At 40.3% G+C, this 1,153,433-nt stretch overlaps 43 protein-coding genes across 62 annotated transcripts; 21 read left to right on the forward strand and 22 right to left on the reverse strand.

Annotated features, from left to right (window-relative positions):
- Nucleotides 1-17,351: 17,351 nt before the first annotated feature.
- On the reverse strand, nucleotides 17,352-20,595 carry LOC133992280 (interferon-induced, double-stranded RNA-activated protein kinase-like). The gene is made up of 11 exons (XM_062430999.1): nucleotides 20,590-20,595; nucleotides 20,189-20,256; nucleotides 19,497-19,539; nucleotides 19,326-19,402; nucleotides 19,080-19,202; nucleotides 18,837-18,965; nucleotides 18,543-18,756; nucleotides 18,308-18,451; nucleotides 18,072-18,173; nucleotides 17,798-17,860; nucleotides 17,352-17,531 (listed from the first exon to the last, which is right to left on the reverse strand). Exons 1-11 carry the CDS (start codon nucleotides 20,593-20,595, stop codon nucleotides 17,394-17,396), a joined length of 1,107 nt encoding a protein of 368 aa, XP_062286983.1. The 3' UTR covers nucleotides 17,352-17,393.
- Nucleotides 20,596-25,824: 5,229 nt separating this feature from the next.
- LOC133992165 (interferon-induced, double-stranded RNA-activated protein kinase-like) lies at nucleotides 25,825-33,309 on the reverse strand. The gene is made up of 19 exons (XM_062430869.1): nucleotides 33,028-33,309; nucleotides 31,731-31,863; nucleotides 31,476-31,615; nucleotides 31,275-31,398; nucleotides 31,071-31,144; nucleotides 30,844-30,993; nucleotides 30,591-30,723; nucleotides 30,403-30,458; nucleotides 30,225-30,315; nucleotides 29,521-29,585; nucleotides 29,349-29,433; nucleotides 28,945-29,006; nucleotides 28,687-28,806; nucleotides 28,462-28,590; nucleotides 28,189-28,372; nucleotides 27,813-27,944; nucleotides 27,261-27,359; nucleotides 26,921-26,983; nucleotides 25,825-26,587 (listed from the first exon to the last, which is right to left on the reverse strand). Exons 1-19 carry the CDS (start codon nucleotides 33,132-33,134, stop codon nucleotides 26,450-26,452), a joined length of 2,085 nt encoding a protein of 694 aa, XP_062286853.1. The 5' UTR covers nucleotides 33,135-33,309; the 3' UTR covers nucleotides 25,825-26,449.
- Nucleotides 33,310-34,250: 941 nt separating this feature from the next.
- Nucleotides 34,251-42,243, reverse strand: LOC133992164 (interferon-induced, double-stranded RNA-activated protein kinase-like). Of its 3 annotated transcripts, none has more exons than XM_062430867.1 (19): nucleotides 41,979-42,243; nucleotides 40,855-40,981; nucleotides 40,589-40,740; nucleotides 40,180-40,303; nucleotides 39,913-39,986; nucleotides 39,640-39,789; nucleotides 39,402-39,534; nucleotides 37,487-37,554; nucleotides 37,303-37,393; nucleotides 36,902-36,933; nucleotides 36,768-36,813; nucleotides 36,586-36,665; nucleotides 36,331-36,453; nucleotides 36,111-36,239; nucleotides 35,796-36,012; nucleotides 35,568-35,711; nucleotides 35,302-35,400; nucleotides 35,087-35,149; nucleotides 34,251-34,746 (listed from the first exon to the last, which is right to left on the reverse strand). In XM_062430867.1, exons 1-19 carry the CDS (start codon nucleotides 42,086-42,088, stop codon nucleotides 34,609-34,611), a joined length of 2,100 nt encoding a protein of 699 aa, XP_062286851.1. In that variant the 5' UTR covers nucleotides 42,089-42,243; the 3' UTR covers nucleotides 34,251-34,608. The 3 variants fall into 3 exon arrangements, with proteins under 3 accessions (XP_062286851.1, XP_062286850.1, XP_062286849.1); XM_062430866.1 differs by having other exon boundaries at nucleotides 35,302-35,403; nucleotides 36,331-36,450; nucleotides 41,979-42,242; XM_062430865.1 differs by having other exon boundaries at nucleotides 35,302-35,403; nucleotides 41,979-42,242.
- Nucleotides 42,244-43,848: 1,605 nt separating this feature from the next.
- On the reverse strand, nucleotides 43,849-51,348 carry LOC133992167 (interferon-induced, double-stranded RNA-activated protein kinase-like). The gene is given in 18 exon segments (XM_062430871.1): nucleotides 43,849-44,547; nucleotides 44,726-44,788; nucleotides 45,049-45,150; nucleotides 46,057-46,209; nucleotides 47,363-47,567; nucleotides 47,662-47,793; nucleotides 47,902-48,021; nucleotides 48,116-48,174; nucleotides 48,464-48,554; nucleotides 48,644-48,708; nucleotides 48,906-48,990; nucleotides 49,082-49,146; nucleotides 49,481-49,516; nucleotides 49,519-49,624; nucleotides 49,727-49,963; nucleotides 50,056-50,207; nucleotides 50,315-50,450; nucleotides 51,129-51,348. Coding segments are annotated over 18 exon segments (2,052 nt in total). The 5' UTR covers nucleotides 51,236-51,348; the 3' UTR covers nucleotides 43,849-44,409.
- Nucleotides 51,349-52,549: 1,201 nt separating this feature from the next.
- LOC133992166 (interferon-induced, double-stranded RNA-activated protein kinase-like) lies at nucleotides 52,550-60,336 on the reverse strand. Its single transcript, XM_062430870.1, has 19 exons — nucleotides 60,087-60,336; nucleotides 58,872-58,998; nucleotides 58,225-58,358; nucleotides 58,014-58,137; nucleotides 57,749-57,819; nucleotides 57,459-57,608; nucleotides 57,221-57,353; nucleotides 56,578-56,645; nucleotides 56,408-56,498; nucleotides 56,198-56,229; nucleotides 56,074-56,110; nucleotides 55,911-55,984; nucleotides 55,682-55,801; nucleotides 54,765-54,893; nucleotides 54,463-54,679; nucleotides 54,232-54,375; nucleotides 53,784-53,885; nucleotides 53,489-53,551; nucleotides 52,550-53,133 (listed from the first exon to the last, which is right to left on the reverse strand). The coding sequence occupies exons 1-19, from the start codon at nucleotides 60,194-60,196 to the stop codon at nucleotides 52,996-52,998; spliced, it is 2,064 nt and encodes a 687-aa protein (XP_062286854.1). The 5' UTR covers nucleotides 60,197-60,336; the 3' UTR covers nucleotides 52,550-52,995.
- Nucleotides 60,337-60,644: 308 nt separating this feature from the next.
- Nucleotides 60,645-65,211, reverse strand: LOC133992237 (zinc finger MYM-type protein 1-like). The gene has a single exon (XM_062430957.1). It carries the CDS (start codon nucleotides 63,128-63,130, stop codon nucleotides 60,773-60,775), a length of 2,358 nt encoding a protein of 785 aa, XP_062286941.1. The 5' UTR covers nucleotides 63,131-65,211; the 3' UTR covers nucleotides 60,645-60,772.
- Nucleotides 65,212-65,221: 10 nt separating this feature from the next.
- On the reverse strand, nucleotides 65,222-67,221 carry gpatch11 (G patch domain containing 11). The gene is made up of 8 exons (XM_062430958.1): nucleotides 67,074-67,221; nucleotides 66,505-66,731; nucleotides 66,368-66,409; nucleotides 66,154-66,274; nucleotides 65,878-65,968; nucleotides 65,635-65,760; nucleotides 65,363-65,444; nucleotides 65,222-65,285 (listed from the first exon to the last, which is right to left on the reverse strand). The coding sequence occupies exons 1-8, from the start codon at nucleotides 67,121-67,123 to the stop codon at nucleotides 65,230-65,232; spliced, it is 795 nt and encodes a 264-aa protein (XP_062286942.1). The 5' UTR covers nucleotides 67,124-67,221; the 3' UTR covers nucleotides 65,222-65,229.
- A 243-nt stretch (nucleotides 67,222-67,464) lies between these two features.
- Nucleotides 67,465-88,074, forward strand: heatr5b (HEAT repeat containing 5B). 2 transcript variants are annotated; one of them, XM_062430176.1, is made up of 36 exons: nucleotides 67,465-67,489; nucleotides 68,588-68,749; nucleotides 68,838-69,049; nucleotides 69,560-69,668; nucleotides 69,855-70,004; nucleotides 70,491-70,662; nucleotides 70,757-70,914; nucleotides 71,003-71,297; nucleotides 72,775-72,930; nucleotides 74,172-74,422; nucleotides 74,541-74,652; nucleotides 74,759-74,911; nucleotides 75,001-75,100; nucleotides 75,228-75,337; nucleotides 75,423-75,586; nucleotides 75,722-75,897; nucleotides 76,041-76,146; nucleotides 76,256-76,446; nucleotides 77,390-77,549; nucleotides 77,680-77,869; nucleotides 78,087-78,256; nucleotides 78,387-78,525; nucleotides 78,618-78,797; nucleotides 79,062-79,316; nucleotides 80,324-80,505; nucleotides 80,624-80,692; nucleotides 81,798-81,977; nucleotides 82,090-82,336; nucleotides 82,837-83,073; nucleotides 83,311-83,438; nucleotides 84,551-84,695; nucleotides 84,862-85,134; nucleotides 85,445-85,669; nucleotides 85,777-85,928; nucleotides 86,046-86,259; nucleotides 86,839-88,074. In XM_062430176.1, exons 2-36 carry the CDS (start codon nucleotides 68,624-68,626, stop codon nucleotides 87,144-87,146), a joined length of 6,195 nt encoding a protein of 2,064 aa, XP_062286160.1. In that variant the 5' UTR covers nucleotides 67,465-67,489; nucleotides 68,588-68,623; the 3' UTR covers nucleotides 87,147-88,074. The 2 variants fall into 2 exon arrangements, with proteins under 2 accessions (XP_062286160.1, XP_062286161.1); XM_062430177.1 differs by having other exon boundaries at nucleotides 71,003-71,252.
- A 607-nt stretch (nucleotides 88,075-88,681) lies between these two features.
- Nucleotides 88,682-117,894, forward strand: LOC133991673 (striatin-like). Its single transcript, XM_062430164.1, has 17 exons — nucleotides 88,682-88,997; nucleotides 101,659-101,762; nucleotides 106,029-106,102; nucleotides 108,160-108,238; nucleotides 109,040-109,207; nucleotides 109,864-109,993; nucleotides 110,084-110,252; nucleotides 111,096-111,206; nucleotides 112,453-112,596; nucleotides 112,732-112,868; nucleotides 113,444-113,619; nucleotides 114,120-114,167; nucleotides 114,281-114,402; nucleotides 114,488-114,655; nucleotides 114,761-114,901; nucleotides 115,512-115,700; nucleotides 116,265-117,894. The coding sequence occupies exons 1-17, from the start codon at nucleotides 88,785-88,787 to the stop codon at nucleotides 116,432-116,434; spliced, it is 2,343 nt and encodes a 780-aa protein (XP_062286148.1). The 5' UTR covers nucleotides 88,682-88,784; the 3' UTR covers nucleotides 116,435-117,894.
- Nucleotides 117,895-117,985: 91 nt separating this feature from the next.
- Nucleotides 117,986-138,937, reverse strand: vit (vitrin). The gene is made up of 23 exons (XM_062430715.1): nucleotides 138,811-138,937; nucleotides 133,973-134,063; nucleotides 133,673-133,738; nucleotides 132,815-132,971; nucleotides 132,529-132,662; nucleotides 132,371-132,448; nucleotides 131,604-131,801; nucleotides 130,915-130,959; nucleotides 130,476-130,514; nucleotides 130,317-130,367; nucleotides 129,562-129,624; nucleotides 128,889-128,951; nucleotides 126,523-126,597; nucleotides 125,407-125,472; nucleotides 124,900-124,962; nucleotides 123,525-123,587; nucleotides 123,147-123,194; nucleotides 122,527-122,592; nucleotides 121,758-121,905; nucleotides 121,563-121,666; nucleotides 120,410-120,636; nucleotides 119,815-120,328; nucleotides 117,986-119,587 (listed from the first exon to the last, which is right to left on the reverse strand). Exons 2-23 carry the CDS (start codon nucleotides 134,004-134,006, stop codon nucleotides 119,409-119,411), a joined length of 2,481 nt encoding a protein of 826 aa, XP_062286699.1. The 5' UTR covers nucleotides 134,007-134,063; nucleotides 138,811-138,937; the 3' UTR covers nucleotides 117,986-119,408.
- A 1,489-nt stretch (nucleotides 138,938-140,426) lies between these two features.
- Nucleotides 140,427-146,079, reverse strand: LOC133992160 (opsin-5-like). Its single transcript, XM_062430862.1, has 6 exons — nucleotides 145,941-146,079; nucleotides 144,538-144,743; nucleotides 142,372-142,471; nucleotides 141,331-141,435; nucleotides 141,015-141,238; nucleotides 140,427-140,888 (listed from the first exon to the last, which is right to left on the reverse strand). The coding sequence occupies exons 1-6, from the start codon at nucleotides 146,077-146,079 to the stop codon at nucleotides 140,427-140,429; spliced, it is 1,236 nt and encodes a 411-aa protein (XP_062286846.1).
- A 12,809-nt stretch (nucleotides 146,080-158,888) lies between these two features.
- LOC133991666 (spastin-like) lies at nucleotides 158,889-164,313 on the reverse strand. Its single transcript, XM_062430154.1, has 16 exons — nucleotides 163,986-164,313; nucleotides 163,812-163,895; nucleotides 163,647-163,730; nucleotides 162,279-162,442; nucleotides 162,051-162,178; nucleotides 161,854-161,947; nucleotides 161,688-161,762; nucleotides 161,484-161,555; nucleotides 160,800-160,875; nucleotides 160,587-160,678; nucleotides 160,387-160,466; nucleotides 160,236-160,278; nucleotides 160,061-160,140; nucleotides 159,903-159,973; nucleotides 159,769-159,809; nucleotides 158,889-159,653 (listed from the first exon to the last, which is right to left on the reverse strand). The coding sequence occupies exons 1-16, from the start codon at nucleotides 164,101-164,103 to the stop codon at nucleotides 159,528-159,530; spliced, it is 1,428 nt and encodes a 475-aa protein (XP_062286138.1). The 5' UTR covers nucleotides 164,104-164,313; the 3' UTR covers nucleotides 158,889-159,527.
- Nucleotides 164,314-166,341: 2,028 nt separating this feature from the next.
- On the forward strand, nucleotides 166,342-173,915 carry memo1 (mediator of cell motility 1). The gene is made up of 9 exons (XM_062430577.1): nucleotides 166,342-166,744; nucleotides 168,014-168,095; nucleotides 168,183-168,251; nucleotides 168,425-168,537; nucleotides 169,085-169,196; nucleotides 169,779-169,921; nucleotides 170,072-170,148; nucleotides 170,585-170,689; nucleotides 171,210-173,915. The coding sequence occupies exons 1-9, from the start codon at nucleotides 166,684-166,686 to the stop codon at nucleotides 171,339-171,341; spliced, it is 894 nt and encodes a 297-aa protein (XP_062286561.1). The 5' UTR covers nucleotides 166,342-166,683; the 3' UTR covers nucleotides 171,342-173,915.
- A 1,761-nt stretch (nucleotides 173,916-175,676) lies between these two features.
- srd5a2b (steroid-5-alpha-reductase, alpha polypeptide 2b) lies at nucleotides 175,677-177,570 on the forward strand. Its single transcript, XM_062430721.1, has 5 exons — nucleotides 175,677-175,951; nucleotides 176,707-176,870; nucleotides 176,970-177,071; nucleotides 177,152-177,302; nucleotides 177,408-177,570. The coding sequence occupies exons 1-5, from the start codon at nucleotides 175,677-175,679 to the stop codon at nucleotides 177,472-177,474; spliced, it is 759 nt and encodes a 252-aa protein (XP_062286705.1). The 3' UTR covers nucleotides 177,475-177,570.
- A 926-nt stretch (nucleotides 177,571-178,496) lies between these two features.
- On the reverse strand, nucleotides 178,497-181,383 carry mkks (MKKS centrosomal shuttling protein). The gene is made up of 4 exons (XM_062430740.1): nucleotides 180,307-181,383; nucleotides 179,665-179,846; nucleotides 179,429-179,539; nucleotides 178,497-179,322 (listed from the first exon to the last, which is right to left on the reverse strand). Exons 1-4 carry the CDS (start codon nucleotides 181,289-181,291, stop codon nucleotides 178,894-178,896), a joined length of 1,707 nt encoding a protein of 568 aa, XP_062286724.1. The 5' UTR covers nucleotides 181,292-181,383; the 3' UTR covers nucleotides 178,497-178,893.
- Nucleotides 181,384-185,936: 4,553 nt separating this feature from the next.
- Nucleotides 185,937-214,517, forward strand: slx4ip (SLX4 interacting protein). The gene is made up of 8 exons (XM_062431000.1): nucleotides 185,937-186,060; nucleotides 188,039-188,070; nucleotides 189,825-189,914; nucleotides 190,268-190,394; nucleotides 203,037-203,114; nucleotides 204,862-204,950; nucleotides 213,542-213,648; nucleotides 213,744-214,517. The coding sequence occupies exons 1-8, from the start codon at nucleotides 185,937-185,939 to the stop codon at nucleotides 214,507-214,509; spliced, it is 1,413 nt and encodes a 470-aa protein (XP_062286984.1). The 3' UTR covers nucleotides 214,510-214,517.
- Nucleotides 214,518-217,184: 2,667 nt separating this feature from the next.
- jag1b (jagged canonical Notch ligand 1b) lies at nucleotides 217,185-244,817 on the reverse strand. The gene is made up of 26 exons (XM_062430060.1): nucleotides 244,461-244,817; nucleotides 243,897-244,202; nucleotides 236,366-236,417; nucleotides 233,606-233,857; nucleotides 233,027-233,087; nucleotides 230,406-230,536; nucleotides 230,178-230,297; nucleotides 228,377-228,490; nucleotides 228,158-228,271; nucleotides 227,938-228,051; nucleotides 227,387-227,433; nucleotides 226,692-226,865; nucleotides 226,102-226,252; nucleotides 224,959-225,123; nucleotides 224,720-224,833; nucleotides 224,450-224,563; nucleotides 224,160-224,273; nucleotides 223,605-223,721; nucleotides 222,783-222,810; nucleotides 222,284-222,369; nucleotides 221,593-221,706; nucleotides 221,390-221,499; nucleotides 219,891-220,130; nucleotides 219,160-219,291; nucleotides 218,739-218,880; nucleotides 217,185-218,149 (listed from the first exon to the last, which is right to left on the reverse strand). Exons 1-26 carry the CDS (start codon nucleotides 244,515-244,517, stop codon nucleotides 217,674-217,676), a joined length of 3,645 nt encoding a protein of 1,214 aa, XP_062286044.1. The 5' UTR covers nucleotides 244,518-244,817; the 3' UTR covers nucleotides 217,185-217,673.
- Nucleotides 244,818-351,586: 106,769 nt separating this feature from the next.
- btbd3b (BTB (POZ) domain containing 3b) lies at nucleotides 351,587-359,185 on the forward strand. Its single transcript, XM_062430561.1, has 4 exons — nucleotides 351,587-351,897; nucleotides 352,949-353,039; nucleotides 355,047-355,165; nucleotides 358,153-359,185. Exons 1-4 carry the CDS (start codon nucleotides 351,587-351,589, stop codon nucleotides 359,183-359,185), a joined length of 1,554 nt encoding a protein of 517 aa, XP_062286545.1.
- Nucleotides 359,186-416,727: 57,542 nt separating this feature from the next.
- sptlc3 (serine palmitoyltransferase, long chain base subunit 3) lies at nucleotides 416,728-437,765 on the forward strand. Its single transcript, XM_062430616.1, has 12 exons — nucleotides 416,728-416,826; nucleotides 419,258-419,449; nucleotides 420,791-420,945; nucleotides 421,723-421,871; nucleotides 425,380-425,504; nucleotides 427,424-427,517; nucleotides 429,298-429,403; nucleotides 430,812-431,031; nucleotides 433,482-433,608; nucleotides 435,476-435,611; nucleotides 437,269-437,398; nucleotides 437,531-437,765. The coding sequence occupies exons 1-12, from the start codon at nucleotides 416,728-416,730 to the stop codon at nucleotides 437,642-437,644; spliced, it is 1,647 nt and encodes a 548-aa protein (XP_062286600.1). The 3' UTR covers nucleotides 437,645-437,765.
- A 5,234-nt stretch (nucleotides 437,766-442,999) lies between these two features.
- On the forward strand, nucleotides 443,000-452,987 carry ism1 (isthmin 1). Its single transcript, XM_062430802.1, has 6 exons — nucleotides 443,000-443,146; nucleotides 448,556-448,780; nucleotides 449,632-449,923; nucleotides 451,567-451,710; nucleotides 451,850-451,939; nucleotides 452,470-452,987. The coding sequence occupies exons 1-6, from the start codon at nucleotides 443,015-443,017 to the stop codon at nucleotides 452,985-452,987; spliced, it is 1,401 nt and encodes a 466-aa protein (XP_062286786.1). The 5' UTR covers nucleotides 443,000-443,014.
- A 5,301-nt stretch (nucleotides 452,988-458,288) lies between these two features.
- tasp1 (taspase, threonine aspartase, 1) lies at nucleotides 458,289-484,548 on the reverse strand. Of its 3 annotated transcripts, none has more exons than XM_062430266.1 (14): nucleotides 484,399-484,548; nucleotides 483,620-483,821; nucleotides 482,748-482,815; nucleotides 481,036-481,104; nucleotides 479,881-480,001; nucleotides 478,894-478,978; nucleotides 478,730-478,809; nucleotides 478,541-478,647; nucleotides 475,210-475,329; nucleotides 474,222-474,300; nucleotides 468,800-468,910; nucleotides 466,365-466,472; nucleotides 465,552-465,625; nucleotides 458,289-459,776 (listed from the first exon to the last, which is right to left on the reverse strand). In XM_062430266.1, exons 2-14 carry the CDS (start codon nucleotides 483,777-483,779, stop codon nucleotides 459,684-459,686), a joined length of 1,275 nt encoding a protein of 424 aa, XP_062286250.1. In that variant the 5' UTR covers nucleotides 483,780-483,821; nucleotides 484,399-484,548; the 3' UTR covers nucleotides 458,289-459,683. The 3 variants fall into 3 exon arrangements, with proteins under 3 accessions (XP_062286250.1, XP_062286251.1, XP_062286252.1); XM_062430267.1 differs by lacking the exon at nucleotides 484,399-484,548 and adding an exon at nucleotides 483,937-483,989; XM_062430268.1 differs by lacking the exons at nucleotides 466,365-466,472; nucleotides 468,800-468,910.
- Nucleotides 484,549-491,620: 7,072 nt separating this feature from the next.
- On the forward strand, nucleotides 491,621-914,139 carry macrod2 (mono-ADP ribosylhydrolase 2). Of its 2 annotated transcripts, XM_062430213.1 has the most exons (18): nucleotides 491,621-491,825; nucleotides 495,153-495,254; nucleotides 501,888-502,001; nucleotides 619,931-619,960; nucleotides 664,215-664,331; nucleotides 780,196-780,317; nucleotides 809,310-809,340; nucleotides 820,832-820,905; nucleotides 877,753-877,831; nucleotides 888,147-888,185; nucleotides 889,863-889,922; nucleotides 895,848-895,886; nucleotides 896,301-896,345; nucleotides 897,841-897,981; nucleotides 898,655-898,723; nucleotides 910,507-910,545; nucleotides 911,092-911,163; nucleotides 913,264-914,139. In XM_062430213.1, exons 1-18 carry the CDS (start codon nucleotides 491,789-491,791, stop codon nucleotides 913,284-913,286), a joined length of 1,233 nt encoding a protein of 410 aa, XP_062286197.1. In that variant the 5' UTR covers nucleotides 491,621-491,788; the 3' UTR covers nucleotides 913,287-914,139. The 2 variants fall into 2 exon arrangements, with proteins under 2 accessions (XP_062286197.1, XP_062286198.1); XM_062430214.1 differs by lacking the exon at nucleotides 911,092-911,163.
- flrt3 (fibronectin leucine rich transmembrane 3) lies at nucleotides 566,588-577,154 on the reverse strand. The gene is made up of 3 exons (XM_062430731.1): nucleotides 576,903-577,154; nucleotides 570,823-571,514; nucleotides 566,588-569,773 (listed from the first exon to the last, which is right to left on the reverse strand). Exon 3 carries the CDS (start codon nucleotides 569,732-569,734, stop codon nucleotides 567,779-567,781), a length of 1,956 nt encoding a protein of 651 aa, XP_062286715.1. The 5' UTR covers nucleotides 569,735-569,773; nucleotides 570,823-571,514; nucleotides 576,903-577,154; the 3' UTR covers nucleotides 566,588-567,778.
- A 23,110-nt stretch (nucleotides 914,140-937,249) lies between the features above and the next one.
- Nucleotides 937,250-959,621, reverse strand: kif16bb (kinesin family member 16Bb). Its single transcript, XM_062431001.1, is given in 20 exon segments — nucleotides 937,250-939,499; nucleotides 940,193-940,283; nucleotides 941,080-941,253; nucleotides 944,316-944,404; nucleotides 946,681-946,763; nucleotides 948,103-948,240; nucleotides 948,345-948,396; nucleotides 948,540-948,659; nucleotides 954,386-954,445; nucleotides 954,531-954,596; nucleotides 954,717-954,892; nucleotides 955,083-955,211; nucleotides 955,652-955,820; nucleotides 956,119-956,261; nucleotides 956,356-956,465; nucleotides 958,101-958,198; nucleotides 958,973-959,089; nucleotides 959,227-959,363; nucleotides 959,437-959,483; nucleotides 959,575-959,621. Coding segments are annotated over 20 exon segments (4,296 nt in total).
- A 1,989-nt stretch (nucleotides 959,622-961,610) lies between these two features.
- On the forward strand, nucleotides 961,611-963,951 carry mad2l1bp (MAD2L1 binding protein). The gene is made up of 3 exons (XM_062431002.1): nucleotides 961,611-961,833; nucleotides 962,977-963,326; nucleotides 963,406-963,951. Exons 1-3 carry the CDS (start codon nucleotides 961,611-961,613, stop codon nucleotides 963,934-963,936), a joined length of 1,104 nt encoding a protein of 367 aa, XP_062286986.1. The 3' UTR covers nucleotides 963,937-963,951.
- Nucleotides 963,952-964,373: 422 nt separating this feature from the next.
- ephx5 (epoxide hydrolase 5) lies at nucleotides 964,374-967,754 on the reverse strand. Its single transcript, XM_062430215.1, has 9 exons — nucleotides 967,467-967,754; nucleotides 967,125-967,338; nucleotides 966,837-967,017; nucleotides 966,158-966,367; nucleotides 965,944-966,073; nucleotides 965,421-965,632; nucleotides 965,155-965,263; nucleotides 964,944-965,069; nucleotides 964,374-964,827 (listed from the first exon to the last, which is right to left on the reverse strand). Exons 1-9 carry the CDS (start codon nucleotides 967,487-967,489, stop codon nucleotides 964,626-964,628), a joined length of 1,407 nt encoding a protein of 468 aa, XP_062286199.1. The 5' UTR covers nucleotides 967,490-967,754; the 3' UTR covers nucleotides 964,374-964,625.
- A 102-nt stretch (nucleotides 967,755-967,856) lies between these two features.
- Nucleotides 967,857-969,893, forward strand: cst3 (cystatin C (amyloid angiopathy and cerebral hemorrhage)). The gene is made up of 3 exons (XM_062430217.1): nucleotides 967,857-968,135; nucleotides 968,947-969,057; nucleotides 969,560-969,893. The coding sequence occupies exons 1-3, from the start codon at nucleotides 967,935-967,937 to the stop codon at nucleotides 969,635-969,637; spliced, it is 390 nt and encodes a 129-aa protein (XP_062286201.1). The 5' UTR covers nucleotides 967,857-967,934; the 3' UTR covers nucleotides 969,638-969,893.
- Nucleotides 969,894-971,877: 1,984 nt separating this feature from the next.
- On the forward strand, nucleotides 971,878-973,606 carry si:dkey-76k16.5 (uncharacterized protein LOC566887 homolog). Its single transcript, XM_062430763.1, has 5 exons — nucleotides 971,878-972,013; nucleotides 972,113-972,220; nucleotides 972,320-972,440; nucleotides 972,707-972,839; nucleotides 972,975-973,606. Exons 1-5 carry the CDS (start codon nucleotides 971,939-971,941, stop codon nucleotides 973,372-973,374), a joined length of 837 nt encoding a protein of 278 aa, XP_062286747.1. The 5' UTR covers nucleotides 971,878-971,938; the 3' UTR covers nucleotides 973,375-973,606.
- An 842-nt stretch (nucleotides 973,607-974,448) lies between these two features.
- Nucleotides 974,449-976,474, forward strand: si:dkey-76k16.6 (uncharacterized protein LOC566817 homolog). The gene is made up of 5 exons (XM_062430764.1): nucleotides 974,449-974,588; nucleotides 974,767-974,877; nucleotides 974,957-975,065; nucleotides 975,824-975,950; nucleotides 976,058-976,474. The coding sequence occupies exons 1-5, from the start codon at nucleotides 974,517-974,519 to the stop codon at nucleotides 976,467-976,469; spliced, it is 831 nt and encodes a 276-aa protein (XP_062286748.1). The 5' UTR covers nucleotides 974,449-974,516; the 3' UTR covers nucleotides 976,470-976,474.
- A 182-nt stretch (nucleotides 976,475-976,656) lies between these two features.
- mgme1 (mitochondrial genome maintenance exonuclease 1) lies at nucleotides 976,657-978,735 on the reverse strand. The gene is made up of 5 exons (XM_062430761.1): nucleotides 978,071-978,735; nucleotides 977,759-977,987; nucleotides 977,522-977,654; nucleotides 977,108-977,238; nucleotides 976,657-976,734 (listed from the first exon to the last, which is right to left on the reverse strand). Exons 1-5 carry the CDS (start codon nucleotides 978,606-978,608, stop codon nucleotides 976,695-976,697), a joined length of 1,071 nt encoding a protein of 356 aa, XP_062286745.1. The 5' UTR covers nucleotides 978,609-978,735; the 3' UTR covers nucleotides 976,657-976,694.
- Nucleotides 978,736-979,173: 438 nt separating this feature from the next.
- Nucleotides 979,174-986,203, forward strand: snx5 (sorting nexin 5). Its single transcript, XM_062430651.1, has 13 exons — nucleotides 979,174-979,325; nucleotides 980,720-980,824; nucleotides 980,960-981,070; nucleotides 981,178-981,299; nucleotides 981,453-981,576; nucleotides 981,990-982,085; nucleotides 982,181-982,286; nucleotides 982,415-982,490; nucleotides 982,677-982,716; nucleotides 982,809-982,895; nucleotides 983,221-983,380; nucleotides 983,474-983,559; nucleotides 984,758-986,203. The coding sequence occupies exons 1-13, from the start codon at nucleotides 979,293-979,295 to the stop codon at nucleotides 984,806-984,808; spliced, it is 1,197 nt and encodes a 398-aa protein (XP_062286635.1). The 5' UTR covers nucleotides 979,174-979,292; the 3' UTR covers nucleotides 984,809-986,203.
- A 7,209-nt stretch (nucleotides 986,204-993,412) lies between these two features.
- rrbp1a (ribosome binding protein 1a) lies at nucleotides 993,413-1,007,955 on the forward strand. 2 transcript variants are annotated; one of them, XM_062430325.1, is made up of 27 exons: nucleotides 993,413-993,599; nucleotides 995,837-996,776; nucleotides 997,669-997,823; nucleotides 997,953-998,075; nucleotides 999,407-999,559; nucleotides 999,736-999,854; nucleotides 1,000,044-1,000,197; nucleotides 1,001,304-1,001,442; nucleotides 1,001,600-1,001,781; nucleotides 1,001,880-1,001,914; nucleotides 1,002,033-1,002,108; nucleotides 1,002,244-1,002,275; nucleotides 1,002,380-1,002,461; nucleotides 1,002,552-1,002,592; nucleotides 1,002,682-1,002,760; nucleotides 1,002,860-1,002,949; nucleotides 1,003,051-1,003,137; nucleotides 1,003,218-1,003,307; nucleotides 1,003,437-1,003,529; nucleotides 1,004,212-1,004,262; nucleotides 1,004,346-1,004,426; nucleotides 1,004,994-1,005,077; nucleotides 1,005,317-1,005,394; nucleotides 1,006,003-1,006,086; nucleotides 1,006,188-1,006,286; nucleotides 1,007,200-1,007,343; nucleotides 1,007,434-1,007,955. In XM_062430325.1, exons 2-27 carry the CDS (start codon nucleotides 995,855-995,857, stop codon nucleotides 1,007,470-1,007,472), a joined length of 3,312 nt encoding a protein of 1,103 aa, XP_062286309.1. In that variant the 5' UTR covers nucleotides 993,413-993,599; nucleotides 995,837-995,854; the 3' UTR covers nucleotides 1,007,473-1,007,955. The 2 variants fall into 2 exon arrangements, with proteins under 2 accessions (XP_062286309.1, XP_062286310.1); XM_062430326.1 differs by lacking the exon at nucleotides 1,005,317-1,005,394.
- Nucleotides 1,007,956-1,009,773: 1,818 nt separating this feature from the next.
- Nucleotides 1,009,774-1,012,448, reverse strand: cfl1l (cofilin 1 (non-muscle), like). Its single transcript, XM_062430305.1, has 4 exons — nucleotides 1,012,398-1,012,448; nucleotides 1,010,940-1,011,235; nucleotides 1,010,712-1,010,788; nucleotides 1,009,774-1,010,438 (listed from the first exon to the last, which is right to left on the reverse strand). Exons 1-4 carry the CDS (start codon nucleotides 1,012,398-1,012,400, stop codon nucleotides 1,010,314-1,010,316), a joined length of 501 nt encoding a protein of 166 aa, XP_062286289.1. The 5' UTR covers nucleotides 1,012,401-1,012,448; the 3' UTR covers nucleotides 1,009,774-1,010,313.
- A 4,476-nt stretch (nucleotides 1,012,449-1,016,924) lies between these two features.
- Nucleotides 1,016,925-1,023,593, reverse strand: LOC133992369 (calpain-2 catalytic subunit-like). The gene is made up of 21 exons (XM_062431117.1): nucleotides 1,023,357-1,023,593; nucleotides 1,022,787-1,022,856; nucleotides 1,021,893-1,022,011; nucleotides 1,021,656-1,021,789; nucleotides 1,021,404-1,021,572; nucleotides 1,021,232-1,021,315; nucleotides 1,021,027-1,021,112; nucleotides 1,020,228-1,020,302; nucleotides 1,019,339-1,019,496; nucleotides 1,019,031-1,019,200; nucleotides 1,018,916-1,018,927; nucleotides 1,018,525-1,018,736; nucleotides 1,018,388-1,018,424; nucleotides 1,018,224-1,018,289; nucleotides 1,018,083-1,018,140; nucleotides 1,017,929-1,017,993; nucleotides 1,017,747-1,017,815; nucleotides 1,017,574-1,017,652; nucleotides 1,017,334-1,017,450; nucleotides 1,017,192-1,017,250; nucleotides 1,016,925-1,017,111 (listed from the first exon to the last, which is right to left on the reverse strand). The coding sequence occupies exons 1-21, from the start codon at nucleotides 1,023,591-1,023,593 to the stop codon at nucleotides 1,017,088-1,017,090; spliced, it is 2,100 nt and encodes a 699-aa protein (XP_062287101.1). The 3' UTR covers nucleotides 1,016,925-1,017,087.
- A 2,117-nt stretch (nucleotides 1,023,594-1,025,710) lies between these two features.
- On the reverse strand, nucleotides 1,025,711-1,031,193 carry LOC133992285 (calpain-2 catalytic subunit-like). The gene is made up of 20 exons (XM_062431003.1): nucleotides 1,030,957-1,031,193; nucleotides 1,030,315-1,030,384; nucleotides 1,029,862-1,029,980; nucleotides 1,029,573-1,029,706; nucleotides 1,029,292-1,029,460; nucleotides 1,029,117-1,029,200; nucleotides 1,028,925-1,029,010; nucleotides 1,028,760-1,028,834; nucleotides 1,028,464-1,028,624; nucleotides 1,028,212-1,028,381; nucleotides 1,028,100-1,028,111; nucleotides 1,027,755-1,027,963; nucleotides 1,027,557-1,027,593; nucleotides 1,027,284-1,027,349; nucleotides 1,027,145-1,027,202; nucleotides 1,026,993-1,027,057; nucleotides 1,026,782-1,026,850; nucleotides 1,026,605-1,026,683; nucleotides 1,025,913-1,026,029; nucleotides 1,025,711-1,025,802 (listed from the first exon to the last, which is right to left on the reverse strand). Exons 1-20 carry the CDS (start codon nucleotides 1,031,191-1,031,193, stop codon nucleotides 1,025,711-1,025,713), a joined length of 2,109 nt encoding a protein of 702 aa, XP_062286987.1.
- A 5,543-nt stretch (nucleotides 1,031,194-1,036,736) lies between these two features.
- Nucleotides 1,036,737-1,046,024, forward strand: LOC133992127 (calpain-1 catalytic subunit-like). 3 transcript variants are annotated; one of them, XM_062430820.1, is made up of 22 exons: nucleotides 1,036,737-1,036,831; nucleotides 1,039,017-1,039,263; nucleotides 1,039,797-1,039,866; nucleotides 1,040,314-1,040,432; nucleotides 1,040,530-1,040,663; nucleotides 1,040,797-1,040,965; nucleotides 1,041,125-1,041,208; nucleotides 1,041,292-1,041,377; nucleotides 1,041,492-1,041,566; nucleotides 1,042,338-1,042,498; nucleotides 1,042,611-1,042,780; nucleotides 1,042,911-1,042,922; nucleotides 1,043,149-1,043,360; nucleotides 1,043,455-1,043,494; nucleotides 1,043,626-1,043,691; nucleotides 1,043,953-1,044,010; nucleotides 1,044,197-1,044,261; nucleotides 1,044,399-1,044,467; nucleotides 1,044,545-1,044,623; nucleotides 1,044,719-1,044,832; nucleotides 1,044,961-1,045,019; nucleotides 1,045,108-1,046,024. In XM_062430820.1, exons 2-22 carry the CDS (start codon nucleotides 1,039,018-1,039,020, stop codon nucleotides 1,045,132-1,045,134), a joined length of 2,115 nt encoding a protein of 704 aa, XP_062286804.1. In that variant the 5' UTR covers nucleotides 1,036,737-1,036,831; nucleotide 1,039,017; the 3' UTR covers nucleotides 1,045,135-1,046,024. The 3 variants fall into 3 exon arrangements, with proteins under 3 accessions (XP_062286804.1, XP_062286802.1, XP_062286803.1); XM_062430818.1 differs by having other exon boundaries at nucleotides 1,036,789-1,037,985; XM_062430819.1 differs by lacking the exon at nucleotides 1,042,911-1,042,922 and having other exon boundaries at nucleotides 1,036,789-1,037,985; nucleotides 1,042,611-1,042,799; nucleotides 1,043,156-1,043,360.
- Nucleotides 1,046,025-1,046,232: 208 nt separating this feature from the next.
- On the reverse strand, nucleotides 1,046,233-1,048,314 carry mrpl14 (mitochondrial ribosomal protein L14). The gene is made up of 3 exons (XM_062430635.1): nucleotides 1,048,063-1,048,314; nucleotides 1,047,778-1,047,873; nucleotides 1,046,233-1,046,747 (listed from the first exon to the last, which is right to left on the reverse strand). The coding sequence occupies exons 2-3, from the start codon at nucleotides 1,047,855-1,047,857 to the stop codon at nucleotides 1,046,381-1,046,383; spliced, it is 447 nt and encodes a 148-aa protein (XP_062286619.1). The 5' UTR covers nucleotides 1,047,858-1,047,873; nucleotides 1,048,063-1,048,314; the 3' UTR covers nucleotides 1,046,233-1,046,380.
- A 166-nt stretch (nucleotides 1,048,315-1,048,480) lies between these two features.
- Nucleotides 1,048,481-1,069,410, forward strand: LOC133992126 (CSC1-like protein 2). 4 transcript variants are annotated; one of them, XM_062430814.1, is made up of 24 exons: nucleotides 1,048,481-1,048,758; nucleotides 1,054,846-1,055,070; nucleotides 1,055,347-1,055,426; nucleotides 1,057,214-1,057,255; nucleotides 1,058,444-1,058,534; nucleotides 1,058,654-1,058,691; nucleotides 1,058,855-1,058,997; nucleotides 1,059,751-1,059,802; nucleotides 1,059,894-1,060,002; nucleotides 1,060,105-1,060,175; nucleotides 1,060,749-1,060,829; nucleotides 1,060,976-1,061,099; nucleotides 1,062,133-1,062,266; nucleotides 1,062,374-1,062,511; nucleotides 1,062,805-1,062,958; nucleotides 1,063,245-1,063,351; nucleotides 1,063,459-1,063,545; nucleotides 1,063,660-1,063,725; nucleotides 1,063,842-1,064,004; nucleotides 1,064,388-1,064,493; nucleotides 1,064,689-1,064,856; nucleotides 1,064,993-1,065,108; nucleotides 1,065,217-1,065,285; nucleotides 1,066,223-1,069,410. In XM_062430814.1, exons 2-24 carry the CDS (start codon nucleotides 1,054,870-1,054,872, stop codon nucleotides 1,066,400-1,066,402), a joined length of 2,520 nt encoding a protein of 839 aa, XP_062286798.1. In that variant the 5' UTR covers nucleotides 1,048,481-1,048,758; nucleotides 1,054,846-1,054,869; the 3' UTR covers nucleotides 1,066,403-1,069,410. The 4 variants fall into 4 exon arrangements, with proteins under 4 accessions (XP_062286798.1, XP_062286800.1, XP_062286801.1 ...); XM_062430816.1 differs by having other exon boundaries at nucleotides 1,057,217-1,057,255; XM_062430815.1 differs by lacking the exon at nucleotides 1,048,481-1,048,758 and adding an exon at nucleotides 1,054,698-1,054,766.
- A 1,788-nt stretch (nucleotides 1,069,411-1,071,198) lies between these two features.
- On the forward strand, nucleotides 1,071,199-1,074,490 carry LOC133992206 (zinc transporter ZIP9). The gene is made up of 7 exons (XM_062430916.1): nucleotides 1,071,199-1,071,474; nucleotides 1,071,701-1,071,806; nucleotides 1,072,116-1,072,277; nucleotides 1,072,466-1,072,534; nucleotides 1,072,911-1,072,996; nucleotides 1,073,102-1,073,236; nucleotides 1,073,327-1,074,490. Exons 1-7 carry the CDS (start codon nucleotides 1,071,379-1,071,381, stop codon nucleotides 1,073,627-1,073,629), a joined length of 957 nt encoding a protein of 318 aa, XP_062286900.1. The 5' UTR covers nucleotides 1,071,199-1,071,378; the 3' UTR covers nucleotides 1,073,630-1,074,490.
- Nucleotides 1,074,491-1,076,587: 2,097 nt separating this feature from the next.
- LOC133992204 (coiled-coil domain-containing protein 177) lies at nucleotides 1,076,588-1,078,285 on the reverse strand. The gene has a single exon (XM_062430915.1). It carries the CDS (start codon nucleotides 1,078,283-1,078,285, stop codon nucleotides 1,076,588-1,076,590), a length of 1,698 nt encoding a protein of 565 aa, XP_062286899.1.
- A 2,373-nt stretch (nucleotides 1,078,286-1,080,658) lies between these two features.
- On the forward strand, nucleotides 1,080,659-1,085,728 carry nsmce4a (NSE4 homolog A, SMC5-SMC6 complex component). Of its 6 annotated transcripts, none has more exons than XM_062430366.1 (12): nucleotides 1,080,659-1,080,736; nucleotides 1,081,212-1,081,471; nucleotides 1,081,554-1,081,776; nucleotides 1,081,866-1,081,946; nucleotides 1,082,891-1,083,021; nucleotides 1,084,017-1,084,168; nucleotides 1,084,351-1,084,450; nucleotides 1,084,809-1,084,899; nucleotides 1,084,986-1,085,080; nucleotides 1,085,177-1,085,225; nucleotides 1,085,331-1,085,416; nucleotides 1,085,533-1,085,728. In XM_062430366.1, exons 3-12 carry the CDS (start codon nucleotides 1,081,569-1,081,571, stop codon nucleotides 1,085,596-1,085,598), a joined length of 1,059 nt encoding a protein of 352 aa, XP_062286350.1. In that variant the 5' UTR covers nucleotides 1,080,659-1,080,736; nucleotides 1,081,212-1,081,471; nucleotides 1,081,554-1,081,568; the 3' UTR covers nucleotides 1,085,599-1,085,728. The 6 variants fall into 6 exon arrangements, with proteins under 6 accessions (XP_062286350.1, XP_062286353.1, XP_062286352.1 ...); XM_062430368.1 differs by lacking the exon at nucleotides 1,080,659-1,080,736 and adding an exon at nucleotides 1,080,747-1,081,021; XM_062430369.1 differs by lacking the exon at nucleotides 1,081,212-1,081,471 and having other exon boundaries at nucleotides 1,080,707-1,080,736; nucleotides 1,081,557-1,081,776.
- A 4,349-nt stretch (nucleotides 1,085,729-1,090,077) lies between these two features.
- On the forward strand, nucleotides 1,090,078-1,135,783 carry tacc2 (transforming, acidic coiled-coil containing protein 2). Of its 3 annotated transcripts, XM_062429904.1 has the most exons (21): nucleotides 1,090,078-1,090,227; nucleotides 1,091,012-1,091,080; nucleotides 1,095,366-1,095,610; nucleotides 1,105,999-1,106,589; nucleotides 1,110,921-1,111,262; nucleotides 1,122,311-1,122,417; nucleotides 1,122,943-1,124,359; nucleotides 1,125,900-1,125,957; nucleotides 1,126,062-1,126,269; nucleotides 1,126,682-1,126,731; nucleotides 1,126,899-1,127,008; nucleotides 1,127,253-1,127,406; nucleotides 1,127,809-1,127,955; nucleotides 1,128,327-1,128,419; nucleotides 1,131,108-1,131,248; nucleotides 1,131,361-1,131,437; nucleotides 1,132,568-1,132,611; nucleotides 1,133,895-1,134,055; nucleotides 1,134,180-1,134,286; nucleotides 1,134,563-1,134,683; nucleotides 1,134,815-1,135,783. In XM_062429904.1, the coding sequence occupies exons 1-21, from the start codon at nucleotides 1,090,195-1,090,197 to the stop codon at nucleotides 1,134,878-1,134,880; spliced, it is 4,341 nt and encodes a 1,446-aa protein (XP_062285888.1). In that variant the 5' UTR covers nucleotides 1,090,078-1,090,194; the 3' UTR covers nucleotides 1,134,881-1,135,783. The 3 variants fall into 3 exon arrangements, with proteins under 3 accessions (XP_062285888.1, XP_062285889.1, XP_062285890.1); XM_062429905.1 differs by lacking the exon at nucleotides 1,128,327-1,128,419; XM_062429906.1 differs by lacking the exons at nucleotides 1,127,809-1,127,955; nucleotides 1,128,327-1,128,419.
- Nucleotides 1,135,784-1,136,578: 795 nt separating this feature from the next.
- Nucleotides 1,136,579-1,139,610, forward strand: ly6pge (lymphocyte antigen 6 family member pge). Its single transcript, XM_062431004.1, has 3 exons — nucleotides 1,136,579-1,136,636; nucleotides 1,138,519-1,138,635; nucleotides 1,139,417-1,139,610. The coding sequence occupies exons 1-3, from the start codon at nucleotides 1,136,579-1,136,581 to the stop codon at nucleotides 1,139,608-1,139,610; spliced, it is 369 nt and encodes a 122-aa protein (XP_062286988.1).
- The last annotated feature ends 13,823 nt before the right edge of the window (nucleotides 1,139,611-1,153,433 follow it).

The following is a 1,153,433-nucleotide window of genomic DNA, read 5'->3' on the forward strand; positions in this document are numbered from 1 at the left end:
TTGTTAACACCAGAGATATGATGATGACTAAGTTACAGTATGTGAGGCAGCAATCATCGTCTCTCTGAATGCCGGTCAGGAGATGAGAGCACAGCCATGAGTAAATAAGGTGTGGCTCTCTGGAGATGACTTAGAAAGGAAATTCATTTCCTTGACCAATCAGTCTATGAATCATTCTGTTTTAGAGGATTCTACCAGGATTTATACCTATGTGGTGCTGAGAGCAGCCCAGTCTTGGCAGCTTTTTCTGGCAGCATGTTCTGAAATAGACTTGTCAGGACTCAGGAAACTACAGAGAACGTTTATATAAGTGGTCAAAAGCAAGCAGCACATTTTGTCATGTTCAACATTAGTCATGGGTTCACCAACTCTAAAGCACAGCATCATGCAGCTATCCAATGTATTTACTGAACAACAAAACAAGGAATAGCAGGGCTTGGAGCTTAATGCATAAACATACTCCCAGTTGACAATGCTGGATTGCTGATGTTTCATAGGTAGTCTATAACATATACAATATTTACCATCATCTTAGAAGAGCATGTTTGTATGCTAACGTTTTCTAATTAGTACTTCAAAGAAAGTACAGCAGAGTGTGATAGGCGTGTTATTATTGCAAGTATTTATTCATAAACCAGAGTAGAAACCTGATAAAGACATGAATTAAGACATGTGAAAATACTCTGCATGGAACAAAGAAGAAGTATAATTACCACTTTGAATCCTTAAAATTACATCTCCTCTTTCACCCTCATTAAAGATTCAGAATCTATAAATATGCAAATATATTTCATTTCAGAAGTTTAACTGCAGGACACAAGAGGTCTCCTACTTCACTGTAAAATCCATTTTCAGTGTTGGTGCACTGGAGGCTTCAAGTTTCACACTTTTTTAAGTTGAAAACTGGGCGAGGATTGGCTCCAAACTAGTTGTGATGTCACAAATCCTGCTCGTAGGTACCTTAAACTCAGATTTTCAATGAGTGTGGAGAAATTTTCCACTTTCAATAGATGAATGTAAAAACAGCCTTCTAGTGTCAAAGTCTGCACATACACCATTCTGCACCGTAAAGTTCAAACATCCAAGTAAACTAATAATAAACAAGACACATTTTTGAGTGGGGACTTTAAGGTCCATCCTGATGGGTAAGTGTGCATGCATGAAAGTTCATGGACATCCAGCCAATAGTTGTTGACACATTACAGTCTGGTTCAAAGTGGCAGACCGAACAACCAGCCAACAGAGATTGCCATTCATATAAAGCCATAAGCAAGTAAATCAGGGCATGTACTCATGCAATCAGGAAAATGTTCACACTGCAATGTTGGAACACCAGTACAAGCCCACCATTTCATATATAATGTCCCATGTGACTTATTAAACATTATGGCACATACTGTGGTAAGTCAAGCGCAAAATTGAATCACATACAGTATTTCATAACATGAATGAACAGCAGCTTCTGACATACGCAGCATTTCACACGCCGCTTTATTATGGTTGGGCCAGCCAGTAAATTCCACATGGGGGTCTCTGCTGACCTAACATAATGCCCTTTACATCATATACATATATTGAATACGTAAACTGTCCCACATATACCATCGTCAGTAATGTGAAAGCTATACACTGTGAGTTGTTAATCACTGGGATGTTCACACTTTTGTACAGACAGACAGGTACAATGACACAAATGACACATATAAAGGCACTGTCTGTGATGTTAAACAGTTTTATGGCTAATAGGGTCCATATTTTCTTGTTCCAAGCTAGCAAATACTAAAGCTGAGCAAATTCTGATGTCACATCTGTGCTTTGTTCCCTAAAAATACCCGTAATAGCATTTTGAAGAAAAAAGGAGAGGCCTGATTGTTAAGTGGCAAATCCAGGCCTGTCTCCTCCCACCATTTACCCACAAAACCTGCTAACCCGGACCGGCTCCAGCCTGAACACTTGATCAATGCGTTTCCAGATCAATAGTCTTATTAGAGCTGCAGCTGAGTGGTGAACAAAGCCGATTAGCTGCGTCTCCACAGCATGTCCCCTCAGGTTGAAGAGGAACACAGAAAAGGTCACTAGTCACAAGGTCACTGAGTCCTGTGGAGCTGCTGGTTGTACATACTGAGGCGGCCCTCAGCACATATGATTAATAGAATTAGACATTGATCAGCACTCTCTGTGCTTGCTCTGATCCATGCAGAAATCCCATTGATTTTTAATCATGTTTAGCTCCCATTTGGAACAATGCTTGCTCTGCTGCTAATGCAAATGTTTGAAGAAACCACTTGAACCCTCTTATGATTTGTAGTTATAAAGACGTGCTCAAAAAGACGTTCACATCTTTCTTTCTTTTAGAAATTTCCTGCCAGTGCTTTAAAGGTCAACGAGTGCAAAAAGCCTTCATTTGAGACTATTTCTGTGGATGCCTGAAGCCGAGCAGTGAGGTGCGAGTTGATCTGACAGTCAAAGAAGGTAATGTTCTCCAGTCAAAGGCAACGACATGAATGGAGTCACAGCTGGGGTCATTTTTGTTAAGTTTTTACCCAAGACCTTGTCTGAAAACATGCCAAAAGACACTCAGGACTTTGTGAGTTCTGCCTCTTCAGGTAACACTGCATACATGGATGGAGTGAAAGAGATGTATTCATGCCTTCAGGGTAATTTTGTGATCATGGGTACCTGGGGCCGTATAAATCTTTTCAGCAACTAATGGGCTTTCAATGATTAACATGACCATTCACTGGTGTGTACACAGCATTATCTAACAGTTTGCTTTCTTTCATTCAAGCATTCTCATTGATAAGACTGCATTAGGTATAAACTGAATGAAACAAAAGCTTTATAAATAGTTTGCAAAGTGGTTAAAAGTTGGAGATAAACACTGCGGGCTTCATGTGAAAACAGAGATGACTGTGTTTTCTTGTAAAAGCAACTTTCCCAAGACCTTCACATGTGTGACTACCATCCTTAGACCGAAGATGAATGGGCTGCTCTCTCCCCATTTCCACAGAGATATAGGCCTTGTGTTACGATCCCCAAGTTGTGAATAGAAAGCTCTCTGCACTATACTCTGTATCCTGAAACCCAGTACTAATAGGGGGAGTAGCACTGTCCTGGGCAGCTCTGACCCCCCACACAAAGGCCACCTTTGACTGGGAGGCCTGTAATGAGTTGGAGGCGGGAGGGGAGCAGAGGCCAGGGGAATATCTGATGACTAAGAGGCTGCGAACGCCACTGTATGGGACTGTGTGATTAATGAATGCAGCATCATCACAGATTGGCCTTCACCCAATGCTGTGAGATCATCACCCCCTCTCCCTCCTCTTATGTTACAGTGTGGAGCATCCTGGATTAATCTTAATAGGAAACATATACTTTAACATATGGATTATTTCCTTCCATTCAGACAAACTTGCTCGTCATTAGGGTAGTTTTTAGAGTCAGAGAGGTGCGCTGTAGACTGTGGATATTGATCTGGAGCCTTATGTCTTGTGTGCTGGCTCAGGGTTTATTTGCAGCTGCGGTTACTGGAAATGGATCCCTGGAGCGATCTGGATTCAGCTGATCCAATTAAACGCTGTGAATAATTGATCTGACAGTGAAACCGAGCCCTGTCACATGGGAGCGGTGACATCATCTTTTAAGGGTGAAACTGTACTCCTGTGCAGACTGCCCCGGGTCGTTTGTTCCACAATCAGTCCACTGTATCTGATTACCGCCTGTGAAGGACACAAAGCAGACCATGAGGACAGACGGGGAGGTTACACTGGCATTATCACGCTCAGCAAGACTGTACAAAGACAACGGACTCACTGATAGCCAGGACCGGGAAACTCATGAGATTGTCACATGTTGGTGTTTGCCAACCTGAACCCGCTACGCTGAGAGGAATAAAGTTCTGATTTCATCTGGTTACAATGCTGAAGCTGAAGTTACTTTTTTTTTAATAAAGGAAAACAAATCTTTCTTTGTTTCCATTCTCACAGTCCTTATTTGCTTCTCATTTAGGGATCTGTGCTGCATTGCGTGCTACAAAGGCCATTCCTAAACAAGACCTCCATGTGAACCAGATGGACTCTGTGTGGGTCGATTATCTTCCTGGCCATGAAATAAGGTGCAAATAGGAGCCATCTTTGACCCTGGCCTTGGAGGAAGCTTAGATTGTAATATCTAATGAAACCCCTCCAGAGAGGTCTGCTCCTGCCGCTCACCACCTTTTCATCTAGATCTGCACCACAAATGAGAAAAGGAGGCTGTTGAACATCCAACATCTTGTCTGAATTAGACTCGAACCCTTGGGCAGGAACGGGGGGAGGCCTGTTCTCCATGTCTCCCCTCGGTTTCTCACGGAGGGAGGAAAGGGTGTGGGGTCCTACTTTCAGCTGACTCTCATTCTGCAAACATTTTGCTGGGTCGGCACTTCTAATCTGGTCATAATGAACTCATGGGCCTGATGAAATCACCTAGAGACGTTCCCACCACGTGGTCACACAGTCATCATGCATCATTGTATAATGTCCAGGTTTCTGAAGTGGCATTATTGCTCTCTGCTCGTGGAAAGTCTACAGATTCATCAATTGAGCCTGACTCAGAGAAACATGACACAGAAACACAGGTGTTTGGTGGGGGGACTGTCCTGTCATCATGTCTTAGCCTATCATAGCATAACTGAGAGCAAAGGGAACAATCTGCCTAGCTAAACAAAAATCCTTCCAGTAACTCTACAGCTCAGTTAACCCATTGTATTTAATTTATTTTGTCCACCAAACAGAAATGTAAAAATACTAATTTATAGTTGCATGCTCTAACTATTTTCACAGTTTATAGATCCACCTAGTATTTCTGTGCATTCTTTTTGCTAGCTTGCTCACAACAAGACGCCAGGAAGTTACCATGCCTGGCTGTTGTTAGTCAAGTGTGTTGTCAAATATACATTTCTATATTTCTGTCTGTATGGATTAAATAATCAGGATAGCATCTTTAATAGTGCACTTTAGGGGTACTGGCAGTTATTTTTTAAACTTTGGACAGAGCTAGGCTAGCTATATGCCCTGCAAATGAAATCAATACCACTCTCTGTTTATTATGAAGCTACAGACAGCAGGCAATTAACAGCTCAGTACAGACTAGAAGCGTAGCTAGCTTTGCGCTATCCAAACTTGAAAAATATGCCTTTGGGCACCACTAAAGCATGCTAATTAACACAATGTATGTTTAATCCATACACCAGGAGAAATGTAGCTATTCACCCCCACTTCCAGTCTTCATGCTACTAAGTTAAGTTCATCGCCTCCTAGCTCCAGCTTTACTCATAGACATGAATTGTCTCAGTCTTCTTATCCAACGCTCTGAAAGACAGTGAATTAGTGTTGTGTCAAAATTCGTGTCCCCAATGATTTGTGCTTTCCTTTATCTCAAACTTGAAACAGACTATAGCCCTAGTCCTGATCAGTTCTCTTGACACCTACCATAACCTAACGCTGACCTAAACTAAGCTGTAACACCGCGGGCAACACAACAGGCAACACTTTAAAGGTACAACAAACCTTAACACAAAAACATTTTCAGTTTCTTTAATGAATAAACCTTTCATGCCTCTAACATTCATTATATGCAAATTAATAGCAACAGCCGCAACTAAAAAGCTACTAAAACTAATGGTTTGCTTTCAATATTTGTCTGGCCCACCCCTCAATATTAACTGCCAATCTATCTCAAAACTCGATTCAAGTGTGCTTCTTTTTTTCCTTCGAGGAGAAGGTTGGCATAAGCAAATATGGTCGTGCCCACACATTTCTCCATGGATTGGGTCAAAGCAACTTTATGCAGGCAATGAGGGGACCCTGCCAGTTAATTAGTCGAGGTTGGTGACGGCTCCATCCATCACCTTACGTTTTCTTTCACCCTGAGATCAAGTCCAGTTGGAGTAATTCCCTCATCCGTCAAACCCAGGGAACATTTCCAACAGCAAAGACCACAGATGAGTGGAGAGCTGAGCCTTTTAAGGGGAATGAAATTCGAGCAACACAGTGACATGAGCTCGACCTCCCAGAAAAGGTCATGTGTTACCATGGCAACAGGGAACACCACCGGTATGTTAAAAAGGTAGCCAGGAGGGCTGTGGGGGTTGGTAGGGGGTGTCGAAACTGAATCCATGGCTGCGGAATTCAGTGGGTGGGTGTGGATGCATGGTGAATATTAAAATATTCTCTCTAAATGAAGTCGGAGTAGCCGTGCCTCTATTCATTACACCACTCTGATGTTCCATAACCATTAACATCTGTTAAAGCCCAGTACGCACCACGACACATCCAGCTCTCTGGACAAGGAGGGTATTTTTAGACATGTACTCATTAGTGCTGAGAGATCATTTGTAACAAAGGACGAGGGGAGAAGGAGGCCAATAACACTGTGAAAGATGGTATCCATATTCAAATACCTGAGGAGCGAGTGGGTTTAACTGGTAGCAAGACGAGCGAGGTGAGGTGTGAGGGGCAGGCCAATCAAAGATTTTGAGGAGAACGATGCAATAAAATAGTCAGAGCAAGGTCAAGGATATTATACACCACATTATACATTATCTGAATGCTTCTAGCTCTGCTTCTAAAACATAGACAATGTGATCTATAACTAATTACATGCTTATAAAACTGGTATGTTCCCTGGACCAGGATCAGACCTATTGTTCTTGCTGTTGTTCAGCCATAATTCAAATGAGCTTGTCAGTTCTATTAGCAGAGCGGCTATCATTCAGAACCGCGCATGGTATCGATTAATGGACTCTCCTCATTGAGACCCGTTCAATTACTCCACTATGAAATGATATATATCCTACAGTCAACATGTGCCATATTTCCTGTTGGTGGTATTGAACTGTGGGAGTGTTATCTGTTTTTCTATAATGGGATTCTGATTTAATTTGCTTCAAGAGGGAAAGTGCCGTGCAATCCGTCTCTCTCTCCAGGTAGAGGTTAGATTGGATAAGAATATAGTGCCATTGTCTTACAAAGTGAGGACACAAACACAGATAGGGTGGTAGACAATCCTGCTACTTCCCTCTTTCTTCAGCACTTCAGCGTAATGTAGCCTGATACAACAGTGCCCCCTGGAGGAACCTTTGTGGTTAGTCAAAGTAAACAAAAAACAACCAGGGGCCAATCCAGGTGTTTTTACAGACTGATATTCAGAATATGCTTCTGTAGTGAACATTTGTCTAATTACGAGATGTTTAGAGAAGGCTAAATGTGTCAAAGTGACATATAACAAAGCCAAAAAAGAGAGAAAATGAGCACAAAAGAGTTGGAAAAGCCATGAAATCTAAATATGTTTTTGCATGCCCCTGCCATGTCCCATCAGGCTGGCACTGTCACTTGCAAAAAGGGAAAACACAATAGAGTGATGGAAGGACTCTTTCGCCAGTGTGGCCTTTGCTGCCACACAATTAGCAGCAGAACAGTGGGTACACTAAATATCCAAGTGCCACTCCACAGGAAGGCCAACTTGGCCTGTGGCTCCAAATGGAGTTAGCCAATTTGGCTGGTGACTTCACTGGCGTGCAAGGCCAGTCATTGTCCTCCCAGCCAGCCGGCAGATGGGAGAGAAACACGGCCAGGTGCTGAGAAGGACAGTCAGTGATGGAGTGATAATATCATAATATCAGTATTAGTATTTATTCATGACTGTAAATTATAACATCTGATGAAATCCAGCTGCAACATTGTTGCTGTGCAGTGGACCATGCCACCTTGTGTTTTGTGACAGAGTGTGTCATGTCTTTGTGAAGGCATGCTACTTTTACAATTTTGCAAGAATTTTGTAAATGAGGGTCCAGTTGCATTACAAAAAAAAAAAAAAAAGACTAATAACGGCAGTATTCTGATAATGAGCCAATTCAGTATGGTAAAGTTTCAGAATGCTCCTTTATTGCTGTTTGATAATTTTTTTTGCTTTGTTTTGTCTCTGTAACAAAGATACAGTATAGTTACTTCCAAAAAGTTGGGAGGACACAAAATAAATCAAATAAAGATGTATGGTCAAAAATGATACAGCTGAGGCTAAGATTTCCTCACTTTTAGACCCAACTAAGCACAAAATATTTGATCTTACACTTCCAATGACATCTTTCACAAATCTTTCAAACTCCAATTTCTGATAAACACCTACATCTTTCAAACTGCATCTTCAACTTGTAGCTCAGGCTTTGCTGTAAAACGTTTGTGATCTTCAAACACCAATGATATCACCAGGATTTCCTCAGACTATATACCATATTCTAAACAAGTATAGATTTTTTTTGTTTTTTTGTTCGGCCAATACATATATTATCATGCAATAATGAGTATTTGCAGAGTAGAAATGCCAAAAATATATTTGCTTACTGGCACGTTTGTCTTTGAACATACTGTATCTTGGACACTTTATACTACTTAATAACCAAAATTGAGGGAACCATATCAAATACAGTATGTTTTCTTATGTTATGTGTTTATGTTAAAAAAAATGTATATCAAATATCATTATCAGGTTTTTCTTTAAACTCTCAAAAGCTGGTAGCCATATCAAATTCAAAAATCTAGTATGGATCATCTGAAGTGAAATTAAACAACACAAAGTATGCCACTATCAAAAGGAGCGAAGCATTAGTTTTCCACAGATTCAGCCACCTAATGTACATCTCCCACCCACACCATGAGAGCCTTCAGATTTTATAATGCACAGTGCTGTTATAAAAAGGGAAAATGAGGATGCTGAGCTGACGTACTAAAATATACACTGGTTCTTAGTAGGCTGCCATTGATTATAGCATCTCCCAGCCTTGAAAGACAGTGCATGCATTTCCTCTTTGTACTGTCATTCACTGGAAATAATGTACAGCATGGAGAAAGCTCTTAGGAGTGGCATTATCTGTAATGTTCTCTGCAGAATGACATGCCTGTAATGACAAAGCACAGCATGCGTTCAAAGGGGAAAAACAGTTTTGCTAGTGCTTACAGACTGCGATTGGAGAAAAAAAAGAAGACAGAGAATGCAGACGACAGGATGGCGAGTGTGATTCAGACCACAGGGTGTCGATTTCTGGGAAAGTGGCTCAGGAGGCTGGAAATTCAAAGACAGAAGGCCACATGGTGCAACGATTCCCCTATGAGGCTTCACACACAACAAGAAATCTATTTACGAGATGGCTCTCTGAGTGTAATGCCACTAATTTGGGTCTGATGAAGAACACAGCAGCCGAGTGCCAGCAACGGGGACTTTCAACCATCCCTAAAAGGATTTTTGAGAGTCCAGATGTGCCGTGCATTGAATTTGATTCAGCTCTGTTAATGCCTGCAGGGCTTTTGAATGACTGCCTTGTCAGGTTATATGCAATATATAGAGTTTTATAAAAAACAGAGATGTTTGCAGTGCACAGTCTTAGTGGAGCAACAGCATGAATACAAGCTTTGAGGACAGCAAAATATTCATTTCAAAGACAAAAAACATATAAAGTATATCACTAATGTCTAACCAAATCACTAGCAATATATTAACAATGGCAATGTGCAATATGATATCTGATCTGTTGATGTTATAAAGGATTCACTGATTTTGACCAGTATTGATTTTTTTTGGAGGAACCAGACAAAGTAGACTTCTTTCCAATACGAATCAATACAGGTGTCTAGGACAGCATCTCCCATGAATGAGCTATGGTCAGTCCCCAACCTCAGACTTATTCACAGATATTTTGGTTGAATTTATGAGAAAAATTCTCGAAATGGAAAGATTCAACTTTATTGCTGAAGATGAAAAAAAGATCTTTATGACAAAAAAAGGAGTATGTGACTGTATGATGGTTTTGCATTCTCCATCCTGCACTTAATCTCACCTTTTGTGGTTGTCTTATTCATTGATGAATGCATAACATGTTGAAGCAAAGCAAAGCACAATTGCTTTTCTTAACATTCACAGAATTATTTGATATGGTACCCCCCCTTTCCATGAGAAACGAAAATCCAGCTGAATAGATCAAGATGTAAGAATTAAAATATATAGCCTATTAAATTTGTATTCAAAAAGAACAACCTGCATGGATTGACCTTTCACTTAACGCGAACAAACCCACTCAGGCAGAAAAGAGGTTTAACAGCTCTCAAACACAAGACAGGCGGGCTGATTGCAGAGAAGGAGGCAGAGTGTGTCTGCTTTTAGAGACTGTGTTGGCTTGAGTGAAGCCAAACTGGACACAAATCATCTGGAGCACCATCCAGAGGGGTGGGCGTGTGGGTGGGTGGGAAGGCAGAGCAGATAAAACGAATCCTAAAAAGCTCCTGGCAGCTGAATAAAACAGCCCCAAAGGCTGTCTGTCATGGCATGGTGTTCAAGCATTGGCCCCCTCTCTCTGTATCTGGCTTTGCTCGTGTCCTGGTTTCACAGCGCTTTCATCTCCCTCCCTGCTTCTCCCATAGGTGCCTGTGTAATTACTACTGACACAAAGAGGAAGAGGCAACCATGAATCTGCAAACATTACAAAAGTAATTAAATTGCTGTCGATTCACTCTATCTTTCAATTCATCTGCCAGTCTGGTGAGTTGGACTGTTTCTGTCTTATTTTTTTGCAACCAGAGTCCTTTGGGCTGCATTAATCAGCACTGCCAGTGGAGCCTGAATTTACCCTCACTTATCATTTAAATTGTGCTCTGTAGTCACCTTGCTTGACTCTGCCAATGTCTAATATTCTAATTTCTAGACTTTAAATATGTCAATATATGGCTTTGAATAGCACATGGTGTTTGAATCATATCTCATAGCGTCAGTCTGCAGGTGCAGGTGTAGAAGGACACACCTCCTGCTGAATGATTTAAGAGCAAATAAAATTGTTACTTTCCAGTCTCTTTGAGAACTGCCTGTTGCCTGGTATTTACCACGGTTATAATATATTTATGACAGCAATGAGGAGGATGTTAAGATGACTCTGCCCTTGATTTGGAAGGATCTGTCTAGCAGTAAACAACCTTAGCGTTGGTGGTTGCAGTGAGTACATATTGTTACCTTTAGCTCCAATACCTGTCACAGATAAAGACTCAAACTTTGACACAAAGTGTGCAGTTTATATTTCTTCAAAGAAAACCCTTTTTGTGTCTTACTTTCTTTTTTCCCTTTCTATAAACCTCCTGAGAAATCCACACTAACATCATGATTGCATCACCTCACACATGTCTTTCCTCTGGGCATCAAATCGGCACAACAGCTGGGCTGTCAGAAGGTGTCATTTTTGCACAAGAAAAAAGGGGAGTAACTGGCTGCAGGAGCTTTCAGAGGATCCTCCTGACACACTGCCGCCTCCCCTGCTGCTCTGCTATGAACTTCTGAACTCCAGATGGGGCTGGCTCTTTGACTTATTAAAGATTTAACAGGTGAGACTGCTGGCGTGCCCTTGACCTTCAGATCTGCGAGGTGGGGCTACAACTGTATGAAGACAGTGGGCGTGTGGGGATTTGAGGGCGAAGGAAATTGACAAACGACTTTGCCAGTCAACAGCGTTGGCAGGCTGTCAGCGGAGAGAATGCAATATCATTTGTAGTAAATTACAAGCCCACACAAAGTGACACAAGACTTCGTAAGTCAAGTTGCTCTGACAGCTCCTTCAGTTGTCATATAGAGCACACATCTGCCAAGAAAACTGCATACAAACTCAAACATGTACCACGCTTTTACCCACATGTGCCTATGCAACCATAACAAAACACACATAGCAACATGGTCAGATGAATTTTACATAAACTGCATCAGAAGTCCCCCGACAGGGAAAAAAGTGGCGCTTCAGGTTCAAGGTGACAGAAGATTTCTTTCTGAAATAATGGCTGGGCAACTGAATTTAGACTTATTTGTGTGTTTCCAACATTTTAACATTTCATATGCTGACTTTTAACATTTTATTTAATAAAGTGAAAACCTTTTGGGCTGTGAATGTTTCATGTCTTGAATCAGATGTGCAGCAGCTGGAGCATCTTCCCTGTTTTGATGAAAATTACATTAGAATTTAAGATACATGAGCGTAAACATACTTGACTATATAGTGGTATATTTGTCCATTATGCACAAGTAAAACTCTTTTTTTATTTTTTATTTTATACAGCATGACAGACTAGCAGATGAATTAGATCAACAAGACAAACCAGGACAGTAGTCTAATAAGAAAGAGATGCAGAGAAGCAGCCATTGTCATAGTCTATCCATCATTGCTAAACAAAAACTGATAACCAAAGAAATACTATGATATCAAAATATTATTTCTTGTATCTGACTGGCTTCCTTTCATGGGGTGGCAGGGTGGTATTTTTTGAGGGAGAATGAATGATATCTGCACTGAATATTTAGTGGAGCAGTGACTGCCTGTTTGTCTCTGATTCCCGTTTATTTAAGGTAAAGCAGTTGGAAGTTCTCATATGAAATGAGTTTTATGTAACTAGAGTACAAGAGTTTGGGGGAGGATGTACTGTACTGTAGGTGTTGTGGAGATGCTCTGATCTCCTCTGCTGACTGGAGCTGCAGCAGGTAGCTCAGAGTGAACACAAGGTGTTTTTCTCAAAAATGGGAGCTGCTGTTACAAAGGTTGAACTTGATCGACACGGCTTAAAAGGAAATCTCCGGGGGAAGAAAATACAAACTGAGATAGGTGAAAGATTCCCCTGTTTAACCCAAAATAGTAAACTGAATATATCAAGTCTAAAAATATTTGAATCACCCCAAAATAGTCACCATACCTCTCAAACCTCTAATTCAAAAATCTAAAATACTGAGGGCTTGACCTCAGACCTAAGCTATGTTCCTTCTTACATACAGTCATACGTTACTCAGATTTTAAAACTTCCTGAAACAAATGTGTGATTTTGGTCAATACTGTTTGAATAAAACTGATGCAACAAGCTGTTAACACAAAACTGACTATAAATTAGCGAATATTTAGACATCAGACATTAGAAACAGAGCAACACTGCAATAATTTTGTGTTGTGCTTCTGTCCACTTGACACACAAGTCCTATATTACTCTCTTTCCAGATATGTTTCTTTCTCTGCCAACCCTGAGAAAAATGTCTCATCTGTTTCTCTGTCAGTTTGGTGGAGGGCAGGTAGCGTACAGGGAGTTTTTGGAACTTTTGCACAGAAATCAGCCGCATGCCATTGCTGAAAAGATCAGTAGGGTTGTGGGCTGCAAAACCAAAACAAACTTAAAGATGCTAAAATGCTCCACAAAGCTGGGGGGTTCTACGTAGATAGTCATTCAATCTATTGTTAATTTAAAATGTGAAAATATATTTTAATCTTAGGGTCTAGTCTCATAGAAATTACATTTATATTCTGCTAATGTATTTGGCAGCTGCAAATTAGCGGTATATAAAAGTAAACTCTGGGAGACATTGTCATTTCTTGATTGTAAAACTCCCTGAGAATCACTGGTGAGGCCCTTTGAGCAACACTGGCAGTGCTCCTTAAGTGGAGTGGATGGTGTCAGGATGCAGTTCTTGAGAGGTGGAAAGTCCAGTAAAAGCCAAGTGGGGCCTCTGGTGAGGCACAAAATGTAGTCATGCTCCAGTTAACCGAGTTCACAAGAGGTTAAGTGGCTATAACTTTACAACAAAAACTTCTGGAATATACTGCATGTACAAGCAGGGAAGATGACAACACTATCTGACAGCTCATGTGTGTATCAGCTGTCATGCTGATTTTGATGTCTGCTGGTGGGCGATAGTTTTGTCTTTGTAGCAAAGGCTGATTCCTAAAACACACAGAGGAGAGCAAACCCTGCTTGCTGCCTCTGCAATGAGGCTATGCGCGGAATAATCTTTTGCTCTGACCTCTGGGACTTCGGGGAGACACTCAGTTGCTGTGCTCTCGACTGGTGAGTCCATTTTACCCCCGGCTACATGGTCCAGGCCACTGACTAGAGCACTGCTTCAGTGCCCACACCACTCTCAGAGGAAGTGACCTCAATACATCCAATAACCCTGCTCACACAAGCGCGACAGCTGTAGAAGATTGGAAACTACCGGGTTTCTTATCTTAGATACTGCTAAAATGAGAGAGTACATTGATTTGGTGGTGTAAATGTCAAATCAAGAATTATTCCAAGTTTTCTCATGCAGCTGGTATCTAAATGACATCTATAAATGAGAAAAAGCTGGTAACTCTATTGGTAATTATTGTGGAAATGAAATTTATTTAATCATAATAAATTGAGTTTTGAGTTCTTGACGCATAAATATTGCAACAAAAATTACTTATTCGCTGAGCTAGTCTTGCACTGGCTGTTTTGGACACCAGATGGAATAACTATTGCGGTTCTAACTATGCTAATTTAAAGCTGCTCTAATCAATACTTTATATTAACAATGTATCAAATAACTATGTGTAGAGTGAACGGTGTTATCATTAGTGAAGGAACCCACCGATCTATGCAGTTCCTGACTCTGGATTTTAGCTTCTTCAAAGTCATTGCTTCGATTTTACAGGCCACATTTTTTATAGATTCACTTTCACTGTTCTCACCAGCATCGTTTCCAGCAGCTGTTTTCATCCATAACCTGTGATAAACTGACTGAAGCTAGCTGTTTGGATCCTCCTGCACCAGCCATTGAGGATTTAGTAACTAAGGAGCCAGAATCTTGAATATATATTCTTGAATATGTAACATACATTCATTATGTGGAAAAAAACATGACTAAAAATAAATGTTAAAAAAAGTGTATATTATATGTATTTTATACTTTTATTATAATATGTTTCCCCATGTCTTTTTGATGTGTAAATAAGCAACTGTTTGCTAACATGCCAGACTGCTATATTGGCCACGTGATAATGGTAGTGCTGTTACCAAAGTGGGCTAATTAGTTAATGCAGCTTTTAAATAATTTTGTATTTTATTCAAAATATGATTGCATGATTGCACACATAACATCCTGAATTCACTACTTTGCTTCTGAACATGGAGGATCCTGGATTTACAATTTTTTGTCAGCAGAATTTTTCAGCACTTTATAGCTTTTGTTCCTGGCAGATGTTTACATTCTATGACGGAGGGCCCTGGCTGATAACAAACAGAAATGAACTTAGTTATTTAATCTACATGAATCGATTCACCTATGGTACCCATTCACAGGCACTGAGCAAATGTGGGGCGCTTTGCAGTCTGGTGATTGTTGAGTTAACATACTGAGCCACAGGAGCTGATTTGTGCTGATTATCCCGGCCTATGTGACTGTGTGCTCCATGGCCAGGTGATTGTGTGGGATCCTGCATTTGGCACTTGTTACTGTTGTTTTCCACAGAGATGCTAATCATCCAGCATGCGCCGGAGGCATGATTAAATGTCACACAGCTACCTCGGTTTTGGCCCTCTCACTGTGAATAAACCTTTCGCCTCCACAGGCTGAGGAGGAGTCTGCAGCTCCACTCTGAACAGCCTGAGCTGCACTGAACCACAGCTCCCCCTGCAGGTCACTCTACAAAAGACAACAATAATCAGACTAGTGGGCACGCCCAGTTGTTTCACATCATCCAAAACTGAACTATTATAAGCACAGAAGAAGCAATGTTAATTGAATTAAAAAATAAGAAGGCAAGCATGGATGTCTTGCACATGAGAAAACTGCCAGTAATGTAGTCCAAATTTTGAGTTTCTTGGTAGTTTAAGTTAAAATATGTACATTTTCACCTGCACATCTGTGCTGTGTATGCCTGGTATTTAATGACCTGTATTACAACCATGATTATGTGACTTTTAACTCTCACTGTTACAATTTTTATTGTACAGGATATTTAAGTGTAAGGCTACCACCCCTCTAAAAATAACACTTAAGCTTAGACCAATTACCCAGTATCCTAAATGTCCTGCATTAACTTCAAACTTCAGTTTCTCTCTGTTCTACTCTGCCAGCACTTCGTAAATCTTCATCCACCCAGATCAAACTAGATAATCCTCAGTCTCTGAAGAGTTAGTAAAATCAAGGAGGGAGGACTGAATGAAGGCCCCACAGCTCCCCATGGTGTCACTGATAGAGAAAAAGCGTTACCCATAACACATATAATACCATAATTTGCTTACAAGTTATCTTAGCACTTACTTTAACTGTAGTATAGTATATTACATGTGGGCATATGGATGTGAATTTTGATGTAAATTCACCCCTTCATTCCTTCCATGACTGAGATATAATAACCACTGGTACCTATTTATCTTTTATGGTAAATTGTCACTCTACATCTCATCCTTGCAGCTCTGGCACTGTGGCCCATACTTACTGCAGTGATTGGTTGATACTCCAGTCCAGGAGCCCTTAACTAGAACTGACTTTTGCTGTTAATGTAAAAAAAACAACTCTTCTACTCATCTTTAATACCATTCTCAATAACTGAGTGTGCACCTTGTATTTTATCAGTTGTATTTGTTGACGTTGTCAGTTCTTGTTATTTTGTTTCTATTAGTGTACTTAGCTGTGAGCGGGCGTTACTGTATGCTGAGCCAACCCTCCCTGTACAAATAAAGATTGAATGACAGCCTTAGTGGACATGGGACAGGCCATTTTAAGGCATACATTTTTAAAAGACCATACTACCATGTTCCATATGCTTTTGGTGAAAATGTTCTTGACTACATACATACAATCAGAATCAGAATGCCTTTATTGTCTTTGTATAGTTAAAAACAACACAATATGGAGTGATACTCTTGTGACATCCTCCACACATTCATTCAAGGCAGCATAGCCAGCCCACATTTGTTAGAATAAAATCTGAGTATCAAGAATAAAATCTGAGTATCAAGTAAAAACAATCAAACCACGGACATAACGAGACAGCCTGTGCTGATGGGGCTCAGAGTTTTTACCATGAACACCAGGAGCCACTGGAAGGTAGGAAGGCTTCCTGGGCAAGGAAGCATCCCAACAATGCAAGGCCCATAGTGTCAGAAAGTGAAAATGCAGAGGTTAAATGTAGAAGATAAAGATAAAATAAGGAAAAGCAACAAGGAAATAGAAACGCAAATGGAAAAGGGAATTGCCCTTTTAAATGCCTGATTAAAAGCAGTTTGCAAATTCAGTTAGTTATTAAAATTGCATTTTCAAAATATTTTTGAAATTGAATTATCTAGTATTTGTAAATGATGTTTTTATTGACTATTTTGAAGTTGTTTTGTGAATCCACTTTGCATAATTCCTCTTTTAAAATTGTACAATAGTTATTAATTAATGAAATGCTTTAGTCTTTCTGTGACCCTTGGGGTCCTTCATATTAGTCTTCACAACAATGTGCAAATTGTAATATTGTAATATACTCTTTATCTTTATCTTCCAAGTGTATGTATGAGATAAGGTATGAAATAGATGACCATTATAATTGATGATTCTGATCATCAGACTGTCCTGCTGCCATGACGCATGATTTCTTTTCTGTTGAGTCTGTGAATGAGCTCCTCCAGGTCTTCCTTCAGTTTACTTGCTTCGGGACGGTCCTCTGGATTCACACACAGCATTGACTTGATTATGTCACGCTGCAACAGAACAAAAACAGCTACTGAGATCCATCTTAGATCTAAAGAAAGCTAAACAACAGTTTTGGACTAATAATAAAAAGGTAAATCATTTAAAGCCTCAGATTCTCATCTGTTCTGTTGGATATTATTTCCTAATATTCACACATCAACTGTTTTGTCAGGGCTCCTAATCAATGCAAACACCAAGTTGTCAACATTGTGAGAAAACTGGCATTCTTTAAAAATGCTGATTCATAGAATAAATTGACAAAATGTTGATGTACCTCTTGGGGAAAACTGTGATGAAACCCATGGGGAAGATTCTGTTTTCTGGCATTGCCCAAAATCTGTAATTCAATGATAACAGAAGAAATAAAATGTTATTGGCCTGACACACCTAATGAATTACACTATAATGTTCCGTTGAACTTTATTCTAAAAAGGTATGTGATACAAATATCTGGTACTTTGACAACCTTAAAATTCAAATAAAAAAGGTTTTTGAATATTAATAATGACATACTAAGCATGATTTTTGATTGTGACTGAACACCTCACCACTTCTCTTTCATGAACAGTGCAAATTCTCCAATGCAGTTCCAAGATTATCAGTCCAAGAGGAAATATGTCAACCTTTCTGTCATAAGACTGCTCACTTTTCTGTTATGACACAAGAAGACAGCTTTAACAAAAACCATAAGGCATAAGTATGATATATTAAACATAACCAGTTGTTCTTAAAAAAATAATAAAATAAAGAAACTTTTCAAAACAAAACTGCATTAGAATCTAACCTGCTCAGGAGCCATGTACAATGGGGTTCCTCTGTACAATGTTCTGTCAATGCGGTTTCCAACACCTTCATCCTTCTCAGCAGTGACCAGACCAAAGTCCCCAATCTTAATTTTTCCATCCTGCCCAAACATGATGTTGGTAGGCTAACCAGAGAAAAGAAACATAAACATCTAACTACATGACACATGTATAGATGTGCAGTGATAAATGATAATCTTCTCTGGTTCATCTCACCTTCAGGTCTCTGTGGATGAGATTATTGGAGTGAATGTACTCAACTCCACTGAGTATTTGCAGTGCAAGAGTTAAACTGTCTTCTCTTCTCTTGAAGTCTTGCAGAGATTTCTTCACATTCCGTGTATTCCTCTCATCTATCCACACTCTCAGTGTTTTGACACACAGCTCCATCTGAATATAGAGGAACTTTGTAGGTGGATTATCAGAAGACCTAGGAAGGTGGGAAAAGACAAACGGTGAAACCACACACCTCCAGTCAAGTAAGGACTTGAGTAAGAGGATGAGACTTACAGGGATGTGCTGCAGCTGTCTTCTGTACCATCCCACGGGCAACCTGTATCCTCCACCCAACATGTGTAGTATCTAATAATGTTGTCGTGATTGAGGTCTGATAATGCCTCCACCTCTTGTTCAGCTCCTCTGATAAGAAAAGGACTTTTTTGATCAATGCAGTCTTTTATTGCATCTCTTACTGATTGATTATTTCATGAAATAAATATTAAAATATGAAAGATGATCAGATACTTCGCTCACTTTTTGTTTGGGACTATCTTTATAGCATAAGGCCTCTTGGGAATCTTTTTTTTTGCCTTATAAACATGACCAAATGCTCCTTTGTCGAGGCACTCTATGGAGTCAAATTCTGCTGTAAACTTACTGTTGAGGCAAAAGATTAGTCTTTTTTAAAATTGTATAGCAGTTATGAATTAGACACCAAACAAAATAAACACCACATAAATAGATACCAATATTGCACTTTCATAATTTATTCTTCCATACCTGATGATCTCTGACTGGACTGACGTTTTATCACTGGGACTGTTTCCAAAATCCTTTTCTTCGGGAATCAATTCATCCTTATTAAACCAAATAAATTATGATTGGTTTTAAACTATAGAACAAACAACTACATCATTGAAATGATTAAAATATCGTAAAGGATTACTTCACCTCACTGCTGTTTTGACCTTCCTTTTGGACATTTGCTGCAGTTCTAACAAGACAAGAATAATGATAATAAGCAATAATGTCAGGTTAAACACTACATATTGTAGGTTCACAGTAGATCACAAGAATAACTTACCCTCTTTTGGACTTCACATCAGTATTTTCATTTTCAAGACCAAGAGACAAAAAAAAATTAAATTAGGGCCAGTTTAATGTTCCTAAAAGTTTTTTACTGACATTTGTTTGACACATTGAAGAAAATCAAGGCGTTTAACCTTTGACAGAAAAATATAAATGTTTTTTTAACAAATCCATAGCATGAAAAAAAATCTCAAAAACTCTACATTACAGATGAAGGTTTTTTGACTCGTCAGTCAAGGTCTTGACTCAATTTTGAACAGAACATGGATATGAACAGTTTGTGGACTCTGCCCTGTACTTGTCTAATCCTTGATTTAAGATTTGATAAGATGCTAGTATCGGAGAGCGGCTGCTCAATTTCAATATCTAATAGACCTAAAAGTAGAAACACATTAACAGACCTGATCCTTCGATAAATCAGTGAAAACAACAATGTCACTCGTAGTTGATGGCGTGCTTTTTGATTTTTCGTCAGCAGACTCCCTTGGAGTAGACAAAACGTGACATTAGTAAAATGGTTTCATATCAAACCATACCAGCAGTCAGTGACTTACAGTCTGTTTGGTGGTTTGGACGATCCGGCTGGTGCACCATCGCCAGGCACAGCTGATCCAATAGGTACCTGAAAGCACAATGCCATTAAGTGCTATATTTGATCAACTTTTCATATTGATTCTTAATTAATCCAGAGTTTCCTGGAAACAGAAAGAATAATAATACCTTAGTTTGCATATTTTACAGAACGGATTTTAGTTTTAGCAGTTATGAGTAAATCTCTCTACAACAAAAATGATGACCCTCTTAAAGCTTCAGAAAGTGTTCAATAAGCACACTGTCACACTACTAAACTGACTATACTATTATAAACATATCTGAATATATAGAAAACTATGGAAAATGTCCATTATCTTTTTCTTCCAATCTGACTCTTATAGAGCAGACCAGGTCAGCTGACCTGCATTTTTCTAGACCAGAGGTCACTAATAGGCGGACCACTGTCCAGATCTGGACCCAGACGCCATGCTATCTGGACCCGGACCTGTATCTGATTAAATTCTGACTGAGCATTTCTATTTTAACGGACACAGCTTCTCCAGCCATTATGGTAAAAGTGGACTGTAGTACAGACCGGAGACCCCTTGATGTGGGTGGTGTCAAATGTTTGAAGCCGCCCAGTAAAAAGGAATTTTTTTAAAAAAAATTCTAAAACCAAGCACTTTATTTAAGAAGCACAATCAAAAGCGTTCTGTAATGCACTTTATTTTAAAATTGCCTCTTTATTTGATATAAGAAAAGAAAATGTATTTATCTTATTCCTTTTTTATTTCTTTTATTATTTATCTGAATCCCACAAGTTCGGTGTAAATACCAATAAATGTTGCCATATTATAGAATTCTACAGTATTTATTTGACAGTCTACAATCTAGCCACTAGACACCGATGCTGATGTAACTACCGTGCTACTTCAAGGTACTGAAAAATAACAGACATTATGATGTCCAAGACCTTCACTTGAGGAAATGTTCACAAATTGCACCTCGGTGAATTTGAACTGAATACCTCTGTTCTAGAACATTTCTGATCCAAAAGCCAGGCTTCTATCTCCTTAGTTTTCGTCTTTGTTTTCCCAAAGGCAGCTTTGTACTCATTATGACAAGCCACAAACCTGCAACAACAAATAACATTAAACATTTTATTTACTCCATTTCACAGGCTGGCTAAACAATTACAGATGAATTGGGATGCAGTTTGAAAACTTACGGAGCAGCACCATTTTGTCTCAGATTATTTGGCTTCACAGGCTTTAATGGGACTCTCTTCTGTTGACCAGAATCATTGATTTCAAAGTTGAGTTTAGTGATACATTTCGGATGAACTGGTGCAGCAGGATCTTTTGTAGCATTTTTTGCCTGAAAGAAACAAAGAAACACGTTTTGGCCATCACTACCATCTATCTGGCAAAGAACAAATAAATGTGACATGCTCTGTACATACACACAATCCAACATGCACCATTTTTTATCAAAGATGGATAATAATCTTACGACTGGTCCTGGGTTTTCCTTATTGTTCAAAGCTCTCAGAGCATTTTTAGCTGCATTCTGCCTGGCTGCCTTTTTGTTTCTCCCCTCACCAATGGGAAAGCCTTTACCATCAACCACAGCCCTCTGGAAGAATCTGGGATGGGAAAATATATGTAAGGGTACAAAATATATGTAAGGGTACATGTATATTAACACACATAATGTTGGATGGAGGTAATCCCATGTGGATGCAATGTTCAGAAGGTCAAATATGTGCCAGTACACATCTCTTTATTGGTTTTTAGTTTTTGTCCTGACAAAGTTCATATCATTACTTTGCTTTCTATCATGGTATTATGAGATTCATGATGTGTAGTAATGTTTTATTATTTGGTGCTGTTCAGCAGCAGGAATGTGTGCAAGGCAAATATCCCTCTGGTACAGTTAAGTGTTATCTTATAGGACCAAGGATATTCAAGGCCTTCAAAACAGTAATAGACGCGCATCAATTCAAGCCTTAGTCAAGGCCGTAGCCAGGATTTTTCAAATACCGAGGTCAAAAATGAGACTACAATTTATATGACTGTTAGGTTTAATCCATGATGTATTTATACTGCTTTCTTGCTGTGCATTTCTCAATTATGGTCATTCTTGTGGTCCAGTTCTTATCATTTCCAATTGTGCAACTTAAATCAACTCCTATTTCAGTATTCTACAACTTCCATGGTTGTATATTTAAAAATTATAACTGCAATATATTATTTTCTTTGTTTGTTCTTAAAATGTGGAATGGAGCACGGCCTGCTGGGAAAGGGAGAAAAGGGCGAAAAGGGCTCGTCCAATGAATGAACAGTTTGCAAAATCGGGTCAAGTCCAATTCACACATGTAGACAACATATTTCTGGCGATTTCAAGGCTTCACTCCACCGCTGGCTATAGCCGGATACTTTCGTTTTGACATGGCAGGGGAATCTTCAAGTACGTGTCACATGACGGTCCGTTGACGCAAGGATAATTGTCTCGTCGGCTATTTTCACTTCACAATTAAACAAAAATTCAAGAAAAAAATACCGAGGACATGACCTCGGTGTCCTCAATGGTAGCTACGGCCATGGCCTTAGTGAGCCGGTTCATTTGGCTCAGCTCACCAAGAAGAGCCGGCTCTTTCGGCTCTTCATTTTACCATTATACCTTTTATAATTGAGCCAAATTTAGCGCTGTTTTGACTTATGATTTGTATGTGTACACATATATCTCTTAAAATATTCAACACATCCTCTGTACTGAAGTATTCAAAAGTAAAAATTTAATTTTCTAATATCAATAAATTGCTGTAGCCAATTGTTTTCATTGCATTTACAGACCCATGTAACTCTCTGAAACGACCCAATGAATGCACTGACTTGCTTGTAGAACCATTCTACTACACAAAGCAGATAGAAACACCTATAAAAACTTAAGCATAGAAATTTTTAAAAAGGACAGCTATTGACATTTTCATTTTTTTATTTAACCACACACCCCTAACAAAAGCCAATACTCAAGTAAAGTACTGAAAAAAGTAAATTAAATACAGGACTCAAGTAAATGTGCTGAAATGTACTGAAATCTGGTCAAATAAAACTGTAGTAGCAGCGGCAACAGTGGAGTAGAGGCACTGGCAGAAGGAGGTAGGCTAGCTTGCATTTTTTCTTCCAACTGCACTGCTGGATGTGCAGTTCTCATGTGTCTGTGAAGGTTGTTTGTGGACCCTGCTCGATAAGACAACTTCGCTACTAAGTGAGCTAAGTTTGCTACTAAGCGAGCTAAATGTGCTGCTAAGTGAGCTATGTTTGCTGCTAAGCGAGCTAAAATTGCTGCTAAGTTTGCTGCTAATTGAGCTAAATTTGCTGCTAAGCGAGCTAAATTAACTTTGGCGCTAAATAACTAAGGTTAACACATACGGGATAAGCGAGAAAGTCGCTAAAAGAAGAAGAGGGGTGAAGGTGCTTGAGCAGAACTACGTTTACATGTACAGCAGGTAATTATCCACAGTAACGAAGAATATAGCTAAATTTGCTGAGTTGAGAGCTGCAAATGAGACGACGGAAATGGCAGTATGTCTAGTGATGCGGTATCAGAGCCCCTTTACTAAGTTATTAGAAACTCCCTGGCAGTAATTTCTCAAACTTTTTGTCCGAAGCGCGTTTTAATCGAAAGAAATTTATAAAATATCAACTGTGTATTATCAGTCAAGCTCTATTCTGTAATGCACAACGCATTTCACTGGATTGATGATCTCACTCAAACATCAAACTGTGTGCACTGCGCTACATAAACATATTTCTTCTTTTTTATTTAGGAATAACAAGTTGGTACGCAAAGAACTTGGTTTTGAGTATATCATTTTATGTGCAAAGCTAGCTGTGTAAATACAACCTGTAGCTTGTTATCATACTTTTCAACTCACCTTTCAGTGCGATCTTGTCCCTCATAGATAATGTCCTCATATTTAACTTCACACTGTGTTTTCGCTGCATGCTCGTTCAGTTCAGAAATGTAGTTCTTTTTCTTCCCCATTCTGAATCATAAAGCTATGCATGCTTTTAACAACAGCATGCACTAGTTATCGTGCTGCAAGTGAGTTTTAAATTACCCTCCCTTCAGAAATTGCACGCCCACCGGATGTTGTCATTCCTGTCTCCGTCTTCGAGTGACGTAAAGGCTCTGGGTAACGGGAATGTCCGAAGAGGTACTCACATCTTTTTTTTTACCTTATGAGTAAAAGTATTTTTTATCCCTTTTATCGGACTAGGCATTTTATCATTGATGCATCATTGTATGAGCTGGATTTTTGTTGCATCCTAGTCGATTGCAGTATATTGCCCTTTACTTACACCTAAGCTCTTTGTCTTCAAATTGCCAATGATTAGTAGTGCTTTTAAATTAAATGTAACATCTGATGTAATAGATTGGGTCAATCCAATCTGCTAACAGGGAGTACTTGATGTGAAGTGCAGTCAGAGGTCAGTGACAAAGGATTTAGTAATTTAATGTTAAAGATATAAATGGGTCATAAATGAAGCAATGTTGCCATTTGTTATCAGATTGTGTTTATGATATATTTATGCATCAAAATATGCTAAAATATGGTGAGAACGTGTATCATACTTCAAACAACCAAATGTTTATAAATTCTAATCGTGGACCATGAAGTGCATGTCTGTGAGCCAATTCATATATTATATCAAAAATCAACAGTAATCATGGTGTCACAAGTATGGGTTAAGTTTAGAAAACATTTTTTAAAATGTATGTATAAAATGTCTTATTAGAAACAATTTTTCCAAAAAATTTGTTTAAGTAGCCTATTTTACTGAAACCTGATTCATACACTGAAATTATACTGTCACAGTATATTAGTGTTCCCACTGTTAGACTCAAGTAAAGAGTGATTTGTTAACTTCTCTGTCGGAGAAAACTCATTATTTTAAGTTTCAGGAAGTTTTGAGCGAGTACATGTAGAAACTTTTCACCGTATCCCTATAACCAACCAATGGCTACTGTGAGAGAAATAATCAGACTAAGCAGTTTTAAACTGGGCCATCAAACAGGCACCATTTACAGTACCAGCTATTCTAAATGTCAGAGCGTCATCACTAACTACAAACCAGCCAATCCAATTAATCAGAAATATTTTTATTTCATGATTTTTCTCCTTGATTCTTTTTTTTTTTTTTAGTTTAGTTCATATGAGAAAAATGTTTATCCACTTGGAGAACTATGGTCACATGTGCAACCATCTTATTCCTACTGAGGGAAATCTTAAACGGTTAATGTATTTCCACCAAAAATCTAACTCTATAGTGTCAAATACTCTCCCCACATAGGCTCCAAAGGGCTCTTAAAAGAGGACAGCAGCTGTTGTTAGCATCATTATAGCTACCATCAATTATAAAAGTGACCCAAATAAATGTATTCAAATGTATTTACTTCATCTTATTAGCTTGCTTGATTCCACTTCACCCAGAGGACAGCCATGACAGGTGCCCATCATCCCTGGACATTGCATACCTGCTCAGGTATCTCAGGAGCTCAGATAGTGCTTAAACTAATTGCAGCTGCATGAGAGGGTTGCCGGGTTGTCCACATATAGACTGAAAATGAATGACCACATTACCCCAGATCACCAATGATTTATTTTCCAACCCAACATGTTTAACACAAGACAGTGCATGTAATGTAACATCACTGTAAATACATTTAACCGTTTCCACTATAGAATAAAATGTTATTTACTGTAACATAGAATACTGTAACACAGAAAATAACCGGTTTATCATTTGTCAGAAGTTAGACGGATGAGAATACACACAACATTTTTTAAATTCATGATATAACAACATCTTATGTTTCATTACCTGATTATTAAACACATAATGTAAGGTCCTTTTTTCCATTATGCACCACATACAATTGGGCTGCTGGAAATGTTGGGGTTGCCCATTAATCTCAGGGTTGATGATTTGACCTCCTGACAACATTTTGAAGTGTCCTTGAGCAAAACACATATCCCCATACTGAGAGCCATTACCATAGGTGTGTGTGTGTGTGTGTTTGAATGTGAAACCTAGTGAAGCTCTTTGTATGGATCTCAAGTTAAAGTACTATGTACTGTAAGTGCAGTTCATGACCATTTTCTTACATAATCATAATTATTACAGTATATCAAATAATTTGATTACATTTCAGAAATCTGAAAAGACAGATTCCCACACGCTCCTCTGACATATCACAAGTCCTTGTGATGATCAGATGGTTTTGTTTTGCTGATGCATATTATTTTGTGTTTTGAGTATCTGAGCCCATTTCTCCAGCTCTGTCTTCAGTTTAATTGAGTCAGGTCGGTCCTCTGGCTTCTCACAGAGCATTGACGTAATTAGTTTACTCTGCAAAAAACAACAAAAACAAACAGAAATCTCATCACTAATAATAATACATGCTGACATATTGCAACATTTCCTAAGCTCCACTCTAAAGTTTCCTCACATAAACTTCATTTAGGCAACTGTCTAATGAAAGTCTTTTGAAAGTGCATCAACATCTTCTCATAATCTCATTTGTACGGTATGGACATTATTCACATGCAAAACTGATTTTGCCTCCTTATTCTTTGAGGCTTCACAGATGGAAAACACAATAAAAATACTGCTTTCTGTAGCAAGTAAATCAGTTAGCATCATGCAAGAATAAGAATATATCAAAACATTGTGGCAATTTACCTCTTGGGGAAAAGCCGGTGAAAACTCTGTGGGGAACTTATGACTTCTGACTCTGGGCCAAATCTGGTATTCATGCAGTGACAAAAGTATGAAAGAACATGTTAGTTATCCACATTTTTTTTAACCAATTCACATTAAAGTGCTGTCTTATCTGCTATCTACACTTATTATTCATATTACAGTATACCGAAGAGAAATCAACAACTGTTACTTTGCTGGTTTCCTATTTCTGTGTAATGGATATGGGCCTGTACAGTACAAGATGCTAACATTATGCCCAAATTACCAGTTAATCTTTAATTATACAGCATATGTTACATTCTGTCCATGAAAGACTCACCATTGCTCTTTCAGAGCTAGTAGACAATTTCCAAAGGAGTTCAAAGTATATCAACCCCAAAGCAAAGATGTCCACCTTTCGGTCATAGTTCCCCTTTTTCTGTGATAGAATAAAAACACAATATTGATAAAAGGCACATCAGCAGCCCAATGCTTCCCCTCAATCACCATCATAGTTTAAATAGTTATGCTCATATGGTAAATGAAGCTCTTGTTTTTACTGATTTAAATGTTCAATTAAATTAAATGTTCTTTGGCATAAAAGCTGTAACACACTGGCTGCAAACAACACAAAAATAAAGAAGCCAGCATATTTTACATGCTACCACCGTTGATTAGAAAATGCTCTTCTCTCCAGGGTATCTGATATATCGTTGAATACTGTTTGATTTTACAGCTCTCACTGCTGACAGTAAAGACAGGTGTGGCTGAGCTTCAGGATATCTGGTGGAATTGTTAGGTGTGGCAGCTGTACAGGTGTTCTACTGCAGTAACACAGTTAAAACAATTATACAGAAGAATGAAACTTTATTGTCATTAACAACCATCTCACTTGTTCAGGAGCCATGTAAGTTGGAGTCCCTCTGTCCACTGTTCTCTCTACCATATCATTATCATCATCTCTGGTGACCAGACCAAAGTCCCCAATCTTCCACTCATCCAGTCCAAACATGATGTTTGAAGGCTAACCATTGAGAAGGAAAAACAGAAATGAAAACAAATGAACAACTAGCTCCTTGTGTGATGGGTAATAACAGAAGAGGTAGTAAACTCGAGCTTTTAACAGATTTTTGAAAATGTGCTTGTACTTGAAACTAGCATAAATGTGTCTTTTAGTACTGTACAGCAAAAGTCTAAGTGGTATTGAACTATGATATGACTCCTGTATTGATTTTGCCTTAGTCATACACTGTAGTGTTGCATCTCACCTTAAGGTCCCTGTGGATGAGCATCTTGGAGTGAATGTATTCAACACCACTGACTACTTGCTGAGCAATGCTTAGACTTTCTTCTCTTCTCTTGGAGGCTTGCAGAGTGTTCTTTGTAATCCACTCCTCAAGTGTTTTGTCACATATTTCCATTTCAATGTAGAGGAACAATGAATTACGTTTTCTAGAAAAATAAGAAGAGAGAATGGGTTTTAATTACTTACCTTAAACTTAATAAAAAGTTAAGTCATAAGGTAAGTATATGCAGCTTACCCAACAGCTCTGTAACAATCATCATCTTCATCCCATTTGTATCCAGACTTCTGCCTCCAAAATGTGTAGTATCGAACAATATTTGGGTGATGGAGGTCTGATAATTCCTCCACCTCTCGAAGAGATTTTCTGATCCAAAGAATAACAAGAAAGTCCACTGGTAAACAAAGCACAAACACTGTTCATGTTGCAATGTAGGCTGGAACTTTTCCACTGCATACTTACTCTTGCCATCGCACAACTTTTACAGCAAAATCCTTTTTCAGCAGTTTACGCCTTGCTTGGAACACACAACCAAAGGCCCCATGGCCAAGACATTTTATGATATCATAGTCTTGTTCAAACCTGTTGAAATTAATGCAATTTTTTAATTAAAAGGTAACAACAACAACAACACAAATATTGACTGCACATATTGGGATACAGATATAAGAGCATAGCAGTAAAAAAAAAGACACTACACTACAATGTATTTTTTCATACCTTTCATACTGGGTTGATGTCTCATTGAGACCATTTTCGATGTTCTTGTTTTTGACAGCATCCTGTGAATGAGATAGGACACAGATTTAAAATGCTGAAAACTATGATGATTACTAAATTGTGCATTCTTTAGGTTCTAAGATATATGTGTAGTCTGACATGTCATGTAGTATATATTGTTTATATTGACAATCTCTGCAGATCACTGGTTTTCACTGGTATTGCATTTACAGAAAAATGCAGCTCTCTATGTTCATAGACAAGACAAACTGAATTTTCTTCATCTTATAATATTACTTCTATTCTGCCACTAACCACATACCGAGCAAACAGAATATAAAAGGTGGATTTTTCTTTCAACAATCACAGTTTTTTAAGATTGTGAGAAAAATAACATAACAGACCTGATCCTTGGAGGACCACGATTCACTGAACAGTGCTGAGTCACCTGTACCCGATGACATGCTTTGTGATGATGAAAATGATTCCCTATAATATAATAAGAGGCATGAGTCCAGCTTTTTCAGGATTGAGCTCTACAATCTGCTGTAACACTAATATCATTAAGTGCCTTACAATGAAGTTGGTGTTGACAATTTACTTGATGCATTATCCTCAGATGTGGTTGACCTGAAGGACACCTAAAATGCAAAAAAATAGATAAAAAAGTCAAATAAAAAATAATAGTAATAATACATGCAATATTGTTACAATGCAGCATGTTCTAAAAAAAATGCTATGACCTTGTTGGCTGTCCCTCCCTGCAATGTTTGAAAACTCTAGCCAAATAGTGCTGAATACAGTATGTCTATATGCAGGGACAGTTTTTATTGAAGAACAGCACCAATAATGAAAGAAACACTAATCCTGCAAAATGTAACTTCCTATAATTTCTTCATAGATAAATCCTCCAGCCAACTCCCTGGTGGAAAGCTTTTAATGTGAAGCAGCAGCAGGAATTGTTTGGTTTGCATCAGAAGTAACTTAACACGGATGTGATACAACAGTAAAAATAGATTAAGGATATTGTAAATGACTGTAGGAGTGAAACTGAACACCAAACTACATCATGGCCCGGCTTGGTGCTATAGCTAAAGCCAATGTGGCTGTCAGACTGTTGGTTTTGGAAATCCAAAACAATTTCGCAACACAGGCCCAAATGAAACTTTATTGCTCTAACAATTCCACTAGTCTGTTGCACTCTGTAAACATTATTCCTTATGAGTGAAGATGTTCCCTTTAACTACAACATTTTTTTTTATGATCATGAGAGAACAGACCTGAGCACTGTAAGGGTTTGATGAATTGCAGAATATTATTGAGTCACTTGTACTCATGGGGAAGCGTTGTGGTGATGATTCCTGGGATTCCCTGGGTAAATATAATAAGATACATAAGTATAGTTGTCTTAGTATTTAACCCTATGAGCTACTCTCCTACTAATGATAAGTGCCTTACAGTGCAGCTGATGAAACTGAAAACTCATCTTCGGACCCTGTTGACTTGAAGGACACCTAAAATGCACAGAACAAAAATGTCCCCGTGAGCAGTAAATTTTGAGGCAGACACAACAGAAAAAATCTACAGTTAAACTATTCTTCTGAACTATGTTTGATGACATAAAAAGAGTAGAAAATATGAAATACCGTGCTGTCCCAGTCTGACTGTTCTTGAAGAGCAGACCAGGCCAGCTCAGCTGCCTTTTGTCTGGCTTCCTGGACAGTCTTACCCTCACCCACATCGTATTCCTTTTTGTCGATCCTCAATTTGTAGAAAAATCTGAGTGATGTTTTGAAAAGAAGGACATTGTTTAAATTTAATATTGTTAACAAATTAATATCAATTGACAGTTAGCATCTGTTATGTCTATTCAGGTCACAGAGGTTCAATCATACTCACTGAGGCTTGTGAGCTGGGCCACATCTCCTCTCCTCAATGAATGTATTGGAGCGTTTTGTTTTCTGACAGTAGTGGTTGACCAATCCTATGAAATTCGTCTCCGTATTGCTTTCATCTTCAGAGTTCACACACAGGCTTCTTGTCTTATTACTGTAAGAAACAAGTAACATTACACACTGATCAAAACCGCAATATTAAACAATGCATTGCTATTGTGATTCACCCACCACATGTCAATAAGATGTTGATTTGGTTCCTCCTTTTGTTGACCAGATGCAGAGTTGTAATTTGCATCTGCAGTCTTGAAAACAGAAAAAGTACAGTTTTGGGAGGGTTCACATATTGTACTGTGGCCTGATGAGTAAATGACACTTTACAACACAATGAGTTTGAAGGTTAGCCAAAAGAAACTTCTGTGTATTACTACTTACCTCTACAGTTTTACTGCCATATACATCATCATATACGAGCATGGCTGCTTTCTCTTTAGCTTCCCTCGCTGTTTTCCCATAGGCATTTTGGTACTCTTTATCGCCAACCACAAACCTACAGCATCTAATATTAAAAAAATATTTGATTAATTCATGTTCAAAATAGCGGAGTATGAATTTAGATGCAGTGAAGAGGCTTACTGTGTGGCATTATCAGGTCCCAATCTTGTTGACTCCACTGGCTTTATTGACACCCTGTTCTTCTGGCCATATTCATTGAGCCAACAAATATAGTTGGTGGTATTGACCCTTGTGTGATCTGTTGCTGCAGAAGTTTCTGTCTGTCAAGATAACAACAAATATACATTAAGGAAACATATACCATAAATTGGTCTTTTTCTTTTAAATAAACACATTGACATGCTTTGGTTAAGCAAAAAGGAACCTTAATCTTACTGAGTCCTCTGGATCCTGTTGTTTGCTCAAGGATTTCAGGGCATTTTCAGCTGCATTTTGTTTGGCTTCTTTCTTGGTCTTCCCCACACCATTAGGACAGACCTTACCATTAAGGATTACCCTCTGGGTAAATCTGTGGAGGAACAGTAAAAACTTTGTTATATAGGACAATTAATTTGAGTTGGTAGTGGGGTGCATAAAATGACATGAATCTACACTATAATCAGCCTCTAGGAGGTAATACATGAACTTTTTGAATAGTGATTATAATCAAAGACACTATTACAGAGTATGTTTATTCAGACACTGTACTTAATTTTGAGGTACTTCCAGTTCATAAAAAAAAAAAAAAAATCAGTTCTATTGATTGTAATAGATCTGTTGTTCCACAAGGTGGAGCCATGTGGACTAAAGTCATATAGGTAATATGTTGTACCTTCCAGCAGTGTGGTAGTTGTTTAATTGTGAAAACTTAATAGGCAGTTTTGGAATATAAAAATAGCATCTTAACAAATCCAATTAACAATCCAACCCCCCGAATTTCTTAAATAGTTTAAACACTCCAAGCACAGACTACAATGAAACTCACAATTTGTTTATATTATTTGGCCATCTGGGATTTGTAAGGGTGATTGGCCTTTTAAATAGTTTGAGGAGCAACGTGCCAAGAGTGACATGGATACACTTTGTTGAATATACTCTTAGATTTAGAAAAATACCATTCTACTTCTGCCAACTACTGCAGCAGTTTAGTTACATCTCACTGAGGAGGGGCGGGAGGGGGAGGAGGAAGAGGAGGAGGAGGAGGAGGGAGGGTGCATCAGTGCAGGTGGCGCAGCTTCATTTAATGTAACTGGAAGCTGACTACACATTCCACACTTTCCAGGAAGCTTTCCCAACACAGCAATTAATATTGATACACTGATGGTGGAGATACAGAAATGTCACATTTTGAAACACCCAGGTTACAGGTGGGCCTTGGCTACATAACTCCTGAGATATAATGTAACTCTGATCAACACCCGATGACCATATATAAAGAGGTGGATACGTATCATCCAGTTAACACAGTGTGATAATGGTAGTCGGTAGTTAGATAGTTGTCTCTAACTTACAAGTAGTAAGGTGGCATTGTTGATATTTTCTGATATAAAATAAGACCATGATGACTTGCTGTTTTTCTTTGCGGTATGATAAAAAAAAGCACCACCAGTAACAGTATCCATTTCTGTCGAGCACGAATACGACACAAGTGACAGTGTCATTCCCAATGTTATTAGAAATGAATACAACTCACACTTTAGCATGTTCAGGGCCGACAGAGCCGAGGTCCTCATAATTCAGGTTCCAGCGTGTTTTCTGCGCATATTCGTTTAATTTAGCCACGTAGTTTCCAGACGCCATTGAAAAAGTCACATCGGTCAGGATTTGAGTTAAAAGGGCATACAAATGTGATAAAAAAAATGAGTACAAAGTTCGCAGCGGTCCTGTCTTTTCCACCTCCAATCTCACTCTGCCGTGCTCTTCCTATTCAGCTGACTAATATCTGTAAGTTTCGACTTCTCCGTAAGTCATTCAACGTGCACGCCTTTCAAGTAGGCTACTCAGCTATCGAAACTGAAAGTAATATTAGTATCCAGTTGTTGTGTGGTTACTGCGTGCGACACATGGGTATTAATAACTTCGCTGGTTTGATTTTCACATACGACTTTTGCTGCATACCTTGCTGTCCACTATCTTATAAAAAAAACAATAACCATAATCTTCAAATGAAACTGGACACTAACAGAGTCATCCTAGCTGACAACTGCCAAGACTGAAACAATCTTCCTTAAACAACTGCGCTTTCATTCTAGTGCAGCAGAAAATGCTTACAAACATTACATTTTGCACCTTAATATGGTCATTTGGATATGCCTAAATGTAAAGATTCTGTTGAATGGCTTGCATCGAATTTCTCAGGTCAGGGTAAATGTTTTCATCTCCTACATGGAAGATTAGGGCAATTTTTTGCTGTGAAGACACATCACAGTAGCATTTGAAGCAACCACAGGAGAACACCAGTGTCCAATAAGACACATATATCCTGGATAAATAAAGTTTTCAAGGCATCTTCTGCTCATCTCATACCACAAAACATATTCAACATCCTGACAGGTGCGACACTTACCTCTTGTTTCTCTCATAATCGTTCCTTCAGATTTGTTTCTTGAAGAAGTCAATTCTTAAAGTTTAACTTAATTTCCTGTCAGGTTGTATTAACAAACTTTGTTTTTTCCTCTCTACACTAGAGTGCCAACAACACTGCCAGCATCTCCGCAGAGCACAAACCCCGAAAATGTGACGTAGTTAAGCAAAATACCTATTGCTATCTCTGTTAATATGGCAGGAACTGTGGTATCTGTGATAGTTTCTAACAGTTATGTTTACTAAACTAAAAAGTATCCAGCTGCGCTAAAAATACAACAATACATAAATGAACAGCACAGTAGTTGAATGATTACTACACACTAGTTGACAAATGTTTTAGTTTTTTAATTAAGCCTCTTCATTATGAAGCAAAGGCTGTACTGGGGCATCACTTTGAATTCCTTGAACCATTTTCATCATAGAATACATAATTTCAATGCCAGTTAGAGTAATTACCCATTATCTAATTATTTGTTAAACATGCATAATGGTCTGAGTTGAATTAAGTGCTGCTTTCAGTGAAATATAATGACTGAGGTTTCTTTGTCATCATGATAGTGATAAATTATGTTACATCAGTTCATAAAAACAAAGTTAATAAAAAAGACACTCCAAGTACATGTCAATTGGAATATGATGCTCAACAGTCATGTATGTGATCTTTTGTGAGAATAGTTTCTTGTAATAATCACACAGTCTTGCTGTCACGAAGCATGTTTTTTAGCATCAAAGTTGTATGAAGGTACTCCTCCAAATCAGTCTTTAATTTACTTGCTTCAGGTCGATCTTCTGGCTTCATGCACAGCATTGACTTTATAATTTGACTCTGCAACATAAAAACAAAAAGAACAGCCATTGAGATCTCTGTAATATAAGTGATGTCAAGTACTTCTGCAGCCCTTCTCTACATTATTTTCCACATGCAGACTTACTTGTGCTACGTAACAGACTGAATATTTTCCACTGCTATCTGTTTCGATTGATTGAAATTGATATTTCTCTTATTATTCGCACCATCACCAGTCCTGTTTTGGCTACTTGACCTTTTGGGGCTTCACAGATGAAGTATTCTAACAGTGCAAACCTTTGTACCACAGCCTCACTAGTGCCCCTGTTGAAAATACTGTTTCATGTGTTTCAAGTGCATTGAGAAGAAGCTGATGTACCTCTTTGTGAAAATACTGTAAAAATCCTTGAGGAAAGTTCTGGTTTCTGGCATTTTCCCAAATCTGGTATTCAAACAGTGATGAAAGGGTGAAAAACATGTAATTAGTATGATACAATTAAAAAGATGCTCAATTGGCTTTTAGCATGGAATAAGAAGAAGAAGAAGAAGAAGAAGAAGAAGAAGAAAAAGAAAATTTGTTTATGAACAACTCACTGCTTTCCTGTCTTGGCCAGGAGGGAGGTTCCAGAGGAGTTCAAAATATATCAATCCCAGAGCAAATATGTCCACTTTTCGGTCGTAAGTCTTTCTGATCTTCTGTAATAAATAAAGAACTTTATATTAACAGACGTCTCTTTTGCCCTACAGCATCACTAGTGGTTAAAATCTCCACAGGTTACCTTTTTAATGTCATTCTTTAATAACCAATATTCAATAATACAGAAGCATCTGAACTTTATGTAAACAACAGATGATCTAACCTGCTCAGGAGCCATGTACGATGGGGTTCCTTTGTACACAGTCCTCTCCAGCAAGTTTTCAACATCGTCATCATTCTCGGCAGTGACCAGACCAAAGTCCCCAATCTTCACTGTTTTATCCCGCCCAAACATGATGTTGGCAGGCTAACCAGAGGAAAGAAACATAAACATGTAACTCCATGAAAGACATGCAATAGTAACCTAAAAACCTTGTCTGGTTCGTCTCACCTTCAGGTCTCTGTGGATGAGTTTACTGGAGTGAACGTACTCAACTCCACTGATTATCTGCCGTGCAATAGCTAAACTGTCTTCTTTTCTCTTGGAGTCTCGCAGAGATTTCTTCACATTCTGTGTGTTCTTCTCATCTATCCACACTCTGAGTGTTTTGGTGTCACATAACTCCATCTGAATATAGAGGAACTTTGCAGGTGAATTACCAGTGGACCTTAGAAAGTAAGAAAATAAAATGGCACAATGACATACCTTAATTTTTTGTAAAAGAGTACAGTTAAGTAAGAACTTTGGTAAATGGATGAGACTTACTGGGTGGTGCTGGAATTGTCAGCAGCAGTGTCCCACTGGTAACCTGAATCTTCCATCCAACATGTGTAGTATCGAACAATGTTAACGTGGTTAAGGTCTGATAACGCCCCCACCTCTCGTAAAGCTTTTCTGATCAAAAGAAGTTCAGGAACAGTAATAAAAAAAAAACTCCATGCAGAGCTCATTTTTAAAAAACATCATCATTTAATAACTGACTTACTCTTTGCAGCGGACAATCTTTATTGCAAAATACTTTTCCAGTAGTTTTTGTTTCCCCTTGAAAACACGACCAAAGGCTCCTTTGCCGAGGCACTCTATGGAATCAAATTCTTCTGTGAACCTGCTAAAAATATTTTGATGCAAAGAGTTGAAAAAAAATCAACATATACTTGGGGTTGTACATATATAGACGACACAAAATAAAGCCTGCAGAAGTACTTAAAACATGCAATTGTTGTAATTAAATTCTCCATACCTTGATATGACTGACTTGGTTGAAATGTTCTCACTCAGACTAGTTCCTATATTGTTTTCATTGAGATTGGCCATTCTGTGCTTAATGAATAAAATAAATTCACGATATTGAGATTAAAGATACACGTAAATGTAGAAAACAAAGTTACATGATTATTCAGTATCTTCAACAGCTTTACTTACCTCTTTGGGTCTCTTTCTGTGGACATTTTGGAAATTTGCTGCAATCCTAACAAGACAAGGAAAATAATAATGAGCAAAAACAGGTAAAATATTATGTACTGTAGCTTTATAGTGTGTGTCAAAACATGGCATACCTTATTTTGGGCTTCACATCAGGACTTTGATCCTTTGTAATGAGAAGTAAGAAAACATATTTCAACATACATACATACAAAGTCCCTTACAAAGTTAACTTACAGTATCAGTAATTTCTCTGGAAATACTGACAAACTCCTGCTCTTGTAATACTATTACTTGTAATACTATTAATTTACTCTCTGAAACATGCACAACCCACTGTTATTACTAAAAAGCTTTTTGATAATATAGTAAGTCACTTTCACATTCTGCAAGTGAGTAATCAAGGCCAGTTGAGTAATTCTACTGTTACATAAAATATAAATTAAAGCAACTCGATACAACTTGCTGCAATAGACTGAACATGACAAACTGAGGAACCATGACAGTATAAAAGGATTACATAGGAATAACAGACCTGAACTTTTGGGGGATTTGATGAATTGGTGCATACAACTGAGTCACGTGTAGTTGTTGGCAAGCTTTTTGATTTGGCATCACTGGACTTCCTTAAAGAATGCAATGAGACAAATTAGGACAACATTCTCAACATCAAACTTTACCATCTCTTGTACTCTTGTTCTCCTAAGTCAATGCCTTACAGTGCGCATGGTGGTGTTGACAGCTTGGCTAGAGCACCATCTTCAGACACAACTGACAATAAAGATACCTGAAAGCACAAAGGAAGTTTTGCTCTTACACAGTAGCATGAATGTTGTATTAATTGATGTGACTGTAGCCATGATGGTAGAAATGTCTCTTTAAAGGTATACTATGCAGGATTTGTCAATTGGTGTTTGTAAACACACAGCATTCAAAGTCGGCAGCTCAATTAACGAGAGAAAAATGGCGCATTTCCACTATACAGTTCTAGCACTACTCGGCTCGACTCGGTTTGGTACCAGGAACGACCTTTTCCATTACTTCATAGTACCCACTCAACGTGGGCGGGGTCATCATAGCACGGCTGTGTGAAACTGCCGTGACTTCGTGGTATACGCGACACAAACACATCAACAATGGAGGACATCGGGGAGATGGTGTACTTGCTGCTCGGTCTATGGCTTTTTGTCACACACAAAGCAAGAGAAGAGAGCTGAATCACTGTAACTATTGTTGCTGGTATTTAAAAATGCTGGGTTTGATTCTTGTGTCGGACATCGTGCTCATGACTCTTCCAGTGACAACACTCTGACCAATCAGTTGCCGGTAGTCTGTTGACGTCACATTTTAGAATCGGCTCGACTCGCTTGGAACCTCTCCAGAGCAGGTACTAAAAAAGAACCAGGTACCAGGTACTATTCCTAATGGAAAAGCAAAAAAAAACGAGTAGAGTCGAGTCAAGTCGAGCCGAGTAGTGCTAGAACTGTATAATGGAAAAGCGCCAAAAGAGAGCTGTGGCAGTTGAGTGAGCTAGAAAGTGAATGTAGAGCTTCATCCAGTCCGCTGTGGCCTCTCTGCTCTGCGTGTGTGTAACTCAACCTAGCCCTTGGTGAAGAAGACACACAGACCTGCAGCTCTTTATACATCCATGACACAGAGACAGAGAGCAGAGTGGGGCAGACAAGAGAGGACCATACGGCAATGTAACCTGTCACAGGTCACAACCTCACAATGTGTGCGCTGTTACTGAACACAGCAAAATAATAAGAAAATAAGAAAATACAGGCAGGCGGCAGAGTCTCTGCAGATAAATACACCTCCACACACTTCTACTGGGTCATAAGTGATGACTGAAAGGGGTTATTTTTGTATGAGTCTGTATGTTGTGTTTTTGTTTTTAGGAAAATCCTACATAGTACATCTTTAAAAAATAATGGGTTTTTTTACAACCTGGGCCTCAGCTTGTAGTTTTGGCTATCATTTCTTTGACTTTATGTTGACATTTTACTTTCCAATTGTATTGTATAGAGCTGTAGTTCCTAAGCTTTTTAAAGACCACGGCACCCTTCATAATTTTCTCGGCCAAACAGGTCCTTTCATCTGTCCCAACTTTCTTTTGAACTTTATATCAGCAAATCTATCCATCTCTTGTTCTGACAGTTGTGTTGTTTAATAACAACCTGCGGTGATGAGCTGTCCTATCAATTTTAGCATGACCATTTAACAGGGTTTTTATGAGTATTTGAATTGTCATTGCTTATTCATCATTGCTTATTTATTCTGATATGTGAAATGTGAAATAAAAATGTTGTTAATAAAAAATGTCGCCTTTTTTTGTAGATCATTCAATCACTGGATAAAGATGAGGAGGTGAAAAAATGTCTAGATACACCGTTACAACAGAGCGGCAGGCACAACCACACACACACACAACCTTGTTTAGAACCGGCTGTACATTTTTTAAGTGCTGTCACCAGATCTCAACAAGTATGCTGACATATGTGACACAAATTGTAAAAATATTTTCAACATGGTTTCACAAAAAGGAAAATATAGATTTTAGATGATTTATAGTAAGCAAAAGTAGCACATTAAAACATATTTTACTAAACAAAAAGTAAAAATTCTGAATACCTTACTGTCCCAGTCTGACTGTTCTTGGAGAGCAGACCAGGCCAGCTCAGCTGCCTTTTGTTTGGCCTCCTTGATAGTCTTCCCCTCACCTACAGGGTACTCCTTGTTGTCGATCACCAGTTTGTAGAAAAATCTGTGCAGGCAAGGAGGAAATATTTTAAATCATTAGTGTTAAGATTGCTCTCTCACATCTATCATTCTTTGTCTATTCAGGTCACAGAGGTTCAGTCATACTCACTGACGGATATGAGGTGGGCCGCATGCGTTCTCTTCAATGAATGTATGGGACCGGGATGTTTTCTGACAGTACTGGTTGATAATTCCAATGAAATTTGTCTCTACAAAGCTTTTGACCTCAGTCTTCACACTCAGGTTCTTGGTCTTATCACTTTAACACCAAAGACAAAACGTTTCTAATTAAAACCTTTAATAACCACACAGAGAAAAAACTAAATGTTAGTTCATGCAATGTTTCACATAAAGAATCAAAATGACACAAGTTTGTGCTCACCAGATCTCAGACACATTTTGATTCAGATCCTCCTTTTGCTTGATTGGTGTACTGCTGCTTTTCTCATCTCCAGTCTTGACAACAAAACAGTATGATTTTATAATAGTAAAATGATTGCAGTGTGGCCTGGGGGACATTTGGAAAACCCACTTGCATAGTTGTGACAATAGTATTACAACCAAGGTGAAGCATTTCAATTCCATCCAAGAATTTATGCTAATTTGTTGGACTTTAGATAGAGACAAACTAAGGTTTATTCAAACTCACCTCAGTAGTTTTACTACCACATATCTCATGATATACAAGCTTGGCTGCCTCCTCCTTAGCTTCCCTCTTTGTTTTTCCACAGGCAACTGGGTACTCCTTATCGCCGACCACAAACCTACAATATCTAACACCACAAAAAAATTGTGACAAAACAACTACACATAAATATTGTAAATGGACTGTACTTATATAGCGCTTTTGTATTCTAGTCATTCACCCATTCACACACACATTCGTACAGTGATCGTGCATCAGGAGCAATTTGGGGTTATGTATCTTGCCTGAGGACACATGGACATGTGGACTGGAGGAGCTGGGAACTGAACCATTGATCTTACGATCAGTGGACAACTACTCTACCTCCTGAGCCACAGCCACCCACATATATGGATGCATCTTTAAGACTTACTGCATGGCATCATTAGGTCCTAATTTTGTTGACTCCACCGGGTTTATCAGCAACCTGTTCTTCTGGCCATATTCATTGAGCCAAGATATATAGTTGATAGTGATACTTGTCTGATGATCTGGTGCTGCAGACACTACTGCTGAGGTTTCTGTCTGTCAAGACATCAACAAATATACATCACGAAGACTGTTGTGATTTAGGAATTTACATATTAATACAAATATTCACACAGGCAGTAAATCAATAAAGCAGTAAAACAATCTTACAGAGTCAACCACTTCCTCCAACAAGCCGATAAGGGCATTTTTTGCTGCGTATTGTTTGGCTTCTTTCTTGTTCTTCCCCACACCATCAGGATACGCCTTACCATTCACGACTGCTCTCATGGTAAATCTAAGAAAAAAATGATGAACAAACAATCAATACTGCGACTATGACATGGGACAAGTTTATGAGTTGAAATTGAAGTACATATGCACATCATATAAGTGCAACGCTATTAAAAACAGCATCAAGTCAGATCAAAACATTCACATGATCTGATTAACTTTAATGGCTTGGATTACGTGTGCAGGCATTTCTAATCTTTTCATTAATGGAACAAATGAATGCCATACTGCTCAGCATTTAGGATGGATTTAAAGTGAAAATAAGTTATCCCCTTTTTGCTGGAGACCCGGACCCCACTTTGAGAACCACCAGGCTACAGTAAATGTCATACTTGTCAGACAAAAAAAAAAACAGTCTGCTTTGATGACGGACTTCTGTCTTTGTATGCTTTCTTGTGGAGAGGGCACTCATCCCCTCCTTTACCCACATCTCTGAGCAGGGAAGTAAGCAACCCCCGATCCATTTATTGCGTCATCACGTAGCCTAGACGCAGTGTCATTTCCACTGTCAAACGAGTACTACCATAAAGTCAATTTCTGAATTTAAAGTTGTTTGCACTGTGGACTGCTCTCATGCTGCAGCATTTTACTTAGATAAAAAAATAAAAATCCTACGATTATTTTATAATAATAATATTATAGTAAATGAATGTGTGGTTGTATATAGTGACACGCTGCATGACTGTGTAGAAAAAACACAATGAGAAAGTAAACATTCCTGGAGACATTGAATGACCTGAAGAAACATGCAGAAAACACCTATTGTCTTATTTTCTACAAATAAAAACTGTGGCAATTTAGTAAATATACACATGGGAGCTTTAAGGTTCATGTGTGTGTTTGTGTGCATCTAAAATGGAAATACTTTGAACTGGCATCCATATACATACCCCATCATCCCATTCAATAAGGGCCTGTGCTGTTAATACTCCAAAATGTGTTTAACTCCTATAATAATCACACATAACTTCGCAGGTGTTAAGAAACTGTCTTCAACTCACGTTTTAATGTGATCAGGGCCAACAGATCCGACGTCCTCGTATACAAGGACCGAGCGCATTTTCTGTGCATACTCGTTTAGTTTAGCTACGTAGTTTTCCGTTTCCATCATAAACGACACAGCGACCTCACATAAAAATGAGAAAACACAGTGCTAATCTCAATATAGTGTGAATCTCTATCTATATAGTGCATCTTTTCCGTTTACATCTAAAGTCTGCCTCCATGTCTCCATGTAAGTTTCGTTTTCTCGGTAAACGTCACGGTTCAAACTGGTGGTGCCTTCAAGTGATGTCGGATATATGAAAACTGCCTCAGCAAACATGAACCAGTTGATAAGTCGGGGAAAAATGACACACCTTGGAAACTATGGACAACGTCTCAGTGTAGGAGTGATGTGTTTGTTTAAGCTAATATCCATATTCTGTCAATAGTGTCGATAATAACGTTTGCTTGAATTTATTTAAAAGCAGCTGTAGCTAATTTTCATACGTGCCTAACTGTTTTTCACCTAAACAAAAGTTATTTTGTTAGCTTGTTTAATAACTACAGTTCCTGTGAGGTTTTTATACCGCCTCTACAGCTAAGACTCATGGAAGCTGTAGTTGTTCAAAGCTAATAATCGTTAAGGAGGCACTCAAAGTGTTACTGTATAGTGGCAGATTTCTATGTTGGCCACTAACAGTAGTAGTAACATAGCACATTTACTCAAGTACTGTTTATTTCAGTTGCTTTTAGTTTTAAAATACTTATTCTTTAATTAGGTAGTTTTTATTTCATGCTAATTTATACTTTCACACACATTTCAGAGGAAAAAGGGAGGCTACCTGGTAGTATTTAGCATTTCAATCTGTAATCAAAAACTTAAGTGCAAATATATTTTTAAGTCTACCATTGACTCCTGAAGTTCCCATTTTTTACAATAAAAAACTTGTAAAAACACATTTGTAGTATTATTATTTTCTGGGACTATTTCCCCCCCCCCCCCCCAATGAATTATGTTTTCAAAGCATTTATTCAATTTTTTGTATGAAAAACAACAAAATATAAGGAACTACCTGTCAAACTAATTAAAATACAAAGTAATATAAAATGGAAAAACTCAAATCAATTATGATAGTGTGCCATGTAGTGTAGTGTCTGTGAGCCAATTCATATAAAAATCAACAGTAATCACAGTGTCACAGGTGTGGAATAAGTCTAGAACATTTTTACAATGTATGTATAAAAGGTGTCTTATCAGAAAGTGGTGCCCCAAAAAATAACTCAATTTTCCCCAAAGTTTTGTGAAAGTAGCCTATTTTACTGGTAGGCAGTTAGTGTTCCCTCTGTTAGACTCAATTTGACACTAATAACCTCCAAGTAATGAGTGTTTAAGTTACAGGAAGTTTTGAGTGTACTTTTCACTGTATCCTTTTCACCAACCAATGGTTACTGTGAGAGAAATAATCAGGTGAAGCAGTTTTAAACTGGGCCATCAAACAGGCACCATTTACAGTACCAGCTAATCTAAATGTTAGATCATCATCAGTGACTAACTACAAACCAGCCAATCCAATTAATAATACATATTTATATTTCATAATCTCTCCTAAATTCTTTAGTTCAGTTGAGAAAAATGTTGATCCATTCAGAGAACACATGTGCAACTATTTATTCTTATCGAAGGACATTTAAAAAAAGTTAATGTATTTCTTAAAGGTTTGCTCCACCAAAAATCTAACTGTATAGTGTCAAATACTCTCCCCATGTATTTAAATGTATTTACTACATCTTTTTAGCTTGCCTGGTTCCCCTTCATTATGGCCATGATAGAAGTCCATCATTCCTGGACACTGAATACCTGCAGCAGGAACTCACATAATGCCTGTAGCAATTGTAGCTGCATGAGAGGGCTGCATGGTTGTCTCCATATACAATATAGACAATGAATAATATGAATATGAAGTGTGAAAATGAATAAACATGTTAGCCCAGATAACTGCTGATTTATTTTTGTAAGGCAAAGGTTGTAATGTGACATAATTTCGAATACATTTAACTGTATCTGTCCACTGTCCACCACAGAATAAAATGTCATTAACTGTTGATACAGAAATGATCGAGCACATAATCATGTATGACTATAGTAACACTTCATAATTCCATTTTCTTCTAAAAAAATAAATTCAAACAATTCAATTATTCCCTGATTATCAAACACACAATCTTTGGTCTCTTTTTCCATCATGCACCACATACTGAGGCTGCCCAGTTGATGACTGGAACGCTGTGGGAGAATTTGGGTTGCCTATTAATCTCAGGACTAATGATTTGACCTCCTTTCTGTATGTTGAAGTGCCAAAGTGTAAGAGCTCTAAGTGCAGTAGGTTACCATCAGAAGAGACAGATTTTCCACGGACCCCTATAACATATTACAAGTCCTTGTGATGATCAGACGGTTTTGTTTTGCTGATGCATATTATTTTGTGCATTGAATATCTGAGCCCATTCTTCCAGCTCTGTCTTTAATGTTCTTGCTTCAGGTCGGTCCTCTGGCTTCTCACAGAGCATTGACATAATTAGTTCATTCTGCAAAAAAACAAAAACAAAGACCGGCTGATGAGATCTTTTTAATACTAATAATAAATGCTGTCATGCTGCAAAATTTCTGAAGCTTTTGAAACTGACATTTCCATCTGCCATACCATGAAATACAGCTTCATGTGGCAAGTTAATCAGTTATAGTATCAAAAGAATGTGAACATACCTCTTTGGGAAAATTCTGTGAAAATTCTTCAGGGAGCTTCTGACTTCTGGCATTGGTCAACAGCTGGTATTCATGCAGTGATAAAAGGAAGAAATAACATGTTAGTTTTACTTATACAGTACCGTTACCTATACTTTTGATACCTACCAAAAATGCTCAGTCTACGGGTAAATAACTAGTTTCTTATTTGTGTGTAATAGACATAGGTATATATGTTATGCTAACACTGTCATGGCAAATCACTGGTAAATGTTTAAAGTATACAGCATGTTACATCACATGTTACATAAAGTGTACATCTTATTTAACAGTGAAAGACTCACCACTCCTCTTTCATGGCCAGTAGAAAGGTTCCAGAGGAGTTCAAAGTATATCAACCCCAAAGCAAATATATCCACTTTGCGGTCATACCTTTTCTTGTTCCGCTGTAATTAAACAAGAATACACTATTAACTTCAGGAGCCTAATGGGTTTAATCAGTATGATGGATTAAATGAAATAGTTATGCTTATGGGATAAATGAAGTGTGCCAGTTTTCACTGCATTTTTGGAGATTTTTTTTAAAAGGTTTTTTTCAGCATAGACACCTTTATTCAACAGTAGACAGACAGGAAACATGGGAGAGAGAGTGGGGTGTGACATGCAGCAAAGGACCTCTGGCCGTGACATGCGTTCTAACCACTTGACCACCTGCACGCCCATTTTTGGAGCATTTTAAAGCAACATTACAGAAAGTATGGAAGTATGGGAACGAGGGATGGGGAATGACATGCAACAAATACCTGATGCAGAAAAAAGTTAAGGGTTAAGATTCAGAAAGCTGGGAGCCTTCCTAAGGATGGTGGGCATACACGTAGTCTAACTAACTGTGCCCATTTAAAGAACATGTATTTCAAAATAATAATACAGAAGTTAAAGCTAACCTTTGTTACATTTTTACATATTCAAAACGCTATTAATGAGGTAATGGCACTCTAAAATGTTAGAGAGATCCACCAGGCATAGAGACTAATCATTATTCCATTCTCATAATATTCTGTGAAAACTCTGGCCGAGCGACCAGCCTGTTTTCCCCTTCCGCATTACGTAATCGTGCGCAGCCCCACCCGGAAGAGAGTCTGTTGTGGATCCACGGCATTATAATACATCCATGATCCACGGAGATAGCCATAAACAGCCAGTAGCGACTGACAATGACTGACAAAAGCGGGCTACGGCTTTCACCTCCAGCACATGCAAATACACTGAATGCCTGATGACATTTTGCTGAAAAACACGTAATGTAAGAAAATTCCACAGGACATTATTAATGTCAACAAAGATCATCTTACTTGTTCAGGAGCCATGTAAGATTTGGTTCCTGTTTTGCCAGTTCTCTCTGTCTGTTTTTTGTCGTCATCATCATCATCATCATTCTCAGCTGCAACCAGTCCAAAGTCCCCAATCTTCACCTCTCCACCCTGTCCAAACAGGATGTTGGCAGGCTAAACATTGAAAAGCAAAAACAGAAATTAAAACATTAAAGAGGACACATTGTGCTCTTTGTGATTTTCTGTTACTTACATACTGTTATGATATTGATGTTAACATGGTCAAAGTTCCAAAATTCAGTATGTAGAAGTGATCTGTGCAAGTCAAAAGCCCAGGCTTCAATCCGCTCTGAGCACTTCATTTGCAACAGTTCTTTCTATCTCACTGAAGAGCTGATATCAGCTTGTTGTTCCAGACTGAGGGATGACTACTAAGTTAAGTTGGTACTAGTCAACTATCTTGCAAAAAAACCCACCAAAAAACGTAGTAGTAGCTGCAGACTGCTATGTGCATGCGTATTTGCTAATGTGAACTTGCCACTTTTGAAAGAAACCAATACCATAGGGAATGGGGGTGTGTGACTTTTTGAGATATGATTTATGACATAATTAGAAGAATACGTTTGAGTCATAAATGATGATGATGGGGCACGTGATCATGATATGTAAATCCCTGGCTGCTGAATTATGACAAATTTCCTGCTTTTATTATATAGTGAAAGTAGATATGACATGAATGGAAAGGAAGAAAAGACTGGGAATAACATTCAACAAAAGGTACCTGACTGGACTTGAACCATGTTGCTGTTCATGTCAGTATGTAACCCTAGACTACCTGGGCTTGGTAGCATTTTTTTTTTTTGCCAGTTTGAACACTGAGATAGAGAATCTTCATGGAGTATTCCTGCATGAATACATAATTTAATCAGAGGGCTCTCCTGTTAATCTTTTTTGATTACTGCTTTTGAAGATTCAGTGCCTTTAGGTTAATAAACCAAGGCACCTGGTCCTCATTGTGTACACTTACAGTACCAGTCAAAAGTTTGGACACTCTTTCTCATTCCAGTCAGTGAGAAGATGTGTCCAAACTTTTGACTAGTACTGTATATATATGTATATACGTGTACATGATTTCTTTTCTTTTCTTAAATACAATATATCATTAACATATGTCACAAGGATCTGTAGAAAAGACTACAGAAACTAAAGACTAAAGAGTACAGAATGCCTTGGTGGGTTTACTGAAGAACACCTTTTTTGATACATTACAAAATGTAAAGGGCCAGTACTCTGTAACAGTGTGGTCTAGCCTTACCCACTAACTCACCTTAAGGTCTCTGTGGATGAAGTTCTTAGAGTGAATCAACTCAACTCCACTGACTATTTGCTGAGCAATGGGTAGGCTTTTTTCTCTTCTCCTGGAGTCTTGCAGAGTTTCCTTATTCTTCTCATTTATCCAATCTTTAAGTGTTTTGTTGTCACACAACTCCATCTTAATGTAGAGGTACTGTGATGAAGAATTACTGGTAGACCTAGAAAAGTAATATATAAAAATATAAATAATAACATATCTTTGTATTTAGTAAATAAAGACAGTAAAGACATTAGTAAGTGGATGGGACTTACTGTGTAGTGCTGGAACTGTCAGCTGCACTGTCCCTGTACTCGTATTCTGAATCCTCCATCCAACAATTGTAGTATCTAACAATATTAAAGTGAAGGAGTTCTGACAGTGCCACCACCTCTCGTAGAGTTTTTCTTGAATGAAAAAAAATGTCTCAATTAATAAAACTCATTCTCTAATTGATACATTACATGTACAACAATGCTCCAGTATACACTGAAAACCTTGCATACTTGACTTACTCTTTGCTGGGGACAATCTTTACTGCATAATAATTGTCCACCAGTTTTTCTCTTGCTTTGTAAACACGACCAAAGCCTCCTTTAGCAAGACTTTTTATGGAATCAAACTCTGAAGTAAACCTGTTCAGAGTTAAAATACAAAATAAAGACCATAGAAGTATAGGAAGATGTGATAACATTGCAATTAAATGTTTTACGGCAAAGTTTTTCATACCGTGACTGGGTGGATGTATCAGTTGGCCTGTTTTCCCTATTTTTGTTTTTAGCAGCATCCTGAGAGAATGAAAGACATGATACAGTATTTTAAAAGGCTAAATAAACTCTTATCTAATCATAAAAAATAATAGAATTTCAATGGCTAATTGTCCATTAGATGACTATATAAAATGTGAACATATGCTCTTTGCATGTAGGCATACAATGCCAAAAGGTAGATACTTCTTAAGAGTGGCTGTCCTCATACGTAAAATGGGGTACAACGTTTACATCAGTTTGCATCTTATTATTCTGTTGCTCTCTCTATGTACAGAGTGTTTTTAAGATAATGTGCAAAATAACAGACCTTATCGTTTGAAGGGTTGGATGAATCTGTAAAGACTACAGAGTCACTTGTACCCGTTGCCATGCTTTGTGATGATGCTTCAAGAGACTCCCTTGGAGAGTACAATAAGAGACATTAGTGCAGTTTTCTCAGTATAAGGTCAACAATCTGCTTTCATATTTGTGTCAGTCAGTGCCTTACAGTGAAGATGGTGTTGACAACATGGATGGCGCACTGTCTACAGACACAGCTGACCTCATGGGCACCTAAAATGGACAAAATACCTTTTGACTTTCACAGTGTAGTGTGTTCCAAATAAAATCATGTACCATGTTATGGCACTGCTGAATACATGATTTGTTAATGTAACACTTTACCTCAGTGGAACTATTCATTTCTTATCATTGTCAACCACAGTTTAGCCAGAAATAGCAACAAAATACAAACATAAAAAATAACAGACCTGAACAGGGTCCGATGCAATGGTCAGTATAACTGATTGACTTGTATTCCTTGTTATACTTTGTTGTGATGTCTTTTGGGATTGCCTTTAAATTACAAAGGAGTACAGTATTAGTACAGTTATATGGGCATCACGTTTCTGTAATTACTAATTAGTAATGTCAATAAGTGCCTTACAGCATAGTTGGTGATGTCAACAATGATGAGGTACTATCTTGTGATATAGATGACCTGAAGGACACCTAGAATGAACAAAATAGCAATAAGTTTAGGTTAATTTCACCTGTGTGAAAACATTCTGATAGTTCTACATTTTAAACCACAGATATGCAAAAGTAGCTGGTCTCGAGATCTCCCACCACTATTATTCAGTCAATATCACTCACTTTTTAACATGGTGGCTCCAAGGGACAAAAAACAGAAAAAATATGCAATCAACATTTTACTCAAGTGGTGTATAAAACCTACTGTATATCTGATGATGAAATGGGAATAGAACATATTATGCACGTAAAAATCTACTAAAGTGAAATATTAAAACCATATTTTATGATATAAATACATAATATTAAATACCTTACTGTCCCAGTCTGACTGTTCTTGAAGACCACTTGAAGACCAGACCAGGCCAGCTCAGCTGCCTTTTGTTTGGCATTCTTGGCAGATTTACCTTCAGCTATGGGGTAATCCTTGCCATTGATCACTGCTTTGTAGAAAAATCTGTGTCAGAAAGGAGGAAATATTAAGATTTTTATATCATATTAACAATTAGCATAGAGTTTTTAGTCTCTATACAGGTTACAGAGGTTCAGTCATACTTACTGAGAGTTGTGAGGTGGACCACATCTTTCCACCTCAATGAAATTAAGGATTCGGCATGTTTTCTGACAGTAGTGGTCAACGATTCCAATGAAATTTGGCCCTCTCGCCTTTTGGTCTTCAGACTTAACATCCAAGCTCTGATAAGCAATCTTGGCTGCTTCCTCCTTGGCTTCCTTCTTCGTTTTCCCAAAGGCAGGTGGATACTCTTTGTTATCAACCACAAAGCTACAGCATTTACTGTAATACCATAAAAACCTTAATTAATTTCAAAATGGTAACAAAAAAGACAAAATAAATAAGTATGTTGTTAATGCAGGGTGGTGGCTTACAGAGCTGCAGTTTTTGGCTCCATACTTATTGACTCCACAGCCTTTAAAGGGATCTTTTTCTTCCCACAATACTTATGGAGCAAGCTTATATAGTCATCAGAGACACTTGTCTGATAAACTGATGCAGTTGGATTTGCGCTTGCATTTTCTGTCTGTCAAGAAACAACAATTACATCATCAGTGACACTTGCACTTTACATTAACATTTCACTTTTGACAATCCAGTATGCTCTGACTTAACAAAGAGGGATAATCTTACAGAGTCAATTGGGTTCTGTTGCTCCATCTCCAACAACCTCAGGGTATTTTCAGCTGCATTCTGTTTGGCCTCCTTCTTTGTCTTCCCCACACCGCCGACATAGGCTTTACCATTCAGAACTGCACTGATAGTAAATCTGATGAGGAATTGTAAGACATTTGGTTATACAGGCAAGTTGACATGATGATGTTCAAGGTGGTGAGATGGAAAGAATATTCCAGATTAATCTCCAAGGAGTGAATTAATCAATTTATCATCAATGAACATTTCTATAACAGAACATTCAGAGAAATTGATTAATTCTTTTTATAGGATATTATTTTAATGTATGGATGCCTAAATGTTTTGGGTGTGCATACTGTCGAATGTATACTCACTCTTTGTGGATCATTTATTTGTTCATTACATTGACTTGTTATAGTGTATGGCACAAATGACTTCACAGATGTTGATCCACCTTAAGCAATTGCCGGAAGAACGAGTTGCAGGTTGTTATGGCCATAATTCATACTCTAGCTGCTAGTCGACTTCCTGCTAAAATGTTACTGACTGTTTTTTATCTTGATATTCAACCAGAGGTGATTTTAGACCCTTTTTAGGAATGCTCTAGCACCCCTAAAAATTAATAAATTATTATTGTATTATTCAACACTTGCAGGGCACCCAATGTCAAATTTTCCCACCTAAAAGAGGTCTGATCCTACAATCGCCACCGTACGGTGGTTGAATACGGTGGCGATTGTAGTACACCCACACCAGAAATAAGTATAGTACTAGTATAGCATAAGACGAACCAAAAGCATACTGAACTTACGTTTTATCATGGTCAGGGCCAACAGAGCTAATCTCATAGCTCAGCTCCCACTGTTTTCCCTGTGCGTACTCGTTTAATTTTGCAGCAGAGTCTCTCGGGTCCATCATTAATGGATTAGATTTCAAAAAAAGATGTCTCTAAAATAAATATATATCTTAAAACTCACAACAACTGTCTCTATTTGGTTTCCATCTAAACTGTGCTCCTCGGCCAGCTTCACCTCTTCTCTCTTCCTAGTCAGCGTATTACCCGATTTAAGTTTCGATTTCTCTGTATAAACTCATGCACGCGCTTTCCTTAATGTTGCAAAGTTTATGGACACGGAAATGACATGCACCAAACCCATAACAACTGGAAACGACGCAGGCAAAGATTATTTAGCATGATCAAAGGTATCAACTGCCCTGGATGTCAGTTAATAGTTTGGCTGCATGTTTTCTTCATTCATATTTCTTGTTTTCTTCTTGGTGCATTTTGTTAAAAGTGTCTTCCTTATTTCCAGTACAGAAGCTACTGACAAAAAACTGTAAGCATGGATGGTTGAAAGTGGGACTGTACTGTATACAGGCCTGATAAGGAACTGGAATGAGCGCTTTCCACTTTCATAAATATAGGCTCAGTGTCCTTAATAAACAGCATACATTTATATAGACCTATCATCACATCTTCATCATTTCTCACAGCTCAGTTAATTTCTTAAACGATTGGTTCAAAATTATTCTGTGTTTTAAAAACAAGTCAGGTTTTCCTCGCTGTAATCATTCCTCCTGTTCATACTGGTCATTTAAAAACTCTTTAAATGTGCTTTCAATGTAAGTGATGGGGGCCAAAATCCAGTGTGTCCACACAGTAATTTTGTCAATCAGTTTGTAAAAGAAATTGTTTAAATGTTTATCTGAAGCTTACATGAGGCTTCAGCAGTCTGGGTTAGTCATATCAAGTGGATATCTGCTATTTACCGTCTATTTTAGTATCAAATTCCCTGCTGAGCTGCAATGGAAATAAAGTAACAATAAGAACATTTATAAAATACTTGCTATTAAGGACTGTAAGAAGGGTACGTTGATTTCCAGGTTATGTAATAAACATTATGGGTGTATCATCAGGCACAATGAAACATCCAACAATCCAATTGTACTTCTTTGTTACAGCTGTCACCATCAGTATTTAGTCACTCTGTGTTGAGTTTATTGAACTAAGTGCTATGTCAGTCTCAATTATAATTGGAGAAGAGAAAGAGGCTGGTTCAGTGCCCTGTATCTGTTACTTTTCATCGGTAGAAATGGGCAAAATGGCACAAGAAACAGCTGATGTTATCACAAGCCATCCAAAATTATTTTTTAGTTTAGTAGCCCAGATTGGTGAAAAACAACTCAGGCAACACTGCTTCCCACAAACATGAATGGCACAAAAACAATTTACTAATATGACAAGTGTTTATTGGACCTCATTGCTCACATTGTGATAATATCAAAGTCATTTTGTGACACCCAGAAAAATATACAAAAAACCCCAGTAAATCTCACACCTAAAGACATGTAATCTCTTCCTAGATAGAATAAATTATTTCATTACCCGCTGACACAGTAATAATCTCCAACATGAAAAATGTATCAAAAAGGAACAATGTTACAAATTCATTTCATGTTTCCTTCACATATTATAAAATGAATGAGGTGTATATGTGCATATTTGGATTTTTCCATCAAACACCTCATACTCAGATTAATAATGTCACATCAGATCATGAAAGACAGTTATAAAAAGACAGTTCTTTTAGCATTCAAAACATCTAAGCACATTGAAACAATGTTTTTTTTGTTTTGTTGTTATTTCTTTTTGGTGTTTGAACATTACCTCGTAATTATCAGACAGAATTGTTGTTTCTGGGCATATTTTTTAGTGGGTAAAGTGCATGAGCCTGCTCTTTGAGCTCTGTCTTTAGTGTACTTGCTTCAGGTCGGTCTTCTGGCTTCACACACAACATTGACTTGATGATTTGGCTCTGCAAAACAACAACAATACCTGCTTCAGATTTCCATAATATCAATAAATGCTGACACCATTTATAAAGCTTCAATCTACAGTATTTTCCATTTTTGGGCATTTGGACAGGCATTGAAACAAGGCAACTCTTTTGAAATGGAGATTATCCCCTTCCCCAGAATCTATCAACTGCCCTGATTGAAATTTTAATTAACATACATACATCAACAGTCCTGTTTTGGCTCTTCATAGTTTGAGCCTCTACAGATGGACAGTTGTTGTAACAATGCGAATGCCCTGTGCCTCAGTCCTTCTGTGCACTACCACCACATAAATATTGTTTCACTTTGCAAGTAAATTGAAAATTGACGTACCTCTTGGATAAAACGTTGTGAAAACCCTTGGGGAAGTTTCTGGCCTCTGGCATCGTCCCAAAGCTGTTATTTATATGATGGTAAAAGAGAGGAAGAACATGTCATTTTCCTCACACAAATTGAAATTAGCAATTTACTGAAGAATATTTAACAACATATTCACTCAAATAGCATCTGGTATCTAATTAAATGTATTGCATTGTACTTACATTAAACACAAATTCAAAGCAATGACAAAAATAGCAGGTTATTGACATTTTCATCAAGATTTTGGTTGTGTCTTTGAAAAACTCACAGCTCTCCTTTCATGGCCAGTAGAGAAGTTCCAAAGGAGTTCAAAATATATCAAACCCAAAGCGAATATGTCCACTTTTCGGTCATACGTGCTCTTATTCCTCTGTAATAAAACAAAAACACAGTATGGACAAAAGGCACTTAAAAGGTTTGTGAAAGGTACGTAGCACCGTTTTTTTAATTGAATGTTTTACATAAAAATTCAGCACAACCCTTTTTAAATGCTGTGAAACCCATAAAAAAGCAGGTGTCACACATATACTGCAAAAGCAAATATGACTCTTCTGATTAAAAGTTTCAACTTCATGCTCGTGCAACTGATGGAAAGCCAGGTATTGCATACCACATCTGCTGGACAACTGGTGGGTAGCTTAATTGTCTCCCCTTACTAACCACTGTTTGATAATATAGAAGAAACTTAAAGTTAATATTGGTTCTGACAATCTAACCTGCTCAGGAGCCATGTACGATGGGGTTCCTTTGTACACTGTTCTCTCCAGCAGGTTTTCAGCATTGTCGTCATTCTCGGCAGTGACCAGACCAAAGTCCCCAATCTTCACTTCTCCATCTCGCCCAAACATGATGTTGGCAGGCTAACCAGAGGAAAGAAACAAAATGTAACATGCAACTGCATGACAGATGTGCATTGATAAATGATAACCTTGTCTGGTTCTTCTCACCTTCAGGTCTCTGTGGATGAGTTTACTGGAGTGAACGTACTCAACTCCACTGATTATCTGCAGTGCAAGACTTAAACTGTCTTCTCTTCTCTTGGAGTCTTGCAGAGATTTGTTCACATTCTGTGTGTTCCTCTCATCTATCCACACTCTGAGTGTTTTGGTGTCACATAACTCCATCTGAATGTAGAGGAACTTTGAATGTGGATTATCGGTAGACCTAGGAAAGTAGGGAAAGACAAATGTTAGTATAGTATAGTTAATAAGCACTGTAGAGCAAAATTTTAAAAGTGGATGGGACTTACATGGAAGTGCTATAACTGTCATCTGTACTGTCCCACCAGTAGTCTGAATCCTCCATCCAACACGTGTAGTACCTAACAATGTTGTGGTGATGGAGGTCTGATAGTGCCCCAACCTCTCGCAGAGCTTTTCTACTCAAAAGAAGTGTGAGAAAATATATTTTACCTCATTTTGCACTGCAGTTATAACTTTGATCAAATGCATTTATTTATTGCATGTGCATAGAAAAAAAGAGAACATAAACTAAAAGCCACCAGAGACAAAATTATGCACAGCAGGCCTATCAAAACTGTAAGGAATGGATTAAACTGTGGTTTTATCTACTCCAGTGTAAAATGCAACTAGTAGCATGTCCGGTTTATTAGCTTAGCACATACTTAGTATTACTTCCAAGCCCAGGGAGCACATCATAAACTAACATTAGCTTGTGGGTTTACAGGTTACCTTAAAACTGCTTCATTCATTCTATCAGAGTTTACATTAACTGTCCTGCTCTTAACTGGATTTGGGGAACTACAATCCCATCCAATTTTACTTGAGGGATGAAAACAAACACATACTGTTTGATTAAATTACAATTTACTTCTCCAAGTCAGCTGGAAAAAATAAAAAGTCAGGTAGAGACTTTTCAATCAATTTATTGAGCAATTAGTCTACAGTTGCTGGAAAAGTTGATGGTGGCTGGCTTGACGCAATAAACTTATTTTATCTATGTCTGAAATCAAGGACCCTTGGTTTCAAAATGAGAATATTTTTAATGGTAACTATGCCACCACTATCAATGTAAACTGTACTGGAAGGCCTGACCAGTATAGCAGCAATGGGGCAGCGATTAGTGAACGGTCAGTTGAAGAAGACTCTTGTGACAATCTGCATTTGTGACTGTTTATATTCATATCAAACATTATACTTGACTTACTCTTTACAGCGAACAATCTTTATAGCATAACACTTGTGCAGCAGTTTGTCTTTTGCCTTGAAAACACAACCAAAGGCTCCTTTGCCAAGGGGCTCTATGGAGTCAAAGTCTGATGTAAACCTGTTGAGAAAAACACAGTAACTGTTGAGACAAAAATGTATACATATAAAAATATCACAAGTATTAAAAACATTCTTACATTATAGTTAAATGTCTTAACTTTACATACCTTGAGAGGCTTGACGGGGTTGTCGTTTTCTTAATGGAACTAATTCCTTTACTCTTTTCTTTGAAATCAGAGCTCTTGAATAAAACAAAGTCATAGTATAGAGATTGGAATGTTAAATAAAAATCTAATGAAAAATGTAAATGATTAAACAAGTTCACAGTACCTCTGTTCTGTTCACATTTTGGAAATTTGGTGCAATTCTAACAAGACAGAGAAAGTAAAATCAGCAATAGTGGCAGGTGAATTATGACATACTGTAGGTTTACAATAGATTGTAGATAACTTACTTTCTTTTGGGCTTCACATCAGGACTTTGATCCTTACGTGGGGAAAGGGAGTGGGAAAGTATGGTCACCATAGGCAATCATTAACAATTCAAATTGGTTAATGTGTTTGAGGTAAATTGAAGTTGTTGTTTGCTCTCTCCACATGCAACTTAATATAGCTCTTGTACATAACCATGTAAAAGATTGAGGATTAAATAGGAAATAACACACCTGAACATTGAGAGGGTTTGATGTATTAGTGAAAACAATAGAGTCATCTGTAATCACTGGTGTGCTTTTTGACGCTGTATCAAGGGAATCCCTTGGGAAATACAATGAGAGACAGAGTATTTTCAATATCAAACTTAGTCACCTGTTCCACATCTCAGTCAGTGACTTACAGTGTACTTGATGGTGTGGACAGCCTGGCTGGATCACAATCATCAGACACAGTTGAATAGAAGGATTCCTGAAAGCACAAAGGATGTGATTAGCTAGTAGTCACAGGTGCTCCCTGGCATGTGGTGCAGCACCACTGTTGGGTAGTCAGTAGCATTATTAATATGTAATTATGTGTGTAAAGACTGGGTGTTCTTTTTTAGTTCTAATAATGTGTGTAAAGACTGGGTGTTCTTTTTTAGTTTTTACTTTCCCATTACACTGAATAGAGACAAAGATATGCCCACACTGCCAGATAGAGCTTTACAGTTGTAAACACATATACCCCTGGACAGGTCCTCCAGTCGTCATGCAGATGTTTCCTTGGGCAAGATACTGAACCCCAAAGGCTGTACCTTCAGTGTGTGAATGTGCATGTGAATGATTAACTCCTCCTGATGAGCAGGTTGGCACCTTCCATGGCAGCCTGCCATCAGCATGAGTGTGTGTGTGTGTGTGAAGGGGTGAATGTAGCTTGTAGTGTAAAAGTGCTTTGATTAAGTAAAAGTCTCAGGGGAAATGTGCCAAGAGCATCTTAATAATCTGCTATATGGAATATTGAAAACCATATTTTACTAAATAAAAACAACAGAAAATACTGAATACCTTACTGTCCCAGTCTGACTGTTCTTGGAGAGCAGACCAGGCCAGCTCAGCTGCCTTTTGTTTGGCCTCCTTGATAGTCTTCCCCTCACCTACAGGGTACTCCTTGTTGTCGATCACCAGTTTGTAGAAAAATCTGTGCAGGCAAGGAGGAAATATTTTAAATCATTAGTGTTAAGATTGCTCTCTCACATCTATCATTCTTTGTCTATTCAGGTCACAGAGGTTCAGTCATACTCACTGACGGATATGAGGTGGGCCGCATGCGTTCTCTTCAATGAATGTATGGGACCGGGATGTTTTCTGACAGTACTGGTTGATAATTCCAATGAAATTTGTCTCTACAAAGCTTTTGACCTCAGTCTTCACACTCAGGTTCTTGGTCTTATCACTTCAACAGCAAAGACAAAACAGACAAAACTAATTAAAATCCTTAACAGCCACACAGAAAATAACTAAATGTTAGTTCATGCAGTGTTTCACATAAAGAATCAAAATGACACAATGCCTTTCCAATAAGTTTGTGCTCACCAGATCTCAGACACATTTTGATTCAGATCCACCTTTTGCTTGATTGGTGTGCTGCTTTTCTCATCTCCAGTCTTGAAAACAAAACAGTATGATTTTATAATAGTAAAAGGATTGCAGTGTGGCCTGGGGGACATTTGGAAAAACCCACTTGTACATTTGTGACAATAGTATTACAATCAAGGTAAAGCATTTTAATTCCATCCAAGAACTGATGCTAATTTGTTGGACTTTAAATAGAGACAAACTAGTGTGTATTCAAACTCACCTCAGTAGTTTTACTACCACATATCTCATGATATACAAGCTTGGCTGCCTCCTCCTTAGCTTCCCTCTTTGTTTTCCCACAGGCAACTGGGTACTCCTTATCGGCAACCACAAACCTACAATATCTAACACCACAAAAACTTTTATTTAATGTATTTTCAAATTGTGACAAAACAACTACACATAAATATGGATGCATTGTTAAGACTTACTGCAGTGCATTATTAGGTCCCAATTTTATTGACTCCACCAGCTCCACCTTTTCCTGATGGACATACTCATTGAGCCAAGATGTATAGTTGATGTTAGCCATACTTGGTTGATCATCTGCTGCAGCAGTTTCTCTCTGTCAAGATATCAACATACATCATCATACAATATACATCAAAAAGACATACAGTGGATATAAAAAGTCTACTCACCCCTGTTAAAATGCCAGGTTTTGTGATGTAAAAAATAAGACAAAGATGAATAATTTCAGGACTTTTTCCACCTTGAATGTGATCTATGAATGTTGTAATACAATCAAAACGCAATTCAACAAAGTATTAGTTTAAGGGTGTGCATATTTATTCAACCAAGTTATTGTAAGTTTTTAATTTTTTGCCCCTAAAAGATTTCAGTTTGTTTTTCAATTGAATTGTACAGGTTATAGGTCACATTAAAAGGTGAAAAAAGTTCTGAAATGATTGTTCTTTGTCTCATTTTTTTTAACATCACAAAAACCTGGCATTTTAACAGGGGGTGTATACTTACTTTTTTTATATCCACTGTACAGTATATCGTGAATTAGGAATTTACATATTGATATAAAAATGTACGCAGGCAGTAAATCAAGAAAGTGGTAAAACAATCTTACAGAGTCAACCACCTCCTCCAACAAGCCTTTTAGGGCATTTTTTGCTGCATCTCGTTCGGCTTCTTTCTTGTTCTTCCCCACACCATCAGGATACGCCGTACCATTCACGACTGCTCTCACAGTAAATCTAAGAAGAAAATATGAACAAACAAGACAGTCAATACTGCAACTGTGACATGAAACAAATTTTTGAAAGTTGAAGGAGAGTACATATGAACATCGTGTAGGTGCAACGCTATTAAAAACGGCATCAATCGAAGATTGGACTCACATCAAAACATTCACATGATCAACAGGCATTTCTACTTTTTTCATTGATGGAACAAATTAATGCCATATTCCTCAGCATTGTCCTACTGTTTTTTCCGCCACACTATAAATACTTTTATTTATTAAATAAATCTAAACTGCAGTAGGCCTGTATAGACTATGAAACATATTAGGCTATTTCTTGCAGCTATTACAGTAACCTTTGTAAAACATTTAACATTTATATAATAATTACAAACTTTAATAAAATAATTTGCATTTTAAAATAATAACTCTCTCTGTGATGTGATATGAAGTTCAGGCCTCATCCTTTCCTCAAGTGGACACACTTGAGTTGACACTTGAGTTTTGTGGGTAGCACCACTCGGCCACATTTGCCAAAACATTTAATATAATTAATGCAAGTCACTGCAAGTCATCTCTTCTCTATGCGCGGCAAACTTCAATACTGAGTAGAAACTAATCACAACATGCAATAGAACAATGTGCTGTCATAGATAAACAGGCTACAGCAATGGGTCTCAAACGTTTTCACATCAAGGACGCTTAAACTGACACATATTAGACCAATAACCCCATGGAAAAATCCTGATTAAGCTAGGTCATGACATCTGGTAGGCCAGCGACCAGCACTGAGTTGATAACTGGTTACGGTCAGAAACCTAGCTCAAACCAATTACACAGAACCTGTCTACCAGTTGATCAACAGTTAAACCAGCTTGAGTAAATTGACTCCGCAGGTAAATTCAACAAGACCAGCTAATGACCAGCTAAATTTAAAGTTGTCTCTAGCTGGATTATTTCAGGCTATATGGCATCCATAGAAATACCCAATCCTCCCATTCATTCAGGACATGTGCTGTTAATACTCACATGGTGTTTAACAATATAATTACACATAATTTAGCAGGTGTTAAGTCTCACCAGAAACTGTATTCAACTCACGTTTTAATGTGATCAGAGACAACAGATCCGACGTCCTCGAAACTCACCCCCAAACACTTCTCGTGTGCATACTCGAGAAGTTTACCAACGTAGTTTTCCATTTCCATCATAAACTACACAGCGACCTCACATCAAAATGAGAAAACAAAGTAGCCTACTAACCTCTACAAAGAACACATCTTAAATATAGTGCATATTTTCTGTTTCCACCTAACTCTCACTACATGTTACGCTCCAACATGGTGGTGCCTTCAGATCATGTCCAACATACGAACTTTGCCTCAGCTGATAAGCGGAAGATAAAAATGTGACACATAGATACAGGGGCGTTTCTAGACCCTCTGGGGGCCCTAGGCAAGAAGGACCATGGGGCCCCCCAAAATCATGATGAATGAAGTCCAGGACTACGGATCAGTAAAGAAATCTTTTATTAAACAATTAACATATCAAATAAATAATAAATAACATAACTATCTGAATGCAAACTTTACATACAATATATAAATAACAGAAAAACAAACATAACTGAAATGTGCAAACTTTTCAGAATGATAAAAACGCAACCAAGCAAACAAACAAACAAACAAACAAACAAACAAGGAATTGAAGTGGAAAGGAAGAACTTAAGACTTGCTGTGACACCTTGGTCCTATATCCACACTCCAATAGTAGTGCCTTATTTTTTCTTAAAACTGCTGCTTGGCTTCTGCAAATGCAGCCACTATGTCTTCCATATCTAAGGACCTCCGAACATCTCTTTCTATTGAAATCAGTGCCAGTCCTGTGAGCCTCTCCTGGCACATGGTTGACCTCAAATAGGTTTTGATCAACTTCAAAGCAGAAAAGCTCCTCTCACCAGAGGCAACAGAGACTGGAAGAGTCAAGAGGAGACGCAATGCAATGCTTAGATTACTGTACAGATCCAGAAGGTTTTCACTGTAAATGTAGTTTAACATGTCATGTGGGCAGGTGGAAGCGTGGTCTGGAAAAGTGTAGACAGCAGAATTGATCTCCAATTCTAAATCATCTGCCTCAATGTCATGCATTGTTTGCTCCAAGTTCTTGCAACTTGCACGAATCTTGCCACTCTTTAGCACCTGTTGCATGCTTTTCTTTGAAAACAGGAAACTGTAGAGAACATAGACATCTTCCATTTTTGAGAATCTGTCATTCAGGCTTCTAAGGGCTGTGTCTACTAAAGGGAGAAAGAACTCCCTTTTGAAGGACTCTTCTGGACTGGACTGGGTTTCTGCTGCTCCCTCATGCTGATAGTGTTTTGCTGCTTTTCTCTGCCTTTTCTCTGGAAGCTCCATTTCAATTTCCAGTTCTTCTGCAATTTCTACAGCATCAGATTGACATGAAGCAAGCCCACTGTCCCTTAAGTTTTCCAGGCACTGCCTCACTCCCTGTGTTTCTGTTTTAATAGTTTCCAGAGAAACATCTGGACTTTGCAGCAGCTTGCTCACAAGGTTAACCTGGTACAAGACATTGTACCAGATCATGGTGCACAACAGAAAATGCCAGGACTTCAGCTCATCATGCAAAGCATTAGCAGTGGACATTGTTTCCGAATCCCTCTTCTCCACTGCAAATGTCTGGAGAGCCGACAGTGCTTTGAGAATCTGTGGCAGTTGGTATCTCACAGCCTTCACACTTTCAATACAAGCCTCCCATCTTGTTGTTGACAAAGGTTTAAGAGACAACTGCTTTACATGCTCCTTCAGAATTGCCCAGCGTTGTACAGATGAACTGAAGAGATTGTAGAGTCTTTGCAGCACACCAAAAAACGAGATGGCCAGGACTGATGACTTTGCAGCATCTGCCACAACCAGATTGAGAGTGTGACTGCTGCAGGGGACACACAATGCCTTGCAATTCTGCAATATTCTTGACTGAACACCTTGTTTTTGTCCCATCATGTTGCTTCCATTGTCATATGACTGGCCACGACAGTCAGAAATGTTTAGGTTATGATTCTGCAGATGTTCCAGCAGAGTTTCAGTCAGACCCCTACCAGTTGTGTCCTCAATGTCAATAAATCCAATGAAATGCTCAGCAATAGAGACACCAACTGATGGTTCACAATTCACAATCCTCAGAACAATGGAAAGTTGTTCTTTGTGACTGATGTCAGGTGTGCAGTCCATGATGACAGAGAAGTACTTTGCTTTGGTCACTCGTCTCACTATCTCTTCAAGAGTTTTGTCTCCAACAAGGGTTATTATTTCATTTTGAATGATCCCACTCAAATAGTGAACCTTTGTTTCTTTGTTTTGAATTCTTCTAATGTGCTCACTCAGCACTGGATCGTACTGTGCCATCAGTTCCACTAAGGAGAGGAAATTCCCATTGTGATGGTCATAGAGCACATTTGAAGGCCCTCTCAAAGCTTGATTGCTCTCAGCCAGATGGCAGATGATAGAAATCACTCTTCTGATGACACCTTTCCAATGCTCAATCTCAATCTGCAACAAATTCTGATGGGTTTGGTCTATGGTTGTCCTAGTCTGCAATCTCTTCTGCAGATCATGCCAGCTTCTCATATTCTCACAATGCATGTTTGAATATTCATGTTCTTTGAGGTGATGATCTAGGTTGTTCCATGCACAGTAGCCACTACTGCTTAAAGCGCTGTCACACTTTCCAAAAAGAGTGCAAGAGAAACAAAATACTGTGTCTGTGCTGACAGAGTACATTAACCATGAACGTTGGATCTTCTCACCATTTCTCATTGTCATTTTGTAATTATCTTTGGTGAATCTCCAAGGTGGGTTTTCTGTATTTTGGGGGAAGTCCATGTCTGTTATTTGGAGTGGTCCTTTTCTCACAATTTGACAACGAGCATTGTCGTCGATGGCTTTTGGCCACAGCGCAGGATCATCTGATATTATTTGATTTGATATTATTTGAGTATCTTCTGGTGATGTGGTGTCACAGGGCGGTGAAGAGGTGTTGACAGAAAGATGTGGTGTGGCCTCATATTGTAAAGGTGCTGCCATGCTGCTGCTGCTGCTGCTGCTGCTGCTGCATGAAGTTGCCGTCATGTCCTGCTCATCTTCCTCAAGGTCCCCCTCATGATCTGAGGTTGATATTGCTAGAATGAAAATAGTATAAGAAGCAATTGTTTAAGACAAATATTTGTGTAGTCATATTAAATCAGATAGATCCCATGATATATTTTAAATGGGAGAGCAAGTCACTGTAATCTTAACTTTAAAAAGGAAACTAAGATCTGTATGGAATAATTAATGAACATCCATTTGCAGTAACAACTTTAATGCTTCATGTAAACATTTTATTTAATGTAACATTTAGGCTATAGCAGGAAATGTATGGATATATAGGATAGGATAGGATATACTTTATTTATCCCCAAAGGGAAATTCAGTTATCCAACAGCTCACATTTAAAAAACATAATTCCAAATACAAATTAGCACCAGTTTAGACAGACTAAACTGACAGCAGAATTGATGCTGGTACAAATCCTTTATTCTGGGAGAAAATATCATTGGCATTGGCAGCAAAGGACTAACTTATTGTGTGGCTATGAATGTATGTACAAAGACAGCCATTGGCAACAAGACTTATGACATACACCTGTTCTGTGTAAGCAAAGCTGGTCTACTTTTTAACTAATGTGAGCTGTTAAAGTTGGTGTAAAGTAAGAATAAATGTGTTCGGAGTTTGACATACCACAGTAAAGTGTGTTGTGAGCATAGACTGTAGTTTGTTAGTAACTGAGTACATTTACTGAAGTACTGTTTATTTCAAGTACTGTTAATTTTAACGCAGGATACTTCTTATTTACTTTTAGGATACCTCTACTCCTCTACATTTCAGAGGAAAAATATTGTATTTTGTACTTCACTACATTTATTTGACAGCTTTAGATGCTGGTTACTTTGTCATATTAAAATTCTAAAATAACATAATCATAAACCTCTAAATTAAGATGCATTATTAAAGATTAAATAAGGGGAGCTTGTGGCCCCTTACAAAAATCTGTTTTTATTTGTGTCTCATGTTTAGTCGTTTGCTGTTCCACCAATATTTCCCTTCACATGGTTCAAATGACTGTTTGGGGTCCAAAGAAGTTAAACTATCCAATATTTCACAAAAAATGCAAAGATTAAAGAGATACTCAAAATGTAATCCACATGTATATAGAAGAACTTTTCTTACCATTCTTTGCTAATGCTTATGCATTAACTCAGAATTAACAAGTCATTTTGTTTGTATTTAATTTATCAGTCACTGCTGGATTTTTTGCAAAACAAGTACTTTTTTAGAATACTATTGGTAAATTTAACTACTAATATTATAATACTTCTATGCACAATGTAAGACTTTTACTTGGAATTAAGTAGGTTATTTTTACATTTTGGTATTCATACTTTTAGTAAATGATCTGATTCTTCCACCACTGGCCACAAGTTACCTCCATCACTGCCAATTAAATACGTGACCCGATCTGTAAATACTGTGGGGGTCACAGTTTTAGGTAAAAGTTAAATATTATATGTGACCCTATCTAAATGAGTTGTTGTTACCATTTGTATAACTTTTGTCAAAATCCTATTGAGTCTATAATGTATTAGTCTCTTCCAATCTTATAATTTTAAGACCTAGTCACAACTGAACACCACAAACACACAACGGCAAAATGGCTCTATCATATTTATATTACATTATTTACATCTGTTAGGTAAATCAAATCTAACCGCATTTAATGTAACATAAGTTAAAACAAAAAAGATAATGTAGAATTCTAAAAACATTGAAAACACAGGTACGCAAATACTCTTGAAAAATGCCCCAGAAATCAATGTACATCTATTCAAAATATAAACAATACAAAGCAACCTAAATTTTCCACATCATTTCCAATTGAAAAAACAAACGAGAACATCCTCTAGCAAACAGCATAAACAGCAATGTCCTTCCAGGAGATCATATTCAAATCTGATCAATGTATGTGATGATGATGGTGATAATGATGATAGTGTAATGAGCCTGTTTCACATTGTAATATGCTGTCTGCACACATTTAATTTGTATAATGTTTCCACGGTCAAATACTTGTTACTGCTCTTTCACTCTGAAGTACTGCTTTTCTTTTTCTTTTTAAAAAAAAATCAAGCTCATTCATGGTCTGCTGCTGTGTCTCCAGGACAGTTAGAGCACAAGTCCTCTTCATCTGTCAAAAAAAAGAAAACTGCATGTCAGCAAAGGCAATGAAACACAAGTAAGTAGCCATGTTGTTGTCCTTCTTACCATTATAGGTGGTCCCACACCATATGCAGTAAAAATGGACTCCACGTAAATAGGATGTCAAAATTTGCAGTTTGTCAAAGGACTGTAAGAGAAAGTAATACAACACGTACATTGTAAGATCACTCTGGATTTTACACTTTAAGATCCTATGAGAAGCATTTATTGCACCATATGCAAATATCATAACTGCCACCATACAACAAAAGTGATATGTTTCATATAATAAGATGACATATTATATCTCTGAAAAACAAGCTCAACTTGATACTGACAGTTAATTCCACAATCTCCTCTTCCTCCTCTTCTTCTTCTTCCTCCTCCTCCTCCTTAGGTTCATCTTCCTCATCATCAGCCTCTGCTTTAGGCCAGTACCAGTCTTCCCTGGGGACTGTGATACCCTGAAATAATAATAAAAAGACATCTCAGCCAAAGGATTCACACTGATGAGTAGTGAATGATCAAAATATGCTTTGTGATTTCTGATGTGCTTATGCTATAGCCATAATTTCTCCAACCTTCTGACTGTCAAGCTGCTCACAGGATCGCTGACTCCTCCTGAGATCTCCTTCAATCTTACGCTCCTCTCTCTCTGTCCTTACTCTTGATCTGGAATGAAAAAAAAAACGTGAGAGTGAACACACAGACCGTGAAACATTGCATAATAATAATAATAATAATAATAATAATAATGAGTAGAAGAAGAAGAAAAAGCCTTTTTGAACTGGACGAGGTTTAGGCATTTAAAAAAAAAAGTCTAGGGTTTATAGTATGGGACAATGCTCACACTTCACCTAAAATCTTCCAGAGATTTAGTCTCGTTCTGTTGTTTGGCTCGTACTTTCTGTCGATAATGTTCAAGCTCCTCCTCTGCTTTTCTCTTCTTCACCTCCTCCATTCCAATGCCACCTCTGTCTGAATAACATTACAGAAAGAAAAGGTAAGCAACCAGCTGAATTCAACAGGTTGTTTCCAAATACACTTTCAATTTTAAAATGTATTTCTTACCGGTTTTGATATTTAATGGAATTGGATCAACTCTTCCTGCTCCTGCAGAAGTGATAGAGATGATCATGAATACATGCTGTAAATACAACAACAGTTAAAAAAATCAATAAATCGAACAGTAAATGAAGAAAACTTGCCCTGTTTTCCGAGGCCTTGGCCAGCTTTGTAACCCATTTTCTGCAGAAGTGCAAAGCCCTTGTTCTGATTGCTGATAGAGCTGTGTAAAGCTGCTTCTCGGCTCTCCTTCTCTTGCTCTTTGAAGGTCTTTTGACGATTCTTGATGTTGTTCTCCAACTGTTGTGTCTCCTTTTTAATAGTTTCTTTTACTCGCCTCAACATGCTGACACCTGGTTTCACATCTTGCCTGGCGAGCAAAACAGCATAGAAAAAGTTGTTTTGGGATAAGAAAAACAATGATGTTGATTAATGTGAGAGAGATACGTGTTATTGCCACTACTTCCTTAATTTGTTATCAAAGACATGATAAAAATATGCTAGATTTAACCAAATGACTCAGTTGTAACTATAGTCACGGAGTAGGGGGGTGTTATACATTACAAAAGCACACAAAGCAGCATCAAGGCACTCTTTTGAATTGGTCTAAATTAGCTTTAACTTCATACAACACCCAAATGCACCAAAATGGTTCCCAATGTAGCAACACTCCGAGCTTCTAATACAAACACTAGCCACAAATAATGCTTACATTTTGCTGAGAAATGCGTCAGACATATAGTCCTCCTCCTCATCAGACATTATGACCGTGCAAAAGGGCAAAAATATAAAAAAAAGAAGAGTTACACTGCTTTAAACCTATTGCTGTTGCTCGCTTGCACCCGCTTTTCTAATGTTTGGTTCGTTCATTGATTCGTTCCGAGTGGCTACAACACAAACAACATGTGTACAGTTCCGGAACTTTTGATAAATAAGTCAATGGAAGGTGTTTATTTTTGCATACGTAGAGACAACTGGGTAAAATGATACACATAATGTTGCACTTTTTTGTTGATTATTTTAAAGCTGTATTTTCTACACGTTATTTCCCGTAGTTTCACATCGGACGCTCTTTAATGCGACACCGTCGACCCTCGTCGTCATTCATCCTCGGTTGTCGAAACACAGGTAGGATGAACAATTTGGTGACAAACAGCACTTGTTTCAGGAATATGTTGTCGCGGAGGTGTCCGTGAACAGCTGACATTTAAATAAAGGCGACGATAGATAGCTAACGAGTTTCAGTTTGGGTGTGTACTCGGAGTTTGGCTTGTTCCTCGTAGCTAGCTTAGGTTGCTAAGTTAACCAGCTATCCTGTCAACAGCTGGATGCAGCTGTCAACACAAAACAGCAAAGTGTTATTGCTACACAGCTTTAAGATTTTACTTTGACCAGGTTTATATGATAAGTAAGCACGGATTTAAAAGGCGTTATAGCACTGACAGCTGATTGAACTTTGAATTACTGCTTATAAACCTAATGAAGTCATTGTAACACTTGGTAAAATGTTCACTAATTTTTGGTTCTAATATTATGAATGGATGAAAGGGCAGACATATGAGAGGGAACATTTTCTGACAAAGTAACCTTCTTATTATTACACTGCTATTGCAGCTGGGAGGCTTTAAGCCTGCTTCCTGTGTAGCTTTGCTTCCATTGAGAATTATTAATATTATATAGTATTTACTTATTTTACACTTATTTTATTGTATTCATGCTTTATTTATTATTTTCATTATCATTATAATTATTTTTTCCAAATATCAATTTTAGTTGCCTGTTTTGTTTTTATTTATTTTATCTAGTTTGTAATCAATTTCACTCTATTTTATGATGATAATAATAATGATAATGATAATAATAGTTGTTGTTGTTGTTATTCCTCTTCTCATTATTATTATTATTATAGTTTTTAAATCTATTTTATTTGACCAAATTTTCAAATTGCTTTCCTAACTTTTCTAAATATAACAAATAAATACATAAATGTACTGAATTGTTATTTGATAAAATAACTGTATCCAATACCAGATTGGCCTATTTTCACCAATACCCAATCCAGATATTGAGTCATTATCAGTCTGATAACCAATACCATTATCGGTATCAGAGATTCTCTAGTTTGCTGTCTTTATTTATTCTCTCTTATTATTGGCCTGTTACTTTGTATTGCACTAGCCTGAATGAAATGCGCTATACAAATAAAGTTTGATTGATTGATTGCAGAGGCGAGGGCACAACTTTGACACAAACGTCCTCGCCATGGAGCTGGCTCACAGTCTGCTGCTCAATGAAGATGCTTTGGCCCAGATCACTGAAGCAAAAAGGCCTGTCTTTATCTTTGAATGGCTCCGCTTCTTGGATAAAGTGCTGGTGGCAGCAAATAAGGTGATCGTTCGCATTTTGACATTGCTTACACTGTCATTTTCATTAAATGCTGCACAGTTTGTGACTTTATTTTGTGCTTGAATGGCAGGTGGATGTGAAGGAGAAACAAAAGAAGCTGGTGGAACAGCTGACGGGACTGATCAGCAGCGCTCCTGGTCCACCAACAAGAAAACTGCTGGCCAAAAACCTCGCTACCCTCTACAGCATTGGCGACACCTTCACTGTTTTCAACACATTGGATAAATGCAACGAGATCATCAAAAGCAAAGATGACACCCCTGCGTACCTGCCAACTAAACTGTAAGACCCCATTTAATCACAGCAGTGTGTATTTTCATTAGATATCATAAATGAATTAGATATTATATACATTATCAGTCAAAAGTTTGGACACATCTTCCCACTTACTGGAATGAGAAAGTGTGTCCAAACTTTTGACTAGGACTGTATATATTTGCATTAAGATAGAAGCTGTTCAGCACTGCCTCCACATTTAAAGGTATTAACAGTTAAGCCAAAAGTTAATCTGCAGAATGATGTTTCATGTTTTATAGTAGGGGATTAATTGTACATGAGCAGATATTATGCTATATTTCTTTCTGGTATTAATGGACTCTAACTGTGGTTGTATATCATCTGGCATGCCCACTTGTCTCTATACAGAGTGAGGTGTGGGGTATACACAGGGGTCTGGACTCTGGACCCCCCTGTTAATCACTGAGGCATTGTGTCACTCCTGCAGTGTTTTAGTATACATCTATCTATCATGTATACTTTCCTTTTAACACACACACTCACTTCTTTTTGCAGTGCTGCAGTGGCATGTGTCGGAGCCTTTTATGAGAAGATGGGCAGGATGCTTGGAAGCTCCTTTCCAGACACCATTAATAATCTTTTGAAGGCATTAAAGAGTGCAGAGGTATGGCATGTAAAGTACGACACTAGAGAATAACACAGATAGGTTTCCATTTTCTTAAATCAGGAATGTATTGGGACTATAGGAACTATAGTACAACTAGAGAGATTTATTATTCAGAATTGGTTGTGACATTTATTTCAGTCCCCCTATTCCAACTTTAATCCATCTGTCTCGCTGCTTGTGTAGTCCCAAGGTAGAGGAGAAATCCTCCTTAGCCTGCAGAAGGTGCTCAGTGGACTGGGTGGAGCCGCAGCTTCATGTCACAGAGACATCTACAAGAATGCCCGCTCTTTACTCACAGACAGGTCCATGGCTGTGCGCTGCGCAGTAGCAAAGGTACGTCCAGACACTGAAGCATGTGAATGAAATCAACAAGCACAAACCAGAAAAATACAGGACAAAAGTCACCGGAGAAAAAATTCATACAATTCCAGTCTAGTCTACACTAATAAGGCTTCAGTTCAACATTACAAGTCAAATAAAGGACACACACTCCAGCATTAGAGAAACAACCCACTAACACATCTTTTTGCTATGTCATTGTGTTGACCAGACTCTGATCAGATGTGTTAACTTGTGCAAATCGCCTCCCTATTGTGAAAGATGATTTCCTGTGTAAAACTCAAAAGAGCAATCAGCTGAACTGCGTGTGGTACAAGTTGTGTGGCCTGTATATTTTGCTATGATAGGTCTAAACTGAGCATTCATAGGGAAAATGGCTTCCTAGCACAGGAAAACAAAACACAAGAGATGTTTCCTGTTCGTAGCTCGTAATGTAAATGTTACTAAAGGACTCCATCTTGGTTCCTCTTCTCTGATCAGTGCCTGTTGGAGCTGCAGAATGAGGCGGTGTTCATGTGGACCACAGAACTGGAGAACATGGCCACATTGTGTTACAAGGCCCTGGAGGGATCAAACTATGGCGTTCGGGTAGCTGTGGCCAAACTGCTGGGAACAGTCATGGCCACTGCTCTGATGCCCAAACAAGCAGCAGGTAAGTTAATGAGTTAATTTGTATGGTTTATGGCTTGGATTTGAGCTCACCACTTTTGTTTTCAGCGGTTTGAAATCTTTTTTTCCCCCTTCAGTGATGCGTCAGAATGTGAAGCGGGCCACTCTGGAGGAGGTGCTGGAGCTCATGGCCACTGGCTTTCTGCGTGGTGGATCCGGCTTCCTGAAGAGCGGAGGGGAAATGTTGAAGGGGGGCGGCTCTGTCAGCAGGGAGGTGCGGGTGGGAGTCACACAGGTGAGCTGAACCCTCACACGTAACACGAATTGCAGCCATGTTGTCTTATTAGCCACCTCTACATGTAATCCATCTCCGTCTTCCTCAGGCCTATGTTGTGTTTGTGACTACACTTGGCGGTCAGTGGCTGGAACGCAACTTCGCCACATTCCTGTCCCATGTTTTGGACCTAGTGTCTCACCCGCGGGCCACGCAGACTCACGTCGAGGCTGTGTACTCACGGCGCTGCGTCTCCTTCATGCTCCGCGCCACCCTTGGGGGCTTACTTGGCGAGAAAGCGCAAATTGCAGCCGGCAAAGAAATCTGCCAAGCCATCAGCAAGCAAATGAGGGCTGTGGGTAAGGAGGATGGGGGGGAAATATCACGGTTCAGAGCATTACAGAGTAAGTACTCATCCATTATTATCACTTTTTGTTTTTTTTACTTCACTACTCATTCAGTTTCTAAAAGTTCTGCATGGTTTGAGCATGTGCTGCATACGGAGATGGTTTTTCTATTCTGTCTCGTGTTGTGTACGGAGATGGCTTTCCCTAATTCTGCTTTCCCTCTTTCTCTCTGCCTTTGCTTCCTTTTGATTACTTTCCTCTCCCTTTAAATCTTTTTTTTTTTTATCACAAGCAGCATCATAATATCAGAAACATTATCTATCGCCAACTCAGCATTAAATTTACTCATGCTTGCATTACTGCATACCCTCCATGACTGTTTGCCTGTGAATTTCACATTCTGTTATTGCATTACAATCCCCGAGGAGCAGATAACATTACTCTTCCTGACTGCTGACACCCGGCTTACACAAGCAGAAATGCAGCATGTGCCACTAAATTCACAGACTAGGAACAAGCCATTTCCCTCCACAGCAACAAGACACAATATTTGCACGTTTGTACCATCGTTTAGTTTTATTGATTTCAATTCCCTCCACGCGTTCGTTTTTGTTTTCCGCTTCACGACAAACACATCGATCATTTTTTATAATCACCTTTTATCTCATTCAAAAAAAGGATGATTCTTACTCTGATTTGCTTTGCAACCTTCAGACTTCTATGTCGAACTTTACATTGTTCTCATTGATGTTATAATAGACTTTGAAAAAGATGTGGATTGTTGATGTCTCTCAAGACTCTGTGAAATATAGACACCAAAAAGTAAAGGTTCCTGGAACCACGTGTATCCTACAGTCCGTTCCCTGTATCCCGAGTTGCATTGAAAAACATGATTGCCACAGTTCAAGAAGCGGCTTTAAATCTATTCTGTCTGTTATTGATGTTTTCCATAAGTGTGATCTGTCTCTGCTTTCTTGTAATATTTGCCTATTCAGAGCTCTGAGGATACAAGCTGTTATTCTGGAGCAATCAGATAAAATATTACTGTTTGTCTTGTTGTCTTGTCACCACAACAACGACATTGTGCCTGTTTTTTGGTTTGAATAAAATCCTCAGAGCTCTGAGTTTGGCATGTAGCAGTGTGCTCTTCAGTATTTTGAAGGATCTTGGTGCTGTAGTTGCAGAACTGAGCCGATTTATAATGTGTAACAGCAGAACATGGACTAATGTGACCAGCCAGTTAGGTTACTGCAACCTGTTATTTTGTGTCTATGCACCATAATTAACCACAAAGTGCCTAGTCATTTTTTAAAGAAAATCTTCAATCCAAGTCACAATTTAGTGCAGGACATCTTATCCATCAATGCTGCACACATTAATATGAGTAGGATGTTATATTTTTACTGTGTGAAGTTTAGTAATGACTTAATATGTTGCCAGAAGTTTTTACTCTGCTCAACTTGTACGTTTTTTGAATTTTATAATGATAAATCCTTCTTTTCCATTCCTGCTTTTCTGCCACGTGTTTTTCCAGAGGCAGTAGTGAATGACATCAGCGGAGAGAACAAGGCGGGGGCAGCCGATGTCTCTGCCAGTCAGCATGTTATGGTCTGCGCCCTAAAAGAGCTGGGCAGTCTAGTCCAGAGCTTGAGTGCCACAGCTTCACCGCTCATCCAGGAGCCTTCGATAGGTGAGACACACACACGGCACATATATAAAAACATATGTGTGTGTTTTAGTCCACGTAATTTACAATAAACACAAGTGGTATTTATGTTCTGAACATAACAGTGCCACCAACCAACTGAATTAAACCCACTCGATAATATTAAGAAACACAAGATAAAATAAAGTGAAAATACAATATATAGAATTCGTACTTCTGTTGTCTTGATTTGCGACTTATGGCGCTTTTCCACTACACCGTTCCAGCACGACTCGCCTCGCCTCGACTCGCCTCGGTTCTTTTTGCGTTTCCACTAGGGAAAGTACCTGGTACCTGGTCCTTTTTTAGTACCTGCTCTGGTGAGGTTCCAAGCGAGCCAAGCCGGTACTAAAATGTGACGTCGACACACTGCTGGCTGCTGATTGGTAGTTGTCGCTGGAAGCGTCATGAGCCGTCCCACACGAGAATCAAACCCGTCATTTTTAAATACCGGCAGCAGCGTTACAACCCTAGTTACAGCCATACGGCTCAATTTTCTTGCTTTGTGTGAGACAAAAAGCCACATACAGCAGCAAGTACACCACTGCCTCAATGTCCTCCATTGTTTGTGTGTTTTGTGTCGCGTATAAAACGAAGTCACGGCAGTTTCGTGGAGCCGTTCTATGACGACCCCGCCCACGTTGAGTAGGTACTTTTTTGTAATGGAAAAGGAACCGTGCCGAGTCGAGGCGAGGCGAGTCGTGCTGAAACTGTGTAGTGGAAAAGCGCAATTAATAAGCCATGAGCATAACAGAACCTCCCTTCTCTCAACAGATACAGACTCACCACCTGTCTTGATTAACCAGAATAAGCCTCTTTCAGTTTACCCCAATGCATCCTCTCACAAGTTTAACCTCACTGTGGGTCTTATCTGTGTCAGGCACGACCAGAAGCTGTCACAGAAAAAAAAACATACTAAGTGCACTATGGGGGTTAAAAAAAAACACACACCCACAAACCACTGACCTCATGACCCATGAAACATAAAATGGAGATGAAACCCATTTGATAATATTAATAACATGAGGTAAATTAAACAACATGTACTTCAGTGTACATGAACAAGCTCTTCTTAGTTTTAGAAGCTTTAGTTTGACGACTGTACATGCACTTGTTGCATGTTAGTCTTAATGTGAATCAAATCTATGGGAATTTACAGTCAGAGGAAAATAATTTAGTCTGAATTCTTTCACAAATTAAACTGTATTCCTTGTCCTCTTTCCCAGGACTCCTTGAAACTGTGACCTCAGTGCTTGTGCACCCAAGCATGGCGGCTCGTTTGGCCGCTGCATGGTGCCTGCGCTGTGTTGCTGTGGCTCTGCCATATCAGCTGACCCCACTGCTGGACCGCTGTGCAGAGAGAATCAACAACTTGAAGAGCTCACCGGAGGCTGTGAGCGGCTACAGCTTTGCGATGGCTGCACTACTAGGAGGCGTGCACCAGTGTCCGCTGGGTATTCCTCACACCAAGGGCAAGGTGTGTGACGACAGACTGATCAATCAATGATCTGGTCTTATTGGTTCCTTCTACCCCAGCCTAATTGATCCACCTATTTAGATGTAAAGATTGACATTTCAGTGTTCCTTCTCTGTAGTTGGTGGTGAGTATAGCTGAAGACCTCCTGCGGACAGCTGCTCAGAACAGTCGACTCTCGCTGCAGCGCACCCAGGCTGGATGGCTGCTGCTGGGGGCCCTCATGACTCTCGGTGAGACTATCAGATGCTGCTTATCTCTTGGGCGTGATTTGTCAGCAATCCCCTCTCCCTTTCACTGACAGTGTTGCCACCGCGTTGTGTTTGTGTACACGTCCAGGTCCCTCTCTCGTGCGCTACCACCTTCCCAAGATGCTACTGCTGTGGAGGAACGTGTTTCCTCGCTCACAGAAAGAGCTGGAGGCAGAAAAGGCCAGAGGAGACGCCTTCACCTGGCAGGTCACCCTGGAGGGCCGAGCCGGAGCACTGTGTGGTAAAGGAATACCCTCCTGTTTACCCATACATGGTCTGTAATATCAACGCTGTCAGTTTTGATCATAGTCCTGCTCCTTCCTTCTACAGCCATGCGTAGTTTTGTGGCCCACTGTCCTGACCTGCTGACAGAGGATGTAATCCGCCGGCTGATGACTCCCATTGAATGTGCCATGACTATGATGTCTCAGTGAGTATGATGTTTTAAGTGAGACAGTTTGTTTGTTAGAGATAGTGAAGATAGGAATGTATTTTGTCGTTGTTGCGGGACTTCTCTGATTATCTGTCTAGTGATTGTGATGTTTTTTTGTTATCAGTGTCCCTGCCATCATTAAAGTCCATGGTGCTCATCTGAAAGCAAGTGCAGCGATGGTGAGACTCAGGTTGTACGACATCCTGGCTCTATTGCCTCCCAAGACATATGAAGGTAAGACAGGCATTTCTTTATTAAGACGCAGGCAACAACGAGGGAAGGTGTTTTGACCTGTAAAACCTGTACTCTGCTTGTGTAGGCAGCTTCAACGCTCTCCTCAGGGAGCTGGTGGCAGAATTCACTTTAACTGACAACTCAGCCAACACCACCACCTCCTTGCTGCGCTCTCTATGTCACTATGACGACAGTGTGCTCATGGGCTCCTGGCTACAGGAGACTGACCACAAGTCCATAGAGGATCAGGTAAAATCAGCTGTAATTGGTTAACAGCAACTATCTGCACTATATTGTCTGATTATTTTCTGATCTCTGGGTCACTATATGATGTTTTCCCTGTACTAATGGTGTTAAAACTACTGTATGATTGTGTTTAAACAGCTACAGCCCAACAGTGCGTCTGGCAGCGGGGCTCTGGAGCATGATCCTTCTTCCATATACCTGCGCGTCCCTGTAGGCGAGGCCATCCCAGGGCCTCTCCCTTTGGGTGTCTCAGTCATCGACGCTTCAGTGGCTCTGTTCGGTGTCGTCTTTCCCCATGTCTCCTTCAAACACAGGTGAGCAGTGAAGTGGTTGCCTTGGAAATTCGGAAAATATAATAAGGAATACTTGTTGTTGGTTTTTATCTGTACTTGTGTCCACTGTTCTTCTGTAAAACTGTTGGTTAAAAGCATTCAACCTTATGCTGTATGTGATTCAGGCTGCAGATGCTAGACCACTTTGCAGAGTGTATAAAGCAGGCTAAAGGAGTTCGACAGCAGGCAGTCCAACTGAACATCTTCACTGCAGTGCTTAGTGCCCTCAAGGTGAAAAAACGTCCTTCCTACACTCATAAGATAGGAATGTCACGTTTCATTATTCATGTAATATGCAGTAAAAAAAATAATGTATCTAATCCTTCCTGTCTGACTGTAGGGTTTGGCTGAAAACAAGAGTACTCTGGGCCCTGAGGAGGTGCGGAAATCAGCTCTGGCCCTGGTGATGGGAGCACTGGACAATCCCAATCCCATCTTGCGCTGTGCTGCTGGAGAAGCCCTCGGCAGGATGGCTCAGGTGGTGGGAGAGGCTACTTTCATTGCCAGGATGGCACAGACCAGCTTCGACAAGTAAGCTTTCTACATCTGTTTAAACTTTGCTGTGTTTGTGTGTTTCATGCCTCAGCGTCTATCTGTCCATCCCATTGTCTGAAATGCAATATCTCAGAAATGACTTGAGAGAATTTCTTCAGATTTGGCACAAACATCCACTTGGTCTCAAGGATGAAGTGATTAGATTTTCGTGGTCAGAGGTCAAGGTCACTGTGACCTCTGTCTGTCCCATTCTCTTGAACGTGATAACTCAGGAACGCCTAGAAGGAATTTCTTCAAATTTGGCACAAATATCTATTTTGGATTCAACTGATTAGAATTTGGTGGTCAAAGGTCAAGGATGTTTTTGGCCATAACTCAAGAATTCATATGCTAATTATCACACAAATATCAAATAGAACAAAATAATGAAGTGATGAGATTTTATAACGGTCAAAGGTGAACTTCTCTATGATATCATAATGATCTGCAAAAACACTTCTGGCTTATTATTCAACGCCATAACTCAGGAATAGAAGGGCAGATTGTGACCATATTTAACATTGGTCAGATACTGAATTGGTGACACTTTGTAGCTTCTCTGCAGTAGCATCCATATTCGATGCATCGTCATGGCTACAACTTTGTGCTCTATCAGAATCAGCTTTATTGGCCAAGCATGTGAACACATACATGGAAAATACATTTAATACCTTTTAGTCTTCACTACAAATATCATGAGTCTGGACAGACATGGATGTAAACTGCAACTTCACTGGTTGGCAGACGCATTCAAGCGTAAGATGTTTTATTCTGATATTTCTCCTGATTGAGGAAGACTTCAAAGATATTTTCAGGTGTTCATAAGATAATAATATCCGTCTTTGATGATCTTAAATCAATCTTCAACTGAAACTATTTTGCCTCCCCATTCTTGACTTTAATCAAGTGACCCATAACTTTCCTCCTCCTCCATTTCCAGGCTGAAGTCGGCCCGTGATGTAGTGTCAAGAACAGGCCATTCACTGGCTCTTGGCTGTCTGCATCGATATGTTGGAGGAATTGGCTCAGGCCAGCACTTAAAGACCAGTGTCAGCATCCTATTGGCTCTGGCCCAGGATGGATCCTCTCATGAGGTCCAGGTATGATGAATTACTCGGGAGGAATGGAGTTCCAAATTCACCAAGAGGGTTGAGAGTGCTTTCATTTCTCCTTCCATGACCCAGAGATCAGAAAATAATCACACAATATTCTCTATCCAATTTTTTTCAGACCTGGGCTCTGCACTCTCTGGCTCTGATCGTGGACTCCAGTGGTCCCATGTACAGAGGCTATGTGGAGCCCACCCTGTCACTGGTGCTGACACTGCTCCTCACGGTGCCCCCATCTCACACAGAGGTGCACCAGTGTTTGGGCCGCTGCCTTGGAGCCCTCATCACTACTGTCGGACCAGAATTACAGGGTAACTGTGGCAGAAATAACTTTGTCTCGAATTTGACTCTCTTTAAAAGCCTTTTAACTGTAATATACCCACCTCATGCCAGCAGGTGGCAGTGTCATTGATTTGAATCCACTACAGGCCTCTAACACAGACCTGGAGACGGACCGTGGATCCACTAACTACAAAAATGCAATATCTTGTTGTCTTGTTCCCTAATCTATGACATTGGATTTGCTAGGAAACGGTGCCACTATCTCCACTATCCGCTCGTCCTGCCTGGTTGGTTGTGCCATAATGCAGGACCACTCTGACTCCCTGGTTCAGGCAGCTGCCATCTCATGTCTGCAGCAGCTGCACATGTTCGCTCCTCGTCACGTCAACCTGTCCAGCTTGGTGCCCTGTCTCTGTGTATGCTAAGATTTATTATCACTATATATAATATCACTTCACGTGCATTTTATATTTTTTTGTGGCTGATATGTGCAACAGAGTTTCAGACTAGAAATCATAATTTTACTGTGTAATTGGAACCCTGCAGGTGCACTTATGCAGCTCTCACCTGTTGCTGCGTCGTGCTGCCGTGGCCTGCCTGAGACAGCTCGCTCAGAGAGAGGCTGCAGAGGTCTGTGCGTACGCCATGAGCCTGGCGAAGAGGGGCGGAGACCACAACACCATTAGTGAGTACAAACCATGAAGCTAACAAGAACATTGTGTGGGGTCTGAGTGAGTCACTGGCGCTTTAATTGTGTCGACATTGTCCCTGGTTCAGAGCTGAACATCACAGAGACGGGTCTGGAGGGGGTTCTGTTCGGCATGCTGGATCGGGAGACAGACAGGAAGCTGTGTTCCGATATTCATGACACATTGGGCCACATGCTGTCGTCTCTTGCTGTGGAAAAGCTTTCTCATTGGTTGAAACTCTGCAAGGATGTCCTGGCAGCAACTACAGGTGAGTTTACAAAAAAACTAAATATCACACATTAACATTTTCTGTCTCTAAGGAAATAAAGGTATCAAACAGCAAAGGTTAAGATAAGTCAAGATAAAAGCCTAGAGCAGTTTTCACTGTTTAGTGAGCTTTAAAGGTCCACATCTGCAGGATATTGTATGTTGACAACATTCACAGTGTCAGTCAGTCCTCTCTAGTAAAAAAAAACAACCTTTTTGACACGGTGGGACAAATCTGCCGTTGTGTGTCCATCTCCTCTTTCAGACGTAGGAGGAGCCGTCACATTCGAAGTGGAAAAGGACGAGGAGGACTCTGAGAAAAAAGACGAGATGGACGATGACACCATGTTTACAGGTCTGGGTGAAGACGACAAGTCCAAGCCCTCTGTGGCGCCTCGCTGGGTGACACGGGTGTTTGCTGCGGACTGCTTGTGCCGCATCATCCTGCTGTGTGAGAACGCAGACAAAACGCATTTTAACCTGGCAGCTGCCCGCTCCGCACAAGCCAAGAACCCAAAAGGTACAACACAGCACAGCACTGCCAAACAGAGTTGCTCATAGTTCACTTAAGGATCTGTGACTGATTTACAGCACCCATGATCTCAAGTCCAATCACAAGGAATGAGGACTGAGGGCTGAGGTTATAAAAACAATTCTACACTTCAAATAGAATTTTTTAAAGCCATGTACCAATATTAAAACTGATGATTACATGGAGCATTAGGAGTTTCCTTCTAACGTAGACTGCAGCTGTTTGGTTGGCACAGACTGCTGCGTTTGCTCGAAATTTAAATTTGAGTTTATTTTTTTGGCCGAGCTTATGCATTTTCCTCAATCTCTGGGCAGCTCTACTCTCAGCCACTGAAGAAGCTCATTCATGTGCTTTTATGTAAAGATGCAATAAAGCTAGAGATGAGTAAGCAAATGTGGGAGGGATATATTTTTTTTCACTGTGACAGATAGAGGACCCAGTATTTATATAAGCTCCTCTGAAATAAGGGGCCATTCTACAGACTCCACAGTAAGAGCACAGTGTAGTGATTCTGCATCTCTGGAAGCAGCTATGCCAAATTTAGTGACTTGGATTGAGTGGATGGTCGGCCTGCAATGCTGGTGTGTCCAACTAATCCCTTGAAAGGTGCACTTCAGCTAAAACTCATTTAAATCCCAGCCTCAAGGTCAATATCCAGTTCCTTTTTAGTCGCTGCAAGTACACACTGAAGCTCTAAAAACTGATGTGCCGTGTGTGTGTGTGTGTGTGTTTTATTTTCAATTCATTTTCACAATAAGAAGGGTTATTAAACAGTTAACACAGAGACCTTGATTGAGGCAATAATTGTACCTTCCTGCTGGCATACATCATCAAAGCATCACTAAAGCAAATATTAAACAATGAATGGCAAAATTACGTTTCTCATAGATTCTGTTCATTTTCTGACTGGTCAGTGGGGGACACATTCCAGTACAAATCCATATGGGAATTCTTCACACAATCCCTCTTGATTTCCATCCCATGTCTCTGTCCAGGGGATCTGTTGGTGCTCCATTTGTCTGACCTCATCCGCATGGCCTTCATGGCGGCCACAGACCACAGTAACCAGCTGAGGATGGCTGGCCTTCAGGCCCTGGAGGACATCATTAAAAAGTTTGCGTCTGTACCAGAGCCCGAGTTCCCAGGGCATGTAATCCTGGAGCAATACCAGGCTAATGTGAGTCGTGACTTCATGGAATTTAATTATTCTGCACAAGTTGAAAAATTAACAGTGATACAGCAAATGTAAAACAAATTGTTGAAGTGAACTTTGTGCCGATCATGAACTCATTTAGGTTGGAGCTGCCCTCAGACCTGCATTTTCACCCGATACGCCGTCTGACATAACAGCTAAAGCATGCCAGGTAAGACTCCCTGCTGTATTCAGGATCCTCTAGAAGTAATGTTTTGTTCATTCAAAGGATTTCGTAGCCCAGTTTGAGGTGTGCACTGCAGAAATGGAGAGATGCTATGCTCTAAGCACCTAGCAACCAGCTCTGTTTGTACTCTATCATTCATCCTACTGACCAGCCCCAGCATATATTAAAATATTTTGATGATGTTAGAGCCCTTTATAGTATTGCTACTGAGATAGCAGTTAATTACCACTGCATAGTGAGTCATCATCCCCTTAAAACCCAGCAGTGTCAGATTTTCTGGCTTAATGCTCTTTGACTTATTTGGCTGATGTGGAGAATGAGTGACAGTGGAAAATAACAAACATGCCCGCAAGCATTATTATTAAAAAAACCTCCCTCTCTTTGACATTCCCCTCTATGTCTTTGGCTGAGTGTTTTTGTCTGCACTATTTCTTTTCTCTCTGAAGGCCAAAAGCTTGATCTCAGGCTTTCTCTCTTCATTGGTTGTAAAAGGTTGTAAAAGCAAATATACTTATCTAACAGGGCATTTAATACATATTTTCAGAACTGCATGGTCACATGATATGACCAAGAGAGAAATGTGATTGAAATTTTGAATAAGCAAACAGGCAGCCAGGTGTCTTGTTAATAGATTTAATTTAAATTATGCTATTCACATTCAGTTTTTCAATGCAATTATTCAAGTTAAACAATATCAAGTCAAATCATGTAAATTCAAATTCACTTTTAAAATGTAATTATTCAAGTTGAGCAATTTAAATTCAAATAGAAATGATTCAAATTCATTTTGTAGTGACACATACATTTGCATCATCACACATTTCTGAATCCCTTAAAAGAAAACCACCTTAAATCCCTGCCATGGGGTGCCTAACATTTATATAATAATTCTCCTCCTCAGAAAGGAAATAATCTTAGTAAGTGTCTGCTCCACTGTTACAGCCCTAACAATATTTAATAATAACTGTTCTTTTTAGTTTTATTTTCAATGGTTTATCAACCTTGAACAGAAACAGAACAGAAATAACAAAAGAGTGTCGGAGAGTGAGTGCTATAAACTGTAAACTAATGTTGCGATTCATGACCACAGGTGTGTAGTACATGGATTGGTAGTGGCGTAGTCAGTGACCTCAATGACCTGCGGCGAGTCCACAACCTGCTTGTGTCATCGCTGGACAAGGTGCAGGCTGGGAAGGGTTCATCCAGTCAGCTGTACAGTGAGAGCGCGACCACGATGGAGAAACTGGCTGTACTCAAAGCGTGGGCTGAGGTGAGACTGAAGACACTGTGACTCTGCTCTGACCACAGCACTGCCCCATTATTTGTTATGCTGCAAATGATGCACAGAATAAATCTGACTACACGTGGACTTTCTTGATCAGGTGTATGTGGTGGCGATGAAGATCAAGAAAGAGGCTGAGTCTAAGCCTGCCAAGCCAGTCCGCAGTGGAGAGGAGGATGAGGATGAAGATGAGGACGATCTGGGCGCAGATGTGCTTCCACCTGACAGCCTCATCACCTTGGTGCAGCCAGAGCTGCCGTCCCTCAGCCGCCTGTGGTTGGCCATGCTTCGAGACTACGCTCTGCTCACTCTGCCTGCTGAGTTCTCCAGTCAGCTGCCCCCTGATGGTATAACACAGATTCTTGCCCACTGAATGCTGAACATAATCAAGAAATGTTAGATTTTTTTTCTGCTTTTACCTCTTCATTTCCATACATACGTTCATAACTTAATTTAGACCCGCAGTGTTTGAGATTTAGCCTAATTGAAGCTCCACTTTTTGAGCTCTTTGTTCTACTTTTGCTCCTTTAAAAGATGTGATTTTATTCTCCAGAGAGCTCTTGGTGTTATAAAAAAATAACCTAATTTACTTCACTGTTTTTGATAAAATGTCAACAAAACCCATCTGCTAAAGTACTGACAGATAGCTGTTTAGATGGGATTAGACGTTCCACACACATTGTTAGAGTTGTCTTGGGGAAGTTTTGTCTTTTGTTTTCGAGTGGGTGAAATATAATAAACATCTCAAGTGGTCTAAAAATAAATATATTATGTTGGATTATGTGAGTCTACATTTGTACAAACTTGGTCAAAACAAGCTATTTCCCACTCTTTTATCTGTTTTCAGGTGGAGCGTTTTATACGCCAGAGACTATAGACACAGCACGGCTCCATTACCGCGGCTCCTGGGCCCCCGTCCTGCACGCTGTGGCCCTGTGGCTGAACAGCACCGGGTTTGGAGTTGGTGAAGAGAAAGAAGAGGTTCCTTCAGCTCCCTCCAAGACTCCTGGTATCCCTCCAGGAGCCTCCTCTACCACTAAGACCTTTGAGGAGTCACTCAAAGACAGAATGCATCTAATGTTGGGTAAAGAAACAGACCGCCTTCATCTGCAATTTTTGATGATTTCTCTCATGTAGTATTGGTTTTGGGTTGTTTGGTACTCAGAAGATGTAAGATTTATTTAAAAAGCAAGGTGCAACTGTTTTGTGTTAACCTTAAAGCCACCGATCCACCATACATCTGTCAGTAAAAGGGATACATAGCGGAAAAAGAGAATAGCATGAACACGCCCTGAGTGCATTTTTGTGTTATGTCTCTCAGGTGTCAGTATAGAGTTCCTTTGTTTCCCCCGGCCCGAGGAACCCATTGAACATGTGATGTCCTGCCTGCAGGCCTTGTACACCCTACTAGAATCTCCATGTGCTAAGACCAACATTGCAGAGGACCAGGTAAAGGCAGAAATGACAGTTGAAATGATGGTATATGTAATGAAACCATGTGGCATAATTTGTGTCTGCAATATAGGAAACAAAATGTGCTTATTTGAAACTTTGTAGCTGTTTCTTAGAAACACTATTTCAGTTGGGATATTTCAAAATCAACTAACTGAGAGAGTTTCTATTGTGTGGTGTTTACAGTTGATTGCATATATGTTGATCCTCAACAAACTAACTGGTTACAAAGAGTGGAGCATGTTTATTTTAACACTGCAGTGGCTGCTTCATGGATCTAGTTCAAGTGATATGTTTACCAGTGATTGAGGACCACCTTAGTGTGATTTTCTGGTGAATATGACGTGGTCACGTGATGTTTACTGACTTTACGAGGTGGCCAAGATCACTCAAGTGCTCCCTTAAACAAGTGGATCACAATACACAGTGAGTAATGGGACACTAGCATTTGCAGGAGCCTTTGAAATGGCTGTCCCTTTGTGACGTATTCAGTCTAGAAATGTGGACTTCAGAGGATCCAGCCCTTAAATTGCCACGCTGTCAGTACAGTCTCATGTCACAGACTGGAACCACAAACTGACCCTGTGTGCCTGCGTGCATGTGTGTGTGTTTGTGTGTGTGTGTATGTGGGAGGGAGGGAGACGATTCTTCCTTGTGGTGTGCTTGCTTGCTTTTGGCTTATCTTATATATCAACATGTTACAGTTTTGCATACATAATCAATATGATTGTTGTCACCAGCTTTTATTTTCTTTGAATAGCAAAAAATGTTGCACTTTTATTACTGTTGACATACCGTATGAAAGTTATTTTGAAGCCATTTTTATTGGATTTGATGAATTTCTGGAGTGCAATCTGCTCTAATTCAAACAGAAATCTAAATATCTAAACCACAACAACACCCTTTTGTATGGGCTTCCCCACTGCTCATATAGAACAGTTCCTTGTGGACCTGTTGGCAGTAGGCCAGAACAGATGAGTATGGAGTACAGTAAATTAGACCACATAAACTTGTTAGATGTTCACTCTGAAAATGCATCTCTCTGAATTTGAATGCAGGATTTTTGGTGTCTCACAGTGATGTCGCTGTCATTGTTATTTCTGTTGTAGCTGTTGGGAGTGGAGCTCCTGAACGTGCTCCACAGGCTGCTGCTGACCCGGGACCCTCCTGCTGTTCAGCTCCAGGTTACTGCTGTAGTACAAGAGACCATCAGGGCTGCTCAGGACCATCTTCAGCGACAGAAGACCAGCAAAGGTCAGGAACTGACACATTTTAAACTCTTACAACTGTTATACTCTAAAAACACAGACTCACCATGCTGTTTCCTGAAGGATGACTGAGCAAGTTTTATATACACAGTAAAGTTGTTGCAGTGATGTGGCTGTTTGAGTAATCTAGGTCACTGTGCTATTTTGCTCAGGCAAAGAGGAAGACAGCGAGAAAGACTCTCAGCCCAGCCTAGGGGAAGGAGGAGACACGGGGGAGCTCGTCCCTGGCAAGTCTCTGGTCTTTGCAGCCATGGAGCTGCTCGTGTTCATCCTGGTTCGCCACTTACCACAGCTTAATACACGTGTGAAGGAGTCACCCAGCCATGTGCCACTCAGGCCTCAGCGACTGCCTGAAGACAGCGCGCGCCTGGTGGCAAACACAGTTTCCATCCTGGCAGAACTGCCCTCGCTCTGCTCCCCTGCTGGTGAGGCCGGAGGCACACACACACACACACACAAAGGCAGTGTCTTTTCATCTTTTCTGTAGAAAATCACTTTTAGAACAATTCTGACCAAGTCTGTCTGTTCTGCACTGCTCAGATTTGTGTATGCTAATGAGAAATCAGAGTCATAAACTCACTGACAAAGCTGGCTCTGCTGTGGTTTCTTTGTGCCTTTCAGTTGGCATCGTAAACTGCTGTATGCTTGTATGTGAGATTAAGAGTATGTAAGAGTATTATTAGCAATGCAATCAAATCTTTCCTCATTTCCTGTCTTTTCTTTTTTCTTTTACAGGAAGCATGACCATCCTACCTACTGTTCTCTTCCTAATCACTGGGGTGCTGAGGGAAACTGCAGTTAAAACGGCTGACAACTCGGTCCCTGTCCCCGTGTCTGCTGCCCTGCAGGGCATCAAGACCATCATCACCTCCCCACTGGCTCGGGTGGAGAGCCTGCAAACACAGTGGACCGGCCTTGTGAGGAGCAGTCTGGCCTCTGTACTCGAGTACTCACAGCCAGGTAAACAATTACATTAGACCATGACTCTTAAGTTTTCTATGAAGAGGGCAACCAATAAGTATGAAATCGTCCATCATTTGGTTGTGCTTGTTTATGCTTTTCTTTAGATGAGTCCAGGCCTGACATGGATGAAGTCAGTATGTTGACATCAATTACACTCTTCCTGCTGTCTGCCAGTAGTGAACTTGTAGGAGTGACTGTCCTGCAGAAGGGCTGCATAGACCGCTTAAGAAATGCCCTTAACTCTAGTGATCCCAGGGTAAGTGCCTGAATAGAAACAGCTGATGCACAGCTGGAAAAATTTTAATAACCTAAAAAAAAGGTGTATTAGACACATTTCAGATTTAAGTGAATGATTTCACTCTTTTTGCCACAGGTTCAGACCCGGTGTTACCAGCTGTTGTTGTCAGTGTTTCAGCACTCCAGCCGTGCCCTGTCTACCCCTTACATTCACGCCCTGGCTCCACTAATGGTGGAGAAGTTGAAGGCAGTGGAGCGCAGTCGGCCAGGGACTGCTGCTGAGCTGCAGGCTGTGCAGGAGGGCATCAGGGTCCTGGAAAATCTGGTCGGCATGGGTGAAGAGCAGAACCGTGAGTATCCCCTTTGCTTAATGGACCACTAAAGTACTGTGTTTTTCCATTAAAGTGTCTAGCTCCATTAAAGTAGATCTATTAAAGTATTTAGCTCAGCGCTTTTGGATGTGTGCTGTCAAAGATCAGCACAAAAGAGCATTAAATGTTCAATTTTGGATCACTGCACTTGTTTACTGTCGATTTTAGTGATTTCCACATAATTCTATATGAATTTTAATTCATAGATTTTGTATTTTTTCCCTCATATCTTCTTCCCACTTCTTCATGTTTTTATGTCCTCTGCAAAGCAAACTACATTGCAGAACTGCACAAATGCACTATGAGATGATGCAGCTTGTGTTAGGCATCACATATTGGACTGATGATTAGGATCTACCGAGTTTGTTTTCAGTGTTTTTTCTTACCACTGTGGTGAATTGATCTGCCTGAGCCTTTTGGTAACCACTGCATCATTCTCAGTGGTGCCTTGTATATCTGGTTTGGATTTGTGGCTTAAAACTCTCCCAGCACTTTTCAGATTGACTGTTCTAATTACTTTTTTCTGTTTGTTTTTTTTAATGCCTAATTGTTCAACAGGGGTGCAGTTGCTGGCTCTTCTTGTTCCAACTCTCATTTCCTACCTTCTGGATGAAAATGCCATCTTGTCCGCACCCCAAGTCTCCAAAGGCCTGCATGATTTTGCCCTTCAGAACTTAATGCGGATTGGCCCCCTCTATCCAGCTGCCTTCAAGATAGTAATTGGTGCAGCACCTGAGCTTAAAACCCGCCTGGAATCCGCTATACGGGCCAACCAGGCCAGCAGCAAAGCCAAAGCTGCAGCCAGGCTAGCTCAGCCGACTGTGCAAGCTGCACCAACCATCAAACTCAAGACAAGCTTTTTCTGAACACTCCAGAAATGTACTGCTCTCCACTCTCACAGCCTAACATAATGTTGTCTTTTTCAGTTTGGTTTGTTGCCTGTCAATGCAGTAACATGTCATGTCTGTGTATCAACAGTTTCTTAAATGTATTTATTTATTCTATATCTCATCTTTGTTTTTGACAGATGAGAACTCAAGAATGAAGTCAACAAGGCAATTATGTAAATATCATTAAAAAGCCTTTGAATGTTCACTTTGAAAGAGTCTCACTTAAAAATATGTAGTTAAATACGTGTGAATGTATCATTTTCAGACTTGTTGCACATTTGTAAAGGGACACAAGTTTATTTCCTGTAGTTTCTTTTTTCCCCGATCATCTCCATTTTGCCATCATCCCTCACTATCCAAAAGTTGATGTTTACTGTGCCACTTTTGCATTTGCATCACCATGACAATGGCATTTTTCCCCCTTTAGATTACAATCACGAGTGTCTGATTTATAGTTGATTTAGTACATGATCTTAGGGTCTGCTGATTGTTTCTGATGTTTCTTTTTCTTTTTTTTGAAAATATCATTTGCTCTTAAATTATGTTACAAACATTCCTATGACATGTTCTAAAACACGAATGAGAAATTAATTTTTGATTATTATTTTCAGCCCAGAATTATATTTTATTATAACCTCTTGAAAATTCATTGCATTTAGCTTTTAAATTTTTTGAAGCAGAAATTTGAATTATCTTAAAGACTGTATCGTCTGCTGTTAAACTTGGGAATACTGCATTATTTAATGTAGGTGCTGCATATCATACAAATTTAGTTTTGCCTATATTTTAATTTTGATCCATCTGTCTTTGTGCAATTGATACATGCGGGCATCAGCTGCCATGCTAAATGGGCAGAGCTGTTATGGGGGTATTGGTAGATTTGAATAAAGTTGCTTTGACTTGACTGTGCTGTTGTCTGTATTTGGTTACACATTTTTAGCTGATGGTTGAACCCAGTTTGGGGATTAAATACTGAGTGGGTGTACTGTGTTGAATTGATGATGAGCGTCTGGACTTCCAGCGAAGTCAGGGTAAGCAAATCAAGCGTCCCAAGCCAACATTTACTAATAACATTTCTTTACATATCATGTCATGCACAAAAAAAAGAACACAACACAATACAGAGGTGCTGATAATAACAAAAAATAAGGGATGACAACAAAGTCAATGCAATGAGAAACAAATATTCTGATTAAGTTTTAAAGAAATTAAAAATGTATAATAACAGTACAACATAAATAAGACATGACAAAAATTAGAAAAGAGCAATTAATTTGACTTCAAGGGGTTTCACCAAATATGTTTCTGTCATATTCTCAGAATCAAGAGAGGTACACATTGAGTTAAATTCAATAAAAGGGGAAAGGCTGTTGTGAACCTCCTATTCATGAATAAAGAATTTTCCTAATAAAATAAAAAAAACAGTTTAGAGACATGCAGTGGGCGTGGTCGTGGCTGGTGACGTCACCCGATGACAGCTAGCTGTCAGAAAGTGAGTTCAGACCGAGCCGAGCAGACGGAGCGCCGTCGACAGCCTTTTGCTTTTTTCCGTTTGTATCTACTAGCACCGAGAGTCAACGAGACAACGGGCAAAGCTTTCCACCGAGCCCGGCCATGGACGAACAGGCGGGGCCCGGCGTGTTCTTTAACAACAATAACAACTCGGTTTTAACGGGAGCTGGGAAAGGACCGCTGCCCGATGGCGACGCTGGGGAGGCGGCCCGGGCTCAGTACAGTATCCCGGGGATCTTGCACTTCCTGCAGCACGAATGGGCCCGTTTCGAAGTAGAGAGGGCACAATGGGAGGTGGAGCGGGCGGAATTACAGGTGAAAACCCACCACACGACCACATATTAGTGGCAGAACTGCGGCACAGCTCTGCTCCTTTATTGCAACTCGCTAGAAGTGTATGTGTTTGATTGTTCTCGTTACCATGCTAGCTTGTTAGCTTTAGCTCAGGAGCTAAAGGCGCTGCACGACGGCTATTTGCGACCTTTTTACCTCGACTGAAACCACCAAACTTGCCTGCTGCCTGAAGGCTTGAGAGCACGCTAATGTGTTACTTAGTAGGCTTAGTAAAACGACTTATTGACAGCTATATTTACTAACTAAATAAATAGAGTTGTTGGGGTAACGCTAGCCACATTGTACATGTAACATTTAGCTTTGATTTTCATTGCATTTTTATCTGAAATCCATTAAAAAAAAGGTGGAGGAAAGGTAGCATCGTTATTATAAATATATTTATAAATGCTGGTATCTCTATATAGCTGTCTCTCCTGATGGACAGCAAACACCACCTAAAAGAATTTAGACTCAGTATGTCTTGTTTATGAGCCCTATGATAATATCCTAGCTGCCATGTCACTGCCACTCCTGATGGAAAAAAATCAAAAATGCAGTCTTTTCTAAAGGTCAGAGTGCTTTAATGGGTCTTTTTCAACTGTTTTGACAGTTTACTGACTCAGACCTAATCGGCAAGCAATTTAAAACATTCAGCTGCTGATAAATTTTAAGTAGGCAAAAGGTTTTCCTGCTGTGAAAGAGGATTTTCCATAGAGGAGACCAGCTGAACTAGATGTGAAAGACCCAGGTTCACTCTGTAAACCTTGTTTTATTGGGGTTTCCTGAATCCAGAATGTTAACCCCCCCCCCCCCCCCCCCCCCCCCCCCCTTTGTGTCAAGTTTTTTTTTTTTGCACAACTCTTTATTCTTTGGCCATGTTTGATTTCACTTTATGGGAGCTCAAATATATTTTCTGTTTAAAGTGCCAATCCCTGTTGGCTATTTTCTTTTTCCAGGTGATTCAAGTAATGATTAACAGTTATGGCCATATAACTGGTATGTGTGTGTGGCTTTAGCTGGGTAGAAATATCTGCAGCAGTCTACATGATGGACTCTTTTAATAACACACAGGGAAAATTACTTTAGAAACCATATGATTGGTCAGGATTTGAGTTGGCATTGTCATAGCTCATTACTATTTAGCTCTAGCTTAATGTTTGGGGGGGGTCGATAGTTTTGTCCTTTAGACAAGAACCCAACACTGACTTTTGATGGCAAGCAGCTCCATCCATGCAGTGACCTCAGCTAACAAAGAGATGAGAGGGAGACACTGCATTGTTTCTATACTGGTGACGTACAGGACGAACATTGTAGTAGGGTTTTGACTCATCAGTTCATGCAGCTCTCTCTGTCTGGCCCATGTATTAAGCTTCCTGTCTGCTGTCATGAAGCAAGCTTATCAGCGAAGCAGCAGCAACTGCGGCAAAGCGCAGTGAGGTTGCTAAATGGCTTATTGGGTGGTTTGTTTGTGGCGGCAAAACGGTGCGCGCTCAATTTGAGTTGTTGTTTTGGTTATTTCCCAAAACGTTAGCCAGCTGATATTTGGACGTTGTTTCAAAGTTCTGTTTCAGTCATAAGAATGATTCCAGTTACTGTGGAGCAGCATCTGATGGTAATCTTTCAAGAATTGATGTTATTTTGTAAGCTGTGAACATTTACCGTTTATTTTAATATCTTCCTGTTTTTAGTCCTGCACCTTATTGGAGCAATAATGAGCACTGAAAAGTTTAAATAATCCACATGGGACTGTAACCTTGTACTGTCCTCAAGGGATGTCTACTTATTGCAAATGTATACAGTACTTTAACCTAGAGAAGGTATTGATGGAGTAGCTTCCATTGAAGGGGCCACAGTGAGGAAGGAAAGTTAGAAAGTAATTTAAATGAACGTAAATAGACATGTATGAATAATGAAAAGTTCCAGTGGAGCTAAGAGCCTTTATGGAGGACACCATGCAGCATCTGCAGCGCGTTCTCTTTTTCATCCTCTCTGCAACATACAGTTCATAGTCTTCATCATCTTCACGGCCACACACTTTTGTTTCAATCAAATATTAAAGCTGGCATTTCGTCTTGTATGTTTTAAGGAAGGTTACAGTCATGGTTTCAGATAAAAGCCCATTAAGAATGTACTTCAAGTGATTTCACAACCCAGTGAATACCAGGATTATTTTTTTCTTGTTGGTTGTATAGACATTGAATGGAAGACAGTTGAGGCTGTGTCTTAATGTTGCTGTTTTTGGGAGGAAGGCAAACCCCAGGGCTTGTAGGAATGTCGTCCAGCCAGCCTGTTAGGTCATGCTCAGAGCCACTTCTCTCTGGTGGAGCAGCACAGAAACCGTACTGTACATGCTCGTGTACTCGAGCTGCTGTGCCGATTCTGTGTAATGTATAGGCTGTCATTCATGATTAGTCTCCAGCTGAGTGGTCAATGATAATCAATTGATTGACCTGAATCAATCTGAATTGTTTTCTTTTGCTGGTGAAAGGACATAGCTCTAGTTAGTCTGTGGTATGTTATCTTGGTACTAGGTGATTAGCACAGCAACTAATGATTATTTTCCTTATCTGTTTATCTATTTAATATGTTTTAGATTGATCTATTGTTTAAATAAATTATTCTAGGGCAGCTGTAAGTCATCCACTAATCACCAGGTTGACAGTTCGATATACAGGGCATAAAATTAGCACCAGCCAGCAGCCAAATGCTAGTAAAATATGCAATCAGCAGCCAAAAAAAACTGTAGGGACTGGCTGGTAAAACCTGAACATTCACTAGCCATTTGACCAGTGGACAAAAAAGTTAATTTTGCAGAGTGTGTAGAAGTATCCTTGGAAAAGATGCTAAACCCCTAATTGCTCCTGATGGTTAGACCAGCAGCTTGTGTGGCAGCTCACATCGATTTGTGAGTATGCATGTGAATAGTTGAATGAGAGGCACACTGTGAAGTGCTTTTGATGAAAAAAGCCTGAATAAATCCAGTAGCAAATTTTTGGCATGACTTAAACATTCATTTTAATTATAAAAATGGTTGTTGATTTATTTTCCTGTCAGATGCCTGAAAAATCAATACACTAATTGTTTCAGCACTCAGAGGAACTGAAACAGGTGGTTAGTTGTAATGGTTTCAAGTTAGATAAGTGGGACACACCAATTAAGTGTATTTATTTTTCATTAGGAGTGCATACATAGCATGCTGCTGTTGACTTTAAAGCATTGTTTTGGAGGACTGGGGCATATTTTAACATCATTGTGTAGCTGTGATTAATGGAATTGCATCATGTTGATACTTTGTTAATTAAAAATATTCTGCTGTCTAAAAGATTTCAAGCAAGTTATAATTAAACCAAACCTCTGCATTTCTGTATACTCTCCCCATACTGAAATGTATATCAGTCAGAAAGAATATTCCTATTAATGTTGTGATATTGATTTAAATGATATCACCCAGCCGCACTGATCCTCTCCAGGCCTCATGGCTCAGGTTTAGTCGAGTTACACCCTGTATGGGCCAGGACCGCTCCAGTGTGCTTCATCAGCCCTCCAGTTATGGGGAAATCCCTGCTCCACGGGGTATCTCCTTGCCAGAAGTATCTGTCAGCAGCCATAATTTGACACCAGGAGAAGGTTGAAGGTGACAGAGGGTGTAAGGCTCCCTTTGGCTGCACACTGAAACGTAGGCCAGCTCCACCGGATAGAAACCCTCTTATTTCTAAAGGAAAACCTTTTTAACATGAGCAACACTGTTATTACTCAGCTCATGTTGTTCAACTGATTCTCTGCATGTCAGAAAGGACTGCAGCAAACTGTGGAGCAGCCTAGAATTAGCCCGCTTCAGTTAGATGACTTATAACTGTGATTCCATTTTTACTTTTTTACTAATAGCAAAGCCCGGGTGCATTTAGCTCACTGGTGAAGGAATAAGGAGGACTGGGCCATGCTCAAAACACACACATGCACATACCGTCGCATTCAGAAATTCAGAAATGGGTGTCACCGTCATTCCTAAGTCGATGCTTCGTCCACCCCCAAGCTGTAGTTATTTTTGCTCGCCTTCTCGGTGTGTGCCTCAGAGTGGGAAAGCACAAAAAAAATGCAAGAATACACACTTCCTCACAAAGAATATATGCAATGTTTTGTCAACAAGGTAGCCCTCAGATATTGACACAGAAATTGTAGGGGTTGCGAATGTAGAGAGCTACACAAGTTCAGATAGAAACTAAAGCTTCACAACTGCTCACATTCTTTCTCACGTAACCGGGGGTGTAGACCACAAAGAACCAGCCCCGTCTTAAGCCTTAGCTTTGACAGACTGCGGTAATATTCAACTGAAACACCACAAAGACAGTCATAGCGGTACTAATCAAATATTCACTGTGCACGGGGTAACAGTGAGTAGTTTAAAAGGGTTTTGTGTTTTTACTGAGAGAGCGCCCGAATGCAGCCGTGTTTATTAACTTAAAGCCTGCTCCTCTGAGCTTTGCTGAACTGTCCCCGTTGGACTCACGCAGCACACGGAGGCTTTCTCCTGGCTGCCGAGCTGATTTGTCGACATGTTAATTCCCCTTCTTCCTCCCTCCATTCACACTTACAGCCTTCATCTTTCTACGTGGGTGTGCGGGACAGCTGCCCGATTGTGCCGCAAAAGTTGCCTTCCTCTCCCAGTTTACAGTAATAATGTGAGGTCTCCAGTCTGTCAGAGTAGTAAAATCTGTGTACTCGCCAGGTTCAAACTGCTGCTGTCCTAATTTGATGTGGTGATATGATGTAATCTGGTTTGTTTAGTTTCCCCCCATTTTTATGGTACTTTTTCTTTCTTTCATTATAGGGAAACCTGGGGATTTTTCACCCTAGAACTTATTTTCCCATCATTGTGTGTCTAAGTGACTAATGGGGTAATCATTTTTGAAATTGGTCCAGTATTGAAAGTATTGAGCTGCAATGTAATTGCTTGAAGCAATAGAACTGAGTCAATGTATGTCCACTAACAGTGCTTGTTTTTGCCATTGACTGGCTCACATTGTTATTATAAGGTTCTTGGTTGGTGTTAGGTTTTTGACATTACAGAAAGGACCTTACAGAGAAATAAAATGTTTTTCTTGACATTTCGCTTGATCCGCTCAAGGAGAATTTTCGTTCTGAAATCTTGCGCGAGTTGAGTTGTTGCAGGAAGACAACAGTGGAAATGTGAGCGAGAGCTGGAGAGAGGAGTGCCATGAAGAGTTTGTTGTGTAGTAACATAGTTTATCATGATCTGAAAGATAGAGGAAGTCATGGCTGAGTGTTTAGCTAATTATTGAACTGTCTTCCTGCAACAACGCAACTCTCGCAAAATTTCAGAAGCAGACATCTCTTTGAGCAATATTTGGTTAGACACGACAACAAACAGGCTGGATCAAGCGAAGCCCATAAAGCGAAGGTAGAGAAAAAAGTAATTATGTTGTCAGATACTCATAATAACAGTCTTAGCCTGTCAGAGGCAAAAACAAACACTTTAAGGGAGCACTATTGCCCCATCGAATTACATTGAAGTCCCTTTTCACAGCTGCTGGCTGTAGCGCTCCGTTTCAATACTGTGGACGAGTTTCAAAACTTGTGTCCTCATTATGCACTCTGAGAAAAAATTATGGGAAAATAGGATCCATGTTAAAAAATACCAAAGTTTGCCTTTCCAGTAAATGGTAAGGGCAGTTGTTTTTGTGTGTAGACATTGTAAATCTCCCTCTGTTTTTGTAGTTTTGTTTGTGTTTTATTTGTTCTGTTTCTTTATTTTTGACTTTGGCATGTTTAAATGGTTAAACTGTAAAAACAGAAACAGCTGATTATGTTTTTTTTCATTGTTTATTTTTTTCCACATTTGGAAAAACACTACTTCAGAGTCACAGTGCAGAATTGGCCCACCTACATCATTCTTAGAAAAATTGAGAAGGAACTTTCTTGTCTAGAGTTATCATTATCAACAGCAAAGCCCCGGGTCTCGTAATGCTAAAGAATAATCACTCTTGCTCCTCTGTGGACTCATGCATGTCATGAAGTGAAAATGCTCTCGAAGAGGCCTGAAAGAAGTGATTTAGTCACCCAAAGCTAAAAAGTGAAGTCCTGTCTGACATCTTGGACATGCCAGAGAGCTATTAGAAATGGAGATGGTACTGAGCTTTTTTTCTATCTCTCGGTGCCACACACACACACTGAAGAGGCCAAAGGGCACCAGCTGCCTCTTTGCTGCCACTCCTGGGGGTTGACCGCCTTTTATTGGAAGAAAATCAGTCTCTGTCTGCTGCGCCTGTCCTATTTCACTCATCTCATATTCTGAAATGGAGCACTTGACTAGCTCTGCCGGAGATGCTTATCCACATCAGTGTAAGCTGTTCTTGTGATAAACTACACAAATACACAGAGTTGCTGATGCTGCCTTATTATTGAACAGAAATGTAGTCAGACCGATGAATTTTTAAATTTTCACCCATTTTAAATCTTCCCAGCTCCGCTCACCAATCGGTAGACTGCCAAGTTACTGAAAGCTCAAATATCTACATATATATCTACAGGAGACATTTATACCTATTACTAAATGTTGTTTTCAACATGGCTCTGCAAAGACCACACCTTACAGTCACACAACCTATTTGTCAGGGAAAATGCTGATGTTGAAAAATTTAGCTACTGGCTTGTATGCTGGAGTGTGTGTGCACGCGACAAGCCGTATGTAATATTAATGCAGCAACATGGGATGCAGCACCCTAGTCCCAAAGAAGCCCATCATACCGCCTTTGTTTGCGCCCCCCCGGTAACACTGCAGTGTCAACTTCACACAGGCAGCATGACGGCAAAGTGCAAAGTGGAAAGTCACAAGATGAAAACGGCAAATCTGTGTCTCTGTAAAGGTTTAGAAAAACAGAGACGTATTTTTGTCAGCCATTTTTAGCGTTATAAGGCTTTTAGGTCTGTTTTATGTCTACGAGGTAAAAGATGCAGCTCTGCTCGCTCTCGATAACAGAGCAGAAATCTTTATTAAATCACAGTTTGAGCAGCTCACCCTTAATCCACGCTCACAGACAGCAGAGCGGATCGATGTGCAGTGTCTGCATTTAAAGGGGTGAGCTCCAGCCATGATCCTCACTATTTCACATCATCGCTGTCATGGATCAGAAGCAGCAAAAATGGAACAGTTGATTAAAACACAGCAGTTAATTTGATACCTACACCCGACAATCCGTCAGATGATCCAGGTTTTCTCAGAGACAGAATGCGGTTGTTGAAGGGTGCTAACACTTGAATTGCTGTCATTATGTTGCACTAAGAAGGAGGTGAAGGGACAGTGGAGGGAAACTGAGTTAATAATTATTGAAATTCCTTCAGGAGAGTTTAAAGATAATCCACCTCAGCTCAGCCTGACTGACAGTGTTTACCATGACATGATTGCTATCCATTTAATATCTCTGGATATATTTGATCAAAATCCGTGAGCAGGTCTGCTCTATGGAAATACGGAATTTCATGTTTTTGTTTCATCAGTGAAATAATGAACATTTTTCAGGTATTTAATATGTTGGATTTCTTGAAAACTGAATCCTGAGTGGTTACTTTTATCAAAACTAGTCTATCAATGAATCCTCCAGAAAATATGTTATGATACACAGTTTATCCATATTGTAATTTTAAAAACTACGTACACTATGATGGAGTATTTCATCTGTGTTGCCCAAACCTACAAACTCTGCTCTCTATAAACCCTGCAAGCTAAAGGAAATTTAACAGAAGCAGCATCTCTTATACTGCTTCACTGTCTGAATGTGGAATATTTAGTATGTTTAAGTATGTTTGGAAGCTTATTTCAAATATCTTATTGTATTTTATGGGATGTATCAGAGAGACAAATGTATAAACACCAAAACAAACTGGATACAGACCTTCTATACAATAACCTCTGTTGTCCTCATATGGACGGAAAAACTACCATGTTTACATCTGGATTTTCACTTACATATAGCATTAATTTTCTGACCACAGCTTAAAGCCTGTTAAAGTAATTATAATCTTTAAGGTACATGACCAGCGTTTACACCTGATTGGTGAATTCAGTTTGAACGTACCTGCATTACTACTGTTTTGACTGTAAAGGCAAGGCAAGGCAAGGCAAGGCAAGGCAGTTTTATTTATGTAGCGCATTTCATACACAGTGGCAACTCAATGTACTTTACATAAAACAAACATTTAACAGAAAAAAATTTGGGAAAAAAACATGGAATTTGAGAAATAAAAGTAAAACCTAATCATAGTAAACACATACATACACCCCCCCCACACACACACACACACACACACACACACACACACACACACACACACACAGCAGTTATATTAGTCTGCGTTGTTGTTTTCTATTAACAAAGAGAAAGTACATGTTGTACTACTTTACAGCACTTCACACAGCCTAGCACCTCTGTCTGTCTTGTGTTGTTTTGCTTTATTTTTTTTTCTGTTGCCACTAGTGTAATGGCATGCATGGAATGTACTTGGCTAGTTATCATGTCGGCCATCACGGTGCTCATTGGTTTGCAGTAACTGTGAGAGTAAAGACCCGGTGTTCATTGAAAGGAAGGTTGTTTGCATTGTAAATGTGGGATTTACACCAGGCCCCGTTTCCTTTTTCAGTCCAGACTGAAAGGCCAGTGTGTGTGTGACCGTGTTGTTTTCGTGTGTGTGTGTGTGTGTGACCGTGTTGTTTTCGTGTGTGTGTGTGTGTGTGTGTGTGTGTGTGTGTGTGTGTGTGTGTGTGTGTGTGTGTGTGTGTGTGTGTGTGTGTGTGTGTGTGTGTGTGTGTGTGTGTGTGTGTGTGTGTGTGTGTGTCCCGAGGTTAAATGAGTATCTGCTGGATTTCTTTTAAAAACGGAGTGAGCTCAGTCTTGCCGCTGTCTACATTAAATGGCCTCATCGTGTTGTAGATGTCTTTGTCAGTGATGCAAAACAAGTTTGGAAGAAAAGATGCTTGGAACTCAGACTTTGAGATCTTTTTAAGATATAAATAGTGTGGATATAGTTTATCACACTTACTGTCATACTCATACTTAAGCTGAAAATGATGTTGAAAAAGTGGAATGTGTAATCCATTACTATCCATGTGTTTTAAATAATGATGATCCACACTATAACAGAGACACATGAAAAATGAAGGCATAAAACTGCTCTGCTGCTTAATACATTTGCTTGTTGCCAGTTCATCTCTCATCAACAGAAAAATGGCAGAAATGTGCATCTCTTTTTAGTAATTGTCTTTATTGAAGAGTTAAACTATAGCTTTTCAGTACATGTTTGTTTATGCAGTTTAATGTATTTCTCAGGCTGTAATTAAGCAGGACTGGAAGCTGCTGCCCACTCCATTTTTCCTTGTTCGATTCATTTAACGAAGAGAAAGAAAATTGACTTCCAAACTTGGATTGACTGTATGTCAAAGCAGCAGATATTGAGACTGATTCTCTTACCTCGGCTTACCAGAGTTTAGCGGGCCTGCTGGTTATTTTCCTCCCTAGCCATTAGCCTATCTCTGCTGCCTCCTTTTCCTGTCTCTGAAAAGCCCTGCGCTCTAGATGGATGCCCCATTCTGCATGTCTCTCTCACAGACAGACTAAGGAGCCCTTATCCAGCACAGCCTAATAATGCAGTCAGTGTGAGGCCTGGAATTAAATGCTTCCTGTGTCTCTTTATGGCCGGAGTTGACTCATTGCATTCCTCCCAAGGTTAATGTTTGATGGAGGAGAGATGGCGAGCCAGAGATTCACAGAGCCGCACTCTTCTCTATCTCTGGCACCGCAGAACGACACAGGTCCGTGGGCCAGCGCTTCATTTGATGCGGATAAGGAAGCGAACGGTCGGCCCCGCTATCTCAATCAGTGCAGATGTACAGTTTCATCTACAGTGAAAGATGTGCAGTTTCTTTGTATTGTTTGTCTTCTTACACTTTGTTGTTGCTTTTTTGGTCATTCTTGAGGTACGACTTGGAACGTGTGTCTCTGATTTCCTCTGTTGAAGAAATCTCGCTGCTTTTTTGGTTTCCTTTGTTGGAAATTCAGTTGTTTTTCTGCTTAAATCATTGAACAATTGAACCGGAGAGATCGAGAGTCAATTAACAGAAAATAGCTGTGCAATTAGCATAACGAGGTATTTGTAGGTTCGGTTAACCTGTTGCATGTGATACAGTTTGAGCACCCAGAGGCAGTGGTCCTGACATTTCCTGATATTTGGATCAGAGCCACTTTAGCCAGAGTAAGTTATTTTGGGAGCCACTCAGTCTGGCTTTATTCAAACACTGATAATTTTCCATATGCAATATTTTCCTAAAGCCTTATTTGTGCCCCTTTTTAAACTGCTATGAGCCTCCTCTCCTATCCTCCAAAAAAGCCCAAATCCATCCAAGTTTTATTCCATATGTGCAAGTTGCTATCTGCAGCGCATCTGTAAACCACCTCGTTGTGGAAATCAATATTTATCATCGGCTAAAAAAAATGAACGGCTTACTCACTGTTCCGTGAGTTTTGTGGCTTCGCTGACATTTTTTCTCCATTCATTATCTTCCCCGCTTCGACTTATTGAAACTGAGCTTATAAACATAGCAGAGGCCTTTTCGGATTATTGTTTTTTTTTGGGGGGGGGGGGCTAACTTTCATTCTTTTTTTCTCTCTTTCTGGCTCAAAGATGTGGAAAGTTAGATTCATATTAAACATTGTTAACATTGCTGTCAATCCAAAACGCAGTACTATGGATTTCAGCTGAAAGCAGATGCACATAAAACAGGATGAATAAGGAGCTTCAGAGCATGTAGATCCATTTGTGTTACACATGCTTTGCCGGCGCCCCTTTCAGGAGCATCAGCTGTCGGCATCTATTGCATACTGTTTCCAGTTATTAGCATTCCTAGCATTATTTCTTTCTACAAATACCTGGCCTGGGTCGCCGTGGAGTCAGGAGCGCAGCAGGTCGTTCTGAGTTCCTGCGCGGAGAAGTGCGGATGAAAAGAAACGCTGCTGTTAATAGGAGGTAGATTGAAGTGCTGTCGTGACTCATTGTTGCAGGCAGCAGCAGCACTACTCGCTATCTGTGTGAAACTGTGATCCAACCCACTCAAACTCACACCATCCTCTGCGTGTAGAGCCAAACACGGGGATTCTAGTCTGTTTTCGTTCTCTTGGGGGATGCTCACATGTAGTTTTAGAATGTATCCAGAAGAGAAAGGTTTCATTTCCTTTTTGATATTATAAATATTAGAGATATTTGGCCGGTGGTGCTACTTCTTCACCTTTTTTTCCAGCTGATTTGTTTGCCTTTTCATGTTAATCCACAATATAAGCACTGTACTACTAAAATCTGTCATCTTTCTTTTAAGTGCAGCATACTGAAGCCCACCACTTATCCTCATTGTCTTGTAGGTGATTTACAACAATAGAGAAGGACTCTAAAGGAGTGTTGAAATGGAAACAACAGCATGCTTCTCCTCCCTTCTGTAAACAGCAGCCTGTAGAGCCTCTTGGCAGTCTTTACCTTTCTGTAACCTCTGAGTTACTCAACACACTGTGCAGATTTTTGTTGAGTTCAGCCTCAGTTTATCTCTCCTCCTCAGATTATTACAAGCGGACCAGGTTTTAAAAAAATTATTATACCTCATTATAAAATCATAATTGTAAAAAAATAAGCAGTGGTAAGCAGCTTTAACTAGTCGAGGCTAGCTGGAGCACGGTGCTATTTACCAACCTTTTCCCCGTTTCTTGTAACCGGAAAACCAATTTTGACGCTCCATGCTAGTAATCTTAGTAATTGAGTGTAACTATCATAAACTGGTCCTGTGTAAAAGCTAACTAGTCTAATTTATATGGCTGTTAGTTTGTCCACACAAGGAGTATCTGATTTGACCTATATTTTTTCTTACGTTGTAGTTTTGCCTATAATATTTAGCGGTGATAACAATCTTACAGCGTCTGAGCATGCTGTAAGATAGGTGAAGTTTAACTCAATGTGTCATCCGGTCAATGTGATTTATTTGGTGAGCTATCCACTCCACTCTCATTACAAGTGTGTGTGTGTGTGTGTGTGTGTGTGTGTGTGTGTGTGTGTGTGTGTGTGTGTGTGTGTGTGTGTGTGTGTGTGTGTGTGTGTGTGTGTGTGTGTGTGTGTGTGTGTGTGTGTGTGTGTGTGTGTGTGTGTGTGTGTGTGTGTGTGTGTGTGTGTGTGGTAGGTACCCTGTAATGTAATGCTGACTCAGACTGAGTGCGTCAACAGCTGCTGCCTGTTACTGAAGAGCGACAGTAGTGTGCAGAGGGAGAGGGTTTTAAAGGGGGTGGGGGTGGTTGTTGTGTGGGAGAGTGAGTAGGTTAGATTAAAATAGAAAAGTACAGATTGGCTTTGTATTTCCCATCATGCCACGCATATTGATTTGACATCATCCTATTTCAGGCTCAACAGAAGTAGTTGTTCTCAGATGTTTCCTCGTGGAGGTTGTCTTTGAAGCCTTTGTTTGCAAGTGAAGCTCGCATCTTTAGATGAAGACGCCAAGAAACCGGCAGCATAGACTCTATTTATAAAAGCAACTACTGTATTTCTCTCTCCTACTAATTTAAAATATGACCTGACAATCCTATTTTTGTGCTTTCAGGCCCAAATCGCCTTCCTGCAGGGGGAGAGGAAAGGCCAAGAGAATTTGAAGAAAGACCTTGTGAGGAGGATCAAAATGCTGGAGTACGCGCTGAAGCAAGAGAGGTGAGCGCCTCCCCACTGCTACAGCCCACCCACCACACACACACAAATACCTCAGCTAGTCTGCAGCAACTGCAGCGTTTTCATGTTTTGTTTGCTTCCTAAGAATAAATCCTCTGCCTCTGAGAATTGTGGAAAAGAGAGTACATGGCAGTGTGAGATTATCAGTGGTCAACAAATCAACATCTGCTGCACCTGCGCAGAGCTGGTACACTCTACAGTGCAGCTCTGTGCATCTTTTCTACAAGATTTATTTGATAGAGTATAAAAAAGAAAATCCAGCTTCCGCTTGTTTGTATCCTACATGTACTAGTCCCGACGTCTCAGCTGCTGTCAGCTATAGCAGTAATGGAGCGAGAGCGCAAGAGAGATTCCCCCCCGAGTCCAGCTGGTGTGATGTCTCTGGACGAGAGCATGTGTTGGCAGGGAGGCTTTGTTTGCCGTCTGATGCTGATGACTGCAGCGTCCCTCAGTAGAAGGACGGCGAAGGAGAATTTCTTTCTCCAGCCGAGACAAGGTCACAGTCGCAGCGTTCATTCTCCAGAAAACCAGAAGAATTATATTGTTCTGATTCTCCCGTGCACCAGCCCGTCGCTGTCACACAAAAGGTCCCCATGGTAGCAGCGGTGGTACACTTTGCATTCCCCTTCGTCCTTGATGCATGGCTGCACCCTGGAACAGAGATATATTGGTTGTGTCAACACGCCTCGACCAATGTGACTTCAAGCCATCAAGCATATCATTCAAAGAGACTCTGAAACTGTAGTCCTCTGCAAACCTACACAGTCCTCATTTATTTTGGACACACACGTAAAGTCTTTCTATCAGCATCGCTCAGGATTAACTCAGTGCATTAAAGGGTAATTCTAGTTTTTTACGGTCTTAATGTTGTAGCTTTTGGCCATCATTCCTGTTGGTAATACCACATTGGCCCGAATACAAGACAACCCTGATTCTAATTATGTTCCAAGCCTCTTAGAAAAATACTTTTCAAAGATACAACACATACTTGTCCTGTTGGGAAAATGTCCCTGAGATAGTAGTAGTGCAAGAAGAGAGTCCTCATCCTTGAAGCCTACGTCTTTTAAAGCAGAACGTAAATTCCCACTTCAGACATTTCGACTTTTCTTTCCTGCAAGAGAAAACATGTTAGAAACCCTTCATAAAATCCTGCAGGTAACAAAACACTTTTAGGTCTGACTTAGTCTAACAGACACACTATAAACAGTCTTGAATACACTCTCAAGCCTTGAACGTCAAGCCTACAAACAACCTAGTTTGACACACCGAATGTACACTGTGGATATAAGCCTGCCATATTTCAGGCAGCATTCTCCTACCCTTCCTCTATTCCTTACTGTTTTTTAAATCCCAGTCGCTATGTGAAATAACAGCAACAACTTTCAAGCTAGCAACCTACTTGCTAAAAATGGCAAGTTATGTTTGTCTTTTTTAAGCAGTGAAAGGCCTATCACATTGTTTTATATGGCAATTGCTTTTGCAGGGATTTAGCCATTTTAATGCCAGGGCTCAAACAAGTTCGCCACCAACGCTATTTAAGTAATGACACTGTCACTGCATGCTGGCCATAGTGCCCCTCAAGATGATTGGGATTGGTTTATAGAAATACAAGCAACCCAGAGTGGGTGTTTTTTCACCCATAACAGAATTGACAGTGGGTTTAGCCAGACCTTTGTCCAGTGCTGTCACAGTCCTCGAATATAAGACGATTCCAACGTTTTCAGATTTCTGACTTATATTCAGGCTAATACAGGTCTGACATTATGTTCATAATGTTACATTCTGAGATGTAGGAATGAGGAGATAATAATGGTGAAGTAATTACCCAACCTTTCCATTTTAAACAGCAACATCTGAGTTCACAAACCAACATCCTGGTTTAAGTTTGACCCTCCCTACTTACCGTAGTTGTGTGTTCTGTTTTGGTCTATAATGAGGGATTATTACCAACATTTCAGATGCATTCACTTTCAGTTTTAGCTCCAAATGAAGTGGTTTAAATAATCTGACACCTTGTTTTTGTCACATCTTCAGACTCACTTTTAAATAAACATTCATCCTTAGAGTTCAGCTGAAGGATTTAAAAACATTACTGCCACTCCCTTGCAGTTGTGATTTAACGCTGTCTGTATGTAGCTCGACCATCCAGTCTCTGTCTGCTCCCTCAACAACAACCGCAGAGGATGCACTTAACTGCTTGGTGGCCAACAGTAGAAAACTCTGGTTGTATTAGCCAATTACTCACAGGGAATGTGAGGAATTCTGTGAATGCAAAGCAAAGCATTGCTGAAATATGTGGGTAACCAGCAGAGCTGTAGTCAACCAAAGAAAATCTCTCTGACTGAAATTCTACCTACTCATCAACCTATCGACTGTTTGGGGGGGGGGGGCTCAGAGAGACTCAGCCACAGTGCACTGAGAGCACTCTACCTTACTAGCCTACTTGAATTATAAATAAACATAAGCTATTTGCAGCATATTGAATCATTTTTAACCTAATTATTTTGTACTGGAATGAAAAAAACAGACTCAGAGCTTCCTCATCTCCACACAGCAGCATAGCAATCTCCTTCTCCTTGTCGGTTTTCTTTTTTTCATTGTTTTTTTCTGCTTGCTGTACAGCTACTGCATATGTTCCTCGTGTCCTTAAAATAAAGGATTCATCTTGGAAGGCTATTTTTTCTCCACATAAAAGTAACACATGCAATTATCAGACCAAATTTTCATTGGTCAGACTATTGCTGAACGATCAACCAATCAGTAAGGTTTCAAGAAGGTTTCAGCCCTACTAATCAGTCCTGCCTGTAGAAGTAAAGGTTAAAACTAGACAAATGAAAACTGGAAGGGCTTGTTCAGTCGGTAACAAATGGCAGCACTTTTTGCAGGTATCTTAATTTGAGACAGGAGAATGTAATGAGAGCTACAACACGACAGAGTTAGACAGCAGCTGTCAAAATGGGTTCATGCTGGTATTCCCACAGTGGGCTCCGAGGTTAGCTAAATTTTACGTTTGAGGAACGTCATCATGAGGACTGTTGAGTGTGGAATCGTCCTCTGGATGTTTGTAGTGTATATTTATCTACTTTTCTCCAGTGAGGTCACCGCAGATTCACTGGAGAGCAACACTTAACCCAGAATTACTACCACTTTCCCCGGTTGCTAAGCAACAGGTTATGTCTCCGAGGGTATCCGAAAGCAATATCAGAAATGGCTCTCTTAATGTAGGATGTACCCAATTTAAAATTAATTTGATTTTGACGTGTGGGTGCTTCCTCTGGTTCGGGGAGGTGGGGGGGAGTAGTGTGGCGGGACTGTGCGTACTGAAAGGTGTGAGAGCTCCTCGTTTTGACTCTATCACTGATTCAGATGTGCACCGTCACAGCAGGACACTTCCTCTCAGCACTGCAAAGGCTTTGCATCCATACATTGCTGTTTTCTATGTGTAGTATGTTTTTTTTAAGTACGTTTTTAAGGCAGGTGCATTTTTTGTTTAGTTATTTATTTTTGTTTATCACCTTTCAGTGGAATCATATTGTGATATGTACATTATTATGTTATTGTTTTACACTAACCCTACATTTTTGTCCAAATTAATGATTCCAACAAAACTGAAAACAAATTATGGAATTAAGGTTTTTATTTTGTGTGAGTGGTGGGATGAAATGCACCACAGTGACACTGTTCTGTTAGTATAATTGTTATATTTTACAGTATAGTTTATTACATGAACATCAATTTGATTATGATGTGTCATTTTGCATACATTTTCTACTAGAGCTGAAATAATTGATTATTTGATCATCATAAAATTAATCTTTAACAACTCTGTCTTTTATCTCGGTCCTCTATGTATCCACAATATAGTTGTTTTTTAAAACTTTATGCGAGTACATTTGGCTAATAACAACATCAGACAAGAAAGCAATCTGAACATGTCAGCAGGGAAAAGTTATGATAGGCAATTTTCAAATTTTCAACAGTTTATAGACAATAATCAAGAAAATAATCAAGCAGATTAAATGATAAAAAAAATCATTCTTAATTGCAGCCATATTGATTATATCATAATAATGTGCATACTGTATAGCTGTTTGGAAGATGTTCTTAAAATGTTGAGACATTGACAGACATTTCAAAGCGTATGCAGATGCCACGCATAATGAGTGTTTTAAATAGCTTGTTTTCAGACCTTTATCATCAGCCCTGTTTTTATTTGTATGCCTCATACCTTCTTTTTTTCACTTCCAGAGCGAAGTACCACAAGTTAAAATATGGGACTGAGTTAAATCAAGGTGACATGAAGCCTCCGAGCTACGACTCTGGTAAGTCTATGGCACTCCTCCTCTTCATACTAAATCACAGTGATTGTTGTGTACACATACCTCCAGTGACAGGACTGTTACGCTTGTGAAGGCGGCATTCATGTTGAATCTTGTTTGGCTTGATCGTTTTCGTCACAGTGTCCTTCCCTGAACAGTCACAGAGTGCCATTGTTGTTCTGGGCGTATTGTACAAATATTACCTAACTAAGGTGTGAGCCAATAATACATTTGGTCAGTTTTTTTTTTTTAAGTTGTAAAGATAGCGATAAACTACTAGAGGGTACATGTACAAAGAAATCTTTTTATGGAGCAATCATACTTGGATTTAGTTTTTTTTAACTTAGATTACACTTTGAACTATGACTCACACTTTACAGGGTTGGGTTTCACTTGACCTTATCAGCATTTCTGCTTCTGAGACATCAGAACTTCACTCCAATATAACTGAGAACAATAAATTTTTGTTTGTGGTGCTCAAATCATCGTGAAACACGTAGTTAAAAAAAAAAAAATATGACTATGACTATAGTCAATAGAAGGTATTTGCTGTTATTCTCCTGTTATTTGCTGAGTTACTGCAGTTATTGTCCCAAAATGTTGCTGTTGTTGAGAGTTTTCTTCTTCTAAACATAATTCTTGAATGTGAGCATAAACAATTGCCACCATATTGTGATGGCAGCAGAAATCTCAGACAGATTTCTCAAATATGGGAATAAAATGGAGCGGTTAAGTCTGCACTCTGAACTCTCCCAGTACAATAAAAGAAAGATGACCACCACATGCTGATATTCAAACTCCGCTATCCTCATCAGATATCCTGAAACTCAGCTAAATAAAACCAAAACTATCTGGGTGGTTAGTTAACAGATCATAAATAAAGTTTAAACTATATTTTCCATTTCAATCTTTCACTTTCCAGTGTTCACCCTCTGTACTACACTATCTTCTTTCAGTATCTCCCTGTATCTGTGCACTATCTGTCTCTTGTTATAATATTGTCATTTAATTGGCCTCTCATGTTTAAGTCCTCTGCCATCATTAAGTCAGATTGCGATATTTCCTCTCCTCTCTCCTCATCTCTATTCATGAGGGCTATTCAAAGCAGCCGAGCTCCTTGAAGTGTTGATGAATGAGGGAGGTGAGGGGGGGAGAGGTGTTAGGTAGAAGGGATGGAAAAAGGGGTATTGGGGGACGAAGAGTGGGAGGTGTTGCTCGTATGGTGGCGCACCTGCCTGCTTCTCACCCTCCTGAATAAGGCATGACCCATTTTTTTTTTGAGGCACCCCTCGTCTCTCCGCCTCTCCAAATCAACCCCTGGTCACGCACACGCTCGCCACATCTAAATTTTAATAACACATCTCTGCCCCATGCAAAAATTCCCAGCTGACTCGCGAGCCCGAGCGCTGACGTCGTCGAATATCAAAGTGAGCTTTGAATCCCCCATCGCTGTTGTTTTGTCACAGCCGTAGACAGTCATAAAGAGCGTGTGTTGTTCTGGATGCTGCAGGCACAGACACACGTCATTTCTCTTTCTAGTAAGTCATGGGACCCGTTTAGAGCAGAGACCGGCCATTTTGAAGGTGTTGGAATGCATCATTACATATCTAATGTCTTTAGCAATGTTTTAGCACTGAGAACGAGCCGCTACTAATTTAAATCTCCTCTCTGTTTCTTCTGCGGGTGAAGTTATGTGTACAGTTGTAATGGGATAATAATTATCCATTGGTATGTTTGTATGTGAATTTTACATGGTGACAAATTACCACAGTGAACTACAGTGAAAGGTGAGCACTGTTGTTCTTACAGTCAGCTATTGCAAACATGTTTGCTACAACTTAAAGATAAGCAGTTGACCCTGCATCTATTTTTCAAATACCCTATCTACTTAACTCTAATCCACTGTTGACTTACTGAGAGCAGCTGAGCGGTGGATGTGTGTAGTTGCCAGGACGCTGTGATACAGGAATGTTCTGGTCGTGTTTACCGAGTGGAAATAATGTCGGAGGCTGTGCTGTTTGTGGAGCCCTGATTTGTGTCCTTCTGTCTCGCTCCTCCAGATGAGGCCAACGAGAACGAGTCTTCGGGATCGTTCAACAATCAGCTGTCCTGGAAACAAGGCCGCCAGCTCCTCAGACAGTAAGCGCACATGCTTTTATCCATCCGTGGCCATGTTCAACCTAGAAAACTGAATCATTGCACTAAAATTAACTGTGTGAAAGGCTGAAAAGACCTGGAGGTTCAGACGTCCCTAGCTGCGTTTGTCTGCATGAGTACTGTCACTTGTGTCAGACATTAAGGTGTTTGAGAGCTTAGTGTATTACAGTGCCAGCAGGCCCCCCAAAAACAACTGTGGAGAAGAGCTCCCCCACATGGGCAGCAGTAGCCATTACCTGCTGGTTTTTGTTTTGCTTTCTTTTGCTTCTGTATACCTGGCGGGCTCAGGAAAATGTGGTTAGCATATCATCGCTCTCCCCAGTCAGTCTGTGTAAATAAAACCGGCTCCGGCCTTTATCCCAGACACCATCAGGCAGCCTCACACGTCATCTGCCCCAACATGCCGCCTGATGAGGCAGCCAATTTATTCTCAAGTCAGTGTCAAGGGACTGATCAATAATGTGCTAAGACACCCCTCCTCCCCTCCAGTCAGCCGCCCTCTCACACTGCTAGAGCAGCTTCTGCATCCCTACAGGGTAGGTGTAATATTTGATGAGAAGCTCATCTTGCCTCCTCAGAGCTTGATACTGTTAACTAGATCAGAGCTAGAGGACATAACACATTTGACAGTAACAAGTACTCGACTCTTCCTCATATAATCATCATATTGAAGTCTTTGCAGTAAATGAACTTATTGTCAGCTCTGTTGTACAAGAACACTTCATTTTTCTACAATGTCTCCACCAAATGCAAGCAGATAACCATTCATTCTCCTTGTTCTAGGTACCTGCAGGAGGTCGGCTACACAGACACCATCTTAGATGTGAAGTCCCAGCGGGTGCGAGCGCTGCTAGGACTGGCTGGGGATGGAGGTGGTAGAACAGGTGAAAGAAGTACTGAGCCTCTGGTCAATGGGACAGACACATCAACAAAGGGCATGGGCACCAGAGGGTGAGTACTCCCCTCTAAAAGCACATCACACTTTGTCTTTAGGCTGCATGGAAAGGTGTTATACATGGCTGTGCAGTGTTTCAACATGCCCAATGATAAAGTCTCAGGGCATATCAAACACAGTGCTTCAGGATGTAAATAGGAGGGGGAAAAAATCGACGCAAGAAGACACATATGTTATCAACTCTCATGGCTTCTGTACCACTGTACCATTGTACATGCATCTAATATAATAATCTCTGACCTGATTGTGCAGTCGGTCACAGCCAAGGAAAAGATAGCAACATAAAATGCTGATTTGGCAAAGTGAGATTTGGGTGAATGTGTTTTGTAGCAGTAGCTTTACTCCAGCTCACCACTGTGATTAGCTGGTTTGTAAATGTGGGTCATAGAGGCAGTTAAATTGTGGGATCTTTGCCCTAAATTTTTAAACTCTATCATTTGGTGTATGTTACTCATAAAAGTGATGAGGTGAATATGTGTAACTACTGTATAATTCATTATCTTTTTAAAACATTTTTTTTTAATGGTCTGTGCAAACGAAAAGCTTACACACAATATTGTGAACACACACTGTGCATTAACCTAAAATGTCGTCAGGTAAGTTAAACATTGTTAATACGACTGTGTGTAAATGCTTCGATATGTGTCAACAGGAAGGCTGAGCTCTCTGACACGAGCGCTGTACTGGAGGCCTTCAAGTTCATCGAGAATGCAGCGGCTGAGTTCAGTGACGAAGAAGAGGAAGATGAGGGGATGGCCAGGACCAGCGTCGAGTCCCGGACGGTAAGAAGACAGTCATCTCACACTTTCTACACAAAGCTGAATAAGTTATCGTCATGTATTATTAATAACGATGCTGTATACCTTCTGCAGATCCTGAGGAAGAAGCCTGCATCGTCATCGTCGCCATCACCAGCCAGTATGGACACCAGTGAGGACCCGGATACAGAGGAGGCACTGAAGGGCTTCGACTTTCTGTCCAGCCCGGACGAGATGGACACTTCACCGGAGTCCAGAGGCACCGGGGACGGGACAGACTGGGGTGAGTCGTGGTCTGTGAAGTGCAGAGTTAAATCTAGAGGAAACACATGCAAATATATAATATAAAAATTTCAGAGTTACTGTTTTTAATTGTATGATGTGCTTGTTTCTCTGAATTTGACTTCTGCTCATAGGACGGTGATTGTTCACGGAGTACTCGTCATTCATATTTCATGCTGTGGTCATAAATCATGATGTTTGGAGTTTCTCTGTTTTAACCCATAGTGTGTGATCTCTTCCACTGTGTGTTCCCATAGCCAGCCTGTGACCACAATGTCTCTTCCACTCCCACGTGTCGACAAGTCAACCTGATTTCCCTCCAGTCTGTGACACGTGTCCCACTGCTCCCTAGACTAAAGCTAGACCCAAAAAAAGGTGTTTCTTTGTGTTTGGACGTGGGTTGGAGTGTTAGAGTCATGCCTATAGACAATTTGATTATGACAAAGGCTTTCAGGGCGAGGGTTTTATGATTCGATTTGTCATGACTCCCAATCCAAATGTCCAAATGAAAGAATCCCAGACATGGCAATAATTCCCTCCCACCACTCTCACGTCTTTCAGTAGAAAAATACTTAGATTAAACAAGATAGCTGCCAATGCCGCCCCCACATACAGTGACTCTGATTTTACTGAGGTGGTAGTGGCCTCATTTAAAAAAAAGAAAAAGAGGCTCCTCTCAGGTCCTAAAGGCCCGCTACTCTACTCGAGGCTTGAGAAACCTCCAGGAGAGTAAAAGAGAGAGAGAGAGCCCTCTGTGCCTCACCCACCTTGCCAGGCCTCACTCAGGCCTCGACCAGAGCAGTTCCTCAACAGCCTCTCGGTCTGGTTTTTTCCCCCTGTTTAGAGAAGGACGAGCAAGGTCCCATTTCTGAGGCCTGGGACGTGGACCCGGGCCTGATAACCAAACTCAAGGAGCAGTACAGAAAGGAACGCAAGGGGAAAAAGGGGGTGAAGAGTAAGTCCCATCAGGCGTTGCTGCCTCCCTCCCTCTCCTCTCTTTGTAGAGCCTGACTTTCCTCCTGAGTTCAGCCAAGAAGCCTCGTATCTAAAATAAATATCTCCACTGTTTTTTCTCATCTCCTTCTCGAGCTGCTCCTCCTTTTATGTATTCCTCCTATTCGGCATTGCTGTGTCCTCCCGTGTGTCATTTCATACTGAATGTTTCCTCTGTCTTCTGTACTGTCACTATTATTTTCCTACTCATATAAACCGCAATGCCTGCATGTTTTCCTGTTCCGTTTTTTTTTTTTTTTAATGTCTTGATTTACATCCACGTCATCATCTCGTCTGCACGCTCAGATATCAGAGATGTGAAAGTTAGTCCGTCTGTGTCCCATCTGGGATCGCACTCGTCTCCACAGTCATCTGTTTCCTACACCAGTAACTTCTCCAGTCATAATAACACCATTATCACCGTCATCATCCTCATCTGTCGGCCATGTTGACACTGTACAGTTATTTTGTTGCTGTTGTAAATTGATAGCAATTAAAAAGCTTTTTTCAGTGACTCAGTGAAGTAACTCAGCTGTCACAATAACAATCCACTTCAGATTCATTCAGTCGCTGAGAGCACTTTAGATTTTGAATGCACCAGGCCCCGAGTTCTGTTTCTTTTACTGTGATTGAATCATAAGATCGACAACTCACACTTGAGCTCACTTTAGTCTTCATTTGATTGGAACGCCACTTTAAACACTTAGCTTTCTCCTCCTATGGTTTTAGCTCAGTTTTCTTTTCTGTGTCAGTGATTTATCACTTTTGTGGGAGTGTGGAGGAGGTTAGAAGCAGATTGTTAACCTCAGATATACTGTATATTTGTATATTATTAAATGTTTAAAATAAAAAAATAAACATTCATAATCTGGCTGAGATCTCGCCACATCCAGCTGTGTGTTATATATTATTCCATCCACACAGCCCACATTTAAAGATGAATGTGCCTTAACCCTTTTTTCTGCCTCTTTAATTCATCTAACAAGGACTCTGCTGCTGACTTTCCTTCATTTTCTCTTCTTTATAATTTAATAATTTATTTTCTTCCCTTTCAGCGCTGCTTTTCTCCCATATTCATTCTTTTTTTTTGCAGCTTGTACTCACAATTTTTTCAAATAAATATTTTATTGTTTTTGTGTTTTTTCTCCGCTCTCACCGTTATTACGCTTGTCTCTTTGGTAACACTGTCCACCTGACTTGTTAAACAGGGCCCAACCGGTCCAAGCTGCAGGACATGTTGGCTAACCTGAGAGATGCAGAGGACATGTCCCACATGCAGCCTCCATCCACCCCCCAGTCTCGGCCCAACGCGGTCCGGTTCAATGAGCACGAAGGGAACCGAACAGATGAAGGTGTGTAAGAGTAGATTGATACAAAAATACCGGCAGATTAAATCTCTTTAAACTCTTAGAGACTAGAGTTAGACTGGCTTTTTATTCCTGTCACCAACAGTACTTTTATATTTATTGATTCATCCCCTCCCGTAGTTGAGGCTCTGACCTTCCCGCCCACTTCAGGGAAGTCGTTCATTATGGGCACAGATGAGGCCATGGAGAGCGAGCTAGGCCTCGGAGAACTGGCCGGACTCACCGTGGCCAACGAGGCCGACAGCCTGGCGTATGATGTGAGTAGAAATGAGCGGAATGGATTTCATGAGCCATGAGACCGTCTCTCTGGAGGAAAACTATTTCTGTTCATGTTATCATTGCAGCCTTTAAGAGAAACCGCCTCTTTCCCTACAAACTCCTAATCCGCAGCAAATTTGCCAAGTAACACATCACATGCTGAAAACTCACCACTTGTGAGGCTATTTTTACAGACTGTGTCCGAGAAGTTGCTTCGAAAGGGAAGTGTTGGAAGCTGTCAGTCTGTTGTTTCATTGGCAGAAGTTAAAATCACATTTACAGTTATGTCAAAGTCTCATGGCTATGAAAAAGTGCTCTGAATAGTTCTGTAGCAATTTAGTGCCGTATGCAGCATTCACAGACTTTTCATCAATGAGCTAAGTTGTAAATGGATGTTTAATTAAGACATGCAGAGTGGCATTTCAAAAGTCTTTCTTTTTAATCATGTTTTTTTTATTTACAGTAGCCAACCAGTCTTAAAAATACAGAAACATGTTATTCTACTACACCACGCTACATGGAATAATTAAGTTAACTGGATGTTGAGTTCTGATTAGATGCTCTCTCGTCTTAGATTGGCAACAATAAGGATGCCATGAGAAAGACCTGGAACCCCAAATTCACTCTGCGGAGCCATTTTGATGGGATTCGAGCTCTGACCTTCCACCCTGTGGAGCCCGTCCTGGTCACCGCCTCAGAGGACCACACACTCAAGATGTGGAACCTTCAAAAGACCACTCCCGCCAAAAAGTAAGAATGCTGAATCCTCGTTGAATCCTAGTGTCAGTTCGATTTTTTTAGCTGCCATCTTACAAAAGGAGCAATCTCCTGTTGTTTGCGTCAGTCTACTTGTACTTGAATCATCAGAGTGAGCATGACAGCAATATAAAGAAAAAGCTCCTCTGTGTGATTAAACTCCAATAAGTGGGATAGCTCGCCTCTGTTGACGCACTGTCACATCTCAGCTACAGGAAACTGTCCTCATGTGACAAAGAACTGACAACTCTGCTCCACAAGGCTCATTATGTCACAACTCTGCAGCCCACGCACACTCTGTAGTGATGTGATGATTATTTTTAGAGGCTGAGGTCATTTTAGAGTCAAGGGTACAACAGCATCTTGTACATCCATTTATGGCTTTATAGAATTGAATGCCAATGTTTTCATATGTAATTATAAACAAACAATAAGTGGATAGTGCTGTTTGTTTGTTTTTTCGTGCATCACACTGATTATAAATGTGTCCACAGGAGCGCGTCTCTAGATGTGGAACCGATCTACACTTTCAGGGCTCACAGGTAAAAAAAGAAGAAGAAGAAGAAGAAGAAGAAGAGCACGTGAATACAAACAGTTTTTCTGTTTTAGTGTTTTCATAGCCAAGACTTTAACATCATCATTATTCACCTCACAGGGGGGCTGTACTGAGTGTGGTGATGAGCAGCACAGGGGAGCAGTGTTTCAGTGGAGGGGTCGACGGGACCATTCAGTGCTGGAACACCCCCAACCCCAACATCGATCCCTACGATTCCTATGGTAACGATGTTGTATGTTTGTGTTTGAATATGAGTGTTTTAAAATCAGGACTAGGTAACTGACTTGGTTGGTGTTTGTGTGACAGACCCGTCGGTGCTGCGTGGAGAGTTGTGTGGACACACGGACTCTGTTTGGGGTTTGGTATACAGCAGCGCACACCAGCGCCTCCTCTCCTGCTCTGCAGACGGGACTGTGAGGCTGTGGGACGCCAACAGCACCTCTCCCGCCCTTGCAGTATTCAACGAAAATAAAAGTACTCATTTGACTCTTTGTATCATGACTTTTCAGTTTTCTACTGTTAATGTTTCCTTTAAAACGATTTAAACGAGTTAAATTTCTGTGTTTGTCTCTGCACCAGAGCTGGGAGTTCCCTCCTCTGTTGACCTGGTGTGCAGCGAACCAGCTCACCTGGTCACCTCCTTCACCAGTGGGGAGATTGGCCTCTTCAACATGGAGACCCGCCAGCTAGTCCTCAATCTGGAGTCCAATACAGAGCCAGGTGGGTTTTGAAAGGACTGGAAAGCTGCTTGAGCTTTAAAGCAACTGAAGTATCATTTAGATCACAGAATATTCCCTTGATAATGAAATATATTCACTGCCTGTTGAATCTGCTCACATAAAGGCAGAAACAGAGGTACAGCTCTTTACTAACATCTAGTGGCAGCTGTAGGAAAGTAAAACTGCTAACTGTTATTTTCATTATGGATTAATCTGCAGATTATTTTGTTTTATTGGTCAATTAAACATTTTGTTTAGTTGTCAGAAAATAATGAAAAATGTTATAATTTTCCAGAGTCAACATTGACATCTTTAAATGTCTTATTTTATCTGACCAACAGTCCAAAACTCAAAATATTCAGTTTACTATGATGAAATAACAAAGAAAAGCATTAAATCATCACATATTTTTAAATATTATAATAAATAAAAATAAAAATGTGTTTTCTGCAATTAATCAACTAATCATTACAGCTCTACAATGAAGCTTGTGTCACACTTTAAAGCTGTCATTTTACTAATGATTGCTGCTGTTTGTCAGTTCCTTTAGTCTAAATACCTGCTGTGTGAAGTCTAATTTAATGTCTAATGCATTTGTGTTTTTAAACCAGGGACTCCGTGTCAGATCAATAAGGTCCTCAGCCACCCGACCCTTCCCATCACCATCACTGCGCAGGAGGACAGACACATCAAGTTTTTTGACAACAACAGTGGGAAGCTGATTCACTCCATGGTGGCTCACCTGGATGCTGTCACCAGCTTAGCTGTGGACCCTAATGGACTTTATCTCATGTCAGGCAGTAAGTGTTTCCTCACCAGTGGCTCCCTGCGTTACATCTTACAGAATGGTGTTCTCTCACATGTTAGTTTGTTGATAGCTTGGTATCACTGTAATTAATTTCTTGTGTTTATATCTGACCTCTCCTTCTGGACTAATCACAAACAACACACTTTCAAGAATTAAAAAAAATCAACCGTATATGTAGAAATACAATATGTGTTCAGATCTGGAGTGACAGTATCAGTGATATTTGTTTTTGCAGCAAGTGTGTGAGAGAGAGACAAGTAACTGAGTCACAGATCATCTAAATGTGACAGGGGACATTCTCTGTAAAGGACAATGTCACTGAATTTAAACATTTGTATAATTGTAGTACTTTCATGTGCTGCACTAATCTGTTAAAGCAGGTTTTGTCCAAACTGAATCTGCAATATCTTTAGGTTGTGCATCTATCTCTTGAACACTATTACTACAAACTAGCACTTTACAAACTAGCACTTTTTTCTTCTACTTTTTACTTATTACTAAGTAAAAACTTGTCACTTCAGCCTTGTCAATTTTTCACACATCGTCTTCTTTCAAGGTCATGACTGCTCCATCCGTCTGTGGAACCTGGAGAGTAAAACCTGCATCCAGGAGTTCACAGCTCACAGAAAGAAGTTTGAAGAATCGATCCACGACGTGGCGTTTCACCCGTCTAAATGCTACATAGCCAGCGCCGGGGCAGACGCTCTCGCCAAGGTGTTCGTATGACGCGGAGCTGCATCTCTCCCTGCAGCCCCGCTCTCTGACTCAGCCTCCTGTGATCAGGGACCAATAGAGACACAGGTGGAGAAGAACCTTCAGGCATAGGTCCGTTCTCACCTCACACAGCCCAGTGGTTTCCTGTCGGACCGGCAGACTATGTAGCCACAAGCCTCAAACAGGCCATGACTTTTCACAGAAAGGGCCGGCAGGGAGGCCAGTCAGGAGGAGATCTGTTCTCTAGTCCCACATCTACCATCCAGGCAGGCCTGGGTGTGACAGGCCACAGTGCCCCCCCCCCCCTCCCCCCCCTCAGCACTCACACAGACAGACAAAAAGTTAACCTCCACAGCCAGGAGGCTCAGGACAAGTGTTGATGAGTGTGGAGTAGAGAAATGAGGTTTCAAGCCGGTCTTCTGCCCCTGTGACTTCACGCTCACCCCACATCCTTCGGGCCCACGACCTTCCCCCTCAGACATACGAGGTCCAGGCCCTTTACTCCAAGTCAGGTTTTGTGTTGTGTTGTTCCAGAAATGTGGGGTACTGAAGGCTCGCTGGAGCTGTCGTGGAAGCTCTCTCACTCCTCCTACGCTTCCCAGACTGACTCTGCTCGCTGGCCTGCCTTTATTTTCCTTTTTAAAACACTTATTGACAAAATGTGCCTTTGCTTTAAAAAGGTCTTGAAAATGTTATTTTAACAAGCTTGTTTCGGGGGGAACGGGGAGGGAGGGGACGGGCGGGGACGGCGGAGAATACGGAGCCAGTTGTCGCAATGTTGTCGATTTTAACATTGGATGTAAAATTACAAATGCTTATAATAAACAAAATATATATTCAGTCTTAAAAAATTTACTGTGCAGCGTGAGTTTGAGTGCTCCTTTTTGATAAGTGTGGTTGGGGAATCAATTTTGTGCATTTCAAGGCAAATCTGGTAGAGTGATACAGACCATTAAATATATAATTGCCTGTTTGTTAGATTCAAGTAACTGTACACTTCAGAAGTAAGATTTACAAACGTGTGTCCAAAGTAAACCATTTTGGTTCTATAATTACAATTCAAACTTGGTTATAGATGTCCATTTTAGGAATAACTAACTGATTTTGGCCAGTTTGCTCTTGTTTGAATTGAATGGCTTGTACTGTATGTAGTTTTCCCCAATTGTGTGGACATGCTTGACTACGATGTGATGTATCATGTCCAGATATTTACAGTAGTCCAGTGTTTTAGCAGGAAATTAGTGCAGTACTGTAGGACTATTTGAAATTACGAAATAACCATCCAACACTGAGGGAGGAGAAATGTCCTGCAATTTCCAGTTTACTGTAAACTGCGTCAGGAGGAAACGATCCTGGGTAAAAACAAATCAATCAAGATGTTGTACATGTTGAGTACAGCGTCACATGAGCCATTTTCTCAGTCACTGGTTTGTATATCAAAGTATGTTCAAAATAAAACCTGCTGTAAACTGTTGAGACTCCGATTTTGATCATTTTCTGATAGTGAATGTTTGTGAGGAAAAAAGGAAGATTCAGTAGAAAACAACCACTTTAAGTTCTCTTCATTTTCTTTATTTTATCAAAAATTGCAAAAAAATATGGATCAATTATTTGAACATAATTAGCAAAAGGCTTTTTAATATGCATATGTACAAACAGGACATAACAGGGAGAAAATCATAAATACTCTTATAACAAATCTGAGAAATGCCTGCTATGTTAGAAGCAACCACACTATGTAGAAAATAAGAGCGATGAGATGAATTGCTTGCATTCCTGAGAAGCCAAAATTGTGATGCGCCATCACTTCATACAAAGATACACAAGCTCCTCTTTCCTCACTTCTCACACACACTCACACAAGTCCACTTCTTTGTTGCATGCTGTTGATTTGCCTTTCGCCCCCCACGTGTTAAACATGTCGTGCTGGTTGCACAAGTACCAACACAGCAATGTCAGCACCAAAGTCTCTTTAGGAACTTTAACAATGTCCCTACTATCAAATCTCTCCTATTAGGAAGATCAAAATGCACCAATTCTAAGAAAGTATGTCCTCTTTACAGAGAATTGTATTTAAAAAAGCACCATATTAAGTTTATGAAGTATGTTAAGCCATAAGAGGAAGTGCTAGGCATGCTTAAAATCTACATTTTCTTTCTGCAAGCACCATATCCCAACAAGGTAGTTTTATGTTTGTTAATCATTTTGGTGACGCTTCCTAATAAAGCACCTTTATAAAGGCTCTGTAAGTTCTCCTGACGACTTTAATTAATAGTTACTAAATCATTTACTAATGACCTATAGATCGTAAAGTAATGAAGGCATTAATAAGAACAACTCTTGGGTTGCCAGGTTGTGGAAAAATCCCTTTGGGTACTGATAATCCTCTCCAGCTTGACACACGCTTTTACAGACTGGCAGTTACACATTATATTCTTTCCTAGAAGAAATTTAATGATTCAAAATGATGATAAAAAACTAGAAAAAGTTTTATACTACAGGATAAAGTTCAGGAAATTTTCCACAACCCATCAACCCAAAGTTTGTTTTATTAATGGGTTATAACAGCTCTATAAAGCATTAATAGATGTTTTATTAACATTAATAAAAAAACAGTACAGTTTATAAACCCTTTATAAAGGGTGAGTAATTAAAATTTGCAGCCATTATTTTCATTAGGAAGACGCCTCTCTCTTCACAGCATCACATCAGATGCCAGTATGGCACTGTGAATGCAAACCTTTTACAATTAGCACCATCTGTGTATTTGTGAACGAATGCTGATTTACTTTAAGATTTGTTTTGTCCGTACCCACAATCCTCACCTAAATTAACAACCCTCCCTGTTCAAATACGGGGCACTGCAGCCAAATCCAGCACCATCTGGGCAACAGAAAGAGTACATTTACAATCAGTGTTCCGTTAAAGACAGTCCAGGATCAAGATGTCCCGCTCTGCACCTCCCCTCCCCTCCATCCATGAGTCCTCAGTTTCTGGGCTGGGAGTTGAACTCCTGGCAGATGTTGTTGATGATCTTGGGCACGAATTTGAAGAGGTTGTCAAACTCGTCCACAAAGAAGGAGTGCTCCTTGTCAGGGTCTGTGGCGATGTACTCCAGCTCGTCCTGGGCTGCCCAGGCGATACCGATGGAGTAAGTAATCACACCTGTAACACAGGAAGGGACAGTAGATTGTCACACGCGGGCCTCACACATGCATGACATATCAAACACACTGCGTCACACATCACTGTGGACTGACGCACATCAGTGGAAAAGCCATTTGTGTTCTCTAAACTTTTAACTAAGTTTATAGATAATCATCCTGTTTTGGGACTTTTTGTTTGCCTTTAACTGTCCAAGATCTCCTATTTTTCAGATTCTGACCCCTCACCTTGGCGATGGATAGCCAGTGAAGGTGCTCTGACGTCATCATAGGAGCGCCCATCTGTAATAACAATCATGATCTTGCGTTTGTTGGGTTTGGATTTGCTGAAGAGCTGCTCTGCGGTGTAGGTGATGGCAGCACCGGTGCTGGTCCCGCCGCTCCAGTAGTTGATGCGTTTGATGGCGTTCAGCAGCTCGGCCTTGTTGTTGTACTGTCCGAAGTTAAACTCCAGCCTCTGCTCGTAGGTGTACTGCACGGCCCCGACCCGTGTGTCTGTGTCAGAGATCTCAAACTCACGCGTGACATTGGCCACAAACTGCAGCACTGTGCGGAAGTTGCCGGTCCCCACACTGCTGGACCCGTCGATGACAAAAGCGATGTCGTTGGCGTTGAGGCAGGTTTTGCTGCACATCAGCTTGTCTGTGTCACACACTCGCTTCACAAGAGGCTGCACAGCTTTCCTCAGGCCAAACCAGCTGGACACCGGCAAGGAGTAGAAGCCGTTTGTCCGACACACAGCCTGTGGGATGAAATGACACACCGTGTTTCAAAGTGGCATGTTTTAATGAAGCACTGACACACCTTTGTGACAGCACCCTACCTTGTCTACAAAGTTGGCTTCAACCAGTTGGTGCTTCTCATTGTCATCAGGGCCCTCGATGGTGACAAAAAATATGTTGATGCCAGACTCCCGAGCGAGACGAGAAGCCTCCTCCACCTTATCTGTGGGCCAGCCGTCCACCAGCACCACGGCCACGTTAGGAGCTCCTCCTCGGTTTCCATTGGCATCACTGAAGTACTGTTTGTTGATGTAGGAGAGGGCCTTCCCTGTCAGGACACCAGAGGGCAGCAGAGAAACAGTGAAATTGCTGCAAAAGCTACACACAGTCAGAGCTCAAAATACAGGCATGGATTCGGGAAAATACTAATCTGTTGTTGCAAGGTTGTTGCTCAACATAGGTGCAAAAATACACTTTAATTGTAGAGAATGAAATTAAACAAAATGCAACCTGGAAAAAAATTCAAAAGTGCTCATTATGTACATTATGTGGACCAGATGCGTCTATGTCTAAAGCTGAGATTTTTTGGCGAACTGTATGTCTCTCTTTATAGATCTGTACAGAGGCAACCTTCTAAAAAAATAAAATAAAATCACGCATACCAAAGCCTGTTTATTTTTGTATACAAAAATGGTGTATACAAAAATACACAAGAGTATCTGTAAAGTTCATTACTGTAACTGTATATGTTCACAAAAATAGTGATATTCCATCATTTAGCCTGTCATAGGCCGGTTGGTGGTCTAAAAGATGGTAGAACAGGAGAGGCTCTGTTGGGGACTATAGAAGCTTTTACTACCACTTACACTTGTCGTATGATTAAAGAGTAGGCAAACAAAAACAACACTATTTGTATCAGTATGCAATATTTAGCAAGTCATAAAGACACATGTGGCAGTGGACACATGCTGACGCACAAACCATAGCGGAAAAACAGCACTTGCTTACTGAGAGCTGACCCCCATGTGCTGGTAAATTCAAATGCTTTCTGGTCAGAGCAGAAGAAAAACACAACCTACAGAAACAGGACTGTAATTTAGCTAACAGTGTCTCGCAGCAAATTTAGATTTAATTCTATCCTTGCATGTGAAAATGTGCCTGGGTAGTAAACATGCGATAATTGCACCCCTTTCATTTTCACACTTGTGTTTGTAGGCATTTACTGTAGCTGGCAGCGAGTGGCGGGTCACTCACCCACATTGGAGAGGCCCCCCTTCTGCACAATCTTATCTATGCTGGATTTTACATCTCTGGAGGTGGAGTGACTCTTCAGACTGATCTCTGTCACTGGGTCATCCCTTCAGATAAATCAATAACACAGAGTCAATCCTGTTATATTTCCTCATCAAAAAATTGTTTATAATGACGCAACAAGAGCAGTGAAGGTACCCGTATTGGATGATGCCCATCATGGGTCCAGCCACACCCACATTGATGGTCTGAGCCACCTCAGCCAAGAAGTCCTTCTGGATCTTAAAGCGTCGCTTCCCGATGCTCCAGCTCCCATCCATCAAGAAGACCAGGTCCACCTTACAATCTGCAGGAACAGAGAACACCAAACGTTACAGCACACTCAATACTGTTTAAGTAATACATTTCATATTAGTTAAAGCTGCTATGTTTGGAATTTGAAATCTTCCAACTTTAATACATCCCAGCAGTAGTAGTGGTAAACCAATGTGCAGTCTTCAAAAGTAGTTGAGTTTTCAACTGCAAGTACTGCTATGGAGCAATGTTTTTACAAGTGGGTGCCTGTTTTGGTGTATTTCATGCACATGCACAAGGATGTACAACAGCCTACGGGTGGTGTGATACACATACCTGCCATTGGTTTCATACTGTTCCAGTCATTGAAAGTTAGTGCAGGTAATGTACTAAGACACATAGACATGACCTACCAAAGGTAGGAAGGAAGAAGGCTGCTAGCTAACAAACACTGATGTGAACAATGCATTTAAAAAACAACATTGCAAATGTTTTATGAGAAAGTAAATCCATTCAATGCATTTGTTAGGCCTCAATTTTGTTAGTAACACAAAAACAATCTGCCTTTAATGCACATTTTTGAATTTTGATGTAGAGTCAGAATAATTTCAAATATACCCTAATCAAAAATTAATCCTACACATAGTAGCTTTAAAGGTGTTTAGGGACATACTTGGGTCTCCCTGTGACACAGGTTCAGGTGCTCTGGGTACAGGTTCTTGCTCTCTCACGCTGAACCCTGAAAACGAAAAAAACACCAGGGTGTTTAAAGGAGAATTCTGCTCAAATATATTCTGTAAGCTTCATACTGTTAAGTAGGCATTGTTTTAGCACATCATAATATTTATTTTGGATGACTGAAAGAAAATACAATTGACAGTCATTACCTTTTTACTAGCTAATACAATTCAAACATGTTTTATCATTGAAATATATCTTCCTCAATCTTAAAAACTCATACAATGCAAAACAACAAGTTTACTTCAGAATCTCAACCTAAAAGTCAGTTTTGGTGGAATTTCCCTTAAACACAGCAGATTTGCGGCAGCCCACTTTAACATTTGCCACTGTATTTGTTGTGGCAAACATGTCACCAAACAGGCAAACAGGAACTGATTTAATCCTTAAGCAACCATGCCATTTTACTCCAAATCCCTTCAATTACAGGCTGAGCAGAAACCCAGATGCTTTTCCTTGGATAGCCTGGGTTTGGGTTTATACTTACAGTCAGCTCTGAGAACTTACTGGAAAAGCGACTTGGGACGCAGAAACGAGCATTGCAAACTATCTCACCTGATTCATAAAGGTTTGCGTCTGGCTTCCAGGCGTCCACTGACTCCACTGCATAGATGATATCATATAAGCTCAGCGTTAGCACATTTCTACCACAAAGCAGCTAATTAACATCACTCACCATCTTAGCTGTATAGACAGGTTGGTTTCTTCATCGTGAATGAAAAATATTGCCTGTCTTTATGTCAGGTCTACTTATAGTTAGAAAGCTAAAGCAGCAGAAGTTAGAGATAACTATTATTTACTAAATAGCAGAGCAAAACAAACCAACATAAAAACATAAAAATGAAGATTGCTTTATATATGCTAAATGTTGTGTCCAAGCTGGTGCCTTACTGGATACCAAAAGGTGTTGTAGCCATGGTAACCACAGCTCACCTCTAGTATGGGTTGTATCCAGTGCTGCTTTACGGCTGCCATCTGAGTCAGGGGAACGGGGCACTAAAAGTAAAGATACTGTCAGTCATGACAGACTGTGACACGCGACACATGTGAAACAAATGTAAACACGCTGTGGCAAGTCGGCCTACACCCATAGGCCCCATGTTTCATTTGGTAGGACGTGTGGTGGCATTTTTGTGGTGCGCACTGGAAACTGCTCAGCCATTCAGTTTTCCAAACCATGGCCCTTCTACTTAGACTTAGATGGTTCGGCTGTGTCATCAAACAGCTGGAACCGTGGCCTGTAATCTGAAAGTGAGGGCTTTTTGCGTGCCCTTTTGTGTCTTGTCAGTGGGCCACATTGTAAGTGGTTTGTATTTTTTGGTGAGAAGACTGTGACTAAAAACAAATGAAATGAGTTTGTTTTCTAAGCACTCAAAGGAATAATTTGGTGAAATATGCTTGTTCACTTTCTTTCTTAGGGTTAGAGAGGATGTGTACTTATAAAATATCTGTTCATTTAATATGAAGCTACAGCCAGCAGCTGGATAGTTTAGCTTAGCATCGAAACTGGGAAAACAGTTAGCCTGGCCCTCCCAACAAACTCCACCAACCAGCGCCTCTAAAGCTCACTAATTATCTTGTTTGTATTAAAAACGTATGACGTATAAGTTAAAAATGACAAGTATGTTAGTATAAAGGCAGGAAAAGGTTTGTCCAAACGTATCAAAAATACTTGTGATTTTTACCATTTGTTTTTTGTACAGATTAAACAAACTAAATATTATGTGTTAATTAGGAAGCTTTATGTGCTGTTCTTTCAGATTTTGTGCTCAAATAAAGCCAGGCTAGCTGTTTCCCGCTGCTTCCACTCTTTATGCTAAGCCAAGCTAATCACCGCCTGCCTGTAATGTTAGCTTCATATTTAACAGACATACATGCAAGTGGTTTTGATCTTCTCATTTCTTAGCAGAAAAAGGTGAACCAGCCTATTTCACTAAATGTCTCAGCTAGCTTGTATGGATAAATTCATTTTAGTGTTATAATTATGACCCGACAGACGTTTTACCTTAAGACATCCACATACCTGAAGACAAGACAATTTAGTGAAAGAAATGCGACGGGATATTTCACCTTAAAAGTTAAAATGACACAAACAACATATTTCATGTAGAAACTAAATGAAATAAGACAAATTAAAGTAGCCCTGTTTCAGAAAATCAAATCGGAGAGAACATGATAGTGTGTTTACGTCTGGCAAACAGTCAAACAGGTTTTACATTTACAGAATCAAAATCTGTCCATATGACAATATAAAACCTGAAACCAAAGACCAGTTAGTTCCCAGTAAATAGAATAGAAAAACACTTACGGTAAGGTCCAAAGTTATAAAACCAGCGCTCAAACTCTGAGATATCAGGCCTGTGATCCCGAGCTAGAGGAGGATGTTGTGAGACCCGTTAGTATTAGTATTAGTTAGTACCCATGGTTGCGATTGGTCACATATTCTTCTCAACCAATCACAGACCAGTGAAAACAACTGTTTTGTGCAGAATTATCACCTCACAGTGTCTCTCACTCTCTCACACATGCACCAACAAAACACCTGCCCATTGATCTCTCATCCACACATCACAGGAATCTCTCATATGATAGGCAGATGTAAACATGTCAAACACAATGTCCTGAGAGACACTGGCATGTACTCACACATGAAATCAATTCAACACATACTGTTCATGGTCAGCAGATACTAAAACTGTATCAGTCATGCACATGCAGCATACGTGGATACAAGGTGTAGTAATCTGCTACTGTGACAAGGAAGGCAGCACACACCAAAGTGATTATCTTGTCTGCCTAAGGCAGGTTGACTTACCTGAACTCTCAGGTGTGTCTGTCTCACTCCATGTGTATCCAGAGTCTGGCACTGCATAACTAACATCTGAATGTACAGCAGAGAAGGTGGAGGCATCAGCAACTACAAAGGTTACAATGAAGGGTACTTAATGTTGCTTTACTGCTCCAATACGCAAGAGTCCGCACACAGATTATGGTAATAGATATTAAATATATGGTGATTCTTGTGGAAAAAGGAACAGCAATCACACTAAGTAACCCATTTATATCTGCAGAAAAGTACATTATATGTTGAGCAACTACACTAGACGAGACAGACAAGAAATGAAAATACAGTTTGTTAGTCAGTGGTCAGTGCTAGTGGCTTAGCTGTAGGAATGGCAACATCAATCTGTCCACCACATTGGTCAAGAGGTTTTTCTTGCCATAATAATTTTTCCTGTTCACACAGGCTATTAGAAGATTTCTTTCATAATGCACTTATAATGTAATTGAAATGCCGAAATCCACAGTCCTCTTTCTGTGCTTCATATTAGCTTCAGATAAACTTCCCCTATCACTTACATTGTATACACATTCGATGCAGATTTTTTTACCAGCCAGTACAGGAGAAATTATTACAGCAAGCAAAACCTGCGACCTTTCAGAGTTGATTTGGACACATGACTAATGTTTTAAGATAGATTTGAAAAAATGTGAAGCTATCCTTTAATGCTTTCAGAACTGTTCACATTCCCATCAGCTTCAACTGTATTTTGTGGTTTAAGAGCTAATTAGTAAATGTTAAATGTAAACACACTAAAACTAAGAGATATTCAGTTACTGAGGTGCAACTTCATTTTAAAATTGACTGTCAAAGTAGCTCTTCTCCAGCCCACTTTTATTGATCTTCTCTGACAATAAGATAAGAAAATTCAAACATTGACTATTTATAATGCCACATATTTTGCACTGGATCAATATATTAAATATATTATATTCCATGAAATATAAAAAGCTTTCAGAGCATGGATACACACCTACCTTAAAAGAAACATACACATATTGCACCCATACCAGTCTTACCTTAGTTAACATTTAACATTTACGATTTGCAAAAAAAAAAAAAAAAAGGGTTAAGGTTATTTGCTGGTACCTGCTGGTCGTCTAGCCCCAGGGAACCAATCAGGACGAGGGAAGGACGGGGGCGCCCAATCCCTTCTGGGAAAAGCTGTGCAGGGAAGATTAGAAAGCTGCGTTCAGGACAAGCATCAGCCGGTGTCATTGCAAGGAGGAGCATACTTGTGACCTCCACTAAACCTGCTACGTTATTAGTGGGGTATGCACAAATGTTCATCCTTGAGTCAGACACTAAACATACAGTAATCACTCAGACAGACAGTTACTGAGCGACTAGAGGTTTTTTTCATTATTTTTAGCCTTTCTCTTTCTACCTGCAGGCTGGAGAGACAGAGGAAGCCCAACTTGTCAAGAAAATGTGTTTCTCATTTTCTCCATTTTTACCTGCTGCTCTTGGCATCATAATTTCTTCAAACAGACTCAAAGTTTCAATTTATAACTTGGCAAAGACAGACAGTTTAATCAGGCAGACTCCTGCATGGCTAAGTGAAGGTTAATTGAAATGTGATTGAACACCAGAAGCCCAAACAGCTGAGCAAAACCACAACAGTCCAATGGCGACTGTCTAACCTGACTTAGTCGTGACAACACACTTCAGATTACCCCTCCCTGCGGTGGGTAGCTTACACAAACACACAGCCCGAATTTCTGGGTTCCCATCCAGTGACAGCTAGTGAGCAGGGCCTTTGTTGACTGGGACGGGCTGGGAGAGCCCGGCCAACAGCCCAGCTAAACGTGGGAGTATTATTCTAAAGTTGGTGTCAAACCAGGGACAGTGTAGATAGCAGGACGCCGAGATTAGCTTAATCTGCTGCTGTTCAAAGGCACAGCGCTATACAGCAGACAGCAGTGTTATTTTTTCGGTTGAAACAGGTGCTTTAAAAGGATTGAGTTTAACTCTCCTGATCATCGCCACTTCACTGATCACTGCAGCCAGAAGGTTAGAAAGAATATCAGTGTGAATGAATCCTATTTATCATACTGTATATAAGCTGCATATTAACATTTAACAATTAGTCTATAACATACTATAATAAACATATATAAGTACAATTATAACCTCTATGAATTACTCCAATTGGATTTTACTATATTATCATTCATTAGATAATTATATATTGCTTATAAATGCTAAATAGTGGGATTTGAGGTAAAGCGATCCATCTTCTATGGAGGTTTTTCCTGAATCACAGGTTGTCACGTGGGCGTATCTCATTACAAATGCTACAATAAACTGAATCGTAACATTTGCAGAAACCTGGACAATAAATTTGCACACATCTGTTCGGAGCAGCCGGGTGGCAAAGCGACTGGACAGTAAACCCATCAACTCATAAATCAGAGTTCAAAACTGCAGCGTTTGCAAGCATCCTCCCTGCTGGAGTGTCCTTGAGAAAGACACTGAATTCCTTCCCGGCTCCCACGGCTGATACTGACCTCTGACCTCCGACCTCAAGCATAAAGAATTTTGCTTGAGGTTACATAGGTAGTATTACGTATTACATTATTATACATAAGCTGACAATCTCAATAGCTGTTCTTTGCACTGATCAGACATTTTTGGTACAAAGTTCTCAATAGCAGCATGGTAGTCAGATGCAATATGTGATGTGCACTGGTTTGAAACATCCAACACCACATTTTAGAAATATCATATGATCAACCATCATTTAAACAGATATATTCCTGTCTATCTTTAGGGATCCTTGGTTTTGCATTCCACAGAAGCAAAAGCAGAAGCACATTCCTCCGTGAGCCAAACCTAGCCTGGTTTGAATGGCGAGAGGTTTCTATTCTTGACAAGCGGCAGAGTGGACCCAGATCCTACAGAGCTGTGGACTGGGTCATACCTCTCCCTGGGAGCACCACCGGGCCACTCGTTGCTGCTGCTTTCATGTCTCTCTTGCTCTCTGCAAGCATTTACAAGTGAGGTGAAGAGGCCGGACCAGATGGGATCTGTCATAAGATGTTATTACAGTACTGACAGAGCGCATTTCTCATCATGGTCTTATCTAAAAGAGAAAGTTCGCTACTGTCTCAGATACAGCAGAGATATGGCACAAGGTGAGTTCAGGACAATGCTTTCACATCATTGCTCATCCTTGTGGCATATCATACTCACGGCTCATTTGTTCATGTTGGGCACTGTAACAGTCGAGGGTGTGGTTGTATTTCCACCCGTTGTTTATAGACGACTGGCCACGCATTGAACCACAGCATCTCACAGAGGGTAAACATTAGTGCTGCTTTATAAGACATTTCAACACAGGTTTTATTGCCCAAGTTATTCCCCTGCTTGGGGCCTGTCTATGTCTCTACCTCAATGAGGGTGTCTGCTTGTCAAGTTTTGAGGACTCCCACTCAGGGTCTGGAGATACTTACCAGGGTTAGACTGGCTCATGGTTGGAGTCCGCTCGGGTGGGGCTGGCTGAACCCTGTTAAAAGCTGTTTGTAGCAATGAGAAACAGGCAGATAGAATAAGAGGGGAAAAAGGAAGGGAAGAGAGCATCAGGTCTGGAGCTCCATCCACAAATGCATCCCAGCTGTTTAGCTTTGAGTGGAGTTGAAGGCATTTTCTCCGCAGCATGACAGCAAAAACAAAAGGATATATGCTGGGTGTATTTACAGGCCTTAACTCAGCTTCATATGCCTCTTTTCATCTGGGAAAACGAAAACACGAATGAGAAGATGTGTCTGATGACAGAGAGCAGCAGCTATCGTAAAAGGAATTTTAGCTGAGATGCTTGATGGAGTGGATTAGCAATGACCCCCGGGTGAAAATCACAGCGGCTTATGGGTGTGGACACAAGGGTCAGACTTACAGCGGTCTACATCCCAAGGATTCTTGTTCCAGCAAAGACATCTGTTTCCCCTGCTGTCCTTGACCTGCAATCACTGTCAGTCCTGCCATGTCTACCTATTTGTTTCTGTGTGTGTGATAGTCTGCGTGTGTGTGTGTGTGTGTGTGTGTGTGTGTGTGTGTGTGTGTGTGTGTGTGTGTGTGTGTGTGTGTGTGTGTGTGTGTGTGTGTGTGTGTGTGTGTGATGAGGCTGACCTGGGCCGACTGGAGAGGATGGCTGTCTCCTGATAGCTGACCCCGCCTCTGGTCGGCGCAGACCTGCAACCAAGAATGTAGGACAAATATAATGAGATGTCAAGTGAAGTAGTATTAATCTGTTACACCTGTAAAATAAAATAAAAATAATGCACAATTACTTTCTCATATCTTTGACTAATTTAAATGTGTGATATGGTGAAATAATATGTTCAATTTGTAATGGAGAAAAGAAAATAGGACACTATGTTTTGTATGGTGGGCAAGCAAGATGATTCACTAACTTTAAATAGGACAATTTACTGACAAAAACCAAGAAACAAAAGCTGTGGGGAAAATGATCTTAGTTTTATAGTAGCATAACTTATATGAGAATAAATATACAGAAAATGGTGTTAGATTCTCAGATTTCCCATCGTCACTGAAACATTACATCACATTACAGTGGATAATAAGCTAAGGATAAGGAATAAGGATGATAAGCGCTCACTTCAGGGAAAAACTCTATTTCAGTGTTTATTTTACTTGACAGATAACAGAAAAGAAGCAGGGCTGATCCAGAACTGGTCTGGCCCTGTGTTAGAACACAAGTCCTAAAAGCAGTCCACACACAGAACACACAGAGATGCCATGCAGAGAAGAGTTATGTATTTCAGAATTGAAAAGGGAAAAAAGAGCATATGTGGAGACAATTTCTGTCCATCCAAATGTAAAATGAAAAACATACACATCAGGACAACAAAAGCTTGGTTTACCTGTATTGGAACGCTGTGGGAATCTATTCGGATAGGCACTTCCTCTGAATACTTTGAAGAAATGTCATGATTTAGTCAGACTTGAATTTTGATACGTGGTGTACAGTAAAAGGATTTTCCAAGAGCTGCAGAAACAGTGGGAGTATTGACATACTGTACCTTGGCCGGGACTCTTTCCTTGACCATTCTGTGTCTGTCCTATACCAGTGTTGAGAATAACACAATGTGGCATATTTAGACAAAAATCTCTGTACTGTTTAAATGTAAGTTAAAAAGCTGCAAAATCGAGGTAGTTCTGGTTTAAGCATAAGCCAATAACCCTACTGTTTTGAGTTTTCTAGCGTTAAGCAAATTAACTGGGCTGATTTCACCTTACATACACAAGTTATGCCGTCGATTATGACAAACTTGCTTTGGTAACAGGACCTTAAATGCAGAATAGATAATAAAACCCTGATGAACACAAATTCCAAGACGACCCCATGCTTGATGTAAAGACGTGTTCTTGCACACCCCAGTGTTAAGCAACACCTCTAGACCCCTTCATGCCACCAGATAAAAAACAGCATTGATCTCTCTTCAGCTTTGCTTCACTTACTCGAACTTGTGGCTGCCACGGAGGCAAGGTACGGGTGACTGCTGCCTAGATAAAAGAAAGACACACAGGGTGCCGATATGGAGAAGAGAGAGATAATGTTACAGAAAATGAAGGAAAGAGAAATGGTTGGGAGGTTTTTCTGGCACACCGCCCGTCTCATTTGCACACATACCTTAAAGATACAGCAGCATTGTCTACTCACTGTAGCTGCATTTCTGTCCAAATGGAGAAGATGACTCACAGTGATTACCATCTGATAAGGTTCTCATGTAATAAGAGTGATGAAATGTCTGGTGATCAAACGTACGGTTAAGTCCGTCAGTCGAGTGACCGAGCAGCACCGCGCTAACTTCATCACAGACTGGCTGTAATTTGTCATAATTGCAGTTGTGACTTGCAATTACCAGCTGCAATCATTCATCTTCATCACTCAGTTTCACACAAATGAAAGCTTGTTCTGGCAAAAAAGCAAGTCTAGTAACAAGCTGCTGCAGTTGTTAGTTAGACGTCAGCTATCGGCAGCATGCTGACTGCACTGGATGTTCTGTGTGGACTGGTTTTACTGGATTATGCATCCAAGTAAATGCACAATCCTCCACATAACATACAGTACATACATTCATAGATTTAAAGGAAATAAATAGCTTTTGTATGGAAAACTTAAAGATGGTTTATATGTTGAAATTCACCTGCGTCCCTGACTTTGTGAACTGCGGCGCGAGACTTGGCAGTAGTGGGAGGTGGTGGAGGTGTAGTGGTGGTTGTGGTGGTAGTGGGAGCCGGCGTGGTTGTGGCTGTGGTGGTAGGTTCAGGTATCATAGTTGTGGGTTCAGGTGCTGCTGTCGTAGGCAGCGCCGTGGTAACGGCGTGCGATTTGTCCTTTTGACCTAAAAGGAGACAACAGACGAAGGCAGTCATATACAAGACGGATGGATGGGAAAGAAGATTGTACAGTACAGTAACCACTGTGCTGTAATGCATTCTTGGCATTCTTCGCCAGACTGCAGCGCTCCGACTCCTCATTCAACCTGTGCAAGTTCAACACACTGGAGTCAAACGCAGGACATCTACAGTGAACCTTTTTCCTACAATAACAGCTGATTTTGTAATTTGTGGGCCAAAAGATATCTAGATTTCTAGGTTTAAACCGGGCTACATTTGGATGGACGATGGAAGTTACATAAAACCACCAACCAAATTCAGTTTAAACAACGATGTCACCTAGATATCTAAAAGAATGTAGCCTTTTCAAACAAATTCAGCCCAGTTTAGGCCTAGGTCCTTTGACATTGTTGGATTGCAAATCACCAAATCAATACTTCAGTCCTCCTCAGATTGTTGTATCACTGTGAAACACTAAGCATCTGTCAAACCACCTGTTGACAATGCTTAATTTGATGCTCCAAAATTCATATTCACATACAAGATGTGACTGTAACAATAAACCTCCTCTCACTTGTTTTAACGTAGGTAGGTCTTGATGGGACGTAGTCGAGGGTGGACGGGTAGATCACTCCTTTCTTAGGCTTGCCCACTGAAACACAAAGCCAGTTGATGGGTTGTGGGCTAACTCTGAGGTGCTGTGCTTCACATTGTTCTCAACAATATTAATACCTGAGACAACAAATGACTCCCTCCATTTAGAAAGAGACAGGGAGCGCACGCCAAAGGAGTTGCTGCCTTTGTAGGAGTTCTGCCCGGCCATTTTCCTCACAATCACCTTTCCTCCTGAGTTGGTGATGACGCCACTGTTGGTGGATACACATTTTTTTAGTAAGAAGACAATTTGGACTGACACAGTAATAAATATTATACAGTAGCAAATGCAGTCAACATAAAGAACCAAAAAGACCTCCCACATGAGATTTATTTCACTTCATCACTGAAGTTCACGGTCTACCTGTGGATGGCTGCATTGCAGATGCTGGAGATAGAGGCAAACACGCTTGTCCCATAAACTTGCTGCTTGGTCTCCTTACAGTGCGCGGGACATTTGACTATGAATTCTGGGAGGTTGATCTTTCCCGCTCTGACATCGCACTCTATGGCTGGAACAACTGTTGAGGGAAGAGGAAATCATTGTTTAGACATCCAGGTTACATATAATCACTGTTTTCACAGAAGTCCAATTACAAAAAATAAAACAGTCTATTAATGGATTAGTAGAGTGACAGAAATATAATCAATTACTATTTTGACAATCAATTAACTGTTCTGTTTTTAAGCAAAAATACAGACAAATGTGAGTATTTACTGTTTTTCTTTGTCTTCTCTAATATTTAACTATCTATGTAAAGGGTTTGCAGAACTGCTCTGAAAAAAACAATCAATTTAATTACTTCACTGGGCTTCAAGAAACTGTGATGTGATGGTATTTTATAGACAATGTATCAATGAATTGAGAAAATAATCTGCAGGTTAATTGATAGTGACAATCATTGCGAGTACATTTCAACTTGTATTTAGGATCTGCTTCACATTCAAATATAATCAGTGAAATGCTTTTGTAATAATGATTATACTGTATGTAAAAATGTAACAGCTACCAACTGACTTTTGCCCAGATTCAGCCTAAATGTCCTGAGCCTACAAATTATCAAATCATGAAGATCTTTTTATTTCCACCCTATAAATAAATGATAGATAATGAAAGCTTTTACATTATGAAGTGAATGAGTGTAAACGACAGTCGACAGCAGTGGAGACAGTAACACTGAGCCTGACACAGATTACAGACTTGCTTGTTGATGATTTTTACCTTGCTTTGGTTTCTTGTTCTTTGATCCGTTAGGCTTGGCCCAGCAAGAGCAGGACAGGAGGAGCGCTGCGGGTGAATCAGAGGGACTTTCACGTAATAGCAGACAAAGTAACATAATCATCAGTGTGTTTACTGTACACAGACGACTTCTATGACAGAGGATGCTGGTGTTTGAGGGTGCTACTATGCAGAAATCCAGATGCTGGATGGAGATGGAAACCACAGTATTTGGGAATATGAAACATCGTAGTCAATAATGATGTAATTCAAACCAGCACACTCCTACAGAGACAGACTCACCGAGGCAGACGGCAGTGACTGATGCTCTGATCATGATGGGTGGTGTGCTGGTTCAGCAGGGCAGCCAGGTGTCCTTGTATAACCTCCCAACCTTATATAGAGAGAGGAGATGAAGCAGCATTTCACGGTTATCCTCTGCAAACCCATTTCCTGCTTCCTGCTTACACACTGAGAGTAACTTTGGGCACTCTGGTCAACATTTTTGAGTGTTGGTGTGTGTCGGCTGGGGACGAGGCAGAGTAAACTTGTGCCACTGAGCTACACTTTCCAGAGCTTTTTGGATGGTCGGCAGACTCTGTGAAATGTAACTACACAAAAAGCTGGATGACTCATTTACCATCAGTCAAGCAAATGGGGTCAATCAAACATACTGAAAACATTTATTATAACACAAGTAGGCACACCTAGTCCCAAGATCAGTCACATCAAATAAGGTTTGTATAACAGCTTGGGTCAACATTTCTTGTTCCAACTTATTGAGTTACAAGAGGCTGAAAGAATTTGCCAATCAGAAGCTCCACAACTAACATCTGGGCTCTGAGACAACACTCTTTGTAATATTCCTCTCAATATTATCTATGGAGTCAGACTCAATTAGATAACACACAGACATAATTTAATGTATAAGGAATAGGGAACTGTTTTCAATCAGCTGGCTTTCTTTGTTTGACACCAACAACCACATGAAGCTGGATCCCAGCTACAGTAGACAAAGAACAGGGTCTCTCTCTCTGTCTGTATTTCATTTAGATTCAAAGGTGATACCCATTTTAGAGACCCTGTGTTTACAAGAACAGAAGTGGGGCGACAGACTGCAGGTCTTTTGTAGAAATCATTGTGCCGGTTAGGACTAGTCAGGGAGAACCTCACATCTACTTACTCCTGTCCTTAGTGTCATTTATACTTAGTCTGGAGGAGGAATTAAATATGAGAGCCACATCAGTCCCTGCTGTGTGTTGAGGCAGTGGGCCTGACCTCCTTCCTGGGGAGGTGACGACTGAGGTCTCCCTGTTAACAGAGGAATGCTGTACCTCCCACAAGGGCAGCATCATGTCTGTTACTGCCGCCACACACCGACAGGTTCAATGTGATCAAGTGGGAACATGTGATCATACAGTGACCTCTAAGGCGGGGTCATGTGATGCATTTCAGATACTGTTAGCAATATGCAGTAGTGAAAACACTTCATAAAACCACATCTGTCTGGTCAGAGAGGTGGTTTTGTGGCCAAAAGATTGCAGTTTGAATATCAAGATGGCAAAAAAGTGGAAATGTTACAAGTACTGCAGCACCCCTAACCTTAAAGTGCTACAATGGAGCTGCTTAGTGGCCAGTAGATCAGACTCTGGTTGTACTGGGCAGCTTCCAGGTTTGAATTGTGCGAGTGTGAAAGCAGCAGTCTAAAAATAGAAAGCATGCAAACCTCCAAGAACTAAATTAATAAACTTTTAACAAAGAATAAATGCCAAAAACCCATAAGCTTGATCATATTTGTATGTATTGTTAAGCTTGCAACCGCTGGGGTGCAGTTATACATGTTTGCCAATCAATCATCAGAAGTGGACCTTCATAGAAAATGTAATTCTGCTGTCCTTGAGCACAGACACAGACTCATGAATAATGCAACTTTTAAGAAATAGACACATTGACTTTCTTAAAGAGACTTACAGTAGATCGATAGCACTCTTATGAAAGTGGTATTGATCTTATCTAACTCTAAGAAAGAAAGAAAGAAAGAAAGAAAGAAAGAAAGAAAGAAAGCACATTTCCCAAAATGTTCAACTATTTGCCACGTCTCCTAAATAATAACATCCTGTACAGCATCTGCATCACATCGGTATAAAGAACCACATTCCCACTTTGCTGGTAAACATTAGCATGTTGTGTTGTAACTTCACAGGATTTTGGTGAGTTGGAATTCATCATTTTCACATTTACCTCGATCAGCTATTTCTGTGCACAGTTATTTATTGTAGCTTCATGATGTACATGCTGTGGGCTGAAGCTCCTTTTTTTTAATCATCCATCATAACTTTAAAATAAATCCACATCACAAACACAGCATATCGTGTTAAAGTATAAATAAATATGGGTAGGATAGTTAGGATTTTCCCTAATGCAGCACAGCATTTTTATCTGTCATTCATGAGCACTGACAGGATTTTTCCACAGTGTTATGCTTTGACAGGCAGGTAGATCATCGCTGCACAGTCAGGACTACAATTTGTCCTTGCGGGGGAATAAAGCTGAGGCTGGGAACAAGCCGGGACAGATATGTACATCTACAGTACAGAAGACCTGCAGCACGGGAGAGGTGAGTCAGCGCGCTTCACTGGATAAAGCAAACTCCAGGACTGATCTGTCAGACACCTGCTACGGCATCTAACCTGTGAGCTCCATTTTCCCTGAAATTACAACTACATTTTCAGCCAACAAATACTTCAAAAGAAGCCTCCGCTTTGTGACTCTGTTCTTATAAAGATTTCCTTCAAAAGAGGCCTGACATCATTGTTAGGAATAAAACTAAATGTGCAAAAAAATGACAATAATTTGAGACCTTTTAATTTGTATTCTCAGCGTGAGCCTCTAAATGGCTCCTTCTCCAAGCAATGAAACAGAGCGCAAATGATATGCTTTGACAAACACTGTGGGGAGTTTCCTGTACAGTAGATAATAGATCCTGAGGGGACCTGCAGAGACACACACACACACATTCAACTAAAGGATCAAAAATATACAAACAGAGAATGAGATCTGGAAACTTATCAGATGCCCAGATCACGGTATGTGAGGCCTTTCAGACTGAACACTTAGCACCACCATATATCACAAACAGGGTGGGTTACATACTTCATAGGTAATCTTACACCTGTGTTAAACTTTAGATAAGCCATAGACTGACCCATCGTGCAGCTTTAGCTTGCTTCCACAATGTTATCATGCTTTTACTCTTTAACACACTCAGCATCTCCCGCATCTAATTTCTTCTGGGTGGGGACACAAATTAAACAGCCTGTCAACATGCTGACAATTAAGGATGAAAAACTGGATGAAAAAATACACAACACAATTTTCTCAGCCGCTGCAGGAGATGAAAGGTTCTGTGCGGTGGGCTTCAGTCACTTTGTAGAAAAACTCAACAGCTCAGACGGGTCACATAGTTTGAGGAATTAAAATGTAACTCACTCAACATTCTCACTACAATGTGGATTACATGTACAAAACAACCTTCACCGAGATTAGACAAGGACAAGCTGTTTCGCACAAACCCCTGCAGCAATGAAATTAACAATTTCAGTTCCTGCGGGGAACCATTCCAGTGATTTTTGATGCGTAAGTGCCAGAAATCTGATGGAGGATGAAAATCACACCTGGGAGGAGTGTCACATATACAGTGGCTATAATGCAAACAGGATGTACAGTACCTTTTGTGTGCATATTTCAAAGGCCCACACACAATGGGTTCTCAAAGCATGGGCAGACCACACACACCTGTGACTGGTGCAACACAGTGTTTAAAGGCAGATGGTGATAAGCACTGATAATACACTGAAAACGACTTTTGTTTTCACATTTTCCCCACTAAAATGTTTTCCTTCCGGCAGTAATGGTGAACTTAAGTGCCAAGTACCTTTGTGCCAAAACACAAGGGCTGTTTTTTTTTTAACTTCCTCCCTTTCACCAGCACCCACACTCCTTGTCTGATGTGGACTTGGTGTAAATGCAAAAAGTATAAGCAGTGGATGGGACTGAGGCTTTTTTGAGTATAATGACCAGCTGTGAATCTGCTTTCACACTGTTCCTGAATAATGACATGCCTGAAGTGAGGTGGTATTTACACACCCAGTGCCAGTGTTAAATCCCAGCATTCACAGGTGTCAGAAATGTACTGTAAGCACGTTAGATGTGCCAAGTGTTGTAGCAACAAGCTGTCTGAGAAACACAGAATAGATCAGACACAGAGGAAAACCAACATGTCTCTACAAGGTCATTTCTGTAGCCTTTTGGGCTGCTGCTGGGCACTATTTGTTTATCGAGCACAGCACAGGCTGAATTACTTTAATTCTTGGCACCAGCTTCAGTGCAAGCCAGAGCCTGCAATCTGCTGCTGGACATATTGTATAGAGACCACCTGTGCTTAATCATGCTCCTTAAAACTTTAGAGAAATGCAAGGAAAAATAAACAAAGAAATGTCAAACATAATGTGTCAGAAATTAAAACAAAAACTGAGGAATTTATTTTTCAAGCCTTTTGCTTGTGAGATAAAAATGAGCGATTACAAGAAAAATAAAGGCTCTCTGTTTTCCACATATCATTTTTTTATCATCAGTCGTGAGAAGCAGTAGCAGGATGAATGATTATGACATGCCTGAATTCATTCACCTAAAAACCTCACTTTAGAAAACAGGAGAGGGGCGTTTACTCAAAAAAAGGGAGAAAAAAAGAAAAAGAAAAAACAAACAGAAAGTTAAACAAACTGAATTTAAGCAGCAGGGCACTTATTTGAGTAGCCTGTCAGGTCTGCAGAAGGTTTGCTAAAATGAACCAGACCCATAAATTGCAGAGGAAAAAAGTCAATAAAAAGTGAAAACAACTCAAGACCTCATGCACTGTTGATGAAATTCACCTCAAACCTGATTATCACAAGTATTCAATTCATCTTTAACGCAATGTTAATGAATTGCGCACAATTTGGCAACGCGTCATGTAGAAAGTGGATAATTGATTAACGCCACGCGACAGCAAACACAAAATCTCCATTTCATGTGTGTGACTGCTTGTTAGCTCTCTTTTTAAAATTCACTCATATCCACAGATCAATGAAGGAAAAACTTACCTGTGAAGATTAAATAATCCCCAAGGAGTTAAAATATGTAATTCCCTGCGCACTTTTCCCTAATCCTTACGCGTTCATTGAGAGGAGCTATGGACCATCGGGCGTGTTTGCAAGCACTGAACTGTTCCACCTGGACTTTTACTCCTGCATGATCGGAGCGCTCATTAAAAGTGGAGAACGGGATGGGGCCAGAGTTCGCCCCCTCCACCCCTTTGCCCGTCCCACTTGAGGCTCTCAACTCTTCACCCAGGCAGAAGAGGAACCGTAACCCCGGGGGGCATCGGGAGACGATGCGAAGAGCTGGCACACTGCAGCGTTATCAGTGCAAGCATCTTTTTGTTTGTTTGACGGGTTTCTTTCAAACACATATTTTCACAGCTTAAGCATGCCCAAGAAAAAGATGGTTTGCATTACATTATCACTTCAATCTGCATCATTTCTGTCATGAAGGTGGAGAAACGATTTATTGATGATTCTTATCATCTTTTCTGCAAGCTACTCATCCTCTGACTGTGAAATAAGACAACCAAGAGGAGTGAGTAAACTCTCACCAGAGCAATCACTCCTCCTCCACTAAACAAACCAATTAACACCTGTTTGGGAAACAGAGACACTTGGAGTCACATCTACTATCACTTTAGTGGTTTGTGGCTTTTGTCTGCTGTTGTGGTTTACTTTACATGTGCACCCCCACAGCGCTCCCAATACACCCACACACACAGTACACACAGTACATACACAGTCCTATGTAGACCACTAAGAAGGGTGTTGCACTAACAGGGAAAGCCTGTTGGTGTATGCAGTTCTGCTATTATGCACTTTGGATAGTTCTGCTGATGCTGCCTCCCATTTTGATCTAAAGGTCTTAACTGCTGCTGTTAAAGAGCTCATTGTGCCTGTGATTATGGTCTTTGCAGAAATACAGAAACCACCTCAGGAGCTTTTTTTTAAAGATTAAACCTTCATGGCTCAAGTAGATGATTACACATTGATGTTGTTACTGCAGAAAAAAAGATCAGGCTCTATTTCAGTGTTTCTTTGAACAGTTCCATTAGTTTGGAAGCCTCTCCGAAGAAAACAAGTTGTCGTAAATGTTTCTGTAAAAATAGAGTCACCCTTGTTCCTTTAATGAGAGTTTCCTCTCTAAATTGCAGATGCTGCTTAAGAGAATGTTGTCTAGCATCTTCCTTCCAGGGAATGTGGGATACATAGAGGATCTGATGGCATGAGTGTCTCTGGGGGCAGCCTGGGAAAATGCAGAATACTGTGCCATCACACGCCTCAGTTGAGTTGAGGATACTTCAGTGTTTCTAGATTGTATCATGCATATCTGACTGCATATTTCATGAGATGCATACAATAAAAGGAGATTCAGGAAAACCAGAAAATATTGATCCAAACTGTATGTTGTCATTACCAATTTAGTCTGGAAGACTGCAAAAAAACAAAACCCAACGACCAAAAACAAACCCCATATGAGATTCATAAAATAATTTATTGACAGTAGTTACACATTTTACACAGTTTATTAACACGGGTAAGACCAAAAAATACAAAAATACTCTCAATCTCCCCTCATAATTCAAGTATTGATTCAGGTAAAATGAGAACAGTCTTCAGAGCCTGTCACACCAGTACTCTGATGTTTCAATGTGCGAGGGCACATCGATGTGGAAGACCCCCTGTGGGTCAGATGGAGGAGTCTGAGGAGGACTGTTGACCCCTGAGTCGCTGTCATGATTGGACTGTTTCAGTGTGTATTTCGCCTCCAGTTTCTGGACAGCAGGTGAAGCAGGTAGGGGCGGGGCATCAGCCTTGGGCTTGAAGTTTTTGAAATGTTGCAGATGGACGACCTCCTTGTGCTGTCCCGTGCATGGCAACAGCACAGCGATGTCCTTACGAAACTTGGAGCTCATGCCAAAGTAGATGAGTGGGTTGTAGAAGCTGGCAGACTTGGCAAAAAGACGAGTGATGATGCTGGTTGTGCTTGGCACATGGAAGCCCCAGGCTGACCACATAGACACCACTGCATATGGCGACCAGGCCATGATGAAAGCAGTGCAGATTACAATGGAAATCTAGAGAGGAACATGAGGGAACAATTGTCAGGACTGGAAATAATGTGTGAGGAAGTTTATTACTGAGAGGGCACTTTAAAGAGTCTCAATCAATTATTTTAAACAAACCCTTTGCTATTAACCTACCCTTGTGACATCTCTCTCCACCTTTCTTTGGCGAGTGGTGAGGAAACCATCAGCTGACATGGCATTAGTGCTTTTCACTGTGTTGATGATGGAGATGTAGGAGAAGAGCATGATCATCACAGGAATGAAAAAGCAGAAGACGAGGATGGAGATGATGTAGGACTTGTGGATGGTGGAGTAATTGGCTTTCGACCAGTCCACCTCACAGGTACCATATCCTCGATCTATGAAACATAAGACACGAGGATCAGATTATGGCTCATAAAATAAACATCTCATATTCCCTCCTTTATATGAGATGGGTACATGAACAGACCTGTGTAACTGCCCCAGCCCAGCAGCGGAGCAACAGACCAAAACATCGCTCCAGTCCAAATGCAGATGAGTGATATAGCAATGGTGTTCATACTGATGCAGAAACCTGCAAAAACACAAAACAAAGAAATGCAATACAATGAACACAACACAATAGGCAACCCTGCCTCCCAGAAATCCCCAAATAGTTCAACAGCTGTTTGTGTGTGTGCGGTCTAGAAAGGTTAAATGTGCTGAATTTGGCAAACACAGGACAGAAAAAGTGAGAGGCACTTAAAGATGCAGCATTCTTGCCTTGTTATGAATGTCAGATTGTGACATTTATTGAACAATGAGATCTTTTCTCATATTAGCCTTTGCAAACATCTGTGACTGAAAGGACCTCTGTTGTAAAAGTACACATAGCTTTGTATTCAGGGGGAAAAAATCAATCAGTCTGCTCTGTTTCCAAGCAGAACACACATATCTTATGTCAATACACCATATGTCGAGCAGCACAGTTAGCATACAATCACTTTGTTGCTGTGGGTTACTTGCTGTATTAGCTTATATTGTTGCATGTGCAGCTAGATACCTACATGTTTTACTTAATTTATTTTATTTTCACCTAAAACCACATTGCACTTGTTGGATCAAGTTGTATTCTGGCACATAATGTACATAATTCACTGGATGTTATCCGACATGTACCACCAATGTCAACAGCTTAACCACCGATGTAAAAAAAATACACACACAGGTTTTTTTATGTCTTGTGTTTTGTGAACACTCCAAACACAGACATAATTAAAACATTCTTCAGCATCAATTACACCCGAAAATAGAAAATGTCACCTCAAATTAACTTAATGACATGTTGGCAAAATGTAAATGGAATTACGGGAGACAAGTGGTAACTGTTTCCACGGCTGACGGTAATAAGGTTTCATTAAAACTGAAAAACGCTCTTTCTGTCAGATAAGAACTACAGGAATGTGAGGACGGTAAAGACGCTAGTCAAGAAGCTTTCTTCATTTTTTCTCATTTGAATATGGGATCTAACCTTTGTTTGGGTGGCATCCCTTGATGTATCTGGTGACACTGATTACGGTCAAGGTGTTGATGCTTGCAAGACCAAAGAGCAATGTGAAGAAGCCGTCTACCTGGAAGGAGACAGAAAGAAGGGGTTGGTGAGTCATGACATATCTTCAAAGCATCTTTGGCCAGTCACTTGAGCCTCAGGGTGCTTGTCTAATTGTTCCAGACCTTTATCTTTTGACTTTGTTTTGCTTTGGACTTTATCAGCTAAAGACTCTACAGTTGAAGATCTGACATGTTTCAGACGCTGAACATTTCTGCAACATGTAGGATCAGCACTGGGAAATTAAAATGTAAACCCTCACTGTAAGACATCTATGAAATTCATCCTTATTTCTGTAAAAAGAAGATAGATAACAAGCTTATTCAAACTGCTCAATAAAGCAAAGAATAATGCATTCTAATATTCCGCCCATTGTTTGAAAAGGCAAATGATAAGGCTAATCTTTTAATTGCAGCTCTTCTTAAAGGGAATTATGCTACTGTGTTTCAGTCTGGCTCGATCTCCCTGCTGTGCCATTTCCAGGTGACATGGATCAGTTAAGGTCTTTCACTGATTAGGGTCTTGATCGTCCTTACTTGTAATCCTATTACTGTCCGTCATCACGTTTTTTCACCCTCACATTCTGCAGATTACTGGACTGTCAGTCTCTGGCCTGTCTGGATTTTACCTTGAAACTGGGTTATTGTACATTTAGTGTTTTTAAAGAATTCAGGACCAGGTGCGTAAGGATGGTGGCCTGATGTTCCCTGTTCATCTCAGTCTCTGTCCTGACTGACAAGAAAATATGTTGTGAATCTGGACATTTTGGATCATAGGACAAGTATGTGTAAAGTAATGGCTTGTTGGTGTTCACTGCTTGAACAATCCTTTCTCCAAATTTCCCCTTTCAACATCAAAGAGTCCCACAAGGCTCCATCCTATTCAAAAATATCCTTTCCCATAGGGTGCAAAACACAGGGATCTGGCTCAGCTTGCAAGTGTTCATGTCCCATCATGCTCCATGCAGTAATCTGCTAATGCTTCTCACATGCCTGTCTCCTTCACCTTCCTGTTCCTTCCCTCCTCTATTTCTGTCACTTCTTACTTTTCCCTTGTTTATTCCTGACACCCCCCCCCCCCCCCCCCCCCCCCCCCCCCCCCCTTACTCAGCTCACCACTCTCAGGGGAATGTGAAACAGAGAGGGGCGTACTGCTATCCCAATATTTCTCCTTCACCTGAAAACCTGTGATTGGATGTCTGAGAGATGAGATCACCTCAGTGGCTGCACTGACGTCCAACAGCAGCAGCCCTCTATTTACAGTATCTCTCTCACTCAGATTTTGGGGTTTATGCCTCTGAGACTGAAAGTGTTCTTGTTATACCAGCTTGTTTTTGTATGATTCCTCAGAGAGTTCACTCTCTGCAGCACGGATATCACGGTTTCCACCACAGCTAGCCTTGAGCAAGAAAAATACCCTGGATGAATTCCAACCTAAAGTATGACAACTATTTCATTTCAAGCAGAGGCTGTGGAAGGAGGCTACCAGGAATGAATGGTGCAACTTACATTATAAACAACAACTCATCTTTTAATTTAATACAAATTACTTGTCATAATTTAACAGCGTAAATCACATAATTAAATTATACAACATATCACCACCCTGCGGCTGTGACTGTATTTGTTTCCTGTTTGGTTGTTGACAGGTGCCACGCTGCTTGAAGAGTTTTCCCCCATTTAAAGGCCTCCACAGGGGTAATCTCATTACAGATTTAACCTCCAGCCCACATGGCTACTAGCATAATCCCCTCTACATACACACACACACACACACTCACACACTCACACACATACGCACACTCACGCATTCACACTTTACCGATAGACTTCCACAGATTCTTTTAATGTACTTCATTAATTGGGGATTGGCCAAGAAAGCAGATCATACACACATGTTTTGTTTTGCAAGCTTTGCACAGTCATTACCTTAATAGGCTGAAGTAAATTTAAAACCAACATTCCTGGGATTTGAATAATTGTTAAGATTGTTGTGAAATTAGATCAGATATGGCATAAATATGAACACAAATTACACTTTTAAATGTAGTGCTTTTAAATCAAGTATTTGTGTTTGTGTTGATTTTACCTGGCAAGTCCAAATCCAGGTGATCAGATATCCATTATCCTTGAAGATATTGAATATTTCTAGAATCCCTCTGGAGTAGCCGAATACTGAGATGCTGGCATCAGAGATGGCAAGATTTAAAGTGAGGAAATCTGTTGGCTGAAGTGCTGCCCGTTGTCTGTACAGCACAAACATCACTAAACTGTTTCCAAACCAGGACAGCCATCCTAGGGAGAGACAAACACACAGCATATTTAGTACATACTGAGTGGAACACACATACATATAATGGAGTGTTGTATGGTAACCTTAACATAGTTTAGGAGAGAGTACAGCATGATTTAAAATTCTAGTATAGTCGAGCAGAGAAGTGTATAGTATATAATAGTGGGGTGACGAATAGTAGAGCAGAGTACAGTACAGTATAAAGTAGTAGAGTATTTTTAAGTTTAGTATAGCTAAGTTGATAAGTGTTTGTTATAGAATATTATAGTACAGTTCATTGCTGTATAGTACAGTAAGGTACAGTACAGAAGTGTATAGTATGGTATAGTATAGTATGGTATAGTATAGTATAGTATAGTATAATGCAGTATTATTGTATGCTATTGTGTAGCAGAGTGAACCACATAATTAGCTGAGTTGAGAAGTATATAGTACACGATAGCATAGCATAGCATAGCATAGCATAGTATAGTATAGTATAGTATAGTATAGTATAGTATAGTATAGTATAGTAATAATAGAGTATAGAATAAATTACAGTGTAATAGAGTGGATAGCATAGCAGAATAGAGTCAGCTAGTGCAGAATATAGAAGAGTGCAATACAAAATGTCATAATAGAGCACAGTAGAAAAGTAGTGTATTGTGTAATAGAGTGCAGTAACATAAAGTAAAGAATAGCATGTAGAAAAGATAAGAACAGAGTAGAAAGGAGTAACGTGCTGTTTATAGTTTCTGATCTGTGTCATTGTGTTAGCTGCTTAACTACTCGGTAACTTAAACCTAAATTTTAAATAAAGACTCGAACAGCAGGCATAGTTATGGACGTTCAACATTAAGTATTTTTAACTCCATGTTAGATAACAGTGGTGAGAATCTTTCATCTTTTTATAACTCAGTCTCTGTGTTTAAAAAAATCCCTTGGCTGCATGAGTCGGCGTGGACCAGCAGACAATCAGTGCCACCCACACAAGCCAAACTGTGTCGGCCACCGTGTCAGTGGTGGACTCGCCTTTGGAAACACAAAACAGTGGTTTTTGTTCTTGACAATAACACATGACTCTCTCTTTCTAATACCCTGAACATTAAAGGACAAAAGGCATTCTCAGTGAGAGGTCCTCCCTGAGAAGAGTTATGATTTATAAATGTATTAACTATTAACAATGTATAACACACAACAATATTTAACAGTAGACTTACCTAACACTATCAGGTAGACTCCAATGATAGTCTCTCCTTGTTCGGATAGAGGAGGGTCTGTATGCAGATTGCTAAGGTTATTATTCCTCCATGGAATATTGACAACCTTCATAGGAAAACCCTTCAACGTTATTTCCATGGCCTAAATATGGATACAACAGCATGGACTCTTGCTGTCCTCTACAGTAGCTGTGCTCTCTCTTCTGCTTTCAACAGATACTCCTGTGTTAAACCAGTGGGGATGACTGGTATGTACACTTTAAATCCAGCTTAGATGTAGTCACTAATACCTCACCACTCACTGTCCAAATGATTGTAGCTATAATCCTATTTCTTACCAACTAAGCAGATAGAGATTTTGGGGGGAAATCTTAGCTAACAAGGAAACATCTTGTCAGCTGTCTACTAAATGGGAATACGTTAGGAGGGGTTCCTTTGATCTTAAATTAATTTTAAGTCCTAATACTCATCTCCAGTGAAGACACTTAAGGCCTTCAGGAGAGTCCAAACCTACCAAAATGTCTCCAAATTACACACTGCCATTGGTTAAATGTGTTTATTATTTATCTTCCTGCTGCTGTTTTCTAAGAAAATGTTATGTGAATGCAATTCTGTTTAGCAGCCAATTTGAAAGTTCATGATGTTGGACTTTTCCACCAAGACATCAGGGCAACATTGAAATTAAACGGTATGTCAAACTTTCATTAACATCTTGTAATTACTGAACTAATTACTGAACACAAAATGTTGATAAAAAACATTCCTTAAACTCAATTGGTCTTCAACCACTAAGTGCACAATCCACAATATAGCAAGTGAAATGTCCAAATGCTTTAGCTAAACTTTCTTTCAGCTGATACTTTGGTTCATTTTGACAGCGTTAAAAAAACACTTCATTAAAGATTGATTGAAAAAATGTGAACACAATGAAGATATGTGTTTGATTACACATTGTTCCACATTGTCCAAGTTGCCCAAATGTTGGAGGAACTGTTCAACATTTCTTGCTAAGAGTTAGATACAAGGCAGGAAATCATTGTCTTTAAGTAGAGCATTTCCTTTGCATGTTATAATACAATAATAAAGACACTACAGACCACCATTAGGTCATTATTGTTCATTTATATGGTCTTATTATGGAGTCAGTGTGTAACAGAATTAGTGAACAAGGTCCCATACTGTACTGTATGGTCTGGCAACAATTTACGTTGCCCTAACCATTACTAAAAAAAAAAAGTTTGTATCCTGTACATAACTCATGCTACAATGACTAAGAGTGACTGCCTTATCTCCTGAGGCATGTTCTAGTTTTCACTAATCATTTCCATTTAGGAAGGGTCATACAGGTGAGCGCTTTAGTCCTGTTTGCGTGACTGCACTTCACTAAAATGTACAGCAAAGTCAACTAAAAGTACACTGACGACAGATGTAGATCATATAAAAGAGTGTGAGAAAATGTGTGGCTTGACAAATTCATTGACTCTGATGTAAGTGTGAGAGCATCTGGCGCTTTTACAGTATCACAGTCAGAAACAAAAAGCCATCTATCGAGGAGAAGGGGTGTTTGGGGGACTTCTTTAACACATGCTGGTGCAATTTCATCAATTAAAATCCTTTTGTTCTCTGTAAACGTACAATTGCACCACATCTACCCACCTCCACCCTTCTCCTCTTCACAGTGAGCTTCTCTGTGGCAAAACACCTACCGAAGGGGTAACCTGAACCGCACCCCCCGCCCCTCCTCCTCAGTCTGTGTTTAGATCACAGTGTGCACCTTGTTTCCCTCCTCTGGCCGCCACAGAGCAGTTCTGCCGGCCCTCAGGATGTGGAGGGAAGGGTTGCTGCTGCCAGATGCCTCGGTGCTTCCGAGTCCTCCTCATCAAACCCTTTCTTTGAGCCTCTGAAAGCCAGTCTGGAGAGAGAGAGACGGAGCTGAAGGGAAAGTGAACCTCTGACCCCAACTGTCACCCGTCCAACAGCACACACTGAACCCAGTCATTGCTCACCCCCACCTTCACCCAGAGACGCAGCACGACAAGCTCTGCAGTGATCCCTGTGTGTGCCGCCCGTAGAGTTGAGAGTTTTCTGATGCCTCTGTGGTATGAGTCTACTGGTTAAAGTGGATAATGTGATAATGGCTGTGGGCAGCATCATACAAAAACCTCATAGTGAAACATAGCAGCTCATGTTTTAGTGTTTCCAATGAGAGGTCATGGCATATTGTTCACATAATTTTCATGAATGATCCTTACACATACAGTAGTTAGGAATCCCATCCTCTTACAGTGAAAGTGAAATTAGACCGTTTGGAAGCAAGTGAGCAACACTTGTCGTGCTGTCAGTGTTGAGGACAGCTGCTACTGGGATTACACTGCTAAGGTAAGGCTAAAGGTCAAGGAAGAACCTGCATCCAGCAAGTGCTAAGGACACTGTTAGTAATATCAGGAGACATGAGACATGTGTTTGCATGTAGGTCCATTGACATCCAGACATTTATGCTCTGTTCTCAATGTATTCTTATGTTAAGTTTTACATACGTTAGGTCTGCAAAGTGAAGCATAAAGCAGTGACATGCACTGTACACTGCACAATGCTCAGGTGTTAGCATGTTAAAGACATCAAGATTAGCTTAACTTCTTCTGTATGCTTTGGCATGTGTGTGTGAAGCTTGGCGATCACAGTGGAGCCACAGTAGACCACTGTATCATTAGGCTTATGATGATTACGCTTGCTCTCGCTCTCTCTCTGTCAAGTGAAGCCTGGGATGTGAGGTTGAAAGCTCACAATTTTCCAAATGGAAAATCACAGACACAGATACTATTATGGAGGTATGTGTTAAAGGCTACGAGCTGTCTGAGGGCAACAAAGTCCCTCTTCACAGAGGACATACACCAGGTCAAGAGACCAATAGAGGATCTCCTTAAAAAGGTCTACACACGTTCTCTCTCCATGTCACTAAACTAGAGCGCTCCGACACAGGGACTGCTTGTATGAAGGCTCAACACAGTATGGAGGTAAATGGCTTGCCTGTCATTTTTTTTGGTCAGTCTGTGCATGATATTAGTGACTTATTTATGTCACGTAAGTTACAGCTATTTACACTCATTTGGCCAGCAAGGAGGAAATTTGTTTTGTATGTCTGCTCAAGAAGGTTTGTCAGAGTTTGACTTTTTTTAATGCATTGTCCCTCATATGTGACTGTTGGACCTGTGACAGAGCTTCTTGCCATAAACCTTTAAATTCAGCTCAATGCAGAGAAGTAAGATAATCTACATGAGAAAAGAAAACGTGATACTAAATTGAAAATGTGGAAACATTTCTTCACTCCCCTTGACTCTCTAAACTAATTTACAGGAACATCAAGTTGGCCTACAGGTGAAGATGGCACAGCTCCAGTAACAAAAACCTTAGACCACCACTGCCTGCCCACTATGTGTTCACACCTCTAGTCTCTTAGGGGTGATATTGGATCACAGAGTTGGGCGTCTTCATAGTATTTTTCAAGCGATTGTAAGTTTGATATTTTGCAGTAATACTACACATGGTGTTTTCTTTCATAATTCATGTGATAAATCCGTGTTCCCATCACTGAGCCTGATGACATAATCTGGACAAAATATGGATATTAAACACGATATGTTAGGGAAGAATTAGACAGCTTCTCATAAGGTAAAAGTTTCTGAAATCCATCAGTGAAGTCCACAGTTCATACAGTGACTTTACCACAGGTACAAAGGCTGGACTGTTTCTCCTTTTCCCCCTGCACCAAAACAGTTCCCTGCCTTGATGAGGTAGAGCAGCAGAAATAGAGGTTGCTCTTTAAAATACAATTACTAAAAAACAAGTGCAAGGTGTTACAGATCTTTAGTTTTGTGGTCCAGTTCAGTTTCATGAAATTGCATGCAGGAAAAGAGCACTTTGTATTATTGGTCTTATCTGAAGAGAAAGGGGCTGCACTGTTGTTTTAATACTTTTTGCATAATAGCCTGTACACCATAGGAAAATAATATATTAATTGTTCTGAATGTACTTAATAACTTGTGAAAACAGCCTCTGTGTCAAGCCCAAGGAGCAATGTGGATTGTTTTTTGTGGCTCAAGAACTTTGGCTCTGAACCACATGAAAACATTTATTTAGGCACAGGGTCCAGTTTGCAATTTCTCCTCCGGAGTCTGTTTGTTTAAGCAGGTAACTTATGTAAGTAGGTCTCATTTAGTGATGAATACACACCTCTTCCGACACAGTCGGCACAACAGTTTTGACATGAGTGGATATTTTGCCAAAATATGGAGTGATTTCCATGCGGAAATGTAAATCTGCAAATGAAACTTTACATAACTTAACACAACCGGGCGCAGCATGGACAATATGTTTTTTTAAACACACAAAAAAAGTAATCATTTCCAGGAAAACTTAATTGACACACTTTCTACGTGATGTCTCGCAGACTGAGCCCTTCGCTTCACTGAAGCTTATCTGGAGTAGCTGGCAGTGTTGCAGCCCGGCTTGGCACTGTGGAGAGACTACTGATGGTTCTTTGCTTCAGCCTCCTACTTGGTCTGAATGAAAGGTTTGTGCTCTGACACTGGACCCTAGATACTCTCCTCAGGCCTTCTGGGGATTGGGGAGATTAGTGACCTTGCTCCTCAGAGGAGCTACAGCTGCATGAGCTTGACGATCTATCACATTGCAGATCTCTATAGACATCTTGAGGGAAGCCCACCTGTCCCCCAACCTGAAGCGTTGCAACACATGGGCGCCTTGGTCGATGGTGGAAATAAGTCAACAAGCTTGAAACTGTCAGTTAGGATCAAAGTTACATCAAACAAGCACTACAAATCTCCTTAGAAACGCATGACCCCATTAACGACATAGATGTTCTCAGCTGTCCCGTCTCCCCATCAGGGTCGATGAGTTGACCCATGTGTGACGGGAGGTTATTGGGTCAGACCATTATCCTCTCCCTCAGCAAAAACTTGTTATGCTTAAAGGTGACACTCTTGCTACAGCTGATGACCCGTGACACATGCCTGTTTGGGCCTAATTAAGAAGGAACAAGACAAGTTTCAAACTGACCTGCTAGATGAATGTGGCCTCTCCAAGGCCCCTTTCAATCCTCTGGTCAAGTAATCAATTACTGAGTTTCAGATGTACTTCACTAAACGCTTAAGGAGAAAATGATTGAACCACACATTCACTACACAATCTTAAGTATTATTTGCATGCTAATGAAAAATCTACTACTTTACACATTGTGTTATTTATATGTGGGGCTACAGATGACAAGAACAAAGAAGGCAGTGAACAACTCTTAAGTGTATTGAGTATTTCAGTGTGTCTGATCTCTCCTGACTTGCATGTTTTAGGAATCTGGAAGAACATGCAAACAACAAGACCTTTGTGCTACATCATGGAAAACCTGATACATTTTGCATTGTTTCAATTGATTACACAAAGCTCTACTGATGCCTGTGGAAGAAATTAGGTCACTGTAGTGACAGAGATAGAAAAATACAGAATAGTAACAACAATGCAAAAATTATTTCAACATACAGACATAATGAGGCTAGTGGAAATTCAAATGTGTCTGTTCACATCATACAGTTAATTCAATGGGATTTGTACAGTATGAGACATACTGAGACAATATACTCTTTGTAAGGTGGTATGCAAATATATATTGTTAGCTATTGTTACAGTTATCAGATGCCTTTTTCTTCCTAAGTAGCGTAGGCACTGGCTTATAATTATATGTGCCAAAATAAATTCAGATCAGGTGCAAGAAGACACGTCATTAGTGTACAAAGATGGGTAGGTGCACTCTGTACATGGCAGAAGTAGAGAAGTCTTTTCACCTCCTTTCTCCAGCTAATTTCCATATGTGAAGGCGCAACCTTCTCAAACCTGGTATCACTTAAAAGGAAGCATTTTCCTGACCACCTGGATAACATACCAGATGGTCTGTGTGACTCACTTAAGCGTACAATGTCCAGCTGTAGAACACCTGGTAAGATCTGGTCTTCCACTTAACATACCAGTCACATGGTATTGTATGTTAACAGTTTGTGTCTCAATTAAATCTTCTCAGAAAATCTGCTACTACTGAAAATCTGAGTGATGAAGGATAAAATAAATGTATTCAACCTTGGAGGATCCCAGTGGCATACTTTCCATAAATAATGCCTCCTGGTACTACATCAGCCCAGATATTAATTTGATCACTGTAATCTGTTCCTTGCTCCCAGCGTGTGAAAGCTGGCAGCATGCTAAAGCTAGTGCTTGGGTGCAAATAGAAGCCAAGCAGCTGCAGCAGTTTCTTAGCTGCATGTGATGTCCACAAATTTACATAAACCAGCCACATGCGACTCAAATACTCTTTGCTTGATGGTCATTAATGCTCTGTCAAGGTTTTTAAATACAGGTTTGACTGTGGTAATAAGCTCTGTGGCTATATATGCCACATGATGCCAGGTATCAGTATTACCATTGGGAACATTGCACAGGTTAATTCACACTTTACTCTAATTACACAGTGATTTACACAGGATGCTGCGATGGTGCACATTAAACTTTATAACCCTTGGTGCTGCTTTACTCTGATATATCTAATAATCACTGCAGTCATTCACTGGCTCTGGTTTTCTTCCTGTTCCATGAGAGGCAGTGTCTCAGTTTAAAAGTACTGGCAGATGCAGCTCTTCCTGTGACTCAGTCCTAGTGTATTTCTCCTCAGTGAAGTCTATTCTCAAGTTCAATTGGTCGTTGACGCTTTCAGACAATGTTTACCACAAAGTTCAGGTTACTCAGGGAATTACCGTGAAAGCCGATGTGATACATTTGAAAAACAACATCCTCAGAGTGACCTCATTCCCCTGTCCCATCCCCCAGTAGATTGCACCTCATGGTCTAATTCTGTGGATAGGGAGACATCTGTTAAAGAGGTCATGTGACAGAGGTCAAGGTCTGCTCCATGGTTGAGTACTCCTGGGCGTCAGGTCCAGTTTCAAGGTCCAGGTTTCATTGCAGACTCTGATCTAGACTCAGATAGTGTGGGTCCCTGCTGATTGTTGGAATTAAAGAAAGCAAAAAAGGAGCAATTTCTGGAAATACAAAGTACTGTAAAGAGTTCTTTATTCCACAAACCAGTGTTGTGGTTGCCAAAAATATAAATATTAACATGTTGGCTTAACAATTTCAAGGATTTTGACCCCAAGGGAATCTTCCTAATCATGTCAAGCTACCCCACAGAGCCACAAATCGACACAATGCACCACAAACTACAAAGTAAATAGCACAAAACTGTGTGTTGTATTGTATTGTGTTGCGAGTGGCGCTGTGAGAACCTGTGAGATGCTGTAGGACACAGAGAGATGAAAGAGCTCCAGGCCTGTTCCTGGGCGTGTGGCCAAGACAGTCTGCTTTGAAACATCCTGATGAAACTAAACCTCACTGTAGGCATGTTTCACCGGGACGTCTTTGATAGATTTTGATGTCCTGCACGAATGGACAGGAATGCGTGATTAAATGTCAGAACACAGTATGTTGCATGCACTGTGATAAATAGGTACAGATGAGATATATCAAATGATAGGTCTCTATCATGAGGGGATGCAGACAGCAAAACATATGAGCTTCTATATTGTCTTTTTCCATAAATAAGCTATTTTGGTATATTTTATTCAGATCACAGGAGGAGACTTAAAGTGTGGTAACCAGCAGGCAGAGCATGCCAACATGTCCAGATCTGCAAACCTGTGACTCTGCAAACTGCTTCAGTCCTTTCAGGTCTAATGCTAATGCCAGTGCAGGAATGTGTGTTTTGCGTAACTCTCTCAATACCTGCCAAAGCAAATCATATTCAAGAACCTACATTTAATTGCTTTAATCTTTGTACATGCCTATTCTACCACATACAAAAGAGTGTTTGTAAAAGAGCAGCTGTGTGAGCTTTGTGATCCAGATTTTAAAGACTTAAAAAGCCATTATGTTGTGATTTTGTATGGCTGCTATCATGGCCAGTTCGCTCTTGCATAAGAGATGTTTTGATTTCAGTTGGACTTCTGGGTAAAATTAAGCAAGAAGATAATTAATTTTATCAAGAAGAAAATATTTGCTCTTTCTGTGTCAACCCAGTCTGTTTGTTTAATTGGCATCAATGGATGGCAATGTCAGTCAGTTTGCCCAATGCTTTGGTTAAGAAATTTAATTATACATTAATTAATATTGAACAGGTTGATGTAAACTTTGGTAATGACATTCAGTGAGTGGTACTAACCTTTATCCCCCGATTCATGCAGCATCATTGTCAGGCCAAAATTTAAAAATGTCCGATCCTTTGGCTACAGAATAAATTCCTACAGAACTAATGCCATTATCATCAGCTGTACCTTGTCTTGTGTGTGTGTGTGTGTGTGTGTGTGTGTGTGTGTGTGGGGGGGGGGGGGGGGGGGGGGGTCGTCCAGCCCAGTCTTCCAGTGTCAATGTAGAGCACTCTGCTTTTTCCTGTGCAAGTTCACTTAAAGTGCAGCTGAAGTTCATCATCACTGTCGATCTGCTAAGTGACTATGACACTATGATAACATATAACTATCATCACCTGTAATATGATAAAATATGATCACCATCATCACATCATCTTTTAAAAACATTATGTTTTATTCCTGAGCTGGAGAGCATGGTTCACACTAAAGTGTGAGATGGGAATGGACTGATAGTGTAATAACTGCACAGTGAACCTGACCGGGGTCAGAGGTGGAGCTGAACTCACCACTCCTGTCCTCACATGAATGACCCAAGGGAAGGGCAACAAAGAGATAAAAAGGGGTGGACAAGGGGAGTGGGAAAAGCAGAATGACAGACAGACAGAGCATTATTCTTGTAAAAAAATGCTTTGCACTTTCACTTTACATCAAGAGTTTTGGCTGCACATGAGCTGAAGGAATGCACCGCCGGGCAGCCTGCAGCTCACCTTGACAGTGCACCGTTCCCCTCAGCATCGTCCCTCCTTTCCTCCATGCCTCAAACCCACGTCTTGACATGTCCACCTCAGTCCAAGTCCAGTATGTAGCCTAAGCATGATCTAAAAATGAGGAGACACCGAGGAAAGAAATCACTATTCTCCTCCAATTAATACAGACATATAGCCGTATTTAGCTTTTACAAAATGGAATCCTAACCATCCGGATATGAGACTGAAAACAGACCTTTGTAGCGATGTGCTGACAAGCAGGACTGACAGATGTTAAGTCTGATACATCTGCACAGTTTCTATGAAGTGAAGAGGGTTTAGCTCCTGATCACCGCACAGAGGTTATTGAGATTAATGGCTTTGCAGGTCATGTGCAGGCATGACAGAGAGTTCACTTCCCTCTGTCCACCACAATCTTTTACAGCTTTGTGGCTGCAGGCTGCAGTGGGAGAGAAAATACATGAACTTAGATTAGTTCACTTCAGGGCATGAAAACATGGGATATATTCAGTGTCAAAGAACTTTTTGAAAAACACCATCATGTGGCCTTAAACAATATCCCCTCCCTCTGCTGATCAGTCATCTACAGACGTTAAAAAATGTTGTTGTTTCACAAGCTATTTCCCCTCTACTCCTTGGAAAATGGTGTTGGCTTCCCAAATTAGATGGTAAGGGTGTAAGACCAGCTATTACTGACCTCACCACAGACCTATCACACTGCTTGAGTGAAAATTGAACAGACACACAATCAGTGGTTACTGTAAAGTACAAATCAGGGAGTATAAACAAACTAAAATCTCTTTGGAGCTCCTGAAGACCACATGTCTTATTTTTTGCTATGGTGCAATGAGATCTTGAACTTGGAGTGCATAGGTTTCACAATTATCATGTCCCCAATGCTTATATCTGTCATATCTGACCATCATCTGGATCTAAAAATGAAATGCATAGTCTGCCCTGAGTTAAACCAATGCATCTAGTGGCATTTAGTGAATAAGTTGTCTGTATTTGAAGGATTAAAATAAAAGTACTACCTTAGAAGTATATTGATGTCTGTGATGTGTGTCATTCTGTGAAATATGCTGATTTGCTGTCTTGCCCAGAGTCAGATGACAAGTTCGACTCATCTACTGTTAGCTTAGCTTGGCAAAAAGATTGGAAACCCAAAAACAAAAGACTAGAAATGATATGTTATGGTTTTACAAAATGATGTGCTGGTCAGTCTGCTGAATATAAGTGGCAACTTGTCCTGGCCAAGACACTGTCTGGCACATAATCCCAATACAACCATGTGCACTTTTTAAATTTCAGTATCTGTATGGATTAAACAAACTAAGATATAATGTGTAAATTAGTGAGCTTTAGAGTTGCCGATTGGTGGATTTTGTTAACTTTTCACAGAGCCAGACTAACTGTTTCCAACTGTTTCATTTATGCTAAGCTAAGCTAACCAGCTGTTGGTGGTAGCTTCATGTCTATCATGCACACATGAGAGCACTATCAGTCTCATCTAATTCTCAGCAAGAAAACAAAAATGCATACTTCCACAAATATTGAAATATTCCTTGAAGTGTTTTTTTTTTTTTTAACATTCTTTTTTATTTCTGTTCAGTTTGGACATTACAATTTGAACATATCTGAGACATTTTTTTACATTAAATGTAGTAATCGACACACAATTACAAAACATCAAAAAATAATAAAAAAAACAAGACACAAAAAACAGTGTAACGTATAATGAGACAGTCAGACAAATAGACAAATAGAGACAAAACAATAACAATGAACCCAATAAAAATAATAATAATAATAAATTAAAAAAAATAAAAATAAAAAATAATTTCCTTGAAGTGTTTTAAACTTCACATGAGATAGGTGAGTTTTCCTTATTTCTCCAAGCTAAGGCTGATATGGAAACATACCAACACCCCATTTTTCCACTCTCACACACCCACAGATACACACACACCATAAATAAACAGAGCAAGAAAAATAAATGTTCTCATAAAAGACAGATGTTGCCATTGGATACAAGATTAGACTCGGCTTCTAGCCTCCCATGAGACAGAAAGATAACACTCCCATGGTAAATGAAGTTATGTATTGGGTGTGCAGAGCAGTGGAACAGTAGCAGCCAGTGCTGGAAAGTGGACACAACTCAGCCCTGAAGGCTTTCCACTGTGCAAAGCACTGAATCACATCTTTAAACCAAGGGTGATGAAAGGGCCAGATCCCAAATTTTGAAGGAAATCCCCTTCCACCAGTTCAACAATTTACAATCAGGCTTTTCTTAAAAATACTCAAGCTCTCAGCCACTCTCCAGAATAGCGCTACACACAGTCAGTGTACTGTCTTTTGAATTTTTTTTGTGTCTAATATAACACTGTGGGGAAGGGCTATAGACACATTATATTTGGATTATAATTAATATCTCCACAGACTCAAAGAATAATCCCTGCAGCTCCAGACACCTTAAAGTGAGACACGTGCACATACCATAACAAAACTCTACCATCCACATACTGTTTTCATAATGGGCCACTTGAAGAAAAACTCACTGTTTGCTCAGTCAGTGAGCGGTCCTCCCTGTGTTGACTATTATTCAGCTCTCTACAGGGTGGGCTACTTCACTGGAGGTATCAAATGATCACCTATTCTGTTTTCCCTTGAGTGGATGTAGTGGTCAAAGCATCAATGAGCCACTGTGGAGGTGCGAGCCTCTGACACGCAACCAAAAAGGGAAGCTGTCAATCATCTGCAAGGTTTAAACCACCTCAACAATGCTCTGTCTTCCGTCAGCTAGAAAATTAATTTAAAGCACATTATATACATCTGATATTTGCTTTCTACTGTAATTACAGATCCTTCAAAAAGTAATTACCTGCAGGAATGTTGATATGAGGTGATTAGCTAATTATACCACCTGTAGGCATTCATTTAATACTCACACATGTATGCCGAAAGGTGGCAAAATAACGCAAGTGAACGGCCATGCAACTGGTCTGTCATAAAGACCATTTGTTTACTGTGTAGGATGCTCTCAGTGAAGAGTAAACAGAAAAAAAGGTGATGACTAAACCCTAATTCTCCTAACACTCTCCATTCCTGTCTGACATCATGAAAGAATCTCTTCAGTCATGACAAGTTGAAAAAATACACTCCATCCAACATCTCTCCCTCGGGGGAAAGAGAGTAGTCCTAGGTGTGGTTGCAGCCCTGGAAGCGAGTGTTTTGCATGCCTTATTCCTTCTTTCTGATGGCCTAGAACAGCATGAAAAACACAAGATGTCTCAGGACAACCTTGAAAAACCAAATTAATTGCATTAAATGTTTGCATTTGCAGAGTCTGTAAACATGCTGCTTGGCCACATAGACCACAGGCAACACCACCAGCTAACCATAGGAAGGCCCTTTGGGAGAAAAGTTGTATTTAAGTTGAATTTTTAGTGGAAGAATTTGGAGTGCACTGAAAGATCTATGACCACACGCATTTACTAAGCCGAAGTCTGCTATTCCCAGACAGCTGGTGACCCTTGCTCATGTTAAATCTCTAGCCTTGTTATTAACTGTTGGCTGGTTATGGGGTCTCAACCACAACCCTGCATAATGTAACTTCAACACATGACCCTCTCTCTGAATCACCTCAACCTACATGCATGTGCATAAAAACACCAAGGCTCCTATTGTACAAGTGTAACTATCTGGCATATCCAAAACTGCAAACATAATCTAATCTGTCATTCAACCTGACAGCTAACACAGCAGAACAAGGACTTAATTCTCATTAATAACAATTTACTGCATTCCTCACATCTGTGCTTGCAGGCAAAATATATGTTGATTCCAGACGCAGCTTGAAAGAAGAGTCGTGGAAAGAGGCAAAAGCAGGACTGCAGCACCATCTACCTACAAGACTGAAGCATAGGACTAATCTGTGTATGGTGGGAACAGTGGAAAAATAAGGCTGGAGAAACTTTTTCAATGGATTTATTCATGCATGATAAAAAGTGGAAAGCCATTACAGTTCAGAGTCTTTTCAGCTAAATATCATACATGTTTTTGGGGCAACACAACAATTCATTAGGTTTTCTATTTTCAAATACAATACAAGTATTTGTATCTACAAGCTGCAAACACATTTACACTTAATATACAAAAGCACTCATTTTGGAAACTTTTTCCAATTATTATCATTCTTGCATGTGCACAAATACAGAGAGCACTTGCTATACCATCAACATGTCAATGCATCAGGCAAATAATGGATGTGAAAAAATCATCCAGTTAATCAGGCAATTTCACAATTTGTCAGGATTAACAGAAACTTGGCGGCAAGAGAAAGATCACTTGTCGTTTTTCAAGACATTCTTAAAAATAATGGAGTAAGACTGTTTGTGGAGAGTAATAATACAGTAGAGAAACTCATAAAAATCTTATACCATTTCTTTTATTATTAAATATTATTCTTAGCATTATTAAAATAGGGAAGTTAGGCACAGGTAGAGATAAGTGCTCCATTAACAATGTTAATGTCTTTCACCCGTACAGTAAACCAGTAAAAATTGACTGTTACTTATTTCAGTTTCAGATTTTTTAGGAGTGAAAACGAACTACTAGGTTCAAAAAGTTGTTGTGTCACCAAAGTCTCTGTTCCATTTGACATACATGTCAAGAGTCGCTGGGCTAACACTGGGCTTAATGCGCTTCAGGGAATCCTCAAAGTCTTTCTTCTTGATGTTTCGCATCTGTGAATACATACAAGAGTATATTTGTTTAGGTAAATACACAATTACATTACATAACAGCAAACAGGTGCAAAGAAGATATATGCAGCACTGTATTTTAACAGCTTTATCTCACCTCACTAGCAGCCATATTTCGGACTTGGTCAGGTCTCAATTCTGTACAAGGGACAGTGTTCACATTAAAATGATCAAGCGTGGCATGAAACTAAAATATAAGTACATAAATTAAATGTGATCAAAGGGTCTTACCTCTGATTGGCCCAAGTGCGGCATCTTTGGCTAACGCTGTCAGATCACTCCCTGAATATCCTGCAGACGCTCTGTCAAGTTACACATCCGCAAATTAATGCAAGTTAACATAAAAATGGAGGTGAAATGGCTGCATGTCGTGTAAACGTGAAACTCACTTTGCAAGGAAGGTCAGCTCATTTTTTGTCAGTGGATTCCCGTGTTTTCCCAAAAGATTTGTCAGCAGCGTCAATCTTGTCTGGAGGGACGAGAGTAACATTTAAAAACTCAGTAATTCTGCACCATTCACATCTCAAAGCTGAAAAAAGACGCTAAAGTTTACACAGCAAATACCTCCTCATCCGGCAATGTCACATAGACCCTTTTCGGAAATCGCCTGCAAAATAAACACAGGAGAAAAATGTTGGTGACCTTGTACAAAAAAACAAAAAAATCAATAATAGTATTATGAGTATATTACAGCATGTAGGGTTACATGATATACCTCAGAACTGCTTCATCAAGTTCCTGGGGCCTGTTGGTTGCTCCCATTACCAGCACCCTGTCATCCCCTCCTGACTGCACCTGAAACGAAGAAAATAATGTGAAAATAATACCATTGCACTCTGGGATAGCGGTGACTTTAGCAGCATGAAGATGAAATTTCAAAAGACTTTATAAGCATGACAGCACTACTGCTCTTACCCCATCAAATTCAAGGAGGAACTGGGTTTTTAATCGACGTGAAGCATCATTTTCTCCCTCCCTCCGTTCACAAAGCAAGCTGTCAACTTCATCTGAACGCAAAATGAAAACAAAGCTCAAAGTGATACTCTAAGTTAATGTGATTAAGGTTAGTTATGGGCTCAAATGTGGTGTTTTGGAACACATCTGGTCTATAAATACAGTAATACAAACCAATGAAGATGATAGAGGGCTGCAATTCTCTGGCGACTGCAAACAATGCTCGGACAAGCTTCTCACCCTCTCCCACCTGTAATAAAGATGACATAAAGGTTAAATAAAGGCCCAGTTTGCCTACACACTAAATTTGGTGCATTGTGGAGACGTACACCAACAAATAGAGCACTTAAAATTCCTACTATTGCACAAGGATCCGACAGTGTCCCCAACTTAGACTACTATCTTTACATGTTTGAAATTGTGAAATTCGTTTGTGAATGTATGTAAAGGCCTATAATCATTAACAATTGACTTGGAGGAGATAGGTGCAGTCCCCTCCTGCTCTCTGTCATCACAAATCGTGTTTTAATGCAGACAAATTCCCAATATAGCTATCCCATTTACATATTTTTCTTGTTTCTGTTGCCAGATCAGGAACGTATTACATTTGATAATGGTTCATAAATACTATACCAAGCCGCTGAGATACATGCAGAGTGCATCTGTTAACACATCTAGATGAGCTGTAAACATGAATGAATACTTGAAAATAACAAAACAACTCAACAAACCAACTACATTATGCAATAAAACCTTTTCTGAAATGTTTCCAGTAGACATTGAAACCGCAACGGATCCTTGACTGAGTCAGAAAATAGCAGGTTGCTGTGTACATTTGTTGTTACGGCACCAACTCACATATTTAGAGGTCAAACTGGCAGCACTGATGTTGAAGAATGTGGCGTTTGACTCGGCTGCGACTGCTTTGGCCTGTAAGAGGAAGTAAAGGTGATTCAACTGATAATAACTGAGCTGTGGCCATCAGCAGCTACATGCAAACTATAAAGCAGAGTTTGAGGTGAATTTTTCCGTTTCTTATGGTGGAGAGAACATTTAACTCACCAGCATGGTTTTCCCATTTCCAGGCGGGCCAAATAAAAGCAAACCACGTGCTGGAGCTCTTAGACCAGTAAAGAGCTAAAAATGTGAGAAAGAATTTAATGTGAATCTGTAAGCATGAAACACTGAAACCAGAGACCACATCATTGTTTATATAATAAGCCAACACCTCTGGTCTTAAGGTAGGAAGGATGACGATCTCTTGAAGTGCTTGCTTGGCCAGATCCTGTCCCGCAACGTCATCAAAGGACACAGACGCTCCACTGCAATGAACAGAGCAAGACCCTTTAAATGCAGCACAGGTTTGTTTTAGACGTGCATTTAACCGACACAAAAATATGAAAGTGTAGCTTTGCGTCTACGTACCTGTCAACTATTTCATTCAGGATCAAGGTGGCCAGTTTGCTGTCCACATTCTTAAAGTTTCTCATATCTGTCCTTCTGGGCTGTCTTTCAGGTTTTCCATTTTGAGCTCTTCCAGCCCGTGGGGTCACCTATACAGCAACCAAACCATGCAGAAAACATTACACCCTAAATCATAATCAGAGATCTTGAAATAGCAACTTGACAACTGAAATTGATTAAACAGATCACCTTCAGATCAGTGGACCTTGATGGCATTCTGGCAGCAGAGGGCCTGATGTTACTGGACACACCTCGAACTACAGGCTGGGTTTTGGAAGCAGGCTTTGGCTCAGGGGGGGTCAGATTTGAAGCCCTCGGGGGATCACTCCTCTTTTTAGTTGCCAATGTTGCCTCTGTAAAAACAAGAGTAGTGTTGATCTTTAATATCGAGTTTCTCTTAAGAAATAATCATTTTGGTAAAACTGTTCAACTGGTAGCGTCTAATGTGACATTTTTACCTCAGTGGTCAGTAGATCAGAGTTTTACTAGCACCTTGTATATTTTCACTGGCCCGGCAGCTAAAATATCAAAATTACTTTTTTCCCATAATTTTGGTGATATATTCACTGTGGACACAACAGTGATGTTACCTTTAGATTTGGTTGTTTTCCTTCAGTTATGGATATGTGATGTCAAGCAAGCCTGATGATGGGTTGCCCACCATCTGCTTGGCTAGCATACACTGCTTGTGCTTTCTACTTTTGTCATGCCTGTCGAGAGCATGTTTTCAAGCATGTTAATAAAAAACTAAAACAAACAGGCTCGATCGGCCTGTGCAGGAAATTACTGGCAAACTGTACAAAACATACCATAGTCGCTGTTTCCCACATATACAAATTCCCTCTTTCCTTTCATAGTCTCATATGTTTCTTTTGAAGACATTACTTCGTTTAAGTACGGATAAAGTGTATGTATAAAGAAAACTGGAAACAGTGTTGGACGCAGGGCTCTGTTAATTCCTACAAAAATTTGACCTCCAGGTATAAAATATCTTGGATCTCCCAAGTTTGTGTGGCCCATACAGCAGACGCACCCGATACTGTCCCCACCTGAGCCAGCTAACTGCCTGTTTAGCCCTCCGCTAACCTGAATGGGGTTAAAATGATTCAATTGTGCAGCTCTTCTAGACTTTCCAAATGATATTGGACTTAATGGATCACATTTGGATGGTGAAACTATCTTTATACGGGGATGTGACTCTAAAAAAAATGTAACTGCTTATTATACAGATGACCCTTTCAGAATTAAGTCTATGCAAAAAAGTATTTTTGGGCCAGTGTACAGTGTCACATGATAGACATGGAAATTGAAAGTTTAGCCACTATGACAAATATGCTTTAAAGCCTAGAGCCGTTCCTGGGGGCTTGATGAAGACAAGTATGATGGATGAATGACACTAGGTTGGGAAAGGCTGTGGTTAAATAGACTTACCCGTGACCCTGATTGACCAATCAAGTTGCCCTGCATAAAGTTTTAGTGGGTTGGGCATACATCCATGACCCCAAGCCCCTCAGGCTATCAGTTATGTCAGACCCAGATAACCAAGGTGTCATTTACCTAACAAAGCAAGCCTGTCTCTTGCCATGGTGAGATTGTTGACCATTTTATCTCGGAGTCTCTTTGCCCGGTCATGTTGCTCTCCTGTTAACAAAACACTGAAGTTAGAGTAAAGGATGTCAACACTGCACTCCATGTTCATTGTGACTATTGTTTGCATGTTACCTTGTCCTGTGATCTCCACTGCTATTCCCCTTTCAAGCTCAGCAATCCCTTTCCTGTACCACTGCGCAGCCACCCCCTTGTCTCCTGTCACCGCAGAGAGGAGCGGGGTTAGTGTGAGCAGCTGTCAAACACACTACAATATGTTACAACTCATGATAATCACTAGAAACAAACCTGTATCATCTTCATCGATCTTCAGAGCCTTAGATATATGCTCAAACGCCTGCTTGTGGTGGTTTTTAATAACTTCGCTGGTGTCTTTGGCTTTACTTGCGTTTGTTTTGACCGACATTGCTCCCTCGTTTGTCTGCTTGCTCCTAACGTTGGTAACGTTAGCCAAGTTATGAAACACGATACGGTGAAATTAAGCTTTTCATTCGCTTTTATCAACCGGTCGAGCCGCAGTTTAAGGTTTGGAAAACAACAGTTTTGCTACATATGACACAGAAATCGTGATGCCTCATCACAATACAAATATTTCAACGCTTGCTTCCGCTTTCGCGTGTGCCGTCCGCTAGGTTAGACAGCAGTCCCCGCCCTCCTGTTACGCTCAGAAGTAAAAACAAGGAGAATGACTTCCGGTAGATTTTCAGAATGAAAGCAACAACCAAACAGCTTAAAGAAACTTAGAAAAGATATATTTGATAAGTTCTTATATAATACAACTTGTTCTTTAAAAAAAGGAACACTCATTTCAGCCATATGGTTCAGCAGTAACATCTAGTTTAGACCTCTTGTTAAGCATTCAGACCTCTTGCATAAAAATAATAGCAAATGGCTAAAGTTACACTGCCCTTATTGTAGGCTACTGTGTGTGTAACTTCTGGCAGTAATAAAGTAGGATAATAAATAAGACAGAATTAAAATACAATATACCAATGTGAACACATTGTGATTGATATGTGCACAGTATGATTCACACTGATGCTAATTGACCTTAGATCAGTGGTTCTCAAACTTTTTCATGTCAAGGACCCCTAAACGGACACAAATTAGACCATGGACCCCCAAATGATAAGATGTTGCCCCAGGCTACCCCATGAAATAATACTTTTATTTTTAAATGTTTTATTTCAGAAAGTGTATGAAACCCATGACCAAAACCATCATACATTCTGTCATTATGTTACTTATGAATAGAGTTACAGAAAAATAAATGATTCCCATTTTTGCTAGGAACCCCCTTAAGGATCCACTTTGAAAACCACTGCCTTAGATTGATCAGACCAATATATGACCTCTCCCAAGGCTAACAGAAACAGCATTCACAACAACATATGCTGCTGAGAAGTTGTCACATGACATTATCAGCTTTGATAATGTGCAAATTTAACAATACAACATGCTGAACTGTTACAATCTGAGAGAGTCCCCACCATAAAATCACTACTTTTATAACACACAAACACAAACCAATGTAAAAAGTCACGTCGGTCCTCCAAAGTCAGCTATACTACAACTGTTTTGTCAGTTGTACAGTCCCCTTTTAATACATGGCTAGATATTTCAACAATGATTCTTAAGCAAAAATAAAACTAAATGATAAATGTTGTGAAACCTGAAGACACAATTATTGACAGAGTGTCTATGTATATCAGTTTTAGAATTTGTGTTGCAGTTGTTTAACAGCCAACATTGAGCGATCCTTGATTTTTCTGAAGACAGAGGTTTATATTATTGTAAGTCAGTGAGGTAAGTGCAAGTCTCAAGCACTGACATGCAGTTTGCAACATGTAGTTAAAGTATCAAGGTGAAACTACTCACTCTGCAGAATAATATCCATGGTGAATAATTTATTATTATCTGACATTATTAGATTGATGATACCTATGCATGAATGTGTAAGCAGCATTTTATTGCTTTAGTTGAAATGAAGCTATCTAAGTATTTTATACAGTTGGTTAGTTTGGTCCAGTGGTACCTTCAAATTATACATATTTATTTAGTTTAAAATACAAAATGTGCGGTACATTTAGCTAATTACTGTATATTTGAACAGGTTTTAAATACCTATGTTTATAAAGACCTTTTTTTTTTTTTTTTTTTTTACCATTCAGTATTTATTTCAGCAGTCCTTGTTCTCTTCACATCTTTGCAGTAATTGTATCCTATATAGTATAGTATATGATAAAAGATAACAAAAATAAAATCAGTTTAGTAATTATTATTATTATTGTTGTTGTTGTTGTTATTCAATGTGCAAAGTGCAATAGAAACGTTGTTAATATAATACATTTTGCAGAGCGATAATAATTATATAGTGCAGTCCTTTACCAGATATGAGTTAAGTAATCAATTCTGCATATTTTCTCCTGGCAGGGATGTTAGTCACTGCCAGCATTGACACACTATACCCGCTCACCTGACGGACAGATGAACTTCATAATCAAACGACCCTGTAAGGAGAGGCCACGCCTACTAGAGTTTCCCACCAATCATCTTTAATATGTCTCATCAAGCAGCCAATAATCGGGCTGCAACGTCATCGACAGAAGCGTTTCAGGGACGCCCTCACCTGAGTCGACAGACATACTCAGTAACACTTAATCCTCAGATTTCGGCTGGGACAGACCCTGTTGTTGTTATTTCACTGCTGGCTGCTTCAGCTTGACCCATCACACAGATTTTGTCCTTTGTGCCTTTTGGGAATTTGCTCAATAATACCCCCAGACTGGCTAATTAGCTGTCGTTAGCTGCTGTCTCCGGGTAAAAACAAAACGGCTAACCCAGCTGTCTCTGCCCTTTGTCTCCACTCAACTCTAGCAGCCGCTGGTTCTCCTCTGAGTTCACTGACACCGGCTTATGCTATTTTATTTCACTTTTTCGCCTGACAAGAGTTAAGTAAACCAAGATAGGCGGCTTGGGAACCAAGATGTCGAACCGAGTGGTGTGCAGAGAAGCAAGTCACGCCGGGAGCTGGTACTCTGCTTCGGGTAACTGTCAACACACCACCGTTAGCACCCTGCTGCGTGGTAGCTGGCTGTTGTTGTTTTTCTTCTGTCATGGCAGCATTTTATTACTTAAGGTTTTTTTTAAAATCTGTTGACATCAAAAATAGTGGAATCATTCGCTTGCGAAAGCAGACGGTGACAGCTAATGTCAGGGTTGTAAATCCAGCTGATGAAAAGTCGTCGAGCTAACACTTAGCTGGTATATTGACAGCCTCGTCTGTGTTATCACATTTTGGTGCAAGGTTGGTTTGAGCTTATTCAGCACTTTTCCTCTCCGTGTGGTCGATGGAAGTGTTTAAAACATGAAACAGACATATTCTGCTCTTTTTTTAATACCAAGTAATCAAAGCTATCAATTTGAAAGAAAAGCTAACTTGGCTAATATTGCAGAACTTCCTGGCCTACCAACCATCTGGCTAGATCAGACATTTCCCGAAACAGACAGTCAACAACTATTTCATTAAGGCTAAGCTTCTTGTGTTGTGATCTTGTTGTTGTGGTTTGACCCTGTCTAAGTGAAGAGCAGAAATACTCCCTGTCGTGAAACAAAGAACTGACTGGGCTGGGCAGAAAAATGAAGGTTCATGTTGCACCCCTTCCCCCATTTCACCAGCTAGCTGCTGCTCGTTTATCCTTTTAAAGCCTGCCTTACTGCATTGTAGTAATACCCACAGAGCGTATACAGCAGCTAAACACAAACAGTCTTACCTTATTCATATAGCACATAAACAATCATCTATCCAAAGATGTTGATGTTAATCCACCTGGATTCAGACGTCCTTGTCCGTTTTTACAAACATATTATTCAGGTTTGTTTGTTCTTCGTGTAAACTTAATTATATAACTCAGTCAGCTGATGTTTGATTGATGTTGCCATAACGTTAGCAGCTTATTTTTTTATTGCTTTACCCCAGACCTGAACATAGTGTGGTTTGCTGTTTCATGTCAAAGGTCCTGGGTCATCAGATATTATGTGTCATTAGAGATGGGCAATTATTTGTATATAATACAGGGTGGATATGACAAAGTCACTATTTCCATTTCTCACCCCAAATAGCATACACTTGAATAGGTTAAATAAGCTGCTGTCACCCCCTGGAGATCATTACAGTGATATAAAAATACCTTTTTTGAGAGAGCAGTATGAAGAGGAAACTTCTCTTTAATCCAGCTATCTGGCATAATATATGTATATAATTTTTAATGGTTTTGTATATTTGTTTTTGGGTTTTTTTACTTCTGCTTTTTCAGGATCCCAGCTGAATGCACAACTAGAAGGCTGGCTGTCCCAAGCACAATCCACAATCAGACCTGCTAGAGCCATCATAGCACCGTAAGCACACAAATGACAAATGGGAAGAAAAAAAATCTCATCTGAATGTGTTTGAAATGGTGCCATCTCATTTTCATTTGTTTTCAGGCATGCTGGTTATACCTACTGTGGTGCTTGTGCAGCACATGCCTACAAGCAGGTTGATCCCTCTATTACGTAAGTCATTCAATTTTCATTCTCTTCCTCTTCCTTGTTTAAGAACATTTTTTATAGTCTTTTAAAAAATCTTGAATTTGCCCCCATATAGTGAACAGATGTTAGTTTAGGTAGTAGCACTGGTATAGATGAGGTGGAATGGCTTTGTTGAACAGTGTACTGTCGCCCTTCAGTCGTAGGGTGTTCATCCTGGGACCTTCACACCACGTGCCGCTCTCCCGCTGTGCCCTGTCAACTGCAGAGATCTATAGAACACCCCTCTATGACCTGAGAATCGATCAGAAGGGTATTCAATGCTTTTACTCATGAAATTATGATTCTGTCACCTTTGTTTGGTGTTTGTCGCTCAATCTTACATGTGTTTTAGGTTGTTACATTAAGGGTGTTATAAGGGAATAACATAATGACTGTTTTAATTGCAATTTGGATATGTTGAATTTACTGCATGTTTCATACTGTAAAATAAATGAACCAACAAATTTGCTTTCAGTCATTCCAGTTCGTGGTAGTGGTACGGCAGATAGCGGTAGAAAAAAATACACTGTGGGTACAAATACAGCTAAGTTAGGCTTTATTCTATTGTAATTGCTCTAGTCTAGCGACACTGGAGCTCGAGCATGCAGACCTTAAGCAGCCTTGGGAGGCGATACACTTTTAATCATCCTCCAGGGACCAGATAGCTCCCTGATTCTGAAGGATAAAGGCTTTCTTAATGATGAAGTTTTGCTCAGCCAATTCAAATGAGCGTTTAGCTCCAGAAACTACTTAATCAGTAGGTATCGTGGTCATGATAGCATGCACAAATTAAAGCGAAACTCACCTCTGTTTTACAGTTTATGCTGACCTCTGGAAAACTGGGTTGTTTGAGCGGATGACTATGCAGACGGACGAAGATGAACACAGTATTGAAATGCACTTGCCTTACACTGCTAAAGCCATGGAGAGGTAATGCACATTGGAGTGGCATACAATTAACAAAAAAAATCGACACTACATTTTCAGAGGGGAACGTCTAACAGAGTGAAACTTTTTCTGGACTATTATTGATGAAACTAGAAGACAGTACAAGGGTTCTTTTAGTTCTGTAAACCAGAATCACATGGGTGCAGTGATAGATGGAAAGTGTGACATGCATTATTGATACAGCCTTCTGTTAGGTTGGCGGGAGTCGAAGGCATTTTCTTAGTTCAGAAAAGCAGGAATCAGGTAGTATAAAGAGAACTGAGCAGATTACATCAATGTTTTTATCTCCCGTACAAGTTTACCTAAAAACTGTGGTGTTGACTAAACCAGAAAAAAATAGAAATACAGAAGTTTCATAAAGGTTATTGAAGGGACAACTCAACACTCACCAGTATCAGTTTAGTCACTCACTATGCTGCCACAGTTTAAGTATATGTGCAGCTTTCTAAGAGGTTTTCACTGATGGGTGCTCATTTATTTATCTTATCTCCTTGAACAGTATTTGACAGTGAGGCGCAGTTATTGTACTTGTAAGTTTTTAAATTCTATGATTTGATTTTGCAGCCACAAAGATGAGTTTAGCATCGTCCCTGTGCTTGTGGGAGCCCTGAGTGAGTCCAAGGAGCAGGAATATGGGAAGCTGCTCAGCAAGTACCTGGCAGACCCTTCCAACCTTTTCATCATCTCATCTGACTTCTGCCACTGGGGTAGGTACCGTACTGCCTTCATTCTGTGCAATTATTCTGCCTTTTAAAATGTGCAGTTTTTGTGATGTGTGTGTTATTGTGTTGATGTGTTCTGTGTTAATGTTCTAAAATGTGACTGTGTTTATATTGATGTCCTTTTTTTTTATGTAGGTCAACGGTTCCGCTACACATACTACGATGAATCTCAAGGGGAGATCTACAGGTCTATTGAGCATCTTGATAAAATGGTAACCAACGAGATGTATTTGATTGAAATGTGGTGACTTGTTGAATTAAATATGTAAAGACACATTTTTGCCATCAGCCACATGCACAGATGTAATGGTAATGATGCAGAGTAATGTCACAGTGATACTCACAATACTAAAGAAATTACATGAAGTGCAAAGAGGATATGGATATAGATTTTTCTTTTGTTTTCTGTTGATAATGAGGCTTGTTTTCTTGAGTTCAGCATACAGGAGTTACTAGGTAAACCTAGAGATTAACAGAATAATTCAGTAAATGTTGACATTTGACATAAACCCAAACAAATCATTTGTTTTGTCTCTAAAAAAAATAACCTGCCCAAAAAAATCAATTATCTCTTCTCAGGATTTTTTGAAGACATGAAGGTACATTGGAATTTCATTGCTTTTGTTTCTTTTCTTTCTGCGTACGAAGGGGATGGGCATTATAGAGCAGCTGGACCCCATGTCTTTCACCAACTACTTGAAGAAGTACCGCAACACCATTTGTGGACGTCACCCTATTGGAGTGCTGCTAAATGTGAGTATTACAAAAGTCAGTCTCAGCACTCTGTAGAGGTTTTGACGGGGTTCAGTTGACTGTTGGCAAAAGCCCTCCTCCCCTCAGTGACTGACTGCAGTGATAATGGAAACAGAATCACCATTGAAATGTTTAGTAAGGTAAGTTGGTTGAAAATACTGTCTCCCATGAAACAGCATTGTTTTTGTACTGCAGTGTAGAGATAAGAACCTACTGGTTACTGCTGTAGGTCATTATCTAATTAGCTGGATATGCTTAATCTATTCCTCACACTTCTGCTTTTAAACTCTTTAAACACCAACTGTTTGTTTTATTAGAGCCCCATGCACACCATGTCAAGGTGTTAAAATCTATAGTTTGACAGGCCTTATGGTTACTAAGGTATAATTGGGAAATCGCTGTTTCAAGGGAGGGGCTTAGCAAATGATAGGCAGTAATTAACATTAAAAAATGTTAAGAAATATAAGTCCTGTCATGATGAGACACTAATACATGTGTGTGCGTGTTTTGTGTTTTGCAGGCTGTGGCTGAGCTGAGGAAGACTGGTTTAGAAATGAACTTCACTTTCCTGAACTACGCCCAGTCAAGTGAGTGCAGGAACTGGCAGGACAGCTCCGTGAGTTACGCTGCCGGGGGACTCATCGTTCATTGAGGTCAACTTTCGCAGGGGCCAACTGCAGCGCCGTCACCCTGCCCTTATTATCTATCGCCATAACTTGACCCAAACACCCTCCTCACTCACCCCACCCCCTCCCGCTTCCAAGTTACACCCACTATTTGCAGGATGGACCTAGACACTCCAAGCCAATGCAGTCTCCTTTCCCCCTCTACCTGTCTCCCACTCGCCTCTCACGCCTTTCTCTGCCCTCCTCTCAGTTTGAAGTGTGTCTCAGAGCTTTAGGTTGAAGCTTTTTGTTTTTGAAGTGCAGTTTTGAGATTATGAACGAGCACATGGTAAGAGGAGATGGGAGGGTTGTGTGTTATTTTGACTCGGAGCAAGCGCGGGGAGGGGGAAATCTTATTTGGCTTCTTGCAAGGACTGCAGTCGTCCTTTTAGTCCCTTTTTTTATTTCCATAAGAAAACAATGGATTTGAGTTGTACTAATGCAATCTTCACATTTGGACTCTTGGCGGTCTGTGCTCATGTAACTTGCCTCAGAAAAAGGAACAAAAATAAAACTGCAGAACTTAATGGATATCAAGAATATTGAAATGTTGCCAGATGAAAATGAAATGAGTGTTTTTGACTGATTGCTTCAAGCTACATGCAACTTAAACTTTGAACCCAGTGTCATAGGTGATTACTACCGTTGCTCAACATACAGTATGTTCTAGTTGCTAACAAAGGGCTGCATCCAACAAAGTTCACTAACCCCCCCTGTACAAAACCAAAAATGTTATTACTATTATAATAGTTTATGAAATATTATCTTTTATTCATATTTCATTCCTTTATTTCTCCCTATTTTAATACTTTTATTAGACGTGATGGTATTTACTCAAGTAGTGTTGTCATTTATGCTTTAAGGTCATCGACATAGATTGCCCAATAAATTAGTTTGTGCAACACTGCTTCCAGATTCCAACTATACGCTTGTAGCATTATAGATATGTTTTATTAGGGCCAGGCTGCAGTTGTGGGTGCTACAGAAAAGTAATCAAAGCTGGATATAAACACTGACACCTCTAGTTTTTGTTTACACTGCCACCTTGAATCTCTGTAGTTTTTTGACTTGTCAGACTTTGAGTGCGTTTTTTTCTTTCACTAGACTTGTAGAAAATGTCTTTTGTTAAACACTGAGCTCTTGTCAGAGCTTTCGTTTTGCTCTGAGCAAAATAACAAATATATAAAGGCCTATATGGTCTGCTTAAGTTGTAGGAACTGTTGTTATATTAGCTGAATAGGTAGCAATTTACAGCTGTTTTTGTTCATGCATTTTGATTTAAGAAAGCCAAACGTTATTGGGACGTTTCAAGTGTTCATCTTTATTTGAAGGTTTGCTCTCCAGCTTTGTTGCCTTTCAGTGTATGATAATGAGAATTCAGCTATGATTTCTCTTCAGAATTGCTCCTGAGGCAGTAGGAGTATCAATTGGATTTGGTTGGCTGAAACAAGTAACAGATGGATTTATAAGATCAGAACAAAGCCCACAATGCTTTGTTGTAAGGTTAAGGAATTTGTGTAAAAAAAACCCCCAAAACTAACAATTGCTGCTCCCTGCTGTGGATTTACAGGATCTGATCTCTTGAACAAAACATTAAATTTTTTTTCATGATGAAATATTAAGCAGGAGGATCATTAAGAAAAGTCATTTACCTTGTAGTCCTCCTGTCCGTCATGAAAAAATGAATCAAACACAAAAGCTGGATGCAAATCCTGATGATTCATAGTGGCAGTTTACTGTAGGCTCAATGACAACGTTATGCAGGCAGCACACAATGTCTGACATCCTGCTCTTTGAGCTTTGATTATCACTTTTTACCAAGAGACTCTTGTTATTGAAGTCAAGTATTCCCCTTACAGATGATGCAGTCCACTCATATTGGTCCTCCTTCTCGGCACACTTCACATTAAGCTCCAATATGCGGTCGAACCAAGTGGGCACATGAATCCCCGGACTCACTCGACCTCCAACGTTAATTTAAGGGAAACTAGTAAAGCATGACACACTGTGCTATTGTGCCTTTTATCACTGTTGCACATATACATATAAAGCGTATTTTCACTTTTGGTCTTATTTTAGAATGTGTACTTTCAGTTTTTGTTTTTTTCTCCACATGTACCCCCTAACCCCCACCCCATCCCCTCCCTTGCCTAGTGCCCAGCTCCAGCTCACCGAGCACTCCGGGAGTATGTGACCTGTCCCCCATCTGTTGGTCTAAAATGGCACCAACTGTTATCTCCTTTCTCCAGCAGGGAGTGGTGTTCTGTTTTCTCCACCTCACCTCATTCCTGTAGAGAGAGACAAAGGCTGAACCTCAACACTGTTCATTTTCTTTTAATGGATCTTTGTCTTTTAGAAAATGTTTTTGTATTATTATTGTTGTTTCTCTTTTTTGTTCTTGCTTAGAGAATGGGAACTTACATGTCATAAACCTAAAATATACTACTTAACTACTCCCTGAATGGAGTTTTTTTGATCTCAGGTTCCACTGACAAAGCATCCCAAAAGGCTCTTCAGATAAAGCCGAGGATTCATGTTACAAAACAAGTAAAATATACTGAAAAGCATGTCTGCTCTGGTGTCTTGTTCTTCAAGTATTTACAATCACACACAAAATGATTTACTTTGTATCATATATAGCATATTGTCAATGATACTCTGACTTTAATTTGATTATTCCTCCAAAAAACAGACAAACATAGAGCTCTTGATTTAAAAAAACAAACAAAACACTATCTAAATGCAGCCACTTTACAAAATTACATCTCATATTCCCAGCACTAAAGCAGATGAAGTGTAGTGTTACTGTGGTTGTAAATGCTGTATTTTTCAATCCAGTGTATCCCCTTTCAAACATGTATGGCAACAGGTTTACAGTGCAGTGCTGCATATACTGCTAAGGTAGAAATGCTGGGTGAAATAAATACCAACATGTTTATTCAGTGTCATTTTACATTAAAGATATTTAGGTAAATGTCACCAGTAGGGGGAGCCAGATAGTTGGAGGAATCTAGTAACAACACTGCTCTTACACAGCAGGAGTATTTCATATGCTATGTATATAAATCTAATGTAAAATATATTATACATATTATACAACTACAGATTATGTCAATTTGATCTAGTTTTTTAAATGTATCATTAATTGCTTATATTTTAGCCACTGACATCAAATCACAACAAGAACAGTTGATTTTTCTTTAAGAAAATACTGCTGCTGACACTTGATCAGTTGATTTAAATGCAGGGAAAAACATGCTTGGAGTTACATATGAAAGCCGCTCAAATGTCACTGACGGGTAACGGCAGGAAAACCAGAATATCAGGCAAAATGTATCTTAAAGCAAAATTCAGTTTCTGTATGGTGTCATCAGGCATTAAGGAAAGTCAGAGCTCAGATCAGGAAGAACAGGTTATCTTTAGTAAGGCTGTCTTTGACATAGAAATGAATTTATCATGAACCACAGTACCAAAAATATTTTGTCTTAACTGTTTGTTTTGCCACGTTACTGTCTGCTTTAGACTGGCACTGTTTGGCTGGATGTTAAAGATCATTTTAACTTTCTTAGTATTCATACTGTGCTGTGTGTACTAAAAATACAAAATTGGTTTGACCTTTGAAAAAACAAACAAGGAGGTGTACAAACTCCTTTGAAACACTGCAAAATGCAATTTCTAGTGGCTGTATAGAACATGTGGACATGTTTCCTCAATGATTCAGCATTTATAGCTGAATCTGGACTGACATCACTGTGAAGTTTTGGTTTAGTCAGTCCTTCTGTTTAAGCACCTCATTGCTAAACTTCACACTTATTCCAATGGTTAGGAATGGCAAAGCTTCATATAAATAGAACTGGTCAGTAGCATATTTACTCACGCACTTGGGTAAAATCTTCTAAATATAAACAGAGCGACATCATTTCAGATTGGTGCAGATGTTGCTGTGTGTCTGTAAACAGGATGGACAGGCAGAGGAAGTTGTCAGCAAAGGACTTTGGTTGATTTCATACCAAAACAGATTTCTAGCAGCTGACTTGCATGGTGATTATAATAATTTGTGCAATTCTGTTGTAGCTATGGGAAATTCAGCATTTTAATGTCAGTGCTTTCCAAGATGGAAAAGGATAATCATAACCTCACCTCTAGCAATGTTTGTACCCACGCTGTGAAAAAAGGAACACACTCGTGTTTCAGCTGGCAGACACACATCCCTCTTTGCCTTTGGGAGGAGTCAGAGTTGCTGTTTACATCCATTTATCTTTACACACACACTTTAGATTAGAGGCTCAGATTATAGCAACGCTCACCAATACTGCTTCGAGATGCACTGCTATGGGACCCTGATCAACTATCTCAGCTGTGGGTTCATCCTGACAGGACTGGTGCATCTGGTCCATCACAGGAAAACCCAGACTTCCTACGGGCGCCACATGAAACTCTCTCCTCCAACTAGGATGGTCCCAGCCAGACTAGCCTGGTTCCTCCAGGAGATGCCGGCTTTCTTCATCCCCCTGCTTCTGACACTCACTTCGTACAGACCCTCCAGCATGGGAAAGACACTGCTACTTGGGACCTTTTCCATGCACTACTTTCAAAGGTAAAAGCAGAGGCAGATGCTGGTGGTGGCCATTTGATGTGTCTGTGAAGGGAATTGTGAAGATTTACTATTTGATGTGCAGCAGTGATCATTATCTTTGGAGGTAGGCGAACACACTCCCATTCATTCAAAATAGACTTGTATAACTGTCTGCAGGACTATTTTCAGATGCATTTTAACTATGACTCATTTTAATCTCTGTTATTTGCCACTGATTTGATACAGTTAGTAGTATTTCCTCATATTTATTTTGTCTTAAACATGTTAGTCTTTCAATTATACCTGCAGTATGAACAGAAAATGAGTGCTTATAGGAGAACTCTATGACTTTCTGTGTTCAGCATGGATCATGTTGCAATAATAGAGCAAATTTGACAAACACTAAACCTAAACTCCCATAATAATGTTTGCCTCCTGCTGGTAATAAAAATGTGGTATTACCATCTTATTAAAAAGCATATTCTATCATTGTACCTTTACATTGTACTGTACTAGATGCATGTATTCAGTCACTTTGTGCAAGATGAATATTACGAATACATTTTTAGATGGAGTGAAACAAGTTTTGAAAAGGAGATCTCATGCTGTTATAATCTGGAGGATAAAGCTCTTTGAGGAATGCTGAGAACCTCCCATGAAGAAGAGGGCTTAATGGCACCTTTTTCCACCTGATTATACAACCGTTTTTGCATGTAGCAGTGTAGATCCTTTCATCTTTTTACCTGCTGTATATACTATTTCTTTACCAACCACAGGACATTTGTCTATTCGCTACGGACCAGAGGAAAGCCTTTCCCGCTGAGTGTGATGGTGGCAGCAGGTCTCTTCTGCTCTTTGAATGGTTTCCTGCAGGGACACTACCTGCTGCACTGTGCTCAGTTTGATGATGACTGGTCAGCTGACTATCGCTATAAAACTGGTAGGTGTAATATTAATTCTTGAATTTTTTATAGATGAAAGGCTTCATGCATTGTGTCTCTTGAGAAGTCAGTAATACACAATTAAGACTTTCGTCTAGGTTTAGTGCTGTTTTACGTCGGAATGGCCATTAATATACACAGTGACTATATTCTGCGTAACCTGAGGAAACCAGGAGAAGTCATTTACAAGATTCCTACAGGTAAGAAACAAAGATTGCACATTGATTAACTCAAATCTATCCTGATTGTGATGACCTGTGGTCTTTTTAATCTCCTGCAGGAGGTCTTTTTGAATATGTGTCTGGTGCCAACTACTTAGGAGAGATTGTGGAGTGGTTTGGCTATGCAGTAGCCACTTGGGCCCTTCCGACACTCTCATTTGCTGTGTTTAGCCTCTGTTTCATTGGACCAAGAGCCTATTACCATCACAGGTGCCTTTGATATTTAAGAATAAGCATAAATAAGCAATACACTCACAGACATAGCCATATGTCCTTTCTGATTGACAGCTTTTAACCTTTGCTCCAATGTTACAGGTTTTACCAGGAGAACTTCAAGGACTACCCCAAGTTACGAAAGGCTTTGATTCCATTCATCTTTTAAGAAAAGGAATTGCTATCATCTCATAAGGGAAGACAACAACTGAGTTCCCTGTGGACCTAACAGCACAAGACAATGCAGTTTTGACACTCTTATTGTTGTATTTTTTTAATAGATACCACTCATTTTACTGCACAAGAATCTGTTTTGATTTTGATCGTCATTACTATGTAGACTTTCCTGCACTCTTACACTCACACACAACTTCATATTGAAACCATGCTCATTTTTCTTTGGTAAGACAGGTCAAAGTACATGATTCATGCATGGAAAAATGTCTCACACCGGGGGTTGGGGGGGTGATGATGACTAGACAACTGAGTGGCATTCAGATGAAACTAACACTTGAGCCAGCCATTGTTGGTTAGCTTAAGCAGGTGCAGTGTAGATACACAAGCTGCCAAGTATCTGCTCTTTGTTTAGGGAGAGTAGGATCAGAGGCCACTTAAAGGTAAATTAGGTCAGGGTAGACGATGAAGTAGCCTGTCAGAGGGCTAAGTACATTTATAATAACAAAGCCTGATACCCACTGCAGGACCTAAATATAGTTCAACACATAATTTAATGTTAACTAGGAATGCTTACCTAACTTCTGGTACATTTCAGCGTTAAACATTATACCAAACTCTGTTCAACTCTTTCTGTACACACTGCTTCAAATGAAACAAAAAGACATTAATAGTTGAAACTATGGAATAAACAGTTTCTGATTGGAAGAGATCTTGTGAAAATAAATAAACATTCATTTGTCATAATCTGGGCTCATTGTCCTATCTCATGAGATGGCAGAGGAACATCCAATTGCCTGAGGTAAGTCTGTATTATACAGCTCTCAGGAGTGAGTGTATCTTCCCATTCAGCAGGTTTAGGCTGGTAACATTTTGGATGTAACACAGTGTCATAAAAAAGAGTGGAAAATGACCACAAGCCAAGAGCTAGTAGTTGTTTTTTTTATTGTTTTGCTAGTACTATGCTGGTAAAAACAAACAAAGAAACAAACAAAAACAAAAAACAAACCCAAATCTTTAGCATCCTTGCAGCTCCTCCTAGTGTTGACCAAAGGCAATTACAACAGATGCCAATTTGTCTGATAAATGAGCAGAATTATTTTGATGTGTGAAATGTCTTTATTCTTACAAACACTTCTCACTGTAGATCATATAAACTAAAGTTTTATTGGAACTGTTGCTGAGATAGTTCAATTCTAAATGTTGGACAGTGGATAAAAGGTTGCTTCCTGCAAACTCAAACATCAAACTAAGAGTAAACACATATACCATATTTGAGCTGAGAACAAGGCTCGTAGATTGTAGCCAGTAGGCCGCAAAATTAAGAAAAAGGGTGATTTTATATAAGGAAAATATGAACAAATATGATACAATGATTAAACAAAATACTTTCAAGATGATCATCACAAACCAGCTAGTTCATATCTTGAATTATATATCGTATATCAAGAGCAATATTAGCAGTTTCTACAGCAACCTGCAATGCATTGAGCTTAGCTGTGAAGGAGTCCAGCACACGCGGCAGCACGGCCGTGTCTCTAGACAAAGGTGCAGGTGAGAACTCTGGATATTTAGTATTCAAATAACTCCACTTCATATTTGGACTACTTTCCACCAGTCCACAGCCACAACGGACCAAGCTATCTTCCATGTGTTCTTGTATCGCATCCGCAGGGAGAGTCCAGTGGTGAGCATATGTCAGACCAATAAGAGAATTCCCACCGTCATGCTCCAGCGCTGTGGCTACAGACTCCAGAGAGCGGCAAAATGCCTTCATGCTGAGCAGGTACTCTGTCTGTGAGCACCCCAACACTGACGCTGTCTCAATGATATCATTCATGCTCTAGGATGAAATATAACATGAGTAAGACAAGCTCTCCTTAAAATATGTGAAATTTACCAAATGTTTTGTACAGCTCACTGGTTCAAGACTTAATATTGGATCTCACCTTGTGTTTGATGTAAGCAGCTAGGTGGGTCTCGGTGCACCCACCTCCAAGTAGCGCAGATGGTTCCCTCAGGGTGAGCCGTAACACATGTTCTGTCTTCTGGCACACCACCTTTTACAGAAAAAAGCACAAACAGAAATGAGCACATAAGTCCATGGGTCACATCTGCCTTCTATTAACGGATGTTTCTGTTGAAGCCAACAGTACAGTTCCGACAGTTCGACACTTTATCTTACCTTCAACTCACTTAACATCGTCTCATTCCTGTGGCAGAGGACCATGGTGCAGATCACTGACTCCCCAGGAGGGAGTAAATGCAGCATTGTCTTGGATCCAAACTGCCTAAAACTGAGACCCCTCACATTTCCATAGGCCTTGAGTGGGATTGTGGTATGTAATGTAGCCACAGGTTGAGCACCTAGTTGTTAAAGTAGACAGAGATGAAACAGGATTTTACAGCACGGGATACAGCTTCTTTAATGTAGGAATTGATGCTTTTCTCTGTCATTTACAATAATAAACTGAATAAGTTTCCTATTTAGACATGTGGTGGAATAAAACAAGCTCTTTGAATATCATGTTGAGCTGTGGGAAATAATAATGTCAATTTTTCTGTATTTTTCTACATTTATAGACAAGAGTTAATTGAGAAGATAATGGGATGATTAATCAATAATGAAAAAAATGTTATTTTCAGCCCTACATATAACATTATATACATATATATGTTTTGCTGGAGCTACTGTGCATGACACACACATACTGAGATATGTTGTGCATCATTTTACACTAATGTTCCTACAAATAAATCTTGTTTAAAATTAAGTTCTGTGAGTTTAAATCTGATAAAGGCTCCCTGTCTACATTTAAAGGCCTACCTGTCAGCTGAGTAAGTGGCTCCATGAGAGTGATGCCCAGTCTCTCAATCACTGTGATACCGTGACTCCTCAGAAATTGCTGCAGGACTGGGTGGATGACCTTCTGGCACATAAAGAGCTTCACTTCATCTTTAACCACCTGTTTGCCAATCTCTAGGAGCTGGTCCAGGATTTGAGAGTCTGTGTCTGCACCACAGTGCACCTCAATTGTCCCATTTCCTAGTTCAGAAAGATCCCCAGCAAGAGATACAGTAAACAATACCATACGCAGTGGATTAGAAGACAGATTCTCCACCTTGAAGGTGCCAAAGACATCAGGTAACTCCACCAGTAAGCCTGGAAACACTGCAGAGTCCAGCACACACTGGCCTTCAACTGACACAGTCACTATCCTGCCAAGACTGACAATGCCTGGGCTGTTACAAGGAACAGTCAGTAAAAAAGCTTGCACTGCCAACTTGCTGATGTGAAGTGCCTCTGGCTCTGTAAGCACACTGGCTGGTTTGCTGGAGATGACACTGTGAGCTAATGTAATCAAGTTGTGGCTGCTGCAGAAGTCGAGCTTCACTTTACACCCACAGTCTTCCTGATGAAGGTAACTGGTGCACAAACCCAGAAAGTGCTTGTTCAGTCTGATAGCCACATTTCCACTGACACCAGTTTGCTTTGCTTGTTCAATGAGAGCCAAACAAAGAATAGCAGCAAACAAACCACAGTCACTAAAACGAGAAACGTGGTTGCGGATGGAAGTTATTATCAGATTAATAAAAGGTTGAGGCGAAGAAATGGCTGGTAGCAGCACTGAGGAAGATGAGGTGGTTACAACGTGCCCTCCTATGTTGTTATGAACTTGTTTCAGTCTACCTGTGGGACCAAAACAAGATCTCAGAAGCTGCTCCAGAATCTGAAGCTTGTTACAAATATCAGTGTTGTCCAGTGGTAGATCCGTGCAAAGAGACGGAGCTTTCTTTACGACTCGAGACATCGCTTCAGCTGTTGTTTCACCTTAGGACCATTGTTGACAGCCTTTCCTTATTGAAGTCGCTCAGACAGTAAGTTTACTTTGCGTAGTGAAGGTAAGACGAGTCAGAAATGTCATGTGCAACTGTTGAACGAAATTCAATGTTGTTGGGCACCGTTGCCTGTCACTTCAGAAGCTGATCGCATTGCCTGAACATAATTAAATTAATTTTGGGTGACCTCTTTGTCGTAGCAGAATAAAAAAGCAAACGAAGTTGATTTCAGGTGATAGTGACTGCTGTACGGTACATAAAAAAAATATTTGGATACAGTTCGACAACATATAATTTCGATATTAATACAGGCTTTTTAAAATACACCACTCGTTTCCATGGTAGCGTAGTCCTATTCGACGAAAAAAAAAAAAAAAGGCTTTAGAAATGATTGCTGTCAACTTAAAAACCCATAGCCAGCCCGCTTCATAACATGGATATTAGCTTTCCCTCCCTTACTCAGTATTTCCGAAGAATATTTAGCCAAAAGAAATTCGCCGAATAGCTCCCACTGCCGCTGGCTTCGCTGTTGCAGGACTACAAATAGGACTACAAATGAAGTGTGACGTCAACTTCCGCATCCCAGTCGTCGTTTGACAAACATTCAAAACTGTTGGCGGTATGAACTTTTAATGTTAATGTTGTTACACAGCGTTGTACCAAACACATATGGTTATTACATATGTGTAGCGTTATGTGTCATTTGCTAATGACAGTTTAACGTTGTAGCAATGGTGTTTTTAGCGGTCATTATTCATCTGGTGAGCTTTTAAGTATTACACCGTCAGAAGTCGTGTTTTAAAGTTTAGAAGTCTACTACATTTCTATCTAAGAAACCAGGGATCATAATAACTTACTAACGTTAGCTGGCTCATCATAGACACTCAAGAAGTGTCTAGTTAGTATTCTTTTCTAAGGAAGGTGGTTAAATTATAGCGTGCCAGTTTTACATGTTGTCCACAATGCATGATCACTGGAGCGTTTTGTTAGCCTATTGGGCTACTGTGTGTAATACATAGACTATACCCAAACATATGTAATAATAGTATACATCCAGTGTATGTTGTAATGCATGACAATACACTTGTTTCAGGTGATACTGACTGATTGCTGTGTTCAATACAATGGCTCCTCTCAAATTTGTCATTAAGGTAAGTGAAAATGATATCAACAGTATACACAGACCCTTTTAGTGTACTTCTGTATTAATGTCATATACTGTATATAATATGTTATATTAAATATTGTTGTTTTTATATTAAGGGGTTCAACATTTGGGTGTAGCAACTCCTGAAAAAACTAAACTATTTTAAAAGGCTGGATCATCGTTTTGTGAACCCTCCATTTGAATGAAGACTGAAAATACAATACATACATAACATACATAGGGGACACGCATAAAAGCGTAAATACTTATAGAGAAATCTTTAAATTTCAAGAGAGACATTACACTTAGTGTTTATGTTTAACTCAACATTTATCTTTTATGCATTTCTGTAGCCTATAACTATTGAGTTCACAATGAGTACTTTGTGTCACAGCAGCCACTTGACCTAAATCAAAATAAAAAAACATGAGGTCGGTAAAAGAAACAAACACATTTAAAGGCTAAATGATGTACAATAACCAAATAGACTAACCCATATATAAAATAGAACAAGGACTAGAGATATAAATATAACCATAAGTATAACTATAATACATTATGTGCTGAGTATACACTGTTCAATTATGTTAATATGCTATAATACACTGTACATTAGGGCAAGTCAGGTGGATATGTCTATGGTAAGGTTAGAATTACATATTCATTTGAAACAATAATATACACAAAGTATATACATGTGTATTGATATATACACTCAGTACTTGAAATGTTATATACATGAAATTGAAATATAACAGATGTGGCTTTAGGATTTTTGAATTTCATTTTAGAATTTGCTCACAGTTATATTTGATCGAAGCTGTCACCAGAAAAGCAAACATTTCTAACTAGGCTATTTATGTTACCTGGTAAAGTAAAAGTTTAAACTTATTCATTGGAATATTGTGTCTGTACAGTTCGGCATAAACACTTTTAACAAAGTAAGATCTAAAGTCTAATCGTGAAAAAAACTGGTGACCAAAAGTAAAAGGTCGTCATCTGGACACAATCATATTCTTAAGTCTCTTGTGAAAATTTTTTAGATGTTGGAAAATCTATTGTTTTTTAAGCAAAGAAGCTTTTGGATGCTTCTCTGACCACAAAGCGTCATTCCTACTGTCATTTCGTCGAGAAAGCAACATTTTTTCCCACATAAAGTACACACAAGGTACTAATCAAATCTGCTTTTGATTAGAGCCTTTCAGCTTTTATTGTCAGCTTTCATGATAAAATGACTATATTTGCGTCATTCCCAAACAGTGGAACCTGCTACAGACACTAACTTATGTTATTATAGTCTATGTTAAACCACTGAAAAGCTCTTTTTCAGCAGTGAAAAGCTATTGTTCCTAAGATTAACAAAGGAACACAGGCATATATTTAGCTTTTCTGACATTTATAGATTGAACACAGTATTAATATTGTTTTGCAATCTCTTTTATGTTGCCTTTTTAATGAGTTTACCCTTCACCAGTAAATTCTGTGACCACTAGAGGGAAGTAAAGATACATATTTCAACTGTCTGATGTTATTGCTCATCCTTCAGAACAACTTCTTGGTCACCTTTTGCAAATCTCAAAATGGACTGCCTCCCTGAGAGCTGTTTGTTAATGGACGCAGCAATACAGGACAGAGGAAACTCATTCTATTAAAAAGCCAAGCTGTTCATCCTCAGTCTGATGCTCTGTCAGGAATAATGCACATCATATGTTTTTGTTAAGTGCAGGGAAAGCCGCTGATCTCTCTTTTGTTGATGTTTCATTTATTGAGAGTTTTGAACGAGGGCTTCAGACATTTTCACTGATCTCTCACATCCTCCATAATGCCATGTGTGCCTAGTTGACCAGATATTGCATTGGCTCCCTTTATTTGTTTCATATGCATGCCTGCATACAGGCCACCCCCCCCCCCCCCCCCCCCCCCCCCCCCCCCCAGCTGGTTGTGGGAGAGTAAAACCCTGGAGGTTCACGAAAGGTTCCTTCCCACTGGGCACATAATGATACTGTTGTGTTACTCTGCCTGAGAAAATGCACAGAGCCTCTACCATGCTTAACCAACTAACCACAAACAAGTATGCTAGAAGGGATCAGGTCAAACAATAGCATTCAAGGCGCTGCACTGGGCTCCTCTTTCGCAAAACAAACACCACTACAGCCATGTTTTTTAATGAATGAATCATTGTTTTCATAAAGACATGTTGCAAACGGTGTTTGCCGGTTGCACAGTGCAAGGATTATTGAAGTAATTATGATTTATGTTCTTGGATTCACATGTTTAGTATGCTGTGTTTTACGATCCTTTCTCCTCAAATGTTTTCAAAGCGGCTCCCTCCCTGGTCTGTGGAGCTGCAGGAGGTGCTGGTATGCTCCTTCTTTAATAGGCTTAGTCTATATAGTGACCTGCCACTTCTCAGACCTCCCGAAAAGGGCCTGCAGGCTAAAACACTGATGCACTGAAGCGCTTGCTGTCTGCCAGGACATTACTGCTCCAGAGCCCCACAATCTGCCTTCTATTAGCAATATGCACTGCTGACTTCTAACCGTCTAATGTAGTAGGTTGATACACAGACCAAAGTGTTTTTTAAGAATAAAAAGTTTGAGGTACCACAGAGCAGTTTAATGTCAGAGGTTTATGCGCTGTTTAATGTTGTTGTCATTCTGTAGATGAGCTCATATCAGACCACACATCATACCTCTGTGCAAAGTCATTGTAGCCTGATTAGAAACATTTTGACACTTTCCAACTTGGGGAATCTCTGAAAAAAGAAGGGTTTTTAACATTGGTTTAAGAAAAAAACGCATTTATCTATATTGTCAAACAGAATTAAAATTTCTTAATGTAGCCAAACATTTCTCAGCCTGCTATTTCTGTCTATTTACCAATTTCTCAAGGATGTGTACCTGAGTTTTGTTTGCTTAGTGTTACCTGGAGATATTCCTGTCTGTTCTTGCTGCTGGAATTCCACTGCTGGGTTGTGTCTCTTTTTATCATCAAATAGAGGACTCAGGTGTGCTAACATTCACCTGAATGTAGGGAGCTTTGCACAAAAAACACTTCAACGCACTATTTGTAAATGACATTCACCTCAGTAATAATCAAGCGTCACCGCTAAGTATCTGACAGTTTGAAAAGTTGGAATAAAGGATTTTCTCTTTTTTTTTCTTAAGGGGAAACCCAGGTAACTCACAGCAGAGAAAGAGCTGAGAATGAGGCAAATAAAGCCTGAGAGCAAAGCTGTCACACCCACAGATCTAAAGAGCTCCCCTGGGTTTCTTGCAGACTGCCGAAAGTGAGGGAGAAAGTTTTAAAAAGAGAGAGACAAAGGGAGAATGAGAGAGATGCAAGTTTTATTGAGTGAGACCGCATCTGCTGCCCCTTCTCTCCCAATGTAAACATCTGTGGCTGGTTAGTGTTAGCCTCTGAGCTAAGTGCAGTCCGAGAAGGTCTGGTTCTTATACGGCGCGATAGCAATGGCAAAGGGCAGCGAGGTGGGGAGGCGAGTGAAGCTGCTCATAGAGTTTGGGCCCTGTGCCCAAATTGGAGCAGCACAGGCGGGAGGATGGAGAGCCGGGTCTGGGAGAGAGATAAGGGAAGGTAGAGAGTGTTTTGCGAACTGAGAGTGATATAGACCAGAGCACCGAAGACCAGAAAAGGGAAAGGAGCCGTCAGTGGGTTTGAAGCAGGATTTGTTTGTTTACAGACAGAAAGTATGACGGCATTGTCTCATGTTGTGCTCTGGATGTTAGGCAGCTTATGTCTCAAATATTTATAATGTTTTTGTCTTTGCCGAACCCTTTATTTCCTGTAGGTTATCAGATTGCAAGTGGGAAGAATTAGGATAGAATAAGTTGAGCTTAGCCTGCAGGAAGAGTCCTATTCATTCACTGTGTGACAGCACACAAAAGATGGCACGATAAAGGATTTGGTATTAAGTAGCACTCCTTGCCGCTTCTCATTCAGCCTTCAGCCTCTGTTCATAACTCTAAAAAGCCTGTGCAAGACAGAACAAAGCAGTGCTGGCCCACTTTAGCCTGTATGAAAAGAGTAACTTCCTCTAGAACTTGGCCATTTATCAAACCTTTCTTTCCAGCAACGACAACTGTTGCTCCGTATCGCCTTAAATGTGTCAAAGCAAAGTACATGAAGTTGATAAATGAATATGCAAAGTTAATAAAATTCTTTAGGGCTTCTTGTTTATGATGCAGTAGAGATGGTGTAATAGAGAAAGACATGTGGTAGTATTTGCTGAGAGGGCTGTTTTTTAAGGGTCTTCTAGATTGATTGGGAAAATAATAGAGGACAAGGTCTCCGGTCGGTACGAGGGCATCCACAAAGTCTTATGCTACTAGCAGAGGTCTCACTAAAGAGGGACTGTAGCCGGGCTTTTGGGGGCAGGAGGGAGGACATTGAGGTCATAGTTCATAGCAGAGTTCACCTTTGAGATCCACTGGTCACTCTTTGTGCTCCGACTTCACAAATTTAGACCACATGATGTGATTGTAGTCAGATCCTTTGTGTAAAATTAGATTCTGTTCCCTTTTTTGTCCTTCCTCATCTAGTCTGACACTACCTGCCACACTCAACACAAATATCCTTTGTAATAGCTCTGGTGCTGCACCTAAATATTGTAGCCCGGACTCAAAAATGTACACTTTAGGGGGAATGGTTCGCCCTCCGCTAAACCTCAAGTTTCGCTGGGCAAATTAATTGTTTTCTCATTAGTGTGATTGCATTAGTTTGCATTCCTGACATCCCCCATTTCTGAGAAGCCCCACGAATCACATGCTGTTTTTGTGTGAGGGGCAGACCAATGTTTATCATTAATGTCCAGTTCTCAGTCGAGCCTTGTCTGCTGCTCTAATGTGATAAAAGGAAGTTAGTCTAAGGCTTGCTAGATGTCTGGCTTTCAGCCCAAAACACAGACTCAATCAGAAGCTCAGAAACCACTTTAGGGGATTCACCCTGCTGTGCCTCTCCATAAGGACTGCACTCTAAACCCTGTGCTCCCCTCTTCATTCCAAGATATTGATCAAATTAAGTCATTTTAAGCCATGCACCTTAGAAGACTGATCTTGTGCTCCCTGTCAGGATTACATGCATGAGGGGGACAGAACATTAGAAACACCCTTTTAATACAATGCAATATATAAAGCTGACACAGTGTGAACAAAATGCAAAACAAATTCCCGTGATTTATTGCAGAGCCATTATATCTGCTAAACTGGTAACTTGCATGTAATGGCCGAGTTTCTACACTCATCTGCGAAGCCATTCTTAGCTCTGAAAAAGGCAGAAACTGAAGGCAGGCTACTAAAACCAGTCCAGCGTATGTCAAGTCCAGCCCAAGAAACCACTGTGGGACTCAGCCACTTGTCCGTCCCTCTGTTTTGATTGACAAGGTCTGACCCTCGGTTGCCAGGCTTTCCCACGCACTGGTAATTGTTGGAAGCAGTCAGCTGAGGCCACCAGTCATCCGTGGACCGCCGTGAGACAAAGGCCAGGAGATGGAGAGAATACTGATCTGTAGGGAAAAGCTCATACTGACAGGAAACATGCACACGTTTTATACAAGAGGAGCCAGCGCATAAAGGTGGCTCTGTTCTGGTCTGCGGTATTCTTGTCTTTGTGAAAGCATGTTTTTGTTTAACAACTTTTGTGTATCTTTGCAGAGTACCATGTTTGCGCACAGACTATTTAGTATTTCACAATTTTCCATTTGCGGCCTTCACATCTTTGGTGTTTGGATTTTGGTACTCTGTCATGTTCGAGGTCAGAGGATCACAGATTAATGAGCTGCCTTTATAAGAAACTTAGAACTGCATTAATTTTATATTCGTTTTGGTAATACTAATGATGACACATACTTCAGTGCAGGTTGGTGCACTTTAGGGCTTAAGAACTTCACTCTCTGCAGAAGCACAGTGCAAAGCACAGTTGATATTAAGCACTACCAGAAAAATTCACCTTTCAGTCATATGGGGGCGCCCTCTCCTCTAGTTGACTTGCAAGCAGAGGTAAGGAAGCAGCTTCTACAGAGAGACAACAAAAAGAAAAAAATGCTCATGAGGAAAAAAATATGAAAAATATAAGCACTTTGATTTGCTAAGAACCGAATTTCCATTATTTAGTCTTTTAATGTCAATTGACAAGAGTCTTACTTCACTTTTTTACTGTGAATGGAAGTCTCACTTTACCTCCTTGAGGAAGGAGCTAACCCAGTTCATTTTAAAGAAGAGGAGGGGACAGCTGGAGAGAGTTTGGAGTTTGAGTGTAGGCTTGTGTCCAGAACTAGGACCTTAAGTGGCAGGGGCCTTCCCCTACACACCCTGTTAATTCATTCTCTCGCATCATCCTGAGAGCAAGGCCGTAGGAACACCCCTCAAGTCTGGGTTGTAGAGTTTAGTCATCCTGTCTGTGATTCTTCAGCCCAGGGGAAAAGCCTGGCTCAAAACAAAGCTTTTAGTGTGCACAAGTATTCCCTTTTACTAAATGAATAACCTCTTCTGTACACAGTCGTTTCCAGTTCTGAACTCTGTGCCTGGTTTTGTCTTTATGTGACTCTTTATGTGTATTTTTGCTGCCCTGTTCAGTTCAATGCCTTCTGATGCATCATCATCACTTTGGATTTTAGGGCAGTACTTGTTGCTCCTCTTTGTCATATTGTGGGTGGTCTCAGTCCTTCCATTACTTCGTCGTCCAGGGAGAGGCGAAGTTCACACGAGACCCACATCCATTCGCTCTCTGCAGTGGGCAGCTTTTGCACTCATGTGTAAACCATAATCAGGCTGGCTTGAGAAAGATGTAACAGCAACTTAACCAGCCACGGCGTTTCTGGCCTCCCTGTCCCTTGTAGCTTATTGTCATTGACACAATGACGTATTGACTCAGGAATCCACTCTGCAGGCCTGTACTTAGCTTTCTACAGCACTCAAAAGTGCAGAAACACGGAGCGCTTTAGGGTAGATCTGTGGCGTTTTATCACCACTTAGCTACAATTTAGGATAATCCTCATTTATATGGTACATCTTCAGGCTTTGTGTGCAGCCTATTGTGACCTGAGACAGTGACTGTATAGCAAAACTTATAGAACAGGAAAATACTTTTTACGCTGTGAGAGGGGAAATATGAGGAGACCGACAGGACCCTAGTTTTTTTGTGAGGAGATTGGTGGTGAGATGGCTAGACAGAGGAACAGGAGGGAGGGGACTGCTGGAGAGAGGCCTGGGGTGATGTTTGAGGACATAGGGGGTCGTTGTGGTTTGTCTCGCTGTCAATCACCCACACTCTGATTTCCTTTGTTGTCTGTGAGCTCAATGCCCCTCAGCAACCTGTGGCTGTCCTTCCTCTTTGTGTTACAGTGTGGGAACTTTGCTGTGCTGGTGGATCTCCACGTTCTGCCCCTGGGCGGCCAAGAGGACACCAGCTGGTTTACTACGAACCACATCGAGGTACAGACACAACGAGAAGAAGGGCGTGCGTGTGAATAAGTGTGCGAGTGAATATATGGCTTCTGTTCTGCTGGGGGCCCCTCAAAAAGAAAGCAACAGCGTGGAATCTAAAATGACTTTGAGCCTTCTGTCTTTTCTTCCTGGGGGTTTTCATTGTTGCAGACTGTTTACTGTTCCCATCTCTTCACCTAACCACCTGCGGAGTTGCCTTGTTGGCCTTCCACTGCATACCCTTACTGTCCTGTTGTTTGACTGTGCCCTAATCTTTACTTTGAAAGTGCAATCACAACCTACTTTGCCCCAGTTGCTCAACAACATGTTGCCATACTGAATTATATTCATGCTGTTTATAGGACGTCACAGCTCTGGTTCGAGATGCCGTGGACCAAAGGGTTAAGCAGTACAAAGAGTCCCTCCACAATAGAAGACTGCCCAAACAGAAAAAGGAGCTGGCACCTGCTTCAGCCTTTATTGCGAGAGGTAACACACCATCCTGTGACCCTCATTACTCTGAACAAAAGCCAAATAGCCTGTGTTTAAGATATATCCTTTATTGCTATACAATCCATTACAGTGCATAACATCGTTTTAAGTTAAGGAGTACAAGTCCTATTTTTATTGTTTTGATTTCACTGTTGCTCACTCCTCTGGAATGTAGTCATCTTTGTCTTCCCTTTCCTTGTCTTAGGTGTGTCTATCATCAACTCTTGAATAAGTGAGAGGGTTTATTTTGGCTATGAACTCAAAACCATTATTTATTCACTTGGACCTCTTTGCAGAGATATGGTTCTGCACATGGAGGTGGGCCATTGAGGTGGGAATGGAGTTGCAAAACGTTCAGAAAAATATTTCATGGCTACCTTTTTTGGGCGAGTGTGGGTGGAAAGACAACAGAACTAGTTGGGACACGGTGGCTCTCTACGCCCAGGGTGTGACCTGTGGAGGCAAGAGCTGATAGGAGTCTTTATATTGTGTAGCAGTGTTTAACTTGGCACGTCTTAGACCATTAATATAACTTAATGTTTGTTACCCACACCTGTGTTTATCTGTACGTGCAGTTAGCAGGATGACATCAAAAACAGTTGCCTTGACACATATACAGTCCACATACAAGAGTGAGAAATCAAAAATGTGTCAGTGTGAGTAAGCCAATTCAATTCATCCCTGTTTATTCAATGGGAACACATTCCCCCAGCCACCCACGCACATGCCTTTGAAGCACCGTAAGCTTAGCTTCAGAGGAACCCCCAGCTGCGTGTTGTAAGGCAGACAGGTTTGTCACAGGTAGCAGTTAAACTGGGCTCACTCAGCAGGGCAGGCCTGACTGTGAGAGTGGGATTACAGGGCAGTCGGCCCCATAAAGTTTGTCCTGTGGCTGCAGCTCTGCCTCTCACGCTACTCCCCACTACTTTAGTCTTCTCCCCCACTAAAACGGTATATTCATTTGTGTGCGTGCATCTGTGTGTGCATTTGCTTTTTTGCAAAGGTGCATGTGTATATTTTATTGACCGTTTGGCATTCTGTCGGTATCCAGGCTGTAAATATGGGTAGGTGTACTAGTTAATGTGGATTTGCACACATGTGTGCGTGCATGGGAGCACACAGGCGCTCATGCACACGTCAGAACCAGTGAGAATCAGAAGGAGCGACAGTGTGTTGGAGAGATATACTGTATCCTCCCCCTGGGCTAGGTGTGAACAGGCTGACAGTGTAAGGTTACTGAAGAGCCTGACTCATATTCCCCATGACAGACTGAGGAGAGACAGACATCTCTAATGATGGAGATCACAGACTGAGGCTCCACACACACACTTGTGCGCATGCACTTTCTCCACTGTGTGAACAAGGGGACTATCAGTATTTCAGCAGTGAAATATGCATGTAAAAATGATTAAGCCCCTTGCAGCTTTGCCAAGAAGAATGTAACCAGTGGAACATGACTCCATACCATATCGGAGAATTTTCCCTTCTCAGAACATGAAAAGGTACAGTGCCTCAAACAGGCCTGCACAGTTCATGTGCTCTAGTCCTATTAAAGGTCTTAAGTGAGTGTAATGAGATTCTTGGTCTTTTCATTGTCCCATGCGCGGGAGGCAGCAGAACCGTAAAGGTGGAGACTGTGACTGTGAGAAGTGAGCAGGCAGGCAGGAGCCAATAAAAGGGGAGGACAGACTATAGGCTTAGGGAGGGAAGCCCAGCAAACCTCAGGGCGGGTTTTAAGTATTGGGGTCGTCTATTCTGCAGGCAGGTCAAACGCTAACCTGCTAATCCGCACAAGACTTTCAGACTGTCTGTGTAGGGAGTGGAAGTTGGTTTTCTGCGTGTATCTGTTTCAGCAGAGGACCTATTTACATCCGTGTGTATCTGTGTTCAGCATTATGTTATTCGAGAGCAGAATTAAGCTGGCTATCCCGGCGTGAGACGTGTGTATGTGCTGGAAAACGTGCATATGTACGTAGTTGCATATAGGAAAAGGTGTCGGGCGGGGTTGTACTGATGTCTGGGCCAAGAATAGGCAGATGGAGTGTGGTGCTATGTGTGAGATGGTATGGGAGGGGGATTGTGAGTCTTGTATGAGGCGGTGTTTGAGCCGATGCCAGTGTGAAATCGCAGGGGTTTCCGCCAACAGACAGCAGTAAGGACAGCGTAACAGCCTCAGCTGTTGGCACTTCAAATGAGCCATCAACAGCTTTTAACATTCCTGGACCCTTCAGTGCAAGTGTTTGTGTCTGAGTTATCTCTATGGGTTATTGTATTTATGTATGTGCTGTGTGCTTTGTTGGGTGCATATGTGTGTGTATATAGCACCCAGTGAAAATGTCAGAGAGGAGCTTATCCCATATCTTCTGCCAACATAAATCCAAGCCATTTCTTCAAATCTCAGCTGCAGAGGCCAATTTCCAACTGTCAGTCCCCACCAGCCCCCTCATATTTTTTTTTACCCAGGCTACTTGAGACTTCATGATTAGCTCATAGTGATGTGATTTATTTATGTTTTTAGAGAGATGAACAGAGGGAACTTTTCCCACCAAACATCTTGGCTCTGGACAAGCAGAATGGACATGCTAGACTTTAGAAGCCCAGGGAAAGGGGAGTTTGGGAGAGGCCTCTCGCATTCTCCCTGGTAGACCGTGTTGAACACACCCACATTTCTCAGAGTAATTACAGATTGAAAATGAGTGGATAATAGGTTCTCTGTGCATTGAGGAACACATTTTTGTCATTTGATATGATATTTGAGCAAGGAAACTGGTGGTTATTCTGTATGACAGTAAAAGTGTCACAGTTATCTCCAGGTAGATGCCACTGCTCTACAGAAACCCTATTCATATATGGCAGAGTACAGCTTGTTTGCTCTATAGGCTGTCCCAGAGATTGTTCTGTGGACTTGCATGCGTTTACTTTTTACATTATATTAGATTTTGTTTACTCACACTGTTGGCTCATATGCTATCTGGATTTTCACTGGGTCTTAGGCTAACACCTCAAGGGGAAATCGATTCTGTAGTTGGTAATGGTGTATGTATTTGTGTGTATATGTGTAGAGTGTAAACTGAGAAGTCCCATTTTACACGGATTTAGTTAACATGCCGTTTCAAACTGCCAAAGCTCATTACCAGATGTCTTTTGTCTACTATTAGTATTGATAGAGGCACATTGATCTCTCCATGTGAGGCAGAGTGCCTTCCTGTAGTTTAGCCTTGTGTTTGAGAGTCTTCCTATCAGTGAGAAGAGGTAAAGTAGCCCTGGCAAAACCTAGTGGTACCTTTTTAGCCCATGGCAGAGCTGGGTCCCTCTTCCTCTCCCTGCACAGGTGCCAGGGCTTAGGAGGAGGGAACACCTGCCAGCCTGTTTCCCCATGGCCACGGCAGGCTGGAGAGGCATTTTCCCAGGCTCCCCAGATGAATGGTCACTAATAGCCGTGGGAGAGGGCTTTGCGAGTGCTGCACAGTGTACCACTGACTCCTCTTGGCAGCCCTATGAAGGGGGCTTAAGGCAGCCTGGCCACAGCCATTGCAGGGAAAAGCACAAGTGTTGCTGGATAGCTTTACTGTTGGAGAATGTGTTTACGAATGACCATCTCCCTCCCATTGAAGAATGCGGAGGATGTGTACAGACTAAAAGGGAGATGGTTAACTTTTTGCTCTGCCCTGTCATAGATTTAGTTTTGCTTGGCCTCTCTGGCCCTTTGAAGGCCTACAGCCCCAGGCTAGACCAGTTATCAAATTAGGTGAAACTGCTCAGTCAAAATGTGAGCGAGCAAAGTGCACAAACATGTAAACCATTACTTGTGTGTTGGACATCCATTGCAAGGAGAATCAATACATGTCAGCCTTTCAGCCTCGTACTGTGACAGATCAAAGCAGTTCTCTGAAAACACACACATGTAATTTTGTAGTGACAACCTGTCTTAACCTACCTTGTTTCTTTACAGTGCAACCACAGCTATAACTATTTATATGAGTGACTGTTATGTGAGGGACTGGTCTGTAAATAGAGAGGCATGCCTGTGGCAGAGTTACCTGCCCTGCTCTGTGTTACTGGGCGTGAGGCAGGCTGGGATTAAGGAGAGGGGGAAACGGAGACCTGTGACAGGAACAAAGGAATTCCAAGGTCCAGGCTGGAAATGGATCCTGATCAGAGTAGCCGCTCCAGCCAGCCTGCCCCTCTCCCCGCTCGCCCTCCCTCCTCTGGCCCCTGCCGGGCAACCCCCCTCACCCTGGTGCTTTGTGGTGTTGCTGTGGCTCTTTAAATCCCTCCTGTAAGCCCCCGGCCTTACTCAGCAGCAACACATAGGACAGTCTGACTCCACTGTTAACCCCCCCCCCCCCCCCCCCCCCCCCATTATTACACACACACACACACACTCCTACACACCTTTTTCTTTCCTGTCTTTTGCATTTTTACACTCTCCTCTCCTCCCCTCTGCTCTGCTGTCCTCCCCTCTTCTCTTCTCCTCTCCCCTCTCCTCTTTTCTCCTCTGTTCTCATCTCCTTTAATTTCTCCTCTCCTCTCCTAACCTCTCTCCTCCTCTCTAACCACTGCTCTTCCATGTCCCTCTAATGTCTGCACTTCATGTTTTCTCACTTTCTCCTCTTTTCCTTCTCCGCAGGGTCAGCTGCAGTCTCTTAGGACACAACCGCAATCCCTGCCATAGCTGTCACACCACACTCTTTTCCCATATAATTAGGGCCTGAGCCTAAGCACGGATCACATTCATGTGACTGTTCCCCTTTACCACAATCTGGTCTGGGAGACGGCACACACTCTCTTGAACTCATGCTAAGTGTTCAGCCTGACCAGAGCGCCTTGTTTCAGGAATTACTGAAACGTTTCAGAAGATCTTGTTGTTTTTCTCTGTCTCATGCTTCACTTTGAGAGAAACAAGCCCGTGTCATGTGCTCTTGTTAGCTCCGAGGCTTTTCCTGTGGACAGGTGTCATGGTTGTGCAGTGTGCTAAATTTGCCTGGTGTTGTCAGGAAAGGCATTAAGGCAGCAGCACAAAGTGCACTGTAACACAGTTTACTTGTAGACTATAAGGAGTTTTGATCATGAAAATTTAGTGTATTACATTTTTTTTATGACATTAAAATTTAGAACTTCAGTCTATTCAACAAATAATTTTCTTCTTTTTGCCTTGGCATTACCCATCTGTTATCATTAGACAGTCGAAACAAGACCTCAACACTTTCACCATGTGTGCCATGTATGGTTGGGTAACTAAAACCAAACTAGAACCAAATCCAAAATGCCAAGAACCAGGTACCCATCAAAAAAATTGAATTTCTGTTCCAACCACAATTACCCTTTTATTAGCCTTTGCAAACAAAAGCCACACATCTGCAAGGGCATAGCTATCTGATAGGACCTGTCTATGTCATGGGTCAACACAACAGCGTGTTGGTTTGATTAGATATGAGCAAACATGGCTAATGCCACTGCAGTAGTGGAAGATGAACCGCAGTAAACATTCAAAAGTTTGGCTTCACTTTATTAAAAAAAATGACAACACAAGTGCATTTGACAAATTAATTAGCTGTAATTTGACCAAACATTTAAGGCAGCACAGTGTCAATCTGTAAGAATGTTCAGTGTTGGATGTCTTGTTGTCTCTTAGCACAAGTGTGTCATCAACCAGCGCTAGCACTTCCAGCAGAGCCACTGATAACTAGCCACAACACACTGGTACATACCCTTTATTTTTATGCACTGAATGCTCTTAATTTCTAACATTTTGCCTTTGTTGCTCGGACGGACCCCAAACATGGACAGACTTTTTGGATTTTCTTTTAAATTTTGGAGGTATTTCTAGTATTTCATGTGGTAACACATAGCAAACCAGTCATTACATGTTTTGCACTTTCATGTTTCATTGCAAGGGTACACTAACAAGGAAAAATGTATTTTTCTGGAGGGTTCCTTAAGGCCCTGATGACTGATCATGTACGTTTTTATTATATGTATTTACTTTATGAATGTTCAGTTAAAAATACTTTGAATATAAATATTTTAATTAAACGGTAAAAGTCAAAGTAAACACTTAATTTTTCTTATCTAAACTTTGGACCTTTTTTTTACCATGTTGAAATTGAAACTGGGAATTGATAAAGAACTGGAATTGATGAACATCCAAACGATCCCCAAACATGTGTGCCACGGTTCATCTATTTGGATTTATAAACACAGGCTAGGAGATTTACAGAGGACCCAGCAAGCAGGGAGTCTGCTTCCAATGAGTCCTTGATCTGAGTTTTAAAGGGCCAGCACAGTGCATAACTCAAGTCCACAAACTGCTCTGCACAACATAAATGCAAAATAAGCAGTTTGCATCCTCTTATTCTGAATGCTCTTTAATATAAACAGTGTCAGCACTTTGAGAGATTTGTGGCCTCTCAGGCTAATTAAGATATAATGATGATTGAATATGACATTTTGTATTGTGACTGCATTTCTCTCATCAGATTGTTTCTGAGAAATAGATTTTCTTCCCATGATAATTGTTCTGTGCTCCAAAATGCTCCCCACCACTTTAGTCACATGCTGCATTATGGGTTGGCCTGAGCTACCATGCTGCGGCGTATTTTGTAACTGCGATGAAGGGGTCACCCAAATGTTAAATTGAACACTCATGTGCAAATATTGTTTCAGGTGGACGTTGTGCAGGATGATAAGGCACAGTGCTCTGCTACAGCCGTAGTTACAGTTACACACAGAGAGTGATGTCCTTCCAGGAAAGCCCCCACTTACATATGGGTAACTTCCTCATGCTCTCTCATCCTTCACCACTCCACCCCTCTCTCTCGCTCTAAGCCCCAACAGTCCACCCACTCTTGAGGACAGAGGGAGGGGGTCCACATCAAAGCAGAGATGTCAAAAGAGCAGGATTCTCAGGCACTGATGTCTGACTGTCCTGCTGATTCAACTCCTGTTCATAAAGGGATTGCGTGGGAAATGCAGTTTCCCTGATATACAGTCATTACATTTACTGTACATGCACACCAGAAACATGGTTAATGGGAGAAATCAGGTTACAGGAAAAGATCGGAAAAGGAGTTTACATGCACTGCAATAACCAGGTTACTGTAAAACCTGCGTTTATATGCAGCTGCTGGGTAATCAGATTTCTCTCCTTCTCAGTGCCATGTTTGTGAAGCAAGGCTGGCATAATTTAATCCTATTGATGATAAAAATGCTGTAGCCTGAAAAGTTTTTTTGATAGCAACATTTGGACTGTTTGGGAGTCCCTAAGTCTTTCGTTATTGTGCACATATAAACATGCTCACCTGTGGAAAATAAATTTGACTTATTTATTTTAGTTTAAATTTTAGTCAGACTTTCGTTTGAACGACTTCGCATTTACAAAGGTGCAGCGCTACAAGTTAACGTCTTTTCTTCTATCCCTTAACACTGCTTCTGCGTTGATAGTCACCTGAAATGTCAGAAGTATTATCATGCACATCTGGTTAAGCATATATATGGCCAAGAAATCGGTTTCCTCCAACAGAAATTAAACAGTGCTAACAACATTTCTCTCAATAACTTGATTATGAAAGCGTGCTTTCACGTTTACATGACGTCAAAGAAATAAGGTTAGCGCATAACTCTTATGTGCATGGAGGTGCACTGACACCCTCTGATGTACTTCGTTAGAGGCCCATGCATGGCCAGAACTCGCAAGTTACCCCAGAAAATCCTCCATATCAGAGCAGAAATGCTTATGGATTCCTGCATGAGTCACAACAACATAGGCCGCCAGGAATGCGGATGGTGAGGAGAAGTAGGCTATGTTTTCTATGGCTGTTTTAATGATCTCCTCAGGATATGACTGAAGTTAATGAAGTCTGTTCCATGGGGGCTTACCTTTGACCCCGGTACAAATGCCTCTCACCCCTGTCTTTTCCATTTTACAGTTCTAGTCACTCTAGTTGCCTTTTGGTTTGTTGACTTTTCCTTCCTCTCATTGTTTTCCCAGGAAGCGGTGAAAGCTGAAGGTGTGTGTGTGTGTGTGTGTGTGTGTGTGTGTGTGTGTGTGTGTGTGTGTGTGTGTGTGTGTGTGTGTGTGTGTGTGTGTGTGTGTGTGTGTGTGTGTGTGTGTGTGTGTGTGTGTGTGTGTGTGTGTGTGTGTGTGTGTGTGTGTGTGTGTGTGTGTGTGTGTGTGTGTGACTTGAAAGTACAGTTTTCTAGCCTTGGCCCCAGCCCTGTAGAGTCTGCTTTTTTCTGCAGTTGTCCTGTGGTATATTACAAGATGTAGGAGTCTCTCCATACAAGTGGTTACGATATTATCTACCACATTTCTGAAAACATGGCGTGCTGGCTTGTTTACTGTTTGATTTGACCTGTCATAATATTGTTGTGCACTGGGTTTCAAAACAATTAAGCAAGACCATCTTCTCTTGAAGGAAGTACAAATGAAACCCTTTAAAGTTTCAGCTCTCAGATTTGTGTATTGCACCACTGTGGGCCACAGTTGCCACAGAAAGGGGCCACTCATTCCCAGAGGAGGCACCAGCAAACTGTTTGTGAGAGAGAAACATGAATGTAAGCTTAGCACGAGAGAACCCGGGCAGAGAGCCAAGAGCAACTCTGCGCTGTGCAGGACGTTATAAAGTTGGAGCAACAGCTGATGTCTCGGGCCATGCCGTTTCACTGGTTCCCAACTCTGTGTCCAGACGTCCCTGTCAAACTTGTCCTGGGAATTGGCAAGCTCAACCCACCAGGGAAAGCAATGAGAATAGTTGTAGAGCTAGACATGAGGCTAAAGAGTCTAACGGACTAAATCAAAGCTTCTAAAAACATAGAAAGCCATGAGTGTGCAATGAAAGATGTTTGCTTCCTGGTCCCTCCTGGACCCAGAATGGGCAGAAAAAACAAAACAAAGATACAGATCTGCATTCCTCTCTAGTTAGACATCCAGAACGGGCAATAGATGACCAATGTGTTGCTATTTAAAGAATAACAGAATATTAAAAAAAGTTTTCCAATAAAGGAATGTTGCTATTGTTAACTACAAACACGCTCAACATAACATACAGACTGTTTATGCAATTTCCCTTTGGGATTTATAAAATATTCTATCTATTTAAATCTTGTTGGCTTATCTAGTATTATTACATACTTTATGTACATCCAGTATTAAAGGCCAGACTTACAAGGATGTCTGTCTCATTGATATTACTGCAGTCCATATGAATTTGGACAGTGACTTATGTTTTGTTTAGTCTCTGTTATCATACTTGAAATGAAAAATGACCTTAAGGTTAACATACCAACTTGCAGCTTTAAATTGAGTTTAGATCCACATCAGATGAAGTGTGTATGAATTGTAGCTGTATCCTAAACTAACAGCTAAACAACCATGACGTTTTTATGTGTCTTTACATAGAAATGTTTTTGAGTGGCCATGTCAATCACCTGACCTCAGTCTAACTATAGCATGTACTTCACTTGCTGAAGCTCAGATTTAAGCCCCACGAGCCACCTAAACAACCAAAAACTGAAGAGGGCTGCATTCGAGGCCTTGGTGACTCCCACATGGGACGCTATTAAGAATGCTGATGTCGATGGCTCATTGACTGCAAATAATCTGCAGCTACAGCTGTTTGTTCACTTCTGTTCTGTTTGGTGTAACACTGGTAGCATGTCAGCTAATATCAATTAAACACAACTTTAATATTTTATATTTTCATGTTCATTAAATGTTTTGTATCTCTGGCTCTGTGAGGGAGTTTATGAGCTCAGGGACAGTCTGTGACAAGCTGACTAACGTTTGTTTCAGGGCATCACATGAGCATAAATACATTAGTATAATAAAATGCATATTGTTGAAATAAATGGTAAAATATATACATCCAATTGCATAGGTTCTGTAGGCTACACTTGCAACACTAATCAAAATGTAAATGCCCTCAAATTAAAGCTGAAAGTTGGCAATTTAACCTCAGTCAATGTTCCAATGCCGTGGGCTACAGATCCAATAAAATAAAAGTGTACCTGTGTCAGTATATTTACAGACTGCTGTATAAAAGCATTACAGGGCTACCTGAGTCTTGGATTGGAAAAAAACAAGTTTTAAAATGATTTCTATAAATCCCCACTTAAAGCTGTCACGTGGCCCTTGATTCATGACGAGAATTCTCAATCCCAGTGTGCATGTCCCGGAGCCCTTATGGTTTTTCTATCCTCACAGATAGGCAAATGCTTTGATTTGCTATCCTGCATACAGTATACTATATATATTAACTGATGAGATGACCAGAGTCACATCAAAGAAAATATATATTATGGACTTTATGAAGACGAATGACTTCAGTTTAAATATACAATGAAAGTAATTAAAGCTCTAACTGTGATTGTATCTGAAGCTGACACTTCATGAAGCTGATACGCATGAATAGGACAAACAAGCGTTGTTACGGTTCAATCCTTCAATGAATACTAATTCCTGATAAAACAACATTTGCGCTGTCTACAAAGGTGTTGCTTCAAATCTCCTCGTAATAGTGCGTATAAAGATTGTTCTGTCTCTGACAGGATTCAGTGTATGTTCACAAATCATTACGAAACTGCCTACATGTGAAGTTTGCTGTAGGCTAAATTTCTGCTTAAGAGCTTTGGAAGAGCAGACACATTCCTATAGGAGCTAACCTGACAAGTGCCTGTCACCAAGGTAATAATTTACCCTTTTAACTTTGGAAAAATATTGGTTGTAATTGCTCCGTATCATAGTAACAACCATCCACATTTCGAAATCCCAAATAGCTGTTTGATATTTTAATTTAGTTTCATTTTAATTAAGCTGTAAAAATATAAAGATTTGTCTTTAGTTGACAGGTTGAGCTTGGTTTGTTTGAAATAGATTAGATTGACGGTTTCATTTATTCTGTCATTCATTTATGTTTGCACATGAATTGTACACACTAATATATTTATCCTGGTAGCTAATTCAGCCACAAACAAAAAGAAAAAGAAAGCAAAGGTGGTGCCATTAATCAAAGGGAGGTGGACTTAACCGTATACCTGTGGCAGCTTTGTGGCAAGCTGTCTCTTTAATTGCATGTCATTATCTAAAGAATGGCAAGAGAGCTTCTTTTTGAAGATGATAAGTAGATGCTTTGAGCCGTGGCTGAGATGACTTCAGCAAACAGAGAAAGGGGAAATGTTCACACTGGCGCCTTCGCACTTGCGTCTGGGCCAATGCTGTAAATGCTGTCTGCTCTTTGTTTTGTATGTTCATGCCAACGCACCATGTGGGAAATTAATTGCCCTTGTTGTTGGTCAACTTTTAAATTAGTTTTTTTTTTTTACCCAGTGTAGGGACTATTTTTGTGATGAGTGATTGTCAGTGTTTTTGCCAACGGCTAGAAACCTCCCCACTTCCAAATGTCAGCTTTTCAGAGACAAAGACAGCCTCGTTTTTAGCTTGATGACATTGCACATTTGACATTATCCAGGGAGCTTTGAGAGAGTCTCGAGTTCAAGAGGTTAACATTTTTTTAAACGACAGAGGACATGTATAATCCTTTAATTGAAGTAAAAGTACTAAAAACCTAAGTTAGCTTAATGAGCTTTTCACACGAAAACTGAAATATGAGAATTCAAAATAAGAATAAGAGGGAATAGAAAGGTGGAGGTGAAGTGAAGCAGGGTCTAGCTTTGACGTGACTGTAAAGAAAAGAGCGAAAAGTGGAGAGTCAGGTTGAAGTGTGTGGATGTACCAAAGTATGAGCAGGCTCTGTCAGCTTCCCAGTGCTGTTGTCTTGTTTACAAAGAACAACTGGATAGCGTGTTAGCCAGGCCCTTGCTTTTAGTCAACAAATTCCTGCCAGATTAGGCAACAGGCCACTGTTTCTGCCCAGCACATCTTACATACCATGACAAACATTCCATGACAAATAGAGCAGAGGCCCAGGACACGGTTTCTCTGCTCCTGCCGGACTGGGAGGTCAGTTAAATTACAACAGAATGAATAGGGTCTCTCTCCGTTAATGAATTAGCTCATTTGGGAGTATTCTGGGCCTCTGACTGAGCATAAGATTAAAGTTAGTGGGGAATTGAAGAGCAAGGGAATGCCATCCAGACTTGGCCTGCTGCATGTGGAGTTAACAGTACAACAGTGTGCTGAAGTGGGTATAACAATTTGTATTGAGGAAGTAGAGCTGCTGGTTTCTTAAAAAAAAAATCCCTTATCCTGTAATCACTTTAAGTTAAACTTCATGGGTTTATTTCAGCAGTCAGTAAGCCTGGCCTGATTCTAATGTATATTATGACAGTAACTCATCATATGCAGGGCTTTGTATTGGATCAAAACTGTTTGCATTTCATGTCCTTTGATGAACCACTTTATCTTGTTGTCTTATGAGCATTTCTCTGACCAACAGGGTGATCTGAATGCCAACCGTTGTTTTGTGTCATTACGGTAAATCGAATAAATGTTATCAGCGTATCAGTGAATGGCAACAATGCTAGCACACATCCTTCCAGAAAGTCCCATCCAGATGACATCCAGTAGTGGCACTTTTCCAGCCTTGGTAATAGTGCCACATGTATGTAAAATAACTCTGTGCCTGTTTGCTCCTTTTTGCTGTTGATTGTAATTTTGTTTGTTTGTTTGTATTTTTATAGGGAAAAACTTCAACATAGTCGCCAATTTTCTGAAGCGCCACTTCAGCCTCAGATGTATTGTGAAGCAGCTCAATGGGGGTACGTAACTTAGATGTTTTTCATGAGTCAATTCCCACTTAAATGAATCAGAAATAGACATTTCAATGACTCATACTCAGCCAAATTTCCCACAGAAAGATCAAGTCATCTGTGCTCTGCATGTTGATTTTTCTCCCCCTCACTTGTTTTTATGTCCTGTCCCTACCTGCTCGGGGTGTTGTTGAGAACCGGCAGCCATTAAGTGTTTCCCTTGAGAGGCTACTGAGAGTGGGAGAGAAAGATTGGAGGGCTGTCTATGGAAGGCAGTGAGAATCTATCTCCATGGCCCATCTAGTGCCTATGACCCTTGGCCACCTTTTCATGGGACCAACATGGCTCTCTTCCTGTCAGTAAAGTTAATATCTGCTCCCTAGGGGCCTGGATGTTAAAGCAGCACTGACCTGCTGCAGACTGAGATGACTGCTTCTCTCAGCAGGTCCGTTACACATCAAATTAGATCCAGTCTCCTGGGGCAAAGGTTGTGTAATTCAGTCCACTGTGTTTGCAGTACATAATGGTTGTGTAAAAATTTCAATTAGCTATAAAAGAGATGTTTAAAAACACTTTAATCTGACCATAAAGAGTAAGAGCTATTCTGGCTAATTACATGAAAATTTGAAAATGTTCTTGAAAATTAGCAAGTTTTGTCATGCCAGTCTTTTAACTTGAGGCTGGTTCGCTAGAAAACTGATGAAAGATCCAAAATATGCAGGTTCATACTCTGTGAAGCATGAAGTTGTTTAGTAAATTTCATTGCAATCTTCTTTTTTTTTTAAATTTTGAAGTTTATTGGTGAAATTTTCGGATAATTAATCTTCAAAGGCCATAAACATCCACAGCAAACTCCACTTACCCTCTCAAGTGTTGGATGATCGACTGACCCCCTGACTGGCTGACATAATCCTCCTTAGAACCTCAACACAAGTCTGCATACACTAATGCAGGATGTGGCTAAGTTCTCTGCCTGCTTAACATGTGTGTACATTGGCTTCCCAGGAACTAGTTTATGTTTGTAAACCACTAATCCACACAAGTGAAGCAAAACCAATGTATTTAGAAATGACCACTTAGGAGGAATACAAGCTTTTACGCACTAAATTCACCACTGCTGCGAAAAAGAAATCGTTGAACAGACGACGGCAGGCCAAGTGGATAACGAATACAAGATGAATATTCTTGTGATTAGTATTTTCTTCTTTATCAGTATTTAAAAAATGTTGCTCACATGAGACACATGATGAAGCAACACATGTTAGAGATGTGTTACAAGTTTTGGATTTGCTTTACAGGCTCTTTACATACAGTAAGCTATATAACAGGCAGTAGGTCAAACACTGGCTGTGCAGTTGAGGTGGTACATTGACTTCATCTCATCTGTAAAAATACTATAGGACAATTAGATGTATTGTAATAACATAATAAATAATGTAATGTATGCAATAGTATTGTTGTTGTTAATGGTCTTTGTCTCTGAAGCTGATGAATGATATTACTGATATTACTCCCAAGAGCCATTATTAATATAAAATTTCCTAATAATTCATGCTGTTTACGTGGTTCATAAAGCTATGCAATTATGTGTACACTGCCATTTTCTACTTGGTTTGAGGGATAATAAATACTTGTGTTTGTAAATGTCCTCACAAGCCTCCACCACAATTCCCACTGTCTGACTTTGACTCGTAATTAGAGGTGAGCCCACGTTATTAACTAACATCGTCTGTATTGTTTTTTCGCCTGCCTTCAGATTTGCGTGTGTTTCCTGAGCGCTATGTTGTGTGTGTAAGCTGTCCAGAGGATGCCTCAGCGCACCATGGAAACCCGAGCCTGGCCGCGGTGAGAACTGTTTATACTCCTCTATTTCCTCTTCCAGTCGCCTGGCAAAAAATCCTGCAAGGGTCTGTGTGTTATTATAGGGATGTGTTGCCAAATTGTGCTCTTGCTTTATATATGAGCCTCCTCACGTGGTGGACGTGGGGTTTCGTACCTGCAGAGGCTGTGAGGAGATCTACTGAAGAGGAGTGAGAGGGTGGGAGGAGGTTAAGAGGAGTGAGATGGGAACCAAAACTGCAGATTCTCCCTGTCTTTTAAAAAGTCCCCGCTGCCACATCGTGCCAATTCACCCCAGCTGTACAGTTCAATTTATTTTTGAATGACTCAGACATGGAGTTGTTGAAAACCTCAACATTATCGGATAGTCAAAAAATAAAGCCAAAACGAATTTTGCACATTTCAACATTTCCTGAGAAAGTCTAGATGTGCCTAGAATTTTCTCAAACTCGTGATCTGTTTTGGAAAATTGTGGCAGGGAACATTTTTTTTTTTTTTAATCTCAGTGGGACTTGAATCCATGTTGACATTGTAAGAACATCTGATATAAATATCACGATTTCTTCCTACCTCTTTCCACCTTACTCTTAGCGTAAACACTTAATATTCACGATCTTAATCTCCATTATGCAGTATGTTATTCATGGTACACTGTAAAAGTTACTGGAACTACAGCAGCACTCTTTCTCTTAAACGTACATTGTTTTTGGTCTTAAGGGAGAATTCAGTTAATGTGATTGCCTGCGGTGAGATGTCATGTGCCTTGATTGATTGGATTCAGATAAAGTTGGTTTCAGTGGGTATTTCCCTGTGAGAGTCCACGCTGGATGTATCATGTTGCACTCTTGCCCATGTCATAAGCCCTCCTACTGCAGTTCTTTCTTGTTCATTCATATTACAGGCAACTATCCTTTGGCCTGTGCTCATTTAATCCCAAAACTCCCCAGAGTATTCTGGGAAATCGTGGTGGAGCCTCTCACCTTGGCACTCACATCAAGGACAGACATCTCTCCCATCACATCCCATGATCAGTGGCCCGCTGTTTTTCTATGTGCTCTTTGCTATTGTTTCCCTTTGAAACGTCTCTGCACTCTCCACAGTTTGGCTTCCAATGAAAGCAACGATTGTAATATTTTTAGTGGAGCAACACAGTCGTCAGTGAAAAGTTCAGATTGTGTAACCAATTTTCCAGTTCAAGGAGGCATTGCTGTCGATTGCGTTCCTCTCCTCAGGATGTGGTTCTCCGCGCTCATACAGTACAAGCAGAGGGAATTGGAGGGTGGGAGTCTTGTGGTGGAGCTCTCACTAGCCCAACCTCAAGCATGGTTTGCTAGGGAAAGATACCAGACAGCGAGGCTGAAGTTTTTCACATGACAAAAACAATTATTTGTTTACGTCCTCTGTTCTGTTCTAATTTGTCAGAGTGAAAGTTTTTGCAATTTTCAATGTTGCCAAGAAAGTTGAAAATTTACACGAAAAAAAACGTTTACGCAGTGAGTCAGAACTGATGTAAGGCATAATAATGTTGCTGTCTAAAAATAATGGGGCCTTTGGAATTCTATGTCAAAGTTAGTCATATGTTTAAGAGGGGATCTTTAATCCTTCAACTCTTGACAGCTTGAGCTCCGCTGGTCCCAAAAAAATGCCACGTTTCCCTGTATTTAAGGGAGGTTTCGGTTTTGTTATTAGGATTCAGTTTGTGTGAGTTGCTGAACAAAAATCCTTGACCGCAGTGGAAATGTAGACTCATCAAATTAGCACTTCTCATAAGGTCAGGGGGTTATGTTGTGAGGGAACTAAGGTGACATCATGGTTGGCCTTTTGTCCTGTGAAAGGCAGCAATTCACTCCCACACTTCAGCATGCTGTATTTCAGTTTTATAATCTGCTTCCATATTAGTCATATTCTCAGCTGCTATTTAGACAAGTGGATGGATGGTTAGTCATTTCCAGTAATTTAGAATATCAATTATTAGGGTTATTGTGATTTTTTGTATTCAAAGTCAATACTGAAATTTTCTTAGATTTTGTCTGCAGTTTGAAATGTTTTGTGCAGATTCACCACATGTTATCTAAGCATTTAGTTCCATCAAGCGAGAGTAAAACTACAGTTAACATTATCAATGATTTTATATTTACAGTGGATCAAATAACTATACTTATGTGAATGAGGTTGCTTGCAAAACCATACATAAGTATCATCCAACTAGGCAGTTCCCCTCAGCTTTGCTCAGCGTTTCTGAGTCTTTCAGCTCAATTTTGGTTTTACAGCCCACAGCTTTTCTGTTTGGGTTCAATCTCGACGCTCTGATCAGCGACGTTTCCAGCAGTAGGCAGCTGTTTCCCTCAGGAGTTGGTGGGGAACAAAACAGAGCAAAAAAGTGACTGAATATTGGACAGCCACACTCGAAGGTGGAGGGAAAAGCCTGTGGTCGCATAGAGGACAGAGACACGGTAATGGTTCAAATGGGGATAATTTTGTTATACTGTTTTTCCATGCTGTATTTCTATATTTTTGCTTACTTGGTTTATTCTGTACACACAACATCTATTGCATGTCTATCCGTCCTGGAAGAGGGATCCCTCCTCTGCTGCTCTTTCTGAGGTTTCTTCCATTTTTTTTATTTTTTTACCCCTTAGCGGTTTTTTAGGGAGTTTTTCCTTATCTATCCTGAATCAAGGATAGAGAATGTTATATGCTGTACAAGCAAATGTAATATCGGGCTATATAAATTGGATTTGACTTGACTTATTTGTATGCATGAAAAGCGGCAAAAATAGTTGCGTAAAGAATGAAAAAAGAGCTTGAGAAAGAAGTTCCAACCCGTTGACTTTCTCAATGAGCAGCCACAGTCAGAGTTAGATTGAAACTGACTGAAAGTTACAGACATTGTCGGACGCAGATCCCTCAATTCTGACATCAGAATGGTGCGGGTTGGAGGAGTTTCAGATGTTTGACCATCCAAGAAGCACAAGAAACCAAAGAAGGTTTGGGCATACTGATGGCATTACTGTCACGACTGTCATGCCTGGAGCTGTTGAGTACAATGAATCCTTCCACCACATCTGTGGAGGGAACACTAAACTGATATTTGATCTATTAAAAGGCCTGATGTCTTTGGTTTGTTACGACCTAGAAACCTACAACCAACTGGTGCACTACAGAGTTACGGCTAATGAAAACTGCTACGTTTGCGTAAAACAGTGGGAAGCAACCAAAGCCGTCTCTTGCGACACACACACACACACACACACACACACACACACCCCCCACCCCTCCTGACATTGTGAGATTCAAGCATTTTATAAAAAGTTGCTCCCATTGTGAGTCAGCACCAGCAGTGAGGAGGGCAGCATGGGAAGGAAGAGCTAGTGTTTAGGATTGTGGCCGTTGTTTTCTAGTCAGGCACAGAGTGGGCAGCCGAGGTGAGTGGCGTGCTGGGCCGCAGAAGTTTGGATCAAAGGCAGAGCAGATGTGTTTCCAGTCCCCCCCTCTTCTGAGCTCTGGAAGAGCCTGTGTGTTTACTCATGACCTCAGCACGCCTCTGTTCTTCACAGCTCGCAACAGCTAGCAGCAGAGCTTTCCCAAGCGTTCAGTGTCTGCAGATCTTCTGTCCACCGGGTCCAAATCTGTTACGATACGTTGCCCTGTCTCATCATTTCACCCGATCATCTGCTTTCATTGATTTGCAGGACATATAACAGCTCATTTTAATCCTTACAAGTTGGGCGGACCCAGAAATGTTTGTCATTGTTAAGGGATAAGAACTGTCCTCTATTTTAGACAAGTATGTGCCCATGCATGTTTGTTGACTTTGTTGCAGGGAAGATGTGGTGAGCTTAGACAAACAGAGCATGTTTCCTCAGTGGGAGCAGGGTGGGTGGAGGGTGAGGGATGAAATTTGTGGACTAGTTTCACGAACATCTCTGCAAGAGGTATTTCTGTCCTGACAGTTAAATGGTGTTGTTGTTTCCTGGTGCCAGTTTAGGGATTTTGTATACTTAGTCTTGCCACCATAAAGCCGTTCAAAAGCTTTCCATTGAAAAGAAATATTCCATTTTTATAACTCCAGTCATTTGAGGGATTCAAGCGTGACAAAGTAGTACAAATCACTACATTGTTAGAGTCAAGTGAAGAACCGGCTTTTAATGACTGTTTCACTTTTTGTGTGTTCCAGGTGGGATACAGAGACATTAGGGTTATCCAAGAACAAACAATGTGGCTTCCACTGCGGCTCTTATCACAAGCAAATATAAGTTGATGGTTGGTTTGAGCTTTCCATGCTTGCTTGGCCACGTGTAATGACTAGTTATCTTGTTTTTTCTGGTATTTTTCATGTGTAACTGCAACTAAAAGTTTGCGTTGCTAGATAATGGTTTGAGAAATGTCTTTGACCTCTTGGGCTTTTGAAAATCCTTTAAAAAAAAAACAGAATGAACTAAAAATGCATGGTCATAGCTAAACTGCTCTTGCGTTGTACAGCTACACATGGACATTTATGTAGATTATATAGGACAACCACTGTTGCTTGGGAATACTAAATAAGCAACGTCTTTGTCTACCAAGAGGTGTTTTGTCATCTCATGCAGCAGTGGGGTATTTAAGACCACTCAGACTATTAGGCTGTATCAGTGCATTACTTTCAAGTGCAGCTGCATTAAGAGATAACCAACATAATCTTCCTATCTGTGTTCCTGCCTTATCTTAGATGGCAGGGGAGAAACTGCTCATTCCCTGTATTTTATGGAGCCTGTAGTCGGTTATCTTTTTGAAGTTGTTTCCAGGAGTCATTCAGAGTCAGGACAAGCTATGAGAATCTGGACTGGTATCCTTTTAAAACCCAGTGATTCATGTTCTCTGCTCTCCATGCCCTTTTGCCAGGCTTATCTCTATAATCTGACAGCCAGATGTGCTGTCCTGTTGCTGCTCCTGAGGTGGAGCCGTGTTGTTCTGGAGGCTCAGGGGCCGGAGAGGGCACTGTTGGTCTGCTCTCAGTGTTGCATCATGAGAAGTGTTGTGCAGCATTGTGTGGGGGCGAGCAGACTGACTGGCGGTGGCGGCGGTGGTGGTGGTGGATGGGGTTAAATCCTTGTTGCTGGTGGCGGCGGGTAGACGTTCATATTTACCACCATCCCTCCCTCCTTTTTCATGGGACGCTCTCCAGCTTATTGGGAGTTTGCATCATTCCGTACAAGATTAGTCAACTTCGGTTCCCACACAATACTTACTGTTTTAGCCACATAGCTTGTGATAATTATAATGTTCATGCACTGTCTCTCTCACTCTCTCTCTCTCTCGTTTGAATCTTTCCATCCGAAATCCCCCCTACTTCCTTCTCCAGTGGCTATATACAGACCCCTGGACCCCTGGTAATAATCATTCATCTGCCATTCCTCTCACTGTCTGACCTTCTATCTATCCCCATCTTTCTACTTTCTATGTATATCCAGCCTCTTCCTCTCTTCGTCCTCCTTCCTCTCCATCACTCTGTTCTTTCACTCTCTCGTACTCTTTTGAAGTCCTGCCGACAGGAACAGAAAGGCACTAAACTTTCCCAGAGAGCCTCCCATTGGCTTCTTGTTGATTTTTCTTTCAAGTTCATTTTTCAAACAGCAGCATTTATTCATATTAAACAGATGAGAATACATATCAAGGCATTACAATGCAAATGATGGCACCCACATCTTTCTCAGAATTGTTGTTGTTGGAGTGGGTGTGCGAGTGTGTAGGCAAAATGCGAGTTTGTGTGTGGATGTGTTTGTATGTGTGCCACTGTCCCAAATCCAAGGCTAGCCGTAGCTCCGCATACAACAGAGCGTAAAGACTGAATTTCTGCCCACACTCTAGCATGACTCCATCTGTACACAAAGGGCAGCCTGTGGAGAACTTCCTGTGTGAGGATTCTTGCATTTGTGGGCATGCTGGAGAGACTGTTGAGGTCAGACGATATGACTCTGGGGGGGCTGCCTTTTCCTTTGTTGTTTTCCCCTGTGAACGCCCTCTCTTTTTCTTATTCACTCTGTAGTATCTTGTCCGTTGTTCCTTGTCGTGTCCGCCTACTTCCCTGTCGGCCAGCCCCTCCATTCACTCCCCTCCCTCCGTCTGGCCTCTTTATTCCGTCCACCACACCACACACCATAGTGCAGTTGCTAGGTCTCAACAGCCAGTGCAAAGCCACAATGCCCCAGCTTGCTCCTGCAGCTTGGGACAATTACTTTTTTTCCCCATGTGTATTGGGTCATATTTTGTCACTGGTATCATGACATGTGGGAGAGGACATTAATGATTTTTTCTCTGTGTATACAGCGACTGTTGCATGCCAGAGCTCACCACATTGGCTTTCCCCTTTTTTAGAGTGCACATTGATCATTTTACCAACCAGTTTATGGAATAGTAATGATCTGAAAAATGGCAGATATTAAATAAACATCGCGGCCACAACCTAGAATTTTCCCAGATTTAACATCCCGGGTAGTATTTTCCCACTGCTATAGTCTATAGAGTGTTTTTAGCCGTGTTAGCAGTGCGGCTTTAAGGATGGCAATTCCGGTTTGTTAGTTGGTCATCGATCCACCACTTTGGTCCAGACTGAAATATCTCAACAATTGGATGGATTGCCATGAAATTGTACAGACATGCATGGCTCCCACTGTATGAAGCCATCTGGCTTTGGTTTTCTCTAACATTTCCTCTTGTGCCACCATGAGGTTGACATCTTTGTTTATTAGTTAAATGTTTATATGTGATTGACTTAACACCTAGCACCATTAGCAAGTAATAATTGTCACTTGTTCACTGAAATATGTAAAAATCAGCTTCACGGATTGGAACATATTTTTGTACAGACATTCATGGTCCCCAAAGGATGGTTCCCCTGAGTTTTACCTCTAGTGCCACCATGAGGTTGTCATTTCTGCTTGTTAGTGAAATGCCTCGACAACTATGGGAAGGATTCCCACAAATCATTTATGTCCCCCTCCAGATGATTTGTAATAAATTTGGTGATCTCTTTTCCTTTAGTCAGGTCAAAATTGTAATATTTCCAATGCTTCAATCTTATAACTACATGCCTGAAAAAACAACATTCACAATAGCCACAGTACTTTGTTTTTACTGCTAATGCTACCATGATAATACAAGGTAAACATTACTAACCAAACATCAGCATGTTAGCACTTTTTGCTCAAAGCCCCACTGTGTTTCATAGAGCTAGCATGGCTCTACATGTAGTACTTTTAGTACACATGTCACTCAAATCTTGAAGCTGAATCTGTTTGCTGCTTATTCTGATGAAACAAGTATATATTAGCTCATTTTCTAAAGCATAGCTAGTCTCTCTCGCCAACTTTTTTTTCTTCTTTTTTTTACGATAAGTTGACAATCTTTCAACCTTTAAGTTCTGCTCAATTTACCACCAGCGTCTCTTGTCCACTCATAAATCCACAGTCTGTTCTGGCTCAGCCAAGGAAAAGACCAGTGATTACCCTTAATTAGTGGCCTGTTGAGGGCACACGTTGGTGAGATCCAATCTTTGGCTTGCTTCGTGTTCTGCCTCAGAGGGTGCATTGCACATCATTGATATTGAAGATTTCAAAATATGTGGTTATACTGAACTTTTAACCCGTTGTTAACCATTTTAGCCAACTAAAATATACTTTTTTTGCAGGAACTCCTATTTATAGTGGCATATGAAGTGAGGGTTTTTACAAAAATAAAGATTTGTACATGAAGCCTTCCACAGTCATACTGCCTTGTTCAGTAACAGTTTCAAAAATAGTAGTTATTGAGATTAAAGAGCTTCTTCCTGTCAAGATTTTTCCAGCCTGTTTGCATTAATTCCAGTGAACCCACAAGTCAAAGTGCTGCTACAGTCTACTAACCATAAGAGTGCTTCTAACTCTTTTAACTCTTATCCTCTGGCCTCTTAAATGCTTTTTACCCAATATTTGCATTTTTCCATTGCTGTGTTTCCCTTGTATTTTTCCTCTTGCCTTGCTCCATCATCCTATTAATGAGCCTTATTTAATCGTTGTTTTAACTTGTCAACATGGTTTCACTCTAGCAATTCTGCCTCAGGCACTAAGAATCGCTCTGAGCCTCAGACAGTGGAGACTATGAAACGCATGTCACACTATGACAACCTGGTGATTATTTTCTGAAGCCTTTGAGGTGGTTCCTTTGGACAGAATTAAGTGGGGGACTAATTCTTTGTGCCAGCTGGGGTGTTACTAAGTGTTTCTAAAGGCATAATAGCAAACATTCTTATTCGCCTGTATCATAGTTTAGTTTAACATTCTGCCTGAAGGGAGATGACTAAACATTGAGGGGCATGAGTAGAGGATAGTGAGTTTGGAATTTAAGAGAATCGAAAGAGAATTCATTTGTATAAACTTGCTGTAAAATCCCCTTTATCGTATTGGATTATTTTGTGTTGTAATTGTTCTCATTATATTATCATTTTTACAGCAGTCTAGTGAATGTTTGTTAATGTCCGACAATGCCAGATGATGACAGCAGCCTGCTGTGCAGCCAAACCTTTCCAGCGGATGCCAGGAATAATATTTTTTGTTTACACCGATTCTGTTTGTCCTCTCTAGACTGAGCTGAGCGAACAAAGCCGATCTGAATATTTTTCCAGAGTGGGAGAAACCCAAGAGCCTTTAAACAGCCCCACAAAAACAAAGAAGACTGCGCTTCAAAAGATGTAAGTATGATCTAATGCAGAACTTTCCAACCCCGCCAGTCAGACAGGACACTCGAGTATCTGCTCATATCCTCTCATCCTTTTAACTTTTTCAGAGCCAAACAAGCTAGTGTCCAGCAAGAGCTCTATGGTTCCAGTTTGGGGGAGCAGCAAATTGACCAGAGAGCCTTTCCCAAAGTCCAAAGAGGGGAACGTGGAGCAAAAGAATCAGAGTCAAGTCCAAAAGAGACAGAGACAGAGGCAGAGCACCAGGTCCATTTCCTCAGTGTCAGTGAGGCCATGGCTCAGATTGGGTCAGCCCAAAAGCAGAGCCTGACCCAGCAGCAGCAGGCTGAGAAATGTCCTCCAGACAGCATCAATCTAAATGGGACCTCGGTAGTTTTCTGCCAAGATGAAATCAGTCGGGAAACCAGTAAGAGCAAGAGGTGTAAGCCGAGCGATGCAGGGGAAGACCCTCACCCACAGAGGGCTAAGAGGACATGCCTTGGAAGACCTCCAGCCACAATGCAAACTCACTCCACTGAGTGCTCCACACAAACATCCAAGCATGACCTTCTTCCTCTGCCGCCCCTTCCTCCAGAAGAAGCCAAGGCAGAGTCCAAGGCTTTCCCAGTCTCCGAGTGCAAGAAAACCACACTGGAAGTAGAGCTGCTTACTCCAGGGAAACGGGCCCAGAGGCTCCCCCTCACAAGCAATAACACGGCACAGACAAACCAAAACAGGCTGGCCGCAAGTCTGAGGGGCCTATCTGTCAAGCCTGCATCCTCAGGCTCCTCTATTAGTTCCAGATCCACACTCGGAGAGGAGGGGAGTGAAAATGTGCCCAGAACCTCCAGATTACGACGACTGAAGAGGTCCTGAGGGGGAGAGACAAGCTACAGTAAAGATGCCTGACGCCACAGAGATAGAGATGATATTGTGTCAGGCTACATGTTTACCCCATGCAGTCTCTTCAGAAGCCTCGCATTTGTGCACACGTCACATTTTACTATCTTTCCTTTTCACATATGCTGTACATGCAGTACACACACACACACACACACACACACACACACACACACACACACACACACACACACACATACACACATACACACAGCTCAAATACTGAACACATTATGGCAACTGATACATGAGCGTTTGAGTTACGCTATGTCAAATACTTGAAACAGATTTTGCCTCCACCCATAAGTAGTGGTGGTCAAGAGAGGCTTGCAAATGAAAGTCAAAAACCTTTAATTGGAGTTTAGATTTGGTTTTGTGTTAAAGATTGGGGATTTCAGACAGGCAGGAGCCATGCAGTACGTCATGGCTTTCAGTCTGAAACACTGGCTCCTACATGTCTGAAAACTGTCCAGTTTCCCTGCTGAAGCTCTGGTGTGATTGATTGCCGTTTCCAGATTTATTTCATCACCCCGTTTTCAAAAATGTATTTTCATAGTTAGATTTCATTCATATACAATTTTCTCAGTACTTAAATGGTAAGCACCTGGAATGTATCTTTGAATTTGAGCGTATTATACAGCTTGTACGTTGAACTTGAACCAAGTATGTGCTGGTACATGAGCTGTATTGAAATATTAGTGGTTTTATTGGGGAATAGTAGGACATCTACAGTTACACAGGTTAAATTGTAGCTTCTGTCGACACTCTGACACTGTCAGGATTCAGACAGTTTGAGTTTCACCCCACTGGTCCAAGCCCAGAGAGAGCATAGGGCAACCAGGGGCCAACAGTCACTCATACTGTGCCCCCATTCAACATGTTCTACTTGATGAAATAATATTGCCTCGTTACATTACTCTTGATTTATTTTTATTTTACTGGGCAGACATTTATGATATAAATAAATTTGTTTTTCCCAAGAAAAAAAAAGTCTCTGAATCTCTGTGGAAATATGTAAATAGGCTGATAATTTTGGGGAAGCAACCAGCATGAAATACCATGTAGGTCTCTGCACAGTGTTTTGCACACACACAGTCCAGACTGGCTGATGCTCATGGCAATTCGACAGTGAAAGTCTGTCCAACAACAGGGATGTTACTAATAAACCAGTGCTTGCTTCTCTGTTCTCGTTTTCCCTCAGCATTAGCGGGTGTAATCTGAGATGAGTCACAAGCAGCAGCCAATTCTGGTCTTATCGGGGAGGAGACGATAGTGAAACTGACCCAAGTGTTTTAAGTCCTAATATGTTTAAGGTCATTCTCAAGAGGTGTTGATAATCTTTTGCCTTGTCTTTAATCCTTAACAGATTCTGTACAAAAGCACGATTTAAGATAAGCTCAACTCTACAGCGCAAGGCTCCTCAAGCCTGCTAGTTTGAAAGGTTTTTAGTTAAGTCTGCTTCTTAAACCAAACCAACAAGGACAACATTGTCTGAGGATCATGAGGGAGGGAAGGTATTTTTGTCTTCAGGATTGACTTAATGCACGGATGGCTTGCTACAACGTAATTAGCTGTAAACACATTTGGACCGAGACCTTTCTGAAGTCTAAGATGTCTTTCCAGCAGCGGTTCCCACGCCAGCTGCTGAGAAACCTTTCATAGCGCTCCGAAATGTTTGGCTTGATGCATCACAGACAGACTCTTCACTCGCTCTCCAGAACAAAGACAACTTTAATTCTCTTTTCATACAAAATATTTAATAAATATGACTTTCAAAAATATATTGCCAGATCAACACATAATTCTCAAGTTCATAACACAAGTCAAAAATAGGACAAAATGTTGCCATGATCTCAAAGGGTTAACAAATGAGATAAAACATGTTTGTCTTTAAGAGCCTCATTTTAAAAAGAAACAAATGTGCACAGAAACAAAGCAGACTTGCAGAGCAAGGCAGTGTATTTTTATCTGATTCTACAGTGTTCCCATTGCCCCCCTACTGTTCAAGTACTCGTGGTCTAGCTTATGATATTATGCTGACTAAAGCAGATGGGAATTCTGGCTTGTCGCACTGATGTGACTCGCCTCTCGCACGTTTGGTGGATTTTCGACAGCCTTTGAAATGTGTCAATGGGTTAAACTGAAGCTGCTAAAGGATTTTGTTCCCTTAATCCATTAGTGGCAAGCAATATGTCTGCCACCATGTCCATCCCTCAAAGCAGCCGTGATCTTTTGTTGTCCTAACCTCACTTGCCTTCAATCAAGGTCCTGGCAACAAATAATGAAATGTCAAATGTGTGGAAAAACAAACAAACAAAAAATTTCTTTCAGGCCAAAAGTGCCCATCCTTTGTCTTCTTTGAAATTTGGCTTTATAGAATGCGTTGGAGAGAGAGAAAAAAAAATTAAGTCATTGAAAGAAATGGTAGGCTTGCACAGCTATCAAAACCTTCAAACTAGACAGAACATATAAATAAAAAGGAATGATATCTTAAGGCTCTTGATTATTAAGTTAATAAATCAAATATACACAATGATTAATAAAAAAAATGTACATATCTACAAGTTCTAAATCGACACATAAATTCTTCATATTGGCAGCAACTGCTGACATTGAACCCATCCCTCCCCCCCTCCCCAAAAATAAAAATAAATAATAAAGTTGATCTTTTTTTTTTTCTCATTTGACAGTTGCTGAAGTCTAAAACTGAAAAGGCACTTTCTCCAAACGGAACTAGAAAGAATTCAAACACATACTAAAAATAATTAGCTCTAGTGCTGAACACGTCGGGTAGTTTTAGTCATTGTACAACAATTACACCAGGAGCCCCTTCCATGTGTCCACTAAATAGAAAAGGAGAAAAAAAAAAAAGGGATGTGAAATGCATAGGACACTTTCGCAACTAGTTCTACAGTGAAATGTATACCAGTGCCTTGTGTTTCCAGCCAACCAAAGCAACTGTCACTGCCAGTGTAAGCCAGCTTGTCAAAACTTAAATTAACACGGGGAATATCTGAAAATACTGTGGGGTCACGACTGACATGACAGTTTACTAACTACACATGCCAAAGCTCCCCTGTTTCACCCACCACCGGGGTGTGAAGGCATAAGGCTTGGTTGCACAGCAACACAGCTGTCTGCTATACAATGTAGTCCATCCTGTTTATGCTGTTTGCTGTCTCCAAGTCTCTGTTGTCCTGTTTATTAGTCCAATTTGGATGTTTGGATGTGGAGTTGGGGTTGGAGATGGGCGTCTTCTCGTCCCTCTCCACCAGTGTGTATGCTGGCTGTTTGGCAAAGCGGCCCTTCTGTAAGTGCCTCTCCTTGTCGTCCTCATCCCCCTCGGGATGATTTGTCCTTATTTTGGCAATGATGGAGTTCTTGTTTTCATAGTCTTTGATGGCCACCGTGAGGCCCACGTGCTTCTCTATAGGGTTCTTGATCTGGTTCAGCTGCTCCCGGACATTGTTGGTCGTGTTGTCCTCGGAGCCGGCGGCCGTTGTGCCGTTGTGGTTGCTCTGTTTCCGCCGGCGACGCATGCACCACAGCAAGATGGAGACCAGCACGAGGACCCAGATGACAATGAAGACGGAGCTGAGGAGGGGCACTAGGTAGTCTGAGGAAAGAAAACAAGACAGTTAAAAGGTAAATGAGGTGCCATAGATTTTAAAAAATGAAGTCCCAGCTGAGTACTAAGCAACAGCTTTTATTATATCACTACACCAAGCTTGCTAAATCATTAGCATGCTTTTGCCAGTGCAACCTGACCTCTGAGCCCTTTAACAGGGGAGGAGAAGGCTTGTATTTGGCTGTGGCGGCAGTCTGCTGTCACCGTGTTGATGAATGGTGGACACATGCAAGAGTCGTACTATGGGTCTAACCAGTCACAGTACGAGCCAATCTAACGCCACGTAGCCAAGCAGCTCTGCTCTTTCCATTGAAATCCTGGCTAGATTCTTTTTAAGCTCCATTTCAACTGCCATGGGATGGCAGACATGGGCGGCCTGAGTTGTGTGGGAGGTTTAGGAATTACTTTTCATACATGTTTTTCTCTGGTACACTGTCGTGCTGTCATATTCAGGGCTTGGCTCTATCTCATCTCATCTCTTCAGGAAAAAAACAAAAACTCCTCCCACCCAGTTTTTTCACATGCAAGTGTGTGCAAGTCTGGAAAAACTTTTCAAGAGATCGGAGGCGGTTCATACCAGTTTTGCTGGGGCTTGGCACGCGCACCTCTGCGATGGCGGTGATGATGGTGTTGTTCCCGTTGCGTTTGCTAACCAGGTCAATTATCCGGTCTGTGATCTCTTTAATGGGGCTCCGGTCCAAGCGATGGTCCTCAGTAGACTAGAAGTGGCAAGAAGAAAGTGCGTTTTTTAAATCTGTTGGCTCTGATTTAACTTCTATCTTGTCTGCCATCGATTGTATTTACTTGCTGTCAACAGATGAGACAACTCAACCAAATATATGTGAATATAAATACACCACATATCCCATTAGAGCATGTCTTAATGCTGCTAGCAGTGCATGCTGCCAGCTATAAATCAAAGAGGATTTTTTTGAGTGCATTAATAGAGGCAGACAAACATATGGCAGACTTGGATGACAGTGGGAGGAGGTACTTACGATGCAGACGTGGATCTCGTTGCTGGCTGAGTATGAGGGGTCACAGGTTATGGACACAGAATGCTCCAAGGAGAAATTCTTCACTACATACAAGCGCCTCAGCTGCTTACACACATCCTCCACAGTCAAGCTCTAGACACAGGGCAAAGAAATGAAGCAAACGTAAATGCACATGGAAAATAGAGGGGCAATCGAGAAGGGAAAAACGAAGAGCTAGACCTCCATTTTGGCAGTAAGTTCAACGCGCTATCTGGTTGGGATCCACCTCATTTAGATTAAAGACCACGGGCTCATATGCTTGTCACTATCTACCGCATGCTTGTTAAGCAACAGGCAAGTGATGATCCTATGTGGTGACAGAGTCGCCAGTGGTCCTGTTTAGTTCAAATCCTTATGATCCTGAAATTAATCTTACAGTGCGGTTGGTTTAAGAGGGGATTGGCATGAGTCGAAAGTGCCTGACTCTCAGGAACACCAAAACTTGGATACAGTGAGAAGAGGGAGAAATATCGCCACTATTTTCTTCCTGGAACACTTTTAATACATAACTGAATTGTTCATGGTCCTTGACTGGGAATCTTTTTTGCCCTGGAGGGATGCTTGAGCACTTCTGAAAACCTGATCTTTCACACTTTGCTGCACCCATTCAATTAAGGGCGGTGGAGTAAGAGAGGCATGAAAAATGACCTCAAAACCCTTTAATTCAATCTCTCAGTGCCTAGGTAACTCACTTGAGGCATGGTCTCCTTGTTGAAGGTGAAGGTGATGTTGGCGCAGCTGTTGTCCTGGTAACTGGAGCTGGGGTGGCATTTGGTAGGAGCCGGGGGAGGGTTGGAGCGCCAGCACTCTCCCAGGCTGAGACAGGGCTTCACAAAGCAGTGGTTCTCTTTGATGGGGATGCAGCTCTGGCCTGAAGGACACCCGCCTCGACCTTTGGCACCCAAGTGGCACGACATAGGGCCACACCACATCTGGAGAAAAGAATATCAGAATAAGTACAAAGATATTTATATACCATGGAATATACGGTAAAAGGTACTAGTCTGGGCATGATTATTGAGTAGCTTTTTTCAATACATTATTTTAAACTTGACTTTCTGCAAAACCCCTGGCATGTCTGTTGGTTGGTCAGTCTACCACTTTGTTCCAGGCTGACATCTCATCAACTATTGGATGGATTACCATGCAACTGTACAAATATTCATGGTCCCCTACAATCTATCCTACTGACTCTGGTGATGCTGAGCGCTCAGGTGTAAGGCTGCAACTAACGATTATTTTTATCATTGATTGGTCTATAAAATACCAAAAAATATTGATCATTTCTCCAAAGCCCAAGGTCACGTCTTCTAATGTATTATTCTGTTTGCACCAACTACATAACCCCAAAAATATTTCGTTTACTATCAAAGATGACATAATAAACCAGATAATATTCATATTTGAGAATCAGAGCATTTGGATTTTTTTCTTAAGTAGTGAAAATGATTAATTAACAATCAAAATAGTTGTTGATTTCTGTTTTATGAATGCATCAATCGTAGCAGCTCTACTCAAGTAGCAGCATTTTGGTTGGTTCCCTGGTTGTGAGCAAATAAAGATCCCACTCCTTGTTATTAGTAGCTTTGTACTGGTTCATTTCTATCCCACGTTCACTTTGAACCACTTACAATACACCAGATACTGTTATCAAAAGTGCAGCAAAAACACACAGCTTTTCCCATCAGACTATGTTTCAGACATTATCAGACTATATTTGAACAGGGTAGCCTATACTTCACAATCCTAGATCATTTTCACCCGATGATGCATTTTCCTCCTGAGGGGAGCGGTATCAGAGACGCACCATTGTTCCCCTTATGATTAGACGAGCGTGATAATGATAGCAGAACTTCAGGCCTCTACTGTATCTTAACTGAATCTCCACCGAGTGTGACATCGGGAGATCCAAAACTGGCATCCGACACCCATTTCTAACAGTGCCATTGTGTTTCTTCTCAAAACAAACTGCATCATTCTCTGTATAGAATTTGACACTCCTAAGCCAACTCCACCCCATGACACACAGTGTTGTCGAGGCCCGACATGGCCCTACCTGAGTTCCCACAGGACTCAGGCACCCACGCAATCTTTGAGTATGTAACTATTGCACAGTTCTACCACTGTAAGCATGCATCTCTGTACAGCTGCGTAGCATGTGTTACCGTTTAGTTTATATTTATAGACATACCTTTGTACACACAACTTTCCCATTGGAACAGTGGCAAGTGTTGCAGTCTTCATCCCATTTGGCTCCATCAGGGGTGACGTGTCCGTTAACAGAGCAATGTTTTCTTGTGACTGTGTTAAATACAACCGCAGCATTAGATATATGTCACAAATAGTATGTTTGTTAAGTGGACTTGCCCTTTACTGGAAAGTGGAGGCTCATACCTTCTTGACAGTGGGATCCAGTCCTGTCTGGTGGGCACAAGCAGCGATATCCATTGATCTCATCTACACAGGTGGAGCCGAAAGTACAAGGAGAGGACTGGCACTCGTTTATATCTGCCACAGAGGGGAAGAGTAGGAGGTAAGAAATGGCTCCCTTACAGAGTAAAGAGCACAGCCAGACAGCACAAATATTGGGTTAAGTAGTCAGCACACAAATAATTCCTAGGCTAAATTCACTGAGGTCATGTGTCATTTGAACAGTACATTCACATACACAACCAGTTAATAAAAAACAAGCAAATTTGCTTTAAATCAGTCCTGGACTTTTTTTGCCCCATGCAGCTTTATTAAAAGCAGCATCATTAGCAGGTATGCAGGAGCTAAAGGCTGGACTTAGCAGAACAAAGGGTTTGCAATGGGAAAGAATGTGGCCATCTGAAAGCCTTTAAGAGGGAAAACAATCTGTGTAATCAGTGTCAGAGAGCATGGCTGATTAGCTGTTGGCCTGCTAAGCCGGTTTCCCCCGGGGACAGCAGCAGGGCCCGGTGGAGTGACACCGACATGGCTCAGTCTGGCCTACAGCCCAATGCACAGATAATTGGCCGGCTAGACCTTCCCGCGGCCCGGGCCTGCTCTAACCGACAGCTCAACCAGGGATCAGGGAGGAGCGGGAGTCAGGGTTAATACTCACTGATCCGACAGTCTGGACCCGCGAAGCCCGGGGCGCACTCGCAGCGGTACCAGTTATCCCCGTCGACGCAGGTTCCGCTGTTGTAGCTGCAGAAAAAAAAGGGGGAGGGAGAATGAGACTCACCCCTCTGGGTACCCCCTGGCTATTTTTTATTTTTCCTCTTCACAGACACACTATCTATTTCAGGCTGGCATTTTCTCAACATTCAACTCATAATGACCATTTCTCAGAGGCAATTTAGGCAATCCGACTAGTTCTTTTTATTGGACAAGTGTGCATTGGTTTGGGAGTTAGCTCCAGTGGTGTGTGGTTAAAATACAGTCGCGCCTGGGAGTTCAACAAAGGCAGAGTTAGCTGATTGCATCCCAGGAATGACAGGGAAGGGTGTATGCCTGGTTCTCAGCAGAGATAGAGAAAGCCTCCAGGTGAGAAACCATACAGAAGGAGCACCCTGTTTACATCTGTCTAAATATACAGGAAATGTTTGGCTTCCACTTACCATGGGTGCGGACTGCAGTCATTGGTATCTGAAATAAATTTAAAAAAAGAAAAAGAGAGAGAGAGACAGAAAGTTGTGAGTGTCTTGTTTTCCTTTTTCTCTTTCTTTCTCATGTATGAGTGTTTTGTGTACATGACAGCAAAGAGCATGTCTGAGCTTGCGAGTGCATAGGCGTGTTGGGCCGGTCGGGCCTGGCCATGGACGCCGCGCCGCCTGGTTACTCTGCCTTATTAACAACACAGAGCAAACAAGCGAGTCGGCTCTCGCCGTCAAAATGAGTTCCAGCTTCAACCCCCCCCCCCTACCCCCACCGCCGCAGCCGACACCTCCACACCCAGATTCCCACCCCGGCTGTTTCTCCCTCCCTTTACAAATGTTGGGGGAATTCATGTTTTGGAGTACACGCGCTCAGGGCAGGGAAGCCAGGGAAATGGAGGAGAGCTGTAGAACAAGCCGACATGTCACTGTTCGGACAGGAATGCAACGACGAGAGGGGAGAGAGTGAGAGAGAGGGGTGTGTGTTGGACGAGGGGGAGAAACATCTGTCTCCACTTTCCTGAGTTTGAGCCCCCTTTCTCCCTCCTCCTCCTACTCTTCTTTTCTCCTCTCATGGCGGGCAACAGCCAGAGAGGGAGGAAAGATTTTTTTTTTTTTAAAGAAAAAAGGTATAGATCAAGAGGGGATGGGAGAGGAACAAAAGTCAAGATTTAAATCAGATGCAGGACTGCACCTCTGCACTAGGTAGCAGGAAGTTTATCATCATTAAATGGTAATAACTGTCCGCATTATCCCATCTGCCACTCCCCCTTAAAGAGCACTTACTCTGCGTGCATGTGGGACCCTCCCAGCCTTCCTTGCAGACGCAGGTGAAGGATTCCCCCGTCACCACACAGGTACCTCCATTCTCACACGGGTTTGGAAGACAACTCGAGTTCTTGGCTGCGAAGAAAAATTTAACAGAGAAGTTCAGTTTTTTTGCAGTACAAAAGCAATAAAGAGGATTATCAGTGCAATCAGAGCTCCAAAACCTTAAACAGTCACAGGAGACTCGTGTGTTTGACTTTTTTTTGGTCAGGTTTCTGTTTTTTCTCTGAGGGAATCTACATTCCATGACTTTGAAGTGTACTGTCAGTGCAATCAGGGGGTTTTAAGCAGATATCTGTAAGCGCTGACAGAAGAAACGTTGACAGATAAAAAGGATAAGAGCTGTTTGTGGACCTTTCGTATCTTACAGATCTGATTAATATCTGATACAAGAAGGTGCTCTCCCACAAAGCGATCTTCTTGAGGCGTGAGCATGTGCGGGTGTAAATGTGAAACATTAATCCAAACCACCGTGACCGTGTGACCGTGGGACCGTGGGACCGTGTGACTCACCTATGTTACAAGTCGTGCCTTCCCACCCTGGTGAACACTTGCACTGGAACGTGTCGCCCTCGTCGTGGCAGGTGCCACCGTTGTTGCAAGTGGCTTCATCGCACTGACTCTCGCCTGGAGGGGGGGGGGATTTAAATCTTAGGTTTGCTTAAGCTGTGCACTCACACATGTCTGAATAAACACACACTCAGTATAGAATATTGGGTAATTATATACAGCCATAAGCACATACCATGAGCCTGCACAGACAGACTACACGGTTGTGGAAAAAACAAAAGAATGGATCTTACGGGAGTGGCACGTCTTTCCCTTCCAGCCATTCTTGCACTCGCAAAAGAAATCAGTCACCAGGTCTCGACATGTCCCTCCATTATGACAGGGGTTGGTGCTGCAGTCATCGATGTCTAGTGGAGGAATAAGAGAGAGGTTTTGATTTATGCACAGCTTATCGAGCCGATCATCAAACAGATCTTTTTATGTCGAAACATGGGTTGAGCAGTCACGTGGAGGGTGAGGTGTGGCATTGTTTTTGAAGTCACGGGACATGCTGTCCTACTTACTGATTTCGCAGTGGTCCCCCTCCCAGCCGTCGCCGCAGATGCATTGGTACACGCTGACTTTGTCGATGCAGGTTCCCCCATTACGACATGGGTTGCTCTCGCAGTCATTGATGTCTACAAAAAAACAAAAAGGAAAAGACGAGAGAGCTCAATCTCACATATCATGAAGAGTTTTGCAATGTGTTTCGGTCTCAAACGTCTTGTTTTAGTATGTGTGTGTGTGTGTAAACTGGTCTTACTCTCGTGACAGTAGGTCCCTCTGAAGCCCTCCTGGCACTCGCAGCTGAACTGGCCCCCAGCCTGGCTCCGGCAGCGGCCGTGAGGTCCACACACATTGGACGAAATGTAGCGCTCTCCTCCTGGCGTGCTGTTGGACGCTACGGCGACAGTGCAGCTGTCAATCACTGCAGAGGGGGAGAAACACAGGGACGGTTGCTGTTAGACAGAAACAACTGATGCAGCCTGTTAGTACAAACTGTTCGTTCCAAATCATAAAATGTGGTTTGTGTCTTGTGAGTGATATGGAGGGATGGGAGTTTAGTTTATTGCTGATATTTAAATGAGATACGCAGCTGTCGACCAGTCTATGCTGAGACAGCCAACAAGTGACCGAGAAAAGGAGTGAGTAGTGATTAAGTAAGGGATCATCAGGGCCCTCACAGATAATGCTGACTAGTCAGTTAAAAATTCCCTTCCCCAGTGAAAAACTGTATCTCTGCGAGAAAAAAAATTGAATGATAGGAGAAACAGCGATAAGCTGTTATGCTTTCATAAGCAATTCAGAGTGATCCTGTTCACTCCGCAGTGAAATCCCTTCCTTTCCCCCTGTCTGATCAGGTTAGGAGAGTGGGGTGAATTCGCTCCCCTGTAATCACTTGATTCTTGCCAAGAGCAGAGAGAATCTCACCGTCTGCTATCTGACTCCCTGGTTGGTCCACTCACTCAATTACACACGCACACTTGTGCACACACACAGAAAAATGTGCACATTCATTGAGGGGGAAAAAGAAGAGGTAGCCCACCAAGTCGTTACCAGGAACACACACAGTGCTATCAGCCTTGTGCCAGATTTTCAGGGAACTCAGAGGAGGGGAGAATCATTGGAAAAGCTTTGCTGAGGAGATGGAGGGGGGCATTCATCAAGGGAGCTACACTAAAAAAAAAGAGAACATTTTGCTCACCTAGGCCAAGAAACTTCAGTGCATGAAACTAAAATATAGGTATTGCCCTCATGGGGGAAAAAGCGGGCAAAGTGTTCAAGCAAATGGACCTGGTCTTATTCAGCATTTCGCTACAGCGCGCTATGCAGATCACCTTTCAGGAACGTTCTGGAAAAAGACAAAGAGCGAAAAGCTTGTGGTTGTTGGAGGCCGGAGACATACCTTTACACGTGGTGGTGCGACAGTGGTCTTTGAGGTGAGAGCAGTTTTTGCCCTCGTAGTCCTCCGAGCATGCGCAGTAGTAGTCTGTGGCCAGGTTGAAGCAGGGCGCTCCATTCTGACACGGGTTGGGCGAGCAGTAATCGATATCCAGCTAGGGCAGAAAGGTATTGAATAGAGAGCGGTGAACCTGATAGCTGACATAGTTTCTGCTACACTAAACAGAGCAAAACCCACAGCATCCTCCCTACAGGCTGTGCCAGGAAACAACACACGCACAGCACTTGGAGGAAGGGGAAAAACAAGGCAGAGACATAGGAGCCGTCCTCTGAGTCTGGGCTTCAGCGCTGAGGAATGTATCCCGCTGTAGCCAGGAGCAGCTTCAACAAAGCACTCCCTTTTAAAAAAGGAGGACTATGGAACAACAGCCATTTAAGAGGGTGGGGCAGGAAAACTTTACAACGAACCCAAAGGCAGAAAGGGGGCAGGAGGACGAAGACAGAGGCTTAAGATGCTAAATGATAGTGGGGGGGGGGGATTGCACGCATGGGTGCTTAATTGTGTGAGGGACAGGGGTGGCAGACGTGTCTCACCTGGCAGAGGTTTCCTGAGAAGCCAGCCAGACACAGGCACTGGAAGCCGTTCACTTCGTCCTGACAGCGCCCGCCGTTCAGACACGGCGAGCTCGAGCATTCGTCGATGTCCCTCTCGCAGTGCTCGCCGGCGAAGCCAGGGGGGCACACGCAACGATAGCTGTTTACCAAATCCTTGAGTGAGAGAAAAAAAGGGAGAGAAACCTGGGTTAACCTCACGTTCGCCACAAATTTGATTAACTGCTTTGACAGGGTGGGGTCCAAACAAAAACTGTCAAACCAGGGAAACAGAATGAAGAGTGAGGCTGAGAGCAAGGGGGGTGGCAGAGGGGCTGGTTTCGGGGGGTGGGGTTAGTGACAACTTTCAAGGAACATTATCACAGTTCCACAATTATTTCAACACATTTTCCTGGCACAGGCTCAACACAATAATGTTTATGGTAATTCAATCTAGTGTGGTCAAGGAACTTGTGTGTCCCTCCCTTAGAAACCCCTCTGAACCCACTCCCCTCAGATTTGATTTCAGAGAGGAATTCCACAACAATTCCATAGTTGGTTTGGAGTGAACAATTTACAGCAGCTATTTATATAACCGCTGTAAATGTCCCAGGCTCCGACAAAAAAGACACTAAAAACAAACATAAGCTGGCAAATAAAGCGGCAATACCAGATAAAGCTAGAGACACGAAGCGTACCTTGCAAGTTCCTCCATTCTGGCACTGGTCCTTGCAGTCGTTGATATCTGCGGAGGGAGGGGAAAAAACAAATCTGAGGATTCGTTCTGAAAGGCTTGACTAAATAGTCTGTCTTTGAAAACTACTTTTGTGCTTTATGTTTCCAATGCAAAGGGGTGGGGGGGGGCTTTAAAAACATTGTGGAGGCTAAGTGAGAGAGAGCTCTGCAAGAGTTGGAAACCGTGGCTGTGGAATCAGTGCAACACGGTATTGAGCAATCCTGTCTGCTGCCAAGTGAAACCAGTCCTGGGATTGTTTTGAGCCACCTCTAATCACCACAGCCTTGGCCACACACAGGGCTAATAATCATACTGCAGATTCATTTACACTGTACTTGTCCAACTATTTGCTTTATGCCTTCGTCTTATAGCAGTGAGTTGTGTTTTTTTTTTTTTTTTTTTTTAATTCGGGCTGTGCTGAATGAACAGAAGAAAAAAAAAAAAAAAAAAAAGGGAGGCATAAGCTGGACAGGTGTCCCGCTCCACAGCTGCGGCTGACGGCCTTCTACTCACTGATGTCGCAGTTCTGCCCCGTCCAACCAGGGATGCACTCGCAGAAGTAGCCGCCTATCAGGTTGCGGCACGAGTTGGCGTTGACACAAGGCTTGCTGTCACATTCGTTGGCATCTAGAGAGAGGGAGAGAGAGAGGAGGTGGGAGGGCGGCGGTTGGTGGCGCGTTCACAAGTGCAGTTGACAGCATTGAAGTGTTGGTAAAAGTTAACCCTAACCCACCTATCAAACACGTCTTCCCCGTCCACTGTGAAGGACAGTGACACTTGTAGCCGTTGACCAGATCCTGACAGGTACCTCCGTGGTTACAGGGGTTTGGAGAGCAGTCGTCGATATCTGTGTGGGAGAAGTAGACCGCTGGTTATTCAACGCCATATTTCCTGTGGAGGGTGTCGACGCGTAAAAAAAAAAAAAAAAAAAAAGGGTATAGTGTAATCTTACTGATGGTGCAGGAGGGGCCGCTCCAGCCGGATGCGCACTGACATTCGTAGCCTTGACTGGTCTCGGAGCAGCTCCCTCCATTAGAGCACGGATTGGACAGACAGGCGTGTTCCGCTAGAAAGGAGAAAAAAAAAAGACAGCGTTAGCCAACAGGTTACACACACACACAGCACTGTGACTCATTTCAAAAAGGGAAATTCCACCCTTGAATACCTCTTATCTTTCAAATTTATGACAATTCATCCTGTTTTTCACAAACCTGCTCTCTTGGGCAACAGCTGTAACAGATATTTACATTGTACTGCTGTTAAAATATCTCACTGTGACATCATGTGATCTACACCCACCCCCCCCACCCCCCACCCCCCCTTATCCATAAGGAAACAAATTAGATGTAAAAATGCATTTCAGCTTGTGACTCTCCTCCCTCCCACCCCGGACCATTCTGTCAACAGAGCGCACCCAGGGGTCGACTCCTTCCTTCAACCTTCACCCATCACCTACCCTCCTCCTCTTCCCCTGCCCCCAAAAGCCCCGCTCAAACCCCTCCCACCCGTCTCACTCTCATTACCCGGCCGGCGGACCACACCACCAGGAAATCATCTTTCATGCTAAGCTGACCTGACCAACGCACCGTGACTTCCCTCTGACTCCCCGCCATTCTTCTTCTGAGTGGCGGGGCAAGATGAGAGAGTGGCGGGAGGACGAGAGGGGGATAGGAGGGGGGGTGGGGGGGTAGCCTCGGCCCTGTAGCTTCTCCTTTATGGGTGAATTAAGGATGAGTGAGTCCGAAATGAATCAAAAATAAATGATTCACTCAGGGAATAACAAGCCGGTCGGAGGTGATCAGCGGACGGGTCTTGGTATGCCATGGGGGGATGTAGGGGGGAAGGATGCAGCGCTGCACCCTGGGGCCTCCCCTGCTACAATAGCCTGACGTATCCCCTCATCTACGGACCTCCTGTTACGAAGGGCACGGTTTCCTGACATCTCTGCAGTTAAGCTGTCAGCACCCCGCGAGACTCAGATTTAATGAGGAAAAAACCATCATCTCCATGGTAAGTGTTTGCAGCAGCTGAACCTTAGCACCACACCCATCTGTCTGGAGTGCCTGAGGAGCGAAGGGATGACCGCCGACCACCGACCGCACCGCACCCCCCCCCCACACCTCAACATCAAACTGGTGGATTACCTGACTTGTGGGCCACTTGTGCTGGAGTGGAAACAGATTATTGCTGAGTTACCACCTCCTCTGATTACAAACTCAAGGCACCTCTGACCTTTAGTCTGCAGGCTCACCGAGACCAGAACATTTCAACTTATAACTGTGAGCAGTAGTTTGAAATCCTGTGAGATTTATTTCACTAGTAGATTGTTTTTTTTACTTAAAAAATCATGACTTTTAGTCCCCCTTATGAGACAAGCTCTACAAACACTGGATCCTAAATTGCCCACAATTCAGCTTGATAGCATCTTCCACTGGACCCTTCACTTCTGGTTAAGGCCCGTGTCTTTAAAAACACCACAACCACAGTTCATAACACAGGCTTTATGGTAAAAATTAATCATAATAATGAATAAAGTTTGAAGCTCAAGATTACCCGATGACATCATCACAGTTATTTTCTCAGACTTTCGAAAGCTCCCTCCAGAGCCACACGAGACATTATCCAACTGTTTTCCACAGGCTGAGAAGTAGTCCGCGTGTGAATACACTGAACTTAATGTGTCAGACGCTTTAGTGCTCTTTATAAGCCTACTAGTGATCATTCTAATTCATCTGCTGAGCATCATTACTCACCTCTCTCGCAGGTGGCTCCAGAGTAGCCCTCAGCACAAGTGCACTGGTACTTGTCAGGTCCTGTGTTGATACACGTCCCTCCATTCAGGCATGGCTGGTGAGTGCCACAGTAGTTCAGATCTGGAGGAGGGGAGGGGGGAGGAGTGTTTCACAGGGCTTTAGTTTGTTTTGAGACAACACGAGCCGCTCCTACGGCGACCAAAACTGAAATAGGAGGAGGCAATTAACCTTTATCGCAAAGATGGCCGCCCCAGTTGGTGTCGCACAGGCACTGCCAGGGTTCTACACAGGTGCCATGTACACAGCCAGGGTGAGGGATGCACTTGTCACAATATTGGCCTTGCCAGCCATACAGACACCTGCAAGACACACACAGAGCCATGCGATCAGCCTCAGAAAGGGGACATCAAATAAAAATCATTATCAGCCCACCTATACACTTGAACACACACACACACAGACACACACAGACACACACACACACACACACACACACACACACACACACACACACACACACACACACACACACACACACACACACACACACACACACACACACACACACACACACACACACACACACACACACACACACACACACACACACACACACACACACACACACACACACACACACACACACACACACACACACACACACACACACACACACACCACAGCGACACATGCAGGACATTCAGGCATATTCAAAACAATCACAGCACGGTCAGATAATCCCTGTGGTATCTGAAAATGCTAATATCTTAATCTTTTGTTTATCCCAAATTCCTTCAGAAGCAATACAGCGATAATCTGAACTTAATGAACTACACATTAGCATAAACTGCATGGAGCTGCACAAATGAAACAAACAAAGAGGCAGTATTCCCACCCTCACAACTGGGCTGCGTCTTAAAAGACCACAAATTAATCTTAAGTAGCAGAGTGTTTATGCAACAGCTTTTATACAATACTTGGGGACAGGGAAACAGAGGAGTATTTAGCATTTTACCAAACAGAAAAACCCCCCAAAACACTAAATTACAGCTCCAATGGGACCGTTAGCACGGCTAACATTAGCATGTGGCCAGACGCTCTCTTTAACAACACTGTGCCTGTGGCTTGGCAATAGCGACATCATTGCCGAGAGGAGTGTTCAGCCCTCCTTTCTGCTGTTACAGAGTTGCTCATCCTGGTTCCCATGAGTAAGGAGTCAAGCTTGTGCCCCAGGACCAAAGGAAGGGAACTCAGCCTGCTGACCGCTGAAATGTCCAGGTCCATAATTACACTGATAATGCTGCCTTTTTCCCCTCCTGGGCTCCATAATTAAGACTGCAATCTAGCCCTACTGATAAAGTCTGCTCTTTAAAAGGTGGCGAAGTGGCGATGCAGTTGCTGCTATGGAGCCGAGCGACAGGAAACAGTGTCCCTCTGGGGCAGCGGAGCGCTGATTAGCCCCGAGAAACGGACGGACTGTAAAAATAAACGCGGTGGTTAAGTAAACTTCAGTCTGTGATTAGAGAGGCTATTCTTAAAAAGTGTGCTAATCCTCTCCATGAGAAGCGGAGCAAGATTCCTCAGCAGGATCCCAAATTATTTACAGTTATTACACAGCCAAATTACCGGGGAATGTGACATTACATTGTGCGGCGCTGCTGATGCACATTAAGATTTTAACCCTCTACATGAATGCAGAACTCTTTCAATAATCGGTATGTTGTTGCTTTTGCAGTTAAAGCTTTTTCAAACCAGTTCTCTACTCACTCACAGGTGCACTGTTATTACTCTCATTAGAAACAATAAGAGCTGGCTAAGGCTATCATTAAAAAAATCAAAAAATCCCACGGAGCGTCATTAGCTGTGACTGTGCTGACATAAAGTTAGTGACAAAGAGGCTGGCCTAGCATGAAGCCAGTGTTGCTATGTACTGCTGTTGTTTAACTCCCTGAACTCAACGATGGGAAACTACTTACTCTCTACAACAGTAGTCGAGCTTGCTTGGAGGGTTTGTTGGCAGAGTGTGTACAAACAGAGTTAAACCCAGAGCTTTATATATAGCCACACCTGTGCAGAGACTAAAGCGATTCAACCCTCTTGTTCTGCCAGTGGCCACACAAGCACTTACAAGAAACCTGATGATGTCAAAAGCATGGGAAAAACAACAAAGCTCCTGCAGAAAATGAACAAACCTGATCGTCTCTGTGCTTGATTTACAGCCAAATCAGACAACTAAGAAAGCAACCGATGCCTGAGCTCTGGGAAGAGTCAGGCAGAGCGGGGCCTCCTCCAGGATGAGGATGAGATACAAACTGTTAGTGCACACACAATGCTCCGGCTCTGATATCCATCTGCGTCTGGGCTTTTCCTCTAGCTGTGTGCATAAACAGCATTAGGAAGCCATTAGCTACACAAACAATACACTTTAAAGCTCATCCGAATGTTACACACGATTTGACTGATAACGCTTGCCTCATTAGAGGGAAACACATAGGTTTCCAACGTGGCGTCTTGGCCAGTTTCCTCAGACTGGCAGCTCCGGTCCAAAGCCCTGCATGAGATTTCCAAGCAGCTCAAGTCTGTGTCTTTTGCTAAAGCCTTGGTACAGATAGTCTCTTGGCCGAAAACCGGAGCACGTACGAGAAAAGATCCATGCCATGACAGAATTGGCGCTTGGACAAAAATCCCTACATATCTGAATGATCCACACCACAGGCTTCTGGCACGGGCCTCCATAATAAGTACAGGCACTTGGACAAACCCATGTTTGACGTTTCACATAGTAAAAACACAGTCAAAACATTGATACAAGACTAATAAATCATACAGAGCGGCCCTCGGTCACTTACTTGCATCCACCTGGCTCCTTACATGATCCGTGTTCGGTGCTGCAGCCTTGTCGGCATATAGCTAGAAGAGGAAGAAGAAAAGCATTTAAACTGCCTGCTAACTAGATTCAAATTTAGCTTCTTTTTTTTTTTGTTACACATTTTAATTATAGCTATAAATCATATAATTAGTACCCGCTATGGCATTTCAGCCTGCAAGAACAAACGGCCGAGCTTGCCCCGACATCATAAGATATGATTCACAAATGGCCCACTACGTAGGCTGATTACTGGGGGGGATAAAAGTTTATTTCTGGTCGTGGATGCAATGAAAAGCTCATTTGAATTGAAGAGGAAAATGGGTGGTGGTAGGGGGGGGACAGAGTAAGAGTTCAGAAACAAAGTCTCCCATTCAATGCCAACAATGCAGCAGACAGTGTATCAGCATGAATCACAGATTACAGTCTGGCTGCTAGTTTTAGAAAAGTCATTCACAGTCTAAATACTAATCCGACTATCTTGAGCTGCTGCCTTGAGCGCTCTTTCCGTTTTTCCCAAGTGATGTCACCCGCTAGCCCACGTCTTGCCATTTCGGCTCACCTGTGTTGCAGTCAGGTCCGGACCAGCCTTCCAGACACGTCTTGTTTCCGTTAAAGTCGCATGTGTAATGCCCGAAGAACTCGTCCCTGGGCCGACAGAACTTGTTGCAGCCGAAGCCGTAGTAGTGCTCGTCACAGCTGACTCGGATCTGGTATTCGAACTGTGCTATGGGGCCGTTGTGAGTCAGCTTCTGCCAATGCAGGCTGGGGTTGATCATGCCGGAGTGAGAGGCTTTCTCTATCAACCTCCCGTCTGCACATAAAAACAAATTCAACACCATCAACACTGACTGCGAGGGCTCTTGTTAAACATTTAATTTCAGTCGGCATTCATTAAAACGTCGGAGCCAGGGAATAGAAAATGGGAAAGCAAGCGTAGAACACTGAAGTTGCGATGTTTACCGGCATTCATTACAGTGGGAAACATGGCCTAAGAATCCTGACACAAATTGCAGAAGATCTCTTAGATAGCAGATTATATGTAATTAAAGCAACTATGTGTGCTGGAGAGGAAGAAAAATACGAGGAGGAAATGCAGGAAAAAAAAAAAGAAAGGGAAAAGGCCTGCCTTTAATGAGCACTCTTAACTGCTTTTTTTCTCACGCTCCCTCTCCCAACTCTACCCCGGCTTGGGTTTTCTGATTCTCAGGTTTACAGCTTGAGGACATTACTGGTCTCAGATGCTGCCCTCTGCATCTGCTCAGGCGAAGACAGAACCGCAGCCGCCATAAATTACAGCGTTAGGACACCAATGCCACAGTCGGTGCTGCGAAGCCTGCCAGTGTAACATCAGCACTTTTTTTTTCCAAGCTGCTTTTCTCACATACATTCTTGTAAACAGCAGTTAGAACAGTCTTGATTCGACATGTTTTTCACACAGACGCTTACGAGTATCTATCTCTGCTTCTGACAGAGAGGCACGGCTTATATTGAGCTCTGTTTTTTTTCTTCTTCTTTTCTACGTCAAACAAGACGAGGTCACGGCTCTGTCAAGCAGGCAAGGACTAAACCTGAGAGCCAAAGGCTGTAATGAGCTTCACACGCAGAGCAAACACACTGGAAGTGAGCAAACATGCTTAGCCCAGTCTGCAGACGCTGCACTGTACACATGCGTACACGACCTGCGCGCCGCTCGCTACCTGATATCTAAATCTTCCACCTGGGAGAGAATGAAAAATGTGTCACAGTGGTTATTTAGTGCGCTCGCATGAGCAAAGGTGGCTGACCGCTGGGGTGAATTGCTCCTCTGTGTAGTATGATGCAATGCCACTGAATGGGGGGGGGGGGGCGGCGGCATGCTGTCATTTATTTACTGTGCTGTGGTGTGTATAGGAGGGGTTGGAAGGGGGGGGCGGGGGGGCTGAGTGGGTACTGAAATCACAGTGCCCGGTAACATTTCGCAGCGGTCTGGAATCCAGAGCTCAGCTGTGTGGCATTTCTCTACCGACCGCTGGCCTGCAGTGTCAGGAGTAGCACATCCTCGCTACCTGCTGCCTGGCATGGAGCTAAACATAAATCACACAAGCTTTATAAGGCTTAGAAAGGCCGCATTCCAGCATAAAATGAATTTCATATTAAGAAAATCCAAACTTTTAAAGGGGAAAAGGTTTGTTTTTCACATACTTCACACAAAATCCTCTTAAGTAGGAATTTTAAATCAGAAAAATCATTGTGTAATCCTGGAGGCGTCAAACTAAAACTCTTTTTTTTTTTTTTTACATTTTAATAGGAACAAGTTGGCATTTGATTATATCCGTTAGGCTAGTCACAGGCACATGAAGCTAACATGAAGCGAGCTAGCCTGCCGGAGCTCAGAGGGGCTTAACCAGCATTGAGTGTGTACATTCAGGGGGCTTTTCACACTGATGCCCTAATAGCTCTCTGGGGAGCGGCAAATACAGCAGAAAAGACCGAAACCTTGTTGACCTCGAACAGACCTGCATAAACAAGCATGGGACGAGGCCCGCCCACAGCTGGAATCACTGTGCCACCCCCCCCAATCTGACCACCGACCCCAGCTGGAATGTCAGGATAGTTAATGGCACAAACCAAAACCTGGCAACCAGAGTTTATATTCAGCTCGCTGCCACAGTCTTCTCCCCACATTCATGAGAAACACCCGCAGTCTTTAAGTACATTAAAAAAAAGGCCTGAGCTCAGTCTGTGGAGCACCTTTGCCAGAGGTAACTTTAACCTACAGTACCACAGCATATCTCAGAGGCCTCAGCCCCACCCTCCAGCCCCCCACCCCCCTCGCATTGTGACTGCTGGCTGGTCGCAGCGACGGGCTGAGCGTCCGGATGAACTCTGTGTTTCACGCCTCAGTGACAGTGAGACAGTGTGACCCCAACCCTGGCTGGCAGCACCTGCCATCAGTCATCGGCCAAATGAAAACATTTTCATAGGGGGGGGGCAGCGTGGCCCCCTCTCTACCTCGCCACACATCCTTCTCTCTGTCTACAGCCCCCCTAGTCTACCCTATCCCCGCTACTTCTCCTCCTCCTCCTCTCCTCCCTTACAGGCACCTGTCAACACACTTTCTTCTTTAAGACACACAGGAACACCCAGTGGACCATGTGGAAGAGGGTGGTGGGGGGTGGTGGTGGTGGGGGGGGGGTTCAGGAAGGATAAACTTCCTTTTCTGACCTTCGGCACGACTCCTTTCAGACGCTGCAGCGAGGGAGAGGAGGATAGGAGGCAAAAAGAGAAAGAGAGAGAGAGAGAGACAAGATGGAGATGCCAAAAGAGAACAAATACTCACCATTGGTTTCATTGTTGAAGTCCAAGGCTTCCACTATCAAAGTGTAGGACCTCTGAGGAAGACAAGACAGAGATGTGACCAGTTAGTCAAGATCAGATCATGAAAAAAAGAGACATTACTGTAAACCTACAGGCCATGCAGCCAACCACACAACCTCTGACACCCTTGCGTTGTGCAAACTATTTTTCCACACTGGTTTTTATGAATACATCCATTCATTTGTAGTCAGTCAAGTTTGACATTATAATTAACTAAAGCATAAACAACATTTAGAAGTTTATTTTCCTTTAATTATATTTTCATTTATTGGTTTCTGTTTTAAAGCCTCAGGGGGGGAAAATAAATCACATCCATGGAGGTTTTTTTCGAGGTTTCTCATGACTCCAGGAGCTCTGCCAGCACAACTTTGCAGCTTCACCTCCCGCTCGTTGACTTAACGATGAGACCTGCTACTATTACTGCTACTGAGACATATAACAACAGTCTAGCTTATCTGATTAAGAGAGGATAAGCTTGCAGTGGTGGAGCGCTCTGCGTTGCGACGATTAGGATGACAGACAAATGGGCAAAGTGGTCTGGTCTAGCTGGACACCCACCCAGCAGGAGGGTGTCTGATGCACCGAAAACATCACCCAGACCGAGCTGGGCTGCACAGGACAGACTCTTGAGTAATGATTAGAATAAGTCGAAATAAAAAAAAATAAAAATAGCACTCCGAAAAGGATACTACCCTGCAATGCCAAAAATATGTCTTCATCTCAGCCACGGTAACCTTGCTCACTTTAGAAACCATTTTTTCCCCCAAACACAGTTCTCCACATGTTTATAAAATGTGGCGAGAGCAACCAGTGGACAATTTCCAGTATTCTGAGAAAGCACACAGTCCGTGCCGTTTTGCAATGTATATGGGATTTTCAATTTCTTGCTAATTTATGGACCTCTAACAGAGCGCTGCGAATGCTTTGAGTGATCCAGATTTGACAAGACAGAAAGAAAAAAAATGCAGAAAGAAAGAAGAAGAAAAAAAGAAGTGTATGTGACGGATGGTGAGGCAGGGGGGGAAAAAATTGCAGGAAAGGAGAGACAGCGAGGGTAGAGAGAGAAAGAGAGAGAGAGAGACTGAAAGAGTGCTACACTCTGGAGGGCCTGTCTTGATTTCAGCACTCCTGAAACGCTTTGTCTGATTCGGGGTCGGTAGCGCTCACACCAATATCAGCTTACACATTCACACTGCCCTGTGCCACAGTCATGGGGGAAACGAACAATGTGCCTGCGAGCGTGCATGACAGAGTCAGAGAGAAAGTATGTGGTTGTGAGAAAGTGTAATCCACTTACACTGCTGGAGCATCCACTAGAAAACACCTACTTGTTACATTCGCACACACGCTCGCCCCTAACGGCGCTGCTCGGAGGCATTTCGGAGATTCTAAAATTGCCACTCCGGCCCTTTTTTTTTTTTTTCTTCTTCTGCTTTTTTTGCTGCGATGACTTCATGGTAAACAAACCTGCTTGAAGGAAAACCCCTGTTCACTTCCCACAGAAAGCAAAAAGCTATGACTCACTCTTGAGCCTTCTTTCTTTTCTTTTTTTTTTTTCTTCTTCATGGCTTTACCTTGTTTTGTCAGACATTCAACTTTCCATCTTCCCGAGGAACACATCTGTCTCATCCTGTGCCAGCATTTCAATGTAATCAGAGCGCCGATTGTTTGAAACGCGGAGCTCATCAGCAACACAGCCTTTTACAGTATGTTCTGACTCAAGAATGGTTGCAATCATTTTGACACAGAACTCGAGTAAGTGACTCAGTGGTAATGTGATACCTAATCATTCAAGTCTACTACTACCCCAACCTACAAGCTAGCTATATTAACACTAACAGGAGTCCTCTGGCTCCTCTTCAAGCATTAAGCTGTATCATGTTATTGCTTTTCACCTCATGTGTTCACACTTAGCCAACACTTGAGGAGCTTTTGCGTTCATTTCCCATTAGGGGAGTAATTTTCCAGTCTGTACAACTGCACATGAACACATCATTCTAACAGACCTCTCACGCCACTTCTCTATCCACGCAGACTTTAAAAATAATTTTTGCATTTGGGGAGGGTCATCCAAAATAAATCCCACATATGTGACACAGTGCAGTAAATGTGATGAGTTCATGCCAAAAAAACAGGAACGCGACTGCACCGCACCATCGCTGGACAAACGCGAAGTCTGAGAAAACCGTCTGCCTTGTAAAATCTGAATATTATTCATGATTGTGAAATAAAATTGATGTGGAAATGACAAATATAAGAAGACGTAAGTAGGTGGACAAAAAAAAAAAACTTGCGTCAGAACTTGTATTTACTACAATAGATGTCACCCTTCAATAACCTCTCAAACAACCAACCTTTTCTTTTGAAACTGGCTTTGGAAGCATATTATTATTTTACAGGCGGTTACTTTCGGAGCAACAATGGATCCTTGCCAACCGAAAACATCCCCAAGCTTGCTTCACCTGCTGCATGATGAAACCTCTCATTGTGTCCAGGTTGAAATTGATGGGGGGGGGGGGGGGGGGGGGGGAGAAAAAAAATCATTATTCCCTTTGAGGTAGCCTGTTGTCAAGGAGCCTAAAGTTTAAAGGATAATTAGCAGGATTGGCGTAATTGGTAGATGTGCTACATGGCAACACACCCACACCTTGTGCGATTAAGACTTGCCTCAACTTGGGATCTATTGCAGCAATGTGAGTGTCATCACCGCTGATTGATCATTAGTGTAACATAAAAATGGGCTTTTCACTTCACTTTTTTTGTCTTAAAAAGTTCTGATGCACTCATAAATGTTGCTGTATCATTGAGTTCCCATCAACTAAAACTACAGCTGAAGATCTAGAGGATTTGTGTTATCCATCAACAATGTCGTAATGCATTGTAGGGGTGGGCGATACGGCCCTAAATTAGTATTTCGGGGTATTTCTGCGATCATGATATACTTGACAACATAACAAAATGCTCCTTGAAGGATTTTTGGCTTTCCTTGTAGTCAGCTGGGTGCTTCTTGCTTGAGGTGGTTTTTGTAGATAGTCTTTTTGGCACTTCTTACATATTACTATGGTTTGTTGTACATCTGCTCTTTTGTAACCAAACCACTTCCACACTGCTGAAGTGGCTCCCCCTTTTTCTGGAGCCGACCCCTCACTGTTACTTTCGCTTTTGGCCACGCTTGTTGTTGCGAGTTGGAATATTGCCATTATCAGGATATGAATTAAATATGCCGATATCATCATGATACAATGTGGCACACCCCCTGGCGCCTTGATCCAACGAGCAGCCACGCCATTAATGGGGACGTTTAGCTCCGGAGCAAACAACTGCTTCCAGAAAAAAAGTGAGATACCGCCTGACGACTCGTTCGCTAACACTCCATAACTCCTTGGCGGTTATCAGCTTGGAACCGTCTGCCACTGCCAGGTTCACTTTTCCCAGGCTCCCAGCTGACTCACAACTTCTCTTTGAACTACAGAGCTCTCACTCTCTCTCTCTCTCTCTCTCCCTCCCTTTCTCTCTTACTTACACACACACACACAGACACACACACATCCAAGTGCAATAAGTGTGGCCATATGTCTTCTTATCTTCCCTGGCCAAGCAGACACTGTCCAACAGACAAGCAACATAAGTGATAAAGATCATTCCAGTTCGGATCACACCGACTTGCCAAAGAACACTACTGAATCCTCTCACTAGGGGAATTTTCCAAACACACACACACACACACAGAAACACAAGGCTTACATCCTGCCCATGACTGAAAATGGAGCCATCTAATGTACCATTCCAAGGTAATCTAACAAAATACAAAAAAGGTATGTCTCACAAAAGCAACAGCCAAAGGTCTAAATAAAGGCAAGGCACAACAGATGGGGCTAGTCTCGGCCTATGCTCGGCACAGAGGAAATGTAAACAGTCTACTCAAAGGGATGTTGACCTTCTGTATCAGTTTTCCTGAGTCAATCACTTCAAGAGTATCAACCTGAGATCTAACCAATGATTGGGACTGCTAAGTAACACACCCTGTTTGCCATTACACTCACAGCTCAGTGGTGAAAACACACCTCCGCTAATCACCTCCAAAAGCCAAAACACTGCACTGACAGATTGGGAGGAAAAAGAATGCATTGTTTGCCATGGGGCTTATGCTTTTTTTTTATTAAATGAAAACAAGAGTTAGGGAAAGACTGTTGTACAATCAACAGCTTATTAAATATCCTGTAAAAGGTACGTCAGCTGGAATACGACAGGACCTCACCCTACCTCCGCCAAGAGAATCACACCTCTCGCCAACTTAAACAAAAAAGACACAGCAAACAGATTTTGGATCCCTCGCAAGTCAAACATGATCAAAACACGAAGCTGGAACTGGGAAAAGAAAAGTCTTATCAGCCATTTAACTAAACAAGCAGCCAGTCATCTGTCTTTTTAGATGGGTCACTAAGCATTTAGGGAAACAAAAACAGGGGCAACAGGTGATCCCAATTAAAAGGTTGTTGTTGTTGCGGGTCGTGATTCCATACAGCTTGAAGCGACTGATAAGATTATGTAACGACATACTGACACAACACCGCAAGTATGCTTAAAAAGGTCGTTGTTAAAAACGGAAAACAGAAGGAGGCAGAGGGAGAGGAAAAAAAAAAAAAGAACGAACATACTCCTTTTCACTCTTTCACTTGAGCAATTTGCACTTAACTGCCACATCAGAGCAGACTGCATAAAACAAACATGTCATTACTCTCGCAGCTGCCGGCAGCGCTTACCCTCCAGGCTGAGCCGACTATTGTTTTACGACTCACCTGATCCCGGTTCTCAGACTGTTCTGACTTGTCAACAAATTGATCAGCTTGGTCAGCGTGTCACAGGTCTGAGGGGCGACAATGATGCTATACGGGCATAATCACATCAAATTTGAGTGTAATTAAAAAAGGCACCCAAAAACAAATACGGCTTGAGATGAAAAGGTAACAGATTCCCCAAGAAGGATATCTGGAAGAAGTTGCTTGGAATGAGCCCAATCTAATCATTAGGAGCAATCCAATTAAAACAGGTCTTCTCTTTCATTGTATCTACTGGGCTTAGGTGTAACATGGGTCAATGTGCTGAATTGGCCACAGAGGCAAGGTCACAGTTTGCCTGAGAGCCAACTTCATCACTGCTGAGTCTACCACAACTGCTTCCTGTTGCTTGCCCTGCACTGGCATTACAGCTGCACTGCCTCTATTATTCTCTGTAATCCTCACTGTAGTCACTGAGGGCACACTATTGTCCCTGCTTGATACACTGTGAGGGCCCGGGTAGCTGGGCCCACACTTGGAATAAAAGCATGAAGCAAAACGGTGAATCTATACAGGGCTCTATAGCACCAGATGCGTTTCATGTTAAAGATGTCCAGCCGACGGCATTCAGCTGGACGCCCGGCTCTCGCCCCTACCTGATCTAAGCACATGTGTGTAGCCTCATTAAGTGCAGCAGTTACTGTGGGTGGCAAGGTTAAAGCGATGAAATGCCTGGGGTCCAACCGAGCGTGACTTAAACAAAGCCCTTAGCCTGGACAAGAGGCCAACTTCATGCAGCTCACAAGAGAGGATGAAGAGAAAAGGGGGGAGAGAGAGAAAAAAAATGTAAAAAAAAGCTTCATGAACTCAGAGTACCCAACAACCCAATTGCACCACACTGCCATCTGTCCACAGCAGCCAATCAACTGATGAAAAGGACAAAGAGTGATATCATACCTAACCTGACAATTGTTAATGTGCACTGAAGTAAAGCACTTGAAGTGAAGGATGAGAGAATCTAACGAGCAGGCTCTGTTCTTCCCAAAACCTCAGGAGCCAGTGTGTTCCCAACCCCTCTTTTCTACAGCAGAGTTATGTTATGATACATTTATCGAAACCTGAGATTGCTTAACTGAACCACTTACTGCACAGAGATGAAACCACAAAATGGCAATGCTGCCAAACCATTGAAACTATTTTCTACACAGTCCACAGACAATAAACTCTGAACACTACAAGAACATCCTCCATTTGGTCTTTGAGGACAACACATTTAGGACATGTAGGCCTCTGGACAAAAGCAATATGAGCAAAGAGTCCTGAAACTTGAAATGGTACCAGGTTTCATTTCAATGTCAACATGTGCTGTTTTCAAAAAGGAATGATTTCCAACCAGTAAGATGAAACTAATCTGGCATTGAGCGTCCATGCCAACTCAGTGTTGCTATAGTGTGAGTATAAACAGAAACCTTTGTCTTTAAAAAAAAAAAGAAAGAAGGTGTGATGCAGCAGTGGAGAGCACATAAAAATACAGACGATATCAAATTGTATGCTACCATGCTGAGAACATTGTTTAACTGGCTATCAGATCAGAGAAAACACAAACCTAAATTATCTGTTCTGCCCTGATGGAAACCACTAAGTGAAAAACAGAAAAATGTACAGCAGGCATGATTTTCCCAGTTCTTTCACTTATTCTGGCTGTGTGGGGGCCACACAATGCTCGAAATTACAAACTTCCATCAAGATTTAGATAAAAATAGCCTCTGTGTAATTGGACACACACATACCAACAGGACAGTGCCTTTCACCCATCAGGCACAGCAGAGGAGTTTTTGCGGGCCAAGCTGTGGGGCCAGTCAGTCTGTGCGGAGACCTTGTTTTTTTTCTCACTACATCGAAATGTGCTCCAGCATGGCAAATCATCTCTCACACAGACCTACAACACTCCCACAGGCCTGTCAGGCCCATTTATTTACTCTATGAAGAAGAGCTGACACTTGAGGAAACCAGAAAGTGGGTTTTCACTGTACTGAGCAACATGACCAGCTGCCAGGGAGGCAGAGGAGGGGAACTCTGTAGATCTCAAGTTTTTTTTTTAATTTGTAGAATTCAACCAGGCTGAGGGAAAATATTTATGGAGGCACATATCAAGAAGGCACTGTAAAAAATGTAATAAAAGTACCAAGCAAAGTAAATAATGCTAGATAGTGATTGTGTTTAGAAAGTAAAGATCAGATTGATGGCCATCTGCAGGTTTAAGTGATCTATAGGTCATAGTTTACCTACTTTTCTTTACTTCTCACAGCATGGGTGTGCCCTTAAGCCAAATTCTGAGACTTTTACCTTTATGGTTACCTGACATGCAACCTAGTTTTAAAACCCCTAACAATATTTAGACAGGAAAAAAGACAGTCCTGGGCCTGATGGGAGAAAAATACCTGCACCTGGTTAATTGGCGCAGATAATGGAGGAGAGATAATTCACACATAGCTAATTACCCAAAGAGAAAATCAGCTTGTGTTTGTTGTGCTTTCTATCCAACTTTTAGAGGAGGGTGAATGACTGACGGACAGTAATTGCGCAGAATTGCCTTGCAAACACACATTTTCTCCCCCCCAAGCCCCCCCTCTTTTTTTTCGTTTGAAGAAGCACGGCGGGAAGCACAGAAAGTTTGTTTGCTTTTTTTTTTTTTTTTTTAAGTCTCCAACTCACCGGCCAGGCAAAACTGAAGGGTAATATTATCCGCGATTTGTCATTCCTCACAGAGCTCTTGAAAGAAAAGGTATTCCCTCCGAGGACAGGCGTAGATCCCATTCCGAAGCTGCAGGGCCCCGCAGCAGAAACTCTCGACTGGTATTCCTTCAAGCAAACTCTAAAAAACGCATCGCACTCGTCCCGTGTGCATTTTCTATCCGCCGTGTTCCGTGTGCCGTCGCAGCACATGCCGTTCTGCAGCTCTCCGTTCACATTGTGCATCGATAAGATTTGCAACTCGAATTGTCCCGATCCCTCTGACACCTGTTGAAGACAGAACAGTGAATGCAATGGAAAACAACTTTACCCTCATCGTATAAAGAAAAAGTGCACTAAACACGAGTTGCTTTGCTTTTCCCCTACATCTGTAAGTTATTCTTACAGCTGCGCTATCTTGTTCGTATTATTAGCGAATCCGTGCATATGATAAGAATAATAAATGCGATTGCATCCACACAGCTGAACTGAGTGACCCCCTTTTTTTCCCTCCACAGTCTCCCTCCCCAGATGTAATCCACGTACCTTCACGAGGAAGCAGAGCAAAAAGGCAACAACGACTGAGCCCCGTCTCAAAATCATGCCTCCGGACTGCTGTTGCCACTCGTTTGTACTAGTCGTCTGGCCGACACACGGCACCAGAGCTCTCCTCTGGTTTAAACATGCACGAGTGAGGGGGGGGAGGTGGGGGTCGACACTTCTGATCAGCAGAGCACAGGTTCCCGATTCACACAAGATCTCTTCTTCCTCGTGTATGTCCCGCAAATATCTGCCCAAGCGTCTCGCTTGTTTTTCGTTATCAGACAGTTTCCACTTTGTTGTTGAAGAAAGTTTACACAGTAGCCATGCGGCAGCCGAGCCCACTGCTGACTGACTGACTGACTGACTGCTGGTCCGAAGTGGAGCTGGCTGCACAAGTTCAACAGGGAGGGGAGTGTCTGTGTGGAGCCCACTTCCTCCATATTCATGAGCAGAGCGCACAGGGTCCGCCCCTTTCACATCAGGAGGATAATCATACACTCAAGACTGCTTCTGAGGACTCTTTGGCACTGATGTGGTGGAAAGTAAAAGTGGAAATAAACTGTGACCTGCAGCCATATTGATAATCATAAGTCATCACAACCGCAAACCTAAACATAAGTGAATTATATCTTCAGACCAGCATCAATTCATAACCCTCCGCTCCTTTAAGAGGCCTTATCTTCCTGCATCCTGCATTGGTCGCATACTATACTCACCACAGTTTATACTATTATTTTACCTCATTAAGATTTATGTCTGCCTAAAAGGTGGGTAGACAGAGTTTAGCTGGTTTTACTCTCCTCTGCATTTGCCCATTAGGTAACACACTAAATCATCCGGATTGCAAAATGAGCTTGCACCAAGGCCAGTAGCTGAGTCAAGGGCATTTCGATAAATGCATGGTATGTAAGACAGTTTTCCTCGGGGAATGCATGCCTTGGAGAAAGAGCATTAGATTCCATAGCGGAAAAAATGCTTGATATCTGCACATTTTCTAGTTTTTTGTTTTTAAAAAAAATATATTTGAGTATTTTCAGAAAGGGATTGCTAACAACATGATGGTATTAGAGTGCACACAACAGTGCCCCAGAGTGGCAGACCTGCAGCTTTTATGCCCATGCTGTGAATGTCACCCACTTAAAAGGACTTGCAATCTATGGTAGTTTCCAGCAATCAAACTCTAGTTTATGACCTAAACATTATGCTAGATATTAGTCAGATTTACAGCTTTAGCCGTCAGTTAAACTTAAACCAAAGCTGCGAGAAAGGAAAAGGGTGACAGATTGCTGAAAGATATTATTGCCCCTGTATCCCTTTTCTCTTTTTCTGCCCGCACCGGTGTCGAAAGGGCAATTGCCGCCAGGTGTATCTCTGGATAAAGGTAATCTGCAAAGTGGATCAGTGACTAAGACTACACACTATACACACACCAGTACACACATTCATATGAGGGGATGGGAACCCCCTCTGCCCCTGTGGTTAGTGATTTGTGTGGACCAATTACACAGGTCACTCAATGGGTCACAATCAAGGAGACACAGTTGGGAGCTGCGGCGATGCAATGAGAGGAGCGTATCAATCAGTAACTACTCATGTTTCACCATCACACTTTACAGCCGTTTATGAGGCTGTCACACGTCTCTCTTGGATGTGTTTATACCTGATAAGCGGAAAGGTGTGGGTTTTTCTCTCAAATTTAGACAGAAATCCTACTTTAAGTATTCAAAGGTGGAGTTCACTGTTTTCACTGAAGCAGCAAATCAAACACTACCCAAACAGAGGTGTTGACAGTAGCTTCTGCAGTGAATGCACCAAATACCTTGTTTCTTATTTAACAAGGCGTAGTATAAGAGTAATATGAATTTATATTGTAAGTGTTCTTTTCACCATCTTAAATTACTGCTGTCAATATTCAAATGTCATATTTCCTGTGGTTGAACTTCAAGATGAAAGGTACGGCTTCCTCCCCGCTCGCCTCAGTCACCGGACTGATAGACATCTCAGGTTACAGGCCTCATTGAAATGCTCTCTCTGAGTAATTAGGGTTAATTGGAGAAGTTTTTAACCCTGGGGAGTATTTTTCCTCCTTGATGGCAAAAGCTAAAATTGAGTCTAGAGAATGTTAGAGGGTTTGGGGAGGGGGATGTCTGTGCACCCGTGACCTGCCCAGAGGTGATGGTTGTGTTGACAAGATGACAGGGGTGCGGGAGAGTGGTGGAGGTACTAAACTATGAAAAAAGAATATGGATATTATTCTATTGGTCAATGAAAGAACACATGATTTTGATAGTGTGTTCTTCTAGGGGGGGACATGTTAGATTGGAATTAGTTTCAGCATCAAAATGGGTACACACAAAGAAATATGTCCCATGAAAATGTACTTTGCATTCGCAGATAATCTGCTATCTAGGATAAGGAAGGAAGGATGCTTCCTTGGTTTATCCATCACTTCCACTTGACTGTCACATCACTCGTGTATCATACAGCTAATAGGTATCTAGGCAGCACATTCAGTGTTCCCTAAGCATGGTCTGTAGTCATGGAGCACAGACAGGGTTTCTCCTCTGAGGCCATGGTGCTAATCTCCTGCAGCCTTAATGTGATTATGGTAATGATCACACAAATGACCCCTGGGCTTTGGGGGATCCGTGGTTCACACATCCTCGCACAGGCTGCACAGGCGCTGTGACTCCACTGGCCCGCATAGGAGACCACCAGACTGAGCCAGTCCCGGTGGCCTGGTCCTGTTTCTCTGTCCTTGCTGAGCTTGGAAGAGTAGAGTGAATGACCAAATAAATTCCAGCCAGCAACAAAAGAGCTGAACGGCCATGAGAGAGATGGATATCTTTTGTTGTCTGACACTCAATGCCGTATTCCAATCCAATTACCTCAGCCTTTTGCAAACCCTCCTGTCGCAGTGCATGGTATTGAAGCCTGCCTGAATTCAGCCTCGGACCCCTAACAAGAATGTGGTGGATTAGGTGCTTAGTGAGCATTCCCTTCCCCCCTACCTTTACCAAAATCTGCAGTGCACTCTCTCCTAAAAAGATTTAGAGCTAACAGCCCTCTCTGCTAAATTTTATCCTATTTATTTTAATGTCATTATTGCCCAACTCTCAAAGACAAGGATCAGAATAATTTCCTCTCTGATTCTCATATGGTCAAAAGTGACCCACAGTATCCACAGTCAACTCTCATCTTCTAATTACACGGTATTTGCTTCAATGGCAGCGAAAACAGCCGCTGACTACACCCCTTGCATTTTGTCAAGAACACGCCTTATCTGAAATGATGCTCTCCCCCTACATTTATCCATATCAAACTGCATGTCACTGCCCCAATTTGAAAGGCCGCCCTAAAGACTCTCTAATTGTTTTCACCCTGTTTTAGTAATGAAATCTGATAGATTGTCCTCAGTCTCCATGAGTAAAGCATTTAGTGACTGACCTGTGAATCTAAAGGTGGATTTACTTTTCTGCATCTGTGTACCACCACACCTCTTTAAAAACGTACCTACACATCATGAGCCAGCATGATGCCACATTTAGGTCATAAGAAGTGTGATTGGTTAGCTGGGTTAGCTTGTGTTTTCTTCTACATGTCTCTTCCTCCAGAAAGACAAGTTGGAAAAAAAAAAGTTTAATAGTCTTCTCCTTCTCAGTAATGCCTGACAAATCTCACAAAGCCATTTCAGTGCAAACTTCTTTCCTCATATTGACTGGCACTCTTTCAAAAAATGAATGAAGTAATATGAACATGATTACTCCAGGTTTAAGGGCTGTTTTCTCAACTAATCGTTTGGTCTATTATATGTCAGAAAATGTTGGAAAATGTTTCTGTTTCCAAAAACCTGAAGGTGACTTCTTCAAATTGCTTGTTTTGTCTGAGCAGCAGACCAAAACCCAAATACATGAAATAAAATATCATAAAATCACACAAGACGAAGAAAAGCAGCAAACCCTCACATTACAGAAGCTGGAACCATGAAATATTTGGCAATTTTGCTTGAACAGTTAATGGATTATCAAAATAGTTACCCATTGATTTTCTAGGCTAATCGATTAATCATTTCAGTTCTGGCTTGTAGAGTTTGCACAACACAGTCCATTCATCCAGCTGCTACAACAGTCAACATCAACCCACTGAACTATAAATGAATTTGAAGAATTATAGTTGAATGCCGGCGATGTGCAAGTATAAAACATGTAGTTAAATACTGAATTTACTTTGTGATGTTAGTTTATCTGTGCATGAGTTAAAGATGTGTGAGTTGAAGCAGCACATCTGAGGGAACAGGGAGGGTCTCTCTGCAGTTTAGCGTTCAGCCCATTTAAAAGTACTGCACTGTTTACATGGTGTGTTTATGGGAGCTGCTTTTACAGAACGTGTCACAGATGGTATCAGCAATCGACGCTCAGATAAATATTATTTTCCACCGTTAAAGGTGGCTGCTTTGTTATTTTCAGCGTTTATCCGAAAAAGGCTGTTCTGTGAGGTGATGGTATTTTTATGTCTGAGTGTTTAAGTACATCCATGGGTTTGATGTGCAGGGAGTCCAGCTGCTATATGGAGGTTTAGAAATTACATTATAGAGGGTTAGGTTGATAGAAAAGGTTTTGATTTTCATTGGTTCAAACTGTGCTTAACTGCGGTGGTGATGCGGGTGACTCATTTATGTCGTGTTTATGCTAGTTGTCTTTCCTGTGTTTTTTTCTTCTTAAAAGGTTAGTTTATATCAGAGATACTTAGAAACTACAAGGCCTCAGATGGGTACTTTTTGAGCATGCACATCGACATACATCGCATCATGGGACAAACGACTGGATCAGCACTGCGTGAGCCCACGTGTCAGGTTAAGAACCTGTGAATGGATCATCAGTCTGTGTGTGTCCTTGCACATCCTTAATGGTCAGGGAGGTGTTTGATCCTCGGAGGGGAGGGGAGGGGAGGGGAGGCTAGAGGGCTGCAGTCAGTGAAACAAATCAGATTATCCCTGCTTAGGCTAGTAGTCTACTACTCACCAACGTAGTGTTTCTACCTGGTTAACAATACCTGGTCTCATACTGCTGAGCTGACCCTTGTGATCATGTGATTAAGCAAATATGTCATAGCGCGGTGGTTTCAATGTGAGGAGTCAAATGAGTGATTAGATTTGTCCCTGCTGTGTTAAAGCTGGACTGCAGAGGAATCTTTATGGCTTAAATCATTGATCAATGTGACAATGTCTCAGGTGGGAGGATGCAAACCATTCAGGCAGGGAGATTAGATCCTACGCTCATCACACCATCCAAGGTGGTCTCCCAGTGTTAGGAGGGTCTGTGTGTGTTGCCCTGAGGATCAGTGAGTCAGAACAGTGCTCTCTTCAAACAGGATATTGGACCTCGCTTGAGGTGAGTGTGGCTAATTACCTGAACTTCCTATCTGGAGGAGGTGACACTGATAAAACCCTTCCTCTCTTTTGTCCCTGTTTGTCAATCACAGTACACTATGGATCATTTGCATCAAAGAGAGAGGGGAACTCATTCTTATTCTTCGTATTGCAAACTCTTGAAATTATGACCTGTAGACTTGTCGAGAGGAACTTGACACAAGTACATAAGCCCAGTCAAAACGACAGCCATTGCCAGCCTTGGAGGAAAATATTGATGCTGGCAACATCTTGACGTCCCTTGCACCATGACGTAGCGGTTTTTCCATGACACATTTGATGATTGCTTCCAAATGGGCCTGTCAGTTTTAATACAGGCGACCCCGGCATTTCACTTTCCTCTAAAGTAAACAAAATCCACAGGCTCTCCCACACACACACATACATACAGAAAGTGTGATCACACACCAGGAATGGGTCTTGAGATAGAACAGGCATTTGCGAGCTGAAATATGTTTTCATGTTCAATCTTCTTGCTCTTGAGTGAGCCAGTTTTGAATTAATGTTGTTTTTGTAAGTTTGCAAATTGAAAGTCACAGTGTTATTTTAGGAAACTGGATGTGAGTTCACAATATGGCATAAAAAATGACGAGATGGTGTTAGAAAGTAAAAAAAAAAAAGTATCAGAGATTTAAATTTAAAAGAAGAAGCCTGTCAGGGCGTTTACTTTACACTTTTCCTCACAGTAATAAATTAAAATATTGTCCAAGTCTGAGACAATAAACTAATTTCTTGTCATATTAAGTGCTGGGCTCACACCCAATGCCAACATTTCGTGAGTCAATATACTGACAATTAGATTATACAGTGTCAACTAACAAGGGAAGGACAATATTCAGTTTGTTTATTGACGTATGTATGTGTGTGTGTGTGTGTGTGTGTGTGTGTGTGTGTGTGTGTGTGTGTGTGTGTGTGCGTGTGTGCGTGCGTGTCTGTGTGTGTGTGTGTGTCTGTGTCTGTGTGTGACTGCGCCGCAGGAGAATTGGAGCAGTCACCAAGAACATGGAAATATGTGGGAACAACTCACTTACAAGAAACACGCCACAGCTGAATACTGGACGGGTCCACTCCACTCCACTGGAGCATGTCAACCTGTTAATGTTAAACTAATGAGCCCACTTTCTTTCCCATTGGGATCAGGCTGCTAGTTTGAAAGGCGTGACTCAGGATGTAAATAACTGTGTACAAGTATAATTTGTAGAGCAGAGTTGACTCTCGCTGGATGTGTTGGAGCCCCAGTTTACTTTGTATCATCTTAACTTTAAAGAAATAGTTTGCCGGAAATACATGCTTTTTTATCTAGATGAGAAGATTGATATCACTTTCATGTGTGTACATTAAATATGCAGCTGTTTACAGTCTCACTTACACACTTACATATGTAATATTGCCTTTGATAGTGCTTTTTTCATTAATGTAAAACACTTTGTGATTTTGTATCTGTAAAAGGTGAACTTTACATGTTTACTTTTAAGATACATTGACCATAGTTTCCCAATGTATTGATAAAGCTATTCATTCAATAATAATCTGTTTTTAATATGTCTGACATTGAGACTTGATATACAGGCCAATAAGGAAACACTTGTGTTTTAATCTGTTTGCAGACAGGAGAGGTTTATTAAACAAACTTGCAACTGAATAATGTGCTTCCTGAGCCAAGTTTTGGAAGCTGCAATATCAACATCTGACTGTTCATTTTTTTGACATGAGCTGACAGACGTAAATGTTGCATGTCGTTACCTTACCTTGATCTGTGGACAAATTACATAGTCAGTTTGTGAAGACTACAGAAAAAAGTCATGTTTCTTCAGTCTGCACAATAAGAGCAGAGACACACGATCAATGGTAAACCTCAGTATGGTTAAGTTTCACTATGGCTTAATATGCAACAGGAGGGTTTTATTGCCATCTCCCTCTCTCTTTTTTCTTGGCCATGACTCTCAAAATGCTGTGTGAAGTACTCATAAAGCTGTCAGTAGGAGCAATATTTTCCACACGGCATGATGACAAATAGCATGTAGGCAATGCACGCGTGGGTGTCATACAGACAACATATTGTAATGTGTAATGTAATTTCTTTTTACATATTATCAATTTGGATCATTGGGTTGTAATCTGACTGCTGCTTGTCTTGTTCTGTGGCAGAAAATAAATAACTGGTTAGATTTGGTTGACATAGTTTTTCACTTTTTTTCAAAGCTACTTTCTTTTCTCACCCTTTTAAGGTTTTTCAAGATAAAACATGACCAACTTCTTTATATTCTAGAAATCCTTCATGTTTCAACAGTTCAACATGTTGGCAACTTAAATCTTGTTTCCTACATCCTGTGAAGGCAGGAAAATTCTGTGCACCACTGCACTGCATCCAAGACATCATGAAAAGTGAGAAATGGGAACGTTCGGGCACATAATTTCCTTCTTTCTACCTCACAGCATTCCAGTGGTTTAAGTGGGAATAAAGCAGACACCCAGGAAAAAAGTTGCATCTATTTTGTTACTTTCAAAGTACACAGGTACAAACAGCATACCAGTAGAAGAGCTACACATTCTCAGTTGTATCCTGCTTTATTTATTTATTATAAATTAAGCCAATCATTGAGTCTTGAAATTGTCTTGAAAGTGTGTTGCTGTATAGTACTGTCAGACAAAATGTCCGATCAGTTTTAAGTGTGAGAGCGAGTCTTGTTTTTTGAACTCAGGTCAGAAAGAAGATACCTCTGCATGGTTGGCAGACTCGCGGCCCTTTGAAGAGGTGTCAGTTTGCAACAAACTGGCATCTGTGCCTGGTTCTGTCCTCTTTGGGTTACACCACACTAAATGAGCCAAAACACCAATGCAAAGTCTTCCCATTAACAGAAAATAGGAGAAGAATCTGATTAAAAATACTGAAAAGCAAAGTTAGTGGTAAGCAAGGAAGCACATGGCCAGACCTGTTGATAAAATTATTCAATGTTTTAAAATGCACAAAGTGAAAGTATTTTTAGTATAGGTGGGCAGTGGATGAAGACAGAGCATGCAGAACCTTCACAAACTATTTAACAGTATGAATGTTAAACTGTTAACGGGACTGTTGCTAACTTTTATGAGACATCATGTTCTTTTAATAAACTGCATGTGTTGTGATACATGAGAAGTATGCTCAAAAATGTTGCCGACGTTGAGGGTGACGGTGTAACTACGCCTTGCTGCACGCCGTCTGGGGTCTGCTGTAGGCTGGCTGTAGCAGACAGTGTTTTGACATGAGGGTGCCTGTCTGTCACTGGCCAAGTCGACTTGTGCTGAAAGAGAGCGAACCGCTGGCAAGTCTCACAGGATCTGTGAAACGGGGTCGGCACAGCAGAAGGGGCCCAGTGTTTTCTTAATTCACTGACAGACACAGCTAACTCTGTTTATGATGAAGGCTAAACAATAACAGTCTGGAAACCATAGAATCCAAACCTTGTTTTAATTCTTTTTATTTGATAAATAATGTTTTTCATTCTGGCCTAATCAGAATTCCTGAATGCATTTTAATGTGGTGTGCAAATGCTTGAATGTCCCATCTCTCCCAGTGCATTACGCTTTATGTAAATCAAGGAGAAAAAAGGGAGATCTTTTGTGTCTGCACATCTAACATTCCTTTGTGCTAAGTTAAAGGCTTGTCTCGTGAAATCATGCTTCAGTGCTATTGTGGACATGTGGTTTGTGCACGTTCATTATGAGGAGCTTACAAATGACATTATGTTAGTTCTTAGGGTTGAAAGTGAGAGGTTGTGCTCATTAACGGGCTCAGAATGAGTCCCAGTCTTTTCAGTCTTAGCTATACACCTCTACAATAACGTCTGCTCTGAAAAAAATGGATTAATGAAGGACAACATGAACATTAAGTCATGGTTACTGGCATTACTAACATGTTCCCTTGCCAACTTATGAAAAAATACTAAAAACTTCATATTAATTCTGGCTCAATTAATACAGAGTGCATTCACGTTAACCAGTAATCATTACGCTCCAGTGATCTAAAGGCCATTGTCACACAGGCACTTGAAGAAGTCTTTTGTGTAACAGAAGAATGGCGAAGTGACCCCCGGCAGTGCAGAGCAAGGCCAGGGAGACGTGCGTTTCTTTAGCCCCTCCGCCCGCTCCTCTCAGCACCCCGGGGTAAAATTTCAGGGTCCGAGTGGCCATGAGTGTTGCTGAGTGATAGGCGGAGAGAGGAGACCCCAAACCCAATAGCTTTGATGATGGAAACAAAACACAGAATTTCCCCAGACGAAAGCCTGCAGGTCTGTGACTAAGCACGCTGTAATGCTTGCATGAGGGTCACAGCTCCCTATATTTGACGATCTGTGCCCTTTCCTCTCACTGTATGTGTTTAGTCTAGATGTGTGTACGTTATCAAGTCACTCCCAAAGCTTGAGACAAGACAGACTCTAATATAGAGTTTACTGTCATCTATCAACACTCACTGCAGCTGCTTCACTCATGGCACACAGAGGACCAGACAGCCTTGACAATGACAGTGATTCTGTGAAGTGAAGGTGAATCGGACGGGTGGTAATTCTTTTACTTTTCATGAAATAAAAAGCCATTTCTGTGAATCTAAAAACTCTTGTTGGAAAAGTAATTGTTGCCAAGATTAGGTTCTCTTGTTTTGAATCCAGGTAGGTTATACTGCACAGAAATCACAGGGGATGGTACAAGGCACAGACAACAGAGACTGGAGTTGGCTTTCTGTGTCACACATGTTGTTAGGTTTGGTTAAAAATAGAAAAAGCCACTGCTTCTCCTCTTGTGTTTCAAGTCAGCTTTGCCTTATTTAATTTTTAACCAATACCATGATCTCTCCCTAACCTTAACCTTATACGACTGAAACACCAGGAGATCGTTGGATTGTTGCAGCCAGGCAGAGCCGGTTTTGGCTGGGGAACAGCACCCAAGATGTGGTCCAAAGCCACAAAGAAGGAAAAGAAAGACCTTGTGATCCCTGAAGTTGTGAAGATGGAAGAGGAGAGCTATAAAATCAGAGCTCTGAGCCAACAGTAACAAGGGAGCTAGACAACCTGGAGGCTGTGATCAACAGGGCCGTTATGTGGGCGGTTATGTAGAGGATGCCCCAGGCGAGGCTGAGCTTCCTTATCAGGGCCACATATGAAGTCCTTCCCAGTCCCAGGAATTTGCACCTCTGGTGCGGCTCAGAGGAGACCTGCTAAATCTGTAGCTCCCAGAACCCCAGCTTGCAGCACATCCTTTCTGGCTGCAGGTACGGATGGCCCACAACTGGGTTCCCCATATGCTAGCTGAAATCCTGGAGGCACACAGGCTGGAATCAAACAAGGCCAACCTGGTAACATCACGGTGGCTGATCCAGTTTGTCAGGCAAGGGGGTGAAGCTTAATAATAGCAGTGCGAGGGAGTGGTACCTCTTATCACCCAGAGGCCTGTGGAACACGAGAGCTGACCTCAGCCGCCAGTTTAAGTTCACACAAGAGCTCCATTCGGCTGTCGTGTTCTGGTCCACTTTGACTAGGATGATCATAATTGCTGAGTTGACTCTTCCTTGGGGAGAGGGAATGAAGACCTGAAGGAAAAGTAGACAGAGCTACCAGCTGTGTGCACACAAGCAGGATGGAGGGTTTTCACCTATCCAGTTGAAATTGGTTGCAGAGGCTACACTTGAACATCTCCATCCCTACGTCCCTGCCACTGCTCCACCACCTTGAGATGCTGTAGGCTACGTTGCATAGGATGTAAAGAAGAAGGACAAAGCAAATTGTCCAACATCAGTGTTCTTCTCTAGAGATAAGGTTGTTAAATACAGAATGTGGGCAGCCTTAAGTGTTCTCCAAAATGTATGTAATAATGTAAATTGGTTTTATGGACAACATTCTTAAGGTGTGAGCTGTAGTTTTTAAGATTATAGCCTTCTGACATGGTTTCTGTCTCTACTCACTGGTTTTCAGTGACGAATGCTCAACATCAAAGGCTCACGAAATCTGAATGTCTTTGAGAGCGAGTTTTGCCTTAAAAAGAAAATAATTCTTCAGAGCCTTTCAACTCTGCTGCACGCTCCACGTCTTCAGGATGTATGAGAGAGAGAAAACATTGGATAGTAAAATGTTCCAGGTTCATGGGATGTGTTTAAATCTGGTGTTGCTCAATCAAAGAGTAGATAGCGGCTCCTTCTCATTTTATGACCCTTTAGAAACATACCCAGAGTATTATGTTATCAGACTGGGGAAAGGGAGGGAGTGCACAGACAGCTGAACAAAGGCAATGCAAACAGCTGTGCCAGTGCAAACAGGCAGTCAGATTATTTGTGAGTGAAAAGTTAGGCAGGCCTTGCTAACATAATACTGCCATCAAATCATAGCAGTCATAAAGTCCTTTTCAGCTGTGTCTGTTTGTAGATTTAGTTTTGATTTTTTTGTTTTGTGAGAACATTTTCCTACAGTAAACAGTATTTTGCTGAGATCATGGAGGTTAAATTAGATTCAATCCTTGGTATCAAACCCTGATTAGTTCAATATTCCTCTCAGCTGAATGACAATGGCTTTGCCTCATGTCTGTTCAAACGCAGTCAGAGGACGGTTCTCAGACTCGATGGTTTCTCACTTGAGGTGGCTGGCTGCAGTAGGAGGACCAGTGTTGATACAGCTGATCTCTGTTATTCCAAGTGAAATATATGGCCCTGTTTGTTTTCAGAGATAGACCCAACGCTTTGCTTCAAGTTCATATTTATCTATTGAGGGAAATATGTCAACGCAGATCCAGTTTGTACTTTTACACACTCTTCTTCTCCTTATACAGCTACTGAAGTACAATTAACCTGCATGAGCCATTATTACTGTACTTCCAATCATATTGCTTAATGAAAAGGATACCTTCAAATGATCAGGATTAGAGTCTAAACTCTGTTCTCACCGCTCTTCTCACGTTACCTAACCTAAAAATAGAGTAAAGGAACCACACTTACATTAAATTAACCCTCTGTGAATTGCATATGATGAGAGGTGTTGCACATTATGAGCCGTGTTTCAACAGATATGGACCCGCAGTGTTCTGTTTTTTTTTTTTAGAAAAAACACCCCTCAACACCCTGAAGGTGTTGAATGAGTGCCATTATCTGTGGATAGCAGTAATTTTAGAGTTGCGTGCAAGAGACAATACCTCGTGGAGCTGCTGCACACCCATGTGATGGATGAATGGATTCCCCTCAAGAAGCTTTGATTGGTATCTATCAGGGGGGAAGAAACATGAAAATGACTTAAAGCATTGTTCGATACTCTTGGCAGGAGTCAAGGTAGTATGCTCTGTTGGAGACTAGAGTTACAACCAGAAAAATGTGTTACATTACACAGTGAGATTTATTCAGATGCTACAATAATCCAAGTATTATGGTAATGCTTCAACATTTCTTAGGAGAAATGTGACTTTGTATACTCTCACACATGTGGTTTGGACTCATAAGACAATATTCAGGTTAGATTTTGCAGTATTTGGTTGAAGTAATGATATTACCTCAGTGGTGTATGAGGCAATACAGTATTCCTCTACGTCTTTGGAGGAAAGGGGAAGTCCCCACGTCTGTGTGCTGTTTGACTGGACCGGTTGAGTAATGCAGCCTGGGATTAGGTGGAGCAGCCTTTCAGCAGCAAAGCCTCCCTCACACTGATCTGTCTGGACCCACACAAGTGAACGGCTGGATCAGAACCACAGCTGGCCTACATCCTTTCACTGTGTCAAAACACTCATATCAACGCTTCAAGGCTGCAGCATGCATTTTTTACTAAATGGTACAACAACCATAAAAGAACGAAAGAGTAAAAGAAATAAACAGGAATAAAATACATGATATGACATCAACCCTAAGGACGACTTATTTTTAATTAACTTGTTTTCTTTGCCAAAAACGTATGTGAGGACATGTATTTCCTATCTGATTTACATCTTTTGGCTATGTTTTGTTACATTCTTAAAGGACTAAGAATTCAGCATGACAATAAAACATATAATCACAGCGTTAAGCTTCCCACAAAACGTCAATGCAAGTTAGTTGATTATGAACATAATTTTAAGTTGACATTAACGATCTGTGCCGCCGTGACTCTGTGTATACATTTCTAACTCCCCTGTCAGCCATAAAACCACTTCTGAATGAGGGAGTTTCCACCTGTTTCTATATGCGTTTCACATTTTTTTGTCAAAGCTGTCTCTACTCAAAGTCTGACTGGCATTTCTATAATCAAGCATATTAAAAGAAGTTCATTTTACATAAACATAGATTTGCAGATTGGCAAAACATTCTCTCTCTTGTTTTCTTCTGGTGTATTGCCAGAAAGTATTAAAATTAGAAATGTTTCCATGAAGGTAATGTACAGTATAGGCAAATGGAGAGCAGCAACAGAATATCATGATGAACCAGAGTTTCAGCATAGCTTGTGGTGCTCTTTTGCAATTTTGTCTTCCTCTGAATATTTGATAGTATAGTTGATGGATTTTTTAGGCCACTGAAATATTTGTTTACCCAACACACGGATGTGGATAATGTTTGCAATATTTTGTGGCATAAACCATGTCCTGTGGGTGTGTGTCCTATAGGTGTGGTGACCGACAGTCAGCTGGATTGTGGCTATTGAGGCTAACAGCCTCAGCATTGCAAAATTATAGCACAATAACATATACAGAGAGCAGTGTGAAGCAAAAAAACAGCAGAGAGAGATATTTCTTTATATCAGCCTGATGCTGGATGCAAGTTTGAAGTTGACAGCTTATCAAGATGAGTGGAGTGCTAGGGTGGGAAACAAGCGGGGGGACCTAATGATAATAACGATAAGGATCTTGCTGACTGACAGTGAAAAGTTGAGTTAACGTTGGGCTTACTCAACAGTCTGACTTATCATCGGGTTAAAGTTATAAGTACTTTTAGCCCATAATTTAAGATCTTAAAAAGACACAAAAAATAGTATACACATATTTTTTGTGGACTGACTTCCCTGACATGCTTCTCACTGACTATGCCCGAGCTTCTCCATATCAAATTTAATATGACATGTAGCACTAATTTGGTTGAAATGAATTACAACGCTCCATTGCATCAAAGCATCAGAATATATCAGTGGCAGAAAAAACAACTCACTGTGTAATATGTCAACATTAAATCATTAGACAGATGTTAAGGGTGGCAGTTTAAAAGCCCAGTTAAAACATGATTAATGCTGGGATGTGTCAGAATGGGAATTAATGAGCAATCCAATCATATAAGTGGTTAAACAAACCGCCAAAAGCAGAAAACACCCCTCATTTAGTGCTGAAAGACAGCAGCAAATATGTGACAGCCCCCTCCCTGCTTAACCATCTTCATTGCTATCTTGCAACATTTAAATGGTAAACTAATCAAAGTTTAATTTACAAATGAACCAGTTATGTATACAAAGGACTGTGTTTGCTTAATTAAAAAAGAAACAATGATTAGGCTGGGAAACAGATTAGTGGAGGGGAGGGGACTATGCAGAGTGCGTTGATGAAAGGCTTCATAGTTGTATTGTATATATTGTACCACTGGGACTGAAAGAGGCGTGGACTACTCCACTAACTCTGCACCAATCAGCTGTATATAACAGGGTGGAAATTGCCTGTATGTTATCAAAAGATTATTATCTAAGCAGTGCGGTGTGTGCATATAATTCATGCCATATCCTGCAAGGGCCTGGGGTTAAACAGGCAGACTTAAGCTACATGACTGAGAGTTCAATCACTCTGAGGCCCCAACAGGATGAAGAGGAAAATTCACTGCCAGCAGTCTATCTTAAATGACATTAGTTTAGATGGAAATGGAACTGCAATTATTGACGAAACGTGTTTGCTACAGTTTGTGGGATTTAAAGTTTGAGAGGTGTTGCGATTGAGAAATCATATTTTCATGTGAGTTTTTAGTGTGGTAATGTCACGAGAAATTCAAGAGACATCAGTGAGAGCCACAGGACTGTGAAGAGGGATGTGTGTGTGTGTGTGTGTGTGTGTGTGTGTGTGTGTGTGTGTGTGTGTGTGTGTGTGTGTGTGTGTGTGTGTGTGTGTGTGTGTGTGTGTGTGTGTGTGTGTGTGGCTAACAGAGTACAGCTGGTTTGTGAGTTTCTGAGGCGGCAGGGGCAGCCTCTCTGGGGTGTCTACAGTTTAGTGTCCTTGGGAAGGACTCCCACGTTCACGCCCAGGCTTTAGTCCCAGCATGCAGTGGTGTGGACTGACAAATTGTAACGTTGAGGGAAGTGTTTAACCCCTACCACCCCTCCAATTAACTAACTTGTGTCCCATTTCCTAAAAGATCTTGAGAACACATTTACTGGAGAGGGCCTTTGACTGAGTATGAAAGACTGAGATCCTCCTGTCGCCACTGAGGTTAAGCAAAAGGAGATATGTTTCTAGTCTTTAGGTTTATGTTAGCAAAGATTCAATTTAGCTTACCAACAGGTATTGAAGACGGAATTTTAAAGTCAAACCGAAATGAGAATTCTCCTTACTTTTTGTGCAGGAAATGAGCTGTTGTACAAGATTTTCCAAAAGAGGATAAAACATATTTGTGGAAACAGTGTCTAAGCTTCAAGCCTCTGGGTCAGTGTTTCCCATGGCAGCAGTTAAGTGACAAATGAGAGCCAGTGTTGCAAGGAGATGTACTGTTTTGTGGTCTGTCAAACTATATATCCTACGAATGCTGATACAAGACGTCTCCCCCCCTTTTCAAAAAGCATACACAGTGGCGGCTATTAACTGTTGAAGTCCATCTGAAATTCAATTGCATGTTTTAAAGCAACAGCATTCATGTGTGCCTTGTAAATAAACTTTTTGTTTTCTCCTTTAAGAAAAAAATCTGAGTCCAAAAGGGAGAATTTACATTTAACATTGTTTGGTGTCATGGTGGTGCCTCCTTTCTTTTGATGAGTGAATTCTTAGCATAAATTATCCTTAACTTCAGTCCGACTGTAAAGAAATGTACAAAGAGTGATGAACCGTGGCTCTCCGTGACAAATCCCAGTGGGCTGCCACAACGCTAGGTCGGCAGGCTGTCAAAAAATATGTTTTTTAAGGTCCACCAGTGTGCCCATTATTCAGGATGTGCAGGTGTGCATGAGAGTGTGCATGTATGCCACTGGCTAACCACAACTGACCTCCGCTTGGTCCCAGTGGATCATTTCTTTCCCAGTACACCCCTGAACAAAAGAGAATAAAGGTGAAACCAGATCTATGACCTGATCTTAGTGCCACCAATGAACAATCAGGAGGAAATGCAGCAGTGTTCAGGGATAATAATCCTTTTTTCCACTGGTTTTCCAACCTCTTAAAGGCTCCCATGCTGCCAATCAGCACCTGATTAACACCAAAGGCCTCCTCTTTCCCCTCCCTGCTTTCATCTCCACACTGATCTACCCTCTGAGTGAAATGGAGACTGTGGACTTGTCAAAACCTAGTCTGCGGACAGTCTGTGTCTTATTATTAGCACCTCAACAGATTTACTGAAGCCAAGAAGGAATAAAACTTGGACGTGCTTAGTCGTCTAGGCTTTTTTCCCTTTTCTCCTCAAAGCATAGAGCGGCAAGGAAATGATCATTAAGCTTCATCATAACCCCATCATGGTTCTTTTGAAAAATGCTCAAACCAGCTCTTAAATTTGGTTATTTTCTTGGACCTTTCTACATACTTGACATGATTGCTTTGAACTTGAATGTCAAAAAAGGAGAAATTTAATCTGACCCACTCGAATGCTTTTCACTGACAACTGGAGAAAATCCTCTCAGTTTAACGATAGGTCAATACTGAATAGGGGACTTAGGCCTATACGCTTACAGTGTCCCGGGAGAGGGGCTATCTGATGGTCCATCTGGTTAGCAGGTATAATCGGACTGGGTCACAGGTGAGCCGCAGATGGTAAATGTATGTGTATCAGTGTGTGTAGATCTTAATGGCCCAAGTGATTCATAAACTACTGCTGGAGGGTTATAATTCAATGGAACAGGCAGCTAGTATTTTACTAGCTTTTTTTCATTTTCATATGGACCATACACAGTCTTAAATTGCACAATTTCCCTTACAGCATTTGTTGTTCTTGTACGAGAAGAGCAGTAAAAACATGTGTGTGTTTTACAAGAACTTCTACAGAAAAAAATGTATTCTGACCTTTGTCCTAGTCTTCAAAAATCTACAATATCATTCTTCCAAACACTGTTGAAATGATCAAACGTTTGCTAACATTAGCCACCATAAGCTACTGGTCTTACCACACCAAAGAAGGCTGTGCCAACAATACTGACACCTGAGTGAATTGACCTGAGCAAAAGGTGTGTTTTATTGTTTACAAGCTCAATTTTTAGTCTACAAGAGGAGGAAAGTGTTGTTTCTTCTTTCAACAGTTACACAGTATCTCTTTATAGCCAAGAAACAACTGACCAGAGTTACTATGGTCAGATTTCAGTTGCTCAATATTAATTGCAGGTTTGTATACAGCCCTGCGGTCCAAATCAGGCTTATAAACATAGAAGATTATGAAGAAAGCAGTTCTGTTTGATAAGTTTTCTGCATAACAGTATTTCCAAATGTGATGCCCACTTAATAGAAACCTCTTCAAAGTATGCATAAGGATGTAGTGACAGACCAAAAAACACACAAACACACAAACTCAGTGATATTTGTGATGACAAGGCTCTTTCTGTAGGTTGACCACAGTTGGGTCTATTAGGAGCCTGTTTATTTGAGTCCAGTTCAACAACACATGCATATAGTATTTTATTACTAAAGCATCGCCATAGGACTTTCAGGGGAGATTTGGGGTGTGCTTTCAGGAAAACACAACCAATTATTAAAGTCTAGACGCAACATAAAACCATCAGAAGTCCTGGAGTAAGCACTCACAGGCTCTCTGGTACAAAACTGTCAGTGTCTGCTCAACCACGCTGGGTTTCTGTCGCTCTCTGTGCTGTGTTAGGAGAAATTTGGTGCATACATCAGTACATCTGTCCTAATGGATGGTGACAGCACAAATGGAGGTTCATTCACTGAATGCATTATAGTAGGACAATAATAGTCCAAACAAAAACCCAGGTCACTGACTTCTCTACCATTTGTGGTTATAAACATATTGTGACTATCCTACAGCAAAAGGGGTTAAGAAACAATACAAAATCTATCAGTTCTGAAGCATGAAAACTTAGAACAATAAGTCAGTTTTTCTTGAATATTACCCATGCTGACTTGTAATATTTATAACTCTATCAAATAGGGTTTTTTTTAGTTTTACTGATGGTTTCCTTCGCAGCAGTGCCAAGACATTCCAAAATATCCAGAGGTCTCCCACCTGCAGCACAGTGAAAATATCTGAGCTAGATTTACAAGCTCTCAAACTGCATTCTGGTGGCTGAAACTGCATGCGGAAGAAAATAAACGTATAGACCGGGCTCAAGGGAGGAAGAAACTTTTGGTTTTAAAACAATTTCCTGTCCCACCGTCTCCTATACAGGTAAGTATAGGGAGAGCTACTTCCTCCGCACAATGGATTCTTTCATAAAGATAAACCCATGATTTTAAACAGATCATCCTAATATCATTAGAATTAGTCAGGAAAGCAGGAATTTATTTTGGAGACTCAGCAGAAGAGAGCAGTCATTAATTTAAGCTTCTTACATAACCAAAACACTTAGGTGTCCTTGTTGGTGATGCTAGCACATTACAACCTAAAGTTCACCCCACAAAAGACCAAAGAGATTGTATCACAAGTAAAAGTGCATCTGATGCGTCTACAGTATGAGCATGAGACTTATTTTTCACCATGACTCACCACAATGGTAACCATGACTTGGTGACCTTTAACAAAACAGTGGAGAAACTTGGAGGGCTGTCTGCTTCAGTATCTTGACATTCAAAGAGAAATCATGAGCACTTTTGGAATGAAAGCATTTCTCTAATCTTTTAGCGAGACATTGAGATAGAGAACATAGCAAGGTGAAAGGAATGGGGCTGCCTGTGTCTGCGCACAGGAACAGGTCTCAGGAGTCCGGAGGTCTGGCCCACTCTTCAAATGGCACAGTGTTTGTTGGGGAATGTGCAATTATGGAGGCCAGGCCTTTGATCCAGGTTTTCCATCAGGGCTAAATTGTCCTCACATTGAGCGCTGCAGTGTATCCTTGGGCACTCCTTTATATTCTGCTGCTCTTTCATGTGCACCCCTCTGGAACTCAAAGCATCCCCTCTTGAAAAGTGAGCTTTGGCCTGTCCATGCTCTAGTGCAGAAGGGGGAAATAACTGGCCAGTGTGTCAGTGTTAGTGTGTGAGCAGATGACCATACAGTATGTATCTTGGAGAAAGAGATTTGTTTGTGTAAGAGGGGAGCTGTGTGGTAAACAGGATATAAAAGTGCTGGTGTGTATGGATGTATTTGGATGGGTTGAATTTGATATTGCATGTGTTTAAGTGTGTGGAATAAGTGTTTGTGGCTGGAAGTTTGTGTGCCTGCACTTTGCGTGTGCTTGAATCTGCGATTGTGATTCTTTCCACATATGTTATCTGTCCTCGTAATAATAACCACCACCTCTGTCAGATTAACCAGAGGGACTTTTCTCTTTCTTTTTTCTTTCAGATAGCGACCTCAGTTACTTTTTGTCTCCAAACATCAAGATGGAACACTGCATGTGCTCTCCACCAAACGGCTCCTTCATACAGTCAATGTGCTATAAGTTCATGTGAGCGACCGAAGAGGCTATTTATATGTCAGATCATTAGATTGGTTTCCTAACAAGATGGAGAATTGCTGTCCTCTCTGTGTGTCCTCATGTGACTAAATCGTGTGACATGACACTGCAAGTAATAATCAACCGCAAAGCTAGACCAGATGTTTTATAAGAAAAGAAATAACAGTGGTGATAGAGGTGTTTCACTGGAATGTTTTATTTGAAGTCTTCACATGTGATTTCAGAGGGCGCCTCCTTTGACAATCACAATGATTTACATTGCTGCAACTATGTGTATGTTGTGTACTTTAATTTAGAGATTGAACATTGGTGTCATTACTAGGGGGGAAAAGCATTCAGTGGAAGGATTTAGTCTTCCAGTAACAGTATGAACAAAAGTAATAGCTGTTTACATGTTGAACCTAAAAAATGTTTGTACATGATGTATTATCATCACAGTAAATGCATTGAAACAAAAAACGAATACACTATCTTACTTTTGAGTCTTTTAAGGGCTATATCTTACTTTTCTTTTTTTTTGCTGACTAAAAAGCCTAGCGGCATCATCCCTGTTTTTCATTATGGAATGATTGATGTACAAAACCTTTCATTTGAACAAAGCAAGACTCAATATCATATAATAAAGAAACACCTCTGTTACATGTTTGTATAATGTCTTTCTATAGGTGAGTCAGTGTGTTTGGATTCGAATCAGATATGCTTCTACTTGTCCTATACATAAAAGTATTATGTCATCGTTTAGATTGCTTACACCTGCAATTTACAAGGTGTGCCAGAGGGGCGGCTTCTTGCTTTGTAATCAGTTTCTTCTTAAAACAAGTCAGTCTTTGAGTCCGACTGTTAATTATCTGTCAAATTTCCGATGATTCATTGTCAACGAGGTGGCAATGAGAAATAAAAGTATCTAGATGAGGTTTAAGCAAAAGGAAAAAAATAGAAATCCTCTGCATGAACACATAAGGAGGTTTGGTGAAATGACTGAGTATCATATTTCACCTTCTTCCTGTGGTTAAGGTAATAGCTTATTCCCAAAGCCCCCCATGCTGTATCGGCCCTCTGCACACCGAGCCCAACCAGCTCTACGGAGTTTGGAGGACCTCAGCTGTTGAGCCGCTGTGTTAAAGAGCTGGAGGAATGTATTTTAAGTGGTCTCTGCGTTTTTGTTGAGGCCAGGCCAGGCTCCGCACTTAAAACCCTCTCTTCCCTCTCTGTTGGCGACGTGCCAGGCTCCGCAGTAGGGTGGTGGGTCCCCTCCGAAGGCGACGATGTGAGACTCTGTGTGTGTGTGTGTATGCGTCGCAACAGTTGGTGTCGGTGGGGGCGAGCCTTCGTTAGTGGCTCCCACTGTGGTGAGGAGAGCTCTGACGTGATGTCTCCCGTCTCTGAAGTCTGGGCCTTGTGCTGTGCTCACTGTCAATCAACTCCAAAATAAACATGTATCTTCTACACACCCAGAGACCATGGGTAACCTGCACCATGTCTCAGAATATCCACTTGGCCCATTAATAGATTTTTACTGCGTTTCATCTACCGCCAGCCGCTCATTACACTCACCAGACAGTTCTCTCTGAGACAGGAGCCATGACAGAGAATTTAATGTTTTATCTCTCAGGGGAATAAACCACTGTGAGTATTAAATAACAATTAAATGAATTAGACATCACTTTTTGTGTGTCTGCGAGATGGTCTCATCTTGTTCGGATTTACCCGTGCGGCCACACAGACCAAAAGAAATCCTTGATGCCTTTGCTGTTGTGCTGAAGGTTGCAGGAAGCGTGAGTGGAAAGAGATATTTCAATCCTATGAGACACATTCTCGTTCTGATAAAATTTTATTACCACAGACAAAGGGAGGGGCTTGTAGAATTAGATCGGACTGGGACTGGTGCCGATGAGAGCTTGGCTGGCTGCCCTGGAAAGCCACACATGAGCGTATTTAATTGCCAGACAGACCAGAATAATTCTTCCATAATCTGAATTTATACAGTCACTTGAGTGGGGCCATAACACGCTGACAGTGTGTGTTGGATATCAAGACAGAGTGCCTGGTGCACATCAGTAGAGGCAGAGAAAGGGAGAGAAGGATAATGTGGGTATTGTCGAATTGAAGGGCCCCATCACTGTACCATCGACTGTAATAGCCGCGAACAAGCGCTCCTTCAGAGCTGACCTTCCGCGTCTCTGTCAGACTGCGACAGGGAGACATAAAAACGGCCCTCAGCCCTTGACAGAGCGCACTTGTCTGGGGACGGCTTTTCAATCTGGTTATCTTGTGAAATGCAGACGTGCGAGGGCCTCTCCGTGCCCTGCAGAGTCAGTGGTAGGAGTGAGAGTGGCCTTGCTTCCTCTCAAGGGTCTTCTGAGAGCCACATTCATTAGAGATCGCCTGTCATGAAGAGGATAGACAAAGGTGTGTGTGTGTGTGTGTTTGCACATGTGTGTAATTTCTTTATGCATGTGCATTCGTGTGTTTGGTAAAGTGCCAACATCTTCAGTGAGTGATAGATACCTCCAGTAAGGTCAACACTCCCCTCCCCCCCTCCCTGTAAGCATCCCTGGGTTTTTCCTTGACCCTTCCAAAAGGTCGCCTTGCCTTGTTGCATCTGTACCACTCTGGAGACACTCAAGGAGAGCGAGTGCTTTTTAAAAGGCAGGGGGCAAGGCTAGGCTTCTCTTCCAGTTGTAGATCTTTCCTGCCAGCACAGTTTTTGTCCTTGAAGAGCCATGAAGGATTATTCTGTGTGGTCCCAACTTTCTCTGATGACACGTCTGTCAATGCAACATTTTCCTCTGTGCAATGAGACAAGTTTCTTTGGGGCACTTTTTAAAAACGATTTTAGACTAATGGTTTGATAAAAGCATGTGTTCTTCATTAAAATGAGATGATACTCACTGATAGTCAAAATCCCTCCTGCTGGCACTTCCGAAATCCTGAAAGACTTCTTAGAGGACCTTGGAAACTTCCTTATTTCCTTTTTAGCTTCATTTATTTGCATAAAGAGCTGCAGAAAGGAGTTTATATTTAATAGTTTGTTAGTTTTCTTTTAACAAGCTGAAACCAAGCAAAAAATTCTATTAATACTGCATAGGTTACTTTAATTTCAATCACAAATTTCCCAGCATATATTTGTTGTGAATGTTTCAACGAGAACCAGGCCACAGACTATTTTTCCTGTTATCTTCGGATTAAATCAAGTTGTTTGATATCATTTGCATGCCATCTTCCACATGTAATTCCACCTAACATATGTTGTTTTACAGCTCAATAGAGAGTTTTGAATCCGTGGGTTAAATCTTGTCATCTGGAAAGTTCATAATAGAGGTCCATCTGCTATCTGCATTCAGCTCATGCACGACATTAGATTTTATCTTCCGGAAGAGCTGGATGTGTTTTGTGTTTGGAGGCAATCTGATGATTTTTTGACTTACTGAATGTATTCTCTCCTTGACCGGGGGGTATGTTTTCATCAGTCCCTCTTTTCCCTGTGATGAATGGTTTGGCCCCGAGTGAGCAGTAAGTAGTTTTCATAGCTGAAGGCGGTGCACGGTACCTACAGCATGACGTAGCTGCTATTGCTCAACACCAGCTATACGGCAGTCTATAAATTGAGCTGAAGATGGAAGACAAACAAGCATACATGTACCTTCCCCCTCATGCATTTTCAGAACTAATCCATCCCCAGAGTTTCAGTCCTAATCAACGTTCACTACCTCAGCTGGTCCATCAGTAACATAATCTCATCCACAAACACAAATAATTGACGGTTTGAGCAGAAGTGCTCAGCTTTTCCAATAGAAATTAATTTAGCTCACCATCAGGCGATTGCATATTAAGAAACACAACCTTGCCAGGTCAATAGCAAATTCAATTGCAAGCTCTCCATCTTCTAAGGATACAATGTGACAATGTTCAATATACTAGATTTTGTTGTTTTTCTATTTTCTATTGGTTAGTCTTGAAATTGCCAACTGTAACAGAGAACTTTCCAGAGTTGTACAACTACATGATAAATGTGGCTGACAAATACAATAGCTTGGCTCTTGGAAACTTCCATGCAACATGGAGCAGAAACTTGAGGCCTCACTTGTGAAGTGATGTGCTGGACGCTGCAGAGGAACCCCCTGCTTGGAAGCAATTTAGGCTGAAGAGATGCACTCTAAATCATCTGTGCGGGGCCTGCAACACGGGAGAAATGGACTCTGCATCAGCAGCGATAGCTTTTCAGAGCACTAACTCTCTCGTCTCTGCTGAAATGTGACTGACTTTCTGTCTTAAGCTAATAATAACACAGAAGGACTTTGCTTTCCTGTTTTTCAACTGTCATAAGGCTGTGTGTAGTCTGTATGAGTCAGCTTAAATATTCATGTTGCTAGACTGTGCAAGTATTTCCAAATACAAAATGCAAATCCGTGACACTAATAGCTTCAATTTGATTTGTTGATTGAAAAGAAAGCAGAGACAAGAAACAACAGCACATGAAGGAAGAAATAACACATAAAGGATTGTGGAATGTTTTAATTACAGTAATTTGGATGAAGAATTACATGTGGCCACTGCTCTGGGTGAAATGTATTGTATGCACTCCATGGCAGGGCTATTATTAGTGAATGCGTGGGAGGATCTTCACAGCATGGAGCTGACCTCACACTGTAATCAAATGCATCCATAGGTTAATAAATATTCACTCTCTAGGAGCAAAACAAAGGCGGTTTGCAAACTTCTAAAACCACCTCTAAATCTCTGCTTTATCATTATGGACACAGTTCGGTTTAGTCTGCCGTAATTGTTTTTGCCACAGTGTTTTACAGCCCTGATGTGTTGTGTGTGACAGTGTCAAAGTTTAAAATCGGCCACAGGATGTCTGGCTGTGAGAAATCTGCGTATGAGAGAACACATGAAAGCAAAGCAGTGGAACTGTGGTCCACAAAACTACATATTGTGATAGAGATTGAGAGAATGAGGACACGAGCGAGGAAACGGGAGAGAGGAGGGGAGAGTTCAACAGTGAGGGAGTTAGTGGGGAGGGCAGAGGGAGGGATAAAAGCAGGAGGCCCAGACAGGCTAGAACAAGAAAGCAAAGAAAAATATCTAATTGGAATTAAGTGTCCTGACAGAGTGCGTGGGCGACTGAATTCCGCAAAGCGTGCTGCTTTTCCACTTGCAAAAAAAAGAAGTAAAAGAGTATAAGAGAGAAAGGGTAAAAAAAAAAACTGAAAATCCCCTCGCATTTGAGTAATTTTATTTCTGGGCGGGTTTGGTTAAGACAAATGACAGAAGGGTGTGGAGGACGACCGTAACAGCATTTCCATTTCAAACTCCTTTCTGTTAACAGGCGTTAAGACACCGCACTGCCTGTGCTGCTGGCTTTCGGACAGAGGAAATACTACCCAATGACAAACTCAAACCACTAATTAAATTTCCAATTTCTAATGGATCCTAATTACTAATGAGGCTAAGAAGTGAGCGTTTCTGACTGTGTCTAGAAGTGTGTTCCTGTGTCGGGGTGAAAGGGGTCAAAGGGTGCCGCTGCCAATTAAGGGGTCAGTTTCTGAGGTAGTTTTCTCTGTTTCTATACTATGTGCTGTTTATTGTATTAAAGTGTTAGAGTTATGAGTTTATTCCTAAGAAGGATATTCAAATTTTTGTTAAAAAAAAGAAGAATCAACCAGGAAATTGGAAGTGAGCTATAACCTCATGCACATTATTATTCAAAAAAGTTTATACATGCAGTAGTTGTTCACTATATGCATGTTAATAGCAGTGCACAAGTATTCACACATTCCCTCATGTTGTGAAATGATTTCTCAGCCAGAGGGACGATCTCCTCTCTGTCCACTGACCTTTGCTTATCCAAGGTAAAGTGTTCAGTCTGCTTCCAAGTCTTGGTGAGGGACTTGTGGGCCCCCACAGACACTCAGCCTGACCACCAGGCAGAACCACAGGATATAGCTTTACACATGACATATCGCAAAGGAAGCCAGCCAGATTTTAGCATGATATGCATGTCAGTGTTTTTCTTTTTCTTTTTTTCTGGGTGTCTGTTATAACTGATGAAAATCAATCCGTGGATGTTTTCCCATCATGCTGTACTGCACTGTTGTTCCTGCTGTGTGGGCTTCCCCTTCAGAGTCCTCTGGTGGAGCAGCGTGGTTCTCTGGTTTAGGAGTCCAGACACAATACTCTCTCTCTCTCTCTACTTATTCTCTCTCTCCTCCCTTTCTGTCTCTCTCTCTCTTACTCTTTCTCTCTTCAACACAAAGCTTCTTAAGAGGGTGGTTTGTATTCTACTTTGGTGGCTTGCTGCGCCCCCCAAATAACACATGTAATACAGATGAGTTTGGCTGGGTGGGACATTATAATATTGTGTACCCTGAGATCCCCCAAAGTAATGTGGGGCCACCCGGGCAAATGCCAACCACAAGGTGACAGAAAGAGTAGGTGAGATTATTGAGGAACTATTAATTAATGGTTTCAACATTTGAGATATTGTAAAGCGTTTACGCTTGAAACACATCATAAAAATAACCATCAGTCTTTGCACCAAGTTCTATATTTACATTATAATGTGTGAAGCACTGTGTAATGACAGCCAAATGTATTCTTTGGTAATGCTACATGTTAATTAGTCCCACTTCTGATGAGGGGCTTAGCTGCTGTAATTAGTGGTTAGAGGAGCAGAGACATTGTAAGTTTGGAGTGACGTTGGCCCAGTATGAGTCACATCTGTAACCATAAAACATTCCAAACAAATAGGGCTCAGAGTGAGTTTTTCCCACATATTTCTTAAATGGAACACCAGGTTTGCCCCTGCACACACTACATCCCACCACCTGTGTCAGGGGGAGCGATCAGGGACCACTTTGAGAGTGTAATTGAAAACCTAAGGCTCTCTCTGCGGTGGACACGGTATTTGAAACTCACAGGGCACAGAGGGAAACTTAACTCCAGTTATTGTTCGCCGTATAACCATAATCAAGGGAACACCCTTTCTCACTATAAAGTCAAAAATAGAGGTATGAAGTGAGAATATTGTGCTGCTAAAATGCATTACGTGCAATATAGAGCTATTTGTGGATGTTGTGGTTAGTCTGGAAACAAAAAACAGAATGGAAATCTGGTGTATTAGAGCAGCTCTGTGGGGCCACTTCTGCTTCAGCTGCAGACAGGAGGACATTTTTCATTAGAGCCGGTGTTGTTGCTGCATTGTTCAATGGTGTATCTACACTTGACATTAGTGTTTAACTCTAGCCACGAGGCAGGGTGTACCTCCCTTTCTCTCAAAGAATCTCTGCCGTGCACTCTCATCCTGACACACCCCTTAAAGCATAAACATTAGGAGATCCCTGGCTGATAGCTGGACAGTCCCTCTCTGTAAAGGCCATCCTTCACAGGTCATTCATCCTGTTCAGTCAAAAGCCGACGCAAAGCTTTTGGAGGCCGGCTGAAGGTCACATATTTTAAGAATTCTGTAGGTGAGGTGCTTGGAAAAGAGATGCTTTACTACTTGTTTAATCTCTTTTTGTCAAATATTATATTGTACCAGAGGCATGTAGATGTTATATTACTGTTGATCAATTATGATCTTTACATACTTTTTTAATTAAGTCTCTGGACAACCCAACATTAGCTCTTACCAGCCTAAAAACACTGAGCCACAACATTTATTAAACCCATGGAGGACAACATCTCATAGTTGCCACCCCTGTCTAGTGACTATACATATACACACATCAAGACCCCTCTGATTTCACTGACAATTCAGCCAAGTTCAAAGATATAAAGAAATGTTAAATATATTAGAATTAAGGGACTGAGACTTTACTTAAAGGTATCCAGTCAAGCTTTCCTCCCTATACAATCTAAATCCTGCTCCAAAATGTACCCTGCCCAAGATGGAAAAGACATATTCTGTACAATGTAATACAACTTTGTTTTAAAGCATTACAGTTCAGGTAAAAAGTTGAACATATCATATCGTATTACTGCACGACCATGTAGGCAAAAAGTGAAGCTCTAAATACAAAACAGCTCCATGTAAAAATGTCACACATCATAAATACTGACCAAGCCGTCTCGTTCCTGCTGGCAAATACAATTATTTTGCCAACATGTGGATTAATCATCAAATGTGTTACTGTTAAACAGTGCTGGATGTATCCTTTACTCTTGTGCCTGGTGGTGTAAACATTGACTTTGACCCTAATCCTTCTCTGAACTGTGTCATTCATATAAGTGCTATACAGTACAACCATGTCTACTTATTTTTGATGATATATCTTTCATTGGCATTCAGTTCACGTATTGTAAATACAAAATCCCTGGCTCACCTATTAAGTTACAGCATTAAGAGTGTAATTGTGACGTGTTGCATGGCCAGATATACTGTTTTCCTGGACATAAACACAATATGGTGCAGTTGATAATCTAACAGACAGTCTTGCCTTGCTGACTCCTACATTTTTATAGAGAGAAAGTAAGTGCTGTTTGTGGCTTTTTAAACTATCTTCTACATCTATCACAACTTTGGCCAGGCTTATTAAACAGTCATGCATCACCTCTTGAAAATTGTTAACTGAGCTGTGCTCATCGTGCCATGGCACATAAACACGAAAAATGTTTGTTTTCTGACCTGCGAGGGGAGCTCAGGTTGCCTGTTACTGTATCTGATGACAAATAACTTGTACTGCCTTGTCCCTAACCCTGTCCAGATGGGACGTCTGAACATCGGTTCGGAAAAGTTAAAAATAGTCCGTAAAGTAACACTTCATCTATCATCCTCGGCCCTGTGGCATCCAGCTGAAAGAGAACAAACCACGTCACTTTTTCTCAACAATGAAGGAGATGCTGGAAGAGCTCTGACATTTACAGATTTGTTGTTTTTCTTTGTGCTGAGCAAAGAGGAGAAATTCTTCAAACGCTTAATTCAGACCATCTTTCTTTTAAAATGTCAGAGTCAAGCTTGTAGTATGTAGAAATATTTTCCCAGTACAGTGAGCACATTCATTAAATCCGACATGGGACTGGGATTATTTTTCTTTGCTGTTAACACTAATAGCTCGCAGGGTAAACCACGGCTGCCAAGCTGATTATATTTAAGTAACTGTTAAATTAGATGATATTCTAAAAGGAAAAGTGAATCAGGATCATTTTTGTCCTTGACTTTGCTTGTATGATGATTCAGGCAGAGGACTGTGTGCACAGGAGTTTCAGAGAGGTTCTGTTTTAGCTCAGGTGTTTTGGTGATGTATGCCTCAGGCCCAGAAGTATGTTATTTTCAGCAGTGTGCATGTCATGACATATTTTTGGTACATGGCTGGCTGGTAGTACATGCAAAACTGCTGTTGCAGGTGTGCATGTGTGTGTGTGTGTGTGTGTGTGTGTGTGTGTGTGTGCTGTGTGGGTGCCGTGTGGGTGGGTTTTGATGTGTTAGCTTGCAAGAATGAGGGAAAAGAAAAAGGAAGTGAGAGAGGAAAAAGAGAGAGTCGGATCGAGCTCAACACGGTTCACCACAGATGGTTATTGTTTAGGATTCCAGGGTCATGATCTCATGCTGCGCTCTCCTTCTATCTCACAGATCCTGTAGGCTATGAATTAATCAAACGAAACACAAGCCTTGATATTGTAAGTACTCTCCTATCAGATTACCGACTACAGCCCCTGTCAACAGAAATCGGATTACTTCAGCAATAGGCAGAGACACTTGTGATTATAGTTGTAGCCAGCAGTGCTTTGGAGAAGAACGCCACCCCTGCCAAAGTTCAGGGGAAGTAATCTTTTATACATCGAAGGACATCTGCAAGCAGCCCACCTCGAGTCCGTGTGACAGAGGTAGACTTCCTTCTCTCTCTTTCTACTGTGTTTACTTTGCTGTTAACCAGGGGGGATATCCTGTCGCTGCACACTCTCTTTCTTCTTTCTCTGTCTCCTCAGCCAATCACAGTGATGGGTGCAGTAAGGATGTCAGCAGGAGAAGCCTCTGATAGATAACGCTCCAAAGAAGCCTCTTTGTTTGCACAAGACGACCAGCAAAAGCCTTTGATGGGATGAAGTGTCCCTGCCTGTCACCCACTGCCTCACACCTCCCATTATCTCCGTCTCCTCTTCCCGGTGTGTGTGATCCCCGCGCACAGCGACGCAGGACTGAAGCATTTAGCTGCTGTCATTCAGACAGAACAGGGGTGCGGAAGAGGACATAGAGGAGCTGTCTTGGCTGACTGCTGGCAAACGAGCCACGGAGGCCCCATTACTTTCCCCGCTTGTCAGGAAGGAGTTAACCCCAGGGGGGGAGGCCAAACATTAGGCTCAATGGTAACTGAGTGTGTAATTAATGCCGCAATGTGTCCAGTCCCCAGGACCTTCTCAACCTCGGGACCCTTTCTCAGACTCTGGAAGAGAGGGAGAGGTCAGCAGGAGGAGAGGGGGGCATCCGGGCCCCCCTTATGCCACTGCATCTGTCCAGAGAGGGGATATAGTCTCTGTCGTGGCCTCAGGCGAATGACCCTTGTCAGGCATGAAGTTATGGGAGACAACAGATTGGTCTCCGATGACGGATGTGTGGAAGTTGAGAGCATTTCATAGTCTCATGATTTACATTGACTCCTTCCTTAAACTATTGTGGTTTGGTAGAAAAGGATTTAATAGCTTGCAACACTGCGTAAGTGACTCAACTAGTTGGTAATTATTTTCATGTTGTTGCTTGTGAAGCACTGTGGAACAATTTTCAAATTCCAGTCGGTGTATTATTCATGCTAGCTTTTAATTAGCTCTGATTCAAACAGCTATTTAAGGAACAAGCATCATTTTGGAAATGTCAGCTTACAGTATGAATAATAGATCCATATAAATATTTTGGCACAATTGCTGAGGGGTAACAAATTACTTTCTCTTTATCTCTCTAGGCTATTGATATTAAAATAACAGACGGCACAATCGCTGCAACATCAATCAACGTGAATGTTTTTTTGTATGGAGGCAGCTATGAAACCGTTTCTGTTGTGCATCAAATCGCACATTGTAGATATTGTTAGTATTGTCTGGCTTGGCCGGTTTGGTGGAGTAGATGGGTTTGGACACGTTCAATCCTTTTATGGCTTGGGGGGGACAGGTCCTGTCCAGTTACATCAAAAATACCAGTACACAGCAAACTACTGGGGAGTGTCTGCAGATGGCTGGTGGTATACTGGTGCGCTGAGTCTAGCAGGTTTTAGGTTGAATGTCTTATTGATTAATGTCTTATGGCTAGGACTGATCTTATCAGGGCTTATATTTTGTTTGGCATCTCACTCAGATTCCTTAACTTTACGTGTTCATTTCTTGCCTAAATCCTACACTTCGGGCCAATATAGCTATGTCAGAGCTAACTTCGGCCTGGTGGAGGCTGTGAGAGCATTTCGGAGTTGTATAAATAAATATGAAAAGACATTCATAGAATTACACTTGATCTGGGAAATGTTGCTGTCTGCCATGTCAGTCCATGTTTGTTTCAGATGCTGGTAACTGGTGATTAAGTGCATTTTTGGCCCTGACCGAGATCAGTCAGCCAGTAAACAATAGTGAGATTGGTTGCTTTGTCAGAGTTTGGAGTAAACAAATAACACGCTTCAGTAGGAGACTTGAGCCAGAAAGGAAACTGGCATCAGTAAGCACGGCCTCAAGTCTTGAAGTCAAATGGCCTCCTATGTAGCTCTCCCCACCAAGAATCTTGATGACCAAAAGCCATCTAACTCTCTTGTCAATGGTGGTGAGAGCCGCTCGACCACATGTGAGCATTCCTGGGGCACCACGGCCTCACCACAAGCTCATATTTATCGTGTGTGGTTGAAACGCCACAGAGGAGCCCACACACACACATTCACACACACACACACACACACACACACACACACACATGCATGAACACACACACACACACACACACACACATGCATGAACAAACACACACACGCATGCACACTCTCACACACACACACACACACACACACACACACACACACACACACACACACACACACACACACACACACACACACAATCTATACTGTCTAGCCCTGCTTTGCAATGTCTGTCCGGCTCTGCTGCTCCTCTTCTCTGTAATATAGACAGAATCAGCAATATTGTCGATGTCAGCAATCCAACTCCTGTAAAACAAGTCTGCAAAGACGTCTGGCAGCCATGAAGTCACGATACAAGAAGCCTCCCATTAAGATCAGTGTGCTGTAACTTGCTTTAAGGGTGACCTACCAGGCTGGTACAGGGTAATTACTGCTTTTCTGAGTCTTTTGTATTTTAATTAACCCAAAGTTAATGGAGTTTAATCACTAACACCGAAAAAGTTCCCTCTCTTTACAATGCATGGAGTGTGTGTTATAGGAGATATAACGACTGTCAGATCAGTTGTCTCTGACACACACAGGCCATTAGCAGCCAGTAAGAAGTGCGGGGAGTCCTTCCTCTGGGCCCTTTGATTGTGGACTGTCTTAGTAGTTTTAGTGGTGCTCGGCTATTATCATCCTCCAAGGTAACATGCAACAGCGCTTTTATGTCTTCCCTGAACTTTGGACCCAGCTGGATGTGTTTAGAACTGTTATAATGTAACAGAGGTTCAAAAGATTTCACTACCTTCCATTTAGCTCTCCTGCTGACACTGTTGGGCCACTTTAATATGCTTCCACACTGGGTCTGGATCTCATCAAGACCATATGAGGGAATGGGGAAAGGTGGGTGGGTTGACAGGGGGGCGGCTTTACACGGAGAATCAATGTGATAAAGTGTGGATCCATTAGCCGCAGTGGTGGTGAAGCCTGACAGATACAACTGGCTTGCGGGCTGATTAGCACAAGTCGAGGGAGCAACGTTACACGAGTGACATTATGTAGGGATAATTGCTATCAAAGGGGGGGGTCAATCCTTTGTTTTGACTGCATTTGAGCAGCTTACTTTTGCTTTCAAGGTGTGATATTTGACCACAGCAGCATTTGGAGCTGCTTGAAAGAAAAGCGATATCAAAACCCCACACTTTCACAGTTTCAAGATACATAACAGACCCCGACTCAAATGCAGTAGTGTCAGCCCCAGGCATGAGTACAGAGTATTTTTCTAGGCTATGGCGTCACTTTCCCCTGGACTCTCTGGAGAGTGTGGTGGGACGCTGTAAAACTTTACTGAGGGGAGTAGTGCAACATGGGAGTGTCTCACCTCCATTAAAGTCCCTGCCAGGGTGCTGTGGCATTTAAACACTCATAAATAAATAACGGTGAGATCTACAAACCTCCTAACATGGAGTTCCCCACTCTGAGGGGGAACAGCTGGGGGGACCTTGAGGGGTGCGACAGAGAAGGAAGGGTCAGAGGAGGCATACTGGTCTGATACCAAACTAAATGGCCCCCAAAAAAACTTTACAGTAACCACTAATACGTGCTGGCCCTCTGTAGTCACACAAAGCCTAAGCCAAGCCTCTGCTCCCTGGGAGAACGAGACCATTATAGTCATCATAACCAGGGTGTTTTTCTTACTCTTGTTTTACAGGCGAGGGGTTAAGTCACCAGCATCTGGATGCCCATGCTGCAATTGAGGGAAGGTCAGCGCAGGAGCAGAAGTTTTCAATACTGTGAAATAAATTGCTGTACCAAATAGGGATGTTGGGCAGCTTACACAATGTAAATTTCATTTAGGTGCGACATTAATAGGCTATATCCTGCTCTTGGCAGCTTGTGCCTGTTGTTGAGCAAGTGATGAGTGTGTGGTGGGGAGCCCATGGATTAATCTGCCGGCAGGGTTGACATAGAGAGTGAGAGGCGGAATTGGGAGAGAGTGGCAAAAAGCTGTTAGCAGCAGAGCAGGCTGACATCATCAGAGCTGATACAATCAAAGTTCTGGTTGTAAACTGGCCCTCCAGTCCAGAGCGGAGGGGCTGGCCTATGTCAGCCTCCTGAGGTAATGCACATTGCTGTGAGTCCTGCTTGCTCTGCACCAGGAGGATTTGGAGGGATTTTGGGTGGGCCTTTCGTTGTGGTGTCCCTCTGGTGTCTAAATGGACAGTGCCGCTGAAGTGAGATTGATCTGCGGTTGGAGCCGAGCCCTGTGCCTGAATGAAGACAAACGAAGGCCCCTGCAACAGCCACTGATCTTCATCTGTTATACAGAGAGCGGACAGGACAAGAGCTAGAACATAGTGTGTTTACCCAGGTGTGTGTTGTAGCTTGCCAGCTGCTGTGGAACATTATTGAAAGCAGACTGAAAGCTTAGCTGTATGTACAAACCTGAGAAAGAAGAGTGTTTCCCTTACAAAAATGGCTTGGTTTATTTTATTTTATTTTTTGTGATCAAATATTTATTTTTCAGGACTGGATTGAATATAACAGCAAATCATCAGCCTCTACTTACATCTGCAACATTGGACATGGATCATTTTAAAGTAAGCATACAAACACAATACTCTTGTTTATCTATGTATATTCTGCCATTCATCAACTCTTTTCTTCACCCCTCCAGTTTTTAAAGTTTCCCTTACTTCCTTCCCCCACCTTGGATGCCACATAGGTAAGACAAACCAAAAGCAGCAAGACTGAAAAATAAATAAGTAAAAAAAAAAAAAAAAAAAAAACTGCAATAAATAAATAAATTAAACAACACATAAGTTATAAATGTCAAAAACTGCCACTGGAAAATAATGTAGACCATATCTTGGTAATAGAATTAATGTTTGAACACAGTCACAGACGTTATTTCACAGTCCAGGTTGTATAATTTAAAGGGATAGTTCAGATTTTTTGAAGTGGATCTGTACATTGTTATCCTTACCTGAAGTAGATTTGGGTCAGCACACTCCCAATTTGAACAAGCAGACAAGTGTAATCAGCATGGAAGCAAAGCAACAGTACGTTGCTTTGCTTCCATGCTGATTACACTTGTCTGCTTGTCTGCTGTGGACGGGCCCAGCAGAAAAATGTATTTTAGCCACCTAAAAAAAAGAAACCTAAAAAAATCAATCAATATAGGTGCATGCTATATTTAACATTTATATTTACCTTGCCATCAGACCATCCTTTCCTTTGGCACTACTTTTTCTCAACCAAGAACTGCATACAGCGCACTGCATTACACTACAGACCAACTGTTTGGGTCACAAAGTGCTGTTGCACTTCATTACTGATAACAGATCTTTATTTTTGATAATATGGGAAAGAATATGGATGCCGCCTTTAGACCAGGCAGAAAAGGCCAAAGATTTACGCCCTAAAAAAGTAACTTATTTTTCAAAATTGGCATATATGTATGTATGCCATTTCACAATTTTTCAGCCTGCTGCCATGTTTGGATAGAATGAGATGTAATAGGGCCAAATTTTTTCCTGGCAATGCTTACGGTTTATTATTTTCTGAAGGCAAATCAAGGCTGAGCTCTGCCTTAGAAACACACTTTCCTTACAACCCCTACTCTGCTTTCCCATAGGCCAACCTTTCCTTATCTCAGTAAAGAAAGTTTTATGCAGTCGAGATGATTTAGATATGTATGTTAGATGTATGTTACAGAAGGAATGACTTTTGGTCTCAGTGTACGAGCCTGAGCACAGGCTGCTTCCAAAAACACTCACAGGAGAGACATAACTGATTTTAGTTTCAATTCATTCAAGCAGTTTCTCCTGAAAAATGATCCAATTGTGTTACTTTTCCACAGAATATGTATCAAGGCTTAAAGCTGCTCAGTGAGTTAAAAATGTCCAGAAATGGAGAGGTGGTTTTGCAGAAAACCTTTGGCTTGCGTACCTAAGTGTATATCTGTAACACTGTGGATTCATATTCCCAACTCCAAATTTTCACTCTGCATGAGACAAGTATTGCAACAGCTATTGGCAAAAGAGCCTGGCTACAAGCTTTTTTTCACTTCAGTGTGTAAAAGTATTAGTATGGTGGCCATGCCAGGAAAAGTAAATCCTCCAGAGCTTTGTGCATGCACATATACGCGTGTGCATGTACATTTGCACATGCAGAAATGTGTACTTATATGTGTGTGTGCAGACGGAGACAAAATCAATCTCACCAATTCAGTGGGGTATTTCCAGCAAGCCCACTGCTTCTAATTACAATAGACCTTGCAGTCATTGTCTATTTTCTCTTTCTTTCATTTGTCTGCCATCAGCTTCATATGGTTGTAGTTTGCATTAATTCATATGTGGTCCACATTTGTGTTTGTAGCCTCAGAAGTTTAATCTCAGCCCAATCACAACAGAAAGGTATGTTCCGGATGCGTCTGAGAGTGATCCCATCCCTGCCCTCTGGATATAAGAGACTTGCTATATTCTCACATGCCTATGCAATATATAGCAAAGCTCAGTCCGACACAGCATAATCATCAGCACCCATCGCCTGGAAAACACACACACACACACACACACACACACACACACACACACACACACACACACACACACACACACACACACACACACACACACACACACACACACACACACACACACACTGCAAAACAGAACATTGCAATATGAAATTGTTTAAAACAACTTGAGAGTAGTTATGGTGTGCAAACTGAGAAAGTATCCATATGGCACAGAGATCACTTCTTTATGTTAAAGAAAACAATGTACAGAGCGGTTTGAGTTGCAGGGGGTTTTATGAATACAGCTCACATGGAAGGAAGTCATGCCATATGCATTCAAACTAAAGACAAAGCTTAGTGCAAGCTCTTTTATACATACATATATATTGTTTATGTAGAATGTGGTGTCTATAGTATGTCTTTCATATCCCTGCACACAGTATGTGAGGTCCTGTTCTTGTTCTACTGTATGTCTGTTGTTATGTTCTGTTAAAGTCTGTATATTGTCCATCCGCCTCTGCACTAATAGCGCCAAGATAAATTCCTGTACATTTATTTGTCTTGGCAATTAAAGCGCATTCGCTCCTTTATTCCGAAAGTGGAAGTCATTGCAGCACAAGCCAAAAATGGAATTAATCCTCTGGCCAACAATGGAATTTGACAATGAAACTAAAATGCAATATCTGTATGATTAGTGGGATATTAGGGAGTTGATTAATTTAACTGTTCTCCTAATAAGGGTCAATCAGGGCAAAAATGAATGCTACTGGAGCTGGTTTGGTGGCACATGCACCAAATGTGACAAATTGGCTCTCATAGTTGGTGCGGTTTTCCACAGAGCTGATCTGACTTGACATTTGAGAGGGTATTCCTCCTTTGGCAGGGAGTGTGGAAGATAATGACTGCCATATTACATCAACATAGTGCCATGCCAACTGCTCAACTGATGACACATCCCATGATGCAAAGCTTTAATGTGTTTCCCGTCAATGGTTGTCATACGGCCCTCAATATTAGTTATTTCTCAAGCGGTGTTGCATGTTGTAACAGATAGTTGCATAATGATGAGTGCACAGAGGGAGCTCCAAATGGACTTTAGAGACATTATTATACATTTTGTGCATATTGCATGCATCAATATTAATATATCAGTCAGGGAAATTTCTTCACAGTCCCATTTTATGGTTCATTTTAAGGTGACATATCTTTGATGTAATATGTTGTGATTTTAGCTTTAAACCTTTTATCCTCACCTGTTACTGCATGCCAAACTACTTCCTCTGACCTGCCTCTCAAATTGGAGTGACCAATTTTTAAATAATTGTAGCTATTACTGATTACTATTACTCCTTCCTCAATAAAGAAAAACAAATAGAAAAAATCCTTTGCTCCTTTTCTGTACAGTAACTGTACTGCTGTAAGGCTGGTAAAAAAGAATCAGTCTTGATGAGAGTTTATTCAAGGTCTTATCCCTTTCCAGAAAATCTATGCAAAAAGAAGATGATTCTATTTACTTGACCACATTAATCATCCTTGAGACCTTGTTGGATTTATTCTCCTGGAAACTATCTGTCGATCAGCATTTTGCTTCCCTTGTGAGCCAGACCGCCATAGATTGTTTACTATTGTTAGAGCAAAAATATCCCTGAACCTCTGCTGTGAGTTGTTAAATAGTTACCCTGACTTTTCAAGAGTGAGTAAAAATCAAAAAAGCAAATCCCTGTTCGCTTAATGCCTCCCTTTTTATTGGATATTACCCTGGATTGTCAGGTGTGGGTGGGCTTGGCTGTTCTTCAGCCTATTAGCTTCAAGCCACAGACTGAACAACCTTGCCAGTTTATAAGTCACAGCCAGCCAAGACAAGGTGGTGGTCTAGATTTCCAGAAATCAAAGCAGATTGTTGTAAATCGTGATCATCACTTCCTTTCTTTATCCAAGTAAAGCAGTTTGGAGGTGGCAGGAGATTATTCTACCAGACGCTGGTGTAATGTAGTATGTTTGGCTTTACCTATCCATCTGGAACACATTATACAACACAGGGTACACACTGTCATGGCAACATGGGCAACAGGGTCCCAGGTCCACAGCCAGATAATTTAGGTCTCAAAGAAAACAACTGATGTCACTCAAAGTGTTGAGACGTGATGCCAGATACAGTTTAGATTGCTGAATGACTGAGAGGATCAACACGTGTGTACAGTGTTATCTGCTACACACTCATACAGTGAAAGCATGAAAATACTGCGCAGTTGTATATTCTAGCCACTGCCCTGCCGAGGCTTTTAGCTCTGTGGCTGTGGTGAGCGGACTCCCTGCTGGGTGCTGTTGGGAAGAGGCCACTCTGTGGTTAATTAGCGGGCAGTGATTTGGCCCCAAGAGGGCCAAGTCGGCCCACCAGTGAGCTCACTTCCCCTCGTCTTCACACTCACATGCACGGCCGCTCCCCAGCTATGAGTCAGCCCATGGAGAGTGAGAGAGCGAGAGGCAGAGCGAGAGACAGGAAGTCATTTTACCCGCATCGGGCCCATCTCCAGTCTCATCGCCTGCCAACTTTGAGTAGTGTGATTACAGGCGAAACTGATTAAAACAAAACAACTTAGCCGAGTAGCCCCCCCAACCCCCTGCACACATATACAGTACACATGGACTGTGGACTACCCCCCTCCTCCACACATACACACAGTCAGGAGAAACAGGATGTTTGAGCAGGATCCTGGACGTGATCTTTTTAGACTCTAATGGCATCCTGATGGAACACAGGTGCCTCCTGAGAGTTGCAGCCGTGGAACACTTACGCTGAATACACATGAGATGACTCAGTGCCTGCTTTCCTGGTTTAATCATTTAATGATTATTATGTCTTTTGGTATTTCCTCATGCTCATGCTCAGGAGCTTCAGACTGGTTCCTTAGAGACATAGTTAAAAGACTTGATAATAAAGTGATGAGAAAGCAGGTCGCTGTGGCAGCCACATAAACATGCCTCTGACTTTTAAAGGATTTTCCCTGAGACATCGGATGCAGGTGCTCTGCCAAGATCAAAGAGGTGAAGTAAAACCTACTTAGTTTGAGAACTCCAAGAGAGCTGATTTATTCAGCCAATCCCACTGTAAAAATGCCCTGTAGTTTTGTTGAGGACATCCAGCTAATGATGTATTCCTTCGGAGCAGTTAAACAGGATGATGCATTGTCACTGAATGTAATGGCAAAAAAAAAAAAAAAGATCCCATGAGAAATCTGCTGATCCCATGTTGGATTTTTAATTTTTAATAGTTGAGGACAGAATATGATTTTGGGCGTCAGATCTGATACCTTGAATTGTTGTTTTGCTTTTTTCCCCCCAATATCTAGTACATAATGACACATATGGCTTTAATTATGGGCTGTGTGGTACTCAGAACATGCATCAGTATATTGCAGTACCTATCATTGCCATGTGCTGAACGCTGGGGAATTTAGCATTTTGGAAATTAAATGGAATGCACTCAATGAACGCAAAAATGTCACAAACTTCTCTTTTTTTCCATTTGTCTCCAATGACCCTGCCACACCAGCTACAATATGTTGTTTTTAATATGCCATTATAGCTTACACTGTAGAGTGGAGAATTGGGTCAGAAATGGACCGTTTCCAAAACGCAGTGAACATTTGCTGTTCGCTCATCAAATCCACCAAACATGTGAGTCCAACCCAAAGCAGTGAACCACTGAAACCATCCGGCAAACAAATAAGGCTTTCACTGTAGAGCCTCTCCATTGCCATGGGAACTGTGTTTTTTACTGTGCAAATCAAACATAATAAAGTATAATAAAGTGGGGTAATACAAGTGTACAGTATTGCAGCAGACCAGAGTGCAGCACAACAGGGCAGAGAGGGGGCAAAGACAGCCAATAGCATTTTAGTATAGTCACAGTGACCTCACTCCAAGATGAGGGCTCTTAACAATATTATCAGTAGGTGAGAAGTTGAAAAATGTCTTTAGACTGAAAATCCACTCGCATGACAACGTAGGTGTGAAACCTGCCAAGACACAAGCACAAACAACTCACTGTATAGTTGTATTTATGCTGCATTGTTAAAGTAACCAGCTCTGTGGGAACGCTTCTTAAAACCTCCAACTATGTCGCATGAGAAGTATGACACTGAATATATGACGCAAACGCTACAATAAAAAGGACGCTAAAGGAAATTAATCACATAATATGATGAACATCTGGTATTCGGTCCCGTCCCTGGGGTGATATTGTCATGCCAGTAGTGACTCTTGGTTTTGGCATGAGTTGATACGCAATCATTTTTGACCTGTCAATACATGCTTGATTTTCCACTGAATCAGTGGATTTACTGTCTCATTGCCTCATAGGCGGCAGGATGGCAGAGCGAACTGGGGTGATTTAGGTTCAGGGGTGCTCACTGTCACCTCTGATATTTCTGTGCTGTACTGTATTTATTCTTAGCTTTGAAATCCAACTCTTTCCATTACTGCATGTCTTCAACAAACTGCCCATTCACAAACGTTTTGTTCATGTGAACATTCAGAGTTCCTTGAAATATTCCGAAACCGTGTTTCTCAACCTCTCCACGAAAGAAAAATCCTCTCTCACTGCAATGTTAAGCAGCTTTTTGAACTGGGATTTATCCTCTTGGTATGTTTATGCCAAGTACTTGGAGCTGGCTTCCGTATGCACAGTTCCTGCATGAGCATCTGTCAAAATAGCCATAAATAACATTTATTCAGTGCTGAAATGGCTTTTCCTCCTCGAGGCTTCCTTAAATATCTTACACAAACACCAACGTGAGCACACACACCTATATTGCTTCACTTTCACCTGTTCAATGAGCACATTTCACTCAGTGTGCTCACAAATCTAGATACACCCTTTTCCTTCTCATGTCTGCATAGTGACGATCATGAAACTGGAAAGATTCCAGACACTCCCTCAACAATGCTAGATATTGTGCTCAGCACTACTATAGAGAGCAGTTGCGAGCATGAGGACCACAGACCTAAACACTGCAAACATAAGTGAGATCAGTCCCTATGGATGACATTCACCCACTCATTATGGAGCTTAAGGATCAGAGCATGTGCTTTGTTCCCCTTGTCATGGTGTTTTAAGGCTGAAATCCTCAAGACTTTGAGCTGTGTCTTTGGACGAGGCCTTCCCACCTCAAACATCACCCAGTCCTGTATCATGTCAACATACCACATCTAATGGTCACCCCAAGGATGAGTGGATTTTCTGCCTGGTTGGTCCCCAAAGCAGCCTCCTGTAACTGCTTGTATCCCCGCTGAGTGAATGTTTCACAGGCATCCTCACGGGGAGTTGACACAGGACGACACAGAGCCTGCACCACAACGCAAACTGTTTAACAAGAAAGGGCGAACCAGAGGTGAAGTGCAGCTGAAAGCAATAGGGGTAAATAGAGGACATAAAGCAGCAGCGAGCAGTGCAAATATTGCTGTGAGAAGGAGGGAAGGCTCGCAGGATCATTACCTGCAAGGACTGAAATTCTTGTTTTGACATGCACAAAGATACATACCCCAGAAAGGGATAGTGGAGACATGAGGGCAATGGTGAAGGTGTGAGTGATTGAGCACTTCCATACTGTGTACAGTCACCTGAGCATACACGCAAAGCCTCATGCAGAGTACAGAGGAGTCATCTATTTGCTGTCTATTGTCTGTCTTGTACTTCATAGACACACTGTAGAAGTTCATGAAGGTTCTGTGCTATGATGTATGTAAAACAGAATGTATGTGTACATTTGTGTGCATTATTAGTGAGGAAGTTGATTTTATTGGATATTCTTTATCTGTTTAAAAAACATCAAAAGTAAGTGTAGAAGATCTTAGGTTTTAATTTGGGACAAAGTAGGTAAAGTGCTGAAAGAGACACTTTATCCATGTGTGTAAAACATGACTTTATTCTCTGTTGACATTATACAGAGAAGCATCGTCATGTATGCTCAACAGTGTAGGCTATACAGTATAAAATGTGTGAAATGTACATTCAAACTGGTGACATATTGAAGCCCTTTAGACCCACAGGCAGGTTGGTCATTAAAAACTTAACTGGCTGTGCTGCCAAACATCATTCAAACACACACAACTTTAATTTTAAATTCTAGCGAAGATGGCAGGATGAATTTTGGGGATGTGCAAGACAACTAGAAAAAATCAGTTTGATTGAATGGTGTGGAAACAACATAAAGCGTCAGTGAAAAGGTGGGATGAGCCTGAATATATGATACAGTCAAACAATAAGGAATTAGATGATTTTTCCAACCTTAAAAGTTCTTGAAGGGAAGGAGTTGGAATCCAAGAGGGAAAAAAACTAATGTTAAGGGGTAAAGGAAAAACCTGAATAAAGGAACGTAGAAACAATTCATGCAGATGGCTCCATACAGAGAACAAGGGATCACTGCAGGGTTTGCATGGACAAGAATAATGTGAATCATATGCTATGGCCTTTACAGTCATCAAATCATAAACCCAGTTGAACACTAATGGGAGATGCTGGAGTGTTGTGTTGTCGACAACACTCTACCACTACCATCAAAACACAGAACGAGGGAATATCTTCGAGAAAAATTATGTTCTTGCTTCCAGTAGAGTTCAGACACTTGGAAAATGTGTAACAAGCAGTTCTGAAGCTGCTCTGGAGGCTTGTGGTGACCCAAAACATTGTGTTGGATTTTCCTTTCATTTATCACCCGTTTGTATCTGCCAAATGTTTGCAATGTACTGTCTGTCTGTATGTTGTTATAAACACTATGTAGCTATTGTAATACTACCACTCGATTTAACATACTGGAATGTAATTGTTCATGTATTATTAGTAACACTGTTTCACACAAACAGCAGCACTTTACTTTGTAGCTCTGCGGCAAGTGAGACACTTAACCTCTACAGCAACAACACAGTTACCATTATGCTTTGATAATACTGAACATAAAGTGTTATATCTGTTTATTACCTGTAGCCTATTGTTTGTACTATAGACACACATATCTGTAAATAACCTGCAATTCTAAATTAGCACTCTTTTTCTATGCCATATCAATCTGCCATTACGTAGAAATGTGTATAGTTGTGTGGCACTAATGTAACAAAGTCACATTGCTTGTAAAAGTGAACACAAATTGTGATTCTTAAGTCACATAGTCTGTTTACTATTATCTATTAAAGACTGCAAATCAGTCAGAGTGCTCCAGTCCTCTCTCTGAAATTTCCTGTCCGTGATCTGGGTAGCACCTGATGCAGCTGTACATTGCTGGTAGATGTGCTTAAATGTGATTCAGATTCTGAAGCTAATGGATTACAGTTATCATGTTTTATAACTAGATTATTTTAATCCAGTTACTTTGACTCCACAACCCTGACAATAAGAATTACAGGGGCCTGATGGCTAGGGAATGAGAGGTGATGACAAACACTCTCAGTTTTGAACCACAGTCCCACACTGGGATGCAGAGTCCAGGCCTAATAACCAAAGAGAGTGGCTTGGCTACAACCACTTATTTGTAGTGTAGTGGTCATTACTGAGAGACAGCAGCCAGCTGTGGTGTACTGCTGCTTATCTGGAGGTAATGAGAGGTAACCTGGGTGTAATGCGGCTCCGTGCACACATATTTGTCTTCACGTCCAGAACGTCTCTTGACTTTCCCTTTCTCTCTCCTTTCTCCCTCTGTCAAATAAATCCTCTGTGGCTGTTTTGAAAAATCCCTCCACCTTTTCTGTCTGCCAAACATTCTTTCTCCCTCTCTTTCTCCTATTCCTCATTAAACTCACGAAGAAGAAAGCATGTTTAGTGAGAGCTCAGGGGCCCCCCGCCTCAGTTGTGGGAAGGGAACTGTAACGGTTAATAGAGGGAGGTCTCACCCGAGGAAAGAGAAGACACCCACATTCAACAAACACACACACACACACACACACACACATAGATCAGAGAGCAACAATGTTTTCGAGTGATGTCAAAGGCGGCAGATGAACAGAGCATGTTTTCGAGGAGTGGCGGGACTCCTGATGGGACTCAGGTGATGGAGGGTAGAAGGAGAGAGGAATAGCCCAAGGAGACATGGCGCTTGTCTGGCCTGTTTCCCGGCCTCCCGTGTTGGAGCATGAAAAGAAGCAGGTCGTTTACACCCCAGTGAAAAAAGCCACCATAGCCACAGCAGCACCTGGATGTTATTTAGGCTAATGGACTCAGGGCTTACTCAATAGTAATCAACTTGGGGGGGCTTGTCGCTTTGTTTCCTGCGCCACCTTCCTCCAGCACTCCTTTTCTTTGTCTTTCTGCCTCTTTTCCACTTTTTTCCCTCTTACCTGCTCTTCCTGGCTCCCTCCCTGTCCTTATCTCCCCCTCCCACCCCTCGCCTTTCTCCCTCTCGTGTGTTTATTTTATTTTGCGGAGAGCTGTGTTATGACAAAGACTTCACTCCCCGGATGTATGCAGTCAGTGCTTGTGTCATGCCCTTATGAGGTATGGGGGCCCTCACAGCTCTGCCAGCCCCACCCGGTCTGCCCTTTCCAGTCAGAGAGGGTTGGGGAGGAGGGGCTGGAGGAGGGTGGAGGGGGGGTGACTCTTGCCCACACCCTGTCCTGCCTGGCGTTGATAGACATTTCACACACACAACAAAGTATAGCTAGATTCACGCTTGCAAGATTAGTTTTCTCTTTCTCTTTTGTTCTCATGGACAGTTGAAAATGCTGACATGAGACTTCCTGGCACAGTCCATTTTCCTGTCTTGCTGCTATTACCTCATTCATACAAGCTTCAGAATGGTTCGGGTTTGTTTACCATCCATCACAAAGTCCCGAAGGGCTAAAACCTTTAGCTGAAGTCATGTAAGGCTCTAGAGCCACATAGTATAGTTTATCATGTAGCAGACTCATTTATCCTCTGCTGATTTCTTTTTTTTTTTTTTTTGAATCACTAGTGGGTTATTTTTGAGTGAGAACGTACACTTCCACTGTGGAGTGTCTTCTATTAGTGTTTCATTCAAGATCTCTTTCATCCTCCTTGACAAAAATGACAAACACATTTCCTTGTTCACCGTGAAATTCACTGCATTTGTCATATCATGTAAGAATCTCTCACCCCGAGACACAAAGAGCAAAGGCGAGGGGGATTTCTGGTCTTTGTATACAGCCTCTTGTGAATGGATTCATATGGAAAGTTGGGGTGAAATAATGATATATTATATCCCCTAAGATTGTGCTGTAAAAATATTATGTTTCTCACGTTTGCTTTGCGTTACGTGTATGACAACTGGCTGATCTTAAAACCAAAGATGCCACCCAAGACATGCCACTTATCATGGTAAACTTGCATGAGCTGCTTAAGAGGAAAAAAATGGGGCTTTACATGAAAAATAAGCCCACTATGATAAAAGTTGTCAAATGTGTTTCCATCAGTCTCATCTTCTCTCCCTTCTCTAACAGCTTGAATGTGAAAAAGCCTTCAGCAAAATGTTACATTTCATCATTTTTCCATTCTTTAATTTTCACCACAAAGCTTGACATGTTTTAAGAGGTGCAACCTAATATTGCCTGAACTCCAGGACCTACCACAAAGATCTCTGGGTAAATGGGAGGGAAGGAAGTGCACAGACAGGAGGACGGGCGTGGATGGAAAAGTGCGCAGTAACTTGGCTGCAGCATACCCTTAAGTAACAACACATGGCAGTGGAGGAATTCCACATTCACGGGCCACTCTACATGAGAGAGGATGGGATGGAAAGGCTGTCCGGGCTGCTCGCGCTGAGCTGCCGGCCGGTTCCGAATGGGAAGCTGATAAGACTTTGCCATACCTAATTCCTTTCCATGTTCTCATCCTGGGTAGGCATCACAATGGGCATGATTCATGGGGGTAATTCCACCAGCTACTGACTTGGCTCCTGCCTGCATTTGGGAAGAATGTGACCTCACAATACGCCTCTTTCAGGCCCATCCCTGTCTGACTTCGACCAGCCTCTCCTTGAAGCCTTCTTCTGTTAGAGACTGCAGAGTGAGGACAGGAGAATGCAGCAAAAAAGTAAAGAAGAGAGGCTAAGTAGAGGGGGGGGGGTTACTCTCCTCCTTCCCTACTGTCTCTCTTCCTACATCACTCTCTCTCTCTCTCTCCCTCTGTATTTCTCCCTCTAATAACTAAATGATGTGCAGTGAGGAGGGGAATTTAAAACAATGAACTTGAAAGTCAACCACCGTGACGACCACAGAGACAAGCCCTGATTGCGCAGGGGGAAGTTGTAGGTGTGATGCCTGTTTTATGTTTCCACATATCAGCCACAGGGACTACCACAAGTCTAGCCTAAGTGATGATCTGAACAAGAACACGTGATGCAAAACAGTGTTTTGTAACATGAGACCTCTGAAGTGTTCTCTATCTAGTGCTTAAACAAACTGCAATCATCGTGGGTAATTATTTAGCTGTATTAGGCCATTTGAAGCTCGGTTAATTCCTGGTTACATTCCATCTGTCACAGACACAAAGACTCTTGTCTTTATCTGCAGTCAGCGCTGAAATATAAATTAGGCTGTGGAGTGGCTCAGGCAAAAGTAAGCTTACAATGGATGGAACATAAAAGTGTGTAATCAAAATCCCTGCCAATACAGAGTTAAGAAAACATGTGGTCTACAAAGGCCTTAAGGATGATAAGGATATAATAGTATTCCCTAATGTCCGAGACCAGGGCATTCTTTAGTTTCAACAAGATTAATTGAGCATCCTGAAGACAGGGGGTGAAGGATATTATCTTAAAAGAGGGTGGTGGTGGGGGGGATTATATACACTAATGTAGAATGTATGTAATTTGCAAGCACATCAGGCATAACCCTAACCCTCCACGGCTCTTTCTTGGACATAGATCTCAGAAATATGAGTTATTCTACCTCTTTAAAAGAGTTCAGAGAAAATAGAATAATGCCTCAGTGGTCCAATAAATCTCCTTTTTATTCAAGCAATTCACCCCTACCCCATTTAACTTCACTACAGAGGAAAATGACTTTACAGACCTGCACCATCATCAAACGGCGAACACACACGATCATAAACACTTACAGTCTGGCACAAGTAACGGCACGCACACACTGGCACCCACCCGCTCTCACACCACACACATAAAAAGGGCACTGACACGTACACGTTCGTAAGCAGAGGTGGTTTTGTCATGTCACCCTCCTTAACATCCTGCTGTAGTCTCCCTCATAGGAGGAGAAAATATGGTGTGATGTCACCTCTGGCACGGCCCTGGTGTCTGAAAAAACTTTTCATGCGCCGCCCCAATGAATGAGAGGCAGACATTACTCAGAATAAGAGTGGAGACTATCTGCTCTCCACAGTTAAAGCTGGTATTTGTTAGTGTGGACCAATGCCAGAGCTGGGCCACTGTCTGTTGACTGCAGATCAACACAATGCAGATCAGATAATTCAGACTCCACAAAACATCCACAGTATGCGAGTCGATTTGCCACTCACAAGTTCTCCCTGTCACTCCTACTGGCAGGGTAATGCTGCTCCCCCAGCACCACTGGCACTCCTAGAGCGGCCCGGCGGCACCGTCTGAAAACCACCAAGTGGGGTTAGTCATAATAGAGCTTCATCTGGCCATCAATCTTCATGCTCTCCCCTTGCGAGCAGCACAGACTGCGTCTTGTGTTGCAGTTAAAAGCCTTGGCACTGCTTTACCAGGCCTGTGATAAATTGATTGCTCTATGAAGCCTGTGGAGAATGTTTGGAGATCCCGATCCATCCTCCCTGTTTGTCACTGTGCATTAGCAATGAGTGAGGGGATTCCTGAACTCTGACTCATACAAGCTGCCTGGGCAAGCACCTTTCAAATAAAATTTAGCAGGGAACAGTCGACTGGAAATGTAAATTGCACACCCATTTAGTATGTTTGATATTTTTTCCAAGGTTTGAGTGAAAAACAAAAGCCAGAGGCATTTTGGGCAAACAATGTGTCAGCAGTTAAAAGAAATAGACTGTTGAAGGACCAATAAAATAATACATTTTGGGCAGTTTATCAAATGCACGCACTCCCTGCTTTTCATCACCGGGAGAAGCGAAGGAGAACGCTCACTTCGGTTAGCTTATTTGTTTCTGAAATCAGTTGTTTTTTTTAACTACTGTTCCCGAACAAATTCATTGTTTTGTTTGTGTGTGGAAATATTACAATGTCGAAGTCATCTGTTTTTTCAAAATTTTGTGGTAACATTCCGTTTTCCTTTGATTATGCAAGCGAAATGTCACTTTTTTCCCCCCCCTTAAATGGTTTAATTTAAGACGAAAACAATCTATGGTCATCCATTAATATCTCTGTTCAGTGTTCCATGCATGTCTTCAAATCCAGATCAGATATCACGGTTATCTTGCCCATTCTTATTACTGTATAAACATTTCTATTACAACTGACAGGTCTACTGGACTGTGAAGTCGAATAACAGAGCGGAAGAGGCCTTTTTTTTTACCCATGAGAAAGTATGCTGATCCTGTGGGTAGGACAGAGTTGACACACAGCTAAACCCGCTCAGTGTGTCTATTTTGGTGCGAAGTCTAGACGTAAAAACATTTTACAAGGGACCAAAAGCCACAGTTGGGTTATGCAAAGCTGGACTTGACTTGGACCGGCCTAGACACAACTGCCAGAAAACACAAAGCTACATGTTAGGACAAAGTGTCTGCAATTGATTTCCTGCCAAGCACCTTGCAGGGTGTATATTTTAACTCCAGAGATAAAATAAGTTGATGAGGTCATGCGTTTACTTCTTATAATGTCTTTGTGCTGGGGGAAAGATTGTCTGCAGTCATAAAATGTTTATATTAGTGTCTTTTATGGGATGTTCCTTGTATACATAATTGTTCGCAGCATCATAAAAAACAAGACCGACAAAGTGCAAATTAAGGGGTTTTTGGGGGTAGTGACCACCTATTTTCCACACTTCAACTCACAACATCTGTAAACAAAGAAAATGTGTTCAACTGTCAACATACACCCAAAAGTGTGGCCACAGATGATGTCATTGTAGGGTAATGAACATTCAGGGTTGAGAAACAAGCTGTGCATTTCATTAAAAATGAGTTTGCTTATTAGTTATATATAAAACTTTGGTCCCCTTAAGATGTCTTGAGGGTTAACAAAGTGCCAAAACTGCTACGCTACGGTCATTAACTTGTAACTGTAGTGTAATAATGGGATTTTTGGATGCACACACTGTTTTATACTTATAATATACAAACTCCAAATGTATCTCTTCTAGTTTACACCAGAACGGGCAGAATGACAACGAGCTCCCAACAACTATTTTTAAGAACTGATCTACAGGATGAAAAGTTAATCTCACAGTGATGATGAGATAATTCTGGTTCTTTTTGTAACAGCCTTTGTGAAGCGCCACTGCAATTATTTCCGACTTCATCATTTCCCTTTAAGCTTTGTCCGCTTCCTGCAGCTGTGGAGTGAATCTCAAACGTCACCTTCCTCTGATCCTCTACTGAAGACGTGCATTCATACGAGCATTCATAAGGTGGTACCACTCATGCCTAATGCCCATTAAAGGAAGGAGGGGCATGGGACACGTACGTTTTCCATTGCTTAACAGAAAACAGACACACTACATATACACTTCAAGTACAAAAGTTAAAAAGTTATGTATTATTATCAAAGCTACATGACAATGAGACTAAGACTATCCACGCTGGTTTCTTTGTGAGGCCATGAGCTAAATGCTAACGTCGACATACTTATATGTTGACAATAACAATGCTAACCTTCTGATGTTTAGTAGATATGTTTAGCTACTAGTGTGTTAGCATGCTAATGACAAATTAGCAGTAACACAAAGTACAGTTGAGGCTGATGGTAATGTCTTTAGCTTTGCAGGCATTTGGTCAAAAACCAAAAAAGGGACAAGGTGAAATTTTGACCTGATGATGAAAAGTCCTCCTGAGAGAGACATGAGTGGCTGTAGTAAACATCATAGCAATCCATCCAATAGTTGTTGAGAGATTTTAGATTCTGACCCTGCTGGTGGCGCTATATAGAGGTAAAGTCTGGGGATCAGTTGGCTCCATCCTCTTAGGACCACAAATGTGTGTACAACATTTTTCAGAAATTCATACAACAGGTGCTGAGATATTTCAGTTCGGATCAAAGTGGTGGACTGACTCACTGACCAACTTACATTGATGTCGCTGGTGGCATGTCGCTAACTTGGCTAGAAAACGAGACTAACGTGTATCGACCACACACCAGTCTCCCCCTGGGTCAAACAATCACTCAAATGAACAAATGAGTACCATCAGCACAAGCTTCAATCACAGACGTGAGCATTTTTATGGTAACATAAATGAAAATGAAAACATAACAGTATACACATGGATTTTCTTAGTACACATTGGATAAAGTTACAAAGCCAACCATTTTGCAATTGGGTTACAACACTCTCAGATCTAAGTACGATTTCATCTCTTTTTTTAGGGTATGTTTTGTGGTTAAATTAAAAAAAGATCCCCCCAAAAAACAAAAAACTTTAAAAAAAAATGTTTTTTTTCTTCTTAATTATCTAAACTAACTAAAAGCTTGGGGTTTTTCACTTTTTGATTTTCAGTGTTAGCAAGCCCAACCATTGTTGTCCAAAATTAGAGCTTGAAACAAATTGTTTGCAGGTCTCCTTCCTCTTTAAAGCTATCAACTGCACTGCATGCTTTGACTGATTTCTTTCCTTCAGAAGCACAAATTCTATTTTGTCCTAATCTTGAGGAAACATATTAGTGTGAGCACCCTGTTCAGCACTATGCTAATCTCCCTGTCTTGATTAAAAAAGACTAATTTAAGCTAAACTCTGATACATTAAATGGGAACAAAAAACACAAAGAGTCAGCAGGAAGAAAGGGCCTCCATTAGCCTTCACTGTAGCCGCTGATGATTGATATGATAGCGAGCCCATTCAAACTGCAAATTTTACACATGATTGAGGCTCTATTGGATGTAATGAAATGGCCTTCCTGAATATTGCACTTGAGTGACTGTGTGACCACCAGCACAATAGCTGCTATTATAGTTTTGGGCCCTCAACCCATTTTTCATTGTACCAGGTCCACCGTATTATTATTGCAGAACTCAGAGTGAACCCACGGCTTTGGTTTCTTGCTGTTACGGATGTGACCGTTCTCTCCACCGGGAGCAATTCACAGAGTGTTAATTGACCACCGCAATCACTCAGCAGATTTATGGAAAGTCTGAAGGGTCACAGGAGACTTCCAGGGGAGGCCGTCCAGGGAGCAGGGTCTGCCCCAGAGCTGCGGCTGGGGAATTTCTGGCCTTTGTAACAGGTTCATAAACTCTGCCTTTCTGTAATGACCTCAGAGGAAATGAACATTATATAGAAAATCTGACATTTAAATGGCCCAAAGAGGAAAATTAAATCATCATGTGGGTGTCCTTGTGTGTAGTTTTGATTCTAACAATGCCACAGCACTGATTCAAATCATACAAACAGTACAGTGCACTAACAAAATGTAATCTGTCTTTGAATATAGGCAAGGATGGGTGACCTAGTTTGTGTCTCTTTGTCATACAGATGTGTGTCTTTCACTGAGGGGGAGGAGCTGTAGCATAGACAGACTAGGCGTGGGCGCTGGGGTCCATCTGGCCCACTGTAATCAGCTTTAAACAACAGAGCTAACGACAATGAAACGAAACAAAGCACACGTGTCAAAACAGAATCACACTGTTAGCTACATTAGCTAGCATCTAACTCCAATTATTTACATGTTTTGGCTTGTGAGGAGCCAATGTGCAAACACTTGATATGATACAGTAGGAGGATGGCGTTAAGATGATGGCAACGGTTTTGACCATCGTTTATCCCCCAGCACAGTGTATCAGTATGTCTTAGTATTAGTTTGAACCAATGTGCATGTGGCCTTGCATCTGGACACTCTTAATACTGTTTAATCCCTTTCTGTCAGCCAGCCAGGCTTGTCCTCATGCCAATGCACTATACAGTGTCACTTATCTTCAAACAGAGAAAGTGAGCGGCAAATAATGACTTCAGTTTAACGGCACACTCATGGAATAATTACATTCTAACGCTCGTACATGGGCTTATTTGTGTTAAGGTAAGAGTCAACCTTCTTTTTCACATTTTAATGATACAAACACGATGTAATTACGCAGTGACGTTGCCTCGAGATTCATAATTACTCCATGTTGAGTGCTAGTAGAACAGGAGGCTAAACAACGAAGCCAGCTTACTAAAGAGGGGTGTAGGCACAACACATCTCCTTATAATAAGTTACAAAAACGGGCTTAATTTTGAGATTAATGGATCGTTTTTGTGGACAGAATTGTTAGGAAATTGCTCCTACAGTTTAACATGAAGCAGTTGAAAATAATTGCCTCGGGCATGCCAATAATTTTACATTATTGTAATTATGTGATAAGCTGTATCATTTCTTTTGATGAAATGTGTAACTGCCTTTTGTGAGTGTTGCCCAGACCTGATGATTTACGAGACCTATAAGTCTGTGTTTTGCTGCATGGAGCCTGCATGGTGCATGAAGTTTGAATGCCATGCTTGCTTACACAGAAACTCAACACACTAATGGGTTTGTGTTACATTGCTAAATCAACTCGAGCTGTGAAGCGGCTCCCAGCAAACCTTTATGATCCATTACCCACCAGGCATGGTTTTGCCAGGGCGCCTGTGCCAGCTGGCAGAGACGGACAGGCCTGTATCATAAGCAGCCTCTGCCAGTGATAGCTTTACTGAGGTTTCCAGAATTCCCTCCGTTCTCTCTAGCTGATTACATACATGTTGTTTTCTCATTAGCCCAGGCTCCTCGTGGTCCTGTCTTGTGGAAATGGTTGATGGAATGAAGGTAAACGCAGTCTGTACAATATGTTAGACTTGATGTCTGCAGACAGCTCAGGAAGAGAGACAAGTCTGTGGAGTGGTTTGAGTTTGGGTGGAGACAGCAGCATTTACTGTAGAACTGCAGACAAATATGCATGGACCCCACCCTCGGCTAGTGATCAACTCCTCTGTCATCAGTGTCTTTATCACGCAGACAGAGATTGATATCCGGGGATCAGATTCCTCTGAATTCCTCTTGCGAAAGAACGTCCCATTTTTCAAACATTTGGAAACATGAAAGATTGTCTGACTCTTTTATTGTGTTATTCATGGAAGCTGGCAGGGCTCTGCGATATCTACACACAAATAAGCTCTCTCTTTTCCAAGTTGCTTTTCATTTCAACAGTTGTCAGGGCATGTCTTATTTCTGAAAATACAAAATGAAATTTTTTATGCCTTTTTTTTGTTGCAACTGTGCAGTTATTGTTAAATATTTTGATTATGTTTGCCAAGCTTTTCTCCTGAGCACACTTGTACACATCTAGCCTCTGTGCTGATGACTAATTGTCTCTTGTTTCATGGCTCATGTCTAATGGGTCATGACAGGCAAGGAGAAAACACAACTGAACTACAAAAGTCATGTACGCAGAGGAAGATATATGTATTGGATTTTCTTTAAATTGTAATTGATAATAATGTGGATTACATGTAAATCCTGTATCATGTCATCTGTTATTCCCAAATCCCGCTTCTTCCCCTGAAGTGAATATGATCTACCTACCCACCCATGGTTTCCAAACTGCATTTGTTTTATGACTCTGCAGTCAGATGTAGGGGAATTCCAAGTTTTATCAGATTGAAAACAATAGCGAGCCAGTATGAAGGCTGCTGAAGTTACATGTATTCATTGAGTAAATACTGTTATCTGGGTCATAAGTAGATAAGATAGGCTAATCAGAAATTCCCTCCTCCTTTAAAATGAGGCACTTTCACTCAGTCAGATAGCAAAGCCTGATATCAGGAGCAAAGGAGGAGCAGGGGAGGGTCGTGGTGGGCATGAGCAATAGAGGGAAAAGAGGGTAACAACAATAGTTCAAAGCCTTGCCTTTTGTATTTGATCCATTGTCCCTGCTGGTCTTTCGAGACCACCACCAACAAGGCATCATCTTACTCAGGTTGACAGCGTTTTGTATAGCTAAGATGCCCTGTGAGATTAGGTTCAGGTAGCTCAGGGTTAGAGAGGAGTGGGAGGAACCATGTCTCATCATTGTTTGATCGCATCTGCAACAGGAGTCATAATCATTGTTTTGTTAGATAGTACTTAGATAGTAAAAAAAATGTGTGTAATAGCAAGAAGCCAGATAAGGAAATGGGTGTTTCTTCATCTGATAAGGATATTAAATCCCTCCTAGAGGATTATCACAATGGCCCGTTTATGTCTTCACCAGATTTTCCTCCTGTGTAATTAACATTTGCCTCTATCTCTCCCTGTGGCAAAACTGACTGGCGGAATATCTTGGGAAAAATATGAGGAAAGGCCAAAGGGGAAAACAACTCAGAGGCGCACCACAATGAATGAGAATTTGAGGATGCTAATTAAACAATGTCATGATTTATTGTCTGTAACAAAACATTTACTGTTTCAGACCCAAAGGCTTGGATTCTTGGAAAATGTCACAGCTGAGTTAACTTTTTCACTTCATTTCTGGCTGTAACTGAGGGTTTATAAAAAATAACCCATAAGGCCTTGAATATTACAGGTCTTGAGTCAGGGGACCTACATATATTTATTTAAGCAGCACACAGAACGTGTGATACATCATGGCCTTCAGGTATACTTTTGCCCTTTGTCTATTAATAACTTTTAGTTTACCCTTAGATTGTGTTTAAATGTCAAAAAAAACAATTCAAGGTCAAGAAATCAATCAATAACCAAAGACAGCAAAGACCAGTTGAAAGAGTTCATCACAACCTGTCAAGAAGGTTTTCTTATCACTGATGGTTTCACAACTATAAACTTGTAACTACACATGAAACTGTATGCTGCTCTCACATATTTAAATTGAATAGACTTCCTAGAAAGCCTCCCCGGCTTCAGAACACAGGCTTTTGGCTGGCTCATGAATGGACGGGACAGAGATGTTATCTGGCCTTAGGGAGGATGTTTGGGGAGTGGCAGTGGAAGGGCTCTGGGGCTTCAGTGTGCTAATGCAGCTAACAGCCAGGAAGGCAGAGTGTTGACTCTGCAGATTTAAGCTTGCTACTGATGGCTATGGGGCTAAATACTGACCCTGTGGACTAATAAAGAAAATCACCTCAGGCACGAGCCGCAGGGGTCAGAGGTAACAGCATGGCTGGGAAAAACACAGGCTGTGGCTTTCGATCACTACTCTGCCTAATTGAAATGACAGTTGAAGACCGGTGGGGGTAACAGTGTTTATTTACGTCTTTGTTACGCGGTGAGCAAGCACAAAGATATGCCTGGCCCGGCCAGGGATGACATCGCTCCCGTATGCTGTCTGGCTCCGGGATCTCTGCACCAGTACAATAAGGACTTCCTGTCTGCCACCAGATTGCCCTGCATTCCATCCAGGCCGGGGATGAGGCGAGGGGGCTGATGGGGACGTGGTTTTGTGAAAGAGTACAAGTCCTAATCAAACTGACAATATGGGCCTGTACCCTTCTTTCAACTCTCAGTCTGAGCGGCCGTCTGTCAGGTCGCTAGAACAGATTGCGATTTGCTGAAGCTGTAGCGAGGTTGGTTTCCTGTGCTTTAACAGATGCTAAGAGACGGCCTTAGGGAAAGGCTGGACCTGACTGTCAACACCCCGTTTCACAGCGCTGAGACCAGCATTTCTATAAAGGCAATGCACTCAGCCTTGTTGCATGATGGTTGTTACTGTATAGTTTAATGGTATTTATGGGAAGATTAAATAAAACTTCATGTAAATGTACATCTGAATCACAGATGATGCATATATTGTACACAATGAACAGAAACAGAATGTATATATTAGTTCATGTTTTACTTATATTCATATTAATATTAATATTAATTTAAATGGATACTCAAATTACTAAAACAAAATTATTATTATTATTTGTTCATAAGATTTTTGTTGTGAGGGTGCACTGAGACTATTAAGAGCTTTTTTTTCAGTTGTGATGCAAAAATGTGTGGGTGGCAATGAGCACATGCTCCTGGTAGGTCCTAATGACCGTTAAGTATATTGCTGATACAACAAACAGTGGAATATAAGACGGCTGCACCGAGCAATAGGCTTAACCCCATATTGCTCTCAATAACATTGAGGGAAAACAAAGAGAGGAGGCATAGGATAAAAAAAGGAAAGAACAACAAATAACGGAAAATTATACAAAAGCTGATATATTGTGATTAATAGTTACATTGAATATACCAAAACTGTTGCTTTCTTGGAGGTATTCAATTTCCAGCTGCTTTGCCCATACTCCACTGGTGTAAAAAAGACCCTGATGTTGCTATTTGAAGAAATAGGGGAAGACAGCATTGAAGCTCTCCTGTTTCAGTGGGGTCAAGGTGAAAGAGCAACAGCAACCTTCAGCAACCTGAGCGCTAAAACAGCCTACTGCTGCCTAGCGTGACTAGACATTTGGCATTAATGGCCTCTTGGGCCCTCGGTACAGGAGGAAAAGAACACAAATACTCCTTACTCACACCCCAGCAGCATAGAAGACAGAGGAAGTGATATGTCAGTGATTTCACCCAACAAGCATGTTGTTTAAAGGGTTATAACAAGATTTTAGGATACTGGTCAGTGCATTATTTAAATTAGACTAAAGTAAATTAGATTAAACAATTGATCCATCTGTCCCCTGTAAATCACTGGCCTGAATGCTCCACTCTAACATTTTAGGGGAACTTTTTTTAAACGGAGATGGAAAATGTGTGTGTATTGTATCTCATTGTATGATGCACATGGTTGCTGACGCAAAAGATAAGCCTGGATGTCATGAGTTTATGGTATTTTTAAATTAGACAATGTGTTTGCAGGGATAGTAATTTCCTGTGTGGAAGGACCAGAGTGTCATGTCTACAGAGAAGACTTAACAAGTTCCACTTTGAGTCATTCAGATTCTGATAATAGTAAGAAGATGAATAAGCTTGTGGTCATTTCAAAAGTCTTTTCATCTCAGGAAATGAGCAACTATTGCTCTGGCTTTTTCTAATTTAGCTGCTGAGAATACTCAGGTTTCTGTCAGCACTTCATTCTGTGAAATTAAAGGATCATTGCCTTGAAATTAAAGGATCATTGCCTTGAATTCTCAAATGTTGGCGATCTGCATGAACACTGACTAATGTCACAGGTGATCAATGAGGGTACAGTACATTTGATATCATTGTGTTTCCAGGTTTTGTTGAAGCCACTCTAGGTGTTGATTACTGGTGATATTATGCTTTCAAAGGGGGCCTTTGTGCCATCCTGCATCAGCATTGCCAGAACTTCATAAATAGTTTTCAGTCAGAGATGGAGGGAGGGGAGAGAGAGACATTTGTGTGTGTTCTTTCAAACACAGATTTCTTTTTTGGTAAGTTGTGAATGGGCTTCACTCACCCTGAGACATATGCAAATAACCATGCAAACATGGACACACTTCAACAATAAAGTACATTTTTCATCCGTTGGAATTAAAAGGCTTTAAAAGCAGTGCCATAGTCATCACATCAAATCAACAACTTAACAAATCGAATCTATTATAATTTAAATCTATTAATGTTTCAGAAGGAAGAAAAGCAAACAAGAAGTCACTGTATTCAGTGATTATACCATAGAGCACCAATCAGACTAGGTTGGTACAGTAAAGTGGATAAACAGGCTCAAACATCTTTCATGACATGGTGAATTTATTTTTAGATCCCTTACATCCCCTTTTTAGATTTCCCTTACATGTAGTAAGTAGTGGCAAAGAAAAATAAGCCCATACTTCACTCCTCACTACAGCTGTAATCACTCTTTTCTCACACGGCTGTGTGCCAAACACACATTTTCTTTATGTTTACATTACTAAACTTACCTGCATGACACAATATTAAAAATTAAAAATGTATTTATATCTTCTAACCTAGCAAGTACTTTGGGCTTTTCTGTAGGTACCCCTCGCCACCAATCTATGGATATATGGTGGCCAAATACTGAGTGATAATCCACAATAAGCCCAAAATGACCAAACGACTATTACGAGGGCTACTGTTTATATTTAAGCCAATATTTATTATTTGAAGTTTTCATGTTAAAGCCATGTCAAAGACAATGGGAGCTATAATGTTACAGAAGGGGTAAACACAGCATTATAGCTGATTTATAAAGCTGTGTAAGCGACTTTGAAGTCTTTTAGACGATTTTGTTTGTTTGAACCCTCTGAATCCTTTTTTACTTCTTCGTCAATAAAGCAGTTTTAGGATTTCTCCCAGGTCCCATTTGTTTTATCCATGGCTATTTCCAAAAAATAAACACATTCCCTTCTCGCTCAACCATGGTATGAATCTGATCAAAAGCTCAGCCAGTGCTGCCTCAAAAGGGTCACTGCCCTTCCAAAAGATCAGATTTATGTACCCTTAAATGGAGGTAATTTATTTGTGTTAAAAAAACTTGGTGGTCATTCAAATATGATTCTCACTCTGCTCCCATAGTGGCAGCCAACAGACAAACTCAGACTTTCCTCCAAGTCTTTGTCTTCATGAATTTCTCCCATGAACTGCATAAACTACAAATTAGTAATCTCATGACCCTATCAAAAACAATCACAAAGCTGTGAAACTTCTAACGTGTTGGGTTGTATTTACGTTCTTTCAGCTCATGATTTGTGACACAAGAGAAGATCATTTTTCCTGACTGACGTACATGCTGTCTTACATTAAATAATATGTGTATGAAAAAGGAAGTTAAAGGACATTAGACACATTTCCTGTACAAAAAAAAATCAACCTACCCCCAAGAATCTAACTGACAAAATGCAAGCATACAAAGCAAGCGTTTTTTTGTGGAAGAGGTATGGTGTCAAAAGGAGTTTACATAAATATATCTGGTGCTTGGGACCTCTGTCATGTCTCTAATGCCATTGACCTGTTGGCAAGCTTCACCTCCTAGTGCTAACACTTCAATGAAAACCTCATGAAGTCACGGTAAATTTGTCCCAAAGAAAAGATGTCCGTGAACAGTGCTGATCGTGCTGAGGCCCGTGACTATTGTTACCATCTGCTCACTAGTTCCTCCAGCAAAGAAGATAATTGAATCTGAAATCACTTTTCTCTCTTGGTTTAAGAGCGAGGGTTGTGTCTGTCATTGAAGCCTCCACCACAATAGTTTAGGCCCTTGTTATAGAGCTATTACCCCTGGTTGTCTCTTGCAACATCTGTCCCTAGCCCTCCGGATCAATATGGACCATCTAGGGACTTGCCACACTTAATTAAAACCCAATCACTGCCTTTACGAGAGACATCAAAGGGCACCGTGCCCAAAGGGGGTCTTGCTGATAAGACTTCAATGGTGTGCTTTGCATGGTCTTTGCACAATAGAGGATGCTAAAAATCTTTAAGCTGGTTTGGTGAAAATAGGTCAATGTTGGCAGCTGTGGGTAATGTGTCCCAGGCCTGGCCTGTGGTCCAGCATGCTGCTCGCCATATTTAACACCCTTTGTGCCATCCTCTCGGCACTAATCTGTCTTTTCACTGAGTGTTAACATTAATTTGCAGTGATTTCTATGAGGGCACAGGCATCGTTAGGAAACCTCAAAGGGGCTACAAAATGGACAAGTTGCCAATAGTGGGCCTTTGTCCTTGGTCTGCCCCTTTCTAAATACCCATGACAGCAGCTTTGAAATGCCTGCCTGATGAGGCTCAGATGCTCTGGCTGCGGACATCACAGTGACCATACTTGTCTGGCTGTGAAAAACATCTCATGACAAAGACAAACCCAGCACAGCAAACAATACCACGGACTGAATTCCAAAACTGCCCGAGTCAGAGTCCAGCCTGCATTGCACAGTGATGTATCATGATAATCCTTGTTGGCTCTGAAATTACAGATAAAACCTAATTTGATTTTACTTTATTTCCTCAAAGCTATCTCAACAGCGCAAGTCCCGAAGGAGAACATCAGTGAAAAGAGATAACCGTATCAGAGTGCTTGGCATCTACACAAAATGGTGTTCCCATGGGAAAATTGTAGACACAACTGTGTAGCTGAATCTTTCCAGTGGTGCTCATAATGCCATTAATTGTGTGCTGGGAGAGTTGGATAAAGGGCTAGCCACGGAGAGCCCTGGAGGAAGCCACATCTTGTAAAGCAGGTTTCTGCTGTATGTGCTGGGTTGTATGCAGTCAAGAGCTGTGTCCCTGTTTCCCTAGCTCATGTCTTCTTCCTTTTTATTATGTCTTCCTCTTTTATTTTGCTTTATTTAATCTTTCTCCCTGTGCATAGCTCTCTCACTCTCTCCCCCTCACACATGAACTGCCTCTTGCTGTCTTGCCCCCGGCCATAAAACAAGAGGGGAGAATTACCGACACAAACATTTCTGACGTCTGCAGGAGTGTGGGCCTCTTTTCTCTGTCCGCCTCACTCTCACTCTATAAAAAGATAAACCTATAAACTTGGAGGTGAGAGAAGGAAGAATCAGAAATGGAGAGAAAAAGAAGAAAAATGAGAGAAGGGCAGTTGTGGGTGGGTGTGGTGGGAGAGTTCCTCTCATCAAATTAAACTTCCATCACAGTCAAAGACATACCCAGATTCCAGCCAGCCAATCAGCCAATCTAAGACAAATGATTTTGTTGAGCTTTCTTGCCACACTGGGCGTGGGAACAGCACAGATTCTCATAAAAAAAAGCCTGTAAGTTATTTCCCTTCCTGCTTCAAAGACCTGCACAACAAAAAGGTTTGTGTTTATGTGCGGCATTTCTGTGTTGTTGTCTTTGAGCCTGTCAGTCTCTGCTGGTTTTTACTGTTCATGTGCGAGTGTAAACAATACTTGGCATCTACAGATGTCCACTCACGTGAGACAGTCCGAGGGACGAAACGCAAAAGGATGCAATCTTTCATTTTCATAGATAAATAAAACTGTTCAAGGGTTATTTAAACCAGGGGGGTCCTGTTGCATTCCCCTTTTCTCGAGGCAGTATTTTGATCAAAGCCGTTTGTAGGACCTCTTTCCTCCCCTTTCCCCCATGCGCCCCCGCCCAGCCTCCCACATCCCACACTCCAACCCCCAAACCACGTCTGCCTTGCTGCTGCTAATCATTGGTGGTCTCCTGACTGCCAACAGTAATTGATTAGGGAGCAGCGGAGTGCTGGCGGGTGAGGATGGAGGGTTGGAGGGGGAGGTGGGGTGGAGGGGGAATTCAACCCAGAAGTTCTCAAGGTCACTGCCCTCTCCTTCCCCCTGCCGAACTCCTTTTCTCATGCTATTAGGTATCAGCCACAAGGGAAACTGCAAATATTTGGCACACTTGGTCTGACTTCCAAGAGGTTTGGTGGTAGCGAGCACAAACAGGAAGATCTGTGTAAGCAAAATGGATGCATCTGTTTAAGGGAAACTCAGTGGTGAAGGCTTTACTCGTGATGTGTTGATTTATCTGTTGAATTGGGAACTCAACATCCTCGGTTGAATATGCTTATTTTTCTAGACCCCCCTCGATGCTCTAAGAATGTCGCCGTGTTGTTTGGCCATGCAGGGTTGCTCAACATCTTTGACAATATAAAGAGGTTGTAGATGTTATTCTGAAGTAAAAGCAGTTACAGACTGGGTGATGCATTCACGTCTTCTGCGAACTGGGGCAGAGAAAACCCCCTCTATTTCTCTTTGTGTGTGTGCGTGCCTTTGTGAGTTCTCTGTAAGGCCAAACAGGGTCATGTTCACCACAGACCCGGCTGCTGACTACTCTTAACTAACTGTGGACCCAGAGGCTCTATGCCTTTGGAAACATGACTGTCACAGGAAATGTTCGACATGTTTCACAGTGCTGCAACCGAGCAAGAGGTGAGGGTGTCTTATAGAGAAGCCTTCCCCGAGCTCAGGGCTGGTGTTGATGTTGGCTACATGGAGGTCTGGGGGCTGTCCAGAACTTACCACTCTCTGGTTGTGAGACCAGTAAAAACACTCTCAGAGCATGCTCAGATACTCGCAGATATATGTCTGGACATGTAAACTAGCTCTCCCAGTGCAGTGACGTCCAGTGATGTAACTTCCATGAATGCAAAGAGAAAGTCAAACAAATCCAAGAGGCTAAGTTAAAGACAAATAATTAGCATAGTTTAAAATCTACATCGTCACTTGGAGAGTGGAGACAAGTGGCTTTCCATGTCTGTCTCAGTCATCTCTCCCTGAAATGGCCCCAGGCGATGGCAGCTGTGAGGCATTCATCTTCGTCTGCTCTGTCACTTACACTGTCTCTCAACATTTATCATAAGGAACTCATTTTTCATAAATCTGCCAGTATGGTTGCAGATTTTCAGCTAATTTCAAACACAACCCATATAAAGGAGATGGAACATTAATCTTACATATATCTTTTCATTCCCCTACCGCTTATGTATATTCAAACAACATGTAAAAAGGATTATGACAAAACTTGATATTCTTGCAAATACCAGATCAAGATATCATGAAAGGCGGCCTCACTGTGCTGCGAATGAAAAGCACTTGTGTGGTTTAACTTCATCCAGACTTGTGAATACCAGAGGAGGTCGTTCTAAGAAGTGGTGGGTTCTGTTTTATGTCCTGTTAGTATTGTGCATCTGCTCTTTACTGCCCCCCTTTGTTGGGCACGCAGTATTGACCAGGATTATGTCACAGACCCCGGCATTGAAAATCCCCCATATACTGTACAATGTTTTAACAATGCACGCTTGTTCTCAACATTGCACAAGTTTGCTCTGACTTAACATTTACATATATTATAGACTTTTTTCCCTCTTAAATATTTAATTCCTTAAATGGTTTGCAGCTGTTTCTAAGTGGAGGGCATGTTTCCTTTGCTAAGGCACGTCCCCCTCACCTCTCCAAGTATACTTTAGCTCTCTGTTTACTTATTGACCTTTACTTTTGCTGTGTCATGTTCAAATCTGAGGTAAATGGAACCCACATAGTTTCTCATTCACCACTCATTCTGAGGTTATGTTGTTAAAGAAAAGGCTTCAGATAACTTCTCTCGCAGCAGAAACTATCACGCAGGTCTCTGGATGACATGATTATAAAAGCTTTGCAGTCTCCAGACCTGGAATAGCCAGCTGGCATCCCAATGAAAACACCTTGAGGTGCTCTGGAACTTCACTACCTGAAAAACCCAGGGTATCTAGAAAAATAAAACAAATAACTTTTGCTCATATCTGATGCCAGCATGCAGAAATTATACTCCTGCATGCCAACAAACTGTTTAGTCTAATTTGAGAATAGTTACTGTGTCTGAGGTCGGTTTTTATTTGGGAGAAAATGTCAGTGTTGTTAAAACCCCAATTAAGGCAACCTTTGTGGTCAATTTTTATTCAAACATGGGGCTGAGTTTTCCATATGAATGTGAGTAATGTAATGCACTGGCACTTTTATGACAGAAGAAAGATGTAGAATAATTATAAAAACCACAGGAAGTTTATCTGGATTACATAAAACTGTAGGCAGGTAAACTTTTAAAAAAAAGAAGAAAAACAAAGAAACTTCTTAAACACAGGGCCTGTATTTTTCTCAGAAATAAGCATTGCTGGGGGCGGAATTGGAAGAAACTAAATAGAAATGAAGTATCAGATTTAAGAAACAAACAGTAGCAACTTCCTTTCACTACAAAGTGAAAATGCAAGGTGATAGGTCGATACTGTAGATGAGTAATTATTCCCATCACTCTACTGTCACTTCATGAGCGTGAGAAAAAAACACGGATATCATCTTTTCATAGAAGCCTTCGATGTGGGTGGTGTGGCAAAATGGTTTTACGCTGCTGCTGGAAGACTTATCTTGTAGCAGAGAACAGGACTGGGCCTGTGGAATGAAGGAAATGTCATCTGATGCCATAGGGGTTGTGTAAGCCAAGCATCCGCCAGCCCATATTCTCACCTGTTTCCAAACATGCTGTAAGTTCCCGACAGATGACCCACTGAGAAATTGAACACAGACTTGTTATATTATGATCACATGCCCTGGCACATGCACAATCATGCATGCACGTGTGCTGTAATATGCACACACCCTGTATTATCATGCAAATGGATGGCTGGTTATATTTTACCAATTTACATTTCTTGTTATTATCTACATTACATATATTTTATGCCACGGTTTTATTTTTGCAGGGCTTTGCTGTCATGTTGGAGCTCTTTGAAACAAGAGCTGTACCTACAATGACGCTGCTTAACATATCAAAGCACACTGATGAATCCCAGCATTCATTTCAAGTGCTCACCTGACCCAGAGAGCATGAATCTGACTATTTTTTGTTCTCCTCTCCTTGGCAACACGTGTTGCAGATGAGTGTTTGTGTTGTGTGCAGATGCAATGGCTTCTATCACAGGGCAGTTGTTCATCCTAGAGGTGTAGATGCTTGTTTATTTCCTCTTCAGTCTGCTAAGGTTTATCTGATGAAACCGAAGAATAGTCTGTTTAGCAGTATATCCAGTTTATAGTCAGGTGGCTGCTGCAATGTCGAGCACAAATGCAGACTCAGAGAAACTGCGGCCTCGTAGGCGCCCCTGGAGAAAGACTGCTTCGCGTCTTTCGTGCAGGCTGTTCTGCTGCTCGTGTTTGCAAGGAGAGGAGGGGGATCTTCTGCAGGAGCAGGAAAAAAACATAAATGGGGGCCCTCAGCATCCACACATGGATCAACAGGGATCAGGTGAGAAGGAAGCTATCCAGATTACAGTGGAGGATCTTGGGATAGTTAACACCAGTTTCAGCCTGTTTGAGGAGGACCCCCTGACTCTGAGGAGCAGCATGGCTCGCTCAGCCAGTTCTGTGTCTGCATGCCCAAGAGCTTTGAAAAAGAAACGACTGAAGCCTCTGTCTTCATTGCCTATTCAGCCCGAATCTGAACAGGCCATTACTTCTACCAGTGGCGAAGATGATGAAGAAGAAGAGGAAGACCCATTGCTGTTTGATAGTGGCACTGATAGCACAGTAGCTTCTGGGAACCTCCTGACACCACCAGTCATCAACTTGATTCCACCCACTCCCTCTGATGTTGTTGACGATGATCAGTTCTTTGACATTATTTCAGAGGAAAGTGTGGCACATACCTCAGGAAGTGAGGGAAGCTTTGCCGATGGTGATCTGGAGAGTTATGAGGAGAAGATGGACAATGTGGAGCCAGAGGAGTCAAAGGAGGGATTCTCTGAAATTAAGGTTGGTTCTGATAGTGCAGCTAAGCCTGAGGATGGGATCAAAAGGGATCAGCTTGGAGAAGAAAGGGAGGCTGTGCCAACCAAAGAAGGGGAAAAAGAAAAATCAAAGCCCAGGTTCTTACGTAGTGCCTACCAGGTGGCTCCTCTCCCAGAGTACCCTCAGAAACGTGAGTCCAACAGTGATAACATCTCCAGCGCTATTCCACTGCCATTCTAAGCTCTGATATTTTGGGAAATATGGTTGTTTGCTTTCTTATAAGAGGATAGATGAGAAGATTTAATCTGTGTGCTCAGTAGCCAGGTAGCAAGATGTTTAGTTTTGCTTCGTAGGCACAAAGACAGGAAGCAGTTACCTTAGCTCCAACAACTGCAACAGCTCTACTATTTACAGGATGTATCTTTAACTCTGATAGAAACTAAAAAAATGTCAGCGTGGTTTAACTAGACATTAATGAGCATCAGCTGTTTCCAGTGGCAATTCCTGTCCTGACCAATTAATATTTTTTTTCTAATGCTGAACATAAACCAAGTCATTCTGTATTGTTGTCTAGTTTGTGAACCAACAAAATATATCAATGAGAACATTTTTTTTTGTTTTCTTCTTTTTTAAGATGCTAACTTCTAAGCTAGGCTAACCACACCCTGTAACAATAGGACTTCACACTGAAGACATGTTAACATGTCACAGTAGGAAAAGCAGAGGTGTAAATAATTAAACCAATTATGTGTGAATTACATTTAGTTGCTTCAGTTTGATGGTCCTGGTATTGCTCGCTCATTGTCATGGTTTACTGGGACACTTGAACAGAGTGGAGCCATCGTTAATGTTGCCGTCCGTTAACTGTGCTTTCCCACTATGACAAGTCAAAATGTGCAAAGGAGCAATCTCTTATAAATGATAAAGTAGACATACCAAAAAATGAGAAAGGTTTCTTATATGTCATTTGTGAAAATGGCTCTCTTACTTTCCTTTCTCTGTCATAGGAAGCTTCAACACTGGAATAAATCTTTTGACATTCACTGAGCACAACTTGGGTGAGTTTTCTTGAGGTGAATTTGGGTTAATAAGTGTTTGTATTTAAATCATTCTGTTTCCATTTAGGGGAACTATAGGTGAGAGGTAAATGGCACCAGATGATGGTTTGCTTCATCCAGCTGTTGAGCTCATGTGTTACCTCTTCGTTTTGATCTCAGTTCCCCATTCAGTTGAAATTGCAGTCATTATGTGACATGGCTACAGTACCTCGAAACGCCTCCTTTGGGAGTTGCAGAAGTTCCCCTTTGTTGGAATCCCTTTTTAGCTATTGTGTGTGTATTCCCAGTGCATGGCTGGGCAGGCGGTTCCCAGGTTTTGGGTTCCTGTGACTCAGCATGCTCTCCTCCCTCAGTCGTCTCTCAAAGAGCTTACTTTCTTTTCAAACCAAGAGGGGGACAATAATACTGGAAACGATAAGCATCGCTTTTGCCTATCCATTACATAAATGTGCTGAAAAGTTCTGACTCTAAAGCCTTACTTCGTCATTAACCCTGTGTGTGTCGGGGCGTGAGTGGTTGTCAGACTTTGTCACGCACCTGATTGCTCACTGTGTCTGTGTGCGTGCAAGGATGCAATGTGTTTGTCTATGCTTACCAGTCAAGGGTGCAGGAGCTCACTCATGCTTTTACTTGTCCTGACTAAGCCGGCATCAGTCTGTGTCCCTGAGTCTGCCCAAAATTTCTTGTCCTTCTTTGTTTTGATTGGACTTTTCCTGGACGGCGCAGGCTGTGTGTGAAGTCTGGGTATGGCTGTGGTAGGGTGGGTGTACTGCTACCCTCCATTAGCATTCTCAGACAGCTCACCACCTTCTCCCATGCACGGTGAAGAGGAGTCACAGTATGAGACTGGAAGTGATTTTCTCAGAATTTCAAAGACACGCTGTTATGTCTGAGGTCAGCTGAAAGAGAGTGCTCCTCGCTGTTCTCCCTTAGCTTTACTAGTGGGGATAGAGGCGATTTGCATGGACAGTATTCTGATTTTGCTTAGTGGGCCAGACATTATGATCCTCTTCAGAGTGACTCACAAGCCAGGCAGGTGATGGAGAGAGTGCCTGCTAGTTGCCCCCCTTCCCTGTACTCGGCTGTCTCTCCAGGGCCCAGACAAGATTCCACTGCTGACACACATAAACCAATTACACTGTCTTATCTGATTCTGACTCCATCTAAACTCCTGTCCATGTCAAACCAGCCTTTCAGAAGAAGGCCCCTGAAATGAAAAACATGTGTTTAAGAAATTACGCTCAACTTTTTTGTTGAGTAAACTATTTGAAAAGACTACTGTTTTTTAAATGGTAAAAGGGGTCCTGATGTTTCAATCAGTGAAGGTATAAAAGTTAAAGTGGTTACAAGTTTGGACTGTAAACATTCCAACATCTATCACAATCACATTACAGCGTTGTGTTTGCCTGAGAACGCTGGGCCTAGCCTGGATGCCATATTCTCAGCCTCATTCGTCTTGCTTGTTATGATAGCAGAAAAAAAAGATATCTGCTTGCTGACCAAGTGACATTTGGAAAATGTAAGAATATGTGCTTTCTGTGGGAAAGAACTTGAGTTGTCAGAAAAGTATGTCATCCACCAGACAGACGTTAGTGTGTCTGACAGGTTGCTAAGCAACCCCATCTAGCTGTGTCCAGTATCAGCACCGGCTAATGTACTGCAAATGGACTTGATGACCTGTACAATAATAAAAGTCTGAGCGGGCCCGAGAGAACAGAATGACTTGAAAAGGGGAAAACAAGGACATAGTTTGTTTCCAATATGGTGACTAAATAGGATGTGTTCATACTATAGGCATTTACTTACATGTTGTCTCTATTTCAATGCAGATGACCTGAGCAATAAAGATGTGAGCTGCTCTGACATGCTGAAGGCTGAAATTTGTCTGCATCCTTACACCGTCAAGATGGACGCATTCACTCACCAAAGGGTATAAAGCCATGTTGTGAACCTCTTGCTCAAAAGTTTTTCTCATGATCTCTTCATACTGTATATCACATGCTCTATCTACAGCCAACAGGCCCACACATGCACCTTTAATGTATTTAAAGGTATCTAAAGAGAGTCACTACACATTCCTGGAAGAAATGTGCTTTATCTGATTTAGACCGTGACTGTGTTTTACTACTTATGAAGTTAAAAATACTTACTGGTGGTAAATTGATTAGACTTAATTTTCAGTCCAGTGTTAACTGGAATCTGTATTACATGACAGAAGCTGTTAACTCGCTCCTGTAGTCTTGGGGACACGCTGACCAGGAGTGCCACTTTCCAAGCTCTAACCCAGACCACAGACCAACAACAGAAAGAAGACGGGTCGCCACAGCAACGACGCATCACTGTTGGTGAGTCTGGTTTTGTTATATTATGGACGATCCTATTGTTCCAAATGATATAAATTCCAAATATGACTTTGCAACTATCTTTTTTTCTCTATGCCTTTCAAGCAGCATCATATATGCCTCAGTCTAAGGATCAGAATGGAAACTTCCCTGAGAAGGTACTGTAAACCATCAAAGCAGGGCCTTCAGGGTGGCATCAGCACACAGCCCAGAGCTGCTGCAATTACAGAATATGCTCTGTTTATATTTCCCAGCTCCCTTGATCTGTCAAAGCAATGACTCTGCAAATAGTCTCAGGATTTTAGTCTTTGTGTCCAGGATTTGCCAAGCAAGATTGCTTGTATCCTTAGCAATCCGTGTGTTAGCTAAAACACAAAATGGATTGAAAAAAGAAAGTATTTTTTTAAGGCAAATTGCTCATGTCCTGCTATTATTATCTACATGCACTATCAGCATTTTAATTTTCCTCTGGTACCCCATCAATTTCATATGAGTCATTTATAGTATGCAACATGTATCTTAAGCAGCCACACCTCAGCCTAGAGCCCCACACAGGGACCCCAAATTATACAAAATAGCTGAAACTATGGATTATTGATGTGGTTTTGGTAAATTATGATCTAATAGGGTTCTTTTTACTAAAAGTCTCTCTGTCTTACAACATAATAGTAATATCCCTAAAACAAGACAGACCTCTCACCTCAATTTATCCAATCTCTCCACAGTCACCTTGTAAAGCCTCTGCTGGCAGCAGGGAACATTGAATTTTTTCTTCCCAGGAACACCATAAACAGTGAATGTATGACTCAGGCAACAATTACATAGAAACCTGTGTTTAGGTTACGCGATAAGTAAACACGTCTTTGTCCTTTTTAAACAATTGTTTACAGTTAAACGCACAAATGTGTTTATTTGCTGTAATAATTGAAACATGGATCACCAACACTTGATGAATCAGTTACACAGACGATGACAAAGTGTCTTGGAGTTTAACCTTGTTTTGCCTTCTTGTCTTGTCTTGTCTTGTCTAATCTTTGGGCTTTTGTTGCTTCTCTGTAGAGAAGGATAACATAATGATGTTGGATATTTTACAACAGTTAGATCTGACCAAGTAATTAGATTGGATGAGGGGCTGATATAGAGCGCAGCAGCACTGGGACTTTTAACTACACATGTATCTCTCTGATTTACAGGTGTTCTAATAACTACACTTAATTACATTAACGGTCATTATTCAGCTTTGATTGTAACAAACTTTGCACTGAAAAGATGAACATATTTCAACAAATAACCTTGGAGTGTTTCATGGAATTTAATGCAGGACCCAGAGTTCATGAGCTATAATGTTTTCAATGGTGTTCTAAAGAGATTAGAAGGGCAGAGAAAAACAATAGACCAACTCCGATTTCACCTGAAGACCAGCACATCTTAAAATAGTCTGTGATACGGAAGTTCAAACAATCCAAAAAGGTTACTAAATAAGGTCAGTTGCCCTTTAAATGCAGGATGAAAGAGGGGAATCAGCATTTCAAACCTGACCCATTCCTCCTAAAATGTAATGACAATGGAGCAAAGTATTTCACCATGATATTCAACAAAGAAAACAAAAAAATCATCCTCTGGAAAGAGAAGGAGAAAATTGGGAGGGCACTGTTTTCAAGGAGCAGGAAAATCCCTTCTGCTTGGTAGCATCTCTCAAAAAGAATCCTGAACAAAATTCCACCTGCTGCAAAAGCCCTCTATCTGCAGCCCTTGAGGGTAACAGCTCCAAAACAGAGCTACTGGTATACCGCTGATTCCCTGGGAGTAAACCAGCTGTCACAGATGTTGCCTAGGATGTGCAAAGAGGCAGGGACACACATCTTACAGCAACCACAGCCTGAGAGCCACCGCCAAACAGAAACTATCTGATGCAGGACTCAACACAAGAGAGATCATGACAGAGAGTAGGTATAGGTGAGATGCTTTATAAATAAACAGAGACTACAATGTGAATTGTGATTTAAAATGAGTTGTGGAACATAAAAAAAATAATAAACTAATAAACTTGTTTGTCTTGCAGGTCTGAAAAGTTACTGGAAACCATCCAAGAAGAGCCAGAAATGAGCAACGTAGTCTTTGATCAAACTGTTAACTCATCGGAATCCAACATTCCACCAAAGTGACTGTCAGCAGACTCTTATTTCACTGGTTGCACCATAAATGGAAACATACAGATAAATGTACATGATACAAAGTGGCCGGCCTGTGGTAACATGTACACCTACGCAAAGCAGCAAGCTAGTGTGCAGGGATATGTTATGTGTTGCTTGGTAACAGTCTAGCCCTGGAACCATTTGTGTTGGTGGAGCCAAATAAATGATTAAATAAACAAATTATGATCTGTTGTCGTTTGTTATTGTTAACTAATAAATGGAGCTTGTCAAACTTATTAAAGCAATATATCACTCAAGGTTGTGCTGTCATACTGAATATTAACATGGCTGTGATTGTCTTTGGCACTCGGCTTTTCGCCTTGTACAGTACCTACAACCGAATCACAGCCGTGCTGATATTCAGTACATCAGCACAACCTTGAGTGTGATATTGCTTAATTATTCACAGGTTTTTTTGTTGTTGCAATATGAGGTTTATAAAAGCAGTTTTCCTCATAGCATTATAAGCAGCGGATATATAACTTCTTCTCCCCAGGACGTGGACAAGCAAGGGGCCAAATCGCTCAGGGAGCTGAACACAGATGAAGTCTGCCAGTGGTTTACCAGTATTGGACTGCAGAAATGTCTCCCTTTCATCAGAGGTGAAACACATTCCTGTCTCCCCCTGCAGATAAGGATAGATTAAACTTGATATCATTACTTCACAAATCATGTTAAAGTGGCAAAATAGTTGAATGTGAATATATCATATTTCTCATACAATGCTTTGTGTTTAAAAAATTGTATTTGTGCAACTGGTTTCCTTTATACCTAAAAAACCCTCAGATGTTACATGTAATTAATACATATATGAATTTAAAATATCTGACACAAGCAGCAATATAAAGTTTATGAACAAAAATAAATTCACTCTTCATAATTTCTGAGATGTCTAAATTGGATGATAAAAGTAACCCATGATTGTACAAATGTAACAAACTAAGATCATTTTGTAAAGCTGCTACTAGCTAAAAGCTAATATCAGAATGTAAAACTCATTTTTTTAATGGCCACATTTGTTCTACTTTTCATAAAGATGTCACTTGTTTATTACTACATGTTGGATTTCCACATTTTCTTTAAAGGGGACCTAATATGCTATTTTTCCTGTCATATATACATATCATTTTACAATGTTTGATGTTCATAATAAACATGGCCAAAGTGTCAAATAATGAGTAAAACATATGTTGACGCATTAGCTTCAGACTGTTCTGAATGCTTGGTTCCAGCCTAAACCGAGGTCAGCTCATGTCTAATTTATTTATATGATCACCTGCTCCACACACAGCAAGCAAGTTCACTGTTTCACTCATTACAACACAACATTATGGCGTTTTTCCATTGTTTTTGGGGTAGTCATGCCGAGCCATGACTCAAGTCTAGCTGGCACACTGTGACTGTTTTTCCACTACACGGCAGGGCACAGTCAAATTAGTTGTATACCTGTTGGAGGTGTGCTGGTCCTCTGCAGCTTTTCATCAAACATCGTTATCACTGTGGTTGTTTCTGCTTGTGCAGTAGTTTTGCAAAGATACTCTAGTGGAGTCAAAAAATAAAATGAAAAAATGACAATAATAGGTCCCTTTACATCTGTACATTTCCCAGATTTGTCGCAGAATATGTGTATTAATAAATGTTTTTCTTGCAGAAGCAAAACTGTGTGGAGCACACTTAGCCTCAGTAGATGTGAACACTCTGGACATCCTCCATATTACCACACTGGAAGATAGGGAGCAGCTACTGTCTGCCATTTATAATAAGCTGCACCCTCCCAATGCTATCACCCAGAGACTCGACTCTCTGCTTGGTACACTTTTACCATTACGACATGACAAATAAAGATTTAACTCGGCAGCGTGCAAGTATGCCAAGTACACTGAAGTTTCTTGTTTTCTACAGAATCTGTGGGGCCTAATCATGTTGAGACATTCACTGCAGCATTAGTGTCAATGACTAAGTCAAAGTCCTCTCCTCATGTGAGTTGCCTAAGCATGAATCAGCGTTCCTTCAAGCTAAGGTACAGTCTGCCGTTTTATAAGTTTACTGCTCACAATACCTATACTGAACACGTCAATGCCTGTTTGAAAGCAAATGACAAAGCAGCATATGTTTTAATATCTTGGTTTTTTTTCCACTGTAGAAACAACAGCCCAAACTACATGGCACAGAGGAATTCTCATCTGATAGAGATCACTATTAATGGTGAGTAATTGAATAAGCTGACAGGTTAAATATACACAGGGTATAACCTCAATGGGAGTAGGATCAACTACAGTATGTACAAATGTGCAGATATGTGTGTGTGAACATATTCACATGATCACATGATTCAGCGTTCAGCCTGTTGGGCAGTGTATGGATAAACCAGGTCTCTGTATTACATCTGAGAGCAGTGTCATGTTGTGTTACAGCATCAGAACGGATAGTTCATCTCAGAACCCCAAAGGAAACAACAGTGGGAAAAACCATGGATTCTTGTATGAAAACGCTGGGAATGACAGAAGATAGAAGCCTATACACACTGAAAGACAAACCAGGTGCACAATACAGTACATGATGCATACTACATAACTTACTCTTTATCATAAAAACACAAAGACATACTGTATACATATATTGTTCATATGGTTTGTTTTCAAGGTTCATCTGAGGAGCTCTCACCAGATAAGCAGATTGGGTCTCTGCTGATGTCATCATCAGGGAACAGGCAACTGGAACTGCACTTGTGCAAAATGGTAACACTGATCGTTTTGTCAACATTTTTATGTCAGCTACCAACCCCTTTACCAAACACGGCTCCTCTCTGTTTATGCATCTTAGGACAAACCCTTGAGTCCTGCTTCCGAAAACAGCTCAGAAGTCAACAGTTCTAATGAGAACAGCAACGTCAACAAAAATGTCCAGTCAGCTAAAGAGGAGAGGATCAAGGAGTTAAACCAACAGGTGGACTCACTACAAAATGTCATCCTTCAGGTCACTACTCTATTCAACTATATCTCTGAAAATATATAACAGATTAACATTTGTTCTACAACTGATGGTGCAATAATAGTGGAGAACATAATACATTTATTCACTGAGGAGTGAGTATAATCAGAATCACCATTGACAGCTGACCTCTTTTGACCCCAAGGTCCAGGAGCTCCACCATGGTCTGGTGGCATTCTGCTCAGAGATAAAGAACATGGATGGAGATGTGAATGTAGACAAGCTCAGTTCTGCTGAGCTGAAACAGAAGCTAGAGTTGGTCAAAAGCCGGCTGAACGACAAGAGACAGAACCTGCAGACCCTTAGAGACAACATTAACAACGCTGCTGCTCACAAGAAGAAGTAAGTGGATTGTCTTTTACAGGAGTAGTTTATTAAAATACATAAAATTCCATTAGATAAGAGACTCCAGAAAGTGCACTGATATCAATAGAAATGTGATCAACTGTCTGTCATGATTGGAATCTGCCCAATAAACTTTATGTGATGATACCGCAAACTTAAAAAGTAATCAGGTGGCAGAAAGAGTTAAATAATGATGAATACATAGATAACAGTAACAAAGTCTTAAGAGACTTGTAGGGTACATGGATCTTGAAACAGTCTTACCTGCAAATGCCATCTATGTCCAGCAGGATGGATGGGTTATATGGTAGAGATATATTAACTGCACTTTATACTGCAAAGTTAACTATTACTGAGTACTGCTACTCCATGGAAAATAAACCATCTGATAAGTTTGTTTAACTCTGTTGTGGTAGATTTAAAAACTTGTACAAACCTCATAAGCCATGTATGTGTTTGTGATTTTACAATGTGACCTTGTTTGTTATAACAGAACATAATGTTGTCTTTCTATCCAGACAGTTGGATGTTCGTCTTTTGGAAAAGATGAAGCTGAACTGCCAGGTGTTTAAGGAGGAAATTTCCATTGTGCATCTGAACCGACAGGTGGCTCACCTCCAAAATGCTCTACAAGAAAACTATATTAAGGTACTATTGATCAAATAACTAGCACCTTTACGCATTAGCACTACTGTGACAGCTAAAGTGGAAGGTTTGGAGCTCATTCAGTGACGTTTAATTGACAGCATGTGAAACGATTACACTGATATGTGGGAGAGTTGCATGGTATGAGTCAGAGAATGTTTTGATTGCTTAAAATAAACAATGAACAACTGAGATTCATACCAAAACAATAATAGTTACTGGGAGAGGCATTTGTGGCACGGGGTACAAAAACCAAACTTCTGCTTAAAAAAGAACAGAGTCAAATTTGGTGTTTTGTGGACAATAATGTTGTGGTGAATGCTGTCTACTCTCTCTGTTTTTGGTCTTTTGGTCAGAACATTTTTTGCAATATACTCAGTAAACCCAAATAAGTGCCATTTCATGTGCTAGCAATAGATTAGATCTGAGAGCATAAAAGGTATTAACAGCTTCCTGATATAGTAGGGTCATTACTTTATTATTATGTCCACCATCTTTGATCTTCTCGTCACTGTTCTCCTGAGTGACAGCACAATACTTCATTTGATCCACTCTGTTTCGTTAAGCTGTGCAGTTAGTCCCATTTTCCGTGTGGGCATACAGGGCAGAGTGAAGTCTTTTGGATGAACATGCACTTTTTCTGAGAAAATGAAGTTTAGCGCTGACATCCGAGAGCCTGTGACCATACCAACAAAGGAATGTGTCTGACAAAAGCCACTGGGAGAGTGCAATGGAGAAATGGGCCAGCATGTGTAAAACTATCTCCATCTATCCCCGGAGGAGCCCACTTCTTTTTTAATGTGGGTCTTTTATCCCGTTGGAGAAGCCCTAACGAGGTGCCATGAAAGGACACACGCGGCTTTGGCTTTGAAAGGTGCCCCGTGTCACGTTGCCGCCCCGGGGCCACGCTTTTTTAGGTGCTGAGTTTGTGGGAAAAGCAGCAGCGCTAATGTTTATCATATGACCTAATCAGAGTTAACACACAGGTCAGAGCTGAGGAGCAGCCTGGGAACTGATGGAGCCGCTGCTCTAATAAGGAGCAGACCGCCCCGTGTTTGGTCTTGTAGGCTGCCCTGCATTACAGACAATAAGGAAATATTTCATCATCGGCAGTCTAATCTCCAGGATCTATTGCAACTGGAGAGCATCAATAAAGCAGCCGAGAGGGAAGGACAAAGAGAAACAGAAGGAGAGCGAGAGAGAGAGAGAGAGAGGGAGGATAGGAAGGAAAACAAATGGCGGAAATGATTTTAAATAAGCAGTTTAGCTTGGACAACTCAAAAACTTCAGACAGACTATTAAAGAGGGGAAATTGGGAGCATTACTGTTTCCCGCGCTCTTTAGTCTCACATGCTCTTTGAGGATGGATTGAGTGTTGAGAAAAATCTGCCACCTCTTTTCCCTGGCATACCTCTGAATTTAAAAATGGTTTGTTTGTCTCTAGTTTTTATATAGAAAAAAGCAATATTACAAGTTGCGGTTGCTCAAAGTGGTCAGATTGTTTCCCATTACTCTGTCCTCTGTTTTCTAACCAAAGGTTGATTGTGCTAAAGATCTCTGCTGTTGGAGCAGCCAAGGTATTCACATTCAGAGTGACAGGACTGAATTTAGAACTACTAACACCCATCATTATAAGCGATATGCAATCCCTTCCACTTATCATCTACAGTAGTATATTGTCGGGCCTGTCAGAGAATAACTTCTCACATGCGGTGAAACTAAGTCCTATCACAGTTTATGTTGTAGCAAATTATTCTATGTATGAAATTTGTATGTGGTTGTGCCCTTCTGTGCCACCTTTGTGATCTCGAATGGTAGCGTTTTAATGAGTTGTGTCTGGACTGTGTTTGTGGTGTGTGGAATGGCCTGTGTCTGGCCAGTTAGGTTAGGATTTGATCAAATCTTGTGGATAAACAAGAAAAATATGAAGAGAAAATTCCTTGGTCTCTTGGCGTGTGTCCAACATTGAGGGAAACTAAAAGGGAAAATGATGTGCATTAGAGTGTGCTTCTCAAGGGGCTTCGGCTGCGTTTCCGTGGATATATCCTGTCTGGCTCACTTGTCTGAGGAAAGAGAAGCCTTAGCTTTGACCCCTGACCCTGGCAAGGCGACATCTATTGCTGCAAGGCATTCACACGCCATATGGGGGGTGGGGGGAGTATGCCAAGGGGCTGGATAAGGGAACATTGGAATTCAGTGGTCAGACTCACAAGTTATTTCTGATCCCTGCAAGCTACTTGTGGTGTGATCTCTTCCACAGCTAATCATTGCATCTTGGTGGTCTCATGGCTTTGACGCACCTTCAGTCTTATCACTTCAGGACTTCCACTAAGCGGGATTTGAAATCTTAAAAGCTTAATTCTGAGAAAAAAAGTTACATATTCATCTTAAGAAAATTCAGCTAAATTTTATATCGAGAGGCACAACGTTTAAAGATTCCTTGGTCTAATGAGGTTGCGATACAAATAATGATAAGAGATTGAACTTCTGTGCATAATGGTTCAACTTTATACACAAGAGTTAGATGAGAAGATCAATCCCATTCTGTCAGTAAAACATCCAAGAGATGGTTAGCTTAGCTTAGCATAAAGACTTGGGGGGGAAAGAACTAGTGTGGCTCTGTCAAAAGGTAAATATAATCTGCCTGCCAGCATCCCTAAAGCTCACTTATTTATACATTATATCTTACACGTTACATCAACAAGTAGCAGTTTTTCGGGTATTACATGCCAGAGCCAGGCTAGCTGTCTCCTCCGGGTTCCAGTCTTTATGCTAAGCTGAAATAACTGCTGGTTGTAGCTTCATATTTAATGGACATACATAAGAGTGCTATCAGTCTTTTCATCAAATTCTCAGCCAAAAAGGAAAAAAGTATACTTCCTAAAATGTTCAACTATTCATATAACTTTTTCCTGCAAATATACTGCAAGGATGGTTTCAGTTTATAGGTGTATCTGATTGAACTCAGGCTAAATAAAAAAAGCATGAAATGGGCCTGTTAAAAATACTACTTTTTGTGTCACGTGCAGTAAATTTAGCAATAATCTACAGCACACCTGTGTATGGGGAATGGCTCAAAATCTGAAAACATGTTTGTATGTGTTCTTGCTGTAAATATGTTGTTTCTACGTATATTCAGGAGAAAGCTCAGAAAAAGAGTTTGGCCATCAGTAATTTGAGCCAGCTGGTGTCGCCACAGTCTCCAGCCATGCTGCTGGTTGTTCAGGAGAGCCGGGGACCTGACGGCTGCTACACCTTTACATGTCTCTACAAAGAAGGCAGTGGCTTGGTGGTGGTCAAGGTAGACAACTCGCACCTATGTGTGGATGACAGGTAAAACATACTAAAGAATTTTAATTTTATTTCGCAAGAATTAATGACACATACTTGGTTGATGTTCACAGAAGCTACCTATTTAGTCACAGTAGTATTTAGTATCTCACTCATCCCACCCATTTCTTTCATCACTCTATTTTTCTATGCTTGGTAGCTATGGAAACCCATTAGATATTGGCTCGCAAACAAGAAAACACTGTAATGTAATATCTTGGATGCAGAAGAGAGTGAAAAGGAGCAGATAAAAGAATTTCATATAATTAAGCAATTACTGCATTACAATAAGCACATACTTAGATCCAAAGCAGTCTCAAATTCATGAACACGCCCCCTCACACGCAAACACACACATACACACACACACACACACACACACACAGAGTGGTTGACATCCCCCTATGAGACTGTACAGCCAAAGAAAGAGAAGTCTGCATGACAGTGCAGAGACAGAACCGCAGAAGCCGAAAAGCCTTTGAGCCTCACCGTGTGTGCTCACTGATCACAGCATCTGTGCCAATGCTCTTTACACAGCCAATGAAAAAATACAAGGGGCTGCTATTTCCCCGTCAGTTTTATCCGGGTGGCTATAAATAAAAACTAATGAAGGGGATTTTTTCATGAGCTCTGTGTGAAGGTGATGTTTTTAATATTTCATTCCCAATGATTTATGACGTATTTGATCATATTTGTTGCTTGTTATTTTGATATTTTCCAGGAGTTGAGGCAGAATGTCTCCTTTAGTTGATAAGCATTAAATATATAATATTCTGTACTTCATCAAAGAAAAACTTTAGAATTTTCTTGTTTTTAATTTATAAATTAGAATTAATCACATCATAAAATGCATTTATTGTATTTCTAACCCTTTGTCTCTTTGTTCCCCTCCCCCGTAGGCTGGTGGAGGTGAATGGTGTACCGGTGGTCAACTCTACAGAAGAAGAGCTGAGTGACCTCCTGCTTCAGGAATCAAGCGCTCAGATTGTTGTCCTGCGCCAGCCCCCACCTGCCCTCGCCTCCCAGCAGCACCCTCTGCTCCTGCAGCACTTGGTTAACCCTGATCCCCTGCAAACAATCTGCTCAGAGAGGGATGTGGTTGCCTTGGAAACCCCATCATGCCGGAAAGTGATGGCCATCTGATGGTAAGGGGCAGAGACAAAGAAATAGAGACAAATACAAAGACTGAGATAAACAGCACTGATGAAGATGATGCAAAGTGTTTTTATTTTATTAGACTGATGTCTAATGTGAAATGCCATGTCATCTTTTGATACTGATTTACCCCCATAATTGGACATTATTATCGTATTGTCATTATCGGAGTATCAAGTGGTATTTTTTGTTTTTATGTGACTTTTTCCCAACTTTCACCAAAAAAGTTCACCATATGTACATAACTTTGTTCTTGATAGACAGTGATGTATAATCCACATTATTTAAATGTATGTGTAGTACACTGCCTATGAAAACATATTTCTAGCAAACAAAAAGAACTATATTCACTGTTTCTTTTTCCCATTTGGATCTCTCCTGGTTTTACATCATATTTGTGGCATGAGGGAAAGCTGGAAAGTACAAATAAAGAAACACAAAGGCAGATAGAGCTTTTGCTCCACAGGATATGTGATAAGCATTGTTTTTTTTAGCATCTACCAGAGTAAATCCTGAGGGTACGACAATGCAAGCCTGATGAGGACTCTGCATGGTTCACCTTTTCAAAACAGAGATGGAACTAGGTGGAAAATATGTGATGTAGTTTAAAGACACATGGAAGCTTTGTATTCTGTTTGCAGATTAGATACTAAGATGATCTGGAGTTCAGTGTTCAGGGCAGAAGATTTCGTTAAAAAATGGGTCGTGTCTCTACTGTATGTCGTAATGTAATCCACTATGCTGTAGAAATAAACCCTTGGGCCCGGAAATGCCTCATTTCTCAGCCTTGTTCTCCCTCGTTAAGTGGCAGTGGATCATGCAAGTCTGACAGAGAGACAGCTCAAACACTACCAAACCCTGACCCAAGCCCCAGGGGTCCAAAGAGCCTGAGAGGCAAAGTGATGAGACTGGTTTTGCCTGTCAGTTGATGAGAAAGGTCACAGCTCAGTCACCAATACTTCGGTACGTCAATGATTTTGCAATCAAAGGCAAATGAGCTCTATCTCTCTACTTTATGTGTGCATGTATGTATGTCTTTTGAATAGTTCAAGAACTGTTCATCTGATCTACTTCAAACTTGGTGGGTGCATAGCTGGGGACTCAAGGAAGTGCAGTATTGAATTTTGGGAAATTTGGACATGCAATACGATCAATATTAATAAACAAGCAATCACTGAGCCACTCCACTCTGCAGTAGTGGGCCGGGGCTTCTGGGCTCTGTGACTGCATATCATGGTCAGACCTGTGCAACCCTGCCATGAGAGAGAGGACGGGAGGACACCTCTCTTCATTTGATAACATTAAAATGTAGGATTTGTTGCGAGCTTCCCAGCTCATTTAAAAAAAGGGAGAATGGGAGAGAGAGAGAGAGAGAGAGAGAGAGAGAGAGAGAGAGAGAGAGAGAGAGAGAGAGAGAGAGAGAGAGAGAGAGAGAGAGAGAGAGAGAGAGAGAGAGAAAGAGAGAGCAAGCTGACAGCACAAGCAAAAGACAGGAAGATAGAAAGTAGTGGTGAATAGAAACAGCAGTGGAAAGCTTTCTCTGAGAGAGAGAATACCTGTGAATGACAGAAACATGTTATTTTCTGATTGTTTCACAGCTAATACATTCTAAGGCACAAATAAACACCCATCAGACACTCAACATATGATTTACTGTGGAGACAGATGCTCTTAGTAGGGAGAGAGAAAACGAGAGAGACTAATACTTCCTCCTACAATGTAAAACATTCAGTGAAATGAGGAACACTTACTTTCACAAGTCCAATTCTGTAATTTCAGATTTCAAACAGCTTAATGACCCCTCAAAGTTTTTCTATATATATATATATAGAAAAACTTTGAGGGGTCATTATATATATATATATATATATATATATATATATATATATATATATATATATATATATTTATAGTATATCCTATGCATGTATGTGTGTGTGTGTCTAGGTCATTTACTGTCCCTCAGGTTCTGGCATGTTAATACATATTGGACAGTAAGATATGTCCTGTCTCTGCTTAGAAAAACTAATAAAGTAAATATGAACATTGTTCTAGAAATTTTCATGCCAATAAAGCCTATTTAATTGAAAAGAGAGAGAGAGCAGTAGAGTGAGGAGAGGGAGCAGTTGGAAAGTTTTCTCTAAAACAGAAAGCCTGTGAATAAGATAAATGACTGACCAATCAGTGCTCTGCAGTGTTTTCATGTCACCTTTTCGTATCAGCACAGTTAAAGTTTTTTCACATGGTGTGCTGTAAAAAATGAAAAGTAGGCAGCGAAAACAAAGCTGTTAATCAAGAATGGACAGACTCTCAGGCTACTTCCCACGGGCAGTGCAAAACCAAGTCTCACATAAGCACAAATCTTTTGAGCAAATATACCCATTCAAATGATCTGAACTAAAGCCAAAGAAAATAAATGATATAAGAGCCTAACATGATCGATCCACTTTATTTTAGGATGCACATTTTCTCAAAAGCTTTCTGTTAGTTTCATGTTGTTGGTACTCATTCATACCTCACACCAACAGTATTCATTTTATATGCGTTGAAGCAGCAAACCGAAGGCCAAGCAATTGCTAGGTTCTGAATAAGGACGTTTTGAACGGGCACTGCTCTAGCATAATCCAATGATGAGAGAGATGGCATTTGCTGATTGCCAAACAGACCCACAAGCAGGGAGGAGTATGAATCTGGCAAGCAGGAGATTTGAGAGACTTAGTCACAGACATGGGAAATTGAAGTCAACCATGCCACAGCATGTTCATTTACCCTCTGACACAGATGAACCATAATGACATACCTCTGGAAGCGTAACAATACGGTGAGAAGTTATCCAAACCCACAAAACAATGCAATAGCAGGGTGTAGACATGTAGACTGGGGGAGATAGAGAGGGCAGACAAAGTGAGGAGAAGAAATTGACAATGATGATGATGCTCATTGTCAAAATAACCATGCAGCAGTGACTGAGGTCAATCCGGTCTATTCTTTCATTCAGCACAGAGAAAACTTCATAGCTCTGTAAAGTAAAGCCACACAGAGACAGAAAGCAAAGGAGAGAATGTGTCATGGCTGCCTTTATGGAAATAAATTAACACTGGAGAAAATGAGACAAAATCCTATAAACACTGCTGCTGGCAAGAGTAGAAAGACACCGTGGGATTCCCAGTGACCAACACACCCAAGAACACACGCTCACAGGCTTTGATACTCAAGCTATAAACCACTGCAAGTTGTCAATCTAAAAAGCAGAAGAAATCCATCGGGGTGAGTAATTGAAGTGACACCATGAAGACTTCAAAACTTTTGCAGGATGCTGTCAAGCCAGGAGGATGAACCGCAGGACCTATGACTGTACTATACACTAGTCAGGAACATCTGCAGCACGTTTGAACTGTACAGTGGCCTCCTCCTATACAGCCAAGGCGCCTCAGGTTGACCCAGGCTGTACCTGACACATAGTGGCACAGAGCAACCTTAACTGCATCTGGTTTGCCTTAGCAGCCTCAGTAAGACTACATCCAGCATTCACTGATAAGCTCTGAGGAGAGCCCGGTGTGGCTGGATTTCTCTTTTTTGCCCAGCGAGCCCCCGCTTCTCACTCTTCAATCCCCCTCCCTCCCACCTCCTTCAACTCTCTAACCACCCCATGACATTTAAGGGTGCCTGGCATCTGTTTGAAGTGGGAGAGAGGGCATTAGCTCTGGTTTCCTGCCCAAATCCCACACAAGCCAATAAAATGCATGCAGGTCTGAAGAGAACCAAAGGAATTCCTGTCCACTAAATGTTAAAGGTGGAGTGCAGGACATGTACATATAAGTGAATGTACGCTACATGCAAGCTCTTGCCAAATGAGTTCACACAATGCAGATTAAGCCGATGATTGCCAAATTATCAGTGACAGATGAATCCCTTTGTATTTCACAATATGCAAAGTTTGTGAATGTGGTGTCTATGGCAACTTTCCCACGCTGGTGCACTAATAATCATGCATTTCCCGTCAACCAGCAATAATAGGTTTGCCAGAGCTGAAGGGTGTCCATAGATCAGCTAACTTGTGGTTTAGCCCTCCGCTAACTTAACTATTTGCTCTCACTGCCACAAGGGGGATACCGACGCTCCACTCAGCAGGTTTAAATAAACAACATTGGCATTAAACTTTATATTAGAGTATATACTGTACTGTCCTACTGCTTGTTATGGAAGCTATTGTTCTTTTTGTTTTCATTGCGTGTATGTGACTTTCTGCTCCACGAGACTCTAAATGATATTAAATGATATATGATGTCAATTAGAGGGCAATCATTATTAATGTATCTATACTGTCTCACGTTTGTATTTTCGTGTAGCTTTGTGCTGTGTAGGATTATATAGCTGATACAGCCCTACAACTTCGAGCCTCTTACGTTTCAGTAATCACTCAGCAGCAGCGAGGGCTCGGAAGTTCAGAGTCAAATCCCAGGGGCTTCTGATTTCATTTTGTAGAGGTGGAAATGGGACTTCTGCCTCTTCCTGTGGCAAATCTCACACTAAGTAGCAACACTAGGCACTTGAGAAACTCCCTGGAGATATTTATGTGTTGACCCACTCTTAGTCAACAGTGCTGTGTTATTTGACCTTTGTCCCTGGGATATTCTCACTGCATACACTGCCAGTCCAGACAAGTTTAGGAAGTACTGCCATCTACTGGCAGCATTACAAACTTCACACCAATGTCAGAATTGGTGTACAAATGAGAATGCCGCATGGGGTTGATTATGAAGTGATTCTGATTAGATCCTATTATTCATTCACAGAGCAGGCTGTGTGTAACAATTATCTACCATATCTGGATGAATACCCAGATGAATTCACATGCTCCAAACTGTAATCAGTGATGTAACCCTCTGGTGGATTTATATGATTAATGTGCAAAACACATGCACACCTTTTTGGTCCAGGTGCTCAGTCCAAACTGTAATTGTAATTTCTACTACCCAAGGACTTAACCATGTTGAAAACAAAATCTCTATTTTATTACAAAATTATATTTTTTTCTCTTCACTGGTTATGTTGATCCATACAAAATGCAGTTATCAATAAAAAAAAAATCAAATATTCATACTTATATTTATTTACCTTAATGACAGTCATTTTAAGTGGTATCATTGTAAAATTACAAATTATTCATCAAAATGAATAAATCTTTATTTAAATCCTTGAATCCTAAAATAAAATACCTTTCAAGCCAACAATATACTATATGTCTGAAAAAATACAGGACTGTATTTGTTGTATATCATTATAAAACACAATTTTATATACGTTGCAATAAATCAGCATCAGTATTTTCTAATGAGATTATCACAATCCTGTTATTAATGTAATTACATTCATTTGGCTGATATATAAATGGTGAGCCAGACTCTTTTTCCATTCAGCAGGTTATTCATTAGGTCACACAGTCAGATCAGGAATAAAATAGGGGGGAGCATGCACGATAAATGAATGCACTTGGAGGTTAATGTGGGTTTAACTACCCCAAATTAATGGGTATAGGCTGGATCTGACGTGGGGCTACTCTGCAGAAGCTGCCGAGATACATTTAAACAGTCTACGTGCTAGTAAATTAAAAGGCTAATGAATAGGCCATTAGGATTAAGTCTAAGGTGTGCTTTGGATGAGATAAATACGTTGGTGAAATTGCTTTTCATAGCCTTGCCAGCAGGCAGTGATTGAGAAAGTTCAGCATAAGGTATTAGTCATTTTCCAATCTATTCTCTCTGAAGTATAGAGAGTATAATGGCCTGTGCCTCTGTCCAGTTAAAAGGTTTAATTAAAGCAAGATGAAAATGATAATTGGAAAAATAAGTGTGGAAAAAAAAAATCAGCAATAAGCGTCTAGGATAATAAAAAGGAAAAACTTCCCACACTTTGAACAACAAGTAGTTCATTTATAAACCTCGGGGCAATTTCTGGCATTTGGGACTGATCTGGCATTACTTGTGCTGAGAGGAGGCTTTTCTATGAAGGAGGTGATGGGGCAGGAGCTGAGAAAGAGAAAGTCCACAAAAGAAAACATTATATTGTCTACTGGAGTAAATAATCAAGCTATTAAAGATTTTGAATAGTTTAATGGACACATGGGGAAAAGTAGCATGTCGAAGTAATGACCTATGACATGTGCACAAATATAGTAAAGCAATTTTATTTAATGTACTGCATGCAGTACATTAAATCTCTGGAAATCTCTTCTAACCACACAGCTTTCTCTCATGAATCACCTGTGATTGCGCTCTAGATGGCAGTAGAAGCCTCAGTATTCTTTCTGTCATCTACATGAACGCTCTTGTTAAGTCTCTCAGTGAAACCCAACACTTGCAGAAAAGGATGCTTCACAAGCATCCACGTTTGAGAGACTGCCAGGCAAATCCGCAGCTCGGGCTGATTATTTGCTCCTCGATGGTTTGGGAAAGTAGGCCAAGGCAACATTGATTCTGATTGGCAATAAAGGTTTGACACCAGAAACAGACATCATACATACCATGCCGAAGAAAAGATGAAAAGAACAAAACACGGAGGCAGAATTCACCATTTGATGTCACGTTTGTAGGGAATTGAGAAGTCAACAAGGATGACTGTCACGTGAAGAATAAAGAGTCTTCACCCTCCCGCTCTGCTCATTTTAGAGATGTGGCCTCAAAGTTGTCATGGAAATTGATGAAAAACTTGTTGCTTTCACCATATGATGTGTGAAAGTACAAATAAAACCTATAATTTGCCGTTTTGACATAAAGTTGAGACTGTGTAGATTTTACAGTAATATCCAGCTGTGGTTTCTTCAAAGTGACATCAAAACCCATTTCACTCAGTGCACACTGTGACACATTTTGTGAAAAATGGTCATGCTGACACACAAAAATACACTTAAAAGACTCGGAGAAGCAGGTTCCATGTTAAAGTCTGCAAACCTAGATATACATGTACTATGCCTATTCCTATACACTACACACTAAGGGCACACACACACTTACAAAAACACATACACACACAAATAAAAAGGGTTTATCGGGAGTGGTTGATGGCAAGTGAACAGGGCAGAGGAGATGGAAGAAGCACACCGGGGGGAATGATGAGAGGAAATGATGCGCATGATGAGTGCTGAATGGTTGGCCAGTGGGACAGACCCTGTCAGACTGTTTGCTAAAGGGGTGGAAGACAGAGAGAGAAATGACTGCAGAGGATGAGAAAAAGAGAAAGCATGAAAGAGCAGGAGAAAAATGATGATCAGTGTCAAAATATTATTACCCTGTGACAACCAAGGTTTTTCCTGTCTTGTGCTTCACACACTGCATTTTTACGTGATCGTGTTTCATCTCAGCTGTGCAGCTAAAGCCGACCAACAGATGATTACTAACTTAAAGGATTCAGAGATAGAAAACCGGGCCAGAAGCATGTTTTATTCAGCTCCTATTACATAAAATCTGTGTTGCAGTTCCGATTCCTCAGTTGTATGAGTATTTCTGTAGCCCAGAAATGTCTAGGGCTCCCAGTGCTGTATTGAGCATCGTTTGCTCCTCTTGTCTTCAAGCTTTTCATCTGCAGAGCGGGCCCTCACACAGAAACAATGATGACCCAGTTCTGAGTTTGTCTCTGTCTTACAGCCAGTTCTCTTCTGTCCTAATCATAGTCCCTCAGCTCCAAGAGCTGCCGCGCTACCAAGACAGGAGAGGAAGAGAGAGGGGGGGGAGGGGGGGAGGAGAAGACAAGGAGAGATAAAAAGAGAGAGACGGAGAGGCGGAAAGAGAGCCAGCATGAGAGGAAGAAAAGAGAAAGAGAGCTAATCTCTACGGAAAAAGAAGAGAGAGGATGACAAAATATGAGGATGGATGGAAATATTCACAGATGGAAAAAGAGAGAGAGAGAGGAAGACAGAGAAGGTTAAACCATAGCACCTTCTCTGATTCGTTCCCTATGGAGAGCACATCTAAAGGCAGGATTGATTCCATGACAGGTTGTGGAAGAAGGGAAACGGAGGCCTGATGCACCGAGCTTCTTCATCTGCACAGATGTCTCTGGAGATACATGAAATCAGGTCATTCTGTTCATCATCAGGTGTGACTATACATTTGCAAGCAGGGCTGAGGAACCCTGTTGTGATTATGTAATATACTATCGATATAGAGCCATATTTCCAGTACTGAATATACAATAACTACATACATCCAAGCTATACACTCAAATTTTTATTTTCTGTTGACCTGATCTTGTAAAAAATTAAAATAAACACCTTGGTGTAACATAAAAGTTTGAAACACTATAACCCAGCAAACCAACTGATTGAAATCACCAGATTAGGGCTTTTCTTGGAAGCATTTAGTATGAAAAACTGCATCCTCAGAGAGCTAATTTCACAGTTTTGTATCTTGATAATCTGCTCAGATGGGTTACATATAGTAAGTCTTGGCTAATTTCACTGACATTTAACGGATTTATTTCAAAGATGCCTGTGAGGAGCGGAACAATGCGAAATGACGTAGGAGCCCAGAATACACAGATAACACTTCTGTACAAAAATACTGTGATGGATTGCCATACTTGGCATAAGAGAAGATAATAACTAACATTTATACATGCACTTTCAATTCCTAATAGGTCTTTCTGACCGTCAGAGTGAAAATATGTGAACTTTTTAGCTTTTTAATATTAAAGGAATAGTTTGTAGTTGTAGCCTCCACCACAACTCAGTCAGGAACTGCAGTCCACAGTGACAAAAAGGGGGAATTGTGCACTAAACTGCCTGTAACTTTGGAATATATCAACTTGATTTACTGGCGAAGCCTCCGTTTAGCTTCAGTTGAACTTTGGAATACAAATTTGCACAGGACAAAGGCTCTGGATTTTTCCCCCATTCATTACAGTGTAGTCCTGTTCTGAGAGAAGAGCTTTAGGGTCACTATGGACAGTAGAAATGGTTACAGCAGCCAAGATCCATTTTAACATATACTTGCATGTCAATATTGTTTTAAGACAGACTTGAAAAAACTGCTTTAAAGTTAGAATGGGTGAACTCTACCTCTTGACTCACACACATACCACCACTTCTTTCTATCACAGGTGATCATCATCCTCTAATTTATCACGATAGATCCAAAATTAATTGCTCAAAATATGAAATGCATAAATCAACTCATAAGTCAAAAGAATTGAGTAATTTGAGACAATATAATTAATTGAAAGACGTTCACAAATACTGTGTACTGTATGCTTGCAGGGCACAAATATTTTACGAAAGCATTCATTCGTCATTTGCACAATTTGGAGGATTTCCAAGGTAACCAAGAAAAAAAAAAATCAATAGCAGTTTGTGACTGTGGATGTGACTGTTGATGTCACTCAGGTGTACTGTCAGTGATGCAAATGGACAGGAGAGTAAACACTGGACAAATTGTGCATCCAGCATGAAAATGTCTCCCTCTCCCAGACACCCTTGTCACTGGGGTTTGTGCCAGCTGGGGACTGTAGGGATGGATTTGACCTTGCCAGTCTCCCCATATCTGGCATGGTACTCAGAAAAAGGGTGATATTAGATTACAATAAAAATTTTGTTGATTGGAAAAAAATGTGACTAACTCAATTTGAGAATGTGAGATGTCGCCTTGCACAGCCCCCTCTGTTGACACCAACTGTAATGTTAGCAGACAGGACGGTTAAAGTAGATGTGAACCATACAGTGCCTCGCTGTATCCTGTATGTGTGGGGGAGGGGAGGTGTGAATGAGATACAGTCAACGGTCAAGGGTGCCAAAGCTGGAGAGGCACAGAGTTGGCATTGTGCTGGCACTGAGATAGTATGGGGGAGGGTATTCCTTGCCTGGCAGTGTCTGACTGTCAGAGTAGGGGGACTATCTCAATGACTCCTAAGATGTCTGTATTATGCTAAGACATGTATCCTTGAGGGAGCATGGCTTGGAGTTGAAAGTCACCCAAGGACGGATATTAGCAGGGCCAATAAGAAGCTACTGCATGACTTACAGCACCACATCTGCATATATTTGTTTGAATAGTTCTATTTACATTGGTTGTTTTTGCTTCACCTTCTTAACAAATCAATGACAAATGATACTTTCTTTAGTGATGCAGCAACATTAACTATGATATATGATTTACAGCAATAAACACAGAATTGACAGTCTTTAGATGCATGGTTTAGTGCTCTTATAAATATAGACATCTGTGCTGGGTTTGTGTTTGTGTTATCTGGGAGTTTATCTGCATGTGTTTCCGTTTCCACAGTGTGATATATATCTCTGACATGAAGAGATGAATTACATACACCCTCAGCTCATTTCTTCCTCCTTCCCAACCTTTACACAAGGTGACCTTGCATGTAACATCATTTACAACTGAATGACATGTTTGCTGTTCATAGGGCTGCCAAGCTGCATCAACAGTGCTAGTGTTGTGACACATTGCTTAGCCGGTCTGTAGCACTAAGCGGTACAATTCAATGAGGGGGAATTGTCTTTGCTTCCATATGTCTTCCATCTGCCTTGCTTACACTGATCCTTTCTTTCTACAATGAGACTGCAAACAGTTATGGCATGTATGGGTGGATAAACAAACGCAGATGCCGTTTCAGTGTGATCAACCGCCTCCAACTCATCTTCCTGTAAATGAGAGCTTAACTGCTGCAGAACAGAACGACTGAACGTGGTTACAGCAGTAAAACAGAAAGATATCTGGCTTTTCATTACCTCTACAACGTCTAAGTGTAAGATGCAGCCCTAACTTGACTTCTTTTGCGGTCCAAATCACTGACAGTATTGGCCGCACCTCATCATCCTGTCCCCATGCTCCACCAACCAGTGGTTGATGATGTGAAATATTGATTTGCATGTCCACCCATATCACCACGCCTTGGCTTTGCTGTCAAGTTCATTTAGAAGAAACCTCTTTAATGGCCCTTTGATGCAAAGCTTGTGGCAGTGGCCACAGCAGAGGTGCAGAAGGAGGGGGAACAAGTCCCTTAGGGTAGACGACATAATGCACACATGAGGGCAAAAACAGCATAATGATGTTTAGAGATTTTCATAAATCTAGCACTGGGTTTATAATCAACAATATAATGGCTGCAGTGGTGTAAGAAGCTTCACATGAGCACTGTATTTAGGGCATAAACCTGCAGTTATTCATGCAAAGGGAATAAGTTGCTTGGTGCATCAAATGAGCTTGTACACTATATTTCCCAATTAGTCATTTCAGCATGGATACACTCTTCTGCTTCACATAAGCAGCCAACAGCCTTGCCTGAACTTAGACACACACGCATAAGTGGATACACACAGGCATGTACACACAGAGGGTAATAAAACATTGGTTTATAACCTGTCAGAGACAGGATGGCCTTTGCAGAAAACATGAGGTAAAAGGTTACTCTTCTGTCACAGAGTGTGGGTCAGTGTTACGTCCCTGGTTCAGTGGTCTATAGACAGATTTCATGCTGAAAACTAATGCCACATGAGACCATGTGAGAGATAACAAGGTGACCTTTTCATGTACAGGATCTAAATGACAAAGTGATGTTAATGCCTTGACTCAAAGCCTCTTTAGTCTTCTTCCAAACAGCCAAACTTCGGGTTCATTTCTCTTCCCCAGAATGACTGCGAAGGTTCCACACAAATCAGCTGCTGTTGATAGTTGATGGGTTTGTTTTCACACCTTTTTTTCTCTCTCAGTGAATTTTAGAGGCTGCTTCAGTCAGACAACGACAGTTCATCATGCAGCGAGAGAAACCATTGGCCTTTATTCTCACTGCCATGGTCTCTGACATTGTCTGAATGGCAGAGTGAAGAAGAAATCTACTGAGACAACAGAGAGAGGCAGACAGGGTGGAAGAGAAAGGAGCACAGCGAGAGGAAGAAAAAAAAAAGATAGACAGGGCATGGTCTAGGGACAGAATGAAGGAGACAGGCCAAATCACCATCAATAAGACAAAGACTCCAAAAAACCACCTTTCGTCAATGTCCTGGCTGTAGAAAAATACACCACAACATGAAAGCCAAGCCATTCTCTGAGCCCTACTGAAGTGTGCAAAGAGAGGTGAGCCACAATATACAATTGAACTAAGAGAGGCCAATTCAAACACAGTCATGCTGGTAGCAGATATTGCAGGCAGCATTGTGGGATAGAGTATGGGGGAAGCAGAGGGAAGGGGATGAGAGAATGAGTACGATAGAATTGGTCTCTATTACGCTCTCAGTGTGAAATCCAAAGTCTTTATTGTTATAATGTCATTAGCTCATCCTGTGTCCCACTTCTGAAGATTTGCCTCATCCTCCCTAAACCCCTGTTTATTTATTTATTTGCATGGAAAAATATAGGTCACGCATTCATGCAGACCATACATTTTTAATAGTTTTGCAGCTTTAATTCAAATGTCTGCAAGCAGCCCCTGTGAGCCAATCTGTCGCAGACGCCGAGTATGAATCGAGCACAAACAACACACACAATGCACAGCAGAGCAAGGTGTCTTTTCAGAAGCCTGAGGTATTTAGAAATACCCCTGCTAATACGGCTGCGGCATGATTAAAAACCTCTTCTTTTCAAAGTGTGTGCTATGATATTCAAGGTGAAGAGAGGCAGAAACCTCCTGCTTACAGCTGTGGCTGATTAACAAAGCCATGATTCTTACTCCATGGTGGACATGTTGCTCTCATTGTGAGTCACTTGGAATAACAGAATCAGCCAAAAGCCAAATGAGTTAAATAGAAATATAAGCTACAGTATATGCAGCTAAATTCTATAGAGCCATCTTCATGGGTATATAACTAATGAGCACCAAACTGAGACACAACTGCAGATGATTTGATCCGTGTTTGTGTTGATCAGTCTAGCTCAATTTCTAGGAGGCATAAGGGAGCCCAGAGGCTGTAACTGGCCTTTTCCCTCCCACAGTGTGCTCTATCATTTCCACTCTTCTATCTATCACTGAAGAGAAATGGAGAAAGGGCACTCCGTCTGTGTCTTCAGTATCCATCATCACCACTGTGATGATTATATGAGACTAACACGGAGGCTCAGTCAAATAAGCACCCTGAAACAGATTGAGCTAAAACAAATCTAACAATGATTTAGAGGATGTTTTATCTTTGAATGTGACCTTCAAAAATTTCACGTGGTTATGAAAATTCACAAAAGTCAAGGAGACATCTGATTTTTGTCGATTTCAACCACGTGAGATGGGCAGGAGCACAAAGTAGAATGCACAAACCAATTTCATCTGGGAAATCAGGCATGATAACAGTTAAAACTGTGTACAATTTGAGGGGTTTTGGATGTTTTACTAATACTGGAGTGCTTCCACCAGAGCAACACTTTTGTGGTATTTAAGTGGAAAGAAGGGGATAGGATAGATATTATGGTTCCATTGTTTCATTTTACATCCATTTAAATCTGATTAGACTGTGATCTCACTTGGGACTTCTGTCTTCACTTTTAAACAAGGTTTCTTCTGGAAGTGCCTCTTGGATCATATAACAGGAGATAAAACGACAATGAGAGGAAGATGTTAAGAACTATTCCATTTATTACTTTTCTCACATCAGCAGTTTGCCAAATGACACAGCATTTCAATTGCAACCATTTTCCTACCTCCAGCTTTAAATGTCTGACAACTTACACAGCTCACTGTTGGCTGCTTCTGTTTAAAAACGTTGTACTTTAGTTACTATTCTAATCAGTATTAATCACATTTAAGTGCAAATATAGGAATGTAAATGAGGAAATGCATGCAAAGTTTTCAGTGAAATGTAATCTTATACAGTATATGGCTGCAGCACACACATTTACAATACAACAGGTGCTTTACCATCTTTATGCAGTGAAGACATTCACACTTTTTTGGGGGGTTAGCCCATCATCCAAATGCAGTGACATGCTCCAAATAAAATGTATATTGTTAGTTATGCTTGACAAGAAGAGTTCCTCAGCTGAGTGGAGCTGTAGTATTATATCTTGAATGCATTAAATGGGCAAAATCAATGAATGTCTGCACTGTAATGCAATGTCAGCCATGTCAGCAACACTAGCAACACTGCAATGTTAGCCTGCCAGACCGGAAAAACAAATTTTTTATTTCACGCTCTGTCTAAAAATGAAATTGCCCAGAGAAGAGAATTTAACCATGGTTAAGTTAAAACGTTAGAAATGGTTACTTTCTCTGTGTGTCCACACTCTCTGCCCACTAATCCTCCAACTGCAGTCTTAGAAGGACGTACAAGGAGAAAACATCAGAATTTCAACTGATTAATCATGCACTGAAAATGTATATCACTATTACTAGAAGCTGTATCCTGTAATTCATGTCAAGTGACATGATGAAATAATGAAATCATCCACAAGATTATTTGTGCTTCTTAACAAACACATCCTCCCACCTCATCTCCTTGGTCCAGAATAAAATAATAATAACTGTTTGAATTGCCATAAAGTTTGACTTGATTGACCAGACTATACATGTACTTTAACACTACCTGCAGGTAACATTTTCTCCTGCTTAACAGTTCAAGATCTGTCATTGATTAATGCCAAAATTCATATATGCTGAAGCTATAAGGAGATTTCTTGTAATAACAAGAACATGTGTAACGTGGGAGGCATCGCTCCATGAACCTATAGACAATGATAATTGACTCTACAGTTTCCTCTCAGCTTTATGGAGCTTTATAGATCTTTATAGACAGTTTCAGCTCATTGATTAGCTGTCCAGCCCACAACTTTACTGTTTTGGTTCAATCTCAGCACTCTCATAGTTTCCTTTTCAGCCAGGCAACTGTTTCCAGCGAAAGAGCTGTAAATCCCAATGTACACTTCCTGCCCAGGTAAAAAAATTATATACTTAAGTGTAATTAAGATGCAGTGAAATATTGCCAGGTATGTTTCAAGTACATTTATATAAATGTCTACATATTGGAAATAGATTGAAAGTATATTAATATTATGCTATAATGAAATACTCAACATAATATTTTACTTAATTTAAAACTGAATATATAGTGTATTTGTAATGTACAGTACTGTAAAATACAGTTTTAGTAAAGTTTGAGTTCAATGTGTAAAGTGCACTTTTAAGATAACTGCTGTCACATGCTGTTCTAGTATATTTTCATCAATTCAAATCAACGTATTTAAACAGCTTACTTACAATTGTCTCTGCCAATGATATGCATGAACATTAAATACAGAATAGCCTTTAATACATAATTTGAGATTACAGGAGTGTTGTCATGATTCTGTGTCTCTTACCTGTTGCAACTTCCTGTATGTGTGTGTGTGTGTGTGTGTGTGTGTATGTGTGTGTGTGCGCGCGCACACAGGTGCACTTCATTTCAGTAATCAAGCCCTTCACAAATGCTCAGCCCTTGCCACTTCCACTCTGCCAGATCGTAAAGTCTGCTACTTGTCAGTGTTACTATGCTTCAAGCCACTTCAATTGCATTTATCTTCTTTTCTTGTTGCCTGTTTTCCCTTGCCTAGCCCTGTCTCCTGTTCCCTGCAGTTCCATCTGCTCTGGCTCCAGTCCCTGTCTCCTGTCCCCTTGTCTGGTCAGCTCTGCTTCCCTGCCCTGGACCCCCGCATTTCCCAGCTTGGCCTCAGGTCCCAGCTTATAGCCAAAGTACCATTTTCCAAGCTACCTGCCCAAGCTTCCCCAGGCCTGCATATCCCTTTCCCTACACCTATTAAAATAAATACATTGTTTGTATCCCTGTCTCCTTGCCTTTGGATGTGTGCACTTGGGTTCAACTGTTCCAGGTTGAGTGGATAAAGAGATCCTGACTTGCAAAAAATGGACATAGTGGACTTTGTTGCATGAGAGTGGTGTTAGCTCTGTGTTTGCTTCCCATTTCCAAATGCATAACAGTTAAAAAAAAACGTAACTATGATTGTCATGGTGTTTACTAATGCCATGAATACGATGGCTGCCTAACTTTAAGGAAGCAGTACATTTAACCGACACCATGTTCCAATTTGTGCCAAGTCTGAAAATGTAGCCTGACGAGCTCTGAGATACAGCTTACCGTATACCATATAAGAATAAGCAGTCAGAAATAGTACTCAGTGTTCTGACTGAGAGTGTATATCCAATGAAGAACACCTTTTTTCCTTTAAGACAAACATCGTTATTTACTCATTTAATCATGTTGTTCTGGTTTTAATTTAGGTGATTACCTCAGACAAGAAAAATGATAGGTAGGTCGATTTTTTTTCCTTTGTTTTTCATGGTTTGCCCAAGCAGCATGGTGGGTGTCGAGTGCGCGTTGCATCCCAGCTGTTGTAAAAGCAAAATCAGGTTTAGCCATCTGGGTTCACAATTCATGGAGTTACAGTTTAATGTCATTATATCATAAGTTAGAGGGAGCAGCTGGAGAGGCGACATCAGGAAAAGGGTAGAGAGCGATTGCACTGATGAAGCTTTTGTGAGTCAGTGCTTTGATTATGTGTGCGCTCAGTCTGAAAGTAGAACAGAGAGCATCGTCTTGTAAAACTCGTTCACTAGAGAAGCTTCTTACCTCACCACAAACTGCTCGTAACTTTTATGTACAACTCCTGAGGCATCAAAAGCGAATTGGAAAAAAGTCATGATTTTGTGTGCAATATAAAATTGGAGGAAAATGTATGACATAAACATAACTCAGGATCAAACCAGTCACTGTGTAAAATTTGTGATTCATATGTAAGTGTGATGTCCATACAGACCAGATAGTGTATGTACAATAAAAAGAGCCTGAATGCAGGTAGTGAGGGAATTACTGTAAAAGCTTATACAAATTGTAAGTATTTACATTTTCATTTTGGCCTTATCAAAACTATATTTGTCACTTTTAAATCATACCAATACAACACTTATTAATTTAATGTTTATAGTCTTCATGTAAGCCTATTTGTGGAAACTAATTCATCCAGTGATTTCACATATTGTGAGTAGATCTGTATCTTATGTGTATCTGTATTTCTATATCTGGCTGTGACATAAAGTAACTATCATTAATTAACATATATTCAGTTTTAAAATCTGATAATCTGATATCATGACTACAGATTTCAACACAGATTTCAAAGCTGTGAAAGACAATGATGTATTTCATTTGTTTATTTTGTGTGTGTGGCAGCATGTATATCAGCATGTGTGACTGTGTGGCCAAGAATGCATGTGTGTGTATGTCTTCGCCTGTGTGAGCGCTGCAGTAAAACAGCAGAGCTGACAAGCGCACCATTGGCCCTCGGTGGCACATCAGGGACAGCTGGATGTTGTCAGGCAGCCATAACGCTGATGGAAATGGGCTGATTGCAGCTCACGGGCCCCTCCCTCTTATAAATCAGCTTCACAGCACTCGGGTGGAATACAACAGCGACAGGCTGCACCACACCTACAGTACAGTACAAGAAACCCTGCAGCAAATACTGTGTGCAAATGTTGGCTTTACTCTAGCAGATGGATGCGAGTTACTGCATCAGCGTAGTTAAGGAGGTGTCAAAATTTGACAGTTACACTAAATTGACTTAAAAGTGCTGTGCTGTTTGATGGTTTTTGCATTAAATTAAAGTCATTAAATTGTATTTTGATAAAAACCATGCCCAAAACTGTAAATACATATTCTCTAATTAAAACTATTGTGTTCCTTCTCTTTTACAGGATTTGCACCATTTCAGACTGCCATGCAAAAGAAATGTGAAGCTCATCCTAAAGGATTTCATCTACGAAAGGACAAAAACTAAATCTTCTACCATCTTACACTATGTTCTTCTCTTATAATAAGTATGTGCGGTCTTTTCTCCTGGCATGTTGGATGTGAGCTGCCAGGCATTTGCACCACCCACATGGGCTGCACCACTGTCAGACAAATCTGAAATTAGAAAGCAAAAGTGTAACATGCAGCTCCAAAAGTATCGTCATTCCAATTAGTCAGCTTTGGCCCATAATTTGAAGGAAATTAAGATATGAAAGCTTAAGTAGTGAGCTGTGGTGGCTTTTAGTAGCATTACATTTGATTGGAATGAGGACCTCTGAGAATATGAAAGTTTTTGCAACCATGAATATGATATTTCTTCAATGAAACATCAAGTGATATCACTTTTGCCTAATTTTTTTGCAGTAAGGAGAATACAGAACTGTTAAATGTACATCAGTGTGGCTACACACACTCCATGCAGCAAATATATCCAAGGTTAAAAAAAAAAAAGTGAAAGATGATCTGCATTTCTATTGACTCTATCTAATTTCCAATCACATCACATAAATACATATTTAAATCACAACAAGCCATAATCAATCATTCAATGCTGACCTTTTAACAAAGTTTACCCAAATTAATTGTGCTGAAAAATTACCAGATGCCCAGAGGCTTAGTACTCATAAAAAAGGAGAAAAAAACATAGGATCTATCAGTTGGCAGTCTAATTGGCACTGTGCACATTTTGATTTGCATGCATGTGAAGGTTATTCTGGTATTGCCTATAGTGACATCCCTCCTTCTGTAGGTGCAGGTGGTTTGCATTACTGGCTCAGGAAATAATATACAGATGAGAGAAAGGACACAATTTTCCTTAGCAGAAAAACAATAGAACTGGTTATTTGTTCAAATGCATGAAACAACCTACTGTTTGTTGGCTTTACCTCTCCTGGGCCTCCACCAACTATTTTTTTTTTCCAAAATGTTATATACACTGCAATCATGGCTGATAACTTTTGTATTTTAGCTGAAGGTAATAGTACATTTTAATAAAAATGTATGTGGACCTTTGTGGCCCCTCTTTTTGTCACTTACTCTGGGAAGGTTTGTGAAATTCACATTCACAAGTCACATTTTTTCAAGTCCTTTTGTCTCAAAAGCCATTATTTCGTCTTTGCCAGGGGCAACAAACCAAAAGCCGTCTGTAAGATAACACTGTGTGTGGCTGGACAGACAGACAAATCACCAAAACCTCACAATCTTCCATAGCAATCTCTGCAACAGGTTTAGCCTTTTAGTTGTTCAACTCCAGTGAATATAACAAATTGGCTGGCTACCAGAGCATATTTTTGGGACAGAAACCTCTACTACAAAGCAGGACCATGAATTGTGTATTGAAAGTAAAGCAAAATAAGATAACACATTCTACATATGGTCAATTTTCTACAAATTGAAAAGGAATGAAACGTGTTTTAAAGCTGCCACCACATTATTCTGATTACTGTCACTTGTTTGTGTTGCTGATAATAAAATTGGAAAAGGTCATATTTTGCCCCCGTAGGGCTGCAGACAAATCATGAGAAATTAGCAGTGAGAAGGTTAAACCATCCAGTCCCATTGCAGCAGCAGTAGGTAATTAGTGTAAATGAATAAATCTAGGTGGTCGCGGCATACACTGGATTCAAATTGCTGTGAAAAATTTAAATGTTAATGCAGTGTCAGAGATTAAACTGAGGGAAGGAGAAGGGAGGAGGTCTGGGGTAGAAAAGGATTAGGAATCAGCTTTGAAGGGCTTTTCCCATGTGTTCCACAGAACCATATCTCACTTTTTGCTTTTCCATGGCTTTCTATAGGGACTGCTTTCACTCAGTACAGAAAACCCAATCTTCTCTCTGACCTTCTCTTGCCCCATGGTTTCTGTTGATTAACACACACACTCTCTCTCTCTCTCTCTCTCTCTCACTCACACACACACACACACACACACACACACACACACACACACACACACACACACACACACACACACACACACACACACACACACACACACACACACACACACACGTGTTTCATGTTGCAATATAGAACATGAGGTCATCTGACAGCATCCACATTGCAACAAGCTATAGCATGTGGCCACAATAGTGTGATGTAAATCCAGGATATAAATCCTTAATATCATATAAACTACATAAAAAAAATGTTTGTTGTATATTAACTTGTTATTGTTCTCTGTCACTCCATCTCCCCCCTTCTCTCTTTCCCTCTGTATAAATGTCATGGATACGATCTAGACAGCTGAGCACATCATTACTGTTATCCCACTGCCATACTCCTCCTGCTTTATTAAGACAGTAAGGAGACGTCCCCTCCTCCTCGACAAAAGGACTGTTATTACAAACTATCTCTCTATCTCTTTTCCATCTGTCTGCTCTGTCTCTCGTGCTCTGCGTTTTCTCCACGCCTGTATGTGCCTGGTCAGCACTGTGCTTCTTTGGGGGCTCCTTTGATGCAGTTTGAGCTCATAACGAATCTGTTTAGATACTCATAATGTACATATTTATCTCAATCCACGACAGCACACCTACTATGGTAATATGTGGTTTGAAAATGTACAAGCTAGTGTAGTGATAAGGCGCACATTATGCCTGGGCTACTTGTGTTCCTGCATCTGCATGAGATGGACATGTAAAATCACATCACAGAACAAACCATATGGTCAGCCTTTCCAGTGTCGGTGGGACTCCTGCCAACACTGAAACAGCTTCGTCAACACCTTACTTTCCATATTTTACTTTTAGCAGAGCATGGTGCTATGCTCCAGGAATAGGCAACCGTGTCGCATGTACGGGTAACAAGCGTGCACATTTCAGTACCTACGTAACACTAAAGCAGCTGATTTCACTGATGGTCGTCTCCTGTCTGACAGTATGCAAATCATAATGCTGTGATGTTTAGTTGGAATGAAAACCTGCACACTTTACAACACGGGGTGATTTGAACCCTGTCACTGACTCAAACATTTTACATTTAACAACTGAGTGATGGTGCAGGCAGGTTTATGTAGGTGAGATGATGGACTATGAGTCTGTAAAACCTGATGCTGTACCAGTAGAAGTCCTGGACCTTGGTGGGGGTATTGAGGAGGAGATGGAGGTGTTGGACAAAGAATATAAATATCTGACAGGCAGGTTATGATTGGTTTTCAGTGTTCTCATAATAAAGAAAAAACAATCAGATTATTTGAGATTACAGAAACAGTAGGATTGCATTGATTGAACAAATGCTTTGGGAATAAGAACAGAAAGAACGAAGAATACCGACTAATTTAAAAATAACTGGAGGAAGTATCATTGTTACTCTGTATTAGTAAGAGTAGCTTGTATAGCTCTTTTTTAAACATTGATCCTAAGGGATTTTTTACAGGTGATAAGACCACAGAGCTGACCTCTACCCCCCATCCAAATGGTTCAATACTCATATGCACATTGGAGATGATATTCAAATGAGGTTGCAATAAATTGGATGCTCCCTGAACCATGGCTGCACCTGGATTTCTTTCTGTGAATATTATATTCTGAAACGGTAAACAACTCTGAATAAGCTTTATTGAAAGCTGAATATGTCAAAGCAGCTTTAACTTTAACTGTGTAAGAATTGGGAGAGTCTCTGGAGATCTGAGAGAACACAGTCCTAGCCTTGTTTCAAATAACCGAACATAAAGGATTTCCACTGCAGAGCTCTGTAACTGCTTCAATGATCTATGCAAAGGAGAAAAACTGTGTCCAGACTGGATTAGTATTGCGGGAAAATCAATGTTGGTTATGTAATTTAGTACATTCTACGTCAGTGATTTTAATGAACGATATGGGCTCATAAAGTACTCTTTTATTACTCTCATAAATTGGTGAAGAAGCATATCCTTCCAGTCAGACTCCAGAACACTTCTATTGCCAAAAATATTTGTAATTTATGAATCACATATTGATCTGGATGGAAGTAGAATTTAGATAGAGGATAAGAGACTTCTTAGCAGCTGCACTGTATGCCTGGCATTTACCCATCACAATTAAATTCACTAAATTGTAAAAAAAAAAAAAAAAAAAAAGAAAAAAAAGAAAAAAGGTAGCATTCAGACAGGGTTTTTTAGAGCCTCCACACTACAGTACTGCTTACTGAAAGGTGTGTCTGTCAGGATTTGCTCAAATCGTTCATTTCACCTTTCAACAATACCCCCCAACACATTTCAGCATTTCGCTATCCCCACTGAGCAACATCCTGCCTCCTACAATGGTGTATCAGAACCACTTTGGGGTTCAGAAATCAGAAACTGAAAACCATTTTCCATTAGACCTGAACTCCTCCCACAGCTGAGCAGTCACTTCTTTAACAGCAGGTGCGCTGGTCTTTGTAACCTGCCTGCGCCTCTGTGTTGAATCAATGCAAACCAGACCTGGAAAGCCTCTGTAACAGAAGACTTCCAGGTTAGGAATGAGTCATTCTGACCTAATGTCAAGATGCAGGATGAGCTCATCCAGAGTCATGTCCTCCTTATGTTCTCACATAATGGATAAGTGTTGAGAATTTAAACTCAGTTTTGATTTTTTTTAAACGGTGGGATCATCAACCGCCTAAAATGCTGAATTTCAAAGTCAAGAACTTCTTTGCATTTGAACATGGTATTTGTTATAGATCATATTTAAAACAGTATCATAACTCAGCCTAGGTACAACTCCTACACATCATACTCTTTCAATCTTCCTACTTGCCAATATAGCTACATAAAAACCAAGAACAGACAATGTAACACCCACAGGCACTGGTTCATGCCAACCCCTCCATCGCAAACGAACAGTAATTCCTTGAGAGGGGCACCAAACAACACTCAAAACAAATAAACCGAATTAACCGCAGGGCAGAATACATAATAGATCAGAAAAGACCACCTCATACCACGAGCAAAACATTTAATCAGGATGAAAATCATGGCTGTCAAGTTTTATATGACAGCACAGAGAGGCGATGAGTGAGCAGCGGTAAAAAGTGTGTGGGAGTCAGCGTGTGAACATGTGGTGGGCCGAGGTTATAAGGTCTTCTCTACACTGTCATTACTGTGTCCACGCACTCAGCAGCACACACACACACACACACACACACACACACACACACACACACACACACACACACACACACACACACACACACACACACACACACACACACACACACATAGCTGAAAGAAAGACACACAGACAGACAGAACGATAGATACTATTACTGTGTATGTGGTGAAAGTGTGCCTATGTTAAAATGGTTGCTCTTACGCATGCGATCCAGAGGGGCTTGGGGATCTTGTGGCCCTCCTACAGTCTCTGGCTTCTCTGTGCTCTCCAGACAAGTAAAATTACCCCCATACTGTACATCTTCTGCCTATGACATATTAATTGTGAGCCGAAGGGGAGGCTATCATCTTATCTATGGTGTTGTTGTCTTCTGTGATCAGTGTAAGTGTGTTAGGCCATATGTTGGACAAAAAACTGTTGAAAAATCAGCATGGAAAACAGGATTGCATATTTATTTATTTGCATATGGTTTAATTACATGAGAACGCTGTGTAAACGACTTATTCAAATTTTGACGAGCTGATTATGAGACGATGGTCTTTGTGAACAAGGAGAAAAGAAAAATGGATAAACAGAGCAGTGTTGGAAATGTAGTGTGGATAAAACCCAAGTTTCAGCTTCATAAACACACATTAACTCGCATACTTGCTTATTTTCAACACACACACACACACACACACACACACACACACACACACACACACAGACAAACACACACACACACACACACACACACACACACACACACACACACACACACACACACACACACACACACGCATAACTAACAAACACTCACACTGTTCTTCTGCATGACTGCCGTCTCTCTCCCAGACCCCGCTGACTAACAGTTCTCTTTTTCAGGAGTTCTAAGCCCAGTCTCTGGGCAGACGCCATCGCTTCCGCCCCTTCCACCTGTCAGGTGCCCTTGCCTGCTATAACGGTGGCAACGGATAGGGCAGGCGTTGGTTGGGGGGGGGGGGGTGGTTTGCGAAGGAGGAGGAGGGGGGGCGCACACAGGACGAGCTGCTGGATCCTGTCCCTGCCTCCGTGTGCCAGGCCTGAATCACAGTTCATTTCCCAGCCTCCTTTCTCCTCCGCTATGCTCAGCCAAGCCTCGCAGCAGGTGTCTCTCTACAGAAAAGTCCTGTCACTACCAAGGGCCACAACTCTGTGCTCAAACTCAGACTGGCAAGCAGTCACTTCAACGACATAACTAATGACCTCAGTATCCAGCGGGTTTTTGACGCAATTATGTTTTCAGACCCTTCCAACAAAACCCCATCATGATAGCACCTCATTTGATTGCTAATAGGACTTTTATACAGCCAAAGCACTCCATTTATTTTTGTCAGAATTACAACTTGTTGTCTCACAGTCACTTATGCTCATTTTTTATTTTGATTACAGCACAATTATCCAACTATTTATGAGTTACCCATTATGTATTAATAAGATGTGTCATCTAACAATACTGATGAATGTTACAGTAATTTACTTCATGGAACTTTCTTGAATACAAGCTGGTGGAAACAACAGCAGAGATGGAGAGCAACTTCATTTACTGATGCATCATCGAAATGTTTAAAGCACCTGACTCTTTCTACTTTGTCCACCTTGTCTGGATTTCACACTGGCTGCATTGGGTTCTTCTTTCAAGATGAAAGTGTCTTAGTGGGACCATTTTGAAGATAAGGGTGTTGCATTGAATACTGTCATCAAGACGCTATCAACAAAGGCACAGCTGGACTTCTGCTGCTTTTTAACTTCACCTTTTGAAGTTAATACACTGAGACTGGACTTCTTCCAAGCACTGGGACATGTTTACAGTGGGTACTTGCTTCAAACCATTTACTGCTTTTATCTGAAAATCATAAAAGACTGATAGTTGAGATATGCTCAGCACTGGCTATATGATGAGAACAGTATTCCTCTGTTTTTGTGCACACTTACTTTAGTTTCCGTTATATTCATTTTTACATTATTTCACTATGAATGATTAAATGAGGAAAACATTACTAGTAGCACAACGCTGATTGCTTTGCTACTACTAATGTTTTCCATATCTGTGAAAATGTGTGACTACATGATGACATAGTGTGAGACAAAGGTGATGTTGATGCTGTGATAACACCATTATTACTTCCTCCTCTCACTCCTACCTGAATGTGTGAATAACAAGATTACATTTTTTGCTGATGAATGGAGAGAAAATGCAATTAAAGAAAGCAGGAAGCCATTTAGGGTGATATATGCAAATTGACATCATATTTATCACATAGGCTACTAGACGGAGGTGCCAGATAAATCACAAAACTGTTGGTTTAACATGTGTATTCTGTCATGGTTATCGAGGTTTCTTCTTAAACATAACAATTTCTATCTAGTGATTGACTAAAATAGTGGGGGAAAAAATAAAAAATCACAGCACAAATGTAATCTAATGTAAGGTTTTTTGTGAAGTAAAACGATGCAGAATTATATAAGCGTGTTACCTTTACCATAGCCATTGTTTTTCTCTCTCTATACTACATGTCTGTCCCACTGTTGCTTGTGGATGTGGTTACCAAGGTAACATCTCTAGTGGCCTGCAATTTGAGAGCATGGTGCCCTGTAATGTTGGTTCGATGTTACCATAGCAAATTTCCCTGTTCGGCACCACACAGTGTATAAGGGGAGCTTTGTGGGCTAATTCTCCTCTGAGAAGCAGATACTAAGACAGTTAATTAGGGTTTATGGAAAAATCATTATTGCAACAGTGGTTCAAGGAAGACATTCTCAATTCAATTTATTCACATCATCCTGCTCTTTTCGTCAGTTTTATTTTCCCCTCTTACAAATATGAAATATGATATGATGCAGAAAATTAACTACTATTGGTGGTAATAGTGCTACTGAAATATTAAATTAAGTAAAATACTAAATTATTATTACATCAAATATGTCAGCATTTCATAATATTTTCCACCTCTACCACAAAATAGCTAACTCATCCCAGTGCTTTAAATAGAAAACCCACAGTGAAAAAGCCTGACTATATACAAAGAGCAGAAGAGCTGTATGCATTATACATTGTGCCAAGAGTGCATTGCGTTTAAAGCCCCATGTACTCGTTTGAAGAGATGACTTAACAAGAAAGCTTAAACACAAGAACACTTTCTAGGTTTGGGACTGGAAGCAGTTGGCTTTTTAAGAGAAAGGTTCCGAGAAAACAGCCGTGATATTAACACATGGTGACTTCATGTATTTAAAAGGCAAAAAAAACAAGATACTAATTAAAATCTGACATATTTAAATATGGAGGAATATTAACACACTGCAATACATTACAGTGCAAAATCAAATTATGGTAACATTGCCTGTTCATTTCTTTATTGTGTCTATAAGTCTTATACAGACTCGAATCTAAAGAGGTTTTGTATGTACAAACGTGTTGAAGTCATAGTAAGTCCAATCAAAGCAGCAAAGGGAACAATGAATTGCAAATTCAACTATTTGTATACATTTATGAAAAGCTTATTAAAAAAGAAATATGACTGTCAGAGAATGCATGAATTAAGCAAATTCTGCCCTTAAAAAGAGCCCTGTACATTTGCATTGCCCTTTTGATTTATAATGTGGAGTCTATATTTGCTGTGGTGCAAACTGCATGCTGTGACTCCAGGTGAAGCAGACAGAGGAAGCAAATCTATAGATAAATATATCATTCTTATGGGGGATGGCTGTCTCTTTAATAGAGACGTTGACTATTGCATATTCAAGTATGTGCTGCACTGGGCTGCATGAGCCAATCATGAATGCTGTGCGCTGCCATTGGCTGTGCTGTGAAGAGAGCTGTGTACTGTGCTGAGAGGGCCGCGGAGGGGGGGGCCTCTATCTCTTCTGCGCTCTCCCATTCAACCTCTGTAGTCAGCAGAACGAGTGGCTGAGCAGAGCGACACAGCATCCACGGCTACAGCATCCTGCAGATGACTGTGCTCCATGGAGGAGAGGGAGGTAAAAAAAGAAAGAAAGTGCTGAAGAGGAAAACGGTAGAGCCACAGAAGAAGAGAGATTGAGAGGGGGAAGAGAAGCACACAAGGAGTAAGAGTGGGAAATTAAAGGAATTGAGTAAACACCGGTGCCTGCCTGAGGACCACTGCAGCTGTACTAAATCTGGGGCTGTCAGGCCAACCCTCAGCAGAGCAGTGAGTGAGAGAGGAAAGGGAACAGAGGAGAAAAAGAAGTGATTTGAAGAGCTGATCTCATCACTCTGGGCAAGCAGAGATGGGAACCCCAGGAGCCTTTCTGTCAGCAGATCAAACTTCAAACAGAAGAAAAGTGCCTTTGGATCACCGCTGTGAGCCTGACTTTTCAGAGGAGTGAAGAATACGGGCATAACAAGAGAGTTATCCTCGTAGTTCCCGAAGGTAAAAGCTCAGACAGGATCTCCACTGTGCTGCTGAGTACAGCTCAAGTCTCTGCTGTCCTCTTCCCGAGTCCTCCCTCGCACCTGCCTGCTCCTGGTGAATGTCTTCTCTGTATGCACTCCCACTGCTCAGCAGTTGAACACACTCATGGTCGATGCCAAGGGAAGGAACATGAAATGTCTGACTTTCTTCTTAATGCTTCCTGAGTCAGTAAAAAGCAAGTCAAGTAAAAGCTCCAAGAAAGGGAATGCCAGTGGCAGCTCCAAGCTGCCCCCAGTCTGTTATGAAATCATCACTCTGAGGAGCAAGAAGAAGAAGAAAATGGCAGCTGACATTTTTCCCACCAAAAAGCCGGCATCCACCACCACAGTGCAACAGTATCAGCAGCAGAACCTCAACAACAACAACACCATTCAGAACTGTAACTGGCAGGGACTGTACTCCACTATAAGAGAAAGGTAGGTACAACCAGCCAGCCTCTTTTTGAACCAGGGCCCGTTACTGCTGCTCCCAACATTTCTCATCAACATTACAAACAGGGAGGACGAAAGTCCAACTGAATTAATTATGACATTGTCTAAGTAAGTTAGATTAGAATGGCATGTTCTACTGAATTTATAATGCAAGTTTTGGGAAAGAAGAAACAGAAACTTAGTCTAATTAATAAAAATGAAATGTATCCTAAAAATATACTATATTATACTGGTGTGTGTGTGTGTGTGTGTGTATAAGTACGAGTGGGTGTTCCTGCCGCCCTGCCCTGAATCTGTTGGGGGTATCTGTGTTTACACCCTCTCCACTCCTGCAGACTTTGCCGCTCTGACATAACAGAGGGTGGACAGGCAGCAGGTGCGTTTGATACGCACAACAGGCAGAGGTTGCTCTGTACTAAAATCCAAATATTTACCTTGGCCTATCAGCAAAAGACCCCAGCTGTCCAGAGCAAAATGTGTGCTTTCCGACCTGGCTTTGTTGTCTCTCCAGAACATCATGGGGCTGTTTATCCACCCCTGTGACATGTTCCACTACTCAATAATATATGAACACAGCTTTATTGTTGGTCCCATACTTTCATAGTGGGGATTTTCCATTCAGTCGATTGTCTCATTCACTCTTTGTATAGGTTCAAGTTCAAAAATGACTAAGCCATGAAATAATGTTTGTGTTTTTCTCAAATACTGTGACTTGTAACTTTTAAATCAATGCAATGTGTTCAGTCTGGCTGAAGCAATAGGGACACTTCATACAATCATAATAGTCTTGTTTGTAGAAAAGTAGCAGGACAGATAAAAATACATGCAGTTTACAACTTTGCTTGAACTTCTGCTAAAGACACTGGCCACTAGTTAGTATGAGTTTAAATATTCTCATTAAATACTTATAGTATATGTGAGGTTATATGTGTTGATCATCAATTAATCTCACCTCTTCTTCTCTCCTAGAACAAATAAAGTAATACAGTCTATAAAATGTGTTTTCTTCTGTATTTTTTTCCCTCTCCCTTTTCAGAAACTCTGTAATGTTCAACAATGAGCTGATGGCAGATGTTCATTTTGTGGTGGGTCAGCCTGGAAGGACCCAGCGGCTGCCAGGACACCGAGTAAGAATTTTTCTAACCAGTAAAATAAGACTCAGCAGGGAGGAAATTAACAAACAAGCAATCAGCCAACCCACTGTTGTTCACATCATATCAGCATAAAAATAATCTTCCTCGTTGCCAGCGGTAATTTAACTGAAATCCTTTGTGCTCCACTCTCACTTCCGCACCATGTGTCTTTTCGAGACAGTCCTCAATTATTTATGTAAATGAGGCTGAAGGAAGGAGGAAGGGATATCCTCTCCAGCAGTCATCTCGCACAGAATGGATCGCCTTTGTCTCTTCTTGAGCTCAGCTTTTCAGAAAGAGCTCTGCAATTACTCAACTTTTAATCAAATACAGTTACAATGATAGACTGATGAAACAATGATAGACATAGGCATGGAATTAAGTGCATTCAACTCTGCATCTCACATCCTAGAAACACTTTTGTACTCATTGACTTGATTATCTTTTGGATTTTGGAATGACAGTACAATGAAATGTACCTCAAATAGCTGTGATTATGATTATCATAATTGGGCGTATATATTCATCCTGTGTATGTTAGTCGAAAGCTGCAGGTTGACATCCACCGACTTCTTTCTTTAATCTGCCCTTTGGCCTCATTGTTTTTTTTAAGATGTTCACATAAATCATTGATCAGGGTTTATAGTTGCCTTGACCATGAGCATAATCTCAAAGCACATAATCATTCTCCATTTGAATATGATTATACATTTCACATTAATTCTGTTAAGGGATTTCAGAGCCATGAAGTTTGGCACTGCTGTCCGTTACACATCTAGACTGTCAGATGAGCCGTGCGTGGGTCATCTTTTCTGGTCTTTATGTGGGACACAAATGTATTATGTGTGATTGGTAGCTGCAGTGCACTTTTTGCATTTATTGAAAGCAGTTATGGAAGGACATGGAGGATGACTGGACACTTTATGCTGAGACATTATGCCAATGGGATATAATGACATTCAGCGCAGCGATCTTGATTGTGTCCATTTGGTAGAAATTCAGACATGCAGTATGATTTTATTTACAAAGCTATATATTTCAATTAAACATCTGTAAAATACAATGGGGTCAAGAGGTGGGACTAATCATATTCTCACATGCAGTATTTATATACTGGTCTCTAAATCCACATGAAAGAGCAACTGCGTGTCAGCTGCCCTCTCTTTATTAAAAAGAAACATGCATTTCAATGTCTAACAACATCATTGTTTTTGAAAAGCCCTTATTTGTAAAGGTTATTTTAGATAGGGCTCACTGTAATTTAATCACTTCAGAGCAAGACTGTGTGCCTTTTTTGGGAAATTTATACCACCCACTTACCCATCTACATATACTTGTGCTGCACATTCACACACACACACACACACACACACACACACACACACACACACACACATACACACACACATACACACACACATACACACACACACACACACACACACACACACACACACACACACACACACACACACACACACATCCTAAAACATGAATCTGCTTGAGTATAATTACAAGACTCATACTCTTACATACAGTGCTTATTCCTGAAATTATTAGCTGCATTGTGTTGCATCTGATTTCATCATAAGTTATTAATTTCAGTAAATTGACCTTTTGTTGCACTCAGTTCAGTTGTGTTGGTAGGATTTTTTTTTTTAATCAGAGGCAATCTTGTTCATTAGAAAATCTGCCTGCCTGTCCTCAGGGGAAATAGTATCTGGCTGAGCACTGCTCATTATGTGACAAACTCAACAGGTTCAATCTCCAGTGATTAGAATTGAGGCATTGTTCAATATCCATGAGGAGATTTGTGTTTTTATGTACGGAAAAAGAGCTACATTTGTAACTGGATTCAGAAAAATTAACATCACAACTAATCTTTCCCTTTTTTCCGCATGTACACTTGATGTACTGTAGTTTCCAGTGAAATTCCAGATTAACTAGGGCATGTTTTCATTTCCTTTTCGCCTCCGTCACTGTTTTCTCTTCCTCCAACAGTATGTTTTGGCTGTGGGCAGCTCAGTGTTCCATGCCATGTTTTATGGTGAACTGGCTGAAAACAAGGATGCAATCCATATTCCAGATGTGGAACCAGCTGCCTTTCTGGCAATGTTGAAGTAAGTGATTCTATTCTGTTTAAACACTGTAACATACAGCACTTCCTGTGACTGGGCATCTTCCAACACTTTCTTTTCTTAATGCAATCTTTATGTACATAGTTTCTCAAATGAAGTGTTTCGTCCTCTGTCTCACAGACAGAATCTATATCTGTTGATTTGATTTCATTCTTTCTCCTTTTCATGTTGGATCACTTCATATTACCCTCTGCCTCCTTCTTGCTGTTCCTTTATCACTTTCATTTCTGAGTTTTGTTTTCTCTATCCTTACAAGGCGAACTACAGTGGGTGGTAGATAAATTTGTAGGCGGAAAACAGGGGGCAGAAATATGTCACTGGAAAATCATTTGAAATCTTTGAATTTGAATTGCTCAACATGAATATTTGGTATTGAAAAACTGAATCTGACCTGCGTAATTTAAAATTAAATGTATTAATATGAAACTGAATTCAGTTGCTCTGAATATGTATTGAATCCTCACTGAAAATTGAACTCTCTACATATTTCCACATTCAGTTCTCGCAATTCAGTTTCAGTTCCCTGAGACACACATCTGTTCACTGAGGAAGAGCAATCGACTGAAGACTAACAGAACTTCTTTTTGGCCAATCAGCAGCTATTCCCTCTGCACTAGCACCTATTTTTAACCGTTTCCTTCTGTCCCATTGATCAATGGGGTGCTTTCTATTTAGCCAATTAATGCTTCCTTGCATCCTCCCTCGTCTGTCCTCCGACCATGACTCACAAACCGATCTCTCTCCACCACCATCTTTCAATTCCTTAAATGCACCTCCAGGAGCAAGGAGAGAGGAGGCTCTTTGTTTATTGATTGGTCAGCTGATCTGATGGGCTGTTCTTTCAATACAGTAGATCAGGAAAATTACCCATGGAACAGGAATGACAGCACCAACAGCAACTTTTCATATTCACTCATAAAATAAATGTTGCTGAATTATGAATCAATCATAAAAAAACCCTCATAACTTTATTATATTTCTTCATAAACCAAAAGGCTTAACCTTTCTTCTTTTCAAGTATGTCTAAGCTGCTTCAGGAAAATATGATGCCGCACAGCTGCGTATCTCCTATAAAATCCTCCTGAGCCTGAAAAGGATGTCAGACTTTCACAAACTAAATGAAATATATTTTGTTTAAAAATAATCTGCAGGCTACAGCTGTTTTATTGCCCCTTTTTGTCAGTTCTGTTACTTCAGTAATTAAATTAATTGTGTCTCATTCTGTGACAGACGCTGCTACAGATTTATGATCAAGTAATACAACATGGGAGCAGTTATCAGGTGTTTTCCTTCCACCTATCAATATGCAGGCTAGCCTACATATTATTAAATAACAGTTTAAACTGTTACTTAATCACTGCTACATGGTGATAGCTGACTTCTACATATTTGGGGGTAATGACATTGAAGTGAGCGAGGACATCCCATTTGATGAATTCAATTCCTCCAGCCTTGTGTCTCTTCCTCGCATCCTCGCTGGGAGGAGCTGAGATGTGAGAGAGAGTGGCGAGTGAGGAAGGTGAGGAGACATGTTAGCTAAATGAAAAGCACCTGATGTTACAGTAATTGAAAAGGATTGAATTGTGAGAACTGAATGTGGAAGTATATAAAGAGTTGAATTTTCAGTGAAGATCAAATACAGTTCAGAGCTATTGAATTCAATGTAATAATATTACATTCAGTTTCAAGTTAACTGGAATTCATTTCCAAACTAATCATTTCAAATTATGATCTTAAGTTTTTCAATGCAATTATTCAAGTAAAGCAAAACAGATTAAAATGATGTAATTCAAATCCAGTTTTGTAATGCAATTATTGAAGTGTATGTGCAAATTGTATATGTGTATGGAATGGCCATGTGCTGTTAAGATGCTGGTGTTTTTTCTTTTACATTGCAATATGTATGATTTTATCTTCTGTGGAACTGCGGGACGGAGTCCAGAACAAATTTCCCTACGGGGACATCAAAGTGTATCTTATCTTAAGTCGGGCAATTTAAATTCAAATATAAATGATTTAAATTCAGTTTCTGGTGACACATATTTTTACGCATTGAAAACTATCATGTTGGCCAGTTTGATTGATTTCACTCTGTTTAGGATCCCATTTAATCATTTTTCAAAATTGTTTTTGAACAGATGCAGTAATGCCAATGATTTTAACACCCTAATACTGTAATAAACCACAATTGTCAAAAAAGTTCTAGTTATCATCCCCAGGCATAAGCCTGGAGGGGATCATGTGTTTGGTCGTGTGTGCATCTATCTGCAGCTAATCTTGCCTTCATCTGGACCCATCTGCTTATTAATTTTTGTGCACATTTATGACTGTACAGTATGCTTAAGGATCTCTCATAGTTGCAGTGATTCAAACTTTTGAAAAACCTATTTTAAAACACCATTTCTTATCATAAAGCTTACACACACTTTACCACTTTTCAGTGGTCCTCGCCACTTAACAATATGCATTATGACATAGCAAAAGGCATTTCAAGCAATTGGCTGGGCTAAAAACAAGGCTTACCTAGTCTGTTGCAGGCTATATGTTAGCCTTTGTCATGGCTCAAAAGCTGACATTGACAGAACAATTTGGTCTCATCTAAATCCAGACCAATTGGAGATGAATTCCACCCAATATGTTATGATCCACTAAAGACAGGCACAATATGACATGAATAAATCCGTTTCTGATATCTTCACCACCATCTTGACTGTACACACCTGGCAGAGACCTGCACACTCTACTGAGTGCATTCTTCTAGTTATTTTTATTTAAGATAGATAGATAATACCCTTACATCATAGATAATAACCTCACATCATAGCTCTGTTTAACATTCATGGAGTTTCTGTCCAAGTAAAGTCCAATTTGGACTTTATTTGTTGAAATAAACTCATCAGTTATGAATGTGTGGCTTTGCCATTTTTTTTATGTCAATACAGCTGAGAATCACATTTTTGTGTCAACAGGTATATTTACTGCGATGAGATTGACCTTAGTGCTGATACAGTGCTGGCCACTCTTTATGCTGCCAAGAAGTACATAGTCCCTCACCTGGCACGTGCCTGCGTCAACTTCCTGGAGACCAGCCTGAGTGCCAAGAACGCCTGCGTGTTACTCTCCCAGAGCTGCCTGTTCGAGGAGCCAGATCTGACACAGCGCTGCTGGGAGGTGATTGATGCCCAGGCTGAGCTGGCATTACGTTCAGAGGGCTTCTGCGACATCGACGCCCAGACCCTTGAGAGTATCCTACAGAGGGAGACACTCAGTGCTAAAGAGATAGTGGTATTTGAGGCAGCGCTCAGCTGGGCTGATGCTGAGTGCCAGAGACGGGAGCTCACCTCATCGACTGATAACAAGCGCAAGGTTTTGGGCAAGGCCATGTACCTGATACGAATCCCTACAATGGCTCTGGATGATTTTGCTAATGGAGCAGCCCAGTCGGGCGTGTTGACACTTAATGAGACCAATGACATCTTCCTGTGGTACACAGCAGCCAAGAAGCCTGAGCTGCAGTTTGTGAGCCAGCCCAGAAAGGGCCTGACACCCCAACGCTGTCACAGATTCCAGTCCTGTGCCTACCGAAGCAATCAGTGGCGTTATCGAGGCCGCTGTGACAGTATACAGTTTGCAGTGGATAAAAGAGTTTTCATTGCTGGGTTTGGACTGTATGGATCTAGTTGTGGCTCAGCAGAGTACAGTGCCAAGATTGAGCTCAAACGTCAAGGAGTTCTGCTGGGACAAAACCTCAGCAAATACTTCTCAGACGGTTCCAGCAACACTTTCCCAGTGTGGTTTGAGTATCCTGTCCAGATCGAGCCTGATACCTTCTACACTGCCAGTGTGGTGCTGGATGGGAATGAGCTGAGCTACTTTGGACAGGAAGGGATGACAGAGGTGCAATGTGGGAAAGTGACATTTCAATTCCAGTGCTCCTCAGACAGCACTAATGGCACAGGGGTGCAGGGGGGCCAGATTCCTGAGCTAATCTTCTATGCTTGACAACTCCTGTGCACAGATCTGACTGATTTTCAGTTCACCCATGGTAAATAAAAAAATTATCACTTTGTGCAAAATGTCACCTTCTGTTTGTTTATTTTTGTCACTATTATTAAAAAAAATTCTGATATCAGACCTCAAAAGAAGGTTTTATGTGGTTTTGATTTTAGTAAATTGTCCACTTGAGTAGGACCAGAAATATTGTTGGATTGTACAAACATGTAGATGAACAAAAGTCCTAAAATATGAAAATATCTTGCACTAGACGTGCCTGTATATATGAATATATGTAAATTCTGAAATGTATATGATGCCACACATCTGGGCAATGATGAACACAGAGATATCTTATATGATGAATATGCTACAGTATGTTTATTATTTCTATGCTTGCATAGAATGCACATACATATATAGCAGCAATACTTCACATTCTCGATGATGAGTATTTTATGTCATTACTCAGTCTGGACCATCTGCATTATGGTGGAAGTGAAAAAGGCTGTATGATACTCGATACCAACATAAAATTACGGTCAAAAACACTGTTTGTCCTATTGTAGTGTGTGAAACCCATTAGGCATTTGTGTTTGAGTGGTTGCAAATTGTATCTGCAGCTTTTTGATACTTTGAATCTAGTAAAGGGCACTTAGAGAGGGCTTGAGGGGTCTTAGATTAGGCAACACTAGATATAATGAGACACATAACCCCGATCTCTCTGTAGCATGTTGCTCTGCACCTACATTCATCTCAGTCACTACAGTGATAATTCAGTTAGATCAGTGTCATTATGTTTACAGTGGAAATTAGGACTTAAAGTGATCACCATTCACAACTACATAGTAGAGTGAAAGATTTCTTTGGTTTTCTATCTAAAACTGTTTGCACTGCAGTACTTACAGTACTTACAGCATGGGCAGACAGGTTCCATTCCATCTAATGTGTAGTACTAATTGTTCTGGCACCTTGGTTTTGTTTACAGCAAAAAGATCAATGATTGATTCTGTGTTGGAAGCTGTTTATCTTATGGACTTCTCTTTGTTGAAAATCTGTGCACTCTGAACTGCTGAGCACTCCCTCCAAATGTGATCATACAGTGTCAGTATTTGGAGAAGCATATTGTCCATATGCTTCAGACTTGTACTGATGTTGGTTTGTAATTAAACTTGTCATTTTGTTTTACTTGTTCTTTTTAAATGAGGCAGATTTTTTTTGATTTCCTGTACTACTGAATATGTTTTTCTGGTGTTGGATAAACCACAGGCTCTTCTGGTGAGGACAATGGATGGGCAAACCGGTGTTCATGTCCTGTGTTTACGTGCTACAGCGCTGGGAGACCGACGAATGTGTATGATTGTTGATGATGCAAATAAAACAACACAAGTGGTACATATTGGTTGTGCATCCCATCTGTAAAAAGAGATGCTATCAATAATGCTTCATACTTTGTCTGAAATTAGGAGATGGGGACAGATGATGCCCTTCGGCACAGCAGTCATTTACAATGCCAAGGAGAGCTCTCTGTTGATGGATGATCCCTTTCTTTACGCCAATTTCCCACACTGCTTTTGTCTATCAAGCTCTAACTCTATTCTGCATCACACTGAACAACACAACATTATAACACCCCACCTTACTGTGAATTTTAATGGGCAACAGCTCTTAAGTATGGCTTTTTGATGTGCAATCACTTCTGCAAAGGCATGAAGAGATAGATAGCATGGCCAACAACCTCAACAGTCTAAAATTTTTACAGGCTGCAGTCAGAATACCTCCTTGAAATAGCCATCACATGTATTCAAGTGTCAAGAGATAGAGAGAGAATGATATTACAATCTCAAACCTTTGAGAACCCTAAAGTGTTGAATTCCCAGCATACCACCCTGGCTGTTTGACCCACGGTCGATGTTGATGTGTCTGTCTGCTGATACAAAGGAAAAGACAGCGAGTCTCAAGAGGGGACTTCTTATCTTGTTCGTATCTTTGTCTTAGAAACACTTTTCAGAAGTGTTGCACTTGTGTTTTATGTGAAGTTAAAAATTCAAATCACAGGTACCGATTTTTGAGTTTCACTTTTTTTCAGTACCCGATTCGCAAAAACAAGATGAGTCATTTACTGAATCCCTAGGTGCATTATATCTCCTTGTCAACTGTATGTTCAAAAAGATAATCACTCCTGGGTGCTCATGGCAGGTCCTTGATTACCAATGCACTCAATAACACTGAGACCAAGTCTGACATCGCCAATGAGCATGAAGCCCTTGATGAATTGAACTCAATATGTCAGGGGACTCAGTGCTTCAGTGTGATTTTTCATGATTGTGGTGCTAATGTCGTAAGCAAGATCATTACCTGTACTGGAGGTGACAGGGGACTAGAATGTGCCAGGAGTCAGAAGCAGGCCTGCTTTTCACAGACTCACAGACATGCTCAGGTTTTAATTTTTACAAATATAAATGATATAAAATTACATTTTTAAGGATTTTTTTTAGTTGTTGGTCATGGTAAGCTCAAAAAGTCATGCTGCCAGAGGCAACCAGTTCACTGCCAGAGCTGTGGTGGGCCAGTGCTGCTCTGTAAAAAGCACAGTCCCAAAAAATGACTGTTGGATCAGTAGAAAGACTTCAATCAGCAGTTCTGTTGGCAGCTCTAATTAATGCTATAATTAGTCTTCCAAAACCCTCTAAGATATAAATCTATCATAGACTCATTATGTGTTTAGGCTATACTTGGTGAAAACATAGCATTTTTTATTTAATGAGAAGTGACAATTACTGTGGGTAACCATTTTAATACAATGAATGAAATGCGATTAAATCCCAGAGGGCTAAGAATAAAATGCATGGTTAGGTGTCTAATTATAATTAGTTTGTCAGTAAAGGAAAGGAAAGAGTCACCATGTATTACTGATGAGGAAGTCAGTGTGGCGATAGTATTTTCCTCCAAATACTAACAGTACAGGATAGAAACCTCCCTCAATTCCTTGGATTGCTTACTTACATATACAGTGCGCACATCCTGTTTTGACTGTACCAAAGATAGTTTAATAATTTAATATGTTTACAGTCTTATATCTGTTTATTCATCTGTAACTATAAACATGACTAGGAATTTTGCTCATAGAGTCAAGCTTTGGAATAAACATGTGGTTTAGTATGGGAAGGGAAAAGCAGAAACACACTTGGTGGATACTGACACAAACTGGGCATATATTGCCCAGGAAAGTCTTATTAAGGGTTTAATTGCTGTTCAATACGAATTAAGGATGAAAAGATTCAGTCCAACTTGAGAGACTCGAGGGAGGACTGTGGATTACCACTGATCAACATTCTTCGTGGTCTCTAAGATTGATTGTTCCAAGTGCAGATCAGTCTGTGAACAGAACAAAAAAGGTCCTTTGGTATTTAAGAGGGATAGTTTCTTTATACTGTGGTTAACATGCTGCACAAACAATCAGATTGCTGACTACTGGGCATATTAATGTGGTGTGGAGGACAGAAATGTCTCCTTAATCTGCAGAAAAAAGCACTACAATTCACTGCTATAAGCAGTAAACAAACTGATGAGTGGAGGGGCTCCAGCTCAGAACAACCATGGTCTGTTGTTGAACTGTTTCAAACACCATTCTGTGTACTGCCAGCAATCACATATCCAACCCTCAACATCCTGGTAATTTCCATCCTTGTAAAATGTCGATGAATTAATAATGGCTGGAGAAATAAGGGGGAAACACAGCTGTGGGCTTAAAGAATTCATCAAAGAAAATAATTTAAAAATATGTTTTTTAATTCAGCAAATCACAAAGGAAAACTCAAAGCTCTCTTCCCCTACAGACCCCCTAAACCATATGTTTTCTCCAAGGGTATACATGTATCTGTGCAACAGTGTTTGGAGCACAGGTTATCTGAAATACTGTACTGGTGATTTTTAAGTGCAAAAACTGCCCAGTAAGTGTTATGAGAACATCTACTGTAGCAAGGGCTACTGAAGGTTACTATAAATTGCTGTAATCCTGACAGATGTAAAGGTATTTGAGCCCCACACTACCCTTATTGCACTAACCTCAGCATATTGGCAGCCAGTCAAGGAGGAACAAGGCAGGGGGTGAGAGGAGAATGGAAAGGGAGGGACAGAGGTAGGTGGCAAGTGTGACCTGACTAGTATTCAGGTAAGGTAGTATTCCCTTGATAATTATCACATGGATTATTAGTGGACAGTCAAAGCAGCAATTAATCACAGATGAGAATGGTAAAGGGTCACAAAGTTCGCACAAGGTGTAGGTGGAGGCGGGGACAGGACGAGAGTTTGACTGATGATAGCCCACCATGGCTTCTTTGTCATCCCCATTCCCAACCCTGCGGTGCTAAAGAGCTGCAAAATGTAAGTGACATTATTTCAAATAATCTCATATGTCTGCGCTGTTGCCTCCAGTCGCATGCAGTTGGAGGTGCACTGCAGGATCGGCCCCGCAATTGTGTGTCTCATTTATCTATTTATTTATTCATTGCTACCAGGCAGAGCTAAATCGTTTCAACAGGCTGGGGCATTTAGAGGCCAGCTTTTATGTTAGATTAGCCTGTTTATAGCAATGTCGCTCAGTTCCAGATGGATCAATATGGCTGGGATTTCTGGAGGTAAGCGCGCCGTGAATCAGGTGAATTATGATTGCTGAAAAGAGGGGAAATACGCTTTTGGTGGACAATGGGAGCTTCAGAGCCTATTCAAAGCAGCCAGAAATACAGACAACATAGTGAAGGAGTATCAGACACACAGTGGAACTAAATCATATTACCTTCCAATGGTGCAGAAGTAAATACCCTGTTTACATAATTGTGTTTGTCCTATGAAATATGATCCCAGAAGGTATATGAATGCTGCACTCAGGCAAAAAGTAGTTCTTTCACACGGCTTGAAAACTGAATTTGTTGGTGATGCATTATGCTAATCAAGCTATTTATTCCCACAACTATGGTCTCGTATACCTGTCACCCACAGCCATTACTGCAAGGCTTGATCAAAACCTTGAATGTTGGCAGCTTCCTACTGAGAGAGGTGATGAGGGCTGAGCATGCTACTTTTTGTATGTACTCTAGAGCCTCTATTCATACTGAAGCATGTCCTCTAAGGCAGCTCCATGGCTTTGATAGTATGGAGTGAGAGGGCCCTTCTCTCCCCAGGGTCTGATATAATGAGAGTGAGCTTACTAAACATGATCTGCGGCTCTCTCTCTAAAAAAAAAAGAAGCTACTTGAAACAGCTCGAGCCTGAAAAAGAACAACAAACAGCACTGATTCATTTGTACACATGCTTTCTTTCTCTCTCACTCTCTCTCTTTTTGCGCTGTATAGAGGGGGGCTAATGTGTTTTAATGCGTGATAGAGAGAGATACGGAGATAGAGGAAGAGCACAGAGAGGCACAGGAGCCTAGCTCTGTGTGCATTCATTCAGAACTCCAACCCAGGAAATCTGGCTTTCCAGTTTAATTATTTTCCCGTAAGCACAAAGAAAATGTGAAGTGACAGATTTTAAATGATTGCATTCACGCTTCGAGTTTGTACAAACAGGAATAGAAATGTACCATAGGCTTATAGTTATTGCCAGAAGAATGGTTTAACAGTGCCATTTCTCATATTCGGTCATTATCTGCTATTGAATCTTATCACTTGGCAGCGGGCAGTCTGGTAATCAACAGAGACATTATATTGGACACAAGGTATTTATTTTGTCAAACAAATCAACTAAGACTGGGAGTCAGCACAATTTTACAGTACTATAGGCATACATTTCCAGTCCCTAAATACACATTTCTAAAAGAGAATTTTATTTGCTGAATGCCCGCTTCCCCCCCGTTTAACCTCAAAGTGACCGGATTTTCCCACACTGGCAATTTCTGTCTGAATTATTGCAAGGAGTATAATAACATCTACTGTGGAGTGATACTGTGCCCAAGTTCTTTGAAATCCAACTGAGCTCTACCAGCCTGCTTCTGTGGCCTAATTTTAAAAAGTAGAGCACTATCTCCTGTTTCTCTGCCCTTTTTTTTTAATGTCCTGCATACCACAGGGAAAACCACTTCCGGTATCTAAAAGTCCATGCAATTAGCACCGCTCAAAAAGGCATTATCTAGGCAATTCTAGTTTAATGCAGACAGTAAAAGCTTGTGTCACGCAATTCATTACATCTTTGTAGCAGAGGTTTAATATTCAATCAAAGAGGGATTGAGAGAAAAACTCCTGCGTTCACAGCAGCATCACATTCCCGTCATCTGTCTACACAAACATCCTCACAGCTGCACGATCCCGGCCTAATTGTCAAGCTGATGATGAATCTGATGTTGGCGAAGCAAAGAATCCTTTCTCATCTTACCATTAACTCAGATAATTAGCTGCAGCTGCCTCAACTGTCAGAAAGAAACCCTGTTTCAAAGTTGCTAGAAAATGTCAGAAGTTATTTAATTATGAAGGATCAGATCGAGAAAGTCAAAGCTGAGATTCACAGTCACATCCGATTACGTCCCTTTAACAGTAAAACATAAGACAGACATCTTTTGTGATTGTCAGGATAGGGGTGAGTATTTAATGTGTTGAACCTTTAGATTATTTGAGAGATTTAAAGGAACTGCCATCAGTGTTCTTCTGACCTAACTAAAACTCTCTCTGTCTATGCTTTTTGTCTGAGTCGAGCCCCCAACTATTCCCTCACTGCCCTCAATAATGGCCTCAATTTAAGCTTTACTGTGCCTTACCTTCCCCTTATTTCCACTTCCCTTTGAAATACCAAAGCTTTTCCTGCTCTGAGCTGCTGGAAATAATCACAGGACATGAGATGAATAAAAGTGCTGTATTTTGTGGGACATTTCCTTGTTTGACTTCATGTTCTTTGTGTTCTTCTGCAGGCAGTGTATCTCTAACCTAACATATTACACGTGCTTTGAGACGTGACAGCTCTGATAAATTCAGCCTCCTATACTGTAGGTCCGAAGAAAACAATGAAATTGTGTGTGAATGATAGATAAAGAGAACGTCAGACCTTTATTTGAAGCAGTCATCCCAAACAGACCTACTCGCTGCATGACCGTGAGTAATATGTGTTTGTACTGGCAGGCAGTAACACATGTACACAGGCGTGGGATGAGCATTATGTATTCATTCAGAGGAGATGGAATGTATGCATCATGTGTTTTTTCACATGGTTGTAAAGGAGTGTGTACTATACATTGTTGTCAGTGTGTGGGCAGACGTCAAAGCTGTCATGTTTATCTAGTTGATAATAGTAGCGGGATCAAAGGAAAAAATAACAAGGAAGTGTACAATTATGTTTATAAAGCTAAGCATGAACGTGGGAATTATATTTCAGCTGTGATATTTTTTCAGATTTCATAATAGAAACTTGGCTTGATATATATGCTGCTGACATATCACGCTTTTAACTGTAATTTGATTAATATTTAAACAATTTATGAGTTAATTGCTGATGGCAAAATGAGAGAACAAAACAGGATGAGTCTTTGGATTCTCTGACAGATAACTTGTGTTGTGGGAGATTTTGACCACCCTAAGGCAAAAAAGACTCAATAGACAGATGTAATATTAACCAACCCGTAGCGCATCTAATTCCAACATAATTTCTTTCACTACCAATTATTATGTTGTCACCAGAGGCAGCACAAGGAGCACGTAGAGGAAGGACAGAACATTCATGAGCATCTTCTGCTAAAATTCAACTGTTTGCAGTTTTTTGCAGCATTTGCATTCGGTGGAACAATAGAATGTAGTTAAATATGCTCAAAATGTGCAATGTCAGGAAATGTGCATTGATACTGTAAGCAAGATACTACGTGAATAATTAATATCTTTCATCAGAGTGCCAGCACTGGGTTCACTGAAGAGTGCAGCGTGTAGTTTCTCCACTCGTATACATATCACCAGAGTTCTCAATCTACTATTAATCTGAGAGTGACTGAATACAGGTTTGACTGCTCTGTGCATCCCCCCACTGCATCTATTTGCTGATCCTTCTATGGCAGAGAGGAGCCACATGAAATATCAAAAGGCCAAGTACGTCGGCGCTCAATAAGATTGGAGTGGAGGGGATTTTCCTCCAGTGTGCAGTGCTGCACCTCCAGCAACATTCATGACCATGGGGAGGAGGAGGGGCAGCTGGAATTCCATTTCTCAATGATGAAATTCTTTTCATCATGCCTCTTTTGCATAACAAAGGTGCATAAAATGTATTATATATGGCAAAGTGTAGCTGTAAACTGACACAAGAAGGCTGTCTTTCCAACACACTCCTCTATTTCCAAGAATAGTAACAAACATTCTTGCACAATATCTGCCATTGCCTTGAAGAGGTTAAAAATATAACCACCCACCACTACTTCATCATGCCAAATGTGCATGGGCCACTAAACATACATTTGATCTGCTTAGAGTGTTCATGGAATTTCAAAAGTAATTTATCCAATGACTACAATATACGAGAAATGTAGACGCTTGGCTGCTTCCTGATGTTATTCATACCTATTTGAATAGATCCTTTTAATTCGCTGTATCATTAACGTCTCATGAGCCAATGGCTTGTTTCCTCTGACCCCACACAGAGTTCAGTGAAGCACAGAGAAGAATCTGAGGGTTTGTAATATTTCATAAGAGGTCTATTATGCTGATAAAAGGGATGGGATGAAAGGGCCATTACAGCTGAGGATCCATGCCAGGTGTCACTCTAATTTAATCGAGCCACTAAAGACAAAGAAGCGGCCTGAGGGAAGCCTCTCAATAACAGGCCTGACTGCAGATGACAAGTGGCACAGTAACCTGTGAAGGAGGGGACAGACGAGGCTTTAGGGCAGACCCGCCCTGCACAAATGACAGGATTCACTGGATTAAAGAGGCCAAAGACACAAAATGTGCTTTTATATAGATAATTAGAAATTACAAATAAAATCTGATGAAGAGTAACAGATTTGCACTTGAAAAAATGGAGGAAGTAGGACAATGTGCATTTGTTATTTCCCGGGAAATTAACACATGCAGTGTGCAGCTGCTAAACAAAGACAAGCAGCAGTTCATTTTCGTGATAAACATTTAGGAGGTAGAGCATTCAAGCAGCTCTTGACAAAGGAGATATTTCACTTTCCCTGTGCCATACTACATTTATCAGAGGATGAACCAGCTGTACTGTGATCAATAGCTTCAGATGTTTTTCTATATGTAGTTGTGTATAATTGCTATTCAGATCAAGCCAAACGCCCGATAAAGTTTGAACAGATCAGCGAGGCCATGGACACAATAGTCTTGGCAAACTGCAGATAAAGCATTGAAGGTTCAGGTTTTTGTGCCAAGGCTTCGATGTATGGAGGTCATAATTCACATGAAATGTCCAAATTTAAAATCAAAAGAGATCAAATTAAAAAGATAATTATTTTTCACTTGACTGTATACACAAGTATACAGGGCGAGTGAAAGTCTTGGGTGCCTGTCCCACAACTATGTATCTTTATAAGACACAGACATAACCCAATACACTCCAGTCTAAAAATGTAATAGTTCTGATTTAATACAGGGTTATTGTGTTGTAGCAGTGCAGTGTATGAGGTTAACACAAGCTCCGCTGTTTTTCTGTTGCACTTACTTGCCCCCCTCGCTGCTCACAGAGATGTTTCACCTGAACATCACAATGAAAGACTACCTGGTGTCACAGCTTTGGATCAGGGGACCGCCGCAGTGTTTCCCGAAGTGCTCAGTGGGTCACAGCACAAGCTGGATGTTAGATACACAGCTGATTCTGTACCCACTGGATCAATAGACACCACTAGACTCAGGACTTTTTCTCTCACTCAGACACATCGACACTTAATTAAAGTCCTGTTTTTGTCATTACACCTCTAATTTTAGGATAATGAAGGATAATGTTAAAATAAGCATTCTTCCTTAAACTATTGCAGCAACAGAAGGTTCCCACACTGGATCCCAAACCCTGGTCTTCCAAACAACACTCGACTCAACCATGCCTCAGCTCCATCAATCATGTGGACATAACACAGAGGACAAGAGTGGGAGTTTAAGTTGGAACAAAGGAAGGGTGGTGGTTGATGAAGAAACGCCAACATTATTGGACATTTCCTTTTCATCAAGAACTTCCACCACCTGTCTCAGCAATGAGGCTTAGCCATAGCTAGCATCCAATGTCGACGGCAGAACGGAAGGCGGTTACTCTTGTAGTTTGGACTCATACTGCTCTGCCAAACTCACTGTGCTCTTTAGCAATCAACTCCCACTGATGTCTATAAGGCGCGTGTGCACCTCAGTCATTTAAAACCCTACTTCTGGCCTTTGGGCCACGCCTCCTCATTCACGTACAGCTTGAAAAGCCAAATGGCAAATGCGAAATGGCAAATGCCTAATGGACCAGAGAAAACATGAAATTTAAAATGCCAAATGTCAACTGCCAAGTGGAAAAGTGCAAATACAAAAGTGTTTTTAATTTAAGTAAGCTTTTCCATTTCCAATTTTAAGTTTGATGTTTCCCTTTTTTAATTTCCATTGACATTTTCAATTTATTCTTTATAATTTAAGATTTCAGTTTAAGCATTAAGCTTTTGCATTTTAAATTTCACTTTTTTCCATTGTCAATTTTTAATTTGATCTTTGTAATTTTCCTTTTTGGACTTTTCATTTTAATTAATTATGACCGGAAATATTCTCCATATCAGTAGGCACTGCAGCTAAATATATCTTGATGAAACAAAGGTCGACTGATCTTGAACAATCAACGTGCTTGAGCAGGAATGGATCTGGACACAGGTAGACGCATTACATAAATTATGCTTAAGCAGTGCTATCCGAGTCATTCAGATATTCAATACAGCACTTCAGGACCTCAAGAAGATTTGCAGGATTAGAGGTTGTAAGCCAGGCCAGCTCGATATATTGATCTCCCCTCACAGAGAGCTGCATTCAATTTCCCAACAATTAGATGCACCTGAAGGTTAATATGGTGCTTTGTTAATCTCTTGCATGTTGTGTTGGCTAAAACTAACTCTCTCCCTCTCTCTCTCTCTCTATGTGTTTTCTTTTTGTTTTGTTTTTTGTCACTGCATATCCGGGTGCCAATCTGTTTGGCTGAAAGGGTCAAATGTCCTGCGAGGCACTATCCAAACTAGTATCAGAGAGGTCATTTACTAATTAAAAAGGCCATGACAGTAATGCATCAGAGGAGAGCCTTTCTCTTATAATACTGCTAGGTGAGTACTCTAGATAATTTCTAAGCAACATTACCAGCCACAGTAAATTAGGTTGCTCCCCACTATGACCTTGTAACCACACTAACTTCTCATATGACCGCAGTATGTTTTTAATAGGCCTGCCTATTATACCTTCTGGCAATTTCGTTTCAATTTATTCCCGCTGGCTGATTTCATATTCTGAGGATGTTGCGGGACTTATGGCCATATGAGAATCAAACTTCCCTCATGGGATCTGGGGATATTACTCTAGTGTGCCATACATTGGGCTCTGAGAAGCAGGAATGAAAGCAACATTATACGGTTGAAATGACCCCCCCACCCCTCCCCAATCCCGCAATAACGTTATCCATTTTTATTCATAAGAAGCTATGACATGCCTCTCATTGGTTTATGTGTATGAATGTAGAGCAGTAGGGGGGATTTTGTAGCAATTTTCAGTTATAAATCATGGACAACTGAGAATTATGGGGTCAACAGAAATATAAAGTGACAGTGTACCCATGGATGTGTAGCATGCACATGTGGCTTGATACAGGGCTCACATGTGCTCATTTTATACGACTACAGCCACAGCCAGCTGAATGAATTCATACATCCAAATTTCTGCTGAAAGTGAGCGGCAGAGCGAGGAAGGGGCTGATACTGACCAACCAGGAAAGAGGAGATTAGCTACAGAGGTTTTTGCTGCTGTCTGCTATTTTAGGGGGAAACTAATGGCGAGTGAAAAGGGAAACAATGACTCCAGATCTGGAGTAGAAGTAGCTGAAGCGAACCTGGAGGGTGAAAGTCCCTCTTTCAATACCTTTCCAGGTGAAAATGTAAGATAATGCATGTAGTTACTGTCACAAATGCTCCTTTCTATAATTCACATACCAGATGCATTATTCGCATTACGCCAAGAACATCTAACTTTTCCATCAAAGAGCCCTTTTCCATCAAAGCTGATATTTTAAGCAGTCAGGACTAACAGAGAGTAATAATTGGCTGTTTTAAGACTGTTTTTCTCTGTTCAGGCACAGTAAAAGGGTTTCACACGGCAGCTGTGCAGAGGCCACAATCATCTAGAGCTTCCATGCTAGACACGTAAGCAGGGAAATAATGAAAAAATTGGCCTGATGGAAAATCTATTATAATAGCGCTAATTTTTTTTGTTCTTAAAAGCCTCATTTTTACAGTTGCCATGGTATGGCTATTTGTACTCTCTCATTCTGTTCAAAGGAACACCTTCAGTGGTCAACCGTGAGGGTTGCCTCATGCAGAGGTGACATTACTGCTTACTAGCAGAGCTACTATCCCATGAGCAACTCACATATATAATATACATATACTATGATGTTTTTTTTCCTCCAGAACAACATTAACCTCCACTCCAATCAATGAGAAAAGGTGACAATAAATCCAAATCACTAGTCCACTCTCCCTGCCTGGTTTCAGTCATTTTCATCTTCACCATCCTTCCCTCAGTATCATCATACTGTCACCTCTGCAACAGCTGATTCTGCAAAACTGAGAAATGAGATAGGGTGTGAGGTTGGTTTTACTGCGTGTATGTGTGTGTGTGTGTGCGTGCGTGCGCATGTGGCTGTAATCTACATTGTGTGTATGTTGCATTGGCTACAAACTCAGATGTCACTAATCATTAAATATTTCTGTAAGATTGATCTTAGTGCTTTGCCATGTAAAGGCTACTGTCCTACTGATGACTGATAATCCATGAGGCAGTCAATGACTCATATAGAATGTAAATGATGTATGAATGTATGACATCTATATGTTCCCTCAAGGCTACTGATTCACACCGTATCCTGGCTGATGTCGCACGGCCATTATTAAACCTGCAGTGCAGAACTTTTAGGTATAAATGAACATCTGTTACATTCAAGCCCTTGCTAAATGAGTTTACACAATGCTGATTATTAAGCCTGTCAGGTAAATCTCTCTGTATTTCACAGTAAGAGATTTGACAGTTCCATGCTGGCCAGATGAATGCATATTGTGCATACTATATGGGAAGATCATTAGCTGTAAAGAGTTTGTTGGCTGAGCTAGCTAACTTCCGGTTAGCCCTTTGCAGTCAATAATCTAATTCTGCAGTTCTTCTAGACTTTCCAAATGTTATCGGAGCTAATGGATCAAATTCTGATAGTGAAACAAGTCATTTTGTTTGATGCTCAAAAAAATGTATCCAGCGTTTTACAGCGGCAACAGTAGCGACTGAGTAGGCTACAGCGGAGCCTATGATGTCAGCATGTGTCGACAGTGTTTTTGTAAATATTCTCACCACCAGAAGGGGGAGACAAAAGGTCCTGCACTGCAGCTTTAAGGAGCACAGTACATACTGTATGAGTGGTCCCTTTTGGGAGATATGTAGCATCTGTGTGACCATTTGATTCAGGCTGTTAGTAAAAACATGGCTAAATAAAAGTAAGCTGTCTTTGTAGCAGCAACTGCAATGCAGAGTATCCCTCACATTCAATTTAAGTCTATCCTGTAGTACTGCTAATTTAAACCATTAATTCAAACTCACACTGTTCTAAGAATCCTTTCCATTTTCTCATCTCCTCACACACCCTCCTTTTTTCCCCCCTGGTGGCGGATGGAGAAGCGGTCGGGGGTATTTCCTCAGTAATTGGAGAAACCTTCTGAAACATGCAGATGAAGCAAGGTGAGAAGGAGAGGAGCGAAAAGTGTTAAAGGAAAATGGACCACATTCCTAATTATCCGCCCCCTTTTCTCCTATTCCCTGTTTCTTGCTCTGACAGGGTTTGAGTCATACAGTGGAAGCTCCTTCTACTTCTCATGCTGGCTTCGGCATAATTAGGCACAGTGTACAGGGCTGAACAGGGATTGACGCTCACATAAAGGCCTGAGTGAGGAGGGGGTTCAGAGGAAAGCTGGGGCTTTGATGAGAGGGTTAAGAGCACTGTCAGCACACTCATTCTTACACATGTTACAACGAAACAATCTTTCAGCTGACACCCAAGCTGCCTTGCATGAAACTTGGACACACAGCTAGAAATGAAATGTGTACGCTAACCATGCAGGATACACCAAATGTAATCTCACAATGCATCACGGCATGGTTAAACAGACATACATGCAATTTAAGGCCAGTGCAGTTTCAGAATGGGGAAAAGAAAATGCAGGAGCCCCAAATAGCAAACAGGCATGTGAAATAAAAATTACTCCTTTGCAATGAAAGAAACCCCATTTCAATGAGGTGACATTCATTTCCTTTCAGGTGGTGAGGAGGAGGATAAGAAAGGCTGTCTGCTTTTTAATATATCTAACGATGTCAGAGCTCCTGGTAGTACACAGCAGAGGCAAACTACATTGAGAGATATACTGCACTGTAGTCATGTGTACTGTGTTTGCCAGAGCACAGCACATAAATGGCTGCTATTTGTATCTACATGCAGCACAATATGGACAAGTATCACATTCAGGGTGTAAATTTTCTTTCGCTCCATGAGTCAACCAGCATGTACCAACTGTTGCTGCAATTCAGTGAGTCAGGAGGAAAGGCAATTTGACTTTTGATTGTACATAAAAGCAACGACCCCAATTTGAATTGTGTGCATAAACAACAGGATGAGAAAGACAGTATTTCTATTATGTGTGATGTGTCTCTGAAAGTGACAACATAGAGAGGATGACATCCCACTGACTGTAAAATAAATACAAATATGCTTCACTCCAAGCCCTCATTCTTCATTGTGACAATGCATTGTTTTTGTCTTTAAAACACAGTCCTGTTTTCTCTACAGATGTCATAAGTCCCTTTTCCAGCTTAGTTTTATCTTACGTCTATTTTAGTGTTTATTGTGCTACAAATTATTTGACAGCCATATTCTGGCTTATTTTCCCGCAGGCAATTTCATCTTTAACAAACATACACACCTCTTTGCAAAAGCTAATTCCTACTGAAATGAGTCCAAAGACTCTATGGAGCATTCTTCCCACAGTTAAGCCACCTACCGCAGCTAAAGGAGGCTCAGCGCTACCCCTCTTGCAGGGCGCCAGGCTGCTCTTATCGCCCCACCACGAGGCCGTAGAGGGGTAATAGGATTGTGATTCACAGAGAAAGTGCCATGCTCACCAAGCAGGGGAGGGCTGAGGCACAAGTGTGAAGGGGCCTCTGCGGCTGTCCAGCATCATGAAAGCAGAGAGGAGCAGGCGGGAGGATGTGTTCTCCTCGCTCCATAAATAACCCTGCTAAATTGCAGGCTTTGGAGGGTCAGTGGGACACTGGTCTGCCAGTGTATATCTGAAGGCCTGGATATAACCTGTAATCCTGCAGCCCAGAAAACGAACAGCACAGCAGTTACGGCAAAATGTCTTTCTGCAAAATGGAAGCCTGGGCGTTTATGAGCTTGGATAGAGAGAGGCAGAGAATGAAAGAAGAGGGAGTGAGAGAGAATTGAAGGAGGGTGGGGGTGATTTTTACAGTTTGTAGTCAGTGTCTAAGTGGTAGACTCCTTCCTTGGCTGGCTGGGTCCCAACAGCAGCACAGCATTCACTTTGTACTCAGAGGAGGAAGATGAAAGTGCTGGGTCAAATAGGGATGGAAGGGGAGGGGGGAGGAAAGGCAGATGTGAAAGGGGAGTGGGGAGGGGGTTATTTGACAGACAGTCAGATCACTTTGGTTTTAGACACCGGCTGGGTGTTACTGTTACCATGCGACGAGAACTCTCCGGGATAAGCAAGCATTCAAAGATTAAATACTGACTTTAAAAGTTGCTCTGATTCTCTGTGATGATTTGAAATCACAATCCTGGGGCACCAAAGCAAAACAGTGTTTTTCCGTTCGCCCCCTCTGTAGCACGTTCAGTGCTGCAGGGGAAACCATTCCACCTGTCGGCAGTTAGGTGAGGGGGTGTGTATTTACATCAGTGCTCCGGTGCTCATGGGAAGGGCAGTAAAAGGCACTGCAGGTTGTGAGACTGAGATGGCCATGCTGGTTGTTTTGATAGAATATAAGTGGCCTGAGGCAGTAAGCAGTAGGTGCAGGGCTAATGTGAAGATTTAAGGCTATTATTGAGAGGCAGGTATGGTGCAGCCCTCAAAGATGCACACAGGCATGGGCTTGATATCTTTATCAGATTGGTGAGATAGGAATCCTTCCCTCCAGGACTGATTACTTTGTGTGGAGGACCATACAGCATGTAATGGGCAAAGAGAGCATAGAGCATGGTACAAAATCCTACACTGAGATTAAAGGTGCTTAACATTTTTTTTTTTTTTTTTTTTGCAATTAATGCAGAGAAAAAATATGTCACTCTCACTGTGGTGCACCAGATAAACTGAGAGATTGGTAGGATTATACATTATTGGTAATTTGGCATTCATGTTAACACTGGCATGGTCCTGTAGTCACAGGCAGGCACACTGGCAAGTGAGTTTTTGATTATGCTGAAGTGCCCTCTCATCTGCATGCCTTTTTACACCATCAGCTGTTGCAATGCCTGTCTTATTTAGTTTGATTGATGGCACTGTTTACTGCTCACACTCCCATCAGGACAGTTTCATTCATTTCACACATGCTGGATGACGGCAACCACGAGCAGATGCTTAGAAAGCTTGAGTTGATGTCTGGATGTTCCTGTCCTCGTAGATAAAGGAGCTTTTTTTTGTCTGTCTTTCTGAAGATCTGTATAAATCACATCTCTCACACAGAGTGCCTGAATAATTCAGAGAAAAAGAGAGTTCATCAGTGTGAGCTAAAGAGTTCAATAGTGTGGGTGAACAGGTTCACAGAGCAGCAGAAACAACTGGAGGCCACAGCAGCGAAAGATCATGGAGTTTGCTCTCTCACCTTCTTGTCATCTGTACTGGAGAAATTCAGCTTTCTGACAAGAATATTGTCTTCAGATCAACATTTTTATGTGAGTAAATATTCTTATTTATGAGGGCATAATCTGCACCTTGTTTTCTGAAAGTAAATACTTTATACAAGCTGAGAACTTTACCCTCGACCCTTATTTGCAGCCTTGCAGGCATATTTTGTTCACTCCTACATCTAAGGACACTGAGGTTGGGCTGATTGAAGAACTAGCGATGGTATTAACGGCAAAGAATGTCTTTCTCTCTGACGTAAAGCACTCACATGGCCAATTCTCCATGAAATGAGACCTAATGGATCTGTCATTGTATACCTGTCCACAAGCCTTCACTACTAACTCATTACCTGCTGTCTGTTTCTAATGACATATTGCCTCTTGACAGCCGCCTGCCTTCTCAATGCTGACTCTGCCCTGTTTTTCAAACTAAGACTGTTTCAACCACACATGCCTTAACCCAAGTAAGTGTTACAAAAACTGCCAGACCTTTTAATGCTGCTAAGAAACACTTCTTTGTGTCTTCAGTGTTGCTACACCCAGAAAAAAAAGGTTTCCTTGACATACACTATACAACTACTCTTCCTACAACACTGTACAATTTGAAATATCATTTAAAAAAACAAGCTCATCATCCAAAATTAGTTTCCTCTAAATTAAAGCTCTATTGCTCTGAGAATCAACATTTTAGAGGCAGTTAAATTTATAATGTGCATCACATTAGCATGATGGAATCTTTATTTTTCATACTTTGAATGACATAGGAATATATTATCAAACCAGCTGTGCATCAAGCAGTAATCAATCTCAAAATGCACATGCATGAAATTACACGGGCATTAATGGCAAAACAAGATTGTCAGCCAATGTCATATGTGTCACAAAGGACACTGCTTCTGTTTATCCTGCGTTCGCTGTATTCTAATTTATTTCTTGACAGCCTTGATGAGATAAAGTGACGAGTGGTAGGAGATGGTTGTCAGGAGGAGACAGGCTCTTTCTTCTGGCTGTCGTTTGGTGGCTATCAGGACTTCTCATCTGGCTGAGAGGATCCCTGCCACACTGAGAGGGTCAATAGCCTTCACACTACAACAAAACATGTTTTTGTTCTGTGAGTGACACACCACACATATTGTTGCTGTTGAGTGTATAGATGTCTTAATAACAAAAAAAGGCTTTCGCTTAGTGGAGACATTGAAGAAATAAATACAGCACTTTAAGAGCGCAATTAATTGGAAATGTAATGTACTATATATGATGTGAAATAGGAGATGGTAATCAATGATTTAAAAAAATACAAATAAAACATACACTAGTATGTCTTGCTGACACTGATTTGCTGCACTGATTTGGCACACATGCATATATATGACAGGCCCTTGACAGTGCAACAGTGCATGGGGACAGACAAGGCTTGTATTAAATATCATCAACAAACTCTGCACTGCTATACTGGTGGGATTTATAGATGTCTGCAATTACTAGGGAACGTGCAACAGCAAAATGTGTCAGTGTGTGTTTATATGTTTTTGGATGTTGGAATGTTAAATAAGCAGCTCCTCTCACATACTGTATTTTAATATTCAGATATACTGAATAATACTTATTTTACTGGATATAATCTCCATTTGTGAATTATCTCCCTGTTGTTGATGGTCACTTGACATCCTGAGATATATTTTTTGTCATCAGAGGATTCAGCTTTCTTTGAACAAAGATTTTCTCTCTTCTATTGAAATGTATGGAGAATTTTTTCTCTCTTGATTCATGTCTCCCAACTTGTCACATAAAAGGCTGTTATTACTTCCTCTTCTACAGTTCCTACTTTTTAATGTCTAAAAGATCCACTGGTCTGATCTGTGGGGTTATAGAAGAACTTTGATAACGTTTGTACAATCATGACATATGTGCTAAAATTCTCTATACATACGGCAGCTTATATTCAATCTCCTCTTCCTCCTCCTGGTTTCCTTTTCCTGTCTGTGTCTCTGTTGTTCTTTTTCCTCTCATGTGTACTAGTAAACATACTGTACTTTGTCACTGGGTGAGCTTATGCTTCAAAACACACAATCCTGTTAGGAATTGGCACAGTTTCATCCATTTGATGCCAGTCAAAATATTACAGTCTGTTCACCAATATAATGAGCAGTGGGCACAATGTAGCCCATAGTGAAGTTTGTTTATACGTCTACATGGTGCAGCATGTATTGGAACAATGCCACATTGGTTAAGCACCCATATCTGTTCACCTTGTTTTACAGTTTGGAGTATGTGTGTGTTCATGTGTGTGTGTGTGTGTGTGTGTGTGTGTGTGTGTGTGTGTGTGTGTGTGTGTGTGTTTGGGTGTTCCTGTTTTAACCTTAGGAGCAAGACATGGATGCTATCATGACAAAGTGATGGGCTTTACTAATATGAGCCAACAGTCTGATCAGGATTCAGCAGGTGTTCTGCTTAAAGGAGACTGACGTCTGCTTGGGACCATCCATCAGAGCTAAATGGCAGATGGTCCTCTCTGTGGCCAGGCAGGAAGTGCACTAACACAATCGCCGCAGAAACACAGGGAGCACTCTACCTGCTGATAATCCACTTACGTACAGACAAAGCTGCTTTAATCTGCCTGCTCCTTCCCTGCACACCCCCTCTCCACACGACAAGGCCAGCCTCCATGCTGGAGAATCACCATTGATCCGCTGCACACATTACACAGCTAAGCACTGACAAGCCATGTTACAGTGTATCCCTAATCACTCTCACATATGACAAGGCTCTCAGACAATTAATACAAACACTGATTATAATACAACATTGTAATGGCAACTTAAGTGTTGCTTTTTTTTATTAATTATTTTTTATTAATTATTTTTCTGAAAATTACATGTATGCACCTAGTTGAAGTGATGGAGAAACTGATGAATGTGAAAGATTATTATCTATATTGACCAAAAACAAAGAAAGCAATGAAGGTAGGAAGCAAGTATGATACATATTGTGAACTAAACCCCTAATTAAATTTCCATCTGCTGTATACAAATATAGACACAAATATTGAGAATCTATCATCACAAACGTTGCATATAGAAGTAGGAAGCTGATGTCATATGTCACTTGAACAACTTGGCATATATGAATAATAATGGTTTAAAAGTTAATTAACGAACAATATGTCCTCATACTCAAAACATCCATGTAAAGTTTGAGCATAACACTGAAAGGATAGGACTGGTGATTTTCTATGTCTTCCTTATCGTCAACAAATCTCATGCAGAGCCAAACCAACCATGAACTACCATCTGACGTATGCAGATTATAAATTAATGGGAAAAAAACACAGTAAGTATTGTGTATGTATCCAAAGCATAATATATCTTATTCCTTGGTGCCACAGACTTATGTTGTTGTTCAAAAATGATAAAAAACACATCAATGTGCCACAGTGCGGCACTAGGTGACATGTTCCTTCACCCCTGATGAGTTTGATTACAGCAGCTTGTTTAGTGACAGATCTGAAGACTATTTACTGCACCATTGCACATGCGTGGAAATGTGGTTCTGTTTGCAGAACTTCGCTAGCTTGTTGTGCCACATATCTCAACCTATTGAAGTTCTTTGAGAAATATATACTGTAATGTAGCAATAAGTCAAAAGGTTGTGATGTGCAATGGCATCTGCTGTACAAGGAACCGCTCATCTGTTACAATCTTATCGCCGTTATTACTCTATGGAGCCATTTCTAAACAAGCTAAGGTAGCCGCTCTGTTCAGTGATGAAGAAATGTGTCAGACAGCTCAGCGGTGTTGCTCAATGACATGTTTTTAATAGTTTTTGAACAACAACAGAGGAATACAATAGAAAAATATGGGATATCTCCAGTCAAATCCTTTCACATAACACTTCTTTTCTTTGGACTTTCATAGACTTGCATTCTTGACTGAACATTTGCATGTCATTCTTTTAACATACTGATCAAATTGTACTGTATATGGAATATTGTTGGACCTTATGTTTTTATTTTATCATATAAAGTTATGTGTTTGTATTCTTAAATTCAATCAATCAACGAACTAAACTATGATGATGCTTTTTTATAGTTGAGGTCTCTTTAAAAAACATTCTTACGCCTGTTTTTCACTTTTTCCGTGACAGCTACATGGTTCATCCCCAAAGTATGAGCCATCTAACCAAATTAAACTTATTTTTGTGCATTTCATTATGCTTGTGGGTTTTTTTTTCTCATTTTGTGCACTTTAATGAGAACAGATTGCCAGTTGACATTTTGGTCTAGGATTCTTATTAGAAAAGCTGGACTTGGAGCTGGACTCAGAGGTACATCAGGCTGAGACCTGGAAGTCCCACATGGAGTCATTAGAAAAGAAGATGAAGTTTGATTGAGATCTTTTGCCAGGTTGTTCCCGCTGATTGGGCTTCATTAAACCGCACAGACTTATTGAAGCTGAGCAGGAGGATGTTATGTTTATCATTCTGGCATCAGAAAAGTCCGCTGTGCTGAAACTCTGCCCAGATCAAAACAGATTTCACTGTGTCTGCAATCACTGTGTCTGTATTCACCGTGTCTGTATTCTGGGGTGCAGAGCTGTTCTTGCTTATGAACTCAGTTTGACAACAGTTTGAATAACGACATGTCCTCTTTTCTTGAAGCGTGAGCACTGGAGCTCTACCGAGAGGAGGTGTCAAATCGAAATAAGAGGGAAAGAAGGAATGAACAATTAGTGTGGAGTGGAGGAACAGTTCCACCACGAGGCAGAGGCAGCGGCGAAGGGGGGAGGGAGCCATGAAAGAGGCCAGGTGCAATATCGCATCCTTCCTGTCAGAGGGCTTAAAAGGAGAGCAGAGGAAGAGCGTTTAGCTCCAAGGGACGCATGTGGAATGCTGACCACAGGTTGGAAGAATCGACTATTCAGAGTGCGTCCCTTCCATGTGCCCTATCAGGTCGGGGAGGTATCTGCCAAGTAAAAACTGTTGCCAACGTCTTCTGAGGTGCTTGGAATACTGACAAGCAAAATCAGGTCTGGAGGACGAAAGCTGACCTTGATCACAGCAACTGTGATACTGTGTTGAGACTGCACGCTAGCCAAAAGAAGCACGAGATTTCAAGAGTTTGCCACAGTTTTCTTTGAGCACTTGATGTCATGAGAATGTATTTTAAGGAGTATTGTTTAATTATGAAGGGAAAAAAAATATTGAGGAAAATTAATTGACATTACTTATTCACACCATACTGTACATCTTTTTTTTAATACTGATCTCTCTGCCATGCTTCTTCCTCTGGACTACCACTCCTGTTTAATTTGTGCTGTGTTTCATAAAACTCAATATAAATAACATTTCTAGTATGTCAGCGGAGACGCTCTTAATGTTTTTCCATACCACTCAAATGATGAGTAATCCTAAGTGCTGCTACTGTATGTTCTACTACATCTCTGCTCCTGTCAGATTTTACGCTGGACTTTTTTTGATGGCCAATATGGCATTATTTCAGAATTCTGTTTTAAAAGATCATATAATAGTCTACATTTAATAAGCAATAATATATACAAAAACTATGATCTTCTTAAAACTTGTCAGCAGAATGAACTCTTCGCAAGCTTTGTGAACTGGGAATATAGGCTACAACAATGAAGTAAAACTGATAGCCTTGCTATTGTTTATTTAGTGCAGCCAAGCAGCCAGCCTTTAGCTGCAGCTTTGCCATCACTTCCACCTGCCACCATCTCACCAAGGCCGCCTGTCACAGGGGGAAAAGTTAAACCTCCTGTTGGTCAAATTACATGTTATTTAACAGTGGAGCTTCAGGCTGATCCATCTGTTTCACTGTGCCAATGTTAGATGTAACGTTACCTGCAAGAAAACTGTAAGAATTTTCGGAGTTGTGTTAGCTGCTGTCGGGCAAAAGCGCAGCGCTGTTGCTGAAGTGTGTGCCAGCTTTTCAATCTTGTGCCACTCTTAGTCACAGTGAATCTTTTAATGTCTTAACAGCAGAGAAAAATGTATATGCACTTTTAGCCAAAGACAAATTCCCTTCGGGACAATAAAGTTTATCTTATCTTATCTAATCACTTTGCCATTACAGGAGAAAGGTCTGGTAGAATTAGCAATCATTCTGTAAACGGTGAAACGGTCTGTTATTTCATACATGAACACAGTTTGAATATGCCTTATAAAATATCAGAGGGGAAGGTGGAAGCTAACAGAGTACACCAGACATGGATGGAAAGTACAGCTGTCCACATCTGGTGAGTCTATTTGATTAGAGATCAGCCCTGATTGCAATCGGGACAATTATTTTCCTGATCATCTGTATCTCATCCAGTTAAAGCTGCCCTATCATTTCTTGTTTTATGCTTTGTTGTTTGACGTGTCCTCATTCAGCTTTCCCTGAGTCACAGATTTGTTTGACTGCCTTGTTTTTGGTAATAGAGGGCCTTTACAGTATGTAGTTGTATGCTTACAACATCAATTGATGTTTGCCGTCATCAACAATGAGCATCATCAAAGCTACATGTCATTTGTTAATTCCAAATCAAAATGATCAGTGAATAATTAATTTTTCTCACATACATTTGCAACGTTTTCTGTAAAAAGGAGTGGACATTAAATCTCTCTACTATACACTCTGCAATAGCCATGACTCCCAGTAAAAGCTAAAACCTAATGGTTTTTGAATTTCTGATTGCCTGTCACTTTGATTGGCCTTAAGTGCAACCCAATCTCCTTTCAATGGTGATTACTGTGGGAACTTGTCAGACTGGTTAATTGGTTCTATTAGTAGACATTTTCTTGAAAGGGCTTCCTGCTTCTCCCAGGGGCAGCAGGTGTCGAAAGAACAACACTGCAGGCTCTAGATGCTAAGAAGACCGCTCCAAATTACATTCATTACCGTAATTCAAATATAAGGAGACTTACATAATTATGTGCTATTAAAGAACTCAAACAAGTTTGAGATTGGCTTAAAAGGACCAAGTCAAACTCACTGCCACTGTGGAGTTTTAATTGCACTCTCAAACTGGGAGAAGGTTTTAATTTGTCCCTTGGATGACAAGGCAACATTTTAGCTTTTTATTCATCAGTAAGCATATAAAATGTGGTTCTATTTTTTGTTCCTGCTCGAGAGGGGTCACAGGATGTCTTTGATCGGTCCTTTGTGTGAAGCAGAGCAAAATCCCTGCTGGGATCCCTCTTGGTGTTTGTCCATCATTGATTAGGAGGTCTGTTAACAGCAAGCACTAACATCTCAATTCTCTGGTGAGATGAGTGCCGGGTTCAATAACCATCCTCTGCTCTCATAGCCAGAGTGACTTTTTGCTTGTCACAAGTATGCAAAGAACTGTCTTTTAGTCTTCATTGACATTTGTGTACCAAAGTCAATATCAGCCACTTATTCACTCAGTCATAAGTACAGAACGGGTCTAGTGGGTAAAAAGAAAAAAGCAAGGACACAACGTTCTTGAAAAGTTTTGCCTTTTGAGGCAGTTGAACAGTGCTTGTCATTAAAGACTTCTCTTGCTTCGCAATCTAGGGTAAAAAGTAGAAAATACTGGTGCTTTCTACAAAAGAAATGTCAGTTTCATTGCAGTCTACAACAAGCAGTCTACGCTCTGCAACTGCAGAAATAACAACAGACCAACAGATTATGATGCCAAGTGAGAAAGTATATCTGCACAAACAGCTGCTTATCCTTAGACTCTGCTTCTATTGATCAGTTTGGGGTTTGCCATTGGGGACTGACAAAGCAGAGGACATGTCCTGGTATCAGATGCTGAAGGACACTTTAATGTACAGGATGTCATTAGTCTATTTTGGACAACAAATGCAGTGTTTCTTTATGCCTCCAGGAAGCCTCATTTGACATTGAAGGACTTTTACTGAAAACTTTCAGTTAGGAGAAATGAACTTTAACCTATTAACACTCTAAGCAGGCATTTACACTAATGACCACACTGACTTGAGGTGGAACAAAATCAAAGCGTGGCTTTTTTTGACAGTTGGCTCCTGGTTCTGAGGAAAGTCACATGGATTAAAACCTTTGAGAGAACTGTTGTGTGAGAAAGGACATATAGTTTGGACATAATGAGTGAGAGAGCAGATGTATAAAACCAAGTTATGCTGTTGTAGTGACTGGGAACAAAAAGGGAGCATATAATTTCCCCAGCAGATAGAGAAAACGACTTTTTGGGCATCGACAGTTAAATGAACTGTTGCTGTAGTGCAAGTGCGTGCAATAAGTGGGTGCAATAAGTATTGAGGATTTATCAGAATCAGTGACAACTACTACTATGGCCTTTTACTAAGAACAAAATCAAACTGTACCGTCATCCAAAAAGAGGCTTGTGTTTGTCTATATAATGGTTCCATTGTGAATGCCAAGTATGTGATACAACTCAAGAGCCATTTGGTACTGGATTTAATGAGTAGGAAAACAAGAGACGCATTTTTTTCAGTAGCAATTGAAGTGTCCGCGGATGTTCTTGAGGGCTCTCTAATAAATAAATGGCCAGGCAAATGCTGCCTGACTTAAGAACATGCTGCTACCAGGCTCCAGAGTTAAAAGCCCAAAGTGAGATTAATCACTGCTGCTGAGGGAGATAATATTCTTTGTTTCTGTTAATTTATGTTCTCTACAACCGAGACCTTGAACCAACATCACATACTGTATGTACTCTGCTGCTAATCATCAACAGCTCCTTAGGCACCTCTTTAGCAAATGTTCACAGTGACAACAAAATGGGCTGTACATAAACAAAATATCAGTGCTAATACACTGCTGCTTCAATGAAAGTAAAAGGTGCTCAAAGCTGTTTTTCCCCCTCTTTCTTTTTCCCCCATCAATCTTTCTCTTTCATCCAGCATCTCTTACCTATTCAGGATTTATCTAACATTAGGTAGCAACTAGTCAGTGTTGAAGTAAGACAGAAAGATGAGGCAGGTAGTACTAGAAAACAAGGAGCAGTGTACAGCATATGGAGCTGGCTTGGCATGGGGAGAGACAGCTTTTAGTCAAGAGGCCCAGCAGAGGATCAAAGTGAACAGTGACTCCTCTTAGCCAGGTCTGATCTGGGAACAGGATAGTCAAGCTCCCTGCAGTCTGAACATGACTCGTGGTATTGTGAATATTTCATGGCAGGCGTCACAGAGCTGACAGTAGTGCTGGCCACAGGGCAGCTCTGAGAGAAGAAAGTGTGTATCGCAGGGTTTTGGTGTATTAGTATTCAAAGGGAAGAGTCCGTAAGGTATATGAAAACACATGTGAACACTGTGTGCAAAAATATAGTAGACAAGTTCACCTATCTAACATTGTGCTCACAATATCAGACAACATAGTTTCTTTCTTGGCTTTACAAGGCAGCTGGGACAGAAAACTGTGACTTATCCATAAATGAAATTCCCCCATTGGCCTATTAAAAAGTGTCCCTTGAAAAAAATGCCTTCTCTTGCGGGGGTTTGAAGGCAAAGCATACAGTTTAAACATTGTATAACACAAAATTGAGCCATATTTATCTAGTTAATAAGGTGCTTGGTTATGCTCTATTTCATTGTCACCCACACATTTTCATTTTTGTTTAAACACAGAGCTTACATAACTGCGCTGCGTTAAGCCAAACCATTAAATGCATTGTTGGTGTTCAAATAGTTTTAGAGGGCAACACTCAGCATCGACTGCACTGTGACAAGCTCTCTGGAGAGGCCAAATCATGTAGTCTTATTATAGAAGAGACAAATCAAGTGTACCAAAACCCTCCCCTCCAGCCCTACTTTCTCAAGGTTATTTTCAAAGTTAGCTTGCGTCTTGGTACAGTATGTGGGTTGGGCTTTAAAGGTGCAGTGTGTAGAATTTAATGGCATCTAGCAGAACGGACTTGGCAGAAATGACATATAATATTCATAAGAATGTTTTAATTACTGTAGAAATCACGTGAAAATAACATTTGTTTAATTTTTGTTACCTTAGAATGAACCCTTTGTATCTACATAGGGAGCAGGTCCTCTTCCACAGAGGCTCCCATGTTGCACCGTCATGTTTCTACTGTAGCCCAGAAAGGACAAACACTGGGTCTGTAGAGGGCCTCTTTTTCACAAGTTCCACAGCCACCATAGGTTCTCCTACATCCTTTGAAGAGGAGGGATGGTATTCAGTTCACACACTAGATGCTGCTAAATTTTACACACTGCACCTTTAAGTAAGCCCTGCCACTAGAGACATGGTATAACTTGTAGCAGTAGAAGTAGGGGGGCTTCAGAGGCCATAGAGAGAAAGGGGTGTTTCTAATTTAAACCCATGGGAGGCCTGGATGGGCACTGGCTTTTGTCCCAGCAGAATAAAGTCAGGCCATTTTAGTCCTGGGTGCGTTGTGCTCCACAACGGCATCGGCACTGCCGACTTGCATGTCAGCATTATAGCACTTACAGGTAATGAGATTTAGGCTTAGAGAAACCCTTGAGACAATAGTGCCTGTGTTCTGCCTCGGAGCTCAAACCAGACTTACATCATATCAGAATCGCCACATTCCACAGTGAAATATGATTATGGGCTCCAGAGAGTCATGTTCCTTCTGTCAGTGATATTGTAGCTGTCCCACAGTATATCTCTCAACAGTGCATTTACTAGCTCCACTTCCGCTTGCGGGAAGGAATACCACTTTTACAGCTCGCTGAATTCAAAGAAATGAATCTCTGCAAACACCCTGCCCACTCTGATAAGGATGTTCTTATTTACTCAATTCAGGAGCATGCATCAGCAATATCTCTTAATAAAAATAGTCACATTCTCTATTTTTAAATGCATTGCACTGGGGATGTGGAAGCGAGACGACTTCTGCAGCACTGTATCCCTTTTGGTGGGAAGCCAGGCATCACTAACATTGATTTCTTTTATTTTATAGTGCAGTATAATGAGATAGTTTCAGTCAAGACCTGTCACCATGCATTACTGTCCAACCACACCAAATGAAAGCTATTCTGCCTTTCAGGCACTTTTAAATGCATCGGCTAGATGACTCTATGCAGACAGGCTGGAAAACAAGCACCGTGTGTGCAAATGTTTTGCATTTGAGATCAAGATCTAATGTTTATTCATATTTATTTGGTCCATACGTACCGAATGAGGGGCTATTTTGAGAGAAACCAGAGCTAAAGGATTGGCTGAGGGTAAGATGTAGTGTATGCCGTTTTTCGTAAAAGTATATTACAACATTTTGAAGAAGAGGACATCTCATTAAACACAGTGAAGCACCCTGCAACAATATCAAACTTGGCAGAACTGAACAGTTTAACTTTTTTTTTTTAACCCATTTGATTCACTAATATTTGTTATTATTATTATTTTAGCTCCTTTCTCTTTAGTGAGTGGGCATAATTATCCTTTTTTTTCAAAGACATGGGTGATGAACTTTCAGTATGAGAGCTTATGGACTAAATAAATGTGACCTAAAAATATTTTATGCATTAGCAGGTCATTGAAGCAAGAGAAGCCAGCTTTTCAAATTTTATTTTTCAAGGACATGATTTGGTACACAAGGAAGTGTATAGTTATGTTCAGGAGAACTAACTCATCTTAAAAGGTGAAAATATATTACAGAAGTTAGTTCCAAAGTGTGGGGGCAATGAGCATCTTAAGTGCATCTGTTATATAACTCTTACGTAAAGAACAAAACCAAACTATACAGTATCTAGATAACAGCAGGGCAGCCTTTCACATCGGCCCGTCTTGCCTGCGGCTGAGATCAGGAGACATCCAGATGGCAAGTTTTTCTCTCTCGATCTTTCTTTCTCTCTCCTGCTCATTCTCTACTGCTGTTTGAATCCTATTTTTTCTGTCTTGCTTAATAATAATTCCACAAGAACAATTGTAATGCTAAAGTGAACTACCCACTATGTGTCTGAATATACAAACTGAAGGTGAAAGAGACATGATGGACATACAGCGTCTCTAATGGCAATTCCTTGGTTGATATTGGTGTGTGTAGTACACCGGTGCTAGTCCTTGCAGCAGATGCCCTGGCCTCCTCACGTGTACGCACTAAGCAGGAGTAAAGAATCGTCATCCAGGCAGGTAATTGGCTGCTGTTTACATTGCCGTTGGCCTACCCCTCCTCCCCTTCTTGACACATCTGTAGTGTTCATTAGGGCCGAGGAGCTCTCTGCTACACTATGTTATTAAATCTGGCTTCTCAGGCTGTTCACTTTGCAAATTGCAAGACTGATTCACCACATCATGCTCAGTGTTCACATTCATGTTGGAGAACTCAAAAATTTAAGTTAAATTGACCCTTAGGAGTTGTTTTGGAACTGCACAATGATGTAAATGCATGAAGTTGTAAGATATTGTGTAATTTCCTGAATGTGAGATTTGTGTTGTGCCTGTATAATCTACTTCTTCCAGGAAAAAAGTGCAAATGTTGACGAGAATTGTGTTTGCTTTGTTAAATTTTGAAAATGCTAATGTTTTGCTTACAATTCAATCAGAAGAGTTGGAAACTACAAGATAATAGAGACACAGGAGAAGAGCGAAGAAAAACAAAGCATACAAAAATAGAGAGTTGGTTAACAGGAAAAGGCGGAGAAAAGCAGTTTGTAGAGGAAGGCTTACCCCAGGTGCTCAAACGCCAGATGGAGAAACAGCTGAATCAAGTCCAGGGAAATAGACTCGTCATCAGCTCCACTCTCAAAATCTTCATTAAAAATCCAACCAAAGCGAGACAGGCAAAGTGAGAGAGAGAGAAGGGAAGACGTAAAGGCTAACAACAGCTCGTGAAAGGACAGATTAAAATTCAAAGTGGTTTCATGGCAGAGTGACTTGACTCTGAATTCCATGGCTTAATAGATTAAATCAAAGAATTATGTACATGCCAACCTTTCTTTTAATTACTGATTTCAGAACATATTAATTATACAACCACACTCTATGGTTGTGCAGTAATTCGAGGAGAAAGGGCTGAGTGTTCTTTATTATCTTCATTATTGAAGTTAGGATATTATTCAACAAATGCATCCTTTAATGAATACAGTACGTACTGCATATAATATCATAAGGAGCATTTGTCACAACACATTCCCTCTCCCCCTCTTGTAGATTTCACTGCTTTAGCCATGGAGGCAGCAATATTTTTCTCATAAGAGGCTCATCATCTATTGGAGGGTTTTGTTTTAATGATAGTAAAACCTGAGCAACTTAATTTCTTGCCGATATATGTACATACGTAATATATTCCCATTTTGTTCTATTTGTAACAAAAAACAAAAAAAGAAATTCTTAAGATTGCCATTTATTTGATCCTGCTATTTTCCATCTACTGACTGATAATTATTAACAAAGAGGTGATGCAAAAGGTGTGTAATGCTGGCAGGTACTATTAAAATTAAAGCTCATACACAGATACCATTGAAAAGTAGGACACAAGATGAGAGTAAAAAATAAATGAGGTGTTACTACAGAGTGAGCACCAATCATCTATCATATATTTCATATCACTATGACACTGCACGTAGTTAAACATCACATGTAATGTCATATTCATAATGGACAAGATTAAGGGAAATAGTAATGGACATATTTGGGATATATTTAGCACTTGCATGTACAGTCACTTAACTGCATTAGCATGTAACTACATTCTTGAGTTCACCAGGTTACATTTTCATATTTCATGTTTCAAACACACGTGGTGCTACACTCTTTCATCTGTGGCATGTGATGCTTTAACACTGCCAATTTTGTTTCATTTGTTTTCCCTTCATACATATAATACTTTAATATCTGAGCTACCTGCTGACATCTCTGGACATTAAGTATGTGTGATCATATGTGGATGTCTATCTTTAGTGCACTTACAACTGTAGCTTGTATTTGTGCTGTTAACTTCAAAAAGGTAGATGGAGTATTTTTAATTGGAAACAAACACTGTTCTGCTGTAAACAGACAAGCCATAGAGGTGCTTTCACAGCGCACACATTAAATAAGTGGACTAAGATGCCTACCAAGCAAAAGGAACACTGGTTTGAACATGGCTCATTATGTACTGTGTGACAGTTCTTTGGCTAACAGTATTGCTCTTAACTTCCCTGTCTCTCTCTCCAATTTAAAAAAAATGTATATGCAACAGGCCAATGGGAAATCATTTCACTTGTAGCAGTGGAAACACAACAAAGACCTGTAATAACACATGACCTGCAAGGTGTGAGGTGACTGCAAAAACCTTCGCCAAAGTCGACTGGCCTCAGCCAAATCTGCAGGTTTGTGTGTGTGTGTGTGTGTGTGTGTGTGTGTTCGAGAAAGAAAGAGGGGAGAGACACATAGAGAGAGTGAAACTGAGAGATCAAGAGAGGCTGACTATCATTTTAAAGGTACCATGTGGAGTTGCATTTGTAAACAACCCTGGATATGTTTGCGTGGATCTTTAATGCCAAACAAACATGTTGAATGCATTTCTTACCCCATAAAACAAAGCCTTTGTATCTGAATGTTCTAAGACCTGCACTGTTTACACTGGCCTGCAGTCTTTTTCTGTTTAAGTTGTGCTTTGCTACTTTAAGAGAGCGTAACCGCCACCAACTGTTAACACCCTCTGCATCTGGCAGAAATGTATATTTCACGTTGTGGTTTGTTCATGGCGTGCATGTGCTCCTTTGTAAACACACTGTTAGTAGATGTGATACAAACAGCAAAGGATAAGGCAATTTTCTATATTTTCTTACCGTCAACAAATCTCATGTGCTGAGCCAAAACAATAATGAACTCATCCCACTCAAAATTACATTAGTACAGCTCAGATTGGAATGGCCAACTCCATCAGATAGATGCAAATTAGAAATAATGTAAAAACAGAGTAAATAAGTGTAGTAACATAAAGAATGCAGATGGAGTCATTGAAGGGTTCGATGAGTATGAAAATGCTGTAAATCATAAATTATGATGCTGGCAGTCATCAGATCGCAGCTCACTTCAACAATCCATGGGAAATGTTGGACTACCATGTTAGACCGGTGTTCACCATCATCAAAACACTAAATGATGAAACCTTTTGGGAGAATGGTGCTAGATTCCCCCTGTAGAGTCACAATAATATGCATCTGTATATATTTTTTACCATGAGTAGATTTCTTTAGCCACCTTTGATGCGTAGACTTACCAACATATCACATAATGATGTGCAAGACATTAAATACCGTCCCTGAAAGTCTGTCTCAGTCTGGCCCCATCACTTCTATGTCAGGGCCTGGATGGCCCCATTCAGGGACCTCTCACTTGTTCTATAGCCTTCTTGATTGCCATGGGAGATTAGCTGACCTCAGGACCTGAAAAGAGCTAGCATTACTCACCTTGACCATGCACTCTCTGCTCTGTAGGTTTCCAATCAGAGCTGGCGCCGAGCTCCCATTCCCCAGCAACCACACTTGGAGGTCATGGTTGTCCTGAAACATCTGCTTGTGACAAATAGCTGCTGGAGGGTTGGCCCGCAGAGACAAGATGAGGAGAAGGTCTGCATGATGGGGAGAGGGAGAAAAGGTACAGTGTGTGAGCAGGACAGGCTGCAGAGTGGAGAAACCCCCAGGCAGCAGAACGATACTCAAGGCAGCCCCTGGACAAGGGGAGTGCTAAAAGAGACATAATTGTAGAGTGTCATGCTAGGAAGTGCTCGCAGAAGAGAGCCAAAGTAAAAAGACACAGAGCACTAATGAAGTTGTGCTTTTTTTCCCCAATTGCCACAGTCATCAAATATTAATATTATTTGGGGGATTTAGGCACTGAATTTTTTCAAACAAGCCTATAATTTCCATAACATCAACAAGCGCTGAATATCTTTTTTTCGGTCAAACCTCCTGACTCTCTTTGATTAATATCATGCATGCATCGTATGCTCACTCTCGAGAATTTCTGATATAGTCTTTCCTGATTATCATCTGAGTGTATTTCTTACCTTGAGTTCACCTCAAAACTTTCAAAAAGTAAGCACAGGGAGAGAGGGAGAGAGAGAAAGAGAGAGAGAGAGAGAAAGAAAGAAAGAGAGAGAGAGAGAGAGAGAGAGAGAGAGAGAGAGAGAGAGAGAGAGAGAGAGAGAGAGAGAGAGAGAGAGAGAGAGAGAGAGAGAGAGAGAGAGAGAGAGAGAGAGAAAGAAAGAGAGAGAGTAAGAGGGAGAGATAGTCAGTCCAAAAGATGTTTTAAACATGAGGGGGTTTTTGTTGCCTGTGTTTTGCTTTCAGCCATAATTAAATTCTTAATTAGCAAGCCCTCTGGAAGAAATACATGAAGATGGAATTCAATTTGGAGCCCTAACTCATTTGGCCAACAGTAAAGGAGCAGAGAGAGGGGAAGAGACATGGAAGAGGTAAGGAGGCAAACCCAGAGGCAACAAAATGAGCACACTGTTTTAACTTTAATTCGCTGTGTTAATGCTGCTTCTGCAAATATAGTTGTATCTGTACCATCTTGATGAAGATCTCCTGTAGCCTGGAGAGGGATGGAGGACAGACTGAAGGAGTGTTATTACAAATTTCTTGGCTCACACATGCCCTTGCACCAGCATCCCCTGTATTTGTAAGAACTAATATCACTTTCATTACTGTGCTAAATGGATTGACTGCTTGCTGTGCACTACGCTTTCCCTGACGTACTTGGGTATTAACTTCCAAGTTCATTGATCGGCATGGTCAAGTTAGATTTTTCAGAAAAGTAAGTTTAGGTATTTTATTTTAAAAGAGTCTGAGAGAGTGCTGTACTTAAAATTCAGTCATCACATCTACCCTGTCATGCACATCTTATGATCCAGATCATCTCTCCTTAACCCTCAGAGTTAACCAAGCCATGATGGACCAGGAAACCATCAAGCTCTGCCCACAGGCTGACCGGATAACTTTAACTCACCGAAGTGAGAAATAGAGAATCCATTTTTTAATATGTCTACTAAGGTCTTTAGTCATGCCTGGCCTCTCCCTGCGCCTGTCTGGCCTACCCCGAGAACGGCTGTGACATAGCTGTAAGGCTCTGAGGAGTAGTGTGGATTTGCCGCAGCCCTTTGATGTGTCAGCAGTGCGTTGGCGGCATACCTCTGTGCAAATTTGAAATGTGATGCAACGACGATAGGTAAGGGTGAGGAACTGCCGGCGGCTAATTGAATATGCTCTGCCCTACGCAGTATTCCTTGGCTCCAGATCCTCAATTTACCCCTTGAAACTGCATATGTGTTATATGTTAGTGTAGGTGTGTACGTGTGTGTGTGTGTGTTATTATGTGTGTGTTAGACATGTGATAATAAATAAGTGAGTGTCTGCACGTGTGTTTGTCTAAATGTCCTGGGGTTCAAGTGCACTGAGCAACTCCAACTCTCCTGACCTGTTTTTCCTGTAAAAATAAACTGATATATAAATAGATACATTTTGAAAAATCCTCACTCGAGTCAGAATGTCCGACTCTGTCCGTAGTGAACCGATGGTGAGCTAGAGGGTCAATTCCCTGGTGATCCACTGTACACGGAGGCAAGCTGACAAATTTACTCATGGTCCGACCTTCGCGGGCACTGCAGAGCTCTGCTGATCTGGAAGTAAGCAGCAAGCATCCTGGGAGAACGGAGGACTAATGGTCGGTGGAGTGGAGCTGAGTGTGAGGGGGGGGGATTGTGCAGTCAGATCAGCTCTACGGAGGCGAGGGTTTAGAGGCTTTAACGTGTACGCAGCACATGTAATCCCCAAGCCCCTGGGTAGGACTGTGTGCCAGTAGGATTCTCAGTAGTGCTGCCATTCTGACGAGGAACGAGAAAAGATATTTTATCATACGCATATTCGCTCGTTCAATTCTTCATACTCTGTGATGCACCAGTCTTCAGCAAAGTCCAAAAGAAACAGGGTTCTGATGTTTATCTTTTAGCTCTATCATAAGATACCCCTGGAGGGTGGAGGCACAGGTTGACTGCTTGCATCTTAATCTACAAGTGGGTTTGCTTTGTTTCATCAAATAAAATCAGCAGGTTTGATGACTGCGTGTGCAGATCTTACTATAATCACAGTGTGCAGCTATGCATGATAACCCCATCATCTAATCAACTTATTAGACATACTATTGAGAACATCAGGGGTACCGGATTACCAATGCTTCATTTCCTTTACAAAAACGGGAAGCTGTGATCTCCAGAACAAGCAGATGAGGACATTGTGCTTATTGAAGCTTTCTGCGTTGTGTTCTCCGCCTCCTCTTTCTCGTGTATCTCTACCTTTCTCCTCTCCCTGGTTCACACCTCCCAGAGGGAGGTTGTGGAAACCACGCATCAGCAGCACTGCCGCAGTGTGCAGAAAAAAGCAAGAGGAAAAACACTCTTTGTAGAATATTGCCGTCTTGTAAGACATAAGCATTGTAAGAGTTAGTCATTATTTTGTGCAGAATCTGTGACAAAAAAGGACAAATGTGCTCCTTAATGTCTTTGCTAAACTTGGTTTTAAGAAAATATCAGCTGCAGGATGATGTAACGGCATGGATGACTATAACATGAATAACTCTGACAAAACTTTCTTGCTGAGTTATATGTTATGCAATTAATGCTACATTTCATGCACACAAAAAAAGCGTTGAATTCTTGAAACAAAGCCTGTTAGAAGACCTGATTGGAATAGTGTGCTTATAAAAACCTGTATTATTCCACCCACTGTTAAGACAAGAATATACTTAAAATTCAGCCAATCAGCCACCAGTCTGCATTCATTTTGACCTTGTTGTGTAAAACTATAAGTGAGATTTTGAGATGCTTAATGGCGACTGAGTGTGCCGCTAGAAATCCAGTGAATTTAACCTTCTTAAATATGATTAATCATTATGTGCAGTGGATAATTTCCTTTTCAAAGTAGCAATACGTCTCTGCCTGTAATCATATCAATCCTCATTTCATATCCTTGAATTAATTTTCCCTTTTGCGACTGCACAGCCACTTCATGACAAACTGTGAGCATGTGCAAAAAAAACCCAGTTGATCTAACTCATAATTTATGCAATCAGATACATGTGTGAGCTACTAAGAGGATCTTGATCTTCTAAGAGGTCTTCAGAGGAAATCAATCTCATGAGAATGTGAAGACAGTGAACATTAAAAATGACTGATCAGATCAGATAGAATACACACGGGTTAATGCTGGCTTAACTCAAGCATCCATAAGTCACACTTTCCATTTTGTAGAAAACGGTTTGAACATGTACTGCATTCCCACATTGATATGCATGAACAATGAAGAGTCAAATTAAATCAGATTATTAGATTAAAAGCGAAGTGTAATCAGGATCTTACGCGCTGGTGAAGATTCTTTAAGGCAGCGTGTGTGATGTGTACGCTCATTTAACTCAAAAGGAGACGAAGGGAACTGTTCAGCCAATGGAAAATTGCACCTTATAATGTCCGACAAGTGGCTGTCAAAATAAAATCTCTCCCAAGCATTTCTGTGTCATTATGCCACAGAAGCAAAATCCATGGTTTAGGGCATTAATTGTTTCTCTGCTATTCAGCGAGTGATTGCATTTTTAGCAATAACAGAAGCGCTTATTTTCTAGACTTCATGTGTTTCGTGTGAAGTACCTGTCAGCCAGGAGACTGCCTTGAGACAAGCTTATTCATTCCATCACCTGTCTACAACATTTCTCTGAGCCCGCGCCTTGTGTACTGCCAGCCTGACATGCTGCAGGGAGTCCACGATATCTCCCTCTATTAGGAACTCGACTTTAACATGGGGAGCAGCTCCGTGCTGACATGCAGAGCAGATTGATGGGTGCTGTGCTACTTTTAAATACAATTTTCTGCTGGTTTGAGGGGGTTAATTATATCTAGGTCACTGTTTTTCGATGAGATCTAAGACTGTGTTCCGACCAACACAAGCGCACAAAAAAAAGAAAAAAAAAGCTGAATATAAGCAAGAAAAGAAACACACATACACACACAAAGAAAACATTTGCATGTATGCGTGCATGCGCAGGACTACTGACACACACACACACACACACACACACACACACACACACACACACACACAAACACACACAAACACACACACACACACACACACACACACACACACACACACACACACACACACACACACACACACACACACACACACACACACACACACACACACACACACTGCATAGTGAATTCACAAACACTACATTCAGAAGCCTCCAGAGCAACTAAGCCACTGGTTGGATGCCTGGAAACTGGGTCATCTAAAGCCTTAAATGCAGTCTTTTTTTTTTTCAAATTCCAAGTAATTCTTTTAATCTTCAACATCTTTTGCATTTGCATCGGATGCTGGAGAATATGTTGAGCAGTTTAACAAGCAAGACTGTCCCAGATTACAGTCTGAGCAGATCTGGTGGTCATGTCCCACTACAGCGACGCACTGGGACAGAACGTACTGACCAAGCAAAAATCTGATCAAAATGTTAACAGTAAAGGCTGGTTTTACAAGGTACAGTAGAGCTAGTGGAAAATAAAGAGCATCTATTGAAAGTCCTGAAATATTCTACATGGAGGAAAAAACATGTTAAATTCCAGCTCAACCTCAAGCAGATCTTTCTACATGAGTACTGAATCCATAAAACAAAGCAAACTGAGCAATTTGAGGTGACATTAATGGTATGACCCCTCATGGTGTGGCCTTCTAACATCTCACCCCCTCCTTGGTCAGCTAATTAGGTCATTCTCAGTGGGGGTTGTTAATATAACCCTTGATCGTGTGGGCCTAACACTTAGTTATCCACATTAATTCTGTGATGAACCATCTATGTGAAGCGTACTCTCCCGCGTTTGTAGTAAACATTACACGCTGCCTTTCTGAACAAACTGGATGAAAGCATATATCATCTCTGTGCAACATGCACTGCCCTCCTGAGATAAATGGGTGGTCCTGCTGTTGCTGTTGCACATTAAAAATAAATATAACTTATTAGACTGTGAGTTTCTGCATTTGATGTCATGGAGATAAATCCCAGTACATTTCTCATGGGCAAAATGCATTCAGATTCAGATGGATGAATGTTGGTGCATTTATGTTCACTTGAGTAATTTTTAAAGAATGTCTCCTTACTTGTAAGCGAGCAATTTTTAGACATGAGAGTAATGAGTAAAAAGATCTGTCTTTTAGTGTAGGAAGACAAATGATTCTGGACTGCACCTGATCAAAATAGAAACCATTTATAAAACTTAAGCTGACATGAAAAGCCTTCACCCATCAAATTGTGTGAGGGGACCATGCCAACACACATTCATTTGGTGCTGCTCACGGAGGCAAAGGGAGAGTTTGTGTTTTGAGACACCAAAAGTAACAGATAAGGAGAATAAGCGCTACCACTAAACAGAATACATTCTTTTAACTAAGTAGTTTAGCAATGTCTCAAAAAAGAGACACCAAAAGATCTGTGGTGCAGTTGGATGGCAGTCTGAGCATAACTGGAGCCATTAAGAAATTAGCTAATATAACCGCAGGCTGTTATGGATAATCTGAGTCAATAGGCAGATAGTCAGCAGTTTCCTATGCTTGGGAAACACAGAATAACAGAGAGCCAAGTGCTAACTTCAAGTGCCTTCTCAATATAGAGTAAACGCTGAGTATGCCAAGGAGCACATTTACAAATTCCTTGAAAGTGCTTAACTGGCACGACCACTGGAGAAGGTTAATTGGGAGTGCACACAAATCATTTCATTGTCTTTAAACGTAGTCTGAACCAAAGAAAACAAACTTTCAGCATGATTCAGCCATTAGAGGACCAACAGTTTTCTCCCACAGAAACATTTTAGCTTTGGCACTTTCACAACGACAGTAACCATTTCCCCAAACAGTGATCACTAACTTCATCAGCTCGAAAATCATTATACAGATACTGTTCTGAATTCCTATCTGCAATTTTCAGACGCACCCTGGAGTGTTGCATTATTAGGTCGCTGCTCTGATTTATTCTCACTGATGCTGTAGATCAATCTAAATGATGCCTTTCATTTCATGGGTTGTTTGGAATGATGCATGTTAGCGCTCTTTAATTGAGATGTTCAGCCCCTCCCCAGTGTCCCCTCCTGACATTTACTGGTGGTTCCGATGAAAAGAAAATTTGCATATCAAACACTGGTTAAACCATTCTCCCGGGAAGTCCTTTTTTTCCCCATATAGCATAGTTATTTCCTCTGTTGTTTGTTTATCTATTATATTTTTGAGTCATGATTATTTAATTATTTCAAAATGAATGTGTCAGGAATGTTTACATCGGGAGGGGAGGTGATGTGTGGAGCTGGGAAGATCTGAGGGCTGCTGTTTTGAAGTTCACGAAACAGTGTGAAACACATGTTGGGAAGAGGTTCCTACTTGAGTCTAGTTTTAAAATGTATAACCTGCATAATATTTGAGAGGACAGATTACACAAAAGGGACTGTCCTTTTTTTAAGCAAAAACGTCAGATGAGGCCAAAACGCAAATTGGACAACTTATACATTCTGGTCTGATTACTACAACATCCAAAACGTGAAGTCTTTTCTCCTAGATTAGGAATGGCCCATCACATGTGGCAATATCCCTCCCCTTTTCTCCCATCACCACCACTAGCCTTCATAAATAATTAAAGATTTAATCTTTGATATTTTCAAAGGTCAGATGCATAACAAAGAGAGAGAAATGCCAGTCCTTCCTCTGCAAGAGCACATTTGGTAATCACTCCACACTGGGTTTATGTTTTCACCTGAAAGCTCTATCAAGTGGTGCGACAGATATGATGATGTGTGCGAGGGTGGGGGGACAGTGATGAGGAGTGAGGAAGGAGATATAGCCAAACAATGTTGGATTTGCCATTGTCAAGAAGAGATCTCATGAATGTTTCATCCTTTTGTCTGGAACTGGACGGGAGTGATGTCTGGGGAGGGGAGGGGGGGGGGGGGGTCGCTGTGTCCCTGAGACCTGAGCTACTGTAGTAGGGGACAACCTGGAGAGGACAGCCCCCACTTAGCCTGGCCGCAGGTTCAGAGCGAGAGGCCACTCGCACTTTCATACATAAATGTCTGCTTCATGCATTAAATGGATGTGGTCCTGATGGATTTTTTCTCCTGATGCATTATCAATGAGACCAGTTCTCTGCATCACAGCCCCGGCACAGACAGAAAGGGCTCTATCATCTATTTCTCTCTTCAGTGCTTCGCTCAACTATGAACCAATGGAAATTTAAAGAGACGCCTTCAAGGTGAAGTGTGAATCTTTAAGTAGCGATGCATCATTGAAGTCGTTTAAGGTATATGCAGTTGAAAAAGTAGAAATAATAATTAGAGAACAATGCTTTTCACAATCTGCATGATATATGTATATATATACATATACATATACTGTATATACCGTATATATATATGTGTGTGTATGTAAATTGAAAAAATAAACAACTAATTGAAAAACATAAAGAAAGCTGCACCTGACCTTGTGAATGTTATCCTCTTTTCATTGTTTCCTATTGTTTAATTAGATCTATAATATGCATGTAGTGGCAAACTTGTCAAACTGAGTGACCAAAGTTGGACTCACTGAATATGTAGAGATTGTAAAGTGGAGAGTTTATTTTAAATCATATGCATAGTCTGTCCACTCTGTGAGTGCAGCTGACTCATCTGCTTGTTCTATTTCTTCAGATTTTAGCTCAGAGTTGAAGGTTTTATCTGGCACACTGGCGGTAATATTTAAGACTTTGCGGGAGTAAAAGTTTCCATACACTTCGATGGACCTGAAGAAAACCTTAGTCTCTCTCTCTCTCTCTGTCTTTTTCTCTCTCTCTCACACACACACAAACACTCTCACACTTCATGACACATTTGACTAGTATTCCCTTTGTGCTGTCTCGTCCATAAAGCTGGAAGAGTGGGATGCTGTCAGACAGATATAAGAAGCTAATTGTGTTTATCTTGCAAACAGAGAGTAAAGGACTTTGATTCGATTTGATGTTGTTTTTGCCTTTATAGTCAAACATGGCATCAACAAACCAGCAGAGCTTTTGTTTCAGGGACATGGTGTGGGGCTTTTTAAAAATAAATTAGGTAATTGCTCTCTGCATTACTGCCCGTCTGTGTGCCAAAACTAGCATATCTCCTCCACACATTTCTCCACTATTTCACGTACAATCTCATTTCACTCTCAGACCCAATTATCTCTTCCATTTTCTTTTAATATTATCACTTCCTTCTGCAAACTGCTTCTTGCTAGTGTCTTCCTTTTTTTTTCTTTTTTCAAAGGTGTTTCGTGACTAGAGAGAGTACATGGTGGTAGATAGAAATTTTGAGGAGATAGAAGAGGTGTCAGGGGACGTAGGTTGTGGGCTGTATAAAAGACACTGTCGCAATGACACCTCGCCAGCAGTACATCTTGTTGTACCTGTTGCTTTTTACCAAATCCCCCTCTCATACTCTACTTAGTCCCCACCCATGCTTTTTTCACTGAGCCAGAATTTGTTATTTCTCTGTCTGTCAATCAATCAATCAAGTGTTCTTGTATGATATTCGATAGCATTAATTAATCTCTGGCTGCTGCAGTAAAATATATGGGTCACAATGTCTGTAAAGGCTAACCAGGACGTTAAATATAAAGAGTCAAATATGACATCAAAATGTGTGTGTGTGAGGGAATGGACATTGTCTTTGTTTGTGTCTTTGTGTGCATAATTGCATACTCCTCTCACTGGATACTCACCTGCTTTCTGTTGGTCTGAAGGGTGTTTACTTGTCAAAGGTGGTGTCTGGAGTCCTTTGTTTAGTAGCACCCACCCTTTTAACCTCTGCTCTGCCTTTGAGTTAGTATGTTTCTGTCAGGCAGCAAACCCAGCTTGGCAGGCCCAAAACAGCCAGCATTTCCATTAAACATTCATGAGCTGCAGTGCAGTGGCACCAATGCAGAAAGGTCACTCAAGAATGATCGGTTTAGTCGGGTATAGCGCTGCACATCAACACACGGCTGCCTATAATAAATAAATATGCTCCCCACAGAGCTGCACCTGGTAGCCCGTTCCTTTCATAATGGAAAAGGAAATCCCATCGTTGCATGTCTTCGCTACTGAATATGATATTGAAGCAAATTATTTGACACAGCCAAATATAAGTCAGCCTCTCCACTCCGACACCGTGTCTTTGAATGATGAGGTTACTGATTGCGCCATATATGGGGCAGGTCACCAAAAACACAATAGAAATATTTTTTTATGTGCTTACTGGAAGCAGAGCGTGATCCATCAGTCTAGAAGGTTTTGGTATTAACTGTTGCTCACTGTTTAGCATGGATCAGATACTTTTTTTTCTCTTTTAATGACAATCAAAGATCCAAAAATATACATTTGAAATGTTAAAAACCAATGTGTCTTTCCATATATACAATAATAAAGTTACTCACGATAAGTCCCATATATGGTTGTGGCAGTTGTGATTTTTTAAGACGTAGTTCTCCATTAAATAAACACAGAGGTCTGTAGATTACCACAAGACGTGAATTTTGACTCTTTCCAACTAATGTTTTTGATGCTTAATGTATCAAAAGGCACATTATATTGAAGTCTTTATAATATCTTCAGACTCTTCCAAGTGACTTTGCTAAATTGGCCAATTATGTTCGGCATTTAATGCTGAATTATGGCTACCGGCATTTAATTAACTGAAAAAGAAAATTCTAACGGTGTATGTTCTACAAGTAAAGGTCTCTGTGTGTGTGCTTCTGATAACTATATCTCTTTGTTGGTTGCTCATTTTCTCTGTCCATTATATATTTCTGATAAGAGATGGTTTGGGCAGGTGAAAACAAAAGCAGTATGTCATGTTAAACCAACTAGAAAAATCCTTTGTGCAACTATAAACTCACCTAAGACATTCCACCCACATCAGTGATATTGCACCAGCATCACCCCTTTGGTTTGCATCTGCTAAAAAAATAATCTTTGTGTTTAAAGACAATTCTCTTAAGAACACCGCAGTGGTGCTGTAAAGACAGAGTGCTTAAATGGTTATTCACTTTCCATAGTGTCATTGCGACATTAACCTTTTCATTTGCAGTTGCGAGTTGTTTAAAGCACACAGATGTAACCGGGGCCATTAGAGAGTAATCACAGGGGATCTGATTCAATGGACTGGGAAGGGCTGCTAGAAGCGGCCAGCAAAACAAATCACATTACACCTCAATTAACACCAGTGAGGCCTCTGGAGTCCAGTTTCATTCTCGGCAATAAAACTTCCATTCTTTCTCACTAAATGCACTGTCTGCATGCAAATATTCCACTATACATCCTATACAGGAGAGCAAGAGCAAACTTCTGCAGAGCTAGTTACTGTACAGAACTGCAGCGTCTCTCTCTCTGACCCTGCTCGTCTCACTTGGTTAATTATGAAATGCTGCATCTGGCTCAGAGGGCAGCAAGCTGATAAGTCCGCCCTGTGGAGCGGATGGTGTCCCCATCATGAGACAAGGACAGTCCCACAGAGCACCCACTGTACAGCTCAGGGCCAATTACCCACCTGCTGCATGACTGCAGCTCAGGGGTGTCACTTCATGCTAATACCAGTCCCCCTAATTGCTGTTGTTTTCCCAGTTAGAGGTTTATGGAAATGAGATCTTAGCAGGTTTTAAAAGCCACTCAAATTAGACCATAATACTGGTTCGCTTTGTTCGGATCGTTAGAGTCAAGAGAGCGAATTACCAAAAAGAGACACTGCCAAGTACTAGTATTTAACAGACATTTAAAAAGAGACTGGGGAAATTTTGGTAGCATATTAACTAATTATATAGTGAATTAACCTCAATTATACCTGTTAGAATTTAGTTTCGCAACACAATGAAAGCAATGTTTAATTTGTGGGAGAAAAAAAAATCCATAATAATCCATTATGTAAAATCAAATAATCATTAATACATGTAATTCTATCAGCTGACACAACTACATCATTATCCCACTCCTCTAGTCAGGGAAGATTCCAGGAAAGTAAAGAAAACGGTAATCAAATACAACAATAAGAAGACACTCACTATTTCATTACCTGCTTCATTATCGCTGTCACTATCTGTTTTTCACACTGGCTAAGCAGCTCGCTGGAATAACGTGTCTTTCCATTAATTTCACAGTAAATTCCAGAGGCTGCGTCCCACTCCCCATCTCTTTGGCGTTATTTCCCTCAGGATGTCACATGAAGAGTTCTGAAAGAAAGGAACAAATCAAGGTCAAAGAAAAATGATAGATGTTGGAAGGCCAAGACCTGTACTCTATTATGACCAATATAATATCCCATAGTATTTCTGTTATTATTGGAGTGATTCACTGTTGGATGGGTCGTGCAAAAGAAGAAAAAAATATCAGTCCGAGGCTTTGTTTCCTAGGGTTTCTCCCCGAATTTGCTTTGCAAATTAAATGTACAGATGTTCAATAATTAAAGCGGACAGCTTTGTGTTCAGCGGCACAGTGTGGTACCAATCTTATGAGTACAAGAGCCACATCCAGAAAAAGATGTTTTGTGTTCACTCATTCACTTCAATGCTTCAGCTGGCTTTTGCCTCTAAACATATTAGTGAAGATGATGATGAGTGACAGGGACTTTTACATCTCGCCCCAATTAACGAGCCACCCTTGTCCCCCCTCAACATTTAGTATAGGAAGAGAGTTGACACATACCCATCAGTCACTCACCTCTTCTTTTCCCCACCCTACTGCCTGCATGCAACCTCCCCCCCTTTGCCTCCGGACTCACAGGCCTGTTGCCACCAGTGTCACAGCCAGCCGCCATCATTCTCATGTCCCTCTTTCCTTTTCAACTGCAGGCTGAGACTTGCAGGCTGCAGGCTTTTCATTACTGGAAAATTCATTCGATTTTTTTTTGCTAAATTAATTTACCATCAAAGACAAACCAATCTCACTTCTTGGTCACAGTTTTCGTCTAACCACTGAATAGGGGGCAGTTGAAAATAGACTCTAATTTTAAATGAATTATATTTGTATGGTTTCAGTAAGGGAGTTTTAGTTTGGTAAAAACGCTGGTTTGTCATTAAAATGGTTAAATTGGTGCATCATATAAGGACACAATATTGTTTTTCAACCAAAAACTATGTGTGTGGATGTTTGTTGGATACCCATAGTGATGGTAACATGAGCAGACACAGTGCAGGAATGCAATTTATCAAGTATGAGCACGAAGCGGGCCATTACACAATAAAATTGGGAGGTTTTAGCACTCTGGCTTTTAGCACCAAATCAGAGGCAAGGTTTTGAAAAACATCACCTAATGGTGTGGGTTTGTTCTACTGTAGCTGTGACACGAACCACTGTAAACCATTGAGGGGTAGCATGATCAGTGGGAGCTAAGTGTTGAAGCTGTGCAGAAAACATTTTAACGAAACAGGTGAAGTTACATCATGCATTAGGCCTAACAGCAACAAGCCAATGCCCACTGCGATAACCAATGATTTTCAAAAGACATGCCAGACATTTTTAAAACACTGTGCTGAATGCATTCGTTTGTTTTATTGATCCTTCTTTCATGGGGTGAAAGTGAACCCTTAACTTCCTTCTTTGCTCTGGGAGTTTCCTGTATCGACCAGTTCTTTCTCGAGGATGCTTCCAAAGTGAGAGAGTGAAGCCAAGTGTAGACACATGAGCAGAAGCCTCCAAGAAAGAAAAAAAATCTACAAGCATTAGACTATCTGTGCTTTTTAAAGAAAATGAGAAGCTGATCTGATTGGTCATTACTGAAATCCTCCAGAACTCTGCTTGCTGATATCATCTTCCTCCTACTGATAATACATTCATCCTGCTCCACATTTCAAAAACTGCAACAATTATCCGTTTGTGCACTTGCACCCTCAGTTTGCAGCATCCACTGCATTTGCACCCAGTTTTAGGGAAATAAGAGGCATGGGGTGTCAGGCTCTCGCCATGTGTTCACAGAAGCCTGGATAAAACCTGCAGTGCAGTGACAAGGAGTCAAAGCTCTGCATGGCTTATAAGGCTTATTAACATTCATCTCCAGCAGAAGCTCGAAGAATAACAAATATTGAATGTGACTTTTAAATACAGTAACTGTGATATTCCCATTTGAGGACTGGCAGCGTGTTGTAAATGAGTGGAACAGCAGTGTGTCGTAATGTGGATTGATACTCTCATAATAACTGTGCTCAACTAAGCAGGCTTTCAAAAAGAGCCCCTTCAGCTATCTCTCTCTCTCTCTCTCTCTCTCTCTCTCTCTCTCTCTCTCTCTCTCTCTCTCTCTCTCTCTCTCTCTCTCTCTCTCTCTCTCTCTCTCTCTCTCTCTCTCTCTCTCTCTCTCTCTCTCTCTCTCTCTCTCTCTCTCTCTCTCTCTCTTTTATTTCACTTTTCGTACTAATTCAAATTTGATGGCATGGCAGACCAGCTCAAAGCACAACTGGTCCCCCTTTTCTTCTGAACTGACTTGCTGATACGCAGGGTATATTAAGTTTTACTCTATATTCCCTTTCACTGTTTCATATGTTTTGTTTATTATGTACAGCATAATTTTCATCATACACATATAATTCTGGTGTGTTGGCAAAGCTGCCTTCCAAATCGTTCCACTGGGAAAGTCTGATTACTTAATCTTTGTTTCTGAAAGCTGTGCATTGATTGGAAAAGTGTTTAATTTATTTTTGGACAACAACATAACAACAAATCAATATTTGAAACTAAAGCCACTCCTTTTATCATCAGGCTCCTTTCAGCCCGCAACAAAGCTCAATGAAATGTTTTACATCTCAGTCTAATTCATGTCTTATAAAAAGACTTTTTCAACATAAGGTATCCATCCTCATAACAATCAATTGAAACGCATGCTGCTAAAATTCAGTCAATCAGCCCTCTGCATCAAAACCAGAGTCGACACTTGTTATATTGAATAACTGGCATCAAAAGAGAAAGTGAACCATCCACATACTCATCGATCATAGACCCTGTGTTGATGCACTGAGCTTTCTTTTCTTCTTTGTTCCTATTTCTCACTTTTTCCAAGACTCCCATGAATTATTATAATTTTTCAGGAGAGGTTTTTTTATTGTTCTTCCTGAAACTACACGTATTGTTGCTGTCTTCACCATGTCCTCCCTACAAAGGAATTATTGATCAAACTAATTTTAATATAGGTTCGGTGCCTTCTCTCACAAAAAACAACAACACACACACACACACACAGACAGAAAAGTACATTGCTGAAGATCCGAGTTGTAACTAACATCTCCCTCTACATATCCTCATTTATTCCTTTTCCTGACAGCGCAGGCCGTATAAACTACTCTTTCCTTTTACAGCAGGAAAAATAGCAGCACACTGTGTGTCTCATCAGCGTGTTCGCTAGACAACATTTACTCCACCCTATCCTGAACACGGCAAACTCCCATCTATCCTCGCAGACACATTTGCCCGATGTGACAATGACTTCAGAACGGCCCGGTGTGGGAGGAGAAACCGTCCGTTGAAATCAGCCCCTGTCAGAACATGCATCAACCACCCTGGAGAGGACCTCACTTCCAGGAGGGCCCTGCCTTTCCAGGCTGTCCGGCTACCTATCTGGATGCTGACTGACGACATCAAGGAGATTTAGTGCAGAGTCTCGGTGGGCCTGGTCGGGACAATCCCGGCAGATAGGAAACAGTAATTACAGCTGGAAGGGAGGCACGCTGGGAGTCTGGAGCCTTGCAGAGATTCGATGTCATAAGGCCAATAGATTCCTCTGTGCCTGGAACAAATAGTTGCTTTACTTGTCAGAGCAGAAAAAAGAGATGTAGATTTGGGCAAATTTGACTTCAGAAGATGATGATTTACTGGTTTAGCTGTCTGCTTGACATAATTCTACCCAGATGGGAATATTAAGACTTTGAGTTCACATTCTGACTTATGTATGAGCTATTCAACATTAATAACACTTCAGCAAAGCCCAATTCACTTCAGCTGACAATGCTAATAAACTCAGCTACCTATATTATTTCTGCAGCATATAAATATTTCAAAGTCTCCCATGGCATTACAATCTGCTTCTAGGATAGGCACAACGAAGTAAAGATTATAGACTGACAGCGGGGGGAGCTTGGAGGAGGGGATGACACGATGGGGAAACAGTGGATGTAAATACATGACATCCCCAACAAAGATATTCCCTCTAGCCCTTCAATGACTCATTTGCAATATCCGCAGGACTTAATTAGGGTCAACACAGACAATAAAGTGCCAGCCTGACCTACAGAGAGACAGAAATTTACAACCGGGTCCATGCAGCCTCTGGTGATGTCTGAAGCATCATCCATTTCTACATCTTCCAAATCTTTACTCTCCGCCATCTCCCCGTTTCACCCGACAACTCTGTCATTTCGCAGCTCCCTCTTACTTTAACCTTTCAAACCACAATCTCACTTTCTCCCACTCTCTCTATAAATATCTGTCTCTGAATCTGCCCCCCCCCCCCCCTCACTTCTCCTGCTTGCTTCTGAAGAGAACAGGGGAATCTTCCATCCCCTGTGGATGTGAACACCCACTCAAGGTTAGGAGTGCTGCAGCTGCAGGAGCTAACAGACAAGGCTTTTTACGGTCACACGGGACTAATTGAAGACATTTGTACAGTGAGTCCACATCATTAATAGCCCATGCTGTCAAACACAACCTCACTTATCTGCTAGAAAAACTAAAGCAAAATTGAATTTTACGGTCTATAAAGCTCTAATACAAAGTGATATTTCAGTCTGTTCCTTCTTCCATCCACAAATACAGCGAAACACAATCAAAGTTTTATACCCTATTTAGCTGAGTGAAAAACACATTCTGTATTCTTATCCTCAGAATAGCAACAAAAAAAAATCCCAACAATTCAGCCATTCTATGCATCAACCTTTTATGATATTCTCATTTCTCTTGATAGTCCAAATGGATTGAGTGTTTTGCAGAACTTTATAGTCATGCTATCAAGTCTCCCTCCTGCCAGCCGGCACAAACGAAAAACACAATTGTATCGCAACACATACTATAATATCCCGCTCCTGCCATTCGACCATCCAAATGTAAGGAATCGGAGCTTATTCTGCTGTCATGCTTATTTCAAGCCTCACGTTAGTGTAAGTGTGTCTGAGAAAGGGATGAAATTCAAAATGTAAGTGTTAGATAGCACAGTAGATACAAAATTCAATATTCCTCCTTTTAATGTTTTTTCTTAATGCCGTCTGATGTGGGTATTAAAATGAGGTCAGCCAGGCCTGACGAAGAAATTACATGATTTAATGGCACCCCAGGGGAAGTTTAAATATAGCTCTGCATTACAACTGGCCTCCGACAGCACAGCATGACATGAGTTCATCTATAAACACTTAAATCCTGAAAAGAGAACTGTCCATTTTGCACGAGACTTTCGGATGGCAGTATTAGAGAACAGATGTAGGCCCCAATCAGACAGAGCACTTTTTAGCGGAATGGGGCAGTTGTTTTTTTTAAAGAGTGAAGCTTTTTTTTTTTAAAAGGTAGGCTTCAACAACAAAAAAAGGCAGTGCTGTGCACCGCAGTTTTTATAGCCTGCAAAGAGCACTTTGTCTGATTGAGACCATACTCTCCTGCTCCATCGCTAACTAATTTAAATAATTTGTATTTCACCACCACAAAATCTTTCAAAGAAATTGTACTCCAGTTTTGAGGAAATAAATATGCCAAAGACTGGAAAAAAAGGAAAGAACTATAACAGCAGAGTTGGCAGCTAATGATGAAAATTTGCAAGACTAAGTAATGCAGATAAAAAGCGTAACAACTTAAGAATAACACACCAGAATAGTAAGAGGGGACAAACTGCTCTCGCCTAAAGTGAACAGAGCTCAACGTATTGCCAGCAAAAAATGCAACTCTAATTTGCTGCAGGACTTTATTGTGAAGTTTCTCAACTATAGAGATAAAGAAAGAGTCCTGAGGGGAGCAAGATTGAAAGGCCAGGTAATGTACAAGGACAATATTATCAGATTCCATCAAGACCTATCGGCTGAAGTCTACAAGCAACAAAGGGGCTTTGACAGCATACGGCAAAAACTGCGAGAGAAAGAGATCACCAAGCATCGTATCCTATTTCTAGCTGGACTTTTCTTGATTCATGGACAGGCTTCTTAGACCTTTGACTTGCCCGCAGCAGTCAGCAACTACATTGCTGGAATGTTAGACTAGATACAGGAGAAGGAAGGACTTTCTTTTTGCTTTCTCTTTTTTGCTAAACGGACCTCTTCTCACTCATTGCTGATATCCTTACATTAACGTTAGCCAGTAAACAGTGTGATAACAGTGATGCAGGTAACCTAAGAATTGACTGACATATATTGGGAGTACTATTCAAATTTATTAATAGACATCTTCACTTGAAAAACAGTGGAATTGGGCAGGTCTGTCCTGTAATTATTGAGTTGTCACAGTGCTATTTTTATTTCCTATTTTGGGCTTATCTGTCTTTAGTATTATTATTATTTTTACAAAATGATAGGAGAGGAGGAAATTTTATGACTAACCAAGATTAATATGGGGTGGATTGACATCTACATAGTAGCAACGTGAGCAGGAGTTAAGGAAACTCGTACGGACCTCAGATAGTTTCTCACAATGATGTGGACCCACTGGTAGTTGAAGGTAGTTGTAGTATAGACTAGGTACAGGGATGGGTTTGTAAGCTCCAGGTTATTCCCTCTTCACAGTCTGAATATATATCTAACTGCTAGCACTTATGTGCCACTGCCAAAAACACATCTGTGTGTTTTACAGGGTTATTTCATAGCAGCCAATGAAAATCGCATACATTTCAACAGTTAAATTGAATTGATTGATTGCTACCTGGGGATACATCAAAGATAAGGAAGAGGTAGCCTAGGCAGGTGTTTTCAGCAAGTAATTGTATTGATTTATAAATCTATTCCAATGCAGATATAGCATGTGGTTGAGGACCTGGCTGGGAGGTTTGTGATTATTCATGGTTTTCTTTTGCATGAAGAGGTAAGTCTGATTAATGTATATGTCCCAAACGGTGATGAACCAGCTTTCTACAGCCATCTCTGTCTGAAAATCTTAACTTTTCGTGGCAAATATATTATGGTTGGTGACTGCAACTGCACCCTTTACCCTGTAAAAGACAGATCTTCTGGTTTGGATGTTAATCATGTGTAAACTAGGAAAACAATGCAATGCTTCATCCAAGAAATCTGATGTTTGGCGGCATCTAAACCCAAATGCTAGAATACCTAGGCCAACAAGTTGACTTATATTTTGAGATAAACATTGCTCAAACTTCCACATGTATTGGATTGGAAGCATTCAAAGCATATGTTAGTGGACAAATTCTCAGTTTTCCATGCAAAAAGACTAAACAAGCCAAAGAAAAAATTATCTTGTGAGAGTTAAACATAGCAAGACAGATATTCCAGCCAGGACTGAATACGACAGATGCAAATGGGTCATTTATGTCACTCTGTTTTGAGTATAATAGGCTCTCTGCCAATATGAGACTCAAACAACTAACAACAGAATTGCACTTTTTGCAGATGATATCATTTGTTTTTTAAAAAAAGCTTAGATTCCTCTATCCCTGCTCTATTAGAACTTATAAGCTATTTTGGGAATATCTCTGGTTATAAAATAAATGCTTTAAAATCTTCAGTTATGATACTCAATGAGGAAGAGGAACAGAATAATAATACATGCCCGACAATTAAACAAAATGGCATCTATTAATTATGAACCTACCACGTGGTATGTAGTACAGTCTACTGTACTGTTGGATGTTCTTACGTTCTTCTCTTATAAGAAGGATAAATATACTAAAAATAGACATATCGCTAAAATGTATTTACCTGTTTCATAACATTCCCATGAAGCCACTGACCTATATATTTTCAATGATGACAAACCTTTTTACAAAGTTCACATGGAATGCAATGCACCCTTAAATTTGCCTTTCACTTATATATCTCCCAGTTGATAGAGGGGGGCTTTACGCCCAAACGTCCAATGATATTACTGAGCAACACAGCTGGGAGCAATAATCTTTAACTTTTCAACAGGGTTCACAGTGTGGATGGATCAACACCCCTTCACAAATGTATCTAAACTCCACTCGGATGAAATATACCCTCAACCCCATAGTAGGCAACATAATCAGTGTGTGGTTTGATGTGAAAAACTGTGTGTATCAGGCTTCCCAGCTGGTTTTGATCCAGTGTGGGGAAATGTTTTATTTGTAACAGGTAAATCTGATACAGGCTTCCAACCATGGGCTAAAAATGGGCTCAGGATAATTCAGGATCTTTACACAGGGAATGTCTTAATGACATTCAAGGAATTCTCACCTAGACACAGCATCCCAAGGAAAAGTTTTATTTACTGTATGCAGCACTCATTGTTGAAACCAGAACTTTTGCCTTTGGAGAAATTAATGACAGGGGTTTCATTTCATTGATGTATAACTGGCTTATATCAGGTTCCACAGTAACCTCAGAGTCAACACTTGAGGCTTGGAAGGGGGATCTAAATGTCGAAATATCAACTGAGGAATAGTGTGAGCCCTCCACAGAAGCCCAAGTAAAAACAGCGAATACTAGCCTTAAACTTCTTCAGTAAAACTGGTTGATGCACACTCACTTAGACAAATTCAAATATAATATCCCAGACCTTTAGTGTAACCTTCTACAAGGAATATTTACACACTGCGTATGGGAATGCAACAAGATAAGAACCTTTTTGGGGGGAGATGATTTGTAACCTTCTGTCTATAAGGGCGTCCATGCAACCTAAGGCTATTCTTTTGGGGCTGTATCCTCCTGATCTTCCTTGGCAAAAGGGAACATTCAAATTCAGTGCATACTGCAAGCAAAATTCTTGTTAGGACTTCATTGGAAGAAAACAAAAAGATGTAGTGTGAGGACTTGCATAAAGAATATGGCTCAGTGTATGTCAATGAAAAAATTACATATAATTTGTATGAAAAGATTTGGGAAGCTTTCATATTTTGTGGAACATGGTAACTTGTGGGATGTACAGAAACAAGAAGACCATTTGGATGATTTAAGAGAGACTATGAAGTTTGTCCGAGCTTCTGAAATACCTTCGGATTTATTTCATTATCGGAAAAACATGGATGGAGGATATGGAGTAGGGTTGTGTGTGTAATTGTAGACTGGGCTGCTGTTCCCTGCACTGCCACTAGGTGGAGGGACTCTCCATAGCTCATCAAAAACCTTACAATAGTGAGAGCATGCTGAACTCTACAGAATATTTTCATATATACCTTCTTTTTCATCCAAAACACAGACATTAACACAGCCATAAAGAAGATTAAAATCCATAAGAAAAATAAACAATTACTCAAGCAGGCAAAATTGTGTGTATATGTCTATTAAAAACATGAAAGCGGATCAAATATGGATTAGTATTCATTATGTATTTAAGGATAGCCCATTTTACATGACATTCACATGAAAGCAATGTAGAGTATGATGTCCCACTGAGCTCTGTGGGCAACTCATTCCCTATATACACCGTCTCACCATTCATCAGTATTCAAGGTACGAAATCTCTTTCATGGAAGCTTCAAAATAATTTCCCTCATCACATCTTAAAAAGGAAAACTGCATCTAATAATTTTAAATGCGGAGAAGAGAAGCTGGGGTTAGAAATACAGGGATCAATCCTGTTAGGAAATTAAAACATCAATCAATATAAAAAAGGATACATTTCAAGCGAAGAAATGAAGCCCAACCTTCAGTTGCACTGAAAACATGAAAGATGCTTGTTGAAGTGTAAAATGGAGAATTTCCCTGCAGCGATGAGCCTAATTTTATGATCTTCCATAAAGACTGACTAACTTTAGTCAAACTAACAACAACAGTATGTTCAGCAGAATGATGAAGTATGATGAAAAGTTCAGTGCAGCAGACTTCACAGTGAAAATCATAACTGCCTGAATGTGCAAACTGAATTTAAAAAAATTGTGAAGCTAAAATGAACAGTGCTATCCAGATTGACATAGCTAATGAAGCCTGACAGATGTAGGTTACATCTGGTCCCCCTGGTAGAAAGCAATCCTGTAGTGAAGGCAGGGAGGCACCAGCAGCCGTGACAGCTCCATTCAAGACTCCAAGCTAAGAGGAGGTGAGAGCTGTGGATACCTTTAATTTACTAAGACTGTGGTATGCTACCCTACATTCAATCACTCTCTCTGTAATAGCTGGATGCAAACCAACTATTTGCCCTTTTCTCTCTGTTTCACTGAAACTACAATGCCCATGATCTCCCAGCACTCCTCTGTCAGCATTTCCAGTTTACCCACATGCAAGTATCAGCCTGCGTCACCCCTACCGCCCTTCCTTACAAGGGTCTTGAGTTATGAGACAACACCAACCCTCATCAGTTAGTGTGAAGTGAAGGCAGCTCTGAAGTGATGGCAGATGACACGTGTCATCCCACAGGGCCTGAATGCTTTCAGCCAAAACATCAAACAGTGCATGCAAAGAAAGTCAGATTCTTACAGCTTTGCAATTTAAATGAAGACTTAAAGGACCAGTGTGTAAGATTTAGTGGCATCTAGCAGTGAGGTCGCAGAGTTCAACCGACTTAACACCCCTCCCCTTCTCCATCCCAAGTGTGTGAGAACTTGTGGTAGCTGCGAAAATCACATTGAACGCAAAAGGCATTCTCTAGAGCCAGCGTTTGGTTTGTCTGTCCTGGGCTACTGTAGACACAGGGCGGTACAACATGGTAGGATCTGTGGAAGAGGACCCACTCCCTATGTAGGGCTCATTCTAAGTACAATTCTGATGTTCAGCTGATTGTACATTAATTAAAAAATACTTATGAATATTGTATTTCATTTCTGCCAATTCCATTCTGCTAGATGCCAATAAATACCACACCTTCTACACCACACTGCACCTTTTAGGAACTCTAGATACATGTCAAAGAGACAGCACAATTTCCGACTCTAGTGGGGTGGTAAAGGAGGAAATAATGTCTGTCAAATGGTGAATGAAGGATAGAGTCTCCTACCTATAGTAATACGTGATTTGTGTTTAACTGACAAAGAGACAAAAGATATCAGACAGACTCTAAAATATCATATATTGCAGTTCTTAATCAAATGTGCACCATGTCTAAACACATAGCAGTAGAATATCGCAATAGAGAGTAAAAAGTGTATAGCAGATACTGTCATCTAATTATTTCCTAATCTAAGGGTATAATGTTCAGACATGCATTTGCATTCCAGCTGGACTGTCTGCTGCTTCCCGTATTCTGCTTGTGCACACCCTCAAAGAGACAACCTCTTCAGAACAGTAACAGTTCAATGTAAATATGTAGAAAAACTTTTATTACACTCACTGTCACAACACCAAACATGCTCTGATATACTGTGCACCCACAAACTAAGTGCACCACAAGACCACTGAGTAGGCGTTGAACTTTTACCAACAAAGTCTCTTTGTTTTTCCCTGAAGGGAAAATCTCAACAATGCAGGCAGACACCGAAATTGACGGTAGCCTGCATAGAGAAGCAAGTTTACAATGCTATTTTGATTTGACCCATACCAATAACCATGTGTCTGATTTATGGCACTTTGGTTAATCATCACCTTAAAAGACTAACTGCAGTGACTGCAAATTACTGGTACTGTATGTCTATGTGCCTGCAAAAGCAATGCCACAGTAGCAGAAGGGGATGTAATGTTTATCATTAGGCTGAGCTGGGTTGTTACACATTACTGCTTAAAGCTGTAATCCGAGACATTATCTATTTGGCAACATGTACCCAATAAAAGTTCCTTATTACTTACTGAACATTTGGGGCAGTATAGCAGAGTGGGCAGGAGTTCAAGCCCCCATGCTAGTAGCATCTGTCTTCTGTGGGAGTCCCTGTGCAAGACAATGACACCACCCAAGCTCCAGATGTGGCTGAGTCTGACCTCTAACCTGTACAAGCATCAGGACAGGTTTTATGTCAATAACAAGTACCACATTATCAATATCAATGTAAGGGTCGGGGAATATGACAATTTGTAGTATGAGACAACATAAAATTGGCAACTCTCAGACATATTGCTATACCATATACCTTTAATATCTCTGGCTGTATTAGGCCATAGTGGGCAACATTGCAAATCAATGACCAGGACTGCTGCATAGTGATATTGGATTTTTAGAAATGATTACCTGTCAGGTATATAATTTGCTGGATTTGTCAAAAACAGACATCCCTGTCTGGGTTTTTTTTCTCAATGGAGTTTCCAGAGATGTTGCTATAGCACAATATATATATATATATATTATAATGAAATATTATATTAACATGTTTATACCTTTATAGGGAATTTTATCCATATTCCCCACTTAATGTATGGCTCAATTTTGAGTAATTATGTCAAATTAGTACAAAACTGAGATCTCTTCTGTCTTAACCGTGTGATCTGAATGTCACTGCATAAGTTAAAACCATCTGTAATGTGACTCTAAGGACTATAAGTGTCATTTTGTAATCAGATTACTGTAAGTATTAAACTGTCTATGTTGCTGCTGATGCATTGTGGTGTGTAGTGCTACTGTTTCTCAACAAGACTGACAGATTATCTGCATTTTAACCATAGACTGTATATAAGAAATTTTAACCATGAGTTTAACTGGTTTTCTACAGTCTGCACTCATTTTTAAGTGCAGATTAATTTAAGTTTAGGAGGGAAAATTACAATATGAACTCAAAGTAATTGGAGTACAGTTTCACTGTACGGAGATTTTCTATTTTACAGTGGAAGAGTAAGAAAAGCAATATCTCAATGTAAAAATACTCCATTAGAATTAAAAGTCCTACATTGAAAACTTGTACAAGTGAAAGCACAGTAATATTAACAAAATTTGCATGAAGTATCAATGGTACAATAAGTTGTTACGCAGGAAAAGGGCTCCTGTGAGTGATTTATTATTATGTATTATATTATTGAATTGTTAATGGGTTAATCCGCAAGAAGCATTTTACTGTTGTAGTAATACTGATCACTGAACTTAATTCTATAGATGTTGGTAGTTGTACAACAAGGCATCATATTTTATAAAAGCATATGTTTTGAAAGTAAAATAATCCATGAGTTAACAAGTAGTATAAGAAATGTAGTTGAGTAAAAATGGAAAAGAGATTAAAAGGAAAATAAGCTTAATTTTAAGACTGTATAGTAGAACGTGTGTGAAACAGTTTCTGATCACAACGCAAGTACTTTCATTTCCGTGTCAAAGAAGAAGAGACACATACCGAAACAATCAGATAATGACATGTGATCGGTTTTTTTTAGGGAAGCTTAAAACGCAAGCAATGCTTAGACAATTAGAGGCTGACCCGAAGCAACAGAAAGGAGGAAGTAAGTTGTAACTTCAGTGAAGCACCGCGGTTGTCTTACCTGACAGTCAAACAGAGGAGACAGTCGCTGCTGTCTGTGCCTTAAGGAATATGGCAAGAACAGCTGCTGACGGCAACTTAAAACCAAATTCAAACCAGAATGGACTGAAATGTGAAGATGTCAAGAAAAATGGCTATCACAGGAGTGAGGTATGTCTGACAGCGAATGGATGGTTTCACATTTACGTGCAAAAAAGTAATGTGCAACAAATCATGCACCGTAAGTGCGCCTGTTTTACTGTGCTGGAGTCAGGTATATTTCTTATTTAAGCACTTTATCGGAGAGATAGACTTGAATCTGTGCAGATGTATTTTATAAGGTGTGTTTACCTGAAACGAGCTCAGTGACGTAGGCAAACTTTGTAACCCATGGAGACGGTCTCACAGACTGTATATAAACCACTACAAATCTGCACAATAAATACAATCCCCTACTGAAGATACACTTGCTCAGTGTATATTGAAGTAAACATGTTTGTAAATTGCAATTTCCTGTATCAGCACTAATTTTAGCACTTACTGTGGAACTGGTTTTGTAATGCTATTTCGGCAAAGCTGATACACATTTTCAAATATACTATTTCTTAGCCTATACTGTCGGTGTTTGGTGATTAGTTAACTGTAACAGTTCCTCCATTAGAGACACTATATGTAAACAGCCATAAATGAGCGACCCCGCCCTTAAAACAGGTTCTCTTGGCTAGGTGAGGAAGGTGCTGTCATGTGTTTTGTGATTTTGTTTAACTTTTACTTTGAACGTTTCTAGCCTATTTGTCATTTTTATTTGAATGCAGTAGACATTAGTTTACCTTTGCAAATCACCTGGCTCATTCTGGCTTGAGGCTACGACGCTATTTGTTGTTTATTTGTCAATATGGTAAATTCATTTTTTAACATACAATTTTACTACCCAACATAAGTAGCTGCAATAACGATTTATATCTGTATTTCCTCGAACTAGTCCAACAAATGATTTTGTGTTTAAAATATTGTTACTTGTTTCAGACTCAAATGATGGGTTAGCTAACATTCTTCATGGCTACATCCATGAGGCTAACAGATAAATCACAGCCGTTGGTTGGTTCAAAAATACTCACCGCTGCTTAAAGATATTTCCACATTTCTAAAAGGCCCTTCTGCACAACTGAATTAATTAATGTCCCGTCTGCTGCACTTCATAGACTTTTTTATTTGCTGTCGACGCTGTTATGCTACTTATAAACCAAAAAACAAACAAAAATGGCAGTCGGAAGTGACATCTCTTTAATGGTCAAAACTAAACTAATGTATTTTGTAATAGTAATAGTTCATATTTTTCTTGAGTACAAAACAGTCCTAACTTCAGAAATGATTAACATATTTTTTATTGTGCAGGCAGTGCGTATTTATTTTGCTCCAGATGGACAGAAAAAAAAACCTTCATGAGAACCATAAATGTTATTAAATCATGCAACAATCAATCTTTCATAAAACAGATGGTTAGCGTTAGCTCTTTGAAACCAGTGCAGGAATGTCAAAAATGAAAACAATGATTAGGAAATGTAAGGAACTGAAGCTCTGTTGAAAGCCAAATATTGTTGCCATTTGTTATGTAATAACTGACGGCTGCATTTACCCAACAGTTTGGTTAGAAATGTCCCAATCAAGTGTGATGACAGCAAGGGAAACAGCTTTCCAATAAACATAATTTCTTAAAGGATGGGTTCACAGTTTTTCAAGTCTGTCAGGTGACCATATGAACTCTGAAAGAGGTTTTCCTCACTGTAATCATTCCTCTTTTTCATACTGGCTATTAAAAAGATCCTCTTCAAAGGCGCATTCAGTAGAAGCGATGGTAGGCAAAATCCACAGTGTGTTCACACAGTCATTTTGTGCAAAAATGCATTTAAAGGTTTATCTGTAGGGTTTATATGAGGCTTCAGCAGTCTGAGTTAGTCATGTGTCAAGTGGATGTCGGCCACATTTACAGTCTCTTTAGCTTCAAATTCCCTCTTTGTGTTTCCTAAAACAGTGTTTCCCTGTTGAGTTGTGGTGGAAGTATAGTAACAAAAAGTGGGACATTTTACATTGAAAAACTTGATTCGACTCATTTGATGGCTGAAGCTTGAAGTTTCAGATAAACTTTTAAATACATTTTTGCACTGAAGGAGGACTGTGGGTTGTGAGTTTGGCCCCCATCACTCACTGTTAGTGCACAATATCAGGACTTACTGGGACACACACACACTGGGACAAATTAAACAGAGCCAACATTATGTTTTTCTAACACTTGTGCTTTTTCTGCTCTGACAAGCCTAAAATGTCTCCTGGGAAATGGGCCTATTGTTTGAATGTTAACAGTGTAATATGACAACCTTTTCTGCAGCATTCATTTAATTTAACACAACTACTAACTATAATATCTGTGCTGTTTGTTTATACTTCAGTCAAGTCAGTGCACCAGACTCTCATTTTAATCCAGGTTAATTAGTGTTATTACAAGTATTTGTTTGAAATCGAGCCACTTTTATTCAAATGGTATTGTTTTTATCTTGTCTCATTTGCAATGTAAGACAGCTTATGTGGGCCTGTTGTTGTATAGAAATATGTTCCAGGGAGTGGAGTCGCCTCCAGGCAGCACAGGCTGGAGTCCTTTGAACAGGCGCCAATGTACGTGGCTGTGATGACATACCTGGGATTTGGTATTGTCACCCTGTTTGGCTACCTCAGAGACCTCCTCAGAGCTGTGGGCTTAGAGAAGTGCCATGTTGCCCAGGAAAGAGTGGAACAGAAGGTAAAACATCCAATCATCACAGTCATGTGCATATTGTAGGCATACACATATAATGCAGCACACGCACATGCACACACAGACAGTTGGAATAGAGGAGCATGCATGCCTTGGGTGTCAACACGTTTTGTTTACCCCTAATTATTTCAATTTTTGCTCTTAAGCTCTCCCTCTGCCTTCTTTATTCGTGTTCCTCTGCACTGTAATGTTGCCATGGGTGAGACAGGACACCACTGAGAATATCTGCTGAAGACCTAATTAAATCTCAGAGGATTCAAGTTCCTTCTTTGTTACTGTGCTTCAAATTCTAGACAAGGTCTGAGCATTGCCACATAAGGAGCCATTGTGTTGCCATCGTTTTAAGTGCTTGAATCCAAAACTTGAACTTAAGATATTATAAGTTTGTGGTAATGATTTGTTCTGCACTGCTTGAATCAAAGCAAGTAAAGCTGTGACAAAGTTTTTGTTGCCATTTTGGTAAGGCAGTACAGGCAGAAACAATAAAGCAATTTCAAGCAGGGATAAACAGGCAGTTTTCTCACTCTGTCTGAGAACAGTCACTTATGAAGTCAAGGGATGGAAAGTTTTACTGTATGAGGGCTCTCTCATGGGTGGTGGCTACATTGGATCAGACAACAGCATTGTTAACACTGCTCTTAGGGGTTCATTTTTTGAATAATTATCATATTAATAATAATTACCATATATGTATAAAGGCTACAGTAGATGTAATTATCCCCCCAAGATAACAGAAATGTGGTTTGAAGTCTCCTCTATACTGTAGTCAGAGGAGGACACAATACAATGAACACCTGCACATTCTTGGACTATACAATATGGTCTATTTTTTATGGAAGAGCTCCTAATTACATGTAAAAACTACTTTGAGAATGTGGGCGAAAAGGCCTTTAATCTCTATAACTTCAGGTTCAACATGCAACAAGATTTATTTTACATATTTATGTTGGAGCCAGAGCACACAAAACAGTCTCATACTATAAAGAATGTGCAATGTGAGTCCTTTGGTTTTTAATACCACAATCATTCCAGACGTTAAGGAATTTCATCTCTATATAACAATTTGACATACTGTAAAAGATATACTATGTTATGTTGTAGGCTTTACATGTTGTAGGCTTTACATTTAATTCCCTTTTAATGTGCCGGTCTTTTGAAATCTGTTGTCTAATCAGGGATGTTCTTTGTTTTAGTCCTTGGAGACCTTTTAATGTAACCAGAAAGCCCCATTTCCTGCTTTTTATTGTCCCTATAGTTTTATCAGCAACCCACTTAAAACAACACACTTTAATGCCCTTCTCCTGGCTTATTTGTCTCTGCTTAAAGGATTTCATACCACTTTATCAAGATTTTGAGAACTTCTACACTCGAAACTTGTACATGAGAGTACGAGACAACTGGAACCGTCCCATATGCAGCCTGCCAGGACCTGTCTTTGACCTTATGGAGAGAGTTTCTGATGACTACAACTGGACGTTCAGGTAATACAAGCTTTGATAGATTAGGAGAGCTAGACAATTCAGTCTGTCGGTATGTGTCATCAATATGCCAGTTTTTGGGCCACAGTTGAGATGCCTCTGTGCAGCATGGTCATGGAATATCATATGAATAGGAATATGAACAGAGCCATGGGGAGGGGATATGGCATTATGAATCAGGGAAGAGGGGTAGCATGGATTACATGTTTAAAGAGGTTTAATGTGCCTGGGGAAAACAGTGGAAAAGGAGTAGTCAGTTTGTCTTTTGTGGTAAAGTGTGGTGAATGGGTAAAGAGACATGCAGATAGGTTTTGTAGTGGTTTACAGGTTTGCATGAGCTTTGACGAGAACTAGGTCAACTGATGAAATGGAGCAACATTTAAAACATTGATACTGACGCACACTCTTGTCTGTACCTGAGAAATGTATTTTGGATGCTACTATATTCACTGCATCATTCTTTTTCCAGTTTATTTTAAATTTATATGAAGTCACATATGTTCTTGTACTTGTATATTTGATTATGTTCTTCATACGATCCAAGGAAATAGGAATAACAAATTCTACTGCAGTCACTCACTGGTGTCCCCCTTAAAAAAACATTGCTATAATTGCACTTCTCATGAATAGAATTCCACTGATTATTTAACAAGTTTATAATTAGCTATTGCATTTAATTGAATGTTGATTGCTTTTTATACCATGTAATTAATTCTCTGAATGCGTGTAGGAAAAAAATAGAAAGGCTAAAGGTATTTCCTAATGTTTACATGCCTGCAGATTAACCGGGAAGACAATACACAGTGTCATCAACATGGGCTCCTACAACTACCTTGGTTTTGCTGAGAACAACGCTGATTTCTTGAAAACTGTGGCAGACAAAGTGCACCAGTATGGGGTGGGGGTTTGCAGCACAAGGCAGGAAATAGGTAAGTTTGTGCTCAATGTTCAGTTGTAAAGATAAAAGAAATGTGTGGTAGTTGTCCTATTGACAACTAGGGCACTCAGCTGTATGGCGGTGTCCCTTTTACTTTGTCTTACAGTGTTTCACATTTCTTAGATGTGCATCTTTTAAAAGTCTGTGTCAGACCCTGTATAGGTCGAATATCAAACTGGAAATGATATTCCATCTCCCTCATCACATATGCCATCATTTATTATCTTTCTCTTAAATTACACGGCCTGCATGTTTAATTATCTTTCAGTGGCTGCAATGTAATATGAATTATTCCCCCTTTGTTAAATTATGTAAAATCTGAGGATAAGCTGAGATCATTACACACTGATCCACACTGAGCTGTTGGGAAATGATATCATAGTGAAATGTAACATTATGAAACACCCTGGACATTAGTCTGGATGCAAAAGGAATATGTGTGATGGAAGTGTTAGAGCAGCAAGGATCAGAAAGTGGATCCGTGGCTTCAGATGAATTTTGAACGCTGTTTTATCCTCTGAACTTCAACCCGGTTTCTGATGGTGTCGAAGTGGGCGACGTATGCCAGGATCTCATGTTCCTGCATCCCAATGGTGTTGTAGTGAAATCTGATGATTGGACATCAGCCTAGTGCTGATGAGTAAACATATCGGAGCTCACTGAGCAGGTCACGTGTTCCGCAAAGTCTTCTTGAGGAAAGTAGTTTATTTTCTCTCTGTCAGTGATGTGTGGTTTATGGCACTTCTGACAGCACCGTGCTGAATATCTACTGAGAGCAGGCTAAGGTGAGCAGGTTCTGAGGAGGCCGAGTTGCTGCATAGTGTTGCATGATATCAGCAGTTTGACAAGACCAGAGAAAACCAGAGGAATTAAAGGGCATGTGATTAATAGTTATATGTATGTTTGTCAAAGTGCAAGAACCCCATGCTCCTCCACACTATCCATTATTCATTTATGTGATTTATTTATATGTTTATTTCTCTTTCAAAATTGAACTGTTTTCCACAGAGTTTGTAATCTGTGTTTCAAATGGCTCACTGACAGGGTTAAGGAATAACAAGCATTTCTCCCATGAGACCTTATCAAGCATCAATTATTAAAGACCCCAGTGTCTCTGTAGCAGCACAGATGCCAATATCACCAACGCTTTAGTTCACATGCAGGGATTTGTATTGGTAATACAGACTTTTTTCATTTGAATCTTCAAAATCAAAATTTCCTGGATGCGTTTTTTATTGAATTTACTCAAAGCACTAAATTTATTCAGAACAAAAATCTCCTTTCATACTTCACTCTTGTCTGTGCCTCTGAAGTCCTCTTAAGATGAAAGATACCTATTTGGAATGCACAGTTCCTTTTAAAATGTTCCAGTTCAAAAGTTAAAAGTTCAGATTATAAAGTGACTCAAAATTCTAATTCATTTTCCCATAACTACTAAATGTATGTAAGTGCAGTTAGAATTTTTCCCCCCCAGATTATGTTATTGAATGGGCATGTCAAAGTAGATACAAAGTGCACTGAAAGCACGCCCTGTGAATAAACAGACATGTCAAACATTCATGGATTTGTATAAATGGACAGCTCACTGTTACCGCTTTTCTTGCAATCATTAACATACAGTAAATTAGATAATGATGTCATGCATTCAAATGAATGACAAATTACCAAGATATATTAAGTGTGGCTACGAAGCAAACAGCAGTGGGTGTTTCACAGCCATGTGTATAATAATATACTTATCTGATAGAGCTCTTAGGCATGTTTACATGTTAAAACTAAGCCATGAATTCTGAACTTGTCTGATGAGACTGCAGTTGAAGTTAGTGATAGAAATTATTAACTCTTTGAAGTGGGTTTTTATTATAGTCTTGTTGTAAAAGAAAAAACCTCAGTCATAGGTTTACAATGAAAGAACAAAAGTAGCTTGGTGATTTGCTAAGACAATCTTTATTTTCCCATCACTGTGAGACTCTTCAACCTTGGGAAAAGTCATATAGCTTTGATGATTGTGGTGACAGGAGGGTGACCGTGGTAATTCAGAGGATAGGTAGGAGCAGGTTTTATGAGATGCATGTGACAGTGTAGGTATATTTTATTTCAGTTAACTCAAGTAAGCAAAGTGGTTGAAATCTAATAAAGCCTCTGCTCTCGCTTACCTGAAGAGCATCCAGACCCAGAGCAGCAATATCAGGTTAGCATATCAATAAGGAGGCAGGACATGCCTGTGAAGCCACAGCAATGTAAAATGTTCTTTAAAGAAAGCAAATATCAGTGCAGTCTGATTAAAAAAAGCTGCACATGCCAGCAGGGGCTGCGAGCCTGGGTGGCTGAGGAAATGTATGAATCGATTTGACTTGGTGCAAGGCCTGATGGAAAGCACCGAATGAGAAACACCATAAAGACAGAGTTGCTTCACTGCATTAGGTTTTTATACACATCACTCAATATCCATTTTCCAGTCCTTCCTGAAACATTGAGTCTGTTTGAACTCTCTAATGCCTGCCCACTGTGGTTACTGATTGTTATTGAGTTTGATTGTAATGATTAGTATGCAGTGTATAGGCAATTAATGCACCATTTCCTTATGTGGATGACTTTTGTTTTTGTTTACATTATTAATGGGTTAGGGTTAGGGTTGATGGTAAATTAATGAATGTATGTTTTCAACCTTTTTTAAAGAACTGGCTATGAGTAGATATAAATAGACATGTTTTCCCTGATCTTTTTTTATATCTGCAATGATGTTGACAATTTTATCTTAGAATTAAGTGATATATTGTGATATACAGTATTAGTCGTTAGCAGTCATTAATTGTATCACTAGTGAATTGGAAGTATAGAATATTTTCTTACTGTAGTAAGAACAGTTTATTAAAATGTATTGAACTAATGTTATGATATATTACTACCATATAACTTCACCCGGAGCCAGCTGAAATGAAATACATTATATATGAACCTTTCACTGCTTGCCTCTCCCGCTGTAGCTCACAATTATAACAGTAATTCTTTGTTTTTTTATCAGCTAACCACAAGGGCAGTACAGAAAGCATCCCTGAGATACCCGAAAATCCTGCATTTATTGCACAAAATAGAAAAACACCTTGTCAGGTGGCAGATTACAATCTGATCAATTTGCTAAATGAATTCTGGTCCCCGCCTGTCAGAGTGTGTTATAAGCAACTGCCTCTGTCCCAAAATGTGCTGCAGACATATTTTAGACCTTGGGTAGTTGCACAGAATTACACATTTATCACATCTTGAATCTTTATAAATCTCTTCAAATCCCCAGACAGTGAGAGGCACTGATACTGTGAGTGCTGCTGGTCCAGGCTTTTGCCCCCCAGTCTGCATTATATCAGGAAGCATCAATGTCTGTTAAAACTTGTGACTGCGTGACTACGACCAGAAAACTCTCAAGATTCAAGGACTACCAGATAAACAGACAGGAACAGTGTTCTTGTCACGGTGAGTTACCTTTTGTGATTTTTGTCATATAGGTAACCTCGACATCCACGAAGAGCTGGAGCAACTAGTGGCTAATTTCCTGAGAGTAGAGTCCTCCATGACTTTTGGGATGGGTTTTGCCACCAACTCAATGAACATTCCAGCACTTGTGGGCAAGGTACGTGTTTTAACACACTGAATGCCACACAGCATGCAAAGGAAATCCAACTGTATAAGGGAACAAGTTTCACGGGGAAGTAGAAATTAATTTAGTTAGCCTAGCTTTTGTTCTTCTCTTGCATATGGCCTAAATTAATGAATAACAGTCAAGTAAACTCAACTGCGAACAGCTCCCGACCCACTCCCGTTAATTAAAATCATAATTAAACATTTCAGTAGCCAGGAGGTTGAGGCTCTGGGCATACATAGCGCTTTCAGACAAATAGACAAGGAAGGGCAGGTTTTGTTAAGAGCGCCACTCAAGGGTATGATTACTCCGGCCTGTCGCCACACAAGCCTAGCTCACACAGACGGCCATGGGTTACCAGGGGCAACACACAGCATGAATATCTGTGATTGGACTGGACAGGAAGAAGGGTAGGTTGACTGTTTAAGTGATGAGAGTGGGGTCATTTATGCAGCTCAAGAGGTGCAGCAGCCCCTTAGGCTGCAGCCCCCGCAGTAACCCTGGAGGGGCTGAGGGTCAACCCATACTGCCAACTCTATCCTACAGGGACAGGCAGTGCCAGGACTGGCCTTGCTGTGAAGGCAGAGCTACATTAGAGTGACAGCTGCTGGTAGACCAGGGACTAGGCCAGCTGGACCTCAGGCCAAACTGAGGGTATCTGTCAGTGAGAGGGTGTCAACATACCCTCTACAAGAGTTCATTCAAACTAATGCAGTCAAATGCTTAGAGCTTCCATGTTAAATATGCTAATGCACTGGAGAGAATTTCGTGGAACGGCTGAATTAATTTGCATGCTGATTTGTACCTAATGTGAAGGATTGTTCTCTTCATTAATAAAATTGAGATGTTTGCATTGGTCAAAACTTCATCAGACATAAAACAGGTGAAAGCAGATTTACATATAGAGTACATACAACCAATTTAGCACATAGAGGACCAAGACATAGGTGACTGTGACTGAGCTGTGGTTGGGGGCGGGCTGACATGTAATTGGTCCAGTGGATCCATTTTAGAGCGGTGACTAAGATACAGTACATTCCACAAGGCTGCAGGAAAAAAGCAAAAAGATATGTTGAAATACATTAAAAAGTAACAATCTCTCAAATGATAAAATAAGTTGGTAGAAGGTACTGTTCTGATTCCCATCCATATATTGTGATCACTATAAGGGGTTCACTTTAGAAGCTAATTATTTTCTCCTGTCCCAAGATAGCATTTAATTGACCCACTGTATCTAGAACATGATCATACACCATCTATGCAGATGTCATTTTCATGTCAATGTACTGTATGTATACATATTTTAAAGGGAAACTCCACCAACTTTGCACATCATTGTCTGTTTACAGGTATTTGGTGGTATTGCTGCATTGTGTTAAAATGTATAAAGACTTTTGTGCCTCCAGAGGGAGCTGCATGGTGCAGTGGTGTCACTTGAGTCAGTGTGGGTTGGGGCTGAAATCTACAAATTTGAAAATGACAATAAAGTTAGAAAGAAGTGAGGTTACCCAATCTCTGTAGCTCACTCCTCATTTCTGCTCAAGGATAGCAGCCTGAGGCTACATTAGCCACTAGTAACATGACACCTGAATCTGTAAAGTCAAGTGAATCCTGTCAAGTTGCAATGGGTAGTGTAGGTGCCAGGTTTTGACAAGGAAGAAAATGCATGCGATAAAGAGACAATATCTCTAGTTCTGCTGCTTGATTTTGATCCTTGTTTTGTCTATTGTGAGTCTGACAAAGTTACAAGACTCTGATGCTAAATTGGTGGAGGACTCTTTAAGTTTTTTGGGTTGTTTTGTTGTTGTTATTATTTAATGCAGCTACATATGCTTCAGCTTTTACATTGTAATTTAAAAGCTTTCTTAGGGAAAAATGGCTAATGTTTTTTTCTCTTTGCTGATTTCTAGGGCTGTTTGATACTGAGTGATGAGGTCAATCACACCTCTCTTATCTTAGGGGCTAGACTCTCAGGGGCAACCATCCGGGTGTTCAAACACAACAGTAAGTCCACTTGCTATTTCATCTGAGAATGAGCCATAGCGATTTTGACCGATAACAATACTAATGCAATAAGCAGTGAAGCATGACTTAAACCTGTGTGAGTTTCTGTTTGTACAGCCACCATTGCTCACCCTATCCGGTTTTTCTTGTGTTCTTTCCAAACTATCAGTGCTGTGAAAAAAAACACATTACTTTCTGTGCAGTACAGGATTTGCCTTAGGAACGACCTACTTAACATTCTGTGTTTAGAGCAGCAAATGTAAAAGCTTTAATGCAATGGGTTCAGTTCACTGTCACGGCCGTGTTTATCCATCAGCAGCAGAGCAGCAAAACAGAAGTTTATTTGTATGAAAACGTCATCTTACTTAAAATATCTGTCCTCTATTATATTGTCAAATTACATAGTGTCAATACGAGAGCATTATTAAGCATGTGATACACTGTTCATTTAGCTTACATTAGGAATCTCCTCTGCTTTTTCAGGAGTAAGGACAAATGAGCCAGTCCTCTAGCAGCAAATGTGTCCTGACAGGTACAAGCAGAGTCAGTTATGGGTCCTCCAAGCAGACCCCAGAGGCTAGTCTAAAGGCAAAGAGCCCTCAGGCACCTAAGCAGCTGACCCCTCCCTGCCTCTATACCTCCTTCACCAGACACTCTTTTATTAGTACTAAGCCAATATTTACAAAGCGGGTTATACCAGTTAGCCTAGCAAAAACATAAAGTAATGTTTTGTAGTGATACTTATTGATGAAACCCCCATCTAAAATTTCTGAGTCCCCTTATGTATATTTGACATGCTTGACATGTTAAGTGGCCAGTCTTGTCTGGAGATGGAATTAGCATACCAAAGAGTCGATAAACTGGTCAGTCCAGTCTAGCATTGTCAGAGTAGTCTGTTGATAATACTTCAAATGGTTGTACTGTAGATAAAGGGTGCTTCGTTTGGAGGTTTGCATTCTTTTTCTTTTAAATGATAAAATGTCTCTGTTGGAAGGTTAGGCTTTTGTTTAATGAAGCTAGTCACATTTTTGCATAGTGGAGGTCAGTGCAAAGATAAGATAATTGTATGGATATCATACCATGCATGCTTCACTTGAGGAAGCATAATACCATCCTCCTCATCACCATCATATAATATCTCATCAGGCTGTGGCTTATCTTAAATCAGCGCTTAACTGTGAAATAATCCTTTCCCTATTCTCATCTGTGCACACAGCAAGCCACTGTAGATTCCTCCAGTTTCCTTATTGTTGAGACTGGTAACATTAGATGCATTGTGCACTGCTGAGCTTCAGGAAGTAATTTTTATCAGATGAGCATCTGTTGCCTCTTTACTAAACCTGTTGTGCAGCAGCAGACTTATCAATCATCTATGACAGAGTATTGGCTATGACAGGTTTACTTGCTGCTCAGCTGGAAATGGTTGGATTGCAGTCATACTTTGAATAATGCTCCCTATTAGCTAAAGTCATTCAATACTGCCATCTGCTGGTGAAGCAAAAGACAATGATCATTAAGACAGAATTTTATGCAACCATGCAGACGGCAGTGAGGAAACCTTTGGCCAAACTCATGTTTTGCTCAGTTAGTAATCCTCTCTGATACAGACTTTGCAGGTGTTCATGAGCATCAGGCAGCAGTTATTTCCTGTTTGTTGTGTGTTTTTATAGCACAGACTATTCTGAACATCACTGTGTGTTATAAGCTTTGTCTTTCTCTTAATAATATTTTTTGGGTTGCTGTCTGTTTTTGTATGTGTCTGTGTGTGTGTTTCTGTCAGACATGCACAGTCTGGAGAAGATGCTAAGGGAGGCGGTTTGCTCAGGGCAGCCTCGGACCCACAGGCCCTGGAGGAAGATCCTCATCATGGTGGAAGGCATCTATAGGTCAGCTGCCAGCTATTATACAACACACAGACATATTACTCACAGACACATATCTTGGGTCAGCAGATTTGTTGTATCAATCTTTTTAAGTACAGGCTTCAAAGTGGTCTTAAGCACAGGTTTGTAGAGCCAGATTCAGACTCTGCTCAGGTAGGAATCTTAATTTGTAACCTGAGGAGAGCTTTCTGTCTGTGTTTAGCAGTCCCTGTGAGGGTCCCTGTTTCAATTGCTTCCCTTTCTACCCTTGAATATTGGATAGCGCGAGTGTGTGTGCGCGTGTGCGTGTGTGCGTGTGTGTGCGTGTGTGCGTGTGTGCGTGTGTGCGTGTGTGCGTGTGCGTGTGTGTGTGTGTGTGTGTGTGTGTGTGTGTGTGTGCGCATGGTTGGGTACCGTTTGATTACTGGAGAGAGGAGAAAGGTATTGTGTGTCTCTCCTGGCAGTGAGCTATCCTGAGTCTTAGTGACCCTTTCCATCTGCTCATTAGCTCCAAATCAAGGCCAAATAGAGCCACAGAGATTGACTTGGCTACACCCCCAGCTCCAACTGTTTATCACAGGCATTTTCTCTTCCCCTCTCTTGCCTCTTTTTGCCCTCAGTTGCATTTCTGATCTAAAAAAATAACATATCTATAGTGCTTTTGGTAAACATGTCGTTTTTCATCAACACATTTAATCAATTAATTAATTGTTTTATGACAACCCTCTAATCAATCAAAGAGGAAAATCTTGAACATGGCCATCCGTTGGTAGTAATATAGTAATTAGTTTCACAACCATCCTGGTAATTTGAGAGACAACTTAATTGCACATCATCAAACAGGCTTTATCAGGCAATAATGTCTAATGTCTGGCTCAGATATAAGCGAGATGCCGCCTCTCGGTACAGCACTGAAAGAACTAATGCTCCATCTATCGCCTCTCCAGTAACATCAAAAGGCTCGGATAAAGAGTAAGCATGCTTTAGCATTATCCTGAGCCTGCCTTTGATGTCCACACGGGTCCTGGTGAAACCCTGTCTTATGTCATTTGGACTGCAGACATTCTCAGCCGTAGTAAGGATAGCAGGTCTGGGATTGCTCCATTTCTCCTGCCGTATATTCACTCATGCTGTCCATTTGTAGCCTTAAAAGGCTTGCATCAGAGGGGAGGAAGAGATTGGAGAGAGGTGGGAGTAAAACGAAAGAGGCCAGCAAAAAGATTCTTGGAAGATTGAAGTATGTGAGATTATGTAATATAGAATTACAGATGTACAGATGCTGCGCAGTTGATGAAGTGAGGTCGAGGTCAGCTTATTTTCCTTTTAACAGTAATCACTTTAAGAGTTTCGTTAACAGTTGATTAAATGTGTGTGTCCATGTTTTTTCTTGTTGTAACTTTTATTCCTCTTTTGTGCGATTCTTTGTCATTAGCATGGAGGGCTCAGTGGTGCGACTTCCTGAGATCATCGCTCTGAAGAAAAAATATAAAGCGTATCTGTACCTCGATGAGGCCCACAGCATTGGAGCAGTGGGACCTACAGGGAGGGGCGTGACCGAGCTGTTTGATGTGAACCCAGCTGATGTGGATGTGATGATGGGCACCTTCACCAAGAGCTTTGGGGCTGCTGGAGGCTACATTGCAGGGAAAAAGGTTCCTGTCCATCTTTGGATTCTCTGTTTCAGTTTTCTCTTCATTCAGTTTCATTTGAAGTTAATATTAATAGACTTTTGTCTCAATGAACATATCCAAATATCTACACTCCCTTTTTATTAGTAGTAGTTTTTTTTCTAAAATCAAGTTATATATCTGTGGATTTAACATGTAATAAAGGCCCTTAGTGAGAACACTACTGGGAAAGTCACAGCATGACTTTCCCAATATACACACAGTATACACTGTCTTGATGCAACAGCACAACAGCTGATAGAAGAGGCAGTGTAGTTGCTTAGTATTCCTTTTTTAAACTACAACAGCAGAGCAATGTTACACCTAACAACTCTGCCTGTTTTAAATTATAACACCATCCATCATCACTGTTTTCATTTCCCTTCATATCACCACTTCATAGTACACACGTAAGAGACTTAACTTGTTAACACTGCGTCGACCTGTTGATTCTCCTGTCAGACAGAAACTAGTCTGGTTGCTATGCTGCTCATTAAAAGTAATTCTCCTGGACCTGAACAGGGTCAAGATGTACAATATGTAGGTGGGATTAATCCCACTGAAACAATTCCGATAGCCTTGGGTAAGTTGCCAGTCTCAGGAAACCAAATAAAAAAAGATGACTTTGTGATACTTTCCGGTCAGTGTTTAAACAGCCTGGCAACAATTGTGTAACAACATTAACCTATTTGGCTCGAAAGCAGGTTAGAACACACCATGAAAAGTGTGTTTAAAAACAAATTTATCCAGGTCTGTTTTTCAAGATGTATGCTTTTTAACCATACACACTCCATCACATCTCTCCCTTGAAGCTCTCATGTGTCCAACAAATGTTCACCAGGCTGTGACTCTGGGCCTTTGTAATTCCTTTTTACTCCATTAAAAAGTACACTTTAGTACATAACCACACCGGTTTTGTGGCAGTTGATTAGAAAGCAACAGAGGAAACGGCCATGTTGTTTGAATTAGGTATTCAGAGTGGGACCCTTCCTGCCCTTCCCTTATGTTGGCTCAGCCCCGCTCTGCCATAATAAGAAGGTAAAGCTGGCATAGGGCCAGCCCCTTCTTGTGGCAGGCGTCGGAACTGTGCTCCAGATTTAACAGGATGGCCTTTAACAAGCATGATAATGTTTGAAGTATGAACACTCTGCCTGATTTGACAGCTGGCAGTAGTAAACTCCTGAAAGAAACAGGCAGGAAAAGAGAGAAAGCCTTTAGATTTGTTGTTGTGGTGAAATCTCCCAAATCCTACATTAAATGGATTTGCGTTGCCCGACAAAAGACTGCAGATGTGTTCTGGAAAACAGTCATGTTATAGCTATTTTATGAGTGTACCAAAAATAAATACAGCAGTGAATATACTCCAAGCTCCTTCTAATTCACTTCAACCTTGCATGGAGGAGGTTTTGTTCATCATCCCTTTATTCAAAAGCTGGGATGGCATTTAAATTGGGTTATCAAATATATCCATGTAAGGACCAAGTGTGTGTGTGCTGCGCTAGCACTGCTCCTATTCTGTGGCATTGTGGACACGTATCGCCACATCAGTACTGCGACCGCCATGTGGCTGCGGAAAACACTCTGAGCTGTCACTCCACGCCCCAGACGTGAGATGGATTTCGGACATGTTCTCTTAACTGGTTTATCTTGGTTGCACCAAAATCCTGCGGGGCCCTAAAGCGGTGAAAATCCCCTGCCTTAAATGAAAACAGATGTCAGGTTGTTTCAGGGCTCTGACTTTTGAGCATTTCCCCTAAAATCCCTTCCCCTTACTGTATGTGTGTGAGGAAGCCACAGCCACCGCCCAGCAGGGACAGATGGCGGTGAGTGGAAACGGTGGCCAGACAGCATCTCCGGCTACGTATCATCACCCTGCACCCGCTGGCCACCGCTCAGCCACCGAGCAGCAGCCCATCACAGCTCCAGGCCCGCTCCAACCTCAGACCACTTACACACACATGCTCCAGGGACCCGTGGCTGAATCAGTTTCTTGAAATCTTGCTCTTCTCTTGACAACCACAAGCAGAATTAATCTCTTGCTGACATTTAGGAATAATGAGCATGACAGTCCTCATTCTGGCTCATTTCAGCATCGGTTCTTTCTCAAATTAGTGCTCTGGCTCCCTCAGAGCGGAGAGCAGGAAAGCATCCAGAGCTATTTTACAGTCAATGCCAGATAGTCATGGTGACAGAGAAATGACTTGAGGTATTTTAATTGATTCTCAGGTGTTGCCTGTGCATGAGCTCTCTCTAGTGGTCCTAGAGGAAAAGTGCAGGGCCTCACTTCTTTCACAGAAGATATGAAATCAAAAGTTTATTTCTGTAAATACACATCAGGCACACAATCAATATTTTTTTCCTATTTATGATCAAAAATAAATTGTGAACATATTGTGTGAGGTAAATGTGTTGATTATCCGTATCCTATATTACAGGAGCTGGTGAACTACCTGCGCAGCCATTCACATAGTGGAGTATACGCCTCGGCCATGTCTCCTCCTGTCACTGAGCAGATCATACGGGCAATGAAGTGCATCATGGGAATAGACGGGAATTCGGAAGGTGAGTATGTCAGCGCACTAGAGCTCCTTCCAGTGAATGTCACTCTCAATCTCAGTCTCATTATCCATATACACGTCAAACTTGATGTTCTCTGCTCAGACAAATATTATGTCTGTCTTATAAAAAATGTTACACCTATATAATTTTTATGGTAACAATAGCAAACCAAATCCAGAGGACAGTACCAATGTTAACATTAGGAGTTACTCCAGACCTGCAGGGAAAGACAAACAGCTGCTTGGTCAGAAAATGTGGTAGCAATTACTGGGGTCTGCAGTGGTAGAAAGAGGGGGGACACTGAGCACACGTGACCTTAACGTGGAGGAAATCATTTTCATGTGTGTTGTGAGGAACCATGTACCTCTGAGAAGTTTCTTCTTTAAGGGCATCAGACACTAGGGCAGGGAAGTAGTCATTACCAGACCAGCCGCACTACCGCCAGAGCAACTCTTCTTGAGCTATCATGGTTGTAGCTTCAGTAGTGGTGGGAGTAGAGTAAGTACACATATAGTGGTTGTAGCATTAGAGTAGTGACTCTGGAAATTCACACCAAGGGCAAAGGTTAGAGTTGAGGAGCAACAACAAGCCTAAGCAACAGGAAAATAAGCAAATAAAACTGCCATGCAGCATCATGCAAAATTACAGAACATGTCTATCATAGAGTGCTGTAATGGTTTAATCACTCCAAGGTCTAAAGCCTGGTATGTTGTTCTGTTGGCGGCTGAGGTGTATCGTACTTTCATGCAGAGATGAGTAACTTCCTCATCTGGCTCTGAACCAGACATGCCTTGTGTCTGACGTAGCCCAATGAAATAGCTGTTGTGGAGAAATGAGTTTTGACCTGTCTTATAGAGGGAAGGGAACACTGCAGTCTTTCAAAACATCAAAACACTATAAATGCACACTGCGGCAAGAAACGTGAAATGATCTTAGTGTATATGCCATGTTTGTTTTTATTCATCTTCTTCTCAGTCTTGCTCTGCCTCCCTTATCTTTCTCTCAAATGTAGAATTTCGCACTTTAAGGCACACTGGTGGCAACAGCTCTTAAATAGGGAAAACCTCCGACAGACAGCAACATCCACAAATTCTCACCTACCACCTATGGTTCCTGTGTCTGGCAGCATGTTTTTGACCTCCATGCCCTCTCTCTTTGCAGAGAGGAACAATTTACAAAATGGGGCCTGTGCTTTTTGGCAGATGCCCGAATGTTATGTTGTTATTTTTTTTCCTTCGCTCTCTCTCTCTGCTGAGATAAGGGATTTAAAGTGCTCTCTTACATCCCTTTGAAAGAACTGCCAATCTGTTCCCAGGTAATCAGAGGGAAACAGAGCTGTGTTCCAAGGCTGGGCCATGCCAAACTCTGCTGCAGCCACGGAGCAACCTGGCTCCCCAGTGATTCACATCGTTAGGGCACACAGGGGGTTAGCAGAGTGCTCCGCCTCTGCTGCCTTTGATTTTTTTTCTAATACATTTATATGAAATACATGCAATACTTAAGCATGATTTGTATTCCGTTTTAGTTATGGCTACGCTCCAATGGCAACCCAGAGTCACTCATTTTGTGCGAAATCCATCGTATCCAATTTGCCAGCCCTCATTTTGGCAACATGCAAGTGCGTACACCATGCCGTCAGGCGGACAAAACTGAACCATCTGCTGCTGCAGCTGAGTTGTAATCATAGTGTAGGCTGGAATGGCCCAGATGGAGGTGCAGGACTCAGGATGCGATAGCCCTCCACGGAGCATACACTACATTAGCTACTACTGACAGGTGATGTCCCTTTCGGCAGGGGCCAGCGGAAATATGCAAAAAAGCAGTGAGTCTCACTTATGTACATCTGGTGGTGTCCTTGTTTTAATGGTAGGTATTAGACGGATCCGCCAACTGGCAGAGAACACAAGATACTTCAGGGCCAGACTGAAGAAGATGGGCTTCATCATCTACGGCCATGATGAATCACCTGTGGTTCCAGTCCTACTCTACATGCCAGGCAAAGTGGTGTAAGTACACTTAAACTCTCATCACATTGGCACAGTACTGACAGATACATTTTCCTCTTTTGGAGTAGAGTGTGGATATTGTCATGTTAATTATGCATTACCTAATTTTGAAGCTATAAGTGTTAACTTCATTGGCCCTTGTTGTCACAAGCAATTTCTGGCCAGGTCACTGTGTATCATCTCTCAGTGATTTGAATAGCTGCTAATATTGCACTCTCAAAGTTTCCATGAATCAGTGGTGTAGACTGGTATCTGTGACCATTTAGGAGGAAACATCAGGTACTGGTTATGTATAACTCAGGTCTGCTTCAGCCACTCAGGTATAATCAGTTGGGTATAGAGTGTCTTTCAATGCTCATCACTATTAATACGCATGAAAAGTCCAAACCATTCAGCAATTGCTATAATCAGAAGCGTCTGTAGTGTGTGATTACAGTAGTACACTAGCAATGATGGGTTCAATAAAATAATACATAATTAGTTAGGAGTAATTATTTTAATGGGCGTTAGTAATGTAAAGTATAATAGTTTTTACCAGTTTTGGCCTTAAAGATTATTTATCAAAACATGCATTTCTAACTTAATTCCAAGGTTGGTTTTATTTGAATTTTTAAGACACATTTTAAAGACAATTTTATGAAGAGTAACAGTCTGATATTCACTGTACTGTTATTAAATATTGTACAATTAAATATGTGTTCAATCTACATATGTTCATATACCATGTTGTGACATAAAGATGATGCTGGTGCTGGCTTGAGTTTTTGCAGCAGCATCATCAGTGTGGTGTACACACTATTATGTGTTATAGGGCTAAATGGATGCATCAATATAATTTAATACACACAAAACATTTTATACATACAAAAGGTTTTTTTTGTCTTTACATTGCTGTGTCAGATTCACCAAATATTTTCCAAAACATATTTTTATGATCTGAACTCTCCAAACTGTCCACTTTCTCACAAAGTTAGGGATCATTTACTACTTGACCTCACCACGGTAAAAGTCAGACAAGTTTATATTGTTTTCAAAATTGTAAGTTATGTGTTTTGATTTAATTCATCATATTTTGCAGAAATTATGATGTCATTCATACCACATATCCAAATTGCATAATTAAGGTTTTGGAAAGGCGAGGAGCAGCAGCATTTCTCATGATTGCTGAGGCTAAGCAGCTAATGCTTTCTCATTCTGATGTGGCTCTTGGTGTCACTGCACATTTTGGAGGCTTCAGACCATAAAATGTGAAATTTAAAAAAAATAAATAAAAGAAGATTGTTCAGTTTTGTACTGGTAGGTAATTTTGATTGCATTTTGTAGATAGTGAGACAGTGACACTGTACAGACACAGGTGCGGTGATTCACACCAGCACCAGCAACTTTACAAGCTCATAGTGACACTGTTGTTGGTGAGAGGTGAAATTTTGCCCTAAAGTTTTGTAATTATGAAAAGATATCATCACAAGAAAAAATCCTAGTGCCACTTATTGTTCAGGAAACGTAAAGTCAGTGACTTTAAAAGAATATCACCTGATAACAAACATTAGAGGTGACTGCACTGAGTCAGAGAAACCTTTACTTGAAACTTGCAAAAACTACAATCTTTTGTCTTCTATGTAAAAACTGGTAGTTCTGTTTTTCTGTCTCTGCATAGGGCTTTCTCACGAGAAATGCTGCAGAGGAAAATTGGTGTAGTGGTAGTCGGCTTTCCAGCCACGCCGATTACAGAAGCCCGAGCTCGTTTCTGTGTGTCTGCAGCACACACCAGAGCCATGCTGGACCAGGTATACACACAGTACAGATGTAGAAATTTACCAACATTCACTTTTTTCATTATCTTTTCTCAGTATTCACAGACTTTTTTTTCCTTTTATTTAAATAAAACACACATTCTGAGACTTTTCTTTTGTCCTCAGGTGCTTCACCATATGAACGAGGTGGGAGACACTCTCTGTCTGAAGTTCTCACGACAGAAATATTCCCCCTGTACTGACCTCTATGGCGAGACAGACTTTGAGCTGGACAGCTGATATGACCCTTGACACCTTCACTTCACAGTGTCAAAACTAAGTCTAAGTGTCCACGCCACAGCAGACCCATAAACACACAATGTTGAGTAACACCCATGTCTCGCAGCAGAAGAAGGGCCAAATGTTTGCCAGCTGCTTTTTTATATGTTTGTAAAACATTATGATTTAATAGAACACTTTCTTGTGCTTCTTAACAAGAGAAAGTATTTGAACTCTTGAGAGCATGAAATACTTTATCTCTGAATAAATTGATCTGTGAATACATAAATGTAATTATTGCACATGCCTTGCTGGATTGTTCTCAAACTCAAGTATACTGTAAAATACTGTATATTTACTATGTACAACTATTTTAGTGAGACGAGCGACATATTGTTAGTTAAGTTATAAAGTTCCGTTTTTCTGAACACTTTTGGGGGCATTTTTGAATTTTACATTAAATCGGGTTCATATAATTTTACACTTTTATTCTGAATAGTATCTATATTTGGATATGTAAAACCTTTTTTTATTTCATTTTTCCCATCATAAATTGTCATCAGTCACCATTTATTTAAAAAAAATGTTGTTATAATTTTAAAGAAAATACAATGTATTATATGCATTGCTAATATTTTGATTGCTGATTTATATATATAAATATATATATTATTTTTTTTCAATAAAGCACATATACAGCAAGTAGAAGCATCCTGAATGTGTTTTAGATAAGGAAGGGTCATTAATTATCTAAAGGGTGAACTTCTAAAACTCTTGAACCTTACCTTTGAAACTGACACATGATTATTTATACTATTCATGGCTGAACTGGTTAAGCAAAAAATTGCCGAAGATGCCTTCATTGCATTCCATTTGTGAGCTGTTCTTATAAAAATTGTCCCAGTCTAAAAACACTTTCATCTCCATAGTAAATGATAACCTTCCTGTAAATAATAGATCATGTGGCAATTACTTTTTTGACATGCAATTAAATCTCAACAACCCCTGTGCAGTATAAAAAAGGTGTTATGGCTTGTTTTGTGGTGAGACTGCTCATATTCACCAAGTCTTAACAGCTCAATTATTGATGTTTTAAAGACCTGCTGTTCTCCTTCATGCACAAACTGCATAACAGTTGTGAAGGTAAGCATGCAGAGTATGCAGCACCTGAGCCAACAGAAACCAAACCCAGCAATTAGCGCTGAACTCAAAATTCCCGTGGTATGGGGTAATCATTTGATTAACACAGGAAGGATTATAGATGGATGATGAATATGTTTTCACAATGTGTCAAAATTGGGTCTAGTCGACACTTGTTTACCCGCTGGGCATCACTGTGTTTGTGTTTTTTTCCTCTACATAAACAACATAATGATAACATGAGATTGGATAAAAATACAATATATAATCCTTGAGAAAAAGATGGTAGATGAACTACAAAAAGAGACAGAGCAGAGAAAAAGTTTGGAGAAGTAAAAAACAAGATACTTTTCCCCTGAAGGAGAAAGCAATTGAAATCTGCTCTATACTGGATCACTTTGTTCTGTAAGTAAATATTCCCATCTGGCTCCTATAGCCAGAAACAATAGAAAACAGTTTCTTTAATCCTCAAATCTGTGATGTCATACTAGTGTACTGTTCCATAAAGATCTGGAAGAGACGGGCCTCAGAATTTTAGACGGGGATATCTGTTATTAATTTGTATTTACTTTCACCTTTAGTCCAAATGTGACCGTTGTTAAATTCATTTAGGATTTACAGCAGAAGACAGGTGTGTGTAAAGAGACATTTAAAGCTTGAATTCTCTCGAAAATAACTCGTCACAGACGTGGAGCGTTCAAACACTGAGCTCTATTGTGATTATGCAGAAAGGCAAACTCTAACTTGCAGAGACTTACCAGTCACATTTTTGCACATAACATTTGCACAGCAGGAAAAATGCTTGTAGGAAACTCATATTTGATAATGCAGCTGAGCTCAAAGAAGACATTGTATTAAAGGTTTTTTTTTGTTGTTTTAGTCAATATTCAGACTTATAATGTAAGAAACTGAATCACAGCAACTTCTGGAAGACAAATTTGTGTGGTGCATGTGATGGAAGTCTAGTTGTATGTAAGCAAACCTGAAAATGATGTATGTATGTGTGTGTGAGAGAGAAAGCAATACATTGTTCAGTGTGTAATTGTTTCTTGTTGGATATAGCAGGAAATGAAAGCAAACTGTGGTTGTCAGCAGACACAACATCGACAAGCTTGGTTAAATACAAGCACAGACCCTTTATATAACAGCCGTTACCATGACAGTCAACACATTTTATTCATCTCTTTAGAAATAAGAATTTGGATGAACCCTGCTGGCAAAAAAAAAAATCCTAAATGATCAAATCCTGTTTGGGCACTGAAAAGAAAATGTTCTTCAGCTGCTCTATAAGGCCTGTTGTCATAAAATCATTACAGTCAACACTGCACAGACATCAATTTCAGATTTGTGAGTATGACTGTTGGGTAAGGTGGGAAGCATGTGTCCTGCCAAACTTCCCCGCAGTCACTTCTAACTGCCCTCAGAGTTAGCCGAAGTGGCAAATGGTCTGCGCTGGCATTCAAAACATCTGTGCAGCCAGACTACTGGTGGCAAGGCCCCAGAGACCTGCCTGCACCAGCCTCTTTTGAACTGCAGATCCAAATACACTGCACTTATTGGAATGGCATGTAGCTGCTATTCTGAAGGGGGGATCCTCTGCTACGCCTTTGATGTCCACCACTGTGTCCAAAGCAGGCGAGGCATTCTCGCTGCTCTCTGTTTTCCATTTGGAAAGAGATTTTTCTATTCTGGAAAGGGATTTTTTTTTTAAGTGAAGCAGACAAAGGACAGATTTACATGGGTCTATGCTATGCTGTGCCTGGTGTAAGTAAGACTGTAACTGAAGATTGCTGTAAAGCTCCATACTGGGAGCCACTTGTTAACAGGGAGCACACTGAATAGGCCAAGGTGGTGTATTTCAGTAGGACAGAAGAGTTTACTTTATTATTTATTTTTAGCCTAATTCAGACACATGATCACTTTTATGAGTTATTTGTGAGATAATTTGGAAACAGGAAGCCTTATGCAGTCAATTATGGCACTAAAATGACTGAAATAATTATATGTAACATTACTCATCTGATTCATCTGATTTCAGGTATTGAATTGCTCCCATTCGCTCAGTCCCATTGTCACTGGCTTTTGTGTCACTATAAAAAGTAGCTGCCTGCCACTTAACCCAAATTAGTTATAATTTAGCCCGAGTAAGTACAGATTTATTCCAGAGGATCATGCTGAAAGGTTGACTGTTATTTATGAAACATCACATATGGAGTCTGCTACCCTCATTTGAGAGTGAATGATAGGACAGGACAATAAAATGTAATTAATGGTGACATCTTGCAGTTTTTCTTAGTTTGGGTTTCAGTTCAACATATTTTCAAACACTATGTAGCTGGTACAGTGTATGTGTTGCAGTCAAAATGACATAAAAATATCGATAGTAACACAAACATTTTTTTTGTGTGAACGTGTCTTGGATACAAGAATGGTCAAATTTCAGTGACTGACTGAGCTGATGGTCCATTATCATCGTGCAGCCGGATCTATGCGTCACGCGCCGTTTGCCCAAGACATCAAGGCTTTTGCGTGCGCAATATCCAATATATGGGTATACTGTCAATTGAAAAATGTCCTAATTTATGATTTTTTGCGAGCTGTAAGAACACTGACAGATTATCACAATTACACTGACCAGGTAACAATTTGATCTGGGTCTTCATCAGTAACATTATTGTTCCACTGGATGTAAATAAGTCGACACATACTATCAAAGTCCCTGCCGTGCCTTGGGGTTCAGTGAACTGTCACCTATGCTGACGCAGAAGCATCCCTGCTTGGTGCATAATTTGACACAGCGAACTGTCCTTTGAAGTGGACAATAAAAAAGTCTCACAAAGGCTAATCACATTACGCACCATTTGTCTTGCTTAAGTGAAGTGTTACAGCACCTTCCGTAGCAGCGTGTTAATCGCAGACTGGGACGAGGCTGCTGCTGCTGCTGTACATATGACAGCAGGAGAGTTCAGACCTCCTGTGGAGCGCCTCCGGGTGTCTTCCTCTGCGCAACGGCGCGGCTGTGCGCCCAGTGCGCCTCCGGGGACCACCAAAGTTACTTGAGACCGTCCTTATTGTGCCAGAGCAGTAGAAGTTACTCAAAAATAAAGTATGTTGGGGTGACTTCATTAATGCATTTCCCCTGTTTAATGCCACTGAAACGTGACATTTTATGGAATCTGCCTCAATATATTTTCTGGTGATTTGAGACACATTGTCTGTGTCGTTGTGACAAGTAATGGCATATATATATTTAATCTGCTATGAGAAGTGGAGCATAATAAACTTGTTGTTGGTTTCCCACTCAAATGTCCTCAAGCATATATGGTGTTACACCCGGCAATACTCTAGTTTGGGGAGGACCGGTTGAGAGGGACGAAAGAGTTAACCAGGGGGAGGGCGCCTGCACAGGGGCGTATAGTATAAAACCACCTCAAGAGTGCACAACAAGAACAGCGTGTGTGTCTCTGAAAGCAGTAGTTTGATATGGTTTGACTTGTTTCCTCCAGCAGGACTCGTTGGAGACGCACGCCAGCCTGTGGGCTCACTATCCGCACCAGAATGGATGAATATGCTTTTTGAAGCAGACACAACTCCACCGAGAAGTCTTAACAAGGAAGATCACTTTTTAAGTACCTGAACTTTTTGTTTAACCAAAAGTGCTCTCTCGAATAACGCTCTGGGGAGCGCAGAATGTGGACAAAACAAGAGATGCGTAAAGCGGCTGAAGTGGAAGTGAGGAAAAGTGAAGTGTGAGGCTGAGAATGTGGCGGGGACACCACGGGGCAACTGGGCTGCAAGTTTCCTGAGCTTAGAGATCTGACTATAGCGCAACAAGAGAGGAAAGTATTAAAGCTCAGCGCTGTATCAGTGCTGCAGTATCCTGTACACTTTGTTAATTGGCAGACCAAAAGCAATAGCTCTTGAAATATGTGGCTTTAAATCAAAGTATATGAACCATCACTAAAAGAGGATCACTCTTAATTTAGGGACAAACCCTTCGGCTTCCAAAGAAAACCACTGGATCCAAATTCATCTAAAGCACTTTTTCCAAGTTACTGGACTGCCGCCCCCCTCCCCACCTCCGATCCTTTTCCCTTCAACTTTGCAATTGTGATTCCCGAAGTGGCTCCGAAGTGGTGTTGCGGCTCCTCGTCCCCGGCGGATCCGGAGATTGGAGTCTCTGCACCGGGAGGAGGCGGAGTCGGAGCTCCGGCCACACCGCAGGCTCCCAAGAGCGGCCGGGTCAAAAGGATGGTGCGACTGGCGGCGGAACTGCTGCTGCTCCTGGGACTTCTTCTCCTTACCTTGCACATCACGGTGTTGCGGAGCAGTCCGCTGCAGCAGGGAAATGCAACTCTGAGCCTGGATACAGCACACAGAGAGGTGAGTGTGGGAATCTAGAAGTGTGGTGTGGTGCTTTCCTGAGGTGTGATGGGGGAAATTGATGCAAAACTTCCAAAACTGATGATAGCCTATGTGAGGGGGTTTCATTTGGTCCCAGATGGTTTTGATGCAATGCTCACATGTCACAGGTAAAATAAAGCATTCATTACCCCGGGGGGTTCCAGTGACTCTTTGGGGGATTGTTGACATGCACACACGGATATGGTCTCCCCAGGGTGCCCCCCTACCCGGGAGTGTCAGTCAGCCAGCGGAGGGAAGGAAGATGATGCAGGGTCAGAGATCAGCCCCCCCTCCACCCCACACCAGACACACCGCCCTATTGTCAGAGGTTAAACTGTAGCTTCAGGCACTTCTCTGTCATCATGGACTCATCACTGTCATTCAAGCGTTCAGTTGATGAAGCGGGGGGCTCAGAGCTGAACCCCCCCCCCCCCCCCCCCCCCGTACGTAAGGTACATTAAGGACAGATTTTTTTTTTTTTTAAATGGATCGATCATTTTCTTTACTTTTCATTAGGTTTAAAGTCTGGACTCTGGCTGGTTAAAATACAGCTTTTGATGACATGTGAAATCCTGAAACCTATTTGGGTTGCGGTCTAGGTTAGAACGTAGTGCCTCAACAAAAATTCACAAGGGAGACATTTGTCAACATGACACCACCTAAGACAGGTTTAATAGTTTTACTGCCTATTTTAACATCAGCATAAAGCACACAGACTCCAGTAGAGCACCAAATCCTGACCTGAAGGTTAAGACGGGTCTGGGATCAACAGGCTTTTTTAGAGAGTGTTAAGCATCCTTCAGCTGTCTTTTGATGTATATTTAGCATGCTACTGAGATATTTTCTTCATGTCCCACAGTGATAAATGGTCATTTATACCAACTGGTATGCGGTCCCTACATAAATGCTTTATCAGGGCTTGAGAGAAATGAATGGAAAGAATTTTTACTTTGACTAAAGGCAGGTTAGGTTAATTTCTCTTACCTCCACTATCACTGACATCACTGCAGACCAACCTGTGTATATGCAACAGCAAGCCTGTGTTCAGTCGGATATTAGAGCATGTAAAGCTGAGGAAATATTCCAAGAATTTATCAAATATTTGACACACAGCCAAATACTGGATTGGACAGGCTGGACTAGGAGGGAGTCCCTCCTGAGGAATCACAGTAAAAAATACTAAACACATGCCACCCATTCCAACCAGCAAAACCTCAACATCCCTTTTGTCATTTGTCCACATTTACATAGAAACTCTGGCTTGTGATGAAAGAGGCCAACCTTGCCACTCATACCCCATGTTGAGACAAGCTGAATAGTTTTTTTTTTGGCTCATGAATGCTCCGACTATGTGCGGATATGCTTCACTGGTCCGCCACTGAAGATGGTGATGTCATCTTTCGGCCAGGCTTGTCACGGCCCAGGGGGTGCATTGTCACCCCAAGGTGTCATATTTAAAGTCGCATTCACAGAAACACAAATGACAGGATTCGGCTCCATGCACCTGTAGTGGAGAGAGAAGGCTCTTTGGTCTGAGGCACATTATCATCACTGACCCACGAATAATTATTGTTGGGCTTCTACCCTTGAACTTGTTATTTTATTTTGAAGAAGTCTCATCTAACTTCTCTACCATGTTTCTTTTCAGTTTGATCATGTAAATAAACACATTGGTGCGCCCAGTATGAGGAGTGTGACAGGGGAAGGATAGTTTTCTCTTCCACCTCCGTAAGTGTAGCGCTGAAAAGCATCTGGCACAATGTGCACTGCCTTCATTTCCTGCCAGCCTCCCTGGGGGAAGGACCCCTGAGTTGCTTCCAATTGAAAATGGAGTCATGCCCCTTTAAGCAGCCCTCACAAAGTGAAAAGGGGGGAAGCAGGAAAAGAAGAGGAGACACTGGGAGGAGGGAGAAGGGGGTGGCTTGTGTGTGCAAGTGTTCATTCATGGCTTTTGAGAGTAGGGGGTGACATCCTGGGAGGCCGTAGATGAACTGAGAATGGTGTGTCACTTTTGATCTCCAAATTAAAGCATGTTCCTCGTTGAGGAGGGTGGCAGAGGAGTGATAGGAACTGTAAGGCAGCCCATCAACAGAGGAGCACTGCTGACAGCATTTTTTAACAGTTACTCCTGTGCACTGTTACAGTCTGGACTGTATGAAAGAAAAATGAGAAAACGGCATTTTTTTCTCATTAAGTTCCATTGAGAGTCATCCGGGAAAGATTGAGAGGTGTTTATGTGGACATTATCATGAATTGATGGACTTTACACAACTGCAATTCTTTTCTGATGACGAATGCCCTTGGTGTTAATTTTTCCATGATTTTCAACTCTACTGATCATTCTGCTAAAATACTGATTTAGTCAGAAGAAATTCTGTAATTTTGACATATAAAATTTCATTGGTTTGTCCTTCAAGCTGCTGAACCCCCAGATGGAAATACAGATTGTGAAATCACAGTGCTTACAGGAAAAAACGGCTTAGATTTCTTTCGATTTTTTTGTGTTTTCAACTGTATTATCTTTCAGTTTCATTATTTACATTACATTTCAAGACTTTATACCACTGCATCATATGTGAGACTTGTATTTTACTATGTTGAGAAAATCAGCATTTGTCCTATTGGCACCAAAGAAGGTGAGACTTCAGTGCAAATAAACTGAAAGTTAACACTTCATACACATTCCAGAGGCATCTATTGTTTAAGCAGGAATGTTCAAAGGCAAAAATGAAAATTTAACATGACAGTTCAGTTAAATTAAGTTAAAAGGGAAAATAATCAAATAATCAAACTGAAATGGTCTTTTTGGATGATAATAGTTTATAGATGTAACTGCAATGTTGCTAGTTTGAAATCAGCAAAGAGAATCTAGGTTGGTGACATCAGGTGTTTGCTGTTGTACTGTTTTGAAGGTGGCCACGAGTTTAAGGTGGTCACAGTGACTTGCATAAATTTGCAGATAATTAGATTCATTTCCTACTTTATCTTTTGGATCCTAATTAGTTTGATAGCAAACAGTTTTACCACCTTTCTGCAATAACAACCAATAATTCTTTCACATGGTTAGTTGTGAACCTACTGTCTGCAATCTACATGGATTTAACATAATTCAAATCGTATTAGAGCTAAGCTACCAATATTTGCCCATAAACAGACAAACTGTGTATGTTTACAAGCAGGCTTATACCCTAAGGCCTCCCCGTGCTGAGCGAAACATCACTATGAGTGTTGCCATGGGATTAATCAGAGTACTTTGAAGTTTGACTTTAAATAAACCAAATGTGTGTCAGGATTAGATAATCTGCCTGCCATGTGTAATACAGCATAATATGACACAACAGAAGATTCAGATAGGATTAGACTGGGTAATGGAAGATTAATCTGCCTGTAAACACTGTCACTGGGTTTCATGACCTGAACGCTTTGTGTATTTTGAAACAGTTGTGGTGGCGTCTGCTCTATTTTAATAGCGCGCCTGACGGAGAAATAGTAAATTTCATGTTTTTAAACAGTAGGCTGCCCATTAAAAAATGTTCTGGGTGAATTTGCTCACAGACTTAAGATGGTGAAAGAGAAATTGTTTGTATTCAGTGGCTGTGAAATGTGTGGTAATCAGGTTTTTTTCTGGCAGTGGATTTAAATGATTGTTTATAGTATCTGTATCATAAAGCTATAATGTCTAGACTCGAGTGCTTGTGTGGTCTGCAGTTAAATGCTATCCACCGGCTAACCACAGCTTTTTTACTTTATTTACTATTTTATGTATGTATTAACCATCATGATTGGACCTGTAAGTGTTGTGTTGGGGCTGCTCCCTCGGTGGAGCTCAATTACAGCCAGTGAGTGACTTCTGAAGGCTGGGAACTTGAAAGGCAGGGTTATCACATGGGCATCTCAAAGCCCAAAGTACTTGTGATAGAACCAAAGAGGATCCTGTGATGTTAACACAAAGGGCCGATAGCCGAAGCACAAACCACCACCATTGAATTGACCTTTTTCTGTTTCGACCTCTCAGCTGTAATTGTTTGGTCGTGGAAGAGAAATGTGCGGTTTGAATTGGAATCTGTAGTGTCAAAGGCGTCTGTCCTTAAATTTTTATGATTTTGAGCATAAATTCTCATCAAATCTCTTCATCTCATCTAAAACCTCCCCCACTTTTTATTTGGTGGTTACAGGCTAAATGCAGAACTATCTACTCTTCCTCCTCAAAATTATGGCCAATTGTATAATCATTGTAATTATGGCAGTAGCTCACATTAAGAAATGTGCTGTAAAGTTTTTGAAGTCTTTGATCGAATTATCATATTAATTTCATCTGTCCCAGGGGACTGAATTAAGCTGCTGTCCCCAGTGCAGCTGAATTAAAGTTACATGTACGTTTGCTTCCTGCCATGCTGCGCAGCTCCATTTACAGCACCTATATTGTGCAGCAGTGCACCTTGGACAGACACAAACAGCTCCACTGGGGGCTTTTATGCCCACCACAATGTGGCTGAGCTGACACTTTGTCTGTGACTGGGCCACCGCAACATTACAGCACTGCTGCCATATTCTCAGGCCTCAGCCCGGCCGCAAAAACACAGTGGAGGAAGAAATGGGACATGAAAAAAGAAAACAAGAAACATGATTGATGGCTTGCTTTGATCTTATTTTCTGCCACCCCAGAATGGATGATTACTGACTACTTATGGCTGTCTGTCCAATTGAGGAGTAATTGTTCCTTCTGTGCATACCTGACAGGGGACATATGCTTGAACTGTCCTCTTGGGGTAAATTTACAACCCCCTTGACAGAAGACCAAATGTTTTTCTGTCTACAAGAAGGCAGACATAATTATTTTTGCAATGTTTGCTTAGCTTTCTCTGTATAGCCTCAGTGCTGGAAAACCATCACTCTCACATAGTTCTTTTTCTCACAGTCAGCACCAGAACAGGCTATATATGTCCACATCACATTACTATGGTAAAGCAGCAGCGTAGTCTGTCAGTTAAAAATGGAAAAATATACAGTCCAGCTGTGACATTGGCTTTGAATAGACTCTAGATGGATTATGTTTTGGTTGAAGCAGACTGACACAGAACTGTGTTTGTCCCACTGTTTAAGTGACTTTTTTTCTCTGGACTCCCAGCAGTCAAGAATCCACTGTCTGCAGGATTTATGACAGAGGTCACGGCCACATGAACCCCTTGTCAACATGAGAGATCAATATAACGTTGCTGAGTGTGCAGTCTCTGGATACGCCAAGTGACGACAGGGTTCTTCACATTCACATTAGTTTGAATTAAAAGCACAAGAAAATATGTTGTTTTTTTTAAAGGTTTCAATAATCTTATATCACAGATGCACAAACCAACAACAAATTGATATCATGTTTCTTTCTCTCCTCAGCAGAACAATATAAATGCAAAAAGTAGCTCATCGGCCCAACTGGCACCTGAAGACCGGAGATCTGGTCCAGAACATCGGTTGGCTCACCGGCCCGCCACCCTCCCCTGGGCGCAAGGCACAGGCAGCAACGTACACAGGGACGGCCCCGGAGCTTTCCTTCTAGATCTGCACAATTTCCCCGACCTCTCCAAAGCCGATATCAATGGACAGAACCCCAACATACAGGTGATCATGTGTGTCTGCGCACCTGCCGGCATGCTTTCATGCTTTCACTCACTTTGTAAGACATGGCTACTCAAGCACACAGTGCAGGAAGAGCAAACAGGAAGAGGGAGAATAGTTTGGTGCACATCACTACCCCCTTTTTTCTCCCCCCTCCCTTCCTCCTTCCTTCTCCCCCTGTGTTCTTTCACACATCCTGGCTCGTAGCGAAGCTTTAGATAGACGCTGAGGTCTCACGTCCATCATAATGACATCTGAAAGGCAGACACTAACCATCAATACCTCGCTACTAACCCGTGGGCAGGAAGACAGACGGCAGCTTATGTAAATGTGTGGCGAGCCATTGCCTATAAGTCCCTCAGCGTGCAGATGGCCGGGTAACCGCTGCCATGTTTAAATCATTCTCCTGTCTAATCCAGCAAGGGGGTCTTTCCATTTCTGAGAGCATCACTGCTAAATCCGAGCACGAACAAAGTGTATTAACATCTCAAGATGTGGGAAGAGAGCGGAGCAACCAATTGAGCAAGGGCGTGAGGCTGTGGGAGAAGAGGAGGAGGAGGAAGGGGGGTGTCTTTGATCCTGGGATTCATCTGGCTTTCATGGTCTGGAGGAGGCTGAGTAGCCCTTTGAACTTTGTGTTTAGGTGGAGAGAGCCCAAGAGGTGGGAGGGTGGCTGTGGGGCAGGGGAGGTGGTCCCCCCCTCATCTGGGAAGCACATGTGTTAAGATAGAAAGGGGGAGGGAGTAATATTGTGTGGTTAGGGGTATCAGAAAGTGTCACCTCTCTACACCTGATTGACCCATTCTGTCCAAAATAAAAACTGTATTTTTACTCTCTGTGTTTCTTTAACACAGGTGACCATTGAAGTGGTGGATGGGTTGGAGGGCCATGAGCCAGAAAAAGGACTTCGTAAGGAGAGCAAACCTAGCTGGGCTTCTCCTAACTGGAGAAACTGGTGGCCCCACACTTCCTCCTCCTCCTCCTCCTCCTCCTCCACCTCCTCCTCATCTTCAACCACTCATCAGACAAAGGACCGCGACCGCTCCTACGGAAGCAAAACTGAGGACAGCAACTTCCTCAGACCGCCGGTAGACTGGGATAGAAGAGGAGGCACCGGAGGAGGAAGCAAAGCTCAAACTGAATATGGTGAGAATGACACAAGTGCGTGTTGTGTGCAAGGAAATGAGCGCACAATGCACACAAGAATATGTAGGATTCATAGTCTTTTATTAGAGGACTGGTCTTCAGCGTTTCCACAGATGGCCATACTCTGATGTGGAATCTGTAATTTGCAGATTTGCTGATTTAAGCTGTCACCATAATAAGTGCAGTCATCCCAGGCGAGCCTTTGGGAGCCCCTGATTGAAGCCTTTAACACTCTTTTATGAGATGGATTCCTCTGTGGCGTGGAGCTAGCTATGTAACACAGTTTAAACGCCTCGCAACATCAAAGTTCAGGAGCAGGAACGGGGCCAGAAGCACTGTCGGGCTGCCACACCAGTCTCACAACACTCTCCAAAAGTAACCCCACAGATAAATCTGCCGTGGAAGAATTTACACTCGCTGTCATACAGTATGTGTCCGGCCCGAGTTGTAGCATGCCCAAACCAACGTGGGTGAACAGGAATGCATGCTCTGTGGAAAATGTCATTTTATCCACTTGCACTTGCACTACGGCGGTTAGGAACGCGATTTTATAATCTTTTTCTGTCAAACCGTAGCCCATATTTAATGTTTCTGGCTTATCACTGCGGACAGCTCTCATTCATCCTTTATTTCATACCACACTAATGGACAAGGAAATATTTTGTCATCATTACTGTCCTGGTTTTCAACCTTAAGCATCATAATTGTGGACGGGCAGTGAAGGTCATCCTTCACAGACCGTTGATAGAGCATTCAGTCGTCTCTTCTGTGGTCTGAGGGCTGCTTATTATCACGTTTTCTGAATTCAAAATTTTGGTCTGAGCTGCCACCAGCTCTTTGGCCCTAATAATCTATGGAAGGGGGAGGGAAGCGGCCCTTGATGGCTATCTGGCCTGTATTCATACAAAATGCTCATAATGAGGGGCAGATGGCAGTGGGAGGGAGGTGGGTAGGGGGGGTGTGTATAGGAAGGTTTGGACCCCTGCCAGAAATACTTCCATCCCAACATGCCCACATTAATTCCCCTCATTGATAGAGTACTGCTTTCAAGATGTGTGTGTGTGTGTGTGTGTTTGCATGTGGTGGGGTGAGGTGCTTGTAGAGCCTGGTGTAACTGTTTCCATGTATACCCATTACAGTGATCTGCTCAATGATAATTGGAGTTAAAGAGGATTTCTTGCCATTTCACTTCCCATTTTCAAACCAATGAATCACAGATAGAGCAACTGAACGGTGTCCAGTGCCACTGTGCCAAAGATATTCAGGCTGCAGAGAAAATTTCTATTTGTAAATTGCCTGCCGGATGTCTTGTAGCTTTTTTGGAATTTGCAAAAAAGTTCCTCTGTTACTTTGCTTACTGACTGAACACACATGCTGTTCCTATTGCCTTGGAGTTATTTGCTCACCAACTCTGTGTTTGCATGTATAGCATAGTGTATGTGCGTGTGTATGTGTGCGCCTGGTATCTGCTTTGAGGGGCAAAGTCAAAGAGAACTTTGAGGGGCCCCCCCCCCTTCCCATTTCCCCCTTTATGTCTTCCCCCCACTTATTATTAGTGAGGCATGCTAACAGGCCTGAGTAAGTTCAGCATGTGGCCTGCATCAGAGCTGAGGATCTCTCTCTCCTCTTTCTCTCTGATCCAGACTACATGGACGGCGATGGGGACTGGAGTAACTGGTCAGCGTGCAGTGTCACTTGTGGAAATGGCAACCAGAAGAGAACCAGGTCATGTGGTTATGCCTGTACAGCCACTGAGTCCAGGACCTGTGATATGCCCAACTGCCCAGGTGAAGTCTTGATTTTGGATCCTAGAGCTAAATAGTAATCCAATAGTAAAGACAGTGTTTATGGATATTACAGGATGGTTTGTAAGTGTAAAGATTTCATCTTTTGATCATCCTTCCATGTGCATTCATCTCTCAAAAGGTATTGAAGATGCCTTCAAGACAGCGGCTACTGAAGTGAGCCTGCTCGCTGGGACAGATGAGTTCAATGCCACGGAGCTCTTTGGTGTTGGTAAGATAAGCCTTGTCTTGTCATACGACAGACTATCCCTCATTTAACTGTTCTGACACTATCAAAGGCAGTTCATCCATCTGGCAGCAGCGTTTCTGCACACATTTGGCATTCCTCGTGTTCGGGCTGCGCTCCATTACAGTGCAGAGCAGGAAGAGCACAGTATGCCACTGCTCGCTCTCTCTCTCTCTCTCTGTGTCTCTGTGTCTCTGTGTTTCTCTCTCTCTCTCTCTCTCTCTCTCTCTCTCTCTCTCTCTCTTTCTCTCTCTTTCTCTCTCTCTTCTCTCTCTCTCTCTCTCTCTCTCTCTCTCTCTCTCTCTCTCTCTCTCTCTCTCTCTCTCTCTCTCTCTCTCTCTCTCTCTCTCTCTCTCTCTCTCTCTCTCTCTCTCTCTCTCTCTCTCAGTGTCTGTCTGTTCTCAATCAGCCCAGAGAAAACACACCTTCATGTCATAAGTTACACCTTCTCACACTTCTGGTTTGATCTTTGACTGTCAGGAGGGAGCATTTAAAAGTGTCTTCATGTCTTCCAGACACAGACAGCTGTGAGCGATGGATGAACTGCAAGAGCGACTTCTTGAAGAAATATATGAGCAAGGTGGCGAACGACCTTCCCAGCTGCCCTTGCTCTTACCCCACTGAGGTGGCATACAGCACGGCTGATGTACATGATGCTCCTACACGCAGAGATTTCCGTTGGAAAGATGCCAGCGGGCCAAAAGAGAAGCTGGAGATCTACAAGCCTACAGCGCGTTACTGCATCCGCTCCATGCTGACGCTGGAATCCACCACACTGGCTGCACAGCACTGCTGCTACGATGACAACATGAAGCTCATCACTCGCGGCAAAGGGGCCGGCACGCCCAACCTCATCAGCACAGAGTTCTCAGCCGACCTGCATTATAAGGTGGACATCTTGCCTTGGATCATCTGCAAGGGAGACTGGAGCCGCTACAACCAGGCAAGGCCACCAAACAACGGACAAAAGTGTCCTGACAACCCTCAGGATGAGGACTTCTACAAACAGATTGAAGAAGCAAGGGAATTCTAGCCTGCTTTGAAGCAAAAGGAAAAAAACACACTGCATAGATATTCTGCTAAACCTCAAAATGGTGCTGAAACCATTCTTCATTCTCTTTTAGGTTAAATAACACATGAACATTTTAGGCTCTGAGGAAGAGGACTTACTGCTCTTTTGAACCAAGAGGATTTATAATCCAACAGAGTCAGAACCCTCACTTGGACACAAGGAACTTCTCTTGACTTCACCAAAACCAGGCACAAAACAATGCTTTGTTTTTTTAATGTTTAAAAAAAAATAATAATAATATGGAAAAATTAATGACAATTTTTCCAGTAATTGTCTTTCCAATTATAACTCTTTCAGATTTGGTCGCTAAAGGGAGAACTGAGTTTCTGTTCTTAAAAAGGGAAAATTATTATTGTAGGTATGTCCATTTAGATTGTGTCCATGTTTGTCTCCATAGTTTGTTTATGTCTGGTGAATATGAGAGGCCTGTGGTAATAGAATAATGAGATCCTTCAGGAATGTGTTGGGAATTTGGGGGGGCGGAGGGGAGGAGGACAGAGGACAGGGTACGAAACTTTTACCATTTTTTCCCAATTTGTCTCCCATTTGCAATATCCAGGTTCTCATGTAAGCTTGTGAGTATGTTTATTTAGCATGCACATTTAATTTTTTTTGTTTTTTTGTTTTTGTTTTGTTTTGTACCAATAATTTACAACCGTGTCCCCTCCTGTCTCTCAGAGGCAGATCTTCCTTGTAAAAATCCTGCATTATTTTTGTAAAGTATTTATTAAGTTGTAGCTGTGTCTGAGTTGGGTGTCTATGACTGTGGTTTCTGATTCACATATGGCTGAATGCTAACTTGAGACTCCTCTCCTCAACTTTGCTCATCCCCGTCTCAAGTTAGGATTAAACCATTACAGAGCGTAAAGAATGTGTGAATACAATTGTACGGAAAGATTTTTGAGATATAAATCTATAAATAAATTTTTAAAAAGCCAATAAATGTGTTACTAGAAAACAAAAAAACGTTTGCTCTGATTTGCCAAGTTCACCTCACATGTATGGCCTCCCTAAAGGTGGTTAATTAACAATATTTCCAGAGAAGTTGGATCAGCTGCTATTAGATTTCCATCCTGTCAAAGGAAATTCATTGCAAGTAAAAAAAAAAAATCCATCTCAACTCAACAATTAAAGTCGTCCAACGGGCTTAAGCCAGTGCACAAGACTTCCATTAGTTCCATCCAGTGTGGCTCTGAGGCCAGGCCTTTTGATGGGATTGTGATATTTCTTCAGAGGGTGAGGAGGGAAAGGTTCCCTTGAATGCGACTCAAATTCTTTGTCTTTGGCATGTATGCTCACATTCCTGAGTAATTTCTCAGTGTACACATGCGCGCGCACACACACACACTCAACATTGCCTGTCCGTAGCGGGGACCTCTGACCATTCTCTCCTCTGAGTGCTGGAGTCATTGTCACACAGAGAAAGCATTCATGGTGCCCTCATTCCTCCAGTCTTGTGTACGGCATAGCTGGCCGAGTGCAGGGGCTTGTCTTTATAATGCAGCAGGCCTCAGCACGTTCCACACCCCTGAGGCGCTACTTGCAACCGCCTAGTTGCTTCACTTTTCATACAAAAATCTTCCACGCACGTCCTTCGACCTATATATCCCAAACACAGCCTTTTTTAAAATTATCATCAACCCACCTTTAAATACTCGCTGTAAATCTCTGATACAATGCAAATTTCTCTGTCTGTATTATCAGAGCTGTAGTGTGTAAAGCTTTCTTTTTTTTATGTCATCTGTCCCACTCCTCAGTAAAAGCATGGTTCCAGGCTAAGATTACTGTAACCAGCATGGATGATTATCTTAGCAGACCGTCTGCTGCACAGGCCACGAAGATCAAAGCGAGGTGTTGGTCTATATTTTGAAATATTAGGGCCGAGCTCAAATTGATGACATACCTCCACCCCTCCTCCTCCTCCTACTCCTCCTCAAGTATCTCTTCCCCAGACAGGCTCCACGCGTCTCGAGAGCAGGCAATTATTCGTACGCCCTCCTCACTTTTCGTCTTCCAATTCTTCTCCCCTCCCCGCAAAACACTAACACAGCTTGCTCCGAGGTGCAGGTAGGAGCATTTAAGTCTCATTGTAATTGGTGTGAAATTGTATGCAAGGGCAGATATAAACGAATGAGTGCAGTGAGCACAGAGAAAAACTTTTTGCGTTGGCTGTGGGGCGTCAGTGAGGCCTCGCTTTTGTGTTACTATTTCCAGGACTCTGGTATGTTTCAAAGGATGCAAAGCACCATATTAGTGGTATATTGTCAAGGATCCGAAAGGGCTCATTAAGCATTACCAAGATATGATTGTTGGTATTTTGCCTCTATTTTTGTTATGAGAAAGAAATTATGTCCAACGTACTTACACTCTTTAAGACCGAGTTTGACAGGGCTGGCTCTGGGATTTCTCAGTAGGTCTCCACACATGAGCTTACTGTGGCAATAAGAAAACAAGAGGAGTTAAAAAAGAGGAAGACAGCAGTGGAAAGTTGGATGGGTAATGTTTAATTAATGATTAAGTCAACATTTTTGCAGGAATACTTCTCATTACAGCAGGTTCATGTGCTTTGTGTTGTGCACGCTGGTGCTCGCTGTAGGGGGTTCTTGTACTGGAGGTAAATACCTTACAAAGCAAAACATGGGGTGCATGTTGGCAATCAGGCATCTCTTTGTTTTGTGGTGTGGCGCAGATGTGGCAGAGTCATTTTTAGCCTCTCGCCCTCACTTTCTTTCACTCACTCCCTCGCTCTGCTACTTTATGGGTGGTGTAGCACAATGCAGGAAGTGTCTGGGCCGCAATACCGCAGGGCCCTTACTGCGCAGCAAGCCTAATTAAAAGGTTTGTCTTTGGTCTTCTAATCTGGAATAGCTGACCTGCACCAGGAGGTTACTTATCTTACCGCCGTATTCCTCCCTCTCAACCGTCACCCCTTCTGTCCTATAGCAGCAAAACAGGGGCAGGGCCGCTGCCATAGGGTTGCATCTCTGGCACAGCGAGTCAGGTTAAAGGGTGGGTGGAGGAGGGGGTGTGCGGTTGGGTGTGGGCATGCGCCTTGGTGTGCAGCTGAGCAAACTGGTCAAGTAGCTGTTGAGCATCTGAGAGGGGAGGGTGCCTTACTTAACCCCTGCTTTCCAGGAAATGGATGAGATGCTGCAGCCACACCGTCTATGGCAAAACAATGGCAGTGAGAACATAACGCTCTAGTTCACTTAGACATATACAGTATGATCACCGTGAACTGAGCATCATTGTGGTAGATGAGGCTGAGTGGCTTGAGTGGCACCTGCCCCTGGCCCATGTCTTGCTATACCAGCTCAAACTAAAGCTTATATACTGCAACATGCGCCTGCTCATAAATCCAAACACACAAAGCCGTTGGACAAATGAGGACAGCAGAGGAACATAAATCTACTTTCCCTCCTTATAAAAGAGTTATTATATTCAACCATGCCTTTCATTGGGCTAAACTTATGACCAATGTACCACCACACATTTTATATGCTATGCTTACATCACATGCCAGAAGTAGTGAGGGGAAGTAAGCTTCAATCTAATGCAAATTGACTTTTAAAGAGGCAGACTTTATTTTAGATCCAATGGGTCATTGCATAGAAAAATAACATTAATTTTGAGTCACCATGCACACACACAGCTTAGAAGGAATGAATAAAGCACTAAGGCATGTTTGCAATTGCTCAACTGTTAACTCTTAACACACCAGGAGAGGATCTTGATGTGAATAAAGGTGAGAGATGTCTGACTGTCCTCAGTTCTGGCTTCATCTGACAAACGGTGTGTGTGTGAGTGTTTTTCAATGTAAGACACTGGCACACGGGGCTGTAATAGTGTTGGGGGGGTTGGTGGCCCTGAGGTGGTGAGTAAAGGGGAAGGGAGGGGAGGGGGAGGCACCATGAGCACGGAAGCTGCATGGCTGTGATTCACTGTGACAGCACCGCTTGGCATGTGAGGACAGCGGGCCAGGCAGGCAAGGCTGCTGCCTTTGATCTTTATTTGCTCCACCGTCTGTTTTGCATTTAAGAGCCTTGCTGAGCGCAAGGCATTGGATACACCTTGAATGGTTCAGGGACCCCGTCCACTTTTTAAAGACCCAGGATCCTTTTTCAAAGCAAAAGGGGATCCAGGACAGAGAGGGATGATGTTTGAAGGGGAAGGTTCTGTATTTGAATAGGGCAGAGGGTCTCCCAGCAACACAGATTAGCTCTGATGAAAAGAGGGTGCTCTGTAATAACACATAATCAAGCTAATGGAGAATGGTGTGAGTGTGGGTGAGGGGCAAGGTAACAGACGTCTCCCTTTAGATGGACCCTCAAGATCAAACCAGGGTCAGGAGGCTGTGGAACAAAAACAAACACCCGCAGCACAGCGCAGTACCCCCTCCCACCTCTCCCACCCCTCCCAACCTTCCAACCCACCAACCTTCTGCTGCTCCTCCTGACCCGTCAGATACATTTTAGTGATGTCGAAAGACTGTGACATCTTACACCTGAAAGGCAATCTGGCTTTGGATGTAATCAATATATCCCACAACCAGGCACTGCTCACGGACAGTGAGGCATCTCTCCCCTCAAACAGGGAATATATTTATCTTCTTGAACATCTCTATTGCACATTCCTCTCAGACAATACAGTGGCCACGATCCAGAGGGAACAACTGGACTGACTCATGCCCTGGAGCTGATACAATTGTTATAAATACATATCATTCTTTAGTTATTGCCACGGACACTGAATTTACCTACTGTATGTATTTATTATATACAAATTATAATCATAATTTAAATACATTTAAGAGGAATTAAAAGAAACTTTTTGTCAATCTTTGGAGAATGGCACATTGGTTATGTAATCCACACTTGAAAAGTCAAAAACAGTGGCTAAGGAAAGGAATATCTTGTGTTTGTGGGAGCATGGCACACATTTTTACCAGTCATTAAAGTTCCTCAACAAACACAGATTTCAATATTGTTTTCACATGCTGAGAGGTTTCAGCGTGCTCACGACTCCCTCTGCAGAACTGCTTTTTTTCCACACCAGTTACTGTCCAGCATGTAATTTATTCCCAGACTATACATTTTTGGCAATCCACAATTCAGATTATGATATTTATGCTGTCTGTTAGGGTTTACACAAACGGCTGCGTGCGTAGCAATGCGTGTCCTTTTCGGAGAAAAAGCAGCACAATTCAAAGTATATGTCTCATGTCATCAAGTTTAAGAGAGTAAAGACAGTTAGACAAAGAAATGTAGCAACATAGATTTTATTTACTTTTCAAGCACTGTAGAGAGCTGTGCAATCATTTCCATAGCTTATACCCTTTTATATTCATTGCATTTTCAAGTAAAGATAAGACAAGCTCTATCATGGTTTTGTTGGAATTCTTATTAGTAATTGAGTTTAACAGCAAAATCAGAGAAACTGATCATCCCGACAGAAGTATCAATTTAGTTAGACCTTTACTCTTTTCAAGTACAATTCTCAACAACACCATTTCATGGGCTTAAAAATGCATAAATTCGTTTTTAGCGGTCCTTTTTTCTCTTTAAACAAGAAAATACATGTCTGTCAATGTAACTCTACAAATATAAATTGTGTTTTTAAATGATGACTAACAGTCATGTTTGGAGGTGGAATCAATTACTGCTACCTGAGCGCTATAGTATCAGCATCACTCTGCAAACTGCTTCTTGATCAACTCTACGCCTGCTATAGAACAGAAAGTGGCTTACTGGAGGTGTTTTTTTGTACATGCAATAGCTGTGTGTTCACATTTTAAAACAATTATAGCAAAGCAAATTCTATGGCTGTAATGGTTATAAAACTCATCATGATCTAAGATGCACATAAATGCTACATTATACAGTATGCTGGAGGATTAATAACAATATGTGTGAGTACATGGAAGTTGGTCTGTACGTGTTTATTATTATAAATTGCTTTTATCGTCACTGTTCAAACTCTCAGCTGTAAATGCTCCGTTCACAACAACAGTTATCTTGAGTAGCAGGCATTCCACAAGGTGCATACCGACATCCTTTATACTTGAAAAGTACTTTTTTAACAAGAAAATAAGGTCTTGCATTTTAAATTCCTAAAAGTTTGAAAATAGTCACATCTGTTCAGCAATACAAAATAACATGAACATCCACCCTGTTTACCTAAATCATAGCTTATATACAAAAGGAAGGACGTCACTTTTTACTTGGAAAAGAGTAACAAAGAAAAATAATGGTGAATCAAGGCAATGGTGCATCAAGTCTAATCCAGGTGACACTGGAGAGCTGAGGGGGGTGTAGATTGGCATAGAGTACATGCTGTAGGCAGACAGTGGCAACAGGAAGTCCTGTAAGTGCACTAACTAGAAGCTAACACCCCTCCCTCCTTCCTGGAAACCTGTTAAAACAGCTAAAGCTTATTACTTCTAGCATCACAAAGGTATGTGTGTGTGTGTGTGTGTGTGTGTGTGTGTGTGTGTGTGTGTGTGTGTGTGTGTGTGTGTGTGTGTGTGTGTGTGTGTGTGTGTGTGTGTGTGTGTGTCTGTGTCTGTTTTTGTGTCTGTTTTTGTGTGTGTGTTTGTGTGTGTGGAAGGGTTTGTATTGGAGTATTGCTAAGGAGGCCCAGGAGGAAGGTAAATGCGGCTCACTCCGCTACGCTCATCAGTCGACACACACCTCCCTCGATGGCCAGGGACTGGCCAGGAACGGTCCCAGGTGGTAGTCTGGATATGTGTGTCTGCAGGCAACAAAAGAGGAAACCCAGACAGTGAGAAAAACAACCAAGCAAAGATAAACATACAGGGTAAAGCTTTTTGAGGAAAAAGGAAACACTAACTAAGTCTTGATCACTCAATGGTGATGATGGAAGATGTAATTTAATATGAAATTTGACCAACCAAAAATAGCACTTTATAGAGGGCAACCATGTACAGTTGAGAAGATAAAATATGAAGTCCAGTTTGAGAAATATATATGCCGCTGGTGTCCTCAGGCATTTTCCACATTTCCACAATCCTAAGCAGCTGCCACAGCTGTGGAAGCATGGCCAGTGGATACAAGAGATTTTTCAGGAAAAGGATTTGAAGACTTTGCATACAGGCGTCTGTGCCAGATGTTCCCAGTTCACCATCACTAAACGTTTGACTTTACAGAATCTGTAGGACGGGCATCACGCCACCTAATCCAGCTATTAACAGCTTTGCATCTCTCTTCATGTGTGTGTGTGAGTGTCCAAGACAAACAATCACCTTCAAAGCTGACCATTATTTGTTGGTCTATGGTGTTGTGAAACCAACTACACTTCTGAACATCCTTCTTCTTCTTCTTCTTCTGCAATCTCCATGGCTAGCACAGAAAGTCCGATAACAAAACAATGCAAGATCCAGATCAGACAGTCTCTTCTTCCAAGCAACCACCCTCAGGTTTCTTCATGTCAACCCACTTATTGGGGACCCCTGAAGGATTATCTTCCCGGACGTCACTCAGAGACATAGACATAGACACCCAAACGCTTCGGTCACAATGACGTAACATTTCACGAAGCAGAATTTGGAGTAAAAATGCTAAATATCAGTCAGGGACATTCTACACCCTTAATAAAAATAACTGTGGAAAGATATGTTATTTTGCCAGGAAAGGTTAAAAGTATACTATACGTGACAACAATCTGAACATAATTTGCTAACTACAACTCAACCAGTCATTTCCATTTTTCCAAGAACATATGACTACTCCTGTTGCATCATGAGCAAGTATCCCTGAAGTCTCAAGATGCCAAGTGAGTATTTATAGAGAGCCAGAGTAAGTGGAGAAAGGGAACAGACTGCTAGTGTTTTGTGTTTGAGCAGAAACAGAGAGGAGTAAGAGGAGGAGGGACGGGGCAAACACAGCTGTGAAGACGGGAGTGATACTTCCACTGGGGGATCAAAGGTGACCGACTCTCCCTGTGCCAATAATGGCTGTCATCCGCCTTCCTCTCTCTCTCCACGGAGGTTAGCAGTTGCTCCAGCCTTGAGGGGAAGAGTCCGTCCATTTGTTGAGCAGGCCACTGAATTGGCATGACATCACTCTCCCAGTTGCAGGGTGCATCCATCCTCTACGAGACTCCTTTTTTGCGTAGGCCTGAACTTTGGCCCCTGGTACCCCGAGGGCAACTGTCACTACAATGGGACAACAGCCAGACAAGGCCACGCACACATGGCAACACTCTTAGGGGCTATTATGCCTCCAATACCCCTTTCTATGTCCATCTTCTTGCCTCCATCTTCTGGGGGTGGGGTTACAGAACAGACTTTTTAAAATTGTTTTAAAATGAAGGTCCATAGCTGAGTCATAATCCACTAATGGTGACATGATGAATGTTTTCCTTTTGATGTGTGCATGACAGAAGAAAACAGCTTTGCCATTTCCTTTTAAATTCTAACCAGCTTGAATACATAGCTGAGCATTAGCAGTATGACTTCATATAATTTTCAGGAAAACTGTGTATGACAATCATACCAATGCGTCATAAACCTCATACCAACTTGCAAGCCTTTGTACCGCATATTGTTTCAATCTGACACAACGGTCAACAGGAGTGAGTAAGCAGGAAGAGTCAAAAGCTTACTAAACCAAACAAGTGGTACAGTGATTCACCACCACAGCGCTGAGAGCAACACGTGTCTTTCCAGAGCTTTAGTGCTAGTACAGAACATCAGGTTACAAGGCCACAGCGGTGAGGATGTCTCAGGCTTACACTCTACTTGAACACACAGATTTATACTGAGTTTCATTTTGTCTCTTGGTGGGAGTGACGTTAATCTCAAGAACAGCTCCTCCACAAGGGGCCATATCACAACGTATGTTCAGATATACTTTTTTAATGAATCCTTGTAATGGAATCCATGTTTAAAGAGGCAGAGTAAACTAATTATCAAGTCAGTGTCAAATGTAGAATTACACAACAGCTAAGATAGATAGAAAGAAAGAAATGAAGACACGCAAACCTACAGTGAGCCTGTTGGCAGCTTGTCACCCAGTGACTGAAGTGACCACATGACACGACTACGGCGGAGTCAAAACAGAACGTGAATAACACAGTTTCATTGTATCTGTCGGAGAAAAACAACATTCTTTGGTGATATGAATGTGTTTAGGAGCTAGAGAAGCCACACATTAACACCACAGTGTACGCCAGAGGATAAATTTAGCTCTGTGACTGTGCCGCTGTTTTTGTGTTGTGGTTTTTAAACATTCTTCTCTTTTAAAATAAAAAAATTCAAAAAACAAACATATGCTATTTATTCTCCACTGGAGATGGATAATAAAAACAAAATGTACTATAATAAAAGCCATTTGTCATGTAATATACAAAGCAGACAATATCCAGGATGCCTGAATTGCATGCTATTTGATTTTTTTCGGGCCTTTCACAATTTGTGCAGCGATGGCTTTACAGTGGTAATGATGTCCAGGAGGAGGGAACTGAGCCATGGTGGTGGTGCTGTGGAACCTACACTTCTCTTTCATCTGTCCAATCATGACAAACAATAAAACAATAGTCTAACTGTTTCAGAAGCGCCGCCACTGGCCTGTCCATGCAGCTTTGTGGAGCTCTTTAAAACACAGCCTGATGTTTTGATGTCCTATCCAGTGCAAACACAGGTGAGTGTTTGAATGAAACCAGATGCTCTCCCTGTGCAACGCTGCTGTTTTATAGCTATTTTACAGTCCAATGTCAAAATGATTAGGATACAGACTCAACTTTCCCCAGAAACAAACATCTGATTGAAAAGTAAGAAAAAACTTGAGAGAAGCTGCCAGCACAATGTCTGGCCTGACGTCAAACACATTTTTACTGAGCTATAGCATGCTTCACTGCTCTCCTGGGTTTACGAAGCTGTCATTTGTCAGAAAAAATATACACATATGAATCTGAGTGTATAAAAATCAGTGTTAAAAGAAGTAAACCTGCGGCAATATAAATCCAGTCTGACCTCTGTACTAGATACTCCTGTATGTCAGCCCTTTCAAGTTCTTATCACAGACAGTCAATGGAAGATGGACTCTGACTGGACCAGTGGGATGCTAATAGGAATGGGAGGAATGTCGGTAGAATAGCAGCTGGGGCTATGGATGTCTCTGGCTTTATATATTTAGCCACTTACCTTTGCAACAACATGTGCAGATGCTTAAATCCGGATTACTGTAAGTCCGATAGGAACACCAGTCCTCCTCAACTTTTCTTCAGTAACTACCTATGACAACACAGTCATAACAAAGCTCCATATTTGTTACTATTGTCGACCCTCATCTGTTAGGGCCGACAATGTCGTATAATTCTCTAGACTCTGCATTGTGAACTTCATTGTGCTATTCTTCTATTCCCCTTGTCTACTTTCTACACGGAGTCTACAGACAGCAAATATCATAACTGGAGCCTGATCGCATTAACGTTCCCATCATGGCCTTTTTGAACTATAACGGCTGAAGGGAAAACAGATGCACCGCGTTATGCCATCCGCTCAATGGACGATGTGTTAGCAGTGAACGGAGGCCAATTCTGAGTACAGCTGGGAAGCTACTCTGGGAAGAAAAATGGGGTAAAATTTAGTTTTGCACCCGGACTGGAGGCTTGAAGTACAGAACAGCCAGCTGCTCTGGTATGCAGATGGTGAGAGCTGCAGAAACACGTGGGAGGTTTGTAGCCTCTGCCGCACAACTAGCTGCTCAGTCTCTGAGGAGCAGAGTGAGGTTTTGGTGGAGCAGCTGTGCTCCGGGCTGCACTCTACAATATCAGTATGTCACCAGTGGCTCCTCAAGGGGAAGTGGATACCCTCTCCCAGGAGATCCAGAAACCACTAGAGTACAGACAGACAACCTTCCCAGATCTTTGCCCACTGAACACATTCATTTCATAGACAACATCTTTCATGCATATATTAATGAAGTGATGGTGGGCAACTGGTTCTAGTTATATATGCCACCAGTAACACAAACCTCCTCTAATGCTGGCTAAACCTCCAACTATACACACTACTGTATGGAGGCAAATAAAACAAAAAGCTACAAACAGTAGGAGTGTCTAGTTATTCGAAGTGCACCTAAAAAACACAGGAATACAAGGTTCCTGCTCACCTCTTTACGTTGGCACAGGTGTGAAAGGGGAGCTTGCACGCTCAAATTCCACAACAAAGCCCAATACACAGAGCAAATATGCAGATGGATACTGATATCCCCGGTGTTGCATGACTTTCAGTAAACTTTATGGTACTTTAGGTTCAGGTAGGGCAAAAGAGGGGGCGTGACAAGAGATAGACCAAGAGACATAGAGAGACGGGTGAGGGGGCAGGGAGGCGGGACGGAGGACAAAACACTTTGAAATCTGAACCAGGCTTGAACAACAGTGCCCTCTCTTCATAGTGACAGAGATACATTAGCCAAACAAATCAGTCTGAGCCAGCGCTCCACTCAGAACCAGGAGACCTGAGAATTAATCACTGTTCCTTATAAAGCCACACTGATTCAAATCACACAATATCTGTACTTGTGAATGTTGCTAATGATTTTAATTGAATTCAGCTAATCCAATTTTTAATGATGTAGTCATTTCTTTCCACAAAATTGCAAATGTAAAAGTCCATGCATAAAAGATTTTACGTCCCATAACACAACAGCCAAGGTCATCAGCTGATTACCAAACAAGGCAGCTTGCACACGTGGTGCAGGGGCAAACGTGTTGTCTACAACCACAGGGTACTGGGTTCTAGCTTATTTCAGGAGGAAAGTTTGGGAAGGATTATATAGTTGTCACTAGACTAGCAAGCCCTACTGGTTCGGAACTGGAAGTGGGATTTGGGGAAGTAGCACGAACCCTTTGGATGAAATCCATCGCAGGCAAGTGACAAGTAGAATCTGGCAATATAGTAGGAGATAATAGGAAGTGAAGAAGCAGTGACATGGCCAATTCAAAACTGGGAGGAAAAATGGGGACGAAGTGCAAAAATGAACAAGATGGCAGTCTCCCATCAGCAGGTGAAGGGAAAGGACATGGAAAAGGCTTTATCAAGGACTGTTTGTCAAATTGACTTAGACTCTGACATGTGCTCAAGTTCAAGTTCATGGCTCAAACTGGAGGTCAAGACAGGAGACAAAGCAGTGCATAAAATATGAAAAAAAACATATCTGATTTATCTTCAAACTCCAGAATATTCTACATTTTATGAACACTCATACGAACTAGGGGTGTCACAGTACACTGGTATTGATAACCGTGATATTTAAAAAATGTATAGTCATATATCAAAACACACAATAAACTAAATTAAAGATGGATTTGACTGATAGAATTATTATTATTTTAAAATGTTCCATAGATATTGCAATAATATTCTTATTGTGAAGTCTTATGGCCATGATTACTGTGTAGTGAAAATGTGATATTGTAACAGTCTTAATACGAACTCGACTCATACAGGTATTGTCTTAAAGACTTGTTAATGTTGCTTGTCAAGCTGATCGGAAAGCTCACCTTTGCTTTGCTATCTTGGGCAGACATGTAGCCAACACACATGCTCTCTGTGGTGTGACTCCATAGGAACTCCACTGTGAAAATACACATTAAAAATGTTAAAAACAGAGGAAACAGAAAAACAATCAACATAAATATAACAAAAATATATTAATTCAATATCATAAAGGGGGCAGAGTAAGGGTATGGAGAGGGAACAGGAACATATCATAACTTAAGCTGATATAATATATTGTATTAACAGAACTTCACAGGTCATTAGTCATTTTAAGATTCAAATCAAGATGTGTCAGTGTATGTCAGTGACCTGAAACTCATCTACAGGTATTCGTTTCTTTGGAGTTGAGGGTTCAGTATACATCATGTTATCAACACACGGGGAAAATGGCAAAGATAAAACCCAGAATTATCAGATTCTGACTTTCTCTTTCAGAACTGAGATTAAATCTCATTCCATGACGGTAGCTTTGCTAAAAAAAAAAAGGAGCTTTCTCAGAAGCTCCAGGTAGAGAAACCAGATCCACCAACACAATCAGCCAAACTGGGCAGTATTGAGAAGGCCTCCACTTGTCTGAAGATTAGCGGTTGATTCCATAGTGGGAGGTCTATGCTTGAATGTGAGATGAAGGGTGTGAAACCAAAGACTGATTGTGCAAGTTAAAACACAGACCACCCGTCAGGAAAAGCCACCTCCCCCTTCTGCCGACTATCTGATGATAGATTTTTAAATATTAACAGCCAAACTTTTTGCCTACCATCATCTGTGGTGTGGAGTTTTGAGTATGATCAGGCTTGAAATGATTAATGCCTCACCCAGTATACCCTGAATATTTTGAGAAGGCTGAGCTTCCACACATCTGCAGCACCGCAAGACAATTACTCCACCCAAAACACGGTCTTCGCTGGCCAGAAAGGGTGAGCCTGGACACACAAAAAGAAAGACAGTACACTTGAGATGACTAAACATGGCATAAGAATGGTACAAAATGACAAGTTTTACTTTAATCAATAATGTTGCTCCACTCTGACAAACTGAACCAAGAATAACGTGTGTAAAAAAGAGACAAAACACAGCCTGTTTAATCAAATTAGTCTAATCTATGAAAAGAAAAGCTCTCCATTCTAGTTGTCTGGCCAAGTTAAACAACTGAAAGCAATTATTGTGTCATGATGTATTTTTTTTTTTATTTAGCAGACTTTTAAATAAAAAGTATTTCAACTCATTTGTAAGAGCATGTTTTAACAATAGTGACAGGTGTTGAAATATTTAACACCCCATTCTGTATATAACACTCTTATAGAATTTATCATGTAAAGAAAAGCATCCAGCTAGATAACCCTCCAAGACTTTTACGCTTATTCTTTAAAACAAAACAGAAGAAAACTATTGTGTGTGGTATGAGAGCTTCTTGTTTCTTGACTTAGCAGAGGTATGCTTGACTGAGGTGTCATACAGACAGAAAAAATCTTGGCTGCAATAAAAGAAAAGAGGGCTCGGTTTGGAAAACAGCAGACTGAGAACAGCTACAGCATGTCAAGACAGCATCAAGTTGAAGGAAAACAGGACCGGTTGGTGCCTTTGATGGACATATTGCTGGTTCTGCATTGTTTCTTTGTTGCATTTCACACTTTCGGTTCCATGTTGTAATGTTCCCCTATCTCTAATAAAACACTTTTTTTTTTAGTATAGCTTGACATTTACATAAAATCAGGGTATTTGTTGTACAATCTATAACAACTGAAAGAAAATTAAGGGTCTTTTTCACATCTCAAAGTCTGAGCCATGGTTAATGTTTTTGTTATTACTTTATATACATTTGATCCAGTTAGTTTTGGCTCCACATTGCAGTTATCTGAGCACACATGACATAACTACATCCTGCTGTCATCACCTATGTAGGCTGTGCCCCCATCATAGACATTGAGTGGTTTGTAGATGGGCATGTGTCAATTTCATCAGCATGTTGTCAATTTGGAGGATAGCCTTCTATCACTGTTTGAATTAATGGAGGAAAATGAATAAACATTTTGTTTCTTCATTGTATCTTCAGGTGGCATTGCTCTCCAGTCCTTTCATATCCTTTCCAAAAATACCTGGAAAGTGTTGGCGTTTTTATGAGTTTTTTCCAGTTGACTTTTTATAATGTCGAGACTGAGAGTTTTTTAATTAAAAACTCTGTCTCCTCCTCTCCACATGTGCTATCGCAGCTCTTTTTTTTTCTTTTTCCGTGACGATAGCCTGCTGGAACTTCCTCTAACTGGTACGAAAGTCTGAACCATCCAAAAAATGTTTTAATAGTAGAAATGAACCGAATAATGGTTCAGTTTGATCCAGCCAATGTTGGGCTGTTTGGTCCAGGGGAAGTTTCACACTCGTAATTTCAATATTTGATCAAACTGAAAAGTCCTAATTCTGGATCAAACGGGCTAGGTGTGAAAGGGCTCTAAATGTATGGATTTAAACCGTACATGTGTGTGTGGCAGGTTTACCATACCATGAGACTCACTGTATTACACAAGCAGATGTAAACAACTGATGGAATGCTTATTTTAGATATTCAATTTAGAGAAACTGACTTAAATGTATTATGTGACTTTAGTTGAGACACTGTTATCATTGCTCCTCCTAAAGCAAGATTTATGGAGCTTTGTTTAACTTAATGTGTGCCTTGAAAGGAAACAAACAGAAGAATTAACTTCAAATTGACTTCATCCAGCCTGTCCAAAATGTCTTGGTGTTACAGATGTCCATGACAGAGCCAAACTGGGACGGACTTCTAAAGGGGGCCAGAACAAGGCAGAAACCACCACATGTTTCCACATGTACTTTCTTCCTCTGCTCTGTCTTCTCTGAGCTGTCCCAGCGGTCATTCACAGGCGCAGCAAACACACTTAACAAGACTTTCTAAAACTGACCACTTCTGAGAATATGGCATAAAAAATGACATCTCCACATGAACTTTCAACAAAACAATTATGTCTTCCAAAATTATCTGCGGCTTTCAGCTATGATGTGTGGAACATTTGAGGGCCCTGTTTAAACAGTGAAAACTAACCATGAATCAAAAGACTTCTCTTCTGATTCTATTATTTCCAATGTTTCCAGTTGTTAGTTTCTTCCTTATGTTATGCAACATCTGTCTGTTAGTTTAATTCTCTCGGTGCATCATTTTTCACAAACACGCTCTTGGCTGACAAATCTATGGGTATGGAAAGGAGTGCTAATCAGGCTACATGAGGGGACTCACTGATGAACTTGTTTTGCATAGCCTCCAGCAGTGCTTGGTGGGCATCTTCAGACTGCATGGCAGCAGAGCATTCCTGTGCCAGCATGGTGCGAATCAGATGCTCTCCACAGCCTGGCAAAAGACACACAGACACAGCTGAAAATGTAACATAAGCTTGTATCAACTCACTTCTTTGTTGCAAGGCTCCAATCAGAATTGCACAAAGTCTCCAGTGAGAGAATTAAGACAGTTGTTGAACGTGCAACACAAACCACTCACGCCCAAGTGTCTCAGGCAAATAAAAAACACTTTTAAAACATAAGTTGTATATGGTATTAATCATGTGTTAATGCTTCACATCTTGATGTTGAACTGAAATTTTGAAGAGATCAAGACTTAAGAGCCCTTCTTGATTACCGTTTGTAATACTATGCTTTGATATTCAAAATTTGTATTTGTTTCCAATACAGTATATCTGGTTATTAAGTGACGTAATGGAAAATATTGCAGAATTAAAGGATTTGCTTTTTCGGCCAATACAAAAAGACTTAGTGCTACTGCAGTCATTCTGGCATGTTCCCATCAATGTGATGCCTTTAAGCTGTATGATTTCAGGTAAACTTGACAGAACCTGGTGGCTGCCAAGTACAGCTGCCTTGCTCAGGGGCACATTGACAATAATTGGTGAAGGAGAACGTGTTTTTCACTCAATTTTCCCTGCCCAGATTCACAGCTGGTCTGGGAATTTGAAACTGCAACCACCTAGTATTAATTCCACTTCAGTAAACTGTGTGCTCCAGCAGGCTGCGTATGGCAGCATGTGTCAGCATACTTATAACATAAAATCATCTTTACATTTGTGCATCTATTTTATGTTACTTGGCTATCAATTTACATATCACCATTCTATACATTTTAGAAACACGATTTTCCCACTCCAAATGTAAAAATAATGTATTTATATTATTTTAATGTGGATGGTATAAAAGAAGGAATTATTATTATTATTATTATTATTATTATTATTATTATTATTAATATTATTAATATTATTATAGGGAATTATGGAAATGAAACACTTGTCTTGAGTGACTGCATGCCAAATACAAAACTAACAATTTTATCTGTAAAGTCTTTGACACACTGTATATTTTAGTGTGAGAACATTTTATTCATGCCAAAACCTATTCCTCTGAATTAATTCAATGCTCACCAGTCATACTGCATGTTGTGTAAAGAGAAGTCCAAGGAGAGAAACAAACTGTTCTGTTAAGCATTTAAGCAAACCAGGAACCATAAAAAACATGGGCAGCCTGTAGAAATGTCTCACCTTACAAATTCAAAACATAGCAGGTGTGATTTTTTATATCTTAGATAGTATGCTACTTACTGCTTAAAGGACTGCAGCTAAAGCCAATACCTTGTTGTTGGCAAGAAAAAGACAGATATTGAGTGCATACTTAATTCTTAAATATGATCTTTCTCAAATGTAAAGTCTACCTGCACTCAGGAAAAACTAAAGAAATCTAAATGTGCTCCAGCGCAACCCCATAAAGACTGAAGAATATAGCCTTGTTGTTTCTGTAAACACAAATCAAGTCCCCATAAAATATCAGGTAACTACAACAAAACTGAATGCAGGTCGGTAACTGTGGAGACCAGATGCCTGGAGCAATTTGAAGTTCTTTTTTAACAAGAGCAGAATGTCGGATTGGCCAGGTACCGCGCCTTTTGTACTGAGTTTACCGTAAACCACTCTGTCCCAGGGGAACTGGATATTATGGCAGCACAAACACAGTTGAAGCTGAACTGCAGCGAGGAGCCTCACATACAGCAGCAACTCCAAAGAAGATAAATGTAAAAAAAAAAAAAAAAAGAAGAAAAAAAAAAAGAGGCCAACAAACTGAGACACAGCATGCGACAGCCAACAGCAGCAAGAGTAAACAGTGATGTTTTGTGAGCTGTTGTCTAACCGGCCACAGCAAAGTAGAGGCCAGACAAAGCAGCCAACGTGTATAAAACAAAAAGACCCGCATGAGCCGCATATTGCAAAACAAATTAGAGCAGAGGAGGTGGTGGGAGGGTGGACGGGTAAAAGGGGTGGTGGGGTGAAGGGAAGGAAGAGTGACATATAGGGTGAGGATCATACTCCTCGTGTCAGAATGAAAATTATTGTTTTTCTGTTTCTTTTGATGGGAATGCCTTTCATGTTAGGAAATTAAAAACAGGTGTTGTACTGGAACACACATTATGCTCTCCATCCCCATAAGGAAAGTTTTTTTTTTTTTTTTTTTTTTTAAACTAACATCAAAGGGAAGCCGCAATATACTGGGGGAAGACGGAGGATGAGCTGAAAATATATACAGAGCAAAATATCTATACCTCATCTACTGGAATAATAGATTAATCTTATATTGCTTGTCTAATTTATTTTAAAATAGGACAAATAAGTTATACTAGTCCAGATTAGAGTGCCTGTTTTATCACCTTTAAGTAGGAGACCACGAGGAAGTGGCTGGATGTCTTCAGCAAACTGGCATCTTGTGCCATCATAGATACAAATGTCCCAACAGAATCAAAATTTACTGTAGCATAAAGTAATAAAACTTTACATTTGAAACTTTTTGGCTTCAGAGAAATGTCTCAAAAATCTTCAACAACTGCAACTATTTTTCTGGGGTTTATTGTGTACGTAATGAACACTCTAGTTGGATCTTTTAAAACTGTGCTTCTGATTGGTGTGTAAGTTCCTAAGAATTGTATAACATAACATACAGAGCTGGTGATCATTCATTCAGGCAAGCTTCAAGGGTGGAAAATGCCGGCAACCTCAGTGGTCCAAGTACATATGACTCCCGCTTCAGCCTGTCTGATCAAATCAGCTCTCTGCACTGAGATGCATTAGGCTACAGATCCACATCAAAAGATCTTAATGTTCCCCAGAAGCTATGTTGCAGACAAACGTCTATGCATCTTAAAGAAGTGGGCTGATATATACATCTCACAGCCAGGAATTTTTCTTTAAGCTATAAGAGGCATGCACTCTTTTAGCACGGTTGTATATATGCTTTATAGGTCCAAAAAAATGCGACTCCTCTTTAAAAAGGCAGATTGGGCCCGAAAGGGCAGGATGTCTTTGTTCAAATGACTATCCCTATTAATTTAAAGCCTAAAAGAGACAGAGCTTCAGGAGATTGCCTCTCTGCTCCTGTGTTTGCCATGTCAGCAAAAGATGGATGGAATTAAGAAGGTGGCTGACATAGTTTCTCTACATGCAGAGCTGGAAAGGCCAGACCCGTTTTTAATTCCAAAGTTCCCAAGGCTCCTATTGCTAAAAGAAGTTGACTTTCACTAGACAAGTTGGTGCAGTGAAGGCCAGGTTTCTATTGAAGTGTGAAGGATTTGAGTAACCTCTCCATCCAAACCTCCAAGTTCCTTATACACACTCCAGAGACTGAAAGAGAGAGGAGGTGGGAATGCAGATATCTGTTGCTGTGTTTTTTTTCGGCCATCCAAGTGTAATGGTGGGAAATGGATGCACGGTGCTCCGAGCATTAAAAATGTACATTTGAAAAACTGAACAGCAAAGTCTCTTTTAAACGGAAATGTTACTCCAAAGACCAAAATACTTTCCAGTGGTGTCTTTCAATCTAGCCATCCATCCAACCATTACGTTTCAGCTGACGTTGTTCTGCACTTTAATTGTTTATGCTCATTTAAAATACAGTACAACACTGGACAGAAACTGGTCTTGTTACACTAATACTACAATCTTTTCTGCTACAGCAGTGCTGGCAGAAAATGTAAAAACATTTTTTTATTAGCCCCTTTGTCTACAGCCTCTATCTACACGTCCCAATCTATAAGCACCGTTATATTTCAATTTTTCATTTATTACAAAATCATATTCTAATGGCTCACTTTACTGTTCAGATCATTCTGGGCTGAATTATTTGTTGATGCATTGACAGTTTCTTTGAAAATGTCAAAAGCCCCAAAAGCAAGTTTAAGTTTTTTTTAAATCTAACTTAACTTAAATCTGTCGTGGATGATAAGAACACTGAATCTAAATGTATGAGCTTATACTTGAGGGGATGTAATCATCTACTGCACTCTTAGTCATCTTTCTATCATTGCCCATCCATTTCAACAGCATTGTTCTGTGTAATAAATGTGCTATGATTGCATGTGAGGTAGGCACAGCTGTTTTCATAGCTCTGACTTCCTCTAATAAATTATTGACAACCTTTAACAAACTGTCAAACCTTAAACCTTGATGACCGCCATTAACCACTATGGAAACCCAGCAAGTTTGCCAGTTGGCATAGTTCAGCTTTCTAGCTCTTTATTACGAGAAACAATAGCAACCACCTACTTCCTCTCACTCCTCCTCCTGATGCTGACACTGCAGACACATTAAAGAAAGGAAAGGGAGAGGGACAAGCAGTGACAGGTGACGACTATAAATCATTCCCATGGCACAAACAGTGTGTGTGTGGGGGGTGGGGGTGGGAGGGTGGGAGGGTGGAGTGGTGGGGTTGGGGTGGGGGGGCAGTAGGGTGACTGACGGAGACTGTCTACAATTGAGTTACGAGTTCAGGATGTTTGCAAGCCAAAGAGTGTTTAGAACTTGAAAGCATTAAAGTTGCTAACCTCTGATACAGTTCTATTCAAAGTCTAATAAAAGTTGTTCTCTTTTTTTTCTTTACCTTGTGTTAGCAGGGGCATCTCATGAACTGCCATGTCAACAAGAGTTATCTGTTTATTGTAAACTGGCACATCACATGGATGCTGCTACATTTAATTTTCAGTTTAAAGCAGGAAGAAGCTGTAACAATGCAAAATAAAATGTTATATAGCTCACAGGCAAAAAGGAAACCTGATACTATCAATACTGGATCCCTCTTCCATGAGATGTTGTGACATACACTTTGATATTTAAAAATAACTTCATACAAAGCTGTATCTGACTGACTTAATTGCACATATTTACACCAACTAACTGATGACCTGAATCTAGATAACTGTACTTAACTGTAACTAGTTTGCGAACTAACCAGTGTTCTGCTGTACTACAGCGGTTCTCTTTCTGTCACGTCCATAGCAGGTGTCCCATGTCAAATGTCACTGTAAATCTAAAGAGCTTTGCAATGCACCTGGCATGCAGCTGACTAACAAAGAGCGGAGAATGATGACTCAATCAACTGAGGAAGTGACAGATGAGAATCACTCAGCGGGAATGGTTGGAGGTCATCGGAAAGTATTATCAGGCTTTTTGAAGTTTGACTGTCTGGGTCTAAACAAGAGACGCACATCAAATATCTCATTCAGATTCATATCATCTCCTAAAAAACCATAGGCTAGTGGTAAAAATGTAACATGAGAGGAAACATTACACACAAAAACCTGCAAAGTAGGCTGTAGAAAGGGTGCTGTGGTATACCTGAGGTACTCACTGCTGTAGAGTAAGTGTTCATATTACAGGCATTTTCAGCCCAGCAGCCACATCCATAATGAGCAGCCTGAGAAAAGAGAGGAAATGTAGACCGTTTAGACACAAAAGAGTAATACTGTTTACACAGTTATAATGTTAATGAGGCTAAGACAATAAATCTTACAGATTCATTAATTATGTTGGTATTGAGTGCCTTATTTTAATTTATTGTTTTACTATTGAGCTGCCATTAATGCAAACACATAACTTTTTGCAGCTGAGTCATACTAAGAGTAAAAAGACCTTTAGCAAAGACAGGTTTTCTGTTTAGTGTTTTTTTTAAACATATGTTTATGTTTTGGTGCATTTTCTGTCTTTAATGGAGAACTGATAGCGGAGATGCAGACAGGAAACATAGGAAGAGACGTGTATGACATGCATCAAGTTTTTACTAGAAAATGTTGAGTTTGCATTCATATTAAAAAACATGAAGTACAGGTAATAACCAGGTAGCCTCATTTAATCACATTAAACAGCAGCAATGGCAGAATAACTCTTTTGTTTTTTGCCTGGGCAGTGAAAAGGTGAAACAAACAGAGAGAGAAAGGGGTATGACATGCAACAAGGGTCCCTGGTTGGATTTGAGCCTGGGTCGTTTTGGGTACCAGACAAGTTGCATTAGCTAATGAAAGACTTGGCTTCAGATAGAATAGGTAGGAAAAGCCCTAATTTCTCTCTGCTGCATAAATTCTCGGCACTTTATTATAATTTGACACTACACTGATAATTTTGTCCATTTAATATACCACTGCGTCGGCTATGTGTTAAGATAAATTAAAAATGAGATATTACAATACTAAAATATTCAAAAAACTAAACTAAAAGAACAGTCTTTGAGTTAAAATATAGGCTGAGGCTGTTACTTGAAAGTGTATAACACATTGGGGCTGATGAAATTTGAAGTTGTGATGTGGATTAAGACATGGATGCAGACTACCTGGCCAACCCTGCCAGGATGTTTCATGGCCAGGCCTCCACTGGACACTGCTGCAGCTACATTCCCTTCCAGGTCAACCACAACGGCTCCCACTGTGTCGAGGCACCCTGAACCATTTTCCTACATCATCAGACAAGAATCAAGTGAAAAGAAAAAAATATTCAGTACTTGTCAGAAGTTTGGATACATTTATTCATTCAAGGGTTTGGGGGTTTTGTTTTTTTCACTATTTTCTACACTGGACAACAATACAGAAGACATCAAAACTATAAAATAACGTATGTGGAATCATCTAGTAAAGAAATAGTGTGAAACAAACCTTTTGCCTTTTGATGGCAGCTTTGCACACTCACCTCTTAATTTGTCTGAGACCATCAGTTGTGTTGTGCTGAGGTGGTGTTGGCATACAGCTAATCGCGCTATTTAAGTACTGCAGTAAATCATTCTATGGCAAGAACTGCTCAACTAAGTCAAGAGAAATGACAGTCCATCAACGCTGTAAAACATGAAGGTCAGTCTGTCTGGAAAATTTTAAGAACTCTGAAAGTTACTTCAGGTGCAGTTGTAAAATCTGTCCAATACTATGATGAAACTGATGAGGACCACCCCAAGAAATAAAGAAGGAGAGTTACCTCTGCTGCAGAGGATAAGTTCATTAGAGACCAATAAAAAGAAGAGAATTGTTTAGGCCAAGAAACAAAAGGAATGGATTTTAGACAGGTGGAAATCTGCATTTTGGTCTGATTAGTCCAAATATGAGATTTTTGGTTCCAACCTCTGTGTCTTTGTGAGGTACAGAGAATTTGAACAGATGGAATCTGCATGTATGGTTCCCACTGTGAAGTACGGAGGAGAAGGTGAGGTGTGGGTTTGCTTTGCTGGTGACACAGTTGGTGATTTATTGAGAAGTCAGGGCACACTTTAACCAGAATGGCTACCACAACGTTTTGCAGCAACACACCATCCCATCTGGTTTGCGGTTTAGTGTCATTTATTTCTCAACAGGACAACGACCCAAAACAGGCAATGAAAGGGCTATTTGATGAAGAAGTAGAGTGATGGAGTGCTGCATCAGATGACCTGGCCTCCACAATCACCCGCCCTAAGTAGTCATCAAATCAAAGAGGAATCTAAAATATGAAACATATTTTGGTTTGTTTAGCAGTTTTTGTATATTACATGATTATATGTGTTATTTTATAGTGTTGATGTCTTTCGTATTGTTTTACAATGCAGAAAACAAAATAAAGAAAAACCCTTGAATCAGTAGATGTGTCCAAACCTTTGACTGGTGCTGTATATACAAATACTGACATTTTCAAGTGACCAAGTGAGAATTTGAGATTACGGACAAAGGCCTGTGGAAACTTTCACATCTCTGACGTAGAGCTATCATCTTTGGGAAAGCACATTTCCAAAATTAAGAATGTACAGCATGACAAATTTATGAATCATTATTTCATGCCCTTCAAAGTTCATCAAGAATTTATTGTTGTGATCTCAGTCAGCTGTTTTCTTTCCCTGATTGCAGTTTGCTTTGGACGTGACTTGTTTGTGAACCCTCATGAGTCAGACAGTAAGATGAATAGAGCTCTATGGTGTAAATGTGTGAAATGGCATTATGGAAATGTATTCCAACTCTACCCATTCTTACCAAAAACTGAAGTACACGCTGTACCCATGAAATGGCAGAGTAAAAAAAAGGCTGTCTCATCTTTCTTATGCGCTCCTAAATCAGCCCTGTCTCCAGGCGTTTGAGGCCAAAAAGAACCAGAGCCAGCTATTTCGAAATGCTACAAAGACCATCTTGTCATTCCTTATCAAGATCCGTAAAGGAGGGGGAAAAAATCCACAGAAAATAGGGACTGTAAAGACTTATAAGCATTCTTGGAATTATATCAATATGCTTTAGATTGCACTGTAACTAGACACCATCAACAGGCAGGTGCTTATATTGCTCTGAAAAAAAAATAAGGGAAAGATTTTATTGCTTGGCAGAAAAACAGAGACATAAAAAAAACCATTGTGCAGGAAAATTAAAGCCTGCTGCAGAAATATTTGAGTCTCTAATGGTCACGATTCTTGATGCAAATAAGTAATTACATGTTAACTGACTTTGTATGACCATGGCAGAATCAAAATTTAAGATAAGGCTGATGCCAAGTTCCTGTAAAATACCCTGAAACTCATGACTTGCATGTGAGCAGTCACAGTCTGAGTGTGTCTGTCATGTCCAGGTCTGTGGTAGCTGGACTGCACCAAATGGTTACATATTAATCTTTTAATAGGTCAACCAGGTTTGTCTAAACATGTAAGAGTTAGATGAGAACAGAGGGCAACTCAAAGCTTTAACTCTCATTAGGCCCATTACCATTTGACACTTAAATCAATCAATAGATCATATGTCAACAAACAGTCCAACTCGGTTGTTAGTCTTTCTTTTTATGGATACACAGTATCATTAATATTGAGGATTGATGTGACTGAACTAAATAAACAATAAGACTGTTCAAAAACAGGTCCAATGGAACACATTGGGCTGTGGCCATTTACACGTTTTAGACCATTTAACACAATTAACATCCGAACCAAGATAAACTTTCCCACCCTTGTCTGTGTGGGCAACACTGCTGGTGAGCAGGGAGCTGAATTAATTTGCTCTCAGCGGCTTTTCTACTCATCATCAAGCCACTCTCTAGTTCAGCTGCTCAGGGCAATGAAACTTTGCCCTTACTCTTGTTAGTTTCTTAAATAATTTCTTGGAACAGTCTGTGCAAATCTGGTAATGCAATTTCCTTCAATGACCCTGAAAGAACTTGAGATCAAAAGTGGCAGGACATAGCTTAGTTCAGGAGGATTATTCATTTCTTCCTGTATAAAATATCATATTCTACTTGATACTTTTGGCCTTTTTCGTTCAGTTTTGTTTTGTCCAAAAGCTAAGCTACATACACTGCAATTTGTTTTAAAACTTAGAATGTAGTTAGAATAAAAAACAATGATATTTAACAGAAGAGGAAGGAATAAATGCAATTTCCGACACTAGTAGCTGCAACAGACCAAGTGATGCAGCCATATTCATGTTAAAACAAGACAAGAACTCACCCATATTTAAAAAAAAACAAAAAAAAAAAAAACTCTATAGTGCTACTAGAAACTCCACGTGGTACCTTTCATACTGTAGGTGTGCTCTGATTGCTCTTTTACTCAGTGTACTTGCATTTTAATAGAACATTTCCCAACACCTTTGTATAGGTGAGACCTCAAAATCCATAACACATAAAGCCATTAAAATAAATGATCTAACATTTACTGATATAATACTACTCACATTTTCACTTGATTGTCGTCTTTTCTTTGTTTGATTATGTCCTGTGTCCATTTTCTCCGCCAGCTCCATCTTTCTCTTGTTTCTCTTGTACGCAGATAAACTGAACTCTGTGTGTGACAAAATATTCTGACTCGACTGAATCTACACAAGTTGATGCACTTCTCCAAATCTCCTGACTCAAATACTTACTGGTAGCCATTTTCTCTGAAGGGCATGGTGGTATACCATGGCTGACGGCCCAATCATGCGCTCCTCGCCCCACTAAAAAGCTGACAGATAAACAAAACAAAACATTAACAAGTAGAAAATATAGTCGCATTAATAAGGCATTAATTGACAACCATGATAATCACCAGGGAGGTATTCTGCCAGCTGAGAGTTTCCCTTTCTGTGCTTCATTCAGTAGACGATTTGCAACTAAAACTGGGTTCTTAATACCTGAAGGAAGAGGCAGAATTATCAGTGCTGGCAATTGACTTGATTTTATTATAGTATAAGCAAATCATGGTTACATAATCCTTTAATCAAATCAATACAAGAAACACGGCACATCATGGATAAAAAGCCTGAAAGATTCTTATTTTCATGTGATTATACACTACATAAAACATACTTATCAATATTATATTCAATTTTTGCTGAATCATCAGTCTTTCTCTGCATGACATGGTTTGCAGTACATATGATTTTTGTTTCTTTTCACAGACAATGTATTCACTGAGTCTATTGTGCAGGATTGGATGTTTTTCTTTTTTGCTTTTGTTACACAATCACACTTATGAATGCTAGGTTGCTTTTTAAACATTCTGCCTCATAAAAAAAATCAGCTCACTGAATTCTGCTGACCTTTCGAAAAACACAGGTTGACAAGTATCCTATTTTATATTAAAGCCAAGAAAATTTCATTCATCATGTACAAAATTATATGCCTAACTGTTACCTCATGCAGACGTGGTAATAAAAACAATCTGCTGTTTTTTGGCATAAATGTTGAGTGCCAGCTTTCACCCCTGGGCTGTTGTTTGGAATAAATCTTGAGCTCTTGAAAAAAAGAAATACTGCTTTTGTTGAAAACCTTCAAGGGAAACTTTGTCAGTTTGCTGATTTGTACATATCAGGAGCATTACTTGGTTGTCCTCCAGGTAAAATGTGGGTGGTCCCCTATTTCAAGAATTTATGATGCCAATTCACTCCTGTAATCTCTGAAAACTTTGAGATGGTAGAAAGTAAATCAGCAAAAACTGGCTTGATTTGTTGCCATTACATCCAGGTGACTGAACTTCAGTGCCACAGCAACCTAGCAGTATTACATAAATATCAACACACGTGTTGTAACTCACCACTAATGGCGCCTACAGCTCCATAATGCAGCGACTTCCCATCCATGATACTTGCATCACATTCAATTTGCCCTGACAAGTTAAGGTTGGAGCCCATGCCAGCGTTTGTAAAAGGAGAGTCCTGGGAACAATTAAAACAACAAAGTCTAAAATAAAAAATATGAAATATGAGCTTTTGTAGGTAGTTTAACCATGATAAAAAGGGGTACCTCTTTTTACAGCAATATTTCCAGACAATAAAGATATACAAGCTTATATGATGACCCTGCTGAATATGCTGAAAACACCTGAAAACACTACTCACTGCAGAAACGTTCTTTTTTGACAGAAAAAAACAACACAGATCTCTCTGTAACGCAATAATAATCAGATTGGAAAACCCATGTTGTTGTCAATCTGCCAATTTTACCCTCTCTGCACGAAAGATAATGATCTTGACACTGATTTTGGGAGAAAATGGCTGGCTAGCCTATGTCCCTCTGTTCTCTCATATTAATCTAGTTATGTTGGTTCATATTAGGTTTTAAGTTTTCATTCTGTTTTTTGTGCTTAATAGCTCCCTCATAAAGAATTGGTATTTCCGTGCTGTATAAGCAGATTTACTTTGCTTTTGGCACATTTTTACTTCCAAACACATGCGATTGCTAATATGAATTACATGGTACAAATATGTCAGTATGTGAATGGGAAGTAATATTTTACATGGAATAAAGGTTAAGTTTGTTACTGACTTTTTTCTCATTTCTTTTTCAATTTATAATTAATTGTTTATCATGTTTGTTTCTCTTTTGGGTGTTTATTATACGCGCTTGCTACACGGCACTTCCCTGTACATTTTTGCAGCTGCATAGTTCATCACAATCATTCTTTTCTTCCAACCTGGCCCTGAGGAAAATCATCCCTTACATCATCCAACAGGATGTGCGTACATGCATCAGAGGTTGGAACAGAGTAAAGCCGTTTTGGATAAACACACACACATGTCAAATTATGTTGCTTATCTGCACTGAAAGCTTTTTGGATGTTGTTTTTTTTTTTTTTTTTTACTCCAATCTGGACATAAAAATAATTGTTTGCAGTGTGTTAATAAATACTGACTTTACAATGGTTGAGGACTGAATTTATATAATCAAACCTGGATCGTAATCAACCAACCTCAAGTTCAACCAGTGCTGCAGCCACTGCTTCCACTGCAAGAGCCCCAGCTTTGAGCCGGTCAACAGCCTGTAGGAGACAGACAGGGACACCTTGTTAAAAAGAGTAGCATGTTTCCAGTGAAACCACCAAATACAGCCACTGCTCAGCAATGTCAGCATTCATACAATACTTCATTAAAGTCCATTACATAACATCATGATAAGATACATACAGAAATAAATCATTTTACATTGCCCCTTATCTCATGAAGGTTTTATTTTCCTCTTTTAGTAAGGCTACAGTGCATTTACTAGGATATATGAACATGCATGTGCATTGTCTCCACTTTCCTAGTTATCTGTTTAGTTTTTTTGCACTGTGCCACCACTGATTGCATGTGAGCTCCCTCTGTGACTAAGAAAACAGAGGCCGACAAAGGCTGGCTGTGTGTTCATGTGCGTGTAGACAAATGGCAGCACTCTAATACATTGGAATAAGGTATGTGAATGACCGGGACACATGAATGCAACTGACCCCTTTTAAAATTGAACTATTTTGGTCTTAATGCAAAGCACGACCTATGACAGAAACTGAACACAGCTCATCATCTAACATCACTATCTAACACCATCTCTATTATAAAGCAAGAATGATTGGCACTATGGGCTTGTTTTTCTTCAGTGGCAGCAAACTGAGAGAAGATCTAAAGACACAATGAATGAAATAAAATACATGGACATTCTTGAGAAGAACCTGCTCTAGAGTGCCAAAGAACTAAGGCTTCCCTTCCAACAACATAATGCTCTTTAATACAGCCAAATGAAAACTGGAATGACTTCAAAACAAGAACAGTGAAGTGCCTCAGCGATACAGCCAAAGCAAAGATTGGAACTGCTGAAACTCTATTGAATGATTTAAAGACAGCTGGTCACACATACTTTGTATCTATCTGTGCAGACTTCTAATAAAATGTAAGAGAAAATTCCAATATTCCAGTTTTCAAGCTGAGGAATAATAAATGAAATAAATAAATAAAGTGTATGTAATATGTTGGGGGTTGTAATTGCTAATAACTGCAAAAAAGTGAGTGTTTAGTAAAAAAAGTGAATGTTTAGTAAGAAATGTTTTTCCATTTTTCTGGAAAAAGATGGAAAAAACCTCCCCACTTTTTGAACCAATATGCAAAAAGTTGGTCATTCCACATGCAATATCTTTTACTTTTAAAGACAATAATTCAGAATTGTATGCACCTTGACTTAATTTCACAATTTGTTGTTATACCAACCCACTTTTAGACAGTCAGAGCAGTTGATGTATAATAGTTCATGTTCATTGTATCAATAAAAGTATACTTATGTTTAAATGATCACATAAACATATTGTAAAGAAACCAACATGTATTGGTAATAAATGCAGTACATATACTATATGTTGAATGTTTTGAGCTAAAACTGCATTTTGAAATGATTGTGCTGCATCATTCTTTGATTTTTTTAAGGAAACCAGGAGAGGTTATTTAATGGATGATCACGTCTCGATCTGTTCTGTTGCTCTCTAATTAGAAAGTACTTAAGTGATTAAAACCTGTGATGTCCCAAATAGCAAAACATTTACAAATATTTCACAATAAATGAGGCCAGTTGAGGACAAACATAGGAAGGTTTCATGTGTTCAGGCTTGTTTGCACACATATTGTATAATCTATGGTAATGCCCATAAGGTAAACTTACTCGCTGGCAGGCTCTTTTGCACACATGCTTGTACTCCTTGGCCTTTGATTCAGAATGGTATCCTGCTCCTGAAAGCAAATATAATGTGAAAGCGAATGATAAAAAATAATTGACATCTTGATGTAGTTTTTCAGTGCATCACGGATGCACCAATAGCAGCAGTAGTAAAAAATAAATAAAAGGAGAGCCATATTCAAAGCTACCTCAAAACAACAGAAAACGTTATCACAATGCTGTAGCTTGAATTCACATCGTAATAAGCTGAAGAAGACAGGGGGGGTGATGTCCTCACTGTGTGGTCTGGCTCAAGGCCAAAATTCATGTTCTGATCTCTTGTACACTTTCTCTATATGCATCTCAAATGGACGACACATACCAGCATAATGTACACCTATGAAAACACAGGGCAAATGTGTGTCACAGCTGTCAGGGTTTGCAATCTGCCTGTAATTTGTTGTTTTGTTTAATGAGGCAGCAGCTCATTATGCAAAACATGCAGGTCAATGGTTAATCTTATTAATGACGCGACTACAGTATGTTCAATGACACCACATCTTTGATTAAAATAACACACATTTGTGGGTTTTACAGATGTCGATAACAAACTTAAGAAAGGTTTGTAAAACTCTCGCAGGAGTGCTTAAATTAACTTATAAATAAATAAGAAAAGACATGGAAAACAGACTAAATATATATACAGGTGTTGTGTACGTGCAATAGACATCTTCATAACCCATTACAAGCTCAGTTAATATCAAGTTCAATTTTAATGACCCTGACATTACACACTGTTGATTTAATATGGGTTACAGCTCACATATTCCTCTTTTGGCTTCTTAATTATGCTGCTTAATGATGGTGTGTACACTTACCAGCATGCACCAAAACAAATCCACCGACACCTGGCTTTTGATTCTTGCTTGATTCCTGTTTATTGGACCATGACTTGTCCAGGGGAGAGGAGGGCTGCTGCTCTTCAGCAGAATTGATTAGACTTTCCATAACCCCTGCATAACTTGACAAGCCGATCATGGCCTATCACACAGAGGTGAGAAAGTCATTTTCAGGACACACCTGAGAAAGAAAAAGGAACACACATCGAGGGTGATTTCATATTTTTGACTGGACATTCAGCCATTAAGGGTGTGGTGGCTGTTGAAAACAAGCTTTCATTTGAACCAGGACTGACAATGACTTCTGTGGTTAAAGTAATGGATCATTATTCTTATATACAACACATGAATCACTCATCTGTTAGCGCTACTCTTCACCGCTGTCAGTGATCTGTCAGCGGTGGATCATCATGTCAATAACATCTACCTTTTACCAAACGATATATTAATACCTGCTATTAGCTGTGACCGATTAGGCTTAAAGTCAGAGCTTGAAAGCTTGCACATAACATGAATGTATCATCACCCATCTGCGGTATCGTGACGACGTTATCAACTCTCCTGTCTGTTGTTCATGTACGCAGTTTAAAGTTTGAACTAGTAAACATAGGTTGTTTACTTTATGCTACGTGTCTATTTAACGAGTTAAAATGGACAAACTCGCAGATTACAGACAAAATAAGCTTGCAGTAATGTGTTTTCGTTAGCTTGTTAGCTAACAGCTCGCTAACCCAAAAACAAAACAGACCTTAACTTACAGATTTCACTCCTCCTCCCCTTTTAGTGACAGCGCTGTATGCTAACCACGACGTTAGCTGACATGTGTTTAATACACATGAACTGTTATTTCACTGATACATGTAAGTGAGATAAACTTTGCAGCCACAACACTCTCCATCCACAGCGCTTCACAGAGCTAGCCGAATCGTCCAAAAGTACTTCCTGGTTCAGATACACGTTGCTAAGGAAGTGAGTTCAGCCCAAACATTGGCCCACGTGGTCACTCCCATAGACGTCACTCCCGTACACACAAATACCTAAAAATCGTGTTTCTATAGCGCTGTTTGTATCCATAGACTGTATATTGTATCCTGCTCACATGTACAGTACATGTAAGAAAATACAAATAAGCAATTAGTAAAAACTAATTCTTCTTAAATCAGGAAGAATGTCTAATTTAATTATTGTTATTATTGGTGTATATTTATAACAATGTGGAATGTGTTTGCCCAACACTAGGGGACATTTGTTGAAAACATTTTAATAAAAAAGAAAGAGGCAAACTCTACCTTATGGCCCACTCACAATAGGCCACACTGTCAATTCTCATGTATTTATTTGGTGAATTCAATAAAAAGAACGGGCTCTCCAGATTTTGCAATCTTATTGTTCAGGAGACAGCTGATCAAATTTTCATGGTTTAATATGAAGTAAACTAATACATTATCGGTTATCTGCAATAGGCTAGACTACAAAAACAATTTTTTTTTGTAAAAAAAATAAAAATTAAAAGCTTACTAAAAAGGAAAATAGCCCACAGCAGTTCAGTGCATGTTTCCTTTGAGAAATGATGATAACTCCAATTCTCTTTTACCATTACATCTCATTTGCATGTCATTTTTACTCTTGACATTATGATAGTGGTGTTATTTATATATATTAGCTGTGTTTTGCTGCACGTTCTTGAAAAAATTCCAATTTGTGTGTAAGGTTAGACAACTGAGAGCTTTTAATCAGAAGTCATCCATAGTTTAAGAGATATTTTTAGCACTAGGTTTGGTCCCACAGCTGTAAATCCGAGTCCACAATAATCACTTTGCTTTTTCCAGAACAATAGTGGTGAGGTAGGGAAAGGATGGGATGTGCTTTTCCCAAGATCCAAGGCCATTCCAAAAAAAAGAAGAAGTGCTGAGCCTGTCAGGCAGCCGATAATTAAACCCTGAAGAAAAAAACACTCTGAAAAATGACTCAGTATTGCAGTGGATAGAGACAATTACATCACCGTCGTGACTACAGTTTGCTCTTAAATTTCAGAGGTTTAATACGAGTTATTTTTATGCAGTTAGAGAACTTTTCACCTGAAGATTTTTCATCATTTAGTTTGTTAAAGAGAAGTGAGCTTTAAAGGAAATGACTCACCAAAATTCTCCATATTGTTGGAAACATCAAAAGATTATTGTTGTATTATAAAGCTCTGCTAAGACATATACTGTTTGAATAAATGGTCAATGCGTCACAAACATCCAATAGTACTATAATATTAATATCATATTTCTTATCTGACTGAATAAAAAGGCATCTTTATTATTTCAAAACTTTTAAATATGCTGCCAGTAAAGTCAATAATATTTGAGCTACTATTGGCCTATACCATACCATATTTATTACAACAAAATAATGCAAAGTAATATAAAAATATATAGCATAACACCCGTTGATCACAAATCAACATTGGATATATGTTATTACTGATCTGACACAAGCTCTGTTATGTTTCTAGTCTAAGCAGGAGTTGTATGGGTGGACCAGAACAAGGACATTCTTTAATCATAATGTGCAGGGTGATGTTGTTTGCTTTGGATCAAGTCAACAGAGATGAAAGAGTGCCGTTGAGCAATTAATGGAAAGAGGGTTGGGGCCAGGGTGCAGAGTTCTGAAGAGAGGCCAGCTAGCCTTTAGGGGGTGGCTTTAGTATCGCATGCCATCAAATCTCTGTGGAAACTCGTTCTTGCTGTTGTTAATGGTGTGCAGAAGAAAACTGCCAGTCCTGTTTTAATAGATGTGTTATCTCTGTTGACCACACAGACTGCAGCTGTGATCCATCTGAGACCTTCTCCAGTTTTTCACGAGACAAATTCAAACTCATTCAGGCTATTTGTGAGCTTAAGTGAGCTACAGTGTTGCCATGAAGTGATTCCACATAATGTCTGATAAAATAAGATATCTTAACGTTTTATATCTACGTGTGTGCGCCACATGACATGACATTTCAAGATATCATGGGGCAAAAAAACACTCTAAAGCCCTTCAGTATTATAATGAAAACATTAAACTAGCATGCACTCCTTGAAAAATTATCGTACTTACTGGTTAATGAAACAAATGAGTTATTATACCCCTGGTAAGAAACAGGAAAAACAGGTGCAGGATTCAAGGTGTCTGTTGTGGTGATGAGAGTAAGCAATACTGTTTATAATATAGTTTCTGTGATAGTGTTTTCTGGCTCTCCTGAGATATTATGCTTAGGCATCTTGCAGACATGGTAGATATTTATTTCAATGAGTAGTACTGTAGTGTGACTAAATGCATAGTCAGAGGGAACACATCTAACTGTAAGTAGCTTTTGCTGGCTGAATTTACAACCTACTGTTGTTTTTCTTGTAAGGATGAGCTAGAGGAGACATACCGTATGTGGTCTTTATTAAATACAGTAAAATAAACAGAGGGAGCCTTTGTGATACATTTTGCCAAAGCTACAACCCACAGGAATCCTGAAGGAACAGAATACTGACAGTGTTATGCTTTTTTAAATCAACCACAAACCCATTTTGAGTAAGTAGACTAAACAAAGTACCACTCAGTACACCACTATATTCACATCAATACATCACAGTACATCTCATGACAAATTGCTCGTGCAGTTGACTTGCGGACTATTGAAGACAAGCTAAGTCAGTTCCACATGAGGCATTTGTGATCTACAAAAAAAGAAGAAGCTTGTAATCATGAATAAGATATTTGCTGAAGAAAGATTATGAGAGCAGGATTTCAGAAATAAATGTGTTCTTCCCACTTTATATGACAATGTTGCCAACTTTCCATCATTCTCAATTATTCTTATATCAGATTCATGGGACAATGAACTGAATATAGTATAAAAATAAATATATATATAATAAATATATAAAAACAGGCTAAACACCATTTTATACAAATGTTTTCAGGATATTTAACCACCTGATAGACATACTGCACATTTGCTGTTGCTGAATTTTTTTATTAGTCTCATATTAATAACAGGATGTTCCCTTACAAGCTAACACACAGGTACATGTTGTACAGCATCACTGTAGAGTTTATTCATCATTTCCCTAGAAGGCAATTGAAATTGATCATCACAAAGTAGTTTTTGTTTAATTTAAATGTGTTCTGATGTGAAAGGGCTATGGGTGCTTTTCAAGAGAATATTAAACACATATGGATATAGAGTGGTGTGCATCAGATTAAGCCTGAGCGCAAATGGGGCACTCAATCAGAATAACAAACCGCTGCTCACATCTGTGAAACAGATGAGCTACATATATGACAGGACACCATGGATGATATTGGCATACAAATGTTTGACTGAGAAGGTTGAAAAGAACCCACACAAACCACTTGACTGTGAAGTGTTGTCATGTTCAGGATAGTAAGTGGGTCAAAGACTCACAGCATCCTCTGCCAGTGGGAAGCGCTACAAAACTATCTCCACCTCTAATGAACGCAAATTAGCAATATTTTGATTAAATATGTTTACAGCTTTATGTGAAAAACAGTCATATGTTACCATCTGTGCGTATCAAATTTGACTGAGGAATTGTGTTTTTACACAATAATTACCTTTATAAACTCCACATGCTTTAACAGGCCTCAGATGATGTTTGATGCACAGTGTCAAACCTCACTGAGGCCTTCAATTAGCAATGTTTTTCTTAAGGCATTTTATTGATGTTGGCAATATATGAAAAATGACGTAAACATTAAACCATTCAAGGCATCCACCGAACGCCTTAGGGCCCAGTTGCCCTGATGGCTTAAGCTTGGTTTTTCTTCTGAGATTCACATTAAGTAGAGTTGCTTAGTCTACACCCATGGACCTGAGCTATGTCTGTAAAACCACCAATTATTGTACTAAACAAATTATGTGTTTTATCATTAGGCCCCAACTGAGAACAGACATGATGATATAATTGCTTCACAGAAATGTACCAAACCAAATAGTCACTTAGAATCCATCAAAGGGCTTACAGATATTGACATAAGAACACCTATAAACAAAAGTTATAATTATAATTCCTACAGCCTGTGGGCTTACTTTGAATTAAGGATAATTTTGTGCATTTCTCTGTAGATAATTGGCCTACATTGCTTGCTGTAATTACGTTGCTATGATCGTAAGTGGGATATGAAAAACATAAAACGTATCAAGCCAACAACAGATTAGACGATGCAATGTTCTTGCTAGTGACTTGTAGGTGCAGACACCGGCTTAATCTCCTTGTGCTGTAACCATGACAATAACAATTGCCTACGCAGTCTTACATAAATAGATCCTCCTCTGTTTAGGGTATACAGATTGCCTGCAGTGCCTGCCTTCACTGACAATAGGCAACCAAGTTGTATTTTTTTTTTTTTGCTGCTCATCAGACGACACGCTGTCTGCATTATACCTGTTGAGCAATGACAAGAACCACAGTAATCAAATAATTATGAGAAATAATGCATTACATAAATGGCATGACATGTCCCTCTAGAAACTGTACAAGCATGTGACAATATTAAATCACTATAACTATAAAACAGCAATTTTACTGTATAGTATGACATACAACACTCCACACAACATGATGCTATTGTTATTGCCAATTTATCATGATAGAGACTGAAGCTAGAAATCTACAGTCCAAAATTGACACTTTAAAATGTGGCACACACATACAGGTATGTTCAATTACTGTAGCTGATTGGAGCTCAAGCCAGGTTAAAGCTGGGTAGTGCTATGTTTGGAATAAGATACTGTCACAAAAGTAAGGGTAAGTTGTCCTGCTCTAACAGGTGTCCACACAGAACAAGGAGCGGTTTATTAGACAATATAATTGAAAACACCTGTGAGAGTAGACTAAGGGTGGGTAGGGCCTTTTATCTCATCAATAAAACTATAGTTGTAGTGTAGTTGACCATAAGTTGGTGTAACTAGATGTGCTTAGAATAGTGTATGCTTATTTAAAAATGTCTATATGAAATATGTGATGCTTTATTGAAAGGTCAGATGTAGAAGAAGCCTGTGCTCTGGTTGAAGCCCAGTCAGAGAGAAAATTAGATTATTTACAGATTTGGCGAAAAAACAGCAGTCTTTGCATGCCTCTGTGAAATGTCTGCCAGTCTTTATAAGATTAGTATAAAACCACATACCTCTTGCAAGATGCTGTGTGATGCCAAATCTGACCATTAGTTATGACTTCACGCTGTCTCTTAACTGTTGCCTATTATGTTGCAAGACTGACATCTAGTGGTTTGGTTTGAATAGTACAGGGAGGGAAAAATGCAGTGGCCACTTCATTCATATCACAATTTATTCATGTCTGCTGCAGGTCAGGAGAAGATACTTTAGAGTTTGTTAGTGTGCGTTAGGGTCACTAGCTATTAGGGGAAAATTACTGAAGATGTCCTATTGTGGGTTTTAATTAGAACAGGCACCGATACAATATAATAATATTTTGTGGATCCACATTAAGCAGTTAAAGTGGAAACTAATTAAGATATGATTAATTTCTGAGCCAGATGTGAGAGTTGATTTATTGTCTTAATTTCCTAAAAAGGGCAGCAGGCTTCAGCTCAGTGAGATAAAGATTTTTAATTTGACTGTAATACAGTGTGAGAAGTCTGGAGAACACTGAGATAATTTTGTGGTCCTGGGAAAGGTAAATCTTTTTGCACTTAATAGTATGTGTTTTAGATATTATATGCCCTGAATACACTTAACTGTATGCATTTAATGCAAAATAAACATGGATAATATTAAAAAACACAATCTGTGAGTGCAGCTTGGATGAAAGATATTTTCCTCTGAGATAATGTCAGCGGTTTTAGGAGCAGATGGGTCTGGACCAGAGCAGCGCTAACACAGCAGATGACAGACGGTGGTCTCTGGAACCAGCCTCTCACATATGACAGCCTGACTTACTGGTCTGATCTGGTCTGTCCTAAGAAGTATTGTCCTCTGCCACAACCAAGGACAGGTTCCAATGCATACATTTAATCACACTTACAAAAGAAACATAGTTATCTTAGCTACTGCAGGCCAAATGATCATCAAAACTGCATTTATGTCAAGAAACACACCACACAAACAAGTACAATCATGGGCCAGGGTCAAACAAGTGATTTGCATTAAAGTGTAACCACCAATGTTATCATAACTTACAATTCTTAACTTCTTTTTGTTGCCAGAGTGTCAATAAAAAGTAGTATTTGGCAACTAAAACGTGTGGCCATGGTACTGTATTTCTTGTCATTGTTATAGCCTGTTTTAGATGGTAGATTGAACATGTGGGCTTAATGCCGGAAATACTCAGAGGTATAAAATACAAGTAGGGTCTAAGTATTATAATATCATATTATCATATGGTATCATATTGATTTTATATCTGTTTTTAATGATCATTTTTTAAAAATATGTGTGAATTTGTGTGTACCGGTATCTGGCATTGTCTTCTATCATTTGTTCTTTTTATGTTTGCCTTGTAAAGCACTATGTAATTGCTTATTTTGTTAAATGGTAAATAAATCAACCGTATTATCATATTTATTATATTAACATCCAACAATACAAATATAGGTACAACTGCACCTGCACTTCTCTCTTCAATGGGTTCGAAATGTATCTTTTGAAATATTGCAAAATACACTGTCATAGCCAAAGATTTACCTTTTCAAAAGATAAATTCCGTGTAAAAATGATTACTTTTACAACTGTTGTTATTTCCCTCTTAAAATGACTTGACTGTTTCCTCGCCCAGTACCAGCCTGCAGCCCACAACCTTACACGCCAGGAGGATGAACCGCCGGAAACAACCTAGCCTGCCTCTCAAGTGGCGTAAACCCTTATTGATTGACTCACAGCCGGGCCAATCATAACCCCACTTCCCCGTTCTCACCAGCCAATCATTCGCCCAGGGAACGTACACATAATTTACGGCGCAATCATGGTAGGTTGAGCCGTCTGAGGTCCATAGAAATTTGACAGCTTCACAGGTGAGACAACCGTCCAGAGGCTGTTTCACTTTTACATTTCAGTTTATTTTTTCCCCCCCCGGAACACAATTCACTGTGAGCCTGGGGTTGCCACAGTCAAAAAACAACCACTCGAAGTGTAATCATTCCGGCAGCATGAGCAAAAAGAAAAAGGACTGGAAGATTGAAAGAGGTAAGGCTTGTTTTTTGGGGGGGAATGAGGCTATCATCATCTCCATGGCAGACAGCATGAATCCTAACCATGCCGGAAGATTGACAGCTGCTCTTCTCGTCTTCCTCGTATTGCTGTGTAACTACTCACTGTCTAGACTATTCGGTGAGCCCACACGGTGACTGTACAGATGTTAGGAAGATGTTGCGCCTGTTGTTTGACATTCGCAACAACACTGTTCACACAGTGGCTCTTATTTCTGCTTATTAGCTTCCATGGAAGCTGTTCACTGAGTCATTCACCTGTCAGAGTGCCACTAACTAACATGTCCTTACACCTGTGTGATACATCCATTGTAGCTTGCTGAGTTGCAAACAACCCTCACTGAAAGTGCTGTAAATATTCCTGCAGCCAAACAGCACTCACACAAAGAAGCGGAGTGTCTACTAGTAAAAAAATATGGTTGTTTATAATGAATTGGACAAAAAAAGGGTCGCTGCTCAGTTTCAAACGCGCATAGTTAATAGCTGCTTATATGCAAACTTGTTCGTTTGACTCCAAGTGAGCTTGTGTGTGCAATATAGACCTGTTGTGCACATACATGCAAATCAACGTTAACCTTCTCTAATGTGTGGTTATATATATAAAAAAAGAAAAGTAATGCATGTCTCACACAGTAGAGCTTTTTTCACAGCAGACGTTTGAACCTGTCACAGCAGCTACAGTACTGCACAGGTGTAATTAATCACATTAATTAGCTCATTTATGCCACCATATCCCTTTATGTCACTGCCTGAGAGTGTACAATACAAAGGCCTTGGAACTAGTGGACCTAAATGAGGTGCATCCCTTTTAATGGCATTTATTGCACCTGTGGTTTGTTAACAAAATGTCAAAAAAATCAGTTGCTCAACAAGTCTATACTACTTTTGGTTAAGACATAAGATGAGGAATACAGTTTAATCATATACAAGCCTGTGGTATATGATTAAACTGTATTCCTCATCTTATGGCTGGCTAGAGTAGACCACTGATTCAGACAGACCTCACCTCTCCTTAAAGAGGATGTGGCTTGATTTGATCAATGAAACAAGGCTGTTTGCAATGATTGTTGACATTGTTGGCAAGTCGACTTAAATGGTTAATTTTTCTGGAGAAATACTTAGGGTCAGTCACTTTCTTGTCGTCAAGTCTGCTGACTCACGATTCTTGCATACGGATAAATCTTATAATAGCAATTAAAATTCTTGGTGCAAAGATAATAATTAATCTTAGCCAGCCATTTCCAGTTGGAGCAGGTAGCAGCACGGAATGAACATCAAAGTAAATCAGATTTCATATTCCGAGCAAATACTCCGCTAGCTCAAATTGCTTTAAGAGGAGATAAAGGAATGTCAAAATGGGAGAGAAATTCTGAAACTTAAGGATGAATTTAATATGATTTTTTTTCCTTAAATAGTGGCGTGGGCCCAGGGCTAGCCTGTAGGCTGATAAAAATGTAATACCACCAAAAATAAATGGATACAACTCATGTTGGCATCAATGATTTGTTATTTGCCAAAATCAGTCTGATTTCAGAATGTGTAAAACATGCAAAATCTTACCAGGATGCAGTGAAATCTTGAGGCGAATCTTGACTCCATCATGTTCTCATGACAGCTAAAGCTAAGCTTTTGGGAGTCTTCAATGACTTCAAGTTCAGCAGAGTGATGAACCGCTTTAGTGGAGTCCAGAGAGCTTTGCTATGTTCCACCTCAAAACTGCCTTTTTTAGTCATCCATGTAGAATAAAAGCAGCCTTGGGAATAACAGGAGTAGGCATGAGGGAGAGAAAACACATAAGGGATAGGAAGGATATTCCCCACTGCAGAAATACCTTTAATGTAAGCCTGACCTACCGCAGGATGTTGCCAGAGGGTGACCCAAGGAAGGTTGTAGTTCACTAAAATATAGTCAGCCCTGACTACCTCAATATTTTAGGCTTCCCTTTGTGTTAGAGACACAACTCAGTCTCTTTTACAAAATACTGCTAAGTTCTTATGGAGCTACAAAGAGCATTATATGATAAAACAGTATTGTGCTTTTATGTAGTCTCATATTACATCCAGTTTATTAAAACTATTTTATAGAAAGGATGTTTTAATTGACATCATCTGGACTGTTGTCTGTTGAAGATTTCCCAGTGAAGCACATAATTAGGGAGATTCTTGTGCTGTGGAACAGCCCATTGCTTTTTGGAGAAACAGTAGCAACGTATAGCTGCTTTACAGGAAGTGGTGATGGACACAAGGACGCAAGCTGCGAGAAGCAAAGAGTGATGCAACAATGCAGAGGTTAAGCTGCAGGTGTGTGACTATTATTAGCCAATTATCATGCAATTTGTTGTGAAACACTTGCACTTACTCTAAACATTGGAGGGGCTTCGACATACTGTAGGTAGTGTTGAAGTTGTTAAAAAAATAAAACTATTTAGCCGTCCTCAGATCCCCAGTCATAATAATTCTTTCACATAAAACTTAGTGCAGGGCTAGACCAGCACAGAGTTAGAGCAAAGAGGACAAACAGTCCAGAGTGCAGTGAAGTTTAGGCAACAGTGCAGCAGTTCTCAACTGAGAGACAAGAGTATGACAATCACTGCCGTTTTTGCTAATTACCTCAACCACAACCAAAGAATAGGGACTAATGGAGGGAAATCAACTGGTGGTGAGGTGTCTAATTGGACCGCATTAGTATTTTTTTGTGTCTCCATGGCACATGGTTGAGTAGTAAGTGGAGGAGAATGCCATTCAACTAGAGCACTTGTGTTCATATGTCTTGGATGGCAATCAAGTATTCTGCTGATGTGCGTTTGAGCAAGACTCACAATCCCCACCAGTTCCAGGGGTGTCCTACTGCTCATCCTGAACTTTGACCCTGCAATCTAAAATAGGATTTCAATGCATGAAGCAGGTTCACGTTGTTCAGGATGATTTTATTAAACATCACATTTTTCATAAAGTGAGTTTAGAGAGGCAGGGGGAGGTGGAGCAGGACATGACTGGCAATGATGATGGCGGCTGAGAGGTGGAACAGTCTGGTCAGAGAACATCCTCCATCAGGGCAAGGCCAGCAACAGTTGCAGTTGGTGGACAGGTGAACTAGACAAGGACACTGGGGGGAGTTTGACATCAAGTAAAGAAAAGGACAAAACTGACTAAATAGAAATGACTGTTGCATTTGTTCTTACTGTACCAGTACCACACTTTTCTTATATCCTTTATCTCGTTCTTCTTCTGCTTCTTCATTATCATCTTCATCATTGCAGCAGCAGCTTTCATCTCTTAAATGTATCATTACTTTTCTTCCTCAGAGAGACTGCTCCGTCTAGATCGGGAGGAGAGACGCAAGGAGTATCGTCGTCAAGAGTTTGTATGTCTGGACAAGATTCTTTCCTGGAGAGAGGAGAATAAGCGTAAGAGAGATAACTCATTCTCTGGGTCTTGAAACATCTCTTGAGTTGGGAATGTCTGATAAATTGACAAATTATAGCACTCTGTACACAATCGAGCCGAAATATAGTTATTGAAAAATTCTAGTGTCTTAAAGGTAGAGTCAGTCATTCTGGAGAAAGATTGTTGATATTTAAACTAAAACTCAAACAAATAGTTTATAATATACCCCTCCCCTCAGAAGCGCCACCTCCCAAATACATGTAATCACATTGCCAAGACAATGACAAATGGGCTGGCCAAATAAATATGGCGAAATTTGGTTGAATCCAGAGCTATGCGTCAGCTGTAGAGTCATTGTTCCTCTCACACTTCATCATGAGCGGAAATGTTTTTGTCTCAAGTGAGCACAACAGTTCATCCACACACTCTGCATACCTTTCACTCGACCTGCGTTCAGCGTCTGTCCACAGAAGCAGCTGTCTGTCAGCTGCAGCTCCTGGAGAGCAGAGAGGACAGTGGCCAGACATACAGCAGAAATTTACTGAACCAAATAGTTTGCATGTCGGCTCCATGGAAAGAAATTGACAGTGTTTGTATCCATTGATTCATTGATATGGTTAATAAGTTCAAAACACGTACACAGCTGGATTTGTGTGATTTAAACAGCTGCTTGCTCAGATTCACACTTCACTATATGCAATAGAAACAGGCTCAGAGTTTAAAAAACAGCAGGGGGTCTCTGTGAGACTGTCTGGGATTTAGTCTTGAGTGATACATTTAATAAAATGGAAGCGTAGTATCTGTTCTGTGAGAAAACGCTTTCTATGTGAATTGGCCTTGGCCTTTCGCTCCCCAGTTTGCCAGCCCACCCCCACTGTTCAATGGCTGCTGGAGACAGGAGACTGTCATGTACTCACACTGACAGCTGCACTGATGACTTCCCCCCGTCCTGTGCACAAACACGAACGCCCCCTGCTGATTGGCTGGAATAGTGTTGTATTGCTTTCTCTAATCCACTGTGTTAACATTGCCCATTTAAAGAGCCAAGGCTGTGTATGAACACCAGATTTCTTTTTCAGCACACACATAGTAGGGACTGCTAGCAGACCATAAGATATTGAACTGAATTTAACAAAAAGTGTATTGGATTAAATTCACTGATTCTACCTTTAAGTATTTAGCCCATTCTTGTGCATCTAGCCAAAATTTCATACTATGTAAAAGCACAAACCATGATAAAGACCTCATGTGTCTTTCGGATCTGTGAGAGAGAAGTTGTGGAGTCAGAGCAGATGAATGATGCTTACATTAAGAAACATCTACATCATTTACTGTAGTAAAAGAAGATGAATGAATATTTGAATACTCTGTTATTAAAATAGCGTTCTGCAGTCAACTTTAGCTAAGTAGAAGTACTTCAGTATTATCAACAAAATGCACTTAAAGTTAAAAAGTAAACATACCTTATATGTACTGCAGAATGGTCCCTGTCAGTGTTATATTATTATTGGATCAACATTGATTAATAAATATGTGAGCAGTAGCTTTGGTGGCACTGGGGCTGATTTAATCAATTTATATACTATGTTATTTTAATCTGTAACAATGAATCTTGTTGTTTTTGTGTGTAGAATCTTAATCTCCATGTTATGGAGTAAAAAGGGCAACATTCCCCTCTGAAATATTAAGTCGGCATATAGGATAAAATATAATACTTAAGTGAAGTACCTCAAAGGACAATACTTGACCAAATATTGTAAATTACTTTCCAATGCATTGAAGTCATATCATTCTTAGATTTAAAAAAAGCTGATTCTGCCAGTCAGTAAATATATTATATAAATAAAATATTCACCAAAGAGTAAAGATAGAAAAGTGTGACAGGACACCATAATCCAGATATAAATGCATGTTATCAACAACTCTTTGAAAGAGTTCAGTATATTGTCAAAGTGTAGTTCAGTATAACCTGAAAAAATATCAAGTGGAGGCAGCAGACATTTTCAAATATCTCACTGTGGTACAGGCCGACCAAAGTGGTACGCTCTTTAGTAGGAGGCAGACACAGAAGGCTTGATCAAATTTAGCTGAATTAGAAGGGACAAAGCTATGTCGTGTGTTCCTGGCTCTATACTCACTACCACCAGCAGGCGTACTTATGGGTGTAGGTGGGCGGGACTTGGCTGGGAGGTACTCTTGATGAACGGCGGGCAGCCAGGAAAGCTTCAGCTAATTCTGCTGCTTCTTTGGAGGTCATTGGGTCCCGCTCTTTAACCCAGGTGCTAAGCTCAGGATTCAGGACTTTGAAGAACTGTTCCATGATGGTGTCTCCAATTTGCTCTTTGGTCTTTTCATTGGGAGCCATCCACTTCGCATATAAGTCCTTAAGGCGGACCTGAAGCTCTTTAGGTGTCTCCTCTTCTGCTGGCACACTGGAACGGAACCTCACACGATAGGTCTCTGCACTGATTTCAAACTTCTTCAAAACAGCACCTTTTACTCTTGCATAGCTCATAGTTTCATCAATGTCCATAGCAACATATGCAGAACGAGCTCGACCAGTTAGCAATGGAGCTAGGTGAAGAGCCCACTCATCCTGAGGCCACGGACAGGTATGAGCAATTCTTTCAAAGGTGATTAAATAATCTTCAATATCTTCACCTTCATGGTAGGACTGCATCTTGGGGCTTTTCCAGCCAGGAAACCTCACCAGACCAGTATGCTGTGCTCCATTAGCCCCTTGCAGCAGCTCTGCCTTTGGCATAACTTGGCTTGTTGGGATGTTAGGTGGCTCAGCTGTACGTTCTATGGAGGTGGTGGATGTGGTTGCTGAAGCTCCCATCACCAGCTGATGATCCTTCTGCACCTTATGCTGAAGCTGGCCAAACTGGTGCTGGATTCGGTTCCACCTGTCCTCCTGTCGCTCACGCTCCGTCCTGAGATCACGTTCAGCCTGCTGTTGCATCAGACTCTGAAGAAGACTTGACAGTGCAGCCATACTTGCTTGCTCCTGGGCTTGACCACCTGCAGCCCCCACCTGGTCACTGACATCTTGGGATGCCTCTGGAAGACCCTCTGTAGCTTGAGCTTTCTTTTGTCTGGTTGACATTTTCTTTGCTGCCTCCTACTGGCCTGGATCCCACCACTGCCACCATCTGTGGTACAGGCCGACCAAAGTGGTACGCTCTTTAGTAGGAGGCAGACACAGAAGGCTTGATCAGTTGTTCCATGGTCCTTTATTATAATACAAAGTGTCACAGGTGTAACCAGAAAAAATATACAAAACTAAAGAAAAAACTAAACAGTTAACTTAACTCAAGTTTAAGGAATGGGTACACAGCTACACTACCAAAGCAGTCTCTCCTTGAGCAGTCTTAAAGCTACTGCTTATATAGCGCTCTCATCAGCCTGCACTCTGCATGAATGTGGACTATACCACTCATCAGGTAAGTCCTGATCCCCTCCTGAAACAGGTAAGCACCAACAAGATTAACATTTACATCACAGTCACATCACAGGCATCACTTTTATAGAGCATTCCTTTAGTCCATCTGCAACTAAACTCAAATCAAATCAAAACCCCCCTTATTATGTGGTACAATAATTCTAAGACCTCCCTCCACATGGTTCTTCCCTAGTGACATCACTAATGATGTCACCAGTCTATAAATCAAGGAAACATAGGCCGCCTCCTCCCTTTGTCTCCTGAGCACATGTAAGTATATGAATAACAAAGAAAGAAAATACTAAACTTGTGACCTTAAACTAAACCAATAAACTCTAACTAAACTTACTACCAGTGTGTGTTTTATTTTAACCAAAAGTCTGCTGAGATGTAACTTATAACCAAATATGCAAACACAAACAAACCAGGGATAGTAAGTCTCTGCAAAGTTTGATTACTAAACTTAACTTATGGTCCAAACAAAACAAATAAACAAACAAAGTATAGTGAAATTAATAAGTGATGGCACAAATGTGTTTGGGGACAAAGGCTCTCACCCACTTTGTCACACTCACAAAATACATGTGTAAAAATGTGACGGATCATATCAAGGATATTGGTTATCTCAGGTTGATTCTTTACAAATGATCTCAGAGGCCTTCTGAGTCATGTAAGACATGTAAGTCTAGGTTAGATAAATGAAATACACATATTTTAAAATAACTTTCTGAATGCTAGTAAAATCAGAGTCAATTTCTGCATTAGAATTAAAAGATTTGTGTGACAATGTATTAAAAACACTACAATTCTGCACCTAATTTTTATATTCACCAGCATGCATGAGTACTACTACAATACTTGCATAATTCTGGTGATTCACGTTGCAACTAGGTATCAAACTTTCAGAGGAAACATCAAATAATTTATTATTTTCTTTCCATAATCTCCTTTTCCAGTAGATAGTCGAGAGTTCAACAATTGAACTTTGCTTGGTAGCCAAAACAAACAGACGGCACCTTTAATCCGATTCTTAGGAAATTCAGTCTATTGCATGTAAATAGACCTAGACGTAAACCATATATTTATCACCACACACTGTTGACATTTCTGTGCTCTAAAAAAGGTATTGGAGTAGATTAGCCAAAGTTATAAAGAAGGAGAAAGAGAAACCTGTAAAAGCCTACTTGTAAGCCAACAGTAAGGGAGCTTTAAAAAGCCAGCCAGCCATGAACCAATGAAGACTCACAGCTTACAAGTTTTTTATGGAAAGTATTGCTTACTTTACTCTCAAATTTGAATTTATCAAAGTAAGTAAGTTGTTTAAGTAGACTACATTTGCAATAGCCACCTGAAGAACATCTATAAAAGCTTGTGCTGCCCAGTGGTTCCTTTTCTAATTTAGTCTAACAGGTCTGTTCTTGAAAACAATAAACAAACTTCATTTAGATTTAAATACTTACATTGCACTTTATTGCATGCTGCAGAATTTTTCTTTTCTTTCTTTTTTTTTTTTTTTTAAACACAGATCTGCCTTAAAACATGTCTCAGTACAAATAAAGCAATTTGGTGTTAAACAAAAATTACATTACTAAGTACATGTTAGTATGTGTGCCTAATGAAACATGTAGGTCATGTATAGAAAGGTGAGCGAGGTCTGGGGGCTTCTGGTGAATATGTAACTGGAGAGAGTGAGGAGGATGTGATCCAGGCTGGCAGTCACAGTCAGATGACTGGAGGTGCAGAAAGAGACACTGAGGCTGAGTTTGCGGGTGTAGGAGGGGGCAGCTTTATTGAACACAATATGATTGACTGTTGAACAGCAGCCATGGCATCACACTGCAGAAAGGGGATGAAAGGAAAGCAGATATTAGACAAGGTATATAAACTACATAGGTAATGTCAAAGCCAGTAGGAAATAAAGAATAAGATGTTGAGCAGACAATGTAATGTAAAATGGGAATTAATTAAACTAATAATTGGTCAACTGCAAAGATTCCTTGCAGTCGAGACAGACCGCCAGAACACGAACTTCACATTCACAGGCTGGATTGACTGAACGCCAAAGCATCAAATTAAAGATAAGACCACAGCCACACTGACTGGTCGACATGAAACAATGATCAAGGCCCTTAACTTTACCAGCAACAATCTTAACTTTAAAGCGAAATGTTCAAAGGGTATTAGGATTGATGCATAACTAAGGTGATAACTGTACCCACATTTCGTTCTTCACTCACACTAATCAGGAATTCAGGAAACAGAGACGAAGCAATGTGGATTAGCTTAGTTTGACCAACCTACTTTCTGTGTGGACCACAGTTTTAGGACCAGTGATTCTCAATCAGAGCTAATCGAGTGCAGAACTTCTATCTTCTCTGCACCTGGGGCTGGGACAAGGCAGACAGCAGAGATGGAGCTTGGCCTTTTGTATAAAAGGCAGGAGGGAACAAGACAATGTACAAAAACATATGCAAGAAAGAAGCTCAGCAGAGCTTCAAAACATAGTTTATGGTTGTGGCAATTCCTCTGACAAACCAGCCGATACAAACGACAATTGATGTTCAGTGAAGTGAGACAGGTTGGCAAATTGGGATGAAAAAGGTTGGTGATGAGTTCATATCTGTTGTGGTGTGTTTCTCTGCATTAAATTAAACAAGGTATAATAACTTTTTATCCCAGCTAGTCTAAATGTACTGTGTGAACATTTGCTGATGTGTAATCCTTCAGCACCAGTATGAAACAGTTTGGATATTTTCATCCCTAGTTTCAACTATTAGAGGAAATATATTGCACAAAATAGTCATGGCTGATCAAGCTAAACTTGTCTGACTTGTTACTAGCCTCTACGTGTTGCAACATGGAATTCATTTTTATGCAGGTTATTAAAAGAGAAAGCTATACCATGACTATGTTTCAGAGTTTGCAGATTAGTAATCCACAGTAGAAATGTTAAACACTGTGTGGAGTCCTGACATTGCAGCAAGTTGGTAGTACTACAAATGGTGGTAGAAATGGTAGTACTACTTAATAATATTACTGTACATTGGAATAACGGATGAAATGATGATCATCATGACATTTATCTTTTTAGATACATCATATGTTCCTGGATTATGTTCATGGATATGTATGTTTATTGAGTGACATCTTCATATCTTTATATTCTTGCTCATATAATGTAATGAGTTGAATGTATCTTCTATTTCAGCCAATGACCAAGAGGAAGGGACGGAGTTGACAGGTGGAGGAGGTCTAAGTGATAAAGTGTCTCTCTACAAAGGAGACATCACCGTCTTGGAGTTGGATGCCATAGTCAATGCTGGTAAGGACCTGTGACCTTTGGGAGCTGTTGGTGGTGTTTGTTGCCCTGACAGCTCAGCTCATTAAATTGTCCTTGGCTGCCCTCTACTGTTAAGACTCCAGAAGTGCTGGTTCTTGCAGTATTACAAAAAAATAACGCTTGCATTTGAGATGAATGCTAAACAGGACTCTTGTTGGTCTCTCATAGGCTGAAATACAGTGGCTGTTCGGTTTATGTAATGACCTTTTTTTTAATTCACATTTTAAAGGTATCTGCAGTTCCAGCTCTTTTCCTACCTTGTGCCAGTGAAGCACAGGGTTAATGAAACCAATAATTGGTTGGCAGTTCTGTTCATCTAATCTGTCATTAATGTAGCATGTGTGGGCTGCAGTGATTAGTGGTCACATATTCAAGCCTGCAGGGGAGGAAAACATGGTAAGGATCTGTTACAGCGAGTGGATGTAGAATCAGAGAGCGTTAGTAGATCTTTTTTGAGAGATTTTTGCTACTGTTATGTAAGTTTCTGCATTTGGCTCACAACCTACACACAACATCAGATATTTTAAAAGACTACTCTACCTGTTGCCTCTGCTGCTGGTGCTTAGGAGCACCATCTCTCAGCTGTAGGGTTAATAGTCTCACACCATCACTGTATAGCAGTGATGGTGGGAGACTATTAACCCTCTTTTTCATCATGCAGTATTTGCACACACACACACACACACACACACACACACACACACACACACACACACACACACACACACACACACACACACACACACACACACACACACACACACACACACACACACACACACACACACACACACACACACACACACACACACACACACACACACACACACACACACACACACACACACACACACACACACACACACACACACACACACAAACACTCATATTTACTAAGCAGTGTGCATGTTGTGTCAAATTAATGCTCTATAATTTATGCAAGATTAATAGATGTGAAAAACAGACTGCTCTGTTGGATAAGGCTAATGAATTTAATCTATTAGTCTATGTAAATACCCATCCTGATGAGGACAGGGTGACATGACATTCTGAATCATCATCAAGTAAAAGACAAAGATGAGTACACCTAACAAACACCTGCCTAAATGTCATGGCAATTGTCTTGCTTTATCAACATTTTGACCTTTACAAATGTTGCACTTGTAGCAGTTATTATACAATTTAAGTAGTTTGTTGTTCGTTCTGAGTTTGGTAATAGCTGTTGCTTTTCTTTTAAATGCATTTAACCTCTATCTAGATAGAGATAAATAAAATGTTGATGTTAAGATATTTATATTAAGAGCCTGAGTCCACACTCTGGTAATGAAGTGCTCTTTCACTGCACTTTCACCCAATTGTATGTTAGAAATATATTAAGTGTCCTTTGCAGTCAGTATCATAAATATATCAAGGGGAAGGCAGTCGATAAGATGAGCAATGTTTCCATTAAGTTACATTAAGAGAAATCAAGGTTATGAGAATGGGAATGTGGTTTAGGACAGAGCATTGCAGTTTTTTTGTTTTAAACTGAGATACTACTGTATCTCTTCAGTGATGAATTCTGCTAGATGTCCAGCCTCTGATTGAGCTACATGTTGGCCAGGAGGCAATTCATTCTTTTTGGCAGGCTGTCAGAGGGTCTGAAAAGGTTGAAGGAGCTTGAAGCCTTTTATAATTTTCAGAAGGGCTCTTCTGCAGTTGGCACACTGCTACTCTATCTATACTGCAGGTACCAGCTGTCTTTGTACAGGTGGCTGGACTGTTAAGATCATGTAGTGGGGGATTTTGTGGTCCAGTTGTGTTTACTATCTGAGACAGTGCTGCTCAACAACAGTAGTATGCTGTGATTGTGATCTAATCTTAATGTGAACGAAATGATCCAAATCATGTTTTTTGTTTTTTTGGTAACAAAACACAGGTATTTTTATACCAGTCTAAAATAACTAACAAAATATTATTCACTTTCCGTAGTTGATGGTTAACAATAACATTCAGCATTTCCAAAAAAATGGTAACAGACTATTTATGTGCTGAATAGCCTGGGCATGTTCTGGCTTTAGTGGCTCATGTCCAAATTTTGGTGAGTAACACGGCTCTGAGCTCCATGTGAACAAACTCTGCGGATGTTGTACAAGGTGTACAGATAAGATCTTCGGATAGTTTGTTAAACTTCTTGCCTTTCATCTATTCACTGCTTCCAATCTCCAGCCTGCAGTACTTCCATTTTCTCATGCTGTTTTTCATTTAGGCTTGGCACCAGTAGACTGCTGTGTGTGAAGTGTGGGACTTTTTGAGCAGTGTGAAAGGATTAGTCTAAAGCTTAATAAACAGTCTTTTTTCCCCTCCTGAGTAAAACGATGAAGTGCAGAAATACTAATTATGCAAAATTGTGTAGGTAAAGGTGAAATTTGTTGTATAAAACCTTCCAGGAATACATTTTCTAGTCTCTACATATTTAGGTTAGTTATGAACTGAAGCGAACAGTCACAGGAGCAATTTATCTGTATAATGTTGTGACTGTCTAACACAGTTCAGTATTCTGTTTGGTCCTGTGGTTGTACTTGGACATGTATTGATATAATGCTGTACTATGATATAGAGTTTTGTGCATCATTGTGTATGATGACTCAACTTAACTGTTTTTTTATTATCTTAAAGACTGCTTTATAAAGCACAATTTATGATTATAATGACCTAAACGCAGCTGCTCTAGCTCAACGAAGTGAACAATGAAAACCTCCACCCTCTTGGTCATGATATGGGCATTACTAATGGGACTAAGGAAACAGTCATTGTGTCTGGTTTGATTGCAGCGGTCATCTTCCATGTTTCATTTATTTTTTAAGCCAAAGGTGTATTTGAAATCTGTGTTAAAGGTTTTGTCTAACATCAGCAATATGTGGCATGCAACGGAAAAATGTCTGTAATTGTACAGGCCTGCTTGGTACTGCTGTTATGGTGGCTGCCTATAGCTTTTAGAGGGTGTCTAGTTGCTTTATGTCTTCCATTAAAGTTTAATTATTGGGCTCATTGAATTTTTAATTCTTCCTTAATTCTGTTTGGACAGGAGGTGCTCAAACTGTCACCTGGGTGAAAGCCCGGTGGGAGCCGGACAGTGAGGCATGTGGTGATAATCGGTAAACTGCAGGGGGTGGTGGGCAGGATGGCCATAGCATGACAAGGTGGCTCGGGCTGCAGCATCCAGCCCCGGCAGATGGATCAACTCAGCCTTATGTTTACAGTGAGCCTGCATGGGTCCACCACCACTCTGCATCAAATGTTGTTAGATCCACCCTCATTCTCACAATAACCCTCTTCCAAAAGATGAAAGCAACAGGGAGGGATATGTGTGACACATCTCCCAGTGGTGGATCTCATTTTTTACTTGGCACATTGTGTAGATAGCATCTCAGGACTGTCGACTGTTTCCCCCCGGTTATTGATTCCCTGATATGGAACACTTTCTGCCCAGAGTGTTATAAAGAGTACATTTTTCTTCTTTTGTATAAAAGCTGAAGTATGTTCAGTATGCAAGTGGCAATACTATGTTGTTCTGTAATTTTGACAAATACCCAGCAATTTTACTGATTGCTAATTCAACGGCTCTAGTAGCCCATGTCTTTGGCATATATCTTTGGATTGGTATCAGACAATGATAGATGGAAAGAGAGGACTATCACAGTTAATCAAGGCATGTTTCATTGAAAATTGCAGGGTTCACTAAAAGTTTAAAGCATACTCAAAGTGGGTTTTAAATTAATGTGTATCGTTAATGTTGCCTCTACATGGCAAACACAAAGATAACGTTTTCCATTTCTCTCCTTTTCTTTGTGCATGGAGTTAATGTGAGTGTCACCATCCCTCTCAGATCAGAATGAGGTCGTAAAGATAGCAGTGTGAAGTGAAGAGGACTTCTCTTATCACGATGACTGTGGTAATTATGCACAGGGGTTGACTCCTAATCCATTACCTGCTGTAAACCTTTCCCATCATTCTGTATTAGATCATTTTTTACAGGAGCCAATTTAGTGTGCGCAGGGAATCTGGTTATGAATGCTATAAAGAAGCTGAAGGGGTGGAAATGAGTGCGAGAAAGGCAATTGGTATTCACTTGTATGGAGCTGCTGGTACTGCTGTCATCATGGGTTTGATGAGAGTGGTGACCCTTGGAGGGCAAAATACCTTGATCCAGTGGAGATTGACTTTCTTTATTTTTTTGATATGCAGTCGATTCAAACAGTGTTCACCTGCGGTGGTTGCTTGGCACACAGACAGCATTATTTACCTTCATGGTCATTCATGCATAATGTACTGCTGAGGGCTACATTCCCTGGTCTGGTCAATACTGAATAGAATACAATGTTATTCTGTGGTCAGGGCAAGGCAACATGCAGTAGTGCTGCTGTTTTTGATGCTCTGAGGGTAATGTCAGCCATCATATTATTATAAATGAAATCCTAAAAAATGTATTAGCCAATTAATGGATGAAGTGTTCCTTTGTGTTATTTCAGGTTAGAGTTAGACAAAACAAAGTAGGCTTTTAAATCACTTTATTGATATTATTCAAATTGAACTAAACTCCTGAAGACTAAATTATTAGAGTAGCCAGGACATGACATGAGTTTGGTAAGTAGGTTATTTGAGGTACAATTTGAATAAGAATAATAGATTAAAATAACCTTAAAAAAAGCTACATTTGAATCATCCACCAATAAGCAGCAAAGCAAAGAAATGCATATTGTTAGCAGTTTGATAGATTTTTATTGAAGGAAGAAAACTCTTTTTGCGTCTGTGATTGTAATTCTTTTTCCCCTTATTGAAACCCTCAGTAGTTGTGGCAGCACAGCAACAGTCCTGGATAATGGCGTGTAATGTCCAGAGAATATTATGTGCTTCTCTGAGTCACAGGCCTTAATGGAGAGCACTGCCTTATTTATTAGGGAATGACTCTCTGAGTGCTCTGGTAATATTTTAGCCTGAAAAGCAGAAGGCTTTCCAGAATGAAAAGTAGATGTGGCATTTTTATTCTCTGGATGAGCTCTTGGTCTGTAGACAGACTCTATATAGACAGACTTTTCACTGTCACACTTCCTAACTTTAGGGTGCTTTAAAATCCTGGTTGTAATATATGACAAAGTATTCTCATTCTCTTCTTTGTGAGAGCCAATACTCTCTTGCAAAATTGATTTGCTGTCCAAATCCTCATTTTACTGCATCTGTCTAAAATGTTGTTGGGACACAATGATACTGTTATGGACCAGGGCCATTTTTTTCCTTTTTTTCCTTTAGCTATTATTGAATAGGCTGTCTCATCAGTAAGCCCACACAGACTGTGGTATGACATAGCAAAGAGTGGTGTCAAATTTACAATTCACTTTTTGCTTTTCTATTTCCCCCTAGTGATTGATAAAACCTATGGCTTTTGGTTTTTGCTTCCTACTGTTTTGGGATCTTGTCGGTGTAGACTCTTCATTAGATTTTCTGTCAGGCCACGGATTTGCTGCACAACACGCTCAGCCCCCAGAGAGTCAGGCTCGACGGGTCTATCTGTCTCTCTGTGGATTCACACCCTGTGCCATAAACTCTCTGCGTGATGCATCCATGCTCCGAGCTATATGACTGCAATTCAAGGTCTCTCACGTTGTCTCTGCTCTCTTTCCCTCTCTCTGTTGCCAGTTGTACATACATGTGAGTACACACTGACACTTGTGCACTCACACACATATACACACTGTACAGATATCATGGCAGAGGACTGGTAACTTCTTGAGCAAACTTGTGATTGTTGCACTGTCACACCAAGAATGAAAATCAATGCCCCTGCCTGAGAGAAGTTGCTGCTCTGTTGAACAGTGAAATGACTCCGGTGAGTGGGCTGCATTGGGTCCCGCGCTAAAAGGTCCAGTTAATCGCATCAGCTCTGAGAGAGATACAGCACAAGGACAGGGTTTTCCCTGCCATCAGGGTGTAAATGTGAACTGAGGTGACAAACCAGCTGGCGTGCCTCCCTTCCTTCCGATCTCCGCTCGATTTCTCTCCTCCCAGTGTCCAGATTGTGCACAGCCCTGCAGCCTGCCTCAGCATGTGCGGTTGTTGTTGTTGTTTACCTAATCTCTGCGACCTACGTAATGCCAACACAGCCAAAGAGAAATAATTTTTCACGAGGTGTGGCTAATGGAAAGTAATCACGGGAATCTTTGCTGTCAGTGTGTATCCGGCTGGCACTTAGAGAAATGTCTCCCATTGCTTGGACTGCTAATGGTCTATGACCGTATTGAGTGTTTGGAGAATGAGCCTCACCTTCCTTCTCAGTCACACGTTTTGTGACCGAACCCACGCACCCCTCTTTCTCTCTCTGAAACTATCACTGTCTTTAGAGAGACTGTTGCCAGTGCTTATAAAGAGCCCCGTCGATCAAGTCAGGTCCTCACTTGTTGTCTTCCCGGTAGACGGAGAGCTTAAGTCATCGTTGTCAAGGTCAGAAAGCCGCTGTTTGCATCCTTGTTTTTCTTCCTACCCTCCTCCCTCCTGCCTCTGTTCCACCACCTCTTCCCTGTCCTGAAACAAACATTTCAAAACAGCCTGCCTTATGCTGCACACACGCCAGATCCCATCCATCAGGCCCTGAGAGTAATTGAGAGGCTATTCAGATGGGAACACAGGGTCTGTCCAAAAGGAGGAAAGAGTCTCTCACCACCTTCTGTTCCTTTTTTCCTTTGTCCCACACAACCTGTATAGGTCATTTATAGAGTGTGGAAGGAAAAATAAGATGATGAAACAAAGGAACAGAGGAGCATAAACTTCTATTTAGTGAAATACATTTAACCTTGATCATTTGTGGTGTTTAACATCCTTGTCCTTTCCTAATAACCGTTTTAGGGATTTTAAGGACAATAACATAATGCTTTCGAGTGGGTACTTGGGGATAGTGGTCGCAAAAAATATGGCACACAACTTACCCCTCTGCGTATGAGATGGCCTACCTGTTTGTGTGCCTGTATTTGTGTGTGGTAAGGGTACAGCTCTCTCAAGCAGATGAATTCAATGTTTTTGTAGCAGTGTAAAGCAAGCAAAGCTTTCTTTAACAGGTAACACAGCAGCAGACCAACGGATGAATGGATCCAGCGAGTGGTCAAAGCTTATTTATTTATCTGGTTACCTGTAGGGGGCACTGTGGCTCCACCTAAGGATCACTGAAATCTCTGATAGCAGAGTTAGTTTGAGAAGTAGGATGACTGAGCTGGTTCTGCATTTCACATGGATAAATCCCTTTTTTCTGCTTCCCCTTCACAGATGTTTCTTTAGAACTGTTTGAGGTGACAACTGGAAATTCTGAGGCATCTTCCAGATTTTCAGCATCTGCTCCTCCAGCAGTCTGGCAAATGTCCAATGTTGTGCTGTGTTTTTTTAAATAAATTGAAACACATTTTTGGGACGAAATGAAACAGGGATGCAGATTTTTGGAGCTCAGTACAGGGTTTCACATATTACGACGTAAGAAATGAGACTGTGGCATGTTCACTTCTTGTCTTTTTGGTGGAGATGCAGCATTGTATGAACAAAAGAGGGAGTGAGTTCTTTTATCTGTGACAGAATGTGGGGAAATGCAGGGTGAGAGTAGCACTTTACTGGCAGAGTGAAGCACGAGTGAAAAGAGAGGGTTGGAGAAATCAACCCCTGACTGCTGACTGTTTCTCTGCACAATCCTCAAGCAGTACACTCTGCACGGTCGTCAGCAGGCGATTCACTGGTGTCCACAATACCCCTCTTTGAACATCAGTTCATTCTCTTCAGTTCTGCCCCCCACCCCTCCTGTGTTTTCCTCTGTCCCCTCATCTCAGTTTCAGTTCATCTCAGTTAATCATTAGACCTGCGATTACTGTAAAGCTTTGATGAAATAAACAAATGCAAGCCATGTATACAGACAGACCAGAAAACTGTGCACCTTAGCAGAAATACTGATGAGCTGCTTGGTTACAAGGCTGCGGTGGTGAGGTTTTCTATAATGGTTTCCTATGTATAATAGCTAGGTAATGGTAATGGTTCAGGTAATGAGCAACATAATGTTACAAGTAAGTAAAGGAATATAAAGCACATATTTTGGTGATGGTGTTTGAAGGATGTAATTTTCTTTCACCAGACACTCCATTCGATAATTTTATGCTTTAGCTTCACCGTGCTCGTTTCTTCAGAGGTGTTGCAGTGGTTAGAATAAATTCATGCTATCTAGAAAATGTAACCGTGTTGTAGCAGAAATAAACTAATCCAATGTAGCGTTACTGTGACTAAGTCTCTGTCAAAATTCTACCTAGAACATCAGCTCTTTATGGAGATATGAAATTGTGTCCTCCCTACTATTTCTCTGTTTGCTAAACAGGAAAAATCACTCCGTATAAGAGGGCCTCTAAGCGACTGAAATGAAAGACTGTGATGTTTGCTGAGAAGCTTTAAATGAGAATACAATTCCTATAACCCAGGGCAGTTCATTCAATATTTGTGAGCATGTACAAGTTTCTGTGAGGAACCAGAGGCTGTGTCCTCAAAACTAGTTCTCAACTGGCCATTTTGAATGCATTTTAACATAACCTTGTTTTAAAATTTGTTTTTAGAGTAATTCTTGTAGGAATCAGTCACTAATACATTTTATTTACAAGTCCTAATAAGATGAATGTTTGCTTCTAGACAATTAGGGAAACAACACTAAGAGAGTATGACATTTCACTCCTAAACTACAAATATTTCTAAAAGTCGCTAAAATTCAAAAAAAGAAGCAATTATTTGCTTGAACACTTGAAAACCTTAAGTTAATGTGGTTAACTGTACAGTATCATGCCAATTTTAATTTTCTTAAATCAAAGATAAATGTGTAGCCACACATAAATGCAAATTAGTCACAGTTTTCAGTTAGTAACAGTGAAGCTGTATTTTTATACTGAATTAAGGAGTTTAAAGAGCAGTTTAAGAGAATCGAAGCACTCCAATGTCAATCAAAGAGTTTCATTATCTTTAATATAACAGGTAACTTTGTTGTCTAAACTGCAAGCATAGTTACTCACACTGTGTCTGCAGATGCACACAGACAGACAGGGCATTGGCAAACTTGTATTAATTTCTACTTTTATGTTTTTATTATTGAAAGACTGCTAATGCTTTTTGTTCATAATCACCACTACTGCTACAACTGCAGTACTGCTATCACTGGAAAGCACCCACTTTTCAAATATATATTCTTTTATTTATATAAGAATAAATATATACTCTTGTGTATTTTTTGCTCATTCAGAAGGTTTTTTAGATGTTTACTTACTGTCCTAACATTAAAGGTTAATTAACTAATACAAATTAGAATGGTTCTTCAAAAAAAACTATAAAATATTTATATCTATATCTTTATATGTATGTGTGTGTGTGTACAATATATATAGGTGTGTGTGTGTGTATATGTAGGTGTTTAAATGTATTTTGTTGTAAGTTAGCTGTTTTTAAATAATCACCTTTAAACATATAAGAATGTAAAAAAAAGTATAATTATTTAAGTAGTATAGTAATATAGTAATATAATATTACACAGTTTACACTACATTTATATATTATATTTTTGGTCCTTTTGTCTTAAACATGTGGGTGCATTTTTAAACTGTAATCCTTTTTTGAGCTTCCTTAAAGATCTCAAAAATCTCAAATAGGACCTTAAAACATGCAATAAAAACTGGACGTACTGTAGGTGTCTGCTGCTTAACCGTCAGCAGTCTGTTAAAATATGCAGCCCACTGTTCGCATTGTGAGAAGTTTACAGACTCTAAATATTTTTAGACTGTTTACGCCCAAATTATATTTTATAGCAACCCCGGCAGAAGTGAACCAGGAAACGTACTCCTTGGCCTAGAAAATCACCCCAAGGCACGATCAGAGAGACCTTTTCCATCTTTTATAATGAACCTGGTGCATAACAACAGTAGCCTTTCCCCAGATGAAAACAAATAAGGTATGAATTCAAAACAACATATCTTTAAAACCGGGCAAAAAAAAAATCCAACAAATGTGAGGGGAAAAAAAATGTAATTTGCAATTGATCCCAACACTGTTTATTGCAGACCCTGTTAGGAGTTTTTTTTAGGAAGGAATCAGCTAGTTGACGATGATAAAAAACAGTAATGATGCTGACCTTAAAGAACACTGCTGAATACTAACTAATACAAATTAGATGACCCAAGGAAAACATTATAGGAAAACATGCTGACTGTCAGTGCTTTTTAAACATATATAGATAGATATATATACTTTATTGTCCCCGAATGGAAATTTGTCTTGGACTCTGAGTGCTGAGATATGTATACGGGAAATAAATTATTTTTCTCAGTTTCTCTATGTCGCTGTAGCTTGGATCATCTTCCCCATTCATCTAGAACATGGAGTTACATGTGCTGGTTTTGGAGAAGTGGTATGACGCAATATGTCAACCTGATGAATTGACCTGCGCTGATGTTTTAATTGAACACGCTCTATCTGTTGTACATTCATAATGAAGAACTCTCGGCAAATACATTGAACTCCAGCAATCAGCAGCAGCTCTCTGGGGCTACATGGCTGCACAGTTGTTGCCCTCGTGTATGGTAATGAAGTACTGACTGGACGTCGTAATGAAATGGATTTCCCTTCTGTTGACACAAGTGATTGTGTGGTTACTGTAGGGCTTAGGGAATGTGGACTCATTATAGACAAATACCTTGGTACAGCTGAATGTAATAGAAATGAGGCTTGGTTCTGTTGGCTATGATGAACGGTGAGATTTATGTGAAATGTCTGGGAGATATGATTCTATTAGGCTTGATGGAGTTATTATATGTAAAGGTCTTAGGGCTTACAAGTCAGTGTTTGATGTAACTACCCTGCAAACAATGAGTACTAATGAACTCCATCAGTTTTCCAAAACCAGAGCCCATTTAGGCTAATTTCTGACTAAATGATCTCAACACTGTTTATTGGAGACTTATTGTCAGGAACAGATATTGCAGGATTTTATTTCTTCAGTTGATCATTTTAAAATAGTCGTTAGACCATGCATACTGAGCATATTCTGTTAAGTCATACTGTGTAACAAACTCCCCAGAAGAACAAAAGCAATTTTAGCTTGACCAAGAAGTTAGATTGGATTTTATTTCCGTAACAGAGCGCGGCATGCGAAGGAAGTTTCGATAAGAGGAGAACAAGAGGAGACTGAAAAGAGGACTCTTGGGCCTTAGTGCCAGTGAGTGAAGAGGTGGTTAATGCAGCAGGGTTCAGAAGGTTGCTTATATAAAGTAGTTATAGACAAGCTGATGATTTGTTGTGATGTACAGAGGGAGAGCGGTAAGACCTGACTTGGAGGTAGTGCGACCTCATACAAACTGCATTTGTTTAACCTCACTCAGCTGTGGAGCTATAATGGGATGATGGCTCCTGCCATTAGCATGATGAAATGGACAAATAAGTGACTTTAGTGAAACCCACTCAAGTAACAGACCGCAATTTGGTTGGCCTTTGATGCCTCAGTTGGCTATGGAAACAATTTAATCTCTTTAATAGAATCTTGGTCCCCCCTCCACACCCAAACAAAGCAGATTAAGGTTCCCCATAAGGCGAAGACCTCGTAGTCTTTGTGATGGAACCGAATTCCCAATACTGTGGGTGGCATTTGGTTTTTTGTGTGCTGGGTGCAGATACTGGTGAGCAACTCTCCCTGAACACAGAGTCAATGCTCCAAAGCTGTTCAATTGTACGTATCTTACATTATTCACTTGATTTGCTCTTTATTTAAGCAGATTTCTTTTATGAGGAAGAACCCACCAAGGCAACAACAGTCCATTACGTATTACATTAATCTAGAGAGACAACAATAGACACATAAATGAATACAACAAGATAGATAGAACACCCGACTAAGAAAAACAGACAATAGATTCACACACTAATAAAATAAGGCCTATTACCTTGTCTGCAGAGCAGTGAAATCTCTGTACTATAAGGTATATCTAGGTTACTGCCTTATTGTGTTGTGCTTTGGCATGATGGTGAAGCTAATTATATCTCGAGTGGCTGAAACTCAGGCTGTTGTAAATAGTCAGCTCCTAAGCAGCTTCCACGCAGTCCTCTTTGATATGAGCACCAAGGAAGCAACTGTTCATCTTTTTTTTTTCTTGCCTCCTCTGCCATGAGCAGGTGTTGATTGATTTGTAAAAATATAATTTGCTACGGATGAATGTGGAAGCAGTAAAAGTAGAGAAAAGGAGAAAATCTTGTATTTGTCATCTTTTTTTTTGTCGTTCATGGGTTGTGCCACTTAGACAAACATGAAGACAAGGTGCAGAGACACTGTATATTTATAGGTATACTTTGAAAAGCTGCCAGGTGAGGGGAAAAAAAAGAAGAAGAAAGAAAGATGGGAGTAAATTATGACAGGCAGGGGACTCGGAGGAGGATGTTGTCTACTCTCAGCAGATTTAATTTCCCATGTTCCCTGGATAATCAGCCACCACATGGCCATCCTCCAGCCATCACAGTTCCCCAGAGGCTGCGCCACGTTGTTGATGAAACACATCACATTACAGTTGATATAAGTGCGTTTATCATGTCACAGTGGGAGTCTTGAAAATTAGTGGAAAAGGCTGCACAAGTTAGCTCTATACTGCATGGCCAGTAGACACAATTACCCCTTTTAATTACCCCTTTAATCACATGATCTCTCTTAAATCCAAATGCACACAAGGCAAAAGCACAGATGTTCAAATTTGTTTGGCAAATATGTATATTTTTGCTTTTCTTTTCTTTTTCTTTTTTTTTTAAAGGAGAAACACATTTGGCTTTTAAAGCCTCATTTCACAAAACTTGATCACATATGTAGAGATATTCAGATTATATATAGGTATATTTAGCAATGTTTTTGATTAACCAAAGTGACTCAGTGGTAGTGCCATCTATTTCCAGGAGCTTTTAAAACGTACCACCTCGCCTTCAACAAAAACACACTGCAGGTATTTTAAGACAACCCCTATTTCTTCCTTTTTCTTCTTGTACAGCGCAGCAGTGGAGGGCAGAGTTATGAGTGATCGGCTGCCGTCACAAAGCTATTCAGTCATGGCTAAAAAGCCTTCTTGTCAAGCCTAAAAAGAAAATGACAAAGTAGCATTATTATCTCAACATTTAGCATCATGATATAGGCTATTGCCTCAGTAAACATTTTTGTTGGATCTCTGCTCTAATGAGCTTCCTTGTTTGTCTCTGTTTGTTTAAATGTGTCTTCACTGCAGACCTCTGTGGTTTAAGTGAATCGCAAGGTTGAGAGGCTGATGTATGGGCTCCTGTGCAAATGAATGGAAGTAAATTATATAATACTGTATTTAGGGTCTAATTGTTAGTGGGAATACAAGTCTTGAATCAATTTATCGAACAGACAATTTTTTGGATGCAAGACTAATCAAATTTTGCATACAGATGCAGTTACTTTCACATTTATAGCTGTAGGTTATGGTGTGGTCATTTTATTATTCCTACAATTAGTCAACAATGCATCCATAATCCACACTACAACATATTATAATTTAACTAATATTACTAAAACAACTTATCACATTTAATTCCAGGGAGAGCATATCATACCACATCTTATCACATCAGCAGCATGTCATGCCTTCATATAAAAAAGCTTTTAAAATATTTTACTAACTGTCTCAGTGAAGCTCACTAATTGTCATCACACTCTACTCTGTGAATCACTCATGAATTGCAAATTTAAATGTAACTGCTGAAATAATAAAAAAAAACACATGGTAAAACATTCTACCCGCCTTGTGTTTTGCAAAATGACTCTGCAGAGCTTACCATCTGATGCAAGGCGTTGCACATAGTCGCAGAGCAGGTGAAAATATTTGAGAGGGATATCAAACTTGACTGCCCTTTGAGCTTGACTATTGCAAAATACTAACTCTGACATCTCTCTTTCTTTTCTTCCTTTATCCTTCTTGGGGTGATCCCTTCTCACACAAAGTTAATGGCTGTAGTCTGAAAATCCCAACTACATAAAAGGCAGCGTGTGTGTGTGTGCACGTGTGTGTGCGTGTAAGAAAATCATAGTGCCATGAGTCAACATATAGGTTACTGGTAAGTCCTCACATTTCATGTCTTACTCATTGTTGTTGAAGCGATATTGGTCACTAAATACAATTGTGTAGCACAATGCTGAAGCACTACATTTTTTATTAATTCCTATTCATAATAATGCTAATTGGACACTTTTGTTGTATTTTATTATATTATGTTGTTGGCCTGTCCACATGTGTGTAAATGTCTGAGGACATACCTCTCAATATGATGTAGTTCAGTCAAACAACATCCTTTACTATGACTTGAAAAATGTTTTTATCAGCACCCTACATACTGTCAACTAAAACTGACCTTTTCACAAAGTTTCACTGCACAGCTACTGTATTGGACTAAATTATATAGCTGAGATGCACCTGAAAAGGACTGTTATGTACCTAACATAGGAGAACAGATGCATCACCCCAACATTTGATTTTCCTTGGCAGGGTGACATTGTAAGGGGTGTAATTGTTTCTGTAAGTGTGTTTGACATTACGCAGTTTCACTAGTATTCTAACAAAGTAAAGTCCTGAAAACAGCTACACAGTGATTTCCGTTTAGAAGACAACTCAATTAACTGTGGGCCAATTAATGTTGTCTGTGTGGCTGAAATTAATGAGGAGGCATGTCAGAGCAAGCCAGCAGGATGGAAGAAGCAGAAGGTCAGGCGGGATTTTCATTGATGATTTTATTTTACAGGGTGCTTCACCCAAAGAATGAAATGCCAATGATTATTTTCCTTAAAAATACAACCAAGTGCGGTCAATATGTATGTGATTCAGTAAAGTGACAGTAGCTTACTGTTCAGATAATCTGTATTCTGAATGGGTCCCTGCCACAGACTGCTCCTAATTTCTGGGGTGTATTCAGAGCTGATGCGCTTCTAAATGTGTCAGCCCACACTGACTCTGTAAGCAAAGAGACAGATTATACTTCATTTACAAATCAAGCTGTCTGACAACATAGTGGAAAATTGTTCTTATCCTTCTTTCATGAAGGATAAAAAGAAACATAACTTAAACACCACTTCTTTTCAGCAGTAATACATGGTACCTTTAAGCTTTATACTTGTAGGTGCGTGTGAAGAAGCAGGAGTCCACAGCTTGCCTGAGGCCGCTGATAGCGCATTCTGTTTTGGGATTTGCCAGTATATAAAAGCAGAGATCTGGATTTTGTGTTCTGGGACACAACAACTTTTAGGCATTTTACTGATTTCTCACTGGAAGAAAAAATTGTTATTTTTGACTGACCGTTGTGCTTTCTCCCAAAAGAAAGGCCTGGCTTTGGGTGACCAGAACTCCTTTCTATGATAACTATGTAGACCTGAAGTTGCCAAAACACAACAGTCACAGCTGAGAGGCAAGTTGAAACTGTCAGCTGGCAGCAGGTCGATGTGATTCAAAACAATGAGTAAAGTCTACTGTCCATTTGTGGCAACTAAGCACAGCTGAAATTCAAAATGTGAAAGAAAGTTGTCATTAAGTAGTCATTTAGGGCTGATTACAAAGGGGAACAGGGCACCATCATTTTGGAACTGATACTGTAATTCTTAATGTTATCCATGATAAGCACATTTTAATTCAAGTTTTATTCTAACTGTCTTGGAACAGACTTTCTCTCCTGAATAAGCAAGCTATAAACAAACAAATAAAGTATGTCCAACAGAGAGAGGGCAAAATTATGTTTACCCATCCTCAGACAATTTGGCACCCTGAAATGAAGATTTTTTTTGTTGTTTTGTTAGACTCATGCAAGTTGGCATCAAATAGTCAATCATTTGTTTAGTGGAGCTCTCTCAAGCTGTGCAAACACACCCAGTGCCACTTTTTAGTAGCAACCAGGGAGATCTTGTGTTTGTCCCAAAAAATCCATGTGTGTATGTTTCAAGTTTGGAAGTGTTAAGAAGCCAAGTAAAGCAGCATGGAATGAGGAGTGCATCGCCTCCTCCTGAGAGCTTCATTATGGTAAACTAGGTTTAGGCTTTCACTCTAAACACCAGCTGGCGTCTCAATCACAACCGTCTGCTGTGGTGTGTCAACATATTTAGATGTTAACACTTTTTTATGGCAGTTCCTTTGCTGTTCTGTGGTTAAGACAAGGACCGCCTGCTACAAAGTATGAAATTGAATCAGCATTACAGGTATTTTTAATTCGCATTGTGGGAGATGACGTTTTGTATACTGTAGACAATCTTTTTGGAGAAGTAGTCAATGTCAACAGAGCATGGACATAGATGAGTAATCATTATGTCTCAACAACTTCAGCTCATGAGTAACAATTGAATTTTCTCCAAACTCTAGACAGCACCGCTGACAAATATTGGCAATAATACTGATGTTGTTATTCATGGCTTTTCTGCCAGTTGAGGTCAGACAGACCTCTGTTTGTGCGTTGCCTGCTACAGTACTGTCTAACATTGGCCTATTCATTTTCATTTGACCCAGAGCTATGCAGTTACAATAATACTGTTGTCAGATTCAAAACTTCTCTTCTGTGTAGCATCCTGCTTTTTTTTTTTTTTGAAGGCTCTATAAATATTGGTGAAATCCAACTGAATTTTGATAGTTGCGAGCTTTGGTGAGAGTATTATAATTTAAGGTAATTTATTTAAAATTAAAATTGTTTTTCACCAAAGTTTCTCAAAGTTAGGTTCTGGTTTGTGTATTTCCTTCTTGTGTTGTTTCTTAAATAAAGAAGGGATGGTTTTAGAGGTAACCCAATGTTTCACGTATGAGTAGCTTAGAAGGAATTTTGTTTTCACTTTTACCCCTTCTCTCAATTCTGTGTTTACTTTTCTCCCAGGTGAAGAATGTACCAACAAACCTTGTCCTTGTCTGAGACATGCACCTTCTAGGGTGTTAGGTGTAAGGAGGGCTAAGATGCATGTGCACTCATTGTTTTTCAGGCTCATTCCCGGGCTCCTGCAAGCAGAGATTTGATGGAGGGGTCTTGAAAACCTGTGTGCTTGGAGATTAATCATCATAAAAGACAACAGGCCTGTGCTTCATACTGCCAAATGGCGCATGGGAGAATGGACCACTCACGCCTGCATTCTTTGGCTGCATGTTTCATTCACTTCCTTTCCTTTCCTCTCCCCCTAGCAAAACAGCTTTGTGGGTTAAAACTTATGTTAATAATCAGAACAAAGGAATATGTTGGCATCTCAAACCAATAGTTACAGAGGCCAAGCAGCACACATTCACACATGCCTGTGCAATGTTTTGTGCGCAGGCAAACATTAGGGTCAGGTCTGGGCCTCATTAGGGAAATGCACTCAATTGCAATTAGCGGTAAACATATTCTTCCGTGCACTTACCATTTGATTGCATTGTTATTGCACGAAGGCAAAATAGATGGCTCTATATTTGACGTCGTATACTTTTTCAATTAGCAAAGTTTTCTGGGTCTGTGGCTATGTGTCCCACGGGCATAGTACGTGAAGCACACAACCTGAAGAGAGCAAAGTTAGGTTTGAATTCATTAACAATTAGCCAAACTAAGAACACACTGCATGTTATAAATGGAGATTGCATAGTGCAAATGGAGGATTTTGTGGTTTCTCACAGTCTTTTTAGTGGCAGATTCCCTAACTTGCTGTATAGCCAGTGTTCAGGTCCGAATAATTTAATATACAGGCTGGTCCTTCAAGAGACTGCAGCAAACTGGCAAATCTGACAGTTTTTGACAAATGCGACATAATTATTTAATCTTCCAGAGCACGAGAAGGAGAAAAAAAATTCAATATAAAGCATTTTCAGCTGTGACAGTGCTAATAAAACCGTTTGTTGGCGTGCTGGTGGAATGACAGCAGATTTTACCCATTCATTTGTACATTTATGACTGTGAGGCAGTGTCCTCCCGGTCTGGGCCACAGCAATAGGCCAGGAGGCGGTAGATGAATACTTGATAGCTACACTCCCCAGACATTACTAAATGAGCAAACTGGCAGTTTACAGCTACCTCTAAACGTAACCTGCATGTTTTATAGATGAGAAGAATCTCACTAACTGTCAGAGAATGAAAGCATCTCTCAGGATGGTACCATAATGGCTTCTCAGTAAAATGAGACAGGGCTTTATCGGTGTTTATCATTGCACATTTCACCAACTTTCTTTTATGGCCCAAAAGGAGATGGCAACAAAGCTTTAGAGAACGTTGGAGCTTTTATTTCATTAGCCAGTATGTCAGATTGATCAGAGAGCACAAGGAATGTTCCGGTGCTTTATTATTTAGATAGCAATTAAAGTGAGAGCACTACTGTAAAAGATCAAGTAAATACCTATGGGTGTCTACGAACTGTTCCATTCCCTACACGACTATTAACGTTATGCTTGTTTCATTTGATGGAGAGCCTTGGTGCCTTTCTATTTATATTGGGGTTATCAACCCTGTTACCCCTCACATGACTTTACTTAGCATTACTGGTGATGAGCAATGATTTGGGGGTCCTAGCAGCTCGGTTTTTAAATGGTAATGCTAATAGAAGATGGCTATAGTTTTGTGTCAGTAATTGAAATCTTTTAATTTGACTATTTGCATGTCAAATATGCAGATTTTGTCCCTGAGCTGTTTTCCTGTCAGAGTGGAAAAACAGAAACAGCATTAAACCTTGGGACAAAACCCTAAAGAGCCCTGTCAATCCAAAATAATGAAATTCTTTTATAGTGAGCTGCTTCTCAAGGCAGAGTGGTTAAAAAAATAACTGTGTACCAATTACACCAATGAATAAAATGTAAAAATAAATACAATTTTGATTATGCTTTTTAAGATGGTGTTATGGAAGTGGATATGAAAAATTGCTGATAAAAGCACCTTATAATAATCATAATCTACAAGAGATGAAGTGCACATATTACCCTATAAATCCGCTTTGGAAACAAGGCAGGAAGTATCCAAAGGTTACAGGATACATGGTCAGAAGTTTCCGGCCAAGTTGCAAGGTTTCACAACATTTGTCTTCCCACCACTGGGAGGTCATCAGGAGCTCATATGCCTGAGAAGTGCTGAATTAGCTTTGAGTGGACAAAGATGGAGACTCCCAAGGAATCAGCAAGGAGGTAGAACAAAAGGGCTTACTTGGAAGCTAACGGAGCTCATCAGTTTTCTCAATTAGTTGGCTGCCGGGAGACTGCGACTGAAACGACTTTGGCAAAGAGGCTTTATTACAGTTACTTGGAACGGATGGCCAAGAAGACAGAGTCTTTATGATTCCTATATTATTGGATTCTGGTATAATAAAAGCATGATCAGTAATCTGTTTGATAGTATTACTGTGTCTAACATTCCATATGCTTGCATTTGAAATTGTAGTCGTTTAATTGCTAATATCATCATGAGTCCAGGTTTTTATTTCATTTCTTTTTTTCAGACTTTACAGTTAATATTAATTACCAGCCTTTCAGGCAGTACAGCTCAGCATCTCTCTCCTAATGCCAGTGTTAGTGTTGCGTGTGAAGACTGAGATTTTGATCAGTATCATTCCTTAACGGTTGTTATAGTCAGGTGTGAGAGGGCAGGTGTCACGCGCCTGTGATACAGACGAGGCATCGGTGGGAGAAAGACGAGAGCTGCTGGCCTTCTTATTGCCTTACAAATGCCTTAGGCCATCAAGTAAACATGCACCCCAGCCCTCCCCATCACAGTAACTCAATAGCTCTTTCCACACCACCCTTCAATGTCTCAACACCTTTCAAAGGTTGAAAAATGCTTCACACCAGTTAGCTCCCCAGGATTTTGACCCAGCAGTGCAGGTCATCACTCTGAGACAAAGAGATTCTTATCAGTCCTTTCGCCCTCTCCTCACCCACCTCCATCCCCTGCCCCTCACATGGTGAGCGATGACTTCTCTGAAACCTAATATCAGTGATATCATCAAGGTGCTTCTTTACCCCTCTCTTAGGATCGAGAGGGGTGTTGTGAAAAAAATACCATCAGGCACTTGGCTGACGGAGGGTGCCTCCAGGGAGTGTTGGTCAGTTTGCTGCCATTAAGCAGTGTGTAATACAAGACTGAGAGAGAAACAGGCAGACTGAGAGGGAGAGGGGGAAAAAGAGAGATAATTGTGAATGAAGAGGTTAATGCCCCATAACTCATTTGACTCTTTTCTCCAGCCAGTAACTCAACAGCAAGGGAGAAATTACAAGCTGCCCTCCTGCTCAATCCATTATGTTTCCTTTGAAATGGATTTGCATTTTTAGTGTAATGCTTATCCTTCCCACTCTCTTTTTAAAGCAAAAAAGGATAAATGCACGTTTTATATGTAGTTTGTAAAATAAATTGGGTGAAATACTATGTATACCTGTGTGTCAGTGTTTATGGCCCACAGTACCTAGAACTCTCACTCTATGAAACATACAGTATCCCTGTATTCTTGTACATGGTTAAACAAAGTTGTTAGAATATTACAAAGGAATATTACCATGGAAATCAAATTGCACTGATCATAAAGGCCCAACAGTAATTGGACTAAAATGTTTACACAGCTCAGTATACCAGATAATAACCCAGCTCATATATTCAGGCTTCTAACTGGGATATGATCTTTAACTGGGTTATTATAAACAGGACATGATGGTTGGCATACGTGAGCATCCTAAATATTACAGAAACTCTACTGTGCATGTAAATGTATCCACCAAGGCTTCAATTAAATTGCATATTTACAAGTTTTCCCCTGTGGTGCCACTGTGCTGAAATGATTTCTCTTGGATTATTGTTTCACATGACTAAGAAGAATATGTGTGGGTATTGAAATTCTTCTTCTGATGATAGAGTGATAAGCTGGACTGCTATCCTGGTAGAACTGGAAAAAATGGACCAGTAAGGTCCATTTTAGTGTGGACAATCATTTGTCTTTGTTGTAATCTCACTTTGTTGTGTATGGGTAGTAAAGCAAAATGCTGTTTGTAGTTAACTAAATATAAAATGTTCCATGGACATGCACATTTTTTCTATGTTTGTTTTAACAGCTAGTACACTTTCATCATCTCGCACCATTTTGCTCCTTTCGTAATGCAGAAGATGTAATCATGTTAATAGTAGGATAATGTGCAAAAACGAGTAACATATTATCTCACAATATTTGTACCGTGATGCATCTTTCTGCTTCCACTGTGCACCACCTCAACAGAATATGCACATTTATATTCAGGCCCTCAGAGTATATTCATAAAGTTTTCATGAGGGGTGAATTAATTTGATCCCTGAATGCTTAGCTATTACAACTCGTATTGTGCCTGTCAACACGCCTCAAAAGCCTGGACAGAGTAGATGTCTAAGACCCAGGCAACCTCATTACAAACCACTGACAACTCCTTTCAGAGACATTTTTTTTATTGCAGTTATTCTTTAGTCTCAGTATGAGCTTCATGTATGTTTTTGACATAATGTACCAAAATGTAACAATGAATAGATAATAAATTCCTAGGATTATCAAATAGTGGCTCATCATGAGGTAAGTAGGAGCTCTTTTTTTCATTCCTGTTCACAATCACCTAGTCTGATAAATCCAAAGACTTTTAGTCAATCAGCTAAGCTCACAGATTGTGTGCTCAATCTGCACTTTGCTTATCAACTAATCACAACAGAGTGCTATACTCAAATAATCAATGAGCAATTTGACTTGAGTCAATATCCCACCTTCCAAAGCTGACAATTTAGGTTTCCATTTATCTGCCTGATCTGACATATAGGTCAATGGAACATCCTTTATACTATCTATTCTAAGTACATTATCAGTTCACGTCAGTCTAGTGATGTCTGCTCAACAGATAATTGTCATTATGTGACCAATTTGGAAAAAAGGACTGTGTAAAAATTGACAGAATTCCCTATTTGGCCACCATTTACCCCTGAGGATCAGTGTAATCTATTGGGGATGAGAGGTAGAATGAGCATTTACAGTTTCTAGCTTTTAACTGTCACACTTATCTAGAGAAACATAATGAGAAAAACAACAGCATAAACACAATGGCCAGAGTGACAGCCCACAAACTATAGATCTAAGAAATATAACTGTGTTGCAATATTCATGTATAATAGAGAAGTACAGGGTGTATAAATATGAGCCGGGCAGAAAGGTGATGTTATTTATTTTCTTTTATCTGTACTGCTGGAGAGAGTGGCACAGGGCATCAAACACATGGCTATTATGTTCTGGGGGCTGAAGACAGTTCTGAAATTGAGGCAAAATAGCAGACTCTCCCTCTCTGATAGCAAGGCTCAGCTGTCTTTTCGCATGGCAGGTCTTGACATCGGGGTGCTTCTACTCCCTCATAATGAACGTGGCTGTCTGCTTTGGTCATGGCCCAGAAGTGTTGTGGCGTGGATTGGGAACTGGTTTCATTAGCTGGGGTGCATAGCCAAATTTCAGGCCTCTGATGGACTGTGACATGGTAGGCCAAGTTTTCCTTTTGGGCAGTGCAGGGTCTGAACTGTGGAACTAAGCCTCTGTCAGTCCAGATGGGGTCTGGCCACAGCAGATTACCACCCCTTCACTGGACTGCTATTGGCTATGAAGAATTATTCAGAGAGTAATACAGTGTAATCCCCTCACTTCACCGTGACATTTGCCATTCATGGCACACAATCCCTTTGACACCTGTCAACAGTGCCCAAAACATGGCACCATTGTACAGAATGCAACTTTAAAGATGGGTGATGTGTGGGTGGTGGCTTAAGATGGCAGAAAAGACAAAAAGCAGTAAAGCATAATATGGGTTTGGTATATTTTATAACCACGAGTGTTTTCAGTTTCAGGAAAGGTATGAATGGAAAGTGTGAAAGTATAAAGAAACCCTTTATACACAGAGTCACAGACACGGGTAATAAAAAAACAGCCCTGGAAATATGACACAGATGGACTCATCATTACATTGGAAAAATATCTTATAATAACACGACGCATTCAGTGACACTGGGATATTATCCAAGGGATGACACATACATGATACATTCTGACTATTCAGTAGCTGGGGGGTCACAGACAAGTTGTTGACTTTATTCGCTTTGGTACATGCACAGCCCCAAAAAACATGTGTTGAAAAATGTGCGAATTGTCTGTGCAGACACCCAATGCAGTATAGATAAAACCACATGAGTGTCCACTGTCCATGTGTGCATTTAGGACTATATCTGTGCACTAATACTGTGTTAAGTTTTGCCAGACTCATTGGAAAGTCCCACAGGTTCACTAGCTCACCAGGGAAACTCCCACTGCTCCAGATGGCCAGTCCACTCCTATTCAGTGCAAAATGAGACAGGAATTTTGAGACATATGGCTCATCTGTAGTAAATGCTCTAAGCAAAGATTGAAGCTGGAACTGCCTGATTGTTCTTTAGGCGAGTGCTCTTGTTTGGTTTTCTTTTTGTCACCAAACACATCCAGACAGTAGAAGACTGTCTGAGGTTAAGCTCTTCAAAACAGATGGTTGAACTCTGCTCAACCCTTGGGGTTAAATACCCTCCTTATTTCATCAGGTACCCTAAGTGGTATTGTGTTTTACAGAAAGCTTGTGACATTCAGGTCAAACTGTAGATGAGTTGAATGTGCTTTGCCGCTTCAAGTTAATCTGGGCATTTATCACCACATCTACTTGTTTTCTGAGCCATATGGACAGAGAGAGGCATCTTAACCAAATCCACAAAAGAAGTGTGACAATGCCTTGTACTCTGACTAACTGGCAGTCATACTCTTGTAGAAGTGGAAAGCACTGACTACATTATCAAGGAATTCTGGGAAAGCATCTCCGCTCTGTAGTGGAGAGGAACATGGAAGATTGAGCAGCTCAGAGAACCAGAATGGGAAATAGTTAAGGGTGTTAGTGCAAAAGGGAGGTTGGGAAGTCACAGAGGGCGTGGATGGACTTTTACACAGGCTGGGCTTAAAGAAAAGAACCTGAAGGATTTCAAAGAAGCTCCTCCATATTGAGCGGTTCAGTGCCTCTCACTGTATCTCCTTGTCACTCACACAGCAGAACAACTCACTGGACAGCTGGGCTTTGGCTAAACCAGAAGCTGGGAATGAGATGGGCTGTGAAAGCGATGAGCTGAGTCCGAGTCATGCTGCAGCACAGGGAAGAAAAGGAAGATGGGTAGAAGAATCAGAGGCTTTATCAGAGTGGCCATTAAGTCCAACTGAACCTTTAGTTTGTCAATAACTGTGATTACTGGCCAGAACCTCAAGCATGTGGAGTGACAGGGCCATGACCTGCTCTAATTCCCTTACTACCACGAATGGCATCTGAAGAAAACACTCCAGAGTGCACTTTTCTTTTTTACTTGTCCCATTAGCATACTGTATATCTTGCAGCATGTACTTATGTTGTTAAACATTGGTTTCTTTATGTGTGTTTTTAGAAAAATATTATGTTTTAATTCAATATATAAACATGAATTAATTAATTTGTTTTCATATTTACCCAAGGTTTTAGTGAGGGCTAGAGCGACGGACTGTATAAAACTGTGCTCTGGCTGATGGTTCTGATTCCAACCACTATTCATTCATAATCTTAATTCAGCGTAACTACTTTGGCACGTAAACAATGCACTCACTAATATCTAATCAACAACCACTTGCATTCTAGCTAGCAGGTGCATCCTAGCAAAGTATGCTAACTGATTGAAGCAAAATCACCAATGTTACCACAGAGCTCTCAAGTCTCACGCATTGACCGTGAGACACACTCATTTCAAGCAGTTAACACGCACACACGCATTCACACAATGATGGCTGTAAGCTAACACACGGGTCGGTAAAAGCTGTCTGACCAGGGCGAGACTTTAACACACAAAGACAGTATAGTTTCAATATGAAAAAGACAAGAGGAATTAACCAATAAAGTGCGCTTGTATAGATGACCAAATAAGGAGCTGTTAGAGGTGACAAAAGTACTCACATTCTGTAGCTACTGAGAGGTGATAAAGCCCACCACACAGAAATTAATATAGGCTATAATATACAGAAATGAACAGCGAGGCGTAGGCAGATTTCTTTGCTGAGTTCACGGCTGTCCCGAATTAGCGACGTACAAGCCAATCAGAATATAGTATTTCTTGTTTCTTGCCGGGTAAATTCAGAAAATAAGTTCCCCTGCTGCAAGCACGTTCTCATACGCGAGTCTGTCTAGCGCTCTACCTAGCCAAACAGCCCACAACTGTGTATTATTAGCACACGTACGCAAACAAACAAACTCACACACACACACACACACACACACACACACACACACACACACACACACACACACACACACACACACACACACACACACACACACACACACACACACACACACACACAATGTTGAGCACTGCTGTGTAACCCTTACATGCTGTTCAGGGTCAAATTTGACCAATTTTTATATTTTAGAGCTGTAAAAACACCTTAAATACTTTTTACTTTGGAGATATTTCAACCTCTTAAAAACATTTGTGTGCAGCTGATACACGTTTGACCCATATTTATCAAAATAAAAAAAAAAAAACACTGACTTTCTTCACATTTAATACAATTCATGTATTTTCTCCATAAATACAAAAACTGAGGAATAAACTCTGTGCTCTCTGAAAGCTTCATTAAAGATTAATCTTGCTGTTTATATGTGACTGATGATGAGGTATTCGTGAATGGTTAGTTGTGCAGAAATTTGGTAGAGACTAATTATGCAGGGATACTGTGAAGAGTCTGAATATGAACAGTGTGTGAGGGTACGCACAGAATTTGGAGTCGCTCCGGTCCTAACAGATGTAATCTCACTCCAAACTTTTCAGAGCCCTGGTTACCATAAGGTTGTAAGAAATATCAACCACTGCAATAACTGTATTAAATTAACTGATAAGATAAATGATATGACTTAATATCTCAAGGACACATGCACATGATAGCAACCGACTAATGTAGTCTCTGGACAGCAGACATCAATCTCTTCCCTCTTGACTCTCAGCTCTCTTTGTTACTGCATATGCTTGCTCCAGGTGTCCAGGACGCACCTACTCTAAATTTCCGGCGCACGCCCTTGGTAAACGATTGACAGCCTTTTGTACAATAGGTAACAACCTGAAACAGCCCAGTACAACTACAGTGATGGTCTGTCACTGAGCAATTTGGAGGTTAAGTGAACAATACGTGTGATCCCTGCCTATTTTTATCTTTACTGGAGACCAAAATATGTTACCTCTGGCCCCAACCCTGCTTTTATAATCTATAGTCCAGCAGTGGTTTTCCTCTTAGGATGCTCGAAAATTCTGCTTGCTCTCTGAATCATAGATCATCATAAAAAATCATGTAGGTCCTTGTGATTTGTGTTAGTGTGTGTGTGTATGCTTGCCAATATGTGGGCGTCTACATTTGTGTTGGTGGTACTCCTCCGTTGCAATTTGTCCATCACTTATGTCAGTAGCATTTCAGTAGAAGTGTGTGTGACGTGGGTGATGCTAATTCTTATCCCGCTGATCAAAGCAAACCCAGGAGAACGTTGTGAATGATGCAGGAGAGTAATCTGTCACGGAACATACATCATGTCCAATGTGGTCCTGACGAATGTCAGCCTGCAGAGCTTGAGTGGGAAGAGTAAAAGGTTGTCAGGAAAGGTCCCTGCCCGGTGAATTAAATAAATGTTTCATGAATTTTAAACAGCTTGCTGTTTGTCTGCCTGCAGTTTTAAAAGACCAAAAGGTTTAGAAAAAAGCAGAGTACAGGCTGATAGAAGGAATCTGCATATATTTGCATTCATTTTGCAACACGTTAATTTGCCTCCTTCTTTTAGAAGTGCATTTACAGTGTCTGTGTGTCTTGTGCTTCATTCTCCACCATGCCTCTATATTGGAACAAAATAGTCTTCTACAGTAGCATGTCATTTTCTTCCCTTAATCTCCGATCTTTTAATGTGCTGACCAAATGAAATCTCTCTACTCTGCCTTTTATTTGTCTGTTTTCAAAAATATAGTTTTCTCTCTCAGTCAAGGCTATATCCTGGTTTAGTCATGGAAGAGCTATGCAGCCTCTTGTAATTCATTAGGTCCTTTTCTCTCTTTCATTTTTTGTAATTGCTTTATTTATTATGTCTTGTAATATCAGTATCACTTCTTATAAGAAATAAACTGATAATTGCAGTTGATAGTATTATTAAATAATAATGGTTTTGTTAAATATCTAATGGAACATTCCCTGAGTTGCAGGTACCATGCATACTGGCAGCTCATTATATGAAAGAAAAAGATGCCACTGAACTTAACGCTCTGTGCTCATACCCACAGCCTCCTCTATCTTTCTTATCCAGTTTCTTTAACTGAATCTTGCTTCTGAGGAACTTGCTATCACATCTTTACTGAGGAATTTAAGCTCTGTGACCTAATTTAGTTTGAAACATTAGCTCTCTGTAGAATGTTATTTCCCCCTTAAACTGGAGTCTCTATTCTTCGATACATGGTTTAATCATTAATCTACGTTATTAATGATTAGATAGTTTTTCTAAACTGTTGGAAAAATACAGTGTTAATTTAGAAGAGCTGGGTCTATGTCAGCAAGTGTTTGTCCTGTTAAAGCGTCCTTAAGCAAGACACCAAATCTTCAAAAGGATGCTGTAATGAAGCTCACTTTTTGCTTCACCATCATTAACATGAATAAAGGCAAATCGTTTAATAAACCCAATACATTAAGATGAATGCATGAGTGGTCACTTCATCATATAGGCAAAGTCAGAAAGTAGTTTGGTGCTGGACGCCAACAGTTCTAGTCATCATTTTTCTGTCTCTTAGTAGTCAGATGGATGGGCATGACCGTGGTGACAGCAGGGAGGAGGATTTCTGCTGATTGCTTCTTGATTATAAGATCTGCGGCAGGTGCAGATGAGAGTTCTCATTTTCTGCTTACTTGAGTTTCCACAGAAAATGTTTTAATCCCTAATTGCTATATTTACATGCACAGAGGATTCTGATCTTGACTCTGTTATTTTAGTAACATGCCTTTGGGTGTACACATGTAAAAATGTAAGTGGTGCGACTTGAATTTAGTTGAAAGAATATTTTTTGTTTGTGTTAATATTATTATGTCAGACTACACAACAGAAGAATTGATACTGTTGTGGGGTTGGGGGCAGATAAAACGGCGAACCCCCCGATATTGGCTCTGGTTACTGGCATTGTAAGCTATGCTAGACAGTATAGCTACAGTTACACAATCCAAACATGCTGTCAGCTTCACAGCTTCACAACACTTGCTCAGTTGTTACTGTAGCAGCTTTGGTATTCCCTTTGGCAGTTGTTGTTTCTGTTGGTTAATGCTTAAAGAAGAATTCAACATGAATTGTTATCTCAGATTGGAAATGTTTGTTAGGCTTTGATACCTGAACATGTTGGCGATGCACTGATTCAACTTTTTCAGTCCCAATACAGATACCTGGACTTTAGGTATCAGCCAACACTAAATACTGATCAGATACCAGTGTTAAATTAGTGTGCCTCACTGTGTGGAAGACACTGGGATCATTTTATCATTAATGAAAAATCCGGCTTGACCTAAACTATGGTATCCTATAACAGACCAGTCATTGTCACTGAAACCCAATGCAGCTATTTAAGTTGGTATCATACTTAAATTTTTTTCATTTTAAAAATATACTCTAATGTTGAGAAACGTGACATCTTGACTTGTGAACATTACACTCCGAACAGCTTTTAGTGTTGTATTATGTACAAATAATTGTATGCAAAGGGGGAAGTCAGTCTAATATGACAAAGCACTAAAAGGTATTTTATGTTAGCTGGGACCCGATCTCTATTCGAGACACATTCCCGCAATAACTATTTGAGAGGAAATAACATTGCTTTATTGAGCTAGGGGTCAATTCAATAGCTGAGTGTTGACAGGACCTAAAACTCTTGTGTCTGCTGATGACATGAAGACTAAAAATGTTGTGAAGCCAGTCTACAAGAATTAATATTGTAGTAACAAAGGAAGTACTTAACCATTCTTTGTCTTTTGAGCACATAGATTCTGGTGTTCGCCTCGTATTAATAGATTAACTCAGTTTGTGTCTCAGTATGTATTCTCTGAAGGATCCCTAGAAGGGCAAACTTGTAAGGACTCAATAAGGTTAAATCCAGTTATTGTTCGGAGAGATGTGATGAAATATGATGTGGTACATTGCAACATGATTTAGTTAAAGGTAAGGTTGGATATTTTTTGGGCTTTTACTGGCGCTGAACGAAAACAATACTTTTAAAACAGTACCAGTGCTTGAACGATTAAAAAAAAATCACAAAATGACAGTTGACAACATTAAAGAACAGCTTTTTTTTAAATGCAAAGACAACTTAAATCATACCAGTTAAAAGTATACTGAAATATATAAATATAAATAAATACAAAACTATGAACAAATTTGTGTAACAAATGCAGCCTCTTGTGTGTAACAAATTCACAATAAAACCTAATCCAACCACAATAAGTTAACACTGTGCTGGAGACACTCACGCTACCAGCTGATGTGCTTGGTATCAGGTCACACAAGCAGTTGAACACGGTGCATCCCTCTGCTTTTGTGTGTACTATGTGCAATGCTGGATGCTTCATTAAATTTGACCCATTCCCCCTATTACACGCCATTGTTTTGAAACATTTGTAGTACATGTCCATGTTGGAATCCTCTTGAGTGAAATACAGCCACACTTTAACCATGTTTAAGGTAGCTACTAGCTAACAGTCGGCTACCTGCTGCCATCAAAACAAGAGTAATTATAGATAGCGAAGACGTGTGGAGATGCTTCTGTTGCCTGTAAGGTCAGTTTTAGAGTACTGCAGGGAGAATACTTCAGTTGACAGCTCAGATATTGAAGTGGCACCAAAATGAGTCAGGGAAATCTGCACAGTGATTTGGATCGGTAGGTACCGGTCGTATAGGAGTACTCAACCCTAGTTAAAGGCGTCCTAGGCTTCCAGTGCAACCCGCACTCACGCTGTTTTTCAAATGATTCCACTGTCAAATTGGCTCTATCTGGAGTCTGTGCATCACACATAGGACACAATTACAGTCAGCATCAGTGGAGTTCATTGCCCAGTTATTATAGGAACGGTTATGACAAAAGTAGTGAGCAAACTAATTTACTTTCGATCTGTGTTGTTTTAAATTACACAGTAGAGAGGCAACAACACCATACATTTGATGTTGTGATAAGTGTCAACATCACTCAGCAAAGGAATATAATTGCACATGTATTGAATTCATTTTACAACAAATCTGGCTCTTCAACTTTACATTTTATTTATCACTTTGGTACTGACACATAATCCCATTTGTCATTTTGATAGCATTATTCTAGTGTCACTAAAATAGAGAGTAGAATGAGCTATTGGATTCGGCAGTTTATTTAACACTTTAAAACTTAAAAGATTAGACTCTTCATTCAGATCAAGGAGACACCACAGTTGAAAGTAAAATGACTTCTGGGGCTTATGGTATAGAAACATCACAGATGTGAAAGAAGATTATAGTGGAATGTAAGTGTGTGCATTGAAACTGCTAAATAGAGGAGCGGTGGTGGGAGGATTACAATGAAACACTTCTATCCAATCTGCTGTAGTGCTAGTAAGGCTGATAAGCTACTAGCCTCAGTTTTACATATTTCTGACATTACTTCCTCATTTTTAGTGCATCGTAATACTGAACACCCATACTGCTTAAGTGGAAAAGGATGCTTTCTGAAACATGTATCTAAACAAGTTGAAAATGGTACAGCACTCAGCAGTGGGTTGGGTTTCATGATTTAAAATGTGTGTTGTGCATATTATATTTGTATAAACTGTACAAAAACTGAGGGAGCCCAGGCACCAGAATAATATATAATAATTCTAATTAATAATATTCTCAAATGACCCATGTACACTCACATTTTTAGTTTAAATGCTTTGTATCATGCTGCATTATCAGTGGCAAAGACATTTCCAACAGATTCATGGAAATATCTTTCTCTATATTCACCACATGTTTTTCTCATTTCATCTCTTTTATAGACTGGTAAGTTTATAAGTCTTACTGATGGATGAGTGAAGCTCTACTGTCCCATTTTTATTCCCCAGCACACTTTATTTTTAAGAGGCATTGAAAGAAATAAACCGTTAATCATGCAATCATACACAGGTAGGTGAGAGATATTCGAGAACTTCAAGAAGTCATTTCCATTTTTAAGATGTCTTTAATTTCACCAAACATTGCAAGGAAAATAAATGGCTAGGAAGATTGCAGACATCTGAAAGTACTCTTTAGCATGAGTTGCAGTAGCACACTCATTGTTCTAACTTACCACCTTCAGTATGTTAAGAGTTTTTCTCTTTCAGAACTGGTATGACAGGAGACGGCTTTTTAAGGCACAGGTAATAAAGGCAAGAGACAGCAGGTGTTAATGAGACAGAAATGTGTCGTGTCTTTTCTGGCTCTCAGCACCGTAATTGTAGGAGGCCTTTTGTTGACAATCCCTGGAGGAAAATTGCAGGCACTCTCTGACGCCCGGGCAGTCTGATCCTATTACCTGACTCCATGCTAACATCAGCTTCAATCAGCAGGTAGAGCACTACCACATACTCCCCTCATTCTCCTGCTCTTTTGTCTGAAAGGATCGGCCGGTATCGGCTGGGGTCTGGTATTTTGTGCAGCAGAATAATAATACCCAGCTGTTAAAATACATCCTGCAAACCCCAGTAAGTTTTACACCATCAGGCGTCATTAGTTTATTGCTTGTGCATATTTGGGACTTGTTAAACTCAGAATTTTCAGGTGATTATTCATGTATTTCCTCAACCCGTGATTTGAACTTCTTGCTAATATTTTCCAAGTGTATGCATGATATGATAATGGAAAAATAGCAAAAAGATTTTTAATTACAAATGGAAATATACTGTTTTAAAACATTTGCACTGTGCTTGAATTCAAATGCTGGTTACTGTTGTGTTAGAGTGTACATGATATCTTGATACTGAAACAAACAAATTCCAGCTTCCTGTTCAGTCAACCTATAAAACTGCTTGGTGTAGCTTCACATAAGAAAGAGTTAATTATTCATTATAATTGGGATGTGCAGATACATTTCTTCATAGAAAAATAAATTGATGTGTTTCCTAAAAATTATCTTTGTAATTATAGGTGGCACCGTTAAGGATCCTATTTTCTGAATATATGACTCAGATCTCTTAGATGGGAAAGTAAGAAAAGTTACTTAGTTGCAGGACTGAATAACTGAGTTAGATGACAGTTTTTCCTCATTTTCTCCCCCAAGCTGCCACATTTGATTTGACAGAATACTCAAGAAAAAAAAAAACCCCTCAAAACATGTTTTAGCTCAGGTTATGTAAAGCTTATATAACAGAGGGATAGAAGAGGCTTCTTTGAGTAGGTGACTCTGCTTTGGGATTGGGAACAATTTAACCCTTAGAGACCCATCATAGACCCACATAAACACACCAAGACCTTGAGAAGAAAAATTCATGCTGTGATGATTTTGAACTTGACATTTAGAATTTTCTGTAAGAATTACATTTTTCAGGGTTTGGATGTTGAGCACTTCTGCTCTTGAAATTATTCAGAAACGCCCTTATGGTCAGTATCCCAAAGAAAGCCATATATCCTCTCAATGCCCAGGATTGCTAGTTTGTGGTTGTAAAGTTTCATGAGGCTGTGATTATCCTAGAAGCACAATAGGTCATACAGTGAGGTCAAGTTTAAAAAAAATGCTCTCACTAAAATGAAATGGCTACTATGGGGACTAACTAACTAACATGGATCTACAAGAGTCTTGACTTTCCAGTCATACCAAATGAATGCATTTCCAAGATTGTTTAGGGACCCCAATATGCAGAAATATTTAAATTCACAATTTTTAGAACAATACCTTTTATATTGCATTGATAAAAAAACTACATGGTTTTCACATGAAACTGCATAGGATTAATGAACATGCCTGTAAAGGAGAGACTCATCAGTACCCATACAACCCATATAGCTAGCATGGCCTGGTACCAATTGATGCCTTAGGTTGTCTGGTTTCATATGATACGAGTATCTTCACTATAGCTTTAAAATTGAGCCCACCGCTCCCTCTGAAAGACAGTTATGTCGGCTAAGGGTGCAGACACCCCAGTGGGTCTCTGAGGGTTAAATGTCCCTCGTCATGACTTCCAAAATCCCTCCATTAATCATGAACTCCCTTGTATGAAATATTAAAACTGAATGTAGCTGTGAGTGTCGGAGCAGAACTTCCCGGCTTTCTCTGGGCCCCGTCCTTTGTTATCTGGCGCTTACTACGCTCTGACGTCCGAGATGGTTCAAGACAAATGGACCAAGAGGGAGGCCAAGTAATCAGCCATGAATCTCAGAGAGTGAAAGAGTGAGCTCTAATTAAATTTGACTTGGCCTGATAAGAAGTTTAAGTCCAAGGTTAGCGTGAAGAATGAGTGGAGTAAAAATAAAAACTCAATTTCTTCTTAATGACTAAAGGCAAATTTGAATACAATTGTTCGAATTGTAAAAGAGCATTTTTCTTTTTATCCCATTAAACATTTTAAAAAGTGATACTAATAGCAATGTGATTAACTGAAGTTTTATACCCCAGATTATATGCTAGATCTTATGTATTTTTATACATTTTGTTAATAATCTGCTGGCTGTGGACCCATGCATAGTCTTAGTCAGCCACGAAACAAATAGCTCTGTTGCGGTTATTAGCTAGACGGTGTGCTGTATGTCATGTGCAAATGCATTTCTCAGATGGGTTGTCTTGGAAATATATGGCTTCTTTCTCTGTGCAGCGATGAGTCGGTTAGAACAGTAATGAAGTTATTTTTCCACAGAGTGAGAAATGGGAGAAAGAGAGGGAAATCAATAGTGATATCTTGAAGCAAGAGTCTGCCATCTAATCTTTCAGTGGTACTGGAAGTGCTTCATTTGGCCTTTTTGATGCTTCCCCACCCACACTCTGCTCACAAAAACACCTACTCCCCAGTGTTTCTTATAAGTAAACATGCATAAATGGACCTCATACAAGCTTGAAATATGAGCGTACCCATGCAGTAGACATTTTGAAAAGTGCAGACAAGTTTCAAATTGAGGCCCGTTAGAATTCATCACAGACTGGGTGCTGAAATATGAATAATTTTTTTTCTTCTCTGTTAATCATATTTTATTCAGTTGCTAAGTTTCCACTTTATCCATTTTGGTGCCTAGCTGCGAAATGACTTGTGTTGTATTATCAGAGGATTTGTGTGCAGTGAGGAAAAGAATGTAGAGAAGTTTGGCGGCAGTTGCAAATGACCTGGCACAGACCTGCTGTATGTTGAGTAACCCCTTCCCACACATATTATTTGCTGCTTGTGAAGAACAGACATCCACACAGCTCTTGTTACGGCGCTGTCAGCTGAGGAATGTAAATCAGGAGTAATGGATGAGGGCCCATAAAAGCACCTGCACATGTGATGTTAATGTTCTGCTTCACATGATCCCGCATCTGAAAGGGTGAATCTAAAGGCCATGAATAAATCACACGCTTTCAGGCAAAAAGATATTTTGCTTTTCACATTTGCCGGCCTTTTTTTTTCACTGGGGTAGAGTTGTTTTGGTTCTCTGCCTTCACAAAAGCCATAAAGCGGAACCACAGCCTTGGTCTGAGTGTTTAGGTTGAGCTGAGGCAAGCAGCCAACACCAACGTAGCCTCTATGCAACATGACACCGAAGTCTAGCTGATCCTCTCTTAATCTTTGTGGCAGGGTGGCTGTGGTGCTGGAGGACATCAGCCACCATATCATAATAAGACACCTTTCATGTCTGAGGCTGAGAAATATGGCCTTCTTTAAGAGCCCGTTTCTCCTTGGGCATTTATGATCTTGCCAAAGTTTAGGTAAGGACTCTGCCTGTGACACTGCAAAAACTCCAACAAGAAACCGGTGCCCCTGGATTCTGGAGTCTTTTTTAGTTTCTTTGTTTGATTTTTCACCTGAAGAAAAGCAAACCTGTCCACCTACATCTTATCAGACAACATCTTTGTTAATATTGTTTGGGAATCTGGGTTGCAGAGGTCTGGGTATTTTTCTACCTCAAAGTTTCTTCTTGTACATTCTGACAGCTACAAAGCCACAGAAGAAGTCATGTACTGTAGACAAGAGAAGTATAGGTATGGTGGATTGTGGAAAGTTGGCAGGTTGGGAAGGAATGGTAATAGGTTGTCACTGGAAAATAGGACAGTGATTTGTTCTGTTACGGTGTAGCATGGCCACCTGCGCCTGTGCCTTGTCCAGTGTGTGTGTGTGTGTGTGTGTGTGTGTGTGTGTGTGTGTGTGTGTGTGTGTGTGTGTGTGTGTGTGTGTGTGTGTGTGTGTGTGTGTGTGTGTGTGTGTGTGTGTGTGTGTGTGTGTGTGTGTGTGTGTGTGTGTGTGTGTGTGTGTAGAAAAAACTTGTTGGATAATCCAAAGGTCACAAGTTCACTTTGTGCTATAGCATCTCTCAACAGCCTTTTGAAAAGTAAGTAAAATCCAAACATACTGTGATGTAAGACATTAAACAAGTGAATATTTCATGGCTTCCACTACTCTTAATCAGACTGTTCAATGCTCTGTGGAAACAGGAGAGCCATGTCCCATGTGTGTGCCCTCGCTACTTCTCCCTGCTGGTCATAATCCATCCTCAGTCCAAACCTTCCTGCTGCCACGACAGTTTTGGGCCCACACAAACTTTGGGACACTAACAGGAAACACAAAACCAAAAAACGTTCCTACTGGCAAGTTTGAAGACAAGTTGTTCGGGCTCTCACTGTACACTCAGAAAATATTTTAAGAGATCCGACTCTCTTACTCAATGCAACATGCTTTTTTAGCATTCTGTTAATAGGCAAATATATTGTTTTATTTTGTGCTTCTTGATAGAACCAATAACCAAGAAAGCTTGATAAGCTTTGATGAAAATATGAAATATGATTTATAGACCTGTGGAAGGGTCATTTTCTTGTGTATAGTATTATTCTCCACAAAGTGTTACTTGGGGTTTCACCTCATGTCTGTAGTTGTTGTTAACCTGACAAGCAAGACACATCTTAAAGCCGACCTTAAAGTGTCGGTGAACAAAGAGGATCGTATCTCCTACCATACAGCGAACTGCACTAGAGCCAAGTGAGTAATTGGTTGGCAAATTTACATTTGGATAGTGATAGTTGGTGCCCACTCATTCATCAGAGGGAGCGACACAAATGAATGATATCAACCGAAGCAGCATTACTCAACTGAGAGGAGGCGTACTCCAATCAGAACAGAGGCAGCCCCCTCATTACTGATTAGGTCCACAAACTGTCAGCGACATGTTTTTTTTTTTTTTCTTTTCCGTGGGAGTGGCTGTTAATGTTCAGGTCAGTGTCCGACTAATATATTTGCTATTAATCCAATGACCTTTGGATTATAATGATGATTATAATGATTATTATGTTTAATCGGGCATTTATTGTGGCACCGTTATTTAAACACAACCAAATGTAATTGTTACAGTTAGTAAATGAAAAAAAGATGTGCGTAAAGTGGGTGAAGAAATCAGCTTGAAGGCTTAATTCTGGCTGTTACTATCGGCTTGTTTAGAAGAGGAACGGCTGTCTGATTTTTCTATACCTAACCCATAAATCCCTCGTATCCTCTTCATCATCACTGACCCTTTCTCTAAAATTGTCAGGCCTTGTTTTCAAATCTTAGAGATTTTTCAGTGGCAGAGAAGCTCTCTCCCACTCTGTATGTCAAGGTGACATAGTGATGATTCAAGCAGAGAAAATGAATAGAGTGTAGAGCCACATTACTATGTGCCGGTCCTCAGTTAAAACCCCATGCCCAAGGGGAGATTTCAGACACTCACAGTGAAGTGAAGTTCTTGGTCTCTCTCTGCAACCTCCATCCCTCTCTCTCACTCCCTGGCTGTCTTTCTTCTGCATTTTTTCACCCACACCACCTCTTCTCTTCTCTGGTTGCTTTCTCCCACCAAGTCCAAAGATTCAGGTCAGAGAGAGCTGACAGTCTGCCTTTAGCGGCTATTAAAGTAAGGTTTAGCAGATAAGGGCCTCCAAGGATAGCCATCCATCAGGTAAAAGTGTGAAAAGTCCGTTCTGGGCTCTCATTAGAAAGGTGGTATTGGCGATCAGGAAAAATAGAACTGTTCATTTTAAAGGCTTTGACCCCCAGCGTTTCAATACTTCAAGCTTTGAATCCCACATTTCTCCTTCCACCTCCAACCCAGTGGACTATACATTTGGATGTCATTATGGTCCGATCCGCTGAGCCCCACATCCTGGTCTCCTAGGGGCTATACGCCTTAGCCGGGGTTCTTGAGGACTTTGCCTCTCTACCCACGGGACCGAGGTGACTCCTTCTCCATTTCCTCCAGGCCATGTTAACTCAGCTTCTCTATCTGACTAAACTCAATTTCCTCCTCCACTGCCTCGAACTGCATCATCAGAATAGGGCGCAGTAGAGCCAGAGCGTATTCCCAATGGCCAGATTTGCATACGTGCCACTGTACAAAAATCCACTCTCTCTTGGAGCCTTTTCCGAGGCCTGTACCTTTGCTTCTTTCATTCCTCTAAGCTGTCTCCTTTCCTCCTTCACTTCGAACATCTACAGATTTATCTTGAGGGTAGTAGATTGTGTGCAAACTTGCATTCATAAGTTTTTCCATCTGATACCAGTCCACTGCTGCATTTGTAATGACCACCCTAACAGGAAGCAGACTGGCATGCAAACAGCAAAACAGGATGTAAGCCAACATGGGTAAACAGTTTTTGTTGGTGCCGCGTTACACTGAGAATGTCTGCTGGCCCTTTGCCTGGGAAAGCCCCAATTAACAGCTACTGCATGCTTAATGTTTACCTCAAAGTAGCTAAAGTTGACAGGTCTGTTATGGAACAAAAGACGGCCAGGTCACTACCAAAAGCAACCTCTTAGACTTACTCTGATCCCCTTAACTACAGTGCTTGTAAATCCAAGTTGTATTCACTGTGGAGCTGATCTGGCAGCGTAACCTAAACAACTCAGTTTAATCTCTATGGATCATTACAGTCAAGTCTGTTTTGATAAGATTTTAATGGCTGGGAGATGACCAACGTTAGACAGCCTTTCTGTTGCCAATGCCTTGTAAAGGCATAATCACTAGATCGTTGTTTTGATCCTGTCACTTCTATTGCATGCGTCTAATATAATTTCAAAAGGAGGACGCCTTGCCAAGAGGCAAAGAGGCATCCTTTGAGGCAAAATAAAATTTGATAGAGCATAAAGGGTAATGTGATTTCCAATAAGGAGCTATCAATTTTGTTCATCTCCTTGGTTTGCTGGTAGCTTTGAGCACCCTTTCAGTGGGAGTGAAGCGGAGATCTTCAAATAAAAAAGCACACATTGTATTTGTGACAGAGCCGCGTATCTGTGGGGAAGCGCTGAGTATCCAGATGAGAACATGAGTGATGTTTTCTTGCCTCGCATTAGACCTCACAGAGGGAATGTGTATCTGTATGCAGCAGTGGAGGGGAGAGGGGGGTGGTGACAGGATACGGAGATGGTAGCAATGGGATCAGTCTTTGACTAACTCACAGACACACAAACACACAATGCACACTGCATGGGTGGCAGTCCCAGTCGCACTCATATTTTTACAGCTGGACGCACATCCCATGGCTTCCACAGATGCTTCAAAGCTCTCTTCAAGGCCTCCATTGAGGACACAATTGCATGATTCACTCAAGGGACATGTTTTGCTGAAGCCTCCCTACAAACTGCACCTGAAATTGTATTTTAGAATGTTATTTTCACTTTTTATCGCTGTATATGGATCATAAAAAAATAGTGTATTGACTGAATTTAAGTCTGCGTGAGTTTCATATGAAACAGATGCTTAAGCAACTACTGACTACAGGCTGTTTTATTTAGTTACATTTCAAATTGCTTAGCACTGCAACTCGGAAGGACACATTTGAGCTTGGACTTGCTCATTGATTCCCCAGAATAATTATGCTGCATCAGGCTCTGTGTGTTTCCTGATATCTGAGTGCGGGTGTATACCTGGATGTGGCCCGTTGTATTTAACAAACTCCCAGGCTTTCCCCTTCAATGGGATTTGAGTGCAGGCAGGGGAGACTGAGATATGAGCTCATAAGAGATTAAAGTTTAGTATATTTGATTGTTTCTCTTGTGTGGTGGGGTTTTTACAATGGGTCCGGCCAGACGAGTTCAGTCTGAATTAGCCTTAGCAGGAGGGAGAGAAGGGGCACTGAGAGGGGCCGCAGCTAATCCCAGGATATTGAGCAGGATTCCTAGGATGAGGCTGCGCTCCTTTGCTTTCCCAAGTGTGACGATGGGGGAGTACTGAGGTGGGGGATGAGGGAAGAGGGTGGATTTGGGGTCTCTTTCTCTCCTCAGTCCCCATTGTGAGGAGAGTTTTCACAGTTTAGGGGCACAGTGTCTGGGATTCTCTGTCCACTGAAGTGAGTCTTTTTTGGGGGGGAATGGCTAGGCAGTGCCGGTCTCTGAGGATTAGGCCCACTGGGATAATCAGGATCAGTTCACAGTGTCCTCGAAGGGGGTCTTAGTCTATGTCCAACAGAGTAGGAGAAGGGACGCCACTGTCCTGTGTAGCTGCTGGCTCTGCCCACATCCCCCTTCTTACCCCATTGACATCTGCTCCTCTCGCTTCCCTTCGATGCACTGCACATATAACACCTATTCAGATTCTGCATGAAATCAAATGGTTTGTTTTCAATTAGTAGTAGTCATTTCTGGCAGTGAATTAGACAGAATCTTCTGGTGAAATATTTTAAAGTTGGATAATTGCCTTTTTTAAAATTTCCATTCATTTCACATCATTTAAATATCAAACTTTCCTCTACAGAATTTTGCCCTTTTTAAATGCATAGGAAATGAAGATGAAATTCATGTTATGTATCGACATGAATGTCGCCGTTTAAGTTCGTAATTGGGAATCCTGTCCACTCTTCTGATTGTGATTACAAATGTTCTCTGGAACTTTTGTGCAGTGTGAAGTATAAAAGAGAAGTTGCAACACTTAAGGATGCCCTTTTTCTGGGCGCCACATCTGCTTTTCATATTTATCCATACCTTTTTATATCCCTTGTGACAAACTCTACTAAGACAAAAGCCAAGGAAATGGGTGGAAATGTACAAGACAGTCACTGAGCGTTTACAATGACAGGAACACTGACGCAAGTGGATACCCAGGTGGTGCAACCATTTTCCCTTCATCTTGCACACCCATTTAGAAGTAAAGCAGGAAAGCACACATTTATAGTATGGCACTATTGTTTTTTGTTCCAACCTGAACCTTAAACATGCCCAACCCAAAAACCACATATTCTCAGCAGCCTTCTGTTACATTTGATCAACAGTGTTATTTTCTCAGCGATGGGAAGCAGACTCTGTTCTTTTAATCTGTCACCCTCAAACATATCTACTGTAAGACCCTCCTCAATGGTTGCTTGCCTTGTCCTGTTACTAAGATACGAGTGGTAACAACCGAAAGTATGCGGGTGAGCTGGTGGGCAACTCCAGCACGCGCACAGACAGAGCAGTTCACAGCACAAAGGCCAACAAATAAGCGCTTTCATATCTACCCTCCCCCTCATCTTTGGGACAGTTGAGGGGTTGAATGGAAAGCAGGGTTGGGGGTGTGGGGGGTCACTTGGTAGTATAGGAAAACCAGTGTTTGGAACATTGTGGTGTTGGATTTCATGGCTCTGTGTTCATGTCTGTCTGTGAAATCTTGTTTATCTGCTCTGCATCTTTGTCAGCATTCAATTGCTTGCATTAATCAGTGCTAATCATCATGTTTGGAAACTCCAGAAGTTGGCGTCTCTGTTTTGTGTCTTCATTATTAATAGTCATGTATTGATGTTGTTTTTATTGTAGTTTCCACCAGAAACCCAAGTGTGAAGAATGTTTATGCAAAATAAGGAAATTATTCTTATGGAGCATCAATTTCACAAGTTAAAACTGATGCATTGAGGGATTTTCAAATCGTATACATACTGGCTTAAACAGAATAAATCTGTCTCTGCATCTGAATATGAATATAAGTACACATATATCAGTGTCTAAAACTATGTAACTAAATGCAATAAATAAATAAGATATTCTGTCTATTTGTAATTTAGCTGGAGTACATCATGCAAGTGCACTACTTGTTGCTAATGTCAGTTTGTGCTGCATACTGTACCAAAGTGTTGCAACAGCATATCTTGTGGTGTAATTTCATAGCAGTGTGGCTATCCTTTGGGGCAGGTGTAACAATATAAGCAGAAATGGCAGCATGCTATTAGTCTTATGCTCTTCTGGCAGGCACTCTGTCTCAATAGACCCCACTGCAGTCAGACAGTGTAGCTTATGCAGCATTGAGAAAAGGGTTGGGGCTCCCCTTAGTACACAACATCTATTCCCTCTGCTCACAAGAGCAGACCCACTTACTAGATGTTGTCAGACTGACAACTCAGAGCATTGCAAGTTTTTAAATGCAGCACTTTTTCATACTTTTGTGTAATTTAATGATGAACAACACTGCCAAGGTCATTAAAGTGAAACATTACATGTATAATGTATTACTTCTCTTAAACAGAGAATAAATTGAACCACATTACCAACTGCTCTCTGGGAAAAAAGCACTTGTTTCTTTACTTTTTGTTGCACCCAAATGATAAAATAAGCTATTGTTCTTCATGGTGCAAAATATGTCCCACATGTTCAATTGTTATCACTCTGGTCTGGAGTCCCAGTCCTTTTCATCTCATTGCCTCTCATGTCTTGCGTGCATCCTCTTTTTCCTCTCTTGTACATGCATGTAAACAGAAATACTATCACAGGAAGGGACAGACTACATGAAAGTGTCTTCCCGACAATATTGAAAAAATTAAAAAAAAATGTAATCTGTAGAACAAGAAATAGGACCTTAATATTCCGTAACTGTAATGTGATAATGCGAGTGAAATTCAAACAGTAGCGCTTCTCATCACTCAACTCCAGAAAAACCAATGTAATTACATGTTCTATTTTGTGTCATGTTACCTTGCTAAACCAATAATAACCCTCATTGCCACTATAAACATATATCTTATCCTTGGCTCACTCCAACTGTACGAGATTCCATATTTTATTTATCGTATCACCTATTCCGCACATCATGAATTTCCAACTGATGTTTGGATAAGGCCTCCTCCCTTTGGTGAGTGCACACTGTGGGCAGCATCATATCATATGCTGCATTTCATCTTGTAAAAGTAGTTTTGGTTTGTCATTCCTATCATTCCTCCCACAGCAGAAATAACTGAGAGGGCCAGCTTCAGTGTGGGCTGCTGCTCCGTGATGCACAGATGCCGTACTGCCGCTTTATTAATGGGATTCAGGAGCTCATCTGAACGCTCCGATAATGGAACAATGGAGGACCCCTCTTTGACAATCCCTCATCTCTGAGATGCTACAATTGATCACCAATTCAATTGCTAACTGTAGAAAATTGAATTTCTAGCCCTAACATTGTTCGTTAACCACGGTGCCGATGAGATGGCCATCCAGATTAATGATAATGGGAGGCTGAGATGGCTTCTGAGGCCTGTGAATTTGATTAGCTCCAGACGGCTGTGGAGACAAAGAGCAGCCAGTCAGACTCTTATGTGGAAGTACTTAATGAAAACCCTGCATGGAAGGTAATTGGGAAATGTTTGTCTGGCTGCATGCTTCTCAACTTACTGTACGCAGTCTTTAAACCTATCTCTTTTCAATCTCGCTCTCACTGTTGCTTCTACACACACACACACACACACACACACACACACACACACACACACACACACACACACACACACACACACACACACACACACACACACACACACACACACACACACACACACACACACACACACACACACAATCGCACACTTCGTCTTAATTTTCTCTAATATCATTATCTTTCTTATTGAAAGTAAAGAAGCCAATTTAACAAAAACCCTAAACAATACTGCACAAACAAAGTGCTCCGGTTGTGGTGCTGTTGATAGGTTTGGTTTTCATGCTCAGTGTTCAGATTAATTATATATCTTAAAATAGATTCCCCGGTATCAAGATCTCATACTATACCAACTCAGCTTAGGTTTTCTTTAGCTTCATAAGTAAGGTCTACATAGCAACAGCAATGTCACTAAGGATTCAGAAATAAAAAAACATCTAGCATATTCATATAAATGTCTTTTTCTGCATTTTTCCAATTTTCTCTCCTAGCAACGATTATTTCAACCTGCACTGCGTTCCTTGTCACTGCTACATGTAAGTCTCACTGTTTGCTCAGGGAAGATGTATACAGCCATGTTCCATCTCTGACACACATGGAGACATGCCAGTTGCTTCTTATCAATTGACACATTTTGTATGTAGATTCAGGCCATGTATATATTATCACTTGTGTTTGAGGATGTGATTAGCTAGTCCAGTTTTAAGTAATTACCAAGATCCAGTGAAATAAAGAGACTGCCCTCCCAAGAAAATTAACAGAATCTGCAATTTCAGCAATTGCCCAAAAATGAAACCGTGCACATTCAAGTGACAGTGCCCTCTAATGACTGTAGTAATTATGATGGGAGCAAAGAAAAATATCAGTTTGCGTTATTATAGAGCGACAAAGTTTGCCTTGGAAGGAGATTGGGATGGGTCACCAAAACATCAGACTTCAACCATGTGGTTTTTATTGTAACCAGGACAACAAAGATTCCCTAACCTCATCAAAGCAATAATTTTAACCCATACTGCGATCTTTCCTAAATCTGGCTAAGTCGTTTTTGTGCCTATACCTAATCAAACCAAACCTGCTGTAATGTGTTTTTTGGAAAAAGCTTATTGTCAGTCTTTCTTTTCCCATGAATAGTCTTTTGTGATATTTGCTGCAGTTCTAAGAAAATGACTGTTTTGCCTATTCGTTGTATTTTTTTATGGACACTTGTTCTTTAGTTGGTTGAGCAGTAAGGACAATTTGACCTACAGAGTAGCTTCAACTCTAGCTTGTCTCATTGAATTGAGCATGACGATGATATGCAAGAAATGCAGTTCTGTGGCATTTTCCAGTTTTATCAGCATTTTTGAATAAGACTTAATTTTGAGTGACTCATGTCCATGCCAGACTCACCCTGTCTCCTTGACAGTCCTGCTTACATGTCTCAGCACTGACTGTTCTCCCCTGGTGTCAGCGGTGCTAGTCAAACACTGCCAATTAAGCAGTGGGGGAAATGGCTCATATTCCTGCCTCTCACATCAAAATGAGACTGACTTATTTAGACTATTGAACAGGAAGATAGTGTTTAAAATGGTAATTTCTACTACTGTGTTTGACAGGAGAGCAGATATCTCCAGTGCCAGTAGTGTGACATTTCATGGTTATATGTGGAAGGAAGCAGTTATGAGCAATTTCTCCTCCATGTTAAAGACACAATTAAACATCTATAGTTCATTTATGTAAATTGATAACAAAGTCATACAGAGAGTAATGACATTGAATGTACTACAGCAGAGGTAAACAAGTTCACAGCCGTGGCTGTTGCATGATTCTTTCACCTTTGATTATTACAAGACAGGAGATTCTGTGGATTGGAGATTAATTGTCTTGTTTAATTACACCTTAGTGATTAGAGAAGGGAGGAAGTGAAATCCCTGTTGCTCCATCTGTATAATGTATCCACCCTCAAAGTCAAAGTCTGTGTTTTCAAGGATATTGTCCTCCTAAATCTGCACTTAATGGACAGAGACAAGGCTGCAGTCAGCACCTCTGAGGAGCATGCAAGCGTGACAAGTAACATGAAAGTTTGTGTTTGTTTGTAGGATTGTCTGAATTTTGTGTGCTGATCATGCAAATGGACACTGCAGAAAGAGGTGAGGTGCAGCTGCATGAAGAGACCCCTCCAATAAATGTGAAGGATCAACTTACTGTGGGCTCCCCTTGAGGTCCGACACATTGTATATTGTGGATGTTCTCTCTTTTACAGCTGTGTCCAGTACCTCTGATATAAGGCTGCACAACAGCCGTGGTTTGACCATCATTTCATTCGATTACAGGGGACCTGGGGATGTGTAGCCTGACAGTGTCTGAGAAAAGTGTGTTCTGGTTTGAAGATAACTGTCCAACTTTTTTTGTAATCAAGGTACAATTTATGTAGAGCTTCTTTATTCAGCTTGTGAATAGGGTTCTACGTCCAGAATTGATTTGAAACCTGTTACATTTTGGGTGCAAAAGGCAGCCAAGGTTAATTTGCTGGATGAGGAGGCCGTTATAACTCTCCCTTTAGTGTCTCCTCATTGGCCTATTTTAAATCCCCCCTGAAAACAGGAGTTAATTAGAAACATCAACAGTAGAGAAATCCAAGGCAAGACACTAGCTTTTACTTTAGACTGAAAAAGCACAACTGGGTTTTGCATCCACAATCAATTACTTCCTGATACATTTTTGAAGTACCTGCCTTGGACAGGGTATTATTGTGCTATTTCATTTAAATGGTGCAATATTATTAGAAGGTAAACACAGTGGAAGATCTTTGTGAGGTTAAACCTGCTTCTAATTAACAAAGAGTGAATTTGAAACGGGAATTAGTCTATGAAAGGGAGCTTGTTAATGAAGTGTGTGAATAGAATGAAAGAGGAAAGCACGCAGCCCTCCCTGCTGGAGAAAGGTTAATGACTGTATGGAGCCGACCAGGAGTGTCTCCTCTCACTGTGCTCTGGGTCCTGATCCTCAGGACTTCCCTTCTATTCTCTTCTACTTTTGTTGTGCGAACACCATTGCTGGTTGGGTAGTTTAGATCTAAATCTGTAAGTATGTAGTAACTACAGATGTCATGTAACTATGGTGGAGGGACATTTCTGCATGAATATTTGTGAAGTAGAAGTGTCAATTAGAACCTTAAAGCCAATGTGTCAGTGTGGCTCCAGGGAAGGCAATGCTGGTTAGTCCATCACTTTGGTCCAGACTGAAATATCTCAACTTTTGGATAGTTTTCCATGAAATTCTGTACAAACACTCATGATCCCCAGGGGATGATTTCATCTGACTTTGATAATCCCCTGACATTTCCTCTAGTGACATCTGCTGCTGATATTTTTGTGTTTAGTGAAACGTCTTGACATCTATTGGTGCTCAGAGGATGAATTCTAATGACTTTAATTCCCTGACATAATATTTGGTTCATTCATGTCTCCTCCAGGATGAACTGCAGTAACATTGGTGATCTCTTTACTTTTACTCCCTTCATTCACGCACACATTTGTCCATAACTTATCTTTATCACCAAATACATCAACTATACTTTGTGTTCAGTGCTAACAAGCAAATGCAGTACAAACATGCTACCACTCCAATTAAGATAATGAACATGGTAAATACTATGCCTACTAAACATCAGCATAATTGTGATCATGTTAGCTTGCTGGTGTTTGTATATAGCTCAGAGCACGACTGAACAGCCTAACAGAGCCTCTGGCATGACTGCAGTCTCTTGTTTTGTTGATGAACTTCTGATAAAAAATTAAATATGTGAGAGATATGTGAGTCTCTGAGACTGTCGCCAGCTTTTGACATACTCCCATTCACATCACAATATCAGTTCTGCCTAATGATGCAGGAATGATTTGATATACAGTCATTCCCTTGAGTTCATTACGCACATTATAGCATGTAACAAATTGCTAGCAGGTAAATCTGGGTTTTCACAAATAGGAAAGGAAAGCTTGTGAATAATGTCAGCATCATAAATGAATTACCTAATGGTCCTTGCAGATATGAAAACGCCATGTCTGTCACAACAGAAGCTACAACACTGCTCCCTCTGTGTTGTATCTTTCTTATACTTAGACTGCTAATATGAAAATGTAAAGGGCAAAAGGAACAACAAAACCAAATAATTGAAAGTGTTTTTAAGACCCAGGGGATGTTTAGATTGTGGGCTGCATATGAATATTGGCCTTGTGACTGATGTTTTTCACTACTGTCACCAGGAGACACTAATTTAGTGACTAGAAAGGGAAACAAGGGACCACTTTAGTGCTAAGACTTTGCTGATAGCAAGATAGTCGCAACAATTACTGTGTAAGAAATCACATCATGGCTCATACTTCAACCCCTTCACCTTCCAGTGCATTAATTCTACATTACTTATTGAGTTGTTACAGTCACTGTTTTTAATAAATGCTGACTGTCAAAACTTTGCTCATTGAATCCACCACTGTCTGGAGTCACACAGACTGATTTTAATCGTCCCTGACTTGGAGATGAAGCTGAACACAGACAAAGTATTTCATTTCAAACAATATAGAGCCACCAGGGTGTAGTTTTCATCACAGCAGTGACTGATTAAAGCCAGGTGCCACAGGCATAAGGGATGATTTTAGTTTGACATGTCCAAGAGTTTTGCATATTTCACTGATTTACCTTGACACACAATGGTTTATGTAAATAACCAGCAATGAAAACACATTAAGCACATTATCTCTTCCCTTAGAGTTGTTATGGGCTTGCAGAAGTTAATGCACTACATTAGAATGACTATGTAATGCCATTATTCACCTGTTGTACTATACTTCATTGAATATTTATGTATTTTCTCAATTGCATGGAAAATGTAGTAAATTATTTAGTTTCAATTGTATCTATCTCCTTGCATTAATTGTATCTATCAATTGTGATGTGGTGCCTGGGGGCAGTGCTAAAATGTTCTACAACTTCAATACTGTCTTCATCTATTTAGTAATCGTGGTTTGGGCTTGATGTAGTAATAAAATAAAAACAACTATTAAAATCATTTAATAAGAAAAATACTTTGAATACTACAGTCAGCATTACAGATTCTTAAGATATAAAACCAAAAATGGTGTTTCTGTAATATACCATCTGAAGAAGGATCACTGTTGTTTCTTTACTGTTCATTTATCAGCAGGCCAGATATTTCAATTTAACAGATGTCACTACGAAACATTCTTGCCCATTCTCATAATCCTCTAATGATGGATTAGTCCTTTACTGATATTGTACACATTTCGCCTTGTTTGACATCTTACTGCCAAAGCCTCTTTTGGATTACATCCATGTAAAGAGTTTTTGATATCTTCAATTTGGCAACTTACAACCCTGAGCTTAGTTTCTTTGTCGATGTGTGTTAGATGTGCATAGATACTTACTGTAGACTTTGCCATTAGCACTGTGGATATAGTTTCCTAGCCTGATCTGACAGTAATACTTTAGAGGAGGAGTACACTCTTTAGATGGAGAGATGATTCCAGGGTTTCTGAGTCCATCAAAGAGCCCTTTAAGGACAAGGGTTCCATGCTAGAGATTTCATCACAGTTTCTTCATTCTATTTGTTAGCATACATTTGAGTGTTAACCATTGAATAGGTAACTGATAATACTGTATGATACTCTATGAATGCTATTTAAGAAGCCACTGGTAAAGCTTTGCTCCTAGATCCTTTCTTTCTCTTCTCTCCAGCTGGCCTCAATGCTCTTTCTGAGGCCATGGACACTCTCACCCAGGTTTCCATGTTGGCAAGGTCTTCTTGGCTCTTTCAGGAGAACACACTGACAAACTAAAGCTTCTGGGGCTCAAGGCATCTGGGGTTTCACTTGCATCTTGGCCCACCTCCTTGTCAACCCTTTTGCAAACCAAAATAGACTCTATAATTCATGCCAGCCAAACTAGCAAGAATGTAAATAAAGAACAAAAGTTGCCTGTTCTACACATATCAGAGGGCCTCTTTGGGAATAGAGCCTTCTTAAAACTGATCCTGCTGCAGACATGACCCCGGCCATTTCTCTCCACTCCATTTTCTAAAGCAACAGTACAGGGCAGTGCGCCATCGTCTCTGTGCTGCCCTTATCTCACATTGGCAGACACTGGGTCCCCCCATAGTCTGGATTTATGAGCTCCTGTGGCCTGGCTGTTCCTCTCTCATCTGCACAGCCATCTCCTCCTTCAAACCGCCTCAAACTAATTGACTTTAATTTGTCTTTTTGCCCTCCTAAAGTGTAAGGTACCTTTTGAATTCGTCAGTCATTTCAAGTGTCAATTAAAAAGGCATCACCCAATAAAATCTGTGAACAACTGATGTTAATTAATATCAGAGGTTTATGGTGTGTGGTACAGGTCCCGGCATGGCTATTAGCACTTGATATCCGTTTGGCCATGCAGTTTGAGTACCATTTTGGAGGCTGAGACTAATGAAGCTTGTCGGCTAAAATGAAGCCAGACTGTGAAAGAGCCTCATCAGGTACATTATCTTAACACAATCAGAGCATTAGCACCTTCATTTGGATACATTCTCAGTCTCTCTCTTTTTTTTAAAATGCCATCAAAATCAAAGGACACAAAATTAATAATGTGAATAAAAAGACATCCTAATGAAATTTGCACAATACATCATTCCAATGTGCTTGTACTGTGAGTGTGCACAGAGAAAATCAGATGGGCCTATCTTCAATATCATTTTTATTTTTATTTTTTACTAAAGTAGGAAACTTTTAAAATCTTAAATTACGGGTATTTAATAAAGTAACATTACACTCACAAATCATCACATAAAAAGACATTAAATAGGGACAGCATATCCTTATAATTAAAGACATTATACAGTAACTAACTTAACTTGACACACACTGCACTGCTACATTCAGGTGGCCTGATATCAAACAGAATATTCAACTCGTTCTCTGTTTCTATCTGCAGTCTGTCTTCACCTCCACTCTAACCAATTTCCATGGGGGAGAGGGATTTGATTCGAATGGTGTCGAGTGACGCACTGCAAGTTGGGCAGTGCTTTGGTTTGGCTCGTCTATTTTCAATGTGGCGGCCAGGTCACAAACTTTCTCATTACTGCTAAACAGTACACTAAAATATTCTGAAAACATTTGAGGCGAGAAATACGCAGTGCAGTAACATAATCTTGATTCATATTCAATCAGCACTGTCTGGTTTTAATCCTCCTTTGTTCTGGCACACAGCTTTGACAATGCTGGACAACAGCTTGACAACCGCGTTCGTCCTGGCCAAGGCACTGATCGACTAATCGTTAGACCCCACGTAGCCGCACATTGGAGAGAAAGCAGTGTTTCATATCATGATGTCAGATGAATCAGTCAACTTGGAGGAGTGGGTGGATTCAAAGGTCTGGATCCAGGCAAAAGTTCAGAGCTGTACTGCTAACTTCATACTCACCGTCACACACATGCCCGCTCTCTCTCTCTCAACGACACACTCACTACACACACAACATATGCACTGAGCTATTCCTTAAAGGAGCTACACTACTTGTATAACACATTTTAGTTTAAAAAACTTCTTAAAAATACATTTAAAAAAAACTTCTGATCAACATAGGCTTGGCAGGTTGCTGGGCTTGCAGTGCATTGGCAGAAACCCTAGCTAAGTTTACATTGTGTAACAGATGTGGTAATGCAATCAAGAATGACCCATAGGTCAGTAATATGACGCTTTCTAAAACTGTTACAAATCCTCCGGACTTGTGACAGGAAACAGGACACTTACAGTTGGAAACAGGAAGCAAACAGCAGTCTCCTGCAACAAAGTTCACATTTTACCATCTAACTAACTAGCCATCCACCCATCCTGCCTCCTCCTAATGAGGATAAATCATCTTATCAAGTCACCTTATACTGATGTCATCTGAACTACCCTGGATCATAATTACTACGACTGCTAGATGGCATAAATTTAACTATAGGCTGTTTTTGCTGGCTGAATTTTAGACCTATACTGTCGTTTTTCTTGTGAGGACAGGTTGAATAGAGGGCATGACAGCATAGTCTTGGCGCTCTCTGACAGCCATGCACCCCCACACACACACAGACAGCAGGCATACACAACCATATCAGAATTAACCTCAAACCATACTGAAAAAAACACTATTTAGTGCTAATGAAATAGAGAGATCTCAGTAGTCTGTGTGTAGAATTACAAGGAACATCAAACAATAAATTGCCTCTCCATATCTCACATCATTACATAATGTTTCCTCTACAAAAATATATTGCTTCATGTCTATCACTGGACTTTTTGGTGTTGTTGATGCTATATATATATCACCCATTTTCAACTAACACAATGACACCTTAAATGTGATTATGACAGCGGCTATCATACATTTAATTATACTTGGATTATTATGATGAATTATGAATCAGTCACTGAGGGCATAATGCATTAAGTCCATTCATGAAGCACAATGTCATTCACAGAAACAAGGTCAACTGTTTCTCTAAGCTTAGCTTAATTCTTAAGTAAGGCTATGTTCACACTGCAAGTGTCGGTGCTCAAATCGGATTTATTGCTCAGTTCTGATTTTTTTGTTTGGCTTTTTAAAAAAAAAAATCTCGCCAATGTGAAATTCCAGTGTGAATTGGTCATGGTCTTAAACTGGCCTGCATGCGCAAGAGAACGATAAAGTCACACACAGCATGCTGTTGTATGGAAGTGATCAAGGAGGCCAATGTAGTCAGTGTTTATGGTTCCATTTAGTTTGCAGTGGAAGCCAGCAAATTTGTGAGCAGATGATAATGAGGATAAGGATGAGGAGAATGAGAGCCACATTTATTATTATGGCATTTTGTGGAGCAATGGTGATAGGATTGTGGTATGTAGGCCTTCACAGAAACACATAAAATCCAAAATTGAAGGACACCAAGGGCTACTTTTAACTACATCTGTCAGCGCCTCTCAACAAGACTCATAACAAGACACTCAGTTCAGACGACCCACCTCCCTGAGAGAGCGTGTAGGAGTTGGGTTGTTTCGGCTGGCGTAACGTTAAGTTGCATGAATTCCAATATGACTGTTCAGACTAACGTCAAATTGCCAAAAAATTAGATCTATATCTGATTTAGGACCACATATGAAAGTGGCCCAAATCGGAATGTAAAAGATCAGATTCCATGTGATTTGTGCTGTTCACAATAAAAACAAAAAAAATCCGCAAAAAAACAAACAAGGCAGGTCGGACTCACGTATGAGCAAAAAAAATTGGATTTGGGCCCCTTTTGCCTGAAGCCTGAACTTGGCTTGAAAGTTGATCTCAGCAGCTTCTTGAATAGGTCAGGACATAGAGGAGTAAGAGGGAGGGATAAAAGAGGGATAAAAGGGGAAACTCTTTGCTATGGCCTTGCCATTTATAGAACTCCTAGTGGTGAGATAAACCCCTGGAGTTTAATGTATTACTAGCTCAACATTTTGTCTGCGTGCCTGGAGGGTGAAACCAGAATGACCATCACAAGAGAGATGTGATCTTGTTTCCATTATCCCTGGAGTATCACACTTTGCTACTTGGGTACATTCACAGGTTTATATGCTATATTGCAGCATTTGTTTTTTGTCACTGGGGCCTATGTTTGTAATAGTATCCATATTGTTTCTTGCTTTATGTGTGTGGCAGCTTCCATGTCTGTCCGCATCCAGTAACATCTTTTATCATCCTCTCTGCCTAGCTGAGTGTGTGCTCACTTGTGTGTTTCACACAAACACACTTGCGCATGCAAAACATGCCTTCGTAGGTTGTGTATAGTCTCTCTCCTTGACAGGTAGAGTCAGGAAGGGAAGCTGTGTATGCTTATAGCACCAAATTATCTCTATTTTAATACGTTTCCTCTCTGTATTGTTTTTCCCCCTTTTCTTTCTTAGTATGCTGTCTGCATGCTTACATCTGTACTTTTGACAGTCAGCCAAAGATTTCCTTGAGAAAGAAACACGACCCTGTTTCATTTTGATGTTTAGATTGATGGAGAGTGGGTTGTGTTTTGAACATGACTCAGAATAGTGAGTCTTCATGATTCAATGGCATCACATCATTATCAGATGGATTAGTTAGCAGCTTCGTATGTAGCTCGTTTATTTATCATCATCAATTACTGTATGCTGCTGTCAGGAATTCCAAGGAAACTAGTGATGTAATGTCTCAGTTAAATTGGGGAAAATTTGGTAAGCTTTTTGAACAGTTTCACAAACTTACTACAACAACTTCTTATTACTCACAGTATGGGCTGACTGACTCAAAAAAGAAACTTCAACACCCAACAACTCCATCACTTTATGAAACTCTTTTCATGTAGAAGCAAAATTTGTTGAGGCACGGTACTCACTAATCTTGAATAATTCTATCTAAGCCACTAATATAGGCCTGGAGTTTAATTCATTCGAAATAAAATTAGTGTTAAATCCCAATACTGGTATAAAACAAATTGTGATTTAGATGTATTCCTCAACTCATTTAGTCCTTTGTTCCATGCCATTTATAAACAAGTTAGTTTAGATGGTCTGTCACTCTGTCTGCTTTTGTTTCCCTTTTGGACAATTATTTCTTTTCTTTTCTAATCTCCTGTTCCTCCATCATTTGCTTGGTTTCCCTCTTTCTCTATTCATCTGTAGCTTTAATGCCACCATGATCGTGTTTGCCGGTAGTATGAAAGAAGCACTCTGACTGTATTGTACACTCAAGTACTTGAGCCTCTGAACAAAAGATGCCTTTACCACAGACATTCCTCCGTGTCTCTCTCATTTCACAACAGCTAAGTGAGAAACCTTGCTCCTTTTCAGCCTCTGCGATCTGCTATAAAACGTGCTAATTGCTGTCTCTTTAATGACAGGCATCCGATGAAGCCCATTGTCTTGGTCGAGTATCCAGTCAATACTTCAGACATTTGTCCTGCTGATTGGCAGTCTCTGGCACTGTTGCCATGTGCCCTGCAATATTGATGTATTTTCCTGTTATAATCACTTTCCATATTGCTTTATTGCACATGACCTTTGTGCCTTTTAATCTAAGAAAGAAATATAGACTGCAGCCCTGGAGACTGGAGATTCAGGTGTTATACATTTCTCTTAAACCCATTGTGTTTAAGAGAAAAATATCAATGGCCCTTGTCGATTCAGTTATAATCATGCTACTACTGGGCAGAGAAGGCATAAGTGTAGATTTATATTGATGTCCATAGGTCGTTAATAGGTCTTGCTCTGCCTTTTAACACAGCATGTGACCTTTCACTCTGTGTGGCAGCGTCTGTGAAACGTTGCATTTTCTCACTTCTCCACATTGAGGAATTTGTCTCCAAGACAAATTCTTCTGTATTTATAGCACTTATCGATTAAAATGATTCTCATTTTGACTCTGAAATACACTTTTCTCATTGGGACATGGTCATACTGTTCACCTTCACAGTTTTTAGTAATGTGGCTTGACATGATTAAGCATCGACAAGCCAGCCCACAAGTTTCGCCGCCAAATTGTGCAGCCACCCACCACGGCCCACTCCGAGGCATGAAACAATGGCCACCACATTAAAGGTTTCAATTAATCATCCTCAAAGAAGATTTGCATTTCTCAAGGATTTCTCTTGATAGGTTAAATATATGACAAATTTTACATTCAAATCACACTAACTGTTAAATGTGAGCTCAAGTGGTCATTGAAATGACAAATTTCACAAAGCAAAGAAACCAATGGTGATAATACATCTTCTACGCTCTGTCAAATACACTACTCAAATTAATTGCACCTCAGGACAAGACCAGGAGAAATTAGAAGGCAATATAGAAGGTTACATTTTTAGCCTGTGATAGAAGAGGTTCAAACATACTTGAAGTAAATGTTTTGTTTTATTGTACTCATTAAAAAATCGTAACATTTACTGAAGTCAACTACTTAGGCCATGTGTTTCTGTTTCTGGCCATGCGGGTCGGATTTGTGGTGACAGAAGGTGGCTTTGTGTGGTTAGGGAGTTGGTGGGTGACCCCAGAAGGAGCACCTGTCCAAGAGTGGACCTGCTGCTTGCCGTGTTATGCCTTTGGGTGGGTTTGGCATTAACCCCACTGTCATGTTCCTCTCTCCTCACTGCCCCTTCACCCCGGCCCTAAGACATACATAACCTGCCAGATCCACTCTGTCAACGTGGGATTAATTAAAATGCTACACAGCTAAAGCACTGGATCCCTTTGGGGCTGTGGTATATGCATGAATGACATACACACGTGTAAGTCTCACCTCAGCATTCCTTTTTTTTTCTCCATGTGTTGTCCAATAATGCACTGGCCATATTTATAACGTGAAACATTACTTATGCCTGACAAAGTGAATTTGCCCAAAACTATGACCATCTGGCTCATGCTGATGATTTGCATTTGCATTTGCATAGTTTTTCTTGCAGTGACAACTATGTCGTCAGAAGTTCCAAATTACCTACTGTCATTGTTGTGTTTAATTCATGCCTTGCTCACACGGCATGCTATTCATTCAAATAAATTGAGAAGAAAAGGGGGTTACTTATTTATCCCAGACCCCAGTAATGCCGGGGCAAAGAGACAATAGAAGTAAGGGATACTAAATGAATTCTGTTGTCCGTTGCGCTATCCCTGGCTATCAACATAATTTGATTAGTGACCTGGTAACTATGAATGTGTGGGACCTCTTCATACAAGTCAATTTGAGCTCCAGGGGCAAGAGTCCATGTTACAGGGCTCAACCCCCTTCCATTGCGACCCTGCCCTTGTGTCATGTATCACACAACCGGCCGACTGGGTGATTAATGACCGAGCTCGTGGTGCCATTGACAACTTCTGGTGACTCTACACAAAAGCCATCACCCTTGTCACATTAGCACCAGTCTGGGAGCATTTGGCCGTATGCTGCTATCCTGCAACAGAGGCAATATCTGGTAGACAGATGTATGTATACAGAGTACGTCCGCCTCAAGCTCAGTATTGTCAGAATAAAAATCTAAAAAACAACCCCAAAAAAATGTATTCTTTCCTTTTTCTTATATTTTCCTGCAAAGCTTTTCAGTTGGCCTCTGCACCATATACAGCAGAATCCCTTTATAATAACATCATCTGCTCAGCGTGCATTTCCTGGCATCTCCTGATTTCATTAGCACACTACTTCCATCAATGTATGTCTTCTTCGTCAGTTGTGTCTCTAGCTAATAATAATCCAGCATAATTAGAAAATGAAGAATGGGCCTGCCAGCATTCCCAGCAGTGTTTTCTGAAACTGGAAACTTTCCTCTTTTGCCTAAGTTTTTGTTTAAATGAAATGTCTGCATATTAAAGGAAATGAATAATTAGCAGCCTTTAAGCTTCTGGTTATATTAAATTTTCATCTGACTCCTGAAGAGTTTTAATTTGTGAGGTGCTGCTTGCAAGCTTTGGTTTATTAGGTTGTAGTCTCAAAAGAGAATAAAGTAGATATCATTCAGTGAGCGTGTTTATTTTTCACTGATGAAACAACTACCAAACTGAGATTGCATACATGTATGCTATCTATATGTTTTTACATCTGTCTGCCTTCTACAGGAAGACAGAAGTGAGAAATAATTAGCCACATTGCTGTCTTCCTCATCTACCTCTATCCTGTTTTATCAAAGCTATCACCTTTAATAAGAATTGTTGTTAATAAGATCTGTGGCTGGGGTGTAACCTTTAGCACTCCAACCCAATTTTTACATGTCTCACTCTCACAACACTAAGAAAATGTGGGATGATTTCTTCCCCCGGGATATTTTTAATTTACTTTTCAACCTTGTTATATTCATTGAATCCACAATTAAATCCTTTAAAAACAGTGCAGACACAAGTGTTAGAATCTGACAACACTGCAAATGGCTGATGCATAAAGATATCTGCAGGCTGATGACAGATTGTAAACATTAGAAAAGCAACCAAACTCTGGCTGCATAATAATGTGCTGCTACAAATATTTCAACACCAAATCATGTGTTTTTCCTCTTAGAATGCTAAACATCATGAAGATTTTGCTGGCTAGCTTAGTAGCAATTGCAAAACCCCTGAGAAGTACCATTAATGCTAATAAGCGACGCTACGTGTATTCCTATAGTCTTTCAAATAATTTATACATAACTGGAAAAGGTAGAAAGGAAACAAGGGAGCTAAAAACGAAAAAAAAAAAAAAAGAAAATCTCCAACATGGCTGTTTTCTTCTTGTTGATTCACTATATTTTCATTTTATTTTTATCTGCCATGGCTGCACGGCTTCATAGGGGGTGAATAGAACTGTGAAACATGTAGCTTATATCATATTGTAGATGCATATCAGGCTGAAGTAATTGTTGTCACTATTAACTGATGATTATTTTTTTGATTAGTTTATTGATGATTTAGTCTATAACATGTCAGCAAATTGTTTACTACAGACTGAGGTGACATCTTCAAATCACTTGTTTTGTCCGACCAACCGTACAGAAGATATTCAAATTATAATGAGATTTTAAAAAAGCGAGGATGGAGATATCGGTCTGTTGGTTGGTTGGTCCACTACTTTGATCCACACTGAAATATCTTAATAACTAGTGGACTGATAAAGATTATGTTTTGCACAGACCTAGTGCCACAAGCAGGTTGACCTTTTTTTATTTTATTGAAATATGTCAACGACAATTGTGTGGATTGCTGTAAACATGGTTACAGACATCGATGATGCCCAGAAGAGAAGAATCTACAGTACTGTATGGATTAGCACAATACTGTGTTCACTGGGGTTCCCACAAAATGAATCCTCTTGAATTTGGTGGTCCCCTGACTTTCCCTGTGGCAAAATCATGAGGGGTACATTTGTGGTTTTAAATGAGTCATCTCAATGACTGGATGGATAGCCATGAAATTTGGCACAGTCATTCATGTTCCCCTCAGGATGAATTGGTATATTTTGATGATTCCATGACACTTCATCTACAAAATACCTCATAAATTACTGAAATAATTATAAAACTCTTCTTAATTAAATTTCTGTTGAATAACTAATTTCTTAATTGACCACTCGTTGCAGCACTAGATGAATGGAAAGCAATGCTGTCTCATATGTATTCTGCGATTTGATAATTCATTCAGTATATTAGTCAGAATAAAGGGATTACCAAGCTTTCTGAGAAAGAAGTAGGAAGTTAGATATGGTAGCATTGCCAGATGTTAACTTAAGCTGCGTGTGTGTGTCATAGAGTCTATAGACACACACACATATCACCCTGTTAACTTGAGCAGGTTTTAAGCAGCAGCAAGCTTAGGATTACAGTGGCTTAGATCCTTTGACCTCCTCCTCCCACCAGCCGAGTGTATCCCTCGATTGAAATAGATTCAACAGACTTTTATTCAAAAACAAAATAATTTCTTCCTCATCCTTCTTTTCCCCCCCCTGCCCTTTCCTTCCTTTTGGATTCTCAGATTCCTCAACATGAAAAATTATTCTCTCTTTTTTGGCATTTTATACAACAGACGGTCCTATTTTGCTCCCCCCTCAATGGGGAGGAAATGAGTTGTGGGAGCAGATTCCTCTCACACAGAGATCTCAGTAATCGTGTGGCTGCGTGTCACCAGCACACCACAGTAACAGCAGCTTTTAATTAATCCCACATCCCACCACCCTGCCCTGACCATTGGTGGCTTCTCCCCAAAACTTTTCCCTCTTAACTTTTCCTGTGTGTTTAACTGTGTGTGTTTGGATGGTGCAGACTCTCACCCTGATGCAGCGTTGTGTGCATAACTTGTATAGTTACAGGATGACACTGCTGTCACTTTTCTGCACTCATGAAAGCGGGAGACAGCCCACTAACTACATTCACGTGTTTAAAACCTCTCATGTCAGCTCCACCAACTCTGTCTCCAAGACTTTGGTAATTATGACTTAAACTATGTGAGTACAGGAAGTTCACATGAATTGTTAATAACCCTTTGTGGTGGTTGACACTGGGTCAGGGATGTTACCCCTTTGCTGCACTGCAGTGATCTTATGTCGAGGTGCTTGAGGACAAGGAAATAATGAGGCCTTGAGGTGTCTGCGTTCTCCTTCTGGTGCCCTGATGAATGGTGACAGGTTGTATTTACAGTCCTAAAAGGTGCTGACACTGCTGAATTCTGCACCTCTTGGAGAAGTACCAAAACATTGCTACCCTTGAGCAAATGTCTATGTGTTAGCCCCGGCTGTGGTGTGGAGGAGCTCTTGTCTGAGTGAATGAGGAGCATGATGGACTTCTCTGGACTTAGCTCTTGCCTGAAGGTCGGACTGTCAAAAGGGTAATATCAGTAGTGCTGAGGTAGAGTTCTTCCCTGCTCGGTCTTCATCCTCCAAACATCCTGAGACAATGAAGTCAGACATTTTAGCGGGAGAATTGAAGCCTCAGCATGCGATTGACATCATTTAAATTTGGTCTTCTTGTTACATTAGTGTTATTTAGTGGATTTAGTTTGATGTTTGATGGTCAGCATTGAACGTTTCTTGTCATTACTCACTTGCTGGTCATGCCAGATCGCTGCATTTTCAGTGTTTTATCCCTGAAAGGCAAAGTGAATAAGGCAGCTGCAGACAAACACTGCGGATACAAACCTTGGCTCACTATTCAGTATGACTTGGCTGTAGCAAGCATTAGGTTAGCACAGTGGGCTAAACTTGCATGTGCTTAGGCTGTCAACATCTGAAAATAATGAGCTGCAGACAGAGCCACATTGGCATGCAAATACTGTACTGACATTTAAAGCTGGCTTAACATAAATGAGAGAAGAGAATGGATCGAAGAGGGGTTTTGGCCTCCCACTGCAGAGCTGCAGATCCGCTGGGGTAATGGACATGTTGGACCCCTCAGAACCTTTAGGAATGAAACAATTATCCCTTTGCATCAGACTTCATGGACAAATGGGACTGAGAGTCGATTAAGTTCTAAGGGGGACGTGGTGTTGATCTCATAAAGGGCATCAGGAGATGTATGGCCTCTTACAAGATCATTTAAACCACTTAATGGAGGACAGGAATTAATGGCTGCTATAGTACAGAGTCAATTATATGGATATTTTCATAACATATTGTGTATAATTCATAGTGTAATGGCACTGACACCAATCACCCCCTCTGCTTTTGTTTTGGTTATAGCCTGTTAAATGAGATTATTGACTCTTGTATTTTTGGGGTGTAGAATAAGTCACTGTCTTCATACAGTGATATAGATGCAATGTCATTGTCTGCCATTGTGGCGTGGCACTATCTTGATGACGGTGGCTCTTGTTAATTTGTATTAATGTCAGATAATTTAGAGCTGGGATGGATGTATGTGCACGCCTTGTGCTCTCAGGCAAAAAATTGGATTCATTAAGAAGACGGAGGAGCTGGTTAGGTTTTTTGGCCCTGGGGTTTCAGGTCACTGAGTAATGTGAAGAGATGGAGAGGGTCCTGGCCTGGAGGATGGGGGGAGCTCGTCAGAGGCAGGACAACACCCCCACACAGGAGCACATCACTCACACTGACACATCTCTCACCGGACACACTGTTTTTGCCCCTGCGCTCTTTTACAGCTAGAACAGACTGTGCTTGTGACTGAGACCGACAAAGTCACATGTCAACTGTGAAGAAGGTGATGGCTTTAGGTTATTCTGCTCGCATACATGTAAATCAGTACGATTGTCTGTGGCTGTTAATTAGATGTGTGAACAATGCGCACTCATTCACATGATAGCACAAGTAATTATGAGTACTCTTCTGCACATGTGTAGATAAAGCACAGTCACAGGCAGTCATTTGCATGGGTTAGAATGAGGCTCACATTGTCAGATGCGATCATGAAGGAGTGATGAAGATTGCCCAAAAATCCAAAACATGCTGTCCCTTTAGTTTAAGACTCAGGCTGTCAGTTTTCACCTCTTCTTGTTGTCCATTGCAAAATGTACAGAGCAGTCAAATGACGGTCAAAAGTAGTTATTAGGTTGTGTTATGACATCTTTGAGAATCCCTCCCCAGTCTGACATTTAGCTGTGTTTTTATGTAGACCACACCTAGACATACACAAGCATGTTTGCATTAATAAGTGTGTGGATGAATGTGAACAGCGATAGAGACTAATGTATGGTACTTCACATCAGAGTATCAACAGCCGCAGTTAATTTTCCTTCCATACATATGAACACACACACACACACACACACACACAATTTACACACTGGCAAAAGTGCAGACTGTGTGAGGCCCTGAGCCTTCGTTTGGCTTCTGCACTCAGCACCGCTCAGCATTTAGAGGCCATTAAATCATGGGTCTGTTTGATGTGCAAGCTGTGTCCAACAGTATAAGGAAAAGGGAAAACCGAGTGCGTATTATGGTTTGAAACGTGTGGTTGTTTTTGGCAAACTTGTCTATGTGTTGATGAAACACACTTTTTAACAAGAGTTTAGAAACAAGGGAATTTTATTCTGTTTTTTTAACTCTTTCTAGAACAAAATGATTAATAAGCTTAGCTTTTGTAAGACATCCCCTTACATTATATTCATTAAGAAGTGCGTGAGGAGACCATTTAACTTTGCCTGAACCTTGATTAATTCCATACAACTGACACAATGCTGTGTTTTGTTACCCATGTGTCCAAACCAAGCAATTTCTCTTATTTTATACAGTTTATTAAGGTGCCCTAGCTGACCGTGCTTAATCAACTTGATAAACCATTTAACTTGTAAATCACAAGTAAAATATCTCTCTTAATCAACTCATTGGCTTAACCTTGTGCTGCGATTCTTTGTTTTATCGTGAAAGCAATAAAGTCATTAGCTTAACATCTGACCCTTTTTTTCAGAGCCCCTCCCCTCATAATTTCTGGTAGCCCTGCTAAGAATTTCCTGTAATATATGCCAGGGGGGAGTCTCACCTGAGCAGTGCACTTTATGGTGGACAGGTTTCCTAACAAAGTCTTTGATGATTGTCTGTTTTGTGGGCACTGATGTGCCCTTCATTTTTCACCTTTTGAGATCCTTGAACTGAGCCTGACCTGACCTCACCGACCTCTAATCAGTCATAGGCTCACATGGCCTGTGCTTTTTTGATCCTACTAATGGTGCTGATGGAGAAAAAGCATGCCCGGCTACTGACCACAATGAGGTCATCCAAGGGTGCTTTGATACGAGCATCTATAGGAATGCAAATGTGACCGGCTGCCTGACCAGTACATTACAAAAGGAATAACAGCAGACAGTGCAGCTGCCCCCTTTAGTCCTAATCTCTGGGTTACATAAAAGACAAACATAATTAGTTTTTGTGTGCGTCACACAGGAGACAAATGTATGTGGCATCTTGTGTTGTTTAAAGACTTGTCTGACCTCAGCAAGAACATGAGAGTGATTAAGGAATTGTTTAAAGCGACAGATGGGTCAAGGGTCATGAGTGATAAGTGAGGTCACACAGGGTCGTCAGCAGTCCGGTTCATCAATTTAGTTTCATACTTGGATCAGCCAAATTGCACAAAGCTGCTCTGTTTAATGTATTATTTTCAGTAAAAGTCACAACAATGGCATGCTCCTTTCACCATTTGGCAAAACTGTAATTTATCACAAGGTGAGAGAACAAGAATGAATGGCTTGCTCATTCTCAGAGCTTTAAAGTGGTCAGCGTACCTCACTACAATGTCCAGAATGTAATTTACTTAAACCCCAAAGCCCATCAATAACACAAAAAAAGATTGCTGTTAGCTAGCTGTAGATAAATTGCAGTGATCTCATCAATACAGTATATTTGGAGTCTTTTTGGCTCTAAAACAACAATTTCAGAGATTCTTGCAATTATGAGACATATGGACACTCTGTTGAAGCAATACAGCAATTTTCAATTTCTCAATATTTGTAGAGCCACCCCATCCATCAGTGAGAGGCTGAAGCTGTGAATCCAGCTGAGATCTATGAATACACATTTTCAGCAAGGTTGAAAAACAGCAACAAGTAAACCATACAAGTTTATAGCATATTATATAGCCTGGTTTCTTTTATGTTGCTGTAGAACACCACCATCAAATGTGTGATAAATGTTTTCTCTCTCTAATGTTCTGCTTACTTTAGCATAACAAGAAAAATTAACATTTCTAGGTTTTATCATTTTGTTTGCTTTCTTCTTCACTCAAATAAGACATGACTGAGGCTGAAAAGAAAAGGAAACAGAAAAAAAAATATTGCCAATGTTCATATGGAAACTATTAATATTCAGTATTCTAAAAGTAAACCATCTGTTTACTTAAATTCCAATTTAATGTGATATATATTTAGTGTACAGGGTAGGGTTAGTGTATACTTAAGGTTTGGATCACTTGTGCAGCTTTTAGCGGCTCCCCTTACTGTAATTAAAGCTTTCACTGTGTTAAGAGCTTGTGGGTGTGTGGGTATGTGATCTTTTTTGTGACACAAACTGAATGCTTATGTGCTTTTGAGTAAGAGCATGGTCAGTGCTTGAGTGTAGTGAGTACAATCTGTAATGCATTAATTGTATAGCTTTCACAAGATATTCTGTTAGATACATTTGTAAAATGGCTTAATAGGCTATTTTACTGCTTTTGCACATGTACATTTTCATGGGCCCTTGCATGAGTGAGCTGCAACCATGTCATTAAGTGTGCTGCCTGGAGCCCGGAGCAGTGTATATATACTTTGTCCTCTGCAGGGACGGGCAACCCCAGCAGGGTCTGCCTGTACCACCCTCCATATGGTGGCTCGTCATTCGTTTTCTGTTGCCCTGGTGCCTGGGAGTTTCATCAAACCCTAGAGCCCAATCTCTCCACAGCCCCAATTCTACTCTACTGTGATATTTCTCTCTCTGGCCAATCGGATAAGTCACACATGGCTTCACCGCATGAAAGAACAACAGCAGCCTCAAGCAGATGTTGCTCTGCAGGCTACCCATAGAGTGGAAAACTGGGTTTCAAGAACAGTATCAGTTATTGTTAAAGAGTTCACTATGCCCTGGAAGGGGAGATGTGGTTTTAGGGCTATGATCTAAAACTTCAGTTACTGTTGACCCACAAAATGCCTTTCATTCAGTTTACCTTTGTACATTACAGTTAATTTACTGTTTAATGACTGTTAATCTACTTTGCATGTTTCCATTTTTGCACTTTTGTCCACACATCGATTCAACCTTGCACATTACTTTTTACCCAATTGTCTTTGTTGTCTTTTTTGTATTTTCTAACTAAGTATTTATTATTAGGATTTTTTTATTCCATAGTTGTTTTTACCTATTTTACTTTTTTACTTCATCTCATAACTGGGTGTTGAGCAACTGAGACAAAGCAATTTTGCCGCGGGGATAAATAAAGGTTTTCTGATTCCCATATCTTTTATGAAAGATAAAAATGCATTAGGTTATGTATTTCATCTCCAAGCATTTTTAGATTGTGTGTCTAGACAGTCATTTTAGATATGAATGAATAAACAGGTCCCCAGTAGCCAACTTTTTAAATTCAGGTCAGTTCACATTTATACACAAATAAAACTTTTGAGTAAATAAAAAAACAAACTGAGAAATCACAGCAAAGCATCATTTGATAATAGTAGTTGAACAAATCCATATATGTATAATTTAAGTGGGGTTTGCTGTACTTGAGGTAAGAAAAAGCAAAGTTATTTTTGTCCACTTTTATTCTGTAATATGACCAATATTTCTCATATTCAAGTGTGTATGAAAAAAAGTCACTGGTTTCTTAAAAAGCTAAATACAATAAGCATTGGATCAAGGCACATACAAGACTGGCCAAAGGGCATACAATGCACTTTGGTTTTCAATTGTAAAGAACAGTTAACTTTAAATTGTGGCAACATAAAAGTGTGTTCATTTGGAAAATAATACAAACTAATACTCATAACAAGGAGTTGCTGACACTGGTTATTCTAATGAAAGCCAATATGTCTTGCAACGTTTTTTTTGGCCTGGTGACTAGAATGACGTATGGTACATGGTACTAAAGAATGTCGCCATTGTCGTTTGGCCATTGTTGGCTTGTACAAATAGAGATAGTGGGGGGTCCTCTGTGTCAGCCTGTCTACTTGTTTTGAGGAGCAGAGAGCTCCTTAAGGTCGGTGTGCTTTATCTGCCCTGTGCTGTGGCCTACAATCCTATCGGAAACACAGAAACCCTGCTCGGGTCGCTCTTCTGTGTTTCTTCTTGTCTTGCAAAAAGAAAAAAACAATCACACTGAACAAAGCAGAGAAATAAAGCATGGCACCTCATCTTTAGTTATTTGTACTCCATATCAGGTGAATACTAGAGAAAGACTCTTGGTCTGTAGTACGTGGAGACAGCAAATGGCTGCTCATTCTTTGAGAGGGCAACATGCCTGCTTTGCAAATTAGTTGATCAGCTGTGCCTTAGTTTATGTCATGACATTTTTTTGCCTTTTTGTTTTTCAGACAGCCACAAAGTTAAAAGAATGAACTGTGCTTATACTACAAGGTTTTCTAAAGTCTGATTGTTCAACACAGCAATGAAAACCCACTTTCACAGTTGACAAGTCATCATATCTCAGTAGAACACAGAGTTTCTTTTAGTTGGTCGATAACCTTAAGCAAAGGAAATACAGTACAAATTACTACAAATCCCTAAAATATAGAATTGCAGTTAGTTACAATTCCCACTGACGGTTCAGTGATGGCCTGCAACTGGAACGTTCTCTGTCTTCATAAAATGTCCTTAAATATAAATTATATGGCAAATGTACAGAACATTGCTTCCTTAGTCATATAGATCCAGTGTTTTGTAAAAGTCTTGCCACTCTGTTCAAATCACGCACTCATCATGAATGTCCATGCGCAATATCATGAATGGGAATGGTCTGAATCTGGTATTCCACTGTCTCTGTAGCTCCTGTTGTTAATATTGTTCTCATTAGGTGGGCTTTTGTATAAACTCAGGCCATTAGGTGGGAAAATCGTGTGTATCACAAACTCCTCCTTAGAAACAGGCAGGTGATTTATAGGTATCATTTGAAAAGAAGTCTCTCGTATTTCTAGGATGGAGTTGTCCTTCTTAGTGCCAGCCTCAGCATAGTCATCCTTTCTCCGACGACCTTTGTTGTAGGTGCAGTTCCTGGAAAAAAGTGAACCGTTCCTGTGGACATACCAGCAAACCAGTGCCAACATGATTATTGCCAAAAGTGCCACAGCCCCTCCAATGATAGCAGCCAAAGGCAGGCTGGAATTTTTGTAAGGCTCTTTCTCCTGCTCTCTGTTTAAAGTAGTGGTTGGGTTGTATGATTTGTGAGAACCAGTCTCTGTCTCTATGCAAACGGGGGTCTCGTCTGACAGGTAAATGTTGCTGGTCTCCATGGGAACCAAGCATATCCTGTAGGAAGACTCTGGCTCGAGTGCAGTGAGAAGGTACTCCGTCCTCTCTCCCTGTACAATTGTCTCGGTGATGGAGCCGAAGGCAGGGCTGTGTCCTAGCTTTAGCCAGCTGAGCCGTAGGGCGGTCATGGTCTGTGACACCCTCCATGATATGTGTATTGTATCTGCACTACTTGACTTCACGCTGATGGTGATGATCTTTCTGCCTGAAGAGGTGGTAGTGCTGTGGTAATTCTTACCCTTGTCAGGCCCTTTTACTACAGGCCTTCTAGTCACAAATGAGGGCCACTGGGGCTGTGAGGCGCGTACAGTGTTGGAGACCGTGCTTGTCTCATATGTGGTGACGGGTTCTGAATCTGTGCAGTCAAACATGTCTGTAGTTAGGTCTTTAATCGCCATGCCTTTAACCTTATCAGGACCCTGGCACATGAAGCCACGTACATTCACTTTAGATGGCAATGACCGCAACCAGTCTCTCACCCATTTCATCCTGCAAGTGCATTGCCAGGGGTTGTTGCGTAGCAGGAGATGTGTGAGATTGTCCAGATCTTCAAATACACCTTGTGGGAGGCTGCTTAAGTTGTTACCAGACAGGTCCAGGCGATACAACTGCCTCAGGTAGGCAAAGGCCCCGGATGGAACCCGATTAATGTGATTATCTTGAAGCTGCAGCTTCTCCAAACTGCTGCCTGGCAGGTTGGCTGGTGGCGATGTCAGGGAGTTCCTCACTAGTGAGAGCTCAGTTAGGTTGATCAGGTTGATGAGAGCCATCTCCCCAATCCCACGGTTGTTGAGCAGATTACCATCCAGGATTAGTCGCTTCAGGTTGATGAGATCTTGCAGTGACTGCTCTGAGATGGAGGAGATGCGGTTGTCATCAAAGCGCAACTCCTCAATGCTCATGGGTAGGCCTATAGGGATGGTGCTTAGGTGGTTTCTGGAGAGAAAAAGCAGTCTGAGGTGAATGCTGTCCCTGAAGGCCCCATCCTCTATGCTGACTGCTGATACAGAGTTATCATCCAGGTGCAGTTCCTCAATGTAGGGAATTTGGGCTAAAGAGGAATGGGTGATCATCCGAACGTTGTTCTCCTGAAGGTGAAGCTCTTTGAGCCCAAGAGGAAGGTTAGTGGGAAACTCATCCAGATTGTTGCAGTAAAGGTAGATCTTCTCCACATATGTGAGTCTGCGGAGCTCCGTAGGAATGCCCGAACTCTTAATGTGATTGTTTTGCAGGAAGAGCACTGTAGCATCCTGGGGTATACCAGTAGGGATGGAAGTCAGGCCACGGTCATTACAGTAGATGAAGGTCCCATCACAGCGGCAGACTGAGGGACATGAGGCGGAGGTCACCAGGGGGTTAGCAAGACCCAGCAGCAGTCCGATCCTGATGAGGAAGAGGATAAAGGCCTTGCATTGACGCACCATCATGATGCTGTGTTGCCTGGCAGTCTAATCACTCAAGAGACCCTGGGGAGAAGACACAAGGGTACATTTAATGCACAAGACCTTAAACGGAGAGCCAAATTCCTGTTCTCATAATTGCTGGGTGTTTGAAATGCTGCCTACAGCACTTTCTAGATTAAATAACTGCTGAAAGAGTCCGTTTGAATTCCTCCTATTGAATTGATATGAATTGATCATTCGGTTTGCCAGGCAGTGAAAATAAAGTGATTGTTTTTACAATATGGATTTTGCTTTGAACTGGCTTTACATCGTCCACAGGAATATATATTTCCTGTGGATTAGAACTAAAAAAGTAATTTACATTATGAATAAAACTGTTTTTTTCAATTTCCTTAATTTTTTATCAGAAATCTTCTCTGAGCTCTGTGAATTGAATCTCTGTTCCTCAGCTTTTTGGCTAGGACTTGTGAAATGTAATAGCATTCCCTCGTTGTTTTACACGTTTCTGTATCTAAAGGCTGCCTTTCATCGCTACAGACCACAAGGGTGAACAAAGTCAGGCTTTGTTGTTAAACTGTTGTGGACCCGACATACTCTTAAGTCCTGTTAAATCATTACCCATGCCTTTCCCCATTCAAATTCTGGGGTTTAACTGGCCTCTAACAAGGTAGCAAAAAAAACTCTCTTCACAGATAGGTTTGATAAATGTCTTAAGCACATAAAGATACAAGAATAATGTGTTTTCTGAGGTAGTCTGTGCATTTAAGTCTCCTGGTTACAAGATTACATTTGTAAGCTTTGCTAGAACTGGGGTAGGTTAAGAATTGTAAAGTATATTTACATTTTTTACATAATTACATTAAATTTCACAATTCATAAATATATGGCAGATACAGCCTTGAAATGAGCAAAACTGTGGTGCAAAGCAGAGGGTGCCAACCAGTTGTCTCTTTTTTCACTATTGATGTGTAGCTCCCTTTTAATTAGGCTAATACTGATTTATTGCTTTAATTATAAATTCCTGCCATGACCTCTCTTCCTGCACGTCTCATTAAAAACTGTTGTCTGGTCAGTGAAGTGGAAAGAAGCAAAACCATCTGTATTTGTCATACCTGATTTATACGACGTGGTAAATCCTTTCCAGACACGGAATATCCAATCAAGATTTCCTCTTGAATTCGCTAATATCCTTTCTGAAAGGAAACGTTTGTTTGAGGGGTTTCTGGTGATATCCTGACCTGGTCAATGTTTGCTGAGCTGATCCTTGTTTGGACGATGACCTCCTCTGTGTTGTCAGAGGATCATGCTTTCAATGCCTTTACCATGGCAGATAAGCTTGTAGAAGAAGCATCCCTTCTCACTGACAAAGCATATGCTTTCAGGTAATATTAAAAATCCTAATGGGTGTTGAAATTGTCGAGCTCAACAGCCATAACCGTAAATTAGATTTTTGGGGTGTTGTATAGTGATCCGCGGGTGAGCTTCAGCAAAGGCTCCTTTCTGCAATCAGACCCAGCAGGCATGATGAGTTGACACAAAGCTGGTCTGAGCCATGCCAATCCCCAGTGCCACAGGCTCAATCCAGGCCTGTTCACCTGTGTACTCCAGGTCTTCAGGTAACCAGAATCCTCTGCTCCGTTGTCGAGTCTGTATACACATTAATCCAGGGCTCTGGTAGCTTTTCCTGAAGCAGATAACCAATGTTCTCTTCGCAGGTCAGGGTACTTATTCTTCTGGGCCCAGCCTTCCTCACGCATCTGCAACTTGACTCATGCTGTGCCCTCCTCACACCTGGGGGAGTGTTCTGAAAAATAACCAGAGACAACATATTTAGTGTCCACAGTCATGAGAGAGTAATCTTTCAGGATTAACAAAAGCCATTTATTTTGCCAAGTAAAATGAAATGTTTGCATGAGTAACTATTTAGTTTTTTCATTTGTTTCTTTTTAAAATTAGGGAATAATCTAACAAATATATAATTTACTGCTTATTTCAATCACTGTCTGATACTAAGAAAACCTAATTAAGTTCAGGAATGTATTTGATACTGAAATCTGACATGTCGTACATTGTGAATTCTTATTTTAAGCACCCTTTCTTTTTGGCCATGATTGTGCCTGTTGACCTTTTAACGCCCGTTACTCTGAGAGACAACATTTCTTTTCTATGGTGATACAAGAAAGAATGTCTATGCATACGAAAGACAACAGTGATCTAGACCCCAACACAATAGCTGAGGGTGGAGCCCCTTTGCCCTTCTAAGTCCAGATTACTGCTTAGCTGGGGTTTTGCCGTTTTACAAGAACTAGTCCTGCGATTAAATAAAAACTGTTTGTGCTACTTTAAGAACAGGGCTAGACCTGATTCCACCGATGAGAGGGAAAAACAGATCGAGCCAGTGCTTAGTGAATTACTTACATTGTTAAAAAACACTCATGACAAATGAGGCCCATTTAAATTTCGCATGGAGAAGAGGATGGCTATTGCATCCATCCTTGTCACTCCCAGCTCCTCCTTGTGACCCCTTACCCCCACCCCATCCTCACTTCACATTCTATGAATGCGGTTTCTTTTTGTAAAAATAGAATTTCCTTTGCCAAAGCAAATGTTATGTTTCCTCTCACGACACAATAGCTTTGTGTCCTTATATGTAACCATTCATGTGACCTGCTGGCAGTCACTCTGTGCTGTAAAACATGTAAAGGTAAATTAGGAACAAGGGCCCAAGCCATTTAACAGTTGTAGCCCATGACAAGGAGAAGATTAGGGAATTGAGAGGCTTGTAACTCAATTACAACTCCAGAGATGCTGTCTAATAATAACGCGCCCCCCCTCCTTCTCTTCCATCTAAACACGGGCCCTGAGTCCAATATTACATTAGTAGTAGATTAGAGTCTGGGGAAAAGCACCAGATGTGACCTCTACTAACTTCTGGAATAAAAGAGTCTGACAAGAGTGGAGAAAAAAGATGAAATTCGGTGATATAGTTTTAGAAAATGGCGGGATGATAGAGGGATATGTGCTATCTGTCTGTTGGAATGAACTTTTAATGCAGCACTTAGTCAAGCTATTTCAATTTTAAATAGCCCTTTTCACCTCATTTTATACAGTTCTCCATCCTCTGAATATTGGGTATGTAGTTTTGATTTGAATCCTTCAATTATTTGCATTACATAAAAGTAATTGTCTCTGCATTTCTATCTTATCAAGAGAACCCAGCAAGACCTATGTGCACTCAGAATAATAGGCTTTTAGGGTTGTGAAACAGGATGATTCTCTGCATAAAAAGCCTCTCATATGATAGGGTGCAACATTTCTAATTCATTTGCTTTTTGGCCACTGCAACTCTGTTACCTGCAGCTTAGATGACAGAATTGAAGTCCAGAAGGCCAGGGGACATGATTAATCATTTCTGATCTGGTGTGGATAAAAACATATTGTAGCATAATATCTTCTGTGTGTTGAATTATACTGTGGATAATTTATCAGATTTCTGCTTTGAACCAAGCACATCCTGCTTAGTTTACAAGGAGCATAGTCAGGCCTTGATACTGGGCTATTTTTTTCCCCTTTTCTTTTCTCCACGCTCATCGGATTTCGGTTGAGTGGCCCCTCTCCATTGTTTGCTACAAGGCAAGCATGTGGACCTTATAGCCTCACAAGAGGGGGTTTAGGTATTAAAACATTTTATTCAGGCAATTCAAAAAATCTTCCACTTTACACAGTTGATTTTGCAAGCTTTCCCTATTGCATTTACTAATAACGTATACTCACGCAAATGTACGAACCCACCCAACCACGCAGGCTGTGTTCATATTTGAGAGCAAGGGGGGCTAAGTTAAACATTTTTAGTGATGGATGTCTTTCTCCATCGTTCTAATAAGCTCTGCCGGCCGACAGGAGATTCCTCTAGCAGTCAAAGTGGCTTCCGCTTCATTTAATATGAACTGGCAAAGTTAAATTGAGCATCCTGGTAAAATTGTGTGTGTGTGTACAGCTAGTTACCTTTCAGTGGCGAGCGTGGGAGGCTCACACAAAGCTGGACACTGATAGCCATTGTGAGCTCAACACGCATAAATGCACATTAGTCTGCAATAACAGAGACCAAGACTTTGTGCCCCCTAGTCATACACTGCACAAGAAAGGCTTTGGAAAAAACTCAAATAGAAACAATTTCATGCCTGTCAAAAGTATTACAGATTAGAATGACTTTTAGTTCCATAAAATAAAGAATAATATTACATGGCTGCATTTAGGGGGAAAGAGCTGTAGAAGTAGTAATGGCTGACTGATAAATTATTCATGAGCCCTGAAATTAATTTTGAACCACACTAGAGCACTCCATTGGGAAATCAATGTTGTTTGTATCTGCTGTTGATTATTCATTTTAATTCACAATATAGTTTTGAATTATGATTGATTGAACACAATGTAGTTATTGTGGTTTATATTTTTTTCTGAAAAATATGTGTTTTGTCTGCAAAGCTGCTTGGCAAGTCAGTAGGTTTTAAGCTAACACTGAAATAATACTTGAATTGAATAAAATGTGAATTGTTTTGGGTTGTTAGTCCATGAAAATAATTTTTAAAGCAAAATATAGTGTCCATATGTATTTAATTGGTTTGTTTTTAAAATGATTTTCTGCTCTAAACTACCATGTTTTAGAAACTGATGTGAGTTTTTGTGACTTTGTTCCTGTGTGTTCCAAGGAACCTTGCGCCATTGATTCCTGCATTAGTAAGTTGTACGTCAACACACCGGGCATCGGCCTGCCGTGCTGCCGAGACACAATGGAACATTAACGGTCACATCTGAATTCACAGGGACACTGAACACGTTTTAGCTGAAGAGAAAATGGGCAAAAAAATCTCTGATAGTTGCACACATTTGGAATGTGGCCTCCTGTTGCTGTCTTTAGATGGGCTGAGCAGATGATACTTTTGCTGGCCCATTAAGAGCAAAGAGAGGCCTGGGACAGACGGGGGTCTCTCTTTTGTAACAGAATGAAAGGAGAGATCTGTAGCAGCTGCAATGGTTTTTCCCCACATGGGGGTGGTAGGCACTGCAAGATGAAATGCGTGCGTGTGTCTGTATGTGACAAGCAAACACCAGAAACACTGAATACTCATGTTAAGCTGCACACAGGAGCCCAGCTCAGCAAAGGCCAGACACCTACCAACATTACAGGGATTTTCTACCTTCTCTCCTGGCCCATCTACAGTTTTTCCTGAGTCATAACGCTTCCAGAAGTTTTTCCTGCAGTATTTATGATTTGCAGCCATGTTTACACCTTTGCATTGAGTAACCGACGTGGAATGAGTTGTCTGTTTAAGCTCAGGATAAGATGGTAAACAGATACGGCTTAGTGGCTAAATAAATGATGAAAAGATCTGAATCAGGCCTCCTCAGATTACATCTGAAATATGTCTTGGCAGTTATGACGGTCTTACTGTTGGTTTTTCCTAACGCAGGCGTCCATATTTTCTGCTTTAACTTGTCTGACAATAGATTCTGTCTGTGGTGACCTGGTTAGTTGTTAATCTGAAATGTGAATTCCCTCTGAAAGCAATTGACTGAGGACTTTTGCCTCAGGCAGTCATCAGTGAAGACAACTGGGTCTGTCCTCATGTCTACCAGTTTAAAAGGCAAATTTATTTCTTTGTCTATCAAACACACTGAACAACAAAGACCCACCATTAACATTACTTGACAATTGGAACACTATTTGGTGATTTACTGAAATCAGACTGTAGCCTATATATCTGTCATTGTTTCAAGCCTGGATGACCTTATTGCCTCAGGATGATAAAAGGCTATGTTAAATTGGATTAACTACTGTCTCTGCCCTGATGCTGCCAATAAGACATACAGCTTAAATACCGTGCATAGGAATTGAAGGCGCCCACTTTATTGCATTGATGAAATGGGACAAATCACGCCTTGCTTGTATCATTGGCACCATGGGTTGACATTAGGAGTGTAAAATCTGCTGTCAGCCGGCCTTATGAGCAAAAAGTCTTACTGTAAACCTTTATTTCTGGGTGCTTATTAATAAGACTATCATTTCCGAGCTGCGGTTGCAGAGACATGTCGTGTATTTATTGGAGGTATTGTTAATGCAACGTTATATGTGCGTTAAATGAGCCGCTGCTGTTGTGCGAAACGGTGAAAATGAAACTTCCACGCATTTCGTGCGTTTTTAAGGGCAGCTTCACGACTGCGCCCCTACAGCACGATCCTCTCACAACGCATCATGTTTTATCCGGGGGCGTCCTTATTATCTGTAGACAAGCTCAAAGTCGCACACTGTAAAGTTCAATGGAGAGGCATAAGAATAGGAGCTGGACCGAGTCGTCCAGACAGTGACGCCTGAGACGCATTTAGCGGAGTTTTCTCTCCAGCTGCCCCATCACGTCCAACTCTGCGGGATCTGCGCTGCAATTTCAGATGCACACCGGGGTGTCTTTTCTGGCCGCGACGCCGAGACTCAAATCACACAGTCCCCTTAATCCTATCAAGTTTGCGTATTCACCACTGTTTATTTCCCCTCACTGTCTGGAGATATCAAAAGCTGAAACAGGGAATGAAAAGATTTTGACACGTCCCTCTGTTGCTCCCTGAGTGCTTTTCACACGCTTTGACCGGTGTACTGAGAACGACTCTGATGGAGCCGCAAATTTAGCGCTTTGCGACCATCTCCACAGAGTGGAAAACCGGCCAAAAAGACACAGGTCTGGTGTTTGGTGGTCTCTGTTAGATATACGCAGAATAAAGAGGGGTGCAGCACAGGATCGAAGCAGCAAGTTGCAGGCGTGAGAGGGGCTTGACACGAGAGAGAGAGAGAGAGAGATGAATAATCTGTTTAAGTCTGCTTTTTTTATATCCAAGTTGAGCCAAACGGTTTGCATTGCGTAAAAAGGAAGAGCTTAATTGGTTATTTGGAAGAAAAAGTGCACTCGCGATTTTTGTTACTATGGCTTGAAGCGTTAATAATAAGCACCTTAGAGAAACCCTATATTTAAGACTAAGGTCGGGTTGTAAAAATAAAGAAAGAGTGGGAGAAAAAAAGAGACAACTAATGAGCTACGAGCAACTCTTGGCGATCCCGAATGACTTTAAATTCCTTCTGCCAGAAAGAAGATCCAAAAAAGATGAAAAGGATGCACTCCCAACCAGCAAAAAACACACTTACCTCTATAATCAACCAAAAAAATGAAAAGTAACAGGTATCCTCTTATATTGGGGTTCACAACGAGGGGGAAAAATAATAATCCAATCCAGGTTGTGCGGATTTTAAATTCAGATCCAAAAAAAGCTCCTCTCACTCACAGTGCTAGAGCTATTTGGAGTTTATCTGTAGCAGCACTGCTATGTTTACTGGTGCCCCCCCTCACACGCATACACAATCTGTAGGCTGTGCAAGGACATAGGTGCACGGGTAGATCCCAATACAAATGTGGAGTTGTGTTTGCTTCTAGCCTTGCTTCAATAGAGCACTGATGTCATCTGGAGGAGGGGCCTCTCCATCTCTCCCTCTCTCACTCTCACTCTCTCTCTCTCTCTCTGTCTCTGCTTTCCCTCTGTTTGGGAGATGCATAGGAAAGATGCAGTGTTGGGTGGATACACTAGGGGGAGTGGAGGAAAGGGGAAAGGCATTCACATCCTTGTCAGATGTGTCCACTGAAGAGGAGCGAGTAGTCACTGGTTGGAAAGCAATGCTCACTAGCTAAAAAAGAGGGAGAGGATAAAACAAGGGAATACACTGTATGTGGGTGTATGCTAGTGTGAGTGAGAGATGCACACAGCCTTTTTATTTGTAGTGGTTTGGTTATGAGTCAACGTGGTCTTGTCTGTGGAATTATCACTGGTGTATTTGAGTTATGTCAGGACAGTTTATGGACAGATTTTTTTTTTGGCATCAGGGACTTTTTTTATTGCATTATTTTTCAGTGATGTGTTTTGCAAGAGTTTGTTCTCATCTAGATATTATAAATGTTTTCTCAAAGAGAGAAGGAAAACCAATATTTCACAATTTTAAAACCAAACTGTTTTGTTCAATATGCTAATAAAACCTTTGCCTGTTTGTGAAGCACATACCTGACAGTCATTTCTAGCTTTTACGGGTAATACATATTTGATGAAGTTTTCACACTGAACTAGAGTCATTTATAGCAAGAATTTAAACGTGTTAATTCCTAACATGTGTTTCTGTGTGTGGGACTTCGATCGTGTATGCATTAATAGAGCGTGCATATGTGTGTGACTGTGTTGATATGGGAGAGACATGTGAGTCACTCAGACATACCTGAACCGTACTGACTTCTGCCCCTCCTGCTGTCTGTTTGACCCTCTTCGGTTTCATGTTTAAATGAAGCCAAACAGTGGGTGTACTTCCTCCGAGGCCCAACGCAACAGTGAGTCACCCTGTTAGTCAAAGGGTTGTACAGCAGAGTTGACCCAACCGACATTCTCCCGCCCCGCGTCATCTCCAGTGTCTCCCCCTCCGGCTACCTGACAAGGCAGACACCACAGCCTGGCACACTCAGCTGCAACGGAGCAGCTCTATTCATCTGCCGTTGGATATCAACAGTCAGATCTGTAGAACATGGAGACTCCTCTCTTATATGTCATTACTGTCATACTATATATGCCAATACTACCTTTAGCTTATTACTGCAAGCCTATCATGCCGTTCAGTTGTAAATGTCTGGAGGGTCTGTGTTCATTTTCAGTAAACAAACAGATTTGTTAGAGAGGTGTTGTTCATTCTTTCTGTGGATTCTAACACGCCTGGCTGAAATGTATCATGTCTATTGCTGTCATGCTGTCAATAGAAAGCAGCTGCCCTGTTAAAATTAACACAAGTTAAAAAAGCAGAGGAACTCATTTTGTCAGTAAATTAGATGACTAGTAAGAAATCAGACCCAATAATATTTTCAACAGCTCAACAGCTAAAATGAACCATGTAATTTTACAAATGACCCCCAGTTCATTCCAAGTGTTTCCAGTGAGAAAATGCTGTTCACAAAGGCACCCTCCTGACATACACTCAAAAGCACTGCTCATTTAATATTCCCATCTATACTCCACTACTGTTTCTTTATTCTGGCCCCCTATTGTTTGCTCATGAGCTGATGTGGACCTGTACTCCAGGCAATTGTTATTGCCTCATTAGAATGGTGCATACTTGACAGGAGTGACTGTCTAGGTGTGTGACCACCGCTGACATCTCATGGGTTATTTTGCCAGGACAGAGGGACGTGTTCCAACTTCAGCCTCAACACATCCGCACACGGTTAAACCATGATTGCCATCTTAACTGGAGTGCCTAATTGAACAGACACTTAAGCCTGGAGCATCTGCCAAAACTACTTAGACCTCCATTGGAGTTTTTTTTCAGATTTGTTTGCTTTCCAGCTGGAGTGGCTCTCACTTTTGTTTCGACACACAATGGGATTTCTAGACAAATATAAATTGTCTGTCTGTACTCTGTTCATTTTGAGGCAAATTGGTATGAAATATATTTTCTATTGTTTCAAGAAATTTCCATGAAGCTTACTTCGAGTTTATAATGAGCTTAACTATGTTATCATATTGGTCCAGGTGTCGTATGCCAAAGACTGCGAGGTGAGAAAAGGTCAGTCTTGGACATCTTTGTCTTCTCTCCAGGGGGACAGTGCAGTAAAACCTGTAGCTGACCTCAACCTGGCTTCCTCTCTTAAATCGACTGCAGACATATCTGTCAGCGGCTGCTGATTGACCCCCTCTCAGACATACAAAGAGCCCCACTGGAGGACGAGGGTGTTGGATTTCAGTTATCTCAAGACCAGGGAAATCTGTTGCCCCGTTCATCTTTTGTTTAAGAGGATAGGTGCTTTCCTTTCCCAAGGATGTACTCTAGTCTGTGTGGCCCAATTCACTGTTTGGACAACAGATGCTAGTTGTCTGTGTTTGCAATGAGGGACAGTACAGCTAAATATATTAAGCCACTTGATTTTGCTAAGTGCTGGCTAAAGTGCCCTTTGGCTCTAGTGGCAACAAAACAACTGTTAAGCGTGCACTTTGTCTTGTTCTATATCAGACCGACCTTAGCCCAGTTTTTGTCTGTCACGACTAACATTCGACCAGATAATTGATTTACTTTTTGCTCTTGCTGTGGTCAATAGATGGGGCTTACAGTTGGAAGGCTGTGGTGCCCTACTTTCTGGACTGTCTGCCAAAACACATAAACCCAGTGAGATTGGTGCTGTGTAAGCTAGGTGTTATGGATATTATTTTATCTCCGTCAATTCTCAGTTTATCTGTCACTTAAGCTTAGTGTGTGTTCACTGAAAAGCGTGTGTGAAATACAATAGGCCCCAAAACTGCTCAGGGGCTCACAGGGGAAAAATGCAGACTGATTTCCCCTCATGTTTCCTTCCTTGCTCTGACTGGAATTCATTATTGATAGACTTTCTATGTTCTTAACCAATGCCAAATTAAGGGGAACAAGTAAAAGGCTGCTGCCAAAACCCCCGCTTTGTTTTTCATTTACCTTTTGCTTTATTTGCATATTCATCCTCTACAGGCAATCAGCAGCGATCTTTGCTGTGGGCCTTTCATCTCCTCCCTGCCATCCTGACAGGCAGCTTTTCAGTATCACAACAGTTTAACTAGGGTTTATGGATGAAAGGTACTGTTGGTTGTGCTAGAGTATTCACATTTTTGATAGCAAAGGATGTTATGTGAGTGACACAAATAGAAAGAGGGTTTATGGAAAAAATATATCAGTTGATGAGTGAATATGTAGATGAATGTTGGATTTCAATAGTATGGGTTCAAATTAATGTAAATGTAGGCATATTAGTATTGCCTTATGTGGTTGGTAAACAAGAGCTTTGATTGAAAGAGCTTGATGGATCTCTATGCATATGAATGCAGACGTCAGGGACATGGAGCAGGGCCACGCCATGGACATGATTGCTATTAGGTCATGCAGTAAGGTACTAGTCTTTTCTGATGCTGATTCCAGATGTTGAGGGATAAGTTGACCCCTTCATCTCTTGGGACTAGGATGCAACCAGAGAAAGAAAAGAGCCAACAACAACAAAGACTGAAGGGGCCGACATCCTGCTGCTTAGAGGAGGCCAGGGGCCTCGGTCACTAGTCATTTGGGCCGTGTGTTTGTGGAAGAATGACAAGCCATGCAAATAGCTCCGTCGGCTGTTTTTCCCCTCGTCTTTTGTTTTCTTTGGTTGTTTTTGTGGTTGCTGCTGTGTTGCCTGTAGAGACAGAGGAACTCAGGGATGAGCGAGTTTCATAAAAAAAAGGTAGAGGGGGGTAGGAGCTGACTTGTCAACCTTAGGACCTCCCATAGGTTAATGACCCCAAACACAATGCTCTGTGATCAGATTAGACAGAGCACTCTCCCCCCACTGCACTAATCAGCACAATAAAGGAGATAAAAGATAGAATTACCATACAGTGTTTTCACAGTTCAGCATGCATCTCTGATGCAGCTAATTGAAGCCCCTCTCTTTTGCTTTGTAACTAGTTTAATATTCCTGTGCTAAATCTGTAATTAGCCAACTTAGCATCCTTTCTCCAGCTTTAGTTAAATGGTAGCATTTATCTTTACAATGGGCTCTATGTGCTTCTGTAAACACAGACAGGACCTAAAAGACAAACATACAACTTTCTGATTATTTAACTCAGCTGCACATTCCCATAGTATATGGTTGAAGTTAGAGCTTCAGTCCTTTGAGTTTAGGGATGTGAGTGTCTAATGAAAGGGTCAGTCAAGGTTTAGAGTTGTAAGGAGAGGAAGTCAGTGCCAATGTTATCTAGTGAAACAAACCAAGTCTTTGCTGGTCTAGATAAGATAACATAGATTACACAAAACCTCAAGGTCTGTATGTGGCTCTGCTGATTGGAACACATACAGGAAGTAGGCATGTTAGGCAACAGCATTTTGAGTAAAGAGAAGGGGGAGTATTAAAGGACGGAGGTCTCGTCATAGAGAGCTGCCATCACTGTGATCAAAGTGTTCACTTATCAGCGCCAAACACTAACTCTGACTTTGTTTTCCCTATGATCTCGATGACTTTGTTTACTCTCGTGAGTCATATCTAAAAATTACTCTTTTTAATGATTTCTCAACTCTTTGTTTTTTCCACTGCTGAACACAATGAATAACTGCAATGGGAGTTTTTCTCATGTTCATGCACTTTAAAGCAAACTTAGTACTATCAGCGCTCTCAACTCAAAGCTAATGCCTCAGTTGCTTGCTTAAAATACATTCTCATCACCCAGTTCCATACTTGAATACAGTTGTCTGGAATGATTTAATTCAGCTTTCATTATTATGTTATCTGTCAAAGCTCAGTAGACTTATGTACACATTTTGTCACTCTAGTGGTGAGAAATGTCTTCAATTAAAATATATTGTGAAAATCGGAGTAACCAGAGCCAGAACATTGGAATTAAACTCTACCTAAAGGTGTTTTCAGGTAACACCTCCAACCACCCCAACAACAAGGAGGTGTCAACCCCTCAGCGTCTGACAGCAGTGCTTCAGTACTTATCCTGAGTGACTCGTATATCAAATGTCTTATCCCACTGCAGCCAGGAGCCACATTCAAAGGAAACCTAGAGAACGTGATGATAGGGGAATAAAGGGACAACTTGAGATGAGGGGACATTTATGACTTTCCTGAAAGAAGCGTTTGTATACTGCCCGCCCACCTATTAACGCAAGAGTGTAAGGTGCTTGTGGTGGAGTTGTGAAAGACATGTTTTAGGTAAAACTAGGAGTAACTGGAGTAGACCCTCTTTATCCCACACTCTGCTGCCGGGGTGTTTTTGAGGTTAACCCTCAGCAGGATGTGTGTGTGTGTGTGTAGGTGTTTATTACATTGGCAGTGATGGGGACGAGGCGTGGGAGGATCTCATTTTAGCGTCAACATTCACTGGGACATACTCCATTTTTGTCAATTGCATAAATACAATGGACGGACCCTCACCATCTCCCAATAACTGCCATGCAAAAGGCTTCATTCAAAGTATGATGTATAAGTTTTATTTCATATTTCAATAATTTTTAGGACATAATTCATACTCACATATGGAGAGAGTTTTGTTCCTCTAAAAGGAAAACCCATTCAGAAGAAATGGAAAAAGCTTTGGGAAAGGATCACACAAGGGCTTACCTTCCTCCAGGGTGGTGCCTGTTGCACAGCATGACGAAAACCAGACAGTTGATACAAATCAAACATGACAAAGAGGTGTGCCTGTATGGACATGGTTATAGTATTTTGCTGCTTACCTCTATCTTTTAGCAATAATTGTCATTAAGAATCTTTATTGCTTGTGAATGCAGGGTCATGCATGCACATGTTGAAATTCCTAAGTCTTTGAAGTATGTCTGTGCAAACAGAGACCTAAGGAGACAAAGATTTTTAGTTTTTAGTTTAAAAAAAAAAAGGGCTCTGGGCCCAGGAGCAGTTCTTTTCTTCTTACAGACCATAGCCTTGAAATATACCTTTCTGTGCTACAATTTCACAAACGGACAATAAAGACAAAGCTGTGACATTTCACAGGCCAATAAGAACTCCTTTAAGCTTACCCATCAAAGACAACCAATAAGAGGTACTCTAGAGGAAGTCAACCAGCAAAGCACCGATAGAGGAAATGAGTAGATGTGTTGGGTAAATAGAAGTAGTATCATTATAACTTACATCAGTCACACAGGCAATCACAGAGATGTGAATTTATACGTAGCGATTGGAAAAAACACCACGGCAGGAGCTGCCAGACTTTGGCAGTCACTGATGCTATCTCAGTACTGGTGTGAAAATGGCTGTGATTTGAAATGGAAATGGTCCCTTTCTCTAGCGGGTGTTATTGGTGAACAGTCTTTCTGTTGATTGAATTGTAGCTGCATCAAGTTTGTGCATAACATTGTAACGGGCTCTCAAAAAGCTTTTTTTCTCTTTGTAAAGGTCACTGGTAATGTGGAAAATGCCAGCATTTCATATGTGGAAACATTCATCACTGTGACTGTATCATTTGCAAATGCTATTTTTTCTATACCAATTTAAGCATTCTTTCTATACCCTTTTTTCGTCACCAATAATTCCATCACCAATAGCATGAACAGCTTCAAACATAGGTATAGTGTATAGTATAGTATATTCTTTGACTGTTCCAACTTATAACCTGCAAATGCTGAATTATTAGTTTTATCTACTGCAGCACTCAAACTGTGTTCTCTTATTCTACTTCTGAATTCATTTACTGTAAACCACTGTACATTTTTTCTGTTTTATATCTTTAACTTTCTCTTTGCTGATCCACTGACCCAATTTCCCGATTGTGATCATTTGAATTTCATTATACTTGTCATCAGCTGCAGTATTTCTCTTTTTCATACCTATCACCTGAGTATCTTCCATGGGATGCCTTGAATGTAAGCAGATACGTGCCTCACACCGATGGCTTAAACACTCCTTATATGTTGCATTACTGAGTTTTGAATTGGAATTCCTTTGAGTAGTTTGTAAAAGTTGAACTGAAATTCTGCCAAATACATTAAAGTTCTCTGTGCGCTGCAGCAAGAGCCGCCCCCAGCTCTCTCAGGATAGGGAAACCCCAGAGGAGGCTCCATTTAACCCCCAAGGATTAGTGCTCATGCCTACTTTAGCATTGGTAAAAGGGAAAACGTCTCAGCGCATTGAGTCAATAGGGATTCAGGCCCGCTCTACTGGCTTCCCACACAAAAATGAACAAAGAAAAAAAAAAGTGAAGCTTCAGCTCGGACTTGAATAGGGCTAGATGTTTGCCCTGCCTGCTTTAGCTTTTGCCCTTCCACTGCTTTCACAGTACATTACCAGACCAAAAATTCGTGGCTATAATCTCAACAATATATTCAAAGTGAGTACCTGGAGCTTGCCTCGAATGTTTTGGCTGCATCAGTAGGTCCACTTAAAACGGAAGAAAGATTTCTAATTTAGTGTTGTTTTTTCATACCAGCGGTGTATGGAAATGGACATATTATAGTTGTACTTGTTCAGTGGTGTGTTTGGACAGTGTTTACCCCCGGCCTACTTTAATCCTTTATGCTGAGCTGACTCGCCTCTGCTTGGAAAAGGAAAACAGCCTGGTGGTGTTTCTTTATGAGCTTGCTTTTTTGTCTCCTTCTCTCTCTGTCTTCCTCCCCCTCTCTGTCTCACAATTTACATTCCGCTCAGGTGTCTTTATATGATATCAGAGAACATAGATGTTCCTGTGTTGAGTATTTTTTCTGTCTTGCTGGTGAGGAGCACCGTGTGGGAGGGCGTGGCCTCTCTCACAGTGGTCCCTGGCAGAGTCGAGGTTCTGTGTGTTGACTTTAGCCCTCAGTTGACATTCCCTTGTGTTTGTCTAGGCTTTCATCACGGCACCGTACAAACAAGCGCCAGCAACTGATAAAACACATGCTCTCACTAACTCACAGTGCAGCGCGCACACACACACACACACACACACACACACACACACACACACACACACACACACACACACACACACACACACACACACACACACACACACACACACACACACACACACACACACACACACACACACACACACACACACACATATGCACAAAGTGACACATGGACAGACTTCAGTTTTGCTTCATAGCAACAGGTGATTCCTCAAAACGGAGTCATAACCATAGCAGCTGTATTGTGTGTTTCCTGGACAGTCCTAGTAAAAATGACATGACTTTTAAGTTTGATAGCAGTAACAGCTGTTCATAATGTGGAATAATATCTGTCTCCAACGGCGTCTCCTGCTGCCAGAATACAGTAGCTAGATGTTTCTGCTTGGGAAGTTGATGTTGGAGAGTACTGGAGTAAAATATCAGAGGACTGGTTATGTCTTTCATTCTCAAGGAAAAAAAAACCCCAAAACAGCTGTGTTTTTACATTTGGCCCTGTTACTCTGCCCTGTACATTTATCTGTCTGAACTGAAGACTTGGAGCCAACCGACAGGAATGTATCTGCCAGTCAAGCAGGAAGAGTGTATTCTACTGGTGTGGATTGCTGTCTGTTCTCTTGTGTGGATGGCTTTCCATCCTGAAAAATTTCACGCCTGCACTGGCGCCTGAGATGTGCTGTAGGAGGAGCAAAGGAACGCAGGGTGTTGGGTCGGTAGCAGTAGGGGTGTGAGCTGAGAGCGACATCACAGGCGAAGAAAGGGAGAGTGTGATCATCCCAATGTAGTTGGGACGTGGAAAAGCGAGTTTTTGCAAACCAGGTGCAACCCACACCTGCGTGTGTAACTTCCACCTCGCTTAATTAGAGTTCAGTATCCTACTAATGAACATTCTCCCCCTGTGTTTGTGTGTGTGTGGATGTGCGTGTGGGTGGGAGCCGATGGGCTCAATTGGGAATTATGTAGCACTCCCTGGAGAAAGCCTCTTTTCCCTCCTCTCTGTTTATTCACAGGAGCCTGCTCACTTCCAAGTTAGCTGTACAGACTCAGCAGCCCATTACTGATCTCTTGATCTATTGTTAAAATTGATTTTGTGTGAATATATCTGCATGTTTCCCCTTAATCTTGCTTTTGTTGTTAACACCCTAATGTAAGACTCATTATTGAGTTGGCAATTAATGCTTGGTATAAGTGAGTTACAGTTTCATTGTCAGTCTGCTGTCACTGTTTGCAGGAGATTCATAGCGTGAGTGCAGAGGGAACCAGTTCTTGTCTGTCACCAGATCTGTCAGGTGGTTGCTGGGGATCAATCACACCTCAGTTACATCTGTAGTTGAATGTGTCAGACAGACAGACAGATAAATTCTTTATTGTGTTTAAAACACAACAAAACTTAGCCACTTAATAGCAGTATAAAAAATACGTACTTATAGTCAAATAGCCACAGTTGTATATTGCACTTGGGGACAGGGTAGTTGTTTTGGAGGAGGGTGGTGGGGGGGGGGCATTATGGGTCCAGCAATTTTGGCTCTGGGGAAGAAGTTGTTTCTCAGCCTGTTGGTCCATGTGCGTATGGTTCTGAGCCTGCCTGAGGGAACTGGGGTGTTGGGGGTTTGAGGCGCCCCTCATGATGCATGTCTAGTGGGTTGCTTGAAACTGGCAACCTGCTCAACCTCCTCCCCACTGATGAATATTCCAGTGCTGTGTTTTTTGTGTTTTTTTTCTTTTTATCTGAAGTCAATGATGATTTCCTTGGTTTTTTCTTTTTTTGTGTATGTGGAGGTTCAGGTTGTTGTCTTTACTCCATGTAGACAGTGTCTGTGCCTTCTCCCTCTAGGCTGTTATTATATCATATATATCATGATATTATTGTTATATCATATCAGACCCTCTACACTCATGACTTCTGCAAATTTGATGAAGGTGTTGGAGCTGTAGGTGGGAGTGCAGTCCTAACTGAAGAGGCAGTAGAGGAATGGACTGAGGATGCAGCTTTGGGGGACACTGTTGTTAAGGGTGATGGTGGAGGAGGTGTGATTGCCCAGCCTTACATGCTGTGGTTTGTTGGTAAAAAAGTCCTTGTTCCACAGGCAGTGAGGAGACCTAGACCTAGTGTCTGCAGTCTGTTGACCAGTTTGTTTGGGTTGATGGAGTTTAATGCAGTGGTCTCCAACCCTGCTCCTGGAGAGCTACTGCCCTGCATGTTTTAGGTATCTCCTCACTCTAACACACCTGATTCTAATAATCAACTCGTTATCAAGCCCTTTGACGAGCCTCAGCTGCTTGATAACGAGTTAGAGTGAGGAGATACCTAAAACATGCAGGGCAGTAGCTCTCCAGGAGCAGGGTTGGAGACCACTGGTTTAATGCTAAGCTGAAGTCAACAAACAGCATCCTGATGTTGGTGTTGGGGTTTTTTAGGTGGGTGAGAGCTCTGTGTCTGATGTGCAGTCATCTGCTGGGTTATAATTGGGGCGAAGGCTGCTGCACCCCTGCCTAGTTCCTCTGAATGCAGTGGCATATAATCCTTTATAGAGATTCACTGTGTGATTTTTCTCATAGTCTGCAGGCATTTTCTGATTCTCACATATCTAGCTGTCAGTTGACCTGATCGACTCTTTATATCTGTATTTGTCTGTGGTTAGGCTTGTGTATGACTGTGAGGATACAAGTGCCAGGCCTCCATTTACACAGCATAAGGTCTGGTACGTGTTCTGCTCATGATCCCAGTTAGCTCCAACAAAAGAAAAGTTTCCTTATTGTGGCTTGCCAGCTCAAATTCAGTAGCAGAAACATAAGGTCATCAAGTCAAAGATGTTCTTTTATTAGATTCATGTAACAAGTCTGCGCCCCCACCAGCCACCTCTGATTGATGCCACTACCACCCATATCACATGGTCAGCTGACCTTGCCCCCTCCATGTTTAACAAACTCTGTGCCTTTGTTCATTCAGCCATGTTTCCATAGTGACCAGGCTGAGTCACCCCAGACAGCATTGACGCGTAGCCTCAGAAGGCCTTAACTGGCCCAGCAGAAGTCCATGGCTTCACAATATTCCTGGGACATGGTGAGAATACACAAAAAAGCCATGTAGCACAATCTAACAGTACCAAACATCTTTGAGATATTGTTGTACTTGTGATTGTTGTCTGGTGATGGTCAGATTTGTTGTGAGAGAAATAATAGTGAAAGTCGTGTTGTCTTCAGCTATGTTTATAGTTCACCCAGTGAGCAATGACCAAGCTGTTAGCAAATAAATGTGGCTTTTTCTGTCCAAAATATCTTTAGTCATCTGAATGGTACTTTATGGAATATGAAACAGATTACGCTATGAACCATAAGAGAGAAAAAAGAAAAAGTGGATGGGGGAGTTAAAGATTTTTATGTAGAGGAGTAAATTGGATAGACTGATTTACCTGCATAGTTAATAGATCAAGTTATGAAGGACAGATTATAGATGTAGTGAACAGACCAGAGATTTGATTCTTAATCTGGACGAATGGTTGACAGGTTATTGAAATACTCAATAAATGGTCTCCATGACTTGAAAAAAATCATCATCACCCTAAGAGAGACTTTGATTTTTTCCAAGCTTAGAAAAACCATCATTCAACCAGATTGAAAAGGAGAGTGGTTTTGGAGACTTCCAAGATAGTAATAGCCTTTTTCTTGCTAAACGTGTTGTAAAGGCAGTTGTATCTCCATTTTGGTCTGTGCATTGCAAAGGTTCTGATGGCATGCCAAATATCACTAGCAGTGGGCATAGTTCTAGTGGTATATGTAAGACAATAGATAATGCATCAAATGCTGACATCCAGAATCATTGCAGTTGTGGACAAGACTAATACGTGTGAGATGTGCTTGGGATTCATAACAATGGTCACTTTTTGGATCAGACTCAGTACATAGTATTTTTCAGACAATCTGACTTAACTAAGGTGAAATCTGTGTACCACTTTCAACTGGATTAAACCTAGCCGTGCACATGAGGAAGAAGAGTTAACTCATTGATTTCCACCAATCATATGTCAACTTCATTCTTAGCTCTTAGCTCCACTTCCCATTTAGACTAGACTCTATGTATTTTGTTATCAGTGAAATGCATAATATCTGCATAAATATTTAAAATGAAACCATTCTCAAATGTAGACAGTGAAATAAATTGTAGAACATTTGGGAGATGTGGGAAAGAATCCGCTTTTTTTTTCAAGCTCAAGGATTTGGAGGTACCTGGAAATTGAATTAAGCACAAAGATGAGAATATATGAAATATATGAAGATGAAATATATTGCCCTCATAGAGATCTTTAAAGCACTCAAGTCCTATACTGTACCATTTAGTAAATGTTGAATTTAGGGTCAAAGGTCTAAATAAGTGGTTGTTTGTAATGGGTGCTTGTGTGGATAGTAAAGATAATTTAAAATTATATTGGAACTGGGAGCTTGTGAGGATGGTAGAGAGATTTTAAAATGATGTTGAAACTGAATCCAGATTTTTAAAGTTCGATGAGTAGCGAGGAGATAGAGGATGGGAAGATAAGACAAAGTCAGGTAGAGAGGACGATCAACAAGATTGAGCTTCCAGGATGCATCAGTTTGTATCAGGTGCATGTAACCAAGAATTTATTTTTTATAAATATTAGCTTCCCAATAATATTACAGGAAATTAGGAAGAGCAAAACCCACCTTCAGAGAAAGAACCCAAACTTTTTAAGACTGCTTCAGCGGCGGGAATAGAGCACTTTGGATCATTTATAAAAGGCAAAAGGTTGTCATCGTATTGGAAAGCCTTATATTCATACCATGCCAAGTAATACCACTTTCAGTAGTAAAAAGCAATGGAGACAAGGGACATCCTTGGCATGTCCCTGTGTTAAGGTGAAAAGATGAAGAGTGCAATAGGTTTGTATTTAGCAGATTTGAATATAGCAGCTCCAACTGACAATTGTATCTCCAAAACTGAATCTTTATTTTGGTCTTCTCCTTATCCAGACAACTACTTAGTAAGGGAGAAGTGGGTTTGCCATATTAATTATGTTTCCTGATATTGAACAACAAATGTCAACCTTAATAAAACCTGTCTGGTGTACTGAAATTATCTGTGGGAGGACAGATTCAACCAAAACTTTGGATAAAATGAGTCAGGGAGTGAGGAGTGAAATGGGGCAGTACAACTGACAATCAGCGGTTTCTTTATCTTTCTTGTAAAAGGAGTGTTGTAGTTGCTTGTATGAGTGACAGTAATGCAGTGATAAGGAACTGTTTCCCAACATTTCAACCTTAACAAAACTGGGGCTAATTTGTCACTCAATTTCTTATAAAAGTCAGCCACGAAGCCATTTGGGCCTGGCACCTTACCGTAACATAAAGATCTGATAGCTGTGACATTTTCTTGAAATTCTGTATGTTTTTCAATTTTATTTTTTTCCCTCAAGATTGAAAATTGGTAAGATAAAGTTATCAAAAAAAAAAAAAAGAGAGAATCTTATTTCCATGAGCTGAAGAATAGTATGATTTAAACACCTCATTCATTTTTTGAGGATTGGATACAATTTTAATGGAATTAACTTTAAATTGAGGGTTTAAGCATGAGGCAGCTTGATACTTAAGCTGATGGGCAAGTATCCTGCTGCCTTTGTCTCCATATGGATCTGAGGCATATTGCCTATCAAGTATAGATATTGCATCAGTAAAGTCTGTGAGAAGTTTGTTGCACTTTCTTTTATCATGGGTTGCAAAAAATATTATTTTACCTCGTAAAACAGCCTTGAGGGTTTCCCATAGCAGTGAATAGGAGCATGAAGCAAATTTATTCTCAACCAAGACAGTGGCTATAGATTTAGAGATTTTGTTGCAAAACTTCTTGTCTCTAAGCAACAAAGCATCCAAGCACCAGGGGGTGTGTTTCTTAATACTAAGAGGGAATGAAATATCTAATTGATGTGTGTGCATGGTCAGAAATTATTATGGCCGCCTGGCCGGATATTCCACTAATACAACAGAGCTGAGAAAGTAAATCTATAAAAAATGTATATAAAAAAAACCTATAGAGAAAATGCTTGGTGGACATGTGAATAAAAAGAAAAGCTTTTAGATAATGGATTAAATGATCTCCAAGGGTCAACACACCCATCATCTTCCATAAAGGCTGACAAAGACTATTTTCGATAGTTACATTTTTGGAATTGGAACAGTCCATTAATGGATTGAGAACAAAGTTTAGATCCCTCCAAAAATAAGTTTATGGGTGTTTAAATGTGGAAGACAAGACGGAGGTCTGTTCATGAATATAATATTATCCCAGTTGGGAGCATAAAAGTTAACTAATAAAACCAGAGTTTGAAGTAAGGTTCCTGCCACAATGATGTATCTTCCATTCAGGTCTGATTTTATATCTGAGCCTGTAAGTTGAATTCTATCATTGATCACACACTGTCACTGTAAAGGCCCTAATATACTCCAAAACGTACGGACAGCGGAGGTGCACTCGGTTCTTTTCATACTACTTTGGCAGTCTGCATCGGTTTACGAACACACATGTTCAGATAGTGAGTATGGTTTCATGCAGTCATAAATGTTGGGATGGAAAGTTTGAAAAGATGAGCCAATGATGACATTTACATCACACATACCCTTGCAACTATGCAAACACAAAGTATAATTTGGACTTAATACTCCTTTAAGACAGGCACTTCACTCCATAAATGTTGTAGCAATGAGTTCCTGTCTGCATCATGTACAAAAAAGACCTTCGGTCAATGCTAGAAGTCATGCTAGCATTGTGACTTGCAAAGACCTTGCAACTTTTCCACTTCAACACAGCTCAAGCCAGAATTGAATGCAGTCACATTGAAAGAGAGGCTACAGCACACAAGGTTACATACACATATTTGAGAGAGCTATTAAAAAGGTGCTTTTTTTCTTTATTGCCATTCAATTGGATATATTTTTAGTTTGCTATCATTTGGGAATACAATACAATGAGTTTAATAAACTATGAAATACTGTCATTTTAAGTTGTAGAGGAGATATTCAGTTTTTCCCCCCAAATCCTGACATTGATATTTACTCAATTTCAAACATTTGTCTTCGGTTTTGGGATAAAAATATAGCAAAGCACTTTGCATACAATATATAAACAAATATAGGAAATCTCGTAATAAGTGTTCGGAACTTGTAAAGGTTCACTTGAACGCTGTTGGACTGTGTTTTGTAGTCAGCAGAATAATATCTATAACTAATAACTGATGAAATCCATGAAAATGAATTATTCTGTGTAATAACATAAGGGTAATGTGAAATCATTAAACTAATAAATAATAAACTAAAATTGTTGTTAAGATGTCAGATTTATAACATTATAGATTATATGCTGCTCATTTACACTTTTAAACTACAGTTTTAATCATAGGCCACTCTTCAAAAGTGTAGTATTTCTTCCATCCCTGCCACCTAAAGCTGATTAAAGATCTCAGCTGAAGAGTTTTCGGTGCTTTAATATTAAAGCATTCATAACTTTGTTATTTAACAAAGTTTAAAGATACATTTAAATGGATGGTAGAAGTTTTATAATCATTTTGATTTGATAGGGATATTCAAAACTAGATTCAGATTTGATAAGATCCTGTGTACCCCTAGCCTAATACTTCCCTTTATTGCTCTCAAATGTACTGAATCAATTGACACTATAATGAATTATACTGTAATAAACTGATTTTTCATGATGTGCTGTGAGATATACAGCCTAACTATGTTGACGGGCCATTTAATGTTCAGCAATCTTTTCAATTTTACACCTTTGATTGTGTTGGTTGTCCGCTTTAATTCCACCAGGTTTCACATGGAAATTGCACAAGAGACAGTTTTTCTCATTAGCTTGTCTGAGTTTGTGCACCACTAAACTAGCTGTGTTTTTGTGGCGCTTCTGCAGGTGTGTCTTTGGCTTCGTGGCGGCCATGGTGAGATTGCCTGTGTGACTGTAATTACTAATTTAGCTAAAGTGCGGCGAAAACAAACAGAGCAGGAAAAGCTGGAATGATCTGACGATAGCTCTCTCCAGCTGCCTCTAGTTCTAATCTGCACAGGTAATTCTCCTCAAACCCATTGATTCCATGCAAGCGATTGAATTTCAATGCATCTCTGATGAGATGAGGAAAAAAGACAACCTACCCGAGCACTCAAATGGATTGGCAAGCAGATGCTCGGTCAAAGTGACAGGTGATAAGTGCTTTGGCAAGCTTTAAGTGAAATCTTTATGCATGTCTTGCTGTATGTAGCTGCACTGTCACTGCCCATCTTTCATGTGGTCCCTCTCGATTGCAATGCTGCTCCGAGCATTTTGTCAGACACAGAGCAAGCAGCCCTCACAGTTTCATAAGCACCCATGACCTTTCAGATGAAGTGCTCTGTTTATTTAAGTGACTACTTCACAACTGTCTGCTTCACAAGGTGGCATATAGAGAAAATAAATAAGCAACTCCACTACTACTGGTACTTCATTAGCATTGATCCTACTGGCCCCATATGATCATTTCCAGTTGGAATTAATTTTAATTTGTACTTTTCATGCAAAGATGATAATTCCAATCAAACCCTGTACTGCGCAGTTGGTGCCAGGTTGACTGAAAATAGCAGACAACATTTGGATTGTTTGCAAAGTCGGAGTTGTAGTCTTACTTAATATAAGATATAATGTGCTGTCAATACTACCCTGGTAACAATTAAACTATCAGATAGCTTTATAGGATCATGTAAGAACTGCAAACTTTTCTTTTCCTACCATTAATACACATATTATTCCTCAGCAACCACCCTCAATGTGTAGGTGTCCTTGCTTGCATTTTCTATGAGGGCTTATTGCATTCCTTTGTCATTGTAGTGATAGAGCTTTCCTACTTGAGCATGCACTATCCAGTATGTTTCACACTCTGCCTCAGGATCATATTGTGGAACGGGCTGCCTTTTATCGTAACTGCTGAATCCTTTTGTTAGCATGCAGAGCACCTGCCAAATTTTGCACCTCTGGTGGAACAGTGGTTAGTTAAGATTACACTTTCTGTGGATAAAATACAATACACATTTACTTATTAGCACACCATCTTTGAAGTGTAATGTGCTGCAGTGTATGTACATGTGTATTCAACAATGCTGTCTCTGTCTTTCCGGACCATTACCATTCTTTTTATCTGCCCTTTTTCTGGTCTTGGTAGTAGTGTTGTGTTTCAAATAACACCAGAAGCCTCATTTTGCAACACTTAATCACCTTTCTCATTGTATTTGCCATAGCACCAGCAGGCTGAGCAGCACATGCAGAGCAGCTTAAGATGCCTGGGCTCATATTTAGCCTGTTGTGTATAGTGATGTGAAGCCCCCTTAATTGGAGTCCAGAGGAGAATCTCTGGGAGCGCTCTCTAAGTACTGACCTACAATTGTCTGCAGGTCAGAGGGCAGCTTGGAGATTTGCATGAAGTTCCATACTAGAAAGAGCGTTTAAGCCGAGCGTTTCATTTAGAGCAGCAGCTGAAGCAGTTAGAATGCGGTGCAATATCTTTTCATTCCCCACACGAAATGGCCTCAGCCACCTTCATTTATTTCCCTCCTCACTTCATCTCACTATGCGTTTTTCATCTGTGTGGATCAGCAGCAGTCTGTGCTTTCAGCTGGAGACCCCCACACCAATCACATCATAGCACATTTCTGCAAAAATGGACGACTCAAGGCACTGTCTCTACATCAGAAAATGATGGCAATCAGTAAATTGCTGTCTTAAGTGCAATGGGAATACATTAGTAATGGGTTGTGAGCGTAACTAGAGCGCTGTGGATCAGAGTAGCTAAGCCTATTGTCTCTAAGGACAAAGCAGGCATGGGTGACTATTCTAACTCCTTTTGCCTCAACCCACAGTTGAATTTCCCTGATCCCAGGGCCTAATCCCCCTTTTCCCAGTCTTGCTCTCGCTCAGTCAGCCATCAGGTCTTCCCTTTTTTTCCTGTGGACACTTTGGCTTGCATAGCATCATTAGCTGAGGCTCAGTCCTGCCCCGTCTTTAGCCCCCCATGGAGTCCCTGTTGCTCTTTTTTAGGAGCGGTCACCATTCCCAATAGCATTAAGTCTTTGGCTGTTGGACTGTAAAACTCTAATACCAGCATCTTAAGGAGTTTTTAATCCTCTTGAGCAAAGACCCATAAAACATGGTGATGAGACAGCCCATGCATGTGTCTCACACAATTGCCTATGTATACTACTGTAGCAGCAGCATTATTTGGAATGAATAAAAAACACGACATATAGAGGCTATTTGTAGCATTAATATGCACATACATAATGATCAAGGCATGATGACATGAATGCAGAAACAAAGCAGAGTTCAGTTTGCCAAAAAATACAATTATTAAAATGTACAATGCATCTGGTTGCATGATGCTAATGATTGCCATGTTTGGATAGAATAAACATGCACGGTATCTCAAACACTGCTGGTCTACTCTGGATTTGTCTATGTTGCTGTGATGTTCTTTACAACAGAAAGGCAAAAGCTCTCAGAGGGCATTAATGCTAAATAGAAATTGGAACAGCAACACATAGATGTTCTTTCAGGACGATTAGGGCTGCAGCCAGGCATGGTGTCCTTCTACACTTGCCAGTTTAGAGCCAGAATAAGCTACTCAGAACCTGCACATTCACGTTCACTTCCTCTTCCCAAGTGTTTTTTTGGAATACGTCTTCTTCCTTTAATGAGAGGTGAAGCCATCGAGGAGCAGAGTGGAAATAAAATCTGCAATCAGAATGCACAATGGCCCCTCAGAGTTTAGAGATTCTTCTCTTGAAATCACAGGTTCAACAGATTTAAGGTGCTATGCAAAATGATACTGAGAGGGTTGATGAGACATTTTTGTTTGATGTAACAAAGTACTCATTTATTCATTAATAGCTATAATTATCTTCCTGGTTTTGTTCAGATTTGTTCTTCTTTCCTCTGAGACCAATTTCAGTAAAATCTGTGTGGGGTCTAATCTTAAACATTCTGGTGGTAAAGAACTCTTATTTCAATATTATGGTCAGAAACACCAGTAGTCCGTATGTGGTGATGGACTGATGGACAGTGAAGGTGATGCATGTACAGTGAGCTCAGCTGTAAATAGCCTACTCATATTGGAGGTTGAACAAATGTGCTGTTGTACTAATTCACAATCTGGCCTCAAGCATTATTTATGTAATGTCATTTGGGAAGCAAGGACGTGGAACATGCGGGTGGGAGACTGCACAACTGTTTACTGGAAATAATCAAAGCAACATGGCGGAAGTTATTCGGTCACTGACCGGTCACTTTGACAAACCAAAGATACATTTTAAGAATGTGCTTGAGATGTTTGCAGGAAAGTGTGTGACTCATCCACTGTATATGGTTTGTGAAACAACATATTGTGTAAGCAGCATATTATACTTAATACAACATTATCATAATAACATGTTAGGGGGCGGTAGGTAGTATATGTGGCTGTATTTACTGATGTATAAACAAATCTTTATCCCCATTCACTTAAAAAGAATAGCAAACACAATGTGATCAACCGTTTATCCGAAGGCTGATATGTTTATCACTGAACCTTATGCATACAGAAAGCTGATGTGGACTGGATTCAAAATTGTCTTGTCAGTGTAACCACCCTTCTGCCTTTCTATAATCAAGACCTAAAAAAAAACATAAAAAGATGTAAAATAAACAACCACGCTGCACTCAATATTCTCCCTGCTAAGCCCTGAGGATCCAGTAAGAGCAAACTCACAAAATCTACTGAACAGAATCCCAGAGAGCTGCAATTATATGAGTCAATAGTTAAGTTTCCCTCACTGAGGCAACTCCCCTGTCCAACTTACTTCTCTGCTTGTGATGGAAAGCAATTTACGTGTTGGAATTTATACTGGCGCTTTATAGCACAAACCTTGCTCCATCTCCAAACAGACCTTGAGCCTGTGTCTGTTTATAAAATTGAGGCGGATGCAGTCAGACATGGAGAACAAGGAGGAGAGTGAAAATACCTCTACTGCTGCCTCACTTTGTCAAAATTCCTTCATAATTTTAGGAGGCAATTAATCGCAAAGGAAATAATTGAGCGTGTTCTGCCAAAAATACTCAAAAAGGATTTGAAAGATGACACAGCTTGCTGGAGATAATGCTGCACAGAGTTGGATAAACGTGGAAGCCGATGGCTTGTATAGTCATTAATTAGGAAAGGCATTATTATTTAAAAAAAGTAAAGGACATGTCACAGATGTTGAGCTCAAATCATTTAGAAACTAGAAGTCTGCAGATCTCTGCCAGGTGTGTGCAGTCTAGATGACTGTGAAGATAACAAAGACGAGGATTTAATTCATCTTGTATTGTGCTAAACTTTAGAGGATCATAACACATCAGTTATAGAATTAATCTGCAGATGTCAGTTTTTGATACATGATGAAGGTGAAAATCTGGCCTGCAACAGACTAGGTAAGCCTTGTTTTTAGCCTAGCTGATTGCCAGAAATGCCTTTTGCTAAGTTGTATAATAATATAATAATATAAAATGGCAAGTATGGTGGAAAAGATGAAAGTCTAAGATTTACGGAAGGCTCATAACAAATCTTATCAGTATTTATTTCAATTCACAAAAAAACCCGCTCTCATGGTACCAACATTTGGCAATGATCGTTCTTGTGTGGCAACAGGCATGATTGGTTGTCCCTTGTGGGAACAAGATTCCAAACTGAAGCAGTTTTTCATCACTTGCGACCCCAGCCGACCGGTTAAGAGGAGTGAGGAGTCAGCAGTCAGTGAGGGTATGAAGCAGAGCAGTTAGTGGTGTTATAAAATAGGTTTTTCGAAATTTGTGAATCACCACAACAACAAGAGGCATACAGTCATAAATGTGCACAAAAAATCTTTGGCTGATGGATCCAGTAGTATGTGAGATTAGTTGTGGACAGATACACATAGACACTCACACACACACACACACCCACACACACAACCAAATGCATCATCCCCTCCAGGCTTACGCCTAGCAGAAATAATAAAGTGAAATGACTTGTAAGATTTTTGATTTTGACATCTGATAGTGATCATCTCATAAGTGCAAAAGCAATAAACAAATGACCAACTGACAAACGGGTTAACATGAGCTGTCAGGCTGCCTTATCTTTTTCTACAATGTCTCACATAAATGTAATAACACAACATTAAATAGCTCTGGGTTGTTTTAGATGCATTGAATGAGAATGTAAGCATACCATTAACCTGTGCCCTACTGTGGGCTAGATAAGGTTAGAGGAAACTGTAAAGTGCTCTTTAGAAGTGTGATCTTAGCATATTAACCATACAGATCTGCCCTTTGGTTTTCTGCCAAATGTGTTAGAGTCACACTGTAAGCCTGTGAACCCTGAAATCTGGAGTTACTTATTCAGAGTACATGTATACAGCTCAACAGAGTTGGTATAATGAAAATAGTTAAATATTTATTGTATTATTACCCCTGTTAATTAGCTGAATTGTGTCATTCTATGGGAAGATTTAGAAGAAAGACAATTATCTGCCGATCTTCAGGATTTGTGTTTCTACACCCTGTACTACTTGACAATGTTGCAACACTGGTTGGTCTCTAATGTTACACCTAACTCTTTCATCCCTTCCACCTCTAAAATACTTAGCTTAAAATTATTTATTTCATTGCATAGGAATGCATTTTAAATGCCATTTTTTAGTGTATATATGAAATAAAGGATATGATTCAGGATCAGGTATATGGATATTGCAGATTTCTGTACACAGTAAATTTGATTACCAATATTTCTTCCCTAATGTAGGCTACCTACCATACAACGTTAATATTATTTCCCCACTGTCGCTTTGCTCCTTTAAGGAACTATGCTAAAGCATCTTAAAATACTTTTTTTTCTCTAATTCCCCAATGCTTAGGCCTGGCGGGGGGTCAACTCAGGCCTGGCGGCAGTACACTGGCAGAGACCCTTATATAGCCATGATACATCAGGCCCACGCATTTGATAACCATCTCTACCCATTTACTTAGAGTGCAGGTACTTACTAAGAACAGTATTTGCAGTTAAGTTTAGCATAAACAGAAAACTGGAATGGCAGCGTGCACTGCTGAAATATCTTTGGGTTGTTGTGAATTAAAATGAAGCTGTACAACATGGGGAAAAACAGATTTGGTAGACATTCAAGAAGCACATTGAAAAGATGGATTTCTATTCACGTCACCTGAAATTGATTCATCTTGGCGTCACAGCTGTTCCATCTACCCGAGGTGAAGATAATATAAGAAACTGTTAAATGGAGAGAATGCAGCCCAAGCCCACAATCAAGAAGTGCAACTAATCACATGAAATTGTTCACCAATTGCAGACAGCGGTGCATTAGGAGGCGGTAAATGACAATGCAAACATTTGAAGAGGTTTTCAGTGGACGTCTTTGTATCGCGATTGTATGACTTTTTTTTAATCACAAACCCACCATCGTACCTATGAGAGTACACAATTTTGGAAAAGTATAGACTAATATTGTTGCTAATTAGAGGACTCATCCTCGGAGAGTCTAGTAAACAGGTATTTATCCACAGGTAATATATCACAAAACAAAGTCCTGCAATAATAATATTTGTTATTTTGTTTTTTTGGCTTGAGGACATATTGTGTTCTCAGCTGTGTTAAGATTGTTTGCATGGGGATGCTAACTTGTAGCTCCGCACTCCATCAAGGAGTAGCTGGAAGTGTTTATGTGAAAGAGTTTTTGGGGAGTAGATGGGGAATTGGGAGTGTCTTGAAAACATTATTTGTACACGTGCCAAAACAGAAATAGGCTAGAAAGTAAGTTTTAAAAAGCCAATAGTCTCTGCAGTTGGCAAAGTGGTCATTTGTCAAATTGATCAGCACCTCTATGAAACCCCCTCAATACATTATCCTATATAAGGTGCATCAGAATATTCAGTTTTATCGCACTCATATATATACGAATAGAAATCATGCCATGTTCTTCTTTTAATAGTAGTATTCTCTTCTGCAGACGTAGGCAACATTTCCAGATGCTTGATTAGAAAATGATGTCATCTAGACATGACATAACCGGTGTTTACAGCTCGTTCTGACAGGAGAGATGAACATACATAGGCATACTTCCCACTGAAAGCCACTGAACTATGGAATTATTTGATCAGATCTGCTGAAGTGAACATCCTCCCGCTGTCTTCCTAAACAAATAACTGTCATTTCATTTTTTACTGGACCTCCTGTTCTGTCACTTGGCAGTCCATTTCCTGGCTGCATGCACTGCTGCTTCCTGTTCCACTGAATCAGAACAAACAGTGGAGTGGACTGTAGAGGGATCTGAAGGAAACGCAGGCTGCTGGTTCTGAGAAGTTAAACAAGTAAAATTGAATCATAGCCTTGTCCATTTTAATAGTCTTGGGAAACACACACACATAGTCAACTTGGGCTTTCTGTTTGATCATTCCAACACGTTTCAGTAGTTTATGTTGGACAACATTTTTACAACTCCAGCATGTACTATTTGCATGTGGAAATTAATGAGTGATAGACATTATACAGTATGTTATTAGCAACCAAAGCGCTCTAAATACTGTAATTAAGTCAGTCCTCAATGTTTGGACACATTTCTAGCCAAAAGTGTTTATCATTGCTGTCAAATAATGGCACTCTGAATGAATGTTTTCTTAACAGTTGCTGTTTTTTTTACCCATATATTGATGTTTAATAAGCCTTTTGAACCTCCTTGTACTTTAGAGTTCAGCATTTCCATTTTCAGTTTGATACTTAATATATCACATATATTTCAATGAACAACTTTTAACAGTGAAGTCAATAAAATTTAACCTGATGAATAGACTTTTAACAATGTGTCTTTGACCTCAAAGAAAGTTAAATAAACACAGAAAGTCAAAGGTGTCTAGACTTGAACATAATAATGGGAGTGTCAAACAGTTGTGTGAGTTGGAAAAACACAGTGTTGCTACAGCCCTCCAGATGGGCAGGGTTGTATCTGCTGTTAGCGGGCTCGGAGGCATGAGGCCTGCGTGGAGCCTAAACAGATGCTGCTCTTTAAATGAGACTTCTGACATTAACAGTGGTTAGTGTGCTCCTGTGAGGCCTCCCTTTACAGCTGTTCTGAGGCCATTTCGTCTTTTAATTGGGATGGGAGAGATCATAGATTGCATTAATCGAGCAGAAGACACTGCGGGCCAATGCGCTCCCACTTAGGGACCCCCCCTTCCGTTTTTTACTTGTCCTTTGGGCTGATAGCTTCAGCTTAGCCTCCTGCTTAATAAGCCTCCCATATGGAGCATTGGTCCTCAAAGACCGACCTAACGACGAGAGTGTGAGAAACAACTGTACAGGAAGGTTTTTTTGGGAGGGTCCATCTGTTAGCTCCTTTGGTGTGGATGTTGATGAGTGAAAAGTACATGTGTTATTTTTTCAGAATCAATTATTTATTTCTTCTGTACTTCTGCTGCAAAAATATCTCTAAAAGAGAAAATACATATCAGTTTCCTTGACGCTAGTATGTTCCCTGTCTAGACTGGGTGACTGTAACCAATACCTGCTGTCTGGCCAGCAGTGACATATTATATTTGCAGGAGACAATCCCTGTATTTATATATGAGTTAAATATGCCCAGGAGACACCACTGGAGATTACATATCTGCAACCGGAGTGCTAGAAAAGATTGACACACGGCTGTTAACTTGATTCTAACTTGATTAGGCCAAATTGAAGAATGAATGCTCCCTCTCTTTGAGTAAGGTGGGGGGAGGAAAGGCAAAGAGAGGTATTGACAGGGTATCAGTGCTCCCTGAGCAGGCCACATAGCTTCAAGGATGTTTTTTTTTATACCTCAAACAGCTTCAGACAAACATGAAATCCACTGAGGTTGTAGAGTGAATGCCTGTATTCCCTGTTAGATAAAAAGAAACTAAAAACATGTCATATCCAATCCCATCAGTCAAGATGGAGTCTTTCCCTTTCCTCACTAGAGACAACTTCGCACACATGCATGACCCACCTAACAGCCATACTAACACAACAGGGAACACTGATCAGAGGGCAATGAATTTGGGCTGATCCCTTTTATTTAAGCAAAAGGTACTTGGAGAGGTTAATCCTGCACTAGTAGTATTGCTCTTAAGCCTCCTCCTCTTCTGTCTGTGGTCTGTTTCTCCTTGAGTTACTGCTTCCTCTCTTTCCTTCTCTTTGCCTCTCGTGAGAGACTGACACAGCTAACCAAAAAAAAAGAAAGATTTGCTCCAGTCCTAATGCTTTGTGCATGTCACTCTATCACACTGCATCTATTGCATTACTATGTGCGTCTTGGCGGGCCTGCATTGTGTTTTAGCAGCTACCACAGGATCCTGCTCCATCCTGCATCCGATCTCATTAAAGATGGAAGTGAAGATTAAACCACATCCTCTTTTGCACACTGCGGCACTGGGCAGGAGGCATCCACTTTGCTTGTATTACTCATAAATAAGATTGAACAGGCAGTTCCTGCAGTGGCAAAAATAATGATTGTTTGCCACACCAGTGAAAGGTTTATTTAATCAGACAAGCTGACAGATACTGTGGATGATATTATCAGGACTTTACTTTTAAAGCCAAAGAATACATTAGATTTTGCAGAGACCTAGTATGAATCACAGTGGGATATAAGCTTGTGTATGAAGAATGCATTTAAAAGACTTTTCATACATATTGCACCACCTCATAAAATTATACCACACTGGGCTTAATTAAGATTTTTGTACTGTCTACTGCCTTATGTTTTGGTAAATCCTGCCTATTTTCAGTTAAAAAAAATCACATATTGTCAGCTGTTCTGTGCCTACTAATTAAGTATGTGACTTTACCGTGTGACACAGACTAATGCGGGTTTGTCACACAGTGTTCCTCTGAATGCGGCCGAAGCTGTGTCCCTTTTGTGTTTCTGTGTAGCAGAAGGAGAGATAAGCCAATTAAACGCTTTGGAGAGTTGAAACTGTAGTCCGGCTTCATAAATGATGAACACTCCGAGAGCTAGCACTGGTCCTTTACTGGTGGCTCCTCAGTAATTAGACCTTCCATTAATGATCACAAAGTCCCTCTTCTTTGAAGTGGCGCTTTAATCCAGACAGTGTCACATTCTTTCAGTGTGCTCGGAAAGAAAGCTCAAAGACGCTAATCTGATGCCAAATCTGAATTTAGCAGTGCGATGGTTATTATGCTGTAAAGAGATGCTTCCATCTTGGCATTTAATTAAAAAGGCTGAAAGAATTTGCCTCTGCCTTAAATAATCTTATCAGAGTTTGTTAATATTTTCTGTTTTCCGTTCTTCAACCGATTTCTCCAAGTACAATGTGAAAGCCATGCTGAGTAATTGCATTTTTGGTCTAATCATCTGCTTAACTTTTTTCAGATTTTTAGCTGTTGGCAACTGTGACGCTCTGAGACAAATCGAAACCCACTGATGTACACCATTTTAGTCAGGGTCAGTCTACCTGTGCAGCTGCCGATTCCATTTAGGTCATTCATCCATCTCAAGTTCCTAACTGAATTGCATTTTAATCATGTATGCTTTTAGCCATCTGTGGCTTCAGTTTTCTCTCTTCTCCACAATGCACTCACATTTACCGTTTGGAGACACATAGGCAGGAAACCTCTTGTTCACTGACTGGACCGACTCATGGTCGAGATAACCTTGGAATACAGATAGATCTCTGCCACTAATAGAGGTCACAGAGACATTTCCATCCTTCACGTTTCCTAAAAAAAAAATGTTTCAAAATTAGATTGTATTTGTCAAACATGTGCTTAACTGACCTGTGAGATCTTTTCAGCAATTTGTCATGTTTGCCTCTCGCCCTACGAGCTGGTAAACATACAAAAGGCGGGGCGAGAAGTGCTCGGAGGTTGTGTGTCGGGACTTGAGACCTGTCTCCATTCATACCCCCTGATTGGTCGGTGACAGGAAAGACTAGCTGAGGTTAATTCTGGAAAAAAGGATATATCACAGTGCTGTGGCACCCAATGCATTTCAAATGATGTGTCCTTGGGATGCAAGGTTACCGCCGAGTCTGTCTCCTCTCGCTAGAAACAGGCTGTGTAACTATGGGTATTATTTAATGGGCCTGACAATGAAAAGGTCTTGTTGACTTGTGCAGAGTGTTTGGTTATACAGAAGGTCTGTCTACCCTCTGACATTATTGTTTGGATGAATTTTGCAAAGCTCATTTCTTTGTAGGGATTCACCTTATTAAGATCGCCACTGCAGTAGCATTCCTGTTCTCTATGAAAGCTTTCAGAGCAGTAGTCTTACAGGCAGCTGGTTGATTTAGTGACAAATCAAACTGCGTATCCAACTGCTCCTTTGGTTGTATTAGATACCACGAAATGGTAGTGTAAGTAGTAATTACTGACATGATTGATGTTGAATATTATGATTGTAGCTATAATATTACCTTTATATCCCTGACATGTCCAACATAAAGGTTAGTTGCCAGCTCACATAATCATATCCTGTCTGTTTCATGTCATCTTTTGCATTTCTCTTCAGCTTTCTTAAAGATGGTTTTACCTCCCTGTGAAATGCCACTGCCTGTTTTGATCTTCCAGTATTAAAATGACCATGGTGTGTTACATTGGATAGCAAAAGTATGTTTTGCAAGGTTTTTTTTGTAAGTTGTTAGAGAAAAGACTTTGTACAGTTTATTTTACTTTCACGGAGTAGTTCTTGTCAGAAAAAACAGGATAATTAATCCTCTGCCTCTGTCAGTTTCTCTCCTTTCATTTTTTTTTGCCTTCCAATCTGAATTACAAACAAATCCTACACAACTTTTTTTTTAATTTTTTTTTTTTTTTTTTACAAAATTCTTCTACAGGCTGTCTGGAGCTCTTGTTTCTGCCGCTTTTTCAGGTTGGATTCAGGGTTTTCTCTGTTTCCAGGCACCATAGATTTCAGTTAGTCTAGTGTGAGGGGATGATACTGATCTGTTCCTTCAGTAAATGTCCAGTCAAGATTGTTAGAATTTTTTTTTTTACATCTCTTCAGTGCAAGAAAAAGGAATTATAAGTAGTAGTGGGTTAAATAAATCTTTGAGGTGCCTCCCCCTGTGCTTTCCTCTCCTTTTAAGATTCAGCTCCAAAGCCAGCCTCACCGTTAGTCTCACTATGTGTGTCTCAAAAAACCTTAATCTTCTTCAGCAAGTGTAAAAACCACATAAATTGGCTCTCCAGATGTGACAGGCCCCTCACAATGTAACTTGTGTGCTAGTGTGATTTAGTTTGATTGGTGTTTTGGAGCTGCCGAAGTGAAGCAACTCTCTCTTCACTGCTCCACCTCCTATTGTAAAGGCTCTAACACAGGAACACTAAAGCTGACAGTCGCATGTAAAACCGTCCTGGTTTGGCTAGAAGTACCACAGGGTTTGTTTCTCGTTACTGCCCACATTCTTCAGCCGCTCACCTCATAGATGTGAAACACTGGGGGCGTGCTATTTGAGTAGGATACATTGGAGTCCTATATTGGACCTTTCTGGCAAAAAAAATCTGTCATCTGGTGATGATGGCACTCTCACATAAACCTTCCTGGTGGGAGAGCCAGTGACTCTCACAGGGGTGTTAAACTAGCAGGAATCCCTAAAGTCGCTAATGCTAGTTCATTGATTTTTCTCACAGTAGTCTGTGCGCGTCTTTTTCATCAATACAGCAGTGAGAGAAAATCTTGTGTAAATCTTGGCTTTAGAGCATAACCTAGCATTAAGATGGTTACAGTGTGTGTGTGCTGGGATTCAGCAATGAAATAAAGAGCTTGGAGGGAAGCCAATTAACAGCTGGGATTAAGCAGCGCTGCAAAGTTCAGCAGGGGGATGGCAATATCATTTAGAGAGACACAACCGTTGTCCCAGCTAAGTGTCCCCAAGATAACTTTTTCAGTCTCTCAGCCTGTCACATGTCTGTCAATTATTTGGTTTTATGAGGTTGATTATGTGTGTCTGTTAGAGGAACATTCTCTGATACAGAGAAGACAGTTGTCTCCTTAAGTAATATGTGTGTAAAGAGTACATTGTATACTTAGGTGCTCTATCCTTGTGCGCAATCTTCAATTTTCTTGTCACACCTTGTTTAAAGTTGGTGATTTAGGTGTCTGATGATTACCGGTACTTACAATGGATGTTTGCCACTGCTCAGGCAAAAGGTGGAGAAAAGGTGTCTTTACATTATTCTGTGGCTGATATTGTAGTTAGAGAGGTTCTACTAAGCTATGTCATGTCCTCTGTGTAAATATCACTAAAAGGTAGTCATTGGACACCTTCAGAATGGATGATGAAGCAAAGAGAGATTCTAATACAGGATGCGTGTCAGCCAGGCAAGGTATTTTTTAGACCCTTAAGAGAGCTGCTTTCATATTGTATTGTGATTTGAGGAGTCTGATAGATTCTATCAATTCAGTTGACACAGACAAATGACTCTCGAAGCAGAACAATACCAAGAACCACAGTGCTCAAGACTGGAGACAAAAACACAAAAAAGATGGCAAACTTAACTCTTTTTTTTCTTTTTTGCTCCTTATCTTGCCAATAGATTGCTTTGTTCACTCTCTTTTTTTGATGCCAAAAGGAAAACACTGCCTGTCTGATTGTATAGTTCTCATGGTGTCAGCACTGTGTTTTACTATTTCATAGGGTGCATATTTAAATCTCCTCAAATAAGCAATTGAAACAGGTTGTCTTTTTGTTTTCCTGTAACAAAAGGGAGCAGATTCCGGTGAGCAGGAAATTATCCATTGGGATTCTGTGTGAATGCATTTGTGGGGGGAAAAAAACCACAGATTCTTGTTTGAAGATTCAGTGAAGTGAACATCGTGTGATCCACAAGCGACACAAAAGAAAGTAGCTCAAGACAATGTTATGCTATTATTGTTGCAGTTTAAAAAAAAGAAAAAATCTAATAAAAACTACAGATGTTGAAAAGGTAGGAACTGTGAGGGAAGTGTAGTTCCTGTTGTGCTGTTAGAGCTTGTATTAGAGCTAGCTGTTAGTATTTAAAAGCTACACCATCTAACAGGGAGATAATAGTGTAACATCAATGTGCAGTTGTCGAATCTCATCTCTTCCTTTTCAAAACGTGCCTGTTCGGAACATCCAATTGCTTGGCCTCCAGTATTGCTGTTTTAACGCATAGAAAAATGAAAACTGTTAATGTGAGCTGTGATTGAATATATACACTGACAACATGAAACAAATGTTCTATTATACACAAGTAATAAGTAATTTTCTCATTTCAAGTGGAATGAGAGCTGCATATAAAAATAAAATACACAATAACAGAGAGCTTTTGAGAAAATGTGCTTCCTAAAATAAATTGGATCGATCATGTTGGGCTCTTAGATCGTTTATTTTCTTTGGCTTCAGTTCCGATCATTTGAATGGGTATATTTGCTCTAACGATTTGTGCTTATATGAGACTTGGTTTTGCACTGCCCGTGGAAAGTAGCCTGAGAGTCTGTCCATTCTTGATTAAAAGCTCAGTTTTCGCTCTTCTTTTCTCTTTTTAGAGCATGTCATGTGAAATTAATTTTCTCAAGCTGTGCTGATACTAAAAGGTGACGTGAAAACACTGCAGAGCACTGATTGGTCAGTCATTTATCTTATTCACAGGCTTTCTGTTTCAAAGAAAGCTTTTCAACCGCTCCCTCTCTTCGCTCTGCTGCTCTCTCTGTCTCTTTTCATTTCAGTTCAATTCAATTGAATGGGCTTTATTGGCATGAAAGTTTCAAGAACAATGTTAATATTTATATTAATTTTGTATATAGGCTACAATATATCCTATGCATGCTGCATTTACGTGTGTTTGTGTGACTCATTCACTGTCCCCCAGGCTGTGGCTTATTGGGTCTCTCGCTCTCTCTCTCTCTCTCTCTTTCTCTCTCTCTCTCTCTCTCTCTCTCTCTCTCTCTCTCTCTCTCTCTCTCTCTCTCTCTCTCTCTCTCTCTCTCTCTCTCTCTCTCTCTCTCTCTCTCTCTCTCTCTCTCTCTCTCTCTCTATCTCTCTCTCTCTCTCTCTCTCTCTGTCTCTCTCTCTCTCTCTCTCTCTCTCGCTCACAACACAGATTTGTCATGTTGTTCTTTGTATTTACTGCTGCATTAGTTGGATTTAATGAATAAATGAAAAGGAGAAATGCAGAGGAGGAAAATGAAACAGAAACTAAGTGTGTCTGTCTGCACAGTAAATCATTTGTTGAGTGTTTGATGGTTGTTTAGAACATAACCGCTGTGAAACAGTCAGCAAATAATGTTGCATTTCTTTCCACTGCTGTCTCTCTGTCACTTGCTCATGCTCTCAGCTCCCTCTCCCTCTCTCTTCTTCTCTTGTCTTTTTTTAAAATGAGCTGGGAAGCTAGCAACAAAGCCTAACTTTTAATGTCATCAAATATAGAAAGATGTCCTCCCGTCCTCTCTCTCATGGCATGGTTGTACAGCTCTGATCATGACATGCAGTCACAGAGCCCAGAAGCCCCAGCCCACTACTGCAGAGTGGAGTGGCTCACTGATCACCTGTTTATTCAAATTTTATTAATATTGATTGTGTTGCATGTCTAAATTGCAACAGATTTGACACTGCACTTCGTTGGGTCCCCAGCAATGCACCCAACAGTTCTCTAGATATTTCACAGTAAGGACACATACATATATAGACAGACCAAGATTTCTTCCCTTTTAGTGGAGAGATGGAACAGGGATATAATAACCTTAAAAACTCTGACTTGCACCATTGAATACTTTTATTTTTTTCTGTGAGATTTTCTCATGTAAGTTTTCCATCTCAAATTCTTGTACCTGCAAAAACATGTCCATTGCTCACGTATGTAAGATTTGATCATTGATCATGAACAAAATCGATGCCTTTCAAATTACCATATAAAGTGACCTGTTCTGCTCTCTTTGTGGCCATATAAAAATAAGTATTTCACAGTGTGGTGCTTCAGAAATCAGCAGAGAAAAACTAAACTAAATTTAGGAGTGTCAGTAGTATTATTATTATTATTTTATCATTTAAAAAAAAACCTCATTAAATTGGGAAACCATGATAATGATGATGATGACGATAAAATGGTGAACATAATAGTCTAAGTAAAGAAAACAAGTCAATGCCACAAATATTCTTAAATCACTTGTTCATGGCTACTTAAGAACAAATCTGTTCACATGAGATTTGCATGAAGCCTATTTTTTTTGGTATGGGAAATTAAAATAGAATAAGTAAAAAATAACTGATTATGATCAAACCATACAGCTGTCACTATTAATGTTAATTAAAGTATGATTATTTATGAGATCATCTCTGATCTAAGAAGGATTAGCCTATCTGTTTAAAAGCTTTCATCATGCACTTCAGTAGCCTGGACTGACATGTCTTCATTTAGACTCTGTTAGACTTAGGGACATGATTTAGGAGCACCAGTTTTATACAAGTGCTCTATATTTAGGCAGAAAAATGTTTAATATTATTGCAAATGCTTTCTTAGCCTTACTATATTCAACACTATATATTTTCATAACTTAGTCTAGAGGCAGTTTCTCTGTTAGATACTGCAAATGTGTTGCCAGTGTACAATACTGAGTCACTACATTTCCCCTAATTACTTCTATCCTTCTATCAACAGTGTCATATTCTACTCAAGATAATGTACATACAAGCTGTAGAAATGTATTTATTATTGTCAATTACAAACTGTCTCCTTTCATCAACATACAACCCATTTTAGCATCCATACTTCATAAGCAGAAAAAGAAATACAGACACATTTTTGCACCATGTTAACACAAATAACACAACGGTCTGACTACTGGACTTCAGATTGAGTTGCTCCAGTCTGGTTGCTATTGGTGCTCCAGGGAGATGAGACTGTGTGACATAAACTAAGTACTTCTGGAGCCTGGGCTCACTTCACACATCACCTCAAAACATATACTGCTGTGATCAAATAGACGCTGGTGGGAATGGAATCTCTTAAGTGCTGGTTAAGTGCATTTTGCTAAGGAAGTAAGAGAAGTTAAAATACATTTAGTGTTAAAAAAGACAATGCACTCTTCCTTAATGCAATGTTCTGCACTTAACATTGGACACATGAAGTCTGTCTGAAGTCTGAGTGTATATACTTGGCCTGGCTATCAAGGGCAAGACCCTCATTTCCAGACTTCTGTTTCCTGCAAAGAAAAGGCAGTGATATGTAAAAATGAAGTCGATTCAGAAACCACACTTCAGTAGCCGAGGATCTCCAATTTAATGCTGCCCTGGCTCCTCCGTCAGGAGAAATCCCAGCCATGTTATTTTGGATATTGTGAGGGGAACTGTCTGACTGCCTGGCGGGTACCTAACTGGGGGTAGTGGACTGTGAAGGCCCTGAGGAGCCATGCAGGTCTTTACCATACCAGGCCAGATCACCAGTAAGGAAGAGACTGCATTAACTTGAGGCCGAGAAATCCAGAAATGTGACTGGATAAATCTATAATATGCAGCTGCTGGCCCAAATCCTACCAGAGCTCCGCAGTGACACAGGGCCCTGTGAAGTTTGTAGATAGCCTATTTCATCTCACCCAGAAAATGACGGTGCCTCTTCAAAGTTGTCATACTTGCACAGGGTTGGTGAATATCATTAAAAATATCTTGCAGTGTTTTTTGCACATTGACACTGCATTTATGTCCAGTGAACAATGCTTAGGCTAGCTTAATTTCTGTATGGATCTTTTCTGTCTGCAGTATCCATCTGTGTTGCATATACTGTAAGATTTTTTAAATCACCCAAGGCCTTTCAGCAATGAGGTGCGCTAAGATGTCAAGACATGCATTAATATATGCAAGTATGCTGATATAAATGCTGTTAACATTGTCATGTTTCATTAACTGGTATAATTTGTGTATTTACATGAACGTTTGTGACACAAGACATTATTTAATATTATGTTTTGAAGTTAAAGATTACTTTGAAGGATTTTCTCATTATCATGTGGAACTCTGTTTCACCTTCTCTAAATTAAACTATAATCATGTTGTAACATGTCTGTGGAAATATAATACAGCAAATAAAAGAATGTGTTGTTTTTCTGAGACTGTGCTTGTGGTTTCTCACAAACCACAGACAGTTTTATGTTGTTGTGACAACCACAGTGCATTTGTGATTAAAATAGTGGGAACGGATCGAAACAACTTCATCTAATGAACCTCGCTCTCTCTGCTGCCCCTGCATTGTGCTTTCACAGCCCTTGTTGTGAGTCTTCCTCGTTCATGTTAATAGGCTGTGTCTTTACTGTTAAAAACAATTATTAAGCGACACTTCAGTTGTTACAAAGTTGTTTTCTATGTCTAACTTTGGTGGCATTGACTTTCTCTTGGTGTCAACTTCAGAAGAAATACAAACTTGCGCTTTGCCGAGCCCACCTACAGCTTTATTTTCTTGTAATTTCTTCAAGCTGCCTTCTTAGGATTGGGGGTTGAGCAGATGCAGGTAGATGTATATTTATGAAGGGGATGTGTATTTCAGGGAGAAGCAGTGTTGTGAAAGGTGACCTTGTTAGATAAAAGGAGGACTCGGAAGCCAAATGATGAAAGAGAATGGGATCATCCTGTGCTCATTAATGTGGATTTGAAGGTCAGGTAATTATAACAATAGACGTGTGGGCTGGCTTTGGCATCTGGTATTGTTGCTTTGTTATGGAGGTGACAAGCCTGCGGAGGAAAGGGATTAATCACTGTGACACCAGCCTGTTGTCACATTGATACATTCAGACATCATAACAGTACTACTGTAGTTCTTGAAAGAAGCTGCAAAAACAACATAATTTCAACCATCAACAGTGTATGACAAGTACTAAGAATATCAGTTGGTTTAAGACTCAACCCACAGTCTCCTGGTATTGTAATGAGTGCTTCAAGGTAAAATCCAAACTAAAATAGAATTGGCATCATTTTTAGTGAAGTGATTTTGCACAGTTAAAGCCTGATTTTGGACACACAAACAAGTGCCTTCCAAAGCTATAGATGATGCCATCATAAGTTAAAGGCTGCTTCATACCACAGCAAATCCACACAGCTGAGGTTGGATGAACCACTGCATGCAGTTGTGAATCCCACAGACATTCTCTGCATTCCTGAGCCAGGTGAGCGTTTAATAGGCTGAATCGAAAATATTGCAGAGCAGCTTAGAGGTTCAACCCATCCTGTAACTTAATGGAAATTGTGTTTGTGCTTAATGGTGACAGGATATCAGCACATATGTGAAATTAGACCTGCTTTATGTTGTGTGCACCAAACCAATTTAACATAAACAAGGTTCTCCCAAACCTTTACAAAGCAGACAACCTCTGTAACTTTCTATAACTTGTTATGGAAGACAGGAGATACATGGCTGGCAATGTACTTTAAATTAAATTTGGTTTGTCGTAAGGCTGTTGAACTCCAGGCGTGCGCATTTATTGTGTGCGTTAGTAGGCACAGCTTACTTTGTTAAATTAAAAAAGTAAGAATAGATTCAACCCAGCATAATTATATGAAACCAGACCCATTCTCATGTTACATGGTGTTTTAGAAGGAGAGGAACGAGTGGCAATTTGATAAGTTGATCTACTCAACCTGCAGACACAGAGCAGGTATTAATGCCGAATGCAAGGCTTCTTTTTGGTTGCAAACCTACCATATTACCTTTGCTGAAATGCCAAATTCCATTTACAGTACTGAACTATTAAGATTTATGCTTTCACTTTAAGATTTATTATTTTTTTCTGCCTGACAAAGTGGTGCTCGTGCATGTATTATTATTGTACCTACAGCTTGAATACTGTCAAAGGCATGTGATGGATATTTTGGTGAAATTGTGATATCAACATATATATTAATATTAATATTGCAATAATGCTCTGATATGAAATGTGTTCATATTGCACATTCTCAGGTGGGACACAACCTTGCTTACTTGTTGCGGTGACAGTTACATCATTTTGACTACATTGTGTTGTATTCCACATGAAACCGGGCTTTAGGGGTTTTTTATTATGTGTGTATGTGTGTATGTGTGTATGTGTGTATGTGTGTGTGTGTGTGTGTGTGTGTGTGTGTGTGTGTGTGTGTGTGTGTGTGTGTGTGTCTGTGTGTGTCTGTGTGTGTCTGTGTGTGAATGTGCTGCTGGGATCATGCCACTTCTACCACAACTTTGTCTGGCTCAATCTGGCTCCCCGGGGACCACTAGAAGCTATAAAGAATGAAAATATGAACCAGTATTATCAGGAGAGGCAGCATGTGTGGTGTAACATGCATTTTTAATGTGCCACAAATAAGAAATACCACTGTTGCCTCCCTTCTCTTATCCCACAACTGGTGGCTCGTTTAAGTTTTATTTCTATTTTTTTGAATTTTGCCAGCTACTAAAAGAAGAAAGAGCCCCAATTATCAAAGATTCAAATTTCCTCAATTTAACACAGATTTCCACAGACATGAGATGGATTGCTTTAGATATCAAATCCTAGCATGAATGTTTCCAGTTGTGTTGGGGTTTGTTAGTGCATACATGTGTATTGTGCATGTGATTGGTGTGTGTGTGTGTGTATGTGTACAAGGCCAGTAGCAGTGAGGAGTGCTTGTTAAGAAGACTGGTGGAGTGGAAAAGTGTGTGTGTGTGTGTGTGTGTGTGTGTGTGTGTGTGTGTGTGTGTGTGTGTGTGTGTGTGTGTGTGTGTGTGTGTGTGTGTGTGTGTGTGTGTGTGTGTGTGTGTGTGTGTGTGTGTGTGTGTGTGTGTGTGTGTGTGTGTGTGTGGAGCAGCAGCACATTATTCCACTCAAAAAGAATTTCCGAAGTCATTCACTTCACTGACTCTTTGAACATTGACATACAGAGCTGACATGTTAGATATCAGAACACTATAGGAGGAGCATCTAATGACCATCTTGTGTCAACCAAGACTGCGATCGATCAACTTTTTGTTTCTCTGTGCAAGACCCATATTTGTCTTTATTACAGGTCTCCAATTTGCAGATCATTGTGTAATAGATGCTAATATGTGTCAAATTAGCTGTGAATATGAATTCTAATTAAAGCAGAAGAATACAGAAAAAAATGATGTGACTCGCGGTTACAAAGAGCAGCTCCATTGACCTAGTTTGTGCTTTTATTTGGGACAGTTAGTGTGTGCACAGTCACATTTGCAAATATCTATCAGAATTCCTTTCGTGTGGACAGGTGAGACCAACCCCAAAAGCCGCAGTGAGTGATAGTGAAAGCTACTGATATATACAGCACAGTACAGCTGCTGTAGAACATGGCAAAAATTATCTTTAACACAGTTAATTTGACTTAGATATATTTACCGAAAATCCTGCCTAAATGCCTGAAAGATTTGCAGACACAGATATGCTGGCAGCATTATATTGTCGTGGAGGCTCTGGTTGCTTTGAAAAATTGCACCATGATTTTTTTTGACTCAGCAACCTATCTATTTGCAGCAGAGCAGGCAACCTGAACTTTTTTTTTATTAGTTTCTGTACCCCACCTTTTATCCCAGAGTCACAGCGCAGTACACTATTAACCTCTGGGCTTATTGAGAAGTGTGTGGGAGGCTGCTAAGGATAAGGTGAGTGTGAATTCGATGGGGCATATTTAAAGGGTTCAGTTAAGGTGGCAGAGACCAGAAGGTGGACACAAGATCTGTTTACTGCCTTGAGGTTTTGCGGTTATGCACGAGCACTTCCCATTTAACTGCATGATCTAGGGCTCTGCTGACGACACCAAACACGCAACCCAGATCCATGCCTCACTGCCCGCTGCACACACACCGAAATGCACACAAGCCATTTTTATGAATGCATTGCAAATATATGGGCACACTGAGGCAAGTGCGTGGTTTCACAATTCTTTTCTGTCTGTGCTGGATTCTTGATGCAGTGCCACGATTCATAAGCGGTGGCTGTCACACTATCTGGCTCAGGCTCTGTTATCAATATTTTCTTACAGTGAAAATACACAGCAACAGCCCCACTGTGTTGTCATTGGGTGGAGATATATGAGAGTGTTGTGGGGGGTTAAGAGTTCAAAGGGGCAGACAGGAAGTCCCCACTGTGACAGTGCAAGCATGTGTTTGATGGGTCATCCTAATGCTGTAGACTAGCAGTTCCTAATGAGCTGCCATCCCCAGCCAGTCTGGGGGGCTCTTCCCCTGAGATTTATGACCCACGTGGCGGCTACCACTTGGATGACACTCCCCCTGACAAACACCAAATCATAGCCTACTCTTTTGGCTTTACTCTTTCTTCTCATAACCTTGGCTATTGCAAACCTCCAAAGCTTATTTTTACTGCTACAACAGGTATTCCGGTTCCCTGAAATATTTAAGCTCAAAGATCACTGCAGCATTTTGTCTAATATGATCTGATGTGGTTGCTGTGGAGGTGGGGATCTGGTCCATTCTGCCCTTGAAAAAATATTGATTCATAAAATTCCCCACGGGGCACCCATGGGCAGACACTAAATCGAGGATGAGGCTCTTGTGGCAAAGTGAAAAACCCATTAAACATACATTCAAAGAGACAATTCCACATGTAGGCTCACAACCACTGTAGAAGGAACTCATAATAGTCTTCTGATAATACTAATTATTGGCTCTCTCACTGCTTCCCTTAAGGCAGAAATGTGTTGATCCACCACATGATAGCCAGACTGAGCCCAGGGCAGGCACAAACAGCAAGTAGAGCTAGTTTATAATTAATACACACACTATAAAATATGCATTATGGGGTGAATGCAGCCAAATATGGATTTCTGTTTTGATTTTCACTCAGGATAATTGAAGCACTTCTCAGCAAGTCATACTGAATAAGGCAGAAGCTTGTAGCCTTTAGTGCCAAAAGTTAGGAGCTGCTCTGTGTTCTGTTGTAGTATAGCTTCACTACCAGCTGTTTCATATTTGTCTCATGCTTGAAGATGGATTGTTTGAGCAAGTCCCCATCCATTTGGGATTTTAGTGTCTCCTTTGATATGTATCGCTGTGGGCTGAGTTCTCTGACTCTGAAGGTTACCGATATTTTGTGTGCATACCATAGAAAATAAAAAATAATGGATGCAGTCACCGTGAGGTCATCCATTGGATTGTGGACTCCCGTTTTGAAGCCTTTTGCCTGTCGATTTTTGGAGCCAGAAGTGACCATATTTTCGGGTGATTTGGATGGAGCTGACCCTAATGCCATAGCTGCTAGTATTAGGGTTAGCATTATTTAGCACAGTGCATTGACAGTCTGTGGTTAACAGTGATAAAGCTACTGCTAATTTTGGTTTTCACTATCGAAAAACATTAGAGCCATTAAAACAAAATGTACTTACTAGAAAAAAGTACTACTTAGAGGATCTTTTAGAAAATATTTTTTTAGGCAAACCAAATCTTGCTATTAACTTTCATGAATTGAAAAGACATTGAAATAGCAACAGCTATGTCTACGCCTATGCTCAGTGAATCTGGGTTTATGCCATGTTTAGGTTACATAACCAACATTGTTGCCATGATAGTGATTTCCCTGTGATGGCCCCCCACCTGTCACTCAAAGCAGTCACGTCCTTAAATATGCATAACTTTAAGCCTTTATAAAATTTAAATGAGTGAATCACATACATATTCACCCCCCCCATACTGTTGTCATCATTAGCTATAGAGACCAAAATCGTCTTTTGTATTAGGTTGTAAACATGTTTATGTCTGCTGTAAATTTGGGCATTTTAACATGGGGTTTATGGAGCCAGCCTCAATTGGCCATTCAAGGAACTGCAATTTTTGGCACTTGAGCGTTGGCTTCATTTTTCAGCCCCGGAGGTTGCCGCTTGGTGCATACGCAGCACCGTATGTGTTAAGATAAACTGCCAAAACATGTTTTCATGACATTCTGATCATTAAAGTAGAGGATGCAGGGAGAGAGGAAATGAAAAGGCATGAAGCAACTTTTTTTTTTTTTTTTTTTTTTTTTTTTACCCTTCTCTATTTCCATATTTATCAAACCCTCCACAGAGATGGCTGTCGAACGCTCTTCATCTCCCATTGTGCCATCACTGTGATCATACCAAGTCGCATGTGGTTAGAAAGCATATAGCATGTCAACTACCCTGTTCACCACTACCACTACCCCTCCACACACACACTTGCACAGACACTCGTGTTGTCCTAGGTTACATTTGGGGAAATTACATAGACTTATATTCATTCCCTAGAGACTTATCCTAACCCTACCTATAACCACTACTTCCCTAACCCTTATCTTAACTCCCTCCACAACCCCTACAATACACACCCCAACCCCCCCCCCCCCCCACACACACACACACACACACACACACACACACACACACACACACACACACACACACACACATGCACAAGAATTCTGTCAGACTGATTAGCAACCACATCTCCAATCTCTGATTAGGTGTGGAGTAAATGAAGCACCCCTCTCAGGTATGCATTTCCATAATGTCAGGTAATTAAACCCCAGTGTTTTAATAGCTCATGAATAGGAAGACTCCCCAGGAGACTACAGAATGATGATAGACTTTACTGAAAACTAGCTTACTATTAGCTTGCTTTGAACTGCCACTGAAACTATTACTTTCATCATACTGATAATGAGAAACGATAACAAGCTAAACACACTCATGCCATTGGAAAAAGTAAGATACAAACATTTTTTACAACTCGCTCTCACATATCTCTATTCATTTACCAATCAAAGTCAGATCTGGTACTTGTTTTCCCTTTACTACATGTATACACTCTTCAGAAATGTGAACAGAACATTTCCAAACTGGTAATAAAAGGCTGTTATGGAAATGATGCACATTGGAGTTGTTTGGTTGCTGTTGATAGCTGACAGATTCCAGCTCTAAACAAAGGCTGGGAGAGCATGAGCATCTTTTTCATCACAGAAAAACCTGGAGAGGTGCTATTGTAAACATGACAGTGGATTGTCAGTACATCCCTGTTTGGGTTGCTGTTTTTGTGTGTGTGTATGTTATGCTCATACCGTATGTGCACTCAAACACACATAACAAAAGCCCTTTGACGAAACAAATTCTGCAGTGGGACAGATTTCTTTGTCCCGATGCCCACTCATATGTGAGGTGCTCAAATCAGAACAATGCAAAGCCATAATGGTGCCACAGAAAGGTGTGGAAGCTGAGTGAACTAGAAGTCCCCTTCTGCTTGTAATCAGGCACAAAAAAAAAAAAAAAAGTAGCCAAAGGATTGTGCTTTGATTGGAGAGCTCTCCCTGATACCGCATGTTCATTATCTGTTGCTTGTGAGCTAAAACATTTTTGAGAAATAATAAGCTTTTAATGGGCTAATGTTCACTGCTAATGATACCCGATGCTGCAGCTGGATCTGAAGATCATTAAAGGCATGTGGCAGTGTATGATTCTGCCAATGCCCGCTGTCTGAACTGCACTTCAAACACATCGGCTACCTACTCTCACTAACACCCAAATTAACAGATGTACTTTAAATCCCCTCTAATCTCTTCTTCTGTCATGTGCAACGGACGTCTTTAACTGACAGGTAGAGCAAAATGAAAATAGGTTCATTTTTAATGATGCGTCCTCCGCTTAGAAAAGCTCTCTGACATTACCTTCTGATGAGCCAGTAAATTACGACTAAAGTTGGAGATTGATGTGAATACAGGGTTAGGTCATGCAGCATTTCAGCACTAAACTATCTTTAAGCTTACAACAGTGGTGTTCTACATATGTCATATTTGAGATTGGATCCTCACTCTTTAAGATCACAAGCCTTGCACTGAAGAGCTCCCCTCAGCTCATATCAAACAAACAAAACGACCAGACCCTGCGGAGCTGTGGTGAAATCTGGATTTCTCTGTTGTACAGCAGTATATACAACAATCTCAGATTGTAGGCTGCTGTTAATTGCTTTTAATGAGCCACATGTTTTATTGAGCATAACCTTTGTCAGGCTGCCAAGTAAGAAATCAGCTAAGGTGTGTATCTCTAAATTAGTAGCTGACTGAATCACACGTGTTGCCAACTCTCTAATTCAATATTCAAAGAAAAAAAACACTGCCACAATGATCACTTTTGTTTATTGGAGATAAACAAATTATGGCATCATTTTCTTGCTGCATCTTATTGTTACATTGGGACTACTGTGATGTTATTGGAGGCAACCGTCACAATGCTTAATGCTGTATTTTTAGATTTGGGTTTGTAAATGGTGTGTGATTACAGGTTTAAGTGAGAAAAAGACAAAAGTGCTGTAATATAACGGCATAATTATTTAAGCCAATTATAGGCCCCTCCTGGCTGTCTATACTGTAGCACTATCCTCCACTCTTTCATCCACTATACCCCCCCCCCCCACCCACTACCAGCTTCTTCTGTGATCACAGTAAAATAGAGCAAGACAAGAAATAAACTTCTCAAATTTAGTTTTCAATGTTGTTGAAATATATTGTACATTTTGATGAATCTTTGTATTCTGCTCTCAATCTCAGTGCAATTTCTCAGTTCACTTCATTATATGATATAAATGACACATTTGATAAATTGTGTGTTAGAGGTGCATTTGTGAAATACCACACTTGTGCAGTTAAAGAATCCAAACTAAATAATGCTGACTCTATTGAATGATAAAGATTTGCTTACTCTTTGAAGTTTACTGACTCTTTTTTTCCCCTTCTCTTTTCAGCAAACTCAAGTCTTCTGGGAGGAGGGGGAGGTGAGTAAACGCCTTTGTTTTTCATTATGTCATCTCCTTGTTTGTTCCTATGGTATTAAAGCAATTAAAGTTGCACTCATCAGATTTGGCATATGGCATATATATCTATATATTCTTCTGTTTGGCAGACTTTAGTGTCTATTTCGCTCCAAGTGTCTGTGTTAAATGTGGTAGACTGTAAGGCCAAAACATGGGAGTATAGTGCAGAGGAACCTTGCACTATGCCACACTGAGAAATGGTCATTACTTTAGCAGCCTGCCGAAGAACATTATCATCAAAGTAACGGAGGAAATCTGAGGCAGCCAACCGTGGTGTGGGAATAATGGGTAGGGAACTCCAGGAGAATGCTACTGCCCAATCCCACTGTTCTTTTCTCAAATTTGACTGTTACAGTGACATGATTGAGATAATCATTCTACACCACTGTGAGACAATGTTGGGCCAAAATGCATCCAGTTATATGTAGAATGTTAAGTTTTGGTCCGAGGGGGAATTTTTGATGATATGTTGAAATGGTATAACAATGAAACAAGGTCACTGCTCTAGCCTTATCTGTTTATCCATCTGTGTTGGCTGTCACTTTGGATGTGTCACTGCCTCCTGACAGCACTCAGTTGTACAGGGTGATCCTAACCGGTACATTAGACATTGGTCTGTCCATCTATCCATCCATCCATCCATCCATCTATCCATCTATCCATCTATCCATCTATCCATCTATCCATCTATCCATCTATCCATCTATCCATCTATCCATCTATGCATCTATGCATATTTAGTGAGTTCTGTCATGATGACACAAATGTTTTTTTGAAATGATAATTATTTGTTGGTCCACATTACACGTCTATTAATTTAGCCTTAGTTGTGTTTTTGTAGCCACTGAACTAAAGGATGGATAAAGAGAGTGTAGTAGGTAATTTGTTAAAAATGGTATATGTAATTTTACTTGGCTAATTATTCATGCACAGAGATCTTCTATAGTTTCATTTTTGAAATTCAACCAAAAAAATAAATAAAAATTGGACAAAATTATTCATTTGCAGGATGATTCTACTTTCTGTATTTATTTATTCATAAGGAGACAAACACCTGGTGTGAAATGTGGGTCATCAGAGACAAGGGACAAGCATAAAGCAACATCAAAGCTGCCACACAGTTAACTGCACAGTCCCACACAGTGTCCATTAGAGCATACACAGAGCTGTTGAAATCTTATTCACATTTAATCATGCTGCTTGGAGTGGCCCTCATCTCGTCTGATACGTGGTGAAGACTGCAAACTTTCCAGCCGTTGTTGCATAGCAGTGCGGCATCCCAATCTGTATCAGTGACATAGAGAGGCCCTCAGCTCACAGCCGTCTGAACAACTTCTGTGATTGAGATCAGAGGTCACGAGCATGCGTCTCCATAACCAACCCAGGCCCTGTAAAGTATGATATACTGTCCTCCTGATTGGTGTCTGTCTCAGCTGCAGTCGACTCTCAGTATTGATTTGCCACCTAAAGAAAAACATAAGAGGCAATTGTCTCTGCTATTGTTATTTTGTAGCAAATCATCTTTTTACAATACTCTGAATCTTAAAACATGCAGCCTTGTTGATTGATTCAGATCCCTTTTCAACTAGACATTAGGTGTTACAGTAATACAGGTTGCTCCTTTTCAAAACAACTGACAAAACTGAAGTCTCATTTTCAGCTGTCAACACTGGAACGTGAGATCTTATGCTTCAATTAATGTCATACTTTGGAAGAAAACATTTCAGTTGATTGTGACCTACAGCTGTGCTTATTAACTCCAGAGGAATTCTAATTGTAGCTAGTGCCATTTTTTTGAGAGCAAAGCCTCCTTTCATTCTTAATTGACTTCCAGCGATGCTATTCCTGCCAAGTTACTGGCACAAGATACAAGGTCAATTAACTCTAAAATGCTAAGACTCACATTTTTCTCGTTTTCATAATGACCACAGCAAGTCTGCGTTATTTTATTATTTCGTATGTGTGCTTTCTTTTGTAGCTTGTTTTTGTGTTTTTTGTTTTTTGGGGTTTTTTGGTTTTTTTTTTTTGGTCATGCTAAAGAATGAGGAGATGATTATAACCAGCGAGAGATTGCTATTATCTACCAGAGAGCTGAAAATGTTATTTTCCCCCCCAAAACAAAGCCGTACAGCGTTTGTCTTTTATCTGCACAAAGCCAAGAGAGGTATTATCTTCCAGTGTCTTTATCGCTTGAAGGTGGCTGCTAAACCTGCAAAACTGTTCGCTCTGTTCTCACCCTGGCCCTCCCTCTACCTCTATCTGTGGTTTGGCATGTGAGGACCTCCTGCCTCGGTGGCGGCAGGGATCGATGTGAAGAGGAGATGTGCTCTCATATAGGACCCTCCTTATCTCCCAGCTGTCTTCTCAGGGCTTTGCAGAGGTGAAACTTCACAGCAGGATGATCCATCATGTTGGCCTCACACACCTGAGCCATGTTTGGTTCTCTCAGCTCAGGAGGTTTGATGTCCCGCCAGTATGTGAAAACTGGACAAAGTCCTAACTTCATGATGGGAAGTTAGTTTATCACCCACACACTTTTCTGACTTGGCTTTACATGGCTTTAAGGAATAGTTGTTATTCTTTCTGTAGTATGCATATGTATGTTTTGAGAGAAAAGTTTCACCTGTACATATCAGTAATTCAAGTGTGATATTCGGCCACAGCTTGTTTTGTTGGCCTGTAGCCAGAACAGTGTGAATAGAGTGGAAATTTGTGGAAATTTAAGCCCTTGGTGAGATGTGTCTTGTACCCAAAAACATTATTATATTCTCAGCGTTAAGTTATGGAGACAAAAAAACTCTAAAAAAGATTCTTATGCCCAGGTGCTCTATTAAATCCTTAGAAATCACTGATGGGAATTCCCTCTGGGTTGAATGTCTTCAGTATTATGTACACAATGGGGTTAACCAAAATAGCACTGTTATCTACGTGAGACATGTTGGTCTCACTGGGATTCCATACATTCATGGAGGGAAATAACAATGATCTCTGATAATAGCATGCTAAATGAGGCCTCTGTGAATAGAGGGTAATTATGAATGGTACCAGGTTGCTTGTGTGATGTGTGTCACAGCATGGCTGCATTGCTGGCACAGTCCCAAAAGAATAGACCTAATGTAAACATCATGTTGTCTATCTGTCCTCCCCCCCATTTGTGTCTTTCTCACACCCGCACACACACACACACACACACACACAAACATGCAAGCACACACTGAGCCATGTAATGATACCACGAAGCCCTGTGTTGCCAGCGAGAGGGAGCCTCACTTGCCTTTGATGTCTCCATCCAGGAGGGGAATTGGCTCATTAGCATTCTAACCAGAACCGATGCCCATTTAGCAGTAGGCTTTAACTAGACCACCCAAACAAATCGTTCCTCTCAGGTCGGGCCTCGTTTCTCTGCTCCAGTCAAGCAGCAGGACTCATGCATAGTTGTTTTGTATGTCCTGACTCGAGCTAATTTAGCCACAGGCTGCTAACGCTCACTGAACTCACCAGCCTTTGTCATTGCTTACATAACATAGGCTGTAGTGCTGTGTGCCCCCAGCTCTCCTCCCTCATGCGTTTCCTAAACATTGGTGTGAGTCATAGCAAGTTCCAACACATTCTAATATGTGGGATTAATTATGCTTGCTGTGATTATGTCTGGCCGTGGTGATGCTCATGTGGTTCTCTACTCTCGTCTGTAACTAAAGCTGTCATCGGATGTAGAATCACAATGACATGACTAGGAAATGCTTAGTGGCTCTACTGAGAAAATGATGTGCAGGCAAAGGCCTGTAAATTACAAATCTAATTACCTGAAGGAGTATAATGTCCTAGCTCTGACCTTTGTGTGAAATATGAGAATATGTGCTTATAGTAAGTTTATCTGACCGCAGAAGCACAACATCAGCATTGCAATTTCAGCAGAACTACGCAGTAACTGCAGAACTGGCTCTTACTACATCAGTGCTCAAGAAGCATGCTTAAAAAAGAAAATGTATCCAGTTTTGGACATGTTTGGATAATCCTTTATCAAGATTTTTTAAGTGCCTCACTGTGCTTATCTCTGTCTCCATTTGTTATGCAAAGAGCTCTGTTTTCTTTTCCTGTCACCTTCAGGTGAACCTTTATCCTCTGTCTGGGTCCTGCCCGAGGCTTGTTTATTGAGTAGATTGGAGGGGGCCAGTGCATGGTGTTCTGTGCAGGGGGAGGGAGTGGACGAGATATAGGATGGTGTTGTCTGACGGTTTAAGCCGGATGGCCTTATGTCTGTGTCGCAGCCTCATCAGCTCTCTAGAGGCCCCAGAGCCTCACTATATGATTAATCATTCAAAGATGACACATTATTCTCATAGCTCATAGATTGTACACTATGCTTGACTGATGGTCCTCAGTTCACAGATGGTAGTAAGAGCCATTAGCATAACTTACGACAGAGATAGTATATTTCCCCATGGAGTAGCCTAAATAATAATAAATAAAAAGATAAATTGAATGCAAAGATTCTTCAGTCAGTGTGGTACCCCTGGGATTTACTTATCTTCTCGTATTTATCGGGCAGTTAGTTACACTGTGATATAGGTCCACCTTGTATTTGTGCTAAAATGATCACTGTGCTTTTTAAAGTGTATTTCTGACAGCACCAATGTAAATGTGTGTTGGGATGAACTCAAAACATTAATATTTTCTCTTTTTTGTCTAAACTGAGTGTTTTTACCTTTCTTTTCAATAAGTTGTGTTCAGGACAAGGCATTGCATGTTTGCCTTCTTACACTGGCTTTAGCCTGTGGCATTCATTTAAATAATTTAAAAATAATAAAAAAAATCAATCTTATTTGAATTCAGTTTAATGCATGTCTGAGTTTATGCATTAACACTGTACTGTATGCTACCATTCACATTTTTCTTAAACCCAGTATACTGACTGAAGAAAGCTGTAACACTCCAATCAGCTTCAACTGCAAATCAATTGTTTGTACAGCATTGTTGTTTGTATGAGTTTATTCTTTTTTCTTTTTTCAAGAAGACTGTGATCTATAACACCTGTGTGGTAGTCTCTTGCCTTTATGGAAGGTGCGAAAAATCTGTATTACTATATAATTATGTGGTATCACATGATGTAACTCACGGAAACATCAGTCATTATATTGAACAAAATATAATGTAACAATGACCTCCGTGCTGTCAGATCATTCCACCCAATTATAACAAAGACGGCATATTTTAGAGGGCATTCCATTGAAATTAGCAGTTAACAAGGTCATCGTGTGGACTGCAGTTTGTGATACCCAAATAGCGATGGAAATAGCATTTTAGCGTGAAAGCTCTCTCTAATGCCTTCTCTGTCTCCCTCCTACCCTCACTGAGAACAGTCACCATGAACACTCCCTCCTCCTCCTCCAAACAGCAGTGATGGATGGACTAATTGATGCAGAATGATTGGGCCATCCATTTTAACCTACAACAGTGGGTTCCATATTTAGGATTAGCGTTGCATTATAATGGGAAGGGAAGAGGAAATGGTCAGGGAGTCAATGAACACTAGAGGGAGAGAGGGACAGCTTGAGGAAGAGTTATGAAAAAATTAGACATAAACGGAGGCATAGAGAAAGACACAGAGTCATAATGAGTGCCAGTAACAGGACTGGTCAGTTGTGTAATGCTTAAGCTTATGAGACATAAGAGAGTGTTCCAATGGGATTTATGGAGAGGTGTGTGCCTGAGAATGAGAGCAAGAGAGAGGGGCATATAGCTGCCACGTGTCCTGGTATCCCTCTCTTAGCCTATGAATCATTCATCTCTGTCCCCATGTATAAATCAAGCTGCCGGCCGTCGCCTGCGGCAGTCATGTCATTAGCTAGTTGACGGCATCACTTGATCTCTGGCACTGCAGTGCGGAGGGAAAGGACCTAACTTTAAACAGCACACATATCAGCATATGAAACTGTATAGAGCTCTCTGTTTCTGGCTGTGGTGTAGTTAGCTTTGTGGAGCTTACCAGGACCACACATAGACAGGCTTACTCAGAAAGACTCTCCTCTGACACTCACAGTTGCACTTCGCTATCAAATTGATGGTTTTAATGGAAACTGTGTGTGCATGTGTAAGGCACAAATATCAGTTCTGTTGTTGATATGTAAAATATGTTTTTATTCTTCTTAGGCCTTAATTAGTAATAAAACCTGCCGTTTTCCACCTATATTATAGCTTTCAGTGCATTTGATACTCCAGCAGAGACTAGGGCTTGTTGTTGTATGGAGTTTTATTAGTGATAGAGAATGAGAATAGCCCCAGTTATTATTAGTACCCTACCACCTATTTTCAATATAATTTTCAGAGTAACAGCAGGTCTCACTGCCTTTCACCACTGAGGGGTCATTTGAGGTGGTGACTACACTGCTTTAGAATATCTCACGTTGTATATTGTACCAGAGGACTGAGAAAGGGTGGCGCCTTATCAGTTTAAGTGGCTAGCTCTGCCAGCTGCAGCTCAGAACCTTGGAGCAGTAGCCAAGCCTTGAGGCAGCTCAGGTTAGGGATGTCTCTGAGTAAGGTTGTATTCTGGCTTGCAGTGCTGGTGAAGTACAAATGTATTTTTTCTTCTTTTTTTCTTTTATATTTAGTTTGTTCATAGAACAGTTATATGGCCATTTGTGTTTGTTTTGAAAGCTCTTATGTGTACCTTTTGGCATGCATTGTTCTGCTTTTGCATGCTTTCAAGTATGCCTGCAAGGACACGGCACAAGCATACAGTAGACCATCTCGACTCCTTAGGATCATTTAGTTGAAAATAAATATATGTGATATTGCAGTCGGGTCCTCTCCTTCCCTCTGGGTTGCTGCTGTAACCATATTGCAGCTGCTTGTTTTCCTTTGTGTTTGACCTCTGCAGCCTCTCTCACCCTCTCTTTCTTTCTCACCCTCTCAAAGAGGACTTGACTGCAAATGGGGCACATGAAGAGTGATATTTTTCAATCCCACGGCATATTGTGCCCATTATGTATATTTCAACCACTTAGTAACTCACATGCTTTTGTACAACAAAGGACTCGGACTGCAGTTTAAGGATCATCCACCTTATTCTGTCTCCTCTCATTGTACACAAAGTGAAAATACCACCACAGGGCTTGAGAAATGGGCAAGAAAATGTCAATTTAGTTCTTCCACATTGCATCACACGCGACCCAAACCCCCGTCCCCACACGTGCGCCAGAATTTCTGGGTCAGTTGTTGAGATTTTAGACAACTCAAAGCATTACCAGCCCCAATGTCAAAGCATATTTGTGTCCTGCACAGGCCTTTCTGTGGCTGTTTTGGGGGTAGATCTTGCATTTGGTCTGTCCTTTTTCTTTTGCATGCACGTGTCTGGGTGCGTTTGCATGACAGTGTGCGTGAGTGTGAACGTGACTGTGCACACATTTGCTTCTGTGATGGCATGTCTGTTTGTCTGTCTGAATTAGCAATTGTGTGTGTGTGTGTGTGTGTGTGTGTGTGTGTGTGTGTGTGTGTGTGTGTGTGTGTGTGTGTGTGTGTGTGTGTGTGTGTGTGTGTGTGTGTGTGTGTGTGTGTGTGTGTGTGTGTGTGTGTGTGTGTGTGTGTGTGTGTGTGTGTGTGTGTGTGTGTGCGCGCGCATGATTCTTATTCTGGGATAACTGGATGCTGAGCTGTCTTGTCAGTTGACTCAGTGGTCAGTTTTGGTCCCGCTGCCCCTAGCAATGTAGGATGGAGAGATGAGATCTGACAGACGGGGACAGTTCTTAGCAGGGCACTACCCCATCCCATAGTCTCACCAATCAAAGCAAGGCTGCTACAAGGGCATCACAAGAGGCTCTGAGAGCTTCTCCACATGCTCACAAATGACTCAAAGACATTTGACTTGCCAATATACCAATCATGCAAAACCCTATTATTTTCAAAATGTTTACTTGGATTGCATATGTGATGCTGAAATTGTTGCAAAGTATATATTTGGAAGTGAGAACACTTCCAATATAATAATAACAGGTGGAACAAAAGATAAACAGAAATGGTGAAACATACATAACACCATTTAACAAATTCACTTTGCTGATGCACAACCTGAACTGAATGCTGGGGCACTCTGAAATATGAAAGGCGTTTAGTATCAAAACTACATCCTTTGTTTGCTCTCTTTTGAAGTTGAATGGAAATTAATTTCTTAACCCAAGGGTTACTTCCATGCCATCCACTCTTTATATCTAACAGCAGATACGGTAATTGAGGAACCAGTGGAGATCAATGGAAGAAATTAGTGGGACGTTGCCATTACACAGAGCCATTAAATCAATAAACTGCCACCAGGCCAAACATAATTACCTTGTCCTATGTAATGTAAATTACATCAATTTCCTTTGGGCAAACTAATATTGTTACTGATTTATAAATATAAATACTGTATATAGTTTCCACACACATAACTTTATTTAATTAAGTGTGTATTTCCACTGTTTGCGTTGTAGAAGCACTTTGCTGTACCTGTGCTGAACCCGGGTGTGGTTTGGTTAAGCATGGCTTAAGATTATTCTCTTTCTGTTTGTGTTAAAATTTGGAACACGAGACCACACACAATCAGAGGGAGTGAAGCTGCAGTAAGTGTTACCACCAAATAGGTGTGGTAGCACGTTTTGTTTAAACGCTACAGTTACAACCTTATGAGCTCCATTCCTAGATGCGAATGTACCATGTACCATTCTGGTATGTTAACTAGAGCTGGCTCATGTTGCCTCCTTTACAGTGCAAGTACACATGCACACTGCAGGACTGAGGTTTTATCCTGCTTAACGGTGCATGTCATAATTCCACTAACCACTGTGCATGACAAAAGCATAAATGAAAAAACACACAGAGCGCTGATTGCTCTCGAGTAAACGATGTTTACACTAGCATTGGGGTGGTTTATGGATCTGAGGCATGAGTGCACTGATGATAGTGGTTTAAAGTAGTTTGAACTTCTGTATCTGTGGGTGTAGAGGAAGGAGCATATTCATGTGAGCATCGCAGCTGGTTGGTGGCTGATTAGTGGCACTTCCTTGACACTTCCTGCGCAGAAGCTGACCTGCTATGGTGGCCTTTTGCCAACTAGTTACAAACTGTCAAGCTTTCTGCATCTCTCATGGGGCAGCCTAGTTAGCTCTGTCTGACAGGCCGCTTGCCTACAAGTGAGGTTTCAGCCCAGGGAGGGCAGAGCAAGCTCCAGAGAAAAGCTGTCATCATTTTGTCAGTCCACAAGGAAGAGGAGGAGTTTCTTTCTCCTCTCTTCCCCTCTCTCTCTCTCTCTCTCTCTCTCTCTCTCTCTCTCTCTCTGTCTCTCACCCTCTATCTATCTTTCGCCTTGTGTTAGCCTGTTCCCTTGGTGAAGATCTTCACTTTCCAAGTGCCTGTTATGCTCTTCTCAGCCTGGCTGTGCAGAATAAACAGGCTGGTGTCAGAGGATGAATCGTCAAGCGTCCCCCAGGAGATGAGTCCGTTGTTGCGTTAACCCCCTCGCTGTTCCCTCCCGAGGGCCACAGCAGCCATCCCAGTATGCTAGCTGTGAGTGACACAGAGACAGCCAGTTGGACTGAGGTGAAAGACGCTCCATGTGTCCTTCCTGAGGGAGAGATGAGCGTTTATACCGCAGGGATGATGCCCACCACTCCACCTAATCCTCTTTTCCCAGACACTTCATTATCACCCGCACACTGCAGCCGTGCACAGACAGATCTCTGAGGAGAGCCACAGAATCTCACATAAAGGTGGAGAGAGAGAGAGGAAGAAGAGTGAAAAAGGTGAGAAAAAAACGAGAGGAGGGGGGTATGAAGAATGACAGGAGGATACACAGAGTAAAAAAGTGTGGTGGAGGTAGAGAACAGATGTCAGATGTAGGAGGTAAGAGTGAGAGGAAAACAGTGTGTGTAATGTCTTCCCATTCTCCTATGAATATTCATGTATTTTCATTACAGGAGCAAGAAGCAGGCAAAACTGAAAAGGAGTCAGGGGAAAACAGGCCCTCTCTTCATCAAACACCCGACTTTATCAAATATAATACACAGTGAGATAAAGTTGAAATAATTAACATGTTCGTTGTGTGAAAAAAATCATGCCAATTTGAGGTAAAACACTTTAATAACAATTTATTTGATTAAACTTGCCATTTACGTATGTGTAGCATCCTGTATATTGGTGGGTACAAATCTTCAAACGGAGAGCTTTCAGATAGAAATTGAGTTTGTAGTTTACACAAACCAATTAATACTTGTATATGCGTTCCTTTCTGTGTTGGGCATGTGCGGAGAGGTGTCTGCTGGGAAGAAGATTAATTTCTGAGTGGGAGAGTGCAGCAAAGCTATTTGAGCCCACTGAAACATGTTGGCTCTCTACTGTGAGACTCGCATTAGCACATGCCATAATTGATGGAGGAGCATACTTAGCAGTAATAATGGGCATTATAGGGGGTGGTATCAAGACATTATTTTACAGAAAGCTCTAATTAAGCTTTTTGCTATGGCTTTGGCGCAGCATTAACTGTCCAGTATCATCGGGAATGCTTTCTACGCTTCTGATAAACACACTGCTTGCCAATCAGTTTGTTCTGGGCTTCCCATGCGCAGGGAAAATAAACAAGTTCATCATACAGTGAGAGACAGAGCTCCTCTCCACTGACTCTAGTCCTGGCCCTGATGAAACAGCAATCAGCTCAGTACCATAGGGAGCCATTGTGTTTACAGTCGCTGGGTGGATAGACTGCTGCTAGCTCTGGGAGATTAGACCTTTGAGACCAGCTGGGACAATTCCACCACCAGCCAGTTCCACCTGTGAAATTGCAAAGAAGACCCTGTCCCTTCCCCTCAACCTCCACGGCCGTCGGAGTGATCAACACCACACTGACACTTTCCCGAAGTCTCTTCAGTCATCCCAGTATTTGAAGGGGGGTTGGTGGCCTAAATAAAATAGAGAGCCTGTGGACACACGTGGGTGTCTATCTTTGTGGTGTAGGTGCAACAAGGCACACACAGCTGCAGTGCTGGTCTTTAGCGTGTGTGTGTGTGTGTGTGTGTGTTTGACCCAAAGATCAAGATGTGCGTGGGTTAGTGGTCTGAGCAAAGAAAAGCATTTAACCTTGATGGCGTTACTCCAACAACTTTCCCATCACCTCTTAATTTCACTTCCTCTCTTGCCAGTTTTTTGAAATGTTATATTAACATTTCGCAGAACTCCTTGGCAATGCCCCAAAGATTAGGCACATGCATTTCCACAATAGTTGTTCCTTAGACACCATGTTCTGTGTACTACATAACAAGTAAGCCTGGAGGAAATACTACAGGATAGAGTGTGAATACGAGCTTCATCTGACAGCCTCTGGAAGGTGTTTCTCCCCCTCGGTGGGCAGCGGAGAAAACCTCAGCAAGCGTGACAATAACAGAATGCCAAAACATGGATTGGGCCAAATGAGCTGTGAACGCAAAAACAAAGTAGAGAATTTGTTCTGTGGCATTTGGGGTGGACGTGTGTCCCCTCCACACGTTAAATATTGCACACAGTCTCACTGACGAACAGGCAGGGAGAGAAAAAATAGGAAGAATAATTATGGAGAGATAAAGGACAAGACAGAAAGACCGAAGGTAAAGAGAACAAACAACGCAGTAATGACGATGTCAGCTCAAGGATGTGTATGTTAATCATTCTTGCGCTGCAGTGTTTGAGAGCATTTGTGTGAGTGTGCTATTTGTCAGGATCCCACCTGAGATTTGTCATGCCTTGTGGTAAATTTTTGAAGCGTGTGCTACACCAGTGTAATGATTGTTCTGTTTTGTCCTCCCCCTTGAGAATCTTATCTTTTTTGGTCTGTCGAAACTGTATTTTTAAATTTGTGTCATACTTATCTCGGGTGTCTCTGTTTCTATGTGATCTATGTGTTTTTCTGGGACCAGGCAGGCTGCCCACACGGTCTCTGCAATCCTGAGATTGGCGCAGCTGTTAAATGTTTTATTTACTCAGCCTTGATGAGATAAGAGCTGAGTGTTTCGGAATGTCTGTCTGAGGACATCACCGTGTTTCTCTGTGTGTGTATGCGTCTTTTAAGTGCTGATTGGTCATTTGGCATCCGTCCCCCAACACCTAAATGGACTGTTAGAGCAACTCAGGAAGGTCATAAACATAAGCAGCCGATGGCAGGGCTGGTCTGAGAAGGGGAAAAATCCTAATAATACACAACTCTTTTGAATCGTTCCACTGGGCTATTCTACAATTGGATTTTCAAACTTTTAAGTCTATTACTGTTTAGCTCGGAGCTTTATGTTTTGCAGGGCTGAACTGTTGTGTATATTACATTGTTTTACTTCCTCCCTTCCTCTGTGTGAGACTTAAGCAGACCAGCTAAGGAATCAAAAGGGCCAAACTGCATGGAAAATGGATCTGTGCTGGGTGGCTTGTTAATTCCCTGGCGTGCCTCCTGAGGTGAATTGCTCTCGATGCGGACGCTGCCTTTGATCATTCACAAAGCATGTCGCAGCAAGGTCTGCACCGGCACCCAGCAGATGGTCATTAAATCATGCGTTTTATTTTACTGGGGCTTTTTACATTCCTGCAAGATCTGTGTGCTTTTATTGCTGCCATTTAGGATGGCTACCATGCTGATTAGAAACATGCAGAGGCCTTTTGTGAGTATGCCAATAATCCTGATGGAAAAACAATGTGCATACTAACATTGCATTAATACAAACTTAACAGTCTTTACCCTTTGCAGAACACACAGAAGCGTAGGTGTTAGACTGGATTAGCCTGTGAATTTTTATTGATTACCGGAGGTGCTGTAAGTACTTTAGTATGAGTTCTTAACATTTTTTCTTCAATATGCATAGAAGGGTCTCCACGTAATGTAAGTAGTGTGAATTATCGTGTGGTCTCCTCTAAGGTAAGCCACAGTTCCAATGCCATCGGTTACTACACAACCTTGTTCATCATCTAGGAGATAATAGCAGATTTCTTTCCTCCAGTCAACTGTGGTCCAGAAGCTTGTTAATCTTAGTGTCAGTCAGCGTCATGGAGACAGAAATGCCTAATTACCTTTGCATGATTGGCTACTGAGCAGAATAGGAAATCCACCCTAATGATGTATGTCATCTGTTAGGCATTTAAATCGCTGACCTCCGCCGGCTACCTCAGCATGGCAAGAAACAAATGATCAAATCTTCTCAAGTCAATTATTGTTCAGGTCTGTAGGCATAGAAGTGGAAAGCTTGAGAGTACAACTCTGGCAATTGAAGTAAATAATGACAAATGTTGAAGTAGAATTTGTATGTAATGATGGTCCTCATTCTCTTAAATTTCTCTTATATTTTCTTTTAAATTTCTCTTATATTTTCTCTTAAATTTCTGTTAAGAGAGACAAAAAGACATGCTAACTCCAGATGCACTAAATGTTCTTAACCACCGAAATCTGCTCCTACCCAGGTGGGCTGAATGATGATTTCCATTGAATCTTAAATTTTGGGTGTGTAACCGATTGTTTGTTATTAGCGGGTGATGCTCCCTATACACTATATAAAGGCAGGTATTGTGCTGTGTGCAAATACCAAAAAATTACTCTGAAGCATAATCTAACTTTAATTATATGATATTCATAAATTTTTTTATGTTCCTTTAAATCTTATGTTTTATTGCGTTGGACAAACAATTTGCGAACTTTGAAAAACTTTAATTTTTTTTCAGTGGGTACTAAAATAAAATTAGAACAAGTCATATAATTTGTTTTTATATGACTTCTTGCATGAGGACCAATGTGTACGTCATTTGTGAACTATGCCGAATAAGTTTGTGGCTTGGTGGGATTTTGCTGCTCACTCTATTGGGTTAAAACTGGGTTTCTTCAACATGGCTGTTTATCCCTGCATTTATCTTATGTTCTTGTACATCTCAAGATACATGAGTGCCTCATATAACCTGCTCCAGTATGAATATGCATTCATTTGCATCAATTGTAAATGTTAATTGCAGTGTATAATTGTTGCAAATGAAATCCTCTGAAGCAAACACCCCCATAAACTCCCACATCAATTCACATTGTTGTTATTTTCTAGCAAGAATTGAGGTGCATCATATAACCTTTGCTACTCTTTTTATATTAAAAGGCTAAATGTGGGACAAAGGCTGTATATTATATTGGCATGAGGTCCAGAGTTCCTGACATGGCAATTTGTTTTCTTTTTCTTTTGGTGAGTGGTGACAATAGGCCACTGTAGGCTCATTCGGGTCCCCGTGTACTGCAGTGTGAAAGCGGCTTGGCTTTTTGCCCTTAGGGTCAGCTCAGGATCTCAAACAGCACGACTGATGACCACTAATCTGGCCTCCTCGGCAAACACAACCCTTTCTCTGTAACCTTCAAGCCGTGAAACACAATTTACAGAGGTGGCAGGGGGTCGAGAGGACCATGATGTCAACAAGCAAATGGGGGAGGGTTTTCGGAGTGTCACAACACACAGCCAGCCCATTTACATGCAGTGTAGCAATCTGATGATTTTAGCAGTAATCTGATTTCAGGAATCTAGGAACGTCCATGTAAATGACTGAATTTATTAGGAAGTATTAGCTAAGATAAACCCTTCGACTGGTTGTCCTCATGTTTATAAATGTAAGATAGGGAAAGTGACTCTGTTCTAGCAGTATCATGTAGCAATTACCAATAATTTGCAAAAGTGGGTGCTAGCTGTTGCTGATATAAAATATCAATAACAATCAATGCAAACATATTTTGCAATCCAGTACAACAGCCCTACGTCGAACACTTGTTTGTAAATCTTGTCCAATTTTATTTGTGCAGTTGTTATTTAACTGTCATAAATATGTGGATTCACCTCTGTGATCATTTTTTTTCTAATATTCTCTCCATCCATGTATGCAAAGGGATGAGGAAAAAACAAACAAACAAACATTACAAACAGCTTGAAAAAAGACTGTACAGTAAAAACATATTCCATAAAAGATCATTGTATTATTGCAGGTTTTTTGTATTATATTATATGGATTTATTTTACCACTGTAAAGTAAGATAATAATACATTTAATAATGTTTCTGAAAAATGTTGTGATTAAATCCTTGTGAATTACATTAGTTTTACTTCTTGTTACTGTCAGCATTTCTACATATTGATCAAATAAGAAATAATGTATTAAAGAAATAGATGTTCATGCTCTAGGTTTTGCTATTGTGGTGGGAACAGATAATCAGCATGTTATCATAAGTTGATATCAGAAGTAGAACAGATCATGTCTGTTTAGGTGAGGGCTTTATGTTAACTCCTTATTTGATATTCATGGAAATGTCTGCAGCTGCACACATCTGTAAGGAACAGGACTCTCCTCATGCAGCTAATACTGAAGTAGATTAAAGAATTTAAATGGTTCATTTAACCCCTAACGCAGCTAGAGCCTACCTATGTGATAGTACCATTACTTTGCAGTAATTCCTGCAAGCAGCAGCTTGAATTGATCCCCTCTCAGCCATCAGGAAGTTTTAGTGCTGCTATGTGTGTGCTCAAAGCCCAGTTTAATAAAGCTAGCTGGTTATGAGCCGTTAAAGCAGAGGAGAACAATAAATAAACAGACATGCTCTTTCCTGCTCTATTCCTTGCTCCCTGTTCATCCTCCACCATACCTGCATGGTCGATGTGCGCCATGCAGAGAGTCAAGCAAATCACTGAACCCCTCAGTGATTGAATTGAGATAGCACAGCAGGGTGCCTACCTTTTAAGAGGACTTGATTGTCTCCTTTGGGAATCAGGAACACTAAATATTAGAATTCAATCTTTTGTTTCTTTTATCTACCATAGCATACCGCTCAGGACATTGATGTTTTTTTAAATTATCATTATTGTACATAAGCAGGCTGGTAAGAATGTGTTACGAGACTGCTGCTACAAAACAGGCCATCAGCAAGGCAGATTGATGTTGAGGGGCCTGGCTGATGGAGATAGTTTATCTGCTGCAGGCTGGGATGTGAAATCTAATCACATGAGTGCCAGGTGAGAAAGCGCAGCCACAGATGAGCCACTAACGCACACCATCACACTTGTATTCAACAAATGGCTAGGAATTTCTCTCTGCAGGGTTGAGACAGGCGATAAGAGAGCCTCAAACAAGAACGCTCCTGCTCCATAGATCTGTCTTTCAAAGAGAGCAAAGAGAAATCGAATGAGAGGAGACAGAGAGAAAAAGCATTCGAAAGAGAGAGAAGGCTGAAAAAAAAACTGGTTATTGTGGAAAGTATAAAAATGATCTGAAATAAGAGCACTTAAAATACTCTCAGCTGCCTAAACTAATGAATCTTTTTGTTTTGTTTTGCATTGTTGATTCTCCACACTGACTGGAATGCTGACCTAATGATCTGTTTTTCTCTTTGCACTTGGCTGTGGTCAGTGAGTGGCTCCCAAAACACAAAACCATATAAGATAAGTGAGAGTTATAAAACACTCTTCATTGTTGAATAATGGGTTTTTCTTTTGCATAGTATATTCCCCCAATACACAAAGATCCCCCTATGCATATGTGTTAACCCAAGGTTCGCCTACATCTCAGAACCACTGCAGCTGGCTGAGCTTTCAGTGCGCTTCAGTTGTACTGGCAGCCACCACAAATGAGATTTTAGTGCTCTTCAATCTCTCAAGTACTAGTCTAGTCTACTCTTGTATTATTTGAATCAAACAATGTGCCTCATCTCAGTTTTTTCACCTACATTTTTATTATGCCACATTTCATTTGTGAGACACTATAACATCTTATGTGGACATATTGTAGGTATAGCCACTATAGCCCACAGCCATGGGACATAAACTTGTAAAGGCCAAAGTAATTGTTTTTGACCTAATGTGATATTGATTACTGACTGTCTCTAAGTTTGACTGAAAGTAAACACAGAAAGTAGCCCCCTGTTATGGCTGCATAGGATCTTCATCTCGTTGAGCTTGCCTTTGGTAATAATAATGATAATACCACAATTTCCCTTTAACACAAGCTCACATTGGACTTGTAACAAAAATCAGCCACAACATATTTTTGGGATTGCTATGATTGTGCTTCTAAATCCCACAGTTGGCTCAGGCAGTGTGTAGACCACTGCAGGTTTTTTCAGGTTTATGGAGCTGCCAACTGCTTTTGCTCCACCAGGAAGATGTAAGATGTCTAGAGGTTCCTGCCCTCTGCGTAGGCATCCTTACCAGAATGTAGGAGATGATAGTGCTGTGCTAAGGGCATGTTTCCTGCTGGCTTCCCACTGACAAACACTGACAAATATGTTTTTTGGAGCACCTTACCAAGAGAGACCACAATCCCTGCACAGGAACTAGCTTGCAAACACTCTACATCCCATCTAAATGGGCTTGCACCTCGCTCGCCACCTGTTGCTTTAGTATTCTTCCACTAGCTCAGTGTTCTTTGCCCACTTCCTCTTGTTGGCCTATTCAATGCGGTCCTCTCAGGGCATGTTAAGTTTTTAAACAATTAGTGTATCCCACTGCAGATGGTGTCCACTGGCATTAAGGACATGGGCGTGGCTGCAGCTGAGGATGTCGCTTTCTTTTGGCTAAGAGGGCAAGCTGCTGACTCCACCTTCCCCCTAGCAAAACAACTTGGATGGGCTTCGTGGAACGTCATAGACAGCCTGGATGAAGAATGTTATTCAGTGGAGCTTGGCTCTGAAAGCTCAGCCCATGAGACTTTGCACTCACACTGCTTGCTCCCATCTTGTCCCGGCTCCCTGCTGCCGCATTCCAGCCATCCTGCTGGCTCGCTCCTCCTCGACTAACATTGCACCTTTCTGGATCAGTAACATCTTATTCTTCCCCTACGCTTTGTTGTAACAAGGTGTTGTTCTGCTACCCAAGCCAGTCCTTTCACAAGACACTGTGTACACCTTTACCCTGTGCCTTAGCCATGACTCAGCCACATCCACGGCCTCTGCTGCCCTCAATTTCCACCCTGTCCTGACCTCAATACCAGCCTGAGAGACTTTTGGGTCATAGGACTCTTGGTAGTGCAGTACCTTATTAGGGATCACCATGAATTCTTCATTCAGGCCGCTGATGGGTAGCTACAGCTTGTTGTTCTGCCTATACAGGGAGATGTTGCTCAGCTTTGAAATAGGTCAGCAGGCCACTGCACTTTTGCCCTTGCTGTTTTGTAAACCAAGATGCTAGAAAGTCAGTGTGCTTCCTGGTCCTCTCCTTCTTCTGCCTCATATGACAGTTAACCAGTCTGTTCCTGGTATTCACTGGTTGTTCCAGACAGAAAATGAAGAACAAGAAAAAGATTTTTAAAAATAAAATAAAATATAAACAAAAATCAGCATCACTTCACATATTGGATACATATATAATCTACCATATTTTGAGATGTTGCATTTTTACTGTGGTGTTAAAACACCAGTATTTACAAAGGCACATGGAATTCATTGAAGTAGCCATTATCAAACATATTTCTGTTTAGTAAGTGCATCTCTCATTGAGGTTGCAGTTTATCTCCTGAACCTGATCCTATGAATATTATAGTAGGACCATTTATAGGTGGAGCACAAGACTGTTAAAATGCTGGGAGGCACTTATATAACATGAAATTGAGTGAAAAATTCAATGGTCAAGGAGGTTTTCAAAACTTAACTTTGTACCAGTTGATGAAAAGTTGGCTAGTAGGCTGCAGAGATGTTATGCAATAATTCAGACTACTCAGTTAATAATAGGGTAATGATTTTGACAAGACATTCAGATAGAGCAGGAAGAAAAAGAGGTAAAGTTGAGAGAGATGATTAGTAAAATAAGGAAATGAGCTTTATAAAGCCATCACTTCAATTTTTGTCTGAATCTGAGAAATGTAGTGGGCATGTGAATGCATTCGCTGGAACGCTATCCTAAAACTAAAGTTTAGAACTCTGACTGATGTGGCCTCGTACTGAGTTTTGAGGTTTTGTTCTCTTCCACCTTTCTGCCTGCTGGTCAGCAGAAAGTTATACACACATTGTAAATCTCCAGAGACCTCTAGACGAATACATTTGTCAGAACATCCTTAGTGTCTGCTATGCTGTGCATTAGCTGTTAAATGTTTAATTGTACATGTCCTATGTTACTGCATCTAGTGTGCGCAAGGGAGTGTTAGAGGACATGAGAATGTTGATGACCTCTTCACCTGGTCAGACAGAACTATCAGATGTCTCTGGGGAAGGCTTGCTGGACACGTCTCTATCTCTGTCTGTGCAGCATTCCTGCCCTTCACCACTCATCCACACATCCTTTGGGCTCGCGCTGAACTGACGACCCCAGAGCTAGGGTGCCTTGCCATCATTTGCCAACAGAGAGATAGTTTTTCAGCCCTTGAAATTTTAGCTTGGCAGATCAATGTTGCAGCTGCCTTGAGAGATCCTAGTTCAGGGCACAGGGGTCCAGAAGGGGGGTGAGGTCAGGGTCTTCTTCCAGACTCCCTCTGGTGTGCTTAGGGAAAGATAGGACATTCTGATATCACTCTTTGCACTAACAGCCAAGGGTTTAGTCTTATACCAGGACTTGATAAGGCCAACTACTGATATTTTTAGATCCTTCTTTCTACTAACTGTTAGTTATAATCTTTGACTTACGAGCAGGTCAGGGAAGTTTATATAAATACCTCTGTGTTTCTTTTTGTGCCTACACTGGGTAGATCCCAAAATGCAACACTGTGATATTCCCTTCCCCTTCTCATTAACTAATCTATGTAGTCAGAGGGGATGAAATTGGAGAATCTGTTTTTGCTAGACCATCTTTAATGGCCACCTCAGACCCATCCCCCACATTTGCGCTCTCTCTCTCTCTCTCTCTCCCTCTCTCCCTCTCTCTCTCACACATTTTTTTTCTGCCTTTACTAAACTGGACTAAAGCAGAGCGATTTCATGCTTTCAGCTTAGTAATGGCATTATGCAAAATACCATTACCCTGGAAAGGACACTCCAATGTGTGGAAGCAGGTCAAGTGCTCATTTTAAAAGGGGGAATCTGTGGAGTTGTACAATACAACACAAACAGCCACGTCTTCCTCACTCTCCACTTTAACAGCCATTAAGAGGGAGACATTTTGGCTGGAATGATGGTGGGCAAAGGTTCCTTGTAACTAATGGTCATTGTTAGTTTTGTTTAAGGAGCACACTAGAAACATCTGAAACATCTAGAGCTTCCATACAATATTTTCCCTTTTTTCTTTCACGCTCATCGCTTCTCTCAGTCTCACACTCTTAGCGTGTTAAGGTGCTGTCGAGATTCTGGTGAACACGGCATAATGGAAGCTCTTTGTTTGCTCAGGTGCTGATCCTTCACAATGGGTGGATAATGGAGGAACACTTTAGAGACAGATGTTCCCTCTTCATCACACTCCTCACTGTGACCCTCTTAGGAAGCACAGAAAGGGAAAAACAACACAAGATCACTTTAACCAGCTATGCAGCCCCCAATGCTCTTGCATTAAAATTGGCTGTTTATATGCAGAAACTTTAATCTGTCGCGGTTGTTTACATTTTCTTAAAGATCAGTTGGCCTTTTAAAATGGCATAAGGCTGCCTGTTGCTTATGTTGACCACACTAATTTGCTTAAATCAATCTCCCACAGCTCGATGAATGTGTAATAACATAGCAGACACATAAACAGCCATAGACCTGGGTAACAGCAGACAAAGCCTTAGTTTTAGGTTGCTGCATGGCACACATTTCCAAGAGTGTTTATTAGTTATGGGTCACCTTGAAGGCAGAAGAGTGGATGGAGGGCAATCAATAGCTAAGCCAATAAGGAAGCAAGAGGCTAAGGTTAAGAGGGTAATCCTTGATGGTAAAGCAGGAAATCTATAAAATAAATGATTTCTCCACTCCTTGTGGAGACTATTTATTGGAACAAGTTTTGGAACACACACACTGGGTTACACCAAAGTGAAAATAGAAATGGACCAAAACTATGCAATTCAGCCCAGCTTGAACACATGGCAATTTGCAGGCCAATCATTATACCATGTCTTTCTAAATCCTTCACAGAAGTTTCAACAACAGCAATAAGATAGTCAGATAGTCAGACTGGAGGGAGGTTGGCTACATGTCAGCTTAGTTACTTTTCACTGAACAGAAGTATCCCCATGAAAGAAATAAAAGATTCTACAATGAAACAGAACATTCAGCCTAGCCTGCCTCTAAACTCAAATTTCAGTCACAGTTTCTGAGAATCAATATTGTTTATTCATAAGTATAAGAAAAAAAATCCCAATTTGTATCAAACTAAAAGCAACGTCACTGGTGTGTGTACTGAATATTTAGCAGTCACATGGGTTAGAGCGCTTGCTGTGTGTTAGAGGATGACCAATTGACCAGATATACTACAAGTTATGTCTTAGCGTTGAGTGTGAGTGTGTGAGATGTTTATAAATGCACCTGACAGAGACATGACGGGACACACATCTGCTCAGTGCCCAGCGCTCTGGAGCTGAGAACTGGTGGGGGGAGAGCTTGGAGCTTTGGGACAAATAACACCCACGAGTCACACCAGTGTCTGCATTCATCTGGAGCCGTTTACAGGCGGGAGGAGAGCTCAGGGTTTGTTTTGTTAAATGACAGGCTAGAGGGTTTATATCAGCTTATATGTAGCAGCAGCATCATGCAGAAACCTGTGTCACGCCACGTGGGACAACGTTTTTAGGAGGAATTGGGAAAATGGCATTTTGATGCTAAAACATATGTACTTTGACCACAATTTGAATATTCAGATTTGAATATATAGGGAACACTACTGGGAAGCTACAGAAGGATATAAAAACCTAAGAAAAAAAAAAATTGGACCAGCGCAATAAAGGATAAATAATTTGTTTCAGAATCATATTTATTCTTTATTGTCCTCTATAGAGGAAATTAGCTTTTGCAGTGTACACAAACACTCAAAATAAGGTATACCAAACAAGAACAACACTGTCTGTTACCCTGTTCCCATGTTATTAAAGGCAGTGATTGCTGGGGGCACAAAACAGCTCCTGAAGAATGTTTTTTGCAGGTTGGTTGTCTGTATCTGCAGCCAGAAGGGGGGAGGGTGAAGGATTGAGGAGGTTTTAGGGGTCGTGTGCTATGGTCAGTGCTCTGCAAGTGATGGTAGTGTCAATGAGGTCAGGCAGGTTGGGATTGGAAAGGCCAATTATTTTAGAAGATATGTTATATGTATGCGTTGAGAATGGTGAAATAGCAGGTGGCGCAGTGCAGGAGGATGGGTTCAATAATACTTCGGTACAGAAGGAGCAAGGGCTGGGGTTTGACTGAGAGAGCCCTAAGTTTGCAGATGACAGAGTCTGTCGGCAGTGTTTATGGATGTCTGTGATGTGGTGATCAAAGCTCAGTTTATTGTCCAGGATGATGCCGAGGTACTTAAAGCTCTCCACCATCTTCACTGGCTGGCCATTGATGGAGGTGGGTGCAATGAGGGACTGTGAGTTTATTGCGGGTGTCAAAGATGGGTTCCTTCATCTTGGTGACGTTGAGGATGAGGTGACTGTCTGTGCACCACTGGGTGAAATAGGCAACGGATTGTTGATAGGCTGTGACTGATTCCCTGACTGTGAGGAGGGTGAGAATGGCTGTGTCATCAGAATATTTAAAGTAGTTAATAATGGAGGGGGGGACTAACACAGGGAACACAGGTACAGCACTAACTAGAAACACACCCAGTATTTCGTTTTAGGTTTCCACTTGAGGTGTTATGATAAATAAATATACAGCATGAACTCACAGAAATAAAATAAACTCATCCACTCAACAGCATACATGTAACCAACCAATCTAATGCATTTTTTCTGCTGTTGGCCTCTGAAGAGCCCTGTGATTCAGTTTGGGCTAGATGCCTTACTCAAAGGCAAAAATTGATGGTAATTGTTGACAGAGGGCAGGCCATAATTCATTTATGTTACTGTATTTTCCAGCCAGTTAGGAAATGTGAATTGGTGATCTTCCAGTCACAAATGTTGCTCCTGTAACCTTGTGGCTGCTTGCCATGCTGGAGAAGGTGCGCTCCAGTGCTTTTAAGTCCCTAATAAATCACATGCAGTAGTTTTTACGAGTCTGCCACTAATACTGGCATCAGTACATGTTTGGTTGAAAATTACCAGCATCTGGCTTCACCTGTTTAGCTAAGTAATGATGTGTGTTATGAAAATGTCTGTAGTCCAAAAGTAAGGTGTCATCGCTTTAAGTAAGGGTGTTTTTATACTGAGTTTTTAATTGAACAGCGGGGATGAAGCACTAATGTTTTTTTCAGCAGTATGCATTAAGTGTCCCAGTATTTGAAGTCTGACCTGTCAGTGAAAGCAACAGGGCAACAGTTTCCTCAGTAAATAATTAACATCACCATTCTCCCTTTGGCTATGCCCGATGCATATTGATACAGGCATTTTGTTGCCTCATCTAGGCACTCAGGTTTCTTCTGTTAGAGTTGTACTCAATGCAAAACAACCACAGCAACAAATTGTTAAAGTACCTACAGAACCTTATGCTACACTTTTAGCAAACATGGTGCCAGTCTACAGTCATTCAGAACATTTTTCAAAGTATCTGGCTTCGGCTTTGAACCTAACAGTATTAATGTAGATTGGCCAAAGGATGACAAAAATGTGTTTTAAAGAACACAGAGACATCATGAGTCACAGCCACTCATAGCTGGTTGAATAATCAAAACAGTACAAAGAATGCCATATCAGGTTAGATCAACCCAGGAAAACCTGAAACAGTGTGGTCCTGGACGTCAGAAATGATTCATGTCCTTTGATGCGTTTGAGCACAGTGTTATGTATGGCACTTTTTTCTAATCTAATTCTGTCAAAATCCTACAATGGCATTTTGATAATTACTTGTGCCATTGACATCCTGTAACTGAAAGAAATCATGAGATATTACCAGCAGGCTGGCATCAATTTCAGTTCTCTGGATAGTAATTATCAACTCTGAAATTACAGCTATTTCACAAAAGCAGGATGACTCATACTTGACAACCGTTGTCTTAAAAAAAAATAAAAAATGCTATCTCACCGGCCAGTTACATGTTTCCTATTCTACTTCTAGGGCAGTGTTTTGTTCGGCAGACCAAGTGTCCGGTCTGTAGCTGACTGTCATCTCATGTCAGTCGTAGCAGCAGTGAGTGACTCGTTGTCTTTTCGTGCCCCAGTCAGTTTACTGTCTGAGATGACTGTTTCCACTCCACAAAGCCTAAGCTCTCAAGCATCCCATTAGCACCTGCTAACTCAACCTGAAACTTTTTGATGCCAGTTTGACTTTGTGCATGTAATTACTCTTTCACTCTTGCTGTTTAAACCCAAATACCTCTTATTCCCTATAAAGGGTCATAGAAGATTACTGACTTAACTTTCTTCCTCATTCATTAGCAAAGTCTTTCAAATGAAACAATGGTTTAGACTTGCCGACACTACTAGTGATTTTGTTTTGTACTGTGGTCACTTCATACATACAATTAAATTCAGTGTTTGCTAACATGTATTTTTCTGTGGTAGGGTATCTACTGAAATGATGGCTTATATTTGTTTAAATATACACTATGTGAGGGATTTAACAGACTAGCTAAGATGTTGTGTAGAGCTGTTTTCTGTTATCTTTTAATTACGTAGCTCCTTTGCAGTACTGTAGCGGAACATCAGCCTCTCTGCTGTCAAATCAGCCTCTCTATCAATTAAAAGATGATAAGATATACCTTTTTTGGTGCAATATTGTCACAGTATTGTTGTAGACATTTATATAACCCACAGTATCCCACAGATCTGAACTTAGTTTCAGGTTATTATTCATGTTTATCATGCTCTATCGTTAAACACTAAACATGTAGCTAAGTGTGGTACAACCAGTTTATTTACTCAAATTTCCCATAAAAATATATAAAATGACTTAACATGATCAAATAAAACATTGGGTCCAAAGAATATTCCATGTCATAGAATCTTATAAACACATAAATACTACATGCTAACATAATTGAATGCATTATCTTTTGTGGCATTTCACTCCTCCCTTTATGTGAATCAAGATTCCTGGTTTCAAGCACCAGCACATTTTCTTTACCCTTCCTGCCCTGATTATGCATGTTTAAGGCTATCAGGCTTTAGGGTTTTCAGAGGGCCCTTGTGTGAAAGCCACCAATCTACTTGTCACGGCTAATATTCCCCCCAATTCTAATCTTATTGAAAAAAATGTTTGCCAGATGCTAGCAGTCTTTTGACACATGATTTCAAATGATGCTAAATGGCCTCATGGGCTGATATGTCCAGAGGGTGAAGCAGGGTTGTCCTGATCAACCTCTGACACCCGGGTCATTCATGAGGTTGTGCTCCAGGCACGGCTCCATTGACAAGGGTCACCGAAAGGGTCATCCTCTCTCTCTTTCGTTCTATCCAATTAAAGCATCGGCAGCTGAATCAGTGCCCGATGTTCATTGGAACATTAATTGTGCTCATTGATTGGCATGTAGTTCAACTGAGTGTCCTCAGAGCACCGCACAATGACGGGGTTGTTTTCTCATCTCAACTGACGGTCTTTCTGTTGTCAGCTCTGATGTAAAGGCTTGTAAAATTGGTGCCTGAAAAAACTGTGCTCTAAATCAGGTGGGCGTCTCTGCCTGCAAAATACAAGGACACACTCAGCTTTTCTGTTTGCCTTTAGCCTACTATTAGATCCCAAATACTGGCTGCAATACTTTCTTCAGTGCAGGTGAGGGGTTGTCTGGCAACACTTTGGAGTGATTTCCAATCATCCACTCGATTTACAGGCCATGGGGGAGGTATAACTTGTTATTGTATCCTTCAGTGGAGCATATTGAGCCTTTTTTTTTTTACAAACAGGAAACAAAGTCTGTACTTTTTGCTGGCATTTAAACCAATAATTTTTTGAAGATCAGCAATGAAAACATACTGACTGATTCAAGGATTTCTGACCTTTATTTTATATACTTTGGAATGTGGAAATTGAGGATGTTCCTCCCAATCCCCTGAATGTATTTTCTGTCACTTCTCATAAAATTCCATTATATGATGACCTGTCAATTGTAGAAGAATAGTGCGCAGAAAAGTAAACTAAGATCTGCATACATCTGAGTGGCAAAGCATTTACTCTAGATGTTTGTCTACCTCAAGAAGTTAAAGCATGAGACATTACTTTTTGGATAAAATTACTACAACCTTGATTAAATAGCCAAGGTAGTTTTTACTACACTGTAATTCGCAAGGTTAAGTGGTTATAGCATGACATTAAGGGATATGACTGGTGTATCTCATTATTCATGCAGATGGGTCTCAGCTCATTTTGCCTCATGCTTCCAAAGCTTATTAAAATGCACAATTATCATGTATTTTAGAGTAGCCTATGCACCCAGGCTTTTAAATGCAACTTCACAAAGACTGTTCTCTTTCAGAACTGGGACAGCACCCCCACCCGTTCGAAAATCTAATTAAACTAAACTAGTTTTTATCTGTTCTAAATGACTTCAGAGAACCCATTCATTATGCCTGCCCTCCAGTCCTGTCACAAATATACTCCAATTTTACATTTATTTAACAAATAGGTTACTAAATATTTTTCTTTTTTGTTGTCTTCTCTGTGTGTGCTTCAGCGCACTGCTTATATTTCAGCCCTTATAAGCACTTGGGAAGTGGGAACTCACTCTTGATGGCACCGTTTTTATCAAACCTTTTAATCTAGCTTGTTGTGAGGCCACCAATCCAATAACACAGTTCATTCTAACCACCAGATATGATGAAAGTGTAACAAAGTGACATGATTTACACTTTGCCACCCATTTTTCCTGCAGCTCTGCAACCTTATTGTTCCCTCTGAATTCTGTGTAACTTGTCTGGATGCATTTACATTTTGTTTACTCTTGTTATTTTCCTCTAAATGTTGTATTCTTTTATTGACTGTCCACTCTTAAAAATACATGTTTCAGCCCGTATATATGAAGAATATTCTTTGTCTAAGTTCTTAACTTTTGTTATCTGCCTGTATTGAATTATACTTTATTGTTTTTGTCCTTGCTTTGGGGCAGCAGGAAACCTGCTGGAAAACAGTTTCTAAACTGAGGCAGGCCCATAGCTGCTAATGGTTCTACTTTGCTCTGCTATTTTTTTTCCCTGCTAAAAATAAGATAAAAATGAAATGAAATGAAACCATAGCAACAGGACCAGGATAAATCTACTATTTAGTGAAACGACACAAGAATCACCCTTGGATTTGATCATCAGCTTTTGCTCTATTCCTCCGTTTCCCCTCTGCCAAGCTTCAGCTGAAATGATCTGAGAGACAGATAGGCAAAAGAGAAAAATGAATCGCTTGCCTCATACCTGGTTTGAGAAAATTCGATGTGAATGGAAATAGGAATGATTACCATTTAGTCTGTAACCACGATGCCTGGCTCATCTGTTGCTCTGCTGAGATGGAGAGGTATACACACATTTCACAGGAAACAAAATGCTACAGTGGGGTTCAGAGGCAGGTGCATATTGCCAGTATTTGACTGAAAGACACTCATCTCTCATGATGTGATGAATGAGATGTGTCATGAGAAGATGTTGGATAGATTTTCCAAAAAAAACACAAAGCTTAACATTAACCAATCATTTATAATTATTTATTTAATATCCCTGAAGAGTGGAAATATCAAGATTATTTAGTCTTGAAGGCCCAAAAGCCTCAGTCAAGAATCTGCTGGTCACCAACATGTGGCAACAGTGGCTATAAAGCTTTGCATTTAGCAGTGTACAGTTAATTCAAGCCTGTAAATGTTGTATCACAATCACACATACTGTGGGTGATTGTCCAAAATTGGCATCACTGAATTCACCAAGTCAAAAAACTACTGCATCTCTTTGTAGAAAAACATCATTATCATATCTGAATGTTGCAGACACAGAAATGTTTTACCTGTTAGTTAGAACGTTTCAATAAATGTATATTACTACAATGTACTACTTTCATGGATATCACCTATCGCATTGATGATATTGTATACTTTAGTGGGAAGCCTACTAAAAAGAATGGTCACGGTTTATAACTCTCCCCCTTTCTGTGATTGAGTTGAGCTGGTGGTGTTCCTGTCTTCCATCACACTGCCTGCTCCGGGGATCCCCGTCTAATTAGAGCGTTGGCGATGAGATGGCCATGGCACCTGACAGAGAAGGATGGCCACTCAGGAAAAAAGAGATAATTTCAACACTGACTGCTCACAGTCAGGCTGTTCTGCTGTGCTGCTGCACTGGCCACACATTATTGATTGATTTGCATTGCAGATTGTATAGACTTGGAGAGGACCTGGCTAGCTTTCAAGGCTGTCTCAAACCCAGTGTAATCCCTGGCTAGTGGCCCAGCGTGTTGCTCAACATTTCATTAATATGGGAGTGACAGTACACCTTGCTAATTGGATGAACATTTGAGGCAGCCTCAAATGAAGAAATCAGTCATAGCATCTCACTGATAAATGGACTGCTGATGCTTGTTCCCTTCTGTTTGGCTCTTTGTCTCCACAGTAACCATCTTTATGTAACTTGCCCAGAGTTGACCTCGTAAAGTTAAATGGAGGATGTCATTATCTTTGGATACAACCTCACAATACAACTTTATTTTGATATACTACTATTACTACTACTACTAATACAAATAACATTCACAATAATTAGGATAACTCTACATCACATATCAGCCTTATTGAACACACAATATATAGACATAGAAGATATATTTACTATGTTTTACTATTCTTTGTTGTTTTACACAATACATATTTTAAAACGTCACTGTCTTAACATTGGAAATTGCTTCCAGTTATGAAAACTGCACCAATTATGAGCCATAGCAGTGTAAAATTGAGGTTTATTTTCTGTCTAATTTCACGGACTAAAGCCAGCCAAAATGTGTGACTTTGGTTTGCACACTGGCTTGAATGGGCTGTGATTACCAGAAGGTAAGTCTTCACACAATAACAGTGAAGCTTGATATCAGCATTCTGGTGCAAAGTGCTATATGTATGTTCACACTGACTAATTACCTTTACAGCTGACATATCTGGAGTCTGTGTCATGTTGAACTGAATTAGACTGAGACAGCTCATGATGTGTGGAAATAATACAAGCCATTCCACCGCTAATGCCCTTGCAGGAGATCAAATGTAATCTACAGTATGTCTACTGTATATATCTTTCCATACCTAGCACAACGCCCGGTCAGGAATTATTTGTGAAGGAGCCTCAGTAACTTTTCTCTGCTCAGAATTGTGTTCATTATGAGATGTATCTCATGAATAGTGTTAGCGTAAAGTTACCTATCACCTCATTGAGTTTGACATAATACCTCATTTGGCAGAATCACATATTGCAAGCTTTATTAGGCATCAGATTTTTTTTTTTTTTTGTGATTTCAAGATGAGAAGTGTTTCGTAGCTCAGGTGCACCAGCAGCACATACGTAGGAGGAGAGGTTTGATGAGGAGGAATAAGGTATTAGGTGGTGTCATAGTGCCTGCCATCAATTAGGACCAATCAAATTACATCCTTTCATTCCCTTCCAAAGCAGGGCACTCACCTCCATGCTGACAGATTTGTATTAACACTCCTCCTATTTTTGCATAGCGTCATGGGGTTTCAAGACAAAGATGACAAAATAAACACTTGTGCCCAGCTAGATAGCAGGTTTCATTTCTCTCATCTCAGCCATTGTAGGAATATGACCCATAATGACCTTTCAGACCAAGTGCTTATTTTGTCTGAACAACTGTTAATATTACCAGTAGTATTCAGTTTACAATTCTCAGTATTTTCCTTAAATACCACACTGAATAAACTGAATAATAATAACTAATAAATAGTTACATCCTCTGGTGAGCATCCCCAGAGAAATAAACCTCTGTTCTGTCTGTTAGCTGCACTGGCACTTCCAGTCTGAGTAGTGTTTACCAAGCCTGTGCCAGGTCTTTGTGATGGCCAGCTTTGTGTTTGCCCCTTTCTCTATTGACAAAATCCCCAGTTGTGATGCTAAATGCCAAGTTTGTGCATGAAAAGGGCTTGTTGCCTTTGCTATAAGAAGAGCAGAACACTATGATGGGCACAGTGCATTAGAAAGTACACACTGGTTTGATTGGGTCATAAAATATAATCTATTAGTGTATATTGTATTTCTGAAAGCAAACATTATTGTTAATGCAAAGCCTTTATGACCAGAATATGAATTTGACAATCTGCAGGATCACTTCCAGAGGTAGTATGGTTTACTTTACACTAGGATCCCTGCCAAGTGTAAATTCAGTTGACTGTATTGTCTTCTGTGTCAAAATGTCATCAATGAAGGGAAAATGTGACTCACTCAAGTATGCAATTCCCTTAACTACTATATAAAGACTCAATTCAACACCATTCTCTCCCACTAGCTCTTGTGCTGTATTTGTGTTTTCTACTATGAAAAATGAAATAAATGCCTGGCTCTGCCTTTTGTTTTCTGGACAGTATTGTGCCCTTGTGTTCACCTTATCTGTCTGTGTTCCTCCTCCTCATGTACTTGTGTTCATTTTAGTTAAATATGATCTTTCTCAGTACAGGCATTAGATACCACTGCCACAGGAGCAGATACAGAATATCAGATAGTCTTTCTGAGTGGTGATTACAAGTTTATCATTGTCCATATATTCACCGAACTCATCTTTTATGTCCCCCAGACATTAAGTAAATGCAGTACACTGGCAATCTTGAATTCTGGCTTCTGTTTGCAAAGCTATTTCACTCTGGCAACTTTCCTAACAAACATGGCGTATAGAAATATACTGTTTATTGTGAAAAATATAGTGACACAAACACTACTTCTGTAGCAACACTGATGAGTTGCTGCGTTCTCAGTTTCACCCTTTTCAGTCCCTTGTGTGTGTGTCTTATTTTTAAGGTACAATCAGTTTTGATATGCAAAATAATCAGATTTTAATAATATCTTAATCTCTTCTTTAATGGCATCAGCAATTATGCCATAAATGGATTTAATATATCCTGTCTTAGTATAAGACATGAAAAATGGATCATAACCTGCTTAAGAGGCTGTAAGGAAATGATCAGATTAGCTCCAAAACAAAGAATGTAGCCTGCAATTCCTTTAACATCCATCACTGCTGCCGCATCGTGACATATATGCTGACCTGAGAGATTTAAAGTCAGAATTGATAACTAATATTCTCAGAGGTGACAGTGCACTGTATTGTAAGTCCACATATCATCTCAGGAAGGTCAATGGCTTCCATCACCGTCCCCACTAACTGATAACCAGCGCTGCTAGTTTGTGATACAGAAATTGGTGTATGATGGTATTTTGTCAGCGTGGTGTGTAATGTTTTAAGGTGGCAATAACTCCTCAGCTGCTATCATTGGCTTTTACTCATGCTAATCTGAAAAACCATAAAGTCTCAACAACAGAATGTTATGTATTGTAGGATTTTAGCATCTCTCTAGGTTGATAATAAATAAATACTTGTAGTATTTTTTTTAAATTAAATGTTTGGCCAGGCGAATGGTTTTTTTTATCACCAAATTACCATATCCAATGCCACTGCTATACTTTTCTGGTGAATATCATAAAAAGATTTTGGGTTGCATTCATGATGGTTTTAAATTCATGGGCAGTAAGCTGTGAACAAGCAGCTATCTGAATGCTGTCACTGTAGAGGCCATTATAGCATTCCGTTTGAATTATGAAACCTCTACAGAGCAAAGTGGGTCCTGCATGGGTGCGTGACTGCCCACCGGATAGCAGAGATAGGTCCCTTCAGTAAAATGGTTGAGTGGGTGACCAGGCATCTCCCTCGTTATTAGACTTGTCACTGTCACTCACAAAGTCGTGAGTGACAGAAGACCCTATTACCCTCCAAGATTCACCTCCATCCTTCAGCAATAGGGCAGCTTTTACAGGCATCACTGAGGTGGGGGGAAGACAAAGGAAACGATTCAGCAATCTCATTAACATACCCCCACCAATGAACGATTTCTCCCAACAGTCAGTTCTTGCGTCAACACAAGTGCGATTTAAAAATATATTAATTCATAATACAGATAATAGTTTTGATTAAGAAGATCTTTTCCACTGTTCTGAGAAAAGTCTGCTTTTGAATTAGCCGGTAAGTATGTTAAAGCTGGTCTTCCCCAGAGAAAAATTATCTACTTAATTAAAAGGACCAGCAGGAAAGGCCTGGAATCATGACGGTATAATTATAAAAGCCCCATTTCTGTTAATCCTTGGCTCTGAAGCAAGGAGCCTCACATAGTGGAGCCAGGCCATGGCCACTAGTTAAGCACCAAGACCACACAGGGCTTTTACAAGTCGAGGCAGTAGGAGGACGGCAGGCCTTTAACTGAAGATGTGGGGAGCTGAGAGCGAGCCCAGAGGTCTACTAGAGGCTTTTTACTGCTATAGAGCCTGGGGAGGAAAGCACAGCAAGATCATTTATGAAGGACAAGGAGTCAAGAGGCAAATCATAGGCATGTTTATAAGTCAAGACTATGACTATGCTTGTGTTCCAAGCACTGATGCATTGTTTGACCCATAGGACAACAGAGCTGTAGTACTGCAGTTGTGGTTGCTGTAGATCTTATATTATAGTGAAGAATATATAATTTTATAAGACCCAACCCATTAGAATTGATCTGAATCATCAGTTATGTGACAAAATATATCAGATTTGGGTAATAGTCGTGATCAGGCATCATACTCTAGATATTTATTAAACAGTTTATCAGGGAGGGACGTTAGTGCTGAGCTTTGTGTTCGTGTGGAGGTGGGCTCTGTGTTGTGCTGGTTCATCTCAGTGCTGGGGCCTTTGATTTGTGTATCACAGCTGGGCCTGGGGAAGACGTTTCAGTGGGCAGCTGTGGACGCTTAATCTCCCCTGTGCTGACACAGGCTCAATTAATAGATAGCACACTTTGGGATTCTGCAAGAAAGTTGTCAGGGTGCCGTCAGATAAATCACTGGAGAGGATTCCACGCAGGCTATCGCAAGCTCTGGCCCCAGTGGCCTGCTCCTCTTTGTCTGCTTACTATGAGTTAAGAAAGGTAATGATTTTATAGAAGCAATGCAAACTGGGGCCTTTTAATTAAAGCCAGTTTAGGGAATGTCCATAATAATGTTTTTTGGTTGTTTTTTAGGCAAAAGCAATCAGTGTAATTGTTGAGTAACACTTGAGAACTTAATAGATTTTAAACTTAATAACTTTAATTCAGTCCTCTTAGACTTACATACCTCTGAAGTCAACATATGAATCAGTTGAGATCACAAAATCCTCTCACTTCTAAAATGCTGTTACTGGATGATTATAAAAGACAAATAATCATTTTGTCCCTGCCAGCAGTTTTTTTTACTGATTTTATTCAATTTTCACTTCTTTTAATCATCTTGTTTACAGTTTCACCATAATTGAAAATGGATAGTCATCTGGAGAACTCTAGTAATCTCCTTTTGAAAGAAAAGAAAAGCACTTAACAAAGATTGTATTGATTTTGAGGCTTTACCTTAATTCTTTCAAGCTTCTTTTTTTCTTTTTGCAGGCATACATCACATTGATGGTTATGATGAAAGAATGCAAATATAACTTTTGCTAGTCCTAAAATCCAGCTTGTATCCCCAACCCCTTCTGCCTATATGAGAAAAGGCATCAGGCAGGAAACAGACTTGTTACATATTCTATCATTGGATTGCCAGTGTATATGATCTTTAGTAGTTTTTTGTCAGTTTTTCTACTTCTTTAGGCCTCAGTGTTTGTTTATTTTGATAATATTATTAATTTAATATTTAATTTATTACATTATGTTGTGATGTATGCAGTATGTGCCTGTTCAGTATTCTAAAAATGTTCATAGTTGATGTTGAGTTCTTTACTCTGGAAGAAACAAGATATCAAATTGAAGCCCCCTTAATTAAGATAGCTGTGGTATTAACTCTTATCACAGACAGGTTTATCAGCTTGAATTTGCTGTGTGTTGTTACAATAAACACTTGAGCTGCAGGTTTCTCATCAATTTATGAATTCAGAAAAGGCAGCCAGCTGACCTATTGTCCAAACACAACAAAGGAACATGTTTGGCAAATTAGCCCATTATATTGAAGAAAAACTTCATCTAAACAAGAACAGAGCAAATGTTGATCCATAAACCCTAAGTGTCCTCCACATATTTTTCACTGCCACTGGAGCAACCATAAGCTTATTACTATAGCATGTATTTCAAACAGGCACAGTCCAGCATGAACATTAATGAATATCACTACAAGCTCTTAGTGACATCAGAAAATAGTTGCTTGTTCTGGTTAGAAAATATAAAATAATCTATACTGATGACATACACAAGCTTAATTAAAATGGCTGAAAACCTATTTTCTGATATTAACCAGGAGGACATTGTTCCCATGTTTTCACAGTCTTTTACCTGTTTGCTTGAACATGAATCCAAACATTTGCCTTTGATTTAACCGGTAAAATAAGGTTATTGATCGAGAAAAAACAAAATTATGATGACCTTTTAATTCCATAGCTCCCTATGGTTTTGACATGCCTCGTGTGCTGCTTTGCAAATGTTAATGTATTGTACCAGGCTGTAGGCTTTTCTGAAAAAGGGCCTTGCACCAGCAAACCAAAAGAACCATGCATAATAGCAACAGCTGTTCATGCATTTAATCCAAAGCAGTGGCCTTTCATTGAATGGCTCCATCTTTCTTCATTTCCGCAATTACGGACTTGCCAGAGAGTTTGGCCTGAAGATCCACGAGTCTGAAGCAGCAGCCATGCTTTCTTTCTCTCCTCACCAACTCGCTATTTAGATTACTCAATAATTACATGCATTTGTCTAGTCCTGTCTACGGTTGTTGTTTCTTACAGCACTGTATGCATCGAAATAAACTGCTTCTGTTCCAACTTTCACCTCTAGCTAGGTTGTTCGTAGAAAAAACATCCTTTACCATCAAGCAGCAGGTTCTCCTGGGTGACTCAAAGATGAACTTTGTACAGGGAAATCATTTATGATGAAATTGGCCAGGATCTGCTCTGGGGGTTTTGTTTCCAAGCTGTGTTTTCTCAACATTAGTGTGTCCCTTATTAGGTAACTTCTCAAAGAGGGCAATTTCTCCAGGAGGCGACATTTAATTATGTCTGGATGAAAATGTGTGTGTGTTCTATTGATTCCAAATAGTCCCTCATCTGAGGAGAGCCAACCACGTGTTGTTAAAGAACATAAAGATGTGCCCGACTGATACAGCTTTCTAGCTTTATTATAATGCCATAAACACACAAAAAACATGAAAGACATGAAATCGATGGAAGCGGTAGGTCTCCATTAATGTTAACTGAAAGCATGATGTGCCTAATGAATAATTCACATCTGGGTCTGACTGTTGATCTAGTCCAAGCGAAAACCCTCACTGGTCAGCAGTGGGATTATACTTTGAAATTACGAAAAGCGCATTTCATTTAATCTTTTCTGGCAGCTGATTTGCTTCTCACCCACTGAGCTAGTTGGCCAGCTTATTGATAGGAGATGCTTCCTGGTGGTGGTGGGGTACATGTTGACTACGTTTGTACCAGAGATGTACAGCTCTCGTAAACCCCCACTATGAGAGCTCTTTGATGTCTGAATCGCTTACTGGGAGGAATTAACTACATGTCATGTTGTTCTTGTTAATAATGTTTCAAGTTGTTCAGAAATATTTAGCTTCCCCCCAGGAACCCAAAATAACCAACGTAAATGTGTGTAATTTTACAAACAATTTAACTTATATGAAATTATGAGTTGGAAGACATGAATAAGAAATGTTTTATTTACATATTGCCAAGCCATAAATACAGGAGTGACTCTGCAAGCAAAAATAAAACGCATCGAAACATGATAATTAAAGCTTCATAGACACACACGTATGTACACCAAAACACACACACTCCTGCGTACACACACATGCGCGTACGCTTCACTTCAGATTGGTTTTGCTGGAAGAAAAATATATGAGTCTTTCATACAATACTGTCTACTGGCTCACCTTCACTCCCCCCCTCCCCCCACCCCCTTTTCCTCTAGCAGTAATAGTAAAGCTGGGGTGCCAAAGGTAATCTAACCTAGGAGACGAGGCGATAATAGCCACATTGACAGAGTGCTTGTTTGTAATAAGAGACTGGATGAGGAGTCAAAGGTGAAAAATGAGTGTGATATTGAAGGAAGGAGAGGTTTGTGTTTATCTGTGATTATTAGGGCACCTCACACCCAGAAATGAAAGAAGGTTTTCTGACATGAGTAGCACAATATAAGACACAAATGGCAGATTTATTATCAGGCAGGATATCATTGGGTAAACAGGTGTGATCACTGTCAATGCTGACCATGTTTCCATATGAAAGACGCTGTTTGCAGATATTAACTTAATGATATGCAGGCAACCTTGTTCTGATCACCTGCCCGCCCACAAAAAGTGAGCCAATCAGTTCACCATAACAACAATACAGCTTAGTTTAAGGCAGGCAGTGTGGATCTGTACAGTTCCCCTCTGTTGGAAGGGAATACAAATCATTATGGCTAAAGCGTACAAACTACACAAGTGACCTGGAACCCACATTGGGAAACTTGTCAGACTTCATTTGGATAATCCTTTGTTGATACTCTGTCTTATCAGCTGACTACAATTTGTCACTAAAATGTCTGCAGAGTTTAAAGTGAAAATCATAATTGTGTTTGTTGATAGTAAATGTCTTGGCTCATTTTTTAGGATTGGATTTAGGATTCAAAATGTATTAGTTACACTAGGAAAAAGAAACACTTTACACACTTTTATTCAATAGCTACTGTAGAAGAGACACAGACTACCCAAATAAAGTGTTGCCGAGCTGCCTGGAATTGCTATAAAGAAGAAGAAGAGGTGCCGGTGTCATGTATACAATGCAGACGGTGTAGTTCAGGTTATCTAGGACAGGGCGACTCCGCTATCTCAGACAGGGAATGCTGCAACAACAAGACAGAGCAGTTAAAACAACATGTTTAAATGTGAGAGCCGGGGCTGTGACAATTGTCACAGGGAGTCAGCACGGCTGGGGTTCGGCACCGACTTGTCCGCAGCTGTCGGAGTGCACGTTTCCAACAACAGTGTCACATGAGCTGTGGTAACCTAACCTGGCATTCCTTTACAGCCCTGGGAACAACAGTGTGAGGTGTATGTTTTCCTAATATGTCCAACATTAGCCCTGCACTGCATAAATTAAACTCTGCTTTTCAGGGTGCTAACATGCTGTAGAATGAAAACAATAATCTTAAACATACACAACAGAAGTACTACTCCAGCATTGCTTTTCACCTTTTTTCTTATGAATGGTAAAACAATTCATTTTATTAACTAAATACTATTATAGTGTGCTGTCTTAGTAACACCATAATCTCAATATGATCCAGGGAAGGGGTACCATGGTAACGCGGTAACATAACCATCTAAAGTGTGCTGTAAATGATCAGAAGTGTGAGAATGGACAGGAATAAACCTACACATTTTACAATAATGACTTTGTCAGCAGGAGGTGGAAAGCTGCTGTGAATGCTATGAGAATCAATGTTTTTAATCAAGTACAGTCATATTAGTCTAATATATCAATTGTATGATATAGTAGGAAGTCACAGAAATGGAGAAAATGATATTAAAATCATGACATTGTTACATCTTTCAATAAGACTCTGTTAAGTGAACATAGCAATATAGGTGTTTGTACTTTGCTAGTGTTGAAATGTGATCTTTATTAAAATCAACTTTATTGAGATTAGATTTCAGGTAATTGAATTACTCTATATTCATCTCTTAATTAATTTTAAAGCACACATACAGTTTTTTAGAAGGGACTTGATTTTCTCCCATAAAGTTACACACATTTGGCGCTTTTCCATTATACAGCTCTAGCACTACTCGGCTCGACTCGACTCTACTCGTTTTAGTTTGCTTTTCCATTAGGGATAGTACCTGGTACCTGGTACTTTTTTAGTACCGATACTAAAATGTGATGTCAACAGACTGCCGGCCATATTGGTCAGAGTGTCGTCACTGGAAGAGTCATGAGCATGATGTCTGACACAAGAATCAAACCCAGCATTTTTAAATACCGGCAACAATAGTTATAGTGATTTGGCTCTCTTCTCTTGCTTTGTGTGTGACAGAAAGCCACATACAACAGCAAGTACACCATCGCCCCGATGTCCTCCATTGTTGTTGTGTTTGTGTCGCATATACAACTAATTCACGGCAGTTTCGCGCAGCCGTGCTATGACGACCCCGCCCATATGTCATAATAGTTAGAGCTGAAACTCTAATCGACCACGTTCCTTTACGACACTTTAGAGAAAAAAACCTCCAGTCTTTGCTGACATATTTGTCAATTTGGGCTGAAACGTAGTAATGATAACAACAGGGTTTCTACTGCGTTGTAGTCAAACCTGTGATTGTCGTGTCATTTATTCTGGTTTCTACTTGCATAGTGGTCTCAGGAGAATTGTGAGCCATGTAAGCCTAACGTATTTCAAGTCACTTTGGAGAGTAACATCTGCGACTATCTGCCTGGTATTCTATTAGTCCAAATCCCCTGTTTACCTGGGTATTATGGGTAGAATGGAGATTATTATCCCTTTCCCTTTCTTGGGAACTTGGTTACAGTAGAGAGCGAGCTCTGGCTCCTGTTGCATCCAAAATTGCCGTGATTAGGACACATAATCCAGTATCACAAGGGAATAACCAGAATGGCTTGAACATATTCCACCTGACATTTAGTTCAGCCAGATCTCTGATTGGCACTTGATTAGCAACTAATCCATGTCATTATCTCCTTCAGTGAAATTAGTTGAGTAGAAAATGGTGTCGTAAATCACAGAGGTGGAATTGTGGAGGGGCTTTGATCAGTGTACAGCTCTGGATGTGCTGTGAGGAGAGAAGAACTAAGTTGTTGCCATGGATACTACAAAAAAATTGTTGAAAATGAATATATGGCTTAATAGTTTGAGAAATATGTTTGCAGTTCTCAGTATGAGAGAGTACTGATAAAAGTTTTTGGTCCTACCTGCTTATCTGCCAACAAGTGTCAGTGTTGTCTCAGTGGAGCAGCAGCTAATGCCCTAATAGGCCAAAAAAGGTGAAGTTAAGGCCTCCCTTGATATGAATTACTATCTATTCCCCCCTGTTAGATTATTGACTGATATTCAGGCTTCTCCTTATCCTGCCAGGTAGAATCCAGCTCACCCCCCCCCCCCCCCCCCCCCTCCTGCCCACCCCGTGTAGCCTCCTCTGGCTCCAGTCCTGAACCTAACCCTCAGAGGAGCGGAAAATAATTAGGAGAGAAAATTGCAGCTGACACTATTTCTGAAAAGCAGGGTATTGTAATGAGAGCAGAGCAGGTATTCATTGTGTCTGAGGGAGCGATTGAAAGCCCTTGGTTTTCAGGCTGCCTGAGAGAAGCCCACGGAGAGTCAGCAGAGCTTTGCTGAGTCCCTTAATGCATGTGGGAACGGAGCCTTGAGAGGACGAGGCAGAGGTGTCTTCAACAATGGCAGGAGCCAAGGTTACAGCTGAGTAACTAATTCAAACTGCTCCAGACTGACACACACACTCACAGGCACACATACTCGTCTTCTTTGTCTCTCTCAATATGTCTCTCCCTCTGTCTCTTGCTACCTCCTTGTTCCCATTATGAGTTCAGAGGGATGCCGTCCAGCCACCGCACAAAGTTATCTTCATTAGCTGCGTAGACTTGCTGAAGTGGCTGCTCAGGGAAGCGTTCTCTGAGCAAGGCACTCAGAGAAGATGAATAAATGTTTTGTCCCACATTGGTTCAGCCTAAAGCAGTGGCAGGCTGCAAGGAAAGATAGATGAGGTATTAACTGTTATATTTTTCAACAGTGGCTAAGGAAGCCCAGTAGTGGGGTTGACAGAAGCCGAGGCATTCGGAATATTAAGCCTGTTAAATCAAATGCCCTCCGTAAAGTAGTCCTAACAGGAGTTGAATTACAGCACTGGGCACCACAGATTGTGCATCACGTAGCCGGGCACATGTTCATCTTTTGGCTTCTACTTGACATGTGACTCAGGCTGGAAGCTGGGAGATGAGAGAGAGGGAGGTCACTTTGATCGCCTTTTTCTGCTCTGATGCAGGTGCATCATCAGGATGGGCACATTGGAATTTTTTTTCTTTTTTTTCTCCTTCTCTTTTAGCACTTGAATCTGATTGTTGCATCTAAGTAAAATGGAATAGGTATGCAGGCTTAAGGGCTTCCAGAAACTACTCCAACACATGAGACTCTGACTGATAACAAAACTTAAATTACACAAGTTAAATTGACTTCATCAAAGACAGACTGCATAACTGCATCATTTCAGTTTCACAATGTTTACCTGATTGGATTAATTTGCAGATAATCAATATTAAATGTGAATATTGTAATCAAACATGCACTAAAAATAGAATTGTTTATGATTGTAGAAGTCGTGATGTTTCATTGTTAACAACAGGAGAGTGAGCTGACATGTCCTCCTTTCTGAAATGAATGTAAATGCAATTCTTAGTTAATGAGAATCTGAGGCTGCCTTTGTAATGTTGCAGGCATTCATAACGTTGGAATCTGTAGGGAATAATGCTGAAATCCCACTTAAATGAGAAAATAAATTGATGGCCAAATTGCATGTGGGTCATATCTGCACTTGCGAAAACTCAGATCTTCCTTCAGTTGAATAAATAATGGACACGGAAAAGAAAATGTGCTCACAATCAAGTTTTGATTGCCTCACAACCCACTCTGCAATTGAATTTAAAATTACAAAGTACATTTTGAAATCTCTGTCATTACGCTTCCCTACCTCTCTCTATCTTTCTTATGCAAACACACATACACACATATTACCCACAATGCCTCTGCCACACTCCACCCATTCCGTGAAGCGGTCTAAGTAAAGCAGGTAAATTAAATCTATAGCGGTAGTATCCAAGACCCTGGCAATCAGCCAGATCAGTTCAGCATCTTCTCTATTTACGGGCACTGTGAACAAATTTCAAGGCTTGTATAGGGACTGGCTGCCACTCGATGCACACTGACACACACACACACACACACACACACACACACACACACACACACACACACACACACACACACACACACACACACACACACACACACACACACACACACACACACACACACACACACACACACACACACACAGGCATCAGAAAAGCAGTTTCACATTCACAGCAGCTTATGCAACCATGAACAGGAGGAGCAGCGAAATAGAAGTTGAAACTATTATCTACAATCTCATTATTCAGCTCCTGAGATGAAACACAGAGCCCCATATGCTTTTCCTCACTGGTTTCCCAAGATGCTCATAGGTAAGAGATCAGCCGTGCTTGGTGGTGATGAGAGGAACTATCTGGGGAGGATGGACTCCTGTGTGAGCGCTGCAGACTGGAGGAGGGCATTGTTACATTTTTCTAACCTGACTGGCTTTATATGACCGTGAAAAAAAAATAGAGTTTACTTTACACCAGTTCCAGGTAAGAATTGAGGAGGATTTCCAGCTCCTTTTCTGCCTTATTTCAGGTTGTAACAAAGCTTTTTTTTTTCAAAGAAACATCTCCATTATTTTACATTCTATCTAATAATAAATACAGACATTAATATTCTCTAAGTATTCAGGGCACAGAGATATTTCTGAAGACCTTGTAGATATCTTTTTTCTGCTTAGCCAACACATGTGCTATATACTTATTGTTATACGTACTATAACTGCCAGCTTTGTTCAAAGATTGGATCTACTTGGCTCATTTAACTAGCAGATGAGTCAGCCAGATCAGCCAATAAAATGACTGAGGATCTCTTGAGTAATTTGGATCTGAAGACGGCCAAGTTTTCATCAGTGTTGTCAAAGTCATCTGATGTACAACCTTCAGTGTCTCACTGAAAAAAAAGAAGCCTGTTCTTGCTCCAGTTTACTGGTCAAAATGTCAGAGAGCAAGTGATTATAAGGTGTAGAATATCCTCACAGAAGGAAGCTGCTGCAGAACAGCTTGGGAAATGTTTAAAAACCCACTGTGAATGTTAGTGCTTCATTAGAGCTCTTCTGTGAACTTTATTTTCATGCCTTGGGACCCTTTTTTATGTTCAATATCACATTTGAAAAGGGAAAACTACATTTAGATGATATATTGAGGCGCAAACAAATGAATAGTCGTTTCATGCATAAGATAAGATGAGATAACATATCTTTTAAGAAAGATTGATACCGTATGTTATGCGATTATAAAGAATATCAAATAAGGTAGCAAGAAAAGGAAGTATTAATGAAATGTTTGGCCGTATTAGAACTTCACATGAAGAGTAATACAACTTTAATAACACTGAAACCTTGGGGGCGCTTAATCAATTCACCTTAATAGGAAAACACTGAATATAGATCCTGTCTGTGGGAATGGAGACATTGGAAATTATTGACTTTCCTGTCACTGCTGGGATATAGATGTAATATCAGGTGAACACATCTTGGCAATTCAGTGCTGCAACGAAACAATGGAAAAAAAGGCAACATTTAATGAGGAGCATCCTTATAGACCCTGAGCTTTTACTGCAGACTGTACATTTGGCTTGTCACATTTAAAGTGTTAAGAGGCAATTATGATGCAAACAAGTGTGTCTGATCATCAACAATCTTGTTTGCACAGTAGATATTATTAAAAAAATGCCAAGCCTGTAGCTAGCGGTAAATCTGCTCTGTGTTGTGTTAAGTAGCTTTCACTGTCACCAGCGCGATCCCTCCTCATATCCACATCACTGTCAGACTCATGTTACTTTTTCGAAAAGCCATCAGGATTCGTCTCTGTCTACTGCCTGTCCCCCAGTCCATTAAAGATGATTGATAGAGCTACAAAATCTTCCGCCCAGCTGTTGTCGTTGACTCATCCCTGAGAAATTGAAAGGAGCTCAGAAAAAGGACCATCCCTCATCAAAAGACCTTTTGTCTGTGTTGACGATGTGAAGCAAAGAACATTTTTGAAGATAGTGTATAACTAATCTTCAGTCGTTTTCACAGATTTTCCTGGCACTGTACGTGAATAATTATTACATTTCAGATGAAAATAATGATTAGAGTCATATTTTGTCTTTTATCATAGATATAAATTCAGATTATATTTTTATCAGTTCCTCAGTTCTCCTTTTATTTCCAACCGTTCTTTAAGCATACATAAACATTGGTTATCCTGCAGAATATCTTAACTCAAATGTTTTAACTTTGACGAATGAAGACAGTTTGAGAAGCTTGTTCTCTCCATTGGCCGAGTCCTTACAAAAAGAAACCAAAGGAAAGACACGTCTGTTTGTCCAACTGCTACTGTTCCTCCTCCTGGCTCTGTTATCCTCTAATGGCTTGTGAGGATTTTTACAGGACAACTTGAGGAGGATTTTATGATGTTTCAGTGTGATTGATAACATGCTCTTGGAGGGATGTCAGGCTTTCAGAGATGGATAATGTGGATTTCTATCTCTATGCCTTCTTGTATAAGACGTGCCATCAATCAAGTCTATCGCAGCCTTAACCCGGTAAAATTAAAACCTTAGGGGGGCGGGGGGCCCGGGGTCTCTGTAGAACCAGGACACACACACATCAACAGCGAGCGCGACAGAATCAGAACACAGATCCACATCATAACAGGCTCACCACAGAGAACAGGACAGATATAAGATTCCCACCACGGGGCAGAAAATACAGTTAATGATCTGACTGTATATCGTTGTTGACAGTGGAGAGGGATTACAGGAAGAACAGTCTCATTTTCACTGTGTGTGGAGGCGTTATTAGATCCTAGCCCAGCTAATTTCATTCCTAAACTCGTCAGTATTTACCAGCAACAGGCACCATGGCAGACCTGCTCTCCCTACAGAGGGAATATACAGAACAAGGGAGATAATTTAAGAACATAGAGACTCAGTAACCAGAATCAAACTCATGAACATAATTGTCACGTTGGTTTCTTGTTCTCAGTCCTGTTTCTGTAAACAGTTGTTTGTTCTGACATGATAAAGCACACAAACTACTAATTAGCCCAGCTTGTTTTGAGATATGTCAAACGCTCGCTCTTTGTATGTTTCTCCTCAGGTAGTCCTAACCTCTCTTTGTATGTCTGTTTGCATTTCAGTCGATGGCTGCATACACAAAGCGGCAGGGTCCTGTCTGTATGATGAGTGCAACTCACTAAATGGCTGTGAAACCGGCAAAGCCAAGATCACCTGCGGCTATGATCTCCCTGCAAGATGTGAGTATCAGTAATTAATATGCTTTTTGTTTGTTTGGTAATGTGTGCACCGGTGCCTTGCGGGGACATTCTCTAATCAAAACTGCTGCCATTGAGGGCTGCATCACCTGACAGTTAGGGAACATTAGGATTAAGTGACACACATTGGAGCAGTGAAACATTGCACAATCCAGCATGAATTTATTGTTTTTATTAAAAAAAAGACTGTTATTGTTCAACCCAAAGGCTCCTGAACCGAAAGGCCAACAGTGCTAGCACAGATGATTTTGCGATTCGTGTGTACACATGCATCATATTTAGAATTTTGAATCTGTGATATTTGGATAAGCATGATTGTGTCTCAAATGGAAGTGTATACATGTCCTTGCATAAACTCTACTGCGTATAATAACTGGGGTCATTAGTGTCCAATCCAAAAGCAGAGTGGGATGTTTTTTAATGTCCACAATAAAAAACATTTCAATCATAATTTATTTGTTTTGAAAACTCATTTGTAATAAGTGGGGAGTTATTATTTGGAGGATAATTAATATGATTGGTGCTTGTTGTATGGCTGGATGGGAGTGTCATCTGCACACAAACAAAGACATTAAGGGAGCTATTAGTTGCTTAATTTGATTGATTTTTCATCCCTGATTTATTCTGTTAACGGATCACATAACTCTTGCTGTCACGCAATAAATGATCAGAGGAGGGCCTGCGCTGTTTCCTTTGTTTTTATCTCTACCATGGATGCAGGCCTAATGTTTTGTAATCAAGTATACGTTTTTTATTAAATTCTGTTATGTGTGTCTCTTCTGTTACACATTTCTGGGCTAATTTCTTATGGTCGTTAGTAAAGCGTGTGTCACTTTTAAAGTTTGTCACAAGTTTCTTTCCTTGGAAACGTGAAGGGGGAAAACATAATAGGATGGAAGAAATGTCTCTTGGTGTAATTCGGTCGAGGCAAACCTCCCATCAGTCCTCACCTAACCCTAATGGATTTCCATGAGGCAGCCAAGAGAAGACATTGAGGTCCATGCGAAATTAGGCTGTGTTAATACTGTATGTCGTAAAGATGTCAAACAAATGGAGCAGATAAACTGTGAGTCAGTCTTGTGGGCAGCCAGTTCAAGTGTCTGCAGCGCCAAAACAGGGTGCACCGTGACAATTTAATAACCTGCAATGTCACCTGGGAGCAATCACGCTGCCACTGGGTAATGTTGTTGTAATTATCTCTGGGCAAAACACTTTCTCTGTGCTGATAACTCGTTATAGATTGTGTAGTTCTTTACCGGGAACAGTCGGATCTTTTTTTCGAACGTGATGTTATTTCATTTTAGAGCTATCTTTACTCCCAGCCGGTATCATCTTCTTATCTTCCAACTCTGATCACAGTCATCATCAGTGTAGTCTCTCTTGTCTGCTCTTGGATATTGACAGCCGCTTGACTTTCCTTTGTGAGTGCTCAGCTCTGACAAGAGATCTCACTCGTTCCTAAAGTCTAGCCACCATTTGGATTTAGTTCTTTTTCCATTAATTTCTATCTCTGACTCATTTGTTCCACCTACACACACATTATAAAGCCGCCTTGACTGCAAACAACAATCTATTTGGTTTATGAAATCTCAAATAATAGTCTATCCACCCCCACCCCACTGAAATAAGTAAACAAACAGGACAACATAGATTTTTCACATTTTTTTAATTTCCCTAAATTCTGGGATGTAACATGTAGGTGTGGCAAGAAAAGGGTAAAGGCTTGCAGTGAAATGTCAGTGTATATTAGATTAATTGAAAGTTAATTTTATGTTAATGTCCTTCTGCTGTGGCTAAAACTAAATGCACACAATGATTAAAATTGACATAAAATTAATATTAATATTTCAAATTAAATGATTAACTTCAGCAAACGGCCTCATGTCATTATTTAGAGTGGATGGATCATCATGATAATTGACGGAGGTGCCTATTGAAACTTCCTAAAAGTAGTGCTATATTTATAATAAGCAATTAAAAAGCGACACGGCAGCATTTCTACATAAACAAGAACGGAACATGTTGAGAGAAAATGGCAGTTTAAATGAGATCTACACTGCGAGTTGTTTGTTTTCACATCTCATTGTCTTGTCTGTCAAAAGTTAGACAACTGAAATATTATTATGGTCATAGTGGGTGTATGGAAAATAATGCAATGTTGTTAATGCAGTCACGGATTGATTTTTCAAGGCTGCCAGTCAAATACAAGGAGTTTTAAATAAAGTGTTTAGATACACACGGACAGACAAACAACACAGCCAGACAAACTTATTTTGTACAATAAATGTTGGCACTACTTTTTCAATCTGTACAAGCACGAACAAACCCGTTAACATTTGTTCTGATGTCCACATTATTAGTTAAACTCTTCAACCTTTATACATATATTTATACATTGCTGTCAACAGAATATATTGCTTTAATTCCATGTATCTACAAAATTGAATGTCTGTATACAAGACTCAAATTTTCATGGCATGCAAAATATCTTCTGCTGACGCAGATCTGCAGATGGTGACTCATCTAGTCTTCCAAGAGTGAGAGGAACACAGACAGATGGACCATTTACCGTTTACATCTTGGCAAAGCCCAATGTTTCCAACGTGGGCATTCTCTTCCCAGTTTTGCCTGAACATTAGGCTGCTTCTCACAATTTTCTATAAACACATAAATCTCTCAGAGGATTGCAGTCTTCTTTGGGGACCCCCTCTCTGGAAGCCATTCCACTGGATATAATTGGAAATAAGTAAGTCTAAACCCTGAATAATGTAGTGCAAACTGTATGTAATCACATTGCTTTTAATTAAGTTTTTAGGGATTTAGGCTTGGCTTCATACCGTACCTCCAGCAGTCATCTTATGACTTTGCCAACAATACATGGGAATGTCATCCATCATACCATAAACTCAGCCATTCCCCTTGATCTTACAGCATTTTTGGAGTCTTAAATGTTATTTGAAAATACTTTATCACCCACAGCGTCTTGTATTTTATTCAACAAAGGATAATCTGAAAGATATGCATGAAATTGCAATTCAAATATGATACTCTAAATAGTTGGTAAAGCAATAAAATGCGTCCTTGTGTCCTGGAAAACTACTTATTGCCCACAGGGAGAAGAGCAGTTGATCTGAAATCAGAGTTGTCCTTGTTTGGAGATTTGATGTGCTGAGGCAATGGAAAATGACCAGACTAACCCGCTCCATCTCAGCCTTTTTTTTTCTTTCTTTTTTGTTCTTTCTCAAGACAAGAAAATTGCTCCCCATTACATCTCACTAAGCAGTTTAGGTTGTGAATCCCAGTGGCAAATGAGCCTTTCCTTTACGAAGGCCAAGCACATGTGGGACTGATTACTATGGGGCTGGCCGAGGATTATTAATCAATGACAGTAATTACCCACCTACCATAGCGGAAAGACTCCAAAAAAAACCTGTCTGTTACATCAATCTGACAAGGAAATTGTCTATTTGCCCTCGTGTTAGACAAGTTACTCATCTGTTCATAGATTAATGATCAAATGAAAATGTGATGTCAAGTGTAACAAGCCAAGTCACATATTTATTATTACACTATTGGATGATATGTTGCAACATTGTCCATGATTGATTCATTAAAGACATTCCAGTTTAAATATTTATTATGTCTACAAAGTTATAAAATGACAAGTTTAGATGGTTTGCCCACCACACATGCACAGTGAGTAGAACTAGCACCATATAGCAGAGAAGGCCATATAGATGAGAATACGGTAGATATAAATAGGCCTTTTTCATTTGAAGGTTGAAATGCAATAGAAAGTTTGTGGATTGTCTGCAGTTTGGTAATTCAGAAGATCTACTGTTGTTGAAGCCTGACTTAGCCACAGGTATTAAAGTAGATTTTCCAGCCGAGAGTAAACAGTTTTTCCTCCAACTGTCGGAGACTTTCTGAAGCACACACGCTTGTTTTTTTTCACCACCTGTAGTTGCTTTGTGCCACTTCAACGGCTGAAATCCTTATAATGGTGTTCATTATACAGTGTGTGTATACGGTGCTTTTTTTTCTTTGTATATACAGACATCATTAAGTCACCCGTAGACATTTGCTATAAGCCAGTTTCTTTTTTGTAAGTTTTGAGAAACACGTTGGTAGTGTTGCATCTGTTAAGAAGATTTCCAGTGGTTCAAAAAAGCTGTTCAGTATAAATCTCTCATGACTGGATGCAATGAATCAGTTGTCTGAGAGGCTCGCTACTAGAACTGTCTAATGCGGTGTATTCGCTGGCTCGGGTCCTTCGTCTGAGAGAACCAAAACAACCATGATATTTTTATTTGTGGCAATATTTCAGGTTTGTGCTTTTTTTGCATATCACTGCATCCAAAAGCTCTTTGAAATGACAAGAAAAGTGGAATCAAAAGAACCCTTTGGAAGAAATGTTCACACAATCACCCTGCGTTTCAACATAGATTTGGTAGATAATATACTTGAAATTTTAAATGATACTAAACACTAAAGCTATGATATTTCCCTATCTATTTGTCCCTTTTTAAATGAAAAACAGCATTAAATACCTCATTATTTATGACAAATGACTGCATCTTAAACAGAAGCTAATTTGAAATTAATATATCAAAACCAAACAGTGCCCTAATCATACGTTTCTCTTCTCTTAGAACAAATTTGTGGCTGAACTACAATGACCTGCATTTGAATGCTTGTTAATCTTGTTTACTGTACATAGTAAAACACCCGCTTTGCGTTGTGTGACAAGGTGTTATTATAATTTAAATGTATGACACATCTGAGGATGATCTGCAGTGACTGCACTCTATAATAAAGTTGTCTGAATTGTATCGTTATTATTCTGGTCCACAGGGCCACTCTAATAAGGTTTAACAAAGACCTTGTGGGTTAATCTGCACTTGCACATTTCAGCCCTAGCTGTCACAGTAGACCTAGAAGGTATTTAGAGTTCAAACAAGAGGTCTGCTGGAGAAAAGTTAATGTCCCAAAGGAACTTTTAGATAGACGTCGGGTGTTTTGTTTCTCCAGTTTCATCTGCAATCTTTTACCCAGTTTTGTTTTCTTCCCTGGGGCTACTTTAGATTGACAGTTCAAAACGGTTGTACTGTTTATTGTTTTGTTTCTCTCTGCCATGCATTATTTTAGCTCTATGTATATGCTTTAAATAATGAATCATATTTGGATACAAGAAAGAAGGGCCAACATTTTATTTTATCATGTTGCTGTCATAACAGTGGCCTTCTTCTATTTTAATCTCTGCTAAATAAATGTTATATATGAGTTTCAACCATATACTTACACGTTTACATGCATGGAACAATTTCTACAACATGTCCTGTATGAATACTCTATTCATTCAGTGGGTCTAATCTCAGTGAACAGAGAACATAGTTTGCTTTGCTATTTTCCTAACTGGTCCCTCCTGAGCAATAGTGCTCATTGGGATTCATATGGAACTGCTTTTCGCTCTGACTTATCAGTTGTAAGGTTATAGATTTCAGCCCTTGGAGTATTGCTTCCACCCAACCCACTCTGATAGTGTGGAGACCCAACCTTATCCAAGCAGCATCGAGACGCCGGCAGACCTTTGATTACTTTAATCTAAAACTGGATGCTAACTGTTTTGAGCACACTCAGGCAGCTGCCTCACTTCTCCACTGACTGGGAACTCCTCCTCACTTCTCCACTGTGCACTCAAGCTTCTCTAGAACAACATACAGCTCTGCGATTTATTTAGTTTTAACTTGCTGCTGCCACCCAAGCCTGTTGGCCTCCTGTACCTAGTGAATCCATATGCTGTCTGTAGCTACTGTGTTATTACAATCGGGGCGTGTTCTCTTTAACAACATTAGACGTCTCTCCCTAGCCATGTGTACAATACATTGTGAATTGTAGTTTGCAGCAATGTGGTTCCAATGGCAGATTTTTTAACTCAGTTTGTGTCACTGAATAGACAGACAAGTTGTTTTTTGCCATCCAGTTGTAAAACCTCTCCTGTCTAATTAATATATTTAATATATGTATATACTTATCTTTGTTGGAGAGATTACTATGTAAATATTAAGTGTATACATTAGACTATAATGTATAATAAAGTGACACTATATATACAGGACCAGTCATGTCTTATACAGCAGAGGGATGAAATGGTGAAGTTGTGTAGCTGCCTTATTTAGTTATCAGAGGAAAGACTGACCAAAAAGATATTTAATTGGCGTCAAGAGCACATTTATCTTTGGTGGAGATTTCTCATTCTTTCTTTCTTTGAATTTTATTTTCAGGAATAACTCGCATTTATAAAGAAAATGGAAGGAGGAAATTTGTTAAAAGCCAAAGCTTAGAAATGACATCTAATCAAAGACAATGACTACACAGAATCATATATGAAATCATATTTACAAAGAGGGAAAGGTCCTCTGCTAAGAACTGGTACTTTCATGTTGGCAGCTGAGGCAGGCAGAGAAACAGATTCTCCTGAAGAGCAATGCTTATGTGTTTTTTGTGATGTTGGTGTTGTCCAGGATGAATTTAATTTCATATTTCATTGGCCTTTGTACAGTGACTTGAGGAATTGCTTGTTTGAAAAGATCCAATTGAAGAATCCTAATTTGTTTTGGTTGTCAGAAGTTGATATATTGAGTTGGCTTTTGAATGTGAAGATTTTAGTTTTGGCAAGATTTATAGGAGATGCTTGGCAGCTAAGACAGAGAGCACTGTATCCATCCTAACAAGACATTTCAGCCATGTAAATGAATGCTCTGAAATCTGCACCTCTTGAATCCTCATTTGTGGAACTGTACATTATGATTTGTCATGTGGCCACCCTGATAATTGTTTAGCATGGGTCGCCATCAGAGAGGTACAGGACACTTAAATAAACAGTCTATCATTCAAAACCTGTATTGTATATCATTACTGTACTGTAGTGAATATATCATTGTTTTGTTGAGATCATCAAGATCATGCTAATTAACTCAACATGAATGATGTATTGAACAATGAGTATCATGAGGCTTTATGTTAATAGATTTCCAGGTTCATTTGTATAATTTTATGAAGAACCTGGTTATATAATATTCATCAGGTAATGACTCTTCAGTGATCTTGACATATCTATTTAGCATAAACACATGAACAAGCACAGGAAAAGTCTTATTTTCATATTTCTAGTCCTGCTTTTATGAATTGTTGCCACAAAGGAAGATAATATTGGCTGTATGACAAAGTGGAATAGCAAAATGAGCAGTACTAATTTTATACACACAAAACAAAACAGCCAGAGCTCCCGAGCTGTTGTTGCAGCAAACTTTGTTTCAGCATTGCATTTCTGAAACAGTATTTTTGGTTGCGCTCTCCCGTGGAACTCATAGACAAAACACCTTTGGGAGACGCACTCCAGTTCAGTTCACCTCCTTCTTCATCTCCTGCTCTTTCGGTACAAAATTGGAGTCTCAGGTGTTTACTGTAACTGCACCTGTGCTAATAATACTAATCATCAGCTTGTGATAAATTTTCCTCCCTGATAGCGTGCTGAATCTTTTCCGTGCACTATTTAATCTGGAAGACCAGGCCGTCTGTTCCGTCTCTCTCCACTCAGCAAACACAGATAAATCACAGCAAAGTACCCACTATTAGTAAGTGACATATAGCTCATTCTGATTAAATTACCCCCTAGAACATTATCATTCTGCCGAGCTTGTTTATCAAAGCAGTCTCCGCCCCATCACATACACCTGGGCTGACGCTTTCAAAGGGCCATCGGACAGCCCGTAATTCATTTATTTGTGTACAAGTGTTTAAATGGACAGGTTTAGTCTTGTTACGGAGCTGCCGTTTCACCAGGATGTTTCTGTGGTTTAGAAGTCATTGTGTTTTAAGTGTTTCCATGTGTGCAGCAGCATTCACAATGAAGAGTGCAACCACTGGCTTGAAAATAATCTCAAAATGAAGTGATTATGATAAAGGAGTCATATCAGTGTCGGGTGAAATAGCCCTGACTTTATTATGAAGCAAGAAAAATCCCTGTTTTTTTTTTATTTTATTTTTTTTTAACTTTATCCAGTGAGTCATTAAATGGTCTCGTAATCCCAGGGGCTCATTGAATTTTCTGAACCTGCAAATGAGCTGTTATCCCTCAAAGTAAAAAAAAGAAAATAACACATTTTATGAGATTATCACGCAACAGCAGTGCATTGTTAACATTGTTAGCCTTTCTTTCCACAAATGAAAATGACTAACATGGCAGACGGCTGAACAGACTGTACTTTATCTCTACGTAATGGATCAAATAGACGCAGAGTGACTTTTACAAGGTGGGTTTTTTTTGTTGTTGTTTTTTTTTCTCATTTTGGATTTAAGGCTTGTGTGAAAGAAATGCTTTGTAATAGTAGATAAATTAGCGGGGCTTAACTCAGCCATGGTGGCCATCATAACCCCTACCACACACACACACAGTGCTAAATCAACATCTTCTCTACTGCTCACTGTTAGCACTCACATCATAAATGTCACTTCATCACTTCACCCACACTCCATTCCCAGACAGGATCTACCTTCAGCCTTTCTCAGACAGTTTTGATTGTTTTTGTCTGGTATCTCAGTCTGTCTCATTATGATACTAATCAGCAGGGATACATTTAAATAGAACATGTGTACTTTTCTCTTGTAATAGTTGCACAAGTACTATTTTTAAAGGTAATCTTTAAGATCTATTATTCAAATTGCAAATGAAATCAGACAAAGCATTAAATCAAGGGAAGGTGAGTACATTTCTAAAATAAACTTAGAGAAGTGATAAACCTTTGATGCATAAAAGATAATGGTCAGACCTTGCTGTGAGCATGAAATATTGGGCTGTTTGTGATTATACTCTCCAGCATTTCAAGATGAATTAATGATTGAATAAATTGAGTGTGAAAGGGAAGATCGGATATCAAGGAGAGGCCAGATGTTTTTTAGCATTATTTATGAGAGAAAAACTGCTTCTGCTTCTCCAGACTAATCAACTCACTTTCTGGCTTCTTCATTGGCTGTAATGTGGGCACTCTCAAGGAACAGAACAAACCTAATTTCACTGCTCGTCTGTAAAGGCCCTCTCTCTGTATGTCCCTCTCTTTTCAGATATTTGTGTTTCCTTTGTTGGCTGGACTGTCAGTCTTCCAGGCCTCGTGAGGACTGGAGTAATTTGGTAATTTTGCCTAAACGGTGATACTGTAATTATGTGGCATCAGCTGCCTAGCTGTCAGCGAGACGGCCAATGGTCATTCATCACCAGGAAACTAGAAGTGGGAGGGGGTGGGCATTGTGACTGATCGGGTAAACACTAGCAGAAAGAAAGTATGGTGGTCTCACCCCAAAAATGGCTGAAAATAGGAGGTGAGAGGCCTTCTGAGTAATGGGATGCAGGAGCAGCTACGGCCTGTGTGGCAGGCTGGTTGTTTGGCTGAGATAGCGATGCAACAAGGCATGCCTGAGCTCCAGAATGACAGTGATGCATCAGGAGGGGGCTTCTGGGTGGCAGATGAAGTGGGACCACTGGAAGGTCAGGTTTGAAGTGGAATGTGGCAGCAGCTCTAATGTAGTCCTGCCTTCCCATCACACACAGCTCCCATCTGTCCATGAGTAAGCCAGGCCTAATGAAGGCTGTCGGTATAAAGGGCTCAGTAGTGGCACATTTACACATGCACACACACACACACACACACACACACACACACACACACACACACATACACCCACCCACACACAGATCCATCAGTGTTGTGGTTGCCAAAGTCTTTTACATTTTAACATTTTGATAAAATGTTGAATAATACTTTTTGCATGACGCAGCAACAGGACGCAATTAGTCTGATTTAAGTAGTGTCTCATAAGCCCTTGTGGGTGTATTGAAAAGAATTAACTTTACTACCACACATCACACGACTGATGATACAGTCATATTCCAAATAGAGACAGAAAAAAACTGTCTTACTGTATTGAAAGAGTTTCTTAGTCATCCAGGCACAAAATATAGTAGAAACATCAGATGCATCATTGAGAAACAGACTAGAAGCAATAACAGTTGGTCCCTACTTGGCTCACTGCATTCAGAGTCTCACAGATTTAGTTTTGTAAAGCGAATGATTGAAATGGTTCTTTCCTCCTGCCGCCTATGCTTGCATCATTAGTTGTAGGGTTTTGGGGTTGACCGGGGTACAGAATATAAACCTCCTTATGAAGTTCAGAGTATTGACAGGTGCAGTGCTTGGGGCATGTCGATCAATGACAACACATTCAAACTGCTGTCGGTGTGAAGATGTTAAATAAACTGACAAAATAAGGCTTCATAAATTAGGTTATACTCAATAAAATGTTTTCATGACCAAAACTCAGACAGCCTCATATTTTTTGAGCACCTCTTCTCCTGCTATTCATCTGCTTGAGTTATTGGCCCTCATGTAGGAATGTAGAATATTTGCCATCCAAAGCACCAAATCCAAATTCACCGAAACGTTTAACTTGTTCTTTTTGTAGTACATGTCACCAAATGAATCACTGTTGTGAATATCATTGTATTTTGTATTGTATTTATGCCAACTAAGACAAAAATGCTATGTGAACTTTGACCTTAAAGCAGTATTTCAATTTTATTTGACATTTTTGTCACTATTTATAGCCTCACAGGAGTTTCTGAGCAATTTGATCTTAAATGGATCAATAGTGAAATCTCTCACAAATGTCTGCTGAGTAAGGAAACATATCTTGGTGTGGGGAGTGCGCACTGTGCTTAAAAAAATGATTTTTCTTACTCTAGGTTAGGAGAGGAGGTTTTTATGTTTGTTTTGTTCTGTGGATCATTTCCACTGACCCCCCATAGCCCTCCCCCAAATACTGAGCAGTCTTTATTTAAATATAATTATATGCTCTATTTTAAAGATTGACTGCCTTGCTACCACAACATTGTGTTGTTAAGCGGGGCTTCAAGTGCCACTGCCACCCATTCCCCAGGGACAATACTACACAGTTTATTGGTAACACTAGCATGTCGACTCTGTTGACAGTGTTGTTGTCTCGGGAAGAAAAGCAAAGTTTTAATCTGATGGCTTTGTTTACCTCTCATCCAAGACTAAGGATAAAAACTAATTAAGAACAGGGAGTAACAGACTCCTGTAGTGCCATTTTCACAGCTAATTATGCATGAATACAGCCTGCCTAAATAGTTGCTCCCTAGTCTTTGATGTTCTTTTCACTAAATTGCTATGGTTACTTCCGCTCATTAGGCTTTTAAGATTGTAAACGTTGACAGGTTTTGTCTTTTTTTCCCCCTTTTACTTCACATCCCAGAATCCCTCTACTGAGGAGACGAGTGGATGGAGACTTTGGTAGCCAGTTAGTTAAGTAGAGTTTTTGAATATAGTCAAGCAACCAGTGTGTATATCCCTGGTTGCCATTCTTGGTTTTAATGGTGTAGATTTAGACCTGCGCTGTGGTCCTTAAAAACCATTAACCCTCCCATAAAAGTGCATATGTCTCTCTATAAACCCTAATGGGGAACAGGACCTATACACAGGAACCTAAGTGTGCTTTCAGGTGCAGTGCTTTTAAGAAATATGGAAATGAGGTTATAAAAAGTCAAGTAAAAATTCTTTTTATTTGGTGTATATGATGTTTGGGGGGTTTCCCAGATTTGCGTCTACCTTGGTTTAAGTGCTGACTCAATCGATATGTTCCCAGGAAATTAAAGATTTTATACCTGTGTGTAGATTTAATGGCCCAAGGCTGGTTTGTATTTCTAGCCTTTAATTCATTCCTGTTTTTTTGTTTGTTTTATTTTTATTTCCCTACTATTCTCACACTACCTTGAAATAAAACATGTGTATAGCCGTACTGTGTGTCTTGAGTTTGGTTTTCAGAGTAATTGAGTGACTTCCCTCTATGATAATTTAATAACAAAACACAGCGTGGGCCCCGTGGGGAAACTATTAGACACAATGAGGAAGTATAACTGTATCGTGTAAATGTGTAATATCATATGTTCTTATTATTGGTATTTAAAATACATTAAATATCAGTATCCAGCTATTTTAAGTGATCCTCAGAATGACTACATGTCGATGTTTTAATCAAACTTAACAACAGTTGAGGGAAAATGATGAAAATAGTCTGTTTTTGAAATAGCTTCTCTGCCTTTAGCAATTAAACATGTAATAGTTTCTTTATGTAATCACGTATATCAAAGATTTATTTAGCAATGGCTTTAAATTGCCTATTGACTGCAGTAAAGCAGGGCGTGTTTGCCTAATAAGTTTATATGACACATGTTGGCCCGAGGGGCTGGTGTGCCGTCATGCTGCCTCTGTTTCCCAGGTTATTTTAAAAGCATTGCAAGGTGAGAAATGGTTCTGTGGCAAGCAGTTTTATGGTGATCACCTTGAGTCGTTGCTCCGGCCAGGAGACCAGTGAATGTAATGGATCTGCTGGGAGCCCTTAGTATGGATTTATGAAAGTGCAAGGCTGGAGGGAAGGATCAGTCACCTGCCACTGTTTTCCACAGACCAAGAGACACCAATGAATAACATCAGAGACCCAATCCAAGGCAAAGAGCTTTTGACAAACAATACACGGGGACTATTTTTGGCAGTTGTTACTGATCCACAAAGTTTACTTTTCCAGCACTTCCAGGAACTCATAAAAAGTCTAAAACATAGGATGTTGAATTTTTAATTGGGAACAAGGCGCTGTAACTGCAACATTGTCTGCGAAGTAAACCCCTATAATGGTTTACATTCTTTTTTCTAAATAATTGCACATGCACATACATACACGGCATGTCATGCTGCACGTGGCTGTGCACTGTAGGGGACCCGGACGTGCCATTAAAGGCCCCCTCTATGTGTGTGGTGGTTAGGTTGGCAGGGCAAGCAGGGAGCGTCCGGATCAAGTTTCCCCCTCCTGCTGTCTAATTATTGACCCATCTGGTATTGTCTTTTCAATTGTTTCAATTATGATGGCACTGGTGTTGCTCAGCACCCTGGCGTCAAGGCATGCATAATTCATGTGCAACATCCTGGACTCCACTCAGAGCTGTGGGTTTGAGCTGAATGTCAATACCGCCTCATGCCCCCAGTGGAGCAGTGGGTTGTCTGTATTGACAGCAAGGAAGATAAGGGGAGCAAAAGCAAGTGCTGCCAAAGACTGTGGATAGTGATGCTATCATAGAGTATAGGTGAAAAGAATTTCTCTGAGTGTGTGCCTGTGTGTATGTCATCGGGAAGAGAGCTGTCTTCACAGCTTGTGTTTGCAGTCGCCTGATATCTGACCTCATTATTGTCACCCCCAGACCTTAGAATCAATAATGTTCAATTACTCATGAGCCACAGCCACATCACTGTTTACTAGGAAATCAGAGCTATCCAAGGGTTAACTCACCCATCAGGGATTTGACTTTTGTGTCCAAAACCACCGTTTCCATCACGGTACTGTACAGAGGCGGAGAAAAGGTAAAAGTCAATCAAAAGGAAAAGGTTCAGGGAGTGTGACTGTTCATTAAGAGGTGTGAAGATGAAAGGAAGAAGGGGTCACAATTGTGACACTCTGCTGTAATGGAGGTGCTTCTGGGAAAGCGGTATATGACATCTGTAAAATGTGTCATTATCGGATGCCACTGGCAATTGTTTACCCACAGATTGGAGCTCAGCAGATGATCAAAAGAGCTTCATATTTTCACAGAAGCTGTTTTATCCACCTCTGTCTTCTGACAAGAAAACATTCTGCAGTCTGCATGAGCGCTCAAGACTACCAGCACCATCTGTATTGCTCTTAAATATTGTTTAACAACTTAGAATTGTAAGGTGTAATATTATCATTCTACCCAGTGGAACCTGAGGTTTTTAGCATATCCATTTTTCATTTCCATTATCATGATAGTGAAAAAAAAAAAAATCCTCATTGATTCAGTACTTGTGGACCCATGAGACTCATTCAGTATTCATACAGTGACCTCTCACAACAACTCACCTTCAATTGCCGAGGTGCTCTCGTTCACACTGGCCCACTGGCCTTCAGCTCTGTCTCTAGTCCCCCTGCAGTCACAGTGGATGTGCGCAGAATAAGCTGTCAGAGTCGTAACAAGACAGAGATTTCACTCTTCTAAATGTATCTCTGAAGACCTCAGCCTACAAGAGCTAAATGATGCCTCTGCCTTTAGGGGAAAACTCCATACTGGGAATATTAACCCCCTGCACCTCTTCAAGGACATTTGTTTAAATGAAACATCTTCAGACATTTGTATCGATGACATGGGAGGGAGTAAGTGATGCAAATTAATGTATTTCTCCATATTTTAAAAGGTTTTTGCTGTTTTGAAAGACAAAGCAATTGTGAGACTTTAAAAATGGATTTTTAAAAATATCTCAGAGTTTTTATCTTGTCAGAAGATCCAAGTTGACACCAATTATGTCCTTAAAAGGGATTATGCTTTGCATCAATGCAATGTCGTTTTGCTGTTGGTCACGCTAACTGCCCGTCTTGCCTTGTGTGCCTTTGTGGCCACTGTTGTACTGCCATGCCTGGGACCTTGTTACCCAGAATGAAACTCCTCTGGCAGCTTTTCCTCCCGTGTCGTTGGCTTGTTGAGGTGGCACAGAGGAGCTACCTGAGGACAGGCTCTGGACAAAAGTGCTTTGTGTAGTGTAGTGTACTGCCAAAGAAACAGCTTAGCTTGATAAGAGAGAGGACCCAGAATAAAACAGCCCAAAGAAGGTTGTTTCATTTTAAAGCTTCTCAATAACTCAAAGAACTGAAGTGTGTCATTACGTTGATAACATTCTTTACACTGATCATATCAATTCTTCACATTTGGACAGAAAATCTAACTATGAAAAAATGAATACATTTTTCACTGCTGTATTTCCCGCATTACACATGCTCCATAAGTGAAAATCACTATATGGAATCTCACTTTTAACATATGACAACCCAAACTAAATATGTTTCTCCTCTTGGCATTATTTGTTGTTGTGTGGGAAATTAAGATCAAGGCATCGTCTTTTGAGTCATACTCATTGATGTATGTACGTTTTGATGTGGGAAAGAGCTGATAGGTGTGATCGTTTTCAAAAATCACAAGCTGTCAATCTGTTTTCATTCTGTCTCAAATGTTTGTCCTGTTTGAATTTGAAGCAGCATAGTGTAGGAATTATAACAAGGGAGACTTATTTGTATCTTTGCCAATGTCAGAAATGTTCTTTGTGATATTAAGAATGTCTCTAACCAGGCTTTTTTTCCATAGATGTGAAAGACACATACTATGCTCAGTGTGACATTTACTGCATGGGCTGTGTGTGTACATGGAAATGACAGGAAAACATCCCGACTTGAGCTTCTGAGTAGATCTACCGGTGAAAGACTCTAATAAGCTTTACCTCAGTAGTTACTCATGACAGTGAGGCTCAGACACACTGCAGGAAGGCAGAAATAGGTACAATATTGAGACAAGACAACCATTCCTCAAACCATTGTGCTCACTCCTGTGGAAATATTATTTTCTCTTGATGTAGGACACAGAGCCCGGCAGTTATCACCCTCTCCTGGCATGGCGACACACGCACAGCTGCACACCCCCACCCCACCGCTCATCCGCCTCGTGCTCCGGGGCCATCGATCGGGAGCTGTCATGCTCTCAGGGGGGAGTTGTACGGACTCCTTCCATGGCACAGCGCTGCCCTTCCTAGGTGGAGTCACAGAGCGGCAGGGGGGCTAGGGGGAATGGAGGTTGCAGTGAGTTGCTAGGTAGGAAAGGAGTGTGTGGTGGAGGAGGGGTTGTGTGGCGAGCAGCTGCTTTCCTATGGATCGCTTCATTAATATCCCAGGGCAGAAATTTGAGGGGCCGCTGCAGACTAATTAGCCCTGTCTGACCCTTGTGTCTCATAGAGGTTGCTCCTTTCCAGTTCCTGCAGAAGCAATGCAAAGCCAAGTAACCCCCACCACACACACATACACACACTACCCACCCAACACCCACCTATCATCACTGTTTTAAGAATACAGTGCAGCAAGGGAAAAATCAACCCCTCTGTTGTGTGCTGCATTACGACTTGTTGAACATTGAAAGCATCTATTGCTCTTATTGTGGTGGCAAACCGTCCCATGTCACTGCATACCTGTCCGTGTCCATCACTGTGTGTATGTTTGCGTAATGAACGGTATCTGTGACTCCCAGGGGGCAGCAGGGACAGACTAGCACAATGGAAGCTGTGTGTGTGTGTGTGTGTGTGTGTGTGTGTGTGTGTGTGTGTGTGTGTGTGTGTGTGTGTGTGTGTGTGTGTGTGTGTGTGTGTGTGTGTGTGTGTGTGTGTGTGTGTGTGTGTGTGTGTGTGTGTGTGTGTGTGTGTGTGTGTACGTGTGTACGTGTGTACGTGTACGGTGCCAGGAGACAAGGAGCCATCCCTCATTAGTATCATCTGTTTTCCCAGATGGCAGGGTCAGGGTAAGAGGGAAGCTTGATGAAAGGACTCGTCCTGCAGGGTGACACTCATTCTGCCATGCAACGCTCACAGCGACTCCCAAAGCCAAGTTCCCAGCTCTCACAGGTGATACGAGGGCTTTAGTGGGATTCACAGTCAGACAGAAAGAGAGCTTCATGTTCTCAGTCCGGGTGCACAGCCACGTACCCATGCTGCAACCTGATGAGTTTAACAGAGAGATACAGCAAAGCAAAGAAAAGTTAACTCAAGAAGGTGACATTTCAACTTGTTGCATAAAAAGCAAAAAAGAGAATGCGATGGGGGGGGGGGGGGGGGGGGGGGGGGGGGGGGGGGGTGCAATTACTTTGACACCTGCTTTTCTCAAACACAACTTCACAACACACTTCTCACCTCAAAATATAGATATCAAAATATCCCCCCCCCCCCAACAGCTCTAATGATTTTTCAATGGCTCATTAGAGTGGAGCTCGGGTCCGCCAGAAAGCCTTGTGTCATGGCTCTGCAGCGTGAACGAAGGCGGAAGCTATCGCTGCCGTGGCCTGTGAGGCAGCGGCAGCCTCTGTGAGAAGGAAAGGATAATGAGTGCTTTCACACTTTACCTTGAAAACTCAGCAAACGGCCCTTATACCAATTAAGATCTTGTTTTTCAGTGGAGTGGCCATTATCAAATCTGACCTTCCAATTATTTTTCTCATTTTCCTCCTGATTCTGTCACCCTGGTGTGCCCGGTTGGCCCTCAGAGCCTCAGAGGATGGACAAGGAATGGGTAATGGTTCTCCAGGCTGAGATCCAAAGACCGGAGACACAGAGACATTGCCACCAGTGCTATCTTCTGGTCTTGTTATATTTATTTTGTCACTATTGTCAAAAAAAAAAAAAAAAAACACACACATACTTCACTAATCTTTTTTATATATCATCCATGCCTGACATTTTCGATTTCTTTTCTTTACTAAAAAATTGGTTTGTAAAAGCTCTGCAAGTGAAATGTAAAACACTGTCATGAAAGAGGGGTATTGCTTTCTTGGAACCTATACTTTTTTATTGACGTATATTCTAGCAGTTAAGATGCACATTAAATTGTACAGTCAGAGCAGGCCATCTTGGTTGTTTCAGAACCGTCTAATTTATTTTCCCCCTTTCATGTCTTCTGTCTGGAGTCCTGTTGGTGTGCTTACCTGATGGTGACGGCTGTTGAACAGCTGCATCAGGTTCACAAATCCTCCTATCCGTCACTGGATACTCCTTTTTAACCCCTGTTGCTCTCATAAACACACACACACCACATACCACACAAGCGCTGAATAATGTGTATTGGACTTTACAAGCTGGTGGTGGTGAGAGGAGGCAGAGGGGAAATACAACTGTTCATTGTAAGCTGGGTTAAAGTCTTATGGGTTCAATTTAAGCAATGCTGGGATTTCAGTTATTTGGCAAAGCTTTTGCCACTATTAATTTTGATCCAATTACACACTGATCATAGCAGGATGTTTTGCTAAGGGTTTGATGTCACCTTTTCATCACTAGTTACCACTGCTGCCAATCTCATCAAAATGACATCCTCAGTTATTCATTTCTTTCAGAAACATGAAAAGAACAGATATTTTATAATTGGTAAACAAGAGCCTTAATGTCAGAATCCTCACATAATTAATAGATGTTGTTTCAACTAAATATGGTAGAGGTTTGGTTAGGCTTAGGCTCTGAAACCACTTGGTTAGGTTTTAGGGGATCATATGTTGGGCTAAAATGACTACTTTGTTAAGGTGGGGGGACCTTTGTCGTCAAGGTTACAATAATAACTATTTATTGAAGGTTATGGGATGATCATGTTTAAAAAAAAAAAAAACAATGCTGATTGGGAGATAGACATTTTAAAAAACAATCTCCAGTGTTAAAGTCAGGTGTTTTGTTGACCCAAATCATCTGAATTCATTATATGATAATGTCACCTCACCTCTTTTGCTCTTGTCACAAACAGCCACTAGAGGGCTCTGTCACTTGTCACACTTTTTTTTGAAGGGACAGTCTGAATTTATAATGAGAGAAATACTTATTAAATAACATAATGAGATTAGACTGAAATGAATAATATTCCAAGATCAATTGAATAGAAAAAAAAGATCTGTGTAACCCTTTGAAACAAAGCGGTGAGAGTTCTATAGGAAATGACAGCCAGTAATGACAAGGTAGGTCAGAAACTGCAATTAAAACCAACCACAAAGACATTTACAAAGTTACACTAACCATTTACCCTGTTTAATTCAGATTGAAACACAAGACCTTTCAGCAGTTCTTTTAGTCCGCTCAGTGAAATTAAAAGGTAAATTCTGAAGTTAGATGAACATTTGACCCCTTCAGAGGTCATCTTAAGTCCCTCTACAAGAGAAGACATTGTTTAATTCATCATCCCTGGAACATTGTTTCTGTCAGACTGCAAGTAATGACTTCATTAGCATTTTCAGCCAGGCAGTGGATACAACCTGAGACCAGATGCATAAAATTGAACTAGATTTCCTCAAAGTGGTATACAGCCGTTATTAAAAGTGCAGTGCGTAAAATTAGGTGGCATCTATTGGAACAGACTTGGCGGAAATTGAGTATAATATTCATAAGTATGTTTTAGTGTATTGTCACCTATAAATGAGAATGATTGTGTTTTCATTACCTTAGAGCGGGTCCTCTTCCAAGTATCCGCCATGATGCATTGCCGTGTTTCTACAGTAGCCCAGAATGGACAAACCATACATTGGCTCTAGAGAGGGCCTTTCGAGTTTTTCGTTAGTTTCCCAGACACCATAGATTAGCTACACACTTGAAGGGAAGGGTGAAGGATTATTCAGTTGGTTGCAATCTGCAGCCTCATGCTAGATGACACTAACTCCTACACAGTGCTCTTTTAAGTCTACAAAAAAAGGATGTAAGAAGATAGAAACAGAAACCCAAAAAGCAAACAACACAAGAGCAAGCATGGCAATTTGAATATGTTTAAACCAGCTATCATATGTACATCATACTTTAAAATTGAGCAGTATGAATTCCTGAATAAATTATCAACATGCTTAAATATCACTGAGCATTAGTGTGTATATCTAAAGCGCTGTATGATCTCTTTGCACACACCTAGGATATGATTATCAATGCTTAAACAGACATTTCACATTATGATTAACAGACGGGCTAAAAATCACAAAGCATCATTCCAGGGTTCAAGTTGCAGTCCCAGTAAGTACAAATTATGCACCACATAAGTCCAAATACAGTATGTGTATGAGATAATGTTAGACATCCTGCCAAAAACCCATAGAAGATAAATGAAATGTCTTAAATGACAAAATGCTGCAAAAATATGTTGCTCAATCTAATCCTATATCATGATTGCTGCCAGTCATAATCATGCTTTATGGTGTCCCATCCTTTAATCATGCTTTATGGTGTCTCATCCTTTACCTCTCAAGATAAGATTAGCATTTTAAATTGTATATTTATTACATAGCATCTAAAAAAACATAATGCCATTTGTTTTTCTTCCTTTGCACTTGAGATACTCGTGCCTGCAGTTCTGACTGTGTGTGGGATGAGGGGGAGATAAAATGAAAAGATCTGAGGGTACTGTCAGACATGCATGCTTGAAGATGTTCCTAGAGGTGTTTATATTGATTTTTTGACAGTAATCATGCCAGTCTTGTGTGTGCATGCCTACCAGCAACACAGTGATGGAAATTTAGGACAGGCAATGTTTCTGTGTTTTATGCTCATCAAGAATATTAATGAGAGCTCTGTTCTGTGTGCATAAATTGCCTAGTCTGCCATTCACACTGTCCATGTCCATCACAATATATAAAGGCACTTTATTCAATATCCTCACGTTAAATGTAGTACACTTGTTTGTAGTGTACATATCAGAATAATAGTATATAACAATGCACAATGCAGGGGTATAAAACATGTAGAGTAGATGATGCAACAGTACCGTTTGCTATGTATGTTTGTTTTGAATGAAGCAACACACTTCCTCTTCATTTTAAACCATTCTTTGTAAACCATCTGCTGCAGGAAAAGTATGAGACAATAAAATGGGATTGATGATGCATGTGTTAGGAGGACAAATATTCACTGTAATTGGGGGGAGGTGTATCACATTCACAATATATTTGCTTATTTTTGTCTCATTTTTGCATTTGACAAAACCCCAGTGCATTATTTTTGATTAACACTTGAAATATTTAAAGCTGAGCGCCCAGATCCGGGCAGCTTTATAATTCTGTTGCATATGCAACAGAATTCCAATTCAGTGGAGTACATTATGAAACAGATGGCCCCTTAGCAACCAGACACTTTGATGTTAGATGATGTCTGGTCTCTGACTAGCTATGTCATTTCAATGAATCTACTGATGTGAAATGCACCAGGGCCCCCTTACTGTAACTACCTCATTCAGACGGATAGTACCTTCTTTTGGACTGAGAGAAGAAGTAACTCATAGCCAGAAAATGGATGTGCATGCGGCACGCAATTAGTCTTGCTGTATGTGTATTTACAGGAAGGGTTGCTCATTTCCGGACCCCTCCAGATGAAATAAATGTAACAAATCAGACCAGAAAATGTTCAAGTTGTAGTTCTACACTTCCTATTACTCAGTGATGCTTTATGATGATCCTGAGTTTTAATGGAAACAACAAAGAACACAGTGAGATAAAATGACAGTGTTTGAAAAAAGGCAAAAAATGTGTATAAAAAGATAATGCACTGTATGACGCATATTAGTTATTATGATGTATGCATTTTGCTGTAAGCTCACAGTGCTTTGCAAATGCCCACTGAGAATATCAATATTAGTCCATCCAATGAGAGTTATTACAGGCATGTTTTCAATAAGAACTTCATATTTAAGTAGGTTATGTATAAGACTGATAATAAAATAGAAAAGTGGTACTCAGTATGGATGTAAAAAATAAAGAGCATGTTTACTTGTATCATCATGTCATCCAAGTGGACATTTTGTGCCGTTGTGCTGACTGCCGCCTAGGAACCATTCCAAGGTAAAATTCTCCCGGTGGCCCTCAGCTTGTCACATATTTAGTAGTGACAACATTACCCCCGTTAGTAAACCTGCTGGATGGAGATCAACATTATTGCTGGTCCAAGATCTTCCTCAGGTACTTTATTTCATTTTCGCTCAGTTTTATCACGTTATCAATAGAATTATATGAAAGCAATATCTCCCCCAGACTCCTTGTGCGGTCTTTGTGAAAGATGAGATTCTGGCATTAAACCCACCTGTTTCGCCTCAAGTCAGCGAGAGAGAGGGTGCTTTCTCCGTGCACACACACACACGCATGCTGGTATATTTGTTTGTGTAAGTAGACATCAGAGCAGGCATGAGTGTGAAATTGACCTCAGCCACAGGACGCTCAGTGGATTATTTGCCCCTAGAGAGATGGAGTGGCCACCTACATATCAGCCAGCTTCAGCATGTGTATTTAGTCGACAGCAAAATTAGCTGTTTAGTTTCAGTCTCTGACACAACACACCCACTTTACCCTTAGCTTATCATTGTTTTGGGATTGCTATTGTTAGTAGGGTTTGTTTGTTGATTTTTTTTCTTTCTTTTCTCTTTCATTGAGTGTATTTTTGGATTGCTTTTTTTTTTCTCTACCTCTCCCCTCTCCCATCTTTGAAGCATTGTTTTTCAGTAACCTCCATTAATTAGACAATTGTAAGCTTCTAAAACTGCATTAAAACGAGCAGGAGCGGAGAGTTTGAAGTGTGAATAATAATTAATTTGCCCAGTCACTCCCACAGTATATGCTTACTCATAAACAGAACAAATCTTTTATAGATGAATGAAGAACTAAGCATGGAGGAACAGAAATGTCCTTGTACGAAATAGTCGTTCATGCGTCGCAAGACATGCAAAAGAAACAGATGCTTATTGACCCTGCCCTGTTTGCCTTTGCTTTCTTGCCATTTTGCACCGGCTCAAGGTAGAGCTGCTTTATCAGTTGCAGACAAAACTGACATCAAATGGATTTCTTTCATGTATGAACAGATAGCCTCTTTCTGGATTGGCAGATGGCAGATGGCTTGATTACACGTTTGAAGGACTTTGTAAGTGGAATTAAAGGAATACTGTCTCATCCATGACTTCTCCATCCTGTGCTAAAGGTCTCCAGTTTCAGGGCCTTTTGAAGCGGGTCTGCAAGATCAATGCACTGCAGTCAATTGTCTTTTGTAATTCATTATTGTTGTTGACGTGTAGTGCTATTTCTTTTAGATGATAGATGAACTTCTCCGTGAAAGCACAGCTAGCATGTGTGTAATAAAGTGAAATTTGTGCAGTCAAGTCAGTGTGTTGAGGTCTCAGGAGAGCACTGGAGGTGTGTATCTGTTTCCTCTGCGTTGATTGCATGTGATATTTATCAACTGTTAATGAGATAGTATTGACCTTTAATTAATCGCTGAAATTAAACATTGTACCTCAAGTGGCTGGTGTGGCCTTAACCAAATCATTGTACTTTTAATGTTAATTTAATCATTTAAAGAGTGAAGCTGCTGTTGTAGAGGAGTTATACTGAAGTGGGGGAAGCTCACACATGGGGGCACGCACACACACGCACACACACACACACACACACACACACACACACACACACACACACACACACACACACACACACACACACACACACACACACACATACATATAACTTTATTACATGAAGAAGAGTTTCACTAACACTTCTGGAGAGAAATTCAATAATTTATCATCAGGAATATGCCTGAAGCAGGGTCATATTCTCATTTTGTGTATTCAGGTCCACTTTATATTTATTTGTTTGTTTGTGTGTGTGTGTGTGTGTGCGTGTGCGTGAAAAAATAATACAGATGTAGGGCCCGTTTAAAACTTTTAAAACTTGCATTGCATTCCCATTTCACATGATTTATGTGTTAATTTATTTATGCATAAGTGTTTCAGATGTGTGTTCCTTTCGGTTCCATACTGCACACTCCTCTTCACACAGCTCGGTTCGGTAGCCGCTCTGACTTAACAAGCTTCTTTACAATACTGAATGAAATCTGCTGTAGCTTTTCATTACGGTGTGAATAGAGCTGAAAATGAAACTTTTGTCACATTTTGTATGCGTCACTGTCGTGACTCTGCGAGTTTAAACCTGCCTGAAACTTAAGTGCTCTACCTGCACTTCATTTTCCATAATCTTCACGGCATTTTTAAAGTTGAGATGTAATTTAACAAAATTCTCAACTTCAGACTTTTCATCTGCATCACCTTTGAAGTTATATAACTGGTCATCATTGTCAGGCATAGGATATCATCACTGACAGGAAAAGGAATTCAGCTAGCTATCTATGCGGTAGATTGCCATGAAGATTATATATTTTTCATCAGCGGCTCTCGTGGAGCATATTAAGACAGTGTCCCAAAAGGGGGGAATCGCTTATTTCTCTGATGCTATTTTGAACACAGTAGGATTGGACACTTGGCATGTTGCTGTTTAAAGAGGCGGATTACCCACGGAGGTATTTCTGTGTTGATTTCTCCTCCATGAGAAGCCATTAGCCTCCGGGGGCAGCAACGAGGTCTGCCCATTATTCAGGGACAAGGTGGTGGAAATGGAGAGGGATAAGACACAATGTGCTCAGGGCCAAGCCGCTCACTCCCATGACCTGCTTCTCAAATGGCTTTTCCACACTCTCATGAAAGCCATTGCGCTGCATTTTAAAGAATAATAGAATCGCTGCCTCCTCCCTGAGAAACTATTTTAGCTTTGTAATTCCTTGGCACCGGGGCATTTCTTTGAAGGTGACTTCACAGCAAGTTTTCTTTTTACACCTCACAAATGCCTATAAGAGAAATCAAATGCTCCCTTAAACAAGGGCAGTGTGAGCATTTATGCTTTTGTCGCTACATCAAGCTAAGAGAATGAGGCTGTGGAGAAAATGAGTTGTGTCGATGGGGAGGTCTGCGAGGGGCACACAGAGGAGTTCTGCATCTCTGTGATGCTTTCATCGCTATTATACTTGATCTTTGTCTCTCAGTATCCCGCATGCTTAAACACCTCCATTTTATACTATTTTACCCAACCTCCAGCCTACTAAAAGGTGCAGGGAAAGATCCAGAGATATACAATTTAAAAACATATGTGCCTCTGACTTTTTTTTTTTTTTTAATCTTATCTACTGATCAATGAAAATTAATCACATTAATTTGCACTACTGATCAGTGACAAACACATTCATTTGCTGTAGATTGCTTGAAATCAGGTTCACTTGCAGTCTGAAGTGTGTTGTTTTTTCTCTTTTTCTGACCAGAGCTGGTGTTACATCACAATCCATGCAAATATTCTTGCATAATCTCTACTTAATATTACTGATGAATATGTTGTCTCTGTTTAATGTTTGGCCAAATCAGAAAACGCCATTTTATCACATGACTGTTTGACCACAGTCAGAACATAACAGCCAGCAGTAACATAAACTGTGTGAGCTATTCCTATTGGGAAGGATAGCGCTTGATCTTTGCCCTTTTTCGTGGGATCATCTGCTGCTGACTGCTGACCTGAACTGTCTCGCTCATCAGAATTTCGAGTCTGCTTTGGCACAGGAGATTTGTTTGTTTTTTTTGTGTGAGAGAGTCCAGAGTTCATTTTATTGTCACCACAGGACTGTGTGAGAGAGAGTGTGTGTCCGAGAGCCCTGACAGTCACTGGTAACAGGTAGAAGGCTGCCTGCACACTATAGTAGGTGCTGTTATGTTGTTAAGACCTGATTGTTGTGATATTGTTCCTCCACAATCTTATCTCACAGACTCTCTCTCTCTTTCTCTTTCTCGCTCTCTTTCACACACACACACACACACACACACACACACACACACACACACACACACACACACACACACACACACACACACACACACACACACACACACACACACACACTCTCTCAAACAGAAATAGCTGGTTCTTTCCCTTCTGGTAATAAATAATTGAGAAATTAGAGGGATAAATAAATATATAAATGGGGGAGCTTTTGAAAATCTCACTGGTGTATCCTATTTATACATTTTAGTTGCACCAATTCAACAGACCTTAAACATGTGAATACACTGTCATATTCAGGAACCCTGTGAAGAAATGTTGCCACATCCAGCACCTGCTTGAATTTATTGTCAAGTACAGGTTGGTCGTGACCAGTTCTTGACCACTGAGATATGTTTTCTTATTTATTGAGAAATTATTGTGCAATCCTTGCCACCCTTAAGCTGCAGGCACTGGGATAAGGAGCTTAGGCAAATATCACCTGCTGCTTTCCCTCTTTTTTTCTATTCTAAGTAGCACACTCACTGTGTTTATAACAGAAAACACACCACTCCTTTTCCCCCCCTTTAATACCAGGGGACCCTGAAATTGCTCTTATTAATCAGAGCAGTGATAATGAGCAGTGAATAATAACCATGGGTGGAGGCCTACTGAATGCAATGAGATGGAAAAAAAGGAAGAAAAAAAAATTCCCCACTCCCCTAGAGAGGTGTTTATTTGAGATTTGAGGATTTGAATGTTTCTGTGGTTGTCCCTTTAGACTCAGTGTGGGTATTTCTGCTACTGACCTTATCCCCCACAACTGCAGTACCAGCTGCCATTCTCCCCTCCTCCTCTTGTCCTACACCATTTTACATCTACTGTAATGCAATTGCTGTGCTGGATAAGTAAGTTAAAAGGTTTTTACAGTAAGACATTCATGCCTTTAACCTTTCAGCGTTAGTTCGCCTGCATAAGCTGCATTATAGAAGTCCTGAAAGGCAAGGTGTGGTCCTATGCATGTAACAAATATGGACACATGGATTTTATTAGAGGATTAGCAGTGCCAAAAAAAATGATAATGTAAAACTGGAAAATATTTATGTAAATCACGCATCTTCTGATCACCGAATAAGTAAACAAGACTAACCAAGCATGTTGCACCAAATCAATACTTTACTGTTTCTAATATTCTCTGTTATGGATATTCATTTATTCATTACTTAAAAGGTACTGAGGCTCAATACAGAGCCCTTTGAGGAAAACAAATCTCCATCTACTCATTAAATGAATTAATAGTTTGGACATATGTTGTGTAAGCTGCTAAAGAATGTTATATAATATAATAAAAAATCCACAGAAATCAGCTGCTTTCACTTTTCTTTTGCATGTGCAATGATTTTCTCTTCTGCACAGCTTTGCTCTTCATCATTGCATTTCATCAGTCATTAATTATCATTAAATATGCAGTCTAAACCACTAGAGTACTTTTTAACACTGAACTTTGTAATGTCTACCCCCTGCTTTAACTGTTTAACTAAAGTAAAGACCTGACATGTCCAACACTTATCTATTAGACAAATTTTGGCTCTTACCATCAGAGGTTGTTCTTGTGCCAGATTTCCTCACTAAGGGATTTACTGGTGTAGACTTCACTTGGCATCAAAGTCCTGCGGAATAGTTGGTCTTACTTATAATGTTTGTTTCCAGCTCCTAAGCTTTCAAAAACACAATACATTATCCTCTCTCTATCGCCCAGTGTGAGTGGACTTTTCAATTCCTTTTTACAGCCTGCTGTGTTTTTTTTATTTCTATTGTAAAAGAACAGAAGTCAAAATAGAGAAAGCACTGCCCACAATGTGTTTTCACACGTGGGGAGTAAGAAGGGGAGAATAAAAATCATTCAGTACTCTTGTCTAAGCCATTTTTGCAGACCTTTGCCTGGGTTTGCCTCCAATCTTCCTCAGATTGCATTTCTAGAGATGTAATTGTTATAATAGCCACTTTGAGCGACAGTAGTACTGAACATTGAGCAAACAACCACTGGTGAATGGTAATTACAAGTAATACATGCAGAAAATAATTTGGATTCTGTTTCATTTCTCTAACATCAGCTTTTGTCTGAATTCATTATCCTCACACATATATTTGTATACCAGATAATCTAGGAACCTAACAAAGAGCTTATTACAACTGCCAAAAGATCCACACCAACTATGCTAAATGACTCAGAACTAAATATACAGGCGTGTGCGTCATCCACCTTTCTTTTCTGCACAGACAGACAGACAGACAGACACACACAAACACACACACACACACACACACACACACACACACACACACACACACACACACACACACACAAAAAATGCATTTTGAAATCTATCTTTTTTTTAATGGGAAAAAAAGAAAAAAGTATTTAAGTTCCACAGTGTGCTTACCATTACAGTGTGCTGGCTCAACTAGTCACATTTTTTCACACACCAGCCCGAACTGTGTGACCATCTGCAACCTGTCCGATCTGAGATATAATTGGCTGTGATATCAGGTTCATCGCCTTCTTTGAAGTTGCTTCTGGATCCTGAATTTCCCTCAGCCATTTCTGTTTCTCATTCATTGCAACCAGTGTTGTTGTTTGCTTTAGTCAAGGCCATTTTTAGTTGATTACGGTTGCTTCCTTTGTAGCATGAAGAAGTAAACAAAGCGAAGCTGCTTTTAGTTTGCACAAAGATGTCGTTTCTGTGGCAGCATACAGTTTGTGAATGTGCCTCGTGTACAGTCCGTTGAGAGTGTGATTAGCAGCACACAAACACAAACATTTTGTATTTTTCTTTCTTTTTTTTTTTTACCTGTAATGGAGGTATTTCTATGTATTTTCTGTGATATTTTGTGGGTATGTCTCACTGTTTCCATGTTTAGTACACCAAATCTTATCCACTGCTGTTTGGTCTTAGTTAGCTTGGCATGAGCTGTTTGTGCTTTTTCCTATTTTTTTTTCTCTCATTTTTTCTCTACCTGCATCATGTTGTCCTTTTTCATCATGTTTCATCAGTGCATGCGCTTTTTTTATCTCTTTGCTTCAACGCTTTATCACCAGATAAACTATAAATGAAAGTTTATTAGAAATGTAGCAATGTGTGATTCATACGCTCATTTCCTTTATGTTCTCTTTATCCAATAGCTCGCCTTGATCTGCTATCACCCAAACAGCTTCATTCCAGTGATTGCAATAATGAGGTTTAGTAAACTGTAGTTGTTCTACGGGGCTCTGTCTTTATCCAGGCAGCCAGTTTGTATTTGATGGCACATGATTAAATTTAGCTTAGATTTGCACCAAGGCTCCCTCCTTTCACCTTTCTCATCAGGAGCTGCAGAGTGTGTGAGGCTTTTTTAGATGCAAGTTGTGATTGATGAGCTTTTGATTGGAATCGCGAATGAGACACTTTCATTACTGTCTGTCGAAGTGCATCCTGTTAGGAGCAGTAAAGTCTATGGATGTCTGTGAGTGTGCTTGTGTGAGTGTAGAGAGGAGGAGAGGAGAGAATGGCATCACATGATGATGAGACCCACTTAATAACATTTCTCATTTGGTTTCTACCAAAACCTTAACTGCTAAGAGTCTGGGGATCTGGAGGCCCAGCCTTCTGTAAAAGAGACTCCCAATGACTGAGTTCTGACTGGCTTTTTCTCTCACTTATATAAACAGGAATTCAGCCAATAATCTACCCTTCACTCTAACCATATAAAACTATTAGTCAAAATTAAATATATAACAGGTGGATGTATGGAAACTGAGTGTTTGGTGGATGTACAGATGTGCTGCATGCTAGAAAAACTGAGCAGCTGATTACATGAGGAAATATTTACATGTTGTTTTTGCTGTTTTTCACTAATTAAGAAAAATCAACCTGCTTTACTGAGGAGTCAAGGAAGTTTATTTTGTTCCACAAGGACACTTTGAAAAGTGTGACTTCATTAGCCAAGTTGCATGACTAAAAAAAAAAGAGGGGAGGGATTATAATAAGATGGGTTACTTTTTCAGGTCTAATTTGATTATGCTTTGTAATTAAATTAAGGTATAATGCGAAGGTCCCTTGATATACTTCTCAGTTTGTGTAAAGCATTTATTATGCCTCCTGCTGTGATCAATTAAGTTGTCAAGACAAGTTTTATGAGACATGCTCACCTCATAATCACCACAACAGGAAGCAGTTTGCATCGACCTGCTCATCTATTCACAGACCAGTTGCTAGTTAGCAATGACACAAGTGCATTGTTGGAACGTTATCGATTGTTTTCCACCTTTTTAATAGTCGTGGTGCCAGATTTATTTGCAAAATAGCACTCATCATTTCCTCATATTGAGGAAGCGTGACAGGCCATTTTGCTCCTGGCAGCGTCCCTATTTCATGTCACATTATTTTGTGTTTTGTTCGGGTCACCTTGGCACTAAACAGGGAAGCAGTGCCTGCAGCAGCTGTGATTCCAAAAATGTTTATCAGCAAATGATGTTTCTTCTACAGAAACAAACCGCACATCACGATTACTGCTCAATTAGCGGGAGCCAACTCATTTATTTTCAGGTTTAGCCTGAGGTTCTCTTCTTCGTCTAAGTCGCGTTGTTAAAAAAAAAGAAAAGAAGAAAGAACAAAATGCTACAATTCTTGCTTAAGAAGACAGTGAGTGTGTCCCAACTCCATGCTATAAATTAATATTATACAGTACAGTGTAGTTTGTTCTAATCTCTGTTTTGGCAGTTCAGAAATTTAAACTAAACCCTCCTGAAATTATTTGTTAGACTTATCCAAATAAAACACACTTTATTGAAACATTCCCAAATTAATCATGTGTCCAGAGACAAGCTGTTAAAATACTTAACACTATAATACCATGCTAATACAAGTACATACCAGTGCTAATATGGAGTAAATAAGAGATTCTTAGTTGTCCTGTAAGAACTGACTGATAAAAAATGTCTCTCAATGTCACTCAGTTTATAGGCAGTCACAGTGTGATGATTAATTAGTTTTTAAAGCAACTAATCTTTTGTTCAGAAGTGAAAAAAGCTGTTAACATCTGTGCTTTTTTAGTTAAGGCCGTATTGCACGTGCGTTTGAAGCCTATATAAGCTTAGCGCCTGCTTTTCATAGCGCTCCAATCAATACAAGATTTCACAGCTCAAAGACACAATGCCCTCATTGCTAAATGATACCTGCAGCCTGATTGGATCGGTTGATTTGAATTAGACTAATACTATGATTTAGATTACACACACACTTGCAGACAAATACCTTTAAGCACATATACAAAGGTCCGCCCTTTGTATTCCATTGTGATCCATGTGAAAATGAAATGGTACGATATGACTGACATTTTCATCTCCACATTCCCTCACATCCTGTTTCATTGAGTAGCTTTTTCGGAAGCTTCCGCTTCTTTGTGATTTTTGGAGTCAGGCTCGGTGTACTTTGTATGTGTTGTGTGCAGGAAACAACATGCATTATTTAAACTGGATTTCAGAACCTGGCATCCAGCCATGTTTTTTCTGTATTGAATCCAGGTGCTTTTTGGCGGTGGTTTTGGTGATTCATTTTGTCAAAGGGTGCAGTGTACGACCTGTATCTGTGTCTCTGCAAAACACAAGCAGCATCCCGCTGGTTGTCTCATCCCTGCCTGCTCTGTGCACTGGAAAAATGAAAATACAGCTCTCCTGCCATCACTCCACAATGACAGAGCAAGGTAATCCCTGTTCATGAATTCTAGATCCCCTTGCGTCATGTGCATAAAAATGATTTCATTCTCCATTTTTCCTCTCTCTTACTCCTCTGATGAGTTGTATGACTGCAGGCTTCTATATCTGCCTCTTGTCATGTTGGAGTGATGCAATTAGGAATGTATTCTCTGCGGTCTCTGTTCTTTTGCAGGAGGATTGCCTATAAAATACCTGTCTGTACCAGCCGCCTGCTCCTTCTAATGAGCTGTCGCCCGTGTTGTTCTTGGATAGGTGACATTTTAGCAAAGGAGACGTCTCAAAAACGGATTATTTGAATCTCTTAGCAAAAATAGAGTTAAACAGTGTGTGAATGTTTGGTCTGTGTTGGCTGGATAACAGATAACAACAATGCAACAAATATGTTATGTTGGTATATCTCTAACACTCAAGTTCAGGTCTCAATATCATTTTTTTTCTCCTGCACTGCTCCCTGCTCCAGCAGTGCGTGGAGGTCTCCTGAACTAGTTTTATCAGAAGCATCCTGCCAGCAGAGGTCAGGGCTGAGGGACAGCGTGTCAGAGTTTAACTAGCTCATGTTCTAATGGGTCCTCACTTTGACTTGACCTTAGAGTTTTAGTGTGTTTAGCATTCCCTGCATGCTGGCGAAGAAATCCACCTCCGGAGCCAAAAAAGAAGTCCATTTAAAAAAAAACTAAAAAAACCAGAGTGCTCTGTCGACGCGCTTCAGGGTCACCGACCGCACTTGTGCACAGAGATTAGACGCTTGCAGATTGCTCTGAAAATAGCTGATGACAAAGCATTGCTGCTCACAAGTAAGGTATAAAGAATGCAAGACAACGCTTTGGAGTTTTTGCACGTAGTCTAACAGAGCTATGAGCACAGCGGCTTTGTGAAATGCCAACTTCGGCTGCTGGAGTGAAGCAACAACAGTATTAGTTGAGTTGTCATACTCCACCTGAACTGGCAACAACAAACTTTTTCCTTTTCCTCTTACCAAGTGGTGATGTATTATACAGTGAGAACAGCATTAGCGCCCCTGCTGATTTTTCCCTATGACTCTAATTCTTCAGATCTACAGGAGGTTGATACCCACTGTGAACTATCTCATGCATGTGTCCTCGAACTTCCCTCTACCCTATCTCTCTCTCTCTCCCTCTCAATCTCTTAAGCTAGATCTTTCTCTCTTTCTAACCTATATTTCACAACATATTTCTCTTGTGCCATCACCCTTATCAAACTTATTCTCTTTATTTGAGCTCACCCCAACCCCTACCCCCATCTCCCAGCTACAGTTTGATAATCTTTTTATAGTCCGTTATATGGATGCTTCTAAACTCCCCAAACAGCTAAATCAGCCTTGCCTCATATCTCCTAAGCTCGCTTCTTCATTCTATCTGACAATTCAGGGCCCTGCTCCAAACCCCCTCTTTGATGGAGTTGATTCCCCAAATCCTCTAAATGATATCATCCTGACCAGCCTCCTTACAACCTTTTTCTCCTGGTCAGCACATTGCTCTTTGCCCAGAGTGGAAGAAGCCATTCTGCCGGCTGTCACCACACAGACAGGTTCTGTGTTGCTCTTGTCTGGATGATGGATCTGGAGTAGTCAAAGAGTGCTGACTCCTCACTGACCACCTTCTCCCTCACCACCACATGTCGGCTCCTTAGCCCCCACCAGCAAGGGCCGCCATGATGGATAGGGCATCCTTCGCTCAGCCTAGCCCACAACCTCCTCTCTCCCCTCCTCCCTCGACCCGGCAGGGCCTTTGTCAGTCAGGTCTCTGGTGGCAGCTCCAGCCTGACGCGGCAAAAAAAAAAAAAGACAGGCAGGTAAACACTGCTGCCATATTGTTCTCGGCTTACCCGCTGTCATCCCTCTGAGGTCATTTACAGTTTACCAGCAGGTTCAGACAGAGGATCACAGATGTGTGGTGATGGATGTAGTTTTACTTCTCTATTCTCATGCGTATCTTTACTTTCATGAACTTTTTAAAGATAAGGCTATTGAAAGGATGTCTATTAGTTTTATAATATGGCTCGGACTAATGCCATGTTTAGATAGCAGAAGGCGTAATGAATTTCATAGTGCATCTGAGGTCTTCTGCCCTTGTAGTGCCCTTAATTATTAAAACTGAGCTCAGTCCTAACATCAGTCTTATTAGAATCAAGCTGGGTGTTTTTTTTGTTTTTTTCTCATCTCTTTTCTCTAACCCTAACCCACCCAGTAACCCATCAAACAGCCTGGGTTTTGTCCACTAACTTGAAACCATGCCAGATGGTAAATTGATTCATGTTGTTTCAGTTTCCATCAGGAAAGTCTGAAGAGGCAGAACACAAAGAGAAGCCTGGATGAAACAAACTATTAAGTGCTGCTGGTGGGCTGATAAGTTTGTTGAAGTGGGTGATTTCCATTGGAACTGGAAAAAACTAGCAGCTATCACATATTTGTAGCAACAAATTTCTGTTGCTAAAAGGAACTTTGATACAGTTTCTGGAATCTTTAAGCCTGCATATCAGTGTTAGTTACATATAGAACATGAGAGGCATTGTTCGTTATTATCTCACATCCGTTTTTCCACTCTGTGCTCTGTTTTCTTCCTGCATGCATTTGTAAGTAAATATCAGCTTTAGGACTGTACTACTCAATTTGACTCACAGTTTGATACCTGCTGTGAGAACAGTGCCTGTGATATTATTGTCTCTTCCAGCCTCCTTATATTACATTTAGAGTGTGTTTTTGTTTTCCTACCATGGCTTGAGAGAGCAGTAGTAGAAAGTGAAGTGTGTGGCAGCAGTTCATCTGGACAGGTAAGGCAGCTCACATTAATTTTACAGTAGTCTCTCCATGCTCCAGACTGTGGGCCTGCCAGCATTTCATGAAGACCTGAACATACAGCAGAATTTAAAGTAGAACCTTTGATGATCCAAAAGTTACAACTGAAATGTAGGAGACAAGCTAACTTTAGGATATAACATGGGAAAGAAGTTTAATGCATGTCATAAAGGATTTAATAGCCTTATTACTTATTAGGTGATATGGATACAACCATTAAAGACTGAGAAAAACCCTCTCAGCAATATGCACATATCGTGAGTGTGTCTGTCTACATGGGGGTATATTTGCTGTTTTGTTTCAGCTATACCACATGATCTTTGAAATGAATGGGCTGGTTTCCAGTCGTCTTGCCAGCACTTAAGCTAAACCCTGTAATGAACGCTTGATTTGAGTGATAGACACTAAACTACAATTAAAAGATCAGGCTCAATCTTCCGCCAGATCAGACATTTTAGTCTCTTAATTCATCCTATATCCACTTGAGATGTGTCCCATTTATAGTGATAAGATGGTCGCACTAAGCAGAATGTCCTGTTCACTGCAGCTGAAGCCCCGCAGAGTGTCTCACCAAGAGATGTTATTCTGCTAATGCGAGGTAATTCTCACTTGTAGCACATCCTCTGTCTCAGTTCAATACAGGCAGCCTGTCAAATTGGCTGTTGATCACTTACGGTTTGTTATCCCACTGAAACAATTAACGTGGAAGTTAAAGTGGTTTGTTGACAATTTATGACAGTCAGCGTCAATTATCAGGCAAGAATCAAGACTGACTGAATGCTGTCTTTGATTTTTCAAAACCTGACATAAAAGGTGAAACAGCAAATGACTGCGACATTTGTCAGTGTTTGAAAACTTCTGTTGCAATCTGCATAAGCGATGATTGTAAGACTGACACTTTTTACACTGTTGAATTATTCTGGTGCAATAGACTTCCAAGAAAAAACATTAAGAAAATGTTTTAAATAATCAAACAGAAAGTTGGACAGATGGCAACTTTTAATAAACATCACAATTCTGAGGTTATAAGTAGCTGTCATACGGAAAACAAATTAGTCCAACAGTGATGCTACTAAAGAATAAATCTCAGTGCTTCAGCCTGGTTTACTATCCTTAGTTTGTAGTAATGCTAATGGAATTAAAAAAGCAGCCAGTTAGTCAATGGTTAAGTTTTGCAGCTTTGTCTTTCCATGTTAAAAGCAGTGACAAAATTGTGAATGCAATAAACATAATGGCAGAGTACAGGAGAATAAGGCACAGACTGACAATAATACTAAATTGCATATGGGAAGTCACTAAACTAATCTGTGTATTTTCACTAGTGACAGACTAAACTAATCCTTTACATTTAGATTTTTTTTAGGTTACCAGGACACAGCAAATCTAGCCTGAAGCTCAGTGAGGATGAGGGCGTATAGAGAGATAATGATAGGCAGAGAGAGATAGCGTAAGACAGAAATATAGTTTGCAAACTCATCACTATTTTGAAAAAAATATCTATTAAACCAGTGCATATTTGATAAGAAAAAAAGAATCATGTTAAAAAATCTATGAAAAATGCATTGATGCACTTTGAAGGCACCACCCTATTCTGTGGCAAGGAGGAAAATATTAAGCTTAGCCTATTCATTGGTTTCAATTGTCCATTAGACGTCAGTTGTGCCTGATGAAAAGATCTGCTTCTCTTTGAATGAAATCTCCTTCACATTTTACATTGAGTAAATTACTCCCTTTTTAAACTATGCAATTTCACCAACTGTTTTTAGTAGGAAAGGCAACCAATTTAATAGCGTATAATAAAGCCAAGCCCCTCAAACTGATTCTGTATTTACTGCAGCCCTGTGGAAATTGAGTGGAGCCCTGTTGATGATATCTGATCCTCAAAAAAGAAAGAAAAAAAAAGTCATGCATTATTTTCAGAGGAGGCTTACTGTTCCCTTGTAGAGAAAATAAACCATAAAAAACAAAACAAAAAAAAGAGAAATGATTAAAGAACATTGGTGCATCATCATCAGCAATAAAATCACATCATAACAATTACTAATGAATTGGCAGAATGGACAAATAAAATGCTTTCTGGTGAAGTTTTACAAAAAGCAGTGTTATTGTGTTGTCTTGGAGTTGCCCTTGTTATTCCAATCAGAGATGGTAACATTGGAAGTTGAAAAAGTCTATGAAGTGTGTAATGAGGTGACACCCGATATTCTCTTGGGCCTGTGTTGCATCGGGCTGGAAGGTCTCCATCTGTCAGGGGCCACCAGTGGCTAATCTCCCCCTGCATGCAAGGAACTGATCCCACTCACCTCCAACCTGAATTATTCATTATTCACACACACTTTAGTCCAGACTGAACTCTATTTAGTCAGAGGAAAATGTCCTGTTCTGCAAGACAAACAGGAAGGCTTACTTAAGCGTGAGGTAGCTGGTTCAGCTGTCCCTGTCTCACTGCACTTCCTTACTTCTCTTTGATAAGTCACACCTTCTGCTGCCCCTTTGTGCTGTTCAGATGACTAAGTGGGGAAATGGGCTGTGGAAAATGATCATCAATGCAGCTGGCCTGGTAACAAGAAAGGAGCATTTCCTCTCCTGCTCTCAAGAAAAGGAACATCCATTCAAGCCCTGTACGATTCATTGCACTCTTTATTCATTACGGGCTTCTTTCTGCAATTCTTTAGGTTTCTAAAGATTTGATGTTTTTTTCCTCAGAGTTTTTGGTCACTTTGCGCCTTTTCATTCGATCCCAGGGCTGCAATAGTTATTATGTTTCGTATCTTATTCAAATATATGTTCAATACATTAACAGTTTCATGAATTAGGGAAAATATACTAACTGTTTGATTACCTTGGCATAAATCCTGTATTCTGTGGCTCAGCTGGATTTTTTTCCCTCCAGCTCTTTATGAAAAATTCTGCACGAGCACACATCTGCTCCATCATATTTAGACCTAAGTGATTGGACAGTGGTGTTGAGGGCATTATGGAACCGCGGTTTTCTTTTCAGTTATCCGGTTGCTCTGCTGCTGTTCGTTACCAGCAACAAAAGGAGCAATTTAAAATGATAATGAAGCGTTTATTGTCTTATGGGGATGGGAAATGTGGCGTGTGGCACGCGCTGCCTCGTAAATCTCTGGATGTCACCCGCAGCGTGTAGATGGATCTCCTCTCCTGTGGTTGTCTCCAGCCCCATAGAGCGCAGCTTCGGCAGACTAATGAACACAGAGAGCCTTGAGAATGGTAAACAAGTGCCTGATTAATTGGCCCTCTGCTTCCATTATTTTAGCAGAGGAATACAAAATGTCCTACAATGGAATGTTTCTGATCAGTTTTCTTTTTTTTTTCTTCTTTTTTTAAATTTCCTGTATCTGCCATTCTCCCCTGGAAATATGGGTGGCCTGGTTGTGGAGAATAGTATGCTCCAGTATGCTCTGTCCCACTCAGAAGAATGGGTAATATACTCAAACTATTGCCACTCAATTACATTATAAAGAGCCATCGCATTTTAAGCTGTAGGAAATTTACCCCATTTACCCCTCTCAGAAAACAGCCAATAGATTTTACAGTAGTTCATTTATCAGGGGGTCTTTTAATCAGTGCTAGCCTTTTTTTCCACAGGCAGTTACTAAATTTAGCATTGAAGGAATATTTGAACCCTGAAATGTCCACTGCAATTATTTAGAATATCAGTCAAGCGCAGCAACTTTGAAACAGTTGACATAATGATCAAAAGATGAACCACATCAGATGTCTTTGCAGTCAGCAAACTCTGTGGATCATCATTTATTAAATTATCTTTTGATTTACGTCTCATGAAAGATGTTATGTAATCATCTTTTTGCCAAAAAAAATCCTGACTTTTCCTTGTGCTGCCTACACTCCATGCCATGTGTGCATATGCATGAACACACACAAGCAAGCATATATTTGCACATACTCAGCACTTGGTAAACTCACATCCCAGCCAAACGTCCATGTCTTGCCCCCTTATCAGTGATTTGAATGACTTTGCATACTGTATAGCAATTCTTTTCAGGTTAAAGATGTCAAGATTGTAAGTGCAGGCGAAGACCCCACTGCTCCAAATCCTGCTGTAGTTCACTGACATTTTAAAAAGGCCCAAAGAGCTCAGGCTCTTGGCTGACTCTCTCCACACTGCTTGCTGAATCATTGAGGGGCCATTGGATTATCAATGCATGAGAAAGTCCTCAGTACCAGCTCTTCAGAGAAAGCCTTTAAAAAAAACAAAAAAAACATTCAACATCCAAATAAGTGCAACTGCACTGAATGTGTCTCTAAGAATGCGAGTGTATTTTCTGCGTGCCTCTGTGTCATAGTGGTTTGACAGCTCCTGTCAGTGTGAAGTCTACAGCACACACATATAATTCCAGTGTCACTGCTTGGAAATCGTCCTTGGGTATTCTTTTAATGTAATTGTGCTATTTTACATCAGATCACAGTTGCTTACCATCATTCATTAGTTTAACCTGATTTTAACATTTTAACTTGAATGCTTTAGCAGTCAGTGGAGGTAAAATCAGCTTGAAGTTTCATTAGCTGCTTGCTTTGCCCTGGAAGGTGGTCAGACTTGACCTCCTTGCTCAACCTGAAAGTGTTATGTCTTCATCTCTGATTGGAAGAGAATGTGAGCCTTTCCAGACAGATCATTTTTCAGCTTTATGGCTTGATACTTGAGAAAGTGAGTAATACTCTTTCATATGGACATGATAACTCTTTTTTTTTCTCCATTCAACAAAAGTGGCTGCACCATTGTAAATGCTTAACAGGTTGTCTGTGGTACAATGGATTGATATGGAAAGAAATAAATGATCAAAATGCAGGCTTGCGTTCAAACCTCTCATATTAATTTTGGCAAGAACATTTTGGCACAGAGGGGGCATTGTATTTTGAATGTGTTGCTCCCTCCACACATGATTACACACTGTTACAAGAATCCACACAATGTTACAAAAAATAAATAAATATAAATCACACTACTCTAATTTTCCACGCATCTGGTTCTGGTCATTGTAAGACAGTGGGCTGTTTTCTGATAAGACATTTATAATACGCTTGCATAAATTACATGCTATTGTTTTGCTGTTTTTATTTTACATGATTTAAATAGATATTGAAATTTACCATCAAAAGTTAGTGAAGCAACACATGTTTAAACTCCAAAGTTTTGCCTGTTTATTTATAAGGAATATTCCTCTATTTCTTATTACCAGGCGTCTCGCCCATTTGAAGGAATGAAGAATGAATGTGTTTGGGGTTTAACAAGAAGCTTTCACCACAGCAATCCACTGTGGCATGCAGTCTGCATTTTTATCTCTTATACCTCTCGCTGCAAAAAGCTGTGCTACATCAAAATCACAGCAGACAGGCTATGTATATCAAATATATCCAGCATACCCCCTAATGATAAAATCATAAATCTCCTCGGGCTTGTAGATAGCCTAGTTAGGCAGTAGTTTGAATTAATTTTGTCTTGGGACCCATCCCTCTTCAAACCTACCTTGCCATGTCTCTATTATGGTGAATACTTTCTTGTTCACACTGAGTTAAACATATTGTAAAACAGTGATTATTTTGTGAACTGCTGGTGATTCTGTGAGGTTCAGATATCTTCTGGGTATACCACACAGCTCAGCAAAGCCAACAGAACAAGGCCTTTTTGAATATGTATGGTTGGCCTTTTGGGATTACTTTTATCGTTTGTACAAGCACAGAAACATTCACCACAGGGGATCTGTCTTTTCATGATCAGAACCAGTATCTGAATGTGACACTGAACGAAGAGGTGAGTTCTGACAACAATGCAGCATTTTCTTTTCTAGCAGGTATCTTGCATTGCAGTTCTTGGCAAACACAGTTACAACTGCTGAACATCTTTGATGGATGGAGAACAGAAGGTTGGATTTCTCTTTTGCTTCCTCACTCTTTTTCAGAGAGTTCGGGAACAATGTTTGTAATGCAAATAAGGACACTTCAAAGAATGGCTTATTAGCATTTTCAATGGTAGAAATGTTCCATTGTGCGAAAATTTCAATGATTGGATTTTGGGCTTATTTTTTCATTGCTTTACCAGAGACAAACTGCATGTGACTTTGTTAAATGTTATATGTTAAATTATATATGACCTTAACTCATGTGTCATTATTGTGCTCATGCACGTGTATTAGTGCAGTAGGGATAATCGGGTGTGTCAGATTTGGAATCACAAGGATTGATTTGTGCTGTGTTGTATTCAGTGTTGTGGCACCTCAGGCCATGACTCTCTCCCTGTGCTGTGGGATTCAGCAGCCCAGGCTTAGTATCATTATTTAGTTCTATATTAAGACTATTGATTATATTGTAACTGAGGCAGTGAGGCTGAAGTCAGTGACAGGCTGGTGGCCTTTTTTTGGGGGGGTGAGGAGGGCATCAGACATAGTTGTTATCAGTCGAGTGAGCAACCAAATCCCAACCATCTGTAGTATTTCAGTGTGACATTTGTGTGCATTTATAGACTACAAATATACAATACTATAGCATAGTTGCCTGCAGTCTTTCCCTCTCAATTCACTGCGAATGAGCCAAATGACTCAAACATTTGGAGTAAGTGCTGTAACCTGTGCAGAATAGTGTGCATTGACAGCGATGCCTTGTCCGCCTGTGCTGAACAGATGCCGATATTCCCTGCAGCCCTGTTGATTATGACTGGTATCATAGTAATTGAGCTGCTGTCACACTGTTGTGCAAGTGCTGAACTTCACAGTCTGACTGGAGCCCGCCTCTGTCAGAGAACCTTGGGCAGGAGGGTGACAGCTGACAGAAAGGACAGAGAAACCACAGCGGCACATCAAAGAGCCCCAATTAGGCTTCTCTGAAACATTTATGATCCTTATTGTTTACTGAGGAAGCTTGAAAAACCTCCACAGAAAACATTTGACATCCACTGTTTTTTTGAATCCCCAAGTTTAACCTGGCTGCTGCCTCCAAACAGGCTGTTGCTCTTCTTGTCCCTCGAACAGGTGCATATGAGTCAGTCACCCCTCTCGTGTGCTAGAACAAATCTTGTGGGGGGAGAGGGGACTAATGGCTGTTAAGAGCTTCACAAACATATGCAATGCAATTACGCTCAATTATGGATGATCAACATTTGCATAATCTTTATTCCAGCTACTCCTTAAGAACCAATCAGGTGTTGTTTTTCAGCATGAAAATCACATGAATAATTTATATCAGTAAAATATATCTATTCTATGGGTCTCAGTGATCTCGGTGGCTATTCAGCCTCCTCAGTCATCTATCATTTATGATGGAGAGAGTTAGGAAGGCTCCCTGATTGAGCTAATGAATGCAAATGCAGTGTGATACTAGCATGGGTCAGTAGCCACACTCCCTCCTCCTCATACCTGTTTTCTTCACTATCAATTCACTCCAAGCCCATAAACAAATGTGGCATGTCATTTACTGTGGCCATGAAACGATTAATTTTCATAAAGAAGGAAAGAAATGGCCATCTCTTAGGTACTTGGGGCACCTGGTTGTGTTTTGACAGTGATGATAAGCATACATGGCAGCTCAATTACGTTCTCAACACTCGTTTTCTGTTTTATTTAGGCGATGGGAATCCTCTCTCTGAGCGACCATCGTGGTTAAATACATGGAAAGCTGCATTTATGGTTGCACCTGTGCTATTGCTTTTTCATTTGGCAACCTAGTGTGAAATTACACATATTGCTCCATAGGATGTCTCATGCATATTTGCTGTCATGTGTCTATTTATGCAGTTGCCATGGCTGACATTTACGGATCTGTTTTTTTCAAGGAATATATGAACTTTATGTCAACTATCATATGATTTGAATTTTAAACCTTTTCTGCTAGAAAATTGATTTTTTTTTTTAAGTTAAACATTATGTCACATACCCTGCAAATAGTTTTTTGTGACAATGACACAAATGAAGAAAAATATAAATAACAATCTTTTTTGTGAAATGCCATCAAATACTCATCAAAAACTTTCAAAAAGAGACGTTGTAAATGATTGCACTGAGTTGAAGTATTTGTCTCTGATGCATGAGATCTTCCCTACTCAGTATGTGCTGTCTATTCAGTTATAAAAATTAAGCTTATTGTTCTTTTAGAAAGTAACGGAGATAGCAGAAGAGGCTGTTAACAAAGCGATGTTCCTCTGCTTGTGTTATTCTGAGCTATCCCAATAACTTTAACCACTACTTATGAACAGGAGGATTAGCAGTTGTGTCAGTCACTTGGCGGTTTGTTCTTGGTCTTAATATCAGGTGAAATATGGCTGCTGTGACTTCTTAATATCTTTATCTATTAATTGGTGATGAATCAAAAGAGAAGATCCTAAAACCTCCCTGGACATCCATTTGGTATTTTCTTGCATCCTATCATGTTAGTGTGATAGTGACTGTTTCTAACCATAATGACATTTAAACTTTCTTTCAACCCACGCAGGGTGGTTGCGATATTTGGGACAATAAAGACTTCCACTGGGTGTGTTTTTTTTTAGTTGCCAGGAAGTAAGAGACTGTAAATGTGTTTTCATATAAGGTGTTGTTTAATCTCTGTTTTGCCCTCCGTGTCAAACAACACAGAGGCTAAATCAAAGCTTAGAAATGTGGATTGACCCGGGTCTCTCTTTGAAATTGCATTTCAGTAGATTTCAGTCCTGCCCATTACCTCTCTTTATGTTGTCATCACGGTAATATGCCTCATGTCTGCTTAATATATCAATGATTGTCATGGTTTCTGAGACATTGTCTGCTGTCCTTCGTATAGATCTTTGATTTAGATCAAAGGAATAATTAGAGACCCAAAAGCTCTGTCTGGTACAGGAAAAGCACATCTCCAGGCCTCTAATGGACAGTGTCTCTTCAGTGCACAGCAGTGACTGCTTTTATTGTTCCTACTTATCATGGGAAAGACACATAATGGACAACTCGTGGACATTATTCCTTCACTCTACACTGCAGTGCTTTTATGCAGCATATTCATATATTTTAGCCAGCACTGAAACACCCGTTCCTAAATACAAAGACTGAGTGACATTATCTGCTGGCAGAGGTTATATTCCTTTTTATTTTCATCCCAAGCTTCCACAGCTTTGACAGCACAAAGCAGCCCCACTCCCCACTAAAACACACACACACACTAGCACCTCCTTTTCCACACATCCAAATGTGAAGCTCTACCAGGGTTGTCAACTATTGCCAACATGGCCCTTTTTTTCCCCCTCAGCAGGCAGTTATCAGAGCCTGATCTGACAGCTCCGCTTTTGATATTTATATTTGCACAGAATTTTAATTACTCTGTGCTTCATCTTTCATGTCTATCCATTGTTCGCATGCCCATGGCCACGTGCAGTTGTGTTGTTTTACAATGTGGCTTCCAGATATTCACTTTTTCATTCTTCAACACATGCGTCCCCCTTTTTTAAGCGTATTCCTCAGGGCATTAGCATGTTGTGTTCACCTGGCGAACAGGATGACGCATTGGTGTATTGTAGACATAACACGCGCAGTTTGCTCTTTGACATGCTCGGTTCTCAATCGTTTCCTGTCTCTCCAGCTGGCATGCATGTAGAGGCTCCACTGCAGGTGAGGTGCAGACACTGTTTTGGAGCAGCTGTACAGTTGATGTTCACATCTTTTTTTTTTGGTTTGTTTGTTTGTTGGTTTGGTTTTGACTGAAGCTTAGGGAGTGCTATACTGGGGTAGGAAAGGGATAATCCATGACAAGGTTTACATTGGATGCAAAGAGGCAGAGTGTGTTATATTACATCTTTGAGTGCATTATTAAATCCTTAAACACATAAACACACTTCTCAGAATGGATTATCCTGCTTACTTCCTGGTCACTTGGCCAAAACCAAAAATGTACATCCTCCTAACATTTCCGACTCGAAAAACTGTGAAGAAAAAGTTTCCATTCAGTTTAGTGTGATGGGTTTGTTATTGCATTACTATGTTGTTATGGTTACACATAATGGTTAGTAGCTTTATGTCTGACTATGAATTGACATATGAATTTCTAATTGGGATTAAACGTAAGCCAACTTCAGGTGTCAGATAGTAATCAAGGTCATTGTATGAACTAGTTTGCACTTTGCTTTAACTCTCAATCATGGGGTTGGGAACCTGCAAAGGGTTCGCTCGATTAATCTAATGAGTTGATTTTTTTGTGATTTACGGTATTTTTTCTCCTTCCGTTTCTAAAAGTTATTCAAGTAAAACAAAATAAGTCCATTTAATTGGTAGACAAGGCAACTTGTGACAAAAGGTTCCAGATAAACTTTGCTTTATTTTAAAGGGTCAGAGGCCAAAAAGGTTTGGGACCACTGCTTTAACTGACCTGGGAATGGCTCTGCCAGTATTTTTCTCTGAGATGTTGGCTGGAGTATAGTTGAGGCAGCACTCTGATACAGCACAGTGGAGAAAGATCCACCACCTTTTAATGAGCGCTCTGTGAAGTAGTTACAATGGTACTGTTTTATGTTTTTAAAAGTTTTTTGTCCAAAAGTAGTATGAGTTGTATTAGTAAGTTAGTGTCAGTTAGTGTCAGTTTGGGTACTTAGTATAGGAAACCAAGACATGCACATTTACCCCGATGACTGTAACTTGTGTATATGTGCTACATACATGTGTATGAATGAGCATGTACCCTGTATGGATGTTTTTTATGCAGTTATGTTGTGGATGTGTATTGTATGTATGTATCTGTGTATTCATTTGTGGCTCTGTACAGACTGTGGCAACACATTTCCTTTAAGGACAATACAGATTATATCTTTCTATTTGTAATACACATTCATATACATACAGTACAAACAAACACACATACAGTAGTATACATGAAACCACTCTGTCTGTCACCTGTTATTCTTTCCAAAGTTGAGTTGCTTAAAGTTTTGTTCACAGTGTTCTAGCAGAAAACCGGAGTTGCGCAGAAAAGCTGAAATCTATTTTCATTTTATCAAAAATACTGGCTCCCGAGAGAGAGACTAATGCTCAGCTCTACTGTAAACAGGATAGTGTAATACATTGTGAGTTTTGTTTTGAGTTTTTTGTCTGTTTTTTTTTTTTAAATGAAAATGCTTAATATATAGCGTAAAAAAAGAGCCTTTTCTTTATTTGTCCTTACACATGCTAATGAAAAAAACACTATTTATTCAATCGTGCTTATTTTAGAAATATGATAAGTCGGTCAGCCAGTCTTGATGTGTTGGTTTGTTTTTAGATACTAAATTTCCTGACAACCCTGTAATGGGCACTCCAGTTAGGCAAGCGTTGGATCAGGTCTGTCATGTCAGAGTACATTGTTTGTGGCAGCTCAGAGACAGACTCTCACTCCACTTCCCCTCATGGCTGAACTCAATCCTTTCCCCACTCCCTGGTGAAATGTTCCTCTTACAAGCACATGCTGCTTCCCGTGGGAAAACTATGAGGAACATTTTCAGGTTTTCCATTGATCTGCATTTTTGTTGAAAGCAGGCAATCTGTCGCCCTGATTGTGTTACTGTTTGTTTATGCATTTCAGTTTATTTTGCATGTGACCTGTGAAATTATGTAAATACTAAATACAGGCTTTCCCATGGATGTGATCTGTTTTATTTAACTTAGCGCTATTTAAATGGGAACTTTACCCAGCAAACTATACTCATTTTTCTGCATAAACACGTCATCAGGTCATGATTAATAAGAACTTGAGCAGCAGAAGAGATCAGTGCTTGCACTCGAATAGAAAACATACTGGCTGTGTGCTCACAGTATCCTGCAGGGTTTTTAGACTAGTCTCTGTTTAGTAGATGGGCTCAAGGTGAGGAGAACAAGATGGCTACCTCGGGCATCATTTTGGGCACGGAGTCCTGCAGAGTTATCAGAGAGGCAGAAACATTAAAGATGTATTAACTACTGTCAGCTTATTTTATAGTGGCACTATGATGCCTCTCAATACAGCTTCATTATGAAACACATTCATATTATCTTCATTTCTTCAGTATCATGGATAGGAACATGTATGAGACAGTAGCATCAGAAGAAGAATAACATCCACTGCACTCCACAGTGTGATAAAAGGCTAATCAACCAAAATGTATTCCCATGCAGTCCATTAGTACTGTTCATACAGATAGCATGCATGTAAATGATCAGAATGAGAATGCCTGATCAGAATTGAGTACTTTTTATGTATTCATCTTTGTGTTGGTTAAAATGTACTGGTTAACCACACTAGAGCACTCAAATACCTCTGCAATTTAAAAAGAGGATCTCTTTGATAATTGTTTTTCAAAACAAAATACTTGTTTTGTTGCATCTTCATAATCTCATCTCCTTCAAAAGTTATTTAGGAATTCAAAGCATGCATAAGCCTCTGCTTTTAATCACAGATGAGAACTTTCTGTTTGATTCATGCAACAGCTACAGACAGGATCGACTCATTATACAGACAAATGAGGATTTGGATTCAGAGAGCTGTATTTTTAATTTTGCCGGCAGTGTTTTCGATCTCCAGCCTGTTTACCTTCTGTGTAGATAAAGCTTTTTCATCCTCATTTTCAAAGCCTTTACTTGCCTTTTTCTTCTCATTTTGTCCCTCACGTAGATAATGAATTTAACTTTCATGTGTCAACGTTTGTTGTACAGCAGAATCTGCTTTTCTACACAAGACAATTGATTTAAATGTACTTGAAACTGATTCCTTTAATTATTTTTCTTATTTCCCAATAACTATACATCCAGTAAATTATTATTTTTTTCATCTATTTCTGTATCACAGACCTCACCACCGCAACTTAGACACAATGTGGAGAAGGAAAGACTTTTGTGGCAAAACATCTCATCAGCTGCTCCCTGTCATCCAAGTCATTTTGCATCTTGGGCCTCTTGGGTGCACAGGAGAACACACTTTGCATTATTTAGATGGGCAATCACTCAGAAATCCTTCTGTGTTTGGCAAGGCAGAGGAGCAGGGGTCTAAAAATATCACCTCAGCTCATGTGTGATTTTCTATGTCATATCAATGGGACCTCCACGTGTGTACATTTGTCTCTGAAGCCATATTTCAATGTGAAGGTGGCAAAGGGATAAATGTCTGTGTGTTGGGCACAAGAGGATTCTTGCTGTAGGTTTCCTCAGGAGGTGTCCTAGATTCCCCACCACTGCAGTCATTTGTTTGATGGACAGAAAGACAATTATCCGTGAAAGAATAGTCAAAAACGCTGACGCTGATAGACTGAAACATTTGTGTCAAGTCAGCATTATCATATGATCGTCACCGTCATTCACCGGTCCTTTGTATATAAGAATGAAACTGAAAAAAATGGCGTCCCAAATATGTGAGCACTAGATAATTTAGGAAAAAGTATGCACTGCATCTAAATGTCAGGGGCTGCATATTCACTCAAGAATTTATTATCCTCATCAGCATCATCATCATCACAAAACCATTTTCCTGGCATATTTGCATGCTCTTGTGTCACAAGAACTAATGACTTGGCAGGGTAAGTTGCACAAGTCGAACAAAATTCATGATGTTTCCTTGTGTCATCTGTAATTCATTACTGTAGAGAACTCTAAGCCAAAGCTCTCTGGAATTAAAGGTGTTCAAGCAGGATGAGTTCAAATGAATAGCTGCCAATATCATATAGCAACAAAAAAGTTCCAGCACTGACACAGAATGATATCAAAGTTACCATTTTTTGCATTTTCATGCCTTTTTGGACAATCATTCAAATGATTTTAAAAAATGCTCCTTATTCTACGAGGCGATTTTAAGTAATCAGTTTCCAAAATGAGATGTTAGCCTTTAAAGGCTGTTAACATGACAAACATTGTATGTCTAAATAAGTATGAACTAATGAATAGCAGCTATGTTTTTAACGTGAATTTCTTGCCATGTTGCCAGTGTGAGTAACATGGGAGGATGAACAGAGCCCGTTCAAGCAGAAGTGTGCGTGGGTTTAGAAAGAGGCATGTAGCCCCATCTGAGTTGTGTTTTTTCCATGGATAACAAGCTCCACAGCCATGAGGACCACATCTCCAGACAGTGTGGAGGCTTTCAAAGAGCAACCATCCCCTTTCCCCCCCTGAGCCCAATCTGGCCTTAGTCGTCAAGACGTGTTTCAGCAGCATACCCTCTGGCATGTCCCCTGCTGCTTCAGCCCCCCTGCTGTCTCGATGGTGCCGTAGCCACTGTCTTCCACTTGAACACTTGAAAAATAAGGGAGAAAAAATGCAAACGGAATGACTGTGTATGCAAGAAGCAGTGGAAAAGAAGCATAAAATGAGCAGCAGTCAGAGACAGAGAAAGAGTTGAAGTAAACAACATCATTATGACTCCCTCAGCTCTGGCCTTCTGTGTGAACTGGTCCAAAGCGTTTGTGCAGATGGCTGTTGTGGTTGTTGCTGTAGTGTTTAGACAAGGTAATTACGGCACACAGTTACAAACTTAGTCGAGCAGTCTCCCACATAGTGTGCGGCCTTGATGAAGGCAGAGGTAGAAGGAGACGGCAGCATTCAAGGATGTTGTAGTGTACAATCATGTTTAATGCCTGAGTGGAATGATGGTACAAATTAACACGTTTGAGCACACAGCCGTCATCAGCAGTGATTTGGTGGCTGTGCACGAAAAACATGACAATTTCTTCTCCTGCTTCCTGTGCTGCTCCGGTTCTTCTAGTTTATTTAACTGTCATCTATCTTCAACTCAAGTCTGCAGATACATACTGTATACATAGACAAGGAAATGAATAGGAAGGGGTGTGTACACAGCCTTCAGCCACAGAGAAATACATGCTTTTAAATATCACAGAGAGAAGTGAGGCTAGTGAAAACACAAAAAAATGACAACAACCAGTATTGTTTTAAGAGTGTGATTATACAGCTGTTGAGGGCTCTGATTATGTAACTTATTGTTTCAAAAGGAAAAGTTGAGACAGACGCAACTGATCCTAAACATCTCTCAGGGCCAGCCTGAGATATTTTTCTGTCTATGGGTCACAATTACCATTCTAACAAGCCTCTAGCCCCTTGGAATGGGTGGGCCAGTTTAATGTGACTTTTTAATTAACAAAGGCATTTCATGGCTCTGTTTAACATTTTGGGTGCACTGTTCAGGGTGCATCTTGCCACCTCTTTCTCACCCCTCATCCGCCAGACAGATGGTCAGTTATTAGCAGTAATTAAAACTCCATCATTGATCATGGTTTGTAATTGTATTTAATTTGAAATGTATTAATGATTAAGAGCTGCGCCTACATGGTGTGAATGCTAATAGGGATTGGGACCAACAGAGGGATACAACGTGTCAGTAGAAACACCTCAGGGTTTATCCTCTCTGTTACCTGCAGACTATTCCAATTACATGTGCAGGTAGCCCTGTACATGGGATTACTTCTGTTTCAGAGACTGCAATACTCATTAGCTGAAACTCATTTCATCACCCCTCATTTGTTTATTTGTGTAGCTGATTTGGAATTAAGGAGGTAAACACATTGTAAACAAAGCTAATATCATTTGGAGGCAAACTGCATGCGATGACAATTTTCTGGATATACTGAAGACAAAATGGTGTCTTTGTTGTGGAGAGGTTCTTGAGGGAGCTGCAAGACCTTACAGAGAATAAAGTAGGTCAGCCGGCTGACATAGGGTGCCTGTGGACATGTTCTTTATGCTGCTGCTGCTTTGCACACAGCAGCTCTGCACAGAAAGGAAGGAACCATAGTTAACGCTGGCAACAGCTTATCATTAGAGGAAAAAAGCCTGGAGGTATTTATTTGATCATCTGAGTGGTTCTTGTCCATCAATTTTAATAGTAAAACAGATATCAAAACATTGTGCTAAATCTGTGACAGTGTAGTGTGTAGTTGTGTGCGTGTGTACTCTGTGTCTGTGTGCTGGCAGGCTATGTAGAACACAGATTTTTGAAAATGTAAAATTGTTAAAAAATATATAACAGTAAAACACTTAACAGTGATGAATATAGAATCACTGACAGCAATCTCTTGTGTATTGTACATTTGTCCTTATTTGAATAGAGGGTCTAAGGACAAAGGGTGATGTATTGCTGAACACACTGTAAAGTCTCCTTAGGCAAATTTGTGATTTGTGATATTGGGCTATGCAAATCAGATTGACTTGACTTGACATTGCCATGCTGACCTGATCGATACATAGACATAGTAGCATTGTCTTAACTCTTATACATTTCACGTGTCCTTATTTGAGTTTTGGAATTTGAGAAACAATGTTTTTTAATTATTCCCATTTGTTTAGTTTCAATGCAAATGTTATTTTCATCAATACTAGGGCAAGCACTGATTTGGCTTGGACTAGTCTGGAGATTTAACTCTGTCTCTGAAAAAAACGAAGATACACAACCTTTGTGGCCTTACTGTAGTTATTTGAAACAAAGAATATTAATCAGAATACAAAATTATTTTAGTAGAATAAAATATGTTAGAAACATGCAGTAAACTAACTTTTGGCAACTACGTTGTCCTATAAGTCATTATTATGTATTGCATGTTGAGATGTTCAAGTAGAAAGTTGAAAGAATAAAAGTTATACAACAAAATGTGTCTTGTTGCCGCTGCCGGCAGGAGGAACCATGAGGGCTTATTCTAGGAAGAGACAGATTGACAGCTATAGTTAATGACAGGAAATCTCTCCTACTGCTCAGGCTCTTGTTTATTGATTTGTTGTCAAGAATATTATAAAGGAATCTGCAAAATCCTAGTGTTACTGTTGACCGCATGCTATGAGTGACAGTCAATTAAAATAGGAATGGGATCCTTGGAGCGACACTATCCAAATACCAGCAGTCTTCAGATTTAACAGCTATAAGGATACTTGGACTCTCTCTCTCGAACTGTGAAACTCTGAAAAAGAAAAGATCTTAATTCCTCAGTGTCTGAAATACGGGACATTTATATTTGTTCTTGTAATTTGACACTTTTTGTGCCCAGAAAATTCTTCCACTAGAACATTGGTTAAGTTTGTTTCATGATATTGTAGATTTTATGGCCTGTTGATCATTGCATGGTGAACTGATTATTTTCAGTGTATTTGATTTATCTGTGTTCAAGCAAACTATTTTTTTCAGGTTTTAGCCTTTATTTGACAGACAGTACATAGAAAGGAAATGTGGAGATAGAGGGGGTGTTATAAGAAATTAATGAATAAAATTAATAAAGGAGACTGGATTCGAAATATCAAAGTTTAAGTTGAATTTATTTAGCTTGTACAAGCGGAGCGTTTACCAATGCAACTGACATAGTTACAAAAGAAAAGGCTCCCTGTTTAGTGTTGTCAGAGATGTTTTATGCTGTTCTCTACCTGGGCTGCCTCAGTCGCCTCCCATAACTGACAGATATTTCCATAGACAGCATCACAACGGTCTCCAACAGTTGGCATACATATTCCCTTAATCAGTAGACAAACAGAAGTTCAAAAAGTGACTCCCCCATCACACATTGAGTTGAACTCTCTTTCTGCCAGTCTCAGCAAACCGTTGAGACAGAAAGTATTAAAACAGTTATGTAAAACAGGAACACACACACACACACATTGTATGAATTGAAACATCTGAAGTACAGTATAATCCTAATTTTTATTACAGGGGGGTATAACGTGCAGTCTGGGTCCCCTGGACACAAGTTGAACTGTGGATGATGCAGTTATGTGTTATGTGCCCATTACATTAGACCACCAGGGCTCCCCAATCTGACTATCATGTTTGCATCAGGGTTGTTGGGGAATAATTCATCTTTATAAACAAATATCTGCATATAAATGCAATATCTGTAGGCAGCGAGACAAGATTTTGGCACTGAAAGTGTTCTGTTTTTTATTTGTAGTCTGAGTAGTATTGACCAATCAAGTTTGAGCGGGCTTTGGTTGCATGCAGGTAAACAGTCTGTGTGGAGAGCAAAAAAGGTAGAAGCATTGGCCAAAATGCAATTTTGGAACCCATCAGCTCTCATCTGATGACAATAAAGTTATCTGGATATTCGCTGGCTACACCGGAACCCGAAATATTGGCCGTTGCCCTTATAGGCTAAATCATCGTCAGACAGACAGCCGATGAGTTCTGAGATTAGGGAATAATTACCTTGTTTCAGGAGTATTTTCACAGATTTATGGAGCCGTGTCTGCTGACGTTTGTTTTTATGCTTGCTGTCAAAATTCACACACTTAAAGTGCTCAGCAGTTGAGTTTGGTGGAGTAAAGCAAAGTATCCTTTCACCCTTGTGGATTTCTAAAGAGAGGAAAGGCAAATGTAATGCAAGCCTTTTCCCGTGTTCTGATATCTCTAACAGCCACATGTTTGTATTGAAAATGATTCGGATTTTTTTTTTCCTCTCTGAAAACACTTGCTTCTGAAAAGCAGCAATCCCCTTTACAGCCTAGTTCTCCACAGTGCAGCACTACTGCTTTTGTGTGTCGATAAGAGTTTGTGAGTGCATGCGTCTTTGATCTGCCCTACCGGAGAAGATGTTGACGGTTTAGCGGGGAAATGCCGGTGTTTACTGTTGAGCTCAGATATCGCCCCCCTGCGTACTCCACATGGAGTGGCTCTGTGTGTGCTGCTGTACTGTGGTTAGCCTTTTTCAAGCATGTCTCCAAATTCTGTCGACTAGCTTGTTCTCTTTAAAGAGAAGGCTTTAAACACAGGAAGGCATATCATGTGAATAAAATGATTCAGTGCAAACTTATACCCCTTGGTAATTGAAAAGTGATGAGCCTTTAGCAGCAGGCTCTGCAAGGATTGTGGTCAGTGAACTTTGAAACCAGTCACATACACAGCATATTAATTAAAATCTATTTATAAACTGTTTTCCATAATTATATAGAAGGTAATGCATTTGTTGTTTTATAAAGCCTCATATTCTCGATGTGAAGTAAGTAACAAATGGCAAAACTAAAGCAGGAATGAATGGTTTGGAGGAAAAAGTCATTTGATATGCCAGTGAATGCACAAGAATGCTTCTTAGTGGGCACACAGAGACACATTGACAAGGACGATAGGAGTTCTCAAAGACCATTGTGAATGGTTTTTGGAGGCTTTGAGGGATAAAATCCCGACTGGTTGATTTTATTGCTGTCTACAGCCTGCTTTTATTTGAATATGACAACCATTTCTCCCCGTTACTCACAGAACGTTACACTCCATTGATTTCTATTGATGACTTCCTTGTGTTCCCTCTGCTTTGCAACATGTGACCTTTGGACGACTCAGGCACACACAAAGAGAAAGGGCACGTCACAGAAAATGAGATATAGATTCTTTGCAAATGTACAGAGCATATCATTGATTATTGCAGCATTGTTGATCATGTTGTTATAGTTATCATGTCTGTTTTTGAGGGAAGATTACTGACCACGAGTGAATGTGACCTTCACAAGGATTACTGAATGAAGGGATCAATTCCAACAGTTTGACAAGTCAGTTGGGTTATCATGATTAATATAGCCTTGTGCCGACAGCAAGATATGTGGGATCTGAAAAGCTCTCATTACAGTCCTGTCAAGGTCCTTTTGAACTTACCAACAAGTAAATAATGTTTAATATCATGTAGCCTCTCCTCCATCTTTCACCTTGACCCTTTACTGTCATCAGTTAGTGATGGTCATCTTACCCTTCATGCAAGATACTCCTAGTTTCTTACCTTATGAATTTTACAGATGGGAGAGAGAGAGAGAGAGAGAGAGAGAGAGAGAGAGAGAGAGAGAGAGAGAGAGAGAGAGAGAGAGAGAGAGAGAGAGAGAGAGAGAGAGAGAGAGAGAGAGAGAGAGAGAGAGAGAGAGAGAGAGAGAGAGAGAGAGAGAGAGAGAGAGAGAGAGAGAGAGAGAGAGAGAGAGAGAGAGAGAGAGAGAGACTTTCTTTGCACTCATTTTTGCTGTGCCCATGATAATCATTGCAAAGAAGCCTCAGTAGTTAAAATTGTGCCCATCTGGTGAGGAAACTGGGACAAAGTGTACTTTAGAGTGAACAGAGGATAACTCTCCTGGCCTTTAAGGCTGGAGCTGGGGAGCGCCTAGTGCTCTGAAATAGTTAGGTAAAGATGCTTATTTTTTCATTCTTTTTTATTTTTAGATATTCCTTTGGGAAGTTGCATTTGTGTGGTTGCAAAGGTCATCAATTTAAGTTTCCCTTTCACTTGTTAATGAATGCTTGCACTGTGAAAGGAAGTGTGACTTTACATATCTCTATGTTGAGATGCAGGCACCCTTCTTGGGAAGCTGTATAGGGTCTCGGAGGATGTCAACAGTGTTCAATACTAATGACATACTGGCATCAGGAGAGAAGTCCACAAATTGTCTTTTTCAACTCTTAGCCCAGTCCTACTGCTGAACACCCCCCTCTTCCATTGCTCTCCCTGCCCAATCTCCCAGGATTCGGGCCATCCCAGCTCAAGCGTTCAGAGCATCATTATTCTCGCATCTCTTATCCAGAGATGGGATCAATAAATCTATGGATCCTGCCCTGGCTGGACTCTTGGTTCCACCAGCCTCCTATTTTTCCTCTTGTCAATCCAAGAGAACACATAACTGCTGGAACACGCTGATGCATTGTGTGACGCCTTGGCGAATGTTCATTAAGTTGTTTTTCAATGAGAAGTAGGGATCAATAGCAGACTGTGGTGATTCATGCATACCCACCCCTATGCATCTGTGCCGATCTCTCCGAAGGATTAGCATGGCGGAAGACACAGATAATATGGAGGAGTCAATTAGTAGCTCATGAAATATAAATGATTATTCAGGTAAAAGCTAAAATAGCTCTTAGAATTTTTCCAATTGCAATTAAAGGTTTCTCATTCTAAGGCATGAATAGTCTCTACAGTAATAATCTTGCTTTTAACATTTTAGAATTGTCAGTAATAATGCATGATGTATCCTCATGTGTTATAAATGGGATAAGCCTTCGAAACCCACATTTCATCTTTGTTTTGACTGGCTTGTTATAAGCTCCCAAACAGTATTCAGCTTTTGCTGCTATCAAATGTCTACACAGAAATGTAGGGGACAGCTAATTCACAGTCTTGGCAGGCTTCACAGGGTTGTCTCCTCTCATGTTATAAACACAGCACAGACCCACAGGCTTTGAACCAAAATACCCACGTTCTGCTTCTTTTCTTTTCTTTCTTTTTTTTCAAAATTACATTTGTAACAATGCCATGGTGAACCAGTAAATGTTTTGCCAACTCACAGAACTGAGTTCAAGGTTGTTGATTTGAGGATATAACCTTCTGAATATCTACAATAGACAGCAACAGTTTGATCCTTCTTTTTATCAAATAATGAAACACATGCCTCAGTACATTCTGTATATTCACACACTGATTCACCTGTACATGCATGTATTGTCAAGAGGAATATCATTCTGTCATCAAAGCAAAGACCATTACAGCCTCATTACATCAGCCTGAAGATGCACTTGTTTTAGCCTCCCACATTCAGTCTTTTCAATCTGCGTAAACACTACAAACATCTAGATACATAGAGTTGTATGCAAAAGTTTGGGCACCACTTGACAAATAACATGTATTGGTGATTTTAAATTGATAAGATGTAACACAGTTGTATGTCACATATTTCTTAAAATGGATTTATTGATGAGGATGCAGGTAAAGTTGTCTTCTACTGACTCTTTCATTAAGGTCTTGTTTGTGCAAGCATCGCTACACAGTGGAGTGGTGCACCACCACTCCTGAGTCTGCTAAATCTCCCTGCAGGTTTTTTGCAGTCAAATGGGGGTTTTGATTTGCCTTTCTGACTGGTATATGAGCACTTCTCTCTGAGAGTTTTCTTGACCTTCCAAATCACATTTTGACGTCCACATTTCTCCTAAACCGTCATCTCTTAATTTAATTTCGCACTGTGGAAACTGCAACACTTTTCGCTATCTTCTTGTAGCCATTCCTTGCACTGTGAGCATCAATAACTTTCATTTTCAGAGTCTTACACAGCGGCTTAGAGGAACCAGTGGTTGCTGAGTGTTCGCACAAGCTTTGAAACTGGCACCAGATGACAATCCCTAATGACAACTGGTGACATGCCTCAGGCCTTGTAATAAGAATGGGAGACTTCAGAGCTCTAAGGGTGACCTAACTTTTGCACATGAGGTTTTTATTTTAGTTTTTTGTTTTTGTTTCGCTCAATTAATGACATTAAAAGTAACTATGCATTAGCATTTGCAGAAATTATTTTTTTTTCGACACCCTGGAGAGATGTTTATAGTCCTCTATAAATGAATTCAGCTGCTAGCTGGTTAATCTTTCTTCCATGTGTTTAATTGTGATAGTTACCTCAATTTATCTGATAATTGTTGCATTCAGGACAAATCGCTACAATGTATTACAGTAATACACTGTTATTTTATACTTCTTAAATGACAACTAGTAGACGATTTGGGAGATATTGTCTGTTTGTCTGATTGTTTCTGAAGCATTTTATGCAAGAAACAGGAAACAACTACTCATATTATTCATGCAGATATTTGATAAGGAATTAGTTAAAAAAAAGAGCAGTTATACTGTATGTTTGCTATAGTTATTTGACTTTGGCTGATTTAATTCCTCACTCAGCACATGGCGTACATCATGGTTGGAAATACCCCAGTTATGGAGAGATGCCAGTTCTAATATGTGTATTTTTCAGAAAGGATGCTTTAGTCCATCTGTCAAATAGTATGAATCTGGGACATACTGCGCGCCTCGCAGTCTGAGGTGATTGCCATGTAACAGTGAGGTGTAGAGTTCCAAACAGGCCATGAACCTTTGGCATATGTCATCTCACGCTCTCTTTCTCCATATTTCCTGTCCCTCTTCACTGTCAACTAGCCAAGGCAAAATGCCATGAAAATGATCCTAAAATGTAATGATTATCAGAGTCTTTTAAATATGTATTGTTGTTTTTTTCCTCTGAATTTTTAGAAGTTGCCTAGTTGTCTAGTTAAATTGTCTAGGACTTCTAAAAATGATTATGACATTATTGTACATGTTAAGTTAACAATAAACTTGATTACTTTTTTGCATGGTTTTTGCGGACATTTGCATTGTGTTGCTGTTGAATTATTTGGACAAAATTATATATAATTAGTAAAGTAATTATAAATAAAAGTCCAGGTATGTTGTTAGTTGAGTATTACTGCACAGGTGAAACTATACACCCACAGACACTGGATATGTGGAAGGAGATCTAGTGATAGCTTTTCTCACTTAGTCATCATGTAAAGCTGTAATCAGTTTTAAAATATGGTCAGTTATAAACATGTATTTATTTTTTCACTCAGTGAATATTCACATATTTTCCCCCAAAGAAACTGCTGCTTTTTGCTGACCTTGGATGTTCTTTTTTTGCTTCTTTCCCAACCCTTCTGGTTCCTGGTGTGATGGACCTGAAAGGTGGTGATGTATGGCACTAGTGAAGCTGCTGGAACAGATGGGCCTTCAGTACAGTGGTGGACCAGTGGGGTGGAGATCCACAGATTGCTCTTTGTTGCTACATAGGCGGGAAACTTCCTAATCTACTGTAACTGATGACGGAGGACATCTTGCTCAGCTGCTCACTCCCAGAAGCTTATCATTCTCTCCTTTCCTGAATCAATCACCTCAGAGTCGGGGCCATTTGGTCATGCTACATAGCCTTAGCTGTACCTCCCACTGTGTCTCCAACTGTACAACATTATACTGTCTGTGGTCTTCAAAAACTGGATAGAAAGCTTTCCTTTTGATTCTCTTTCACTTCTCCGCATGGTTTAAATCTATGTGGTGTCACACTGAATATCACACATGACAGATTTGGTAAAATGGGAAGAAAGAGAACAGCAGGTGGAAGTTAAAGTTTCACAGTTAATATTAGTTTCACTTGTATCCTGCTGCTGAGCAATGAGGATGAAGGATAACCCATTGTCTGGTCGGCTCTGCTGTGGTCGTGTATCCTATTCATGCGCTAATTTGTACATCCCACTTACCTCTGGCTCAGTTTAGCAGGAACAGGAAATGATCGACCTCCCATTGCTTACCCTGTGGGACACTGCTGACCACAGCACTCGGCACTAAGCAGCATCACAAAGACATCATTACAAACAACATATGTGTGACTGATGGAAAGCAACTGCCTCTTGCTCAAAAGAAGCATCAACGTGGACAAGAGAGCATCTTTGGTAGCAACATTGTAGTCATGTGACAGCAGCAAAAGCCCTTGGGGCCAAGCTGAAAATGCCCTAGTGAAAGGGATGAATGAGGGGCGGAGGCAGGAGGGGTGTGGGGCAGTGATTGAATGTTGTCAGGGAAAGGAGGATAGACTGACAGTATGATCTAATGCTCTGTCAATTTATGGATCTGGTTTTAATGGAAAAGCTTGTTTTTTTTCTTCTTTTTTTTTAGTTTCTCACAGTCAGAGTAACCATACAATTCCATTCATTTATCAATTAAATTTCACTTGCAATCACTGTGTTGCAGAGCAAATACAGGGACTGAGAAACTGCAGTTTGGAGTCTAACCTTTGAATGAGAGCCTCTGTGCCCTTTGCAGGTGGCTGTTTAAGATTTATGAGTTCTCTCAAGAATCTTCTCCATCACGAGTAGATATTGAGTCTCAGTGTGCCAGTAAAACGAGTGGGGCTTTTGGGCTGCAGCTTGAGAGGGCTGTCATTTTGTAAATAATTTGTAGTAGCTGACATCTGATGAAATATATTATTAGGCTTGTCTTCAGAGAGAAAGAATAGGGTGTTCATTTTCACTGTTTATCTATATTGATTACACCATCTTTATACTGTAAAATAAAAATAAAAAAGTGTTGACAATGATGTAGATCATATTGCTATATTAGAACAGAAATGTTTAGTTTAATCATACAGGTGGACTTTCTACATGAATACGCTTGCCTCCGCTCTAGCAAAAACACAATGCTATTAGAAAAATTAATATTTTGTCTCGGTGCAGTGTCCTGGCCTCAGTCAATGAGATCTTTTTCTGGAATCACTCAGCGTATTGGAAATGTCAAATCCATCTTGGTGGCTTCTGTAATGAGTAGAGGGGTGCTGGCTTAAAGTCATTCATTTTGTTTTATTGACCATTGAATTCCATAAGGAAAATCACACTGAGGTGTTAATGAAAACACGGGTGGACCTTGAATATATTGCTAGAGGTCCTTCCAGAGTCATAGCCATAGAGCATATTTGGACATGGTTGAGCTAAATCAAATCAACAGCGATGTCATGCACCAGCCTTATAAAGTTGGTTTTGCACAGAAATGATTTCAATGTGTCTCCCATGAGATTTTTCTCTTGGATTCCTTCTCTGGTGTAGCCATTTTACCGTGGCTGAATGTCTGCTGGGACCTGAATGCTTACTTCCTCATGTTAGCTATGAGCCAGAGAGCCCAAATGTTAAGTATAAGGGGAAAATGAGTGAGACTGAGTGGTACTACAGTATCTCTGCTGTCTTAAAGGGTCCCTGTAAGGATGAAAGGTATTAAATGTAGTTATTTCCTGGTGAAAAAAGATTACAGTAATATTGCTGTTTTGAAGTGTTGATATCAATGCAGTGGAAACTGTGTCTTTGATGTCCCTAATATACTTATGCAGTCGACCACTTATTTAACAAAGAAGCTTGATTATCAGCAATTCACATGTGGACCTTTTTTCCACAGAAGCATGATTAGAGGTAAATATACTTAAGTGCCCCCTGGGCCAAGGGCATCATTGGACCAAGTGGTCCTCTTTTCTAAAGCTCACTGTTGGACCAGCATATGGTTTAGGCATGTGGAGAAAAGAGAAGCTGTGCACACAATGAAAAGCCCGGTTATACCATTTGCAATTGGACGTAACACTTTGCAACAAGATACATGGGCAGAGAGGGGATTGGGTGTGTATTCAGCAATAATCCTGGAGAGGGGGAAAAGTAAGAGGGCTCAAGCTGTGCAATTACCAGAAGAAAGAAACAACATAGGACTTCACATCTGAACAGAACAGCACAGTTATTTCTTAATTTTCTAAATCAGCACCAAACGTAGATTATGCGTGCCCTGATAGAAACTCCTCTGACTGAGTCATTGCTGCATGTGCTTGTGCCTCTGTGATTCTTCCAGCTGCATGCTGGGTGATTTGATATGCTGTATGTTCAGCACGTCGACTGACGTCTGCTTTATTTAGTGCAAATCATGGTTTTGTTTGGGGGTATTTTGTGTATTTTTTAATGCACAGACATCTACGTGTCAGGTATACAACTGTGTTGTCATGTGCCTTTTTCAGTGACCCTCTTTTCTGTAGCCTGAAGCAATACTCAGGCTGTCCCTTAGATTTGATTTTGCCACAAAGGAGTCCAGTCAGGAACATGGGTCCTGGAGGGGAAGCAGGCAGCGAGGCCTAATGATGAGAGGAGGGGATTTGTGGTTCGCAGTATCAACCCTACCTCCCCTACCCCCCCATACCCCTCACCCCAACCCCCCATAACACACACATTTTTGTGTAGTAGCACGGTGACAGTGGGAAGGCCCTGGAGTGTCAACCCAGTTGTCTCTGAAGTCTGTCTACAGAGCTATGGATACTGTATACGGGTCAACATGGCGGCAGCAGTCTCACTCATAACGCATGCTCTTCATCAAGCAAAACTGAATCTGAATATGAGAGGTTGATAAAAAATGTAAGACATGCGCTACATTCAAGCATTTTTCATTCACTGCATATAGTAGTCAAAAATTACATTTCTGCTGTTTTACTATTTCATCATAATGCCTAGTTCAAATTATTATACCACATAAAAAGGGTCTAGATTGCACTGCACATTGCATCTGAAACTACACTAAGTTACTGAATAACACCTGTCACCATGCACTGACTGTTATTCGCATATCTCTCGAACCGTTGTGCCATGGTGAAGGATGTTCATACTATAGGGAGTCAGGCAATGTATCTGCCACCACCTAAACAATACTATTATCTTACTTTTATTACAACAAATAGTACATTTAGACAACTGTATATTATAATGCTGGCACATAGTACTGAAAATATACTGGTAATTATAACAATTTTTATGTGCTTTACACAAAATTATACATTTTCAGGATGCTATTTATTAAATGATCATGGTACACAATATATTAACCATCAATTAATTTAAAAAAGATCATGTTCAACTAAAGAACATGTTTAACTAAATCAGAAGAAACGTACCTATACATGAACATGTAAGGGGACTGTAGGAAAATGTATTTGTAAATTTGCAAGTGGCAAACAATTGTAAAATGGGGCACTGGCAGCATATGCGATCTGCATGTAAGCAGTGCTTGCATGCTTTTGTGAAATGGGCCCCAGACTGATACATATAAGCATCTTCTGATCTGGCACCCAATATTTAGCAGGGTGACACCATATCATCCTGACTGTTACAATAACTGCTGTATTTTATGGTGGTTACGGGACCTTTGTCATCATGGCTACCAGCCACCTCCATCTGGGGGCTTTTTGGCTCCAATAACAGCATCACATTACTTGTCCTTTGCTCCTGATGGACAAGAGTCATGTCTACATTTAAGTGCCCAAGCCCTCTACTGGATGTTGTTATTATATGTTATTAGTGGACATTTGCTGAAATCTTGCCTTGGGAGGACAGTCATATATTAAATGACATAACTTTAAAATTAAACTGTGTGTATCTAAACAATCTGACATATATTCATATATTCATAAAGTGTATTGTTCATTTATATCATTCTTGAAATCTTTGATATTTACATTTTATGATTCAAAATCAGGAAAAAACGATAATTACAACATATACATTTCAAACTACCATGTTTTTTTCCTGGCAGGGTATGAATAGTATTTTACCCTCAAAATGAAAATCAAATATAAGCCAAATGCTACACAATACATAACAACAATTTTTGGTTATCTTGCAGGGGCAAGAGTGTGATTTACATGATTTTACAGTAAGCCCTTGCTGACTATAGATTTAGCTTAGCAATAAAAACAAAGCATTATTCATGTCTATAGAATTTATGTAGTGTGATGCTACAGACTTTCACATGGAATACAGTTGTAATAAAGCACACATAGCAACACAAGTCATTTGTATGTTAATCTTGTGTTGCCAAGAGGCAGTGTATTCATTTCTTTCTTTTTTGTATTGACTGAGCTCTTATTTTTATTAAAAAAATAAAACAATCATTATCTATGTTGTGTAAATACCAACATTAAAGCATATATAATGTTTCAGCAGCAATCCTAATTTTCCCATTATTAAATTGAGCATTACTTTTTCTCTGTGTTGAGTTTGTTTGAGTTAACAGGCTCGAACACGCAAGAATTCTTTGTTTCACATCACTGTCACTCGTATTCCTCAGGGCGGCTTGACAGCATCTTAGTGTCAAGATTTCGAGAGTCCCTGGCTTTTAACCATCTTAGCTGACAATACCTCCATTTCTTGACAGCTTAAATTCATCCACTCCGTTGCCATGTGACAACAGGAATTTTCCCCTGCCCACCCTTTCTCCCTTCACTTCACTCTTCCCTTTCTTTTTTCTTCTGTTGCATGGTTACGCCTCTCTGTATTCTGCAATCAATTATATTAAATGGCATTTGATGGGTAAAATGAGGCATTGCAGAAAATGTTGAGTCACTTCCAGTTTTTAGTGTCATTTTATCTAATTCCCACTGCAAACTGGAAAGAGTTCAAGTTTCTTCTGTCACCAAGAAGGGACAAAGCAGGATTTAGAGGATGGCAGGCGTGGAAGCATTATTATGATTAAAGCCTTTACTCAAACTGTCCTGCCTATCTGTGGGCTAAATTTGAGTATTGTGTTCACACAAAAGGACTTGCTTGGCAGCAGAAACAAATGGCACTGCTGGTAATGTGTAATGGTGAGAAAATATTCTGCAGCTTCCTCTTTGCACCTCAGCTTGGTTCTGCTGCTGACACTTTTCTGTCCATCATTAAAAGCTCAGCGCCTCACTTGCTTTCACTCTCTCTGCAGGTGTACAATATTCCTTGATGGTTCAGGAAAAGTACTTTGAATATAGCTTACAAAATGTAATGCCACGCGGTGTCAATATTGCCTTTCTGGTGCAGAGAAGAGAGTGCAAGTTTCCATGCAGATGCACGTCTAATTGGCTTGCTCCGTAGTTTGCCGAGTCCAGTCCTGTGGCTGTTCTTCACTTCCCATTCACACCTTTTTCCTGGCATTCCCGCAGGTGGAGTGTGAAATCCATTTGTTTCTAAGCTGGAACCAAAGCGCTCTCTGCCCCGTGACAGACCATTTTGTCTTTTCCTCCAGACAGTTCCTATTGAGCTAAACAGGTATAACTCAACGGTATAAGTCAGGCGGCTAATAGTGAGTCATTAGAGAAACTTCAGCCTGAACCCAAAGCGAGTGTTTCTGCCTTGATGCAAGGGCCACCTATTGTTCCCACATTGCTCTGGTGATAAGCAGACAATTAGTGATTCGACTAAGCAACAGCATGGGTCATGAATCATGAAGTAGCATCATGTCAACCTTGTACCTGGGCAGTACAAAATTAACCCCTTTAGAAGCCGGTTTAATAGCACTGCCTCTATTGTACACTTTAGCTTTTTAGGAGCTTCACCATTGGAAGTGACATAAATAGGTCTTTACCCAACAGTGAAGAAGGGGCACTTAAGCGGTGTTCTGTTCTTATGGCATGGTTAATGACTGACCTTTTGAAACTGTGTACAGGGATAGCCCTGAGAAATGAGTCTGCCATCCAGAACCACTGATAACCTGTAAGCTGACCTTGACTGCTGGTAAACACCAGGTTTGTCTGTGACTCCTTGTAATAGCCCTGGCCATTAGAATGCTCTGAAGGCATTTGGGACTGGCATTCCTCTGAGGCTCCATGTGAAGATTTAGTGCTTCATGCTGCAAACTTTACCTCCTGACTGAGGACTAGTACAGGCCTAATGAGAATGAGGAATTCAAAATGCTAAATCGCCACAGTTAGGGCACCACCTGTCTCTGGTGTGCCCTGGTAATTATCTTGCATCACTACTTTCTCATTTCTGCCCACCGAGATGACATTAGCATAAAACAGGAATGGCTTTGCATTCGCTAGATGAGGCACTTGGCTGATTGCATGCCTGTCCTGACCCTCATGTCCAACACACAGCACTAGCGGAAGCTCTCCAGATCATAATGAACCCATAGGATGTTTTCTGGCTTCTCACAAATAAACAAAGGGCTCAAATGTTAGACTTTGTATAAATTTGCATTAATGACTTCATTATGTTTCTGGACACTGTTCTGTTCTCACAATCAGCACTTCATTAAGTGGTGTTGGACACTTAATTGAAGTTCCTGTTCTGTTTAAAAGGTAGTTTGACAAGTTGTACAAGTGAACACCTGTCCCCATTTAAAGCAGACAGAACGGAATAATGTTTATGAGCGCCATGTGTCAACTTAATGAAATAAACCAAGGTAGAGTCTTTTACCTGAAATTAAAATCCATTTTGTAGTCTTCGAATATATTTTTCTTGTGCTGATTCCAAGACTGAATGTGTGTGCCTGAATGTGTGCGCACACTGAATATGCTTCTTTCAGATGTGTGTCTACGTTGTTCTTCAGTGGGTATGTGTTTTTGTATCCTAAATTCTCTTTTTAAGTAGCCTGAGGCGCAATGAGTAGCCTGAGGACTGACTGAGATTGCGGATTAGATTTTGATGTGTCTTGGAATAAAGAATATTTGGACTTGTTTCATGAACTTGCAAGTTGTGTAAAAATTGCCTTGGTGCTGTGTTCAGTGCTTAATACCATTACATTCTGTGTATCTGGACATGTTATGTTTGTCTTGCTATATAAATGTATTTTTCTTGCTTTAGAGCAGAAAACAAATTACCATAAAGCCCATAAGCTTAGGGATTGTCATTGAAGATATTTCATTGCTGACTGCCTTGTTTCACAGCCTGCCAAGTATGTTGGCATTAGCTGTCAACATTAGGAAGCTGTCAATCTATAACCACTGCAAAACAAATCATCTTGTGATGGTAAGACAGTGGAGGAGTGAGGTGCAGATGAGACAGCTGATTATAGAAACACCTCTGATCAGAATATATTATTTGACAGGATTTATAAATAGTGTAGTCGATGAGCAGTGGTATAAAACAGTAGACCATCATTCAGGTGTCAAACATGATATGTTAGAAAATAAAAAAGGCGATATATGGGAAAAATATATATTTTTATAATGGTACATATACTGTAACAATATCTTGTTACAGTTTGTTCTAAATCATTACGAAATAAATATTAAAATATTTGTTACCATCATGACAGCATGTACACATTTACATTTTTGGTTGCTATCAGCAAGTCACACCAAAGTAAAAGAGAATGAAGAGAAGCAGGCACTGTTGCAATGGTGGAGATAGCACTGTGACAGTACTGCAATGTGTCTATTATTATTTATCCAGTGTAAGCTCTGAATTAAGTATCCGGACATTTTTTTCGGCCTCTTTAGTCTTTCCTGGCCTGAGTTCTGTCAGACGTGCCTTAGGGACTTGGACCTAATAGCCTTTATCGATTCAGGCAATAGCTGTATGAAAACCTGCTTTTCCCAGGTCTCATTTTAATGTGGCTTTTGCACCTATGCCTACCAAACTGTCAATTGGTTCCTGCGTCTTTATGGAGCTGTAGGGGTGAGTTAGTTAATGATATCACCACTGTGTGAAGATTAGAACTCAATTATCTGCCTGTGCCATGGACCTGGGTTCTGGCCCAACATATTAATCATATTTCTTGATAGAGTTGCAGTGAGGTGCAGGTGGGGAATGAACAACGTCCACATGAAAAAGGAGCTACTGTGCGAGAAGTAATATACAGTAAAAAAAGAAAAATCCTTCAGTTGTTTTTTTTTTTTCTCTTTTACTTTCTTTCAGTGTTCAGAAAAAAAATCCTCAAGCAAAAATGTTGCTTACAATGTTGTATATGTACTGTCATTCATTAGTTCCTCACTCTCGTCCTTGGCAGTTTAGGCTCTAGGATCAAAAGCTTTCAATTATTGTAAGTCCCCTAAAAAACCTGTGTGAACTAATTGAGCCCTGTAGTCCAGATATAAAGTTCTATTTTAATATTCAAATCACTAAACTGTCCTGAGGCTCCTCACATTGTTCATTCATGTTAAAATTGTGCTTTGAAAAGAGACTGAGAATAGAAATGCACTACTTTTCAAAGCATGTGTAAAAAGCACTTGCTCAGACAGAATAAATAGTAACATTTATACTGTGCTGATTTTCAGGGGATTCAGTTATTGTTAACATTTGCCTGGCACACTGCAAAAATCCCTATTTTAAGCAGTTATATACAGTCAAAATACTATTGTCTTCCAAAGATATATTTTCCTCAGCAAAGATACATCTCTGCTATTGGGGTGAAATAATAATCTTATCTGTTTTGTGAATTCTGCTGAATGAAATGTACTTTTTCATGATGCGAGTGCAGCAATTTGCCTTATTCTGCATTACTTCAGGATATAGACTCTCATTTGTTTAAAAAAAACAAAAACAATCCTACAAAACTGAGAACTATTGGAATTCACTAACACCAAAATGTTCTCTTAGGGAAACTGCAGATGAATGGCAGAATATTTCATTAAGTGGTGTGCTAAAAGGTTGCTTTTTTTTGTCTGATTGGCAAGATAAAAAGTCATTGTTAATACAAAAGGTTGTGTTTTATAAAGCTGTTTCATTGTTGCAGTATAGTTTACGCCTTCTGTTTAGAGTAAACTGATGCAATAAAAGAAGATAAGCACTTAAATGTCACAATATAAATTTGGATTAATTTCAATTGTACTCATTCTTCAATTTTAGCAATAGCTTATTTTGCTAACAATTGGCATTGTCAACAATGAAGTCGAACATGGTAGTGTGTGGGCTCATTTCAGACAGGAGGGTTGTGTTATTTATTCTCATTCCAACTCTACAGATGCTTTTCTTTAGCGTTCACCTTGTTCTTTCTTTAATCATGATCATGTAGAAAACCTTTATATCTTCTGAAGGTCAGTTTCTTTAACAGTCTGCAGTCTGCCTAATGGAAGTATGTTTCATCAGAGGACTCCTGTGCTTCCTGCAAGGCACATACAAGATGCACTTTTGATGTGGTTTTCTTTTGAGAAAAATACAAGACTGGTGATAGTAATGACATTGCCCTCAGTCTGCTGCAGATGCTGATTGAAGAGCCTATTTTGGCTTCAGGAGTTCTGTCAGTGGGACGCACACTCCTGGAGCAGGTCACTGTGATCTTTTTGGCACTCACTGGAGCTCACAAACAGTACCCCCCTCCTATTCCTCTACCACACGTCCTGGTAGAGTGATACAAGTCCCCAAGGGAGGCTGCTTCCCAGCCAGATGCCAGCCAACGCTGCCTCCTACTGCTGCAGCACCTTCATTAACATACTGACAGAGTTGACATGGATAAGAGGGCTTTATAAAGCAATCATTCTACTCTAGAGACTAACAGAATTGCTCCTGTTGAGCCTCAACACTTCCAGTATTACATAAATGTTTTCTTTTTTTCTTTCTAATGTGTCCACACTGCTTCCCCTCGTCTCTCACTGTGATAAAACCAGACAGGAAAATCAATAAAGAAAAAACACTATGTTTTGACAGTGACGTGAAACATCCAAACTCATGCAAGTGCCAGTTGTCAGAATAGCTTTGGTTAATAAAGTAGCTGTTTTTATTTACTTTTTTAGAGGCACAAGGCTTGTTTGGCCAATCACAGTGCCTGGATCAGTCACAGCTCAATGATGATGTGTATGTCAAATAGTAATTGATTATATTTCAAATGCAATAAAATAAATGCAGTGCTTTAAAAACAGTTTGGCAATGCAAATACATTTGCACGACAAGAACAATGACACTTTGACGCCTAGATTACGCTTTACATACATCCTGCTGTCAACACCCAAGGAATATGTTAAAATTCATATCATTCATGCCTTCAATGCTTAGCAGCATTTTCAGATGCTTGTGTCCCAGGCAAATTACACAACAAGAACAAAAATACTTGACTGATTAACATTTTTGTCTTGTTCTAACAGGTGTGCAGTGTACTGCAGTGTTACCAGCAAAGAAAGTAAAAGCTTCCCACCCACACAACAGGGTGACTTTCAGCCCCACATTGCTTTGATGTTGGATTCAAAGCATAAAACACAGAGGTTGGGAAAAGATAAGGGAGTGATCCCTCCCCCCTTTTTTTCCCCAACCACCAATCCTTTCTCTTTGTGAGCGAGTGCAAGTTCACTCCCTTTGTGGTCATTGCAAGTTCACTTTTCATCACCAAGCCACTCTCGCCTCTCCTCTGCCAGTGTGGAGAAAAAAATGTGGATTTTTACCAGTGCCATAGCCTGAATTTTGATCTTTGATTTTGATCTTTTTTGTTAATGAAATTGTGTTTGTTTAAATTGAACCTTACAGCTAACTTTTCTGAATCCAGTGATATAGATGCATGATTTATTATACTGTCCAGATTTTATGCTGTCTGTCCATCTCAGGATCTCATGGTGCTGGTTTATATTCAGTCGAGTGGCTGAGTGCCTCTGTGTCATGAGGTGAGGACAGTAAGAGGTTTGTCAGGAGGAGAGCACCTGTAAATAATTTAACTAGTCAGGGAGTAAAGGATCATGGCTCCTGCATACATTGGAGGGTTGTGAAGGCTCTGTTTGTGCTATGGGCAGGCTGCATACTTCTATACTTGTCTGAGATACATAGACTTACAATTACTTCTCACAGGCACAAATTCACCCACTTATTTTTTGTGGTTCCACGTAGACCCAACTGAATCAAAAAAAAAATTAACTTCTAGATCAGCCAATTCTTTACTGGATTGATCAACATTGATCATGCATGTTTGCATTACTGTCAGGGGATGACCAGATTGAAGTTGGATAAGAGGAGTAAGACAACTCCATATCCTCAAGCACACTGGGTGGCACAGAAGTGTCATCTAGAAGAGAGAAAAGCTCTTTCAAACTAAATGATGTTCAGCTTTTTTGTCTGCTGCATCCAGTTTCCTAATGATGCAAAAGTACTGATGTCTCCATTATCCGGACAGTTACTTTAGATGTACAGATTTAATGAACACATTGTCGGTTTGTTAGAATGTTGCAGAAAGTCTTTTGAAGGCTATTATTAGGCAGCGTTAGTCTACATTAGTGGCATCTGTTATTCCCATACTCTCTTGCTACTATCTGTGCAGGCTAATAAATCACATAGCAGTCTACAGCGATGTGCTACAGGCGGGGGTATAACTACACCAGTGTTGATACAGACACACCTATGTAGCCAGCCCCAGCTCTCTATGATCTCTTTCATTTCACTCCAAACCCTCTACCCTGCAGCACTCAGGCTTACACAGAGGACACTATCAAAGCATCAGCTGCAAAAAAAAAAAAGGAGACAAGCACATATATTTAGGAAATGCTGCAGTGTTCAGAGCTGTGGCAAATTGGTATTGTTACAGTTCCTCATTTTAGTCTGCTCTGCTTCACTGTGCCATTGCATTACCCTGGTGGACTTTGATGGTGGAAAAGAAGGGATGAGGCTAGGATTAGTTTATTGCTACTAATTAACAAAAGACAGAGGAGAGGAACATACTATCTGGTGCTGGATGTCATGAAGCCCTTCAGCACCTCCGCCGCTGTTAATTACCTCTGGCATTTCACCATCTCTCCCAGGAATGGACAGAGCTTGCATCTCTTGAGCTGCTGCCTGCATGGTCATTAGAAAGAATAGATGTAGCCCCACCAACTGTTGTAGCACATGTGCTGTTTTCTTTCTGTAGGCAAGTGTCAGTCCTAAGGTAAACTGTATCAACCTGAACAATTTTCATTCCTGTTTTTTTAAGTGAGATTCTTCTTTCATTTCAGCCTTTTAAAAAAGAAATCCTGTTAATATATTGTCATGTTAACAGGAGAGCGTCTCCACATGTCCATTATTTTCACCTTCACAATTTTAGAGCCAGGCATGACAATTAGTCCAACTCTTATCAACATCCCTCACATTTATTAAATGGATGATCTCTCCAACTCTTGATATCCAATTAAGATAGCATTTGTATGGGGCTTAGCAGATGAATAATGTTAGTCAGCCATTTCAGTGGACAATAAGTAGAAATAGCAATAGCAGATTTGTGTATTGTCCAGAAGAGCTAAGTTAAATCTTGCTTTTCTAAAGCTTATTTTCCTCTCCTGCTGGTTGACCAATTGAATTGTGTCCCCAAACAACGCCACCATCTCCAAAAGAGTCAGATAAGTGCTAATGTAGACAAGATGGTAAAAACACATTCTTGTAAACTTCATACACAACTATGATAATAACATGACCACAAATATGCTACAGTTTGCATCTCTTTTAGCATGTGTTGACACCACCCAGATGTAAATTACTAACAGCTGTTAATAGCTACCATATTGTTTGACAGAGGCACAACTTTAAAATAGAGTGCCTGTGTTAATTGGTGGTTGTTGCATTTGCATCTGTTGTGCCAAGAACAGGAGCAACTGACTTAAAATAATTAGTGCTAAACTTTCTAATCGCCACCTTCAGAAGTTTTCTTTAAAGGTGTAAAACATTGTTGGCAGTACCATGCCAGTATTTCTCAGCTTTGACTCATAATTCAGAGGCAATGGATTATCTGCATGCTGACCTCCAGAGAATACTGTGTGGCCAGAGGGCCTAATCCAGTTACAATGTGTGCACCAACCGTACTTTATCACCGGGAACAGTATCTACCTCTCCTCAGGCTGTGAGACCACACTCTTGAGAAAAGATGCCTCTGAGCTCTACTGTAGTCTTGGATCACGTTGTCCTAATCCATTCCAAAGCGTAACCACTACATCCTAGGAAAACAAAACTTGCCCTTGGCCAGAGCTGAGGGGTAGCTCACACCTGTCTTCTTGGTATGGTCTCTGTTCTCGTGTGTTTCCAGAAGGGAGAGCCACATAAAGAAAACACATTTTTCCTTGAGTCCTTAAGTTTGCCTGCAGAATGGGTTCAATACTTGATTCATCTTTCTTGTTCCTGTGAGAACCACAGACACACATTTGTATTGTTAGGATGGCTTTTATAAATAAAAAATACTGTTTTATGGTGTCTCCCACTCAGTGATTTTTGATCATCTATAACAGTGAATGAATAAAACAATCTAAAAAACATGTATTAGTAACAGAGAAAGCGTTGCAGACTGGCCTGCTACAGTATAAGCATGTACAACGTGGGTGTACATCTTCAAAGCCGATGAAATTCATGACCACAGCAGTGCATTTTTATATAGTTTTAAATGGAATACATCTTATTATTTATTGACTAAAATAGAAAGCTATATATATTGCATGCATCATGCACAAGAGGTTTTGGTGCATCAATGTTCATTAATCACTCACTACTGTTGTATTTTGTCCTCTGTTTAGCAGCTAATTGTTACATTTTGGTTAAACACAATTCTATTTATTCTTTTCGTCCATGGAATGTGCCTCCCATTGAAACACTGCATGTATGGAAAATAAGTTCCTATTTAAAACCAAGGCTGGTTTCAGGTGACAGGAAACTATTGGAAATTAAGGGCAAAAAGTCTGATTATTTCTCCATCTGTGTTGAATTTAACGCTTATCATAGTGGTCGTTGATCTCCGTCTGTGCAGGCCAGACACTATTGGGTACATGGTACTCAATCAGATAGGCTCATTTTGGGATTTGTTTTTCCTCCCTCGGGCATCTGGTGCCAATTTTCAGAAGGGTTTGGACCAAATTGTGGCTGGAATGTGAATCATCATTTGGTGCACTTATCTGTGCTAAAAAAAACAACAACTTATACAGTAAATACTGCTATATTCTGCCCCTGAGCTTGTTAAAAACATTGCTCTAATGTTCAGCACGGTTCACACTTTCTCCTAATAAGCTCTCACAGCCCACCTTTCTTTGCTTTATAATAAACACAGAGACAACAAAGGGCCATACCAGCAGAAAAATACCCTCATTCACATTCTTTCTCAGATTCACTAATGTCTGTCCTTCTCTTTTCTTTCATTCTGTCATCCATTTGGCCCAATTGACTCTGCCTGGTTTATCACTGAACAGGTAAGTCATGCACTAGCTGCTGTGTTTCTATCTGTTACTGTGTCTTTGATATCACATGAAAATTATCTGAGGAACAGCTCATATCCTCCAGCTGTCTTTAGTGGGTTGAGGCAATCACTTCTGTTGCCTCATTGTGACTCCTTTTTATCGATTGAGTGTCTGTATGATTTCCCTGCTCTGCACTCAAAAATTACCTGTGCTAGAAGATAGAGATAAATTAAAGGCCAGGCATTTTAAAGTAATGCAATTGCAGGTTAAAAAGAGCTGCTCAGAATCTGAAAGAGCCCTCTCCTCTCCTCTCGTTTCCTTCTCCTTCAACTCCTTCTCTTCTCTCCCCTCGTTTCTGCTCCAGTGGAGTTTTGTAATTAGATTGTCATAGCACAGACTGCTCTTGGGTTTGCTACTGTTTTATATGCAGATGACTCAAATGATTTGTCTCATGATTGCATTGTCACTGTTTACTTGACTTTGACTATGTTGATGTGACAGTGTTGTGGCTCAGGAGGTAAGAAAAGCTTAGGGGAAGTGGAAATCAGAGAAAAATAAACAGTGTTTGCATAGGAGTGCTCCCAATGAATAATTAGTCATTTTTGTGTTGTTGGAAGATAATCCAATTAAAGTATCCAGTAATGACTAACTCACTGTATAATAATTGTGTGGTGATACAATGGCACACAAATTCCTAAATTGATTTCCAGTGAGACTCGTAACATATCACTGTGATATGAATGATGTGCAAGTGCAGAAACTATCATATAGAAGTAGAAGTATGGGTCAACTTTCCTTCTTTCATGCTCAAATGTCCTTACTTGTTCATACAAGCTCATGTCATATTTTTAAAGAACATCAGAAGCACAATTCTCCAGGGGCATGACATTAAGGGAGTTTCTGGGTAGTAGATATCGTGGGAATGGCCTTTACTCCGCATTTTAACCATCCCACTGTCCAAAGCCATTCGGTTCCATTCCCACATTTAATTGCTGCTGACAGTACTTACAGAAAAGTCCTGTGTAAAGTGGTCTGGCTGCTGTACAAACGTGTTCGCAAAAGCCTGGCCAGATCTGTGCTGTGGTCCAGAGGAGTGGGCCAAAACCAACAGATGGGTAGAGCAGAGGAAATGTTACTGCAGTGTTTGTCCCGAACGCCATGCCGAGCGGGTGTCCCTCCTCTGAGACTGACCACTTGGCCCTACATCCACTGGGCCGATGCCAAGATTGACAGAAAGAGAGGATGAGAACAGCAGCAAGGGGCAAATAATATGGACTGAAGATGAGAAAAGACCTTAGACCTTAGCTAAGTCAGATAACCTTGTGTGAGACCTTTCTGTCCATACATGCAAACATATGCAGACACACACACACACACACACACACACACACACACACACACACACACACACACATATTCACAGTTTAACAAGCTGCAGATTTTTACCCAGCGGCATTTACTCACTGATGTCAGGATGCAGCCTCTGAGATTCGGCCTTCTTAGTCTGCGTCATTCTTGTTCCACCTACCACAGCCTACTGTAAGCCAAAATCTGCAGGTCGATGCTGAGCCAGGGGCATGCTGCCCTCTCTGCATGTGGGTGGAAGTATTGCAAGGGGAGCGCTAATGCTTAATATGAGCTGCCTCCCTTCTCCCTGTAAACAGGATATAATATCTGCTCTTCATTAATGATGCAGGGCCCAGCCCCACGCAGCAGAATGCATTAGAGCTTTAATCAGCAGATATGATTGTTTTGTACTCCGTCTGACTGCACTAGGGGGCCTCGTGGGGGTTCGGTGGCGGTTTATGACAACTAGCTGTCGACAGAAGAAAAGAGAAATGAAAAGAAATAAAAAGGTTTAATGATATTCAATCCGACAGTGCCTTGGAAGGGTTTAAAGGGATGCAGAGAATATAATCTTGTTTTTTTCCCCCTCTCCATAACTTTTGGATTCAGAGGCATGGGTATGAAGAACTGCTTAGTCAGGACTAGCATCTGTTTATTCCCTTTTCAGGTAGGTGTTCTACTAGTTTGGCCTGAAAAACCCATGATTCATTCCAAAAGTCATAAAATCATGACAGAAAGAGTGAGAGGACCCATACTGTAGCAGCATCTTCAAAAACTCTTCCCAACTTGCCCAAGTGGCTCTGTCCTTCTTGATTTTCAAGCACATTTGATCCTACTTTTTCTTACCATTAATTTTCATGCCAAAATAACCACAAATATTTCTCATCAGTGCCTTGGGACCAGCCTTGTCACTAATTAGTTTCTAGGATGTTAAGAATCCAACAAGGGACAGTATTTTTTTTTTTCCCTTTTGGGACTCATCTGTTTCCTGCTATTATTCTTGTACAGCATGCACACTGAAGGATGACTTTGATGTGGGGGGGGGGGGGGGGGGGTCGGGGCGTTTTCTAGCCAAATGTGCCCAAGCTGTCTCTGCTTCCATATATTGTATAGCATATACTGTATATCATATATCCTCTCCAGTATTTGAAGCATCACTATTTCATATTATAAGGTTTGACTTCAGGTTTCTGGATCACCTTAACTGTATATGTGAGGGGGGTGATATACTGTGATGCAGTGGGTAGAAAAAACTGTGGCCTCTAGGCACCATTATGTCTCTACACACTTTCCCACCCTATAAGGCTTTTTTCATTGTCTGCTTGGTAACTGCAGAGGTCACAGTGGATTGTCAGATGCTTCCTAGTAACTGGCCAAGTGTTCCCAGAAGCAAGGAATTCAGTGTTTTACTAGGTTGAAGTGGGTCTATTTTGAACTACAATTTATTCTTGTACCAGTAAGGAATTTTCATTATGTGACTATAATACACATTTTGCTATAATTGGCTTGTGCAGACACATACCGCCAAAGATTGCATAAATTGCTCTCACTCTGTCTGTTTATTTTAATTGCTTATGGTTTCATTTTAACATAAGTTAATTGCATGATACATGCTTAGGAGAATTCAAATGTTTCATCTCAAAGAATGAAGGAAATTGCTTTCATGATTTGTCCATTCTCACTCACAAATAAGGATAAACAATGTGACGCTGCTCAAGTGATGTGAAAAAACTGTCTGTGTACAGGTAAATGCTGAATAAGAAGGCTTTTGTATCCTCTGTTTCTCTCACATGAAAGCAAGCGCACACTAACACGCACAAACCCAAATGAGCATGACTCATGCTATATTCATGCACTCCGCAATCTTATGTGAGTGGTGATTATTTTCTTATTGAGTTGCGGTTACTTGTTATGACTATTGCAATCTTTTTTTCTTTTTTTTAATCAAGTGCAGTGGTAGATTTGGCTTGTGTAAATGTTGTGAAAAATTGGTCATATGCAAAAAGTGTGGGTACCATCGTCATCATTCTTGTATCCCAGTCAGATGATGCAGGTGGTTGGGTACACTTGTGAGTGATAAGCTGCTGAAACATTGAACTGAGTCAGAATCTATCTGACGAGACATCTAAAGCTGCGGTCCAAGGTGAAAGATCAGAACTGCCAAAGTGTTGGCGCTCTGCGCCTCGTGTCAGTCTTAATACAGATAGACCTGGCCTTAACCCTGTCAGTACATCTTCTTCCATATTGTCTTTACACATACCTCTACTTTTAAACCATTATAGTGGAAAACAGTTTCTATGGATTCAAAAGATTGTCATACCATTCAGTTGTGAGCCAATATAAGCGTGACAGTTGGATGTCTATTAGCTCTCAATCATGAGTGGAATTGAAAGTAATAGAGTGTCTGGTTGTCTGTCTTATTGAATGCACTGTAAATCTTAAAACGTGTGGCTATCAATGAAGTATTACACTATATACATGTAAGGTGATTGCCAGACTATGTAGTGCTGAAAAAAACACTTTTCCAGACTTTATTAACAGGATGCCATTGAAAATTATTATTTCAAGTGGTATTGAAATGGAAGGCACCTATGAAGGTCTCATCATCTCTTAGTAAAGAAATATGGAACTTGAAACACTTGAGTCTTTGTCAGGAAATCCTATTTTTAGTATACTGTTATGGTGGCAACCGAGACAAGCCCACAACCGGGCTTTCTACTGTGTAGTACAGCGTAAGAAACAAACAAAGAAAAGAAAATGGCAACACAGAGCTGATGTCAAAACCAGAGGCGAGCAAACTGGCAGCTATGCTTACAGTTACTTCAGCCGTGAGATGTCATGAGGACGTCTCCCCTCAGTGGTCCAAAGAGCCCAAGCCCAGCTCCCGTGAGCTGCCAGCCCCTTCGTTGTAGATACCGTTCAGGTTTTGTTGGTGTAGTGGAGAGAGAGGTGTGTGGTCACCGGACGGAGCCAGCTGTGTGAAGGGTTTCCCAACTAGAGTTCTGTCAATCTGCACGCGTTTCTAGACTTGGCAGCTACTCGGTCCATACCCGCATTGGGGCACGCTACAATTTAGAAGCAATTCAGTAGGTTTATTGGTTATGATCTAAAAGCTGAGAAAGGCTGTCTTCTTCTGAGCAGGTGTACCATGCCATCTGTGACCACCATGTGCCAATCAGCTGTGGCACATTTATCAGTCACTCCCGCCAAACAAATGGGCAGGAAGTGATGTCACGCAGCATTCAACCAATAACAAGCATAGCTGCAACCTCTCAGGTTTAACAATTAGCTCTGCACAAACGATAGGACAGAAATGATAGGAAAAAAAACATATCCGTAACAATACAGTATACAGTAAGGTATTTCAATTAAAACGATTGTAAAGTTACTGCTCGTAGATACAGTCCCCTCAAAAAGTATTGGAACAGTGAGGCCAATTCCTTTACTTTTGCTGTAGACTGAAAACATTTGGGTTTGACATCAAAAGATGAATATGAGTCAAGAGATCAACATTTCAGCTTTTATTTCCAGGTATTTACATCTAGATCTGATGCACAACTTAAAAGATAGCATTATTTGTAACGGAACACCACATTTTTAGGTGAGCAAAAGTATTGGAACATGTGAGTGACAAGTGTGTTTTGTTGCCCAGTTGTGTCCTATTACATTGATTATTCAAACAATAAATAGCGCTGAATGTCTACGCTCAGTTTTATATTTGGGTTTTGCCTGTGCAGACTTAGTTAATTATAGTTAGAGGTGTAACCAACATGAAAACCAGAGAGCTGTCTATGGGTGAAAAAAAAGGAATTGTGAAGCTGAGAGAAAATGGAAAATCAATCCGAGCCATTGCACAAACATTGGCCATAGCCAGTACAACTCTTTGGAATGTCCTGAAGAAGAAAGAAACCACTGGTGTACTAAGTAACAGAAGTCGAACGGGTAGACCAAGGAAAACAGCAGCAGTTGACGACAGAAACATTGTGATAGCTGTAAAGAAAGATCCTAAAACAACTGTTAGTGACATCAGCAACAAGCTCCAGAGGGCAGGAGTGAAGGTATCAGAATCTACTGTTGGCAGAAGACTTCATGAACAAAAGTACAGAGGCTACACCAGAAGATGCAAACCACTCATTAGCAAAAAGAATAGGAAGGCCAGGCTGGATTTTGCCAGAAAGTACAGAGACGAGCCTCAAATTCTGGGACAACGTTTTATGGACTGATGAGACAAAGATTAACCTTTACCAAAGTGATAGAAAGGCTAAAGTTTGGAGAAAGAAAGGATCTGCTCATGATCCCATACATACAAGTTCATCTGTGAAACACGGTGGAGGTAATGTCATGGCTTGGGCTTGCATGGCTTCTTCTGGGACGGGCTCATTAATCTTCATTGATGATGTAACACATGATGGCAGCAGCAAAATGAACTCAGAAGTCTACAGAAACATTTTGTCTGCCAATTTAAAGGAAGATGCAACCAAACTGATTGAGAGATCCTTCATCATGCAGCAAGATAATGACCCAAAACACACTGCAAAAACAACAAAGGAGTTCATCAGGGGCAAGAAGTGGAAGGTTTTAGACTGGCCAAATCAATCTCCAGACTTAAACCCTATAGAGCATGTATTTTACCTGCTAAAGAGGAGACTGAAGGGAGTAACCCCCCAAAACAAACAACATCCGAAAGAGGCTGCAGTGAAAGCCTGGAAAAGCATCACAAAAGAAGAATGCAAAAGTTTGGTGATGTTAATGGGTCACAGGCTTGATGCAGTTATTGCAAGCAAAGGATTTGCAACTAAATATTAAGTCTTATTCATTTTAATCTATTTTAAGTCTATCTGTTCCAATACTTTTGCTCACATAAAAATGTGGTGTTCCGTTACAAGTAATGCTATCTTCTAAGTTGTGTATCAGATCTAGATGTAAATACCTGGATATAAAAGCTGAGATGTTGATCTCTTGTCTCATATTCATCTTTTGATGTTAAACCCAAATGTTTTCAGTCTACAGCAAAAATAAAGGAATTGGCCTCACTGTTCCAATACTTTTGGAGGGGACTGTACATCGTTTTCAATAAAGATGTAAAAAAGAAAAAAAATACACAAAAAACAACATGGAAAGGAACATTTTTATTAAAGCTGGAGTTTTAGTAAAATGTGAAACCATTGTGGCAAACTCATTATTCCTTTGATGAGAAAAACTTTTGAAAACTTATATTATAAAATCCTATTCTGAGTGGATGTCATTGCCATTTTAACACAGAATTCAAATATCCAGAATTTCTAAAGAGACTTTTGTATCAGCTGGAAATTCAGTATAATTGTGTCCAGAGGGTGTGATTGTGTACTTGTTTAATCTGGAGTTATTGGATAGCTCACAGTGTGTAATTTCAATCATTTTTGTAAACGATTTGTTTTCTGTCTTACTCCATCAAGACTTTTCACCTACTGTACATAACATTTAGCATTACCATAGCTGTATGCTGATAGTCCACAGCAGCTGAAAGTGTTGGATCTGCAACACTGCTGCTAAAAAACAGCAGTTATTACAAAACCCCTTTTACTTCATATGTCATTTTCACATTCTTTTTCCATTTGATACAGAACGTACTGTCCCACTATAACATTATAATTGAAGGCACACACAAAAAGTACCCATAAATGACCCATTCTCCACTTGAAGAAAATAAGAATGGTGCTCTGTATTTATACCACCTCTGCCTGAGACATTCGGGATAAGGTGCAGGGTGTCCTTTTTTTTAATCTCTATTAGGATGAAAATGATCCGTAGTTGCTGTTTTGATTCACTGCAGAGGTTCTAATCCATGTCAAGAAGCTGTGTAGGTCAAGACACTGATGTACCCTTCTCTATTGTATAGGACATGCTTCTTATTGAGATATCACCCACAGGTAAGGTAATAGCCCCTCAAGGCTCCCCTCTTAAACCTTTCTGCTGTCAAGCCCATGGCTTTAATAGCACTTCTCGACAAGATTCATAAAGCACCCGTGATTTTTTTTTTTTTTCATTGGAGCCAATATTTTGTAGTGTCTTCTTGACCTCTCTGTGGTCGTCCTTTTCTGGTGGACATTGCAGGTATGAGGTGCAGAGTAGAAGTTAAGTGCATTAATGACTCTTACTGTCCCCAGTGAGGTAGAATTAATTTCGGTCACACATAGTTCAGTGATGTCAGATAGCCCTTTACTGAGGTGGCAATTTGCCTGGTAACATAAAACTGTGTTTGCTTAAGAGCTCATCAGAGATTATTGGCTGTTATTATGTCAGTGGAAATCCGCCTGGTGTGGAAATTGCCTAAATGGATTTTGTGCATTAGCTATCATGAGGGATTTGTGTAGTTGGTATTTGATAGGTATGGTCAACATAATTTTAACCAAAGGGTTACTCTGTCTTATTAGAGAGCTGCCTGGAAGAGTTAAGATAACATGGAAATCCCTCAATCGTCCACCCTCCCTGATCTCTCTTGTTTTATTTATGTCTAAGCAGTGTTCTTGCCTTTTTGCAGACAGGAGCAGGCTGATACTGTTTGTTGTCATGAAAGCATCTTATTAGTTGTGACAGCTTGGGTCTGTCTCTGTATGTGATGGTGATTTGGCCTGGGGAGGTTAGTGCCTGCTGACTGCCCATGCTTGCCTTTCTTGTAGCACCACTGGCCTCTTTGTCAGATGTTCGTCCATCCTGAATGTGAAGTGACATTCGCTTTCTAGTGAAGAACCTAATACGAAGGCACATCATGCTCCCAGGGTAGGAAAAAAAACTCATGGATGAGCTCTAAAAACCCAAATGAGGTACGATTCCTGCCTCCCACACATATTCCAGAATTGTGCAAGTTTGGCTCAAACTGTTTTCTGCCACAGGTAGAAGCCAGATGCTGTTGAAGGCTGTTACACTGAAATGGGTTTCATTGTATGTGCCTGTGGCATCTTCTCGCAGCCTGCCAATCAAACTGAAGGAAACATGTTCCTTAATAGTGTTTGGTGATATAACTGTATAGGTCACTAATAACAGGCTTTTATGAGCAGGTGCGTGGACGGGTAGTACCCTGCCCTTCCTGTAATTCACCTTCAGAGGCCTAGCAAAGACCGTCATAGATTCAGAGCTTTGACTGACAAGGAGATGTACTGATGTGGGGTTACAGCCAGAATAAACAGGCGCAGCTCACTGAGCACTTGAAACCATACAGGGCTTTCCTGGCCTCAGGACATGGCTGTTTCCTCATACAGAAGAATGAATGTCAATCATGTAATTTTCAAAATCCCCTGTATGAAAAAAAAAGTCTTTGGAGCCCCCCTTCTTTTTACGTAATACAGAGCATGTTATCTTTGCCCCTCTTTCACACACACACACACACACAAAGGCACACACAGTATTATACAGTACAGTATTTTATTTATGTATGTTTACGAGACTCAGCTGTCATCTTGAATGCTAAATGTAGATAAGCTAATTTTCCTGAGCTGATTATCAGCTTCAGAAACAAGTGGGCAGGCCACAGTGAACATTCAAACAGAAAATAAATTGAAGGAGCAGTAGAGAGGGAAAGAGGACCATTTAGTTCTCCTCCTACATAGCTGGAAATGGATCTCAGCAGTGGCATTTCTCTCCGGCTCAGTCCTGACATCCCCCCGGCTTTAAGATACGCTGCTATTTGCCACACTAAATGACCAGTAATTCATTTGTCCTGTAACTCAATAGGAATGCAGCAGATATGATGGCTTTTAGATAATTTCATTGTAAACAAAAGGAAAAGTCCTTTCTCTGTGGGAATTTTTGTGGTAACCTCAGCTGCTTGGATCAACAGTCTGCATGCTTCTTCTGCATGCTTTACGCTACTCGATAGGTACTCTGTGTATGTATGTAAACCATTAGACTGTTGTTTTATAGCTTGTATATACAGAATAATTTCCAGTCTGCAACACAAGAATATTTGCACTAACTAAGTTCATTAGATTATCCATGAATAGACTTTACTTTGGCTGTAATAAGATTTCAGTATTTTTAGACCTGTCAACTCATCTGCAATCAAGCCTACCTTTGCCCTGCTCCTCCTGAACTTTGACATAGTGGGTTTTTTTGGGGGGGTTTTCTGGAGATCGTAATGACCTTCAACTACATTTTGCAGAGTAGGTATTCAAATCAATGCAGCATGGACACAAATATGACTTGAAATGGCTATGCCTGCCTGTTTTCCTGTCACAGCAAGGGTATGCCTGAGGATGACTTCATCCAGGGGACATTTACATTAGTAAATAGCACAAAACTGACAGGCTCTTCTATAAATGAGCGAGTATGCTGTCCTATCAAACGGCGGGATGGCTGCTGGTGGGGAAATGGGACGTGTTAGGGGCATATGAACTGTATATGCCTGCTGACAATGATGAATGTTAGCTCCAAAATACAGTATAAGTGATTTTCTCCGCTTTATTTATTTATATACCGACTGAAATTGGGGTCGTTTTTGACCAATCTGATAAGGAGGCTATAGTGTGGGAAAGGAGAGCTGCAGCGAAGGACACACACCTCATGTGATAGGTCTTTCACAAATGGATATTGGCTTTTGTCAAAAGGGCCTCTAACAGCACTGGTAAAGTGTAAACATTGACCCTCTGCACCACCTGGCAAACTCCTCCTGAGTTATTACATGGAAAATGTAGAGTGCAGAGACATTGCGTTAAACTCTTGTCCCAGCTCACAGTGAACAGAATGATAACTTAATATGGCCTGGACAGAAGTTATCAGGGGCACTTGTGTTCACATACAATGACATTCATCCACACAGAAAACACATTCTTACATTATTACTCATGTAATTATCTATATCATTTCCCTTTGATCATTATTCAGTGTTGAGATATATATACAATCATTTTCATCCCATGCCGACAGTTTTCTATTTGGAGCACAAGTTGTTCTCATGCAGGCGACAGCAGTAGGAACAGCATACATTTTAGGAGCCATAGTACAAAACACGTAAAGTTGCCTCTTTACTTCATAAAAGTGTTTTATAGGCCATGATGTTTTAATGGTGTTTACAAGGTTTGGTTTAACGGAAGCTTTCTGTCAGAGACACATGACCAGTGCTGCTGAGCTGTTGCAGTCTTGTACTTAAACACGTTTTATGCCTTGATATAACATAGCAATTATTCACATATTGCGCCATTTGAGAGAGATTGCAAGTCAAGACGGAGCAGTGAGGAAGATGTGGTATGGTAAGGTGGGGGTGTGATGAATTAATATATCTTCTTCCACAATCCATTCTCATTTGTGCTCCATGGAGGCGTGTTATTTGCTTGTTAAACTGATGGCAAAAAGGTTTCAGTCTCCCTTTGGAGTTCCACACTGTGTAATGTGTGTTGTAGTTATAAGGGAGTAATTATCAGTAATTAGCTAAGTTTTTTCTCTGTTTGTTTTCTAACATGCTTAGCTTTGAAAAGTCTTGCATGGAATACATTTTGTGGCAATTTGTGCATTTATAGAAACTTAAGAGACTTAAGAAGTCTGCCTGAAATGCTCGTCTTCATAACAAAGCACGGCTGCACAATTGATTTTGTTGAAGAAATTCATGTATTGTTGACCTTTAAAAATGGTTATGCAACCAGCTATGTTACTATTTTTTAAAAAGACAAACCAAACAGATAAAGGTTTATTTTACTTACTTCACTGTGTCTGCTCAAAGTAGAACAAATTGGGTTAGCAGGCTCCAAGCAGTATACGTGGATAACCAGTTTAACAGACAGAGTTTCTCAAACCTACCATTTGACAAACATTTTTTTAAATAAAAATGTACAATGTAAAGTATTAAAGTAAAGGCAGATTTCTGTCATTTAGCCTACTGGTTGCAATGGATGCCACGTGCTTGCAGCACATCTTGCCTAACTGTACTGACATCAAAGGCAAAACAAAAGCCAATTAATAATCTTAAAAAATGATCAAGTTCAGCTTTTTTTCAAAGAGGAATGAATATCATGATAAAAGATCTATTTACTGAGCAATACATAATTTGATCATTAATTTATCCACATTCATGCAACTGAAAAAGCTTTTTGGGGACAGAGGTGGCTCCAGCATATTTGGTGCCCTGGGCAAGCTTCATTCTAGGCACCTCCCAAAAAGTTAAATAGATAAATGAATACACAGCAATAGTTCTCAAGATACAAATATGCCTTTGGTTAGTACAATATTTACTAAAATGAATATAACAGAACATGATATCTATAAATCCATATATATATATATGGTGTTCTGCCTGGCATATAATACATTTATTACACCTATTCTTGCCTCATGTCCTCAAAGGCTTCACATGCGAACACAGGTTCTATTATATTCTTTTATGAGGAATTCACTTGAATTAACTGATTGAGACAAATGTATGCAGTGTGAAGAAATTGTAGTGGTACAAATGAGGGGGCTATTAAACAAGATGACCATACAGATGAAGCCACTACAAAGTTCACCTGTTTCCGTGATGGCTCCTTGGCCGCCCCTTGATAGGTCTTTGACTGGCCGATAATGGAAGCAGGGGGGAAATGCAATGACGTGTCAATGAGGCCCCGACTGGAAACGCCCCTAAACTGCCTGAGTGAAAACCAGTTGCAATGCTTTATTTTTCCACGGGGAGGCGCAGGTATTAGTGCAGGAGACCCGAGTTAGTTTTATACACTAATATTACTTGTATTTACTTCTATTCTTCTTCATAAAGTAGCCTTTTTACTATATGTTGTTGTTATTGTCACTGTATCGTCACTAGTGTCTGTGTAATGCTGCTGCTACACTGTAATTTCCCAGCTTGGGATCAATAAAGTATATCTATCTATCTATCTATCTATCTATCTATCTATCTATCTAATGAAGGGTGCAATATAGTTAATCCATTAGAAGGATGCAATTGAAGCTGCTGTGCGCTGGTAAAACACAACACAGCCGATCAATTAACAAAACGCACTATGATTAAAAAGTGCAAGCTTGTTCTTCTGAGTCATGCCTGTGTAGTATGCAGTACTACATACTGGTGTAAAAAAGACTCTTAGTAAAAGCAGACGTACTGATTCAACTCTTTACGCCAGTAAAAGTAAGACTTAGTTTAATGACTTAGAAGTCACCAAATGACTTACTTTAACGAATTTCGTTAGTTTATATAATGCAGATTTGTAAAATATTACTTTTATGAAGGTCACAGTCACAGACAATAAACTTAGCATTTCATAATTGTGGTAGCAGCGGTGCAGCAGATGTAATGAAGTCCACGCAGCACGCTGGATGCAAACTAATATTAAGCCTTTAGCCTTTTCATTATAATGTCCATGGACATAAACTGAGTTAATTCATTAGAAGGATGCAATTGAGGATACTGTACATTTTACAGGACCTCTGACTGATCATTGTCACTGTCAAACCAAGAAATAGCCCATGTGACATACCCCGTCTACTGATTCAAAACAGGACGCGCTATTTACTGTAATACATAGTATTTCAATGGACGGTGTAAATAATGTAAATAATGTCACGACTATTTTACTACATATTTTTTACTATTATTGTTCTTATAGTTTTTTGTTTGTTTGTTTGTTTTTTTGTATTTATTATTTATTGTTCTTTATTCTTTCTTCCTATTGTCTTATTGCTGCTATTATATTCTGATACACTGATACTGGGTTTCCGTTATCTGGTAATTACAAAGTCAAAAGTCAAAATGAAATGAAATGAATGACGTTGGCGCACAACGGGTTATGAATGGAGGGGGATCTCCCTCTCGGGGCACCCCCTGAAACGTCACTTTCTCGTAGCCAATCGTAAGCCCTGTTGAGACCGACTGGTTTACACAATCCTTCTCCTGTCGGATTACCTCCGAAATCATCATCCAGCGTGTCATTGTCAAAAGAAAGTAAAATAGATAAAACTTTGAACTCGCTTGAGAAAACATGCTGTCTCTGTCCGTGCAGCTAACATTAACCTCAGCTCCAGCTAATAAAGTGAATGGGCTTACCTGACTTACAGCATGCACTGAATAGACCGGGGTTGGCTTGCACATTTTTCAACAATTCAACAATTCACAAATTAGCAGACGCTGAACTACTCATTCTCAGCTTTAGCACTCTGGCATAATTTGTGTGAGAATATTCAAACCAGCATCAAATGAAAGGTTAATCATCCTTTAAATTCCTTGTTTTTACGTTTGTTTCTAATTTCTCACTGTCAAATGTTTATTTTCATATAAATAAAGTTGCGTTGCCTTGTCTTGCCTTGCCTAAAATCAAATACAGTCGTTTACGTTTTCCCATTTCGTATAATTGATCTGAGCCTAAAATTGAAATATGAAAAGCATTTTTTCTTTCTTTTTTGTGTTAGATTCAAAACAAATAACAAAATAATCAGTCAGTAGGCTATTTAATTTTTTTTTATTTGAAAATGTGTTCCGATTTTTTGCAGTATGAACTCTTGCCAAATCATGTCACGCACACTTTGTTTCTCTTTCTAGCACAAACATCCCATTCATTTTCCTTTCTTCACTGCTAAACAATAAAAAACACATACTCTACAGGCAAACACACTTCCTGTTAACTAAGAAAACATCATTAAAGTGGACATATTAAACTCATGGCACATAGCAGAGAACCATAGAATTATCGGTCAAGATTTGATTTCCATCATTTAACAACCTGAAGGTTGTAAATTCAGTTATTTTCGGGTTGTATGCATTTACTTAACAAATTTATGAAAATGCAGCAGAGTTTTTCCGCTGAAAACATTGTCAATAAGTAACTGCTACTGCAAAGACTCGAACCCAAGTCTCCCGCACTAATGACGGACACGCTGCCCGTTACGCCACCGCTCCGGTCCTACGTTGTAATGTGTCTAACTGACAAACTTACGCTTGTATGCATTCACTGAGGAAAGATTATGAAAATATAATACAACTTTCCCGCCAGAAATGTCTTTAGAACAAACATTAGATATGAAACCTTTCTAAATTCGCCCTTTTCTGTTGGCGTGGAAGATGAATATCCGCCATGTTTTCACGTTGTTATAGGCTACGTCTAGGGTGCAAATAGACACTCCGCATTTTTTATTCAAGATAGTCATGTATCTGTGTCTGCAAATTGTTTGCTCAGTCATGGTCTTCCTTGAAATTTAAAATATTGTTTCTAAGTTGTGGTGCGTGCATATAAAAAGTCCGTAGGTTATGTTAGGTAGTAAGTTAAGTTTACTGGTTCGGATGACCAGTAAAAATTCATAGAACATGTGGGCTATTCTGTGACAGAAGCGCCATCTCCTGGTCATACCTTGTATTACAATGAATAGGTGGGTTTACAGGAAAAGATAGACACGCCCAGGAGAAGGAGGGGGTTGCTGAGTCGGCTGGCAGTCGGCTGGGAGTTGGCTGCCATTCAGCTGGCTTTCAGCTTGAATGGGAACTTTCAAGGGGTTCATCTGTATGTTTGTATGTAGCCAAAGATGAGATGTTTCTTCAAGTGATTATATGCAGAGGAAACAGGAACATATTTATTGATTAGATTGTATTACATCTGTTGAGGTACTTGGTATTTCACCAGTTATGACAAATGGTGATTGTAGATATTTAAAAACTGCATCTGAAGCTAGTTAGCTACAAAACACAACTTCAGAGGATACATGCCTTTATATTTGACACCAAATTGCTTTTTCTTTTCATCTTGAAATGCGCTCCTCTTGCTCTTTCAGTCCCAATACAATTGAATGGAGGAGTTGTAGTCAAGGCTACTCTGACATGTAATTAACATTGCATTTTGTGCAGGTGGTTGCATAAATCAGGCCTATTTGGGATGCCAAACTGATCACTTCTTGGCCATTTAATGATATAAATAGGGGAACAAATCATTTTCTGATGCTTTCTATCAGTAGAATACATGCAAATGATGTTATGAAAGTCACTATAGTCAACCTGCATATTCACTTGTGCCTTCCCATTGAAGAAAACTTCAAAAGCACTGATACAGTGGTGAAGAGCTCTGCAATCAATAGTAAAAACCTGTCCACATTCTATCTGCATGACCTTTGAAATCATTGTGAATTGGTAAGGCAGACCAGTCCTGCTTTAAAATAAAGCCAGGTGTTTTTATGCCTTCAGGCTTTCTTTAGTGTAGCCCCCAGTTTCCAGCTACTTACATACAGCCTACAGTCTGACACCCACAGGCAAGCATTTTGATGTGCAAAGAGCGCTAATGGCTCAGTGTAATGTACTGGTCAATTATAATGGCTTTTAACTTTTCAAGATATTAATTCCTCACAGTTTTACAGCTTTCCTAATTCTTACCAGCCACCTGTTGTGTTACTCAGTTGTGATGAGGGGTGGAATCACATAAACAAGTGACATCAATACGTGACATCTTATTTTGAGACAACATTTTGTTATGCCTGGGCCACCTGCTATTTTTTTAAAGTGAAAGTTTAAATGTTGCAAGTCTATTAGCCATTGTGTCAGATTTGGAGTGTCTTTTTTTCTGAACAAATTGGTACATGTACCCATGCTGTTCTTAACCTTTCTCACCTGGCTTTATCCGTGCTCTCCCTCTGTGCTGGATTAATGTGTCTGTTTGTTAAATGTGTCACCAGTCTATTAATCCCTTTACAGAGGCTGACATTAGGGCCTGTGTTTATATACATTCAAAAAACTGCCAGTCACTGTGATGGTGTTTTGTGCTGCTCTGAGACACTGCCATGGAGCATATCCATCCTAGGTATGAGGCTGCATACCTGGGATGGATATGCTCCATAGGCCCAGTCCATTAACACATCCACCACTGACCCATAAATCACTGTCCAAGGCCTCCACAGACAATCCCAGCCTGTTGGAACAGTCTGGCCTCCCCCAGTATTCACATATGAACCCCCACAGATAAATCAGATCCCTCTCCTTAACAACTTTCATTCATTTTCCTCCCCTCCTATTTATCTCCTATACTCATCTTTTCTGACTTTTATTTTCCCACTGTTCATGATTAAAGTCCACTGCTTTACAGTTTTTAAGTTTTTGACATACAGGTGTTAACATAAGACGTTGCCATGGTTTTGTCTTTTGAAGAGACTCATTCCTTTAAAAAAATGCCCTTTGACCTTATACTTAAATGAGTCATATCTAAATTTGTTAATTATTTGCTAAAACATGTGTGTAGATCATCAGCGTGATTCGCTTATTTGGCACCATTATCTTTTTTGAGGACATGACTGAGAACATAAAGTGATTCCGGCACCTTCTCTTTGGACTACACAAAGAAAGCAATATGCAGTTAATTACTGCACGAAGTTCACAGTTCTGATATCAGCATGTAACCTCAAGTGCTACACATGCGCTTCTCAAATGCTGGAGCTGCCGAACCCTCTTACACTCATGAAGAGGCAGTCAGCCAGCCATCCCCAGAAGTCTGCTCTCCCTGTCAAAGAAATGGAGTCGTTGTAGTCTCCATGATGAAGCTTTATCCTATCCCCTTGACAAATTAACTCATTAATGATTGATTTAGATTGAACATGTATGAAGAAACCATTCATCTATTCATGGAATCTCATTTGTTCTGTTTTATGGAGTGATGCTTTTGACAGGAAGTAGCAAAATGGAAAAACCCAATCGTCCAGGAGAGATAGGCTTTTTTATTAATGCCTTTCTCTCCATCTGCCTTTTAATTCTCCTACACGGAGAATTCATTTTAATTTTTTTACGGTATAAAAATGATGATGGGTCCTGATTAGAACTATTCTTGTACTTAAATTGAAATGCAAGATATGCCATTTTATATAATTATCTTTTTTTTTCCTTTTTTTTTTTTATATGCGCACAGGTCCGTGAACCCCAACCCTTGAAAAGTTCTTAAGGTTTTATTTACTTCATTGCTACTCCCACTTAAATGTATTTTCTTTCTTTTTTTTCCTTGCATACCTCATACCCTCGGCATAGCAAAGGATAGTACTGGTACTCAGTCCCTTCTGGATCTTTGTGAATGCCAGCTGGAAGAACATTGGATGAAGAAGAAAAAACAAGTGTGGGCATGGAGGGAAAGTGATGGAGTAGAGTAGTTGGGGGGGGATATGATAAAATTCGAAAGAAAAGATGCCAGCTCATTAAACATTTACAGTTGAGAAACAGGGAGAGAAGAAAGGGGCAAGTAAAAGGGAAAGGAAAGTTTTGTCTCTCCTGGGCTTAGATGCAGCCAGCCCAGGCATGGCCATACCCTGTTAGCCTCATGCAGAGCCACAACCCTCTGTTCTGTCAACATGAGTGTGCAGCATGTCATCACTGATAAACCCTCTGTGAAAATACATACAGGCTATTTCATACTAAAAACAGATAATGTATTGGAGGCAAGATCAGAGAAAAGGCCCAGATATAGAACATTTTCATGTGCTGGCACTGATTACTTTTCTCTTCTCATGTGTTTCTAAAACATATATTAACAAGAAATGCAGTAGAATGTGGATGTGGTCTTTAATGGAGAGGACCCCATTATTTCTTGCTACAGAGGCAATGGGAGATAATATCAGCTATTACATTTTCTCAGAAGTCATAGAGTCCTCTGCACAAAGAAAAGTGCCTCTTTTTTTGCCAGCTATGAGTGTGTCTGTAAGGGTGTTATTGTGCCGTCCTGGTCTTCACAGCAGAAGTAATAGCTGATGGGAAGGCTGCATAAAAAGATTTATTTGGAAGTGACAGGATTTTAAATAGTTTAGTAATTCTTTTAGTTTTTTAATAGTAAATTTCTGTGTCTTTCATTTATCCTCTTTCACTCTAAATGTATCAGTGTAGTATTAGTGTTATGTGTTCTATGATAGTTTGCAAGGACAAGTTAATCATTATAATTTTGAGGATTTAAGCTTGATGGGGCTGACAGTCTGAAGCCTGTTTAATGGCTTATTCAGAGAATGGAACAGGATCTTTTTGAAGCAAAATATATTCTCATAAGTCTGTGAAATAACTGCTCTGATAGGACTGTAATTACATTACGAAACCATTACCAGTTGTCGGGTTTCCTAAGCAACTGTCCAATGATATGATCCGCCGTTGTCCTGTATTTCACTGAGCGCAACTCTGTGCTCAGTGAAATATGGGTGGCTAACATTGCATCATTGAGCTGTACAGATAAGTGTTGCATTCTCTTTAGAGCAGCGTTACAAGGATCTAATGTTGGCAGCAATTATAAGGATCTAATATTGTGAGTTATCTTTGAAGCACATTTCCCTTTGCGCTAACTACATCTGTGAAAGCCTCTGCATACTGGAGGTACGGAGATGATGTGTTCACAGAAAGGCTTGTGCAGTGTGTATCAGGGTTTGCAGCAAAAATGTCCTGGGTTTGGATTTAAGCCTTAGTCCTTTTGAGTTTTCTGCATGTTTGGCCATGCTAGCACCATGATCCACCACTGTCTAGACAGAAATCACTAAAAGTCCAGTTGGATGGATTGCCATGAAATTTTGTACCTGTAGATATTCATGATCCCAAGAGTATGAATCCCACTGAGTGTTGCGATCCCCTGACTTTTCTTCTTATGCCACCACGAGGTTACCATTTGTGGTTTAGATTTAAATATTAGACCATTATTGGATGGATTGTCATGGGATTTGTTACATATATTCAAGGTCCCTAGAGGATAAATTCTAATGACTAGTGATAGCACCATCAGCTTTACTATTCGATAGATTGTCATGAAATTGCATACAGAACACTCATTTAGCACCATCATCTGATCACAATTTCACATGACCTTCCCATCACCCTCAGCTGTACTTTGTGTTTAGTGCTAATTAGCCAATCTTATCATGTTAAAATGCTAAACTAAGATAGACAGCACGGTAAACATGCATGGTAAAATGTGATCATGCTAGCATTATTACTGTAAGCATGTGGGCATGATGACATTAGCGCAAAGCATCACTGTGCCTGAGTACAGCCTCACTGAACTGCAAGCATGACTGCAGAATCTCAACTGTGTATTAACATAGTCCAAAGACGTTTGGATTAGGTCAACTGAAAACTTTAAATCAGACTGAAATTAGTGTATACTGTATGTGTCTTTGTCTCTGCGGTTGTCATGTGATGAACAGGGTATTTTCCTGTCTCTCATCTAATTCCTGTTGAGGTAGGCGCCAGTCCTCCTGTGACCTGTGATGAGTGAGTTACTGCCATGCTGACTGCCTGCTATCATCTATATCTGCATTTCTGGCATTGGTGTCTCCCTCCTCTGGTGCTGTTTCTGTGGTTATCATAATGAACGAATGAGCAGAAGATAGGATCCCTTGTACCCTTGTTTAAGCATGATATGGGGCTGCATGGGCTGAAGAATGTGTGTTAGAATGAGTTTTGACATTCACTTTGCTGCATGTCCAAACTGGTAGCACAGTGCATTATTCACTCATAATGCACTCTTTGTGCAATGCTAATGCCTTCTCCCTGTTCCAAATGCCAATGATATTTTAGCACACTTGTCACTGCAAAACCCGATTTAATGCCAGTCTACTTGTCCAACACTGAATGGCAGTCAAAATGTTGTTGCTCTCTCGTAAAATAGATTATTGGTTATAACATTAATGTGTGTGTCTGCACTTTTTTGTGTATCTAGGAGAAAAACACACAAAAAAACCTTTCCAAGAAATATCCATAAATATTCTTCGATAAACTCTCCCGAAGGAGTAAACATTCTTCACTATCTTCATGTGAATTTCTGAGACACCTCTTTTGCTGATTGTCCAGCGCAGTTTATCTCAAAGCATTCCTTCATGTGAGTCAGAGTACCGAGTACTGACTTTCACTTCTATCCGGGGCAGTTTCTGGGTAAGAAATGTTTACCATGGGACATAAAGTTTCACTCCTGACAGATTGCTAGGTCAATGACAGCAATACAGGGAGCAACAAACAGATGCTTGGTTAAGAAAAATAGCCATGGATTTAGTGGCCACAAAACGCTGGGATCTCACATTGTGAAGAAAAGACTTGCTTTCACATTATCAGCATTCACATTACAGGCTCATTAACAAGAATAATGGAGCTCAATAAAAGCAATCACGCTCTGAAATAAACTACAATTAAACAGCATTATTTTTCCCCATTAGAGGAGGAGCACCCCTCTGGGCTAAAGAAGAAGGACATTGCTTCAGTCTTTCCCCATCTGCTGCAGACAGACATTACTGTGCACTCATGACAGCTGCATACTGTAAACATCAGACGAAGACAAACAGGACAAAGAGGATTTTTGAGTGTTCCTGTTGTTTGAAGGCTTCATAATGCTTCTGCCATGCTAAACAAACACATCCCAAAGCTTTTAATGTCTAGTTACGCTGCACAAACACATTGTGTACTGTTGTCTTTCTGCAGAGTATCATTCCCTCCATAAATCCATCCAAAGCTCCAGCAAGAAGTGTGGACTGTAGTGTGCAAACATGTCGCAGGGCTTTGGTTTCGGAGCTGCAGCGCCAGGAAAGGCCTGTCTGCTTAGGAGCTATAATTTAATTGAGGGATTAGCATTACTGTGCAGGGTATAATATGCTTCTTTCAGCACCTGCCATTTAACCTTGCTGGTGGTGTGCAGGACTTGCAGGAACAGAGAGAGGGGTTAGCTTTAATCGTCAACATGTTAGAGCCCTGAATGGTGGCTGGGGGTTTCAAGCCCCCCTTATTGATTCCAACAGATGGCAGAACCAGAGAGAGAGTTTTTCCGCTGACTCGATGCCCAGATGAACAGCAGTGGAGAGCTTGCCACGGCTTCATTAAATATTCACTCTCAGTGACAACACACCAAACATTAAGCACACACAGCCAAGACACAGAAGAACCACAATAAAAGTGCTACTGTGCAGATATCTGAACAGGACATAGAGCCATATCCAAGGGAAAAAGACATTTACCTAATGCCTATGCCTCTTGAAATATTGAACAGTCAGCAACAATGGCTTCCATAGCTCAGTACGCTTGATAATACATGTCAGAATACTATTAATAATTCATTCAGAACTTATTGTTTTTTTTCTCCTTCCAAAATAGTTTGTATTGAGATGGGATCATACATATCATCTCAAACAATTATCATTATCAACCAATCTTTCAGTCACGCTGTTTCAGACAAACTGTAATTTAGCACATCATGAAGCGGCAATGAAACGTGGTGTGTGATGCGTCTTGGGACGATTTGATAGTTGTGCAGTCTTGGCTATGAGACTGCCACTATGCATGCAAAACATTCCCCATGAACTTGGACCACCTGAGGATTTGTTTATGTTAGCAATTAACTGGAGGAAAGATGATTGTTAGGCAGGTCAGGAAAATAATTACAGGGCTTAGGCAATGTCAGGCGTCACATTAAGGCCACATCAAAACCTGTCTCTGCTGTCCAGAATTAAATATGAAAACATGCAAATGAGGCTTCAAGGCTTCACAGGGATGCACTTCCTGTGCCACTGCAATAACAAGCTCATTGAGATGCAGTGTCACTAGTATGTGATACCTGCTATTTATTTTTGCAAAATTGTGTTATGGACTGAGATTTCCAGAACCTGCTTACAGTGAGGTGACAAAATGGTGTTAAAGATGAGGTTGGTCAGAGTTTGAAAAAAACAGAATTTGCCGTTGTAGCTTTACTGCGCTGAGAGTGGCAGCAATATAGTAATTTTAATATAGGCGAATGATTCCTGCTGGGTCTATGCGTGCTAAGCTCTTATACACATTAGGTGAGGCCATCCACCACTGAGTATTAATAATGTAATCTTTCCCACAGTTGAATTACTGATATTAACACTCAAATACGACTATCATTCTTAACATTACAGAACTTCATGTGTTTGAGCCTAATTTTCTATTCAGTGATCTTATGGGGACAGGAAGTCATAAAGTTGAAGTTTTATGGGTTGTGTTTTTTGTAATGTCTTGTATTTGGCAGATGCGGTTAAACAGAGCTCGGAGCTAATTTAATTGTGCGTATCTGCTCATGCTTGCTTTTCAATGTGTGTTTGAGAAAAAAAGAGAAGGAGTGGGAGAAAGAGAGAGATTTAGGAGACGCAAGCTTTGTAAACACATACAGCTGTATCCTTTTAAAGCAGGCCCTGTGGCTGTCCCCTCTTCTTCTCTGTGTGTAAGCTATCATGTACTTCTGTCATGATAAGGGGCAAATGAAACTCAAGGCTCCAACGGCAATTATTAGTTATGTTCCACAGTTTCCCTCTCTATCTCTCTCTCACTCTCTTTCTGTCTCCACCTGTTTCGTCACTGCTCCCTATTTTCTCTTTGTTTGGGTGATGGAGAAACATCTTTTGTACGCCATCATCTTTTGCTCAGTATGATTAGTTTCTGTTTTTGTTTATTTTCCTTCAATGTATTTTGTTCCTGCTAAAATTCATTGTGCTTCAAGGCCAAAGAATAGACCACGACCCACAAATAAATGTGTTATATTAAAATTCCCAGTCAAAGGATATTGTTTGATGCTCATTATTTTCACTGTGTTTATTCAAAGCCAGGACTTTGTCATGCTGTATTGGATTCTGTACAAGTGGCTTCAGTCTTCGGGTAGTGTTCCTCTCTATCTCTTTCTCTTTGTTTGGACTTCTCCCTCTTCGGGATCACCAGACTGTGCAGCATAAATCTGATTGGCAATGCATCACTGCTGCAATGTGTTTTTCCTTCACACAGAGATACTAAGTGTAAACTGCTAACAGAGAGGAAGTAGAAAAGAGGTAGAAGGAAATGTTGGAATATGTGTGGGGGCTCTTTGAAAACAGTTGCTCCATTCACTTTAGTCAAATATGGAATATTAGCTGTTTTCCATGCCTCATTAGCCTCTTTCAATACAAGATACTAAGCCAATACAGCTTTACCCAGGAAGTCTGCTCCAGGACTTCATGTTCAGAAGTGAGCATTTATTCCACTATGCCATTTTTTCTCTGATGGACATTGTCTTTGCTACTAAGGCAGTTGAACAAATATACATTATTTCTAGTTTAAAGCTGCATTAAACACTTTTGACCACTGTAGAATGAGAAACAAAGTTAATACTATTGGCTGGCCAAGTTCTCATCATGTATATTAACTAACAAACTGTCTTATTCTACACGGCAGACGCGAGTCATTTAGGCGTCCTACTGTTGGCTTCTGACTTTTCATTTGATTCCAAGTTTCTATTTGATTTCCACTGACTATATGTATATGTAATAATAGAGATTTATTTAGACATTAAAATCTTTATCTTAGTTTTAGCCATGACAAAATATATGATTCATTCTGTCCTTCATTCTGAACCTTACAATTATTCCACAGAAGTTAAAATGTTGAAGTATTGTGTCATTTATGTATTTATTATTATATAATTATGTATTGTATCAAATACTTTTCACTTTATTGATCTACATTGCATCAGCCAAAATGAAGACTTCTTTATTTGTATGGCACATTTAATGGGCTTAATAATCTGTACTCCATTAGACACCTGACTATGTGTGCTATAGTCACTATGTCTCACAGATGTCCTCTGTGATTGGGCTCGTCCGCTCAAAATATTCTCCTGGGCAATTTGGCTAACAGAGCTACTATTTTGCATGGAATGCAATTGTCTAACACTTTTTTATATCCTGGCTTAAATAGAGAAACGGTGTCCTCTTTTTGACGCTTCATTTGTCCTAATGCTCTTTTAAATGGACTCCAGCTATAGAGATGGACAAGAATTCTTGTGGAACTACTATGTGCGATTAGTAGCCTCTCATTTGACCGCCCTTGCAGGCCAATTATAAAGCTGTAACAGGGCAACACCTCCTCAGTCTTTCTATTATTGAACCTCTTTGGTCTCTCCCTCAGTTTCTCTGTTTGTCTCCGTCATTTTGCTCTCTATCCTTTCCCCCTCTCTCTGTCTATCTCTACCCCCGCGGCAAAGAGTAGAGAGGGCAGGCGTGGTGATGTCCGGCCCTCGTGTCCTTTAGTGTCCGATAACAGAGCCTTCCCATCAGCCGTCTCCCTCAGCCAAGCAAGGCCTGGCTAATGGATTTGGCTGGCAGGCATACATCCCTTCATCCCAATTCAGCCACCCTGCTCTGTCCCACACCTCTCAATTATTCAGTCTCCACTTCTATGCAAATGGTTTCCTATTGAGGAAAAACCTGCCATCATTTTCATCTGGTTGTTATGTGTGCTGATGCGTGAGACTCCAGAGACTTGTCGGCTGTGACATATGGTATAGCTGGTGAGATGGAGCATGCTGCCTGCTTGGCGATCCTTCATCTCCTTCTAGGCGAAGCTCCATCAGACCTGAACCATTAGAGGCTGATCTATCGAAGCGCCGTTCACAAGTGGTAACACTCTCCAGCAGTTCCCTAGCAACTGCCGCAAGCGCTGTTCTCTTGCACTGTAATGCTCAGTTGCTTAGCTACAGAGACTGACAAAACTACACATGGCTGATCTCCCCATGGAGTCAAGGGCCAAAAACCGGTGGTATCATTCAGAAACTGGATCAATCAATTGAAGCGCACAGGAATAGATGTCACAACACACCATTCTATGGCTGTCTGTGAAATGTCAGTGTGAATATTCGAGACATCATGTTTGATATTCTCTGTAGATGATATCCCATCAACTCTCTCATGTCCCCATGTTACAGTGTGTTAACCCAACATCTGGTATTTGAATTGAAATGATTACATAGATAGTGTAAAGGTAGCATGTGCTTGATTGCATTTGTGTATGTGTGTTGGCGGGTTGCTCCTTGGAGTCAGAGGGTGAATGAAGGGCAGTGGGTGCATGGGAAGAGAGGATGGGGGTGAAGGTTTTTGAGGACTGTGTAATTAAGGCACATAAAACAGCTAGCCTTGCCGGCAGCAGGAAGGTGTGCTGCTGATTTAGCCCTTCCCCTCCATGCTGGCCACCTGTAATAGGTTTTATTTCCCAGGTCAGTGGTGGGCGCCTGCCATCATCAGGCAACCTGCTTCTTCGCTTGGCACAGAGGGAGGCCAGGAGAGGAGAAATGGAAGGAAATGGGTACTTATTATATGGCAAGAAAAACCTCAAGCAATAACCTTTGTTTTCCCGTTTTCTAATATGGGGCTGCGATTTCCAGTGAGGGCAGAGATAGGAAAACAAACAATCTTTGTCTTGAGATACATCTTGAGAAGTGTTGAAAGTTCTAGGAAATATAATGTTTCCCGCTGCTCTTTTCCCAGTGTGTAGAGTGCAGTGTGCAAGTGAAAGAAACTTCCTCCTCAAGTCAGCTGGGAGACATTGTGCCCTTCCAGTAGCCTACCTCAGCAATGTCACACCCCACCTTAGCAGATGCTTAAAGAAAACACCAGCAAGCGCATTTACCCCCATTTCACACTCTCATATTTCATTTTCACGTCCACTGAGGTTACCTTTCCATTTTCTTCTCCACTGCAGATACTGCAAGGTGAAAATTGTATGTTATCTGTTTATTTATGAGAACTGCAGTAAGGGCAATGTGTTTACCATAGCCACAGATCTCTGTGTGTTTTGAAGACGTCTCAGAGGTAATTTCATGAAACTGTAGTTAGGTTTATGCTAACAAGGCCGGGGTAGACACACCCCCAGATGGCGGCATGTCTGTGCCCCCCTGAGAGGCAGGCACCGCTGGGCACCACCAGGCAGTGGCAGGGCCTGCTACAGCCAAAAATAATTAAGCATGCTGTCACAGACTTTTTGCTGTATTCGCACAAAATTTTCATCCAAGTCTCAACATGGGAGAAGGCCCCTGCCTCCAGTCTTTTCTTTTCCAGAGACTCACATACACAAACACCCACCCACACACACACACACACACACACACACACACACACACACACACACGCTGCAGCACTCACTGTTTACACATGATGTCACTGCCAGTGCAGAGGAGGCAGTCTTTGATCAAGTGTCTCCGAGGAACAGCACTTTGTACACAACCAATAAGATTACATCCTCACAGGGCCGTAATTCCTCATTTTTTATTGTATACTCTATCAGATGCTGCATAATAATAGAAATTATGTGTGTACTTGCTCAACCTGTATGTACTGAACATGCAGTTCAATTCATAGTAATGTACAATAAAAATTATAATAGTTGCGTCTTAGCAGCAATATACAACTCTAAATGAATCATTACACTGTATTGTGTAGTAGCCCACATGAGGTATGAATCTCATTCTTTGCGGTATGTTGGCAGACATACCGCGGCCACTGTTTCTATGACAACATGATAATCAGTGCGGGATAGATCGTGCAATTTAATTCTAAGCAGGTATACACTGACATATATTTTTCTTGATTTTCAGATCCAGAATAATAACTGTCATTGGTTGAAATAAGTAATGGCAGCAAAGGAAACAGGAAACAGCCACTGCCTCTGTATCTGCTGCTGTGCTGAACAATGAAGTGCTGCCTCAAGCCTGCAGATGTATCTTCACTTTTATGTTTATATTTTTAAGGCTATACAGTGTCACACATTTTCTGCATTACTGTCAAAGTCCCTCAGGCCAACTTCCACAGTATTCTAGTGAAGCATATGGTATATGATATATTTTCAAAAGCATCTACATGTGTTTTTGGAGGTCTGCTGTATAAAAGCAAACATTGAGCTACCCCTTTAAGCTAGTCACAGTGGGTCCCCATCACCCATGGCAAAAAATAATGTATAATTTCAAAAGCAAAGATAGTAAAAGCCCAGGAAAAAAAAAACAAAACATGCCTCGTAGGTATAGATGTGCTTCGACAGAGCTTTGAGGTATGCTTCAGATATCCCACAGACGATTTACACTGTCAGTGACTCTTAGAGTTTAATGAAGTTACAAACGTATCCATATCTTACTATTTGCATCATCTTTGCCTCACCTTACTATGTTATGTAATTGTCAGCTGTGGGGCTTTGGAGTGTAAAACTCATCTGCGCCTATCATTTATCCTGAAGTGTGAAGGCAGACCGACAGCACTCTAGAATTGCTGTCCATCCTTTAGATTCTCTCTGTCTCTCCACTCAGGTGTGGAGAACTATTTTCAGCTCTGTCTGAGCGGCACCACTGATGTGTGCAATGTTTTTCACCTGCTCTTCATCATTTCATTAGTTCTCATCCTGAGCAGTTTTACTTTGAAGAAGTGCTATCTGGCTGATGTGTCAGTGTGTTTTTGGCTACTTTGGGGTGGATTTAAGAGGTTGTTTTTACTTTTTGCCTGACTGCTAAAAGAGAATCCACTCGGCTTTTACAAGGCTTCTGTTTCACACTGCCTCACTGGCCAGGCTACCCAAATGGAAAACAGTGTTTGTTCACCTGTGCTCTGATACTTAAAAAATAAATATTGTTATAAACTGCTATGGTACAGCTTTTAAGGAAAAGAAAGGAATGTATCTCAATTGATTCTGTATAACCTGGATAACTTTTGTACATTTAAAGCATCTCTCTCGACCTCTTTCTCATTTTTTCTCTCTACTTTTCATTTCACTCTACTTTTCTCTATTGGTGGCTCCTTATGTTGCGTTTAAAAACTGAAATCAGATGGTGAGGCATATTTTAAAGGTCAATGTGGTAGTAGTAGGCATCTGCTAGATCTGGCAGGAATGGAGACCTGCTTGTATGCTTCCAGGCTCCGGACTAAATGATTTCTCTCAGCTGGGGTGAAACTGAAGGCTGATTGCTCAATTCACCTTGTGCAACTTGTTAAAAGGTAAAAAAAAAACCCTGTTAGTCCTACTGTGTCTTCCATCCAATACCAAGGTCCCATGGTAATTTATTTTGCTCTCCAGTGTAAAAGTAAACTAAAATAGCCAGCCATTGCTTTTTACTGCATACAACCAACCAGTTCTCATACCCCTGACCTGGACTCTGCCTGTATAGAGACCACACATTGAAGCTCTTCTGCCACGTCAATCTAGTATAGAACCCCAAATTATCTCATTAAGTCCACATTTTTGCGAAAGTAAGATAAATGTTCATGCAGCATGTGGCTCTGATTGCCAAAATACGCTCAAGAACAAGAGACTGTTGTGCAAAAGACTCAACTGCTATGAATTATGGGGGCTGGGGGAGGGAGCAAGGATAGCCTCCCGTCCATCATGTTGCTGCTGCACTCGGGCCAACGCTGCTCAAAGTAGTTGTGTGTGTGTGACCCAGCTATAGGGGGGCCACCCGTGTTTGTTGAACATATGGAAACATCACCTGGCTGCCTGTGTCATCAAAAGCTCACCCTAAAGTGCACTGTGCCATTAGTAGCATTAATGCAGGCCTGCTGAGAGATCCAGCGGCACTCTCTTATCTCCTGTTTGCCTTCCTTATCTGATGGCTGTGACCGGTGCAGCTGGAAGGCCAACAAGTCGCTGCTCCGCTCCTCTCAACCAAAGATAAGACCACTCCAGCAAATGTTTCACTTTAACATTTACATTTCTCACCATAACTCCCTTTTTTTGTGTTATGTAAAAGTTTATTTTTCCCTTTTGTTAATGCACCCTGTCTGATGATATGACTAGACATCTAAACCACTCCTAGGAGTGGGAAAAAGAACATTAATTATCCATTGTTTAAAACAGTCACTTCAGCATTTTTGAAAAGCCTGTGCAAAGCAGTGGCAAGGTCAAACTCTTGAGTTTAGTAAAGCGCTCAGAAAGAGACCCCATAAATGTATGTATTTCAGCATTTCCCATGCCACTAAGAGGCAAGAGTTTTATATGTGCTGTACTAAAGGCTTCTCCCTGGTGAGGCATTTCTGTCGGGGGTAACAAAGTGAGCGTATGCACAGCGTGGCACAGCCCTCAGTGCAGAAATGGCTGCATCTGTGATGAATACACACAGCAAACGAATTGCAGTAAAGCAGGTGGGGAGCCGACCGATGCTACGCATGACCTTGCATTTTTTAGGCATAAACCTTTGCTACATTCAACAGATTTGATTTACAATACTGCTGAGAGAGAGAGGGGGAGAGAGAGATACAGGAAGAATTGAAGGAAAATAGAGATTGGCAGAGACAAAAAGGACAGAATTGGAAAAGAGACAGCACTGGGCCACATTCCAACACCAACCCAGAACCTTTTACTATACCATCAATCCAAAGCATCAGCCCACAGTGCACATGTACTCACTGTGTGGTAACTTCAATTGTGTTCTAACATGTTTGATCTGTGCCGCGCCATGCAGCCATGTGTAATACTGTGAGTAGTGTATTCCCATAAGAGCATGTTTCTTATAGAGTTTGCTGGCATTGCACAAGCAGGCATTCAGCACACTGTGTATGTGTGTTCTCTGTCCTTTTAAGTATTATGTGGCAGGTGTACCACTGCTAGGCAGGTGCATTCTTTTTGTTGGGTCTCCCTAGAGAAGTTTGGTCACAGTTCTTCTACATCCACACAGGGCCTTGAAACGGTCTCTGCGGATGTTTGGAGGGAGGGGTGAAGAGAGGAGAGACTGAGAATGACCTCTATTTATTTCAATAGGGCCCTCTCACAGATCAGTCAGCACTGCCTCACACTGATGGGCAAGTTTTGACGCTGTTGTAGATAGATCCTCCATCCTTGTTTGTGTTTGAGTGCACCTTGTGAGACCAAAGTCCTGTGAGACCTCCCTGGCTGGATGGGTCCTTGTTACAGCTTCTTCAGTGGAGATACCTGAAACAGGCACAGATAAGAGGCTGCTCTGGTGGCCTTCACAGATGGAACAGTAATGGGGCCGTACCCCAGTTCCACTGACTGAAGTCTCTGGGAAAAATAGTCATTCCTCTGTCATTTCAAAAAGGTCACACTAGCTAGCAAAGTGCCCATAAGTGATGCAGAAAAAGACTTTTCTGAAAAACGCTATTGTGGTTGGCTTGCATGCTGGCTCAGTGGTTTGTCACCTTCCTACAAAACAAGATCAGGTTTGATTCCCAATCCTATCAGTGTGGAGTTTGCAATGTTGCCGTGCATTGGTTTCTTCTGGCTTTTGCTGTTTCCATGTAAATTGACCGATGCTGTGAAAGTAAGGTACAAGATTACAACGTGCTCGGATTTTCTTTCCGCCTGATACACAGAGAAGATGCATGAACTGTATCGCCCCTCCTAATGTGTTTTGGTCAAAATTAGGTAATGTGTAGAATCGGTAGCTGCAGCGGTAATCTTGGAGAAAACCGGGAACACTGAACTGATTAGCTGCATTGAATCCCTCAGGCCCACATTAACCGGGCAGCTGGTTCAGTAGTGAAGGAGATAGTTTGTTGTGATTAGTCCGGTAATTAAACTGCTGAGGCTATGAATACGTGAGTAATGAAAGGCACGCTGGATGTGAAAGGAGTTGATAAGTGGGCTGTCTATTTGGTGGCGCTTTTGGCTGAGAGGAACCTAATGTGTCAACCATCACTGCTAAAAAGAGTGCAGGAAATAGGAAATGGGGCTGACCTGTCTTGTTTTGCTTCAAAAGGTTGCTCCCTGAGGTCACTGCCCACCACTTCCATTTTATTTCAAAAAGTGCAGGTAGCTCAGTAAGTTGCAGCACAAGGGACAGAGAACAACACTAACTAGATAGATAGATAGATAGATAGATAGATAGATAGATAGATAGATAGATAGATAGATAGATAGATAGATAGATAGATAGATAGATAGATAGATAGATAGATAGATAGATAGATAGATAGATAGATAGATAGATAGATAGATAGATAGATAGATAGATAGATAGATAGATAGATAGAAACATATACCTTGAGGTTAAAAATGAAGGTAAGAGCAGACTAGATTAAACAGCAACCTAAAAGTTTTTAGGAAAGGCTTTTAGGCTTTTTATTAATTTAAAATCTATACATAAATTAATCTATCAATGAATAAATAAAGCATTTTCGGAAAGAGTGTTCATATATTTGTAATGTGCCTTTTTCTCTGTGATTGTAGGTATTTATAAGCATTATTTGCACAGAGGAGACACACAAGAGAACTTGGCCAGATTAAATAACCATTTCACATTCACATGAGGACAGGCTTCAGTCCAGCCCAGGGGTAGAGAGCAGCTCTTTCAGCATGAGATGATGCCCCCTGCAGTTTTTTCTTATTGCAGCCTTGAATGTCAGCATGTTAGCAACTGTCTGACAATTTTTTTGATATGTAGTAACAAGATTTTCAAAGGCCTTGTGGCATTATCATATTGCTTTGAACTCCAAAAACAAGAAGGAAAAAAAGGAAAGTCCTTCATTTCAGTGCCTTAGGGCCACATTTAGGTCTACACGTCTCTACATTATAGAGTTCATTTGAAAGAGCAGAAGGTCAAAAGTTATTTTCTGATTAACAAAAATATTTATTTGCTCTGGGCTGTAATATATTGGAACCCATTTTTTCATGTGTTTTAGGAGAAAAAAGGAGCACAGAAGCCAAGAGTTGACAAAGCTGAAAGCACAATAATAGACACCAAAAGCCAGAGGATCATTTTAATAATTTTTCAGCTCCACTTTATATTCATAGACAAACTTGTCTTAAACAAAGACATTGGCACATTTTGAAGATGTTAATAAACAATCTGGATACACATTGCTGATGCTGAATAACATCCAGAAGCTCACCTTAGTGTTTCATTGCCAGTGTTAGAAAATATGACATATTTTTATAACACCCACTTTTAACTGAGTTATATAAAAGCTCATTTGTGTTTTCACCGGCTCCTGCAGATGTTTTCTGTGTTGAAGAACAGCATGATGTGTACAGTTGATAAACACTGACAGAAAGGAGAGAATTTATTTCCCCGCTATTAAAAATGCATGACTTTTTTTTATTCAGGCGTTATTCTTTTCATTGTTTTATTTTCTTTCTACCGTAACTCAACTATGATCTGCTATTGTTATTATTTGATGATTTTGTCATGTCTTTTTTAACATTTAATTTAAGACTCTTGCAGTGGCACATCATTTTACTTTTCATCAATTAAAAGAAAACATGAACAAACACAATATTGTAGTATGAAATAAAACACACAAAGTCAATGCAAGTTCATGTTTGTGGATCACTGATGACTAAAATGAATTATACATAGTACTGCACATCGATTCACAGGGAGGGTAATTTTGACTTCATGGCTTTCGCAAATGAAATGGAGTCTTTTATGAATTTATAAAAGTCACAGCTTGATTGTTGCACTAGTTCCAAGTCTATCAGTGAGGGGAAAATACAGAATCAAACAATACCATTTATTCCCATTTCCTAACCCTTACTTACCCAAACACAGACTTGAATGTGCCTTTGCAATTACTGTCATTAGGATAATTTGGGGAGCGTGTGGCACATGGTGCTGGAACGAGAGCGTGCTTAATCTCTCTACCCGCAGTGTCTTTCTCCATCAAATCCACGTTGGGCGCATATGTCTTAATTGAAATGACGGATAACAGCATCTGTGAAGGCCACATCACTTTCGGTCTCCCTGCAGCTGTGCCTCCACAACTGTGTGTATGTTTGTGTTTGTGTGTGTGTGTAAACCTTACTGAAATTTGAAAGATTCATGAAGCTCAACTCACCAGCTCAAGGACCTGCTTGCACAGACCCCTGCAGAATTATGATGTAGTGCCCTGGCTGTTTGGTGCCCTAATCAGGGAAATGATGAGATGCAGTTGAAGTTGGTCTAATGTTCAGTGGTACAGATGAAAGACTGTACTGGAACTGTATGTGGTTTGTTTTGTACATATAATACAAATAAAGGCTTTAAAGGCAGGGTGATTTTAAAGCACTCCCATCACATGGCAACTTGCTGCAGAGCCAGCAAGTGAACGAGTAGATATTGTGGATCCCAGCTGTATGTGATTGTATATAATATCACATCTGTCTGTTCAATTCAACTTGAACTGACCGGGCTGTAGTTTGTCAGCCCCATCAGATTCATTAACAGCATGTCTCAAAGGTGTTTCAGAGGGGATCCATGTTGTACAGGAAAATCAAGATTGTATTTTCCTCACAACATGAATGTTGTTGATGTTACCCAGCAGGCCCATTCCTTTTACACGCAATAGTAACTACATCACCACATAGCCATGTCATGCCTGCAGAGATATTACAGACAAACAGAGACCTGCGGATGCCGAGCAAGCGAGATGCTGTGGTTATTTGATGTGACTGCATAGCTAAAGTGGCCTTTGATTTCCTTTGGTGACTCACAATTTGCTCAGCAAAAGCTATGATTACATATCAGTTAGTAAAATAAATATCCCTCCTTTCTCCTGTAATAATCCATTTATAGATGGAATATTGTGTATGTAATGTTACATAGAGATTGCATGCTGTGTGTGTTGTTGTTTTTTTAACACAGAATTACAATTTTAAGTCACATTCATAATTTAGACCATATCTATACATACAAATTGTGTATATTGACTTGATACCTGCTACATGTCTTGGCCCAGTCTTTAGGTCGACAAACTGTGTGTGTACAGAAAGACTTGTTTTTTTACTTCCTCTGTCTCATCTCACACATGGCAAAACTGCTCTCCTAGTTGAGTTTTTCTTTAGAACGTTAAAAAAAACCTCTGGTTAAACTGGGAAAAGGGCATGCAGCAAAACCTAGTGAGGGCTGTGGTGAGCAGTGTCACCTGGCAGCTCATTCAAGCTTAGAGGAATGTTATAGAAAGCCCAGAGCAGAAGAAACAGCTGGTGGTGCTGCTCAGTGACTTTCTCCCTCTATCTTTGCTCTGGGCCGTCGTCCCTGTAGACTATGCCAGGGCCATTCTTACAGCATGTGTACAGCAAAACAATCATCACACCCCCAATGCTCTTGTCCTTCAGTATGGGGCCAATGCATACTCACTCACACACACGCACACACATTCAGCTCACCTTTTTTCAGTACAGTAAAGCAGTAAAAATGTGTGGCAGGCTGAGAGATGGCTTTCTAATTAAGTGGTATTTTCTTTCACTGGAAGAGTTTCTTGACATTTGAAGGCAGCATGGACTGTATTGCACTGTACATTATGCTTGTGTGGATGTGTGTGCGTGTGCTGAATTTGTGACTCTGGAAGATTGAAACTTCTCATTGTAAGTTGCCAGTAGGATAAATGATTGACAGTATGGAGAGGTGCCGATCAGTGCTTCATGAAAATGCCATGCCTCTGAGTCCCTCAAAGGGTCATCTACTCACACAGTGGAAATATGGTACTTTAGGAGCCACAGTCAAAAGTTATTCATTAATGTCACGTATATCATATGCATAAAATATTCTTTTTTCCAGATACAGTATTTTTTATTTTCCAGACTTATAAGACAACAGGTCAGGTGCCTAGCTTCCCTCCATCAGGACTCAGCTTAGGGCAGAGAGTACGGAATACAGAACATCTATCCCAAAGCCATTTGCAAGCATGTTTACAATAAAACAAAAACATTTTCATATCTTGGCAGGTGGGAAAGAAACTATCAGGCTCCTTGGGTCTTGATTATTACCTCTCACTGCCTGGGTTCAGAATAGGGATATCAAAAATCTCTATATAAACACAAATGTATTGAGGGTGCTATACACCAACATAGGCCTGTATAATTGCGATCGAGGCCTTGTGGACCTGCAAACTGCACCATGTATTCTCATTTATAAGTACTACATAAATACATGTGAGTAAGAATAACAACCAAATATACATAGGAGATGAAAACAAAACAGAGATTACTAATCTCTTAATCTCTGTTGACTGTTATATACAGCTGACTGTTATACTGTACTGTATAAATGTCCAATTTTTTTTAATTTTTATGCAAAACTGACATGATTTGACTCAAAAAGCCTGTGTGACCACTGCCACTGCTCCACTGATACCAGATCCAAATAATCTTAAAGTCAGCTGTCTCTATTGGAACAATTCAATTTCCTCACCTTGTCCGTTTCACTGAGAGAAAAGTTAATCCAATCAAGTGCTGTAATTCTTTTGAGGTTACTCCATCTATCTTATTTCCCAGCAGACTCACTGTTGAACATCATTTAAAATTGATATCCAATATTTTGCACAAAAAATCTTTCACATTTACCCAAAATCTTCTTACCTCAGGGCAGTGCCACAGTTGATGCATAAAAATGCCAGTCATTTTACAACCACGCCAGCACATATCTGAAATATTACTGCTCATTTTCTTCAGTTTGTGCGCTGTGATATATAACTTAAACTAAATCTTCAGTTGTATTTATACCTCACACAGTTCAAAAGATAAATTAGTTTGAATGACTCAGTATACTGTAGCTTCCCCCCCATGATCTGTTGTGAGAGAACACACACACACTCCCATTGTGCTTTTATGGTATACAGTCAAGAAAGGTATGACATAACCTTTACAGTTTGAAGACTCTGCCAGTTGCTGCATCTCTTAATTGAATATCAATAGTGTCATTATTACCAAGAGTAGTCTTTTTACGTGTGTAATTGCACAGAATAAATTTAAACTGGAAATACTTATCAATATTTATCTCAAGTTCATGATAATTGCTATTTATGGTTTGTGTGAATCCCTGTATTAAATAATTATTAGTCTCAATCAGCAAAAACATGCTTGTGATATTGCATGTGCGCTTGATGCTCTGTCATCATCCTTTGTAACCGTTCCTCTCTTACTCTTTACCCTTTAGCCTGTTTAAGTGTGACAGAATCTCAATGACACTCACAATGGAAAAGCTCTTTGAAAGCGCAAGTGTATGAATAATCACTAAGACACCCTTAATCCATTTTTAAAGAAGGGAATATTAATGCACTAACAACTGTATCTGCTCGGCATGCAGCAGATGATTCCAGGTCTGCAAAAAGCCCCTCTCTCAGACTGAAGCCACAGCGAACGTTAAGGGATCACTCTGCACTCTCTGTCACCATGACAACACCAGTTCCATGTCCGAGTGGGTGTACACACTTCATTTAGTAATCTTCATCGACCAACATGGGAACAGCTGTGTGCATGCTGAGAGGGTCCAGGCTAGCAATCACGCCAAAATACACTTAATTACTGGAAATGTGGTCCTCTTATGGGTATTATGGAATTAGAATTCGAGTGGCAGTGTCTGGCATCTACTGTATACAGTACATGCCCTTCTATTTGGCCTTTTTCTGAATTTTTACAGAAGTGCAAGTTGTTTTTGTTGTTGTTGCTCTCTACAGTATGTGGAAAAAGTATGTTCACTGTACATGCAGTAGATGAAAAATACAAATACATTTGCCTCATTAATGTTACATAATGCACCGGTAGAAAGACACTAGCATCTGTTGAGACATGTTGATTTTCCTGAGAGTTCTCAGGAAATACAGTCTTTGTTGTGCTTTTTTAATGAGGCAGTGTGTGTTGTATGTCCATTTCAGGTCCTCTGGGATGTGTGTACCCAAGAACCTGAAACTAGAGACTCTCTCCACCTCCTATCCACCATGTTTAGTGGCAGGTGAACATTCTGGTTTCTCCTGAAATCAATTACCAGCTCTTTAGTCTTTCTGGTATGTTGTATTGGGGGAATACAAGCAGAAACAGCCACAGTGATGATGATGTTTGATGAAGAGTTGCAGACAACCAGAAAGCTTCCATCAAGTAAACTACTTGTTTTACTTTGGTGTGCTGTGTAATGGAAAAACACTCACAATGTGCCAGCTAGACTTGAGTCATGGCTCGGTGTGACTACCTCCAAAATAATGGCTAATGCTATAATGTTAACAGAGCAGAGCAGTGAACTAACACCCAGTGTGTGGAGCAGGTGACCATATAAAGAAATTGGTCACAAACTGGCGATGAATAAGGCTGAAAGTGAAAAAAACTGTTGGAAACCTTGCGTTCAGAGCAGGCTAAGGCTGGTGCTTTTTCTCACAGGAATTACTTTTACATTTTGGCCATGTTTAATATGAACATCTAACAAAAGCATAATAGGTCCCCTCTAAGATCAAGTATGCCAATGGTGTATATATTTTTTTGAACCTGACAATCTCTCCAGAAACATGTTACCACTTATTTTACCCAGCAAAACCCCACACAGTCATTCCCTCTCTTTGACTAGCCATACTCACTGTGTTGCATTCTTAAGTTGCACGGTGAGCTGGGTACAATATTTGTTTGTGAATTTTCACCACGGTTTTTAGCACCTGTGTTTACAGTGAAGCCTTATCTGCCAAACAAGGTAGCGTGCCGTGTGGTGCTCTGACACACTGACAGTAAGTTACGTGTCGAGATGAAGGAATGGGAAATGATAGAGAGCCCTTTGAAGCAAGATGCCATCTCTTAGATTCTTTTTTTTTTTCATGGGCCATTGAACACTTTGAAGAGACGGCTTCATGACTGACAAAAGATAGACGTTTCCTCTCAGTTCACAATGAATGCCACTTATTTGCTGTCATGTTAGGATGGTTGGAAGCAGTCATCAATTAAAACATGAGCATGTCCAAGTGACACAATGGATATTTTATTTTGACTATTTGGCAATACTAAAGAGCATAAAAATGATGGAGTGCTGAGTTTAGTACATGACAATAATGAAAATTTGCTTAGACATATACTGTTTTCCTACTATTACCATAACACTTGCTTATGCATTATAATTTTATTTAAACAGGACAGAAAATTGTTTAATGATAAAATACCTGCTTCCACATCACTGATTAAGATGTGGTTGAAGCACAGAGTTGTGTAGCAGTAGATTTCTTCCCTGTGCTTCAGTGGTGAATTACCCCTTTAAATGATAATCCTTCTTTTGTTCCTGCGTTTTGTTTTCCTTTTTGTTTTGTTTATGTTTTTGAAGAAACAAATTCAATATTAATGGCACAGAGATGAGAGATTTCTGCAAGTGCTGTGTTACCTTATTGATCTTCTTTCTTCAATTTGCTCTGATGCATTACACTGTAAAGTCTTTCTAAATCAAGTCTTTCAAAAAAAAGAAAAGAAAAATAGACAGGCAGTTGTTGAACAACACCAGGCATCTTCTCTTGGCTTTAAAATATCCCACAGTCTCACGCTACAGCCAGCTGCGATTTCCATTCCTCTGAGACAATTTTCAGAACAGACCCACACAGAATTCTTTCAGATTTTTCTTTTCATAATTAGGAAACAAACTATACAAAAAAAGACCATTTGTTTTCATTGTGGTGATTAGCCTTCGACAAGGGGAGTTTATAGTGACTGAGCTACCTCTTGAATTTACAAATGATTTGAAAACAGACCTCAGCCATCACAATGAAATCAAAAGTGCAGTGCATAAAATGCAGTTGATTATTTTCAGCATCAGTGATAGAAATTTATAGAGATGCTTAATTCTATTCACAAGGCTCACAAACTAATACAGTCCACACTCTCCATGTAAAATCTGGCTTTATCAATAAAAATAATGGCTGCATTTAAATTGAATTTTGGCATAATTTCTTAATGGACTGTAAGTCATTATGTGCTTTGTTGATTCTTAAGTATGGACGATAATTGCCATGGGCAGCATGAAAGTGGTTTGATTACTGTCTGCTGGCTCATGTGAAATATAATAGATCTAAATGAGGATCCCATACCCACATATCTCGTTGGTACTAATAGTGTTTATATTGCATCTCTAGGGTTGTTGGCAAGAATGAGACTGTTCGGGAATAGTCACACTACAGTGTTAAAGTATCTCTGCCTGGTGGAATTGTTATTATGTGGAATGGTAAAGCAGCCTCAAAGTCAGTACAGGCAAGTAAAAATGAAAGATTGATTAGGCTGTGAAGAGCTGGTCCCACTCTGAACTAGCACTTCTCTTCTAAATGAAGTCTAGATATTTCAAAAGATTTTTTAGTTGCTAAGAAAGTGGCATCTTTGAAGTGTGCATGTCCCCTTGGTAGTTATTCCTCAGCTCTCCCAGAGCTAAGGAATATTTTAGTAGGGTTGTCTAAGATGTTCACACACATGCTCCACAGTTGATGCATTAAGGGGTCATTTCATGTTCAGTCCATCCTGAACTGTCCGGACTTACCAGAAATCACTTGCCAGGGATAGGATCAGAGATTTTTGTTGTTTTGATTTCTGTTTTCCTCCATAATGTAGCTGCACGGTTCACACCAAGGCCGAAGCCATTTAGAGGAATATGTTAAGATATGTTTTACGACTGATTAAATATGCTTTAAGAAAATATAGCCAGCATTACAACTTTATTTTGTATACTGTAGTGTTTCTTTTAGTGTTTTCTATCTGAAAAAAGGGTGTTAGTGGGTGTTGGTGTAACTGGTTTGAACAAGATTTGGTTTTGAACAGCCTGTCTTCATCTCCAGTATGAACAGAATACTTGTTGTAAACCAACAACAGCAATTCAGAGGTGTGTTGCACCTGCAAAATGTCAGAAAGAGAGGCAGTGCATTTTAATTTGGAAAGATTGAAATAATTTAGTGGCATCTAGTGGAACGGACTTGAAAGAAATAGAATATAATATTCACAAGTATATTTTTATTAGGTGTCTAATCCCATGACTATATAAATTGTTGTGTTTTTGTTACCTTAGAATGAGCACTTTATATCCTCATAGGGAGCAGGTCCTCTTCTATGGAGGCCACCATGTTGCACCACCATGTTTCTACAGAGTTTTGCAGCCACCATAGGTTCTCCTATACAACATCTTACATCTGCAACCTCACTGTTAGATGCCACTAAATTCTACACACCGGTCCTTTAAATGAAACAATATACTAAACAATGAATATCTGTTTAAATATGTCTTGATCAGTCCCAATAGAACTGATAAATGCAGATCTGTGACATCCACAAGCACTACAGTAGCTACTACCTTACAACAGTGATATAGTAGTTATTGCATTAGGGTTTGGAGAACAACACGATGGCTCCTTTGATTCAAATTCTTTCTTGTTTAAAGATTATATTCAGTCTGACTTGAAAAGTGCACCTGTGAATTATGTCTTACTCTTGTTGTGTAGCCTTTCTTTTCTTATTGTTGTACACACCTTGATGGCTAAATATTTAAGAACATGTTTGCATTCATGCTGACCCAATTATTTTCCAGTGACTCTTGCTGTTACAGAAAGATGGCAATCTCTGCAAACAAACTAAAGAAAAAGAAATGTCTAACTCTGCTGCTGTGGGTTTTTTAAACAAAGGCTGTATGCATTCAAGTGGCTCTATATTCTTTTCCTTATAATTGGATCCAAAAAAAAAACATTTTAACGGGATATTTGTATATGACCAGATTGTCAAACATTTTAAAGGCTGCTGTACTTTACTTCACTTCATTTATTTTTTGTTTATCAGAGACAACACCCATTAATTAAAATCAGTATGATGTCTGATTCAAACCAACAGGCTAATTTCCATCTGCAGTCCTTCGTCAGGTTGATGTTATACATTGCTGACAGATCGAAGAACGGGAGAGTATAAATATGCAGGCATACAGTATGCTGGGGAAAATACATTTTTCACTCAGTATTTCCAGTTATAGGATGCATTGCAGCACAACAATATCAGTCACTATCAGTCTGTTTATTGTATTTAATTCGCTCCTTACACCTGGAGTCGGCACACAATCATCCTTTGACACGTATAAAAAGAGTAAACCTTTGGGATTATTTTTATTTTGTTGAGTTGTGCTTTCTTTGTGGTGCCTATAGACTCATGGGGAAGGAAAACACGGTTTGAATGGGAATCATCAGTCTTTGCTTGTTAAGTTGTGTTACTGACCTTGTAGCCCCCAGCAAGAGAACACAATAAGTAAATCCAGTGGAGGTTGGGGGGGGGTAATGCTAAAAGAAACATTGCTGGGAATAGAAGCTAATTAACTACTGGTGGAATTGGCAAGGCAAGAGTCTTGAAGGAGGTGTGTGCAGTGGGGATTTGTAGGATGTATGATAAAGAGAAGCTCTTTCAATTCCTAAATGACTTATTCTGTATGCTCAGAGCAAACTATGCTTGGCTCTGTCTAGTAATATACAGTAGTTCTGTTTCTGTTTCTGCACTGGTTAATTTTGAAATGATTGGCGTTTTATTTCCCGCTCACTGGTATATTTTTTAAGTTGATTTCTGTTTAATAACAGTTCAGGAGCACAGAATATTACTTCCGGTGTGAAAATGTGAAATTCCTGATACTGACAGACTAATTTCCTTTCAAACATACTAAACAAGAATTCCATTTAATGTATTTTATCAAGACATTTCTCTTGATGTTTTTTTGCATCCGTTATCGTCCCTGCTATCAAGCCAACCCCCCTCCCCCCCCCCCCCCCCCACACACACACACACACACCACCCCCAAAGTGCATGAAAACCACTAGTAGTCTCCTCAACCCTAAAATAGATGTGTGCCTTCGTTGCATGCCGATAATGGTATGCATGTGTCAGTATGTGATTCTCACCAGCGAAGAAACACTGATACACTGAAATGTGCCTGTCAGCTAATGGATGAGTATAATGATAAAAGTTGAGCTCTACCAGGAGACACAGAACAGTTTTGATAAAGACCCACGTTGGATGGATTATCTGCCATTGAAATCTGCTTTCCAAAGTCTGATTTTAAAGAGCATCTTTGTATAATGTATGTATTGAAAAACAGTGTAGTCATAAATAACTATTTCCTGATTCTTCAGACACATTGGAAAAAGAGGATTTTTATATGCCCTAACCTTTAGGCAAGAGTATGTTAAAGGTTAAATTGCTCATAGCTAATGTGCTACACTACCAAACCTATATTATATACTGCTGAACTAATTATTATTTGTATTGTAGTGTCTATGCAGACTTTCTTCTATTCTTTAGAAAAGTATGATTCAATAAATGAATGGACTGTAGCTCCCCATTCCAAATCAACATTGGATTTTGTTGGATCTAGAGAAGGACTGTACTATTTCCTATGAACAAAATGAATGACCACAGCTCCTCTAAGACAAGGTCATTTATGTTTAGGTTCTCAGCAGCTGCCAGTGTTATGGAGCTCTTCAACAACTAACCGTCCTTCCCGTAATTTCCCTTCTTATGTACAAAGTGAAATATGTCTATTACCTTACAGAAACACAGCTGCATAAATATTTATTTGATGTGGAAGTGTTGATGATACGAGCGGAGACATCGGTACTGGTGAGATAAGAACTGTTTAAATTTTCATGAATTCACCAGTAGTCTGGTTTTTGGCGTTTGCCCACACTCTAGTTGGCGTGTTGCCATTCTTGTAGTGTGGAAATTCATGAATTATGCATGAAAAACAACTTACCACATGTCCTATTATAACCACATTGTTCTATGCAATTTTCAGGGTGCTATTCTGGAGCTGTCTGAAGGCAATACTTCAGACAGCTCCATTCTCATTAGAGCCCAACTTCAGCTGAGCCGGGGATCACCCAAACCCCTTGTTTCTTACCTTTTCCAAACAGAAAATCTCATCTCTTAAGCAACACCAGTGAGACCTATTTGATTATGGCTGTTCTCCATGCATTTAATCATCTTGACCTATTAAGCAACCAGACATACAACTGAGAACTAAATTTAATCTATAAATGATTTATGGTCAAGTAGAGTGGTGATATAGCTTACATTTATGCTGTGGAAAAGTGAGGAAAAGTGTTTCATATTATAAATAAATGGTGAGATTAGGTGTAAGAAAACACTTGAGGTCTCTGCATTTCGCAACACAGGCTGCTGTGTTTTCCTTACTTGCCCTCACCTGAACCAGGTCTGAATTTTCAGTATTCATACTTCAACAGGGTTTAATATTTTAGGGCACAGAAAAGGGGACTTGATGCGTTAAATTGCAAATGTATGAGTCGCAGCTGATCTATATTTAATGGGCCATGAATTCAGACTTACCAGCCAATACTGCTGAATGAAGTAAAAGACTGTAATTTTGCTCTCTGAAACAGATTGCTTTTGAATGAACAGAAAAACAGTCATCATGGTTTGAGGAATTACAGTATAATTTACAATGGCATTTTATTGAATACAAACCTTTTTGAGGAATTATCAGGCATATGGCATGTTTTATATACAGTCTTGTGCAGTAAAATCACTTTTTACAGTGTAACTGAAATCTTTGCAGTTAGTATGTGTCAGTGAAACACCAGTGGTGAAGCTCTTTGTAATGCTCTGTGGATGATGCAGAGTTGCTTTTTGTGTGTTGATGTTGACCTGCCCTGTCCAACACGGAGAAGGCCAAGGGTAGTCAGACAGAATGTGGAACATTATGTTTTTGCTAAGTCACTGCTTAGATTGTCTTATTTTCCTGTCATCACATCTATGATTCAATTAAGAAGCCACATTCCTCAGTCCAGGCCAGACATGAAACCAGTGATTGACAGGTAAAGACATCACTATGGGAAGAGAAGGAGAGTACAGGGAGAGATATGAATATTTGAGTAGATGGCATAAAAGAATCTTGTAATTGATTTTCTATCTAAGCTGCCATTTCATTTACTGAATAAATGCATTCATTCCAGACAGTGGGATGTTCATGCTGTCCCTATTCTCTCATTGTGAAGACAAACTTGATTGTATTGTATTTTCTAATAACTTTGGCTCGGCTGCTCAGCTGTATGGTCAGCTGAGAGGTTGTGCAGTGCTGTACTTATCCTCACCCTACATGTTCCTATTAGAAATACTGCCAGCAATGTAACCTTGCTAGAAGTGGACTGTGTTAAAATGAGCTTTGTCCGTTGTCCCCTTCCGACAGATGTGATCCACACCGTGGGACCAGTGGCCAGAGGTCATGTGGGCCCAACTGAGACCAATGACCTCACCTCCTGCTATCAGAACTCCCTCAGGCTGATGAAGGAGCATGGCTTGAGCAGTGTGGTGAGTACAGTACGCCTCCACTCTCGCACTCATCTGAGGAGGAATGTGTCTCTGTTCTGTGCAGCTTGAAAGAAATAAATTATATGCTTCTGTGTTTTTGTTTGACAGTAAGTAAGCCTTCACTGAGAAAGGCTGCGTTTGAATTTTTTATTTTTTTTTTTCAGAAAATTTGGAAAAGGTACAAGAACAAAAGGATTTAGCATCTTCTATTTTCTGTTATTTTTGATACAGTTCTGAAAAGCCTTAACCTCCTTTATTATAACAAAAGCAACTGAGAACACAACAAAATGGTAATGTTTCATGTTTGTCAAAAGAAGGCGTTTCATGTGGACTACTTTGGCTTGTGATAAAATGAAAAGCAAGCCTTTGTATCCAACTCTCCATATTGAAGTCCCATTATAACTATGCGTTTTTTTCCCTATGTCATTGTATGGTAAGCCAGTTTTAGGTTGGTAAACTGCGAATTTTGACAATTTCTTCATAGGCTTTAAAAATAGATTTGATATTTCCAAGTAATTTCAGATGTTTTGATTCTTGCATATGTCAGTGCTATCTCATCAAAAAACATTCTCACTTTAAAACAGCAGAAAACCAAAAGGTTTAGTGAATGAAACTGAATCAGAAGAGCTTTAGATGAGACAATGCCCACACAATCCACAGCAGGCAGCAGACAATCATTCACACACTATCCCAGCTTCTAGTCTGTTCTGCACAGTATGTTTCAGTCTGGTCCACATGATATATACATTTGCCCTGCCTACAGAGAGTAAACAAATCAGTATCACACTAAATGGCCACAAATCACATTTTCAGCACCAACCTACTGCCCTGCTGCCTCCTCAAAGGCCAATCAAGGGCAGTACTTACCAGCACAGACAGGAGACATAGATGAGTGCCAGTTTCATTAAAGATGATTGTGACAAATTTCTGCTCTGTTGATGACTTATTGTGAGTGTGACAGACACCTCTAGGTAGCAATTAAATGGATTGCGAAACCAAATGACTGAAGTAGTTTTGATAAGTGTTTTGAAGTTATAGTAAAATCAGATGCATGCCAGCTCATTTTTAGGGTTAGGGTCATGGTTACCATTGATTAAACTCTTACCACAGCATTTTATTAGAATGTAATTTGTACTGTAGAATAATTTACTTTAGGCTTCGTACACACGGGGAAAAACTACTCTATACAGCTCTGGGCCCCTGAGGCCTCATCACAGGAACCCACAACCAGCATGCTTGCTTCCATCCACGAATGTCCCAAACATTTGCAAGTTCCAAAGATTTATTTATTTTAGGCCTATCTAGTAGATACATTTATTTATCTACTAATCCATAAGAAACTGAGTTTTTGTTTTTACTGCGAGCTGTCTGGATTCTGTCTAATGTATTTATACAGCTGCTCTGTGTTGAGCATGCTTTCAGTGAAAACAGTGTTCTGTGATTGACTGGCCTTGTAGGATGAGACTAGTCATTACGTTATCTTAGCCACAGTCCATTTTGTCTCTCCTTGCTGCAAGGACACCAGCGAGCCTTTATTTTACCAAAAGCAAAATGGAAATGGCTGTTTCTTTCTTCAAGCAAGGATGTGGCCTTGATTTAGTTTTACTCTAGACTGCCTTGATATGCAAGACTAACTGCACTTGAAGAGAGGCTCCAAGGGGTTCTCTAGTCCTAATTCTTTGTTAACACAGTTGTCCAGCCTCCTAATACAAAGCACAATGAGTCCACGTTTTTGGTTAGCTGATCAGCACTAAGCTCATTTTGAGTCATCAGAATGGGTCTCACTATGAGTTTTGCAATGTGAGAGAAACAAGAAGATGGGCATCCCGCCAAGTCGGTCCGCAAAGTGGGGGGGGGGTACTTTTGGGAATCCTAGACGACTGGTTTCCCTAATGGGGATTCCAGGGCATTACAAAGGAATAGGAGACAAAACAAAGCCTAATACAAAATAAACTTGAGCATGAAAAATTAAAGAGAAGCCGAGCTTGGTAGTTAATCCCTTTTTCTTAGAGCTCAAAGCCACCCTTCAGGCTATGAAACAGTACAGCTACCACAGTCATAATCTGCACATCAAAATCTTCTTGTGACTGTAGCATGTCAAGACAGGGAGTTAAGAGATACCACTGGATTTCAGAAGTGAAAATGCATTTTCTCTACCGTAGGGCAGCTCAGTGTATATGACTGAACATTTACTAGTATCCCCAGAAGTGAGAAATTAGATAGAAGGGGTTTTCCTGTCCTGAAGTGATGTTGCACTGTTATACAGCTCTACTGGGAAGGAACTGGGGAAGATGGAAAATGTGACTTTTAGGCAACCTAAGGCAATTCCTGTTTGACTTTAGCAGCGCGGTTACTAGGTTGCACTCTTACCATTAGTGTAAAACAAAATTCAGATGGAAGAAACAGCTTGAATATATATCCATAAGCCTACAAAGTCACAGTTATACTTTTGGAGCAGCTCTCATACTGTAGTGGATCATGATGGCATTAGAATTAGATTATTGCTTTTCTGTTTTAGTGTTGAGAGATAATTTGGCTATATTTGCAATGTTATGTAAACAGTCCCAGGTCAGGGAAGTACATTTTTATTGATTTTTTATTTATTTTTTTAATGTTAAAGGCCTTAAGCAATAAGCATTAAGTGCTACATGAGAAAAAATCTCTTTTTCTCTCAAATTTGTATTGTCTTATTTTTTCTCTAAAGGCTTCTAACTCACACTGGACACTGCCAAGCCAATATTGGCTGAAATGTAAAGGCAGATGTGCACATTTTGTTTATGGCACTACCCCTGGCCCACAGGGCACAGTGTAAGTGTACAGTAGGAAGCAATTCTAGGCTTTACTGCGGGATGGCCTTCAGATGAAAAATGATGATCAACCTGAGCCAAGAAACCTGCCGTTTAACCCCCACACTGAATTTGAAAGCTATCTGGAACGGTCCAGGCTTTCACTCTGCTTCAGTCTCTGGACAAATATCAGATGGCTGGATGGCCTATTGAGTTGTGTTTTCCAAATCATTTGGCTGTAGTGCATGCTGGAAAATGATAGCGTGTATTTGTGTGTATGTCTTCTACATGTATCTTCCTGAGGCACATGTGAATGTGTCTGTTAGTGACGTTCTTTGTTCATTTCTCTCCTGCCTAGAGGACTCTTATGCTTCAGTGCTTTTTTTTTTTTGTTGCTGCGGCTGAAAGAGCAGCAGGCTGTCACAGCTCCCTGGGCTCTGACTGACCACAGCCCACAGCCAGGATGCCATCGTTGCCGGCTGGGCTCTGCAACATCACACAGGGGAGTCGTGGGAGCTGTGCAGCCTGTGAGTAGAGTTTCAGCACTGGGCTGATGAGCACCGTGTTGTCAAACAGCCCCCTCCTCTGCTCAGTGCTTGTTACACTATGTTGCTTGCTTCCAAAGGAGGCTCAGGTGAGGAACCAAAGTGGAAATATAGCTAGAAATATGGATTTTTGGTGGATTGATTCCAGACAAGAATTGTGATAATAACACTGCCTCTCTGGTCGATAGGAGTGAAGAGCTTTAGCAGACTATCAATATTTGCTCGAGCCAGACCATATTAACAAGGCATCATCATGGTTTCTCTGGTATACTGAGCATGCTACATTATTATGGTCTATTTGGAAACAGATGGGTTTGTTGGGGAAACTCACTGCTCAGCATTACCACACTACTGAATTGACAGAATATTCAGAAGACAGCAGATATAAATACATAAAAAAAGCTTTTCTGTAATGTGTGGGTTAAAGTGCCATACAGTGGCTGAGATATGTAGATTTGTAACCACTGACAGAGACCTGCTATTCACATTATCTTCTTATTCAAAGAATAATTTAGCCTGCATCCAAGTTTAGGTTTTAAGTGCCTAGTGAAAACCAAATGATTATCCTGTGTGTATGTGCATTATCACAGTGCACTCTTGGGTATTAGTGTACTGTATCTGTGCACGGTCAGACCCCGGGGGGCCTCCTCTCCGAAGAGCTGAGAAGTCATACAGTACATTGGACTGAGGAGATGGTTAATGCAGGTCCCCTGTCTTGGTTAGTCATGGAAGGCTGCTCATATTCTTCCCTGGAAGCAAGCGTAGCATCTGTCAGGCAGAAACAGAAAGACTGTGTGGAGGGGGACGCCACCATCTGGAAGCCATTCAGCCTTAGACTCTGGTTCATTTTAGAGACCACATTAAACAACCCTTAGACTGTGACCTTTAGAATAAAAAAATAGCCATGTTTACCCAGAACATCATTATTGTTTCATTTAATTTAGCATTCCTACTGAGTCTTTGGGGAGTATTCTGTTGAGACAAAATAAGGATTTCAGTCTTGAGGGTATGTGGCAGAAAGATACAGCGAGCATTTTAGTTGTTGACTAATGATCTTGCGGATAACTGAGCCTCCTTTTTGTTCCTAATTTGATGTTGACAGGCCACAATTTGATGCTTTCCGAAACTATCTGTCATTAAGCTATTTCTGGCAGTGTGCAGTGGGCTGGCAGCTGTCAGTGTAGACAGTGACAGGGTCACAGACTGCATTTAGTGGCCTTCTATCTGACTCGTAGGCAGCCCTGGAAGTGTTTTGTAGTCATAACATACTGGCTTCAAGGAGATCCAGCAGGGAAGCCACAAATTGCCCGTTGAGAAAAAATGCTGAAAGCCAAGTGGATTGGAGATGAATGGTGTAGAATGATAGGATTAGCCACCCTTCTCTGTGGGCTCATTCCAAGGCTGCTAGGAGCATTAGCTTCCATTCATTTGCTTGACATGTGTTTCCAAAATGCATTCCCACAAACGATATCTCATAGTGACACATAAGCATTCACACTCTACTTGAAAATGACAGTTGATACCTTCTACTAGATAATCTGTTTAACACGAATGAGGCCACAAGTGATGAACAAACCAACAATGCATCAGTAGGACAAGGGACCATGTCTCCACGGTGTCTGTGCGATAGCAACTCATTGGGTCTGGGTGCAGGTTGACTCTGACCTAGATGCCTATTCTGTTTTGGCCAGACAGTTTTAAAAGCATTTCCTCTGTTCTTTGGAATAATGTGAAATATGCAGTAAATTACTTTTATTATTCTACCTTTATTAATGTAGGTCATGGGTGATATTTGAAAATGTGTTTTTACTGCTGCATTTAAGTGCACTGGAGGGTCTTTGTCATTATTGATGTTTCTAAATACCATAATATCCTTAACTTAACGACTTTGCACTCCACCCTATTCCATTTTGGTGTGCTGACTTCCCAAGTGATTAATTAATTTTCATTTATGTACTAAACAGATCGCGCACAAACTTTTTCTCTATTTGCCTATCTCCCCTTTCTCGTAAATTATTGTCCAGGAGTGCAGGTGACTCCAGATTTAATTATTTAATGGCTTAGAGAAGTATATAGCCTTGATTGTCCACATACTTGGTTTCTGATCATAGCAAAGTAAACTGTGCCATTAATTGGGATAGAAGAATGAGACATTTACTGCTGATCTGCTTACACAACACAGTTCGTCTTTGTGATTGTGTCACCCAATAATCTGTTTTGTTAATATTTCAAATTCTTCCTTGACATCACTCAATTATTTTCTTATTAACAATATTTGCCATATGTTATTTGCCAATGAACTGCAGACATTGTATGACAGGCTGCAGCAATTACTGTTTTTTTTACTGTGAATGGAAAGAGGTGATTTAATCGATGGTCCCTACTTTCAACACCTATTGTTTATGTATCTCCAAAATTTGACTAAATGTCAGTTTTTAGCAGTCTGCACACTTCTGCCATGCACCATGTAGCATGTACCTGTGTTTTATGAAGATAAAGCCCCATAAGTCACAGAAGAGTGAAAAGGCTAAATGTTGTGAGAAAACGAGACAATGCTAAAATGTACAGTATATAAGGTCAATTTTTGTCTAAGCATACTGGCAATAACATGTTACTGAATTCAGTTATTCCTGAAGATAGTGTTTTGGGTTTTTTTTTATTTAGCTTTGAAGGTTTGGAGTTTTAGGTAAGTCCTTTGCTCTTTAAACATCTTGAGATTGTGCTATACTCCTTTGGTTTGTTTTGGTTCTTTTGTCATAACTGTAAGAGTTGTTAGCATTATTTATTATAATGTTGACCCATTAAGAGCTACAGAACCAATGAAAAAAAGCAGTATTTGCCACAGAGGGTTTCACAGGGTGACATCCCCCAGTCAGCACTTAGCTACAATATGTGATTATAACCCAGCCTCTTCTGCGGCCAGTCAACCAGTCGTTGCTTGTGGCCCATTTCCACATACAGTACCTGCATGCATCGCCAAAGGTTAATTAGACTGAAGCTTTTTAAAGGTCATGACGCCATTTAAATTAGTCATCGCTATTTGTCTGATCCAAATCATTGGCAACACCGGGCCAATTAGATCCAATTACAGTACACTGATAGTAGTTGTGGTGTTCTGCCACCTAGTCTAAGTTAATGACCATTGGAGCCCCAATTACCCCAGTGCCCTGATTTAGAAGGAGGCAACCACAGCAAGAGCAGGAGCTTCAGGTTGGGCTAAAGAGCACTGCCCTGCCACATCACCTTCCCCTGACATTCTCTTCACTCCAGGGATGACTGCATAACTTTATGTGAGGTGAAATATTAGGATATGTAAAATATGACATTTCCACACACCTCAAGAGGGGTAATCACAGCTGATGGGGATTGAAGATGTGATCTCCTGAGTGTCTCTGTGGAGTGGGCTGATGTGAGCATGTCAGTGTCTTGATTACAAGTAGAGGAAGCCCATAGCAATCACCAGCAAAACTAAAGCCTGTCTCCTACAAAGGCTACTCCACCTAGATGTTCTGTGAGGGAAATGGCAGCAGTTTCGTTCTAGATTAATGTGCTCTGACAATAATAAAGGCTCTTCAAATAGTTTAAGTACTGAAGCACAGTCACGCAGTATAAGACTCAGACTCAGCACTCAGACTGCTTTCACTTCATCTTTTTCCTCTGCTGCTGTACCTGGCTGTGAGGAGCTCCTGGAGATGATCTCCTGAATTTCTATGAGGCTCATATCCCTCTGCGGTACCATCTGAGAATAGAAACGACAGCTCGCACCCAACTGAGGGACTGTCAGAGGAAGTTGTTGATTAAACAGATGTTGTTCACGCCATACGCCATGAGACGAGAACGCCACAATACGCATGCATTAATTAAACATACCTGAAGAATGTGGGCTACACAGGAGAACAAAAGGCATTTCTGTCTACCTTTGTTTCTGCTTCACAACTAGAATGACAGAGTGACTCTTTTCTTACCTCTGGTTTGACTTCTCACAAGAATACAAAGAACTCAAATGGGGGGAGAACTTTGTATAGACCCAAGGAAAGAATAGTTAGTGACAATTACTTTTCATTAACTGCTCATTCTGATAAACAGTGTTGGAATGAGTCATTGGCAACAGTGTTTATTTTCAAAGTAAGGCTCATGTCTTTTGCCTGATGGAGACAGTGAGTAGAGACAGTACGTGGACAGTGGCATCTTGTATGCTTTGAAGCTTCATCAGTTAAACCAATACACACAAAACTTCAATAAAAAAATGATGTAGTCCTTTCTCTCCACCTGAAAGCCTGTTTTTCCTCCCATCTGTTCAGAGTTGTGCTTACGCCTAAAACACTGATGTCATCAAACACTTCCTCCACCACCTGATAAATGCTTCTTCTTTGATCCAAGGAGCTGAGCTTGTAATGGAGGGTGTGAAATACCTTCTATGCAAAGCAGGCCTCTTAGCCTGACAGTTGCTCCTCAACTGAGTAAATCTCAGCAGTCTCACAGATACTGTAACAGATTGCTGTTCATCGGCGGCGGACCTTGGTGGAATGAGTTCTTGTTTACATCATTATGGTTAATTACCATGCAGAATCAGTCCAGCCAATACTGCTTGTAGTGTGTGTGTGTGTGTGTGTGTGTGTGTGTGTGTGTGTGTGTGTGTGTGTGTGTGTGTGTGTGTGTGTGTGTGTGTGTGTGTGTGTGTGTGTGTGTGTGTGTGTGTGTGTGTGTGTGTGTGTGTGTGTGTGTGTGTGTGTGTGTGTGTGTGTTAGACAGAGCTGTCACACTCTTAGTCATCTCATTACTAGTGCGGCACTGTCCCCTCTGGTGTGTTTGGTCATCCCTGAGGTCCCTTTGAGTCTGTGCCAGTGGGCGGGACTAACCAAACAGCATATTTGAATGTATAACCAGGGAAACCCTTTGTATCTAGTCATGTACAAAACATGCAGTCATTTTCTACCTCCAACTGGTCCACAAATCTCAGTGACACATCATGCTGCAATGGTGATACGCATGGCAACATTTTCAATTTAACACTCACAGATGGATATTTTAATTATTATTGAGTGAATAATAATGAGAATGCTGAGTCTGTGCGTTCCTTTTAATGCACTTAATTAAAGTTACTAGGCGAGACATTTAACATGGCGGCATATCAAAAAATAAGCTTCCCGGCAGGTTATGTATCAAGTGAAAAACACCAAGATAAAGCCATGAACATGTGATGTATTAGTAGTAATCAGTTTGAGGCGTGAGTCTTATTTTTGCTCCGATGTTGGATCTAGTCCCTCGGCTTCATAGCTTTTTCTTCCAGTCTTTCATTTATGTTTTTTATGAAGCCAGGTGTCGAGTCTGTCGACCTTGCCAGGGCCATGTCCATGAAACTGGAATTTCCTGGTCTATCACAGGGTTCCATTTCAACAAGCTTGCACCCAATTATCCTTCAATCATAGTCTCCAGTCTTACAGATGTGTTTGGTCGAAGTACAAGGTCTCTCTATCGTGGTTTGACACACAGGGGACATTCTCTTTTGCTTTGGCTGTACACATGAAATGTTTTCAAGGGAAAAATCAGTGGCATCCAAGATTAAGATGAATGTCATCCCAAGAATTATTCATGTGGTTGTTTGAAGCTTTTACACTGAATAAGTAGCCAAAATGAGTGCGACTCCACAGTACAGTACAGTATATGTGAGACATTAAAACCTTTAGACATACAAATTCGCAGCCTGTCAGGCTGTTAAAGGGGCTTGCTAGCTGTTGCACCATCACTGAAGTTTTCTACTGCTGTTTTGTTTATGCACAGTATGCATACAGGGGAATAGAAACAGCAAGATCAGCTCTCTACTATAGTTCCCTATGCACTGATATGAAGTGCTAACCCTTCATTTTTGTTTTTTTTGAAAGAGCTATGAAATTATTGCTTTTACACAATCAAAAAGAAAAAAACCTCTTAGTTACAGGACTCATAATATACATGTGAAATATTTGTCATGTATTACATTTTGTAAGTGTTGAGTGATGGGAAAATTAATTAAGAAAAGAGTGAGGGAACAAAGACCCCTCGCTGTTCCCCATCGGATAGAGGGGTAGCATTTTGTCCCATTTTATTGCCAAAAATAATTTTGAATTTTTTAAAAACTCTATCTTGTAGTTGACATTTTGTTCTTGTGTAACTTGCTTTGGCTCTCTTTTGTTCCTTTCTTTCCTGTTTGTGACTTGTTTTGTGTTGAGCAGAAATTGGGACTTGAATACTAATGCCATGCAGCCAGTTCTACTCTCTGCTCTGAGATTATTTACTCTTTTTCACTCCAGGTACCCTTCTGATTTTTCATAGCAAGTCTTTTCCTAACCTTAAAACATACTGAGCAGAACTGTTTCCTGTGTTTTGTTAATGCATTGGTTCCCACGTGTTTTATCAAAGAGAATGCATAAGGAAGAGAGTTGACAGGTATCAGGAGCCTTGGGAATGTTTGTAGATCTGTTTGCAGTTCAGAAGTGCACAACTGTTTGTCTACATCCAGGATATGTATACAGTCAGAAATGAATATTTATAATAGTCCCCATCTGCATGACACATATTTACACTTTGTATTGTTTGGTGTTACAACTTAACTGACAGCAAACTGGGAACAGTGCGTATTATGTTGACCAATCAGTCAGCCCCTATTCATGAATATTTATTTACAATTTAAGAAAATCAAAACAGCTATGAGACTCCATACAAAAGCTGCAAGACTTAAGTTGTATCTGCAAACGTACACAAGTTACAAGGCTGGCCCCCCTCATCATTTTGTTATCAAAACCGCAGCAGTCTTCCCGGAGGCTCAGGTGAATGATTGTGTGCATTGGCAGACACGCCAATGTTTATGCTCTCCTACATAATTCTTTAATCACGGCGCTATTAACCCACACATACACCCGGTTTAGTGCCATTATTATCTTCCAAGGTCATAGCTAACGAGGGCTGACGCACTATGCCTGGCCTGAGCTGATTGACTCACAATTTGAAACTGGCTCAATCCAGGCCTACTCAGCAATTCAGGAGGCAATGCAGCATCTTGCACAGGTTTATGAGGAGATATATTAGCCCCAACACTACAGGACTGCCTTGCTTTGATGCTGGAGATTGCCACTGTGGTGTAAGATGCTTCTTCCTGGCCCAGCAAATGTCTTATCCCGTCAACTTGAAATGACATTTGTGTTCAAAGTACAGATGTGGATCTCCATCATTGAGGCTGATGTGATACGCATCTCGATGCAATACCAGTGATCTGATACATTAAGGATACATATGATGCGACTACCAATGCAATACAATCAGCCTAGTCACCAGAATAAAACATTGGTAATGTACATTTCTGCAAACCGCAAATACGTAGAGTGTCTATGTTTCATTTATGCTGTTTCTTCTTGGCCTCCAAAAGCAATTGGACCTTTCACAAACAGGCCTTTTGGTGTAGTATTCACTGTCTCCTGTTAACATGCATACGCTCCGTGATCCAAGTAATTACTGTCAAAACAGTTAAATAATCCACTTACTCCGACAATAAGTCTGGAGTGTGAGTTCCACCTGCATATTTTGGCAGTGCACCGCTTAGCTGTAGTATGCTAACATGCTTGAGAAACAGTTTAGAGAAGAGGAATCAATCTAAATGTCAAATTATTGGTCACAAATGTTGGTCACATTTGATAATTGATCATTATATTTGATTTTATTGATACAATCATATTAGAAATGATGCATTGTAAGTTCAGCGCACTTTGTTAATCGAGGAAATTTCATCATGAATGTTTATGCTGGTGCATCAATGCAATTCAATGAATTTCCCCATCCCTAGTCCAGAGTGAGAATTCATATTTCCTTACAAAGATTATTTTACTGTTTATTAGTCTGGCCTTGTTGTTTACCCTTCACTATAATTTGTGGTAGAGAAACTCTTAAGCATCTGAATATCAGCCACCGGATTTTGAATGTACAGTTGGTCCTTAAGTTAAACCTCCGGCTTCCACATTCTCTACTGTTCCAAGTTAATTAAAAATTATACGACATGTTAACATTAAATCATTATGAAGTAGGTCTACTGAAGTAATAATTTCATGGAGTAATTTAGCAGATTAAACATTTCTTTCATTGCCAACCTGTGACCTTAATATCGTAAATGTCAGACTCGCCTTTTATGAATGACGCCGCCACTGTCAGGACCGCAGAATATATTTAAATTTAAATCAGGTCTTACTGTACCTTTATCCACCTTTTTCATTTCATATACAGACGAATCTAGAGAGCCTAAAGATTTAGTCACCATGCCATATGAAGAATGAAGTGCCTGCTGGAGCAAGCACATGGGTGAATCCTGTTTCATGGTTTGACTTTTTGCACACAGCCTGGAATGCCAGATAACCTCCAAATCTCACTCAGCTTAATATCTAATGTCACATCCATAAACCCCTGGTAATGGCAATATGCATGGAATAAAATCTGGGGATCTGTATCATTTAGGTCTTAGCCCCCTCACAGGCAAGAAAAGAGCGTGAGATAGGACAAAATAAGTGTGTATCTGATCCTTTTTAGATATGTCTAGTAGTATGCCAAAAGCAAAAGATTGACTTTATTAGGTGTCAAAAGACCAATGTGTGTCTGAAATCCAGACCTGCATAATTACCAATTTATGCATGCAATGTTTGCGGATGTGTGTGTGTGTGTTTGTTTCTGTATTTGCAACAACAAGCTGTGTTTAGAGGTTGGGATGTACTTTTTGATCTGGAGAGCATTGAAATCTCTGGAGCAATGCCAGAGGACACCAATCAATTTGGATATTGAGAAAGCACTTCATCTGATAATTTCCCTTACAGGAAGTTTTCTTTTTATCTGGACTCAGCAACGCAAAGTCACTGAGCAATTAAAAGAACAGACACACTACAGTGTTTCCCATTCAGTGATGCAGTTAAGATGCTCTGTAATGAAACTGTAGAGAAGTGATTTGAGATAAGTATACACATCAGAACACTTTGGCTTAATCAAGGCCATCATGGCTCCAGATAACTAACGCAGAGAATGATTGACTCCCCACCTGAGTCCAGTCCTCGGCTTTTCCAGAAGGAGGCTGAGCCATAGTGACATATGTATGTGTTTAGCATAGAGCTACATCAGGCACAATGTGTAATTATGATCTGCAGTAAATACTAATTAGGCCTCTCTGGTTTGTGTTGTGCTTGTGTTACATTATTGATAAAGAGATGTTATAGAAAACATACTGTTCCCTGCTCCAATGTTTTCTAGCTTGTCTAAAAAGAAGACAATTCCTGAGTGACAGAGTTGTTTGGTCAATTTATTTATTGCTGTCATATATAATTCCTCACTGCTCTAACTTGATGCAGTACATTTTTGCTCCAAAAACATGTGATGTATTTGGTGCAGGGAAAATGGTTTCCAGTTTTAGTAACTAATTAATGCTTTATCAATATTCATGATGAACTCCACATTTAGAAAACTGTAATTAGCTGCATTATCCTCTGGCCATTTGTGAAAAAGTTATCCATACACTTCAAATCAAACTATAGCAACAACTCCAGCTTCTGACCAAACGTATACTCTGCAGCACCTACATGCAAATCAGACATCATTCCAGAAGCAAACAGCACATGACAGGAGCACTTCCATCCTGCACTTTTTCGTCAGCGTGAGAGATAGAAAGTGCTGGATGGGCGGCATCATAATTCACGGGAGCCACCTGGTGATTCCCTCAGTCACCTTCCTGTTTCCTCTCAACCAGCTGCTCCCTGTACTCCCAATCAATCTGCAGTTGGTGCTGCTGCAATTCACCGTGACCTTGAGTGGCGTGTCTCCGCTCTTTCGTTGGGATGTTGGTGAGCCTTGGGTCCCTCCTCATTTCTCCTCATTTAGAGATGCACCTGTGCTCAGACCAAGATATCACCACTTTGCAATGCAGCTCTGGGATTTGACAACATTTAACAAAATTCCCATATACTGTACACAGATAGGAGCCAGTTGGCACTGGCCTGCTCTTTTTGTTACTTCTGCCTTCTGTTGCATATATTTAGAGTTTGTTTTGTATCATTTTCAGTAATTGTCCAAATTTCCTCTCTATACCATAATAGTAAAAAGAGATTGCCCACATGTGTTGGCAGTTGCTCTCAGTTTTAATGGTTATAGCATTATTTTATCTCCATATATTTGGTAGTGTGTGTCTGTGTATCTGTGTATTTGTCTGTACCTTATTTCACATACAACTGGACCATCAGCCCAATATTTTTTGTGCACATTTATGACTGTATGCTCAAGGACATCTTGTGGTTACAGTGATTCACAATTTTTGAAAAACCTATTTTATAATGCCATTTTTCATGAGCCTATCTTAAAGCTCAGACCTTCGCCTTTTAGCAGTCCTCATCATTTTGTAATATGCGTTACAACATAGCAAAACGCATTTCCGGCAATCAGCTAGAAACAAGGCTTACTAAGTCTCTTAGAGGCCACATTTGGCCTTTGTCATGGTGAAAAAACTGACATCTGTATAAATGTTTGGTTACATCTTGAATCGGAGCATCTGCAGAATAATTCCATACTTGATATGTTATGATCCACTTAAGTTAGGCATGATACAAGATACATAAATCCCTGTCTCTGTTATCTCCACCATGATCCTGACTACACAAACCTGGCAGAGATCTGCCCTCTACTGAATGCACTCTTTTAGTTGAATTTGCAGTCCGTTATTACATGTCGTAATCTAAAAGCATAATTGTGTTCAACTAATTAATAATGATTATTTAGATAATGTCTGGTTTGAGGAATTGTACAGTTACCTCAAGCAGAAGCATAAAAGTACCATTTTGATCTAGTTTTTAAATTCCAAGTTTGTTTCCTTTTTTTCTGAAGGAGGTGTGGGATTTGTTGTTCTGCTTGGTTGCCCATAGACAGGCATTGTCTAGGCCAGGCTAGGGTGGCGGAGTGGCTCCCTTCATGGCCCTAGTGTGACATAGCTGTCTCTACATGAAGGTGACCCTCTCTCTGGATCCTCCACTCTGCCCAGCTTGCCTGTCAGGTCCTTCGGCCTACACGGTCTATTAAGCACCTTAATGATGACCACAGCCCTGTGCACTCACACAGTAGACCCTTACTCCTTCATATTTCTGTCTATATTTACAATGCTGAATCTATTTGAATATATGAGCTATATGTTTTTTCTGTACCACCATCCCTGTAGAAAGAATCTAACTTGTGCTGGTTTTGAGGGGAGATTCTGATTAGATCTGGAAGCTTGGTAAAATAAATCTCCTTTGGGATTTAAAGGTGGATACTTTGATCAGGCAATCCTTTTACACTCAATAAATCCACTAACGCCCCAATGTTTCAAAACACAGATTTTATACCCTTGTTACTTTATATCTATATCCCTCACTGTAGTGGAGAAGTGACAGGACTTATTTGAAGGTGGCAACCAGCCTTGGGGAGCACTCCTACCAACACTTTCACATCTGTTGATCCTCCATATCCCTGTATCTGCCATGAATAAAGGAAGTCTACTACGTGACAAGGCAGTTATATTATGTACTCTCCCCTTGAGGTTGGCAAGAAGAGACCATGAGGTTCAGATGGCTGCTGCAGGGCTTGTTGTGTGTACATTTTCAGTAAAAGTGTGGGGACAGGGGATCAGATTAAGTCTCCCAGGGCATCCTAGCCACAGTTCATCCCATCGTAATTACCTTCATGCAGTGTTTACATCCGTTGACCACTGGGAGTCTGTGTTCTCAAACAGAGTGGATTAGAGGCAGGAGGGAACAGGGCGACCACACCACCCTAGTCATATTGTAGTTCCAGAAATTTAGATTTTAAGGCCTATACCAGAAAAGGTCTGTGTCTGCTTATACACAGTTCATTACTACAGTGAAACAGTAACAGTGAATTTGTATTGTATGTTGTCTAAACAATATTCAGGGTTTTTTGGTACATCTTCTGTGACAACATTTCTATGTAATCTAATAGAGAAACCTTTTGTTGTACGACATTGTTGACTTCATATTTTGCAAACACACACTTTGCTGCTGTCCAAAATCATGTCAGTTCTTGATAATTTAAAATGTAATTCAAATTATCAATCATATTTTAAAAAAAGTTATGGATGGAGAAAAGTCTCACTAAGCCAAATATACCACTTAAAGCCCCAATTGAAATTGCATGGTCACAAAGCTGAAAACAGGCATAGAGATACATCCCGATAGTGATTTGGCTTTACATGAGCACAAGTACTCTGGTTATAATCAGGTTTTTGGAGTATGCCAGTTATGTGTTTCACATGTGAACACCGCCTTTTTGGAGAAAGATCAATAATAGCTGGAATACTCTGATAGAAACAAGGATATTGTGGCATGTAAACAGCTTATCCAGATTTCTGACCATCTCTGTTTTGTTTTCAGATGTCATCAAAAGAAGTGATGTAATATCATTCAGTAAAGCAAAAACAAACAAACAAAAAAAGTCATAGTGATTGATGATCAACATGCTGAAATAAAGGTGTAGGTAAAGGTAAGGTCTGACTTCAGTAATGCAGATCATGAACTATATTTTTGCTTTAGTTTTACATTAGTGGAGAGCAGACAAAAAAGCTAAATCCACTTCAGTAGTAATGCAGCAGAGTTCAGACAGCCAGAAACTGTTCTCATTCTCTACTGTAAAGGTAACTCCGTCTGTACAGAAACGTGTGATTCAGATGTTTAGGAATCAAAGATGCACCTGCAGGCAGATGATCAAAAACCTGGATACTGTTATGATCACGTGTACTGGGAGATGAATAACCAGGTTTCTCTTCGATGTGAATCACACATCCAGAAAATGATCAAAACCAGTAATAGTGTAAACCCACGCACACTGGTGCACAATGGACTACAGCTAATATTATATTGGACTATTATTAATATTATATTAGCTGTTCACATTCATACCACGGCTATGGCTAAGAGCTAATGGTAGTTGACATCAATAAAGGCATCGCCCACATGGCTAATTGCTATGTTTCCAGTGCTAACCAGTCACATCACATTGTATTTAATTGTAATTCTTACTTTAATAATGGAGTTCAAAGTTGCTGGGGAGCAGATTATGTCAGTGCTGCTGTGGCTATAAAAAAAAAAAAGCACCCAAACAAGCATGCCATTTTTTTTTCATTTCATTTTCGTTTTTGTGACATCCTTTGTCATCTAAAATAAATTGTCTTCATTGCCGAATTCATATTCACTCTCTAATAACCATAGTTTCCAAGACAGTTCTGCATTTATGTAGCTTTGTATGGTTCCAGACAAGCAAGGTTAAAAGCCAATCAAAGAAAGGCACACACTACTGAAATGCACATTTACATTGTCACCTTTCAAGAGCCTTTTCAAATGGAGACAAAGAGATACAAGGTCCTTTGTTTTTGCCGTAGGTGTAAATATCATTAGATCTACAGTGAGTGCAATAAATCTGAGTAGGTGCTGTAGCCTTTGCCCATGAGACAATAAAACATATATGGAAATGAGACGACAGCATGACTAATAGCTTGCAGTTTGAACCACGCGCCCATCTCCACAAAACGCCTGTTCTCTCAAAGTGAGCCATTATTCAGTTATCAATGAGCCTGCTTCGCCTTTGATCTCTCTTTTTAAGAGTTGAGGATTTTACACCCCAAAAAAAAGAAACACCTCAGAGAAGCCATTGGTTTGCATGCCGTTATGCCCAAAGTGAGGATAAAACGAATACAAAGGAAGCTGTCACTCCCCATGTCCCTCCTGTCCCTAATCCTTCCACTCCTGAGTCTGTGCCTACCACACCATCATCAGAGCTCAGATCAAAGTGTGAGAGAATGGCCCACAGGTCTGCACCGAGGGAGAGCTGACCTCCTCAGAGCTTACTCTGTCCTTGGACCAAAGTCCTTTTAAGGGCTAGACATATTCATTGAAAACCAATTCTGCGCTGTGTGCCTAAATTGAGCTTTACTTTGGATCAGTGATCTTGCTTTGTGGACATTCCCTGAGGCAGTCATCATATCTAAAGTGTCAGCTGTACAAAGACAATTTAGTCATCTCATTTGAAAGCCCTTGTGTTCATACAGCTGCAATGAGGTTCAAAACATGAATGATTGTGTACACAGTATGTGTATTTGTATTCATGCCCGTTGTACTGCAAGCTTAAATCTTTATTACTTAAAGCACACCAGACCAATATACTGTAAATTGAAAAATAGTGTTTTCTCACGCTAATGCGACACAGGCCTTGACCTCTCATCCCGCTACAGTTAATTAGTGTTGGTTGCTCTGGGCAAGCTCAGATTTATGGCTCCATGTTGTGGGGAGCTTTAAAGTGTAAGTGTGCTGCTGGGGCCTAGTCTGCCCACAGACTACATGGATAAACAGGCTTTCATATTCTGAACAAAAGCTCTGGTACGAATGCAGATTCCTTAACTGCATAAGAGTATGCATATGAGTGTGCTGTGTGATACTAAAATCCACCCACAGTTTAGCAAAAAACACTCAAGTAGTATAGTATAGATTTTATAAATATGGCAGTATTGCTGCTATTGTGGAAGTTTTTTTGTGCTGTATGTTGCAATCCAAGGCCGCATCCATACAGTATAATCTATAGTGATTTATTCAATCTGTAAGGACTACTTTTACATTTTGGGAATATGTGCTGATTTACCAAGCATTACACAAGAAGATCAATATCAGTTTCATCTCCGCACATTCAGTACAGAGATACCGCAGAGAAGTGTTTAGCCTAGCGTAGCACAAAGACTAGAAAACTGGGGAAATAGAAAGCCTCCAACAGAACTGAAAAAAGCCCTCCAGTTATCTGGGGTTCTTATCTGTCTGCCTAGCAGCACTGTTTTTATTTTCTCATGCCCATTCATCTCACCCCAGCCTACCTTGGCTCACAGACATGCTGCAGCCTGCCTTTTATTCCACCCTACGTTGCATCACAAGAATTCAACTAGGCTGTGTATCACTGGAGCTGTGCAAATGGGATGAGCTATCATCAGTGTTGCGGAACTGAGTGCGATGAAGGCAATCACAGAGCACCCTGAGCTTCCGTTAACAAAGAGAGTTCATTAAGTCCATTAAATTCCCAGTTGACAAAAACATCCCAGGCTTCAAGTCTGGGAGTAATTATTCCTAAAGCACAAGGCCAATGAAGAAATCAGAAGAAACAGACTTACCCAGTGGTATACTATATGTTTTGCCGTACACAATCCAGGAAAAAGACAAACATTCAGTCTTCTAATTGGAAAATTTGTGTCCCTATGATTCAATAATAATTATGTACTTACCATGCTTCCAAGGGGTCACTGCTACTCTAGTGCAGAGAGTGCAATTCGATTTACAGTTAATGAGGTTGCGCCTCTTAACGAATGCTGGTTTTTATTTTGTATGTAGTGCTTTGGGAAATGTGGTTATAGCCTATTTAATCATGTGTTATGATTCTATACAGATCTGCCATCTAAATTCATCTGGGTAATATTTTACTTAGCTTTTCCGTTTTGCACAATCAGGAACTAGATTAAAAAAAGAAAAACAAAACAGGTTGTGGAGTATAACTGTAATGTTAAATTAGCAACATTTTGTTATTGCTGTGTATATACTGTACAAGGTGGAGCAAATGGTGAAATATCTCTGTCTGTGTAACTGTCTATCTATGTATCTGTCTTTTATGGTCGTTGTGCTGACAAAATATGACTTCACTGTGACTGCGCAATCAGTCAACCTTCAAAGCCTGGAAGCGGAAATGGCCTGCAGGCTGTAGAGGGAGTCCATATCTACTGGGGCGTTCATATTCAAAGTGGTGATGGCAGTGAGAAATATCCTTCAATAAAGCCTATATTAGCATACCCCTAACAACACTGTAGCTCATCAATAAACCTTTGATGCTATAAATAATGCAGGGCCAACAAAATAAAGGTTTATTTAAACCATCAATCATCTATCTTCTCTCCAGATGACAGTGGTGTTTTCTCAGTAGCTCGGTTCAAACCACTTTGGTCAATTTGAGGATTCTAACAAGGCTTTTTGCCATTGAATACTGCCTGAGCAAAGCCAAGCCTTTATTTTCAGGTTTTTAGTATGCAATATGCAGCAGACATGAATTTGGTCTCATACTGGTCTTGCCACAAAGACAGGGTCCATGCAGCAGGTCACTTGTCTAAATATGCATGCTGTTCTATCACTTCAAAATTCAGAATAGGGTTTTCAGAATGGGGTTTTGACTTTGAAGCCCCTTTGATATGGTGCTTTTGAAATGTTGAAGGACACCTTGAAAGGAAAAAAATGTTTAATTAGTAGCCTTACGTTAGAAGGGTACTATACCACATTGCAAGACCAGAAACCTTTTTTTTCCTTTCTCTGGTTAAATGTGCTGTTGTTGATTTATGAATGGAAATGAAAGTAATGCCTCATGAAAAATGCTCCATAATTATTATTTTACTATTCATTTAGATCAACCGCTTGGGAATCATCTGCTATTGCGGTACAAATCACAAGCTATATTTTAGGATTACTGATAATCCTAACCTCCCAGCTCCATATGCTGCTAATCTCTACTAAAACAGTTTGACATGGAGTATGGATGTTTGAGAATTCACATATGCACTGGTTTTATGTTCCAAGGAGGGATATATGGCTCAGCTTCTCTTTTTCTCCATTTTATCTTTTATTTCAGAGACTCTCTCACTTTGAGATACCTTATGAAACAGCAGTGTGATAGATTCAGACAGAATCCTCATATTCCCCGCTTTGATCATTTTCTTTATGCCCACCTGTAATTTAGGCTTCCAAAATGCAAATTACTTCTAACGCTACACACCATGCACACATGGTCGACATTTCTTAAGCACTCATTGGAATAGTCACAGGCTTTAGATGCCCTGAGGCATAATGAATGATGTCTTCTACACTGGTGAGTGTTGAGCTTCAAATATTTAAATCAAACATTTTGCTCAGAATTACCACAGGTACATTCTGTCCTATATTTTCTGCTTTCTTTGCTTCACACCTCCATCTCAGGATTCAATCAAAATGCCTTCTTCAGTTTATAATGCCATGGCTCTTGTGATAAATACAATAAAAATTTCATAAGACTATTATAATCATGTCAGGTTGAGGATCTTAATCAAAGTAAAGTTCAAAGCTTTAAAGGTAGCGGGTGCAAGATTCCATAAATTGTCAAATAAAGCCGGTATTCAAATAATAGCTGAGGCTGTGGTCTGTTGGAACAAATAAAGTTGTTGTTGCCAATGGAGGTGGTAAAAAAAGAAACCGTTAGCTGCACTGTAGGGCTTGCATGGTAGATTCAGAATAACATTCAGCACATTTCTGTGGTATTATTTCCACCATTGCAACATAGTTTTGCCATTTTCCACCTTTTTTCTCTTGGCAGCAAAAATGTTGTTTTTTCTTTCTAATCTATTAATACAGATTCTATTTTGCAGTTCTTGCGAAAACATAAAATGTTGAATTTGAATTGACTGCAAATTATAATGGCAACAGGACAGAGATCAAAAACTATGTAATAGAATAAAGAGCAGGGGTAATTAAGATATGTCTTTAATAATAATAGCATGTCTCAAAGTCCTGGTTCTCCCTTCAGTTGCGATGAATAAATGTAGTATTTGAGAATTTACTGCATTTTATGATGGTTCTTGATGAGACAACAAAACCACAGGCCTATTACCCCACCTGTCAGTCTGTGGCTCTCTGCACTCCACAGCCTCTTAAATCAACCCACACATAAGCCTTGATTTCACCCACCACAAGCACACTAATCTAATCAATAAGTTATATTTTAAAAACCAGAAAATATCTGACAAGTAGTCTGCCTGCAGCTGTACATTGGAGTGACACAGTACAGTGCAATAGTAGGAATAGATTTTGTCATTGAGTTTACCTGACATGTTCCTCGCCTACTCATTTGAATTCTGTCAATCATGTGCAGGTCAGGTAGAGGTCAGTCAGTTTGTCTCACCAATGTGAATATCTTTCTTTTGTTTTTGCCTCTCTGTTGCTGGGTGGTCAGTGATATAATTTCAACTGATACTGAGCAGGAGTCTTCATCCATAAATATGAGCGGACGTCAGGTTGCATGTGCTCTCAGTTAAGAGAAGTATCATTTGTATGCTGCTCTAAATGCTCTCTCTTTAACACTGAGGGAATCAGAGTCACCAGTGGACCTCTGTAGTAAATCATGTCGATATGAATAATAAGAGAACAATTATCAATCAACACTGGATTGTATTTGTATTATACATGTATTGGTTGGGGATGTACAAGTTTTGCCAGGTGTTTTTATTATTAATATTGCATGACAGTTCCTCATGTGATGACCAAATTGTATTTTTTAAAAAAGCTCCTCAGAGTACCTGTGCACTGCAGCTTTGGGCTACAGGTTGAACTGTGCCTGATCAACCGTATACCTGGTCATGGACCAATGAATCAAGCAGCCATCAGTTCAGTATCTGCTTGTATGTGCTCCACTGCTCTGCCCTATCTTCTAGCTGCAGCACTTACACCTTTTTTCTGCCAATTCATCTCACCCCTGTCATATGTTTGGCTGACAGACATGATGCAGCCTGTCTTTCCTCCTCTGCAACACTGCCTCCATTGCATGTGCAGATGGGATGCGTGCTGTGGCGCTGATTGTGATGAAGGCAATCGTAGAGCACCCGGCACGTCATTATGTCCGAAGAGAGTTTGTTATGTCCATCTGCTGCATCTATCTTTGGTTCAGTCCTAATTTCATCCCTTGTGACACGTTTTAACATTATATTTGGATTAGAATGACCCAGCAATCTTCACACTGTGATTATAAAAGACCAGGTTAAGACGGCTGGTATATTTCAGTATGAAATGTTTTACTATGAGGTGGGAAAATCTCTTCCCTTTCAGTGTTTATTTATATTGGCGCTATAGACTCACACTTGCACAGCACGATAGATACATGTTAATGCCAATAAAAACATTGTGTAAAGCACTATTTACAATTTCTATAGTTTGGATTGTCATTTCTCTCTTCTATATTAGACGTTACCTTCTGTTCCTCGGGGAAAGGATTAACTAGATGGCTACACATTTTCCTATTTTATTGTTGGCCTAGAGAAAGACAGGAATGCTCTGTTTCAGTTTATTCATAACAGCAGGGATTCTCCATCACAGGGTAGCAAAAGTGCATACAAAACAGCTTATCCTAAATAAGCTGTTTTCCAGAGTATCATGGGCAGTAAGTTTATCCCTGCATGTAAACACAGCCAGTGATACTGACACAGAGCCCTTAATGGACACTCAGATATTTTTGTAATAATAGTTACACTTGATCACGGCAGAAATAAAAACGGGTAGTGGGACTCGGGCCATTAGGTTCCAGGTTTCTCACCCTCTGCATTTCTCTATCCACCATTTAGCATAATGACACTCAAACAATCAGTGCTCACATTAGAATATGGAGTGTATTATGCAGAATAAAAGGGTGTTAATGTGTCATATTTGAATATCCTGATCTGTAACCGTGACATGCTCTTCCCAGCAGCAGCAGCAGCAGCAGCAGCAGGTAGCTGATTCAGACAGAGAAACCAGGCATGACCTACATGCTTAAAGAATTACAGCAGTCAACAAAGAGGATTCTCTTGGATTCATGTTCTGATACTCTGATGTAAGCCCACACTGTGGCAACAAATAATAACATACTGGTGGTTGCATTTGCACAAGGTCTCCCCTTGCTGCTGTGATTTATAAGCACAGCTTCAATCTGCAAACAGGCTAGGGGGCTTCAAGCTTCGGGGGCAGCACCCTGGGTCCAGCGCTATTTACTCAGCCAGCCGAGACGAGGTTCTCCCCCCGGCAGGATCCTGCAGTCACCGTGCCCATGCATGGTTTTCTCCTCTTTACCTGTCTGCTCATGGCTACTCCACAGTGCTTGCAGCATGGGATGGTGACAGCTACAGTATTTTGCCACAGGTTGAGCCATCTTCACTGTGTCATTTCCTGCTGCTTAACAAATGACTGAAAGCTGCAGGCTATCATGCCCTCAATGGAATAACACTGACTTGGTTTTATGAGCGCAGTCTTTTCGAAACTCTAGTTGCACTTTGAAGTCAATACATCATTGTTTTAATAAGCTGTGGGAGTGTCAATTAAATCATTTAAAATCCAATTTCTTGTGTCAATATTACTGTAAATGGGAATGATAATAAGCGTAGTTTCCTTTAAAAAATAAGCATTAATGTAACACAAGTATAGCTCTGCCAACAATAATCACTGTAGCCACCCTGTTCTGTACTTAATATACTGTGAGCTGAATAAGTGTGCAGAGATACTAAGAGGAGAGGTGCTCTACTTTAAAGTGATGTGATAGATTAGGGAGGAACACTTGCAACAGAATAATTTCCCTGGTGACCAATTTCCGAACACTCCCTAAGCAAAGAAAATCAGCAACAAGCTAACATGTCAGACACAGCCCCATGCCAAGGTGTAAGCAGACATGCTGACTCACGGCTAATGAGCAGCCACAGATAGAAATAATAACCTATAGCAGGAATCATACTGTAGGTCATGACTGCAAATATATTGCTGGCTGGCCTAATTAACACTAGACCTTATACAAGGTAAGCATATGTACAGGTGCAGATGTACGCTAACAACTATCAAAATAGCTTCTACGGTGGCCCAGTGCTGATAGGAATGAAAAAGAAAAATATGCTATGCTTTACTAAGCTTATTCTGTAGCGTATTTCTACTTCTGAAATCTGCTGTAACTGTTGTATTGCATTTGCATGCTAGCAATCATTTGTTGTCTGTCTCCATAAAGGCTACAGCTCTATTTGATAATGAACAGTTCCCTTAGGACTGACCGTCACGTCTTATCTGCTCTGCATGTAAATAAGCAGAACTAAAGCAGATACTGAAGCAGTCAACAGGTACTGTTGTTCTGTCCTTACTCACCTTGACATTAAGAACATTGTACATTTAAGTTAGTTATTTGCCAAACTTGAGGGTTGGAATAATACTGAGCATTTTGGTATTTACAGGTATTGATTAGCTGTGAGATTTATAATTTGAGCACATCTTGTTTATTGGATGCTTGCTGCGTGGCTGATTTATTGAGAAATGGAGACGCCTCTGCCATGATGCACTCCAGGTTTTTGCAGTTTTATTGGAAATATTCTGTACGGTACATCTCTTCACTTCTGGCAATAACTGTCCTTTAAACAAGTTACAGACATCTACATGTGCCACAAAGGTGTCAGATCTTTACAGCATCCTGTTAAGTGATTACCCAGTGCATTTTCACACACACACAGGTGGATCAATACCCTTTAATGGATCAGCCAGGGAACTAATAAAAAAAAGAATGTAATTGATTATGCTGATGGTATGTCCCTGCACCGGCCCATGAATGTGTTACGTTTTAGTTGCACTCAGAGCAGCAGTTCAAGTTGAAGAGACCTGGCCTTTGTGGCCTTTTAGTTACCTACATGTATAAGAGAGGATGACAGGGCCGCTGGCTCAGGATCAGTTTGGCATGTAAGACTGGCTGGAGGCAATGACAGGAAATAATGCTCATCTTGGCTGAGGATTAAATTTATTTTCCTTTCTCCTTTTTATTACATAGCATACCATAGATTTCTCTTGCTGAGGTAAATATTGATTCATATTTGTATTGACTATTGCCAAATGTTATGGCATCATTTAAAGAGTAGCTAAAAGTATTGAAATTTCACTGGTCAAAATGCCAAGATGTTGCTAATGACTCCATATTAAGTATGGTACACCTCATTTATGCATTGTTTAGTCATCTTTTTTCATTTGAAAACAATTTTGTTAACGGAGTGTCTATTTGCACCCCTGGTACAAATAGCCTCGGCCACACAGCTGAGCTATTTGCACCCTAGACGTATAACAACGTGAAAACATGGCGATATTCATCTTCCACGCCAGCAGAAAAGGGCGAATTTAATAATAATAATAATAATAATGCATTCTATTTAATTTAATTAATTTTAGTGTGAGACAGAGTATGCCACTCTGAATAGGTGTGTTTTCAGGCGGGATTTAAAGGTGGAAACAGAGTCCGAAGTGCAAATGTCTGGTGGGAGAGAGTTCCAAAGGCGGGGGGCAGATCGGCTGAAAGCTCTTGACCCCATGGTAGTTAAGTTGGCAGATGGGGCAAAGAGCTTGTTGGCAGAGGGGGATCGGAGAGTTCGGGAGGGTGTGTAGATGTGAATCAGTTCCGAGAGATATGATGGTGCCAAGTTGTGAAGGATCTTGTAAGTGAGGAATTTAGAAAGGTTTCATCTCTAATGTTTGTTCTAAAGACATTTCTGGCGGGAAAGTTGTATTATATTTTCATAATCTTTCCTCAGTGAATGTATACAAGCGTCAGTTTATCAGTCAGAAATTATTTGTCGGCAATAGCTATCTTCCGTATTAGCAAACATATTGGGCTGTCACATCGCTGTGTAGGACCGTAGCGGTGGCGTAATGGGTAGCATGTCTGTCATTAGTGTATGAGACTCGGGTTCGAGTCTTTGCAGCAACAGTTATATATTGATAATGGTTTAAGCGGAAAAACTCTGCATTTTCATAACTTTGTTAAGTAAATGCATACAACCCGAAATTATCTGAATTTACAACCTTCAGTTTGTTATATGATGGAAATCAAATCTTGACAGACAAGTCTGTGGTTGCCATGGATACCAAATACATTTCAGACCTCTCAAGTCCCAGGCATTGGCTGTGAGACACGCATTTCAAGCTGCTCACACGCCATACCTGACATTTTTTTCACACAGGGAAGTGATAGATCTCACCGGAGGCGGATATAAATTATTATATAATATACAGAATAGAACAGCAACGTATATTTATCCTGCTGTCCCGGTGGGATACGGGAGTCTTCTGCATATCTCCACATGCTCCCCTCCGACACTCAGTCCCGCAGGTTACTTAATGCACTCCTAATTGTACTGGGGTGCAAATAGCATACATTGATATTTGCACCAAGACGGGTGCAAATAGAACACTTTGCTATATATACCAGGGTACAAATAGCATCCACTTCTAATTGTACTGGGGTACAAACAGCATTCATTGATATTTGCACCAGGGGTGCAAATAGCCTTTGCCTTTTGTTAAACCTGACATCAAAATCATGAACAGTTATTATTTTTGCTCTGATGTCAATTATCTGTTTTCATTTAACCAGTTTGTGTCCTCAATCTCAATATACTTCTGTATGTGCCATGGGCAGAGCTTGGCATAGGCCTAAAAATGGCCATACTTTTCCACGCTTCATCATCTGTGGTTTATGTCAGACCAAGACAGTCATCTGGAAAGGTCAACGCTTCGGTAAAAGATTTAAATCACCCAACAGAAGAAAGATTCACCTTGACAGGCGGAACCTGAAAACTGGTAAATAAGAATACAAACAGAGACTCATTCCTCTTCGCTTTAAGCAAGGACAAAGGGACCATTGCATTTCAAAGTGGATGCCATAGGTTATGACGCTTCAAAGAGACAAATCTGCATATTTCATCATTCATCTTAATCAAATATTTCTTCGCTTTACATGTGAATTATGTTAGAAATTGTGTTTTCTTTCGTCAGTAGAAAGAGTCTGACTACTTAACTGATTGTGTAATCATCATATGGGGAGATGTGTGTTTGCAATCTTACCCTTTCAGATGTACTAATTGTTTTTTTCATCTCTAAAATAAAATGATCTTGGCACGGCTGCTAGCTTTAGCCTGTTACTAAATACAACTTGACAGGGTTAGTGTGGAAAAACAAACTGTTGGGTTTAGTTTTGGCACTGGAATAAATTCACATATGGCGGTGCTATTCTTTGATGAATATCTGTAGGGTTTTGTTGCTCTAAATTAATCCAATTGTGAGCTGGTAGTGAAATGTTTTCCTTTTTTTTTCATTTGTCATTTTATTATATTAATGTAGTGGCCACATCTTTTGATGAATGCAGGAACTAAAGCACATATTCAGCTGCTTTTGAGGACAAATGGGACCTTTGAAAAAATCCTTTCTCTTTACTGTTTATTAATATACATAAAAAGATGAATGTGAAATAGGGAATCTTACAGCGTGGCCTATGTATCATAATATATTTGCTCAGAGAAGTAAAGAATAATGGAACTATTTTAAGCTATGAAGCCATACTTGAAAAATATGTCTCCCGCAAAGTGCTACAAAGCAAGAACTATTACAAGGCGGTTACTTTTTATAATGTTATTGAAAAAGACAGCCATAAATATGTGTAGGTTGTTGCTGTTTAGCTCATGTCTGTTTTGTATTGTGTATGTTTATGCATCACTGCACTACAGTGGTTGGTGGGATATTATTGATTCCTACTATTGATCCAAATGTGGTTTTGTGTTTGGTTTTGTCATAATTTAAGTCAAATGTACTGAAAACTTTCATGTTGAGTTGTCCTTGTTGTTGAGACATAACTGAGTCACAGTCGGCAATGTGCTCTAACTTCACACAGAATGAGACCAGAATAAGTCCATATTTTGCAACTTCCACTCTAAATCACTGGTATCAAGTCGTAAATAGTCGTCAAGCTTAAATTATTCAATGCTTTTGACAGAATACAGATTCATAGTCTGAAACAAAATTTGATGTGTGGAGTAGCTTCAGTCCTTGGGAGAATTCCATAAACGTCAGTGGAAGGGCAGGCCCGATCAATCCACCATCGTTTGGATATTCATGCGCTGGAGATTATTAAGCAGTGAGCTCTACATGTACCTATGAATTCACAGTCCGTTCTGCTCTTCCCTCAGGCAACATATGCAAACCATGGCTGTTATGGACATCAAGTCCAAGCATTAAGTACTAATAGGCCGTCATGTTCATTGGTGCAACCGTACATGATAGAATTTTCTCCAGCAGCCTCTGTTGTGATTGTGATCTGTGGTTGAAAAAGTGGGCTCCAATCCAGGATGTGTATAATGCCTTTTTTTAGAGGTCAACAGAGGAGTACATTCTGTGTGTGTGTGTGTGTGTGTGTGTGTGTGTGTGTGTGTGTGTGTGTGTGTGTGTGTGTGTGTGTGTGTGTGTGTGTGTGTGTGTGTGTGTGTGTGTGTGTGTGTGTGTGTGTGAGAGAGAGAGAGAGAGAGAGAGTGTGTGTGTGTGTGTGTGTGTGTGTGTGATTATCCATTTTGCATGCAAGCTGGACCGCCGTTCATAATGGAGTTCTGTGGACCCAACCTGCATTAGCATTGCAGGAATTTGGCTACATATTGCAGTAAATTGCTCCTCTTGGGAATGAAAAGGCAAAGCAGTAGAGGTAGACGGTGAACAGTAGGTAGGTGTCCTACAGCAGCTGCAGTTTACTTATATACAATTGTCCAACATTTACTTAAAGCGGTTAAAAACTGAATTCTTCTGCTGTGGTTTTTATACAGTAATAGCTCATTAAACAGATATATTATGCTCAGTGTGCTTTAAGACAAAGGGAAATTAAATAAAGGCCTCACAAAAAAACTGGATTTCAACTTCTTGGGTGGCATTTTAGCTCAGTCATTGTTTATTTAGTGCTCAATGGGACTGATAAATGCTACAGTGGTTTTGTCTAATTTCTCAGTCTGTGTGAACATGCTTTGACTGTTATTTCTCTTTCTTTCTCTTTCACAGGCCTTCCCATGTATATCCACAGGAATCTACGGTAAGCCTAATCTCTCCTGTTTTGTTTAATTGACTTACATACATGTTTTACCATAACAACCTGTACACATTACCACGGTCTACATGCCTCATGTTGCAAATCTCATCTCAGTGGCTGTATGTTAATAATTCTGCATTAAGGGAGAACACAAAATAATGTAATTAAATATTTATCTTTGAAGGAGAAAACAGAATGTTCAATCATACCAACAAGTTCACCTTATACCATGTTGCACAAAGACACAACCTAGTATAAGGTGAACAAAATAGAGACCATGAACAATGTTTGTGCTCCCTCGTGGGACGAGGCCTGATATGCAGCAAAGCATTGCTGGCAAAGAGCTAGTGTGCTCATTAAACAAAGTCACATTGAATACATGCCAAACTTGTTGATATGCACAGTCTTTGAAGTTATAATGGCAGAAGATGTTAGATGTGGGGAAACTACTGAAGTTTATGAAATGTTTTAAATTGCCTCTACTGAGAACTAATAATTATTTTTTCACCATTCTTACACACTACACAGTATTTGTTCGCCTTTGAATTTGCGCACAAACTGTAATAATCATAGTAGGTCCAAATAAGCAAGTGTTAATTAGCAAACAGATTTATCTTGGTTGTCACTTGTGTTGTCATGATACCAAAATTATGACTTTGATATCTTGATACCGATACTGAAATGATACCACTGCAAAAGCTAGAATATCAGGAAAAGTTATGGAATTATATTTTAGATGACAGAACATGGAACTTAGAATTCTTTGTTTTTTTATTAGCTACAAAAACTGTAAACCCCTTCACTTTAATCAGCAGGTGATAAGTATGACACAGGAACTACTTGGGTCTTGATGAGTTGTAGCATTTATTCATTGACAAACAGCCTAAACTGTACACACACTACACTGCTACATTCACAGCTATACTGCTAAATCTATGTTCTGCTCTGGCTGCTGCAGACTCTATGTCACATACTGTACATGCTCTCTCTCTCTCTCTCTCTCTCTCTCTCTCTCTCTCTCTCTCTCTCTCTCTCTCTCTCTCTCTCTCTCTCTCTCTCTCTCTCTCTCTCTCTCTCTCTCTCTCTCTCTCTCTCCTCCTCTCTCCCCCTCTCTCTCTCTCTCTCTTTCTCTGTGGACCACACACTCGCTATGCACACAACCTACACACTGATAAATAATTACAAATAATGCCATATTTCGCTCCAAGTGTCTGCTATGTCAACTGTGCCTGCAGGGAGTAGAAGCAGAGCGCTGCACATACTCATTGCCCTGCTGTTGCACATTATGCTACTTAAAGGAGATTGGGTATAGTACTGTTTTAAACGGCAGGGTAATGCAATATATTTCTAGTATCTGTATACTGTGCAACACTAGCTGTCACTAACAATAAGTCAGCAGCAATGTGGTTTCATAATATCAAATATAACTCTGGTAATCTTAAGAATAATTTCATATGACCAAGAAAGCAATTCTGCACACTACAGTGTTTTCACACTGTTTAAATAAAAGCCAGTGTAAGTCGCAAACTGTTAAATATGATCAGGGACCTGTAATTGTTTGGGCAATCATCTCGTGAGGGTTGTTAGGTGCTCTGATCCGTCTCTATGATCATATAACAGCCAAGGAAATAAAGACTATTTTACAAGACCAGGTGCTCTCTATGGTGCAAATACTGCCCCCACAAACAGAGCACATGTACAAAGATAATAATGTCCCAGTGTACAATGTAAAACTAATTCAGAAGTGTTTTTTTAGACACTAATGTGAACTCGTAATGCTTCCATGGCTTCCCCAGTCAACAGAACTAAACATTAAATCTTTATGGGGTTTATATCTCCATCATCACTGAAAGAGGCTTTCCTTCATGAAAAAAAAGTAATCTATCTCTAAAACATGTCTGGACACAAACCCAACAAGTACTGGAGCTGTTCTGAAGCCAAAAGGTATTGCTTGCTCTGTTCAGATGCTTGACAATTCATATAATTTTAGACGTTTCTTTCGTTTGAACTGCTCTGTGTAGCTTTCTGAGTTATATTTTTGGTGCTGTATATAGTTGATAATGAGGTTCACCTCAGACATCATATTCTGTGATATCCTGCCTGTGTAATGGTGTTGAGGCTTTGTTCTAAATAGTATTGCCAGCCTTTTAAATACTATAATACCTTGGGGTTAATTTACTACACCTACTGCAAATTACTGTCATGGCTGCAAAATAATTTTGCATCACGGCATGTTTTCAATTTAGCAGGGTATTTTCTAACACTGGTGGTGTAAATGAGCACAGCCACAGTTCTTTAAATTATCTGCCACTAATAAAGACTTGATGCTGAGCTGTTTAAAAAAAAAAAATGTTTTATTGAATCTTCTATTATCATAAAGGCAGAGAACAAAAATCTAAAAATGTAAAACAGCACAGACAAAGAAAACAAAGACAAAAGAAAAAAGAAAGGGACAAAAAAGAAAAAAAACAAAAAGGCACATGTGTAAAATATTGCAAATCATTTCGAGTGAGCTATCACAACATCGGACCTTATCTCATATGCTTCATATGAACACTCTAGATAAGATGGCAGATATATTCACATTCACATATTCACGAAAAGGTGTCCACATTTTGATGAGGTTGGCTGTCTTGGAGTGTACTAGAAAAGTCAGGAGGTCCAGCTCCATTATTATCGTATTCCAGCCAGAGATCTTGGGAGCCTTACAGGAAATCGACAGAAAAAAAAATTTCTTGCACAGAATATGAGGACATTAAACATTTTTCTCTGATGTACATTATATGAACATGTTCTGCTTATTGTAATCTCTTAGCTGAAATAACGAAAGAGGTAATTTCTGGATACATCATTTTTCTGTCTGGTTAACGGTCAAAGATGTCCCTGAAGGAAAAGATACTCTTCGAATTCTAACGTTTGAAACCTGAATCTAAGACACCTGACACAAAGTCAGGTTTATTAACAAGTGGAGCAAGAGTGGATATTAATCAAGATCGTACTGCCCCCCCAGCCTTAACTTGTACTAATTATTGTTATTGGGTTATTGCAACAATCTCTGACAGATTCCAGTTTTAAAATGCTGTTAAAATGCTGTCATGTAACCTTCTTCCCACAAAAAGGAAAGTTACATAATAATTGTTAATAACAATATCTAAATGTAAATCCTTTTTTTCAGCAGCATTTGAAAACGTACCAGAGAGTCCGGGTGACAAAGCATCTCCACATACAGCATTTCATACATTTATTAGTGAAGCCCAGTGTGTGCACTCAAGAGAGACTTTGCACTTATAAATCAGTTGTTTATAATTATGGACTCTTTGCTAGATAGAAAACGTCCCTCTTGGGATATTGAACATTTTCCACCCGTCACTTCTGTGATTCACACAGTTTACTGCACACAACTCCTCATCATCTCCTCTCATCATCTCTCTCTGCAATAGCATCTTGTTTACTGCCACCTGTCTATGCACACATCTTAAGATGGCGATTACTGAAGTGCTAATGATAAGCTGTATCTCTCTCTTACTCTTTTCTGTATGTTCGAGTCTTGCATAGGAAATTCCTGCAGCAAAAGTACTGTAATAATCTAAACATGCATTTTCTCTAATTTTCCCAGCACAAAAGTTTGATGGAGATCTAAAGTAATTATGAGCAATTGTTAGTGCTCATAATTAAAATAAAATAAAACACCTACAATTTCTCAGTAAACTCATTGGTGTCCGATGTGTGTAGTGCCTGACTCGTTAGTGTCTGACTCATTAATGCCTTAAAGACTGTTCCAAATCTTCAGTAAATTAACTCAAATGACGCACAGCACGAAATACCAGTAAAGTCTATTTTAAAACATAAAAATACATTTGAGTATGACAGTGATAACACTTTTGCAGGCTATAATTAAAGAATTAAATTTATAAATTTTACATAATGGTCCATTTTCAAAACGGTTATCTGACATTGTGGAGTAAAATAGCCCAGTTGTAAAGATACTTAACAAAGGCAGCCCAAATGCATGCATGAAGGATGGGGGTCACTGTACTGCACGCTGCTGACGAGGGCACTGCTTACTGCTGTTCACTGTGGTGCTGTATGCTGCATTGCCAGTGGGAGCCCATCATACCACTCCACCAGCAGCCCTTTACATCAAAGGGATAGGCTGTGCAGAGCCAAGCATGCAGCAGAGGGGAGGAATTAAACCCTGTTCAATAAATAAACAGCTTAGCGCTTCCCATAACTGCATCTCCACAGAACAATACAGCTGATTAAGACTGAAGATCTTCACATAGCAGAGGGCAAATAGAGGAGGGATTTTCAAAGGATGTACAGTATAGAACGGTGCTGTGATGTTATTCTCTATCGCTCCTCCCTGTGCCCCCTGAGAACCGCCATATTCTGAAAGCGGCCCTGCTCTCTTGTCAGGCCTTTTGACATTTTTTGTACATTTAAGATAACCTTTAAGGTCAACGCCCATTTCAGCAATGTAAACAAAAGCTTTTAAGTTTGAAAGGCACATCTTTCCGATCTCTCTCTTTCGCCCTCTGTCTTTCTGTGTGTGTCTCTCTATCTGCCTCTGTCTCTGTAGAATACATAGATATAGCCATAGTTTTATATATATATGTTTTCATGGCTGTGCAACCAGGTACTATACTAATGCACACGTGCTTGACCCATTTCTACACTGGAATTGTAGTAGGAAAACAAATCCTGTGCTCCCAACATTGTGACAAAGAGGAATCAGGAACAAGTTATCAGAGGCCTTTGTAGTGAGAAAAACAGATTTGTCAGGGAAGTTAATGCTAATTGACACTCTCTCTCACGCCTCCATATTCCAGGAGACTCAGTCACCATTGACAGATGATGGCAGAACAGGGAGGTTGGGTGTAGCAGGGGTGCGCAGGGGGTACCTTCGACGCTTGGAAAGAAAAATGAGGGCTCACAGTGCGCTGACAGTCCAATCCCTCAGTCCGGCCCATTAGCCACAACAGAATTTCTGCACGGATAGTGTGTCGGAGGTACCACCCATAAACAAACTGGTGCCCACCGTGGGCCACAGGGTCACCCAGCATGATAGAGGTTATTAAGTGCTGCTCCTGTTTGCACATCAATCACAGCCATGTGACCCGAGTTTAAATGGATTATTCCTTCCAAGGAAGAGACACCTCTCAATGTCTCACAAGATCAGTGCCAAAAGTCCAACTACCTAGATTTAGGGAGGTCATTTGCTCTTTTTTTATTTAATTTTTTTTATCCTTTCCTCTTTCGTCTTTCCTCTCATACATCCTTTTGTCTCTTGTAGTCCTTTTTTTTCTTCTTCTTTCTTACACATTGACACATGAACATGCTCACACACACAGTCAGGGATACTTGCTCAAGCAAAGCCACATACATAAAAATCCCATTTCAAGATGCATTGTGGATAATTTAGCCTTGTGGAGATCACATCAGTTGGTGCTGAAAGAGCACTTTCCAACAGCCTTGTAATGAGCTGTACAGTTTAGGGGCGTCTGCTAAGATCAATCTTAGTACTAAGCAGAGGACTCACTGGCACGATGCAAAAGCAAGGACATGAACATTAAGTCTACTATTTACCTGACAGATGCCATGGCACACATGCATTTATAACCCTATCAAAACAATCAGAGGCCCTCAACACAGCTGTACCGCTGCTCGTCTTAGGACAAATATCTCCCTGTTTACTGCTCACCCTCCACCTTTGGCTCATCTGTCTCTGTGACGGATCTGAGGATTGTTGACAGAGTAGTTTCAGCACTGACTGGTGGCTATGGAAGATATGCGGATGTAATCCACCCAAGCTCTACTGGTATGTCCACGCTGCCATTCTACTGTACTGTCCAGATCAAAGGTGTCAAGCAGCTAAGATTTTTTTCCTCCAGCCGGCATCATGCTCTGGCTCTCCTCATCCCTGTCTAGGATTAGGAAGGTTGGAGACATTCATGGTAGGTTATCTTTCGAAAGTGATGGCTTGCTGCTAGCTTGCCAGCGATGGCCCGGGCAAGTCCCCCCTTCTCTTAAAACCCAGGGTTTACTACAGGGAGCTTAGCCCAGCTGGGTTGGGAATTTCAAGGTACACAGGAGCAACATGCGGTATCAGTGGGTAGCAGAGAGTGTGCTCAGAGGGAACAGGAGCTTCGTAGCCCATTTACTGAGTCACACAGTGTGCATTGTACTCAACACTAGCCTTGCTCTACCATTTTCATGGATGATAAGCCAAATGTAAAAATACTTCCCACCCACAGGACAATATATTTAGGACTTTGAAAAACTTGGTTGAGCGTTAAACCTTTCCATATCAGTGTTCAGAATGTTTTTTTAACAAGTGAAATACCAGGTGTTAATTTTAGCATGTAGGACAAAGCATGGCATCACCTATATTGAATGTTTCCAAGGAAGGTCATCATCTGTTGTGCCACAGAGGCTGCTCTCTTTCTTCCTACCTCTTTTTCTGCCTGTCTTCCTCACATAGCACCCTCCCATCCCTCTTTGTCTCTGTCTCCTTCTGTGGGCTGCAAAGTCGGTCATGGTCACAGCCCTGCTATGTCCCAGTGTTAGTATAGAGAGGAGCTCCGGGCCATTTGACACCCACGCTTTGGCGTCTAGAGTCCTGGGGCGCTACTCTGTCCTCCACCCCGGGTCACCTCACCTCTCCTCTGGGCCCTGATGGGGTGACAGCCCTTCCCCTCCTCCCTTTCCAGATGAATACACAGCACTGCTGCCCTCAACTAGAGCAGCCCTCAACTGTGCTGCGCTTAATGATTTCCCCTTGCTGCCCACGCCACAATCAACTAATCTACTTTGTATTATAAAGTACAATAATGATGTGCTTGTGTGTTATAACAAGGGTCCTCAGAGACAACAGTCAAAATGTCACAGATATTAAAAAGTTAAATATGCCACATTTTTTATATATTTTTAAAAGATGTAAAAAGCAGTATGTATTTAGCAAGCAGTGTGTCTAAATGTTTTGTAAAGAACTTTCAAAAGCAGATAAAATCAGCATTTTGTGGGATTTTTTGTTGATCTTTTTTTTCTATTGTAGATTTCCCATGTTTACTGTTTGCCTTTTTAATACCTTTGGTGAATTTACGGATACCGTAGGCCTTAGGCTATATGCTGCTTCAAGGTAGACAGCTCATCAAAATGAATGACAAGTGCTGAGACATGAACTTGACCAACTACAATTGAAGAGATGGATCTGAGACTAATAATACAATCCCAGCCTCAAGGGGAGAAAAGATGTACTTTGTGTTTTTGTAGAATTCAGCCAGCTTATGTTTATCAAAACCAAAACAACATACTCTTACAAAAATCAGTAAGTTCTCCAAAGAAAGAAAAAAATACTAGTTATTATAAACTAAAATAGCAGTATAAGCCCACTCAGGAAAAACAAATCTGGTGTGGTGTGCAGTATGTGAATATAGCAAATATATTTGCAAACAAAGAATGGGAATGTATCATACCACAGACATGTTTTCAACTTGTTGATTTACCTCCCCTCACTTTATCAGCTACTTCTCACTCCTTATCACTGGAGAAAAACACCTTAGCTAAACAAGTTTGTTGTGAAAGTTAACTCAGTGAATTTAGAATATGAAAGAGTTGCCATGCTGCCAGAAGAGAGAGCAACGAGCTTGCTTGTTCTTAAAGAAAAAGTTTCCCCCTAAGGCAAAGTGCACATTTATATTATTTTTCCTACGTTCTTGTTCAGTGGATATTTCAGAAAATGAACTTCTTTTCCAAGTGTCACAGTTCAAGATAGGATTGTCTGTGATGTAAACTGAAAGCTTTTTCATTATGAACTGAATAAACTACATGCATTTTTGAGCTCTAACATCCAAAGCAGTGGCTTTTACTCTGGCTTTCTAGCTTTATATACATATCATACACATATATATATATATATAAAATAAAGAAAACCCATAAAGCTATATTTCTTAAAAGTCATCCAGGGTCTTGTGCAAGTGTTTATAAAGGTGTTTTACATATGCCTAAGAGAGGGGCCAGAGACTCTGTCTCTTGGTTGCATCAGAGATTAGAGTGGGCTCTCTTTTTCTTCATATTAACAAAGGTCCTACATGCCCGAGATCATAGGAATAAAATATGTGAATTCTGTTTTAAGATGAATATTCCCCTTGGCATAACTCACTAGGCTGACATGGAGACATGGATGAAAACGTACCTTTCATTTAAAAGGAAATTAAACCAACTCTTCTTTCTAATATAATTTGATCCCGCATTTAATTGTTGCCTAAAATTAGTCAGAGGTGTGAAATGATTGGGTAGACTTGCCTCGCGGTCTTCTCATGTCAGATTGTGATTATCTAACTTTATACTTTGTGGTTATGGTCCAAATTCATTGTGGTCACTGAACCCATAACTACTATTGCAGTCCTCATCACTGGATGTACTATGCAAACGTTACGTAAGCGCATTTTGCCACCGTAACCCTTTTGCTCACATGGCATGTGCCATAGCCCCTCTCCCCCACCCACCTCCTCCCCTCTTTCTGGATGCTGTGCTCTGCTTGGTGATGAAGTAGAGGAGCCTTCAGCAGAAATAACACTGCACCACCTGAGTCCTCATCAGCGGCGGTGCGCTGCACATATCCCATCAGTGTGCCTCACTAAGACAAATCTCCCTGAGCCGGCCATATTCCCTGCATAGGACAGAGCCGAGCCAAGCAATGCAGGGACCCTGGAGGGCCCACCATCACTGTGCCTGACACTAGCTCTCCACCTCCTGACAGATTAGCTTTCACTGAGCCCTCCACACAGCAAATGGAGCAAAAGAGAATGAGAGGGAGGTGTTGAGGGGTAGAAGATGTAGAAGTAAAGCACTGAACTTTTTTATTGTGTGTGTACTTGAGCATATAAAAAGAGTCAGCTCAATCAATCTTTTTCAAAAAATCGTTTTTTAAAACGCCTGTAAGTGGATTATGTCAACTGTACTACCAACAGTGCTGTGACTCCTCTAAGTTAGGTGATGAGAAGCGATGATTGAGGGTATTTTATTGTATCATTTTAAACACACTTGGCCAGGCTTATAGAGACAGAAAGGCCAAGTGAGGAGAGGTGAGGAGAGATAAAGGTAGGGGATATTTTGAAGGAGACAAATGATGAGAGAGTTGCAGATGCACTTGAACTGCAGCTGTTGACCTTGAGCTGTTGATGTTGCTGCCGAGCAGAGTTCTTCTGGCGTGCTGTCCCCAGCTGCACTGACCTCTTTTTTCAGCTTTCCATGTAACTCTCTAACACAGTCTTTTTGTCATCTCATTTCCCCCCGGATGTTTACATCTATCCCTCTACCCTCCTGCTATCTTTTTCACTAGTTCTGTGGCTCACCTCTTTTCACCTCTCTCTCCTTTTCATCTCTAACCTAATGTATCTAAAGCCTCACTTGTATCTCTTTTAAGCTGGCATCAAGACAGCACAAACGCAGGCCTTTACTCCTTAAATAATCATTTTCTCATTTATTTCACTTGTTTGCCTACTTCGATGACACCTCACCCGTTGTGTGTGCTCTTCCTAAACAGCTGGTCCTATCTCCGTGGATCTATTTTTCTCAGCTTTCTCGTCTTCCGCACACCACAACATCTGCTTGCCTATGTTACTTGACGTGTGAGTTGGAGTGTCAGTACACCTGCATATGTGTGGAAAAGTATTTCAAAGTGGAAGCATCACCAGACAAAGTGATATCGCTGGAAAGGTTAAGTGTGTTTGGGAGACAAGAGGAGTCAGGTGACCTGCAAACTGATTTGGCATGCTGGATTAGGTTCTGAGCACACATCTCTTGGGGCATCTTTTGAAGGGCAGGAGCTCTGAACGGGCCACGCACTGTCTACAGACACTGCTTAACACAGCCATAGTGTAGGCTGGCTGTCACTGCTAGCTTGTATGCAGCTCACATCCTGCTCCACCCAGGGCTCATAGAGGAGCTCAGCTAGGGCTCAGCAGTACTTCAGCCCATCTCTACTCCTCATTGTAACTCAGCCACTTCTTTCAGGCTGAGGAGGGGGAGTGGAAGAAAAACAGAAAGAGAGAGACATCAACAGTAGTCAGATGGGTGAGAGTTGTGGAAATGAAGTATACAGTATATCTTGACTGTCAAGGCAGTTGATTTAGAGCATTTACAGAATAGTTATTTAGAGGCTTTGACAGCAAGCAGTCTGAGTGCGAGATGAAAGAATTCAGGAAATGTAAGGTTAGATCTCTCTGGCTTTTCATTTTTTCTTTACATCCGCCTTAAGGGGGAAAGGTCGTTGCAGTACTTGTAAGCCTGTTTCTTAGGTCAGAGAATGTTATAGTTGTGGCATTGACCCAGGAAAAGGAAAATATTTGAGAATGTGACCCGTGCAATAACCAACAGGTTACAATTGTGGCATGGCCCTTGTATCAGTTGATGTGGGTTGAAATTGAGGTCTTGACCCCTGTGGTTACAGGAAGATAGTGACTGCTTGTGGTCCCTTATGCAAGTCAGGGGTTACATTATGGAAGGAGGTCTAGATTTCATTCCTGGAGTGGATCACTCAGTAGTGGAAAAAAGGGGACCATATGTGTTTTTTAGCTGCTTGTCTAAACTTTGCATATGGTATACAGAATTAAGGTTGTATCTGCAAAGAAACATCAACCTACCTCTGGGATTCATGCAAAGCCTTGTGAGTAAAATGTTTCAGTCAAGTTTTGTGAAAGACACAGAATACCACAGCCAATGATAATTACTTTGAAATGAAGACAACCAAAACACAACTGTGCAACAGAGTAGCAGATTGTAAGCACTTTTGGTAATGGCATATATACTCTCAAGTTGTAGCAAGGCTCGCTCAAGGGCTTTTATAGTCAATAGCTCACTCTAAGTGTTGGTTCTTGGGAAGTTCTCTCCAGTGGTAGCAAATGATCTCACATCCAACAGAGTCTTCACTTAGTCGTCCTTATTAAAAATTAATCTAATCGTGATCTGTGTGTTTGCAATCGACCGATACATTCTCTTAATGCAGTGTTAAGGTTTCTGAGTTGGCACTACTGTTGTGATTAATACGGTACTTAACCATACTGCTTCTTAGCAACACTGTAAGCTTTACATCATGTTCACCCGATAAAATAGGGCAGTATGAATGGTCACACGTCTAAGTGTAATTTTCTCCATTAATGTAAAACAGCATTCATCTTTTACACCTAAGGTGATAATAAGTGAGAGTGTGAAGACCTATATTTTACACTATATCTGAAATGTCTTGTAATGTGTATGAAGCTATTATCTACACTTTGTAACCCTGCAAATATGTTTGTATGTGTATGCGTTTTCTGGTCTCATCTACCAAAAGACAAGCAGTTTGTAGTGCTTTCCATTGATTTAGGAGAAATACATTTATCTGTGGCGATATCGGTTTGTCTGTCTATTCACCTTTTGGGTTGTGTCTCCCTCTTGCATCTGCATGTTGGATACAACTGGTATTGACACTGTTTGTTTTTTTTCCCCCTAGGTTTTCCCAATGAGCCTGCAGCTGACATCGCTCTGAACACAGTAAAGAACTGGATCGAAGAGAATCCTGATAAGGTAGGACGTGCCTGGGTAATGCATGTTCAACAAATAGCTGTCAATTTTAAACCACTTATCCATTCGTGGAGGCGCTATCTTTTTTTTCTTTTTTTATGCTTTTTTGTTTTTGCTTTTGTTGATTTGTGAGTGGAGATGATTGGAGCACTGCAGAAACACAGAACACTAATTCTCATGCATCTCCACATCAGACAGACATCTCATCCACCTGCATCACTTGATCAACCGTTTAGTTTTTGGTCTGCATGCATATCAAATTAAAAGGCAGTCTGAGACTAATCAGGCCTTAAATGGTCTGTTGACTATTTAATTGGTCTATACTGAGGAGAGCTATTAAACCTAGAAGAAAATAAACACATCAGATGAAATAATCTGAAATTGTTTTTTGGATTAGATCAATTATAATTATGCCTTAGAGTGAAGGCTCAAATAGTCTGTAAAATGCCCAGTCATTCATGCTTACTGATCTGTCTTACCACTACAATTTATTTGGTGGAAAACATATATAAACACAGTCATCTTAAATGAAAAGCATGGGGAACTGCATAATCTGACAAACAAACGATCATCTTCTATTTCAGTTATTAGGTGAGTAGCAAAATAGTAATTATTTGGAATGACCATCACAAAAAGGCATAATTCTGTACATCCATCTTCCCCCGTGGGAAACTGAAATAGATGTGGACATTTTAATTTCAAAGCCACTTTTACTGAAGATTGAGCTGCATGCTGTTGTAAGGGTCCTTACCACAGAGAAGCCAATGTTACCACTGCGTTATTAGGCACTGAGGGAAACAAACAGCGGTGTGCTTCTTTAGAAAGCTGCTACTTTACACTTATTTCTATAAGGCCTTGAACTGATTATCAAGTACTACTCTGAGGCTGTTAAGATTTTATTATTTACTACTAGATACTGTTATGATACTGTGTTTTACTGTATCAATACCTTTATTTGACTGTCTTACAATATGTCAGGACTAATTACCCAGGTCAAACTCCATGCAAACTTGTTTTGATAAACCAAATGAAAGCCAATACCAACTGTCTTCAATACATGTAATTATGAATTAGGTACTACTTAGCAGCATTATCATGCATGACAGGCATTAGAATAGATATTCATCACACTGATATATTCTCATTAACATGATCAAATTTTGTCCAGTTGTCAAGAGGCTGTTTCAGGCTATACAGGACATTTATCAGTTTCTGAGTCAGTGACTGATGGTAACCTCCAGGGGTCATCTCTGTTTACTGTGGCACTGTTTATATCTGTCACCGTGGATTGAGGTGTTTTATAAAGCTCACAGCTTGATGTGCCACAACATCCCTCAGCTGGTGTTATGGATGTTGTGAACAGGCATCCAAATGATACCGAGCTGCTGGATTACTTTGCAGCTGATGTGTTATGTTTGTGGCATTCATTCTCTGCCTGGTGATTGCTGTAACATGTTCTTGGGGAATCCATCAACACTCTGGCATAAAGAAGGTTTTATGTAGCTTATTGCTGACTGTAAATAAGAAGCTAATGTGCAAAGCTGACTTTTGTGGTTGTTGTTATGCCACATCTAGGATTGCTACCTGCTACCTGTACGGAGGCTGCACCGTCGCACATAAAAAGACAATTTTGTGATGAACTGGCTGATAGCTCTCTCTAGTGTAGATAGATCAAGTAGAAAAGATTACAATTCAGGAAGAGGAGTACACTTCTGCGAAGGCTTCCCTAAATGCTATTTGGCAAAGCTCCGCAAGCACAAGCATCCTAAACTCTAACTAAACCTAGAGTGAGTAAGCTTTTAGCAAGATCAGAGAGAATAAAGTGATACATTTTACCCAGAAGCACAGCAGTATTTCCCTTACATTGGAGAGTCTTCCAATCAAACCACAAAACAACATGCTCTGATGCAGGAGGTCTTCCCTCCAATTAGTGCTTAGTTACTTGGGGTGCATCCCAAAACGGATAAAAAAGGATGCATATTATTTTATGAGTCATGTCATTTTAGTTTTTGCCAGACAGAAATGAAGAATTCAAGCAGAATACAAATAAATGTCTAATAGCATTTCATAAAGAATGGAGCTGCACCATGCCCTTCCTGTTGGCTGTGTTAGTATTTTAGACTCTGTGTTAAATTATGAGCAGAGAATCGCTCCTCTGGTCTTAGAGTTTGCAGTCCATAAAGACATTCAGAATAAAAGGTTGTACTGTAGGTGTTTGGACACACTGTTGTTTTTTTTTTCATTTTCTCAACCTCGCTACACAGGCAATTTCAAAGTGAGGAGATATTGGTTGCTTTACCATAAAAAGCCTCGCATAAGTTCAGCATTGCTACAGTACTTCATATGACATATTGCACACAGTTTTGCAGACTCCAAAGACAGAGTGAGAATGAGAGGGCTGAAGCCTGGTTTATCATGCATGGAACAATAGGACTAGATTGCTCCACTCATTCGCCTCCAGCTTTGTGCACTTGTGCCCGAGGAGCCAGTGTTGTGGGCGTCCGTAGAGACGAGTCATTTCAGGGCCATGATAAGGGCTCTGCTTTTGGGAAGATACAGTGCTATTGTGGCTGAATTTCAGCACAATAGCCTGGCGGAGGATCTAACACACTGGGGTGGCAGAGTGCAGGCTACAGCCCCCCAAGGCAACCTCCTCCATGGACACAGAAACTCTTAACATGATAGTGTTGTATGTGTTTGCTTCTTCTGTGTTGCTGAGTTATGTGTGGCTCTGGCAGGTTGTAGTCACACACACACACACAGCAGTCGGACTATAATTGTCCACTGATTGAAAAGTGCAGAGAAGAGTGTCTAAGGTCTGAGGACACTCACATCAAATAGCTGAGGACTTTGTGTGCATACAGTACAGTGTGAATGTGTATGTGTAAGACAGGGAGAGAGGATAGAATTTTAAAAAGAGGACACTACGTGATTGATTAGCAGTGAGTTTATCTTCAGGGCCAGCACACTGTAGCCCTGATGCACTCACCAGCACACAAAGGGCACCAATGTCAGCATGAAATTCACTGTTAAAAGCACATAGACTTCTATTGTGGAAGAATAAACAACCTCACTGTGGCCAGGGAGAGCAGATCCTTTAATCTACAGAGACTTGAGTGCAGGAATGATTCTTCAGATCACAATAGATGAAAGCGTAAGGGAGGTCAGCCTCTGCTTCCCTGTATCCTCCACATAAATAAATGAAATACAATATGTGTGTATTCATAAACAACAGACCAGAAGGCTGTAATCTCTTCAAAAATGCATAAGGGTTTGCAGAAACAGAGGCAGTGTCAACCCAACACAACCCGTTCTCCATATGGTATCGGAGCAGTTTTCCCCCTGCTCAGTGCACACTCGGCCCTCCACTCGTCTGGCTTTGGTTTATTTCTCATTTTCAGATCTAATTTGATTTAATTCAGGCTTACATAGGTTTAATCTGTAGATGAAAAATGTGGTCTGGCACCTTATTTGGCTGCCACGGATGTGCTCTGGATGGCCAAGCTTTTTAATGAAGCGTTTCGAGGGCCCAGCAGCCGGCATCACTGACACAGTCTGAACACTTGAGACAGATTGGGAGTCTGTAATAAGCTCTGCTGCGCTGTGCTGCTCAGGACAAAATTGATGTGTAGAGATTTCACCTTTCACCATCACTCTGGTTTGGGCTTCAGTATTAAGCACTCCACTGTGCCAATGATGCTCCCAAAACAGGTGTTTACACCCCTTTTCCTGTTCTGTGAATGATCTGTTTACCTTAGCTGCATTTGTCATTTAAGACTCCTGATAATAAATTCCATCTCAAGCCAGTGCTGGAGACTTAACAGTGATTTGTGACAAATGTCAAGTGGGTATTATGAATAAATACAGTATGGTGTACAGTATGTTTTGTGTGAATGTGTTTTCTGTGTCAATGGATATCAGTTAAAGAGGCTGTCTGGGTCTTGGCAGATGGAGCTATAATGTGACAACATTGAGGCATTCATTGTCATTCAGCTGAATAAGATGGATGGTTTCTGTTATCATGGGTATATTGTTCACTTCACCTTCAGAAAATGTGAATTACATTTTTGTGTATTGTGACCAGCTGTACCTCTGCCATGCTAAGCATAGCAAACCACATATATGCTTCCTCTGCATGCTTTATCACCTATGATACACAGCCATTAAAATGGTTATAAATTGCCTCAGAGAACACAAAGAGAATAGAGTGAGTCGGTCCCAACATTTTTTTCGAGTTAGCCTCTGTTCCATTAGCCTCATCCAGAGAGAGTATTTGCATTTAGAATATTTCTTTCATACATATGTCTTTCTAAAAGGTTTAAACATGATAATGCATGTCAAGGTGATATGTTAGAGGTATGTTAAGTGGTATCATTTTAACCAAAGGAAAAGTGATATATTGTTAGTATTCAGCAGTATTTCTCATGAGGTTTTGATAGCAACTGATTGAAGTTGGGAGCTACAATATATTCAGCAGACTCGAAAGATGTATGCGAACAGCCCACTTATGTTCCAGCATGTCCTTATATACAGCAGTTCTGGTCAGATGCTCTTACACAGTTAGACAAAATCGTTTAAATGCTTTTTTCAGCTGTGTGCTTTGACATGTGCTGGGCATTAATGATAAGCGACCACGGAAATCCGAGTGGGCCCAAAAATGTATATTGAGTCTCTGGATTACAGATCAATTTCAGGCTTTTTCATCAGCACTGAAGGATAAACCTTTTTTATTATAGAAGTCAGGGACTCAAACTGGTACTGAGGGCTAAGGGATCAAGCCTGGTAACAAAAGACTTAAATCTGTAGAAACCATAATATCTGGTGCATGTTATCGGAATTCAAACAACAAAAAACATAAAATATTCACATTTGACAAGTAGGAATGTTTAGGTTTGTTGTTTAAAAATGATTTAATAATGATTATCTATAATTAAAATACTTGCTGATTTCACCTCTCATGATTTACAAATCGAGAAATCCCTTTACTTTATATACATTCATATATGAATTGTAACTGGTATTAAATGCATGGATGAAAAGAGGTTCCTTTCTTTCCCTGATGTACTTTATTGGCAGTAGTGTTTTTATTTTTTGCTCTAACTTCAATAAAATGACCAGGGGGTTAAATTCCACTATCCAATAGATCTCTGTTTAGTTAAAATATGGGCAGAGAACCCCAGCAACACATCTTCGTTCAGAGCAATCAAAGAAAACCTCTTTGGGAAAATACTTTGAGAGCTGAAGGTTGCTGGAACAGAGGTTAACACTAAGTGAAGCCGAACTCCAGCTCTCTGTTGCTGCATTGCCTCCTTCGTCTTGTTTTCATTGTCTAGTATCCAATGAAAAGACTTTGCCAAGTGTTGCATCTGCAGCCGAGAGAGGCACAAATTTGCTTCGTGCATGCCTCAAGGACGCTGATGTGCCGCTGATGGTTTGTGCAACTGGCATGGTGTTCAAAGCCAGCCCTGGTCTTTTGAAGTCAGTGTCTAGCCCCTTTGAATCGTCTGCTGTGACTGAGAGCATAAGGGAGATATGGCCTGATCAGGAGCTGAGAGCATGACTAAACACTCGACTCTGCATCCACATACTGTACTGTCTCGTGTGGATGGAGATGTACAGTTTGACCTGAGAGAACTATTCTCTCTCCAAGTACTCTGTCAGACACCTGCAGAGTTGGCTACAGAAATGCTTTAGAGAGAGTGTGTGAATGCCTTATTAGTTGTCTCTGTCAGAGAATTAGTTTTCTGGCACCAATGCTAATGCATGTCATGTAGTCTAATACATTAGTGGCAGCCATTTGGCCCAAGGCAGTAGAATGGGGATTTTATGGCTTTTATGATCTGAGGATTTTATTATCTGCCTCACTCTGGATAATATGATGTGTGCTCTTTGATTCCCCTGACCTCAGGTTGGTATAGTTAAATACTGCTAGTTTCAGTGTTTAAATAGATTTAAGATGATATGGATCCAATTTCTGAATTGGCACTGGTGAAAGTTCTTTCTTAAATGTTTAACTTTCCGCAATTTAAATTATCTACAGAGCCAAAGAAGTTAGATTAAGCGCTTGTGCTGTCAAGATAAAGAAAAGTTTATCATAAGCAGCAAATGCTACAGTATTTTTAATGTTTATCTAAACAGTTTGATTGAGCTCTTGCCTTCAGAGAGAAATCCTCTCTGCACGAATAGGGATTAAGCCTATCATATCTCTATCTTGTCCAAAGACCAAGGTGTTGCTTTACTCCTGGTAATTGCAGAATGATCACATTATTATGTGATGAAAGGTGACTTTGAATTTTCATTTCTGAGAAGAATGAATTGATTCTTCTGTTCATGCTCGGTACCCATTCAGAGTGAGAACAATAAATAATTGAATACATGAAATGTTACTTGTTCGATTGATTACATCTCTCTCTCTCTCTCTCTCTCTCTCTCTCTCTCTCTCTCTCTCTCTCTCTCGTCTCTCTCTCTCTCTCTCTCTCTCTCTCTCTCTCTCTCTCTCTCTCTCTCTCTCTCTCTCTCTCTATCTCTCTCTCAGGAAAGTGATTTTTCAAATAATTGAAAAGTTGTTTGTGATAACAACACATAATATTGTAAATGTAACTGCTGTGGCTGTTATTGATGATTACAGAACCAACAAAAATACTACCTTATGAGATACAGTACTAGAGGTCTGAATAATTTGTCTGAATGGTTATACAGCTCACTGGTACTTGTTGAGGACTATGTAAAACACTTTTACCTTGGTGAGAAAGACCTTGATGTTTAGTTGTACACATGCACTGAGCTCACCAATAGATACAGCCCACCGCACACTGACACATGGACACTGAGATATGATGCCCTCTGAGTTCAGCTCTCTCTATTCGTACAGATACTGTAGTCCCACCTCCATGCTTACTGTGCTGGAACAAGCTATCTTAATGACATGCTAATTGATTTAGTGTAGCACAGATAGCGGTAGGCTGGCACACCGTGATAAAGCAAGAGCGGGTCGAGCTATTGGTTCAGAAGAGGACGGGAGACTCATCAAACTCCAACCTGCTCATTCACTCTATTTGAACACAATTTTACACTGCAGTACCCCATGATGAAGCGTGGAGACCTTTACCGTGGAGGTGGGTGTTGTGTGTGTTCAAACTATTTAGTGTATGATCTGTAAATACAGTAAGTGACCCAGGAAGCTCATTTTAAGACCACCTCAGACAACACACAAAAAAAACCTCTGCTGTGTTGTCACAAGAATGCTTAACACAGCCATTAATTATGTAGTCTATCTATGGCCTGCAGGAACAGATAGTGAATGAAAAACATTATGACCACTCCACTACACTCACTCACTTGTGCTGAGCCATAAAGTCTGGGACACACAAATAACCTTGGTAAGCATCAGCACTGTAATGAGCTGCTTATTGAATTCTGCATTGAATTCTTTATCAAATGTATTGTTAGCTCTCCACAATCTTAAGGAACAAATGTTACCTTAAAATTTAAGAACTATAAATAAAATACTGACATTAACAACAAGAACTGATTATGTGCTATTTGTATTGTCTTTGATAGGCAAACTTAACAATAGGCTGCAAATCTCAGCATACAGGGAAGCTGCATTTCATCTTGGTTGATGCATTCTGGAAGGTGGGAGTATCTGACATGTTTTGGCATTTAGCAGGGCAACAACTTACCTTTTCATTCACACCATGAGCAACAGATTACCAGAAATTCCATGAAATTTACAGCTTAGTGACCAGGAAAACATATCTGACATAGCAGTTGTAAGCAAGCTTGTTAGATAAAAAGTTTGCTGCATCAGTCATTACATGTCAATGCTTTCTTGTCTCTTCATGCACAAAGAAAGCTCTGGTTGGATCATCATCTGCGAAATGGATGAGAGGTTGGATACAGTCTTGGTTTTCCAGTTCTTTAAACCATTTATCTAAACGATTACGAACAAGACATGTTTCAAATATAAAGCTGAGTATTACTAATGTAGTGTGCACTGTATGGACTACACGAAGACCAATATACTGTAACATAACAAAAGGCAATACTGTATCTGAACAGCCAAAAAGGGTTTGACCTGTCTGTTCTGAAATTCGTAATGATATCCTCTTTCACTAATCACTATTGGTCATTATTAGCACCCCGTCCACAAACTTGCTTACAGTGTGAATATTTTGAGTATTAGTAAGAGCAAGACTTCACGGTGCTACTGATGTTGTGGGGTTGAGGCTTGGTTCGAGGGGGAGGTGGGGTTGGGGGGGATTGGGGACCACCGCAGTGATTACTTTAGCTGTTGCTGTGTGATTGCACAGTCTCTGGCATGTGATTAGGGGGAATGGGTCGTATCTCTCACCATCTCAAAGGGGGATCAAATCAGCCTCAAAGCCTGGCTTCAGGCGGTGATGCATTTGAAAGTCAATGTTTTATTTCTAAGCATAAATTACTTGATCGGGGCACTTTTTTGCCCAAGGTTGTATTCAGAATTAAGGTCTGCCACAGCTAGAGGGGTTGATAAAGGGTCTAATGTTAGCATATGTCATGTCACACATCAAGTCAATAGGTTGTACTCCTGCATGAAATTCAAAACTGCCCAGTGTTACAGAATTGGCCAAATATTGTTGATTGTGCTCTTTGTCATCATGCCGTTCACTAAATATACCATCCATGAGTCTACATTGAACTGCATAATTTTCTATTAACCTTTCCCATAGTATTTGTAAAAACCAGCAGTATTTCTGAAAGCTCTCCAAGATGAGAGAAAGATGCTTATATTTCCAGTGACGCCCGATTGATCCAGTGAACCATAAAAGGGTATAAATGCTCTTCAAAGTTGTTTTAAAGGTTGAAGCTGTGGTTCCATTCAAGTCATGCTGAGTTCTGAAGAGCTAATCCCCCATGCAGTTTGTCTTTTCTATGAGAGTTTTCTTTTGAGCTGCAGGAAGAGGGATGTTTAAAGCTGTGGGTCAGTGTGTGTGTGTCACTACCAGGTTCGATCATGGAAGGATATTAGCAGGACAATCTCTCACAGCCACCCCTCTGTCTAGCAAAGTCCCTTAATTATGTCATTGTTTGACTGTTACCTTTTACTTTACTGATAAATGGTCTTAGCAGTGCTGATTGACAAGGGCATTTGTCTCTGTGGGGCACAGCCAGAACAGTAGGAGTGGTACATTGTAACTCAACAGGGCTTCAGAGATAAGCCTGGGCACTGAGGTCAGCTACATGGTGGAGAAGGATGATGGACACAACAGGAGGCACTTCCTGTGTGAAGGCTGTAGGGTTGGAATTTGTACATTAGATGCTTTTGTGCATTGCCCCTCTTCTCACTTTTCTCTTAGTCTTGAGAATGAATATCTTGTCTGAGGAGATCAGGATATTATACACTTTCATCTCTGTGAATTGTAATATTAAATGTACAGGGGAGGTGAGGACAGTAAAGTTGTGGGCAGGTGTGACCAGGCTTAGAGACTACCAAGTGTGTTTATGCCTCATTACTATGCAAATGCTGCAAAATTAAGCAAAGCAGCTTACTTTTTCTGATGTTTATAACGGCTGTGTATGTTAACAATGTGACCCAAACTTGAACCTTCATCAGAGCTGTCTCCTCTTTGCTTTGTGCAATGTTCCTGGAGCCAGACACTATCTGCTGGCCTGCTGTATCCCCAGGCTGTCTGAGGTAATCAAAGGAGGGCAGCATTAATTGCTTGACCCTGGCAAGAAGGCAGGTGGTCGGGAATGGGTCATCACCTGCCCGGGGAAAGGGCGCCCCTCATCCTCTCATCGCCCAGCCTTTCCTTCTTTCTCTCCCTTCACCTTCTGCCACAACCAAGCACCAGGAAGTTATGGTCCATTCTCTCAAGGGGTGCTGCAAAGTCACCTCAGCCAAATGCTCATGCTTAATTGCCAAGTGGCAATGCATCTCTACTCAAAGAGTAATAACATTCCATTTGAAATAATAGATGGAATTGGAACTGGGCCTGCCTGCTTTCCATAAACCTTTTCCAGACAATGGTCCCATTCCTATTACACTACCCAATGTCTGTCTATACCTCAGCATAAACATGTTAGAAGGTGCTGTTGCAGGAAGGGCAGGGGTTTGTCTGACTTATGGCTGATACATTCATCAAGCTCATGCCAAGCCAATATCACACTGTCAGAAAGGAGCATGTGGCATTCTATCACCATGAGGGGCTGTGACAGAACAAGTCCTTTTCCATTACACTCTCTCAGGGCAATCTCTGATATTGCCTCTCTGCTCCTCTGTAATGCTGTTTATTTCAGTTGTTTGCACTGGTGGATTCCATATTGCCGGGTTTCGCTCTCTGGGCACTAATCAGTGTGAACCTAACCGAATTTGAGCTTCACTATGTCAGTATTGCATTCAAGAGTGGAGAGCTGCTCCCCTCATTTTTTTTCTAAACTGACCTAAACCCATGTACTTTATTTATTGTTAAGCCTATGTTTTACAGTGTGAAATATTTTAATGGAGTAATAAACTGTATTTCAATTTCAAATCAATAAACAGGCTCACATAAATTGTGTACACTCACCTGCTTTCTCATTACTGGCAGACTGCTGTGCAGGGCTCAAGGTTCTTCGATCTCACTAAATTCCTCTTTCTCATTTAATGGGCTGACAAAGGTTTCCTCCTCCTTATCCCAAATATATTAGAAAGAGGAGTTGATGTGCCCAACCTTTTCCTATCACTCTGTATTCTCTCTGTTTCCTATTTTTTATTCAGTGGAGGCCGTTAAAAAGCTGTCGTCCTGTGGAGTGGTCTCCAGTACGCTCCTCTGTGTTCTCCTCGCCTGGAGCACTGAATTACTATTTATGTGCTGAACTTTGACAGTATAGCAAAATCTGTCCCTGCTCAATCAGCACAACTAAAGCAGTATTGCTATGACGTTTTACTTGTCTTCTGCTTTTAAGACTTCCTCTTGGCTAAGCAAAAAGTGGAGTGGATTCGAGTGGTATAGAATAAAGTGTACGAAAACATGCTGGTAGGCTGCTTATCAGAGTCTATGTCTTGCAGCCACTGCAAAACAGATACAACTTTTGATACACCTTTTCTGTGTTTTGATGATTTTTGAATCTGGTATCCAGTACAAGCCCGTTTCTTCAAGCAAAACAAATCAATGAGATTTTGCCGATTTTTTTAATGGCTGTTAACAGTCTCTCCTGAGTGCTAAAATGAAAATGAACCCCTTCATGAAGTCATCGGATTAGATTTGTTCACAGTTATGGGATAAAAAGCACTCTCACACTCTGTAATGGGAACACCACAGATAGAGTTTTTCATAAAAGCTTTGATGGACATCAAATCTAATCTGAAGGATACAGAGCCAAAGTATTCTGGCAAATCTGGTACGATTTTCTGCCTTTGATGCATAGTAATTCTGCTTTCGTATCTGAAGAGGGCAAACCTCAAACTGAGCAGACACGATTTTCTCAAAGAATGAGGTTATACTGCAGACATTTCCTCTCCGATGGGAACTCTATTGATTATCTCACGTCTGTCTGGCTGTGGGATTTTTCAGCACTTTCTTAGCAGAGTTTTCTGCCAGATATTTGACTTTACCCGTAAAAATCCAGAAAATTCATGTTGAACACTGATTGTCTTGTTACTGAGAACCATTAATTCAAGATGGCACAATGTCATATTTTTATCCAACTGTCTCATATTCCAAAATGAAATGTCACAAAAATAACACATTTAAGTGAAATTAAATCTCCTCAGTTGCGTTAGAAAGAAGAAAGAATCCCTTTAAATATCAGAAAAGCATAATGTGAAGAAAAAGTCTTTTTTAGAAAGAATCCTATTAATTGCATTGGGAAAGCCTTTAATGTTGTTTGAGCGTGTACAATTTTACACACAGTATCAGTCAAAAGTTTGGACACACCTTCCAATTCACTTAAAGAGAAGGTGTCCAAACTTTTGACTTATACTTAATATAATAGGAACTGTCAATAATACCTCTTTAATGCATATCCTGCCAAAATGTTCCTTCCTATTTCAATGCATTCCTATCTTTATCCTAAAATCCCCTTTTTACAAAAAACTTGAAGATTATCCTAGGGCTCATTTGGAATAAAAAGAATCCAAGTATCTGCAAAGTATACCGACTGAGACACAAGAGGTTGGGGGACATGGCCCTGCCAAATTTTAACTTCTATTATTGGGCAGCCAATTTCTGCATACTTCAGTATTGGTTGTGTGCAGATAGCTTACATAATGTCTTAGTTTGTTTGAGGTTGGAAGCATCTTCCTTTATGCGGTCTTCACTGGTTGCTTTGGTTAACTTCTCACTACAGGCTCCTAAATTGAAAAATCCCGCATTCCATCCCTCTCTAGCAGATGAAGGTTCTTTCATGCGGTCTAATCTTGGTATAAAGTAATTTAATGATGTGTATGTAAAGGGAATCTTGCATCATTCCAACAGAATTCAGCAAAATTTAGCATCTCAAAAAATAATTTCCTTTTAGATATCTGCAGGTTTGTAGCTTTGTCTCGGAAACAAGCTTCGAATTTCGATCTGTAAGCCCCTCCACTGATGCTTTCTCAGTACCACCCGCTACATCAAAGGTATCATCGCATGTGGATATGAGAGATTTTTTTCTTTGGAATTCATCATTGTTAACTGTCACAACATCATGGGAGCAGGATGTAGGCGAAGAAATTAACAATGATCTGTGGGATGATGTTCTTCTCTGGGTCCATTTTTCATTAATATGTGCCAAACATGATCTAATCCAATGTAAAAATCATACACCACACTCCCTGAACAAAACTCAGACTTTCTCGAATTTATCCTGATATTAACCTGTCTGTGATAGGTGTCAACAAGTTCCTGCATCACTGATTCACATGTTTTGTTCTCGCCCTTCTCTTGATAACTATTGGTCCAATATCTTTGAAAAGCTACCAAGGATATTTCAGGTGCCCTTGGACCCAGTTGCAATAATAGCAGTCTTTTGGGGTAATACCAGACACAGTGGTCCTGCCAAAAATTAAAAAAGACCTTATGGCCTTCTTGGCCTTATTGGCTAGACGGCTGATGTTACTTTGTTGGAAGTTATCCTTTCCTCCATCCCATGAAGCTTGGATCAGAGATGTTCTTTATTTAGTAAATTAGAAAGGATTAAATACACACTGTGTGGATACATTTTTCAAAATATGGCAACCCCTCTTTGACCATAAAGACACTGACATTCCGGCTTTTGTGTATCTTTCCTTTTAATTTTTCTCCTCTGATTACTCAGTACTAAATTGTAGCACTAACAGTGATTATTTTGTAATTTACTACAAAGACTGTTTTGTTTTTCTTAGAGGGGAGGGGGAGTTATTATAAACACTTTTTATATATATTATTGTCTTGTTTGTAATTATTGTTTTGCCATATTCATATTGTTTATACAGCATTATTTTTGTGAATATGTTAAAACAATTTGTCCATCTACTGTTAATGATGCAGAAAAACAACAGTCTAAAGAGTTTTGTGGGGGGGGGGGGGGGGGGGGGGGGGTTCAAAAGCAGCTATACATTTCACATCTTTTTTGAAGAGTTCTTGGTGGAGTAGGGTCGAAAATGATATATTCTGTGATTATTGTTTTGTTGTAAATTGTTGCCCTGGTAGAAGAGAGGATTGTACTACACTGCAGGCGGAGAATAACAAGCTTCAGATAAAGTGGGTTTATCGTGACAGACAAAGGCAGTTGAAATAATAAACTCCACTGAGCCAAATTGGATAATGAGTTATCTTGGATATATCATCCTGATACTGAGAATTGAAATTATTAATTCATTAGAAGTGTCTGTAATACCCACAGTCAGCAGGTAAAAACCTATTGTCAAGCTGGTGTGCTGATGCAGTAACACCACTAGTTATCGATGCTGCATGTTAATGCTGCTGATGTCAATATAGAGAATATACCTCTCACCACCTGTGCTGTTGCTCATGAGCACCCTGGTCTAATGTCTTTTTAATGGAAAATGATGAACTACTGTATGAAGTTTAGTTTGGTTTGGTTTCTGGCAGAGAAACAGTCAGGAAGGAGAGTGAATGCAGCCTGTGCTGCAGTTCAAAGCGTAACAATAATTAAATATGCTGTCAGCTTGGCTCTAACACTCAGAGCCAGGCTCTTGGTATAAGATACTGTTCTGTATATAATTTACACAAGCCTCGTTTAAAAAACTACAATGCAAAATAATTACCCACTTTGTGTCTGCCGCTGTCAAGGCAAACTGAATGACATTAAAGTATGAGCACTGTGTAGCTTTGGCATGAGCACTTTTCATCCTCATCTGACAGACAGATTGGGAGAGATCTCTTGAGGGCTTTGAGCTTTTTTGCCGTTTGAGTTCTCTCAACACGGCCTGATAAGACCCCATTCATCCTCTGTCCCTTCATCAGCCAGCCAGGGTTTGGACCATAACCAGATTCAGCCTGTCACATCATCACTGAGAATTCAGACGTGCCATTGTCTAAATGTGCTGCTGACAGAGTGTTCAATGGAGTATCAATCTGTATTTGCAATAGGACTTGATTCTAAATTCGTTCAAGCTGGCATAGTGTCAATTTGAGTCATACAAACAAATCGCTTTTTCCTGGGTGCATGCTGGGCCTTGTATTGTAGGCCTGAGAGGGCTGCGTCATCTGACAGCTTTGTGGTTTCTTCTGACAGAGTAGACTTATTTATGTCTCTCATCCTCTGTGCAGCCTCTCTGAAGGCTCATGCTACAAACCACAGAGACTGCATAGCTCTTGACAGGGTATCACACTACAAAGCCCCCACTCTCATTTTTGACTGGCAGCAGTCAACCTTCGATTTCCGACTTCTGCTGCCATGAAACCTGGCTCTTAACAGGTTTTTGACATGTTTGATGTAGGGATTTTATAGTTGTATTATGAGCGTTGCTGACTCATAATACAACAGTCTGTGCCCTTGAATTTAGTAATGCTCTACAGATTAACACAGGATGTCTCTCTCTAATTTGACTGAAGATGGGCTTTTTAATCTTTCTTTTTTTTTGTAATGTCTGGCTTTACTGCAAGGAGATAGTAACATTCATTGTAATTTTCTGCTGCTTCATAGTATTTAACTGTCACTTGATGTTTGTAGATACAGTACGTTTTGGGTAATTGGTATGAGTGTCAAAGTCTTCAATTTCAACCAAAACATTGGATCTGTTTCAACCATTTCACAGTCCGCTAGTTTCATAGTCGTGCCACAATAGGGCAATAAGATGACAGACAGAGTGACTTAAGAGTAATAAAATCCCTCTCTCAGTCATCTCTCAGTCCACCAGTCATCTTGGGGTTGCAATTCCAGGAGGGTTTTGAGGAGAAAATTAAAAAGAAAATTAAAAGAATTTCAATTAAGCGATTTGCTGAATTGGAGGGAAAATGGCAGCGATGTGGAAAAGGCTTTTAATCTTCGTGAGCCACCTCTTGTTTCATTAAACTCATATCCCCTGCTTATCTCACTAATCATTCCTCCCAGTGCCGGCAGTCTTGGCGATTTTTAATGAACCCATTATGTCCTGATTCAGTCCACCAGGACAGGCAGGCATACCATACGCTCATGAAGTGGGCTGGAAACAATCAAAGAACAATCAGGCTCTCATGATGATGCTACAGCCCAGTTACAGACAGAGAAAAATTACATTAGAAATGCCCATAGTGGCTTTCAGGAGGTCAAAAAGCCTGCAGTCAGGACAGAGAAAGAAATACTCTGCTAAGAGACCTCTGTACAGTTTGCTTGCCATCGATGGAAGGCTCGGCCTTAGAGTCAGGGTGTCAAACTGTTGGAATGATTACAATACTGTTACTGGAAGACTGTCAGTGCCAGAGAGGCTGTGGTAAAATAACTGTCTGAATAAAAACGTAACTAGATGTAACTATAAAACAGTAGCTCAGAAGCACAAAAAGAAATTTCAACTATAACTGCAATCTAGCTCCTTAATATAAAGTTTTGTGTGTTGTATGTAAAAGAACAGAATAGTGGAAAATCATAGTGCTAGATGACAGAAATTAAAGGATTTGGTTGCTTTTGAGGAGAAGGAGGTATTCATTCTTTATGATTAGAGAGGAGTCTTGTACTGTAAATGCTGATGATTGAAGGCAAGTTTTTCATGAGATAACACAGTGCTGCAATTCAGCTTCCCTACCTCTGAGCACAGTCTGATCTACTGTTCTGATCTGGAGCTCTGTGCTGCTGTGTGGACAAGCACGCCTCAGCCTTCTGCCTGCGGTAACAAGCAAAATGCATTCTTTGTTTTATTCATTCACTGTATTGTCTCAGCAGACTGCTCATGTGAGAATTTCTCCGGTGCATGTTGTGGTTCAGATGTGCATTCAACACTTTTGATTCCCCTGTTTGATTTTAATATATAAGTGTGGCAAACTTCAAAAGGCTTTAGATGATGCACACTGTTTTCCAGCGTGAGCAAGGACATGCGTTAGTTCCTTTTTGGTTTTAGGCCTCAATAATTAAGGAGGTGTTTTATTCAGGTCATACGAAAAAAGATAAAGCAGTGCATGTGGTTACTCAAAGCACCTCATGTGTTCTCACTTCATGAACCTGTAGCAGGTATTTTCATAAATTGAGTGTGTATATGCATATGTATGCATCATACAGTCACTATAACTTAATTAATTGTACGTACTTTATATGTATAAGAAGGTATACAATTAGTTTGCCACAAACTAAGTAAACCAAAAGGACATATTCTGAACCTTGTTCCATTTTATTTATAAGTTATAAATAATTGATAAAGAAAATGCCTTCAAGTATGATATTCTGGTCAAGGCTGTCGAGAAAAGTTGTAATTTTCTTTCATTATATTTTCCCAGGCTTATCAACTGTGCTGAAGTCTCTGAACTCCAGTACTTAGTGGGGATGATTAAACGTGTTCTTAAGAGTCAATCTTGAAACTCCTTGGCCTTATTTACTTTTGCAAGAATTTTCAGATGAATTCGGTTTGATTGCATAGAAACAAAATACTCAAATGCGTACGTTTTACTAACTTTATAGCAATAAATAATTGGTATTTGTATATGTGCTCAGCAAAATCGACTTTTCAGCTGCAGGTCAACATATGTAATACTATGCCATGCCATCTGTGTTTAGAGCACTTTGATACAAATTGATTATTTGCATTTACTTTACTTTACTTTAAATGTTAACCGTATTGCTAAAACAGACAATTCCAGGGTAACTGCTGGTGGTACCACTATGGGCAACATATGTCCATTGCAAAATGCTTGAACAAAAACAATGCATTAGAAAACCTTTTACAGTCAAGGTTCAAGGTGGACTAAAGCATTTAAGTAATCCATATCTAACCCTTTCACTTTTTTAAGTGTGGTCCCAACTCAAAGTGACTGTTCCGCATTAACATCTCCTTTTCTCATTAGTTGAAGGATATAAGGACACGTTACATAGTAGCATTTATTTGTAAATTCAAATATGATCTCTGATCATCTGCTTTCAACAAGGCTGTTAAATTGCTACAAATATTTAAAAAAATAACAGTGTACAGTGTTCTAGAGTGGTTATTTGCCATGCCACATATTGAAATTGATATGCTTTTTCAAGCTGTGATAAGAAGTGGTGCTGTGCCTTTTGTCATTATTCATGCTTGCCAATCGATTCTCCACTATACCATCCAATCGGGTAACTTGACTTTTACTCATAATTAAAGCTATCTAGATGCAAATCAGGCAAAGTCAGAGGGCATATTGTACTATATGCATATCAAGTCTTGCTATCCAAGGATGCTTCATTTTTAAATTTTTGTTGCAAACGCTTACTTATACTTACTAATAAAGCATGCGCATGCCCACAGACACACACGCGCACCTTATTGTCAAGAGATCAAACAATCATTGCGCTGATTAAATCCTAATGTAAATTGCAAATGTTAATGTGATTACTTTTTAATGTTATTGTTCTATTTTTCTTGTCCATTTCCATAGTAAGCAGTATTCATTTAAACATTATGTCAGTAATCAACCCACAGCTCCATAATTGTAAATATTATCAGTGTTAACTAAGTTTTTGTCCCTCTCAAGTGTCTGGTATTGAAAATGAGTTCATCTCATCAACTTAAATTCACCTCTAGTGATCTATATGGAAAACTTGTGTTGAATTTGACTCAGCTTATCGACTCCAAAAACATCTAAGGAACTCAAGAGAGAAATTACACTAAGAGGGAGAAGCTAATATCGATTCACATTCAATAACTAAGGGCTCTTAAGTTTCCACTATTGTTAAATGTATATTTTATATAAGAATTTTAAATGTCTGCTGAGAGGGTGATTGGCTGCAACCTGGCATCCCTTAAGGACACTGAAGCGAGCAAGAAAGATCATGGCCCCGTTCCACCCACAGACATAAACTTTTTTCAAGCAGTCCCTTCCGGCAAGAGGCTGAGGTCCATCTTAACCAGAACCTCACCGCCACAAAAAAAGTTTTTTTCACAACTGCAGCTGGCCTCATCAACAAGGCCCAGGACCCCCACTGACATGCACGCTATTCCACTCATAGTCACTACACATCATACTAATGTGAAATCTATAATCTTAGATTGCACAACTGTGAACTCATCACATCTAACATTGCACGTTAAATTAACGCAATTATTTGTCTTTGTATTATAACACTTGAACATTACGTACACTGTTTATACTGTCAGTATCCATATCTGTGTATTATATTCTCTTCACATAGAACTTTTTTTTTTTTTTTTAATATATACAAATTTATATCGCCTGTCTCTGACTTTGGATAATATATAATAGGAGCTGCAATATCAGCTAGTCATTGCTTAGACACTGACATCTAAAAAGGGCTCAAATACAGCAGGTGTTTATGTAACCAGACAAGCACAGTAGGGATGTCCCGATCCCATATTTGGATCGGATCGGCCTCCGATATTAGCAGAAAATGCATATCAATATCGGATCGGCCTGCACGGGAAAATCCCGATCCGGACTCCCGATCCAGTTTGTTTTCAAAAGTCCGGTCCGTGTTCTCCAGCGCACCGATGTAGGTAATCCATTCCAGTTTTTTTCAGCTTTTCCCCCCAAATCCGGTCCGCGTTTTTCAGCACACCTAGCGACCTGTCCAGCATCCCACTATTTATTTTCTACTCTGCTTTTTTGTGTGTTTTGCTGTTTTAATACAGTTTACAATATTGTTTGCACTGATGGCTTTTTAAGCCTTGGTTTACACTCTTGTTGTTCAAGAGCAGAGCATTGATGCCAATTCAGTTTGTGTGGTTAATTGACTATTTATTATTTTGTCTATTTTGTGTTTATTTAACCCTGTTAAGAATAAACAGGTCAGCTTCTCATTACCAACCATTGTGGATTATTCAAACTAACCTAATTAAGTTGGCTAGTTGTTCTTAAGAGTAAAACCCTTTTCAACATGAGTATAACAACAAAATAAGTAAATATCTTTAATCTTTAATACATGCTTGGATCGGCCGGTATCGGTATCGGCCTATGCCAAAAGCTACAATATCGGTATCGGATCGGAAGTGCAAAAAGCTGGATCGGGACATCCCTAAAGCACAGTACATAAAATGAGCATTGCTATTGTTGTTTGTTTATTTAGCAGGGACAATGCACAACATATATATTACACCAGATATAAAAACTATGCAAAAACTAAGAACCAAACAAAAAATAACAACTACCCCAAAACAACCAGCAGAAAAACAATACTATATTCCCACTAGGCAACTCACCATCAGCAATCCCAACACCATTAAAACAGACAGTTCATCAGGACAAGAAATTTCCGACCAGACACTCAGTAACAATGCTGGCCAGTGTCTCTTGGCTCAATGACTAGAGACCTGAGTTTCTCTCAACCATGTTTTCAGACTAACTTTAAAATGATTTGGAGGTAGTTCACTCTCTGATACTCAGGGGAATACATCATGTTTTTCTGTGCTTAAAAGATACTATATTTATTCTTGCTTGTAGTAGAGCTTACATCATTGGTTTATAAATACACGACTATGCAGTGCATTGAAGTTAACAAAGTGTGATAGGCAAGTAATAACCTCACACATTAAATCATGGAATTGTGTCAATCCCAAATGTGATTGATTATTTTGACAATTGCATCTCTTTCTCACTGGCTCACTCCATTTCGAGAATTTTTTCTAGCTGTCTAATGGATAATAAGACTGTGCTGTGCTACACGCTTCAGCTTTCAAACACAAGCTCCATTTCAATGTATTTTTCTCACATGAAAGCATATGCCATTTCAGATATGTTACACGTTCTGAAGTGACAGCCCCGTTTTCTGCTTCCACATCAGTGAAAAAACAATGTATGCTGAACTAACATGTTGATGGGAAACAGCATATCAAACAACACAAACCTATCGCACTCACTCATAGAAATTTAAGGGAGGCTATTTATACTATTTTTAAACTTTAATTTGACACTTTCATATTTTTACATGAAAGCTAATCTTGTAACAAAGAAAAAAGTCATTGATTTTCTTGCTTATGATCTAATCATTCAGTCTGGGGAAGAGAAACTTAAACTTTTGAAACCTCGCCAGTTCACAGTCCAATATAGTCGCTGTGTTACCTGAGTTTGTGTGATCTGTATCCTCCCTGGTGTGTATTTGTCTGTGTGCATCTTTTATATTTTTATTTGTGAGTGTCTGCCTTATCAAGTGTTTACTGTCTGCCGTATCCATATTAATTTTTTCGTAGCTGTTATTGCAGCTCATTTGAGATTGAATGTGTGGCAGCAGAGAGGGTGCAAGTGTGTGTGTGCGTGCACATGTGCGTTTGTGCGTTGGATAGCGCAGGTCTCATATAAAGTTCTGTCTGCTCACAGCACACACATCATTAGAGGCATCCAAACAGCACAAAATGAGTGCTGAAAAAACACTCATTAAGTGTGAGACATGAATGGATTAATGAGTCATTTTTCCTTGCCATTGAGGTTTTCTAATTATCATGTCGGTTTGAAACCTGTCCTCTCTCCAAATTCCTTTCAAATGCGTGCGCACGTGTACTCATCCGTAGTTGACAGGGTAACAAAGAAATAAGTTCAAACAGGCAGCAATACACCACACTTCATTTATTCATTTTAAAGAAATAGTATGCGCTTGTTAAAGCATGATTTGTGTCCACACTACATCAATGTTTTCAGCACCCTGCAAAACTAGTGTGAAGAAATTTTCCAAGAGGTCTGTGACCTGCCATGAATTGCTATGAGGGCCTGAATTAACAAGGCAAAGGTTAATGTTATTGTAATTATCAGTGTGGAGCCTTACGGGAGATGATTTCCTCATCACTGAAGAGCCTGTGTGATCACATCTAATGCATTAGACTAATAATTAGATTCATTTTTTTCATACTTTATTAATACCAGTGGCAACCAGTTTGTCATTGCTATGGCTATTTCAGGGGTCAAACATGTCCACGGCCAGCTAAATGGGAATTGAGTAATGACAGAATCATCTACATTGACGACCAACAGGCATGCGTAAGCGCCGTGCTTACTTAACAGTGTCCCTGCTGCTTGTTGAGTCACACGTAATTATCATGCATGGTTTGTCTCATCAGGCCAAGGTGCTGAGGTGTAAAAATGGCCTTGGGTGAGTCACAGCCGTGTGACTTAGACTTCCCATTTGCCCCAGGGGAGATGGAGAGGAACTAGAACTACTGTCCAACACAATACATCATCTGGTTATGTTTACCTATCGTCATCAACCACTTCGTATGGTTTTAGGGACAAGCCAGCACCACATTCAGTATAATGGGATATTCTTGGACATGTAGTGTCTGTCACCAGAAGAAGAATTTATGGCATGCAGTGCTTTTAAAGGTAGCTGTACAAGATGGAATTACACTGCGATATTTATTTGACAGTCTTCGGCCAGGCCAATCTTTTCTCTAGCAGGAACAATATCGGTTGTTCACATATATCAGTCTTAGGATAGGAGTGTGACTGGCCCCTCTGGCACTGCTCTGCTTTACTATGTTTGTCAGAGTTTGTGTATCAGAGAGGTGCTGTCAGTGCTCGCAGCGTATTTGCTGCAGGTGCCCTGACTGGTGCGTCCATCATCATCTCCCCTCCCCACGGGCAACCTAAAATGCATAGTCTGCAGAAAAAGGGCCCTGCTTTGATCCAGAGTTCCAGACAGGAACAGCTGTGATGAATGAGGCCTAGCCGTCCAAACCTCAGTAGTGATCAAGACATTGCTCTGGACCTGCTGTGGGCATTCGGGTACTGCCCAAAAAACACATAAAATGCATGTGTAGGAGTATGTGTGTCTGTGTTTGCAAATTCAAATCAGGATGTCACTTCTTTGTGATGGAGTGTCAGAGAGCGCCTGCTAATGTTTGCTATTAGACCAACAATCCTATTAAAAGGCGTCTCACCAAGCATCTATCAGTACAGTAGCTTGGAGCAATTTCTGTTAAGCTAAATTTATTGCTTCATAATTCAGTGGAGGTGGTACACTATAGTGAAAATAATCTCATACACTGTTTTAATTTGCATCATGCTGGGATTTGTCACTGTTACAGATGATGCTGGGTGAAACCACCAGAGTCTTGTTAGGTAGAGTTGTGTGAGGGCTGACATAATTTCCATTATTCAGAGCATGCTGCATAAGTGTGTGTTAGCTCCTGTCAGTCTATGAAAGCCCAAGGTACTTTCCCACAGCGCAAAGGGCCTCCCCATGCAGAGCCTCCACCGGGGCCCGCTCCACTCTGGTAGACAATAAAGATGGCTAGTATTGGCCATGGAAGGAAAAGATCTATTCCCCTGCTTCTTACAGGTGCTTCACCATGCCATTGAAATATTGGATGGAGAAGAATACTCATGGGGGAATTCTGCCCTCAACACTGCTTTCCTTTCTATTTTCTCTCATCATAAGAAGTGATTTCCACCTGCTAATTTAGGGTTTAATTAATATTGTTTTATCACTGCACAATTAAATCTTTCTAGCAGAAGGGAAAAAGTCAATGGAAAGTTGGCATCAACCAGCCTGTCTTTCCCAGTTGAATCACCATATTATCATGACATTAGCAGCTCTCACTACTCAGTTTTTTTTTCACCTCCAAGATAAAGCTGTGGCAGGAGAAAGAGCCGCTGGAGCTCAAGCTGTCAGAGAAAGCTGTCTGATTAACCAATCCTAGCTTCTCATAAACATGACCCTGAAGTCAGCGGTGGCCCTAAGGCTGAACAGACTCAAGTAAGCTCCAAGATGGTGACAGAAGGTGCTACCTCTACCTTGCTGCGTATGAAGCCGTTCACACCATCTTCTCCTCCACCTGTTCACACACCCGGCCGTAGCAGGAACATATGCCAAATCACATCCCTGCAAATTTGGTGAGAAACTGAACAAATCAGGAGGCATGTCTGGGTAAATGTGTGTGTGTGTATACATGTGAGAGAGATCTGTGGTTGGCACGTTTTCCACCATGACGCCCACCCAATCAGCGTGACTAAATTAAAACTGGAGCCAGGATGGAGTGCCCTCCTTGATGTGACTCACAATTGATAGTCATAATTACAACGACTAGAAATCAATTAGCGCAAATGGAAGTGATTTGTTGCTACCTTTGCCTTGCTAATTGCATTTTTAAAAGGCAAGTATCCAGCCAACATAAGCATTAACCCCTCTTTGAAGAAAATCCATATAACTATCAGAGGAAATAGGTTAAAGCAAACATGTTTTTCATCAATAGTATGGCATCAGCTTTTTCTTTTGCTCTGTAGTTTCATACGCAGAAGCATCTGCGTATGGACTCTCCAAGGACATCTGCTAATGACTCATTTACTACAAATTCTTCGGAGTCTTGCATGTGAAAAACATCCGTCTTTTTAATGTGAATGTAAGCCAAACAATAAGGCCAGACCAACGTCATTCCCATGTGTGTTTTTAAGTGTATTGAGTATCAGGGTGTTTGAGTGCATGTGCACATAGAACAAATCTACTCTATCAACCTGGCAGTGTGGTCATGGTTACATATTGCCTTTTCACAAGCTTTAAAACTTCAGCCTACATCTTGGTTTCTCACCCTGACAAGAGGGGGAGAAACAGGCCTTAAAGCATTGCTGTTTCTAATTGGGCCACTAATCGAATGTCACTCTGCAAAGCCACAAGGTGCTGGATGGATTAAACTGTCCAGGACACAGGTGAGACTGAGATAAAGAGAGGATGGCTACCATGACAGCAGGACCTGAGGGCCAGCTTGTCTTGTCCTTTACTGTTATTTGTACTGTCTCCAAGACAGAGTGCAGAATAATGCAACTTGAATGCTGTTACTTTACACCATGTGCAGAATAGACCTGGACAGACAAGCCAAAACTACACAGACTTTAAGGATCTCTCACCAAACCTACTATTTGGGATGAGCCTTCCCCACATCCTGGCTGAGATGCAGTCTATTAGCATCCACCTCACCTCATCCAGCCTTTGTGCCTCATCCAAAACAGCCTCAAAAACCATATTGTTATTGACCATAGATAATTAGATCAAACATGCAGTGCAAAGTGAACAATTTGAAAACATTAGACCCCAATATCCCCCAAAAAACGTTCTCAAATGGGCAAAGTGTGAGTTCCCTTGCAGTTATTGTAGTAGCTTTAGTTGATGATATGATATACAGTATATGATTAATTTGATTCGCAGTCATGTTTTCCAGCCAAGCATGGATTCAGTAAAGTCCAGTACAGAATACACATACTTTTAACTTTTGCTTTAGCAATAATTTCTCTTTGAATATGAATTGATTTGCCTTTAGACATGTCTTCACAATGATGTCATTTTACAGTGCAGCTTTAGCAAAAAAGGCATCCTGATTGTCATTCTACCTTCACTCCATTTAATGGACAAAATGGAATGCATATAAAAGTCAGTCACTGAGTTGAATGTCAAGAGTGACAAATGTGATTTGAAATATCATCTCCTGTCCTCATCACAGTAAGTGCTTTTTCCTGTGAATGTCATTTTATTCCCAAAGTTTGCCTTTCGCTTAGTGTGACTTGACCAAAGCAATTGATTTTGCACTGTTGTTGTTTTCTTCTCTGTAACTCTCCGTGCCCTGGCACAAAGTGTTAATGTAATGTCAGTTCAACTTTCTTGGGAGCAGAGTGACTCCATCAGCCAGTACATTCCTCCCTGAGCTGGAGAGTCTGTTCAGTCAGCCTCCAGCAGCATTACTGTTGATAAGTGTATCACAGCCGCAAGAACTGCTTAATCACGGCAATATCAGATAGAGTGACAGATGACATCTTTCACGGCCCCGCTTTGTAGTGACAGAACGTCTGATATAGAGTAGACAAGTCTCATCTGCTATAGCTGACAGGATACAGTTGTTTTTTCATGTCTGTATAGCTAGACATGAAAGTATAGGTGCCAAAAAAACATAGCTAAAACTGTTTGGCTCTTAATGACCTATTTGAAGAACATTTTCTGGCTCAAATAGGTATGATATAATGTAGTAGGCTACGCTGAACTCTCCTTGACCAAAAAATGTTAGTGGAGGAGGCATTTGAGGAATAGGTCAGTTTGGTGACTCTCCAAGAAGGAGTTGTTATGTAAATTGTACTTACAGCACTGACAATATATTATATATAGCTGTAATTCTTATTTAATTATAGATGCTTTTCTTGTTAGTTTCTCTTAATCTTCATGTAGCTGTTTTTCAGTCACCAATAGAATGCTCAGACAAGACAAGACCAATTATAGGTGCTTTGTTTAAATAATGTGCAAATCTTTCTAACATTTTTGGCTGACTTAAACCTGCATTGCAGAACTTTCACACATAAATAAATGTCCATTTCATTCAAGCCAATTGAATTCACACAATGCTGATTAAGCTTATCAGAGCCAGACTTTAATCTGGTGTTGGGTATGACATTCCTGTGCTAGCCAGATAAATGCATATAAGATAAGATATTCCTTTATTAGTCCCACAATGGGGATATTTGCATTGTCACAGCAGCAAGTGGACACATCCTCTATAGGTATATCTATATATATATATATATATATATATATATATATATATATATATATATATATATACATACATATATATATATATATACATACATATATATATATATATATATATATATATATATGTATATGTATATATATATGTATATATATATATATATGTATATATATATATATATATATGTATATGTATATATATATGTATATATATATATATATGTATATGTATATATATATATATGTATATGTATATATATGTATATATATATATATATGTATATGTATATATATATATATGTATATGTATATATATATATATGTATAGTAGGTATATAGCATATGTACCAGAGACTTCCATCAGCTGAGTGTCTAACTTCTAGTTGGCTCTATGCTAACTTGAATTTGAGATAAAATAATTTAATTGCACAGCTCTTCTAGACTTCAAATGTTTTCAAACTGAATGAATCCAGGTTTAATAGTGAAATTAGTCATTTTGCAGGGGTTGTGTGACACTCAAAACAATTTGTCCACCGTTTTGCATCCACAACAGGAGCAGTGATATTACTCTCACTGCGTGAAGGGGAAGATAAAAGTGCCGCTCTCCAGTTTCAGTTGATTTCACCAGCACAATATACCACTAGATACTGTAAGATGACTGTTTGAATAAACAAGCCTAAGCTGTAGGCACCTTTTTTAAGTAATGTACTGTGAAAAGTTATACAGTTTATGAGCCACAGATGTTTATATTATTTGTCTTTACTCTTTTATTGGCTGCAGAGGTAAATCGTCTTATCTAGCCTGTTTCCATGTTAGCAGTTAGGCATGAGAGGTCTCTTTGGCCTCAGCACAGTTACGGTTGAGCTTTTACCACAGTGATCAAGGGACCGGCAACTTGGTCCTGCTGTGGCGCCCAAGGCATGATGGCAGTGATGACAACCCCTTCAGCTGCAGTCCAGCTGGGAACCAGTCTGCCCAACATCCTTGGACAACCTATACTAGTGGCTGGCAGTGCCCTCACCCTCAGAAGGGAAGGAGAGAAGAGAAAGGCTCCTCAGGCAGGACAAGCTCTGTGGAGCATGTTGTAGAAAGTGGGGCAACATGGTCACATCTGCAAGAGTCACTCTGCCTGCTAATGTCTCATGTTTATCCTCTCCTGCAGTGCTGATTGCAGCTCAGTATCAGGAAGATAAGTCAAACGGAATAAATAAAATGGCAGGTATCCAATACCAATTGGAGAAGAAAATTCAGAGACATCGGGCCAATCTCTTACAGCTCCAGCTTTTGTGAAATCACACTATTCTCCTCACCACGTCACTGATTCAATGGCGAGTAGGAAAAGGTAGAGATGATTCATTCCTGTTGTGCCGTGTTGTTGTCGTCCTCTGGCGGCAGTGATGTCAGAGGGTCGTAAATCTGTGACAGCAGGGAAGGTTATTTGTTTGGATTTGGTTCAGGCTGACCAGCCAGACCTGTGGACTGTCCTTGAGTGTTGATGTGTTCCTGAATGGTATAAGCTGTATTGACAAAGCGCTGTGACCAGGGCAAAAGGGAGTAAATCTGGAGGTCACCCTCACTGTGTGGGGATTCTAGTCCACTGCCGATAGGAAAGAGACACACTGGGATGAGCCAGGGTTTTTTTTCAATGTTCAATTCAGCAGTATTTTTTTTCGATATAGTCAATTTAGTGATCTCATTTATTGAATTGTGAGAATATTTATTGAATTGCCTCTTGTATAAAGCAGAGTAAATATCACAGCCTGCAGGTAAAATACAAAATCAAACAATCCACAACGAAACATCATTACGACATGTGTAAAGCAACAACCACCTCTCACATATACACTTATACACAGTATACACACTCACAAACACACGTCCACAGATATAGTACATAAAAAACACAGAGGGAATTGCTCGCTGTCACAGTCACATCGGCATGAAGGTCAGAGAAAATGGCACAGATGGCCTTTTGCACTAAATCAGCAACTTTTCCAAAGTGTGGTCAAAAACTCACACATGGAGTTGATTCACACACTAACCCACTTACACTTTGTTCTTCCACCATCACGTACAGCTATACACATACATCAAGTGCCACTGAACAACACATGCACTCACATAGCCACATTCTTTACAACCTTGCAGCCTTTGACATTACAATATAATACTGACAGTTACATTTGCTTTACATCTTTACATTATTTTTTTAAATAAACATGATTATTCATGCATTGAATATTGCCAGATAAATTTCAAGCTCCATGGCTTCAGGCTTTGAAAAATACATTTTTAACAAAATTCTCAATGGACACAGATATTCAGGATTGATGCATTAAATCTAAACATTAAAATGAAATTAAAATCAGGGTTAGGGCACTTTAAACACAGTGTCTGCACATCAACCAGTGAAACTCATGACTGTAGGTTATGCACTGTATTGAAGTCAGTTAAGAATATTTATATATTATGATGACTTGAAACTACCTACTGTATGAATCAGTATAGTGCTATGACACACACCTTCCCATTTTCTTAATAGGGTATAATAATACACTATTTCACAAAATGTATTCAAACTGTATTCAAAATGGATAAATGATAAAGGTAATGAAAAATAACCTGTAAATCACATTGAGGAATAATAAATTACTAAATTATCTTTTTCATGTGAATTATGAGTCAAAACTTCCTCAGTATGTATCGAGTCTCAACCACCTAGCACATAATTAGCATTTTTTTAAAAACAAGTTGGCCAAGCCTGATAGTCGCATCATCAAAAAAGTGATCCTGATATAAATAATCAACCAGTTTTGGTTCTATCATGCTCCTGTGAGGCTTGTAGGTGAGGAGCCGAACCGCTGCGGTTGAACGCCGGTGTCAGGGGAGGGAGCGTCATGGCATCATGGTGGTAAAGTGAGGTGAAGAAATGGAGTGTGACTGGGCGGATATGACAGAAAGTCTAACTGTCACCTGGGGTCCCTCAGGCCCAGCTGCTCCACAGCCGGAGTTTAGAAGAGAAAAACAGTCATTAACCCTGTCACATTGATTCAGCTCTGTTAACTTGTTTTTTCTGACCCATACTGTGGAATAAAGCGATTGAAAAGCTGTAATGATATCCTTTTTGATATTGTTACAGTCTCTACACACTATTTTGCTCAGTGTGCTTGTTCATTGTGTCGTAAAAAGCCCAATATATGGTGTTTTGTTATTACTGTGCTATATTTGATTTCCTCCTCCCTGCATGGCTGCTCAACTGCCTTTTGATTTTCTGACACCTGGGATTGTTAGGAAATACTGATAGAAACCAATGTTGTGTGATAATGAATGAATCTGCTGTCAGTCACTGTTAGATCTTTCCACTTCTGTTGGATTGTATGTCAGTCATGATGTGTGCAGATGCACAAACGCACAAACACACGTTTCCTCCTCCGCTCTCCCGAGCACTTTTCCTTGTATTTAGAGATTCTCTCGATTCCTCCTCCCGCACAGTGTTTGTCCGCATGCTGTTTGTTCATCAGACAAACCATCTGCTGAAGTTGTGTGTTTTTCTCTGCGTGCCGTCCCCTTGGCGCACTGCTTCACGTGGCGGTGCTCTACCAATTATCTGATGCGTGCGGGATGCCCAGCGTGAGCCACTGCCCACTGCACAGGCATGAAGTCTGTGTGTTCACACCAGGTAGCCTCTCTGCAAGCCATCGGATAATGGGGAGAGCGAGAGGGAGTCCTCTCTCCTGCTCTCCTCATCATTCATTTGGCGAGCTGATTAGCTCCTCTCAGTGACCAGCAATAATCTGCAGTCCTGTGTATTTCATGGCCCATTTCAGAATTAGTGCATCTTTATATGTTCAAGCCAATCTACATTTGCAGCAGTGTTTGCACAGTGTAATAAGCGTTGCCCCTCTGTTTTTGTGCAGTGTACCATGTAAAACAATAAGGCTGGAGCTGTGAGTGCTTGTAATCACACTTGTTCCTTGTCGTTTTACTGTGTAACATTTGGGTGGCTTACTAGAGGAAATGGGTCGGAATTCCGTGAAAATAAAGTACAAATTAGCACTAATTTGTACTTTATTTTCACGGAATTCCGACGACAAGGAACAAGTGTGATTACAAGAGTCTTTAAGTCAGAACATGACCAATAAATTTCACCCAAAGGATTTTGGATTCATAATGAACGATAATAGTAAAGCAAAGAAAATAATGTGTGGCAATCTAGCACACCCAGATTCCATAGACAAAAAACAATTACTTTATTCATAAAGAATTCATATGCAGCATCTTTCTGTCTGGCAGTCACGCGCCTCAGCAGACTTTCATAGATTCCTTTGTGTCAGAAGATGAAAAACATCTCAAACAATCTCCTTCATCATCTACTGTGATACCTTCTTAGGCCCTCCGTATATCAGTCACCTCTTTTTTCCCGAACCCAATCCTTATCAGTACTTCATCTAAATTGATTTATATTTTTCTTTAAAGTTATGAGAGTGTGTTGTGTCAAGCCTGTCATACAGCATGTCTGTAATACTTTTTGGATTGATCTTTTATTTAGTAATAATTGAGAAAATTGAACGGGGAGATAAGCATGGCCGTGTTTTTCAGAGGCTTTATCTGGCGTACAGGATTGCCCAAGTCAACGCACATGTGGTAAGAGTTAAGGGGAGTGAACCCATGCAGCCTACTGAACACTGACTGAAACATACAAGTGTTCCTGCAGGGGATGGGGGATATTAGAAAAAGCCTGAAATTGAGAAATGTGATATGGGGGGCTCTGTGGAAGAAAAACAAAGTTATTTAAGCCGCAAGCCTTTCCTCTTATTAAAATAGTATCAAGCTTTTATTGAATTTTACATGTTTATGGTAGGGGCAACATAAATGGCTTGTGCGAGTGTGGATTTAGCCGAAGCTCTGAGATAGTCATCTTTGTTCACATTTTCATGCAAAATGTGACTTACCTCGCGTGGGTGTGCTTGCGCATTTACGACTTTGCCCTTGTGTGAATGTGCATGAACATAGTGTATGTTAGAAAAGTGTGCCCCCCCCCCCTCACACAGAAGACTCTTCAATGCAGTGTTCCTGTTATTTGTTGGCAATTTTTGAAGGTGTTATCAGCGAGCCCTTTCTTTGGCACTCCATTACATTCTCACTCTGTATCTAATAATCTTGTCATTTTCCACCACATTTCCTCCACTAAGCAGTCAGTTAGTGATGCAATACTTAGCTGCCTTCAAAATCCTCTGAAAATTGTGTCTAAAAAGGTTAATGTAATTTCAAAAGCATAAAGTGGATGGAATAGCCTGGATGTAAGTGTGTCTTGCTCATTAGAGTTCATCTTCACATTAACTATCCCAGACTGAAATCTGATTGAAAACAGGCATTGAAAGCGTCAACGTTGAACTAGATAGCATTTGCTCTATGCATAATTTATATGCAGTGAGACAGTGGTGTGGTAATTTAAAAAAAATATGGATTTAAACTGTGGATTGTGAAAATGCATGTAGCAGTGCTTCAGTTAACTGACACCATTTCTCCATCTTGTCAGGATGTTGTGTTGTTTCATCAGAGCCAGAACGACTGCAGCCATTATGCTCTTTTTTTTTATGTGACGTTTATCAACATCATATCTGACAATAAAGTCGGAATGTTATCAGGATATATAAATGAAAGGTTATGAGGCAACACACAAGAGAACCCATGTCTCATATCTTATTTGGAATTACCCATCTACTGTGTGATATCCCTGCTATAGCTGTTACAGTTCACAGTAAAAGTTTTGGGTCCCCACAGGCTCCGTGTCTGTATTTGTTATTTTTAAATTGGTACGGTTGCTTTAACCTGGAGAGACCATGGATTCAGCTCTCATGAAAAAAGGCGTTTATTATTTTTCTTTTGCAGCTCATTTTCTACTCTACAGTGTTTTGCAAATGTTGGCAGACTGAACGATGTGAAGAATGTCAATCAGTCTTCAAGTAGTCTAGCGCTGCAGATACGGCACGACCCATCACGCAGCGTTAACTGCTGCATTCAGCTAAATTAATTTATTCCGAACATAAGTTGTAATTATTAAGTCTTATGCGGTGACACCCCGAGCCCCTTCATTTTGTTGAAGAACACTTATGAGTTCATATAGAGAGCACTTGTTTAAATGTTTTTCAGATGGTGGATGCACTTTTCAAGAGGTTAACCTTCAAACTGAGTGATAAAAAAAAAAAATAACGCAAGGTTATTTTCATAGAAATCCATACTGTACCTCTCAGCACAGGACTCGTGAGCCGAGCGGAATGAACAAAACCACATGAGCTGCCAGCTGCACATATTTACATCAGGTTTCCCCACTTCTAAGGACTGTGCTTGCGGCCATCTCTCAAGGAACCGGTTTGTGATTTGTGCCATACAAGAAGGATCTAAAGGACAAATTAAACATTTCAGTTACAGGCCGAGAACAGAGGCAGAGCCAGATTCTCCCCCTAATCTTCAGAGTCACTGGTTTATGTCTGAATGTGACAGGTCACAAAGCCTGAACCAAGGCTGATTCACTGCATCCAGCTCATGTTATCATCAGTATTGATTCATCTCCACTGTGTGTCTTTGTACTCCTACCGAAATTCCATTGGCTCCAGGGTACAACCTATTATCCATCGCTAGCAAGAGAATAAATATTCTCATCCTCTGGGCTCACGTGTATATTCAAACAGTAGAGATAAAGTCATAACATTTGTGATAGGTTTATAAAGCTTCAGAGTAAAACTGATAATAAAACAAACTTGCATTTGGCATGCTCTAAATGCATCTTGAACCTTTGACTCATTGTAGCCCCTCTCCCTACCTCCCTCACTGGAGAGTAGCGATAAGATGTCTCATTTCTGTTTACCTTTTAACATTATTCATGGTTATGGAGGTGTTTTGTGGTTTTGTTCCCAGTGCATCCTCAGTTCTGTGCTGAAGGCTGTATTTTTTGCAACCCCTCTTTGAATTTTACAGATAGAAATTTGAATTATAGTTGCTTACGTTAAATTATACAAACAGCAGGATATTACAACAGACACCACTTAAATTAATACATCAGCTAATTACGTCAACGTCATTGTCATTACAGTGCCATGAATATCAATTAACCCAGTAACCTGGGTTGGTGGGCGAGGCAGGGGTGGTTCTTGAGGGATGGGCATCACACAAATGCATCCCTGACTGGATAAGAGGGATGCAGAGTTTCTGGTCTGAGAGACTGGCATCCTAATGAGTTCCCTGATGTATTTGTGTCCAAACAGATGAAAGTGGTGACACCACAGGATGTCCTGCATTGAGTAGCATAGACCTGAATTGACACTGATGTTGACAGTTTGAGTTTTATTTTTCAGTGCTCTCTGTATATTGGGGGAGGATACTTATTTTTTCACAGATTGTAGAAAAGCATCAAAAAGTAATCCCATTTTGATCTTACACCTAGTTCAGCGAGTCATCAAAGTAGGCACTTGGGAGTTGGTCTCTCTTCACCACAGCAATAAAGACCTGTGTTACTTCCATGAGGCATACAAACTGATATGAGACAGGAGTCCATACCAAATAAATTAGTTACTAAATTAACCCATGTACGGTTCACAATGGACGTCTGATTGATGTGATCCCAGGTCTGACCTCTGACCCTCTAAGCCTGAGGCTGTTGTAGGGACTGAGGCTGTAGATAGGATGTGTACCTCTCATCAGCAGACAGCCAATCAGAGGGAAGGAGTCTGCATCAGCCCCTGTCTGGCTTCACCTCATGCTGAAACAGCATGATGGGGCTTTTATTAGCTTTTAACGGATTATAATTGTCTGCTAAGTACTCGTCTGTCCGTCACACAGATGGAAGTTGAACCTTAATCCTCATTTTGGATGCTTTCCTGCAGTTTTAGGTGGAGAGGTTTTTATGCACGTTTTCTTGTCTTTTCATGAAACTTCTAAATCCTCTTTTCCCTCACAAAGCCTCTGGGAGTCCAGTAAATGTCTCCTGACACCTGGCGAGCCAGGCATTTCTATAACAGGCCGTAACCTGGGATGTTTTAATGACACTGTCCAAGGCACATCAACCATCGACTTTGGAAATGTCTTACAGATGTGTGTTTTTTTCTCGGGAATGTTGGCAAGTGAATCCACTAAGCGCCAAGGCTGAACAACTCTGAAGTGTAAGACATGTGAGACGATTTATTATTCCAACAAAACACACACAGTTTCGCATATGGGCTCGTAGCCTTGTGCCGATGGGACAGCCACAGCTCTTTACACTTAATCTGAGCCTTTCATATAAACCAGCTAATTAGAATTAGTTTGACTACACTTAAGCTCATGAAACGCATATCATGGACATTTATGCAATGCTTAATTGACATTGAAAAGGAATACATATTCATAAACACACACCACTGACTGCTTAAAGCTGCCTCATACAGAATGTCAAATTTAATTGGAGTGTGCTGAAAGATAGATGTGCCCACTGATTTGAAATATAGTATATCCTATGCTAGCTTCGTCATTCATATTCATACTGTTGCCACAGATTACTAAACTGTGCCAATTATAGCATAACACTGAGGAAAGACGAATTTCAATAAGTTAAGAAATGTAAATTTGTGTTATCATTCTAGGTAGTGACAACTCATACCGCTTCACCACTAATGCATTTTCATGTTAATGACATACTCCAGCTTGTTTCTTCCTCACTGTTCACGCATTACATGCACAGCCCCCCACAGCGCCTACTGTATAGAACATGGAAGAGGTTATACTTTTATCCTTCTTTTTTCATGGTTATGCAAATACCCTTTTACCCATTTCTTTGTCAACTTTTTGTGTTTTACCTCTTCAAAGTGGTAACTGGATATTCTAAGGAAAACATTTTTTTTTTTTTAAATCTCTGCTGAGATGCACAGAGGTAGAAGTGAGACATTGTGAGATCAGTCAGAAACTAAATTCCTTCCTGATGGTTGCCCTCCTGTTCACAAAAAAGCTCAGTTTCATTTTGCAATAGACTGGTGCTACAAAAACAAGAGGACTTCAACATGTCAGACTGAATCTTAATTAGAAAAAATACAGTCAAAAACAAAGGGATGTTATCCACAAAAACCCATTAAAGCTCAATCAAGTGAAATAAGCAAATGGCAGAAATGAAAGTGCTGTCAGGCTCTCAGCCCCTTATCTGGGTAAGTGAAAGCAGGAGAGATATACCTCTCGGGTCTGTGTTCCCTCTGCGCTGCTGTGATCTTTTCTCAGCTGCTTTTTCAATATATCTTAGTGATAAAAGAGTGACCCACTCTCTTCCTGTGTGCACAGCATGGTCTGCGACAGCAAAGCTGTCTGTCGACCTTGCTGACCTGCAGTCATCGCAAAGTAGGAAGTAAAGTCTCTATTTGAAATTCTCACATCCTGCCATCTGCCTTGATTTTTAAATGTACCTAACCCCACTCAATGATCTCATACATCCATATCTACACCTCCACACTCCCTGTCAGACAGGCAGCCATTGGCCGAAACATGGTGAGGACACAGCACATGAATTAAAAGTAGAGTCACGCTGCATCTGAAATCACATAATATGCACTACATACCCAATATTTGTACTCTCATTCAACATACGTTTGTGTGAATAAACAGTAGTATGTATCTTTTCAGACGCACTGAGCTATACTTATCACTCCTTGCCTCCTTGCTGGTTGGAGACACATAACCATGGTAACCCATGCCAATCATAAAGTCTGAACTCATTTTTAAAAATGTTGTGCCTATTAAAGTGACCTTACTTAAACTGAAGCCTTATTGACATTACACTGGAGTTGCCTTGGTCACTGTCGGCCATATCCTGTTAAGTTGTTGCTGCTGTTGTCACTACTGCAGTGCATTGTGGGATATTTATGCCAGCGTAGTGTCAAGTACTTGCATATTATAATATTTTTCCATAAATGGTATGCAATTCATGATCAATAAATACAAACACTATTCCCTTCCCATTGTATCGGGTGAAGGGACTCTGCCGAGCTCACAGACATGTGGGAGCATTGATCAATCAATGAAAATTATAGTATTTATTGGATAATTGAAATGAAATATAAAACAGAAATGAATTTAAACAGTTACTAATACTTGGATTATTGGATTCAGTGTGAATTGATACATTTAATTAAATGGAAGTGTATCTGTTCCTTGAGAGGCATGAGTGGTAGACATGAAATGCGTGTCTTAAAACACTTCACCAGCCCTCCCACGCCATTAAACAGGTGCTTGAGACAGAAAACTGTAATGTCACCACAGACAGCTGCTCTCATGACTTCACCTTGTCCTTTGTATGAGCATGAATATTCCCTGCTGATTGGCTGCAATATTGTTGTGTGGCTCAGTCCAAGCCTCCTTGTTTGTTTCCCATTTACAGAATGAATGAGCACCGGAGGTTTTTTTTCAGTGCACACACAGATTGGACAGCTAGCAGACAATGAAGAGATATTCACTGAATTTGACAAAAAGTGTAATGAACAATCTCTCTCCAGAATCACTGACTCCACCTTTAAAGATTCAGCGTTAGTGCACACGAAAAGATGCACACAGGACAGCATGTTACCACTGTGTCTTCACTATATTGTCAACATGTGCCTCTGTATGTTTAAGTTGTAAAGACTGTAGGACACTGATACACTGTATGTCAGAGCAGCCACATCCCTGTGGAGAGAGACATATCACAGCATACCAGCGTTACTCTAAGCTATAAATATCTGATAAAAAGCTGTACTGCTGTCATGTTTATGCCCGTCGGAGTTCCACTGTTTATTTAACCTACTTATAGGTTTTCTAGAAGCCTCTACTTTTAATCGTTAAAGTGGAATTGTGGTTTGCCCCCATCTTGGAAGAATTAACAAAACGATTGGCATGGAGATCAGCAGATGAGATAGGGCAGGCAAAACAAAACCATTCCAGCAAAGACAGAATATCAGACTGGAGATGCATTTGTGGAAATAATTCCATTTTCCCAGTGCACCAAGATAAAGCAAGAGAGTGTTTAGAGTACAAATGTGTCATAGCCCTTTCATTAGCTTGCCATGGTTCCAGTAAGTATCTTAATTAGATTATTGGAGGAATTATAGGGAACTTGTGGCTCTGTTTGCCCTGGGGTTCTTTACTCTTGGTTACAGTGTGTTTCCAGCTAATTGTTTTGTTTTGTTACTAAATCTGAGCTGCCTGATATGATGCAGCCCCATCTCTGGTCAAATGTATCTTGAATACACAATTGCTTTTCTAATTTAGTCTTTGTTGCTTACATTGAATCGCTACTCAATTTGAATAAAGTTATATAGAATATACAGAGGCTCTGTGTAAGAGGTGCCACTTACGATGATTACTACACATGTAAGGATAGATCATTCTAGTCTGGATGGTTAACAATTCATTTTTGCCTCTGACTTAAAGTGTTCCCTGAAGCACCTGTTATTCCAAAGGCCGTCACCATCTTGACAGCTTCAGTTGTCATCTGAAAAGCTGAAAAAACTGAAAGCTGAGAGGCTGCACTCCTAGTTTGGACCCTCAGGTTAACCCTTTGTATGCAGGCCTTCCTTCTGGCTTGAATAACAACCTGGCTGTCAGCAATTGTCAGCATTTTTTTCAACAAGATCTCCATATGTGGAGTGGAGGACTGTGATTTATACCAGACTAAAGCATTTCAAATATAGAAGCTAAGAAGTCTCAAAGCAAAATATCGGTTAAATGTGTGTTCATTTTAGAGATTCGAGAGAATTGATTGATAAACTTATTACTAATGAAGATAAAATCAACGACAGCACACAAAATTGACACAGCCATTATATTCAGTTAGCAGTCTTTGCCTGCACTAGCTCACTCTTATTTTCAGTTGGCCCCGCACAGACATATCACAGACTGATTAAACTTTTAGTGGCTACTGAATACCATTTTCACCTCTCAAAGCAGCCAAGCGATAGGCTTCCTTTTCAGAGATCCCTCTAACCAATCGTGTCTAAAAAGCTTTTCAAAGTGCAGAGTGGAAGAGCACTTGAGTTTGAGGAAGGGTTATGTTCTCCATGCAGCAGGTAGAACAGAGTGGTGTGGAGAGCGTTGATAAATACAGTTCTTTTAATACAATAGTTTTGTAGGTCATTCTGTGGAGAGGCGAGGTGCGTTCACTCAGCCGGCTGCTCCTGCAGAGCCTGCGCAGCCCACAGACACAGGAACATGCAACCTTTAAAGAGGGATTTTGAAAAGGTCAAAGCACAGGCATGCAGAATGGTAATATAGTAGTGTGCTTTCAGAGGTCACAGGGTCAATATGGGCTTTATTCCTCTGTGTTCCTCTCATCATGGAGAGATGGCTTTATGGGGAATGTTAAGACTTTAATTTTTGTGAGTTAGATGGTCAAAAATATAACAGCATTTTCGTCGATTGCATGAAACTATGTATCTCCTTGAGAGCATTTCCCCCTCCCCCCCTTTCTGTGGCTGTGTTGACCCACTTTGGAGGACTTGGCAGTGAAGAGTGAGAGTGTCCACCTGGACTTGGTTAGAGGTGTGGTTAAGAAAGGCTTACTTGGGGGCTGGTCTGTCCCAACACACCACCCTGTTGTTTTTCTTCGCTCCCTCGAAGGCCCCATCAATGTTCCTCTTTACAGCTCAGATGCTGTCTAAGTGGCCGTTTGCCACGAAAACATGAATCACATTTATTATTTTGCCAGAGGTTTATCCACTGGATGTTACTCATGAATCTTGGGGTATTAAGTTAGAGCCTGATTTCCTCTTGATGGAGCAGGGAGGATTTCCTTAAGACTGAGCAGACTAGGTCTGCGCCATATGACAAAAGGGGTGCTCTCCCTCTTTACTCCACAGTCCCATGTGATATCACGACATTCTTAGCGACGCTTCTTCCACTAATCTAATTAGTCCCTTGGCACATCTTTAACGGTCTATATTCATCACGAACATTAATTAGTACCAAGACTGGATATATTACTTTGAAAATAGTGGATGCCCTTGTTTATTAAAGTATTAACAACAGGGGGGAAATACTCTCTCTTATCCCCCGGTATTAGTCACTTAGTGAGCCTGCCCATTCATCATACCCTTTCTGCACTGTTTTCTACTCCTACTTACCCTTGTTTGTCTTTTTCTAAGTGCATATATAAAGTGATGTTGTATTAGCATACAGCAGCACTCTATGGCCCATGTTACACAGTTGTCACATTAACAACATCTCGTCACAAAGTGCAAGGCTGAGAGATAACTGGCTCTTGCTTTGGTTTCAGTCAGGTTTAAGGAAGCTTACAAGAGGCAATGTGGAAAACAGTGTCAGAAATGTGTAGGTTATTGATTTTCTAAGCGACAGCCAGTCCAAAACAGATACTGTATTGATTGGAGGGTTCCTCTGGATAGTTGTCGAAAGCTGGAGAGAGTTCAGGTGCCTGGAGCTGTGCTGTGTGACCGTCCATCATGCATGGCGCAGACTACCTCAGCATCTTGGGCTAATGTGTTTTGTTATGAAGATTTCCTTAATTAAGGGTGAGAGAGAAAATCATGAGTCCAGTAAACGAATTTAAATCACAAACTAGTATTTTAATATCTTGTACAAGATGAGTTCACCACAGTACACGTATGGTATTGTACAGAGAACAGAACTGCCTGTATAAAGAAACAGAACCAAAGTTATAATCTCTTTCGGGCTCATTCCACACTTCTCTGAGAATCAGCCCATTCTTCTAAGACATAACAAGGCCTCACAGGTAGTGTCTTATCAGTGCCTTAGTGGGAGCCCAGTCCACAGCACTTCCACACACTATGAGAGAGATACTAGAATAGGACATGCTAACAAGGCCTAACACAGGTTAACAGTATACTAAAATGCATATACATATAATGAATATTATTTCTCCACTACAGGTTGCAGCATAGAAATACAGCATCTTCTGCTCTATATCTCTTTTCCTTCCAATAAAAGCACATCACTACTGTTACTCTAGTTGAAATTTTTGGAAATGGCCATGTTGTCTCTTTAGGCCCGGATCGGAAAGAACACTTTTTAGCAGCCTGGAGCAGCTTTTTGTAATTGTTTTCAGTAAGATTGAAGCTTTTTGCTCACTGCTTTATGTACCTCATGGTTTTGCAAGAGCACCCTGAATGCCTCATGTTAAAAAAAAGTTCAGCCCAGGGAAGAATAGTACCCATTGTCCAATCAGATAAATTGAGCAATTTCTTTTTTAAATTGTAGGTTCCAACAGAAGACGCACTGCGGTGCACATGCAAAAATGACCCTGTCTGATCAGGGCCTAAGCAAGGAGAAACTACTGAAACTCCCAACCTGACAAAGATAATGTCTTAATGTCTTTTAACAGGGGCTAATATCACTCCCTACTCTCACAGCACATATCTACAACACTTCAGATTTCTGTTTATTCATGTTTTATTTATTTTTCATATTAGCCCATAGATACCCCACTAAAGTCAACAAGTCATTAGATATTTTTACATTTTTTTATGTTCTTTTTTTAATCTGCCAACAAGTGGAACATTTTGATTCATATTCAAGAGTTGAGCAACCCACTTTCTTCCACTAACTATGTTAATTAGACCCACTTTATCTATTTTATTGTTACTCGGGGGGTCTTTTGAATTCTTTAATTGTTTTGGTGTTTGAAAAGCACAGTGCTGCCTGTTTCAGTAACACTACACTTACAGTAAGGGCTCTCTCTGATCTGTCAGAATGAATTGCATCCCTAGCGTGAATGGCCTAGAAGGCTCTTGTAGGCATCCTCTCTGTTTTTAAGTGACTTTAGCTGTGGGTTAGTAGCATGCGGCTCTACCCTGAGGTGCAGTACAGCAAACCTGCATAAGGACACTGACACTAATATAGATATATTACATTCGCTCTGAGAGAAATCATGCAAATCAGGGAGACTAGGGAGAATTACCTTTCTCTCCCTGCCTAACCATACTGATATGACTGTACTGGAGTGTAGATGATGACAAAATCTGGCCTTCGTTTTGCATCCTTACAGATTTAGCCATAGGTTCTCTTTCAGTTGTGTTAAACTCATCTGAATTTAAAGTCATCCAGTTCAGTGCATGTGTTTTGTTCCTCTTCTCCCATTAAACCAATAGCTTTGTGATTCCCATGGTCTTCTTTGACAACTTGCTAGGATTTCAGCTTGACAGCACCCTGGTCTTCTCTTAGCATATAATATAACTGCTCTCATAGCTGGGTTTGGCTAATTAGAAGTCCTCCTCCTCCCACTACAAACCCTAATCCTGATTTACTGTAGATGATCTCCCCAATGTGAAATTTTTGACCCTTGTTACACCTAAAATCAACACCAAAAGGAATAATCAGATTATATTTGAGGAGGGCAAAGATGCGATAAATCCTGTGCCTGGGATACATTTGGTTACATGAACACTTGAGTATAAATGACAGTAATCTCTATTTGCACCTGTGTAAACACAATTATGTTTCACATGTAAATAAGGTGGCAGGTAGCTTGGGCAGTAATGTTAAAAGAAGAGATGAATTGAAGCAAGAAGGAGACAAAGAATACATATTATCATAAGACATCAGCCATCAGCAGTCCAAGGGAAAGATCAGATTTCAGTGTGTATGCTGGAATAGCATTTTTATTTCAGTTGTGCATCAAATGTAGTGTAGATATCCAGCTGTACGATGCCTGTTATGGCCAGTTGTAAAGGTAACCGTTCTGTCAGCAAAATATTACACTGCATAACTGGGACTTTGAATGACTAGATCTACAATTACACAGCTGTTTGTCATAAAAAAAAGTAAAGACTAAACTGGATGACATTCATTTGCACAAACCTCCATGGTGTAATTCTCTTTTAGTTGATTAACCTGCTATAAACCTTGTGAGCCACTTACATGTACAATATATAATCAGCCTCCCATCTCCAGATTAAACACCCTCAGGCACCACCTATCAGTCTGCTGCTGCCAGTTGCTGCAACACAAAAGAGACCCAAACCAGACAATTTTATCTTAATCACTGCTTTCAAAGACTCTGTTTGGGGCACGCTCTGTGAGATCTGTATTTTATTTCCATCCCAGTACCAACATCAACATCTGTGCCTGTGTACTTTGTCTGTTGACATCATTTTTACATAGCTTTGCTCAATTTATATTTAACCTGAGTAATGACATGGCAATCTAACATTAGTTTACATAAATATCCTACTATGTCGCGTTTTTTGGAATACTTATTCATTTTCACCATACAATAAAACAAAACAGCTTTAACAGTAACAATGAAAGATGAAAAGGCAAGAAACAAAACAACATATCCAAGTAGAAACTATGACTGACTTTAAACTGTAGTAACCAGTGGAGAATACAAATGGATGAGAACTAAATGCAACTAATAATGGGATCCCAAATGGTGCCAGGGATAGTTACATTAATATTTTGTTCCCATGCATCTTTTGTATCGGTCAGTGTTGGAAGAAGTTTGAAATATGCCCTATAAAGTTTGCATCAGTCCTTGAACATTTCTCTAAAGGGCAGTTTGGTGGGAGAAGTAGAAATGTTGTATAATGTTTCATGACAAAGCTTTGAGCTTGTAGGCATCTAAAATAATGATATAAAGGGATGTTACAATTTTTAGGTATCAAATGAGGTAAATGAGTTATTTACAAACAGGTCTTTAAAGAAAATTATACCATTTCTGAGCCACAATTTAAATACTGGGTCAAAACAAAGTGCTTTATATAGTCAGAACAGAATGATGATGATGATTATGATGATGATGATGATGATGGTGATGATGATGAGTATAGAATGATATATTTGGGTTATCCAGTTCTATAATTTGCAATGTTCTGCCGTACAAAGGTGTATCTTGTAGGGCTATAATATCTGGTTTAAGGGTTTAGAGTTGTGTAAGCAGACTGTTTCACTTCATTGGATTACTGAACCCTTTAACATTCAAGATAATGAAAGTAGTGAAGGAGGTCTTAGTCTTAGATGTCAGATTACTGGGAGCAGCCCTAACCCGTCAGTGGGTGGAAATAAGTCACATAAAATAGAATGAGTTCTAAATTGTACGTGAGATTAGCAATAGTGTAAAATAACAAAAGGACAAAAAGTGACAAAAGAATATATGTATAACATCTACCACTGACTCATTTCCCCCCAAAAGGAGAAAAGATTCACACTGAATCCTACTGAACTAGACTTTTTTTTTTACTGCTCCTTGCAGAGCAACAAAGTCAAAGTCTTGATCCTAAACATTAATGTTCATATGCATTATGTCAACTTGAACAATTGTAACATAGCTGCAGAAGAGAAACTGCATTGAGTAGATAATATAAAAGTTTGCAAGTAATCACATATTTGGCAGTTCAGAGACAAAAGAAAAAGAGAGACAAAAAAACAGAAAAGCACTGAGTCTATTGAAATGTAACAAAAAAGAAATACAATCTTTCTCCTGCAAGAAATTGAAAGTACATTCAGTCTTCTTTACTGCATATCATTTTAAATGTGCTACCCCACCGCCCCTCTTTCCTCCCTTTATGGTTTTGGATTATTTAGGCCTTCTACCCTATATATCATTTGTAGGGTGAAAACAAAATAGAAGCCATCAGAGCCTTCCCTCCCTGTTTTGAATTTCTTAGAAACTGTTTTGTTTACCACAGGGGAAGGGGAACATTAAATAGGCCTGTAAGAATACAAAGTTGCCTCTAGTGTTACTGATTGCAAGGGAAACATAGTTAAATATACAGTATATCGAGCTGCGGTTTTAGGTTCGCACTATTTTCCAGCCTAAACCTCATAATTATGAGTTACAGTGACCCAGAGGCTGTGCTGCTCTATGTTATGATTATTATTGTGTTAGTTAACAGGGCACTTTTCTGCCAGACATATGATTCTGGTCTGGAAGAATGTTTTTATAACACAGTCTTTGGCAGCATCTTTCTCACTCCTTTGTAATTCTTCTGCCTTTCTGTCAAGTAATTATTTATCCTCTCCCTTCTCTTTTCACCTCTAATGACAGGTTGTGTTTAGCCATTTGTTACTGAATCCTTTTGAACTAAATAGCTTTTGTTAGTCATTGATATGTATCCGTTTAACACCTGATCAATGTAGTGATGATATGCAAAGATATTATTGGAAAATTATAGTACAAATGTCAATAACATAGTAATAAAAGAGAATCAAGGGTTATGTCACCTCCGTCAGCATAGATGTCAAGTCTATAAGATGAAATATCTGTCTTGTGAAGTTGACAATTTGGGGGGGGGGGGGGGGGGGGGGGGGGGGGGGGGTTTCAGTTTTTCATTTCACAACATAGCCTTAATGAGTGGCCATAGTAATACTTTTAATGCTGATGAAATTTATGACATTTTTAAACCATAATTAAATAATTATGAGAATTATGAGATTATTAATTTTGAGAATTGCGACAAAACCTCAGTTTTTAGGGAATTTACAGTTCAATTATGCTGAAAACATATATTTTGAAATATCAAAGTCTTGGCTATTAAATATTGTGACGGGCCAACCTCCCAGTTTTTTGTTTTTTTTACTTTAATAGTATGACTTGCAGCTAAATACTTTAATTATATCAACTCAACTAATTTGTCAGGCATGCAAAAAGTCACAGTATTATAATATGAACATGACTGAAAAGTACTTAATGGTGTTTGAAGTATTAAATACAAGTTTATTTAATCAGCTGTATAATCAAAAAGTTTATTGTCTTTTTAATAAAGAAATAAATACCATTATAATGTTACCTGCTCAAAATCTCTCTTGATAATGTAATTTGTCTTTGTGAAAAAACATACAATATAATTCATAACACAAAGAACACACATTAGGTGTATCATAGGAACTTATTATTGACATAAACTGCTACTACTGCAATTGGTAGTACAAATACTGGTTGGGGAAATTCAGCATTATTGACATGAAGTGACATGTACCTACTGTCCATACCCAAATCCATGCCTTCCATAAGCCTAATCATGGTTTATGGAGAGTTCATTACACATTCAAGATTTAATTTTTTTTCTTTTTTAACTTCTCTTATGTCTTTGCACTTTCTTCTGCCAGGTGACTGTCTGCTATTAGAAATTCCACTAGTCTGAAATCATTTAAGAAACTAACCATACTCTTTTTGCTGGATCAATTAAGTAATTCATCACCATAATTGCTCTCACTGTCATATTCTATGCGTCGGTAAATTTTCCCCTTTATTGTTACATTTGTAACATTTTTGTTTTTTTTTCAATTTTACTCCTAAGTTTTTATGTATGTCTCACAATAGGAGGGCCACCCGACAAGCCCTTATGGGTTTTATTGGCTCCTCCTGCACATTTCTCTTTTGTTAGTTATTGGTTTCTTTTCTTAATCTCAACAAATTCTGCATGTATTACTTTTCTTGTATTATGTATTTTTTTCTCTTTATGTGCAAATAAACTAAACTAAACATCTGGCTCATCAATGGACCTTGAGTCTTGCTTGATTAAACATTCCAAATCTCATATCCTGGCAATGCTGCAGAAGCTCCTTTACTTCTTTCACAGTGGCTCTGTGTTTCACAGAAGTGGGCGGCAGATCCAGGAAAATCATTATCTTGTCACCATTTAGGTCAGTGGACTCACCCTTGCTGCTTTCTGTAGCACTTCCAGCTCCTCTTGGTGGTAATGAAATTATACAATGAAAGCCCTGGGCTGATGTCCTCTTGCAGATTCTGGCTGCAGACCAAACTGCAGTCCAGTGTCATTGTTGTGTCCAGACCCAAGGTCTCTTGATGCAGCTTGGCCACTGAGTGGATAGGATGAGAACCTGCATCAATTTTTCCTCTATCCCTTTAATTTGGATGTTGCACTGGCGTTTTCCTTCCAGGTCTTCAGTTTTCTGGTTTAGCTTGGTCACTTTGTCTTTTAGCAGGAGCATTTGGATCTTTAGACAGACTTTACAGTAAAAACAGTGATAGGTTTCTCCACAGACAGCTTTAGTGTTGTAACTGTTGAAGTAGTTATTAGAAGGGGAATTTACATCATAGTAACTATTTTTCTACATAAGAAAATGGTTACTCTCTGCTGAGCATCAGGCTAATGCGTCGTCACATGTCGCTGCTCAAGAGCGCCCCCTTCACATCCTGTAATGTTAAACTGTTTTCTCTACTTTCATTGTAATCCTAATCTGCTTGTCTCTCAAAAAGTATTCTACCTTCTGCCAGTCTGTCATTGTAAATAAATTGCCCTGACACTCTCTGCAATTCACATTGAAGGAGAGGCTGTAAATTTGCTTGACGCATCTGACAAAGTCCAGATCAGATCTTCATTCCACTTTGTAAGTTATGTCAAACAGCACCTCTGCTTTAAGGCTTGCTTCCCCGTTTGATGTCGCCCACACAGCCATATGGTATCGCTCTCAGGATCAGTTTTTCTGTTCTTCATTTCCTGCCATTACACTCACCCTGTGTTCCATTCAGCAGTGTGTAAATCTGTTGTAACACCACAGTGGCTATTACATTTAAATGTGAAAAGATCACCTTTTTGTTGTGAAACATGTTTTTTTAATGTTTTCTTTAAATTTGGGTGTATTTTATTATCCTTTTTTATTGTACTGTAAGACCTGTATAAAGCCTGTAGTATATTCTTGGTATCACAAGATGGCTTTGCAAACATAATGAGAGGATTTAGATTTGTGACTCTGTCTGCATATAGGTGGCAAATGGTAAAAAAGTAAGCCCATCTCTAAACTTGAGACAAAATAATGAGTAATACTTAGCTGATTGTGTCAGTGTTTAGTTAGAAAGCAAAAATGGGCTTTTATGAACCTTGTCTTCGAGGGTTCGGTGCCAGCTCTAATACAGACGGTGGATGAGCAGGAACAAAAGGAAAAAATATTAATATTTTTGCCTGAACATTCTGTTGGCATCTTGTATAGGCCTTGTTATAATGGCAACAAAGGGGTAATAGCTTTAGCTAGATAAAGTGTATGTGAAGCAGAGTACTTTCTAATGAGTGTTCCTCATGACCTTATGGCATTAAACTCTACAGGAAGAAAAAAAAACCCTCCTGTGGGTAAAACCTTAGAGAACTGACAAAGTTATTAGCATTTCCATGTAGCGAGGGATAGCACAGCCCACACGCTCTCTTACTCATCTGCATTATCCTGTTCAAGTAGTGACTGGTGTACAAGGCTGGAGAGCATGGTTAATAAGAATGCAAAGGACAGAGACGCTGTTTGACCGCCAGTGGCTGTAGCATGTTTGATTTCCCGAAGAAATGCGGACATCTTTGTAAAATAAATTGCAGGTCACCAGTGGCGCCTGTGTGCCTCTCCATGACTGCCAGTGTATTCTGCTCCTGTGGTTCTTTCTCTACATACGTACATGGCAGTCAGATCCAGCTTTGTGTGCAGTTCAGGCAATTTTACCATGGGGAGCTGTGATTGGATTCCCATTCGTCTGGCAGCTTTTGTATAATACTCAAATTGGAGAGGACCTGGCTGGATCACACCACATTTTTCCTCCCAGGAAACCCCCTCAGAACCAGTAGAGCCCAGACAGGGCAAACATGCAGCAGAAAGGAAAAGGTGGACATGCCAGACAAGTGCATATAGAAACACTGACTGCTCTAAATCCTGCATACACCAGGGGGAACCATAACAAATGATTTATCTGGAAAATAGAAAAGAGACATTTGTATTGCTTTATTTTCCTCAGTTCGCATGAGTACACTTAATTTGCTGGAGACTATATTTTCCCTACAATTTACCCCTGTTGGACCCCAAAAGGGTTTGTACTTATTGTGTGAGAAGTGTGTCTATCTGACAAGAAACCAGCATTGCGTAATGACTTTATCAACATGAGCTAGGAGTAACAGGTTCAGCTTAGAGGATGTCTATACCTGGCTGCACACACTAGGCTCCCTCAGATAGAGTCTGAGTTGGCTTTTATTGGCCTTCTTTCTCACAGACGGACTGGGTATTGACTAAATAGAAACAGGAAAAATGAAAACTTTAGTGGATTTGACAACTGAGCAGGATAACCCCTGCATGATGCTAGAGAGCAGATGATCAAACACAGAGCCTGACACATCCATACCAAGCACCAATCCTTCAACTTGACATGTAATACTGCCTATTGGTGGTCAATATGGTGTCAGGTGTCAGATAACAGTCATTGCTTTGAAGGAGCTCAGTAGGAGGTAGGAACTCATGCAGAGGAACATTGCAAGATCATAACAAGTAGATAACATTTTGGGGCAATACCATGTACCACTTCTGATTTGATTGGAATTTATTTTGAAGATAAACTTTTTTTCATCACTTAGTTTGGTTTATGGTATGTTGTACTGTAATCTTTCCTTCTTAAAAGGACCATGTGAAGTAAATGGTGGTGTGTGGTGCTAAAAGGATCATTATTTTGCTTTTATGGGACGTTGTTTGTGTCACATTGCATACCATAAGCATGGATAGGGATGTAGTCTGACATTTCTGCCAAATGCAGCAGGCAGTAATGTCATGTATATTAATAGTTGGTTGGCTCTAAAAGCTAATTATGAACCAGTAAAAGCAGAAAAAGGACTGCAAGCTGATGTAAACACAGCAAGTTTCAAAATATTCAACGGTTTTACAAAAGTTTTAAGAGGTAGGAAATACATTCAATGTGTTTGTTGCCTCAGGGAATTAATGTATTTTGGTGTTGAATGTAAACAAAATCGTGTTTGTTTAAAACTTCACAGGATATCTTTAACCAGAGGCAGACAAACTTGTGGATCAATCACATGCTCAGGAGAGTTTGTGTCCCTCAGATGGGCCAAGCCAAAGATTGGAACATATTATACTATTATTATTGAAGCGATTGTATTTCTCAACCTCTTAGAGGAGCTGCATGTTCTACAGACATCCATGAACTGAGCTGTTGAATAATAAGCTTATTAAGCTCAGCATTCAGTTTTCTTTCAAACTGCTCACAGACATGACAGGCATTAATGAGTTTGTCTGACTCTAGGTGAGGAGAAAAATACCATATTTCTCTTATTCGGTACAACAGAAAGGCTTAGACCTTATACATTGTCTTTACATGTAGACAAGATGTCTCAAGAACCCTCCTTCAACCTTCGCACACAGACACACCTACACATACATACTCTGCCTCATCAGCAGAGGTTGTTATAGGCCAGTAGCTGTCCAGGGGTCAGATCATTACTAATGCAGCCATGGATCATAGATACAGCTCTCATATTAGTCCTTCCTTCATCATTCCCCTCTGACCTCGTCCGCAGCTGCACTACCTCTCATCTTTATGATTTGAAAATAGCCCAATCCTTCTCCTTCACACCCACATTATTCCCCATAGACTCAACAGAAGTACTCCATCATTATAATTATTTGACCGTCCATATTAATTGACAAATTTGTCAGTGAAATCTATTGCACAGTGCCAAAAGATGCTTTAGTAGTGTGAATCCCAGGAGGATCCTTAGATTCTCGGAGATACACACACACAGTCCTTTTGCTGCTAGGGAAGAATTTTCATTAGTGTCATTGCTAATGTTCTACTAAACATTTAGTTGCTGCTCAGTGATGTCAGTTACAGTTGTTGCCGTTCCTGTGGGAGGCTATTGACATTTTCTGAAACTCTGGTGGGATAAAGCTTGCTGAGATAAAAGAGCCACCTTATATCCAGCACAGTGTTTAGTGTTCATATTGGCAACATTTACTGGAGAATTTAAAATCCATGAAGCTTGCCCTCCTCCTTCAGAAAGATTAAAAATGAAAATATTATAGAATAAAATGTGGGGGATGAATTGTGCATTTTTCCTGCTTGAAAATCATGTCTCTTTTTTTTTTTTAAATCAGATAGCACAGTGCTACTGCTGTTGGCAGCGGGAGCTGGCAGAAACTGCTCAAAGCCTGTGAAAGTCAAATGCTGTCTCTTTCAGTTTGAGAGAACAATTTTTGAAAATGTGAGTGGCCTCAAGCATGCTGTACTCCAATTTTTGTCTACAGTGCCGTGCAGCAGTGAGGCCTGAATAATACAGTAAGAACTATTTGTTCAGCTCTAATGTGGAAAAAATGTGAGGCACACGCAGCATTTGTTGAATTAACATACAAATTGCTGATATATTATCTTATGGATTTTTCCAAATCTAGCAAGACAGCATTTTCCTGTCAAAATGTTTTATATTCTGCACTGCTTACAGCTTTAGAAGCAGCACAGTGATGTTTTACACTGATGAAATAACCAGACAGCTTACCAGAATGTTATCACTTCTATTTAGTCACACTGTGCTGAGCACTCATGCATAATTGTGTACATAAGCATTTACCAAAATCTATCGTCTGTTTAGCAATATTAAGCTGACTCCATTGACTATCCTATTGCCCTTATCGTGATAAAGTGGGCATCTAACATCTACCGGCTTTAGAAAGTAAGGATTTGGGCTCAGCACTTTCTTCCAGGCTTTGGTCGTAACCATAGCTTCTCAAAGCCCAATGTCAGGCTTCTCCTTTGATGTATAGATGGAGGCGTTTTGTTCAAAGGGATAACCTTTTCTGGGCACTTCTTTGAAATGATAATTCACCAGCTTGCTGCAGGTGGAGCTCCAGCTCTCTTGGCAGACAGGGTCAATCAAAGTCAAATGGAGGAGATGCTCACAGCTTCACCCGAGAAGTCGGTGCCAGTGCTTGGCTGCTGCTGTCAGCCCTGCCACCAACATAATCTCTACCTCTGGTAAAGCAAGTGGACACGAGGGATGTCATAGTGATGAGCAAATTTTAAGCAGCAGAATGTGGACTGAGTAGTGGTGCTGTCATAGTCATGAAGGAGCTGGAAATGTGTATGTATGTTTGAGTGTTTACACAGCTCAGACTATATAGTAGATGCCCGTCAGACCAAAGCTGAATTTTTGCCCTGTTTTTCCAAGCTGCACATTCTGTGTAGTAGTGGTGAGGGGGACGCAGGTGTGTGTAATTACATCAGTAATAAGGCCTGGATATGGTCCACCTGCCTCAAAGTGAACCCTCTATACAATCCAGCGCTCCTGACACAAAGGAGACTAGAGCTTGCTGATTATGGCTTTGATGATGCAGCTACAAGGCTGCGTTTTATTGAGAGATATTTCTAGCTCCTGAATAATTTGCTGGAATTATTCAGTCTGCCTCGAACAATGACATATATTATCAGTGTATGATCACATACGCAACACTTGCACAACTCTAAGCACATGCCATATGTATGTCATGTCACAGATTAATAAATCATAAACAAACAAACATATACAGTTACTGTATGTTAGTGCTGGTGTATGATGTACACACTTCATTATGCCCATCCGCTGTAATGTACTGGTGACTTGCCCAGGTTCCCATTCAACCAGTGCATGCTTTTGCCTGCTCACTGCAACCTTAAAAATAAGTAAATAAAGTGAGTTAATTAATTATTTCGGCTGGTGTTAATATTGTATATCAGTCTCCTCTCGCTGTTTTCCATCTGGATGCAACCATTCAGGATTCTGCATCAGCCGGTACCTCAGTAACGAGGCAGCACAGGACACACACACACAGACCTCCCTTGGGTTCAGGCTCCAGCTGGAGCAGACATGCTAGGGCAACCTGTCCCTATTATTGTTTGTGACAGAATCAAGAAGGAAATGCAAGTAGCAAAAGTGCGTGCGTTGTGCCTGCACGTCAGATTCTGCTGGCAGTGCCCCCAATGTAATTATGGGCATGGGTGGCCAGCTATGACAGCTCATCTGTTAGCCAGCCAGTAGGAGTGTGGGGAACCTGGTGAGCCCTGCGCCAGAATGATGAGCTGCAGATACACACAAATTAAAAATCACATACAATGTTTCATGAAACAAGAAATATGAATAAAGGACACTTTCATGTCCTATCATGTTGCTCATTAACACCCAGGCACATACATCTGCCACAAACTGCCAAAGCTAGCCACTTGCAAATCTTGTGTCTTTGCATTTCACGTGCCATGCTAATGAGTTACAATGGCGTAGGTTGAACTCCTGCCATTATCATATTAATTAGTCTCATCTTATCACATAATCAGAATTCAGTTACAACTAAGAGGCATTGGTTTGAATTGATTGGGGTACATGAACAAAGTGTCCTGCAGATGATTTTAATGAAATAATTGAATGAGATCTTTAACCTACATCATTAGATATTTCACAATACTGCATTAGTGTTGACAGGTAATGTCTGCAGCATAAATACATATTTGTACAGTGTAATAGAAAACCAAGTATGCCCCCAATGTACTGCTGGCCACCGAGGACTTCTCAGGTTTTCTTATATTTTCAACAGTGAAGCTCACAAGTGATGAAATGATGACATGGGCTAGTATTTCAAAATATCACTGTGCTTTTTTTACTTGATAATTGAGGAAATTAATAATTTCCTCTTTGAAATTCACTTTAATGAGGTCATTCACAATGTCAAAATGATGTTTGAATATTGTGATGCTCCATTCTGAGGAAGCACACTGTTTTTGTCAAACTTCTGAGTCCACTGAAGTCCCAGCTTATGTCAGAGGTGGCTGGGTTTTCACCAAGCACAGCTCAGAAAGCTACAGGTCAAGCCAACTATGCAGTCTCAACACCTTACTGTGCAGAACACGTTTCTGTCAGGATGGCCATCCCTCCATATGCAACCAGGGGACCCAATCATATTGTGCTCACCCTTTGGCAAAGGCCCTCCAATCAGGGATGAGTAATGACTAGGCAGGGTAGCATGCAGTGATCCCAGCTTTCTAATTAGTCTTCCATTAACTTTTTCAACCTTGGTGGCTGCGGGGTGCACGCTCAACACACACACATGCTCACACACACATACACACATACAGTACATACACATACACCACACAGCCTCTAAGCAAAGTATTGGTCTCTTTCCAAAATAGAAAAATCTAAAAGGAAGTATTTAGTAATATTTTTACTCAGCAGTGCTCACTTTCATCAGTGCCAGTTTACATATAGTAAAAGAATATTTAAACTCCAGTAACCACCTCCTCTCGTTTTGCATACGTAATCATCCAAAAAGGACTCAATATCACATTTAGTTAAACAGAGACAAATCAAAGTAGTTTGTAGAGCAGAGTTATGATTTTCAGTGCCAGTCTTTATGATAACAGTAAAACTTTAAAATGTATAGAATTAAAAATTCTGCATGTTATCTTGGTTCAGATGAGTATCCAGGAAACTGTTCTCCAATTACTCATATTTTCTTTCTCTATGACCATGCACTATGTGTGCATGCAGAGGATAAGTTGTCTCCAGTTGACTTTGAAAGAACAGGCAGTTTTGAATACCTACTCGCACTAGCAGAATTTACTTTCAGAAAGAAAAAGTCCTAGATCACCTTCTTTCTTGTATTCAACTCATTTTACACTGTTAAGAAGCCTCAGCCAGCAGTATTTGTTTGGATACAGACAGAATGTCAATGCTCTACACTGGCATTTCTGGTTTCATTTGGCATCTTGGTCTGGCTTATATCTGTCAAAGACCATACGATGTGTTTCTGATCTGTAGAATAAAAGAACTTGCACAAGCCTTCTGCAGAATGCTGACATGCTGTAACAGAAACTAGACAAAGAGATTGATAGAGAGGAAGAGAGAACCAGGGAGAGGAGTCTGCATGACATGGATATAAATATTTTCCACTTGGTTTTGTCTTAGCGCAAGTTGGTAGTTAATTCAGAGTAATATTTCTCCCTTCTTATCACATTAAATACAACATATGGGAAATGTAGCATCATGGTGCGTGTGTGGGTGTGTGGGTCTCTCATTGGCCAGTTAATTGGGGGCGCCTTGTCCAATTAGGGACAAAACCTGTGTCCCTGTCTGATTTCTGGGTCAGTGGTTAAGGTTAGGGTTAGGCAAGGACTGGTTAGGGTTCGGGTAAGTCTCCAGGAGATTAATGAAATTCTATGTAATGTCGCCAAATGTGACCTATGACATGTGTCCAGGTCAATCATAGGCTACTTCTGGGACAAATTTAAGACTTAGGTCCAGTTAATTTGGTAATGTTCCCAATTTGGAGGAAAAGCTGTTTTTTATGGTTTGTGTTAAGGTTAGGTTTAGGTAGTTACTGGTGATAGTAAGGGTCAGTCTCCTGGAAATGAAAGTAAGTCTATGTAATGTCCCCAAAAGTGGTGTGTGTGTGTGCGTGTGTGTGTGTGTGTGTGTGTGTGTGTGTGTGTGTGTGTGTGTGTGTGTGTGTGTGTGTGTGTGTGTGTGTGTGTGTGTGTGTGTGTGTGTGTGTGTGTGTGTGTGTGTGTGTGTGTGTGTGTGTGTGTGTATTTCTGTGTTTCAATGCAAGGCATGAATTTATGAGTCAATTTATGATTCATCCTGTTTCACAGTGGGCAGTCAGTTTAAGAATGGAGCTCCATAAAAGGGTAATGGAAACTCCTGGGGAGCTGCTGTCCTGTGGCCTTCCAGCACCCAGTAGTATGCACTATCTTGGTGTATTATCACTTTCCACACAATCTGTTTGTCAGTGAGCCCACGACTTCAAAGGAGACTTAAAGCTTTCTTTCATTTTTTGTCGGGGTTGAGGGGTTGAGAGAGTGAGTCTACATTTTATGAACAAAGCTCCCACCCCTCCCCCCCAGGCATCCAGCAAAATAAAATGTTACCATCCTGGATTCAGCTCCTAACATTTACTCCAAAGCACGGATCATAAACTATTAATAGGTATATGTCTGTATGAACACCAGAAGGGTGCCTCTTTGAATCAGATCCTTGTGTTGGGTAGGGTCAGGAGTGAGGCTAAAGCTTGTGGGCTCTTTTTATTCCCCTATAACATCACTATTCTACATGAAGGAGGATGGGCGGGGCAGATAGCTACCATTATGGCTGTTGTGTGAAATTGCCATTATTCAGTCAAGCGATTATCTGCTGCCGTGGTGTGTAATGCATCTCTGTAACTGTGAGTGATGCCTGCACATCTAAGACTCCAGTAGAGAAGAGTGAAAGTGAAAGAGGTGACCTCTTTCTCTGCAATCTTTCAGCAGTTCAGTGTATGACTCTTTTTAGACACATAATCACAGTAAATCGCTGGTGGGTAGCTGTATAAACCAAAGCTTTATGTAAACCTGTATACAGAAGGAATTACAATATATAGAGTTAAAGAACAGCTTCAAGAATGATATATGTGTCCTTTTATGAATTTGTTCAATAGGTGATTACATAAGCAACATGTTCATGCATCATGTACATGCTCAATGTTTTAGCATAGGAATGCCTTGATGACTGAAAGCACCAGAGACTATAATGCTCTCCAACTTTATCATCCTTGTGTGCATTGGGGGCCAAAATATTTCAAGTATTCAGTTTAGTATGCAAGCGATTTATTTTCCCAGTATAAATTTTGTATTAGATTTTCCAGCCAGCAAATAGAAGTAAAATAACTCAAATATGCTTGAAGTTAATTAATATGTAGTAATTTGTCACTATAAACTCCTTGCCATGTCTAACAGCCTTTGGGTTTTATTTTACTTCTTCATCACTGTTTGTTTTGTTTATCCAACAAAAAATGAGCCTCCCTGGTTTCTATAGAGGTTTAAACTTGGGCTCTTAACATCTTTGTAGCAGCATTTGGTGAACTACATCAACAGCAAACCTTAGCTAAAGATGTGGTTAAAGTGAGCCACATCATACTGTAGGTTGTCAGTATATCATGTTAACTCTGTGTGAGTCTGAAGCTCTTTGCAGCTTTCAAATGATGCACCAGTGATTCCTCAGGTTTTGAGAAACTAAACTAATTGCAGTGCACACAGCAGGTAGTTGAGATGGTCTGAGAGTTTGGAGCCTTTCAACAAAATACAGAAAGCCAGGTCATCCTGACTTACTTGAAAGCTTAGAATCTCACCAGATAGGAAAGTCACAAAGGAGTGACTGGTATTGATCATCAAACTCCTCTGACCTGTTATGGTTACCTTTCACAAAGAGCCTCTGTAATATGTCTGATTTCACCTTCTGACTCTAATAGGCCTTTTACACATACTGTAGCAGACAGACTCCTACTTCATCTTAACAGCCAAGGGGTCCATTGCTATACCTTTACAATCTAATGCAGTCCAATACAACAGCTCTGCCATACATTCTTCTTTTATGAAGTTTATACATTTTTTGAAGCTCATACATTTTATATACTTCTGTTGTCTACATTACATTGAAAACTGTGCCGTATACATTATGTATGTATGTATGTATATTTATGTGTGTGTGTGCATGTGTAAGTGTGTTTGCCATACATATATTGTATATACTTATAACCAACAGACAATGAATTAATCTGACTCTGTTCAAGGTTTTCAACTTCTCAAAGCCTCCTTTCATATTTGCTTGAGATTTCAAAATCAGATTTACTTATTCCGTGTTTTTTTCTTCTTCAGCATTTAATTAAGGTTTTATTATCCCCACACGTAGAGTAAAATAAATTATTTGCCATTTTCTCTTGTAATTTTCATTCTGACTGAAAGCATTCTCGATTGCTCATTTTTAATGTTGCAATTTCATTTCGTTGCACTTTCTGTGATACTGAGGCATATTGCTCTGCTCTAACCAATGCAGCCATTCAGTAATGCTTACTCTGATGTAATGTGCTGTAATGATCACTAAATGCTGTCTCAGAGGGTCTAGTTTAGGTGGTCTTGATTGGGAGAGAAACTAATTAGATTTCTCAATGGATGTGATTGTGTACTGCTGATGCAGACCATAATCATCATATCTGAACTTGTCCAGTTTGTTTTCTCCCTGTCATGTAATTCACCAGAGACCTTTTCGAAATGAGCATCTATAACTAATTGCTTCCCCATCTCTCGTTCTTTCTGTGCAGATCACACGGGTCATTTTCTGCGTCTTCCTTGAGACTGACTTTGCCATCTACAAGAAGAAAATGTCTGTCATTTTCCAAGGTATGTGTGTTAACTACCACTTGACTCGACTGCATAGCATTAATACCATATCATTGCATTTCGTCTGTTGCCCATTGCTGTTTTGGGTTTAACTTGCAAATGGATTAATGAATAATTAATATGCTTGTTTCTCCAAGGCCTCCTTTCAAATGTGTTGTTTATTATGTGATGTCACCACCTACCTAATTGACCATCTGTGTTGAGCTAGGCAGCTTTGCTACCTTGTGTATCCAAGGAAAAATCTGTAGCGAGAGATATCTTGTTGCTGAAAGCAGTAGCATAAGGACTCAGCTTGGGCTATCAATGAAAATATTAAGAACTGGTCGAATCATAAATGCAGAAAGTCCAGTAGATACAGATGTCTTGAGCAAAAGAACACACATTTGTTCAGTCAAGGAGACAACAGTTACATATCAAAGTAAATAAGTGAGAGTTAAAACACTCTCAGTTATTCCGGTAGCGCCCAGGCGACCTTGTCCCTAGTCACAACATTGCTATAAGATTATTTACCTTCACGCTGCCTCTATGGCAACAATCACCAGGTCAACTGGACCGGGAAGAAGACAGCTGTCTGTCCCTCACTGTCTGCTTGGCTATGGAGCTTTTCATACATGGCACATTTATGAAAATAGGAGCATTTCATATATACCTGCCTTAATCAAGCAAAGATTATGTGTCAGATATCATGTCAATCAAAATATACAATGGTTAATATGAATAGATTATGCAACAATTAAGAATTAACAATGTAATACAGAATTTAAAAATGAATGTAATAATGTGTTGAATGTAATGTAGTGTAATATACTGAATCTAATACAGTCATTGGTGTTAGACATATTAACAGCAGTCTGTACACATCTAATCAGATATGAAGATATTTTCTTAATTCAGGAAGTCAAAACAGAAGAAAAATGAGCCTTAATAAAACACCATCCATCGTCCCAACTCATCTATTTTGCCTGACTCTGAGAATAGCCAATTAAAGTTAAATAATTCACATAAATCAAATATGTGGCAGTGAATAATCAATCAAAATAATAATATGGAGAAATGTATGCTTACTTAGGATACAATACGTGGCATATAAGATTGAAAAATACTGAATGATTCTAGTGATTTTAGCAACTTTAATATGTAGTGATCATCTGAAATAAGTACTTAAGAAACAAAAAACTATATGAGAATATACTACTCTCCATATGAATTGAAAATATATTTTAATACCTGATTGTATTGGATTGAATGGAAACAAACCTAAGACTACCTAAAGGATTATTGCATTAGCAAGCCACATTAACTATACATTGTAACTAACTGTAAAGTAAAGTGGAAACATAGAAGTAACAGCATGTTAAAACTGGGTCTGCGGATAGGAACTGACATGTATCTCTTAATTCCACTGAGTGAAGACTTTTGAATCTCTATCCGGTTCTTTCGTTTCTATATCAGAAGATGGTTGTCAAACATATTTATCCTCAGACATTTTTCATCAAATTGTAGACCTGGTGGAATCCACTCTTCAAAACCGTGGTAGTCATAATACATCAACTTCACATTATTATCTTTATTGCTTACCATCCTTTGAGGTGCTTGAATAGGATATTTCATGGTTCTACAGATATTCAGTTTAATCACTGTTGCCAGACAGGAAACACAGTTCTTTGAGGAGTCTGTGGTAAAGACTCCATCACTTATGTTTTCAGTATTAGTGGGACCCCGAGGTCAGCAGACACATAAGTAAAAAATATCTACTATGCCCTGGTTTCCTGCTAAGCACTTCAGTCCTATTCTTCTTTTGCGTAGTTTGTGGCCCACATCAGTCCTAAGTGTAGCCTCCTTTCCACACAATATCTTCTTTTGAGAAATCTGGAGACTTTTGAGGATGCTGGAATGTCACCCAAGCTTGGCCAGTTGAAACTACACTACTACAATCTGTTTTGGTGCTAGCAGTGGCTGGCTTGACATGCACCCAAAAGGCTCTCTCCTTGCCCTTTACCACTGCTGCTGTTGTCAAAAGCACCTGGAATAGTTCTTTCCACCTCGGAGACAGTGACTTTGAGAGAGATTTGATTAAAACAAAATCATCAAACTGCTGTAAATGAATCAGCACCTTTGAATGACTCTCTCTTATTATACATTAATCAATTTATGTATTTTTCCTTTGTTTGTATTTATCTTTACCCTACGGTATCGTTCGTGTTCTTCAGTAATGTATCCTCTTCCCATGGGAATGCCATCTCACAGCAGCCCCCCCCCATCCTTCCTCCCACCATCCCACAATCAGTCTCTTCTCATTCCGGAGGAGATAGACTTCTGGGTATTTGAGCAATTTTATTAACCCTTGCCACTTGCACACAGATTAAACTTGTGTAGAAGTTGGACAAAGGATGATATGAGTCCGCATCCCTGAAACAAACCCAGATTGTCATGGCAATATTGCAATGCCACTCTGACAAAGAGGAACAAGACAAAGATTTCATTACAGTATTGATACACACTTTACTTTCAGAGCATTTCAGGCTCAATTGCACCAGTTTAAAATCTAAAACTGTCATTTCAGTCAATCTTTCTTTTGTTGTACACTGAAATCCTAGCACTGTTACAATATTCTGTGTCAGCTTTGCCACAAAGGCTGTCTTTTTTTTTGTTCCCTGCGTAGTTTATTCCCAATTTTTGGTCATATGCAAGTTTAGCGAAATGAACAAGGGAAAACAAATTGGATAGAGTCTTGTATTTTTTAGAAGAAATTAAAGGCAGAAATTTAAATTATTCTATTTCATAATCCTTATCCTCCCGAAAACAACTAAAATGGAGAAAGAAAAGAAAATCATCATTGGCTGAAGGACAAGTTTTATTCTATCCACTACCATATATGGACACTTATCAGTACTACTATTCATTTACCCATATTTGTCTTTTTGCTTTTTTGTGTCCAAACCATTTATTCCCTCCTTTCCTACATGTGTTGACCTATGATCAACATACTGTACAGTATACCAGTACATGGAGGATACACCGAGGAAAGAAATGCATTCAAATTTACACAAATCGGATTTTAAGGTTGTGAGGAGGAACAGAGCTGTAGAATGAGTCAACACATTTCCACATGTCACAGGATCACAGGATTGTAACTTTATCTTTGGCTGGAATACACGCTATTGTACTGTACTGTAAGTGTGTACAATTTAGCTGCTCATGCCGAAGTACCATTAGGTAACATTCAAGCTTCTATCACTACCCAGTCATTCACTACAGCATAGCTAGCAGGGTGTTTGTTATCAAATGGTCTACATGGTGAAGCATGAGTGTAGGGAATCATATCAGAATTAGGTATTGGTGTCTGCAACCAATCGGGTCTTGAAGAAGTGCTCATCTCAGTAATAGCAAGGTAGTCTCACTTTCTGCCTCAATCAACGAAAGGAGGGCAGCTCTATTTAAGAAAGGTGAGGGCTTTAAAGATATGTGGGAAGTGGAAAGAATAATGTCTTGTATCCTGAGTGATGTGCTGCTGTCATATGAGTTGCAGAGAATCATGAAGAATTCAAAGGAAATGAAACAAGTCTTGCTAACATTTTCTATTACCCTGTCAATTGCAAGTGCCTTCATCATTATTTCAAGTGCTGGTTAACTCGTAAAAGCGGAAACAGGAGATGACTTAAGCAAAGAGATTTATTGACAGTTACATATCAAAGTGCTGGTAATAAGATAGTGAAATGCCACATCAAGTATAAAGGGAAAGGGAAAGATATTAACCACTCTCAGTTATTCAGGCAGCACCCAGGCGACCCCAGTCACAACATCACTATAAGATTGTTTACTTTAACACTGTCTCTATGTCAACAATCATAAAGCCAGGTCAGTTTGACTGGAAAGAAGACATCTGTCTGTCCTTCACTGTCTGCTTGTCTAAAGAGCATTTCATACATGGCACATGTGAAAATAGGAGCATTTCATAAACGACACCTATATGAAAATTCCTTCACATGGGTGACACTTTCTAATATAAACAAATTCAATACATCCGCATGGCCTTTTGGAAGATAAACCGTAAGGATTTGTGTTGACACTTGGTAAAACAAGTGCTGAGTTCCCTACAGATTGCCTTGATAGGATCGGAATAGTTTGACTACTAGTGAGTGAAACAGTAAGCTGATATTTTACATAATTGCTAATATTCTGATGAGACTTTAATGTCAGATTTGATAAACTGTAATAATGATCCTCGACAGTGAATGTCTTCTACAAGAACAAAAAAATTCAGGGATGCATAGCAACCAGAGATAGTCCTTGGTTACTGCTCCTCAATTCTGTATCTGAAATAAACAAACATCCATTATCTTCTACTCCCACTCTCTTCTCGGTCTCTTTCTCAATTCCCCCTTTTCACGCCATCATCTTTTTTTCGTGGGTAAGGAGCAGTCACCGGCCCTGATGGGGGCTCCACAGAGGATTGAGTTGAATAGCTGGGGAGCTGAAAGAGGCTGACTGGCTTCACCAGCCTAGCATTACCTCCCATTTACCTCACTTTTCCCTCCCCACCTCCCCAACGGAATACCGGCTCTCAGGCCTTCATCTCGCTGCTCCCAGATGGAGAGTGTTTTGTTCCCCGTGCGCTCCTGTCATCTGTCCTGCTCTCCGCCCAGGCTCTTTCCTGAAAGATTACATTCTGGGGAGAGACCTTAATTATATTGCCTGCCCCCTTGCACCAAGCACCCGTCTCATCATATTAGTGCTCTGAGATGAGAATCTGGAGCTGTTGTTCTCCAGTTATCACTCTTGCTATTTACAAGTGCTGTCAGTGGATAAATGTCCTATATCTCTCCATGACTGGGTATCAGGGAAGAAACAAAATAATAGGCTCTGCATGTGTGTCTGTGTGTGTGTCACAAAGTTTTAGGGTTACATTATTAGTGGGTAACTCTTATAAACTATTGATTACCTACATGCAATGAGTTGCTAATGAATGCAGAGGTCAGTCTTTAATTAAATGTGAGGTTGTTCTTGAAGGATACCACAATACCCGCTCAAGTGCTGTTTCTCATCCCAGCATCTCTCCAGTCTCGTGCACTTTGACCTCTGGGGTTAGGCTCAGCTTTGTCAATGCTCCCTCTGTGTGTGTGTGTGTGTGTGGGCTGGAGAGGATATTAATTCCATCATAGTCCAAGTGGCTAAATATGTGTGACATTCCCACTCAGAGTCACTGTCTGGAATGGGGCAGGCAAGTTCGCCTTCTCCTGCTCTGATGTTTCACCTCATGTGTATGTGCAGAGCTTTCACTATACTCCCTAGATGTTAGAGGTGGAAAACTCAAAGATGACATAGTTACTGGTGCTGTGATTGTGGACTAGACACATCTATGAAGCGTAAGGGAATTAATTCATATGGTTTGTTAGTTTTTTTGTTGGTTATTTTCCAGCCAGTCTGCACCATGTTAATGACTTTAGGAGTAGCTGATAGGTGGGCTTTAAAGGAAAAAAATGCTGATTGGTATGATTGCATCATGTAGGGAATGCACCACCCTGGAGTGTGAAAATACTTGCATTTAGCCTGCGCAGAATGGCAGTAGTGAATCAGAGACTGTGAATTAGCTCCACAGGTGTGCTGAAGTGCTTTCAGAACATCTCATCATCCTCACTGTTAGAGACAGACAGTCCAGTAGATCCTGTGGCAACACTGATGCATCACACAGAGGCCTGAGACCATTCTGTTTCCTGCAACATCCTCTCACATTCAATAACCCTCTGTCAAGTCGGCCATTCCTATTCTCTCATTCGCTCTTCCTCACTCATCCTCACTTACACCTCATTCTTCCACTTCTGTCATTTCTCCTCATTATTTCCAAAAGGAGCTTCTTTGCCATCTCCTCAATCAGCAAGCCAGTATGAAACTGCTGTGAATGGTGGCCTTGATCTTTCTGTAATTTGTATATGTGTGTGTGGTCGTGTGTAAGTGAAACTTCCCCCGTTACATCAGTTTCCAGCATGTCTAGGGTTGAGAGTAGGCACAATAGATTTTTTATTGAAGTCTTACTATTCTCATTTTTCATCGTATAGCTGCTCTCCTCCTATTCAAGCAATCTGTCAAGTGACAATGACTGGAGAAGGAACGTGTAAACAGGACATTTGCATACAGGAAATTGCTTTATTACAATGTGCATTCCCACAAGCTGTCATTATGTGAGAGCTAAAATATGGTTACATCTCTGCCGAAGGAGGAAACTGAAAAATAGCCTGTGCTGACAAGAATACACATACACACCTGCATGCAGGGACACAAACACATATGTGTATATGTTTTATATATATATATATATAAAACAGCAGGATGCACCCAGTCGCATACTGAATATTTGAACATTGAGATCACAGTTAAACACAAGCACACAGCAGACCCACCAAAGGAGCGGATGACTGATGAGCAATGATGGAGTTCTCACTAAGAGACAAAGGCCTTTTTATGTAGCAACAGCTTATGGAGCACTTCAGAGGTTAAGAGACATAACTTTTGTAAAAGAGGCCTCTCAAACACACAAATACTAAAATATACAAGTAGACAAACAAGCTGATACACACAGAAACTCACATAAAGCTTTGCCTCTGTAGTACCATTCACCATCCATTACTTACTTTGCCAACTGAGCTCATAACCTGTGATATAATGACCTATTCATTACTTAGAAAAGCAATAAACTGTACACATCTCAAAGGTGCTGTGACGGCCTCACAACAAGGCTAAGAGGACCATCAGTGTTTGTATCATTCCAGAGAATACACACCTCGAGTCAGAAACTCATGCAGTGAATTTCTTTTGAAGGGGCACAGTTTCACAATGCATATATTAACGTTCACACCAAAACAAACTGTTAACAGTGATTATATGCTTTGGCTTCAATGTTTATGATCAAACCTAATTTATAAATTAATTCAATTCATATTTAGGTTTTATGGCATGAGCCGAGATTGGTTATTCATACCTCACACTGCAGTTAATACGACAGCAATTGATCACACACAACTTCTACAGCCACGCAACTGAATGTCTCTGCTAGCTCCACTGTTACTACTTAGTCTGAAGGAAGGAAGTTAATTATGGATAAAAACATACAGAAAAGTGACTTTTGTTTACATACCATATTATTAAGGCTAGTTAAAAACACTTATTGTTAAATTAATTAAAAGGGGTGGATTGTAACTAATCACATTTACTGAAGGACTGTACAGTTTTGATGTAATTGTACTTAACTTGATTATTTCCATTTTGTGCTACTTAATACATCTGCGCCACTATATTTCAGAAGGATTGCTTTTTACTCTGCTACAAAATATTAGGAACACTTTTCAATTAAATCCACTTCATTACATCACCACCACCCACTCAGTAATAAACGTTACGACAAAAACTGAAAATGTAAAAAAAGGAATAGAATATATGGCATAGCTGTTGTATTGGACTGCATTAGATTGTACATGTGTTCCTAATAAAGTGCTTGGTGAGTTAATATACATGTTTGATAAATATAACATTCTAATTTGGGCCATTTGGGCATAGCAAGTACTTTTTTATTGCAGTTTTATTACATGTGCTTAATATCTGAGTACTCCTTTTATCACTGATTTCTAGTCCAATCTCAAGCTGAATGGGCATAACGCTTCTGACAAGAATTACCGGAAAAATTAAGAAGTACTATGGTTGCATTAGAAGAAAAATCTGTAATCTTAAAGCTGAAAATATGAGTAAGTAAAACCATTAATTGATTAACATTCAGGGCACAATCAATGTAATTAATAATATGACATGATTCTATTCGGTATTTAGATTGGTTCATAGATTGTGATTGACCACATGCTTGCTTTGGCACGTATTATTTGCAAGCATGGAAGCAGTCAGGCAGCTGTGGTTTTAGAAGAGTAAAAGCATGTTGAAATTGATTCTGGTTACACTCCTTCACTAATATGATCCGGGTGGCTGCCCACAAGCTGGGCTCCATCTCTTCTTCTCCTCAATCAGCCACAGTGCTGACAATATTAATGTAGCCCACAGATCTGCAAGGGCTGATGCATTCTCTCCAACTGTTTCACTGCATTTCCAATTGACATTTATTTACATGGCTCTTAATACATTCCATACTTCCAATCCCATAACCAACACACCTTCACCCAAATGTTCATAATCGAAGCATCCCCACAACTCCCCACCGCTTTGAAAGAAGAAAAGCTGCGGTATGCTCACGCTTCTATCACACACATGTAATTTGTTGACACAGGAGGGCTACCGGAGCCCTATGAGGGATGAAAATGAAGTCTGTGTTGGTTTCATGAGGATATCCCTCAGGGCAGGGAAATGAGGAGACCATGGTGTGTTAGTGATGTGATTGCCAGAAAGCACATTCACTCAGAGTCTCTCAGTCAGCTTTGGCAGATATGACCATTCAGTTTTAGCTCATCATATGTGAAAAGTTCCCATGTTTGTGCATGAATCACAGACATGTAGAAAAGGTGTAAATCCATACACTTACACAGCTGCTTATCTACATGTACAGCATTGGGTACTTTATTTAGATAATTTAGAGGTTGTAATACAGTTCAGTTTAAAACTTTAAATCTAACAGCCAGAGCCAGCAGTGGGTTAGTTTAGCTTATGCAGCAGGGGCACACAGCAGGTCTGGCTCTGTCCATACAATTTTTTTTTTTTTTTTTAACTCTCTACAGGCACCTCTAAAAGCTCACTTATTAACATGTTATCTATCTTAATAGCAAAAAAGATGTTATGTTGGGTTATGTGCTTGACTATGCTAAGGCAAGCCAACTGTCCTCTGGCTGTAGTTTCATATTTAGTGCACAGAAAATAGAGTTTTGTCAATCTTTTCATCTAATTCTCGCAAAGAGCAAAGCAAATTAATGTATTTACCAAAATGTCTAATTGTTGAACAGTTGATTCTGATCAGTTTCATATCATAATAGCTTCTGTTCATTTGTAGATCAAATCAAATAGTGTGAATCTGTGTGATTTTTCTATCTTTACCCCTCGAAAGATAGAATGAAAGAAAGAAACGTAACATATATTGTTATACTAGACTAAGTCCCATTAATTTCCTGTGTTGACAGCAGTGTTGAGCAGTGATAATTTTATAGCATGTGGCAGTAGTGTGCTTCCATTTTTTGCACCATTGTTATACTGTATCAGTAGGCCTTTTGTTTCCCCAAGCAGGGTTAGATTAATGCACTGTAGCCTTTTATTCAGTGTTATACAAAAGAAAAGCCTGTCGCTGGATCCACAGGGAGCTCTGATGGTTACACTGCTACAGAACAGATGACAACAGCTTTTCATCAAAGCTAATGCTTGCTTTTGCTTGTTAACCATGGTGCAATCATTGCACAGATTCACGCACAGCCATACACACTGTATGTAGTCAAACTGTACTCGTAGCCAAACACGCACTGGGTATCCATTCACATGAAACATGCATATTGAAATACAAGCACACACATACTGTATACATACAGAGGCATGACTCAAAGCATCTTGAGGCATACTTAGCTGAGCGACATCTGAGTGTTCATATGACTGTGTGTTTGGATGATGGGAGTCGGGAGCCGTGAGCAGGCTGCCATAGTTGCTCTCTCTCCATCTAACATTCTGCAGTTCCTCCTGAAGCAGCATCCAAAGCCTCCTTCTCATCTCCCACTGTGCAACTCAACTGATCCACCCAGAAACACCTCTAGTTCATTCAGTCTGTCTCACACAATGGACTAGAAAAGAAGAGAAAAATCAAAAGGTTTTTTCAAGGCCCAATTGCACTTCATCCTGCAATCCCTGTAATTTGAGGAAACTGGAGGTTTTGTGTCGTTTATTCTGAGCCTACCAGTATAGATTTAATTGAAAAAGAATGTCTTATGAATTTGACCCCCTTGCACACACATACACACTGTCATTTGATGTAATAACTCTCTAGACCCAAGGCTGTCTGGTGGTGGAATTGAGGGAGGCTGTGAGGGGTTGTTGGGAAGATTTTCAAGCATTGCAGCTGATGTGATGAGGAGGGAGAACGTGAAAGAGTTTCAACAGCCGACCATTGGACATGTGAATGGGATGGATAGAAAAGCTATCATATTTCAATCACATTCTGAGGAAAACACTGCAGATTATAGTTTCATTGGTTGACTGGTTTAAGTAGACATGAAGTACACAGCAGTGCGCTACAGAAATGCTGTGCTCTAGCATTATAATCAAGGGGACGAGTTGTGATGACTTGTTGTATCGTACATTATAAAATACCATGGTTTGACATGCTGTCTTTTTCCTCCTCTGCCAGACAATGACACGGAAGGTACAGAGGAGCAGGAGAAGGGAGGTGAGTGACAGAATATTTCATGGTTGCCTTTTCACCTTAACACCTCTATTAAAGCACACAGAGGCTGAGTGAGTGGCGTAGCTTCAACTTGTGACAATGATTTGCTAGGTTTTATGCAGCAGATGAAATTGAATGTTTATTCATTTTGTGACAAGTTGAATCCGAGGTTTGACACATCGCAGTTAAAAATACTTAATGTCAGGTACATTACATTACAAGAGCTTATATCCGCAGCTAATTCCCAACACCATTCTCTTCATCCAGCTTACCGGCACAATGCCTTTAGACCACCTCAGCGAGTGACAAAGAAACAGCAGAACAACATCCCTCCACAGCATGCGGCAGGCAATGGCACAAACACAACTGTTAGCGCATAATGCTTTTATCACCCCACCATCTTGGCACACGGCCTGAAACTCCCAGATACTGCTTATCGGGTTAAACTATTGACATTTGTCTGTGCACTGATGTCCTAAATAAGCAATGGCACCAACAGAAAGCCCCATGGTAGTGTGTATACTGTTTGAATAGCAGGATCAACGGATATGATAGAGTTTAGAAGCAGTTGGGGGGTTTTTTCTCCTTGGTAGACAAAAAATGTGATTTTTATGAAAGGTTTCTCCAAGGTACAGTAGATCTTAGAAAGCACCTGATGGCAAGTTTTTTAGAGCAGGGGCTTGACAGGTGTAACTGCTGTTTCCATTGACAACGTCATAGCACATGTGCAATCAACTATGCAGAGAACAATGTTAGTTTTACTGTCTGTCAAAGGAAATGTTCAGATTACCATAGATGTAATGTAGGACCCAGGGTGCTATCAAAATGTTTTTCCTCCCAAAGTCACCCTCATGATTTGCCAATTACACGCATCTGTGTTTTCAATGAGATTCCATTTTGGGTGAACATAAAAGGGCTGTTTTATAAGTGCACTGTAAAATGTGATATTCCAGAGTGAAACAATGTGCACGTAATGGCTAAATCATAAAGACTTGGCTGAGAGGAACGGCATTTTAGAGTTTGTCCTATTGTTAGCGCCTGAGTGACTCTGTTGTTTTCTGTTGCGTTCCTCACCAGCTATTTTACACCCCATACCATATAATAACATAGCACTAGACCATATCAAGCCAACTGAAATAAACCATGATAATTCCTAGCTCTGGTGTATCATCATGCCAGCCATGCCCTGGTCCAGTTTGGCCTTGTTTGATGGGCCTCTGCGCCTGTGCCAAGGACTGGCCTTTTATTCTGCTCCATCAGCCAGAGTTTGCATCATTGCTGCCTGGAGCCTATTCAAAGGTTCAAATGACTGCCATTCTCACATGGAATGGTGCTTTTGTCCTAGAATATACTCTGGAGTTGGTCTCAAAGCCTCACATTCTTCTCTCTTCTCCCACAGGAGTCATCTTTTTATGTCAGGCAGGTATAAAACAAAACAGCGTAAGAGCCATTCTCCCTCAAGCTCTTGTAACGTGGTCAGTTGAGACAAAATGGCCAACTTAGAATAATCACTGTCTCGGAGAGCGTAGCTTGCCAAATGTCATCTTTTCTCACACCATCTCTCATCCAACATTTAAAAATTGACAATATGTTACGCCCTTTGCATCCTGATGGTTTGGGGTAATAACAATGTGTTGATCTTGCATCACTGAATCACCAATTACCTTTGTTTATTTATAGATGACACACCACCATCCACGAAATCCACAACCCAGGAAGAGAGTGAAGACAGCAACAGAGGTATGCTTGCATATATTTTTATTTTGTATTGTTATGTTGTTGCTTATTTTGAACATGCCAGGTAGCATTACTGGTAGAGGAAACAAAGAACATTAATATATGTTTACAGTAAAATGTATTTTGTGTGTATGGCCCTGTTCACAGCTGGCATTAACCTGCATCATGGGTGATCTGATTACAAGTGGACAGCTCTGAGTACAAATGTTCACACTGCATCTCCACATGCGTCTCAAGTGACCACTTGTGATCAGATCTCACTTCCCAACTCCAGAGGAAGGCCAGGCACTTCTCATAGCTTATCTGCTGAAAATTAAAAGAAGTTTGCAAAGACCTTGGTGTGTAGGCAAAATCAAAGCTATTTGAAATCAGACAGTGTGTTTCACATGTACCCCATCCACAAGAATTCATTTTGCTTGTTGTTGTGGATTGCTAACACACTCATTCACACCCACACACACATTGGGGTTCAGTATCTTGCCAAAGGACACTTCAACATGCACATTGGAAAAGCTGGAGGTTGTGATTAGTGGATGACCGACTCTACTTCCTTAGCCACAGCCACCTGTGATCTGAGCTATTAGATCTCAATGTGTCATCGATGCTTCTTTGGTGCACGCACCACATCTTAGGGGAGTCCGCTTGGGAATGGATCACCGAAGATGCATTTTAATGCCAGGTGTGACAACAGAGCCTATGAAGTAATGGAGTGCGTGCATGGTCAGTAATCGTTTGCTCTCTGGCTCTCTTTGGGGAAATGAATACGAGATGAAGCTTTGTCTTTTTTAAAAGAATGTTTTCTTAGAGGCAAACTTGTTTAAGAAGCCATTATCTGGCTATTCTGCAGTTTCAGCCCCTTTGGATGTGTAATATTGAAACAATTATAGGCTTCTCCGATACGATGGACCAAAGATAATTAGATTCTTACACTGGAGGGTGTTAGTAGGCAATTAAAATCGTACACCATCCATTTGTCTTCAAGCCTTAACGTTGCAGGGAATTTTTGAAGATAGCAGTCACGGTTGTTTTCTTTGGGGAAACGATTCCTCTTGCTGATTGTGAGAGGCTGGACTAGATAGCGCTGTCACTTCAAGGGCGTCAATGTGTTTTGTGTGTTTAAACAAAGCACAATAACTAATTTTTTCCCGCCTATTCAACATACCTTTCCATAATCCACAGCAGTAATTCAATATGATTCACAAATTCAATCACCAGCATTAGGAGGGCATAAGTATTTTGTAATAATCTTTATAAATCCTAATTTATCAGGCCCGGCAGCTTAATAGTAACTAATCCATTCACAAAAGGCCTTGGCACAGCTTTCTAGCATGGGAACACTCAGTCCTTGAGACAACCTCTCTCACAGGAAGGGATTGAAAATGATTTTGTACTGCCTGCACTGTAAAGGTTAGGTCTGGTTCAATGTAGCACATAGAAAGGATTAATCATAGAAAACACTCAGATGTCAAGATAGCACAGAGCAGAGGAAACACTAGCTGCAAAAACAGAGTGTCAGCTATGTGAGACAGACGTTTTGAGATCCTTGAGAGTCCAACACCACCTCTGTACACCAGCATATGATGTTCTTACAAACAAAAAGTCACTGTGTTGTCTATAGAACCAGCAAAACAGGTCACATATTCAGTCCAGTCAATATGTGGACCACTTTTTAAAAAATAAATTACACTCTGCAGCAGTGTTGGTGGACTATGCCTGTCAATATGCCTCAGTGTGATCCATCACATCCATCACACTCCTCGGGGGATTCATTCTCCCCAGTCTATTGGTCAGGCATGAGGGGCTTTTAGTCACGGTACTGATGAAGAGAAAACATTAAGGCTTTTTCTAATGTTGTTTCATGATAAATACACTGGTTAGTGGACTTAGGGTAATTATAGAGCTGCTCTGTCCCACACACAACAATCACTACACTTACAGTTGCTGTGTCACTGCACGACCATAATGCTTCTTGAGTCTGGACGGAGTGAGGGAAGAAAACAGCAAAAAGCATGCAATTAACACAAACACCAAACTGTATGAAAGAGCACATGAACTGTGAAACAACCTACTGTTCAAACTCAAAACAGCAGCTTCTCCATCTTCTGTTGAACATCAAAACACATATTAAACTATATTGTAAAATACAGTGTATTATGATGTTACACTTATTAAATCTTACTAGTTTTTAATGTTATTTTACTATGTATTCCTTTTATTAATTTATTATTGTAATATTTTTTTTCCAAGCATTTAGCTTAACTGTCTAATGAATGTTTTCCATTCACATTCATGTCGATATTAAAGCTCTACATAAATAAAGTTAAAATTATATTTACTTTAAGACCAACCCAACTGGTGAACAGCCTCTCAGATTTGAGCAGTATTTCAACTCCTCTTCAAACGGAGCGAACACACGATCCCTCGTCAACTGCAAATAACCCCGAAGTGTATTTGTGAAAAAAGGGTCACAGATTAACTATGTGTGTATGTGTGTGTTATGAGCTATGTTGTGATGTAATCCACATGAAACACAAGCACAGCATGCAGAGGCTGCGAGGTATAGGGGGGAAAAGAGAGAGAGAGATGGAGAGTGGAAGGGTAGGGTGGGAGGGGGAGACACAGAGGCGAACGCTGGCACAGAGGTCCAGGGCTGAAGTATAAAGGAGTCTCTTTAGAGGACACCTGAGTTGGCAAGCAGCCCCACAGCATCTATTATTTGATATCAGATTGGTATTAGTGAGATTAGTGGATGTCACAGGGCACAGTAAAATGTGAACATTGAGCCAGAAATCAATGCCTGGCTGGATATGTTTGCCTGGCATGCTTGAGCTTCGGGGAAAGACCAGAGCAAGAGAGCAGGAGATGGTGAGAGATGGCACTGAGTGTGGACATGGGGATTAATAAATCTGCGTGGACAGACAGTGAGCCTCTCCGTGAGACGCCTTTAACACTGTGGCAGCTGTCAGCATCGCCCACAAACGCACACACATTTCATATGAAAAAGGTCTTTGAATTATAGCTTTTGGTCATCTCAGAGCCCTTTTTTCCTTTTTACACATGTCTCATGAATATTTCAAGTTCCCTTTTTTTTTTTTTTTTTTTTTAAATCTTTTTGTCCTTTGCTCCAGTTGGCTTTAATGGACGTTGTAGGAGACAGGGCTGAGGGGAAGAGTGTAACTAGGGTGTGTGAGTGAGCGTGCGAGTTAACTTGGTCACATTTCTGAATATACGATACTGCTTTTACGTCCTATTTGTTGTTTACTCAGTGGTCATGCAAGTAGGACACTGAGGGAAGGTTGCATATCAGCATCTAAATTGTTTATGTCCTTTTGATACTGTACCCCTGGATCTGTTGTTGACATAAATAAATCATCTAAGTGTTTGTGAGACTATTTTTTTCCCAACAAAATGCCACAGTGCTGCTGTTCACTCAACACAAGTGAAGCCCTAAAATTGCCTTTTTTTCCGCTATATTTCTGAAAGTGGAATTCACAGGAGAGAACTGACACTTCAGTCTTGAGGTGTGGACTTGGGCTGGAGCCCTTTTGTGTGAAGTACTATGTCAGACTCTGATTCACAGCAAGACAGTTTAGTAGAGTGAATATTGGGCAGGAAAGCTGTGACAATGCTGCCACCTGCTGCTTGGATTATATGTGTGGGCAGTGTGGTGGAGGTGCTGGCTGTGTTTTTACTTTGTGGAAAGACTGTGTTCTAATTGAGCTTAACTTGGAGACATTATAAATCACATCTGCCCCACATAGTCTTTTGTTGTCGGGTTTGTGTGTGCATGTGCATGTTAATTCACAAACTGTCCCTTAGCATCCTTCATCACAAACTGAATACAGTTTCATTCAATGAGTCATATACGAATGATCAAATAAGAGGGAGGAAATTACATTCAGCCTTTTGTCATATCTGATATACTGTTGTTTGGGATCACTTGAGACGGATACAACAGTCATGCAAAATGTTTAAAAGCAGATGAAAGGTTTAGAGTGACCTGATGGCCAATGAAGCATTCATCTTAACCCGCTCTCCCAATGAAGTATTCTTCTCAGACCCATGTCTGAAGCTCAATCTCAGAATGCCAGTCATAATTAATAGAAAGGATTGCCATCTACTGTGTGTCACCAGTATTCTGCGTGATGGACAGAGACACATGAGACAAACATGCAGCACTGGTAGAACTGGCCTTTTCCCCATTTAATAGAAGCTGGCATTTTTATTGTTCTGAGTGCAGGGCAAAATTGCATAGATATGGAAAAATGGTTTCTCTCTGCAGCTTGTTAAAAAAGCAATTATAGAAGCTGCACAATAGCCATTGTGGAGCATGTTCTCTTATTGGTGTCATGGCTTTCATTTACTCAATTTGTCCCAAATGTCATTGGTGTGTGTGTGTGTGTGTGTGTGTGTGTGTGTGTGTGTGTGTGTGTGTGTGTGTGTGTGTGTGTGTGTGTGTGTGTGTGTGTGTGTGTGTGTGTGTGTGTGTGTGCGCGCGCGCGCTTGCGTGCGTGCGTGCGTGCGTGAGTGCGTGCGTGTCTGTGTGCGCGTGCGTGCGTGAAAATGTAAGAGGGGGAGAAAGAGGTGTGGATGTAGGAATTAAAGTTGATTTATGTCACTGCTAAAATCTGTCTTTTGGCATAAATTGGTGGTAATCTGCATTGATATTGATGATAGTTTATAGTATTTGGGAAAGTGTTTTCATGACTCTATGAGCAAATATGATGTCTACTGTATAAGATCAATATGATGAGTGTCATTCCAGGCTGTTGCACTGGCATCACCTCTGGAAAGTACTTTCATACAAACTCTTTTTTCATGGCTATTCATGGAAAAAAATAGTATTAACAACTTTCATTCTATAGCACCTTTCATACAAGAAATGTAGCTCAAAGTACTTTACAACAAAAGAAGTTACAAGTGCTTCACATGAAAAGGACATAAAAGCATTTTTTTTAAACCATTAATGATAAGAATGAAAATAAAACACACTTGATAATATTAATCGAAATAAGATTAAATTAACTTAAAATGTAATGAAAAAATTAAACATGATACTTGAGTGTTTTGTATTCATCATTTAATATAGTGGCAGTGGCTGTGCTGAAATAATTATTGAGATCCTTATTTACCTTACTTAAGTCAAAGAAGCAGTACAACCGAGTAAAATACTCCATTGCAATTAAAAGTATTGGATAAAATCTTGAGAACTCATATGTTGTAATATTAATGTGGATGTGGTGTTCCAATGATGAATCTGTTTCGAGCAACTTTATGTACCACTGTGTATTTCATTGTATTATATTATTCTAAGTGCCTCATATTTTATAAGCCAGTCTTGTGTTTTATGTGTCACATGTTAATCATCAAAGTATCTACAGCTGTCAGATAAAAAAGTGTGATATGTCCTTAACTGCACTGAAGTACAATACTTGAGTAAATGTTACTTTCCACCACTAGCTGTGGGCGCCTACTGCTAAAGTGCTAAATAACATTTGAGCATGTCTTCTTTGTAACAATATAACAATGATTCATCAGTAGGCCTCCAACAACTGAAGCTCAAATTAACAAGAAAAGATGAAATATGATGTGACAAAACATGACAAACTGTCATTTTTTACACAAAATAATAAGTAGTTGAAAACCAGATCATTATGTGTTATGTGTTTCTAATCGATTGATCAAAGAAACCCACAGAGTGTGTAAAAGCACATTTTGAAAGTGAGGCTTGTGAAACAGGAGCCAGTAAGGGATGTTGACATTTTAACGTGTGACACCAGCTCTCACAAGATGATTTCTTTGCCTAGAGAGGACAAACAGTTTGTGATCATTAGTGTGACTGGTAGCTTTGTTTTCCAGAATGAATGATTGGCATCATTCCCATGCATGTTTGTGTTTGGCTGATGAGTATTCTTGCTCCCTTCTCAGGTAAAGAGGAAACCGGTGATGAAGAGGAGGGTGACAATGGTAATGTAGCTCTTCGCACCATTAACATGTTCTGAGCCCCTCGGCTCTACCAGTGCTTCTTGATGTCATTTGTCATCAAATATTGAATTTTCTATTCGCTCCATTTCAGTCTTTCCATCCTGTGTGCCACCACTCTAACAAAAAAAAGTTATCTTATCACAGAAGCATGGAACAAAGAAATCCCTCAGTTATGTATGGCTTTAGAAGTGACATTCTTTTTCCCTTCTTTTTTGTCATTTAATTTATGCATGTCTTTGTGGTTCCATTGCTCTCATACTGCAGTACAAAGACAAAGCTACACAAAGAGATGGAATGAAAAGGCTGTTTTAGGTGATATCGAAAGCCAAGTCAGTTCAACTCCAGGCACTACCACTGAACTCAAATGTTTTCCTCTTTGAATTCTTCTGTTTCTAGATCCTGTGGAAAACCAAGACGTGGAGATGGAGAGTCAAATCCAAGGTAAAGTACATTTATAATCTATGCTTGAGCATTCATGAGAGGTGAGATTATGTGTTATTGTCAGCGTTCAGATTGCCTCTCTACTCTCTACATAGTACTCACTGTGAACCAAGAAGCGCACATTGATCTGTCTCTTATCTCTAGAAGAGAGGGGAATTGTACAAGCTGACCAATGTGCACCTCACTGCTCTGATTTTCACTATGACGTGTGACTGTTTATGGATGGAGTTTGATTGAAGGGCCAGTTTTGTTAGTTTTGTTAGCAGCCGGAGTAAATACACAGCTCTAAACTCATCTGTATAGGTTGGACAACAGACCCTGAGACTCAGATGTGTTTTGTTGTGCTGACAGGGAAAGAGCCTTGAGAGAGAAGTGTGTGTGTGTGTGTGTGTGTGTGTGTGTGTGTGTGTGTGTGTGTGTGTGTGTGTGTGTGTGTGTGTGTGTGTGTGTGTGTGTGTGTGTGTGTGTGTGTGTGTGTGTGTGTGTGTGTGTGTGTGTGTGTGTGCGCGCGTGTGTTACAGAGGAGCAACCATTAACTTTGAGCTAGAATCATTTCTCTTTCCCTGCATATCCTCTGTGCTGCTGGTATATAATTAACATTCTGCATTTGCATACTGGCAGTGAGCAGCGCCTCGCCTCTCTTCTGTTTTTGTTTTATTCAAATCCCATCCCATTGACAAAGATTTGACAGATAGAGCCTCTCTGAACATGAATTTTGTAGATATTCTATGAGAGAGTTATAGCAAATGCAGCCCTGGGATGCTATCCAAGACCTGAGATATGTAATTACTTTCTCATGAGACACAAACAGAGAGGTAGAAGCTGGGTTGAGCAAAGATATACAGTTTAAAACAACACCTGCAGTCTTAATTGAGCCAAAAATGCAGCAATTGCATCATTCGTGTGTGTGTGTGTGTGTGTGTGTGTGTGTGTGTGTGCGTGTGCGTGTGCGTGTGCGTGTGCGTGTGCGTGCGTGCGTGCGTGCGTGCGTGCGTGCGTGTGTGTGTGTGTGTTGTTGACAACCAGAGACCACAAATCAATATGTTGTTCAATTATGTGGTCTTGGTCACTTTGTAAAAAAGTAACTTTTGTGCACGGATCTTATTAGCAAGCTCACTTAAAGAAAGTACCTTATCTTCAATTTACATCCAAATTTTGTCTTTTAAATACTAATAATACACACATTTTAAGACAAATTAGTTGTTTTATGAATCCACATTTAAACTAGCTTATACTGCTAAAGCTAGCACCTGTTTATTTAAAAAATGTCTTTTTTAGTTTCTGAGTTTTTCCTTCTTACCTGTCAACCGCCTTCAAATCAGAAAAGAGCAACCTGTTGGTGTAAAAATGTTTCTGTAAGATTTCTGTCAGCAATAATGAAGAATGGGCTTGTTTTCCTCCGCGTCTTGCAGGCTTTAATATGAAGACTTAGACTCCCCATACCGGAATTAATCCTTCAAAAAATGTTTGTATTTTGATGTTGGTTTCCTTCCAGAAGAGGATTCTGGCCACGAGGAGCCAAATCAAGAAAAGGATAAAGATGGGAATGAAAACCCAGACAAAGATGAAGATGTAGGTATTGACGACAACAAAGATGAAGACCAAGGCATCGACAAGGATAATGATGAAGAAAAAGGTACTTTTGTACAAGAGGCTGCATGCATTTATTTCCTTTCACTTATAAAACTTGGTACAAAAGTTGTCAATCACCAAATTGAAAAAATGGTACAGGTGGATTGTCTGATTTCCTGATAGTTCATCTGTTTTCTCCCTGTATGTAGCAAGATATTGAGGGACTGAGGTAGACCGATATATCTGAACCAGTCAGCTCAATGCATGAAACCCTGATGGTTGACATAATGACAGCATAACAAAATGAAAACGTAGATGTTTACATTTTTGGTTTACCAGCAGTCTAAAATGACATGGTTGGGCGATGGAACACTACAAATGCACAAGAAGAGTGTTTTTCTGTTTCTTTCTGTCAGCATATGAATCTATGCAAATGTATGGCTCAGCACACAATAAGCAGAACCAAGTGAGAAGGAATTGGGGCTGAGACTGTGAGCTGTATTACAGATTGGACATACAATATTCTGTCACTGTCTGCCTCACAGTCCACAGCACACACACAGACACACATATACGCTAAGCAAATCACACTCACAAACACAAAGCTGATCAGTTTAAAGACATGACAGGTCAAGCTTCTTTTTGCAGACACGTGGGTGTGATCGCCTGTCTGCAAAGACACTGATGTAATGTGAATGAAGTGTAACAAACGTCAGAGCTGTGCTTTCCTTTTCCAGCAAAGGAAGAGCAGCCTGCTGCAAAGACAGAGGAGGATGACACAGGAATGTCCACTGTGGAGATGGAAGGTAAGATCAGATTTGTTTTTTGGGGATTTGATTTGATTTAACTTAATCAGATCAAGAGTCTGACTGACTGACTCCATCACTGTGTTTTTGCCTGTCCAGTTTGGTATATTTGTATGCTATTGAATTACTATGGTCAGCATTTGTTTTGATTTGTTTTGCTGTAAGTCAAACCATTTTTCCACTGAGATCAGTCTCTGTGTATCAACAATCTGTTGTGTCACCCATCACTGTAAACAAGCAATACTCAGCGATGCTCAGATGGCACAAAACACAACTCTGGAAGCCATGTTGGTAAAATAGTGTAGCATAGAAAATAATAGACAGCAGCTTTGTTAAAGGGTAAGGTTTGCAAGATTCTGTTTTTATATTGTCAACAAATCCAATAAAAAGACAAAATTAACAATGATTAATCATGCTGTTAAATATTATATATATACTGTATATGTGTAGTTTATTCCTCTGTGCCACAAAGTTCCATAATTGTCCAAAAACAATTAAATACACATTGATGAGCCACACTGTTGGACTGGCTGACATGTTCCTTCATGATCACTGTAGTTTATTGTGAGTCAATCACACATATACTATAGTAATGCAATAAATACTCATTGGAGCATCAAATGTTACTTAGCAGATGAAAATAGTCCCTTTAAATGCGCACTTTATTCTGGTTTGAATGTTTGTTAAACAATGCTTTGCTGTGCCCAGCCTTTTTCTTTTTTTTTAAATAAATGAGACTATATATTTGTGAATCATTTTTATTAAATTACATTTTCAGTTGGAACCGATGAGTTTTGTTCAAAAAACAGGTTAGGACAGACAGAAAACACTGAGCGACTAATTTAGACTAATTTGTTTGTATTTGGTCTTGTCATGGGATTTACTGAATCAAAAGTTTACAACACTGCCAGCCTTCTTCTTTAAAATTTTACCTAAAGAAACACAAAAGCAAAGACCATATTATAGAGAAAAATACACTTCGTAAAGACATTTGCCTTTAAATGAAAATGTATTGTCCAGATCTTTTCTCATTTCTCTCTGTAGCCAAACATTTGCATTCAGTCATTCCAATTTAGCTCTGTAGTGAAGCCAACCATGTTGTTAGGACCTCTCAGCGCAGGAGTGTTTTTCTTTGGCTGACATAGTAACTGATTAAGCGTATTCTCTGGAGAAGTTGAGGGTAGAATTGTGAACCCCAGCCTCTCTCACCACTGCACTAACACAAAGGTCTGAGTCACTCTCTCACCTCCATTTCACTTTCTCTTTGACTGACATTCAATTAATTTAGGGTGAAAGTGAACATTCCAGATAGATCTATCTTGAGATAGCATTCTCCATCCTCTCTGAAAAGCCTTTGGAATATGTCCTGCAAATACTACAGGCTTTCCATCACTGGAAAGCTTCACTCCTGCCTGTTGATTGTGTCTTTGCCTGAGCCCGCCAGTGTCTGTCACTGTCTGGGGTGACTATGGGCTGGCTCTGTGGTGGCACTGTCAAGCAGTAAACAGTGGTGTCACTCTTGATTGCAGGCAGATTGCATTTTGTATGGAGGAGCAGGGCCTTGGACAGAGCGCAGACCCAAACTGTCTCGGATATTGAATCTCATGCAGGCCAGCACAGCCCGGCTTAGCCACGCGTAACCAGCTATTCACAGGACAAGACCAAATGATTCCCGAGCCAATACCCTTTATTAAAAATAATAACTGTAATCAGGCTGCCTGCTCATGGCCATAGAGGTTAAATCTGCTTCATTGCTTCATTGAAAGGAGTAATAAAATGGCTCATAATGATGGGAGGAATGAGTAATGAATCAAACAATTTGAGGACAGCAGAATATGAGGTTGCTATACACACATGTAAAAACACCTCCTCCTGTGAGACAGACTGTGTGTGTGTGTGTGTGTATGTCTTACCTTAGACCCGAATTTTATGTTTTTGAATTTGTTTCATATTTACAATCAAGTAGTAATTTGCCAGCACAAATAACCAATAATATTGTGTATTCATTATTTAATTGTCGTCACCCCCCTCACCTTGTTGGTTATGTGCTGTTATGTCTATACAGAAAAAGGAAAGGCAAATTTGTACATTTATGAAACAAAAACATGCATTTGAGCAAACTGAATTTATTCATCAGGATCAACACCACTTTTATTTATGTATTAATCTTCTCTTCTATGTCAAGGAGAGAGTGTCATTTCAGACATGACCATCTAGACATGAGTCACCATTGCTAGCTTGCTAACTATGGCCAACTAGGTTTATTGTCTAGTTGTGTACATTGAGCAACAGGCTTCTAAGCAAAATCTGCTTTAGCTGATATCAAGCAGTTATATTATCCACTGGCTTTGGATGCATTTGATCTCAAAATTACCATATTGGTACCTTCTAGTCGTTTAAACATTGCCATAGCTTCACCCATGAACCTTATAATAAACAGGTCACACTGTACACATTAGTGATCCCACATTGCCGGATGTGTTACAGACATTTCTCTACCATGTTCTCAAATACCATCCTTTGCATTTACACATTTATATCTGTGTGCTCCCAGTCGTCACCACTGTCTGTTGACGCCCTGCTGTTGTCACATCGCTCAATATTGCACATATTTGGAAGTGTGTATCACAGATAATTATCTGATTCCCAGTTCACACACACTAAATAATACAAAGCTAAAGAAAACAGCTTCGTGTTTTATTCATTTTCACTCCAGTCGTCATTGTTATTACTTGTTAATGTAAAACTTTCTAATAATATACATATTGTCTTATATTGTAGAGATGTAGGATGCAGCTCTTTGCTAAAATTGTATCAGTTCATGTAAATAGTAAATGGTAAAGCATGTAATTCTGTTGTTCTTAGCTCTACAAAAGGAATTCAATGTAGTACAACAGTGGAAAGAGCTTCATTTTTAGCTGGCAGTGTAAGTAACCAAAGAGCCATAAAATCTAGGCAATACATATAACAAATATTATATTCTTGGGATTTTATCTAGCTTTCTGGTATATACAAGTAGAGTAGAGATATGTAACTTGGTAGTCAGAGGAGAGATTCTTTTTTTTATTTTTAAATAAGGCAGCAAGCTCCACCATATGAATTATGTGTATTAGCTATCTCCTTGCACAGGCAATAATATTCTCAGTCTGATATTTGGGATGTTATAAAGGCTCACCATATTGAATCAGAATCCAGGCGTCCTTTATTTATAAATATTCATAACATACTTTAAAATGGAAATGGAGTCTATATTGTTATTGTGTTTGAAATATCTATCCAGCAAGCCTTGTTCCGGTGACTTGTGAGAGTGGGCAGCCGCTTCAGTAAGCTCATGGAACACCCATAAATTAAAATAAGACTGTCTTTGCCTAAAGCTAGGAATAAATAAATCTGAGTTGTGAACAGAAATTGTTTTTCCTTCATGCAGTGTGATTCTCCTACAGGAGTCGATAGCTATTGTCTTAGCTCCAAAGGTAAGATTTAATGGATGCACGGATTCAATGCCACTGAGTACACAGCAGCTCATCCTTCTTTTTAATCAGACTTGGAGCAAGTAAAGCATTTGCATCTTATATGATGCACTGACACAAACCTGTATAGGGTTTGTGGTGTGCTAGACTGTTCTGTGATCAAGTTTCTACATTGCTGTTAGTATATACTGAAAGTGTGTGCCTGTTACTGAAACAGCCTTTATTAATGTGGCCAAAAGAAGTTGCTGTTTTTAAAATGTTGCCCTTCAACATACACATGAATACAACCAGAACCTTGCAAACTAAATCTTCAGTATACTGATGTGTTTATGCTTTTGATAAAGTTGGCCTCTGCTGGAGGCTGACTGTGGGTTGAAAGCAGCTCCCAGACTATAAAACAGAATACTCTGGAGATGTGGCCTCTACCTGAGCGTGGCTGGGTGCAGGCCAACTGGGCAAGTAAGGCACAGACTGTAATGGCATACTAAAGCCGGGCAGGAGGGACCCTGCAGGGGAGAGGATGGAGAGACAGACAGACCCAGCGGGCCATCACAACAATCTCAGTCTCAACACAGCAGAGACAAGGCACCATTACATCAGCCCAGAGGCTGCTGGAGCTGACATCACCAACACTCATCTCTCCCTTGATTTCTGTCTGTTTCCTTTTCTCTCCATAGACCTGTTGTGTTTTTAAAAGAAAAAAACATCACAGCAACTCAAGTAGACTCAAGTTCATCCTTATTATCCATACATTTTCACTTTTTATGGTTACTATATTGTCCTGATTTTCCATCTCCATTTCCATATTTTTCCCCTTGGTGGCCAGGCTGCATTATCGATGGCTGTGCCTGCTTTATTTAGCGCTGTGACTCTGCCACAACACCTCGCAGCTCACTGTTTGTGGGGATCTGAGCAGAAAGCCCAGCTGTATCCACACATGCCATATGGTGCCCAAAAGCCACATGCGCATCTTGTACCCACCTCTCTCCCTTGTAAGATCCAAACAATAAAAAATGCATCAAAAATGGGGGCACAACGAATCCCCTTTTAACAACTGTTGTGGGAATTGGTTTTATTCTCGTTTGCCGGTGTTGTTTTGGGGAACGTTATTGATTTCTAGGTATTTTACTCCCCTTGAGTGTAACAAAAAAACAAGCTGACACAAATGGCTCTTTTGAAATCCAGCAGACTTGCCATTGGCAATGTGAAGGTGTACACAAAACTATCTCAGCACAGTGACCCTGTGTGGTCGCCCTTTTATGTTAAAGCATCAAGTACGAAGAGTGAAATTTCTTAGTAATCCATTGCAAATCAAAAGAGCTTTTCTCTTCCTCTCTTTTTATCTGCTTGAATAATTTATCCCAGAAGTTGCTGGTATACTCCTCTCAGAATTTGTTGTAGCTGAAGTGCACTTTGCATTTATATTCCTTCATCTACAACAGCAAAAAGAAATTAAAGCTTTGCTTAAGTGGTTGTTTTGTGCCCCTTTGTCTTGGTCTTTCGTGAATAATGGGACACTGGTGATGTAAATCTAATTCTGGAGAGCAATGTGGTCTTTCCTGTGGCTTAGAGTTGTCAGCACACAATTAACTTTTGGCATAAGATTGTATACTGTAACACTGAGTGACTCCTCAGGGAGCAAGCTTCCACTGGCTAAAGACATTAGGCTATGCTTGTGTTTTATAGTTTTTCACACTGACCGTGAAAGTCCAGGAGCAGCAGGTACACCAATCACAGTCCTGCTGAGGCATTGTGTGCGAGGGCTATGAGGAGACTACCCACAGTCTTATCTTTACTCCTATTGATACAGCTTTTATCGTCGAACTCCATTTGGCATCACTCTTCATTCTTAAACTCAATTTGTTTCCTTGTTTTTACTTATGTTCATTGTAGTGTACTGGATATCAAATCAACCTTGTTTCCTGGTGCAAATGTGAAGTCTTGCTTTTCAAATACTGTAATCCTTCCACAGTCTGTTGATTCCTTGCAGTCTGAGTGAATTAGTTTTTTTGCCATCATTCCTCAGCGTGGCAGCACCCTCCATCATTTTGTCTTATTGTTGATGAGAAACACAGAACTCTGGTCATTTAGCTGGAGATGGAGAGCAGACCAACAATGTGCATGGCGTCCATTATGTTGGTCACCTCTGGCCCAGAGGCCCGCTTCAAAGAGACGGGGTCTCATCTAATAGGCTACACAGACACACTTTTTCTGTTTTCCTTTGAGGCTCCTCTTTTGATCAGCTCTCTTATCTTGTCTCCACCCCTCCGTTTGGTTCGCAAAAATGGCAAATGAATAAACTCTGAGCAGAATGAGAATTTGTCTGCCGGCAGAGATGTAACAAATGTATGTGTGTGTGTGTCATTGTCCCACAAACACACACATGACACTGTTTGAGTGATGAGTGATCTCTGTATGGGTTGCCTGTCTCCTGGAGGCAGTGAGGAAGATTTGATTGTAGCACTACTTCCGTTAGAGACAAGAGTCAACCCAAGTAAGATACTGACTGACAGTAATGGCCTTTGACATGCAAACATGACAGTGGGATTTAAAGTCTTTATCCCTTTGGATTTTAAATGCTCTCTCTAATGTATAAATTCACTAAAGGTGTGACACAATATGATACAATACAGCATGATATGATATAATATGCTATGAAAAACGCAGTAAAATACTGCAGTATATGTCATGAGTGTCACAGTAATCTGATGCAATATTTTCATTCTCTGTTTTTTGACACACTCACTTAGTTCCTCTACTGAGGTCTACCAATCAAGCTGCTCTCTCGCTGACCTTTCAGTGATAGACAGCTGCTCTGCCAGGGCTGCTGGCTTTTACTTCAGTCTAGACGGGCACTTTGATTATATTGACCAGCCCGATCCATGATCTCCTGCAGAAAACGTTGAGCTGCCCAGAAGAGGCATCACTTCATAACTGCAAATCACTCAGTTGGCCCGAGCCGTGTCCTCTGTCCTCTGTGACACGCAAACATTCAGGCCCTCCTCTATAAACATGCTACTTCTATTTATTCCCCAACTGTGGTGTGTCCCCATTTTAATGTATCACAGGGTTTAGCCACTTCACCTTTATGTCAAATTAACTAATCCTTTGCAAGACTCTGCTATCTGCTTGTGCCTTGATATAGTAAATCACAATAGGTATTGGAGACAGAAGCAGGCAACTTCCTGCTGCAGGCCTGCTCACTGTGCAGGGAGAGTCTTAAGATTATGTAAAGTAATTCACCAAGTGATGAGAGAAGAGCAGGCCACCCCTGACAGCAGGTTTAGCAGGTATGTAGGTCACACAGGGGGAGGCCTCTTTTGCATTTTCTCTTCCATGTCTATTTTTGTGTTGTCTCTCTCACTTCTTCACTTAATCAGTTATTCACTTACTGCCTTCATCTCTGTGTATCTCCGTGTTCTCACTCTCTTTTTTTTATCTCCTTTTTTGTCCTCTGACAAACCACTGTGACTGTGTCTCAGAATACGCTGGACACATTGAGAATAAAAAAAGACTACAAAAGAGAGATCAAGAGTGAGAGACATAGCCATTGGAGATATTATAATATATTTATGTATTATTTATTATTATTACTGGCTTTACTGTTTCTTTCAACTCTGTGTCTTATCAAAGGTTCTCCAGTGGTCATTTTTTCCTTCATTTTTTGCAACATATGTCGTCAACTGTGCCTTCTCTTTTCACTCGCCGTCTCTCTTTGCCTTCTAATCATCTTCACTTTCACGATGTTGTGGCTTAACCCCAAAGCAGATGGTGTCCTGTTCTCTTTTCAGTCATTCAGAGTACTTTCTCATCTTGTCAAGCATAGCCCAAGCCTGTGTAATGAGCTTGGGCCTTTTCAGTCTGTTTAGAGGACCCTGACCCAACTTGGAGCTGCCCCACCACAGCCACCAATGCAAGGTTACCAAAACCCGCAGGGGAGCTCAATGCTACTTAGTGTCCACAACCCCTCAGCCTTTTCTTAGGGAGAAGAAAGGCGGAATATTAATGAAGACTCTTGGCTTTTCAGGGGGGTAGCAATAGAGAGGGGCGGTCAAGTGTTTACTGAGCAGGCTTGTTTTGGTCTCCCTACCCTGCAGGTCACAGCTCAGTGCTCTTTAATTGGCTTGGATTGTCAGACAGTGTTCCATCTCATAGCAAAGAAAACTCGGGCTATCAAACGCTGACCCCCCTTCTCTCTCTTCCACATAACATTCTTTTTTCCTGATTTGAGAGTGGCAGTTCATGCAGCTAAGCTATCTCCACAAGCCTTCAATACAAACTTAACATTAACATATGAAAATGGGCTGCTTTCCACATTTACCAGCTCATTAATTCTTTTGGTCGGGCACTTGTTGAGGTCCACCCGCTCTTGTTTTGGTTGAGCCGGGAGATGTCTTTAATTATCTTTGCAGCAGGCATATCGGACCCAAACCTATTAGTCCATGCAAAGTTCAATGAGGGGTTCTTTGATATTTGTTTAATATACATGGCCCAGTGCAGAGCAGGACCAAGTCCCTCATAGACCACCTAGTTTGCATTCTGAAATCAATTCTGCTCTCATCATCTGAAAGGAATGAGGCATCTCAATAGATACTTGTATTAACCTTGACATTTTCTTATCTTATTCTCTCAAGATGAAGTGCTAGTGAGGAAGTAACAGCCCTCTGTGTCATACAAGCTGCAGATACCAGAAGACCCCTCTTAGATATACAGCTCAAACTAAATAGAAATAGTTTGTGCAATCAGTGAAAGAGATTCAATCAGTAAATGGTTTTCACTTGTTATGTATTCAATTTGAGCACCCAGTCCTTTAGTAGAATATAGCAAGCTACTATGAAAGGGTTTTTATGAGTGTCACAAGCTCCTGCATTGAGATTGTGATGGGCCATGTCCATTGTTTGACTGGGAGCAGCTGGACACCTGTGGTAGCTGGCTGGGATCAAAGCTCCAGCACCTGTTCAGACACAGCAGACCAGCACGCCACACTACGCTTTGGGGATCAAATGAACAGAAGAAATTCTCCCAGGGGACTGACACTGTAGGGCACAGACACTTCTACACCTCCACACCTCCATCGATTTTTATTCTATCACTGCACAAGAAAGAGGAGTTGAATAAAAGACAGTGGCTTTGGGACAAAAGGAACCTCCTGTTCTGCCCAAGGCTCCTATCTGGAACATTAAGCAGAAACGGTTCCCATGCTGCTATGTGGGTGACCCACAGGGACTGCCTCCCCTGTGGGCTGACTGAGTTGGAATGACAAGAACATTAAAAGTGGTGCGGAAAAAAGAACTGCTGCTGATCGTGACAAATACATTTCGAGGATGATGCAAAATAATGAGAAAATGAACCCTAAAAGCTACAGCTTATCAAATATATAGCTCATGAATAGGAAACTTTAAAATATGAACTTGACATTGCTGTCCAGTTAAAATTGTCTATCATGGTCGAATATTGTGGTGCAGTGCAACTAATGCTGACCAACAAAACGCTAACTACCTCTTGTCTAATAAATGAATGGAAGGTGGGGGGGATGTAATTTTCTGCTTGTCTGCATGCAGGGGTGACTTATGCCCAATTCTCTTCCTTCCTCTCCCTTCTCTTGTGTGTGCAAATGTGAGCACACACACACACACACACATATTCTCATCCTCCCTCTTGAGGTGCTGATGGGTTTTTCTCCCCCATGCTTTTTACTGAACCTGTGAAATGCTGAAGTGAAAAGAAAAAAATTAAGAATGTGAAAGTTTGGGAAATGTTTTTAAATGTTTTTGAGCTCTTGTGTGACCTGTGTTCACTGGGAAATCAGTCTTGTGGATACAGCACTGACACAGCATGTCATCTGAACAGATAAAAATGATAAACAGATGGTAGTTCATATGTGTGGAATAAATGCAGTTCAGATACCCTTCATTAGCAATCACAGTTTCATGCACATTTTGGTACCGTAATCGTGAGATCCTCAAAATATTTTATGACCATACACAAATTCAGGTACCATGCATACTGATGATTTACAAACCAAAATTCCAAGCAAGAGACACAGTCAAGGACCCTGAGGAGGGGTCCTTGGTCCTGGCTTTGAGAACAACTAGTGTAAGCTGTCTAGTTTCCTGCTGAGGGAGTCAATTCAGTCTACTGTTTTTCTCCTATTTTCCTTATCATCCCTCTGTGCCTCTCCTTCACCAGAACCTTGACAGAGGGCCATTTTTCTCTTTCCCCCCATCTTGTTTATGTGTTTACCACAGCACACTCGCATCCTCCCTTAAATGATAGCCCCTCTACTGTCAGCACACAAGAGTCAAATTAGAGAGCGAGGCAGACCATCGTTGCCGTTGGCTCGGGCCGCAATCAATTGAATATCTGAGCTTTTTGATTTGTTTTGATAAGGGCTGGATATTAGAGGAAGGGGATGCTACCCTAACACTCAGGCTGTCGTATGACTCTGTGAGAGAGAGAGAGAGAGAGAGAGAGAGAGAGAGAGAGAGAGAGAGAGAGAGAGAGAGAGAGAGAGAGAGAGAGAGAGAGAGAGAGAGAGAGAGAGAGAGAGAGAGAGAGAGAGAGAGAGAGAGAGAGAGAGAGAGAGAGAGAGAGAGAGAGAGAGAGAGAGAGAGAGAGAGAAAAAGCAGCATCTGGAATGAGGCCAGTGCTTTAGTGGGCTCCTGCTGCTGCATTAGATTGCTGTGCTAGCTTGGATATGATGAAGGTTCTCTTCCAACACGTGTCGCAACATCAGGCACATTCCACATGTTCCAGCACCATCCTTAATATCCTTAATGCGATTAGTTGAAAAAGTAAACATAATTTCATGTGTACTATGCATAATTTATCACTATCACTATTGACGCCATATGTCCGCTTCCCGTACATATGTGGCACAATGTGTGTCTGTACATTTCATTTTCATTTATTCCATCACTCTGAAGATTTGAATCTGTTGGTCAATCTGCTTCTTTGATTAATTCATAACAAAGCAGAAGCCAATAAAGGATAATCCAGTTTATTACAATTTGGTTTTTATTATCATGGTTTTTGGACATTATCTCTATTAGGTATAATAGCATTATACTCACCAAAATAATTGCAGAGATCTTGGAACATATTGCTACAACAGAAGGACAAGAAACACAAGGTTAACAGAGTTCATCAACAAGCCAAAAAGAAAAACTGATTATCTGAACAGTGTGAGTACCTGCAAAACACAAAATACATAATAATCCCACATTACAGAAAACTTGTGTACAACTGCTGAGATGATGACAGTTGTTGTATTTCTTGGCCTAACTAACTTTGTTTTAGCAATGATGCCACATTCCCAAAATCTCAGCAATTATCTTGGTGTGTATACTGTTATTATTACTGATTGCTGATAATGTTGTTTTGAATCCCTGGGTGGTTTCATGCCTCAGAACAAAACCAAGAAAACATGAGGGTGAGATCCTTGTTGCCTCATCCTTCCTGCTTTTTGGGAACTGTTATTCCATCAGGGAAGTGAAACCTGACTCCAAATTGTTGCATCAGATTAAATCAGTTTTATGTCGGTAAAGCATTATATCGTATGTTCTCCATAACGGGCAGCACTACTGGTCCTGATTGCCAGAGAAGAAAGGGCAGTATGTAAAGCCTAAGCTGTCTATTTACTCTGCAACCTGGCACGTATATCTACATCTTCAGTTACAACCCAGGAACCTGCGTTTCTATGAGAGATGAAATAACCTTGACCGCAGACTTGTTGCTGTAAACATACAGAACACTTTGAATTCTACACATTCTCTTCTATCACGCCTAAGCAGTTTGTATTTGTTTACATCATCGCTAGACTGCCTGGGGAGAGCGGCTATTTTTACGGCATGCTTTGTTTGGTTGATTGTTGTTGCAAAGGGAGGAAGCGGCAAGGTTTGCTCAGGGAGTGAGGAAGAAGGAGTTGTGTGACTACAGAGGTAACAGGGGGGACAAAAGGGGGAGAAAGAAGGATGTGGGGGAGTCTCGGGCTGCCTTACAGGGATGGCAGTCTGTAATTAATTTTGCATGCATCTCGCTCCTCGCTCCCCTTCTCCCTGTTTGTTTTCTTCTTTTTCGAAGTATAACTCTTTAGGAAAGCGCTGAATTTCCAGGCATGAGAGACTGTTAAGTACAATCAGTATGATGACAAATGTAAATGTAAGGCCATGAATATGAAGTCACTCTGAAATTAGCAGACTAGTTTGAGGATCTAGTTTTTTGAGCAGAAAGTATTTTGACTAAAACTACCAAGACTAGACTTTACTTTAACTCAAGACTAACATGTCTACGTCTCTGTGCTCCACATTTCAGATGTCTCTGGGAACAACGAAACTGGCACCAGCAATGGAGGTGAGTAAATATCCTATTATTACCCATTGAGTTACCCACTATCGGTGCTGTGACGCATCACAGAAATCCTGCTACTTAACAGAAACCTGCCTGCCGTCTGCTGCCCACAGCCCTTCCTCCACTTCCTTCTTTTCTACTTATTCTACTTATGGGTGGATATTTCTGTCAACATACCTACGTACAATCATAAAATATCACAGTAAGAAGTAGCACTCTGATTATATGTTGGATGTATTGAAATTTCAGTGGTAGGCAGCTCCAGCCGGCATCAGAAGTCAGAGCTGTAATGTAGATTCTTGTTGAGATTGAAAACAAAAAACACTGTTATTATACATTGAGTTGCTCACATCCAGTCATATTCTGATGTCGGAAAGTTCCTGTTAGCAACAATGTAACTATAAACAGCTTGATTGAGTGATTGTTTAGGTAAATTGATGCTTGCCTGCACAGGATGAAGGGCAACATATTGTTTGATTATCATCGCCTTTCATATTTTCCCTCTTCCCCTCTCTATTCTTCTCTTTTCACTCCGCTACTCATGTCTAGAGGAGATAAAAGATCATGTCGAGATCTCAGAGGAACCTGACTCAGTTTTAACTGACAGCATTCAGTCCAAAGGTAAGAGCACGGAGGAAGCACTCACACTTGCTCACGTCTCTATTTATAAGCGGATTCTTATTAGTGGCCACAGCTGCTGAATTAAAATTCACTTCATCCGGAGAAGCCTCAGCGCTGTGCAGCAGAGTGTTACCCAGCTTCACCCTCCTTGTCTCCGCTTCTTTTTTTTTCCTTCCGCTAACCCCATCCACTCCTCCCCGTCTGTCTCCATCTCCTTGTCTCTGTAGGGGTAAGCAGCAGCCAGGCAGTTTGTACGTGCTTCTCCAGGGCCAAATGCATTTGTAAATCCTCTCTTCCCATTTCAGGTCCACAGCTATGACCCTGATATTTTGGTATAAACGTGTCAGCACGTCTTTGGAGATTGAGTGTGATGAATTACCCGCAAACTCAACTATCAGACATTTAATAAATCAAGTGCGCAATGCATATTATTTTAACATGGAGGCAACGCAGACTGTAGGGACAATAATCATGCCAATAAATCATATTTTATAAGGATACCACACTGTTGTTATTCTCAGGTCTCCATTGAGATTCGGGGCTAATAAGATGGCATGTAATTTCAATGTAGACATCTGTAGAGAGCGCTGTGAATTTTTTTGCATTTGTTCTGTGTGTGTGGCTCTAGAGTTTTTGAGCCAAAGAATGGGATTCAGATTTAGGCATCGAACAGTTTCCAGGTAGGAAAAAAAAAAATCATTAAGCAACTGTTGTGAACAGATTGTCGGGGTTGAATAAATAGGACAGGCTAGCAGCATATGAAATAACTTGGCAGAGACAAACGGGTTGGTGCAGAGAGGAGAGAGCTTAAACAATGCCAGACACGGCACCAGAGAAGAAAAAGCTTGTTGTCGAACAACCGTGTGGATCAGGTGGTGTGTAAGAAAGCTGCTTAGTACATAGCGTGCAGTTAAATTAGAGAACAGTATCAAAACAGATGACACTGGTCAATCACAACAGACTGCCCTGTTTCCTGAACAAAGCTGCCGGCTTATTTAATCTCTACTAAAGATTCTTGTGATCCCCAAGTATAGAGACAATGTTCAGCTTCAGTGTCCAAGTCTCTGTTTCTCCTTCTGTCTGTCCACACGCTGTTTCTTGGAAATGACAGATTGAAGTTTAATAAACCTTTGGGTGATGATCAATGTCATTACTCTATATTGGCTTTTACAGACTCATGCTGTTGCTTTGTTTATTATTAAATATTTACCAAGAGATGATGCATCATTCATAGTCTGTGCAGCACTTTGGTTCTGAGTAAGATATCTTTAAGACAACTGATTAGATTGCCATGAAATTTGGTATAGATATTCCAGGTCCCCAGAGGAGGTCGTCTAATGATGTTGGGTGACCTCATAACCTTTGGTCTAGTGGGAATATAATAATTATATAATATAAAAGTGTAATTTTACCGTCTTTTATGTCCATATCCTTGACTGTCCTATAAAAAACATGACTTTGATGACATATGCTGGTAATTAGCACAAAAAAGGTCCACTTGTACTCTATTGCAGAGAATATAGTGTATCTTCTACTATATAGACAGATAACTATAAAATATCATGAGCATAGTCATGGTTCTAATGGAGAAAAAACACACAGTCTTTCTAAAGCCAACTTTAGGATAAACTACACTTTACCTTTACTACTAGTAAGACTCTAAGCAAGATCATCTTTTAGATTTACCAATTACTATCTTGGTCAAACAAATTGTGAGAAGATATTCAGTTTACTATAAGATAAGGCAAAGAAAAGCACAGCTCCTTAATTGGCATTTCTGACTCCAACTATTAATGAATTATCAATAAGCTGCCTAGTCATTTTCTGTCTACAGGCTAATGGATTAAACTAATTGTTTCTGCTCTATTTATTTTCTTTCATTTTGTGGGTTGCAATGATCATTTCAGCATAGCGGAAATAGTTCTCAATGAAAGTGTCAAATCTTAGATTCACAGTTGCCTTTTTTGCTACTTCTCTACAACATGAAATCCAACATCACACAGTAATATTGAAGACACTGTATTGAATATTTAATGTTGACGCATTCTTCTACTGTGCAAAAATCTAAATTCAGACTTTAAAATTTGTTTTCTGTCCCAGACACTGTTGAAAAGAAAGAATGACCGGCTGAGGGAAGGACAATCAACCTCATCTGACAGCCAGCAAACTGTGCGAAGGCCGACTACACTGGTGTCAGACTGTCCCATGGCAGTATGGGCTCTGACACTGGCCCAGGACAACCAGTATCTCACAAGATGCTCACATTCCCAACTTTATTTAGCCTTTTCCCAATTTGTTAAAGAAACTCCCTCATTCCTGAATTATGTATGTATGTATATGTATGTATGTACAAAACCTTACTATAGGACTTGAACATATCAACCAGAAAAGATGAGCCATACCTCACTGTGTGTTAGAGTCATACATCATTTTTCCAGCTGCGTGCGATGAGATAAACCAGGTTCAAGTCTCTTTTATTTAATCTGTACCCACTGTGAGAGCATGGCGACACTGTCAGAGGACAACCGCCACAGCTCCTGCATTTTGACACTGCAGGCTTGGTGATGCTTAACATCAACCATCCTTTTGTTCTTACTACTCAACTAACGCCGCCACAGTCATGATGACATTCAACAGCAGATCATCTTGACAACACACCCTGTTTTTCGTAAAGCCTCTTCGGAGTGCAACACACTGACACCTGCCATGTCTCTTCACACACTACTGCAGCTCCAGCTCCCTTGTTTTAGTCAAATCAGTCAATACCTTGATTCAGACCAAGGTCTCTGAGGCGGTGTTACCACTCCCAGGCCTTTCATCTATGAACATCACTGATCGTGTCTGATCTCAGCCGTTGCTGTAACTGCAGCTTAACTCGTTTTACCAGGAAACTGTTCATCAACGCCCACGCACACTAAAGAGGATGTGAGTGTCTTTTAACAAATCGATTAGTTATCCCCCCCCCCCCTTCACCCCGCTTTTTTCTTTTGCAGTTCCCAGTGCATGCCAGAAAATTGCTTTTGAACTTCACCAACATTAACAGGAATTGCAGTCCTCTTCGCTTTTGCTTGTCTCCTTACCAGATTGTCTAATTGTATCGAAGGAATCTGCCTTATTTCATATCAAACTATAAAATCGCAATCACAGACTTAAAAGGAGGTGGTCCAAGTATGAATTCTTGGTTGTGTAACGCTTGCAGATGATTTGTAGTTTTAAGTACATTATGTAATGGCTAATACTTGTCGTCAAATGGTTTCTTGGTTTTTTTCCTCAGTTGATTTAAAGAAGAAAAAAAATGGTTTTCTTTTAAATGTCAGTAGGATTCATGAATTACTTTCAGTGGTGCCATAATAAAGATCAGATGAATTAAAGTTCTATGAAATGATGCCTTCATACTTTGATGTTTGCTTTGCTAAACTATAACAGAAACAACTAATAAAGTTTAAGGTGGAAGCCATGTCTCAGTTTATGTGTACCTTGTCTGTCTTTAGGACATTTGCTAATATTTATTTACTTCCAGTTGCAACTGATATAGTTATTTTCCCCCCTCAGCTCAAACATGTGAAATCTGTAACAGAGCAGATCAGTCGTTTGTCTCTGGATAGAAAGAAACAATTAGTCTGTCCTGTGATCTCCAGCATGCTGCCTCTCTGGCCCTTTGGCTCTCTCATGTATCAAATGAGGAGACATATCTGGCAGACCCTCTCACCCCAGAGCTCTCCCCTCCTTCTGAGAAACTCACTAATGGCCAGAGACCTCACAAGGAGTTTGTTATCGAAGATTCAGCAGCTCTCAAAGGAAATTATTTTCCTTTTTTTTAGCCTTCACAGCCAAAAACACATATAAAAGTCTGGCTAGTGTCTATATTATAAGTGATTAAAATATTGTGTATACGATTTTATCTCCAGACTGGAACAGATTCAAAACTGGTTCGATCACTTTAACTTTATAGATGTTGTAATCAAGCTTCAAGTTTCTACAATCTAGGAGTTAAAGTTTGCAGTAAATCCTTTAGACCTCTGCAAATACAGTCAAACACAGATAAGATAAACAAAAAGAATTCTGAAAATACTCCTGTTCATCCCAACAAAAGGCATAGAAACATGTCTCATGCTTTTACACCACAGGAGCTTCAATCAAATACAGGAATGTGGTATTTTAACCATTATCCTGTCATGAGAGTTGTTTATTAATGGGTTAAAAAGAGCAATACAAACTCGGGTTTTTGCCTCTGAATATTCAGCCATTGTTATCGGACGATACACAGTAATAGCAGAAAAATGATCAACAACAGGTTTCTCATCTGTTGGTGTGAAAAACTGATGGGGAAAAAAACCCCAACAAGTTTCACATCGCTTTAACAGCTACCATGTTTACGTTCCATTAAGTTGTCGCATGCCAAGCAGATGTCAGGAGTGATTGTCCCTGGAACGGAGACGGTTTAAATTTTAATGACTTCATTTAAATGTTGCATGTCACAGCGGAGGGCTCCCTGGACTTGAAAAGTAGGTAGTGTCAGGGGAAACGGCTTCATCGCACAGGCTTGCTGTTTTGCACCAGCTCCTTGGCATACAAAACACTTCAATACAAAAATAACAAACCGCCTATTCCACCAAAACACCCTGCCGTCTTAGTTTAAACCTAACATTGTTGGATTTTCTGTCTTTCATTAGAGTTGCAAGGCTGAGATTTGTTCATTTACTGCATAACAGCACTGCCATAACACCTCACAGATGCTTCATCTGTATGTGCACATTAAACCACCTGATAGAGAATTTGTGTAGCAGCTTTGATTGACCTGTGTAGCAGCCATGCTTTTGTCAGTGTCTATCTGACAGGTCTTATCAAGGCACTGTTGGCTGATATGATGTGATGTGCTCCGTTTATTTCATTTTCCAGATGAAAGCTCGGTAGACCTCTTCTTATACAAACACGCATTACCATGTTCTCTCTGCCTCCTCTTTCAGCTTCCCCCACCACACTCCCGCTGCTAACTCCTCCCACTTTCCTCCACCTTCCCGCCACACTACGGCGACCCGGCGTTGTAAACACAGCACAAACAAATTGGAGAAAAATAATTCCAGCTCTAAAGCTTTAAATCCCAGCACAAGATAAGCTGTTTTTATCTGAAGTACAGTGTTTGTCCTTCATGAAAATTCATTGCCCCCACAAGAGGCAAAGACAACACTATAGGTGAACTAAGCCGAGATAAACACTCTAATTGGGATGAAAATTGACGCCATTCATTATGGATGCCTGTCTTCAAAGGCAGGGTGAGCCACTGAAATGTTGAAAGGAAATTGACTTGCCGCGTTGCTAGTTTGCTTTGAACAAGTGAGAATACGTCGATTAGACTCCACCAGCACAAGACGGTTATGCAGATTACATTTGTTGTCTGACTGAAAGAACACGTTTGTCTCATGCTGATGGCCCCCTAATGACAAGAGAACTGAAGAGAAAGAGGATTAAATAAACACATTTTTATCTCTCTCCTGCTCTCTGTTGTTGCTCTAATTATCAACTTGATAATGTGCTTATTCAGGTGATATGGTAAATTCTTACTATTATTATAGCTATTGTAGCTACAGATGAAGCCAGACAAACTATTGTGTCTCTAACACAGTATTCCTATTTTTTTTTTTTAAAGAAGAAAAAGCTTACTTTTGTGCTCACTGAGCTGTAATTTAAGATTAACAAAGCCTGGAGCCAGATGCATACACATGCATGCGTAAACACAAAAACAATATACGCCATTTCATAAACTGGTTTTGATAAGCAAAGAATATGCGCACCTCACACATTCTTCAAGTCAGGCATACACATTTTTCAAAAGCGATTTTAGGGTGATGTGATGAGGTGGAGATGAAATATAAAAGGTGAGAGACGGAAGCTTTTAGTAAAACATTGTCTGTTTGGCTTGATAGCCAGCTGCACTGACTCTGTGTTGACACAGACATCTCATTTACCAACCTAAAAATTAATCATTTTTGTGTGATTCATTTTATCATTCCTTTCATATACACCATTGTACTTTGCTGTTAATATTATTTTTATTTTATCTTTGCTTGTGTCACACCTTGTAAAATCGGTTTCGATATGAGTGCTACAAACTAATCATTGATCGCATTTCTGAGATATCACTGCTGTAGATGGTTTACAGTCCATGAGGTGAATTAATGATATAAATGTTATAAAGAGCTGCACAGCTGTGAATAATGACAGCTGTCTGCAGTTGGAGGACCTTGCTGGTGCAATGTAATCTGTGAAACTCCCTGTCTTATTCCCCGCTTGTTTCATTAACAGGTATATAGACTGATGGAGTAGACAGCATGTTGATATGAAATTGGCTGGTTAAGGGTGGTTTTATCCATTCATGGATAATTGTGGGGGTGGAAATTAGGCTAGTGCGTGTGTGCCCAATGCAACAATAGACGTTTTTGGACCAAACCTCTCTGGGGACTCCCTGAGAGGAGCTACCCACTGGGAAACTCCCCTGAGAACTACATATCTTGAAGGGCTTTTTTCTGTCTATATTCACGCCGCCAATAAGAAAGCCGAGGTGTCATAAGTCGCCTGGCAGTTGGTATAGCAATGTCACTTTTGCAGAAGGTAAAACAACAAGATTGAGGACACCATGATCCAAACTGTTGTGTGTCAGGGATTTCTTTTTCCCTTTTTTTCTAATTATCTTTTTATTGATATCAAAATACATAATTTCTTCCACACATTACATCCTGTATAATGTCTTCTAGACATACAATGCAGTACAAGAACTCCTACAGGAGATGCAAACCATAACCAGACATAATCTCATTTATAGTTCTTACACAGTCCTTTTCCTCTTAATGGAAGACATTGAAAAACTTATAATCATGTGACTAAATGAACAATATAAAGTCTGTAGCTAAAACCAAGGGGTTTATAGGATACAATATTATTACTCAATAAAGTCTGATCTGAGTGGTGATACAAAGTCTACCCAGTTTTTCCAGAAATTCTTAAATTTACCCGTTTCTGATCTGACCGAAAAAGTCAACCATTCCATCATATAAATATTGTGCATTACTTCAACCCAATCCTCCATCTGAGGTGCCTCTGTCTTCAGCCACTTCCTGGTAACGGCTTTTTTACTAGCAACCGACATGATCCTAAACATATATTTGTAATTCTTTCGTTCCCTTTTCCCAAGTATAATATGTCAAATTTAAAGTACTTCTCAACCAATCGCCATACACTTAAGGTTCCTCTTGTGCTGTACCTTTCCCTGAAGGAGCTAAAACAGTCCATCAAACAACGTTGTAAGAGCTATGATTGGTCCAAGTTGCTGCATTGCGGACACAACAAAAAGGATTAGTTCCTCCAACAGTTCCTTAAAAAGTACCTCCAGTCCGAAAGCACTGATCAACTGAGAATTGTAAACACAACAATGCTTATGCACGGTTTTATAATTCTGACAATAGCTTTATGCGTGCTCACAGTTTTAGTCATGAATTTACACAGTTTTATGCATCTGGCCTCAGGAGTCATTGAAGTTTTCTCTGATGATTTTTTTTCTCACCAGCTTGCTCAGAATAACAATTTAGTGATAATCCACAAGAGTGACATCCACACCTGAATTCATTTTACTTCTGTTTTTAAAAACAAAATATATTTCGGTTCAGAATAATATGAGTGAAACCTGTTTCACTTGGGGATGAAACTAATGTGTGTGCAGCGGCTGTGTAACAATAAAGTTATTTAACTGTTATATGGGATAAACTGCTCACAACCACAACTGATAAAGAGCAGCCGGGCCCAGTATAAGGTCCTGTATTTAATTTATTTGGAGACCCATCAACAATATCTGTTGATAAGCCTTGGTTAAATTGCCATCATTAGCTCAGAATTGTCCTCATTATCTGATAGGTCAAAGCTTTTATGTTTGTGAACAAGCTTAATTTTGGATTACATCTAAATAAATAAATGTGTTTGTGTGCAATATGCTCCTTTTTTAGTAAATTAAAATAAGAGATTTAAATAACGTCTCTTTATAAACAGTGCATCTGGGAAAGAAGTGATTCAACGTGTTGTTTCCCCTATTAATGGATTTACTTCAGAAGTCATTAATTTTTTTCCCATATCTTTTTTTCAACAGGCGGAAAGAAAAAAACACACCCAGAGAGCCTAATGAAAGGAAATGAAAAGCATTGGGTCTTAAAAGCTCAGTAATTAAACTGGACATTAATAAATGCACTAGGCTTATTTAGCTGTAACTTTGTGAGCAGGTTGATTATGCTGATGTTCTCTAACTCACTTAAGCAAAATGTCACCTTATTTTTCGGAGTGTCCAGGGATGCTGGGAATGAATCAGCAGTGCGTTTAAAGATCAGGAACTTACATGTCAAGCTGAGGGGAGGCGCAGGGGGGCCTGGAGCCGTGCTGTTTCTCACTCCAGTCAGCTACTGTGAATGCACTTAACTACAAATACTTAGAAAACCAACAAAACTCCAGGGGAACTGGGGTCAGTCGTGTTTTTTTAAGTTTCCCAATTTTTCAAAAGTTAGTATATTTTTAATAAATGGCACAATAATATGTCTTTTATCGTCGCTGTTGTACGCAAACCTTGTATGTCCAAAACTGTTACTTTTCAGGAAATGAAAATATCAAATAGACCCAATGGGGTAATGATATTTAGTCACAAGCTACTTTTAATACTTTTCATCAGTTAGATATTTGTAAAACCCATACACAAACATATAGGATGCAATAGCATTGATTTATGAAAAACTAATTCAAATGAAGAAATATGGAAATACAAGGTTTCTGCCCAACAGCGATTTATGCAAATAGTTAAAGGTTCAGTATGGAATATAGACTGTATTTGTAATAGCAACATTTGAATCAACATTTTAAAGTGGCGCTATTTTAACTAGATCCCAATTAGCTGTCGAATTATGTTTTAATTGTGTTTTACAAACTTACAATTAAGGCTTGAACAGTACACTTTCCCCATTGGGAATCTGCAGTGATTCTCTCTGGCTTTCTCTCCAACTGATGATATGTTGTTGAAAGACATGCCAGCAGTTTGGGTAAGGTAGCACTTGAGAACATGTTCATTAACAAGTTTATTAATAAATTATCAAAGAGACAACGTCTCTAATGCCTCAGTTTGCACTCCTGTGATAAAGCTGCTTCTTCTTTCTAAGCAGGTTCATCTTTGTCAGCCACAGTCATGCATGTGTTACCAAAACACACACATCACACTAACCACATTACCTTAATAATGGGCTTATAGTGTTAATGCTGTGACAAGAATTAGTGAGAACTAACAGGCATCATTTAAACTTCTTGATATGAGGAAATTAAGGACACCTGCTCAACTCTGTGGCTTAATGACAAGAAGTAACAATCACTGCAGTTCATAGAAGCTGGTGGTGACAAAAAGTAGTAGACCAGAAATAATGTGGACAGCGCTGTAAGCACAATCTGCTGAAACTAATTTGACAAGCAGGCCAAGTATAACAATCGACTGGCTGAAAATGTTGCCTATCCCTGTCCAGCGTCCTTCCTGCTCTGCTGCTTGTCTTTGTTCACCATGCAGTTATACAAACAACAACAACAACAACAACAACAACAACAACAACAACTAAACTTCTCTTACTCTTACCAATTATCTGGACATTGGAGAGTTCAAAGGTGATTCTGCCTGAGCTGGTCAGACCAATAAATCAGCCACACAGTATCAAAGAAAGGGAATGAGAGAGTTAATTTTCATATAACTTGTTCTGTTATCACAGACAGAGGGCTCTCTAAAAGGACTCTGTTGACTTCACTACTCATCTCTGCCTCTTTATATACGGATATTTGCATGTACTTTCACATGCTCATACCTCAAAGGGCAACAGTAACACCACTCCTCACCCACTCTGTCATCAGCATCACCGTTAAAGAGCTTCACCTGTGTGTGATGGTAGAGCTGAAGGTAAAATATGAAACTATCATTATTCTCTCTTACAGGCTTCTCTCCTTGATAGTGCTATGTAGTCTTACATGGTGTGGCAATTCGGCATTCACTGTTTTGTAATGCTATTCTTCAGGGGGGGGGGATTCAAGTATGACTAGCATTCAGTTGAGCAACTTGCTCTCTTCTGAGCCTGTGGAGCAGTTTGACCTTCCTTCCTGAAGAATAAATATATTGTAAAAGTAGAATCTAAATAAATGATACTGCAGGTACATCATTCACAATGACAGTTCAACACTGGGTTCTAATATAGATACCAAATCTGTGCTGGGTTTAAGGGAAATTTTCCCAATGTGCATGTATTTATTTCAGGCTGACACTGAGATAAAGTGTTTCTCACTAGGTTTTTGACTGACTGACTCAGTAGCTTTTGTCTGAATCTCTGCTGAGAAACGAAGCAGCCAGTCATAATTGTTGATCCCGTCCCCAGAGGTTGATTGACAAGTAAGTGTCATCCTGAAATAAACACGCCGTGACATAAAAGAGACGTTTGAGGGAGGAAAAAGAAAGGGGAAAAAAGAGCTAGTCTGCAAATAGATACTTGGAATTCATTAAAATTGGAATAAAGTTTTAAATTAATAAGCAAATGTTTATTTATTTCAGTGGATACTGATTTATTTGGGTATATATTAATTTCATATTTGTTTAATTATTCATGTATTTCACTTATTTAATAGTCAATTTCATCTTTGTAATTATTCATCTCTTTTATTAATATAAATAAAAGAGACAAATAATTATATATAGTCTTTGATAAAGAAGTTCTCCAGGGAATCATGAGAATTTAATACCATCAGGTTGGCAATGCTGTATTCCACTTAATGTTTCTCATCTGTCACAAGATGTAAAAAAATATATATATATTTTAATGGATCATATATTTGACAAACCTGTGGAATTTGCCAGGAACCTTCCGGGAATGGCTTATATATTCTTGAGCTCCATGAAATTGAGTCTGGAGTATTTTTGATTAAATTGGTGTTTACAGAAACATCAGTGCATTTTATATACAGCATTAATCTGATGTAATGATTCCTGAAACCCTGTAATGCACAGCAGAGTGTGTTATGGTGAAATGGTTTATCCAAATAAGTGAAAGAATTATCACTAATTTGACTATGTGAGTGTGTGTGTGCTTATTGTGTTGATTTTATGTGTTTTCCTGCAGATATGCAAACTCACAGCACTAATCAACAGAATGAGTCACTGTCTTAAGAGCCATTCAAATGAGTCCTGGCAGCAGCCTCTCCCTGTGTGATTAACCCAACCACTCCGGGCAACTTCTTGGCCACCATAGTGATCACTCTTGCCAAAAAAGTTGCCACAAACTTGAAGTAAAAAAATCTGCTGCAATTCAACACAGAATCCTCTGTGTCACATATAATCTACGGGTAGCTTTACTGCCTTATTTTTTAGTTTTGTTTGATTGTCGACAACGCTGTGGAGAATTACATTAACTTGATTATTTTCCCAAACAAATTTGAGATCACATCACGAGAAAACAGATAAGCTTGATTGCTTTTGCATTTCAGCACCCTGCCTGTCAGCACTGACGGAGCCTTCGGGGTCCTCCACTGTTTCTGAGAGCTGTTGCCGTAGCAACAAGCTGTAGTGAGTAAGGCCCTGTTTGCATTCAGAATCAGGTGAATGGAGTTTAGCTACTGAACACAGAAAAGTGAATGGGCCATCGCATCCTCTGTGTCCAATTTAGTTCGGCTCATTTGCTGAGGAAATGTACAAATGGTTCGGTTATGAGTTGATTTAATGATAAAAACATTTCAGAGCATATGATAAAAAGGTAAGCACCGTTGCGATGCATTGCAATCCACTACAAGCATTTCACAAGTGAGCTACAGTGTAGTAATGACACCTCCAACTGATCCCGATAATGGTAGCTGCCAAGTGGTGGTCCTTTTACTTAAAATATGCTGCTGCTCCTGTTGTGAAAGGGCAAAACAGGGATATCAGACCATTAGGCGGTTAGGGTGACACGCTCGTTTCGGAAGCATCTGCAAACCACCTTTCTCAATAACATATGTGCCAATGAGGACCTCAGTTGACAATGCGGAGCAGCCATCCAGTGTGGTAAGCATAGGTTGGAGTGCACATGGTGTGAACCTTAGGTACATACCGTATGTGTATTTATTAATTCACAGATAAGGGTGGAGAGTGCTGTTCCTTCCCACCAGGATTCATTATTTTCTATTCTGAACTCCTGCTGGTTATGTTAATGTTTGCAGAATTTCCATAACAAAATAGGCATCAAGGTAGGCAGGGAAATCACTTCAACACAGCAGGCAATTTAAATGTGCCATTTCGCAACCAATCATTCAGAGATGAAGTGTGGACGGTTACACATAGGTACACTAATCATACCTGCAAACCAGTGCAGTGCTGTTGTAGGGTAAAGGACAACGTGTAAGGTGATTCGTCAGTGTCCCTCTCCTTGTTTGACTGTCATCCGTCCTACTTCGTCCTCTTTATACCATTCATCCTCATTAAGCTGTATAGCTCACAGTATATTCCTCACAACTCATTAAAACTGAGGATTTTCACTCTCATTGGCTATGACAGTAAATAGGAAAACTGTTCCATAACATTGGTGTTGATACATTCTCATAGCAGTACTCATATTAGTATGAACTCCATTAATAAATAGATGATTCATTTAGCATCACTGTCAAATTGCCTGAGCCAGGCGGTGAGGTGCTAACAATACAAACGAGCTGATAGAGATGATTAAAGTTACACCAAACACCACTCTTAAAGCTTCCCTGTCACAAAATGCCACAGCTTCTCTGCGAGATGCAACTCACAAAACACCTCAAACTTCAATATACTGAGAGATTTTCTTATTCACTGTTAATTGGCTCATTTATTCCTCCATGCAGGGAGAAAAAAGACACACAAAGAAAAAAAACAGCAGAGATTAAACAAACTTGCCTAACAAAGTTTTGGAGCATGTCTGAGGCAAGCTGTCTGGATTGCAACAGACGCTGACATTAATGGAGAGAGGCTAGAGCGTCTGCAGACAGTCCATGCCACCCGTCTCTCTTGTCTTCAGGCTAAACGCCTCTTGTCACAGCTGACAACTTCTGCAATTGATTAAGTCAGTCTTGCTGACAGGAAGACACAAGGTCACAATTATGATAAATGCTTGTTTGATTCTTTTAATATTATGGAGACTTCAGAAAAAAAAAAAACTTAATTTCATTTGTTTAGCTTAATTATATTGCTCAATCAACAAGAAACTACTGGTTCACAGTAAATTTAAACATTCATCTCTGAGATTCAAACACGTCACTGGACATTGCGACAACTTTCTTTCTGTGGCTGTAGCAAAAAGAATGAAAATTCCATTTCTAAGGATGAATCAGTTATTCATCCCACCATTTCAATGTGCATCTATCAGTTCACCATCTATTAATGTAGCCTGTCAGATCTGAGCTTAGGTCCTTCTCACCTTCAGCGTCTGTGTGCCTCAATATCTCCCATCTCTTCAGCTTTTCACGGCTCAATACTCTCTGCTCTAATATATATGACCGATCCTTTCAGAAGCCAATTCACAGGCTAACCACCACATTCCGGACTTCTATCAGGCCCTGATAACGTGAGGTTTGACCATCTGTCAGCGCTCTGACTGTTGGCTATAAACTTCACGCTCTGTCTTTTTATTCATCTGTTTCTCTGAGGAGAGATGCAGCCAGCGCCTGAGAGCCACAGGCGGAATCGAGAGAGGAGAGAGAAATCAATTACTGCCTTTGCCTCTGTCTAAAACAAGCCATGTCGGAGACCATCTACAAAGGGAGGACAAAGGGGGTTGGTGGCCCCTCAAACTCTCAAACCTCAGGAGACGGGGCGGAGAGCATCCTGTCACGAGCTCTGACACGCAGCCATCACTGCCACCAGCACAAAATAGGCCCCTGTCACACCTCAAAAATGGGATCCAGCCACTTCATGTGCAATCTGGCCCACATCAGTGATTGATGACCACAAAGAGGAATATGAGGAGAGACAGCAGAGAAGAAGCAAAAAAAAAGGAAAAAAAATGTGAAACAATTTTGTAAGCTTTATAAAGCCTTCATAGTTCCAGATTCCTGTTTGTACAACAATGAATCAAAACTTTCTCTGATACTTTTGAGTTAAACAAATACTACGACTCCATAAAAGTAACATGTAGTGAGAGAAATCATATGTGTGTGTGAATCGTGTGTATGACCTCTTTCTCTGACATGAACGAGCTTGTGTTTAATAATTTACGCTACAATACATTTATCTAGAGAACGATATCTATCACAACCTTGGCCTGTTTCCCTTTCTGAAAGCCAATAATTCAGTTTTGTTTCAGCAGTAACAACATGTAGTCAAACTTCTAGAGCAAGGTTTAACATTTTATTTGTCAGTCAGTTAAGTACCTTTTCATATGACTTGGAAAATCCTTGTGAGTGATTCTCTGTTTTGTGATATGTAAGACTTTGTAAGACTACAGGTGAGGCAGGTCTACTTTAACTAAAAAGCCAATGTAGAGAGAGAAGAAAAGGATTCATTATAATTGTAATGTTCATTTCAAATCGCTAATCTCTCTCAATGAAAAGAATCTTTCAAACTCATGAAATGACTGGACTGTCTGAGAGACTTTTCCGTATCATATTGCCCTGAGCGATGGCGAATGCTAAGTGACTCAATATAAAGCCAGAATGCAGCAGGATTTCAATAATAGCCTACAACAAAATATCCTCATTGAAAAACTGAAAACCCTTATTCCACAGCTACTGGGGAGCCCTGTTTGCTCCAGACATTTTGAATGATAACAAATTCCTCCCGCCTCCTTGTCTATAAAGCCAGAATGTGCTTTGAGGGGTGAGAGTTAAACAAAGCTGTTCCCACTATAGTCCAGCCTCTGAGATATGAACTTAATAAATAACACACTTTATTTTCTCCAGCCATTTGGTCCAAACCAGCTGGTGAGGCCAGAGACAAAACACAGCATCTGGCAGGGTAGACTGTGGACCCTTCGCCACAGCGTGCATATGTGCGTCTGTTTGTCTTGGTATGCGTAGATGCAATAGCGTGGATGTGCGTGCAATGGCGTCCGCAGAGAGGAGACGAGTCACAAATCGCTGCTTCCATCCACGCGCCAGGGACAGTGTGCCCATCAGCTTTGGCATGATTATGGGCGTGAGAGAGGCTGTGATTGTGGGATGCTGGAGCGTGAAGCTGCTGGAGGAGAACAGGGAGATGTGGCAGGGCAAGAGAGGAGGGATGGAAGAATGGAGGGGAAGCCCAGCTGGCGGCTGCTTCTAATTGGGCTGAGCAGGTTTCCAAGGCTGACCAGACCCATATGCAGTGCGGATCTAAAGAGAGAGAGGGCCACAAGCAAAGTAGCAGGGTAGGCCAGGCTGGTGAGGGGGGTGTAAGGCGTGCAGGCGGGCTAGAAGCTGGTCACACTCCAGCAGTCACAGCCTCTTTGTGACAGGGGGCAGAGAGAGCCAGCTGTCACCCCCTGACAGGAGCACACACACTCCTCCATGTGTACAGATAACACAGGCTCAGTGAACACACAAAAAAAAACAGAAGCATAACAAAAAAGCCACTTATGAAACAACTACTTTAATCAAGGCATCCTGCACTCACTGAGGGAAGGAAAGATATAGGCCAAAAAAACAAAAAAACATGAAAGACAGAAAGGGACCTGATGAGGAGAACCAGGGGGTAGGAGTGCATTGCATAGCCGCCGGGTATTTACTGCACAGCATTGGAAACAATTAGAAGTGATTAAAACGGAGGTGAATTGACAAGGGGAGTGCATGATCCCCCCCTCCCCTTCTCACCACTACCACTACCACCACCACAACCCCAGCTACCCCCCACCATGCCTGTTAGATAGGGGTGTTGGTGCGTGTCGTGCTCAGGGGGCGAATTGATTCACTTCACACTCTCTGCAGCATTAATTAATGATCTGTTCTCTGTATTGTACAGTGACTGGCTGTCACACTATTCTTTCTTTCTTAACTTCCCTCCATCCTTACTTGCCTAACTCTCCTGACTTTCCTCTCCTTTCCTCCCCGGTGTGTCCTCTTTTCATTTTTACAAAGACATAACAGAACAACACGGATGCACTTAAACATAAACGCTGACACAAACAATAAATGTACCAATAAGGATTATAATATTGAAGCAGAATATATGTTTGCATGGAACATAAATTCTTGGAGCGTCATTCATAGGCCTTTGTTTTTATTTATTCATTCCCTTTACAACCGAGCAGATGTCTGGAGGGCAGACCACAATCCTGTTTATGAGAAAAGAGAGAGGGAGAAGAGGAAGGTAGGAAGTCAAACCTGATGTACAACACATAGCTCACTGCTGCCCCCTACTGTACTAACAATAGTACTCACAGATACACGTTATCTTCTGGACACAAAGAAGTTCAGCATGATAACCAAAGCAAAACATGTTGTTGTCCTTATATTTTCTTATAGCCTGGGGCCTACATTTCTGTGTATGTGTGCACATCAACATTCAGAGTGTATACATTGTTAAAAGTAGTGCTTTAATTTACACACTCAATGGTTTGGTGTTTGTTCTGTGTACATCCTACAGCTCACACCGAGCACAAACAGTTTGACCTTTCCATTGGGATTTTATAAATGACAATACCTCCCCCCCAAATGTACTATTACTATTACTCTGAATTGAAGCTAAATTGTATGTGAAATACCTGTATTCCATTATACTTAGGCCCACTCATGACATATCTGTATAGGCAGGGAGGGGAGGGGGGGTTAGAGTGATTGGAATGACTGCAGGAGTCTCCAGGGGGCTGAGAGAGACAGTAAACTAAGCCATGAGAAAAATCAGATCACCTTGAATTTGCATAAACAGTCTTCAAATGGCTGCGCAGAGGGTATAAGTGTTAGCCATCCGAGCCTGAAAAACTCCCAGCCGCGGATTAGTATTGGGTTCACCCAGGTCATTTAACACTTAAAGACAGTCTCCAGGGAGCCTATTCATGTTGGACAAATTGTTTTGCCTTTACAGCAGCTCTGCGCTGCACAGGGGTGTTAGTGGAGTTCTGAGGAGTAATTTGCCGCCTGTAGTGAGGGACACTTTGCACCCTGTTCCTTTTGCACAGAAAGGGGCCATATCAAAATACTAAATGGCAACCAGAGCAACATCAGCACCAATTACATGGAAATAGTCCCCATCTGGGTTAAGGTCCAGAGGATAGGCTAAGACATGGGGAATAATGAGTGAATATTCTTCGTTTTCCTCCTATTCGCTTTAAGCGGAACAGGCATCTCAGAGCGCTTGAATGAAAAATGGAACACAGAACTTTGCGAAACAATGTGGAACTATGAAAACTTCACAAAGGTGGACATAGCTTGTCAAGCTATGAAGGGAATCACAAGGTTATTGAGAAACTCAGAGTATGTGCGTGACCTAGAGAAAATTGCTTTTGTTGGAGTTGAGTCTAGCTTTGTGACACTGAAGAAGAGACCAGGGACAGACATCCCTACAGTATCTTGTCAAGAGGGTTTTATTGGGTGTAAACATCCTTCCTGTTATATGATACAGTAATTTTCACGCATGGAGGACACCTGAGAGGGCAATGACATGCTGGACAGTCAGACGTGTTCATAAGATTTCTTTTTGCTTTTCAATGACTCTCAAGGTGTCCAAAGTATTCATTGGTCTCACTAGCGTCAGGTGAGCCAGCACTATTTCTAGTCCATAGGCAGTGATTATCATCCCTGCAGAAAAAGCAATCTGAACAAAATGAATCCCCAACTGAATACAGTATGACTGTAAAATAGATTTGTTGCTAACTAATTATGCATTTCCCATGCAATTTATAAAACAGGAATGCCTGCAGTAACACTTAACTTCTGGAGCTTGATTAATGGCACCATGCTGGAAGCCTAGAAATAGGAGGTGTGGAGAAGGAACTCAACATCGCCGGCATCAGCAGTCTGGACTCGCTCCTTCTGTCACCACTCTCACCCACCTCCCATAAAAGTAAAATGCAGCAGGTTTGGAAAACAGCCTTGTCCTGTTTGTCAGAGGGCTTGTCGTAAATATTGTGTTTGTCAAGCCCCGGAGGAGAGAGCTTTGGTGATAGCTCTCATCACCACCATGGCACTTCATCTGCTGGTGCCAACCACACTTAGTGCGAAGGATTGTTTCAGAGCGTTCTAATTTTCTGCAGTGCAGGGTGATAATCATTTTCTTAAAGCTTCAATTATTTTTTTCAGTTCTACCGCACAAATGACCATGCCACTGTACACCAGCGGAGTTTTGATGGGGTTGTTAAACAACAGCAATTATGAGTGATTACTTTAGATCCCAGGATTTCAGGCTTTCATAACTCACTTTGTGATTTTGTTTTGGTACAAAAATTCCAACTTCTTCACCTGCTCAGCGATGGAGGACAGTGCTATAGCAAAAGCTAACAATCAGCATTGTGTCAAGCTAAATAACAAAGCACCATTGTAACAGAATATTGCATTTGTGATACATTACCTCTATCTCTATTGGATCACTAATTAAGTACTTATTCATCTCTATCGTGAATATATGGCTTTATTATTTGTTTCAATTACAGGCCTCTATAAGCAATGGCAGAGATTTATCAGTGCCGTTGCAATTTGTTGGTGGGTGTTTGACGACCCTCATTGATTTTCCCAGAAATACTTCTTGTTGGAATATGCAGCTAAAGAAGCAGGAACATGCCTGAGCATATAATGCCTGATTTAAATCACATTACAAAGTCAGATCATACAATAACAACAACGTGTTGGTAGTGGTGTTGTTTCCTCGTCATGTAGTTAACCTTTTTCACAATATTAAATCGCGTCCGTACACTCACTTGTTATGTGAGAAATTTTGTATTTTCTGTTTCTCTATGTTAACATCCAATTGGCATTCAATTTGAACCCTCCACACACAGTACTGTGAGCACGATCAGTATTCCCCATGTCATATTTACAGTACAGGCTTTCACCCTCAGATGTGATACAACAGTGGATCCTCTGAGAATCTTACGGACAATTTACTGATATAACTTAACAGCACTCCACTGACTTGAGCCCCTGTTGAGTCAGCACTAACATGGCACATAACAATGCCACCATCATTTGCTTCATAAAGTAGGATGTTTAAACTGAACTTCCACTAAATACTAAAAATTAACCACACAGACATGAATTGACATGACATGAATACAAGTTGTTACTTGTATATGCAAGTAGTGAAATGTGTCTGTAATTTATTTACTAAACTGCCTATGATCGAGATGTTTTTTGCCTTAGAAATGCAGTTTTTTAATAGTGTGAATGGTTTTTGTACTGGTTGGTGGTAATTTATTTTATCTTGGTCCAATGTCTGCATGTGTGTTCTTATTTATTGTGTCTCTTAAATGACTTTATTGTGATGTTGTTAAAAAAGAACCTGAAATCCCACAAAGAGATGTTGAACACATTAACATTTGAAAGGGTTTTTTATGATTATTGTAAAGCAATGAAATTCTGTGAAGCAACACACTGAATTAGAGAACACACTGTCTTTAACTCCTTTACAACTTTACTTTTCGGGGAGCTTTTTGGTTAAACACTGTATTTGAAGTTGCATCTCTTTATCCAGCTTTTATGGGAGTCTAAAGAAAATTATGGAAAGCACATCCGCTCTGAGCAGCTTCTCATCTGTGCAACCTGCTGCACAGCACCTCTATCTCCTCTTATTAGAAAATAATCAGAAATGCTTATGATCTCAAAGGACTGTAGTGCCCTGCCAGCCACACAAATATGAACTGCTTTTTCAAGGTGTAAGCCTGTCAGCCCCGCATTTAATTTATGAATAAAATAATTGCACAAAGGAAGACACACAAGGTGAGTCATTAAGTTGAAAGCTAATTAGCAGTGAATGTCACTGAAACAAACTTTTTATGTGAGTTTTTAAAACAAAATGACTTAACTAACAGACCTGAACCCCCAAGCAATGTAAGACAGGAACTGAATAACTTGTATAAACTTGGAGAGGAGGGAATGAAGAATGGAGGGGGAAATCAAAGTGTAAAACAAAGGGTGGTGTAATGGGAGTTATGTATCAGAATCCAGGAAGTGACTGCACCTAGCTAAGAGGTTAGCATGCAAACTCCATAAAACTATTTTTGCACAGGTCAAACGAATAGAGAGATCTTGCAAGGGGACCTGCTCTTATCCTAAGTTAATGAAAACACAACGATTCTTATTTTCAGGTGATTATACTCCAATTAAAACTTACTTATGAATACAATATTCAATTTCTGCCAAGTCCGTACTGCCACTAAATTCTACACGCTGCACCTTTAAAGTATTTGCCCAGTTCATGTGTAGATCTAAGAATTATCATAGGACTGTTAGCATTGGCAGGAAGACAGCCTCTTATGGAAGTGCCGGGTACAGTCACAATCAACAGATGGTGAGTACTGCCTCTTCCCCCCCCCCCCCCCCAGGGCAACAGTAAAATTGAGCTTGTGAAATCTGTCACAATCCATGGTGGTAAATGTCTCGCAGTTCCTGCAAATGCTAATGAAGCTCATGTGAGATCCAAAACTGAGCAGGGGTGGGCAGGGAGAAATGGAGTCCAATTTAAAAATGACACTGTGTGACAAACTCATTCTTCTAGAGGGCAGAGAGTTTTCTCTGGCCTGCGGACAGACATTCACAAATGAGTGGGGCTCAAAGATGCCAGTGACATTCAGGTCGCCATTGTGTCTGTCTCCGTTGAGACTCACCCCCAACACTTTCCATCAGAGGCCTGGATAAAACCTGCCATTGCTGGCAAACCCAAGCCCTCATTAGATAGGAGTATAGTGATGAAGTTAATTACGTTGTGCTGCTTTTGACTGAAATGAATTTAAAACAGTGGGGATGCACATACTGGACATTTTAAAGACCAACACTCAGCTGGAATTGAACTTGAAAAAGTGTCCTTGACATAAAGCCTTCAAAAAGAGAGTACTGATGTGACTTTTTTGTTTTATCTTCAAATTAACATATCCGGTATCCTACTGCTTCTCATATACGCATTGCACCCTTTATTCATAATTAGCACCAATGTTTGAGTCACCAGTTCAAGGTTTCAGCTCTGTGCAGAATAGTTGACTCAATCATAAGTATCAAGGTTGAACTCACACACTTGAGGGTGTTCACTGTAAATGCAATGTCACCAAACAGATTATAATGTCATTATGTGCAAAGTTAATAGCATTGATGCCACCTGGTTAACTGAGGCTACATCTAAACCAACAATCCACCTGCCATGACACATACACAGTATTTACTTAGATATATTAAAATCATAAATGTATGGGTTGGAGAAAGTAATCTCATTTTATGAAAGGTTATGCACTGTGATAAGCACACAACCATTGGTGCATGGTATGAGCTTTAACTGGCTGCCTGTAACAGCATGATATAACAGGAGCTCAGCAGTTTAGATGTAACTGTGTGTGAGGAAGATGTGACTTTAACTACATTTCATGAGAGTGACAAAAGCTATGTTGATTTCCAAATGTAGCCCTCTATAAACAGGAACATATTTATTTGAATGGTGCAAGCCAACATACAATATTATCCTCTACTAGAGACCTCAGATTGCATCATACCCTTTAAAAACAGCAGCAAACTTCAGAGCGAACACTTCACATGCCTAACTTTAACCAAAAGAAAGTTATTCACGGTTAATACTGTTGCAAATATTGTGCATAGTTAAATATGTACAGTAGCAGCAGGATATAGGAGGAGAAACCAGGACTTGCCATTACATTAACTACAAGCAAATATGCAGGGCAACAATAACACAGACAACAGCGTAAAGCATGAGTGTAACGCTGTCAAAATGCACCGAAATGCCTTTGACACCTTTCATATTGTTGTCTGATTAAGGGTGAGCATTGTAGTCAACAGGGTACTATGTTCCAGACATCGACAGAGCTTCTTCATGGCCACCTTCACTAACAATGTTCTAGCTTTGCTACTGAGTGTGCCTACTCACTGGCATGACTTGCAGGGATACATTACTGAAATGTGCTATCATTTAAGATATTATACATACCTATTGTGCCCCTTTCCCAATTAAATATTTTCATTTTTGTAGCCTATTTACAAACATTTGCATGTTTTATGGTCAAAAAGCATCTGGTTACAGCTGTACAAATCAAGGATGCAGCCGTAGTCTCACTTAGCATGAAACTGGCTGTTTTGTGCCTCTTCTGAGTGATGCACACCCGGCCTACCACAGGTAACAGGTTACAGCACACAAAGCAGAGGAAAGGAGAGAAACTAGTGCAACACTAAATAACAGAGAAATGCAGTGGAGACCCTCACACTGAGCTGAAATGAAATGAGTGTGCATAAATTAGGTAAATAGCAAACCTATTTTGTGTCTTGAAGCAACTACAACACAATGGTATATGAAAGTCCAAAGGGCTCGTTTAAAGGCACAGTTTCTGAATACAGGCTGTGGTCATTACTCGATGGACTGACAGTATTTATATAGACCTGCTTTATAATCAAAAAAGAAATGAAAATGTTCCTTTCTACAATATGTCCCCTTCATAAAAGCTTAAAATCACCATAAAAGCATCATCCTGTATGTAATCCGGCTGCAAGCAACTCAAGCCAACAATCACTGCTAAGCACAACTACCTAAACTGAGCTAAATGCCTCACAACATACAGTACATATTAACAAAAGCCGAAAATACTTATCTTGTTGAAGTATTGCAGTGGTTTGGCATCTCAGTGGAGAACAAATCTGTCCTGTCACGCATACAATGACACACAAGGAAAATTCCAGCTTCCTCCCAAAAGTGCACATTTGCGGTCTGCATGTGATTTGATAAATGACCGCAGATAACACCTGGAACAGCAGGAGGACTAGGTAAGCAAACACAATAGACCTTTTTCACAACAGACATTTTGGAAAGCAGCACAGATGTAAATAATAACAGTAACGATGGCTCCATTCATTTAATTGTCCCAGAAACCCATGTCAGTGCTGGAAGTGGCTCACTTTAATGCAGTCATGATTATTTTTATTAATGCCACCTGCGTTCCTTCTGCTTCGTCAAGTCAAAATGTCTGCGATGAGGGTCTAGTTATCTCCTCCACAAATCAATCTAAAGTATTCTGATTGCACTGTTGATGGCTTAGTGTGCATAAGGTAGTGGCAGGTTTGTTTGTTTTAGCTGTTTGCAGATATTGTGCAATTATGAAGAGGGCATAGCAGCAAATACAGTCAGGTGTGAGCATAGCACTTGAGCTGTTTTTGGTTCTTTTTTGCTAGCCTTGTCTGTTGGTCATTTGCTTCTGGGCATATTTTAATCAAGGGTCGAAGGAAAGACAGATTTTAAAGCCCCCTGAGGCTAATTTGTGATATTGGACTATGTAAATGAAAAATTGACTTGAATTCACTTGTAATAGAAGGTTTTTAACACTTTGCACTAAAAACAGCTCTCTGCCTGATGTGTCTGGAAACAACCTGAACTGTGAGTATGAACTAACAGAGTAAAGTGGTGGGCTGACAGTTGCACTTAAGTAATTAGTCCAAGGCTTTACAGATTACCTATATCCACACATGGGTTTGCAATATATGGCAAACTTACCACCAACATTATAAATGTTCTGTGCTGATCTGCTGGCCTCTTTTCCGAAGAGGCCTGTATGACAGGTTAAATTGGGAGGCAAGCTTCTCTGGAAGATTAGTTTTTGGTTGAACAGGATCTTTTTATTCTAGAGCTTAATTTGTATCCAGGAAACTGACTCTGACAGGCACAAAAAAAGAAAGAAAAAATCTAAAAGGAGATGGGGTAGTTTTATGTATGTCAGTCTAAAACTGATGTAATTATAAGACATATAAACATTATCAGGGCTGATTTACAACTATGTAGAAGGTGGATTAGCCTTCAAAACCTCTGAAGAAAAAAATTAATCATTACATTTCTGTGGCTACTACGGGCAGGCGAATGATCAAGATAGACGCAAAAAAGATTTAGCCCATCACTGGCTAAGCAATGAGAGAACTGACTAGGTCACGTTCACATGCTTCCAAAGGAGGAGGTAAACAAATTATCCTGTTATGTGCTGTCAATGATGGTGCGTATTAAGGCCGGAGAACCCAGTGGGAAATCACACAGAGTAATGATTAGAGATTCGAAGCCGAACAGTGGGTATGTGTGTGTGTCTGTGTCAGAGAATGAGCACTTCCTCTTAACCAGTCTGTGCCCAACAAGAGCTCTTGTCTATTTCAGACACAAACCAGTGAACTCAACATGACATGAGGAAGGAGATGAGCAGTGTTTTTCTATTTCAGCAACAATATAAATTCCTCAACTTTATTTTACAACCACTAATTATTTTTATTTTCACTGAGATATAATTTAACAATAGCATTAAGGATTACCATCTCCCACTCAATTTTCATTTCCCAAAGAATAGCTTCATTAAAAAAACGACACACTGAAGGCGTCACATATGGTACAAGAGAGGCAGAGAGGTTGAGATGTTAGCCAACTGCCTCAAGTAGGAACAAACTCACCAGCCCACACTGCACATGGCAATAGCTCAAACAATTACAACTTCTCAATCACTCATAGTCAGTGTCTTATTCTGCAGTTTGCATTAAACTTTTACCTGCAAAAATGTTTGCAAAACAGTGACTTTTGATGTAATCTGAAAATGTGGAAATTAACCTGTGGAAAATTAAACGTACAATTGTAATCTTCCCTCACAGACACCCAGCCTCATTTTCGATACGTCAGGTTATGATTTGTCTACCTTTTGTGTTTTATTCACAGGAAGGCATGATACACAGGGAATGGCTTGAATGCTAATTAACTGTCTGGAGCAGAGAGAGAAAAACAACCCCCTTTCACATCCCTGAGCTTTCATCCTGGCTCAAACCTCACTGCTATGAGGTGCAATGTGTTTCTTAATTCGAGGCCAAATCTCCATCCTTCATGCTGGAGCAGACAAGAGGGCTGATTGCACTATATTGCCCCTGTAATTTTCCATGCTGGATGGGGTCACTCAGTCAAGAAAAGGAGCTCAGGAGTCTTTGCCTCCAACTCTCAAGATGTGAATCAAACTCAAGTTCTTTCTCAGAGATGGATCATGATCAAACTATTCAAATTTAAAGCAGCTCTCATAAAATAAAACAAGTATTGTCCTTGAGTGGAAAATATTGACTAGCCGGGGTAAATGAGCATTTGAGCAGGTTTTAACTATAGCAGAGGTTAATCTTGACCCCAGATACTAAGAATGTATCTTTACAAAAGTAAGTTCAGTACTTTGAGTTGAATACTGATTCATGCAGTCGTAGACAGTAAGAAAGAGGCTTAAAGTTAACAGGAGGAGAGGAGGGAGGAGAGAAAAAGAAAGCCTGACGGAGATGATAGGAAGAAAAACATTAGACATTAGAGAAGGCAGTGAAATGCATCAGACTCTGAATTCTTTGTTTTCCCCAGTTAAAGGCTCAACTATCAGAGCTTATCTGCATCCTAAGTGGTAAACAAACTCCAGAAGAACAGTGGATTTACCTTCCTTTTATTTTTTTTCAAACATATTCACACATACCCACCTCAAAAAGACCTATTTTCTTACATAAAATACATATTGACAACAACTTGACATTCATACAACTTAAGCATGATGTTGAAATCATGACGTAAAATCCTAAAATATATATATACATACACACAATGCCCATGAAACAAACTTACCAAACAGGTTTTTAATCTTCAATGTTTAACTTTCAACCCCTAATTTAAAACATCCCATATTAAACTAAGAACATCTCCATTACTGGTGAGGTATTGGGTTAAGAACATGAACAATGCAAAAACATAGAAATTAAAGTGTTTTAAAGATAAAGTCTCAAGTGCCAAAGCCAAGTTACATAAAAAGGAAATACAAAAACTTCTAAATTGGTCACAGTGAACTGTGACTGTGACAACACTGTCTGGTTGGAATGCACTTTTGCCTTTGCTCCTTGTGAGTGAGAGTTTTCAAGCTGTGCTGTTCATTACCGGCTGTTCAGTCCTTGATCAGACATTTGACAAGTGATTAATCAGGCAGGTGGCCTCAGTGGAGCAACTGAAAGTTAATTTCCACACTTCTGCATGGGGAGATGAATTTGAAGCATGTGTAGGCAGGATAGCTGCACTTTCAGGGTGACCCCTGGCCCTCACATTTGCAAGGATTACATCCAATGTGACAGCTCCATGCTTGTCTTCATCATGCACCAGCACGCAGCGCACATCTGAGCGCTGACGAAGAGTTAAATCGTGGAACTGTGGACGGCAGGTCTCTATGGCGACAGAGCGTGGAGTCGGGTGAAAGACAATGTCTTCCTGCACCAGACCAAGGTGGGTATCAGTAAGTAAAAGCTGGGCCAGAGGTGCAGTGCGGCTACCGGAACCATCACACACCCCTACACTTGTGTACAGTAGCAGCTGTACCTCTCCCAGAGCGACAGGTTGTTGATCCATGTTACAATGAAGGAGGTAAACCAGATCTGCAAGACTTTTCTGAAACTGGCAGCACACCCTTAAACCAGCATCCAGCAGCAGGTCAGGTAAATAAGCCTGCCCATCTAGAGAGAGTTTCACTAAATCTCTGCAGAGAAGCGAGTGCTGTGAGACCCTACTGTCCCCAGGGCAGATGACACCAAGTATGGCCCAGCACAGCTCTTTGGTAAGCTCCTGGTTGTGGGTGTACAAACCCAAAATGCTCTCCTCCGTAGATCCCATCAAACGCAGACTGTGGCCTGCTAAGCCTATCTGCACCTCCTTCAGCTGCATCAAGGGGAGATAATGGAAAAGCACCAGAAGCCCAGAGTCAGAGGTCAGTGTATAGAGGCCCGTCTCCATCAGAATCAAGAGCGCAGGATAAGGTTCAGGTTGGCTACATTTAGCCACATTCAACCAAAAGAGAGCTACAATCTTCTGGGAGGAGAGCACTGAGGTAGAGATAACAGACTGCAAAGAGGCAACCAGGTCTGGCAACGGCAGATTTTTCAGGTTCACAAGAGCATCAGGAAATTCTATCAATGATAAACATAAGATTTGGATGTCATTTTTGTTCTGCACAGTCACCGAATTCTCCAATGCCCGACTATTGTCTGCAGGTAAATGTGTAACCTCTGGCTCGCTAGTGTGTTTCATTGAAGCTATTTTGTCTCCTTTTTTTATATTAATATTAGCCACGTCCTGCTCTTGCGGTAACTGCAGATCCCCAATACTCATATTCATCGTCCAGATATCTTCTGGGATAAGCCGCATGTCATCCGGCAATTCCTCTGCTTCGATAAAATCCTGAGTCGGGGACAGGACTGGGAGTTGTGTAGTGAGAGGACTAATGCAGCCTTGAATAATTCTAGCTGCCTCCTCAGCCTGAAGGTGTTGATTTATCTCAGTCTGGATTTGCTGTATGAGTGGTAGGTCTTTCAGCATGGAAAAAATGTGACTATCCTTGAACAGTGAGAAGACATAACTCCTTTTAACCAGGGAGACGACCTGGCTGTCTTTCACTACAGACAGGACCTTACTTTCCCTGACTAGAGAGATGACCTGACTTGACCAGCGGGCCCCAACAGGCAATTTTTTCCCCTCCTCTCTGACTTGCTGTGACACTGTGGGAGAACTCCAAAGATGGCGCCCTGCATCCTGGACAATCCAAGAAACTCTGTTGGCCAAAGAGCCCAGCCCTGAGCTTTGAACAGCAGCTCCTGCAGTCTCTGTCGCACACATGTCCGGGCTCTCCTCCCAACCTCCAGATTCATCCATCTCTCCACAGCTGAACCGGCCCTCGAAAGTATTTTCCTCAGGTGGACAACAGGCGGCTTGACTGCCGAGAGGCTTTTTGTCGAGCTGAGAATGAGTGCTGGTCTGTGGGAGGACTGATGTGGAGCAAGTTCCTCCTATGCTCTGCAGGGGGGACATGCTGCTTAATGAGCTCCCACCAGAGCCAGATCTCCCCTTGTACCAGTCAGTCACGACACCTTGGATCTTGTTAGCATTCCCCTCTGGCTTCATGCCACATCCATCAACCGGGCCCAGGACACTTGTCTGCTGGAGGCTGGCATCCCCTGACCAAACCTCCTCTACCTTATAACTTGTGACTCCAGCCCCACTCTCAGCTTTCCTCTGAGGCTGCTCAGACATGAGTTCTGGCTCTGATTTATGACACAAGTCCCTCTCCTGCTCCTGGCCATCTCTGGTGCTTACCCCACCCCGTAGTACTTCTCCATCCAACTCAAAACTAGTGTGAGGGACAGGATATTTTTCAGGAATGGCCTAGTTTATGTTGTGTATTAGATGAGAAAAGGAGAAAGGAGAAGAAATAAATGTTAAAAGTACAGTCTTTCAAGAATCCAGTTTGTTGCATGCAATTTACTACAACTTAAAAAAACTAAAAAAACAACCCCCACCTCAAAAACATCTTTATGTATTCAATTATATATGAATATCTTAAGATATGCATTGGGAAATTGGAGTGAAGAACAATAAGGTACATGTATAAACAGAAATATTTCAAAAGTGCTCTCATTGCAATGTGCTTTCACAAAATGAGTGTCATTTTCTTTGAAACCCCTGCAGGAAAGTGTAATAGGGTTTAAATATGTGCATAATAAACAAACAGAACAAGCCAAGGGAAAAAAGCATTTCATGCCTCATAAAAATCTGTATTGGGCCCGGCTGGCAAGGGGATAGGTTTTGACATTTGCTCTGTTTTGCAAAGAAAAAAGGAACTTATACTTGAGTTGCACAATGGCACTGTTATGTCTTGATAAACAGAAACTACAGAACAAAGTCACTATATTTGCATACTGTGTTTTAGCTTCTTTTTTTATTTTTATTCTATGAGCACAATAAAATGATCTACTCCTTCACCCAGAAATAACTTATAGTTTATTAAATCCTTATTTCTATTATATTTAATAAATAGTGTGATTTGCTATAACTGTACAAAGAAATATGAATACATACTGTAGTGGTAAGCTTGTCTGTTGTGGCACAGGTCGGAGAGCTGCTTGGTAGTTTGGACACAGCTGTCCCAGCAGCCAGCACATCCATCTGGCTGAAAGGGACACAGTTCAGATACAAAAACAAAATGACACATTTTAGAAACAAAAAATTGCGTCTTTATATGAGATGACGTGCGCATAATACAGCTGTGTTTATATTCTTATACATGCTGACAGCCTTTTTGTTTTTAATAGCAAATTTAATTATTTGCTGTGGGGTGACACTGGAGACTTCAAACAGTTTGCAGGCAAAAGACACCCACCCCCACCTCCCATACACACACACAAACCATCCATTAGATTTGAAAAGCAAACAGCCCAAATGGCTGGATGAGATTAGAGCCACTCTACTAACTGTGAAATTAAATAGAATTTGTGCATGTTGATTTGAGGATTTACATACAATACTCAGCACTCCAGAGGGGGAGCAGAAACCAAATATACAGCTCACAATCATTTCTGACAGTAAACAGCAGCTTTGGTGGAGCTTTGTGTGTTGCAGCAGGTTGTCACATGAGGAAAGTGAGAGTATTAATGCATGACAACACCAACAAGGGACAGTGCAGGTCCTTGTGACGATTAAAGGATTTTTGCAGATCCTGAGGATCAGAACAGCGGATGTCCTGTACTCAGTGATATTTGTCTACTCACTTGAGTGAATGGAAAAACTCTGATCTGGGATTCCCAGTGGAAGAAGCTTACCAAATTTTCTTGAAACACGTTTTTTCCCCTGTCATGCATGTCACTCATATGCAGTGTTGTTGCTGAGGAATGACTGAACAAAATTGGTACACAACAGATTTATTATCAGCCCTACAGACAGCACAGTTCACCTCCCTCCTAACTTACCCATTGCCAGAGTCTTCTACCTCTTCCCCTTTTGTCATCTCATCTGCTGTGTTTTGAAGGGGAGCCCCACTGTTTTCCTTTGAAACTCTTTTGATGTCCCGGTTGCGTCTGTTCAGACTGTCTTGGACCTGCTGCCATCCCACCTCCTGCTGGTTGAGCTTCTCTTCCATCCTCCTAGTCATCAATCATATATGCACACCCACAAAGTTTCCTTGTGAGGTATGTAGTCTACATGATATTCAAGTCCTATATACTTTTATATGCGCTATTTAACACACTCACCATTCGTCATATTTCTGTATTTTTCCAGTTAATTTAGTAGCTGTTGTATGACAAAATTGACAGCTTAAAGTAAAGCGACAAACAAAAAAGAAAAGAAAAATCAGAGCTAGATAGATTTGTAGGCAAGATCATTCTAGCTGCACTAAAGCTGGTGGCAGGAGGCATTAAGTGGCACAGTGTCTCCTAGAGAGATGGATTTAAACCAGTGTAAAAACACAATTTCAGGAGATGCAAGCTGCTAACAGCCTGTCATAGGTCAGAGAAGGCAAACAGTAAAGCGGCCACTTGGCCTTCTGGCCAGAGATGGAGGATACAGAGAGGGTTGTCAGATGAGGGACTTTCAGAGCTAAGGTGGCCATTAAAAGCTGTGAGGACCAAACACCAGCTGGTCCGTTCTATCATTGAGAGTCCAGACGTGCTGGGCTTGAAAGAACTGAATTTGGGCTTGGCTACGACATCGTGTTTTCGTTTACACAGTCCATTAAATATAGACTGAATCAAACACAGTGGGCCACCTTTTACTTGGAATGGAAGTTAAGAAGTGGCTCTTGTGGATGGTCATGAACTCATACACAATAAGAAATAAATAACTCAAAATCATCAACATAAAGCTTGAACAGACAAGCATAGCCCTTGCTTTCCTCCGCATTTTGGATGTTTCCCAACTATGCCCAGGGGTAGAACATGGATTATTTTAATGTTTGCCTAACCAAATATCCCAATTATTTATATGATAAACCTAATAAATAAATCCAACAGAAAAAATTACAACTATCAGTCTACCAAAACAGCACATTTATGGCTATATCTGAATGTCTACACTAATACATCATAACTAGTAAAACCACAACATTTCAACAACTTCTCCAAATACATCTGATAAATGCAGAGGGAATAAATTATATATAATTAAAGGTTATTGAAAGATTATGCAGATGTGTTGCATCCATGTTACTTGCAGACAGCAAGAAGATTTCTACAACTTATGCATAGTTGGGGAAAAAAAATAGCATTCATCATGACATCATTAATGCACTTGAGTATTGAATATATCTACATAATTGAACTGGAGATCTTAACAATTATAAAAAATGTGAAGCGTTCCCTGTGCTGAAGGAGCAGGTTAGACTTTTTGTTAATGCAGTTACCCTTTTCCTGCCCAGACTCTCAAGTGAGAAGCTTCGTGATCCAACAGATCTAGCTGATAATAGGCTGGTTGCTTTTGGTAGAATAAAGCACCCCCTAAAGAAACTGCAGGTCACTGCATTAATAACCTGTGTCACTCTGAGTTGCAAAGATATCCACAGCCACTGTTTGAATTCAAATGATTTGCTCTCATTTACCACTGAGGGTTTTTTCCAAGATGATTGGGCAAACTTAAAAATAATTTCTGTCCTTGCTGTGAGGGAGTTTGAGCTACGCAAACAGCAAGTGGAACAAGGATGGAATACATATCTTAGCAACAGGTGAAAAAGGTCATTTCCCTAATGCCCATCTTCAGTGCTTGAACAGATGATGATTTAGTAAGCCAGATGAGAGGGGAAAAAAACACTTGAAAAATATCCGGTGCATGCTCATTTAATATTTCATGGTGCATTGGTAGTGAAAATAGAAAGCTAGAGAGGAAATAAGGAATAATCAGAGTGTAATGTGCAACATTCTGTACACCTTTGTTCACCTGTGTGTACTGTATGTTTTCTATACTGTAAAAAACAGTTGACAATGCAGCTGCTGATCTGTAATTAATACTTATTAACACCTATGTCCCTGTCCACCAATCATTCCTACTGACTTCCATTCTAGATCTTCTGCACACTATTAACAATTTCACACACAACCCCATTTTCCTGATGTAGGATAATGAAAACTGTAGCTGTGTACTCGATTGATAGTCACCGTCCTGAAGTAATCCTCTATTTAGTATGCTCATGCATGTTCACCCTTTCATATCCAAACCAAGCAAGGTAAAATCAGCAGGTCAGGGGGAGGGTTGCAAATGTGGAACTGAACAGGGGTATGAATCACCTGAGCACAAGTGCTGCTTTTTGAGAATACTGCACTGTGAGGGAAATTACATGTCAAACAGCTCCACATGCTGTAAAACATCAAGGTTATCAGATCATAAGAGAAAAGGGGGGGGGGTCTCAAATTGCTCACTACTTCAGTATGAGCTGAATCACTAGACAGAAAATTGGATTTTGGGGGATAAATTAACATGTCTTCCAGAGTTTAGTAGGCTTTAAGTGAAAAAAATAAAAAGTGAAAATAAGAATAAGCTGTACTAACTGTTTAGTATGCATTATAATATTCACATCTATTTCTGAAGGGAACAAAACTGAAAACAGCGTTGAGACTGGCTCATATCCACCATCTTTGCCCCGGGTTGATGCAAAATGCATGCTGGGATACTCGTTTACCACAAGTTCACATAAGTCAGCTCCCACGGGATAACTGATAATATAGGCAGAGAAAGAACACTTCCAGGCATTTGGACCATGATTTCCTAAATGTGGACAGTACTCAGGCCATAACTGATGACATTTTACATATACACAAGAAAATAAGTAGAGATAAGAACAGATAAGAAAAGCCTAAGATTTTTTTTACAGTATGTTCTGGGAAAGCTGAATGTCCAGTGAACTGAAGTGAATTTGGAAATGGGACAGAGAGCAGTTTGCTACCTACTGAACTAGAGGCTGGTTTGCGATGCACGCTCAGCTTTTGAAGACAGGCCTGCTGTGATTTCCACTGGCTAAGCATGAAGCACTACAGAGTAGCTTTTTGCATGTTCCCACTTCTCTTCACAGCAATGCTGCTATAATTTATGGCTTTGATTTGGTCTACACGCCTTATGAATGCTGCTTAGTAGGCACACAGCGGAGACTGAGGTGAGATCAGTCAGGCCTGGGTCACATAGTGTAAAGGGCTATTACGCATGTCTGCATGAGCCTCACCTTGTATTTTGTAGCATCACCTTGGTCAGATTCTCTGTAGATTTGGACATGTCAGTCAAGGACAGGTTTAATGCAGACAACAAGCCACTCTGCAGACAACAGAATGAGACAGCACTGTGAAATGAAAATCTGTGAGTCTCAGAAATTAGTTTGCAATTATACAGTGGTGTAATTAGAATAGTCTATACACTATGTCATCAGTGTTAATGATACTTTTTCACAGAACACAGGAGGAGATACGATATTTACAATACACACAATTAAAATGATCATATACCCCTGAAAAGAAAGGGCCATGCATTTTGACTGGCAAGAGAACAGCTGTAATCTTCAACCAGGTTCCTTCTTGTGATTCCATGTTTTACAGTTTATCTTTAGCGCTGTTCTGCCTGAGTGCTTTCACATTTTCACTCTAAAATAAGAGGGAATGTTATACAATTTGCTGCCGCTGGAGTAGACTATTTTAAAGCCAGTCACACAAGGTATTCGAGGTGTGCTAGCACATTTTCAGACTGAGTGAATGTGGAACTCTTGAGACCATCTCGTTTGGAATCAATGTTAAAAATGAATGGCAAAGACTCCTCTTGGAACCACAGTGGGGGCTGGATGCCTGTACTTTACTTGGCTGTAATAGTGTGCAATTTTCAATAATGTAGTGAGTAGAAAGCTGTCAAAAACTAGAAGTACAGCTGTGTCTATAAAATGGTTTATGAATCCATTTTACAACATGAAATTGTTTGAAGCCCAGGAGGAAATGTTTAAGAAATGTGGGTGGGCTTATTTGAGTTGCAGGCATTACAATCGAATCACTGACTGAGTCACTTTTTTCCCTATAATAAAATTATTTCCAATTAAATGAAATTATACAGAAGGAATTTTAGTATAATAACAATAACATTGAACTGAAAAGAAAGACCAGAACCCATTTTGTGAATATCATTATGAACGAATATCATGGTAATATCATGTTTTTATAGCCTAATATCACAGTGCCTGTTTCAAGAGAGGGGCCTTTTACCTCAGCATATTCCAGTCACTTCATTAATAAAGGTTTAAAAGTAACAGGCTTGATCATCTGTCATCTAAATATACGGAGCATGTTATGGCTTGCTTCTGCTGATGCTTGGTGTTTATTGGCATGTTTCCTGCACATTTCCTACCTGCTTTCTGTCGAACACTCACCCAAATGTCATACGGGTTATTCCAACAGTAACTTTCTCTTTGCCACTGTGTCATAAAGCTATGAGTAGTGAATCATCCAGGCAAACGTATTTGTATGCACAGTGTTCCCTGTCTCAGCTACAGCATGGCATCCTGTAGCTCCTTCAGAGTGTTCACAGGCCTCTTTCTGACCTCCCTCACTAGTGCTGACAGTTTTGTGAGAACAGCTTGCTTAAAGCAGATTTACAAGTTCACCAAGATGTCTTCCATTTTCTATGACTGACCTAAGTGTACTTTTCTTGCATTCTTCCGCTAATTGGTAGCTTCCAATAAATCAAGAGTTTTTTTCTCTTGATCTTGATCTATTGATTAATAGAACACTTTTGACTTCACAATAAACTGCAGAAGACTTTCCAATCTCAAAGTTACATGTTGTCAAAGTTCGAACAATACACAAATACTAACATTATGTATTAATGCATTCATAAAGGACATTTTTCACCATTGTTTACTAAATTTAAAATTTAATTTGGTCCAGCACAAACAGTTCTGAGTTTTTATTCTTAAACCCACTCAGACTTACAAAAGCCAAACTTCTCAAGAATACTTAAATTATTTGAGAAAAAACTGGTTGCAGATTCTTTAGGTAGAAAAGGGTGAATTCACACAATGCTACTTTAAAAAGAAAACATGAAAGCCAAGCAAGAGCTCTTGCAAGATGGACAAAAAGCAGCCAATTTTGAAAGACGCTGCACCTGGCCTTCTTTTAGGGTCAGCATAGAGTTTTTTTTAGTTCAGCATTGTGGAGGGATTGTTTATGACGTGCCGGTCTGCTTTTTTTGAGCACCAATTATTCAGAACAAAGGAGTAGAGTTTCGTGCTAAACAGACAGAAACAAGCAGTGGCAGCAGCAGTTGTTGTTCTGATCAGAAAGAACCTGGTGCTGTTTGTTGTGGAGTTCAGTGTAAATCAGAGTTCAACGTAAACAGTGTTTGCTGAAGGTAGCAGGTATTACAGCTGGCAGTTATGGAAACAAACTCTTGTATGATGCTGACTTGCTTTTAAAAATTACCAGCACACAATGAAGTTGAGGTAGCATCTTTTCTCAAAGACGCTCATTCAGCTTAGTAAAAAAAAACAGCAGAATATTGTTAAAAAGGCAGTGGAACAGTATGTCTAGTGTGGTTTTGGGTACTGTCTGTACCTGTTGTTCCTCTCTGAGCTGGGCAGCTTCTGTGGGATGGTTAAATCGAAATATGGTTCCTCTCCCAAGCTGTATGATTGCACCTGAAGGGAAAACGAAGAGGTAAATCATGAGAAAAGTGGGAAATCACTCATCCACTTACAAGCTCCAACTATTTGGTTAAAATGCTTCACCATCTGCTGAGACCGACGTTACAATTTGAGACAGACCAGAACGAAGAAAATGTGATGAGTTTCAAAAGAGATGCCAGTGACAGTTACGATGCTGAAGGTAAGAAAGAAACCCTTTTGAGGTGTGGTACGGTATCCATAATGCATGAAAAGCTAAGGAGCTAAAGTTGCCAATGTTGGCCATGGGAATCTCTGTCATTGTGGCATTGCAGTTAACTGTCTCTGCACTGAACTTGGGGAAAACTTGGCAAACGGCACAAAAGTTTGCCTGCATTTGTCTCTGCTGAGGTTATGTGAATGAATCACCATGAACACAATCCCCAATGTGACTGGTAGTGACCTAGACCAGGAGGATGATTTACCAAAGAAAATGGTCCAGGAAAACTTGGGGTCTTGTAAAGCTATAGAATTGAGGTGATATTAAGGTTTATATATATCAGACTCAAGCTCAAATTGCCACAACCACAGATTTTCTTCGAGGTCTCCTCTCCACTCTCGTCTTCCTCCCTCTGCACAGCAAATACTAATCTTGCTACTACTAATGACTTCTGACGAGTGACAAAGCACCTGAGAGGGCAGCCTGTGATGGATTCCAGCTGCTGTTGGACCGAAAATTACTATCATTTGTTCAAGAAAATAGCCTCAGATGCAGCCGTTTCTGAAGGGGATATTGGATAACTTGAAATGGTTATAAAAAAGAGACTAGCATAGCCAGGCATTGCGCTGCCTGATTCTGTGTGCAGTTTTTATCTCTCGCAAGCAAAGCAGTGTGGATGAGGAGGCAGTAAGCGGCGAAAACTCTCAGACCCGGCAAGCGGGGTCTGCTCAGGGGGGCAGGAGTTTCAGCTCGGCTTGGCTCTGTCCTTTGAAAGGTTAATGCTATGGCCCACTTCAAACCTGTCGGCCCTATCAACTCCATCTGCCAATTAAATGGAGGGCCTGGGGCTTTGTCTGGAGCTTTGTCCGTGGCCTCTCGCCCTTCAAAATGTTTAGTAAGAGAAATGGCATCTGCCCTGTAGAGAGCTGTGTTCACAATCCACTCATGCCCTGAGTGTGCTGCCATAGAGGCGCTGGGGACACAAAGTGGATTTCATTTGCAGATGTGGTCTCATATCACTATTGGCTCACACTAGTGCAATAATTGTGCATCTGAGAACAAAATCCTTATTAGTACAGCATTTCTTTGCCCCCCCCCCTAACCCCAACTCATTAAAGAATAATCAGGAGCATATTGGCTTTGCAGAATGCTTACCCTGAGTCAGCTGGCAGGGTTCAGTTACCAAAGAGCCATTGACTGAACACTGTGCACCATCCTGAGGGATCAGAGTCACAGTTCCCGCACAGTTCTCAAACACACAACGATCACAGAGGAGTCCAGGCCCATGAAGCACTGCAACACAATTAAATACGAAAGCAAACAAAGAAATACTGATTATTTTCAGTCCAATGAATAACACAAACTATATTAACCATACTGTAGTGACCCTCACTCACCAAAATCCTGACTGCATGATGCTTTCTCACCCCCAATCAGGGTTCTGCCATCCTACCCAGGAGATTTAAAGGTAAATAAGATGTTTATTTGGAAATCAGACGCAATTACCGTAAGCAGTGGACCAATGGCTTGTAAAGATTTCTAAGAAAATGCAGATTTATGTGGATTATACTACGTTTGAGTGCTCTATTCACTTTCAAATAATAGAGGATGATGCCAGTGCTCAGCAGGTCTTCATCAATGCCTATCAGATGAGGTAACTGGCAGTCAAGGACTACTCCACTCCCCTCCTTCCTCAGAGCCACCGTCTCCTCCTACAAGACAAGAGAATATTCTGTGAGGTGGGAAAAAACCTATTTCAATAGCCTGTAGCTGGAATGGCATACAATAGAAAATAAAAATGCTGACAGACATTTAATGGCAACCAGCAGAAAACTGAATTCTTTATGACTGCTCTTCCTTGCCTGAAGGCCAAGCAGAATAGCGGCGTTCCAACCATGTGTCGCCATGAAGCAGTAGAGTGGCTAACGGCAAGAGAGACACCATAAATCATTCAGATTATCATAGTGAGAGTCAAACTGTACATTGTGCTCACTGAGCGAAACAGACGCACTGCCACCGCCCACGCACACAAACACACAGGTGGGTTGTGTAACATGCATCATTGCCTTTATTGATACATTGCTATCAGCACTGTATGTTGCTATTAAAACACTCCCAAGCTTGTAAAGTATAACAACTTTAGATACCAGAAACAAACTTCAACTAGTTCCATGTCATTTACAATGTGTCTGAAGGGAGTACTGTATGAAAGGTCAAACAAGTGAATTCTTCTTCCTTTTAGCTTCACATGAGGTGGAAAGTTGCCATGCTGAAGCTTAAGCATAAAGCAACACCTTCTTTTCCCATCAATAGTGCATTACTTCTTGAGCAAAGTGAATAACTGGCGTAAAATGAATAATTTTAAGATTATTTCATATGTACATTTTACATTTTCTCCCCATATGACATGTTCCGTGTTTGTATAAATGTCATTTCTTGGAATGCAAATGAAAAGAAAAAAACTTAAATGTCCATATTTCGCACATAAAGCCACATTAGTTACATCACAATTCAAATGTCAAATAGAAATTAATGTCCATTTAAAAAAAAAAAATCCATTCAGCTTGTCCAGAAATCCCTGTTAAATATGTATTTAATGGTGGTACAGCACCTCTCTACAGAAACGTGAGTAGTAGAGAAATTGATTTAATCCTTGAAAGCCATTTCTAAAGCATACGACAGCTACACTTAAACCTCTGATCTGTTCCATACACCGCTTCACTGCCTCCAACAATTGTTGCTGAGGAAATGTAAAAGCATGAGTCACACACCTTACAGCATATGTGTCTGTCAAGAGGTGATATTCATTTAACTTGAAATGTCATTTAGTATTATTTAATTTCTAACTTACAAAAGGAGTAAAGAAAAGACTAGACAGGCTGCAGACAGAATGAGTGTGTTGAGCAGTTAATTTGGCCATTATTTAAAAAGAAATTAAACATTTAGCCTTGGATGACCTGCTAGGTTCAAAAGACACACTGAATTAAGCTATGAAGAGAAACTTAACTCTCTGGGCAAGTGTTTAAGGCCAATAACCTTTTCCTCCCAGGGAAATGACTGTGGTTCAATAACCAAGAGTCTACCAAAGTATGAGTGGCCCTATCAGAAGTCTTCTTCTGTTAAGCTGGTGGACTAATGCCTCACATTGCCATGGATTATCATAAGTACCTCCCCAAGAGGCAGAGCAGAAAATCTCACATATGAAGGAATCAGAGGCAACACTCTGCATAAACTAGTTCCCCTCTCTTTCAACCTCTTCCTACTCTTTCGTATAGATTGGACCGTGAAGAGAGAGACGTGTCCACCACCACCTCACTCATCGGCAGTTGTGAGATGGGAGAAAATCCTTTTTTCTAATGAAGAAGGAGAGGCATCGACCCCAGCCCCTGTACTTAATTAAAAGGGATTCTTTACAGACTTCATTAGAGGTGAGGACCAGCCTGGCAGTTTAATGCACTGTGTCACTTTCCTCAGACATCAGGAGCAGATGAGATACTCTGTTTTCTCCTCACATCCGCACACATACCAGAAAAGTTGCTCCCACCACACTCAGTCAGTCAGTTAGTCTGAGTGCTGTGAGGACAAAAAAAAGGGAAAAAAAGACAGTCTTTCAGACCAAGGCAGCTGGTGAACATACTGTAATTAACTGTGGCCTAGACCAGCAGCCAGGCTCGGGCAGCATTTAGGCTTCCATTAAAATCCATCATCTGTGGTTGGGCTGAATTTTTAATGGATTTTTCTCAGTGCTTTGACAGTTCAGGTTCCCGACTTGGTTAATATGCATTTCAAAACACTGCCATACCAGGCCAGCCAATCAGTCCTTCCCAACTGCCTATCAGCCTCATATCAAGTGGACAAACTTTCCAACATAACAGACAAGCAGCTACTAAATTATGAACAAGACAAAAATTTGCTCTGTTGCAATGTAAGGTTAATTTCCTTGAAATTAGTTGCATTTATGTCCCTGTTCTTTACGAAGTTACAATGAGTGGCACATAAAAGGAAAGGCAATTACATGGACATTTTTCACAATGGCATGAAGCCCTTTGTTTGCAATGATTGGTTATATTCCAGTATGTTAACACACAGAGAAGAACATGCATCTTGTTAGCACTTACTGATTCTTAACCCTCCCTTGATGTTATTTGTGTGTGTGCCACATGCAAAGGCAGAATCTCAACCAAAAACTTCTTGTTCTGGTTGTAATATTAATATGTTGTATAATAAGACTGATTTACACTCCAGCTGTTATGTTGCCATGCATGTACTTGTACTTAAATCAAAAGGGTGAGTCATCCTGATAAAAGCTTTTATGAACCCCCATCAGTCTAAAAATTGCTACATGTCGCATTGCTATTCAGGTCAGTTAATGTGTCCATTTTGCACACTGCTATGTGAAGTATAGTTGATTTTAGCAGTAAGATTTTAGTTATTGTAGACAGGGATGACACCTATAAATCATGGATTTGTCATGTGTTTCAAACTGCGTAATGGATTTTTGCTAAATTAAAAGAAGCAACCCATTTTGGACCTAGGCTTTAAAGGAATGGAAAAAGTAAAAAAAAACAAAAAAAAAACTGACTGATAAGAATGTGTAAAGGTCATGAAAAGCTTTAATGACAAAATATGATGTATAACTGCTGACAGTATGAAGTAAATTGACGTTAAACAGAGCAAGGCTCAGAGCATTTGAGGCTTAAGTTATGTCTTTGCTGATTGTTGCATGTTTGGAAATACAAAGACTACCAGGATCAAAAGAAACATTGTGGTTCATTTTATCTCCCTGAAATGGAGGTTCCTCCCACCACACTGCGTTACAAGGGGACCTGAAAGGGTGGCTGTGGGAGCAGAATGCAACTCAACTCGTGCAGTGAAAGAACTTGCAAATGTGTGTGCATATGCGTGCATGTGTGTATGTATACCCCTGCAGTAGACAACATTTCACTTTACCCTCTTCCTGCCTTTTTTGTTCTCTCAATCTGTTGCCGTCTCTGTCTGGTAAGAGGCTTCTCTGGAATCCATCTTATATTAATTACTTTCTCATTCCCACATGCCCTGTAACCAATCTGGGAAGCTGACGATGAATAACTTTGCATTCTAAATCTGCTTTGAATACAGAATTCAAAATTCTGTTTACATCGCTCTTGGTCAACTCGTCTCCTAACTCTAAGCAAATTAACCAAAAAAGTATTATCTATATATATATATATATATATATATATACACATAAAAATTGAAGACTTTGAGAAAACTGCTCTTAATTTATAAAGTGAAGCTATACAGCACCTTAAACTTTAACCTGGAGGCTGGAATATATTAGTATATCCGTTCTATTTAAACAACACAAGTTGAAGGCATTTGTTTAAAAAAAATGAATAAATCTTTCACTAAATGTGATTAAGCTTTTGTTTGTCGAGCACACATACAGAATATTGAAATGGCCGACTTCAAACAGGGCTTGGGTGTGCTTCTCTTTTCTAAGCTCTGTGCAGCAATCCATGCAGGAATCCCACTTATCATTTTTCACCCGGGCAGAATGCAAATGCACAGGAAGACAAATGTCAAATCCATAAAGTCATTCATCAAACACTTAGGGTTTCAGCAACACCAGTGTGCCTGCTGGTCACCAGTACAGTGGCCTTTTCGCCCAGGTGTCACATTGTATCATGCAGCATAACAGGTGTGTACATGGATTGCCACAGTCCGACAGTAAATAAGCCTTATTTTTCAGCTCTGCCAGTAAACAGATGATTTTGCCTCCGAGCATTAAAGTCACCACTGCTTCAAGATGCAAACAGATTTACAACACTAACTTTAATTAATATGCCGGACAGTCGGAGACGAAAGTGCCATATGTCAATAATCAAGACCTCTTAATTAGGAGCAGTGACAGCTGCTAATGAGTTCCAATACACTGCCATGAATAAAGGGCTGTCAAGCCACTAAATGTCACCTGCTAACCACCATGCAGGGTAGAATGTTAATTACTCAACATACACACATGTAGCTGACAGTAACGTGTGGGGTCTTCAGCATTCTTACGTTGCTTACTTAAAATGTAAAGAGTCACAAAACGCTGTCAGATTGTAGGAAATGTACTCTGGTACAGGATCACTATTGTTATCTACAAGTCAAGAATACACAAATGTATTCCGAGACATTTTATTTTTAAATAATCAGCACAGCCAGATCAACACAACAATTTAAACACATGCAAAAGCTCTGTAGAATATATTTCTAGTGTGGATGATAGAGACGAGTAGTCACCCCATAATTCTCATGACTAGCATGCTTCACAGTTCAATGCATAATGTAACAGGCTACTTGGCTGAATACGGCGAGTCCCAAACAGATGACATTTGGTGTTATTTGGGAGGTTGGGCACAAATTCAACAGAGGAAAAGTGTTAAGTGTAAACACTTTTTTCTACTTTTTTTTTTTTGCAGTGGCTTGGGGCTCTTCAAAGATGCTGCCACTTGGAGGAAGCATGTCTGTTGTTTCTCTCAAGACTCCCGAACACTGTCACACACTCATTACAAGAACTCAGCTTTTGGGTGCTAGTTGAATCTAAATAGATGGAAAATTAAATTTAAATGCCAGGTTGACTCTAGTTTCATTACCCTTTGCTTTCCAATAAGTGGCTCAGGCTGTTCATAAGACTTGCAGTGACACCAGCTGGTAGGATGTCTTTACTGCAAGCAGCAACGTCTGTCAAAACTGCTTCTGGAGGCTCCCTGGGCAAAGATTGTCAGTGTTAAAATGAAAAAAGGTAAACTATTACACTATGTATCCGGTGGCCTCATCTTATATATCCTTCTTTATCAAGCTTAAAATGGTGTAGTTTTTACACATTTAAATGAATATAATTTTGGAATTTTAAATGAGATACAAAAATGGGGGCATAGAAAGCAAGGTAGGGAACAAAATAGAAAATACATATAAACAACTATAAGAGCACCTAACAAACTATTGACTGTCTAGAAACAACCAAGCTCAAAAAAATATAACTTTGGACACCGGGTGCCTTAGTTCTTTCTGAAATAACTTCATCCCAACTTTGCAGAACTGAAAAAAAAAAAAAAACGTTCAGATGGCAAAATATTTTGTTTTACTGCAAGCCTTTTGATATTTATATGATATTATTGATTAGACAAAAAACAAAAAAACAAGGATTACTGGAGCTGTTCATCAGCCAATTCTCTCCCATTAGTCTTGTCATCTTCTAGCTCACTTCCAAAAATCAAACATTCCAGGTTTTTCTTAGTCAAACTAAGAATTTTATATTAGCTCTGGGATATTTACACAAAGCCTCACCTGGCCTCTGTGAAAATACACTCTTCTTACAACAGACTGATGCTGACTAAGTGGTGATTCAAGTCATGTGTTGAGTTTAGTCATAAAAGTACTACATTTAAAAATCATTAATACATTTCTGTACCTGGAGAATACTCTGAGACTCCCCCCATTTGCTTGTCCACTCCTTGGTCAGTGTGCGTACCTGGGGGACATTGCAGGAATAGCATGTGTATTACTTAGAGGAGTACATCAAAACCCCTCTGTTCTCATTGTGGCAGATGACTCACCTTTGCTTCATTCTGATGCAGCTCCTCCTTTACGTTCACAGAGGAAGACAGCTCCCTGCGGGTAACCTGGAGTAGTAGTCAGAAGACAGCCAAACCTACTATATAACCTTTGAATAAAATCTGTCAACATAACACACTTTAGTATTCTGGATGGCCTTTTATGCTAAATTGAGCATAGACATGGACCTGATTGGCTTCTTCTAGTAGCCTTCTGAGCCTGGTGATCTCTTCCTGCAGCTCTCGGATCACCTTCACGCTGCCGTCTTCGTTCACCGTGGGAGAGTTGACTATGTTTTTAGCGCGGCTGGCATAGCGCAATGTGCTCAGGGTCTCCCCATAGTTCACATCAGCAGGAGAAACGGCTGCCATGAGAGATCAGAAATGCACATAGGTTCATGAGATAAAACATGAAAAACAAAAAGGATTATGTGGTTCGCATATTTATTTTTGAATACAACATCAAGAGCAGATAAGAAAGAAAAGGAGCTACAAAAACTTTCTGGAAATTGCCTGTATTGTTTTGGTGTCAAGAGTTCAGATTAGGGTGCATACTTGCTATCATAGCAGTTTTTGAGTTTCCGCCCAGGCTATCTTTAAGTAGCCAAGTCAGAACAGAGTTTCGGTAAGGAATGAAGATCTGCCTCTTCTTTTTTGTTGTTTGTTCTCCCACACTGAGGTCAGCTGGAAGGTCACACAGAAAAAACACTGACTCAGAGACATGAGAGTTTCAGTAAGATATGCAGTGTTTCATCATCTAAAAGATCTCCAGAGATCTTTTTTGAGCACAAGAAAGGGTCACTGCCAAATATCAATCCTAAAAAAAGGGTTACTACTTTGACCTTGTGTTTGCCAATACCTTCAATGCAATAAATAGCTAGTTTAATTTCTGCCACAATCAGAGCAGAAGTTCAAATAGCAAAATCTATAATATAAAAATGAACCCCAAATCCTACATTGTTTGATTTTTAATAAGTGGAGTGATTACAGCAAACAAAATTACTGTCCCTGCATAGAATGTCTGTGTTATTCCTCATCTATTCCTCGTTTCGAGCCAGTCAGCTCAATAATAGATAGAGATGTTGTGTCATGGTGTGTCAGTCATGCTGTTAGCAGCCATTTACCCAAAGCTGAGATAACACTGCCCAGGATGACCAAGGATTTGTTGATATTGGCACCTTCCTTCAGCCTAGTGCCTGTGGTGTGTGTGGCATCAGCTCTCTCGCTGCCTGCCAGGTCTACCAGGTGGATCTTACTCAGCGTCTCACATGGCATCTCTGCATCAAACCATGCCTGTGGCATGAAAAAAACATAACTGAGCAATTCTTGTTTAGTTCAAAAGAGGCAACGTCACAGAGGAGTACTTAGGCATATGGGCGGTATCATGACAAAAGTGCTCCTTAAGATGGAAAACTTCTTTGAAGATGAAAAAACATGTTCAAAAATGTTCAGAACACAAAAACAGATAAATGGGGCTAATTACAGCTCTTGAGGAAAGGCCTTTACTGACATCCAAAGAGATTTTATGGAAACTTTAAACTGTTTAACCTAATGAGACATGGCAGCCAAGATACTAAACACTGCAGTTAACCCGAGTGAAGTTGATGGTGAAGATGGCGTGAGAGCGGCTGCTGAAGTCATTCATCCCTGTGCTGGCCGTGGTGCGGTTGGAATTCCCAAGAATGATATGCTCCTCAATGTCACTATGATTGTGCACCAAGTGCTTGGACAGATCTAAAAACAACAGTTGTAGTTTTCTGTATAAAATGTTTTGCATTTCAAGTCAAGTCAGCTGAGATGGACATGATATGCAGAATAATATACTTACTCTCTACATAAGGCCCATCCCTGGGGTGCTCTCTCACTCTCAAGCCTCCACAATCTGTGGGTGTCTTCTTAAGGAGATCTTGCACACGTTCATTGTAGATCTCCAAAAAGCTGGTGCCAAGACACAAAACATAAATGCAAAATTTAATCACAGATTGCATACAAGGCCACAAAGATACAAATTAACAAAGGATTTCAGTGTTATGTGAAGACACAGCACCAAATGAGAACAAAACAAGTCACTATTCACACTCTACCATGAATGGAAATACACAGTAGGTTTAAAGCCAAATTCTTGTGCATGCATTGTTCTGTCTGCATTAACAGTGAATAAACAAATATGCCGGTATGCAAAGTAGGTTTTAGCAGAACACTTCAATCACTACTGTGGTGGGTGTTTGCAAGAAGCAAAAGGACTAAACTGAGTGGCTGATTCAAAAACAATACAAGGCATGGAGCAATTAGGCTTTACGAGAGCGTGACAATAATGAAATGGCAGAGACCATATCCTGTGGTTATAGCCATGCAGGTTGTTTTCTGGCACAGTGTTGACCTCAAATATGTCACAATATTAGATAAATGACTACAGGCGTAGCTGCCATTATTATAAGAAAACAAGGATGGTTACATATGAGCCCAACTAACACCATCTCTTTACAGTATATAAAATGTAGTTTAACATTTGTTTTACACTGTAGGGCTGGGATGCTTTCAAGGCAGCTGCCTACACAAGAAACACAACAAAGACAAAAAAACAGTCAGAGGTTTTAGGGGGCAAGTGTGAGGTGACCAAAACCAAAAGGTTAAATATTTTATCAAAGGTCCCATGGTTTCGATCAACATAGCGGACACATTTTTGATAGAGGTATTGGGTTCAAGTTTTTTGGGTGGTAACTGCTAAAGGTGTGTACTGGTTTTGTCATGCTTCGTCATTTGTCAGACATTCACTTCTGACGGGATGTCTACACTGTCAGATCAAGGAAGCAGGAAGTAGGGAAGGGTACACTTGTTTTTTTACTTCTGTACACTCCTTTTGGATGGCCACAATGCCTTTGAGTGTTGCCCATCAGGGACTTATGTGCAAAGTGTGAATCCCTTCTTGAATTTGAGGCTTTGTTAACTATAGCATTGTGGATATGAGGGATAAACTGAGGCCTTAATGCAATACTGAAGTGTCAATGCTGGTGATGCACCATCTCTTTATGACAACTCAAGTTACATTGCCCCTTTATATGTGTCACATTAAAATAAAAATGTTTGGTCTCTAATCCCAAGAAACAAACCTGTTTGCACATGACTGCACATGGGTTCTTTGGGGCAGCCAATTTATACCTGAAAGTCCTGCTTTGCATGAACACATGCAGACAAACAATAGAGGCACTGAGAAAAAGGCTTGCAGTAGCACGCTCTTAATCCTTACATTAACGTGTTAGTTTAGTCTTTTTTTACTATAGTATTGTGTTTGTGTGTGTGTGTGTCTTTAGAATTTAATCTGCAAATAACTCAAAAATCCTGATACACAGTCCCCACAACATGTATCACATCACATGATTCAGTACTTTTGCTGAAACACCAATTTTTCTTAACAATTCGATACCGATGAGCAAAACATATGACAACCTGCTACTAATTAAACTTTCATGACTAAAAAATGTTCAGGATTCAAACAGTCCTCAATTATCACTTTAAGATAAAAAATGAAACTTTTAAAAAAGGAGTAACCCTGTATTTATGATAACCACTTACCTAACCTCTGTACGGAAAGACAGGGCATCAGACTTGCTTCTCTGAGAAATTTCTGAGAATAAGCATTCGCAGATCCGTGGGATTAAACCTTTATCTTCCTGACATATTAAAAGAGAGAAAATGTCAAATTTGTCACACACTTATCACAAAGTTCTTGTATTACTCAATTTCATTTTGCTCCTGTTACAGTATGTCTTCTGGGTCTTCTTGGGTGTGTATGCTTTGCTGTGACTATAACTCAGCACATGTAAAGGACTGCTGAACAACACAGCAACAACTCATCTGATAGAGTTATTGAAGCATAAAAGCAATTCCACTCTGAGCTCCATGCCCTTGTTTTAATTACAAAGTAACATATAGTAAGCATTAAGAGCCATATATAATTATCTAGAATGTTGACAGCAGCTCTACTGATGACCTTGCACGCATCTCCAGGTAGACAAGCAGAAAACCTCAGTAGTGATGTGAAATTTCCAGTGCTGTGCAAGGTGAGGAGAGGGAAGCTGCCGCCTGCTGCCCTCATCACATTTTCTGATTAGTGGGGAGAAACATGGAGATAAATGGAAAGAAGGGGAGGGACGTCTGTTGAGGCTGCCATCAGTCAGGTTCTAATGTGGTGAGGAGGCAGTGCTATGTTCACACTAGGTTAGCGCTACAGGGATTTTTGCAATGTAAGCTTGCAGTGGTAAGAATATGTGACATTGGGGATGTCCCTGGTGATTGAAGGGCTGATTATAGAGCATGTTTGGCATGCAAGATGGAAATATTCAATTTCATCTAAGATTGTTTATATGATGGCTAACTTTTAAGATAAATTTAAAATGCATTTAAACCTTAGGAAAAGTGGTGGATAAGCTGAAAGAAAGCCTTACTTTATGACCCATCATCGTGTAAGATTTTCCTGAGCCTGTTTGGCCATAGGCAAACACACAGGCATTGAAACCCTCAAAAGCAGCTTTCAGGACATAAGACCCCAAGTCATGGAAAATCTGAAGTACAACAGATAAAGTCAGTTAATATAGGAGGTAAAAAAAAGTAATCAATGATAAGCAAAACCATGAACCAAGTTATTATTGTACACAATACAAAAGTGATGCAAAAGGTGTGAACAGAGGAACTGAGATACCCTCTCCTGGGATGCAAATGTGGGGCATTCTTTGTCAGTTGAATCATAAGAAAAGTCGTAAGAAAAGGTCTTCCCTCTGTCCTTCAGCTCATCTCCTCGAACAGCCGAAGGCTAGAATAACAAAAGAGCAGCCCACTCTTAATGAAAACGTCATTTACTTCAGTATGGTGCATCTCATTTTGGTTAAAAATACCTTATGAATAAATAAACTGTTCCCTTTTATGTAGGTTACGGTCTTAGATGATAATTGCTTTTCTCTGTGGAAAAGTAAAGAAATACCCATTGAATTTAACATCTTGGAAACAACACATTTTTAAAAACAAAACCCAATTGTTACAATTCCTGTACCTTTTGTTCAATGGACGGACTCGGACTGCTACACGAACTGAAGCCATTGTTAGATCAAAATCAAACAGAGCACACCTAACAGCCTGTTTTCTCCAGCAGCTTTCCCAACCTGTTGGTTTCAAACGAAGGCTGTCCTCCTACAGCGTATTTCACACCCAATTATCTCACCTGTGACCTGTTCTCACTTTCTCACCACATTACACAAATTCGCCACTGGGGTTCAAAGAATTAATCTCTATGACAAAAAAGCTTTCCCTGACATATTGTTCAGAAATCATTGACAAAAATCTTTAAAACATCTCTGTAAATAGATACCCTGTTGCTATAATGTTCTGAACAAAAGGTTTAATTTTGATGCTGTTTCTTGTAGTCAGTGCAGATGAAACTCTTCACCTTTTTTTCTCATGTCTTATCCTGGATGATAGCCTAAAGACTTGATTAAAGTAGGAGATATCTGTGTCTTTTAAATCATTGTTTTTCCTTTCTACAATAATGAAGTACACATAGAAGTTGCTGGTTTCATCAATTTAATAATAACTAAGTAAATATATCAACCTGCAAATGGACTCAACTAGACTTTACACACTTTACTTTATCATTATATTATCCTATTTTCTGAATTAATTGTATTATATTAAAGTTGATGTTTTTAGTTTTTCTTCATTTTAAACATTGACCAAAAAAAAGGCAATCACTGACTTGTGTTTTTAAAAACAACTTGACAAACAGATGTTGGAGAAATATCATACCCATATTTTCTGGGACTGGCCCAAAATACTGACATTTTGGAAAGATATAAAGGAAGAAATCTTAAGACCTGACATCCCCATGGATCCACTACTATTCTTATTGGACAAAGCACCTGAACACTGTTTTACCATTGATCAGCGCAATCTAATGCATATATTGTTGATGACAGCAAGAAAATGATTACTATTAATTGGATGAAGTCTAACCCCACTGCAAAAGTGCATTGTTTTATTTGTATGTACCTTACATATGTGTGGAACGAAGCCTAATCTCAAGGTGATCTTGTATTGTTCTGTATACAGTTCAAATTGCCTAATATTTATGAATGGTCATTTTTCTTAAACAAAAAACAATTACAATCACCTCATCTACAAAGTGATCTTATTTTAGACAAAAACAGGGATTTGTAATTTTTTACAGCCTTTGGATAATAGGAAATTTGAATTAAATCAATGTACTGTTTAACCTTTAGAAGTTTGGCTTTTTACCTGTAAATTTGCTTTTGTGAATATGAAATTTAGCGATTAAAATGAAAAGATTTGTAATAAATGGCTGGTAATTAAATTTGGTTATCGGTATTAGTGCATGTTTCCTAAATAATATGAAATGTTCACCAATATAAGGCTATTAAAACCCACTACTTATTTTGAATGCCTGAGTCGACGTGCTGCATTCAATACACCCGGGAAAACCAATGACTCAGCATTAATCGCCAAACTAATGACTTTTACTTTCATGCTAAAACAGATTTTAGGCTGTCAAACGACGATTTAATAGCCTTAATAGTGATCTGTTACAGTCACTATACACACGTTTATTCATGAGACTCGGTTGTTATCACGGGCCGTTAAACTGTTACCAAATTACACAATCAGGGCTCTTAAATCGTCCAAGTATATCCAGAAATACTTTTTCTACCAGTGACGTTAAATGCAGAGGGTTGTGGATCACATATAAACCAACACATCCTTCAGTGGTGTGAGAACACATTAATTTTTGATGTAAACAGGACATAATAGCCCGGTGAGCAATAATTTCAAAACGGAAGTGCAACATTTTTCACGTCCATGAACGCACCATTCAGGCTGCGCCATGTTTCCCATGATGCACTACGGAAATACCCGGCGCGGAGGTTCAAAACTATGGCTGAAGATTTAAATATAATAAAGCTAACAAATCTGAATTCAATTAAACTACCAACAAATACGGACACGGGAAGTACGTCCACAGTTAACAGCGGAGACAATGCGACAGAAAAACACATAAACACAGCCGAAGAACCGAGTATGTCCTGTAATGTCTTTAAGTTACAGATTGTTTCCGACGACTCAAACAGACAAATCACCGGAAAACTCTCACTGCAGGCTGTAAACACTGGAGTACAGGTGAAGAATGACACTGAGCTGGAAGATACCTCCTCTGAACATCGATTCAACGCCAACCAAACTATTGTGAACAGTGCTGGAGACAAAGAAAACATCGTCATGTCCTCTTCAAGCTCCACGTCTGGTAAGGAACGGGTCCCCGTGTTTCCCAAAACCCCAAATCATCATCGTCATTATAATTATTATCATTATTATTATTATTATTAGTAGTAGTAGTAGCAGTGGTGGTGTAGTAACGTTACTGAGATTGAGGTATGTAAAGATGACAGCTTGTTAAAGTATTGACACATTCGTTTTATTTTAATTGTGGGAAACACACTCACAAATACATGCATAGGATACTGTCTGTATTTAATATAGGCCTACACCAATATATATATATCAATCTTAATGTTGTGTTAATGTTATTTGTTATTTGGACAACTTGTATTTTTGGATTGAAATGAATTGAACAAATTGTAGAACCTTTAAAGTTGTTGGATGCAGTCAAGTTCACATGTTGACACTCAGTATTACAATCCAATTACTTATTCAGCAAGAGAGGTGTGGTATTCTGAGTCAGCACGGGTGGAGTAACTACAGTAAGTGTATTTACTCTAGTAATGAACTTTTGACGTGCTTTCATTGAGTATGTCCATGTTATGCTACTTCATAGTGTCTGCTCCACATTCATTAGACAGCTACAGCTGAAACAAATAGTTTTGATAATTAATCAGAAACTATCGATAATGATCGATTCATCGTTTTTAGTCATTTATGTATTTAAAAAAAACACCAACCACTCTCTGGTTCCAGCATCTTAATTAAAAGTATTTGCAGCTTTTCTGTTTTATGTCATTGTAAACTGAATGTCTTTGTGTTTGGGACTAATCACCAGACTGTTGTTTGTTTGTTTGTTTGTTTGTTTGTTTGATTTACTATTTTCCAGTTTCTTTCACAAAATATGAGATCAACAAATCAGATTCCTTGTCTACATGAAACTATCCAACTGTATATAGAGCAGTGAAAATTAGCCCCACCTTGACCAGTGAAAATCATTATAATCCAGTAATCTGTATAACTCTACGTAACATTCTTTATTTTGCTTATTTTTGCTGATAATACTTCTGTTAGGTTTTGAATGCAGGACTTTTACCTCTGACTACTTGCTGTTAATACTTAAACAAGGGGAGTGTTTCCTCTACCATTGCCAGACAGAAGCTGTGAGAATTGGACAATGGCTTTATTAGAAAACTGCTCAAGCTAGATTTCGTTAACATTTAACAAGCTAAAATTGAGCCAGACAGGTCTATTGCTCACCCTAATTACATTATTCTGTTCCTTGTTTTGACAGAAAACACCCAAGAAGAGGATACTTTAGGTCAGAGGATTTTGCAACATTCCAATTTGACTGCTAGTAAACAACATAGTAACACCGAGGACAATGATGCTGAGGCAAGGAGAAAAGCGCAGGAGGAAGGCTGTGTCAACGTGGTCCTCCCTGGCACTGTAACGCAGGAGGGCTGCTGCCGTTTTGTCAGCGAAATCCTCAAGTTTATTCTGTATCAGAGACAGCAGCTACCCATGACGTATGACCAGCTGGTGTACTCCCAGAAGAAACAGCTAGCAACAATGCAGGTTAGTAACAAAAATGATGGTAGCGCACATCAAATGGTCATAAATGATGCAGTAAGAGAGTGTTGTTTTACCTTTTTAGGATAAAGACGTAGTGAGCCGGAGGCCAGCACAATCTGCAGACATGGGCCGGCGCAAGTGTCAGCAGACCCTCCAGGAGTTAGAGGAGGTGCTGCAGCAGCTGGAGGTGCTATTTTCTCTTAGCAAAGTGCCCCGTGTTCTGCTGCTAATGGGTGGCTCCCTCGTCCTCCCCAAAGAGCTGTACGAGATCAACATGGAGGCACTGATACTGGCCAGTGGAGATCAATGTCTCCGGGTATCATCATGCTTAAGGCAACTCTTCCGCACTCTTTTTGTTGCTGACCTTTTGTCTGACACCAGACCTGTTCGTTTAATGCCCACCACAGTCTTAGTGCTGGCTCACAGGGATTGTGGTGTAGGCTGGTTCCGCCCTAAACTACAATTTAAAGTGCCAACTCGTGTAAAGAACCAAATTATTGCTCTGTCTACTGATCCCAGCATCTGTACGGAAACAAGGGCAGAGGGGTCAGACTGGCAGGATTATGTGTGGTTTCAGGCGCCCATGACTATTAAGGGCCTTGCCTTGCCTTAGTAACTGACCCTAAAAGGGGAGTATGTTTTCTGAAATTGGAGATGCTCTCTTTGTGGAGTCTATATAATACATTTACATTTTAATGGTGGTTCAAGTGGATTTTGAACTTTAATTAAGCTGTATATATTTTAAAGGATGATGAGTTTAATTTTTTTTCTATCTGTAATTAAAAATACGTCATTTCAAACAATAGTGGGTTTATTGACACAATTAGTTTGATTATCCTTCGTATAAGTCTTCTGAAATACTGACAAAATGTGTTCCCAAGAGACTTTGTTGGCATGTCTTGAAATCTGCTTGAGGACAATGTGTATTATTGTTTATATTTATACAGAATATTTTTGCTTTGTATAGTGTATCCCTCATTTTCAAGGACCTTTTAACATATAACATTGGTGCAATATAATTTTAATGAGCATAACTTGAAAAGTATAATGTAAACCAATCCTCAGGCACATTGACGTGCCTGTATCATCTGTGTATGTTTACATTTATTAAAACCTGGATATGATTTCAACAGTTCTGCAGTTTTCTACACAGATCAAGCAATGAGGCATTATAGTGTTAGAAACAATTTACTTACAAGGATGTGCGTATGGGTCTCATTTGGAATGATCAAAATCTAACACAACAGCAATAATAAAGAACAGATGTACCATAATTACATTGGTCTGAGTGCATCAACAGGTTCAGAATTTCTCCACCTTTTTTACAAACTGGACAAAATCGTTGGCCAGCAGCTGGGGCTCCTCAAAGGCAGCAAAGTGACCCCCTTGAGGCATTAAAGTGTAGGAGTAGATGTTTCGAAACCTAGTTTTTGCCCACGAATGAGGGACGTGCATCAGCTCCGCAGGGAAGGCGGCCATTCCAGTGGGCACAAATATCCCTACCCTAAACCAAAAAAGTAACGTATCATCATGACAAAGGATATTAATATGTATACTTAACAAATCAGTAAATTCATCATTTTAACAGTTTGAGGGCTTCATGAGCTATGAGCTACATACCTCGAGTCCACTCTGTTTTCAATATTACTCTTCAAGTTCTCTTTGTAGAAGCGCATGGAGGACACTATGGAGCCTGTAGTCCAGTAGATCATGACATTCGTCAAGAGGTCGTCAAGGCTGAATTTTCTGTACAAACAAACCCAATTATTATTCATAGAAAGCAACAATCATAAACTTTGTTGAACATATCAAAAAATGGGCCCTCATGTACCTCTCCAGCCCACCATCTGCCAGGTCTCTGTTCATCCGATTGGTCCAGGTGGAGAACTTCTCCAGAATGTAGGCAGCCAAGCCCACAGGGGAGTCATTCACTCCACAGCCTGTTAACACAACGTAAGCTATATTAGGAGCCAAAATACTTGTGTACTGAGATCATAAAAACACGAGGAACAGTTAGCCTTCCATTGTACGTTTGTCTTTTGACTTGTGAACAGAGTCAATGTGATCATCAGTGAAGATGTTTGCATGTGTTCTCACCTGCAGTGTCAGGTTTAGTGCCCTGAATGTGGAGGTAGCCTGTTTCCCTCAGGATATCCCAGACATTCTTCTCAAAGAAAGGGAACAATCGGCGGACATCTTCTTTACTGAAGCCCACCAAGAAGGGCAGATAAGGACCAATCAGGAGGGACAGCAACACCTTGAATCCATTAACATGGCCAAGCATGTTTAAGTGGAGACCTTTGACACACCTGGAAGACAGATTACAAAAAAAAGTTTTAACATGCAAAAATGAATTTGACCTATGATTAAAGGTTTACAGCTATAAATGCTAGATTTCATCATGTTGGTGTTTTTGGAAAGTACCCTTAATGCAGGAATTTGTAGTATCAGCATTTTTTTTTTGGTTAATTGTACATCTTGTTCTCTGAAAGCACTGTTTCACAATTTTGCAAAGAATGACACAATTCTCCCTTTAAAAGCAGATGGGTGGTGAAAATTCCATTGCAGTGAAAACATATCACATGTCTTCTGGAGAGGCTTGTTTTGCTGACTGTCTTACTGAGGTTTCATCTGTGCCATGTTGGTGGTGATGAGGGAGCCCCAGTCTCCTCCCTGAAGATAAAACTGGGAGAACCCTAAACGCTCCATCAGTGTCAGGAATACTCTGGCGGCGGCAAGACTGTCAAATCCTGAACAGGAGAGATACAGTAAAGCACATCTGTAAATATCTCCTGCTCAAACTGAAATATAAAATGATCTTTACAATCATCCACCTTGTTTATGAGGGGCTTCTGAGAAACCGTAGCCAGGTATAGATGGGCATATGACCTCAAACACAACACCATCCTGGTTCTCAGTGAGAAGTGGCAGAATCCTGTAGAACTCAAAGAAGGAGCCAGGCCAGCCGTGAACAAGCATAAGAGGCAGAACCGTCTGATTCTCACGATGTGGTGGCCGCACATGGATGAAATGTACATCCAGTCCTGTACGAGATCATTGGTGGGAAAAGAAAAAAAGGTGTGTGTGTTTAACTCTGGGCCAAAAGCCACATTTTAGGGATTACAAAACAAAGCAAACCATTCAGCACAAGAATTGTGAGGAGGATAATTGTGAATATTCCCACGAGCTATTTAGCTCACTAACATACAGCATACTGTTTTCCTGATATGTTTTGAATTGTCACAAGGGAGCCTGTATATTTCCAGACATTGTTTAATTGCTAGTGTATGACTAAAAAAGGATGTTCTTTAATATCCCATCTGAGATTTAATACAAATATTTGTTTCTTAGCCAAATGTAAGGTAAAGTGACTCTAATGTTAAAACACATTAGATGTGCCATTTTAAGAGTTTTCAACATATTTTGATGATTATCTGGAAAATATCATGAATCACAATTATTTTGGATAATTGTGACATTAATTGTTCACATGATGTTCTATGAGTTGAGTACCTTCAATTTTAGTTTTGAAGTGGGGATACTTGTTAAGCACTGCCACCTGCTTTTTCCAGTCAAACTGATGTCTCCAATAGGAAACCACTTTCTTGAGATAAGTGGAGTTGAATCCATAATGAAAGCCACTATCTTCTAAGGGATCAGTGTAGCGGGTTCTGTCGATTCGCTCATGGAGGTCCTGTTGAATGGGGACATTGCTGATTACTTCACAGAAACATGCAATTAAAGGCTTATTGTGTCTCCTTAACTGTGTTGAAAATGTTAAACAGCTGCCCAAAAACATACCTTAATGTCTTCATCTGAGGTTTGCACTTCAAAGGTATATATTTTATCATCCTCTGACAGTGGCTTCTCCCCTGCACCCCACCATCCCTCACCAAGAGGAATACTTTTGACCTCTCTTCTTTTGTGCACTATGTATGCCAGTGCTCCCCCTGCTGCCACAGCTGTTCCTATCAGAAGCCTCTGATGGACAGCGTCCAAGCCTAGGAAAGCTTCCCTGCAAGTGGTGGAAATATAAAGAGAATTAATCACAGCACCAAGCTCGTTACATTAAATTACACATTAAATTAGAGCAGACTATTTGTGGTAAAACTAAAAACAAAAACAAACAAAAAAACTACTTACTTCAAAACCTGCAGTCTTTGCATTCTCCTGTTCCAAAGGTAAACGCCCCCAGGTGATTTTTTATGATAAGCACCAGGACAGAGGTCAATAATTATCAATCTTCCTCACTATATTTCCACACTCGTGTACAAATACATCAAAATGTGTAACCAATGTGTTGTTTAGACGCAACCACCATGCGTCTAAACAATACGTTGTTTGCCTACTTTAAAATACACCCTGGGAAAGCAGTTTTTCCAAGTTCGCAAATGGCAGACGCAACAGCGGGATTCACCAGTGTCCAAAACGAGCACACTAGTGACTGGCTCTTTAGAGGGAGGCGGGGTTTGAGTTGCAGAGATTGTTGATTGGCTGCGTGATGCGCCACTCACTGCGCACAAACGCAGCCCTGACGTCGGTGGTTATATAAAAAGGCAGAGACCCCTGCGAGTTGTTGTATTGTTTTTTAGTCCGAAAATCAGAGCAAACATGATGTGGAAGCTCGTTTTTCCTGCTCTTGCGGCGGTTTTCACCCTCGGCTTAGCTGGTATGGTCGGGGGACCGAGAGACATCGATGTAAATGATCCCGGCTTGAAAAATGCTCTGAACTTCGCCGTCGTCCAACACAACAGAGGCACCAACGATTTGTTTGTTAGCCAAGTGGCAGAGGTGCTCAAGGCTCAGAGTCAGGTTAGTAACGTCTGGTTTCAACTTGTCAATGTCTACACCAAGTTTCTTATTTTAAAGTCCGACACTGTGGGCCTCTCCACAAAACAAGGCTTAAAGGCGGCCCAACCAACGCTTGGTTTCCTGGCTTAATCGCGCCCAGTTCCTGGATTCCTCATACTAATGCTATTTAATCCCATTGGCAACAATAATAATTGAGCTAAGATCTCTTAATATTGCTGTTTGGTGTCATTTTAGACTACGCCAGTTACATCAAAAGGTCTGTCCGAAGGCATTTATTTGTTTTTGACTCTGGGAAAAACAGTCAAATTCCCCACAATTCTTCAGCCGAACCACACAGTTAGACTATGTACATGATATCCTTTTGATGACTGTTATTTTTCACCCCAATTATTGAGCCTCCCCTGAAACAGTTTGGAGTGCTTCCCACTGTAAAAAGCTCTGGTCTAGACTGTTTTTGTTTTTAGTGAACTCCTGATTAACAATCCAGTTTATAAGTAGGCCACAGTGTGATATGAACCACCACCAGCTGTGAACAGGCCTGTTAAAGGTTTCCTTTTTAATTCTAAACCTAATTATATCTACTATATTCTTATGCACAGTAATCTGTTTGTTTGGCCGCATTGGTTACTAGTAAAATAAAATGAGGTCCTTTGACAGCCACTTTAATCCAAACAAGTCCTAACCTGTGTCCCAAAATTATAATGATGATAGTAGATTGTAGTGTCCTGAAATCAGCAGTAGGCCTGCTACAGTTTTTTTTATTATAAAGGATTGATCTGTATTACCATGTCTCACCCAATTCTCTTTACAGGTGGTTGCTGGCATGAAGTATATCGTAACTGTGAAAATGGGAAAGACCGACTGCAGAAAGGGCAGTGGGGTTGAAGTATGCACCATCCACCCAGAGACTGACAAGGCTCGGGTAAAAGTCCTATTCATTTTTGCCAGTGGGACTGTCTAAATACAATGATAAAATGGCGTACAGTAGACTTGTACTTGAAATGTAACAGTCAACTGCACTGAGACACTTGCACCCTGCTTTAAACCAATGAGCTTTGTTTGTTTTTGTACCCATAGAGATAAGTTAAAATTAGACAGGCTGAGGCAAGAGGAATCAGCCACCAACCTGAACCATTACCAAAATCCCCAAATACCTTAAAACCACTGCCTTTTTTTTAATCCGATGATGGATTTTAACAAACAATGAGATGTTAGCTGACCTGGTCATAATCCTGTGTTTTCTCATTGAATGTGAGGCAATAGGAGTTGCACAGTCACAGTGCTTTACGCAATTTACGACATATCAAAAATTAAACACCCTTTTTTTCTTTGACAGTGTTATAACTTCAGAGACTCAATGCTAAATGCAGTTGTATTTGAGATGTATAATGTGTATACTGAACTTTTTTTTTTTTTCCCCTCAGTTTTACCAGTGCACCTTCACAGTGTGGAGCCGCCCATGGTTGAGTGACATCAGAGTGCTGGAAGAGAAATGTCAGTGATTGCTTTGTTTGGAGATTAACTACAAAAGAATTAATGTTGCCACATCCTGCTATGCTGAATTAAATGGTTCAAATTATGCCGTGCATTTCCTCAATGTAGAGAAAACTGTACGTTAACTTTTCATAGTAAGTATTAGCACAAACTACTTTTTTAATAATCATTGAACCTTGCAACTAACAAATAACTCTGTACTGCATGTGATCTTACCAAGAACTACATGCTGCTGTAAAGTGAAATTAAATTACTTAAGCAGTGTGTCCATGTGTGATGTAGTTATTCAAACTTCCATCAATAAACATACTGTATAAAGGTACATCATATTTTTAGCTGTCCAGACCTCAGATAATTATTTTGGGGGAAGTACAGAAAGCAAAATTGTAGGTCTGTGTGTTGTTGGGGTTTTTAGTTGTTTTTCTTTCAGCGGTCAGACTTGTCATCTGACTGCTTGTCAATGTTGTAAGAGGAAAGGAAAACAATTTCCTCATTTTACATTTATTTGATACTTGGTTTGGCTAAAAGTGAATTTCCCTGCAGGGATCTTTTATGCTCAGTGTACTCTACTGCCAGACTTTTCTACAAAATATAACCAACAGTCTCGACTAAATGATACATATGCCATGATTGTAAAGGAACAGGAGGAAGAAACAAATCTTACATTATCTACTTACAGTCCCACATTTTTTGGATATATCGTGACTTAATTGTATCATGCTTCTTTAGTCAAATTGCTTCTAGTTTAATGGTTTAGTTTTATTTATTATATTTAAGATAAACTTGACGCAGAACCTTACAAATGCGTTTAGGTTGTAATTGCTGATGCAGCAGATCAATTGTCTCCATCAAGTTTTAAGAGATGGCAGCAAATGGAAATCCAAGGGTGGCAACACAGTGTAAATATCTAGTTTGCTGCAAGTTGTTGCTGTATTCCTTTCATTAATCAAACATTTGTTTGGGCTAATTGTCACAAGACCTGCTGTGGTGAACAAACTTTAATTTAAATATTCATTACCTCCTCCCATTATTTCATCAGCAGTTAAATTCACAGTAGAAAAGTGTTGTTTATTATAACCAGTTTGACATAATTCACTTAAAGAATATTGTGTCAAACATTAAAGAGAAAGTTATTTGAAAGTCTTTTCCAATCACAGGTATGTTATGCTCAACTGGGTTGATTGACAGGCTTTACAGCTTCTAAAGTGGCATGTTCACTGAAAATCTGAGTAACTGCATTCTTTTTTTCATCTTAAATGAACTTACATCTGAACACAGCAACACTCATAGCATTACAGGAGAAAGAGGGAAGATAAATGAATGTAGATGGGACTGTTGTGATACAAGATGAGAGACGAGGGTGGACAAAAATATGGTCGAGCTGTAGAGGCAGACATCTTGTGAGGCACAGCTGATGCCAAATTCCAGAGTGATGGCTCTCTTTGTGGTCTTTGCATGCTACTCTGTGGCAATGCTGAATACCTTCCTCCAGCCACCTGCCTTTTATACCATTGCATAACTCTAGCTGAGTTTACCTCCTCTAGTTGCAGTAATTATCTCCTCATTAGAGCGAATCAACTGTCAGATTCCTCTATAATCCTGCAGGATTAGAGACCATCTTGACAGGGACACCTTTGGGATTTAAATGACAGCAGTCTGCTTCTTGATCAGGGGTGATGCATCAGGCTGTCCCAGACAGGAGCGCAACACACTGACAGAATCAATGGAAATCCAAGGTGATACAGTGGCAATCTCTGTTTTCTGATGTTAGCTGTAAATCTTTGAATAGTCAAATATGTGGTAAGTCTTTATGCACAGTCAATGGTATCAGGGCCTGGAGCACATCCGAATCCGAATTTTACTACCACAGCATTAAATAACGTTCAGGTACAGTACCCACCATGCTTTGATTTTTTCACTAAGGTTTGTTTCGGTCTGTAACAACTACACAAACAAAATTGAATAAAATGAAATAATAATAAAAATAGAGAAATGCTTCCTTTTCTTTATTTCAAACTGGAAGTAGCCTAGTATTGGTGGACCTTATACAAACGCTGTAGGAATTTTCTTTCCTAGGATGGCGAAGTCATGACCTGCCCTATTCTGCCCTGATTGGCTAGTCGGTTGGGTTAACCAGAGGAAGTGCTGGGCGGGTCATGACTTCGCCATCCTAGGCACAAAACCGTGAACGGCGATAGCTGTTAATGATTAGTGAAAGCTGAACTCTTGAAACCATTTGAGTGGAAAAAAGCACTCTGAACCAACAGAAGAGATTAACTTCATCAGTAAGGAAGTTCCACTCCTAAAACATGAAGGTCCTGCATAAAGATGAACTGCTGATCGCTGAACGAGTCCTGCTGAAACACGTACCCAAGAGTCTTAAGGTAGTCTACACCAGGCGGCTGCAAAAGCTTTGACATACATTCTTCATTGAGTCAGCATAAGAAACCTGGTGTTGTAAATAGAATTGTTTGTGTTTTCAGGTCTATGGCTACCTTTATGGTATCAATAGGAACAAACCAACCACACTGGAGGTACTTGTTGATACATGGCCTGATTTTAAGGTCATCATTTGCCGACCTGACCCCAAGGTGAGTTCACACCTAATGAGTCTGATACTTTAAAGCTTTATCAGGTTGTCTATTAAGTTAATCCCAGATGACTGCAACATTTTTGCATTTATTTCACAGAATAAGCTCGCTATGGAGTTCAAGAAACAGGTGACCTACTATAGCATGGATGATCAGATTTTAAGGAAAATGCTGACAGAGGAGAATCTAATTGACTGGAGCATTCACTTCCTAATTGCAGGTGAGTTCAGGGCACTGAAGATAAGGTGTCTAGTAAAAGTGCTTTTATATTCAGTCGTGATTTGAATTCTTCTCAACACAGAGTTAGTTAATCATAGTTCCTTTTGGGGTAAAGACACTTTACATAATTTAAAATGATGATAGAAACACACTAATTTTGAGTTATTTCAGCACATTCCCATAGATAGGGTGCACGTATGGAGAAGCTTCGGTCGAAGCATTACTAAGAGAAATCACAGAATGGTTTTAACATGTGAATCCCTACAGGATTAGACTTTTCCCACACCTCCATGCTCAAAGAGCTTTCCTCTGCCAGAGAAGTCAACAACAGAGTCTTTACTTTGGTGCATCTCATGTATATGCCAGACTGCAGCCATGTGATTTCACCAGCTGTTGACAGGTATAGTCAGATGATAACTTTTTTGTTGGAAGGCTGCATTTGTATCACTGCATCACACTTAAATTTCCCTCAGGATTAATAAAGTATTTCTTTCAGCATTAAATTGACCTGTAATTATAATCTTCATTTTTACAGTGAGATGGAATCAAGGATTTCATCTCTTTACCTTTCCCATGTTGACTTGGTGAATAAAACATGGAAGTTTGGAGGGGATGAGCAAGGTTACCACTACATTAAACATTTCATCAGCAACTTTCCTTCATGCTGCATCACTGATGGCCAGGGTCAGCCGGTATCCTGGATTCTGATGTATGATTACTGTGCCTTGGGCCTATTGTACACCCTGCCAGAGCACAGAGGGAAAGGCTACGCCAAAGTGTTGGTCAGTACCATTGCCAAGATCCTGCATGTTCAGGGCTACCCAGTGTACTGCTACATAGAGCAGGAGAACACAGTCTCCCACAGTTTTTTTAAAAACCTGGGTTTCATAGAGGATCCCTCATACAGGGCAGCATGGTTTGAGTTCAACTTTTGATTTTGGAACCAGTGTGGCTTCTAACATTTTATTAATCCTATAGTTGAGCTGTTAGCATGTAAAAATAAATAACTTTAAACCAAGTTTAAAGTTATGAATAATTGAATAATCTGCCATCATTGCTTTGCTTGTACATGTATAATTTCAAATAATATCTTTTTTAGTAAAAGGCCTTTGTTTAAGGAGCTACTCTGTTCTTTAATAAAGATTACATCCTATGAAATTATGCTGGGGGCAGTTTTATTAAACAACTCAAGAAACAAGAAAAATTAATTGGTATTTGTATTTGTTCCTTTGTGCAAATAAATAACATTTGATCATTTAAACAGTTTTTGTCTCATTTAAATAACTGATGTCTCTTTATCAAGGTCTAGGACGTTTTCGGTCAAATTTATGCAGATTCTAAAGGGTTCATAAACTTTCAAGCAGCACTGTAAGTGTATGTTACTATATGGGTATGCATATATGTACATATTTATACTTTCTCTTCTTCTCCTGTGCTTTTTCAGAAGGCGACAAATGTAGTAGGCCTATGTTATATCATCCATTTATTGAATTTATGAAAGTGAATTCTCCGTTGGGTTACAAGTGCAACAAAATCAAACAGTAAGAGCAATTTATCAAACAACTGTTGACCAATCAGGACATAGCCTACACGTAAATATGTCTTAAATGAACTCCCTTTTTCATGCACAGCTGCTGGAGCATGCAGAGTTTTGACTGATCCTGAACACTGCTGTAAAGTTAGCGCTAATATCAGAGAGGACTTCCTGTCAATTCCAGTGAAATAAAAGCTGCTTTATTTCTGATGACAAACACAAAAACGCTGAATTACAACCGCCGCGTACTTTTTTGCGTCATGTCCCGCTCCCTGCACCCCTCGCCTAAACCAAATGGAGTATTTTCAATAGGCATCAACGCGTCTGACACAGACAGTCTCCTGCTGTGTGCTACATGTGAAAGGGCAACTCCGGAAAATGTCCAGACCTGCTTTACTGTACATGTTGTTCGAAGTTCATTTGTGAAAACTTGAGTCACGTGTCGAAAGTACGGGATATAGAAGCCCATTGAGTACTTGATTAAAGAAACTTTGCACACTCGCTGGGCTGGTCTCTGATACATAACAATAATAATTACTGACTATGGAATTGACCGGAGAGCAGCTGAAATTGGCTGAGATTCAGCTGAAAAAATATTTACCTCGATCAAAACAGGTGTGTTCAGGCAGATCTGCGGTAATGTTGTTTAATCAGCTACAATTAACTCTATAATATGTTTATAATCGATAAATCTATATTATGTATTTGCTCGCTTTCGTTTTGAGCGTCCCAATTGCCTCGTTAATATTTGTTGGAACTATTGTTTGGATTACAGTTTTGTTTTCACTTTTAGGTTTACGGATATTTGGTCCTCAGAAACAGAGTTAGATCAGACCCTGTGAATGTTTTAGTGGATAGATGGCCAAACTTCTCTGTCATAGTCTGCAAACCACAATATGAACAGGTAAATCATGTGTACATATTCAAATCATGAATTGATTCAATCTCTGCATATACAATATCTAACATCTTTATTCTTACAGAAGGGGGACCTCTTTAAAGACACCCTGGTTTTTGCAAATGATAAAGGTCTTCTAGAGGAAACCGTGAGGAAGTCTTCTGTTTTTGATTGGACCAGGTTCTTTTGTATAGGTAACAGCAATAGGCATTTGTGCCTTTTCCTTTATCATAACTGTCATTTATTTCTCTTTTTCTGTTTCTTTTTCTAGCACATAGTTAACATCATGGCCATATTGTCATGGCATTAACACAGTAATCTTAGCGCTACAATTATTTAGCTGTTTTGTAATGTAATGAAGACAAAACCCAGGCACCTGATGTTCACCAAAACATGATTTTTTTCACCACTACTTTTTTTGGTACCTCTACAAAATTGGTTTTGTTTGGAATTTGAAAATCATTGCTTTGATTGAGGTCAAAGTCCTCCAATTGCCCTGGCACTTATACAGTTCGGAAAAAGATATGACGCCATTGTAAGTCATATTCCACACCACACAATGTAATGCGTGCAAAGATCAGTAGTGCTATCACTGTTTATAAATGACTATGGGACCGTTCTGTAACAGTAATAATAGAGACAGAAATTAAGGAAACCCCTTTTTTTTCAAAAGGGAGCAGATTCCATTCTAGGTCAACTAAAAAAACACATCTTATGAACCATCTGCTCAACAATATCAGAGAACAAAGAATCTTCCAAAAACTTAATTTTCACATTTATGGTTTAAATACAAGCAAGTCTGAAATCCCAGTGCACTCCTGATAGACTGAAAAACTGGAGTCTTTAATAATGATTTTTTTCTTTCAATATATCAAAAGAAATACAGATACAAAATAGAAGTTTCATACATTTGTTAACCGTTACATTTGTTACTTCATCACATCTGTTACAGGTATCAGTAGTCGGCATGTAGAGATATTCAAAGCAGTGGCATCAGAGAAGGATGTACCCTACAGGAAAATGGCTGTGTGTCACATGATGATACTGGAGGATGTAACCAACCTGCCCTGTACAGACAGGTATAGTCTTTCCATACAGTAATATCTTAAATCTAGGCTGAGAAAAAAATCTTTGTCAGGTTTAGTCTTTTATTGATGAATCATGATTCTACTCTGTTCTGCATCAGCTCAGGGATTTCACTTAGCTCTCTGGATGAATCGCACGTCAGCTTGGTGAATCAGACATGGAAGTTTGCTGACAGCGAGGGTTCTGTCAGGATGATCCGTAACATGATCATGAACTTCCCCTCCTGCTGCGTGCTGGATGCAGAGGGACAGCCTGTGTCCTGGATTCTGACCTATGCCACGTGTGCCTTGGGGATGTTGTACACTTTGCCAGAGCACAGAGGGAAAGGCTACGCCAAAGTGCTGGTCAGTGCCATGGCCAAGAGATTCTACGCTCATGGCTACCCAGTGTACTGCTTTATAGAGGAAGAGAACGCTGTCTCCTACAAGCTCTTTAAAAACCTGGGCTTTACAGAAGACCCTTCATATCGAGCAACCTGGTTTGGATTCAGTGAATTTTCAGCAGAAGGGTAACATACAAGTGTAAAACATTATAATGATCTGTTGTGTTCCTTAATATAAGTTGCTTTCAATGTAACCTTTGTTTTTGTAACACGGAAAACAGGTGAGATCAACCGAAAATGCTCTTCAGAAATTACAGTTAAAAGCTTGTGTTTTTTACCCTGCTACAGTATGTGAGCATGTTAGATTTTACGTTCAGGTTTAGTTGCCTTTAACTGACATACACAGCTCCAGATCTCATCTTTTTTCTGAAGAAGCACTCGATGCATGACTGGATCTGAAATGAAAAGAAGAAAATACTGATGTAAGTGAGGAGCATCTTTATTTGATAGAGAATTCTTTTTTTTTTTGGTGCTAGATGTAAATTTATTCAAGTACTGTGGTTGGGTTTCAAGTAAACATGTCAAACCCAGCCCAAAGTCAGGACTTAAGAACACCATTTTTTGTCACTCCTGAAGTATTTAATTCACAATTAAACAGAATTTAGAAAAGCAAGCAAATATGTTAATATACAAGTGGTGAGATCAAGCTAATAAATATGTAATTAAATGATATATATGTGCTTAATTTGGAATAAAATTATTTTTTTTATAAAAATATAAATGGAATTGATTTTTAAAAAGAGTAAAAAAATGTTATGACCGCTTCACCTCTGCTTTGTGAACTCTTCAAAGCGAACCAACCACTTGTTCCAGTACTGTAGCATTAGCTCTGATCTCAGCTGGTGAGCGTGGGCAGGTGTACCATCCTTGTAGGCTACAACAATGAGTCCGCTTTCAACCTGCGATGAGAAGAAATCAGTGGGGCATTAAGTTGTGCCTGTGTGTGACACACTGTTACATCATCAACAGACTGACTTTGAGAAGGTATAATTATGTACTTTATCATTGCATCATATTCTGGGCTGAGTATTTTAATCAGCTTCTATTATACAGATTTTGCTGACAAATAATAAAATAAATGATCTTAAAGGTAATTTAGCTTCAAGTTGAGAGACAAGTTTACAATCTAGGTGAAAATCTGGGAATTAAAAGATCATCGCATCACTTATCTCTGTAGAATACCTGGTATTTGTAGTTGCTGTCATTGTTCAAAGCTCCTGCATAAGCTGCCACCTGGACAGGGTTGTCATATGTGTTGCTCAGGAATGGTTTAGGTTTTTCTGAAGTCTTCCAGTCAATAACACATAGAACGCCCCTGGGAACAAAACTGGACAGTTAGTGAAGTGAAGGTAGAGACAAAAGTAAAGTCTGGTGTGAAAAAAGTTCAGTCTACCTGTGTCTGCAAATCGGTATATTTACCTGTAGCGGGCAACACAATCCACAATTCCTCTATAGCCCAGAGAATCATGTTGCACAACGCTCTCAATAGCTCTGAGAGCACGCACATCCTCCAGTACATGAGAGATGCTCTGCAGGTATCCCTGCACCTCAGGTGGATGCTCCGGTGTGTCTGATAACAGATTTTTGTCACCTGATGTCAGAACATCCTCCAAAGCTGAATGGAAAAGCTTCCCTTGCCTAAACAAATCTGAATGAAACAACAACTTTAGGTCACTTTTCGGTGCATTAACCAAATACAAGTATCACTCAGTAGCATGTTACAAAACCTACTTTGACTGTATTCTTTAAAGCCTTCCTCTCCGAGCTCTGCGATCATCTTCCTCTTCCATCTCTCCAGGTAGAAGATCTGCTGTGGGGAAAGTGTCTGCTGAAGAATGCGGGTAACACTCGGCAGAAAAGACCTGTCTTTGCCCCTGTTTAACAAAATCCGGGTTGGGGGTCCTGACTCCTCTGACTCCTCAGGCTCCGCTGTTTCTTCTGGAGTCTCTTCACAGTGTAAGAAGGGATGAAGGGTTTTAGGTACCCTCATCTCCGGTCTTGTGGATGGCATTTGACATTTAACAACAGGTCCATACATGTTCTCGTCCTCCACTAAGAGGGTCTCAGGTGTTTGGGAGCTGACCCTAAAGGACATGACAGACTTCACAAGAGATGAGTAACGCTCACTGTCCACTGTGCTGTATGGGCTGCGTCTCTTTGAGGATCTTAAACAATGACAGGCTGAGAAATAGCTTACAGGGAGGGAGGTGCTCTGAGGTATCCGCAAAATTATGCCTCCACCTGACGCCACACGTTTAAGAATGAACATTTTGGCGACTTTGAAACAAGCGTTGAAGACAATAACTTGAGTGGTTCAAGTATTTTTACATTACATTTAAGATTTTTACAGTTGCCCTACTTTCAATGACGGTCCTTGCCCCAACATGTCCCAGAGTAACTCGTGCAAACCGTCAAAACATGCAGTTGTTTCTAAACGACGCGCCTTTAAGGTTACACACATTTCCTTAGCTGGGAATTGAAGTTCCGGGTAAAGCTTCGCAGCCATATTTAGCATTTATATTTGTAACGGTAGAAACTACATTACCCATAAGGCGCAGCGGTACTGTCATTTTAGCTACTTTCATCCACCTTCCTACTTTCATAACGCCTCAGTTGTTCCTTACTTAACGTTAACAAACGGCTGAGTGCTGTTTAAAGACAAATTCATTATAACAATATTCCTGTGTCAAACTACTGGTACATAAATGTGATATGATTGATTAGGGTTAAAGCCAATCGTTACGTTTGTAAATTTGACGCTGTCCAGTCAGAATCACTTCGAGGCGGGGTTTAATCTTTCATCGTCGGTATGGGAGAGAAAAAAAAAACGAAGTGACAGCTCGTCAGTCTGCTAACCAGTCAACAACCAGAGAGAGATAACGCTTTCTGCACAACGTTATAGATTTATTATTTGGATTATTGGTTGAGTCTTTTCGTCCTCTTCAGTCACATTATGACATCTATAGACGAAAACAGCAGAGAAAAGGTAAGTTAGAAGGGTTGTGGCAGGTAAAAAAAATGGCACCAAAAGTCAGCCCCGGTAGCATTAAGGTGGCTAAAGTGTTACCGCTAACTTGTTGTTCTCTGTACACAAAACATGAATGTATTACAAGAGCTCTTATAATACACCCATGACATAAAATCAGCCGCTGAATAAAGCTAGCCAACGTTTTATTTAACTAACAATTAACAATTAAATGGGTAATAGTGCCAGTCTTCATGTATACAGGACAAATATGCTCGTTGGCTAATGTTACTGAACTTAGTTAACGTGTTAAAACATGCAGTAGACTACAATATATAACGCTTCAGTGAAGTAACACAGTCTCTACGGCGTTATTTTTATTACATTTTACTAGATTAAACTAATTTACTGTAGTGTACTGCAGAGCTAATGCAGTACACTGGCCTACTGTGACAACTCAGTGAAGTTGTAATGAGCTACAATTGTTTAGCAGTCTGACAGGTAGCAAATTGAACAGGTACGTTACCATATTTGGGTGTTTCAACTTCATGGTCCCCCTGTAGGCTGCAGTAAATTGTGATTTGTTATAGTCAAATGGGTTTCTAATACTTTATACATCCTATTTATATCAATGAGGTAAGAGAAAATATTGGAGTACAATGCAATACAACTCAACAACAACAACCACAAACTACAGCCTTTAAAATGAGCCTAAAGTTGAATCCACACCTTTCTAAAGCAGTTACAAAAATGAGCATCATAATCTTCAAGAAAGTTTTAGAATGATATACCAAATAAGCTGCACACTGAGTGTAAGGTTGTTATGTATCCCTTCCACAGCAAGAGAGTAAATAGTTAAGACTGTGTTTGTTTATTTATTTATATCATAACAGTGGTGGGAAACTATCACTTAAGATCTCTTAAGCCAAAGAAAGACTGGGATCTGTGCTCATTGTTAGGTTCAATGCTAACCGCCTCTAGACCTTAAACCCCACACCCCTTCACCACCCAGGCACTTCAAGAACTAAACTAATGGAAGAACGATTTGCAGCACTACCGTTTTTCTTAGTGCCTCTGTGTATGTTGGAGAAAAGTGTTTAATACTCATTGTTGAGCTCTATTGACTGAAAACTAGTCTGACATGTTTTCTTCTAACTTCAAACTTTAGTTAGTCCTCATTGTGAAGCTTAATAGGTCAGTTTAAATCCTCACAGAAGTCATTTGTCACATCAAACCAAAATTAAGTGAATCAAATAGCTTGGCATTATGTTACATCCAGAACAATTATCTGACCTGGAACATGAGGGTTATTTCCTAAAAGCTAAAAAAAATACATGCATAGTACACATTAGATGCAAAGGTGAATAATAACAGATGAACTCACTAGATCTGTTGGATAACTTCTTTCTCCTTAGATGCGCTCTGTGTCGGTGGACCTAAACAATGACGCCTCTCTTCTCATTGACATTCCTGATGCACTCTGTGAAAGGGACAAAGTCAAGTTTACTGTCCATACAAAGGTAAAAACTAGTTTGTACCTGGATATTGATACTTCTTTTCTTATTCTTCTGAGATTAGGAAAGAATTTCAGTGACGTTTGCTGATATGTTGAAACGTTTCAGCATTAAATACTATTTAATTAACTCTGTTCCCAGACCACACTTAGCTCTTTCCAGAAGCCAGAATTCTCCGTTCCCAGACAGCATGAAGACTTCATCTGGCTACATGACACTCTGGTAGAGACAGAGGAGTACGCTGGCCTTATAGTGAGTTGAACTATTTGCAGACGTTTCTTTGGGGATCTTGTATTCAGTGAAAAAATAAGAAATTCAAAACACAGGAATTCATTTATTACTTGCTTTTTCATTTGTAGATTCCTCCAGCGCCCCCAAAGCCTGATTTTGAGAGCCCAAGAGAGAAGATGCACAAATTAGGGGAAGGTGAAGCCACTATGACCAAGGAGGAGTACACTAAAATGAAGCAAGAGTTGGAAGCGTGAGTGTGGCACATTGTCATCTCAGACAGGCAAAATTCCACATGTTGCATGAATTAATTGTATCCTTTGCAGAAGTGCAGTGAAATGTTGTTATACAAAGGATCTTCTTCCTGTATCTATTGTCTGTGTAATGTGTGCTGTTTTCTTTTCAGTGAGTACCTGGCTGTGTTCAAGAAAACTGTCCAAGTGCATGAAGTCTTCCTGCAGAGATTGTCGTCCCACCCCATTTTAAGCAAAGACAGAAACTTTCAGATTTTCTTAGAATATGACCAGGATGTAAGTTCCACATAATGCTGACTTCCTTTCCTGGGTTGTCAGTTGGAAAGAGGGGAAGTAGAGTTTGCTGGAGACGTGTGACACATAGCTTACATCCTGCTGTGATCAGCAGTTATGCTTATCTGTGCAGTCAGAGGCAGTGGTGTTAACAGAACTGAGCACTTTATATAACACTTTATATACAGTAATTTAGTGCTAGAGTGATAAAAACAGCCAAGCCACATGTATTCAACAGTCTTTGTGCCACATAATGACAAAGAAACTCTCAGTTGATACAGTCAAATGTTGATACAATCACAAACATGACTACTTCCCTACTTAGTTCCCACAACATCATATAATGTGCCACTACTAATACATCATTTTGCTCCCATAGATTTAATATATTTCTTCTCTTAATTCTTTCATTTTAGCTCACTGTCAGAAGAAAGAATGCCAAAGAAATGTTTGGAGGATTCTTTAAAAACATGGTGAAGTCAGCTGATGAGGTCCTTATCTCAGGAATAAAGGTGGGGCTTCTGCGTGATCTGGCTGCATGTATGACAGTGCTACAGCAGTTGTTTTAGGCACTTCTCTAATTAACTTTGTTTGTGTCCTTTTACAGGAAGTTGATGACTTTTTTGAGCAGGAGAAGACGTTCCTGCTTGACTACTACAGCAAGATAAAAGATTCCACTGCCAAATCAGAGAAAATGACCCGCTCGCACAAAAGTAACTGAGGGTCTTTTATTGAATTATGTTACAGAACTTTTCAAAGTGATCTCAACTTAAATGGGATCTGCACTGTTGGAATGAATAAATGTAGTTGTAATTGTAAACTGTAATTTCTGTCATTACAGATATTGCGGATGATTACATTCACATCTCTGCCACTCTGAACAGTATCTCTGCTGATGATAGTACAGCAAGTAAGAAGTGAGTGTCGAAGATTTTAATTGATTTTTCTTTGTTAGCCGTACCGTGTTGTGGAATGCAAAAATCAGTGCCTGTATGGGCCATTTTCCAGATACTAGGATGTAATGGCAATTAGATGCAAATTATATTAATTCACATCTTTATCAAAGACAGTAATCCCAGATTTTTCCATGTTATGTTTCTTAGGCACCTGGAGAAGTTGTCAGACCTGTTTGAGAAGCTAAGAGTAAGTATCTACCAGCAGACTGAGACAACTTACAACTTATATTTGTCCTGTCTTATAAATACATTGTGGTGTCTTTATTTGTTTTTCTGCAGAAAGTGGAGGGAAGAGTAGCATCTGACCAGGAGCTGAAACTCACAGAGTTGCTAAGATATTACATGAGAGACATCCAGGCCGCCAAGGTGTTTATTTTCTGCCATTATACAAGATCACGACTATGTTTCTTGGCGATGCAATCCGCACACTGGTGGATTTCAAACAAGTTATGCCACTTTTCCCAAATAGACAGAACAAAGCTCATAATAATAAACACAAATCAGTCATCATTCTCCTTTTTGTAATTAATTTGGAGCAGTAAAGAACACTTTCACAGAAGTGCATGTATTTATTTGTGAACTGTAGCACTAAATTGACTCAAGGAATGGAAAAGTTCTTGGTTCAGTTTCTTGAGAGTCCCTATTCATTCTTTTATTTCTCCTGTTCCACTGTCTGGCACACATCTTTTAGGACCTCCTGTACAGGCGAGCTCGGGCATTAGTTGATTATGAGAACTCTAACAAGGCTTTGGATAAGGCTCGGCTGAAGAGCAAGGACATTCCTCAGGCAGAGGAACACCAGCAGCAATGCCTGCAGAAATTTGACAAGCTCTCAGAGTCTGGGAAGAAAGGTTTGTGCATCCGTGCATAATCGATTCAAGCCCATTCTGTACTGGTTTCTTTGTGTGTAAAACATTTTTGTGTCATCTCTGTTTTTCTCATAGAACTCGTCAGTTTCAAGGGCAGGCGTGTTGTGGCCTTCAGGAAGAATCTTATTGAGATGGCTGAGCTTGAGATTAAACATGCCAAGGTGAGAGGCACAAAACGGCTAACTTCTGCGGGTGGTTGTGTGCATGCAAGTGCTTGCATGATATTTAACTATCTTCTTATACTTAGCGATGAAGTGTGGGTATATTTACACTAATGGAAAAAACATGACACTCCTATGGGGACATATACAATGTATGCATAGTATTATAATAATCAATGACATTATGCCTGGCTGTACATATTTATAGCTACCGTAGTGTCATTATGTCATGTGTGTCAATACTATATGTCTCAATCGTCAACATCATCATCGTCAAATGTCAAAAAGGTAAATAGACATAGACACATAATATATACAAATAAGAATGTGTGTGCATATATATAAAAATAAATGTACGATTGAGCACACAAAAAGTTATTAGTTTATTAAAAATGTAAATTATTAAAGTTTATTAATGTGCCTTTGATTGGCACATTATAAATAAGTGAAATATAAAAAAGTAGCAAAACTGGCGGCCAAACTGAAAAGAAAATGTTGCATTTTAGATTCTGTCGCCATTTTTCATTTTCACACGTCCACATCACAATTTGCTCGCTCTACAAAAACATTTGTACAAATGCATGAAGTGCAAACATTCTCACTACATTTTTACAAATAAATACCAGTTCAAGTGTGGGAAATGGTGTATGCACAGTTTTGTGTGTTTATACATCTGGTCTTAGATGTTTCTGAAGGAATTTCTACTGGCAATGAGAGAAATGCGCATGAGATGAAGACTTACTCTGTGTAGATAGATGCCAGATAGTGAACAGAAGTCTGAACAAGATGTTCACATGCAATGCCATCCCTGTCTCTTTTTTATTAGTATGCACACACAGATTAACAGGATGACAGTTCATCCAGGTTTCCAGGATATAAGTGTGCATTTAATTGTCCTGTTTGGTCAGTTCTTTTTTTGATTTTTTAAATTTGTTTTAATTACTACAAGTACAAGGCAACACAATTTACACACAATGCCATCAACTTTGTTAGGAATTGTTATCAGAAGATTTTTGTGTCTTCCCTTTTTTAAAAGGAGGAAAGATGGACAATTGAATTTAAAGGTGATTCGTTAATGACAAGCTGGACTTAAACTTATTCACAGGCATGGGGTAAACAGCATGTACCAGCAGACTGAATCATGAAGCCTCATGATTTATAACAGGAATAACGTTGCTGTTTTCTCCTGTCTCCACAGAACAATGTGACTCTATTGCAGGGATGCATTGACCTGCTCAAGAGCAACTGACATGTTTTCAAGTGTTCCTGTCCTACCATCACAAAGTGACCAGTCATAGTAAATGAAACCCTGGCCTCCCTGGGGCCTTTGCATGGACATGAATTCAGGCTCAATCTCTGCCGCCACCCATGGGTCTGATGCTACTTTAAATACCTGCAAAAAGACCAACTGTCTTGTAAGCACAATGTTTTCATGTTTACGCAGTCCCTGTGCTCTGGTCCGTGGTCCATCCTTTCCAAGATTGATTGAAACCTAACTCAATGTGATTGCCTCCAGAGAATGAGGCTGCCAACATTAAGGTCTTCCTTATTTTTGCTGCACCAATAGAGGTGAAATTTCTTTTCTTCTTTTTTTGGTAATTTCTTCTTTCACATTATGCACATAATAGAAATCTTGTATCTTTGATCATATTGTTTTGCTCTACAAATCTGACTCCTTCCCCGTGTACACTCAAGCACAAAATACTGGTGCCATAGAGAATAATCCATCAAAATTTGCTCCCTTAAGTATGTTTTAAGAACTTTTTTTTTTAAGTTTTAGGGAATGCTTTTTGAATATCCATGACCTAAGTTTTATGATTCATATGCTTATTCTGCTGGGGCTTTTTTGTTTGGTAATGGAACAGTTTATGCAAGATCCGTGCCTGGAAAAACATCCTCATGCTCTGCATTCCTGGACTCTGAGATTAGTGTACAAGCAACCCAGACTTCTACAATGCTTTAGTAAGGAAACTCTTCACTGACATAGTAGACATCTTTGAGTGTTCAAAAATAGCCACACTTCATCTCAGGAATGGACAGTTGGATTGGTGGTCCACATTCTTGATTGTAAGAAGAGGCGTCGGATACCACAACTATCAAATATGCACATTAGTTTTGCAAATATAGATGAATCCTATAAGAATAAGTTAAACTATTGGTTTACATCTAGCATTAGTAATGACTATGATTTGCATTTTGGATTTGTTTGCACAAGGCACTCATAATACCTCTGCACTACATTTAATGTGTCCTCACAGCTCCATAAGCCCAACCTACTCTGCCGATACACTCTTTTTCGATTCAGTGTGTAATTACTGGTGTTTTTCTTTATTTTGCCCAAAATTCCTTTTTGTTATTGATGAGGTCTCATGTAACAGACCTGATATATTTACCAGACATCTAAAGAGTTTGTTTATTAAAAAACAGTTTAAAAAAATGCACTAAGAAGATGGAAAATAATTTACAATCATGACCAGGCTCAGTGGAGTGTTAAAATGCATTATAGTTTGTTTTGTTTTTTTAAATTGAATGTATTTCTAATGGATTCCAGCTGTGTGAATTCCTTTACATGATGCTTTTCTAACAGAACATTAGCATTTTATAAATTTGTAATAATGGCATTGAATAAATCCTACTTTCCCAAGATTGGTCTGTGCCTTTCTGTATTTGTTCTGAGTGTTCGTAGCATATTTTCTGTTGTCTTTTTTTGTACCACATCTGGAGTCTGTGGAAGTTACTCCTCAGTCTATTCAGGGTTTTTTTATATGTAAAAAAACAATACACAATCTGTATTTTAAAGAGCTACCTGTCGTACCACCAGGTGGTGGTATCCACTGCATCTTGTTTCCATTACGTTTCTAGTACGTTGGCCCTTGACTTTAAACACAGCTGTATGCATGTTTCTGTTAAATCTATTGACCACAGCAGATCCTGGGATGGGACATTGGTGTATTGGGTAAGTTTTGAGGAAATGCCAGAGTGCTCATGGGAAACACCACCAGCAAAATGCATATTTCATGTCCTGCTTCTTGAGCAGCACTAAGCAACACGACCTAAACAAATAATCTGCAGTTAAAAAAAAAAAAAACTACAGGCCACCCATGTGGAATTTCCAAATATTTCTTTTTTTGGGGCAACACTTTCCACTCATGTTCACATTGGAATAATGTATATTTATCCCTGCTATTAAAATAAAGACATGTATATAGACTGTACATGCAAATTATGGTGTAAATATGAAGATGTGTTAAGCATTCACACTGGGTTTAATGAGTTGGGTTGATTACTGGAATATTATTGGCCTTAATAGACCAGTGACTCTTCACATCACACACATCTGTGAAAGATTTTTAGTTAAATGAGAAGTGGAGAGGTTGTAATGTTCATGTGTATAGACACTACTATACCTGTACATAACGGATTTGTCAATATTGACATCACCAGTTATGCTGTCACAGCGACCTGTGGGTTTTTGTCAATGTACCGATTGGTTGAATCGACAGGTTCAAGCCAATGAGATTGAAACACATTATCAGTACAAACGGATACGTTTGCTAACTGGGATCAGTGCAAACAGTGTTTGAAAGAATGTCATTAAAGAAATACTGCTGTGATGGATGTAGAGAACAAGGCCTGAGGTGTCTGCTGTACGTTTACTTATACAGTAGCAAGCTTATTTGACACTGATCCGCAATATCAGCACTAAATTTAGTCTTCTTCATGTTCCCATTGCTGCTGCTGTGACACTAAGATGAAAAATTTCCTCATTTGTTGCTCTCACCACACAAATAAAATTTCTAAGGCAATGGTGCTCTGAGAAATTTGGTTGCGCAAAATAATGCAAAGGAACAAGCCTGCTGTATTGAAATACTTATTTTATTGATTTCATGAATTTCCTCTGAAGTAAGATTTTTCACATTTTCAGAGCTTTTGGAGACATTATTAACTGACCACTAATCATGAATTCAACACCTTTAAGATTTTTTTCACTAATGTGTCATGAGATATGTGTTTTTGATTTTTTTGATAGGTGAACTGCAAATAACCAATATTGCAGCGTCTTACTTACGCTAAAGAGCACCTGCCTCACACTGCACATCTCTACACTGTCCGGCTGTTGAGTCAAGATAAAAAACGCACCCAGAAGCCTTGGAGGAAGTCTGGAGGCATGAAGCGTGCAGGCCTCCTCAAATAGAAACCGTGTCCTCTGAATGGACTGAGAAAAGGTGCACCTGCAGGGCCTGCTGACGTAACTGAACTGCCTGCTCTTCCTCAGTGAAACAGATCAAGATGCTTCTTCAGGGCGCTCATCAGGTCAAATTTGCACACAGATGGAGATTTCTTAAGATTTAAGATTTCTGCCTTTCTACCTCCTGAGTTGTGTGCTATACAGTGAATGCAAAGACAAACCACCAGCACTGGAGCCTTGTTCACATAGTATATCTCTTCATCATGCTTCCTAACCAGACACCCATCACACATGTGCTTCATACAACATTGTTCTTCTTCAGTGTGAAACATTAGAGATGGCAAGTTGGAGCTTAAGTAAAATGAATCACTAAGCACCACCCAAAGCTAAATCTTGTTGCATTAGGTTGTTATTGATAATCTAAAGGATTATCTATTTTCTTCTTGCAATAATTCTCTTCAGTCAGTAACAAAACTAAAAAGTTTAATGGACCAAAACATTTTGTAAACTGTATGCTTTTGCCAAGTATTTTCTAGGTTAGTTTACCCTGCCCTGCCCAGATTGTCGTCACATGCACACAATACTAACACGTCATCTCAAGTTTGAATAATTGATATGCACACAGCAACACGACAAGTACTTTCATCTCATCGCACAACATACATACTTTGAAAGTAATTGATCATTTATATGTCACAGCTGTTTTATGCTTATTTGTATGAGATGATAAGAAACATTTGTATGAGTAAAAGGCAACTCTCTGTCGCTCTAGAATTTATATAATGTGATAAACATTATATAAATTCTAATGCAACAGAGAGTGAGGAAATTAGGCCATCTAAACTCTCAGCAATGAGAGTGCTAAGGGAGTCAGTGTGAGAAAAGGGACTGAAAATGTCACACATCACTGAGTTACAGCAATGCAAACTTAAAGCAAAATCAGCGGCACTGGTTGATGTGCATCAAGTGAAAAACACTGGGTGTAGATTTTGAGAGATCAGTGGTCCGAGAAAGGGTTGAATGGTTAGAAAACTGGTTTGCAAATAAGGCTGTTTCAACCTGGAGAGCCAGGTTTTCATCTAACAAGAAATAATTTGACCTGTGACACCAAGTGAATGTTTTTAGTTATGTTGTGGGATAGACAAGCAGCAGTCCAAGGTGTCAAAGAGCATGAGTAGGTAGAAGTGTGATATGGATGCTGTCAGGTGCACATACTTTGTACAACAGCGAAGCAAACCATTGTACATCCTGCACCATGTTATCGTTCATATTTACAGAAATCTTATTTTTTAATGAAAAAAACAGAGTGGCACTTTGATGCTCCGCAATATGTTCTATTTTTGTGATGGGGAACAGGTCTCAAATGGAAAATAATATATCCTAACAAAGAAATGTGTGTAATCTGAGATAACATTTTGTGTTTGTTATGCACTGTGAGATTCATGTAGCCTTTTATCATATTGTTATAGTTTAGTGAAAGCTGAACAATCTGTCTAGACTTTAGTAACAAGTGTCTCCACCTAAGAACTGTTTTACTGAGAAGTTTTAGAAGAAGTTGTGTTAAACATGCCTTTAAAACATGTTTACAAATGCATCACATTGGCTGTGGACAGGGAAATGTTCCAGGAACAGAGCAGGAAGGATACATGTTTTTCATATTGACAGTTGTCCCACACGTCATACTTAATCACCTACACAGATGTATACTGTAGAAAGGACAATATAATTATGAGGGCTCTTTGTTTGCTTTTCAGGGCGTTAAAATAATGTAAGGTGTGGAAAACAAGCCTTTCAAGTAGCACTGCCAGCACTTGAAAGTCAATAGTGCTAACAATGTTACTCTACAGGTGACCTTTTCAGACATTCAACAGGTGTTCCGTAATAATTATAATTTCTCTGTACTTTCTCCTGTAACAGGATCCTGATACTCTGGTCTATCTAGTAGTAGAAGAAAACAAAAGTACTGCTTTCAAAATGTACTAATGTATTTAACCATCAAAAGTAAAATTACTAATTAGAAAGAAGGCCCCCTCAAACCCTGTATAAAATGAAAAATAAATAAAATATTTCCATTTAATGGTATGGTGCAGCTATGGGTTTGAATATTTCACTCAGTGTAAACATCATATAGCTTCAAAGTAGAGTTAGAGCAAGCTAATACAGACTATAAGTAGCTGTAGTGATAGACATGCCAGAAGTTTTAAAATAATATGACTGATATTAATCATGTTTTAACAAGCTAATACAGGGGAAACAAAACTTGAAATTGTGAGTCACTATCTACTGTAGCTTGCAAATACATTTCTGCCATGTGATTAGGCTGATGCTTTCTGGTCAACGCTTTCCTCCTTCTCACAAATAACTCATAACTGGTAAAGAATTGCACTATAAAATTATCATTGTTTTGTATAATAATTTGAAAAAAACACTGTATACTAATAATAATTCAACTGTAAATTACATACAATTTTGAGTAGTTACCAGTGAACAAATGAAATCTCCCAGTCTGTTTTCTACTAACTCGTCATTTTACTATATAGTTCGCCATTAAGAAAAATTGGGGAAGTACTATTTATCGGGTCATTCCTGATTCACTCCTCGCTCATTTCTCAGTCTAAGAATTTAGCAATCATTTGCTACTTTATGAAATTCTATTGGTAATTACTCAATAACTGCCTGTAACCTAAGGGTTTACTAGCAGTTAGTTCCTCCTTTGTTTTCTGGTGACTACTCAAGATTTTGTGCACCTTATTGAAAAGTATTTCATAGTTCATATGATAGAATTTTTTTCTGAATATATTTCATATAATTTCAGCTGACCCAACTAGCAGAGGTGCAGCAGGTGCACCTCCTGTACAGCCCACTGACAATCTTGGAAAACCAAAGACTGCAAAAGGGTAGCTGGCATCCATTTTATGTGTGAATGGACTGAATGCGATTTATGTATGTTTTCATGTGCACTTTAAGGCATTGCCTCTAATTTCGTTGTACTACCTGTATAATGACAATAAATTTGATTCTGATTCTGATACTGATTCTGAAAGACTGAAGGACATCCAGCAAAGACCAGAGGACCGTGAGAGAGACTGCACTAGGAGTGGGCGGTTAGTCACCCTACCCACTAGTTTCTCAAGCGGAAGCACCCTCACTGACTGAACCAAAGTAAGACTAATTGGCAACAAAAAAAACAGACAACAACAACAAGAAACTTCTCTGGTAAGTCTATGTGTGGGTGGCAGATAGTGACTTTGCTCAGAGGCTTGCACATCCATCAATGAGGGATGAAGTGTGGATGGAAGACCAACCAGAAATTTCACAAACCAAAGGGAACCAAAGCCAGGTAGAGAACCAAAGCACACTCTGACTCAGTGAACACCTGAGTTGACAAACTGACATGCTTGGCAATATTTTGTATGCGGAGTGCAGAGAAACGTTTGGCAAAACTACAGTCAAGCAAGCCACAGCCACGAGACAGAAAGGACAGAGGGCACATCCAGGAGCTCTTACACAACAGACACCAACTGCACAAGAGATGAAGGAAAGCAGCTCCAGGGGACATAGCCAGTCTGGAGGTGCTGTGGGATGGGTTCAAGCAGAGGCTGCCAGGCTGTGCTGAACAGACCAGAACAGGAGGTGGAGGAAAAGGAAAGAGAAGGAAAGAAGGGACTTTCTCAGGGACCATTTCAGGTATGCTCTCCAGCTGCTTAATGTAGAGGGTAGCAGAAGGCCAGACATCTCCGAGGATGGACTGGAGCAGTACATCAAGGGCCATTACACAGACACAGCCAAAGATACACCACTCAGCTCTCCAGGGAAGGTGTCACACCAATCACCACCAAACATCCCCTTTCACACCATCCCTTCAAGACTGTGCAGGATCATGATGTCATCAAAAGGGCCAGATCTACTTCAGCACCATGAACCGAACAGGCTACCCTCCAAGCTGTGTAAGAATTGCCCCCTAAGTGCTAAAGATCTTGTAGAAGCTTGGGGACTGCGTGGAAGAACCAGATTATTAATCAGAATAGCAACAGGCAGTTGGGGTCTTCATTCCCAAAGAGCAAAATGTCACCCCCATCAGCCAGTTCAGAGGTATTGCCCTGTTGAACATGGAAGAAAGATCTTCTCAGTTCTGGCTAGACGGATGACTAGCTTCCACAAGGGTAATAGTTATATTGTCACAAGTTACCAAAATGCTGGACTCCCAGGCTTCCCAGGATACATTGAACATTCTTCCATGATCTGGGAACAAATACAGCAAGCCAAAAGAGACAGGAGTGACCTACATGTGGTGTGGCTCAACTTGGCAAATACCTATGGCTTAGTGCCACACAAGCTGATTTATTTCACACTGCAATTTTTCCACATACCAGCCAGTGTCACCAACATCATAGCCAAATATTTGAGCAACTTTCACACGTGCTTCTCCTCAGAAGGCCTTACAATGGGATGGAAACCGCTGGAAGTCAGCTTAGCCATGGGATGTTGCACCTCTCCTATACTCTTGGAGGTATTCCTCATCAGAGCCAGGCAAGTAATCAGAGGCATGAATATTACCATTTGATGACAGACTCCCTCCTCTGAGAAGTTACATCACAAGCATCCTACAGATAGCCCCATGCACAGTAAGTCCCCTCAAGCACTTCATTTAGCTGATGACATGGGCAATGATGAAGATCATAGCATAGTGCTCATCTGCAGGAGGAGTGGATATTCCAAATAAGTCCATACATAAGACATCAACAAATCCACAAATAAGACAAAACTGCTAATAAACAGGATATTACTACAACTTTCACACTGTTGATGCACAGGGCTATCATCTTGGATTTTGAGGTCCGGGATGGTAGGGTACATCCAACTTTATGAGTCAGAGATCCGACTTCAGAGGGCATTCCAGTTGACTTTCTGACAGGGAACTCGGAACTTGACTAAGATTTCAAAGGATGGGTATAGAAGTGCTGTTTTGTTGGGTCCCTGCTCATGTGGGCTTTTAAGGTAATTAATAATTAAACTGGATAATATAGTTGACAACAAAGTGATAAAAGGTAGGGGAGAGGCAAAATCATTCATTAGAACATCCATAATTGAGGCATGCAGAAGGAATGGGCTAAAAATAATAAATAAGTCAGTTTCTTTTTAACAGTTTAAAGGAGGACATCATAGAGGAGGTAATCATCACACAATTAAGGTTCGGGCATGCAGGTTTTCACTCAGTGTTATTTTTATTTTCTATTGAACTCTTTTTAATTGTATTTAAATGTGTTTTTTTATGTCAAAGTGCTTTATGTAAAGCACTTTGAATTGCCTTGACTTGTCATGAAACAGGGCAAGAGTTTAAAATCACTACAGAGCACAGGACAGGACTTCAGGAAAATCAGAAGCGGGTTGATAGGTTATATGATACAGGCAGGATTAGGAGATAGGGTGTGAATTTTTTTTTTGGGGGGGGGGGTTTGTTTGTTTGTTTGTTTGTTTGTTTATTTTGTGTTTCTCAAAGTTTAGTCCAGGGGGCCCAAGGGGGAATAACGCTCCGGTGCAGTAGATGGCGGTATGCACAGTTAAATTTGGATTGCAGTCTGCCAGTAAACCCAGAGAAGAAGCAGCAGCAGCTATCTGGGGCACGGGGCCAACACGTCTAGCCAGCTCGGAGTGCCACGACTTCACAGCAGACCACGGATCCTCCAGCGGAGAGAGTTGAGTGGGAGAGCTCTGGAAAAAAAAATCAAGTTAGCTAGATAGCTGGATAAATAGGCAGCTTCACACAGAAGACACTTCATCTGCAATTCACAGATTTCTGCCCTCTCTTCGGTCCTTTTGAAACAAGCAGACGTATCTACATAAGCAGGAGGTGAGTGTCGGAATTAGACATGTTTTAATTCATAAAGCCAACGTTAGCTAGCTCGGAAAGCTATCAGCTGCTAACTCCAGAGCGAAGTACTGCCACATATAGATAACCAATTAAACTTCATTTACTGTATACGCTTTATTCACCGGCTATTTAGACTTTTTACCACAGCTTTCGGAGTGTGTTTGTGCAACACGAACCGACACTTTTCAACAGCGCTGATAATTTTCAGGGACGCTGGCCAAGTCCATTGATTCTCAATGTTAGCCATAAAGCTAGTAATGATTAAAAGAGCATTGCTTAAGAATAATTAACGAATCACGCACTTTTTAATCATCAAAAAAGGAGTGTGAGTGGACGGTAATGGCTCATAAATGTTGTACGACTTTTTTGTGGTGTCAGTAGGATAAATTGCATTGCTTCGTGAATATGCTGGAAGTTGTTGGAGTAAAATTGTTGAGAGAAAAAAAAAGAAGTGCCGTGATTTTTTAGCACAATATGTTTTTATCGTTACAGTGTGTCTGAAACCAAGCAAGCGCCAGCCTTTAAATGAAACAAATGAAATGCCTTTACATCATTTTTCTCTAGTAAAGTTTGTGGAGTTTGATATCTTGAGTTGAAGATTAGTTTTTCTTAATTCAACCCCCTAAGCAAATGAGTGAAAGAGAAATATTTTGCACTTAAAGTTGCCTATTTTGCAACCATTTACAGCCAAGTAAACTTCATCTTTTTCGGTTCATTGTGAGTGGAGATGCAGTGACGTGTGACATCTCAGATTAGGAGGCAGGACAAGCTCTCCCCTTTCACCTCCAGCTTTAAGAGCCTGTAATGATCTGGGACTCTGGACTCAAGTAGCTCTCTAGTTTCCTCTCTCTTGTGACACAATGTTTCACTTTTCTTTATTTTTTTTAAACAATAAAGACCATCATTGTTCTATTTTCTTTGCATTTTTTAAAATATATTTCCAAAAGGGGCTTGTTTTCCCATCTGTAGTTTAAAGTCAGAGATGATTGATAACTGCTGCAAAAATAAATGAAAGAGTGGTGTTTAAATGTCTCTCTTGGCTCCTATCTGCCCTCAGTCAGCTTTCCTTCCCTTCAGGCTAAATATTCTGCTTTGTGACAGGAGAGTTGAAAGACCCTTAAAGGGATAGTTTTTTTACAGGACAGGAAATTAACACTAAGCACCAGCCAACTGCTGGAAACGTTTGCAGTCGCTGGTAACTATTAATGCTTTTTATCCACTATTGTCTGTAACTCACTTTTGCATCTGTGGTCTATCCTGTGGATCTTTGCCTGTCATAAATTCATATTCAGGTTGTTAAACAATGTAAGGGGTGGATTTATCTTGTGCCCAGGTCGCACATGCTCTTAACTTTGAAGTTGCTCTGATAATCTGTCAGATCTCTGGCAATTTACTTGGGATTTTGTAACCTCTACATAATTATTCACCCATGGTTGCATGTATGTTAGAGCAGCAGCATTCTCAGAAACATCAGATATTGTATTGGATCAATGTAATAATCCATAATTATTAATTTATTAAAACTTTGAATTTGGACTTATTTGGAGTTGTCTTTATTGTAGGGGTTGGGGTCTTTGCCTCATGCTAATATTTATTTCTTCTAACTTTGTTTTACTATATTTTCGTGCTGGTTCTTATACAGTCTATGGTTCCTACTCACAAAGCTCAGTGCCACACTTCACTTTAATAGTTGTAGTAATCATGAGGGTCGATTTGAGCCGTATGAACACATTTATGTTTAATCGGCTATATGACTTGTGTGTTTTGACCAGATGTTCTTTTGCCGCACTGTGATCTGATATGAATTGCTGCTCTGCATAAAGTGGAGCCTCAGGGCATGAGTTTATGAAAGGGGTTAACAGTGACACCCTGAGGCCGGTTAGGGTAAATGGCTGTGGATGCTCTCCATAAAGTTTTAATCACAATCCTACCTCATCAGCTGATGTTAATACAGCTGCAGTTAGTTTGATTGTGCTTTGACACAGAGAAATTGCTGTCAGTGGTATTATTACAGTTTTGGTTTTGTGTGGATTGTTTTGATTTTGTGTGCATTTTTGAAAAGCTCAGAAACAGACTGTTACTACCCTTTCTTTTTCCCCTCAGGAAAAGACTCTTACTCTCAGATGTCTTTAGTTATCTGCTTTAAGCTTAAGTTTGAAAAAAAAAAAAAGATTTCCTAACTTGTGTTAAGAAGCCTCTCTCTTTTTTTTTTATAGGTGAACTGAAATTGAACAATGGATATCTACGACCCCCAGACCCTTGGGATAATGGTGTTTGGTGGATTCATGGTGATCTCAGCTCTTGGGATCGCTCTTGTCTCCACCTTCTCCATGAAGGAGACCTCTTATGAGGAGGCACTGGCTAAACAGCGCAGGGAGTTAGGTAAGATACAGTCTTCTCGCTCTGACAAAAAGAAGAAGGACAAAACATCTGAGAAGAAGAGTCGCACAAAGAAGAAGGATGAAAAGCCCAATGGAAAGATCCCAGAGTCGGAAAAAGATGAAGAGGCCGCTGAAGCTAATCTAGTCGCTGAGCCTGCTGCTGCTCCCGTTGTAGCCGCTGCTCCTGCCCCCGAGCCTGCCCCAGCTGTCGAGGTTGCGCCAACTGAAACCCCAGCACCAGCAGAAATCCAACCCAAAGCTGCTGCCGAACCAAGCCCTGCTCTGGCTGATCCCTCACCTGCACCCTCACCTAAAGAGAAAAAGAAGAAGAAGGTGGCCAAGGTGGAGCCAGCCTCTACCCAGTCAGCTCCACTCGTGGCTGCCGCTGCACCGGTGAAGTCCTCTGCTGCCCCACCACCAACCCAGGCCTCTGCGCCTGCCCCAGCAAAGGCTTCCCCTGCACCACCTAAGTCTGCCGCCGCCCCTGCATCAACAAAGTCTACGCCTGCCTCAGCCAAAACTGCCCCTTCAACTGCTCCTGCATCAGCCAAGTCTGCCCCTGCCCCAGCAAAGGCCGTCTCAGTCCAAACCAAGTCTGCTGCTGCCCCAGCTAAGTCGTCACAAGCCACATCCAAGTCTGCCCCGGTGCTTGAGGCTGTCACTAAAGACGTCCCAGTTATGGCAGTGCCCCCGGTGGGATCTCAGCAGACTCCTGCTGCTGCACCAAAAGCACAGGAGCCTAAGAAGAAGGCCTCCAAGAAAAAAACTGAGAATGGTGAGAACAGAAATAGTGACCAGAAATTATGTTATGTTAACAAATGTTACTTTATGTTGTTCTTTTCTTTCTATAGTTCTGAGTTTAATTCTACAGAAAATCGCAGCAGGAGGGTGAAATAAATACACATCAGTCTTCAGTTGTTAAATACACAGGATAGCTGTGAAGCTTAGTGTGTAGTTTGGCCCTTGATGGTATCCACTACCCTCCTCTGCACATCAAAGATGTGGTCCGTCAATATTATTGTTATACTAGAACCAAAATTAGCCTTCTCCTCTGAATTGATGGAAATGGTTGTTTAGGCAGGATCTACATTAGCCATAACACTAGTGATAGGACTCAGACTCTGAGTGTTTGGAGGTGGAAGTGGGGGCATGTCTGTACAGTTGAGACACACACACAATCAGAATCTAAGGCAGTAATGCCCTGTCAGTACAGATGAATTTCTAGCTGTGTAGCTTTGGAAAGTAGTGCCAATGGGCAGTGGTGGGTAATGTCTGGCACTCAGCTCAGGAGGGCATAGAGCACGCCAGCCTGTCCAAACACCACTGCCCTGTTTTGTTAACTAACAAAGACTCTCAGTGTCCTGACAATGGGTAGGGAGGGGGGTGGGGTTCTCTCTTGCCTGAGGCGCGTCTCTGCCTGGTGCCACAGTGCCCCATCATTTGCCATTCGAAGCTGCCCAGGGCCCCAGACTCAAAGGCGCAGCAACCTTGCCCTTCACCTGAGGCAGTGTGTCAATCCAATCTTAATTGCGGCAGTCTAATGGGGCCTACAAAACTGTCTGGCTTTGGGGCTTTAAACATGAAATAAATTCTGAGTTTCATATTTGTCTCTCATTGTGTATGACTTTGTCGTGTTTTTTTCATTTAAATGTTGTTTTCCTCTTCAGTGGTGGCGGTGGATTCGGCCGACGCTCCGCTGTACCTGCCCTACAAGGCTCTGGTGTCCACCATCAGTAGCATGGTGTTCAGTGAGGCAGAGGCTCATAGGCTCATTGAGATCCTGTCTGAGAAAGCCGGCATCATTCAGGACACCTGGCACATGGTATGGCACACTGCAGTCAGTGACGAGGGGTGTATGGCACTGGATTGTTTACTGATCATTTGCAAGACTCATGAGAGAGGGAGATCCACTGTTATTTTGCCATCTTTCTGTGTTTGTGTGCATATTCAGGCCACTCAGAAAGGAGACCCAGTGGCCATCCTGAAGAAGCAACTGGAAGAGAGGGAGAAACAGCTGGCAGCAGAACAAGAGGATGCCTCTGCAGCAAAGAACCGTCTGAGAGATCTCACAAAGGTCAGTCATTCAAGTGTTAATTACCATTCAAGCATTCCTATCCACTCTAATGCTCATTGCACCAGAAAACAAAGATGTTAGATGGTTTAAACGTGTTATTCTCATATCTTTGCTGCTAGTGGAGCGGAAAGTGTGGTTTGACCTTCAGGTGCCACTGAAGGACAAAACCATGTTGTTAAACTTACATTTAAAGGGGTTTATTCACCTGTGAGTGTGTAAGTTGCAGCCTTCTTTATCTTTTGTCCTCAAGGTGGCACTAGAGGAAAGGTAACAAGGTGAACAGTCTTCAAGAAGCATACATGGCTCATACAGTTTCATCCAACTGTTACATTTGGGTATTATCCTACCAATCTTATGTAATATTTTTCAGCCTATGAGTGGCAGTACATGAAAAGTCCATCCACGGAGCAGCATGATTTTGTGCAGCAAATACTATCACGTTGTCCTTTGTACAAATGGTATCTCAAAATACAAAGTTGACACTAAAGGTGAAGGAACGATAACCAGGAGTTTATCAAGTTAGATCCTCTGATAACAATGGTTTTCACTAGCAAATTTCATGGAAACCTTTTTTATTGTTTTTCATAATTTCTTTTTCGTGAACTAAGTGTTTTAGCGTTGTTGTTGTTTCACAAAAGGAGAAGCCAAACAACCCCCAGAAAACCTGAACTTATCCTCTTATTAATGGTAAATCTCTGTCTGAACCAGATTTCATGACAGTACTTGTGAAAATATTTCACTCTGCACTGAAGTATTCTCCTCCATGATAGGTAGGTTCTACAATGTTAGTAACTTCTGACCAAAATTAGATTTGGTCAGATTTGGCTTAAAATCTCTCTGCAAGCGGGTGTCTGTGCTCGACCAAAAATTGTTTGTGAGGGAAGAAACTCCACTCTGTAAAACCGCTGTGCTATTGTGAGTGGCTCGAGTGTTTTTTATAGTTCCAATCGCTCCAAAAGAGTGATCCATCTCCTGTAAAACGATCAACTGATGGCATCACATCAATTTCACAGTTAAACTTTCATTCATCTCTTTTTAATGTAAGCTTTTAAATGTAATAGTTTTGACTTAGGACCTCCATTATTTGGATAATGTTGCTTGTGAAAAATAATTTGCGCCGGGTTTAAACAGCTCCTCCAGTTATTTCAATGTGTCACATATATTAAATCAACATTTAAGTAAATATAAGTTTGGTATCTGCAGTTACCCATTATTAAAGGAGTGGGATCAGGATTGTGGCCAAAAAAAACTTTGTCAGAATATCCCTAGATTCAAACCATCTGAAAGGGCTCTTTGCTCTTTGAATCTGACCGTGCTGTCTGTTTTATCAGGAGCTTTCTGCTGAGAAGTCCAAGGTGGCCAGTGTGGAGACTAGGCTGAGTTCCCAGCTAAGCAAGAGGGAGCAGGAAATGATTGCTTTGCAAGCTCGGATGCAAGCCAGTTACCAGGACCAGGTAGCCCAGACCCAGAAGCTCAATGCAAAGGTCAGTTCACATGCACAAGTTTTACTCTTTCTCATTGTACAGTTCAGATTAGTACATTATAAGAAGTTTGAACTCTTCAGTGGTCTTGAGATAGATTTAATGTTGAACATCTGTCAAAGTTTAGAGTCCAACATGAATGGTTTTATTAAAAAGAAAACTTTAAACTGCTCTCCCAGATCGTCAGCCTGCAGGACCAGTTGGAAAAAGGTCCCAATGCCCAGCTGGCCCGTCTACAGCAAGAGAACTCCATTCTCCGTGACGCCCTCAACCAAGCCACTAGTCAGGCTGAGAGCAAGTAAGTGTTGTTAACAGTAACTGAAAAGCAGTGAGCCATTGATAAGTATTTGACCTCTTAATCCTAAGATTTAAGTGCAGTTTGAGTACAATGTGAACACATTGTGAGGTATGTAGAGTACCAGACTTGAAGGTTGGCTTATATTTTTGTGACGCTTGTGTGTCTCTCTCTCTTTCACTCTGTCCTCAGACAAAATGCGGAGCTGGCTAAGCTGCGTCAGGAATGCACAAAGCTAACCAAGGATCTTGGAGAGAAGACAGAAAGTCTGCTTGCTGATGAGCACATCAGGAAAGGGCTGGAGGCCAAGGTTTCCGCTACTGAGAAGCAGCTCTCCCTGCTGCAGGTTGGCCTAGCCTGTGGGAACACCACATCATCTTTATTATTAATTACTACTGCCCTTTGGGAACAAAATGATTCTATCCTCTTTTTTTGTTTTGTTTCAGTTTCTTGTTTAAGCAGCCAGTTAGTTACAGAGTGTCTACAAAATGCAAGCTTAGACCTTTACCACCTATCCCCCGATCCTGTAATGTTTCTTGAAGTTTAATTGCCTTGTAATCACAGAGCCCAGGGCTGCGCTGGAATGCAGCCATACAATAATGGGGCTGCAGGGAAAATGCTTCTCAGCACCAGCTGGAATGTGTGCGTGTCCGAGCATCTCTCTGCTCCAGCTCTCTGTACCTGGCTGTTAGAAAAAAAAGCAGGAACAGTCTTAGGCTATTTAAAACATGTGTGACTTTGAGACATGAAGAATATCACTATCAGTTCATTTGTTGTACTTAAATATACACTATCGGCCTGCACAGTCACTTACTGATGGAACGCTGTTGGTCTGAAGTGTTTCAGGTTATGTGGAGCAAGTGAGTCAGCACTTCCTGATAGTCAAGTGTTCCGCTTGTTTAATCATTTACTAACAGTCGCTCCAGTAGTTTGTGGTCTTTAAACATATTATGCAATAGCATGTAAATTGACCATTAGTCCATTTACAGTATATATGCTCAGATAACTGATTTCTTTTACTTGAGAGGAGTTTGACTTGTTGCCTGTGTATGTGTTGCTGGACTGTGAAAATCAACATATAATACTATCAGCAACAAATATTTTCAGAGGTCCAAGTGGACTAATTACCTCAAAACCCCCTCAAGTTTAAAGTGCTTCCTTCAAAACACTTCCTTAAAAAATCTAAACAAATGCTTAGCATGCTGTTTTATAATGTCTTTCCCCCTTTCTTGTTTGTTTCATAACCTCAACCTCACTCTTTTTATCCATATATGAACATGAGATCATGTCTTCTTCTCTGAATGTGTGGAAAGATTATATTGAAGTATACTTTACAAAAATGGTGTGTAGTCTGCATACACTTCCTTTTGAATCCATGTTGTCAAGAAGGATAATCTGGTGAATCTTTGCTGCCCCCTGCTGTTTGATACATTGAATCAATTTCTTTATCAGGCCAGCCATACAGAGAGTGAGCAGGCGTTACAGAGGAAACTGGAGGAGGCGTGTGAGGAGCTCAGAACAACACAAAGCAAAAACGGCAGCCTGCAGGCCACTTTGGACCAGGCCCAGCAGGACAGCAGTGCACTCTCAGGTCAGAAAATGAGAGAAAAAGAAGAATGAAATATGGGAAATAGACATGACTTCTTGTGCTATGGGGACTTTTGTAGAAACAGTGGGTGCATCACAGAATATAAAATATCAGATACATTTTGAGTGGTGTGTATTGAAGGTGTTCTTTCCCCCTGCAGAATTTCAGGTGTGTATGGGGAAATTGGAGGCCGACATCAAGGAGCGCTCTGCTCAGGTAGAGACCCTCACTGCCCAGCTGGAGGAGACACAGGCAGAGAAAAGCCAGCTTGTACAGCAGGTGGCCTCCATAAACACACTGCTGGAGGCCAGTCAGAACAAAAAGGAGGAGGAGAACAATCAGGTCAGACATTCTTCGGCAGTTTGTCTTCTTTGAAACGGCCAGACAGCTTGGCCACCCATAGTCACCCATAATGATGTTTGTCATCTTTGATTTGGCAGGTTAATGCTGCAGAGCTTGAACAACTAAAGCTCAGGTAAGTGTTTCATCCTCATTTGATCAGTCTCAGCATCATATCCGAAGCTGTTCCATTAATTGCTTTAAATGCTACACCCCCCCGCCTCCATTTATTAAATGCTGTGCTTCCTCTGCAGCCTCCAGGAGAGGGACAGCCAGCTGAACACTCTCCACGAGGAACTGAAGCAACTGCAGATAAAGCAGGAAGCTGCTGTAAGTGTTGCAAACACATATTGTTAAATCTGTTACTGAATAGTATCACTTCTCGACAATTCAGGAGAAATAATTGATTATGCAAAGGTGTGAATAGGGGCACTGCTAATCACAAATAAACTGCTCTTCTAACAGGAGAACACTATTGCTGAGGCAGAGAATAAGAGGTATGATGCCTTTTACTAGCCATCCATTAATCTCAGATCTAATGCCACACCTTTTGTTTTGTTTTCTGATTAATTCGATTTTATGTTATTGTTTTGTCTCTTAGCGAGGATGCCAGCCTTATCACATCACTTCAGGATGAACTTAAAAACCTCAAAGAAGAGATGGAGCAACTTAAGAGCACACCAGTAAGCACCTATGTGTTGCATGCCCCTTTCTAGAGCTGCCCTACAATACAAAAACGGATCTCACTTATTTGCATGTCGTCTCTGTTTCAGCTGTCAGATAACTCTGCAGAGCTCGAATTACTACAGAACAGGTAAATGAAATCTGGCATGAAAAGATAACTCGCATATTGTGAGGTGTGGTATTTTTATCTGTTTTGTCTGTTTTTTGTTGTGTGGCTAGTGTGACTGAGAAGGATGCCCTCGTCACATCACTACAAGAGGAGCTGAGGGAAGCGAGGGAAAAGGCAACCGCTGATGGAGTAAGACTCTCTTTACTCTCTAGTGGCTTATCAACTAACGCTGCTTTACTTTTAATCACTTTACTGATCATGGTTGTTTTTTGGGGGGTTTTTTTGCAGGGCGTAATGGGACAACTGACAGCTTTTCAAACTGAAGCCAAAGAAACTCTCCAGGCACTCTTTCCACAGATTCCCGTAGAGACAGAGCAGGTAGGAGAAGGAGATTTTGACAAGAGGAGTTTCTGAGGGAGCTTTTATTCTCATGGTTTTGGTCCCATGACTTACTCGTGTCTGCTTTTGTCATCATTTAGCCAAACTGGTCGCAAGTTTTTACACAGAAAGCTCAGGAGGCTCTCACCCAACAGAGCCAAGAATCTCAGTCGAGCACAGAGTCGCCTGTAAGCCACAATTTTACACTGTTGCCATATTCTGCTTTGATTTAGTCTGGCAGAAGTTCTGAATATTTTTGTTGTTTCAGGAGCTGCTTGAGAAATTGAAGGAGGCTGAGGAGAGCCATGCTTCCATGCAAGCTGAATGTGAACAATACAGGACAGTCTTGGCTGAGACGGTAAAGACTGTTCAGACTGCTATGAAATCATAATATACATTCAACAAATCTTGCTCTGAGTATGGTGGAATATGTGTATGAATTTCTACATGTGAATACAAAGTACATTTGATCCTGTTTCCCTTTTAGGAAGGAATGCTGAAACATCTGCAGAAGAGTGTGGAGGAGGAGGAGTTGGTATGGAAGTCCAAGATGGCTAACACAGAGGAACAGCTGAGGGAAGTAAGTAATACCTACATGTGAAATCACTATGGCCTTGTTCAGACTGCCAGCCCAAATCTGTTTTTTGGCATAGCCAGATTGATTTTTTAAAAAGTTTGGACAGCAAAAAAAAACACTTAAAGTGATTTTTTTTTTTTCTTTTTGGATATCAGATCCAAGGTGTGTTAGACGTGGTTTAAAAAGCAAGTCCAGATGCTTTGGCTGCTCAAATCAGATTTCAGAGTGTCTTTTGTGTCACTTGCAATGCAACACTCAATTATCACATCAAGTCCAGAGTGATAGAAATATGTGAGAGCGGCTGAGTAGAATCCATGCTGCTTCTCTGTTACTGAGTTTGTCTGGTACAGCAGAGGAGTTCTGTGATTGTTTGAAGGGTGAGATGATGGATCTCCATTTCTCATGCTTCTGCGTTGTAAAGTCACGTCACCAGTGAATTAATGATGCCTATGTTGTTACCACAGCAACCCATGCAGATAGGCTGGTGAGGTCTGCACACACAAATCCGATCTGCAAGACAGTGCGGGGAGTCTGTCTTAAAGATCTGAATTGAGAAACAAATCTGATTTTCCTGCAGTCTGAACAAAGTCTATAACTTTATTTCTTCACCATCACCTGTGACACTGTGTATGGGTCCCTGTTGGTTTTTGGAAAACTAACAATAGTCCTTCTTGCACACAATCAGGCTTCGGAGAAGGCCAGCAAGCTGGAGGCAGAAAACCAAAGTGTAGAACAGGTGGGAATTTCCCCTTGAGGTAATTTTGGCAGGTGGGAAGATATGTTCTGCTATATGAAACCTGTCTGTGGATTTTTCTGCAGTTGAAGGAGCAGATGATGCTTTTGGAGGCACAGCTGGAGAAGCAATCAGACAACCAGGGGAACTCTGAGGAAATGGAGCAGGTACATGAGCAGTTAATTAGCATAAATATTTTTTGTTTTTTACATAAATATCGAGATTCCACTGCATTTCAGGGGAAACTTGAAAATGAAAGTTGGAGCTGAACTAATGATAATTTGCATCACTGCTATAATCTGTTGATTATTTTCTCAATAGATAGTTTGGTCTAAGTCTGAGGTGACGTCCTCAAATGTCTTTTGTCCTGACCAAGAGTACCAACCCAAATATGTTTAGTTTACAATCACACAAGATAAAATCAACCAGAAAATATTCATATTTGAGATACTAGAATTGAGGAATTTGTAATATTTTAATAACTAAAAGTTATTAATTGATTATTAAAATAGTTGGTGAATAATTTCCTGTTGATCGATTAATCATTGCAGCTCTAATTTTAGAACTTGTGTTAAATATAGATAATTGGAAATACACAACATTGTGTACAGTATTTTTCTATGAAATACTAGAAAGGTATTTCCTATATTTAAATTTCCTTCTTGTGGTGCATTTACATATATTTTACAAACACCCATATGATCTGTTCATATCTGTGATTTCTCTGTATTCAGCTGAAGCTGCAGCTGTCGGAGTGTCAGAGCCAGTTGGATTTGGCCCAGAAGGAGGCACAGGCACACAAGGAGGAGCTTGAACAGGTACATTTCCCGACAAACCTGCTTTCCCCTCCTTCACATAATAAGAATGTCATATTCATTTGTCAGTTTAAGTCATGTGAGAGAGAGACATGCTATTTATGTGACATCACATAGTGAGACATTTGTGGAAATCCCTCCTTTACCTACGCAGCCAGCTGGGTAAGGTTTCAGTGACAGCAAAGAGCGTTCATGATTTGAGGTTATGTAACCAGTGACTAGCGACGGCTTCCTGTTTTCAGGTCAGAGAGCAGCTGGGCGAGGTCACGATGCGGGGTCAGCGAGAAAAGAATGGCCCAACTGAGGCTCAACCCAGTCAGGTCAGGGTGCAAAGGTCGCAGGGCACCCTTCACTTCTTGTCAGAGAGTACTGGACAGTGACTAGGCCTCAAAAGGCCTAAAAGATTATCCTCATTGATGAGCATTTTTCAATTGAGTGAAAAATCAAAAGGAAAATCAGTGTTATTGGTTCATTGCAGTTATGAAATCTACGTCCTAAATCAAGGACTGCAATGCACGGACAATGAGCAACAGATGACTCTTCTTGAGAACAGCTGTATTTCCAGTCTGTCCAGTACTCCTTCGACACAGCAGCTGTTTCTGCTAACCACTGTTTGCTTTTATCGAGTGCACATAACTAACTCCTTCTGTTTCTCACCTTTTTTTCGGCATGCTCTCCTCTCCTCCTTTGTTGCCAGATATTTGTTTGAGCGACTCTTAACAGCACCAGAAATGTTGTGTTTGACTTGAGCCTTTCACATGAAGTAGTCTAGAAAGAAACTAACTTGACACACAGGTCGAGCAGCTTTTGTGTGTGGATGTGTAGTGCTGCTTTGGTAACAAGAATCTTTGCATACGCATGCATCTGTTAAGCATTTGTCTGTGTGTATTTATGTGTGTGTGTTTGTGTGTTTTTTGCCTGCCATCAGGTCCAGCACGAGTTCAGCCAGACAACCGAGAAGCTGCAGGAGGAGGCGGCTCAGAGGCTGCAGCTCTCTGAAGAGTTTGAGCAGGTAGGGGCAATCGTCGACTCATTCTTTTCAGTCTTTTCAACACTGGCGTGGTACTGATAAACTCCCAGTTGATAACATCTGTGTGTGTTGTCAACCCCCAGGCCCAGAAGACTGTCACAGAACTTCAGGCTCAATTGGATCTTTTGAAGGATTCTGCAGAATCACCACAAGCTGACATAGAAGATGTTGCTCAACTCAAGGTGTGGTAATGACCAGATATCCCAAATCCAAAGATCAAACTTGTATTTATCTTAGTCCTGGATTATTGCAAATATATATAACCCTGAAAGACCTGACATGAATCACACATGTATCATCATGGTATATCTTAATGATTCAGTATTATATTTTAAATTGTGTGGACCAACTTGAAAGCTTTATTCTAACTGTGTCAACTATGAACACAGTTTACATTTTCTTCACCATCAGTTTGTAAAGTGTCAAAAGCACTTGTCCTCACTTGATTTATGGAGACCCAAAGGGTTCAGCATTATTACATGTATAAATAAGAAATTATAAGATAAAGAATCATATGAATATATAGACCATTTGAGAAATAACTAAAAATAATTGTAATTTCACCCTGCTTCTTTTTACAATAATATTTTATTGCAGTTTTCATTTCAAAAAGTCCTTTTTCCAAAGACTGTTTTTACTTACAACGGCAGTTGTATTTCATAATGCCACTTGGCTGTTGCTTTGGTCTGAAGCAGTGAACAACCAATCACACAACTGAAGGTTGTGATGAAAAGTGGCATTATGAAATGATGGGAAAAATGGCACTGTGAAATGGTGCGGAAAAAAACCTGAAAGAACTGCAATAAACACTTATTGTGAAAAGAGGAGCAGAATGAAGTAACATTAAGTGATGATGATGATAATAATGAGCGGAGTTATTTCAGTTTAATGATTAAATAATGTTTTTAGTTGGTATGTATTCATATGATAATTTATTTAGTCTTATTTAAGACTGAATTTTTTGGGTCTCCATACCTATTAGGGCTCATTTATCAACAGTCTCTCTTTAGTAAAAATGTGTTTTTTGACCCTTACGAGTGTTTTTAAGGCTATAAAGCTGCTTTGAAGTAATGTTTGCTACTGCTGTCGGAACAGGAGCGCCTGGAGAAGGAGAAGAAGTTGTCCAAAGACCTAGGCCAGGCAGCCACCAAGCTCCAGCAACTTCTCAAAGCCACTCAGGAGCAGTTGACCAAAGAGAGAGACACAGTGAGAACACTACAGGAGCACCTGGATGGCAAGGTGAGACACTGGACCTCACATGCACGTCTAAGCTCAAATTGTTTTTGTATGTTTTGACTCTGATCTTTTTTTTTTTTTTCTGTTGTCAAGGGAGAGTACGTGGAATTGAAGGAAGGAACATCCGTCTAAGAGGAAGTTCACTGCGGACACTACAGAAAACTGCCAAATATGCCTTATGATTACCATAGTTATGCATTCCAAAACTATTTCTTTCTTGTACTGTAGTTGATTGCATTTGCTGCAACTGTAGGATCAAATGTTTGATATTATGAACATGTCAAAGATTAGAGGAGAAAATCCTGCTGCGATCTTTATTGAAACCCACATTCCATCAACAATTCTGGCTATGTCAGAAGATATTTATCCCCCTGCCTTATATTCCAAACATTTCCCCATAGTTCAGTGTTAAAAGGGAAACCGATTGTACGTCTAACGTACATCAACCTGTGCAATTACTTTGTATGTTTTTTTATGTGGTTGAATGATGGGAACATTTTACGGTTCAACGATGCAGTACCTTTAGGGCCTGCTTCCCTCTATAGCTGGCTGCCAATAACACACATTGAATTAGAATTTGTATGAATGAATAAACTACAGTGTAGCTCTATGTCATTCCTGGTCAGTGTCTGTGTCGTACTTGCTGTAAATGTGCAATGAATGCAGGCAGGAAACGGTAAAAGCTGTTGGTTATTGTGAGTATGTTTATATACTAACTTAGTTTCAGATTCAATGTTAATCAGACAGGAAACCTGCAAGTATGTGAACTGTACATCTGTCTCACGACATTTCAAAGACTGTCTTGTGACTGTTATTCAGTCGTTTTGTCTTCCTGCTTAGGGTAAAAAGCTGTTCGCAAAAAACTGTTACAACTTTGCCGTGCAAAGACCATTCTTGGTTTCTGACAGGAAGTATTACTACACACCAACGTTGTCACAGTATATCCTCATACAACAAAATGGAGGGTTACACAATTCACACTATACAAGCCCCAACCTCTTTATCCTACCCTGCTAAACATTTGACATTGCACTCCTTAAAACTGTACACAAAGGCTTAGACCGCATCAGTGGTTACCGTAAAGCAGTCAAACACCAGGAAGTACATGACGAGATAGTGCGCGGGCTTTTTTCAAATGTGAAACGTATCATTTGAGTTCAGGTATGTTTGTGTGTATCACCCACAGTGTCTTGCCAAAACAAAACAAAAATCAGTGGTGGGTGAACAAGCCAAATGTAACAGAAATGGAAACTTACAATATTTATTCTTTATATAATTGTAGTTAAATTATACAAAACTCTGCAGATCCCCCACATATGTGTATATATAGATGTATTTTTTATCTTGAGCATACAAGATATTAGATGCATCTTAAATATATATCTTGTGAACACGCACAAGAAATAATGGCACAGTTTAGGTATATTTTTAGTGAGCAAATCCACCTCAATTAGAAAATGAGGGGGGGGGATCAATAAGATAAATCTAGATAACTCATCACAGTAGAAATGACACTCATGTAAGCATGCTCATGTCTGCTAATTAGCACAACAGCTGAGGCCCATGGGATTGTCATGAGTTCTGCAGGTATGTAGTCATAAACTTAAGTATGGATGAATAGAGATGTATGACCTAATGATGGCTAAATTAACTTCTCAGGACCATGAATGTCTAATTTTATGGCAACCCATTCAGAAGTTGATATTTCAATAAAAAACTATGTCAGCCTGCTGGTGGCACAAGAGAAGTCAAGGGATAACCAAAGTCATCAGGCTTCATCCTCTAGGGACCATGAATGTTTGTATAAAATGGTAATCACCCACACCAACCAAAAGACAGACATTGCCATTCAGCATGGCTAAAAACTCACCGTTCTCATATGTAGCCACCAGCAGATTACCTTAGCCTTAAAAAGCAGTGAACGTTCTTTAGTTATCAGTTTTATTTGCCGTCCTATCATTGAGTTCATTGATTGTTGTTAAAAAGTTGCCTTGAGTTTCTCAGTACTGCAGTGATGGGATATGAATGAATGCATCGAGATTAGATTTTATGTAACTGCAAATTTTACCACAAAGAACTAGACCAGCCTGCTGTTAGAAGTACTGTTCTGTAGCCTCACATTTCCATTATACAAGTGTATTATGGACATCATCACACATGGTGCTTGGGTTAATTGGATGTACACCTTAAAACCTGGGTCAAGCCCAAAGCCATCCAGTAAATGGTCTCCTGAGTGTAACAGGCCCCAGGTTTTCTGGGAGAATCCAAATCCAGGTGCTGAGACCAACCCCAAGCCCCAATCAATACTAGCTTTTTTTCCCCTTTTTTTTTTTTTTTTTTAAAAGGTTGTATGTCCAACTGATAACAAGACACTAACAGCAAATAATGGGGAGAAGAAAATAATAATAAAAAAAAGAACGCCCACATGCACAATTGGTTCCACTGAATTTATTTGGCAATAACAAGTGTACTGAGTGCTGCAATTTCAGTGCTTTTGTCTTTGTATTATACTCTTTATAGGTGCATATCATGTAACAGTCTAGAAAAAACAGATTTATTTTAAACTTGTAGGCTGATCTATTTTGACCTAGTAAACTCTGGGGCTGTATACAGTGAGCAAGACGTTATTAACCAATTCACAAAATATAAATGATGTACACTGCAATATGCAGGGATTCAAACATTGTGTGTGTGCACAGAAATGGTGAATGAATAATTTGAGGAATATAAATCTACTCAGTGACATGACAAAAAAATAGCATAATCATTTATGAACAAAAAATGAATAATTTTACATCTGATACTCAAGTTTTGTGTTACAGGAATCTAATCCCTTCCAGAGCCCAACCCTTACCTTTAAACTTTGATAAACCAATCCAAAAGTACAATTTCAATTTGGAAATGTTTCAATAGTCCTTTTAAACCTTTTTTAAATTTATCTTGTGTAGCAGAGGGGGAAGGGTTTTGTGTTTATTAGCGCCCAGTTGGTTTCACAGGGTGGCCCTCGACTTTGATTACACCTTTCCCCATTTTCTCTGCAAAATTGTCCCTGTCGCCGTAATCTGAAAGGTCATTCATCTGCAGCTCGTGTTTGATGCCTGTGGAAGACACAAGAGTAACTTTAAGGTTATCCTTGTCGAGGAAAGTGGTGATAACATTTTGAAACATGGAGCTTCTTCCTAAAGAAAAACAACAACCACAAAACAAAAAAACCCCAGACACAAACCAGGGGATTTTCCTGAAGTTTATATATTTAAGATGGAATTGGGTCATGATCAGAGTGTTTAGATTCACCATTTCATTAAAAGATCAGGAATTAAGATATAACTGTGGTCTGAAAAAAAACTGAGCAAAGCATAAAAAAAACTCACCAGTCAGGGCCTTCTTGAGGGAGTCTTTGGAGCTAGCGTAGTTCATTTTGTCTTTGATGGCAGCTGTGTCAGGAGCCCTGATATGAAGAGAAATCATTATCCTTAAGTGTCCATACTTAGACTGTATCTGAAGAGTTATATTGCGAGGCCTCTGCAGATTGCAGTCAGATGTGGATACAGATGCAAAAACACTTGAGCAGTTGTGCTTAAATTGTAATAAGGACCTACCACATCACGAAGACCAGTTCTTCTTTTCTACTTGATTCCTTGGTCTCGAAGTGGCAGTCGTACAGCATGTAGCGGCACTGTTTAGGATCTAGGTGACTCAGGAAGAACTTGAAGACATCATCCACGTTTTCCAGATCTTTTTCCCTGAAGATTTTGCCCTCCTCCACATCAATGTAACGGCCCTTGATTTCAAATATTACCAATCGTAGACGTTCCTTCTGATCAGCATCACTCTTTACTACTTTCATTTCTTTGTAGACATCTTTCACCTGGTCAGCGACTTGCACTCCAGACGCCTGTTTTGAGACGACATTACATGTCAGAATTTCGTACAACACCCCCCCTCCCCCGCCCAAACCAGAAAAACCCTGTGTCTCTGTCTCATGTCATCTTTTTCGATATGCGATATGATGGCATGTTTATTTCGATGTACTCTTTGGAAGGTGTTAACCACACAGGTCACATACAATGCTGCTTAGCTAAAGAAATCAAACTGAGCTAAATGTGTATTTTAAGTTACCCTGCAAAAGGGGCCTGAAAGGTCATGAGATGAACACGAAGGCGAGAAGAGAAAAAAAAGAGCTTACTTAAGACTTGATTTAGTTTTTTAAAATGACGGTTTTGGTTGAATTTCAATCAGTTTTTTGGGGGTTTTTTTTTTTAAGTGACAGCAGCTCTTTTCTATGATGACTGCTCTCTTCTCTTTTTTAGTCATTCAATATAATAAGTTCAGCACAAATTTCCATTTTCCAGTTAAGTGCACAAATTCTTGTAGAAATAGGAAATGATCAATCTAAAGATAAAGAAGACATCACAGTATCAGCACTTTGGTAAGATTTGGGCCTAGACTTGTATTTGAAGAGACCTTCACTTGTACTTAGGTTTTGGGACGGAAAGCAGAACTGAAAGATGAAGAAACAGGAAGTTCTTCAAAAGTAGACTTTGAGAGAAGTGTTAACGCTTTTTCATCATTTCAATGTGCATATATCCGAGCAGCTTTTCACTAGTAACATGAAATGGGTGTAACTGCCCTATGAATTTCCAAGGCCATGGCTCTGTCACATTCCAGTCATTGTGGAACAAGTTAGCACAAGAAACACCGCCCCAAGGGATTCTCTCAGAACAAGTTTGAAGCACGAACAAAGCTTCCTCCATTTTGGAGGCAAAACCACACCTTTAACTAGCCCTTTCAAATCACCAAATTCTGTCTAATTAAAAAATGTCCTCAAAGTAACATCAATTGAAAATCTTGCAGTCTATGCAGATTGACAACCAGGCTTCACTGGAGTCATACTTTATTTATTCCTTTAGTTTTTTACATATATTGTTAAAATGAGGATGTGGCAATTCAAAGTTTCATCATCTCTAAACTAAATAGTGTAGTTGACACACATCACCAAAGAAGTTGCAAACTGCACAGCACAAATCAATCCAGCCAAATTTGTAAAAGCTACTCACCATTTTGCTTCTGATGTGTGGAGGAAACAGGCAGCAGAGAAGAAATGGCAGCAGCAGACTAAATGCTGAAGGGTCATAAGGAAGGAGAGCAGGTTGACTCATGGAGGAGGAGCTGCGATAAATGAGCACACCTCCAATAGTAGGCCCATCCCTCTTTTCCCAGGTGTGCCACAGTTTCAGCTGCAACCTCAGCATTTCCATTTTATCATTTTACATTGAAAGCCTATATCTCAATAGGATACATGTGCTTCATTATCTATCACAATAAGTACATTTCTGATTCCCTTTCTATACGTCTCCCTGCCGTATTCTTCAGTCCTGGAAAGATGAAGATCTTCCTTTTTAGGTAAAACTTCAGGTAAGCTTCAGCCACTCATAGGTGGGAGCGGCACCTAACACCTTATAAGGAGAACAAACCTGTCCACTTTTTAACTCATCTGCTGCTGAGATGCAGTGACCTTATATGGTAAAGGATGGGATGCGTGTACAGATATGTGAAAAGGGTTTATCTACCTACAGAAAGTAAGATGTTGCATCTTCATTTGGTTCCAGTAGTCACAGTCAAGAGTCAAGATATGCAAAAACATTCATCTGATCCTCCTCTAAAGACAGTAAACATTACACTATTTACTATGTCTAAGGATTAGTCTGGCTGACTTTTCATTTGTTGCCAGTTTCTTGTGTTTTCCTCCTCTAGTCATGTTTTGTGAGGCCCGATGAGTCATTTTACTGATACACAAAAAGTGGCTTGCTGCTTTCAAAATTAGAGTGCAGACTCAGTGCCAGCCCTTTCTCTGTTTCAGTGGACTTATAAGGCTTAGGGGATATTTTTAAATAAGGTTTGTGATGACCTGAAGTCTTTCAAAGAAGGAGCAAAATTACAAGTCTTTGACTTTTGGATTGTGGTATGAGTATGAATATGGTCTGCACACTGACTCCAAACCTCACTTTTAAATAGTTTAAATAGAAAAGAGTCAAGTAAGATCTTCATCAAGTTAAAAAAAGAAAGAACACAGTTTTCCACATGTTTATAGAAAAAACAGTCCAGGAGTGTAGCTAGCATTAAGGGGCCCAATTCACAGGAGGGAAACTTTGACCCTCTTGCACCTTTCCTCTGATCCATCGCCATGCATATTCCATTTGTGACAATCAATCAATCCACTACTGCACATAGTCATAATTAAAATGTACCACTGCTTTTTAATTACATTAAAGATATGTGTATTAAGAACCATGAAAAACTAATAAAGTTTCCATCCGTTCTCTCTATGTTATGCCCAGTTTTTTTGCTCTGCATAACTTACACAAGCTACATGACCGTATTTCAGTCCAATATGAACACTTGTAAAGACTTTAGGGATCATACACACACATTGCACACAGGCATAACATATTCTCAGTAGTCTTTTGAGACAAAATGTGTAGTCCATAATTGGTTATGCAATGCTTGAGTCATGCCTTTAGGAGGCTGTGAAAAATACTACAGCTACCAATGACGATGAAGTAATTTCCTGTGTAAACTGATGAACTCATTCATTTGCAAATTCATATTCTTTATCTTTTTACACGATAAAAATAGTGTTTTTTTGTTTTTTGTTTGCAAAACTCTCCTTTTGATGGTGAAATTGGTGCATAACCCATCCTCCACAGGGACTATTTTTAAACACTGATACTCTGTTTCAGCATTGCAGTGGCTTTGTTTCCTCTGTGTGAATTAGTGGGTTACAGAGCGTCAGAGTTCCGCCCCACATCCGGACTTGCTGCTGTTCCAACACGAATCGTGCCCAAATATCTTCACATGACAGATCATATATTACCAGCTAACATTTGCACTGCATGGCCCCAGAATCGGTGGCTTTTCAAGACAAGCTGAAATATAATTGATATGTCTAATAGAGGATAAACTGTTTAATAAAAGAATGATTTCTAAAGCTACATTTCATGTCTTGCTGTTGGTGAAGTGAGGGTAGTTTTAGTGTAACTGTCATAACTGTAGTAAGGCACGAGCTAATGGCAGCCAGCAGCAACTTCTAAAAGTAGTAAAAGGGGAAATATAACTCTGAACCACACTGAGCAGGAAATGGCTGCTGCACTGCTTTCTGTGAGTTGAAAACTTCATGCTGCTGCAAGCACATTGTAGGTTTGGCCACAATCCAGTCACTGACGTCAAAGCAGCCAACTCAAATTCATGAGAACTCTGACATCTGCTGGTAAATTATAGATACTGAGTTGGTTGCTTTTGGGTTGTGGTACAAAATCTGTTACATCATCATCACCAAAGAGCAGGACAGTTGAGAACCAGGCTTTCACTAGTAGATCTCATGCACAAACATTTTGGTTCGTGTAAAAAATTAAATCTACACTGAATACTGTGGAGAAAAAAAACATTGTTTTTACCTATAAGTTCAAGTTTAAAGTCTGTTCAAGTTTCTGATACTTCTGTTTTTAGATATGGTCATTTATTGTTCCAGGTTATATTTTCACAGTCAGTGTGCTATTACATATTAATTCTGCTACTCAAAATACTTCAATAATAAGAAGAAAGTTTAAGCTAACAAACAAAACAAGGCATTCTAGAATGAAAAAAGCATCAGAGTTGATGCAGTAACTGAAACTATGAGGTAACGGGCCAGCTTGTCATGTATTTATGGCTCAACATGACTCACAGTTAGTTGCTACAAAACCCAAAGTGTAAAAATTTAAAATTTAGATTTTACAGTTCTGTGACTATTTGGGTGCAGTGACCTCAACAACCATGTCATTTTGACACTTTGTTGTTTGTACAGATTGAAGGAGTGGAATATATTAATATACAGTATCTCACAAAAGTGAGTACACCTCTCACATTTTTGCAAATATTTTATTATATCTTTTCATGGGACAACACTATAGAAATGAATCTTTGATATAACTTAAAGCAGTGAGTGTACAACTTGTATAGCAGTATAGATTTAATGTCCTCTGAAAATAACTCAACACACAGCCATTAATGTCCAAACAGCTGGCAACACAAGTGAGTACACCTCACAGTGAACATGTCCAAATTGTGTCCAATTGTGTCATTGTCCCTCCCTGGTGTCATGTGACTCGTTAGTGTTACAAGGTTTCAGGTGTGAATTGGGAGCTGGGCTGTTAAATTTGGTGTTTTCTCTCTCATACTCTCATACTGGTCACTGGATATTCAACATGGCGCCTCATGGCAAAGAACTCTCTGAGGATCTGAAAAATGTAATTGTTGCTCATCATAAAGATGGCCTAGGCTATAAGAAAATTGCTAACACCCTGAAACAGAGCTACAGCAAGGTGGCCAAGATCATACAGAGGTTTTCTAGGACATGTTCCACTCGGAACAGGCCTCGCCAGGGTCGACCAAAGATGTTGAGTCAACGTGTTCAGTGTCATATCCAGAGGTTGGCTTCAAAAAATAGACGAATGAGTGCTGCCTGCATTGCTGCAGAGGTTGAAGAGGTGGGGGGTCAGCCTGTCAGTGCTCAGACCATACGACGCACACTGCATCAAATTGGTCTGCATAGCTGTCGTCCCAGAAGGAAGCCTCTTCTGAAGCTGATGCACAAGAAAGCCAGCAAACAGTTTGCTGAAGACAAGCAGTCCAAGGACATGGATTACTGGAACCATGTCCTATGGTCTGATGAGACCAGGATTAAGTTGTTTGGCTCAGATGGTGTCAGCGTGTGTGGCGGCACCCTGGTGAGGAGTACAAAGACAACTGTGTCTTGCCTACAGTCAAGCATGGTGGTGGTAGCGTCATGGTCTGGGGCTGCATGAGTGCCGCCGTCACTGGGGAGCTGCAGTTCATTGAGGGAAGCATGAATTAAAACATGTACTGTTACATTCTGAAGCAGAGCATGATCCCCTCCCTTTGGAAACTGGGCCGCAGGGCAGTTTTCCAACATGATAACAACCCCAAACACACCTCCAAGATGACAACTGCCTTGATGAGGAAGCTGAAGGTAAAGGTGATGGACTGGCCAAGTATGTCTCCAGACCTAAATCCAATTGAACACCTGTGGGGCATCCTCAAGCGGAAGGTGGCGGAGCGCAAGGTGTCCAACATCCACTAGCTCCGTGATGTCATCATGGAGGAGTGGAAGAGGATTCCAGTAGCAACCTGTGCAGCTCTGGTGAATTCCATGCCCAAGAGGGTTAAAGCAGTGCTAGATAATAATGGTGGTCACACAAAATATTGATAGTTTGGGCACAATTTGGACATGTTCACTGTGAGGTGTACTCACTTGTGTTGCCAACTGTTTAGACATTAATGGCTGTGTGTTGAGTTATTTTCAGAGGACATTAAATCTATACTGCTATACAAGTTACACTCACTACTTTAAGTTATATCAAAGTTTAATTTCTATAATGTTGTCCCATGAAAAGATATAATAAAATATTTGCAAAAATGTGAGGGGTGTACTCACTTTTGTGAGATACTGTAGTATCTACAGTAACATAAAACAACAGAGTCATTTGTGGTAGATTGCAATTTTATTATATTTGTGGATAATTTAAATTAATTACTTTCCCCTCAGGTTTAGTATTCATTAATTAAGTTGTACAAAAGAAAACAAGAAGCTGATGCAAATATAAAGCAAATATGCAGAAATGTTGACTGTCGATATGAAGCTGTTCAACATAATCATGAATTCTTCAGCTGCAAACAATCAGAGCTCCTCTACACCATCGCCAGACTCAGCCACTGTGGATAAAAACACAAGTGTAACTCTATGGTTCATAAACCATATTTTTGTTTCATTAGGACTGACAGGCGGCTCTTACCTGCATAAAACCCAACTCTATCTCACCAGAGTCATCCTTGTCCAGGGTCTTGAAGGTGTCTGTTTGTGAATGAAATAAAACATCAGAACTCTACGTAATGTCTGCATGACTGTAGGATAAAAATGTGGTCACGAAAACTCACTGAAGAGTGACTCTAAGCGGATCAGGCAGCTCACAAAGCTGTCAAAGTCAATGGTGAGATTTGGTTCACTGTAGCGGGCCACAATAATCTGATGTAGCGGGTTGTTGAGAGAGAAACCTGCCATAATGCAACAAGGTGAACAGAGAAAATGCCTAAAAGCTCACATGGGAGAAAAACTAAAATCTACAGTAAATTAATTTTGTGTGTGTGTGTGTGTATTTTTTGAAATGGACTTCTCACCGGCAGCCTCCACAGCCATCCGCATCTCTGAAGCACTCATACAGCCACTGTTGTCTGTGTCTCTCTCTCTGTACAGATCCTAAAGGATAACCCAACAAATGATTATAGACTATCACCATTCCACTAATGAACTATGGTATGCATGCTACATTAATATAAACAGAACGACATACCAGGAACTTTTCAATCTTTGTCCACAGGATCTTAAATTCGACCACTCCCAGTTTGCCGCTTCCATCTTTCTTTGAACAAAACGTCAAAGAAAACTGTAACATGCAATTTATTGTCATTTGAAATGAATGGTTCGTGGATGTCTCCTGGCATAACTAAGAAGGAAAACAAATCCAAAGGATACATCTAGCAGATTGACCATGTTACGACATGTTGCCAGGCTAAACCCGTTGGTTTTGATGTCGTCTCCTGAAAATGAAACAGAGGGATAAATTGCTCTTAATGCCAGGTACACATAATTGCACCTACAGAACTTGCCTGGAACAGGAGACACTTACGCTTAACCACCACTCGGTTGAGGATTTTTTGGAGCTCGAATGCAGAAATCTCCACATCCTAAGGAACATATACAGACACTTTGTAAATCATAACAATAATGAATTGAGCGAATGAATGTACCAGGTCTCTGGTATACTTACATGTCCGGCAAGCTGTCCAAAAAGTCTCTTGAATCTGTCACTGATATCATCTTCATCAATATCAATCTAGAGATAACAAAGTAACATGTTTCATCTTTGTCCACAAAATATTATCAAGGTTATATCATCTTCAAAATTATTTTATCGAAGGGATGTGATTTTACCTGCTCGATGTGGCAGTCTACAGGATCATCAATTTCCCTAAAAGCAAAGCAAAGGTCATAGTTACTCACTTATATTGAATTATATGATATTCATGTCATACCATTTGACTTGGCACTTGTTTGTGAAAGGAACATACTGGAAATCAGCCTGTTTCTCAGAGAACACCCGCATGTAAAAGTCGCCGTTTTTGTTGGGCTCAAAGGTGGAGGGGACGATGAGGTATTCCCCAGGGGGAAGACAGAAGCGGTTGCACAATTCCCGCAGATTGATGAAGGTCTCGGAGCGTGCGGCTGAACTGTTGTACATGAAGAAGTTTTTCTTCAGGTGCACTTGCCTTTTTCCAGAGTACTAGACAATGACAAACATGTAGTACAGTCACATGAGGGCACCCTATACCTTCTTTTTTTCCTTCTTACTCGTTGTATCTACATATAGAGAATTTTCAAAACTGAACATTGAAAAAATGCAATTAATTATTTGAATACGCATTCTGAGTCTCCCAAGTGTCTGAGTCTTTGCACACATACCTCATCAGGCAGCTGAAAAAAAAGACAAAAACAAATTCAATGTAAGAATAGGTGAAAAATAATACTGACTAGAATATTATCTCTTACATTGCCATCTTAAAAGGCAGCTTGTTACCTCATAGATGGCAAAGCCGATGGTCTCCATGTCCTCCCCCATTTTCCTCCTACGACGCTTGTTCTTCTGCATCAGGCCCACAATGAAGGTGCAGCCCTCCTCACCATCATCAGTGTCATCATCCACATCTTCAAGCTTTATGACAAACTGAGGATTCATCCAAAAAGAATCTAGGAAGGGAAGCAAAAGTTGGAAGGAAGCCATAGCATACTTTGTGTTTAGCTACTCCCTGTAAAATCCCTTCGAAAACACATAAAACAGCAGTAGATTCAAATCTGGAGGGAGAAGATTGTGAAACTAGTTCATACTTGGATAGTTTCTGCAGCCACCAGCTGAAGCGCCTCTCCTCCATGTGTCTTCAAACTCAGTCTCTGCCCATTTCTTGTATTCATCTGAGAGCGCATCAGGGGTGAGGTTACAGATCTCAAGACGAGAATATTGGTGCAGAAAGTCAGAAAATGACATCCTGTGAAAAAAAGAGAGGTAAGAGGTCAAATTTAAACAAAAACAAGTAGATAATATAACATTGCTCTTTTTTGAGCGACATGATATTGTATGCTCTTTTTCTCTCACAAGAGTATCAATAATATAGGCATATATCAATATTAGGAACCAAGAATATTAGATTTCTAGGTATTGTGACCTTTGACCTTAGCTCTCCTTACTAATGGTGCAAACCCATTGTACACAAGTTGACTGGTGACAAAATCCTCATTCATTCATTGTCTGTGGGAAGTGAATAATTCACTGCACAAGCATTCTAGGATACTTGGCAATGCGGACCAAGCTGGTGGTGCTACGAGAGGGCAGGAAAAATGCTAATTGTGCTCACATCAAGACAGCCAATCAAGCCACAGCGCTGGCAAGTTTCTGAACAGCTGTTTGTATAACTACGAGACACTCCCACCCACAAAACATCAGCAATAGAGTTGGTAGTTTTCCCTTTATGTGATTATTTAAATTCTTGTAAGAAGGAGTGGTGAAGTGCATTGCTTAAATTCCTAAAACAACTCAATGCTATTTAGCACAAAGTGGCAATGAGGGGACAACGTTTTAAAAACACATGTACCTGAAGCGTATTGAAGCAGTATTTACTTGATTGCACTACATTGCATATTTGCTGCTTTTAGGTGTAGGACAAATACATTTTTTAATGTATTTTGGTGTTCAGTGAAGAAAAGTTATTTCTTGAATTACCAGAACTCTCCGTCTTCAGAGCGGTTGGTCAGCCTCGCCCGGTCATCATCACTCACATATCGCCACTCAGAAGAGCTAGAGAAATGTGTTAGAAATAGATTGTGTGAAAATTTTATTGCACAACTTCAGGACTGCACCTATAATTGTGTGTCATGTACTACTCCACCTACACCTGAAGCACATAATAAGCTGTTTACTAGTCTTTCTAGGACAGGACATACCAGCCCTTCCACTGGGTGTGTGTGTTAGGTGTATGACCGAAACACATAAATCAAACAAAGGATAGATGTTTTTAATCAGGCTGGGACCTCTCATAAACATCACATGACGCATACTGGCATGTATTGGGGTCTTAGTATGCTGATATTTATTAAGTAGCACTAAACCCAAGTACAACTGAGGCAGAGGGGAACATAATTACTTATTTGCTTCTCAGGTATGTGGTCATAAACCAAAGTATTATACAATCACATCTTTCAGCCAAAAGGTGAGGTATCACCAAATTTAACTGCAATAATTCTGGAGACATTTTACCAAAACCACAAATGTAAACCTCATGGTGAGGAAGCCAAAGTCAGTTAGATCTCTGGGGAGCATGAATATCTGAACAATCCATCCAATAGTTGTTGAGATATATCAGTCTGGAACAAAGTAGTGCACTGATTGACATCACAATTCCTAGACTAGACTAGACTAGTACAACTCTGGAGTAGATGTCAATGATAAAATATAAGAGCTAATGTGACATATGCAATATTTTTCCTGCCCTTGAAATTCCCCAGAGTTGTATAATACTCACTTGTCACTCCAGGCTCCATTCCACTCCACCTGACCCCACGGGTTTCTAATCCTTATCAGCTGCACCCTGTCGCCTCTGTACTCCACCTGATGTAGAATAAGGCATCAGTTACACTCAAACTAATTCTAACATCTATCATAAAGAATATTTGCCATGCGATCACTTCAGCTGTTGTTCTGTGTCTTATGTATATAATCATACAAACCTGCTCTGCTCCTGTCAAAGAGTAAGCATGGCCCTTCACCAGCTTGCGATGTGTGACAGCTTCTGAGTCGGAAGCGCTGGTGATCTGCAATGGAGAGTAAAAGCTTGTGAGGTAAAAACCACCAGATACAGCAAAGACATTAATGAGAGTGAACCAAAAAGCTCAAACACACATCAATGGAGCATCCCAGAAGAGAACCTCTGTCCAAGGCCTTCTTAATGATTTTGAAGAGGTGGGGATCTGCCTTGCTCAGGTCGTGACGCTCAGCAATACCTCCAGTGAAGTCCTCAAAACCCTCAATAGTGCTGCCCCCAGAAAGGGCCTCGTAGCATCCATTTAGCCTGTAAGGGAGAAGGAGTGTTCATGAAAGACTAGACCAGAAAATTAAATACTGAAACAAATAATATGTTCCATGCTTTCTTACTTGGCGTAGGCTTTCTCCAGCAGCGCACTCCAAAACTCAGAGCCCTCCTCTGAGTGAACAAACAGAAGCTTTCCATCTCTAGTGGGCAAGAGGTCATCGACCACTACATCCACCCACTCACCATACTGCCAGAACTGAGAACCACAGACACAATTAGTCAATTTGTTTGTGCCACTTCTCAAAGTATAAAGTTGCTTAGTAGTTAATTTGGACACTGGGTCTGTGTGAAAAAAGTACCTCAAAGTGAAAGATACCAGCATAGTTCTCATCAAAGCTTTGATCATGAGGTACAACACGAGACAGAACCTGTTTGTTGAGAGTCAAGGAGGCGATAGCTGCCAGGAGCCAGCAGTCACCTGAACACAACATGACAGTGTTAGAGCAAAAAGGACTCCTGTATTAAATATCTCCCAGAGGATTTCAAGTTTTCACATCTTCATGTTGTCATAGTGACACATCTCCAAAACATAGCAGGTTTGCATTTTGTTTGGACATACACAGTCATGCAAAGTCACAGGTGTTATCTCTAACTACTAACTCAGCTACACAAGTATGCAACTCAGTCTCAACTATACAAGTATGCGGCTCAGTCTCAACTACACAAATATGCAACCCTCATCTACTCATACATTGTACCAGACTGGGTGTCGACAGAGAGGTGTAGGTCTGAAGGGGGATGTTTTGCACACAGTGACAGTTGTTGTTTGTGCACAAGTATTTACTAGGAGTTATGAGGCTTAGATGTCATGAAAATCACAAGCAAAAAACAGACAATAGTGTCAGGGGAGGTGCAGAGCTACACCAGTGTGTTAGTTTAGTTTTAGATTTAGTATTTGTCAAATCTGTTAACTGTTACAGTATGATAAGCATGCAAAAGGTAGTAGAAAGTAAAAGTAATATTATGATAAATGTAAGTCTGTTAAAATGAGACGTGTTTGTACAGTATGTGGCCAGTTAATTGGCGACACCTAGTCCAGTTGAGGACAAAAGCTGTGTCCTCAATTAGGGAAAATGCTTTTTGGGTCAGTGGTTAAGGTTAGGATACGGATTTGGCAAATACTGGTGATGGTTAGGGTGTGTGTGTGTGTGTGTGTGTGTGTGTGTGTGTGTGTGTGTGTTTGTGTGTCTCACCAAGTGCTCCTTGGCAAATATCAGTCCTGGAAGCATTTTCAACAATGAATTTTGGATTGGAAGACAATTCCTGAGAAAAACAAATTGAACCATATTGTAATGCCTCTTCACATCAATGCTTTTTATTTGGCCTCAGTTCTGTGACACGCCCTTATATGAATAACTATGTTTTGCTGAATTTCATAATTGTGTTTTTCTTTACTTAATGTGGTTGTAATATTGCAAATGGCAAAAGCAGTTTTCTGTGTTTTAAGGTCTGTCACTTTTTTTTAGCATATTGATAAAACATTAACAATTTGGTACACTGATAATCAGAAACAGGTGTATTGAATAGCAGCAATTATCTGTCCTAAAAAACACAATGAAGGCAATTGACTGAAAATTATTAAATATAAAAAAAATCCTCAAATGCTGTCAACAATACCCATGAAGTTATATACCCAGTTCTTTGATTTCTAGTGTTTAAAAAAACGATTTTGAATTACACACAGGTCCCTCCATAGAACACACTTAAAGATCGTATTTCCAGTATTGAAGCCACCTGACATCCAGCATACATGATGTACCCACCGTGGGTCTCATCCATTCGATGCCACGAACTTTGTGGGAATTCGGTCCGAGTTCATTAAAGCCTAAGGATGAAGTTAGAGCCTCAAAGCAGTCATCCTTAAACAGTCGCCCTCTCTCCAGGCAGCTATCTCTCAGCGACTCAAAGTCCTGGTTCAGGTATTTTACCGCCTGAGAGTTGGATCCAATCCCGCGTGATTTCTCTCGGTTGTGTTGAAGTTTAGCTGCAATGCCGGACATTTTCAAGGATTGTGAGACGTTCTACAATATCTGTCTGTAGCTGTCTCTCAGTGTGTATGTGTGTGTGGTTAGAGGAGTTCTGTGTGAGGTAGCTCAGTTGTCTCCACACCCTTTATTGTTAACAGCAGACAGCAAACCTGCTCTGGCTCACCTGTTCCTTCCAACCTACAATGAATCAGGCTTCGACATGTACTGATCCAAACCTACATACATGTTTACATTTACCATGTTGCATGGTGCTGCATTTCTGATCCACAATTATAAACAGTGAAAACACAGTTTTCAATTAATGATTTATTAATTTATTCATAGACCAATCAACAACAGCAGATTATATTTGAAAGGCACAAATAGCAAGATAGTTGTACTATGAGTGATATATACCTGAGGCACAGACTCAGACAACATAGATCTCTTCAGTGCATCTGTTAACCATTTAATATTTCTGATTTTATGAGATTTTATGATTACTAATAATCCAGGGGTCATAGTTTCATAGTCTCTTTATTATGAGTTATTATTATTATTAAGTTTTGCAGTAGAGCCAATAGAGTTAAAACACCAACCAAGTCTTTCTCTACTGAAAAAAAGTTTATTTTTTCACTTAGTTATCATCTAGCTAACTTTAGAAAATGCCATAAAAAAGATACACATGTTGCCAATTTTTAAGCATTTAGAATATGGAGTCTACATGAGAAGAATTTTAAAAGTGTATATTAAAAGTAGGCCTAATTTATAAAGATAAAAAATGAGTTCTTATTAATTGTTAACTGATTGAACTTGTCCTTCTGCAGATATCACACAGGGATCCTCCCTTACGTTTTCTCCAGAGCTAGTAGATCGCCAGACACAGCCACTGTGAAACAGAACACAATTATACAACAAGCTGTCTACTATACACACTAGGAAAACCTAGTTCTAGCACTACTCGATTTGACTTGACCGGGTTTGATTCTTGTGTGGGACGGCTCATGACTCTTCCAGTGACAACTCTTCTGTCCAATCAGTGCTCTGCTCACTTGGAACCTCACCAGAGCAGGTACTAAAAAAGTACCAAGTACCAGGTACTTTCCCTAGTGGAAACGCAAACCCCCCCCCGGGTCGAGTCGAATCGAGTAGTGTTAGAACTGTATAGTGGAAAAGCGCCAAGGAAAGCCAACAAACCAGCAGTAGGCTACTGGCATCAGAAGTAGGGGGGCCAAGGAGCCATTGAAACCCTGCCTGTCCCACTTTATCCTCCTCCTGCATTCTTTTTAATTCCAAAAAATAATTGTATTCCCTTAAATGACCTTATATTGCAACACTCTGGAGGTTATTTGTACCTCCTGCATCTCATTTGTGTTCATATCAACAGCAACAGTGAACACAGCAGCTGTGAGTGCAGTGCAGTCCAGTCCATCCTGTAAGTCCTGTTGGCTGCTGTTGCTTTAACACCGAATAGTTTGAGCCGAGCCCTACCTACCTCTGGTCCTCAAAACTAGTACCTTAATGTAAGAGTGGAACTTAATGTGGAGCGACAGGAGGAGGGGGAGAAATATGGTGCTGCACACGATGAGATGCATACAGGCCGTGGGTGTATTACAAGCATTAAAGTTACCATTTACAGTAACGTTAGAGATTCCAGTGTTTCAGGGTTTCTTACACGTTTCAGTTCTCACATAATGAAAAATGCAGAGAGCACAAATGCCTCAAATAACATGTCTTCAGTTAACAGACGTGCACACAGGCAGAGCTCCCTACTATCACAAATCACCTTCCATTTATTTTGCTCTGTTTTGAGTTCTGCCACCCATCTACATCACTGACTGCATATAAAGAGGTCAGCTGTTACACAGATTAATGGAATTAAAAAAGCAGCTCTTATGGATTAATCCTGAACTCCATCATAGCTGTCAGGTCTTTGTTTTGCCAACCCCGCCCCTGCTATGTCTGATTATGACTTAAGATTCTACCCTTGCTGAAAATAGTCCTGTGTAAAACAATATAAAGGGCTGGGTGGTTGTGGGAGTGTTGTTTAAAGTGCCGGTGACACCATGAAATACAATCCGGCAAGTCTGGTTGGAGTAACAGGTTATTGTGTTTAAAGGCACACAGCCGTTTGTAATATTCTCCCCCGACTAGCAGCTTTTGTCATTCTCCTGTTCACACACCTGTTGCATGTCCAGCTCAATCTTCCCTGAGTCATCACTTTCCAGAGACTTAAACATTTCTGTTTGAGACACAGAAAAAGAAACATCAGTAACACAAACACGCCACAGCCCTTTGATATAGACCAATATGAGATATAAAAGGGATATTATTGTGTTTGCTGACACTTACTGAAGAGCATTTCTACTTTGATGAGACAGCCTACAAAACTGTCAAAGTCTATGGCATACTGAGTATCGGCATAACGACTGACAATGGCCTGCAGCACAGCAGCGTTCACCTTGAAACCTGTGGAGGAAAAAAAGTACCTGTCCCTTATCATCTTTTTTTGTAAAGGTCAGTTGCATAGTTGCAAATGATTTCACATTCTGGAGAAGTATAGTTTTTTTGAAAGGTGTCAGATAATAGGAGGATAAAAAGGAGGAGTTATGTTACACAGCCTCTCCCATGTTTGTTTTGTTTTTGTGGCAAAGAAGAAATGGACAAAATCTATGTGCGGTGAAGGACAGACTGGCTTATCCAGTCTGTCAATTAGCCTTATACACACACACACAGACACACAGACACACAGACACACAGACACACACACACACACACACACACACACACACACACACACACACACACACACACACACACACACACACACACACACACACACACACACACACACACACACACACACACACACACACACACACATAAACTGGTCTGTCAACTATAGTGACATACTAGCCTTCAGGTAAGATATCTAAATAGCTATTTTGTCTCCTAAAATATTCAAACAATCAGTGTTTAAGACTTAAATCTGGATATTTAGTTTTACTGTAGTGTTTAAGATTACTCGTGATAATGTTTCTTACCTGCTTCAGTGGCAGCACCTCTCATCTCGTGGGAGCTCATGGTGCCAGAGTTGTCATTGTCATGCTTTTTGAAGATCTCCTATATAACCCACATGTTCAGTTTGTTGTGTTAACAGATACAGCTGTTTTTTCCTGAATGACCAACAGCCATTTCTAACCAAATGAATCACAACTTACCAGATATTTCTGGATTTTGTTCCAAAGCATGTGGAATTCCATCAGTCCCAAATGGGCACTTTCATCTTTCTGGAGAATGTTCAGGTTTTTATAAAACAGCAATTCCACTTAATTTATTTCCATTTCCATTTTCCCACTTAATTGATCATTCTGAAAATTATAGTGTACCTAACAGTAATTTTAGTTTTACTTTATTTCTAAAAGAGGATACATCTAGAAGACTGATAATAAGACGACATGTCTCAAGGCTGAAGCCATCTGTCTTGAGATCAGACCCTGCAAGAAAGCAATAAAACATACCTCCAACTGTCCAGTCAATGAAAATAATAAGGCTCAATTCATGAATCTGTTTAATGTACTTACGATGAGAGACGACATTGTTCAAAATTTTCATCAGTTCAAAGGCTGATACTTCCATGTCCTGTTTGAAAAATGTGTTGTTATTTATACAGATCAAAGCTGATTACATGTATCTTTCACTGTCAGTTCTCATGTTACCTACATTGCCAGCAATCTGCTTGAAGAGATGCTTGAAATGAGGATCCACATCACTCTCTGATATTTCCTCCTGTGAAGTAAAGCATTGGTTCTTCAGGTTAATTATAGGCATTTAGTATGATCTGACTGAATTTAACCCACAGTGTATTAGAGTAGATTATTATGACACATTTATAAGTGAATGTGTTCTTCACTTCCACCCAGTATTAAGGTTAAGCTGGAAATAATTTCACATTTACTGCATGCAAGAGTGGCGTATCACTGTGTACTTTCTTACCTCTTCTATTACAGCATCAATTTGCACCTCCAAAGGACTGAAAAAAATAGAAATGCAAGGAAATAACATTTACGCTGAGTCATGACTGGGAATCTAGGACTGAGACTAGAGAAGGGAGCCAGCCTCTAAGCTTTGTCCACTAGATGGCTGTATAAGCTAAAGGTGACATTTGACACAGTTGTAGGTACAGACAGGTACCTGGTAGCAGCCTGTTTCTCTGAGAACACCCTAAGAACAAAGCTGCCGTTCTTGTGAGGGTGAAAGGTCGATGGGACTATGGCATATTCTCCAGGAGGAAGTTTGAAGCGGTCACACACTTCCCGTGTGTTGATAAAAGTGCTCATCGCCACAGATTTCTGTCGCAGCAGGACATCCGGACCTAGGTGAACATTGCTGCAACCTTTGAGCTAAAGATTAACAGAAAAAAAGGGTGTCACTACTGAGATGTCAGATATCTACTAAGAAATTCACAATGCAAGGAAGTAATAGAAGTGACACCTGTGATGTCCTTTATATAAGGCATTACATAAAACAAATACACACCTGATCTGGGATCTGTAAGAAGACAACAGACAAAAGATTTGAGAAAATCATCATAAACAGAGTAAAATGCAGAGTTCTGATGTTGTGTGGTATATCAAATAATCTACACTACCTCATAAATGGAAAAGCCAATAGTCTCAAGGTTGTGGTCAAGATTACGCTTCCTTCGTCCGTCCTTTTGCATCAGCCCCACCAGAAAGGTGCACCCATCCTGCCCATCCACAGGATCATCATCCACATCTTCCAGACGCATCACAAACTGAGGGTTCGACGAGAAGGTTGCTGGAGCACACAAAAGTATGTATGATGCAGTGTAAACAGAGCTTCTCACCCAGATATATGCTTCACATGGTTTCTCTGTTACCTGAGTTATTGCGGCAGCCGCCAGCAGTGGAGCCGACCCTCCACATCCCTTCAAATTGGTGGTGGTTCCAGTGGCTCACATCTTCACTCATGAGCGTATCAGGGGTCAAGTTACATATCTCCAGCCTGGAGAACTGCCTGAGGAAATCTGAATAGGACATCCTGAGGAGAGGATAACGGTCTCACGAATCAACCACAGATCACTCAGTCTGAGAGTCTGAGCCTGGAGCTGTTACATCATAACAATCAAAAATTGTAAATGTAAAGTAAATGTTAGATATAAGATGGTGGATTTACCAGAACTCTCCATCTTCAGCCACATGGTTCAACTTTGATTTTTCATCTCCACTGACGTATTTCCATTCACTGGATCTAATTGTGATAAACAATTAAGCTTTTAGGAAAAGCCTGAAAATAATCAATGGAAGTTGATGGTTTACGGATACAAATATATTTGTTTACCCATCACTCCAAGGCCCTGTCCACTCCACTTGACCCCAAGGGTTCCTGATGCGGACCAGCTGAACCACCTGATCTTGAAAGGGAACCTAGGGTAGAAAGCAACAGTGGGCAGTGTAGTTTGCATACAGTAAAATAAAACATTTAAAAACCAGCTTACATTAAAACCCAAGAAAGTTCAGGTAAAGCATATACCTTTTGTACACCAGTGACTGAGTATGCATGTCCTTTTACGAGTTTGAGAGCTGTAACTGCCTCTGTCTCGTAGGCACTGGTGATCTAAAAGCACCAGAGAGAACAAACAAACATTTCAATTTGATGGCATCAGTACTGAGGATGTAAATCAGTATGAAAATAAGATTTGACTTACATCAATGGAGCAGCCCATTAGAGAGCCCAGCGATAAGGCTCGCTGCATGATTTGAAAGAGTTGTGGTGGAGCCTTGTCCAGAGAGTATATTTCTGCAATTCCTCCAGTGAAATCCTCAAAACCCTCAATGGTGTTTCCTCCTGACAGGGCCTCATAGCAGCTATTCAATCTGTCAGACACAGAGGCATGTGAACAAGGGTTGTGAAACTTACTCCAGTGTATCACAGCACATTATAGAAATATTTTGATGAAGCAAATAGCATGTGAAGAACAATCCATACTTAGCATAGGCTTTCTCCAGTAGTGCACTCCAAAACTCTGACCCCTCCGCTGAGTGGACAAACAGCAGCTTCCCATCTCTGGTGGGCAAGCGGTCATCGATCACCACATCCACCCATTCACCAAATTGCCAGAACTGAGAATCACAAAGAGGACACAAATGAGAAGATGAAATAAAACACTGTGCTGTAACACCAAAGTAAGAAAGAAACCCACTGATACAAATGTATACTTAAGAATAATATAATTATTTAGCTTATAGTGGTTAGATAACAGAGGCCTTTGTCTGACCTGGAAGTGAAATATTCCGGCATAATCTTTGATGAAACTCTGTCCAGAGGGCACCACACGAGCCAGGATCCGCTTGTCTAGAGTCAGAGAGGCTATCGCAGCCAGAAGCCAGCAGTCACCTGCACAGTTAGAGCAGGTGCATGATTATATGCCGAACATGTGGTGTTCACAGCAGAGCTCAAAGCTGCATTTACCAAGAAACCTCTGTGATCATTTCTTCTCACAAACTTAATTACAGAATAGGTGGAGTGTTTAGTGCCGGGATGTTTGTGGTTTCATTCACTGAGCCATCTGTTTGTTTATTCATTTTCTTTCTCCTCACTTAAAATAGAATAGAATAGAATAACCTTTATTGTCAATGCACACAACAATGAAATTCTGTTGGAGCAGTCCTCCAGCTGCCCAGGATTATAAATATAAATATAAAGATAAAAGAAAACAATTAACAATTACCCAGAACTCCTTGGCAAATGTCTGTCCGTGTGGCTCCATCATCAATGAACTTTGGGTCGGAACACAGCTCCTATTAAAACAACAACATCTGAGACTGGTTTTACAGTAAGAAGCAATTCCTTTAATTAGTAAATTAGAAAAAAATGAATGGATGAATGGGCTCTGCTTTCCTCAGTAGTCCTCACATACTACTGTGTTTCTTGAAAGTACATTATTTAGAGTATAAGCTCAACCTGTGATTTTCCAAGTGTTGATTGCAGCTTTGTAGATCCTGATGTGGACTCTTTGGAAGTATATAGTCTTTACAGCTACTTTAATTGGAATACTTTTTTATGAGCACAATACAAAAACACTCACTCACACTTTGTGAATTCAGCATCAATACCTGACAGACAATTTAGCAGATACAATATAAAAAGAATCCTTTCCCAAATACCCACTGTGATGTTAGACCATACAGTACAATATTTACCTGTACATCTGGACTTGACAAGATTAAATTATTAAAGCTAAGTCAAAGGGAAACCTTAAATACTCACTGAAGAACCACTGTCAAGTTCAAGGACCCTTTCGTTGAACCATAAAACAGTTAGCGCAGTTACTTTTTTCATCTTTACCAGTTTCTTCTTAGTGAATTTTTACCTTTGGCCTCTTCCAAACGACACCCCTGATCTTAGATGAGTATGGTCCCAGTTCATTGTAGCCCAGTGACTTGTACTCAGCTGGAAAGCAGTCATCCTCAAACAGACGTCCACTCTTCAGACACTGCTGGCGCAGAGTCTCATAGTCCTGCTTGGAGAACTTCACAGCCTGCTTGTTGGTGCCAATACCTTTTTCCCTCTTCTGCTGATGGGCCAGCCGACCTGCCGTGGATGTCATCCTCACCTCTCAACTGGATACTTGGACTGGATTTCCTTCTTTGTGAGCTGAGTTGGGCTGACTTGTGAGCTGAACACAATCCAGATGGAGCTTTGTTCCAGCTTTCTTTATAGCTGCCACAAGAGAGGTGAGGAGAGGCTGGGATCATAGACAGGGAGGAACTTTCAATGACCAGGTGAGGCAAACAAAGCAGAACGAAGCAACCCTAAGCAAATCTACAAGAGATGGCTGTGGCCACAGCTGAAATACAAATAAGGACACACCCAAAGGCAACTTCATGTACCACTGTCATTGCCTCATTTTGATTTTGTGTGTCTGTGGTGGGGGTGGGCAATGAATGAAATGTATTGTCTCCTACTACAAAAGCAAAGAAAGCAAATTATTTGCTTGATCTTGTTTTCAAGCGTCAAAAGGATATGTTTTAGAAGCTGGTGAATGGTAGAGAATACACCCTTGTTTGATATCAATCAAACATTAATAACAGAAACGACAAGTTATGTGACTGTCTCGCATAGATGAGGTTTTGAATTGCAACCCAGTGCACAGTGGATCTGCAACTGTAGTATTTGTTCAAATTTATTTGTATAGCATAATATAATTCAAAAGCAACTCAAAGTGATAGATAGATACGTGGTGCAATCATTTGACTGTATTCAATGTTATATGGACACAACAACATGTTCAAAAGCATTCTGTAGAGAAATCCGCTGGTGCATTAGATTGTTGGAACTTTTCTTGATTTAAAAGCTTTTAAATCTACTGAGCCTTGCTTTTATGTGCCAACCCTCCACAACCAATGGACATAATGTATCCACTTAACTAACAACTATGAGGTTAACCACAGTCCCTCAAAAGCTTTTAAAAAGGATGGGTCTTAAATCTCTGAATGCTGTATTGACATCGTTGTTTATCCATTGTAAAATAAATAGGTGTTAATGAAAATACTACCCCTCTGTCTTTACACTGATAGTCACCATATGATCATTATTAATAATTTTGCATGAGTCATTGGACCTCATGCAAGAAGCCATATACAAACAAACTGCCTCTTGCTTTTGTTCGTATCTACGATTTGTTATTTTGTTAGTTTCTAGGATTCTAGGATTGCTTCATTAAAGAAGCAACGTGTTGCCTGACTGAAACTCAAATTTACATTTTTATCCAGTTATAAGGCACATTTAGTGTTGTTAACTTAACTTTTGTATAAATATGTCTCTTGTATGTTGCATTAAATACTTACAGACGGGTGACGAATTAACCCTTAGATGCATGACCTACCGATACCTACACTCTTCCATGAGTGGGGTCAAAAATGACCCCAATTAGAATGAATGCGTTTTATGCTGTAAACTTAAGAAATTCATTTCATTTTGGTTAAAGATGATGATTTGTATTATATTTTGGTAAACAAAATAATTATTTCATGTTTGACATGGTCATTTATCACTTTTTTATAACATTTTTATCCCAGCTTTTAAAAAGGTCAAAAACGGTTAACATCCAAAAAGTATCCCAATTAGAATCAATGCATTTAATGCAATATTATAACACATGAATGATTTCATGTTTTCCATGCTATCACAACTTCAACATTCATTGTTTGTGTATCCGTCTGTTTGTCTATGCATGTACACACACGCGTCTTCTTTCTTCTCACTGTGAGCAGCTGTTACAAACTACTTGTTTCTGGCTGTGAGCACTGCACACAGGGTCACTGCATTTCCAGCAACTATTGGTGGCTTTGCACACATCTTACACCTCTTTCTCTTCTGTTGGCCCTGTCATAACCCTAACCCTAACCATCATAGTGAGTCTGCTTCTCTACACAACAAATACAGTAATGTTAGCTATCTTAGTTAGCTAGTGTTAGCTTACTAGAAAGTAATTTGATAATAATAATTATAATAATAATAAAAATAGGTGCGATTTATATAGCACCTTTCACATATCCAAGGATGCTTTACAATTTGATGATGATAACACAACACTATATCACACAAAAATCATGTATGTGGAAACTAAGTTCATATTTTATAACAGCATATATATTCTCAGGTATAAAAATTATGATAATACTTGTACTAATAATACATGTATGTTGCTGTGAAAAAATAATCTTTAGGGGTGGTGAGACTGCTGACATTAGATGTGTGGATCGACAGTAAATATACCTGACAGTCACAGTTGATAAAAATCAAAGGTTCCTAGGGTTAACCCTTGAAATTCCATAGAAAATGATTGGGGTCATTTTTGACCCCACGTATGGAAGAGTGTGGTACTGATACAAAAAATGTGATTACTTAAAAAATATAACAATTAGATACAAATCCAAATGGCCTCGTGTCAAAGACAACCTATTTGAGGAATACATGGAAGATTAAACGATAAAAATTTAAAATTACAAAGATATTGCAAAAAAACTACTGCTGGGGTCATTTTTGACCCCACTTATGCATCTAAGGGTTAAAGGAAAAACAGTTACAGGTCTGAATGCTTGACGCCTACAGTGAGGGGTTCAGATGGGTCTGTTATGTGGTGGGGGGCATTTTATTGGCATGGTCACATGACATGACACGGGTCACTGCAAATCAATACAAAGTTGTTGTAAGTGATCACCAATGATGAAACATTTCTATTCTGATGGGAGTGGTCTCTTCCAGGATAACAATACCCCCATCCAGAGGGCATGAGGGGTCACTAGATGTCAACCCTTTTGAACATCTATCAGAGATTCTGGACAGAAGTCTCCACCACCATCATCAAAACATCAGATGAGGTAACGCCTTTTGGAAGAATGGTGTTCATCCCTCCAGTACAGTTCAGAGCCATGCAAAGGTGCACTTAAAGTAGGTTGCACGTGGTGGCCCAACACCTTACCATGACACTTTATGTTGTTTTTTCCTTTAATTGGTCCCGTCTGTAATATTAGCCTTAAATGGTTTCAGTTTCTAACAATATGATCTTGTAATATGGAATATAATTTAATCAGTATTTTTACCTTTATTTGATAGTTGTCAGGTGTACATATTTGTGTTGTTTTCATATTTTTACACTGTTATTTTATATTTCATATTATTACTAGACACAGTATCCAAGGTAATGATGCAGCTATAAAGCCGATCAGGTGGGTGTGTGACCATTAAATCAAAACCTGTAAAAATTAATGTTTAGTCAACAGGAGACTTTATTACTATATTGACATCCAGAGTGATTATCTATGACCCTGATCAAGGGGAGACTGTTGGCCCTTTCAGTTGTCATTTAAAAGTTATTGAGCTTGGCTACAGAAATCATTTATTAGTATTGTAAGTTCCATTGATTATGATTTTATTTTATACAGAATCTTTTGTATCTCAAATCTCAATAAACAACTCATCATTCACATCAGAGCTAACTAGAGTTAACTACTAACTATCAGCTGTTCCACCATCATCACAACAGATGCAGACTGTAGGCTGCCACCACTATCAGTGATATTAAAGACACTTAAACTTACACACTTCAACTGTGAATTATAGTTAGCCCGAGAAGATAGACCCGTGTTATATTGGCTGATTTGACAAAGTAGCAACTACTATTGATAAAGCAATTGTGTTAGTTGTCTGTTTACGCATCTAGCAGACACAGAACAACATCCTACTACTATAATTGGAGAGCAGTATGTTTGTCCGTCCGTCTGTCCGTCTGTCCGTCTGTGCGTTCACCTTTCGCCAACCCCCTCCATGCCCTCCAAGGTTTAGGGAGCCAGCCATTGCATATGGCATTTTTTTTTTCGCATTTTGCGGTCCTGGAGTCCAAACTGGAACAGAGCAGCTCTCCCTGTGAGTTGGTGGACGCTAGATAAGCTTGTCTGGAAATACGGGAGCTACAGTACCACATCCCATAGTGAGCACTACATGCTGTGGACGAATACATTCACCAGCCAATCGTGATTTGCGTAATGAGATTAATGCTTCTGAGGTCTGCAACGAGGCGTGCATCCCATAGTGAGACATCTCACTCATATTATAATAATAATAATAATAATAATAATAATAATAATAATAATAATAATAATAATAATAATAATAATAACTTCGATTTATATAGCGCCTTTCAAGATACCCAAGGTCGCTTTACAAGAGTGGGAGTAGGGGGGTAGGGGCAGGGTGGGGGTTTAGGGAGGGTAGGCAAGAGAGAAGAGGTGTGTTTTGAGGTGCTTTTGGAACTGTGACAGAGAAGTAGCGGAACGGATAGGAGGGGGCAGAGTGTTCCAAAGGGTAGGGGCAATTGCACAGAAAGCCCTGTCACCAAAGGTCTTGAGTCTGGTGCGGGGAGTGGAGAGTAAGTCCTTGCTGGTGGAGCGCAGGGACCGTGACTGGGTGTACGGGTGGAGGAGGTCAGTGATGTACTTGGGTGCCAGTGAGTGAAGTGATTTGTAGGTGAGGAGGAGGATTTTGTAGCTGATGCATTGTTTGATTGGCAGCCAGTGGAGTTTCTTGAGGATGGGGGTGATGTGCTGCCAGGGCTTGGTGTGGGTTAACACCCTGGCAGCTGAGTTCTGGTTCTCAAAGAACCGGTGTTATGTAAATAACCTAAAGTATTGTGTTTTTCTGTATGATTCAGATGGCTGCAGGCAGTTCCACTACAATAAGGATTTGCAGCAGTGTTGTAAACACTTAATCATTTGCAAACACTGAGATAAAGACTACAGTCAAGTTTCACTTTCCCTCTGATTCATTTAATTGTAAACTGAATGTAAAACAACAATATATATAATATATATATATATATATATATATATATATATATATATATATATATATATATATATATATATATATATATATATATATATATATATATATATATTGGACCAATATATATATATATATTGGACTTAACTTTTCAACAAATAATACATCTAATTCTCTGTTATGGACAAACAGGCTGTACTTCTGATGTTAACTGAAGAGACTAGCTACATTATAAGCATAGCTATTTGAGTTTATCCCATGCCACCAGTGACCTTTATCTTTAGCAATCATTTAGTTCATTATCTCTCAACTGACTCACAGTTGTTTCAGTTTGTAGGAGTAATCAAGATCATTGACACAGATGAAAGTTGAATTTCTATAATGATTAATGATATTTTATGTTGACCCCTGATCAGCAGTTCTAAAGCTCTTGTTTGTTGTCTCTGTTTTATCTAACGCATTATAGCATGTATTTAAAAAATAATTAGATTTACTTTTGTGGGTTTTCAGTATTTGGCAGATAGAGATGATATGAGTGAATCTGAATGGCTTGAGCTGATGCATACAATTGTTCTTGCAGGGATAAATACAAATGTATTCAATTGAATTTAACAGAATGGGTTTTATGGGTTCAATCAAAGTCTTGGTCAAGATAGCATGTATTGAATTAAATTGAATTGTATGTTATTCCCACTACCTTGGCACCTCTTAGCGGCAGTGTGGAGCCGGGTTGTGCGGTCTGGCCCCTCCTTCTCCTGCAGGGGCTGGTCTTCTCTGCAGTGTGTATAGCAGAGAGGGCTGGACCTGCTGCTCCTCCTCCAGACTTCCCACTTTCACAGATTTACACGATTAACGTTATTCGACTGAAGGGGAAGGACCGTTAAATAACCTCTAAAGCGGCGGTGAGTGTGGTTGTCTGGTTTATTTAATTCATTTATCATGATCATTAAACCAGTTTGAGACTAACGGTACGTCATGGTTTATTGGAGGTGTTGCCCACCGACCGGTTTGTTTGATGTAATCTGCTGCATGTTGTCACTTATAATAGTCAACAGCACAACTGTGACGTCCAGGCACACAGTTTTAATCCAGGTTTGATTTTTATTGTTGAATGAATGCGATTTTGTTGTGCAAGTGATCTATTGTTGTCAGAAATCCTTAAAGCAGACTGCAGGCCATAAAAAGACAGGCCTACTTCGGAACAGGTGCTGTGAACAATCTGAGCATGTATTACATGCCTGACGTACACACTGTGACTTTTTGATAGTTATGAGCCTATGAAGTAGCCAGCATATAGTATATGAAGCATTCTGTGTCTTTTGACAGCCAACAGTAGCTCCTGTGCAGTATTTGAGCAGAGAGGCTGTTGGTTGTTTTAGTGTATTGTTTAGGGTTGAAGTCCTATAGATGACATCATGACTACAGGACTGCATGGATCAGCTTTTCACAGCCCATTAGAGGGAGAGAAAAAGACACATCTTTTTGGTTAATAGTCAGTAGTAGCCTCTCTTTGGCTTGTTTGACATTCCTGCAGACATATGGGGCCTCAGAGTGGGGGGGTTGGCCCTGTAAACAATGTTCTTGTGTGAAAGTTTTTTTACCATTAAAAGCATTTGCTATTTTGCTCAGCAGCTTGTCCATTTTTCACCCTCATTCTCATGAATGTCACAGTCCCTCAACACTGTAGCGCCATCCAAATTTTGCATGGACCGTTTACTGAACTTCATTAGGATTCCTTTTGAGTGGAGCAGAGCAGCACAAAAGATCATCCCATGCCCCAGTTTTCCCTGCACACTGATTCAACTTTAAATTAAACAGCCTGCTTTCTTCACTTGTTTGGTTGTTTATGACACCTGTTTTCCTCATAAAACTATGAGGTCCTTTTTGGACGCTTGTCCAACTTTAGTGCGCTAAAGTCCATTAGGGTCTGCTTTAGCCTGCAATTCACGCTTCTGTAACTCACGATAATGCCTGTACTAATGCCAAAACATCAGTGAATGACCTTTTCTGTTCTTTTTTGTCTCATTCCTCCTCTCAGCCTGCCTATATATCCAAGGTATCATATTTCTATTCTTTTTGTTGTTGTTGGGTTTGTTGTGTTTCAGTTAGTGGTGGGTTGTTCTCTTCTCACAATTTTCAGTAATCATTTTTCTTCTGTACATGCTTGCTGCCATTTCTAACTGAAGTTTCACTTACTTTGATTTTACTTGTTACCATTACACCATAACGACCAGACCAGGAAGTAGACTAAACTAAAAAAAGAAAAGTAAAACTGAGTTGGTTATCAGAGATATTGTAAGGAAAAGGCTTGAATTGTTATTGTTTGCTGGATTTACCTTTTGCAATTGTATAGCGAGGACCAACCAAATACAGAGGCAACGAGCCCCCCAATGCTCCCTTCTCCACATTTTGACCAGAATCCGAAAAGAACATCTCTACATATTATTTATTCAGTTAACTGTAAAAATGTGCTGTTATTTCCCTGGTGTAAGCTAATTGGTGTTTCAAAGTCTACTCCCCATCGCCAGGAATAACATTTTGTAGGAGTCCTTTTTTATTTACTTATTGATTTGTTGGCCTGAAAGTAGTCAAATATAACAAATAGTCTAAAGATACTTGAATTATCTTTTAAAATACTCAACACATGTATGTTTTTAATTGTATAAATGATATATAAATGGCTAATGTTTGAAAGTATTCAATTTTATTCAATTCAGTTTTATTATATAGCACCAAATCATAACAGAAGTTATTTCAGGGCACTGTAGACATAGGTGTAGACTGTACTGTTTATCTAGATTGTGCTCTTTATCTAGATCTTTCTCTTTATCTATACTGTACTCTTTATTCAGTTTTGTGCTACTTTAAGGCTATCAAGATAATGTAAAGTCCATGTGGGATCAGACTAATTAGTGGGAGACAGATTCAGTCAAACCACTGGTTTGAACTTGAGTTTTCTCCCAGATTGCTTACACAAGAGTGTGCCGCTGTAGCCATTAGACAAGAGTGTGTCGCTGATCAGCCTGTTACTATTAATAGACAGTAGCGTGCATACCCACCCACCTCCATATTTTTATCTTGCACCAGTATGTATCCAGTTGGAGGGATATCTGCAACCATATACGCCAACCGGCTACGGGAAGAGGGCATGGGCACCAATGAGCAGGCAGTGCACTTTGCCAACCAGGACTATGAGGCACTGAAGCAAGAATGTGTGGAGTCGGGCTGCCTGTTTGAAGATCCCTGTTTCCCCGCTGAGCCCCCATCCCTGGGCTTCAAGGAGCTCGCTCCCTTTTCCTCCAAAACTAGAGATGTGGAGTGGATGAGGCCTACGGTGAGAAAACTGAAGTTCACATGTTAATTCATTTGCACACATTTACACAGAAATAGATTTGTTTTTCCACAACAGACCCCAGACCTAAAGTGAGAAATAAAGTGGAAATACTTACTCATTATTCTTTTAAAATATTCACATAATATTTCACAACAGGCATGTGGTTGTCACTGCTGCTGCTGATGACAGGAACAAACATGTCATACAAATAAACATATCAGTGACAACTCAGACTCAGACAGAATAGTACAAGTTGCTACAGGCACCTCTCAGATCACTGCAGCTGTTGGCATGACTTGGCATTCCCAGACCAGTCCTCTCTGTGACATGTGTTTACATTGTTTCATAAACACACGGTAAGATGACACCCAGATGCAAGAATAGTAATGGTCTGAAAGAAGTGTTACTGTCAAGAAGATCTTAAAATGTGTTGACTTGTTTTGATTATATTTCAATTAGAATACGAGATGAAATTGCATTTGAGGATGTGATGTCTTTAATTGGTCTCACCCAGACATTTATTTTTTCCATAGGAACTGACAGGTGACCCTCAGTTCATTGTTGGTGGAGCCACTAGAACGGATATCTGTCAGGGAGCGCTGGGTGAGTCCTTATTGGTCAAGTCATTAAATCTGTCATGAAATTATACAAAGAGACGTGGTGATGGTGCTAGAGGAAAAGTCAGGATCATCAGACACAGTTGTTCAGATCATCAAAGTTATTACAATTCAGTTATTACATGTGGGGCATGTGAGTGTTTGAACCAAATATCATCGCAATGGATCCAATATTTCCAAGACATTTTACAAAAAGCCACAAAAAACTCAACCTGCTGGCGGTGCTAGATTAAAAGACAGGCATTAGGCTTCTTCTCTGGACTGGAACGTCTAAACAAAAATTCATGGCAATCCATCCAATAGTAGTTGTGATATTTCAGTTTGGACCAAAGTGGTGGACTGAAAATCTATAGAGCCATGTTGCTTGCATGAATTAAAACAGAAAGAGGAGACAATTTAGATGGAATTACAAAATGCTTCGTCTCATTTGCAGGTGACTGCTGGCTCTTGGCAGCCATCGGCTCTCTCACCCTGAATGAGAAGCTCCTTCATCGGGTTGTCCCACACGGCCAGTCCTTCCAAGACGACTACGCTGGAATCTTCCACTTTCAGGTACTTAAAGTTCATCTTCTGGTCTTTACCCTTCCCATCAAGTGCAAGGCAAATAATTAAGATTGATGGAGGTCTTGATTATTGCTCTGTGTTGCAGTTCTGGCAGTTTGGCGAGTGGGTGGATGTCGTGATAGATGACCGGTTGCCTGTCAAAGATGGAGAGCTCATGTTTGTTCATTCTGCTGAAGGCAATGAATTCTGGAGTGCACTCCTGGAGAAAGCTTATGCCAAGTAGGTGTTCAAACTGCCTGATCATTTTGCTAAATTATTCAGTATGCAATAGGAAGATGTCTCTCTCAAACATATTCAGAAGTGCTGCTGGTAATGGGAATACAACTGAAGTGCGTTTTTTGTGTGGCTCCAGGCTGAATGGCTCCTATGAGGCTCTGTCTGGAGGAAGCACCACTGAGGGGTTCGAGGACTTTACAGGTGGTGTGTCTGAGATGTATGAGCTCCGCAAAGCACCCAGAGATCTTTACAGGATAATTGGAAAAGCTCTGGAGAGAGGCTCCCTGCTGGGCTGCTCAATCGATGTGAGTGCTGAACTCTTTGGCACACCATCAAGACACGCCAACCAATGCTACATCATCTTGAGAACTTATTAGACCAATTACATTAAAAGCATTTCTATTTATTTTGGCACTTTACAAATCATGCTCGGAAGCACTGATCGAATGTCATTTGTAATACAGATCACCAGTGCCTTCGACATGGAGGCTGTTACATTCAAGAAGCTTGTGAAAGGCCACGCCTACTCAGTCACTGCATTGAAGGAGGTATGACACTGTTGTCTTTATTCAGCTACCACTAACCATGATATATATGGTGCAAAGTTATTTATCACTCTGGCATTATTCAGGTTCATTTCCGTGGCAACATGGAACGTCTAATTCGAGTACGTAATCCTTGGGGTCAGGTGGAGTGGACTGGTGCCTGGAGTGACAAGTGAGTGTTGCCAAGCACAGTTAAAGTGCCTGTGTACTTACATTTTGTTGGTCTAGAAGTCTTTTTTTAATGAGCATTATATCTCATACTGCCTACTTGTTTTGTGTCATGTAGCTCCCCTGAATGGGATGAGATCGACCCGTCTGAGCAAGAAGACCTGCACCTACAGATGGAAGATGGAGAGTTCTGGTAAGATGTCTCAGGTGCTGTAATACTTAATGGTAATTCTTATGTAGTATGTATGTATTATGTACATTTTTTAAAAGATAAGTTTTACAATTTTGCTGATGAAAACTGATGCCACTCTCTTATCAGTCCATGAAAAATACTAAAAGTCCCATCCAGACATATAGAATCCTCTGCTTGGAATAATAATGATCTATTTCTGATATGTTTTTTCCACACAAAAGTCAATCACCTCATTGAAATTCTTGAAATGGCATCTCCTCCTTCTCCCTCATTGAAAAACCCAGACTCTATGAATATGCATATATTGTTAATTTTGAAGTTTTTCGTGCTGGTAACAAAATGTCTCCTACTTCATTGTAAAGTCAATTTTTATTGTATGTTCACTGGAGGCTTCACCTTTCCACATTACACTTATATGAGTAGCATACTGGATGATGACTTGATTTTGTTACTTTTTCTTAGTCTTAGTAATTTCCCTAGTTGTATTAGTTTTGTTACGACATTCCCAGGAACTGCAGATGGAAATTATCTATAGTTAAATCTGGTACAATATGTCTTCTCCCCGTGAGAGATGAATGTTTTGTATATTCTCCCTGACAAATATTGGAACAAACTAAATTTGTCTCTAGCTTCATATTTAGTGGGCAGATGGGAGAGTGGTATCGATCTCCTCATTTACTGTAACTCTCTGCAAGAAAGAGAGGTCATACGACTCCTTTTAAAAAAGTCGCACTGAGGTTTCTGACCCAGCACTTTATTCTGGTTATTCAGGATGTCCTTCAGTGAATTCTTGAGGCAGTTTTCACGTATAGAGATCTGTAACTTGACTGCTGACGCCCTGAGTGACGATGGTATGAGCCACTGGAACACCACAAAGTTTTATGGTACATGGAGGCGAGGCAGCACTGCTGGAGGCTGCAGGAACCATCCCAGTGAGTCCCAAATGCACAGAATTTAATGATAAAGTAATGACATTGTAATATTTCTCCCTGTGATATCACTGTGGCTATGAAACAATCTTATACAAATCCATCATCTGTACAGACACGTTTTGGATCAACCCTCAGTATAAGATCACGTTGCTTGAGGAGGATGATGACCCAGAGGACGATGAGGTGGCATGCAGTTTCTTGGTAGCTCTCATGCAGAAGGACCGCCGCAGATATCGGCGCCAGGGTCAGGATATGCACACTATTGGCTTTGCTATCTATGAGGTGAGAGCAGAGACTAAAAGTCAGTATAATTACTTTGACCTTCTCGTGGTTATTTCAGCTTTTTACTGCACTGTTTTTAAATTTTGCCTCAGCTTATTCAAATAATTTCTTTATTATATCTTTTCTACAGATTCCAGAAGAGGTAGGCATAACATCAAATACTTAAAAATAATAATAAAAACATTATCAGTATAATCATGATTTCACATGTTTAGCCCACTTATTTAAAGTTACTTCTTGTACAGCACTGTTGATCATTTGATTTATAAAGTGGTTGGCAGTGATGTAAAGTATATATAATTTGAATAAATTACACCGAAAAACATGCAAATGCATCTCAACCAATTATTGCTTCCTACTGCCTTTAGTTTAGAGGCTGCCAGAATGTCCATTTGAAGAAGAATTTCTTTTTGAGCCATTCATCGTGTGCTCGCTCTGAGACCTTCATTAACCTGCGAGAGGTGAGCACACGGCTGCGACTACCTCCTGGAGAATACCTCATTGTCCCCTCCACCTTTGAGCCCAGTCAAGAGGCGGACTTTGTCCTCAGAGTCTTCACTGAGAAGCAATCAGAAACAGAGTACGTTATTTTTCATGTCAATATGTGTGTGTGTGCAGTAATTGTAATGTGTGGCGGGGGAAATCTACTGCTAATATGTTTTTGTCCATTACAGAGAACTGGACGATGTTGTCTCTGCTGAATTGGAAGATGAGGTACACATCAGTGATGTGTGACTAATGCTATGGGACATAAGAAAATATTACCTAGTCTACTGTATGAATAGCAGGAAATAACTAGGAATCTCATGTGATACCGATACGTTGATATTCTTGCTTTCCTATAGGATGAAATAACTGAAGATGACATTGATGACTCTTTTAAGTCCATGTTTGCTCAGCTGGCAGGAGAGGTAGGTTCTGAAAAACATATCTATCTTACCCTTTTAAATTATTGTTTGAATTACTTTATAACACTATTTTAAATCATCTTTGTATAGTATTATTGGGATTGGTAAAAGTGGTAGTAATGGTATTTGCAATGCAATGGTTTTAGATGATCTCTAAGCTTAAAAGATCTGAAAAGGTATTATCTTTATTATGGAAGAAAACGAAGTATTTCTGACTTGATTTTAAGACTTGCTCCTTTCATTTTCTTGTCCTTGCCTTTCCAGGATATGGAGATTTCTATTCGGGAGCTGAGGACTATTCTAAACAGAGTCGTCTCCCGGCGTGAGTTTTCCATTTATTTTCAGTTCATAGCTGCTGGAAAGTTTACATATTAGTAATACATCTCCCATTACTGTATTAGATTCCACTGTAGAGTGATCACCATCTGTTTCCTGCCTGTCTTACAAGCCTCTGTGTAGCAGAGTGTTTGCAGGTCACACTGTTTCAGACTTGTTTTTGCTATTTCAGACAAGGATCTGAAGACTGATGGCTTCAGCATGGAATCCTGCAGAACTATGGTCAACCTGATGGACGTATCCTGTTGAGTTATCAAACAAGAATAGAACTAAAAAGTTTGTTACATTGATTATATTAGAAAGAAAGATATAATGCTTTTAGTGTGGTAATGATTGTCCGTTTCTAGTTTCATCCTTGACAACATGTTCACCAGAAAGATGGAAGTGCCCGTTTAGGGTTGGTGGAGTTTCAGCTCCTTTGGAATAAGATCCGAAAGTGGCTGGTAAGATTAGGTTATGCACAGTTTCACACCTGAAGAGGGTCTGCATTTCTGTTTACATATCTGCCTCTGTTTTACAGGTCATTTTTAGAGACTTTGACCTCGACAAGTCAGGGGCCATGAGTTCATATGAGATGCGTCTTGCTGTGGAGGCAACAGGTATAAAGGCTATTAAGCACTCACATTCATGTAAAGTATACACATTTACAGAGAAGTGTAACACTTTCTTTTATTTTTGTTGTCATCTTGTGTAGGTTTTAAATTGAATAACAAACTGAACCAGGTTCTGGTTGCCCGGTATGCAGAGAATGAGATGATTGACTTTGACAACTTCATCTGCTGCTTAGTCAAACTTGAAGCCATGTTTAGTGAGTACTCGTCCTTCTAAATGTAGACGTTTGTACATTATTAGTCATTAATTTAATGACAAATGACAACCTGTGTGGAACAAGTTGGGTTATTGCAATAATAAACAAAGTGATTTTTTTTTCAACAGGGGCTTTCAAGCAGTTTGACACGGAGGAGTCAGGAGAAGTTGAGATGAATCTCACAGAGGTAATTTCTGTTTTGAGAGTAAATCTAATTGCATTTTTTCCAATCTTTGCTGTTTGTCTAAATTAATTTGTCCTTCTCACATTGCTAGTGGCTTTACCTTACCATGTGTGGTTGAAGAGGACTATCTTGCCCTGCAGACTGCCATGAATGTGGGAACACTGAAGACCCTCAGCCTTAGTGACCAGATGATCTTTTAACACCACCTCATTTTATCAAAAGTTGCAAAGAGCTGTATACAGAAATCCAAAGGCCAACCAAGCCAAGTGTCTCCTGCTAGAATCTTAGGAACTATGCAAACCTACAGTATGAAGCATACATTGTGCAACCCTCATCTCTGTAAACATTTTTTTTTAAAAACTAGTATGTTTATGCATGACAAATCACAAGCTGTAATGTGCATTGTAACAGCTGATTTTATACTTTACATTTGAGTTTTGCTGTCTGTACCCATCAAAATCTCATGAGAAGCTGTTTTAGCTGAAGTTGAAGTTTTAAGTCTGTTCCTGTAATGATTTTAAAAAGTGAAGTCTTATAGTTTCTACCAGTCATTCTGTTCTATGTTAACGTTTTTCTTTCTTTCCTGATTTTATAACAAATATTTTTTACAGGAAATAATCTCCTCAATGTTCAGTTTGTTGTTTCATTCATACACCAGTAGGTGGCAGTACAGACTTGATCTGATGTCAATGATTTTTTTAAACTCTTTGCATTTGATACTGAAGTTCAGGCTCTTCAAACAGTACACCATTTTCTTCTATGGTTGAAGTCAAGCAGCTGATCGGTTTAGTTTTACACCATTGTTTTGCACTAGGATTTTAGTTTAAGGAAATTTCTTCACACGAGTGAGAAATTTCAACTCGCTCAAGTAACATTTACAGGGATCACATGCTACTGAATGCCTTATACATGACACTAGGATGCTAAAAACTATTAGAAATGTGCCAGTTATGTCTTTATGTTGTGAATGTATGTTGTGCCTTCAATAAATATTTCCCTCAAAGTTCATGCTTTCTTGGTTTGTTCATTGTGTTCATGATAACATGAGTTTGACCCACACATGGCTGCTTAGTATGCCAGAAACTCCTATGTTATGCATTTAAGATAAAGGTTAAGTTTATTGTAAGCACAGAGAGACCTCAGTGAAATGCCAGACATGCTGACAAAAACATTAAGTAACTAAATATTGTATTCAGAGAATAATTGTAACAGTGTGTACAGTATTTTCCTTGATGGTTTATTGGGGACAAGAACATTAACTCCCAGCAAACTGAAATATAGTTTGTACATCTCAAAGAATAAAAATCACAGGATATTACAATGATAAATGATAAAGTGAAGAAATTATTTGCACGATACTGTTATTAAACAAAGGTACCAGCAATTGCTAACACTTTAGAGTAGTCTCCCTCCATATTGCGTAAATGTGTGGGTACTGGGACCTTAATCCTGGTTCCTGTTGGGTTCCCATTATCCTCAATCAGAATAACATTGTTCGAATCAAAGCGTGGAGTCATGCGTTCTCCAGGCATTTTGTGTCCAACGATTAGTGCCTTCTTCTTCTGTCCTTTGATGGCAAGCAACACTCTGTCACCAACTTTTCCAACGCCGTTCTTGGTGTAGACATGGATCACTCTTGGTGGCCGGTGAAACGGTGTATTTCCAAGAGTGGAGTTATCCACAACACGCACTCTTGTCAATTTCTGAATGGCTGCTGCCACAGCAGATACACTAACAAGACAAAAAGTAAATAAGTCCTCATCTTAAATCAACAGGAACCATCAGTTAGCTGACATGCAAAAAAGTCACTGTTCTAATCAAGGGCAAAATAGACACTTAAATTGGTGAACTTTGAACAAGTTGCTCCTTAAACTAAACAGTAGAGACTGTCTGTAGTGATCATATCATCTGCACACACAAATGCTAAAGCTGTTCCATACACAGTGAATGAATAAATACCAGGGCTGGCTTCATGGGGCCATTTAAGGGGATAAAGCAAAAAACTGTACTATGTGATTAAAATAAATTAAACTGTATTATAGGAGCACACCAGAGACAGTCCACTATTGCGGTAGCTACCTAGTCATTGAAACAATTGTTTTATTTATAATTAAAAACAACACAAACATCTTACTATCACCTATTTGTATTGTTAGGTCTCCTACAGTTTTGCCCTGATGACAATGCTGAAATTACTCAAGGACACTGTGATAGCAACCATGGTGATGTCACTGGGGTTATAGAACATTTATATCCTACATTACTACTACATTCACCTACTGTGTAGAAGGAGATGCAACACATCTTCCACACACACACACACACACACACACACACACACACACACACACACACACACACACACACACACACACACACACACACACACACACACACACTTTCTCAGTGTATGTGCACAACAGGGTTTTATAATTGTGTACGTTCCATATTGAACCATGACTGGCTTCCAAACTAGTTGTAATGTCATGAAATCAAGTTTGTCTTTTAAAAAAAGTGGCCACAGAGAAACTTTTCCTCTTGTGTCAAAGTCTGCAAATACATACATTTTGCACAATGAAGGTCAATTATTCTTTTGAACATTTTGGATTGCACAGGGACTTGAATAATTCACAAAGACATGTTGAAGCCTGTCACTACTCAATATGCACAATATTAAAATAAAAATTGTCAAATTGTCCACAACACACCCACAAAATGTGCTGGCAGTGGAGTTGACTATCACACTGAGTTCTCCTCTTACCTAAAAGTCCTATGATGGACGATGGACGAAGCATCTACGAGGAGGCCAGTAAGAGATCTTGAAAACTGGGGAAGAGCCATAAGTGTACTGTGTCCGCTGGGAAGAGATATTACACACATGGTTAGCAGCTAGTAAGCTAAGGGAGTTTTCTAATGATATCGCTAGCATGAGCTAACAATCACATGAAGACAGCTGAACCTGTTTTAATTCATAATAACAATAAAAAATAAGACACAGAAGTGAATAGTTGAATTATAAAGTGTGAAAGCGCAAACTATTAGTTACCCTTCTTGCCAATGTCAAAGTGTGGCGTCACCAACACGCGACCAAACGCCTTTAGCCGAGAGCTAGCCGCTAAACAGAATTAGCTTTAACATAAAAAACAGATCGTCCTCGCTGCAGATAATGAATTTGGTTTTGGGAAAAAATATTGCTAAATATCAATCGTATTGTGCCCGTACAAAACTAGAGTAAACCAATTATAAAAGCTCCCGTGTTGTTGTGTCGGCCACAGCTAGCTTGTAAAGGAAAACATAGAAATACAAGAGAATAGAAGCGACACAACGGGGCCTTTAATGATGACGCGTGCCGCTCTATCAACTTGGCTTCTATCTACGTCACGCTGTAAACCCGAGTACGTCAACACGTCGTCGCCTCCCGTCGGACTGGTTGGGTTAGCGAGAGTCGGTCAACCGGCTGTCAGACACTACAGCAGCTGCACCACTACACCGTGTGAGTAACTAGCTGCACCTGGTTAGCGTTAAGTTTTGTGACCAGCGAAGTTCAACCAGTTTGACGAGGACATCAGCCGACAGTTGTTAAAGAGAGACAGAGACAGAGAGAGAGAGGGAGAGAGAGAGAGACTCCACCTGTTATTCGCTACATCGAGGAGCTAATAGCTAACGCTCTGGTACGGGTTGACTGCTAGCTCACATTAGCTAATTGAGACCGTTTATTCCCCCTGCTGCGTACCATAGCAAGGTAAGTTTGTGTCTTTTAAAGTTGGTTTGTTAACACTTTTACTTACTCCTATCAAACGGCAGTCGTGTGTTTGGTTGTTCTCAATAGTTATGGCAACTCACCACTAACTAACCGTACTTTTTTGGTAAACTTAGTGGTTTCTGACAGAACAATAAGCAAAGTAAACACGTCCCCGTTACCATTAGCGTTAAGGCTAATTCAACGATACCAGCTGAGTAAGATCAAGTTTACGAGGTCGACGGCAATGTGAGCAAAGTTTTCCATAATGAATCAGCGTTGTCATACAAAAGTAAGGTAGTAGTTAATAGTGAGGATTCCAGTTTTGTTTTAAATAGGTAACCGTGACATTCATGATTATTTTAGTATTTGCCTCACTCCAGCCACAAGCCTTGGATTAAGTTTCCCTGTTAGTCCACTCATCAGGCACGGGAATGTTTCTTTACTTACTTACAGTATTCTACGATTCATGGTGACATTAGATCAATAGCGAGATGTCAGACAATTTTTCAAGTAAACTCGAAAACTGGACCTCCATCATACCTGGCTCTCAGCTGTCGAGGATTGAAATAGAGATATATTTCCGTCTGCTATCAGTGACAGAAATACTTGGGTGATTTGCACAAATATACAATTCATATACACACATAACGACAGAGTTATATTAAAGAGAATACCAAAGTTTAAAATAACACAATTTAAGATTTCTTCAGGCTGAAAAAAGATGTAGGCTGAAGCTACAGTCTATCATGTCAGCTCTTTTAACAACACATAATATTTGACCTCAAAAGGAAACATTACTTGGGTTTGGACATAAAGAGCAATGAAGCTATAGTTTGTGAGCCTGATGTAATGAAAACCTATAATTTGCAATATTGTGTGCCACCCACCAGAAGGTCAGTAATTCCTAAAATATCTCAGCTACCAGCAGAGCAGTCTAGTCAGTAATGGATTAAACTGTTTAGTTCACTGACATGGGCTTCATCGTTTACTGATGGCCGGAGAAAACTTGGCGGGGACAGTTAATGGGGTTTCCTTGCGCTGGGCCTATTAAGACTTAAACATCAGCTAGCTGCTAGCCGCCTTAATCTTTTGTTTATGAGAAATAATGTGACATTGATTTAATATTGACATCACTACTCGTACAGATTTCATACAAGATAAAATGCCTCACTTGCTTGACTAATTTTGTGCTTTTCTGACATGATTTAATGTTTTGATCTTTTACTACATGCCAAAAGCCAGGCCTGCCAGTAATGACCTTTTTTGATTTGATTCAGTTTTTATTGCATCTCTCACTCTTTGAATCTATATTTAAATCACATTAGGCCTCCATTTGCTTTAAAAATGGGGTGGATCACACACAGCACAGAGTCTTTTGAAGGTAGCAGTAGCAAGATTACTTTTAGACAGATAACACAATTAGTTGGATTTATACAACAGTGAGGCAAAGCTGATCTTCGATGTAAAGCTGGGTGTAATAATTTGCTCAGTTGGAAGCAGCCATTGTTGCTGCTGAATAGTATTTTAATCATATAGCCTACATGTGTCACTCTTGACATGATCTCCTGTCTACTGTTGAAATTACAAGAATCAGGCTAAGTATTCAACAAAAAGTGATTATGTATTTGAACTCTCAAAACTTAGCCTTTTTTTCCCTAATGTCCTTATTTTCCTACAGATTTGTTGTCCTAATTTTACATACATACTGTAACATGATTATGAAACTGTGCACCAGAAAACTCTGACATAATCATAATCTGTGATAATCAAAGCTCACGCACTGAGCAGGACTATTTTCATTGTCAATGATTTACAGGCTAATACCAGCAAGGCTAATATTTGCAAATCTACAATTTTCAGCCAGCTGCATTGTTGGAGAATTCATGTCATGTTTGATGTTGTTGTGTAGCAGAATGCATGTCTATTAAAATCTGAAGCTAGTTTGTTATTCCACAAGATGAACAGGGCTCAGTGGTTTCAGATCTGTGCTTTACATAGAGTATTTATAATTTGAAATGCAAACACTTTAATAACATTCGGCTAAATGTGTTGAAATGTATAAGAATGGTCAATGAAGGCCAGGTGTAGTTGGCACCTCCTGTCTTCTTTCATTGAGCTGTCAGTCTGTGTTTTATCAATGGAAGTCCAAGTAAAAATCTCAGAAATGTTGGAGGTGGAACTTGCATCGTTGCGTATGTTTCCTGCAGTAAGTACACAATGACAATAGCTCTCTACTTTATGGGAGTGGTTGGCCTGAGCTATCTGGCCAGATAATCATAGCCAACATATCACATTGAAAGAATCCAGTCGTTTTCTGCATTATAGGCAAGTGTAAAAACTGAAAAAAATAGATAAACTCATGATTGACAACTGACCCTCTTTAGTTAAATTTGTGTTTATTTAGCTGGAAAAGGCAAAGTGGGGCATCTCATATGGGTGTTGCTTGTAACCTTATTCATAACCTAGTGTTTTTAGGATTAAATGAAGCCCATTCAAATAATAAATAAATGACGAATACTGAGTCACACACTGATTGACAGCAATGTAGAAATAGATGCTGTGTGTGTACTTGTAAATGGAAAGCATTAGTGTTTAGTGCCAAACTCTGAGTGCATTAAGATGGACGCACTCTAAAAAGGTTTGCCTTTGTATTATTAGCATGTCATGAATGCTGCAGCTGCTCATGTGGAATTTAATAGGCACTGCGTTGTATGACTTTTCATTTTATTTGTCCTGGTAGCCTTTTTGCTCTGATATTGTTTGTCTAACTAAAAACATGTGTAGTATGCCTGTTAATTTGACAAACTACATTGTTTGAGCTGCAGCACAAAACATAGATTCACTTGAGATTGGGTTTCAAATGTACAAATGTGGGCTTTCATCCCCTTTATGTTTATTTGTATTTTGAGACTGGTTGCCAGACTGATGGTACCATAGCAACTAGTATCAGGTGGAGAGGTGGCACAGTATTTCTGTGCCGCTGAGTCATGCTGTAGTTACACAAAAAATTGGAAAAAATAGTCTCAGCCAATGAAATTATGATAAAATTGAAATTAGTTTTGTCTGCAATGTTTGCTGTTAAAAACTGTTTGTACAATTAAAAGAAATCACAACTAGGATTTGCAAAATCATCATAGCTGAAAAATATTTGATGAATAATTAATGTGTTATGCTGCCTATATTTCATATTTAGGCTTTACCTAAAGGCTTTTAACATTGTTTAACCTGCTAGAATTATGATAATACTGAATTTTAAACAACCATGATTTACAGGAAGAGTTTAGGGTGGGTTTGAATTCAGAAATGTGAGAGATACTGTTTGTCCCAAGTGCTTTGGTTAATATATATTTAATTCACACATTTAACTGAAATGTTCTGCCTAAATTGTACTTGATTGCTGTCAGGAGCTGTGGTCTAAATGTATAAATAGGACTTTTAATGGCACTTCAAACAGACAACACACTGTGTGCTTTTTAATAGAATACAAATGAAGGAAAACAAGTTACAGGAAAAGATTGAGACACAAGTGACGGGCAAATTGTCACAACCTGACAATCTAATGTGATCCTGTAAAACATATCATCTTAAATTTATTATGTTATTTTTTTGTGTCAGATAGCTGTTGACTGAGCTCTACTCAGTCAAGTTATGTTTGTAGTGTGTATGTAAAAGTTTTTTTTTCATATACTATAATTCTTAGTTTCAATGCAGTAACACCCACATTAAGATCTACTGTAACCCTGTGAATGAAATTGAAATGTAGAAACTGTAATCAAATTTTAAAAAGATCTTTTATCAATTTTTTTCAAAAATAAACATATTTGTTGAGTGCCTGGGCATCAGGTTCGGCTCAAACATTTTGCTTGAATATCAGTATTTTTCTTTAATCCTTGAATCGTGTCACTTATTTATGGATACATACTTATAATACATTTTAAAGACTGACTGCATCTCTTAAGAAGATGCAGCAATACTTAACCTGCTTTGCTATTCCCATGACATTGACATCGCAGCCAAGCAGTGGGCTGACTGTATCACGAGTGAGATCGATAGTTTAGTTATTGATCAGTTAGTTCTGATGTGTACTTAAGTCCTTTTCAAGATGCTGGTGTTGAATGTCAAACAGTGTGAATTGAGGCATTGGGTCCAGGATGTGCAGCAGTGTTGTTGAAGGCACAGGGGGTTATGTTGTGTCCTCCTTGGGTTGAGCCCGGTCCATTTGAACCCTGTGGTCTCTATCAGCTTATTGTTCGGCTCTGGCTGTGTCCCTCTCCAGTGATGTCACAGCATTCCAGGGATCGGATAAATGAGTTAGTGTTAGGGCAGATGAGCAGCATCGTGAATGCTGGTAATAGTGGGTCGAAGGGCGCAAGTATAGCTGTGCAACTGTGCAAACACACTCGCCAGCACTCACCAGAACACCTACGTGTCTTCCAGCCTTCCCTAAGCCCTTTGTTTAGTCTGTGTGAAATATTAAACTCTCAGAGTGTGACCTCCTATAGACATGTTCTTTCACTTTCTATATAGGATATCGTCCTAGTTTTAGGTTGGCTCCATATCATACATAACAAGCTCTTATTGGTATCAATATCTCAAGTTGTAAATCTTTAAATAGCAATCTTTAAACCAATATATTATGTGTCACTTCTGGTGAGATATTTTGCAACTCCAGATATTACTGTAGAAGATGTTGGGTATTTTTCAAAGCTGATGTTGATGTATCATCAGATGACTACATGTATTGATAAGATGGCAAGTGTTTTATGTAAGGAATACTTTTGTCCTGCCACTCACATTTGTTACATTGTTGGTCATTTAAGTCAATTTCCTGACAAGAGTATTACTGCCTGAGTCAATGGATGTAGAGATGGGAGGACTCCACAAGAAGCCTGAGATCTAGGATATCATTCTTCATGTGCGCTGTGTGCCGGTGCTAGCGTGAGGACTGTCAGGACTAACTGATATTCTGGGATTACTCTACAGCCAATCTGAATCCACAACGTCAGGCATAAACTGTGCTAAGCTCACTGAGGCTCTTGCTTCAGTCACGGGGTGGGTCAGGGAACGCATTAAGATGCATTTTGCATATGACTTATTACCTGCCTCATACACTATTTATGTTTTTGTCAGTGTTTTCCATCATTAGGCAGGTCTGTTGCCTGGTGTTGTGGCATCAGAGACTGGAAGGAAGAGTGCAAAGCAGCTATGTAAATGTAAAGATAGCCAATGTGAGGCTTATCCCAACAGGCTGCCTCTGTTGAGCCTGACTTGTCAGTCTCACTCATAAACCTGCATAAACATTCAAATGACTTTGTAATAGTGCTCAGTCCAGTGAGAAAACAGCTCTTCAGCAGCTCTCTGCTACCTTTAGCAGTTTTGAGACTGCTGTAAACAGTCAGTTATCGGAGGCTGTCGAAAACAGCAACTCAAACATTCAAAGTGTCCAGCAGACAACCTCAGGCAAGCTAAATTTGTGCTGCTTGCTACTTGAGAAAATGGCAAAAAGATCAGTAAATCAGTGAATTCTGATGACACTTTAAAAGCCGAAATACCCAGATATTCATCTCAGGTGTTGGTGGCCAGAATCAAGGCTTAAAGGAGGAGACATGTCTAGAGACGTGTCTCTACAGAGACATGGGATGTTTGTTGCTCTCTACTGAATGTATGTAGGGAATTGCTTGTTGGTACTCGGTACACGTAGGTGTTCAGAGTGTTTTTTCTCTTGAATTCAGGAAGAAGTGGAACTATTTTTTATTGACACACATCAACACAAACAAGGAACAGAAAGTGTGTACATAATGCTTGAAACAAGCATATTTCAGTTGTCACGCGTGTGGCCAAAAGCAGTAGTTCAACATGTGACCAATGACAAGACAGAAATGTCAGCCTGAGTATAAAGGGACAGATTTGAATGTCATTATTGCCTTTACTGGTTTGATGTGTGCTTCTTTCCAGTTATTTCCTATTTGGTTATTTCTTTGCTCCATTTCTGTCTGCACTGAAGGAAGGTACTGTTCAGAGTCCGTCAATATGATGTCACTGTTCCAGTACACATAATGTTATAACCATTTTGTTTTTTCCCTACAGGTTGTCAGCATGCTGCAGTGAGTGATGCACCGAGTGTTGATATTAGTAATGGCCTGGTGGGGGGCGCAAGCATGCCCCGACTCAGAGAGCTGCCCGACAGAGCCACCCAATTCCACCAATTCCAGGGATTACTGCTACTCTGCCCGAATTCGCAGTACAGTGCTACAGGGTTTGCCCTTCGGTGGGGTGCCTACTGTCCTTGCCCTTGACTTTATGTGCTTTTTGGTGAGTCATTCTGTCAAATATTTGCAGCTGATAAGTACATTTCTGCTCCATTTTACAATATATGCTAACCATGATGCAAGCTTTTCATGTTTTGTATTTTCTTCACAATTCCTAGAATTATGTTTGTGGTAAAATGTTTCCAGTAATGTGAATTTAAAATGTAAACACGTTCAAGAATACAACTGTTGTTGAGTACAGCTCTGTGTTGTACTGGTAAATAAAGGGACTACAAGTTTTGACAGCACTGCTGTCAACACTGTTTATTTTGTACTGCAGGTCCTGCTGGTCGTGTTCTCCTTCCTGAGGAAAGTAGCATGGGACTATGGGCGCCTCGCTCTGGTGACTGACGCTGACAGGTAATTAGTCTAGTTGGGTTGCACAGACTGGAAGGTCCAGTACCAACGCACTGATGCATGTGCTGATATTATTTATGGTTGAAATCTGTTGCAATAACATCACTGTATTCACTGAATTCACAGTATGCTGTGAAGTTAATATTTTCGGGATAGCGTTGTCTGAAGGGAATGTTTTGGCACACCTAAACATGTCTTTTTAAATATAACATTACTAGCTAAAAAATATTAATATAGAATTTCAAAGGAATGTCACACTTATATTTAAAAAATATGAATATACAATTTCAAAGAAATGTCACATTTAAATTGTGTTAACTTGAATGATACTCTCCCTTATGCAGTAGTTTGCAGTCTGTCCTCAAGCGTTAAAGAATTTACATGTGAAGTTTGACAAACAACACTGTTTATCATCTTGATAAGTGATCCTCATGTGATGTCAGGCTTGTTACACACAGTGTTTTCCATGGTTTAGACAGACACTGTCTATAGAACCAGTGTAACAGGCAGCCAGCCAGGGACCTATGTTTATACAGAGCCATTGTTTGGCTTTTATGTGATTTGCCCATAGTCAGAACATGTATGGTGGTGACAAAATTACTCCAAAGGGTGCCTATTAGACCCTTTTCGGGATTTAAATGTTAGTTTCTCAGAATGTTCTTGCCGTGTGACCTATATCACACCTAACGGGTGACCTATATTTATCTATCGAAGATACAACATTTTCCAGTTTTAAAGACTTACTGCCTTATTATGTAGGTTCTTGTTGCAAAATTGAGTGCTCTCCTCGTTCAGTCTTATGAGGGTTGAGCTTAGTTTTTCTGACCAAAAGCAAAAATCACAAGGATGGCACTCCAGACAGGAAGTCAGTGTCAGCAGCTTTTAATAGCAACAATGCACTTTGACATTGTGACACTTAGTTGCTTGTTAAATGGTTTGTTCACTTCGAGACTGAAAAGCCAGACAGTTGTTAAATAGACTTTAAATGGAGGAAGAAGAAACAATGAGTTAAATTATCTACTTGAATTTCCATTTTGGACCATCTTTGTAAGCCACTGTCTGCATCCAAGCTTGTATGATGATATGCTGTCAGATATATTGAGATCATTTGAGACAAATGTCCACATTCTGATAGAATAAAAGCAGCCAGAGAGACGCCTTTCAACAAGAACTGATTCCACTATCCTTTCTTTTTTTAACTGCCACGTCATAAGGTGTAACAAGAGGACTGATTAAGCTGGGGTTTCAGTGGGAGAGGGAGATCAGACATCAGATTCTTTGAACATGAACCCTGGAAGCTACATGACACAGTGCTCCATCACCTACATCCCCCCGCTGTTTTTGGTTGATGTTGCAGTCTCACTATTTTTGCAGCTGCATGTGAGCAGAGAGTGGGGTTGCAGCGTAGTGGGAGGATGGGAGGGGGTTGGCAGCATGAGTTACTTTTGTAACAGACAGAAAAAGTAATGTCTTGACAGTGTTTGAAAACGCTGGCTTGAGATCAGCATCTGTCTTTAAAGTACTCGTTATTTCTGAAAACTGGATGTTTCCTTATCGGGAAACTCAGTCAATTGTCTAAATAAGGGATGCGGTTTGATATTTCTGCCGTTCCTGCTACTTAAGTCACGAGTCTCTACGCAAGACTATAGTATGTATCTAAATAAACAGAAACCGTCATTGGTGTGCCTGTGGTGTATTATTGATTTTTTTCTTAACCAGCACCGTTACTGGCGAGCAGGACCATTTCCTCTTAACTAAGCTGAGTGACGTTTTTTTGCTCTTTTCACCAGAAGAATGGACCCGCGGTACAGTCGCCTGGATGATCGGGAATAGTATGTCATCTCTCCATATTGCAGACTCACCGCCTTTTTTCTTCTCTCTCTTCCCTTCTCTGTAGTTAACCTAACTCATAACTCTTGTCCATTCTGCCCAGGCCGCTGTGGGTTTCAGTCTGTTTCTCACTTTTGATGGTTTAGTTCTTTTTCCCTCTTCTCCTCCAGGCGTTTCCCAGTGCAAGGCACCTAATTATTCTCCCTCTCCTTGTCACTCTTGTATTTCTGCTGTGGGGTGTCCCTGTCCTGTCTCATCATCCTAATCAGATCTGTGCTAATCTATGTATTGACCTCTTTATAAAGCTTGGACTTCTTCTGTGTGAGCGCACCGCATGAGCCGCACAGACAGGATGCTTACAGGGAGAGGTAATGCTTCCCTGATCTGTGGTTGTTCATAGACAGGCCCTAACATGGTGTACATACACAGTACCTTGTCTACTAGAGCTGAGATGAGCCATTCTCACTTCTCACAGGAATGTGGGAGAGGAGGACTGATGGTGGATTACAGCCGCAGGCTCTCTCCTCATTCCGTTAGAGATCTCTTAGATTCCTGGGTGACGTCATGCTTTCATGTAGTATTGAACACTGACACACCGTTGGAACTCCAGCAGAGCCTGTGTCCTGTTTGATATTTTTAAATTCGTTATAAAATGACCTTACAAGGCCTCCCTGGCGAGTACAATCAAAATGTATACTAATATAAGGTCTCAATGCTGTGTTATAACCAGGAGAACCTGTGGCTCTGCTGGAGAGACTCCATACATCTGCCTCTTGTTAATCACTGGGTCTCCGTTGTTTCCTCTGTCAATGTTGTTCTCCTGTAGAGCTTTGCCCCCTAACTTTTTACCACAACATCTGTGGTGATGTCCTTGACCTTTGTGAAGTAAGCCCTTTACTCCTAACACTGCATGGAATGTGGTTGCAGAGATTGTTCCTGTGGTTGACTGGTTTACCAACCTAAATCCTGTGTGCAGCCCACACCGGATAAACAGGGGTGAATCTCTTCAGTCCATTTCAGGGCTTGTTTGTGTGTATATATGTGTGTGCACATGTGTGTGTTTTATGTTGTCAACACTGATGGTAATCCCGGTGTGGTGAGACACAAATAACTAACATCCACTTATGGTATATGGTATAGAGTAGCTGTGTAACACCATGCAAATGTTCTGTGTTGTGTTTGCTGCACAGTGTGGCTTCTGCCATGACGTCAGAAACACCTGAACGCTACGAACGCCTCACCTCAGTTTCCAGCTCAGTGGACATTGAACAGAGAGACACAGTAAGTATGCTGTTGTTCTTAGAGGATGAAATATGTCGTCCTTTCCTCTCAGACAAACAGTATGTTTCATGTGGAAAAGTGTTACGACACCTTCTGTTTTCTGCTCTCTTCTGTCTTAGGGCTTCTGCTCCTGGTTGACTGCCATCTTCCGCATCAAGTGAGTCAACCTACTCACAGCATATTGGAAATAAGAAAAATGAAACAAATGCGAATTACACTGGATACTGTTTTGTTTTTAAAGATTAAATAAAAATGAATTTGTTTTGGCTGTGTTGAATTGTTTCTAAGTAGTTGACTTTGTGGGTGTGTTTACTCTGTAGGGATGAAGAGATAAGGGAGAAGTGTGGTGAGGATGCAGTGCATTACTTGTCCTTTCAGCGCCACATAATTGGGCTGTTGGTAGTGGTGGGTGTGCTTTCCGTTGGCATCATCTTGCCCGTCAACTTTTCGGGAAACCTACTAGGTGAGTTGATTGGAATTTACTACCAATACCAATTCCTTTTGAACCTTTCTTCTTCCGTGTTTAAAATATACAAAATATACTTTGCAACATTTGCAACCTGAGCATGTAGGACTAAAATTCAAAGCAAAATAAGACAAATACACAACTGTATAACCAACAGAAACATATGTTTATTGTAAAACACTAAGAACATATCAAGCAAATTTAAGAATTTTGTGAGAAATTTGTGAACTACCACTTACAAAACAACCACATTAGCCAGAGTAAGCTGTAACTGAGTATAACTCCTGGCCAATAAAAGAGCCAGAGGTTTTTATGAGTTTCTTCTAAATTACTTATTTAGAAGTATTTTAGTTAAAAAATAAAAGTGTGGACGAAGCATTGAGCAAAGAAGTGGATACCCAAAACTTTTTTAAGGTTGCACATAATTGGACAAATATTTCCTGAGGTTTTGTAGAAGTATTTGTGTAGATGGAATCAGTAATTTTATGCTGTATTGGCTTTATGGCAATATAGAAATGTATTTTAGTCCAAACAAAGCTTGTCTATTCTCTTAAGCTCTTTATTCTATGTCATAAGTGTCCTGTGCCATATGAACGCATGCTTCTCATTTTATTTGTTTGTACCAAATGTCCTGTTACTGCTCAACCAGTTTAAACAGCGGTCCACACTCCTTGCCTTATTGTATGCAGTGCAATGCAACAGCAGGCTTCTGAAGAAGCGATTGTCTTGTCTTTTTTTTTTTCTCCGCAGAAAACAATGCCTATAGTTTTGGGCGAACCACTATAGCAAATCTGGATGCTGCGTGAGTCATTCTTATGCAACCACTTTATTTAGCATATATTGTGCAGTCTCATTTTTAGTCACTTAATAATTTTACCATTTCTGCTCTCCAGTAATGCACTACTGTGGCTGCACACTATCTTTGCGTTCCTCTACCTGTTACTGACAGTGTACAGCATGAGAAGACACACCTCCAAGATGCACTACAAAGAGGATGACCTGGTGAGTTGCATATTTCAGCACATGGATGTTTTATTCACTCATTGTAATCACATAGCTATGATTGTTATTTGTAATAACTTCCCTGTCTTCATTGTGATCCAGGTGAAACGCACTTTATTTGTCAACGGAATCTCCAAATATGCCGAGGAGACGGACATAAAGCAACACTTTGAGTAAGCACTCTTCAGGATCTTTCTCACTGGTTTCTCCTGGCGCCACACTTAACATCTCAAAATGCTTATTTCTGTCTGCTTATAAAAATGGTACACTGCTCCGTCGACATGGCATCAGTGTAGTAACTGTATTAAGTTGTATGAGAGCCATGCCTTTTCCTGTTAAAATCAGCTGTCTGGTCCTGGCCCTTATGGTTGGGATCAGACAATGGCAGGCCTATACGTGTAATTGTCCATAATAGAAGCCAGATGAGCAGGATTATGCAAGTCATGTGTCATGATGGTCTAATAATGAGGAGGGGGTGTTTGTCTCTACTCCTACTCAGTCAAATAGTATTAAGCAAAATCTTATCTTTGCTCATCCACAGAAAAAAAAATCCTCTACGCTAAAAAAAACCCAAAGTTCTTGTTAAAAAGGAAAATTATAAAAGCATTTTTCTGTTGCATTATCACCTTATTTGTAACTTGCCTGTTATTATAATGTGGTAGAGATGATCTACTGTAAATCTACATTTGTGCTTTTTAAAAACTTAATCCAGTTTTTCATTCTCTCCTTTCACCTTTCTTCCATAGGCAGGCGTATGAAAACTGCACTGTACTGGAAGCTCGTATCTGTTACAACGTGGCCAGACTGATGTATCTTAACTCCGAAAGGTAACAATGTTAAACATTATTTGTTTTTGCCCTTTTTATAGCATTTTGGGTTGTGTTTGAGAAGTGTGTTATTGGCTCCAGGACCTGATCTCGTGTCAGTGAAATGGTCCTTCCTCATTGTGACACAGTTGATGTTTTGTTTGCAGGAGGAAGGCAGAGCGCAACAAGAAATTCTTCCTTGACCTGCAAGCCAAAGAGCATATAACCACCATGATAAACCCAAAGCCCTGTGGACATCTCTGCTGTTGCATCATTAAAGGCTGTGAGCAGGTCAGAGTGACATCTTCTAACTTTATCTCAAGGCAACCCACTCTTAAAAACTGTTTACATGCAGCTGTTTTCCATGTGGATTTATCAGAAACTGGCAAGCTGACACTCACAGTGTATTTGAGGTTAAAGATAAAGAAGGCATCTATCAGATTTTACAGTCAATAGATCAGTAGATTCATGCTGAGAAAACGCAGCAGCAAGTGACTACACAAGAGGCGTTTAGGTACATGGTTTAGCGTAGGTCACCACGCTCATAGTCCAACACTGTGTGTGTGTGTGTGTGTGTGTGTGTGTGTTTGTTTGTGTGTTGTGTGTGTGTGTGTGTGTGTGTGTGTGTGTGTGTGTGTGTGTGTGTGTGTGTGTGTAAAAAATGGAGCAAATATGTCCCCTGGCAGTTCAAAACCAGTTTGTCTCATGTGTTCTGAGACCGCAGCAATTGTGAATCACCAATACAGACAAAGCAAAAATCTTTGAAGCACACATAAGAATCTAAACTGAACTGCACAGAATCTAAGAGCCCAATATGATCGATCCACTTTATTTTAGGTTGCACATTATTTTATTTTTAAATACAGCCCTTAGTTTAGACTACTTGAAATGAGAAAAGAACATGTTTTACCATTTGAGTTCTTATTATTTACAACATGTGCATACAATAGAATATTTATTTTATGTTGTTGGTGTATATATTCATTCACATCAACTGCCAGAGGCCAAGCAATCGACCCATACTGAACAGACACCCCTTTGATCCGGCATTACACTAGTGTGCTATAAATGGATGAAGAAACAGATGAATCTAAATATAATAACTACTGTAAATGATAGTGTTGTCTTAAGGGAAGATTGATAGTGTGAGTTTGATGGTTGAACAAGCATCTCATTTAGGGTCTCACTTAGGTTAGTATTAGTTTGAGTTTGATATTTACATTATATTAAGCGCTAATCATGCAGTTAACATTCTGTATGAAATTACATCACTGAAACGTAAGTATCAGTGAATATAATGTATGTCATTTCATGTCCCTCACAGGAAGAGGCAGTGACTTACTACACTAAGCTGGAGGCACAACTAAAAGATGACTACAGAAAGGAGAGAGAGAAGGTTAACAGGAAGCCTTTAGGAATGGCCTTTGTCACCTTTCAAAATGAGTCTATAACTGCAATGTAAGTACATTTACACGTGGTGAAATTGTATCTGTGAGAATGTTTTCGAATAGACGGATTCTGAAATGATATGCATTTTCTATGTTTGGATTGATGTATCTTCTCAGAATTTTGAAGGACTTCAATGCTTGCAAGTGTCAGGGCTGTCATTGTCGCCGGGAGCCCCAGTGCTCTCAATTCAGTGCCAAGCTTCACACGCAGAACTGGGCCGTCACCTATGCCCCTGATCCACAAAATGTCTACTGGTAAGAACACATTCTGTCCACTTACTGTTGTATACATATATATCTGAAAATACTGTGTTTTATGTTCCATCATTCCACATCAAGAGAGGCTGTTTACTTCTAATCAATTAAAAAAATCTCCAAAATAGGATGAGGAATAATTAGACTTTATTCTCTGGTCTGAAGAGGGTTTTCTCACTCCAGATGACAAACCAGTCTTTGAGCTTCAGTATCAGTTTACTGGCCAGCTGTGTCCATAACTGCGGGTCATCGCCCAGTGTCAGTCTAACTGCTACACAACCTTTATCCCACAGGGAGCATCTGTCATTGGGAGGATTCTCCTGGTGGATCCGCTGCTTGATCATCAACAGTGTCCTCTTCCTCCTCCTCTTCTTCCTCACCACCCCAGCCATCATTATCTCCACCATGGACAAGTTCAATGTTACCAAACCAGTGGAGTACTTAAATGTGGGTGCATGCATTTAAAGTCTTAAAGCTGCCATCATTCTCATATCATTTACTTCTAATAGTCCATAAGCATATCCATCCATTTTTTTTTTGTGAAGAGTGTGGTCAGTTCAAGTGTCTTTATCATTTCAGTGGAAACACTGCAAGAGAGGCAGAAGGAAGAGAGAGTAAACCTTAACAGCATTTAAACCCAAGCCATCACAAGTCTGCATGCTTGCAGAGGCAGAGGAATTTCCTTTCACTTTCTTGACACAGCATGTCCATGTCTCTGTGCTCTATCCCTCAGAATCCAATTGTCACCCAGTTCTTCCCCACCCTTCTCCTATGGTCCTTCTCCGCCTTACTTCCTACCATTGTCTACTACTCTGCCTTCTTCGAAGCCCATTGGACCCGGTATGGTTTACACTTTCTGCTGTCAAAAGTTCAGACTCTTCTGAGGTTTTGTGACCATGTTTTATTTCGGGTTTTTTTATGTGTAAATATTTATTTTTGTCCTACAGGTCAGGAGAGAACAGAACTACAATGCATAAATGCTACACTTTCTTAATATTCATGGTCCTGTTGCTGCCCTCCCTAGGACTCAGCAGGTATAGCATGTTTTTGATTTCAGTCCTGAAAGACAATGAAATGTAATAATGTATAGTGTTTCATTTTGATCAGCCTAAATATTTCAGCTGTTTTCTTTCTTTGAATCTTTGCAGTTTGGATGTTTTCTTCCGTTGGCTTTTTGACAGAAGATTTTTGGCAGATGCTAAAGTGAGATTTGAGTAAGTAAACATGTCATCTTCCAGTCATACCTCAACCAGGTCTCATATCTACATTACTAGAATTAGGTTGTCCTCTGCATCAATGCAATAAATGAAATTTTGACTTGGCTCTTTAGGTGCGTGTTCCTCCCTGATAACGGAGCCTTTTTTGTGAACTACGTCATTGCCTCTGCGTTCATCGGTAATGCCATGGACCTGCTGAGGATCCCAGGTCTACTTATGTACATGATTCGCCTTTGCCTGGCGCGCTCTGCAGCCGAGCGGAGGAATGTCAAGAGGGTCAGTGTGTGCCCTGCTTACCAGGCTGAAATCTTTTATGCATCTATACTAATTATATTAGTTCAAGACTAACATAGTTAGTATCATTTAGCTCTTACATCATGTGCTCTAAAACTGAAGGGGGATTCATTTATGTCCTCAGCACAGTAGATACAGTAAGCCACATGCACATGAGCAGACCAGGTTTTAAGTGAAACTTCAAGGTCATACAAGCCATAATAAATCTCTGCTATAATAAAGTTATTCAGGTTTTTTTCAAAGTATTATTTAGCTGTAAGGGATTACTAGACACTGTATCTTGTCCTTGGTCTCGTGGAGTCACACTGAAATTAGAATGTTTGGATTCTGATTTTCTTTAATATCCTGTCATTGCGTCTCCACAGCATCAAGCGTATGAGTTCCAGTTTGGAGCAGCTTATGCTTGGATGATGTGTGTGTTCACTGTGGTTATGACCTACAGCATCACCTGCCCAATCATCGTCCCTTTTGGTGAGTTCTGCCATTTATTACCATTGTGCTGTTTCACATTAAGATAGAGTGCTGATTAAATTGCAAAAGGAGAAACATACAGAAGGCCGGCAGCATACAGTGGTGCTGGGTGTTTTGTTTTTTTTGTACTAAAGCCTATCAACAGGCCTAATTGGATTATTTCCACTGACTGTCATTTCCCCCTTCTCCGTGCAGGGCTAATGTACATGCTGCTGAAACACTTAGCAGACAGGTACAACATGTACTATGCTTACCTACCATCCAAACTGGACAAAAAGATCCATTCAGGAGCTGTTAACCAAGTGGTAGCTGCTCCTATTCTCTGTCTCTTTTGGCTCCTTTTCTTCTCCACAATGCGCTCTGGTAAGAGGAGGGCTCCATCTACAGGCCACTTATGTCCTAACACATGCCTAAATGTTATAATCATAAAACATTCAGTCTATGTGGCATGTTAAAGTACAAGCACCTGATAAGTTTCCTTCCACTTTCTTTCTCCTAGGGTTTTCAGCTGCAACATCCATGTTCACGTTCATAGTTTTGATCATCACAATCATTGTCTGCCTCTCTCACGTCTGCTTCGGACATTTTAAATATCTCAGTGCTCACAACTACAAGGTAACAAGCTATTATTCATGTTTTTTTAATTCCACCATGTCAGAATTTCAGACCAGTACATATAGTTATATTTAGCTGCTCATGTTAAATTTGTGTTTTCTGACCCAGATTGACACTCATGTAGACGGGATGGAGAATGGGCGTCCAGTGTGCACTACTGCCTCCAGCAAATCAGCAGTAAGTATTCATTCGTGTATTTTATAACAATATGTATCTCAGCATCACTCAATCAGCTGTTGCTTCAGCCATATGAATACAAAAACACAAACTGATTCCATTTAGAACAAAATTAGAAAATAAAAAGCTTGCAATGAGACCCAGCTTGAACATAAGACAGATAAATTAGTCAAATCAGTTTATTTGACCAGAATGCAATTGCATCTTTTGAGAAAGCTGCTTCTTCTTTTGACACCTTGTCTAGGATAAGGGACTCTTTCTTGAGAACAAGCTCTGACATTATTGTTAAGATGTCCTAATGTTTAGCAAAAATAATGAAATGATTGCCTTGTTTTTTATCTTTAATGAGTTTAATGAATTATGCTCTTAGTTTGTTGTTTTTTATAAATCTCACTTTAAATTTGTTGTTCATTAATAGCTCATCTGTACATACTAGTTTTTATTCTGCTAAACTAGCTGTGAGGCAAACTATTCTTCATTTGGAGTGGGAGGTGTCTATCTGCTCTTAAGACTATTGATGTCTCTTGACAGAGATCAAAATGATTTTCAAGATTTAGAATTCCAAAATTCACTTGGACCTCGTCAGTAGTAGCTTATCAGTGTATTCTTCATCATACTCCACTTCACATATAACAATGTGTTGTAGGGAAAAAAGCAAGAAATACCAGTGCCATTCAGAATCATAGTTTGCTCTATATAGCCTAAAAACTTGCAGGGCATGTTAGGACAGATAGCAACAACCCTCTGCTGTAAGGAGGAAATGCTCTGAATGCAAGTATTAGTGAGCACAATGATACAGAGGTTAGAAGGAGCAGAGTCTGAGCTCTGCAGTGAATTGAGAAACCACGCCTCAGTACTTTCCCGGTAATTTCTCATGAGGTCAGATTATAGATATCAGACTTTAACTTTCTCTCTCATTTCATTTTCTCCCCTGCAGCAGATGTACATTGCTCAGGTACTTCAAGACCCAAATTCAGAGGAGGCCGGCTCAGGCAGCGGTGAGGATGACGGCCAGGGGTCCTCGCAGGACGAGGAAATAATCAATGTGGAAAATGGCCTGAATGAGGACTTCCAGTCTGGTGAGGACAGTCTTATTGATAATGAAGTGCGACACTGACTCTGCCTAAAACGGAAATAAAATAAGTTAACTTAAGTTTAACTTGAGGAGTGCACTGAATATGTGAATTAAACTAGGAACTGGACCAACAGTTCTCCAAAGTATCTCAACCTCCATCGAGGGACTCTACACTAACAAAAGCACACTTTCTACTAAGGATGAAATGGATTCTAGCTCAAGGACTCTTGCATTTCCTTCAGTGGGTCTCATCAAAGCTACATCTCCTGTGAACCTGCAGAGGAAACCTACTCCGACAATGCAAGGGCAGCAACATCTCCTGGTAACGCAGAGGCTCACCCTAAACACTACACATGGACCCGATGAAAGAAAAACACTAATGCACAAATGAAGAATTTTTTGCCTTGTCTTGTAAGGGGAGTGATATTCTGTCTGTATTTCTTTAACACTATTGCACTTGAAAGAGAGGAGCTGTCCTATAAGCTCGAGTTCCATTAAGGTACTGTAGTATGGCATGCCTTCAAGTTCAAAGAATGGAGGGATTTTCCCATAATCCTTTGCCAGTATCCCTAATTGTCTGCACTAGATACTTTCACTGACTAAGCGGCTTATGAGAGACGAGAGCTTTCCACACCAGCAGATAACTTGTCTGTGCAGTTGTGTTGGTCCCAAAATGGTTCTTCCAATCTTGTAAAAGCCTTTAAAAGAAAAAGACAAAAAAAATATAGCTACTAACACTCCTGAACGCTTTGACACTGTACAACTGCAAAACTCATGATTTGTTTAGCTTATGATTTGTTTTTTTGACATGGTATTTATTTGTAGGCATGGGATTTTAAATACTATTAAGCTTGACACACCTCTAAACTGTGGATGGAGATGATTCATATCTTGGCACACTTAATTGATAAAGGCATTAAGCCTCTGAGCCTTTGTTGGAACTGCTGTTGGACTGCTGCTACTGATGCTGCCCCTGTTTGGGGGGAATTCCTTGCACGGTGACCACAGGAAGACTGGAGGCCCGAGAGCCTGCTGGTTCCTTTTGTGTTGCTCAGAGGATGGAGAGAAAGGCCCTCTTGGTTTTTCTGGGTCAGTTTCATATGATACTCATTGTGACTGGTTCTCTTTTATCTGTTGTTTTCATTTGTTTATTTTTGTCCATATGTTTACAGTACGTCGTTATGTACAGATTTTGAAATTAGCATTCAGGTGTAGGTGGCTACTGTCTGGTCCTCTTCAATGTATATGTAGACACTTCATCATGTAGGTAGAATATTGTAACTTCAAGTCGTCATTGTTACAGTCTTCCATTTGCCAGAACTCAGTACCGAGTTGTAGATTAACTCAAATTGCGCAATTTTGGTGATAACATATCAAATCTTTAGCAAGCTGCACAAGAGAATCAAGCCGTTACACCAGTGGATGAGATCTAGATCCATTAATCATTTCACACATTTTCAAACAGTAGCTTGGTAGCACAATTGAAGATATGTACATTACGTCGCTTCTTGAGCTGTAATGAAGGAATCAAATATCCCCCAAAATCGTACATTCCACTTGCAGTTCCAGTTACCATCTTCGTAAGGCTTCTGCCAGAGAAATAGTGATGTTTTCATTCATATACTGTACACAGTGGACATGCTGTGCAACATTTACTCCACACTTGATCATTAAACACCCAGATTAAATGTCTAAAATAGTCCTGATCTGCTTCAGTCAGATGAGGTAGCTTCTTTTGAAGTTTCAGGAATATATACATAACTAATGCGTACACCAAGTACTGTAACAAAATGTGAAACTCCGTGCCTGCACAGTTATTATCTTACTTAAGATTTACCAAGCTTTTTGTTTCTGTAATTGAATTCTTCCTTAGTCAAGATGACACTAATGTTGCCCCGCTGAACATGAATAAGATTGTTATTAAAGCAAGGTAAAGTGCTGCAGACAAAGTAACACTACAGTCTGTCATTATGGACTAATTATCATTATTGGACCATAATATGAAAAATGTATTATCCAGCTGCTCAGAGAACCATTGTGGGAAATGTGCACTAATATCTTACTTTCACTTATATGACTGACAGAGAAGAGTGCGCTCCCTGTGGGTGTGATGACGACAATGGTGAGCCCGAACCATTTCCATAATTTGTCCATGGGTACATCAGCACCACATATGGGTATATTATTATGGTACTAACTAAGAGTTGTTTGACACCATTGAGTCTGGTGCTCTTCTAGTCATGATAAGGTGATTTTATTTTTTATACCTCTTCATTTTTATACCTCTGAGATGTCTTCAAATCTCTGAATGTGTCCTGTCAGAATAACATACTGTCCAGGTCTGAGGGAGATGCTTAAAAATCTCAACATGTCTAACAACAGTTTTTAAAATGCTGAATGTAGGTTAACTCCTCGACTTTTGGTAAGATATAAGTGGCTGAAGTAAAAGTGTGATAGCTGTATTCAAACAGCTTTGTAAGGATGCTTCATTAGCTAACTACAAAACTGACAGTTTTATATGAAACTAACTGGTGTCCTGTCCCATGTCGAGGCATTTCATTTGAATACAGATTTACATTTGTCACTTTGATAACTGCATTGATTAGTAGTCTTTAGTTAGTTGTTAATCTAGCATCAGTGCATTAAGTCATCCTCATGTTGAATCATTTTCTTTTAGATTATCTTCATAAGATCTGTATAGACAGTGGGACTCACTGGAAATAAATGGATTGTTTTTTTGGAAACAACCAAGCACCCTCTAATAGAAATTCTCATCTTATTTCTACAATGTATTCAGAGTGGGTAGTGAAATGTCTCTATGTCAAAACTGCCCATAGAATGTGTTTTATTTGTGTGCTTTGCCTTTTTTAGTTTTACATTTTGCAACATAGGAAGAGTCACAATAGCACATCTCAGCATTTGACAGTCTCATTTTATCATTCTTTCCAAAGGGCCATCTGTACAACGGGTATATGCGACATATATCTGTACCTTCCCCCAGCTCTTTCAACAATAAATCTGTATTTAATCAAGTTTGTTGACAATAAGAGTCTTTGTTTAACTATCCTCAATTTTGTGGAATTTATATGAGGCTTTAATACAGGATGATATGTTGGATATGACTTGTGCAGCGTTTGAAAGAAGAAAAAACACATTCTTCTGCTCTGAAATGAAAAGTTTGTTTATGCTACATTATTTGTTTTGGCTAGAAAACCCTTAAAACAAGTATGTGTGTCTGACCCCTTTTTGCTGGTTGGCTGTTAGTTGTGAACACGTAAACCAAAGAATGCTATTATTAATTTATTTTTAGAGGCCAATAATTCCACCAATTCACTTAGTGAAAGAAAAAAATACATCTGATTTTTTTCTTTGGTTTCCTGGTTCCATTGGCATTCTTAGATTCATCTTAACAATTTAAGCATTCAGTTTGAGCATTTCCATTTAAGCTTTTGCATTTTAAATTTCACTTTTTTCATTGTTACTTTACATTTTCAAATGATCATTTTAACTTTTATGGATGCTTTAATTTGAGTTTTGTTTTAAAGTTTAATTATGGTCTGATTATTCCTAGTGTAGTAAAATACTCTTTCAAAAATGTCTATCTATAATTTTCTATAATAATCTTTTGTATTGCATTTAATCAATTTTCTATTTGGATAAATGAAACATTTGATCAAAAAATACTAATAAAATACCCTAAAAATGCTCTACACTTAAACTCAGTGGTGGAAAATAACTAAGTACATACATTTTTGAGGTACTTTTACTTTACTTTCCATTTCCATTTAATGCTACGTTATACTTCCACTCCACTACATTTCAGAGGGAAATAATTGACTACATTTATCTGACAGCTTCAGTTATTTTTCAGATGAAGATTTGACACATTGGATAATATAACAAGCTTTTAAAATACAACATATAGTTACAGATGATTCAAATCTTTTTTTCTTACAAAAAGCAGTGTGTAGTCTGGGTCACATTTCAGTTGTTAACAGCTCCACCAAATACATTTTTCCCTTTCTCACTTCTCGCATGGTTTCATTTCTAAAAATGTTCAAATAATTCAATATCATTCAAAAAACGAAGATCACAGAAAATGCCCAAAAATCTAATATGTCATACAACTCCAAGGGAAGAAATTGGTAGTTTAATAATTTAAGCACATTTTTGTAGGATTTTTCATGCAGGACTTTAACTTGCAATGGAAAACAACCATACATTTCTTTTCTAACCTATTTACCATACAAGGAGTAATGACTGCAGTTGTGTTGCGAGGTAGGCCCAAAAATAAACTACTGTAAGAAACAACCATCTGGGCAAAATGTTTACTCATTTCTTCTCAAAACATTGTTAGTTATGTAATTAATGTCATTGGGAAAGAAAAATAAATACATACATATATATAAGGGGAAGTTACAAAAAAATACAAGGGGAAGTTACAGTTAATTTGCATATTGTGAAATGAAAATGGAGCTTTTATCCTGAGTATAATATTTCTACAAAGCCTTCAACATGACTGACTGAGTGACACTACCTCCCCATGATAGTATGTGATACTTTAAATGAGAACAATAGTTTCAGCTATTAATACTGCAAATGTAGAATTGGGTGTTTTTGACTGAGGTTCCCCCAAAAATTGTATTTAAAAAAAAAAAAAAAAAAAAAAAGCACAGTCCTGAAAAACTGGAATGCTAGGATAAAAAAGTATACCAGCGATCTGCGGATACTCGTGTCGGTAGGATTAAGGTTAACGGTCGTTAGGACAGTGGCCTGTGCTTAGTAGGAGGTGCAGTTCTCAGTGTCCAACACTGGGTGCTGCTCGGTAGGGAGGTGCTGTGGTGTAAAAAGAGCAGAGAGACGGAGGTGCGACGTGGAGAGGCAGAAGGGCACTTTTTTTCTTCTTATTTTTTTTTTACACAATCCAGCTGCACCATGAGAGCACACGGTCCGCTTTCAATAGGCGGTAACACGAAGATGAAGAGTGTCCGTAAACAGTGGTGTTAGAAGACGTCGACATGGACGGAGGGTTGACGATCACTTTCATATCGGTGGCGATGTTTGTAGGCTGCTTTCTTCTTGGATTCATCCCACTGTTGTTCAGACTCTCTGAGGTAAGATTTATCTTTCATTTTCAATGTCTCGGCAGATTTTCAAACAACCCCTCAAACTATTGCTAACTTATTGTAATTTTCTGTTTTATGAATGAGCTGTGCCGCGACATGATTTGTTTATTTTGAATGGAAAACTCAGATTGGCTGAAGCTGGTTTTGACTGTCAAATGAGTCACTGACGCTAAAATATCCCACTGAATATCTGAAATTATGTGTTGATCTCTAGAAAGGCCTGCAGTTTGTTTCCATCCTGGGTGCAGGGCTGCTGTGTGGGACAGCACTGGCTATCATCATCCCTGAGGGAGTGGGTTTACTGGAGGAGTCATATAGAGGTTAGCAAGGTCATCCAACTCCAAATACAAACAACTAATAAACTGGAATGATAACCTTATAGTCCTGCATTCATCTACACACACCCCCCTTTTCCAACCACCTCTCCCCACTGATCTCAGGCATAATCCACACACCATCCTCACTCACAGGTCTGTGTTTGAATGTAACCCCTTTGAAAAGGGTGATGAAGCAGTTGGGGATGAAAGCAGGCTTAGTGGTCTAAATTTATTCTACTCTGCCTTGTTGTTGTTGTTTTTTTATGTGGATTTGATCAAAAGCTCTTCCTGTTCTTCATCCTGTCTCCATAGCATCCTCCTCTGCTGAGCCCTCCGTCCTGAATGATACTGAGAAGAATCCAACCTCCGCAGAGGGGGGTCCTCCGCCTCGGTTTTTCATTGGGTTGGCTTTAACTTTCGGCTTCATCTTAATGTTTGTAGTGGATCAGATAGGAAAGTACTGTTCCATGCACGGCAAGTTTGAAGAACTCTCAATTGTCACCTTGTATTTACAGAGTGGGAGCTTGACATGACATATAACTTGGTAAATAGACAGTGTACAGTGTATTTGCCAGTTAAATGTCATGTTAAGCCTATGTGCTTATATATCTATATGTCAAGTTATATGTCTTTTTATTTATCATGTCGAGGTCTCATTTCAGGCCAAATGACTCGTTTGCCTAACAGTGTTGGCATTACAGCTACACTGGGGCTGGTTATTCATGCTGCAGGTACAGTATTATTTTATATTGTAACATTTACAACACATTTCTTTTGATTTGTGTTTGCCCAAGGTACATAACATGTTTCAAGGAACTCTGAGTCATAAGCAGGGGAAATATCCAACAAAGCACTGGAGTTATAGCCTCATGTGACTTCTCATGTGTTTTAATCACTGTCTTCTTTCTCTACAGCGTAACCCTGAGGCTTTAGTTCGGTTCAAACATTAACTCTATTGTCCCATGGGGGTCATCTGGCATGTTGCATGGGAAAGGAAACTAGACCAATCCATCAGTTTGATGTAGAGTTGCAGAGAGAATGAGATATATAACTTAAACCAGAAGTATATTGTTGTAACCAGTAATTAGTTTTTTGTTTTACATACAGCGGATGGATTTGCTCTGGGTGCAGCTGTGGCAACAGGCCAAGTTACAGTGCAAGTCATAGTATTTTTTGCTGTGATTCTACACAAGGTGAGATTCCTCTAGAGAACATTTCAATGAAAATATACAGTGGGAGCGATCAGAAATCAACTGTAATAGCACATGTAATAAGAAACCAATTCTATTATCTCCTAGGCTCCTGCAGCTTTTGGTTTGGTCACCTTTCTGATGCTGTCAGGCCTGGAGAAGAAGTTCATACAGGGACATTTACTGACCTTTTCAGCTGCAGCACCTATAGTTGCCATCATCACTTACTTCATATTGCATGCGGTAAGAAAACACATCAAAGTAGATCTGTTAGTGATTGTAAAATATTAGTCTGAGGTATTATTAGATTTGGGAATGTGTTTGTGTCTGCAGTCTGGCAGTTCATCCCAGAGCCAGCTCAGTGCAACAGGTGTGGGAATGCTCTTCTCTGCTGGGACTTTCCTCTATGTGGCCACAGTGCATGTTCTCCCTGAGATTAGCAGCAGCAGGACAGGCCGCCGCCGCCTCTCTGACTTCCAGCAGCATACCGAAGCAGAGGCCCACCCCTCTGACCTCCATCAGCACTCAGGAGTTGAGCACCACCAGCAGCAGTACCTGGGGCTCCTGGAGAGCCTCACTCTCGTCCTCGGGATCGGGCTTCCAGTGGTGCTGGCTCTGGGGCTGACTGATGACTGAGCAGTTTACAGCAGGGCCATTAAATTTAGGGCAAAGGACACCGTGCCAATAAGTCTGAAAAGAAAAATGGGAGCACCTCTCTGGTGTATTGTACTGAGTAAACTACCTGGCATGGCACAATGACGTGTATGGAGGACAAAATGTGCCTTGGAAACGAGCTCACCATGGTATGATCTGATCTCAGTGGAACTTCCCCTCGAGTCCAGCTATTGTTTGTGTATCACAAGAATGGGTGTAAAGAATTTGATAGCTGATATATTATCTTAAGTGCACTGAGTTTCCATTCCAACACTGACAAAAAGGGCGTAATTCGTTGCCAAGAATGAATTCAATAACTGTTCCCGAGGACCTCTTTATCATGTCTGATAAAGATATTGAAAATCTGAGGTGATGGGGTTCAGCATTGAATTCCAAGTAATTCCCACATGGGGTTATAATGGATGAATTTACTGTAACAACCAAATAATCTGCTACTGTCTGTCACCCAAATAATATCAGATGTGGGTCACTAACTTCTTTTCAGTCTATTAATTTCAACAGTACAAATGACCAAAACACAGCTGTGGATTTTTTGTATTATTGTTAATAGTTTTGAAGGTGAGAGGTTTTATCAGTGACAAAACTGTTTTTAGATATGTGGTGGAACATCTGCAAAGACACACAGGAAGTCCTGCTGCTCTTCACACTTGTCAAATGATATATGAGTCACACAGAAACAGCTGACTGACTGCAGCTACTGAACAGATTCAGAAAAATGAGATTCAGGGTTTTTGTGGTTTTGAATTACTCTGGCTGTTTCTCTTTAATTTCAGTTGGGTAAAGTTTGCATAAAATAAAAATATGATGGTTTATTGTTAATAATGTCTTATTGTCTCTTTTAAGATTTCTCCACCCATGTTTTATGATGCAGAAGTAAACCTTATGAAGCTGATTCAGTTGCTTTTCATCAACTACTCTGTAGAGCGGGACAATATAGAGTTAAATGTAGACACAGAATCAGACACTGTACACTTAAATGATGATTTATAAATATAGGTTTAATCATATGTATTAGAATAATACAAATATATCAAATCTAAGAAATAAGTGACACATGTAACAATCTGACTACTAGGAAAATATATCTATGTAATACATGATCACACTAATGGCTTGACATTTCTTATGGTCCAGAGCAGAAATGATAAAATCAGGGCTATTTATATTCTATATTTATGTTCACAGAGTGTATTCTACTTGAGGTCATAAAATATGGATCTACATTTATCTGAAAGGTTTTCCTCAGTTTGTTTTGCTTTGACGAAGCTTCTAGTGATACATGGTGGTATGGTAAGATACTGACTCAAGTCAGGAGCAGAGAAAAGCAACAGTGGTCAAATCGTGCCACTTTCACCGTGCCCTTAGGCTGGTGGATGAAGTACATGGAGACTTAACCAAATTATAAGTGAACACCATCCAGAGCGCTGCAGCTTGTCTGCCACCTCCCTAAATTGTCACATAACTCTTCTCTTATCTGCACTCCGCTGGCTGCTAATGGCTGCTCATATCAAATGAAAAACACTGATGTCAGCCATTAAGCACCCCAATGACTCCAAACCACAATTTAACCGTACACACACATTCTCACTGCTCAACTTTCTGCAGTCTGCAAATGTAATGCGTTTTTTCACTGATCACAATCCAAAAATTGGTCATAAACCGCTGCTGTAAAACACTTCTTTAGCTTAGTTTCTTTGTACATTTTTTTAAAACAAATTTAAATGTCATTGTAAACTTAAAAATTGGAAAAATATATGGCACAATCTCAGAGACTCTTAGGACACATCATCATATTAAAAGTTAAAACACCCCTTAAACACACAGTATGTCATTTTCTGTTGCCGGGGATCTCTCAATAAAAAAAGTAATAAAAGACAGCTTTTTTGATGACATCATGAAGTAGCATGGGATCATGGGAGTTGTTGTCTTCATTGTTAACCAGCTAACATTTCTGTTATTGCAGTCAGCTTTTCCAGGTTAGGATTCCTGCAGTGTTCATCGTTTAGGTTTCTACCAGGAGCCGAATGATCTTATCTTGTGAGGTAGCTGTATTCACAAGATCACACAAGAAAAGGTACAAATTATCTGCAGAAGTCATAGTAATGAAAACTGAATAAAGCAGTTTCACGTTAAAAATCAATGTTTTCTCCCACGCTGTACAGTGGACACAGGACAACTGCTAAGGTTTGCTCAGCTTGTCTCTCCGATAACTTAAGATCCAGATGTCCAATGACTAAAATCCTTCATCTGGTTAAAAGATATAGTTAAAAATGACCAATATCTGAAAAGTGTATTGTAAAAATGTGGCATAAACCTGGATAAAAAGTCAGCTTCAGGTGGACAACCACAACGCTAACGTGCGTGCAAAGGGGATATGATGCGTGACAAACGACCAAATAAAACAGACTGGTGCCTCGGTTAAAATGACAGATTTTTCTGTGTTGGAAAATTGTTGCAAACATTTGGAAAACTGTAAGTTAACAACTCAGCAAAATATATATTACATAGGTTTAGTCGTTCTTAGACACAGGAAGTTTACATATAGGGCCTTTAAATCAGAGCTGGTATTCTGCACATCCCAGCTCATACTTCTGACACAAACATGATATGTGGCATGTTCCCATGTCCCAGTACTGCTCTGGGCCCCTGATTTAGCCAGAGTTTCCCCTTCCAGCAGCACTCCTGTTACACCACATACACATATTTGTAAGGCACATGTCCTTACTATATTGTTAGATTGCCAATAGGAGGATTTGTTGTTCTTTTTTGTTGTTTTCTATATTTTTTTTTTCACAACTCTGAATTCACTTCTTTTGCTGCATCTCTGGATGAGTGTGTCACTTATTAATACCCAAACTGTACTGAAGCCTTCCTGTGAGGAGCTCTCTCTGCAGTCAGGATGGGAGTTAATCATTTCTTTCACAGTTTCATGCGGCTAATGGAAGCACTCAGCTGAGCTTCCAGAGCCATCTGATCAAAGGTGCGACTCTTTGTCTGCTGCCTCACTCTCTCCCTCATGTGAAAGGAGGCCCGAGCCAGCCTGTATGCCTCCTCCTGGATCTGTTCTCGTTGTCTCCGGAGCCTCTCCCTCTTCCACTCCTTCATGGTGATGTAGTTCTGTCTGACCGTTGTCATCGCCTCTTCCTCTCTCTGCATCCTCTCTCTGAGCCTCTGGTGGCAGAGCTGCCTGAGTCTGTTGTGCTGATGTGTTTGCATAGCTCTGTCCCTGCGCTGGGCCGAGGCGTGCTGGTTGGCTCTCTCCATGCGACGCTGGCTCAGTTGGACCAGGAGCTGTTTATGTGTGAGCTGCTGGATGCTCTGAAGCTCGGCCCTCAGCTGCGCCCTCTGAATCTGCTCCTCCTCCTGTGCTGCCCGCTCCTGCAGCTCCCTCGTTCGAGCCTCTACAACCTGGGCGTGTTTCTCGCTGGAGTGCTGCAGCTTCCTCTCAAGTATCGCCCTCTTCTGCGCCATCTCTTCCAGCACCTGTTGCTCCACCCGCCGTTTCAAGAGGATGTGTCTGAGCAGCTGCTTACGGTTCTCTTCCTGCAGCCTCCTCCTCTCCTTATTCTCCTGCAGCACTCTGCTCCTCCTGGCCTTCTGCTCCTTCTCCACTGCTACCTGTCTCTCCATCTCTCTCTCTCTTTCGTCCACCTCCTCTTTGCCTCTCAGCAGCTTCTCCTGGTAGCATTTTCGCACTTCTGCGTCTTTCTGTGAGGCCTCAATTTTTTCTCTGCGCTGTGCCTCCGCCTCCTCTTTCAGCCTCCTCCAGCGGTCCTCCTGGAGCATCACCTCCTGCTCAAGTTTTCCTGCCTTTTCATTTTCCTGTCGCTCTCTCAGCCTCCTGCGGGCCTCCAGCTCCTTCTGCCAGCGCCGCATGCTCTGCTTAAGCTTCTTCCTCCTCTTTTTCTCTGCCTGAACCCGCTGAGCCTCCTCCTGCCTGCGGGCCTCATGACGCTCCTGTTCCTCCTGCTGACAGAGCTTCAGACGGTCCTGCTCGTCCTGGTGCTTTACCAGCATGAGAGCTGCAATCTTGCGGTCTCTCTCTGGTATTGTTACACACATCTTCTTTGTGATGTCCTTGGTGAGCCTCTCCAGTTTAATATCAGTAGCTGGGGAACATCTGAGGTCCCCATGCTGGAAACTGCAGAGCGTGCTCCTGTCCTGGTCTTTGTGACCCACAGCAGACCAGGAGGACCTGCTAACAGACTTGCCTTCCAAACACAGATCTGCATATGGAACAGACTCATGCACAGCAGGGTCATCCTTCAGTTTCCTCTCAGGCACCCTCTCCAGGCCTCTATTACTGCCTGGCCACCTGTTCCCAGCCTCCTGGATAATCCTATCCCTCTCATCTCGGCACATTTGTAAAACTTTCCTTCTCTCCTTTTCGTAGGATTCATGCATAACTCTTACCGCCTCGAACGGGACATCACGCTGCTCAGTAATCAGCTCATTTAGCGATTTGATCAGAAGTTCAACAGGTTTGATGCCGAGTCGTGCGCAGGACTCCAACGAGCGGGGGCTCGTCAAAACATAGCGACTCATCTCCGCCTGGGCCGAGTCAAAGTTGTTCAGGTCCAAACGCACCGAAGGTGAGGTGGATTTCAAGTCCCCCATGATTCAAACAAGAGTGAGCTATTGGCCTGCCTGCATGCAACGATTTGTGCGCCTGATCACCCTTCTCTCCTGCACCGCACTGCGAGGTCAGGAGGGGATTATCTGCTCCATGTGATCGGACCCATCTATCTCAGCTGGAACAAAAACATAGGCGCTCTAAACATTTGAAGACAACTTTATTAACACGCGTGAATAAATAAAGGACAATTATTGGTTGACCTTTTATTTTGATTGCATAATTTAACATTTTAATAATCCTTAATCAACAGATTTTATACTCTGGCTGACTTGTGTGACTTGTGATTATCTTTAAAAGCATTTTTTAACAATAAATCAGTATCATCATTAAAACTGGCCAATTTCCTCAATGGGAATCTCCAAAATGTCCAAACAATTATTTTAAGCTAAAACTAAAACAACTTTAGAGGAACTTCCTGCTGGTGAAAGAGTAACAATTTACATTTTATATTCTCTTGCACCACAGTCTCCATCTTACACTTTACACTGTCCTTTTTGTCTTGTTTTACAGCACTGTCTTTACTGTCCCGTTTCTTTTATACACTACTCTTCGTCTCCTGCACTATTATGTTATGCACAGATTGTTCAGTTCATGTCCTTTTATGCTGTGCATTGAATGTCTTGCACTTAAAATACTCTCAAATCATTGTAGCCTGTGTGCAACATTGCACAGTACAATCGTTTTTTTTCTTATCATTAAAAAACATAAATTAAAAAATGTTAAACAACAACACTAACTACTTTAAACTAGCTATAACATTTAAGAATGGACAGCTGGAAGTGACTTAGCGACGCTTCTGGTTACCATGACGACAGACCAGCATAACCAGAGAAAAGAGCGGCTGACCGTCTTTTATGCCTCATCCACCCGTAAGGATCAGTGGGCGGATCCCGGTGTTTTGCTCGTTTTTACCGCCGCCACCTCCAGCTGTAGCTGATGGGTGAAGTAAGTTCCATATTCGTCTGTGACTGTGAAGCGGTCAGCACAGCATGTGTTAGCATAGATCTTAAAAGCAAACTGGGGCTAATAAACGTGTTAAACAGCTAGGCCTATTTGAAGTCATGGGAATGTTGCACTAACACAATCTGCCTTTCAGAGCTTGTGTGTACAAATAAAGAAATGTATCACTAATTCATTTCTATATCAGTTGTTAAATATTTCACAGAATTTATAAACACATTTTACTCTGGAATAAGCTCATTCATAGCTAAAATGAGTAGTTGATTGATAAATATCATTGGTCCAAACTTGTGCGCTCATGATCCTGAACCAGAGAAATTGTGAGAGGCATTTTCTCACTATTTTTATTTTACATTTTCTAGATAATCTAGTGAAAAATATGGCATAATAACCATTTTGTTGCAAGTCTAGTAACAATTGTGATATTGTATTTAATTTACCAGTATCTAAGAATACTGTGGTTATTCAACATACTGAACCAGATAGACTTTCTTTAATATACAATGCTGCAGTTTGTAGAGTAGGATTTTTCAGTTTTGTGAGACAGAAAACACGGTCTGGAGTCCATACAGCTGAGACCATTGGCTCCAATTTTTCTCTCAGCTCATGATATATTGAATGTGTCAAGGCATCTTACATCAATAATGACCATCAGGTCAGAGTTCAACTTCATTGTCATATACATCTAAAAAGTACAATTGTACATTCAAATACATGGACATGTATTTGCCCTCGTTCAGCCCTTAAAACAATTACTAAGAAATCCTCAGTTGTTTGTGGTCTTGTTCAGTCAGGTTGTCAAACCACACCAGTATGCAGGAGGGCTGGGCAATAAATCGGTATTACATATTGATATCATGATACGGGATTAGAAATCCTCTTAGATTTTGGTTATACAATATCGTAGTAGGGCATAAAGTGTTGCCTTTTCCTGCTTTAATAGGCTGCATTATAGTAAAGACTGTTCTAGCTGCTCTATTATTTGTCTTTACCGACTTAGTCATTATATCTACATTACTGATGATTATTTATCAAATATCTTAATGTGTAAATATTTTGTGAAAGGACCAGTAGTCATCCCTACAATATTGATATTGAGGTATTTGGTAAAAAATATTGGGATATTTGATTCTGCCCATATGGCCCAGCCCTAGTATCCAGTATGCAGTATGCAGTATCCAGTAAGGATGCTCTGTATGGCAGCCTGGTAGAAACTGACCAAGGATTTTGTGGACATAACATATATTTTAAGGCGTTTCATTAAAATGTCATTCAATTTAAATCTAAATTATTATTGGTGTTGTTGATGTTGTTGTTGTTGATGTTACATTAGCCTGTTATTACCAGTTTCAGTTTCATGTCTTGGAACCTTAAACACCAATACAAAACTATCTTTGTTTTCTTAAACGTTGCTGTGTCGCAGCCGTTAGCCTCTCGTGTCGTCTCTGGCCTGCCTAGTAACTGCTGCAGAGGTACGTTAAAGTTCACCAAAGGAAAGAAAATATATCGAGTTGAACGCCAACCAGAGCCCGCTACAACTTCACTTTCACCATGAGCTTTGCAAAAGGCAGGAGAGTGGAAAGTATTCAGGTTTAGCTAATCTGCTAACACAACAGATGTAGCAAACGTCGGCTAACATTAGCTCAGAGCAAAGGTGCTGCGACTGAAGCGAGATGATACACTGTTACGTACTTCCGTGTTAGTATTAGCCTGCTGCAGATATTTGGTTGTGGCTGGGCTGAGAGTCGTTCAGTGAGGTGATAGTTTATACTCTGTGCTTTTGTTCAGCTAAGCGTATGTTAGTGATATTCCCTATCTGCGTTAGTCTGCTCACCGTAAGGTTAAGGCTGTGTTTATTTTGTATTTAATATCGCAGAGCAGACAACGCTTCGTCGTGTTTCTGTTTTTCAGTAGTAACAGTAGTAATCGTTTGTTCTCATATTACAGGTGTGCTGTGTGAAAACACTGAATCCACGGAGTATGTTACTCATACTGCGTTATTGGACTTTTATTTAATCCAAAACACTTCTCTGGATTTGCCTCACAGACGTACCACAGCTGCGTATTTTTTTTATCTTGGCCTTTCTAACTTCTTTGGCTAAACTTCAAGAAAAACGGCGACGTCAATTTTACAAAGAGCACGTTAAACAACTCTGCAGTGACAGTTAGTGTCTCTTTTGTCTTCCGGAACTGTTGTCAGAAAGTAGGTAAGCAGTTATAGCAACCACTATCACAAACATATTTGAGTTATTAGAGCCTGTTTTGCTTCAACGTGTTTCCCCTTCACAGCAGACAGACTGAAACATGAAGGCATCTAGAGGCAACAGTGAAGAGGAAGCTCCCCGGCAGAATGGTGGTGCTACTGGCCGCAGAAAAGGAGACCAGCAGCCCCGAAATGATGGGGACGAAGGTGGTTCTGGCTTCAGCCCATCTGACATGCCTGACGATGACAACCCGGGTCTCAGAAGAGAAATACGGAGCAAGTACAGAGAACTCATCAACTCAGTGCAACGTGAGTAAAACCGGACGATCGAGTTCATGGCAGCTGACTTGGTTTGTTTTGTTGTCTCTAATGTGTTTCCTTAATGTGTTTTCTTTCAGAGAACAGAGAAGATATGCTGAGCCCCTCAAATAACAAACTGACAGAGGTTTTGGAAGAAGCAAACGAGCTTTTTAAAGATGGTATGTGTGATACAACCTCAGAAATGTCAGCCTGTACTCATAAGAAAAATGACAGTGTAGGTCTAAAACCCAGCTGGCAAAAACAACCCATGGTTACATTTACCCCATCTAGAGTTATCTAAGTTACAGACCAAAATATCAACGAGGAAGAAGAAATATAACTACATTTTCCATGGCGAAAGCAGAGAGCAAAACTTTTCTCGATAAGTCATTTCTGTCAAACGACACTAAACAGTGTCGAGCAACCTTCCATAAATGTGCCTCTAGAAGGAGGGTTGGGTGGATCGCCAAATAGATTGTGGACTTTGTGGAGTTTGCTGCAGGAGACCACCGCTTCCAACAGCGTGTCATGTTTCTGAACACGAGTCAGTACATTTTTTTAAAACCGTAATGTCATGGTGTTTACTGTTACCATGATGACAAAGCTTTCATAATATTAAGGATGTACAAACCACGTATCAAGTGATCATTTTAACTCAAACCATGATCTTTCCCTAACCCTAACCAAGTGGTTGGTTTCCGTAACCAGACCTTACTCGCAGTGTTGTTACACCCTAAAACATTATTATTTTTTAACAGAGATTTGATTTTGGGAAGGCTGGAGTGTATTCACATGGCCACTAGATGATGTAACTATAAGCTGCTGCAGCTTGAGTTTTAGTCCTATACTGTTGTTTGTTATGAGGATGTATTGTAAATGTTTAATTTGGGTTCCTGTCCAGTGACCATGCATGTAAACAGGCATGGATAATCTGCAAGAGCCTGTGTTCATTTTACTGCAAGTGTGCTGCACTACACAACAAATAATTGTTGTCTTTTCATTTAAATACTTTCCCTCTGTATTGTGAAATTCAGTATCATTAGCATCAGTATACTCAACTGGTGTCATCATCATGCAGTACTACTTATTGATGTGTCTGATTGTTGGCTGTGTTTTGTGACAGTCCGGCAGGTGAGGGAAGCCTCTCTGGATGCCCAACTCCTCGTCATGGCCGCAGACCTGGGAAAGGAGAAGGCCAGCCAGCTGTTTGCTGAGAGCTCCTCTTTCAATCCATCTGCTTTTGCTGAGCATCTTGTGAGTGATTTTATTGTCTATACACATCATAACTGTAACTGCATAAAATGCTGCAGTGAAAGCTGAATAGGAACTCACAGCAAAACGCACTGATTGCCCAGTGACCAAGCAGACAGTCTCATGCATTTTGTCTTGTTATTAAACCTCTTGTAGGCTATTAACAGAAACTGACATAATGACTCTAATATACCTAATTTAAGTCATATAAATATGTTTTCTAAATTAATTCCCTTATATAGAATGTCTACCTGCAGTTCAAAGTGACATAATTAACCAAACTTGTCCAATGAAAGCAAAACGACTCAAGTGTTGGAGAAATGCAACAGTGCTGGCTTCATTCAACACAATACATGACAAAATGAAACTAAATGAAAATAAAGTCAGAAAATAGCAGAGTAGCGCAGCTTCTTTGGTTGCTTTCGGTGCAGAGTGTGTGAGGCGAGTGAGCAGGACAGACAGAGACGTGGTGAGGCTGCAGTCAGGACAAGCAAGCAGGTGAGCTGGATGTTAGCACTCAACTGTAAATGTAACAGAGAAAGTTCAGTATGAGCTACAGTTACACTAAAACATCTGGCGAATGAAGTTAACAGAAGTCATGAAAGTGTTTGTCAGGTTTATTTTTATTACATATTTTGACATTTGCAAGATATGTGAAGCAGAGCTATATTTTATTATGATTTTGCAGTTTTAGCAAACAAATACCTGAAAGTTTTTATCTACTAAATACGGTGAATGAATATGTCATTATATAAGTCATAATCCAGGCTTTTCTGATTATTTTTCATTACAAATAACTAAAAAGAGTTCTACTGTGAGGCGTGTTTAATAAGATATTGCTTGATTAATCGTTACCGAGGTATATGTGACAATTAATCGTGATATTGATTTTAGATGATATCACCCAGTCCTGTAACAATAACACAATGAATCATCAGAATACAGACGGTTGTTTAAAAGCGGTATTCATGAGGAGATTCTCTCTACTTCCCTGACAGCTGACCTTCATGGGTCTCAACCGACTAGAAAACGGGGAGAATGAGCACCACAGCGGGGGTGAAGCTGATGGCTACTTGCCTCAGAATGCCTGGCGCAGAGTGGCTGAGAGGGCAGCTTGCTGTTTCAGGACAGCATCCTCCTTCAACTACATGTGAGTGCTGCATTGTCTCATATTGCCTGTTAAAACAACCAGTTATGACAAAAAAGGCATAATCATGACAAATATACTGATCAGATTCTACAATGGAAATGTGTTGCCTTGTTGCCTGTGTCACTGTATTATCTGCCTCCGATACTTATAATATTTTATAATTCCTGTGGTTCTTTTATCAGGATGGGTACGTTCCATACAGAGCCACCTCCTCCAAAGCAAAGGATAGAACGACAAAACAAAGCACCCACCAAGGAAGCCAAAAGGATAATGCCCACTCAGGTAGCGTAACTTACATTTCCATGGCTCCAGTTATGTACATGTGACTGTGACTTTGCAGGCAGTTATGTAATGTTTCAGATCATTTATAAATGATAAGAAATACAGACGTTCTTAAAAAGCAGATGTAGCAATAAACAATGACAAGACCTTTTACTTACAATTAAATCGTGTTCTTTTTAAAATGAAGCCTGCAGTTAATTTCCACCAGTGATAGGCAGCAACAATTGTTTTTGGGTTTTTTTCAAAATACCAATTGTTTTCTTTTTTTACGCTGACAAAAATAATAAATGTACTGTATGTTCAGATTGAGAAGGTTTTAATGTCCCAAATATTTACTGTGTCTTGTTAAATTTGTCAGCTGAAAAAAATGGAAGAGTCTCATCAAGAGGCGACAGAGAAAGAGGTGGAGAGGATCCTGGGATACCTGAAAAGTTATTACCAAGACGATCGTGAGTTACAATTTGACCACAAGGACATTTAACATTTCATTGTTGTGTAAATAGTATTCGCTAATCTCTCTCTGTTTCTATCACAGCTGAATCACCAATATCATATTATGAGTTTGTCATTGACCCCAAATCATTTTCCCGGACAGTAGAGAACATTTTCCATACGTCTTTTCTCATCAGGGTAAGTTGCTTGTGAGTTGCCTGTGAGTGTATAAATTGAAGCTAGTCTGCCCTCTAGTGGCTGTTAGGATGTGTTACAATGTTGTTTATGTTTCAGGATGGTTTAGCGCGGATGTATCTGGATTCGGCAGAGTTGCCTTGTATAGGTAAGTAGATATAACTAACAGTTATTTGTATTATTTAGAGAGGGAAATAACAAAGAAAACGCCCATAGGTAAATTATTTAACTGTTGTGTGTGTTTGTGTTTCAGCTCCTGTAGAGGAGGGGGAGGTGGAAATTGAAGGCTCATGCAGCCGGAAACAGTGCATTGTCTCTATCAGCCCAAAGACCTGGAAGGTGAGCAAGTCACAGCCTGAACATAGAAGATTTAATCTAGCAAAAATACAAACGTTGTAAAAATTCTTGCTCATGTCGCTGGTTGTGATTGGTTGTTTTTTTTTTATCTCTTCCAGGAGCTCATAGAAGCCTTCGACATCAGAGACACCATTATTCAGCCTCCACACACGCCAAATGCGTGAAATTGTTTTTAAGTGTGTGATTTTTGCTTTGTTTTTTAAATTTTGTTCAAAATTGATCTCGGTAATTCAATTGTACATTTTGTTTTTAATTTTTACTGTTTTATACGTTTGAATAATAAAATATAAAGACGAGAAATCTGGTACTGTTTTGATTGGAAAAATAGAAAGGTATTGATCAAATTATATCATGTTAAATGTGTCAGTTTCAAATATATTGGTTCTGATTTTTTTGGCTTTCTATACAACTTCACATAAACCCACTTAAGCTAATGCTGTACTAGTTTGAGATGTAGATAGTTAAAATCTGGGTTATTATGCCGCAGTACACAGTAGATTGTGCAGTTCCCAGGAAGACAAAACATTTCCAGTTTCAGCAAAATGTTAAAGGTGCAGAACACGCATAAGACAAAATAAGAAATGTACATTGCCCACATGCCTCACATTGGTGGGATGTAAATTAAAAAGTACATGATTGAAAAAATAACAGAAAAAAAATCATTTTGGTCATTCACATTGACCAAAAGAGTCATTAAAAAGAAAATGGTTATTTTCACATACAGTAAGGAAGAGGTCTTTCACAGCCATTATTTTAATTATTTATTTATTTTTTGATGATGAATAGAGAACTTGAAAAAATCCAAAAAAGGATGACTTCATTCATTTAGCCTTGTAATTTTCATTGCCAAAAGTATTTTTTATGCTGGGGGAATATAAAGTCTCCCCTGTCATTGCTCAAAAATGCAGGGAACGCCAGGAATTGTGGGCAAAACTGAAGAGTAAAAATGATTTGTGTGCTGTAATACTCCTCTTGGTCTATTTTGACTGAACTTCAGTATGATCAGATATAGTTGGGTGAATGCACTCATGATTTTCATCATGACGATGCACCACTATCTTTCTTGCCATCTCCTGGGTCTTTTAAAGGGACAGGCACCCTTTACGCTGCCTCTCATCTCCTCTTCTCTCTTTCTGTGCATTTTTTCCCTCCAAAGCAGCGCTTCAGTGTGTTCATCCATGCAGTGATGTGAGGCTAAGCTGCACGTGAGGCTGAGAAGAGTAGCTCGCCTTTTACACACGTTTGATTAGGTTGGATTCCTTATGTAATGTAGATTTTTTCAAAGGCTTGAAAATATATGTCACAGGCGCACCACGGGCAATGCAGTGCAGAGCATTTATTAGTCACTCAGACACACACACACACACAGAGGCGTGCACACACTCACTCTGTAGCTCCTGCAAAGATCTGCCTGCCTTGGCAATGCTGTTTCTGACTGATAACGATGCAGTTCTGCAGAAAGGTGCTTTGCCAGCCCTGTAGTGCCAGAGTCACTTCACCAGAGGAGGACATGGAATACAAGATGGGGAGCTGCATCGGAATCTCACACAGACAGGTAAACAGAGAAGAAGGAGCATGCTTCCTGCAGTGTAACATCAAAGCCTGTGTGCCTGAGCAGAGAGAGCGCACAAGAAGAGACAATACACATTTTAATGGTCAACGGCTGAGTCTTTGCTCAGGCAAAAAGGCAGAGAGAGAGAGAGAGAGAGAAGGTGTACAGTAGTGTTGGAGGAGGGGTGACGTCAGCAGGGGAAAAGAAGCAGTGGAGATGGAGAGCAAGGGGGTGATGGAGGGAGGAGCTGAGTATAATAGCAAGGGGGTGATGCTGATTGTTGTGAAGGCAGATGGATGGATGGATGGGAGGAGGGGGGGAAGGAGGTTGAAAAATCCCGGAGTGAATGGATGGTATGCAGGGATTAGATCCATTTAGGCAAACGTCCAAATGACATGTTTGATGAGATTGTGCTGTGATGTCACTCAGAAACAGAGCTGATCAAATCTGTGTTATTTATAGTGATGATAATAAGCCTGCTGTCTTCACAGATTGGGCACGCAGCTGAAGCTGGCTTGTGCTGAAGGCAGATAAAGAGGACCCAAAATACATTTCAAACCCTCTGTAGTCAAAATCAGCTAATTCTGATCGCGTCAATACTTTGTTGTGGTATGTTACCGCAGGCTTGTGGTGTGTAAGTGTGTGTTTGACTGTTGTCCTTAAATGTCAATCACTATCAAATCTAGAGACACTGCAAGGGCAGATGGGAGGTACAGTAAGAGTGTCAGGAGGATGAAGATGTTAAATAAAGGGAGCTTTGCAGATTTTGAAGGAAAGCTACAGGTGGGATGAATATTCATACAACATCTGCAGCCCTCTACATGATCCACCCAGGAGCTAGGAGGTCAGAAACCTTGTCCTTCCCACATACCCATTTGTTTACAGTGGTGCCTCAGAGCTAGTGTCCCCTCCAGCTGACTGCCAGACCTCCTGTGCCTGTCAGAGCAGGTGACCCCCCCCCGCCCCCCGCCCCTCCCCTCGCGCTACTACCACCACCCTGAGCTGACATGGCTCCCCCAGCTCTAGTTCAGTGTCCTTCCCTCCCTCCCCTCAGCCCTGTCCCCACTTCTCCTCCTCCTGTCCTGCGTCCACCTCAACCACCCACCTATCAGCCCCCTCTCGCACTGCGTCCTCTCCACCCACTTTACCGTGCGATGCAAAAAATAGCAACAGAGAGGCAGGGGCTCCTCAGAGGACAGGACAGGCACAAATATTGGCCTTGAATCCGACAGTAAACACAGACTGGAAGGGTTTGTCAAAAGTTTGAGAGCAGACACTGTGTGGAAAAAAATCTCTTGTTTGCAGTGGTGAGTAGATAATGAACTGTGGCATTGGCAGAGTTTTTGTTTTCTTGAGTTTCTTCAGTATCAAAATATGAATTTGGAGGGGAAAATGGTAAAGGATAGGATTGTTTAAGCTTGGCAGAAAATCTGTCTGACTGTGTTTTGGTCTCGTCAACATCTCTTTAGATATGGTTTGATGGTTTCAGTGTATTTACTGTATTTGCCTCGGCCAGGTGGATAAACATGCAAATCACAACTACCTTGCTGAATTTCGTTATGTATATTATGCATATTATCTTAGAAACATGTTATTCTATTCTATTAGACATTATATTAGAAATACATGTTCTGTTTACCTCGGTGGTTGAGTTGTTGGTGTGTTTTTGTGCCAGTGGAGGGAGGGGTCACAAAGGGGGCAGGAAACAGTAACCTCATCCTGTAGGTGTCTAAGCAGAGACATCCAAACCCAAGAGCTTAAAAGATGGCTCATGTTGAGTGATGGACAGATAACTGATGAGGTGAAAAGAGACCTGGCAATCATCTAATCATATGATTTGCCCCAGTGCTTTCTGTGCTGCCAAAAAGCTCAGAAACACTGCCGCCAGTTAAAGTGCACACGCGTACACACTGCGAAGGCTGAAATTACACCCCATTCACACAAATAGCAAGTAGACAGGCGTGGGGGAAGAGTTGCCACACCATAGAACACATAATAATTAAGTTGTGAGGGGAAATAAGGATATTCATTTTCTCATGCTCACACTTTAATCAGTGTGGAACAAAAAACTGAATTAATGTTTCACATTGCACACACATAACTGGGATTTAAAGCCTCTACATTTTGTCAGGGAATCTGGTGTGCATGACAAATTGTGCACAAGACTGGAATAAAGTCTAACAGCAGTGGACACGGCAGATCTCTATTTATAAAGTCTTGCAATTCAGGTCAGTGCTTTCTGACTAAACAGAGCTACCGTACAGTCCCTGCAGTCATATGAGGAATGCACACACGGTCTCTCTGTAGTATGAGTGTTTATAGCTGAGCACAATATACGTACAATGAGGAAATGTCACTGTGAGAGTACAGAAAGGTGAATGTCAAAAAATATTTGATATGCTCATGAATGTGGCTTTAAAACCAGTTTATGGTTGATTTGTTGCTGAACTTCTCTTGAATTATTTCAAATGTCTTTTCTTGATACAATATACTGTATATAATTATGCCAAACAGAATTATTAGTATAATTTGTATAATAACTGGATATTTTTTATGTCTGGGCCGTACCTTGTGTTCGCTAACAGGCTGAACAGTGCTGGAAGCCAAGAGACACTACAATCTGTTATTTATCACATGAGGATTACTTTACGGGATTACCCAGCCTCAGTCACTATGTCAGTGTCCGATCACATCACATCCACATGTACAAAGTGACAATGTGTATGTGTAATATTTTAAACATAAAGTTGTTTTTATTCTTGGAGGCGATGCCATTGGTTTGATATCACCTGAGACCAGAGTGGCTCTGCTGCTCAACAGTGCTGAATTGTTGAATTTCTCCAATATGCCAGAACTCTAAAATCAACTCCTATAATCACATGACAGTCTTTGCATTACTGAATATTCTTTTTCTCTTGCTTTTAAGCCCTCATCAGCCGAGGTAAAGCCTGCACTTTGGTCCCAGAGGGAGGTCTTGCATCACAAGCCCCTAATCTCTAAAATAACATACACACTTACTATTCTCTCTCTCTCTCTTTGCTAGTTCAACCTCATACCACAGACCTCTAATCCTCCACTGAGGGACCACAGCTCCCCTGCACATTTTGTGGTTGTATGCTGATGGTCCTTCTGTGCTATGGTGTCTTTCAGCCAGCTGATGTGAGAGGCTGTTGGTTTGGGCAGTTGTCGCCCTGCAGCCGGATGAGCCATGGGGAACGAGAACAGCACAACTGAGGTGTTGGTAAGGGCAAGCCTAATGGCATTGGATGGCTGGAATTGCTATACTCACTGCCCCCAGTGCTGCTACATACCTTGAAGTCTTTCATGCACGGAGGACTAACAACTAACAACACTTTACTTGCATGATTACTAACTGCTGGCTTCAGTAAAACACACAGGATGTGCGTGGAGCTTTGTGTGCACTGTCATGCTTAATTGAGGCTTGTCTAAGCATTTTAGATAACACTCCTTGGATTATGTAGCGGTTAACTGTTGTAAAGCAGAGGTTAAAATAAATATTTGATGTTTAAGCTATGGCTCTGACAATATCAGTCTTCATTTGTGTTCACTGCTATGCACCCTGCTCCTTCCAAGCTTTGGTTTCTTTCTGGACTTTATTAAAACCATCATTTCTTTGATGGTTTCCAAGTTTTTGCTTCTTTTCTAATAGGCCCAATGCCTATCCACTGTTTGTAGAGCTATTGATGCAATTAACTCTGATTTTTGCTGCAAGTACTTGTGCTATTTTCAGAAGAGCAGTTACAAAAAAGACAGGCATTTCCACATGTGACTAGAGCACTTCAGCTGTGGAATTCAGGATTATTTTAATAGGATTAACATAAACATTTGTCTCATGAGCTATAGAGGCCCCTAACCATAAGGTACGATTGGAGAGTGGGGTTTGCTTTGTTTCAAAAAACAATGGTGGTTTTGTTTTCAGTGTGTTAATGCATACCTCTACTACTAAATTCTGTCGGTTTGCCCCTTTAAGATCCCTTGTTAAACTGTTTCATTCCCCCTTACAGCCAGAAGAGGGCGCTTCAGAAAATTTTGTTCTGTTTCCACCTCAGGAAAATGAGAATGACTCCTTGAAGGTACAATATGTGTGTGCGTGTGTATGTGAGAGAGAAAAATTAGCTTGTATTCACTAGTGAGATATGTTGTGCGTCTTTTCAGGTTGCTGCTGTTAATTTTAAACTCAAAATCAGCTGCTGTATCTAAAATGTATCTTTAAACTCAATTAGAAAATGATGCAGGAAGGACACAGTCATGTTCTTGCTGCAATCTTTTTTTCATTGCGACCCAAGAAATCAACATTCCTCTGTTTAGTCTATGTGAAATGCCCTCATACTTCAACTATTTTAAGCAAAGCAATCATGCTTTCAGTTCTAGCTTGTAAAGTGACACACAGTGGAAATAAACAGATTTCCAACATCTCATTCCATTCACATTCACGTCAGCGTCACATCAGGCAGCACATTTGTTTGGCTATACATGTGTGCTGTGATGAAGCGGTTAGATGTAGTTTATTTTCATTCCCCTTGACATCATACTCAAATGTGCATGACATTGCAAAATGTATCCTCCTGAGGCATTTAGTTCCATCGCCATATACTGCTCTTATCTGATTGTGTGGGTTTGTATTGTCTTAGTTTTTCAGGAGAATGTCAAACATAAGAAAACTTAAACATACACTAACCAGCTGAAAATACCCAGTGATCTAATAGTGTGTTTCTGACCAGAGGACCGGTCACTGGCTTTAAATGGTGAAGCGTGTGTAAATTAGAGGGTCATGGGGGGAACGCTGCTGTCATGTCCATCTACTGTTGATGATGTCAAACACTTAGTTGGCAACACTGAGAGGTCAAAACAGCACGAGGGAGGAGCTTTTATTATGATGCAGGAGGATGGTGTTTCTGTTTGTATGAAGCTTCTTGGAGTGTAACCTGATCCCCTCTCAGGGGGTCACCGCAGCCCCGACCCTTGGCCTAATTCCCAGCATTCACCTGCAGAGGCACTATCAGTCAGCCAGTGCAACCAGCCAGAAGACACAGCAAGGGAGAGGGGAGGGGAGGAGGCCGGAGCAGAGGTGGATAGGGAAGGACAGAAAGAGGAGAGGAGGGAGAAGGGAGATAGAAGAGTAGGAGGAGGGGATAGAGTGAAAGCTGAGTGGAAAGAGTTTACAGTAGAGGGGGAGGAGAATTCTTAGCACTTCCCTGTGACCAGCCCATAGTCAAGTCAGTCAGTCTCAGCAGCAGTGTTTGTCAGTGTGTGGTAGTGTAGTGTTTCTAGACTCCACACACACACGCACACATGCGCACACACACATTGCAAGAGCCTGAGGAGCTTCATGGAAATTTAACAGGGGAGCGGCAGAAACAGAGGAAGAGGACAGGACTGTGGAGAGGAGGAGAGAAGGGGAGGAGGAAGTTAGCTGAGTCAGAACAGGAGAGGAGGAGAGGGAGCGTCAGCAGCATGTGTTGCAGCATGTTTGTGTTGTCGCCTGCCCTCTTCAAAACACAGTGCCCTGCAGAGGCTGCCTGTACAGTGAGGAAAGTAGAAGGGTAGCAGAGGAGCTGCACTGCACTGTAGAGTCACCTTCAACACAGTGGAGCACACTGCTGGGTAAGTGCAACATACTGTGGAGATGGTGTGATGAAACTCAAGGAGAGAGGTGTACTGTGTTACACAAGGAAGTGGTCTGGATAGGGGCATGTTGAATCTGTTAATGTCTCTGTTTGTAACTGACTGTTCAAGTGAGGGCCTGTTCCTGCTTTGACACTGTTCTGTCTGTCTTTACAGTAGTCATGTGTAAAGCATTAAAGTTTTACTAGCACATGGGCACCGACATGTTGAATTAACACTAAGTATTACTTACTGACTTTTGGACAAGTGGCAGTCTCCAGGCAACCTAAGTTTGCTTTCTGTTTTGTTCTTTTGGGTTAATTAATAACAGGCAGCGGTGGGGGTCAAACTGACTGAAACAACAGCTGTGGTTTTCCACCTCAACGTGTTAAAAAATGGTTACAGGTAACCTCACTGATGACCTTTTAAAAGGCAGATAATATGGCTATAAACTTGGTTTTACCTCTTCACCTGGTGCTGTTCCTTGTCATTCTGTTTAAAATTTTCTGAGTGGATATTAGGGGCTAGTATGTTTTACACATCACACTTTCACAGTTTGCAGTGAGCCATTAGCTGGTCTTCATGACAAGGTGAGAGTTTAGACAGGAAACAGGAAACCAATACACGTCAACATACAGATATTTCATGCTAGTACTGTGTTCATCTCTGCATGCGTAACTCCTAATGTGTAGAAGAATTTTAAATTAATTTTATTATGTAACATTAATACAGAAAATAGCTAAAAAAGGGAGATCAAATGCATCCGGAGTGACACACTTACTTCCAACTGCGCTTTTTTAGGATCACTTTCTTTCACTCTGCAGTTCTTAAATGTTTCATGTTCTCATGGGTTTTTTTTCAGCGTGTGACCAGATTTCTTTTGAAAAAGAGGCTTGTTGGTAGCTGGAGTAGTCTAAAAAAGTTCATTTAAAAATAATAAGAATGTGGCTCAAGCTATGCATATGCAGATGTGAGGAGAGTGGCTACAGAATTAGCTAACTGCTTGTAAATAGAGCTTTAACGTTGGTGAAGTACAGTCGGCATCTTTTTATAACAGATCATTTGGGCAGCACTAATATTTGTGGGAAAGAAAAAGAGAGTTTCCATCTGAATGTGTGTTACACTAAGGAGACTCTTTGTAGTGGTAACACAGGTGAGGCCAGTGACTCAGAGCCTCGTCACTGAACACAGCTCCACGTGTTAATGTGTCTCCAATATCCACATCCAGTAACTACACCACTGTGTTGAAACTAGAGCAAAACCTCATGAAATGGCACTTCACTTCATCTGGAATGAAGAATGCAACATTTGATTGTTTTAAACTCACATCATTTTATGCAAATTTGGCTTGAAAAACTTTTCCTGCATTCACCTTTTAACAAAAGCCTAAATGCAAGAGCTATTGTAAAAGGATAAAAACAGTAACACAAATGTATGATAGGAAAGAACTATTCTATTCAGTCTGGTCTCCAAAGATGTGTTTTAAAGAATTGGTTTCCTCATTGTCTGTGCTTGAGCCACCTCTGCTAGTGTGCAACCATGCTGTCTACAACTGGCTCATAAATAATGAATGAGTGGATTCAGTTCAGAATCTCAGCCCATCCTCAATAGACAACATCACCACTGTCAAAGTGTATGTGTCTGCACTCACACTGTTGAATCAACTCATGTCCTACTAAAAACAGGATCTCTTTTTGTAAGAAACAGTTCAGTTACACATGTTCCTGACATATTGAATTTTACCAGGCTGCATTATATCTGTACATGTTTGTATGTGTTTCATATTTATATTTTATGTCAGTTTACATCTGATTGGGTGAAATAAGGAAAAACCTTTGGCGTCTGTAAACTGAGTCTACATGGTGGATCCACAGTTTTCTGTCATGAGGGCAATGTTGCTGCAACATGACACCACACCCAAGTGTTGTGGTGAGTGGCTGTGGTTGAACTTCAGACTCAAGAAAGAGTATTTTGCCAAGTGCTACAGCAGGTATTGTCTACATGTAAGCTTTCAATCCACATGAGATCACACTTTGAACACATTCTTTACAGGGGTTTTTTTCTTCAGAAAAGTGAATGGTGGAGTTTTTTTTTTTTTTTTCAAGTTAAAGTGACGAATTAAAGTCTGAAAACGGCATATAAATAATCCACTGTAGACAATGATTAAACCATGTACATGTCTGATTATATCTGTCACAGTCCAGAAGGACTGTTTTATCTTCAATCATTATTCTCACTCACCCTGTAAAATTTTACTCACTCAGGCAAAAAAAAAAAGTCCCAGACTTCCTTAAGAGGTGCCTCTGGCTACCTAAGGGAAAAAACAGACTGTAATGACCATATATTCATTTAATTAAGGTGCTTTTTCCTTCTGGAATAATAGTTAGGTGAGACTTAAGAGCAGAGTGTAAACAAAGCTGCAGGCATCCGGCCTGTGAAGTGAGCCTAACATAAATCCTAAACTTTATTGCTAGATATAATCCTTTAATGCAACTAATAGCATAAGAAAAGCCAGTTGAGAGACAAAGTCAAGGTTTAAGTAGAGGCAGTCAGGCAGTCAGTATGACCTTTGCATTACTATACAAACAATGCCTCTTATTAAAGAGATTAATACATGGGTGGAGTTATTTGTTCATCTTGTTTGGCTTTGAGCATTAATCTGTAGATGTTCCAGTGTTTGTTTACAACATGCTCAGACTTGTTTATACGTAACCATCATGTAGCTAACCATGAATGTGTCTCACTGTCCCACAGTCTGAAGCTTACACCGAGAGTTTGACCCAGAGGGACGACAGAGCGCATCTGACTGAACCCTCCACCAGCCAGCAGAGTCTGCTGTCTCAACCAGTGCTCCCAGAAGTTCCAGTCATCACTGGAGTGGAGGAGAGCAGAAGTGAAGCTGGAGACCAGGAGGACATAGACGAGCTTGAGTTTCCTCATGACCTGCTGCCCAGTCTAGACTTCAGCAGTGAGCTCAACATCTGGGAATCTTCGCTGGGGTAAGTTTGGTGTTACACATGCAAACACACATGCACACACTATTATACAGGTAATAACTATAATAACTTTCACAGTTCCTCCACCCACACACCATCATCACAGAAACAAGAAAGACAAGTTCTTGCTTGGTTTTTAGAGACTGTTTCAGTTCTGAAGAAATAAAATCAGTTAAATAACTACGGCTGTTTTTATTCCCTGTCTACTTCCAAAAACAATACAGTAGGAAGTGTAAAACCATTAGGTGTACTTTCTTTAAATGGGTCCACAAATAACAACATACTCACTTTTTGTTCTCACCTTATATCATTAACTATTTTGTTTTTTAAGTTTATTTAAAAGTGTTTTTTTCCCCAAAGCTTTTTATTTAACAAAAAAAAAGTGTGCAGTTTTTATCAGTTCACACACCTTCCATACATTTCTTTTCCGCTCCTATTCAGGGTTACTGTGCAACTAGAGCATCTCCCAGCATGCACTGACAAAGCATTGAGAGACAATCACAAAGTCTAAACTTGATTAAACATGCCTACTGTGCGAGTATTTGTGACATAAGCAGTCTATCATACTTTTAATGTTTATATTAGCAAGGTTGTTTTTCAAGGAGGTAAAACACTAATGATAGTGTAGTGATTAGATGAACCAGCCTGGAAAATGCACATTCAGGATCAATAAACTAACATATTATTGTCACGTTACTGTATAGTCATGTTTTGGACATTTATTTATACTTGATTTATACCCTTACAAGAGCAACAATTAAGTGAAGGTGAAATATAATAGATATTGATCTGTTGTGTGAACGTGTCTGTGTGTGTGTATGTGTGCGTTGGTGTTGTGGGTTTGTGTTAGCAGAACTCAAACTAGCTCAGGTGAGAGGAAATGTGAGCAGGTGAACCCCCTGCTGGCTGGCTTGCAGCATCACATGGAAGTCAGTCGACCACTGGTGGTTCTAGACAGGTATCACAAAGACTTAGCATGATGCGGGATAGAGAGTGTCTGCGTGTGTGGTCAGCACGGCAGCAGTAGGTTGGATGATGGAGACTAAAATCAGGGAGCATGGAGTGAAACAAAAAGATGACAAAATGTTGCTTACTTATACTTGAGCGTGACAGATATTGCTCCTGTATGGATGTTGTTTGTCGAGGCAGACCTGGCTTGGGGTGTGTGTGATGTGTGTGGGCTGTTTTTTTCATGCTTGGATGAATTAACTGCAAACTGACTTTATGTTCTGCCTCAAGTGTTGCCTGGATTCTGCTTTTGTCTGAGTGCTTAGGTTAATTGCACAACTTTGCCTAAAGCCTCAGTGTGTTTTTTTCTGTCTGGCTCATTTCAACTGTATAATTACTATCACTTTATGATAATATGTGAAAGTGTGAATTTAGAGTAGTGTGCAGAGTTTCACTGTATTAACTAAAAATGCTCACTGTCAAAACAGAAAAACAAACAAACATAAAGTGGCACCTTTTCAATCAAAATACTCCAGAATAGCAGCACATCTACAGTTTTAGATGTAATGTAATAAATGTGTTACTGCACGAAAAATCTGATCTCAGGCCTCAGGTAGGCAGTCAACAGCTTGTTGAATTGCAAAACTTTATCCCAGCAGTAGGCAGTTGAGTCTATTTTGCTGCTCTTCCTTTCAATAGGGAGAGCTAACTGAATTAGATGCAGATTTGTGTCAGAGAGGCTAGTGAGTAAGGTGAGTGAGTAGGATGCTGCCAGGGCAGAGGATGTGTTTATAAGGAAATGACAGAGCCTTTATGGAGCAATCATGTGAGACTGTATTAACCGGTCACCTGCATTGTCTTAAAGGCATTTTTGTTGCTCACTTTTTAATTTGCACCTTGGTATGAATAATGACTTTGGCATAGTGGTTGATGCATGACTTACATGGATAGATAAGGACTGTCCTGTGTAGGGCCCTGTGTATTATATAGATTATGTATACAATAACTTAATAACAACAACGATACAGTGGGAGTACAGCTTCTAGAGGAAGTAATGATAGTGGATCTATACACTCAGAGAGGCACAGAGATATCCCACAGCAATATCCTGCACTGCTGGCTAATGGCTTAGCAATGACTCAGCATCTGATTGGCATAAGGCTGCCCTAATTGTTAAAGGCATTTATTCCAAACACTCACGTCATAACTCTAGCTGTGTACTTGTGTTTTGTAGAGCAATGACACCCCTTTAATATCTGATTTATGAGGGTTTTTTTTTTGGATGACCATTTGTTAGTTTGTTTATCTGGTGACAATTTATTACCATCCCAGTTTTCTCAAGGAAATGATAACAAGACTCTAATTATATATATATATATATATATATATATATATATATATATATATATATATATATATATATATATATATATATATATATATATATATATATATATATATATATATATATATATATATATATATATAATTAGAGTATATATATATATATATATATGTCTCATGCAACATTTACAGTTAGTTACTATACTATATGAAAATAGTCTTTTAGAATTAATAATCAAAGTACATTCATAATTTTGAATGTAATGATGGAATAGTTAGCATTGCTCAGTACATAATCACAGTACATAGTAGCCTCAGTGAAATAAATGCATTAACCATACAAAGTACTTGAATGAAACTGCTTGTATAATAAGAATATCAGACAGTCTAATTAAAATAGAGCACTGATATTTGAAGGTTGTGGGTTTGCGATAAACGTCCAGAAATTGCATTGTTATTGGAATGCTACATAGTAAATAAACCATATGTGTTGGTGTATATGAACAGACATGCATGTTCATTAACAGTCATATGTTAGAAACAGCTGGTGCTATTTTTTTTTTTGTTGTTGTTGTTGAGTGCACACCTCAGAATAGGCATCCTGAGTACAGTTGTGTGTTGTGTGTGCCTATTGTGGAGTGCAGTGTCAGAGCATGGGCTTTTGCTCCGCCAATAGCAGCACTCTGTTGCATCGTGGAATGACCAGCTGTCTGCCTGCCAGTCCAGACCCTTAACTCTGTCACCCTACCCTCGTCTCAGGCCTCACGACCCAGTTCTCACAGATGTCCAGCCTTCACTTCGGCCCACTGCCACACCTTCTCCTACACACCTGCTCATAGACCGGGAGCTGCAAGAAGCCTTCCAGGAATGTGAGGAGCAAATGGCTTCACTGGGCTTACTTCAATCCCCAGAGCCCTTGAGCACCATGCCTGAAACAGTTAATGAAAAAGAGAAGAAAACTGGAGAAGCAATGGTTAATAAGCCCAGTGAGTCATCATCACTGCCTCCAATCGTAGTCCAGCCAGGACGTAGCAACGGGGGCCATGGAAACAGGAGTGCACACGGAAACAGTGAGGCAGCAAACAGTCAGATGGATACAGTTGTGTTTAGTTTCAGGAATTACATACTGGGTACTGACAATAGCGCTGTGTCTGCAGAGACGGAGAGTAAAATAAAAACAACACAGAGCCAGGAAAAAAGACCCGAGATAAAACCAGAAAAAGAAAAAGATGAGCAAACACATTCAGAAATGGCAACGAATACAGATTTATTTAAAGAAACCCATAAAGATGCTGTGTTCAGTGAGCAGAGAGAAAATATAATGGAGGCAAATGCTGATTCTAATGCAGTCAGTCAGGAAAAAGGCACTCCAGATGGTAGTGCAGTGATTACAGAGAAAAACACTGAGGCAATAACAGAGGTTGCAGACATAAAGAAAGAAAAGCAAAGTAATGAATCCAGTATCAACACTCATATGGTTGAAAGTAGAAATGAAGATGATTCAGATAATGAAACACAAGAGTGCAGTAATCTTCATTTTAGGGGTAAAGATCCAATTATAGAGATGCAGTCAGAAAAACAGACAGAAGCAGACAGTCACCAAGAAGAGGATCACGACTCAAAAACAGACAAACAGATTCATTCACCAAGTGACCTACAGGCTGACGCCAGGAAAGACAAAAAGGCAAAGAAGAAAGAAAAAAAGAAACAAAGGAAAAAGAAAAAGATGGAGAAGAGTGCAGAGACTGAACTGAAAGCACAGACGACAGCAGCACAACCTGAAAATGATTTACAGGCGGTGCCGCTTATAAATGCAGGAAATTACACAGATTCAAAGGCAAATGCAGAATCAGTGTCCGAGGCAGACACTGAGACTGTGGTGTGTGGTGAACAGCCTGATAATGGGTTTTATTACAAGCAACAGCTGAGTCTCGGGGGAAAGCGCAGCTCTAGCCCCCCACTATCATCCTCTCATATACAGCAGGATCATCTTACTGACTTGGCCTGTTCACCTGTGTCCAGCCACACTCTTTCACAGGAGTCTCATCAGTCAGATAACCACAACCATATAGATGCCCCATGTGGCATGAATCACAGCTCAGAGGCAAGCCCACAGAGCAAGCAACATGCAACCGGAGATGTCATTAATAACCAAAATACAACCCTGACATATGTTGAAACTGCAGTTATCAATTCAGCTGCTTCTGCTGATAAGAGATCAGATGCACAAGCACACGAGGCTATAGTTACCTCAGAAGCAGAAATACACACACTGAAGAGTCGGGGCCCACTCTCCAATAGCCAAACTTGTGTGGGAGAGAGTAGCATGGAGAGTGCCCTTGAAGAGGCTTTAGTGGTGGTTGCTGCGTTGCCACTGACAACACCCACGATGCCAGAAGTGATAGAAAGCGAGGGAGAGGGAGAAAGCGTGAGGCGTGATTCACTGGAGAGAGTAGCTACTGTAGCAATCGCAGAGAGTGAAAAAGCAGTAGGAGAGAAAAATTTGGGAGAAAAAGAAAAGTGCCTCGCCACTGCAGACGGAGAGAGAGGAGGACTTATGGACAGCCTTCCTCAGCTCTCATTAGTCTTTTCACAGGAAAAATGCTCACTTGCATTCTCAGCAAAAGAGGGACAGGCTACATCTGAGAAAAGCTGCAGCAGCAAAATGCCACATAACACGGCTGAGAGTGAAACGAAGGGACCAAGAGAGTCAACTGTTCGCAGTGCAGACACAGAGATCTTCCCAGCTGAGGAGGGAGACAGAGAAAAGGAGCAAGTCCGGCTAGAAGCCTATTTCAATACTTCTCCCCTTGGGCTGCTTACTGGTCCTGATTGTCAGGATCAGAGTGCTGCGGGATTGGAGGGAGCAGGAGAGGGAGGAGGAAGAGGAGAGGAGGTGGAAGAGAAAGGAGGGCTGGCTAGAGAGCACGGTTCATTCAGCCAGCCAGAAGGCTTTGCTAGTGGGGTGTCATCAGCTGAGACTGAGACGTGTCCGCCCACCGATGTTGCCGAGTCACAGCTGAAGTCACAGAGCTGGGGTGAGTCGATCGCTACCATCACTGAGAGCATCTGTACTGAACAGGACCGTCTCTCTCCCCCCTGCCAGGAGCAGCTTGGAGCAGCTATTTCACCGCTCCCCACTCACGCCAAACAAAGCTCCTGCAATACAGACGGAGGAGCTGATATCAAACAAAATCTGATTTCAGGGGAAGCATTGTCTTCTGGACCCACATGTGGGGAGTCATTCATCACATTGACAGGGAGAAACTACAGCCAAGTCTTTCTGCCTTCAATTTCACCTCAGCCTTTGACTACTTCACAACAAATCCCAGTCGAGCAACAAGAAAGCAACAATCAACAGGTCCGGCCTGAAAGTAGCACAACAGAAGTCAGGACAGCCGAGATTGCAGCTGAAGCTCAAGCCCAGACCCAGAGCAATAGTAGCCTTGATATGTCTGGAGTGGGTATGTATGTATATAATGACAGTGGAGGTAAAAACAGAGTTCACTTTGTGGACACTGTGAAACAAGAGAGCAGTTCCTCTGTGGATGTCAGGAATATGTCGATGCCTTCGGACTGCGCCTCTTTGCCTCCATTGACGGTACATGAGAGTTTGCACTATCCTGTTGTTGAAGCCAGCTTTATTTTCAAAGATTTTCTTGGCTTTCACAAGCCAGTAATCCCCACAGAGGCAGCTCCTACCAAGAATGAACCAGCAATACAGCACTCAACTGACTTCCAAAAGCCACTGAAAGATGTTCAATTGGATAAAAAAGATACTGGGACTCAAGAGACTATGAACATAACCAGAGATCAGTTAGGTAAAGACAACTTGGAGACAGACACAGTGAATTTACAACTAGTGACCGAGGCCTCCTCAAAACCACTTCAAAGTTCTACAGAGAAGAATCAGACTGGTAATGAGGAACGTTTTGACCTTCTTCAAACCACAAAATGTGACGGTCGTGCCATCTCTGACCATTTAACAGTTGAACAGGTGTCAGCAAAGGTGCCAAAGCAAGAAGAAGTAGAAATAGAAAAGGGTGCTGTAAAGCTAAGTTTGTCGAAGGAGAAAGAGCCAGATGACCTACATGTGGAGTGTAAAGACTCAATCAAAAATGACCAGCCTCAGGAGTCACCTATAATAAGTGATGTGGAGAATGTTATTGCCAATGAAAAAGAAGGTAACCAATATCCTCCCGTTCCATGTTCTGTGCTTCCACCTGATGATGTTACCTGTAAGCCTTTAAGTGATACCTCTATCGAGCTACCTGATGGGCAGCTCTCTACTGACATTGACTCTGGTTCACTACTTGAAACTGTGACTTTAACCTGCTCAGCCTCCCTTGAGACAAAGCCCACTGACCCCAGTTGTCTGCCTCCCGCCCAGGTAGATCAGTCACCTCCTTGTGCAGTTGCTACCACAGATCCCATTAACTCTAGTAAGGAGTCGTCCGTGATTCAGTCCGCTGACCTAACAAAGGATGAATCAGTGACCTCAGAAGTGACAGCAGCTGACCAGTCGATTTCAGTTAGCGAGCAATGTGCCAGTAATTCTGCCTTTGCGATGCAGCTTCCTGGCCCGATGTTGAATCATTTGGAGTTCCTCAATGACTGTGGTGTTTCTCCTCCTGAGCAGAAAGAGAGCTGCAGTGCTGATGGTGACAGTACCTTTCTCTCCAGAGAGGTGGATAGCAACGAGAGGGGCGAAATTACACAAAAGTCTTTAGCAGAGGATCTGGAGCACAGTGATGTCAATGTTAAAGCAGAAAAGCCACACCCAGAAGTGGAGGGTAGCAATGATCCTGCGGAGTCTTTTGTTGCACCTGATAATTCTTTTATTAATAATGAAACATTTCCATCTGACCATAAAACTACATTGTCACAAGAGGAAAGTCTGTCTCCCAAAAGTGATCCTCTTGGTGCAGTGGGTGCAGTGGCAAATAGTGGATCTGATAATGTAATTTCTCATGCCGAACCAAACTCTATTTGCATTAAACCTGTTATTTGCAAAGTATCCACTAGGGATGACCTCATAAATGCCAGCTTGCCACTTAGCTCTGACCTGCCTACCAATGAAGCTCTTGATGAAATTAAACAAGACAATATGAAAGATGAACACAAATTGGGAGATCAGACCTCTGTGCCGTTTAAAAAGGAAAAGAAAGAGCTCGAACAACCAACAATGGATAATCAAAAGGAAACAACAGACGGCAACAAGCTGCAAACAGGAAAGACAGGCACAACACCACAGCAGAGTAATGGGCCAGATAAAGAGGCTGTAGAGGAAATTGAAGACCTGCAGCGATCACATAAACATAAAGTACAAGAGACTGAATCACCAATAAGGGACTTAAAGGAGACGGGAGATAGGCAGAGTGGTATTGCATCTAAAAGTGAGAAAGAGACTTCTTCCTTATCGTCCGACAGACCTGCAGTGTCATCCGAGGACATGCTTTGTGCTGAGGTAGAGTCTGGTAGTGAAAGTCAGACTGTTTATGGACACAGTTTACGCCAAACTCTGACAGTAACACAGGAGCACACTTCTGACAGGGACACAGCACCACATGATTTGAGTGCAGATCCTGGCCAATCACAGTCCACACAAGATCCAAACAGTTTTGCGCAGCAACAGGAGCAACAGCAGCCGCGTCAAGAATCCAGACAACCCACAGAGGAATTGTCAGGTGGTTGTCTGGAGGGACACAAGGGGGGAGAAAAAACTAATAGTCAGATCAGCAAGACCCAAGCACTGGTTCCAGTGGTAAAAGAGGTAGCAGAGGGAGGGGACAAATCTGTTGGGAGATTGCGTCAGTCAGGAAGCAGGGATGAGTTGACATGCGATGACAGCAGTGGCAATAATCAAGGGATAAGTGTAGAGAAAGGCAAAGAAGAGGGAGCGCAGGCAGTACCAGGCGTTGACAGGGTTTATGTGCCGTCTCCTCTTGCCTGTGATTTAAACCAGAGTGGAAGGGCGGCTGAGAGAAATGCCTTAGCTGACATAGGAATAGTAACTGCTCACACTCATGTAGGTGAGACAACACAGGAGATGGATGGGAATAAAAGCCCTGGGTTAAAGGTAGATGGGTCAGGTACAGACTTAATGCCAGACCCTGAGTTTCTGAGCGATCTGGGTGTTAAAGGTCAGCAAAAAAGCAATCTATTAGCCGCCTGTCAAGACCAACATGAGGCCTTAAAGGACAGTGTTCTCTCTGTTGAGCCTGCATCACAGGAACATGAGACTTCATCTTTAGGACTCTCTGTTTCACCAAAGGTCAGCAAAGATAGTCATGACATTCATACGGACGTTGTTCCATGTGCAAACCAGGCTGAAGAGATTCATACAAAAATATTCAGTACTCTGCCAGATCCTGTCCGGCAACCAGAAACTGTGGAAAAGTATTTCAATGCCACCCCGGCTGTGAAAAGCGAAAGTGGTGAAACTGAGGAGTGTGAAATTCAGGATACAGTGTGCAAGCCTCCTGAGCTACAATGCTCCAATAAAACCTCAGCCACACAAAGCAGCCTAGTAGTGCAAACACCCATAAAAGGCCCCAATGTAGTGGAGATCACAAAGGGTGATAAAGCAGCCCTGGACGAAGAGAAAGCTAGCAGCCAGGGGAAGGGACAAAATGAAATAAAAGTGATTAACAATGAAGCTACAGAAAAACAGGTCATAAACCTAAGTGGGAGTGCTAACGACAGCGGCTCAGGATCAGTTCAAGTTTCAGACATCAGTGAAAGTGAGGTGTCGCACAGCAGCACTGACACCACTGTTTGTCACTCTGAGGGGAGCATTGCTCTTGGGAAGGCCACCGAAAATGACAATGATACAACAGACAAGATAAAACCTCATGTTCTCACAGTCCCACCTGCTGTTTTGTCAAAGAGCCCGGAAGATGTTGCATCAACTCCTCTTGCAGCTCCTTCCCAGTCAGAGAAGCCACATGATCAGTTGTCATTGTCACAGCCTCCAGATGATATTGTGGTCACCCCCATTGTTATTGCTGGTCAGTGTGAGCCCCAAGAAAAGAATGCACACATCTCTTCTGTTGAACAAGTGTCTATGAAGGCAGAGACTGCCCAAAAGCCAGATACAAACTGGATAAGAGCTCTAAGAGATGCTGCTGCCCACTCTCAGACTGAACCCGAGAGCACAGTGGCAACGTCAAGGTAAACAGTAGAGCATGTGTGTGTTTCAAATGTGTTCATGGGGCTTTATTATATAAGGGTAAATGCCTTAAGAATTACAGATAAGAGGAGCACACACATGGGACTTCATGCTGATAAAACCATGTTTATTGCAAATAAATGCCATCAACTTAGCCAATGCATGTGTGTAAAGGGTTAGTGGAGGTCATCATGGGTTACTTCACTGATGTGTTACACAAAGTTGCACGTAAGCATCCTGTCACATATCATCTGCTCATGAACATCACAGAAAAAAAGGCAGAAGTGTGGTCTGTTGTGGGGATTTTTGCAGCATTTTCAGCAATGTCAGAACAATCAGAACCACAACTAATGAATTATAAATTAGGTCAATGAATGTCTTTATTTATATTGATATTTCCAAGGCTTGTAAATCTATGATGTTCAGCCTATTTACCAGTTTTTTAGGATTCATAGGGTTTCTTTCTTTTTTTTTTTTTAAATTTAGCATTCCAGTAACTCGAGGTCTTGTTCGGGGTGTTATTACAGAGTGTGACAATGAATATGAATGAGGAGGTAAACACAGAGCTTTACTTTGTATTGACTCGAGCTCGGGTCAGATGACTGTTGAAGTCTAATGGAAGTAATGCAGCCCTTTATATTCAACCGGTGACATCATCTGTGACATCGTCCGTGCTCTCCAGGGCACGAATGAGCCTATTCTCACACAACACACACGGCTCAACACAATGCAACAACAACAACAACAACAACACAAAAACACACACATACCTACAGTACTTTTGGACACACACTCATGCCCCCTTTTAAAGGGTAGAGGCTTCTGTGCTCACACACACATTTGTCATTTGTCAGTCATTCCTTGTGCATGTGTTGTAAACTAAACAACAATTCCCCCAACCCCCTCTTCTCTTGTATTGTTTTCGCAGACCCCTCCCATCTCTGGATTCTCCTCAACAAGAGTTTCTTACTCCGTCCGAGGAAATAGCTGCTCCACTGAGACAGGACGAGATCCCACAGTACAAACAAACAGCAGAGGAGACAACAGATATCCCACCTCTAGATGTTGTGAGGAAGCCAGTGGATCTCCCTGAACCCACCAAAAAGACAGAAGAGCTCTACGAACCGACAAAGACAACAACAGAAGAGCTCTCAGAAGTAGCAAAGAAAGTCGAGCTCTCTGAACCAACCAGGAAAGAAGATGATCTCCCAGAGGAGCTTCCACAACCAAAAGAGGATCAGGTAATTACGGAGCACCCAGCTGAGCTCCTAGAAACAGCAAAAAGCACAGAAGAACTCAGAGAACCAATCAAGAAGGAAGAGGAGTTGCCTGAACTAACAAAACATGAAGAGGAGGTAACAGAACCAACAAAGAAGACAGCAGAGCACCTAGAACCAGAGAAGAGGGCGATCAGTGACCCGCCTGAGGAGGTAGTGGAAAAACCTGAGGAGTCATTTAAAGTTCCATCTGCAGTGGCTGAATCAGTCCAGGATCCTGCTGAGGAGCTACAGGACAGTTGGTGAGTATCTTTTTGAAAGTATAAGATTAAATCATAGTCAACTACCTCAAGTGTTTAGACAGTGAAGTTGAAAAATCTGTTTTAAATTTATTTTATTGTTATGATCATGATCTGTGTTATGAAATACTGGCAACAGCAAACAAGACTAACCTCCACTCACTGTCCAGATACTTTAGCTGCTTAATGTACATGCCAGATCATTTGTTATTATCAGTGTCACATGGCCTGTGTTATGAATTGTTGTCTACAGTTTCCAGTGAAAGCCTACTTTAACTGTGTGGATAAACTTTGGAGTAATGTTTCCCTATAAGGCCGCTGCCAAGACACTGTTCTCTTTCAGAGCTCGGTCAGAGACTGGATTGAAATAACAAAACATGTCCTTGTAAACCGTAATTGAATAAAATCTAAGGATTATAGCCACTCACCATTAAAGAGAGACTGGTAAACTTGTGGTAGACTGGTTTTCCAGCACAGCAGGAAATCAGACATCAGAATGATTTGTATGTGACCTATTAGAGCTGATAGTTTCCCCAAAACTTGCCATCACAATGACCTATCAGAGATATGCTTTTGTGGGGATATATTTTGTAAAAGGGGACTCTCAGGGGGACATGTGCTTTACAGCTCAGCGGCACACTCTGCCCAGCTTGTCACACTTTTGAAATGCATTTCCATGTGCTGTGAGAGTCCCCTTGGTAGCTTTGTTTGGCTTTCAGACACCTCGAGGGCGTCTGGTACGCTGCTGCTGTCTGCAGCGGTTTAACAGTGTTGCATTGGATGAATGGGAAGGAGTCCGAGATTTGTACCGGTTGATGTAATGGCAGTGAAGCCTTTATGTTGAGTTAAATACACATAGTAAACCAGTGTGCCATTCAGTTTGACCTTGTTGTGTTTCCATGCAGGCATTCAGTATTTATTTTAGCATATTTAACAACTCTAACTTTCCATTTCTGTCATTCGTTTACTGAGAAAGATCATGTCACTTTAGAGTTCATTGTGCCAAAGTGCAGTGTGTTTCCATATTATTTACAGTGTGATGAACGCCTTCAGTGCTATTCTAATCAGATGAAATCATCACTAAAGATTTGATTTCACTTAGCTTTATTGTTTCTCAGCTTCCTCAGTTATTTATCCTATTTGTCACCTCCCTGTCATTCTCTCTCGTTGTTTGCTGCAAGCCCAGGAGCCATCTGACATGCCAGAGTAGCACTTGCCACCTGTCAGTCACAACACTTGTCCCATCACTGCTGTTGGACACATAAAGGTTTGTTCAGAGTGAGAGAGAAGAAGAGTGACAGTGCTATTTCCACTATATGTTTCATCAATGGATAAAGTTACACTTGCATACATAAGGGAGAGACAGAAATGTGACTGCATGGTTGGTGGTATGTGTGTACATGTGCTTCTTTCCCCGCCCCCCAGAGGCTGTCCTAGCTGTCAGTCCTGCTCAGTCTGTGCGGCTTTGTGAACTGAAGCCGTGAAGCCTGTAGTGGGAGGAATTTGGGCAGGCACTCAGCCCCACTGAAGTCATTTGCACAGACCAGACAGAGTGGAACAAAAGCAAGAGTTCAGGGAAAAACTTGGGCATGTGCTGCGTTGTGAGTGTGTGTGACCGAGTCAGTCAGAGTCACAGTGAGAGGAGAGGAGACCGGGGACAACGACTGGGACTTACAGCGTAGTGACTCTGGTGTTTTGGAGTGCATCACGAGCTGGACAGAAGCTATTTCCATCACTTAGTTAGCACTGAAGTGTGATGGATACCTCCATGGTGGAAATCTGGGTGAGTCTATAAGAAATAGCTGCCCTTTTTTCTGTGTGTTTGTGTCTTGGTGTTTAAGTCCCTCCAGGTGGATGTAGCAGATGGTCTGTAGGTAACTAGTGCTAATTACGCTCTGCCTCTGCTGACCTCACCAGATGGGAGGAGGGGAGGGACAAATAGAAAGACGGAGAGACAGAAGGCGGAAAAGAAGGAACAAAGTTTCAAAATGAAACATGTTGTGTGTTTAAATATGTTACAGGTTAGAGCATGTTTTGCTGCTCTTCCTTGCTTGACGCAAGGTCTCCCTTGTTGACACTTGGTGAGAAATCGCGTCAGTAGTAATAAAACTTACCTGCTGTCTGCGAGTTTTCCAAAAAATCCTGTTGGCATGGTCGACTTTTAAAAGTTGGATATCATATCAACATATCAGTTAATACATTCATTTGGCAATCATAAACATCCTATCACTAACTTTCTGTAAGACATATGGCATCAAAGTGTATTGAAAAATATGTTTTTGAAAATGGTACACAGCTAATTTGAACAACCCCCCCCCCCCCCCCCCCCCCCCCCCCCACAAAAAAAAAAAAAACTCAGTGAAGCCAGCCACTCTTTGGGAATGAGTATGACTTTAGCTCAATATGTAGAATATTAGTAGGATATTCCTGATCCATGTTTTCAGGGTGAAAAGGAAGTAGTATGTGCTAGAGCCCACATTGTACTGTAAATAGACTAGTTGCCATGGCAATTGTAGGTTCATGCCTTTGCAGGCAAAAATGAATCAGATAATCTCAAATATGTCATATATTCAACCATATACTATAGGCTTTAAATCGTGTTAGTGACAGTGGGGACATAAGATAATTAATGGATTGATAATGATGCCTGTGTGTGTGTAATATATACACAAAATACAATGTGTATCTGTGTGTTGGGAGAGTATGAGCTAGCTGCTGGCTGTGGGACAGAAATGATCCTCTCATCAGTGCAGCATTTAAGAAACACTTTTCTCAGTACTCTCAGCTGGTTTTATTTACGGCTCTCTGTTTATCATCAAATGCCCTGCCTGGACTTTCTGTTTTCCAGATCCAGCTGTTTCCCGTAGATTACAGTATGATTACTGTATGTGTGTTTGTATGACTTATTACTCGGTCATGGAATCGGAGGTTAAAGAATCAGGGTACTTCTGGACTGGCTATGGAAAATTTGCGTTCTCCTCTCAAGAGCTGTTCAAGAGGCGCCCTCGACTAACTCGCTGCACATTGCTCAACGACCGACAATAAAAAATTGCCTTGGACAGCCTCCAGGTGTTAATACCAACAGTTAAACTATGTTGACATGAAGAAGTGCGTCGTTGAAAAAAAGCAAATGTTCTCTCTCTAACTTGATGCAATCATCCTGTCATTGCAATAAAGCCTCGTACACATCATATCTAAAGCAGGGCCAGGTTGGAAAGCTCCAGCTGTTAAACTGAGCAGGTTAGCTGACACATAAAAGGCCCTCCACCAGTAAATACTTCTCACCTTCGCAGTGTCCAGTATAATCTTAGTTCCCACTCTATTAGCCTGATTTATTTTCTGTTTTTGTCCATCTTTGGAGGCAGCAGCAGGTCTTATGACAGTTTGCTCAGACTATGTTGTGACTTGGTTGTTTCTATTTTCAGAGTGCATGTGCCAAGTTGGCCACAGATGCTGACATATGTATAGCTTTGAACTGTCACTGACTCAGGATTTGCAATGAGAGGAATGGGACAAAATATAAATTCATACATGTAATTGTAGGATTTTTAAAAATATTTCATCATGAATGATAGGAACCAGACCTGCGTGAGATGTAAACTGTAACTTGCTACGCCCTCAAGAAAAGCGCACGCCCTCATTAAATGTTATTAAGTTCTGACTTTTACTGGAGAGTAAGAGGGAGAATAACAGAGCTGTGTTTTCAGTCTGAAACAAGCTGGAAGGGATGTGTGGAAATTACAGACAGCCCAGCAGACAGTTGGCTTGGTACTTGTGAATGTTCTTTAGTTGATGGAGGTATTGTGAAGCTCTATTCTGTAGAGGAGGCTACTGGAGTATTTTTAGAGCTTAACAGGAGGCATGCCCCAAGTGGGGAACAGCTGCAAAGGAGCGTCCATCGTATTGCCTGTCAGATTAGAGAGCCTACCACGCTCCTGATAAGACCGGCCTAGATCCGGGCCAAATCCACTCCACCAGGTGGCCAATGATGACAGAGGCAGACACCCTCAGACAGGCTACTTCACTGCAGAGGGCAAGTCGAAACATGGACCATCATGCTAAGGGACTGATGAGAGGAGTTACATTTTCAGTTTCGTGCAATTTGAATAAAAAAAGATGGTTGAAGTGAGCATTTTCCTTTTCAAGTCACTACTAGGTTTAGGTGAAGGCAGAGAGGAGAGTGTGTCATCTTTCTCTGCTTTGAGGTAAGTTTCCTTCATGGTCCGCTTGCATAGAAGAAAATGGAATGTGTCCTCAGAGGGCTTTCCAAATCGCCGTACTTGGCCGTCTTGTTTTGGTCTGTCTGTTGATGTTTTGTGTTCCCTCCTCTGCAGGCCCTCCCTCACTGAACAGGCAGAGAGACGTGACCGTGCCGCTGCCTCCCCTCCTACTTCCCCTGGACCCCACCTCACGCCTGCCCTCCTTCCTCACCTCAGCGATACTGTAGAGTTCCCCACTCCTCCTCCCACACCCCCAGAGAGGCAAACTCCTGAAGCTCTACCAACCCCACCTGCATCCCCCTGCCTTCCTCCACCTCCTCCTCCTCCTCCTCCTCCTCCTCCTCCTCCTCCTCCTCCTCCTCCTCCTCCTCCAGCCCCTGCCTCCCCTCCTGCACCTTCTGTTCACCAGAGTGAGGACCCCTGCCTTGCCCCTGCACCCTGCCACCCTCCTTTAAGGTATGAACACGAACTCTGATAACTCTGTCACTGTACTTGTTCATTTACTAATTACCCTTGTCACTGCTATGTTCAGTATGAATTAAGCACATGACATCTGTTTGTGTTTTAAATGTGGTGTGAATTTGTACTAAGACTTGTCAGTTGTTGCTCTGAGTTTCCTCCTCCACTCGTTTTAAGACCTTAAAGTAGATTGGTCCAGTTCTGACACTAGTCCTTTAGCCTGATGGACGAAACGCAGCCAAGCTGTTATCCTTTCAACCCAAGTCCAGTTCAAACCACATAGCATTAAATCGACATCTGGCACACTAAATTGCCTCGGAGATGTTGATTCTTCAAGCTCCTAATCAGAGCGAGAAACTTGGTTATCCACATTGTTGTCTTTGTATAACGTAAGCTATTAAAATATAATTCAGAAATGTAAACCCTCTTTCTCTCTGGACTGTTCTCACAATCACATACAGCATTATTTTGACATTGGAAAGAAAGATGGGGAATGACATGCAACAAAAACAGGGATTTTGTGGATCATGGTTAGCCCCTTAAACCCCCAGGCCACCAGGGCACCCCAATTGCCAATTTTTAAGTGAAATACAGAGTGATTGTCTCTTTTGCTATGTCAGCAACCCGTCTTGTCACCACACTCATAAGATTTTATCATTGCTATGTACGTCTACCACATGAACTAATAGGAAACAGGATTTGCTAATGTATGAACTTAGTGGTTATGGAAACAAATGTATGTACTGTGTAATTGTGGCTTTTTGGTTGATATAGCAAAAGCATGAGGGTAAAATGTTTATACTTGGATCTTTTAATCATTACAGGATCAAGTACACACTACACTTTTTCACACTATCTGCCCCATCTTGACAAATTACGGCTGTTTTCTTGCCATTAAAGCTGCATATGTAGCACATAGTCATGACACAGAGCCACTGTCTAAGCCCAGAACACAATGATTTTCATTCATAACACTGATTGCATGTAATTGCTGCTCATTATTTTGCTATCAGTGTGGTTTCCCGCAGATAGCACTAAGCATTCCCCCCGCAGCCCCTCTATGCTTTTTAATTTATTTCATACACTCTATAAGAGGGAATGACTCAGCCACTTTCACAGTGCAGTGTTATTTTCAACCAGCAGAGGGTGGGTTCCCCTTAAAGAGCTGAGCATTTGTCTTGTGCTGCCAGCCTGTGTCTGCACTCTGCTGTCTGAATGCTGCGGACACCTGCTGTCTGAATACTGCAGACACCTGGTATATGACTGTAACACAGGGAGACACACCAGCCCCAGCAGCTCTCATGTATCTCACTATACATCAAAGTTAAATTGTCTTAAGTTTCTGATATATTTTTGTGTGTAATTATACATTTGCTCATGACTAATGACTTCCTGGCTCTCTGAACACCTCCATTGCCAAGAAATGACCAGAATTTTGAGAAGGCTAGGTTAGTATATTGTTGTTGTATTATTTATGATATCTGAGAGGGTGGGGCAGTGGAGAGGAGACCAACAGAATAACATGGACACCATATTCAGATTTGACAGCACATACTGTAGACATATATGCCTTCCTTGTGATTGAGCCTAATTATGCTTTTCTGTTCTGTCTTCTTTTCAAAATTGTAGCACTGTATTTGCTGCAGTTTTTAACAGCTAATACTTCTCATTAAATTTAGTATGAAAAATGCATTCATCTCACTTACCTTATAAGGCCACAACACTTGTCTGTTATTGAGATCATGGGTGTGTGGGTGTCTAGATCTTCATATTTCTGGATCTTTCTTTTTGAGGTTTTCCACTGAAGAGCTCTGATTTATCCCGTGATTTCTTTTGTCATTTACTTTGATGAAACAAGGAGAAGGAACGCCAAATTACCTCAAAAATATGCTGTAAGGGGATATACGATAAATGCAGACAGATCAAATCTGAGAGTTGATGTTTGGATGTTTTGGTAGACACAGCCTCAGGAAATCGATCCCAGGAGGGATTGTTTATGGGAGCCATGCAGCTTTTTCTTGGCATTTAATAACTAAATCCCTGTGCTCTTCAGCAGCTGTTTAGCAGGAACATCAGAAGAGAACGCAGATATCACACAGATATGTGAAGCCAGGATTCCCCAAAACACACGTTTGTACTGCTTGTCACCTACGGAGCTGCTTGATTCAGTTTGATAACACATAAAAGTGTGTTTTCATATTTCGGTTTGATTGTGTATTTGTACCTTTTACACACAAACAAAAATCTGTCCTATCATTTTGAAATTACAGTCATATTTGACTGATAATGTGGCATTTTTACATTTTACTGCAGAGTCTATATTTAGTATATACATATTTTTTGACATACACAGATACACAGTTTCTTATGTCAGGACTTTTTTGCATTTTATTACAAGTTACATTGTTTTAAACTTTCATTTGGTATTTTGTTAACCCCACTCAGTCAACACTGAGGATTTGCTGTTGGTCCCCTCTATTTATAGTCCTCCCTGAGCTTTGTTACATTTTTTCTAGGGTACGGTTTCTTGAGTCTGTCTGTTTATTTTCTGTGCCAAATTAATGTACCAGTTGGTCCAGTTGTTTAATCTGAGAAGAAGTATAAAAAGATTTTTGTCAATCTTTCCACCTATACAATGTTCTGCACCAATCCAGTCTGCTTAGAAGCATTCATATTGCATTCTCAAGTAGCAACCAGCCTGTATGTGTAGTTCATGGTGACCCTGATTCCTCTTGAGCACAGTTATGAATCTTTCAGAAAAAAACTGCCACAGCAATATCTTCCAGTGCCTGAGTTTGTTGAATTTTTTATTTCTTCATTTCCTTCTGTGTACAGATGAAGCTGAAGTGCAAGGCCAAACTCATAGTCGCAGCAAGGAGAGGATGTTCATGTTAGTCGCTCAATAGGATAGGAACGTGTACGTCACACATAAATGCTTTGCTGCCCTAGACCCATTTTTGAACTGGTGTCTGGATGGAGAGGAATCAATATTTTTACTTTAACAGGGGTCTATGTTGGGAGTTGTGAGTGGGCAGCATTTTTACTTGTCCCCTCTGGCTGTGAAACATCGACCAACCGGCTCATCAGAGACTAGAATCACATCAATATTCTATGTGAACATCAATTAATGGGTTCGGGTCTACATGCAAATGCTCTCCTTTTGAAAAATGTTGTTGGGTCAGACATGAGCGCCGGCCTTTGTGCTCCATGCTATGCACTGGAACTGGATATTGCCCATTTCATTGTTGTCTTTTTATTCCACATAATCAGAGGTTCGACACCCGAAACTCTCGTAGGGCAGGTTTGTGTGACCACAAGTGCTACAGGCTGTAGCTGCTATTGTAGTGAGCCATCGTTTTCCTCACTTTCCCATGAGCGTACAATAGATTTATTCTCCTCCTGTTTCAGATGCCCTTCTTTCCCATTGCTCCTTGACAATCAATGTGGGAACTTTGTAGGACCTGTCCCTACTCTTATTTCTATCCCATAGGACACATTCTCTACATCTGTCACATACGAATGTCTAAAAAGACAAATTGGAAAGACACAGCTAGACAGAATATCATTAGAAGGTTTAGCGAGAGTGCCAGTAAATTAGATCAGCCGGCTACCTAGGGGTTCAATACAGAGACAGTATTCATTTAGAAATGCTTATATGTCTGGAAGCATATGTCCTTGGGTCTTTAGCAAAGAATGACACCCCTGGATTAAGCTACCATGGTAAGAATAAGAAAGAGATGCCTTTAATCTTACAGTTCCCTTGTTTTTTGTGTGTATATCTTTAACATTTTAAGTCGGGTTAAGAGGTTGTCACTGTTTTATGCTTTCCTTGTTAGTGGATGCTGAATGAAAAGGTTTTAATGGGTGATATGGTATTTCAAAAGTTAGAATTTTGTCCTTTTTTGACTTGTAATATCTGTTTTATTTATGTGTGCTGGTACAGAACTATTGATGGAGTGGATTGAATGAAAGAAAATAGGGTCAGAGCTGAAGAATACAAACATACTAGTTTCTTAGAGTCTATTGTTTACCTCAGGCATCACTCTGGTTGGCCACGCTGAGTGCTGGAAGCTTCCATTGTGTAAAAAGGAGGCACAGAAAATGTCATTTTCACCATGCATTTCACTGGGTAAGGGAGGGGGGTCCTGGCTGGAGAAAGGCAAAGTGGAGAGATACGGTTAATGTGGAGGGAGGAAAAGGGGTGAAAGAGGAAGGTCCTGTTAATCAGTGCGGATTGGGGGGTCCTATTGTTTGGCTCCCCTGCATAGTCGCGGTAGCAGACGAGAAAAAGCTGCTTGTCTTTTTAAAGGCACAGGAAGCTGGTGTCAGGGGAGAAAGTGGAGGAGAGAGGGGGGAGGAGGCAGTGCGAGCAGCAACACAGCTCAGCGATATCAGCAACCAAACAGAGAAGAGGCGCCTCACACACACACATACACACACACACACACATGCAAGACGGCAAGGAAGCAGGATTATTTTTTCATCCTATTTGTTTTGGATTATTCTCTACTTTCCATTTTGCTCTTCAAGATTTGATTCCTCCTCGTGTTGCATCATTTTACCTGCAACCACCAGATGAGAAAACAAGAATATTCACAGTCTGTATTGGAGCACAGCATCAGGGATGCTGTGCATAAACTGAGGAGCTCTTAATCATCCACTGCTTTGCTCCTGATGCAAACAGGACTCACTCATCCTCTGCACTGCAGCATAGTAAGCTCAGCCGGAGCTCACCTCCTCTGACACAGGCTGCCTCGTTGCAAGGATCATAGCGAAAGGAGAGGGTGTTTTGGGGGGGCAGTTGGATGTGGCGTGTAGCGGGAGACCAGGAGCAGGCAGGGGGCGCAGGGGGGGAAGAGGTAGCTGAGGATGGGAGCCAACGAGTCAATGGAGCAAGGACAGACCCCCTGTCCCTCACAAGAACACATGTGAGTTTGACTAAACCTGCCTTCCTGCTCAATGTTCTGTCTGGAAATGTTCAGATATGTGATCCCCAATTTAAAAAAGCATTAAAATCAGGAGAATGCTACTCAGATGCTACCTCAGAGATGCTTTATGTAAAAGCTGGATGACTTGAGAGTAGCTGCAACTGCTTCGCTTTGCTATGTATATTTTTTATTTATTCATGGCTTTAAATTGGCTTTCTGTGCTGCAGAAAAATGTTCAGCCTGAGGGCAGGGTGATTTTACTATGCACATTGCAATCACCTTTGAGTTATATTATGGGCAAATGTATTGCTGGCCATTTTTAATGTTGCTGGATTAAACCTGACAAACAACACGGTGAGATGCTGTTTTGTGTGTCCTCCCTCTGTTTTATTTTTGATACATTTGCTTGCTTTCATTCTATCATTGCTTGTATACTACCTTAAAGCCTTTTCAAGCACTCTGGTGCAACCAATTGAGCACGTCATCATTGTTGTTGTTTGTTTTTGTGATGTAAATAAGGATGAGGGGCATCGGAGCACGTGAGCAGCCACATGCACAGAGTACATGTGCATCAGTGTGGCTCGACTACAATACAGTATGTATGGCTCAAACATAATAGAGCTTCAGAGGAACCTGTGGGAACCAGAATCAGGCAATGAGTACAGTAGGTGCCGCTGGGAGGCTGGTGGGGTGATGTTTTGTTCCGTGTGAAGGAGGACGCGACTGCCGCTGTGGGAGCAGGAGCTGGTGACGGTGTTGAAATAGAACACGCCGTGCAGGGTTGGAGGAAGATAACTAAGAACATCAGCATATGAGAGAGAGAGTTAGAGACAGCAAGAGTGCTCCACTTTGCTGTGTTTTATTTATATCTCAGACACACTGCTGCACAGGTGAACAAGGACCTATAGGGAGAAATGGAGGAGAGGGATGGAGTGAATGTGTGTGTGCATGTGTTGTGTGCAATGTAGGAATTAATGATTTATAGAGGTCATTTTTCATTTCAAAGCTCGGCCCAATTCAGACCTCGGAGGACTGAATATTTTTATAAAAATATGAGCAACAAAGTGCAGGCAAAGTGTTCCTACAAGTGTGCATAACAGAAGCACTATGCCCACCATTAAAGCTTTTACTGTAAGTTGTGTTACACTGTCAAAAACACTTACAGTATATAAAGCAGTCACACTTCACAGCACGTCAGCATTTTTATCAGGAAGTGTTAAAATTAGGAATTGGAGCAAATTATGATTTTTATTTCTTTTTAGTCTCTTGTTATGAGTAATGACATAATCCAAAACAAGAGGCCAGTTCTTATGTCTGCAGTGATGCGGGTTGGGATGCTCTCTCTCCTTCCTGCGTCTTTCCCGTAATGATTTGAATGAACCTAGCATCTGATCTCATCATCAAAATGGTGAGGTATTTTAACCCCCTCCTTGCTGCTCTGCCTCACCACGGCTTGTTGTTTTTTAATGTGCCATCTGCTTGCAGTCAGTGTCTCAGATTAGGTTAGATTAGGCTAGATAGATTATCTTCAGTCGGACACTCTTGAGTCTCAGTGGTTCCTTTGTTTTAAGCATTGTTGTTAACTGAGTTAATCTCCTGGACAAAGGGATACCAGAGATTCTTGCTGTGGACTGATCGATGTTGACATCAGTCTGGATGGAGATGAAGGAGAAAAACTGAGAGACATCTGCTCTTTTAGGAAAACACCTTTCTTCCAGGTTCTGTTGATATGACCCACAAAAGGTGCAGGGTGAGATAAGATTTCATTTCCTGAAGTTGAATAATAATTTTGCAGAAGACTGAAGCTGCTTTGTGCTCCTGTCACATTGCAAAGCTTATACAAGCTGCTCCCTGTACCAAATCACATCTGTGTAGAAACTGAAGAGGCTCTCGTAAAATGAAAATAGGCTGTGGTGTTTCACAAGGTGTAGTGTGCCCATGATGTAATATTTCATATCCAGACAGTCACACTCATTCAATAGAGAAATAAAAGCACAGGGGCTCCCTCTGTTGGTCTCATTACGTCTCACTTGTAGGACAAACATTTGACTGTATTTGATAAGTGACAGACATATGCTATAACTCCATTTTATTATTACATCATTTTACTTTCCTCAGTCATTGTAAATGTAATTACTTCCCAAATCCATGTCCATAGTGTTGATTTGTCTGCTTGGGTTTAATATATAAACTCTAACTGATAAGGTAACTGATAAGTTATTCATTGATCAATAGTTTGTTTCTGACATCTGGTCAAAACAAAGCATGTGACAGATTTACATTACACTGATAAATCCATATAGCCCCCTTTATGCTGGCAAAAGAATACCCCAGACTAAGCTGCTGTACCCAGCAACAGCCTAACATGCAAACAGCAAATCACAAATCAATCTGCTCAGAGTGCTCAAAAAAAGCAGAGAGGAAATGGATGGCTGAATGATACAGTAGGCTGAAGATAACAAAGGGGTGACAAATTCGAGAGATAGATTGGGAGGTGAGGGAAAGGGAAGGAGTAATAGGTAAAGGAGAATGGAAAGAGATAGATGACAGCCGGAGTCCAGACAGATAGTGTTTAGAGGTGTCTGACAGCCGACAGACGATGGCGGGAGTCCGCAGCCGCTAATCCATTGAAGCTAATCACACAGCTGCTACAGTAGGACACCAGCAGCAGGTAGCCTGCCTCCATTCCATACATCCCTCTCTTCTCCTTCCTTTTAGTACCCTTCCCATCAACTTCATCTAATCACACCAATCACACCTTAATGGTTACATCATCTGCAGAAAACAGATAACTGCTCATGTTTATTGGCTGTACCATCATCTTACATTTTCTTGTTTATTTGGAAGAACGTGTATATGTAGGACAGACAGGTGGTGTTAGGTTTACATGTTAGAATAGCCCAGTTTCCCCTTCTTCCCTGTTGCTGGCAATGGCTCTCCCTCCAGCCCTGTTAAAGCTGTTTAGACAGGATGGGTTGGATTTGGCTGAGGCAGAGACACGTCTGGCAGTCTAACATGCAGCGTCTACCCGCCTCACACTGCAGAATTTCTGTCTCCAGGCAGTCATCTCAGCCTGTGAGAGGCTGCTATTAACTGCTGCTCTCTTTGTTTCTATTCGCCCCCATACTCTGACTGACTGCTCACCCACACGCTGCTCTTCCTCTGTCTATTTTGTCTGCTATTAGCTAACATAAGAGGAGCTGAAGAGTGTGAAAAGACATCCCCAGATTGATTTTTATTCACCATATCAATTTAATGTCCATATTACAGCTCTTTTTTCAGAGTATTTGATGTTTATTAGATGCCATTTGTAGCAACACTGAATAAAAATGATCAGTATGAACAATCCTAGGATGAACAGAGGTGCGGACTAAACATAAACAGAATGATGCAGATGCAGCAGCTGTTTGACTTATTAATGTGCAATGTGCCTTAATTCATCTTCAGCATCATATAATACACTTCACGGTCCTTGTTGGTTAGGCAATCCTCAGCTGTGTTTGTGTGTGTTGGACTGTGTGCAACCAGCCACTTTTTTTCCCCACCGTAATGGAACATATGGTGGGAACGACCCCCGGTTACCATAGCAACACAGTGTTTGCACTCACATGAAAAATGTCTTCTTCAAGGACATACGAGCACTGAAATGAGCCTTAATTACCATATTATTTCACTGTTTCCAGTTTTACTTTCATCGGTTCTCAATAAGCAGCTTCTACTGTAAATGCTCATTTTAATGTTAGGCAGTTTTCAGTAACTGCATATTTCACTCTGTGAGTGGGTCCTGTCCTTGGAGCTGTCTGTGCCACTGCCTGTCTGACCATCTGACATTAAGATCCTTGCTCTCAGTTACTGATCCAGATGGATATCCAGGCAGACCAGTCTTATCCTGCTGGGACACACTGGGTCCTCACAGAGATTACAGCTCTAGTTCCCTTCTTGGCCGTGTGCCATCTCATTTCGCATCACAGCACCCTAAAAGTAATAAAGGTGTTTGTAAGGGGTTTAATTAAAAAATAAATAACAGCTAACATTTATCATTTTATTATTTTTAATATACTGTCTAGTGCTGTTATACCATCTGATATATTGTTTATCAGCAGAGCACAGTATTATATTTTCTTTTGACACATTATTGGCTAGAAGATCCTCCATCTCTGCAGTGATGTGACCCCAGGTGACCATAACAGAGACATTTATTACCAGCAGCCACCTCTAAAAGCATGTATGTCTCAGAAATGAATTTTGTTGCAGCAGCCAAACCATTCTACCATATTGATGGGTAGATTGTGTTTTCAGGCATCCCCTTTTCTTTCATGGTTTTTATTTGATCCATGTTAGCATGTGTCTGTTATAAAGGACCCCCACAGGACACCGGATGGCTTCAGCAATGCCTTGAGGTGAATCCCTATAGATCAGCTAGATCAATAGACTGTATAGACTGAGAAGTGTCATCTAACTGTGGGGGTCTTCATCTGTTCTCTTGTCTATACTCTTGTGAGTATGCATGTGTGTATGTGTTTTTTTATTAGAAATTGTGGTCCACAATAATGAAAAGTTTGCTCTAGGCATTGCTTTTTTTCATGGTCATTTTTATTGTCCATTATATGTATGTATATATATATATTATACTGACCAAGGATGTGTTAGGGAAAGCAATCACCTGCACAACATAGTATTGATAGTACATTATTGGTTATTCTCCTTTAGTGTGTCAGTAAAAGTACCTTAGTATGTAAAGCAAATTCTGAATGCATCTTTGCACTGATTAAGGGTACATCATGTCAATTTTCTCACTATAGAGGAGCTAATAGACTTTAAACATATGACAGGTGCAGTGGTTGTATAAATAATGTGCTGTTTTTATCAGAGTACATTAGACTGATAGGCAATAGACTTTTTTTCTGCGTGGATACAGCAAAGTGGCCGAGGAGCAAGAGAGAGAGCTAGGGGGAAAGTAGAGAGAGGGGAGAGAGAGAGTGTGAGAGAGGCAGCGAGACAGAGTGCCAGAATATACAGTATGCAGGCGGTGGGCTTCTGCAGCCACTCTCATTTAGATTGGGAGGCACCATTTCCTACTGGGGAGGAGTAGAGGCAGACTGATGTGGAAAAGAGGAATAATGTGGGCTGAGATTGTAGATCGGAAACAAAGAGAGCTGAACATTGGACTGTAGAGAAAAAGAGAGAAAGCAGAGGAAAGGATTGCCATCATCTGGGGAAGAGATCTTGTGGAGGAAGCGGTGGGCGTCTACCTGTGCGTGTCAGACAGTAGCATCGTGGTGCGGAGAGGTGTAGCCCACCGGCAGCCATGGCAGTGAGTGCGTGGCAGGCTCTGTCTCCACTGCAGTGGGCTCGCTGGGGCTGGGATACACTGCTGGGAGGGGCAGGATATGGGGACAGTCCGGACTCAGATCCTGCTCTAGGGCTCCTCCGGAGTCTCTCCTGGGGCTCACATCATGACAACATGATCAAGGCTGCTGTGGGGCCGGTCAGACAGAGGTGAGACAGACAGGATGGGGATGCTAGGGCCGCATATAGTCAGACAATACATTGATCAACAGAGCATGGAGCCTGGTAGTAAGGTTGTGTGTCGAGCTTTGCTTCTAATAATATATGTGCGTGTGTGTCTGGTGTGCCTGGTGCTAAGGAAGACCAATCAGTATTAATTTTGCTTATTTCATAGCAGTGATATCTTCAGATCTTGAGCTGGTCTTGTATTTGTATAGGTGGTCTATGTGTGTGTGGAGGTCTGGTTGATTCTGTGTCTCAGATGTGCGGTCTCTGTCACCTTAGTGCAGATTCAGCATTTTCATTTTATAGCCATAAAGGTCCACTGGAAATGAAAACAGAAACATATACTAGCCAGGGGTGTTTTTTAAAAATCCATACACACCACAGGAAGTAGATACTGCACATACACACCAAAGTACGGTCCTTTTTACACAATATATATTGGCTTAAAGAATTATATCGGACCTGCTTATTTGATGAATAAATGTGTCCTTCTTGATATATTACAGATTATTAGCTTGTCCTTACATGACATCAGTGTCAATGAGTGATATCATTCTGATTCATAGGAGCTTTAACTTAGTGCGTCCTTATCTTTTGTTATAGGAGCTCAGACTCTGATGGAGCGTTTGAGACCCCTGAATCCACAACCCCAGTGAAGGCTGTTTCACCGACAGATCCCCAGATCCTACAACTAACGTCCAATGACATAGGTACAGTAAGATAAGTATTCCATGATGTATGCTTAGCTCTTATACTGAATGATGCTCAGATGCACTACTGTAAACTTAGCATTCAGGCAGAAAAAAAGAAGTAAAAGAAAGTCTTGTTGCTCCATCTAGTGGAATGAAGCAGTATTCCATCTGGCTTCGTTTGCTGAGACAAGCATCTCCACTGCACAAAAATGAGGCCTTTGGGATATCTGGAAAAATCTGACCAACCAGTTCAGTCTCAGGCTCTCTTTCATGTGGTTATTATTCCAAACTTTCTGTCCAACTGAGGGATTCTTATTGAATTATTTATAACACATCCATCTCTATGATTGGATGTGTCAAAAGCCTGCTGCAGGTCATGTCTCCATGCAGCCTGGTTCACACCTGCACTTTGCCCACACATTCAGTAAAATATTTCATGATCCCAATTTCATTTCAGATTTTTAATGTTGCTTTTATTTTGCCTTTTATGAATAGCTGAGTGAAGACTCAGTGGTATATTCCATGTCTCTCCATCTTTTGCAGTAGCAAACAGCTCTGACAGTGATCCTGCCTCTGAGTGCACTTCAGCTGACCGACCCTGCCGTTCCCCATCTATTGTTTTCGATGAGAACAAGCCGATTGCAGCCAGTGGCACATACAACATTGAGCCTTTTCCCCCTGATTCAACAAGTCACACTCTGACCCGTTCCCTCAGCCTTCAGGGAGGAGAACTAGACTGTCCTGGTCTGTTGGAAGGATCCACAGCAGGAGGCTTCCGTCCACATTCTGAATCCTTCAGTGTCGGCACTGAGAGTGCCCCAGGGACACTCCGCAGGCCCAAAAAAGTCCGTCCTGGGTCTTTAAAGAAGAAGCCACTCCTCAGACAGAACTCTAACCCAGAGAGTCCAGCCTCATCCAGCAGCACCCCAGAGATCAAGAAGCAGGCAAAGCCTCGAACTTCCAGTCCTCTGCAGGCGCAGGAGGAAGCAGAAGGAGGCTGTGCAACCCCAAGCCCTGGAGGAACCCTTCGAAGGACCAGGAAGACCTGTGTAGAGACTCCTCCTCCTCTGCCAGAAGAGACCAATCATACCAGCCAAGAGGAGAGGCTTGCTGTCCCAGCCTTACCCTTGTGCCAGGAGGAGACTCCTCTCCCTGGTAGTCCAACGGGCAAAGACGACTCCCCCATTCCTCCCAGTGCCTCCTACAATTGGGATCCAGATAATTTTGATAACATTGACCCCTTCAATTCTGGAGGTAGTAAAATTGCCAATTCCCCTGTCCTGGGTCGTAAAGGTCCTGTGTGTGCCCCCATAGCTACGAGCCCAGAGAGCCCTGTCTCTGCTTTGGAACCACATCACCCCACTCCCCCAGCTCCTCTTGAAGAGCCAATTACCAACCCTGAGGAGCAACCCATCATACCCAAACGTCAGTCAGTAAGGCTGGAGTTTGACTACTCTGAGGAGAACAGTGAGGCGGCGCACCCAGCCTCTCCTCCTCCTCCCAAGAAACTGGGCAAGAAACCAGGTGCCAAGATGCCTCTGAGGAAACCAAAGCTGGGGCTGAAGAAGGCCCCTCCAGCGCAAACCGAGCAGCTGGACAACAAGCCTCCAGCAACCCACAATGGCAACGAGGACGAAATCCCTGCTCCTAATGTTTCTTACAACTTTGAACCGGATAAATGGGAAGATCCGAATTTCAATCCATTTTCATCGAAGAAAAGCATTGCCAACTCTCCCAAACTACCCAGATCCTCTTATAAGTTTGACCCTGATAATTTTGATGACTCCATAGAACCTTTCAAATCCTCCAACAGCATAGCTATTTCCCCTCCGAAGGCCTCTGCCTCCTTTGAAATGTCATCCAATGACTATGATGTTGAAAATGACAATGACAATATTGGGGAACTGGAGGACCAAAATCAGAACAAACCTGCCAAGAAGAAGAAAACTCCAATCAAATCGTAAGTTCATAATCACAGTCTACTACCAGAGGGCTATACATTCATGGCATAGTTAACACTCACTTAGAGAACTTTGTGTTGGGATTGTCTGCGTCTTTGTCAGTGTTGTTTTAGGTTAGACTGTGTTTGTTCGTGGTCCACACTTGTCTATTATGCCAGTTTCCTCTGTCTGTCTTTCTGTCGTATTCTCACATATCACAGGAAGTCCAGGGGTGTGTCTTCTCTATGTTGTTTGTTGTAAGTACAGGGACAACAAACCATCCAGCCTTTTTGACCCTTAATTCCATGTGGCTCCCTTTGAACTGCATGTTACCCTGTTCGTAGTCCCCTCTTCCTTTTAACAGAAACATCTCAATCCCTTGTGACCACTATCAGACAATCTCATTTTAAGTTTTTTAATCCTGCCCATCTGCTTTACTATTTTTACCGGAGGACATCTGTTTTCATTTTTGTTGTACATTCTGTATTTTGTATGGTAAAATCCAATCTTTGAAGGTGCCAATATAATAATGTCATTGCTGGATCAAAATGCAAAAAGAGTAACTAAACCAGCTACTGTACACTTTTTTGTATTAACAATAAACCAAAACACTATTTGTAATGTAAAAAGGGTCGCTCATAGTGACAAAACCAAACCCCGTAAGCCAACAACATATCTTTAGTCATAATAGATCTTACATACTAACATGCAACTGTGTCCATTTTTTAAATGTGTAACTTAGAAAGGGGCTCCCTCTTGTGTTCAGTCCTGGCCAGTGCCTGTAATAGTGGTGAAATTACAACTATACAGTACAAATTGTATTCATTAGTAAGATATATGATTTTACTACTTATTATTGTCCCTTTGATATTAATACAGCTACCTGCAAGCACCATATACCCCTGGACACAAAAATATGTGTTTGTGACAGGATGCTGAAATTTTATAGAAGAAAGTAAGCATCAGCTAATATTTTAATTTCAATTTAGAGTAAGAAATCGGATGATGAATTTGAATGATACCATTTTTTTATTTAAAAAAAAAAGAATGTACATTGCCATCCAATGCTTTACCAACCCTCAGAGAACCTATGTTTAATAGGACCTAATTGAAAACTAAGGTAACAAAAGTTAAAACTTCCTAACAGCAGTTAATCTACAAAAAAATTATACTCTCACAATTGTCCTCCTAACTAACCAACTACATTAACATATTCCCATTTAGGATCTATGTTTTTTGCTAATTTGTGTGACAACTAAAGTATTCATAACATAACATAACATCATTTTTCACAACTCTTTACACGACTGTGCAGTACTAAACTTACCCAACTCTCGTCATAAATATTTCACAGTTTGTCCATTTTAGCCATGCATACAGTAAGTCCTACCGTCACATGTACAATAATGTTGCTCTGTATAGATTGTGGGCTTTTTGTGACTATACAAATATTTGTGATGTGTAGCAAATGTACAGTACACAGGGAGTTGTTTCAGAGTTGTTTCTTGAAGGTGAGGAGTGACTCTGGATCTCAATGATTGATTGTTTCCTGTTTCTCAGTAACACTTTCAGAGTGAAGAGATCACCAAAGAAATCACCGTTGTCTGACACATCCCAGGTGTGCACTTCATTCTTTATGTACATCTCTTTCACATGAGTGTATCAGTTCTGTCTTTCTTAATTTCTCCTTCATCCCTCTGACTTTTTCACTTTGTGTTGCAGGAGCCTACGCCTGTAGATGAACCCTCCTCCCTTCATCCACAGGATGACCACGCCACAGACGAAGAGAAGCTTGCCTCCTCCACCAGTCATAAGTGGGTGACCATGCAAGACATGGATGCAAATCTGATTTCTGACCAACAGGACTTCCCTCACCCATCTGATCTTACGTCCTTCGTTAATGAGAACAGTCTTCCCTTTCAGGCCCCAGGTGAGGCAAAATGTAGTTATCTGATTCCTGTTTCCCTCTTTGTACCGCCAGCCACCTGCGCCCAAACAATGCTTACAGAGATCAAAGCATACTACAGACAGACAGTGCTCAAAGACAATTGAAAGCATTTGTTTGGATGAACTGGTGTGTACACCAATCAGCAACTTTCCTCTTTATTGATTTTTGTTGTGGCACTAAAATAAGCCTGTTGGCACAGTTCTCTACTGCCCTCTGACCCCCAGAAGAGTAACCAGAGGCTGTCTGGCTCAACCCATCTGGGTCAGAGATGAAACAAAACAGACGGCCCTGCTTCAGCCTCTGATCCCATCAGTCCAGAGCTAAACACCACAGCTGAAATGTCACTCCATTTCTTCCTCTACATCTAAAATTTGGTTTTGTCTTTCTATGTTAGTGCAAGACTATGAAATTGAATACATGGAGAAGATTGGCTCCTCTTCGCCTGTGAGTATTTCATGTTATTTATAGATGTTATTTGAGATTGTCTGCGATGCTTAAAGCTTACTTCATTTATAGAACCATTATATTTGATATGTGATTTCTGCCATGAAAAACTAATTCAAATTACAATTCAGACTTAAACAGTTTCTCCTTTCTAATGTGTCTTGTAGCCACTGTCTGTGAAGAAGCCATCTTTGTACTTGAACTTGGACTCAGTATCTGACAACTTAACCAATAATTTGTGTGCGCATGGATCTGAACCCAGCTCCCCCTGCACTGGGTACAACACACTCTACTGCACTATATTTCATAAAAATGTGCTGTAGCCTTACTGTATTTCATGATGAATGTCTTGTGTATATCTTGTGTAAAGTGTAAACCACAATGAATTTTGATTGCATATTGCATACAGTTTAGCTGGTCTAGCAATGTGTTTCATTAATACTCTTATCCACCATATATGCAATGATACATTATGTGTCTGTCTGTCCCTCTTCCTCCTCTCCTTCTCTCATTTTCTGTAGGAGTTTTGAGGAGATGGAGGCCAAGATAACAGCGGGTGTGAAGACTCCTGTGCTGAGTTCCCGGCCTGGTCCCGAGGGCTCTGCTGGGGACAAGGGCAGGAAGAGAGAAAGCGAGGCACTCAGCCGAACACACAGCACAGAGAGGGAAGAGCAGGTGAGCAAAACATCTGTCTGTCTAGAGGGGATATAAAGATTCAAACTCTGTGAGCACTGGTCACATGATCATATGTTTTTCTGTCTTTTCACCATCATTTAAGGTGACTGTCAATTTTTATTTTGTAACATTTACGTCATGTCATTGTTTAGTCACAAGGGGGAGACAGAGTGCAATACTGCACATGTTTTTATTTTAAGCCCCTGACCTGAATGTCATCAGTCATGGTGATTCTCATTAATGCCTGGTAACAAATACCCAGACACAGTCACGCTAAGTTCCCAGCTTGACTTCTGTGACTCAGTTCCCAATGCTGCCACTCAAACACTCAGCGCTTGCTTTGCCATGCTGACCCCTGCCCTCCTCCCTGCCCTCTGCCTACTCCTCCTGGTGCCCCTTTAGCCCCCTTCAATTGGCCCTGTGGAGGCCCTTGCTCCAGCCCTGGCCATACCCCTGTTAGAGAGGCTGTCTGAGTGTGACGACCCTCTGCAGTACCTGGAGCCTGACCTCGCTGAGACCAACCCCACTGCATTCGCCCAAAAATTACAGGTGTGTTGACAAACCACACATGACCCCTCTTGATAAATCTTATTGGCCTTGCCTATAGTGGCCCATTTGTGGTCCTTATTTGTGATTGTGTGTGTTTTTGTGCGAACATTACATTGTGCCACCTTATTTCACCCTGCATTTTCTTTTTCCCATTTTGTGTCCTCCTGTTACCTAAGTTGCAGTTCATTTTAGCTTACTCTGTGGCATAGACTGATGGTGTGTGAGATGTAGACAGCAGCTGTGTGTGATCAACTCAAGTTTCTATATGTTCTCCCTTTGCTCTCTCATCCTCGGGCCGCAACCCCCACCCCTACACCCCAACATCAAATCCCTTCCCCCAACCTCCCTCCCTCGTCTTGTGTGCGGCCCAGGAGGAGCTGGTGCTTGCCGCCCTGAGGATAGAGGCTCTGCAGGTAGCCAAAAGCATCTCTCAGTGCCCTTCCCTCTCCAATGTAACCCCCCAGGTACTGCGCTGAGTCAGCCTGCACCTGCTGTATGTGTGTGTGGGTGTGTGCATCTTGAATGGATGATTACAGAAAAGCAGGCGTGTATAACCGTGTGCACAGCCGTAGTATGCGTGACTGTTTCTCAGCCTGCCAATCCCTCCCCCTAAACACACCATTCTGAACTCATGGCCTTATCAACATGGTGGCTGCAGCATCGCATCGTCAATCCTGCCACCTCTTCAGTCCCCTACATGTGAAATCTCTAACATGGTTTGCATCCAGCGCTCACCCAGACTAGCAGCAAGCTCTTTTAGGTTTACCACTCAGGAACAGAGTGCTGTGTCGTCTCAGTCTTACCTTTGTTATGCATGTTAGGCAACATGCATGTTGCCTGGTCATGAGAAGTTTACATCAGCGTGAATGTGACTGGGAATGTCTCACATCAGACTAAATATTAGAAATTAAGGCATTCAGTGTATATCACTGTCCCAGATGTATTTGTTGATTTGCTTATCACTCCAAATCCCAGTCACATTCTTGTTTTTGTGATTTGGTCTTTTACCCAAACTAACAGCACTAACAAAGAGCTACATTAAGCAGGTGTCAGTATTAAGTTTGGTTGGAAATTCAGGTTTAATTTAGGAATTGCTGGTTTTGGGGTTTATATAAAAAACAGCACATGTCGAGATATAAGTGCAGTGACATTTTTTTGGTCATTGGTAATCAGAGGTGGCTTAACAGTTTAAAGCCTGTGGAGAAATTAACCAGGCGCTTCCCAGCCCCCTATCCGTCCATGTCTCATGCTGTCATCACACACATTTCACAGTTTCGTCTTAAGAAACCCAGCACTCGACGTTGGAACATCAACGGTTCACCTTTACTCAAAGTAAGAATAACATCTTACCCCTGTGATCTGTCTTCATCGTGATCCAGCTTTAGTTCAGCCTTAGAATATTTGGACAGTGACATTTTTCGTTAGTTTGGCTCTGTACTCCAGCACTTTGGATTAAAAAGGAAACAACCACCATGAGGTTCAAGTGGTGACATTTCAGTTTTAAGTGTATTTGAAGGTGTCCACATCCACATTGGGTAAAAGTGTTGGAATCACAGTGGATATATGCCCTCAAATTAAATCTTAAAGTCAGCACTTTACCTTCCTAATGATTGTTTCATTTGAAATCCACCTGGATTGTGCTGGAGTACAGAGCTTAAACAACTGTCCAAATACTGACAGAGTGCACTGTGCAGTCTTCCTCCTGTAGACCCCAGAGGCTTAATTATTTCTGAGTGGTGCCGTAACTATCATAGCTCTATTTTGTCTAAATGACTGTACTTTGTTCCTGTGAGCAAATTTGTCAGAGTTGTGGTTTTTGCAGTAAAATCTAGCATGTCTCTAGTTTTCAAACATTTTTGGGAGAAAATTACCTTCTACTGGGGTAGTCTTTGTGTTTGACGTAGTGTTTTACTTCTGTTGCAACAAGTCATGTCTTCCGTGTTCATTGTGTCCCATTTTCTGTTCTTATTAAGTAGTTTTGCCACTACATCCATTAGCAAGAATGTTTTTTTTTTACATTCTAGCTTTGCAAAGCACTGTAAGAATGTACTCCAGCAAGTCATATGTGTCATTCAGGTTGATCTAATGCTTGTTTTGTGCAAGAAGTCAGTTATTTGGTTGGTACTTCATGCCATGCTATGGGGGGGGGGGGGGGGGGGGGGGGGGTAAGCCTAATCATTACCTGACTGAAAGCCAAAGTCTATGGTTGAATAAATTTGACCATAGTAGAACTTTGGTCTTTACCTTCATTGCAATAAGGGCATTAATGCTCCAGCCAGACCAAACACTTCACTCTCTTTTCCATGTATTAGTGGGTCTCAGTCTTCTTGTCCCCTGTGAACCCCACCATTTCATCAAATCCTCCCGTAATCCGGCTCTCCTGTGGATGATTAAATCCCTCTCAGAGCCGCATCCAAGAAGTATTGTTTTTGCATTTTATTATGATTTATTGTGTAAAGAGTTGCTGTTGATAGAGTTTCATTATAGTTTGCAATAGTCACATGTGTACCATATCCAAAGTTTATGTCTTTCTAATGAGAAATCCTGCCAATTTTCTGGTTTTACCTTACATCATGTCTTTGTAATTGGGAAAATAATTGAACAAATGATGTAATCAGTCACAGTCAACACTTTGATTCTTTGGTAAGTTACTATATTGCAATGTGCTTTAACATGAGACTAACACCTGTTTCCCAAACTACCCAGTTTGCTACCCTTTCCCTACTTTCCTGTATATGATGCAGTCTCTGCTGTATCAAGTGCTGCCCTCCTTCCCCTCTGCCTTGCCTGGACCCAATCACATTCAAGCTATACTGAATTGAGCAGATCATCATGACTTCTCAGCTGGGGGCAGCATCAGCCAATCACTTGGCTAATACTGTGGCTATGAAGACTGTTTCATCCAATCATGTGGCAGCTGACCAAGTCTTCAGGAACATCACTAGCCTGCCTCATTTGCATATTGATTTTGCTGTGTGGTACATTTTGATATAGTTTGATGCTGCCTTGCGGTTTAGTCCAGGAATCCTGTTGAGAATGTGCGTGTGGGCCCGAGGGTGAGGGTGTGCTGCGTCCCATCTCTAGCTCAGTCCGGTTTCTAACTAGCTATGTTTCCTTTCCTCTCACTACTCACCTTTGGTTCCTGGAAGCAGCAGAGGGAATTGTCATCTCCAGTAGAGAGTACTGTGTCCAAGACTTCGCTGTATGCCAGGACCACCACCAGCTACATCGAAGGGGAGAGCCCCCATCTCCCCAGAGAGCTGGACCACTCACTGGAAATTGCACGAGAGGAGGTACCCAAAAATGTTTTCTTTTTGTAACAAGTCACAATTATTGAGTGTGTCATCTTTGCATATTCCAATTCAGTATCTCACATTTTACTTAACAACATGTCTCACTCCTCAGATTGTGACAAAAGAAAAGGAGGTGCTGGACTGGCGGAGGAAGTATGAAGACAGTCGACAGGAAGTGGTGGAGATGAGGTAAGACGTAACACCTTGGGTTGTTATCACTGACATCACAACAAGTTCCTGACCGTGCAGTTTGGATTTAACATCTCTCTACACTTCTGCTAAGTGGTGGTGTCTTGTTTTCAGACTCCACCCATTATCACAATTTAACCTGTCAATGGGTTTATCTCACTTAAACTGTCAACTGAAGCCATTGGTTAACTGCAGCAGTGAGACCATTAAAAAGGTCCATCCATGTAGCAGCATGAGTGATTATAGTAAATAAAAATGTTATTTTCTAATGGTTGTGTTTGAGCTTCAGAGAAAATGTGAGTTATGTGTTAGTGGCTTTATAATGCTGTTATTTGAATTATACACCACCTGAAAACAGGACAAACCTTGGATTAATGACCCTCATATGTATATCCACAAATGATAAATCTATGTCTGACAAATGTTTGCTAATAGGGGTTCAGAGGAGATAAAGATATGCATTACTGAAACCATGTTCAGCAGGTGGTAGGTGGGGCCAGCTGGCTACAGCTCAGTTAGTATGGATAAGACAGAGCTTACTTCATTTGACTGATTGGTCTCAGGATAAGGAGGTGCTAAGAGGCTAAGGGGGAGGCATGGCTAATCAATCCTCTTACCTCTAGCAACCTGCTTTTCCCCAAAACAAGGCTTCCTATTGGGTCCCAGCAATCCTTGGTTCAAAGTATGGGGGAACTTTGAGCAGAAAGAGTTAGATAGAAACCTGGCACACAGTGCAGATTAAATGAAAAAATACAAAGCTAAGGATAGGGCACTTGGTGGAGATTAAACCTCTGCCAAGACACCATAATTCAATTTCGTAAAGCTGCAGGCTAACAGGATAACAGTTTGTGTTTCACCAAATTCTAACAAAAAAATCTAATAATAGCAAATTTGTTACTCAATTTGGATTATTTAATATCACATGTTCTCAGTAGCACATGAACGCAACATCAAAGTTGTGGCCAGGTATAGAAATCCAATCTATAATCCCCGGGCTATACGACTGATGTCCACCAAATGTCAGCTATATGCTGTTATTGAGACATCTCGCTGTCGAACAGACAGTTTATTTTCATATGAACTGCATGATCCCATCCATATATTGACGATCTACAATTTCTCATCAATAGGAGAATTGTTGCTGAGTATGAGAAGACGATTGCACAGATGATAGGTGAGTTCAATATTAAATACAGCTTTTTGGTTGGTAACAAGTTTCTTTTCAGTGCACCTAAATTTCATTTGTTTCCCAACCTCTGCCACTATTCTTTGCTGCACTTGTTTATTTGCAAACCGAGGAAAACATGTAAGGTCTATTCGCTCTAATCCATTGCTGCTGATTTCAGAGTTTTATCCTCAGACACAAGCTAACCTTTTCCAGGTTATATTAACTCATTAAATATCCCTGCAGGTTCACTCCCTGCATTTCTTCTGTTGTCACTTACATATTTTCAGCCACATCTGGACATTTCTGAAAATTTGATTTTGCTGCTATCCAATTTCATTTCTTATTCTCATTAAAGCACTGTCACAAAAAAAGGAACAATCTATCTCTGCTTGTGTCTAACACTCGGCTCTCTCACGTGTCTTGCCCTCCCAGCTTGACTTAACACAGTCCCTTCTTTTCTGTTCTGCTCCCATCTTTGCCCCTTACTATTTGATAACCCTGACAGGCATGCCAGGTGAGTAATGCAGACTTGTCTTTCACTTGTGTGTGTCAGGTCACATCTCTCCATCTGTCCGTCAGTGAGGGGAGCAGATGTGCTCACTTTCTTCCTCACGTCCAGTGACATTTGCTTGTCCATTTTTGTTTGTGTTTCATTTTATATGTTGAGACATTGTTTATTGTGCTTTTTTTAAGTGGGTTAAAAGGACAGATTCTTTTGGCATTTTCTATTCTTCTGCCCTTTGTACTATCACTCAGATCCTGATGGTACAATAAAACTGCTATAAATATGATCAAAACCTTTTAGATGCACTGACACACACTGGTAGCCTTTACATGCACATCTGCACTTTGCTTCTGCAATGTAGATAATTGCTAAAGCCATTCATGCAGATTTAGCGAGTTAAGCAGGTGGATCATCTAAGCTTGTGACAGGAAAGGAAAGTGAAAGCTGTTATGGGGGCTGACATACTGTAGCAGCTTTGTCATTCAGTAGTGAAGGGACTAGAAGCCACGCAAAGCAATCCAGCCACCAGCTCTGTCTCTGTTTACAGTGATTTTCCCATTGTTCAGTTTTTTGTTTGTTTGCATGCTCCACTGGTTTATCAGAAGAACCCATAATGTAGTATAATGTATAATGATGTTAAAACTTGTACTAATCCACAAATCCATATCTATATTTGTATGTATAGTGTGTTGGTGTCATTCCCAAGCAGAATATGTGCCCACCATACTAAGTTCCTGAATATGTAGATTGAGGATCTGATCCTATATTTGTGTGTGTCCATAAGAGGATGACCAGAAAGAGAAGTCACTCTCCCATCACACCATCCAGCAGCTGATCATGGAGAAGGACCAGGCCTTAGCCGACCTCAACTCTGTGGAAAAGTCTCTAGCCGATCTCTTCCGACGTTATGAGAAGATGAAAGATGTACTGGACGGCTTTCGCAAGGTAATTAACACTCAAATTATTCACAACTAATAACATTTTCAGCATGGCTGGTCTTGTAAGTCATCTAAAATATTGCTTACCAACACTTATGGATAGTAATTAAAATATTTCTCACTCTGTGCAGAATGAAGAGGTTCTGAAAAAGTGCGCTCAAGAGTATCTGTCCAGAGTCCGGAAGGAGGAGCAGCGCTATCAAGCCCTGAAGATTCATGCAGAGGAGAAACTTGACAGGTTAGTTAATACATACTCTCACTATGCTATGTTTATCCTTTCATGACTGTATAGTTTTCACCCAAAGGGAAAACACCACAATACTACCTACACAATAACTCAGTACCAGGATAAAATGTGTCTGGATACAGGCCAATGTAATTAACCCTTTCTATAGATTGTTTATATTTAATCTACTTGAAATTTAGCATTTATAAAGATTATTCATTAGACTTTCCAGGCTTATAGAGGTTATTGAGAGGTGAGTACATTCTCTTGTTACTTGTGTGTTTCCAGGGCCAATTCAGACATAGCTCACGTGCGGGCCAAGGCCATGCAGGAGCAGGCTGCCCACCAGGCCAGTCTGAGGAAGGAACAGATGAAGGTGGACTCTCTGGAGCGCACATTGGAGCAAAAGGTCAGTCAGGATCCCCTCGCTAACAGAGTCCTGGGATGTAAAAAGATATTAAAATCAAGCATTAAAAATATCTTGGACTCGATCATGTTTAAAGGCATGCAAACTGTAAATTTTAACCTTTTTTTTTACAGAACAAAGAGATAGAGGAGCTGACAAAGATCTGTGATGAGCTGATCGCCAAGATGGGGAGGAGTTAGCAGCAACGCCCCATGCAGGCCAACTCTCACACAGAAGAGGAGCGGTTGTGGGGGAGAAAAAACTACTCTGATCAAAACTATTTTACCATTCTTCCAAGGACTGATGGACATTTAAGGCCAAAGTGGTCTTGGGGGGATATATTTCCTACTGACTTTGTGTATACAGGATGCACAGCAATGGCTTCCTCTTAATCACTCTGTACATTTTTGATGTGTCAGTGTATTGTACTGTATCAGGGGTCTGGTTTAAAGTTTTAGAAAATGTACCATATCATTAATGAGCGTGTCTGCGTGCGTGTGTGTGAGCGTGTATGATAATGAGAAAGTGCGAGCATTTGTTTGTGGGTTAAATTAACTATAATGATGTTGCCATGACAGCCACTGAGGGAGAAGACTGTTTACCCACTCCTGTTGTTGTCTCCTCTTAATATGAGAGAAGGATAGATTTTGAAAAAGAGTACCAGAGACTAAGATTCATTCATAAAATGTTGATACACCACTAAAAGAATACAAACTATCACAATAGCTTACTGCATGTGAGAGGGGAAGAAAATCTTGTATTATTAATGTTTGTGTAGAAAATTCCAAGAATGAAAAAAGACTCATCTGCATTTTTGAGTTACTCAGCCATTTTCAACCTGCTTCCCTCATGTAACCTTGTAGATACTTGTCATACTTGTCATAGCTTTCTCGATGAAATCGTGGGACTTTATTTTTTGGATTTTATTTTGATATAAAGCAAAGTAATTGTCACTGTATTCAGTTGTGACTGGGGGTAATTTAATTTTTGGATGGATTTGTTCTAGTCCTGCTATGGTCGTTGTGTCACACTGAGGAATAACTTCTCTGCACAGCTACTATACAGCATCTGCTTACAAAGTGCAATAAAAGATGGCAATACAGCATACTGGCTTTACTCTGGTTATTTCCTTGCATGGTGAAATGCCACAGTGTAAATCAAACAGGTGTGATTAAGATGATTTGACAATGTCATGCTTACAGTCAGCGTCTTAAGAAACAAGATACATGAGCACGGAGGATCTTGCTTGTGTGTACACCATGCAGTGATGCATTACAGACCTTTGCTCTTGGGTTTATTTTGTTCTCCTCATTTACATGTACATGCAAAGATGATGTAATTTAGGTAGTTTTAAAAAACAGAAATGATGACTTGGCCTTAAAAATATCTGCACATATTTGTGTTTACGAGGAAATAAAGACGCAAGTTGGTGTGAGGCTGAAACATAATGCACTGTATATTTATTTTCATAATAACAATTAAACTACTTGATATAATAATCCAACTGCTAACAACCTGAGTCAGATGTAAACATGCAAACTACCAAACCTGCTAAAAAAAGGGAAGTAAAAGCCAAGGCAGGTGCAACAATGTGATTTAAGGACTGGACCAAGTAACACATGGACTTAAGATGGGTGTGGCTAAAGCTCAGTAGTAAGGTGAGAGCTAAAGGGTGAATCCTACTACACCGCCACTGTTTTACCTATTCAGGAGGAGGCAACAACTGACACTAAAGACAGAGCTGTGGACACCAGTAGAGGGGCTTGTAATCTCCTGGTCAGTGCAGGGAGGCATATTAGCTCATTTGATAGCTCAGATTAGGCTCAAGGAGCTTTAGGAACAAACAAGCTGCTTTTTATAGTGTTGATCAGGACATGCGAGGAGGACCCACTAGCACCATGACTGTCCAGTACTGCCCGCTGCTCCTGCTTTCCCTGCTCCTGCTATCAACAAACAGTAAGGACTTGGTTGTCTTTTTCTATTTCTTCTTCATCCTTTCCTCCCTTCAGATCAGTGCTCTTCCCTCTGCCAACCTGGCATTTGAATTTAGTTGGTGTCTCCCTTTAGGTACTCTTATCTTTTGAAACCTTTGAATTTCCAAGAATAGTCAGATTTTTTATTCTTCTATATTTCAGCCTGTACAGAGGCAGGAACCTGAGTCCAATCTAGCTTTCAGAGATTACAGGACATACAGTATTATGTTGGATACAGCAACAGTACAGTGATCTTTATTTTGAAGAGGCTTTTTTAATTCTGGCATGTTTTATAACTCTGACAAAACAAGATATATAAGCCTTGTATACCTTGTAAATACCCTTTATTTCTATGTCAGATTTGCTAATTACTACTACTATTTCTCTGGTAACTGTCTTCAGTTTTGAATAGATTCAGTCTGTCATCCTGCTCTGTAACTAGCATGCAATCCCAGCAGCTAATCTCTTAATAGGCCTGGAGGCTAATTCTTTTAGCATGTGTTTAGAGCAGCTGTGCTGTGGGGATAGACTGGGGTCAACTATAACAGCAGGGGGCGTTTATATGCTATGTCAACACAGGAGTACACAACAATCAAAGAAGACAGAGCAACTGATCAGATTCATACAAGAAATGTTCATTTGCTGTTCATTTAATTGATTTACTGTTAAAATTGTGCTCTTTTTAGTCAAAGGGCCACGTGTTCTAGTCTAAAGTTGCACTGTCTCATCAAGTTGAATGTTCTCTTTTTATCAGAACATTTCACTGGACTTCATCTCTACAGAGACAATACTTTGCCTTTTCTGAGCAACATTTTTGTCTTCCTGCCATCGTGACTGAATGATAAAACATGAGTCCGAAGGGTTATTTTGATGGCCGAGACAGCAGATGTGCTATTTCAGGGGGAAAAAATGTTTAAAGCTTTCAGCAATTCCTATAAGTCCAGCTCTGTTTGATCCTCTTAAGAAGGAACATTAAGAGCAGTTTCTGAAGGTCCATTTTAGAATTTGGGCGACGGATGGAAGTCTTCAAAAGAAAGCATTAAAGTGATATTTCAAAGGTCAGCTCCAGTAGTTCTCAAATAACTGCTCCTTCCTTCTCTGGAGAGCTTTGGAAAGACATCTAAGTATGTTATGTGCTGAAGTGGGCTCCAGAAACTCGCTAGCTGAAGGTTAGATAGATGTGTTTTTATAGAAGGGCTCTGGTTTCATTCTTTGGTTGATTAGAGAAGATTTATAGTGGATGAGGGGTTATTAATGCTCTCCATCATCACTCTCTAACTTTGGAACAACATCACAGCATCTGACTCACAATGTGAATTTAGCATGTCTGTGCATGCTTGCTCATCAAAACTATTAGTCCAGTGTAAATGAGGAATAAAAATATCCCTTGTAGACGCCGCTTGATTTGGACTCACTATATCTCTAAACTGATAATGAATGGGACATCGTTTGCACCAATGTCTGAACACTGTGATATTTGATGGAAAATACTATTCTAGCATCATGTCCACAGCAACTGAAGCAGTACAATCAGGTAAATCTTGGCCTTAAATGGATGTGGTAAAATTGCAAGACATGACATGACTTAAGTTATGCATCCATAATCCATCAAGAATAACATAAGACTGGCAGGTCTGGATACTTGGATTTCCTCGTATTAAAAAACAACAACAACTAAAGTTTTTTTTTAAAAATTGTACAAAAGCACAATACCATGTTTTCATCTCATATTTGACATCTTTGATGCTAAATATCTCTTAGCTCCACCAAAATAATTGAGATTCTTTAAACTCTCAATATGCCACCTTTTTACTGTGTGTATTAGCATGTGCTGTAGCAGTATTTTTCTTGTCTATTCTCTTCAGGCGAGGCTCTGCAATGTTATACCTGTATGGCCTCCAATAACGATGACTGCAACCAGCAAGGCTCCAAATCCTGTCCCACCTACTCTGATGCCTGCGCTGTGGTGGTGGGCCATAACAGTGAGTCCAATAGTAACAGTGTAGTACCCTTTCTTTTCCTAGTTCACTGTCACGACTGACATACCAAATAACTCTATTTGTATCTGCTTGTGTTTATGTGTGTGTTGTCTGGAGATACATCTCTGTCCGAGGGGGGTCCGAGGCTTTTAAGGGAATCAAGAGCTTTGCAACTCCTACTCGATCAATATCTTTAATTAGGATACCATGTGTTCATGGTACCCAGACAATTCCTCCTCACAAAATGAAGTCAACTCTAATTTAAACCTGCACAAGGCAAGATTGTTATATAAAAATACACCAAATCAACCTTCAGAAAGTAGGGCTGCAACAAAGGACATCTTTCTATCTGTGCATGGCACATTGTACATGTTCTCTTTTATCGCATACATAAATTATGGTGAGATGTATGTACAAAACTTTAAAACTTAAGACACAGAGTGGCCCAATAAATGAATGGTATTGTGCATAACTGCAAAGTCTCTGGGTCGATTCCAGCCAGGGAGCCTTATTGAATATTATACCCATCTCTCTCTCTCTCTCTCCCCATGTTTCATGTCTGCCTCTTTACTGCTCATTATATAATGAAGGCAAAAATAATCTTAATATCGTAACAAACCAAAAGCAAACTGCACTCACATGCTTTTTGTGTCTCCCATCTCTTTTAGTCAGTTCCAAAGCTTTTCATATTGGAACAAGTTAAATCATATCACACCAATCATTTAAATTGGCATAACAGATGCCAAACCAGTGTAGCTGACTTCCTTTTCTATCTGTTGGACAGGTGGGGTGATGAAGTCATGCTCCTACAAGTCTTTCTGCAGCCAGGCCAACAGCCAGGGTTACAGATCACCAGGCGTCAGAGTTCACTGCTGCTACAGCGATGGCTGCAATGTGACAAACTTCGCCTCCCAGCTGCAGGGCCTCAACTCTTTGCTGCTGCTCTTGCCTCTGTTGTTCCACTTCACTTTCAAGTAGATACACGACTCAAATTAATCATGCCAGCAAGTATTCATCTGCAACACAAATGCCAACTACGATTGCATTAATTTACTACAACAATGCCAAATTACCCTTCCTTACTACAGTTTATTTTTTCTCCTTTATTTACCTTATTTATCTCAACATGAACCTAGACATCAAAGAGTTACTTGACATAGTTTGAGATGCTTGGTGTGACTGCGTGGATTATGCACACACTGCTGGATTGAATCCATTAAGAGGTACTCAAGTAGATGCGTTTGTCAATGGATTTCACTAAACCAATAAGAAGAAGATCCTGAGGGAAGTGCTGAAATAACAGTAAGACATAATTTATTTTTTCTTTCCTACATTAAAGAGTAAGGGATGCTGTATGAGTTTATCAGTTCCCCCACCTGGTTTGATGCTGAGCACACAATTTGTGCGAGTACAGGATAAGAAGTAGCAAAACTACCTTAAGTTTTTTTAATCACCTTCTGAGATACTTTTTATTGGATCTATCTTCTTTTATACCTAACCTGTATCTTGTGTCACAGCAGATGTTACTGTAGCTAAATATGGAACCAAGAGTTCAATAACACTCGGGTGCCGTTGCATCATTAGCCTTCTACCTGTCAATCAAACCTCTGACGAGCTCTAAGGGATATTTTGGAAAGTAGTGAGAAAACAGTTCTGACGTGCTGCAAATCCACATAAGCCTTTTACACGCCTGTGGCCAGGTGCGTTACACTGATGAGCTTAATCCACTGCATTTCAAGTCACTTAAACAATTACTGAGTTGGTGCAGAGGGAGAGGCTACTGTGTGTAAAAACCACAAGATGCAAAGTGAGGACAAGTGAGGAGTTATATAATAATTCCTAGCATATTTAACCCTTAACACTTAAATCTTTTGTGCATTCTTTTACTGTACTTACTGTATGTAAATGGCTCATTATGTATTCAAATTAAATCTAAACCTAAAGCTTATAGGCTACTGTATATATAATATTGCAATGTGAACTGTGAATGGCACAACTTATTTAATGCTGGATGTACAGGTCAAACAATAATGCTGTGACATTCATAATGCAATGTAAATACAACAAACATAAAGGTCTTTTTCTAAATGTGTCTGTGTGCGTGTAATTATTTAATTCATAAAAAGATTGAGATTATTTCAACTCATTTTATAAATTTGAAAGTTAATGAATGACTCGACAAATATGTTTCCTGTATGCTTTTATCATTCTTACTTAAAAACAATAACCCACAGTATCCCGTATGGATATACTTGACAAACCCACCACTCAAATTATCAGTTATTATGGTTTTACTTGGAGGTTTTTTCCAATTGGAGGGTTTTATATTTTTCAGTTGTGAGTATATATTGTCACTTAATTGTGTTTTTAAATGTGATATTTTTAGTGGTTAGTTATGCCAGTAACTTTACTTTGATCAACTACAGCATCAAGAAAAAAATAACTTCATATAACAAACATATCTTAAATGATTTGAACCAGGGTAAAGTGCATGAAGGGGCCAAAACAAAATTGAGTAAATCAAATAAAACAAAGACCATGTTTGAACGTATGTATACATATACTCCAGTTAATATGTTGATGTGCAAATGACTGAACATGGAGCACTAACACATCCCTTTTCTATCTGCTGCATTTAAATGTGTCTTGTATTTCCAAACTCAAATTTAGCAGCCAGTAAAGAAAAGCTGCTCTCCTGCTAAACCATGTCAACATATATTATGATCATTCTGTCTTTGGAGAAGCTATAAGACGGAGATCTGTCGGACTGATTACATTCACTGCTTGTAGAACAGATTACTTGTATTTCTGACTGTGTAAGATCTATAAACTGCTGAAAACACAACATATTAACAACATACAAAATATTAAATAAACCATAGAATATGTTACGTAGGGAAAAAGCTCAGCAGGCTCAACAAATCCGTGCTTATTAGAATACTCAAGATAATAAATATCAGCTCAACTTTTGTGCAAAACAAGAAGCTCCGTCTGCGGTCAAAACCATATTTTTCCAAGCATGTCTTGTCTTGTAGTTCACACCGCCTCCACTGTGGGGCAGTCAAGTACTTTTGACTCCAGCACAGGAAGTTGAACCTACAAGACTGTTGCAGCTCATATTGACCAACCACGCCTCAAGGGTGCCTGTAAGATTGGCTTGAGTCAATAGTTGTGCTGTTTTATTGCTGTCAGCTGGGGTTTGTCCTTTATTTAAAAATATGAAAACTCTCCCACTGTTTTTTTTGTTGTTGCTTTGACTGGCTCTCTCTCTTTCCCCACCCTCCCTGGTGATGTCGTACTGCTCTCTCCTTTGACAGGCAGGTGTGAGAGTGTGAACAGTCTGCCCTGGAGGGGGATAGACACTGACCCCAAACCGTGAGTCTCCAGGCCTGCTCAACCGGTGCTCAAATCCACAGACAGCCAAGGGAGCGGCCCCTCGTCAGCCCTCATCAGCTTTATCTGAAAGGCTTCTTTCACCTTAATTAGGACGGTGAGGGGAAGGTTTGCCCAAACTTGGTGGAATGATTGGAGGTCAAGGGGTTGAGGTGCTGCTGAGGTGTAGGCGGGGGCGTCTAAAGTTTGTCTTTTGGGGCTCATAGTTCACGTCAGACTGTTCAACAGTGTTACGGTCATGATTCACTGAAGTGGGATTGTTTGGGCACTGTGCAATTTCCCCCGCTGCATGACTGTTGTGTGAAATGTCACCTGCACTTTTCTCCAATACTCCGGGTCAGACTTTCTAATTTGATGGAGGATTTGAAAGTGCAATCATGGCCAAAGCCCCCGCTGAATTGGAGCGTCTCTGGACAATAACACCAGTCACTGTATTCCCCACGTGTCCGCCATCTGAGCTAAAACTGAAGGTCATCACCATGGCAACTTTGCTGTTTAAATTGGAGTATCTTTAATCCCAATCCTCTGGCACCTGAAGACATTATCACTGCAAATCCCACCGTCAGTCATCAAAGAGATGAGCCGGCTGCCCTTTAAGGAAAGCTGTGCGAAAGTAACAGACGGAAGAAAACTTGTGTCTACAGTGGTTTTCTAAGGTGAACCAGACAGGTTTCACTCGTTGTGAATGTCACCGAATGTCCCGTACACTGACATATCCGTGATTATTTTTGTGTGTGTGTGTGTGTGTATGTGTGTGTTTTACTGTTATCAGAGAGGTTTTATCACTTGCCTATGTTTTGATTTGGCGGTGCCATGGAAAGATTGACGTGTTTCTGAGCAATCATGCTTCCAGTCACGCTTCCATATTTTTGTTGTGAGATTATCTATTAAGGCATTGCATTTTTCTCTCAGTATTAATTTGCCCAGTGTATTGATTGCATGACGTTTGTAATGACAGCAGGCTGCAGAAGAACTGATAACACTAGTCAATACAACTAAGAAAAAATGACAACACAAATTTGTGTTTTATGAAGGCTCATTACTGTGTTTTTCTGTAAAGATCCATTTTTGATTGTGCTCAAATCTCTCCTGCATAAATGAGGATGATGACATCAGTGATCAAACAGATGGTTCTGGTTGGAGGCTCCTCCCAATCAGGGAAATAAACTTAGGAACCATCAGTGGAATCCAGGTCCGGCCCACATAAGCAAACCTGTTCATCTAGGACAGTTCCCTCGCTGCAGAAAGAACAGTTTTCAGTTGTCCCATGATGGGTCAGACTGTTTTGGCAATACAGAGCATTGGACGCAATCACTCAAAATATCCAGCAGTGGAAAAAAAACCTTAACAAATGAATGAGTTGCATGTGCAGAGTAGCTATCTGTCTTTAAATCATTGATCAGCTGCTCTCATCCAAGTGACAGTCAATATCGCCGGACATGATGACCAGTAGTCGCAAAAACAAACAAACACATCCAAGCTAAGGGAACACACTGCTCAAACATCAAATGCTTGTGCCATTGTACGGAGGGAACAAAAGCAGTGGGGTGGGTGGTGTGGGGCCGGGGTGGATGAGAGCGTGTGAGGCGATGGCTGTGTTTACAAGCACCCGGGTCCTGGCTGGTCGGCCTGGGTTCACCCAACGGTCACCGGTTCTGAGGTCTCCGGGTCTCGGGTCTTTTTGAAAAAGATCTGTGAAGCAGAATTAAAGTGATCTACCTCCGGACGGAGGACCATAAGGGCTTTTAGTCTTTGAAACAGGGAAGAGGAGAGATAGGGAGAGCAAGAGAGGGGGAGAGGGGGAACTAAAAGAGGGAAGCATGAGGGAGAGAGGAGAGGAAGAATTAAGTGTAATGAGTTTGTTCCACTGCCTGAGCTACTTTGAAATGTGACTAAATGGCCCACCTTCTGTGAGGCCGGTTGGCTTGAGGGCAGCGAGGAGCTCTCCGAGACCTGAGGCTGACAGGGAACACAGGCTCCAGAAAGTGTAACGCAAATTTAGACACTTTCCTCTAATGAAGCCCTTTCAAAAAAATGCAAAACAAAGTGATTTGCATGGAAGTAATATTTTTGAGATGAAAGAAAATTAGGCCTTTCTTTTATCCCTACAATGTGAATTTCTTCCAGTTTCTCTGGAATTTTGCCTCAAGTTCCTGTAGACAGTAATTAACTCAGTACATATGTTGAACCATTGACTTTTATAATATCTAACATAGCAAGATGTAGGCTAGACGATAACTGTTTACGCCTTCAACACTTCCTTTAAGTGTTTTTAATTGAAAGAAAAGTGGTAACATAAAAAAACACCATTCTGCAAACAGATGTCATGAGCAATATGAGCAATTTTCCACACAAATAACATATTTCAGTTGTCATCATTAGAGGAGAAATTCCAAATAAAACATTCTTTGAGCCAACATACAGCATCCAGCGTCTCCACCATATGTTCTCTGTAGTTTTCACCTCCTTCTCTGTCTCCTCTCATGAGAAGACAGTGTTTGCACCATTTCTGTTTCAGCTATAGCTGTTGCTGTCTATTTTTGTTATCCCCAACAGGATGAACAAAGGAGCAGGATTATATAGTGTAAGGGCTCTTATGGTGAGCTCTTTGTAGAATTAAAACAGTTCTGCTAATTCTACCTGCCTTACAGGAGGAACACGATCTTATAGGAGCGCTTGTGGGGGAAAATGGATCATATAAGTATAACAAGTCATTATGAACAACTTAAAAGTAGAGGGGGCTGTACTGAGAAGGGTAACTCATTTGTGGAGTGACTGTGTTGAATGAGTGAAGAGGGAAGAGAAGATAACAAAAGAGAGGAGAGGAAAGCAGACCTTGGAGCCAAAACCAAATCACATCAGTAACCGCTGCGCCCCGGGGTGAGGGCAGGCTCAGTCAGCCGTACCATGCAACTGGGATAATTAGTTTTGGAAAGGAATATCAACTGATATAATTGAGCATTCTCCTCTAATGAAGATCCTCTGTGTTGTCACTGGTGAGGCGCTAATTGACGGGAGACGGATGGATGGGGTGGGTGTAGGGAGGGGTTGAGGGGCTGTGCAGGATATGATGGTCAAAGTGCTGCCCGTACTGGCAACCAAACGTTTTTCAGGTTCATTGATCTCCATTAGACAGGTTTTATTTAGTAGTTGGTGACTCATTGTCGGCTTTCGTACAAAGCCCTGTTAGTGTGTGTATGACGGGCTCATTCACAACCGTTTGCTGGGTTCCCTCTAAAGGTTTATCAGGACATAAAAGAGAACTTGCCGCAGCATTTAGACAGAGCCAGATAAGAATGGTAGAAGAGAGGGCGGGGTCTGAAAAAAAATCACAGGAGATGGGGGTGGAGGAGGTTTAGGGGTTGCACAGGTCGTGTTGGGAGTTTCGATTGAGGGAAGCGGAGGGTCGAGGATTTGTGGAGGGAGGGCTGTGAGGAGGGGTCATGGTGAAATCAGTTGAGGGAATAATAGGAAAGCAAATTGGTTTTGACAAGTTTGGGGAGCTGGAAGTAATGCAGTCCTTTTAAATGGGAGATGAGGGAATATCCAGCAAAACTATGAGATAATCAGGGGTACCATTCAGGACCGGGGTGAGGGGGAGGACCTCAGCCAGAACACGGGGCCTGTTGATGACCCTGAAGGGCCTGTGGAACAGAGTCAGTGCTCATGTCCAGCCTACAGGGGGCGAGAGCTCGAAAGCAAAGTAGAACATTTTAAGAAAAGTGAAAGTTGTGTTAAAGCTTTCACAATTTGTGTCTCTTTTTATGAAACAGTTTGCTAATCCTCTCAGGAGATTAATTTTGTATTGATTAAGCATATTTTCAGCCATGAATGAATCAAATAAAGAAGGCTTGCCAAAAATGCTTTTTATGAAGATGTTAAAAAAAAATCCTTGTTAATTCAGAGACCGACAGGCAGTCAGACAGATGTACAGCCAGAAAGACAAAACACATTAGCAGACAAACAGACATTCAGAAAGACAGATACAAAGACAGGCGTGAAGCACGTCAGACCAACAATACTGATCTACTATCCGCTTTCACACATCTCTGGAATCAAGAATCGTCCCCAACAGCAGGCTGCCTGCCAGATCAGCTCCACTGGCAGCCAGCTAGACAGACTGCTCACAGCAGCCAGCGCGGAGACAGACTGACGCAGAGCAACCAGTGAAGGTGTTTGAACACAAACAGAGGATTAACAGAGTTCTGGGCATGGAGGTGACGGTAAATAAAACACCAAACAGGCCCACTCTGCAGGACAGCCGGTCCAAACAGGCAAATGATTTCACACTCATTTCAAATTAATGTTGGTGGCTAATGGAGTCATGGTTCAGCTTTATGCCGTCCAATTTACTGGAGCTGATTTAATATGGAGAACAGGAAAGAATGTGTCCACTTAGTGCTCTGCTTTTAAGGAGGAAATGTTGCACTTTGCTCAGTGAAATAAGAAAGGCAAAGGATCATCTTTTGTTGAGCTGAAATTGTAAATTCCTGATGGTATCAACACAGAAGTAAACGGTTTAGATAAAGTCAAATAGTCTCCCTGCGCTTTCTGACACCTGCATGGCTTGATCTCTCTTTACAGATAAAATCACTTATATATGGCGAAAGAGAAGACACACAAGTTTGATGCAAGAAAGCGGCCGCAACCCTTCAGCCCCTGAGTGTCTGATTCAGAATGCAATTTGCTGTTGTTGTCAACCTTGACAACTTCTGAATGCAAATACAATACACACATGGCTGTGTTTGTGCACACACACCCGTAAACCTCCTCCTTCATCTTCTTCTGGATCTCAATCTGCGACACCAGATATGTGAAGTCTGCAGCATCTGGACACCAGATACATTCTTAGATATATGGTAAGTTAGAAAAAAGAGACCCATCTATTTAGTATGCTAAGCAGGTAAGAACAAAAGCAGGGAATTAGTTGAAAGTAAGTCAGCATCTCAGACTGATACTAACAGCTCATTATGTTATCACCAGGTTATTTTTCTTTAAAAGGTATCATCTGACCAAGTCTTGGTTATTTTAGAAACCAGTTGATTCTGAGTATTACATTCGTTAAGAGTGTTTCCATGACTTTATAGTTAGGATAGTAAGGAACAGTGACACTTTCACTGAAAAAACAGTAATCTGAAAACCAGCTTCCTTCTCCGTGTTTTCCATGTGACTCCATATCCCTTCACATTAGTGCAGTCCGCTGCAAAGTAGCTGCAAGAATCAGCACGCGGTCAACTGTGGCAGGGAAAAAAGAAGGGAAGAAAGAGAAAATATTTAAGGCCTTGCTCCCTCTGTCAGCTTTCACCTCCTTTCCCTCCTTGTTCTTGTTTTCACAGCCCTTAATCCTGGCGGCTCCAACGCGGAGCGGTCACAGGTTTTGACAGCAGACTGTAATGACCTAAGCTGTTCTCTGTGGGGAGTGAGGAGGAGGAGTAGGGTAGTTGGCGAAGGTGGGGAGGGAGGGGGACTAAGGAGGGAAGACTGAGGAATTTTTAATGAGAGGGTATTTGGCATTTATTTTCAGGTGTAATGTAGTTTCACATCCAGGCCTCCAGGGGCTGAACATACACACCATATGTATGGAAGCTGTTCGAAATTTGGGATATCTTGGTAATACTCGCAATAAATCAAAGAGCACCATTTTATTAATACAAAGCCCACAATATTCATTCAACCTGAAAACTGATAATATACAATTAAGCTTAGAAGTTAATGTCAAATACATTGTATCTAGTTAGTAAGCTGAAACTTTATTAACTTTATTAACCACCATCTAAATATGCCTTCAGAAGTCTGTTATTGTTTCTGAAACACTGACGCAACAGGTCTCATTTCCTGATTGTGGGCAGGTTAGTGATTTAAGAGATCTCTTCTTCAAATCTCTCTCAGACTTAATACACATTCAGACCAAAATCAGCCCTGTGTTAAAACAACACACCTCACATCCTCCATTCAACAAAAGGAAAACATTACATAACCCTCCCTTTATGATTCATCTACACAGCACATTTTTAAACTGCCAACCCTAAACTGCAATAAGTTTTACTTGGTCTTTACTTGACCTCTCTACTGTTTCATTTTGGGAAGGTATTTTTTGGGGGATTGCATTTAACAGTAAGATTCAACCAAAAGAAAGAGCTAAACGTAGATAAACGCTGCATAAATCTGTTGAGCTAGGTGTTCACTCTCAGTGGATTAGGCATTATAATCGACTCTTTCATATTAACACAAAATTATAATTTTTTATTCATATAAAATTATTGTTTAATCTTTCAAATTGTGTGCTACTAAGCTTCAGTAATGCTTGTGAACATGCCTGTATTTATTTTCATAAACCTTTTGTGTCTGAAATGATTTGACTGAAAACATTTCTGATGGAACCTTTAATCATTATTATTTAATCATCATTAGCCTTTTATCATTATTATGTCATTATTAATTTATGTGATTTAGGCTGACACAGTATATTTACATATGCAGAGCTGGTAGTTGCATAAAGTATAACGTATATTTAATACAAAATATAACATTCAAACACAACAAATTACAGCCAACATCATCACCATCATCCATGTCCATTGCTGTTGTTAGATGAACCTAGTTGCATAACTAGGTTCACCCAATTAAAAACTTTAATTGGGTGTAAATCAGCCAACAACAAATGGTGTAAAAACAAATAAATTGCAGCAGCCTCTTGAAAATACCTCTTACAGTTTGACAATGTGAACATTGGATACAATTTTCTCCTCAAATGCAAGATACAAATATGGTGTAGTCACCCTGACAACTCAATTGGTTCATGGAACACTTGGTTGCTATGCAACTGTTAGCAAACCTAATGTGAATGTATGGATAATGTTGAAAATAGAGACATTTCAACATTAATTGTATTTTAAGAAGAGAAGGACCTAATTTCATGCAGTGTGTACTTAAATTAAAATTAAAATTGCTGCTGTGATGCCGTCTGTGGTTTGCACTTCTGGTTTCACTCAATCGGTGATGTCAGAGCAGATGTTTTTCACCACCTGTAACAGAACTTTTTCACAGCCAACATTTTGACTTGTCATGGCAGGAAAAGCACAGGTGTCACTAATAACATTAACGATAGCTCTGTTCCATTTAGGTGTCCCAGTATGCCAAGCCAGTGAGCCAGCAGGCACAATATGAGGCCCTGAAACCTGCACACGTAATTGGAATGCAGCCATGATTAATGTTATTAATTACACCTTTGGTTTTCCTGGTATGGCATGTTAAAATGTCTGCTGTGAAAACACCTGCTGCAGAGTGTGGCCAGTAAAGGGGCATATTTTTTAAAAAAAGTTTCAACCTACAGAGAGCAGTGCAGCAGCATTTTTTTATATTTTTTTGCTCAATGTAAATGTTGGCTTAACCTTTAAAGTTTAACCTTTAAATTACTCACCAAGAGAATTAGCCTTTCCCACTAGGTGCAGCTGTATTTTTCTCCATGTGACAATGATGTAGTGTTATGTGTGATCAATTTGGAGCTTATAGTTAATCAACCAAAATCCAGCAGGTTCAAAGTCCAGGCACATGGTTTGAGCAGCGTGCCATGACCACACGTTTTTTTTTACAAAATGCACGCACCGGATAGTCTTGTGCAACAGTATATTTTACAATGAGTAGTTGGACACCATTTTAAAGCTGTAGTCCAGTTTTACAGTCCACAACTTTAGTGTTTTGGGTCGATTTTACCAGACCATTTCCAGACAGATCAGTTATCTTCTTTCCCCCAATGTCTGACAGACAAAATTAGTGACAACAAGATAGATGTGGAAATATGCAGCTGTTTGCCAAAATACTGCATCAACTTTATAATGTAATATGTTAGTTAATGCAGATTTTTGTATGCATTGTCGATATTTCTATTTCTATGGAATCTTTTAATGTAATGTTGAATCTTTAAATGTAGTTGATGACAAATCTAGTTATTTTAATGTAGTATTGTACAATTAAGGTACTGGTCCTCTGGCAAAAGACTGGAGAACTTCTTCCCAGACTGAAAAGCTAAATGCCTGTGTAGCCCACAGCAGGAAAATAGAAACACTGGTAGGCTAATATGTTTTAAATGTGTCTGTGAATGTTATAAAACTTCACAGTGAAGTAAATGGTGTTTAAAATAATATTGGATGTAAAATTATTAGTTGTATCACTTTGTTGAATAACCAATTGTTGATTTGATCCTGTTTCATATCAAAAATAAGATTGTTTATCCCGCCTTGGGTTGTACCTGGTTTGGTTACCTGGTGAGGTGAAAGGTCACAGTGCCAGTCAAGCTCATGGGAGTCAAACATGTTGACTCCATGTTAGGTATATTAGCAATTTCATGGATGAAAACTCATTCAAAGGTAATTCATATGTACAGTTAAAAACTTCGAGTCGATTAAAAAGTGGAAGCTGTCGCTCCAGACGATGTTGAGAGGCCTTACTTTGTTTGGTGCTATGTACTGGTGAGTTAATGCTAGCCGCTATGCTACATTTTATCATTGTCAACTCCATTGACTTGTTAGCTGTTAGCAATCTAAAGCGGTTAGCTTAAACGCTAATTAGGCTTGTGGTAAAGGTGGTAGGCGTTAGCTGTCTAAAATCTTGTACATGCTCTGAGTATAAGGAAACAAAATGGCATGCACCCATGTTCTGTGTACTGGTGTTTTAATGAGAACTCTGTGTTTTGCATTAATGTACTTTTCTACATTAATATGAATGTTTATGCTGCTAGTTGGTGAATAGTTAGTTTTTTGTTAGCAATGGTATTTCTTATTGCTGTGAGATACCGTTATATTAGAAATGACTATGCACATTAGCCATCACTGAGTTATTACGGTATGCATTAGCTCTCAGAAAAAACATTTTAATGTATTGATTTATGATTGTACAACAGATTTTGAAATAAAACATGAAGCATTACATTTAAGCTTTTCCTGTATTCAGCAGTGTTTATATTTATATATTTATATACTTACAGCGTAAGTGTAAATTAATTTTGACCTTATTCATAGGTCAGGTTTTAGAGTTGGAGCCAGAAGACCAGGGGATTAGACACTGGAGTGTTCTCAAAGACCATCTGTAGCTTCATATGAGATTCAACAACTTTCCATGTAGTGGATGACTAGCCCCAGCCTGTTTGGACGTGAACCTTAAGCATACTCACCTGGACATGGTAGGATCTAACTATACTCTGACACACTGTTTAGTGGACGTATTTCCCACATATCCACCTAATTTCACATTAACCAAATGATTTGAACTGGAGAACACTGACAATAAAAGACCCGGGTCTAATTTTAAAAAATATATATTCGAAGAGTGCACTTTGCATTTTTTTTACTGTTTTGGATTTGATCTGACTACATGCTCGTGTCCCATTTAGTTATTAATAGGTAACCTGAAAGACAATTCAATACAAAGCCTTCTAAAGTCATCTGACCTGGTCCAACCATATGACTATTAATTATTAGTAACTATATTAACCATACTGTACTAACTGCTAATCCTGGTTAAATCTGCATTCCTCAAACTCTGCTTTTAGCCTATGTTTTGCAGTCAGGTTTGAACAGCTTCTGTAAGATTAGATTTACAAGATTTACATTCTTGTAACTTTTAGACAAGCTGTGATTCACCACTGATGGTCAAGCAAATACGAATATCATTCTTGCCAGCTGGGAGAGCAGTTATACATTCTGTCCAGTGATAGTCTGTGTCATTTTGTGAATGAACCCAAGAACAAATCCTGAGAACCAAGCCAATAACTGGTGACGTTTGATGGATATCGCAGTACTGCTGAAACTTCTAAATGAAAAACATGCATCACACCCCAACTCCCGAGTGCTGAATAGATATTCCAATATTGAAATTTAGTGTTGTTCAACTTCAAAAGATTTGTTCTTCACTGCTGTTAGTGTAATTTCTTTCTGCCCCCCAGCCACTGAAATAAAATGTCCAAGTTAATAAGCATTGCTTTTCTTCTATAGTGTGCTAGTGGAGGTACTATGATTCAACTCCAGACACATGCATTTTTGCATTATTTCATCCAGTAGGTAAAAATATGAGAATCTTTATTAGGTGTGAATTGTTCTGTTTTGTTTATCACTTTCTTTCCACCTTCTGTTCCTCAGTGCTATCTTTACTCCCTCCACTGTTTCACAGACCTCATCTCATTAGTTTCATCCCTTCACAGGACTGGCTGTCTCACCTCCTTATTATTAAGCACCAAGCTTACGCGCCTATGCAAACTATAGCACTCAGTGGGCCTGATGTTCAGATTATAAAGACCCTTTCCCTCGAGACTGAAACCAGTCAAGTCCCAATATGAGATAGATAATCACAGACTTAACCTTGTCCCTTCTTATACACCAATCAAGTAGATAAATAAAGGTTTAATTAAGAAATGCACCTCAATAGGGTTATAGGGGCTTGGGGGTTGGTGATAGATGTGGAGGGGGAATATGAAAAGCACTTTGGACAAGAGAGGCTATACTTGAGCTTCACCTATAAAATAAAGCACAATAAAGGGATATTTATTAAATATCAGAGAACCCACAGGCTATTGAACGTCACAGACAACATAGGCCATTCATAATGAAAAAAGAAAAAAAAAAAAAAAACTCAATTAAAAAGAGAAAACCATTACAGCTTGGTCATTACAAAAATATATAAAATAATCAATTCAATTATTTTGCATTTTATCACCTCTCCCAAAGAGCAGAATGCATCGTATAGGTGAGGCATCAAGATTAATTGCCGTGGAAATTAATTTGGAGAGTAATTCTCATCATAAACAAAATTACATTTTCCTTTATCAGGATGATTCAGAGCAGCAGTGTTTGTTGTGCTGATGTGCTCTCTGCTGCTGCTGCTGTTCTGTGGGCAGAAAGACTCAGACAGAATCCAATCTGTTATAAGCTTGCTATTAATTTGGATGTTTTGAAATGCTTGGATGAAAAATTCATCTCTGTCAGTCAGTCATCCACATTTAATAAAAAATGCAGAAAAGCAAACATTTTCTTATGTTTACAAGTGGCAAAAATGTGAAGAAAAAAAAATCATTGATATGTTATACGTGCTTAACATCCAGCAGGCGATTCCAACTTTAGCTGGTAGGTAAAAATAAACTACTTTACAGCAAATATTGATGTTATATAGTTTACATCATTATATAAGCGGTTGCTAAGATGCTACATCTTCTTCTAATAAAACATTATTCTCTTTAACCCACATAGAACACGATTTAATTAAACTAAGTGGCAATGCCTTTCTTCATAAGACTGTTCTTCAGAACTATGTGAAAGATTTTATTTATTTATTATTACTTCCTCACTTCCATAAGGGTTAGCATGGCAACCATCTTATCAGAACTTAATGGTAGACTTCACCGACCTCTCCATCATTAT

The sequence above is a fragment of the Scomber scombrus genome, chromosome 12 (assembly GCF_963691925.1).
Source record: "Scomber scombrus chromosome 12, fScoSco1.1, whole genome shotgun sequence".
Lineage (NCBI taxonomy): Eukaryota > Metazoa > Chordata > Actinopteri > Scombriformes > Scombridae > Scomber > Scomber scombrus.

Bases quoted from the DNA above. Each gene is read 5' to 3' on its own strand.
- LOC133992280 (XM_062430999.1), bottom strand. The intron at 18,757-18,836 runs GTAAGTCTCATC...CCACCTTCCTAG, and splicing joins GACAGCTGCAGCACATCCCT to GTCTTCTGATAATCCACCTA. The intron at 17,861-18,071 runs GTGAGGTGTTCA...ATTGAATTACAG, and splicing joins CTGTTCATGAAAGAGAAGTG to ATTTTGGGCAATGCCAGAAA.
- LOC133992165 (XM_062430869.1), bottom strand. From the start codon at position 33,134: ATGGCGTCTGGAAACTACGTGGCTAAATTAAACGAATATGCGCAGAAA. The intron at 30,994-31,070 runs GTGGGTGAATCA...TGTTTCTTACAG, and splicing joins CAACATCTTATTGACATGTG to TAATAAGACAAGAAGCCTGT. The intron at 28,373-28,461 runs GTAAGCTGCATA...TTATTTTTCTAG, and splicing joins GATTGTTACAGAGCTGTTGG to AAAACGTAATTCATTGTTCC.
- LOC133992164 (XM_062430865.1), bottom strand. From the start codon at position 42,088: ATGATGGAAACGGAAAACTACGTAGCTAAACTAAACGAGTATGCACAG. The intron at 36,666-36,767 runs GTAAGTAAAGCT...TTATTCATTAAG, and splicing joins ACAGAAAGAGACCCAAAGAG to CACAGAATGGCCAATCTCAA. The intron at 35,404-35,567 runs GTTAGATCATCT...TATTTATTACAG, and splicing joins CGTACATGGCTCCTGAGCAG to AAGATCAGAAAGACTTACGA.
- LOC133992166 (XM_062430870.1), bottom strand. From the start codon at position 60,196: ATGATGGAAATGGAAAACTACGTTGGTAAACTTCTCGAGTATGCACAC. The intron at 57,354-57,458 runs GTGAGTATGACT...TTGCCTGCACAG, and splicing joins GGCCCACCTCATATCCGTCA to ATTTTTCTACAAACTGGTGA. The intron at 54,894-55,681 runs GTAAGTCAAGTA...TCTTTTGAGTAG, and splicing joins AAGATTGTTCGCTGTAAAGA to AAAAGCTCTGCGAGAGGTTG.
- LOC133992237 (XM_062430957.1), bottom strand. From the start codon at position 63,130: ATGACGGCAACTTCATGCAGCAGCAGCAGCAGCAGCAGCAGCAGCATG.
- gpatch11 (XM_062430958.1), bottom strand. From the start codon at position 67,123: ATGTCTGATGAGGAGGAGGACTATATGTCTGACGCATTTCTCAGCAAA. The intron at 65,445-65,634 runs GTCAGTATCAAG...TTTCTCTTACAG, and splicing joins AGGAGATTGTGGAATTAACT to TCCTTTGACAAACTGCAAAT. The intron at 65,286-65,362 runs GTAAGAAGGACA...TTTTTTTGACAG, and splicing joins GTGTGGGACCACCTATAATG to ATGAAGAGGACTTGTGCTCT.
- heatr5b (XM_062430176.1), top strand. From the start codon at position 68,624: ATGGAGCTGGCTCACAGTCTGCTGCTCAATGAAGATGCTTTGGCCCAG. The intron at 70,915-71,002 runs GTGAGCTGAACC...CGTCTTCCTCAG, and splicing joins TGCGGGTGGGAGTCACACAG to GCCTATGTTGTGTTTGTGAC. The intron at 80,693-81,797 runs GTAAGACTCCCT...TCATGACCACAG, and splicing joins TAACAGCTAAAGCATGCCAG to GTGTGTAGTACATGGATTGG.
- LOC133991673 (XM_062430164.1), top strand. From the start codon at position 88,785: ATGGACGAACAGGCGGGGCCCGGCGTGTTCTTTAACAACAATAACAAC. The intron at 109,994-110,083 runs GTAAGAAGACAG...TACCTTCTGCAG, and splicing joins CCAGCGTCGAGTCCCGGACG to ATCCTGAGGAAGAAGCCTGC. The intron at 114,902-115,511 runs GTGGGTTTTGAA...TTTTTAAACCAG, and splicing joins GGAGTCCAATACAGAGCCAG to GGACTCCGTGTCAGATCAAT.
- vit (XM_062430715.1), bottom strand. From the start codon at position 134,006: ATGATCAGAGCATCAGTCACTGCCGTCTGCCTCG. The intron at 123,195-123,524 runs GTGAGCTGTGGT...TCATCTATGCAG, and splicing joins GGATACAACCCATACTAGAG to TGGAGTCAGTGGACGCCTGG. The intron at 121,906-122,526 runs GTATGTCCCTAA...CTGTTCCTGCAG, and splicing joins TGTGTCACAGGGAGACCCAA to ATTGTAAGGTGGACCTGGTC.
- LOC133992160 (XM_062430862.1), bottom strand. From the start codon at position 146,079: ATGGAAATAACGTTGAAGGGTTTTCCTATGAAGGTTGTCAATATTCCA. The intron at 141,239-141,330 runs GTCTGTTCATGT...TATGTTTCATAG, and splicing joins GGGCTGGGGCAGTTACACAG to ATCGAGGATATGGTACCTGT. The intron at 140,889-141,014 runs GTAGGTTAATAG...GTTCCTCTCTAG, and splicing joins TGGAGAGAGATGTCACAAGG to ATTTCCATTGTAATCTGCAC.
- LOC133991666 (XM_062430154.1), bottom strand. From the start codon at position 164,103: ATGTCGGTCAAAACAAACGCAAGTAAAGCCAAAGACACCAGCGAAGTT. The intron at 159,974-160,060 runs GTGAGTTTCACG...GTAACTTGACAG, and splicing joins GAGCTGACCTTCCTTGCAAA to AGCGTCTGCAGGATATTCAG. The intron at 159,654-159,768 runs GTGAGATAAAGC...ATGTATTCACAG, and splicing joins GAAATATGGCTGCTAGTGAG to ATGCGAAACATCAAGAAGAA.
- memo1 (XM_062430577.1), top strand. From the start codon at position 166,684: ATGTCGAACCGAGTGGTGTGCAGAGAAGCAAGTCACGCCGGGAGCTGG. The intron at 168,252-168,424 runs GTAAGTCATTCA...GTCGCCCTTCAG, and splicing joins CAGGTTGATCCCTCTATTAC to TCGTAGGGTGTTCATCCTGG. The intron at 170,149-170,584 runs GTAACCAACGAG...CTGCGTACGAAG, and splicing joins TTGAGCATCTTGATAAAATG to GGGATGGGCATTATAGAGCA.
- srd5a2b (XM_062430721.1), top strand. From the start codon at position 175,677: ATGCACTGCTATGGGACCCTGATCAACTATCTCAGCTGTGGGTTCATC. The intron at 175,952-176,706 runs GTAAAAGCAGAG...TACCAACCACAG, and splicing joins TCCATGCACTACTTTCAAAG to GACATTTGTCTATTCGCTAC. The intron at 176,871-176,969 runs GTAGGTGTAATA...ACTTTCGTCTAG, and splicing joins TGACTATCGCTATAAAACTG to GTTTAGTGCTGTTTTACGTC.
- mkks (XM_062430740.1), bottom strand. From the start codon at position 181,291: ATGTCTCGAGTCGTAAAGAAAGCTCCGTCTCTTTGCACGGATCTACCA. The intron at 179,847-180,306 runs GTAGGCCTTTAA...TTTAACAACTAG, and splicing joins GCCACTTACTCAGCTGACAG to GTGCTCAACCTGTGGCTACA. The intron at 179,323-179,428 runs GTGAGATCCAAT...ATTTCATCCTAG, and splicing joins CTGCTTACATCAAACACAAG to AGCATGAATGATATCATTGA.
- slx4ip (XM_062431000.1), top strand. From the start codon at position 185,937: ATGGCAAAGGGCAGCGAGGTGGGGAGGCGAGTGAAGCTGCTCATAGAG. The intron at 190,395-203,036 runs GTAACACACCAT...GTATTTTTATAG, and splicing joins TTCAGCCTTTATTGCGAGAG to GGAAAAACTTCAACATAGTC. The intron at 213,649-213,743 runs GTAAGTATGATC...TAACTTTTTCAG, and splicing joins AAGACTGCGCTTCAAAAGAT to AGCCAAACAAGCTAGTGTCC.
- jag1b (XM_062430060.1), bottom strand. From the start codon at position 244,517: ATGATTTTGAGACGGGGCTCAGTCGTTGTTGCCTTTTTGCTCTGCTTC. The intron at 226,866-227,386 runs GTACGCTTCGTG...CTCTCACTCAAG, and splicing joins AGAATGGAGGAACTTGCAAG to GATTTGGTAAACAGCTATCG. The intron at 224,274-224,449 runs GTAAGATCCATT...CCCCCCCTCCAG, and splicing joins GGGAAAGACGTGCCACTCCC to GCGAGAGTCAGTGCGATGAA.
- btbd3b (XM_062430561.1), top strand. From the start codon at position 351,587: ATGGTCGATGCCAAGGGAAGGAACATGAAATGTCTGACTTTCTTCTTA. The intron at 351,898-352,948 runs GTAGGTACAACC...CTCCCTTTTCAG, and splicing joins TACTCCACTATAAGAGAAAG to AAACTCTGTAATGTTCAACA. The intron at 355,166-358,152 runs GTAAGTGATTCT...TTGTGTCAACAG, and splicing joins GCCTTTCTGGCAATGTTGAA to GTATATTTACTGCGATGAGA.
- sptlc3 (XM_062430616.1), top strand. From the start codon at position 416,728: ATGGCAAGAACAGCTGCTGACGGCAACTTAAAACCAAATTCAAACCAG. The intron at 420,946-421,722 runs GTAATACAAGCT...ACATGCCTGCAG, and splicing joins GACTACAACTGGACGTTCAG to ATTAACCGGGAAGACAATAC. The intron at 431,032-433,481 runs GTTCCTGTCCAT...CCTATATTACAG, and splicing joins GCTACATTGCAGGGAAAAAG to GAGCTGGTGAACTACCTGCG.
- ism1 (XM_062430802.1), top strand. From the start codon at position 443,015: ATGGTGCGACTGGCGGCGGAACTGCTGCTGCTCCTGGGACTTCTTCTC. The intron at 448,781-449,631 runs GTGATCATGTGT...TCTTTAACACAG, and splicing joins GACAGAACCCCAACATACAG to GTGACCATTGAAGTGGTGGA. The intron at 451,711-451,849 runs GTGAAGTCTTGA...ATCTCTCAAAAG, and splicing joins TGATATGCCCAACTGCCCAG to GTATTGAAGATGCCTTCAAG.
- tasp1 (XM_062430266.1), bottom strand. From the start codon at position 483,779: ATGATCGGCTTGTCAAGTTATGCAGGGGTTATGGAAAGTCTAATCAAT. The intron at 468,911-474,221 runs GTATACCACAGC...GTCTTTTGCCAG, and splicing joins TACAGCAGTGAGTACCTCAG to GCTGTGGAGAGCATCTGATT. The intron at 465,626-466,364 runs GTGAGGCATTAA...GTATTTTCACAG, and splicing joins AAATATTCAGGGTATACTGG to TGGAGTTCCTATGGAGTCAC.
- macrod2 (XM_062430213.1), top strand. From the start codon at position 491,789: ATGAGCAAAAAGAAAAAGGACTGGAAGATTGAAAGAG. The intron at 877,832-888,146 runs GTATGTGTGTTA...CTCCTCTGCCAG, and splicing joins AATGTCTGTCATTTTCCAAG to ACAATGACACGGAAGGTACA. The intron at 911,164-913,263 runs GTAAGAGCACGG...TTTCTGTCCCAG, and splicing joins TGACAGCATTCAGTCCAAAG to ACACTGTTGAAAAGAAAGAA.
- flrt3 (XM_062430731.1), bottom strand. From the start codon at position 569,734: ATGATGGTGCGTCAATGCAAGGCCTTTATCCTCTTCCTCATCAGGATC.
- mad2l1bp (XM_062431002.1), top strand. From the start codon at position 961,611: ATGTCCTGTAATGTCTTTAAGTTACAGATTGTTTCCGACGACTCAAAC. The intron at 961,834-962,976 runs GTAAGGAACGGG...ACATTTAACAAG, and splicing joins CTCTTCAAGCTCCACGTCTG to CTAAAATTGAGCCAGACAGG. The intron at 963,327-963,405 runs GTTAGTAACAAA...TTACCTTTTTAG, and splicing joins AACAGCTAGCAACAATGCAG to GATAAAGACGTAGTGAGCCG.
- ephx5 (XM_062430215.1), bottom strand. From the start codon at position 967,489: ATGCAAAGACTGCAGGTTTTGAA. The intron at 966,074-966,157 runs GTGGATGATTGT...TCTCCTGTTCAG, and splicing joins AGAAGCCCCTCATAAACAAG to GATTTGACAGTCTTGCCGCC. The intron at 965,264-965,420 runs GTGAGAACACAT...TTGTGTTAACAG, and splicing joins CACTAAACCTGACACTGCAG to GCTGTGGAGTGAATGACTCC.
- cst3 (XM_062430217.1), top strand. From the start codon at position 967,935: ATGATGTGGAAGCTCGTTTTTCCTGCTCTTGCGGCGGTTTTCACCCTC. The intron at 968,136-968,946 runs GTTAGTAACGTC...TTCTCTTTACAG, and splicing joins TGCTCAAGGCTCAGAGTCAG to GTGGTTGCTGGCATGAAGTA. The intron at 969,058-969,559 runs GTAAAAGTCCTA...TTTTCCCCTCAG, and splicing joins CAGAGACTGACAAGGCTCGG to TTTTACCAGTGCACCTTCAC.
- si:dkey-76k16.5 (XM_062430763.1), top strand. From the start codon at position 971,939: ATGAAGGTCCTGCATAAAGATGAACTGCTGATCGCTGAACGAGTCCTG. The intron at 972,221-972,319 runs GTGAGTTCACAC...TTTATTTCACAG, and splicing joins TTTGCCGACCTGACCCCAAG to AATAAGCTCGCTATGGAGTT. The intron at 972,441-972,706 runs GTGAGTTCAGGG...GAATCCCTACAG, and splicing joins CATTCACTTCCTAATTGCAG to GATTAGACTTTTCCCACACC.
- si:dkey-76k16.6 (XM_062430764.1), top strand. From the start codon at position 974,517: ATGGAATTGACCGGAGAGCAGCTGAAATTGGCTGAGATTCAGCTGAAA. The intron at 974,589-974,766 runs GTGTGTTCAGGC...TTTCACTTTTAG, and splicing joins ATTTACCTCGATCAAAACAG to GTTTACGGATATTTGGTCCT. The intron at 975,951-976,057 runs GTATAGTCTTTC...GTTCTGCATCAG, and splicing joins AACCTGCCCTGTACAGACAG to CTCAGGGATTTCACTTAGCT.
- mgme1 (XM_062430761.1), bottom strand. From the start codon at position 978,608: ATGTTCATTCTTAAACGTGTGGCGTCAGGTGGAGGCATAATTTTGCGG. The intron at 977,655-977,758 runs GTAAATATACCG...TTTTGTTCCCAG, and splicing joins GATTGTGTTGCCCGCTACAG to GGGCGTTCTATGTGTTATTG. The intron at 977,239-977,521 runs GTATTCTACAGA...TTCTCATCGCAG, and splicing joins ACAGCAACTACAAATACCAG to GTTGAAAGCGGACTCATTGT.
- snx5 (XM_062430651.1), top strand. From the start codon at position 979,293: ATGACATCTATAGACGAAAACAGCAGAGAAAAG. The intron at 981,577-981,989 runs GTAAGTTCCACA...CTTTCATTTTAG, and splicing joins TCTTAGAATATGACCAGGAT to CTCACTGTCAGAAGAAAGAA. The intron at 982,287-982,414 runs GTAACTGAGGGT...CTGTCATTACAG, and splicing joins AATGACCCGCTCGCACAAAA to ATATTGCGGATGATTACATT.
- rrbp1a (XM_062430325.1), top strand. From the start codon at position 995,855: ATGGATATCTACGACCCCCAGACCCTTGGGATAATGGTGTTTGGTGGA. The intron at 1,001,915-1,002,032 runs GTAAGTGTTTCA...CTTCCTCTGCAG, and splicing joins CTTGAACAACTAAAGCTCAG to CCTCCAGGAGAGGGACAGCC. The intron at 1,007,344-1,007,433 runs GTGAGACACTGG...TCTGTTGTCAAG, and splicing joins AGGAGCACCTGGATGGCAAG to GGAGAGTACGTGGAATTGAA.
- cfl1l (XM_062430305.1), bottom strand. The intron at 1,010,789-1,010,939 runs GTAGGTCCTTAT...TCTTCATATCAG, and splicing joins GAACTGGTCTTCGTGATGTG to GGCTCCTGACACAGCTGCCA. The intron at 1,010,439-1,010,711 runs GTGAGTTTTTTT...TGTCTTCCACAG, and splicing joins CCTCAAGAAGGCCCTGACTG to GCATCAAACACGAGCTGCAG.
- LOC133992369 (XM_062431117.1), bottom strand. From the start codon at position 1,023,593: ATGTCCGGCATTGCAGCTAAACTTCAACACAACCGAGAGAAATCACGC. The intron at 1,019,497-1,020,227 runs GTAATTCAAGAA...TTTTTTTCACAG, and splicing joins TCTGAAGACGGAGAGTTCTG to GATGTCATTTTCTGACTTTC. The intron at 1,017,653-1,017,746 runs GTATGTCGTTCT...GTTATCCTTTAG, and splicing joins CAAAGATTGAAAAGTTCCTG to GATCTGTACAGAGAGAGAGA.
- LOC133992285 (XM_062431003.1), bottom strand. From the start codon at position 1,031,193: ATGACATCCACGGCAGGTCGGCTGGCCCATCAGCAGAAGAGGGAAAAA. The intron at 1,029,201-1,029,291 runs GTAAGTCAAATC...TGGTGCTTTTAG, and splicing joins TAATGGGCTGCTCCATTGAT to ATCACCAGTGCCTACGAGAC. The intron at 1,028,835-1,028,924 runs GTAAACAAATAT...TATCACAATTAG, and splicing joins ACAGGGCCTTGGAGTGATGG to ATCCAGTGAATGGAAATACG.
- LOC133992127 (XM_062430819.1), top strand. From the start codon at position 1,037,927: ATGACCTTTTCTGTTCTTTTTTGTCTCATTCCTCCTCTCAGCCTGCCT. The intron at 1,044,262-1,044,398 runs GTATCCTGTTGA...CATGTTCACCAG, and splicing joins CTATGGTCAACCTGATGGAC to AAAGATGGAAGTGCCCGTTT. The intron at 1,044,624-1,044,718 runs GTATAAAGGCTA...CATCTTGTGTAG, and splicing joins TCTTGCTGTGGAGGCAACAG to GTTTTAAATTGAATAACAAA.
- mrpl14 (XM_062430635.1), bottom strand. From the start codon at position 1,047,857: ATGGCTCTTCCCCAGTTTTCAAGATCTCTTACTGGCCTCCTCGTAGAT. The intron at 1,046,748-1,047,777 runs GTAAGAGGAGAA...TTGTCTTGTTAG, and splicing joins GTCCATCATAGGACTTTTAG to TGTATCTGCTGTGGCAGCAG.
- LOC133992126 (XM_062430814.1), top strand. From the start codon at position 1,054,870: ATGCACCGAGTGTTGATATTAGTAATGGCCTGGTGGGGGGCGCAAGCA. The intron at 1,058,998-1,059,750 runs GTGAGTTGATTG...TTTTCTCCGCAG, and splicing joins CTTTTCGGGAAACCTACTAG to AAAACAATGCCTATAGTTTT. The intron at 1,064,494-1,064,688 runs GTGAGTTCTGCC...TTCTCCGTGCAG, and splicing joins CCCAATCATCGTCCCTTTTG to GGCTAATGTACATGCTGCTG.
- LOC133992206 (XM_062430916.1), top strand. From the start codon at position 1,071,379: ATGGACGGAGGGTTGACGATCACTTTCATATCGGTGGCGATGTTTGTA. The intron at 1,071,475-1,071,700 runs GTAAGATTTATC...GTTGATCTCTAG, and splicing joins TGTTGTTCAGACTCTCTGAG to AAAGGCCTGCAGTTTGTTTC. The intron at 1,072,278-1,072,465 runs GCAAGTTTGAAG...GTCTCATTTCAG, and splicing joins AAAGTACTGTTCCATGCACG to GCCAAATGACTCGTTTGCCT.
- LOC133992204 (XM_062430915.1), bottom strand. From the start codon at position 1,078,285: ATGGGGGACTTGAAATCCACCTCACCTTCGGTGCGTTTGGACCTGAAC.
- nsmce4a (XM_062430366.1), top strand. From the start codon at position 1,081,569: ATGAAGGCATCTAGAGGCAACAGTGAAGAGGAAGCTCCCCGGCAGAAT. The intron at 1,081,777-1,081,865 runs GTGAGTAAAACC...GTTTTCTTTCAG, and splicing joins ACTCATCAACTCAGTGCAAC to AGAACAGAGAAGATATGCTG. The intron at 1,085,417-1,085,532 runs GTGAGCAAGTCA...TATCTCTTCCAG, and splicing joins TCAGCCCAAAGACCTGGAAG to GAGCTCATAGAAGCCTTCGA.
- tacc2 (XM_062429904.1), top strand. From the start codon at position 1,090,195: ATGGGGAACGAGAACAGCACAACTGAGGTGTTG. The intron at 1,122,418-1,122,942 runs GTACAGTAAGAT...CATCTTTTGCAG, and splicing joins ACTAACGTCCAATGACATAG to TAGCAAACAGCTCTGACAGT. The intron at 1,134,056-1,134,179 runs GTAATTAACACT...CACTCTGTGCAG, and splicing joins TACTGGACGGCTTTCGCAAG to AATGAAGAGGTTCTGAAAAA.
- ly6pge (XM_062431004.1), top strand. From the start codon at position 1,136,579: ATGACTGTCCAGTACTGCCCGCTGCTCCTGCTTTCCCTGCTCCTGCTA. The intron at 1,136,637-1,138,518 runs GTAAGGACTTGG...TATTCTCTTCAG, and splicing joins GCTCCTGCTATCAACAAACA to GCGAGGCTCTGCAATGTTAT. The intron at 1,138,636-1,139,416 runs GTGAGTCCAATA...TCTGTTGGACAG, and splicing joins TGTGGTGGTGGGCCATAACA to GTGGGGTGATGAAGTCATGC.